The sequence below is a fragment of the Vanellus vanellus genome (genome assembly GCF_965231255.1).
Source record: "Vanellus vanellus genome assembly, chromosome: 5".
Lineage (NCBI taxonomy): Eukaryota > Metazoa > Chordata > Aves > Charadriiformes > Charadriidae > Vanellus > Vanellus vanellus.
In genome coordinates this window covers 11,571,953-12,612,409 of record NC_138910.1, presented here as the reverse complement: position 1 = coordinate 12,612,409, position 1,040,457 = coordinate 11,571,953, and the positions used below count along the sequence as shown (strand labels likewise).

At 43.6% G+C, this 1,040,457-nt stretch overlaps 9 protein-coding genes across 13 annotated transcripts; 2 read left to right on the top strand and 7 right to left on the bottom strand.

Annotated features, from left to right (window-relative positions):
• Positions 1–78,446: 78,446 nt before the first annotated feature.
• On the bottom strand, positions 78,447–95,750 carry CCDC14 (coiled-coil domain containing 14; the record flags this gene model as incomplete). Its single annotated transcript, XM_082483443.1, has 13 exons — positions 78,447–79,741; positions 81,472–81,604; positions 81,689–81,907; positions 82,342–82,421; positions 83,053–83,194; positions 83,726–84,293; positions 85,345–85,439; positions 85,530–85,769; positions 86,837–86,977; positions 87,079–87,145; positions 87,837–87,912; positions 89,118–89,340; positions 95,726–95,750. The coding sequence occupies 13 exons, from the start codon at positions 95,748–95,750 to the stop codon at positions 78,757–78,759; spliced, it is 2,994 nt and encodes a 997-aa protein (XP_082339569.1). The 3' UTR covers positions 78,447–78,756.
• A 32,398-nt stretch (positions 95,751–128,148) lies between these two features.
• Positions 128,149–658,070, top strand: KALRN (kalirin RhoGEF kinase; the record flags this gene model as incomplete). 4 transcript variants are annotated; one of them, XM_082483614.1, is made up of 61 exons in its annotated part: positions 128,149–128,221; positions 292,730–292,804; positions 305,707–305,821; positions 333,873–334,065; positions 338,388–338,900; positions 361,253–361,375; positions 374,141–374,332; positions 381,106–381,237; positions 387,636–387,866; positions 413,768–413,890; positions 437,721–437,912; positions 452,259–452,428; positions 458,404–458,578; positions 470,332–470,527; positions 476,328–476,494; positions 482,540–482,659; positions 485,371–485,589; positions 488,976–489,125; positions 490,070–490,184; positions 494,824–494,939; positions 495,532–495,654; positions 498,204–498,386; positions 499,468–499,586; positions 500,831–500,897; positions 501,798–501,907; positions 503,696–503,765; positions 505,451–505,540; positions 509,241–509,333; positions 510,025–510,136; positions 511,886–512,076; positions 512,484–512,585; positions 513,287–513,429; positions 514,742–514,844; positions 557,159–557,188; positions 558,788–559,034; positions 599,443–599,726; positions 600,581–600,685; positions 604,667–604,762; positions 606,423–606,553; positions 610,269–610,335; positions 611,611–611,714; positions 614,151–614,220; positions 614,566–614,652; positions 615,424–615,516; positions 616,598–616,648; positions 616,991–617,068; positions 617,983–618,168; positions 621,703–621,874; positions 626,204–626,442; positions 627,339–627,586; positions 630,818–630,941; positions 632,325–632,384; positions 643,219–643,246; positions 643,716–643,887; positions 646,058–646,179; positions 648,457–648,588; positions 650,278–650,442; positions 651,348–651,426; positions 652,588–652,788; positions 653,703–653,841; positions 656,161–658,070. In XM_082483614.1, 61 exons carry the CDS (start codon positions 128,149–128,151, stop codon positions 656,704–656,706), a joined length of 8,952 nt encoding a protein of 2,983 aa, XP_082339740.1. In that variant the 3' UTR covers positions 656,707–658,070. The 4 variants fall into 4 exon arrangements, with proteins under 4 accessions (XP_082339740.1, XP_082339741.1, XP_082339742.1 ...); XM_082483615.1 differs by lacking the exon at positions 557,159–557,188; XM_082483616.1 differs by lacking the exon at positions 604,667–604,762.
• A 4,495-nt stretch (positions 658,071–662,565) lies between these two features.
• Positions 662,566–668,896, top strand: UMPS (uridine monophosphate synthetase). The gene is made up of 6 exons (XM_082484367.1): positions 662,566–662,699; positions 663,496–663,649; positions 665,225–665,893; positions 666,575–666,750; positions 667,281–667,395; positions 668,206–668,896. Exons 2-6 carry the CDS (start codon positions 663,616–663,618, stop codon positions 668,385–668,387), a joined length of 1,176 nt encoding a protein of 391 aa, XP_082340493.1. The 5' UTR covers positions 662,566–662,699; positions 663,496–663,615; the 3' UTR covers positions 668,388–668,896.
• A 20,435-nt stretch (positions 668,897–689,331) lies between these two features.
• On the bottom strand, positions 689,332–767,505 carry ITGB5 (integrin subunit beta 5; the record flags this gene model as incomplete). Its single annotated transcript, XM_082483442.1, has 15 exons — positions 689,332–689,916; positions 690,505–690,671; positions 691,851–691,967; positions 695,102–695,205; positions 695,920–696,142; positions 715,144–715,573; positions 718,199–718,333; positions 722,289–722,378; positions 723,483–723,578; positions 725,040–725,201; positions 731,437–731,605; positions 735,323–735,572; positions 740,585–740,789; positions 762,194–762,413; positions 767,483–767,505. 15 exons carry the CDS (start codon positions 767,503–767,505, stop codon positions 689,821–689,823), a joined length of 2,487 nt encoding a protein of 828 aa, XP_082339568.1. The 3' UTR covers positions 689,332–689,820.
• MUC13 (mucin 13, cell surface associated) lies at positions 767,172–788,037 on the bottom strand (the record flags this gene model as incomplete). Its single annotated transcript, XM_082483441.1, has 16 exons — positions 767,172–767,576; positions 768,830–769,037; positions 770,111–770,198; positions 772,879–772,916; positions 773,999–774,110; positions 775,289–775,414; positions 776,708–776,884; positions 777,755–777,807; positions 778,254–778,312; positions 779,891–779,997; positions 780,925–781,044; positions 783,497–783,547; positions 784,352–784,402; positions 786,062–786,112; positions 786,909–786,965; positions 787,986–788,037. Coding segments are annotated over 16 exons (1,401 nt in total), but the record flags the coding sequence as incomplete, so codon positions are not given.
• An 8,431-nt stretch (positions 788,038–796,468) lies between these two features.
• HEG1 (heart development protein with EGF like domains 1) lies at positions 796,469–853,632 on the bottom strand. Its single transcript, XM_082483227.1, has 21 exons — positions 853,436–853,632; positions 833,319–833,597; positions 832,073–832,303; positions 831,421–831,714; positions 829,091–829,405; positions 827,659–827,991; positions 826,442–826,750; positions 825,396–825,722; positions 824,402–824,701; positions 823,533–823,874; positions 821,174–822,541; positions 818,817–818,936; positions 817,097–817,191; positions 815,728–815,786; positions 815,080–815,240; positions 812,633–812,767; positions 806,572–806,614; positions 806,423–806,460; positions 805,799–805,886; positions 804,143–804,317; positions 796,469–802,539 (listed from the first exon to the last, which is right to left on the bottom strand). Exons 1-21 carry the CDS (start codon positions 853,611–853,613, stop codon positions 802,390–802,392), a joined length of 5,340 nt encoding a protein of 1,779 aa, XP_082339353.1. The 5' UTR covers positions 853,614–853,632; the 3' UTR covers positions 796,469–802,389.
• Positions 853,633–863,725: 10,093 nt separating this feature from the next.
• On the bottom strand, positions 863,726–916,121 carry SLC12A8 (solute carrier family 12 member 8; the record flags this gene model as incomplete). The annotated part of the gene is given in 15 exon segments (XM_082484451.1): positions 863,726–864,044; positions 866,671–866,731; positions 868,938–869,055; positions 871,257–871,354; positions 872,235–872,910; positions 876,533–876,679; positions 878,627–878,696; positions 878,698–878,729; positions 879,885–879,972; positions 881,457–881,544; positions 889,017–889,130; positions 906,654–906,885; positions 910,894–911,085; positions 915,087–915,233; positions 916,053–916,121. Coding segments are annotated over 15 exon segments (2,298 nt in total). The 3' UTR covers positions 863,726–863,878.
• Positions 916,122–935,513: 19,392 nt separating this feature from the next.
• Positions 935,514–949,402, bottom strand: ZNF148 (zinc finger protein 148; the record flags this gene model as incomplete). Of its 2 annotated transcripts, XM_082483734.1 has the most annotated exons (6): positions 935,514–937,421; positions 937,764–937,882; positions 943,797–943,880; positions 944,550–944,673; positions 947,732–947,857; positions 949,061–949,402. In XM_082483734.1, 6 exons carry the CDS (start codon positions 949,388–949,390, stop codon positions 935,829–935,831), a joined length of 2,376 nt encoding a protein of 791 aa, XP_082339860.1. In that variant the 3' UTR covers positions 935,514–935,828. The 2 variants fall into 2 exon arrangements, with proteins under 2 accessions (XP_082339860.1, XP_082339859.1); XM_082483733.1 differs by lacking the exon at positions 947,732–947,857 and having other exon boundaries at positions 949,061–949,390.
• Positions 949,403–997,163: 47,761 nt separating this feature from the next.
• SNX4 (sorting nexin 4) lies at positions 997,164–1,031,837 on the bottom strand. Its single transcript, XM_082483656.1, is given in 15 exon segments — positions 997,164–998,496; positions 998,812–998,926; positions 1,000,319–1,000,464; positions 1,001,261–1,001,360; positions 1,002,610–1,002,699; positions 1,006,928–1,006,993; positions 1,008,582–1,008,643; positions 1,010,146–1,010,218; positions 1,014,405–1,014,460; positions 1,018,387–1,018,434; positions 1,019,546–1,019,695; positions 1,019,772–1,019,910; positions 1,030,458–1,030,573; positions 1,031,645–1,031,773; positions 1,031,775–1,031,837. Coding segments are annotated over 15 exon segments (1,386 nt in total). The 5' UTR covers positions 1,031,823–1,031,837; the 3' UTR covers positions 997,164–998,448.
• Positions 1,031,838–1,040,457: the final 8,620 nt, after the last annotated feature.

Sequence of the window (1,040,457 nt, the reverse complement as noted above, 5' to 3'; positions counted from 1 at the left end):
GGCGAGCTGTACCAGAATCATCAAGAAGTTAAAGCAGTCTTCAAATGGTGAAATATGAACCCTTACATGCATCCTTTGAGCTGGACACTTCTTTTCTACTTTACCTCTACCCTCCAGGTTTTAGCCAATTCCTAACACTGGAGGCAACCCTCTGCTCTTCTTACAGGTAGTAAGGTTCCACATCCAGTGCTGCATGCTGCACTCCAAGCCTGAACCAGCTGGAGACTTTGGAAACAAACAAAAAGCAGTAGCATTTTATTAATTCTTAAATAACTCCCCAAATGGGCCCCACTAGGTGGGGAAGTTAAGGTGGTAATTATATTCAAACACTTAACAGTGTTCTGCAAAGAAAATGAAGACAAGTTTATTCTCAGTGTACATGGGAAACAAGATGTGAAGTCATAAACTTTTAATTGTACCAGGGACAATTTAGACATTAGGGGGAAAAAAAAAAAAAAAAAAAGAAAAAGAACTGAAGCAGTCCTGGAAGAGATTGCCCAAGAAGTCTGTGGAGTCTCCAGTGCTGGAAGCCATACAAATGTCTGTCAGGAATGACATGTACAGTTGATTTAGCTTGGACATGGGAAAGACTGGATGGCCTTCTGAAGTCCCTTCCAATCCCATGACTCTGATTCATCTGACAATTGATGTTAAATTTGGACTACAATATAAGACTCATATGCTGGATATGGGCCAGCAAGAAAACTATTATTCTGTAGAGACCAGTATAAATCTGAACAGAAACAACTGTTATAAGGTGAAAAAAGAAAAAACAGCCTGTGAAAAAGACAAAAATATTAATATATAAATCATTAACAATGCAGACCTTAGTGAGAAGGAGGGACAGAAGGAATCTGGTTTAATCTTACTTAAGCACCAGTTTGCAAATCTCAGCCAAATGTCCATTTCTGATAACAAGTGAACACAGCTTTCATTTGAGACTGCAGACTGGGATGTGCAGGCAAAGAAATCAATGCCTTTAAAGACATTTTCATTTTCAAACAGAGAAACTGCCCTGTTACATTCATGCATAAAAAAGTTTTTACATACTTTTTACTGGGTTTGTAAATTAGAGGGTTGCAGTAAGTTACTTAGATCCCATCACATTTGTTCAGCTATGTTCTACAAAAGCACGCAATGCACATTCTTGAAGCTATCAGGTTAAAAGTGTATGTAAAAGAAGATTCAAATGTGAAACGGGGGTTTAGAGCCTCTTCACATTTCAGTTGGGCTGGTATGAACAGAAGAACGGTTGAACTCAGTCTGAGATCCAAGTCTGTCCTGACTGCCCTGCTTCCAGCTGGGAGACAAGCACAAAGAGGGCCCGTTTTCTTCCTTCTGCATGAAAATTCATTAGAATGGTTCTTCTCATTAAATTTGTGCCCTATCCAATCCTCAGCCCCTCTTTACACAGTATATCTGTTCAATGAACATATTAACATTTACACTATCAGCAGGGAAAAAAGTGGATGGAATAATAAAATCTTTCCATCATGTCCACAACGCAAAAGTTTTCCTACCCCCTTTTAAAAGGCCGAAATGGAGCAAGGCATAACACCTTCTTGTGAAGATGTTCTGTAGAGGCTTGATCCTGTCAGTCACATCAACTGCTCTATCCCACTGGGAGTAACTGGTCTAGCTCTCCTCACGGGCAGTGAAAGATGGGAGGTAAATACCATTTCATGTCACAGCCTGGTAGAGATGATCAAGGCCAGAACAGAGGAAAAAAAAAAAAGGAATAATTGAGATCAAAAGAAAAAAAAAAAGGAAAAAATCAACGGGAGATTAAACAGACTATTCTGAGGATGCAGAAAGGCGCTAAGGAGCAGGGAAGAGTATAGTCACACAGGCAGAGAGAATATAATGAACTTATGAAGGCTGTCAAAGGCCAACCGATACTCAGCTGTACTGGCAGTATGGTTGAAATCATGATAGCGCCATTGTTGAATTCTACAGTTTTAATTGAATGAACTTTGGGACATTTTCTTTTACACCCCACCCCCCTTATATAAGAACTTACAAATAATCCAAGAATGACTGAGGTTCTTAAAAACCTCTTTTGACTGACTTTCACCCACAAAGTTGGTTGTTGAAGAATCATTCCCCCCCCAGCTCCCCCTCCTTTTTAAGCTTTATTGTTGGCAAAGTGTTTTATATTTGTCCCCACCCAAGTGCCTGACTCAACCCGTCTGGTTGCCAGTCCAGGGCAATTCTCCTTTATATGAGATCCCAACAAGTGCTCTGGATGCCAATACTGAAAGTGAGCAGGTCAGAAAGATGCCAATTATCCAAGCGTTTACACAGATGTGAATAAAAATGTGCAACGTTGATATTAGAAACAGAGAAACGCATTCTTCATTTTAAGATAAAACATTACATAAGATTTAAAAAAACACATATGAAAAAAGATAGTTGTTCAAATGGTGCTGACACTTCACATCCCATTACCTTTTGTGTATCTATTGCGTATACAAAAATGGTTCACGTTTTCCACATTTTCTTTTCAGTTCCTTTTGCATGCAGTTCCTGCCAGAGATTTCTTCTTTAATGATAGATTAAGAGAATCATCCCTCTCTTCCCCACCACCACACTGAGATACTTAGACTTCTTAACAGACCAGCATATTGAAGCCTATATCTTGATATCTCTGTCAAATGCATTTTGACAATCAATTTCAGCCGTGGAAGACACAGGGCAGAACCCAGCCAATTTCTGTGTTTTGTTCCTGGTCACGCATTTTATTCCACGAGTAGTATATATCTGAGGTCAGCAACAGACAAAATAACGTGTCACTTCAATTCTGCTGAAGTCAGTAAAAAGACTGCCAGTGCCTTTAGTGAGACCTGAATAGGGAACCAGGTCCAAGGCAAGCTCTTCGTTTACTAGCACTTACCAGGGGACTTCGGTGTGCTCAATACAGAGCTCTGCAGGCTCTGAAAACCAGTTTAGAACTGGGTGTGCTTTTAAACTCCACAGAGAACCTCTAAGCCAGATGTGCCTTGGGATATCATTTATCAATTAAAAAAGTAACAGTATGCCTCAGTTCTAGAAGGTGTCCATGAACAAAAGGGTCTTAACTTGGAAATAAAAAAAGAAATTGAAAACCTGATCTTTGATTAGTATCAATGGGATTAAAAACTTCAAAGAAATTTGTAAAGCTTGGGGAGGGGGTTTGAAAAAAATATCAATGAAATCCATACCATTTTTCCCCTAAGCACAGTCTTTTTTCCTATATCAGGTATAACCAGAAAGTTACCTTATAAAAAATCTGCAAAAATCCCCTTTAAAAAAAAAAAAAAAAAGCTCCATGCCACAAATCTAGAAAACAGCACTGAAAGGGTAAGAGTGTAGGCTAGAAAACTGTTTTTCCCAGTGGACCCACATATACAGCATAGACACAGTTCTAGCAAAGGGCAGTCTGGCCAGTTGCATAAGAAGATTTCATTTTGTCATGGAGATTATTAAAACGGTGTTTTTCCAATAAAAGACAATTATAAGGATAACCTATATCTGGAACCAGTAAACAAGAAGTAGACATCATTGCACTGAAAACTGTGAAGGTACACAAACAGAAAGTTCATCGATCGGTCTTGCTGAGGAAATTCCTGGAATATTTGCACCTCATGTGACACATATCCAAGTCTGCTGATCATAGATTTCGTTTGTAAAAGATGCCTCAAAAAATCACATGCAAAATAATTGAAAACATTGAAAAAATGTGAGCACAAGCACTCATGCAGAGAAACCAAGCACCTAAGTATCCAACTATTTCAAGAAAAAAAAAAAAGAAAAAGAAGAGAACTAAATTACATATAAAGGCATCTGAATGAGGATTTTTTTTTTTTTTAACATCAGGTATAGTTGCTGAGGAATTTAGCTGTGAAGATGCAGGGATAAAGATAAGGTAATTAATAAAAGTAATATGCATGAACATATAGACTAGATACATGCATCACTACAGAATTCCAAATCAATATAGCAATATTTTGACAAGCATCAGCAAATCCTAAACCCTCAGTAACTACCTCTACAATCCACAGCACAGGAAGCTAAACTGGCAGTAAATGCACAAAGACCTTTTTGCATGGCAAGTTAGAGGTCTGTAGTGGAATTCCTACTATGCCACAGCATCAGAGTTCATATCACCCAGCCACAGCAGGGCATCGCCACACAGGCTCTGACAAACAGCATAAGGATGTCACACGTTATAGGTTACATGCCTCAAATACCGTTCCTACTTTTCCTGTAACCGCAGTCACTTTGCTACTATTTCCAATGGCCATGGATCCCTTCCCTGCCAACATGTCTCCACATTCCTCAGCTAAAAGTGCTGCAAAATATCTACTTCTTAATCAAATCGCACATTCCCCTGTGCTGCTGCTTAGCCATTTTTTCCCAGTATCACACTGCTGGCTACTACAGTGAAGCCAGAGCCGTGTTAGATTTTAGACTTCATTTTTTGTTTTGGATTTGGTGTTTTTTTTTTTTTTTGTTGTTGTTGTTTTGTGTTTTTTCCACATCAGCTAGATCTCTCCCATGCATCTTTGACACATCGACTTAAAACCTGATCTCTGAATGACTTTAGTGAAGACATACAGTGAGCCTATATAAGAAGCAAGACCCAGTTCTGCTGCTGTCCTTGGGCTCTGTGAAATGCTGTCTTTCCTCAGTTCTTAAACAGCAGAGCACAAAGTGATTTGAGAATCTCCAAGTTCCCATGTTTGCCATCTTCTTCTGTGCATTTCTTCATGGCAGTATTCAATCTATTGGACTCTGTTGAAAGGCTCATCTCCTGCTTCCTGAGGTTTTGCTTGCTAGTGTTTATTGTGTTATTACAAGTGTTTATTTTCAGCTTGGAAGGTATTTTTGCTCAATACATTCTTGATTCCTCATGTCACTGCTGAGAGGATCTACTGCTTCTTGCCTCCTCTGTCCTCCCACAACAATGACACAATGTTCCAATGACATTCCTATTGGATGCATTTTAGCCGTATGGGAGTACAGTCATGTATTCTATGAACATTACTACTGATGACTGAAACAATAAATGCAAGGTTTTGACGCACCAGACTACTCAAAATAAAAGGTAAAGCACAGATGCCAGACAAGCACAGGTAAAAAAACTGATTTTATGATTAGTATTATCATGTTTCTATAAAGGAGAAGAATCTCTTAAGGTAATGAGCTAAAATTTAAGCTGGTATAAATCAGTCTATTTTCATAGCTTCACTCAGTTTACACTGGCTAGGGATCTGGTAGCACATTTTTCTATAAAAGTTCTTGCAGCTCGGTGTAAACCCATTAATCATGAACTACAATACTACAGTTCTGTGAGATCTGCAATCACAATGACCCTGCATTATTTATTTTATTTCATATCTGGCAGGAAAAAACAGCCTCCAGGAATCTGCCTGGTGAGGTACAGGACAATGGAGGATTTCTGCCTCTGAGGCAACAGCTTCATATTTGGAATGACTAGGTTATCTGAAACCAGAGGTAGAATAGCTAGCTAGAGTTTTCTTCTTTAGATTAAATAGCATGGCCCTATTTTGAAACAGTGAAGATATTCCAAGGCATCTTTTTCATTGCTTTAATAGATAACCTTTAAACAGAGTGATCCAGGTAAATTCCACACAAGATCTAGTAATTTTAAGAGAGGACAGGGAGCCCAAAATTCCAGATTCTGTTTCTGATCTTGATTTCCTCTCAATCTGCGATATTTTCCTGCCTCCTTTCTCTCAATGCATCTCCTAGTTGGTACAAGAATGCTATCGACTTCAGAGATGGTTATGAGAGTAGTTTTTTTTTTTTTTTAAAGTACATTTGACAAGTCTGGATCAAAACCCTGCTGCAAGAAATCAGTAGGGTCTGAGTCTGTGGTTTTTAATTATCTTTATTATTTGCACAATAAGTGCCATTCATGTCAACTTCGTATGACCAGGAATGACAGCCAAACAATTTTTACATAAGAAGCCCTTAGCAAGCAGCTGCTTAGGCATTCAGAAATACAGACTATAAAATAGATTATAGAAATTATGCAATTTCTCATGAGGCACCTATTGCAGCTTTATGCTTTGTCATTAAAGCAAACACCACAATCCACTCTGAAGCTTTAAAGTGTGCAGCCAGACGCAGTTTTGTTTTGAGGACATTTCAGTCCAAGTGATCATAGGCAGCATTGTTGCTTACGTGTGGTTCTACAGCATACATCTGAGTGATTCACCCAAGTGACAAAGAAAACAGCTTTTCTAGGATCCTAGACAATGACATTACACAGTATGTTCAGCAAAGCAGCAGTATTTCTAACACACACAGTCATGAACACAAAGAAAAATAATTCCCTCCTAGAGGAGTCAGGAAAAAAAGAAAAAAAAAAAAAAAAAAAAGAAAAGCAAGGACTATTCTTACAGTCAGGACACGTAACAAAAAGACTTGCTACTGCCCTATTTTCTAATTTTAAGTTTCTAATAGGGAATAACAGCAAGAACAAATAACAGGATGCAGCAGAATTCCAAATAAGAATTGGTGTGTTGGTTCACCAAACAAGAGCAGCTTTTCCCAGCACTAAACCCATGAGATATCTGAAGCAATTATTAATGACCTACTACAAAGAGGTAGTTACTCCTATGCTGGAAAAGACAGACACTATCTGGATCTATTGGTGCTATGTATGAAGCGATCTTGGAGAAAATATGAAGTAAACCAATTTTCACAGGTTTTTGATATCACAATTGGAAATCATTAGAACAAAACTTGAATAAAGAAGAAAATTGCCCAATTTGAAATGGTTTCTTGTAAGTCTAAAACTCAGGCCAATTTCCCGAGGTTGGCAAACGTTTCTGCTACTACTGCCATCCTTAATCACAGCAAGTTTTTCCTTCCAGTATTGGCTTTTCTCTGAATTTGAAACCCAAGCTTAATGCAAACCCACATCAAGCAGAAACAGGATAAAACAGACACATGCTGGGCCTGTATGGGTAAAGCTGCAGAGATTCTTGCTGCTCTAGTCACAATAATAATTTTTCAGCTGAAAAAACTACTGGTCCCATTCAGCAAGTGACTGCTTTGCTCCTGTGCCACACAAAGCCACAGAAAAATGAAGGTAGCCTTCTCCTAGTTTTTTTTAACATATGTTAGCTGGGACACAGGGGCATAATATCTTAGAAGCTTGTAAAATGAATTAAGCAGACAAATGCACTGTATTTGTTTTCAATTCAACAGGAGGCTCTAATATTGAATACATATGAAGGAAGAGACATGCTAAATTGAACGAGCCTGGAGGCTTAAAGTGATATTAATTCCACTTGCATTCAACCATGTGGATCCAATGATCAAAGGGATTTAGAAGCAAGAAGGGAATAATGGAAATATCAACACTCAGCAATACTCCGTTGCCTCAGGGCAGCACAGGACAGTAACAGATGTCAGGAGAGCAGCAGGGCTATCTCTTCTCACATCGAAAGGAGAGAGGAACTACAGTTGCACTGGATTTTCATGCACCAACCCCACATCTTCAAGACATTGTTATGAAAAGGTGCCAATTGCACTTCTACCCTTCTGCTTTATAAGCTTAGAAACTTTTTGTATAAAGCCCCAGTAGTGATGCTAATTCTGCTTAGCATGACTTTGAGGAGATGAGAGAAGAGCACCATTGTAGCCCCTGAAAATTAGCAGGTAAGTCTTTGAAGAGACCAGACACAAACGTGTTGAATAAGCAAGTGTTTATGTGAGCAAAAGCACTTGCCACAGGAGAGCAAATCTTTGTTTTAAGCTGTTTAAAAAAGCCTTCCCAGATCCAGCATATGTATTTGGTATTATCCATGTCATAATGACCTAAACTAGAAATACTAGCTGATTTTTAAAAAATTAAAAACGAAATCCAACCAACTAAACAACAACAAAAACCAAGATTCAGAGCAACTTTCGCCAGAAATTTCCTCCAGTAGCACATGAGAAATCTTCAATTATTCATTATTGCATGTTATTATGCTAGCAGCTAGTTTTCTGTCAGGGGGTGGTGGTGTCATCTTTCCTTTATAGTGGAGCAAAAAAAAAAAAAAAAAAAAAAAAAAAGAGAGACATTCACTGCCCAAAGATATTTGAAAATCAAATAGGATAGAGAATATAGAAAAACACTGTTGTTTTGGTTTGGTTTTGGGGTTTTGTTTGTTTTTTCCTGGATCACAGAAAGATAACAATACAAGGGTAACTGCTGTGAAAACCCAGATCAAATAAAGTATTCTTTTTAAAAGTCAATATTATTCCTCTTTAAATATTAAGTCCTTGAAACAGTAGACTTGTAGAGTTCTCCAACACATGCTGTTTTCCTGAAACCGAAGTAACTCCATTGGTATTGATAGAGTTAATCTAGATTTGTAACACCAAATCATAAGTGACCAGGTATGTGTTCTTGTTTTCTTCCTGACCTATATTTCTTCTACACATGGGGTGTGTGGTCACAGGAAAACATCCTAGGCAAGAACATAACTTCCTTGTACTTCCTTGTGGATAGCAGGTGCTATCCACAACATTAAGTTAAGGCAAAGTAAGAGACTATCCGGTTGGAAGACTAAGGGGATTTAGGGCACCCATAATTACCCACTTCATTTATTTTTTTACAAAGCAGAAGCTGAGACTACTGGTCTTGAAGTGACACGCTGCTGAATGATTGAGGATTACCAAGTGGTTATGGCATAGATTTTATTCGTCGCTTTGCTTGCCACTGACACAATATAAGATTTCACATATGTATGAATTTTTGATAGTAGCCGGTCTTGCAGGAGATATTCTTCAGTGTTTTCTACTTGCTGCAGTGACCTGAGTGCTGATGGTTTCATGCCCAACTATATCGTACTGCTACAAGACAGACAACAGGTAACAAAGCTTAAGTGAAGACTCCAGACCTCTAATCACCTCTTCCAAAGGACTGCCCAGTTTTCTGACAGAGCAGAACCAGATGATGCCAGTTCCTTGAAGGTAAAAAGGCAAATATTCTTATGTTTGAGGAGGAAACAAATCACTCTGTAGCTATAAGGAATCAAAGTCAAAACTCATCCACAGGCCACTTTCTCTGGCAGTCCTCATCATCACCTGCTCAACTTGCTAAGGTTTGTCGGAGATTCCCGCAGAAGCTTGTGTCCATAACAGTAAACAATATCAAAGTTCTCACAGAAAGAATTTTAGCTAAGTTCAATATGATTGCACTTCTGAGTCAAACTAATCATGAAAGTAAGTTTTCATAGTATTAGTGCCTAAATTGTTCTCTACATTCTTGTAAAAAGACAGATCAGCTGAAGGCTGGTATATTAAAGTTTTTTTTAATTATATGCCAGGCCTTAATTTTGTCAAGGAACAGACCTGATACTGCCAAGGGCTGCAAGTTTAAAACAAGTAGCCAAAATTGGTCAGGTAATGCATAACTTCCTACTTTAGTATTTAACCTACTGCAACTTAAAATTCGGTTAGTACCTCACATTTAATTTCTGTTGAACTGAATGGGAATGTTCCCCTGGTTTAACAGGCTTTTGATCATGCCTTTTGGCAAACTTCATCAGTTACTCTCTTTCAGATTCTCATGTGCAAGATGTCCATCCAAAGAAGTGGAAAGTATTCTTGCAGTAACTGGAGATTTTTGGAAGAGTATTATTTCATGAAACACTCCTACCCAAGCGTGTTTGTTTTGTTTTTGAAGTAGCAATTGTTTTGGAGGACTAGGGCATTTGGATTTTGTTGTTCTTAAGCACTTAAGTTCTTTGTCTTTCTGCCCTAAGTTTTAAAAAAGCACTAGTGATAACTTTCCTGATGTCTCGCTGCATTTTTTAAAATATTTTAAATTTACTTTGGGAAGGTCCTGTGGTACCTTATAAATCTCCCAGAGAGTAGAAAAGGATTTTTGTGGGCTTTCTTTTTGCCAGATTTCCCCATGCTATGTGTATTTTAACTACTACTTTCTTTAGACTGAAGTGCTGCCTATGTTTTAACCCATCTTATGCAGAGTTGCTATATATTCTGCATGGAAGATTCAGATGACCAGAGCCCAAAATGGTCTGTTAGAGGCAAAAAAGTTACATGTCATTTAAATAACTGTTAGATGTCCTTACTGTTCCAACAAGATAAGGATTGTTAGTTTATTTTGCACACTGACAAGTTCCTCACAAAGACATGTAGCTTCAGGAAAAAAGGTGAATGATGAAAAACAGATAAATAACTACTTGCAGGTTTCTAGGCTCTTCAAGTGATCTGTGCTGTTACAAAGTTATTTCTTTCCCCATTCTTTGAAGACCACCAAGTTGATTTTAAAGTGTAAACTACTGTAGATATTTTTAAAAATAATTTTAAGTTGTGGAAAAAAAAAAACAGTGGGAGATTTGAATTGTTAAATAAATGGAACAGGTAAATGCAAACCATATAAAGCATACCAGTGTGCCCTCTAGTTTGAAAATACCAGCCATTTTTCCCCTAAGTGTTAATCCTAGTTAATGCCAGGCCCTTTCCTTAAGGATTTTGTTGCAAGCTTCATTGCTTGCTGCACAGCCTTGTGCATACATAAAGCTCTTTATGAATTTGGTGAATCTATTTAGATACGTAATATTAAATATGCACACCTAGACACATATAAAAAAGAAGCAATGACCATGGAACAAGGACACAAAAATCATAGTACAGCTTTCAATCAGGAGAAACACGGTCCTGTGAAGTCTTCAGATGCAATATTATTGGCATCTGATAGAACTGAATCCTTCGCAGTATTTTTGCATTTGAGTTAAGTAAACATTGAGGAAAGAAAATGCTTCTGTGGCAATGATTGATTCGGAACTTACAGGGCATGAAAAGCACCACTGTAATGCAGACTGGGGGCACTGCTTACAGGTTTAAGGCTCAAGAACAGATATTCAGTCAAATCTAAGCACATAAACAAGGCTAAGTGAGACATCTGCTCCAAGCTACTCAGTTCATCCACAGGTTGAAACTAGTTTGCATTATTTATTATATTTATTTGTAAACAATCAGGCAAATCTGTTGTTAGTTAAAGCATTAGGAAAAAAAAAACCCCACCTTTTACAATGCCTCTTGCAGAAATACATCTGTTAACTTGAACTCTCCAACCCAAAGAGCTTAAGGAAACCTGTGCTTGCATATTTTTTGGGTTTACCTTTCCTCTCTCTTCCTATTTCCTTTTCTGCTCTCATGAGTCACTTTATTAGTTATGTTTTACAGGGAAACATGTTTTCTAGCAACAAAGAACATCCTCACTTCAGCCATATGTTTACCATTACACCAGAGGCTCAACAATCAAAAAATATTTAACAAGAAAAAGATTCTAGTGTTTTCAAAATACTTTGGAGGCAAACTTATTCATCTGTAAAGAAAACATAGAACTTTTTTGTACTACTACATACGTAGCATTCAAGACTAATGTGCTTAAAAGACCAAGCCTTTCTTAAAAAACAAAAAAATCTGAGTAAGAAATTTAAAGTGTGAGCTAGATTTACAGCTGTAAACTCTTCCCAGGACAAGCAGTTTTCCTGTTAATACATCTTCTGCAATCATCTGCTTCTTGTAGCGTGATTTTTTCATTCTGATCTCATTGAAAAAAGACTTAGCCATGGCATAGTGGCTTCTCTTGAGCTGAGCCAAGTGCAGTGCATTCAATTCTTGAGATTTTAATTTAATTGTTATAATTTATTTCACAGAGGTTACTAGCACAAACCAATAAGGAAAAGCAGTGCATATAAATGTCTTCTACTGTTTTAAAGGAGAACAATCAAGATCAGCTTCAGAGTATTAATTTTGCATCCTAACAAATGGTTTAACTTGCAGGTTCAACCCAACTTTCTGAACTGGATTGATTTCCTAGTTATGCCTGCATATCAGCTGCTTCAGAGAATGTATATAATAAGTCTCATTCACTCAGAAAGGATATAAAAAGAAAAAATATATCCAATAACACCCCCAAAACACACAGGTGAATTTTATGCTAATAAACATACCGCATTATGATTCTGGAAACTGGTATATTTTCAGTATTGAAGACTCATGAAGTCTTTTGGTAACTGGCAGGGGTAGCGATGGCACCTTACTGTGGTTAAGCTGGAGGTGTCTGCACTGTCAGCACCCAGACTACACCTCTTAACCAGCTTTCTCTCTTAATGAGGGACCACACATACAAGAAAATTAAGTGATGAAGACTTGTGTATCCCTCTAAACCCCTACATCACAGGAAGAAAGATGAAAAAAGAGGGGGGGGAAAAAACCCAACCAAAAGACCCAGTTAAACCACTGTTGACAGCACTGCACCAAAGTACTTCCTTCCTCAAAAGCATGAAAAACTATTAACTGCTCTTGGTGCATTATACATTAGAAAAGGAGATAATGTAACTTGAACTACTGAGTTTCTTCAGAATACTAAGAGCTATCTTGACTTGCCTTCACTCAGTATAATTGGTATTTTGTTTCTTGCTGAAAAAATGTATTTATCACTGTAACAAACTGGACATGTGAAATCACAAATCAAGATTTTACAGCTGTTGGAAGATCAAAATATCTGCATTTGATCCTATGGGGATCATCAAGAGATTGGCTCTGTAGTTGAAGTACTGCAGCATCAACAAACAAAGAAAATAGTTTAAGCAATACCTGCTTATGACCACTTTTTGTCAGCTCCTGACCTCTCACTAGTGCCAAAACTTGGAAAAAAACCCAATACTAAATAAAAACCTAATGGCTTTAAATACTGGAAAAATATACTTACTTCTCTGGAATGAACCTCTAATCCAAACAAAAAAAAAACCCAACATCTTCTGCTCTTATGAATTTTGGCTGTTTCATCTACATCCATATTCTTTCTTTATGCCTGCATCAGCCAGTAATAGGGAAAATGGAAATTCATTGCAAGCTTAATTCACAGTCCGTTAAAGGTCTTAAGATCCAAACTGTACTGAATTAATGAATTTATAGGAATGGGGCTACTGCCTTCAAGAGTTTTATACAGATGTTATTTAGAGGTCCAAACACACATGAACAGTGGAAAATACAGTAATTGAAATGCAATCATCGGTATCCCTGTAACCAGAAGAAGGCTATACCAGATTAGTTTTTTTAATCTTAAAAGGAAGAAAAACGAACATTAGACCTTTCTGTAGTTTAAAAACTAAGACTATAATTCGCAAAAATATTTTAGTCTAGAATTTTCATGTTTAATGACCAAAATAGTTCATTTTTTTCTCCCTTTATTCACTACATAACATAATCTTGTTTATCCAAAATTCTTTGGGGATTTCTGAATCCACTTGAGAAGCAGACATTCAAGAGAGGAGACGAAGAATTACAATGACTTGCGTCAGTATTTTGAAGAGGTATAGTTCCTTTAATGTACCCTCTTAAAGGGAACCCATATTCTTTTTATTACACTGTAGGAACCTTTGGATGGGGGAGGGGGCAGGGAAGGAAAGTCCAATCACATAAAATATAGCGAACCTTCCTTTAATCAGGATTTAAATTAACCAGGGCTGAGCCATGTCTGACAAAAATACATGCCACTTCCTGTAAAGAAACAAGCCTGAACCACTCCTAGTACCAATGAGCTTTTCAATAACTAGAAAAATATTCCCTTCTACACTGAGTTCCCCAAAGAAATATTTTATTTCTTCCCTGAAGAACTGTGCAAGGAGAACTGTTTCCCACTTCTAACAGCAAGCCTACCCACAGGAGAACCTCTCCTCCCTCCCCATTGTCTCTGAATTCCAAGACATACGAAGTAGACCATGCATTGCCATATTCATGGATGATGTGCCATTGCTGAATCTCAGTGCTTTAGCCATTCTCTTTGCCCCTATCCCAAACCCAGGTTGGATTTGGTGCCTTGTTAATAAACTCAGACTTGGGATTAGTCTAGTGCAGTATCATGCCCCATTCAGAGCCAACAAGTACAGAAGATAGACAAGTACAATCCAGCTTCCTCTTTTCCTTTGTAATAGCCATCTTAGGTTAGATGTAAAAGTGGCTGCTACACCTAGAACTTGGCAGAAAAAATAGGGAAAATAGCACAAATACAATTGAGACAACCTGCCTGGTAAGAAAGTAAATGCTTTGGCCAGAAACAGACTATCCTCTATACATTACTGAGCAATCTGCAAATAGAGAATGTGTGTTAGACAACAGATTCATATGTTAAAACAAACCCCACAGAATAATCACTGTTCTTTTCAGTCAAGCCTGGCAGTGCTAGGTTTATAATACCCTATCACAGGGAACAAAATTCAGCCTGAGATGCACCTAGCGCAAAACATCAACTATAGCCATCCATCTCCTAAATTGGAACTCAGCAAAATTTTCAGAGTTACTGCTTGTATGCTTGAGCTTTGTGAACACAGATGAAGCAAAAAAAAACACCCCATTTAAAAACATGTACGACCCCTTCTCTCTGGATTATTTCCAAGAGACATGCAAGAAGTAGGTCTTCTGCAAGAAAAGTGAGGTGTAGAAACTAACAGCATACATAGAAAAGAATTTGCCACCTCCCGGAAGACGATCTGTTCCCTAGAACGCCCAAGAAAACAGATGCACCCTTCTTCCATGTGTTTGGTAACTGCAGTCTATAAGCCTAAATTCTTCTCCACTGTGCCAATCACCGGACTATTCAATTTCCATGGGTCAGAGGGACCAAGGCCATTTCCAACCAAACCAAATAAGATAACGTTTATAGCTTTCACCCAGGATGATTTGTGTATTTTGGAATAAACACAGCCTCATGAAATAAGGTTACTTGAAAAAAAAAAAAAAAAAAAAAGAATGTGTTTACATAAAAAACACTAGCACAGGCCAATTTTTCACCCAGTGGTGGAAATACTGTGCTGTTACTCTTGAAAATTTTGCTTAAGAAAAACAGATTGCTTTTCAACCTTTTCTCTCAAATTCAGATCAATGCATTCTTAATTAGATGTTATACAGGGTTACCTATAACAGATACATTGGCAAATTACTCCTAAAATCAGTCGCTCTCCTTGTGCAATACCATAAGTTTTCATTATCAGCAGATGACTCCTCGGGCAAGACTGAGAATAAAGAGAGCTTATTCTTTTGCGTTTCAATTTGAGTATGAGCTGAGAAGTGAGGCATTTTAAAAGATTGCCAGTTTTCCCTTAGCCCTGACAGAAAAAGACAGCAGGCCTTCCTGTGGCTGACACACCTAACAGTAATACTGCCCAGCTGCTCTTTGTGGCTCTCTTCAGTCAAATTACTATTATTGTTTTTAAAGGTCACAACTACATTGGACAAAACCCAAATCGCCCTCATTAAGCTTGCATTTTCCCCTAAGTTTCTCTGTTTCACACAAAAAACTAACACAAGCTTCCCTTGCTTCTTCTACACAAATCTCACACTTAAGCATGTTCTGGGCAGACACACACACTCGTGCTCACTCATTCATAATGTTTTTGACCGAAGCAAGTTCTCAAAAACTGCAGAAGTGGGATTAAAGCTCAAAACATTGTCCCTGTCCTGTGCTCTAAGGCTGGCTGTACACTCTAGCTTTTCCTTAGCTTACCTGTGCAACAGTACAAACAAACAGATATTCTAGGCTTCATTTGGCCTATGAGTCTTTCAATGTGATTTACAGGAAGACAGCCTGCTGTAACTCAGGGGTTAAAGCAATATGGTAACAATAGAGAAGTTAACTATCAAAGTCTCATAGGCTCTAACAAGGCTTTCCCCTGGCACCAGTTATAAAGATGCTTTATAACAGATGTCTGTCCTCCAGAAACAAGACAACACTAATTAGATTCTTAATAGGTCTTCAGATAGACTATAAACTGGACCACAGACTGGAAGTTTGAACTGAATTCAAACTGGCAACAGAGAACTTTTACTGAGTTCAAAGTTAGAAAAGATTATTCCAAATCATTTTGTCTGAGCTTGGTGGGATACAGACCAAAGAAATCATGCAAGAACTCATCCACTTATTTAAGATCCTTTAGAGAAGATATCCAGTCACCCTAAGATGTCTCTACAGCCTTTTTATTTATTTATTTTAAGATTTTTAAACATTTTGGCATCTCAGTTCTAGTGAGAATTAAACTCTCCTTCAGATTCCAACCTCTGGGTCTAATTCTACCTAATTCTATTATCAGTAACCTCCTGTCCAGGTAGGTACAATTATAATCAGTTAGAGTCACGTTTTTATCCTTTTGAAAAGTTAAATGGACTGAAGTCTCGGACTTCAAGGCATTTTTCCAGACAGTGAATCATTCTTTTATCTCTTTCCTGAATCATTTCCAATTTCAGCATTCTTTGTGAAGTGTGGCTACTAGAATTGGATATGGCAAGTGTATAATGGTCTCCATGTCTCCATTTTTGTAACACAAAAAAAGTAACATCCCCACCTCTCTCCTCCTTGATGTTTCCTTCCCTTTACATCTCAGTAAGGGTTTAATCAGCTGTCTTGCCCACAGCACCACAATGACAGTCCTTATTTCCTTGCTTATCCAGTACTAGCCCCAAAACATTTCCAAAGCTGCTTTCCCAGATGTAACATCCCATTTTCTGTGACCCACATTCTGCTCCCATATCTAACAAGTGACTGTTAACAAACTTAAGTCTGCCTTGCAGTAAGATCCAGATTAGCACATATTATACATGCTCCTTACATTATTGGTTAAAAAAATAAATATAAAACCAAACAAAGAAGGAAAAAAATGCTCTGCCCCACTGAGGGTTGCATGGTGCCAATAAACCCTTAGAATTAACCACTCACCTAGAATCAGAACATGATGTACTGCAGTCAGGGTGTTACTGATATGAGGAAATTTCTCATAAGATTTCAGTAGAAGCAAAGGTCAGGAGACAGTAATGGTTTTGTAGGTGTTGTATAGACACACTAATTTGAAACACAGTGTGGGTAAAAATAAGTATAGAATTTGATCCATTTCCACTGACTCTTGGAAACGAATGCTGGGGTTTTACTGATGTACTAAGAAATGAACAAAAGTCACCTCTTATGCAATTGATGCCAGTGATGGATTTATTTGGAGCATTTATCCTGCTAATCACATTAGTGAAGGTCCAGCTGATAGAAAAACCATCCCTAGAGATGTTGCTACTTTCCCTTCCAGAAATACTAAGAAACAGCTAGTGAATGATTTAGGGATTTTCCATACATATCATTTATACAAATCTTCCATTGCTTCATGCTAATGACAGTCAGACAGGTAACATATCACAAACTGGGAAAGAAAATTTCAGCAGAAAAAAAAAAAAGAGCAGGGAATTTGCTAAAGCTGTTTTCTACTGAAAAGCTCATAAATGGAAACTTATTTGGCATCTCTGTTGGAGCTGAATTGGCAGAGTAAGATGGAAAGCAGTTCTGTATCTCATTACTGCCTCTACTATCTCTAGCTGGAAACTTCAGAAAAACAGGCCCCTTTCTGTTTAGATACAACGATGCCGTTGCTGTACAGAATGTCTGGCTTTCTCTTTCCTTCTCCTTAGTACAGATGACATCTGCATAAAAAAGCTCTTTGTCTTTTTAAGGCTTCACCTACCACTGCTTATTTTCTACCTGAAAGCTATTTGTAATATCAGAGTAATTTCCAAAGTAACAACTACAATGGCAACAAAAGACAGATCAAATGCCACCACACAAACATGTAATTAAGTGCTCCTGACTTAATTTCAGTTTAACTTGGTGTAGCATGTATTTTCATTAGTTAGCTTTCTAAAAGACGACTGCAAATTAGTACACAGAAAGAGCAATATCAACAGCTACCCAATCTTTTCTCGAACCAAAACAAGACCTGCATTTAAAGTGAGCAGTAATTGCTGGGAAAAAAGGAAGATGTGTAAGAAAACCTCTTCTTTCATGTCAGGATTTCCCAGAAATAAAGGATGATGGGAAAAGAGATCAAAAGATACAATATATGCTTGACTGCATTAGGAAAATTATTTCTAAATAGCTGACTTCATAAAGGAGACGTAACAGCTACTTTAATGGAAGAGGAAAGGTGTTCTTACACCTCATATAAGCCTAATTAAGGCAGGACCAGGACAGTATTCTATAGGCATATCCAGGGCAGTTCCAAGGCTAAAATAGCAACATGAGCATTCTAATCCACTGGATTAATTACCACTCTTGAGACCTAAGCTCATTTTTCCAGGTGTTTCTTTGCATAAGATGTGTCAGCACAGAAAGCAAAACTGTGAACTCTCAATATTTTGCCTTGCTTTTCTAGCTTAGGAAATGCAGTTTATGAATTGAAATTCAGGGCAAAGAATCCATGTGCTTATACAGAGCCTAGCACAATGGCATCACAAGCAATCTTTTTTCAGTGCAACAAAAAAAATACTACATCTTTTGTTTCCAGGTTCTCACAGTAGGGTAGGGCTCTGTCTCACACTTAAAGATGTCTGGAAAATGGAATACTATATCCAGATTAACACAGAAGAAAACAAAAGCTTAAGTCAGCCATATCACACAAAGAATAACAGTCCCTTTGCATGTCCAGTCTTTAGCTACTTATTTCACAGCTAACACTGGAAATTAGCCCCCCACCATCCTCTTCTCTCACTAATAAATTGACAAACTTCTCTTAAAGTCACATACACTCAAAGGGCACATTTGTTACAACTGTGCTGTATGTGTTCAGACAAAACTATCTCTAGTCAGATTGGGCTCTTTAGTCACAGTGAGATCAAACAGCTCACAAAATCCTTTGATGGAAATTTAATTCTTTAAAAATATGCACGATGTAATTGAAAACACATTTTATGATATTTCAGATTATAAACAGTAGATCTCTGGCTGGGTTGAACAAATAGCATTAAGCCTTTTTCTTCCTTCTGAAAAACCGCAGTGCTTGGCAGCATGAGGCACCAATGCGTCTTCTGTACCAGCACAGGGAAACCTGTGTTTATAATGAAGAGTTTGTGTTAGGATGCATATTGCACTCCAACAGAAGAAACTATTTGTAAAGATCAGTTATTGTTCATTCAAAGTCATTTTGTGATATTAGAATGTTTTTCCAAGATCTAAGCACAAGGCTTGGGTTTATTACATCTTCCCCCCCCCCCCCCCCCCCGCCCTTCCCTTGCACACATCTTCAGGAAAAAGTAAAAATAACTATCCTGTGCTCACAATCTCCAGTCTCAATCCTATGCACCCTAGAACACAGAGATAAAAATCGTAAGATAAAGGTTCAGAGTATAAAAGCTTTGCTCACTTGATATTTAAACCTCTGCCTTTGCTAGTCCTGTGAAACATTGAACAAACAGATCTGTATACATGCTTTACAGAAACAACAGTTAGAGGGAGGCACACTGCTTTATCCATTAATTATCACTTACACACACCCACCAAGATCTGCTTGGTTCCATCACTAGTACTTTATACATGAACAAGGAAGCTCTGAGCAGCAAATGCCATGGGCAGTCCAAAACTTCAGTGCTTCATGCTGCCAGACTACTCTAACTTTGCTAACACAGAGCCTTGTGTTACATGTCTCACGAGTCAGAGATACCATGTTTAAGAACAGGATAACTGAGGTCTCTTCATGTTCCTTTGAAAAAGACAGGATGTTAATGGAACAGGGTGGTGTGAATGAAGACTTTTCCAGCAAAACCATTTAAGAAAACAGTCCTTTTGTCATAGCTGAAGCATTTCATGGAGAGATACAGGCTAGTCTGAGGGAGGTCATTTCTAGTCAATGAAAAAGGTGCAAAACCAGCCTTAATTTACCCCAAAGGAGTCAGGATCCAGGAGCCCACAAGTATTCAGAGACTGGAAGACTCTGCCTGAATCCCACACCAGCTATGAACCTTAGACTCCACATGACTTAACGCATGTGAAGTCCATGGGAAGTGTCTCTGTGCATTTAAAAGGTCTTACAATTGAAAGTATAATGAGTCTGTCTTCCATTTCTCCTGTCCTTGAGGGAAAAGGGGTGGGGGAAACCCAGAACTGTCCAGGGTTCCTTCTGTGGCAGAGCCAGAGAAAAATCTGCATGCTCAACACACCAGTAATCAACGCATGATTTGGGTGCATATTGCTCTTATCTGTTGCATTTGACAGACGCTATGAGTAACCCAGTTCCCACAGTTTCTCCTCAAACTAGAAATCAAACTACCTCAGTCCTAAAAAGGAAACCGCTATGATTTATATTTCCACAGAGTTGATGTTTCACTTCATCTTCTTCCAAGTGAATGGTCCTTGAAAAACACAGAAGTTTTACTCCCAAGTTGGAACACCACCAACCAAGAAACATCTGAAAAAACAGGCCAAGACTGATGTAGCCTTTCGCTAAGGTAAAACACCTTGTTGCTTGCTTCAGCTTCTTCACTGCTTGAGCCACAAATGAGGATGCAAAGACAAACATTCAGTGAAACAAATGGTACTCACCCACTCACTCTGTTTCCCCTTCTGCCTACTTATGTCGACATCAGTCTTTTCATTGCGTGGGGGTTAAAGAGAAGCTCTTATTTTATGGAAAGTGCTTCTCCCACCTCAGAAGAAGCAGTTGATGTTTAAACTGAGGCTTCCTGGTTTGTTAGTCTCACTAGAACACATATAGTGACTGAGAAATCTATGAATTTGAAATGATAGGGTATCATCCTTTAAACCTTGCAATGCTCTTGCTTTCCCAGGGTCACTGAAAGACCGTGCTGCCCTTTGTACAACAGGAATAAGAAGTTAATGCATGAAGTCTAAAAGGCTTCACTGTTCCATAAACTCATTTTAAGGGATTCTTCATTATAAGTAAGGTTTTGAAAAGTGGAACAATCCAAAACAACAGTGCGATCTAACAATAAATCAAGCTTTAAAGTAGGAGCACTCTGAAACTGTGGAGGCATTGCAATTCATTGTGTAGGGAAGCATCTGCACCTAGGTAAAACCTAGCAAACCATTGGTAAGGCAAAACTGAATAGGCTGCTTATTGTTCTGCACTACTCTCCCTGGGTGAAGTGAAAGTACAAGAAAATGAAGTCTTTCCCTCTCACAGCTAAAGATAGAACAATGCAAATCCCAGGGCAGCATTGACTTGTTAAACAGTTTCTGCTGGCTCTATTTTAAAGCTCTAAAGACTTTGAAGTGGAGTTGTAAACCCAATTGATTTCAAACAAAAGGCTAATGTAATCCACTTTCGGCACCAGTACCACGCTGGCAGTGAATACATCCTTCTCTGTAATAGAAATTATTTATTAGGATTTAAAGCAATTCATTTCAGTGTTTTCAAGTCACTTAAGAAGTTGGGTAGGAATGATCTTGGCTGAATTCAGCCACAGGGAAACAAAGCCAATCTCTGGACCTGTTTTACTGGGGAGACAGTAAGGCCTCCAGGAACACTGGCATTAATATCTGACACATTCATGTGCCCTTTTTGTCCCAAGCTGCTTTCCAGGTATTGTAGTTTTGTGTGTGAAATGTTACACCCAGCCCTGGAGCACAGCCATCTCTGAGGTGGGATGGACAGCTTTAGCTGTGCAAGGTCAGCAGGATAAGTTAGGGCCATAGTAGACACTGCATCAGCTTAAAGGCCTGGGCAGCTGTTAGATTCGGAGACTGGAAAATAAATGCAGAGTTTAAGAAATACTGGCCACCCCTAAAAAATTTTATAACATAAGTCATGAAAATGAACCAGTTTAGAAGTTTGTGGCAACAAGATCAGAAGTCTCCAAGAACAGCCAAATGGAAAAATATCTAGGAGGGAACTGATTAGAAGAATATGGAACAGACTGAATGGAATTACCAATTGTAGGGAGTTTAAGAAAAACAGAAACAAGTGGAACATAGAACAGGTCAAAGATTTTAAACCTTTCCAGTAAGTTTCACAGCATTTGGCCCCTTCCTTTGGAAAGTACGTGTGATGCACCAGGGAAAGTATTGACTCAAGGCCGAGTGTGAAACTAGGCAGATTTTAAGGTGGCCCTGACAGTTTTCCATATGCACTTGAAAGCTGCACTACCTGTTCCACTGTGGTTTTGAGTTTCCAAACAAAAGGTAGGACATGTGTTAAGGACATGTTTGAAGGCCAGTGCTCAGCAATAAGCACCCAGGACAATTCAAACCCAGAAGTGATCCAAACTTCCTGGGGTAACTGCAGGCCCGTTCAAGGCCCAATGAATAGAATTAAGATCATTTTGTCCAGCAAATGTATTCTGGACAAGATCTGCTATTTGACCTTCCAGGCCTCTTGGCAAAAATTTGCCGTGTCATTAATGTCCATATTTAGATAAGGACAATCTACTTTCAAGAAACTTCTGTGAAGGGAGGACACAGTCTAATAGAATTTCGCTATAACTAATTATAACTATTCAAATCAATATTGTTGACAATTTCCAATATTTATCTGCTCCTGGCTTCTGCAGAACTGACTTCCAGGTAAATCCAAAAGCTGTTCTTCCTGGATAATGTATCAACACTGAATGTCTTGGAAAGCTTTCCTACTTTCCTCTTCTACTTCCATACCACTTTACTTCATTCCAGACTGAAGCACTTTGAGGTTAGGAGTCTTTTCCCCAAACTATGATACTGAATTCCTTTAACATAACAGCAATCTGAAAATATCAATACCAATCTGTAATTAGAGCAATTAAGTCATATTTGATATAGAGAAAGAGAAAGGAGATTTTTAGATCCATCTCAGCCTCTCAGATGGTTATTTAACAGCTGGGGCTGCCTTAAAATAAAAGCTCATACAGTAAATTTCTTCTATGTTCAAATGAGCACAAAACCATTTTTAAAGGCCATGTCAATTCCTCCTGAGCCAGACTACATAGCAACAGCACTCTCCCTCTCAAACTTATGATTTTGTGCTCAATGAAAAGTAGAAATTACTCTTTACTTCTCTCAGCAACAAAATACAGCATGCACTTCCCTATCTCAAACTTCTACTTATCAGGTAGTAAGCATAATTGGTCTCTCCTCCTTCAGACTAGACAGGTAACTACCCCAAATCCAGCAAGTAGGCAAATCTCTTGCATGCCAAAGTTGTTAAAGAATTCAGTGAGCATGAGATTGCCAGCAGGCAAATACATGACTGACTCCACTTGAAACGTTATGACAAAGGTCTGTTTTTCCCTTTCTCCTTATTTAGTTCACGCTGTCCATTGTTTACTGCTGCTCATCTATAGCTAAACTTTCTTTAATTGAGCAGACTTGGACTGCACAGATGCTCAGAAGCCAAGTGTTTTGCTCACCCTGTGCTGTTAAAAGGCTGCCCAACATGATACTACTCACCTTTATTACATACCATCCCATTTTTCTAGCTGCTTTGATGCACAATGAAACAGTTAATGTTCACCTTTAAAGTTGTATCAATGCCATTTGAATTAGCCATCCATTGAATGAATGAGAGGAATTCACACCTCGAGGCTTATTGTTTCAGGCTACCTGCCAACTCAGGTGGCTATGGCTGCAGCAGTTAGTGTACTCTTTAAAAGGTTTTTTCACAACTCCAAAAGCTAGAAAGTTAGTTTGAAAATGTCTGGTCATAGAAAATAGAATATAACTGTAGTATCTGCCTAGCCTCCAAACTTTAGCTAGTTCTTTTTAAAGAAACCCGACTCATTGGTTTAAAAGTTCTGTGTTTAAGCTACAGTTCTTTCCTTTTCCTCGGGACAGCATTTTTCAACATGACATCTTTCTTAGGAAGACACAAAAAATTTCCTTATATCCCTGAAGATGGCTTACCTAGAGTTGCATACATTAGCACTGCATGCAAGCTGTATTTTAATATGTATGGCCAGGGAAGAAAAGCAGTCACCTCTGCACTCCCAGAGGAGTGTGAAAGCTGGAATATTACATAAACCACAAAAACAGGCAGTGGGCCAGATACCAGAAAGGAAAGCAATTCTCATTCCTAAGTATTTGCTGGTTTCCTATTGATTGTAGTGGGAAACTTCCAAGTTCCCACTCCCAGTCTCTGGGACAGCAGCAAAAATACCCACAGTTTCTGAGCACACCACTACAGAGGTTAACGAACCAACATGCCCCTGCAGCTTCACTGCACTGGCTCACACACCACAAACATGACACTGGCACTGACCTGGAATTCACTCATGGCAGTTACAGGATTAAACAAGCAAAATCCAGAACAACAAAATCTCACATGCATTTTGCCCATGTGAAATACAATTGTCTGCCACTTGTCAAAGGAGCTTTACAGAACTTAGTTTACAGTACCCCTCCCTTCAAATTCACAAACATGAACCAGAGCACCACACTGCCATCCCTTCCTTGACAAAAGCAGGAAATTCCCCTGACCCATTATTTCAAGGGAGGAATACTTAAAACCAAAAGTGAACAAACAGAAAGATTAGCCGCTGGAAAGAAGCATAATCCCAACTAGGAAAGCAACACCCAAATTACCTACATAACAACAGTAAATAACTTCAATTAATAGAAGTTGGAAAGGCTTCCAAGGTTATTAAAACAACAGCAAGCAAAGCTGGAGTGTATAGATGCTGCAAAAGAGACAAAACAGAACTGGGAGCACCACCTCACAAAACAATCACTCATGAAATTCATGGAGTTGCACTGAACAGGTAACTCGGAGAAGTTCCCGGATGATGCTCTGGCAGACAGGGCTACTGTATGCCTTGATGCATGAAGAGAGAAGTGCAGAATAAATATAAGAGTGTAGTTTTATCATTAAGTGGAACATTACCAAAATATCACATCTGTAAATGGAGTCAGACAGCTAGAGCTGTTGGAAAGCAAGCTGTAAAAATGCCCCAATGTCTCATTCTTATGCATATCCTATCTCCAGTGACCATCAGTAGCACTTGCCTTGGGAAAGAACACATTAAGCCAGAGTAAGCTTACAGCAATTCTTTCCCAAATACACCCTCCTAGCTTCTGGCAATCAGCAGTTTATGGACTTAAGAAGTCAGACCATCATGTTTCATAGTCCCCGAGTTTAACCTCTATGAATTTAACCTCTTCCTGAACCCATTTTGGCCTTATTGACATTTTATTGTAGTGAACTCCACAAGTAATTGCACATGCCTTGCATTAAAAAAAAATAAAGACCAGTTTTAAGCTTGTTGTCCGAGTTTTACTGAGTTCTCCCTTTATTCTATGACTGATTATTCCTTGTTTACCTTCTCCACACTATATCTAGTTTTATGGCATTCTCATCCTCCAACAAAGATTTTTTCCAAACTAAAGAGTCCTAGTTTACTCTCTGGTCCTATGGATGTCATTCCATACCTCTGATTTTTCTGCCCATCTCTGAATCCTTCTCAGTTCTATCAAGCTTTCCCGAGTTGTAGTCAGAGCTGCAGATACAAGTTTTGAAAATGCCAGAATAAATGTTTCTGGTTTATTCTGTATTACAATTCCCAACTTTGTTAATTGGCCACCCTCGGAACTGACAATTTGAAAGAACTAGCCCCAGTAATGCCAAAAGCACTTGCTCTACATAAGAATTTGAATTACATTCTCCATTAACATACTGCGTGGGGATTCTCAAATCCTCAGTTGTATTTATTACTACAATACCTTCCTGATAGTCAATCTAGAATTAATCCAGAAACCATGCTCAGCACTACAACATCTTCCCAATACTGTAAACACAGAATAACGCTCATTCCACTTCTTTGAAGTTTTTCAAGTAAAAACTTGTTTTGGGAATAAAGCATACCATGAATTAGTCTCATATATTTCCTAGCACTTACAACATTTGACATAGAGCAGAGTCAGAAAGCTGCAAAAACCATTCCCTCCATTTCTTAAAAGTCAATCTATAATGAATAGAAGCCTGAAGAAATGGTGTGTGCTTGATTCTCACTCTCAGCACTCTTGTTTTTTCCCCTTCTCCAAGAGCATGATATGGGGACATAAATCAGTAGCCTCAATTCTTCACACACACACCCATCCACCTCCCACATTAACAGAAAAGATGAAAACCAGCTGCCTTCTAATTTGCCTCTGTTCTAAGTGATTCCCACATTTATCAATATTTCATCTAGCTATTTTTTGGTATCAACATTTTCCACATCAATTGGAAGTAGAGGGGTGACTAAGGATGGGAGGGGAGAACATAAATATAATGCCCACACAAAAGAAAAAAACCCACTGTAGTCAGGTTTCACAGTGGGACATTTCCTTTGCAAGATTATTCATTGTCTTTAATGATTTTTCCTCCCCCCCTCGTGACATGACTTTAAGTCATTTTCTCATTTTGAACAACCAGAACAAGGAAAACTAATATAGATTCCTCTGGAAGTAGAAAAAAGTTCCTAAGTCACTAGTTCTTCCATATTAACCCAGACAAAGATTGACCAATATTAATCCACTCTTTAAAAAAAACAAATAATCATTCAGTATATACCTTGAAGGGTACTTGGAAAAGGTTGCCTTTCTCACACACCAAGAGCTTCCAGGTTCTGTGCATGCAACACTGGGTTCCAAAACAACTGGCTCAGGACACTTCTAAGATATCAAATCCACAGGTTGAATACTGCTTGCCTGGATAGCAAGTGAGACAAAATTATTTCCAAAGGCTCTTGGAAGGCAGAACTTTAGTTTTATAAAATCGAGTATGCATACACACTCCCTCCGTAGCACAGGGAAGTTCTCTGCCAGCTCCCTGGTAACCAACTTTCTGTTTTGTTACTAGACTGTTAGAAAACATTAGGGAAAGAAAAGCATGGCTTGGCAGTAATGCCCTGGACTCAGAAGGCATGAGTTGAGCCACTATCAGTTTTTGTGAGAAGGGATAACTACAGTGATCTTTGTCAAGGTACTTTATCTTTTCAGGACAGAGATCCTCATCTCTTTGCTTGTAAAAGAATGGACCTTTGTGTTTTTAAGTGGAAACTCCTTAGCCCAGGAGGTATGCCTGTTAGTGCTTGTACAGCAACATGAACAGGTCTCTAATCTAGAGGGATCTTTGATCCACACCTTAAACATCAGCTGGTACCAGTGACAACATTCGCCTCCTCCTTCCTGTTCCCATATTCTTACCCTTCCATTTTTACTAACTCTAGCATTCACCCAAGCACAGGGGGAGCTGGATCAGGACTGAAAATAAAATCACATTACATTCAAAAGGACCAGAATTTGGGGTTTGAATGCCCTCCTCTATTACAAGATGCAACTTTTCAAAGGTCCCTGCCTACAAGCTGTCTTAGAAATACATTCTAGGTTAATGTCATAATAGTCCGTAAGTTCTTTAAGGAGAAGACAGAGTGTGAATGTAGGTCCGTCATGCCAAAGTCATGTCTAATCTCAAGTAAAAACTGGTAGAATGCTTCACTAAATAATCCAAGCCTACCTTTGTGTACAGCTCAGCAGTCGGTTGATGCGCTAACATGAAATATGTTTTCTGCAATAATCGGGACAGATAGAACATACTACCACACAGTGAGTTAGTAATTTCACAACATGATGGTAAAATTTACATGACTGCACCTGGCCTACCAAAGTGACACTAACGCATCCAAAGAGGCAGAAACTGTCCACATACCAGCAAAGAGAGGCAAAATTACTTCCTACTGAACTGTCAGATGACCTGCCATCCTCAAAGAAATCCCAGACAAGACAGAGATAAAACTCACAAGCTACATTAAACCGAGTTTCTCTTGCATGGATATGCATTGGACAACTGCATTGTCAGAATCATTTTCTGTTCGTTAGAGGAGATTTGATCTGGCTGGTATGATTTTTCTCAGCTTTGTCACCTGTGTTTTTATAAAACTTTCTAACAGTATATCTATTTTGTTTTTTTAAAAAAAAAATGTTTGTATTCAGTATAACTCGATTCAAAGTATTAAAGATTACTTAAAGGTAAAAGGCATCCCATTCTTATAGAAGGAGTGATCAACCTTAAAACAAGCATACCACAACGAGCTTATGCTCAGCTTTCCAGTACATTTCTCCAATATCCAAAAAGATACAGGAGGCACTCCCAGTGAATTGCACTGACAGTGGAGGTGTCCATGTATGCATAAGTAAACTGTCAAAACAAGGGTCATGTGAGGGAGCCTTCCTGGCATGTAGCGCAACAAACCCCAGCTATAGAGCTTTGACAGTGTCTGCTCAGATAGACTAGGAAATTGGGTGATTCTAGCTGTCAGGAAGCTAACCTAAACCATCATATTAGTTATTTCTGGTATTACCCATTTATTAAGATACTTTCATAATAGATTACAGGTGTAATTATATGATTCAACATGTATTTTCTCCACAGACAAGTGTTTGCCCGCAAAGAGCCGAGCTGACGTTAACAAAGCACTAATGCAAGCTCCAGAGAGAGAACCCGAGATGCACTACTTTTGACTCCAGTCAAAAACATAATGGTCCTTTCATATTCAAAGAGAAACTACCCAGTTATTATAGAAGCAAATTGTTGCAGAAGCTCAAGGCAGGCAGAATGTTCAAATGCAACTATATTCCTTCTAAAAAAGGACTTCCAAGAAAAAGGTGTGCTGCGGTGAGGAACACAATACTGAATGAGATTACTGCTTTAAAAAAATATGTGATTTCAGAGTCTTTAAAATCAGGAGCACTGGTCTTTTATACTGCAAACAGCTAGGCAGATATTCTACAGCTACCATGTGGAGTTTTAAGAACATGCATCTTTAGGCTCACAGAATACAGCAGAGATCATGACATCAGAAAAAAAAAAAAACACCACACAAATGAAAATATGATCAAAGTGTACCATTGTTTGCTGAGATCCAGGAAAGTTCAGAATCAGGATGACAGTAACAGCTTCGTAAACTAAGTCAAATGAGCTGTCCAAATTTCTAAACTATGAACCAGGACCTCAGGCAGACAGAGTTCACCAGTTTGGAGAGATGCTGTAAGAGGTCTTTATCTTACCCAGGGATGAGGATGAAAGAAGGAAAGCTAATAAACTGATAACATAATGGCAGAGTCCCAGAAATGTTAGGTGGAAAGAATCTCTACACAACTCAACCCAACATCCCACCTGAAGCAGAACTGCCACCAACAGCTGATCAGACTAGGTGTAGTTTTGTCTAGTCAAGCCTTGAATACCTCCACAATGAGGTGCCACAACATTTCTGGGTAACCAATTCCATTGCTGTACTACCCTCCTAAGCTTCCTGCCCCCCAGGTAGGTGTGGAAAAGGGGAAGAATTTAATGAGTATTATCTGCTCTGTTAGCACTTAGAAGAGCTATCATTGAGATACATATTTGGGGGTGGTGGTGTAAAAACTGATTTCATTACAAAATGTAAATACTTTCTGCAGAAACATCCATTTTAAAATGAATGCTCTTTTGAGTTTATTGTAATTATCACAGTGCAAGTTAGATACTCAAATTTATGCTATTACAGGACATTTGTACGAGCCTGTTTCCTTAACCAAAACCAACACACAGTCTAACTAGAATAGTTAGCATGCTCATACCAAGACACTGCACTTTTACAGTTATTTAATTGCTCTTCTTCCCTCTGCTTCTGAGCACCTTTGGGATATGTCTTCATAAAGCAGCTACTGTATCAACACACAGAAAATTAATATTTTGTAATAGGCATTCAAGTTACTTTAAAAGTAAAATTTTTGGGCCTACTAATCAAATTTGGGGAAAAAAATTAATCCATTTACCTCACTGAAGCCAGAACTCTTCCGTAGGTAATTCTCCCTAACTCTAAAGGTCAATGAAGTCAATGAGTACATAACATTTCCAATTCACACTACTGGTGTTCTTAGATGAAAACAGGCTAATAGATCCAGATTCGGTGCAATCCCAATGACTTCATATGGTCTCAAACACTTTGAGAATAGTCCTGGTAATAAGCACCAGCTGATGAGTCCAAAATATGAAGCTGCTCACGTCTGTGTGAAAGTTGTCTAAACCTGGCCATTCTCAAAAAACAAAAAAAAAAAAAAAAAAAAAAAAAAATCAGCATTTCCATACTGCCCCACTCTTCTATGCACTGAAGTCAAGCTGCTAAAGCAGCACAAGAGTTTTTCTACCCTTTTTCTACATAAATTTCTTATTAGATTGCTTATTCAGCCTATACTAAAAAGTTCAAGTCCAAGAACTGCTGCAGTTTTATTTAAATAAAGATTTTTTTAAGAAAATGTATCATAATTTAGACAGAGACATGACTGGTATGCTTTTAATCTTAAAATATGTTCTATACAGCTATAACTTAAGGGGTTTATGCTTATTTTCAGAGTATACTTAGCTAAGAAAAATCTGCAGAATGGCAATTTTGAGAAGAAAAATGGATGGAAGAACTCCGACACCACAATATTTGTAACATGAAACAGCTTTTCTCTAACCAGAGCTTGACCCTGCTTTTCAAAGGGAAAAACATCAGTTATGAAAAGAGGGTGATGCTTGGTGAATTTCCCAATGGATATAGGATGATTAGCACAGTAGGCAACGTGAAATACTAAGTGTACTGTGCTACACTCACACTGAGCTCACTTTTAAGTAAATGGTTCAGTTGCACCTTTATCAAAGGAGAATAAACACAGACATGAAGAAACACGCATATTTGAATCCCACACTGGTATAAAGTTGTGTTTGCTTCAGTATAGGAGAGTAGGGGGTGGGGGTGTCTTTTTCTAAAAACACTTGAATGCAATTTTTCACAATTTCAACAAAGTAAAAATGAGTGGAGAGGGCATGTAAAACGCAGAAAGCAGAAGCTGGAAGGAAGCAGTAGTCTGTCAAGCCAATTATTTGCCTAAGACCATGTTTTCCCCTCACCAGCTTTTTCCCAAATCCAACTAATAGGGAAAAACATTAAACAACCAACAGCCACTACCCCCATTGGAAGACTGGTATCTTCTATAGAGTTCAGCTGCAATGGTATTCATGTTCCTTTAAAGCCTCTGTTTGAACAATGTCACTATGGAAACAGATCTGTGATGCCCTGCACCTTATCAGGCCTTCTCTATTTAAATTCTTTTCTTGCATTTTCAACAAAGCCATCCACTGAACCTCAACTAATCCAAGATTCTGTTAGGGGTGAGGTTTTCGTCTGGGTGGGGCTTTTTTTTCCCTTCACTTCCCTCTCTCTTCCAAAAGGTCCTTTCCCTCATTAATGCCATCTGACAAGTTTTGTTTGACTCTCATCTCTTCAGTTCCTAGCTCAAAAATATTATGGCTATATTTATTGCCAAACAGATTCTGTAGTTTTCACGTATGCACCCAAGTGACAGCTTTCAATGAAAATTCCACTCATTCAACAGCAACTTTTTCATTTTGGTTTTAGCTGCTAGGAATCTGCCTGCATCTACATCAGATGTGCCTGTAAGTTGTCTCTAGAGAATTCCTAGGTTAGAGGTATAAAGGGTTACATCTCTGCAATACCAACAGTTTATCAGTTCCAGATGCATTTGGAATCCCAAATCCTGTGTTTACAAATTCCAAATATTAAAATACGTTTGGGGAACAGAGAACAGGAGGGGAGCTGGGAAGTTTCAAGGTTACTTTATGCAAATGAAAGAGGGCAAATCTGGGTTTGCCCTCACTGCATCCAAATTTAACACACAGGCAAGAGCTGAGCTACAGCAGTGCTTTTGCAAACTAAGCAAATGGTACAGCCTCTGCAGTAGTAAGTGAAATGCATGCTATAATCCTCCACCTGAGTAGATACAAGCCAAACATTATTTAACCTCTGAGTTTTTGTAATACTGCCCATAACTGTAATTTAAAGCAAGGTTACAAAAGACATCTTTAAAGGAAGTTTCTGGTAGTTTCCAGTGTGGAGGGAGGTGGAGTCTTATCAGCTTGCACAAGAGTTTTGTGAAGAGGAAGAATGGAGTTAAACAATTTTATTCACTTACTACCTTTGATATTCTGGGTTGGCTGAGGATGTAGAAGCTATGGCAACGCAGTAGGCCAAGACTTGCTGTGGCTCTCAGAGCTCCCAAGGTGGACTGGTATAAACTCAAAGGCAATTGCGATTAACTATCCAAATGAGCTTCACAATGAAGGACTAATCAAAACCTCCTTAGGACTTCCATTGGGACAAAGCTAAGTTGATGATTTAAGAAAAGGTGAAACTGGAGGAAAGCACACAACTCAAACATTCTCCCTTTGCATATTTAACTGCAATATCTCTAGGCTTTTGTTGAGCAAGCTGTCTAACGGAGGCAGGAGCAGCACAATTCATAAGCATTACTCACCGGGGTTCAGTTACTGTTTCAAATGGAAATAAGGAGGACTTCTAGGAACCTCAGAGCAAACCAGTTTCTTTCATGTTGTTGCCACTGCAGATTTATATTTTCTTTACTCTTATGATAATATATCACCCAACAGCTGTTGTGAGGTGCAAAACATTGTTGTAATAGATTTGAAGTGATATTTTCTGATACTTGCACAGCTTATTTTGGTTTAATGAGGAAGAAGTATGAGATACAACCAAGAAGAGGACCTGTATACCTAAACAAAACTTATACATTCAAATTCTTCAATCCAAAAAGGTAATCAAATTCTCATTTTTTCCACACATCTAACCATGAAACAGCAGCCTTGTTTCCCATTTCCGGGAAGATCAGGAACTTGCCACTCTATTTCAACCCATGCCCAGGAGAACTGCAGCAAAGCAGGTAAGCTCCCTGCTCCCAAATGCAGCATTGCCTCCCTGGAGAGTCATGACAAATGTATGACAAAAGCAACATAATTCATGAGCAACACATTTTTCAGAGAGTTCCTCAGATACTTTATGCTAAATTCCACTGATGTTCAACAGAGAATAGATACTTCTGAAAAGTGCTACCTACACAAAGCAAAAAAGGTAGAGACCAAATAACACACATTCCAGCTTCATCCCTACTGTACTAATGGGGAAATTTTTAATCTTAATTTTTATTTATTTTTAGGAACTACTAGACTTGGCACAACATAAGGTGTTACTTTGCGTTACTCCTCACATTCTCAAACTAATCATTCTTCATAAATCATCTCTGGCAGCTACTACTCTGCATCATCGTCTCTTGCCATTGAAAGACTAAACAGACTGCTTAAAGTCGGGATACAAAATGAGGAACTAGGAAGTACCGTGCTAATTTAATTTCTTGCCACAGGTCACCTTTCACTGGGTAAGATCAGGGCATTTCCAGGGACCCTGTGCATAAGGCCATCAGTGCCTCCAACCTCCTCTTGCACAGATGGCAAGTAAGAGGTCAACTGTGCCTTTGCGGAGGCAAAACTGCAGTTCTGCAACTTAATTAGATTAGCTTCAATGTGTACATACCCTACTGGTTTGTTTTGCTTCTCACTGTAAACATCCCTCTGCTGAGTTTTAGCCCTACTCTTCATCACATACTGTTAACATATATCAAACAAACAAAATCAAACAGAGAAATACTTAAATAAAACAATTCTGAGTAACAAGGGGCTGGGATAACCAGAGACACAAAAGTCCTGGGTGCAAAATGAACAGTGAATCTATTTAGGTTAGAAATCAGAAGAATACTTCTAGTATGGCAGAAGAGCAGCTTCCCACTAACTAAAGAAAGAAGCCTAATTCCACTTAAAGACCAGACTATGAAAGAAGTTGTGTGGCGCGTGTATTGTAAATGAGGCTGGACAGGCCCCCCTGGACCACCGGATCTCATTCCCTGCAAGGACAGTACTGGAATTGATACTTCTGTGTACCATGTTATCCTTTCATTATGTTGTGCAGTTCCCCCTCTGAAATTACTGAAACTTCTGCTTACATTTCTGAGGGCAGATCTGGGCAATTTGCCTTTAGCCTCATACCACTGAATACACTTCCCTTTCTCCCTCCCTGCCCACAACTTTAAGAATTAAGCTGGGAACATAAATCTCTATTTCACATTTCCTTGGTTGAGACAGACTAAGCCAAGATGCTCCCTACCCCTCTCAAACATCTATAGCAGTGAACCCATTTTGGAGTAATTTCTACTATGGAAGACACTAGCCAATGACATTGATATGTATTTTCTCTCCATATTAATTCCATTTTGTAATCCAAACTAGAGCAAGACTTCGGTTGCTTCTGTATTCTTCAGGCTGCTGTGGGTCCTCAGAAGACAAAGTGGTGAAATGAATTTGGAACACTGGATTTTCCTTGAAAGCTTTCTCACAGAAAACTTTAGTGATCCCTCCACTAGAGATTGCTCACCAGACAGTTGCCATTAATTACTGCATGGGAATATTTGGCTAGATATACACAAGACAAATCACACGTTAGGGATTTAGTTGGTTTAGAACTGTGGCAGAAGGAGTTGGCTTTTTCCTGTTCGGTCTTGTACACACAACTTCAAATTTCTATGGCATTTTTACTGGCCTGGCTGTAAAGAGAAGCAGGTAGGACTCAGTAGTGCAGCTGATTAAGGGCAGGTCACAAACAATTTAAGTGAAGTAGATAAGTGGATCTTTGCCAAAACCATGACCCTTTCCCTGCTACACTGCACACTACCAACCTAGAGGCTGTAGCAAGTTTAAACCCACCATTAAACCTGTGTCTAAATAGAAGCTTCTATTTCATGGTCTAGAAGAAAATTAATTTGGTGATTAAGAGAAATAGAGTTACAGCTTTGTTGGCACAAGCAGTAGTAGAACCAGCTGCCAGTCCTCTTGGAATAAAGAGGCATATTGCAATAAGAACCACATTTTCTGTAAGAAATCTCAGAGAACATTACTAGCAAGTTGTCTCTAACATCTCAGATTTATAGCATGGCCTGGCTCAGAACCACTCCAATTTCAGAGCTTCCTTGCAACAAAATTCTTAAAGGTTGCAACTCTGGCCAAGGCTTTTATTTCTATAGCAGCTTACTATCTCCCTCTCTTCTAGTGCTAGAAGTCCAGTAGTACAATGGTCTCCCTAGGTTATATATCAAAACGTGCAACAACAGTTCAGAGCCACAGCATCCACCTTCCAATAAAGCACTTTCTGTGCAAGCCTATGGGTGTACGTGGGTCCTGAGGTCAACAAAATAAATCATTTTGTTCCATCTTGATCTCTTCTGACATTGAAAGAGATCAACAGATAAAAAAGGAAAAAGAAAATTGTGCCCTAGCATGTCCATAGGCAGAATCATGCATTTATGTGGATGTGGTGTGAAACAGTAATGCAATGAAGAAATAGATCCAGGAAATTTTTCATCTCATTCCTTGTAAGTTATGACGCACAAAGTGTACGTACACTACTGTTTACAGAGAACAGCTCATCTACACACAGTTGAGCTGGTTTTAAAGTGAGTTAGCAATGGTGAGACAGCACAGCTTGCAGATCCTGCCAAGAAAGTAAGCTAGTTTTCAGTTTATTAAGATAGGGGCTTCTCACTAAATCCAGCTCCTTTCCGTTCAGAGAAATGAGACATTTTGCTAGGAGCAAAAGAACTCTGATCCAAAGGAGGAACTGCATTGTGACACTCCCAGTCTCCCAGCTGATTCTTCTGTCCAACAAGTCTTCAACTTTATATATTGATATATGGAAGAAATGCCCTTGTAAGGAAAAGGAGATTAAAGGTTAATCTTTGCTTTAATAATAAAAATAAGAAGCTACTTCACAAACCATTTCAGTCTCATGGGTTAAATGGAACCAGCTGTACATGTAACCATCATGCAAACAAAACTGTGTCACTAAAAAGAAGCAATTTCTTGGCAGCACAGAAGAGCGGCTAGGACACTACACTGTTGTCACAAAGGGACATGGTGGAAGGTTAGAAGGGACAGTTCAGTCATTTATTCTGACTCACTGATTACTGACAGCAATTCCATTTAACCCTTTCACTCCTGTATTGAAACTGATCAGCGCTGCCTGGGTGAAGCACAAAATACAGGAAGACAATTCCTAAACAGTGGTGTCTCAAGAATTTCTAACAGCTGCTGCCTGCTGCATTGACTGAACTCAAGTCTCTGAGTTAAGTCCTGTGAAATCCAGTATTTGCCCCAAGAAACATGTGTGGGATTATCCCATAGATTCCACATGCACGGGATACACACAGCTTCAAAAGACAACTCCCTGCTGACTGAAGGAGGAGCAGGTATTACAGGGCTTTTAAGTCTCTGCAAGCAATATAGATATCATAGCCTTTTACTGTATTACTCTATAGACTCCAGCAAATCTACAGAATTCAGCTTACCACAAGGCTACTGTTTTTCAGAGCAACTGACCCAATGACTGGTATTTATTTGCTGAGACAAGCTCCATAAAACAAAAAATCCACATTATTCCCCCTCATCACCACAAACATGACATCTTGTTGCCAATCTGCCTGCCAGGAAACCATCTGGAAACAATATCAATACCACAATCTATAGGCATCCCTCCAATGCATTAATCAGGTCAGAGTTCAATAACTGACAGCCTCTTTAAGAACTGGAAAGGATAATGCTGTAGTAATAAAGCACAGTCAAGATCAACCCCCAGGGCCTAGTTAGTTCTTCCTCTCCTTTGTTTTTTTCCCCCTATTTTCTTTAGAAGCTTACAGCATTATCATTCCCCCCCAGTATTTGGCTTTAAATTTGCCATTTCAGAGAACTTTGAAGTGCAAGCAAGGCTTCTCAGTTTGACTGTTACACATGTAATGGAAAATGTCTACTGCCCCACTGCATAAAATGCAAGTCCTCTCACACATGAGCCAGGAAGAGTCACATACTTCTGCCTTGAGTAGAGTTATCCATATAAACCCTTAAAAGGGCATTGAAAAAGTCTGGAGAGAATTAAATGGGGCATGACGATGATTTGGAGATTGGAAAAAATATATTAAGAATATAAACATATACATATATGTTATTGTAGCCAAAACCAATGTACAAAGTTCAGGTTAGAAGGTTTCTTATCACACAGAGCAGAAGTACATTGAGGGAGACTAGCAGTACCAGATGCTAAAGTTATCTGAGAGGAAGGCATACCAAAACACAGGGGCTGGAAACTGAAGCTGCAGAAATCTAAATTTGACAGTGCCTTTCTTCTAAAGCATGAGAGAAGGTAACAAATCAGAACAAAACAAAATGTTATATGTGACTTTGGTCTCCTATCTTTCTTTCTCCAATGAAAAAACATGTGGCTTTCTAAGAAATATGTTTTAACAACACGAGTTATTGAGTATCTTATAAGACCAATGAAAAGACACATACTTCTGAAAAGCAGGGAGTAAAAGCAGAAGCACAACAAGACCCCCTAGATTAAAGAAACAAGAAATCACAACTGTTCAGCTTTATCAGTTCAGTACAATTGTCCATCAAAAAAAAAATCCCTGCACTGGAAGTAAGCAGCTGTTCATTATCTTGGACAAAACTCTTTGGGGGAAGTGACAAGGTCTTCTTCAGTGTTCACACAGCAGCTGGTACAACACAACTCAAAGTTAATTGTTGTACTATGTAACTCCATAATACAAAAGCAAGCAGTCGGTTCTTGTTCTGAATTTAGGTTAACCAGAACTGATCAAAATAAGAGCATCAAGTCCTGACTCTGCACCTAAACTCAGGTTTTGTTTTCACAAGTTGAGATTCAATTATTTGTCAAACAGTTCAAAGCTTTTTATTTTTCTAGTAAGCTCATTTTTTCAGTTTCCAGAAGTCTTTCTGTCTCCTAGAAACTTTGCAGAGCAGTTTTCCTATAAAGCATGTTCAGGTTCTTTCATTTGAAGATGGGAAAGAGTGAATAACTTTGTCATCTGGAAAAGGCAAGGTACAGGGTGTCCATGTAATAAGTTTAAAGGGTGTTTTTTAATCTTATTTATTTTTCAGGCTACAAACTTCCAAAGGCAGCTAATAATAGCTTCATGTCCAGTTTATCAGCATCTGAAAGTTGTCTTGGTCTGCAGATGGGGTGGAATAGCTATGGTTAATAAGTCAGAGTTAACCTCTGAAAACTGTTTTTACACCAAGCCTCTCATTGTGGAAGAAAATAATATTTTGGCTTGCCACTAAATTAATTACATATTGAGCGAATTAATCCAGCTGAGCCAACAGAACTAGTATTAATGGAAATACAGGGCAAAATCTTACATTAAAGAGTCACAGAGAATTGGGCTAAAAAATTCAACCCAAAATAATTCTCCAGTGAGTTCCAGAAATTCTGCATAGAAAGCATGCAGTTTAAAGGTAAGAACTTAAATATTTGAAAATACCTAAGCATTCTTGTGGATACACTTGTATTTATAAGTGACTTTTCTGTTTGTATTTTTTTTTTCCAGTACATTAAGCTAAATCTAGACTAAGCCTACATTATAGGTAATGCAAGTGTATTCATTCACAAGTTTTATTCAGTGAACTCCTAAACTGATTTTAATTAGAGTAAGACAACTTTGCATTCAGATGTGGAATCAGAAGATTCACCTTGCTTACCTTTTCCCAGGCCTTACAGAAGTCCTCTCAAACTCCTTTCCCTCTGATATTTCTTTGTAAAGTGTTTGAAACCTAATGATGAAAGTGGTAAGAACTATGTATTTAACCATACCAGTTGAAAAACATTATAGTAGAAATCCTGAAAATAATTCACATTAATTTCAACATCATATTAATTTATGTTTTTCTAACTGTAAATACATTCGTTATCAACACCTAAATACCAGACAAGTCTGGCCTGAGTAGCTACATAAACCTAGCAGTCTAACTGTAAAGTAGAAAATGATATCCAGATAACAACCAAAATCCTTCTGAAACCTGGCACTGAGAACAACTCCACAGCTAAATACCTCCACAGAAGCCAGTGATCACAAAAGACCCCGACAGCCACTGAAGTTTCATTTGATAAGAAATCACTCAAGAGAATGGATAGTCAGACACAGGACAGTAAGAAGTCTTCTGTATTGTGAAGTCCAGTTCCTCTTTATGACATGCAACGGTCTCACTTAACATTATTTCCCTTACAGATATTACAATAGAGTGATGAGGTACTGGTTTTCACCACAGATGTTATTCCAGTCAGCTTTGATGAAGAAATTGTTCTGGACAATTTCATGTTCATTCTTTTTTTTTTTCAGTAACTTTTAAAGTATACAACTCTACATTATTTAGCTCCTCATATGATGGGGAACTCCTGCATCTCATCAGCAAAGTCATCACACACAGACAGCATGTACATTTCCAACAGCTTTCTGGTACATAGATAGTAGGCTTGAATCCAAGACCTTCAACAACAAAGCACAGGCACGCAGCTAGATTTGAAGCAAGATTGGTCCAGTGCTCACAGGTTAAGCAAAGGCTCAAACTGACAAGCTCTGCACATTTAGGTGTTTCTATTTACAGAATGAAAGGTGACTGCTATGGCAGGGGACTGGATGTGGCCCAGAAAAAAAAAAAAAAACAAACACTCCAGTCCTGTGCTCCTAGCAAAAGGGATAAAGGTTTATTCAGCTATCTAAGTGTCATTGGTTAATATTAGCTTTGACTAGCTATGCAGTATTAATCAACAATAACTTGTTTGTATATGTTTTTCAATGCTGGATTGCATCTGTAAAAGCCCTTCAAAGTGTGTCTGTAGAGAATAACCTTCTGTACTGCTCCTTCAAATACATGCACGTGCTTTATGGAAGAAGGACAATCTTCCGGTAACTGCACAGAAATGAATGTAAACACACTTCAGCTCTTGTAAACATGTCCACAAAGACCTCTCATATAACCACAGAGTATTCTCCTTCAGGTTTTTTCCATGTCTGCAAAACTGGAAAAGCAAGACTATCTTCTTCCTATATGTTTTAAGTGCAGGGGGGTTGAATTTTATGAAATCCTGTGCTAGAATACGTATAAATGCAAATAAAACCAGTGTACAGATATTCAATTTTAAGAAAGGGAACTATATAAGGATGTGTCAAGAAAAAAAGAACACTAAAAAGGAGCAGTTCAAAAAGCAAGAAGCCTCAGGGAGGAAGGAGAGTATTGCAGGGCATAGGTCAACTCTTAGAAAATGGATTGCTTAAGAAAAGACAGGGAAGCCCATAAAACATGGCAAGTCAAATGTAAGCAGGAAATTAAGAGGGCTAAAAGACAATCCAAAAAATGCCTGCAAACAAAGATCACGGTGCTAGTAAACAGCTCTTTAAATACATCCACAACAGGAAGCCAGCTAGGAAAGTAGTCAAACTGCTGGATGACAAAGGTATAAAAGGGGCAGATGGGGATGATAAAGCTGTAGCAGAGAAGCTCAGTGAATTCTTTACATCAGTCTTTACTGTTGAAGTCTTTGGTGGGATTCCCACACCCATTGCACTCTTTGTTGCCAATCTGGCACAGGAGCCACATCAATCTCAAGCAAATTCAGGAAATACTAGACCAAACAAGGAAGTTAGATGTCAATAAATCACTGGGGCAGAACAATGTTCACACAAGTTCTGAAAAAACTCAAACATGAATGTTAAGAACCACTAGCCAAGGTGTGTAAGCCAGCATTATAGAGAGCCTCTGTACTGGAGGACTTGCAGATCCTGCCTGCATAACTCCCAGCTACAGGCAGGGCTGTGCAGGGCAACCTGGGAACCACACTCTGACCAATCCAACTTCATTCACAGGAAGAGTGAGCACATTAGAAAGAATAAGAGAGCAAAGGATAGAGCTTAACAGACACCTTTTAAGACAGAGAGGAATTAGTAGTGCAATCCCTTGGATCAGCGCTGGGACTGGTGTTACTCAGCATGTTCATTAATGACACAATTAACAGGTCCATAAATAGACACTTGAAGGACTAAATGGGTATGTATCCTCTAATATCCTTAATGCAGGAGTTGTGGAAACTGGACAGGTAAAGAGAGAAATGGATCTCAAAACATAGCTGTTGAAGAAGCTTCTGTTAACTTGTCAGACACAATGCTGGGCTAACTGGAATGCTGAGGCAGTTTTAGTGTTATTCATTTTTTAGGTAGACTCAGCATTCCCACACATTGCACCACGTCCTGAGGATAAGCTATGACCAAGATTCATCAGGGCTTCAGAAAAGGACCTACTGCCACTGTGACAACCAGACTAGAATTCATCGCAGGATTTAATACAGGAATATTGTTTTAGAGATCTGCTTTCTGCCAACATGCTGACCACTGTCTTAGTACCTAATGATAATTACCCATAAACAATGCAATAAAATAAAATATACACATGGCTGGTATTCTTCCTCCCATGCAGCTTCTGGATTAATTTTGTTATTTTATCTGTACTCTAATGCCAGCAAAGGAGCAAGTTGACAGAAAGCACACATATTCATTACCTCCCATGGCAGGGGTGGGATTGGGACAGGGACAGATACAAACAGCAAAGAATAGGAAATAAAACAAGTTTATACCGGTTACAGGTGCCAGGGCTTTTCTTTTAATACCCTTCACGCTGAAAGCACCTTTTACATCTGTACACACAGTACAGACATCCATAAGTAATTATTTTACCAACTCAGGTAAACCAAGATTTTAATTTAATTTTTAATTTATCATGAAGTTTCATTTTAGAAGCATTTGTGAAATGAACACTGTCTTTGAAGAGAGTAAGTTATTTCTGTCTCAAGAAAATTTAATCAGCAAAGCTGTATTTCCTGTCTTGTAAGTGAAATATAAGCTTGGACAGAAGAAAAAAAAAAAAAAACACCTCACAAGAAGTGCAATTACAGCGAGTTTGTCTTCAAGACAATAAATCCTTTGTTTTGACGTTCAATTTAGTTCATTATCTTGTAACTCTTACAGTTTTAAAATAAAGTATTTTTGTTTGGTTCTTGGGGAAAAAAAATTCTATGCTACACAGATCAAAAATTAACAAGATTTGACAAAGTTAACTCTTATGCCTGCTCTTGACAGTCTGTCTCAAAACCTTATGCTTGTAATAAAACTGGCTAGAAAGGGGCTATCATTGGAAAGCTATACAGTGAATTCCGTTCCTCAGAGAACACATAACAGGCACAAACAGACATGAAACACCATGTGTTTTTCCCCTCCTTAATTTGGTGAGAAGTAGGCTGTGTTACTGTAGTTCCCTACACCAATATCAAGAACCATATGTTGCTAATGTAATATACAGGTACCTGTCACACATATAGGATCCTGCACAGTGCTCATGCACTAATGAACAATCACAGCAGGGTCAAAGCAGTTTACCTTAGTTGTCAAGCAAAGTACAATATAATCAAAAATCCTAAACAATGTAACATCAAGTACTGAAATACATTTACACATTTATGGTACACTCTTACCATCTCAGACAAAGCAAAAAGGATAAAGTGGTAAAACGTTTGCAGTTAGAAGACATTACATTAAGCCTAAAGTGTAGCTCATGCATGTGGAGAATGGAGTAAGGTCAACACTATTTTACCTGGAAAACAATTTGAACATCTCTGACTTTCTGTCCTTGCTGTTGGGATGCCATGCAAGTCGTTAACTTTTGCAAGTTCATTTTCTGGATGTCATGGTGGTCCTGTCAGAAATTGAGCCCCTACTTCTGTTCAGGCTAATAAGGACTATGCATTTGGTCTCCATACCTCAATGACCACAGCTATAGCTTGGAAATACCTTGGAGAAGGAATATAACTTCGAGTTTCATATCAGATAAGAGCTAACTAGATTGAATGAGAACTAAATACTTTATTAGTCACCTGAGATGAAATACATAATAGCACAATTTCAGGTAAAACGAAGGAGCAATACATCTGCCGACTAAGTTTAGAAGGCTTTTTAGAAAAGCCTATATAAAGCAGCCTTTTAAGCAGCCACACTGACTTTGCATGAGGTGTGCTTAATTGATAATTAAGTAGCCTAATACCTATGTTCAGGTTGACTTAAGCATGTAACTTGTGCAAAATTCCCCATCAGTTGTGATAAAGCTTTGATCCCACAGCTCAGGACTGAGGCAAAATGGAGGGAGTGCTTTTGAGCCTGCCTGGTAGGTGTTCAGGCCAGCCATGTCTGCAGGACATGGCACAGCTCCCATCTCCTCACCTGCCCCTCAGCATGAGGGGATTCCCTCATGGATACTCACCACCATCCCACAGGCACACCTTTATTCACATCTCTCACAGAATGACACTGTAACTGGTGCTGAGTGACAGGTTGCACAGCAGGGCAACCTCTTCGTAGGCCATCAGCCACCCCGAGCCAGTCCCGGCCGGTTCCTGCCTGCTCTGGTGCTGAGAGGGTCCCCAGCAGGGAAAAACCACCACGTGCCACAGCCTGGCCATCGCCAGAGAAGTGCCTGGGTACAAGGTGCTGGGGAAAGAAAATGGCGGCTGCTGAGGGCTGGAGACACTCTGTGGGGTCGTCTGTGGTCAAGGGGGCAGGGACACCCCTGAGGGACAGCCCGCCTCGGCCCTGCTGCGATTCTGCAGCAAGCGGAGACTATGAGGGAAAGGGCCGAGTAACAATATACATAAGCGACTTCATAATTGTTTGCAGTGGTCTTGTTCCTCAGTGGCTGAATCAGTGATCATAAGTTTGTATTGATTCCCCAAAAAATAATAATAAAAATTATTTTTCCGACTCAAGCCTGGTTTGCCAGCAGCATGGAGGTAGTGTGTTGCCACAGACTCTCCTGCAAAAGTACCACATGCTGTTAAGGCACATCCCTGAGCAGGGCTGAAGGAACACAGAATGCAAACGCCACAACTCCCCCGGGAGTGCTGAGGTTGAGACCCCAAACACCAGCGGCCTCTTCCATTTGAACGCGTTCACTCACAAGCACAGACATTTTCACAGCAACATGAAAAACTGCTGTACAAGAACAGGAAAATGAGTAGGAAGAAGAAAAGAAGATGAAGGAAATTAAATAAACCTTCTTTCACCACTCCCCTGTCCATGAGAAAGGCACACCCAGACATGCACAGACACACAAGCCAGGATCTCTTCCTAAAAAAACTGCACAATACACGCTCAGATATTTTCTTGCCTCTTACCGATAGGAGTTCAGTCAGCACTAAATACCTCCAGCTGGTTTCAAATTTCAGCCAGGGGAAGTAGTACCATAAAATTCCTCGCAGCCACCCAAACCATTACTCTTCTATTTTCTTCCATGTGAGGTCATCACACCCCCTCTGGAAAGCTTAGAGGTATGATACCACTGCAGGCATCTTCAGAGAGAGCCTGACAATGGTGTATTATGAGGCTTGTTGTAACATCCTTTCAATATTCTTAAGGTCCAGTGATTTAGAGAAGAGGGTCTTTTGTGTCTCCTGTCAGTTCCAGGAAGCTCCTGTCACTGGCATGGAGACTGCATATGGAAAAGGGCTGCCAAATAGACCGGTTAAAAGAATATAGGCCCAGTTTTGCTCCCACATTACTGAAAACCATGAATGCCGCAACTCTGTTGAGGTCAGAGGAGTTGCTCTGCTCTGCTGTTGGGGGCCAGACACCCATACACCAGCTGTTACATTTCAAAGCCAGGGCTCCCTCTGCGATGGTCTCACAGGCTCTGCCCGAGATACACCCCCTGGGGCCACCACAGCCAGAATGTCAGCGCTTAGACAGCAACGGACCCCACCAATCTAACCCACAACAGCACTGGAGTAAACGTACGCTGCACAAAACTGAAAACATTTTTCACCTCCAAAACTAGGCTGGACTTGGACTAGTGATGTGGAGAGCTAGTAACGCTTTCAGACATGAAGAATTGACGTAATACCTTCCTCTTATTCCACCAAAGGAAAGGGAAGCTTATGATCACAAAAGATCTAAGGTAAATAACCTGAGTAAAGCAGTTCATTTTCGACAAATTTCTCTTTCCTGTGTATTTTAAACAGTCTGCTTATTGCTTCTGTTTTGTAACTTTCTTTTTGATGTAATAATTAGTGTAAGACCATACAGCCAGTGGTTCCCTGACCTAGACTTTGCGAGTGCTTCTTACAGAAGATGCCCTCACACTTTTTCTTCACCCAGTCAGACTGTTAATCCTTGTTCAGGAGAGATGATCAGTGACTTCTTTTTTTAAAATGACACTGATTCCAACTACACGACATAAAATAAAAGACGTGAATGAAAAAAGGCTTAGCTTAAATATTTAACAAGCTGCTTGCATCATGATAAGGAATTAATGGAATTATATGTTCTTTTAAGGGACAAGCAACTTCACAAGACTTAACACTGCATAAAATATGACTATACAACTACATACATTTTATAATGGGGTATTAAAGCAGGCATCCTTATTATTTGCAATGCACATTTACACAGTAAATGGAATTATGACTGTCACTTAGTAGATACGTAAAAATCTCACAACCCTGTCTCACCTTGTTAATCTATCAGGTATTATTTTGCACCATGACTATTCACACCATTTATAGCACTTAAGAAAACAGCATCACCTTGAAATCAAATGCAACAATGTCACGATCAGAACTACAAGCTGGTAGCTCTCGTGCCTTTGACTCATGCTACCTGCAAAACACAACTCCAATTGGCCTCAGCAGCAAACAGGAAACTTGCAATACTTCCAGGTAGATAAGAACAGCTAACTTACAAAAGAGGGATCCTTTCATTATTTGAAACATCACAGAGAGCGTATATGCCACAGCAAGTACCGCCGTGTCTCTCTCCAGCTGCTCAAATCCTGATCCTCTTTGTAAGAGTATTTGCAACTCAGTCCTTGGTCTCCCCATTACCCACTCATCCCTTAATATTTTGCTGAGGTTAACAATCAGGATAGTGATTTTTGCTGCTTAGCAGCGTTTCCCACTGAAAGCTGGATTACACTGGTTTATACTGTAGATAAAAGGTCTTGGGATGAAAGGACAGGCTTGGTGGTCAGATTATCCTTCACTATACAGTTCTGGTATCATTTGGGGCACATCTTTCTGTTCAGATATCATCCTGCCACTCCCCAAATACCCCAGATCACAAGAGAGCTGAAGAATACCAGAAGCAGCAGTAAGAAGACAACTCAGAGCAATGGTCTTAACCTGCTGTGCAACAATTAGAAATAAGCTGCAGTGGGTGTGTAACACAGCACACGCCATCACTCACTTTCCTCAGCCAGGAGGTCTACAGCTTCAGACCACCTGTGGACTCTCAGCAATTTATCACATTTCACAAAAAGTAACAGCAAGTGATGCACACGACTGGCAACTAGGGTACCTCTTCCTTCTCCCGCAGGTTATATCTTCTATTTTCACAGAAAGTATGGTCTGTTTTAATACTTTCTTGATGAGGAAAATAACCCAAAACATCCTTCAGTGACAAATCTGTATCCTATGGCACATCAGCTGCATCACAAGCCCTAAAAATGCCTTTGGCACCAAGAATCCTGTGCATACAAACCTGTACGTCAGTCTGAATAATTAATATGCCATCAGCTGGCCATGTTTTTGGCAAGTCAGTGAATTTAATCCAATTAAAGCAGAGGTGATGAGGTCAAGATGACTTACTGAAGAATCACCAGCGAGACTGTCCGCAAAACATAAGACACTGCAGCTTGCTGGACTTTAGAGAGCTGACACACTGTAGTGAAGTCTAGCAACGCTCAGACTTGTTATAACAAAGGTAAGTGCCAAGAAACTGCTTTGTGCCAGCAAGCAGAAGAGGAAAGGGATTCAGCAAGAACACACTTTGTAAAGCACACTGTAATCCTAAGTACTTAATTGCCTTTGGCAAGAGCTGCATCCCGTTGCTCTCAGAAGTCATTTTATCTGCAACTTGATGCTCACAGCTACAGCAATGAATGGAGCGGGGGAGGAGGAGAAACTGGGGGAACCAGTGAGAGAACTACAGCTACCAGTCTGTCTTTGCTGAACTACCAAAACAAAATATATGAAATATACATGTGCAAGGCCTGATCTGCACATCTGATGACTCTGGAGAGCTCCCATAGAAGCAAGTGAAGACTGACTCACATCCAGGCTCTTTAATCACCTACAGAGGCAAGGAAATGTGTTGTAGAGTTGCATACCTGTATTTATACTTTAGTATTTATGTAGGAGTGGCTTAACTTCCAGACATTCTGACTGAACCCATAGAGGTCAGTGTAAATTTGAAGGTATAGCCAGAGTTTCTGGGTCTTTTCTCTGTCTCTGCTTATAATGCAGTATTCACAAATATTTTACAATATGTTAACCCCAACTCATTGTTCCCACATAAATGGAAGATTCAAAAGTAAATAATGCACCAAGCCTCTTTAATTAAATAAGGAGCTTGGGGGAGGAGTTTCTGCAGACCCTTTTAAATCTTAAAGCCTGCCAACTGGATGAACAAAAGGTAGATTAGGCTCACATGATAAATCCCAGTAAACCTGAAAAGCCTTTGTTAATAAGTCACTAAGGGATTCCCCCCTCCCCCCCCCCCCAAATTTCTGCTCACCAGAAGTGAGAGTTAAGATTATTCAAGCGAGTTTGGTTTCCAGCAGCATTAAATGGGTATATGCCTCATGGAGCTCTAATCTCCTCATTTCTATAGAGCTCAATTCTCCTTTCATTCCTACTAAAGGAGAACCAGTTATTTCTAGCTTTTATATAGGGAACAGCTGCTGAAACTTCAGAGGCAAAAAAAGTTTATTAAATTAGTCAAGATTCCCAGGAAAATTAAACTGGAATTCTATATCAGCTTTAATAGCAACAACAGCAGAGGTACAAATGTATTTTAATTTCATTTTTGGTATTTCTTTCATGTAGCAAATGATCCTTTTAAGTTTCCATTCAGAAGTTAGCTTTCAGTAGCTTGTTCACAGAGCCAAATGACATGTTAGTCTGGCAATTAGTATACTCTTCTGTTTGTAGAGAAGCTTAATGAAGACATTATTAGAGACAGACCTTGCTGTAGCACATTCAACAGACCCTTTACAATCGCTCAGGAAAGATCCAGATTTTAGCAAAAGCCATACTGTTATCACAGTCAACACAGATGACATTTGAAGCTGTGATAAATTTAAAGAAAAAGTCCAGAGTCCATCCTACCTGGACCCATCTGGCTTCACTAATGAATCCTTTTCAGCACTATAGATTAATCATATCTTCTCTGCATGCAGTGCTGAAATCCAAATAGCATATGTAATCCTAGTGTACATCACAGAAGCATTTCCGTCAGTGAAGGGGATGAAGGCACCTGTACAAGGCATGCTAAAATCCTGTCTGGGACAGTGGATGCCACGATCATCATTCAGGCTCAAAAAAAGTTTAAAGAAGTCTGCTGCAATAGGTGTAGCAACATGTTTCTGGAGCAGTGAAAGGACATCCTACTTTCCAGAGGGAGGTTAAAAACAAATAATTTAGAGTCAAGGAGAGAAGACAGCATTAACCAGCCAAGGAAAAAAAAAAAAAAAAAAAAAACAACACACACCACAACACCACAAACCTTTGTTACCTCTTACTCACTCTTACTCATACCTGTGGAGTAAAGTTTGGAAAAGCTATTGAGTATAGCTCTAAACACAGCAAAAGGAAACAACTGCAGCATGTTTTAGTATGAACTTCACAATTTTATGGAGGAGAAGAGACAAGTCTTTCTGCAAAAACAGGATGAAGTAGTCCAGGATCCTTTCCAGCCCATGCTCAGGCCTGAACCCAAACTACCTAGAAGAGTCCAACGACCACAGACTGTGGCTCCCAGTTCTCCAGAGTCTAACCAAAAACTTCAGCAATCTCCCTACATGGCCCTCAAACAGAGCTTCTGAGCACACTTTCCGGATTTAGACATCCACAACTTTAAGGCACAGCATTTGGAGCCATTCTGAACTGTATTTGCATCTGCATTTTGTTTTAGGAGGGCTCTGAAAGTAATTTGTAGCTGTTGGTTTATAGTGTTTCTAATACAGTGTATTTGGCCTGCGTAAGGGTATCGGTATGGATTTTGATTGACTGTAAAAATAGGATCATCGCCCAGAGGAAGTCCTAATGATCTTAGAGGAGGAGTCAGGGAAAACAGAAAACAGACCAAAAACTGGTGAAGAATCATGCGTCTCTTATGTTTAGCTTAAGCCAATGACAATACGTAATCCCTACTTATTTCAGACTTAATAAATTCCCTTTCAGCATTATAAAAGCAAACCAACAAAACTTCACTGATTTATTCCTTCATCCTCCTTTGCACCATCTAGCAAGGCAACTAAAGCTATGGAGAGATGCTTGCAACAGAAAAGTGTCAGATTTCTAACTTTCTTTGCAGCAGACCTTTTAAGATTTCCCTACAAGACCAATAAAAATTGGGTCAGTGATATTAACTAGCATGAGCCTCCCACATTCATATAAAATCCTAGCTGTGATGTGTATTAAACCAGGCATTTTCTTTCCACTCATGTCTCTCTAAAAAGGTTAAATACCACTAATATATCATACACCAGCACAGGACGTGCTGCTTCTTCTAGTGGCTTGTCCTCTGGTGGCAAACATTCTACTACGACCAAGAAAGTCAGTCCAGTTACTGCTGGAGCTATAACATTTGTCCTGTAGGGTTAGAATCAAAAATGCTAAGAACGAGTGTAACATAGATCTATTAGGAAAACGTTTGCAGTGAGTGCTATGTTACAAACTACAGTGTTCATAGGGATTAGCTACAGAAGAATAGTATCGTTTGAGGAAACAGAAAATACTGTGGATACCTGCCAGATGAAAATTAACTATTCATGACATCTGACAGTTATTAGTAAATATAATTCTGGTTTAAAAACAGAAGGCTCCTAAAAATGCACTCTTAGAGCCTAGTTCCAGGAACATCTCAGCAAATGAAGTTGCACAGTAAGACACACACCAAATTTGGCAAATAATAATGCAAGTCATTAGGAAAAAAAATAAAGACATGTGCAGGAAGTAGAGGGAAGGAGATAGTCCTTCAGTTTGGGATTTAAAATGTGAGGGGAATTACTCCTTCCCTTACAGTTTCACTGACAGAAATGGTATTTCTAGTACTCCACTAAGAAGTGGCATCATTTTGGAGAGTCTTAGTGGGGAGCACACCTTCTGCATGTCATCTAACTCCTTGCTTACCCTCCATAGGGTTCAGTGCTTGGAAACCCTCAGAAGCAGGGTGTGTGGAACCAGGTATTTGCATTTATCCTCTCAGCCATTCCCTTTGTAGACAACATAATCTAGGCTTCAAACTCTTCTGATTCTGCTTCCTGACTCTGGGACAAGTATTCCTATGGATTGACTCTGCAGAAGACAGAGCTCTGGCTAAAACCTATCTTAAAATTCCAAGGGAAAGGAAGGATTCTCCATCGTTTTGTCCCTGGTCTCTAGCCCCTGCTAGGCTGCCATGCCACTCCCTTCCAGGCTGAGTGCGGGGCACAGTGCCAGGACAGGGGCCAGATGTGCACATACAGGAAAGAGGATTAAATGGCAAAGAATCCCAAAAAGCATATTGCTCCATAGTGTGAAGGCAACACGCAGAGAAGTGCGCCACCTCCTCCCCCTCCCCCCACCCCCCCAAGTTAATGATTTTAAGCATTCATCTCTTTCCCTCATCCTCATGCAATATGTTTAAGTGGTGTTACCAGGATTTATCCTTCACTGAGACACTGTGTTGTGCAACGTGGTACAAGTTATTTTGAGAACAGCAAAAATTAAAAGAAAAAAGCACATACATTTTGTCTGAAACGTGAAAGATGTAGGTGTGCAGTGAATGAATGCATGTGCCTTCACATATGCACCCTTATATTTGAAAGGCTCAGAAGTCCAAGGGAGAGCCCAAGGGACGATCGTCACAGCCTAGCCTACAAACGCTCGTTCTTAACAACCCTTTGCTACCTGCCAACGGAGAACAATAAAACTACAACAAATCACACATAAAAGATGACAAGTACTTACCACCCGGTTTGCTTGCTCTCGGATTAGTGCGCTCTGGGAGGGGAGTCGTAGGTGAGCGCTTCTCCCCGCAGGAGCCCAGCTGGCACTCCTGCAGGGGATGGGACGGGAGATGGCTGGAGACACCCGCAGGGAACCCGCGGCTCCGATGCTCCGAGCCCGGCATGTGCCCGCAGCCCTCGCCGCTGGGCTGTCCCGCTGCAGCGCGGCTACCCCGTCCCTCCGGGAGAAGCAGGTTTCCCTCCTCCTTCTCCGCCTACTCCACACCCTCACCCTCCTCCCCTCCGTCCGGAGGATGCCTCGGTACCCCTCACCCGTGCCCGCCCCCGGGCTTTCCCTCCGCGTCCCGGGGCGCAGCCGGCAGGAAGGGCCCCGCGGGTCCGGGGAGCGCTGCCGGAGCCACCCCGCCGCCGAGCTAGCCCTGTCCCGGAGCGGCGCCCCCGCCGCAGCCCACCTGCCGCTCAGCTCGGTGGGGCTGTACTGGGCTGTACCGGCAGCGGGGGAAGCGCGGAGCCCGCGGGGGAAGCAGTGCCCGGCAGCGATACTCGCTGCGGTCGGCGCGGCTGCCTTTAACTCTTTCCCTGCCCCGCCAGCGCGGGCTGGCCCCCGCCTCGGAGCCTTATTAGGCAGCGGCCGCGGGACCCGGGGAAGCCCCGAGCCCGCCACAGTCAGCGGCGGTGGTGGGGAGGGACCGCCCCGCCCCCGCCCGGCACCTGTGGAGCGCAGCTCGCACAGGTGGGGTGGGTATGCGTGGGGGGAGTGTGTAGGTGTGAGGAGCACGTAGGGGTGCGTACGGGTGCTATGTGAGTTGTGTACAGAAGAGAGCATAGGGATGGGGTGGCTGTGATAAGGTGCGTGTGTAGGGGGGTGTAGACTGTGTAGGGGGTGCACGTATGGGGAAACATAGAGGGATGTGCTTATGGTCTTGCATGGGACATGGATGAAATATGTGTGGGATGTATATATGTTTTCTGGGGTAAGCATGGCTTGCATATAGGGGAAATACATTGAGGATGTGTATGTGAAGGTCTGTGTGGGACTTGGATGAGATGCCTAAGGTGTGTGTTTACAGGGCTGTACACATGAGTACGTATGGAGAGTTTGGGGGTCTGCATGGAGCTGCAGCCCTGCTACTCGCTAACCTGACCCCAAAGATGGGGCACTCTCTCAGGGACACAGGGACTCGGAGCTGCCCTTTGCCTCCCCCCTCCAGAGAGGGCTGGTGTACTGGCACATCTGCCTAGGGACATCCAAATCTGGGGCAGGGGATTTAGTTTAATAAACCGTTTACAGTTAATTGTGTTAAGTGCTAAAGTAGTGTAGAAGGAAGAGCAAATGAGAGATGGGGACAAACTGAATCCTCTTTGATACTAAGACCTTAGAACTGGTGTTGTCTAATGTGGAACAAAAGACCCTGTAGAGGAGGGGCAGGCGAATCCAGGTACACTGCAAACTTCAGGCTTTCTTACTCCAGTACTTTTTAAAGTTTTCATTTGCACATTTAAAAAACTCAAATAACTGACTCTTTATCTGAAATGGATTTATAGCCAGTTCATAAACACACATGGGGATAGACACACTGAAAGCCTAGGTTCTATGGATAAAGCCTTTCCTTTCTGTCACCTTGCATTCTTCTGTGCTGCAATCAAATTACTGCTAGGTATCTTAAAATGTGGTTCTGAACTGCCACAGAAAAGAAAAAGCACAAGCTGCGAGAACTTGCCTCCTTACCAGGCTCTAAAATACCTCTAGGGGTGATGGAGCAAACCACAGTCCAGGCTCTAATACTTTCTTTCCCCCCACTCTGTTTCCACTCTACAGCAGTCAACTCAGAAAAACATGGCCGAGATAAGCAGGTCACAGCAAAGCTGTACTTTGCTGCAGCAATGTCAGGGGTTTTATATTTGCAGGGACCTCGATGTTTTTCATTTTGATCCTGAGGTGAATTTTTCAGTCACTGATAGAGGATGTGCCCTGCAAACCTGAGTAGGCTGTGCAAGGAAGGCGTGCAAGATGATGCCTTTTCCTGGTACATCATTTGTCTTATTGAGCACAAGTGTCTGCAAAGGACGACAGCAGTTACCAGTATAAGTCTGTGAAAAGTTGTAGCCATTCCTTTTGACTCTCTCTCTTCCAAGTGCAGTACAAAGTAAGTGATCCAGGAGAAATTGCTGCTGCCTCTTCAAAAGGAAGTTGTCTGCTGGCAGTGATATTTTTCTTACTCCTAATTCCCTTAGATTGACTCTCTGTTAGGAGCACAAGATGCTTTCACTGTTTTAAAGGCTCTGGGACTTTGAAAACAGATAAAGAGAGACTTTTTTAAAATTATTTTTAAAAAGCCCAAATCACTGAAATGAGAGTCCTAAAGAAAAGTGACTTTCTTTTCAGATGTTCTGAATACCTCAGTTCTCACTGGCTCTGTTGATCCTCCCTCTTTGGATTTTCTTTTCTGTGAAGTCACAACAGAGTTTCAAGGAAATTTTAAGAATATCTGTAAAGTAAACCTGTGAGTTGGTACAAATAAATATCAAAGACTATAAGCCAGTTTACTTCACAGGTAATCTGGTGCCAGGTAACACCATTCATAGCCTTAACATTCAACTGTACATACATGCTATGCTAATTACATGCAACCAGGCCATTACTTGTAGGCTGTTTCTTCCTCAGGGTATCATGGTGGCATATCCTGGACTGTACAGATGTGTTTCCTTGTAGTCAGAAACAAATGCACGTACATCCCTGATCTCTGCTGAAGTGCATGACTCTCTGCCTATAGTTGATTTCAAACGGCAGTGCACATGCGCAGAGTCCAACAGCTACATACCCATTGCCACCTGAGCTGTTAAAAGGTGCTTATTGTATGAATGTTTTCTTTCTTCAGACAAATATTTATTTGGCATTAGACTACAGAAAGAATATGAAACCCTAATATACCCACACAGAGCCTGGCACGAGCTTGCTTTGACCTTTTCGATGTCACAGCTGACCAAAGTCTATACTGGCAACACCTTTTGGGACAGAGTTGTCTTCTCAACATTCTTAAGCATTCACTCCAAGAAGATGCAGCTCCTTATCATGCTCATGCTTTTTTCTTTGCCGATTTCTAGCCTAGACTTCATTAAACTCCTTTCTTGTAAATGTTCTCATGGCTTACCAGTTGGGAATCGCTGCTCTAGACAATCTTGTAATAGCATCACTGTCTCTGCTTTCAATTTAAAATGATTGCTCAGGCCTTAAACACTCACAAAGAACAAGGCTCAGTGTTGCCAGTGAACCCACATCTGCCTTCAGCTGAGAGGGAAGAGACACTTGAATCGGGATGAAAGCCACTGAGATCCATAAGGAGAGCAGACGGTGCCCCTGCTGAGTTTCAAGGGATTGACTCATTCTCAGCAGAGCTCACATATTTCTCTCTTTTTTCCTGTTCTTATGATTGCACAAGTCAGATCAAGAAGGAAAAAAAAGCGAGGGATCTCCCATTCTAGTAGAAGCCAGTATGACGTAACACTTCGTGTCCAGTCACAGTTTCTCCCTAGACCCTGTGCTAGGATACCTTCTCATTGGGCCTTTGTTCTAAGAGCCCTCTAGGAAGCTGGAAGTCAATAGTGCCTCTTCTTTAGACGCTGGTCCTAAATCAGATCAAGCTCAAGATAATGAATATTCAGATATGACATTTAATGAATGCTGCTGGCTAGAATAATCCTGTGCATTCTTACCGGGCTGCTTGAGGGGATGGGGTTTTTGTGGGTTTGTTTTTTTTTTTCTTTTTAAATTGTAAACATCCTTCATGCAGCTGCTCCAGGGACATGTTTAGGAAACAGCGTCTGGCTGTGTTTAAAAGATTTCAACTCATCTTGACCTACATTTAGATTTTTGTAGCTTACAAGCCACGGACCGTAACCAGCAAAACCCTCAGAGAGCTTATATAGCTTCTGTAGGGCAAGGCACAGGAAACAAATGAAGGATGAAGTTACCCAGCTGAAGTGTTTGGAGAAGTGAGTTACTGAAGCTGAACTATAGGGTTCAGATGATTATCAGGTGATTAGGAGTACAAGGAGCAGAGCTGCATAAAGGGAGTAAAGATAACCTCCCCTTTCGCCTTGTGCTTTCTTCCTGATTCATTCTCTCACTTTCAATCTTCCTGTAAAATCTTTTAGGGCACATTCAGGATAAAGTTCAGGAGGTGCATTTTTATAAGTGCTTCTTTCTCACTTAAACTTCTGCTCCAGAAATTGCTTAAGTATGGGGCTTGTTCTTGATATGACCCCTTACTAAGCAGGGAAACCGGTAGAATCAGATGCTTAGGAAGTAACTTTGTTGGGAAGGAACACATTCATCCATTTCCCAGAGGCAATTCTTTCCTTTCTCTTTCTGGTATGTGAGTGTCTGTTTTGGCAGAATATAAGCACTCATTTTAAAAAAGCAATGCAGCTTCTAGCCTCTTGAGATCCGAAGATAATCTTCTAAAAGTGAGCCACTATAATATAATCTCAAATCTGCAGGCAAGATTACATTATCATCCCCCATCCTGCTTCTGTCTTTGCTGACCATAAACATAGAAAGCATGGAGAAGCCTGCGAGTTTCATGCTGCAAATACAGAGCTCGAGCACCCGAGGAGGGAGGAAGCCAAGAGGTTGGGCGCAATGTAGTACTAACACTGACAGATAACGTTTAGGCCACCATTAGTTCACTCAGCTCAGGAGCAAGAAAAATGAATTAGATCTGCCAGCAAAAGACCACATAGGCAGTTTATGCATATCTGGTAATATGTAGAGGTATCTGACTCTTCACACATTGAGGTTTGGTGGAAAAAGGCAACAGGGTTGTAAGCATTTGACTGTTGGGGAAATTACAGATTTGGAAACTCAGCAGCCGGTTTATCCTCTTGTATTTAGAGGTTGGAATAATGTATAAGCTAGTGGTATAAACAAGGAAAATCTAGAAATTTCACTTATTTTGATAGCCGCTAAAATGTACAACTTGTATATCAAAGTAACAAACTGTTATTTGTTACCAAATATTTGGCTGGACTGCAAAAATTCTGAACCATAATTTTTCTTAAGCCACTGGTGGTGGCAGAGAACTTCTGCTTTCATACATTAAAGCATTAAAAACATTAAATACTTCTGACTGTCATTGAATTAAAGCCACCAGCAGACTACTATTGGTTTTCATGAAAGTTAAGTGGTGGATAAAGGGAGTGGTTACTGTGTCTTATGCAAAAAGGCACTAAGAAACAGGTACTGACTGAGGCTAGACTGACCCTACAAATGAGTGGATCAATATAAAGACAATCAACAGAAAGGCAATATTGCCATCTGGCCCCATGCAGTTTGCTTTACCTTCATGAAGTGGAAACAGATGGTACCTGAACATATGTGGAAGACACAACTTTTTTTTCCCATGAAGCTCTCCCTTCAGCAGAACTAAGTTCAAATTGACAGAGAGGTTCTGAGATGAATCAAAGTCTGGAAAAAAATCAGAAAATATGCTTATTTTTCTACCAGAGATGCTTGTGTTCTGCTCAAGTAATAAACCAGAACTAGAGACCTTCTGTTACATACGCAGTTAGTACCCATTCCCATTCCGTACAGAGACCAGACAAGCTAGCTATAGAGTATAATTTGCTTTTATTACAACCTTCAGTCTCTAATCTCAATTTCTAACCTAAAGAAAGAAGCACTGGTAATGGCTACATGGCTACAGCATGATTACAGAGATGCACCGTATTCTTGCCGTTTTTTTTTCCTTTTTCTTCCCCCCCCCTCCCCCCCTTCTAAACACAAAGCTTAAGAGAGCCATGCAAATAGTCTAACCCTTGGGAATGAAAGGTATGAACAGTGTGATAGAAACAACTGCTGGTAAGTCTCACATAACACAGATTTGTTACACTGATAAATTTGTTACATGATAAGTTGACAGGGTATAGCTGAAAGTTACCTAATTCATGTCAATAAAGTTGTTATTTGACAAAGCTCAGATTAGGTAACTTTGACAGTTATAGGAGAATAACATTGTGGTATAATTAAAAGGTTTTGCCAGGAAATCCTGTTTTCAGTTGTGAACAACTCAAACAGTGGAAATGCAAAAGGGTACTAGAGCTATCTGGAAATGCAACATGGCACTGGTGAGGCCCCACCTCGAGTACCGTGTTCAGTTTTGGGCCCCTCACTACAAGAAAGACATAGAGGTGCTGGAGAGTGTCCAGAGAAGGGCAACAGAGCTGGTGAGGGGTCTGGAGCACAAGTCTTATGAGGAGCAGCTGGGGGAACTGGGGTTGTTTAGCCTGGAGAAAAGGAGGCTGAGGGGAGACCTTATTCCTCTCTACAACTACCTGAAAGGAGATTGTAGCGAGGTGGGGGGTCGACCTCTTCTTGCTTTAACAAGTTAAAGGACAAGAGGAAATGGCTTCAAGTTGTGCCAGGGGCGGTTTAGATTGGATATTAGGAAAATAATTCTTCACCGAAAGGGTTATCAAGCATTGGAACAGGCTGCCCAGAGAAGTGGTGGCGTCGCCATGCCTGGAGGTATTTAAAAGATGGGTAGATGTGGTGCTTAGGGTCATGGTTTAGTGGTGGTTTTGGCAGTGTTAGGCTGATGGTTGGACTTGAGGATCTTCAAGGTCCCTCCCAACCTAGACGATTCTATGATTCTATGCCTGACCGTGCTCGAGGGCACATTTGGGATTGCCAACCACCCCCAGCAGTAGGTCCACATAAATAGTTCACCATCTATATTTTGGAAGCCAACCCCAGTACACTGTAGGTTTCTGGCTTTGCAGCCAGACCTGTGTTGTAGAGCAGGTGCGTACTTGCAACCTGTGGAGGGGAATGCTTCACACAGGATTTCCCAGGCATTTTCAAAACAATTGTATTTGCACATTATTCATGTGCGGCACATGCATCTTGAGATACCGTACAGATGTAGCTGTTACACTTTACAGATCTAGGGAGGGAGAAAATGAATGTTTTCTTTACTTGTTCCCCTTTCTTCTTTTTCCCTGAGAGAGAAAAACATTTATTCTTACCAAACATAATGAGAGAAACCAATCCTGCTATATCAGTGCCCTAGCTGAGAGTATTGTCAGCAAATTCCATCTAGACTAAGAACTTTTAAGTCCCTGTGGTGTGTCAAATTTCTGAGACTTTGAGCTAAAAATGAGTTTGAATAGATTAACTAGCTGGGACTTGAAGATAAAGCTGGCTTCTCTGAAACAAATGTGTTTTACACAGTGTTAAGTGTGCCTAGTTCCTCTTTTATTCAAAGGAAGCAAAAGGGTTTTGTGAAAAGAGCCTTCAACAGGGTCTTTTCCTTTTAAAACTGTGGAAGAGTTCCAGCCAGTCTGTAGCATTGGCTTGAACTTTGTTTTTCTCCAAAGCGAGAACCCTTTAGTTTTCAGTGGCTTCCACATTTTTTCCTCCTCCTTTTGTAAAATGTGCCAGTGAAGTCAAGTGGGTTGTATTAAGTTAACATTTTTCCAAACATTCACACTTAGGACCAAAAAAGGGAATATTTAATAAACATAACCAGGAATATGTTGGAATGTTGATCTTCTGGTGATCATAAGAATTTTCAGTCATAAGGTCTAATTAAATATCCCAAGTTGGAAAGGGTTGCAGTGACTGTTACGTCTCCTTGTTATCTGGTCAAATATTTTTAAGTCAGCCCAAGTGGCTTCTGTGCCAAAGTGATATTTTTAATGTGAATAACACACATGCACAAGAGACTGCATTGAAATCCACCTAGACTAGTGACATTTGGTATCTCAAATTTAATCTGAAAGCATCAACCTATCTTTATGTACAAGGGGCTAAGCGGCAATGAAACAGCTCTGCAGTGGTAATCATATGTGTTTGTTTATAACAAAATTTTTTAGTCTAAGAAAAAAATTGTCTGCATGGTTTAGTATGGGAATTTGGACTACTATTGCTGACATTCTTGAATTTTGAGGGAATGGGATTAAAGAGAAATAAAGACATCATTTAAAACAGTTTTCCAAAAGTACTGTTCGATGGTCTTATCCAAGGATAAAGAATTTTTGCCAAGATTAGGTAAAGAAAACAAAAAGGAAACACAGAGATAACAAATGACTAATTAACCACTTCTGATTAGCAGCAATAGAATTCCAGTAGCACTCAGACAATCAGAGCTGCTTTGTATTAACTGATAAAACAAAAAACATTTTAAGAGACAATCAGTGCCCTAAGGAGCATCTCATCTAAGTAGACAAGTCAGACAAAGGAATATCATTGTTTTAGAATTAGGGAACTGAGGCACAGAATAACTGTCTTGTCTGCAGCCAGTCTGTGGTAGGATGGTAATTGAATGCAGATCTCCTTACCACATGCACATTTTCTATCTATATTCCAACTGGTCAGCTGAAACAGCCTTTCATTACTGCTGTCAACATACCAAGAATTACACAAGACCATGAACATTTCATATATTTGCTTCAAATCCGCTTCTCCCACCGCAGCATTTAAAAGCACGTAGCCAGTGAGCAAATACTTAGCATAGACACAATAAGTTCTCAGACCCAGAGAGCAGGTTGGAAGTCTACAGTCCATCTACAGACTTTCCCCCCATCCCCCCCGCAAAATTCCCACTGACTCTCTATTTTGGACTCCGGTTTCCTTTTGCAGGATCAAGTTTTTCTTTAAAAGATATTTTTAAATATTTCCTATAGCTGGAAGATGAAGTTTCATTTACTTAAGGCCAAGATACTCCTTCTTACTGTTTTCTTACCATACCTGTCCTCATACAGTGAATAGCATTCACCTGTCTGAACACAAAACAGTAGAAAGAGTAAGGCCATCATAGGACCTCTAAAGGCAGTATATGCAATTCTCAGCTCTGCTGGCAACCAGCAGAAGCCAGGAAGTAAGTTGTAAGTGTCAATATAGTCTTTGGAGAAATTAAGCGAGGAAATAACTACAGGAAAATTTTTGGAGACCAAAGAAAGTTACGGTCTGGTCACTTATCTGGGCTCATTGACTCCCAATAAAAGAGGCTATTCACAGTCAAACTCGACTTCTAGGCGGTAACACAAGGAGGACACAAGGTGTTCCCCAGCTCCTTCCAAAGCAAAGTCTTTTCTTTTATAGACCTATGAAAATACCTCGCCCAGTGGGGCTTCACAGGCCTCCTGCAGTAAAATTACCCAATTGGCCAAAGTCAGACCATTTGCTTTGCTAAACACAACCTTCTCCAAAGCATTTTTATGTTACACGTTTGTGTATTTTATTCATACACATTTTAACCTACAGGGAATGAAGGAGGAGAAAGCACTTAAGAACTTAAGTGTCAAGGCCTCCATTTGCTCACAGGACAAACAAGCAGCTATTTAAGAACTTTGGCACATGGGCAGTGATATAAATAGCATTTCAGATGCTTAAAATGAGGAATAGTGATAATAATAAGTAAAAGCAATAGAGAACATTTTGGTCCCTCCTTCTCTTTGCTTGAAATCTAGAACTCGCTTGATCCTACTTTGCATGACAAGAAGCTTAATCAGCACAAGGGAAATTTTCCCAGTTAGGAAACAAACCTGTGATTCCTTAGATGCCTGGGGGCACCAAATCAGTATTTGTTACCCTCACAGCTTTTGGGGTAATGGTCCAGGTAGAAGCTTTAACAAAGGGATACTATAGGATACGCAATGCATACAGCAAGCCCCCCCCCCAATGGCTTCTCTAATGAGATGACTTAAGCTACAAAATATTTCCTAACACTTTTTAAAAACTAATTGTGTTAATTTTGAAGACTCAGTGTTTGCTGGTATCCAGGGACACATGCACATTCTTTAAAGTCATGCTATTTTGTAGAATCATAGAATGGCTCGCGTTGAAAGGGACCTTAAAGATCACCTAGTACCACCCCCCTTGCCATGGGCAGGGACACCTCCCACCAGAGCAGGTTGCTCAAAGCCCCATCCAACCTGGCCTTGAACACCTCCAGAGATGGGGCATCCACAGCTTCCCCGGGCATTCTGTTCCAGTGTCTCACCACCTTCAGAGTGTGAAGAATTTCTTCCAAATATCTAGTCTAAATCTACCCTCCTCCAGTTGGAAGTTGTTACCCCTTGTCTTATCACTACACTCCCTGATAAATAGTCCCTAGTTCTTTGATCCCAACACATCCTGTGGCAGGAAGTTCCATAATCTACCCTTGTGTTGAGGAAATATATTTTAAATAAATATTGGCTACTGCCTGTTCCATACAACTTATAAGAAAAAGAAACAGCAGAGTAGTTTGTGCTGGCTTAAATTCTGTTTCTTACAAAAACACCCCACCCTCTTCTCCCATCCCCTCCCCAAGGAAGGTTAAGGGATGCCTAGGATCTGGGTGCAGGGCTGAGAGCTACACCAGACAAGTTCTTGTTCCTTTTTTTGCAGTTGCAAAACAATGAGTAAATTACAATGGTCATGTTCCTTATTAGTAAATACACAATTAATATATCCTTCTGCTGTCAGCATCTTACACCACCGGAGGAGGCAGGTCTAAAGTATAACTTTAAAAAGTGTAACTGTTTGCCATAGCTGCAGGGCATTAAGATATTACAAACTATAATACAAACTATTATACACGGAAAAACTTCTTTACGGTGAGGGTGACAGAGCACTGGCACAGGCTGCCCAGGGAGGTTGTGGAGTCCCCTTCCCTGGAGATTTTCAAGACCCGCCTGGATGCAGTCCTGAGTAATGTGCTCTGGGCAATCCTGCTTTAGCAGGGGAGTTGGACTAGATGATCTCTAGAGGTCCCTTCCAACTCTGAAAATTCTGTGATTCTGTGATTCTGTGATAATATTCTTCATGTGGAGGAGAGAGAGACCGTGTTTAACAGTGCCCTCTCGTGACTGATGGAATAAAACCCCCGGTTACAAACCAGGTGGTCTGCTAGATGTGGTGTCCTACATCGGCAGAGTGCTTTGAAGAAGAAGATGTAGGGCAGCGGGCAGGCGAGCTAGTTTTCATTATCCATAGAAAGTGAATTAACTATACTCTAGATGAAATCATTCTCTGTCTAGACAACTTCCAAAGCAGCAACTGGCTGACAGAAAGGATCAGTGAGCTCCATCTACCAGAAAATAACAACGATCAGAGCTTGCTACATGACAATTATTATTATTACACTCTTAGTAGTTGCAGAGGACACAGTTGCATTTTTAATGTGACACCTAGGAAACATCTTTTTTTGGGCTAATGAGCTACTTCACGTACCCACGATCCTGGCACACCACCACCAGCATATGCACAGCTGAATTTTCGTTCCTGGAGTTAGACCTTCTCCTCCGTCTTCAGTGGAAGGGCTCCCTTCTCTGCTAGGAGCGGAACAGGGCTCCCCAGGGAGAAGGAAAGTAGATGAAAAGCAGCTGACTCTGCCACGTGTTCACCCTTAAGCTAAGTACAGAATGACTTCAGAGTGTCCCTGAACTTTTGGGCTGAAAATGGGGAGAGACTGAGCACAAAAATGAGTAACAGCCCAGAAACACACATAGTACCAAAAAGAAATGCAACTACTTTTTTCTCAGATCCTTCTCCATTCGTCTTCCTTGTGCCATCCCACACACTCTGTGTAAAATACACCATACCTGCGCGCACTCGCTCGCAGCACTGCTCTTCTACTACAGTGTCACTGTGAATTACAGTTCCAGGGGCAGTTTGTTAATACCAGTTATGCTCTTCCTTTCACCCATGCTAGGAAAAGGGTCTTTTAAAAATAGCTTAATTGTCTTCCTTGCAGCAGAGAATCTGCCAACATCAAAGTTGGCATCTCTTTTCTCTGCAGCCCTGCAGTGAAACATTGGGTATTCAAATCACCTCTGATCAAAAGAACTACTCTTGTCACAGGCTGCTTTATGTGCTTGTAGTTCCTAGATTTTTGGCAGCCAAGTCCAAGTGAGTACGCTTACAGTAAACACTCTGTTTTCACCCAGCATTTATGCAGCTTGGTGTCTGCTCCGAGCTGCGCCAGCTCTGCAGGCTGCCAGCCCCTGCCCCTGTGGCTCATCCCCAGCCCCCGTGGCTCATCCCCAGCCCAGCATCAGGACCGTCTTACCCCTGTCCCGCTCTAGTGTTGGTTGCCCCTCTGCATCGCAGGGTGCATTGCTGGTTCTCGGCAGATAAACAGATTAATTCCCTGGGCACCCAACTAATAAAGCTCGGGCTGCTGTTTATTTGTATTTCTTGAGCAACTGCAATTTCAGGTTCTAGTTTTTTGGGTTTTGTTGGTTTTTTGTTTTGTTTTGTTTTGTTTTTTTTTTTTTCCTGCAGAAGGGAAATTTGTAAGAGGTCTTTACTGTATGGATTCTTTAATCTTAGACTACATGTGCATTCTTGCAGCAGGCTTTCGGGGCATTTATAGCTCTTTCTCTTCTATCCCAACTTCTAATTTTTACAAAACTTGTAGTAGCTTAATTATCTTGTTGTTCCCCCACTTCTGTCACATTAGCTTGAAATCAGACAATGAGTTCAAAAGTCATTAAGGGGACAGAGAGATACCAGAATCATATAAGCCTCATTTCCTTAATAAACCAAATTAACATTTCAGATGGTGTCTGGTTCTCATTGCTCACGGTCTAGACAAAACAGGCATACACAGGGCAGGCAGGGTATTAGAGCTCGAATTTATTTTTATCTTTACTCCGTTTTCACAGAAAAGAAATTGTAACTTCACAATAAAAATAATTTTATGTGGTTTTGGGGACAGCTGGAGAGAATGGTTACAGAAATAGCAGCTTTTCATTTCTATGTTTCCAGATTTATTCCAGCATAGGGCAATACTGATCAGAAGTCAGGAGTGTCTAAACACAGTTCTCATTAGATGGATACTCACTGCAGACAGCACTGATTTTGATTTTGATCCATTTTGATTTTTAGAAGTGATCTCTAAATTGTCTTTTGGGGATAACCAATCTTCCCACTGATTCCAAACAATAAGGAAGAAACCAGTACTAAGACATTAAAAAGTAAATGTTATATAAAAGTTACAAATAGATCAATAGGTGTACGTGTGGTGGCAGGACATGAGCAGTAGCCTGCAAACTAAAGCTGAGTTCAAAATGTAAAAAGAAAAGAGGGAGAAAAGGAGACAAAGGAATACCTTTGAAGTACACTCCAATATCACAGCTGAAGGACTCCATCATCAGAAATAAAAAAGGAACATAGATGGATATTGCTTTATAAGTGCTCATAAAAACTGGATGTGCAGTGAGACAGCTATAATACGCGGAGTGCTGTGAGTTAATCCATACTTTTTTCACAAGAGCACTGAAGCTAATGCATGCTGGCATTAGCTTCGGTAATTACTCTATGCAGGTGCGTGTATTTGCTATGCCTGTAGCCAGCTTTGATGCTGCTCCAACACAAGCTGCTAGCTGGGAAAGGAAGGCAGCTGTGGGTAGGTATTTTGTACCTGGCATTCATTAAGGCATCCAGTATATATTCCTGCTGGAGGAGCTGGAATTTGACTCTGGTGAAAGTGTGTACTTTGTGGATTTTGTTTCTGGAAGTGCTTCTGGTACAGAGAACTGTGACTAATGCTCTGTTATTCCATCATAAGGATTAACAAAATATTAGAGTCTTAAAAACAATGTTGTGGGTGTAGGATTTCTTTGCCTCTAGATGCATACATGTATAAATATACGTATGTATTTGTGTGGACTGTCAATATTTAGTCATTGAGCAGGGATTGAGATCTTTCCAAGACTTAATCTGGACAAGGGCTGCTAATTTGCCTCTCTGTCCTCCAAAACAGACTAAGATGTCATTGTAACGCAGATGTCAACTCTGACTATTATTTTAAAGAACAATTCTTTTGAATGAGCTTGAAGGATTTGAAGATTGATGGCTGTGACAGTTCAAAGTGCTAAATATGTTTTTGGTGAACTGCAGAAATAAGGGAGTGGAGCAGAGCAGAGCAGAAATATTGTAACCAGCAGATGCTTCCAGCGAACACTATTTTCAAGCTTTTCCCAAATTTTTAGATATGTACTAACCACAGCTTATTTACACCCCCAGACCTCTGGTGTAATTTCATCAGGATAGATGTTTCTACGAGAGTGTTGCAAAATGTCTACCATAAAGATGAAGAAATAAAACCAGGCCCAAAAATAAGATGAGAGGAAAGGTGTGAGATTCAGGTGAGTTATGGCAACATATGGCTGTTTATCAGTATGCTCGCTCGAACAAAGGAGATTCAGTATTTCTCCCACACTCAGTAACCTACTTCTACACAGAAAATGTCTCTTGAAAATTACCTTGATAATTTTATGATGCGGGGTATGGTTTTTTTTAAGACCTAGAAGTATTTCTGCTACATCTTAATTATTCTTAAATTGGATAATTGCTGAGACTGCTTAGCTCACTAGTAGTCCTGATTTAGCACCCTCATAGAATCATAGAATCGCTGAGGTTGGAAGGGACCTTTAAGATCATCAAGTCCAGCCATTAACCTACTCTGACAAAACCACTTCTAAACCATGTCCCCAGGTACCACATCTACCCTTTTTTTAAACACCTCTGTATGGGAGCACCCAGCCAAACCGGTTTCCGAGCACAATAGGTGAGATGCAGGGAGTTGCCATCCGACTCAGCTTCATCTCCGCCGTGCCTGTGCCTTGTCATATAAGAACCAAAACCAAATGGCCCTTAACAAACAAAATGCCCTGAGTCCCATCCCACCACCATTCCCGTGATGTTGAGTGCCAGACATCACAAATTGGCAACAGAGACTTCGCTATCACACTACCAGAGGTAAATATCCCAGATAGCGTAATCCACTCAGGAATAATCCTGCACCCTCACAGAGTCAGGAAATATAAACCGCAAGCTTTGGGGAAAAAAATGGGGAATCCTCCAACGATACAGCTGGCCTGTAGGAGATCCGTCCCCCGCCGTCCGGGACGCTGTACAGGGTAACTTCCCAGGGATTGAGCGACCTTACCTGAGAGAGGGTAAGTGACTAAGAAACATACGTCCGGTATATGGCATGCTATTAAGTTTGTGAATGGTGCACTCTTTTAAGGTATTAATATCTAGCGCGCTTGTGGTTTGTGTTGTTACTTGTAGGGATCATTTGTAGCTTGCAATAGTATATCCCGCTAATTTCTTTTAAACTGCAATAGTGTAACCGGCATTGTACACGTAGAACTTGCAATAGTGATGTATTGGACCTGAGTGAAGTCCAAATAAATTGTTAATTTGAACCTCTCAGTGAAGTCCTTTTTCCCGTTTCGTCACAACCTCCAGGGATGGCGAATCCACCACCTTCCTGGGCAGCCTATTCCAATGTTTAATAACCCTTTCAGTGAAAAAATGTTTCCTAATATCCAATCTAAACCTCCCCTGACATAACTTGAACCCATTTCCTCTCATCCTGTCACTTGTCACCAGGGAGGTCAGCCCCCGCCTCGCTACAATCTCCTTTCAGGTGGTTGTAGAGAGGAATAAGGTCTCCCCTCAGCCTCCTCTTCTCCAGGCTAAACAACCCCAGTTCCCTCAGTCGTTCCTCATAAGATTTGTCCTCCAGACCCCTCACCAGCTTTGTAGCCACCTTCTCAGAAATTATGAGTGTTTCAATAGAAGGAATGACCTTGCTGACCAACTACAGTTTCTAGATAGGGGTGAGAAGCACAGAAGAGGAACGGACGTTTCCATATATGAATAGAGAGTGTCGGTCCCCAGACTTGCCAATTCCCAATGCTTTTGAAGACATTAAAAAAAATGGTTACAATTTTACTCCATAATGAAAAAGAGTGAGGCTTCCTACCAACTGTCTTTCTCTGAATACATACAAGTTGTAAAACATGCCTGCTTCAGTTGAAGCCCTGCTGTCATTTCACCCTGGACCATCCAAAAGCCTGGGGTTAGAAATAACCCCAAAAGACTTCAAAATCATCCCCTAAAAGAAACTGTAGGAAGAAACCCTTCAGCCTATATGTTTTGCTGCCAGACTTTAATTTTCAACTGGAACTGTTTGACGTCTTTATATGTTGCGCATATTGCTTTTATCCTGGAGTATGAGTTCATTAATAACATAACTGTGTCTCTCACGTTAGCTGAAAATTGGAAATTAGAGGTAGCCCAGTCACATCAAAGTGAAATGTTTTCACCACATCTACGCAGCTCAAGAAACATTTTCATTTCTTTGCCACAGACTTACAATGTAAATTGATTTGGGCAACTTTCTATATCTCAGCTTCCCTGCTATTAAATGGACGTTCTAATAATAATTAATTGCACATATTCTTTGCCTATTCGTACTAGGCTTTCAGGACTACATAATTTACGCTGTCTTTTTCTCTATATGCATCCCTCATCTTCTGAAATAGACTCTAGTTTGCAGCCTTTTAGCCTCATAACAATACGAATAATTATGTTGACTTCACAGAAAAATGGCCTTAATTAATTAGCAGAATTAATTAGAACTTTAATTAACAGAATTAATTAGAATTAGAACTCAGACTCAGATCAGACTCCTGTTCATCAGCAGAGGCATTCAAGTGCTAAATGATTTGCACAAATCTTGTAATAAAAGCTTTAACAGTTTCTCCAGTGCAATGGATTTTTTTCTCTGAAGACATTTCAAAATAATTTGTTATATGTCTAAACAAGTGAGCACGTGCATGAATTAGTTTATTCATGGAACTATGGCTTTTAATAAGTTAATCTCATTAAGGTAAATGTAATGATAGGTTGAAAATAACAATCAAATAGACCAAAAACCACATGCTAAGCAAAAATAACCAAACATACTTTCATTATATATTGAAGACTGCCTAAGCACCAACAGATTGACTGTTGTTAACACACCTCCACCTGAGGCTTTCGGTTCCACAACTGCTGTTGGAAAGCCCAGTTCCTCTTTACACACAATCTTTATTTGAGGCATCAGCTTCATCCAGAACTTGTTTGGCTTCAATAAAGCTGAACAACAAATTTTAGCATTATTATGCAAGTAACATCATCTGCTTTTAATGTGGCTATGCACGTGTGCAGGCTAGAGAGAAGGTAATTAAGAAGGGACAGTAGGATTGTGAAATTGTGTGCAGTACCAAAGAAAGCATGTCAAGCTGTCCCATTATCTTGCCTGCCAGTACAGGACTATGGAATATCAACTGAAACTTCAACGTAACATATTTACAACTGAACAAAATAGCAATTATTACCACAGAATATAAATAGCTTCCAAAGCATTGTCTCATATCGTTGAAGCCAACAGGCTATGAGAATTAAAAAAAAATAATTAGCTACCTGTTTGGGTATTAAGAATTTCCCTAGTTTTGTTATAAATTGTACGAGCGCATACAGGATATAAAGTCATGGTTCAGGATTTACCACTAGTTGCGTAGGAGCACTATAGGCAGACTGAAAGTTCTCTAAAAGACAAGAAACATAGAGGCTGTGATGCAGAGCCAAACTTAACTTTAAAGAAAATATTTAGAGGGAGAGAAAACAGAAAAATATATTTGTGGTACATTGGGAATTGTTGCAAAGTGACTAGAAGCAGATCTAAAAAACAATAAATGAACAAAAATGTAGTTTTGGAAAATATAAATTAGTCAATCTAAGAGAAAATAATCATGTCAAGAGGTAAGAAGGAGCTTGGGAAGTTCCACTAGTAAAAAAAAAAAAAGCAGCTTAAAAGTTTTGCTGAACAATGTAAAGAACAGCAATGTGACATGGCAACAGAAAATAAAAACACAAAATAAAAGGAGTAGTCTGGAGAAGTACCGACCGTGCAGGCAGGGAGGTCACGGCCAAGGGAGGGCTGGTCGCGTGTATGCCTCTGGGCCGGCTGTCTCCGGAGCGCTGTGCCCAGGTCTGGGCACGTCATTCAGCGCTCCGGGGCTGACACCCTGAAAGAGTGTCAGAGGAAACTGTAGGGGCTGCAACCTGACTCACGAGCAAAGAGAGTAAGTTACTCAACAGTTTGGGCAAATTATGCCTACTGGAGCAGTCAGTCACTAACAATTAATATTTAAATAGTGCTAGATGATGACAATCTAGGGCATCCTGATGTCACTGGTTATCTCCCCGCTTTCTGTCCCTTGCTCAAGGGCATTATTAACATCTGGCTTCTCTGTGTCTTGGAAGGTGATGCCACTAGTCCCCAGAATGACCTTTACAGATTGATGAGAAATTATCCCATCTCCCCGCATCCCAAATATGCCTTGGATTGCAGGCACCCAAGGGCATTGTAGCTGCACTACCGTTTTAATTAGATTTGATGTTTCCAAAGAAACAGCATACCTCACGCTTGCTAGAGCTAACCGGAATCCTTCATAGGACCAGGCATGCTTAAGCAGAAAACAAAGGCATTCTAGCAACAATTCTTTGAAAATAAAATTACAGAGAAGCCTAAAAGCAATAGAATATAAATTGTGATGACACCTAACTGTGAAGTTGTCCCTCGGGTGTTTCAGGGCCATCCTGGAAATGGAAAGACAAGTGATCTAACCAGCCAGCTGTCTGCTGCCGTCCATTGCTCAGCATGTTTTTTCCTCCTTTATCTACAAAAGAAAATTTCTCCCTGTCTAATCTGATTCTCTCTCTCTCAACTATTTTTTGCCCCAGCTTGACTTTCACTGCCATTTGCTGTCACTGTAATAAGTTGAGCCCGAGCCCTTTCCTCGAGAAATGAGGGAAGAGATGGTATTCCTAGATAGGTATGTCTAATAAGACAGGCGGTAGTATCGTACCTTGCAATCTTTAGAGCATTTATTCATGCTTAAATGACTTTTCAAATGATCGGAAAGATTCCAGGACAGCTACAAAGTTTCAAAAGTCATATAACATAGCAAGTTTTTACTGTGTGTATGTCTTACAAAACTTACAGTCTTCAATTTGCTTTGAGCGCTTCAGGAAAATTGCATATGAAACCTAATGATGGAGGCAGGAGGTCCAGCATTAGAGCTCGGCGGTGCAGGAGAAAGGCCTTTCCCAGAGAAGCTCCAGCTCTACATGGGAACTTCTCCTGAGGGACTGGGCCCATCATAGTCACCAACTTGCACCTTCTCCAGATGCCTAGTGCATATTTTAAGAAGCCTGTCTTTCCCCAAAACATATAAATAAGTTGAAATGAAAATAAATAGGACAAAACTCAAATACCTCTGTTAGTTGTAGAACTAATGAAGCATGATTTCCTGCAAATGTGTTTGGTACGTCCAGTTCTCAGGTCAAAATTTGCTGGCAGAGTCTCACCCACTGCCAGACAAACCATGCAATCACACAAGGAAAAATGCTTATGAAAAATCCTGCTGAAAACTGGAGTTTAGCGAGTGTACCTTTCTTCCTAGTTAACTGCCTCTTTTTTTCCAGAAGCACCAGACACTAAAATCTGTATTTATCATGAAGTCTCCAGTCTTTGTTCATTTGTGTTAACTTTTTTAGTGTACGGGAAAGCGCTCTTCTGTAAGAAATGTATCAGGAGACGTCATCTTGGTACTGATCCTTTGCGGGAAGTGATGATAAAAGAATAACACAGCAATTCTTAATTAACTGATACAACACACATATAAGGTTTGCACAGACTTCAGTATAGTCGTTATCACTGATTGTGCTCTATCCATAGATAAAATATTTGCTACTTTCAACAAAGGAAGCTAAAGAGTGCAGAATTAAACCCTCCTCCTTAACTATTCTGGGATGACCCTTTAAGCCCCTTCCTGCCTGTGGAAAAAGTCAGTTTTTATTAAAATCTGGATGCTGCTCAAGTAGTAGTCCTAACATTCTCTAGATCAATGGAAGCCTTCAGTAAATACATTGGGACCGAAGCATTAGAATATTGTAATTTATTATCAGTTATGGGTGGAGTAGGAAGAACAAGAATAACTGCAAGCTTATATAAAGCATCCCTTCAGCTATTAGTGTCTCTGTTAAATAGCGTAAGCACTAAATAATCTGACAAATACAGGTACTGATCTACAACTGAGATGCAGAGTGCCTTCACAGGCTTGGAGCCTAGACACTTCCACTGATCTCAAGCACACTAACTTTTATGAGCGTTCTTTGGGGAACTTGGCTTGGAAATAGAGTGTCCCTGGAAGTTCGAGCCATGATTTATAATGAACTACCCACAGACATTCAGATGCCATTATGGTAAGAATTTGTTTCCTCCAGTGGGTAACCGAAGAAGACTGTTATCCCAGTACGGGTTGCATTGGAAGGAAGATGGGAGCAGAACCATGTACAACATGATATTTGCAAGGAGAGAAGCACGGCAGGAAGGAAAGGGAGAGGCTTTAATATATAAGCACAAAGCCACACAGATAGACCGAGAAATGCACGGCTGCTCTAGAAAAAAATGCACAGTCTTCTCAATGTTAATGGGATGATGTTGCCAATTTGATCAACTGTAAGTGCAAAAATGCACAGAAAGAATGCACTCATCGTAATGTTGATTTAACTGTCAATATTGCAGGAACAACAAGGCTATCATTAATGTCCCCTTAAATTGTCAGAAAAACTCCTTTAGAAACTAAACTCCTGCAAAACCACAGACATGAAATCTTTAATGACTAGGCGCGCTGCAAAGCCAGACTGTCTAGAGCATAGGCTGAGAATGATCAACTTCAAGTCTTGTGACCCAAAGTAATGAATCTTCTTGCAAGCCTGTAATCTTCAAAAGGGAGACGGTTTTTTGGCTAATTTTTGAAGCCCTGGCTGATTTTTCAACAAAACCCAGGCGCTGCAAAATGACTTTCATTTGCAGTCCTCTCAGGTCTCTGTGAAAGGAATACCGGTCTCTCAGTGTATTTGGCCTAGGTGTGTTCCTATTTAAAAAGCGAAGAAGCTGCCGCTCTGTTACTTCGGCAGAGGGGATCAAACTGAAGAAGCCGACCGGGGTAAAAGTTTCTAGACTTTTAGAAGTGGTCTCTGGATTTTAGAAGCAAAGTGTTTCTCATTGTGGCTTCTTCTGTGGGATGAAATGACTGATGAAACAGTGTAACTGGAAGATGTGGCCAAAGCCAAAGTAACCACTTTCTGCAGCACGGCTGGATGACAACAGCTTTTGTTGTAGCTGGGTAAAATCGTGTTTTAGAAATGCCCAGAGCTGTTTACAAAGGAAGAAAATTAAATCAGCATCAGATAACTTTTAGAAATGGTCCCTTTTGTACTGTTGTGGGCACGAAATGTAGAAGTCATGCAAGATCATACTTGAAGACCCTTAAGCAAGAAGGGTCTAGTACTGCAAGCACAGGGCTATGTCCTATCAGTTTTTGGAGCCTTTGGTGGATGTTTCTAAGAAGGCCGACAGAATAGATTTAAAAAACATCTCAGTAATTTAAAATATTAATGGTGAACATGTGTTGTAACTGCAGTTAATTAAGCATTGATAAAAGAATCTGAGCGTAAACAATTACACACTCCCTAGAATATTTCCTGAGTGGCACTAACAATAGCAGTTCTTCCGTACATGGCCTGAGACAGTCTGCATGAACGGTGTCTGAGGCTCCTCGGCGGGTTTGTGGTGATGATTCCTGCTCCTGTTTCCAGAGCCAGCTGCCGGGAGAGAGGCTCTGCTGCAGTCAATGCGCTCCGAGCCTGGCTTTCAAAGCGGCGCTTTCTCAGGCAGACGATCTTAACCCTTTTGTAAGGATTAGGGTCGGGCTATGAGATGGCAGAGACAAAAGTGGAGTAAAGAAGGTGATGGCGTGCGAGGGAGTGTTTGGCGTGCGTTCACCAAACACAGTGAATGGATGGGGCTGGGCTGCGACTCCTTGGTCCATACGCACGCTGCCGGCTGTTCCAGTCGATAATTGTGGGTGGCACTGCTGCCTACACTCAGAGAGGGAAGGCAGGTGTTTATGACTCCAAGTAGAGCATCTCAAAGGCTTCTTAAAAGCGTAGCAGTGGTTGCAGGACCCTGTTCAGGAGCATTTCTGGGAAGAATTCACCTGGGAAGCTTGAACAGGCAAATGCCTGTATTTGCACTATATATAATCCAGTGAGCAAATTGGATTGAGTGATAATGGATAGTCTTTTTTAATCAAAACAGTAAATGCTTGCAAAAGAACTCACTTCAAACTCCAATCTGAGCTTGTCATTCCTTAGTCAATGGCTGCTATGAAAGGAATCACTTAAACTCTTGCTTCACTACTGACAGGGATGCTCCACCGCTCTCTTGCATCGAGGGTCATGGTTTAAAAGCTGGACTAGGTGGCAACATCCCTGGGGGCTTGCTGTTACAGAGGGAAGGTGAAAATCAGGAGCCCTTAATTTTCAAGCCCTGGCCCAGGGGCCGGTGCGAGATGTAAAAATGCGACGGTAAAAATTCTTTGAACAGAAATGCAAACTTTGGTTGGAGACAACACTAGTGCTGGAGAGAGCTCAATATCATGGTTTACTGCGGCATCTTGGCAGATCAGGAGGGAAGGGGGATGAAGGCTGAGGGAATGTATGGGAACATCTGCACAGAGTGATAACTCTCTTGTCTGTCTGAAGTCTTGGGGGGCAGAGCAGAGATCTTGGCCCTTCTTCGCTTGTATTTCTTGGAAAGGGGGCGCTGGGGCAAGGGGGATGTTGGAATGATCTTAGTTCTGAGCCTAACTATGAACAAGAACTGGCATTCCCTAGGGTAATAAAGAGAACCTGAAACTGATGTTAAAGCTATTTATATTCTAGATTATGCCAAGAAAAATATTTTACACTTAGTTTAATATCATAATTGCAAGTCTAAAACCATCACTGCTAGCTTCTAAATACAGAATAGAATCTGGGAGGAGGCAGTAAGAAAATATATGTTTTGGCTGTATGATTGCAGCAGAGAAGTAGCCAGAATTCATCACGGGCTTGGACAAAACCAGGAATCTTAAGAGAAATAATACTTCTAAGTAGTCTTTAGACACGCAAATGCGTAAAGGGCCTATAAACCACATCATGTTAACTGTAGCACAGATGGCCACTACCCTTTAGCTAGTTTAAGCCGCTCTCTTTCCAGCAGTAACACACCATTTTTACACTGTCTTTGGAGCACAGTGTAAAAACTCCGGTAATGGATGTTCACATGCATGCAAAAAGGAGATTTCTTTTTTCAGAATGCGTCATTGCTGGTGAACTTGCACTACTACTGGTGTCACTTCATGACTGGGGCTCATTGCGTGGCTGTGCACTGTGACTGAAGTCTTGTGTGTGGCCAGGACAAGCATGTAAGAGTAAAACTGGAGAACCTATGGGATAATATTCTCTCCACTCTGTGTCCTGATAAACAGAATATGTCTGCAAAAGCATTTGGGTTTCGTTTCACCTTGGTGTTTGCTCTTCAAACAGCAAGTGAAATCATTCACTGAAGATGCATTTAGGTATGACCACGTGTTCAAGGCCAGGCTGGATGGGGCTTTGAGCAACCTGGTCTAGTGGAAGGTGTCCCTGCCCATGGCAGAGGGGTTGGAACTAGGTGATCTTCAAGGTCCCATCCAACCCAAACCATTCTATGATTCTGTGATCTGTGTAGATCTGAAGTTCACAGTCGACACATCTTGTTTGCATACGATTTCTTTCCTGAAGAAAGGATGGTTTAGAGCTAAGTCTGTGTTTGGACTGAATTGTCTGTCATAGCCGCTTCAATAACCCCAGGCTGACTTGACATTCTCAACTCTCCTTGTAGGTTTTGGTTCTGGTGCAGACCTGTCCTGGCTAGCACATTCACACTTGAATATTCCGCTGCCTTATTTGGGGAGATCATTGAAGCGACTAAACCTATGATTTTGTTTTTTCCTTAATCTGTTTCTCTGATCTAACCGATCAGATTCTAACCAGGGAAACGTTTCTTTCCCTTCTATGGAAAAAAAAAATCACCCTTGTTAAGGATGCCTGCGTAAGCCAATGACTTAGGAAAGGTACTTGAGGTACCAGTAGCAATCACTGTTCTTTTGCAAAATGCAGTGTGAGCTGTAAAACCTTCCCTCCGCACTGAGCTGAATGACGTTGCCACTCGACCACAGGTGGGTCCCAGGTAGCTTATTTACACACACAGTTGCAGCACTGGCTTCACTTCAGCAAATAAGGCAACTTTGTTCCTTCTGAAGTCTTTGATCAACTTGGACGCAGTAGTGAGGAGCAATCCTTTGTGTCTGCAGAGAGCTATCACCATTCCCCAGTTCTTTGAATGAGACACTGGATTAGAGCACTCATTGCTTAAGAAGTCAGAGCAGGGAATTATATACGGGTTAAACTTGGGTATCCTGGATTCTGGAGTATTGCCCTATCTTTTCCCTTTTCCATAAGGAATGCGGTTCATAAAAGGACAATGACTGTTAAGAGCTTGATGAAATGTGTTTTAAGTGTTCCTTTCCTTTCCACATTGCTGGAAAGTGCAGGTGTCAACTTCACAGAACACGCTTTGTAAAAGTGAAACTCCTGTGTCTTCTGTCTGTGGCTACAAGAAAAATCCAGAGGAGGCGACGTGAGCACTGAAGTTGCAGCTGCTGAGCTATTCCTTGTAAATTAATCCTTGGAACAGGGGAGATGTTTCACAGCAGCTATTACTGAACATGGAACAATGATTTCATATTGAATATACAAATTGCATTTATGCCTTATGTTTGGAGGCTGCTATAGTGATGGACAGAACCTGAACCAGCTTTGCTGGCCAAGCTGGAAAGTTCTGCTGAATACTTGTTCAGGTGTATGATCACAGCTACCGGTGATACAAACTCCTCAGCCCGACTAGTTGTGCCTTTCTCAACTTGGCATCATAAGGGTCAATTGTAAATACTGAAAATATACTATAAAATAACTTATTTATAACTACTTACAATACAGTGGAAGAAAACCTTAAGCTGTTTTTTCCACCACATGAGTGGAAGAACAGGCCTTCAGAAACGGAGAAGGTGGTTCCTTTGTGAACTGTCTGTATTATCTCATGGCTGTTTATGCTGTTGTCAGCCTTGCTCATTCAAGCATCACCTCCTGCCTACAGAAACTGAGGCACCACAGCTGGTTGTCCTTTGTCTGATCCTTCAGCTCTGAGGTCCATGCTTTTATTAGACAATATGTCTACCTACATTTAAATACTACCTTTTTTTTTTTTTTCCTCCCCTTAGAAACAGCAAAATTCCATGTGCAACACAAAAACAACTTGCACAGTTAACACTGTGGCCCAATTAGTTCCCATATTCTCTTGCTTCTTCCATGCTATCTTAATGTATCCTTAACAATCCTGGAAGAGAAAATGGGGCTTGAATTCTGTCACAAATACACTTCAACTCCTCTACCTATCATAACTGTCCCTCCTTGTAGGGATATGTCCAAAATCAGAAGTCAATTGAGATCGCATTGCTGTAATTGGAATGGTCCATAGTGATTTCTACCTTGTTAACTGGGGGAATGAGAAAAAAAAAAAAACTTTTAAGCTGGTTTAGGCACCAAAGATAAAGAGTTCTTTTTACTCAGTCGCCCGGGATCTTATTTGCAATGTACTTCTGAGAATATGCCAATTTGAGTGGTCAAAATGTGCAGACTAGAGTTTCCTTTATTTTCTGTAGGTATTATTTATAACATATGTCACATGAAAAGAATGAGTTTGTAAGAGATGTTATCATTATTTATCTTCTATTTAGCCTTACTGAACACTAAAGCTATGTTAACTTCCACAGTTTCAGTATCTTTAGCTTGAGTTGAATCCTGGAAGCCCTTCCCACCTTTTATTTGACCTTGCTGGCTTTTGCTTCTGCAACACTGCACATTCATAATGCCCATATATGGGAAATTCTGTATTTCTTTTGAAGTTGCTATAGCTCTGATTTCCATATCTGAGTACAAAACGAAGAACTATACTAAAGACGACTCCTTCTTCCTATTTCTTCTGCTTAGCTTCTCCTCCTTCTAAGAGGATACACAGTACCAAACTCCTCTTATCTATTATCCCACAGAAGGTTTTCCAGTAGCCATCTCATGCTTTGATAGAATTAATTTGTAACGATTAATAGGACACAAGTAAGATGGTGTAACATCTTCCCCTGTGAGGATAAAAGTGAATGCAAATGCTCTCAATGCAAGAAGAATGTGCTTGGGCATCTTGACACCACAGCTGCTGCATGCAGATTGGAACTAGCTTTGGCCAGGACAAATATCCTCCTTCAAATGGAGCGACAGTCCTAGCTGCAAGAAGAAAACAGAATTAGTCTGTCTACTAATCAATAGTCTTCCAACCTTTTCTCAGCATTCTAGAGTTTTAAACTCTAGAACTTAAGTGTAGCTTGTCTTTAATCCACGCCATAACCATCGTTTAAATCTCACTTTGCTTCTACACTGAAACTGATTGTAAATATTTAATTAAACTGTATTCACTTTGATACCATCAACCTTATTTTGAATCTGAGCACGAATAGTGTGGAGAGTAATAAATCCAAGCCAAGCCTTAAAAGCATTCTAAATCACTGAAGTCACTATTTAGTCTAACTTTCCTTTTTCAAAGCAGGAGTGCCAGTTGGCATCTTCTGTAGTACGTCTTGTCTTCATACCTTTTTATTGCTCAGCTACTAGTAACTAAAATAATCACAAAACTGCTCCACAGCACAACGTATGGATAGTGTCCTAACTTCAAGAAACTAACTACGGGGGGGAAAAATAATTCTTCAAAGTGGCAAAAGTTGAGACCTTCGTTCAACATGGAAACATAAGGGAAAAGGCCAACACCAGGCAGTACTGGGATGTTTCCTAGGGGAAAAAAAAAAATGCAACACTCAGAAAAAGCAGTCTTAAATTCAGGTCCTGTCCTGGTTTGAGGTAAAACAGAACCAATTTTGTTCAGTAACTTCGCTTCTTAGCTGGGCCTCTTCTAACAACTGAAATTAACTGCATATTGTGCAGAAAATGTTCACTCTCTCCGAGTGATAAGACCAATGTTTAGAGCTGATGCCCAGGCATGGTATGCAGAGAGGCTCTTGCTTATACTTCAGCTGAAACCTGTTACTGCCTCTGTTTCTCAGCATCAGACTATTCTGTGTTTATCTACTGATACTATATTCTCTTTTACTTAAGATAAAATCAAGCATCTGTAAAAACTATGACCTAAAACACAATTGTAGAAGAGCAGAACTTTGACGGTTCTCTTCTTGCTCTCATCTGGAGTCTCCACTTAACCAACTTCTTTCTTCAAGTACAACACTCAAAACTGAAAATAGTTTAGGATCACTTCATGTATTTTGTAGGACCTACCATATAGTATAAATCCCGTATGATTGCTGCATTTTTTTTTTTTTTTTTTTTGGACAGCATGATCCTGACTTATCATTTGTAACTCTCCATGTTCCTGCAGAGCTGCTCTCCAGCTAGCTCTTCCCTGGCCTCTTGCCTGTGGAACCTCTTGCCCATGTACGGTACCTGTGGCTGTTCTTTGGGGAAGAAAAGAATATTACTAAACAAGGACATTTAATTTAGCCTTCTGCACCTAAGTTCCTCTTAAAAAAAAAAAAAAAAAAACAAACAAAAGAAACAAAAAACAAACCAAACCCAAACAACTTAAAGAGATCTACCTAGTCAAGACAGAACACTTTTTAAGTTCAAGTCAGCTCCACTTTCATCAGTTAAACTCCCGCTTCTTGATTAAACTCCACTTGGGTTAAGAAGGAATGGAGCTGAATACGAAGTCCTGCCCACTTGTTTCTTTGATATTGACACTACTTTTTGCACACCTCTATGGTGAACCAGAACAAGGAGCTAATTTCTTGAAATATATGGTCATAACCAAGGAAAATAACTATGCATCTAATTTTCTAACAGTCAAATTATAATGATTTTCTAACAGTCAAATTATAATGAAACAAAAATTTCTCTTTATCACACCTGTGACTTCAAATGCGTATCTCAATGCTGTTCTTAATACTTTGAAAAACCACACAGTAAAAACATGCAAGTGTACTTTATCATTTAATAGAAAAATTGTACTACTAACAGCACCCCGATTTCTTAAAGAGTTAGCAAATGCTGTTCTAAGAATTAATTTTGCAATTAAAGAGTATAAACCTCAGTCATAATTAAAAAAAAAAGGCATTTATACCAGTTATTTCAAGTTGTACACATCAACCAGCACCATAGCTTAATGAGGAACAAATCCCAACCATAATTTAAACAGCTAGGATATTCATATCAGTACCATACTTATTACTATACTTCGTAAAAATGTAAATAATCCAAATAAGCACACCCCATTTTGTTTCCTCATACTCATTGTTTCATAATGCTATTTTGTAGAGTTCTTTGTAACCTAGTTATGTTGGCATCCAAGGCTGCTAAACTATTCTTAAAGTCCTCTTCATCTCGAGAAGTAAAAGTTGAGAAAGACGATGCACTCCACTCAGACTTCCCTGATATATCATCAAATAAAATAGAATTGAAGTCAGCTATTCCACTGCCTTTTTTCTGAGAAATCTCGTTCGGAAATAGCATCGGTACGCGAGAGTATGTCCCAGGCTGAGGCTGGTCTGGTTTGTCTCTGAAGTCTTTTGCAGCTCCACTAGGAGTGTCTTTTGGCCTCATTTGGACTTTGTCTCCTTCTGGCTTCACTTTATCCCCTGTAACTTCAAGTGTGTTTTCCATAGTCTTTTTTAAACTGTACCCAGCATTTAATTTACCCAGAATAGTTGGATCCTTAGCAATCTCACATCCGTTTTGCTGCACAGAGTCCGAGAGCTCACAGTGGTAGTTCAACATCTTACAAGCACCTCTACTTTGGGGTAGCACACCAGTTCTTTCAGAGATTGGCAACTGCTTTTTAGAGGCACTGCTAGTCAATGGAATATAAACAGTCTCATCCAACTTGCTTTGGCCATCCAGTAAAGTCACAGAATCCCTAACTGTTTCTGTGTCTTGCTTCAGTGAGGTTGGTAGTATGCTGGGAGTTGATGTCTCTTCTTCTAATAATGTACTGTTTATTTTACTTCTTTCAGCAGCCAACGTTTCATAGGCTAGATTTTGCATTTCTAATTCTCCACTTTTATTTGAAAATTGAAGTTCCGTATCGGTCAAAATATGATCCATTTCTAATTTTTTAAGGTAAGCCATTACTGAAGTACTCCCAGGACAAAGATCAGGTTGCATCTGTTTTTCATGGTCTTCCAAAAGAGACTTTGAGAGACCTTTTTCAGGCTTGGATCTAATGTTGTCTACTGTGAGGTCAGACAGAAGCTTGGCCATGCTGCCCTGCAAGGTTCTGTTAAGATAAGATCAGTTAACCAGATTAACTATTTTTTTAGCAACTAATTAAAAAAAAAAACACCACAAACAACCCTCTTACATAAACCCAAACCATTAGATTTATCAGACCACAGCAAAGTTACAATTCTCTTTCTACATGTTGTCATAAGATGTAGTATAAACGTGAAGCAATTCCTAGTTTCTTGAATTTCTTTCTTCAGCTCAATGTGCCTATAAAACAACTAAAATAGCACAATGCATTGAAGTTTGAGATTATTCTTGATTTACATGCTTTGAATACTACGAAATAGATGTTAAGGAACTGTTACAAAGCATACAGAAAGTTACCAAAATCTGTGAATTTTTTTCTGAATTATTCTTCTCATTCCATCTAAATAAAAAATATAATAAAAGAAGTAATTCTCTTATTTTCTGCTTGCTACATCAAAAGAAATGAATGCTTAAAATTATTACGTATAGAGCATATACATATGCCTATAATAAGACATCATTATACTACCATCTGGTGGTCACTATAATAGTCACAGAAGTGTCACGTGTCTAACGTTGTACTAAAGAATCTGAAGCATTAATTAAAAATACTCTGCCATTCCAATCAGTACCAACTATAAACAAGACAGACAACAGTTTAACTTCCTGTGCACATGTACATACCCTTTGCATGTGCAAAAAGCTACTGAAGTATTCCAGCTTACCACCAAGTTCCTCATAAAAGATCATGATGAAATAAATTCACAATAATAGTTCTAAAAAATTATGAGTAACACCACCTTCATTCAGTGATCCAAGAACTCCCACCTTTACACATAGTTAACATCTGGGCATAACCTATTTCAACTGTGAGTAGAATTAAAGAAAGGACTACTCATTCCCACAGGAAGAGCTTGCTATGGGTCCTGAAGACAGATCCTTCTGTGAGTTCTTCTCAAAACAGACCAATTACTGAACCAATGTAAAGAAAGAAAGAAAAAAAAAAAATCCCTCTTTAATTCAGGTTAAGAGGTAGTTTCCCAATTCTACAGCTTCAAGGGAAATACCAGTACGTCTTCAGGTCCATGGAGCTCCTGATCAGGAGGTCTGCTATTAAGAGTTAAAACTTTCACAAGTTACAGCAGACAGCATTTTACTTTACAACAGAACTCAAGTTGTGCAGCACAACTGTGTTTTAGCAAAATTATAGCACCACTGTAGCAGAATCCTAGAATCATAGACTTGCTGAGGTTGGAAGGGACCTTTAAGATCATCAAGTCCAACCATTAACCTACCCTGACAAAACCACTTCTAAACCATGTCCCCAGGTACCACATCTACCCTTTTTTTAAACACCTACAGGGATGGCGAATCCACCACCTCCCTGGGCAGCCTATTCCAGTGTTTAATAACCCTTTCAATGAAAAAAATTTCCTGATATCCAATCTAAACCTCCCCTGACATAACTTGAACCCATTTCCTCTCGTCCTATCACTTGTCACCAGAGAAAAGAGGTCAGCCTCCACCTCTCTACAACCTCCTTTCAGGTAGTTTTAGAGAGTCATAAGGTCTCCCCTCAGCCTCCTCTTCTCCAGGCTAAACAACCCCAGTTCCCTCAGTCGTTCCTCATAAGACTTGTAGCTACAAAGAGAGGTTTTAGCCTACATGACCTCCTACCACCAAGACACAAGATTCCAAAAAAAAGAGAAAAGAAAAGCAATGTGAAGAGGCAAGAAATAGCTGAGCCAATAGTACCTGGTTAATTCACGCAGTCTATTAACTTCTGCATCGCGCTGTCGTAATGTTATGCCCAAAATCTTATTTTCTTTCTCTGAAGCTTCCAGCTTAAACTGAAGGTTCTTCACATTTGCTAATGCCTCTTCTACTTCTAAAATGCCAAGAAGAATTTACCTGATTATTTCTTTCAAGTTTTAAAGCATTAAAAGAAGAATAAACAAATTAAAACACATACCAATCTTGAGCTTCGTGGAATGAATGTCATAACGCTGTTTGTTTTCAAGCAATTCTTCTTCTTTATCTTGAATATCTTTTGCAAGATGTTTGTTTTCTTCTTTCTGACTTTCTATTATTTTAAGTAGTTCTTCATTTTTAGCCTGCAGTGACTCAAGGCCTTTCACTGATTCTTTCAATTGACTCTGGAGCATCATATTCAAGGACTGCAAAGAAACTACTAGGAAAAGTAAAACATAAAAAGTTTAAGTGTTTTATGTGGTACAGTTTGAATTTCTAGATCAAACGAAGTTTTTTAATAATCTTGGTAATATGAATTCTGCATACAGATAGAAAGGGTTTTTGAGGCAGCAAGACGAAACTCAGGCTTTCTTCTTAATTATCTCATACATCATCTTCATTTTAAGACATAAATAAAGAAAAATAATCTGCTCTGCATCTTAAGAGCTGAGTCGCACTATGTGGAGTCTAAACAGGCACAACAACCCATGCCAATGCAGTTGCGTGATTAGACCCACAATACTTAGTTCAGTTGGCACTAATGGCCACAATACTGTTATTATTTATTTATATATCTTTATATGTCTGTATCTATTTAAATAAAGCTTTAACAAAAATGTCCCTTATAAGCATCATTCTCTATTAGTACTTTACATTCATAGTTGCAGCTCTGTCCAGATGTCTTCTCACTTCTTTCTCGTTCCCCGAGTTGCTGGTTTAATATTCTTAGCCTCCTAAGTGTAAATTGTGAAAAAGCACAAATTCAGAAAATACAGAGTACGTTCAAAACCACTGCATTTTAAATTTGTTTGGTAAGAAGTTGCTAAGAATTAAATGTTACAGAATGTTTCAGAAATATAAAAATGTTTTAATAATGCATTTTTCTTACATTCCTATATTTCTTCAACACAAAAGGCCCTTTGTAAGTTTTGGTAAATATCTTTCCTTCTGTTCTGAAGTAAAATGCTACCCAGTTATATATTTGACAGCTCCCCTGAAATAAGAGACATTTTTGCATTTGAGAATACACTACAAAAAGAATACAAGCAGGCTACCTATCTTGATACTGCAGTTTTCAGACAGAATGATACGTTGATTCCACCTAGACAAAGGCCCAATCATGATGTAACTGGTGCTACTAAAACATCAGTACTAACTGAAGTCTTGCTACGTGTTAAATATTGTTTTTTAAACTACATAGCCTTACCAACACACTTCTTGTCTATGCAGTATTTATATTTTCAGAATGAAAGGGCCGTAACACTTACACCATAATAATGCTAAAATAAGAAATTTAGAACAGACCAGTTAAATATACTTCAGGTGCATTTGCAGTAAATACAGAATCACTGATGAGTTACTAACCTACGCAGCTGGACATTTTCACTTCTGAGAGGCTGTAAAGCTAGTGCTATTTCAGCTTGTATATTCGTACTTCCCACTACAGCTGGGAGCAACAATATGCAGTCTTCTATTTCACTCATCAGCCTTAACATTTCCGAATCATCTGCAAGAGGTGAGGGAAAAAAAGACCCCATAAACACATAAACCTGTAAAATGACAATAATATTTTATATGCGATTAAGCAATCTACAAGAGAATAGTATCTACTTTTCCCCCCCCCCCCAAGGAAACCTCACCTTCAATTTAACTATATTTATTTAAAATTTCTAAGCTTGACTATGAAAACTATGCTTTAGGTTCTTGATAAATCACAATCCACCATCTCTCTAACCAACCTTGGTGGGATTGCTGTTGCAATGTCTACACTGCTCCCTTTCCTTCCTCAGGGGAAAGCACTGTATATGAAATTACAGCAATCTTTATTTTAGCTGTTACAATAATGTTAAAATACTCCAAAAAATAATTTAATACTTATCCACAGTGAAACATGAAGCTATTGAAGTTGTGGAAAACCACTCTAAGGTGTGTCAGATCATATGTGACAACTTCCAGAAACCAAAGCGCTCACTCATTTAACACAGCTCTTGTGCTATTTGTATGTAATCACTCTACTGCACAATGAAAATGTCCTCACCTTGATCTGTTATCAGTGCTCTGAGCTCTCCCAGAAGATATTTTACAGTCTTAACTTTATGGGCTATTTCTTCTGGACTTTCTTTTCTAGATTTTTGAACTTTCTTCACAAAACTTGTCTTACAGCTTGTATCTCTCACTGGGGCTGCATCAAGTACATTCAGTTCGTCATCTTCACTGACTGTGTCTTCACTGTGTTCTTCAGAAGTATCTTCCTCCTTGTTACTTGGAGCATTATGTTTTGCTGGACAATGATGATGGCAATTCTGTTCAGTCCTGCCATTCATTTCATGCGATTGTAACAGGGCCAGGTGAGCTTGTATGCATCTTATCAAATCTGCTTCTTTTATCTGTTGCTCATGGTTTGGTGTCATCTCTCTGCCAGAAGATGATGGGATGAATGAATGTACTATAGAGTTACTTGATGCACCTGATGCTATATAAGGGATCACACTAGGAAGAGCAGACTGTATTTGAACAGCAGTAGTAGAAGCAGCAGAAACTACTGGGCAAACCACAGGTCCTCCCATCTCTGCCACACATTCATTGCCACCATCTACAGGAACAGCCTGCATAAAGAATATTGATATTAAACAAAAAATTAACACAGATTTATTTAAAAAAAATCTTAAAAAAAAAACCAAAACCAAAAACCCCTTGTCTGACTCAATGTAGTCTTGATCATTCTTCGCAAATTGTAAAAGCAACTACAACTCACTGATTGCATAATTTTCCAGTGTATTAAGGACTAATTAAAATGTACATCTGATTTAGATTACCTTTATCTTAAGTGTTATTGGCAACATTAAAGCACAGTTCTTTTTCACCTGTTCTGTAAAAAAAAAAAAAAAACACCAAACCACAAACAACCACCAACTGGGCAGCATTTTGGTTTTGTTTTTTTGCTTTGTGAACAATCACTCCTTGAATAAGACCAGAACAGGGAAGAAAAAAAAAAAGACAACACTTACCTTTCAATATTTTACATAGATGAATTTCTTAAAAGTCAAGGACAGCACTAGCTATATATGAACTGCCGGCAGATGGAAGGTAAGTCTACAGTCTTACAGTTTCAAGGTGCAAGCCCTTTACCACACTTACCAAGGTGGCAGTTGGTACTCTCCGTTACTTCTATTCTATACCCTGAATACAGAAGTGTTTTAAAATGTGGGTCTAAGATAATACACAGTGTCTGAAGGAATAATCAACTTGATCATTGGCAAGGAAAAGCTACATGTAAGATATGATTTCTTTTATCAGGAGTTAGTTAACAATCCTAATGTGTGTTACTGAGAATGCAATTATTAACAGTAATAAATAATTTCCTGTACCTTCCATGTTTGCTGTCCACTACAGAATTCACTGTGCAGAAACAAGCAGCCAGTTGAAATCCCTCTAATTTCATTTTTTGGTGTCTATATAAAACGTATTTTAAAGAGCAGTATTTTCTTTCATTATTTATTCTGTTCATCACTATTGGTTGAAATATGCAATTTTTTTTCTTTAAGGAAAATTATTACGTAAACCCAAGAAAACCCACACACTTGAATAAATATGTAAATAAATACATAATGGTAATTTAAAACATTTATTAATATTCAGAATCAAACTTTTACTTACTGACTGAGTAGATAAAGGATTAGCTGAATGCTGCAGGGACAGAGCTGATGTGGAGGTAGGTAATCGGTAATTAAAAGCTGTAACATTTTGACAGCCTAAAAGAAAGTAACACTCATAGATCAGGGAAATTTTGGGCAAAACTCATACAGTAAAATAGCACACTCTACATTAATAGTTCCACTAACCGTGATTTGAGGTAGGAAAAGGAGTTACAGTAGGAATTTCATTACTGTTCTGTGATGGTTGGCCAGTTATCAGAGACATCTGAGTTTGCACATGCTCGCACAGTTTCTGATGCGCCACTGGAGAGAGTTGACTGCAAGGCATGTGAATTGGCTGAACCATCTGATTCTGTGCTGCACTGGAAAGTTCTGTCTCAGTAGAAGGTGTGGTGGACAAGGCAAGTTTTCTATTTGATATTGGTACTACAGAGAAAAGAACAAAAATCCCAGATGAAGTTGTCTGTCTTCTCAATCTACACAAACCTACTGTGTTGTCAGACAAACTCTGGCAGGTTCCTTTGAAAAGGAAACCCAAAAGATCCTGCAGCCTAAGCTCCCAGTCAGATTTTTACTCACCAGCAAATTAATCCATCTTCACCCCCCCCCTCCCGACCTAACCCAGCTGGACAAGCTGGACAGACTGCTGTCCTTGAAGGAAGCAGAGAGATTTAATCCTACAGAAGGCCAGTTCTAAAATGCAATTCTTAAAATCTCTGCTTAGCTGCTTTCTAAGCTTTTAGACCATTCAGAATAACCCGTACCAAAGCACTCTCCAAATCTAATTTTCTTATGTTGGGTAGAACTAAAACTCTATTATTTTTACAGTGCTGGGAAGTTATCAGCTATGTCCTCACCTACAATTCAAAAAAAAGGCATTCTGCTACATACCTAGTCTACAGCCCCCACCTGCCTACTAGATTAGAAATCACACAAAAGAAATGCGGTGGATAGAGGGACAAATACTAATAAAAGTGAAGTATTTCAACTGAGAGCAACTCAACCTAGAGTACTCCATTTACCTTTCCATTCAAGTGCTCTGGCCATGGAACCATTTATTGTGACATGTTCCCGTTTCCAGAAACTGATCTTTGAGGAAAGCCTGGCTGGACATCTAACTCCAGGACAGTTTATAGCTGCATATCCCAAACAGAGACCAAACACTGTAATGCTTCACTGTCCAAGAGAAATGGGACATGGGTATTATCATTTTCCTCCACACTTCCTACCAGCTAAACTTGATGATGTTGGTATTTATAAATGCAGTCAACTTTCTTTGTTGTACATGAAGCTCAAACATTTGTGAATTTTAGTAACTGTTTAGTAAACATTTAAGGTTTCTAAAAGTAAGGTCTACATCCTTTTGCAGATCCAGCCCCGGATCAACCTAGAACAAATGACAACAATTATCTGAAGCCCTTTTATATCCCAGGAAGTTGAGGGGTCTCTCCATGCTGTTTGAGAAAAAAGCAAGCCCAAGAAAGCCCACTTACCAATTTCTTTTTGGACATGGACAGGAGTACTGGTTTTTTTCAACCCTTTCTTCTTGGAAGTATTTCCTTTGGTTAGCAAAGGCTTGGAATGAATTTTAACAGAAGTTGTTTTCCTAGGTTGTTTATGGATAGTCTCCTCTCCTAGTATTAGTCAAAAGAAAAATTAGTCAACAAACCAAATCAAAACAGTCTTACAAAAAAATCAAAATGTAACTTAAATTTTCAATAGGTACAACCTGTACCCTCATTTTGTAAGATATTCTTCAGTAAAGCTGCACAACGATCAAGTCCATTATGAATTGTATCAACCTGCACAAAGAATACTGCAGTCAGAAAATGAGTATCACTGTTTTCTTTCAGTAAACCAAGATACTGTTTCAAAGGTGAGTGTTCCCTGAAAAAGCACAATTGATAACCTGCAAAATCGTGTCATTTTCCATGCATTAATTTGCAATTACATGAAAGTTTGCAAACACGCAAATTTTGCAAAAAACTCTAAATTGTGTTCTTGCACACATGTCCATTTGCTGGATTTTATGTTTTGGTAGTTGCATATGTGTGGTTTTTAGTCTTATTTCCATGTACAGTTAAGCTATTATCTACAGCCTATTTCTATTTTGGAGATAATTGACTCAGCACTACACAGAAAACAGCGCTGCAGCACTGACTCTGTACAACTCGATCTTTTTGGCATAAAACCTAACAAATATGGCTATACTTCTGCCAGGGCCAGCTCTTGTACATAAACATCATAGCTATGTTTGAAATATATATCCTGTGCCTTAATGAGATTTGTCAGAGCCAAACTCACTGCACACAAAGCCAACTTGCATGTATCTGCAAGATGCAGTACAGACACTCTTGCTAGCTTTGCAAGAGCTATTTCTAGTCCAGATGCAGTAGTATCTAAATTAACCTGTTTTTCTTCTATTATTCAAGGTATTCCAACTTCCCTTCTCTTTAGATAACAGACATGATTACATTAAAGTCATTTAGCTACCTGATCATCAGAGTCAGTTGAATAGAGAGAGTACCCAGACTCCGCGTCAGAATGACATCCTTTTCTTAAGCCAAACCTGAAAAAGTCAAATTCACTATTTATACTACCTCCTTAATATGGAGCAAAGCAAGAAAATCTACTTTTATTCAATAATAGCAAACTAAAGTAAGTTAATTTTATCAAGAAACAAAATCTCTTTCCGAAAACTGTGCATTGCTGCAACAAACATGTTTAGCAGACATTAACAGCTTATGTCAAAAGAGAATTCAGTCTTTATTCAACACTCTTACATATGGCTAGTAACTATACAAAGTCAATCTTTTATAAACGAAACATGCAGAGAGTCAACCCTGTATTTCTCCAGGCAAAATTACTATTCAGTTTCTGTCTGTCTATTCTTGGGCTGCTTAGAACCTGGCCATACTGCTTTTCAACTAAAAATCTTTTCTGTTACATACTAAGAATTTTTGACTATTTCCGAGGTATGAAAAATATAAGGTTCCCAAATGCTCACACGTACGCTCAATCTTAGATAGTATTCACGATTAAGGTCTTACCGTTTTCTTCCATTTGTTAATTTAGCTGCTCCTGTTAGCCTTCCAGAAGACAGTACCTGTTGATTACAGATATATACTTTGATTTTCACGGAGACTTTCACAACATAATTGAAGACTACCATTGCTCACTAATTCCAAGACCTTTTGCTGAGGCAGATCAGTTAAAGGTAATTTACAGATTTCTGACCAAGGAGGGGGCCCACTGCTGCCATTAGGGACTGAATCTTGTAATTTTCATTTCACAAAACATGCTTTTACTGCATGAAGCTTCATTAATACCAGCAGCATTCTACACATACAGTAATTCACTTAATGACACGGTCAAGGGCTGACACACAAACATATGTTCCAGCCCGAAACCAAGCTCTATACACACCTAAACTTGGCAGATTTTAAGAATAAACTCAAGTCACAACACAAACCATAGATACACCAGGGTGGAAGAACCCCTGAAGGGAAAGGTCGCTGCGGCGCCCTTCACCGACACACATGAGCCCGCTGAGCCCCGCGGAAGGGTCGCCGGGCTAAGCCCAGGAACGCAAAGGCCTTCAGAGCCGGAAGGCCCGACTCCCCCTCAGGAGTCGTTACGTCGGTCGCCCTGCGACCGCCCCCTCACCCCCCTCCGAGCACACCAGGGGTCCAGAGAGGGCTGAGACCCGACTGCAGACCGGGAAGGTGCTGGGGAGGGTTCCCGCTCCCCCCGGGACCCCCGCCCCGCACGCACCTTGCAAGGCCGCGGAGCCGCCGGCCCGACCATGGCCTCAGCCTCAGCCGCCACGGGGGTGGGGCCAGCCACCGCGCCGACCAATCTGCTTGGCTGATGGGCGGGACGGCCGCTATGGGAGGGGCGGGGCTAACGGCCGCCTGATCCGCCCTGCTTGGCGGCTCCCGGCTGCGCGCCGGCGGCAGCGGGCGCGCGAAGGGGGAAGGAGGGTTGTTGTGGAGCGCTGTCGGGGATTGGCGGAGAATGGGAGCCGAGGAGCCAATCGAAGGAGAGAAGGGGGAATGGGCGGGGCTAAGGCGGGCTGTGAAGCGGTCGGCGGTTGTGTCTGTTAGGGTGTGGGGGGCTGCGCGTTCCCGTCAGGGCTCGGCCCCCCGGCAGCCCTCGCTCCTCGCCCCCCGCGCCCCTTTGCCCCCCCAGCACCCGCCTCTCCGCTTGATAAGGTATGAATCACCTCACGTAGCTGCGTTTTCCCGTCTCAGTGCTGTCCCTCCATGGTGGGCTGTCTCTTGGCAGCAGCAGGCCCTGGGGGGCAGGGCCTCCGAGCACTCATAAAATACATGGAGATACAGGCCTTGCAGATGGGTGGCCACCCTGAAGAAAAACGAGGATATTTGCGCGGGGGACTGTTCCTAAAACTACCTCACAGCTTCAGCCTGCCTGTGCAGTCAATGTTCTGCAAGCTGTCAGGCACAAAAGATAAAAGCAGGCTGGTAGCAAGTCAAAGGGAACCTTTGGTACTTTTGTGTTCAGGCTAAAACCAGCAGTTCTTTGTTCTCCACACTGAATTTCAGCTATCCCTAAAAACAGTCATGTACATGGGTCATAAAGGATGGTGCCTCAGGTTTCACACACAGCCACTGGTATATGAGTATTCTGCATGTAGTCACTTAATAGCTGAATAAATAGACCTTCTGAAAACAGCGTTGAAAGCTATTACATTTACTCAGGCTGAAAATGTGATTACATTACTATGTTATTGAGTGCTATAACAGAAATGCGTATAAATATTCAACATCTGTGCTCTCCCAATGTGTAAATGGTGGTGTTATTAGGTATTACTGTGTTAACATTTGCACTGAAACTATGCTGAACTTGAAGTAAAACTACATTGTGAAGGTATTTATCATCTCGTCAAAAAAGCCAGAAGAATTTTCTAGTAGGAATTTGGAGACCACTTCAATTTTTCTCTTTGAAAAATTTAAAATAGGAAGATCACTGTAATAGGAGAACAGCTGAAGGAAGGAATACAAACTAGAAAAATGGAAGAAAATGAAAAGAGCTCAAAAAGATATGTGGCAACTACCAAACCAGTGCCAGAACCATTGGTATACTCTTTTCTTAGGGGATGTTCTGCAAGTTTATGGATAAATTCTCACTGAAGTGATAGATGTGAGTACAGCAATTTAAATAATAAAGGAAGAATGATCCCAAGTTGTTTAGCAACAAGTAACAGATATAAAAAAAACAATACCCCCCAAACCACAATCCCATTCTTTGATTTGACAGATTATTTGAAGACACATAGAAAAACACTTCATTTTTTCATCAAAAGGAAGATTAATACAGAATACATGCTATCAAGTTCCATTCTTGTCAGCTGAACCATTTTGAAACGATGGATGAAATAGCAAGATTGTCTAATAAATAATTTTAAAAAATGCAACTGTAAAGATGAAAAAAATGCATAAAGAATTAGAATTCTCATGAAGTCACAGACCTCCAAGTGGTCAGTCTTTAAAGAAAGCACAAGCTGCCACAAGACTTGAGATAAACCTACAAAAATTAGCAGCAGTGTATTCTAAGCATAGAGTTCGCTGTCAGAAGAGCTAGATATTTTTTCTGTCTGACATTTGCTTTCTTCATTGAAACAGTTTGAGGAATCACTGAATATCGCTGGACCTGTCTGGTTGTTACGGTAAAATTGTGATTAAAAAAAGCTCATTTTTTGTCTTACACACTGTCTTACTCTTCAATGTCATGTCCTGCATTCATACGTAATATTACATTGTTATTCATACTCACGATCAAGCTATGTTTCAGAGAGAAAATTAAATTTCATTTAAGTCCATTGCATTTCATTAAACCAATTTCATATTTTCTTTCTGTTTGACAGATGACTAACATTCCCCAAACATTTCCAGGGGCATCATTTTTGGATATGCCTGAGGCCAGGTTGCTCAGTCTTTGGGAAAGCAAACTGTGGCAACAAAAGTGTTCCAATACTATTTAGTGTAGAAATAATGCTAAAGGCAATTAAAAAAAAATAAATCTGGCAAAAGCAACATAAATAAAACTATAATGATAAGCAATGTTGTCCTAAATAGACGAAAAGGACTTCTCAAATGTCCATGATTTATCTCAAATTTGATTTTCTGCCATATCTAAAGAACTAATTTATGTAAAGAAATAAGGATTTGTTAGTTAGGATTTGAAATAATGTTGTTAGTAAGGAAGAATAAAAAATTATTTTTACAAATACTGTACAGTGATGTCCATGTAATGAAATAGAACAAAGTGTTAAATGGGCTATGATAGCTTAACACAGGTCATCATGCATTGGACTATCTATGCAGAAAAAACATGTTGCAAACTAGCTGAATATTAACTGTACTGTGACAGAATGTGGTCTCCCTACCAGAAAGTGGTTGATAAATTGGACGTTATTTAGAGAATTGTGACAGGACCAATGTAATACAGGACAAAAATACACGTGGAGGAAAAGACTCAAATTATTAACCAGGGAAAAGCTGCCTGAATTAGGAATAATTAAAACATGTGTGTGGTTGTATTTGCAATGTTAATGCTTGAGGTGCTGTTCATGTCACATGAAGCACCACTGAAAATAATAAAAAGCTTTTTCTTAGCCTAAATAATTTAGCGTTTAAGTTGAAATACCAGGGTGATACAGCAAACTGTATACAAGACTGATACCCTTAATAATGATGAAGAAATAAATATCCTTAGAACATAGCTTTTGGGGGCCAAAGATTTTTGAGGGGATGATTCTCAGATAAAGTAAAACAAAACTCTTTCATTTTAGGAAGGAGAGAAAGCAAAATGAAACTAATAAAGGTGAGGGAAGAAGTTTGCGAGAAATAAAGGCGAGAGAATCCAGTTTCATCAGAAAATGGAGTTTTTTCAGTACCTACCTAGGAAAACCAAAGTCATGTTCTCATTCACTGTAAGTTCTGGAAATCTTCTGCTACCAGTACAGACAAGGTCTAGTGATCTAATTAAGTACTAACCCAAGCATAATCAAACACTAGAACAAACTAATATTAAGCTTTCCTCTGAATGGATTACAACCAAAAAAATGTGTGGGCTTAGCAAGGGAGTATTTCACAAAATTAGGAGCTTTTTATGAGACAAGTAGGCCAAGAATATCAGTGATAACTGATTATTGTTTAAGAGTATTTTCGTAGGTGCCCAAACCCCCATAAATCTACAATTAAGGAGTAAAGCTACAACTTCACTAATGGAAAGAGAATGTTTTTTTTTGTCTATCCCTTCAGTCTACAAATAACAAAGAGAAAAGGGGAGATGAATAGCAGTGAATATATAGTTAAGAATACAACCTACAGAAAGCAGGTACTTCATTTGTCAAAGACAGGCTTAAGGGACATCTTGACCACAGTAAAAATACTATTAGAGGAAGAAGAAATGTCAGAGAGAACTTTTCAGTTTGGTAGGTAAAGATATAATGATGAGATTAAGCTGGATTTTATGGACCCTAGAATGGTGTTATAATTTTAAAATAGGTTTTAAATAATCTACAAAGTGTTCTACATTTTCAGTGTCTCGATCAAAGATATGCTTTAGTTCAATCACATATATTGAAAGCTGCAGCAGGACCCACTGCATGGAAGACCCATGATCTGTGTGGTTCAGAAGGCCTATAATCAAATTTTGATTTTGTGATGTTTTTGGAATGAGTACATGTATAAGCCATGAATTTCTTTTCCTACTGTGTAAATATAATGGGAAAAATGTAAAGAATTTAGCTTTGGCCTGTCTGCCCATATATCAGTGAGGCATCTTACGTAAAGCACGTTAAACGCTCTTCACCTTGAGAAATTCTCACAAAGGCAAGATCATAAGGGCATTGAGGTATGACTTGTAGGAAGCATCACTAAGAATCGAGCTGTTTTGACCTTTCTAAGCTGATGACAGTGTAAGTAACAACACGGAGTTTTCAGAAAGCTGGTGACATTATGCTGTACAAAGTACTTGTGCATGAGGTTTGAGTCCCACAAGATGGCGCCACGTGAACGTAAAGTAATAAGAACTGCATTTAAACCAAAAAGTGACTCGTTATTTCCTTAAGATAAATCGATGCATGTTTTTGTTTAAGTAACATTGGAAAAATTCCACTGGTATTTCATAGACTCTTTGTCCATATTTGCCTTTTTTCAGGCAATCCTACTGACAGGAATAATGTTTTATTAGTGAAAGTATATGTATGAAAATAGTAATTTTTGGCTAAACCTTTATGGCACTATTTATTTATTGTTCTACTAAATATAAAATCTAGGTACTTTCCTGAATCCATAGTGATATATATGACTGTATTTGCTGTGTTGTCAGCATTAACTGATAGGCTTTTACATTCCAGTTTCTTGAGGTTATTTGAGAAGACTGCAATCTGCTTCCCATGCAAATTGATGATCAATTGCCATTAGATCCAAACCCACCACCTGCCCTTTGGTTTTCTTAGTAACTGAAAACACATGCTATGGTACTAAGTTTCCCTCGTATTCTGTTTCTTTGACAGAGATTGTCTGAATATTAGGTAGTGGTGAAAAGACGCTGATCTGTTTCCTTTGACATAAGAAGTTTGCTCCAGTCATCTATATTAATTACAAAAAATCAGCATGAGTGAGGAATACTAAGACAGAACCAGGATACTTTTAGTCAATCATATTTTCTGAGTGATGCTGGAAACAAAGGAACTCTTGCGCTTACCCTCACAGCTACAGCATAGCGCTGCAGAAACGGCTTTACCAAATTGTTAGGTGAAGCTTGCAACCTTTGTCCCTTTCTCTCCAGCTGTCTTCCCCAGTACTTAATCTGTTGCAAATTGGAGTCTGTTGGAAAGGAAAAAGCTGGAAAAGAGCTTACTACAAATATTCTTGCTCCATTGATCCCTGAAAGAATATAGTTAAAGTAATTCTGGTATTCCTAAAAAAAGATTTCCTCCTGACTTTAAAAACAGCAGCTGGGTTAGTGGTTAGCTGGTTATAACATGTGATTACTCAGTCTCCTTTTTCAACATAAGCATTCACTCAAAATCACAATATACAGTGTATTCATCCAGGATAACATAAAAGTGTGAATAAACTTAGAACTCCAATCAGTTACGTGTCAGGACTAAAAACTTCAGCCACTCAATATCTTCAGTAAAATGTCCAGTATTCATTACACTCGCAAATAAGTCTTCTGGGAGATTCAGTGCCTCCCACATGTGAGTCAGTCCACCCAAATGCTTTATAGCTGTCCCTTCTACCTGGAGATAAGCACAAATTAAAAATGCATCCCAGGAAAATGCATGCTATTTTGCCTTCGTTCAGAGGAAGATAAAGTTTTCTGTAATCCAATGTCACACCCAAAATAGTTGAATTGGGCTTGACCTAGGCTTTTCTTTTTGAAGTGTGCTGTGATGACTAGGGGCTAGATATAAAGGGAGCATCAGTGATATCAGAGACTAACTGGATGCCTGAAGCACACATTTGGTGCGTACAGTTAAGAAAGATTATAGCAAAAAGACTACATAAGTAAAATAGGAGGAAAAAGTGGAAGCACATAATGATTACAAGTTATAAAAATACAGGCAAAATTAACAGTGTGAGTACAGGAAATAGTTACTTCTGTAACATCTGGAAGGATGTTAATTTTGCAGACGTGTGGCCTGACTATAATTTTAAATTTTTTAATGGACATTAATTCATGCATATTCTTTCTTTGGCAACAGTGGTATGACTTGGGTGAGAAAGTGATCTGAGTATGAAAACCATAAATCTTCAGGGCCAAAGGAAGCACAGCTGAAGAAATAATCTACTTTCTACTATATAGAAACAGCTAATACTTTAGTATTCATGATCCATTATGTTTATGTTAAACATACAGAATATTTATGGACATAGAGGTGAAAGCAGATTATCCAAACTGAAAATGCAGCCACTGTAACAATATTACTAGAATAATAAATATGACAAAAAGCCTATGGATGTAAATTATCAATGTCTTACATATTTGCCCCAGAAACAGGGAAGATATTTCTTGCTCTTTGATCCAGGTCCTTTAAGAGCTCTGCTGTGACATCTTTCCATTTTGTCCAAGGCAGCCCTTCCTTATATCTGGGGTAACATCACCATGGGCCATAGCAGATGTACAATAATTCAGACCTATTGCATCAAACTTAAGATGTCAAAATAAAGAGGGCAAGCCTAGAGGTCATCTGGTCTCTCCTTTTGCCCTGAGGCTGGATCAGAGATGTCTGTGCACATCCTGCCAGGAGTTTGTCTAGTCTGCTCTTGAACACCTCCAATCTTTCCACGTGGCATTCTACCTGCCACAGCCCTGAGGGCATCAGTGGCCTGAGTGGCCCTTACCAGCCTCCCCTGGACTAAGCCCCATGCCTGCCCTTGGGCCCAGAACCATTGGTTCAGCCCAGCCCAGGGCCGTCAGTCCCTGCCCCAGCAATGCCGTAGGATGCCAGGCTCTATCTCCACCGCAGCCCTGTTTTGCCTGGCCATGGGCCCTCCTGATCCCAGTCTGTTGACTGACTCTTTGGCTGGACCTTGGACCTGCCTCATCACCAGGAACTTGCCAGATGACCTTAGCTCGGGGCTGCCTCCCCTGGCCTGCCCCGATCCCTCACTGGGGGCATGGGTCCTGGCTGGCAGGTCCCTGCCCTGCCAGCTGTGGCATTGCACGTGGCTCCTGACTTCCCACCCCAGAGGGACCAGCTGGCCCCTGCTGTGTTCTGATGCTGCCACACCCCTGAGCAATCTGTTGCAGTGCTTCACTGCAAAAACGTTTGTCCTGCTCCTAGCTTAAATTGTCCCTGTTGCGTTTTAACCTACTGTTTTATTTTCCATTCTCCATGCACTTGGAGAGCATCACTTCCCTTTCTTCTTTGCAGTAGTTTTTTAAAGATTTGAAGACAATTACCATGTCATCTTTAATATTCTCTGTTCTATGGTAAAAAGCCTGAAATTGCTCAATCCTGCTTGTTTGTTGTGTTTAATAAAGTTTTAGTTACTCTCATCTGGAGTCTTCAGCTGATACATCTCTTGAAATATGATGCCCAAAACTGGACAAAACGCTCCAGCTGAGACCTTACCAATGCTAAGAATAACAGAAGGAATACATCATCTGTCTATAAATTATACCCTTGTTTATATTTCTCAGTACAATGTTTTCTCTTTTGCAACAGCACAGTGTTGTTAACCGATATTGAACTTTCACAATAGTCCTCAAAACTTTCTGCAACAGTATGAGCTATCCAGTTATTCCTTGTGTTGTCTGTATTGTTGCTGAATCCTGACTTGCTGTAGAATTTTGCACATTCCTTTATTGAATAGCTATATTTTTTCCACAAGATTTTTCTAATTTGTTAAAATACTTTAAGGGAATTTTTAATCTAGGTTTCATCCCCTAGTTTGGGATCAGAATCTGCTCCCTTTAATCAACCCACATGTAGCTGCTTCTTCGCACTTCTTATATTAAACAATTTCCCTTCCTATCAGCAAAGTAATTAATAACACAGGCATTTCAATTATCATTTTGATTCAATGTTAACACCATGAAAAAGTTTTGTCAGAAGATATTTTTAGAAAAATTCAGTGGTTTACATCTGGTATACTGCTTGGTTATTCCAGTTTAGAGATGCTGCTGCAGTGGATTGGCTTCAGAACGTGGCAGTGGGGTGATGGAGAAACAGGTTCACAACAAACCTTGTAATTGTACGTATGGTGCTTATGTAATTTTTACTTATATTATTATTGAACTTTTTTTTGTGTGAATTTGATGAATTCCCTGATATTAAAAAAAAGTGAGAATCCTCTACTTGTGAAAATTAGGAGCTTTATTAAAAGGCATTTCCTATCTTTCTGGTGAATTAGATAAAATATGGGCCTGATGCTACAGCCCATTTAAAAAGGAATTTCAGCTGGGCCAGATGTGCTATTGTTGTACAACTCCATTTACCCTAGCTAGGAAGCTGAGTTGTATTCCCAGTTTAGCCACTGAGAGCTTTCTGAATCTGATGAGGTTTAAGTATTTTTTTTTACATTTTTTAGACTTTAACCTAAGCATTTGAAATAATTAGGAAACTTACTATTTATTTAATAGTAGGCTTGGGAATATTTTCTTTAAAAACTAAAAAATAGTGCTGAAAATGTATCATTATCTGTTCCATGAAACAATATAGGAAATTACTAAAACCAAGCAAGACTTAGAAATGTCTCCTTAGGCCTGGGACTACATCAAAGGATGCAAGTAACAGCTTGAAGGTAAAATGTTGTCTTCATCTTAAATTATTCAGTAGAGGTAAAGAACATTAAATCTTCAATATGGTCACCTTTGCCTTAATTATCTTATCTGAGAAAAACAATTATTGATGAAAAGTAGACTTTAGTCAGGGAAGAGCATTTATTCTCTAAATCAGCATTCTCCTGTTTTATAGGATGGGAACTATGCTTTTTCTCATCTAGCTCCAACACAGTCTTTCCTTGGAAATGCTGCTTTTGTTCTTCCATTTCATTTTGGTACTCCTCATCTAAATTTCTCAAGCAATCTTTTTTACTTCCACTTACGGAACAGCCATGTAAGTCTTTCAGTGATATCCTCCTCCTCATATTTCCTTAAGCTTTTGGACAAACACTTACAAAACTTTTCTCAGGATCTGTGTCATATCTCTTTTAAAAAAAAATATAAATAAATCACCTAAATTCTGCCCAGCCTTGTACTGAATTTGACTGGAGATCTTTTCCTATCTCATGACTGTTGTCTTATGAGAAATGAATTTAGTGATCTCACTCTGCTTTCTAGTGAATATGTTAGCATAATTTATGACTCCCACAGCAGAGAAGGCTGAAAATATAAGGACTTGAAAACAGATTTTTCTTTTCTAATATGAGTCACCTCAGATTACTGCTGTGGGACATTGCCTGGCTTAGGCCAGGGAAGCCTGAACTCTTGCTGTCTGTGCTTCTCCACATGGAGAGACATAAAGGAGTTATATAGGTGAATTTCTCTAAGCCAATTGCTACATCCTTCTTCAACAGCTTAAACTGCCAATATTGACTTTAAATTCAGCCATGTTGTAATGCTTGTTATGTCATGGGACTAGCTGTCTTGTGAGGTCTGTGAATCCTGCCTCAGGTGGACAAGGGTCTCCTTCTCAGAGTTGAATTAGGCTAAGGTGACCTGATATCATGGTCATACAGAGGATGACCTGACATCCAGAGATTGTCCTAGCTTTTGACTAAAACCTATTTGATTATTTTTTTTTTTACCCTATTGGGCTTCTGTAAAGATACTGTATTTTCTCCCTTTCCTTCTCTTCAGTTTGATTTCCAGAGCTATAACTTATTCACAGCTTCATTTCCAGTTTCATTCTGAGAGATGGAAGTGGTGGCCCCACCCTCCCCACCTGCCTGCCTGTCCTCTGGCCCTCTCTCCCCATTTCCAAGCTCTTCCCCATTTTTCATCATTACCAGAGGCTGAGGTTTTCTCCACGGAGCTTGACCAGTCTTAAGGAGAGAACTTAGTTCTAGAAGCATCTCTGTGATCCCAGCTGTAGTCTACTGGTAGAACTGAGGCTCGTCTTTCCCTGCACCCCTGTGTGAATTACAAACACCCTGATCCCATCAGCTGCATGTTGCCCAAGGAAGGGTGAGGTTAGGAAGCTTGGACATGTCACCGGGGCTCCAGAAAAAAACTGTTTGTAAACGTGCTAGAGATCAGCAAAAAAGAAAGTGTTTGAACCCTTCACGGTGGTCACCTCGAAATATTGTGGTGACTGGGGATAGGCAAGGTACTGGTTATATGCAGTCTATACTGCAGAATGCCTAAAGGTAACATGGGGTGTGTAAATGCAGCGTGGTGACAGGGCACACTGCATGCAGTTTTTCAGTACAAGCAGAGTGGCCCTTGCTTCAGGGAGCTCTGTGTCTGGGAGACAAGGGCTCCACTGGGATCAAGGGGGTTGGGAAAAAAGCGAGAACAGTTTGCAAGTGTATTTCTCAGCAAGGATGTGAACCTGTATGTTACTGTCTGAGGGGACAGCAACGCAGTATGATTCAAATGTCCAACTGGGTTGTCAGCTTCTAGCATTGTATATTTAAATTAGGGCCTGTTTTATGTTAAAATATATATTCCCAATGTTTGTGTATCCTGCAAATCCCCTGTTTAAAATCATGATTCAAGTGGAATGATCTTAGGCAGAAAGCCTAAAAGCAATAACTCCAGGAGGTCATCTAAGCTTTGAAATGCAAAAGCTTTCCAAGGGAAGGCAGGGTCATGGTAAGGCCTGATTCCTATCCATTTACCCTGAAACGATACATAACATTAGTCCCAAACCAACAAACAAGTATGCTACAAGTAGCTCCCACAGATTGTGTATTGCCTTTGTAAATTGTTTGGATGCTTCAGTCAAAAAAAACCTTCAAATGCAAAACACCTTGAGGAATGAAGAGTTAGAGTGAAGAAGTACGGTACATGCCTTCTGAATTATGTGCTGTCAGTATATAACACAAAAGATACAAATATATTGATGTAGACATAAACTAGATATCTGGCAAAAGAGAGCTGTAAGTAATAATAACGTACTACTCTGAAAAAGGGATCATTCAGTAATTAGCACAGAACAACTACAGAAATTGTACATTTTTGTAATCATTACAGTAGAAAAACTCAATAGTATCATTCCTAGAATTTTCCTTCAAGTTTATGGGAGGCTGGTGCCTTCATTTCAGGTGACAGGAACTCTGCTGTACATAGACTGCAGTGAGGTTGGTCCAGAGGTGAATCCTAAATAACTTCCAGCGGAAGTTGGCAATACTTCTTTATGTGACTTTAGTCTACAAATGAAGTAGAAATGGTTATTTTATTTCTCTATACAAAGTTTTTCTCCCTTCCTGATGCTTTTGTCTAAAATTGCATCTTGGCATATGTTGGAAGGTCAGGAAGTGCAGGGGAGATAGCCTGCTGCTTATGGAAGTGAAACAACATGAATATACAACTCTTCTTTCAAGCAGTTCTTTTTTTCACAGCTATAAACTAAATAATGTTGCTAAATTGTCACTCACCAAAACATACTGGTTATGAGGTTTTAAGTAGTTGAAATCTGTGCTGAACTGGTTGCAGCCTTGCTGAGGATTCTTGATGGAGTCCTCATGGTCAGTTATATGGTCCTCTATGTAACTGTTTCAAGTTATGAATAGGCTTTACATGTCCCAGAGATATTTGTTGGTAACCAATTAGCACTAATAATATTACTTTCTGTTTCCTATTGATGTCAGAGTAGGCTTTTGTACTTGAATGTGGTGGGAAGAGGATGGGCATCTTAATTGCTGAGGGCTGGATCATGCTGCCGTGTAGAAAACTCTGTGGGGGGCATACAAAAGAGAGTGAGATTCCTCCATCAGAAAAGAACTACTAGAAGGCAAACTGCTCCTTCCCTGCTGCACAGAAGGCGCAGGGAACCCTGTCTCTAACTCTTGTAAATAATCAGCGAGAGCCACGGGCCTCAGCAGCAGTTGGACTTTGTTCACTTCAGGTTCGTGAAGCACTGCTTAAATAAAAGGGCATAGGAACTTGGTATAAATTAAAACCAGAAGATTGGGTTTACCTTCTGTGTAGTCTCACCATAGCACCTGGGAAATGAACAGCCATCTATGTTACCTTCTGGATTCTCAGAAAACATTGGACAGTCATCTGAAAAGAGTCACCCTGACTGCATATACATAATTATTTTTATCTAGATATATACATTTATTTTTACTGCTATCTAAGCTGGCTTTAACAGGCAGGTAATTTTAAATCATGTTCTGTGTGCTGTAATAAGGCAGAATATAATGACAAAACCATCATGTTTCATTCTGTTTTTCCTTTAAGACATTTTGTGATACAGCATTGCCCCAGGGTTAAAAAAAACCCACAACAATAATCTTAAGTATTGGAAAAACTGTCAAGGGAGCTTAATAACATTTATATCAGTGCTGAGAAGGTGAAAACGCAACAGAACATGGGTGCGGTTACTTTTTTTTCCTGTGAACTGCTAAGAACATAACCAAAGCTTATGGAGAATGAATTAAATCAGTCCGAGAAACTGCAAGTATAGACACTTATTCCTTGAGAAAATTAAATTAAACGAGTTTTATGGCAGTTTGATTAAATAATCCACATGATTTTTGTTATGATTTGTATTTATATTTTATTATTCTTTGCCATAACTTCTTACTATGCAGAGTACTTCATAAACCTCATTTAATAGGAATGTATTTAATTAATCTACAGAGAAACATGAATTCTTGATTTAGCATAGCACAGTAATGTTATGATAAAAACAAAAGCTTAATAATGATGAGTGGGACACGGTGTGCAAAGGAAGTGTCTCTCAGAAAGCTGCTGTGTGGCAACCACATTACCACTAATGAAAGTGAGTAGGCGGTAGGTTGCTATGGACGTGCACGCTGCTAGTGTTAGGAAAAGTCTGCTTAGGCTCCTTCCTTGCGGCTCTTTCCTAGTGGTTCACCCTTTTCTAATCCATGTTTTGATAAGAATGTGAGCAGAGAAGAGGGGCTAATCACTCCTTCATGGGTTGAAGCACGGGGATCATTTGACAGAAACAAAATAAAAGCAAACTGCCCAGGCAGTGGAGGCATGCTGTGTTTGCATCCTGTCTTTTGGAAAGAACAAATAGACTGTGAGAAATATGGGAGAAAGACAACGCAGAGGAGCTTGCTGGGTTTGTATCACTGTATCCTAAATAGAGAGGGGAGACTTGAATGCTTATTATTTCCCTATTTGTAGCCACAGCCAAGGGAAACAATAGCCTTGCACATACAGCCTTGCATATATTGTCTGCTCTTGGACCTTAGCAGGGTGCAATATATATGTAGGTGGAGGGTTTTGAATACTGAATACATTTTTGAAACACAGATGTTCCCATCTTCATCTGAAGAATACATCTTTCAGCAAGCCTGGGAGGTCTAAATCAATTATTTACTCTAAGTTCCCTGGTTGATCTTGTTTTTTTGCCATCTAATCTGACAATCCAATGGCAGCGAAATTCACTAGGGCATCTCCTTCGGGCTGGGAATTTTTTGTTCCCTAATTCTCTGGTGCAAGTGCGATGACACAGGGATGGCAAGTGGCCATGGCTGAAGCAGAGTGTGCTCTCACTCATCCTAAATGACCCCTGAGCCTTTCTGGTCATCTGCTGCAACAGTGGTTGCTCTGACACTTGGCAGGAAAAGAAAAAAATTACAGCTATGGCATGATTGCTGGATTTTCTTATTTCATGGCCCCTAGGCTTACCTGAGTGGCAGGAGGGAGCCTGTTTATCACAGTTCATTTGTATGCCATCAGTTGTTCCTCCCTTCCAGTTCTCCTGAAAATTCCATGCTTCAAAGAGAAACAGATAATAAAACAGCTAGAGTGAGTAGTTTTCTCTCTCCTCTCTCTGTGACCCAGCCAGCATCCAGCAGAGAACCTGCTATACACCTGCAGCAGGGAAGGGACACTGTCTCTGATGGCCTCAGGTGTAACCTGCAGGTACTTCCCAGCTAGCTGGGGAGGAGGCAGAAGAGGTATTGTGTGAGGGGTTGCCAGCTACAGGGATACCGACTGATTCTATCAAAATCTTCCATGTTTTCAACTCATCATCAAATACAAATTTTTCTTAAGTCAAATTGGCATCACAGGGACTACAAGTCAGCAGCAAGGCGAAGGCACAGCACCTCTGACATGCTGGTGTGCAAACACATTTCCTTTCTGGCTTTGGCTTTGGAAGTTGGGGAACGAAGAACGGAGATCAATGCAAGATGGAGGAAGGAGATTCAGTAGATAAGCTGTGGATAAAAGATGACTTTCTGGATATTGCCCCCAGTTCTGTGCACCCACCTTACACTCACAGGTGCTCCTGGCCTTTCAGTCTCTCCCTTCTTCTGCCCTCTCTGGAGTCCTCACTCCCCTATCTGTATCCCTCTGTGTCAGGGAAGAGACTGCAGCATCCTACTGCAGCTGCCCAGGTATTCGTGGGCACAGAAAACAGCAAAACAGCCCATTGGAACATTTTTCCATAGAAGGGTCTGTATGTGGTGATGCTACATTGCAGAGTTACAAGGTTATATGGCAACTTTGAAAAGCACGTTCCTGGGAGAGAACTTTAACATCTGTGGACCATATATCACACTGTCAAAGAATCCACAGAGACTTAGCCATGAAAGTCTCTGCTGTAATTTCTTCTTGGGCTACTTGGCACATGATTGGGAGGTGCAAGAGCCCAAACTATGAGTTCAGTGAAGCCTCCACAACCACTGACACAACTGGTAGGAGTACTGCCGTGCACTGAGCCACAGCAGGTGAAAACACATAGGCCTTAAAAAATCAGCTGAGTGCCCATGTGGTATAAGTCTGCATCTATTTGTTCTAGTTGCCCCCCTGGTCCTCTTCCCTCACCACAGCTCACATCAAGAAATTATTTACTGATGACATTACATTAGTGCCGAGGGATTGTCAGTGGTGTCAGAAGTTCAGCAAGTACAACAGAGGAGGCCTCAACATTTTAAGTAGAACTCAGACATCCATCTGTGTTTTCTCTTTTGCAGAGGTTTAAGCTAATGTGATTCCTCTCCTGTTTTCCACAGCTTAAGTGCAAACATGAAGAATTACTTTGGCGTGGTTGTTGGGCTGCAACTTATTAAATCACAGCAATTCAATCATGAACCTTAAGGTAGATGGTGATGTACATCCAGTTGCAGTTGACACTAGGTTTTAAAGCAATCAGTCAGATCCAGGGATTAGTAATTTAATAACAAAAAGAAATAGCCAGCAGAACTTCCACTCCATTAAAAAAGAAAAAGAGGCTGTTTTAAATGATGCTGAGCACATAATCTTTCTCAGACCAGTATCTTCACTTTAGACACACAGTATGAGCCAGAAAGCCTGTGAAGGTGGTGCTCAGAGACTGGCTCAGACAGTGAGGAATGCGGAGCATGCAAATTTGCTGAGGCTGTGCCTTGACACAGCTCAGCAACTAAGAACTTCTGTGAAATCTCTCCAAGGTTTCCCAGCAGGTTAGAGGTGCTGCTACAGTTTCCTTAGAGGGTTTACTGTTTGATGGAAACCTAAAAACATTCCTCACATGTATCTGAGCCTTTGTGTAAGCCTCATAAGGTCCAAGCATGCAACCAGTGCCCTGACAAAGGGTTGGACCTTGGTTTGTGATGAGGTCTGTCTGAGCACTGCCTTGTGCAGAGACGTCACTGCAAAGCGTGCCTTGAAACAGGCCCAGCAAAGTACATGCGCTGAGCCAGGAATCTCACACAGGAAGATGCCTTTGTGCAATTCCAGTGAGCTAAAGGAGGTTAAACAGGGGTAAAACCGAGGCAGGGAGGATGGGAGTACAGCTAATTTTTCTTTGCTAAAAGTTTTAGGTTTTTTCTTCTCTCCATACTGTGGTGTTGGTAAAGCTTATTTACCTGTTCTAGCCATGATGTCTTGTGTTTTAACTGGGAACTTACCGGTTGGGGAAATCTTTAAGAACAGGATAGTTTTATACGTCCTTTGTAAGTTGGAGGGAACACAAGTTTGGAGAACCTGGTCTGTTCTTCTTTTGAAGGAAAAGCTTTCAGCAGCTTTTTAATCTACCCCACTCAGAAATTTGAAAAGAAACATGAGGGTGAGGTAAATTCTTCTGCCCTTGTAGATCCCTCTGTGGGATCGCACTGAGGGGTTTGGGCAGCCCACACTGCCAAACCTGTGAGCTGAGTGCAGCATCCACCCATGTGCTGCGCGATGAATACCATTGGCAAATGCTACGTTTCTGACTCTCATTCTCCCATTGTGCAGGTTGGTCAGTCCCCTTCCCACCAACAGAAATCTGCTAGTTTGGATAACCACCTCCTGGTTTGGTCTGCTTTAATTATTTTGGGGTGGGGTTTTTTTGTATTGTTAATGTAAGAGACCACAGAGTTACAAAGAGTAATGTAATGAAAGAGTACATAAGGAAAGACAGAGATGCTGTGTGTACATCTACATCTATACAGAATTTTAGCTAATATCCAAATTAGTAAAATATCTAAAGGATCTAAATTTTGCTTTAGCTTTTAATGCCTTTCAGTCCTTTACCATATAACTGGAACTCTGATAATGACGCATCAGTATACTGTGAAGTGGGAAACTCCAACAACTCCATTTTTATAGAATCCATACTGAAAGTCAGAAAATAAGATTAAAGATGATGTTTTTCACTTCTGGGCTTTATCAGGCTCTGGCAAAATTTTACATTTTCAACTGAAGTGAAGAGAAACTGGGAAGCCAGAGCATAAAGATGAAGAAAGATGAAAGCAGTTCAGAAAGAAGAGGAGGAGGTGAATGAGGGAAAAGGGGTGGAGGAAGTATGAAAGGGTCAGGTAGCTTACTAGGAAGGCAAAAAAAGGATCAAAGGGTAGGAAGCCAAGTACTAGAAGAATTATAATTTTCAGCAGCTGGGGAGAAGACTAGAATAGAGGAGTCTTAATAGTGCACAGTTGGAAAGGGAAACTGAAAGGTACTAAATCAAAAAATGATAGTAAAACAGAACTTGTGGGGGATACAGCAGAGAAGAGCAAAGAAAAGTGGCTGCTAAGTGGAGGAGTATGCTGTCATTTATTTCAAGGGATGGTGGCATAAAAACAGTAATAGCTTTGGCTTCAGCTGTGCTGTGAAAGGTGTTGCAAATCCTTTCGCAGTGGTGCAAACAGAAATATACTTTCAATATTATGTTCAGCTGAGGCTCTTCAGCAAACTGGTGGAAGCAATTAGCACAGCTGACTGGTTTAACATTCTTTGAATACTGGTCTGCTGGACTTCTTTTTGCCTAACGTGATATTTACGAACATTTCTTTCAAACCATTGAGTTACGAATCAAGAAATTAACGAGAAACTCCTGGTAAATACGATCCTGTTCTTAAGGACTTGAGCTTGGTGGCAGGGGCTGAATGATGATCTTCAGGTGGGAATGGGTTGACCATCAGGAAGATCATCAGGTGGGAGTGGGAGAGAATCAGAATTGCCTTTCTCATTTTCTGACTATTTTCTGTATCAGCTTTTGTTGCAGTGTTTTTCTGTAGGTAGTGGAGAGTTTTGCACCCTTCATGGGATCCTGCAGCAGAATCCATAATTTCCTTAGATTCCTTGCATATTTATGCTGAAAATGATAAGCAAAAAAAAACACTTTCGATGCATAAGTTTTCTTTTGCTTACAGTTTTTTTTTTTTCCCCTACTATATTTTGCAGAGTTACTTCTGCATTCTCTACTATGGGACAATCTTTTGTGAGGGTTTTATCCCCATATTGTCACAAGAAATGATCAAGATTTTTAGCACCTGTTCTAGATTTGGTCCAAACCAAGAACACGGCAGAGCAAAATAGAGTTGTCCTCCCTCTCATTTCTATGATGAAAGTGAGAAAAAAAATCCAGAAAAAATAGGCATAGACACAGTGTTTTCTTTGGAGAAAAGAAAGAGGGTGCCAAGAGAGAAAATGTATTGTTTTAAAATAGGCTGTCTTCACAAAATTATAATTGCTGATGAGATTCCAGCCTATTTTCAATGAACTGAATAAGAATATTAATATTTGCAATTTTAGTGCCACTAATGTAAATGGCCAAAGACCTTCAGTTCGCCCTCCTTCCCCACAGTATTTTTTCCACTAGCAAGGGAAATATGTAAAGGGATAATACATCAGCAGAGAAATACTGAAATCAGTAACAAAATATTGAAAATTTGATGGAATAAATTATCTGGCATGCAGGCTGCAAGAAAGACCTCAGAGGCAGTAAAAAAAAGTCAGTTGTATTGTAAAATTTTGAACCAGATCCTTTAGCATCTCCACAGGACTTTCTTCTAAGTGTGTGACTCAGTTTTGAACATAACCCAATGTAATGAAATGTCAGCAGAATGTGCTTCATGGGAAAACCTAGTTGCTTGAGATACTTAGAAGAAAACTGATTAAGTGGAAAAAAAAAATGGTGAAGAATCATGCATCCTGAAAGGGCAATGAACATAATAGTCTGACTCCTTGTGCCTCTAAAATCCCTTGTACTATTCTGATGGTAAATACAGGCAATAAAATAGGATGACTTTATGTGCCTGTGCAGGAGGTGTTATTCCCCTCCAGTGATGACTCTAATGATTTTTACCTGGTGGGCATCTCAGCGGAGTATTTTGTAGAATACTAGTATGTGTGTGTGTGCATGTAGCACAAAGGAAGTTGAAGAGAACAATATCACAAAAAAATGAAGAACAGAATTGGTTATTCACTATCACAAAAAGAATAAGCAGACAAAATATTTAACAGATATACATTGCCAGACTGAAAAAATGGCCACTGCCTTGCAAAGAACCTATTAATTTTCTCCTTTTGACCCCTTTTTGTGGTGACCTCCAGTTGTCATGTGCCTGTCTCAAATCGTGAGGTCTGCTGTGCAAATTCATGAACGTACAAGAACTCTGAAATGGATCCTGCTTAAACAGGATTAGGAAAAAAGAAGTATATGGAAACTTGTCGTGTGTTCTAGTGAGCTATTGCATGTTGTAGCAAGTTTCTACAATATGCAGAGATGGGCATGTGGCAACTGAGACTGAGCATGAAAATGCCAAGGCTCCTGGCCACTTTCTGCCCAGAAAGGACCAGTAGCTAGAGAGTTTTAGCAAGGGCTTCCCAAATGAAATTTGCAACCAAATGGTAGTGCTCTGTAAGAGTAATCCGGGGTTCAGTCCTGCTGCTCATAGGCATCAATGGCCCCTTTGGCACTGTCATCATCTTATGATCAGGGCTTAAGCCTAGGACCTTATCCGTGGGTTTTGTATACTGTGCCTGACAGCCTGTAAGTAGGATATTGTGTTTTCAACTCACTGCTCTACAATATGTTTTTCAGAAGTTTAGGTGTCCCTACTGTTGAACGTTTTGCCCAGTATGACTCTTTCTTGCCCAGTTTCAAAACTCCTAGAGTTCTGCAGGCAAGACAAGAGTTTCTTACTCTACCCTGCTGGAGGAGAAAAGATGTTCTGGGGCAGTGGAGATGACTGGGGTTAAAGTGGCACTTAGTTTATTTTCCAAATTAGCCACAGGGCTCATTTCAGTAAGTGGCATTATAAATGGTCAAATTAGAATGACATAATTCTTACCGTGTTATTTTAATGTAATTAAGATTCAGAAAGACTCTGGAGCTTCTCCTAGATAAGCAAGAAGAAATACAACATGACTGCAAACTTAGTAATGAGAATAAAAAAATGCAAAACTTGCCTTTTCATGACCTTGAAGAGTATTTTAATAAAAGTCTTTACCAACTCAGGTACTTAGTGTAATAAATCCTTTAACTCCAGAAAGTCTGTCTCCTACCTTCGCTTAAACAAGATAAAATCAAATAAGGTTCTTTTAAAGTTTTGAATTGAACTTAAATTACAATTCCCTGGAAGAAAGATTAGGGCTTGAAATGGGACACAGGGGAAGAGGTAGACCAGGGTGGTGCCTCGGATGCAGCGGGTCGCTGTGGGGCCAGTGGGAGAGGAGTCCTGGGGTGCCCTGGTGCAGAGCCGTATGGTGGGGGAGAGAAAGACCACACCAGTGGGGAAATTCATTCACTTTGAAGATGAAGTGGTCAAAGGGGCATAAGCTGAGGTCCTGCCTCAGGTGATCCCTGCCAGCAGAGAAGCATTGACAAAAACAACTGCTTAAAAGCAAGGAGCCAGAAATTTTAGCAATTGCCTCCAATTGCTTACAAGGGAAAAGGCTAGAGTCTCTAATACTGGTACTTAAATAACAGAAAAACCTTGCTATATTGCAGTTGTTTTGCTAGTCAGGAAGGCTACTGAATCACAGCTTTAATTTAGAAAAAGAGGTGATGTTTTTGAACACACAATGAAACTAGAGAATCATGTAATCATGTTGTTACAAAGCTCAGCTCTTCTTTTGTCTGCCCTGTGCTATTTTTCACTTTTCTCTTTGGGATCATTTGAAAATGAGACCCTGATTTCTTTTCTGGCACTGGAAAGGCAATCGAACATGCCTGCACAAAGCCCCTTCATGTGAGTCCATCCTTACAGGTCTGAGATGTGGTCCTCCCATTGCCCGTTGATGCTGGCGAAAGGAGCAGTGTCTTCTACTTCTTCTGAAAAGCAGCTTTCGCTGTGCAAATGTCAGCATAATGACCACAGGAGGAAATTATTTGGCAGTGAAAATTGGAAGGGAACTACTGTTGATTGAACTAAAAAAAAATAATGCTGCTGTTGTTCGAAGTACTTAGCCTAGCTACAGCCAGAGTCTGCTTTTTTCCACCTTTTGCTTTGCAAAAAGTGGTTGGATTCCTCACAGCAAATAGAGGCATTTGTTGTAAAGACAAGCTGTCGGTAGCGTAGCTCTGCCCACACCATGCAAACACCATATATTATGTATGTGGGGTAAAGCTATGAAAACATAAGGAATCTGCATATCCACACTTTATGTACTGTGCATTCAGTCTTCATCCAGTCTTTAAAGGAGCATCTCCTCAGGGAAAAGCAAGTGAAGAAAATTGTATGGTGTCAATGAGAGATAAAGTTCTTTATTGACTGAATTAGATTAGTTAATTTAGTTGTACCCAGAGTCCATGAAAAGCTACGGAAAATGAAAGCTTTGGGTCAGGTTAAGAGAAGGGATATGAAGCCGTGAAAAGGCATAGCCTTGATAAGGCACAGCACCTATGAATAAAAACAGCAATCGTGATGACTAAATTGGAGTCCTGAGCTTTGGGCATGTACTTGACATGGAGATTTCTTTTCTTATCACCACAGACTTCTTTGTGTCTGGAAATCTTTTAAGATTATTATTTGAGAACTATTTCTGAGTGATGAAAGGATGCTGGTGCCTACCCAACCTGCTGCTAAGCTAACAACAAATGTAGAATTCAATCTTGCCGTGGCATTAGTGTTGTAGCTGTGATGATCCAATCTAAAGGTATAAGCAAGGCAAATGGTGTAGCAAAATGTGCTACGTTTTATTAGGTCTGATGGTATTATTGGGAAAACCAGACATATTTTGTGGAAAGTAAACCTCTTTTTAGGGAAAAGTATTGCAAAGGTCTGAAGGAAGACTTACACATCCAAAAGGAAATCTGGTCTTTCCCATTTATATCTGCTGAACTAATAAAAGATATTCCTTGTCTTTGCAAACCATATTTCTTTTTGCAATAGCAGTGTAGGATCCTTGCATTTTATCCTATTTAGTTCTGCTCATCCCCTCTGATTTGGAACAGCTGGAGCAGCCCATTGCTGCCCCACCTTTAATCTACCATGGGAGAAATGTCAGATGAATTAATAAATTATGGTGGGAGAGAGACATTTTAGTAGGAGCTTGCTATTTTCTACCTGTTCTGTTCCTTGTGACCCAACGTAGAGCAAGGGCTGGAATAGATGCAAGGTTTTGGTAAAAGCCTGAAGCAGGAGGAACATTAAGGTAGTGAAAAACCACCTTGGCATTACATCTCGCTTTCATTTTTTCTTGCCTTTAGATAAGGAATAAACAAAGTGGAAAGGAGGTGCATGTAAAGAAGGAAGTTTATCTTGCCTCCTTGTATTTTAATGTGTGTTTTCTCTTCACTTGAAATAAATGGCTTTTGTTATTCAGTGTTATCCAGAACTTTCAAGGCTAACTTAAGACAATAATACTTGTGTCTAAAGACAAGCACACCTGAATCCCGAATCTTTCTGGCATGTCATGAAGGCAGTTTAGAAGTAAAAGTTTTGGAAATATTTCCAAACTTTGCCATGTCTTCCTTTCACACCAAAATCCCCTTTATTCTCTGCAGACGCTTTTCACTTTAGTGTGGTCTGAAATGCACAACTTTTCCTTTTATCTTATTTTTTACTTTATTCCTCAATGGCTTATTTCCTTCCTCCTCTAAAATGAAAAATCTGTGTGGAGGAAAAAAATGTGTAATTGTATGTGCTCATTAATCCCTGTGATTCTAATTATATGCAGGGCAGGATAATTGTAGTTTGAACTCAAGGCTGGCTGTACAGGTCTCATTGAATTTTAAAATATGTTTCTGACAAATGGTTTTAATTAGATTCAAGTGATGGCGCTGCTATTTTGGGTATGTAATCTTCACAAACTATTTGTCTGCGAAGATTCAAAAGAAAAAAAAATAAAATGTTTTTGAACTTTAAAAGAAATTTTTATCCCTAGCAAAAGCTGTCCTAAGAGTGGTCAGTGACACACTAAATATGCAGTGATGGTGTTTCTTATTCTCAGTCATGATAATGTCAAATTCAGAAAGGCTTAGAAGTGATACTGAACTTGTATTCTCTTTTACTAGCTCTGAAATCTTAGGCTAATGATTCACATTCATATATTTTAAACTAATGCAGATTTATGGGACTTCAAACACAATGAGCCATATGCTTCCTTAAGCAGCAGAGCACGGAGTGAATAAGACACTTGAAACACACTCCCCAAAGTGCCTGACACATGCTTTCTTGCACAAAAGAAAAAAAAAAATATCTGTATGTTAAAATACCATCAGGATTTCAGATCCTTAAAGGCTGCAGAGCGCAAAGATCCAATCCATAGCTCAGTGAAATCAGTGAGGATTTTTTATTGATTTCAATTGGTGGTAAAACAAGAAGAGGAGCTCTACCCAAACTGAAGAGTGGAGAGTGTGTTAAAACAAATCCGCTGAGGAGCCTTATCCTGTGTAATTAAAATCAGTAGAAAATGAAAATTATCTCATTCCTTCCTGTAAAGAAATATTTTAGGGAAAGGATAAAAGGGCAATTAACTTTCAAATTGCTCTCTAAATAGCGGAGAAATTTGGAGCTGTATGTATCTTCTCTATTCTATGGATCTCGGGGATCTTTGTCAAAGATGATGCTGTCTATGCAAATGCCAGCCAGGTCCAGGGGTGATGTTCCCACACATTCCTGCCCTCCGCCCTTCCTTCACTGGACTCCCCTGACTGCTGGCTGCTTTGAGCCATAGCAGGGACTGAGAAAATGGAAGGCACTTTTAAATTGCCTCCCAGAAGGAATTTTGAACTAAAAATCTAGTGGCTACATTCTCATTCTCCATTACTATAATACTGCAGAAAAGGTGGAAGAGGCTTTTTTCTTAAATTAGAAATCTCTAGTTGCAAAGGAATAAAGCCTCTGAAGAGAGCAATTTGGTGGTGAGGCAACTTCTTTCTGTCCTCTGCTCAATAGCAATCTATTTTTAGGTGTTTTGGATAAAATTACATTCAGCCTCTTTGGTCTTTGACGGAGGATCAGAGTTTGTTTGAAGACTTTCTGTGTGGGCCCCGCATGTTTGGTTCCCGAGCTGAGAAATAAGGCGGTTCTGGTAACAGAAAGCTGTGCGTTATTCAATAATCTGCTTTCCCATGCACGTAGAGTTCAGCCCTGTAAATCTCCTCATGAATCACCTTCTTGTTTATTTGCCACTCTCCCTGATTAATTCCCTGAATTCCTCAGTGCCAATGTTCATAATGGGAGGCTGTTCAGAAGGTCAAAATACCTCTTACTGGGCACTTACTATTTCTGTTTTCCCTTTGCCATTAGGAAGCAAGAGTGTGATCAGTGGCAGAAAGGTTTGCTCGTGTGTTTATTTTTTTAAGGTAATAGATACAACTATCCATTTAATGCTTACCTATGACTACAGCTAGAATTAAAATCACTGGATACTTTGCTGTTTTTTTAATATATATAAAAAAAGGCATTATATTTCATTGGATATTCTTTCCACTGCATTGCTAGGGTACACCATAATTTGGCTATGCCATTCTGAAAACATGATCTTGTTGTTGTTGTTGTTTTTTTGGTTAGTTGAATTATTTTTGATGACTTGGATAGTATCACCTGTAATAAGAAATAATGAATATTTACAGTAGAGGGAGCAATAGCACCATTCCTGCTCTTTTTCTCGTGTGCGATCTGTCAGTTCTGTTATAGCTTTATATAGCAGATATACAGAAAAGAATTATCTAGATGAAATGATTTGGTCTTCTCTGTAGTAAAGTTTCCCTCATGATTCATATTAACTACTAAAAAAATACTTTGTTTTATAAGAAGAAAATTTTGCTTAGGGAGCTGTACAACCCAGCTGGATGACCTGAACAGCTATACTGTTTCTACCTGAAAGAGATTCCCTTTTTTAATTGCTACCTTAAAATTGTGCTCTTATCAGGAATTTTAAATTATAATCGTCATATATGGCACCTTCCTTTTGAGGCTTGCAGAATGGTTTGAAACCTTTGTGAGTGTTTGTGCTACCTGTGGTTAAAAAGACCCTTCTGGTGTTGCTATGGAAATTGTGAGGTTCCAGTATGTGCATGCTGGATCCTCTGCACGCTCAAATGGCAGTGGGAGAGGTGACGGTGGTTCAGCATCTCTTTGTTCACATGACCCTTAAGTGGGAGGCAGTCAGAAAAATTAGGAAATGATTTGGGAAAAGGCATCTTAATACAGGATGTGTCTTAAGACTTCTATTCAGTCAATGTGCCTTACAGGCTGTTTGTAATATATACATCAGGCTTCCCAGATTGGACTTTAACTGCAGATCAAATAAAAATCAATGCCATTAACGCACAACCCGTTTTCACTAATCCTTTGGGTGGTCACTTGAGAAAGATTTCTGTGTAGTAGAATATAATTCCTTACATGAAAGAGCCTTTTGAAAAGGAGGAGGAGGAGGATGCGTTTGACATTGACGTGTCAGCTGAAGTTTTTGTGGGCAGCTGCAGTGGCTGCACACCAATGTAGGGTTCAAGCCTCTCCAGAGGCACAGGTCTGGATGATCATAGAATCATAGAATGGTTTGGGTTGGAAGGGACCTTTAAAGGCCATCTAGTCCAACCCCCCTGCAATGAGGGACATGTTCAACCAGATCAGGTTGAACAGCTGATCTGCTGTATCTGATGATACAGCTGAGAACAGAAATGTGCCTAAATGCTGGTCTGAATTGCGGCTTCTGCACCATCTTCACTTCAGTGCAATTACAGGAAGGATATTTCTCCTATATGGGTTGGGATTTCTGAACAGATTGACTCCTGCAACATGTGGTGGCTTATTTAGGGCAGAGATGTGACACATCATGGGAAGTAGTTCAGGCTGGATGACTAATCTTAGGTGAAAATGGAGGGGTGAGGAATTGGGCCTGAAAAAAAGAAATAAAGAAACAAATTTGGATTTTTCCATCCTAAAATGGAAGAAAAAAAGAAAGTAGGCAAATCCAGAATTTTCCTATGGGGAAATTTTGAATTTTGAAAGACTATTTTTCTTTAAAATGTGGTACTTAGATTGAAACTTCCCAGTGAGTTCTGCTGTTCAGGCTGCAAACTCTTCCAAACCAGGGAGTGTCTGCACATACAGTCTAGATAGTGCGTGGCAAGATAAGGCTCTGATCTTAGCTCAGTCTCTAGATATTACAGTAAAAATGAGACATTAATGGCAAAAAATGTACGAATAGAGCTTTTCTCTGGTCATCACTGACAACGAATAAATATTGATCTCCAGAGTGCTGTCTTTATGAAACAACTCTTCTTATGAGAAATGCACTTTATAGTCTCTTTGGAAGGTGATTAGAGGAGGGGAAAAAAAAAAGGCTCACGGCTCAAATGATCCTTTTGCCATTCAAGGTGAACTGTCAAAACATTGTCATTTATTGTAACTGACTCATTTAAAAAGCTGAATCACAAATGCATAAATGGCTCTCGTTCATAACATGATTAAAAATTGAATGTCCCTGATTTGGTTTTATTTAATTTGGACATCATGCCATCTTTGCAGAATCCTGTTGGTGCTCATGTCCATTTTCTTGTTAAAGGTTGCTTATCAGTGATTCACAGCATCATCCTGTCATTTCACTTTGACAATCCAGCGTAGCCTCCATACATGCACACTGACATTGTTTTATTCTGGTATCATAACATCATCCTGATAGAACCATGGAAACATTGTTTTGTCTCCAGAACAGTGTTATAATTACATCATAATGTCTTGAAGCAATTAGTACTACAATAATATGTTACAAAACGTATATGTGATATGTGCATAGCAGTGGGTGCTGTAACGTTTGTTAGGATAGTATTGAAGTTTGTTTGCAGGTCTCCAAAGAGTGGTGGTTTGTAATAAATGTTTATACATTAATTAGTGTTTGAGTACATTTCAGCAAAAAAACCCACCAACTTCCTACCTTGTCATAAGTAATTGCCTTTTTTGTGTTAACTCAAAGAGAACTGACTTATTAAAGCTATTTTTAACCTAGAAGATGACCACAAGGTTGACAATTTATGAACTAATTAACTCTCCACTTTTCTTTAGCACTCCTTGAACATCTCGGAACACTATAAACTGGAATGAGGCTCCTTGCCACTTCTGTGAGGCAAATAAGTATCACTATAACCATTTTACAGGAGTATAAAAGAAAGGCATAGAACTCTGAGTTGCTTGAGGTCATTTTGCAAATCCATAGCATGATTGTTAAAAGATCCAGAGATTCTTGTGTGTGTATAAGAATGTGTGCATGCACACGCACAGTCAGTCATATATGTGCAAATCACCCAGAGGCTTTATGTATGAAAATATGGTAGTATTTAAAAATCTTGTAAATGGCAAAATACCTTTGCGGCAAAAAAAAAAAAAAAATAAAATCCAAACCTTTGTGTTCACATTCAGTGCATTCCTCCTGACCAGACCTACCCTGCTTCTCCTTTGTGGGCAGTGTAACTAGAAGGCAGAGAAGGGCACAGGACTGGGAGGGAACTTCTGGGTCATTAAGCCCTTCCACCTACTGCTGACAACTCTGTCATGCAGTTGTTGAGTTTTGCTGATCAACCCCCAATTTCATTTTTTATTTAGATACTTTGTATTTCATTAAGATAATGGAGAAGAAGATGGGAACATGAGATTTCTAAAAACATGGGTAGAAAACTGCCGATTGCAGAGAAACAGAAAGCATTGCCCTAAAGAATCAGAAACTACAAATAAGAGCTAAACCCTGCAGTTCTTGGTTTGAAATCTGGAAGAAGGCCAATGGCAATTTTGCTTTAGCTGAGGGTATTTCCAAAATGAATAAGGAAGTGACAGCCCTGGAGCTTAAACCGTCTTACTGTTGACTTCTATGAAAATTATACTGAGCTCTGAAGAAGTGTGTCTTTGGTTGGGGAGTGGACAGAAAGAAACGTCTGTTGGGTAGGCTCAGCTGGAGGTTTCTGAAACCTTTTCATGGATCAATTCCTTGGAGGCTGTGGAAAACTCTTTTCCAGAGGGAGACTTTGGAGTTGATTCCTGTTAGTTAAAAGTTCACAGCAGATTCTGAGTCAGTAGCTCCTCTGCCTGATGCTAATGTCTAAAAATGTCCACCCACACTGTTACGGACAAAACTATAGCATAGCAAGGAGGCAGCTCCAGGCCTTGGCAGATTGTGGCAGATATAGCGATTTCTTTAGGGATTTTTGAAATTATTTTCATGGTCTTTGGCACTTAACTTCTCCAGAACTGTAATGGGAGTGGAGTGCCTAGGTCTACCAGGGTCTTGGCATAATCCCAGTGTGGTGATGCTTTTCCTTCTCTCCTCTTTTCCTTCTCGCTTAACTCCCTCACCCCACCTGGGTTTGCTGGAGATAGAAAGAGCTCCTAGAAGGGAAGGAGAACATGTCAGTGAGCAGTATTGGGCTTATGGTGCTCTTCCCAGGTACAAGGAGGACTAAAACAAACAGGCACCGCTGGTGCAGCAGGGATATTCAGCTCCCTTGCACTGGAGGGATTGGAAGCATCAGGCTCTATGTAAGTGTGTGTTGTTTTGTTAGTATACCATAAACCACAGAAAGTGTTATTGGGCCTGGAACAACAAACCACTGAGCCCCTGGCAAGAATGGGAAGTCCATCTAACTTTCGATTTCTTTAGGGACATATAGTGGAGTATTTTTCTAATGCTTTTGTGGTTGTGTTTCTTGCACCACTAAATGTCTCACAGCAAAATCAAATTCAGTCTTAAGAATAATCACTTTGTAGCACAGAGAATACACCTTTCAATATACTTCATAATGATCTAGAAAATTAATTGAATAATGAGGTGGTGAAACCAAGCAAGAAAATATGGAGGACTGGGAGGATGTCCAGAAGGATTTAATAAAACTGATGACTGGCCAATATGATGACAAATGAAACTCAGTGTAAATAAACACATGGTAATGCATTGGGGGAAATAATTTAAGCTGCTCATGTGCACTGATGAATTCTGAATTAGCTGCAACTTCTCAAGTGTAAGAACTTGGTGTTATCATGGGTAGAGCAAGGTCTAATAACTGATGCAGAAGAAAGTGGTGGGGGTGATCCTGCAGCACATTACTACAGGGTGGAAGGATAATTTTCTGAACAATACCCTTTACTGAAAACATACAGAATGCAACAAATGTGGATTTTAATTCAAGTTAGAGAAATTGCTCCTGAATAAACTTCCTAAGATTAGTTCCAGTTTCACAGTCTAAATGGATGATGGGTTGTGCTGATAGTTGTATTTGAACCTGGGATTTTCAGCAATAATAATGTCTTATACTGATCAAACTGAAAAGCATTTGGGTCTTCTTGATGTTAGAGAGACTTTTGCTTTTAATTTCACTAGGCCTGGGATTTTACTCCAGTTCCACAGTTAAATTCAATAGTAGATTTATGACACTTATGTACACTACTGACTAAAACTAAATGCTGTTCTTGTGCCAATGTAGCAGATACAAGGCATAGAGAACCTCTATAGTCTAATAAGTTAGACACGATAATAGCCATTGGTAAAGAAAAAGATTTAGTAGAGAACTTCAGTCTTCATTGCCAAAATTGGTTTTTATTTGGTTACCCACACTTAAAATATATATATGTATATATATAAAAAAGAAGCACGTGTGAAAGTGTCCTTTCCATAGACTGGAGAATCAGCCCAAATATGCATGCATATACACATGTATACAAAAGGAGCAGGAAGGATGGCCTTGGCAAGAGGTTAAAATAACAGGATTAAAATTCCATTACATATTAAAAAAAAAACCAAACTGAATTCATGGATTTCAAATTATATTTGACTGCGTGAATGATAATAATGACTGCAGTGTTTACTTCTGTTGCCTAGGAAAGCTGTGTATGTTTACAATATTGACATTTGAATCTTAAATTCATTTGTCATGTTGTGCTGTTCCATTTTATAACTGATGAAGATATTTATCTTTGAGACAAAAGCTTCTCCTGGCAGAATGTGCAATTAGATGTTATTTAGCACTTCGAGAACATCGCTCTTGGAGCAGGGGTGGCTGGGTTTTGGGTGCCACTTCTGTAAGCAAACGGGGACCAATGTGGCTGTGGCCCAGAATATGCCTGCAAGTGCTGGCTGGGATGAATAAACAGATGCTGGAAGGGGAATGTGTGTCTTTTGGGTACCAAAATATCTTGCTATAGCTCTATACCACCCACCATAAATGGGAATATGGAATTCACTTCTGTGCAAAGAATCCGCCAAGGCTTCTCATAGGAGTAACATTCACCCTGAAGTAGTGTGTCATTCAGCTGTAGATCTAAGAATATTTCCCTGAACCATAATGAATTTCCCTGAAGGTAAGAATACACTATAGCCCTGTTGCAGATAGGTTAATTATTATGTAGAGGGGTAATTGTTCTCTGGAAGATCACAGTTCACAGCACAGAGAAAACTTGGATTTGAATCTAAGAATCCTTACTCCCAATATTTGTTTCTACCTAATATATATTTGTTGTTTTGGCTTTGGCACTGGACTAAAAGTATTTTTGCTTTGGCTACATACCAGATTGAATATCGCTGAGCATGTACTGCATGTATATGGGTTCAGAGTTTTTCCAGTAGCTGTAACTGCTCGAACTGCACAGGCACCCTATATTTGTTTCATTTTCAGGATACTTGGCTTGTCTTTAACCACCAACCATTTAAAACAAAAGCCTCTGAAGAAAAAAAAAAACAAAACATTTTCAGATAGACAGTCAAAATGTCAAATTTCAAAAGCAAACATTCTGAATTCTTTCTTGCTATTTCTAGCAGAATTCTTTCAGTAAGTTTTACTAAAGCTGTGTGTTACAGCAAATTTATTTGATGTTAAAAACTGATATTAGCCCAACTCTGCCTTGCACTGAAACAAGAAAGGTTGCCCAGCCTTCTCTTTCTGGGTATTTGTTTTGTATCCTGAGCTCCTTCCTGTTGCCCCAGACAGCTCTACCCAAGAAGTGAAGTCCTGATGAAACAAGTTATGCTTTCCCTAATCATTGACAAGATAGTGTATGAAGGCCTTTGTAGTTTTCTGTCTGTGTTGTATACCAGGTCTGCTGGTAAAAAACCCTGTTCTACCAGGATCAAAGAGGCTTGGTCCAAAGATGCTGGATCTTGGTAGTCAGATTCCTGGTTGCCTATAGCACGGACTTCTTGCACTTCTGGAGTGTGAGCTGTCTCGTGCTGTCTGTGAAATAAGGTGTGCTAACATAGCATAGCATGGGTTTGGTCTCCTCCAGATGTTCACCAGAGTATAGGGAAGAGCTGACATGACATAGTGAAAGAAAGGAAGACGGTTGGTACATGTGTGCAGTTTCTAGATTCGTTATACCAGTCATAATGATACAGAGAGCTTCCCTTTAGCAGATATCAGTGTTTCTAAACAAATCCAGACGACTGCTAAAGGTTTACCCTTTGAAGGAAGGGAGTACTTCAGCTCCAGCAGCTGTGAGGCATTATGTTTTCAAAGATACTCAGAATCATGTGTGGTCCTTAAGAATTTATTGCGCAGCTTCCCTGGAGGGCAATTTTGGTACCAGCCTCTATGATACTGACAGACCGGGCTGTAGAAATACGTACCTTGAAGGCAGCTCTTGTACTGCAGAAAGTATGTCTGCCTTACCTGCTGTCATATAACTATGACATATAACTTGCTCCCTCTCAGAGCAAGTGGCACAGTGGCTAGGAACAATATTGTTTTGAAGATGATAGTATTTTCAGATACTGTCTTGCCCCTTCTGTGGAACAGTATCATCTGTGACTTCCCATCTGGTTCCTAATTTTATCTCCTTCTAAGCTCTCAGCACACAAGATCTGCACTTCTGCCTGAATCTTGGTCCCCTCAGCACTGAAACTAAAAATGCAAATATCAAAGTGACAACTTGTACTGAAAACCCAAATTATACAGAGGCTTTTAGGCCTCCCTGTGGTACTGAGGTTCTTCTTTGTGCTGCCACTGAAGCATGTCTCGTAGGGTGAAAAACATTCATATCTGCCATTGTCAGAACTGGCACAAACCTCATCAGAAATCTCCAATATACCATACACACATTATCATCCTTTTCTGTCTGTCTAGCTCTCCTTGTGAACCACGAGAATCCATCCCCGACCTTGTAATGCACAGAAAGTGTAAGGTACCCCAAGCAAGATGTGGTGGCAGTAGAGACCTATTTTTAAAGTTCAGCGCTAAGCTGGGCTTTGAGCTGTGTGAGATCTGAAGTACCACTGCAAGCAGCTAAGTGCCAGGTCTGTAATCGTTGTGGAGTGGTGTGGGAGGCTGGCTCGCAGCCCAGGGGGCCTGGGAAGCACAAGGATATGGCTGGGTGGACTCATCTTCCTCCTTGCCTTGTTACTAGTCTTTGATTGCAGTTACACGTGCTTTTCTTGTACTCCCAGTATCCCAACACCTTCCCTCCTTCACACTTGCCTGTGGCAAGCAATACTGAGAGGAAGCTGGAGCTACTCTCTGTCCTTGTGAACCTCTGTTTATAGGCAGCAGAGAAAGGAGACCTGCTATTAGATGGATAAGAAAAAGCCAAAAGGACAGTAAATGAATGAGAACATCTGGAAACTCTCCAGCCATAGCTGTAAGCCAGGCTGAAAAGATATCTGGCGAAGGTGGCAGAAGTGGAGATCTGCTCAGCAAGACTCTTAAAGGTCTCTGCAGAGAGGTAGTTATTGGAAAGCAGTGACACACTGAATAACCGACCCCTGCTCCTGGTATCAGGAAGAGTTATGACTCCCTCTGAGATCTAGTGGAAAGAACAGCTGTGTGTGCTTGCAGGAGTGTGGGTGAAAACTCAAAATCACTGAACGAGTCTGGTGCATCAGATTTGGCCTCAGTAATTTACTGGATGCTGGCTTCAGTAACACTAGTTCTATTTTCAAAAAAATACAAAATCCAAACTGCCACAAAAAAACAACTGAGGGGCATCTTATGACAGTTCTTCATGTGAGGCTCTGCAGATAAGACTTATCAAAATTTGTTACATGAGCCATACTGTGATGTTCACTTACAAACAAAATAAAATGTGTTTGATTAACCTTATTCATTCGGGTAATTTGGGAAAAGACATTCCAGTTACTGGGTGGAGTCTAGTGTGAACATTACAAGATACATTTTCAGTATTATAGATACTGTAAAGCACTAAGCGGGATAAACAGCTGCCAGGTATAGGGTCTGTAAAGATTGCTGGCAGGATTTATGAGGACTGTATAGTGTAGTTTGAAGTAAACAGCTCTAGAGGATTTTGAAAGGTTGTCAAAGATGACACCACCTGATTCAATAAGAGCGCATGAATCATTTGATGTCCTACGGATATTTTTAATGTGTTAGCTGATTAATTTAAGTTTACTAGGAGGAGAATCCAAAGCCTAAAAACTTTAATGAATTTAGAGATAAAATCATTTAGTTTTATAATTTTTTATTAAAAAAAAACTAAACTCACCTTGGTTTTGTTTTTGCATACAACACCATGACTTTTCTTTTATCCCAGGAAGAAACTTCTTTCTCACACTAATTTATACTGGTGAAATGGAAAACAGGTTAGTATTTATGTCCAACCATGTGTGAAATTAGTATCCTAGAAGTGCACAGAAATGAATGCTTGCGGTAATAAAGTAGTAGTCACTGTTTAATTTTAATGCATGCTTCACCTTAAAATTGGTTTTCTGAATAGCTACTATGTACATTTACATTCTTCCCAAAACACTTTAATATTTAATACTTCCTTTTTCTGGTCTAGTTCTGTAACTCTTTCTGCACTGGGCAGAACTTGCCGGGGGGGCTGCATGGAGTTAAGGAGCTCCTGGTAAATAAATACTGCTCAGTATTGCCAAGAATCTGGCAAAATTTCAGAATCAGGATTAAATGTTTGCAGGAAAGTTAGTTAGAATAAAATGTTCCATCTTAACAGTGCTTAAGATTATGTTCTTTAATGTACATAAAAGTACAGCATAAACTTGGCCAACACAAGCTTCTCTTTTCTACCCTGCTGTAGCAGAGCCTGGCTGAGGGGATACCATCTTTGTGATTAGACTTTATTTTTTTCCCATTAGCTAATAGAATTTGTGATCCATTGACACTAGCAACTTATTTAACAAATTCATCCAAATAGTTACTGGCGAGAAAAGGATTTTCAGTCACTATTGACTCTTTCCAGATTCATATCTGTAAACTTAAAGACTTGTATCTTCCTTTTGGATGCATCAGCTGTTCTGCTCCCTGCTAATTCAGTTTGAGGTTCTGTGGCTAGCGTGGTAAATGCAGTTTTGTATCTTATGGAAGAGGCACATTTGTCTGTTTGCTGATGCTAGCATTGTCACAGTGATAAAACTACTCTATAATTGTCTTGCTAATTGTTATCACTTTCTTCTGGATGGGGTGGTGTTTCTGGAGAGGAGTGATTACTGCTCATCTTTCTGTCCAAGTTTGGGGAAACTGGAACTAATGTTGATTCTGGAAGCAGGAGACTAGATGAACACTGAGTTGACATTCCCACTTCAGCTTTGATCCAGATGGGGAGAATAGCAATAGCAGGGATGATGCCAGGACAAGGGCTTTGGCATGGTGTTAGAGCTTGCTCTATGCCTGCCCATACAGCTGTTTCACATCTGAGCAAAGGGTAGAGCTAACCTATGTGTGTAGACGTATATGTGGGTGCTGCAAAGACAACCTTGATGTGCTTGTGCTGTCTACTGAGCGCAGAAATAATCTTTGGCATATGTGGGCATTTGAGTCTAAGCATATGAAACATGTCTTCTGCATCCTCCATCCTGCCCTAGAGGCTTCTCTGCACGCTGTGTTTCCAGGGTCTTGCAGATTTTCCCTTGTAGCACTCCTGATAGTCTAGAATATGGATGGAAACTTCCACCCCCTGTGCCTCATCCAATTTAAGAGCATAGTAATTTCAACTCTAATACCTAGACATAGGTCTGAACAGGTCTCTGGGTGTGAGAAATTCTTCTCACATACCCCGGAATGTAGCTGCAAATAACTTCTTAACAAGGCAGCCTTAGGTGCTTTTAAGACTTATGTTTTCCTGCTCTGCTTTTCAGGTTTTCTCTTTGATCCTACCTATTAACACTCTGTGTTTAGATGTTGCTGTGACACTGAAAGCGAGGGACTTTCTGCACAAATAGCGGTCTCTGCAGCACCTTGCAGACTGTATCTTTTCTGCTCAGCTGGCAGGATGGTTTTTCTCCCTGTCCCTTTTTGAATGAGACCTATTGGGGTGTGTGCCGTGTTTTGCAGCACTTGACTCCTGATCCTTTGTGCAGGACACCCATGTTGCATGTGCTTTCTTGGAGTGCTGCACTGTTTACAGCAGTGCAACTGTCCTAGACCCTTCAAATACATTTCTCCTGGTTTGGATCTGCTGTCTTCGAAAGATGAATTTTACTGATTTCTTGTTCAACTTATTCTCTCTCTTCCCATCCTATAGTTTGCAAGCTCATGAGATGCAGTTAAAAAATGTCTCATCTCAGATGCCACCTATTGCCATCCCATTGGAAAACCTGACTGTAGCAGAGGCCTTAAATCAAAAGCCTGTGTGACAGTTTCTGATCTTTGAGCACCTTTAGGGGCTGTCACAAATAAAAACATTCATACCTAGTTAAACTAAGTTGTTTGGTACGGATTGAAGTATTTGTCAAGTAGAGCCATGCAAAAGATTAAAGCAGTGTCTGTCAGTGAAACTAGTGTATTTTGGCTTATGTAATTCTACACTTTTTTTTCTGTTTTGTTTTCAATAAAACCGTAGGTGCCTTCAGCATTATATCTAAAAAGTGAATTATACATTGCAGAAAGTATTTCATTCTATATTTAACAGCTCTTCTTTGAACAACAAAAACCATAAACTTGTTGCCGAGACTTGAACTGAAGTCATGGTGGTTCCTAGTTGTTAATGATATTTTACAGTGACAGCCCTGTTCTGCTTGCAATGTTAATAAAAATAGTAGCTCACTTAATGTCTGAGGTCGCACTAAAATGTACTGATATCTGAATGTGGTACTCCCTGTCCTGCATTGCCATGGTGTGTGCGTATGAGAGGTGTGTGCAAAATGTGACAGCAGGACTGTTGCTTTAATGATAATGCCATGAAAACAGTGAATATATTGTGCAGGGCTTCCCTGGCCAGTGGACCTGCAAGCACACAGAACAAACTTGCTGTGCCTTGCACAGCAGAGACGAGCAACAAAAACATGTTGCTAAGTCTTGAGATACTTTAATGAAACTGGATTAAAAAAACCCAAAACATTATTTAAAAAGTGGAAATTCTCATTTGTTTCACAGTATGAGAGAACTGGGACCATTTCTTGTTTTAATGAAGTTGTTCTGTGAAGAAAAAAAAATGGTTTGTTTTCAGAAGATATCAGTATTTTATATGGTTAAATATAAGTGCCTTAACTGGTTTAATCATTAACCGGGAATCTGTATAGGTATCAGGATGGCAGGTCAGTTAAATAACCGCTCTGCCTCCCTCAGCATTTTCTAATGCGTTTCATTGCAGGTTATACAGATAAAGACGTTTTCTGTAACCTATATGATTTGTACAACTGATGCTGTAGGCCACGCCTGCGGGGTTCACAATGAAAGGGGAATATAAATTTCTCTGTCATTGACAACATTAATTCCCTTTGGATGATGCTAAACCTTCCTTGCTTACGGGTAACTCCTGTCTAGCTTCTAAGGATGCTCCTGAAGGAGGAATGCTTTCAGTCTCAAAAACATCAGATTGTATCAAATCCTGAGTGGATTCAAAGGGCTTCATGAGGAATCCACATTCTTCCCAGATACCAAGGTTTTAGCCTACACTCACAAATCAATCTGTATGTACGAGTCTGGGGGAGAATGAGGGTTAAGCAGGGAATCTGGATTGTGGGTAGTGAATATTCAGACATGAGATCTTGATATGGGATTTGAGATGATGCACCTTGCTTAAGCCTGGAAGACAGAGGGCTTTTCTGCATCATGTTGTGACCCGGAAGAATAGTTGAAAGGTTACTGAAGAAAGTCTGATAATTGAAAGACTGATTGTAATCAGGTGCTTGTACTTTGGTAATGCCCTACTGCTGGTGTTCCTGGTATGGAGGTGGTCCTGCCATCCTTATGGTCCTAGGGAGGTGATCTCAGAGGCGGCACAGAGCTCTGCAATGAGCTTTGGCAGCCTGGACATAGCTTTTTGTGTTGACGTTTTCTGCAGATAGTTGTGAAAAGATCCTTTTTATCAATAAGCATAAAAAGGTAAATGGCTTCAGTTAAAAACAGCTGGTGTTAGACTTAGGAAACGGGCAGTAGATCAGAGATGAGAAGGGAATAAGGCAACCAGAGGGAAACTAAATGCTAGATAAAGCTCTATAGGATATTTGCACTTATTTCTGCATTCCCCAAGCATGACATATGATTTGCTTCTCAATTGTGTTTCAATTCCAGTAGTAAACAGTAAGGTTAGAGAAGATGTGACTGGGATCTCTGTGCTCAGCCTGCCTGATCAATGCCATTTTGACAGTTAAGTTTCTCCAGGGAAAGTGCAATATATCTAGTCAGTGAGCATACATCCAAATCCAGACTTCCTCTATGCTCTATCGAGAAGAGTAAATGGAGGAAAGCCATGTTTCTCTGTTGTCTAAAATATTCTGAGCTGAAACAGGAAAGGTTCTGCCAGCCTCAGCTGCTAACCTACCTGATAGATTGAGATCTGATCCAAACAGTGTCATTTACAACCAGTTGGCTCTGAGATTTCTGCTGTTTGGAGTATTTTCTTTCTTGAGATGCACTAGACTGATACTTAGCTCTTGAAATGCTCCAGTGAGTCTCTCTGTGGTCACCAGGTTCCCGGAGATGTTTTGTACTTATCTTCTACAGCTGACTTCCTCCTGTGCACCTATAGAGTCCCTTAAATATCAGAGGTTTTCAGTGGCAAAGGAGTGGTGATTGGGCATTATTCCTACAGAATAATGAGACTGAGGGCTCTGGGACATGGCTGGCTAAAAGACTCTTGGTCTTGAGAGTGGGAGATGCTATTTTGCAGCAAGGATGTGTTAGCCAAGGGTAATGCAGCCAGAGGGGTGGTTACTCCAACAGTTGCTTTTCCCTTCTCATGGTAGAGGTAACAGAGACGAACAACTATGAGGTGTGAGAGTAACACTCCTGTTTTACAACCATGTTTTGAATAGGTGGAACAGCAACATTTCTCCTTAAGCAGGCTGCTAGTTTTAGAGCTGTTACGCGATTATAGAAGAATGAGGAGCTGGTGAGACTTCAAATAGGTGAACAGGAGAAGAAAGGAAAGTGCCCAAATGGCAAACATCTGTCTTTCTGTCTATCTCTGCCTGTCTGTGCTTGAAATCTTGATAGCTGGGCTCAGGGAATAATATTTAACACAGCTGCTAACAAAGTACAAACAAGTATTCCTCACAGCACTCCTTTTGAGACAACAATTATTGTCTCAAATCACAAATATTGGAGCTATAGCAGAGAAATAAAAATCATTTAGCTAGTTGAATCAACGTCTGAGCTGGGACCAGGATCTTGGCTTTTCAAACTCCCTTTTGGCTCTGTAGTCACCTAGGACGGTAAAGAATAAAATATGAAGGCATACCTGCAACAACATGTAGCTTCACTGATCGCTTCCAAAGCAATCGTGCCCCACAGCCCATGAACAAAAATAACCCCCCCAAAACAAACACGCAAACCAAAACACAAAAAACCACCACACTACCAAGCCGCAAGACAAAGAAAAGAAATGTTTTCCCCTGTAACCACACCGGCGTTCACTTTCTCTCCCGAGTACCTGCCCAGCTGACAGCCGAGCGCTGCGCCGTGCCCCCGCGGTTATTCATCAGAGGGGAGACATGGCAGCGGTGCAGCCCAGTGATGCACATCGATACGGCTGCGGAGCGCACAGGGGTAGGAAATAAAAAAATCCACCCCAGCTTGGGCGTCCCTGCCCGCACCTGTGCCCGACCCGCCTCGCCAGCAGCCGCCGGACACTCCGCCCCGCCCGGGCCGCGCTGCTGAGCGGAGCGGCCGCGCCCGCGCAGGGGTTGCCCCGGCGGCGGGGGGCGCCGTGGCCGCCCCGGCTCTGCCTCAGGAAGTGCCGGTAGGGAAGCGACGGGGGCGGCCGCCGGGGGACGGGCCGGGCTGTCAGCGCAGCGAGGGGCAGTGGCGGCGGCAGCGGCGGGGGGGGAGCGGTGCAGGTCGGAACAATAGCGGGTGGAGGGGAGGGGACCGGCGGCGGTAGGGCTCGGCACCGGCACCCCGCCCCGGGCCGCGCCGCCCAGCGCAGCCCGGGGGCAGCGCAGCCCAGCCCCGGGGCAGCCGCCCCGCAGGCACCGCGGAAGGGATGATCCGGGCGGCGCTCGGCTGGGCTTGCTGCTAAACGCGCCTCCATCCCTCCCTCCCTCCTCTCCTCCCTCCCTCTTTCTCTCTCTCTCTCGGCTCTCCTCCTCCCTAACTCACTGGATATTACCAGCCGCCGGGCTCGCCGCCGCCTCTCCCCCAGCCATGAATCCCGCCGAAGGGGCGGCGGAGGAAGGCGCTGTCCCCGACTCCGAGGTGGATGCTTTCTTCCGAACAGGTAGGGAAGCCGCGGGGAAGGGGCCGGAGCAGCGCCGGGCCCTGCCTCCGTCGCGGGATGCGGAGCTGGGGGCGGCGGCGGCGCGGGCACCGCCGGCGGCGGAGCCGCGGGGAGGGGAGAGGAGGGGAACGGAGGGGGTCCCCGCCTGCCTTCTCGCTTTGTCCGCCGCAGCCCCTCGGCTCGTCTGCGCCCCAGTCCTCCCTCCCGTCTCCGGAGGATGCTACCGCGGAGCTGCGCTCTCGCCGCCGACCGCCTCGGGAGAGGACCGGCCGGGCCACCGCCCCGGGCAGGCACAAAAGCCCCGCGGGGATGCTCAGGGAGAGCCGCCGCGTTGTCGCCCCCCGCGGGAGGTTTCGCCGGCTGCGCCCCGCCGGGCCCTCGCCCCGGGCAGAGGCGGCCTCCCGGGCACCGGCCGGCTTTTGGAAGCGGAACCGGCAGCCTGCCCTGCCCGCCCCGCTCCGCTCTGCCCGGGCGCAGCGCCGGGCACGACCTCTGTCGCCCTCGGGTGGGCAGGGAGGGCTGGGGCTCCCCGGGCAGCGCTCGCCCGCAGCCCCGCTGCCGGCCGGGGATGCTGACCTTGCGTGGACGCGCTCGCAAAGTGTCTCAGGGCTGAGCGAGAGCCGTGTGTTTCGCTCTCCGGTTTCAGAGGATGCTGAAGTGAAGCAGAAGGGTAGCTGGGCTATAGTAGAGCGTGGTGTGGGGCCTTCGCTAATGATGCAGTGGTTAATTATATTCTCTGGGCAGTGGGTACGTGCTGAGGTCCCCACTGCTTCACCACCAGTTCATGAGGTGGTGGTTACGTGGGAGCCCTTAGCTCCAAAACATGGCTTTGCACAGGATCACCATCTCAACTGAAACAACTTGTGGTCCGCCCCTGCACCCCCACCCCCCCAAGCAAAATCTTAATAAAGTATTTTAGGCTTCTTGGTAGATTTTTAATTAAAAATTGTAAAGGATTAAATGCCTGTTTCATAATGGGATTGACCGTTTTAGGCTAGGACTGACACTTATTGCCACAGCTGTTTGTCAAGACTTTGCTTTTCAGCTGTTTTCCTCTCTACCTGCTCATTAGCTACATGCAGCGCTTTGAGCTCCAGTTACAAAAAAACAATTATGTAATCACCAAAAGTTTAAACTAGTAAAATCCTGAAGGCCTGCAGCAGCTCCCTGCTATGGTAGACTGCACCCCATTTATGTGAAAGCCCTTTGATCTAGAGGATAACTATAATAAGGTCTGGCTGTGTGTATCTTGTGATCCACAAGCCATTAAGCCATAGAATATTTGCCTGTTGCTAACCTACCTGGTTACAAGCTAATTTCCTAAGTCTCAACAATGACAGATTTATTTAAAAAAAGAAAAAAAAAACCACCAATTTTCCTTTTAAAAGGAACTTGTTAATTAAGGTTTCCCCCATCTTTTTCTCTCTCTCCCTTCCTTCACCCAAAGCTGAATACTTTCCCTGTGACACTGCCTTCTCAATCCAAGCATGAGGAAAAAGCACAGGGAGCCATGTGACTAGGCAGTTCTCCCCGACTGCTTCCTTCACCTGAAGTTTCACCTGTAGAGCCATGAATACCGTTGTCACCTGTCTTGTACATTTAACCTGGAGATTTCAGAAAGTCTCCTAACACTCTTGCTTCTTGAGGAAAGAAAATCATGGGAACTTAGGTCGGGAAGGGATTCCTAGGCCATGTGCTTGGACTGAAGTACGTATGCATAAGCCGTCCCTGATGGCTGTCTCATCTATCTTAAGCTTCATTGAAGGAGATGGCAATTTTTTTGTTTCTGCACCATTATGGAGCATCTTGTGTCCAAAAAGATGACATGAAAAAAAACCCTGCCTATTAGTAATTCATTTTGATTGTCAGCTTTCACAATGGCCAGGCAACATCACTGAGAAATAGGGAATATGCACATGAGAGCAGGCATGACTCACATGAAATTGTACTGTTGTTTTCCTGCATTGTTTATGCACCATTCACTTCTGGGGTTTGTGCGCTGCTCTTGTGCCTGTCTGAAGTTGGTTTTAATGGATGGCAGAGAGAACAGCTGATGTGGAGCTTAGGAGGACAGATGTAGACAGGACACAACTGACTCTCCCACTCCTCTTTTTGGCTGTCAGTGGCAATCTTGCCTGAGTGAGGACTGTGAGATGGAGTCTGATTTGTAATAGCTGCAGAGATCTGCATTGACTTAGCATCCTTTTACCCTTAATTTTAGCTTTTTCTTTTATTCCTTCTCTCCTGACTTGTATTCTGGGTTTGTGAAGCATAACCATTGTGGCTTACATGCCCTTGTGTGTTCATATCAAATAAAAAATGAATCGATGTGGTATAAAGATCAGCTGTTCCAGCAGCACAAGCGTACACTGAACTTCCCGAACTCTTCCCGAATTCACAGCTACTACAAGAAAAGCATGAACTCATTATTCTCAGTGAAAAAAAAATGGAGTCCAAGCAACTAATATCTCTCTCAGAGGCTTTTAGCAACCAGCTGGGCTTTGCACTGAGCCAGGAGGATCGATAGGCTGCTCCCTGGTACCAGCAGAGGAGGCTGAATCTGGGAATGGCGCCGTGAACCGAGCAGCTCCCCCAGCAGCACCCAAACACTTGGAGGTAGCAGTCCCTTGTCAGCGATGACAACTGAGATAGCAGCTCTCTGAGCTGTACCTGGAAAATGAAACTGAAGGAATTAACACGAGGTAATAAAAGAGGGTCTGTTCTGGTGCTTGCACTGATGAGAACTAGGAATGACTTTAGGAAAAGGGTGGATTTAACACCTGTGTGGTTGATGCTGGCAGTCAGTTAAACCTCCCCGGAGACAGGCAGGGTAGGGGCTGTTCTAATTTTCACCATCAGATATACGCAGAGTAATTCAGTCTTTTTTTAGAGAATTACTCTCATGTAACTGCGATAAAAATTAACAGGCGGAGGGACTTTAAGGGCAGAAATGACTATTGCAGTCTCCAGCTCTGATTTCTGGGATAACACTGGCTGCTGAATTGAGGCAGTAATTTCTGTGCGACGGCTTGAGCTTATGTTTGAGTAAGAAACCAAATCTATGCCTAGGTATGCCTTATTAAGTTTCTTAGGTCTGTTTTGGTGACAGATAATAAAATATGAGCAAGTTCTCTGGAACTCTCAGTAGTCTATATTAAATATGTACCGAGACTTTTATATTGCGTGGAACTGAATCCAAATACTTGTTGTTTCAAACATAACGTAAGTCACTTTGTAAAGCATACAAATGTCAGATATCCCTTGTATATAGACACAGAGGGAAAGCTTTACCTTTGTGCCTCAGCTGCAGGAATTTCTGCAGTATGTTTTGGAAGCAGAGGTGAAACATAAGGAAACCCTGTACCAAAATTTTAAATATTTATAGTGACAGAACGGTTTAGCAAATTACCAATTACTGGCAAGGGTAATCATCAATATTTCTTATCCACTAGCAGGTACAGTTTTATTTTCTAATTTATTTTTCTGGCACTTAAGTATAACATTGATTATGTCTGATATGAAGATGCCGACTTTGTCATCAATACTTCCTGTGAGTGAGTTGAAAATTGATATTGTTCCATCTCCTTTGACTGTGATGAATTATTCTGTTTGCTTTCTGCTTTCCACCAGCCGGTAATACTTCCAGCGTTGTTCATTTGTGCATGAGCGACTGGCAGCTCCGCTACTAAATAACTTTAAAATGATTGGCAGTGGCCAGGCTGCGTGATCAATAGATGTGCTTGAAATGATGTCTGCAGAGAAGTGCTCCTCGAGGTTGATGGAAATCAAGTGTCTCCTTGTAAAGCAGTTAAATTAATTCGACCAAGTTGTCACTGAGGGTGAGGTGTGACTCCCAGCTTCCTCACCTTGAGACTTTATAATTTATAAGGCCCGGTCTGGTAATGTGTGCTGATAAAGGAGAGTCTGTTGTAGAAAAAACTGTCAGGTTGTGCCTACCACTTGGAAAGCTCCTGTGTTCTTTAAGGTGATGCTGTTAATTAAAATCTGTACCGCTTTCTGGAGGCTTTGACCTCTGACCCTCCCAGGAATATGAGGTTTGTTCCTTTCTTTCCTTATTGTCTAATGTAGGTGTTTTTCACTTGATTGACATGGGGGAGGATGGTTATCTCACTACATGTGGGGACCCAGATCCTCCCAAGCTTCTGCCACAGGGCACCTCAGTGGACAGGGAAGAATGTGTGGCTCTGCCCTGCTGTTGTCCCACCTCCTCCTCCAGACTCTTGGAGGGAGCTCTGCTAGTCCAGGAATTGGCACATAGACATGGCAAAGGATGTGTAGGTGAATCAAGAGGTCTTGGTGGGAATGACCATCCTCTTCCCCTTCTTACCCTGCAGACACTGCTCAGAAATGGGACAGAACCTGCTGATTTGTGGGGTCTTGCGACAAAAGGGAAGGATCTTTTTGTCCGATCCTGGAAGGAAGCAATTTAAATTGGTGATTTATGTTCAGTAAAGCCTTTATTTCCCATACTACTTCCTTCCATCTCGCTCAGAAGTATATACAGGGCAACAGGTGTGGCATCTGATAGTTATTTACAATGTGTTTCTTCTGGATGAGATGGTATTGTGTTATAGGCCAGTAGGAAGATATTTATTCTATTTGATATTAATTAAATTAATGCTGAACAGAATTACTTCCAGAGGAAGAGGCCTTTCACACCCAGCTTTTGTTCAGAGCTGGTATGTACTGAAGGTCACAATCCTTGATTTCTAGGACAGGGTACGATAGGGAACATAAGCTTATAGCACAGACATTAGTAAATTGCACAGGTATTGCAGTAAGGCTCAGTATGGCACCTGCAGAAGTTAGTGGTGGGGGGAAACCTGTTGCCTAGGCTGTGTTTTGGGGTTGAAAGTCTGAAAGAAGAAAAGTGCGATCCCAAAGGCATCAAAGAAGAGTCCTGTAAAACCCTTCTAGTGCTTGTGTAGACCGTTTTGCATGTGGCCTTAGCTGGCCATGCGTGTCTTGGGATCATGAGCTGCGTGGGTACAAGTGAGCATCCAATTTGGCCAGGGAAATATAACTATCACTGTTTCCTACCACCTGCCTCTCACAGTGTATTTTATCAAGTCCCATAATAATAACCTGGTGGGGAAACATGAAGGTTTAAAAATGGGAGCAACTTTGATGGGTTTGGTGGGGTTTTTTTTGTTTTTTTTTTTTTGTTTTGTTTTGTTTTCATTTCCAAGCACACTCTCGTGTTAAGAGTCTGCTGGGGAGTCTGGAGGAGCTGGACAGGTGCTCTGGGCCTTTTGAAGGCTGGGGATGAAGTATTCTGTTGTTTCAGCTGCTGTGACCTTATGGTCCCTAGGAAGGTTGATTATGGATGTATAGCAGTTTATTGCTCTGTGGTGACGCGTACTGTACAGTACCCAGTGGTATTTTAAGTACTTCATAGTTATATCAAAGAAAATACTTATGGAGTATTAGGCCTTATAAACCCATAGCACTGTGCATTTTATGGCTGGAACTTAAAGTCAGTCATGAAAGAGCTAAGAGGTATTTGTGCTTTTGTTTGGTTTGGACTGGCGTCCTGCTTTTAATATTTCTTTGGATAAACAACTCCCGTTTTACAGCCTCGCATGGCACACGCACCCTGTGTTTAACTGAAGGGACTCTGCCACTTGGGGAATTTTGCCTAGCAAATCTGGCAAGAATAACAGCAAATATTACAATATACATGTTGCAAAAGAAAGCTGGATATGAAAAGAGAATCAAATATGATTGTCTGAATGGAGAACCCTAAAGTGTGGAGGGCTGTAAAAGAAAAGTCATAATATTTTGAACTATTTTTTTTCCCACTCAGTTCTGGGACAGATTGTGTTACTGTTGCACAGATCCAGAGGACTTCAGAGGAATTGTTTGTGAGTTTTCACGGATGCAACTGAAAACAGAACTTGGTCCAGGCACCGCAATGGCAATCATAAATCTAGGTTCAAGTCTGTCACCTGTGTGATATGTTGACTACAGTGTGTTGAAATGGGATTTAGAGCATTTTGTGCTAAGAATGGAGTAATATTCAGCAAAATATTTAACTTTTCATGTTATATTTCAGATTTGGTTAAGAATGCACCTGATATTTGAACCCAGGGCAAAGCCTTTCTTGTAAGTCATTGCAAAAGTCATTACGTATGTGATTACTGTGGAATAACATTAGTTTCAGTTGCTTTTCATTTATTTTATTTTGAACTGTTCAGTGAAGATTCAAAGTGGTATATTAAAATTATGAATGTTCAATGCTGAAGTGTGAAATACTGTGTAAAACATTTATTGAAGTTTAAATAATTCCTGTTTCCTAATTAAGGTCTTGGGAGATAATTCTGTTACTACTTTTAAATATAAATATTTGTTTTGTTTGCTTGTTTTCATTAACTAGTGCCTAGAATAAATTGTGGTTTATTGGGGTTCTTTCTCCCTTACCAACACATGTGGCTTTGTTACTAAAATCTAGGAGTGTTTTCTGTTTCTTCCAAATTACACAGTATAATGACTGAGAACATATAGGTACATAGGTCTAATTTGTCACACTCCCACTTCAAGGCAACAAATTGCCTTTAAAACTAAAAATGAAATTCCTTTTTTTGTAACCTTAATTATATGAACCAGCATTTCAGTTTCACTGATGGAACAAAACTACCATAATTAGGCAGACTGTAGTTTTTAGCGTAAGGTCACATCATGCTTTGCTGAGAATAATAAGAGGAAATGATCTTTAATTTAACATCTCGGTGACTGGCAGACCAGCTGCTCTGGTCATTTCTTTTAGTGAAGTGGCCTTGGGAAAAAGGGTGAGCGTATGTTGTTTGTGGGAGAAATTAAATTAACCTTGTCACATAATTGGTACCCATGTAGACTTAGTGGAGTTTCCAGGTTTTTAAACTACATTTCTTTTTTTTTTTTTTTTTTGTATGTGTGTGGAATAAGCTGTGAAGTGGCAGAAGACATGCCTTACCTTTAAAATAAAATAGTCATTATAAGGGAAGATTTGACTCCAAAATGTTGCTTTCTTCTGGGGGTTGTAAGCCTTTCTTTGCAAGGTGAGCACTTGGTAAAACAGGAAAGAGTGTAGGTTAGGTATGCTCCGGTGCAGCCAGAATATGAAGAGTAGTAGCTGGCCCAAGTTGGTTTGTTACCTGAAATTAGAATGTATATAGCGAAAAGAGCTTTGTAAAGGTTCTGTAGTAATATCGGCGCTGCTGGCGTGGTTCCTGACTCCTGGAGTGTACCCTGGTGCTCCCGCTGTTTTAATGGCAACTGGCAGCCTACACTGGGAGCAGCATCGTCAGCTGGAAACAATAGTGTCTGATTCTTGTTTGTCAGCTGGGACAATAGCCCTGCTGATGGGCTGCGGTGGAGGAGAGCGGGCTCCCTTTGTATGGCAGTGCAGGCATGGCAGATGGCTAATTGGACATGATAAACCACGGGGGCAATGGGGGAGAAAAAGGAGATTCACAGGGATTATGGCTTGTATCCCCCATGTTAGGGAAAAAAGATGTATTTTAAAGATGTTATCAACTTTAGCTCTTTGCCGTGAATATATTATTCAAGAATGAAGACAGGGGACACCCTAACTAAAGTCTTTCCTTAGCTGATGTGAAGTCCACTTTATTAGCTGGAAGCAAATCATATTACTGTAAGGGAAGGCAGGCAAACTCATGGCCCCCAGAGATGCTGGCGTGGCACTTAAGAAAATTAGTAGTGCATATTTTTCACCAGTCCTGTAAGTGAATGTCAAACTGTTGTGCCAAACAGCATCCAAGCTGAAAACAAAGAGCTTTGCAGTAGTGGAAAAGGAGTGGAAAGTTATGCTTTACTATAGTTTGTCTTGATATGAATGGACGTCCATCAGTGTTGGGGCACTGAAAAGCTAAGATGATTAACGAAGACAAAATTTATTTATTTAGCTGTATTTTATTAGACTTAGTATACACTATGAAGCAAAAATCCGAGGTCCTTGCGCAAACAAACTTTTGCTTATTTAAAACAGCTTAGTGAAAAATAGAATGACAGCCTCAAGGTTAGGATCACAAAAAGGATCAGAGGGATGGGAACACCTGTCCTGTGAGGAACAGCTGAGAGAGTTGGGGTTGTTTAGCCTGGAGAAGAGAAGGCTCTGGGGAAACCTTATTGCAGCCTTTCAATACTTAAAGGGGGCTTATAAAAATGATGGGGACAGGCTTTTAAGTTGGGCCTGTGGCGATAGGACAAGGGGTAATGGTTTTAAACTAAAAGAGGGTAGATTCAGACTAAAGATAAGGAAGAAATTTTTTACAATGAGGGTGGTGAAACACTGGAACAAGTTACCCAGAGAGGTGGTAGGTGCCCCATCCCTGGAAACATTCAAGATCAGGTTGGACGGGGCTCTGAGGAACCTGATCTAGTGGAAGATGTCCCTGCTTATTGCAAGGGGGTTGGACTAGATGACCTTTAAAGGTCCCTTCCAACCCGAACTATTCTGAGATTCTAAGGTACATGTTGATCCCATGTTGTTTTCAGTATGAGATGTGTAGGCTTAGCTGGTGGCTGTGGGCTGTGAGCCCAAGGCTGTGCCCACAGCCTGCTAGCAGCAGGCAGAAGTTCATCCCTTTGGATGCCTCCCCCCCCTAGTTAAACAGCAAGAAAAAGCATACCACAACTTTGGGAGTAATTCCACAATTTTTTGCTCATCTTCCTTCTCTCCATAGATATAAGAAGTAAGGCTGAAAGGGGGTAATGTGCATCAGTGACTGCTGCAATGATCTGCAGTCATTGCTGGCTTTAATTCCCTGTTTTGTAAAATGGTATCAAGTGCCTAGAATACTTTGCTATTTTAGTGTCTCTCATAATAATAATGTTATGGCATATAACAGATACGTTTAAATTGTAGTAAAAATAAATCTGCAAGAGGTTAAAAATAATAGCTAGCAAGAAATATGCAGTGCTCTGTGGAAGCAGATTTACTTTCTGTGGAAATGTCTGGACTGTGTTTCTCTTCCACTGTTTACTACTGTCTTTTCCCACGGGACAAGTTTAGTGGAAACTCCAGATGAAAAGTTTCAGCGGGTTGCCTTTGGTTTCAGGAGACCCTTCCAGTGCTGTACCTGTCAATCTGTAGCTTTTGAAGCTGTAGGTGCAGGAAACTATTTGAAGGATTGTGAGTGGACGTAGTAAAACTCCCAATAGGGTTATCCTCCTATAGGACCCAGAATATTGTCATTATGTTATGATGGTTCTCTACCAGAGTTTATTATTTGTATTTTTGTTTCAGCCACTGATTAGTTCCTTCTGAAGCAGCTGCTGCGTGAACACTGAACAAAAACATGATCCCTGCCATCAAGTGCTTACGATAAAAGCTGTCAAGTGGATTGTGAATTCATTTAACTGAATACTTGTCTTTTGCTTTGCTTTAATTTTAAACGTGTTTGAAGGACAAATCAGAGGAGTTATGGAGTCTAGCACTGGGTGTGGAGCAGGGGGAATGGCTGTGAATAAGGTACAAGCAGAAAAATAGGGAAGAAATGAGAAAACTATAGGGAGACTGAAAAAAAACACAGAAGAATGCAACAAAGTTATCTAGCAGAGTTCTTCAGAGCTGGAAGGCACTTGACTGAGAAAGGGACCGCAGCTTGCATGCCTGTATCCTCAGTGGAAGAGATGCAGATGATATCAGTGTGGGGAAGGTCAGAAGCCAAAGGGAATCACAGAAATGAGACAATAAGAGGTTTGATTGGAGTTGTAGCTTTTGAGATGGAAAGCCAAAGGTATGTTTTCTCATACATTAGAGAAAAAAATTGGTAGGCTTTGGCCGGGTACGTAGTGAAAGGAGGGAACAGGCAGAGCCTATGCGTGTACCATGCCCAGAATGGGGAAGGCAGCCATAGGAGGTACTGCAAAGCACAGGAGAAATAGCAAGGTTTTCTCTTCTAGGACATGCCCCTCACCATCGAAGACCATTATTATCACACTGCAGTCTATAGTGGTGACTGCACCAAATGCCTATCTTGCTTTGATACTGCGGAGAGAAGGCATTTCCCTATGAAGCGAAGACACAGAGCCAAAATCCTTGGGTGTTCTGCTTCACGTTTAATGCCTCTTGTTCACTGAAATATGTCATGAAAAGCCAGCCTCCTTGGATCTGACTGCCACTGGGTTCGCAGCAATTTAACTTTCCTGCTCTGCTTTTCAGCGCTGAGGCAGAGAGTTCAGGAGTGATGCTAATAGAGTCAGTCTGCAGCATTCAGATAAATTTAGTCTGAAGGAGCAAGTCAGGCCTACCGGGTAAATAGTAATGATCTTGTGAGCTTCGAGGACTTAGATCTACGGTGTGCGAATCTCCTGTTAACAGCTTGCTCCTATTCAACTCAATCCTGCTCAAAAGTTAGCTGGGGTGTTAAATAGGTCAGCTATCTATTACAGATTCCTGTTAGTCTGTAATCTGTCTACTGCTTCAGGTTATTTATCAAATTCCTAATGAGATGGTCTTGAACTATTTGAGGCAGGAGAAACTTGTTAACGGTAGCTGGGTTTAAAACACCTCTGGTGCTAAAACTGAACAGAGGGAAACCCCTGTTGGTTAGATGAGTTCAGATCAGTTAAAACTAATCTGTGTGGTAATGTGAGTTTGTAAAAATGACACTTCCCGGCATGTAAGCCCTTATAATGAGAAAAGTTTTCTGTTGTTTTTTTTTTTTTTTGGTGGTGTGTGTTTGTTTTTGTTTTCAAAAAATGCTGCTTGTCTTCATCGTTGAGTTGTGCAGTAAGGTGTAACTGGGAGCTTGGACCTGGTTGCTGTGATTGGAATTGATTTCACTGCTTGATCCAGCTGCAGTTCCATTGTGGTCTTCATGCCAGGGAGCCTTACGATGCTCATGTGCAACAGTTCAAAACCAATGGCTAGTACGTTCTTAGTTGGGTAGTCAAAGGACAGGTTTCTAGAGCATCCACCTCAGAAGTCAAGCAGTGCTCAAGATGTGCAGGATGAACGGTAATTGCTTTGCTTGGCTCAGCCATCCTCAACTCCCCTTGGTGTGCAGTAGTAATGGAGATAATAGTAATTAGAAATAATACACAGAATTAGTACAGCATTTCAGAACAGTGAAATAGTCAGTCTTTGTGTAGAATAGGGAAATCTCATCACACCCATCCATGAAAAGGGCAGAAGCTGTAGTAAGTGGTTTTCTTGAGGTTGTATAAATTTTGTGCGCATGTTCTTGAAAAACCCACGTCCTGTTGGTGGAGCAAACCCTGACAAAGCGCTGCATGGCTTTGCCTTCTGCTGGCAGGGCACGGGCCAGGAAAAGCACACCAATCCCTTTGTCAAAAGTCACAGCAGAAGCGACAGGTGAAATCAGAGAGATGTACAAACATTCGGCTCTTCTTAAACCACTTGATATGGGTGCCTATATATGGATGCGGGTGACCTACTTCAGACAGGTTGTACGTCTTGGCCTCAGTCCTGGAAATGGGATTAACACACCTTGCCTATGTCCACACCAACCACTCAAACAGTCTTAAGATTTTTATTACACTGACCCTATTTTTAAATATATGTAGGTCTGGTATAAAAAATGGCCCGATGCCAGTGACAGCAGAGGAGCTATAGTAATTTACACAGGCAGAAATTTTGGCCTGTGTTCAGCTGACAGACTTGTGTGGGGGTGGGGCCAAAGAGGACTGGTAGCAGAGCAAGGATATTTCTAATGCAATGTGTTAAGATATCCAGATGATTTTGCTCATCACTGTGGTACCTGAATGCTGACAAAACAAGGCACTTGGGCTCTGGGTCCATTCAGCTCACTGTTTGGTAGGGTCCCCTGTGCCTTTTTTGTAATGAATGTGCTGCTGTGAAAGTTACATCTATTAAATGCTAAATGTAAGAGAGATTTAATGACATGCTATTAAAAAGTTCCACCTACCTAAAAATGCTTTGCTTTCCAGCCCAGGTTTGCTAATATATTCCATATTTCACACAGATCGCTTCATGAAGAGAATGCTGTCAGGAGCCATTTACAGCTCTGATCCTGCTTTTGTTGTCTTTTATGAGTGCCAGATTCCCTTTTGCTGCAGAGCCAACCACTCTGCCATGAAGTTTATCCTGTGGATGTCTCCCGTGGGCGCGTTAGTTACTCAGGGCATGGGAAGGTACCTCGTGACCGGTTCCATACAGCAGAGTTTAATGGAGCTATAACTATAGTATATGATTTCCTTTTCTTGGTCTCATTTTTCCTCATACTTTCTCCTCTTGCAATATGTCTAGCAAATGTAAAACTGGTACATTGCTATTCCAAATGGGGCTGTTCACTTAACATGGCATTGTCCAGGGTAGAATAAATACCCATGGCCTCCTGAGGAGCGCTGAATTGATTGCACCTACCACTTGTATTTACCAGTAACATTCCCCATGTAACACATCAAGAGAACTGCGAAGAGTTGTAATTGAGTGCTACACCGAAGAGTAATTTTCATACTGACAAAAGTCATGTTGCATTTTCCTATGGGAGTATCTAGACAAAGGAAGGTTTCCTCTTTGAAAGTTATGTTTGTATTTCTTTTCTTTAGAGACAGAAGCTGTGGGAGGTATAGCACAGGCAATGGTCACCGGTCTGTGAACAGCAGAGATTGGCGAGAGCATTCTCTTCCCCTGTAAATGCCACTGCCCCTCCATTGCTTCCCAGTCCAGAGCACAGCCCTTATTTTTTACTGGATGCAGCTCCCCAGCAAAGACTTCATTTGGCTCATGTATACCTGGAAGATTTAAGATGCAGAAAACCTGCTCCCTGGCTCTGTTTTCTTGGTGTCCGCAATCCAAATGGGCCTTTGCCTTGTTGAAATGAAGGAGAGCTTATGAAGGGAGTCTGTCACTCCTTTTCCTCTTGTCCTGCTCATGGGGTATGCAGTGACCTGTGCTTGTATGCAGAGTGGCTGAATGTCAAATGGACAAGACAAACTTTGTACAGATTAAACTGAAAATCTTGAAACCAATAGGATAGCCTGGAGGGCAGACTTAGGGTGCCTAACTAGCAGGCATGCAAAGTGCACAGGTGAACAAAGCAGGACTAAGCTCCTTTAGGTTGTTTTTTTTTCTTTCTTTCTTTTTTTTTTTTTTTTTTTTTTTTTTTTGTCTAACATGCTGCTATATTAACAGCTGTAGCTAATGACTTCCGAAGGGATCTCCTCTCCTGGCTCCCTTTTTGCTCTTCCACTCTATGTATTTTCCCTGAGAGCTGTTCCAGGAACTGAATTAAAACCTCCCTAGTCATTACTTTTCCTTTTGGTGTGTGGACACCCTGCAAACAGTGGCTTGGGCAGCAGTCTGAAGCAGTTATGTTTCAGAGGAAGCCAACTGTATCAATCTATTTTTAAAAGGTTATTTTGATGAATTGGATTTTATGACCTGATTTGAACTGGTCTTGGGCAACCACGTGTTGTGCTGCTGCAGCCTGAACCCACAGGAGTGTCACTGTTTGATGTTTTGCCATTGCAACTCCATAGAATCATAGTATGGTTTCTGCATCAGACAGCAACAAATTATTCTCTCTCTCCTCAATCCTGCTTGTCCTGTGTGTTGATACTGGAGAGTTGCAGATCTTTTCCCTGGGAAAGCAAAACTATGCTTGTCATATTGCGGTTTCTTGGCTGTTCTGTTTCCCTTCAAGGGGTGGGAGTCTGGGTTGGGGATGTCATCTTTTATGAAAGACTGTTACGTCTTTTTAATTTAATATAATGTAATATAGTTAATATTACAAAAAATGATTTAAAAATCCTCCATGACCAAAGAGTTTATGCAGGAGTTCATGTAAGTTTTATCCTTAACTTTGCTATAGAGTTACGCATACAGGTACGGTGTAAGACCTTAAAACACCAGAGTTACAAACACCCACACCTCTCAGCTACAGCAAATGAAACCTGAGCAACCTTGATCCAGAAAGCCACTGGCTGTTGCAGCATCAGTCTCTGATGCCTCGTCTGGACATGTCATTGCACAGCTTCTCTTAACATCAGTGGCGCAGGAACTTTACAGTGGGACTTTGGCAGGCACCAGTCTGGGTTTGTGCCTTCTTATAGGAGGCATTCAGCATGTAGAGTGAATATAAATCTTGTATTCAGTCTCTTGCAACTGTCTCAATATTTCTATTGTGCAATTCTACACAATATTTCTGTTGTGCTGAAGTAACTTGAGTTTATTCTCAATCCAGAAACAAATGGGAAAGCTGTAATGGATTGCTTTCAATTAGGTATTGATGCTCATGAAAGCTGTCTGTTTCAGTGTCACACTTTTACACATGAATAAGTAAATGAATGTGTGTGTTTGGAAGTCTAGGACTTGTCATGGAGGTGTTTATCATACTGTAGTCCTTCTGGGGCTCTGCTGATAAATGGGATTTTTAGATAGAAAATCTCGATGGTTGAATAGGTGCTAATGGCTCTGTTGTCGGCACCCATGCATTTGAGCCCCTAAGAGGCACTTAGATATTAAAACGGCACTTTTTTTGAAGTTAAGACTCAATGTTCACAGTTTTGAAGCTGTTGGTGCAACTAAGGAACCCCCTGTGCAATTTCTGGAAAGGAAGGCTACATTCCTAATATCCTGGCCAGATTCCTCTTGGGATAGCTATATGCTTTTGCTTTTCTACAGCTCTACTCTGAGGTTATGCTTTGCAGTGCTGGTGTGCATAAGCAGTTGCTGAATTTGACTATATGAATTGCTGCATTTTGGTGTTGAGGGACAATTTGTATCTGTGACTCTTTTATAGGGCTTCAGGGTGAAGATACTGTTATTCTTAGCACCTCCACTGTCTTTGCATAACCTCTCTCGCTTTAAGCAAGGTAAAACAAACACAGCCTCTGGCAGCTCTGTGTCAGGAACAGCACATGCAGACACCACGTCCAGGCACCTCATCCTTCCCGGCTGCTACTGAAGCTGTCCGGGAAGACACGGGTTTCCCCTGCGTCACGCCCCAGCCTGTACGCCTGAAGGAAACCTCCTTGTGTCTTCATCTCTTCCTGTCCAGCTGTGCACGGGTCCAGCACGTCACAGCTCACTGTTTAAGATGGCAAAGCGTGTTGCAGTCCTGCAGCATGAGAGGGTCTGTAAAATTTGAAATGGTATTATTGTTGTTAAAGAAGTTTATAAGCTGTTAAACATCACACGTTGGTCAGACAGAGCTTTTCTACTTCCAGTGCTTGATAAGAGGCTTGTGAGTGAACATCTGCTGTATGCAAAGAAGGGGAAAGGCAGGCTCTGGTTGTCTCCGGTGTCTCAAATCAATGGGTACCTTTTCTGGTGCTGGCTGGAGCCGAGTTCCTGATATCTCAGGCCTTTTCTGCTTTTTGGTGTGTAGTGTTCACATAGGGTTAAATTACGGTGCAGCAGCTGAATTGCAAGCTTTTCTGACGGGAGCTCTTGAGCTTCTGCATCCATAACTTTCCTGAGGCTCTCTTAGGTAAAGCCTGGCATGACTTATCTGACAGGCAGCTTGATTGATATTTCTAATGGCTTACTCTGCTGGTGTTGGTGTGCCTAGGTGCAGCCAGAAACTTTCATCCTAAAGTCATAGGTATCCCCAAGTTATATTTACAAGTGGTAATGTTGCAATAGAAATGCCTCAGCAGCAAGCCTGTGATATAGGAATGAGTGTTGCATCCCTGTAAGATGAAACAGTTGTGCCTTTTTGTGTGGGAACCATAATTTGGATACAGGAATCTTATGTGGTAGAACAACATCTTTTACTGGGCTTTTAATTTTATGCATCTCATCTTTTCTTGTCTATGTCAGACCAGAAGGTTCCTCAATTATTCTTGTTCATCTTAAATATCAGTTATCCCCTTGCTGTGAAAACTGATCCATTGCAGAACAAGGGGTTTTTTTTTGCATTGGACTAATCCTAAGAGAAAAGATTGCTGCTGTGAAAAGCAAAGCCCTTGGTCTTATTGTTCTGTGTTTCTCTCGTCATCATTAAAGCTCTTCGTGTTAGACCGTGAGCAGCCCACATCATCACCAGCTTTCCCTGCTGCTGGAGCCTGCAGTGAGGCCGTAATCCTGCGTTTGCCATCACAGTGTCTTCCCATATAGTCTGATTTTTTACAAATCTAATATTGTGCTTTCTCTGCAGGAACAGCAGCAACAACAAGATAGGCTGCAAATAGCGATGTTAGCAGAAGTAAGCAAGTATCCCGTCGCCTGACAGCGCTGGACAAACAACCAGCTAATTTTCACCTTGTAGTACCAAGGTTGTAGATAAGTTTGGTGGATAATGTAAAATTCTGGAGGTGAAGGTTCTACTTCTGCTGTGGCCTACTGGATGACATTAAGCAATTACTGTTGCTCTGTGCCTCAGTTTCCCTCTGAGAATGGGGTGGTTGGCCATGAATGAAAGCCCTATAAAATAATAACACTTCAAGCAGTGCGTATAACAGTTATTAACACAGAACGCTGTCATCGTATCCACTTTATAAATGTGAGGAACTGAGGCAGAAAATGGCTTGCCGAAAGCTATTGATGTAGCTGGGGCAAGAGTCCTCATTAGACCTCTGGAGCTGGCGGCTGCTTGGCCAGCCTGCAGGCTTCGTGCTGCTCATCACCCTCCTGCCCCTGCCTTTGAGTACCGCAGCGCTGGTTAAATGCAGAGGACTTTGGTGTGTGGAACAGATTTAGGCTCATTCCTTTCACTGTTCCTGCTGAGTGAATTGGAAAAGTAATAAGCAAAATGGTTTTTATCTAGGAAAAAGATTTTAGAGCCCTCCATTTTTAACAAGCGTATGTTAGTAGTACAAAGTATATGGGACAACATTGTCCTAATTAGTTTTCTGTCGAAATTAACAGCCCTTCAGTTCAATAGGAACAGATTTAGGCCAACACAGTGTCTTTGAAAAATTCACAGGACTTTTTGTCCTGTGGTTTTGAATATGAGCTGAAACTTCAACATCATGGAACCTCCTCTGAGCAGAGCTTTACTCTTCATTTAAAACGTTCTCCCGCTTTAAAAGCTTCTTAGTGTAATTTGAATCCATCCTATTTTAGGGTATATATTTAGTATCCAACTGATTTTTTCCCTCTAAAGTTCTTGGATAGCAAGTCCATTAAGAAATCTCAGTGTTGCCAAACCAGTTTAAGACGTTTGGAACTTCAATTACCTGCTGAACTCTTAAAAAGTAATTTGGTAATGAAAGCAGTGAATGCATTCTGCAGCATTTAAGGATTGCTTACAGAGATAAAATGGGTTTGGCTGGATGTCAGATAAATACTTGTATGCTGAAGCATATGTGCAAACAGTTTTTCTCCTTTTTTTTGAATGAATCTGAAGAGTCTAATCCTTCAGAATATCCCCAAACAAATTCTGGATTACTAGATTCTGTGTTCTTAAATCAAGACGGTCATTTAGTATTTTGCACCTAAGGAACATTTTTCATCTCTGGATCTTGATGTATTTTACAAAGTTGAATATATTCAGTCTAACCAAACTTCTGTGAAACAAGAAGATATAATTTCCCATTTTACAGTGATGTTAGCCATCAGGAGGACACAATCTGGCTCTCACTTCAGGCTGGTAGCAGAGACTGCTGGGGTGGCATGCCTAGGTAAGAAACTGGGGGAAGAGGTTCTTGGAGTCTTGCTATTTTCGACACTGACTTGAATGTGATCCTGGACACGGGTCTGATGCCTCTTGCAGGTGAACAAAAGAAGGGAGCAAAACTCTGAGTTGCACATTATATTTGCATGGGTCCCTCAGTGAGCTCTGCCCATGCCTGGGAAACGAAGCAAGGGCTCTGGTGTGTGAGACAGTGGCCAGTGTAAGGAAGAGAAAGAGCTGAACTGCTTTGCTCCCGTACAGGTAGCAGATGGCATTTTGCTTATGGGAGAGAAGCTTCTCAGCTTTTCCAGTGTGCTTCCATTTTAAAATTCATCTTTCTGGAGTTGGGCGGCTGAAATAAATAGACACTTAGCTCTGGTTTGAGAGGTGTTTGAAGCTATGCCCTGTACTGAGATGCCTATCTGTGTGTGCGGCTATGTAGTATTAACAAGGCAATCACAGTTACCCTGAAATGAAGACTTTAGTTGAAAAATGAACACCATTAGTACCAGCATAATTTTTATTTTTATTGTGATAATGGAATCCAAAGCCAAGTGGTGTTTCCCAGTGAATCATACCCTAACTTTTTACACTCCATAGTTCATCTGTGACACTGAATGCAACCTCGTATGCAATTTTTTTCCTGACCAGTATCTACAGCTGTGGCCAGATGTGCTGCTTGGCTTGCGTCTGAGCTGGGTTCAAAGGCTTTGAACCTGAGCCAGGCTCAAAGTGGCTGGGCGCTGTCCCCACTGCTGCGGGGTCGGTATCTGCAGGCGTAGCTGCACGTGCAGTCCTTCTCTAACCCAAATCAGTCAAAATGATCTGGGTTAAAGAAAACCTTCCATGCTTTTAAATAGCAAGCCAACCTGGATCATTTTGACACAACCGGGTTAGGGAGTGACTGCATACAGATATAGCGACAGATTGGAGGGGGTGGTAACGCAGCTCTGCTGCAGCCGAGCCGTGAGTTGGACCACAGGCTGAGTAACACTGATTGTGGGTGAGTTCAATAAGCTGCCCTGACTTTTGTCCTATACAATAGCCTTGTTTTATAGAAAATAATGAAATAATCTAAGGGCTAGAAATGCAGCTGATGTTTCCCAGGTTTGGCCTCTGGTTATCAGTTTGCAGTCTGTTGCCCTCTATAGTAGACATACTCATATGTTCCTGCCCGAGGGCCTAGTAATGGCTGTTTTTTCCCCTACGAGCAACTCAGAAGCAACTTCAAGGTACTTCTAAACTGCTCTTGCTTTCATGGGCTGTAAGAAAGCTGCTATCCAGGCAATATTTTCTGGATAACAGCAGTGATTTTCACATGTTTATGCACGACTGACACGTGTAGTCCTGACTGTGTGTTTTCACGTACTGATAAGGGATAGATATAGCAAGGCTTTCTACAAAACCTGAATGGAAACATTAAAGATTTTATTTCACAGAGGATAGTATAAAAGTCCCAGTAATGCTATCTTGGGCAAGTTTGTAAGTGTGTGTGTTTGACACTGGACTTGACAGTGATCTCATTGATTTCTGCTGTGCTGAGACTCAATTACTCTTGTTTAACATGAGTGCGCATGAGAGCAGATTTAGGCCCACTGAAAGGATGGATACTTTTACTTTCCCCTCAGGGAACCTGTTGGTGGTTGTTTTGCAGGTCATGTCCACACACTGTGACCTGTCTGCACAACAAGCCACCACTCTGTCTTACTTGCCAGCAAGTTTCCAAGATACCTTCAGCTATAAAAAAAGCATCTTCTCACCCCTTCTCCCCTCCCCAGGAGATACAATCCCCTGCACGCACACTGTTATCTAGCTCCTCAGCAGGGCAACAAGTTCTTTCCTTTGTGGGACCTCTTTCATTTTCTGGTGGAGGCAACGGTAGGCTTGTTCAGGAGAGTTGAGCATCCATAGAATAAATGGAGGAAGCCCTGCTGCAGTGAGGTGTATGGTGCATGGTGGTGAGGAGAGACGCCCGGATCATTGCATGGGATGCCCCCCAGATGCCAGGGCCTATCTTGTTGCCTTTAATAGTCCAATCTGGTGCACGTTGCAGGTGTGTTGGTGATGGCATGTGGCAGCTTCATGTTTTCTGGCCCCGAAGCTGATGACAACCAGAGAAATGACTTTCCCTTGTTGGTGTTTATTTCCAAATGCATTCACAAGGCGACTTGATGCTTCCTCTGGCTGTCTGAGGTGAAGGCTTGACCTCTTATTCTTTCAGCTGTCTTGACATTTAGTTGTAACGAACAGACCTAGATGTTGCAGCATTTTTTTCTGGGTCATCGAATGTATTATATGCTTGTCCTTCACAGAAGAAATACAATATCTTTCATCTCAGCCCATCAGCTTGTTTTTGTTGGTTTTAATTTTGTTGTAGTCATTTAAACCCAGTCATTTTGTCAATAGGCATTATTCAAATGGGGAGAAAAACATTGATTCATACTTGAAGCCTGCTGCCTCAGTGTTACAAGTATGTGCTCTCAGTCCAGGTCCTCCTGCTTGCTGCATTATATGCAGAAACAAGCCTATATGCAGCCTACAGGCTGCCTTCAGCATTTTGGAAATCTCTGTGCATGATGGTTTATCTGCATTTCTGGAAATGAGCTTCATTGACATAAAAACACAGGGAAAGCTGCATCCCAGATGCTTTTGCTATGATTTGGTTGTGTTTTCTGGGAATACTTGGCATTTGTAGCACTGTCTGGTCTCCTTCAAATACCTGCCTGGAGGCCAGTACTCTGTGAGATTTTATCAATTGAGCTAGAATTGGCTACCTCCAACATTAAACACTACTTTTCTGCAACAACTGTCTTTTATTTGTAGAATTTCAGTCCAATTTCATGGTATTCAGGCTGTTTCACTTACCATTTCTCATGCTTTTTCCATGCTATCTCTGCATCCCAGCAGTGCAATGGTCTCCACATCATCTTGTCCTGAAAGTTTTGGTGGTAACAATAAAAATGTCCATGTTTGATGGTTTCAGGAGAAGCCTCTTCAGCTTTCATATGCAAAAAGAAAAAGGGATGATTTGACATGTCGGACAAAACACTAATAACTAAAAAATTTTGTTTGAAAACTTCCCAGAGAGTTAGAATAGAAATTCTCGGTTCATGAGAGATTTGCATTTTCCAACAAAAATATTAAGTTTTTTTTGGAGAACAAGGGGCACTTTCTTTTGATTATTTTGGTGAGTGAAAGTTGTATTTCATAGTGAGGAGAAAATTTTGCTGGAAACTCCTTGTTCATCACTGATGTTGATCCCTGATCCTGGTGTTGCGTCACCAGTAAATTACCATGCTTTAATATTTATGTTCAAAATGAGGCTGATGATATATTAAAAAACAAGCAAGCAAGCCAGCCAGCCTGTGACCTGCACGTACCAGAGTTAATGGAGCTGTTGGCTCTGTTCGTGCCATAGTGATTGATGGGTGCTCTGATGGAGTTGCCTTTTCCCTCTCTTGTCTGCATGTCAATGCCTCCACTCGTTGAATAATGATGCACTTTAGTACAGATTTGTCTTATTTTTGTCTCTGAGTGCTGGCAGGGCTGGGGTTATGTCTGTGTTTCTCTGAAGCACCTGACATGCTTCTGGTCAGTTGGAATAATTCAGCAGGAAGAATTTTACCTGGAGATGAGTATGCCCCTGCCTTATGGGAGCGCCAACCAGTGAAACCAGTTGCCATGTTGTATTTCAGTGAATCTGCAGATTTGGTACTAGGGGTAGATTGGGGTCCATATCTCAGAGCATAAGGGTTTGCATGGATGTGCGTGGGTATGCCTGTCATCTTGATGTGGTTTCAGCATGACAGAGATGTGGGTTAGAGGCTGTGAGGAGCACGCAACAGGTTGCTGGTGGGCTTCTTGCAGGACTTTCCCCAGGCAGCTTGCCGGGGAGCACCCGCACAGAGAACAGACAGGCAGATTTATGCCTGTGTTGTACTTGTGTCTGCTCCTGAGCCAACTTGTGAGGACTGGTGTGGACACAACCAGTGCAGTTCTACATGATTTCCTTGTGGATGCACTGGCTGAGTTATACCTTACATGATGGATGCACTTGGCTTTTACACTTCACGTACAGGCATCCGAAGCTCATGTAAACCTTCGGAAGCAAAGTTTCTCTCTGTGGTTGTGATTCCTTGTGGAAAGATGTTCATCATAAGGGCAAGTGTAGGGTACTGCATCTGGGGAGTAATAACCCCATGCATCAATATAGGTTGGGGGCTGACCTCCTGAAGAGCCTCTGTGCGTAGCTGTGGTCAATTTTCTAGCTATTTGGAAGTCATAAAGTGTCACGGTTCTAGAAGGACAACAGAGGCTGCAGTTTGACAAACTCTTCTCCCTCCTGCTCTCCTGCAGTATTAATTCACCAAACTGTGCAAAGTGCTGTTAGCCACCAAGGCAGTTTGGGATTTATCTCCCTTGCTTGCTTTGTTTCACTAAGGGGAATGGAGCTTTCATCCCGTCATCAAGCTACTCTGGAGAGGTTTAGTATTGCGAATATGCTAGTGCATGGCACAGCTGTCATATTCCTGCTGCTCGAGCAGAAATTTATGGCAAGGAAAGACAGATACATGTGGTGTTGGGTTATGAGACTGACAGATTTGCTGTCATGTCTCATAGCAGTTTAGGTGAGATAAAGCTGTTTTCTATTTATTTTATTTTGTCATGGAGTGCAAAACTTGAGCAAAAATAAAGGATGTTTAACAAGTAAATGGAGCCTAATTTTCCTATTGGTGTGAATTTGGAATTTCTTCACTGATTACAGGTGATTAAAAAAAATTAAAGTTCACCTAAGTGACTCAGAGGTAGGTGACAAGGTACAAAGCAGTGATAGGCACAGCTTCTAGCACGCTGGGGATGGCATCCCAACCATCACTTGGGACAACGTGAGCAGCGCTTATCTGCAATGGGCTTATAGCAACTTTATTGAAATTGTTTTCACGTGTGAATTGTTGTCTTCCTCCCAGCAGCTGTCAAAATCCAGCTGTCAAAATCCTGCCTTGGGTAATGTCTCTGAGCGGTCTGATACTGCTGCAGGAGGCCACCCAAGCCCAGTCCCCCTGAGAGTTTGTTACATGCGGCTGATCACATGGAAAGATGCACTATGCCACGTTAAAATGAAGCAATTAGGAAAAAAAAACTGGAAATTGGGCTTTAAGCCAGGATTTTGAATAGTTGCTACCAACGTCTTAAATTTTCTGAGGCCTACTGGCAGTTCCTAAAAAAGTGTTTAGAATCTGGGGCTAGCCCATGCTGCAGCATCTTTCGTGGTGGTTTTTGGTTAGTATTTGTGTTCTGAGGCCGTATATGTGACTATTTGTGTCAGAAGCTCTTGCCTTAAGCAAAGCAAGTGGTGAAATAAAGGTCAGTTTCCTTCTCCTCTTCTGTACCTTCACAGTAGGTCTGTGTGCCCATAATCTGTCCACTGAATGTGATTTAGGATGTCTAAGAGGAAAAGGATATTTTCCTGTATATATGAGTGAGTTTCTGTCTCTGAAGTAAAATGTGAAGAATTAAAAGGAAAAAAATCTATTCATTATGTAATTTCCTCTCCCACTTATTGTATTTCCTTTGAAAAATGTAATCCATACGACACTTGGATGTTACAGTGAATTTGTTTTAAAAATCTTACAGGTGATTCCAAATACTTATTACTTCCTTTGTGGAAAATCAGTTTATAGAGACTCCTTTTGCAGATGTCTTTTTTTTATTGTTGTTCTTTTTTTTTCCTATATCATGCTCACACTTTCTTGCCTAATTTATTGTCTAGCTCTGTAGAAAAATAAGCGAATCTAGTAAAGCTCAGTTTATTTGCTCTGTGCCCGATTTGGGGTATCATTCAGCCTTACTCCTATTTGGATAGTTCCAGCTTTTTAACTTGTCTTCACGTCCTCTTTGTTTCTATGGGGTGGATTATGTTATGCTCCTCAGTGCTTCTTCATGCGTTTCAGTATTCACACAGGAGGGCTGGTCTGTATGGCACAGCATAAAAGCATGGGCAAATACTGGCCTTGCCCTGGGAGGGTGAACAGAAAGAGTTAAGACAAATACTGGATGTTGTGCTCTGGAAAAGCAGCAATCTGGAGTAGGAGAACAGTAGAGTCTATATTTGCATGGCTTGCAGAAGATGTGGAATATAAATCTTATTGTAGGAGTTTTAGTTTCTCATTTAAAAAAATATCAGATTTTTTTTTTTTTTGGCTTGTAACACTGGCATGACCAGTGCCATTGAGAGAACAGTGAACTGGTGGTGGATTAAAGCATTAGAAAATGTGCTCCATCCTTCAGGCTGGGATAATTCCTTTGGGATTGCTTAGAAGAGCTGGCATAGTTATAGTCCCATCTACCCTGGACATGACTTACATGTGTGCATTGGAGTGCTTTGGCATTAATGCAGGTTCTGCATTTACCACATTGCCAGGGTGGCATGATGTATTGCTACGAGCTGTCTTTTGTAACACTTTATTGTGTAGGACTTCTGCCAGATGTATTTTTTTTTTCCCTTTGTCTTACATATCTCTCTATCCCAACAGAAAAGCTTCTCTGTGTATAGATCTTAAATAATAGTGCTTTTCTGATACAGATACTCCTCTGAAAAGAAGACCACTCTCTTTTGGTCCAGATGTCCTAAAAACCTTCATGATTGCTTTGAAAATTTTGACATTCTCTGCCATTTTTAGTGAATGGGTTTATTAGAGGCGTTTGCCCATAGAGGAACCAGAAATTGAATGTCTGCGATATTTGCTTCTTTTTTATTATTTGTATATTTTTGATCCTCAGGAAGAAATTCTGCTATTGGGGGGAAAAAAGCCTGAGATGTTTTTTCCTGCTCACCTCTGAAGTTGTCAAACTCTGTTGTTTAAAACCTGATATTAAAATGTGTTGAACATATTTTGGTGCCTTCAGTTGTCAATTGGCATCAATTCATATTGTGCATTTTTTGTTCTTAGCTTTCTGAAGGTTCTGGAGTATTCCCTCAGTTATTGCATCAGTTTATCTATCCTTTTTTCTTAGACCAACAGGAATTGTTGACATCTGAACAACTTTAAGTAAAATATCAAACCTCATTGCTTCATTCACTAGCTTGCTGAAGTGTACATACGCTGGCAAATTCACTGTATTACTGTGAGCCTTTAGTAACTAACATACTGTGTGTCACCCATTCGCTAAACAAAACCACAAACAAGTAAACAAAAACCCCAAACCAGCCCTGTTGAGTACCTAAAGTAACCCAATTGTTATACGCACCAAATACTGCAATTTGTAAACAACATGTAAGTCTCTTCTCCATCACTGTGAAAATGAGTTTTGATTCCAGAGCCTTATGGATGCTTAGGCTAAAAGATTCAGATTGCAGTTCCTATTAACAGACATATAAGTATGTTTTGGACTTGTATATGAGTTGAGACTGCATTTTGGAAAAGAGCAAGAACATGACTCTCTCTGGCTTCTGCAAATGAAGTCACTTGTTCAAGAATGTGAAATAGGTGTCCAATGTTAAGTAGCCAAGATGTTGGCTGTAACTTTCGGAGCGTATGAGACGTAGAATAACTTATAATGGTGGTTAGTTGGAGCCACCGTAGGGGCAGGACTTTTGAAGAGCAGCCTGTGGTGATGTGCCGAGTGCTCATGCAGTACAAATGATGAGATAGTTTTGTCTGTTCTGAACAAGCCGAGAGACAGAAATACTTCTGGTCTGATTCATTAATAATGGCGTGTTTGAGCTTCCACACCAAATAAGGCTGTGGTAGCAACAAAGGTCATTTTTCTGTGACTTTTGCTATCCGTGGTTGCTGTTACTGCTTAGCTTGGTGATCAGGTGCTGTGATAGAGCAGTTCACTTAATGTCTCAGATGTAGTCTAGAGACCAGCACAGAGAAAATTTAAGAAGGAAAAATATGTTTTCTCTAAACAGTGCAATTAGGAGCTTGGAATGACAAATGCAGATCTGGCAAGTATTAAACGGTGTGTCTCAGACGCTTTTCTGCCCTAGTTTGATCTTCATGGGGTGAATTCATAACCGGCTAAAATGTCAATGTTGTAAAAGGTTAACACCCTTTAAAGAAGCAGAAGCAATGGCTTTGTAGGTTATTAAAATGCTACCTAAAATCTGGATTCCTGACATCGCTAGTGTAGCTGGTTTTGGTAATCCTCTTTCCAGTGAAGTCAATGAGAGCTTTGCCACTGCCTTCAGTAAGGTGAGATCATTCTGCAGCAGAGAGGAACAGAAAAAGCAGTGATTTACTGAGCCAGCCAGATCTGCTCCAGCCACCAGAAATTCCCTTTCCTGTAGTCGCCTGATCCTTTCTTTCATTGCTGTTCTAGCAGAGATTAAAAGCAGTAGTGTAGCAGCGATATTGGAGACTTGCTCAAATTCACATCTGTCTTCTGATGTATCAAAGCTCTGTGCCCTGGTATCTGGAATTCTTCCCCAAATTATAAAGCATGCACATACAGAGAGGTTTCCCTCTGTCTCTCCCCAGTGCCATCTGGGCTTTGTTTATCTGTGTGTGAAGCGGGGTTTTATGTGGCCTCCTCGTGGGTAGCCTGGTGAAAGAAGTGTCTTTTGCATCCTGTGATGGAGGCACTAGAGATCATGATCCTGATTTTTTTGTTTTGATTTGGTTTGTTGGTGGTGTTTGGTTGTGTTTTTTTTTTTTTTTTTAAATTTGATTTTATTTCCCCCCTGAGTTTCCATTGCCTGTGACCGAGGGAGCATTACCTCCCGGAGAAGCAAGGGCCTAATTTATAGTAGTGTCAGGGTGTAGGCTGGGATGAAACGCAAGTCTCCAGGCCCGGTGTCTCTTGTTGCTGCACCGTCCTAGTGCGTGTGGACTCAACTAACTTGCACATGAAGTAAGCTAGGTGCTCTGAGTCGCAGCTCCTCAGCACAGAAGCTTTCACCAGGAAAGCGAAGGCTCAGCATGTGCTCATGGGGTTCAGCTCCATCCAGGACTAGCACCAGCCTCAGCTGGGGCTAAGCTGCCCTCCAGACTGGGATCTTCCCAGTCTTGAGGATGCAGTGTGAACGGTTTGAGGGATGTTGGGAAGGCAGCTGAAATGTTTGAGTTTTTATTTAGTGTTTTGTGCTCCAGTGAGCCTAGAACTACTCCATCTTTCCTCCAGTTCCATCCATTGCAGTTTATTCAATTGTCCCCCTACAAAATAGCCTATGGCAGTTTACACAAGATGAAGAACTGCTCTTGTCTGTAATTTTGCCGCCTTGCACAAGTTGCAAGGGAAACCACATGTGGTCACAAACCTGATCTTACTTGAGATCATTTGGGATCTCGCTTTACCCCACACCATCCTGAGCTTTCAGATTTACATTAAAGCTGATAAGAGAAATTCATTTCACTGGATTTCCTGCTTTGAAAGGAGCTGCAAGTTTTGCTGACATGGTTTGATTTTTCTGAAATTGAGATCAAAGTTGGATCTTTCCCAGGGTCCCTGGTACAGAGCCAGCCAGCTGTGCGAGCTGCTGTGGGGCTGGTGATGCCCTCTTGGGAGAGTATATGGTGCCAGGGCAGCCGGGCATGCAAACTGCCATGGGGCTGAGGATCCTGGCATCACAGGATCTGTGGCTTAGAAGCAGGCTGCCAAGCCACTAGGGCCCCGTTTTTCTTTTGGAAGAAAACTAGGTTTTTAAATACTAAAATCCTGTATTAGGCCACATCCTTTCTCTCGCCATCTCTTGTTATTCCTGACCTACAAGGAACAGGACCATCCCAAATCCCCTTCTCTGAACAATTAACTATTCCTTGGATGTTTCACATTTAAGTATTTGTTTGATGTACTCCTTAAATCCCAACAGAATGAGGTACAGCCCAGACAGAGTAGAAGTCCATTCAATCTGAAACAAACTGTATGACAACTTCCTTGGTTATTCCATGAAAAAGTTCTGCAAAATCTGCCATGACTGCTTGTTAGTTTTTAGGATCTGCTATGGTTATAAAACTGTTGCTGTCTCCCGTTTAGGAAGCTGAGTGAAATATGTAATATAAACATGCACTTTATGTGTGCAGGCTTATCCGGTGCAACTGAAGGATGAAGGCTTTGGGCTGGCATCATCTCCCATTACAGAACTGTTTAATACCCGTCCAACAGGAGACATAATCGCAATCAGCAGTAGGTAGAAATACAGCAACACTTATTAAAACAGGGTGAAAATTATATATTGATTATAAGTTTTGTCATACCCAAGGATGTGACAGATGGTTGATTTATAGGCAGGGAAAGGTTATTTGCTCTTGTTTATTTATTTATTTCAGCCATTAAACCGCACTCAGTTGCAAGACCTGGAGAATATGTGTGGTAATTAATAAGCTGACAAAGAAAAGAGGTGATGTTGTGTATGTCCTGTTAGCTCCCGTCACCAGTACCAAAAAACCACTGAGCTCTGGTGAGTTAATTCATAGAACAGCTGTGAGACGCGGGGGATTATTAGCATCTCTGTTTTACAGATGGCACCGAAGCATGGAGAGGTGGATGAAATGCTGGGATTTGTCAGTGATGGGGGAACAGAAATGCATCCAACTTTCTCTTGCTTAACTGCAGGACCTCATCTCTCCCACTGCAGCCTCTTGTAATAGAAAGTAGAGCCTAGCTCTGATACGGTACAAGTTTTGCTTGAGCATTTTGTCTGATACTCTTTGAGTTAGTAGTAAAGAAGGACAGGGAAAGGCTTTCACAGAGCTGGAGCCGGAGCCTCAGAGGGATTGCTGGCCTGTTAATGGGTTTGATTACAACCAAGAAACCAGTGAGAAGCTGTTCTATGTGGCTCCCTTAAGCTTCCTCCTCCTGTTGCCCCAAGCAAGCAGAAAGCTGCTGGCTGTGTTAGGTGAAAAAACCCCTCCGTCACCCATGTAGTAACCTCAGGCTCTGGGAGATTAATGGTCGGAAAAGCTGTCTGCATTTGATGGAAGTGAGAACTGAAGGGAATATATCTGCCTATTTTGGCAGCCTTATGTGCACGTTTCCAACAGAAAGATGATCTCTCATATGTGATATACTGGTGCAGATCATAACAGCATAAGCCTGCTTTGTTGCGTTTCAAAGAAAAGAGCAGAAACACTACAGTAATAATAGCTACCCTTATAGGGATCTGTCAGGCGGTCAAGTAAGCCAGGTTTTCAACACCAAGCCTTCACTTTGCCCCATTAATGTAAGTACACTGCCCAGACTCCTCTATGAGCTTGCTTGCCTCTTTTTCCTCTGAAAGAAAGCAAAACACCCTGATACCTTCACTGATGGTGAAGTCAGTACCCTTGTGGTTTGATGGCAAGTAGAAGTACTTGATTTGTTTATTTACAACAAATAATTTGAGGCCTCAGTCAGATTTGGCTGTATTGGTCATTCAGGTGGTACGTGACAGTCTACACTAGGAATTGTTGAGCTCATTAAATGCATGAGGTGGGGCAGATGAAGTTCAACAATTCAGATGAGTATGGAGGGAGAAGTTGGGGATACCAATGATGGATTCATGAAATGGTGTACACAGTGGTTGTCTAAATGAATGACAACTTGTAAATAATAGTAATTTTAAAAGCTTATCATCTCTGGGAATGCATAGTTTGTTCCATGAGCTTACATGACTGCCTGGCATCACTTTGATAAGCTATGTTCTGTGGTTGTGTCTTTTTTTTTTTTTTTTTTTTTTTTTTAAATAAAACCCAAACTCTTTGGGTGGTGTCTGTGTTTCCTGAGTGCTGGCATTAGCAACACACGTTTCTAACAGTCATCATATAAATCAGAGACAGTGATCTCCAGAGAGCTACAAGCTAATCTTAAGAAATAATAACTTAGCTTTTAGGGAATAACATGTTGGATGTCCCTCTGAACTTCTGTGACTGGAGCATTCAGCACGTATGAGTGAAGTTCTGAGATACCACTTAAAGCTGTTGTCTTCATCCATCCCTCAATAAGAGACCACCGGGATTTCCCTCTTTTCTGTTCTTTTCTTTGTTGTCTTGCAGTGTGTTTCTCTGTATCCTGGGCACATCTGTCCTTTCTATTACTGACAGTTTTGGAGGGCGATTTTTAACAGTTGAAGATCATCTTCATGTCTAAAGAGCTGGTGGATTGAGCTCTTCAAAATCTTCTAAAAGGGCTGAAATTCTCCAAGTTCTAGTTTCAGATTTCTCTTTTAGACAAACAGTGATAGATGAGATTTCTTGTTCACCGTTGTGCTGCTGCACAATTCTAAAAACAAGGTGTTGGAGGTACCCACTTTGCTGTTTTTCTATGTGTATGACAAAGTTAATCCCCAGTTTGTCAGCTCCCAGCTTCAATTTTATAATTTGGAGTTAGTCAAAGTACAGTTTGTTCAGCACCCTCATTAGGTATTTACATTTATAACTGCTGATTTAAACAGATTCATCTTGCAGAGGGCCTGAGAAATCTTCAAAGAGTACTTGCCAAAGGTCCAAGACAACAAAGTTCTTCTATTTGTATCCTAAATTCAGTAGGGAAATTATGATGCTGGTTTCATTCTAAAAATATTATTTGTATTCAACAAAAGAGACACTTCCAATTTGCATATCTATCGCTTCTTACAGAGCATGGTTATTTTCACAGGATATTTCTTACCTGCACACTAATAAATAAATAAACAAGCACAACTTGTAAAATGGGCTGAGAAATAGAATTTCTCTAAAAATACAGGAAATGCCAAGCCAGCTTGTGTGTGGGCTAGGTGGTGATACTGGGTAGTGTAGAGGACTAAGCGGTAGTGTATCAGATCCTCTGAAATGACATAAAACAAAGCTACGCTTCTGGTCATAATTTTGGAGAGATTGCGTTACCCAGAGTGTAAGTTTTACAGCACTTCTTTAGTGGTTGCTTTGATCTGTGACACAGGTTTTAGGAAGCTGTATCTAAAAGTAAGAGAGGTACAAAGGCTGGAAGTGAAACACTAAAGTTCTGGTCTAATTTTAGATAAGGGGACACGTTTTGGTGAATTTAGAAGATGGAGATTTATTGCCGAGTAAACCCAGCTCACTGGCACCACATTTTATTCTGTTACCGCACTGCTCATCTACAGTGAATACATTTTTATCAGTAAAGGTACTGAGTGATATATTAGAGCCAAATTTACTGCTCTGGGGATTAAAATGACATAATGGTGCAAAGCTGAAAGGAGCATTTGCCTGTTGTACTTTCAATGAGTATGTGTATCTGAGTAGGGAAAAACAGCTTTCTGTCATCCTAGAATTCATATAAAACAGCTTAGTCACGTTGAGGCATCGCTACAAGTACAAAACCAATTTTGAATACACTTCGTTTGCTCTGTTAGAAAGTACAAAGGTTAAGTTAACCAAAGCACATCATGAGATGATACAGAAAAGATACAGTAGGAGAAAATAATTGAAAACACGTACCCAATTACTTGTTCCCATCTGTTTTGTAAGTGGTGAGAGAGGGATGGAGTAATGTCATTAGTGCACAGTCACCATAGCTGCAACTGAGATCCTTCTGTACACTGTCATGTTGAAGCACGTAGGTTAAAAACCAAACCAAAACAACAAAAAGCCCCCACCAACTTTGCAGCTGGTTAAAGCAGATTCATTTGTATTAAGTGTTTGGGAATTACAGTTTTTAGCAACAGAAAGTTCTTACTGTGCCAACTTTTCCTTCTTTTGGTGCTACAAGTGAAAACAAAGATGTTATGTAGCCCACAAGAATGACATGACAGAATCCTGTGGCTGATTTGCAAATGTAGAGCTGCTTATAAGGTCTCGCATCTTCTGGGCTGAGTAGGAAGGACGTTAGCAAAGCCTCAGTGAACATCACAAAGATGTGGTGTTTGCCCAGTGATGACTTAAACCAGACAGTGGATACTATGAGGAATTATCTCAAACATGAGAATTTTTCTTCTTTTTACTGGGAAAGCTCAGCAAGCTCTTATCGAGTCACTGGTGACGTTTGAAGGCAACCAGCAGAGTGATATCTGCCCTGGGAAAAAAGTGAGGGAAGTTCCAGGGGGTGGCATGCATCTCGGGGAAAGCAGAGCAGCATCTGAAGTGCATTGCTTGACGATGTCTTTGGCATACTGCACACTCGACAGGTCCCAATAGGCATCTTCTGAAAATTGGTCCTTTCAGTAGTTATATTGTGTAAAGGTATAAACAAGGTTTGCTTGTCAGGATTTTACATGTGTTTCTCATAAACTCCATGTCCAGGTATCTAAGGAACAGTTTACAGCTTAGCAATATGTGAGAATGGAAAATATTATTTTTGTTCTAAGTATTATTGGCTGAGAGACTGAAGTTTCTCATAAAGCATCCAGTGCTTCTGAGGTGCCTGTGTCCCTGAGGAGGCTCTGTGCTCGGAAATAGATGTAACTCGTGGCTCAGGACTGACTGCAACACACACTCAACAGGAATTTGAAATTTCCATAGGAATCGAAATGCTGTATGTCATTCAAGCTAGACATTTTTTGGCCTTTTGAGAGTTGCCAGTCTATACAGGCTGGGTCTGATCCTGCTCTCATTAAGGCTAATGGGAGCTTTGCCATTGACTTAATGGGAGTAGGAAAGAATCTGTCACAAGCCGTGCCTATCCAAGTCAAGATCTTTGCTTTAGTTGCTCTTTTTCTCATTGCTAGTTTTTTCATTACTATTTGTATTCCGAGTGTACCTAGAGACCCTGACTGAGATCACAGCTTTATTATGCTTTGCACTGTACAAACAGGTACTTGGAGGGAAAACCTGCCCCGAAGAGCTTGTAATGTAAACAGGAAGATAAGGGAAAGCTGGCAGGCAAAAGAGGAGGGGTGTGCAGAAGGAACACAGCTTGCTTGGAGTGGCAGGCAAGGATGAGGAGTGCAGCCAAGTCTCTTCGGTCCAGGTTCAGTGCTCCCAAGTGCACTACTCTGTTTTGTGCTGGCCTAATTTTGGATCTTTTCTGATGGAATTGAAGGAGTTTTCAAACTGATTTCAGCTGGAGCGCTATCTGCCTTTTACTGTCTGAGGGCAGCAGGAGAAGGGACAGACTCTTGTCTAATGGGGAATTACAGTGTCTGTTATGACAGGGAATAGAAGCCACTTATACCATTTGTCTTTGGCTTATCTGGTCCTGTGAGTAATCATTTGCCCTCTCAGGAAAGTTGTCCTGATGCTGAATGGTTCAACGTACTGTGTAGTAGAGTGCCAATAAGATAAACACAAATAAATTGAAGTATTTCCTATTGGCTTTTCAGAAATGCCAAAGATCCTTGTTAAAACAGGAGGAAAGTAAGGCTCCTGGAAACAAAATGCACCATTACAATTAGTCTTAGATGTTTTCAAGGTGGCCGTCATTTGGGTTTCTTTATTCATTACCTTGTATTGTAGAGGAGGAAATAATTTGGTTCATTATTAGTGAATGTTTCTTAATTTCATCTCCTGTGAAAGTTTATTACTTTCATTCCTGTACTTGTTGCATTTATTTACTCTACAGCTCTATCACTTTACATATCCACAGCTGCTTCAGGAAAGATTTCTTTTCTGTTGTTTCAGGGGCTGGTTTATTCCCTGGACCAGTCTTCATCTGTTGGAGAAACGAATTAGCAAAGCTTAACAAGTTCAGGGTTTGCCTCAACTAATTAACCTAGTTTCTTCAGGGAAATATCCTAGGCTTTTTCTGACTATAGGGTAAATATGGTATCTGTTTAGCACAGTAGAACATGAGTTTCAACTGTGAGCAATGACTACATTGCCCACACAGGTATTTTTATTTTAAATATATTGGTACCAGACTTTATGCCGGGATGAAAATCACTTTCTGCTTCCCAAGGTGTAGAAATGGCTGAAAACTCACTTCCCAAGTTGATGTTCGGGGACGTTTTTGTGCTAAATTTTGAGTGAAATTAATACACTCTTGCAGTAAAACAGATTACAAACCAATCTGCTTCCTCCCTGTAGCAAAAGTTGCCAACATGGACATGACAAGTTGGTATTGCTGTTAGAAGCTTTCTTCAGTATGTGATACTATTTGAGAAATGGAATGCTATGGTGTATTTAAAGGCTGTGTTGTAAAATGCATATGCACGGGGGGTAAAATTAAGGTTGCCTGGGAAACCTTAATTCTGGCATTTCCTGATTTTTTGAATGCTATTTTGTGCAACCTTCTCATTGCCTCAGAGTGGTGCTTGCACTGTGTTCTATTTATATGCACACAGTATAAACTAAAATAAATGTTTTGTAACGTTAGTGTTGGCTTTCAGCTAGTTATTGGTTCTTCATTTCGTGCCGGAGTTCTTTTCTCTTTCGTGTTTGTTTTTTGAACATTTTTAACGGTTAATATTCAAAGGAAAATATTACAGATTTTGTCCTTCCCATACTGAAGACAGGTCTTTTCAACTGAACCTGGTTGTGCAGGGGTAAATCAGGAAAGAATTTGGCTCAAGTGATTTCTGTTTCCTTTGGTATTTTTCTCCCTGTTTTGCAGTAGTTCTGTCTGCAGCTTTCCAATGAGCAATATGTTTCTCCTACAGTTTTACTTTACTAGAGAGATCAGGGTGGAAAACATAACATCCAATCAAAGTGATGTAATCACCAAGGGAAAAGTTTCTTCAGCCTGCTATAAGTAGAAATTACGTTTCTTTTTAGCAGGTCTCCTGGATCAAGCTGTTTAGGGCTTCTAGAAGGGGGCGAATGCATCCAAATGGATTTTCTCCAAAGTAAAATGTTCTCTTTTTTTTTTTGGCCGTGCTTTTAATAGAAAAAGTTATTTTAGCCCTCATCAATTTCTAAAAAGTCAGAAGTGAAGTTCACTGACTCATCTGAAAATGTGGCTGATAGGTAATCTTAAAAATCGAACTGAGGAAACAAGGACCGCACTGTAACCCATGATGTATGGGGAGCTCATGGAAGCAAAGATGAATGAAATGAGTTTTATTGGAGGTAGGAGTGGGAAGGAAGCAGGTGGGTAGACCTAGCTTGAAATCAGATAGTTGTAAATATGGTCCAGGTTATTTTTAATATTATGCCACTGTCTTTTTCTAATCTTGGAGAAAGTATTTTGATTTTCTGAGGCCTGATGATTGAACAGTGAAACAAATGCTGTTCGCAGCCATGACTGATGGTGAAATCAGACTTGAAAGATAACTAAGGGAAGAACCAGGTCAGTAATTAATTCACCTTGACTACCAAGCTCAGTAGATCTCATTGTCCTTTTGAATATGAGGGTTGAGGGCAGGTAAACACCTTCTCAAAGGTGCGGAGGGGTGCAGTGCTGGGGTAGCACCTCCATCCACGAGTTCATGGCTTTCAGCAGCCCTGTGTCCAACCCACTAGACGTGACCTCTTTCTAAAAATGTTTGCTTGAACTGTGATTTAAAATTAGAATTCCACCTCGGCACATCATATGATTTTCTAGCAGGGGTAGAGTGAATAAGAGTGTTCAGGACACTCCCGATATCAGCTGTTTTAATCTAAGTACAACTAAGGAGGGGTTCGATGTCCTTCAGACCTGCTTTCTAGGCTGGAACATGCTGTTCCTTTCTCCCATCCTGAGCTTTACAACATACTTTGGGCCAAATTGTCTGCTGAAGTAAACAGCCAGAGTACCATTCAAGTTTATACAATCCCAGACAGGTCTTCCTCCCCATGGGGGCTGGGTGAAGGTGGGGAGTATTGTATTGTAATTTTCCAAAATCTAAACGCTGCAAGCACAGGGAGTTTGGAATTAAGGAGACAGTTAAAATAAATCACTATGATATTATAAGAAATGCACAATTAAGTCAATCAAATAATCTGTTTTATACTAATGCCCTGCAATAATGCTAAATATGTGATTAAGGCATTTTAGTGGTTGTGGTCCTAGAATAGATGAAACTGATTATAAGACACATTTGAGTTACTACTACTTCTCCTTGTGGTATCTTGTAAGGCAGAGACATTCCCCGCAAGACAGAGGAATTGAATCCTTGATTTAATTTGCAAAATGAAATTCAGCCTGAGTATTGATTTGCTTAGAGTACTGTCATAGTAAGATCATGCAATGACTTGCAGCATTTTGTGCCAGCTTCTGTTTCCATCAAGGTCACTGGCAACTTGTCACTGACTTCCTTGGGAGCAACTCTGGGCTGTTCACGTGTACTTGTAGCGCTAGCACTCCCACTTACCAGGGCCTGAGGACAAACTGGTCTTGAAGGTGACAGTTCATCGCATCAGAAAGCCAGTGGGGAGAGATGTGGATTTTTTGACGTGGGGTTTTTGATCACATCTCGGACCAGTGGTAGCCTCAATGCCATGTGGTTGTCACTGCTGAGCTCCTTTATCCATCACAGCTCTTCTGGCCAAAGGCCCTTGCACAGATGCACCTCTACCAGCACAGCTGCGCTCATCCCACCCTGAAAAGACTAAAATAAATCTGACAAGCAATTTTACCTTTTTTTTTTTTTTTTTTTTTAAACTTATAAATGCTGCATCCATAGCCCCATCAGCACGGTTGTCCTGGTTTAATTGCATTGACATTAAACTCTTGGACTGGCTCAACTCTGTGAGCTGGAGCAAAGACTTCAGCGCATCCCTGATGGACACAGTGTGCAGGCAAAAATACATTGGCATTTTGACACCTGCTTTTTGCTGCTTTTAGCCTTTACTTTCCTGTTTCCTTTTCTCCAGACTATGACATCCCCAGTGACTAAGACACAATTTTCTGTAAAGAAATGACATAAACTGGTCTTGCTCTGTAGATCTGCTCACTGCACACAGTGAAAGTCAGGTCCTGGAGTTAGTTACTCTGCTCTTCGGACCCACCACAATTCTGGCCAAAAAGCCTGAAAACTTTCCTAGTTTAGTAGTGTCAGAACTACTACTGTTGTCTGCATTTATCTTGCAAAACCACCCATATAAACTCATTGTCTTCAAGTTATGCTCCCAGTGACACGCGTACAACCCCAGAGAAGGAAATAGGGTTGGCCAGATGACACAGGAAACATAATTTGTGAGTAATAAATTTACACAACACTGGACCTGAAAGGATTTGGATTGTTACTGGTGATGCATAAGCCAGAAAATATTGAACTTGACTTCCAACTCAAGGTGAAGTTTGCAGTCGTGTTTTTCTACTTTTAATCTCAGCATCTTGCTGAGGTTCCTAATAGCTGTACAAGCCATGTGGATGCATTGTACAGAGTCACAGCGTGGGGCTGAATGATGCTGCACAGGACGACGGCAACCCTGAACAAAAGCAAAGCTCTTACTAAAGACGCAACAGTCCTCTGATGAGGAAAACAAAACGTTTTGGTTTTTTTTTAACCATGAAAATATGTGATGGAATCTGAAAGTCAGGAATTCTTTCCATCTCCTAATTCACAAGATTCAGATCAACATCAGGGTATGTCATTGTTTGGAAAATTAATAGCTTCAAGCTGAGTTTTGTCACAACATCCACAAGTTCTCCTTTATAGCCCAGCAAAAGCACAGACAGTACTGTAAGTTGCTCTCTTAGTCAAGTCTCCTGGTTTATTTACTTCAGCATTGTTTAGTTACTAAATGTAATTTTAGGGCCTGAATTTTCACTGTTAACACTTGGGTTTACTCTGTTATAATTCATTTGAAGCCAGTGATGCTACATTGTCATAAGAATGAAGTAAAAGAGAAATCTCTCACTTCAATCTAAAGAGTTACCGGGTGCTAACAGTTATGAGGCGAAAGGGCCAATATTTTCAATGCAGCATCCTAAAAAACTTAGATGTTTAAATCCATATATGGACATGTCGTTAACACATGCCTACTTTCAGACATACTGAATCTCTGCAGCCCTTGTTGACATAAATGGAAATCAAGATGTTTGTTGCTTATGCTCATGTAAGGCTTTGGGTCTGCTTTACACATGTGCATGCCCATGACTGGAACATCCAGGACTTCGAGCCAGATGCTGAGCTCCCAGCTCTCTGGGCTGGGTGGGTTTGCCACTCTCTCTTCCTTTTTGATTGACTTCCTGTACCAGCCCTCAAAATTTGTGAGCAAATAAAGCAGCTTGAAAGCACAGAAGACCATGACAAGGCTTTCTTTAAATCTCATCAGTGCTTTTCCTTATCACCTAGTTTCTAGCTTCCAGACCATAAGGTCGGGGGCAAAATGGGCTATTGCTGAACAACATGAGATGTACCGTTTTCTGAAATAAGCTGCTTCTGTTGCCTCTTGAGTGCTTTCAGCCTCGGGAGCAGCAGACAAGGACCATTATTCAGACGTGGCTTGGCACAGAGACGCAGTCACTAAGCTTGCAGGCTGGCTACAAGTTGGTTCAGTTGAGCAATTTTATACAAGGCCAATGCAATTATTCTTTTTTTCTTTTCTTTTTTTTTTTTCGGTTGTAAGAGAAGAAAAAAATTCAGATTCTTTGAGCTTGATTGGAAGGAAAATGATCCACTACTACTGGATTTCCCAAACTGCTATGTAATCCAAATAAGTCTGGATTTGACCGAATTCCCGTAAGAGGCTTAGTGATATCTGAGCCATTGTTTTAACTTAATGCTGTCTGATGCGTTGATTATACCTCGTGCTGCAATGCTCAGAGATTTTTTTGTTGTTGTTCGTTAAATTGTTTATAAAGAGGTTCATTTGAAGATGAGGTCCCTTTCACCTCTTTTAGAAAAGAACAAGTCCAGAAACTGTTCGTTTAACGAGTAACAGTTTGTGGTATGTCTCACTGCATGAACGTTTCAGCTTGCTTGTCAAATTTGCATTTCTGGTCAAAGATCTGTATGATTTTGGTGAAGCTGTGTGCATAAGGCATGATGATCTTTTGGATGTTCCAGTTCTTTATCGCAAGGGCCTCTCTCAATGGGAGTCAAATTCCTCACTTCCACTGCTGCACATTTATTGTAAAAACTATCCAGTATAAAACATCCTTTGCTTCCTTCTTGTAATGGATGAGATTCACTGGCATAATATTCCTTGTTTGTTCTTGGCTAGCGGTATGATTTGCTGAATGATTACCTGTAGCTGCCAGATCTGAATTATATGTCTTCTTACACCTTGTGAGGATACAAACATGACAAAGTATCAATCAAAATGTCAACTCTGAAGCTATTGTTAGTAAACGGAAACTGTCAAAGGGCATATTACTAAAGGCAGAATAACAGCTCTGTGCACATCTCATATAGTAAGGAAATTTTTCCCAAGAACTTTACCGTCCACTATCGGTGTCAGGAGAATATTATAGATTGGCATCATTATAGCTGCAGTGCCCAAATTATGCTCCCACTCATGTTAGATGTAGACGACCAGAGCAAATTCACAGCATAATTACGGAGTTATTAAACATTGAAGCAGATTGTGTCCTAGTTATTACCGTCATGAATGTATTGTGATGAAGTGAGTATTTTGGGAGGAGACGTGCACCCGTCTGGTTGCGTGGCAGGAAAGGCACATGTTTCATGCCTGTGCCGGGCTCCCAGCATCAGCCACGCATCCTGGCCCAGTGCCAGGCTTGTCCTTGACATGCTGGATGGGAAGGAGAGAGAGTTTTGCATCATGAGGGCTCTGGGAATCACAAGGCGTTTAATTATAACATCACCTGGCCAGGAGAGAGTTGATACCAGTGCAACACGTGAAACTGAAAAGCAAAGAGAGGCTGGAGAAAGAGGTGAAATTGATTCCCCCTTCTCGTGCAGGTATCTTGTCTGATATTTCAGTGACATTTGCAGTGATTAAATAGATAGAGAGGATCTGGGAGCCTGTGATTTAAGGGTTTTTTTTAAGTTTTTATTTTAAAATAAGGTCACTGGGGATTTGGAAGAAAGCCTTTATGATCTCTTCAGTTATCAGTAGGGGAAGACTAGGTACTAAACCAGCTCATGAGACACTGGCCTCATGGCGTCTCTTTTCATGAAGAAATAACTGTTAGCTATCTCAGCTGTAGTTTGAACTAACCAAAAAAGTATTGCCCACTGGGGAACTGCTCTTTTCAGCCTCACTTCTTTCTGTCATTTGTTTGAAGAATGCTGTGTCTCTGACAAAAACGTGTCATGTGTTAGTATAATATACTCCCCATGTTCTTTCTGTATTTTGAAGCATTGACTTGATCTTTCTTTCCCCCCTCCTTGATGGTTTCAGTGCTATTGCATTCCTGGTGTTTCAGATTGATCCCATATGAACTAATGACAGCAGGCAAAGTTATAGTTATGATCATTTTATTTATTTACCATTTGATGACACCAAAAGGAGGGTCTAAGTCTTTCGCAGGTTCGATACAGGTGCCTGCTGCCAGGCATCCAGATTTGAGAATGTATTTAGATGCCTAACTTTTACTTTAGGCTCCCAGATCCCCACTGAAATGTGTAAGAATTTAGGGTCCAGATTCATCAGAATATCTAGACTTTTATTTTCCACTGATTTCAGTAGCTAGAGTCTTTTTATATATAAAGACTTACTAAGTCAGGCAGTGAACATGAAGTGGGTTGTGTGGATGCATGTTACGGAGCGAGTGCTGTAGCCTCGTAAGTATTTTGATAACAGTCCATAAGTAAACTCTTAAATTAATGAGTCACATGTCAAAATACCTTTTGAAATCTGTGCTTTGCTGCATTAACTGCTGCAGCTGAGGCACACGACCCTCTCAATGTGGCCTGGCAGCCGGGCAACAGTGCATCAAGTTGTGCTAATGTTGATTAGGTACCTCCAGAAGTGATAGGTCTTTCCTTGCCAAAATTATAACCTCTCCACCTGGACACTAGTCCTGTTATGACTCCAACAGGCACATATGGAGCCAGTTTTTCGTTTGGCATCAGCAGCTTATTTTTATTTGATGGCACTTGAGTCCTAAGTGGGGAATATGCTATTATTAATGATTTACTGAAAATCTTTTGTAGTGAATTTGTCGCTAATGCAAAATGTATTTTTCTTTTTTTTGGAATAGCTTCTCTGATTGCTTGTTGCATACTGATGGATATGGGGGCAATGGCCTATGTAGAAACTTGGATTCATGGTAACAATTTCTTCTGTGCTGAATTTGAAGCGATTACATTGGAAACTTATTGGTTTCATTGGTCATTATTATTTATGTAAATCTGAGCTGTAACTTCTAGCTATTCACTAAATGTTTCTCACAGGTACTGTAACCAATAGCTAAATTTGGCAGGGAGGGGGTCCTGTCCAAAACCCACAGAGAGCAGTGAGGTAGAGATCACGTTGTCACACACAGTTGTGTTGCTGGTATTATGGTATGTATGAGCAGCCACATTCAGGGTCCTGTTACATTAGTGGCTGCTCATTCACGCCTGAGGTAAAAGGCGTAACCCTCACCTACCAGAAGGAACTTCGTGTCTTAATACACGAGGCATACAAATGGTGGGGAAGAGAGACTGTATTATAAAGCCCTAAAAACTGGCAGGTGACACCCCTGCTGTCTGTACCCGTCTGAAGCATTTTGTTTGAGACTAAGAATGACTTCAGGGCAGGATCAGGAGACTTTGGTTACCAGCTAACCTGCAAGGGGACAAAATAACCCTTGAAGGACAAAGTGCTTATTTACTCACTGTGATGTACATCTGCATGCTGCTTCTCAGCAGGTTTTTATTTGAGAGGGAAACATATGGTATCTCTCTGCCCCTGCCTGAATCTATTCTTTTAAATTTGTCTTGCCACAGTCTTGGAGTTGCTGCTTCAATTTCTGTGAGACCAGAGTCGGGGCAGTGTGGCACATTGTGCAGATGGGAACACATCCCCCATCAGCAGTGGCTGTCCTCAGCTGAGCTTCATGAAGGCCCTGTGACCCATGTTACACGGCACAGATCCTCACTGTGATTTGCAAGGCACTGGTTACCCATCTCCCTTTATTTTAGGAAGATCTCAATGCTGTTTTACCTTCCCCTGGCTCTCTTGGAAATTTTAGCCTGACTCCTTCCTGAGCTGGGTAGAGGAGCCCTGCATGCAAAACTGATGTTTCACATTGGCAAGGATGGCTGAGGTGCAAACTGATTTAAGAAACCTTAGCAAATCTCCATTGATGTTTTTCAGTCCTAATAAATACTTCTATTATAATCTCTCAGACTGCTGGAGAAAGGCACTGAGATGGAGCTAGCCTACAGTCTTACACCTTTGAAGGGAAATAACTGTGCTCAGTGAAGTAGACTGATATTCAAATGCAGTCAGTTCAGTGGTTAAGAAGTGCTGTTTAGTTACATACTGAATCTCTTCTGTGCTCTGAGCTGTAAATTCATCTGCCTTAGCTCTCAGTTAGGTTCCTGTGCCCTCAGGTGCCTCTCAAAGCCTAGTGTGAGTTTTGATGCCATCACAGCGGGGCAGTGGTACACACACCAGCGGTAAGCATCTCGGGCAGCCTCTTCAAATACAGCCTCAAAATGCACAGCCAGGAGCAAAGGGCTTGTGAGGTCCTGCATCGCTCCTCCGAGCACTAAATTTAGGGGTCCCTGTGTCATTACAGATAGGTTTGTTTGTAGGCAAAAGAGGTCATTCTGGAGACCTCCCCTTTCCACAGATGTTAGTTTTTCATTAATATCAAAGAAACCATTTGTGCTTCTCAACCTGAACATAGGGCCAAAGTGATAACTGCTCTTACTCTTACAAAATACTTCAACCAGAAAGAGGAAATGTCTGAATTTGTATAGCCCAGCTTTGAAAAAACATTGGCTTTCCCTTTATAAGAAGAAATATTTTGTGTCGAAGGAGAAATGAAAAACATTCCCAGACCTGGGTAAGACTCTTACATAAGCCGTCCTTTCTTTTCAGATGCCCAGCAGTAAATGATGCAAATGAAAAAGATACAGTGTGGGGAGTACTATTTCAGTGTAATCTTCCACCTCATGACTGATGCCTGAATGATTTTATTATAAGAACAACATGGTTTGGGGCACAGTGTCAGAAAGTCAGCTCTTGCCTAGAGCACACATTTGAACGTCAGTAACCCCTCTGTTGCCAATTGTCCAGAGAAATCCTGTTTCCCTGTCTTTCAAAACTTTCTCTCTCTCTTTCTGTGCTGAATTCTACCACTGGATTTCAAACGCAAACCCACTGAAAAGGGGAATGCCCTCATGTGGACTGGCTTTTCAGTGGCATTTCTAATCAGGCTGTAATGTATGTGGATTGCTTCTTGTTAGTGTAAATTAACATTAGAATCATAGAATTGTCTAGGTTGGAAGAGACCCTTGGGATCATCGAGTCCAACCATCTACCCTACTCTACAAAGTTCTCCCCTATACCATATCCCCCAACACCACATCTAAACGTCTCTTAAACACATCCAGGGATGGTGACTCAACCACCTCTCTGGGCAGTCTATTCCAATGCCTGACCACCCTTTCTGTGAAAAATTCTTTCCTAATGTTCAGTCTAAATCTACCCTGTTGGAGCTTGAAGCCATTCCCTCTTGTTCTAGGCATCAGTGTTTGTAGTGTGAATAGCTCTTACTGGGTTGTGACCAAAAGGCTTCACCACTGTCACCTGCTTCAGGAAAAACCCGCAGGTGCTCTTTGGGAGGGTGCTGTCTTATGGAGAAGTGTGCAAGGTGGGCTGTAACAGTGGTTTGCAGCACTGTAGGCATGGGGAAATGAAAAGGTACTGCATGAGTCACTTTGGGTTTCAGCCTTCCCCCAAGAGGGCATTTTACTTCGGAGAAGTGTGTGGTGTTGTTGGCACTGCAGGGACAATTTGCCCACATCAGAGAGAAAATACAATCCCAGAGACCGTGAGGGCTAAATAAGCCTCAGTGAAATTTACCTTATGTAAACATATACTAGGCAAACTGTCATTGCTCTCTAGTTTGTGCTGTCCTTCAGGGGCTACGCCAAACCTCTTCATTTTGGGATAAGGACTTCCCGTCTTGACCCACGTGTGCCAGCTATATTGAGAGATATAACTAATTTTTAGTGTGTGGTCAGTCCATAACATATCTTGCCTTCAGGCCAGCGTAGAAGTGCTGTGCTGAATTACAGCCTCCCACAGGGAGTGCCAAATGGGTGTAACTCATAATAACCTCTCTAGGACAACACGGGGCCTGTGCACCTGCAGCAACTTGGGCTGCCCCATACTGCTCCCGCTTGGGACACGGAAATGCTGACCCGAATTTTCTCAGTCATTGCTTGTCATCTTATTTCAGATGTCAAGCTCAATGGAGTGGATGTTACTGCATGTATGGTGGCCAGCTCAATTTTGGTTGAAAGCTTTAGCTGCCGCCGCAACACAAACAATAGTGAAAAGGCAAACAGCTGCTGCTTGGAGGAATGCAGCCTGTGCTGCTGATCCAGAGCAGCAGGGATGGGGGATCTGCTTTCCCACCCTCTGTACGGATCGCGTGGACCCTCAGAGGAGAGCAGCCTTCCTCACCCAACACCATAGCACTGGGATTTTCTGGGAAATTTTATGGGAATCGATTAAACCCCGGGGTGGCTGGGATGAGAGAAACAGCAGCGGGAGCGTGAGGAGGAGCAGGAAATGTTTGGCTGGTGTACAAGAAGGGTTTACATGGCCTTTGATAGCACGTGAGGAAGGTTGCAGTGGAGCAACCGCTGCAAAGCGGAGGGCTTTGGGTGCTGGTGAGCTGGAGGGTTAAATGATTCAGTGGCTGGTTTCTGATGTTCAGACATGCTCACCTAGCTGCTCCAGCTAATAAAAATGTAATGATTTCTCAGGTGTAATTTTTAACTAATGCATGCTTCCTCCAAAAACACGCTTCCTTTCTCTTGCCACCCTCCACCTCTGTTTAGTGCCCAGCCCCAGGCAGCAATCAATTCCCAGAGCTGTAGAAATGAAGCTCTCAGCACTTTTCAGCTTCTGCACTTTTGGACCTCGCATTAAAACCTTTAGTCTTGGCTGGCTGTGTAGGGTGCAGCACATTTTACAAGTCTGGGGGTATGTTGCATGACAGGGAAGTATTAAAGCAAGGGAAATAGTTTTTCTGCCCTGCACACAATTAAGCTGGAAAATTCATTGTCATAGGAAGTTGTAGGGATCAAAATTACAAATGAATTCAGAAAGGGATTAAATGAATTCATGAAAGAGAAGTTCAGCAAAAAAGCTTACAAAACAGGTTAATTAGAATTTGTTTCAGAGAAAACTCTAAACCACTGTTTTCTGGAAGAGCATCCTGGAGAAGGGGCACTCACCAGGTGTCTGGGTCTTATACTCCCTCTGTGAGATTCCTCTAGTTGTATCAGCCCTTTCTTGGGTCGGGCTTAGGGCTGAAGAGCTGTAGTGCTTCAGCACTGATGTTCTCCAGTATGATGCCTGTTTCTTGGTGACGTTTTTTTTTTTTTTTTGCTGTGCAAAGTATGAGGATAAAAAGAAAAGAGTTAGTAGGGTAAATAAAGGTGAGACAGGCACATGTATATTCTCTCTGGTCTCAGGACACCAGCACGGTGAGGGGTCTCCCGAAAAACAGAAGCAGCTTCTTGGGACCCATGGGTACGAGTCTCGTGGATGTGAATGTTCTGTTTCTGCTCATGGCTCTTTGTGTGTCCTGTGCAAACTGAGCTTTAAAGACAGCATAGAAACTTTTTTTTTTTTTCTGCCTTAACTCACTGTATGTGTATTGTTTAGCAAATTATTTTAAGCAGCAACACAACTGAGAAAATCTGCAAGGTTTTGTTTGAGTAATGTGTAAACAAAATTAGAGGCTTAATTTGGCAAGTGAGTTAGTAACACTGAAGCTTTTGCGGGTCTCTGATTTTAGGCCAGGTAGTATTGTTTTTGTAGTTGATATTGCTTATGTACCCATTTAAATGTCATCACGCCTTATCGAGCTCTAAATATGTCACCTGTAGTAAGTAATGTGTAAGGAGTCAGTGTGTTTTAGTTTTTTTTATCAAGCATGGGAAACACTGATGTATAAACATCTTGCAATCTTGATTTCCTTTACAACTTCTTTAAGCGCTTAACAACTGCAAAAACCCAACTTCAAACATTTCCTGCAACTACTTAGGGATTAATTTGAATTAAGATAATTCAAGTGTTGGCATATAACTATGAGTTGGGCTTTTAAAAAAAAAATCTTTACAAAATGAAAGGATTCATTTTTTTTTTCCCTAATAAAAACAAACAGCTGTGTCTCCCATATGGTATTCTCTTGTAAAATATTTACATTTGAAAGGCGCCCAGACTCCTTGCAGTAGAATACAATTTAAACAATGAGCGTAAGTGAACAAAAATCTATTGTTGTCAGCTCTGATCACAAAGGTTTTTAGCATTCACCTTCCCCTTCCGACCCCTCTGCGCTCTGCATTAAGCTATCGTTTTAGTGTTGGAGGATTTTCCTTGTCGAGTAACTCAGTGTTTCCCTTTCTGAAGAAATAGTTTTCATCAAGGCTCAACCTGGTGCAAGTCAAAGGGTGTGTGTGAGAAGAAGGATACTGTGAAGGTACTGGGGGGAAAACCAATGAAAGAAGGGAGTGAACTACTGGTACGTGAAGTTTTGTAATGGTTCACTACTCTGAACTGCAGAAAAGTTGGCTGTAGGAGAGTCTCCCTGGAAGCACCATCGCTCCTTGGTTAGTGGAAGCGTTTCCTTAGCTGCGTGGCTGCCAGAGTCTGTCTTTTTTAGCCTACTGCAAGGATAAATGTTAACTTTCCAGCTGGAATTGCTCTGTTTGCTTTCACAGTGAAAACAGAACTAAGAATTCTGGTAATGTTATTAAAAAATATTTGTCATGTCAAAAAGTCTTGCTGCCTATAATTATGTTTAAACATCCCAAACTGAATAACAACATTCAACCTCAGCTAGAGTATTTGATTAGGCTCGGTTAATAGTTACTAATGGGTATGCAGCTTTCATGTATGACTCGAGGAAGAGAATGGGGGAATTAATGGCAAGCTTATTTGGAAAGCTGTGAATGACTGAAGAGCTAGGAGATCTCGAACCTCCTCCTGCCCTGTGCATGGGAGGGAGGGGGAAAGCTAGTGCCAGGCCTGTTTCATAAAGCAAAAGGTCTGATTTTACCAGATTAAGGCAAGATCTTAATAGAAAACAAACCGGTTTTTATGTCTGATGAATGCAAGGGTGATGGGAGTTGCTTTTTTCTTGCCTTTTTTTTTTTTTTTTTTAGTTTTAAAAAAAGTTTCTGTTTTGTCTCAAGCTCACAGCAATCTCTTTGCGGGCTGTTTTTGCTGTTGACGTTATGATCTGCAGAGCAACCGGGACCTCGGTCTGTAGAGTTTCAGCAACAAACTACGATTACGGGCTCTTTCATGGTGTGGGACACATCATCTCCTGAGTTTGCCAGATACCCACAGTAGTTTATTAAAGCCTTGTCTCTTGGGGAGTTGTATCGCTAGTAGCACCACCAGTGCTACTAAAGCAATACATCACTCCCTAATGTAACCACAGTTTGGATAGTTAAAGATGCTTTTCACAGAAGAGGCTGTTCACCAGGATGAGGTCTGCCTGCATGGACAGAGGTGAGCACTGCAATCATCCAATGATGCCCACGGCAGGGCTTACGCTGAGGCAGTGTATTTATAGCTATATTGGTATAAAATCACTTCCTTGGCAAGCAGTCACGCGTAGAGGAAAACTGGTGCAGACCTGGCTTTGGTAATTAGATAAATCCATGCAGTTTTACTTTTTGTTTTATGGCACTCCTGTTTACCAAGGCCCCTTGACATAAGCCTCGCTAAGCTCCCCTGCAGTCCATGCTGATGTAGCAGTGTGTTATGAAGCAAGCTGTTCTACCCTATGCAGTGCCATCGAGACATCCCAAAGAATTAGTTTCCAGCTCAACTTTGTCCTTTCGCCTGCTCTTCTTCAACTTTGTTCTTCCCAGTCTGAGTGAGCGGTTTCCTAGTTGTAGTAAAAGAGTATTTCCCTTTTGAATTATTTATCAGCTCCATTCAGTGCGTGTCGCTCCTCAGGAATAAATATGAACTCCTGATAGGAAGATAGTTTTATGCTTTTTGGCAATAAGCCACAAGATGGTCCAAAAAAGCTGCATCTTTTTATTGTATGCAATGTTTGGACTTCAGCAATAGTTTATGTTCGTAAATAATATATTACCAGTGCCTTGAGAAAAGCCATAAGACTAAAGAATGCTTGTTTCTGTTGCTTTAAAAAGATTGTAAGGATAATGTTTATGACACATCTGATGTTCAAGATAAACTTGTTATTGGGGTGTGAAGCAGCATGCTGGTTTACTTGCTGTTTTGAATGGAGGAATTCAAAGTTCTGGGTTTACAAATGCATTTTTAATTAGCTGAAAAAGACAGTCTCAAGAAGTCAGAATACACGTGCAGATAATCTGTGTGCTAAACTGATGGTGTCTTTGAATAAGTCCGGATGATGGATTTCTGACACAAGTGCTAGAAACTAGTGACCATTTTAAAAGAAGCATGGGAAAGACACAGCTATTTTATACTGGGAAGGAAAGCACCTGGCATGGTTACATTTATTTCAGAGACCTACATCACCCGTCTGTGTTTTTGGACAGGTTTGGAGGAGATGGCAGGAAGATAATAGCAAGTTCAAGGGGTGCTGCTTACAGCAACCCCCCTCAAAAAACAGTGTTTTTAACCCCTTGCTGGCTGCTGCTTTTCTCTTTCGCCATGTGTTGCCCTGGAACAGCTGTCAGCAGCTCTGAGCGCACCAGGCTCAATGCACACAAAAGCTCGGCGACACGGAGGTTGTGACCTAATGTTAATAGTGCTGCCATTTATTGTGTAGCTGCCATGGGACTTCCCCTGCTTTGTCTAGGGTCCTGCCTAACCTAATATTCTCTTTAAAAGGCTTCCTTGCACAAGGAAGAATTATGAAATCAAACTTTCTCTTTTATTGTAGCAGCTTGTGTTTACTCTTGATGTGCTTGCTCAGAAAAGCTATTTTTGTCACCTCTGGGGAAAAGAGAGTAGGTTCCTGTGCATCCCGTTTAATCAGAGTTTCAAATGGTTGTTTTCTAGGGGACAGAAAAAAAAAAATCAGGTCAGCAGTCAAGGGATCTTTTTATGTTGATGGTGATGGTTTTTATTCAGCAGGAGTTATAATCTAGATGAGAGAGGCAAAAATACTTGGGGACAGATACTGGCTCTGTAGAGTAAAAATGTTAAGTGTTGCTGCAAGGCTGAATGTAAGGCTTTTTCACTCAAATGCTTTACTGTATTCAGTCATACAGTGGTGTAGTTTTTCACCGTAGATTTTTGCCCTCAAATTTGCCTGTTAGGATCAGTGTGTAAAGTCTATGCACATCTGTTTTAAGGCTAAATGTAGTTTTGTTGCTTCCTACCAGTGAGATGGTGGGAGGCATATTTATTACATGATTGGGGGTGTCTATTATATTCCTGCAACAATAATGTGAATAAATACAGCAGATAAGCTATGATAAATGATGATAATAATTTTAAAAAAAAAAATCAGTCCGAAGATATCTATCTGTCTTCTATCTAGATAGATAGACAGAAGATCCATCTCATCTGCAATAGAAGATAAGTCCAATTCCAAAAGGGCAGCAAGGATGAGCATTGTCCTCCAGTTCCAAAAGCACAAGCTCTTTGCTAGCAGCATCTGTTCAAATTTAACTTATTAACTGTTATTAACTTATATCTGACCTGTAGTACATATTTGGGCAGTCCTTTTTGATACGGTGAAGGGTAGTAGTGCATATACCTGCTGTCCAATTCATTATAATTAGTTTTGCAAACTGGGAAATCTAGAAAGCAAAGGTTGATTAAGCACAGGATAAGCGGAGCTGCAAAATTCAGTAAAATACTATTAGGTTTTTACCATGCCCAAGGGATACCTAGGGGAAAAGGAGATTATAGATACATCATGGTGAAGACAATGGGATAAAGTCCTGTCCAGAATTATTCCTGATGTTTTTATTCAAGTATGTAGTTAAACTTGCCCTTTGGTTAGACAGATTTAATTTCAGATTCAAATGCTAGAATGAGTAACATATAGTTCAGGTTCTTGTATCTGTTGCCTCTAGCTGGCGCCTAAAACTGAGGTGCCTGAAGTAACTATGTGCTTGTTAAAAACTTTGTTGGGTTTTCATTCAGAAAATGATAAATGGATGGGCAGGAACAGGAAACGTTTAAATCCTATGAACATAAAAGCCTCATGTGGCAGTAGAAACAGAATAGCGGCTTTTTGCCAAATGCCTGGGACAGACGCAGGGCCCTGAGCACCCCCACATACTTGTGATGCCGGCGCTCAGCCACATGGTGAAACTCTAGCTCGCCAACTTTGTTTCATTACTTGGAGGATCTGTTTCAAATTTACTTATAAAAAAACCCCCCAACCTATTAAATATGGCTCATTACCAAGTTTAAAGGATATCGGTAATGGATATTTCTCAAACTTGCAGGTAATAGAGGCTGCCCTTTGGAGAGTTACCTAAAATGACCCTTTCCGTGTTTAAACCATTTGCTACCACCACTGCAAAATGAATTATAAGGAAATTTTCAAGGAAACAGGTATTGATTAAAAGACTCCTGGGATCCTTTAGCAGTGGTTCAGATTTGTTACAACGATGATGCTGTCAGGTGTCTGGTGTTTCACAACTGGATGTTGCGTAGGGGGACACCCATGTTTTATGTCACCAGAGGTATATGAAAGCCCAGCATCTCAGGCAAGGGACACTTGTGTGGCCTATTGTTCAACATCAACATACCACCTTTTGAAAAGTTGCTTACCAAAGTTGGTGGCAGGTTGTTTGCAAAGCAAATCATAGAAAGTATGGTCCTCAAGAGGTTGTCTAGTCTATCCCCTACTTCATGGTGGGGACAGTGACTCTTGTGTTATATCTGGCAACTCTAGCAAAGAGATGGCCACAGCCCTTGCAGTGGGGTCTATTCCAGCACTTCACTATTCCCCGTTTTCAAATGTTTGTCCTAAAACCTTATCTTATTTGCAGAAATATAAACAGGAATCTGTTTGAAGCTGTCTTTTCACAAATTTGTTTGAAAACTCTTAGCGTGTTTTTTCATAGTCCTCTCTGATGAAATAACACCATTTCTTTCAGTCTTTCCCAGGAGCTCGTGGCCTCTGGATCTCTGCACATTTGCACTCTTCTTTTCTGGCCTCTCTCCAATATGCCCATATCTTTTTTCTTTTTTTTTGTGGTGAGTGGGGAAGTTATAGAGTGTTTGCAAACAGTTGGTTGGGGAAAATAGAAGGCAAAACTGAAGAATTAACATTTCATTATTCAGCTAATTCAGCTTGTTCCAGGTGGCCCGGTGCCAGTTTAATGAATTTCTTGTAATTCTGGTGCAATTGATTGGGATGCCTTCATTTCCTGAATGTTGTAATTCACTTATTGTCTCTTTATTCTCTCCTGCTCTATTTTATAGTATTTACTTGCTGCTAGTTTTCAGATGGGATTTTTGAGTAACTGAGAATGGAACGAAGAGAACCAGCACAAGAAAGTGGAAATTTACTGGCTGCTCTGTTTCATCCCATCCCCACGGTGATTTATCTCTATCTTCATCTGCAAACCAGCTGCCCTCTCTAAGTCTGATTCAGTCCTCCTTGCTATTGTTGCAGTAATCTGGGACATAAGAAAACTTCTCTTGTGTTTTCTTGATATCCTAAGACTGTTGAGGTTGTATCATAGCTTTTTCTTTGTGTCCAAGAATAAAAGTTTCAGCCACAGAAATAACCTAAACTTAATTTTTCCGTGTTTCATGAATTTAAATCTTTGATGGATGTTTGCTGACCCCGGCAATCCTTATGGCTATAAATGAGAAGAGAATATGGTCCTGCTTGTTTATTGAATAAAAGAAAACCCACATGGTTTGGGCTTTCAGTGATGTTATCTTTTGGTTGCTGATCTGTCCAACGGTTTTCAAATTATGATTTCTAAGAAGTTACTTATAAGGCATCTGCTGAAGGATTTTTGGCCAAAGCAGTTTGGCAAAGTGCGGTTTTTATGTGATCTGTATCTGGGTTCTTGACTGTTACTGCTTCTACTGGCTTATTGTTTCTATGCTGATTTGCAGCTCTGAGTTGTGGTTACCTGCAGTAATAACTGTGGCCCTTTCCACTGAACAAATGGACCAGATTCAGAAGTGGAGTTGCAGAGAGGTTGCAAATTGGGGCCACATGTATAGACTTAATATTTGCAGGATTAGGGATTGAAGGCACATTTCTGTCAGGGGAAACATGCCAAACAGGACTGAGTCTCTTGGAAGCCAAAAGTTTGTGTTCTGCTCTGGTTGCAGTGATGCTGAGCTGACTTGGAGGAATGGCTCTTACCAAAGTTGGCAACAAGACCATGAAAAAACCATCTCAAAGAGCACAGCCCTTTATGAGAGTGACCCTTGTGGTTGTGCAGGCAGCTGAATGAAACAACCTCCTGTGATGGCTGCATGTTTTCTTCAAGTATTCTTGGTTTTGTAGCAAAATATGAGAGAAATTCTCATTAATCTAATATTGTCAAATAAATTTCTGTCACATCTGTGTGCAGAAAAAAGAGAAAGAAGAAAAAGCAATGAATTTTCCCAAACCTCAGAGCAGTGTCTTGGGTTGATGAAATGGATCGTGGAGACCTGTGCATGACTGTTCTCTTTTTTTGCATGTTTAGTAGCCACAGGATACAATGTGGTGACAACAGGCATTTCCTGGCTGGGCCTGTAATTCTTAGAGTAGGATAATTTCCACGCTTAGAATACGATAAGATCCGAATGTCCTCTTTTTATAGCTGAAGAAAACCATCTATCTGACCAATCGTTTTTTTCAGTTACTAGCTGGGCTCAGCACTTTTCAATCCACAGTCGTCTAAGTGATAGAGAATAGTTAGATTGGACTTTCAGTCTTGAAAAATGCATCTTGTGGAAGGGACCACATGCTGTTTCTGCTTTTGGAACTCAAGACACTCCGAAATGGTGAGGAATCCCCAACTGGCACATGCTGCTACATGTATGGTAGCAAACTGTGTGCAAGAGGGAGTGAATCTGGACTGAGAGACAGTTGGTGTGGAGGAGCCAACGTTTGCAGGTTGTGCATTTCAGCTGTTGCGCTTTGGACTAGCCCCATGGACGCCCAGATCACCCACTTTGGGTGCCCATAAGACCCCTCAGCAGCACAAATCAAAGCACAGTAAGTGGGAGCAATTGGGAGATTTCTTCAAAAGTGCATTCCAGACCTGTGCTGTGATGCTGAAGTAGCTGCACCTACTCTCACCCTTGTGAGGTGAGGGGCCACTGCCTGCGTGGCCGATTTATCACTTCTGTTCCTCTAACCAGCGATAATTATTATTGCGGCTCTGAGGGATGAATGCACCTCCAAAACCTCTCCTTTATGTTCCCCTTCCTCAGTGTAACACATTTGCCTCTGGCATCACCTGTAAAGCTCCGGCTTGCAGTGCAGCCCCTACCATCCACCACATGGGCCGTGCTCTGCCCTCTCAGCCAGTCGACGAGCAGGCACCCAGCTTCCTCCACCTCCATCTCTCCCAGGGACATCCATGTGCACATCAGCACTGCTCCCATTCAAGTGGTTGCTATTTTGGAAAAGAGCAGAGAGGATATCAGCCCCTGTGAAGAGCGCTTACTGGAGGTGCCTCAGTGACTCACAGCAATTACTGGGGTATCTGAGGTTAAGAGAGTGATGAGTAATTGAGGCCTTTTTCACTCCAGGGATGCCAGATCCTGTCTACTTGTGCACCCTATGGAGAGAAGTAATTTGCAAGCCTTAAGTAAAGAATTTATCGTAGGTGGATTCGGTTTTTTTCCCCATCAAAACTACTAGTGTTCTAAAACATCCCTTTGCATTGACTGGAGGTGTTAGCAAGGGCAGAGAGGGTTGTACGCTGCATCCTTCATGAGAGGGGTGTAGGGCTGTGCTCTCTGCCAGACCTGCAAAAATTGTCCCAAGATCTGACCTTTTCCTATGCCTGGAAAATATGATTTTTGTATCACGTACAACACAGGGTCATGCCTAAAATTTACCTCTGGGTCAGCATCTATGGAGCAAGAGCCCAGTGAAACCAGGGAGGATCAGATTCTTGCTGATAATCTTCCAAGAGTGCCGTGTGCCTCTTCTTTATCAACTGGTGTGCCACATCCTCAGCAGACTAACGATTGATGCCTGATAGCAGACGTTCCTGGGAATACAAATCCCTGCGCTGCCATGTTATGCATTCATAAGGCAATTATCAAAATGGAGGTGATCTTGCTGAGCGTATAATTTGGATGCTGAATAATCTCACTCAAATGTAGTAGCAGTGCAGAGTGAAGGAGGTGTTTTTCATGCCTGAATATGTATATCTTAAAGCAGAGAATACAGCCCAGCAGATCTGGTAGCTAAAGCTTGTTAGTACTGTGCACCCACAGCCAGAGCCTGTTTACCGCAGTTGCCTTACCCATTTTTCCTGAAGCAGGTTATGTTGCAGAAATGCTTAGCAATTTATCTGACACTGTATATTCCTGTGGATTATTGACTCCTGTATGCAGTTCCATCAGATGTACCGGGTGGTCGCTACTCCTTTGCTTTTTAGACTTAACATGGGCTTTTCCATGTGTCTGTAAAATTCAGAGCAAGTTTGGCTGTCGTTAGTCTCTTGCCTGCCTTCCGTCACCAACTTTCCTTTCTTTTCCTTTGTCATGATGCCTGCTGTGCCATCTCCTCCTGGAGGATGCCTGCCACAAGGGACTGGAGCTACAGCCCATACACGTTTAATTCTCAAACTGAAAATACAGAGATGTCATTCCAGTCACTTCTACCCCGAGGCCAGACAGGCTTGTGGGGATTTTTATCATGTAATGAAATGCTTCCAGTGACAGAGTCTAAATGAAGACTAATATCTTATGCATCTTGTGGAAATAAATTCAAAACTGAAATGTAATTAAAGTTTCTTTTCAAGGAGGACGAATCATGCTGAATTAAAAATATGGAAAATTTCTTTTTAAACGCTCACTTTTCTGAAGAATGTTGGGTTTGGGTCTGATTCATTGAAGTAATAAGAGGCTTTCAGAGATCAATGTTTGTCTAAAAAATACTGGCTTCCAGTTACGTAGACCGCATGCAACCTGAGCGGATGAGACTTTTCACTGGAGCACGAGTCTTGGTATCACTATTTAAAAGCCAGGCAAGCAAAGAAAGTTTTGAAAGAAGCTTGAATAAAAACCTTTGTCCTAAGCTCTGGGCAGAGTAGATCTGGGACTGAGTGGCTCGGAAGGTCACAGCTTCAGCCTTTGTTCTCCTTAGGATTAAGGCAAAGTGAGCTTTGGCGGGTCCTGGTTTTTGTTGCATTATGGGGCTGCGTATAGTGTGGGTTCACAAGGCAAACCTTCTCTGGCACCACACTTCCGAAAACTTTATGAACTCAGAGAGTGTCTTCTCTCACACTTATAAAGCTTGAGGTCCAAATCCAGAAATGAGCCAATCAAAGCATTTTTTCCTTGGTACTACTGAGCCCTGGTTATGGTGGTTTTCTGATTCTATTTTTGGGGGTTTAAACCAGTAGCCCATCATGGCCCTTGGGCTTTCCCCAACCTGAGCAGGCTGCAGGGGTGCTGACCCTGGGCAGACCCAGCTTTCTGCACCAGCGCCTATTCAGGCTCAGCCTGGTAATTGTGCAGCCAATTAGTCTTTGTTGTGAGCATCTGTGACAAAATACACTTTGTTTTTATAACGATCATTATTTGACAAGCCACTAAAAATTAAAACAGATGCAGCCATTATGTAGCTGCTTACATTTGCGTGGCTCTACCTGCTTTCTTCAGTCATGAGTGAAATTGTAGCTTGTTCAGGGAATATGACAGACCCCTAAATATGGTGATCAGGCAAAATATTTTCACCCGGCTGCCTTCACATAGAGGAGCTCACACACGCCTGTGCTCCCAGTGGCTCAGGGTGAGACAGCGAGCTGACAAATTTCTGAATTCAAAATAAATTCAAGTCAGCCTCAAAGGCAGTGATGGGAGGGAAGTCTGCCTCTCTTTCTCCCCCTCTTCCCTAGTGTGAGTGTTAGGTCTTTGTAAAGCTCCAAATTAAAATATAATGTGGAGGTTATAGTTATGTGAGCATTTTTATGCTTTTGAAAAATATTCTCCCAGGACCTCAACTGAAAAGAAAAAAATCTTCCCCCCTCCTGTAATGGTGGGAATGTGTTTTCTGGTAATAACAGTACCAGCAATTATTCTTACACTGTTCAGAGACCATCCGTTATTTTCAAGTGAAGAATGTGTAAGAAAAAAGATGCATCAGCTGAACTCTCATATAACAGTATGAGAAATGTTTGAAAATGTCTGAGTCGTGGTTAAGAAGAGAGCAGTGTCTTGTCTCAAAGCCATTGATTATATTCCATTTTCTTAACATGCTTGTTATCAGATAATGCTGCAGTGGGTCATATAAGGAACGCTTATATCTGCTATGAGAAGTAATGGGGACTTGTTGAGTGTTTTCAGTGTATTGTGGTCTGGAGAATATGAGAGACCAGGGAAGGACTTATAAATGAGAGAGATGTCTCAGTGTAGTACAAGCCACACTTGCTTTTTCCACGTTGGCCCTTATTTGCCCAAAGTTCCCTTCCATTTGGTGCATAGTCCACGTCATGAACTTGTATGAACAGCAAGGTCTCTATTCTTCATTTGCTTAGGAAAAAAAAATGGTATTCTCTTATTTTCTAACCTCCATCCTTCACATCAGATCCTTCTTCAGAAATCTCTCTTCCTCAACTATTCTTATTGCCTCCCTTTTCCTCACTGTTCCCTGAAGTTGCAATTCTCAGTAATTACCACTAGTTACAGACGCACTGCATCACAGGGAGCACTGGGACATGTAGAGAAACTCATATCATGATCTTTAGTTGTTCCCCTTCATTCTCCTTTCCTTGATGTTTCCCGCTGTGCCATGTGTCCAGTAGTGTGTAGTTAAGCCAGTACCTGAGCATTTCCATTAAAATTGGGGGGATGAATAGTGTCAGGAAGAACTACCCACCCAAGGAAGATCTAAAGCATTACACTGGCATTACAAGTTAGATCTCCTTAGTTACCTGTAGGCTTTTATTTCTATTTTCTTAATTTTGTAAGGCATAATAGATGTTGGTGATATCGGAGAGATGAAGTGAGGAGATAACACTCCCAAGCAAACAGGAGTGCTGAATTTGTGGTGTCCGACAGCAGAACATGGAGGTGATCTGATGGAGTCGGTGCTGAGCCTATGCCAAGGTCTGCCTGAAAGGGCTGTCAGCTGTGAACCTGTATCTCCTGGCAGAGCTGCCCCAGTTCAGGGTCTCATCAGTCTTTTATGCAGGATCTTTGCAGTGGGAAAGAAGATTCTCCATTGTTGTTCCTCTGGATGTCAGTGCTAAAAAGATCCTTAATGACTTTTATTATTAGAAAACCAAAAAACCAATAGAGGCAAAGATGCATACACAGACCGCATAACTTTGGAAAGTTGATTAGAGCCAGTAGAAAATCTGTTATACCGGGAGACCTTAAAAGTGAATCACCCAGACTTTAAAGAAAAATAATTGATCCTAACCATAGTTTTGTAGAGGAAGTTGCTGAGCAACTCGATTTTTTGAGTGGTAATCTGGGATGCAGTCATGTTAGTGGACTCGTCCAAAATGCAGACAGCTTCAGAAGGAGATTAAGAGAGCAGAAATTCCTGGCTCTCGGCTCTGCGTTCAGACCGTTTGCCCTAACGGAGAAGAGGAAACCACAACACACCAGGCACTTGGAGTACACTCCATTAAAGAGAACATGAGACTTTTAAATTAGGCCCTATTTCAGCAAGGTGCTTTCAGCGTGCACTTAATGTTGTGTGATTTATACAACGACTTCATATGTTTTCCACAGGGTTACTCGCGCTTAATGTTATTTGTTTGCTGAATCAGGGCTTAAATCAGATCTTCTTTTAAAACTTCCTAGTTAATTAGTGATCTCATATTATCTTGTGCCCAGGGCAGTTTCCAAACTGGCATTTTAGAGCCTGTGGGTGCAGTTAGTTTAAAGTAATCAAGATAAATGTTAGATTTGGAATGCTAGTCCTATCCAAATTGCACGTTAGCTAAAAATACTGTTTAGATAAGTACTATTGAATCCAAATAATATTAAAGAACTGAGCCGTCCCATGCGTACAATTTAGGAGATGTTAAAGATCAGGAAGAAGAGGGAATAAGCAAGAAAGCTATTGATATATTAAAGAAGAAACCACTTATTTCTGTCAGATTTGTGACACAAAGTTTTGTAGTAACTAGGGACCAGCATTTTTCTCCAGCTGTTGTAACTTGGCTTAAACTTAAGGTTAATTTGTCAGTTAAAGTAGAGGCGTAAGATGATGGAGGAAGAGTGGTAGTATGTTTATACTACGTGACAGAAAGTGTGTGTTCAGTTCTTGTCCTTGCTGTAAATGTTCTGTTGGACCGGGGGCAAATCTCTTAAGCTTTGTGTGCCTCAGCTCTCTGTCTTCTACTTCATTTCATTTGTCCTTTGGTTGCATATCCAGAGTTCGAGCTTTCCAGAACAGAGCCCGGTGTGTATATACAATTTTAACACATTGGGCACTACATCTGATTAATATACGTAGGTGTTTCTGAAATACCAATAACATGCAATTTACAATAACCAGACCATAAAATGGTATAAACTACAATGTTCTATTATTTTTATTTGTTTCGGAAAAAAAGAGAATTACTCTCCTGGCTTAATTTCTTTTGTGATAGTGTCGTCCTACAAGAAGTGATGTTGTTTCCCTAAGAGATATGCAGAAGTTCTCCCAGCTCCTCCCCATTACCACTAAGATGACCCACACTATTCAGGGTTGCGATCTCTGATGCAGTGCTCTGTTGTTGTACCTCACCGTGCGCCTATTCTAAATCACAGCCCTAAACTGTGTTTTGCTTTACAATATTTGGTGTGTTAAATATGCCCTTTTGTCTTGTTCAAAATGCTTTTAATCATTAAGTGCCACTATTATTTAAGGTGAATATTACATGGTAGAAGTAATTACTATCATGTGTGGAGCTCTGAAACAGATGGTTTTTCTTTTGTTAGTGCATTAGGCAGCATCATTACATTTCTATAAGTTCTACCTTTAGGGAAGATTTGTTCTTAGGACCCATGGTTGTCCATACCCATGGTTCTTTATATCTAAAATAAGCTTGTTTAGATGGAAAATATGTGTTTAGATCTTGGGATATGGAAATACCAGAAGCAGTGTTGAAACTTTTATAGCTTCAACAAAACCTATGTCTGGAAGAAACAGTGGCAGTGAGTTTTTGTAGGACATTTGACTTACGCATCTTCTTCCCGGTCCTGTTGTTTGATCTTATCTTGAAATGGAAAGAAAAATGGCCCCTTGCCATTTGTAAGATTGTGCATCTCCATTTGCTTTCGTATTGGTTGCTTGAAGGAGACCTAGCCTATGAAACTAAATAATTCCAACTACACTTTAGAAGCACCACAGAGTAAGTTCAGATGAAATGGTTAAAGAATGAATGCCATCTTATCATAATTTTAATATTTTTGATATAATAGTAAAATTATATTTGTTTGCCCGGCATTGATGCTGACATAATACTGTTGTGCATTAACTCTGAAAACATGAGGGTGTATTTAAAGTTCATCTTTATCACGTAGGGTTTCAATTTCAATGTGATGCAACTTCCAAATCAATTAAGAATTATGGAAAAAATTACTCACTGGGTAGAATTCGTCTATTAATTTGAACTTCAATAGAAGTCTGTGTAGATGCTTTAGATCTTCCCCATGTTAACAGTAGTTCTCTATGGTGGAGTAAGATGACGTTTTATGATCTACCAAAGTTGTTTGCATTTTTGACACAGATACATGGCACTACTAAGGTTAAGTGAAAGGAACCTGAGGGAATTAAATATGAAAAATTTTTTCAAGGCAGAGTTCCTAGTATATGTAAAATGACAGTCACCCATCACTAACACTCAGAAACTGCAATAGATGGACTTTTTTTTTCTTAGAGTCGTTGCAAAGTTGTCCTGGAACTCTCCCAGACTATTCAGGAAATCTCTATATGGCAAGAAGTATCAAAATGTATTGCAAATCTCACACCACTTTTCAAGCTGTTGTATTAAGCATTGCTAAGTTATAGAGAAGGAATTTCCAAATATCCTCATTGTCAGCCTGCCTCAGCCTCTCTGATTGCTGAATTGAAGCTTTACCAATGATATCTGTAGGGATCCCTGACCAACAAAGAGCTCTGAATGCTTCCTTTTCATCTTATACAGCCAATCTATAGATGATTCCAGTGCTATTGGGTGATGAATATATATTCAGCCTTTCAGCCTCGGGAATACACACAAAAAAAGCATTGCATAATGCATAAGTAGAACTCTTGAATGCCAGTTTATTATTTTTTTACTAGTACCTGAATATACATTTACAGGGGTTGCAATATTGGGACTGTAGTTATTTGGCCAGCAGTATGCACCTGCACTAATGCAGAACCTGACGCGTGATTTACAACTAGAACTTGAAAAACTAGTCTCTGGCCTTTATACCTATATATTAATCTGAGACATGTAAACACCTCATTTGTAAGTTAATTCAAATACAGAGACAGATAAATAATCTCTCCAGAAAAAGTTGCAGGTATAAAAAGGTACTTAGCAATATTCCATGCAAATATAGGAATAAAAGAGTCACCTAGCTAATGCAGTTTGAAATTGTAGGTCTTCAAGGTTTGCCTGAAAGTCCATTGAACGTGATGTGGGGATTCTCATTGCATTACCTAGGACATGCATTTGAGTGCAAGTGAACACCAATAGTTTAGAAGCGTAAAATATGAATAATTGTCAAAGCAGCATATGAAAATACAGCAAACAGTCTAAAAAGCTGATGAACAAATTAATTAAGGGGATCCTCCACAGGTTCTGTATTTTGTGTTACAGTGCTGGGAGTTTGGAGATAATAGTAGGTGCTGTATAATTAAAGGGCTTTTCAATTTAATGCTTCAGAGTTTGAGGTCTGCATGATAGGTTACCAATCACTTAGCCCGGATTTTATTACGTGCCCTATGCAGCTCAACAGCTTCTGAGGAATACTAATTTAAGTGCTCTGGATTTTAACAATGCGATATTGATTTGATGTATATCCTATTTGATTTGAAGATGGAGAGCAACATTAGCCTCTGGTCTTTTTCCTGGATTCCTGTGGCCAACACATGGTATGTCCCATCCATGAAGCAGTCATTGAAATCAACAAAGTTTCATGGGCAGAACAGGCGCAGGGTCTGCAGTGCTGCTCCCCAAGAGTCTTCCTGGCTCCATTCTGCCATTGAGTGAACACATTTTCAGTGGGGAAATTTTGCGTGTTTTACATGAAATAGGATACAAGAAGTCTTGAGCAAAGAGTCAAGTGTTGAATAACTGAAAAGTCTGTGGGAAATGCAGCCAAACAGCTTTAAGGTGCTTTAGGGGAACGAAGGAGGTTGTTAGCAATTTAAGAAGTTGGGAGGTTTTAATCATTTCAAAATGCGGGTGAGACTGTCATCACCAGCCACCATAAAAGCCCATTCCTGCAGCCCTTAGGCAAGGCTTTCCTTGCCTGAAATATTGATATAGTCCCACCTAAACCAGCCCATCAGTGTTAATGTCTGGCAAGTCATTTCACAAAGCAGCTTTCGGTTATAACTGTGTAAGCATCTTTGAGCTCCCAATAACTAAACATTATTAGCTGGTGGTTAAGAGCTTATATCTTGTGTTGCCTGTCCACAGATGAGGTCAAATGTGTTTACATTACAGCACAGAGGCAAATTGTATTGGGATGCTTTGGTAAGCATTTATAGATAGGCTAACAGCTCCCATGCCATAAAGAACCACATAAAAAGGCTGTTTCTTGACATGGCCCACACAGTTGTGTTTGATGAACCTGAAAATGTTTTGTACAGAGGGACCTTGCAATGTTTTGTCTAGTTGTCACAAAATACTAATGATATATGCAAGTTGCTGGTGTTTTCCAAAATACAGTGGTAATAACGAACAAGGAATCAAATCTTCCCAGAATCTTGCAGAATGATGTAATATGTTTAAATATGTAAACTGTGTAAGTGGCTCCCTGAACGATTTGAAGGAAGCCTATAAAAAGAAATTCAACGTTACCCTTGCTTGCCACGCGGCAAGGGTCCTGCTCGGGATTTTGCTGTGCTGGGGATGGTCGCCAGTGCCCACGGGACATCCCTGGCAGGTGCATAGTGCTCCTCTCTCCATTTCTCAGAAGGTTACACTGAGGCAGACACCATGCCAGCTGATGGCTCTTCAGTCTCTGCCATCCACAGGCTGGCTGAGCGGGTGATTTATGTTGTTAAATGCAGTTTAGTACTGGTGAAGAGCCCTGGACGCTGAAGTCATTTATTTATGCACGGAGCCGTCCTGCACACAGCAGTGCAGCGTCTGGCCCTGCATGAATAAGGCTGCCTGTATGGGACCCAGCACTCTGAGGCGTCCTGGTGACTTTCTGACATGGACATGGGCCTGGAGGAGCTGGCCAAAAGTCGCTAAAGCTTCTCCCATCCACCCGCGCTTCCCAGTCCAAGCTGGGAGGACACTTGCTGGTATTCCCTCAGGATGGGTGACTCATGCAGCCCCAAGCCGTAGCCATGCTTCCAGCTGCCAAAGCACCTTGTAGTATGACTGCAGAAATGTTGGAGTTTTCCATGTAAGCAATGTAGATGAATGGCATGGGAGGTATCTCCCAAATGGCAGGAAAAAGTAAGGGGATTTAGGAAAGTCTGGAAAACGTGGATGTTATAGTACAACCTTAAGACAGCACAGGGATTTTGCTCCTGGGAGACCAAAGATAGACTTGAACTGGTAGCATGGGAGCAATTGCGCACCGCTCCCAATGCCCTGAATTGTCCCACTCTGCCTGAGGAATTGCTATAATATATATTCGTGTTTGTTGTAGCTGATGGTAAACAGTTTCCTAAGGGATGGTCTGGCAGAACAGTTAATTTATGGGTTGCTTTTTTTCTTTGTCCAGTCCATATTCCACTTCCCACTGGGAACAAAGATGTTTACAGTCGGGCTGGATTACCAAACTGCCACTGATGTTATCAGGAGTGATGATTTAGCATTTATTTATACCCACCCATTAGGAAGTGATGGACAGTGATGCTTCTGGCAATCCGCACCCACTATTATTTAAAGGAGCCAGCCACAATTTCATGCAATCGTGGCTTCTTGTTGTTGTCTCAGAAAGCAATTAAAAGTTTAATTAAAATCAGCACTGTCTTTATTGGCTACAACTGTAAATATCCTAAAATGATCAGACATGTGTCTGCAGCCTTTGGAATTGTGAATAGTGAACAGTTGCCAAACACTGAAATGAAGGAAAGTGTTGGCATGCATTTAAAACCCATATAAATGCTAAATTAAATCTTTTAGATTGGATAATAATCTCCATATTTTTTAAAAACTATTTTAAGTATATCTGTCTCAAAATAAAGAAAGGAGGCAAAGGGAACAACATATACTTTAGGCAGAACAACATTACTCATCAGACTTTTAACTTTAATGATCACAAGGCTTTTAAAAGACTCTCTGTGCAATACTGTAATGTAGACCATATTTTTCAGCTGAATATTTAGGACAAATAGAGTCAGTTGCTACAAGACAGAATTAACCCTCCAAGAAAAAGCTTTTCAGAGGCACTGGGACAGCACCATGGTGGGGAGAAGCTGGTCGCTTCTCATGTAGTTCTCCTGCCCATTAAACTGGAGTCCTGAATTAAAGCTCAGTAGATTACAAAGATTATGTTTACCTTTTAAAACTGTAGTAGATTTTTGTTGAATTCATTTTTCTTCTGGTTTAATTTATGTCTTTAATTTAAGAAGGTTTTGGCATATATTATAGGCAAAGAGTCTTGTTCAGGAGAAACATTGGTTTGAGGAGGAAACTCTACCAGCATGGCCTGGGTCTAAGTGAGTGCAGATGTATAGATTTAAACTAATGTGGATATATGTCTGAAAACTTCCCCTGTTTTGCTCATTAAAGGTTAAATCGCAGGCTCAGTAGCTAACCTCTCCTTGATTAAAGGAAGCTGTAGAGCCAAGGAACATCTGCATTCCTGAGGTGCCAGGCTGTCAGCAAAATGGAGGAAGGAATCAAAGACAATGTGGAAAAAAAATTATTATTGTTTGTAATGTCCCTTCTGTTTTGCATCCTTGAGTCTCATGGTCTCACCAGGCCTGTAGGAGAGGAGCGTCCTTCACGTTCAAACAGCGTCTCAGTGTTACACAACGGATCTCACCCAGGATGTCGCAAAAGCCCTGATGGTCCATGTCGTGGGATTTAAAGCTGTGGGATGCTTGAGTGTTTGCCTTGCTTGTTGTGATTTTTTGCATGCAAAAAAGAAACCTCAGCAATGTGCATAATTACTAATATTAAACAGTCAGTGTGTGGTAAAAATAACATTAGATCTTGGTGGAGTTATAGCTGCAGAGCTGTTCTTGCTGGTAACAGCCACACGCTCAGCTGCTCCACCAGATTATGTCTGCCAAAAGCCCGACTATTCTGCAGCCTGTATGTACATAGAGACTGTTGCTGTGGACAGAGCTGCTATTAAAAAGGCACAGAAATCATGCTTTCTGTTTTTTGCGTCCCACCCTGAAATTGCCCTCCCAGTGCCCATTGCAGGAGTTGGTTGGTGTGAGAAGTCAGAGGTGCAGAGAGGAAAAAGGTTGTATTTTCTTTTTTGTAAGTGGGTGCTCTGCTCAGGGCTAGCACTTGATTGCAGCACAATAATGCTGTTTTCTCTGTGTTAGAAGGTAATTTCTTTTAGTGAAATATGTGATTTGATAACATAGAGAAGTCCAGATTTCCTTCTGTCGCTGAGGCAGGCATTCTTCATGTGTAGCCCCATTCTTCTGGCCTGCTTTTGTTAATCATTATCATAAAAATTCCTAAACAGGCCAAAAACCTCATGTCTCAGAAACGGGAAGGTAGCAACAGATCTTTTGGTCAGTGATCCATAAGAGGAAACATGAACAAAATTGTTGACTTGAAATTTGGTAAATGGAGAGGTGCATGTTTTGAAACAGGTATAACGTGGCAGAGAGCAAAAGAAAAATTGACTTTTAAAGGAATTAAAAATCTAAAGCTTAGTTTCGCAGTTTGTACTCTGCATTGGTGAAGTTTATTCCTAGACAAGTGTTGCAAGTGGGCTTCAGGCAACCAGTTTGGTTAAGCATAAACTTGATAAGCATCAGTGGTGTCTTGGTACCAGGGTGAAAGCAGTAAAGGTAACAGAAGAAGGTGTTCAATAATGGAAAACTTAAAAAAATATCTTAAGTGTTCTGTGCTTATAGTTGTAAACATATCTAAATTGAACCTCTGTTTCTCATCTTCCTATCGCTAAAAAGATAACACCAGACAAGAGGCTGTTTAGGTGTACAAAGTTTCACCTTCCTTTCTGGCACATGATAGGGATCATTTAATAAACGTAGTTAGCTAGAAGCCTTAGGCAGGGTTGTGAACCTCAGGCTTTCAGAACTTGTGGGCTGGGTTCACCAATGCCTTAAAAATGAGATTTGCAAATGGTATATGTTTGCTTGCATTTGTATATGTATTATGGACTTTAAACCTCTAGGATCTGTCCTTCACATTGATAACCAAGTTTCACGGAAAGTTTCAGGAGGCTCGCAGTAAAATAAGGAGTAATACAATCTCTGTTTTGTAGTATGCGAAGACCAGTGTGAGTAGTAATACAGAACTGAAGTTTTACATCATTTGCTCTTATGTGTAATATATGTAATTCCAGATGAGACACAAATGGGACTTGTTGATATTCATCCAACACTGATCATAATTTAATCGTATGCAGTAATATTTCACAGATTTTATTGAGATAAAATTTTGGAGTTTGGAAACAAATTAGTCTGGCTTATCTGAACGCATTCAAATAGACACTCTGGGAACCTGCAGAGCTCTGTGTGTTTTCAATTTCTTGTAAGATCTCCAAGGCCAAATTAGAGCAAAACGCATCATTAAAAGGCCATGCAACTGCCACAGTTGTCTCTCACCAACCTGTAATTACAAATACTTCCCACTTATTTGCCCCACTGACCTCCAATGAAGGCAAATGAGCGTTTATTCAGCACTGTGTTGCTAATTGTCCTGCGTGTTTCTTCTTGTACGTTGAACTTTTTATTCTTTCCTTTTGGTTTCTTTGTTTTTTGGGGAATCATGAGTTGGTAATGCCTAAAAGTTACAAAAACAGGAAAAAGAAAAATTTAAAACCAAAGAGGGAATGTGTTGGCAGAAAAAAATCCATTTGAAGCCACTGGGGAATTCCTACTGTCACTTGAAATGGCTATTGTGGGGGAGGATAATACAAAGGCCTGGGTTTTTGAATGTGATTAAGATAAACAAGCAGTGTTCCTTATCCTTGAGCTGGTTACAATCTAATCCAAGCAGCTCAGTGTAAAAGTGCATTTTTGGCCTTAATTGATATTTTTACTAATGTCAGTACAGTCTGGAATGATCACATTTTGCTTTGACAGCGTAAAGTGTTGTGTAAGTTTTCATTCGTACCACTGAGCCATAAACATTGCCTTAGCCAGCCCGCCAGAGCTTGAACGTTTGAACTAGGAGCCGTCTTGCCACGAGGGTGGGAAGGAGCTATTTCTCTTGCTGAGAGCAGAGTTGTCAATGGTGGTTTGAGGGGACAACAGCAGGGGCTGGTTGCAAGAGTTTTAGATTATATGGGTCTGACCCCATAGCCTGGCTGGCCCTGAACTCTCAGAGGAGCAGAATAAGTTGTGTGTGTGTGTGTGTGTGTGAAAGACAGGTAGGACTACACCCTGAGATAGTTTAACGTTAACTGCCTGTTTGTGATGCAATTTGTATTAACTTGTGAACAGAGAAATTCTTGAAGTACCAATGGATGCAAAAGCTCCTGCATGATGCCTGTCACAATATATCCTCCCTGGTTATTTGCGTTAAGTGTGTTAAGTCCATCTTATTTCTCTTCAAGTCTGAGGCTGAAGTTTTTGTTGGAATCCCTATCCGTGAGCAGTGCCTCCACTAATACTTCTAGGTTGTTCCTTCTGGCCCTGGAGCGTGGTGACCTCCAGCCAAACAGGACTTCTGCCAGAGGGTGCTTCCCTCTTACTCAGAGCCACACTGCCCTGTGCTTAGAGGGGCAACAAAAATAGAAGCATCTCAAAATAGAAAATGAATCCTTATTTTTGTCATGCATGGTGCAAATCAAGGCTTGTTGCTGTCCCTAGGGTGTGGGGAGCAGGTGGTGGTTGGGGAAGCTGCTGTGGATGCTGGGAGCCATCCAAGCGTCTTCTCTGGGTTTAGATGCTCTTGAAAAGCTTTGGGTAGCAGAGCGTTGCCCCAGACTGCTACCCCAGTGGACCTGTCTGCTCCGGACCTGGTTAAAATTATGTTGATGCAGGTAATAATATAATAAATTAGAGAGAGATTTGTAGGCATTCTGCAGCAATGGCCATCACTTGAGTTCAACTCTTCCATTTCAGTACTTTGGCATTCCAGCTTCTGCCCTGTCCCCAAACCCAGGAGCACAAAGGGGGAAATTTACAGGAGGGAAAAACTACAGCTTTTCCAAGCAGCAGTTATGGTTTGATTTAGAGTTGAGGGGAAAAAACCTCACCAAGAAACAACAACAAAACCAAAAGAAACAAAAGCAGAATGCAACAACATGAAAAAAACCCCCAAAACAACCCCCAAACCAGGAAGGGAAGATAAAGTGATTTTCTGTTTGTTCTTGAATTTTAAAAAAAAAAAAACAAACAACCCACAAACAAAATTTTGTAATACTATAAAACCATATCAGTTTAATCTTACTCAACACATTTTGCTTATTTGTAGGAGGAAAAGGTTTTCCTTGTATTCACTTAAACTAACTTATCTTTTATTTTGATGTACTTAGTGTTTATGGAGGTACAGGATAATGTTGGTGAGAGCCAAGCACCAGAAGCAAACATTGCAGGCTGCCCACAGCAGCATCCAATGAGGGGCCAGGCTCTGAGCCATTTAGGACATTTATAACACCCACTGAAGTCATTTAAAGTTCTGCCATCCAGTACCTTCTACCTATATTGGTTTTCCTTTAAATCTATTTGCAGTGTATCTGTCTTTGTCCTTTTAAAATAAATTTCTCAATACTTGTCTTTGTTTTCAGAAGCATAAGATCATTGGTTTTGATGGTTACAAGTTTCAAAAGAAAAAAAAAAAACACACTAATTTGCTTCATCTAGTTTGTTTAAAGAAATGAGCAATGACGTTCTTTTTATTATTACTGCTTCATCCTAAATCCATATATCTTTTTTACAGTCTTTAGTGGCCTAAAACTATAAATAACATTTTAAAGTTAGTTTGCCTGTGGGAAAAGAAAACTTGGGACAAGCTGGCTGTGTAATTGTCAGGCCAAACCTACAGCATCAGATAAAGGATCTGAGAGCAAGTGCTATTGAGCAGAAGGGACACAAATGAAGGCACTGTTGGGGTGGGAAGGCACGAAATGGGTTAAGCTTCAAAGCTGCTGCTCGTGAAAGTAAATAGGAAATAAGATGTGGAAATGCCATACCTCTGTGTCTGTATGAATGAAAATGAAGCTCATCTTGACCCTAAGAGCTGACGTTGACATGACAGAGTCCATCTGCATGCGTCCAAGGCTGGTCTGCACGGGGGAGAGCACTGGGCCGTTACCAGCTTGTCCCCTTGCATCTTTTTCTGCCCTTGTGAGAGGAGAGGAGCCATGGTCATGATTGATCACATCATGAGAAAACTCAGAGCTCCAAGTGCTGAGCTAGCTGGGATTTTAAGAAAAGGAATAGCTTAGATAACGTGTGTTTGCATCCAGGGGCTCCTACTGTGCATGTCCTCCTTTTGCCTCCTTCCAGTGCTGTAAAGCACAGGGTTGCTCTGAGTTTCCTCTTGGTTCATCGCTCTCAGTGTACAAGTGCATCGATTCATTCAAAATATAAAGTCAGGAATCCCTCTGGACCAGTTCTTCCTTGCTCAGTTAGGTATATAGTAAAACAAAGAAAACTCGGTACTACCATGCAAAGTACTGTGCTCACTGTGTCTGTGCTGACTCTGCATCACCAGCCAGCTGGCTCCTCAAGAAGAATTTTAGTCCCCTCTGAAACCTGTGAAACACTTCACAAGTTCACACAGCCTCAGTAGCCAGATCTTGCCAAGGTTGGCTGGGATCCACGCCACCCTGCATGTGTGTAGTTCAGCATGCCAGACTCCTGAGCAGTGTCATTGGAGCAGGTTGATGATTGTGTATTTACCAAACAAATCTTGTCTGATTATATTAATTCACATCCTCTTTGTGTATCATTATCAAATGACAAATTAATCTCTCCTTAGTTTTCATGACACACATCTGCTCTGGAATGGGGAGCACAGACAACTGTACACAAACTCAAGGTCTGGTGTCCTTCTGAAAACTTTTCTCTTCATATGGTCTTCCTATGTCTACCTTGCTATCTTCCATGCCAGTGAAGAACTCTTTCTACTGTCCAGTAAAGTCCGTACTGACCCAGTGATCAATGGCAACATGATCATGATTTTGACTGCATTGCATTGGATCCTGGTTTATTTCTTCACAATTTCCAGATCATCAATGAGGATTGGTTCCCTGAAGGATCTCTTTAAGACATGGCTTTCTAGAGGGCAAGACAACGTGTCCAGCCATCTGAGCAGGAAGTTTATTGGCAAATATGAATCAACTCTAAGTAATACAGGCAATATTCCTGCTTTAGACCTATCTGCTAGCAAGGAAACAAAAGCTGTTATTACTTCTGTTCTAGGATGGCCAGGGCCAATTGGAGACTCGGAGCTCCTATGTGTGCACCAGCCCAGCCCAGGGATCTTCAAGAAAATCAGAAAGCTCTGACTAAAATGGATTTAACAGCCCTAACACAGTTAGGACCTTTTGGTTCTTCAGCCTTTGGTATTTGCACTCTACAGTTTCTTATAGTCATGCTCTTACTCCTGAATATAACGTCTCAGAGACGGGGCCAGGCTCTGCACCCTTCATCTCACAAAATGGATGTCAAATGGCGCTTTGGAAAACGGAGGCCACATAAATCCTCAAGACATCCTCACCGGCAGCAGAAAAGGCTCAATTAGAAACACTTACCTGGCAAGGTAAGAAAGGATTTCAGTTTGGCTCACTGACAACTTCTGTCTGTGTCCAAAGCACAGAGCCAAGGTATTTTAGGCCTGCCAGCGCTGAAGAAGGCAGGCCCCCCAACAAGATCACCAGAAGTTCTATTTTAGAAATGGTCTGGTTTTGCCTTCTGCAGAGATAAGAGTTAAAAATATTTAAGAAAGAAACATGCATCATCCATGGCCCATAACTCAATCTTGATGGGGCTTCTGAGACAAATCTTGCAACTGCTGTCCTCATTTTTTCCATTCCACTTATAGGTGAATGGGAGAGCTACAAAATTTTAACAGCAGGGATCCTTTCCAGTCTTTTATATGCATATATTGCACAAGGGCCTCACAGGTGTCTATCAAAAGTAATCTTAGAATTCCATCCAAATCAGCCGATATATCCATCAATATTGTCTCCAGAATTTGAAGAAACATGAAAAAAGCTGAGCTTACAGGGCATTTGGGTACAGCAGACTTTATACAGACATACATTTTAGATCTAGTCTTCAGCTTTTTGCACCTTCTGGAAAAAAAACCCACAAAACAAAAAAGAACCCCAAACCTGTCTGTATCAGTATAAGGTAAACTAAACCCAGCTCAGCTTGCATTTTGGAGACATCCTCTGCACCAGACAGCTTGTGGCACATGTAGAGCTGTGCATGGGCTGCTCAGAGGACCAGCGCTTCCCAGGATGCGTCTTCTACTCCAAGGCTGCTGATGACTGCAAAGCTCTTGGTCTGTCTGCAGTGGACTGTTAGAAATATCTGAGCTAATGTGGGTACCAAAGAAGCCTCACTGCAGCAGGATGGAGTTCCCAGCAGGCTTGCTTCTCAGAAGAATGTAGGTGAATTCTGAGCAGTCACAACTTTAATGGTTCTGGTACTCATACTGTATCTCATTTGCACTGTAGAAATACTCTGTGACTTCGTTAGGCTGAATATAAGTCTGTAATAGTCTGGCACAGAAGCAAATGCAATCCTGATAAGCCATAGCGAGTGTGCAGGTAAATAACCATTTAGATTTACTTTGGTAAATTATCAGTTTCATCATTTCCTGTTTGTGGAGTGTATGAGTCATGACTGAACTGATCTAAACTATTCACTACTATGTTGACGTGTCCTTCCTCTCTGATCTACAGATCATGGTATTGGAATTGCCCCACGATCAAATTTATTTCAAATTGTTAATGTCTAGTGTCCTTTTTTGCTGGCAACTGCAAAGAAAGGAAGACAAGAATTGTTAAATCTTAAAATATGCCTTCGTGATGGTTCAAATTAACACTCAGTTATGAGTTTGTGGGGGTTTGGGGTTTTTTATTTATTTTTATTTTCTTTTTTTTTTCTTTTTACTCAAGCAATTTATCAGTAGAGCGTGCTTGCTTAGTGCATTTCAGCTATAATCCATGATAAAAATGACGATTGTTTTCCTGACTCAGGATCAGAAATGGTAAAATTCAACAGTGTGTGTGTATGTGCATGAGAGTGAAAGAAAAATGAAATTTTAAGAGAAGGACTTAATGAGTGGAGAGCTAGGAACTGCGTTGGTTACAGTCCAGTAACCCTTTTAGTTCAAACAGAAGTGGCAGAGACTGGTAAAGGGTAGTTGATTGAAAAAAAGGCACTTAAGTTATTGAAAACATCCAGCAAGTGGGTAACTAACTGCTGTGTTCATGGTGATGCATTTCCCTAAATCAGTTCGCGTATAGTGAGTTGTCAGATAACAACTTGGCTCGTTGTTTGAATGAGGGGGGATATTTAATTTGTGTCATCAGAGGTTAGATAAAGCTAAATCAAGGCAACTGTGCCGGCAGATGGGAATGCTTAGTCACTACCAGGCCCTCGTGGAGGCTGTAAGTCTATGATCTATCAGTACAAGTACATTTGTTTTCTTACAAATGATAAGGGAACAAGAGACTCTCTACAGAAGCATTGATTAGGTATTATTTTCTCTCCTAATGCCTTAAAGTTCATCTGATCCTTCGTAAGAATTTGTTTCTACTTATCCTATTTAATTTAATGGAATACTTTAAGCCATTGAAGTTATCCACAGGTAGTATAGAAAGACTGATAAAAAGCTGATAATAATGTCTTCTTCGGCAGCAAAATTTTCTTATTTTACTGAGGCTTGGAGGAGAAATAAATGCTGACACTGAGAGAAAACCCCGCTGGTATGCTGGATGCATTCATGGCAATTAGTCAAGGAGCTATCAGCAGGAATAGCTGGAATCTTTTGTCTGTGGCATCTTGAGAATATCCTTTCCCTAAGTACAATAAACTTCAGGAGGGAAAGAACGCTACAAGGATATGAAATACAGTGGTTCTTCAGTGTTATGCTGAGGAGAATATTGGGGCTTGTTAGAGCACGGAGACTGCAATACTAGATCAGACCAATAATCCCTTTAGTGCAAATTTCTGAGTGTTTTTTTTTCTGTGCTTTTAATATTCTTTTGCTTTTTCAGGGTCTTTTTTATTTATTTCATCCCTGATTATTGAGAAGGAAGAGCCTATAAAACATGTTACAAAAGCACTGGTGCTATTTTATTTCAGGGTGTTACATTTGTCATATAATTATCAATCTATTCCATAGAAGAGTTTCATAGCATGCTTTGTTTGCAGCAGTTATTGAGAAATTGAGGTTTCTATCAGCTTGTATGTTTTCTTCTTTTCCTCAATGATTGCAATCTTCTGCTGTTGAAATTCATTGTAAAACTAACTTAATCTTAGTGGAAATGGGATTTCACCTAATGTGTGTGTGTATGTAGAAAGATCTAATCATCTAGCCTGATAGAATGAATACATTGACACAAGGTTAGGATTCACGAGGAAAGTCTCATAAAGGCATTGTCAGTTTGGGTCAGAATTTGAACAACTAGAATTTTGAACTGACATCTTCCCTCCCCAAAACCACAAGAAAGTTTCCAGGGCCAAATGATTGTCATGAAAAACTGCATCTGGCTCAGGGACTGCAGTCCAGGCTTCCCTCAGCCGGGATTGCTCAGGGGGCCACAACAACAAAAAGAAAATACCCTCTGTTGTTGGACACTTTCAGGGGAGCAGGAGTGGAAGGGAGTTTGACTCTGAGGAGGGTAGATTTGCTGGAGAAGAGAGGAGGGCAGCAAATGAAGGAATTACAGGAGGGAAAAAAGGCTACTCCGTGGGCTTTGTGATGCATTTAGGCGTTCACCACTGTAAAAGCTATAAAGGGCTGATGGGTACCTGCGGGTCCCTTGGCAGATACACAGGTTGTGGTGTAGCACGGTATCCAGATACTCCCGGAGCAAAGAACTTGTCCTTCATTACTGTCCTCTGAAGACTTTGCTGTCGACTGAAATGGTATTTGAGTTCATTCCTCAGCATGCTCTTTTGCAACCTCAATTAAGAAAAAGTTCAAGCAAAAGCTGTGTACGCAGCCCCATGAAAAAGCCACTGTGGCCTTGAATCTTTCCTCCCTCTTCAGATCTTTCTGGGGATGCATTCTTTCAAACGCTGATATTGTGTTGCTTCCAGACTGAGCCATTTTAGGATTGTGGTTAAATATCATATTGTTGAAATTACTGCTGTTGATATTAAATTGGCTGGAGGGTGACTCTTGCTTGGGGTTAGCAGAAGAATAAATTCCTTCTCTAACGATTGCTTTCAGGTTCAACGCCACTAACATTGTGCAGCAAATCTGTTCTGAATGTGCTTAACTAAACCTCTTGGCATTAACAGATGTGTTGCTTCCACTGGTGTACACAAAACAGATCTTGCAGAATTTCTTTGTTTTGGGAAATATGGACTCTTTAAATCAAAGGGGTGAACAGTATGTTTAGTATAGATTTATATATGTTTTAATTATTGCCCTGTGGAAATACCATACTGTCTCTTAGATTAAGATACCTTTGGATTTACGTCCAATACCATTGACAAGATGTTTCTTAAAATTTGACATCTCGGTACAGTGCCACATACTATTTCAATGTGGAATATTTTTCACTAATTTTATATTCATATAAAACCTGCTAGTGCCAGCAAAGAACCCCTAAAAAGTAGTACTTCTCTGCCAAAGTAAACTTGGAGATACATTGGGGATAAAGCATGAGAAATGCAATGCTCTGCTCTACTATTTCTCATTTGCTTGTTAGAAGCAACATTTCCATCTTGGTTCTTCTGTTTGGGTTGTCTGATGTATGTGGATGTTGCTGTGTATTTGTTAAGCACTTGTAATTTTCACAACACTGTACGAGATGCAGATATCGCAATAATCTCTTCTTTGGAGATTTCACAGCCTAGAAAATGGAAAAACAAAATAAGCACCTGAGTCAGTACACAGATAAGTTGCCCAACCTAACTCAAAGGGACAGTGCAGCCCCACAGAAAATTTACATGTATACGTGAAATATATATTCCAATCTTAGAAAAGAAATGAGCCTTTTAGAGAAGGGAACATGAACTCTCTGTACCGGTGTTTGGGTGAGGGAGAACTGTTGGATTGTTTTTGGGTCGTAGCTGCAGAGCATGAGGCAGGGAGGTGACTGAGACGGGACAGGTGGGACCTGTATATGTTGCAGTTTCTCAAGCACATGCAGTGAAAGCAGAGGTTGTAGGTGGGCAACTCATGGTAGGTGGACTGGTGGGGTACCCTCTTGTGATGCTCAAGGATGAGTCGTCCTTGAGATGGTGGGTGGTGGGGAGGTCGTGGCTCAGCTTGAGGGTAGGGTGGCCATGGTCAGCATTGTGTGTCTGCTTTAGGCACCGTCTTAGCCATTGTGTTTAGCTCAAAGGTCCTCTGGGAGGATTTGCAGCCTTGCACCTTCTAGCAAGAGGCCCTGTCTTCTGAATGGAGAAAGGCTGGATTGGAGAGGATCATAAAGCAGGAAGCGGTTTATTTTGGTGATGACTTTCTGACTATTGTTTACATTACTGATACATAAACTCTCTCCTATCTCTCTCCTCTCTTTTGTACCGTCTCCTGCAATCTGCATCATCCAAGTGACACTAGTTACGTTTATTTAAACAAACTTTTGTATTCTGCCCCTCTTATAGCTTGCTTCAAGTCTTTCTTTTCTTACTTGAGCCATTCTGACTCCAAAGGGAAAATAATCTTTAGAATTATTCCTGGTGCCTGTAAGGACAACGTGAGAGTCACTGTCTTAGTAGACCCTTCCAGAGACTAACAAAACCAAGGGGAGTGAACATGTACTCTACGCACATAGAACAATTTGGGGGTGTTCTCTTGGTAGAGGAGATTGCTTCATGACAAAGGCTCTGCTAGAGGAGATCACTATGCATTGAAGAGTGTCAGATTTTTATTTATAATGTGAAACTGAGTAATTTGCTCCTTTCATTAACCTCTAAAAGTGCAACTGCTAGAGGTCTAACAAAATCAGCAGAGCTGAGGCCTCCCTAATAATTACAATCAGTTTCCAGCTTTAACTTATGAAAAGGAAACCTGATAGAATTATGTGCAAAGCCATTATTAAATGCGTAAGTCTTTGTAATTAATTTTCTGTCTTCTCCTAACAGTCTTTTTGCCTTGGTCATTTGCATTATAAATCTTTCCTGCAATGCCATGGGTTTAAATTTTTAAAATTGAATGTAATTAATGTATACATAAGTCCTTTGTGTTGTAAACAATGCTAGGAATTCTGACTGAATAACTAAACAGATCTTTTAATTCTTCTGTTGTTACTAGACTACCAAACACTGTCAAGAATTTTAACACCGTCATCCCTAGTGATGGATCTGATATAAATTGCTACACAAAAATCTTCTTAAAGCCGAAGCTTTCAGTTGTTTATATAGTCCTAGTTAGCTATTCACAAAGCATAATCAGCTCAGATAAACCTCTGGCATGTTTAGAAATACCTGGGATCTGCAAACTGTGACATCTCTATACAGAGCAGGAGAAGATGGAGAAAAGGCTTTGCAAAATTTATTGATAAGCAACTGAACGAATCCAGTTTGTTTCTTAGCCCAGTTTCTGAAAGACCAATGCCATTGTGGTGGTTGAGAGATACTGCCAGCTCTCTGGGTAATAATTTTTGAGCCCAGTGGGAAAAGGCTGAGTATGAATTGAGTTATATCGTTATTAGACCACAGAGAAGCCCTATTGTAAAGGGTGGTTCTGAAAGCCTGAGCTGCAGAGAAGGCTTTGGATCAAAATGTGTCTTACACTCCAGGGAACCCCTCCACAAGACAGAAACCCATAAGAAATGGTCATTGTTAATGCTAGTGTTGATTGTATTTAATTAGAGCGTGAGGCTGGAAAGCAGTAAATCTTTGTTGGTTGGGGCTTTTTTTCCTGACTCTGACCTTGTCTTGCTTCAACTGCTTGGGTAATTTGTTTTACCCTCTTGGATAATCTTTAAAAGGAATGAGAAGTTTTGCTTTCTGTCCTATTCATGGCAATAACATTATGCTTTACCTAGAGAAATGGCATTTAGCCCTTAAGTCATCCAGACCCACTTTTCAATACTACAATTGTGATATTCTCATTAATGAGGATGTTCTTGGAGACCATCTTATTCAGCCGAACGAGAAAAGCAGAGTTACTGAACTTGGATACTTACAACTTATTTCACCCTACAGGAAGCTTGAACTACCATTAACATAAGGCCCTTTCAGAGGTTGGAAGGGCCAAAAAAATGCTATTTTATAACATTGTATTATATCTAGTGAAGCACAAACACTAAGCCAGTGTTAAGGTTAGGGTGAAATCTTTCCGAGTTGAATCAGTGGAAGCTTTGCCAATTGCTTTGGTAAACCCAAGCTTTTAACGTATTGATTAATTAATGAGAGAAGGTCCTCACAAGGAAGCTCAAGAAGCACACTTGCTACCTTGAAAGTTCAAATTTAGTTTACACTTTGATGAAAACAAGAGGATGTTAAAAAGCTTGGAAATAGCCACTGGAAATCAACAAACCATAAGCCTTTCTCTCCCTGACTATGCTTTTCACCCATACTTCAGGCTGTTAGCCTAATAGGAACTCATTGATAAAAGCGTTAAAAACCTATTGATAAATTGATGAGAGACATGGTGAAAAACAGACAGGCCTGGGAAGACTCTCTTCCCAGCTGCATATCAATCTGCAGATATTTTCCAGCCTTCTGAGCAACCGATCTGAAAAGCCATTTGCTTTCAGACATATCAGGATAGAGTTCTAGCAGCTGGAGCTGAGTGAATAATTACTTCAATTAAAATTCATTCAGCAAGAGGTCAGTGAATATTTGGTGCAACAACATATATAGTACTTAGCAGCTCAAACGTGTGCAGATTTTTCAGCTATGTATATATACAAAGTGTCACTTTGGGCTGGTTGTGAGAAGATCAGGATAGCAGTCAGGAGGCCTGGATTTTACAGCCTTGCTGTCTGGTGGTGGTTGTGGTGGGCTGTGGGGCTGGAGGTGCGATGGGGGACCACCAGCTGTGGGTGAGGTGCTGCCCTCCCTGGGATGAGGCTTGGAGACAACTCGATCGCATGTCTTGGGGTTGGGCTGCAGATGTAGTGACACCCGAGACATTATGTTTGAATGATACTGAGCACGCAGCTGGGTTACCCTCTGTTATTATTACGCAATAACTACACAAAAATGCTATTAAGCTACACATGAAATTAATTGAAGATAATATGGAACAGACCCATGAACTGTTTCCATGGTCTGTCTGAGATGCCGTGGTCCGGTATCCACAAATACGGTTTTATTTCTAGGTCTTATGACCCATTTTAGTTGTGACGGGTAGCTGAGGCACCTGACAGGGTGGTCAGGGAATAGTGTGTCCTAACTCCTCAGTGACCCACTTGTCCTGTTTGTGAAGTGGAGGTATTAATTCTACCTATCCAAAGACCATGAACGCTTTATCTTAGATGGAAAATATTATAAATTTGAAAACATTTTCCTTTCCTCTTTTTTTTTTAGCTTTTCACTGTGAGTATCCCTGTCTGCAAATCTTTACTCCTTTTCCTCTTTTTGTCTTTCAAATTGAATGGTTCAAAAACATTGAGCCCACACCATCTGAAGGGCAGCCGGGTGCTGCCCAGGTAAGGGGCCCAGACCTGAATTACGGCAAGTGCACCAAGTCCCCAGTAAGGCATTGAGGAGTCTGTTGTGTGACAGAGGATCACACCATTGAGCTTTGTTGCTGTGTGCTGTATCGAGTGGGAGACTGGGTCAGGATGCATCTGTTGACTTTGACTCTCATTGCAAAACTTTTTAAAGGAATATGTTTTATTCAGTCAGGGTCATTAAAGATGTGAGCCTTAGCAGTTCAATTCACTTGCCTTTTTTTTTTTTTTTTTTTCCTGGAACTAAATCCTAAAGATAGCAAAAACTGGAGAATTCACTTAGTTCTTCTTATAGTCAATCCTATGTCCAGTCATGCTCTTTCTTTAGTCTTTCCCATCTGCAGTTTTTTTCATATGTGGCAGTAGTTATACCCTGTAATGCAGTCACATGTTTTATTGCCGTTAAACTATGTAAACTAAGCTTTTTAAGTCTCATTTTCAGGTATTTTTTTGCTATACCCTGATTTATTTTTTTTATGGCAGTTTTCTGCGTCAGTTCCAAAATTTCAACCTCACCGTAAAAATAACGATTATAATCTGAAGTAGTTTTTCAGTTCTTCTTCTAGGTGTTCCACTTTTGCAGTCCTCTGCAGATCCCTTTTGCAACATCATTGCATAAAGGACTTGGGTTCAGCTCCTAACAACTCATTAACCTAAATTCCTTCAGAACTGCTGCCTTCCAGAGACAAGTCCCACTTTCCTGCACACCTTGTTTCTTGTATCATTTTTCACCTTGCTTTGTAAAAATACATGGTTTTGGAATGGATTCCCAAGAAACCCAGACTGCTCTTGTATTAGACTATCCTGCCTTCATCACTGCTTGCTGCTTTACCAGACTCTGCATCAGTCAGGCAGCATATTAGCAGCAAAGTTGCTTTTACCTCCTAAACATTGATGAGAATGTTCAGTGGCTTCAAGCATCATAATAATTCCTGAAGAAACCTCTGCAAACACCCCATCCCTCATTTGTGATTCCCCACTGGCACATATTTTTGAGATCTGTCAGTTAGCCAGGTCCGAATTTGTTTAATGCCTGCTTTAATGGTACTCTATCATGCTAATTTTTAATCCGAGTGTTGCGCCACACTGAATCAAGCATTTTATAAAAAGATGAGTGCACTATATCAATACAACCACACTTCAGCAACCAAACTTGCAACCTCATTAAAGAATGAAGTCAGGTTTACTTGACAAGATATTTCAGCGATTGAAGTACGCTCTGAGGTATTGACCGTATTTGTCTTTATCAATTGCATTTTGTATTAACTTTTACATTCATCTGCCTGAGGTTGATGTCAGACTCTATAGTTGTCCTAATGTCTGCTTGTGCCTTTTCAATGTTGGCACAGCATTAATTCTCTGCTAAAGATTTTTTCCTGGTGTAATTTGCAGGCCAAACTTCTCAACTAGGCTTTGAGACCTTTGGGTCTTGCTGCTTTATGGTTTTGTTTGTTTTTTTTTCTTTCCTATAGATGCTGTCTGACAATGTTTTCGGTTTTTCATTACCTGGAGAGAGGTTCCTCATCTGTACATGATGGGAATTCATTGTCCTACTTCTTTCAGGGCACAGTGCTTTTGTCATCGGTAACAATTCAACTTCTGTTGTCTAGCAAAAAGTGCCTACGTAATTGCTAGGATTATAATTGCTGGGATTTCTTTTTCCATAGAAGTTTATATCAAAATGTAAAGTGTACAGAAATACAGCTGAGGAAGAATAAATTACTGTAGGAAGTAGATGAGCACTCTGTTCTTACAGAATGCTCATATCTAATATGAAAGTTCAACTTGGCTTCTGGGGCAGCATGCTGGGTAGTTTTCCCTTTAAAGACTTTTCCTTCTTTTACAGTGAAATCTTTTCATGTAGGGCTTTGCTTCCTTGAGAAGATCTCATGCTGCTTAATGTCAGTAGATACACCCACGGCTAGTCAGAAGGTAGATGTCAGAAAGGCATCCTGCCGGGTTTGGATTCCCAAGGCAAGCCGGGTGCGCTGCTCAAGGAAAGGAAAGAAGCTGAATACTGCCTCATACCGCAATCAGTAATTTTCCCTGGTTAAAATGAAGCTTTGAATATAAAGCCCTGTACTCCTTCCCCCACAGGCCTAATTGAAATACTTATTTCTTTTGTTTAAAAAACATAAATCACTATCATTTAATGTACTTGTGCATGGCATAAACTGAAGCTATGTACTTGTTCATTATAAAGACTATATTATTTTGACTTGTATTATATTTGCTTTTTGCTGTTTGAACTTTTAGTCTTTGATGTAACTATGACCTGTAATAGCAGATGCCAGTAACTCGAGTTTCCTTCTGTCCATCCTACCCTACCCTACCCTACCCTACCCTACCCTACCCTACCCTACCCTACCCTACCCTACCCTACCCTACCCTACCCAACATTTGTGTACTGTGCTCATCATATCCAGAGCTGACTGTCTCCCAGTGGTGCATTAGGCAAGCTGAAGAAGAGCTGAAACGCATGACAACATTACCACAGCTTAAATAATTACTATGATTTAATGAATAACTGACTATTACAAATATGCAGTACTTCCAACCTCCATATAAGATGCTATTAACAAAATACATACAGAAGCTTGGACGTCTGTATTCAAGAAATGTTCCAAGAAAGTCTACTAGGATGATCAGAAAACTGGAAAAGATATATATGGGAATCTCACTGAAAAGATACTAAAGATGTGGCTTGTTTATTTATCTAGAAGAATGAAGACTGATGGTAGATAAGGCTTGTTTTCCTGTAAATACAAGAGGAGATAATCTATTACTCCACCACCAAAAGAGGTTGGATTCCATGTTCTTGTCTAATCCAGATTGTCCCAGAATATCAGGTCAAGTTAGACTGGGTTAGTAGCTGGTCTTTGAAATTTTCTATGAGTTTTCTAGGAAACAGGAAGCTTGAATTTGGTCATCATTTGTGAGAACATTTTGAAGTTCTTCAAAGGCCCAGATAGATCCTTTCAAATCATTGCCAGTGTCTAGTGGGCTGGATCAGACATCTTGGGGTAACTTAGTTTCCTGTGGCTTGCAAGCATCCTTTAAATACTTTTAATGGTAGACAAAAGGAGAAGATGGAAGGTCCTGTGACCTACCCAGCACTAGGTACGTGTACTGCATGGCTTGAATGGTGCACAGACATGACTCTTGTTTGAATTGGCCTGTACAGAAAGTGGGAGACTGTGGGAACCATTAGTGGTTATTACCTAAGCAAGAACCAAATCCTGGGTTTTGGCCAGTCATCATGGACTGGGCCTCCCTTTCCTATGCTGCTGGACACTTGGCCCAGGAGCTTGGTCTTCAGAGAGTGTGGCTGGTGTTGCTTGGCAAAGGCTGCAGTTATGGCTGGTCCTCCTGTGCTCCCTAAATCCCTACAGCTCCTACCACTGCTGGGAACATAGCGAAGCCAGACACAAAGGTTATGGTGAGAGAAGCTTTACAGTGCTTTTAATTGTCATCCGGTCGATCACCTGCCTTCCCCCTCAATGTTTTCTGACTGATTGGTGATTTGATAGATTCAGGATGATCCTGGATGGAAGACTTTTTTGTCTTTTGTTTTGTTTTGTTCAAAGAGAAATAATTAATTCCCCTCCTGCTGAATTCAATTCTGTTGCAACTTAGTTTTTATACCTCATCTTACAACTTGACAGGCAAATATGTTTATGTAAGAACTGGCTTATTAAAGTGGGATAGCCCAATAAACCAGAAGTAAACCCATTGAATCCCAGTAATATCCTTGCCTAACAAAAACCAAATCCCATGCAAGTGTCCTTGTTTATTGTTCCAGATTACATACAAGTTGTGCCAGCCAGCGATGGGAAATAAACTGTTATTTTTCTTCTGATATTTAGGTTGTGGTAAAAGAAAAGAGGAAATATTCAGCTCTTTGAACAGGAATGCCATCTAACCCCAAACCTGAGGTAGAAGCCAGATGTCTGGATGCTGTCTGTGTGCTTATTCTGGAGGTCTGTGGGAGGGTAATTTCAGGGCAGAGTTGATCCAAATTGTTGGGTGCCAGATAGCTGGATACTGACCACAAATATTCAGCCACATTTGGGTGACTGATGTTTGTGTTATTCTGGAGGTAGGTGTTTCTTTTTGTCCTTTCCTACTGCCAGGGCTTTGCCTTTTTATGAACATCTCTGGTGAGGGGGAGGCAGAGTTGTTGAGTGCAGCAGGTTGGCAGCAATTCCATCGTTTGGAGTAGTCTCAAGCTGTTCAGAGAGAATAACCTGCCTTTCTCCTTATTAAATGCTAATACCACATTGGCTTTTGAAAAACTTTCTTTGCTCAGGTATTTGGCTGGCATCTGCAAATCCTGGTGTTGCATGGAGGTGGGCTGAATATTTCAGTAGCTGCAGAATACTGTGTTCCCATAGCAATGGAGAAACCTTAGCACCTTGCCCAAGCACTTGCATGATTCACAGTAAGGAAAGGCAATCAAGGAAAAACAGTGGTAAATCCTACACAATCCTAGTTCTTTGGGACAGTTTGTCATGTCTGTTCCTTGCTGAGGGGGAAATGCTGACGTGGCAGTACTTGAGTTGATCAAATCAAGCTGAGAAGGAAGACGGCTGGTATGATTGCACATATGGGGGTGACAGTGCTCACCTGGATATGTGTTTAGTATCCTGGCTGTCCTCTCCACAGCTGACAACAGGTGGGTGTTTCCTTTTTGTGTCTGACCACCACACCTAGCCTGAGGAGAAGGATTGGTGGCAGCATTTTCTCTTAGTGCTGTTCTCCACTCAACCTTCCTTTTAATCAATGCAGAGTAAAGAAACTATGCATTGCGAATACTGATGCACTGAGCTATTGAGCATACAGCTGCATAATTATGCTTTTGCCAGCTTTCACAGAATCACAGAATGGTCAGGGTTGGAAGGGCCCTCTGGAGATCGTCTAGTCCAACCCCCTGCCAGAGCAGGAGCAGCCAAATTTGGGAGAGGGTCTGATGTGTTGAATCGAGAGAGAGAAGTATCTGAGTGTATTTCCTGTAAAATAATCTTCTATTATTTTTACTGTTTCTTTGCTTGATAAAACACAGAACCAGAGAAATAGGAAAAAGGGAATCTGGATTGTATAGTCAGTTTGTCTTCTTCTGAAAAACAGATCTTAACCCTAAGCAGGCTGGAGAGTCACCCGTAACCACCCTTAACAGCCTCTCTTTCTTTGGGAACAGAGGTTACAGCCATATCACCTGGGTTTGGTGGCAGAAAGGTTTGCTGGGACAAGGACATCAAGGACTGGATGCCATCCAGTACTTGAAGGCAGGTTAGGGCACTTTGTGCCCTATCGGTAATGCAATGAGGTTGTGCCAGGATGCGTTACTCTGGCTTGCCGGGCAAAAGCAACCATGGCTTTGCACGTATGAATGCGCAAGAAGCTTCAAGGGCTTCTAGACAGCATAACCTTTGAGACCACTGTTGAGTGTCCCTTAAGACCTTTGTGAAAACAAGGCTTAGAAATGACCCACAAATACTTAAAGGAAAGTATACTATATTAAACAGTTGTTTAATTAGTAGGAACAGGCGTATTGAGATCCCCTATCTGGAAGCTGAAGTCAGATAAATTGAAACAGGAAAGATAGGTAACACTTTAGCAATCAGGGTTATAGCATCTGAAGCAGCTTACCAGCGGATGTGGGAAGTTCTTAATTACCTAGAATATTTCGATAAAGATTAAGTATCTTTCTGAAGTAAATGATCTAATGTGACCACAACGTGTAGCTTCATTTCTCAAGAACTGCTAGCAAGTTTCTGCACCGTGTCTGAAGTGGTGGATCTAAATTTCTGTGCCTGTGGTAGTCTCTTCTTGCCTCACAACATCGGTATCTATGCTTTGATTATTTCTGTGAATACCTAAGTAGTAAAATTAAAGGGGTTGATAAGGCAATTGAATGACACCAGTTTCTGGACTTTGTACTTTTAGACCTAAGGAATTCTCAGGATGAGTTTCAAAGGACTTTTTGACTCGGGCATATTTATTTTATATGTCTTACTGATAAAAAGAAAAGGCATACTGAAGTAAGGTGCCTTGCTTAAGGTTACACAGGAGGGCAGTGACATGACTGAGACTGGACACCTATCTTGAGGTTTGTTTTTTTTTTTTTTAGCACTGAGGAGAGCCCATATCTCTCCTATATATGTACAGATATATCCTCTCCAGTTAAATTAGCTTGGTAATACTTATACTTCATCTGGAGAATTGGAGTCCTCTGACCATTGCTAAGAAATAATGGGGAAAAAAACAGGACAAGCCTCATTCAGTTTGCAAGTCTCATTCATTTTCCATCCCATTCCAGAGCTGAAAGAAGAGTTTAGTTTGTGAATTTAAATCACTGTTAGCAGATAGTCTTAGCTGGTTGGCTGAAAGAACCTTGACAGAAGTTGTAGTAAAAGCAGATGAGAGTTGTTGAATATTTTTCACTACATATACCTTTTGACCATCTATGAAGGTCTACTGATAGATGCTGGCAAGGGTGGGCCAACAGAATCACAATGTGCTTGCCATTTTTGTATTTAATAATATGATATTTCCTCTGCCAAATCAGCAGAGGTGAAGTTTGAAGCTCTTTCACAGGCAGCCCATTGTGTTTCTCAACACAAAAATGCACAAGCATGCCTTTCTACTACATTAATTAATAAACAGCACACATATAGTGCCGTTTGTCTCTCAACTTTACAATACTCAACAGAGGTAGATAATGTTCTAAATTCATTCAGAGGGAGAAAAATAAAGGTGAGGACAATGTAACTCAGTGAATCAAACAGTGTTAGAGCTGACAACCAAGTTCCTCAAGTTCAGCTCCACTTACAAGTGGTTGTCAGCTACCAATATCAACCCATTCAATCATGAAATGTAGCTTCTGTTTTATGATATGACTAATGGCAGTGGAATGCATAACTTGAGCTCATTTTCAGAGTCTGAGCCATACACAATTTTAAGAGCAAGTCTTCTTAAATGTCTCTCGGCATCACCTGCCATTTTTAAATAGTCAGGCCCGTTTTCATGTAAATGTTGTTGATCTCTTTGTCTTCTCAGGAAAATAACATGTACTTTTGGGCTGATTTCAATCTGTGAAAAGCCAAGCCATCATAATCATTCCCTCTAGAAGAAAGAATATGTTGTTAACTGAACTATGAGAGGGATGAAGTTTAGCTTTTTGAAGAGTGTGATCTAAATCTTGAAATGTATCAAAGAGCAGGGTGAATCAGCAGAGCTTACCTACAACCTTCTAAAAGTTCTCCTTTCATGTTCACTCTACTGAACTTCTGCTTCTGAAGGTGTTTGCGAAGTCTGAGAAGGCACATTCTCTTTTTACGGAAACCTCTCTCGATTTAGCCTGTGAGCAACAGCTGTGAAGATCAATAGCCCACTGGTCGCAAGGAATAAATTATATTGGCAGGTTTTTTAGCAAGAAAGGAAAAAAAATTTGGTTTTAGAATAAAACTAGGAGGTTGATAATGCATTTCTGGTGCATTAATAAGATTTCCTAAGAGCTTCTGCATAGATATGTACAGACAGATTGGTGTAATTCTTAACCCAAGTGGATATTAGAATAAATATTTAATCAAACCACTTATAACGTGAATCATAAAATGAAACATAAATCTCGCATACAAACTTTCTATTTCTTGTTCTGAGTTTTGGTGCAATATTTATTGAGTAACATCAAGTTAAATTATTTTGGCTAGCATGGCTGGATTTCCCAGTTATACGCACTCTGCTTGTCGTTTACCCAGCAATCCACCTATGGACATACCTTGTTTTCTGTCTTTCCTTCAGAAACGAACGAAATAATAAATCTCCCAGTATTTTTCATTTCTGCATCATGAACTTACAATAGTAAAAGTAGAGGCAGTGTCAACATGTTGCTCAGTAACAAAAGGGGAAGAAAGCAAACTCAGCTTAAGTATCTCTTCAGCAGGCTGGTTCTAGTTTTATAGGCTGGTTGTGCTACGAAGAGCATAATGATATAAACCAATGCATACCTGCATTATTATGAGACCAGAGGGACTTTCAGAATGAGCGTTTCAGAAGACTGTTCAATATATTCATCCACGACTTGGATGAGGAGATAGAGTGCACCCTCAGCAAGTTTGCTGATGATACAAAGCTGGGAGGGGTAGCTGACACACCAGAAGGCTGTGCCACCATACAGAGAGACCTGGACAGGCTGGAGAGTTGGGCGGAGAGGAATCTTATGAAATTCAATAAGGGCAAGTGTAGGGTGCTGCACCTGGGGAGGAATAACCCCATGCAGCAGTACAGGTTGGGGGATGACCTGCTGGAGAGCAGCTCTGTAGAAAGAGACCTGGGAGTCCTGGTGGACAACAGGATGACCATGAGCCAGCAATGTACCCTTGTGGCCAAGAAGGCCAATGGCATCCTGGGGTGCATCAAGAAGAGTGTGGCCAGCAGGTTGAGGGAGGTCATCCTCCCCCTCTACTCTGCCCTGGTGATGCCGCACCTGGAGTGCTGTGTCCAGTTCTGGGATCCCCAGCTCAAGAAGGACAGGGAATTGCTGGAGAGGGTGCAGCATGGGGCTACCAAAATGATTAGGGGACTGGAACACCTCTCTTATGAAGAAAGACTGAGAGAATTAGGTCTCTTTAGTCTGGAAAAAAGACGGTTGAGGGGGGACCTGATCAATGCTTATAAATACTTAAAGGGTGGGTGCCAGGAGGATGGGGCCAGGCTCTTTTTGGTGGTGCCCAGTGACAGGACAAGACGTAACGGGCACAAACTTGAGTATAGGAAGTTCCACCTAAACATGAGGAGGAACTTCTTTACCTTGAGGGTGGCAGAGCACTGGAACAGGCTGCCCAGGGAGGTGGTGGAGTCTCCCACACTGGAGACATTCAAAACCCGCCTGGACGCCGTCCTGTGCAACCTGCTCTAAGGTGGCTCTGCTCTGGCGGGGGGGTTGGACTAGATGATCTCCAGAGGTCCTTTCCAACCCTATGATTCTATGATTCTACGATTCTATGATTCTATGACTGGGCTGTCCCCGAGCCATCTGTTAGAGAAAGTAGGATAGTTTAAGCATCTGATGTCTGCTGATGTGGTACAGTCTAAACTCTTTTTGTTTTCATAAATCTACAGGCGAGCGCCTCTTGTTCCTCCCAGCTCTTGGATACCTGAAGAAGTTTCGGTGGCCTGGTGTCTTTGCTCTCTTTTTGGACATAAAAAGTTCCCATTTTTCTACTGGCCTTGTGGCAATACAGCATTTTATGTTTTTTTTTCTACTTAATATCTATAATTTGAAATGAAAGTGATTGCTTGTAGTCAGTTTCTTGCAGAGGAGATATTCTGATCTATGTCCAAAGTACTTCTGGTTTGGTTCCTAGCTCAGTAACCAGGCAGATGGCCCAAAGACTGAGAGGATTCAGAGCTGCTTTCCTGATGTGCTGCTCACAAATAAACATTTTATGGTGCTTCTAAACCAAATCCTGAGACTTCCCTGCACTTGCCATTCAGTGCTGTTACCCTACTGGTACACGGTAAAGGCTGAAACGTGATTTTTGGTGTGAGAAGCTGAACCTTGTGTAAAGACCCCTAAGTGATCTGGTGAGTGTGTTTGAGCTCTGAAGTGGAGTGTTTTTTCTGTAGGTTGCCCTGGCTCCTTTGCTACTCAGATAATTTAGTGATAAGCATAGTATAAGTGTTAGGATCAAGAAGTTAGAAAGTCAGGAAAGAAAAAGAAGCAGAAGAAGGAATTTTGAGCACTGTGGATAAAGAGAAAGTTTTTGAAGGATTATAAAAAAAATTGAAGTGTTTTTGACCATAGGGATCTCAGATACCAGATTTTGATTGGCAAAGTAAATCTGTGCTTTATGCAGCATAAACATACAGAGCAGCAGTGACTAAACAAAAATGAAATCTATCTCTTGTCATTGAATTATAGATAATATCTAGCACATGCCTGTAATTATGACCAGGACTACATATATACGGAGAGCCAAGGGAGAGCTGTAACATCTATGCTTAAAGAACCAGCAAGATCTTTCCAGTTCTGTAGGCATTATATGACAGCATGTTCACTTTGCAAATATGTTTGTGGTCCTAATACACCAATTTCTGTTCCTGTTGAGTTATTGTTGTCTGACCTCTCATCTTAGATGTTTAACCTGGACATCATTAGTTACATTGTCTGGGAGACCTGGAAAACTCAGGAGATTGACAAAGGGCTAAACTTCGCGGCCAGGTTGTCCTCAGATGCTATGTGCATAGGTACCCCACTGAACAAAATACTGACCGTGGCAAGGATTGAGCGAGTGAAAAAATGGGAGAGAAGAAAACTTGCTGAGAATGTAACCAAAACAGTAGCAAACTCATGGTCAGTTTTGTAATTAGTTTCTTCACTTTTGATCAAATTACTGTGTAGTTCACTGTTACTGAAATTACACCACCTGTACTGGTCTCACATCTCTGTTACTGACATAAGTGTCAGACGCAGTGGAGAAAATCCAGCAGCCCAACAGAGAGACAAGGAATGCCTCTCACTTGATAGCAGCTGAGCTGCTTATTGTACATATTATTACTGATACTTACCCCTTAAAAGCCACATATATCACTTGTTTAAGCAGGCAGTGAAGGCCCATTAGTTTTCCCTGCTGCCTCTTGGAATAGAAGAATTCAGTTAGTGCTTAGTTGCTGTTAGGAGAGGTGGCCAGCTTGAAACTCCTCCCATTAGAAAGGTCCATTCTGACTTCATGAGTTCAGATAGATCCTGACAGAGAATTATCTTGCTCTCCCTGATGCCCTGCACCTTTTAGCAATGTCCCTAGTATGAGACCCTGGTCAAGGAACACAACAGCAGCACAAGGAGTATGAGAGAGGATGGAGCCTCCTACTCCCATTGGTTTGGAATACTGATCAGATCCTTGCATACTTTAACTCCTGAGTACTTTCACACCAAACCCACTAATGTTCACAGTTGTGATTTTCGACAGTCAATTATTTGTTTGCATTTTTGGTCATGATCATGCAAAATAGAAAAAAATAACAATTTCTTTAGATTTCCTACCAGGATAAGGCAGGCGATTTCCCCCTTCAGCTTAGTTGTAGCTCTTTAGGGACTAATAAAAATTGTAATACTGTATCTTGTTTAAATCATTAAGTAACTTTATCCAGTTTTGTAGAGGAAAATATTGTCAGATTATCTGCTTTCTTTGATGTAGAAACTTTTCCTTGGGTAAAGCTTTTTCCATTGAAATCTTATTCATGTCGCTTTTATTATTTTATTGTTTTCACACGTGGACCCTATTATCAGCTTAGGGATAAAATGGTGCTTCTATATTCCTTTAAATAGAGACTTCAATGAAAATATTATTTATCTTTCTGGGATATTTACCTAGCATTACGAGTAGCATATCTGTGGCGTCAGTGATAATGATTTTATGTAGGAAGGAATGACATCTCTCTGTTGACCCTAAAGCATTGCGAGTTTGCCAAGTATTATTTTGCAGCACAGACATCTACTACTGATTACTCTGGTCCCATGAAAGGGTGTATTAGCTGTAACATTGATTTTTCTTGTGCTCTTACATAGATAGGAAAAAATGTGTTTGATACAATTCATTTGAAGGGGAATAAAACAAGTTTTTTGCACTCCCCTAGTCTCAGCTGACAGGAAAGTTTGGGTCCTGCCTTCCTAGGTTATACTAAGGTGGTAGCACAAGAAAGGGTAGATTTTTAAATTGTGGAATAATGAGCTCCGAGTGAAACTTGTTGTGCCTATGCTGCCTTGTTCTACTGGAAACTGGAGTGGGAAAAAGAAAAAGTTGGCCTTCCACAGGAAAAAGCAAAATTTGGGCTCCAAAATGGAGGGTGGTAGCGTTAGCTGGTGCAGCATCCTTGCCAGGACCTGACCACTGCCTATAGTGGAGGATGCTAAAGAAATACTTATGGGCATACCTGTCCTCTGTGCAGATCAATTCCGTAGCTGCAGAAGGCATGACAGGCCCCCAGTGCTGCTATTTAACTCTTGTCATACCATCAGGCCTGGATCTTGCTCCTGAGTTTATTTTTAGAAGCAATTTGACAGAGAGAGAAGTGCCAAGACTTGCCCTTTCCCTGTCAGAGGGGAGTTCTGATTATCTCTTTAGCTGCGGCATTCTTGTTTGGCTGTCTCTAATCTAATGTACCTCTGGAGGCATTTCTATCCTGCGCTCATTACTGTGGTATGTGAGCACTTTGTGCAGCGAGCTGAAGAGCAGAGTGAAAAACAAAAATTCCCTGGGCAGGATCCTGCACCATGTTCTGCTTCTGTTTCTCGGTTTTTAGTGAAGTGGTGGGTGGGGGACAGTTGAGTTTGCCATCCCCTCTGTATCTGGCCCCGGGGTGGTTATTGCTTGCTGTTTCTTGTCCCACCACCATGTGCTGTAGGACTTCCTATATGGGGGTTTCCACCAGGACCTGTAGATCCAACACTCCATAATGACATTGACTGTTACAGGACTACTCCAGCTCTGCCCAAATAGTACCCATGAGTTGCAAACGAACAATATCCCCCATAAGCAGCAGCATGTTTCCTCCTTTGAACCACTTCAGAGTGATGTGATTTTTAAAGTCTTTTTTGTTTCTTGTTCTTTGAACTACTGATTCACCCTCCTTCTCCAGCTTGGACAGCAACGTAGCTTCCCGTGACCTGTAACACCTCCCTTACAAACAGGTCTTTATCTTTTCCCCCTCATGAGCCTGTATGATCCTTTAATTGCAGTGTGGTCTGTCTGTGGCAGGGTTTAGTCATGAGGCCTGAGTATGTGTTTGCTTCATATGCTTAATACCTGGCGGAGAGTGGGCTTTGTCTTATTCCTTGGTGCACAGGTGCATTGCTGCCAGATATGTGGAGTGAAGAGCCGCGCACAGAAAAGTAGAAACATAAGCAGCTCACACACTTGGTTGCAACTTGGCATGTTAGGGTCCCATTTTCCTGAAGCTTTCCCCTTATTATATCCAGAGCATTAGGAAAAAAAGAGAGACTGAGAAGTGCTGGTTTGGCCTGGAGCCTGGGTCTCCAGAAGATAGTTTACTATGCTGCCTACCCATCACCCACTCACGGTGCTGCTGAGGTGCCTTTCTTCTTCCCAGCTACATCTTTCTGTGAAACATTGCAAAGAAACATACTCGTCTGTAATGGTTCAAATGCTCTGGTAACTGCCAAGGTGTTTCTTTTTTCCTCTTTTTGGCAAGGGATCCCCGTGAGGTGGAATACTTCTGTTTGCAGCAGTGGTGGAGAGAGTAAGAGGTACTCGTTCTCCATCTGCTGAGCTCCACGTAAATTGTTATTCCTTCATGCTTTCTCCACGCTTCAAAACATAAAACTGGCAGAAACAAATGAAGCTGTAAAATCACAGCTCTGAATTAATAAAGCGTAATTGTTCCAAGTGCTGTTAAAAAGAGCATTGCCCTCAGTATGCTCTTAACACTTCAGCTGTTACAGCTGCTGTGAAGAGAGGAAGGTTGTTCATTTTTACCTGCCTGGATGCTGTGGGGTTAATAGACCCCACGCTAGGCCTGGTGGTGTTAAAATCGTTGTCTGGAACAAATGGAAATCCTGTGGAAGCAGCTAGAAATGCAGTTGGGCAGCCCCAGCTAATAGCCTGGCTGTTAATACCTGGATCTACGGGATTGCCAGTGAAAATACTCAGAAATGGGCTGGGCAGTGCTTAGACGAAAAACCTAGTAGGAGTATGCCGGGAAAGGGGTGGGATTTTCACTTGAGTCATCAAAGACTGATGTCATGTCTCTCAGACGAGACTAACTGAGCAGTGTAATGCTGATCTATCACAAACATTTGTTTAAAGTCTTCCAGGAGACTAACCGAAACCCAGGCAGGGGTCCTGGTGCTTTAGCTGACCATCAAGCAAAACTGCTTTGTATTCGTAGGCAGGTGGCAGCGTGTCTGAAAATCTGCCAGATTTTCTGTTTAATTGTCTATGAGGGCTATTGCACCATTCTGTGTTTCCTATTTTGCATTCTCTGAGGAAACGCAAGAACAGGCTCCCTCTGTCAGTGACAGGGAAAGTCAAGGATGCCCAGGAAGAGTGGCTTTGCTGGGGCTGCAACTCTGTTAGAAACGGTCAGAAAAATTTTGGCAGCGTCCACACGCTGTGCACTGAAGCTGAAATGTTTTGTGGTAATCTACTGGTCTCAGGGATGTTTTTTAAAGGAAGGATTAGGGAACCAATGTAGATCGCGAGTGCTTCTGAAAAGGAGGAGAAAGAAGGTTTCCATCAAACCTCTCACCTTTTCTACCTTGAAATAGATATTTTGACAGTACTGGTTTTCTTGTAAAATTTGAAAAGGTGTTCTTTTTCAGCTCTAGGTTATGTTAGTGCAAGGAGATTCACAGGCTAACACACCTGTGAACCTAAAAGCCCATCTTTGGTTTTTGTCAGTAAGAGGATGCATGTCTTGTGAAGTACAGGCTGAAAAATCTCTTTAAAGACACATGCTGATTTTCACTGAGGTTAAGGTTGTTTTTTTCTTTTCTTTTTCTTTGATTATTAATTGTTGGCTTCCTCTGAGGTAAGGGAAACCGGTCGCTCAGACCAATAATCTCAAGCCTGCACCTGTCAGATAAAGATATGTGATTAATTGGCTGGAGCGAGAAAGGTGTCTCATTTAGATTATTAGTTTGGTGATACTGTCATGGGGCTGCAGGTGAGATAGCTGACCGGCTGCCTGAAGATCCCATAGCAAGACTGTGTTGCTTATAGGTAGCAGTAGGTCCAGAGCTGCACCACACTTTTACTGGCATGTCAGGTCTGTGCACGAAACATGATTTATTTGGAGCCTGATGGAAATATTAGACGATAGAATAAAATGAACAGATCTAGTTGCCAATGTTCTGAGTTATTTAAAAATTCAAATTAGAGGTCTTAGAGTGCAGTGCTCCCAAGAAGCAGTAACATCCAGGGGATTAAATCAAGAAGTGCTGAGCTCAGATTCCAGCTTCACCACTGACATAGTGGATAGTGCTGGAAAAATAATTTTCCTCAAGGTTTTTAAAAGGTTGCCTTTTGCTTCGGGTGCAGAAGCTGATGTGCCGTGTGCTTGGTTTTCAATGCCAGAGCCAGGAACTGGTGCAAATGCTCAGGGCTCACCACTGCTGAGAATTTGTCGTGGCCATCCTCATATTTGACAAGAGGACATTAAAGACCTCAGAGTCATGGATGCCTTTTGAAAACTCTAGCGATGGCCATGTGGAGAACTGAGGTGGGCAGCACATACTTCGGCATCTTTCAATCCCTCATACAAGTACTGAGGAAAATGGTAGATTAAATGAAGAAAATGGCAGCAAGGATTTTGCTACAGTAAAGCAAGTAGAAAGATGAAATTTGCAGAATTTACAGTGGTTTTGCCTTGAAAGCCTTTGGAAATGAATGGGAAATACAAGATTTAGTTACTTATTCAGGCAAACCAGGTTCCTCATGTACTCTTTCCTTCAGAAAGGGGTGTTAATGAGTGAGCCTTGGTCCAAGAAATATGTCTTAAGAATGATTTTTTTAAGTCAGAAAGGGAAAAAAAAAGCTTTATGAACATTCAGGGAAACTTAGACTGAGAGCAGGTCAACATACAAAGGAGCCACTACTCTACCCTTTCCCTGCAACTTCATACTAATAATTGGAAAAATACATTAGCAGATGCTGCACTTTTCTAAGGAGAGTGAAAGATGCCATAATTAAGAGAGGGCTGATGTATTATTTAAGAATTATTTGCAATTAGTGTTCCTAAGTGCTGTTTCTTCTCTCTGTCTTGATCAAATGCAGTTGGATAATCTGCAAATTAACAATGACTGAAAAATCACTGTGAGTACAGCTCTGGCTCTCTGCACTGAAAAGATCTGGAAGAGAAATTGGCAGTTTGCTACTCCAGGTGGCAGAGTGGCGGGTGGCAGAGAGGTGGCGGTGGGACCCTGGGGCACCATGGGCATGAGAGATTTTGAAGGAAGTTGGTGTCTGAGTCTTTTCAGCCAGTCCAAACTCATGATGGCAGGGCTGGGAGGATGATTTGTGCAAAGTTCCCGTGGAACCACATTTCTGCAAACACCTTCCCTATTAGGGATGGGATCTCTGCACAGCAGGAGAAGCAGGGCTGTGCTGTCAGACCTCCTGGATGTTTGCTGGAAAAGAAACCCATCTGTCCCCAGGTCTCTCATCCCTGCCTCTGCTGTGGGCTTCTCTCGTCTGCTCCTGAATTTATCCCTGTGAATTCACTGGAAAAAGTCATAATTATGCTTCAAATCCCCAGTGATAAATGGGCAAATGTCCATGGCTTAATTATTTTCCTTAAGGTTATTGGTGTTGAAAAAATGGATGTCTCTTCCAGTGTCCATGCTTCTCCACTTACATGCTTTGAGACCACAGAAAAATTTTCTAAAGTCTGTTGGAAGCTCTTTCTCTATGTAGACATGAGGTAGCACATCGCCACTGCCACATAATGCCAAATGAACAAGTTTCTCAAGCTCTTTGTCACCTTCTTGCATTGTCACGTTTTCCTTTCCTTTGGCAGATTTATCCTTGCAGTGGCTACGGCCGAGAATGATCAAATATAATTGATTATTTTGGTCTATTCCCCACTGTTTGTGGCTTTAATAATGTGGTAGGAATATAAAAGCGTTCAACCTGTAATGTCAGTGCAAGGAATTAAATATTTATCATATGTTAGCATTCCAGGGAGTGATTCAGAAATTATTAACATGTAGATTTGCATACAGGAGCATTCATTTCTAAAAATATAGGCAGAAACATGTTTTGTTTTCAAATGTTCAGATATGTGTGTTTAAAAGAAACCTAAAGAACTGTGATTTACACGATCCTATAATTCTCATGGCTTCCATGTCTGATTATGCTACATATCCTGTCAGGCAGCTATCTCAAAAGCTTTTGGTCTATCTATGACTGTCAATCTCAACTGTTCCTTTCTGAATCAGCAGCAGTTTTCATTTGAGCTGATGTCACTGTGAGCACCTAGTCTTTCAGCTAACGGGGTAACGGTGAATTTGTGTGGTTGGAAGCAGTCAGATAGCTGTGGCTTAACAAATTCTAGTTTATCAGGCAAAATATGCTAATCTAATGTTAGTGTGCTCTTAGCTTACTCCAATCACTAACATGGTGGGTTTAAACCTCCGTGAAACAGCTGTAGATATCCCCTGAAGCACGTTTTCAGCAAATGTATTTTATTTCAGTACTGGAGTGGGCTTAAAGTGCACATATAGTTATTGCAACTCAGTGGATGGGCAGTAAATTGCTGATCTGTAACAGCTCAATCATTTCTGGTTATGGGAACGTACCTACGCTTTCTGGTTTTATTAAGAGTTTGATTTTTTGTTATAGGCCAAATTTGACTTGGCAATGGCAAGCTGGAAGTGCTTTTGATTCTTTTTCAAAATCAAGCAGAACAACTTGCAATATTTTAAAGTGGTTTATATTTGTTGTCACTAGTTCTACCTAGCTATATAAGCAGAGCCTTCTAGGAGCTCATTTCTTCCATCTGGGTGAATGAACTTGCTACCCAAAATAGAAAACCAGGAGGATTTTAACCCCCTTTTCACTAAAAAGGTATTTCAATCTCTTCTATGTTTAGGCTGGCAGTAAGTGAGATACACAGCTGCGAGTTAAAGACCTGTTTGGTTTTTTTTCTCTAAGCCGGGTCTATTAATGCATTTGACACTGGTCTGGCTTGTAGGACTTGTGCTGAATCCTGCTGTGGACCTGGCAATTCTTTTGCAGAGATCACATCCCATCGTCCTGTTGGAGGTTATGGCCAATGGAAGATGTGTCTGTTCTGTAGCTCTCAATTATCTGTTCCTCTCCAGAAAGACAGGAAGAGGTGTCTTTGATCCCACAAAGCTCTACAGATGTTAAACTTACAGGCAGTGAAGTATCTACCGTGCCATCAAGTTTTAACAGAAAACTGTGGCTTTCAAAAAGCCTTTTGCATTTAATGAAAGCAAAGAGCTGCAACTAGAGTCCCCCCGTTATAGCTGTAATCCTAATATTAACAATTTCCAGCATGTTTGCAACAGTCAGCGTGGCTTGAGGTGTTTAAGAGTCATACTAGTCAGAATTGCCATAATCTCTTTTACCTAATATTCCCTCCATTTCAAGTTTCTTGTCTCCTGGGGGAAGAGTGGGTACCGACCGGTCATCAGAGGCCCAGAGATGCACCTCATATTACCTTATTTTCTGTCTTATGAGCAATATTGGTTCTAAGTAGTGGCTTCTTTCTTTTTAACAACAAATTTTCCCTAGAGTTATGAGGTGTGTTCATTGCAGTATGCTTTTCTTGTGATAAACTTGGCTTAAATATCCAAGATCTGTAAATGTCTGATATTTAAATGCTTCTATCTTCTTTTGTTTTTTAAGTGTTCAGAGCACCAATGTGATATTATCCTGGGAGTCTGGTTCTTAGTAATAGATATAGTGATGCTACTCTGAGGATTAAATTAGATTCAAGGTACAGCCACCAATGCTCATTCAGTTTCCGTCTTTCTTATAGAATTCAGACTACTGAGGAACAAACTTGATAGAGAATTATCATTTGTATATTCTATCTTGAGCATGATGGGGTACCACGTTGTTGAATCAGCTGTTTTTCGAGCCCAGGTACCAGTCCTGTGGTGTTTAAGAATGCCATAAAAAGGAAAAATAAAAGAAATGGAAAAGAATAAAAACATGAACTAAAAGTTGAAATATTTTATGAAACACATGCTAAATCTCCCTGCTTTAGGACCGGTGGCCTACAATGGAGCAGAGAATTGGGCCAAAAAAAGTAAATCTTACTCTAAGAGACAATTTTATGCACAGCATGAATTTAGAAAGGAGAGGATGGGAGGAGGCCATAAGACCAAGACAAAGCTTAGCAGGAACAGAAAGAGGTAGAATATGTCTGCAAGAGAATGCAATCATAAAAGGAAAGGAAAATTGACACAATATGAACAAAATCAGATTAATTCACTTTTTTTGTTCTATGGCATTTTGTCTTCCGTGTCAAAGCCTATTATACCATTACATCATTCATGTGCTCAGTACTAAACTGTGCTTTCGCTGGGTCATATGTTGTTTCCAGGAACTTTACTACCAATTCAGATCATCTCAAGGCTTGATTTTGCATTACGTCGGTGACACTGGGGTTAGTCCTGATTTATATCGTTGTAGTCATATAAAAATCGCACACTTCATTGGTAACACTTAGCATTTCTTTAGGGTTTATCATTCACTGATCACAGAGCACTCTCTGGCAGTAAATAATGATCATTTCCAGCATGTGGCAGATGATTAAAAAAAATAGGAAAACACAGAGCACTTGCATGTTTTGCCTGTGATCACATGGCACGGCAGGGAACACAACCCAGATCTCCTGATGCCTTGGCTATGAGATCATGCTGCCTCCCTAAATAAAATTAAAATGGAGTTCTGCAGTAAAAAGGAATGACTCTGCTCTGATACTCATCTTAGTGAGATCAGCTGTGGGCCTCCACTTAATTACACCACATTACTGCCAGGTTCACTGGGAACACTGTTAGGCTCCCTCAGTAACTGGAGAAGAAAGTGCCTGAGCTTTGGTTCCCATCTGTACACAAAGTGCTGTAGCACATCACAGCAGGAGCATTTCAGCAGGTGAAAAAAAAGTTGGTCACCTCACAGTTTACATAACAAACCAAGTATTTGCTATATCCAACCAATTTTTATTGTAGCCCTAAAAACCACTGGTTTTTTTCCCTAAAATGGCAGTGCCCCCATATTCATCTGTGACTTTCTGAGGCTCAGCTGTCTTCAGGGGGATGCAACTGTATCCCACTACCTCTCTCCCTCTCTTTGTACCTCATTCTGATTGGAAAATATGTTTTTAATATTGTGAAACAGAGGTTGTGTTTCCATGCTACCACCAGCACAGGAAATTCAGCTCTTACTGATAATAAAAAAAGACTTAGTGATTTCACCTGAAAGGGAGTTCAGGACAAGTACAGTGTGCACGGGAGGTGGTCTGGTGTCCCAATGTGGGGATGTGGGAGCTGGGCCGCGATGGCCATGGGCAAGGGCTTCGGCCACATGGAAAATACACAGCAACAGGGAAAAGAAGAAACAATATCAGAATATGAAGCAGTTGGGATGGCTGCTTAGGCCAGTCCTGGTCAACCTGCTCAGATTCTCAGCTGGCACAATGTTGCTGCTTTGTGGTAATGCTTCACGGAGAAATGGAGGTGCCAGAGTCATGTCCTGGAGGACGCTGAGCTCCTGATTTCCCCAGTCAAAATTATAAATTTGGGTCTTCATACTCCAAGGTAAGTGATGTATCCTGTAGACAAAACTATTTATGCTGGCATTTCCCATAGGAAAAAAAAGAGAGAGAAAAAGAGGTTACTGTTTCACTACTTGTAGGTCTACCGTTTATCTGGGTTTCCCTGGAAATATGCTCTTTTTTCCTCCTGGATTATTTTTTTTTCTCCTCAAGAAATGCCTTATATCAAAAGGTCTGGACAAATGGTCCTAGCAGATGTTTAGGCCACCTTGGTGCACATCTGTTTATTTGTGTTGGACCTGTTGGGCCCTGTGCGGTGTGTGGGCCACAGATCCTGCCCACCCTAGGCAGAAAAGTTTTGCTTACAGAGAACAGAGTGTCTGTGCTTCACAGTGCAGACAGGAATCACGGAGTTTCAGAGTTGGAAGGGACCTCTAGAGATCATCTAGTCCAACTCCCCTGCTAAAGCAGGATTGCCCAGAGCACATTACTCAGGACTGCATCCAGGCGGGTCTTGAAAATCTCCAGGGAAGGGGACTCCACAACCTCCCTGGGCAGCCTGTGCCAGTGCTCTGTCGCCCTCACCGTAAAGAAGTTTTTCCGTGTATTTGAACGGAACTTCCTGTGTTCTAACTTGTGCCCATTGCCCCTCGTCCTGTCACTTGGAACCATTGAAAAGAGCCTGGCTCCATCCTCCTTCAACCCACCCTTTAGATACTTGTACGCCATAATAAGGTCTCCCCTCAGCCTTCTCTTCTCCAGGCTAAAGAGTCCCAGCTCTCTCAGCCTTTCCTCATAAGGCAGATGCTCCAATCCTTTAATCACCTTAGTTGCCCTTCGCTGGACTCGCTCCAGCAGTTCCCTGTCCCTCTTGAACTGGGGAGCCCAAAACTGGACACAGTATTCCAGTTGTGGCCTCACCAGTGCAGAGTAGAGGGGGAGAATGACCTCCCTCGACCTACTGGCCACACTCTTCCCTATGCAGCCCAGGATTCCATTGGCCTTTTTGGCGACAAGGGCACATTGCTGGGCCATGGATAATTTACTGTCTACCACAACCCCCAGATCCTTCTCCTCAGAGCTACTTCCCAGCAGGTCCACCCCTAACCTATACTGGTGCCTAGCATTCTTCCTCCCCAGGTGCAGGACCTTGCACTTGCTTTTGTTGGACCTCATTAGGTTCTCCTCTGCCCAGCTCTCCAGCCTGTCCAGGTCACGCTGGATGGCAGCACGGCCCTCTGGGGTGTCAGCCACCCCACCCAGCTTGGTATCATCAGCAAACTTGTTGAGGATACACTCTGTCCCCTCATCCAGGTCATTAATGAATATATTAAACAAAATTGGACCAAGTATTGACCCCTGGGGGACACCACTGGTTACAGGCCTCCAACTGGATTCTGTGCTGCTGATCACAACCCTCTGAGTTCTGTCCCGCAGCCAACTCTCAATCCACCTCGCTGCCACCTCATCTAGCCCATACTTCCTCAGCTTCCTAATGAGGATGTTATGGGAGACAGTGTCAAAAGCCTTGCTAAAGTCAAGGTAGATGACCCCAGGACCCCAGTTCTGCTCCCCTTTTCCCTGTGTGTAGCTGATGGCTAGTTGTAGAGGTGTGAAGGGGCTCAAGGGTTTGTGTCAAGCAGCTTGACCCCAAGGTATCTGCTAGTGACTTCTGCAATAAAGCTTCCTGATGTCAATACAAATGGGAGGGTGCCCTGAATTAAGATGCAATTTGCTGGGAAATAATAAACTTAGGGGCAGTGGACGCTATGTACATGAACATAAAGTAGTCTGTGATAAATGGCAGGGCAAAAGGCATTGTGCCGCTTCACTGAAATGGATTCTCTGGTTTTATACCTTTAGAAAAGACAACTATGATTCATGTTTGTGGGTCAAGGTTTGTGATCCAGTAGAGGAATGTATAGGAATCTGACTGAGAAGTATCTTAATAGTGCACAATTGACCTGTAATGTTGAATTCCTGTGGTGCTGCGCAGTGACAAATTGCACTTTAACGTGCTTCTTCACAGGTGTGCATGGTCGGGGCATCTCTTGAGATACTTCTTTTGTGATAAAGTGTTCGATGTGTGGCAAACTATGTCTGTAGTTGTGCTTTGCAATGACTGACCATGAGGGCTATGTTTTCTTAAAGAGTTTTAAAAGACGTATTTAATACGTTTCCTTGATGGCAGTAAAATATTTTGATTGCTTTAAAACATCGTAATAGGAACAAAGAGCAACTTTGAAGTTGGTGTGGAGTTCCGGCCTTCCTCTGCTTCAGTACCTCAAGTTTACACAGAAAAGAAATACTGGGTTGCCATGGTAACTGCTTTTTCACAGGTGCACCCTGTGTAACATGCTATAAATCTTTCTTATGTGCTAGATGGACAAAGAGAAGATAAGGAGGTATAATCTAGGCTCAGAGATCAATCTATAGAAAGGTAAGTATAAAGCGTGGTCACGTGGAAGTAATTCAAGCAGTGCCGAGCACACAAACTGTGCCAATCTCTCTGTGCATCTCTCTCTCTCTTTTATTTAATTAACATTCCTCTCTCAGGAATACCTGCTTCATTGAGTTCCCTGCATCCATAGGCCATCCAGTAGAACTGAAATTGTAATGTTATGGCTCTGCTATGTGCTTCATGGTTTTCATAGAATCATAGAATGGTTTAGGTTGGAAAGGACCTTGAAGATCATGGAGTTCCACCCCCCTGCCATATTATTCTTAATAAACATTGCAGCCACCTACTTATTAATGGCATTTGCTCAAAGCAGACTGATAAACAGTGTCTGTGATGACCTCTGTGGGAAATCACTACTGCCTGGCAAGGCAGTTAGTGTCCCATAAATCAGTAAGATTGTAACTCTCGTGCTTTCCACAAAATGTAGCTCCTGCTTCCTTGGTTGCCCTGCTGGGCTCTCACATTTGTGATGGGGATAATGCTGGTTATGGGATAATCTCCTATGGCAGTAGCATATTTTCTGCTAAGTTTTTCAGACCTGTTCAGCATGTAATTTGTAATCAGTGTCTAAATCCTAGCAAGGAAAAGCATTAAAATACAGAGAACCATGTATCATAACTGGCAAACATCTCTTGGTCATTTTTGCTATTGGGAGTGGACCACCATTGTGGCATAAGTGGTTTCTGTCTTGAAAAAATTCCTGACCAAATGGAGGCAGCAAACAAAAGCTTTCAGGGCCAAGACAGACATACAGGCGTGAAAGAGCTTGCCAAAGAGCATACAGAGGGGCAGCAATGTAGTGGGGAGCAGAGGGGAGCTGAGCCCTGGGTCCTTCTGGCTGCAAGGTGTCCCCCAGGTTTGTCCTCAGTGCAGCATTCTGTACATGTTCATGATTTTGCATGAGACAGAAAATTGGACTTCTCAGTGTCACCTGGTGATTGTAACATTGATGTATGTTGCAGGGTTAAAGCAGGCTGAAAACTACGGAGTAAGAATCTTTTGAGTGAAAAAATATGAAATGGTTTATTAGCGTTTGTCCCAGATTTTGATGACAACCTGGGTGCTTACAGAAGAATATGAAAAAAAGCAGTCCCTGGTCCCACACTGTTGTGGTGGTGCTCTTACAGGCATTTGAGAACCTGATATTCATGAGTTTCTCTAGCTCACCTCATCTTCATTTTTTCCTTGTGGGGAATATGGTCGTGGTGAAATACAGCATGGGAGACAGTGCATTAAAGCATGAATAACTGGGAACATATGGTGCTTCTCTGCAACAGGTAGATCAAAACCAAGCCAGAACCTCCAACCAAAGCCTGGCTCTCAGCTCCTTTTCTATTTTTATTGCTGGTGTGAAAGCCTAATGAGAACCTTGATAGAAAGCAAGGGTGCATGGCTGTTTGGCTTCATCTCTTTCTTAACAGATATTGAAAGGCAGTTTTGCTAGAACTCTGAATTCTTGATCTGTGCTTCACTGGTTTGGTATAAAGTGAGATCTGACACCAGAAACACTGATTTCCCATGTTCCTCTGATGGTCTGCAGCACTACAGCACCACATTGGTTTTCACCAGTGAGATTCTTTTTGCCAGGCAATAAACTGAGTTGAGGAAATAACCCACATGTCCTAATTATGTTAGAAGTGTTGTGGTGGATTATAAACTATCCGTATAATCTTTAGTTATTCTGGACCTCGGAAGCAGCTCAGACAGAAGCCTAAGATTCAGACTCTACTTAGCGAAGGAAAAAAGTTGGAAAGCATCTGATTTTGTTTATATTGATTGCTTTATCCATTAAGCTTACGTACAGTAAAGCTTTTGTGAATGAGTATCAGGCAGTAGGTAGGCAGCACGAAAGAGCTGCTAGCAGGGTGCTTTGCTTATTACTAGACACGATATGGATGGGGGCACCAATTGACAGGAAAGTATTGAACAATGAGACAAGTGGCTGGCCTCATAATGGGCAGTTTTAGGGACTTGTTATGGACCATTTCCTCCACGAGTCAGGCGCTTTGGCACCAGTCTTATCCCCCATTGACACTAGACACAAAAGTGCCTGAGAACCAGAGCCGGCCTCAGCCACCGGGCTGTTCCTGGCACAGGGCAGGGTCATTTGTGCAGGTTGCTTGGGAGCTTCTGTGTGCAAAGAGAAGGAGCTGCAACCTTCACCAGATCCCAAAAGTTTGATCCTTAAATAAGGGTGACAGGTATTAATAATTAAAAAATAATAATGTGCATTCTCGAGGATAAGGTTGCACAATGAAAGAGCAGAGATGGTTGGATCATCAGAGACCTTTATAAGCTTCCTGGGTGCTGAGTTTTTTCAACTTTCTATGAGTCTGGAGACCCAAATGACTTAATTGGTGCCAAAGCAAGCAGGGCTGTGCTGCAGTCCTGGTCATTCAATGTGGTAGAGCATAACTTAGGTTTCCTGAGTTACCAAGGTTTTCCTCCAGTCGAAAACAGGACCTGGAGAGGAGACAGCAGGGCTTAGCACTTGCCCTGACATTAAGTTGGGACGTGGCCAGAGTATACATCCAGAGTAGGAGCTGGGAAAATTTCCCAGACACCATAGTTTAGATGTGCCCATGTAAACACTGTCTGCTCTTCCTGATTTATTTGAAGGTGTCACCTGGATAAACGTCTACAATGCTAAGCAGTACCTTTGAAACTCAATCTCCAGCAGGGAATACTTGCATCCCAATTTTAGGCATTCGATCTGAGTACTTCAATGAGCAACTTAGGTGATCTGTATAAATTCTCTGGAGTCTCCAGAGGCAATTCAGAGCCTCTAAGCATCAAAATAGAAGCCATTTCTAAAGAGTACAGGTTTTTTACGTGCCCTTTTCTACATCTGAAACAATCCAATAATGCTGCTTAACTGCATTGTAGAAGTCTTATAAGAACTCGTTCAGTGACTGTTATGAGGAACCTGGAACAAAAAGATCAAAACCATCTTCACTCTTACTGCAGCTGACTGTATTGCAGCCAGATGGAGGATAATTCCAGTTAACTGAGTCTCAGCAAGAGTATTAGGTTCCTAGGTGGTTTGACGTTAGAGGGAGCAAAGCACAAAGTGAAATTAGTATCAGAGATGATGAGGATGTTGACTTTGAACGTGTGCAACAGAGTAGAGATGGTGATATTTTTCTAGTGGTTGCATAAAGCTTTGTTCGGAGGTGGAAGTGAGACCTTCTGTCTCGTTGAGGTCACTCAGTTTCTGCATCAAGAAATGAAATCTTATGCAACTTCTGGCCAGCTTGAAAAGTTTCTTGAAGCACTGAATCTTTTCAGCCTTGGTCTCATACAGGGAATGAGACCTGACAGTGAAACCCTGATCTGGAAAGGGATATTGTGTTGTCGCTGTGCATGTAATGCATGTGCTTTTTGGCTAAATCTTCTTGGGTTTGTTTGCATTTGATTGAACTACTCCTGTAGAAGTTCCAGATGCATCTATGATTTTATTAGTAAGAGACCTAAAACCAGTTTACAAACAGAAGGCATCCCCTCCTGTTGTCATGATTTTTTAATGCATCAATAAAAGATGATAGAATTTTTTTTCTAGAGAACGTGTTTTTCATGCACTGAAGTTCACTCATACTGTCATTTCTTCAAAAGGAAAGAAAAAGTTTAGTTTGGTTTTGCTGGGTGCCATCGTCAAATCATTAACATAAAAAAGGATAAAGCAGCAGTGACATGGAAATAATTTAAATGGATCATATTTAAAAATTTATCGTGTATCTGCCTTATTACTGTTTGTCTGCCTTTTACTTTTCTAACTCCAGTCTATGGCAGGTTGCAAAAAACTGAAAGCTTTTCTTCTTTCTCCACCTTCTAGAAATCTGTATGGTAGGCAAAACATACAGGCACATGCACAAAACTGTTAATGAATTAGCAGCCTATTTGATTTTAAAGGCTCCATCAGAAGACTAACCAAAAATAGTCAATTAGGAAATTGTGTCTTTATATGTAAATTACCTACCAGATTCCCTCAAAAGAAGGTTTAATCCCAATGAAAATTATATACCCTTATCCTTGTATATCTGAAGCACATCACATAACCTTTCCTTTAAACTTTCATAGTGATTAAACGTAAGCTCATTGTATTTTTTGAAGTATCCATAATTAATTCAGATTACAGAAGTGTGACAGTAATTCCTCTTTTAGGAAAGTATGTTGCTTTGCATTAATCATACTTGGTTGCGGGGAGAAGAGTGGGTGTGACTTTTCAAATTAAGCAGCCACAGAGAAAAAAGACTTAGTGATTTTCTTCAAGTAAGATAATGTTTTGAAAATTATTTTAATTTGAAAGCAAACAATCTTGAGATCTGGGTTGGAGAAAGAGGAGAGATGTTTTATTTTTATTCTCATTTAGTGGTCCAGCCTCTTCCTTCTGATTTTTATTACGCTGAAAAAATTAATTAACTTAATTGAGTTCATTTGGAAATAGTAACAGAAGGATGACAGACGCATTTGTTGCCCCTCTCCCTAATGAGGGAGCATTGTCTCATTCAGTGGCTGCCCAGTGCCGTGTGTGTGTGGAAGGAGTACAGCGGTGGTCCTGCTCCCTTTGCCTCTTAATGAGCAGAAAACATCCCACCACTTCATCACCAGTCTGTAAATAGTAGCTGCAGAGATGATCCTGCTGGTCCCCTGCTGGGGGTGGCAAGGACCATCTCTCTGGTGCCCATCTGGGGGCTTCGTTCTCTAGGCATCCAGATCAAACAACTTTTAGTAGGACTAAACTCACTTGGAAGAATAACTGAGATGAAAAAATCAAGAGGGGCGAGGGGGTTGTTTCCATCTGGAGGCAGGAGGCGGATGCCTCGGTCCTCCTGTGCCCCCACGTCTCTGAGCAGCAGGCAGTTGGCGTCGCTGCTGTGGGCCCCCTCCAGTCGTGCCTTTCTCTAGCTGGGTGTGTTTACAGTTGCAAGCTTTTCGTCAGGCTTTTACTGTGTGTTTGCACAGTAATGTCCCTGCTGGCTTCTGATACTTGCCTGGGCCTCCAGGTGCAACTGGTCTGTGAATAATAGTTTTGTACACCTGAGTAAAAAGCATCGGCTGGAACAGGAGGTTCCCTTGGAGGAGGGATCCATCCAGTGTGAAGTTTTTACTTTATGCGGGGATCATGCAGTAGAAGCTGACTAGACAGAAGACTGAAATAATCACTCAGCCATTTAGTCTTTGTACTTACAGGGATCATCCTTTTTAAAAAAATAAGTAATTTTTCAGTTAATTTGAAAGCTGACACTGAGGACACTTGTTTTGTTTTTTTTTTTACTCTCTCTATCTAATCACAGACGTTCACGGAGGCAGCCCAGAAGTCAGGAACAGGTGTGGGAGAGTTGGGGGGTTGTGCTATGTGGCACATCACCCCGCTGAGGTTCAGGCACCCTCCTCCTCCTGACTGCAACGGAACGGCTCAGTTGCCTGCGTTGTGGCAGCGGTGCAGGCGTGGGTGAAGGTAGCTTCCCTCTCACATCAAGCCTCACACGAACTTCCAGAGGTCCAAGTTTGTCTCATCGTTTATGGTTTTAGCCTAGATGTTGAAAACATCTGCTAACCTGTCCACAGGCATGAAAAAAAAGATTTATGTATTTTAGTCAACTTGATTTAAAGAGGTAAGAGTTATTGTGAGACGAGGAGCTATCAGCTGTTCTTCTTCATATAGGGAGAACCACCACATGGCTGTAGTTGACTGTTTTTGGCAAGCACAGCCGAAGTGCAATAATGTGCATGTTTCATATGAAACACAGGGGATCAGCCATGAAAAATACCGAGCAGTTCTGCGGGGGCAAGGCACGCTCGGCTTTCCTCGCTGCCGAGCCCCATAGCCCCGGGGTGCTTCAGCTCCTGAGACCTTGGTTTACCACACCTCCCCTGTGCAGCAAAACACAGACACACATGCTTGACGTTAAACCTACTCCTAAGTCTTATATAACTCATTAAATGCAAGCATATGCGTTTAAATGCTCTCCTGAGTGACACCCTCACAACACATGCCAGCAAGCACGTATTTAATTTCATGCATTTGGTGAAATGTTGATTTTGTTTTATGTATTTTTGTGCCTGGTGAGAAGCAATAGGTTTTTTATTTAATTTTTCTGCAAATTTCTGTATAGGGAGTGTTGAAAAAAAGGACTCTACACCATCAGTTAGAAGCTTTGCTACCTACTAAATCTAATTACTTCCCCCTGTAGTTTTAAAAAATCAATGGTGATTTCTAAATGAGTGTGGTATATAATAAATTAGGTTATTTTTGTGGCAGCTTTTGTCTTTAATATCTGGCCACAAGATAAGAGGTGTTAACGATCGGGCGTGACGTGTAAAAGAAGATGCATCGTTCCCAGTGCCCGGTACACCTTTGATAATGAACAATCAGTTACATTTATGCATTAGAGAAGGAACGTGTATTCCTGCAACCATACAATCCCAGCTCAGCAGAAGACATCCTGGCTTTGCTTGAATGTTGGATGCGCATGGCTTTACTGGAGCAAGGGAGGATTTTGAGGAGATTTCTTTTACACTTTTCTTCACAGTTAACACCAGCTTCCCCCTCGCATGAGGTGTGCAGTTTCCCTATTTAGATTGGGCTGATCATTACAGACTTAGTTCAGCAAAGCTTTTAAGCATGTTCTTAACTTCGGTGTGAAGTTAGTGAGCATGCTTTGATGCTTGTGGGTTCGTCACTGTCTTACCTGCCGTGCCAGAGGACGCGGGTTTTGTAGAAGGGCTGCAGGTAGACCTAATGGTGGTGGAGGCAGGAGGAAGGCAGGTTTGGGAAAAATGTCTGCATGGATGAGCAGTGGCAGAGGAGTTTATGTGTGCCTCTGGAAGCTGGCCTTACACTGATAAAAGATCGCTGTAGATGAAAAAATCAAAATTGAAAGGGGTTGGGGCTGTGGCATGGCTCGCTCATCCTCACCAGCTGGTGAGGCAGCAGGATGGGTACCAGGGAAATGTGGTGGGAGGCTTGAGTCTCTCAGCCACCCAGACCTCCAGCAGCTGTCCCCCTGATGGCCCTGCAGCTGGGATTGCAGAGTGCGCACAGGACTGTGCCTCCGCTGGGCCGTCTGCTTGGTACTGAGAAGTACAGTCAGTGGTAGAAGGAATAAGATGGCCCCTCCAAGTAGCATTGCCTTTATTAAACCAGTGCAAATAATCAAGATTGTGGGGTTTTATTTTTATTTTGGTTTTGGTTCTGTTGCAAAGTTTCAAACTGAAGCAGAGTTAAAACTTTCCTATTTATTTTTGCCTTGCCAAAATGAGAAATTTAAGATGGCCATGACGTCTTACATTCAAAATCTATACTGATACAAATGCATGTAATTGCATATATTCATCTCTCTGGGACACATGAGGGAATTCTTCTTGCTCATCGTTAAAGGTCATTGTCCCTAGTCTGTCTAATAACAAAATATTAATTAGGATAACTAGTATAATCCTCTTTTATCCCTGAGAGTCTTCTCAAGCATGCATAACCTTGCAAGCTTACTGCCAAATTTTTCGTGAGTGCAAATACGCCTTAGATTTGTGGTCACGATCATTTCTTATGCTGTAAGTAAATGAAATGATCAAAATGCACAAGGAGCGTCTGACATTAATTGCATGAAATACGTTTCTATTGAGAGTTAAACAGAAGAGAAATTCACTGCTGGAGACTCCTCGTCTTCAAGATTGATGATATGTGGGACAACAGCCTTAAAGTTCATTACTTAAAGTTCATTGGAGGCTGCTGACAGGGGAGGCCATCTCGATGAAATGCATTCTTCATGTGGGATTTCCTAGTTTCCCAAACCGGGCTTGGGCTTTAAAGAAGAGGGTGTTAATAGAAGATAGATCTTTGGGGTTTTCCTTATGGTCTCTGTAATCCCCAGGAAATCTGTGATGCTGCCTCATGTTCTCAGATTCAGAAATGAGGTGATGCAGGTAGAGACAGGTGCTTAATGCACTCTATTTAAAAAATGACATTTCCATTCCTGTTTGGAAGCAAAAGCACCAAGCTTATTAGCAGAGCTTATTAGTGCTCAATTAACATAATATATTGCAGTTATTATTCTCAGAGTGATACCAGACATGCCCCTCGGAGGGGGTAAATTGAATCCTGATAACTGGCATTTAAACAAAACTGGAAACCAGCAGTTAATAATAGGCGGTAAAAATACAGAATATCATTGTTCCTCTTCTGAATTCAGTTAAGTCTGGTTGCGGGTAAAGAATTAACCACAGACTTCCATCTTTTGTTAGGAAGAAGTAAAAAACAAAGAAAACCTTAGGCTGAAATAATCATTATACTTCATAACATGGTTTGCTGTCAGTATAAAGCTTAGAGAGAAGAAGGAAGGTTTTGTAGTCCTTGGCTTAGCACTTGATGGACATTTATGGACTTTTATCACACATTTCTTCCCAGGCCCTGCTCTCATTTTCTTAAAAGACAAAGATGATAATTTTTCAGTCTGCTGCAATCTTCTAGACCTTTTAATGTGATCCTCTAGTGCTAATACAGGGAAAAAAAAAAAAAGTGTGTTGCAGATGAAGCCTTAGGCAGAATCCTCTGTGTCCTCTGCAACATGATGCTGAAAAAGTCCAGTGTTACGTTAATGCCTCAGAAAGAGACATGCAATTGCGTCTATGTTGTCCACAAATCAATATGATTTTCAGGCTTCTGAAGAGAGCTTGGAAATGTTTTGGTGTTGTAATGAACAGTTTATGTGAAAATACTTTTTTATAGATAGGTGTTTTTTTCCATGATCCCCGGATCACCTTCTTTTAAACAAAATTGTTATTACAGATACAGGAAGTTTTAAGACATGAAAGTGAATTGCATTTAGTCAGTTCTTCCTCGTGCCTAAAAGAGAGGTTGCCGCAGCCAGCTGCCAAAGGCGTGTACGTAGGTTGCCGTGCTCAGTAGGCTTAGCTCAACGCAGCAAAAGCGCAGGTTGGGAACAACCTGTTGCTTCCCTTAGAGAACACTTGGGTGGGAGGTTCTCCCCTCGCTTCACACAGCGGTACCTCTCTGTTACATGGGGTGCTACTCAAGTAAGAAGATTCGGCATAGAAAATTTTGGAGAACTAACCTTGATTTAAAACCTAGTCTCTTCTAGTAAATGTCAGCTGGAAAATTTGTCAGTTGGAAAACTGGAAAGTGTACAGGGAAGGAAAGCTGAGTTGCAAGACCTGTTAAAGATGTGGGGATTTATGAAACAGAAAAACCAGTGACGGGACTGAGGGTACTTAGTTATTTTCAACCCATGTAAAAAAACAACTAAAATAACTTATTAGGTTATTTTATGTCTAACCTGAAGTAATTACGGCAAATAGATTGCAGGGAGGAGCTGCCTTTATGGGCCAGTAGTGAGCACACTCTCCTCTGCCCCATACTTTTCCCAGGTCCTTGTTCACCACACATTCATCTTCAGCAAGAAGCTTGAGGCCATGCTCACGTGCATTAAAGCGCACTTGAACATATGATTAAGTATTTTATGAAACAGAAACCTTTGCTGAATTGAGGTGGCCAGTACCAAGTCAGCCTTTACTCCGATGTGCTGCCATTCACCCCACCCGCAGGGCTGTGTGCCCTCTGCGGCGCAGATCCCCTTCGCTGTGCAGCAGCTTCACAGGGTGTTGAAGGCTTGATTAGTGGTTGTGAAATGATTTGAAATCTGTGGAAGGAAGTTGTCGCAGGAAGGCAAAATATTACAAAATGTGTCTGTTCTGCTGTACTTGATAATAAGTTCTGGGATCCCTTGGAGAGGGAAAGTGTTACATAAATGTGAATTTTTAATTATTTCATGCAAAGGTACTGCAGACCTGCTTCTATCCGATTAACATCTGTGCTGTTTAATTTCAAATATGTTTAAGCATCCTTATTGGACAAATTGAAACTACAGACAAAACCTAATTTGGTTTATATTGATGGTAAAACTCCATTATTATTTTTTATGTAACTTAATAAAGATTATGTACATATATTAATTATGAATGAAACTTTACAATGGAATGAATTGCGAGTGTCCAGTATTTCAGTGATTAAAATAACAAAGCACAGTAGAAAGAAACAGAAATAAATTGAGACTCATTTTTAATTAATATCAGACTCTTTTGAAACATGCCATGCAGGTCCGAGAGCGGTGCTGCTGATGTCCAGCGCAGTGTAATAGCCTCTTTTGTGTGGTTCCAATTTGCATGAGATTTACTCGGGAATTGATTCTTCTCCAGCCCTGCTAGCTGCTATTTTGGGAAGACAAAAGGGACCAAGTATGGTGCTGTAGCTCAAGCAAGGGCAGGATTTCAAGAGCTGAACTTTGTATGCTTTGTATGGCTCTCGGCTGCTTTGTTTTCCTGAGCTGCTGCAGTCCGAACGCTGAGTTTGTGAGCTTTCTGTCTCACGGAATAGAAATAATAATAGTTCAATTATTATTTCTAAAAATAGAAATAATAGAAAGTCCAGTTTTCATTGCACCCCAGGCATTTAATAATCTTTTAATGATTTCTGCAAGTTTTGAAGATGGGGGATTGCAGCTTCTTTATACCATGTGAAGCACAAATAAGTGTCTGTATGAGCTCCTTACTCCTGCCCTGGCAGCCCTATTCCCAGTGCGAGGAGCGGGGCAGTACCTGAGCCCCACAGGGAACCCAGCTGCCTCCCCAGGGTCCTGTGGGAAGGGTGTGAAGTGAGTTGGTTAGGCGGCAAGGGCATATAATGGACATGGATTTAGTAAGGAAAGTTATGGAGAGAGTTACTCTCTCTTGTAAGGTTAGAGAAAAGGCTATAATGTTGAGAAATCATCATTGAATTATGCTCATGGCCTCTCCAGCCCCAGGGTGGTGGGGTCTGGGGTGAGCAAAGATGTCTTTGAACCACTCAAGGCTCCTCTGCCCCATCGTCTGTTTCTTTATGCTGCAGGTCTTAGCATGGTATTATGGCAGGTCACCGTGTTGAAGTGGCTTTTCGTGTACAGCACATTGCATTTTATTTCCATAGGGACTGCAATCTTCTGGGTGTTTTCCTCTGTGACACTGGCTGAAGCGGTCTTCTCAGATAGGTGTGAACATGGCTGTGTGTGCATGTAACGCTAACTTGACAAGCCTGGGAAGGGGTACAGGTATGGTACCAGTCATGTCAAGGGCACCATCCAACAGAAGATCAAAGGTGGGAAGTGTAGTTTACACCACAGCCCTTGACATCTCTGTTGAGTTTGCAGACAAGGTTGTCAGGCAGTGCTGGTGGTAAAGAGATTTTTGGGTTACAAGACCTATTTAGAAGCATCAGCACAAAAATATTACAAATTTGAAGTGGCTAAAGTGGTAAAATCTAAATAAACAGAAAGAAAAGCTCAGCTGAAAAATTCAGGGTGTTGTGACAGGATTTCTATACAGTCTTCAAAGTAGAAACATAACTCTAGCACCATCTGAGTCTCTAGGAGAGGCCAATCCTGCGCAGTCCAGATTCTTGTAGGAAGCAGAGCGTCAGTGGGAGCTGAGATGACAGAGCTCCTGGCAGGATGAGACCAGGAGCTGGCATGTTTCACAAGTGGCTCTTTTTGCTGTTAGCAACCAGCTCGTCTTTGACGAGTAGCAAAATAAAATGAGTGATGTGCTTTTTTGGTTCAAGGAAAGAGTTTTAAAATGCGATGGAGAGCTGCCAGTATGGGAGCAGCACTCCTCCCTTGCTTTGCTTTTGGTGTGCAGCAAAGATGAAGGCATTGCCTTGAAATAGTCTCCTGCACTGGGCAAACAGGAGAAGATGAAAGGGAAGTGGGAAAACAGTCCTGGTTTAGACCATGGCAAAGGCTCTGTGCAGAATAGCCTCTGTAAAATGTGTCATGATAGGAAATCAATTTTGAATTACACTATGTGACGCATACTGTATTTTCCATCCTTCATTATAATGAGCGAGCACACCCTTACATAATGATGGCTTTTTAAGAGATTGCCTTTGGCTGAATTTATTGCCAGACAGATCTATCCCATGGCATTTAAACTTCATAATGCTATGAAATGTGCAAGCTGGCTGAAGCGGTGGGAGGATGCTTGTAAAACTTCATGCCAGTGAGGGCCATCTTTCTTTTGCTCTTACATCTCTTGCAATGGGTGAAAACCAATACAAATCAATGCCACAGATCTCTTGTAGGAGCTGTGTTTCACCTCCCTTTCTTTGTACCGCAGCAGCTGCAATGCTACTGTAACAGGAAGAAGGGGTTTCTTTTCCTTAGCGTTAAGGTCCTATGTCCACATAGCACGTCCTATGTGTCTGCCCCAGCAAGGAAGGCTGAATAGCTGCTGTGGCTGAGCGTGCAAAGATGGTGACAATTGTTGAAATGACTCTTTGCACAACACTGAGTGGAGAAGCTCATGCTATCTGTGTGGAAATCCCCAAACAGTTTGGAATTGACTTGCTGAAAGTTGTTGGCATGCAGTGTCTGCAAGTTCCACATTCCTCCTCAAGATGTATGGGCATATTTTCCAGTGTTATCCCTGTTTTGAAGCACAGAGGTGGCCCTGAGCGAGCCTGTGGGGAGCAACCGCAGGGGGAGACACGCTCGTCTTCCGTGCACATTTGCTTCCTCAGCCTTGCAGCTGAGGCTGCCAGAAAAGATGCAGGTTGTGACAGTGGCTTTTAGTGCTTGTGCACCTGTCCCTTCCAGAGCCTGTGGATGGAGGGAAATCATTTCGTGGAAGCCAGATATTGCATGTGAATAATAACTTCCAAAGGCTGGATTGGAACCAGACCACTGCAGAGGCAGTGCTGTGCTAGTTGGTTCCTACTTTCCACCAGCCAAGCAAACGAGTTTTTAGATGAAATTGCACTGAATTGTCCTCACTGTTTTACGATGTATTCATAATTGACATGACAGATGAAACTTTCACATTTTCTGTATTTTTGTTACTCACTCTCTTTCTACAAATAATATGGTGAATTCCCTTCTCTCTTCCTTTCTTTCCAGAAATTGAAGTAATATTTAATGCCTATGAACTCCCTTTCAGCTTGGGTGACATTTTCAGCAGTGCCTAAAATGAAACCGAGAGATTTATTTACTTCTGCAAATTTTAGCTAGAAATCGCTAACCATCCCAAATTCACCCTGGGAAGTCAGAATGCTTTTCACTGAATTGTGTTGTGACCCTGCTCGGCTGCATGAGATGCTGATTGACTAAAAATAGAAAAACCGAGGAACCAATTCCTGGTTTTATACAGTGAATTAAGAAGGTAATTTAAATTAGAAAAGAAATGGTTTTGAGTTTTCATATTGGAATCTAAACTGGAGTTGGTTAGATTATTCACTGTTTTTGCAAATTCTTTCAAAAATGTTGGTATTTGTTCTACACTTGTCCATTGAAATGAGGAGGCATCTCCTGGGTCTGAGATGGCTGAGAGGTCCCCAGCACGGAGCCTGGTCCTGACAGGCGTACAGGAGCCCTTCAACGTAAATATACTCTGCAGCCCTGCTTCACTGGCTCTTTAAGGGTTACTTCCCTCATGTTGAGAAGGTCAAAACACCAGGAGGAAATTGAACATAACTTCTTGACATTTGAGAGCATGAATTTTCCTTTTGGATAAGAGCAGTAAATTTGCAAGTTAGTAAGAATAAAACTCTAAACTCTTTAGATGGTTCGGGAGGCGTGGGGGCTGTAATTAAATCCTCCAGGTCGAGCAGTCCTCGCTCGTCTGGTTTGATTTTGGTGAGCTGCCTGAGCTGGTGCGTACAGAAGTGTGCCACTGTTTGTTGTTTTTTTTCCCCAAAGCACAACTGTTACGAATTCCCCAGCGACAATAGCAAACTTGGATGTGCTGCTCAGCTGCGGCAGATTGATCATCTCGGCTGGCCCATGCGCTACCCTCTGAGTAACTGGCTGTTTTCATAGCACGCAGGGATAATTATACATCAGTTTATCCCTTAGAAATGTGGTGAGCTGGGGCTCCCCAGCAACAGAGACTGGGGGATGCATAAGTGTAGATCTGGTTTGTACCTGAACTTTTCCCGTTCTCATCATCTTTCCTGTCCCTCTGTGCATTCCCCTTGTCTCAGCTGGTCCAGAGGGCTACAGGGCTTGTGTTTGTAAAGCAGTGGGGGCAGGACTTTGGCTTACTCACCAGAAGGACACGCAGTGTGTGCAAGGCTGCCCTCTCCATCCTATCATGTGTGTGATCTCTTGATGGAGAAGAGGCACCACCAGAAACCAGCATAGCTCTGTGCGTGCTCACATAATGTGGCAAGAAGTCATTCCTATACTGCAGCGTAAGGCTAATTAATCACTGTATTATTGAGAAAGCCACTCAACATAGTCTTGGGAGTACATCTGGACCAAGTTGAATGTGCTTGAGACTGTTCTCTAGCAGTGAGAGAGTCTGGCATGGGACAGTCCAGGTCTGACCTGACGCCATGGTTTAGTCTCGAAAACAGGGTGGCTACATGCAAATGGCTCATGGGGAATGGTCCATGGCCTGTGCTGCCCTGCTTGGGAATTGTTTAGGAAAGTGCTACTCAGACGAAGCCAAAATCATGCCAGGCACCCAGCAGAGAGCATTGACTTCCAACCTTCATTTAGTTTACTCATCAAATGCAACCTGTGTAGTCTGAGTTGAAACAAATGGTCATGTCATAGGCAAACCATCTACTCCAGCTTCTGGAGGAGGCGAGAGGAACTGGCTGCTCCCCAGCTCTTGCAGGCTCCAGGAGGCCAAGCTCCCTGGCATGCCCTGTGAAGTGGGAAGGGAGACCAAAGTTGTCTGAAGAGAAGCAGGAGACCTGTGCTTTGCCCAGTCTGACTGGGATCGAAAACTGCTGCGCCAATGCAGAATAGTGCGGTTATTTTATTAGAATTTTCCCAGGGAAGCGTGGAGTGGATAGTGAGGGTGTCTGGAAGCAGAAATGGGCTCTGTTTGATCCGCTTGTGTAAACAAGTGGTAAATCTAAAGCCAAATTCAGATCTGGTTTGCAGCATGTAATCCCCCTTGGTTTAACTAGGGTTAACGAGGTCTAACCCGGGCTAGTAATGGTCCCCGAGAGGTTTCTTCTCATCTTTGTAATGGACCATAGGTTCGGTCTTGCTCACTGATAATTATTTTGACAACAGTGCTGGGTCCAGAGCCAGGAGATCTATTTGTTCTACATAACAGAACAACTTTCCAATTTATGTATGTGTTTTACATTGCTTTTTTTCTTAACACTGGATTTATCCAAGCAGTCTCTTCCAGTTCCATTTTCTATAGCTATTTGCAGTACATCTGTATTGCAGATATAAATATGGCAGCATTTCTCCTACCTCTACTGTCTTCTATATAGGCTTCCCCAAGATTTTGGGTGGGTTTTGTTATCCATTCCTACATAAGTATGTTCCAGCTCACAGTCACTATTTCGTCCCCTTTGCCCTTACGGGGTCTTTGAGCTGTGTCTGAGCAAAGCAGGGAGTCTTTCTGGCTCCTGGTCTAATGCGGGAGCCTAGGAATAGTAGGCACCTAAATGGGACAAATATTAAGTTATATATTTTCCAAGGACTACTTCTATTTACTTTCCTGTATGGTGTCACATCTTCCAAGATTTTAACGACTTTTTGTTTTCTTTTCAAAGACAAATATTTCCTTTCCTTTTTCGTGCTTCATGCAGCTTTTCAGAAACACACAGGGGAGTTTGAAACACCAGCTGTTTCCTTTCAAAATCTCTTTGAAGGTCCCTGGGCCATGTACTCCTTATTCAGCTCCTGGGTAGCTGCAGGGTCCATGCTCCATGCAGACTGCAAGGGAACAGTTTCCAGCCTCTCGGCCTCACCCAAGGGTACCTGGGGTTGCCTCGTCTCTGACTTGTGATGACCCACTCATCCTGGTCCCCCTGTGGTGGAAGCAAGGGACATATAATATGACTGTCATTGATAAAAATTCTTGTTTCTCATGCCCTGTGAGATGTGCCTTCATGTTAAAGAGCAGCAAGGCAAAACATTGTTGGCAGTGAGAAACTGCATTCCCATGCAATTTGCAGTCAGAATTTTGAAAAAAATTATATAGGAGAGGTGGAAATTATCACAGCTGGCCTGTCCTGAAGAATGAAAAGCTACAGCAGATAAAATGTGCTCAGCCTTCAAAAAGTCTAACGACACCTGCTGAGAGCAGCCATTGAGGAAATGTAGGAATGGTAACGCCGGACTGGCTCCTGGAAACATCCTATTGCAGTCACAGGAAGACTGTAAATGGTTGTCAGGATAATGTCCTGACTGGCCCTTGGCACATTTCTGGGACTGCCCTGCGTTTGGGGTCAGTACTGGCATGCTGGAGGCTCCCCCATGAGCACTACTCCCACTCCTCTCTCAAAGACGCATCTGGTGTCCCCACTGCATTGACGGTGCCCTTGCCAGGACACAGCCCACCATCCTGGGGTGATTGTTCCCACAGAGGTGGCCATCCTTCCCTACTGGCTCAGCACCAAAATCTTCATATATCCACGAGCCTTGAGATGTGTTTGAAGCTGAGAAGAGGCAGACTGCAATTTGCTCTCCATGAAGGGGATGGCATTGCGTGGGCAGGTGATGGGGTCCCTGGCTGTGCTGTGAATATTGGCCTCCACGGTCCCATCTAATTCCCTCCATCCCTCCTTCGGTCCCACAAAGAGGATTTAAGGTGCTCTGGCTACCTCTGTGTGGTTGCAGCTCTGCAGCTTAGCCACCAATGCCATCCTGGCATCTGAGCTCTCTCTGAACTTTACAGCCACCATAGAGGCATGGGTTGGCTGCGTCCGTGCTGGTGTACCTGTCACCACACGGCGCAGGAAGTTTTCCCCCGAAAGATGCTCCGTCATTAAGAATATTAGCACCAGGTGTAACTATTAAAGCACAATTATGAAATATTTGTTCTAATGATGAATTCATAGTATTGCTTTGTTGCTCTCAACAATGGTAATCACTTGGGTCTCTGGAAGACCCTGCAGCTAAGAGATAACCGTGGCCTTTCTGCTGCAAATATGCCTATGGGTGACTTTTTATGCATATGCAGCCTCATTAAGCCATCTGTAGAAAATTAGACTGCTTAGTGCATAATTGTTTGCAGGAGCAGGAACTGGGTTCACCGCCTTTCTAACGAAAATTGTATATCTGCCTAGAGAATGATGACTTTATTTTAATTTGTATCAGGGCCATGGTAATGAAGTAGGCTTCATGAAAATGAAAAGCAGACTATAAGAACCTGGCATCAGTAGTGCACGACTGATAACATGGTCTCATTTTCAGTTCATCCTGAGACTGGGCTGTGCTAGCGCTGGGAAAGTGTCAGCTCCTTTCTTGTATCCTGAGAACATCAGTCTTTTAAAAATCTATATAGTACTGATGCTGGGATCTCACTACTTATACTCTTATATGCAAGTACTTTTTAAAGAAAACATTTATTAGAATTTTCTTTTTTTTTCTTTTCTTTTGGAAAGGAAGGACAGTCCTTTGCTTGAACACTTGACTATGCTGGATTGAGATGGTTTCATTCCCAGCTTTTCATCTCCCCAATACTGCAGTTTGCTCATGGCATAAATAGGATTGTGCTCCTTCCCTTCTCCTGCTTTGTGTGTATTGTTTTCAGAGATTTTCTTGTCCTTGGGAAGCGTAAACTCCTCAGGTTCCCAGCTAATGCAGGCAGAGGCTGCCAAAGGATAGGCCCAGACCCTCATCCCAAGTGCAGCCTGACTTTTCTCACCTTCAGACAAACCTATAGCTGTGAGCCTACTGGTCAGGTAATGCACGGTGCACATGAGTGTCTACAATGCGTTAGACATCCAAAGTTTGATGGCTTAGGTTATCAGCAGAGAGGTTTGAAATATATGGATGGTGGTTACACCATCGGCTTTTGCCTAAACTGTCAAAAATCATCCTTCATGCCATAGGTAAAAACCTGTGCTGTTTTTCAAAGTGTTCACCCTCTAAATGAGCGTGTGTTGTGCTATTGGGCCTAAAGATGTTGGTTTGCTACTAATGGAAAAACTCTGGGCGGAAGAAACTCAAAGGCACCCAAGCAGCTCAGCTCTCTGAAGGTGCTGTGGGTGGGATTGATGGATCCTACTTCAGAAGTTTACAGCATTTACACCTGCATCTGGGCTAATCAGGAATCTCTTTGTTGTTAATTATGAGTTATAGACACTCTTAGCGAGTGATGCATCCGATTTTTTTTAGACATCTCCTTCAAATAAGACGAATTGCCCCCTGTATCACCCCATTTCTCTGTTCTCTCCTTTGATTCTGTCATAAGCCATTTGCAGCTGATGAAGGAAAACCACCGAAGGTGGCCTCTCCGGTTGTCTTCCAGCACCCCGTTGCGAAGGGAGAGCTTACACCCGCCACAGCCCTACGCAGAGTGAAGGCTCAGCAGGAACCGAGGAGTTAGGAACTCTCCAAAGTGTTCTTAACCAAAAGTGATCAAAACACACAACTGAATATATTCCCAAGCCTGCACAGTGCCATAGGGCTTTACCACTTTCTGTGCAGTGCACCTTTGCAACCTACTCTGTTTCCCTCACTTACTTTTCTCCTGCTTTTCTTGATCAAGGAGCATCTTTCACTTGGAAGGAAGCAGCGAGAGACCACACTGATCCGCCCTTTTCCACTCTATGTGCTATTTGCACCCGAAAGGGAAAAGCTACTTGAAGCGGAAACTTTCTAGCTTGCATTTTACTACAATGTGCAGCCCTATATTACAGCCAGGGAAGCAGATATTGCAAACGGGACGCTGATTTATTTCATACCATGCTCTGGTGAGGCAACCATGGATTGAAGTGGAAGAACACAAATAGGCCAGCTCCATTAGAGGGCCTTAATAAATATTAATATAAGTGCATGCTTTCCTGCTAAGAAAGAGTGACTGGTGAGCAGAGTGCATGCTGGCAGCTGTGCGCTAATTACGCTTTTCCATTTGCTGAGCTCATGCATGGCAACAGAATTACACGGGGAGAGGAGATGCCCCAAAGTGGGCAGATGCCCCCTTAACGTCATCACACCGAGGAGTCCATCTAGTCTCTATAATTAGCATAAGAAGTGTCTTCGGTTTTCATTTTTACTTTTTGATCTTCTTATGAGTGAGGCTTGGTTTGCTATTATTTCGTAAACTTTAGGACACGATGATTTGCCAAAGTGCATGATTTGCACCAAATCTGGCAGTTTTTTCCAGCAAGAGAAAAATTACAGACAAATGTAAGTAATTACATAGCCTCACATTTCTTTTTCATATTTTCAACTGTTAGGCTTTAACCACTTAGAAAATAGTGAACAACTTTATTTTTATTTACCAACTTATTTTTCATTCATGATTTATAACAAAGTTGCTAAGAATGCAAATTGGATTTCAGTTAAAATGCAGAAAGCCTGCACTGTAAAATTGTGATAGTTTTAGTTAAGTAAACCTACTTGTGCTGGATGCAAGAGACTTTATTTTTTTTACTAATCCAAGTATACTTATATTTTAAACATTTTAAAATATTATTTCTTGGTAATAAACCAGACTGATTTTTTTTGGTCAACTTCTCCTTCCAAATTATTAGATCCCAGTTTTCCCCACCCATTTCTTTTCCATGTATCAGAAGGAGAAAACAAATCTTCCTGTTCTTTTTTTTCCTTCCAATAGTCAGTCCTTTTCTTAATCTGTTTACAATGACTTAATTGAACTAAATTAACCTTAACTAAATGGGTTGCATTGAGACAGTAAATGTTTGCAAGGGTGGCAGAATCTGGCCCTTGTGATAGATAAAACAGTATCAAAAGGAAATAGGTGTATGAGATTTTAATGTTTCTAGTCATGTACTATAATGTACTACGTGACGATTATTTTCCAACCCTTGAAATGTTAAACTTTTCTGTAAAGCTGTATATAACTGAATGCATAACACAGTCATTCCTAGGTCCCTAATGATCAATTGGGTGTTATTTGTTATTGATTCCCAGTGCTATTTTTGATCTAAAATGGACAAGAATTGATTTTAGATTGGTACATAACACAAGTGAGGCGAAAGGTTTTTTATGTTCAGAAATATTCACTAAGAGATTTAGCCTAAATGAATAACCATGGTATGATTTCAGAGTTGAATATAAGTATAAACTAAAAGACTTTTTATCGCTAGCAAAGAAAACAGTTGATTTCTAATACAGAATTCTAATTATTTGTCTATAAGGTTTGTAAAGCTAAGAATTGTTTATACATTGGGAGTCAAATACATAATAAGTATTTTATGCGCAAAATTAAAACAGACATGTAAATATATCGGGTTAGATTTAGTTGAGAGAGGTTATTAAATTATTCAGTTCTTCATGTGATATTTAGATAAATAAAGTCTCATTTTCCACTATGCGGCTGATCTCATTAAAGGGGAAAAAAAAACCTTTAATGTTTAAACCATCCTCTAATTCTGAGCAAATCCCTAAGAATGTTCTAAGGAGAGAGAATTCTTAAATCGCTGGATTTTGTATCCTAATTAAATCTCTTGACAGCTCCCCACATTATGTGCAGCAGTGGCTCAGTGCAATACAGGAGGAGGAGTTCAGCTTTTCATAGTTCTCCTTTTTGCAAAATAAAGCTTATATTTCCTTTTTATTCTGTGTACTAAGAAGCCCCATTTCCGAGTGATCCAAGTTTAGTTACTCCTTGGAGGTGTATGTTTTTGGATTTTTTTCTTGGGTGGGAAAGGAGGACTGTCCAAAGGAGGGGTGGATGTTGCTAGTAGTGCAACAAATTAGGAGGAGGAGTGGATGCATTTCTGAAGTTGTCTTGAGAATGAAGTATGGGATTTGACTGATAGATTTTTAAATATAAATGGATTAATTAGAGTGTGACTGAGGTCATGTATAAAAAAAGGCGCAAGCTAATTAAGTCTGAGCAGTACTCCAAATGCCTTTTGTACTGATGACTGGAGATCAAAGGCTAGAGCAAGTTTTTTAAGATTATATTTCTTTAAAATGAATAAATGAGCCTTACTAAGGGTGGACAGGGCGTTCTTCTCAGAGGAGCACAGACAATCCAAGCATATTTTCTACCTGGCTGATACGCTTAGAAGAGTCCGGTCTTTAATTGATGCTTGGGTATTCAGATATATTATGCTCCCGTGCATTATGGCAGAATAGATTTGTACTTTTGCATTTTCATGCTTAATTTAAATGCAGAGATTTTGCTCCTATGCCTTGGGCTCAGTTGTCAGAGATTCTGGAAGTCATGATTATTATGGTTAGACTGTAGCTGCACCAATCCAGGAGTTGCATATGCCTGAGAGACTCACTTATCCTCCCGTCTTCCAAGGGATGGAGTCAGGTTTTCTCCTATACTGTCCTCCTTCTCTGCTGCATGCTCTCCTTTCCGCTGCTATGTGGGAGGTGCCTACAGATACACAACCAGATTTGGGTTTTGTGGAAAGTTTTTTGGGGCCAAGTTATAGTCATCTTGTATCTCTTTGTGATGTCATTTAGGACAAACTACACCCATGTCTTCTTGTTTTGCATCGGGCTTTTGAAGAATTATGGATTCAAGGCAATAGTAATGCACAATAAAAAGCATCTCCTGTGATGTGCTGAATACCTGCAATCAGCACTGAAGTCAAGGGAAACTAAGGGCACTCAGCTCAATACAAAGGAGGCCTGAATGTTGGTGAGGATTAGGAGCCTAAGTGCCACCTTGTTTTTTCTTTAAAGTTCTATTACTGCAGTTTAAATAGAAATGATGATTACTCTGAGCAAAACAAGCCAAACCCAGATACAATCTTGCGGAAGTCAAGAGTCAGTAGCAAGGCAAGTTCGGGGCAGAAGGACAGTTGTACACCTCACTGAAAACAGCTTCTCTCCCTCAACAGTCACAACAAACCTATTCAGTATAACTTTCATATTTGGGGTTTGGAGATGTTTTTGCAGTTATTTCTCATTTTTTGACCTGATACAGCATGGTACTTAAATGTTGACTTTGGCATTTCCACATGTGTGTGAAGTTGATGTAATTTTTTTGTGTTGAAGTTGATGGAATTTTTTTCTTCTGGACAAGAATAAGGCAAGGAGGGGTCTGCTAATTTTTGACAACTCCATTCTAAAATGAGAGCTACTTCCATTTGGGAATGGAAAGAGTAGGTTTTTGCCACTTGTGGGGGTGGCATAGACCAAATGATGTCTTGAGGTCCTGTGTTTTGATTTTGCTAAATATGTCTTAGAAGTGACCCAACCAGTCAGAGTTACACCATTAGTTTCATGAGGTTTAGCCCTTTTCCTGTCCTGTGGTTCAGCTACCAAAATTTAAAGGATCATTTAGGACAATGAGAATCACTGGCTGATGCCCAGGTGGACATGCAGAGCCTCCTGCTGAGGCTGTTGAAAAGCTGGACAGCAGATGAGGTTTATAAGATATTGCTCCTGGCAATCTCATCGGTTAGATTTAGTCTGATGTGCAAAGACTTGTGAATAGGATTGAAGAAGGATTTATTGTCCTCCTGCCCTGGATGGCCCAAGGTGGAGTGCTGTTCTCCAGATTGTTTGCAGCATCCCTGTTGCTTCCCATGCATCAAACTACTTCAGTCTGTAATGCTCTTAGAGAAATATAACCTTTTGATGACAGTAAACATCACTTGATGGATACTCCAAAGGAGGTTTTATTGACCTTTGTGTCGTTTTATATTTTCTGATTTGTTTCGTTTTCAGAAAATCGTGGCTGGGATAATCCAGTGTAGAACTATATAGTTTCAGAAATTAGACTAGCTGCTAGTTGGAAGCTTGGAAGCACCTCCTATTGCCAGATTTGACGATCAACGTAGGACGATGGGAAATAACTGGTTCCTCAGCATTTTTCTCCTGTGTGCAGAAAGAGTTGATGTTTGATATCTTACAATGCTTAGCATTGGTTGAAGCCAAGAAGGCCCTCCACATCACTCTTTGCAGATGGGTGCTCTGCGAGCACCTCTTTCTTTCTCCACCTCAAAACGGAGCACCCAACAAATGGTTGCACATGCTGACAATGGTACCTGGACACTGGTGAGCCCACAGCACAGCCTTCAGGACAGTGGTTTTTTAAACCTATTCAATAGCAGAGGGGACCTTTGAGTATCTAAATCAATAGCAGAACTTCTAGATTTGAAAAAAGTCCTAAATACATCAAAGGACAGATCTGCGTACAGAGAAGTGTAAACATTACCTCGTGTGTCTTGCCAAAGCCACTTAAACAGCTTTCCTATATCTGCAAGCAGTTTTTATTTGGAAGATAAATGACTATCAGCCAGTGCTTGAGCCATATCTGCCTTTCTCAGGGCCTAATTAAATGAGATGATGCCTCACAAGCACTTTTATTTCCAAATAAATGCTGCTAGAAAGCATATTATGGACAAAGGAATAATTCTGTGGAGAGGGAGATGGGATATCTTATGCCTGTTCATAGAAATTTAAACTGGGTTATTCAGAGGGGCACAGCATGCATACAACTGCCTGTATTATGGAACATTATTACTGTATGAAATAGAAAAAAAATCAAGTGCTATTAGATAAAAATGTTGTCTCCATTATTCTAAAACAAATGGCCATTTTGCCCAGTTCAGGTGTTGTGAAACAGCACTGGAGCCACTCTCTAAGCGTACAAAGGCATTTAGGTGGCAAAAAGCTGTTTGTTGCTCAGTTTCTTGTCACATACTGAGGAAGAAGTCTACATAAGGTCTTGTATTCAGGTACATAGCATAAGCAAATCTGTTATAAAATTGGAATCATATTTCCATTCTCTGCAGAGATGTTAAGTGAAAGTGCATTAGGGACTTTGAAGTTATCGGGAGTTGCAGTGGAAAGGACAATTAATTTCTATGTAAGAGTACACTGCTACTCAGCCCCTGGAATCAACCATGTCACTCACAACATCTTAATCAGCTGGCAGCCAAAAAGAGTCATGCCATGGATGCAACGCGACCTGCTGCTGGACATACAGCATACGCCACCTGGGGAGCCAGAGCAAATGCAGTGAGTGCATGTCCTATAGAAAGCCAGACATCTCACAGATATGGATGGCAAAGGAAAAAGCCCCTTCCATGCAAGGGCATCTCCAAAAATTGTCTCTCTCAACTCCTAGCAGTGTTGCACTTCTTTTTATAGGCTGGTAATCTGACGTGTTCGTACCATGCATACCTATATACATATGTATATGTGGATGTCTGTATACATATATAGGGGGTGTGTGTATGCATACTTATATATACACACACCCCTATATATGTATACACACATACATGTGTCTATATATAGGTATGCATAGTATATACACGTGTATATACACACATACATGCTCAGTTTTCTCTGGCTGTTTATCGCAACTCTTGACTTTTGCAAGTCGCCTGTAAACCGCATTCATAATGCAAGTTGTGTTCTTTGATTATTTTTTTTTTCTTTTTATCTGGATGAGTTTCTAAGCAGCTCTCTCACTGCCTTCTCAGAGCCATGCTGGTGACTAGCAGTTTGCTTTAACAAGATATGAGCAGAAACCTGAGTTTGATCTATGTAGCAAGTAGTCAAAGCAATTTGAGATTATTGCATGGAAGAGGTGATGGCTAATGCAGAGCACTCGGGTACGGCTTTTGAAGCCCTGAGCCTGTTTTGTGGTTTTGAACCTTGTAAATGAATTTAGGGTGCAAATCAGAGTATTCTCTAGGTCTTTGATTTGCAGCCATACAGAAGCAGAAAGAAGCACAAGTATTCAGCCTGGCTCTTCTTTCTCAAAGGCTGGCACACAAATGGGGGTGCCCTAATTACGCAGGAAGCAAAAATACAGCTGCTAAAGCAGCCCTCACTTGAAATCTAGCCCTGTATGAAATGCAAGAAGGAAAGGAAATCTGGGTTTGTCAGTGAATTGGGAAAATGTGGAACTTGGGTCAGAGCAACTGCTCTTATATGTGCGGCTGCTGTTCATCTTTCACAGGAATAAAATTTAGTATGAATATGTTTATTATTACCTCATAAAGCCAAACAGCATTTTAGAGTGCAATAAGTGAATATCTTTGATGGATTGTTTTCCCCCATTGGAATGAAATCCCAGTGAAAACAATAACATGTTTAAAGGGTCCTTTGGGAAGCAGAGGATGATGGGGCTGGAAAGCCTTCTGCTGTTTCACAGTGGTCTGTAAATAAGCTTATATCTCCCTTCTGACTCTTCATGTCTCTATCCACCTGGGAAGAGGTTTATTTTTAGGACACTGCATATATTTACATTACTGGCTGTGGAACCAAAAGCACTTGAGCACTTGTTGTACATAACGGGATTTACTTTTGAAACTGTGGACATAAATTAGAGTTGTCCTGTCCCTTTTTAGAGTTACTTGGATGTGAAAGTCCCAGTGTATTTCACACCTCCAACTGCTTGTAGAGCAGGATAGCGTGTATGATGTGTACGTGTGCCAAAGAGAGTTTTGCACCTGAAAGCTGGAAGCATGGGGAGGTGGGTCCTGCTCTCAAGGCATCTAGGCTGCAGGGGCTGTATCCGCTTCTCTACCTGTGTGCTTGGCTCACAGTGAGGTTCTCCTGGATTTTTGTTTGATTGCAAAAAACCTGGTGGTGGCACTTTTCTAGCTCTCTGCCAGTAAGACTTAGGCATGGACACAGATCACTTTGAAGTTTAAAGGGTAACTTCATAGATTTTAATGGACACTGGCTCTTCACCATCCTTGATTTCCTCAAAACACTTTGAGAGCTTCAAATGGACCACAAGGCAGGGACTACGGGAGAAAAGTCCGTCCCACTGTAAGAGAAGAACAGGTTCGTGGCCACCTGAGGAACCTGGACATACAGAAATCTATGGGACCTGATGAGGTGCATCCCAGAGTCCTGAGGCAATTGGCTGATGTAGTTGCCAAGCCACTCTCCATGATGCTTGAAAAGTCAAGGTAGTCAGGTGAAGGGGACTGGTGACTGGAAAAAGGGAAACATTGCCCCCATTTTTAAAAAGGGTAGAAATGTGCACCCTGGGAACTACCAACCTGTCAGCCTCACCTCTGTGCTTGGCAAGATCATGGAACAGATCCTCCTAGAAGCTATGCTAAGCCACATGGAGGACAGGTAGGTGATTCTTGACAGGCAGCATGGTTTCACCAAGGGCAAGTCCTGCCTGACCAACCTAGTGGCCTTCTGTGATGGAGTGACTACATCAATGGACAAGGGAAGAGCTACAGATGTTGTCTGTAAGGCCTTTGACATGGTCCCCCACAACATCCTTCTCTCTAAATTGGAGAGGTATGGATTTAATGAGTGGACTGTTTGGTGGAGGAGGAATTGATTGGAAGGCTGCGTCCAGAGGGTAGCGGTCAACGGCTCAATATCCAGATGGAGGTTGGTGACAAGTGATGTCCCTCAGGGGTCCATACTGGGACCAGTACTGTTCAATATCTTCATCAATGACATAGACATTGGGATCGGGTGTAGCTTCAGCAAGTTTGCAGACGACACCAAGCTGAGCAGTGCAGTGGACACACCCGAGGGACAGGATGCCATCAAACCCTCTGGACAGGCTCGAGAAGTGGGCTCGTGTGAACACCATAAGGTTTAATAAGGCCAAGTGCAGGGTCCTGCACCCTGGTCAGGGCAACCCCTGGTATCAATACAGGCTGGGGGATGAAGGGATTGAGAGTAGCCTGGCGGGAAGCACTTTGGGGTCCTGGTGGATGAAAAGGTGGACATGAGCCGACAATGTGCGCTCGCAGCCCAGAAAGCCAACCGTACCCTGGGTTGCATCAAAAATGCATGGCCAGCAGGTCGAGGGACGTGATTCTGCCCCTCTACTCCACTCTGGTGGGACCCCACCTGGAATGCTGCATCCAGCTCTGAAGCCCTCAGCCCAGGAAAGACATGTACCTGTTGGAGTGAGTTCACAGGATGGCCACAAAAATGATCAGAGGGATGTCCTCTCCTATGAGGACAAGCTGAGGGAGTTGGGGTTTTTCAGTTTGGAGAAGAGAAGGCTCCAGGGAGACCTTATTGTGACCTTTCAGTATTAAAGAGGGCCTACAGGAAAGGTGGGGACAAACTTTTTAGTGGGGCCTGTTATGATAGGACAAGGGGTAATGGTTTTAAGCTAAAAGAGGGTAGATTTAGACAGTGATGAAGCACTGGAACAGGTTGTCCAGAGAGGTGGTAGGTGCCCCATCCCTGGAAATGTTCAAGGTCAGATTGGACGGGGGTCTGAGCAACCTGATCTAGTGGAAGATGTTCCTGCTCATTGCAGGGGGGTTGGACTAGATGACCTTTAAAGGTCCCTTCCAACCCAAACTATTCTATGAAATAAAAAGTGCTAAAAAGGTGAACAGTATTTTCCATCCTGCACGTACTAGAATGACCTTGGGTTTCTGCTTAGTGATTTTGAGGGTTGGTTCTGTACCACTTGGTAGAACAGCATCATAACCTGTTTCTGTCTATAGAGAATTACAGATTTTTTGATTAGAAAAAAAAAACACCAAAGACAAATAACCTTCATTATTAGTCATCAAAAGTGTTAATAAATAAAGCACATAAATATTACATTGATGATTTGTCTTAAACATTACAGCTCCTGCAAGATAAGCTTCCTTATACGGATTGACCTGTCTGTCTGTTGAAATTTTTATGGAATTGTAGCAATGCCCTGAGGAAGGATTACATGGGGGAAGCTGCTTAAATTACCTGAAGATTTCAAGATTTGAAAAAAAAAAGAAGACAAAGAAAAGCCAAACCATTGTCACAACATTCGGGGGAGGGGGGGACGGGGGACACGGGACCCAGCCCTTTATAAAAGAAGAAAACTTAATTACAAGATTGGACTTGGAGGCACTGCTGAATCAGATTTATAGTCTGAAGGTCTAGGACACCCCTAGGACACCCCTGCATCTCTTCAGTCTGGATCACTTGCCTGTTTGGAAAGGAGATTTTGTGCTGTAGAAGGTTTACTTTTACTAAAGACACAGCTTTCATAGAGCAACTGAAATGAAAATGCTAAAAAAAATGCTAAAAAATGATGAAAATGCTAAAAAAAACAAAACAAAACAAAACAAAGCAATACCCCAAAACAGTTTAGGGCAGAGAGGTGTCTTGCCCCAGCCCTTGCTGAAGGTCAGCTTTGGTTGTGATGTTTTCACTTGTGTCTTGCTGCACTCTCTTTTGTTCAACCTCTCAGAGTTGTCCATCTCCCCCCAGCAGAACTCTGTAGTGGAGAAGCTAAAGATGAAAATCTAGGTGGCTCTGTCCTCCATCTGTCCCTTGCAGAGTATTGTTCTTTGGTACAGTTATAATTTGCTACTTCATTATGTTAAAACTGGGTAAGTGGACACACTGCTAGAGATGAAAGTAATATGAAAGTGCTGTCTTTCAAGGTGTTGAGCATCCTTATGTCCATTAAAGTCAGTGGGAGTTGATAGTACTTAGCACCTCATAGGAGGCATTTAACATCAGGAAGGGTTTGAGTTGTGCATTACAAGGTCCCTCAGGGAGGGACTCTGTCATGATTTATTTGTCTTTGAATCTCCAATGTCCCCTATGGTGCTATATAAATAACAACATGCTTCTGGAAATGCCATTCTCAGCCTTGCCTAGCTGACCCACTTATCTTAAACTTCTTCGTTACTGTTTGGCTCAAGGGTGCATGGTTCCTGCTCCCAGCATGCTGAGCAGGATGGCGCTGGTGGAGATCTGGGGCACCCAGCCCAGCAGCTTTCCCTTCAGCATCACGCCAGGCCCAGGGGCTTGCCCTGCCCTCAGAGCGTGCAAGTGCCTCGCTTGTCATTAAAAGTTTAGCTGGAAACTAGTTTATCGAAGAGGTGACCTGCTAATGCTGAATAACAAAGAATTTTAGGACAGTGTTATGAATGTCTCAAAGACTGAGCAGGTGGGGGAGATTCACAGCTTATTTGCTCCCTGTCCTCATTAATAGGTTCCCAGCTGTTGGTTTGGCTGGCTGGTGCAGGATACACTCCACTGCCTGTATTGTGGCATCAGGGCTAGCGTTCATCCTCCACCACTGAACATTACTGTGTTTTGCCACTGGTTTCATCTGAGTTTGATTTGAACGGTGTAGCAGACTTGCTTACCCTTGCCCTCAGCATCCTGCTTCCAGCCTGTGGCGGGGTGTCATTGTCACTAAGTGATGATGTTGGCTTTCCCCTGAGAGGTTGGGCCCCTCCAGGTGATCCACACAAGGTGCATCACTGCTCATTTCCACAAGCCCAATCAAGCGGCCGTGTCCCCAGGTGGGAGCACATGAGACCTGCTGTCTAGACTTGGAGAAGAGGGGAAAAAAAAAAAGATAAAATCTGACATCTGTTCCGTGTCAGATGCCCTCCTTATCCTGCTGCTCAGCACGTCGACTGAATTACAGATTTACTGCAGAGAATGAAGGCTTCCCCTTTTAACACAGCCCGATTGATGCAGGTTTAGAGGGCTAATTTGCTAGCTCCTTCAGAGAGAAAGGTCAAATATTCCTTTGTTCGTAGCAAGTGAGTGCTCAGCAAGCACAGAAGCCCTTGGAGCGGTTCTGCTGGTGCATTCAGCACTGGGAGCGCACAGGGTGGCGAGGCAGGACACCGGCTCCTGTAGGAACTGGTATGTGTCTCTGTGAAACTTCATGTGATGCGTTTCTGTTTTTTCAGGGTATGGAAAAAAGTTGGTATTGACTTCAGTGGGCAAGGGGGAAGATTTTAGGCTCAGCTCTCTGCAGATCGTGGTGATCATATGCTCTCAGTTATGTGTGGTAGGTCATAATGCAACCCAGGCACTATCAGCGCCATCTCATCTCTGTGACCCTCGTTTCAGCTGCTCACCCACCCTCAGCTCAGGATGGAGCTATCCTGTGGCTTACGGCACAGCAGTGAATGCAGCTGCTCAGGAAGGAGTTTTGCACTCGTTTTGGCACCTTTCGCGTTCCCCAGTTTCAGTTGTCCTGGACCTTGGTTAATTTAGACTTTTGATTTTGTACTCTGCTGTTGCTTCCTCGAGGGGTATGCAAAGGCTGAGCAGAAGCGATGTTTTCTTCTAGCCATGCCAGCCCCACCATTTCAGCAATGGCAGGAGCTCCGTAAAAGCTTTTATACATAGGTCACAAGAGGATCGCTCCATACTAAAGTACTTGTTGATCAATGGCTATCAAGGTCAGCTATTACTCTGTAGAAGCTTCAGATCTACTTGTTAAATTATGAAATATTTTAGGCATGCAATCCTGGAAATACTGCAGATCAGGTGTGTACAGTCCTCTGGCAGAAAAAGCTTCCAGTCTAACTCAGAAATACTTACATCTGTTTTTCAGTCATTTTACAGCTTTCTTTTTCCCTCTTTATTACATATTCATCACGAATTAAAGAAAGGACCATCTAAAATCCGAAGTTCACTTCTGTGGTCAAATAACTTTTTTTGTCTCATGTGGAAGAGTTTTGCTGCTAAATGCGTTATCTGCTGCGGGAGACAGAGCTGACAGGCTCTGGGCTGGGAGTTTGCCTGTTAAATCCCGCCGACAAGGTTGTTGATGACTTTGACAGATAGCATGGCTTTTATGTTGTGGCTCAGCTTCACATTCATATTTTGTTAACCTCATAATATCGTGGTCTTCTCACAAGGAGATGCTCTGACAAGCTGAAATATTATTTCAGTGATTGCTTGCCACACACACCTGCTTATCAAAAATAAATCCTTTCAGCTTTCTTTGTAACTATGCATTGAGATGGGAAGGCCCACAAACTGCACGGCAAGGGTGGGGGGCTTGCTTGGGGACATGCCTGTTGATGAATAACCCTCTTGTTGAGGTTTTTTCAGAGGCTTTTCTTTAACATTACCCTGCAAGGGAAGTCAGGACCACACAGAGGCCATGGGACGCCCCGAGGCCGGGATGCATCACAGGGTGATACCCAACCTGTAAGTGCAGAAAAGGGGCCCAGGGGTAAACTGTTGGGGGTTGCGCACCCTCCTCTCCATGCTGAAGAGCCCTGAATAGCAAGAGCTTTCCTTCCTCTTTTATGCAAAGGGATGGCTTCATCTATGGATTTTGGTGACACTTTTCCCCCAAGAGCCTGGCAGCCATCTCCTGCACAACCCTTCTTCTCCACACACAGCCATTTCAGCTCCATGGCTGGTGGCTCTCACCCTTGGCACAGGAGCTGGCCCTGAGCATCCTGCAAACGCCCTCTTCTCTGCTGCGGCACTTACACTGCCACGAACGGGGGTAGGTGGTCCCCCTGGGCGTCTGAAGGGTACGCAGCAGAAAAGCAACAGAATGAGACCAATGGGAAACTACTAACGTGCGGAAGCTGATCCATGAAAATATATATGAGAGGTGTCATGATGGTTGTCCAGGCTAATCTTTCACAAAGTATCTTGAGGTTCATCTCTGCCTGTGACGTTACTTCCCAAGTAGCTCACAGCTTCCTCTGGTCGTACTTTGTGTTGGATTTTGGAGAAAAGTAAAAAGGCTGCTTTTTCTCCGTTTTGTGTGTAGGGGATCCAAATCTGCAAAGTGCTGAATTTTATTTAGGACTCATTTGTGCCAGTGAATGAATTAGAGAGTCGCGATGGTGCAGCTGATTTATAAGCGTTGGATGCTGTAATGTACAAAAATGCATAGCATTATCCAGTGTAAAGACCGGCACTTCAAAGTACAAAAGGATCCCACACAGGGGTTTATCGCCCCACCCAAACGCGGTGCAGGACCGCAGAGCCAGGTAGCAGCTCAGTAGAGTCTTTCCTTCTTCTCCTCCCTTTAACATGTCAACCCCGCGTGCTGCAAAGCCAGATGGCAGACTCGATGGCTCCGCAGCCTTGCTCCCCAGTGAAGCTGTTTCCCTTATGATGTGATCTCTCTCATACTGTGGGCCAGATCTTCAGCTGGGACAAATCATAACAGCTCCCTGGGTTTCACTGAAGCGATGTGAAATTACAGCTGCTGACTCCAGCTGCTGAGGATCTGGCCAGTACCAAACAAAGAGCCCAATGAAAACCTTAGCTCATAGAAATGGCTGCCAAAACTTCAGATAAACAGCTGTAGATCCAAAAGCAAATCCGGGCTGTGATTTCATTGCTCACCATTGTACTATTGTACCAGCGCTTTAAAACCTGCTGTTGTGATAAATGCAGTAAAAATGCTGGCTACGCCTGCACAAATCCCCTTCCAAACTCAGGGCCTCACAAATCTGTGCCCACGCACCTGAAGTCAAAATTTGGTGCTCGGCTTTCCACCTCGTGCCTTTCCTGCCTATCATTGGCTTCCTTTGATGGGCACCAGCTGGCCTTTTGCCTTTTCTCTGGCTTGGTTTTGGTGAGCAACATTTTATCCCCATGCTGTAGGTGGACAGCCAGTTATGACATGTTTATTCTTGTTGAACTGCTGAAACACTCAATTGGGAAAAAAGCCTATCAGTCAGTTTGGTAGGAACAGGACCGTTTCTTATGCTGTGCCATTTCTGATGAAAAATCCACGAGTTCCCTCACACCCGCAGGAGACGCGCTGGGATACAGCTCCATGAAGGATTTTGGAAGATGCCCACTGAGCTGTGAATGAAGGGCTCCAGCAATCAGCTGGATTTCAGCACGGCTTTGGTCCCAAAGCATCCAGGGTTTCTGGCAGCAGGCTTCTTCCAGCATCACACTTTATATATATAGATAAATATATATGTTGGATCTCACTTAGCCATGAGTGTTTTTCTTTTACAGGAAGGAGGAGATGCACAGAAAGGAAATGTAATGGCTGCATATAGGAAAAATGTTACTTTCTTTGGCTTTAAAAGTTGAGTTCCTACTAACCTCAGGAACATTCCTCCTCCCACTGGGAGAGTCAGGTTTTGTCTGGGTATCATGTCATCTGTCCACATTTATTTTGGATCCCGAAGAAATTATTAAAAGTGATTGAAAAATCAGGCTTTGAAACAGTTGGTATAGAAGTGTGAGACCTGTCTATCACCTTCCATCGAGGAAGTCTTGGCACCTCTTTCTCCATCTGACAGTTCCCCTCACCCTGCTTCTGTAAAACAGAAATGCTGGCTGCTTTGCTGGGGGAGCACAACCTAGCTGATACCAGCAGACATACTGTGCTCACCATGTGACTTGTTGGCAAGTACCCTCATTAGAAAATTAAGCCTTTTAAAAGAGAATTAAGGAAACTGGAGGCTACCACTGTGCCCTGCAAAACATATTGGTCTCTGGGATGTGCTCCACAGAAAGCCTTTTTCTACTTTTTGTAAAGGAGATGCTGTCTGTTCTCCATCGTTGGTCTGTTTTATTACTTTTTTTGCTGTCACCAGCGATGCTTTGTTGGTCAACATCCTGCACCGTCATCAAGGTAGCTGGGTATAGTCTTTTCAGCTATTTGTTTTCCAACATTATTGTCCGTTTCTTCTGTTCTCAGAAGTGAGTGATTGACCTATTTTCTCGCTTCTTCGTGTCTCTGCATCTAGTCTTCCCCTGTGTTATTATTAGCAAGTTGAAGTGACACTCACTAATCTAGGAAAACAACCCTGTCCCAAAGAGGCATAGCCATATGCTTAAGTGCCTTCTCAAGTTTAGACCTAAATCCATGGCCTTCTCCTGCTGTCCCCTACCAAGAGAGAGCTGTTTCCAAACTAGGACTCGTGTCGCAAACCCGGGGCTGCTGCAGGATCAGTATGCAGAGTCGGTTTGGCAGCCCCAAGCTGTGATTAGGTTAGAGACTGGGATTCAGAGCTGTTAACTACTCTGCTAAACAGCTCATAGGCAGCTGAGAGGCTGCAAGATGGGAGCAGCAAATTTGGGCTTGGTGCTGACACAGTCTTTCAGTAACCAGATGTCATGGGCACAGAACACCTCTATATACAATAGTATACATACAGCTTTATATTCAATAAGGAAAATTAGCCCACATATGTTACTTTTTCCCCTACCTGATAAGTTACCACATATCTACACTGTCTTCTCCACTTGCTGTCGTTGATTATAGAGATGGTATGTGCCTGCTGAAAACCAAGTCAATGAGACTGGCTTATTCATCCTGGTCTATCTTCATTGTCATCTCCCTACAGGAAAAAAAAATAGGTCTGTCCACCTTGACATCCCTCCTGTGAATGTCTGTCACTCTTTATTCGAGTTACTGCCAGTAAATTTTCCCGGTGTTGAGGCCGGGCTGTCTTCTGCTCCTCATGAGGAGTTAAAGGGCTTCCACCATACACGTTCTTCCTCAGACTATTACTCCTGCCTTGCTGATCCTCCTGACCCCTTCAGAGCATTGTCTGATTTTAATTGTTCTTATCCCTTTTTTCTTTCATTTGACATACTCGAGTGTTGCCTAGCATTTCATTAATTTTTCATTTTCTGCCCCCGGGAAATTTCTCTCCATTTCTGGCATGTTTCCTTCATTCTCCATGCAGAACACCGAGTCAAAGGAATCATTTAGTTTCCTAGCAATATCCGCCTCATCTGTCATTGAGAGATAAAATTACTAAAACAATGAACAAAAGGTTAAAAAAAACCTGGATGTGTCCAACTGCCAGATTGTAGGTCCCTGCAGTCAAATACTGGTCGTGTGTGTGTTTTCCCTGTATGCCTTCACATTTGCCTCCTGCCCACTCCCTCCCCTGTGCTGAAACAGCTTGGTTTGATCTGATCCATCTTTCTTGTCTGGAGACTTGGGTAGGAATCTCTCCTGAAAGCATCGTTTTTGCTGATGGGGCAGCTGGAAGGTCTTTTGGGGGATGTCTCTCTGTTGACTGTCATTAAAAGGAAGTCTGGAATGGTTTGTAGCACTAGAAATTTTATTGGGATGGTTGTGAGGGGAAATGGGCCTCTTCCTTTTCAAGCATGCAGATAATGCTCAAAACATTGGGCAGATAAAGGCAAAAGTTAGAGGGAACATGAAGTGGGGCTGCTTAGTGGAAAAAGAGGAAATTGTTATTTTATTTGTTCATACTGGAAATGAAAGTGGTTTTCTTGGCCAGCAGATTATACACAGCATGGTATCAAGCGCCGAAGATAACGATTTTCAAGTGGGTATACCTACTGTCTATGGGTTCAGAAGCTCCTGTGATGTAGGCAGTGATCTACACGGGCGTGATGTATGTAGTGAATGACTGATGGCTTCCTCTGGTTTGCCTTCTGGATCTTGGGAAGGCGTTTGTTAAACGTGGTGTGCTGCAGGTTGTCCTGGTTTGAACCAATTTTCTGTTCAGTAATTTTACTTTGCAGCGAAGCCTCTTGTAACTAACTGAACTCTCTGAAACTCTGTGAAATTCACAGCATATTGTGGAGACTCTGTTCGTTCTCAGAGTGATAAGACCTGATTAGTTGTAATTTATGCCAAGGAATATTATGCAGAGAGGCTCTTGCTTATACTTATCGCTATACCAACCAAGGCCAGCTAACTTTGTTATTTACCCCGTTGGAGGGTCGGAAGCAGAAGAGCGTAGAGGGATCACATCTGCAGGGAGGAACAGACAGGCCAGGTGACCCAAAACTGACCAACAGCTTGTTCATGTCAGTGGCCAGTCTGGCCCAAACCACGACCACCTTGTGGAGCTGGGTGTGGGAGGAGGGTGCCAGGGCCAGGCTCTGCCCGCTGTTGGGTGGGTGCAGACCCAGAGGTCTAGAGGCAGTTACAGCAGATTGACACCTGTGTACCTCAGGTGTCCTTTCTTCTAACTGTGATTTGGTTGAAGACCTTTAAATCTTCAAAGATCTTCAGGTCTCTGAACATAAACTTACAGGTTTTTCACAAGCAAGTGTTATGTCATAAGTTAGTAAATTTGAACAAAAAGTTGGCTGAGTCGTCTAAAATGTGTACTGGGGAGATTTTATTCAACAGAATGAGACTATCTGATACGCTGCAAACAGCTGTCAGGCTGAAGCTTGCTTTTATCCCAGATGTGTGAATTTCCAGCAATGTTATTATCCTCAGTGTGGTATCAAATTCTTTCCTGCTATTGCCATTGAAGGAAACAAATAAATAAAGAAAATGCTGTGGGAGGCAGGGGTTGCAGGGTGTCTGCTGCTTTCCTAGAGTGATTACAGAATAAAGCTTCTGACAAAGCCAGACTCTGTGCAAGTCAGTGGATACGTTTCAAATGATAAAGGGAAAAAGGGAGAGAACCCCTCTAATTTTGTGTCAGTTTTAAGAGTTCTGCTTTGGGCTTCTGGTAATTTTCATAGTTATTTTAAAGGTGGAATCCAAAAAGTGTAGAAGTATGTGATGGCTTCATGACATGTTAGTACCAGCCAAAGCCACCAAATCGCCCCTAGCAAATGGGGAAATGGATTTTTAAAGCCTTGACAGCAAATACCTTTGTGATTTGTGTTCGAGCTGTGGGTCAGTTTGCACTCTTTGAAGATCCTCTTCTCTGTGCTTCTCTGGGTTGGGATTTTCACTTTTAAGATGTGACAAGGAACTTTTCCCAGTTGAGAAAAGGTCATGACCGTGTCCTTATAGTTCATTGCTTTCCATATCATTTAAGAACATGCTTAAACAACCCCACGGAACAGAGAAGTATTACCAAATCATGACCTTTACTTACAGGCTAAGTAAATATTGGTAAACCATCAAGTTTATATCATGAACTCAGATGAAAGACTTGTGTCCAGTCACTGATTGCCCGGAAAGCATGTGTGTGGTCTGTCCCTTACAGCTCATGGCCATATTCTGTTATGAAATTGCCAGAAGAATCAGTCTTCTTAAAAATGCATAGTTTTCCAAACTGCTATGGGAGCAATCCTAGATCACTTTCTATTCCATAACTCAGGTTAGTAAAACACTGTAAGTTTGCTTTTCTCATTTGAGCTTGATGACCTGCGATGAAAAAAAATTGAGCGAGGTATTCCAGTTTATTTCCCATGTGCATTTTAATTCTGCATCTAACGCAGGTTACTCCATCAATTGATATTTTTCTTAAACCAAGAGTTGCTGTTTAATTTTTCCAGGTATTTCAGCTGTTTCAAATTTGCTCTTTTAAATGCCCACTAAAGCATCAGGATGACAGTTGGTCAGCATTTGGAAGTCTATTTTATGATAGATTTTGACATTATTAAATTTGTTTTCTTTCAAAATTAGAATAAAACCAACCTTGTTTGAATTTCCCTTTGGAACAGAATTTGCAAAGCTGGAGGTGAAATACCACTCCTTCCACCATAACTAAAACTGGCAGAGAACTAAAAAAGGCTATAGGAATCAAACCCCATCTATTGGCAGCACAGAGGGAACTCCACTACTTTCTAAAAGATGAGAGGAACAGAGGGATTGCATAGGAGACCTGAATTTTAAATCCCTCTCCATGGTGCGTGCCCGTTATTGCTGTTGCTTTGTTGCATTTAGCTTCAGTGCCCATCAAGGCCCACTCCCCATCTCCGCAAAAGTGGCAGATGGGGACAGGGACCTGGAGAACAGCAGGACTCTGCGCAGGGCACCAATTAGGCAGGAGCTAAAAGCACCTTTCTGGAAGACCTGTCCAGACACTAGACATCCCAAGGGAACAAGGGTTTGTCTTTTTGCCTCCTGTCTCTCTCTCTTTTTCTTGTTTTTCAATGGACAACTCCAGTGAACTGTAGTGTGCTTCACCAGAAGAAAATATACGACTCCGTTTATGTTTTTATTCGAAGGAATTGGGATTCTAAGGTGACATTTCTGGTAGTCTCTAATGAGCAGGTTTATAACATGTGCAAGCATATGTATCCTCTAGTATAAAATCTCTACATCACGCAGGGGTGCCACATGACTTCACACTGCAAATGTCATTAGTGCCTCGTATGTTAACAACGCTAATTGTTTTCAGTGATCTACCGTGAATTGTTAACTGAGGACACTCGCTCTTAACAGGAGAAGTTGCAATAATTGCCCAGTTTTCACAGATTGGCTAAAACCTGTTGGCCTTTTGAAGTTTGTGTGTGTATATATACTTTGTTAATGGCATATATATCATTAACAGAGCATTGAGCTGTGTTAGCATTCTCTAACAGGGACTACAGACCTTAGTGGTTACTACTTGTGAGTTGCTGGGAACAGACAGACAGACGATAACCTGACTCTGGCTGCAGTCTTTTTACGCTCTGAGCCTCCCGTAAAAAAAAAAAAAAAAGATACTACGGGACCTCACAGTTTAGCATTTGTGTGAGCCCTTGTTTAGCTTTGAATTATTTGGGAATCTCATTTCTTGGAATCTGGGATCACATTATACAAACACACTTCAGGCATAAACTCTGCACATTTTTAGAAGTGGTTACAAAAACCAATGCTCTGAAGTGGTGAAAGCCCTTCTTTGGTTATTTAAATGATGTCTCAGCTATTTGCAGCTGGTGAAATCCAGCTATAAATGTTCTTCTCTTAATGAAAGGAAATTCTGTAGTAAATAATTCTGACATCTGTAAAGCAATGCAGATTAACAGCCATCTTCAAAGTAACGTGACTTACAAATTTCTGGTTACTTGTAGCTCTTTCCTGTTTTCTTCTCAAAGATAAAGGATGTAGAAAGCCAAAATGACTTGCTGCTGATCTGCCCCTGCAAGATGCATTTGAGCAGTTTCGGGATGAGGGCCATAACAAAAACACTATTTCGGCATGGCTCTGAGGCGTTTGCTGGCTGTGGTGGCTTCAAGTTGCTGTAATAGTTGGGTGCTCCTGTACGTGCATGTTTGTTTTCACTTAGGTCATCTGCAAGACTCAGGCAATCGCTGTTGGCTTTCAGATGTTTTTTTTGGGGTGGGATTACGTGCTTCAGGGACCCGTATGGGAAGTGTTGATCCCTCTGAAGACCACTCACTATTATCAAACAGCTTCTGAGGGCTGGTGGTAATTAAACAAGCCTCTGTGTGTTCATGTCACTTCTTTGAAGCTATTACTGCAGATTTCAGGTAGGTAGGATCCAAAACCAGGTGGAAATGTTTGTGAGGTGCACTGGTGAAGTGTGAGCATTTGTCCTTGAATCACAAGCAGAGTTTCTCTATAGGAAGATTGTAGAGATGGCCCAGGATGGTAGAGCCATTAACAGATAAAAATGTGCTGCCCAGCTCTCTCATTTCTTGAGTAGAGCTGATAGGGGATTTTCTAATCTTTGGCTTCATAGGCTGAGCTGTTACTCTGGACCTGTCAGTGTAAAGATCTTATGAGAGTAATTTAATGGCAAAAGGGGATTTGGACTAGAAAGGCAGGAAAAACATTTCTCTTGCTGAGTAGCTACTAGAGCAAATCCCTCTGCTGCCTGGTTCAGCACTTTCCCACCTTTGGTAATTTTGTCCTGCCGTATCGAACCTGACTGTAAGGTCTCCCGAGCCAGGCTTGTAATGGTGATTTCCCTGTCCATGCTGCTCTGTGGTGACAAATAACAAAGCTGACAAGAGATGCCTGGACCCATCAGTGAGTCCTCCTCGAACTGCTGTCCTGGGGTCAAGGGATGCCAGAGGCTGGGGTGGGAGCACGGAGGGAAGGAGCCCAGCAGACAGGCATGTTGTACTGGGCAGCAGTCTGCAAAGAGCAACCTCAGGGTTGCTGGCAGAAAATGAGTCAAGGTTTGGGGAACTCTTACATTTTTAAAGCAATAGGGTAGAAAAAAACGGTTATTTTTTTGGCACAAATTTGAGTTAAACTCAGTTTCCATCAGCCTGTGTTAAGAAAGCAATTGTGACTCCTTCCTACTTGTCGCTTAGATTTTTTTTCCAAAGAAACCAGAAAAGTGATAGATTCTGAAACTGTAAGACCTTGCAATCCTTATGTTTTGATTTATGGCTTCTAATGGTGAAGGAAGCAATACTGTGTGAACAAATTGTTCAGAGATCAGAAAAAGTCAGAGGGAGGAGGTGAGGGGAGGAGGGGGGAAACAGGAGGCTGCTAAGGAAATTTGTGATTCCTGTTTCCCAGTGGAGGGCTGGGATAAAGTCTGCAGCACTGAAATGCAACTGAGCAGGTCCCGGATGTATATTCAGCAATGCAGAAAGAGGAACCAGAAATGGGGAGCAGAAATGTTAAATGTGGGGGAAAGGAGGATGTTTGGGTTTTTGGGGGGAAGAGGATTTGGGGGAAGAGGATTCCTTTTTTTGGAGGAAGAGGATAACACAGATTTTTTTCTGTGTTATGCTGTGCTTTTCTTGCAGTGGTGGTAATTATGAGGATGCCTGGTACCACAGCAGGTCTACTGAGGAGTCCAGTCTGAACCAGTGCTTTAGCATTCATGATGCATAGGCTGAACTGCTGACAGTCCATTCAGTGGGGCAAGTGAAAAGGACAAAACTGCTCAGTGTTCTGCTCAGCTGCACTGCTCTGTTTCAGACTGATAGAAAAACTCCCCTCCAACACTAAAAGGAAACTCACAACGCAGTGTAAAGACTGATTCTCACTAGCAGTGGATTCAGCAGGCTTCGGTTGTGTCTGATATTCCAGCTGCTGAAGTGTGGGGCGGGATGCCAGAACTTTATGCTTTCAGAATTGCAGGTTAAAAGAGTTTATCATTCAATAATCCGATCTATACAATTCTCTTGAATCTCTTCTCCTAGCGGCGTCATTAAGTACATGGCAATGTTTGGCAGGGAAAAGATGGAGTGTGATATATTTTATTTTGGGAACTGACTTTCCTTTTTAACAACAATGAACATTTTTTCCACCCATCACTTTTGTGACTGACACAGGAGATGTAGTAAAACTCCTGTTTAGAAGAAGTGTTAGGTCAATCTGCAGCATTTCCTACATACAGCAACAGCTAACATCATTGTCTGGATAAAGCCCTCCGATTTACAGCCAAGTGCTTATTTGAACTTCCTAAGTGTGCTGAAACATTGATTTTAATGGAAACGGGACCTGCTTGCAGCAGTGACAAAACACCTATTTGCTTTAGTGGGAGCAGGAGGAGGATGCAAAGGAGATCAGATACAGAAGGCTGGGCCTGATATGACACTGGGGATGAGATTTCGCCAGTGGAAGTAGATGTTTTGAGGGTTTATATTTTCTAGTTACCCTACTGGAGCCTTTTAACAAGAGGCTAGGTTTAGAGCATGCTTATCGCTTGTCTTCTTGAACTCTCTACTCTTTAAGAGGACTTCTGCAGTTGCTAAGAAACTAGGTTCCCCAAATGGCCATCCCTTTGAAAATCCTGGTCTATTATCAGAAGCATTTGTGGTATTTCAAAACACCCACAAAATGCTCAATAGTTCTTTTTGTTATTTTTGGTTTGCTGCTATAGGCAAGAACAAAAAAGAACCATCGTTTCTCATAGAGACACCTGACAGATGAGAAATTTGGCAGAGGAAATTATGTCCATCGTCACTGGGCTTAGGAGAACGGTGCTTCTCTCATAATACAAGGAAATCGGTTCATGTACACAGGTCCAACATAACACAATCCCACCTCACTCAGGTCTCTTTTCCAAGCCTGCATGGCTAATGCTGGTGAGGGGGGACTGTGGGGGCAGAGCAAGGAGCATCTCCATCCTGAAGCCACATCCAGCTGTCGCTGCTCAGGGTCTGCTTTTTCACTGCCCTGAATATCTCCATTCCAGACCCAAACCCCTGCAGTGAACAGAGAGGCTCAAGGAATAATTTCCAGATGGTAGAGTTGTTCTTGTGGTTACACCTATGCTGCCATTGACAAAATGGACGAGAGGTTGGCTCAAACGGGGCTAATTTGAGGTCTAGTGACACAGCAGGCTGGGGCAGTCATTTCTCTTGCCTCGAAGATGGCAGTTGCTCTGCCAAGTTTTTTACCGTGATAGCTTCTGGAGTGCACTTATAGTTGCTATCTGCACACTTCACTGCTGTTTGACGTGAAGATGTCCTCGTGCAAGCTGTCCCCAAAATTCTTCTCTGCACCCACAGAAGTGGAAAGGCATCATCGCCCTTTGCACTAGCATGGTTTTGTGTTCTTCCCTGAGAAAACAGGCATAATTTGAGCCTATCACCACTCTCTATCTTGCTCCATTTTTTTGTTTAAATGCACATTATCTTCAAAAATATAAATGGAGGGCCAACTTCTTCACTGATTTGTACGCTCCACATACCACCTGGTTCTGAATCTCTAATCACTCCATGTCAAGATTTCCTTTCTCTTTCAGAGGGCGTTTCATGCATGGATTGTATGTATTGATATGGCCTTGTAATGATATGTTTGCTTGCTGTATGTTATTTAGCTGCTAGTTATCTTTGCATATTGTAGAGAAATTCAGACAAGATTTGCTATGTGGTAAACAGGAAGGCAAAAGGGTAGGAACCAAAGCCTTTTTGTTCATGTCAACTCCTTTAGTTTTTTTCTACAACAAATACCTTCTGTTTAAGGAAACAGCGTGTGACAGGAGTAAAATGGGAACAAAATGATCATGAATTTTCATCTCGGGCAAGAAAGTGCATACTGCTTTTATTCCAGATTCTGGATTTGAATATTATCTTGTCTGGAAAGGTTTGATGAGGTTTTACTGTCAGATATCAGCATGTTCTTATCAACTCCACACCCTGTCTTCTGATCGCCGTGGAAAAATGGATCAGTCAGGCCCGTTTTGTGTCCAAAAAGGCAGTTTATAACTTGAACAAGTTAGCCTGGAATAAAGAATTATGGCTTGAATGTACGTCTTCCTCATCTGCATGAATTTACGACATGCATTTGAACTGGCACTGATTTATAGTCTTTAAAATAGCACAGGGCATTTAACTGAAGAGGACGAACAATATGCAAGGAAGAAGAGGCTGTGAAAGGAATAATTGGTTATGAGGTTACATTGCTAGAGGTGTTCTTCTTCCTCGTAATTTGCCTTTGAGCCCAAGTTAAATTTCCTTTTCTGTGCATATAAGATAAGCAGTAGTTATTGGTCTTGTTTGAAACAGTTTCTTGATTTCATTAAGGGTCCAAATCTTCATTCTGGAAGGAGGGAGGCACAGGCCCAGTGCACAAGTCATACTGTGCCGGGACTGCCAGTTTGTAATGCATCAGCCTCAGATGCATGAATTCCTTCCTTGGTTTCCAGATCTCCTTGCTGTACTAGTTTCTTCTCTTTAATATTTTTTTTTTTTAATTTGTGTAGTGGCTTTTTTGTTGTTGTTTGTTTGTTTTCTGGTTTGGTTTTTTTTTTTTTTTTTTGCTAAAAACACTTTCCACTGTAGTATCATCTGAGGATATCCACTGGCTGTCGGGCATCTCTCATACAAATATGGACATAAGTCCTCTCCATGCATCTAGAGAAAGTGGGCTGTGAATTTTCTGTCTCCTGTGAGTTGGATATTGGGGCATAGCTGTAAATGATGACCCAATTAACTGAGAGGTAAGTTACTAGTCTGTTTGTAAGCAGAGAGAAAATGGAAGGAAAAGAAAGGACACTCGTGTTCAACAAATTATTCTGGAGATATTTCCCACCATCTTAATTGTTAGTTCCTCGTGATTTCCTTCCATAAGTAATTATGAAGGAGAAAAGTCATAAATTATAACTTAATTTCTCCCAATTAATCTTGAATGATCAGCGCAGTTTGCAGAATTGAGTGATTCAGCTGCACTAATGGATTGTGGGGAAAATGGTTTTCTGTCACGTTATATAATGCTCTGTTATTGTCTTTAGTTCAGCTCATGAGATGCTCGAAAATCTCTTGTTTGCGCTTGCTTGGAAGCTGGAGTCTGTCTCAGTTTGCCAAACAAATTATGTGGGTTTTCTCCTCAATGCTGTTACCAGGAATCCTGACAAAGTCCAAACCGGGAAAGGGCTGGATTTCTTATTCGAGGGTTATCTTTATGGCAAAAAAACCCTGTATGGACTCATTACAGATAAGTGTATTTGCTATATCCTTCTCTAAGATCGTGATCTTACATATTAATTTCCAGGACTACCAACTTCCCAACCGTTTGACTGAGATCTGCAAAAACCATTGATAAGAGTTTCTTTCCTGTCATGGGACTAGACTCTGTTTCCAATTACCATCCTACAGTTTTATGTGCAACAGATTATTGACTATTTAGAAGACAGGATTAAAAAATTCTGTATAAAAAATGTAATCCTTTTAACTTGTGCCACGTTCCAATTTCCTTTATTTGACTTTGAATCATGCAATTTAGCAGGATACTATTTTCATTAAAAAGCATGAGAGTCTTCATTTCTCACTTTTACTTTTTTGACTCATTGTCCTCATTTTCACTTATTAATTGTCTGTTTTCACCCCCCTGCACTTTCAGCTGGAAAGGCCTGGCAGTTCTGAGGTATCATGCAATCTTGTTCTTTTAGGAGAGTCCAATAGATTTCATTGAGTTGAGTTAAAGGAAGAATATGGGGTAGTTGGATTGCCCTGTTTTCAAGCAATAATGTTTATCTGTGGCTTGAATTAAAAGGTATGCAGCCTGAATATACGATAAGCATCGTCCCCCACATTTCACAAGTTCTCTAACGGGCACCTCCCATAAACAGATAAGGCTCCAGCCTGGAGACCTCAGAGATGAGCACATCTCTTTATGACTTACTGACTGGCTTTCAGCACAGGTCCCCTCACAATAAAATCTATGTCTTGGCCTAAAGAAGGCCTTGGAAATGCCTTGGAATTTGGCATTCTATGCCAGAAGAGCATGTGGCTGGGACCCGTTGTGGTGGAGATGCATTTGAGATCTTGGACGCTTCTCCTGTCTGGAGGAACAAATTTGACTCATAGTACAAGTCCTGTGGTTTCCCTTGCAGGAAAGTGGGATGAAGGACAAAGATCATCTAGTCATTAATATCTTCATATAATATTTCTCTGCTTCCCATTGCTATTTTTTCCCAATTTTTTTGTATTAACTTCTTTTGAATTTCTTTGGCTATGTTATTGGTTAGCTGACCCAATTTGAAATCGTAGACTCCATCAAACCTATTATTTCCAGAGTAGGAAGCTATAGTGCCACTAATGAGTCTCCTCTTTAGCAATATTGGGTTTGGTCTAGACGTGACTCTCTGGAAGTCTGGGAGTGGGGGGAACCTTTCTCTTCTTTTCTGAAGCCATCCTTCTTTTTAGCCACACATCAAACACTACTGGCTGCCAGCTTTCTCTCCATGCCCTGCTTAGCAGCTCACATGCAGCCATATAGGACAAGCACTTTAAATGTGAGAGGTAGTTTGGTACCAATTCTGCTTCGTTTGAGTCTCACCTGAGTAGAGATCAACAACTGATTACTCCAGATTTCAATGTGTAGGTTTTCCCATTGAGGACAGTATCTTCAACCTCCTTTCACTGAAAATCCCACATGGAGTTGGGGAATATGTCTTAAAATTCGAAGGTGATAGTTTTGGAGACCAGGTGTTCTCACTTCTCATGCAAAAAGCATTTTACAAAAGACTTGTGCTTGTTGACCCACACTGCAGCTCCTTTTTGTAACTCTGTTGGCAGGTTTCAGGCTTGTAGGTAGAGAAATTATATGCTCCAGTACCCAGGTGATTTAGTACATGGTTTCATGTTTTATTTTCCAATCTGCCAACTTTTGGAGCTATTATTGCTTGGAATTTTGTTGCAGTCATTATCAGATGTAAGAAAGGCTTGAGGAGGAAGAGATCTGGGCTAACACCCGCTCTGCACTTAAATGCATCTTCCACCACCCAGATCACATGTGGTACCACTCCATACCTTGCTGTGGTGGGAATTTCAGATCTAATGAAATGTTCAAAAGCTCAGAAGATCAAGAATGTGTAAACAGACTCCTGAGACGAGCCCTTTTTTGAAGTGTTTAGTAAAAATGCCTGTAAACATCTGCAACGTGGAGGATAAGCAAGTGACTGATTCGGTCCTGGTCTTTCTTGGGGGAGGCAGTGCAGGGCACAGTGCAGGGCTCTGTGCAAGGGGCGAGGGGCTTATCCTGAGCTTGTGATAACCCCATGCATGACCTCAGTGAGGGACTTGACTTTCCCATGCTGCTCTTCCTTTACCCACAGGGTAGATGCACTTTGCCTCCAAGCACACCATGGTGGCTGCTCTGGGATACGAGTGATCCTGCTCAAGGACGTGTGTTTTAAAAGCTCAGGGATGACTCAGACATGCTGGATTTCTTTCTGAATGTAATATTCCCCACTCCTATTTCTCATTTACTCCACTAAAAATTGGAACTGGATGGTGGGTTGCACCTGAAGGTCTTCACTGGGTCAAAATAGTGGGGCAGCTGAGAATAGTTCTCTGTGACCACTATGTGCTGGAAATGGCCTGTGGCTTGGACTGATAGTAAGTTAGATTTCACCCAGTGAAGTTCAAGCAGTCAGCAGACTAACTGCTCGAGACTTTACTTGGCAGCATTGCTAAATGAGTGGCACTTGAATATTTTCTCAGTTTGCTAGAGATGGACATGTTTTCTTTCAAGAACTGCTTTACATCTTTTCTTTCTGCCTTTTAATTTCCCTTTGAGCAAACCATACAGAGTAAACACCCACTTACCACTGATGGTAAGAAATTTTCTTGGCCAGGGAAAAGATAAGATGATGCTTCCAGGCTCTGTGGCTGCTCTCGGGAGCTAAAGAAACACGCTGTCCCCAGCATATGGGTGAACCAAGATGCAGGAAGAGCAAACAATTTGCATGTGATCACACATTACGTCTGTGGCCGCGATTCAAAAGCAAATCTTTCAGGCTAACCCCGGTAACCATTATCCTTCCTTATCTTGGGACCACCAAGGAAAATGTCAGAGCTTCCTGGAGACTAGAGCTGGAACAGCAAGACCCCAGGCAGAGCCACATGGAGCTGGGGGAAGGTCTCACATATTGGGCCACCTGCAGCTTTTATTATCTTTGCTGTGACATGGGTTACTTCCTTCACAGGCATTCGGAGAGGGTATGCCAAGGAAGAGAAGGCCGTTTCCTTCCAAGGAATAAAATGCAAGTGTGGGTTCAGTGTTAATTTCTGGAAAGCTCTCTTAAACAAGCCACAAAAAGGTGCTGGGACTTGCACTGATGTCTGGGTGTCTCCACCACCTCGTACTTTTGCAGGAGAGTAGGTAAATGAAAAGGTTAGAAACATCCCATGTTTATGAGACAGTAAATATTTCCTGGACTAAATTAATTTATAAGCAACTTTTGAGTAAGACATACACCCCGAGGCTCTGAGAGAAGGGATTGTCCATGATGGCTTTATTGCCAGATTAATGTGGTATACCCGCATGTTACTCTCCGCAGACAGATGGTCTCCTTTTCCTCATACTAGAATAATTTAATAAGGGAAAGATAAAAAATGAAATGGGCTTTCAAGATCGAGTTAATCTGCAGCTATCTGTAGTACTGGACACTAGCCATAGCTCTACACTTGTTTCCTGGCATCCCTGAAGGCTCTCTGCAACTTTGTTGGTATGACTTAACACTGCTTTCTATACCTTAGCCATCTTGGTTTGCTTTTACATTTAACTCAACTCCAAATTTTCTGGATTTCTCTTGGTTGTCTGGAATAATTACAACTTCCCACAAAATGCTACTTTTGCTTTTATATATCTGAATTTACTCAACCGAAACTCCAATTTAATGTTATTTTTCTTGGGAATCCAGCAGTAAGCATTCAGTTCTGAGTCAGTAACTGTGCGAAGTCCTGTGCTGCAAAAGGCAAGGCATATCCATTTCTTCTTATAAGGAATTAAAATAAGTCACAGAAAAGCTGTGAAGAAAGTCATACAGGAGTGTGGAACTGAAGGATGATTTCAGTGGGATAAATGTGCATTTCTCTGAAAACTGCGTAGAGCTGCTCTTCTCTGCATCGGCGTAACTGAGGACGGGGTTTAACCCAAAGTCTAAAGCTAGTGTTATTGGGAGAGCTTCCTTTTCCCTCCAACCCAAATAATTTCATTGCCTACCATCCTTCCCCAGGCAGCTCCACTGGCCAGTTTTTGACAACACACTTTCCCATACTGAGCCAAATCTGGAGGAAAATTAGGGTTGTTCAAGACTTATGGCATTGCTATGAGACTGGGGTTTGGAACAACACCCTTCCTGCAGTGGGGCGCAAGGCTCAGCTTTTACGGGGCAGAAGTTTATTCTTTAGGGCAACATTGCCCAAACATCAGACCAAATTGTGCCACAGGTAGGTGCTCGCAGCTTCTTCAGCCCCTCTGTCAGGATCTGCTGCCGACAGCCGTCTTTGTCCTGCGTGCTCCCTCTCTGCAAAGCACGTAAAGGGCTTACACAGACCCTTCCCCCCGACATCAAACAGCCCTTGGCTTTCCAGGACCCTGCTCAGTTTGAAGCATCGTGAGAGAAGCCGAGCTCTAAGCCTGCAAGCAGAAATGCTGTGTTACCAGTTGGGAACTATTTGCATTCTCAGATGAGGATGACTCAAGTAGCACGAGCTGTGACTACGTGCTAGGAAAATATCATCTGGAGGACGGAGTGAGCCACAAGTACACCCCTTCCTTCTCACTGTGCTCGTTTCAGCATCCCCCTGACAGTTTATGAAGGCAAGTCAGCAGTGGCTTTTTTGCAGGAGCAACAAACTTGTCTTGCGTGACTATGGGTTTCTAAAATCTCCAGGCAGATTTCATCATCACGGGCAAGACCTTGACTGGGGCTGGATCGGGAAAGGATTGGCAATTGCCTGGCACTAAGTAGTTCTGTGATTGAAGGGGCCCTGGAAGGAGCTCCTTGGGAGTGAATAGGTCCTAAGCAGCGTAATTAGCATTTGCTGCTGTAGTTTCCTTTGCTTTACACCTGAATATATAAAGAGAGCCAGAGAACAGAAATACGTCTCTCAGCACCATAACTGCTGTAATTGGCCTGATGTTACATTGATCACAGCACTCCTTAATGATGAAAGCCAGGCACAGTGCTTTCCAAATCAACAATTTTACACTTAGCTAAAAATGATAACATTTGGATTTAATTAAACACCCTTGTTTGTCCTTGTTGGAGGAGGACGGAGAAGAGAAGAGAAGAGAGCCACAGAAAAGCTCAGGAATGGTCTGGAAGGACTGCCCCTGCAAGCAGGCACCTCTGGCTTGTGAAACCAGAGTGGAAAGCCGGGTGTGTAAAACTAGATGGTATTTTGGAAAATTCTTTCGAACTCGTTAGCTCAGTACATCTGTAAACCATGTTCCCAGCCTTTATTTTCAGCCCACTTTTCCTGTAAGCTCTTTTGCATTATCTCTTTGGTTGCCATCAGACATTGCCATTAGCTCCCAATGGCGCAAGGCAGGAGGAGACAAAGCCCAGATCTTGATGAGATAGTCAGCCTTAACGTGGCTGTATGGGGGAACACTTACTGTCATGGGGGAACCCTTATTGACAACTGGTTAACGGGTTTCCTTGGTTTACCCTCAATAAATCCATGTTTGATATACAGCTGTTAGCTAAGACTCCTGCAAATATTTGCAAGGCTCAAGGCAACCATCGTACTGGGATCTGCAGAGCAGCACTGGGGTTGTGTTTAACCGGTGGCAACCAAAACCAGTTGGCACAGGAGCCCAGAAGAAAAGAGTTGGGTGTATCAGGGGGATAAAATGGGGAGAAGCAAAGACATGGCTGAAAAGTGGAGGTTTTGCTGTATGGAACTCATAGGGAACATGGAAATGAGTTGGAGGAGCTGTCTGTCAATGTGGTAGGAAGCTAATCCACAGCAAACCAGGTTTCATGAGTTCCTGGGCCCCTAGAATAGCTTGTTTCTTTCATGTGCGTGACAGTGGGGCTCAGGTAACTGATTACGACCTGTAGGAGCTGCCACGAGGGAAACCTGCTGACCTCTACAACGCTGAGGTTTTACAGACAGACAGTTGGGAAATGGTGAAGTTACATGTACGCACGTGTGTCTGCGTGAGAAAGTTGGCGGTGTCTGTAATGCAATAATTTGCAGCTGTCAAATAGTTAATACAGACTCAGCTTGCAGACTCATAAATTTTAGTTTAACATGCAATTCTGCTCTGACAAGTGTCTATATAAAAATAGCACCTTCCTACTGAAATGATCTGCTATCTATGTGTAATCACATGCAAATCTGATTAATTTGCTGACTAAATTAAGGGCAACAGTTTTGAAAAATGGGTGCCTAAAGTTAGGTACCTACTATTTAAGTACCTAAATATGCGGCAAGATTTTAAGTGGTACTTAAGTCTTGTCACTTCAAGCTGCCCTTGGAGTAGCTTTTAAAATCAGATTACCTTTCTTGAGCCCTGAAGCGCAGAATTAGATAAGTGGGTTTGAAAATATTGTCTTCATTTTTATTCCTTATTGTCTCTGTTGAAGCTGGAAATATGCAGCCGCTCCGGGAGTGGGCGAGCAGAATTCTTTTTCGTTCCTTTTGCAATAGTACAAGCCAAAAAGATGACAAATTAACTTCTAGATCCCAGCATGAATTTGTAGACCTGGTAGTTGGAAAAACAAACCAAACATCTTTTTTACTCGTAAACTGACTGCGTTTGATCTGGAAATCATTGAGATGCAATAAACATGAACTCCATGATCCTATTTTTATGGAGTCAGTTTTCTGAGTAGAACCACACTTAACAAAACAATCATTATAATTGAATAGCAGTGCCTGTGAAAAGGGCTGGATTGAAAACACTGATGACAGAAGCCTTCTGTTTATCCCTGGAACAGCAGTGACAGTGGTAGCGTAAGCCCCAACACACTATTCCTTAAACAATTGATACCCAAGGCACTGACTGGTGTTACAGCTTCAAGTGCATTATTTTGCTGGGGACCTGCTTGCTAGCACTGGTGGCTGCTCCTGAGCCAGGGGTAGTGTAGGTAGTTGTATAGCTACATTGCTGAGCAGGTAGCGGTGACTTAGGGCACTTCACGTGACAGGCACTTTTGTAGCTACACTACTGCGAAACAATTTTTGGAAGCAAAGGGGTGAGGAGGTGGCTAAGTTGCTATTGCTTATTTGGTCTCCGCACACAAGCTCACTGCTGTTTTGTCAATCGCAAAACTTGGATTTTTTATTTTTTCCCTGTCTTTTTATGCTGACATCAGTCCATTGGGCATCAAAGTGCAAGCTTTCGAAGCCACAAAGTCATATGACTTACCGAACACTTAAGTGATGATCTATACAAATGCGGGCAGGCTCGCTCCTGGAGGAGGCATTCTTCTGTCGTGAGGCGTTAAAACAGCTCTTTGTATTTGGGCAATAACAAAGATTCATTTGAAAGTATTAGCTATCATCAGGGCTTGACCTCTTTAGAAAGTATTCTTTAGCGAGGGTTTTAAAGTGGATTTGGAAAAATAATTATTCTTGTCCTCGGGTAGAATCTGGGCAATTTATGTGCTCAGCTGACTTGCCATTTTGGCTTCAATGGATATTTATTCCCATAACGTAGGATTTCTGTGCATGGTCGTGTTGCAGCGGCTGAGGATGATGGTAATGGGCAGATTAGCTACGTGCAGACAGAGATACTGCTGAGGGTGACACATCCTTAATTGTCAGTACTCTTATAGCAGGCAGTGTGCTCAGTACTGTAGCTCTTCAGTGCAGGGGAAGAAGAGACTATTTATCTCTTTGTTTTTCTCTCTATGTGTGAGTTCACAAAACATTTCCAAAGAAGCACTTCATGGCCGTGAAAAGATTATTTGTCCATATCATTTAAGCCGGTATACAACTCAGAAAATTGAATTTTGTACCTCTCCTGCATGGTAACTTTCTTTCCATAATATTTCAATATGCATTTTTTTTTTTTTTATTCACAAGCATGTCATTATTGCTTTATCCTAGAGCTTGCATTAGTAGTCACTACCATTTATCTCAACTTTCTGGAGTTAGTGTACGCCTTGCTATAAATCGATATCGCAACATTTGATAGGGCTTCTCAGGGAAGTGATAGAGAGGGTAGATATGTTTCCATCAACAGATCAGTTTAGTAGGCATTACCAAGAGGATATTTTTCTGGCCCTCTCAGTCCCATATAATGTCCCTGAACCCTGCTGGTGGGCACTGGAACGAATCTTGCGGTGTGATACACTGGATGAGGTATAAATCAGAGATCTGTGGACTCAGGAATGTTTCCATGATATGTTCCTCAGGAGCGAGAGTTCTCACTGGAAACTCCTAGGTACTTTTCCAGCACAGGCTTATAAATGTCAGGTTTAGAGAAGGTTATTATAAGAGCCCTGCCTCAAATCCCCAGCCATGACACCCGCGCTCTGCCATCAGTCAGCTGCCATGAAATATGGGAAATGCCATTACGTGTTCAGTTGTCTCCAACCATAGCTGGCTCTGACCATTTTAGGCACTTTTGGGTAGAAACTGCTCTCCATGATGTGTTTGCGCAGCCCTGTACCAGTGATGCTGACTGAACCCCATAACAAAGCTGCAGACAGGGCAGGATGCAGACCTAAGATGGATGGTGAGGGGCATCAGCACAACTACTGTTTCCCATGAATGACACACGCATGTGGCACCAGCTGGTGGTGGCAGAGGGGTGGAAACAGATCTTCTTAATGTGCACCTGCTAATATAAATTAATTATTACTGTAATGAAGCCAAAGCATGATGAATCTGTTCTCTCCAACCCGCCTTTCATTCTGCCTTTGCTTTGGAAGCAGACAGAAGAATATCACTTTCTTTCTTTTCCTTTGTGCAGTTGATTTGCCATTTTTGTTTTGTCATTGCTCCTAACATTTCACCAACTTCTGGCTGTGACTTGTCATTTATTCAAAGCCGTATTAGCATGGTAGTGCCTAAGACTTGTTGAACAACTAACATCGTGGACAGGTCATTCCAGCAGCAGAGCTGGAATTTGTAGAAAAAGGTCATGGAAACCCCAGGCTGTGTTGTAGGCTGGAAACGTGGACACGGTCTGTCCTTTTATCAGCAAAGCTAGAACTAAAGTATGAGAAGGTGCGTGTAGTTGCATGTTTGTGTCGGAGAGCAGGGATGCCTCGCGTGAGATGTGTATGCAGGATGGATTCCTGGCTGGGGAAAATTATACAAATGGGTTATTAAAACTGCTGCAGGTGGAGTGAAACCTCACCTGCAGTAAGAGATGTGGGTGAAAAAAGAAGCTGTATTTTCCCCTCATCTCTAATTTACTGAAGGTAATAAATGTCCTTTCGTTGACTTAGCTGGGTTTAGATGGGGGTCTACTCCAATGAGACTCGGCAGCTGCCTGTAGCAAGATCCTCGTAAGACACCAAAAGCTACAACAGGTCATCTGTGATCAATGTATAATTTCACCATCATTAGGAGACCTTTCTAATGAACTTAGTGGACCAGTACTGACACTTTGCATGTGACAGTTTCCTCCTGCTTGGAATTGCTGTTTTTTGCAGAGCGTGCTGTTCAGTGAAACTGAAATCGGGGAAAGCATCAACCAGTAAAATCCCTCCAGAAGAAGGGAAGATGAGTGTGGGAAAAGGGTATTATAATGCAATCTGTGAAAATAAAAAATCAGTGCCAATATATTGCACTTTTGTCACCTCTGTTGAAAGAAAAAAATAAGGAGACAAGGTCAGGTCTGTGGTTTTTGCATTTGCAACCTGGCAGTGGGCTGGAAAGAGGGGCCCCAAGCTATTTCCCTGTGTTTTAGGGATGAGTTGGATGGTCATTTGACTCCAGCTGTCGGGGATCTATAGAGCAGCAGCTTGCACCCTCTGGAGATCAGTCAGATCTCATTAACCTGTAGCCACTTATTTGTGCAGCTCGGAGCCCCCCCTTAGAGAAAAGAAGCCAATTGACCGAGTTTAGGCGATAATCTTGTTAGATATATTTTAGCCCCTTCCATAAAGAAAAGTACGTTTGGGATGAAGAACATACTTCTGGTAACTCTGGCGTCCAGTCTCGCAGTCTAATGGGATATGTGAGATGAGATTAAATGCGTATCCTCTGTCTTTGAAGGCTGCCCAGTGGCTTTGTGTAACTCTACCTTCTGGTGAGTATCATTTCAGCAAATTTAAGGACTGCTTGTCCAGGAAGAGATCCAGACAGCCAGTGAGGCTTTAATCCCAGTCATCTCTTTATATGTGTCCTTAGCTGGAACAAACTAAAGGAAAGCTGCATTTTCAACCCATTGGTGATCCTTTTCTATTCAACATTATAATAACATCGCAGGTTTTTACCACAAAAATGTCAAGCTTCTTACAGCAGTAAGTCTTAGGGCTATAAACATTTGTACTAGCATGCTAAAGAGATTTGGGCATAAGGGGCCGTACTGGCATTAGGGAAAGGCTGAAAATATGAGAAAGCTAACGTTAGATTAAACAGAGGCAGGCAGTAATTTAATTGGCATTTATACATTGAGAGAAGGGAAAAATTGTAAGTTAAAAAAAAATAATGCAGCTACGAAGCTTTTAGAAATGAGGGAGGTAATTTGCTTTCCAAAATGATTCACAGCATCTCATGTTAGCTAATTAACAAAACAGCGGGTCTGTGAATTTAACAGCAGTGGGGTTAGGACTCGGTGGGCTCGGTTGTCATCCGTGTGGTTGTTAGGGTCTGTTCAGCCCCCTCGGTGCTTTTGCTCTGCTCTTTGGTGTCTGGGGGAGCCCGGCCTCTTTCAGGGGGCAGAGTTACAAGTGGCTGCACTCTGCGATAGGAGCCAGATGAGGGTGAAAGGGGCAGGTGGAGAGGCAGGAGATTATGCATTGACTGGCATGACTCAGCCATCCATAAAATGATTTTCATTAATGTTTAATGTGTGTCAAAAATGTCAGCATCTGTAAAAGAGGCAGATAAATTATTTAGTCCTGTGAGTGTCTTGTCTTCCCCCTCCCGCTGCTGTATGTAAAATGTTTGCCCTGGTTTTGTTTAGATTTAGGATGTTGTCGGGGAAGTTAAACCAGCCGCTGTTACAGCCAGAGTGTTTCCTTGTGAGACCCTTGGAGGAGCTGCTGCCGCCACTGCTTTACAGTTCGGTGCTTTGTTAGAGATGTCTGGGCAATCTGAAGCCAGCTGCGAGCGGGTTATGCACAGTCCCTGTCGGTGGGCTGGGTTGTTTGTAGGTTGGTTTGCAGAGGAGTCGATCCTGAAAAACTGAAATAAGGACAGAAGAGTGGGGTGTGAAGGGAGGTCCTGCTTTCCAGGTGAGGGCTTCGGGGAGCTGCTGTCGGAGCAGCCCAGCATCACAGCATCGCCCGTGAGCCTTCCCTCTGCCCCTGCACAGGGGATGTGCTGCACCTGACGTTAGCCGGCGTGCTGTCTTCTGCCATTCTTGCTGCCTGGTTTTGCTGGTTTTGTCCAGAGGTGCATCACTCAGAGACCTGCGACCACCTAGTCTGGATGAACTGTGTCCCACTCAGGGGTGGGGACGGCCTCTGCGATCCCATCAGGGCTTTGGCTGCTCTCCCACCTACCCTCTCTGCAGGGACGGTTTCTACATCCCTGCCCCATTTCAAGAGCTTAGCGCATGGATCTTTCTTTATCCCTAACTGGGGAATTCATGCACAGGAGGGGAAAACTCCCCTTTGAGTTGGAGGTTTGGGTTTTCGTTTTGTTAATTTTTTAAAAAATCAGCTTCGCAGGATGACGCCCTAGCTGCAAGCTGAAATGATAAACCCTAGCAGAAAGGAAGAGGGACTGAAGGGGATGAGCAAAGGAAGAAATGTATCTGATCAGATGGGATTTGAGGCGAGGAGAGACAGAGGGAAATGTAAGCCTAATTAATAGTGAGGCGCTAGTTTGTGAATGTTGGATGAACCACAGTCAAGAATGACTAATTTAAAACCCACTCTGACACTCACGCTAGACACAACCGTCCTGCCTGAGCAGGGATCTTTATGAAGGCAATGGGAATTTTGTCAGCCTGTGCGTCCGGTCGGACGGAGTGTGTTGAACCCTGTCAGAAAAATTAAAAAGTGAACTCTGCATTAAAAGACAAAATGTACAGATTGTTTTTAAACACGGGGGCAAATGCAATTGCTTTGTTTGTTTGGGATATTTTAATTTTTTTTTGAGGGAAGTCACAGGCCTTGGGACAAGGATCTCAATTGGCCTCTAATTAAAGTTGCTTTCTTACTGTCTGGCATTAAATCCCCCTGAGAGGCAGATGTTTGCAAAGCACACTTGAGGCACTGGCATATGGTTCTTTTGTAAGGCTGGCGTTTCAGCAAAGTGCCTCCTGAATGTTGTACATAATTAGATATTTTATTTTATTTTTTTTGTCCCGAAGAAGTTACTGGTGGCTGGGGACCTCTAGGATCCGAGAGGGTGGCTTTCTGAGAGACGGATGGGAAGCCCTAAGCACGTCACTGACACGTGACAGGTGCTGGCAGATGCCCTGCTGCAGCTTTTTGGAAAAAGCCTGTCGACTAAACCAATGCCAGTTAAAGGAAATTATTCTAACCTACAGAATTTAATAGAGGATGAGACCCTGGGTACCCAACCTCTACAACTTCACAGAGGACTTGCATCCTTCCTACAGGAATCCTCTAGGCAGATCTAAACTTTTTACAAGTTTACATAATTCTGAGGAGTGTTTCCGTAAGGAATCCAATTGTAATTGAGAGGGGAGCGAAATTAAAAGAAAATATTCGTGCACACTAGGCTTGGGTAGAAACCATGGCCATGCTTAAAATGTGACGTCAGGTTACAAATGGCCCATAGCTCTTTTATGGTAACACCATAAAAGACATCTGGGTGGTCACTGATGTGCAATCTACAGCAAGACACTTAATGACTAAAAGCTCAAGGTGCTGAATACACTCATTTCCCTCTGGGGCAGCACATCCATCCCTTGCACACTTAAGAAATAAAACACAGGATTTTGTGTCAGGTGACCTAATTTTTCCAATTCTCTTAACGTCTCCCTTTCCTGCCTCCCAAACCCTCTGTGAACACCAGAGCAAGTCTTTCCTACTGTCGGTGCTTCATTTTTGCCTATCTAAAAAAGTACACTGCAACAGTTCCCTGCCTCAGAAAGGTTTTTTGAGATGAAATTAATTCATGCTTGTAAGGTGCTTTTGAGGTCTGTAGACCTGACTGTGCTCTACTAATGTGGGCAGTCATTATTTCTGTTCTGTAGAGAGGAAAACCAAGATCTAGCGCAGTTAAAACAGTTTGTTCAGGATCACAATGAAATTTAGGAGCAGAACCACAAATAGAGCCAAGTCTTTTGACTAGCAGTCAGATGTGCTATCCACAGGGCTACTTGTAATGTCTAATTATTTTTCTAAGGGTAGGAGCTGAAAGATCTCGGTCTGATTCCAAAGTCCTGATGAAAATAAAAAGGAAATGCGTAAAAGATTGACTCACAGTCATTGCGTTCTCTTAGCATCTCTATTAGTGTATGTATAAAATGAGATGAATAAAATCCCCCGTGGATGGAGATGAAGCACAGCCTTCGCTGCAGATTGTGCATTAATTCGCTATCCTTCTGAAGCTTGGAATGGTTTTGTGCCACGTATGAAAAGGCAAAGCCTGGCTCTTGGCTTAGGTGGGATGCACAGGGTGTGATGGTTTAGGCTGCAGATGCTGAACACAGCTTATTAGAGGCCACGTGTGCACAGAGGCTAATGAATTTGTATGCTTGCTGCAAGCGGCTGTATCTTTCCTGAAGCCTTGCCTTTTCTTTGGCGTGCTTTCAAGCCGGGGCTACTGTTTAAATGTGTGGACATTCAAAGGCTGCGCTGGGAAGCTCGATGCTGCCAAGTACCTCGTGGAAGGAATAACAATCTCAGCAATTAGCAAGCTCCCCCAAACCCCAGCCCTGCCTCTCTGGGTGTTACGGGCAGGGGAGGGAAGGGGGCTGTGTTGGCAGTGGCTGTCCCTTTGCAGGGATTCAAGCAGTGAGAAATCAGAGGCACCGACCTGTCGAGGCAGAGGGGGCAGAAAAGCAGCTGCACCGCTGACAAGAACTGGCGAAACTTGGAAGCAGAGGTAGTCTGTAGTATTGCCACCCAATAGCTGTGACCAGAGGGATGTTCCAGCAAGCAGTAGTGGTGTATAATTCATAAAAGGAAGGACCGAATAAGGAAACACAGAGAAAATAATATTAGTCTTGGACTGAGCCTAAGTATTACATATAAAAACAACATTCATCTTTTCATTTTAGAATAAATGCAGCAATGTAATGAGTATAACTTTTGTCTCAGCTGGGATAAAGTGCTTGGCATGTGGTGCAGTGGGATTAGTCTTATGTGCAGATCATCTCTTTGGCGTCTATGCTTCATGCAGCTTTTGAGGCTATGGTGTGGGTCTGCGTGTCAGTCTGCACACGAGATCTGGTGGCATGAAAACATTTACTCTGTACAAGACTAACAGGAGTAATAGATATCAGATTCACAGCAGATTTATGGTTGGATTCTCTATGAGGTACCTGTAACCCACTTTGCTTACCCGTACGTCTAAATTCTGTATTCACGTGCAGAAATAAGTGGACTTCAAGCACAAGCTTAAAAGCTATGTGGGTCTTCAGTAATATAGTAGGAAAGCCATCACAAGTCTACGAAGGTCCCAGGGATTATTTACATTTCCATTGCAGAGCTGAAAGCAAGCTCTAGCCCCAGCCCTGCATGGGGTGAGAAACCCAGCCAATGCCAGCTGTGCTTCCACGGAAAATATCGGCAATGTCTGACCAGCTTTTGCTGGTCTCCCCAGATGAGTGTTGCATGCTGTGGCCATGCTTACTGCTCAAGCTACGTTGGATGCAGACAGTCTGTTTACTGCACTCGTTAATTTAGGAAGGGCGAATGTGTCAGGAGCACCTGGTGAGAAGTTCTCGCTTGAGAGAGCTGATGATGGAGAGGGACAGTGGTCATCCTTGCCCTAGGACTGTGGTGCTAGTCCACCTTGCCTTTCACCTGGTCCCTGCCACACTCTGACCTGCAGTCCTAGGGCTATAAATGCTTCCTGTGAGGCCAGGTATTACTTTTTATCAGTTATTAAGGAGAATAATAAACTTTGTTAGTGAAGTATATAGCTCTGAGTTAATTTTCAATAATAGTTGGTAATGATATTTACAGATTAATTTTATATTTTTTGTGGCTGGTGCTGCCTTTAGATTCAATTCAATTCAATCCTTCCTTCCTTCCTTCCTCTGTGAAGTCAAAACCTGCTCTTCTGCTGCCTGCAGTGGGGAAGCATGGCAGGAGAGCCTCGCAGGCTCCCGGGGGGCTTCGGGCACTACAATGTTCTTTCTTTGCATCAGGGATCAGGCTGTTGTCCACAGACGAGTGATCGGCAGATGCAGAGTGTCCAGCCCTATTTATCTCTGCCAGATGGTGCTAAAATGCTAGTCCGAAGCACATGTTGCTTCTATTCAACCAAATGCTTGTGCCATGCTGTGGCCTCTCTGCTTCTGAACCAATGAGCCTCAGCCAGGAAAATCCCAGCGGCAAAGGCCCTGGCAGCCCTCGGCTAAGCCCCTCTCCGTGGCTTGCAGAAAATCAGAGCAGTCAGGCTAGGAAGGCTCACAGCCCTGCGGGGACAGACAATAGCGTGCAGGAAAGGGAGGAAGGGGTTAAAGAGGGTTTAGCACACACAAAAAGTAAATATTTGAGGCAAAAATGCAGAAAGAAAGAATAATGGAGAGAGAAGGGCAGGAGGAGGAAGCAAGAAGTGTAAAGAGAAGAAAAAGAAGGATTATTTTTCTGCCAGCAAACAAAGCGATAGTTGTACGAGAAAAGCATTGGGGAAGCATTGGGGAAAGGAGGGTTCAGCTCTGCACAAACTTTCTGTCTGACACTGGACAAGTCAATCTCTCTGTGTCTCAGCTTGCAAAAGCTACAATGGGAATAATAAAGCCGTCTTTGTTCTGCCTCTCTCTGCTCACCTCAGACGTCCCTTCTGTTTGTATGTTGTAGAAAGCCAAGATGCTACCTTCCTGCAAACAAAACTAAAATTTACTGAGCCTGTGATGGGAAAAAAAAAAAAAAAGAGGTAGGAACGCAAATAAAGAGGTAGGAATGCAAATAGGCTATGATAAACCTAGGAGATAACTGCTCCAAAAACCAGGCATGAGGGTGGGGGAAGAAATACAGGAGAGGCCTTTACTGAGGGAAGAAGTAAGAGACAATATGGACCAGATTAATCCTACTGTTGCCTCCTGGAATCCAGTAGAGTTCCTCGAGGGATGGGTTTAGCCCAAGGAGTTCAGTTTTGTTTGGTTAAAGAAACTTCATGCCAAAGTTTTTAAATAGTCAAATCTGTTCTGAGAACTATGTGAATGTGGGCTGCCTTTCCTCAAACATTGCATGGGACTTGGGATGAACAACTCCCGCTGAAGGCATCAGGAGCCAAGTGATTAAGCCCCATGCAGTGCTCTGACAGGAGGCCTTCTTCTTGCCTACGCATATTTTTTTAAGTATAGAAAGTATTTCCATATTTTCAGCAGCTGATCTTTATTTGAAGCCAAGAGCTGCATTTTTCAGATTAGAACCGAAGCTTTTCTAGGAAAAGCCACTCTGGATCACACCATTGGTCCATCGAGCCCAAGACGGTGTCTCCGACAGAGGCCCTGCACTCTGCTTAGAGAAAGAAATCTTAAAGCCTGCAGGGCTCTCTCCAGGGATAATTTATATTTCACTCCAAGAGTTAGAGTTTGGCTTTCATGCCAAAGACTGTAGGCTTATATTCTTTCCAAAACTCTTGCTTATTTTATTAATCTTTACAGTTCCCAGGAGATGTTTGTTGTTTGCAGATCTCTAACCCGTTCGAGAAGCTCCTTGAGCTGCTGACCTCCACGTCCTGCAGCAGCAAGTTCCCTGGGCCAACTGGGGCATTTGTGCGGGGAAACAGGAATTTTCTTTTCTCAATTTCAGGTTTACTGCACTTAATGTGGAATCATGCCTTAAGCTTCCCATCTCACCCAGCTGGCTTCTCATTACAGCATCTCACCTAAAACTGTGAGCTGCTTCTGCCGCGCAGGGAATCCCTGCTAGGAGATGGGCTGTGCATCTGCGATGCTGCTCTGCCCTGAAACATGACTCAGCCACGCTGAGGATCCACTTTTTAAATATGTCAGTACTTCCAAGTTTACAAGAATACATTATTCTGTCAGCTGCTCCTGCAGGCACGATTGGTTTTCTTCTCATGTCATTGGAGTAGTAAAAGTTTGCGTGGATGGTCATAGTGTCCGTGCCAAGTGGGTAGCACACTAAGCCAGGATGTGACAAAGGTGTAAAGGGCTGCAGGGTAACTGGGACGTGGCTCTCTGTGCCTCTCTTTCGGTAAAGAGGCAATTGCACTGCTCAGGCTTCTTTGCAGACCACTGTGAGACTTGCAGGTAGAAGGGTGAGAGGGGCACTGTTGTGTAGTCCCATGCTTATGATGATGGTGAACCAACAAAACAGTGCATGGACATGGGGCAGGATGGCTCAGTATTGAGCCTGCCCTTCCTTCATCCATCTGTCCTTCTTTGTCCTTCTGCCACAGAAGGGCTCGGGTCTTCAGCGGGTAGGAGAGAGGTGTAGGGTAGGATACAAAGTACAGTCTTCGTCATCTAGTAACGAACTGGCTAAATGGTTGTATACCCGGGGCTCTGCAGCAAAAATTAGATGGTGCTATGCAGACATGTCTTCGGATTCAGCACGCAAACAAACAAAACAAATGTATTAGAAAGAGCTGGGGAATAGTATAAAAATAAGCATTATTAGGGGTATGCTTATAATAACTTACGAACTGGGCCCTCCTGGAGACAGATTTGTTGCTGCTTTTGAAGCTCTTATTTACAGCCATTTGTTTTCTCATTTATGCATCCCTTTGCTGGAAAACCTGACAGCATGCTCTGACATGTAGCTGCTAATGTGAGGATTTTGACAGGAGCTGGAGTCACCTCTGAAAGCAGGGGCCATGGCCTCATCTATCAGTCATGAGCTGCCACTTGGGTGAGCACGTACATCACCCAGAGCAAGGGCATTGCTTTAGGCACTGATCTACCTTCAGGAGTTTCCTCACTCATCCCAAGGGAACTTTTGCAGCTCTTGGGAGGTTTTTTTGATTACCTGGCTATAGGACGGGCTCACAGTTTTCTAATTCATTCATTCATCATTTTGGAGAATGACTGACCTGTCCTGGGTGATGGTGAGAAAGGCAAAAACACCTGCTGGCAGCAGTGTCCCCATTCATGTCTTTTCTTGCCTCTCCTGTGTGCAGTCAGGACATCGGGGCTGTTAACAGCAAGCCCCTTCCCTTCAGCCTGCCCTGCTCTAGCTCAGGAGGTGGCCGTCTTTAAAAGTCATACGTTTTTCTCCTGGTCTCCATGTGTATTACTTCTGTGAGATAGATACCCTTGTGGGAGGGTATTTGAAATTCTTCTTCAGCCCTCAGTATAGTAGGCTCTTGCTAAGAAGTCCTTACTGTGTGTTTTACATACATGAATACCAGAACCCACTGACACTTTTTTGGTGGTACTCACTAAGACTTCAGTGTATAATGTCTACTGCACAGTTAAGTGCCTAAATATTGACTTTGCTCTTTCCCTGACAAATTTAACAAGTATTGGCCAAAACTCAACTTGCACTGACACCGCTGATCTTGCAGCTGGAGAAATTTGGCCCAGTACTACACTTTAGTGTCTTCAAGCCATTGTGATGCGGCTACCACATTAGCTGTTCTCATTTGCTTCACGGTTGGATGAGATGCTTGTGTACAAAGCTGCTTAAATTCCAGACATTGCCTGTGGCTGAACAGTTCCTACCTTTGATGTGAGAGCTAGCCACAGCCTGGGATCTGAGAGGTTATTCTTGTTAAGAGGATAACTTAATAGCAAAGCCTCGTATATTTAAGTCCTGCTTACTTGAGCACCGAGAGAGTTCAACAACCAGGACTAGTTTCCCTGGTCCCAAAACACTTTACTAACACAAAGCACTCTTTAGGGATCTCTCAGCACCGTGCTCCAACGCTTATTCAAATTGCAGTTACATTGGTGTTGGCCTTGCACTGCGTTACCGCACTCCTTTGTGTGCTGATTTTCATGAGCACAGGCTCAGCTGGTGAACTTGCTCATCCTCTGGAGCTGAGTGTCGGGGAGGTGACACCTGAGAACATGTGGGGACACAGAGAGGTAGTTGTAGCCATTGGTGACCAGTAAGGGATGTATTTGCATGTACAAGATGGTCTTGTTGCACAAGCTGACTGTGAATGAATGGCAAATGCTACCTCATTTGCCATTAACAGTAACTCAACCATAATAATATGCAGGTTCAGCTGCAGGTGAAAATGGCTGTTATGGTCTTCATCCTGTCTGTTCCATGTTTGCATGGATTGAACCACTTCAGGCTGCATGATGCAAGAAATAGATGACAATTTGGGGGGGGGGGGGGCAGGCTTTTATCCCCGTTCCCACTTTCAGACCCAGATGGTCAAGTGTCATCTGCGGGATTCAGCAAAGGTGTGATGGCTGGAGCAATGTTGCCCTGTTTCTAGCCAGTCAAGAAAGCAGCTTAGTGAGAAGACTCTTTTGCCCCAGTACCATTTCAGAAGAATGGTGGTTGCTGCCTGCCTGCGAAAGGCAGAAAGTAAAAATCCAGGATTTCAAATGTGTTGTACTCTTTGATGAGCTGGAATAGGTTTAAGGCCATATTGAAGATCACTTGTCGTGATGGGTATTCACTACCCAGTGATGGATGAGTTATTTTTCAGAGAAACTGCAAAGGTGTCCTTCAAACCCATCTTTTGTTTTGTAATAGCACTGATGGAATAGCAGTGTCCGACCTGCTGTGGGGTGATCCATTACTGCTGCTCTTTGGCAGAGCAGAAAGATGCTGCTGGTGGCTGAAACCATCAGCAATTCTTTTGCTAAGGCTTCCAGGAGAGTAAAAATCTGGGATTTCTTTGGTGAACTTTCAGGAGACATGAAAAAATTCGGCATTGTAGGGAAGGCAAATGGCAGGTATATTTAACATGTAATCAAACAGCATGAATACATGAGTATGCGCTGTGGCTTCAAACCACTCCTTACCCAGGGAAAACTTTGGCTGGCTTGTAAGGAGTGTGTCCTACCTCTGGGTGCAGTCCACACCTTGAGCCGTTCCATCTCCAGCTGTGCTGTGTAGACCAGAAAGGGGAAAAGCCTCTTTTAAGCCAGTCCCCACAAATCCGTCCCAAGGGCTGATGCTAAATGGGTGTGTATGTGCTGTAACGTGCCCTGCAATTTTGCCTGGGCTGTGTTCAAAACGGCGAAGGGAGAAGGTTCCTGGCTCGGTGTGCAAGCTGGGCATTTCCCAGGCTCAGTAGTATGGTCTGTGAAATAGGCAGTGGGGGTAAATCTGGTTACTTGGTGCGAAATTTGTTAACTTTTCAAAACTCTTTAAGGATAAAGTGATGAGCTGATTCTCTGTATTTTCTTTTTACAAACTTCTCTATTAATGCTAGTGCTGTTTGTGTATCAGCCATTAGGGTCTGTTTCTCGGTGTTCTTATGTAATTTATAGACGTTCTCCAGTCTAATTTTGAGAAACATGGAGTGTACCTGAAGCTGGGAGCAAGGACAAGCTCTCTTCTAATTTCCTGTTTTCCTCTGTTTTGCAGGTTCTTTTCGAAATGATGGTTTAAAAGCTGCTGATGTCCTCCCTATACTGAAGGAGAAAGTGGCCTTCGTGTCAGGTAAGCACATCTTTTCTGGATCCCTCCAGCCCAGCATGAGCACTGCCTACCGCGTCCTGGTCATTATGGCACTGCAGAGTCATGAGGGACCAGTTTCATGTTTGGACTTGGTAGTACTTAAATTAGCTCTTTTTGCTAAGAAAAGGGCTGTATGTGGAACAGGGTTATCCAGTAATAGAATGTTGGAAACTGGCCTATGTTGATTGTCTTCGTATTCTGAGAAACAGGTAAATGGGCAGCACAGCTGGGATGAAATGCAGCTTCTCAGCTCCAGCCCAGACCTGTGCTGTCTCAGCATTCAGGGACGGTTCAGGGATCCTGCTTTGGGTTCAAGGTCAGTGAATAGCATTAATTCCTGTTTGTAGGAAGCACTCAGGCCCATAAATCACTGGTGTTTCATTTGCAATCCCGATCAACTTGCAGTTAAAAGTACCATTGATGCTGCATTTACATAATAACTCAGATGCTCAAAGATCTCCTGCCATCCTGTACAAAGATTTACAGCCTTCATTCAGGAGACAAATCTCTCGAGGACCTGGGGGTGGATGAGGACTAGACAATATGGAAAAGGCTTTGAGAATGGCTTGGGTGATATTGTTTCTGGCATGAATTAGAACTTGTCAGGGAGAGGGGGAAGAGAAAGTCTGAAGCGATCATAATCTTGCATGAAGTCACTCAAACTGGCAGCATAAAAGAAGGGTATTTCCAGTGCCAGCGTCTCTGATGATTGCAAACTATTCAGACTGCTTTTGGTGATCTTGCCTGTCGTGATGAGAAAACCTGAATCAAAAATAGCCATCCCCCTTGTTTGTAGTCTTTGCTTTTTGCTCCCTTCATCTCCCCAGTTGTGCTGACTGCAGAGGGGACGAGAGTAGGAGCAAGGCCGTTGGGTGCCTGGACTCTTCCTCCCTGGCTCTCCCTCCAGGTGCTGGAGTGAGGCCCGTAAGGTTGGGGCTTGTCATCCTGCTGAGCCACAGAGATGCCTGGCCAGGCAGGACAAGCTTTTGCCTTGCCTAATGGTTGGTGTGAGATTTTTCCCATGTAGCAACGGTTAAACAGTCCAGGGATCATAAGTCCAGCAGTGACTTAGGCAAATGACTTGTAGCTCTATAAACCCTAAATTTTCTGAGGAACATGAAAATCCAGGACTTTGAGGAACTTTGTGAGACACCAAAAGCCTCATGTGAAAACCCAAGACTATCCCAACAGTACTCGCATGTAGGACTACTTTACCTGGCACTGGTGACTCATTCTGAATGTCCTGACGTGTTTTATGCGGTTGTTGTCTTTCACTGCTCCAAAGAGAGGAACATAGTCATAAAAACACAGCGTACCTACAGACTTGTTTGCGACACAAAGCTGAACTGGGCGCTCTGGGCAAGTGAAAGGGAGGAATTTATGCAGGGACTGTACTGGAATTTAGTTCTTGGCTCCTGCTGTTGCTTCACATGGAAATGACTGCAGGATCATTTGGTAATTCATGGAATATTTAATAACGACAACCTGTCTGGATCGTTTATACAGCCCCTTCCACTGACGATGCCTGTGTTTAGCTCTGAGCCAGAGGGTCTCACACCAAATCATCAGCTCGTTAGATGCTGTCCCAGGCCAAGCTTGCCTGGTGGGGGGGCGTTAAACAAGCAACACCGACATGATCCCCCAGGGTTTCGCACTGCGATCCGCTGCAGGCAAGGGACAGCTCGCTCCTCGTAGGCTCACCAGCCTCCAGACTTGTATCTGCTCAAAACGTGCCTATTCCTGACACAGTTAGCTAGACAGCTGTCCGAGGATTAACACCTCCTCTCCATGGTCTCCAAAAGCAATGACTATGGGCAACAATTGTCAGGGGCCTTTGCAGACAGAATGCTCTGAGCGGCTAGTGTCTTTTCGCAATGGCCCCAGCATTGCCCTCCAGCCCAGAATTTAAGTACTGCCCAGTCTTGCTCTGTGTTGTTGTAATAAAGCAGATTAAGAAAAGGATTTGAGCACTTCAGCTGATGAGTAGGTTCTTTTTAATTAAAGTGGAATAACTTCCTAAGGTATGCTCTGAGCACAGAAGAGAAAATGTTTGCCAAAATAGAAAAATCAAATAGCTGGACTTTGCAAGATTAAAAAAAAATAATAAAATTGTTCTGTAGTTGGTGCAGACTCTGGGAGCACATTGCATTTGTAATCAGGCCTCCTTGAGGAGAAGGAGAATTTTATTGAGTCTTCTTCAGAGTTTCGTACTAAAGTTAATTTTAATGATAACAGTACAGTAAAGTTGTCAAGGGGGTTCTTCTTACACCAGCAGAATTTACCAGCACACACAAAAAAAATCTCAGCTGAACATCTCGGTTGCATAGTTTACTTCCATTCTCATCTGCTCTGGCTCACCAGCTTGTTTTTTAGTCCATGATTTGACAGGAAAGCTGCAGAGAACAAACGAGCTCCTTCAGGCAGGGGCCATACCATGCTTTGTGTTTCAGTGCGGTGGATGGTCCGTGCCTGGACCATGCCGAGCAGCAGGGCAGAACAGGCAGGGAAGTGACACCGGCTCCTGCCTGCTCCAGAGCAGGCACAACAGGACCTGCCTGCACAGCCGTGGAATCTCAGAGGAGCACTCAAGCTTTCAGAAGTGCACTTAATTTCAGAGTTGAAATACAGCTGTAACTAGCTGGGCATGGATTCATCCAGCCTAAATGCCGTCTGGGGCTCTGTGCCTGGCGCTTCCCCTCAGCTGGCTCAGCCGGCAGCGAGCAGCAGGCGCAGTGCTCTGCATCCGCATCCCTGCGCCGCGGGAGAGTTGAGGGGTGGATAACGTTGGGATTTTTTCCTGGAACTGGGTCTTGATTTCTTCCAGTGATCTCATGTATGAGCTAGACTGAACTCAAGCAAAGTTCATGTGTATGTGTGTCTAAACAGCACCTGAAAATCCCATTCCGGCACTCATAAGCAGAGAGATGGCCTAAGCAGTCGGGAGCACGGTGCATCCCAGCCATCGCCGTCTGATTGCTTCCATCGCTGACCTCGTGAAGCAGATTAAGCAGGGGGTTGGCAGGGGGGAGGCTTTGGCCGCCTGCTTGTTGCCTAAACCCTAATAAAATCTTGGCTTTGCCTGGGTGGTTCACTGTTTTGCTTCCAGCAACGGAATGGCTTTGGGAGCCATTAGGGAGAGAGCTACAGGCCAGAGACTGATTTTTGTATTCTGAGGAGATGATGAGCGCAGAGGAGAGGAAATAAAACAGGTTGTAGATTATTTTATGTGGTTTTTTTTCAGTGAGAGGTGGTCAAATATTTTGGAAGCTGGGCTTGTAGTCTTTCCTAGGAAACAGGGATGCTGTTTTAGAAGAATGGTTTAACTTGGGATGTTGTTCAGCTGCTCGATTATATTTATAGGAGATTTTCTATTGATCAGTGCAATACAGAGGAAGCGTATGAGGCGCTCAGGAGAGGGAGGGCAGCGTGTTACTGTGTTCCCTTCCCGCGCATGGAGCTTTGCATACACTTCGGCTATGAAAAGCTTGTTAGTTGACTAATGCCGTGGGTCTCGCTGAAAGCATTTGCCCTTTCCCCACGTCCCACCCAAAAGAATTTCTCAGGATCCTTCCCGGCACTTCCCATTCCCTGGAGGGCTCAGAAGAGTGGCAGCGCGTGGGCTCCCGCCTGTCACCCAGGTACTGTCTGCTCATCTGCTGAGCAGGAGTACAAAGGAGGAGGCTGGGCAGGTTTCTGAGAGGGTGGTTGAGCACGGAGGAATCAACAGCAAAAGGCAGAGGGGTGTAATAAGCCAGCGAGCTGCGGCAGCTGTGACAAGCTGAGCTCCCAACACTTGTTCAGCAAAGCAGGAGGTTTTTCTGTGGACTTTGGGCAACAAAAGGCGCAGAGCAGGGAGACGTGGACGAGGCAATAGTTCGGCCATCTCCATCCTTCAAAAGCCCTCCGTCCCCAACCCCACATGTCTCAGGAGCAGCCTTGTGAGCTGGGTCACAGCAACGTCTGAGCCTGGCTGAGAGCCTGAAGGAAAAACAGACAGGGATTTCCTGAAAGGTCTTTCAGAGGAGGAATTTCAGTGTAAATAGATCAGATGAAAGGACAACTTTGCAATTAGGTTTCACTGAATTTAGGCCAACAGGAAGAATCAAAGAGGAAAGCTCAGAAGGGAAGACCCTGACCTTCCCAAAAACTTGTCTGAAGACACCACAGGTCACTTAGTGCCAGAGGTATACGGGACCCCATGTGGAGGGGCATGTTTTTTGTTTTTCTGCAATGGATGCACTTCAGTCTTCAGAGAAAGGGTTGAAATGAGACCCCAGGGCCCTGTGGGCACTGCAAGAGTTCAGATCCAGGTTTCAGGGGGTCTCAAATGCTGATTTGTGGACACTGGAATTTGTGTTGTGTTGGGAATAGCACTAACCAAAATATTTAATTTTTGAATGATGTAAACATTTTGTATTTGCACAAAAAGTTTTGACTTAAATTAAAAGTTTCCATTATCTTCTTCCTCTGGAATGGAAATTTCAAATGAAAGATCAACAGTTCTTATAAATTTTGTTACAGAAAACTGTCTTCCATTTTATAACATTCCCTGATGTAGTTTGAAACCAAGAGAAATTCCAAAAAGAGGAAATACACTATTAGAAAAACATAGTATTGCTTGACTGTTGAATTTTTCTAGTGGTTTTGGGCCATCATGCTTTCATCTAGGATTTGCTGCTGCATTGATGCAGATTTTTCTGTGAAGAAGAAAACACGGAAGTTTAGACTATAAAGTTTCCAGGTCTTTTGATGAGGTCTGAGCCTGCTGGATTTTTTTTTTTTGCAGTTGTTTGTTTTTTCCTTTTGTTTTTCAAGAGTGTTAGGTCATATTTGAGAATAGAGAAGAACCTTTACTTATAGGGGCTGTTTAGATATCCTCATGGAGACTCTAAGGTTAAAGCAGAAATCAAAATGTTTCCTAGGATTTCTGATTTCATCGATGGTTTTAAATGTAGTGCGAAGAATCAGTTGATGTATTTCTTTCCATACGTTTTAACTGTAGCCATGGGCTATATTAAACTATTTTTGTGGAGAATGTCTAGTCACTGCCAGCACTTACTGTCTGGTGCTCGGACACCAGCAGCTTGCCGAGATCCACCGGTATCTCCTTAGAGCAGGGAGATTTCTCCTTTATGTACTTCCTTAATTAGCATGTGTGAGTAGTGATGCAACCTGTGCTGTCTTGTGCAGAGGCAGAAAGGTTCAAGTGCCTTACAAAATTGGGCAAAAAGTCAACCCAATCAAAATTTCTATGCAAAAAGACTCGGGGGATCACAAGTCATTGACTGGGTATCATCCAAACACGTTGGACTCTGACCACCTCCTGGTCGATGGTTTCCTGCATCCTGTCACATAGGTATAGCTTCTCAATTAATGATAGGGACTTTGAAAATAACAATAAGAGGAAGGAACTGAGCCTGTGAGGCAAGAAGGCCCATATACATCCCATCCTGTTCCAGCTCACAGGGTTTTCTTGTCCTTAAAGACACAGTGAGCTCCATATGTATCTCAGCAAAGGTATCATCTTCATTAGCACAGGCAGTTGAGGGTTGTCCTTGCATAGAAATCAAGGCTGGGAGCTTATAAATCAATATAAAGACCCAGGGAGGTGACTGTAGCATCTGAGGTAATTAATACAGTAACAACCAATCATTTTGGTCATTTTGCAGTAAGGGGTGCTCTTCTGTCCTACTAATGAGACTCGTCACCTCTGAAAACTTCCTTATTTCTGTGAAAGTGCTTTGGTTTGCAGGCTTATTGTTTTTTCCTAAGGAATCAATTTTAACTGACAAGAAGCACTGAAATTCACAACTGGACATCCTTCCTATATTAGCAATGGTTGGGTTTTTTAATAACTTTTTGATGGGAAAATACAGGCTATTTGAAATGGAAATACTTGGCTGGAATGTGCAATTTCAGAAACATTTTCATCCAACTGTTTTCCAGCTCTAGGCTGAATTTCTTCTTAAAACCAGAAAGGAAAAAGACTTCCTGATAGCAATTATGTAAGTCCAATAGCTTGAACTCTCCCCTGAACTTTCATTAATTGGCAGGATCCTCTACTTGGCTGTAGCTGTCAGGGACTTACCTGCTGAGGATGTGGCAAACTTGAGCAGCCAGTTATATTAAATCAGTTTATCACATACTTCACTTTGCTGATGAACATTAGAAATTTTGTCATTGCTGTTTCTCTGTGCTCATCTCAAATCAGGAAAACAAACAGTCTGTGATCAGGGTGACTATGGCCTCTCTTTGTTTCTCCTTATTCTGTACAGCTTCCACCATGATGCCCAGTGGTGTGAGTTTGGAGTGCCTGTCGGTACCAATTTCAGTAGTGTGATTGACATCGCCACGTGCTGTTTTGTTCCCTTCCCCTCTCCAGGGGAAAGAGGGTGTGCAGTGGGATATTTTTTTTAGAAGATTTGGGATTTGTTTTTTTTTTTTCAGTTTCTCTATTGTTTTTTTAAATATATACAGCTATCCCATACATCTGCAATAGAGAAAGCGACATAAAAAATATTACTTTGCAGCTGGAGCAAAAGGCAGTGATGTTTGCACAGGTGTAAGGGGCAGCATTGAAGAAGATGGTTCTGGTCCTCCCTTGATACTTCACAACAAACCATCTTCTTCCAGAGGAAGAAACGGGCTCCTCTGGACTCTCTGTGGAAGTTTTGCTTTCCACACAAAGAAGCTCTTTCTTTGGTTTAATGAGTCTCGCTTGTCCTTAGTTTTGCTTTGCTGGGGCAATAACTTTCTCAGTGGGAAATGAGACAATTTTCCCAGTGGCTTGTCGGCAAGTAAACATTCAAATCAAAGAATTATCCCAAAATAGTCTCATAAATCAATGAAGGTGTATTTACAGTCCACAATAGATGGTCTCTTCATATCCGTGCAGTGGCTCTGGGTGGTTGTGGTACAAATTCAGCAGGTGGGAAATGGGATCCTCCGGCCATTGCACTGAGCATCCCACCTACAGCCACTGCTCTGATCTGCTCTGCCAAGAGATCTTCTCGTGGGAACATACAGCCTTGTTTTTGGAGTCGTTAACCCTAAATGTAATGTTGCAAATGTTGGCCATTAGGATTTGATTCAGGAACTTGACTCTGGGATATGGCATGATGCAAAGAGCAACACACTGGTGGATCAGGTGCTGGTGACTGCATTGCGGCTGTGTAAATTTGCAGGTGGGATTGTTGTGGGAGCTTAAATTTCCACCACTATTGCACTAGAATCACCTGCTTTGCAACCAACTGAATTTGAGGGTGATCATACAGATAATCCTATGTATGACCCTTACAACAAATTAGTCCCTTTTGAAGCTGGAGGAGTTTTAGTATAGAGGTATGTTCACAGGAGGTCTGGTAGCAAGCAGACTCTCACAGAGCTCAGCTATGGCAGGGAAAGGAATATTAAGACTCTGGATACTAATTCCTTGGTACTTTGCTGTCCTAGGAAGTCCGTCAATTAGATTTAGAAGTCCAGAGCATACTGTTTGTCATTTTATTGAGGTGCCTGACATCAGCTGAGCTCATCCTGTCTCCTAGTTCTCTTCATTATCATTCTTTTTTTCATCATATTTTGGACTGAAATAACTTTTGAAGAGTATTTCAGCTCCTCTGGAAACTCACTTATGATCTCAGCAGAGTCTGCAACATCAAGATTGATCAGCTTATGATCTCCAGGGGTCAGATGAAGCACTGTGTTCATTTGAACTGCAGCAGACATCTGAACGGGGGCCAGAGACACTGTGCACTGCTCCTGGCTCTGTTGCTGTTGTGTTGCAGGACCTTAGACAAGGTCCTCGGGAGCCTTTATGTGTATGGACGTTTGTCTGCATCTATGGTTAATCCTGGTGAATTCATACTTATAAAAAGAGTGCAAAAGGAAGCAGAGGGCTTGAATACTTTAAATATAGATAAATGCAAGCAGGTAAGTGTCGTGATAGAATGGCTGATAGAACTGGAGAGATGCAGCTTGAAAACAGAGCTCGATAAAATCATTATCTGTTATACACAAGAAGTCTGCATTAAAGGAAACTGATAATTTCCTGTCTTAAACAGGACTACACAAAGCTGGAATTTCAGCTTTTTGTGTATTATCAGGAATGGATGTGCCTCAGGACTTGAAATTGGGAAGGCCGTTCACAGAGTTCCCATTAACAACGCTCTGGGTTGGCCAACATCTTGACTTAACTCTCAGCAGTTGGAGCCATCATAGGCAGAAGCATTTGGGCCGACCAGTGAGAGGATTAAGATGTCAGTTCAGGCAGCTGCCAGGATGGAGATCTTGTGGCCAGAGTCCCTTTCTTCTTGGTTGCAGGCTTGACCGGAAAAGCGGTCGTCAGAAGGTAACTGACTGTGCTGTCTGCTTTCATGCAGGTTTTTTGAGGTTTCTTTAATGTTTTCTTTTAATGTGGTATGCATCATGATGCCTTGTGCCATCACTGCAATATCCCCTGTACGATTTGTGGAGGAAAAATGATGTAATCCTACTTCTGGGAACAAATGCTGAATTTAGCAATGGTTTCTGTGTAGCCTAGAAGAAAGGGAGATGGGAAGAACCGGCAACCAAGCCACTGACAGGCAAGGCCATCAACAAAGGAAGGAATGCAAGACATATATGGCTAAATATTTGTTCTCAGTGTACTTTGTGCCCTGAAGAACATGTGTTTTTCTGACTCCTTTTTCCAGAACACTAATAACTAGACCATCTGTTTGCCTCTCTAAATCAGAGCAAAGCCCATGAAAACCCACCTTGAAAAACAATTAGAAATTATCAGCTGTTTGTTTTAGCATTTAATAACTGTAATTAGCAAACCTAATGACATGTTTGATTATTGAATCCCATGTCTGTGAGCCCAGTGGGAGGCAGGAGATAGGACATATTGATTAGAGCAATTGAGACTCTTTACTTCCTTCCTTTTTTATTTTCTTTTAAAACAATATGCTGGGTAGTTCTCTGAAGAGACTGTGCATGTAAAATTGGTGTTGAGATCATGGCTGATTGGGGGCAAAATTAGGCTCCTTGGGTGGATTAATAACAAGCAGAAACAGAGTTTCTATGCCCTTAGCTGCTGACTTTTAGCCTAAGCACTATGAAGCTCTAACACTAGATCCTGACTAAACGTCAGAAAACCTCATTTCTACTCCTGGTTCTTCCAGTGACTTGCTGTGGGATCTGGGCTGAATTTCTTCCCTTCTCTGTACCTCGCTATTCCCCTCAGTAAAAAAGGAGATAATAGTAAAGAAGAAGAAAGATATAGGCCAATGCCAAAAGATTTTCTTCTCCTTTAGTAGCTGTTGCTACCTGTCTGGAGGCTCCGTTAGAGGAGATGAGCGTCCTAATATAGGCATGTTAGGTGACTAAAGTTTGACAGTGGTAATATCCCATTTAGTCAGCCTAGAAAAGCTGAGATTTGTGGTTATAAAATGCAATGGAAAAGCTACATATTATTAGTACTTAAGAGAGTAAACCACAGTTACTGAACTCTGCAAGTTTTATGGTGGATTAAACATACCGTGGTTTGTTCTGGAAGAAACCTGACGTTTCTTCACACAGGCCCTTCATAAAATTGTAAATTATGCAGACAGTCATAAAAATTAGGGATTGCTCATGAATAATTTGGAAACAAGTGAAGGATTTTAATATGTACGATGCACTTGTAATAATAATTTCACCCTATTGCTCAAAGCATAGAGCAGTAATTTTATCACAAATGAGAAACATTTGTTTCTAAACCTCACATTTCTTGAGATTTGCCCCATGTCTCCTTGTTCTTCTGTGCCATAGGACTAGAAGGAATTGGTCCAGGCACTTATTTATCCTTCCATCATCCAGAAACCTCCAACTGGGTCATCGTGTAACCAACCTCCTCCAATGAGAATTAACCCATTTTCTCCGATCTGTCCTGGTAACTTCTGACTCTGCGCTAGAGCCTTATTTATCCTGTTCCCCTGAGGACAATTTAGATGACCTGTTGAGGGACAATTGTTATCCTGAAGCAAAGACAGGACAGGAACATTCTGGACCCTGCTTCTTTTTCTGTAGCTGAAATCCTTGTGTTACTCTTAGTAAAAGGCTCAAGAATTTTCTAATTTAACTTTTTCAGCCTGGCAGGATTTATATAATTTTTTTTTTCTTTTTTTTTTTTTTTTTTTTTTTGCAGAGCTCACTTTGGTGGAACTCTAGGTGGGAAAGGGATCTCTGGCCAGAAACACAATTTTTGGTTTACCAAGCTGAGGTGAATGGGGAACATCAGAGTGATCAGGGCTGCTGGAGTGTGGGAAGCTAATGGCCCTTCCCGGGTGTTTCATATCCTGGGAGAAGTTTATAACTGTGGGCTTGGATGTCTCCCGATCTCATCTTTTAGTGCTTTTCCACTTTGTAGGAATACTTAAATAATTGGGAGTGGAGGAGGAGAGGGAGCCTTACTGAGTAGCGGGTAGCATGTTCTTCTGGGATGCAATTCAAGTTCAGGTCTCTGCTTCAGTGAATATCTGGAAGCTTTTGAAAGCCTTGGTTACATCTTGATATGACAGGAAATTTTTCAAAACCTTGAAAAGCTTCCTGTGGTGAAAAAAATATTTCCCTCCAGCTTTAGTTACTGCATTGGTTTGCCATTCTATAGGCTGGCTTTCTTTTCTGTTGGACACATCATGCATGATATAATGGTTTTGGCATTGTTACGGTGTGTGAAACAATCTCAACAAAGGGAGAATGTGTTTAAAATGATGATTTTTTTTTTTGTTATATACATATATATGTATATAGGTCTGAAAATAAAAATGAGCTTATTTCCTCGTAAATTGAATCCTTGTTACAGTACACCCCCATTCTCGTGCTATGTGGCAGAGGCATGGGTCAGCCAAGGTGAGACCGAATTCCCATGGATCTTCCTCACCTTCATGGTGTGAAGCCAAAGGCAAACATCAGGCACAGAGATTTGGGTGGAGATTAGGCAGGACAGTCTTTAGACGCCATATGTACCCCTGGCTGCATGAGGGCTCAAAATGAAGATGGCATCTCTTCTTTGCCTGTCCATTTCAACCCCTGGAGAAATCAGGCATGACCTGGCTCCAGTGGAGAGTTGCACAAAGCAGCTCTTCAGGTATATAGCATCCATTGAAAACTATAGGAATTTCAGTGCTGACGAACTGTAACACAGGGTAACACTGGCATCTCTGTCTGTATAGATGGAGTTTATGTAAGAGACTTTGACTTGTACGGTCTGCAGTGCTGTAGAAAATTCTTTAGACGGGACTTAGTGATTTAAAAAATGTATATATAGTAACAACATTGCTATTTTTAGCTGCTTCTGTGTGACTTTGGTCACGTAGAGAAACACTGTGCTAGAAGGTGAGCTTGTAGCTATCATGGAATCAACTGAATGGACAGTTTCAGAATAAAATGGACAGGGGGTATGTTGTCAGATGGGAGCTGGATCTACAAGTGACTTCTCTGACCTGTAAGCAGGGCCAGCTGGAAAACCTGTGCCTTGAGGGTACGTGCATGTGTCTCATCAGTTTGGTTTCTGGTTTGTCCACCTGCAGGAACTCCTGCCATATGAGGCACCCCCTTGGTTCCTGATCTAAATTCTGGCCAGAGCAATTCTTTGTCCTGTAGTGATCCAGGATACTGTTTTTCCAAGCGCACACGTGCTCTCATGCCGATACTACTCTTATAGCAGAGCCTCTTAGGACTCTTCCTCCTGAATTAGGGTGTTTAGCACCTCTACAGAAGTCATGACCCCACTGAGTGCCGGCTTCCCGTGTGCCGCATGAGAGAACGCAGCATGGATCGGTGCTGGAGATGTGCGTGTTGATGGGTGGCTTTTTCTCCTTGTTGGCCAGGTAATTCAGTTGGGAGAAGCACGTTATTTTCCTTTCTCAGAAGGGATATTTCTGTTGAAGGGATTATACTTTCCATTGAAAAGTGCAAGCTCATCAGCATTTTTACGGCTTATTTGCAAGATCCTTGCAGTTCTGCGCTAGCTTTTTGAACTGTAGTTTTACAATGACTTTTTTCCTTGATAACAAAGCAAACACGTACCTAACAACACACAATTCCTGGAAAAGTCCTGTGATAATATGCGAAGAAAGAAGTAAACATTGAGTGAGACACTAGATTTCAGTTTCAAGCTTATTAAACTTTACTCGCTAGATTTGTGATTGTATAATTCAGGGTAGAGTCATTCCCTTATGGCTAAGCCTTTTGACAATTGCTCTAACAGATGAAGTGCCAGACACTGGCAGTTTACAAGTAGCGGATTTTAAGACAGGAAAGGTACAGGAGAAAGAAAACAAACCAAAAATCATTCCAATTGCCAACAACGCTCTCTAAATAGAAAGCATAGGAGGCATGAACTTGTAATAAAAATTTCAATTTCTTATTAATTGCCAGATAGATCAGAAGTCTTACCGCATAAACATTACTGAGATACATCGCTTCTAACCGGCGGGACGTTGTAAACTATTTGGCTATGAATGATGCAACGCGCTGAGTGACAGTGAAAAATACTTTCACTTTCGAGGTGTTGACCAGTTTAAAACTATCCCCACAGTAGGATTTCATTAGCATTGCCTGCTTGGATTGGCAGTTATATGAGACTTGATGGGATTAGGTGGAAGTCAGAAGAAATGCTAGTAGCAATTTTCCTTGTGTGTCGGGGTTTTATTTATTTATTTATTTATTTATTTATTAATTATTTCCCCCTTGGAGGTCCAGCAAATGCAAGCACGTCTTGCTCAATTAGGCAAGCCTGAAAGTTACAAAGAATGCACGGGCTTGTGAATGTGCTGTAATTTATGTTTATCAATTCAGTGCACGTAGTTTTTTTGACGTGTGCTTCCTGCCTGATTTTCTAACAATCCTTTATTTTTCTGCAGGTGGCCGTGATAAACGAGGTGGTCCTGTCTTGACCTTCCCAGCCCGCAGCAATCACGACAGAATAAGGCAGGAAGACCTTCGGAAACTTGTGACTTATTTGGCCAGTGTGCCAAGGTAAAGCTAGAAAGAAAACACTTCAAAGCTTAGGGTGGATGGATGGGTGGGGAACTTGTTCTTGGCAGTTGCTGATTTCCAAGTATTAACATTTAGTACCTTCAGTTCTTGCGATGGAGAAACAAAAGTGTTCCCTTCCTCCTCCTGTGTATGCTCTGACGGTTTTTATCGCACACACGGCAATGCAGGAGCCCCAGAGCGGAGATGGTGCAAGCAAACCCAGGCTTCAGGCTCACAACAGCAACGAGGAGAAGCTCTTGTTCCCCATGTTTCCATGTGGCTCTTCTAGAGGAGTGGAAAGGGAGGAGAGCGCTTAGAGGTCTGCAGTTAAATATAGCCAGCTGGAGAGAGCCTGCTGTTGCTTTTTAAACCTTGTGGGAGGTTCGGGAGAGCTGAGGTAGGCGACTGTAATTGCTGGGGAGGAGAGCCTGCCCTGTGCGAGGAAGCAGATCTTCCTGCTCCAGCACTTCCCAGAGCTTTCTCCAGGCTCAGGAAGGAACATGGGCGGGCTAAAGGGGAAGCTTTCAAAGAAAGGCATTTCAAATGGTTCTGCATGTAAACCAGCACCTTTCCCCGCATTAGTCCCCATGTCCCTCCTCCAGCATGCAGGTCCCCATCCCTCTTCCAGGGATGCTGGAGGAAAGCTCTGTTGCCAGTGCATATTTATCCTTGTAAGCTTCGGGAGACAGTTTATAGGGCTCAGTGCCCAGGTAGGCATTTCTGAGCCAATGTTTAATGCCTCTGAGAGTACGAGGCTATGTACACCCTCATCCAGCTTCCTTTCTCTATTTTCAAGCTTGCCAAATATCCTTACCCTTATTAAGGTGAAGGTTATCTCAGGGCAAGTGAGGGGCTGAGAAGGGATGTTCAGGGTTGCAATAGCGCACCCTGCGCCACCCAGGAGCTCCTTCTTTTTTAAACCCAGGGTGTGACCTGTTAAACAGTGCTCACATTTTTGCAAAGAGTGAAGTTAACACCTGAAGGGCAGAGGGGTTGGCTGCATCTGGAAACCAAGAGGTAAGGGTCTCAGAAACACGCTCAGTTCCTTAAACATGCAGAGAATGAAGGTCCCATGTTTGGTATGGAAGAGAGTTGAGGGCTGTTTGGAGACTCATCACTTGGCTGCAGAGAGTGAGGGGCAAATGCAGCTGCGTGTGCCAGATCCACCAGTCCTCGTTTCCTGGGCTTCACAAGTCCTCTGGTGATGCATTTTTTGCTGTGCTGGACTTCTGCTCCTCAAGGTTTCACTAATAAGCTGAATTAGTTTGCTTTTCTCCCCACCCCCTCCCCTTTTTTCCTCTAGCCAGCTCTATTTTCAGCCATATTGTGAGAGAGATTATGGACGTGCTGCGGGGCTGGCAGAGCAGTAGGTCACTCCCTGGGAGTGCATGTCCCAGGGTTTGGCAATCCCCCTCCAGCTGCTGCAATAATGAAACTGCTCCCTTACATCTTATCATTTTTTTGCGTGGTCACAAGTACGAAGATATGACATTGCTTGGGGTTGCAAGCAATTGCACAGCAAAAAATTACCATCTGACATGTCAACCTTTTCTATTAATTGCTCTTTCCTCATGGAGGTGGCAATAATAGCAAGATACGTCCCTTCTGTTCCCCTCTCTCACGCATCTAAATCGATTAGCTCAATCTGAGATGATGCTTTTGGTTGTCTCACTCTGAATCAGTCCAGCAATGATTTTTCTCTGATGATGCAGAAGCAGGGGGACAGAGGTGTATGCTGAAGGAGCTAACACAAGACCCAGCTGCTTGTCTCTCTAGAAGCACTGAACAAGCATTCCTCCTCCTGGTCCCCACTGCAAAGCCTTGCTCTGCCCTGACGTTTGAGGCCTTTGAAGGACATCTCTCTAGCTATACCAGAGAACATTGCTTCCTCTGAGGTACGACCTCCCACCATGAAAATGTGCCCAGCGGTGAGGGACTGGCTACTCACGAAGCACTTTCACCAGTTTCCCAAGGATCCTTGCAAACTGGTTCTGCGGAGATATTAACCAGAGTTAATCTCCTGTTTGGGATATTACACACTGAGAGGTGTGGAGCAGAAAGCAGCAAGAGTGATCAGAGGTCTAGAAAAAGTGACCTGTCAAGGAAGGATTAAAAGGGCAGAGGTTGCTCAGCCTAGAGAACAGAAGAGAGTGAGAAGGGTCTTTGAAAGCGTGTTGTGCTGCTGCTAAAGGACAGGGTTTGTGGGGCTAGGGCAGGAAACAAAAGTGTTACACCGAAGCAAAGGAAGCTTAGGCTGGACGTGAGGAAAGCATTTCAAATGGATCCCCATTAGCACTAGAATGTCATCTAATTTCTTCCTAAATTCCTCTATAAGTCTATAGGCAAAAACTGTTCGGGAGAGGGGATGATGAATCAGGAGGTGACTTCTTTGGGTTCCTCCTAACCCTGTTTTGTCTGGTGCTGCAGTTCTGGACCCACTGCTGTAGGAGGGAAACGTGACCACAAACTTTGTGCGTTTAGGCACTCAGGATTGCGTAACCTGTGCAGTGTGAGAAAACACTGAAAACTCATTTCCCCTAAACATTTTCTTCACTTTAACAAAGGCAACCAGCAGACCTTTCAAACTTACTTATTTTTTAGAAAAAAATATATGGAAGGAACAGTTTGAGTTCATATCACTGGCTCCCAGTTCATATTTATTCCAAGATGAGTGCTGTAATGAATAACTGCATCAGCCACCCACCAAAATAAACAGTTTCATTAGCAGAGACTCTGAACAGGATGTCAGGAGAAACTGCTCTGATGTGCAGAGTGCTGAAAGGGGGAGAGTTTTTTGTGCTAGTTGAAAAACTAGAAATTCTTCTTTGGGAAAAAACCGAGAGTGTAATTTATCATATTGACACCAGTATAATAATTCTTTCTTTATTCCCGGTGCAATGGTTTCTGAGTGAGACAGATTGCTATCCACATTGATACTATCTGTCACTTAACCCTTGTTTTATATCTTAATGGAGGGGGCAGAGGTGGCGCATTGCTGGGAGCTTTGAGCAGGTATGAGATTGGTGATGAAATACGATGATAGATTAGGGTAAGCGAAACCAGGGTCTTGCTAGCAGTTTTCCAAGTTTCTGAATTCAGCCTTCCCCAATTCCTGCTTCAAAACCGGAATAATAATGTGGGTTTTCTGAAAGCAACAATGTGTGTTTGAGTTAGGGCAGAATAGTGAGGGCTTTCACGCAGCTGGGAGTCACGGTCAGGCAGGTGCCTGCAGCCAGTGGGGTTTCCCGTGTGCCTGAGGATTACTGCTTGGCGGTTGGGACTTCAGACCTAGGAACACAGTTTGTTTCTATTCCAGAAGGGTAACCTTGCAGTCCCTGCTGCCTGGGGTGCCTTAGGGGACCTGGAAGGTTCAGAAGCCTGATCCTGCACTCTTGGGTACGAGGAGGAGGTTGCAAGTGAGTGTCTGACACTGTAGACAAATGCAGTCCTGGTTCGGTGCTGTACACTGGATCTTTCAGGCATATCACGAGGCCCTTTTCTCCAAACGGTTCCACTATAATTAGTTACTAAGAAACGAAGACGCTATTCATTAGAAGTAAAGATAATTGCCACGGATGCCAGGTTTCTACCACTCTGCCGTTTTCTGCTTGTTTTACATTTGCACTAATGCGTTCTGGATAGGCGAAGCTGTATTTCTTCTGAATCAGGATAGCTCCTATTTACATGCAAATTTAAATGGGATGTGATGTTTAGAAATTTGGAGGGCGTGACTGAATCTAGGATAACATGGTGTTTATGATCGGGGGAGCTGAGGGGCAATTTTCTGGCCTCGCTGAGGATATTATTTTTTAACATCAGTGCAATGCCATCTATTCCGGTAGACTGAGTTTTGATTTATATGTGTGTAAATGAAACTAGCACCAGGCCAATCTCCTCTGTGAGCCCTTTGGAATTAAGAATTAAGTTATGCGTAGGCTATAGGAGGATAAAAAGGAGACAGAATATTATTAGCCTGAGTTATCTCCTCTCACGGCGAAGCAATACGATGAAGGAAATGTTCTCTGTCAGCTATAGTGAATCTTCCGGCCGAACACATCAATCTGGTTTGGAGCCAAGATAAGCAGTCTTCTGTGCTCGCTGCAGAGGGGGAAACCCGAGATGCCTCGGAGGCCTGTATTTTTAAAGACATCTACTTTTTATTTGTCCTCCGTTTAAAAACCTGTTCAAATATTTCCCTGTTCTGGGGGACGTCCAGGGCTCAGAACAGCAGCAAATTTTTTCCAAGGGACAGCCTGTGTGTTTGAAGAGCTCCTCAGAGCTGCCTGAGTTGGATGAAAGGTGCTAGGATCGGTAAAACAACTCAAGTGCCTCTAATAATTATTTCAGTGATTGGGGCTTTATACAATTAGAAGAGCAATACAGGAGATGGCAAAACGTAGCAATACTCACCCACTCTTGGTTTTATTTTAAGCTCTTCTCTGATGACCTGTGGTACTGTGTGTATTAGCTCCTCTGGCCAGGAGTAGTGTGAAACTTATTTTGTTGATTGATAGGAATTAAACCCTAGAGCTCTACTTTCTGTTACATGATCCTTGCACAAAAGAAGATTTTGAGGATCATTTTTTTTGGATGCTACTTTAGATCTACAAAAATAACCATGTATTTTAAAAATAACACCAGGGACTTCTTACTAATTTTAGTAACTAAATATCTGGTGCCATCTACAAGATAATTATTCCACCATACACTTGTATCAAAATACCACAGTAAAAAATGAAGTGAAGCTAATAAGGCTAATAGAGGTTTAGTATTTTCTGCAGATACAATTTGATTTAAAAACAAAAAAAAGTAAGTATATTTTGGAGAAAGAAGCTCATTAGTATATAACTGCCATGAAAGCTCCTGAATTTAAGAGCTTTTTGCCACTCAATAGCCGGTCCAAATCCAGCTTTCATTGTATGGAGTGTTGGTATCTGATGTTATTTTCACCATCAGGGATTGGAGCACTTCTGTGGAAATAGTTGTTGGTCTCACCTTGTCTTCTTAAAAGGCTTCTGACCACATCACTCTGTTTTGCTTCCTGTGTCCCATTACTGACCACCTCAGGACCAAGTTATATGTTCACCTCTTGTTGGGGATCAGCTGCAGCAATGACCTGTTGAGACATTTTGTTCCTAGAGAAGTGAACAGTGGCTATAATTGATATTGAAATTCTGCAGTAAGTGTCTACAGCTGCCAGCCTGGCAAGCTCCCCTGTTTACCAGAAGCTGCTAGAAAATGTGGACTTCCTAGAAGTGCAGAGGGAGCAAGAGCCATCAGAGCCCAGGGAGCAGGAGTTGTGAGAAAAGATTGAAGGTGTGGGGATGCTTAGGTTAAAGAGAAGGAAAGTAAAAATTTTGTGATTACAAGGCAGTATGCAAGACTGAGATAAAGGAAACAATTTGGTCTTAGTGTACATGGCAAACAGGACAAAAAGAAATGGATTAAAATCCTAGATTGAAGAAATGAAGCAGGTTTCTGTAGCACCTCCGTCTTGGAGACCCTGGTAGAAGGCATATCAGGAATGACCCAGGTATTGTCGCTACTGTCTTGCAGCAGAGGGATGAAGACAACAGCCTCTCCAGCTCTCATGATGCTGCTTTGTGTAAACCTGTGTTGTTTTTTTTTAATAGGTACAAGATTTTATTTTCCCGTGCGTGTTTATTTTTAATCCCCAGATATATTTTTTTTAAATTAGTCCAAAACTAAGGTAAATGAGAGCTTTCCATATCAGTTTCCAAATTACTTCCTGCTTTCATTGCCTGTTGCTGTATTCTTGGATAGTGTAAGGACTGATCTTGCACAGCTCTGGACCTAAAGCAAGCGTCCTCTATTCCTCTGCCCTCCGTGGAAGCTGAGAACACTCTCAGACTGGTTCCAGTTTGGTTTGCTGCGGAGCCCTGCTCTGCCTTCCAGCTGGAGAACAGTTGCGAGTGTTTTCAGAGTGGTTTTGTGATGAACAAGACAAATACAATGATACAGAGCTTTGTAGTTAATCTACTGTGAATTGCACAGCTTCTTCTGAAGCCTATAAAGGGCAGGGTAAGCTGGGCTCTGCATATCACTTCCACCAGCGATCATCAGTACCTTCTGTTTGGGTGAGCAGAGGTGTCTCTCATCTCTCTATTGTGAAAGAGGCAAATGAGAGTAACATAATGTTAATATTGAGAAAAACTCATGGATATCTGATCGTCTCGTTTCAGAACATGAGTTCGGGGAATCAAATAAATAAAATAAAAGTCGGTGCTATTTCAAGATTAAATTCCTTATTTGAAATAAATTCCTTAAAGGACATAGAATATACTTTGCAAATCCCTTTGTACGTTGTCTATCTTGTATCCAAAAATATTTGCACCATTTTGAAAGACCTGAAAATCTGTTACTGTTGTATCACACTTCAATATTTATATATTCTTAAGTAGTAGCTTGTTCCATTTTATTATATATTAATTGTATTCCAATAAGTAATTGAAATTACCGATTGCCACATTTAGAGAAACTAGGATTTCAACTCGCCATTGTGTTTTTAAGCATTCTATTCAACACTCAACATCTGCTTAATTTTAGACTATAAATCTGCAGTTGAAAACAGTTAATGTGAAGGAATCCCTCATTTATTGTGTCTGAATTATTTCCAAGGCAATTGTTCTTTTTCACAGGGTAGGGGAGGGGGTCCAGTTTTCTCTGACTGCCAACCATGCGGACTCATGCTGATGTTTCAAAGTCATATTGGGTTCTTTCTGGTCCATCTAATGTCTCCAACATAAATATTCTCCAGTGAGCTACTTATTTGAAGGTTTAGGATTGCAGAGGTAGCCCTACAGGCCAAGGTTAACGTACAAAGAAAATGCAAAGGTCTGGAAGAGAAGTTCCTTTTCCCAGCACAGTGCTGCTTTTCCAGCCCAGTGAGAGCTCAGTCATGCCTTCTTTGGTAGAGTCAGCGGATAAAGCTCAACAGGGGGACGAATCTGATGGGATAAAAGGTCACTGTTTTATTTTGTGCTCTTCCAAACAGCAAAGCAAATGTCTCTACCCAGTTTGGGTCCAATGCCTTTTGGTTTTACTGGTCTGGCCTTTTTTGCTCCAGCCCTACCCTCCCATTTGCAGGCTGTTTCTCCTCACCACGGGCAGTGCATTCAGGCTGCAAGTTCAGAGCCGCCAGGATGGCAACGGGCAGAATTCTTTTCTGCAGCACCCATCTTCCAGAGTCCACTGCACAAAACCCAAAAAACGGGCTGCTGCAGCTAAACTGTACCTCCACAGCATCGCCACGCCTGGCTTCTTTCTTTCTCACTGAGAGAGGAGGGACTGGAGGGCTCCTAAAACCCTCTGAGCAGAGGTAGAGATGCCTGTGGCAGCGTTTCCCACTAAAAACATGGCCAAAAGGAGCTGACCTGGAAACAGCAATCTCCTGTAAAGATGGTGACGCTATGCAGCAACATCAGCCGAGCCTCCTCAAAGCATCCTGAGAGGTTGATGGCACAGGGGTCTGAGCTTTGCCAAGGCACTGGGAAAACCCCAGCTGTCTTCTCAGGTGAGCCTCAGATGCTGCTCAGCTCCCCGACTTGGGAAGGGGCTGCTGATCTCTGGCTGTCCCGAGCAAGACGGGTGCCTGCCCTGTGCAGCCGCTCCCTGTGTCACTGAGTTCTGTTAGCAATGTTGTAGGTAGTGTCTGACTGCATTTCCAACAGGGGATTTGGGGCTGGGAAGGATTCTGCTCAGATTTCTCCAAATCCGGAGCAAACAGGAAAACAAGCCCCCTCACCATGCACACTGCCACTGCTGGGATGGCAGAGCCACCGTGACCAAGTGACACCCGGTGGCGCCAGCAGGCTCTGGGGCCTGATCCCATCCCCTGAGCTGTCTCACGTAGAGCTGCGCTTCTGCACTCTGCTTTTTGAGCTCTGTCCAAGCCCTCGGTCTGGGGATTAGATCAGCATTGTTCCTCCTTCCTAAATGGCTTTTGCATGTTGATTGTACCGCTATTTGCTGCCTGAAAGAAGGAGCTGAGGTGATGGAGAAAAAGCAAAGCTTGTAAACTAGGATCTATCCTGCACCCGTTCACTGGTGAGGGAGCCAGTGGGCACCGCAGCCTGCTATAAATTTTATGCAGAGCATCATTTTCTCTATCCTCTTCCTCGTTGGCTCTCTGACAAGTGGTTTGTGAGCCTTTGCAGCATGCTTTGCCATGCTGCCCTTTGGCCTTTTCCATGCTAGTGCTGATTTAAAGCTGCTGTGTGCTCCTCGTGGGCTTTTTAACCATCAGATTTGGTGCTCTACAGTACTCCAAGAGGTCCAGGCAGGAACGACCTGGAGAATTCCATGGAGAAGGCAGGTTTGCACTAATGCAAGAAGTAATTCAGAAGAGCTAAAATTAGCAAACAGAGACCTTTTGTGGGAGCGGCGCGCTGGCAGCAGAGCCGGCACCAGCCGCATGCGGTTCCCTCCTGAAGCTGTCAGCAACTGTCAGCAGAATTTGCAGTGGTTCAGCCAATCCTAACTTTTCTTTTCAGTCATCTCTTTCCTACGGTTTTTGCAGAGTCTGTAAAATGGTTTTTGTCTCATTCCAGCATGGGTGCTTGTGTTCCTCATCAGTAACTCCAGTACGTGCTACATCCTTTTCACCCTTAGAAATTATTATAATTTGGAAGCGTCTTATGCCACCCTCTTCATGGACATCATTAGAAGCAGGAAGACTACTGCTGTGCTTTGCAGTCTGCTTTGTAATGGGAATATTGTCAAAGGTATCTTAATGTCAATGGAAAGCTCTTCTGAACTCCCATGGAGAATGGATGAGACCTTTACCATGTGCCAATATGTAGCAAATAATGGGAGACACAGAAGTGGAATCAGTCTAGACTTCCTGGTCCTTATCCCCATCAGATGGATGGAGGTGTTGTGGATGCTGCTCCAAAGTCTGGATTCCCCAGTGCACAGCTTGGGTAGGAGGACTGAAGTTGTGTTTTCAGGAATATATTTTTAGCCTTGTCTCCAACTGATAAAAAGCTTACACAGTTGTGCTGTCTGTCAGTCAGTGTTTAAGCCAAATCTGTCAGGGAAGACTCTCAAGAATATTAAATTCCTACAAATTTAATGAGAATAGACAGATACGTCAAGGAAAGAGACCTAATTAGTGTCTGCAGAGGGGGAAAGGTGATCTGAACTCACCCTTTTTTAGAGACTGGAGGTAGAGGGGATATGTCCAGAGCATCTAAGAGGCAAATTTGTTATTAAACTTCAGAGAATAAATGTGCAAACCACTACCAAGGGTTCGGCAGTTCCCATGCTCATGAAAGTGCAGGCTAATTTATGGTATTAGAAAATTGAATCGTACTAAAATAGAACAATGACCAATTCATGGTAACATATGGTATTGAGCAGGCTGATGCTCTTATAGTATGGAAAGTATGGGCTGGGACTGGCAAAATTTGTCTCAGAGGTTGGGATGCTCAATTCCCTGCTGTTTGTAAAGGGAATTGGTATCCAAGTTTGGTAGGCAGTTGTAAATCTCATCAATGGTTTCTTCTCATTTTCCACAAGGTGCTTCTAACCAAGTCAGTCTGTGGTATTTTATGTTTTCCTTCTGGATCCTGGCGCTGCCGCAGAGTTCCCTGTGGATCCTGTAACGCTGTGTGCAGCAAAACATAATTGTAACTATGTGATGTGGGGCTGTTGGGCTACTTAGATTAAGAAAAAAAAAAAAAAGAGAGAGCGAGCGAAATAACTTGACACAAAATAAAATAATAAGTAAGAAAAATAGTTCTCGAATCTCTCCTTCCCCCCCAAGAATAGGCAGAAAAGTGTAAATCAAACATGCTTTTGGCTCGGCAGGTATTGTCTGGTCTGCAACGTGCGCCACAGGGTACTTTTCTACTATTAACAAGGGAGCATTGGTTTCCCTGCCTGTGTACAGAGGGCTTTATTTTATGTCTAATTTAAAGAGAAACCTAAGTCTGGGGAATTTTCCAGCGATGTAATATTTTAGAAAGTTCCTTTGTGGTATGTTACCGAAAAGCCAAAGCACCGAACCAGCCTTCCCTTGTCCTGCAACTGCATTTAGGGAAATATCCTGCACCTCTTCCACATACCCCCACTACAGTGCAAACAAGAGAAAGTAGGAACCTGCTGTAGGCTCAATGCAATATTTACAAGGGACATCTTTGCTGAATGGTCCCTTTGGTTAAAATCATTAAATAGAAATTTTAGTAGAGCATTGGCTTTGTAGAATAATTGCATCTCTCTTGAAAAATTGTAACAGCAGCAGCGGTTCATCTCAGCCAAATTCAGGCTACTTTCATATGCCTTTCCTGTGCACTGCTCAAGTGCGTATGTGATGTTCATGTCATGTACCTCCCCTCTATCACCCTGATTCCCATGGGAATACAAGAAGAATTGGCAATCTCTAATATCTATGCAGTGATATTAGCACTTACTCTTTACTCAAAGGGTGAGTTAAGTTTGATTGTTAATTTATTTATTTGAGCATCTGGCAAGCCAGATGCTTCTGCTATTGATGTTGTCATTGAGGATCAAATAAATATTACTTTTTGAAATTTAGTTTGAAAGAATTACTCATTAAAAACCTTTGCATGGTAAAATTCAGCCCTTCTCCCTCAGCCCTAAACCAGGGTCCAGCATCCAAGCAGTTATTGAATGTATGCATTTAAGGAATGCAAATAATAAGGATACCAACACAGCATTAATATGGAGATGGGTGGGATCCTTAGCAGGAACTTTATGGCATTTTAAAATGCTCATTGTACTGTACGTGGGGCTGTGATACTTTGGAACTCCAGGGAGAGATTTCAAATTTTCTTTGCACGTTAACGTTCTGCAAAGCATGGTAAAAGGCTTTGGTGATCCTCAGGGACGATCAGCAACATACTTCGTTTCAGGTCAAGAATGAATGCTATGTTCTGAAGTGCCGTTGCATGGTATTAAGCAGGTCCGTGGGCAAACATCACATCCCACTAAGAATAAAAGATTTTTCCCTTAGAGAACTCCAAATGAGCTTCCTGTACATGTTTCATCTACTGTGCACTTACACTTTGTATGTCACATGAAAAAGGCAGACCATCAGTAATCGTGGATGGACACTTTTGTATCCCATGTTTTCAAATATTCATTAAATTATATTAGTATAAACTATACCTCTAAAATAGTTTCCTACCATTCCTCTTTATTTGCATGTTAATTTAATGCTAGTGAAAGATTAGCTGCAAGAAAGGTAGGCTTAATGGTACTGATTACTAGTCGTTCTTGGCAAAGTACCAAGGCTAGGATGATTTAATAGGTCTCTTTTATCTCAATCTTCTGTGATGCAGCAGTTGACTACCCTAAAGGCCAAAGACCTCTGCTAATGCAGCAATGCAATTTTTTCCTTCCGTTGTTTTTCTAATGTGAGTCAGTCCTAATTGGAGACTAAAATTGTTTTTCAGTAGCCTTAGCGGCTCTGCTTAGACCGCCAACTAAGGACTATGTTTATTAGCAGCTCTGCTTGTGTCTTTTGTGATCTTTGTAGGTGGTAATCAGATGGGAGCCTCACGTTTAATTTAGGCCACCCATTTAAGTCACATTTGCCCTCAAGTAGGTGCCATACTGGAACATCGGGGAAGACACACAGTCAGAACTTCCCGAATTCTATTTCTGGACTCAACATTGAATTCTCTTCTCTCTTGGTTTAGCTGTATAACCTGAATTTACAAGTCCATACAGAGGACACTTCACAAAGGTTTGGGAAACCAAATTAGCTGATATTTTTACATCCTGAAGATAGAAAACCCTAAGTGGTTTTATTATAGTTATGCTGCATGAGGTGGAAATACAGGTCCCTTTAATAGTAGGCACTGATTAGACCTCTCATCTCTGGGAAGCAGGGTCTTTAAAGTTGCATTTCTCAATACTGTCTTGGGAGCACTGCGTAAGAAATTGGCTGTGTACTGTGTCACCTCCTGACCTTAGAAAAAGCACTTGATAAAAGCATCTCATCACAAACGTACCATTTTACCATGCAGGAAGTCCAGGGAGTAGAAGAAGAATTTACAAAAGAACTGTAATTCCGAATCAGAATCTAAATAAAAAGCAGGTACCTGACAAGCTAATGGGTGATCTTATGCATAGGAAGAATGGCTGGAAATGTTGCCTTGCTAATAAACTGTTAGTCTAAGAATTAATCGAGTAAGCAATACGTTCTTTTTCTTTAAGACCGCTTTTTCGCCCATTCACAAGACAGGATTGAACTCTTAAAATGCTGATTAATCACATCCAATTTTGTGGTTATGTCCCCTTATTTCTCCATTCTTCTGTTTCTACAACATTTATAATTTAGTTCAGAAACTGCATCTGGAGAAGCAAACATCTCTGGGTTCACAGATTAATTTAGATTTTGCTTCCCACTGGAGATTTGTGGGTAGGACCTGCGATTCCATTCCAAAATCTAATTGAAAAGCAGGTACATAGGAAAGTAGCGGACAATCTTACCCATAGGAAGAATGTCTGGAAGCTCTGCTTTGTTAATGAACTGTTAGACTAGGAATCAAATACACCAGCAACATGTGCGGGTTTTTTAGCGTTTCTTTCTTCTCCGTTCACAAGGCAGAACTCAACTATTATATCATTCCACACTTACCAGGCTTACTGGAAATCTCAGTTTCTCCTTAATTTCCAGAACAGCCACCCCAATGATTTTGCAGTGTCAGGTGCTATATGGTAGGTGACAGGAAAATAGGATCAGCTAAAAAGGTTTCCTGGGATTTTCATTTAGGAATGAATTCTGTAGGACACTTCATCTCTGTAGTTTTATGGACTGTTAAATTTCATCTGTGGTATATTAGCATCAGCAGCACTTTTCTGGTGACTTGTTGGGCACTACTAATTATATGAATAAGGCATACATTTTTATTAGATAAAATCAACTCAGTACCTTTGAGAAAGAGGCCACCTGAGGATTCACCTGCTCTAACTTTGACACTAGGTTTAGAAATATTTGCCTTAGTGAATAAGATGCTAATTGTCCTCGTGTTAAAATATATATCTCGTACATTCCTAGTGGCACTTGGAAAATTAAAGCAGACATGTTTGAATAAGGTACAGAAAGTGGAGCAATAGAAATCTCCATTTCTGGGCTTTTAAAATTGGTGACAAGTCAGTATTTCCAGAAGCTGAAGTCCATCTTGCCCATACTGTGCTCAGTTTGCCCACTTACAGGTAATTGACTTATTATTGTTTTTACAAATGAAAACACATTTTTGCCTTCTTTGTGGGAGGACACGAATGCACAGAAGAACTTTAACTGTGTTCATGCTGCCTTGAAAAGATGCCAAAAGTCAGATGTGTAATTAGGGATTCTGTTAAAAGTCTAATTCCTGCACCTGTGAACATTTTTTGGCACATAGCCTTTTAAGTCCTTGCTTTTCTTCTCATGTTTCTCATTTTCTTGGCCAAGAATTAAGTTCCTTTTCAAAGGAAATTGTCAAAGATCTTCTGGGGTATATTTTGTTCTTTGTCTAAGTCCAACAGAAAAAGGCAGTTCCCTCTGCTTTTGTTGTTGAGTGAAATACTCTAAAACGTAATATTAAATCCTGTTTTATTTAACACTTGATTACTCATGGCAACACTCTTTAAGATCCTTCAGGGTGATAGATGATACAACAGGTTATGACAGTATTCTTATAATGTAGGTTTGTTCTCCCAGTGCTGAAAGTAACGTACAGGGCATGGTTTGCATCACATAGATTCAAATATTGGTCAAGTTCTAACAAAGCTAATTTTAACTTAATTTAACTTAATTTAACTTAAATTTTTTAACTATTTTAGTTAGATGAGGCAGAGAAAAGAGCAAAGAGGACGTTATCACCAGATGATATGGCAGGATTTTTTGGGGTGGATTTTAAAGTAGTTGTAAACAAATTAAAGTATCAGGTAATTTTACAAGTGGATCTGGACTGATTTATCAAACCATTAGTTCTTCCTACCTTTGATAAGTACCTCCTATGAAAATCACAGGATTCATCAGTTGGTTCTTGCAGGCTACACATGACTTCATCAGAATATGAACATACTGGAAATATATGTATATCCGCTCTACAAACAGAATCAAGCAAGAAATGTATCTCAAAATAACAGACTAGAGAGGAACTGGCTCAGCAGCCATTCACTGAGCCTAGGACTTTTCCACAACTCTCTTACATCTTATGACACACCGAAGATATATATTCATTATGGAAATTGCTGGATTCATCAAGGTGGAAATATGCATTCGCCATATCTACTCTTAGTCACAAATGAAAGGAGGATATCAATACTTTTTTAGGCTAACACATTAGTTTACTAAAATAAAATTGCAAATTCATGCAAAAGGTCAACCAGAGCAGTAAAAGCCCTGCTTGGCCTGCAGGCTTCTACTTCCCAGGTCCTGTACTAATTTTTGGTTAAGTACTGTGATCCTCCTCCAGCAAAGCAGTCAAGGGCACGCGTAAGTCCATCCAAATCCAGCAAGTATAAACATGTGCTTCATGCAGCATCTTAATTGCTTAATCAAACTCCCTATATTGTGAGGCACAGGCATACAAACAGGAACCAGATGGAAGATATTTTTAGCAGATAGTCCATCGGGTTAAAGAAGCGTGGTCATTGAACATTGCCGTCCTTTTGAAACCCAGTATCAGGATATGACTGCATCCATGCAGCATCCCTACAATGGGACAATTCAGGCAGCAACCACAGTCATAAACTCAGACTTACTCTGCCTTATTTTCTGATATTGACAACCTGTGTGAACTTGCTTGCTGGACATAAACACATGTTGTTCATGATTTTCACTGGCCCAGGTTGCCCAGAGAGGTTGTTGAGGCCCCATCCCTGGAGGTGTTCAAGGCCAGGCTGGACATGGTCCTGGGCAACCTGGTCTAGTGGGAGGTGTCCCTGCCTATGGCAGGGGGGTTGGAACTCGATGATCTTCAAGGTCCTTTCCAGCCTAAACCATTCTATGATTCTATGATTCTATGATTTTAGGAAAGCTTATATCAAAGGGGGTTGAAACAGTTATTCAAGTTTAGAATCAGTAATTGCAGAAAATGCAGGAATAGTCAGTTCTTTTTAGAGTCATTAGTTTTGTGGGTGATTTTAGCATTGAAGTCCTATGAATTGGTATAGTGCCATTGTCATAAGAGACCAGTACATTATTATTATTATTATTATTATTATTATTATTATTATTATTATTATTATTGTTATTATTATTTTCACGTGATAGGAAAAAGTCTATTTGAGCTATGTTTTGTATGCTGTTTGTAAAGCATGTCATAGCAACAGAGATTTTAATCTGTTTTCCTTAGTTTTATATCATAAAGCACTTAAAATTATATATTAGGTTAGTGCTCCTGTGGGTTCTATATCAAATCCAAAATAATTGTGGTTTTGCAATCTTATCTTATAGGCTTCTGGTACTAGTTGTCTGGTTGTGCTGTGATCAATGCTATTACTCCACGCATTAAAAAAGGAACAAAATCCTTGATTTTAATTAGAGGCTTATATATTTGGCCAGGTATTTGCCTGGTCCTAAATAGCAGCCTGAATTGTACAGCACTGTCATCAAAATGAATAATTCAGAGCATTGACAATTTATCAGCAGGTTTGGTGGCAAAATTAACAGCAGTGAAATAGTTAAGAATCCTGGTATTTAGGCAGTCAGAATCAGCTTTTTAGTTAACACCCCAATAAGACGGAGGGTGCAAGTTCACTGTTCTCCTAGTCTCATTGTTTCTTTCCACTGGCTGCGGACTCAGCAAGACAAATGTGCATTAGTTTATATTGTCAAGGCTATCTTTGCAAGCAGATGGGCTGGAAATCTAATTAAAAAACCCAAAAGCTTTGATTCTGGCAAAAAATAGCAAAATCTGTGGGACGACCCTAAATCCTCTGAATTAAATGGATGTTCTATGTCAATGCATTTCTATTGTCCCACTTTATAAATAAAATATGAAGGGCTCTACTTTCACATAGACCCATAAAAGTGCTCACTTATGAGTTTAATAAAGCACGCATATTCAGTACAATTAGATAAGCATATGTATAGAGCAATAAATGCTCCCTATATAAAATCAGCACACGTGTAACAGAGAATATAGCCCAGCGTAGATAAATAAGCACATGCTTAGATTATTAAGTGATCTCTTAAGCTTTTGTGAATTAACCGTGAAGCGGCTGTGACTATTTGCAATTTGTAATTCTCCTGCAATTATGTATCCTACCCGTGTTTGAAAACATGGTAAACATAATACATCCATTGGAAGAATGCATTAGCCTCAATAAAGAAAAGCACTGTAACACTGATTTTACAGATAGAAAAAAAATGGAGGTAGAGTTGAGATATAACACAGAAACAAGAAAGAGGCTTGCCTGACTCAGTCTTATCCCCTGGACTGCATTGGTCCAGCCACATTTTAAAAAATGAATAAATTGGGAAGCTATAATTGAAAGGAAGGCACTTACAGTTGTTTGTGGTAGATCAGTATCAGGGATTATACATAGCAGTCTTCTCTTACACGGGGTGATGTGTCCAATGTGAGCACCGGCTAGAGGTTTGCAGGGTGACTGTGAAATGCTTTCTGTTGTTTCTCAACGGTTGTTTCCTGGGGGGGTGATGATGGTGGTTCATCTTGCTGCCGAAACCTGCCACATTAGGCCCATTTCTATGCAGGATCTTATAGTGCATTAGTTTAACTCACAGGCAGGAAACCCTTTAGTCTGGTGGAGTAGATGTGGCCTGTGACATATCTTTGATCTGTCTCTTCCAGACTAAATGAGCCACTCAATATTTGGACAAATATCCTTAGGTGTTGCGCTCCATGAATCTGCTCTGTGATTTTTATTACCACGGGCTGGCTGGCACCTACAGAAAATTCTAAGAAGTTTCGGACTCCTGTTGTTCCTATCAGGGCAGACATTAATTTGTCGATATAATTTTCAGGTCTGGCAGCAGGAAAAGCACCGCCTGGGGTCTGCAGTTCCTGATATGAATAGGATGGTGCACGTTCACACGTGGCACTTGTAGGTGGACTTGCCAGTGAAGCGTTATTGTGGTTTTGATAAAGAAGCAGTATAGCTAATAGGGGAAAGGGAGTAGGCAGTTGAAACCAGGCAATTACTTTTTGGAGCATTTATCTGAACCTGCTTTACTTGCTGAAACAGTTGTTCTGGGTTTTTCCAATTAGTGGTGATTGATGGGAAGAGGTACTGATGGAGAACTGATATTATTAGTGGTCACGATGGGAATTCAGGTTCATAAGGGAAGCAAGCTTAAAACTGTGTCGGCATGACACTAATGTGTGAGTTGCCGTCAGGGTGGGAAAGTGCCTTTGCACGATGGACTGGAAAGCTGAGGGGACCGCACACTGGAATCCAAGAAGCTCAGTCTCCTACAAAGGTGAGAGCATCTGAGACTGGAGAAAAACCTTAAGTGCTCTTGGGAAGACAGGTAGAATGTTAGCTCAGAGACTCAGTCGAGGTCTGCATGGTTATTGGCAATTTTTTGTTCCATTATTTGAGTGTGGATTCATCTTTGCTCTCCAGAAGCTTTCTGGATCCAATTTTCTCAGTCAGGGTGTCAATGGTATCTTTTGGGTCTTCTATTCCTTTTGAAATACCGAGTTACCGACATGTTTGTGCTCAGTCAGCATCAGTGATTTTGATCTATCACACATTTATGTCTCCATACAAATAATAAGGGATACCTCACATCAAGTAGCTTCATTGGTCAGGCTTAGTCCGCCTTGCCTGGCAGAGTAAGAGAGAGTGGCCGTGCTCGGAAACAGAGTCAGAAAAATCAGATGTGAACTAGACGTTTTGAAGCTGGATTGTGAACAGCACATCAGTATCCACTGGCTCTTAAGGACTCGGTAGAAAGGACTTTTTCTCCTCTCAATGCCATCACAGTAGTTATTTGAAAGAATGAGTAAAGTCTGCCGTGTAAAGGAATACACAAAAGTTGGTTTTGCAAGTGTATATGTTGATTCTGTAGCTTCAGAGCAAGCCCTTCTGGATGTAATGCCACAGGCAGTCCTTCACCCAGCCTGGCACGGCAGGAAGTATCTATCTGATAAGTGAACTATTTTGGGTAAATCGTTGTGCCTACCGAGACACGCTTTGTTTCTATTATGGGTGGAGCTCAAAAAAAAAAAAAAGTATTACCGATTTATTAGTCACGGTCAGTCCCCATCGTCCAACCTGGGGAAAATGAGGGCATCAGCTTTTAAAACATACACTCCTGAAGAGAACTCAAATTCTCATGTAGTGTCTTAGCAAAACAGACTCATTGCAGGGACTACAGAGTGTTTCTGGGGTGTAGTACTCAACCTTTCCTCCTAACAGATGCACTTGACTCCAGTGAGTGCCCTTAAATAAAACAAGTGTGTGGACTCTGACCAGAATCTTGTAAGCCTCAAAGAATGGTTATATCACTTCTGCTTAGGAGCTAAAAAGTGCAAAGCAAATCTCATGCTGAACTCTGCACTGCAAATTGGCAGAAGCTAAGTTACTTTTTTGTGGAAGAATCTGCTATTTTGAAGTGCAGATTTTTAAATGAGGAAAAATCCAGAAACATCAGAAATTTCTCAGCAAATATACCTCTAAAATATTATGTTGATCAAAATTAAAAAAATGGTATATTAAAAAAAGGTCTGATAAAATTCAAAGGTTTTTTTTTTTTTTTTATGTTGCCTGATCAAAAAAAGGAACAAACAAAAAAAGACATTTCATCTGAAAAGGCCTGAAGAGAGTATTTTGCTGTAACAGTAACACAGTAACAGTATTACTGTTTTAAATTCAGTAAAGACTTTCACAAGAACCTGCACTCATCATGAAACATTTTGAATTAATGTGTAATTTCTCACCTTCTCAGTTCCTTATTTTAATTGCAACTCTTCTGTACATGGATGTACATTGCTCTCCTGTACTGCCAGGAATGGCATATGAGAACTGATGAATGCTTACTGCAAGAAATGTCAATACTACTTAGAAGAAGTGATTTTAGCATCTTTGAAGAGTATTTTTTCCTATCTGCATCTACGAGCCCACTTGAGCCCTGGATCAAATGTGCTCGTCCCAGAGTGGTTATACCTGCTTACATCAGGACTGAATTTGGCATGGTGTCTGCATCTGGACATATATTGGGTTTCACCAAGTGCTGCTGTCTATTGTCTAAACCTACATTAATCATTCTTTGCATGAGCTGAACATGTTTGCAGGCTTATTTATGCTATAAAAGGTCTTTCTACTACGGGTAACTCTGCCTCCCATAACACATTTCAATGAAAGGTATGTATTTGCAATCTGGAGACTTTCCACTCTGGGGTGACCGTGTTTTACTATGAGGATTGGAATTCCTGGAGCTGTTCACCATGCTCCATTCACTCACTTTTTAAGTCACTGATGCCTTGAACTGATAAATCAGGATCCCGCGTCGAAGAGTCCCAAGAGGCATTGCCCAGATGAAAATCTGGCAGCGTTGACCACAGACTAAACTTTATAGCGACTGCATATGAAATGGACTTCATGGTCTCCTTGCTTGAACTACAAAAAATGCTTAAAGTGCAAGCAAAAAGACATATTTCTTTTTTAATTCTTACTAGTTTGGCTGTGCTAAGCACAACCAGGTGTATTTATTTCTCACCTGGAATCCAACGGATTTGAATCTCCAAACATATTCTCAATAGCCTCTGCTCATCCAAACCTTTTCAAGAATGGTGTGTTTATATTTCAACACAACTCTAATATTTATTTTTTCCAGCAAATGTCAATAACATATAATTTTCATTTAGTAAAGCGGTTTTGTTTTGTTTGTGCTAAATCATCTCAAATACAAGACTTTAAATGCTCAAGAGATAGTTGAATGGTACTTACTGTTCAAATAATTCGTTGTTGTAGTAACAAATCTTTAAATGTAGCCCTGCTTCAACAAAAACAAAGCCCTGATTAATTTCATATTTATCTCAGCAGCTGTTTCAAGGAAGACCTGCCAGATATTGATCCAAATATAGTAGACATGCAACAACAAAAGGAGAAGAGGGTAAATGGGTTTATATGAAGGCATCATTTACCAGCAGAAACTTAATAGGAATGTGAAAAATTATAATATTCGTCCTTCAGATTTGGCTTTAACAGCTGCAATCATGCATTCTTGGACACAGCTGTGTTTCATATCTTTGCTATTTGAATGAAGACAGGAAGCTTCTCAAATAGTGTTTATTTGCTCAATTAAACAGGAGGATGAATGCCTGCAGAGCTCTGGGTCCCAGTTCTGGTCCAAGGTGTAATGATGTAGATCAGGATTTTCACCTGGGTAGAAGACAGCCCAACGCAAGCCTGCTGAATCCTAACAAAGATACTGTCTGGGACCTGCACCTCTCACAACAACTCTCAGGACCTCACAGGATCATGGTTACATATTGGGAAAAGGTTTTGTTACACCTAGCTGGTGTCTGAGTTCTTCCTAGGTTACATCATTTTAGAGCGGAATTGCTTTGACTTCAGAGCCATTTTTCTTAGAGTTAAAATTTAATACCAAACTTAGTTGCTTGAGAATAGCAGAAGCACCCGTTCTGGCACCAGTTAGCTTCTGCCAAAAATATTTGGATTTTTTTCTGTCTTTCTGTTCCCTCCTGTTGACGTGGGGCCAGAGGCGGGGGTTGAATGTGGACATTGTGCAGCCCACGCATTTGCATTCCTGTGCCATTTGCAATCACACCTCATGTCCCCTAAGAGCAGTGGCTGGAAAGCAGAGACAGGAGATTTGTCTCTGAGCAGACCTCACTGGCTCCAAGTCTTTTTACAACACGTCACTGAAATTTCTCTAGATCACTGCTTTATGTCCAGCTCCAGCCAGCGTGAAACTGGCTTAGATTTCTTTCTTTCTCTTTTTAAAAAAGAAAAGTGAGAATGAGTGATTCCTTTTCAGCACTGAAAGAGAAGAAACAAATTTAGGTCAGAGTAAGGAAGAACGGATCAGTTGGAAATTGAGGCTGCATGATTGTTTCTCCTCTAATTACAAAAAAAGCATTGTGAAACCAAGTTAGAAAACATAAGAAGGAAAATTTAAGATAAAGTCTGTCTACCTACAGTCTTTTAGGTAGCTGAAATTCCCTGGTGGGAACTTTCTGTGAATTATTATTCCAAAGTAATGGTGCTCTTGGATGTGCATCACTAACTGCCTCCGTTGGTCACTGATACACCAGCACATGAGGGAGATTTGAGGATTAGCAGTCACATGTGTCCTGGGATCTTTGAGAAGACCAACTGCTCCATCATGCCAAACAGCTGCAGTCACTAGGGGATGTGGGTGACAACTCAGATTGACAGTGTAGTTCAGGAACATAAATGGTAATTAGGATAATGAGCAAGGTACGTTTTGCTGAGAAGTATTAAATGGAGTAAGATATTTTAATAAATAATGCTGACAATACTTACAAATTGACATGCTTGACAGAAAATAAAAATGCTTGACAAACAGGTCTATTAGGAAGGACTTTATCTGGTCCTCTAAATGTATTGGAAAGTATATAACAAATATGGACTATTTCTATTGACGAGATGATCTTCGGGCTCGACATGGTAGTGTAGAGTCAAAGTACGAAATTCAGTAAGTGATGCTGATTATAAACCTCCCCATCTAGCTTCATTTTCAAGCTGAGTAAACAAACCGCAGACAAGATGAATAAAAAAATGCAATAGATAAAAAGTATGAACATCTAAATTATTGAAGTGATCCTTGGTACATTTTGGTATGGAAACTAGGCAGGGGAGTTACTTTGTCCTCCATATGATATGAGGCCTTTGGGATAACAGTCTGTGCTTGGAGGCTTATACAAACCCATTTTTCTCCTTTTCCTCTCCCTTTTCCACCCTCAGTTTGTGAATCAATTGGCTGACTACAGCCACATTTGTTAAAGGAATGGTGAGCTCAAAAATAATTGAGTTCCTGCAGATTTTGTGCTTACAAATTGATACTTGTAGAGCTACTTGTTATGCTGAGAGTGTCTCCTGACAAGGTTACACTGACCCTTCTTAAAGGAGATCATGCTCTCACTGTTAACAAATATTTTGAATGGGATGCCATACATGTCAGATCTGTGCTTTTACTGGTCCAACAGGCATGCTGGATGTGCTTCTCTGTCATTAACTCATGACTGCAAAATGGGAATGGAGATATTATGTTATTTCAGCTAATCAAGTGCTGAAGCTTCTAAATGCCAGAAGCTTTGGCCAAACCGTAAGGATGAAAAATACACATAATCAATGATAGGTATTTGAAAGATTAATCAGAAAGCATGAAGTCCTTAAATTCATTTGTTACCCAGCAAGCCAGATCTTGCCAAAGAAAATACAATTTAGAGTGTGCCTGAATTAAAGAGGAAATTTGAGAAAATAACCTTATGAAAGTACCCTAGAAACCAAAATAGAGGCATTTATTTTGACAAAATTATCACATCTGCTTCTGAGTTTCAATTTTAGGCTTTTTTTTTTTTTTTAATCCAGATTGTAAGTATTGTTTTCAGAAATATTGCAGGGTATTTTTATTAAACTTAGAAGCTGGTCTTTGTCGTTGCTTAAAAGCGGTGTAGCAACTGAAATGACATATCAACTATCAAATATTTTGTGCTCACCGTTGCAAATCTAGTCCAGATGAGCACAGTCAAAAGGCTGATGGATTGTCCAAATACCTTGATCTGAGTGTTTTCTCCAGTTTCTGGTCAAATATCAATACCGGAAAAAATTAAGCACCACAATCAACATTAATTGCCATCCTAAAATGATTACTTGTGCATAATAGATATGTGGATTGATGCAGTGTCTTGGGAGCCAGGGGTAAGGCATGTCTTGCTCAGACAGTGTGGAGGAAGCTTGATTGCTACTGATGCTTTTCCCGATCAATTGCTAAGCTGAGAAGGGTTTGAGTTGTTGCTTTTAAACAATAAATTTAATAAGCATGGCTAGACCATTCAAAAGGAACTTAGGGTCATTTCCTCAATACACGTTGAGGTAACTGAAGAAAAACGACTGACTGTCAAAGATGACAAATGTTCACAGATTGCTCTGACTCACCAGAGTTTATGGGTGCTTCATTATGTCTACACAAGGCCAACTTTTTTAGTACCCTATCACTAGTTAAGTAGGAAGTATTTGGATGTTGCAACTTAAATGTTGGCCCTTTTTTTTTTTTTTTTAACTAAATTACCTATGGGATGTCCCCACAGTTATGTAAGCCTTTTGTACTTTCACATACGTGTTCAGTTGTGTTTTTGCAGACTGTTACTACTCATTATTTTTAATTCTTTGGATTTGCATCTATAGTTTCCTGAAGGGTAATTTTTTGGCATTCATTCTAGACAGCTGACGACTGCATTATGAGTATAGGTACTTGGAGACCTCCACCAAGGCAGGCTCCTTAGACAAACACAGCATGGCAGATGGTCCCTGTCCTGAAGAGCTTACAATCTAAATAATTTTCTTATCTCCTTCTCCTTTCTCTGAGATATTAGTATCTGATGAGTATCCAGCTGCCTGCTTGTATAGCCTAAGTGCTCTCAAAGGCAGCCCTCTCCACACCTCCACAACTGAAAGTAGAAATAACGAGCGGACAGCTTTCTGGCTTGCAACTTTTTAAACACTGTTAAATAATAGGTTTTGACAAGCAGGTTTAGAAATCAGGTGCTAATTCTGTGCAAAGAGTCAGAGAAGGGCCTGTGGAATTATCACTCTGCCGAGGAGATCAAATTCTGTAGATGAGACTACAGACTCACAGGTCTTATTACAGGTTAGTACCATTCATCTCATTAAAGAAAAAATTGCAAGCAGAGCCGCTTCTGCAAGACTGTGAGCAAGGTTCTTGAAACAGACTTAAATTCGCTCAAAATGTGAAATACCATCCATATGTACAGTATCTGCACTATATTTGAAAAGGGGCTACCCATCTTTTCACTTGTTTTATTTCATACAGGAACTTACATGTGACCAATCAAAGGGACACCTTACTGCAGCCTTTCAGTACTTAAAGGGGGCCGACAGGAAAGATGGGGACAGACTTTTTAGTGGGGCCTGTTAGGATAGGACAAGGGGTAATGGTTTTAAACTAAAAGAGGGTAGATTTAGACTAGAGATAAGGAAGAAATTTTTTACAATGGCAGTGGTGAAGCACTGGCCCAGGTTGCCCAGAGAGGTGGTAGATGCCCCATCCCTGGAAACATTCAAGGTCAGGTTGGACGGGGCTCTGAGCAACCTCATCTAGTGGAAGATGTCCCTGCTTATTGCAGGGGGAGGTTGGACTAGATGACCTCTAAAGGTGCCTTCCAACCCAAACTGTTCTATGATTCTATGATTCAACTAGGGAAATTAAGAGCATTGTATTGAGTTTTGTATTATTAGTGAAATAGTTGTTACTTGTTGTGTTTTGGACCTAAGAAATCTACGAATATTCTTCTCCTTCTTTTCTTCCTTCTCCATCCCTGCATCCTAGCAGTTTCATACTTGAAAATGTAATAAGCTTGTTGAAAATTTGGTCTAGTTACAAGGGGTTTGGATGGTGCTGGTAGGGAATGACTGCCTATTGCGTCTTCCAGGATAAGAATCAGGAACCATCCTGACCCCTAGTTGTGGCCTGAAGTCCCAGCCTGTCCCTCAGGGTCGGTGACTGTTCTCCTGTGCCCACCAGAAAGGGCTGGGTAATCGTTACCCTTTCTTCTTCCACTGAAAACATACCATGAAGTCTCAAACCCCCTGAAAGTAGGGATTTAGTGTGTTGTGGGGTGTTTTTCACACGTGTGCTTAGGCATGGTATGCTGATGGGAATGGGTGGCAGTACCGTCTGCTCCTTCCGCTGCTTCTCTGCACCTCCAAGGTCCAGGAAGGCTATAAAACTTCAGTATACAGAGGATCTATCCCAGAGTTACATCTCTTGGTTCCCTATCTGGAATATCTATCTACAGGCTGAACTTCCAGTCACGGTGGTATGTAATCATGGCTGTTAACATGGTATCACATTGCCTACGCTCTAAAGTTGGGCACAGGGTCAAATCGGGGGGCTGTTTGGGTCTAAGACTTTAGTTCAGGTTCATAAATGGAACACTTTGGTCCCTCAGGATATTCCTGTTACACTTACTGGAACAGCTTTTTCTGTTGTTCATCAGTAAGTATTAAATTAAGTTATTGTTTTAGATCAGATCTGGTAAGTTGTCAGGTTGGCAGCAGCCATGGGGAGCTTGAATGAAGTTAATATTGGTTATGCCTTGCTGTGGTTGTGGGGAAGGGTTTTTAATTATTTATTTATACAAGAAAAGATAGATTGTACTTACCTGTTCCTATGTCTGCTGTTGGGGCTCTCTGTGTGCCCAGGTGGCTCCTGGATCTCTGTCAAGTGTTTGAAGAAAAATCAATCCTTAGAAAAGTCGGTTCAGCGTAACAGGGATTGGTGACTTGGCAGAAGTTACTGAAGACTCCATAAAGCTTTGCAATAAGAAAAAAAAAAACAAACCAAAACACAAACCCCCTTCTATTCATCCCTTTCTGATTTGATTCTTTGTCTCAGCTCTCATTCCAAAGGGCAAGAGGCAGTAGCACCACCAACAAAGCTTCTTTTACAGTCTTTTTTGGCATTAGTTATGGAAGGATCAGATGTCTGACCTTTCAGCAGTAGGTAAAAGGAGAATAAAAAGATCTATATATGTGACAGTGTTTGGAAGTGCCTGGTCTCCTTAGTTTTTCTTTGCACTGACTGTTGTATGCAGTGTGCTCTGGAGGTGCCAATAATGTTAAGGCAGAGGACCAGCCTTGTTGGCTTTGACTGCTCCTTCCTGGCAATATGTTGAGACAGTACAAGTTAGTGAACTCTATTAACATGGCAAAATCCTCTTTGTCGTGGGGTGGTCCATCTGTGCACAAATCTGGTAAGGTCACCAAGGACTTTTATTTTTAAGTTACATACGTTTATCCAGTGTGCCTCCTATGAAGGATACCGCTGGCCTTATTCCAGCCCTGAAACCTAGTTGTAAGCTTTACAGAGTTGTTTTCAATGAGATATGTAGGTTGTATCTCATTACCAGAAAGAATGCTTTAAGGATTTAGAGTGATATAGTGAAAATCATCCTGCGTGTTTGTGCACTGAGTGTATACGTGTGGAGGCTAAACAGAGTCTTACAATTTCTTCATTATAACCATACTTAAAATCTGTCATCAGCATAAGATTCAAGATTCATTCCAGTGATATCAAAACTTGCTAGTTTAAACTGCCTTACATACGCCTTTCGCGAAGGTATGTAGTGATAAGACAAAGGGTAATGGCTTCAAACTGGAAGAGAGTAGATTTAGATTAGATATCAGGAAGAAAGTTTTCATGCTGAGGGTGGTGAAATACGGGAACAGGTTGTCCAGAGAAGTAGTAGATGCCCCATTCCTGAAGGTGTTCAAGGCCAGGCCGGATGGGGCTTTGAGAAATCTGGTGTAGTGGGAGGTGTCCCTGCCCATGGCAGGGGGGTTGGAACTTCCCTGGAAGGCATCTTTAAGGTCCCTTCAAACCTATATCATTCTATGATTCTATGTCTACAGTATTGATCCTTTTTATGTTGATGGCCAGTATGCAGAAAGGTCAGGGGCTATATTCATGTATTAAAGAGGATGTCTTGTTCTGTACCTCACAGTTATGTTCATTATAGAAAATACGTTCGTGTTTCTCTTGTTTCTCAACTGTTCTTTCTGTTTTCATCTTCCTTTCTTCTACACTTCCTTTCTTCCAGCAGCTTCTCATTCTGTGGAGAAGGCTGTGAACTCCATTCCACCTTAAAAAAATATATATATATATATATATATTAGATCAGCAAGTACACCATTCTGACATTTTTAGTGCAATGAATTTTACTCATTACCATACCTATAATATTACTGGGGATGGGGAATTTCACATTTTATGTAAGTGCTTGAGGCCTAAAGCAGACACCAGAGCTCTCAGGCTTCAACGCCATGCATGGCAGATATGTCAGCTCATCAGTCAGAGGAGTAGACATGTCCCAGATCACATCAAATCACAGAATCACAGAATGGTCAGGGTTGGAAGGGACCTCTGGAGATCATCTAGTCTAACCCCCCTGCCAGAGCAGGGTCACCTACAGCAGGTAAAATGTTTGGAGATCCTGCAGATGGAGGATGACGCTTTTGAGTCATACACCTTTTTCTGAGGAGCAATACCATGTCCCTGGAAAAACTATGCTGAAAGCTGCCTGGATTTGACTTGAATCAACATGTTCTTTTATTCTTTCTCTTCACTTCTGATAAACAAGGGAAGGCATGTTTGCCAGCTGATGCTGTGGTGCTCTCAGTCCCCGTGCATTGCCAACAACCAAGCCAGATATCCGTCTTGAACTTTGGAGAAGGGAGGAGCGCGGGCTGGCAGAAAAGTATGACTGCAGACTTAAAAAGATCATGCAACATTTGGAAGATCAATCAGGAGGGAAAAGGGACGAAATTTTAACAGTGCACAGGCTGAGCCACAAGGACCTTCCTTTCAGGGAATGATTGCCAGGCACTTTTCTGGAAATGACACTTTTTAAAAAGCCCTTAAAGGGGCCTCTAAAAATGAAGGCACCTGAATTGATGAGTTGCCAGCAATGTTAAGGCACAGGACCCTGCCTGTGGGCTTTGGTTGTGGGTTGAATTCAACACGTTGAAAGCAGAATCTGTTGTATGTACACGTATATAGAGTCTATGCAGATATATTTGATTCTGTTTTCAATTGTGTGAAAGTATGTATTCAGTGAAAACTTCAATGACGTGTATTTGGGAAATTAGAGATTAAACTGTAATGTATACATTTGAGTATTCATGTAAATTAGACTATGGTAAAACTCACCTAGCCTTTCATATAGACTTTCTGTTATACTATTTTTGCCTTTTATTTTGCAGTATATGATTCCTTGCTTTGCTCTGAAGCACTGAGTGATAGCAATAAAAGTTAAGTCTCAGTGTGACTGTCCAAAATATTAATTATCTTGATATACTTTTATTCCTACAGCGAAGATGTTTGTAAACGAGGATTCACTGTTATTATCGATATGCGGGGATCCAAATGGGATTTGATCAAGCCTCTCCTAAAGACCCTTCAAGAAGCCTTTCCTGCCGAAATTCATGTTGCCCTGATTATAAAACCTGATAATTTCTGGCAGAAGCAGAAAACAAACTTTGGCAGTTCCAAGTTCATCTTTGAGGTGAGAACCACTGGAGGGATGTATGGTAAAGCATTATCTCTGATAAGAAGTTTTCTTTAGGGGGAAAATAAAGTCCCAAGCCCTGTGAGAGAAAAAAAAGACATGTGAGGACTGGTAGACAGTCCAGCCCACGCTTTGCAGGAGTGGGCTTATGCTCTGGCATCAGGTTGCCTTCTGAGCACACTGGTGGAATGGGATGCATGTTTCATCTCAGAGGTTCACGTACATAGTTTACTTCGGTGAGGGTTTTTTTGTGGTATTTACTTTTGATGGTGTTGCATTCAGTCTTTCTTTTGTTTCTTTTAGAAAAAAAAAAACACCAAATCAGTCAATATACTAAAGACAAAGTTCTATAGATGCTAATATATGGGTTTGTTAGTTGACCTCTACCCAAATTCAGGTAGTGGCTTCTTTTTATAAAAGACATTTGTACTAAATTTATCTATATATTGTCACCTCTTTAATTTAATTGAGATTTACAGTTCAGGGGTAACATTAACAACTAGCGTTAATGATAAGGTGCCTCAGGCAGGTTCTTTGAGAAGTAACCAATATACAACAACTGCATAATTAAAGACAATTTTACTAACTTTGTCATTGGTGAAGACAAACCAGTTGTGTTCTCTTAGTGCACTTTGGTGCAAAGGCTCAGGTGCCTGAAGTGCTCATACATCAATCATGCCCAGCCATAAGTTAGTCATGCGTTGTTTGTTTGTTTGTTTTTTTTCACTTTGCTAAGAAACAATTCTATTGTTGGCTGTCTTACTTACCAAGCCATTAATTTCAGAGAGATACTCAGATTTTGCACGTCTGGAAATCAGAAGAGAATTTGGCTATAGTTCTTAATGTTGACTGCAATGGAAGACTATATTTAAGTATACATTTAAGATCTGTTTAAGTCAGTGTGATATAAATATGTCCTTATTTTCAACCTTCTCTTAAAAGCACCCTTGAATTGCAATAGGCAACTAGATTGCCATTAAGCATTAACAAACTTTTACATTATTATCACAATTTAAGTATTTGTACATTTTTTCCCTCTGTCTCACAAACCCCAGTGAACTCATAAATTTTGCTTTGTTTAAGTGTCACCAATGTAAAAAGCCACCTTCCTTGGCTACCTATGAGGACTCAGACATCAAAATAACTTCCACTTGCTATTCCCTATGTGCCTTTGAAAGCAAGGCTGCCTTCACTGTAGGTTTATGACACCTCCAGAGATTCCTTACACTTACTGAAATCACCACTCCTGGCAGAAGTGGCTGCCATCGCAGTGCAATGAGATTGGCAATGCTGCCTGTGGGGAATGACAGGGATCAGGCTGGTGGGGAGGAGAAAGGAGATGTGTAGGTATAGAAGAATGTGGAGCAGAAGGATACTTGTGCAGAGACTAGTAATAGAATAGCTTTGGGGGATGGGGAGCTTCTGTTTGAAATATATATGGACACTAACGGGCAATCCCATAGTAGCCCAAGAAAACACAGCTTATGCGTGTATATCCAACACTGAATTTCAATCCTCCAGTGCTTTAGTAAACAAAAGCGATGTCTTCCTAAGGCTTCAAAACTTAGAAGTAAAGTAACAGAGATCAAATTTCTATTTTGGGGATGTTTGGTTTTAAAATGAATTAATACTTCTGGAGGCTTGACTTATTTTTTTTATTGTGTGGAGTTGGTATGATGATAGTGAAGAGTAAACTGCTGTCAAGCTATTCTTCATAGTCACAGCTCTGGGTTTGTATTGTGTTAAAAGCTCTGGACTCATTTGCTGTACATGCTGGCACACATTAAGGGTATTTTCATTTTGTGTGTGTGCCTTTGAGCCTTAGTCTGTTTGCCTGGCTGTTTACATGGGTGTCTGTAATGATTCACAAATTTTTTGACCGGAGGAGGAGAATCAGTGCTTTTGCTGCCTATTGGACCACCTGCAGACACTCAGAGTCCTTCAATTCTATGATTTTAAAAAGATTTCTTAAGCTGTGGTCCACTGTACAGTAGACCTCCTGCAACATACACACCACAATCCAGGAACTTCTGTTTTAAAGGATTCTTGTGGCTGCTGCAGCTTATAAGTAGGCTCAGGCTCTGGGGCAGCTCATGCTCTCTCATAAAAAGAATGGTGAATATCAAAGAAGCATCGCAGATCAATATGACTCACATTTATTTGATTTATGTGGGGCAGCATGCAGGTACCCTCTCTGCACTGAACCATCATGGTGATTTCCCACAGCTGTGATCAAACACGAGGTCCTTGGCAGAAACAGACTGCAGTGGAAGGCAATCGAAATTTCTGTTGAATTACCCAATCTACAAACTCAGCGTTAACCAGTGTCAGTTTTAAGGCCAGATTCTGCTTTTGAGCTTAATGGAAGCATTATGCATGTGCCAGGGCAGTGTATGACCCTTAGTGGAGGCTAATGATCTGGATTTTCTGTTGTGAGACTCTGGCAGAATGGTTCTGTGTCACAGTCCAGAGAGTGAAACATGCCCACAGATGATCACACAAAGAAAAGAGAGGAAAAAAAAGGGGTTGGTTGACGTATGTGGACTCCAAAGCTTCCTGTCACTTTGAGGAATGGACCAGGCAGCTTAGTTAGCATTAATTCAGAGGTACCTTCAAGATTATTTTCTTTCTTCTGATGAAAGGGTTTAAATGTGGGCAGTGCTTTTTAAAGTGATTTCTAAAAGAAAGACGGATCATACCAGGGAGACAGTTACTTTGTCTTATCACCTACCTGCCTAACTAAGGTTGTTTTCAGGAGTGTTTCAAGAACTCCTTAAAGAAACAAATCTGAATAAAGAAATTTGCTGTAGAATTCATGAAATGAAAAGCCTTTCTGCTATATCATCATGTCAAATTCTCTTCCTGATAAGAGCAGTGCTTGCATTAGCTTGACACACTGCAGGGGAAATGCCCAGGTATTAGCCATGAAGAGAAGTCTTTTCTTGACAGGCAGTTAAACTCTAAATTGAATTATCTTCAAGGGGTCAGTGTCCAGGTCAAGAGGTTTAGAAATTTGAAATCCCTCTGAAGCTACATACTTACCTTCCCATTGCTTGTTGGCTTTTTCTTCTGTCCTCCCCCTTCCCTAAAGCAAGGAACATTGCAAGAAAGTTTTAAAATAATCTTTCTGCTGAGCCTAAGTTCAATACAATTCCAATTTTAATACATTGCAGAATGCCTGATATTTTTAGATGGATGCAGATTGGAAGAAAAGCCTATTATTAAGTTTAGACCAATGAGCAGCCTGCTATTTTTGACATAATTCAGGATAATGGACAGGACTTGAGGTATTTTTCTTTGTAGATGACTTTTACAAGATTGCTGTGATTATTGGGTACCTCCAATTCTGAAGAGCGCAAACTCTGACATTCTTTAGAGGCCTGATCTTTAAGGGATAGATGTGCAGTCACTGATGAGCATCACAAACCTTTAATGGCTGCCACCAACTTGGTTGTTAACATGATGGCCCTGAAAATCTCTAGTAACACACGAAACACTATGCTCACGTTTCAGAAGAAAAATAAATGTCTAAAAGAAATGGGAACAGCTATCAGTTGTTGCGTCCTTAAACTGTATTCCGCTTTCCAGGCACCCAGTGCATTTCTCTATCGCTGATTATTGAGTCTGAATGAATTAAAATCATCTCTCATTGATTGTGTATGATTCATGAGCAATACTTTCTATTACCAATAAATTCTAATTGTTAATACTCCAATGCCATTTCACTTTTGCATTGATTTGGCTTAATTGCATTAGAAATTACTAACATGAAAGAGATCTGCCTGTGGCAAAAGCCAACTGGAATAATCTGGAAGAAGAAACCAGCGTATTCTCTGTTTTGGCAGGTCACAATACCTGCTTCAGTTCATATGCCTAAAACTTCTGCTGCTGTAGAGCCACTAGCTTGTGTGTAACATGAGTAGCAGAATCCCTGTAATACCATATATCTGTTTAGTGAACAATAATGTCCAGATGTCCAACAGCTGCAGTGAGAAGTCTTCAGTGTCCAACTGGGTTAAAGTTACCTATGGCAGAAGCATAATTATTATTTGGTTTTGATAGTCAGACCAGCTGAAAAAGGTAGACATTATTCTAGCAAATGTCATTTCTTTTTATAAATAAAGAAATCAGTGCCATTAATAGAAAATTTTCAATCCCATTAATTCATCAAAATCAAACATAGTCCTCAGCATCTTTTACAATGTTCCTTCAATTATGTATTGATGAGGAAAATAATCCCTTCATGCTATTTATGGACTGCACTGTTATTTCTGATTAGACAGTCACTGATTCAAATGCTGTCCTTTTCCCTTCCTTAGACAAGTATGGTATCTGTTGAAGGCCTGGCAAAACTCGTAGATCCCTCTCAACTGACGGATGAGTTTGAAGGATCCTTGGATTACAACCACGAAGAATGGATAGAGTTGCGCGTCTCCCTGGAAGAGTTTTTCAACAGTGCCATCCATTTATTATCAAGGCTGGAGGATCTCCAGGAAATGTTGGCTAGGAAGGAGTTTCCAGTTGATGTTGAGGGCTCAAGGAGGCTGATTGATGAGCACACGCAGCTTAAGAAAAAAGTGATTAAAGCTCCTGTGGAAGAACTGGATCGTGAGGGTCAGAGGTTATTACAATGCATAAGATGCAGTGATGGCTTTTCTGGTAGGAACTGCATCCCTGGAAGTGCAGATTTTCAAAGTCTTGTGCCAAAGATCACCAGCCTTTTAGACAAGCTGCATTCTACCCGGCAACACTTGCATCAGATGTGGCATGTCCGCAAGCTGAAACTGGACCAGTGCTTTCAACTCCGGCTTTTTGAGCAAGATGCTGAGAAGGTAGGGAATAATCTGTTCCTTTCATATTTTAACCAAGACTTTATTGCAAGGACACTGTGCCCATTTTTTCTATAATTAGCAACGTGAGCTATTCATCACAGGTGTAAATCTCATGTTGCCAGCAGATGTACTTTATGTGACTTGTAAACTGAATTCACTGAACTAATTGTTGGATGTAGCAGACATAACGATATCCAAGAATAACTCGTCTGTGTCACTTTTGATGAAAGTTAATCTGCTTTTTTTTGTGTCACAATGGGTACATTTGGTAGACTTTAGCACGAGAACCAGGCTTTTTTTTAGTTTCTTTTACTAAGTTTATGAATATATTTATCTACATGTCACAGCACCTAAAGAAGAATGATTTTAGGGTTTGATTCACTATGATTAGTGTTTGCACTTCTTGCAAGTCTATGGGAAGTTTGTAGTTTAAATCCTCTACTTGTTATCTCAAACAACATTTTCAGTTTCCCTTTCCTAGGAAATCACAACAGGATTTGCAACTGGTAAAATCTTTAATAATGGCTTTAGTAATGGCCAAGGACATGGCCACTTAGTTCCCACAGCATGAGATCTGAGACTGTGTTTAGGTTAAATATATAAACAGACCAAGAGAAAGTATTCTGAAATGACAGCAGCATGCAAAACTCCGTGTGGCTGTTTTGCATTAAAAAGCACATAAGGATGGCATTTGAATTCATACTGGATGCTGAGTCAGTGGCCAAGATTCCTGTTCACCAGCACAAGACCTTATTTGAGAAATATTTAACAGCCAATTATTCCATAGAGATTGCATTGCAACTTCATATTTCTTAGACATCTGTAATGTAGCGTATCAAGCCTGAAAAGCACATAGGGTGTCTCGAAATGAAATACGGTGTACAAAAGTATTTAGAGCAGCAGAAGCACAGGTAAGTACCATGGCTTCAGGAAGCTGTAGTTTCACATGTGTGCAGTACCGCTGCAGAGCTACATCCTCATTCCCTGCCTCTTCAGAAGATACTCATTCAGGAACCTGTAGTAGGTAGGGAAGCCCCCAGCAAGCAAAGCATAGCAGCTTGTCATGTTTGTTTAAAAGGCTGGCTAAAAAACCAGCCAGAGCGTCCTAACCACATCTCATATATAATACCACCTAAAAAATTCAGTAATACACAATAAAGCAGGCTTCATACTACTTCTAGTCTGCTCTTTGCCTCTGGAAGCATATGCAGGTACTGATTTCAGTGAATTTATTTTAGAAAACTGTGTCGTGCTAGAGTTTTGGCAGTCTCACTTTCTTAATGCAGAAGTGCTTGACATCTTGTTAGGTGGTTTCGTGAGAAGTCTTTGGTGCACATTTAAAATTCTAGGCCACAGAAGTAGGATATTCTCAGTGGAAGGTACTGAGCTCTCAGACTCATGTTTATCTAGTCTGTATATCCATCAAAAGCACCAATCTCTGAATCTTCTCCACTTAATGTACGATCCAGTTGTTTCACTAATGTGTCTGCCTGGACCCAGGAGGAATAGCAAAAGAAATGCAGACCTGATCTGCAGGGGGATCTCACTGAGGATGATTTTTTTTAATCAGCTGCAAATTAATATTATTTTTAAAACATCAGGGAGAAGCACATTGCTGAAACAAATATAATCTTCGTTAGTACAGAGCAAGACACAAGACATTGGTTTTCAATGCATGTACTAAGTATCTCTAAGGGACGCTAGGACTGAAAAGGCTCCATCATTGTATAATCAACCCTCCTCTTGGGAAAACCTTGAATTCAGATGAGTCCCTCTAAAATGAGAGTAACTGCAGCATCACTCAAGAACGCATAAGAGCAGAGTTTTACTTCCAAATGCTACCATTTCTTCTTCTCCTGCCTTTTTGTTGTTTGTTAGCTGCTATAAGGAGACCACTCACTACAATGGTGGCTGTATTTCTGTCGGTGCTTCGGTTTGGATCTACAGTTTCTTTGGCTTTATTCAGATGACCACTGCTTACTAGCATACTTTTTCATTTTTATTTATGATTATTATTTGCTAATATTATTAGCAAATTATTGTTATTTAGCAAATTATTACTATTATTAATTTTATAAGCTGAAAGGCTCTCAGATCAAGTCAGTGTCTGAGATGTTCTTGTTGCCAAGCTCTGTTCTGTAGTGTTGAAGGAAGTCTCCAATATATTTTTGCTTTCTATCTCCTGAACAGGCATAAAAGGATGGTGCGATACAAGTCTGAGCACTGTGAGAGCTACGTTCTTTACATGTGTTATTCCGAGGTTGTTACGTGTTGAGGTTAATCAGCAGATCAATGAAACTTTTGAGGTCAAGGAAGAAGCAGTGAGAACGTGATTCCTGCCTTTTTAACACTGGCTGTCTTGAGCAATTCCTGATTGACAAAACTGGCATTTTGATCTTCTTGGTATCTCTTATTCATCCACCTCACATTAACTTAACACGCAGTCTTGCTTTGGCTTCTCTGAGTAGCTCTGCTTGCCTTTCCTTGGCTACTACATTCCCCAAAGAACAGAAACGTTTTTGTTGTTTTATACTCTCAAATCATTGTTTTTAATCTTTTCAGTTTGTAAGTCCCTAAAATTCTTCCAAGGAGGGTTGCAGACCCTTTTACTTCACATTTCACACGTGCAGTCTGACATAAAATATTGATGTGCTTATTCTCCTTAGCTGCCTTTTGCAGATCTCTTTGAAGTAGTCTGACCATCTCAGACTGGAAAGTACTTGTCTCATAAAATGTTCAGAGCTAAATCCAGTCTGAGCGCTGTCTCCGCTGTATAAATAGCCACCCCAGTGTGTCTGTGTATTGAATTTTAAAGTTTCCTGGTACCTCCATTTGCTCAGTTGAACTCTACCCTCTACAATTAGGTATGGTAGCAGAGCCAGGATGGTCTTCACCTCCTGGAGAGAGGCACAGCTCTTTCTGTATAACCTGGATATGTCATTTAGTGCTAATCAAATGACAACTCTAATTCCCTGTGAAAGCTCAAACTCCAACATAAAATTCTGAGTATAAATAAGGTTTTAGGGCCTTTTAAAATATCTCTGTATACTCATTGGGTGGTATTTTAGGAAACCTGTTCTAATAAGGAGATGGACTAAAATGGACAAGGACTTTCTGTTTTCTGGACATCTCTGAGTTTAAAAATTTCAGATGTCCTCATTGCCTGAAAAATTCTTAAAGATGGGATAAGAAAAAACCAGGGGACACAAGATGGGAAAATGCACTATTTTAAAGTAGGTTAATTTTTGAACCCCTTGGCATTAAAATAACCCAGATGTTCAAAGCAAATCAATTAATTTTTTTCCCTCCTATAGATCCCCTCTATTGGAATATTTATAAATGACAGTCACTGCCTGGACACATTAATTTTTCAATTTACAGGTATTACAACTTACAGAAGATCTGTACAGTTGTGTGCTGAGAAACTTATATTATTGGCAAAATAAAATGAGGGGATGGCAGTCACACCCTGGCCTTCTCCCACTCAAACCAGTGGGAGAGAGCAGAGCTGTCTGTGGAGAAACTTTGTCTCCAAGTCAGGCCTTTTGGGTTTTATTTTCCTGCACTGGGGCCGAGGGAGAGGAAAAGTTGGGCTATCACATAGGCACAAGCAGTGCAGTGAGACTGAATCCCCAGATGGAGACTGGAAGCTCCTTGAAGCTCAAGTCAGCAGGCAGGTCAGCCAGGCGGGGAGCTTTGGCAGAGTGGTGTGAGGAAGTTCACATGCTGTGCAGTGCTGACTGTAATGATCTGCTGATAAATAACACATTTCAGCTGCTGGTGTAGCCCTGACCCTCACCGTTCAACAAATTAATTCCTCACCAACTAATACATACATACCTATGTACGCATATACATAATTTTGAAACTAGAACTGAAGCTCGGCTGTGTTTTTACTGGGTAACAGGGAAAATATTTTTAGCCATCAGTAACATGAAAAAATGTAGTCCAGTCTAAATTAAATATTGTTTAAAATAAAAATCCCACAATCAGCAGAGATCCAACTATTAGAACTATCTGAGAAATGTTAATTGGTTGGTTGAAATCTGGACAGGGAAAAGAATTCAGGCAAGAGTCCACATGTTTTGCACTTGAATAAATACCAAAAAAGACAAAAAATTATCCTTACACTCTGCAATTTCCAGCTCTTCTGGAAATCATTTGTAACTGGCACCCAACGTGACATTTGTAGGAATTTCCCCATCATTCTGGGTTGGTTCCATATCAATTTTACTACCCTGGCATGTATGTGAATGAAAAACAGCTATCATGATGTAGTCAGCGTTGTCCACGTTGAGTATAAATAATATAGTCACCAGCTGGACTGAACCAAGGATCTCTACTGTAAACTTGTAACAGCAGAGCAAAGAGAGAGCAGGCTGCTGTAATGTCAGCTTCTAGCGGGAGGCAGAGCAGACTTTGCATGTTCTCTCTGTCCTCACCTCCCCTTTTCCTTCCTGACTTTCTTCAGAGTCCACTACACAAAGGAAAACTCCAAAAGATGGCAATGGTAGTTAGAAAATGCCATGAGTGAATTTCATTGGAAGTTTGCGGTGGGAGAAACATTTTATTTGGATAGGGCCAGCTTTGTAGAAAGTCTAGTGGCAAACCACAGGCCACATCTCATCTTCAAGGAGCAGTGAAGTAGTGGGCTTGCAGTCCAAACCATCTGCCTCAGCAGTCCAAACCATCTGCCTCATCCGTACTAAAGCTTATCTTTGAACAACACAGCTCTGCCTGTGATTTTCCCTGTGGAGCAGGCTGTGGGAAGCTGTGCAGGCTGCTGGGGCTGCCATGGTACCGCTGCTCGGCGGGTGGCTGTAGTGAGAGGGGACGGAGGGCATGGCCTGCAGCTCCTATCCCACAGCAGCTGTTCCTCCCATTTCCCAGGTGATCTGACCAGCCTGGAATGACAGAAAGATTTCAGTGACTGCAAGAGTGATCGGAATGTGATAACAATGCAAAGTTCATATAATAGAAGACAAGTTTTGGGGGGTACATGTAAACAAAATGGCTGAGGGGGGGAATAGGGTGGAATAACAGTTGCAGCAGTTCTGCATCCCACACCCTGTGCAAGTGTGGGCAGTGAGACCATGGCACCAAGGAGCACACACTGCATCCCTCCCTTCTCACATACAGCGCTGCTTCAGGCCTCTTCCTTGGTCTGGTCTCCTTAAATAAGGGAATGGATGCATTATTCCACTGGATAAGCGCTATTAGACTCAGCTTCCATTTAGTGAAATAGATAATGGGGCATTTGATTTCTGAAGGAGGAAAATCACAGATACCTCAGCTATACTAGACTCCTGTCCGGTGTCCTATTCCCATTCCTAATGTAAGTTTTGGGAAGACTCCTAGTGGTTTTTAGCAGAAGCACAATTATACCCATTAACACTTATTCTGAAGTGCCAGATGAAATTTAGGAGCTCCTGGTTTAGAATCTAACTTAATGCTGTACAGAGTTAGTCTAGAAAAATATAGGGAAGCTCTAGCTCCTGGGTATTTGAACCATGCTTGCACCATTACTGGAGTATTAACACCTGCCAAAGGTATATGTTCCTCAGAAGGAAGGAATGCTCTGCAAGCTACTCTTTGTCTAAAAAGATGCAGCATAGACTAATACAATGCAAAATGTGGAAATTTACCCTGTGGTTTAGGGGGAAATAAGATGGTTTTAAGAAAGAAACATTGATATCTTGCTGTTTGAGAGAAGGGAAACTATCAGTGCATTTGTGATTGTATAATACATATCCACTTTAACCATGTCATAAATTACTTCCCCTTATACTGCACTTAAAAATTCTGATATTGTATGTTCTGTAATAAAATGCATTACAAATCTGATGATATGATCCTTCTTGCTGATAGGACGCAGTTTATTTTATTACAGTCCATTAAGTGGAGCAATTGTAGCTGCCCCTATAGTCAAGTGATGCTGTGTGGGGAAGCATTTCCTAGAAATAGATATTAGCTGACTTTCTGGAAAAGCAGCATAAGAAAGATTAAAAAGATCAGCAACATCTTTACTTCAGTGTCAAAAGACCCTGGAAGTGATACAAGAGCAGATAGTTTTCCTACTGACAGCATGTCATATTAACTCTTTAAGGATTTGTGCAATGCCAAAAGGCATAGCACCTGGAACAGACTCCTCTGAGATAAAATCCACTTAGTGAAGGAGCATTTCCCCTCTCTTATTTCACTGCTGGAAGCACTCGCTTTCTTTGATCTGGTCTACGTGCCATATATACAATTGCCTCCAAGATTTCGTGTGAACTGTTGGGTTAGAAATTACTGTAAGGGGTATGTGTTCCAGGGCATGAGACTGGGAAACCAATGAGAAAAGCACTGAGAAGCTGACGGTGGGAGCTGTCACGTGTGAAATGAATACAAAGCGAATGAGTTCTGGGGAGGTGGTTAATTAGGACTGGGGAGGAGGCAGGACGCATATTAAGAGGGGAAAGAACCAGAATCAGGATTAATAACAAGAGCATGTCCTTAGTGTCTTGCACCAAGGAAAAGTATATATGCCCCCTGTGCTGTTTCACTGCAAAAGGATTTGTTACTGAATGAATGGTATTTAACAGTTAACAGTAATAATCATACAGGCATAATAAGCATGGATTAGACATGGATTTTTGCATAGGATTTAGATTTCATTTAAGTTACGTGAACACCGCATTGGCTTACAGAACTCAGCATGCCCCGGATTTTCCATCTAAGTACTTACACCATAGATATCACAACAGCACAGTGAGCGAGCATCACAGTAAGGAGCTTTCCTGGAGATTTTGAACACAGGGGGTGTTGTTAGACCTGAGGTAAGCTCCCTAAGACTTCCACAATAAAAGGAGTCAATAAGCTTACTGTCTTCTGTAGAGACATTTGACTGAGAGTCTAAGTGAGGCTCTTTCAAGCATGGTGCCTTCATCCTTCACCCATCCCAAATACCTGTGCAGACAAAGAAGGACATAGGCCTTGGGGTACAGATACTGGCTGGGAAAGACGCTGAACTGGGGTCTGCGTTTGTGAAATGCATGTGTTTGCAGAGAGCTTTATAAGAAGCGTGACCAAGAATTTACTACTAAGCATAAATGAAATCCCTTACCCATAGTCCAGAAAAGAGTTCTCAGAGATTACAAGGGCTGGATTAGTTATTGGTACCTACTCCTCAGGCCAAAGCAGTGGCTTCTCTCTTCGTCAGGTGAAACAACTCGGTTTCAGGCTAGTTTTAGCTGCAGCCCCTGACCTGATTGCATTTTGGTGCTCAAGGTCTCCCTGAGGTATCTTCTAAAAAGACAGGGGCCTGGTTCTGTAAAGCAGAGTGAATCTCAACTTCTGTTAAAATGAGTGTAAGACTCTCAGTCTCAGTAAGGGTTCCCACTGACAGGTATTCAGTGAGCCAGTGCTGTTAGAGCCCTACATCCAGGAGCTGTGCAGCCACCATCTCTAGCTACTGTCTCTGGCTCCAGCCTTACTGATGGCAGGGTTAGCAACTTTGACACCCACTTACAGAAATGGGACCTTATTTCCAGCTGTTTGTGCTGATGCCCCTCTCTCTGGTATTCCAGTTATGTTAGTGCACATCTGCAACATTATGGCAGCCTGATTTGCCAGGGTTTGCAATAGTCCTAATATAAGGGAAACAAGCTTTGAAAATGATCCTGACACAATTGGTTCTTATTTTTGAGCTGTAGAATATACAGATCTCTACATTATGGATCTGGAATAGACATTGCTCAAAAGCAACATTTAGTCAAAGTACTTGCATTATCATCTTTTTCTCTGTCTTTTCTCATGCATATGGACTCCTGCGAAGAGGGAGCACATATTGTCTGTTCTTTCCTGAAACCCTGTTTCCATTTCTGGCATTCTACTCTCTCATACTGCCAGTGAAAAATGTTTTCTTTTATGGTCTGAAGTTTCCCTGGGCATATGGTGCCTTTTTTGGTATAGAGATTCTCACTAGACGACTGTTCTTCCCCTTTAATAAAATCAGACTTGGGGTGCCAGCGCTGGGAAGGAAAGTCAGCTATCAGTCTAAATAAGCTGCCATGTGAACAGAAGATCGTCATCTTGTGCCATCCTTTGTGCTTAAGCCCACTCTGAAACTAAAACGACAACAGAGATGACAAGCCTCATGTTCAACATGAAGTGTTTGCTCTGACACAGAATTTCTAATACCAGGCAGAACGCAGAAAATGGATGCAGATAGGTCCCTGCACTGTTGAATCGGCAGACACCATCTTAAAATGTCAGAAAGATAATTATATAGATGATATGGAAAGGAGGCTTAAATCGAGACTGAGCTGGGTGCATAAACAATAGTTAAGTGCATGTTCGTATGGCACCTAGCACAGTAAGATACTGAATCTGGCTGGGGTATTGGCTGTTTCCAACAAAGAAATACAGATTTGCAGTTGGAAAATGCCCTTGAAGATGTAAGGGTATGGAAACATTCCTACTGAATACAGGTATGTATCCACACATGACTTGGGTTGCTTTAGTACAGTACTGGGAATATTCTGCTTCACTTGAGAGGTTTTGTGTAAGACCTTTCTAATAGCGTCAATCAAGGACAAAGGACCGACCCAGGAAATTCATATCGAAGGGTGAAACTGTATATCCATTCTTAAAAATCTGTGTATTTCTCCAAATGAACCTATGCCAGCTCTAATCACTTTTATTCAATTACTTCACACGTCTTAGAAAAAAAGAGGTTCTAATAAAACAGGTGAGAATTGAAAGCATGTAGCAATAACTCTATTGTGACAGCACTTTCTCATTAATTTTCTGTTTATTCAAATGTGTTCTCTGTCATGTTTCTTCTTTTGCATTTTCAAATAATTTAATTCTTGCTACTGAATACTGCTCCTTCTTTGTCTTGAAGCACATTGGTGCTTTCTGTCATGGATAAGCCACTTTGAGGTGTTCTGATGCAGCTGAATAAACAGTATAATGTTCTGAATGCATCTTTACTGATTTTTTTTTTTCTGAAGCTTGGTGTTAGCAAAACAGGGCTTAGGCTCATAGATTCCCAAAATTGCTGAGTTTACTTGGTTCAGATTTTTTTTTTTTACTTTTATTTTTAAACAAACAAAAGAAGGAAGTTTGCCTATAAGCAGAAAAAAAATTATAACAAGGGATGGTTGTGCACAGAGCGTGTGTTGACAGTTCCTTGTGATGCTGTGAGCATAGATGTCATGCGATAAAGAGATTTCAGAGTGGGATCAGCACATTCACTTTGGAAGGCTCTGAGAGTGGCAGCTGAACTGTGCCAAATCTACAATCCCCCTTACCTAGCCATGGACACAAAAGAATTATTGGGGAACTGTGGGCTAAATCCTCTTCAGCATCTATAAGGATAAATTACTTGCAAAAACTGTCATCTTTAACAGGAAGATGAATCCTGCGTAGCCTATACCTCTCAGTTCAGGAACGTGTATCCTGGGACTTGCAGTCCTTGCAGGCTATAGCTCTGAATTAAAGATGCAGCTAGCTGACATCTGTTCTGTTTAATATGAAGTAGGCTTCTGACAGGTTGCTAATGCCATCCACGATTTGTTGCTCCCAATGTAAAGTGAAGAGTTGCCAGAGTGGGAAGTAATCACAGGGGGCTCTGTGGGAACTCTTCATTACTTTGACCACTGTTGGTCACACTTAATAAGATCCTGTTCTTGGTATCTGTAGGAAAAAACAGATTTTTGCAAGACCAGGAGATCATTATAGAAGTTTTTAACTTCCCTCAAAGCACAAACAGAGCTCATTTCTGCTAATTGGATTGTAAAATCAAAATGTCTTCATTATTAGTAATGATCCAAAGGAGCTTGTAGCTTTTTCACAGTGTCAAGCTTGTATCCTGCTACTTTCTTATTTATCAGTCAAGGCCACGGGGTGTCTTCCCCTGTGTACGAATAGCTTTTCTGCCTTTCCATCCACCAGTAGAAAGTTTGGGGACAAATCTAATAACAAGAGGACAAATTCACAAGTACACACCAACTGCCTTGTGCTCCTCCTACAACTGAAAGCAGCTACAAACCCAGTTTTGCCATCTGGTTTGAGGAAGTGTGGGATTGCCTTGCCTGCTGAACAGAGCAGTACAGGGAACTGGATAAATATATATCAGAAATCCTCTTCCTGGTGGATGTTACTCTAGTGGTGAATGTCACCTGCCCTTGTTGCAACCACTGTTTCTTTCCCTGTGGAGGAGGGGGCAGAACTACTTTTGGAGCCTACCGTTGACGTTTCTGTTTCTGCTGCAGCGAGTCTGTTGCTGGTTTGACAGATCTGAAGGTGCTTCCTCCTGTAACAATTCCATGACCCAAGCTCAGACTCCACAAGCACAGCGTATAACAATCTTTTGCAGGCATTTGTGGTGCTGATTTATTTTTCATGTGTGGACAGCTGTCCATCAGGAAGGGTAGTCATCTGCCAGAGACTGATTGCTGTTGAGTTGGACTTGCTTTGGAGCAGTAAAATGAAAGTACAAAGGATGCAAAGTTCAAAGCTAAAAATTGGAAATTAAAAACCACAGGGGTTAACTGCTTTGCCTCCTGTCACACAGGAAACCTGTCCTGCAGTGGGAGTCCTGATCTGATGTGTAATATAGATATCTCAGTGCTTTCCATCTTTCTTTATCAATTCATCCTGCCCCTTGCTGCAAAATCTTTTTTTTTTTTTTTTTTTTTTGCAGGCAGCTAAATATTTTGCCTCCACAGCACTTGGAGTTGAACCTGATCTTTTTGATGGGAATGTAAAAACAATAACAATTCCTTGCTCCACTGCTGCAGCTAGGGATGAGGAAGACTTGCGCATTTCCTTCATGCTAAGTGCGCCCTATAGCATAGTTACAGCAGTCTGGGGCCACTTTCTGTCCGATTTGCACTGGATCATCCAACACGCTTGTGACCTTTCAGTGCAAGAGGGCAGAACATTAACCGAGTGATGGCGTAGTTCCTGCTTTATGTTTCCAGACTCTGGCAGCAGTCGCCTCGCAGTCCGTCCGCTCCTGACTGTAAGGAAACGGCTCTGAAGCCTGCCCCTGCTGAAACTGGAACATGGTGTGCTCTGCTATTTGTAGTTTCCTGCTGCCGACACTGGATACGCAGTTGCTATTCCTCTTGCTTCCTCCATGAACATTAGAATGGGTCCAAAAATAATTGAAGGCAGTATGTTCCGATGGAATATTTTTGCATTTGCACAAATTTCCTCTTTATTTCGCTTGCCAATTTTGATAGAGAGCATTTCGAGGCTGGTTCAGCTTCTCCAACTTGGCACCGCTGGGAGGCACAGGAATGCTCCCCTCATCAGTATGGCAAGAGAAAGTGTTTTGGCATCTGAATGCAGACTTAAACCTCATTTTTAAAGATAAGTATAGCATATTATAACCACAAAGTTCTGCTTTAACTAATGAAGACAAGAAGGCCCAAATGCTCTAAAGGGCAAAAAAGCCCACACATCTAGAAAAAAAGAAGAAAGAGGCCCACACATATAGAAAAAGACAAGAAAGCTGCTTTTTTAATTTATTGCTTTGATCCTCGAGAAGGTTAGGTGATAAGAGCCTAGCTGTCAGGAAATAATGTAATTAAACTGTGCATGAGGTTCACAGACTTATTGTGCTGCATCTTTCAGATGTAGCTATGTGATTATTCCTAAATTAATATCTTCCTGGCCTGGCTGAAGTGCTTTAAATGGACCACACTTGGCAGAGCTTGGGGTCTTCAAACTATATCTTAAATTAGCCTTCATATCTACTTACAGGGAACACGTGAGGGGGGGTGTGCAGTCGAGAGGTTGCCTCCTCCTCAGGAGCTGCTGATGGTTTAAGGGGTGAAGCCAGGAGCACGGTCTGTGGATCGTTTCTAGGATTATCAGTGTCATTTTAAACCAGGTCACTCTGGCTTTTCTTCTTACGTATCATACATGTTATGAAAACTAATTCTGAAATATTTTCTTGAACCTTCACATATTGCAAGGCCCCTCCTTTCGATTACTTGGCATCGAAATCCTGGATGCCTTATGTCCTACACAGCTGCTGAGAAGGTGTCGCAAGCAAAACAGTCTTGAGTTGAGGAATTTTGCTCAATGTATTGCTAATCAACACAAACTTCTGATCTCGATTTGGGTGTTGAGAGGAAAAAATAGGACACACACCCAGTAAACACCTATTCTTCTCCAGACTCAATTTCCCTGATTTTTGTCCTGGCTTATACCCAGTCCATAAAAATTCTTCTGATGGGGCAACAGGCAGCGGGGGATGTTGAGGATAGTATTTGCATGAGTTTCTTTCTGCTGCTGTTACAGCTATTCCCTGATTCTTAAAACTTTTCTGCTGCTGTTCCTCAGTGTCCCTTCCCTCGTGTGGGCCGCCCTCAGGGATGTCCCTGCCCCCTTGGCCATGGAGCGTCTCCAGCCCTCAGCAGACGCCATTTTGTTTCCCCAACACCTCGTACCCAGGCGCTTCTCTGGCTGAGGGATGTTTTGGGGCGATGGCCAGGCTCTGGTGCATGGTGGTTTTTCCCTGCTGGGGCCCCCCTCGGTGCCAGACCCAGTGGGAACCAGCCAGGACCGGCTCAGGGCAGCTCACGGCCTCCTGACAGACCGCCCCGCTGTGCAACCTGTCAGTCACAGTTGTTGCATGGAGGAGTGGGCAGGCACCTTCACAGCCAGCCACACTGCCTTTTACAGTCCTTTCAGCCCTGGGGAATTAGAAGTCACTGTGAGGGGTGAGTTGGATTTTAAGGTTTTTACAAGAAGTCTGTTGACTGAGGCAGGCCCTAAGGCAGCCCCATGAAAATCAGGGGCACTGCTGAGGGGGCGGCGAGTGGCCCAGTGCCACCTGTGGAGCACGTGTCCCCAAGTGGGGACACCATCTGCCCTCCCAGCTTGGCAGGTTTGCCAGTGTCAAGGGAAAACATTCAAACAGTTGATTCATGGGATGGGGAAATAGCCGGGGCACAGGAGTAGGGAGTGCTGGACACCCCAAAATCCAGAAGAAAGCTGACTTCCTTTCCTTTCTGTCTGTGCAGAGACTCCAGCTCTGGCCACGAAGCATCATGGCGTGTTGGGTGCTTAAACCTATGGTTACTCCACAGCTGTACCTCTGGGTCTCAGACACAGGTTATTTTCATAGAATGGTTTGGGCTGGAAGGGACCTTCAAAGGTCATCTAGTCCAACCCCCCTGCAATAAGCAGGAACATCTTCCACTAGATCAGGTTGCTCAGAGCCCCGTCCAAGCTGACCTTGAATGTTTCCAGGGATGGGGCACCTACCACCTCTCTGGGCAACCTGGGCCAGTGTTTCACTCCTCTAATTGTAAAAAAATTTTTCCTTATTTCAAGTCTGAATCTACCCTCTTTTAGATTTGGTAGGGAAAATGCCACACTTCTGATACAAAATGATAAACATCTATCTGTTTAGTTTTTAATGGCAGCTATTTGGAGTCAAGGGAATGTCGCATGTGAAGCCAGGAATAGAACCAGGGTCTACGACAAAGTCACCAGACTTGTACAGCATTTTCAACTGAATGAAATTGCATCTCACAGATTCTGAAAACTGAGAGGAAGATCCTTCATCTGGGGACCCACTCTGATCTTTTCATAATTTACAATTTTTTCCATTCACAAGGCTGTTGTCTATTTATCTCTTTTAGTATTACATTTCCTATCCAGCCAATTAATTGATCTGCACTTAAAGAGCAAGCAGGTCTCAATAGGTGATCTGTGCCCAGGAAAGGCTGTTTCCAGTTTAAGGAACAGAACATCCTTTCCAGGAATGCCTGAGTGTTTGATGTCACTAAGTGTGGTGGAAAGGTACAATATTTCAAAAAAGCAAAGCAAACACGCGCATACATAAAATACACCCAGATATCATTAGTCATATTTATGTGTTCAGTATGTGTAATTTTCTCCCACCTTCAACAATAAAATTATTGCTTCTCTGTTCAGCATTATAGGAATCACATGCCTTACTTTGTGCATGGCTGTGGCTTGATATCTGTCAGGAAAAAAACAGAGATCTCTTACTCTGGCATTTAGTAGGAACATTCAGCGTGAGTATGTTGGAAACGGTGCTCTGATATTAATACAAAGCTATTTGTCACGTCACACATCTAGCTAATTTTCTAGTGGGTTGACAGTTGGGCCCATTGTCTGGAATAATTTAATGTGCTGTAGCTTAAACTTACTGTACTCTATGAATCATATACACAGATATTTATAATGGAAAAACTGTGTTCGTGCAGCATTGAGGTTACACAAATACAGCTGTGGGTCTGAATCTTCAGCTGGTGTAAATTGGCTTCATTGGAATGACACCAATTTACCCTGGCTGTGGACCATGCCGAACACATGTGAAAGGGAAAGATCTGGCAGAAGTATAGGCTTGTCCATCACCGTCTGTAAATAAGAGACAAACATAAAAGCAAACACAATTTTGTATTTAGGCCCTGTCTTAGCAAAGCATTTAGATGTACGCTGAGTTCTATTTTAAGCCTACAAGTACTTTTATTTAATTAAAGCTGTGTTTATAGAGTGGCGATAGGAATTACAGCAGATTGGACTTTTTTCTGTTGAAGCCATTTTCATCAAATTTGTTGATTCATGAAAAGAATGAAATGTGCTATCAAAGATTTCTTTAAGTCCAAAATTTATTCTGGGGCCAGTACACTCCTGTATGAGACCAGCCATTTTCCTAGTGACCCTTCATGTAACCAGTCCAGTGTCAGGACCCTTTGGGCACTGATGGGTGTTAATGTCCCTGACCAGCCTCATCGACGGACCAGGAGTGCTGTTGCAGCTCAGCTGCGGGAGATCAGCCTCCAGCTTTGCCACAGCCCTGCCCTGCCTGGCCATGGACCCTGCAGAGCCAGGTACTGATCCATCAACTGATTTTGTGGCATGACCTGGGACCTGTCTTGTCCCTGTGGACTCGTGCTGCAATCATGGGGCTGTGTCTGAGCCTTGTCACCCACACTGGACCTGATCCTGACCTGCTGATGGACCTACTAGCTTAAGCTTGGACTTGTCACCACAACTTGCCTGATGATTTCTTGATTAAACCTGGTTGCTGTCAGCCCTCGGAGGCTGTGGGACAGGCTCTGACTAATGAGGTCCCTGTCCTGCCTGCTGGGTCTTTGTTTCTGGCTCCTCATCCCTTAGGGAGGGAGCAGCTAGCCTGGACAGCCAGCATCAGCCCTCTGTTCTGCTGAATTTAGCTCAGGGGCTTGAGCAGAGGGATTTTTCTGTATTCCAGGTAAATGTCCTGATTCTTTAGACTGCTGGCTCTTCTCACGTGCTCCTTTGTGGAGGTGTTGCACTTCTGTTGGCGTTTTCCACATGTACAGGTGACCTAGGTATAGCTGGTTCCATTTAAACTGTGGTTATGATTCTTGTCCGAAGGCACTAGGGGACTTTCTTGATTGATTGCCTTTTATAAAGGTAGCTCACATGTAAATCTTTCCAGGATCAGACCCTCGCATATTATTATAGACTGTGTATGTACCACAAATCTGTTCCATGGTATTCTTTTTGTTCAAATACTGGCTAAATTCAAGATGTAAGGAGTATGGCTTGATTTGTCTTTAATTGAATTGTTGTGAATACTTCGACTCACTTAATGAGATAGGAATAGACCTTGTAGCTGCAAACTTAGTAAACCTCAAGAGAGGGACTCTGGCAGTTACTGTTCTACATGTGTTATTATTTTCTTTATACTGTGGAAACATATGAAAAAGAACTTGCTTAGCTGTAGATGCCCTCAGAGTGGAACTTTCTGCTTTTTGCTGTGTATTAGTCAATTTAACACTGGCTGGATAGTTTTTAAAATCCAAAATGCGCATGGACTCCTATATGAACCTCTCTTGAATAAGCAATGAGTGCTTATCTCCAGTGTTATCCAACCTGTGGATCATGGATATTAAGTTCCTTAGTGGTTGGTAAAGGTATTTGATGAAACAGATTTATTGTCCATAGACTTTAATTTGCTATAGCACTTGCCTTGAAAAACTTTATGGGGTCCACAAATTGGAAAAGATTGCAAAGCACTAATCTAATAGGGATTTCATCTGGCATATAATTAATCATCTACCCTCTACTCAACTACAGGCAAGACATTCTTTTAGATTAAGATTTTTTTTTCTCTTTGGTTGCAGCGTATGGAGGCATAGTAGGAGAATACACTTATGCACGGTGCATTACGTGTGAGACTGATTGGAGTTTGTAACAAAACCCTACCTCGTATTTTTTCTAAGTGCTCTTGAACTTGCACTTCTTATCTGGAACATAACCCAAGTTGTGCTTGTCAGACCAAATCCAGTAAACACTACTGGTCTTTCTCAATCTTTATGCAGGAGGCTACCTAGAGAAAAGATAGTGAGGTAATGCAGAAGGTACTGATGTTGATTCAGTAGCTGCTGCATTCCCATTTTTTTATCTTCTTTTCTAAAGTTGATGCCAGAAGCACTGCATAGGTGATCGTAGATGATGTCAGCTGGAGTATTTTCAGAAAAAAATCAACATTCCGCAAAGTCCTATTAGGACCTTAGTTTGGATAGAAAGATAACCATGAACTAGAACAAGTGCAGAGAGAGGCTGTGTATCTTATGAAGAAATAAAAGAGCTGGGGTCTAGTGAAACAAACAGCAGGAGAGACAATGAACCCTCCCTGTCCACACTGGAGAAGGTTAAACACCTGGGAGAAGAACTTTTTTAACTTACAGGACAGTGTTGACCTAAGAGCAAATGTGTATAAACTGGCCATGAGTCTGATTTAGGTCATAGAGCATATGAAGGGTTCAATAACAGGAGCAGAAAGTGTCTGGAACTGTTTCTCATAGGAGGAGCTGAGCTATGGCACTTAACTAGTTTTCAGGTGGAGCTTCATCCCTTTATGAAAGGAAATCTTATACTGTGGTTAGCTGCCAAAAGCAGCGATTGGACTTGACCTGAATGTCCCTCTGGGGCCATTTTCTTTGTATGTATCCTATATTGTTCTTCAATATGGTGTGTTTATAATGGTTATCGTTCTGCCCTTACTTACCTGTATGAGTTTGATATTTATGGCTCCAAACATACAGAGAAGATGATTTGCTACAAGCAGGTTCATAATTAGTTCAAGCCCTAGTATAGTGTTAGATAGATTTGGGATTTGTTATTTTTAGCTTGTACAAACAATTTCGTTAATAAATATATTCAGTTCACTGGCTGCCAAAACCATGAGGGCTGTAATCCTCCCATCAATACCACTTGGCATAGGGTATGCTGCCAGCCATGTGATGGGAACATCATCCTGTGGTGCCCTGCATCACTGTTCCAGAATCCAGTGCTAACGCTCCTCAGCGAGCTCTGACAAAAGCCAGAGAGCAGAAGTTGTTATTTGAAATGATGTTATAAATCTCATTTTATCTGAGGTAGGGCTGGACTGCACACAGTCTGCATACATGCTGTTCCATATCCGTGTGTTTCTTCTCTGTTCTCCAACAGCTGTTCTCGCCATGTACTCACTAGTCTGCCAGATGTTACAAATCCAGGGAAAGTACAGAATCACATTCTCCCTCTGTAGGACTTATTCATGACCAGCTTGAGACCTGCTGTTTGGTCTAACACTTAACCTGGATTTTCTAGTAACTCATCAACTATGATGACAAAACATGAGGTTAAGAGCTCATAGTTGCCAGCATGACTGGCATTGGAGATATGATCTGATACCCTAACTCTCAAGTGAAGTGGCCTCAAGACCACATGTGTAATAATTACTGGCACGTATATGATCATAATTGACAGTTAGGGTAGATGCTTTAGCAAAGCGTTGGCTGGAGACCCTTTGGATCATTATTAGTCTTTCTGACTCTCTCATAAGAGGCTAATTTTCTTAATTAAATGTAGAAATTAACATTCTTCAGAATATCCTTTCACTTTCCTTTATGTATTGTTAGAAACAGGGGCTACAAGGGATAATAACATTGAAAGTTTATCTTCTAAGTACGCTTAACCGCTCCCCCCAGCTACTCAGTCACTGGAAAACTCTTAACTACTTGGTCTTTGGATTACCTACAGCAATGTGGAGAAGTGCCAGTCTGGGAGACATTAAGGACAGTTGGTTTACGGGTTTTAAGTGATATAATGTCCAATCTTAGTTATTCCGTGCTTCTGTTTAGTGTGAATTCAGAACTGCAGGAACAATTAGCAGACTTAAGGGAAGAATTAATTCACTGGCATTCAGTATGGCTCCAACAAAGAAGTAAGTCAAAGGAATAATTAAAGATCCGTTAATTTTATGATAATTACTAGTCTAGGTTTGTTAGGGTAGTCTTTTTCATGAATGGGATGAGGTCAATGATACAGTGCTGTATAACAATTTTATAAAGACATGGAAAATCTGTTAGCTGGGACACTGTATCTGGTTTAAGCTGATCTCACAGGGCACATTCTCCAGACTGAGCTATTTACTGCATTAAAAACTCAGTCCTTTGACAGGAAAACTAACTTGTCAAAGGATGTAGAACATTTTTCCAGGAGCCCAAGTTAGCCCCTTGAAACTCGGCTGGTCCTCACACAGTTGAGTAAAATAGCAATTGTTGGGTCATTGCCCTGCTCACATCCTTAGTCACAGAATCATAGGTGGTGTGCTTTAATTAAGCAAACTAGGCAGCACACCCACTTCAGGAACACAGGAAGCATCAGTGTTTCTTTTGTGGAAAACAAGTTTAACTTGAAAGCTTTCAGGAGATATTGCTAATAATATGGGTCAGGCCAGACAGTGTTGACAGACCTTCATATTGAAACCTCCTGGCCACACATTGCAAACTCTCACAGCATCATCACAGGTCACCCAACATCTGGTATTTTTAAAGCCTCAACTTCCAGTCATATTGTTATGAGAAAATTGTTTAAGTCCATTTGTAGAATTTGTGGTTGAGGACAAAAGTTTGAAAATGCAATCCATTAGATCTCAAAAGCAAATAAGACCCCATTTTTATGTATTCATTTATTTATTTAAATACCATTATTGTTAAGTAAATCTTGTGATCTGTGGGACCCTGTGATACTTATCATGCATCCTTGATTAGGAGGGTGAAAGTACAAAGTTTTCCACGATGCCAGACCTGTGCAATAAAGAAAACCCAGTACTATTTTCTGGGGACTTGAGAAATGTCTACAGTTAAGTAAGCATTAAGCAGAAATGCTTGAGAAGTCTCTGAAGGAACCAGCCCTGGAAACAAAAGCAATGTAGGCAAATCCAAGCAGTACTGCATCCAGCCTGTGCTGGTTTTGGGGGTCAAGATAGTGATTCCACATAGCACTGGACTGTGCTATGTGTAGGTACCAATTCATCCGGAGCTTGTTTAGGTATCTCAGACGTAGCAATGTATTGTGTAAGGTAGACACATCTGCAGTCTTGCAAAGCCCTGGTCACTGTGTAAAGCAAGAGTGCTGTAAATGCTGCTTATTATTCATTAAGACTCAAGAGCAATGAATTTTTTTTACAGAGCAAAGTGCATCATTAACCCTACCTTAGACCGTAGTGAATCTGCATCTTTTTACTCTGTGCTCATTTCCTAAGCGTCTTGCTTTATATTCTCCCTGCTCCAAACCACATGAAACTCAAAGCTCTTCATTTTCTGGGGTTTCAAGTGAGACTTGAGAGAGTTGGGGAGAGACTCCAGACCATATTGATTGGGGATAATTTGCTGCAGGCATAGGCCTGCTGAAACCAAAGTAATTTTTTATGAAGACTATAATAGAAAGATTCAAAGTCTAAACTAAAATTGAGTCTCTTCCAAAATCTGCTCTCGTCCATGAATAGAACTTTAAAAAACATACTCTTCTGGAAGGTGGTACAGATCTCATCATTGAGGTCTGTTGCTCAGTGTTGCTCAAAATTCCTGAAGGTCATCCTTTCAACTGCTATTGTGTATTTCAGTTGATTAAACAAGACAAAAAGATTAATCATCTTTTAAATTTCCTTTTCTTTCCTTGATAGTTTATTATTGTATTTTAAAAGGCTAAAGCATGGGTTAACTTAACCTAGATTCTCATCCAATAATGTGTGTATAGATTAGATGGAGGAAATGCTCCCTATCCACAGAATAATAGATGACTAGTTTAAATTACTTGTCTTAAAAAGATCCTGATTTGGCTTTGCTGAGCATATAATATTAGATTTACTGTTTATTTTTAGTGGATTGCTGCCAGTTTTCTTCTCCCTGAACGTCTTTAGATTGTTTAACACATTAAAAAATGTTCACAACAAATACATATCTACTTACAAGAAATCTGTGTTGGTTTCTCAGCAGAGATGTAAAATCTTGTTGTTGGGACATGAACTTTGCTGTTATGGAATTTTTTTTTCTTGATTGGCTTTTTTTTCTTTAAGCCCACAAGTGTGGCAAGTTATTTTGTGCTTATGTTGCTTATTAAGTCTTAATAAAGTGAGAAAAAGGAATCCAATGAGAAAGCTTTAGGTGTCTCTTCAGGTTATAGTAGGTTGTTTCATTCTGTTTAATTGGCAGTAAAGGTTGAACCCCCTGACCTTGTCCTTGCAAAAATCTTGTTATTATACGTTCTGAAAAAATGTTGATAGGCCTGATTTTGATCAGCTCCATGGCTACAAATGAGAAAGTAACTGTGTCCATGCTATTACTTTGGACTTGCATCATTGTAACTTGAAGCAAATTTAGCCTTTAAGACTATTCATCAACACAAAATACAAGCTAGTATAGGTTCTGTAGTTGCAAGTGTATTTTCATCCATAAAAGATTACCAAGTCAAGCATATGTGACAGATTTTTGAGACCAGGTCAGTTTAGTGTGTCTGGTGGCATTGGAGCAGTTGCAATGTTTTGCCTTTTGATGAAAGGGATATTCAATATTATTACCGCAAATCCCCTGCGTAAAGCAGTGCTCTCCCATGCTGAATTGAGTCCTTAGCATGAAATGCTGAGTTTATTGCAGGAATCTTAGGTGACCCATACAGGGCCTTTTCTCTACTCTTAGGAGCACTGTTTCTATAGGGAATGGTTAACTGACTCTGCGAACCTACAGCAATAATACAGTGCCTGAGCAGTGGGCTCTGAGTGTTCTTCAGCTGTCCCAGATCAAAAATTGTTATTCAGTGCTAAAGAAAAAAACAGCTCTTGACTGGAGGACACGTAAATATTATAGCAAAGATCTGGACTGATCCTGTGACTGTACGGTGGTTGTTAAGAAGTTGCATCACTTGCCTTTTCACCCTAAAACACTTTCTTTAGCACCATGGACTGTATTGACCTGACCTCCACTGCCCCTGTAATCAGTTTTTTTTTTTTCCTTATAATGAATTAATAGGTTGGGGGTTTCATTATGAAAGAGTCCTTATTAATGGACAGTTCCCGAGCTTGCGGGGATGGAGGTGAGGGAACATGGTTTGAAGGGTTTCTGTAACAAAAACATTTTGAAAAAGAAATCTGAGATTGTAATGCCTGCAGAGCTGTAGACAGGAGTAAAGAATGAAAGGTTCTCACTTTAAATACATTTAGTCTCTAACACAACACAGAACAAGCCAAAACATAAACACACTATCTCCTAGCTGACTTGTGACGGCTTATAATGAATGAACGTGCTGCAGATTGAACTGTCACATTAACGTGCTGCAAAATAAGGAATGAGTTTCATCAGCTTTATTCAATATAGTTCTATCTGTGTCTCAACTACTGAACAATCCATTTTGCTTGGAAATACATTTGGAAGTGGGAGAAGTTGAAATGCGTACTTTTTATAGATATTAATAAAATACTTTTTTTTCTTTTTCTCTTTTCATCCCAAAAATAATAAGTGGAAGATAGACTGGCTTCTGGCTTTGGAATTGGAAAGATCTAGGAAATATAAGTGTAGGAAGTCAACTAGCTGTTTGGATGTAACATTTGGAAACTTTATGCATAGACGAAAAAGAAAGGGGGGGGGCAAGAAAATCCCATCAATAATATTTATGGAATTTTTGATCCATTTCTGGATTAAAGGTACTTTATGAACTCCTAGATCTTTGGTCAGTGAAGCAACCCCTCTGCTGCCATCTTTCTATATATGAAATTTGTATTACTTATAGGAAAAGACTATGGGATCAGCTTACTGAGGAACATGCTTTATGAATTATCTTTCCTGACCTATCATTCTGTTAATAATGAAATATGGTGATAACCTAAATGCTTCCATTGCTGAACAACAGCTTATTTTGATGACGAACATAGATGAGGCTTTTTGGTTTGTGTTGCATATACATCTGTCTGAGAACTGTCGATCTTTAAATTTTGCACTGTCTCTTATTTTTTTCCTCCCTGTCTAACACTTTTTTTTCCCTCTGTCCTGTGTGAATACTTCTAGATGTTCGACTGGATCAGCCACAACAAAGAATTGTTCCTGCAGAGTCACACGGAGATCGGTGTGAGCTATCAACATGCCCTTGACCTACAGACGCAGCACAATCACTTCGCCATGAATTCTATGGTGAGTTGAGGCACGCTGTAGTGGGGCTGTGAGGGTGAGCGAGGAAAGGGCTGGCATGAGAGGCCACCTCCAGTTCAGAGAGCACTATGGACCTGTGAGAGGTGAAGTGAGGAAGATCAGGCTGAGCTGTGGCAGCAGCCCTCATTCTGGAAAGCAGAATGTTGCTCTGTCCACCCAGAAACTGATATATGATTATTTCCTTGACTTAAGAGCAGCACAGTTCTGTGGAGTTTGTTTACATTTTGAAGAGCAAATACAATATTTTTAAAGTTTTTGACATTTCTTTGACTGGGAATTAATGAGAACTGTAGGTGGCACCTTAATAATTTATGCTTCTCCTCCCACACCCTGCTAAGGTACTTTTCAAAACCTTGAAAAAGAGACGTTAATCAAGCTGTCAATTGTGGCCACAGTAGGATTTTGGCTTTTTCAGTAGTTAATCGGGCAGTCTTTTTGAATGCAACTCAATTTACCTTAGGTTTAAAAAAAAAAAAAAAAAAAAAAAAAAGCTTACACATTTATAAATGCTTTGGTCACTTTCTTATTCTTTCCAGGCATAAGGTATTTGTTCTGGAAACTGCTCTGCTTTCAGCACAGAAATGAGGACAGAATGTATTGATATTTTGATTGTTGCACTGGGTTAGAAAAATGCGTGCATAGCCCCCGCTGCAATCGTACAATGCAGAGAGGAGCCCTCCCTGAATGCTCTGTGTCGACTACACAAAAGCTTGCCCTGAGGAAACCAGCTCCTGCAGGTGTACCTCTTCGTGCTGCGCCTGGTCAGACTATAGTTGCACTGGGGCTGAGACCTCAGAGGTGGTGGTTGACATTTAAGTTGGTGGTGTAAGTCACTGGAAAGCCGCACCATCCTACACGCCAAAGGGCAAGGTACTTGAGAGCAGCTGTCTGAAATGTGAAAAAGAGGTCCTGACTACCTGAGGTCATAAAGACTGCACACTGCTTTTGCTTTCATAAGATTACAGGTGTTAACCCTGGTATTCTGGCCAAATTCCAGAGCAAGTAATTAACTTCTCTGACCTAAATTCCACCCACCATTTCCACCTACCTCGCTATTCCTCACTAAAGCACCTGTGCCTCACTAGGGCATTGTATGACAGTGGAAGATGAAAAATGTTTATAATGCCTATTCATGTATTTATTGTGATTATAATTGAAAGGAGCACCTAAAAAACAGGCTTCAGGCACCTCATTGTTATGCTTGCTATCACAATGCCATCTAGCAAAATACAGGATAGCCTCCATATAGCACTGCTGCACACAGAATCCCAACAAATAAATGTGTCCTGGAGGTTAGTGCATTAAAAGTTATTCGGCGTATGAAAGATGCAAAGTCAGTCATAATTCTTCATAAAACACCGTTAGAAGAGTCATGCTGCAGGACCTCCCTTTGTCCTTTTTATGGTACTGTCTGGTATTATTTTCTTAAAATAACTGGGAGCTAAACTTGGAAAGAGATAATTGTTGTTAATAGAAAATTAACGAGTGACGGGGAGGGTGCCACCTAATGGAGGAAAATTTTTTTTCCTCCATTCTCCCTCCATCTGTCCCCAAGTGAACTTTTGGGAATGAGGAATGCAAGGAAGTGAGACATTTGCAAAGATCCGTGAGAGGTCTTTTCTGGAGGCAGGGACTTCTCAGTGGCTGCACTGTGGCTTGCAGCGGTGACATCTCATCATCTCAGTGCTGCCAAATTCCTGTCTAATAGAGCTGCCCAGGAGAGACACCTCTTTTGCTGAGAGGAAAGAGCATGACAGATGATGTGTCTCCCATTTTGTGCTGTCTCCAGTATAACTCACACACATGTACAGTCATATGGAAGCCCATACAGTCAGCATGAATCAATTTACAAAGAAGATTGTCTCCTCCATCTCTTCAGCATAGAGGATCTATGTGGAAGGGCATGAATACTGGGCACCTTTCACTTTCAACCTATAAATATGGTGAGAGATGGCACTCAATTCTGCTCCAATTAATTGGACTGAAATAAATGACTCTACAGAGGAACCCCACAATATAACAAATATGCCAAAAAATATATATGTTCTCATATAATCCTCCTTATAGGAATATAATTCAAAGAGAGGTATGTACCTGTACATCATTGTCCGTATGCTAGTTTTCTTTTAGCTTTAGTTGAATTTCAGACTTAGAACACCCTCTGATGATGGGATGATGTCTGCCTTTTGTTTTGGACCAACACGGATTCATACAGCAAGCAAGCACTGTTCATTCAACTTTGATTTCTATTTTAAAAAATTCTTGTGATGCTCTCTCAGTATGAACTTTTTTAAAAAGTTCTTCAACAGATTTCAGTTGTTGAACAGAGGTTACATAAGGAGTTGTGGTATCGTTATTGACAGTATGACAAAATCAGGATAAAAAAGACTGTAGGAATATTTCAGGATACAGATGAAACTCAGGACTACAGTTTTCTTTTTTTTTCTTTCCTTTTTTTTCTTTCTTTTTTTTTTTTTTTTATTTAATCTAAATGAGGGCTCCGTGGTTTTTATCAGAAATATCAGAGTTTTAATCAGTGCTTGAAATTCCTCAGGATCAAATAGGTTTCTTAAGACTTTCCATATTGCTGAAAGGACTATATTTGGGTTACGTGTCCGCACAATGGCCTTTCTAGAAGGGCGTTCAATGCAAGGATTGCACAGGCTGGCAAATGAGGTGAGTTTTACAGCCTGGTGAGGTCAGCTTGTGGAATTAAACATGGCTGCTGTATTGCAGAGGGCTGGGCATCCTATTTTTGGAATAGCAGACGTGGGGGTATATCGAGCTGAAAGGACATTTGGAAAATCGCGGGAAAAGGGTAATAACCTTAAGCTGCAGGCTACTTGAACTAATCTGGAGCTGCTGTTCTTATGTCAGAATATTGCTGCTGTCACCAGTGATGCTCTTTTTTTTAGATGGAGCAGATTCTTTGCTAGTAAAATGTGGATTGACTCCTGGTGTCCCCAAAAGTCAGTATTGTGAATATGAGGGTGTTAGCGTGCAGGAGGCATCAGCTTGCTGCATAAGGGTGGTGACCTGCATACTAGTCACTCCATTTGTGGTAAAGCAAGCAGGAAGAGCAAGAGGAGACTGAAACAGAAATAACCCTTTCCTGGCTGCAGCCCAGCTCCTGTGGTAGGTGGTAGTTTTGTCTCTTAGCATGCACGAGAACTCTGTGCAAACCTGTGTGAAGAGACTGTAGTAAGGACTAAGCCCCTGCATTTGTTCAAGGCAAGAGCCAGCGACGGTTAGCAATGAACTCAGGAGAGATCGATGTACCTGAATGAAGCAAAAGCAGAGAAAGTTGGGTGATGACTCTGAACATACTGATAGGACATTACACACCCCAAGCCTACACAGCAATCTGAGCCATACTTTGGTTGTCAGAGAAGTGGGGCTAGAAATATGGATCAGGTCTGCTTCACGTGTAACAACACTTTAATGCAGGAGAGTCTTGGTGATAACAGATAACCTGGTGGGAAAGAACCACCACAGCTAACTAACTTCTTGAGGTGAGATATACAAGGTCTGTATGTTTTGCCAGGTTTTCCAATGTACAGTCTGATTATGTTGGGTTTGGGGTTTTTTTATCTAATATAGTTTTCTCTAACAAAATTACAGTCGGTGATGGGCAGCGAAGCTGGTGAGGGGTCTGGAGGACAAGTCTTATAAGGAATGACTGAGGGAACTGGGGTTGTTTAGCTTGAAGAGGAGGAGGCTGAGGAGAGACCTTATCACTCTCTAAAACTACCTGAAAGGAGATTGTAGAGAGGTAGGGGCTGACCTCTTCTCCCTGGTGACAAGTGATAGGACGAGAGGAAACGGGTTCAAGTTATGCCAGGCGAGGTTTAGATTCGATATTAGGAACATTTTTTTCACTGAAAGGGTTATTAAACATTGGAATAGGCTGCCCAGGGAGGTGGTGGATTTGCCATCCCTGGAGGTGTTTAAAAAAAAGGTAGACGTGGTACCTGAGGACATGGTTTAGAAGTGGTTTTGTCAGGTTAGGTTAATGGTTGGACTTGATGCTCATAGAATCATAGAATGGTTTAGGTTGGAAAGGACCTTGAAGATCATCGAGTTCCAACCCCCCTGCCATAGGCAGGGACACCTCCCACTAGACCAGGTTGCCCAAGACCACATCCAACCTGTGCCAGTGCCTTTCCACCCTCAAAGGGAAAAACTTCTTCCTAATGTTTAATCTAAACCTGCCCTCTTCCAATTTAAAGCCATTCTCCCTCATCCTATTGCTACATGCCCTAGTAAAAGTCCTTCCCCAGCTCTCCTGTAGGCCCCCTTTAGGTACTGGAAGGCCGCAATAAGATCTCCCCAGAGCCTTCTCTTTTCCAGGCTGAACAACCCCAACTCTTTCAGTCTCTCCTCATAGGAGAGGTGCTCCAGCCCTCAGATCATCCTTGTGGCCCTCCTCTGGACACGCTCCAGCAGGTCCATGTCCTTCTTATGTTGAGGACTCCAGAGCTGGATGCAGTACTCCAGGTGGGCTTTCACAAGAGTGGAGTAGAGGGGCAGAATGACCTCCTTTGACCTGCCGGCCACACTTCTTTTGATGCAGCCCAGGATGCAGTTGGCCTTCTGGGCCGCGAACGCACATTGCTGGCTCATGTTGAGGTTCTCATCAATCAGCACCCCCAGGTCCTTCTCCTCAGGGCTGCTCTCCAGCCATTCCCTGCCCAGCCTGTATTTGTGCTTGGGATTTCCCCGACCCAGATATAGGACCTTGTACTTGGCCTTGTTGAACTGCATGAGGTCCACCTCATGAACTGCTTGGGCCCACCTCTGCAGCCTGTCCAGGTCCCTCCGGATGGCATCCCTCCCCTCCAGCGTGTCTACCTCGCCAAACAGCTTGGTATCATTGCCAAACTTGCTGAGGGTGCACTCGACCCCACTGTCCATGTCGCTAGCAAAGATGTTGAACAGTACAGGCCCCTGTACCGGCTCCTGGGGAATGCCACTCGTCACTGCTCTCCATTTGGACATCAAGCTGTTGACCGCAACTCTTTGAGTGCAACCATCCAGCCAGTTCTTTATCCACCGAGTGGTCCATTTGTCGAATCAATGTCTCTTCAATTTAGAGACCAGGATATCATGTGGGACAGTGTCAAACGCTTTGCACAAGTCCAAGTAGATGACATCAGTTGGTCTTCCCTTGTCCACTGCCGCTGTAACCCCTTCATAGAAGGCCACCAAATTTGTCAGGCATGACTTGCCCTTGGTGAAGCCATGCTGGCTGTCACCAATCACCTCCTTGTTTTCTATGTGCCTCAGCAGAGTTTCCAGGACGATCTGCTCCATGATCTTGCCAGGCACAGAGGTGAGACTGACTGGCCAGTAGTTTCCTGGGTCTTCCTTGTTTCCTTTTTTGAAAATCAGGGTTATGTTTCCCCTTTTCCAGTCAGCAGGAACCTCGCCAGACCGCCACGACTTCTCAAATATGATGGCTAGTGGCTTAACGACTTGATCTGCCAGTTCCCTCAGGACCCACGGATGTGGGTCCCATGGACCAACCATGCATCAAGTCCCATGGACTTGTGCACTTTCAGGTCCCTCAGGTGGTCTCGCACTTGATCTTCACCTACAGTGGGCGGTTCTCCATTTTTGCAATCCTCATCTTTGCATTCTGCGTCATGGACAGTGCAGCTGCGATCCTTGCCAGTGAAGACTGAGGTAAAAAAGTCATTAAGTACCTCAGCTCTGTCTCTGTCCCGGGTAACCAGATCTTGTGTTTTCTTACAGAGAGGGCCCACAGTTTCCCTAGCCTTTCTTTTCTCACTGACATACTTAAAGAAGTATTTTTTGTTTGTCTTAATGTCCCTGGCCAGATTTAGTTCTATCTGGGCTTTAGCTTGTCTAACCTGATCCCTGGCTGCTCCAAAGATTCCTCTGTATTCCTCCCAGGCTACCCGCCCTTGTTTCCACTCCCTATAGGCCTCCTTTTTCCTTTTGGTCATGTCCAGGAGCTCCTTGTTCATCCATGCAGGTCTACTGGCTTTTCTGCCTGCCTTCCTCTTTGTAGGGATGCATCGCTCCTGAGCTTGGAGGAGGTGGTCCTTGAATATTAACCAACTTTCTTGGATCCCTCTTCCATCCAGTGCTTCATCCCATGGCACCATACCAAGCAGATTCTTCAAGAGGCCAAAGTCAGCTCTCGTAAAGTCAAGGGTGGTCAGCCTGATGATCTTAAAGGTCCTTCCAACCTCAACAATTCTACAATTCTGTGTTAGAAATACATGATCATGTGATTGCTACTGCACAACTGCCTTCATTCAACTGTCTGTCTTTTATGGCAACATCTTAGTTCAGTTGTTCATGCCACCATTTGATTTCTGTTGCAGACTGTCAGAAAATGGCTAGTGCATATTATTTGATAATATTTATATTGTAGTAAGAACAGGAGGTTTAGGTCACTGTTCTAGGTGTACACACTTTCAAAGGAAGAAGTAGTCTTTGACTTGCAGTCTGTTGCCAAGACTCTGCTCCTACAATATTTATATACACAAATTACTTTTGGACATCAAGAATCTTCTTGCATTAAATTACCCAATGATAGATATTTGTGAAGTTAAGGATTAGTATTAAGTAACATAAAGTGGAAGGTGTTAGAGAGAAAACTATAGCTCTGGTGAACTTATTGTTAGGTAGGTACTCATTTGTGTTTATAATTCAGTATTCCTCAAGCTCTTCCTGCAATACCCTTGGCTGCAAAAAGAAAATGACAGCAATCCTTTCCTGTTTCTTTACCAAAGAATGGGGAGTTTATTACCCTCAGATCTGTTTGCAAACCAGGTAGAGTATTGTGACCCACCCAAGTCTGAAAACTTAAGATTCTGGTGAGTTAAATAAATTAAAACATTCATATTGTTCATATCAGATTCATATCTGATGAGCTTTCAAGCTCTTTCATGCTAATTACAAAACTCAACTATTTAGCTACAATGCTTTGGGCTCAAGACGTGGGGATTGGTTCAAAAAGAATGACTTTTCAAACCCAATGAAATGGTGCTGCTTTTTTTTTATATATATATAAATATATAAATCTTTTGGTTTCTGAGTCTCAAGGGTGAACTAGATGGCACTATAAACTTTTTCTCTGGGAATTTACTTTATAATTGGGAGTTTTCCTAGAAATTTGCTTTATAATTTAGCTAGATCTTTTTTTATGCAATATATTAGTCCCAGCAAATGTTGGATTGAGAATAGTTCAGCTATCATGAATCTGAGTCACAAAATAATGAAAACGTGAAACACTCTCATTGTTTGTGGGACTTATGGTTGTTTATGGCTTTTGACATTTGATTTGTCTTGTCGATACATTAAAATTACTATTGAGAGAAGATACAGAGGAGGACAATGTACCTGAGGATGGCTATATGTTTTGCAGGGAAAAACTTCAGTGGAAGTTGGATTAGATCTTGGATCTCTAACGTGTTTTGTTTTGATTTTTTTTCTTTTTCTTTACATTGTGCCTAGTGTCCTTTAAGCCTGGCATAACTAATAATAGTTAAAATATTCTCTTCAGTTCCTCTAGAAAACACACTCTCCAAATGTTTATTGGATCATGCCTTTTGTTGCATGCTCTTCTTATACATCTCTACAGGCATGCTGTGACCAAAGCTCCTTCTTGGAAAAACAATTTGTTACTCTCTTTTTTACAATAATAATTCTTCCTTTGAAATTAACAATGTGGGATGTGGGGAAATCATGTATTTGAGGTAATAAACTGTAGCGTGGTATTTTTCTTTCAAATAGGGACCATAGATTTTTTGTCTGTCATTCAAGGCAGTGCTTGTTTTCACTTCAGTTTCAAAATAAATTATGTTAGTCTTTATCACAGCTGTATAATGTTTATGCTGGAGCAATAATACTTTTCATGAAGATGAATATTTAGCTCCAACGTTTTGTGAGTAATCTCAATCTAGTAAATTCACAAGAGAAAAAAAAGTGTTTCGATATGACACGAAGCATACTGGTCGTAGCTCCGCACTTGGATACACGATATATGTGCCATTTGTTCCAACTGAAGTTACTCATATTTCCTTTGCCAGGTCTTTTTTATGCCTGGATCTATTAACCTCCTTAAGAATGAGTTATCACTTTCTGTGGGACGTGCATAAAAATGGCAGTGTTCAGTGCTGGCATTGCTGCCTATCCCGCTGTCAGGGAGTTAGCTGTCTGACACGAGATGGAGATGCATGTAGTCCTACGAAAGTTGCAATATATTGCAAACACGTTACAATTACCATGTAAAGGCTGATGATGTCTGTTGAAAATTCCCGACATTTATCTGAAATGAACGATATTTTTCTATATGTGGGCTGAGCTAAAATGCCATCCAATATTATTCTGCAACAGGCTACATATAATTTGCCTTGTTATAGAAACTTAAAGGTCTTAAGATATCTCATGAGTTTGTTTTATCACTGAAACATTCTGCTTTGGATATATGTGTTAGGTTCATTTCACAGATGGTTTATAAACTCACAGTAAAACAGTGCAAGCTGTTTTTTGGGGGTTTTTAAATTTTATTTTATTTTAAAGAAGAACTCTTCAACAATCAAATTTCACCTTCAATTAATCTGCAAAACTCTTCTCTTGCAGCCCACCTTCGCTGCTTGCCATTACAATATCTCAACTAGTTCTCTAGGAAATGAGATGAATGCAGCCAAGTTCCTTGCAGATTTAGTGCTTCTCACTGCTCATTTTTCTTTTGTGAGTGTAAGGTATTCTTTTTATATGTGTGTTAGAAGAAAGGATTGTTCCAGCTAGAGTTGGAGGGTTTAATTAAGAGGGAAGGTCTCCCAGCATGTCCGCTAGATGATCAGGGCTGAATTAATGTATTTCCCTGTGGGAGATCATTCCGCAGTTGGAACTCCGCTACTGTCAGTGCTTATTGCTGAGACTGAGGGCTGTTATCCTAGCGAGGGACCTTAGCAGTGATTGCTTACACTGGAAGGAACAGCTATGTTATCGACATTGATGACCAGAGTCAAGGCCTTGTTTAGGTGACAGAAATGGATAAAAAATGGGTAGACAAAGAGGGGTGTATGCACTTGCAAGGCATTGCACAAGGATTTCCTAAACTATAAAAGAAAATCTTGCATATCGTGATGTTGATGTACATGTGGGGAAATTTTTCTTTTGTTTGCCAGTCAAGTGATCTTTAGAAGGCAAAAATCCCCTTTGTTGACTAAAGTTTCAAAGTTGAAATAAAGTCAATGAAAAATTAACTGTAGCATAGGGAGTGGCTTTGGAAAGTCCACAAATACGTGTAGAATAAAGGTTTTTTCAATGATAAATGAAATTTATTAGCCAAAGTTTGGGTGTATCCTAGTGTCACTACAACAGAATGTCAACTGAAGTGCTTTTACTCTTACTTCTTAATATATTGTTTTCTCATTGTTTGACCTATTGTAGTCCTATATAGCCATAAATCAGTGGTCCCTTGCAGTCCTTTTTGGGGACACTTCTCTGTTTTGAAAAAGAAAAAAAAAGAAAAAAAAAGAGGCCTTAGGTTATATTTACAGTGAGACTCTCTATGAGCCTGATAGTAGTGGATATTCCAGCCTAAAGGAAAAATAAAGTCACAGGCATTAGTCACTCTCTTTAATTTATTTTCTATTAGGATAAAAAGATCTATAAGATAGTGAGATAGAAATATCTCAGTTTTTCAAAACCTCGGTTTTTAGAGGTGAACAAACCAGAGGGAAAGGAAGGTTTGACTTTGTGAAATGTCAACAGTTGACTTCTGACAGCATGGATTTTTGTTCAGTTTTACTCAAAACATTACATATTGGCAGATAAAGATGGAAAAAAGTCGTTTACAATTTTTTTCTACTTCAAGGTGGAAAATAAATGTCTTGCATTTCTTGGGTTGTGGTCAATTACATGTTTTCCTCCTGAAACTAAATTCTGAAGTGCCTTGAATCCATATTGCATTTTCCCTCAACCCACAAAAGAGATCCCATCTTACCCAATTTTTCCCTGAGATCCCATCTTTCCCAATAATAGTGGCACTGGGTAATGGCCCTGAGGTTGTAAAATGTGTTATGTCTGGTGGGATGTACTATGCCGAGTTTCAGATCTTTAGCCAAGTGTTTGCTCTATCTTGTTTTTCTGTGAGACCTTGGACAAGTCTTCACAGAGTTATCAGAGTTGGAAGGGACCTCTAGAGATCATCTAGTCCAGTCTTATGTGTTCAAGCCCCACTTCACTGTCTCTGCTTCACTGAGGTGGGACAGATAAAGTGGAGGTGAAGAGTGCACATGTCCAGAAGTAGGAGGTATTCCCTTTGTAATACCTGTTGGAACCATACAGAAGAGCACATCACGTGTGATATTGCACTTGAATCCATTTATTGCTCAGACAGCAACAGGGGAAGCTCGGGAGTCTGTTTCCTGAGCCAGTTCCATTTGGTGCACTAAGAACAGAGGTGTGAGCAGGTGACTCCCAAATTGCTCCTTGTTTTGTGCTGGAAAAGGTATGGAGTTAGTGAGCTGGCTACAGAAAAGGTTGGTACTCTACCGTGAAAAAATCTCATCTAGGAAAGTGAATTTTCATCCATTAAAATCCTCATCTCTCTATAAAAATATAGCAAATAGACATAAAAATATATAAATCTCCCTAACTTATAAAACGGACTCTAAGAACATCTGCTGTATTTCAACTGATCTTACCTTTACCCTTCTGCTAGTTAATACATCTATATACTGTAGCTATAGGGAATGAAGGACTTCAAAGTTGTTTTCTTCCATGCTCATTGAATTGCAAGGGCTGAGAAAATTCTGCAGGAAAATAAATAAATAAAAGCAAGATGAAAGCAACTATTTTTTACATGAGAACAAAACTTCTTCAGCAACTTTTCTTTTGCTTCAAACACAGCAAAGTTCCATGTCTTCATTTGGTTCAACTCATCCAAACTCTAGGAACTGTAGTGATGCTACACTCCTTTCCGCCAGAAGAGCTGACCTGAAATACTGCAAAATGGTCTTGGCTGAGGCTCAGTCATGAACATTTTCTGGGAGAAAGGTTTAAATATTTAGTCTAAATTCCAATTTCTAACCTAGAGGGACACAAAGAAGTGCTTGTGGCTGGTGGTCAAAATTCCAAATCATAATACATTTTTTAGTGTACTTTAAACTCCAGAACAATTTTGATCAGTTTCTCTAATTATATGGAAAAAAAGTATTTTTATTTCTTTCAAATTAATCTGATGCTTTTGAGCCAAATCCAATTTTTAAGGAAAGGCTATGTGATAAGGGAAAAAAACAAACCAAAACAAAACAAAACAAAACTGGAGGCTGGGTATTGCTTTAGATCTGTGTTATTTATGTGACAGCTGTCACAGTCGTGGTTCTACCTGGGCGAGCAGAGAGGCTGTAAGGGCTGTGGCCCCATCCTTCTTTTCCCTTTAGCGCCTACAGGTATGATGAGTGTACTTCGTAGTTATCCCACACACTTTGCAGACATGCTTTGCCCTGCTTCACAACTTAGTTTGGACCTGTGCCTGCCTTGGCAGTGCTCTGTTGTGTTTCATGTTTGGATTGGCAGATATCTTTCCGCATTGTGCTCCCACTCACTATGATGAGATCCTGCTCCAGCAAAGACTTCCACGTCTGATTTATTATTTGCCCATGAGTAATACTGTTAAAATCATCAGGAGTGTGTCTGTCCTTGTGCATAAGGGTCTTACAGATTCTACTCTCTGAAATTCCTAAAGCCCCTTTGAAATACTTTAGTGAAACAAGAAAGCAATGAGTCAACATTAGCAAAACATCTCAAATTCTGGGATGTTCCTTTCCTCTGGTGAGGAGGAAAGAGAAAGGAGAAGTGTTTACATCAAGTGACATTCCAGAAATCTGCAAGACAGCTGTCATTTGTCTTTTGATGGCGCATATTTGTAAGACGTTGTCATGATGGCTGTTTATTTTCAGGTTTATGTTCCTATGCAGACAGGGGTATTGTAATGCAATTACATTGCTGTCCACAGTTCAGTTTGAGAAAAAGCGATCCTTCCACTGCTTCAAGGCTGAATAAAAACCATCATGGAAAATTCTTATGAAAGAACAAAAAATATTACCCTTTTAGGAGGCTTTTTGAATCCTTCTAAATTCAGAGTGTAGTTAAATGATATCTCTGCTGGAGAACAGCTTAAAATAACCTGCAGAAAAGATAACATTTTAACTGAAGACTATAATTTAATAGACATTTCTATGGAAACTCTTCTATTTCTATAGAATATCCTTATGAGCTCTTTTAAATTTTACAAGAATTTTCCATTTGTTGACACTGCATGTCTACAAAGGATTGTCAGAGAGTTCTCAAAGGACAGAAAGCAAACATTTCAGTTACAAATATGTGGATATAGCATCCAGAACTGTGAAGTAATGCAACAGAAATATCAAGAATAAAATAGAAGCAATGAGTAGACGCTAAAAGGTGAGTAAATAGCTAAAGTATGGCAAATTAGTTTTACATAAATAAATTCAAGGGGAGAGGGGGAGATAACAGTGTTAGATAATGGCATAGATGTGCAAAAAGATTCCCGAGGGATGTATTTTTAGAGTGGAAGGTAGTATGCCTGCTATTCATGCATATTTAAGCGGGTGGTTGATTGCTTTCACTGAACTGCTCGGCTTTATTCCAACTGATGGTGTTTGGAATGTGTAATGAAGGCAGAGGGTGGTCATGGTTCTTCCTTCTCTTTATTTATGTGTGCTTTTTAATTTTCAGAATGCCTATGTCAACATCAATCGGATCATGTCTGTTGCGTCAAGGCTTTCCGAGGCAGGCCATTATGCTTCCCAGCAAATTAAACAAATATCTAGCCAGCTGGATCAAGAGTGGAAGAGTTTTGCTGCAGCTCTGGATGAGCGTAGCACCATCTTAGCCATGTCTGCTGTCTTTCACCAGAAAGCTGAACAGGTGAGCTGCTTTCGTGACTGCCAAAATGAGCCACTGCTCCTTTGATAACGACGATGCTGCAATTATTACATGATGGCTTTTGGCTTGTAAGCAGTGAGGTTAAGAGCCGTGTTCCTAGTGGATCAGTGTCTCAAAAACAAATAGTAACTTTTCCCCCCCAAAAAATGGTGCATGTTCCCTGAACGGGTAAGAAAATATGTTTATGCCTTAGTGATGAGAAAGAATCTGATCGTAAGTGAAGTGCACCGGTGCAGTAACATGCTGCCTTATTTCTATTGCCTAATATTTCATCAGTGCTGTGGGTAAATTCAGGATTATTATGGTCAGGAAAACAGTATGTATCTGCACTCATACGTATATGTGGTATGTGCTGTGTGCATAGGAATATTCACATATGAGACATAGACCCACACCAGCAGACAGATTCTAGGAGCCAAAACACATTATTGTTAATGAAACTTATGGAATCCATTCCACACTGTACTCTTGCAGTGCTCTCCGTAGCCCCAAACTTTGTTAGACCTAAGTAGAGACTTCAGAGACAGCTAGGAACATCCAAGAAAATTTTCCATGTCCCTGAACTTGGGTTTGTATCTTTAACAGCTACCAAAATTTTTCCATAATTTCATAGCTACAAAAGATTTAAAATATGCCAGTGAATAAACCACCTGTTTTTTTGACACCTAACCCAGGCCCACTTAATGGTTCAACTTTGATCATATGTTGATTACATTTATTTTCCAGTGACAAACATTACTTTGGGGCTCTCTTCAGTATTGTTGTATGCTTGTTTTTACAAGTAGTTAACATCAAAGCTACTAAGTGGGTGCACTTGATGTTTATAAAATGACCCATACTTCAAGTGTCTGAAGAAGAAATTATAACTGATAAGCCAGAAACTGTACCTCGTAAGCCAGAATATACGTACGGAAAAGTTTAGCTCAAAGAGTAAAGATTTTCTTTATTGTTTCTGACCGTAGAATTACAATGAGTTTTTCTTTATTTTGTGTTTCATATTGACAACAGGCCATAGCATAGAGCAATTACTCACCCTACTGGGCACTTACTCATGTAAGCGCACTTAGTGGCTCTGATGGGACTGATCCACTAAGGAGATGCTCGGTACAAGTACTTTCATCTCTGTGCAATGCGCCTTGTAGTGTTTAGGTGTAGTCTTCATGTTAATAATTGTCAGTCATCATATGTTCATAAAGAAAAGTGAAAAAAGAATTTATATCCAGTCTTTACTCACAATGAGAACGTTTAAGGTTTATTAATGAATTAGTTCTTTCTTGTTTGTTTTGGTTTGTTTGGTGTTTGGGTTTATGGGTTTTTTCCTTTTTTTTTTTTTTTAACGAGCAATCCCCTGTTTTTCTGAAGTGTCAGCCTTGTTTGCAATTTATGAGGAGTTACTGAGGTATTGTATAGCATGAAAGCTGTATTGAACTGTCTGTCAAGCTAGAGGTGAATTATTTTTTTTTTTGTCTTCCTACCTTTTGAACACTGTCAAAGTGGGTATTTTGCCTCAGCCTTAACTTGAAAAAAAAAGCTACACTAATGTCACTTTCATCTTTGGGTCTTTTTTCTTTACAATTGTACGGGTGGGTCTGAAAAACCCAGTCCTGCCTTGGAACTTCTTCATAAGGAACTGAAGTTTGTGCTGCCTGACAGAAGCTAGTCTCTCATTACTAAGCAGACAAAAGAATTTGCTAATTGTGAATAGCAGTTGCTCTTCACTTGCAAAAAGGGACAACTCGGTGGAAGACAAGTGCTCATGTGAAGCCTGGAAACTCAGACTGCTGCAGAAAAGAAATGCGGGAGTCAGTGTGCCCATTAGCCGGACGAAAATTTCAGCCTTGCTTTAGTAACTCTGGTAGGATAAACCAATGACTTGCATGCTAATAACTTAGTCATTTCACCTCTGTATAGTATAAAAAATTAGATGTTTGGGATTCAGTCTATAAGTCAGTCTGTTGTCTATCAAACATTCATTCCAAACGTGACTATTATTTGGCATCACCTAGGTTGTTTTTTTTTTTTTTAATCAAATCAAGGCTTCATTATTTTACAATAAATAAGGCTTAAATCTCTGAAGCGAAGATGCAGATAAACCCGCTATTTCCTCTGTCCCAGATCAAATCATTTTTGCTCCCTTTGTTCTGTCAGTAAAGGTAGTCTTATTGCAGATCCAACCATTTCTCCCACAGTGTACCCCTGCTTCCCTCGTACCAATCTGATACGCAGATTGTCTTTCCTTCTCCAGTGCAATAAGCTGCTACAGTCTCTTTGTTCGTTCCTTCCTATTGATTGAAGTTCTCTGTGATGCCAACAGGAAACAAGTCTATTAGAACCATAATCTTTCAGCCTTTGGCACACCCCAGCCTGCAAGGAAGTTCTTGGCTTAGGACAGAGATTTATGAAAAGCTCCACGATCTCTATAATGTGCAAGCTGAGCAGGAAGCAACTTGTTTTTCAAGGTCTCTTCCTAAAGACCCCACACAAACGGCACAGAATACAATTTGTCTGGCTTGGAAGGATGAAAGGCTAAGTCAACCCTGCTGGGAATTGAACCTCACATCTGTCTTCACGTGCCTCAGAATCACATTGCTTTCCTGGCTCTTATAGCAGATACATGTGGCATGTTGAATGGAACTTGGCTGAATGAGTTCCTGGATCAAAGCTTTTTTTTTTTTTTTTTTTTTTTTTGCTTTGTTTCTTTTTCTTCACACGTGTGTCGTCTTTAATTTTTTTAAACACAATTTCTACATACTAAACCATCATCAAGAAAAGACCAAATAAAAGAAAAGGTAAAAAAGGAAAGAAAAGGAAGAAAGACAAATCTTGCCAACTTAGCCTCCAGACAGGTTTTCTTCAGCACGTGTGTTTGATCAAAAGCCAGTAAACTAAACTCCAAAAAACCACTATGTCCAGGTCAAGGTGCAACTCAAGATGTTCAGTGGAGGTGTTTCCCAAATGTCCCTTAATTCCACCTGCTACAAATCTCGTTTTGCTTTGTTTTGTTTTTTCCTTTTTCCTTTTTTGTTTTTTTTTTTCCCCTCCCTTTTTTGTGCCAGCATGGAGATATTCTAGTGCAAAAGAGAATCTGCTTCTGTATCTTTAGGTATGTCTGAGGCTATTCAAAGTTGCAAGAGAATGTAGGAGAACATGCCTTATCCTACTGTGATTTCAAGAGAACTGTGCTGATTTACAGCAGATGAGATTCTGGCCCACTGACTGCTGGGTGAGGGTAGCAGGCATACCAGGTATCCTCCCTTTCTTGGATGTAATCTCTGAAAGTGTCCTAAAGTATTCACAAGATGCTCACCCTACAGATCCTCTCAGAATGAACAAATTAATGTCTTCAATTAATCAAGAGACTTCAATCAATTAATTCCAGGTCAGAGTCTACCCTCAGAAGTGCACAAGCAGAATTACTATTTAAGGCAGTAGGTGTTAGGTGCACACGCTAGACATTTATGCTGATTCTCTGAAGACTGACTGCTGACCATTTGTTTCATATTACCTTACACCCAATCGGGAAGACTAGTGTTGTCATCTCTGCCTGGATGTCTCTAAGCTCATCCTGAACTCCCCTATTTGAGGAAAAGGAATGAAAAAAGGCGGGGGGGGGGGAATAAGGAGGAAGAATTCAAGGAAAGGGAAGAAAGGAAAAAACAGTTGATATCTATAAAATGCAGGCATAAGACCAAGATAACTTCTGCATTATATAGGGAAATTCCAGAAACAACAATACAAAATATACCATTAGGCTCATACAAAGAATTCAGGGCATCAAGAGATCTTATAGGTCACTCTGGAAAACAGTTTCATGACTTTCTTCCCATCTTTCCACACAGCCATTCTGGGGCATGAAAATATACAAGAGTTCAGTTCTAATTTCTCCCGGGCCTGGGGGAACCAGCCTGGTTATCCTGCGTCTTCCACGCGGAGACATAGCAAGCCATAAGCAAGGACTGTGCAAAAAGTGTTGAGAAATATAGGCTATAAAATGTCTGAGCTGTGTTTTGGAGCAACCATGTGATACAGCATGGCAGTCCCTGAGGAAAGTTAGTAAGGAGTGGTCTGAGAATACATTATTACCCGACCTGATACAGAATTTGCAACTTAGGTGAATAGGTTGTGAGTCAGGAGTAAGCGTAGGTCATTACTTTAAAGTTACTTTGGGATTGGATCAGAGGCACAAAGGTACCTTAGGGACTTTTTTTATTTTTTAGGAGAGATTTTTCTTAATCTTTCCTAAAGTCTTGAAAAACATAGATTGGAGCCTGTCATTTCAAATCATGTTTAAGCAGCTTTTATGTTCCCAATAGGAGCTGTTCTAGTCTATGGGCTAACTAGAAAGTTAAGCAATTAATTTAAATGGTATTGAGTATCCAGTGGATAGTAACAGCTCCTGTTCCAACCTAACAGTTAGCAATTTACGATTTTAAATGCATTTTTTTTCAACTTAGTCAAATGATGGTTTTTGCAATATGACTGTTTCTAGCATGAAAGGTTACATTTAATAAAGTTTTTTGTGTCTGAAAAATAATAAAAATTAACATACCTGCTTTTTTCAAAATACCCAAATCAATAGTCCTATGGTATGAACTAATACTTTGCAAAAATCCTTAAAAAAACATTTGCTGTCCTTACGTGAAGCTACACACACAGCACAGACCACCATGCACTGTTTCAGGGTATCAGAGTAAAACACTGACAGGCTGCATTTCTTAAAACTTTTTAAAACAGATAACGTCCACTGCTCCTGCTAGTGGCAGAAGTGAAATTACTGATGTAATTGTTGATGTGACATTGTCTATATACAATAGATATACAAAAGAAAGATAGATGTGAAACAACAAGGTGGAAGAGTGGTTATGTGCATAGGATCTTCTTGAGACTGCTCCCACCTGCTGTGCAAATCACAGACTGGGGATATGTTGTTATACGGGTAACAAGACTATAAGAGCTTGTACTAAAATTCGTAGAATTCAACAGTTTTGTTAAGAGCCATAACAGTGGGATTCTAGCAGCAGGAGCAGTGGTCTATAAGGTGTAAAGGTCTCTTGTTCACTGTTTTGACCAAAAGATTCATGTAACAGCCCCAAAAGGGATTGACCTCAACGCTGTGCTCTTAAAACTGTATAGAAAACAATGTGAATTCTACTGCCTTGGCACAAAATATGATGACTTCAGCTTTATGTGAGGTGTTTGGGGATTTCAGCTGAAGAGATTCAAAAGATCAGGAGACACACCAACACAAGAGAATCTGGCATCCTTGCCTCCAGTCTTCTAGAAAGCACAGTACTTTGTAGACATGAACATTTAGGAATTCATCTTTGTCACTGAATCTTTGTGCACTGAAAAGAAGTGTTTACAATGCAAACACTTTATAGCGTTGATTACACAGCAGCTTGGTGAATAGCTTTACGCTGTTAATAAAAAAGGATGCTGATGCCAGAGTTGAATTGAAATTCTTTGCTTCGAATCTCACAGCCCTTCATGCTGTGAATGAGTACCTTACTAACAAGCCACAGGTGAACACTTCAGGAGTGGATAGAACTGTGATCCTGGGGGTGGTTTTGTGGAATTGTATGTTCACCCTACAGGGCACTGCATCTGTTGTATAATTAGATGTTCTTTTTTATAAACAGCGCAAAGTATGGCAGGCTGGTTTAACAGAAAAACGGAGGAAGACAAAATATTAATGAGAAGTAATGAGGTGGCATTAGGCAGTTAGTATGGACAAAATTTGAACGTGTGAGCTATGTCATTGAAGTAAGCCCTCCTGAAAAGAAAAACGGGATGGGAACCTTAGAGACTAAATTCCTCTTTTCTTTTACAGAACAGGCAGCACCCAGGAGAGCTTCCCCAATTTGTTCTGCCAAAGTGCATCAGCACTGCTCTGGAGGCCTTTAAGAGTGGAAAAATATTTTTTTCCATCCCTCTGCTCCCCAAAGCCATTCAGTTTCTGGCTGTCTGTTAAGGCTTCCAACCAAGGTGCTAAACCATATCAATTGCAATGGTAATGATTTTTTTCTCCCTTTTTGTGGATGTCTGCCCACCAGGAACTGGACTGAGACCAGCAGCTCATTTTGCATTGGCTGCTTAGCAGCCGTCAGATGGTAATGGTATCTGATCAGCGCTGACCTGGGCCAGAATCAAATGTGTGACCCAGGGGGTTAAAGCCTTGGTATCCTATTAGCAATCCCACTGAGCTGGCCCTGGGTTGGGAACTGCTTGAATACAGACTGTCTGCTTTTCACTGAAATGAATGTCAGCATTGATTTTAATGGGAGTTTTCTGTTGCCCAAATTAGTAGTGTTAAGGCCAGGTAAGCGCCTGGGGGAAGATTGGCAGCTGAGACAATGCCAAATATAGCTGGAGCTGTAACTGTGTCCTGTTGTGCTTCACACTGATGTTTTTTTCTAAACATGTGGCAGCCTCCCTTTTTGGAATGCAACATTGTAGCCTCCCTCCGCGGTATGCAAAGACTCTTAGAATGAGTGTTTTCTGGGCCTGGTTAAAGGAGTATTTGTTTTTAATGCAGAAGAAACAGAAAACATTCCTTTGGATCTAGGTGCTCTACAAGCACTGAGGAGATGATAGGAATGTGCTGTTCCAGGGAGCCTGAAAGAACTCCTTTATAACCAGTACATTTTCCTCAGTCCATGCTGCAATCATCTGTGATGCTCTACAAACGAATTTTTCTATTTTGGTGAGATGTTGTTGTGTGTTACTGTTGCTCATTGTTCCTGGAATTGTTTCAGTTCCTTTCAGGTGTGGATGCCTGGTGCAAAATGTGCAGTGAAGGAGGCCTCCCCTCAGAAATGCAAGACCTGGAACTGGCTATCCATCATCATCAGACCCTGTATGAACAAGTAACACAGGCCTACACAGAGGTATGTGCTTCCCAGAGAAGAATGTGAGTATCTGTTAAGCAATAGCAGATATTTGACTGCATTTTGGAGCCTAGCTTTTATAAATGAGATGGGTTCTGCTTTCCCATTCTGCAACTTTATCAAAGAAGGAGTCAGATCAAACCCCAGACTGTAGGATGTGACTCCTAGCAATTTGCTTGTAAGGGCACAACAGGACAATCTGGGGCACAAACCCCATACAGAAATGAAATCTAGACCTAGTGCTGGCACCTAAAAGAAGAGCCACTTCACTGCCTTTGCTGAACAGGGAACTCCTTTAAGCCCCGAGTAGCTTTACTCCTGTTGCTTTCCTTCTTTGAATGAATCCTGGCTCTAGCACAGGTATGCAAATGGGAACAGAGGATGCCAAAGGCTTTTCCCTTCAATATACAAAGTCACAGAGATGTTAGGTCCTCATTACAATGAATGCTGAAAGGGACTGTGCTTTAGATAGAATCATAGGATCTAGAATCATTTAGGCTGGAAAAGCTCCTTGAGATCATTGAGTCCAACCATTAACCTAACAATACCAAGTCCACCACTAAACCATGTCCCTAAGTGCCACGTCAGCTGTATTTGTATATACTGTTGTCGAATATCTCAGACTTAAATAGGGTATATGTTTTTTTCCTTTAAAAGAGGGTGCCAAGGATGCTAAGACTAAAACACATTCTCTCACATTTTGTCAAAATAACCCATAAAATTCTTCACTTACTTTTTCCCCCAGCTGCCGACAGACAGCTGACATTCACTGCATCTGACTGTGCAGGCCAGGGTCTGTGTTCAGTCCACTTTATTTTACAAGAGAGCTGCAGGACCTTCCTGGCTTCTGGGAGGAGTCCTGTTAGGAATGAGACTAGTCTACATGTTCGCCCCAGGCATGGGACAACCTGCAAATTACTCTGGGGGTGGGAAGCCACGTACGTTATCCATTCTGTTCAGTTATGCATGTCTCCAGGACTCAAGCCTGTTGGAAAGTAATCCACAGATCACCTGAATGCTTGGGTTTAGTTGCATTTTTTATTTCCCTGTACTGTGCTGTGCTCTACTGTCTTTCTGGGTATCACGGCATTTTGATCCTTGCAGGGTTTTCCAAGCTGTGGTAGTGTTTGCTACACTTAACAAGTTACCCAGTGAAGACTCCAGAACAGAACATAACAACTCTCCTCCATGCTCAGCCCTTTCTCTGCTCATCATGTTCTTGGAAGAATCTATAGAATAAAATCGAAAAGGATTTGCTAATCTAGGCTTGGTGGTAGGCACTCAGGCGTACACAGTGAAGTTGTGCAGATACCTTGATGATGAATGTAAGGAATGTCAGATAGAAATCTCCTGTTTTCTGAACACCTGCAAGAATTTGGGAATTCAATTAGAATGAGGGAATCTGGGTTGCAATCACAAAGGGCAATTTCTTATTCAATACTCAGGGTTCTCAGGAACAGCAGGTCGTGTGAGCAAACACAGAACAGTCCTGTTGAACTCTAGTTGCAACTATGAATTTTATACAAGTGCCTAGTTAGGTGATACTAAAGTTTCTTTATTGCATTTAAAAATTGTTTCTAAAAAATAAGTGAAATTGGGATTACATAAAAAATAATAATGTTTGAAACTGGTGTTTTGTTAATCAGCCCCAGTCTTAGGCTTTGTGAAATGAAAATTCATTTAAAACTCATTAACAAAAGCAACCTTTAACATGCATATTGCTTTTGCCAATGCTTCCTCAGAAAGCTATAACTTGTTGTAGACATAGCTGTTTAAAACATTTCTGTATTACTTTACTAATAAGTACATTTTTAAACACTATGTAGAATTGCCAGGAAGGTTACAGTCTGTTATTTCAGAAATGTTCATCCCTTTTCCCACAGCTACATGGTGAGCTGAAAAGCCTGGGTTAGACCTAGGAGTCCTGCCTCCTATCCACATGCCTATTTCTCCAATCTAGATAATGCCCTTCACCCATAGAAAATAACGTTTCTTCCCTCAGAGCTCTCTATGGTGGAATGAAAATTGTAGCTTTTTCTTTCCTTTCTTTTCCTGCAGAGTCACTGAAAATCTCTGTTTCTATTTCTATAATTGTAAGAGATTTGGAATAGAATAAACGTTCCTTGCAATAACTATTTAATATCAATATTTAATAGGATATTAATTAACATTTAACAGGATATATGGGCCTATTCTGTTCTGTTACAGAGCATAACAAAGCAGTTCAGATTCACTGCAGGAACGAAAGATCTCAGGGAGACCCTTCTTTTCCATCTTGCCGTGGTTGTAGGCATAATTATTGGCCTTCTTTCCTTTATTACACTTGAGTGAAGCTCAGAAATAGTGGAGACAGATCATGGGCCCAATATGCAATCCACAGCTAAGCAAGCCTCTCCTATGCTAAGCCGTGCTGCTGGCAGAACAGGCCTCCTTCATTCTTCTGAGAATCAAGCGGTGCTCTTGCTTCTACTTTGGGTAGAACAGTGCTGGAGGGAGGAGATGCACGAGATGTATGCCTTTGGCAGATTCCCCTCTTGCAAAAAGAATTCCTCTAGATGTCTCTAGCCACGGTGTGTTTATGTTGCTGCACCAGTGTTTCTAGTGGATGAACAGCGGGAGACAAACTTGGGACACCCCTACTGAGGACTGTACTGGTTTGGTAAAGACAAGGAGGGAGAGAGAGGGAGGCTTTCTCCAGTCAGGCTTGAGCCTGGTTGATGGTAAGAGCATCTTGTTCCGTGCGACTTGATTAACTGCACTTTACCGTCTGTTCCCAGAGGCATGATATACTTGCTCTAAACACCAGGTTTTTTTCCTAGTGCAAATTGTAGCTGTTTCACAGATGGCACTGTTAGTCTAGTCACTTGCAAGGCTTTGGAGGTCTTTCTGACCCACTATATAGGATATCTACAGATTTTAATTTTTTCCCCACCTGTGTATACAGCAACCATGAAGATTATTCCACTAGCACAACAAAATCTATTTTTTGGTTCACTCAAGGTCACATAACTTCTGACAGAGGCATTTGCACACTGCCCGTCCTAGCCCTTCTCCTACCATGCAGCCAAAATGCAAGAATATCACCGTGTGACAGGAGTGTATATGTGTCTTGTGTCAGGTGGTGAGTTAAACCTTCCCAGAGAGTCCAGCAGCAATTCTGTACTTTTCAAAATAAGTGAGAAATGGCCAAATTTGCTTTCACAAATGTAGCACTGGCACTTACACCGTACATGGACTGCAAGCCATGCTGGGTGCAGGTCCATTTAGTTTAAGACTTTTGCAATACTTCTTAAAAATACATCATAAGGGAGACGTAAGTGAAGTGGTACAACTAACCAGGGTTGCTGATGCTTGTCTCCTTGCACAGCCCTTGAAAAATTCACAAGATTCACATGAAAAAGAGATTTGGTGGTTTAATTTTGCAGTTATAAGGAGAACATGGAAATGACTGAAGGAGCACAGTAGGTAACTTCTCTGTTTGTGAAGCTGTTCCTTTCTGAAATCTGGTTATTGGTGAACTCTGAGAGCACAAACTTTTTGTGCCCATTGGTTGGGAATGCAGTAATACTCACAACAAAAATACTTTCAGAAAAGAAACTTCTCAAGCCAAAGAACTTCAGAGCTGCAGAAGATATGAAATCCTGCAATATGTATGTAATCTTTGTGAATACAAAGTACCATTGGTTACCTGATTGTCACTGTGCTGCTTGCCATGTATTTAATCCAGCATGACCAGACAAGCATGTAAATTGGAGAGCAGGAGAACACTTCTAATAGACTCTGATTTGTGTTCATGATTATTAGCAGAACAACACAAGCACTTGAAGTCTGGAATTTATCTCTGGCTGTGTAGAGAATAACTAGAAGTCTATGCCCATCAGCGAAAAGTCATAACTTGTAATGGCTGAGTCTTTTGAGACAGACAGCAGGAAGAAATTATCATGCAATAGATAAAAGCCTAAATCCTATAGAAGAAAAAGGAGTAAAAGAGAGTGCAGAAGTGTATTTGCTCTTTACCTCACACCACAAATCCGGGAGAACGTTGTCCTGTCTCAGCTTCAGATGAAGCAGGGGCATATGAGCTGTTGCCTTTGAAACAATCTTTTTGTTCTGCATTGCCCCTGCCACTGAGACTTTTTATTGTAAAGGCCTTGTTGGCCATATTCACCCACTAGTCAGCTCTGGAAGAGCACTTTTTTGTAAAACTACTGCATTTAGTCCAGTGTTTCGATCATGATTAGCATACAGAATATTTCACCCAAGGATCTGACCCCTCAAAATGGAAGAACTACAGGATTATACCTCTAGGAAACAAAACAACCTGACATGCAGCGCCTGGAATTGGGAGGTGCTGTAGGTATGAATAGGTATATGTTGTGGCACCAAGTTTCCAGGAAAGTTGTCCTGAGCAAAGTATGCCTGTCATATTGTCTGTTCAATCACTTATCTCTTACTGGTAAACTTTTGAATCTTTATTGTTAGTCCTCATTCTGCTGATTTCTTTCAGTGTAAATCGGCAGGGACTATACTAAAAGCATTGTAACACCACCCAGGGACAGATTCAGACCATCTGTAAGCGCAAAGGCCAGTAGTAACAGGGTGAATTCACATTGAATTTAGCCAGTGCAAAGAGTGACTTTCTGGTCTAATAAGGTGCTCCCAAGTGTATGCATAGCCTCGATTTCCTGTTCCAAATGATTAAATTGTTGCTGATTATCTCCACACAGATAAAATAGGATGTAGTATGCCATATCTCCTTCCCTGTCTAGAGGCTGCTTCTTCCTGCCTAGCAGCTATTGCCACCTCCATAATGTTGCCAAGGTAACACCTGTGGCTCAGTGTTTCTTTGTAAAATCTCCCCCATATTGCCACTATCCACTGCTGCTGGCGAGTATATTTGTTCCCTCTGTGACCCCAGCAGGCTTCAGCATGTGCAGATTGTTCCAGCTGGTCTTCAGCAGCAACTGAATTTGAGTATGGAAAGCCACTCCCTGTGGACTCTCCAGTTATTTCCTGATCTAATTACAAATTGCCCTGAATATTTAAAAAATCTCTAAGGATCTGCCTAAGCCCACCTAATAGTCACATAATATGACGAGATTTGACTCCCACTTTTGCCAGTATGCATCTCAAAGGCTCACTTGATTTCTCTGAAAATGCACCAAACACACACTAAATACAACAGACTGGGACATGGCATGGCTTGCCAAAAGACACGGGTTTGGGTATTTGAGGATATTTGCTATATTTGAACAAGCAACTTATCATACAGAAATAAATGAGACTTGGAAATCCTTGAGATGTATTTTAACTTCGACTGATAATGTTCAAAATTCAAACTGGATGAAAAACATTCATTAAGCCATTCTCTAGCAAGGCTGGTGATTGTGATTGCACAGAAATAAAACCACTTTTCAGAAAATCTTGTCATTTTCACTGCCATTTGTTCCAGAGGGGAAAAGAGAAAAGTGGGCTGGGAACAGGCAAGGGATTCCAATAGTGTCCTCATTTACCATTTCTGTTGAACAAAATATTTTAACTTTGCAATCTGCAACTGTAAAATCTTTCAAAAAAAAACATTTTTAGAGAACTAGTGCATGCACACACTTGGTTTTTATGGTTCCATTTTTCATTTTGCCCCTGCAATATGAAAATGCTTCAGGAATGGTCCAGGAAAAAATCTGGCATTAAAAAATCTGGCATTCTGGGGTTTTTTAATGCCCAAATGCCTCTGCATCTGCAGATGTGTTTTAATATGCTCAAAAAAGGTTACGTGTGTGCAGAGGGCTTTGCATCTGCCTAAAAACTTTGTAGCCCATCAAAAAGGGAGACTATAGGTCCCTCTGTGCTGTTCCTGGGGAAGAAGAGAATGATTATCATATACTAATTTATTTTTCACTGCCACTGAATGAAATACAGAATCGGAATGTCACACTTCTCAACGTATATACATACTTAGTAATCTGACGAAGAAAGGACTTTCCCTTATCATACAGAATATGAATGACTCTGCCATCTGTGGTTTTCTTAAAATGCCACCTCCTCACAAAAATAGGCCTGCTATAGCAAATGCCACCTGTCATCAGCTACTATATGTCAAGGCTCTTCAGTGCCCAAGTGTCAGAACGTGATATAGTCTTGGGATCTCTGTATCTCTGTCTTTATGTCTGCAGTCCCAGCAGTGCGGTATCTGTGCTCCTGCTGAGTGACACAGCAGGCCCACTAGGAAGCAAAGGCAAGTGCTGAATGTGTAAGTACAAGCCAAAAAGAAATGTTATGACGTCTTTCTTCCTTTTTGACTAAAATAAGGGAAAAACCCGGGGGAAAGAGAATCAGCTAGACTAGCTATTGGATGTTTAAGTGTCAGTGCAGTGAAGTAGACCTGTTTCTTCACTCAGGTGAGCCAGGACGGAAAAGCCTTGCTGGATGTCCTACAGCGTCCCTTGAGCCCTGGGAATTCTGAATCCCTCACTGCTACTGCAAACTACTCCAAGGCTGTTCACCAGGTGTTGGACGTGGTACATGAAGTCTTGCATCACCAGCGGCGCCTAGAGAGCATCTGGCAACACAGAAAGGTCCGGCTACATCAACGGCTGCAGCTCTGCGTTTTCCAGCAGGATGTTCAGCAGGTAATATCATTACTAAGGGAGATAAAGAATGGTCCTTTCTTTGCAGCCACAAAGGCTGTTTGGTGATTCATCTAGAGAATATTGCCATAACCAAAATTTCACACACAGCTCTATGCTAGAAATACGCTAAAGTCCTAATGTGCCTTTCAGTACCTCTTGGTTTCATGTTGGAAAACATCAATCAGTACATTGATTATTGATCAGTCCATTCCCCACAAGAATGTGACAATATTGTCAGTGGTTAACTTTTCACAAGTGAGCAATTAGCTGTAGGTACTCTACTGTTCTTGAGAAAATGAAATTAATAGAAAAAAGAATTTTGAGTGTAAAAAGCAATTGAACTGTGATGTATTTCACGTTCCTACGTGGAAACAATACAGATACAGACCTTTTAGTGGTGGTGCTTAGATGATCTTTGCATTATTGCCATTTATATAGTCCACATACCAGTGCGATGAGTTTGCTGGCTCAAATGAACCGCACACCCCAATGTCCAGAGCCCACCTCACAGAAATACAGTTTATACAGTACAGGCTCACCTCTGAGAACTCATCCTCTAGGTGAATAACTTTTCTGTCCTGAAGGAATCCATTTGAATACCAGCGCAACAAGGTAGCTGACAGTAAGTATGAGATGCCATGGTTGTAGCTGCCAAATATGCAAGCACAATCAACAGATGTTACAGGACTCTGCTCACTCAGGATGGTGTGGTTTGTTTAAGGGTCCCATTACAGCCCGAAGCAGATGTTGGTAGCAATATGGTACTTGCTTTAAATGAAGAGGCTGAATGCTCTAATCATGTTTATGGAGCATTCTAGTGTCCCTGGGGTTCTTTATGTCATTGCCTTCCTCCAAGTGAAAAATGAGGTGGAAATGGAGCGACAAAGCTGTCACAGGCAAAATAGACATGAACCAGCAAGGGCAGGAGACAGGCGACTTTTATTCAACATGCAAATTTGTTGTCCTGTTAGTGCAACAGTTGAAGTGCACCAGCACAGACAGAACTGCAGCTGTAGACATCCTTTGCAAATATGTATGACCATTTCCTTGGCCGTTTTGAAAAGTTTGCCAGAACTTCTACCTGCTCAGTTTTTCCTATAAAACCACACAAATATTCATGCCATATGTAACAGATGTTTAATTTAAGCAATTTCATTTTCATTACGTGTCAGCAAATATACTGCATGGTAATGAAATTCATAAGCTATATATTAAATAGAGCATGTACTTGGAATTTATTTAGAATACTCTCTGCAAACTATATGAAGGTTGACATACTATCTTAATACAATTTTGGGGTTAAAATCTCAAAAATCAGGGGTTGTAAATTCTAAGGTTATTATGCTTTTTCCATTTGTGCTATATAATTTCAATAAGAATCACCCTAGGGTGATTTACACTTCAATCCTTCCAACCCGAAACTTTCTCTCTTACGTCTTCTGAAATCAGTAGAAGTGTTTATGAGGTTCATTCATGAAACCCATTCAGACTTTTACTTCCCACATATGCAAGGCAATGATGCTGTGTCACTGGTTTTCAAAAGGAACGGGTCTTTTGTACATACTGTGGCTTTTGGTGAGAGGAAAAGAAACAAGCAGTAAGTCACTGGAGTACAATCACTTTAGAGAGCATCACTCTGTGTGAGTTCTGTTGGCAGCAATCTTTCCAAATTTTTCTTTTAATGGGTAGCTATTATTTGAGAAGCAATAACTTAATGACAGACGTGTTTCTGTCCTAGCACACACTTCCTGGAGGCATCTCTTTGTCCTACTTGGAAAGTGGAGAGGAAGAGATGAATCATTCTGTTCACTAAACATCTGTACTATTCAAGATAAATGCTTTGTAACTCATAAATGAAATTATCAGCCAAACAGAAATATGAAGTGTAAATTCCAAGAGGAGAAGGAAGATATCTGAGTATGTTGATGGTGGGTTTTTTTAAGGTAATCAACTCCTATGTATCTATCGTGCAATTCCTATTATGCTTATTTTGTTAAGTGCCCATCAGTTGGCAGGTGAAGCTGTCTACTTGTATGTTGTCACTAATCATAATTAACATTCATCTATAATGATTTGTTTCCCTTGTCAAAATTTAATAACCTTTAACCAAGTTCTTCCTGGTTCAAGTCTAAAAAGAAAAGATGTGGGAGAACAAATCCTGGCAGGAGAGCCCTGAGTTTATTAAACTTCACTGTCTTCTAGATGAGTTATGATACAGAGTAGTTTCTCTAAGGAAGGTGCTCCTCTTCCCTTTCCATCCAGCTCAAACTTAAGCATGTTTTCACAGATGCAGTTTTCCCTGTCACGATGTGCCATGGGTCACCCTTTCCAGCTGTTGGCCAGTGCAGTAAAAATTCTGGTGAAAGATGATCTCCGTGTCAGAACTTGCACTCCCTCACTTGTTCATCTGTACCTTTCTGTTCATGTCAGCTGTTCTGCATTGATCTTGTCTTAAAAGCAGATGTGAATAGGGACAGGTTTTGTTATGTTGCATGTTCTTAATCCAGACTCCAGGTTTATTTTTCCATTAACGGCATGAATAGCTTTTGGTAAAGAGTCATCTCCAAGAAGAGATTCTTCTGAATCTTGGGAGATCAATTATTCCTCACCTAACTACTCTAGTTAGTCTTGCCAGAGTGATCAAGTATCTAGGCATACAATATCAAGTATTCTTAGTCAAGTCCTGCAAAACTGTTGAGCTGGATGAAGGCTTTTTGCAGGCCAAGTAAGTGCCTTTTGGACTGGATTTAAGAGTTAAGCTGTATTAAACAGGGCTTGTTCATATCATTCCTGCTCTATCCTGCACCATTTGCAAGGCCAGAGTACATGCTGTATACATTACTGGCAGGTGAGGGCAATGTTCTCAGATAGCTTCCCACTGTCAAGGAGATGCTTTTGATTCTATCTGGGTTTCATTTTGAACTGCACAAGACCTAAAGACATTGAAAATGATGGATTAAAAGATATAAAAGTAATTTTTAGTCTGAGATAGAAAGTCAGGCATCCTTACAGTCATGTCATAACCAAAATACAAGTTGTGCTTTAGAAAAAAAAAAAGGTTAAATAAACACTGTGGATCGCCAAGTTACCATATTAATGGAAGAAATGTTATGCTATGAAATATCATTACAAGTAATCACTTCCTCACACCACCAGACATTTTACAAGATTATTTGCTATTACATCTATGTATTAATACAATTACATCAGTTTGCACATGTGAACCAAATAATGGTGTGCTAAGGACAATGAGTTACAAATATATAGCATTTTAAAGAAGGAAAGAAAATACATGGCGTGAAACTGCATTTGCAGCCTTCACAGGAAACAGAGCACCATTCACACAGAAGGGATAACAGATAAGACAATTTGTGAGCTGTTACGAGGCTCCACGCAGGCAGGAACTGACAAGGAACTCTTTTAACACCAAAAGTATTTAGGATGATTATAAAAATGTTGGGTTGCTGAGTGTGTAAAATACTTCATTGCTTCAGTTGTTTTTTAGAAGCTTTCTATCATTTCAGATAGGGAAGAGCTGCGCTATTTGACCCTTTTAGAACACAGTTGTGAGGAGGTGCTGAGATTCTGTCCTGCAAGGGGGAAAAAAAATCCCTTTGACATTCATATTGATATTCTGTAATCGCTGCAGATGCCTCAGCCCCTTTTTGTAGCTTTTCCTTTTTGCCCCTCCCAGCTCTGGGTCTTCCCCTTCTGCAGACTATTTACCAGCAAATTAACACCATTTCCATTTCTGTTGAGATTTGAAATGTTCTCATGTTGTCTCCAATTTCCACTGTTTTCCACTGTTACATCCTGAACAGCAACACTGTGAAGCAGCAAGGGCAGCATAAGGATTGTACCATGAGCAAATGTTACCAAGCAGCCTTAGAAATAGCTGAAGTTTATAATGTACCATTCTTCACCCCATTGCCTCTCCCGTCCCGTTTGTTTCATGTGGGCAAGAATTTTGCCTGAATTCTGTCACTTCATAAACTCATTCAAGTGAAGCTGTAAAGCCCGAAGCATATCTGTTAAAGTAGAAGGAAAATGGAGACCCATCAGATGCATTACTGAAATGGTCTATGCAAGTCTTGAACTTGGTATTTTAAAGCACTTTCATGGCACAATAGTCACACTGCTACTCTTATTCTGCAGGCTTCGTTCCTTCTCATGGAAATTCTCTGTCTTTCAATCATTTCCATACGTACACACCAACACTTAGCCTGACACAGGCAGCCTTTTTCTCCACAGATTCGCATGATTCTCTCAGGGTCACTGCTGGTGCCGCTTCCTTCTTGCTTCACTTTGGTTGAGATGGTTGCCTGTAAAGGAAGAGCTGGAAAACAGGTGGATGTAGAAGTACTGTGTGTGCTGGTGGAGTTTCTTGGCTATGTGCAAAGCCTTGAGTTATCTGCGGCGGCTCTGCATGGCAAAATGAAACAGGCCCCTCATGTCAGATGAAGACCAGTGGTAAACAGCACGTGCTAAGAAAGCTATGACTGTTGCCATATCAGCTGTAGTGATGTCTCAAATCCTCTTTGTATTGAAAGGGTCAAGCTAGACCAGTGTCAGGTTCACCTGGATTTCTCTAAATTTGTGGATCTGCATTCTGTTGGCTTGATGCCCAGATACATTAATGGACATAGCTTTGGTTTCCTCGTGTGGTTATCTGCCTCTGGTGATGGATAAAAAGGCCATGTGGCCATACTGATACCATTACATTTACCAGCTGCCATTGTTGTGGGAGACTGCAAAGTATTGCAGAGGAAAGGCTGTCTCTCTTCATAACCAAACACTTTAACTTGCAATGTGTCAGGCTTTTACTGCCCAAAAAAAACAGATCAGGGCATGATCCTGACATCACTTGTATGGATAAATGTCCTGCCAACATCTATCTGTCTCCATACAGTATCTGAGAATACTGAACACTTCATGTGATGCATGTGATCTACATAGTCCATTTGCGGAAGAATGCTAGGATATTTGAGGCAGTTCATGATTCATTTAGCTCTCACACAAGATTTTAGAGGATTAGGTCTGTACATCCCGCCCCCATGCACGCATCCTCTCAGTTGTTTTGATCCATTCAAGGCAATGAAGAGTTCTCCAAAATTCTGTAGTTTTCCCATTTGTCATAGTTTGTTTCAAAGACAGAAGAAATCAGACTATATATCTCCTTTTATGCTTTGTTTACAATAATACCTTCACTGGGTCTTGTAAAACAAGAGATTTATTTGTAAACCATAGCTAAGAATAAAGACATTAATACAAGTCAAGATTATGTTTGCTACCATATGACTTCAGCCACAGCACCCTACAAAAATACATCATACTCTGTGCGCCTTCTGAGCAGATTTAGCCTATAAATAGCTATCACTGACAGATCAGTAGCTAAAACATTACAATCCAAGGCATCCTAGAGAATTTTCACAGCCCCTTTGGTAAATTTATCAAGTAATGAGATGCACTTAATGCCTGCCACTTTTATGTTTACATTTTTAAAGTATTACTGCTGTACTTTCTCTGAGCTTAGAAGGTATATGTGACCTTACCAGCCATAAGGTTGAAGTATTACTTGATAGCGAGTAGAGGTTCTAACTATGGTTGTATTGTCCCCGAAAATTAATGAAAAAGGAACTCAGGAGTTAATACTGGTGAAACTACTTGGCAACCTTCTCCCCGTGGGATGTAACAGCAGAGAAAACAACCTTTTGTTATCTGTGACTGAGAGATAAATACCTCTGTTTTCGCTAATCCATCCTTCCAGCAATTGTTGAGGCCAGAGTGTCCACACCTGGTTTATTATCTGATACAAATATCTCACCACTCAATTCTGATTTACCATACCACATTTTTTCTGTATTGACCATACCACTTTTTTTCTGCATTGACCATACAACTTTTCCCTACATAGTTCTAAAGGACTAACTTAATAAGATGTGCATGTGTTTCCAAACCCACGTTATGTCCCTAACAGCCTCTTCTTTAGTACTTGTCCGCTTTATTATTTGTGCAGTAAAGGATGGTACGTTTGTAGTAAAAGGATTTTTTGTTTGTTTGTTTCCATCCACTCTTTGTCACAGACCATGCCAATAAAACTTCTTGGCAACTGCTTCTTTAGAGCAATTTTCATTCCATTCCTTTTGTTCCTGCCAAAGGAACTGGCACGTTTTCAGGCAATGGGAGTTTTGTGGCCCCACTCATCTTCTGAAGAGGACTAACAACTAACCAACACTGACACTGATTTGAAAGTAAAGTGATGGTATATTTGTGCTGATTAGTGTCCTGTAGATATTATAAAATGGATTAATAATGACGTGGCCATTTAAATAACACAAGGGTTGCTGAGTGACTTAGTTGCTTATTTTGAACTGTTAAAAAAGGACTGTCATTCCTTAATGCCATGCCCACAGTGGCATGGGATTGTGCAGGAGTTTCAGATTATTTCTACTGGCTATATACGTATATCTAAGCTCTGGTGCCAGCAGAGAAATAAGAGCTGCCTGCACAGCTATACAATCCCTACTACTCAATGACCAGATTGTGTTGGATTTGCCCCACAAGGCAATCGTGCTAGGAAGGAGAATATTGCATACATATTGCTTTAGTGTCTGGTGATTTTCTGTAGTTCCTTTAGCTTGCAAAGTCACAGGGCATTTATGGACAGTGTACTTAGGGTTGTCCAAACCAAGCAGGACAGGGTTCTGGGAAAAAGAACACAGCTGAAAGAAAGAACATGCCTTGTTCCTCTTTACCAGTGACTTTGGCATAGAAATCTGCCCTTCGAAGGACCACAGCACCATAGCTTCTCGAGTGAGGAACGCAAATACATGGCACTTTGAAATCTGAGCTTGTTCAGACAATGGCTGTTGGTATAGAGCTAGGCTTTGTGTTCCTCTCTGGGCAGTCACATTTCATTCTGCAACCAGTGTTCAGTGTGTGGTATAAGAACACCTCAGAGATGTCTCAGGCTATCAGCCTAAGAAATTAATTGCTTTAAATACTTCAAACTCATGTAAGAGGGAGTAAGCTCTGTTCTAGACTTCTGACAATGTCCTTTAATTATAGATCAGTATTATCTTGTATTTTTTGTGCCAAAATTCTTCACAAAGAACTACAGATTTAAATTATTACATTTTCATTTAATGATATTTATTCTGGAAATTCCTTAAGGGTTGCTGATTAACAATACTCTATCCTCTTCATAATTTGATTTAAAGTGTAACTTGAAATTATCTGGAAACAACCTTTGTGTCTTTCGTCCTCTATATAGTTATTAAGCCAAGCAGACAATTGTTCTTTGTGCTTTTAAAGAGTCAGTGATTAAAAAATAATAATGATCACTTTTTAATTTACACACAGAGCAGCAGTGCTAGGGATATCAACTTCAGGGGCCAGCTTCAGTTACCAACTAAAGTTTACTTAGCATTGATGTATGAGCAGTGCGAGAACACTTTGATGAGCTCCACAGCTGTCTTGGGAAATAGGATCTGAAGAAATCTGAACCAGCCAGCTTGATCTCTGAACCTATTGAAGTGAGAAGAGGAACTTAAAAAAAAAAAAAAAAAACAAAACCCCATTGTGCCCCAAAAAATGTTTTTCTTATTTAGAGCACTGTCTGTCCTTCAAGACCTAGTCCTTTCAGATGCTCTGTTTTGCTATTTCCTGTACTGCAAATGTTTGGATTCTTACTGAGAGCTTAGGAACCTCTAAGAAGGCCTTCTGAAAACCCTCTGGATTCCTACTGACTCTTTCAGGTTTTGGATCTACCTCATAGTGGATGAAGAGGACATAATTCATAGTATGAAGAAATGGAGAAGGTGATATAAAGATACAGTTAGTTCTCTGTAGGTAGGTGCAACTATCCACAGTCTGGATTTACCCTGCCTATCTTTAGGAGTGTAATTGAATCATCCAAGTCAGGAGCCCAATGCATAGTCTCCTATTTTAGTCAACAGAGAGAGACGAGCATCTTCAGAGAGAGAATGACTCAGTCTGTCTAAGATCTGAATTGTACCCTGGATACTTCCCTCTCTTACTGTTGACTGTCAGGGAAATAATGATAAGGTAGTGTCTTCAGACAGGATCTTCAATTTATTACCTGATGTTGGGTGAGATGTATTAGGATGGAAGAGCCCAATCCTGTGTAGTGCGGAGCACCTCTAGCCATCATGCCAGGCCACTCAGTGCCTTTCTGACCCAGCATGTGCTTTGCAGCAAAGTGCAAGGAACTCAGTCCTAAGCAAACCGCTGAAATTTGCTGTTGTGCTTAAGCAGACTCGTCCTCCTTATATAGCATATCCTCGTTGTCTATTTCTATCCCAGGATTGTTTGTGTGTCAGCATCCCTGAAAAGATGATGTGTAGTTCATTGTTTTTGAAAGGAATCGTTGGCTCTCATTGTGGTGGCAAAGGAGGAGAAAGAATCAGGCTTGTCTGTTACTGATTAGGCCTACAAAAATAGTAGGGCTGCAGTGGTGAAGGAAGAGAAATAAAGTAGATTTTTCTCCAGAAATATGTATATTTTTGAAAGCAGTTGCTAGAATGAGTAATCGTCACCAAGGACATGGAGAAAAATAAGGTCTCTGAATAAACGTAGGCTGGAATGCCAGACTTTTTCCCCTGTAACTTTAAGAAGTAACAATAACAGTAGTACTTCTTGCTTATTGTAGTTTCTTTCATCTTAGCATTACGGGTTTTCTAAAAGGTTGATGTTGAATGACTTGCCAAAAGTCACTGAAAGCTTCATGACTAGAACTCTTCATGTCAGGATGTCTGATTCACAAATCCCTGCTCTAAACCCTCAAAGTCATTGCTGCTCTGGTTTTACCCCTTATGAAAAGGTCTCATAGGGCTTATTGGGACTATCTAAAAATGAAATAAGGGTCAGTTTTGCTAAGAAATAAATATGCTATTTTAGGCATTGGTTTAGGAATCCAAAATAGTCATTCTTTTCTACTCCGTTTGTTTCCCTTGATCTTTCCTCCCAATTATCTCCTCACATGGCCTTCCAGCTTTTTCATGATCCTGCCTGCCACTCAGAGTGATCAATCCTCTTTCATGCTGCTTTTGACTGATGGCCAACAAAAGGTATTTTCATTAAAGTGAGAAAAAACCTAGCCAGACAACAAGAAGGCTAATGATAGCTAGTTCCTAAAGTACAACTGTAACAATTTCACCGTGTTTTCCCCCATGGAGCAGCTGTTCAGCCAGCTGGTTACTTTCCCCCTCTAGTAATGAATTGCACTCATGATTTGAGATTATTATGTCTTGCTGGGTAGCAAGGCCCAATTTAGATTAAGCTGATCTGGCACCATGACCTGATTCTGCTAGCTGCTCTTCGCCAAGCTATGTATTCCCGCTAGCTCTTTTCCTTCTAGGAGCTCTACCTTACCCTACGCGACAAACTAGTTACTAACTCTGCTCCACCCAGCTCGGCTCTGCAGCAGCTCTTTGCTCTCTTAGCATCTTGTTTGCTGTGCCTTGTTTCAGTAGCTGCCCTACCTAACCAACGTGACTGAAGACTTCTGGTATTTCTGTCCTTGGGAGAGAGGTTGTGAACTATTTAGAACAAAACACAGTGTTTTAGCTCACAGGAGACTTTTAAGCAACTTCTTTTGTTTCATATTCCTCAGAGGGAACTCTCACACAAAGCTTCTTGCTTGTTTTTAAAGTTGTAATCTTTGGATTGTAGTTCTGGAAGCTATTGCTTAGGCTCTGGTGACCCTTCAGGCACATTTAGACAGAGCTGGTTGGCTCAAACTCCTGCATACTCTTACAGCTATAAACTTTCTTTTATGTTACGCTATAGTTCCCTTTTAACAAAAATGTCCTTCAAATGTAAAAATATGCAAAACAAACATATTTCAGGCCTGTCCGTTGGTCTTTTACCTTTCCCCTCCCTTTGTTTTGATAGTTCTTCACTTGTTGTTTCTTTCCTGCCTTTTGGATTTTTTTGGATGGGACGTGTGTTGAGGGATGGAGAAAATTACTTTTATTTTTGGCTTCAGCAACATTCAAAACATTCTGACCTTGAGACAGTTCCTTTCCCAAATAAGGAGGAAAAGTTGGGGTGGGGAACCACAAAATGAAACTTTTTTTTTTTAAATTTCCCTCTCCCTCCAGCATAAAGTAACTTTAAACAATCAAAATGTATTTTGGGGTATTGTTTCTGCTTTCTTACCTCCTCAGGTTTTCAAAGTGCATAAGGTGTCGGGAAACCAGAAGAGAAAGAAGTTCAGGATGAGGGGATGACATATTCTGGGAGCCACCAAGCTAGGAGAAAAACATAAGAAATAAAGCAGGTTTTCACAGAAAACTGCATTTTGGAGGAAATTGAACTTTTCACTGAAAAGGTGATCTTAGGGGAAGTCCCCAACCAATTCTGCCCCTCACTCTGCCCATGACTCTTGCTCCTGGAGTCTTTTAGGGGGCTCTTCTCTCTTGAACAGCTCAAGGTTGTTCCCTGCTGAAAGGGCTTTTCATAAGTCTGGTCCTGATTGTGCATATATCCTAGTTTATTACTGCATTGTTTCTACCAGTCTGCCAGGGGACTCGGGGCTCAGCATCCATTTGTTTGCCTCCGCACAAACAGCTTCTCATTGCCATTATCCACGGCCTCCTTTGGTGAATCTGCAAGGTCATTGGCCTTTCACCCTTCAAAATCCTCACAGGATCCATTTCTGCTGTCACATGTAGAAGAAATCAGCCATACAGTTATGGGTAGCTTACACAGTGATTGAAACGTCCTGCGCTTTTTATTTCAGCTCTGCTGTGTCTTGCATACTGAGCGCCTAGCTCAGCATGGGGTCTCTAAGTTACACGCAAAGCTTCTCACACAACACAGCAACTTAGCCCTTTCCCCACTTATCTGCGGCCTTCAGACACCATGTGTAAAGCACAGCTGGCTTGCCTAAACAGTGACTGACGGACAAGCGGTGCAAGCAGTAGAGATGCTGCAGTGGCCCTACAGCAAAAGAAATGCTGTGGTGCAGGTTTGAATCACTGGGCAGGACCCAGTGGCAGAGGAACCCTGCCAGGAGGTCAAACTCAGCCTTGCACTGCATTCTGTTCTCCCTGCGTGCAGCCTGAGACATAGAGTATCTTAAACTGTGGGCTAAAATGTTTGAGACATCAGGCTATTTATTTAAAAGACAAAGAAGAGATCCTAGAAAACTCCCTGATGGAGAACAGCCACTCCTGACGTTCAGGGCACTTCTTTCATCCTTGTTCTCCTACTTCTCCTTCCCCACGTGGTTTACACTTTCATATTTTGCCTCTAGTCTCAAATCAGGTCAGAACCCCATGAGGGAAAGGTTATGGCATGATGCTAAGGTGCTGGCATGATGCTAAGCCCCAAGGGGCTCTGACCCTGGCAGGGGTGTTTACGACTACTGCAGCATTGTCCCATCCTGGTGAGTTTTTCTGTTACTGGGATGAGACTATGTACCAAGACCCATTTGTGCCAGTTGGAATTTGTTCTCTTACTAAACCTGTCTTCGCTGTCTGCTGTGATTATAAGCCTTGTTAAACCAAGTTGATGAAATCATCTGCTCCCAACAGTAACCTAAAGCAGTGCTTTATTTAATATCCTGGTCAATCGGCAGTTTTCTCTGGTGAAGCAGACAGCTCAAGCACAGTGGGGAGTGCCTATAGGGCGCCTGGAGCATAGTGCTTGCATTAAAGACTACTCTGTTGTAAGGCTCATCCTTGCTTTATCGGTCTTTTCTAATTGTTAATTGCCTTTAAACATCTTGTTTAGACTAGAAACAGTTTAGGTGGGTTGATACTTTCAAAATGTAGACGGTACTGTCTTAATTAATGTCTAAATTAGGAGAGCAGTCTCAGGTTAGTACAGTGGTAGCAGTTCCAGACAGAGACCCAGAGGACTGAAATTAGGAGCCAGTCATCTAGGTCGCTCTTTTCCTATTGAGTAGATGAGGAGCCTATTTTCCAAGGTAGGTGCCTATCTGATTTACCATTATACTATTATTCTTCTGCCTACACTAGCACAGTTGTGCTCTGGTTACAACTGGAGCTGAAAGAACACATAGTAAATGTATTTTGGTTTTTGTTTTTCGTTTTGTTTTTTCCTGAGTGTTTAGTGGTTACCACTGAACATTTAAGGGTAGCAGTACCAATACCATTATCTTAGTCTGACATTTATCTGTCAGTGGATTTCTTCCTTCGTTTTACAGGCAGGCAAACTGAGGCACTGAAAGGGGCCATAAAGCAGAGCAGGGTTACAACTGTGAAGATCAGTCCTGTTTTTTCCTGACTCTTTATCCTCTTTCTATTAGTTTTGTTTTGTTTCCTCTCTTGAAGCCTGTAGGCACATCTGTCACTAGCAGGGTTAAAACCAATTGCTCTATTTACATACTTGAGGATAATGTACTTTTCTAAAGAGTTCATGTAGCTCCTTTTTTCCCTCCTGTGTACTTGTTGTATTTCTTGGGGATCTTTTACATTTTGGACAGTCTCACTGAGAAAAAAAAATATGAAGAAAACACATGCAAGGAAAATACTTCACATGCCAAAAAAAGCCACACTTTCAAATGCACAAATTTCTCTTTGGGATCAGAATGGTTTTCTCACAAACATGAAAATCAGCACTGTGATGCTGTGTTCACAAACATGAAAATTAGCTGTGATGATAGCTCTCATTAGTCACAACTTGGAGGTCAACACCTTAGAAGTCTAAATCAGAGCTTCCAATCAGAAATCTAAATCAGCTGGCTCCTGCAGGTGTCTCTACTATGAGGTCTGCAAATGCTGTTTTTCTGTTGGTTTGATGCCAGAGAAGCAAAATAGAGTTACTAGAGGTAGGAGGAAACACAAGATGCTAAATAATTATTTGAGGAATTAAAAAAGCCCCTAGTACCCATGGCCACAGCATAGTCTGAGTACTGTTAACTTGGCATACAAGAGATTTCTAATAATTAGGCTATTGTTTCATGTGTTGGTGCTTAAGAGCTGTAGAGAACTCCTACTTCAGGGCACATGAGGAAGAAGGTGGGCCAGACATTGAGTGTGCTTAGGTATTTCTCTTCCTGGGAGCTCCAGAGCATAAGCTAAAGTGGGAACCATAGTGGAAAGCAAAAGGGGGGTTTACCTGAGCGAAAAACCAAGAGCTTTTCAGGTCGCCTTTGCTTCAACCCCCACTCTGCCTAGGACAATGTTCTTCCCATCCTCTTGAGCTGTGAGAGACCTGGGACATTCTTTCAGAAAACTCTGATTACATCTAAGCAAAGAGCCCAGAACTGGGGGGAGCCAGACCTAAGGCTGGAGCCCTGATTTACCCTGTGAAACTCACCTGCAAGGGCAAACATGGGATGAGAAATGGAGACCTGGGGAAAGCGTATTAGCCTCAGAAGGAGCAAAATCACTGTTCTAACTACTGCTACAGACAGCAACAACGAAAATCTTCTATATGCCCAAAGTAAGAAAATATTTCTGTATTTGTGAATATTACCATTGATAAGAGACTGACAGATATGATTAGTTGTATTGCAAATTCATCACATTACAGTTAAGTGCCAGGTAGGATTCCTGAGCATTGGAAAAAAGACACAACCAATAACACCAGCAGCATAACTGCAAAAGAAATAATCTGCCTGCCAACCTTGAGAAGCCTCATGCAGAGCACAGCAGCATCTTTCTATGCTGATGCAGAGCACATTTTCTGTGTCTTGTACAGAAAGAACATGCACAAATGAGGTTATTTATAGCTTCTCCTCCCACACACAGCTTTGAAACTTGGTCTAAAAGAAGTTTAGCATTTAAAGAATACAACAGTTTTTTTAACCTGAAGATTTTTTTTTCTTTTTTTGATTTCCTTTAAAAACAATATTCTGGGAACATTAGTAACAATCCAAGCATTAAGGAAGAAACATTAGTTCTTCATTTGGCTGTCTATTGTTCTCTTACTTGGAATGTTTTTAGAGAGGCAGTTGCCAAATTTTATCAAGTAAAACATTTAATAAAGAAAATGAAAGATAAGTGGGATACATTTGATGAATGGGAACTTTACCAAAGGAAAGCAATGTTAAGTTGAAAGAAGTTTTTTCTCAGGGTAAGAGAGCATGTGTGTTCCTCCTCCCTCTTGAGGAGCTTGCGTCCCAGATGACAGCATTTAGTGAAGGAGCAGGTTGGGCCTGCATGACCTCAGCCAATGCTCAGAGGAAATGGGCAAATACTGCTCTCATGATGCCCAGCCTACACTTGCCCAACTCTGCCAGAGCCATGAATTGAACATCTTGTTCCCAAGAGAGTGACATGACTAAACCCTGCATCTCTCTAGGGCTGGGATCAGCTCTTTTCTTTACATGAAGTGAAGGTCGATGGACCAGAACATGTCATATTCTCACTCTTCTCCAAATGCATATCAGTTTTAAACCATCGTAATAGGTTTATAGATGTGAAAAACTGTACAAGTACATAATAGCCACCTGCAGAAAGGAGACGAGGTTATTTTTGCCATATAAGCTTGTGAAAAGGTAAGGAGTTAAGTTGGAGCAGCTGTGTGGGAGACCACGCGCACCTCATCATGGCATGGAGTGAGCAGCCATGTTGGGAAGCATATCTAGGAGTGGGCAAGAGTATTTGCCACTATTGTACAGGTCTCTAGGTCTACAGTAATGTGAAAACTCTTGGAGGAGGGTGAGGAATGGAAGAGCAATGCTACTGCAAGCTAAAGCCTGAATCAGCAAGTCCCCATGAACTTCTGAGACTCTGCTAGAAAACTTGAGAACAGTCTTGTTGGTGCTCAGGCCATTGCCATGGGAGATATTTTGGATGTCTTGACTTAGTCATACTGTTAATTTTGGACCCCTTTCACAACTAACTGTTTTTGCATACTTTTGCAATATAAGCTACTAAGAAAGGGGTAGCCAGAGGGAGTTGTTATTCTGTAGTGATTTCCACTGCAGAAGCTGTTGATGAACAAGGATCCTGCTGCAGGGACTGTCTTGTCTAGACAGACACCTACAGTCCTGTTTCCAATGGGCTTGTAGGGTATCTGTGGGTGCTGGAAGCACTGAGGAGTCTGAAGAGACTATATGCATGTATTTTTGCATATTGAGGACCTTTCTGACACCCTTCTAAATTGGTGGACCTACATATCTCAGTAGTTGTATGATTTAATCAGATATGTTCACTAGTATCAACTGTGCTTTTTAAGGCTTTCCCTACTGCAAAGAACGTGGATGTTCTGCTTTTGGCTGACTAGTGGGTTTTTTAACTACAGAGGTTAGATTTTTGTTGTTAAAATGAGAAATTGTGCAGAGGTGAAACTTTCACATAATGTCCAGAAAGCTCATAAAAACACCTACAATCTGATTTCACGGGGACTTCTTTTTTTGGTTGAATGTAGACAAGGGAATAAAGGAAGTTTCTTAAATATTGTAATTGGCTCTGCATTTAATTCTCCTCATTAATTTAGTTGCACTGTGCAGCAAAATACTGATAGGTCTGTAAGGCTGCTTTTCCCTCTAAGGGTAAAAGGGACTGCATGTTTTTTCTCTTTGAAAAGACCTCTTTAATTATGTGGTGGTATTTGGAATAACTACAATTAGAGGGCAAAAGCAGGGAGTGATTAAAAAATCATACTTAATAGCAGCTGCATTAGTTCTCTGGCTTTTGAAAGAGACCCAGGCACAGCTGAGTACAAACATACCACACAGAGGAGTTGTGGTGAAAAGGAAAGGCAAAATGGAGGTGAGAAGCTTTTGACTGACTTCAGGGAAGGGTGTCTATTGTAGCATTTTAAGAGAGATCTTCCTTGAGAAAGGATTGAAGAAGTATCAAAATTCATTTTTCTTGCCCAATAATCAAACTGTGTTAATGAGTGTAGCTCTGTTCACTCAATTCCACCTCTTCTTTAAAAAACCAAAGCAAAAACAAAAATAAAAAAACAAACCCCAAAACCTCAGATTGCTTGGTTGGTGAACAGTGGGATATGCCAATTAGGTCTCAAGCCAGTTTGAAAGAAGTGATGCTTATGACTGACCAATACAGGAGAACTTGGCTGGCTGGCTGTATTATTTTCTGAAGTTGAATTAGTTATCACCACACAGACAGGTCAAGCTATGGTATTTCAGGATTTACAGCTATATGCTCAGCAATTAGGCATTTATACCACAGTGAATTTGGAGCAGCTTACGCCTGATTTTAAAGCCCTACCTTTCATAGAATCATACATACAATAGTTTGGGTTGGAAGGGATCTTTAAAGGTTGTCTAGTCCAACCCCCCTGCAATAAGCAGGGACATCTTAAGGGTGGGTTGAAGAAGGATGGAGCCAGGCTCTTTTCATTGGTTCCAAGTGACAGGACGAGGGGCAATGGGCACAAGTTAGAACACAGGAAGTTCCGTTCGAATACACGGAAACACTTCTTTACGGTGAGGGTGACAGAGCACTGGAACAGGCTGCCCAGGGAGGTTGTGGAGTCCCCTTCCCTGGAGATTTTCAAGACCCGCCTGGATGCAGTCCTGAGTAATGTGCTCTGGGCAATCCTGCTTTAGCAGGAGAGTTGGACTAGATGATCTCTAGAGGTCCCTTCCAACTCTGATAATTCTGTGATTCTGTGATTCTGTGATCTTCAACTAGATCAGGTTGCTCAGAGCCCCGTCCAACCTGACCTTGAATGTTTCCAGGGACGGGGCATCTACCACCTCTCTGGGCAACCTGGGCCAGTGTTTCACCACCCTCACTGTCAAAAATTTCTTCCTTATCTCTAGTCGGAATCTACCCTCTTTTAGTTTAAAACCATCACCCCTTGTCCTATCACAACAGGCCCTGCTAAAAACTTTGTCCCCAGTGGATCGCCTGCTCACTTTTGTACAGCTGCCAGCATGTTGTTTACTATTTATGATCTTTCAGTATGTTCCTGTATTGGAAAAGGTTCCTAGAATTCCCAGCCACATTTGGAGCCCCATATTGCTAGAGGTTGCAAAAACTTAAAGTAAAAGGCAGCCTTCACTCCAAACGCTTTCTTTCTCAGCCTTGCTTGTTTTGACTGTAAGAGTGGTTAATATCATTTTGGAAATGAGAATGGAGGCAGGGAAGTTGAGTCATTTGCTGAACTGCACTGCTGTGCACTGAACCAAGTCACTCCAGTTCCAGTCTACTCTTGATATGAAATCCTTGCTGCTTTTTACATATTTCTTAAAACACTTGCATAATTTGATGTGCTTAACCGAAGAGAGTGAACAGAGTAAGACACTCTTCCCTTCTACCGCTACTGAACTGCATTAGCAGAGCTGTATGTGTACGTTAGGAGTGAACTTATCTGCATTAACCCATGGAGATTGTACCGTGCTGTAATATGAACTACATTTGTTCAGAAGTTGCTAAATGGGAAATAGCACATGGTGTTCAAGCGTGTGTCCAGAGGCTCAGGTTCTACTGGGTGCGTAACTAGCCCCTGCCTATTAACTTTACAAACATGGGGTCTTTGATCCACGTTTACTGAAGTCAGTTGAAACTTTCCTGTGGATTTTGGTGGGAATGAGATCTGAGTTTTAAAGTCAGATATAGATGTCACTGAAATGAAAAATAATGTCACGGGAGCAAAAGATGATGTTTCCAGTTTAAACACGAGGTGTGATTCCCTTCCTAAAAAAAAATGTTTTTAAAAAAAAACTTTACTGTGCTACCAACTTGAAATTATAATGAAGAAAGAAGTGAAAAAGGGAGCTCAGTTTCTATTAGGAGGTAAAAACCACAAATGAAAATGGCTTGAGAGTTGTTTTGGGTTCTATTATAAACCATTAATAATAGCAGGAAAAGTTCCTTTGTATTTTGGTGTGTTTTCTCAGCTAGACCTTTACTTGACATTACTCTGCTGTGACAGGGCCAGGGATAGGAGGGAAAAGAAATCTATTTTCAGCAATGATTTGGAATACAACAAAGAAACTACATTTTAATTTAAATCAGACTTGGTGTGCATTTTATTCATTAAAGAGGATTAGGATTTATTAAGTCTCCTTGAGTTGTTGTAGGTTTGGGGGGATTTTTTGTTTTGTTTTTCTTCTGATTCTCAGTGTTTGTTCTGTCTTCCCTGGTGCTGTTGCTGACACCAAATTCTCCTGGAGGGCCCGGTAGCAGGCCAGGGGTTGGGCTGCCCATGCCAGCCTGCACAGAACAACGTTATCCAGGAGCAGATGTAATTGCAGTGGCCAGAAGTTGACAATTCCACACTGTCTACTGCCTCCACCCTGAGATTCAGCGGTCTCTCTGGCAAATGTGCACTCTTTATCAATTAGAGGCCCTTTCCTTTTACCTCCCAAGAAGGGAGTGGTTTGTGAGTATCCTGCAAGCACACCTACTTTGAATTGTGTTGCCCATCAATGCGTATATGATGTGTAGCTTCTAGTACTATTGTAAGAAAATACATGATTTATCTTCTGCCAAGAGATTCTCTGTCTTATCTCTGCAAATTCTAGTTCAGCCAGTGTTACTAACTAGGCTTGTACAATTTTGAAGGGCTTTGACAGAAAAGATAAGATTTTGTTGCTGTTCAATATAACAAAACATCTACAGTAAACTTCGGATGTAAAGTATCTGTGAAAGCATGATCTCAAACATGAGCGTTTTAACGATGTTTCTTGGTTACAAAAAGCAAGGTTGGCAAGGCAGTTTCTGGAAGAGGGGTTTCGAGCATGCAAGACCTTTGAGTTACTGGGCATTCATAATAGCAGCTACAGAAAAGGTGAAGATAAAGTTTGATTCCTGTGAGTGCAAATGGTGATGAGACTATAAAACCAGGAGTTTTGAAGCGCCATACGAATTCCTGGTATCACACCAGAAATCTAGTTAGCCGTAGTATCTCAAGAGCAAGCAATAAAATGCACATAGTGGCAACTTGATACTGTTTGGCTTCCTTTCACTGGCATAAGCCTAGAAGATTTCGGAGGCTCTATCCATGTGTTTAAAGTTAGGCAATGCTTGTGCACCTATTTGAAATGAGGTCTCATTTAAAGCTGAATAAATTGGGTGTGCTTCACTGGAATTGCTCTGGAATTTATTACAACTCTGTTAGAGTTACCAAAGAGTTAATCTAACCTCTTTGAGTTATGCTGGGTTTGTACTGTTTTGAGATCAAGATCTGACTCTTAACTGCTTAAAGTGTAAAATGGTATAATTTATTTTCATTTTCAGAGTAACCTAGTTTTAGGAGTCACTATGGCAACAACAGTGAGTCTTAAAAGTAACAAAGATTAATTATTCCCTTGGCCAAGGCACTTCTTCAATGGGTCGTCTTGCTCAGGAGCAGTGAAACTGTTCAACACGGGTAGCACAACATGCTGCATCCCATTAATGCTGGTTTAACCACCAGCTTACACTTCTCGTTTCCTTCCTTCCTGTAGGATCAGGACAGAATTCAGTGACTGGTATATTTGAGTCTCATGTTCTTCTCCAAGTCATTCTCATTTCATCTTCATTCATTGCTGCTAAAAGAAATACAATTTAAAACATGGGAAAATGCCGAAGTTTTTCAACTAACTTCAACAACGGATGTTTCCTTAAAGTAATGGATTTACTACTCCTTTCACATTTTGTATTCATGTAAAATGGAAGCAGAGCACGGGGACTTGCTAGGAAAGAGGTGGTTCTCGAGGAGATTTTAATTTAAAGTCAGATAAAGTTATGAAGTGCTTCTTAGTTTTCACATTTACTGATTAGGAAAGATACCTACAGAAAGAGGCTTCGTTTTCAAAGAGCTACACTGAGAAATCTGCCCTTTAAAAATAGTGCCCATCACTTTTCTTTTAAATTTAGAAATGAAATTAACTTTTTAAGCTATTAAAAGAATTGACCTTAACTGCACTAATGCAATCATCTTGCCATACTCCCATCATACAAATTAGCCTAGAGGAAGAGCAATTATCATCCCAGAACTTTGCTTAATTATTGCCTGATTGCCTCTTCAACCTTTTTCCTTTAAAACCGTTCTTCCATTTCTTACCTGCCATGTTTTCCTACTTTGCCCCATACAAACTATCACCATTCCCTGCAAATGGATGCTTAAGTACTTTTTCCCCTGACCTCACCTGCGCAGTATTTATTTTGCCAGTTTAGGTTTGCCATAGGTCTTAGACTTCCCATAGGCAAGAGTTCGACCATCAGCAAAATGGAGTGTGGAGAGGCCTCTGGAAGCGTTTCTCTTCTGAGCACCTGCTTCCTGATGCTGCGCCCAGATGAAACCTGTCTGAATTGCCACTGTTAGTATTTTTGCAGTTACACAGATCGTTCAAAAGGGAGCGTTACGGCTATTCTTCCTCCAGGTGGCATTTTGAATCTTGTGGTTATCCAGGCATGTAATGACTGTAATAGCTAGCGCAGTCAGCCGGCTGCTTGTACTGGAGTTTTGTTTCGTTTTCTTGGTGACCTGGGTTTGCTGTTTATTTTGTTGGGTGTGTAATTGTGCCCCTGAGGAGATAAGGACACAGGACATGCACATCACGATAGAAAGAAAATAACGCTCCAACCACTTTTGATCTTAAACTAGGTGAAAGCAAAAAGAGATATTGACATCTTAACATGTGTGTGTCCTGCAGCATTCCACCAGTAAACATTGCTGACATCAGATGTGCTTCTTGAGCATTTGGTTTATGTTCTTCTTCTGTTAATAGGCCCCTAGCAAACATTTCATGCTTTTGAGCCTGATGCTGTATAAACTCTTCCTAGCTGGGAATTAAACACAGAATTATGAATGTCCATCCAGAAAAGAAAGGGAGCCTCCTTCTCACCTCCTAGCCTCACATGCCCACTTTCTGGAGTCCCGTGCAAGCTACCATCAGAGTAAAGAGAGCAGTTCTTTTATTTCCTCCCATGGACATCTTATGGGACTGGGCAGAGGATCAGCAGAAACAGCTACCCCAATCAATTCACCAATGGCGATTGGGTCAGTAAGGTGTGGGATGGGAATTTGCCACAGGTGAAGGTAAAATACCGACTTTATTATCCTCCAGTCCTTTCAGAAGATGTCTGTGCGTTTTACAGTTTCCCAGGCAATTCCAGGGGCAGCTTCACCCATGCTTGGAGATGTGCCTTGAGGTTTGAACTTAGCTATGTTTTTATTAATTTATTATTATCATCTAATGGAGAGCAGCCTGGATTGAAAAATGCCATTCTGTGTGGGAAGTGTGTCCACACAGCGGTTAGCCTGTGTTTAAATCGCAGTTGTGCAGGATCAGGCTTTACTGTGCTAGGAGCTGCAAAGCAGGAGGGAGGTCCTGGCCGCTGTCCCAAGCAGCTCTCAAACTAGTGGGAGTAGTAAATGCATACTGGGAAGAGAATTGGCATATACGTGAGTCACAAAATATATTTCATTTCAAGAGACACCTCAGATGATTGATCTGTCTGAAGCACAGTATTTTCATTTCAAAGAATTCATGACTTGCAGCCTTTTTCTAGCTGTTTTAAGAAAAAAATAGCTTGACAATAAAGGTCAATTAGGACAATTAGGAAATTCGAAGATGCAATTTGGAAAACACTCTTAACTGCATTTTTAACATCTTCAAGCTGTTTATGTTTTTAAGGAGTAATTAAATTATTTGAACTAAGTCACTGTAACTTCAATGCTTAATTATATCTCAGGATGTTAATTTCCGTCTGTAGAGCAAGTTACACAGTCCATGCTCTCAATTAAAATGTTAATGTTTATCTTGAATTATTACACAGTTATGCTAGTTCTAATGACATTTCCTTTCTTCAGGGTAAGGCAGAATGTCTCCAAACGTGCTGACAGGTAGATGTTTACAAGTGCTGGTGATTTCAGGTTTTATTGTGACCTTTCAGAGTCGTTTCTGCATTTGCTGTAGACTAATTGATTAACATTTCTCATTGTTTTCACCAGGGATTAAGTGCTTTGTATCCATCCAAATTTATGTTCTTGCTGTTGCTTTGCTCACTCACTCCATACCTCAGCTCCTCGTTTAGTGCAAACTTTCTGTGCCTTGTATGGTGGAAACAAAGATGTGATATTTCTCCATGTTTGAAAATTATTGTGAGCTTACTAGACAGCAAATGCTTTATATGAGGAAAAACATATTAGCTGCTCATAGAAATGCTGGGGATTCCTTTGATAGTTAGGACTATCAGATTATCAAAGCCTCATACTAACATCCTGTCTTCTGCCAGCTTCCTGGGACACCTCAGCAATTCACTTAGTCTGTTTATATATACATAATTTTTTCCCCTTGTATTCAAAATGAAAATACAGCATTTATATATTTCACAGAATGGTTGTGAAAACAAATGCACTGAAGACTGGAGTGGTCAAACATGTTATCATGGGTTTCAGAGCCACAGAAAATGCTCCTAAACAAATTATTCTTTAAAAAGTTGTGAATTGTTTCTTGTGGGAATTGTGGCAGAAGTAGACTTTATGGAAAAAATTGGAGAACTTTTTAAAGAGCAGATAGGGCCTGTGAAATCTGAGTCATACCACTCTAAGAAGAGAAATGGCATAGGAAAGAGGTGGTCAAATAGGATGTTACAGCCAGTGTCATTAGTGGATGGTTTGTAGATATTTTTTTTTTATCTTGTCTGCTCACATAGTTTTGATTTATTATGTGGATGTACAATTTTCACTTCAAGGGGTATTTTCACGGAATCACGGCGTTTTCGGAGTTGGAAGGGACCTCTAGATATCATCTAGTCCAACTCCTCTGCTAAAGCAGGATTGCCCAGAGCACATTACTCAGGACTGCATCCAGGCGGGTCTTGAAAATCTCCAGGGAAGGGGACTCCACAACCTCCCTGGGCAGCCTGTGCCAGTGCTCTGTCACCCGAACCGTAAAGAAGTGTTTCCGTGTATTTGAACAGAACTTCCTATGTTCTAACTTGTGCCCATTGCCCCTCGTCCTGTCACTGGGAACCATTGAAAAGAGCCTGGCTCCATCCTCCTTCAACCCACCCTTTAGATACTTGTACGCCATAATAAGGTCTCCCCTCAGCCTTCTCTTCTCCAGGCTAAAGAGTCCCAGCTCTCTCAGCCTTTCCTCATAAGGGAGATGCTCTAATCCCTTAATCATGTTAGTTGCCCTTCGCTGGACTCGCTCCAGCAGTTCCCTGTCCCTCTTGAACTGGGGAGCCCAAAACTGGACACAGTATTCCAGTTGTGGTCTCACCAGTGCAGAGTAGAGGGGGAGAATGACCTCCTTCAACCTACTGGCCACACTCTTCCCTATGCAGCCCAGGATGCCATTTATATCTAATCTTATAAACTAAAGGATTTGGAATCCTAATCAATACCTGCATAGATGACTTCAGAGGGAAGCTTTCATGTTACAGGAAGGATTTGGTGAATCACTAGATGGTGCCCTTCTGTGTCAGGCAGTATGGAATAACTGCCCAAATGCAACATGAGACTTTACTACAGGAGTTGCCAGCTCTTGGATGAGTCCTGGAACAGAGGTTTATTCCTGTGGATTAATGTTCTAGCACTTTCTTTGTTTGGTTGCTTTTTTTTGTTGAGAGTAAAGTATTTTGACCAGTACTCTGTCCTATATTCATTGCCTTTGTTTTCATCTTTGTTTAAAGTGGGCATCGTATGTTGTATTTCTTGTTTTGAATTGAAGCATGTAACAAAACATCCATTTATAAAATATAAATTGCAATCTTTGTCAACATTCATCTAACAGTGACTAAAGCAGCCCAATGTAACACTGGTTGGGATAAAAATTTTATTATTATGTGATTACTACTTTAATGCTATAAGCATGAAAAAGTTACTAGAATAATTTGCCATAGAATTACAGTGAGTAGCTATGAAATATTAATAAATAGAAAGCACATACTGCATACTAACTTCATATGAAACATTGTTTGAATTAAAGCCATTTGCCATTTTAAAAATAATACTTCAAAAATGAGGCCTCATTAGATGGAATTTTTTCAAAACTAAGTTTTGATCTAGTTCCATTTTTAATAGATAAGTTGAAAAATGGAAGATGGGATTATTTTTTTCATTTTCATGACAAAAGGAAAGAGGATGTTAACGGAATTATTTAGACTGTTAGTGACGCAAATGCTAGAAGGCTTCCCTCCAATAATTAATTTTATTACAAGTTATATACAGGCTCCTGGTCTAGAATATATTGCAGAAAAGCTCTTAGCAGACTAGCTGGCACATGGCTGTCAAACACTTTGAAGGAATGTATTTCGGATTCTCTACCCACAGCAAATTGGAGACAAACTGATCAGAAAAAGGGAAGCAGGAAGTGATGACTGAACTGCCAACACACCTGGTCCTGCTTCCTCATCCCCACAGTGACACTTATGCCAGATGTGTTGTCCCTGCAGGACACAGCATGCTTTGATATCCCATTTTGTGAAATCCTTTGTACTCTGTGGATGAAAAATATCTTGTAAGCACAAAATATTAATTAAAAAAATGCTTTTTCCAGCAAACAAATAGGGTGGGAAAACAAGTATATGTGTATAAAGCTTTGTTTGTACTTGAAACTTCTTTTACAAATATGCTTTGGGTCTACAGCACAGAAAAGACTCAAAGCCCCGGTGGTTTAGATTCTGTACAACCAAGTAATGAAATAGCTTTACTTGCCTGAAATGAAAAAAATAATCCCATCTTCCATTTTTCCAGTCTTAGGTTTCTAGGCTTAGTCAATAATATCTGCTCATTTATCAGCCCCACACAAGACAAGCGGCTCCTCGCACAGCAGCTCTCTCCCGCCCCGGTTCCGTGCCCTGGTACCAGAGCCCTTCTCGCGCCAAGCTGCCAGGAGAGGCGAGGCGTCCTGCAGCCCCTGCCCAGCATCACTGGGGCCCGTGCGTGCCGCCTGCACCCCAGCACTGCGCAAAGAAAGGCTGCAGCTCTGAGGCTGTTTGCAGATGCAGCACTCTGTGGTAGTATCACTGTCCTGGAGACACTTACGGTGTCTTCTCCCTTCAGTGTGACAGAAATTGTCACAGCGTGACAGACTGTTGTTTGCTAGTCCATTAGCATCAGTAGCAACGAGGATCAACAACTCGCTGCGAGTGCAGGGCTCCTTGCTGAATGAAGTCCTAGCTGCTTACACAAATACCAGGACAGATCTACTGCTATGTATTTATTCTCTTAGCCTCTGTGTATTGAGAAAGAGATGTAGAAATGGTGGGGATCACATCCTGAAGTTTCCTGAGCTCATATTGTTAATTTTTTTTTTCCAGTTTGTAGCAGAGCCTGCACAGATTTGATGTAAATTTTAGTGCCCACGTTATTGTGAGAAGGAGCTCAAAATGGCTGGTGCTCATACAGTTGATCTATTTTTCAGTGAAAATCCTCCGTAACTCTCCGAATATCAGATTTGCCACTGTACTTTTCCATAAGGATCAGTTACATTTGGAACTGAAAACCTGAAAGACTTGGAGGGTGCACACTGTCAATATTTTATGGCCTGCAGTGAAGAATTCTTAACCTTTTCATTCTAGTTACTCTGATAATGCTTTCTCCTCACATCAAAATAAATTTTAATTGGTGCCTGCGTCGTGCTTTTGGACTCACTTAAGATGCTTCCCATTGAGATCTGCTGTTTATGTGAAATCAGCTACTACTGTTTTTCAGTTTATGTGAGGAGCTCTAAAGAGGAGGGCATTGCTGTAAAAGATTCCCGATTTCTGATTCCTGTCCCTCAAATTTCATTTATCCGCCAGGCTGAAATAACTAAGCTACACTTCAAAATAATTTGAATAGTAAAAATCCAATAATCCTAATTTACCAGTAACATCTCTAAACATTTATCTTCAATCCAGTTGGAATGGACTTTGACAGATCTGCGTGTGTTTAGCCATAGCAAGCACAAAGCAATGCCTCTGCAGCTGTTTTAGCCTCACCCTGAGAATTTCTCTGTGCTGCTGAGACAGGAGAGGTAATTGGATGTTCTTCTTTTCTGGCAGGTACTGGACTGGATTGAAAATCACGGGGAAGCCTTTCTGAGTAAACACACAGGAGTGGGAAAGTCCCTACACAGAGCACGCGCGCTGCAGAAAAGACATGATGATTTTGAAGAGGTAGCACAGGTAAGAGTCTGAATCAGAGATTTCTGCTTTCTGGCTTGATTTTTGTTACTCCTCTTGTATATTGAGAAAAAACTATTGCTGTTTTGGGTCACGCTGTTCTCTTGAAACATTTGGAGCTGACCAGGATCCTGTCTCCTAGGTTTGAAAGTTAGCATGCGCTGCAGAGCATGGTAGCAGCAGGACTTATAAGCAGAAATTCACCATATTGGATAGATGGGAGCTCTCAAAACCTATGAGAAATTGCAAACGGTTTATAGGACAGTAACACAAAGTGCTGAGACATAAAGGAGGATGGTTGAGTGACAGTGATAGAAAAATCAATTGTAACTCCTACAGAGGAAACTGAGGACCTTGGCGATAAGGTGGAAAGCAGCAGCAAGCAAGCAAAGCAGCAGGGGAAATGCTAGAGTGCGTTTGCAGTAGTAGTAGTAGTAGTAGTAGTAGTAGTAGTAGTAGTAGTAATTTTCCTCATAGCACAGTGTAAGCAAGGCATGTCCAGGAATTTTTGGTATGAAGCTAAAAGCTTCCACCTAAAAGCTTATAACTTTGCCTCAAAGCATGGTCATAGTAAACATTTAAATATACATCCCATTTTATTTATGAAATTTAAAGGGAAGAGGACCGTTGGTAAATTCTTCCAGGAACTGAATAACTTTTTTTTTTTTTTTAAGTATCTTATGGCTAGAAATCATCCAGTCTCAGCTCTGTTTGTCAGGTCGTGTTACACCTTTTTGTTTTAGATTTGAAGCATCCTATATCAGAAATTGATCTTCTGCAAAGGTTCTTGGGTATTTCAGACAAAATCCTGATTAATCTATGTAAAGCAGAATGTATCAAATGCTTTGTGTTCCTGATGCACACAACGCAGGTTACTGCTCAAATATTTCACTGTGGCATAAGAAAAAAACGTATTAGACTTTAGTTTTGTTTTTCTGTAGTACCCTTCCCATGCGCTCACCTAGTTTAGTTTTTAAGATGTTTCCAGCAACAGGGACATACCTCTTTCACTGTGCCCTCAAGGAAACTATTTCACTGCCTGATGGCAGCTACTGGCTAGATTTTTTTTTTCCTCTCCCTCATATTCAATTTATATTTCTCTCAGTCTCCACCCCCATCCCACCCCCCCTTCCCACCTTGTTTATATCCCTTTAGTCTTATTTATCTCTCTTAAGGAGATAAATGTCAGGAAAGGAGATGAATTAACAACCCTGAAATATCTATAGAATGTTAGCATGTCTTCTCCTATGTGCCTCTTAACCATGTTAAAAATATTTAATTCTGCTAGGATGTTCTTATTAACCAATGCCTTAAATATCTTTTGTTATCTCTTTATTTGGATCCATTCAGTTTGCCAACATCCTTCTTTTAATTACATGTTCAGCTCTTGATGAAATATTCTATCGCTTGGCTTGCTAATGAACTTCAGTGCTACCTTTCAGCTGTGATGGGATGTCTTTGCATACCATTGACAAATCACACGGCCTGAAAGCAGCAGTTCTGGATTGGTGGGTCTCTAAAAATTTCATGGGATCCCCTGTGGATTTAAGCCTTCTGGTAATAGGTTTGACTTTCTAGAATTACCTTTTGCAAATTTAGTAAAATGGACCTTAGGGTGGAAGTTGCAAACCACGGTCCTACAAGGCCCCATCCAAAGGACGAGTTAATGGGAGGTTTCATCATAAAATCAACATTAGGTGCCTTTTCAGAAGATGTGTTTGAGTCAGCTGTTATTGGATGCAGTACTTGGGTAACAAATGAAAATGAAGATCGTGTAATATACAGGAGCTGAAACTAGGTGATTTAATGTCCTTTATGGCATTAATATTTTCTAGATTTCCCTTCTCTGTGATACATTAGCTTCATAATTCCAGTTACACCTCACGTTTCAGGATCACAGTTAGCTTTTTTTTCTCTTTTTTACCTCTTTGAGTAGTGCCTCACTAGAGGTGTAGGAAACAAATTAAAAACAGGTGAGAAAAGACAGAAAAATAACAGTCTTGACAGTAGAGATGAGAGCAAGCTGTGTTACTGCACATGGAAACAACAACTCACTTAAGGCTTGCTCCACTGGATGATATAATTTAGAGATACATCCCATCATCAGGGTTTAGGAACCTTACAGTTGTGCAGCTTGCATGGGTAAATCAAAATAGAATTACTGCCTTTAAGATTTTTCTAACCCCTCTGTGAGTCCTCCCTCAGTATTTCAGCATGTCTGTCTGTGAATAACTTTAGACGCTTCTCCATTCACTTCACGAGACCAAATTTGGAGCAAAGGGTGTATGTATCTAGTTCACGGGATGACCGCATATGTTCGAATGAAGGTGGGTGTTTGGGAGGAGGATGGAGAGGAAAGAGAAAAGTATAGCTTGCATGGGTATAGAATCTCTTAGGTTCCTCTGAATCTAATTCTTTTACATCTTATGTGATATCATCAATGAGCATCTCATCGTTGTGTCTGAACAATTGTGAACAGTCACAATTGGTTCTGCACTCTGAGTATGAAGTTTATGGCGCCTCTTCATTAGAAATAACTGACACAAGTCAAACATGGTTACTTCCTCCCTGGCTTTGATAGGAATAGTTTCCTCTGGTGCATTCACACCAGAATATAGCATTGCTAATTTATGAGGCCTGTCTGCAGTGTGACACTGGAATGTGGTGTTGGCAAATGGACATGGGGACATGTGCTCAGGGGAAGTGAAAGGAATGTCAGGCTTTATCAGAGGTCAAGGACTTGAGAATATAATACTCCACTTTGGAAAGAGTAATAGCGAGGGTAAGAGGGGAGGCCATAAATTTATCACACCTGGAGTTTGCCTGTAGAAGCTTCTAGTGAGGTCGATTTTGTGGCTGGGGAATAAATCTACTCCCCACTCTGATTCTGACCAGGTTTTTTTCTTCCTAATTCCCTCCTTGATGCTTAACTCTTTAGACTTGGTTGATAATTAAGTAATTCTAACTTAAGTTTAATTATTTGTTGTTTTCCTCAAGATATCGAATATCTTAGCCATGGCTAGGGTGGAGAACTGGCATCACTTATTCCCAGTATAGCCGTATAATAAAGCACATATGCTAAGATCCTGGAACAAATTGATGAGTTTACCCATTCCCCTCATCAAGATGTTAATTACTGGTGTTAACAAGAATAAAAGGAGTTGTGTTTGTTTTTCTTAAAAAATAAAACAGAAAGTGCCATAGTGACATACCTGGTGAGATTGACAGTATTAGCAATAGTATTTGCTCTTGGCAGTTCTCTGAAAAAGAAACAACACTTGGCCTGCCATACAGGATAAATTTATTCTCCAAAATCTACTTTCTTTTGGCTCTGATATATTTGTTCTTATCTCCTACTGTTCCAGGAAGGCATTTGCAAAGGTCAGACTAGAAGCAATTTTCATGAATTTTCTTGATATTTTCAATACTGGGCAAAACATTCATGTTTTTGAATGCTGCCTAACTGCATGTCAAGAAGAGTAGCGTATCTGGGATTGCTGTGCTGAGAAATGCTCTGATTGACTGACTTGCCAAGGCACTAGATTGAGAGGTGGAACGTACTCCCTCTATGGCTGATTAGAAACTCCACAGATTTATAAATCTGGATGTAATGATCCAATCAGGCATGGCCCAAATAGGTCACATTCCTGCATACAGCTGTGCTTGGAAAATATCAGTGATTTTAGAGCGCTGCATTGTGGGCAATAAGATATATAATTTGGGGTCCCTTTCTCTCATAACTGCTGTTTAGACAATGCTCTGGCAATTTTTCTGACTGTATTTATTCTACATGGAACACACAGATGGCAAATGTTTGAATTTGGATTAAAAGCCTAACCTCCTGGGAGGGAGGTTGTTGTCTTGTGTATACCTGCGATGGTTTCTCAGCCAGTGCTGACACTGTTCACTGGCTGCCACCCTGAAAATGCCAACTTCAGTCACAGTGCCTACCACACAGTGAAATTTAGTAGTCAGGAGTTATCAATGAGGTAGGTGTCAAGATCACCAAAGAAATACCACTCTGCGGATGTAGTTGCAATGTTCCTGCAATGACAGCCTCTGTGCTTGTCTGGAATTACTTAGTGTGAATCAGATAACCGTAGTTCAGCCCAGTTATGATTGTAAATCCAAAGATAATTTCATTTTAGATTTTCTAACTTTTCCTTATTCGGGGCTTTCATCCTGAAAACCAGCATGCCTTCCAGTTGGAAAATTCTGTTAACTGGCTTGCATTCCCCAAATCTCCCAATGCCTCAGCACTATGGAGTTGAGCTGCACGTGTTGGAAACCCTCCTCCAAAGAGAGGCGCCAGAGCTCATTCTCCTCCCTTCTGGGATTCCCGGCAACCGGAGGAGGTGAAGCTGGCCTTCTCGACCTCCTGCTCTGCTCACAAAGAGCATCACTGCATTTGTGCTGGTGCAGAATTAGGGAATTACTAGGGAAACTGCTCTGTTAATCTCTTGCATTCTGCTGCCGCAGGACTAAGTGGTTTTGTGCTTTGAGTGATCTGAAACGAGCATTTCTGTAGTCTTTCTGCATTTATGAGCGTTTCCATCAGATGTGCTGTTAAGATGTTCTATCGGGCAGATTTATCCGCATTTTCGGCATGCGAACGCTCACCAGTACGTATTTCAACCTGCAGATGGCACTCGCAATGCGTTGTAAAAGCCTTTAGCGCCGCTAATGGTAAACAGAGCTGATGTTTCTAACGCAAACTAAGCAAACATTGTCTCGAAGTGAAATGAAGCCGAAGTGGAAGCTGGCTCACATGCTGTCCCCTTGGTGTTCTCCCACCCCTGCCAACACCTGCGTTTTTCAAGGTCAAGCAGAAAAACAACCTTCCTATTTTTAATTTTAAATGCAAAGCTGGGAGGTCCATGCACTAATTGTCATCTCTGTTTATGGGATAAGCTGCTCTCGGAGCTGTGGAGCTGCTTTCAAGGCGCTTGAGCCACGTTATGCTCACAGCTACGACTGAATTTTGTATTCGGTACCTGTGTGCGTGTTGCATGCAGTACTTGGTTTGTTTTTCATTGAAATCCAATGTTTACATAGTAAAATATCACACCTCCAGCATGCAACAAAGCGGATGTTCTGAACAGCCTTGGTTCAAAAATGTGTGGTGTTGTCCCTCACCAAACACAGCAAGAAGCTTGGCTGGCGGCTGGGCTGTGGCCATCAAAGTTCCTGGGGCTTGTCCTTATATGCAGTGCGGCAGCTCTTGCTTCAGGCCTTGTGGCTAAACCAGTTTTGATTTAGGTGCATGGCTGAATTCTGTATTCCTGACTTTTGAAAGTTTTACAGGGCCCGTTTTGCCAAGGTACACATGCAATGCAGTGGACTATTCTTGAATTATTACAAAGAAGGAAAGCCAGACAAAATGAGAGCAAAAATGCTGAGCTTTGCAATATGCCATTTGGGAAGCTATTCAGTTTTCCTGTTTCCATGCTTGCTTTCCTCCAAGAGAACTTTTGGAAGAAGATGACGATTAAGCACCTGAACACTGACTTTGAACCATCAAAATTACCTTACGTTTACATATAAAGTTCCTTTAAGATACAGCTCTTCCTTTTATTCTTCTCAGGGAAGTAAATTTATTTCCTGCAAGGGAAGGCTTTCAGAGGAGACCTAGGAAGCCAAGGCCCTGTATCCTCTGCTAGAGATCAAAGATCAGGTGATATTCTTCATCTGAGAGGCAATTTGTGTGCCAGTGTTCCTGTCTAGAGTATTCCCTTCCCCCATTGTACTGTTCCTAATACCCTGTCAGTTCAGAGTTTCCAAAAAACTCTTGGAGATGAAAAGAACTTTAAGTGTAAATATGTTGAAAAATATGATTATATTGTTTGTCATGTGAAATATCCAGTGGATCCAGTAAGAAATCCTGCAGGTCGAAGTGGTATTCTGTGATCTCTCAGTCCCACATAGTTTTACTTGAACTGCTTTAAAACGAAGTGAGGTAATGGAATAGTCAGGCCAAAGCTGAATTGCAAACAGCTACTTGTTTGGCCTTCAGGATAAAAACCTAGTGCTTTCCCATACAAATTCCAGCTCTGTTGGATGTCATTGTTCTGCAGTTTGGCATGAAGTTCAGTACTGATGTAAAACAGCTAGGCAGAAATTAGGAGCCCATGTTGATAATGAGCACTTAGGGAACATTGTCCAGGGTGATTTTTATTTTTTTTTAATTACTATTACAACCTTTTAAAATTTTGTGACCTACCTGGTTGTTGAAAGGAATAGCTCACTGAGCATACTGGATTTTTCCCTTTGGGTTGGGTGACTAAAATCCTACGGAAGATGAACTATTAGGCCAAAACAGGGAGAAGGCAGACAATTAAACCTGGTTAGAACTATGCTCGAAGTTAGCAATAACAACTGTGGTTTCAATAATGCCAAATCTTTTTAAAAAGAACAAAAACATGAGACAGGCAACAAAAAATCACCCCTATTCTTGTCTTCATCATCCTTTGCATGGTCATTAGCAAGTTCTGAAGCTATAATCTGCACTTTCCTGTTCACTTCATTTATGTAAATGCATTCACTTCTACACAAAGAGGAAAAAATGCCTACTGGCAGCAGATTGCACAGGCCTTTGCACCGTGGTGCGGCAGCTCTGGGCTCCAGAACTCTCCGTTTCTTCTCCTGGCTGGCAGCGGGCTGCATCTGGCAGTCACAGGCAGCCGAGAAAAATGAAACTGCCTCTATATGGATTGTCTGTGAAGGTTATCTTGGGACTTCTGGATCTAAAAAGCTTCTAACAGCATAGCTGAAGAGCCAGATAGTTTATGATGGAAGCAATAATAGAGCTTTTTGCATGAAGTCTAGCAGTTTCTGGGTGACTCAGGCCATAACTGCATTGGAAGTGCAGCGATACTGAAGCTGTTCGGCACAGCCTGAGCCGGGAACCGGAAGGGCTGAGCAGCATAGCGGTGTTAAAAGTGATGCTACGGGGACTTGACTGCCAGACCTAAGTCAGAAGCAGGTCATGTAAGACATGTTTTCCCTGAGGAAGTGGGAGTATGCTGTGGATATCAGTACTGTGCTCCGTTGCGTGATCTAGACATGCCCATGGAGAGACTTCATTAGCGGGGGCTGCTGAAAGAGTACCTTGGCTAATCTTCTGAAAGTTTGGATAGCGATGCAATTGAATTGGTGGGTGTTGGTACTCCACAATAATGGGGAACCTTTTTGTAGAGAGGCCCTATAGTGGCACAGAAATCTTTGGGGCACTCACTTGAAGAGCTGTGCTTATTACGCCATGTCTCTGAGGTTGCGTTTCAGTGTATTTCTCCTTAAGCTAGAGGTGATTGTCTTTCCTATTTCTTCTCTTCCAAAATCATGTGACAGCTGGATCTTTTCATTAAACCACATGCAGTATGATTCATAATCTATATACTCCCTATAAAATCTCAAGGCCTGGCAACACAATATATTTTTGACAATTGCCAGGAGCTAGCTTCCTATTGCTGGTTTATTTGGGTAGGTTTATTTTTGCGTCTTTAAAATATGTTCCTTTAATTTGCCTAAAAATGCAAAATGCTGTTCCTATGGCAGACTGGGAGAACAATGAAGCTGTTTAAGAAATATGTATTTTTCATTCCAGAGGTTATGGAAAATGGAATTTCTATTGTGTGGGGAATTCTGAGTTTTTGAATTTGTTTCATTTTGAATCAGAAAAGAAAGCCAAAACTTCCTAAAGAAGAAAAATCCTGTAATTTGTTTTTTCAAGGCCATAAATTTTGTAAAGAGAACATTAGAAAATTATAACACTGATGTGCTATATAACATGCATACTAAAAATATATTCAGTATGGTACTGATGTCTCAACTGAATAAACATACAGCTGAAAAGATATTTACCATTGACAATTTCTGTAGGATATACACACTTTGATGAACCACTGCTGTTTTGACTGACCTGAGTATGTTAGTGGAAACCATTGTGATCTAAAGGTTTTTGATGCCCTCTGATCATTTTTCTTTGTGCTCTTCTTATTGGCAGGTCAGTGGGTTATCAAAATGTACCTATTGATTCAGGAAGATTAATTGCAACGATGTCCAAATCTCATTTGTAATGATGGTGGACTAGTATTCTTCAGTTCAATTTCTTGTAGCTATTTATAGTGGGGGGGATCACAGGGAGAAAGGCGACACTATGAATCTGACCAGTGTTTTTACTTTCTGCTTTTGTCATAGGGCAGTAAAGGAGCTGCCCGTGGCTGTGCTGCTTCCTCCGGGGCAGCCAGTGGTGTCTTTAGGAGAACAGCACAACATTAGCCACAGCGACTGTATTATGACATTGCTGCAAATCACAAATATGCTGCTTTGCAGACATTTGGTGAAGGAAATTTCATGAAGATTAAGCCAATATCAAAGAGATCTGTATTCAATAACAGAGCAAAGTAATTTCCACAGACAGGTTTTGGTACTAGGGCATGTAGCGATAGGACAAGGAAGAATGGCTTTAAACTGGAAGAGGGCAGGTTCAGATTGAACATTAGGAAGAAGTTTTTCACTCTGAGGGTGGTAAGGCACTGGCACAGGTTGCCCAGAGAGGTTGTTGAGGCCCCATCCCTGGAGGTGTTCAAGGCCAGGCTGGATGTGGTCTTGGGCAACCTGGTCTGGTGGGAGGTGGCCCTGTCTATGGCAGGGGGGTTGGAACTTGATGATCTTCAAGGTCCCTTCCAACCTAAACCATTCTATGATTCTATGATTCCATGATTCATTATCACTGTGCGAATGTTCTGGGAATAGACCAACTGAGTCTGATTGATCACTCTACTGCACAACATTTAGAAAAAAGTCACGCTTCCAATTTTAGAGAAATTGCTTATAATTAACTTGTTCGAAAGAGTAGCAAATCCAGTTCAATGGCTACAGGGCATGGCAGAGAAGCTGCTTGGCAATGTGGTTGTCCCTCTCTTCCTATCACAGGTCTCTAATTGTCCAGATGAAGGATGTCCTTTCATTCTTACATCAGGCATCTGATTGCCTAAAAACTACACTTGCATTGTGAGACTATTGAAAATGTTTTATACTGATTATGTACTAATAGAAAGTATTCAACCAACATTTTATTGCCTATAAACAAATATTTAAAATTTATTTCCCTGGGACAGAGTTCAGATCTCAGTTTCCCTTGTATAGAAATAGGGCAACATCAGTGAATTTATAGAGGTCTTTTAGAATTACATGTGTGTGAACAAGGACAAAAATCTTAATGTGTGCATGAATAATTCACTTGTTGATTCAGTGCGTGTAATCCAGCCATTAATATTGTTCTCCATAACTGTGGTCTGTGAGGTCTGGTTTTGCATAACCAAGCCCCAAGAAAGCACTGGTTTGTGTCACTATGGAAATGGCGTATGGTTTGAGGCATTTCAGCATCTTTGTTTAGTGTCTGGTTCAGAGCGCTGCTACATGTAAAAGCGCGGGTTCCTCTCCCTGTACTGCCTTTGCTGAGCTAGGGAGAGGAATTCTAAGGTGAGAAAAGCAAGCAGAATCAGCCTTCTTATGTCACTGCGCTTAAAATGCAGCTTGTTTGGGGAGAAAGAAATTGCAGAATTTGCAAAAACTCAGGGACTGAGACAGGAGGTGTTTCTCGACTGTCACTGAGTATGTGCACACGTGTTTGTCTAGCACGGTTGCCTATATTAGTATGCGGCTAATACAGTAGAAACCAGTATGTGCTTCAAAACAATGACACCGTGTCCTATTAACATGCAACCCTCATTATTATTAGTGTTTTGTTCAATGCATTAGGTTTGTTTTTTCTGCACAGTGTAAGTAACTCCTCGTGACATTAGAGAGATCCACATCTATGCAGCAAAGGGAGAACAGAGCCTGCTTTTGCCTCCCCCGGAGTAATATCAGGGCTCACTGCAGAAGTGCACAGCGTAAAAGGGCGTTTGTGACTCATTAATATCAGGGAATGGAAAGTGCAGCCATCACGTTAAATGTGTCAACCTGAGAGCCGAAGCGAATGCATCGAGTGTTTGGTGAAATGAAGGGTGTTTCTGCACGGAGAGAAGAGATAGCTGAGAGCACTATTTTTTGGCGACTGGTTCCTCGCTGTTTTATACGTGGCCAGGATGTATATTGACAACCAGAACTTGGATTTGTCAATGCCCACACATCAAAGTTGAGTGCGGGAAGGACTTGAAACGTGCAGTGCTGCACGGTTTTATTTTGAAATAGACGATATTAAGGGGGGAGAGACGTCTAGTACAAATTCAGTGTTACTGTCTGTTGTCTTCTGGGGTTTGTTTTAGGCTCAAAATGGACCTAGTTGAATCCTTTCTACAATCGGGGGTAGGTGGTTTCTCCCCCCAACAAAAAATGGCTCAAACAAATACGGCCCATCTAGGAATGCATTCGCACCATTCCTCCTTTGTAAAAAAGTAACCATTGGTGACTCGTTTCACAGGGTGGCAAGCTGTCCTTCTCAGTGCCAGGCCCTTTCCCAAAGGGTTCATAGTTTTATCTGTGCCAAAGCACAGTTCTTCAGTGCATGCCATGTGATGGGCTCCGGTCCCGCTCCGCTCGTCTATCATGCATTGAAAACTAAATGGGAGAGAAGCAGCCTCACAGCGAAGCCGGGGCTGCTGTGAGCGACCACGCTGAAAAACTCACCAGAGTGTGTGCTCCCCCTTGGGACTGGTAATTGGGTCACTAGGTCATTGAACCATTGTAAATTTAGTCTTCCTGTAGTCGCATGTATATGTGAGACAGGAAAAAAAGATACTTCAGAGCACAGAGCGGAATCCGATTTGTACGCTAGGATAGGGACACAAAATAAGGAGATTATTTTGAGATGAGAATGGTGAGGGGAGTGTGAATTGCTGCTTGGACCTGCTGGGCATGCCTCCAGGGGTGGGGGCAGGTGCCCAGATCCTACCTACTGCTTGGGGTTTGGCACAAAACTGGGACTCTGGGATAGCAGGCAGAGCGAGATCAAAAGGCAACTCAAAGAGAATTTCTCTGATCTTTGTTTTTGTCTCATATTATGTCCAGTCTTATCCTTTGGGGGACTAATTTGAGATTTTTGGAGGAAGTAGGATTGGATGGGGAGAGGGAAGGATTTGGCAACATTTAATAAAGAATACACTAGAAACCTCTCACGATTTTTAAGAGTAAAATATTTGGCAGATGTTGACTATAGAGGCAGTATCTCATATGCCTGCAATATTCTTGGAGATCTACCACATGCCAAAAATCAATGCATTTTATAGCATGAAGATTTCTGGTGGGAATACTGTTCTGTACCAGATCTCTCATTGTAAGTCGTTATTAAGATATATTTGTCTCAGATCGTGTGTGGCCACCTAATAAGAGCCAGAAAGAAAAAAAAAAAAATGTTATCTTTCTAAATCTTTGTTGTGATTATGGATAACCTGAATTGAATTTCACACAGTAGAACACGGTTTTTAAATGCGGCCCATATGAATGCTTTCTGACCAACGTTGAAAAATGTTAGTTCCTGTCTGGAACTTTTCTACAGTATATAAGTAAGCCTGGTGTAAAATAAATAAATAAAATGGTCTATTACTTCCAGAGTAGTGAAAACCCCTTTAATTTTTCCTCATTATAAATATGCAGTGCATCTCACTAGCTGTTACAGAAGATTTTAATCTTTTTAAGTTTTAGGGATGACTAAGCCTTTAGTCCATTTTGCTTTGGTGGCACCTCTGAAGAACTAATTTGATGGGTAAGCTATTCGGACAGTTCACATGTCAGGGAAATAACAGTGGTGAAAAATTGGTTTATAAATCTTAATAAGATACAGAGAATGGTTTCTACTCATTTGAAACAAATTCCAATGTGTAAACCATGACGGAGAGCTGAATTAATGTTGACAGTGAAGAGATTCTGAATCTAAAGGGGCCATCTTGCTGACCTGCTCCTAAGGACAGTGAGCTGGAACAAGGAGATGAAGTAAAAAGTTACTTCAACTTTAATTGAAGCTGGGGAGGTTGCTTTATTTTTGTAGATAAGAGAGGGGCATTCGCCATCAAAGTATCTGAGGTGCAGAGAGTAGGGGGATGGGATGGAGGTTGTCTGAGTGGTGGGCAGGTGGTGTGTTACCATTCCTGTTCGCAGGGTATCTTGAGAAAACTCCTTCTGCCATATATTTGGAAATATCCAAATTGCCAACAAAACAGAGGTGTTGGTGTTTTATTCTCATCACATTTTGTCTCCAGCAGGCACTGTACTGAAGTGTGAGGTTTACTCTGGGTGGAAAGACCAGTTCTTCAGTGAAACTTTGCTACAAGTTGAACTTGCCCAGGCAAATAGAAGGGATCCAGAAGAACACCAAGGGACTCCCTGCTTCCCTCTGAGTCTAGAGGGAATACAGACAGTGCTAGTTCATGGCACCAGCTCAGCTGTGCCACAAGACATGATGCCCATTTCCTGCACCACTCCCACCTGGGTCGGTGCATGGGAGCTGATGCAATGCAATGTGTCAGGGAGGTAATCTGTGTTTCAAAGGAGCAGCAGCGAAAAAATCACTAAATCTCTGTATCCTTCCTTGGGTAGCAGCAGTACACTGACCTTGCTAAAAGGCTGTGACGTATCTTCCTCCATATTGTTTTCTGTCAAACATCAGTTTGCTTGTCACAGGTGACCTTTAACTTATTGCAAAATAGAGTTCACTGCAAATCTGGAGGTCCTATGATGCATTCATGGTAGACTTACCTTTTTGCAGCATCCTGTGTTGCATATAGTAATATTTTTGTCGCACATTACCAGACAGAAAGAAAGTATGATTGTTATGTGATGTATATGCAGTACCATGTTGTGCTCCAGACTGCCTAGTGTCTATATTTGGCTATATAGAAATTCTTAAGATGAAAGCTTTGGAGAATTTGGGACAAAGTGTTGCTGAATTTTCTTCTGTTAAGCATTATCTTATTCTATAAACAGTCCCATGTAGCTCAAAATGTGCTTCAGGAAAGATGTTATAATCTATCTCTGTGTTAATGGAAATAAAGGCACAGTTGAGTCAGGGTAGTGGCTGTGGGGGGAAAAGGGAGAGGAAATGCTTTGCTGTCTTATTTAAAGCAGGTTTCATATAAACTTAGACACTGGAAAAAAAGCCAAGCGGTTTACAGAATTCACATCCTCGTAGGTTTATTTCTGCCTCTGTTTTCAAGACAGCAGTGCTGCCAATTGTATTTGGTACTGACTTTTCCCACTGCTGCTGACAGTCCAAAGGCTTTTAATACTGTCGTTGCCGTGTCTTTGAAATCTCCAAACTGTGAGCGTGATATTAAACCCAGAATGCCTGAAGTTATTTCAAATCAGGACTTGATAAAGCTGTCATGATTGTACTCATGTCTGCAGGGCTTGGAAAAGATGGGAGCTGACCCTTTGGGACAGAAAACAACACTGTGCCCTCCTGGATTGCTGCTCACCTCTGAGCTGCCACACGTTTCTTTGTTTCTCCACTCGCCTTCCCTCTTCCCCCTCTCATAGAGAAGTTGTGGGGCTTTGCTGTGAACTAGCTGGGCTTGCTGATGATGTTTATCAGTTGAGAAGCTTTCAAAATGCTGCATTTCACTCCTGACAGTTTGCCCTCTTGTGCTCCCTTGTCATCTCTGCAAAAAAAGATTATGCTTTCCTCACCTTTCTGAGATTCAAAGGCTCAGTTACCTTATGGTCACTTGAGCCGCTTTGATTAATACGCTCTGCTAATCACCCAATTATCAAGTCGTTGTGCAGTGATAATACTGTTTTACTGATACAGTCACTGTGCTGCATAACACTAACCAATATCAGAGGATATTATTGTTTGGCCTTAAAACCAGTTCAGTTTCATGTCTGATACCAGAACTACCATATAATGGCATCTCAGTCAGTTATGTTGTCTTCGTTGTTCTGCTGTCCTTGCTGTTGCTCACTTCCATGTGGCTGTTACTGTGCAAGGATGTTCTCAAAGAGAAGGGATCAAGCTCTTTTTGTGGATGTTACCAAGGGTCAAATGCTACGATAAAACTCGGCCAATAATCATTAATTTCAGATATCTTCCCTAATTCTTGTACATCCTTGTAGAGTCCATAAAATATTGAAAATATTTAACAGCAACAGGAGTATTCATCATCTCATTTTACTGTGCTGTTCAGGGATGCCTCTCCCAGAAGAGCAGTAGGGTGACAGAAAAAAAAAAAAATGTTGCAAGGAGTATTAATTGACCTTTACCTGCGTAAGCCTATCATCATATTTCCTAGTCCTTCCCCTATAAGCACAAAATAAGACTCCACATTACGTAGATACTCTTTCTCGTTAGGGTGCCTTAAGGTGCTGTCCTGGTTCCGGCAGGGATGGGGTTAATTTCCCCAAGGAGCCGGCAGGGGAGGCAGATATTCCATCCCACCTGACCCATGCCGGCTATAAGAGGCGCTAGCCGGGGAGGGGGGGGCAGTCGCCACTCGGGGGCGGGCTGCGGCGCTGCGGGTCCGGCCGGTGCGCTGCGCGGTGGTACTGTAATCGCGTTCTTGTATTCCTTTATCGGTGTTATTGTTTTTTTCTTTCTTCTTCCCTTTGTCTGTTCTCTTAAATGACACCATTTCAACCCACGAGTTTTGCCCTTTTTTGCCTATTTTCCCCACTGCTGTGGGAGTCGAGCGAGCGGCTGTGTGGTTCTTTGTCGCTGGCTGAGGCCAAACCACAACAGGTGCCGAAGTGAGGTATAATTGCTGGCTTTGAAGGGCTGTGAGACCACCTCAGTTAAAATTGTCAAGTTTTTTTCAATGCAGTCTCTGAAAACTGTTTCCTCTGACGGTTCTTTAGTTTTACAGAGTTGTTTGGGTGTTAGACACAGTGGATGAGCCTTCCTGGGGCAGCACTGCTGTCTCAGCTGGCAACATCTCTTGCCTCAGGAAAGGTGCCGAAGATGGCTTTGTGGGATTAAAACTTTATTCTTGTGCCAAAGGGGTGTTCTTCCAGCTCTTGTGTGGGGTTTTGTGGATCAAAACATCTTAAATTGCATCTTACAAAGTGTAAAGGTGCACGTATTTCTGGTAGTTTAAAACATACCTTCTTCAAGGATGTGTATCAGACTCCAGTGTAATCCTGCAATGATATGCCTTCCTTATAACATGAAGTGTGCAGATTGCTTTCCCGGAAAGAGGAGGACTATTTACTTATCTCACACAAAGCAAGTGCTTCGTGTTTTATTTAATAGAGGAGATTGCACATATATACTAATTCAAATAGGGAGCAAAGAGGAAGTTTGCCAGGCTCCAGGTGAAGCCTTTGGTGGGTATAGTCTTTCTGCCTACAAAAAGAATGAAATCCCTTGTCTTCCCCCCTGCAACCAAAATAAAAATTAATATTGCAACATTTAAAAAAAAATATAAGCTGAAGTTTGAAAAGTCTAGATCTTTGCCAGGTATGCTTTTGAGCATTGTAATTAAGAAGAAGAAAATAGCTTTGGAGGCATTCAAAGTAAAGGTCTTGCATAGATGGTACTCTTCAGTAGTGACAGAAAAACTCAGTGATGGTTAAGCTGACCACATCGAGCTAAGAAGTTAGCTTGTTCTTTGTGTGTATGTGGTATGTGCACGCATGTTCCATCTATGTGTCTTTGAATACTTATTAATATTGGATATGATATGTGATATAAGATGGCATTTAAAACATTACTTTGTTTCACTGGCTTTTCATTCAATAATAGTTGTGATCACACTGGAATTAATTAGCGTGATTGTGGTAATAACAGTATTCTCTACTTGATGTATGACTGCACTCCCAATTGAGATGAACAGTTGATGTGATGAAATAGATTAAAAATAGAAATGTTGTCTATGGTATAAAGTAAGCACTCAAGAAGAATTCTTTTAGCTAATGTATTTCCAGCTGTTAATTCTAATCTTGCTTATTTATTAGTTTGAAGGTCTAAGGTAATTTTTAAACAATTTATCTGGGTATTCAGCATTTGATGTAATGTGTAAGTGTCATTCTTTTAAATTCAAATAATAAATTCATCTCAGTTTATATGTGAACCCCGAGGGAAAATCATAAATAAAAGATAACGATACATGGAAAAATATCTGGTTCTTGGCAAAGGTTAGTGAGGATGCTGTGTGATACCCACCTCGTTGTTCCTGGGAACTGTTCATTTCTCATTCATGCTGAAAAATCCCTTATGCTTAGATAATCCACTGAAATCATGGAATTACTGGAGGTGTAAAGTAGTAATTAGTACTAGCAAGGCTTTATACCTGGCCTCTTAGCCATCCAAAAGGGGAGCAAACTTCACATTCCCCAAATCTGTGGATGTTCGTGAACTGAGCAAAACTTCAAATGTCGGTGAGGAAAGAAGTAACAATGGATCAGTAAATACAGATGCTCAATCAGAAAATGTCTGAAGAAAAATCATTTAAAACATTGCAAACGAGCCATAGCCCCACAATGGGAGATGAGAGGCGTAAGGACCTTTCAACCCCATGTACCAGATGCAAAGATAACTTTTCCAAGAGCTGGGAGAGAGGTTTTCTATGCAGTGCTGGTCTGCTGAAGCACAGGTGATGTTCCGGGCACTCTGGTTCCTAGACTGCATTCGCAAATGGATGCAGTTCTGAGAATAGTATTAATTTTGTTGAAATTGTCAAGTGGTTGATACTTGGACACACACTGACACGTGCTTGCACTCTCAAACTTACCCGAGACACATAAACTACTTAAACAGATGTGATTCACTCATTTAGAGGTAGGCATGTTCTTGCGTGTCCATCAAAAGATGACTATAACAGGCTGTAGTATTTGAAGAGCTCAAACTTCAAGGACAATGCAAGGAGAAGTGGGACAGAATTATGACAAGAAAAACTTAAGAGGAGTTGCCGTATCTAAGGGGAGAACAGTCTGCAAAAGAAGGTAATGGAAACTTGATTAACCTGGATATTTTTTAAAAAGGTCTGAAGAAGTTTCTGTTCTAGTGTACAGTAGGGAACAATCCTGTACTGATAGAGCAAGTGGCTGCATGACCTCAGAGAGATGTTCTGCCTTTAACTTCTGTAACTGTAATTCCTGGTAAGTCTGTTTTGAATTAGACCAATAGAGCACAAGTAAGAATACAGGTCTTGATTTGATTACGTGAAATTCAAACTGAATAAAATCACATCTTACATTAGATCATCATAGGCACTTAGCCTTTGCCCTTCTAAAGGGAGGAGGAATTTTGACAAAGATGGATGCTTCCTTAAACCCCAGATTTATTTATCAAAGAAATGCTTCATTGTGGTCACTCATTTTAGCTTTAGAATATCAAATTACTAAAGATAGAATTCTCCACAAAAGCCTGACTGTGAGATCACTTAACCTAAACAAAAAACTGGAGCTAATTTTAACAAAGTGGCTTGAGCAAAGAATCTGATAGCAGTAACTGAGCTTAATAATTAAGGATAACAATAGTTTATGAGGATTGAGAAGAAATGCAGAATCAGCTCCATAATTATCATTTTGTGAATGTGAATCGCGCTGTAGTTTCTGCGGGGAAGAGTGCTACCCGCTGTCTATGTGCAGAACAGGGGTACAAGGCCTCTGGAGTTCTATTTTTAGCCCTTTGCCATTTTTTGTCTGCTCCTGCGATCTTGAGTAAATGGCTAGGAGGCCGACCCAGTTCTCACTGAAGTCAGTAAGATCTTTTTTACTGTTTTCAGTGAGAGATGGATGAGGCTTTGAACTTTGTCTCTACATCCCATCTTCGCAGCAGGAGTAATGATACTGCGATTTCATCTGTGGTGTTGAAGAGTCGAGTCACGACTCTAAAGAACATAAAGGAGATATCACATCAGAGGAAGCCTAATAAGTCTCCTAAGCTTCAGCCTGCAGGCATAAGATGGGATTCACATCACTAGTCTTTAGTCAGGAAGATCAGATCTAAGCTAGTCATCTACGTTCTCTCTCTAGTCAGTACTTACTGGCCTCTAGAGATGCCATCTCTTCCGTGCCTTTTACATAGTAAAACCTAGACGACAAAGCTCTCCGAATCAGTAAGAGGAACCTTTGCCTGGAACTGCCTTTCACAGCCCAGAACTTGATAACACAGAATAAGTCAAACCGATGCTATCTCCTTCCCCTTCAGCCTATCTAAACATCTACTTAGGAAGTGCAGTCTCTAGGGTATGTCGCTTGTGTTTAACGTGACAGTGTTACCTGCCCCGTTCACCTACCTCATGTTCTTCCTGAACAACTGAACATCTTTCTCTGGCTGATCAGCATGGTTCACAAGACATTGGAGATCTTGGAAACAGTTACCGTGAAAACCTCTCAAATATAATTAACAGCTGAAAAATGCTGTTCAAGGGGAGATTGTCTGGAAAAAAATGCCCAGATTTGGGCCACAAACTCTGCCCTGGACTACCATTAGACACATATATTTTCAGTGTAGTCTGTCTAGAAACATACAGCAATAAACTGGTTACAAGTGTAGTTGCTAGGAGTAGAGGGAAAACTACATGGAATCATTTTCTTAAAAATGCACTTGGGAGGAAGCCAAAACGTTACACTAAATTGACTGATGCCTTAAAATGTGGGGAAGGGCCAGGGAAACAAAAAATATATTATTGATGTGTTTCCTTTTATTTTTTTTTTTTTATTTAAAAAGGAAGTTAAGATACTTGAATGCATCCAGAGGAGGACAACAAAGCTGTTGACAGGGCTGGGAGGAATGCCCCATGAGGAGCGGCTGAGGACTTTGGGTTTGTCTAGTTTGGAGAAAAGGAGTCTGAGGGGCAACCTCACTGCTCCCTACAGCTTCCTGAGGAGGGGACATGGAGAGGGAGGTGCTGATCTCTTCTCCCTGCTATCCAGTGGTAGAACGCATGGGTATGGTTCAAAGCTATGCCAAGGGAGGTTTAGACTGGACATAAGGAAACATTTCTTTACCGAGAGGGTGGTCGGACACTGGCACAGGCTTCCTAGAGAGGTGGTCAATGCCCCAAGCCTGTCAGTGTTTAAGAGGCATTTGGACAATGTCCTTGACAACATGCCTTAACTTTTGGTCAGCCCTGAATTGGTCAGGCAGTTGGACTAGATGATTGTTGTAAGCCCCTTCCAGCTGAAATAGTCTGTTCCATTCCATTCTAATTTGTTTCTAAGTGACTAAGATATTAGATTTCTTGAGCTTGCAATACATATCATAAATAAAAAAGGCAAAATATGTCTGTTCTGCTGCCTCTAACTTTACATTTGTCCAAGAAATAACTGATGCATTATTCAGTATTTTTTCCTGTAATTATTGATTTATTTTTAGTTAGAAAAGAATGCTAAATACTTTCAAACCAGAATTGGGGCCCTTTGGTTGGTTTGCACTGAGCATTGCAATGCTGTTTTCTCTGTAACAGATGAGGCCAAGCACAAACTGCATGGAGCTGGTGCTCTCTGATGTTGAGAATTAATGCAACTGCTACTCTGGGTTAAAAAGATTTGGAGAGAACAGTTGACAAAACACTTCTGTGACACAAAGATTATGGACAGAATAACACTTGTTTCAACTTTAAGGAAGTCTCTCAGGCAGGTAGCTGAAAGAGCTGTGTTTGGACAGTGCATTTCCAATGTAGCGATGGCTTCACATGCATTAACCTGGGTGCATGGTGGAATCTTGGCTGAGATCTGCTACCTGGATCAGAGATTGAAATGGATCCTGATATTTTGATACTCGTTGGTCTGAAATGCCAAGGAAAGTGTGATAAAAGTACCAGGCTTTTTCATAAACCATTTTTTCCACTTGCTATAGAATATCATCCTGTTAACAGTTAATGAACCAAAGCTATGGGAATCCTGTTAGTAAATATTTCCATGGGGTAAAAAAACAATCACCTCTGATTCTGCATTGTGGTAGGGTTTGTTGTATAGGTTTCGTTAGTCTGCTTCTTTTCAATACTTATGTTTCTTTTTTGTAATTTGCAAGATGAATGAATTCCAAAAGCATATATAACAGCCATTTTCACTCTGAAATGTGAAGGGTGCAGCTTCATTTCTTTGTGATCGCAGATTTCATGATTGAAATGATTGTGCAAAAATTAGTATAGAAAGATTATTGAGAGACTTGAGATGGAAGTTGCTTTTGTGCTTGAAATGGTGTGGAAGTGTGGAATGCCAGTTAGCAGATCACTGAGAATTTCAAGAGTTTGCACATGACAGTTCTCTCAGGGGTTAATGCAACGTTAGAAAAAAATGCCACACCCCCTTAAAGTTTCAGAGAGCGTATCGTTTTATAACTCATAGATCATTTTTCTGTGGAACTTGTGCTGTTATTGTTTGACAGGAACTAATTTCCACAGATGCAAAAGAGATTCTTCATGGGATCTCCCCTCTGGAGGGCTTACCCGTTTTTGGTGTCACCTTCCTCAGGATGCCACAGAAAACCTTCCATGGGCCTGCAGTTTGCAGAAAAGGGGACAGCCGTAATTGTCCTTCTAGTAGCAAAAATTTCCTTCTGTGGTTGCATTAGCTCTTACCTTCTTACAGAGTTTTGAATCTTGATGCCAGGTTGGAACGTACCTAGATCTTGTGCTCCTAGTAGATCCTTCCCAGATCTAAGAAGGGCTGGGAAACTGAGATATGCTCTTCTGGCTGGGGGTAGCAGGACAAGGAGGCATTATATGCTTTTCTTCATCATGAGATTGCACTCTCTCTTGGAGTCCCACCTTGCCTGTTCCAGGGTTAATTCACACCAAAAAAGTATGAAGTGCTTCAAACAAATGAAAAAAGGGTCTGTACTCTGAAAAGCTTGCAAATAACAGAGCGAGCTCAAGATGATATTGTACAAAGCAGGCAAGCAGTGCAGCACTAAAGTATCAACCAGGATGAAGCTCTCGGGTTCAACAGAGCTTTAGTTCAGCACTTGTAGAGAGATAGATGTACGTGGAAATATTTGATAAGGCTAGGCGTCACAAGTTCTGATATGATTTATGTGCACTTGAAGCAAATGAACAGAACAAAAGTAGAGCAGGCCCTTACCAAATAACTAACCTCTAGCTTATTTGGCCTGTGCTGTGTTTATATCTCATCTGACAGTAGTTGATATCTCATCTGACAATCCTTTCATGAATACGTCACACTCTGGAGTTCAAGGCGAGTGTGGTTAACTCCCAAATGCGGTTGCTTATCTGAAATGTATCTAAACCTCTTAAATCTGCAACGGTGAGCTAGAAATTTCTCGGCACCGGGTTTTCCTTCTAGAGTGGCAGGGATAAAGCCATTAGTGTTTTTCCTATCATAAACTGCACCTGTTTTGAAAACCCGCACACTTAGCTGGGGACTCGGTGGACAAAGACAGAAAAAGAGGTGAACAAAAATTTCACCATACTTAAAATGCACTGTGTTCAGGCTTCTCGTGCGTGACACATTTATGCAAACGTGTCCAAAATTAGGTATGCATGCCTCAGGGAAGCATCACTGTATGCTGACAGCGCCTGGCACGGCCCAGGCAAAACACTGCATGCGCCTCCTTCCACATCCAGCCAGCTTCCTCGCAGAAAATCCCCTTTGCCTTTGGAGACCTTGTGCAATACAAAGGGACTGCTGCAGGACCACTGCGTCCTTTACTGTCCGGGCAGTGTGGCCACAGCCTCTGGTGAGGCCAAACTGCACTCTTTTTTTCCCCAAAGTCTAGGGCTCAGCCTACACCCTTTTCACCACGCCGTATATTTATATCTGATCATTGTATTGGTGAACTCACCTCATCTAGATGTAATTAGGTACAGCATGTGTTGGAGTCAGTAAACTTGTAATGGTTTTCAGCAGAGATAAACATAAGCATGTTAGAGACAAAGGCAGCAAAGCTGTATGCATAGCGTATTTCAACAAAGGTGTTTCTGTCTCAAATCTGCACCATAGGCAGAGAATGAATGCATTTAAAAGTATACTAAATATTATAAATAAAAGCAGGGGACAGCCTTCTCCCCGTGGAGCTGGACTGGTGTTTGAGCTGTTGTAGTGGTAATTTGTGAAAAACCCTAGAACGGAGTAGACTTTGAAAAATAGTGCTAGCTTTGGCATTTGCTCCAAATACTATTGGAAGAGGATCATTCAGAAAGGATGCTGTTAAGTGAAACTGGACCCTAATTCAGATCATATTAAATGGAACATTTTTTACAAATTCTCAGCTAAAGAGGTTTCCAAAAAATGATTATTAAAACATAACATTTTGCTGCTGTTAACAACCTAACCATTATAGCAGTGGCCTGAAAGTCGGGGAATAAAAATTTACTATTGGTAACAAAACTGTCTAGAATATGTTCTTCACAGTCCAAAAGGAGAAATGCAAATACTGTATATTTATAGTCAGCCTTCAGAAACTGGGAAAATGAGCAGTGAATGAGCTGTTTTCTTTCTGCTTTTTGTAACTGGAAATACTTTCCTCCATTAAACACTTGGAGGCCAGTGTTCCATCTTTCTCAAGAAACAACTATTGACTGTAGCAGGATATTATCTAACTAAGAGCAACATGACTTCATTCATGGCCTTTGTGTTTGACAGTGTTCCTTTAATGCTCAGAAGTACATGTTTGTCCACAGTGTTCAAAGGTATTTTGTGCATATGCATCAAGTTAATGCATTTTTAAACTGAAGAGGATTCTCAGTAGGATTTTGAAAAGGAAAGTGCTGCAATTCTGCTTCTATTGATGGGGAGGTTAAATTTCCCAGCGGGAGCAGTCTTAGGCCAACACCAAGCATTTCTGAAGATCTCATCTGGTACTGGAAACACCTTTAAGCTGGTATCTTTGTCTCTCCTTATTTTTGTTAAGTGTTAAATGCCACGGAGCTATTGGCCTCAACTTAAGGGAAGAAGCTTTTCTGTGAAAGCAAGGGCTGGCTATGTTTAGTTAGCTAAACATAGCTCTATGGCTATGGAGAAGATGACTGCACTCCCTTTCCATTTCTGCTGTTCTTTGTGAGACTGGTGTATTAGTTCAGTGGTGTTTTCCAGAAACATGAGAGAGGGAGAGAAAAGATGGGCAGGTAGTTTGAAAGCTGAGGTAAGTTTGGAGGAATTCGCTTCTGTTCCTCCACAGTCTCGTATGTCTTGGGTACATTGCTTAGCTTCAGTGATCTTCAGTTCTCTCTCTGTGAAATAGGGTTAATACATCTCATCTGGCAAAGGCCATGGCTATGGGGTAAATCTATTCAGGATGGTGAAGTGTTCAAATTCTTATGTAATGGAGGGCAGGTATGTGCCTCAGACAAACTGGAAGTGATACCCCTCCAAAGCAGTCTGAACATTACGTATTGGCAGCTGCACGCTAATCACATAGACTTACTCCATTTAGAAATATGATGCAGAACAGTAGACGAGAGGAAAAAATGTAGAAGGAACTTGAAGACACTGTCTTCTCAAGTTATCTCAGAAAAGCCAGTGAAAGGCAAATGTTTCTTGAGGCTGAGACATCTCTGGCTACCATGATCACATGCCGTAATGTGATAGCCATTGGGAGCTCTTTGCAACAAGCTTGTAGTCAAGTGTCACGTGAGGCACCGCGGGCTGCTGAGGTGGTTAGTCCCACTTGCTTCATTACATTATCTTTGAGAAATTCCAGGGGACTTGGAAATAAACAAGTGCGCAGTCCTGTTGCTGTGCCTGGCGGGATTGGGCTGCAGTGGTGTGTTTCAAATAAAAAATTATTTCACGTGTACTCGGGGATTAGTTTGTGTTGCTTTATACGTTCTCCTTTCACAGATGGCAGTGCCAGTAGAAATTATTACTATTGTTTTAAAACTCTGGTAATCGCTTGCTTTCATGCCTTTGAAAGTATAAACAGCCTGTTTCAGGGGTTTACTTGCCACAGTTGTATTACTCATACTCTGTTTCTTGCTTTGCTTGATGGTAGAATACATACACCAATGCAGACAAGCTTTTGGAGGCTGCAGAGCAGTTGGCTCAGACTGGGGAATGTGACCCTGAAGAGATCTATAAAGCAGCCCGGCATCTGGAAGTACGGATTCAGGACTTTGTCCGGAGGGTGGAACAGAGGAAACTTCTCTTGGACATGTCAGTCTCCTTCCATACCCACACCAAAGAGGTAAGAAGCGCATGAAGGAATTTTTCTGTGTATGTATTGTGGAGCGCTGCAAGAGGCTGACTCTGAAAACTCTGATGACATAGAAAAGGCATCTTCACTGTGCAGGGCTGATAACCAGTTCATTTAATGCATATGACTAACTGTTGTAAAGAAGAAATAAAATGTGAATGAAACATATATATGATACGGTACACTAAAATACAGGGACGGCATATCTAACATTGAGCGGTGCTTAATTCACAACTGGAATGTATTATTATAAAGCAAGAATTCACTTGTAAGAACATGAGTTGATATTAACGCATTAGTTATAAACGTGATAGCTGTGTGATATGTATCCTCAGAGGGATTCCATTTGAATGGAATATTAATTAATATAACCATTATTATTAAGCGTTACTGGAAATCTTACACTGTTTAATGAGGCAGACTTCACTTTTCAAAATTACAGTTAAAGAACAAATAGCCACAGACTGATACATTGAATCATTGAGGGCCTGAATAAATGCTGTTTAGTGTAATTGAAAAATATCCAGAGATAAGGCTGTCTCGCCAGAGATACAGTGGACAGGACATCAAATGAGAGGCCACTGGGGATGTAATTAAAGCATACTTCACATTTTTCTGCAGACCAAAGGCCATTCAGTGATGAGTGACTTTTAAAGATAGGGTTTCTGCTGAGATGGAATTAGTCAGAATGGTTGTTTTCAGGCTCTGTAGCATCTGTTTGCAAAAGCACACTTATCAGAAAGATGTTCCTTAGAAGCTGAAAGCTTTGCCTGTGTTTGTTGATTTACACGTTACAAACAAGTTGTATATACCAGGCTTCTCTATGTTGGGGAGCCTCCTTATATAGGTGTATGCACATGTTCATATATATATGGAAGATGGAGTAACATTGTGTCCAGTATAGCTGTTGATACATGAAGGTTTTCCTTTTAAATCCTGCATATAGTAAAATCTAGTTACTTTAAGCTTGTGAATAGTACTATTGTTCCCAGTGCAGCTCAAACGCTTGTAGCTATGTTGGTTTGCCCCAGGGGAAACTTAATTGGTTATTTCCTCAGTCAAAAATATTTCATAACAGTTTCCTGCTGTGATTAACCTCACTTCACCTATGCAGGTGGTGACTAGTGACACAAAGATAGGCGTGACTCCAGGAAGTTATCAGTATAATATGTTTTCTATCATGTAAATCTCTTCTGATGATGACTGGTACTCTGTAGCCTAATTTGGGTTTGGGAACTGGAGCTTCTCTGTATGAAGGGCTTTGGATTGCAGTGCACTATATGCATTTCTACTCTTCTTCAACAAGAAGAGACTTTGCCTGCTCCACTCACCTGGTTGTAACGAGCCCTGTTATGGTGTATAGAGATGCAGATCTATAAAAATGCGCATTTTTTTGAAACTATTAAAAAGACAGTCTTTTGTGACAACATCAATGCCGTTTACTATGTATTGAGAGTAAATCCTAAATCTCCGCCTCAATGACATTTACCCATGGGGCAGATTGGTGTTGTGATGCCTTTTTGGAAAGCTCAGTAAGTACTTGCTGTTGGTTTTAGGGAGATCCAGAGTGGAAAGACTCCAGGTGCCTCCCTCTCTCTCCCTCCAGAGGGACAGTCAAGGGAGCTGTAGCATAAAGCTGGGACATTGGCAAAGTCAGGTTGGACACAGGAATCCAGACATTGGGCTGGATGCAAAGAGGCTGCTAAAGTTCTTGCAATCTCCAGCACTTCCCCAATGTTGGAGGATGCACAGTAGCTCTGCAAGAAAAAGGAACTTTTCACTTACCCCTGCGCTCACTCCTGTGGGGGCCAAACACTCTGATTTTCTGCAGCTTCGCTGGATTCCATTGTGTGCCACTACCTGCCTCCTTCAGTGACACCTCTCTGCACTGGTGGGAGTCACGCAGCCCAATACCTCATTTTTTGGCCAAAAAAATAAGTGAGGAAATTGCTGCAGTTACAGTATTTGTCTGCCAGCTGCGGGGTTTCCCACAGACACGGCGAAGTAAGCAAAGACTGCCGGGGGGAAACTGGTGCAAAGGGCAAAGCATTACAACAAGAGAGCCTTAGCACGTGTTCGGATCTATACTTGCCTTTTTATGCAATAAATAGATTGGCTCGAGTAGAAATGACTCGTTGCTTGTCTTGCTTGGCCCTTCACGTGTATTGTAAAATGACGAGTTAACCAATGAAATTGTCAGTCTTCAATATGAATATAAAACAGATAGCTGAATTCCTCAAAAATGAGGAAACACAAATGTCCTTCCTTTGCCACCATGCCTATGATAGTATTACGTCCTTTCTCGGTTTCATACCAACTGCTCTCACCTGGTTCCTCCCTGGGGTCCGAGAAGGAAATGCGCTCACCCCCGGTGAGACCGCCGAGCCTACAGAGCTGGGCTAGACCAAATGCAGGTTCTTGCTCTAGCCACTCGCCCCATTGTCCAGGTCAGATCTGCACCATCCATGGTCATTTTATGAAACTGCTTAAAAATAAATTAACTGTATTTGGTGGGGTTTCAGCCCCAAACAACAAATATAACCTTCGATTCCAATTTTAAATTCAGGATTTATCAAGCAAAATTCCCTTTGAGTCAGTAGCAGTTTTAGTTGAGTTAAAGAGTTCACAGTCAGATTTAAATTATAGCAGATGTCGAGGCAAAAAAACCCCTTTTGCTGCAGCAGTAAAATACAGGGAGATCTGAGATCCGTTGCTGCTGTTTTACCAGAGGCATTCCAGTTACAGTGCTGACACGTGCCTCCTCTATCAACCTTGCCCCTCCTACCTGCCATGCTGTGCCTGATGCTGGACTGTACTATGGCCATCCAAACCCATCACCTGGGAGCGTCTCGGGGCGAGGAGAAAGCAGCTTGGCTGGCATGTTAACGCGTTTAATACCTGACATATTTCGCATTATCCTGGAAGGCATTCTTAGTTACTTAATAATAGCCATCATTATTCACTTCATCCTTTTTAGTTCTTAAAACCATTTCTTAAACTATTAACAACTGTTTCTCTTATGTCCTTGGAAATGAATAAACAGTTCCCTTCATGTTTTCTTGGCAACAATGCAGGAAACTATGGGTTAGATGGATTTTTCATCTTAAGTTTCCCAAATCCTCATTATTTCTTGATATATTAATCTACTGAGATAGAACTGGTGAAAGGGAGAATTAAGTAGAAATAATTGGTCTTATCAATGTGTTTTTTATGGAAATATTCTAAATACCTTCCTGCAATGAACATGTAGCTTCTGACAGTCTTCCCAGCAGACATGAATTGCATTTCTGATGCAATAATTCCCAGGTGTGGATTGTGAACTTCTCACTGCTTCACCTGTACTCTGCCCACCTCTTCATCTCCATGTGTGACTACTGAGATTCCCAGCACCTGAGGAACTGTTAACAGCTCCCATTTTTAAAAAGTGATCTTGTCAAAGAAATGTTACTTTTTGTAATCTCCCTTGCTAGAATTTCTTCAGGACAATATATAGTGTTGAATTAGGGAGTCATTTAAATCCAGATATACCTTGAGCAAGGAAAGATAAGAATGGCTTTTTTTATTCTGCCCGAAACTTGACTCACTGCTCATTTCATGTGAAAGCATTATAAGAGGATTCCTTCTACTAAATGCTGACTTATACAGTTGAAGGAATATGAAAAAGACTGTCGATTAAGCTTATCAATAATTTTGATTTTTTTTTTTCAAATGGCCTTACTTAACAATACATGCAGAAGGCTGAAATGATGACTTTCTGGTACGGTAAAAACATTTTAGAGGCATAAATTTAGAGCAGTCCCCTAAGTGATTGTTAGTGTCATAACTCATGAGTAATGTAGTTGTCCTATTGCAATGCCTGTAAAAGAGATGTTGTGTCCCACTGTCCTATGGTATTCATAATGCTCTCTTAGTTTATCGTCAATATTTTCATGCCCTTTTAGGCCGAGACGTTCCTGATGGTGTGAGCAGAAACCTGGTACCTTGGGAATCAAATCCAATTATCTGTATGGCAGGGTAAAGTTATAAATTGTTATCAGTGGGATAAATGCATTCAACAGACTTGTACCTGAATCATTTCTCTCAGGATTAAGTGTGATTGAATTCAGGTTCTTACTTCAGATCTGAATCAATTATTGGCAGGATTGTCAGATCTTGCAGTTTTATCACAAATCTCATGATAGTTGATGTTTTTCTGTGAGCTCTCAGCTGCTAGAATCAAATGATGATACAGGATTCTTGGCTGTCATTTCATTTTCTTTAAAAGAGAATAGTTTTGAGCTTCCTGGAGAAGAGGTTGCAGATGTGATGTGATTCAGTGAACTTCACTGAATTTCGATCCATTTACAGTATACGGGTCTTACCTGAACTACAAAACAGTTCTGCAATTGCTTCATAGCTCTTTTGGGCATGAAAAGCGTGTTTCACCAGCTCTAGGTTTCTCATTTCTCAGTAGGTTTCAGATTACCACTTTTATGTTGGGTTGAGTCCAGCAAGACAGCAGCAAAAAGCAGGAGAGGCAGTAGTGTGGTTTCAGGCCGTGTGCCCTGTGCTTTGTTGGCCTTTGGTAGGTCTGAAGAGCAATGGGACGAGGTGCTCAGTGCTTGCAGTTCGGGGTGGAGCCTGGGGGGATGAGTATGCTCAGGAAAAATTTAATGCTGAGAAAAATGAACTGCCAAACTCTTAACAGGTTCTTACTGAACATGTGCAAACTGGAACTTGGCAGGCGTCTTCTGAGTGACCAAATTTGGGGAAATTTTCACAGGGATGACATAATGTATATTCTTGACATCAAGGCTAAACCCTGCAAAATTTCAAACCCTTGCTTAAAAGCATGGAGAGTCTGGAGCATCTCATGTGAGCAGAAATAAGACTCCTTTTCTAACACAGGCAAAGTAACCCCTTTTCCCCCTTCCTCTCATTCTGGACCTTTTACCTCAAAATTCATCAAGTTCAGCCTTAGGCAGATACCTGGCATGGAAAGTTTCACTCTAAACAGCCTGTCTGATAAGGCCATGAGAAACTGAGAGCGAAGTCTTGGGCCATTAAGTGTCAGGCAACTTCCTATATAGACCTAAATTATTTGTGGTCAGCAGGTCACCTTGGTCACCCCATAGCTATCAGTGGGGTTACTCAAGTGAGTAATGGGAGTGGGTTTACCCTGTCAGTTAGGAACAGTAAGTGTGTTTTATTGCAGCACTGCTAACTTAATTTTACTTGATAACCAAGACCTGTGAAATTAAATTCTCTCTGCTTCGGTTGAATATCGTGATTAGGAGATAATTTCAGTGTCGGTCACTAATTTTGACAGGGCTTGGCCCTCACGTTGTGGCAGAGTTGCTGGGAAGCAGGGAGCAGAAAGCTCACGGGGCTAAGGTTGGCTGCTGTTGACTCTTGTCAGAAGAGTTGACAGAGTGTATCAAAGTTAATCATGGAGCAAACATGACAGTGGTTCTGGGATATATTGTACAATCCTGTCATTCATTGTAAATTGACCCAGGATTCCAAGTTAACGTTACTGAACTTAATCATTTGTTGTTTGACTTTAACTGTTAATATTGACATTTCAGAGCAATCGCCATTACCTTGTAGAGACTTGTGATGAAGGCGGTAATCAGTTTAGCAATTCCACTTTCTGGCAACTTCTAGAAGTCCTGAAAAGGTCTTGTTCTCTCAACATGTCCACCACAAAGTATTTGTCTTGCACGCTTATACTCTAGTCCTGTTCTGGACAGTGGTTTTGTTCCTTTTCTCATATTATGGCCAGATTTAGAAAACGATGAAAGCATAAGATACTAAAATGACCCAAACTGTCTCTCTGTACATAAAATATCCACTGTCTGGCCATTTCACATCCCAGCATTTTGCAGGGTTAGAATGGAGCACCGCGGGCCTTGTTCAAAAGCTAGAAATTTTGTTCCTTCAGTAGGATAAACTTAACAGCTGAGATACACGCAGAGCAGCATACAGAATCAGACTTTGAAAATACCTTCCCCTCCTCTCACTGCAGGGCTGTGAAAGATCTAACCTTAAATTGATGGCTCTCAAAAGTATGAACATTGTTTTTGCTGGGAGCTGAATCAGTGTAGTTTGATGGGGGGAGTATTTTAAGCAGAGAAATCACAAGACAAGGGGGTGAAAAAAGCAAATGCTTTTATAAGGGATTAAGTAAATGCTGGGTTGGTTTTTGGTTGGTTTTTTTTTTTTTTTTTTCAAAAAAAAAAGTGCTTAGTTCTTAAACATTCTGATATTCCCATCAGAGGTGGATTTACAGGCAGAGAGCAGAGGATATAGGAGAAGTGAACTGCCAGAGCTGCACATACAGGTAATGAGTGTGCCATCCTTTGCCTGGATGGCGGATTCCTTGGAGAAGACAGATACATTGCCGGCTTATTGTTATCATTCTGATAATTGAGGCTGTAGAGAGGGTTCTGCTGGTCTAACAAGTGTTATTTTTGTGTGAGCTATGTAAAAGTTCACTCTGGGTTATGTATCAGCAGTCAATTACTTCGAAGCAGCAAAATAAGAGCAAATCCCTCTCCAACTCCGGAGCATAGATTGCGGCTTTGACCAAAACGCATTCACCAGTCATTCACATTGGTGGTTTCTTTGCAGAGTTAAATATTGTCCATAAAGCTACCAAAGATCTGGGAGTGAGGAACCAGGACAGCTGGGGTGGTGTGGGGTGCCCCTCTTTCCTGTCCATTTGTTGTCGAGAAGCAAGGTTTTTTCGTGAAGGATTAAGAAGTTTGGAATGGAGAGAGCTGTGGTATCCTGGCAGCACATCCTGCTCTTGAGCAGGGGAGTTTGAAGCACAGCCAGACCGCTAGTGAATAGAATTCTGCCATCTGTGATGGCAAAAAATTGTGAGACAGAATCAAGGTAATAAGAATTAAATGCTTGTAAATGCAGCCACATAAACCAAACGTCAGGAAGTGGAACCTGCAGCAGAGCAAGGGCAGGCACGTGGAGGAGAAGTTCTTTCCGTCATTCTGCCATGTACTAGCCTAAAGGATTCCTATAGACTTCTCTAAGTTCACACTTTGCTATCTGCATTTTTCAGGCCATTCACCAGTATTTTGACTGACTGCCTGGCTTCACTCAAATTTTGTCATTGCCTTTTGAGGGCTCTTGCATGTGTTTTGTGTGTTATGGAGATGGGTCACTGGCCCTTATGCCTTGCTCCCCAAATAAAAGTGGCTCGTGCTGCAGCTAGAAGTGTGTTTTATGAGCAACTTTAAATAGGATGTGCTGGCTCTCATAAAGTACCCTTTTATTAGTGTCGTGGTTTAGGCCAAATCAGCTACTGGGGACATGGGGGACCCCAGATGGGACTGACAGATGCTTCCCTCTACCCCTCTTCAAAGAGAGAGGCAGAGGAGGGAAGAAGACGCTTATGAGTTTAGAAGGAACTGAACTACTTTAATGAAATATTAATAATAAAAGAAAAGGAAATAATGAAATACATACAAAACCATATCAAGCTCCCAAGATGACAGTCACAACACCGGCTGACACTGGTACAGTCCCAGTGACGGACGGGAACTGGATTCCAGATCTGCATTCAGGATCGAGATCAAAGGCAGACAAACAGACAGAGTCCTTCTCAGACGTTGGCCATTGAAGAAAGAGAGCCAGAGCTGACGCTTTGATCCCTCAGCTTTTATACTGAGCATGAGGCAGACGGGGTCACCCTGTTGGTCAATTTTGGGTCACCTGTCTTGTCCTTCTCCCTGCAGGTGGGACCCCACTGCGCTTTTCCGCTTCCGACCCTCCAGCGGGTTGGCCTTGGTTGTTATAGCAATAAGTATAAGCAGGAGCCTCTCTGCATACCATGCCTGGGCATCAGCTCTAAACATTGGTCTTATCACCCAGAGAGAGCAAGCATTGTCTGCACAATATGCTGATAATTTCAGTCGTTAGAAGAAGCCCAGCTAAGAAGCAAAGTTACTGAACAAAATTGGTCCTGTTTTACCTCAAACCAGGACAATTAGTCATGTTACAGCCCATTTTCCTGATTTCCTGAAGCTGAGGAAGATTATGGTTGGACTTGATGATTTTTAATCACTCTATGATTCTGTGAGCTTCTCCCAGTTCCAGTGTGTATGCTTGCTGTGATATGTTGCTGTGCCTCTTTGCATACTGAGTAAATCCATACGTACCGAGTAAAGCCATACAGGGATACTCCTGTAATTCACTCATCATTCAAAAGGCACATTCTGTTGCGCCTTAAGTACACGTATGCAATGGAGTCTACACAACTAGTTTAAAATGGTTTGTGTCAGTGTAGTGGTTCAACTTGAAGGATCCAATTAAACTGGTTAGAGAAATGTCCCACAGTCTGTTTAATCCTTAGCAAGCTTCAGAATGATTCAGAATTGTCACAAGTGATTTATTTCTGAGATTCCTAGGGCATAGTGCACAAAGTTGCACAAAAGGCTCAAAGCAGCAGATCAGAGTAAGACTGCAAGCAATACGGCAAGTCACTGGAAGAAGCACAGAGGGAAGGGATGCTGCAATTCCCATTTGGGAAGTAACGAAATGTTTAGAATCGGTGAATAACTTAGAGGAAAATTTAATGGTACCTGCATTTATTTAAGTAAATTGCTGAATTTTAGTGTATAGTTTACAGATATGGAAAGCTCCTCCTGCACCAAATTGTACTGTATTACACTGGTGTAAATCTGAGTAAATCTTTTGATGTAGGAAGAACGTCTCCAAGCCTATTATCAGTATGATCAAGTGCAGAATTTGATTTGCTTAGTACAATTACTGCAGTTAATTACATCCAGATTCATAACCTACAAGTAACTTATATTCAAATTATACTAGAAGAGGAACGTGTTTTTGCAATTCATGATGGTAGCAGAAGAAGCACAGAACACGTACATCTGATTCTTCAGTTATAAGCCAGCTTTCCCTCCTAGAGCGACTAGGCCCTGAATTAAATTTACATGACCTTGGGCTGGGGATCTACACACTCTCTGATGTAAGCATAGCTGCCCAAATCACGCTTCCCTTGAGAGGAGATTATTTTGTACTATATCAATCTGGTCCATGCAGGACTTGGAAAAAGCATCAGATGTTTAGGCATTGCAAATCCTTTTGCCATAGGCAAGGTTACTAATTAAAAAGCATCAGCGTACAGAAGCACCAGATGCAGCCCAACCAGGGATGAATGTCAAGAAATTGGCGAGGAAAAGGGAAAAAGCAAGAAAGAGGTTAGGAAGAGATGAGATGGGTTTTTTTCACAGAATGTTCCCTTTCTTTCCACTTGCCTTTTCTTCCCATCCAGTTTGGTGGTATCCGACAACAGTACTTCTTGCAGCAGGGTGTCTCATCAGCTGTATCTTACCGTGGAAGTCGCATATTGTGGCATTTCGGGGGTAGTATCTGGTCTCATTCCATCTTGTCACATTTTATTAGGTATGGTGTCATTGTGCGACACTTCACTGGTGGCATGCGGTCACATTACAGTTCATTATTACACACATTGTTTTCTATGTTTCTGTTGACGTTTCCATGAGACCTTGAGCGTGACTTTAGAAAACGTTGTTGAAATGTGCTTCCAATTTATAACAACCATTGGTTCTTTCAACTGAAACAGCACTGGATGCATTCTGAGTGGGAATAAACACCAGCTGATCCAGGTTAATTGTGCTTAAAAGTTTTATCTCCACCACGTTGGTGCAGGGAAATCAAGGGAGAAAAGGCAATTGCGTAAAGACTGTGCAGTGAAGCCGGATTCACAACAGCACTTGAACAAATGCTTAAACATAAGCACAGGCTGAAGTCCTGCCATAAATTAAGATGAAATCAGGGTCTATGAGACTTCCTTCTGCATATTACGAAAAAGCTAGATGTTATGGCTCAGAATATGTTTGTATAAGCCTGCATAGTAGCAGAAGAAAATAGGGTTGATGAACATCTCTCTCTGGAGCAATTCTGTTTGTGTTTGTGTTCGGTTTTTTTTCTCAACCTGCCCTTGGGTCTCTGCACACTTATGCTGCAACTCATGGAGTGAAAGCGGTGCAAATCAGGTGGGAAAAGAGCGCCCCCATATTTCACTGAATTCTGTGTTCTGCTGCAGCCTTCTTTGCTTTCATGGATGTTCACTTTACTGAGTTGGCGTGAGGATCCTTTTGGGGCCTGCTCTGCAACACGTGACATTGCTCTGACAAAGTAAAGGGGTAGAACAAATACCCTGGAAAGTCGCTTGTTTCCATTAACATCCTTGTTTTTAATGACTAGCAAAAATTTTGTACAAGGGTAATGCTCATGGACTGAACTGGTTCTTTGCTTTTCACTGGTCTCTTTACTCAGTGTTTTCAAACTGGTTTTGAGGGGATTAAAACTCATCTCTGGCATTTGCAAATAACAGTGTATAAACACTGGGTGTTTAATAGTTATTCCAAACACACAGGCAAGATTTTCTTAGCAATCTCTTTAGGTTTTAGATTTTGTTTAAAGTGGTCCCTTGCTCTAAGTCAGAGCATTAATTTCTAGGTAACAGGCACAGATGTCCTTCAAACCTCCAATAAGTGGTCTCATTATGTACTTGAGTAAAATGAAGGGTATTGCATCAGATGAAATAGCTGGGAATAAAGAGCTGTATTGTCTCTTGGATGGAGGGAAACTGCCTGTTTTATATCCAAGAAAGACGAAGAAGTTGTTACAATGCATGAAAGGTGCCAGATGCTCCCCCAAAAGAAGGGGGAGAGGGTGTCGTTCTTCTTTTCCGCTGGTCTAGTAATCAGAAGAGAATTGTTTCTCTTGTTTAAAGCCGTGGTTACCTTGATAAACAAATCCTCAATTCTGGAGCCTCTATGGGCCTTCAGCATGGATGTTTTAGGGCTAGGTATTTGCCTTGGACTTCTGCGTAGCTAACAACTCTAACATTTTTAGACGTAGTTTGCACGAGTCAGATTTGTGGCTGGGTCTCCCTGATGGACTTAATTCAGGTTTTACCATTAAGGCATTAGTATTTCCATATCAAATTAATCATACCAAAGCACAGATCAATTGTTTTCCAGGATTCTGTGTCATTGGTTTCGTCTATGTTAAGTAATACAATGCAGAGATTATCTCCTTTTCTGGAAACGTGCATCACTGGCAAGCTTAGTAAAAGTCACCACAGATGGATTTGGAAATACCGTGTTAGTATTTGAAATGTCCTCATGGACCTACGTATGCCCTCTGTACAGGATCAGGTGATACATTAGCAGTAGATTGGAGTATGTATGTGAATGGGATAGGTGTTCACAAATTTTGCTTGTACTAAGAATAAAAGAAGAAAGTCAGCTTCTACAAATAAGAGGTAAAAGTTGTCTGGTGTAATCTTTTAAATTTCCGTGAAAAATTGAAATTCTTCTCTGAGCCTAAGCTAGGTAGCTGGTTAGGAGTAGGTCACAGCATGAGTTAGGAAATGCACAAGGTGTCCAATGATTTGGGGTTTTAATGGTCAGGATTTTTTTAAATCAGTTGAGCAGTTGCATTGGAATTAGACAGGTGATTTCTATTTTATGATTAACAGCTCTTCTGACTCTGGTGTTGCAGTGACACCTGGTTCATCTTTTCATTGCTCTGGCATTCACAAGCGGAGCTTGGTAGTAATTTATTTCAGGTGCTGTTAGTTAGTTAGTAGCGCATAACCTAGGAGGTTTTTGAATCAAGTTCCTATTGTAAATTGTTCCTGAAAGATCTTCCTAATCTTATTAATATTGACTGATTCTTTGTATTAGGATTTCGCAGGGATTGGTGGAGTCTAAAGGATTAAAGGCCTCCGAGTCAAGGATGACCTAGATTCTGATAGATTTTATTATGCAAATCCTTACAATCAGAGGTCATTAATGGAAAAATCTGAAGCTAATATGAGTTAATATACTTGAGTGCTCTCTGAAATTAATGAGTGTTTTGGTTCCAGGTTAGTACAGTAGTTTATGTTTAAGTATTTCAAAACTGCTTTCATTTAGAAGCATTCTCAAAAAATTACTTAGGATCTCAAACATCCAAATCCTTTTGGCTGCTGCTGAAAATTGGGTTCTGGAGACACTTTTGAAAACAGGGGTTTCCTCAGAAGTTGCAGCAGGGATTAGAAACTTTCTCCTCTGCCCTTTCTAACCTGATAATTTCAAGAAAGCAGCAGACTCCTAACAATGAGGCGAGTTCTTGATTTCACTTTCATTTTCTAAAGGAAATTCCCTGAGCTTTTTTTGTTATCTTAAGTGGAAAAATGAAATATGACAAAGAACAGCAAGAAATTAAAATACTACTGGCTTTCTCAACTCAAAACAGAAGGATGATTTACATGCACGGCCATTTTTCTCTTCTATATTTACAAAGTGCTCTATTACTTGAAGATCTGATAAGCGGAGGAAGTAATATTTCCAACCAACCTGGTCGTCGCCTGTTATAGTACAGCTGTCCCTACTGTGCGAGTGGGTGCAGGGATCAGATCAAAACCTTGAAGATTCTGAATGTAATTCATATATAAAGGCATTAATGCATTTTCCTTTATGGGGGCTTTCCAAAGTTCAGCACCTGGACCTCAGGCTCCAAATGAAAAAGCTCACTATTTGGTTCTTTAAATAGGTTTTCATTCTTTCATCTATTTCACAAGCCTGACTACTTAATTATATTTGTTTCTTTTATTAATAGTTACCTTTTTATATCACGCCTTTCTCCTGTGTATGTGAAAGTATGTAAATAACCTGCGCAAAGACGTTCCGTTTTAGGCCAGTGGTAGGGTAGGTCATTATGATTATGCTATTTATGAATAAACAGAGGCGTTTACCCAAAATATTCAAAGCTGACTCTGAAAACCTAACTGAAAAGCCTTCAAATTAAGCATATGTTTTAAAATGTGTTTCTGTAAGTCTGTCAAGCAAGAGGTCAGGAGCAGAGGTGGGGACAGAGCACACGCAGCTGCGCTCTCCCTTTTCTGATATCATGAGCAGTACTGGGACGGGTTCTGATTTTGATTATTTTGGTTTAGATCAGGGTGATAGCCTTGAAGTCAGTAGCGTGTGTATCGTGTAACAGTCGATGACTGGCCTTAGGTTTGGACCCTAATGGTGAGAAGCCATGCCAGCTGGTGCTTAAGACATGCCTCTCCTCCTCTCATTTTCCGTGGACACGTAGAATTTGCAATTTCAGAAGCAATACTGTAGGATGGGGATCCAGTGCGCCTCGTTCTGAACAGAAGCGTTTTTACCAGCTCTTTTGCCACCCCCACACAACGTCTGTCGTCTGCTTCATGCGTACCTCTAGCTCCCTTTGAGACAAACTGCTTTGCAGCTCCCTGAGACGGGAGGCAGAAGTGCAGCCCCACTGCTACCAACACCTCGTCCTTTGACGTTTCCCAGCGCAGTGGTGCAACGTGTTGTTTCCCAGTCCTGTACTCCTCTGCTACCTTGCAGAATATACCAGCAGAATGTGGGTTAACGGGGCAGGCATGGCACGGCACAGAAAATAGTCTCTCTGGTGGAGTCATTAGGATTTGCTGGCAGATTGCCAGCTCAGTTGGTGCAATTTTACACTCACTTTTCAGAGCAAGCTTAAAGGGGAAACCTCCGTTCACTTTAAGCCTTTACAGCCAACGCGAGGCTGCTGGGGCTTGCCTGCCACTGTCCAGGTCTCCGATGAACAGCTGGCTGGGAATTCTCATCCAAGCGCTTACTCAAATGATTTGTTGTTGTTTTGAAATTGGTAGTCAAGACTATTTAAAATTAATGGCTCTGCATGGGATTGATTGGTGATATTGCTGCCTCCTGTGTTTGGATTTTCCAAAAGTAAAAAAAAAAAAAAGGCAGAGTCTGCAGTGCGTTTTGGAAAACAAACAAAAAAAAAAAACCCAAACTCTCCACAAAACCTTCTGCCTGGGAAGGCATAGCTGAGCAGGTACAGTTAGGCTACAGTCAGTACTATGCATGCATACCAAAGATTTTAGATCTCAGTTCAGCAACAGGCTTCAGCTGTGTGTGAAATTAATAGCATAAAGATCCTGAAAGGGTTAGGTTATCACAGCTGTAGGGAATTGTAATTTGTTACTTGTTTAAGGAGTTAATCAGAATAATATAATTAGTTACTGACATATAATAAACTGAAATGCAAACTAAATTTGGAAAAAAATACCTGATATTATATTTTATTTTGTTGCTTAAAATGGAATTGCATCAACCAGAATCAATAACCAATGTATCTTTTTGTTTGTAGAAACTTCAGGTCAGTTTTCATGTGAAACATGCAGCCCTAGTTAATGCTTACTGATCTGGAATTAGAGAGCAAAAGGGTTAAATCTCAATCCCTCTCTGATTTATATTTCCCTCCCCTCCTTCCCAGCTGTGGACATGGATGGAAGATCTGCAGAAGGAGCTCTTAGAGGATGTCTGCGCTGATTCTGTGGATGCGGTTCAGGAGCTTATCAAGCAGTTTCAGCAGCAACAAACAGCCACCTTGGATGCTACTCTCAATGTTATTAAAGAAGGGGAAGATCTAATCCAACAGCTCAGGTAAGCATCCACCTGGAGGACAGGTGTTGAGAAATGTGATGTATGCTGTGGCTGAGGTGTGCATAAATAGGGGCTGTAAGTTAGGATTAATTGGGGTGTTTATTAATTCTTTGCTTATTTATGATTCATTAAATTCTTTGAGTATTTTATTGAAATTACAAGGAGTGATTTGTGTAGACTGATTAGAGTAGTCTGTGGATCTGCATGGGTTCCTGTTTGACAGAGAGATTATTTATAGGCACAGTGAAGCGAATTGAAACGAATGTGTTTCAGGTGAATATTTTTAGTTGGTATTTATAGAAGATTGTTAAATGGTTGTGAGCTGAGGCCTTGTGATTTATATGGTTACTCCTGGTGTAGAAGTGTAACTCCTGGTGTAGAAGTGTATTCCTCTTAATAAAATATACAGGTGTCTAACAATCTTCGCTCTTTCATTTTGCATGCAGCACCCTTCCATTTATCTTTGTCCATGTGGCGTTTATTCATACTGTCAAAGAGCCAGTTCTGCTTGCATTATGAATTAAACCAGCTCATTTTACCTGATTTAAAAAACACAAAGGGACTGACTCCAAGAAGTTGGGTTTTTTTTTTTGCTTTCTCTGTAAGTGTAGTAGAACAAATGTTTGCAGAGAGTACAGTAAGCTTGCACAAAATTTGTAGCTGTGAGATCTCTCTCATTTGTTCTTATTTGCAGTTATTTTCTGTGGGTTTAACTTTGTTGACAGCAGTGGAGTTTTCCTGCCTTCTATTGATGTTCCTGAGCTCAAAAGCAAGACCGATACAACACTTATTCTTTAGATCTTTTTATTGTTCCAGAGTGACCTTAGGCATATGTACATAGCGTGTGCATTCTGTATACATATATAATATGCAAATCTGTCAGGTCTTATGCATTTCACCAGAGACTGTCCCAGAGAGTTGTCATCCTCCCTACCCTGAGCTTTCTTAATCTGATGCCTTCAGTTCTCACACAAGAAGTGCAGGAAGTCGTGAGCCATCATAGGAAAAGCCTAAGGTGCTCTAGAGCAGAGCAGATCATGAAGCACCCTGGTGGAGCTCCGCCCTCGAGACCCCTCCTGCAGTCCCTGAGTCTTCTACTACTGCCACGTGCTGAGTTGTCCTCTATATTTTTTTCCTATCGCCCTGGATGTGGAGTTGTCTTCACTGGGTCAGGAAAAAATAAAAGAGCGATTTGGAAGGGCTTCTCTAGGTTTTGATTGTCATTCAGCCCTAGGCAGCCACACAGAAGAGCCTGTGGAAATGCCTAGTCTTGCTGTATGTGGCTTGCCTGCATCACAGGGGGAGAGTCAAGGACCCGAGCTGTGGTGTTGCTTGTTGAGACCAGAGTTGGAAAGGAAGGCTCAGGAGTAGACATAGCTGGGCTCTGTCCATCTATTCATCTTCACTGATGAGATAAGTAGGAAGGAAACATGCTCCGTTTGGTAAGTGAGCTGCCAGAAGAAGGGGATTGTAGATAAGAATATATGTATGGCTGGCCATAAGAGGTCAGCCAAAGGTCTGCATGGCAGTTTCCCTTTATGCAAGAAAACTTTGAAAATTTTAGGGCATTTCTATGAGATCACAAAAATGGCAGTGAAATTCTGGACTAAAGATTTGCTTTGTTGTTCATCCCAACTATTAGCATAACATCATCTCGGCGTGAACACCCGTGGTCCTGAAGGAACCCTGTGTAAGCCCATCAGATGGAGTGTGAGGTGGTTTGTGGGGCTGCAGAAAGTGTCTGTATTGAAGGAGTCCTGGTGCAGGCAGTGGTATTGGCCTGAAGGCTTTCTGCCTGCACCTGAGTCAGTACGAAAACTGCACGCAGGGTTGGAGAGTGGCCAAGGCAATATTTGGAGCTGAGAAGTCAGTGGAGCATCAGTATGAATAGCAGTTTTTGGAGAAAGGCTCCTGTAGTGGCCGCAAGGTCATGCGGAAGAGGTGAACTGGGAGATGGCGTGTGGGACTTCAGCTTTTTTTAATGTAAACTTAGTCAATTCTTAGTTTCAGTCTGTGAAGAGTAAGGGTGGCCTCAGGTTTGAGATTTTTTTTTTTTCATTGATGTCATGCCTAAATATTTGTGAAATGCCAAGACGGGTTTCGTGGCAGCTATATTTAACAAAGAGATGTTTTTGGGGTCTGGCTTGTGTTCTGGGCAGTGAGCAAGGTGGAACAGGGTGCACGTATTTGTGCAAAGTGATTCCCTGCTTCTGATAAAGTTAAGACCAAACACAGAGAAAACGGTTGTCTGAAGGACAGAAGCCCCGAATGCACGCAAAGATTTGCAGAGCTGAACTGTCAAGACGATCTCGGATTCAAGTGTTGTTTTTGAGCATTCTGACAAACTGCAAAGCCCGTAATGCGATCTTGAGCTCTTTCAAAAAGTGAAGCAGAACTGTGTAAGAAAAAGACGAAACCACTTCTGTGTGTGCCCACTCTAACAGCTTTTGTGGCTGCTGGCAAAAGTAAAGAACACGCAGATAAAGGAAAGGAGGGGAAAAATAGAATTGCTGCAATCTTTCTTAAACAAAGCATTGAATTTCATAGTGTGGATCACCTTGTACCTACCACGAAGAATAGCTGAACATTGCAAACACTACAACAGTGAAGAGAATGAAATACACTGCTCTTATCAAGCATGTCATTTTACAGGTTAAAACCCATAAAATTAATGGGGCTTTCAAAAATGTTATGTTTCTTGTCCTTACTTCTGAGAGAACAGGTAGGGGTTTAGAGGAGATCATTTGTGTAATAGCACTCTGTCTCCTCCAGATAGCCTAGGAAAAGCTCAGGTGCCTGAGCTAATTAAATGCAATGCCTGGGACTGCTCTTCATAGAAGGTCTTCAGGGCCTTTAGTGACAGGCCTGGCTAGCAGCACTGCATGTGTCATGGTTTGCATTGGAAACTCTTTTTTCACTCTTCCTTATTAAAGTTTTACTGAGGTGATCATCGTTCTTAGCAGTCAACACGAAGCAAATCTTTCGGACCGTGTTTCTAGGAGTGCTGCTGGGGGCAATATTTCTGCACATCTGTGAAAGGCAAAACAATAACTTGCTCCAGTGAGATATGAAAGAACAGGAATGTTAGGAGCAAGAAAAAAGACAGTGAAGAGTTATGGATCTTGCTTGCTTTCTTTCCCGTAGTTCAGCACATGAGCTTTTGATAATGGGTACATTCACTAAGCTCTCTCCCAGTTAAGGCACTGGAAGTGGTTTCAGGAGCACGGCATTCGTTCCAAACAAATTCAACAGCAATGCACTAAGCCCAATTTTATGTTCCCCAAAGTTTATCTGGTACTTTTTTCAATAATTTCCCTGCATTTTATAACTCTAATGCATAACATTTCAGAGAATACTAAGGATCTTTTATGAATTCTTTCCCAGAATTTCTCATTGCCAGACTGAGCAAGAAATCTTGTGGCAGAAGTATCCAATCTCAGAGATTTCTTCTTCTTGAAGGAGATCTTTCTCAAACCAGACTATATAGGGATTGTCAGGGCTTTATCTGAAGAGACTGTGAAAAGGTAGCAGATTATAACACTTAATTTTTTGTATTGCATCAGCCACTGAAATGCAAGTGTGGCTTGATTTGAAGAATGAATGTTTAATGAAAGAGAATTCTAAAACCAAGTGTGCCTTTAGATCCTGTTAGAGATTATTCAACACCGGTCTTGAATAATTCATGGCGTCATTTAGATAATATATGAATAGTAATAATCCTGCATTTGAATGAAGACATATTTCATGTCCTTTTATAGAAGACAGGTGCTGACTGAAGGAAACAGAACTTGATTGAATGTGGCCTCAGATTAAGCTGTAGTTTCAGAATCTCACCTTGTTATCTTTGTTCATCCTTCCTTTGTACAGCTCGAATGTGGAGGCAGAGAGAGACATTGTGGTCACCAAGAAGGTGAAAACACAATACTGACAAAGTGGGGCAGAAACCGTATCACCTGGAGAGAGTAATATTGGTTTAATATTCCCTTATAAGCAAGGGAAGTTGGTAGTACTTGCTTCAGAATAATGCTGGAGCATCTGAAGTTCAGTGTATCAAACGTAAAGTATTTGAGGAAAAAGAGGTGAAATACATCCAAAGAGCAAACTACTGTGCAGTTAATAGTATTCCATATTTTTTATTTTATTCTGAGGCTTCAGATATTCAGGCAAATGCTTTTTCTGTTCCTTCAAGACACATAATGGAAACAGAATAACGTGTGTTTTGTTGCCTTAGAACCTCAAAGGTGTGTTTTAAACTTACGTAAAATGACTCTGTGTGTCAGTGACTAGTTATACTTCTCTTTTGTTCTCAATTATGCTTACTGGCAGTGCTCAATTAACATTTAAGTGGACTGTATGTTGTTTTGATCTGACCCTATGTGATGATAATTTGCAAAGAGCAAAGCACAAGCATTTCAGTCAAGTTCTGTAGAAAACTACGAATGATTTGCTAGATGTTTATGGAGGGAAAATTCAACCCAGAAAAGGGAAATGAAAACCTAAACATTGGGAACACACTAGCACTCTTCTCCAGTGGGGAGTCTCCGCAGGCAGCTCTACTCAGCAGCCCAGGTTAGCTGACCAGAAGAGTGGCTCCCAGCCACGTTTGGCCCTTGTGGGACAATGCAGTGACCTGGCGGCATTACTGACGTTTTGCTTGTCTTCCAATATTGTCAGCCCTTTTGCTGCACACGTGTGAGTTTGTCGGTGCACCAATAGTTCAGTACGTGCTGTTGGATTTGTAATTGTCGTGTGTCGTCCCGTCCCCCCATCTTCTCCAAGGCAGAACTGGTGATTGATAGGAAATATCGATGTTAAGACCTGCTGGCTTACCCACTTCGTTCTGTTATCCTACCAGTGCACAGGTCTTTCCAACAGTGTATTTGATAGGGTTTTCGGTTGGCTTGGCTTTAGTATTCCAAACAGTGCAGCTGCTATCACATGCCTTTGAGTGGGATGGACAGAGAAAATTCTTGCATCTAAATCTTGGTTTAGCTGAAGTACCAAAGCCAAGATTAAATTATGGATTCAGAATTTCCTTTCTGGTACTTGTTAAAGTTGGGGGACCTTTTGTGGCACGTTCAAGGACAAATTTCAGCTCTTTATGTCTGCAAAAGCTCTTTATCCATGAAACTCTCACTGAAAAAAATTTACTGAAGATGTAACAGACTGTAGGTGAGCCTATTAATATATGTGAGACTGTAAACAGAAAAGAAACTGTCAGGACCATCCTATGTCCATCCTAAGACTTCTTTCAGGTACAGCAAACTTCCCCTTGGTCCTAGCCCACTAGTTAAAGGGCTAGCTCTCTTCTGCTGCCTGTATATGGAAGGTGTAGATGGAGCAGTATCTGACCTGTCACGGGCATGTGTCGTTTCACTTACCCTAGCAAAAAGACAAGGCAGAGTCTCTCAGTGTGTTTGAAAGGTGTTTTCTTTCAGTGTAGTTTTTTCCACTGTATTCTGCAACTATTGCCGTGCTACGTGATCCAGAGGAAATCAAGGCATCCCTACCCCTTGGTCTAAAATGCTGGCAATTCTGATTCAATTAGTCTGTAAGTAATAAAGCAAATGCACAAAATTAACTTGTAAAGGTCCAGGTGGCTAAATAGCATCTCTGAGCTTGGTGTGAGTGTAGGCTGGAGCAGGTCTCTCTGTAGGATTAATGGGGATTGCCAGCTAGTCTCCTCAAGACAGCCATTGAGATTGGTGTGTCATTCTCCTCCCCTCCCCCTCCCAAGTGTGTAAGGTCGCAGTGTCACGACACAAGAAAGGATGATCCCCGTGTTCAATCTTTGTGCCGAGCTCAGGAGCTGCAGGATTTCAGCGAGTAGAAGAGATGAGTGTTGCATACACCTTGCCTCAGCCCTTTGTGCTTGGGTTTGCTTCTCAGCAGCACGCAGAATCACAAATGTGTAGTTCTTGCTCTTTTGCCTGCCTTAAAGCTCAGCTTTAACCATGCTCTCTGCCTTGCTACAGGGACTCTGCCGTTTCCAACAATAAGACTCCACACAACAGTTCCATCAGCCACATTGAATCTGTCCTTCAGCAGCTCGACGAGGCCCAGGTACAGATGGAAGAGCTCTTCCATGAGAGGAAGATTAAGCTAGACATTTTCCTTCAGCTCCGGATTTTTGAACAGTACACCATTGAGGTAAGAGCTGGCTGCATGACCTGAGAAAGGTAGAGCTGTGGGAGAGGGAGTATATCTAAACATACTCTGTTAGGGTACACCTGGAGCTGTTTGATTGTGCTCAGCTGTCCAGTAAGCAAGACAGCGAGTTACAACCGGGTTTTAAATTCGGCATGTTGAAGCTAAAAATATGCTTTAGGATATGCTGCTGGAATACACTGAGATAGATTTGTGTCTGCTTAACTGACTACGCTGAGAATCTGCCTGCTTTGCAGAGAAGCTTTATAAGATGCCCCTGTTATAACTCTTTATTGACACTAGTCACTCAGGGATTTGAAAGTTCTCTATTGCTCATTAATGAGGTTTGTCTCTTCAGATACAAATATAGATGCAAGCAAACAGATACATGCTTGGCTTTAAGCCACTGAGTGAAAAAACATGTTATGCATGAAAGGAAAGGATATTTAAAAGATGGGCTTTTTAAGCATCACAGTGGATTTATTTGAAAAGGAAAGAAAAAAAAAAAAGAGGGGGTGAGATAAAATATACTTTTATGTCCTCGTGCAAAAAAGGTCTTTCAGTTTTGTTTTGTACTTCTGTTTTGAAAGCAAAAGCACTGGATGGAAAACTCATCAAAACATTAATAATTGAGGTATTCTTGTACAGAGAAACTTTGAAGAGACTCCAGCCAGCCTCATTAATTACTTGTTGTAATTCTGATAGGAAACGATGCAAAAAGAACAACGTGTAAATTAACTTGTGCACAATGTCCATGAAAGCCATGTGTCAGCGCTTATGTCCATTCTGGGGTGTGTTCCTTCTACTGTGTCCCACTGGTGCTTGTTCAGTTCACGAAGCACCTTTAAGTGTTTTATGATGATATATTCCTGAAGGTATTGTTTGTAAATCTGCAGGTAATCTCAAGGTGGGTGCTGGTAATTAATGGGAGCCTTAAAATAAACACTTATGAAGTATAACACAGCATTCTAAGGCATGATGTCATGAATTCTAGTGGAATAAAAGGCTGGAAACGGAAGGCGTTAGGTGTCTTGATCTATAATTGGATGCCAGAGATAGAAACCAGTGAGGAGTATCTGAGCTTTCCTGTTGTGACTGCGAGTTAGGTGGTGTACTGAAGTCTGTTCTACAGTGCTTGTTATTGATGTAAATTAGAATAGTTTCATTTTACTTACCAGTTATATACAACCTCCTTGATATTGGCAATATTCTTTGTGAGTATGTGTGTACAAGTATAAATGTATGTATTTCATGTCGGATAACACACTTTGCCTTATGAATGCTACACTCAAAATTCAGGAGACTGCAGTAACTGTAGTATCTCCTATATTTAAATAGAAGATATTTTGATACAATGGTGTGGCAAATGGTGAATAATTGAGACGTTTCCTCTAAAGATATAAATGGAGTGTGAATGCTTGTACTTGCACATACCTATAAATGCCACCTTTGTTTTCAAAAATGAAGCAAAAAAAAAAAAGAAAAACAGTATGTGCTTCTGGAACACGCGGATGTGTCTGTCGGCAGTATATGGTGAACCCATGTGAGTCATTCATTAAGATCTCAGCCTTTTTCACTGCAAATTCTAGGTCTGAACCTGGAATTATGCTGGTTTAAGTAAAGATCCTAAAAAAAAAAAAATCACTGTTTTCAAATTCTTTTTCTTTGTGTATAGTCTTTCAATGAAAGATCTCAAAGGCCATTACCACCATGGACTGCTTTACTCATGGGGCAACAGAGGCATGAGGAGGTGATGTGACTTATCCTAGTCCCCTCCATATGTGATGCTAGAGATGGGAATACTATGTGGATCCCTCTGTTTTGTTTCTGCATGAATCCTACTTCTGTGTATTCCCAGACAAATTTGGAGTGGCTGTGATACATTAAGATATTTAAAATTGGAAATGTGCTTCAGAGTCTTCTAAAATCAGATTAGCTAGAAAGGATTTTAAAGGAAATCACCACTTAGTTGTCAATGTACATTTGCTATTTTTTATCATAAGAACATCTGAATTCCCTCTGCAAGATTAACGTTACAAGGAAATCTGAGAACATGTTTCATAGGGAGCCTATGGGTAGGTGATATTATTTAGAAAGCTCCCTCTTTCTGAAAAATATTTTTCATTTCAGAATAGTTATGATATTAATTTATAACTGAAGACACAATGAAAAAAATATCCAGCTCAGTATCTTAAAATTTATAAGTACATTTAGTGCTTAAACAAGAAAACCAGTTTGATAGATAATAAAAAGGAAGGCAATTTGAAATAAAATATTAAATGACACATGGATGCTCTGCATTTCGAACACAGCTGAATTGGCTCAAATTGACACAGTAATGATCTTAGAAAGTAGATTGCAGCCAGTTGCCTCAGCCGTATAATAAAGATTCCAAGTCAATAGGAAACTGTTATCAAAATTAACAAAATTATCTCATGCCATTGTTGAGAAGTAAAAAGATTTTTTCATTACCATAATTAAAAGTATGTAGTATTTCTAATTGCTGTCTATTCCAAGCTTTTAAGGGAAAAACATGATGAAATTTAAAACAGGAAATTAAGTATTTTTTTCTACTAAAGACAAGTAGCTTGAGCCACGACTGGAAATGTATTTAAGTTTTAATTTTCCATAATAGCCTGGATCCGGCATAGATTAAGAATAGTGAAATAGTGTGTACCAGTATGTTTGTCAAATTAATTTCTCCTTTTCTAGTCTAGATAAGCCCCCTTCCATCTGTCCAAAGCAGTGCCGTATTGAACACATCAGGAAACCCCTCTACCTGCTGCAGCCACGTTCATCTCTCTCCTTGCTACAGTCACACAGACTGACTGGAAAAAGTGGGGCCTCCACCACCCAAACTGGAACACCTTTGCCCTCTTTGCTGCTTTTGTCTTGTCAAGAATTGAGTTTCCCATTTTTCCCCCTCAAGTCTGTGTTCTCACCCTTGGGTTTTTGGGTTCTTGTGCTCCATGGAATCCGTTATGAGGAGGACCCTCCCCTGGGAACTCTGGTGAGAGGAAAAACTTGCATCTCTGGTTGAAGCCAGGGGGATGCAGCTGTGGGAGCCCAACTGCTTCCAACAGCTTCAGGGAAGGCTGCACGGTAGACCTCAATCCCAGAGAGCAGTTACATCTTGTGTTGTCTCTTTCCATCCAGTTTTGGTACCAAACATTTTTGATTCTGGTTATTTTCCCTACTACCCTCTCTCTCTCTCTTTTCTAATTAATAATGCAAACTGAAAATATTTGGATTTTTTCAAACTCACAAATGGCAATTGAGTGATTCACCTTTAGTTTTATTTGGAAAGTGTCTGACTGTTATTTGTTCTTTGGAAACTTTCCTGCTTTTACTGTTCTCCCCAGATATTAAAATCCATGCTGTAGATCACATAACCCTTTCCTTTGGCTCTCCTTCCTAAACTTGCACTGTACCCATCTGCTTTGTAGCCCTTCTGGTTTTTGAGCTTTTCTATAATCTTCTCTTGACAGAGGTTTGGAGTCCAGACAAGCTTCAGAATTAATGATTACTGCACAAGCAACACTTACTTCCATCTATTTAGGCATCATTGGACCTTTTCTTGTACTTTGGTGAAAACTGCCAACTATTGTTGCATTTTGTCTTCAGGAAAAGTATTTTACATAAAGAGAAGCCACCTGCCTATTTCTTTGGCAGGGCAGACCAGCTGCGTTCATTTAGGGCTTCTAAGGACTTTTAAGCCTCACAGGCAGCTTTTGTGTTGTACTTGAGTCAAGGCGGGTTTGGCTGATACGAATTTGGATACGAACCCACAGGCACATAGCATGTGCTGCCTGTTCTTTCTTGCCCTAATCTCATTATATTGACTGATATTTACACTCTGGGTTCTTGGGGTAAATTATGAAATCCAAACTCTGACAACACCTGGAAACAGACATAACAGAAACGTGAGAGACCAAAGCTATCCCAATGGGAGGCTATTCTGCCTTAGGTTTTAAAACCATAAAATGACAACCCATTCTTTATTTGGGAAACCTGTCTGACTTTGGTGCCTGATATGTTTTATTCCTTTACCAAGTCATTCCGCTTTTCAAGACAAGATGGGATCATTAGGATTATATGGTTGGTCTTTCTATATGATACAGACTTCAATTGAGTTTGTGCAGCCAACCAAGTAACTCAGGAGATTTCATGCAATGTGAATGTGGTAGCTGATCCACTACGAGGAAATAGGGTGTAAGGCTCAAGGCACAATAGCTGGCAGACATTAGCAGCAGTGCTGGCACCACACTGAGCACATTATACATACGAAGCACAGTCTTATTCCACAGTTATATCCCCAGTAAAATCTGTCAAGTATATTTTGTCCCTTGCTTCAGCAATAGTCATTTAAAGGGTTATTAACCATTATTTGAATGAATGCTAATATACACTAAAATGCTGAGTAAATGCATAAGAAATAAATGGTGAAATGTACTGAGTTGCAACCCCTAACAAAATTACTGCCATCCAGAGCCTTTCTGCATATTTTTTCTTGATATCTTTTGTAGCGAGATGATTAAACTCACCTGCAGGCCTCAATAAAGCTCTGTGCCTGAGAACAGGAAAGACCTCAGCCAATACCTGTCTGGCAACAGTTGTTGGTTACCTCCAAAGAAACTTCCCTCTCCCTTTCCCAGAGCTGCCCAGCTCCTTCCCTTGGGTGCGTTGTTTTGTTTCCTGCAGTGCCCGTGGGTCTGAGCAATGCTAGGCAGAGCCTGTGCACTGCAGTCTCAGAGCAGCGTGGTTCCTGGGCCAAGGCGTAGTCCTGGAAGGGATTATGGGGGTTCCCACTGTACAATATAAATTTGATCTTGTATGCTGTTTGTTATCGTTCAAAAAGCCCTGTGATCACTAAAGTCTTCACCTGCTGGATATATAATTTTACACTATTCAATCTCTTTGGCTCCATTTCACCCGCTAATTAAATTTTTCAGTCTTGGTTTCACTTGCTGCCTCTTCTGGCTGTTCGCGTCCATCCCTGAGCATGAGTTTAGAAGGGAACAGGAGGCAGCTTTCACAGTGCTTTACTTTGCTGTTATTTACAACTCACTTGAGTTTCCCATTCCAGGTTTATAACACTAGCAGAATCTTTCAAGTGAATTAGCTGCCTGTGTGAAGGTACAAGATGTTTTATAGCCCCTCGCTGACTTATAGCTGACACTCAGATGTGAGCTTCTTTATTAGAAATAAGACTTACAGAGCTCTTGCGATACATTTGAAAGAGAGGGAATGGTAAGAAAAACTTCAGCCTCTTCTGTTCATAAGGTGGAATCGTATAATGTCTCATGCTTAGTGAGCTTTTGTTTTTTGTTTCCATACACACCTAGTTTTCAAACGGCACATGACTTCATTTAAGGAAAGGCAAGCCCTCAGCTCTCCTGAACACCCTGTCTTTTGGAGCTGAATTCCATTGTTGCTTTTGATATTTTTGGGATTCAGGAGCCAAAAGCACCAGAGCAGAATCATCACTGTGACAGGCTTTTCACACTCCAGTGGCTCAGGTTCCCCCTAAGCCAGTGTGGCATCTCTGTCTGTTGTCAAAAAAATGGTGACAGTATTGTCATACTGCACAGTGTCAGCCCAAACTGAGGCCTGAGAAGAAGGAACAGCAAACTTTCTGCTTACGTGATCTGTAGAAGTGACAGTTCCGTTCACCCTTTCCTACCTACATCTCCTCTACCATGTACCATCAGGATTAGTCTGCTCGTAGATCCACTTACACTGTCACATCTAGTCCTCTGCTCTTCCAGTCTGCTCTGAACGCTGCAGCAGTGTCAAGTGCTGTTGCCCCTGGTGTCCCTGGTGCCCAAGCTCTTCGTATGTGCCTTAGAGATCTGGTCTCCCCTGCTCCATTATAACTCCTTTCTTTCTACATTTGCAGACACTCCCTCAGCATCCAAGAGTCACAATTACCTTTTTTTGATTCCTTCCTGGATCATATCTGACCTCTCATCTCACCCATCCTCACTCTCTGTTCATCCCAGCTGTATGGCTGACACCTTTTTTCTCTTGAAATGAGGTAGATATTCCCTTCTTGATTCTGAGCTCTGTGCAGATCTGCCCTGTGCCTGTGTAACTGTTCTTCCTGTCCTGCTTCATCCCCATGATCTGCCCACTCTTCTCACCTTTGCTCTTCCTCCTACTTGCACCATCATTTCTCTTGCAATCTGCCTCCTACATTTGCTTGTTCTTCCCAAGCATCTTTACTCTTTTTCAGATCCTTCTCACAAGCCCTCTCTCTTTGTGTTGATAGCTTCTACTCCCAGGATAGAACTTTCTTTCCCTCCTCCTCATATGCCCTTCCTCAGCCCCTACTTTAAAATATCAGCTCCTATGTGATTCATTTGCCATATACCATTTATTTTCTTTTGCTTGATTCTTCATTTCCCCTCTCCACCTCCTTCAATTGGCAAACAACGTTTTCTGGTTGGCATTAAACAAGATGACTTTAGATGTCAGACACTGAATTAAGGCCAAGCAAGCCGGATTCAAGGCTCAGCAACACCATTTTGTAGAAAACCTCAGCAGCACCATCAAAAAAAGATACTTAGGATTTAGATATGAAATTGTTGCAGATGTGTACAACTGCCTGCACAGCAGCTGCTGCAGCTCGGGTAGGCTCTTTGTCCTAATCCACCAGCAGGCTGCGATGTAGGCATGAGATGGCTGGACTGCTACTGCTGTTATTCTTACTGCTGTTACTTTTCACCTGCGTACCTCTTCTCTGTACCTCTCCTCTTTCTCCAGGACTGAAGGTGAACATGTCTCTCTCCCTTTGGTCATATTATCTGCTGGTGTTACAACATGGTAAATCCAGGAAGCGGCAAATGCAGCAGTATTGCAGCAGTGGGAATTTGGGTATATTAAGTTGCTGCTTCAGGAGGATTCCTGCCTAAAGAGTATGTGGTCTAGACTGTGGTTGCTGTGTCTGCATGAGAAACAGACCGGCCTGACATAGTCTATATATCTAGTATAGCCTTGTGATAGTAGCGTGGAGCTCAGCACAAACCCAGTATTTGCTCACGTGCTGAAGTTAACTCTTGCGTTGCTTCCACTGCTCTGATAAGGATATCTCAAGTATCTTGTTTAATACTAGATTGGGTCCACTACCAATGCTTGTTCCCCTCCAATTATCGTGGCAGCCGGAGCATCTATTTCAGGTGAAGAATGAAGAAACGTGCTTTCTAGCCTCATTGTCAATCGATAACTTTGTTGTGTCTTTCTCTCTCATTAGTACCCTTGGGGTCGCTTGACCTTTCTTCAGTTATAGGGAGCTGTTTATTGGACATCAGCCTTATATGACCTGTAAGGAAGGAGCATGGCTCCTTCCAAGGAGTCAGCCAGAGTGTGGCTGACAATGAGGTATGTGTGCAGCTTTCCTTGGAACAGTGTGGGCACCTGGGGATAAGTCTGCTGCTTTTGCCAATGCAGACCTGTGCACTGCCACTGTTGTTGCTCTCGTGGCCCTTCTGCTTTGGTACAATTTCTCTCTCGTGCCACAGCAGAACAGAGAAGAGGAGCTCAGGGCTTCTCTTGTAGTGGGGCTTCTTTTCTCTTGGGGCATGTGAGGGATGCTAAGGTCAGTTTAGTATCACAAACGCTGGGAAGTAAAGTGAATAAACAAAAGAAGTGCTGTCGGTTCTTCCCACCAAAAATCTAGCAGATGAGCAGAATAAACTCTAATCGGCCATTCTTCTGGGTCAAAAGGGAATGTTACAAGTTCATGGCCAAGTGAGCCTCATTTGTGAGACGATTCCTGACACAGGCCCAGTGCAATTGGCTCTTACCACAGCTTAGGAGATAGGATGCTTTTGTCTGATGCAGTCCAAGTTTCACCATAGATGTCAATGCCTGACCCCTCTGTGAAAGCATCCAAAGTCTTTTTTTAGACTTGAAAAATATACATCTGTAGTTAACAGAGCTGCCTAATTACAGCTTCTTCCTGAAGAAAAATAAATCATTTTCCCTATACCCAAGTCAAACCAGTTAAGGACTCAAATTCAGGCTCTGGGACCATTTCCAAATGGTCTGGTTTGAAGTACAGAAGATGCTGGGATTTTGCAGTATTGGCTGTACAGACAGAAAAGGAAATGTCTTAATGAGGTGTGCAAAGCAGCATGGTCTCTGGGATAGGGCACCAGATTGGGATTTAGGAAACCTGGGTTGTTATCACAGTTCTGCTATTGCTTCTTTGCTTTCATGTGCTTTAGATTCCCTTCTAGCCATCTGTTTGTCTCGGTTACTCAGAGCAATGTACTCAACCTTCCTGTACACGCTTCGCCTGACAAATTCAGTGATGTTCCACCTCTCGCTGTGCCCGATTCCTTCCTTTCTTCCCCTAATCCAGCACATGGGATGATTGTCACTCCTCCTCCAGCCCCCACTCAGAGGCAACTTCCATCCTTCTGTCCTTCTCCCCTCTGTTGGTGGCTGTGCTTCTGGCCTTGGCAGAGCTGGCACTGGGCTAACAAGTCCCGTTAAACCTGTCTGATTGTCCAGAGCCACTCAGGTGCAGTTTTAGCCACTGTTCGCAGTCCTGGCAATGTGACATGGAGCCCGCTGGACTGGCCTTGCATTCCAAGGAGTTTATCAGCTCATGTCCTGACTGCCTGTACTGTCCTCTCCTCTTTCATTGGAACCACTGATGTGAACTGGGGAGCGTGGGCGACGGAGCATAAACCCTTCAGTGCCTTGCAATGGCTAACAGGACAGGTAAATATTTAGGTTCAGCTGCTCCTGGGTGGGGATCCTGGTGAAGGCTGTCTGCCAACATGAGCATGAGGAGCATAGGTTGACTGGGAGGCAATCCCTCTCTTGAATGATGATGCCTCTCTGCTAGAGACCTGTCTTGAACACTCATGCCTAAAGGGCAAAAAGCAGTACAGTCGGGAACGGCCCTTCCCTTGTGCTCGAGTGGAAATTATGGTAGGTTTAACGATAAAAGCAATGCTGCTCAGTGTCCCTTCCACAGCCAATGGAAAAGTTATTAAAAGAAGCAGCACCACAGCAGAGAGGTTTACCCAGGCAGTTTTGTAGAATCGTGGCATCTCAGCGCACTTGTGGAAACATTTGTAGATACCTTTGTATGTCCATCGTCAACTCCCCTGACAGTTCAACCCTCTGACATATTTGCATTTTCCTGTCCTGGGGATAATGTCCATAGACATAAAATCCCTCCATCCTGTTTGTTTTGATCAGAATCCCCCGATCATAGTATCATGGCTGTCAGAGCAAACTAATGTAACACATTCTTTGATTGTTTTAATCGTACTGTCACATATAAATGCTGTTAGACATCATGCTGAGTGCGCATGCATGGGAATGTTCACAGGAAATGGGGGAGTATTTTGTGAATCCTTGCAAAAATTCAAATAATTATGTTTTAGCAACCTGACAATCAGTACAATGAATTCAAACAGACAATATCTTTAATAGCTCATAAAAAATAAAATTCTTCTGATTCACTTACATCACATGCCTTTCTGTTAGAAAGAGCAGAAAGGGCTTTGCATTGAACTTTAAGTGTTATTGTCATGACTGTAGGAACCTGTGCTCACTCTAAATTCATTCTGTTGCTTGTAGTTTGAAACAAGGTCAAGACCACCTCAGTTCTGATTACTCTTAGCTGAGGATCTGTCTCTAAACTTAAATGTATTTAGTAAAACCCCTCTCCAGCATCTACTCTGACTATTTCTCCATGACTTAAATCTGCCAATAAGCCCGCACAGTCCAGGAACTGCAGCTACGACATGTGAATGAATCGGAGGCTGCTGGAATCAGGAATGGGGCCAAAGAGACTGTAGAGATAGCTATTATTTAAAGGTAATTGAGTGGAATGGGCAATGGGACAAGCTGAAGAAAAATAGAAGCCCCTCAGGATGTCCATGCTCTGCCTTTCATCCTGCAGCTGAGGTCCCAGGTTCTTGGTTGAGTAAATCTGCTTTTCTGCTTCTCTCAAAAAAGAGCCTAAAAACTGCTTATGTTTTCTTGTCTAATGAAAAACTGCGTGCACCCATCCACGCTAACATGGGAAGGGCTGAGAGATGGTCCATTTGGGTAGTCTGCATTGGATATAATGTATGCTTTCTGGAAAGGAAAATTGAATAGAAAATTTTGAATCTTGGCTACTTAGGAAGCTAAACATCTCACTGCACACAGGCACTGAAGAGCACTTTTAGCGACAAACAGAGAACTTTTCACTACATCATAACATGCACAAGTGGGAATTAGATACCTAGGTTTAGCTGTCCTGAATCCAGCTATGAGGAATTGACCTATGAATCAGAATTAAGGCATTTATTTAATATTTTTAAATACTTTAAAAAAATACTAGCCTATATGCATGATCTGATTCAGAGAATCGTAGAATTGTCTAGGTTGGAAGGGACCTTGAAGATCATCAAGTCCAACCATCAACCTAATGCCACCAAAACCACCACTAAACCATGTCCCTCAGCACCACGTCTATCTGTCTTTTAAATACCTCCAGGGACGGTGACTCCACCACTGCCCTGGGCAGCCTGTTCCATTTAATTCCCATTCCCCTTCTCCCCTCTTCCTCATTCGTTGTCACTAGCATGTTCCCTCTCTTTTATCTCTACTAGCACAATCTAGATTGAGGTGAGACTGCGCTGTTTGGGTGGAGGCTAGATCTTGCTTTAATGAGCAGGCAAAACCAGAGGACTTTGATACTCCTTGGGTACTTGTGGGCTAAAATACAGAAGATACAGTAAATTGACTGCTAAAGTCATCTGACTGCGTGTTATAACCAAGAAGCAAAAAAAAGCAACAGAAGATTTTGCATGTTCCCGTGACTTATTGGCAGGTTATGTAGGTCTTTGGTTAGAACCAGGTACCATTCATGATTCTCTGGTGATCCACCTAGCCCTTGAGTATGATGTTGCTGTGCTGTGCTTTCCCTATCTGTGCAAGTGAATTATTTATATTCATTCCCCAGTGTAAAAGCTTTCAGATCCTCAGGAGAAAAACATTATACAGGGCCTGTTCCCAAGACCAATGAAGACAACAGAAAGACCCTTATAAAAGACTGTGAAAGCACAACATAGGACACATTGTACAACTGCAATCAATGCTGTGGGGATTAACTCACAAATTTATAATAAAATATTTAGTCTCATGATGCATTTTCTGTGAACAATGGGTAGATACTGTTCACAATACATTATATCAATAATAATTCTGAAAATGTATTTGTTATCCCTGTTTTAGGGCTTAATGGAAGCAGCTTATAATTTCAATTCTATGAAGACTGAATAAATAATATTTCCATCTGTAATACGTAACATACAGTGTATTGCAAAATGTTTTTAGAAACATTCAGGCCATTTTGGGATTATGTGGTCTCAGGTGTTACAAATTGTTTTGCAATTCTGTAAGCATTACTTCTTCATTTAAATTTGAATTTATTCAGAAACATTATCTCTACCATCCATGTGAATATACTGGGTCTTCTCTTAACAGTGCTCTTTGGAATGTGTAAGGGAAAAAGAAGGTGTCAGATTTCTTGTTGGACCGATAATCTTTCGTGGATCCTCACCTAAGCAAAATGTTAAGCGTAACCATTAAGTGGGCAAGATCCAGAGTGTACTGAGGCTGTGGTTTGGGGGTTTCTGGATCAGAGTCAAAATGTAAAGTACCTTTGTGATCCAAACACAGTTTGAGAGTAAGATTTTTCATTGATCTTGAGTGAATATAGTGTCTGTCTTCTGCCCGTGAAGGTTACAGCAGAGTTAGATGCCTGGAATGAAGATCTGCTGAGACAAATGAATGATTTCAATACGGAAGACCTCACTCTGGCTGAGCAGCGTTTGCAGCGTCACACCGAGCGGAAGTTGGCCATGAACAACATGACCTTTGAAGTCATCCAGCAAGGTCAAGATTTACACCAATACATCATGGAGGTCCAGGCTTCAGGTGAGAAGAACAATCCGATCTCTATTTTACACGAGAAAAAGCCCCAAAAAACCCCAAAACCAAAAATACCCCAAACCCGCAAAAATGCATATGAAACAAAAATACCCCAATACGTACCAAATACATCAGCTTTTAACATAAGTAAGTATGGGCAATACCTGTCTCTCCACTCCCAGAACTGTCCCACAAGTTTTGGGAATTCTTTGATTCAGTACTATACATCAAAAATTGCTATTTCTTTGAGACTGAAACTCATTGAGGAAAAAAGCTGACTTTCAAGTTTCATTTGGCAACTGCAGGATGGAGTTTCTGATTGATTCCAAAGTGGATGGAGAGGCGAGAGCAAGACAAGTGACACTGGTAGGTCCTTGTCCTTGCACCAGCTCAGAAACAAGCACTGCAGAAAATCATGAGTTGCAGATGCTTCAGCCGGTTGGTCAGACCTCAGGTCTGGCTGAGGTCTAGTCATTCTAGACTTCTAAGCTTGTTAACCTTTCTGCAATTAGACTTTATTGAGAGGCAAACTGACCAGATGTGCTGCCTTCATTCTCTGCAGAATTGTGAACCCTTTCTTTGTGCCACACTTCGGGGTGCAGACATGCCCGAGGGAGAAAGAAGCTGGTTATCCAAGAGCCCGCTGGGAAAGAATCCAAATATGAGAGCCTTGAAACCAGTCATGAAATAGAACCCATTTCCAGGCAGCTCTAATTGGAATTATTTTTTATAGAAAGGGAATGTGATAAACCGTAGTGGAATTTTCCTTTTTGGGGTGCACTTGAAAGTTAAAGGTGGCAACTTGGATGTAAAAAAAACCTTTGGCACGTGCTCTTAAAAGACAGACTTGATTCATGTTGATAGGGAGTCTGTCTGATACTTATACTCTGCTTCTCAGCGGTAGAATCCTATTTCTAAGATATCCCATGAATCAGGATTTTTGTCTCCTAGCAGTTTGCGCTTGGAAAAGGAATATCATAATTCAGATTAATCACTGCATAAAGTCCAGAAGCAAACGTTACTTGTAAAGCGTTTTAACCTTCTTAAATGTCTGGAACGAGTGCAAAGCAAGAGCAATTCCTGTTCTTTCCCTCCCAATTTGCACTTTCAAAATAAAAAAGGATTTTTATGGTTTTATTCTTTGGCAAACATTTTACCTCTAGGCACCCACCTTTAAAAAAAAAAAAATCTGGCAGTGTTCAGCCTGATTTGGCAAGCAGAACTCAGCAGAGGCTTAAGGACTGCTACAAGAGTATGTTGTGAACGAGACAATCCGGTGCATTGCGTGAACCAGTGAACCATGTGCGTGAGCTTCTATGATATTTGCCCACACTACGCCTGGTCCTGTGCTTCAGCTCCCTTGCTTTCTGGGATAGAAAGCTTGTCCTAATACATCAGTTAAGATGCTGCTTCTTCCCCCCCCCTCCCCCCCCCCCTTTTTTTTTTCTTTTTTTTTTTTCTAATCCTGAAAGAATCTTACTATAAGTAGGAATCCATGGGAGGTAAAGAATATGATCCAGAAAATGGCACAGTCAGGACTCTCAGTGACTGATTTCTGGGGGGAAAAAAAAAGTCTGTGTTTGTCAAGAAGTTAGAAACAACTTCTTTTGGATTGCAGACAAAAGATTAGCAACTAAATGAGGTGACTTTTAAAATGTTTTTATAAGATTATCTAAGATCACTTTCTACAAAGCCTACCCAATAAAAATCCATTGCTCCCAAAGGCAAGGAAGCAGAAGCCTCATGGGGATGTAGAGTAACTGTAGTTAATCAAAGGTAATGGTCAGGTCTGCCATGCATGGAATGCTAAATGCTGGGAGAATGGCAAAATAAAGGAAAGAGATTGCTCTTGGGAGCCTACTGTTTCTTATTTCAATAAAGGACAGTTATACTCCATAAAAAATTCATTTAATTTTACTCCCCCTTCCTGAAGCCTATATCGTAGTCGTTCAGTGCATAAGTTAAGGGATGATTGTTCTTACTGCCAGAGCTGTGAACTCGCAGGGGCTCTGGGAAATCAGCTGCTATTGCTGCTTCCTATTGTACAGTGTCACCGCTGCTACAATCAAAACTCAGCCGAAGCCATAGAAGATAAAGCCAGAAAAGATGTGATTTTTCAGGCACATTCTGCCTAACCAGCCACTCTTAATTGACCAAGTTCCTTTCCTTCCCTATAATTCCCATTGAGTTTTATTCTTTTTATCATGTCACACAGGAAACTGACTCAGTTTTGATTACTCTGGCATTTGGCTTGGAGGTCTTTAAACTAGTAAGCCTGTCAGATAAAATTACATCCAGGTTTTTCCATGCATGATACCTTTTTCGCTTGGAAATCTTGTGCAGGTAGAAAAAGGTTTGTAAACCTTTGCCCATGATTTTTGCATGTCTGATGCAGATTTGGAGCAGTGATTCTTACCAGGCTGTGGAGTGTCTGGAAAGCCCTATGAACATTGTCGTGTTGGTACAATAAACACAGAGCTCCTGTGATGCACAATAAACGCAGAGCTCCTGCGATGCACGGTATCAGACTCGGTACAGATGTTCAGCGCATCCGTGCATGTGAGGCTTCTACGCAAGTCCAGTATTTCCAGAGCTCCACACAGCTCAGAGTTAGGTTCCCGTGATTCCTTCCGCTACTCCCCCACACGTGGGTGAGCCTGGTTTGGATTAGCCTGTTTTCACCATCAGAATAATAATTCTTCAATGAAATGTTTGGTTTTATTAGGGGATATGTAAGATCTGGCAGTCGGGTTGTGCTTTCTGAAATTTTGCAGTACTTTCATATTGTCTTCATGTCTCACTAAAATCTTTGTCCTTCAGGAAACATTTGCTTTTAGAGAATATTATAAATGTATTTTCAAGAAGATTGGACTTTTTAATGAGCTGGCACTTTTTATTTCAGATAATCTATCTTCTATTTTTCCAGTTTGATTGTAGCTCTACCATTATTAGCAAAGCTAAATATGTGTGCGTATAGTCTCAAAAATGGATGTTGATTTTTGGGTGTCTAACCTGATATGTTGAAAGGGCCTGGTGTTTCCAAAAGTGGCAGTTTGGACATTTCTGAGAAATCCATTTCCTATGGAAAGTTTAGGATCATAATTCAGCGGTGATTTAACACCTCAACCCGAGCTGCAGCGATGATGCGTTCATGTAATTTATTAGCATACACACACCTACGTCATTCTGCTTCTAGGTTCTCAAAGTAGTTACACTCTAATAGCTGATTAACTTATTGCACAAATTTATTTGGTTATTAAAGTCCATTTGGACGGTCAGGATCATTGTCATAATGAGCACCACAGTTAGGAGTCGCTCATGGTTTACAGAGCTAACTTTTTACGTCTTAGAAGCAATTTGTCTAGGTCAAGCCTTAAATACACTGCAAAGATGATGTTGGGGAAATTTATACAGTCCCTACCTGTTATGTGGAAAATTCAAAGTCCTTTTGTTTCCTGGCTGTCAAGCTAACATCGTTCACGTCTTTTCCCAGCGTTGCATTGCTTAAAAGGGAAGTGCAAATCTCTTTCATTTGTGATGTCATTTCTAGTTAGTTATAACTATAGTTTATATTGCAAGGAAGAGGATACAAAACTTTCCTGTCACAGGCTTTTAATAGTTCAGCCTAAAAACAGGTTCAAAGCGGTTTCAAAACAGCTCTGTACAGGTCAAAAAGCAATACCCCTTCCTTCCTCTGGATAGTATCTCACATTGCAAATAGCTCAGGTGTAACTAATGTATGTTTTGTAGGATGCCAGTTAGTGTGGCTCAGTACTCTCTTCTGTAATATTTTTCTGGAACATTTTCAATTCATTATCCTTGGCTTGATACCTGCTGCACTGGTTCAGACAGTAGAAGAAAATGGCAAACAAGTTTGGTTTATCAGAAAATCAGCTATGCTTTTCTATCAAAACACAATGTAAAGATAATTTGTATGAAATTGTTCTGAAAACAAGGCTTTCTGTTTTGCAAACCAATCTCTGAGAAGAATAAGTGCTCTCACCTCGTGCGCTGGCACTGTAGAATAAATCTGTGTGACATATGACAAGCAAGAAAGGGCAGATCATTCATCATAGGGAGTGCAGGCTGCCCTTGGATAGCATCCCAGGCAGTTCACTGTTCCTGCTGATGAGTTAGCACAATCAAAACCATACCAGCTGAGTGTGCACGAAGGAAGACTGTGCATTTAATATTGAATAGGTGTGGGGAAGTCAAGCATACAAAAAGCCATCGTGTCCTGAGGATACAGAACCATATGCAGGCTAATTGTAGCGACAATGCCTGGTGTCTGGCAATTGAAAGGTACTTCACTCCCAAGAATAGAAACATATATTAAATTTCCAGTTCTAAATGGGAAGCCAGGGGCCATTCCACTTTATTTGGTAATGAAGAAACTGTTTTGTTTTGGCTGGGAAAGGGAATAAGCCAATCACACGCATTCCGGTGTGCTTTTTCTGATAAAACCAGAAAATGGGAAAAGGGGGAGAGGGTCAATCGTAAGTTTGTATTTATCTTGTGTACTCTCCTCTGTAGATATCCGTATGAGAGCAAATGGAAGTCACAAGTCTCCGAGGAGGATAAAGGGGGAAGAAAAGGCATCTTTCTAAATGGGTTTTAAAAATAGTGTCTAATCCTTTTGTAAGGCAGCTTCAAATTAACACATTTCATTTTAAATGTCCTATTATTCCATGAAATCAAATGGCTTTGCAGAAAAGTGTAGTGTTTTCTCAGCATTACTACAATCTGATTATTTTTATATTAGGTTCCTGATCCTCCCTGTATTGAGGCCAATGGCAAAATTCCAGTAGACCTCAATAAGGAAAGAGTTGGGTCTTTATTAGTTTATAATCACAGGGATTACAGTAACATGGAATGATGTCATATTTCCTCCAGGCCAAACTTTCACCAATACACTGGTAATGTAGAATCGTAGGATCACAGAACGGTACCCAGCAATGCTATTGCACCAGTGTAATAAAGAAGGAAGATGTGAAGCTCTGCGTTGTATTTCATGTAACCACTACACACAAGGCTTGTAGGGTCATAAGAAAATTCAGGAGGTAGGAAGGGACTCGGGAGGTCTCTATTTCAACCTCCTGATAAGTCAGGGTCAGCTATGAAATCAGACCAGGTCATTCAGGAGTTTATCAATTTCACGCAGGATGCAAGGGATGGGGAATGTCGTACTAAGCCACCTTTTCTCTCTGGTATGTGAGGATTGGATGAAAGTCAGTCTGTGGAATAATTATAAATGAACTATGGGCTGGTTTAAACTAAATTGTTGTTAAAGATCCTCTGAAGTGCCCAGATGGAAAAAAAGTTTGCACTGTGGAGTTCCATGCACTTGTAGCACTACTGCAAATCTGGTCACTACAGTTTGCTTCATTTATGTCACTTTCCTATTTTCTTCCTCCTCTATTTTCTCTTCGAAGTTCTTTTCAACATGCACATCTAAGTTAATCAATTACTGTAAGAAAGGGAGGATTTTTGACTTCTTTCTTATTTGATGTTCATGCAAGTTTTTGAGCAAGGCTGTGGTTAAATCATGTCCTGCTAGCCAGATGCTGATGGGGGAGATGAGCAATGACTACCAGAAAAATGCTGCTCTGTAGAAAAATGTAGTGATGCGGAGTAGGAAACTGGGAAAGCCAAATACTACATGTGAGAGAGTTTAGTGGGAAAGAATTACTCAGAGTTGCAAATCAATGCAAAATGCATTAAGTGGCAAAAAAATTTTGAAGGCTATATTTGTGCAACAACTGAAATTTCAAATAAGTGCAATGATCTCTCTCTCTGCATGTTGCAGGCATTGAGCTGATCTGCGAAAAAGACATTGATCTTGCGACACAGGTTCAAGAACTGCTGGAATTCCTTCATGAGAAACAGCATGAGCTGGAGCTTAATGCTGACCAAACTCACAAGAGGTTAGAGCAGTGCCTACAGCTCCGGCACCTACAGGCTGAAGTCAAGCAGGTGAGAGTTTTTAACCGCACTTAAGGGTCTTAAATGGGTTTTCAGCCATTACATATATGCAAAATCAGCTTCTGCCAAGTCACGTACTTTTAAGTGGACAATCTTAATCCCCCTTTCCTTAACAGTACTTCATTTGCTGACAGATTGCAGCATGACCCTTTACAAATAACGAAGGGCATGTATTTGGCTTCGTGAATAGTTATGGGAAATCCGCGCAGAACTGACCCCATAGCTTCTCAACTGCAGAAGCTGCCTCAAAGTCCCATGTGTTCTGGGAATGTAGTGAATTGATTTGGGATGCAGACTCGTGCTGTTGTGGAGAACTGGCCCAAAGCAAAGGATAACGGAGCCGTGAGGTCAAAGTATGACATTACAGTAGCTTCACCTTTTCATTTATTGCTATACATCTGCTGACCTGCAGGAATCTTTAACATCATCTGGGTGAGATAAAAAATTCTGTCTGTGGTTTCTAGATCCTAGGACTTGTTTAGCCATTTTAGTACTGTTACATTGACTTTCTTCCAGATTTCATCCTAGTGTAGGCAGTTATGTTCTGCCTCCCTCGGTTTCCCCTGATATTTAATTTGGATGCCTCAAATTTCTTTGTTTTCCTTTGCTACACAGTATAATCCTACACATCCTGCTTCCTAATCCATAGGTGGCTTCACACGTCAGTGTATGTCTGGATTTCAATGGAATGCTCTTGGTTTCATTAGGAAAACCAGGAACCTTTTTCCAGACACCTGGAATATGCAAGAATCTATTTTACCAGTATAAATGTGGGGGGGCGGGGGTGGGGGGTTGTGGTGTGGGTTTGTGTTTGTTTTTTTTTTTTCAAATACTACAAGGTGTTCATGTAAAAGATTTGCTTATTTGTCTACTAAAAAAAAATATACTGAGTGCTCAGTACACATGATCATAGTTATTCGTTCTTCAGAAGTGAATATTTGAGTAATGCTTTATCTGAATTGTTTTACCATTGCTGTCAAAAAAAATCCTTCATTCTCAGAAGAGTCTCAAGCTGGAAGCTGGCAGCACCAACACAAGTACATACGTTTGCTTTCAAAGTCCACTTTGATGTGAATATTTTGCAACCCTAACTGAAAGTAGCACAGAACTCTTCTGAAAATGTAGTCTTTTGGCATTTGTCATAACTGAAGGCCGACTCCTCATGAAGCTCTAGAGCTCTACGGAGACTCTGTGATACTCATAATCACCACCTTAATATGGTTATGAAGTGTATCCTTTTTTCCACAGGTTGCCAAAGTGCCTCGCACACAGCTTAGCTAAGGTTGGAGTTCTGTGCAGTAGATTTATGATGAAGTAGAGCTAGTTTAACTTATGATAGAAAATAGAGAGGAGTGATATGTGTAGCAGAAATGCAGGTTATCGCTATCTGACCAAGTGTCACTAGCCCACTTGACCAGGATGAAGTGCCAGTCTGTCGGCCCTGTGGCTGCTCCTGGAGCCGTACAGTGGCAGTGCAGCACTCCCTGCAGGTACCCGATGTTACTTGCCTCATTATCAATTATCTTCTGGGCCTTAACTATTTTACAACCCCAAATCTAACCAAAGGAAATGGTTTTAGGACTGAACTACCTAATACTTACTTGTGAGAGGAGAACAGCTGCCTTGAATTAGTATTTCCTTAATGGAGCTTGGGACCATCAGAGCCTTCGTTACTGTGTGACCTTTTAGCAAACCAATAGTGAGCAATCATTTTATTTGTTCAGCTGAATACTAAGAACTCCGTTGCTTATTAACCTATAAATTACCACAGCTACAGTTTCCTTTTGAAAGAGGCAAGTTAAAATCTATCTGTGCCCTATCTATTTGGTTTCCTGTTTATGAGTCATATTCCCAACCATTTAGTGAATTGGGAAATATATTGATTTTGGCTTGTAGTTCATCTCCAGTCTGGTCCAGATTTCCTTCACTTTCATTTCAGTGCATCTGAGACGATGGATGATCTCATTACCAAAGTGCTCTCACTCTTGTGAATCGGTGGAGATGTGGTTGCTGCAAGACACCTACTGTAGCTGTGGTTAAGTTCCGCTGACATAGTAAAATTGGTCAAGGCTGTTAGATGTACACGTGTTTGCGTTTTGATATAATAGCTCGTGGAAATACAAAGACTTTTAACTGTCTCTATCTATTTAAGTTTCATTTAGCAGGGATTTCTGCTTTATATCATATACACCAAGAGTTTGAATGCCAGGACAATGAATCGAAGTTTGGGGCCATTAAAGCGGAACAATTCCAAATGAGATGTTCTGTGAAGTGCTTTAGAGTGGAAATAGTATAGATGAGTGATTCACAAACTCTTTGTTAGAAAGAAAGATCCTGCCCGAGACTGATTTCCTTTCATTTGGATCCCACTCATTTCCGACAGAAACTACAGAGCTTGGATTGCTTACATAAAAGTAATAGCAGAATAGAGTTGTGGAGATTAGTTTAAATAACAAACTCTCTAATGCTGTGCTTGCAGCTGTTTGCCTTCCCTATCAGCTTATTTTATCTTTGTATGTTTTGTTTCTTTTTTCGATAAGTGTGGAACTTGACCTAATTTACTCCCAAATACCCTGAAAGTGTCCCACTACACTTATTTTCCAGGTTGTTTTCAAGTGTATTTATTCCTTTTCACATGCTTGATATCCATCCACTTTTGCTGTTTGGCATTAGATTTGCTTCCAGATGAATATGTGCAAAGGATGAGGGGAAGTAGTGATTTGAGAGACACTGAATATATTTTTTTTTCCCCAATCTAATGTCACAGAGCTCCTGGAAACCTGATGCAGTTTTGAACATGGCTAAAATCAGCAGAAGGTGTCCTTGCTGGTAGTTGTGTCTGTGGCAGTAAGAGCCTCTCAAAGAAGCTTTTACATCCAGAGATGTAAATCACTTACAGTATTTTGCCTTTTAAACTTAAAAATCTTTTCCAACGTAACTTGATGGGTATCGTTAGCAATACTTTAAGTCTGGTTTAGAAACATCAAGGAAGGCATTCTGACTAAACTAAACCAGACAGAAATACTATGTGACACAGAGCTCTTGTTTCTTAAGGAGGGCTGCACAAGAGGTGCCTCACTTTTTATTTTTCCTGTAAGATCTGATTTTGTGCTCAGTGAAGGTGGCAGTTTCAGGGTATGAATTTTAGAAGAACTTGGTACTATTACTTAATTTCAGAGGAGTCATATGCAGACGTAGCCTGTTTTAAGCAAACTGGAGTCAAATGTGGGAGTTATTTCAGAAGTGTGGTGGTTGCCGTGTTAGACAACCCATGCCTTCCAGTGAAATTATCCTCCAGTGGCAAGTGGCTTTTATCTAAGTTGCTGTCAATGTGTTTCTGCTTTTCCATTGTAAAAAGAAAAGAAAAAAAAAAAAAAACAAAAAAAAACAACCAACTCCAAAGATTCTTTTAAAAAGCCTAACCTTTTTTTTTTTTAACTCCAGAATTATTTAATCACCGCTTCTACAAAGTTGATAAAATCTGTAATTTGTAGGAAATGTCTGTTTAAAGCCATCGTTTGCTGTTGGCCTGTCTGCACATTGCCAGATAATGGTGAATCTATTAATCCAGGAAATGATCAGAGAAGTGTCTTGGTTACTCTATTAGCAGCTTCTATACAGATTTTAATGAAAAGGTATTAAGCACCATATAAGTAGGAATCAATTTGTGAGTAGGTCTTGTAAACCAGATACAAATGTATAAATGCTCTCTTCCAAACATTTCACAGTCTACTTCCAAACCAGTGACACAATGAAAGGCTTTGCGGCTTTGCAGGTGACTGGGTTTTGCACTTAGCTTTAAGAAGCTTTGGGTATGCAACTGAAATTTTTTCTTACTGTATTTAACCGATACACACACAAAAAAGAAGAGGGGAAAAAAAATAAGAGAAAAACATTACTATGGAAAAAGCTGATGCAATCCTCAAGGAGGCCCTAACATTTAAGTGCTAGACTTTTGGAATGAGAATGGGATCATTATTTAAATTCTTTCAAGGAAAATTTGCTAGTGGTTGTGTGCTCACTGGGCCTGGAAGTGGAGCGCAAGAGCCCCACGGTGAGTGCCTGAACCCACGCTCTGGGATGGCCCAACTCAGGGGTGGCAGCAGCCTCGGTCAAGAAGAGCGCTGTAAGCATTGCTGACAAGGTGTCGCCCACCAGAGCCTGACCTGAACTGCTTTACCCCGAATACTTTTGAGTCAACAAAACAGTAGTACAGAGGAGTGCACGTGTATCATTAACACTGGAAGAAACCTGGCTGCTTGCAGTTGTATGGTCCCTCTTGCTCAACCTTGTTGCCTATTAGCTTTTCACTAATCAAGTTGCTTTGTTTTAAGACTGAGGTTTCCAATGATTTTATTACTATTTAGAGATTTGGACATTTGTATGAAATCTGCATTAAAACCTTTGTGGCAGGTTATAAAAATTCCATCTCAAATGAAAGCTGTTCCCAAGAGGACACTGTCATGCCCTGATTGTATTGTTTTAAAGAAAATAAAATAAATCTACTGCATTTTTAGCATGCACACTCAGTATTTTCTACACTCTCAATGGCCCAAGTCAGGATATATCACAGCATATAAAATGTGAAAGCAAGTCTTGCTTTATGATGTCCTCACTTCCAGTCTTTCCCAGCTACAGTGATCCTTTGGTTAACTTCAGCTTTTGGTACCATGTAGTTGGCAATAATGTAGCTTTCTTGTCTGATGGATTATAGAAAATGCCAGCCAAAAAGATTGCCACATGATAACCCGATTTCTTTTCTTTTAAATCTTTGTTGTATTTCCCACAGGAACAATAACACCTGCTGATGAAAGAGAGAAAGCTGACAAATGAAATCTTCCACACTGTTGTACTGAGCAGAATGTAATTTTCTACAAATTAGGGTCAGCTACATGTGTAGATGGTTCCCCTTTCTTTCTCCTAGGGAAAACTCATTTTCCTACCCTACAGGGAACTGAATGGCTATAACGAGGGTGATACATGAGGTAGGGGTAAAAACCAAAACAGAAGATCCCTATTTCTTTCAGACAATTTAATGGATCGCTTCATGAAAGTGATGGCACAAAAGGGAAATTACTATGTAGAATATTGCAGCAAAGTCAGTTTTGGAGCTTTGTAAATCATGAGCTAAATTTAGGGCAGTGATTGGGCAGTCGGGATTTCTTGTGCATCTGTGAATTGAATTCAGCAACTTTCTGGCTTTATTGGAATAATTTGACACCCACACAGGTAGAAAATAGGCTTTGAGACAGCACAGCAAAGAACTTGCACATGTGTTCTGGGTGCTAATTTTCCAAACACGTGTCTTAAAATAGCAGAAAGTGTTGCTGCTTAAATGAATAAATACAAGCTTGATAGATTAATTATGTATATTTAGGATTTGATTCTGCAGTCATTACAGCATGCGTGGCATGTCTACAAATAATCTGAATGTCCCTAAAGCAAAGCCTCTTGACTAAATATAAAATGCAAGACCTGGGGTTTCTTCCTAGCTCTGCATACAGGTGGAAACTCCAACTGCACCTTAACTCCATGTCAGATGAATCCAACGGTGTCTTTTCCCTCCTTACCCCTAAGCTCTGACTTTTGCATGAAAGAAACACAGGCAAGTGGACCAGGAAGGAGTTGCAGGGCCCATGATTCCAGTTGGAAATTTGAAAAAGGGAGAGATCTTTATGTTTAATTTCAAACCTTCTTCGTTACACTTTGTGGTTTTGCCCGGGAGTATTTGTGTAGGGGAGCATTCATTTGCGCGATCAGACCTTGGACATGAAAGCTCTTTGCTATCCGAACAGCCGTATAAATACTTGGGGAGTTTAATTCTTCAAGCAATAACTTCTTCAATAAGATCTTTGCCTTCTAAAAATTTATGTCATTAATCTTCATCCTAGGATTTCTTTCTGCTCACTGATTCAGCCTGAGACCGCACTGGGCAAAGTGCCTTTTTGGTAGCCAGGCCGAAGGCCTTTCTGATCAGTGACTACATAAACCTTTGTACTGAAGCAACCTTTCCATAAGCACATCCTTTCTTTGCAGGTGCTGGGCTGGATCAGGAATGGTGAATCAATGCTGAATGCAAGCCTTGTCAATGCAAGCTCCCTCTCCGAAGCTGAGCAGCTCCAGCGAGAGCACGAGCAGTTTCAGCTGGCCATAGAGGTAACGCAAATAAGTTAACTTTGTTTCTCCTTCCCAGGTGAACATCAGACAAAAGGTTATCTCTTTGGCATCAATGGCTGCTTGCTCGAAGGAAGGGAAGGAATAAAAACTTTAGAAAATCAACTTAATGATTAAACTTGTAATGGAGCCAGAGGTTAATAGTGAAATAAATTATTTATCATCCGCAGCTAATTCTTCGGCTGTCAGATATCAACATTTCCATTCATGAAAATGACACTCATGCATCTCCTGATAATTTCTTTGGTAAAAAAAATAAGATTAAAAGTCACAACTTGATTTGAAAATGGGAAAAGTTTCTAAAGTTGGTTTCTTCCTATGTCCATGACTTGCAGATCATTTCACAGCATTCATTTATTAATATCTTTGTTATTGGATAATGCTCTTGCATGAAATCTTTGTTTCATTCAACTCCCCTTTTGTTGACAGCAGAAGAGACGTTCATTCACACCCACATTCTCAAATAACTTTACTTTGAAGAAAAGACAAGAGGGGCGATTTTTAAGAATTGCCTGCAAAACTGAACTTTTGCCCCTGCTTGCCCTGGAGCAGCACATCTTTGACCTGGCCCTTGAAAACTAATTGTCAGCCAACTCATTTGTCTCACTCAAGGAGTCAGGACATGGCAGGAGGAATAGCACCTCCTCTGAGCTGCTTTTTTGGATGAGAAGGTAGTGAAGGGCTATGGACTTCCCTGAGCAGGGTACTACAGGACTCATAGTTAGGATCAGTACTTTGTATATCTTTGTCATTATGAAAAAGCCCGACGCTCACAGGGTGTGCTTGCTCTGGTTGCAAGAAAGAGAGGCCATTGCTTTCTCCTGTTCCTGCTTAACAAGGTGTATATGCTTCCCAGATTATGTTAATTGTTACCTTTTTATAGAGCAAAGAACAATTTGGAAAATACCTTTCTGTGGTTTATGTATATTTGAAAATAACCAAAACTAAACCAAACTTTAAACTAGGAAAATAATATTTCCATAATGGAGATTTGAAGAGATGCCTAATTTGGGGGTGGGGGGGTTTGGGGGGGCAGGATTGTCTTTATGTCTTCTGGTAAACTTTAAACAGGTCAACATACCATATGGTGTTGCTAGTAAGTATAGAGTTCAAATCTCAGCTAATGACCTATTTTGATTCAGCTCCACTTACACTAAGCTGCTGCAGCTCCAAAGGGAAATTCTGTCAATTCTGTACGAGCTGGCTGGTACCAAGCTGTGCTGACCACATCTTGGCAGCCGTCACCAGACAGCGGTGGGGAACAAGACACCCACTGGCTGTGTTATCGCAGCTTGCTGCCATTTGGGGAAGTGCTTGTATTTGGTGGTAAATGCAAATCACAGAGGGAGAAGAGGGTTATGCCACAGTAAGAGGAAAGTAAGTTTTCAAAAGGAGAAAACACTAGATTAAATATTTAAAGTGTTTAAAGCTCAATATGGGGAAGAAATCAGCAAAGCACACAGGGCAGACTGTTCTCTAAAGGCATTCTAGATGTGGAATTGATTTTCAGTTGAAATCCTTTAAAGTCTATTTAAAACAAGTATTACAACGCTAACATCAGTAAAGCAGCTGGATATTAAATTTAACCAGTTGTTCTTGAACATCTTCCTAAATGTTTCTGCCAAGTATTAATCCTTTTTTTGCTAATAGCTTTCTCTACATTGCGTTATTCATCAGTGTATTACCAGATGATTTCAAGCTTCTTTCCAGGTTCAAGGATTAGATCATAAAAGTATCACATGAGAATTTGTCAGTAGCAGTTACAAATGGGATGCAGAACAGAGGAGTCTTTGGGAGATTTCAGGGCTTCTGTTCAGAAGATTAAATTCAAATATTTGCCTAAACCATGCCTGAACACAGTTACTCAGGAGGCTGTGAAGGGCCGGGGGCTATTTTCCTCTCAGCTACCCACAGAGGAAGGTGTAACCACCACTTGGTTACTCTGAGAGGGGCTGGTGTAGGCTGGGGAACAGGGCAAATAATTCAGTCCTGCCTATGAAGTGCCTACTGAGTAAACTGGGGAACGGTGGAGAAAATGGCTTGACTCCCCCCAGCTCTGCCCTTAAAGGAAGCATAGTGTAGCTCCAATATGAGTGAACTGACTTTCAGAAATGTGTCTTGTAGGGGCTGATGTTTGTGATATAGTTCATGCCATTTAGTAAGGCATCTTCGTGTCTTCTGGGGTTGATGTTTTGTATCCTGTGGACAGGACAATTAGACACATGAGTAAAGCTGCTGATGCCAGCAAACTGCCTGGCAAGAGTCAAATTAGGGTGATTAGACCCATAGTTTGCCAACTCTTTGGTGTTTGCTTTTGTATCTGCAGATTGTGTGGGATGCAGTCAGCACTGAGTACGGGCTGGGTGGGAGCTCAGCACAACTGCTGCCTGCACTGGGGTTGTCAAAATGGACCCACCGGGAACCCCACCCCGGGCTGTTGCCCAAGGGGCAGCAGCAGATCGGTGGAGCTAACCCAACTTAGCCAGTGCTTGCTTGTCCCAAGCTTTAATAACATGTTGCAAATGTGTGTGAATAATTGAAACTAAAATGCTTTGCAGAAAGTAACTGTTAACTGAGGATAACTCTCTGAAAATGTTTCACTCTCTCGCATCTCCATGCTCACACCTCGCTTCACCTTTCTACCATACATCTGGCGCATCTATACAACCTCTCTTTCCTCCCCTCATACACAGTCCCTCTTTCATGCCACTTCCTTACAGAAGACACACCAGAGTGCCCTGCAAGTCCAGCAGAAAGCTGAAGTGTTGCTACAGGCTGGGCATTATGATGCCGATGCTATCAGAGAGTGTGCCGAAAAGGTGGCCCTGCACTGGCAGCAGCTGATGCTGAAGATGGAGGACAGGCTCAAACTTGTCAATGCCTCGGTGGCCTTCTATAAAACCTCTGAGCAGGTGAGCTGAACAGTATTATATGTGTGCCATAAGATATTGCTACAGTCTGAGATTTAGCTCCCAGTGTAGAGTGCGAAGGTCTTGCATCTCACCAAGATCAGTGGTGCAGTCGTGCCACTCTTCCAGAGTGTTGAACTGTTCCAAATGCCTGCTCTGCTAATACCACTAAGGAGCAGTGCTCATTCTTCTCCCTTTTCCTTAAGTAATCCCCAAAGTAGGAAGAGTGTGGCTTGCCAAGTCAGCCTTGCTTGCCCTTAAAAGTGGCCCTTTGTCTTTTTACATATCTTTGCATGTTTTCATCCACACATTAAGTGGGCACAAACCTTTCTGTCACCTAAACAGGGCCAATGTTGAGCCCTCTGGTGATTCCCAGCTGGTAAACACCAATGTGAGTGCACTCCATGATGTAGCAGTGCTGGTAGGTGTGGGTTTTCTACTCTGACCCTGAGTGCAGAGGGTCTTCTGCCAGCAAGGGACCTCACAGCACTGGCAAAATTAACTGAAAGGACATTTGCTCCGTTGGCATAGCAATGCTAAGCCGCACATGGAAACCAAAGTTTGAACTAGTCAAAATTGTTTCTTTGACAAATATTGTAACAAAAAAACAAACAAACAAAAAAGAGAACAATGAAAAAAAGAAGGCAGCAGTTTGCAATAAGTTTGATGTTAAAGTTTTCAGTAAAGCAATGTAATTCTTGAAGGTTTGGGTTTTTTTAATTGTCCCCTTTCCAATGTGAAGAATTTCCGAAATCCCACCATTTTTGTTTCCAGTTCTCATGACACCAGAGTTAATTTTGAGGAATATAAATCCACTTTTCCTTGAGAACTGCTTGCAATTAATTACCTGTTACTTTGTAAGCAGTACTAGCCAGTGTTTTCACTAGTAGTTAAACATCACTATGCTGAAAAAGATGCCAAGATATAAAGGGATTTCTCTTAAATCCATCTGCAACACAGATAATTACAGCAGTAACCATTATATGTTAACACAACTGTACTTCATTCCAGGTGTCCATGAATTGCAAAACACATTCCAGTTTGCTGCTGCTATGGTGGGACTTTCATCCCTTGCACAAACAGGTGCCATTTATACTGTAGTCAGTGAGAATTAGTGTCATAGTGTGGATACACGAATAGCCTTGCCTGATGTAATTTACTGCAGCCAGGCAGTTCGTGTTAGCATGGACATTGCAGGAACCTGTGGTTTTATACAAAAAACAGCAGCGATTGCCATTAAATTTTCTACTGTTATTATCACACAGTTAGTTCCTCAATTAGAAAACCAGACATAGGAAGTTTTCTTTTAGCACAACTAAATATATCAGTATGGAAAGAGATTCTTTTTTCCTTAACATCGAGGCTGTAGATTATCCTTGGGCTACTTTTTATGTCATTTGTTTAATGCATTTTTAAGATTGTTTAAGATGAATTCATTCCTTATAATGAATGTCTTTCACTGTGAAGAGTTTCAAACAGATTTACAGTCCCTGATGCATGCAAGATTGAAATGAATTACTGCTGGTGGAGGATTGTGAGAAATGAAAACCATTAAGGGATTCATTAGTGCTTTAGACAGTCAAATGTGCTGGCCAAAATATTCATAGCCAGTAATTTATCAATTCAGTCTCTTCCTGTTTTCAAGCCATAGACAAGCACGCTGCAGTGCCCACCAGTTCATTCATTACTTGTGTCTATTCAGCAAATGTTTAGGACAAAGATCATTCAGTCTCTGGGTGCTCATAAACTCACTGCTGCGAGTAGTCTGTCGTCTTCTCTTGGGCTGCACGACTGATCTACAGTCCTTAACAGTCTGCTCCCTGACTGGGTAACAGTGGATTGAGTAATTTACAGGATCCTGAATTCTCTAAGTATCTAGAAAAAGGAGCTAAAAGGGTGGAGAGACTGTCACAACCAGCCAAACCTTTTCATGCCTGTCTTTCCCAAGAATACTATGTTCTTAATATAATCGGGGGAGCCCTGGTTTTCACATAGCCCAGTTTCTCTCTGACTTCATTGACAGCCCACTTTATATAAATTTCTGTCATCGTCTTAACAGAGAAATGACATTTGCATGTGCAGGGACCATCCTTTCTGAAAAGCTGTGAACCTCAGACAGTCCATCTACTTTCATTTTTTAAGTCACCAAAGTCCAGTAAAGTACCAAAGCTTTCAAGAACTAAGAAGTAGAATAGAAATGCTTCTCTGTGCCTGAATAGCACACGGGGCACTTGTTCTGAGATGAACATTTGAGGGTGAATGCTGGTGTGCATTCAAGCAAGAAGATGATTTCAGATTGTCAAATGCATAAGGTCCTTGAACAGCCTGGCAGCAGGGTAAGTTGATCAGTTCACCTCAGTTGACCAGTTTTAATGGTGAATAAGTTATATGAAAAAGGCCTGCAATAGCAGGGGCAGGATTGGTGGGTGATGCTGGAGTCTCCTCCAGACTGTGCTCTTGAGCATGTAGGGTCCTCTGAATTATTACTGCGTTCATATAAAAGTTGCAGGAGTAAGCAAGAAAAGGATGAACGTGGTTAACTGGACCTCCAGCAATAACTGACTTGATCTTGAGTAATCTCAGCAGTGGAGTGTGTAGGAAGAGCTGTCTGGAAGAGAAGAGGAAAGTTCCAAATGGTCCTGAAAACTTTTCTACTTTTCTTGGTGTCTGCACGAGCCACCAAGAGTCATTCTCAGGATCTGCAACACAAAAGACTCAGCCTTGTCTGAAGCCACTGCACACAGTTTCCAGACTGTATTGGTTTATTTACCTCATTCCCGTTGTTCTGCCAAGACAGAAGATACTTGTGTAAGCCCTGTACAGTGGAACACCTGCATCCACCTATTTTGCGACACTGATTTAATGTCTATTGGTTTCTATCAGTCTTTACAAAAACTGTATAGGGAGCAACTAACAAGCAGCTGAAGAGAATTAGTTCCAGCTCCAGACCTTGTTTCAGTAAAATATTTAAGCATGTGTTTTTCTTTAAGTATGTGCTAAGTCCCTTGACTTCAGTGGGATTTAAACACATCGAAAGCACCCTTCCGGAATAGGGATTGTTTCCTGAATGGTCCACTGGGACCAACACTGACCCCTGCCTTGATTCAACCTTTTGAGCTTCCCCCCGATTATCCACTGGAAGAGAAGAAGGATTTATCACCCTTAAACCAGATGAATTGCATCCCAAACAGTGGAGATGCCTACGGGTAAGGAGAACTGCCAGATCATTCTGTCCAGGGCCTGTTTCATACCCACTCATCCTCCATGTCAGGGCCCATAGTCCAAAGCATTTAGGTTTGAAATGTCATTGGTCATAGACTTTTACTGAATATGTCCCTCCTGATTATGATTGTAGAAAACTGAATTGTTGTGCTATGGGCATGTTTCAGGTATGCAGTGTATTAGAGAGCTTGGAGCAAGAATACAGACGGGATGAAGACTGGTGTGGAGGTCGAGATAAACTTGGACCAGCAGCTGAGATAGACCACGTCATCCCTCTGATCAGCAAACATCTGGAACAGAAGGAGGCTTTTCTCAAGGTCTCATTTTAGTTCTCTAATAAATCAGGAAAACTCCCCATTAGAGTAGTCAATTTAAAGCAACGTCCGTGATTTTGAGGGGAGGCTTTGAGGTGTAATCCTAGTTCAGCTACTGGTTGGCTGTATAAGCCCTGGGCCAGTTTCACACTGTTATAGGAGGGGTAATAAGCATTATCATCAATGCATATCTCAGAGATGTCATCAGGACTAATTAGGTGGTATTTGCATTGCACTTGGAAGATGTTAGTTGTTATGCCATTTCAAAGTTCGAATTCTCAAAATTGCATATGAAGAGCATTATAAATGACAGGTATTATACAGCATTTTGGTGTTGGCTTATAGAAACCATCCAGCATTTCAAGTTCTGTCCTCCAAGCCAATAGCTGACGAACTATTAACAGCTGAAGCAATTGTGTCCCTGCAGGGCAGCACCAGGATGGAGACAGAGATTTCCTCCTGCCTTCCAGGTTCTGCTTTGTAAGAACTGTGGAGCTGACAGGCTGACAAGTCAATTGACAGCCAGCCTCCCACCTTCCACTGAAACTGAAATATGACATGAAACTGCACTTGCAGGCAAGGCTTAAGAAATTATGCCTCTAGATTGTACATTTTTTGAAACAATGAGTACTTTTCTTGAGAGATGGGTTAGCTTTGGTTAGATTGAAAATCTGTGACGTACTAGCTCTTTACAACCAGTTGTTTTATTATTGTCATTAATTTGCCTTAGTATATAACTATCAGCCACTATATTAAAAATGACTCATGTTTTAATACATTTATGAGGCTGTTTATTAGCTGAGTTTATTGACTCTTAGCTGAAGCTCCCACGTTCCCATGTGAAAGAGAACTTCTCCCTGCAAAAGAAACAGAGAACTCCCTTGGGTCCCCTTTGCTTTCTTTGCTCATCTTTACTGAGTCTTCTTGTTGGGGGCTGTTTTTTTTAGGCCTGTACACTGGCACGAAGAAACGCTGAGGTATTCCTCAAGTACATCCACCGGAACAATGTCAGCATGCCAGGAGTAGCAAGCCATACAAGGGGGCCCGAGCAGCAAGTAAAAGGTTGGTGCACTGGTGCAATGACAGCACTGAAGGTTTTGTTTGCTTCCCCCTCTACTGTGTGGTTACCCTAAAGTTTGTGAACATGCTGAGAAGGTACCTTAAGTTTTGCCATCTGCTGTCGCTAAAATGGTACGTATGCCTGACACCTTTAGCAATGGTGGTGAGGCCTCTCAGAAAGCGATCCCTCCTCTGCTAGGTGTGAATTCTTATATGAAACTCTGCTGATGCAATTTTGGGGGTGGCGGGAAGGAAATGGGTTTGAAACATGGGCTCTGTCTGGCTTCTCTTGTTAGGACAGCCCATGGGAGTGACACTGTGCCATCCCCCGTCATGTAGGGTGTCAGCCAAGGTGATCAGACACTATTTTGCCTTAATATCTAAAAATGCATAAACAAATAAGCACATATCAGATACAAGGTCTAGATGTCCTGTTGCTGCTGAGCACTAGAAAGAAAAATGAAGTCCAAACTTGTTTGTCCCTAGGATGGATCTGCTATTTTTTTCATCCCTGGAATCCTGTTTGATGTCCTACCGCATCAAACAGTCACCAGCAAAACTATCTGCCTGTACTTGCCTTCCTTTGGGCAAAAGAGCACTATTTGCAATCAGTTGATACATCTGAGATGCTTGAAATGGTTCCACTCCTCTGCTTAATTAAACAGTTGTTAATCTGTGCCTAGCAATGCTGCAAGGTACTGATAAGAATGACCAAAGTGATTCTGCAGAAACAAACCTTTTTATTATTATTATTATTGGCTTTCTTACAAGCTGCAGAAAGATACAGGTTAAAAGCAATGAAGTGATTATATATGTGGGAGGGGTGGGAACTTTGCTTATGCACAGAAGATGAAAATGGTGCTACTGAAAAGATTATTTTCCTTCCTTTCTTTCACTACCAGTTCTTCAATGTTAACATGACTTTGTTCAACTTTTCCCTGCTACTGTGTGAAATGCTTGTTGTTGCTGTGGACTTTTGTTCCCTACAGTTGAAAATCACGGGCAAATTAATTCGATCCTGACTCAGCAAGCCCTTAAGTATGCACCTGATAGAAGGTTTTGTGAGCGTTCCTCACTGAGCTTTTTTGAAATTACTTATATAAAAATCAGCTTGTACACTAGTCTTTTCCTAAGCCAAAAGTGTAATTCTTATGCTTGGTGAGTCTATCCACAGAAAATCTTTAGTTCAGAATAAAAGCACCATTTAGTAGGGGATACCTATTGTGCTTCCAAAGCAAAGTCATTAATATGGAACAAAATTTGTTTTATTTGGCATAAACTGTTTATACAGAGACCCGATTTAGAGCAACAAGTCAAGATTCAAGTTCATTTTGTCATTCAAAGTTCCCTCAGCGGGGACTGGCCGAGGTTTTGCAATTCACTTAAATATTACAAATTTTTTGACTATAATCAGTGTCACACTTGTAAACAGGGAGGGATACATCCGAGTCTGTTTGCTGCCACCGGTGTTGATACATAAGCAATGAATATCAGTACATTCAGAAAGGGCTTAGGGTGAGAGAAGTTATTAACGGGTGCTGTAAATGATCGTAAGTCACTGTAAGTGGTTGAGAAGCTAAACTCAGTGTTTTAATACAAAAAAAAGTGTGGCTGCTGCCCGGGCTGCGTGTGCCTAAGCCCCCTCTAGCGGATGCTGTGCTTTGAGGCTGCGGGCAGGAGGGCTGCCGTGCCGCCCCTGCCGCGGTACCCACCCGAGTGCCCTACGCAGCCGTGGCTGCGGTGAGCCAGGCTGCTGCCAGCTGCACGTGACTTAGCTCACTTTAATTAGAAAAGCTCAGGTTTAACTAAGGTTTATGTCACTTATATAGCGTAAATCACGTGCGCTCTCTCTGCGTTTAATCTTAGTTGCACCCACGGTATTTTTTAAAGAGTTAAATCGCACCGTTTTATCAAGTTGATACAGTCTGGCTGAGCACTCAGGTTTTGAAGGAGAACACGTATGTCCTAGATTCCGAGGACTCCAAGGACTCTAGGACGTATGTCCTAGACTCCAAGGAGTAGCAGGTCTCCTGCCGGTCTCTTCCTGAAGCTGGGTGTCTTGTCACATCCCCATCACACAGAAAACAGTTTAGAGGACCAATACCAAGCCTCAATCCAAAATCGTTGCCCAGCAATAACTGGACAGGGAGCAGTACACAGAGGGTCACCAGGCAGCGCAGCTGTATAAGAAACCTTACCAGGTATGTCAAACTGGGGGCTCAGGTCTGAATTAAATTCCATCATGTAGAGCTCGTGAACTAGTGTTGCAGCTAGAGGATATACGGCCTTTGGAAGGAAGGGCAGGCCGCTCAGGAGGACTACAAAGAGGTAGTGAAGCAATGTAGGGAAAAAATCAGAAGGGCCAAAGCTCCGCTAGAACTAAACCTGGCTTCTGTTGTCAAGGACAACAAAAAAAGTTTCTATAAATATATTAGCAATAAAAAGAGGACCAAGGATAATATCTGTCCTCTAGTAGATGGGGCCGGTAACGTAGTAACCAAGGATGAGGAAAAGGCTGAGGTACTTAATGCCGTCTTTGCCTCAGTCTTCAGCAGTAGGACCAGTTGTTCCTTGAGTTCCCCGACCCCTGAGCTAGAATACAGGGATGGGGAGCAGAATGAAGCCCCTGTAATCCAAAGGGAAATGGTGAGGGACCTGCTTCAGCACCTGGAGGTGCACAAATCTATGGGGCCGGATGGGATCCATCCAAGGGTACTGAAGGAGCTGGCGGAAGTGCTAACCAGGCCACTCTGCATCATTTATGAACAGTCCTGGATAACCGGGGAGGTCCCAGCTGACTGGAGGTTGGCAAATGTGACACCCGTCCATAAGAAGGGCCGGAAGGAGGATCCAGGGAACTACAGGCCAGTCAGTCTGACATCGGTGCCTGGGAAGGTCATGGAGCAGGTCATCCTCAGTGCCATCACACGGCACATGCAAGAGAACAGGGTGATCAGGCCCAGTCAGCATGGGTTTGTGAAAGGCAGGTCATGCCTGTCAAACCTGAACTCCTTCTATGACAAGGTGACCCACTTAGTGGACGAGGGAAAAGCTGTGGATGTTATCTACCTGGATTTTTGCAAGGCTTTTGACACCGTTTCCCATAGCATTCTCCTGGAGAAACTGGCTGCTCATGGCCTGGACAGGTGTACTCTTCGCTGGGTAAAAAACTGGCTGGATGGCCGTACCCAGAGAGTGGTGGTAAATGGAGTTAAATCCAGATGGTGTCCAGTCACAAGTGGTGTCCCCCAGGGCTCGGTGCTGGGGCCCGTTCTCTTTAATATCTTTATCAATGACCTGGATGAGGGGATCGAATGCACCCTCAGTAAGTTCGCAGACGACACTAAATTAGGGGGGCGTGATGATCTGCTTGAGGGTAGATTGGCTCTGCAGAGGGATCTGGACAGGCTGGACAGATGGGCTGAGGCCAATGGTATGAGGTTCAACAAGGCCAAGTGTCAGGTCCTGCACTTGGGTCACAACAACCCCATGCAGCGCTACAGACTGGGGGCGGAGTGGCTCAAAAGCTGCCTGGCAGAAAAGGACCTGGGGGTGTTGGTGGACAGCCGGCTGAGCATGAGCCAGCAGTGTGCCCAGGTGGCCAAGAAGGCCAACACCATCCTGGCCTGCATCAGGAATAGTGTGGTGAGCCGGACTAGGGAAGTAATCATCCCCCTGTACTCGGCACTGGTGAGGCCTCACCTCGAGTACTGTGTTCAGTTTTGGGCCCCTCACTACAAGAAGGACATTGAGGTGTTGGAGCGTGTCCAGAGAAGGGCTACAAAGCTGGTGAAGGGTCTGGAGGACAAACCTTATGAGGAACGACTGAGGGATCTGGGGTTGTTTAGCCTGGAGAAGAGGAGGCTGAGGGGAGACCTTATCACCCTCTACAACTACCTGAAAGGAGGTTTTAGAGAGATGGGAGCTGACCTCTTCTCCCTGGCGACAAGTGATAGGACAAGAGGAAACAGGTTCAAGTTATGTCAGGGCAGGTTTAGATTGGATATTAGGAAGCATTTTTTCACTGAAAGGGTTATTAAACATTGGAATAGGCTGCCCAGAGAGGTGGTGGATTCACCATCCCTGGAGGTGTTTAAGAAAAGGGTAGATGAGGTGCTTAGGGACATGGTTTAGAAGTGGTGGTGTTTTTATCAGGGTAGGTTAACGGTTGGACTTGATGATCTTAAAGGTCCCTTCCAACCTCACTGATTCTATGATTCTATGACAGTAGGCTTTGATGCCAAGTGCTGCATAGCCTGTGGCCAGAGCAACAGATGAAACAGTAAAAGGGAAACTTCTCCTATGTCAACCAGTACTAGACTCCTGAACTACACAACAGAAGAGAATGAAAGGACTATAAATCAGGTACCCCAGAGTATTTACTGGGGTAAATTCCGAACTCTGTTCTAGCATCTTCTCCTTTACCGGATAACCCTGCAACTGCACTTTTCTGTTGTGTTGTGTTTTGTTTTGTTTTAAAGCAGTCCCTTTGAATCAATGCTTGTTTTTAAGAAGTACAATTTCAGGGCCTCTGCTCTTGCGAGCGTGGTCCAGGCAGAGGGAGTAAATTCAGCTTTTTATGGCTTATTTCTGTATGCACTCAGAATCATTAATCATGCAGACATTTTCCTTTGCCCTACAGCCATTCTGAGTGAGCTGCTGCAGAGGGAGAACCGGGTCCTTCACTTCTGGACCCTGAAGAAGCGGAGATTAGATCAGTGCCAACAATACGTTGTCTTTGAGCGCAGTGCCAAGCAGGTAGTGTAAAAAACACACTTTGTCTTTCTGTCTGGCAGTGTGTCAATATTTCTTGTATTCGTGTAATGCCTCTGTGGGGTTCCTGTTGCAATCTCAAGTTGTATTTAAAAACTGTAACATTTGAAAATTTGGCAAATGTAGATTTTTAAAACAATTTAAGAAAATTCCAAATCCCAACAGCAAAACTCGGTATATTTGCCAGGTCAGCTTAATTTCTGGTTTTGTTCATTTGTTTGAAAATAAGCCTAAGAGCAAACTTGTTTGATTGAGCTATTACTGAATGACAAAACTGCTTTCCCTGCATGCAGATTTATCTGTATATTGGTAGAATTCCCTACATTCCTTTTTCTCCTAGGAAACATACAGCACCTTTTGTATTATCTCCCACCTGCTTTGATTCCTATATACTTTTTATGCATTCCTAGAAAGTGTTTTAGTACATACTGTATGAAGTCCCAATGGACTTGATATCCTTTACTTGGCAGATTTTTTTTTTCTCAGAGGATTAGTTCTTGAAATACAATGACTGTTTTGTTTTTCCTTTGTTTTTGGTTTGGTTTTTTGTTGGTTTTTTTTTTTTTTACTTTCACAGGCCTTAGACTGGATTCAAGAAACAGGCGAATATTACCTCTCTACTCACAACTCCACAGGGGAATCAGCAGAAGAAACTCAGGAACTCCTGAAGGAGTATGGGGAATTCAGAGTACCTGCCAAGGTAAACAGTGACTATAATCTAATTATGGCATCCTCCTTAGTCTATGTTTATGATCCTGTTTCAGCGCCTTAAATCTCTGTAATAATATTCTCTTGATTTTGTATTTTCCTCCTGACATTCCTAGCCCAGAAGATAAATGTCTTTTGAGAAATGCAATTGTTTGTTTTTTAGCAAGACACAGGCACAAAAAGGAGGTTTTCTCCCCCTTGGTCTGTACTGGTTATTTTTCGTTCTGATCAGAAGGAAGAGGAAGTCCATTTGCATACAGAGTTCCCAGCAACCTGATGAGACATACCCTAATTCCATCCTCAAACAATCATACAAGAATGGTATAGAGTAACTAATTAATCTGAACATATCGAAGGTCATCTTGGATTCCCTGTCTCTTTCTTCTGTCATTACAACCACAATTTGTTTCATTAATTCCAGATGGGTTGATCACAGATGATCATTTATCTCATTAGAAATAATCTGCTGATCCCAACAAAATACGTTAAATAAATGGGTTTGTAAACTCCAGGGTGAACACTTTTTAATACAAAGCTGCATTACCAAGAATCTATTAATTTATATGGAGCAATTCTAAGAAATCTGGTGGGGTTTACAGAGGAACGGTGGTTGGATCTGCTTCAGGCAAATTAATTCAAACCATAGGTAATTCACAGACAGTGAATCCACAGGGGTATTAACAGTCACTGATAAGGATCTAAATTGCAAAGTCGGACTGCAGCAAGACCACGGCTTTGGTATTACGTAGCTTCATTTCACTGTGTCCTGAAATTGATCTTCTGTAATCCTCAAATTCCTCATTAGGCTGTCCATACTTGCACGGGTTTGATTCCCAGGCTTTGTGGTGTTCTTCTCCCCTTCCTTTTTCCTTAGCTTGCATGTTTGTGAAAATGGGAGATAACCAGCAGTGGATGGAAGTTAATTTAGTCAGACAGGACCCGTACAACATTCCTTTAACAGTACTCCTGGCCTCTAACCACCCATAATCAGTCCATCTGAAATCACGTTCCAGGTTATAATTTGATTTTGATCAGAATAATCCCAATTCATCCTGAAGTTTCCAAATGATTTCTACTCTTTATTTAGCCTAGGATTGAGGTTTTGTTCCCTATTGACCATTACTGGCTGTTCCTTACACTGATGCATGTAGTCTTGATCTCTAGTAAATCACTATCCTACCGCTGACCTAGAATATTTTCACTGCCACGTGCAATCTGGTGAATGCATGTCACTCCCAGACTGATGTTATTCTCAAATTAAGCTGTAACTGAATGCCTTCCTGATCCCAATAACTTTCTGGCCAAACCAATTGTTTGGAAAGCAAAAACACCAGTAGCTTCTGGAAATGAAACACCCTTTAAATATAACAGGAAGTCAGATTTTTACTTCTCCATACCTAGCATCGCTTAAGTACTCAATTCATTTGTTAAGATGACCTCTGATTCAGCTGTTAATTTATTTTGCTGGTGAAATTCCTTGAATTTAGTTTTGTGTTTGAAATCTGCTAGGTGTTTTCTGGTCTGACATGCATTTGTCCAATTGTGGCCAGATTGCTGATAACGTTAAGTGCCTGATAGCATGTCTCGCTTCAGGCGGAGTGGAAAGTTCTCCCCATCGCTGAAAAGCAGTTTGCCAGTACCTCTGGGGTTACAACCGATTCTCCTTTTGCTTTTGAGGGTTAACATGTGCGTTACAGCTGGAGTGCAGTCTGTACAGTCGATATCTCAGGTTTTATAAACATTTTGTGCTCGAGTTGACTCAGACATAGGGTCCAAGCACCTTCAGTTCCTAGGACTGATTTGGAATCTAAGCTAAAATTTACAACTAGCTCTTTTGTGCCAGATTTGCACAAAGTTCCTCAACATGGAAAACCATAGTGACTAAGGGGCAGTCAGAGCCCAAGTGAAGTAGAAGATTTCTGGAAGGTTTGGGGTCTCAGTGTGTGTTTTGGAGTTCAGGCAGCCTTTAGTTTGTAATGTTGTAACTAGAACTAAAATACTAACGGGATTATGTAGTAGGAGATTTTATAGTAGACTGGGAATTTGGATTTAAATTCTGGTTGATTCTGAAACAGAGTAGTAGTGACTCAAAGTCACTTTCCGGACTGATAAGTATTAATGACCTGCCTACACAGGTCTCCAGAACCACCTAGGTATCGATTCAGAGTAACTTGGTGTATTTTATGAGGTGTGATTTTTAAATCCTGTCTTCTACTCCAAGTCTCACAAAAAAAAAAAAAAAAAGGTTTTGGCTATGGGAAGGAGGCATGTCTAGCTTCCAACATGTTTTCCTTATGTGTTTGTGTGTTTCAAAAACTTGACTTTTTCTATCTCCTGTAGCTTCGTAAGTGTCCTTATAAAAATGTTATTCCTTTCACGTTTTACTGGGCAACGTTTAAAGCATCTGATTCTGTATTAGATGAAGTACAGGCACTCTTTAATGATGTATAAAAAACTGTGAGCTGCTTCTGACTGCTGTGTGAGTTAAAAACAAAGGAAATAATAATAACGCAACATAACCAAGGACCATATTTTGGGCAGCAAACAAAGGAGAAAGTGAAGCTCCTCATCCAGCTGGCTGACAGCTTTGTAGAAAAAGGACATATACACGCCACTGAAATTAGGAAGTGGGTCACCACCGTTGACAAACGCTACCGTGACTTCTCTCTCAGGATGGGGAAATATCGCTACTCACTGGAAAAAGCCCTTGGAATCAATACAGAGGTACCGTGAGGCCATGTCCTGTTGGGGTTTTATACCAAAGCTGAAAGTCACAAAGGGAGGTGAAGGCTATGGGATGAATGCTGCGGGTTATCATGTGTCCATTAGGAATACTTTAAAACCTAGCCAACCTACCTAGCCAAGCTCAGAACTGTTCCTGAAGAGAAAAAGGGGTTTTTTTATGGCATATCAGTGATATGAGGAGACAGATGAAGATCAGGAATACTTTCTAAACAAATGTTTGCACATTTTCCAGGAGACCATACAGCTACTGGGAAGGCAGGGGAAACACATTATTTGAGTAAAAATCTGTGTTGCTTTTAGCATAAGCCATAAATCCGGCTCCCACACCATTAATTTGAATCAAACTCAGGCTTTGACTGTAAGTTTCCATTCTCTCATCCTTTAACTAACCAAAACAATTGATCCCCAACCTCATCTCTGAGCTCCTTTAGGTGAAGTAGAGCAACACAAGAGGAACAAAAATTAGAACCTCCTGCTATTCCCTGGCGGCAGTATTAAGGGGGACTGCCAGAAGCAGAAATACTTAAAAGCATGTCAGTCAACCACCCTTCAAAATTGAGTATCAAAGAAAGAGAAATGAATTCCCTCACGCCCTCAAGATACTTTAAATGTACTGTTCCTTGTAAGGGTCTCTAGTTTACACAAAGTTACTAAGCACAGTCTGGAAAGGTGTTTCCATGGCAAAAGGCCATTGGAAGTTGGGATGGTCTCTGCGTAGTGCCCTACTTTATCAGACTATTTATGAAGTCCCATACTAGGCAACTAATTTAGATGTGAAGGAGCAAGGTAAAATTTAGACTTTTGTTGTAAATACCTATTTCTAGATAGGAGTAACGGTGAAGACTATAATAAATCTCATAGTTGACATTTTTTTAAGATTTCTCTCTTACCTTCTCCCATCTCACTTGTAGTTCTAAATCTCTTTGAATTTCCTTCTTTCTGACATTGGTATCTTTATCTTTCTTTTGTCCCTTCTTATACGTGATCTCTTGAACATGCTGCATTTTGCACAGCAGTAGGGTTACAATGAATTTTAAATCCGTACTGTCGCTTTTTCTAGGATAACAAGGACCTAGAGCTAGATATTATTCCAGCAAGTCTTTCAGACCGGGAGGTAAAGCTGCGAGATGCAAATCATGAAGTCAATGAAGAAAAAAGAAAGTCGGCCAGAAAGAAAGAGTATGTTCCTCAAATGCTCACGGTCTGCCATGACACATTATCTGAGAGTGATTCTATATTTGCATAACCAGAACTGACTATAGTCCTGTAGGTCCTTCCAGCTGTGGAGCTATTGAGATAAGTCTACAGGCATAGGGCAGAAGTTGTGACTTGTAGGCTAGAGAATTCTGGAACATACAGGTTGAATATCTTTTGGTTTTAATCTGAAGTTACTTTTGGAAAGGGAAAGGATTGAGTCAAGCACTTTGATTAGACCCTGATGTCATGGAGGTACTCATTGCCATGATTTCCTTCTGGCTGTATGTGAAAAGTAAAATGAACAAAAAAAAGAAAAATCTTTATATGTCTCAGTATCATCTAAACTCCAGTGACATCCAGAGTTAACTGGGTTAGCAAGAGTTCAGTTGAAGTTTAGATTCAAATTTCAGTGGGTTTAGAACTGAGAGAACTGGAAATATTTCATAATAGAGGAAATATTTGGAGATTTCTTGTTGCACTTAAATTTAGAAACAGTCTAATTTCACAGTATTTTGTCTCAATTTTGGGGTGAGAAAATTCTGGAAAGCATTTGTATGTAAGATCCTTCTCAGCCCTCTGAAATTTTCACTACAGTGCATAACCTTGATAAGAAACCATTTTTATCTTGGGGAACAGTGGTTAGACTTGGTCTGTCTGTGGCACATTTTCAAAACATTGGGCATTTCAACTTTGAGATGCTCAGCCTCAGGCACTACAGATTTGGTTGCTGGGCTTCCCAGCAGTCTGGATTTTCTCCAGTTGGATATGAAGCTGTTGAAGCCTCTTCAAAGTAGTGGTGTCTCCCAAATCCATGTGTATTGCCACTGAAAGTCAAGTTTCAGGGTGACTTACACTTGACTGCTAGTGATAATGCAAGTGTTGTTGGTGAATCTCGAGTCCTTATTCCTGGGGAAAAAAAAAACCATTTCTGAGAATCAGTTAACTATTAAGGATGGGCATGTAGATATTAAATCACACTTCAGGGTTGCAGAAGTACAGCTTAATAGAATTTTATGCAGAAAAGATACTTAGAAAATAACCCTACAAGGGACTAGACTGTGAAGGGGTATTTCATTCATGAAGCTGAAAGGTGCAAAATGAGGCAGCTGAAGGCTTAGAGTGGAAGTACACTGATTCATGGAGACAACAGAAGGATGTTTTGTTTTCTGTTCATTGTACAAATGCCTATAATGTCCAAAACACCTGAAAGACTTTCTTTTTTTCAGATTCATTATGGCTGAGTTGCTTCAGACAGAAAAAGCTTATGTCAGGGACTTACATGAATGTTTAGAGGTAAGTTAAGACCTGGGAAATCTCCAGTATTTTCAGGAAGGAGGTGGTATCCTTTGCAGCGGTGATGTTCACTGTACTGCAAAGGCTGACCTCGACAAGAGTCTGTGTGGGGGTACCACCATTGGGGGGCTAGCTGCAGAGCCGTGTCCAGCTGGTGGCGGGGAGCTGGGTGGGCAGCAGAGGGAGCTTGTCTCCCACTGGCAGAACTGTGCCCTGTGCTCCCCACGGATGGCTGTAAATGCCTGCACCTCCAGGGACACCCGAGTGTGCCTTTGTTTACAAAGCTGCACTAACCCCTGCGGAGTGAGAGCAATGTCCTGGGACTCAGTAAAGAGCAATATATTTGCACGTTGGCCTGAAATTTGTTGGTTTCTGCTCTTTATTTGAATCATGAAGCCTTTTCTTAAAAATTCAAATCTATTCCTTTGGATCATCTCATACTAGAGAAAGCTGGATTTGCACCTTGCCTAGCTCTACAGCAGGGTGTTCCTGAAGTGCACTGTGATATTCAAGGCAAAAAGCAGAGTGTATTTATCTGTCAGCTTTCACATTCCTGCAGTTTGAAAGAGGTTTTTATGTATCTAATGCTACTGAAGTGGCAAATCCAGCTTATCTTTCAACTGTTTCTGCCTGCAGTTTTTGGACACCATCAGTTGGACAGCAAAGAAGGGTGGTGTTGGCATGTTTCTGCTTTTTCCTCAGACAACTTCTGAGTGTCAGCACTTTGAATTTCTCTGGAGAGCTTTCTGTGACACTGGAACATTTATTTTTTTAGCTTATTTGTTTAATCTCAGAGTACATAGTTCCCTTGTCAGCCTGTGCCTTTGGCAACAAAACAGGGAGATCTATTCTTTTTCGCTGCATTTATTCGCAAAGCTAAGAATTGCTGGTGTCTTCCAGACTTACCTTTGGGAAATGACAAGTGGAGTGGAAGAAATACCTGCTGGGATCCTTAATAAGGAACACATCATCTTTGGCAATATTCAGGAGATATATGACTTTCATAACAAGTAGGTTTTCCTAACAGTTCTGATAATGTTTACTAAGGAAGCCAAAGGCATGTGTATACCTATACAATGCACACAAGAGTGTAAAGTAATTGATCCGGATTTGCAAAATAATGTCTGATTTCTTGTTTTGTTTCTTTTACAAAACTGAGTTGCACCTTAGTTTGAACTTCACCTTCAGCTGATTAACAGTGTTAAAGTCATATTATACCAGTGCTTTGTACTCCTATACATGCTTTCTGTCTCACAGCACTATATCTAGTCTGGAAGCTTGCCTGTCAAAAGTATGATCCCTTGGAAAACACGAGGGGAGGAAAGGAATGGTTGATATGAGCTGGGTTAATCAATAGGTTTCCTGCCACTTCTTGGAGATTCTGTTTTTAATCTGTAACTAACAGTACTCCCTCTTTTCAAGATAAGACTGTGCATCAGATCAGCTTAGAGGGCATTGTTTCCCTGCTATAATGTGAATGCAATAGCAGTTATAAACTTAACATTTAGGGGTGCTGACTCCCACGAGTTCAGTCTGAATTTCGAAGTCTGTCTTTAAGTTACACATCAAAACCAAAGCAGTTTGAAAAACAAATCATAAAGCCCTTTCCTGTTGAAGTTCTGGGAAATTTCCAGTGCTTCAGCCAGATAAATGCATCATCACTTACAGATAAATATGGTCATCACATACACATAAATATGGCCCAGTAGAGGCTGCCATATGCATGTTTTTGTGCAAGCAGCTTCAAAGCATACCAGGATAGTAGGTTCAGACTACATATTACGTTAAAAAAGCCTTTAAGTAATAGGTTAATTGAGTTCCAGCCCACAAGAATTGCCCTGTCATATGGGTAAGTATTCTGCTCCCATTTAAATATATGCTAGGATCACCCAATTGCCTTACCACTTTCCCTTTCTTTGTGGTGCTATATCTTCTTTTTAGTGACCCTGACTGATGCCATCTGATTACTCTCCGTTTTGACTTTCCCTTGCTCCCAGCTAACACCCCTTCAACCCTCAGTCATGTCCCTCAGCTCTCTGCTGCTACCATTTGTCCTTTCCCTGACCCATTCTCCTCCAGCTTCCTACTTCTGCATAATCCGTTTCCTGCTGAAACTTCTAGCGACACTAAAATAAATTGTCCCACCCCTTGCCTCCGCCAGCATCCTCCACAGTCTTTTCCTTTGGCTGGTGACGTTAAGGCATCCCCTAGCCTGATTCAGGGCTGGGGGAACAGCACATTCAGTTGCTTCTCCTTCTGCAACTTCTGTTTCACATTCCTCTTTCTACCCAGGCATTGTACAGGCCTCTATCTGCAGAGATGTCACTCATAGTGCAAGGCATTGGGAGAGAGTTGATTACAAAATCTGTATTTTGGGTGTTTACTACTTGCCTGTGAAGTATCAAGCTTGTTTAAATTGTTGTCCTTTGCCCAGGGTGCTGAGTTTGGTGGTGGAAAGCTGGCAGCTTTGGGCTTCGTCTTGTGCAGTGATTCAGAGGAAGAGCAAAAGATCTTTTTGAAGATTCACAATTTGGTTCTTGAATATCACTTTGCAGTCCTGAATACGCTGACCCCCTACTAGGGATTGCTACCTTTTCCTTTCTAGTTGAGTCAAGCCTGACTGCTCAAAAACCAAAGCATACCTTGGCAAGGACACACGTTTTCCACTGGCAAGACACTTGATTAGCCTTGTAATCAAGATACAAGTATTGATCATTAGCACTGATTAACTCATTGGTCATTCTGCTTCTCCTGGGTATTTGACTACAACTAATTACATCCGTGTCTTCTTTTTTCAGCATTTTTCTGAAAGAACTAGAGAAGTACGAACAACTGCCTGAGGATGTGGGCCACTGCTTCGTCACCTGGGTAATGAGGCGTCTTCTTTTCATTATTTATTCAAATTAATTCCTCCAGCACAGACAGAAACAAGCTGGGAATTGGTGCAAGGGTTATATCCTTAGTGATAAGTGAGATTAGAAGCTAATCTGGAACTACGACTGCTTTGTCCTTCGCCTCTCCCTGGGTGAAAAGTTCCCTCCCATAACTCTTCTCCTGAGCAGTGGTGTGAAGGCTTTCCAGAGCCTCTCTCCTTGTCCTGCACTGACCAGCACAGATTTTACCTCTGCTTCGTCAAAATTTAGGGGTGATATTCATTTCTTTGCAAAGGGCCCTGGGAGGACGGACATTTAAAATCTTAATATACCCTCTTTAGAGAACTTTCGTTGTGCCATGAGACCTCTACAAAGGCATGAACAACATATTTTATCAACGGTTTCCTTCAGAAATTAGTATCAAATTGCTGAGTCACTGTGCTTTCTCATTCCATTACCCAATGGCAGGATAATTTCCAAAAGGACTTTGAAATCTTGATGCTAAGAGTTTTCATGGGCGTAGGAGGCTCCAGGAATTGGCTACAGTAATTTATCTGTATGAAAGCTGTTCTCTTTTCAAAATATTTATCACGCAAGCCAGCCATCTTCATGTTTTGTCTGATGGTTTTATTCATATTTCAAAGCTGGGAATTAGTATTTTAAAAGTCATTATGGAACATTTTCTCTCACCAAAAAAAATGAGCATGTTTGGGTGATTTCAAATGGGATTTTAATTTAAAAACATGACACAAATATTGATGAAATGGATTCAGAAATAATGTTTACAAAGAAGAGGTTCTATATTTATGAAACATGGACACATTTACATGACGCTCTGTGCAAAATCTTCATTGTACTTTTAAGATACTGCCACATCATCTCAGTAGCAGTATATGTCCAGAGCTGTGTGTGTGGTTACAGACATACATACAAAGCTGCCTGCCCAACTGCAGGGTCCTGTTATTTAGATACCTGGTATAAAAAAAATGCAACAGTAATAAAAGGAGGCCAGCCTCCTCTACTGTTTGCCTGCCTGGCCCGGAGTCCAGAGTTCAGTAATACAAAACTGCTCTAAGGCAGGAGTGCACAGATGCTTTTAATTTCCTCTTAAAAGTAAATAAATTAGGAAATGAAATGCAAAACAATCCTAGCACAACATAAAGTTTGAGCCATTAAAGTCTGAACCGAGGTAGGAAAGGCAAGTTTGGGCCAGGTGTCACAAATCTGAGCCAGACTCAAGTCAAAAATGTTGGCTCAAGCCAGTTTAAGCTAGGTGAGTCTTTTGCTCACTTTCTGCACTGGCTTTATCTGCAAGTAGGTGAAAGAACCAACATTTCTTGACTGGGGTTTGAGACCTGCAGACTTTTGGATAAAATCTGTGGAACATCATTAGAGTTCTTAGAAATTATTTTGCAGCTGGATTAGTTTTAGCCCATCCCTCTGTGACACTTGCTAGAGAAAGCCTCCCGTAGCTGGTACACGGTGCAGCTTATTCCCCTCAGAACTGCTCAGTTAAGGTATGAACTATCTATAAGTCTTCCATTCTTAATTTGCAATTCTGATGTTGCTTTGAGAAGTGGGGTTTTATCAGCTATATTTATCCTGGTGAGCCTTAATGAAAGACTGTGCAAGTAGAGAAATAGCTTTATCTTGCTTTTCCCTTGATGTTTGTTTTCACAGGCAGATAAATTCCAGATGTATGTCACCTACTGCAAAAACAAGCCTGACTCCAACCAGCTCATCCTGGAACACGCAGGGACTTTCTTTGATGTAAGCAGCCATTGCCATTTTCCTTCAGCACGCACAGTGCAGCTGAAACACCTCCTCTTTACATCTGAGCAACGGGTTCCTTTTTGTGCTGTGGCATTTGGGTTTTTCATTCCACGGCAGTTATCACATGCTGTGAAAACTGACAGTGTGTGAAAACTGTGGTGTGATGTGTGATCTTCATCAGTGTGGCAAGTCATTTTTAATGGAGACACATATTCTTATGGGAACCTTTGTGCATTTTTTAGACCCAGTCCTTTCTAAAGAACTGGTTTGGATGTACTCTTTACTTCTAGGTTTAGTGGTAAAATAAAAAGCAGATCCCATTATATTTTATGATGTGAAATCCCTAAGTCCAAAACAAGATCCTGCCCTCCTGTTCTGCAAATTTTACCCACCCTTTTGAGCCTCTATCTACAACTACCTAAAAAGAGGTTTTGGCGAGGTGGGGGTCAGACTCTTTTCCCAGGTAACAAGTGATAGGACAAGAGGAAATGGCCTCAAGGTGAGCCAGGGGAGGTTTAGATTGGATATTAGAAAAAAATTCTTTACTGGAAGGATTATCAAACATTGGAACAGGCTGCCCAGGGAAGTGGTTGACATAAAGATGTAGTGTTGAGGGACATGGGTTAGTGGCAGTGCTAAGTTGAAGGTCGGACATGATGATCTTAAAGGTCTTTTCCAATCCAAATGATTCTATGATTCTAAACATTTGCTTCATCATGCTAGTAAGGGACTCCATTGACTGCAATTGGACTATTTCCCTTACAAGCACTACACCTGGTGATAAACATTTGCAGGCTCCAAACTCAGTTTTTTAGGCTGAGAAAAATCTTTAAAGTTTTTGAGTACTTTTAAACTAAGCTTTCCCTCTGATTTTTGAAACCTCATCCATTTTGCCGTGCTTTTCTGCTTATCTTAGAGCTTTAATTACTTGCCTTTTTAAAAAAAAAGTGCTAAGATCTCTTTTGAAAAGCATTGACAATCTTTTTACAAATGTAGCTACTCAGCAGGATCCAACCTGCCAGACATGAATCGGCTCCTCTGGGTTTTGTATGTGCCAATGGTTATAGCATTTCAGATAAACCCAACACTGAAAGACCTCACGTGAGCCAGAAGAAAGGTGATGAACACCACCTTTTGCCTTGTTTTTTGCCTTGTTGCCGAATGGTCTAAAAGTAGAATTGAACTGAGAGGGATTTTCCAGGAGGTGGCGCTTGAGCCTGTTGAATGGTTTGTACTGGTTGGTGATTCGTGGAGGGTTCGAGCCACCTTGGGTGTCTATCAGTGTTGTTCACACAGGTTAAAAGCGTTTCCTCTGCTAAGCTTTTCCACTCCAGCTCTGTATATGGGCTAGAAACCTGCCTGATGTTGCTTAATAGAGAATATTCATGTGTCGGCATCTGCTGTTTTGCAAGAGGAGATGTTTTCCTTCCATTAGTGGGAATTGTGCTGGGCTACCCAGTGATGCTTGCGCAAAAAGAGAAAACTGGCTATTCCCCCCAAGAAAATCTTCTAGGATTCACTCAATCTGACTAAGGTAGTGTGAAGTACCTGTAGATCCTTTTTATCTTGATCTTGCTTTGGCAGTAGTTAAGTAGCAGGACAGAGAGAGGACAGTCTAGCCCAAGGAATACGGAGGAAATGGCTGTTCTTTTCTTCCAGGAAGAACCTGGAATTTCCCAAAACACCTTCACGACAAGAGTGAGTTATCTAGAATAAGACTCCTTAGTAAGAAGCATGCTTGAAGATCACAAGTGTACAATCCCTTAAATTGCATAAACCATCATAGAAGCCACCGTTGAGATGAAAACAAGTAGTCCCAGTAATCTGTCTGAACCCCTCAAGTCCACAGAAAATTTGCAGCTTCAGGGCTCATTGCGAGAGCTTCAGCTGGTGGAAATCAGCATATTACTGAGGGGATAGAGTTGATTTTAGTGTCTGTGATTTAAGCGAGCTTTGGTCCTCAGGACAAAGACAAAAGTTTGGTTCAGTTGTCTATATGCTTCTGCTATTTTGAATATTTTTTTCCTTTAAATCTTGGAAAAGATCAGTTGTTATATTCAAGGAGCCATAGGGCACCTTTAATTTGCATGTCCAAATTTACAGAGTGGAACGTGGTAAAGCTTACCAAGTTTGGTAGCATTGCAGAGCATTGTGTTTCTGCACGGCTGATGGTTCTTGGACAGTTTCTCCGCTGAGCTAGAGTGTCCCATAGGAAATGGGCAGAGGTGCAAGCCGGGTCTCAGCTTCTCCTTAGTAATAGTTTTTCTGAAATTGCTCACCAGAAATTTGTCATGCATTACAAAACCTAAATGTTTCATGAGGTTTTTAGTGTTGACTCAGTCTACTCAGCAGGCCATCGATCTGTACACCCAGTTCAGGATGCAGTTTGTCCTCCTACTAAAGAACTGTACACAATTAGATGGCTTATCTTTGTTTGTGACTCTCTAGACATTTGAAACAAAATCTGGGCACTTTATCACTGCTTCATTGTAAATTCAGCAATTCTTATAGTGTGAAATTGTATTCAAGTATTCCTGTCCCCCGAGGCATCCAAGGGCCTCTGAGGGCCCCGTACTGCCCTACGCAGAGGATATAATTGGTGTTTTTCTGGGATTCTATCATTGCATGTAAGACTACATGTTGATCCTGTTGTGCAGCGCATCCAGTTTGAAACACACAACTGCCAGCACACGGTGCCTGTCAGATACCTTCATTTCTTCCAGGCCCTTGGGACATTTTTCCTCCCAAGGAATAACTAAAGTTGTGTCTAATGGTGAACTATGGGGCACTATAACGTGAACCAAGCTTGCTTTAAACAAGAATCAGGGCAAAGCAGAGAGCCTAGAGCCCTGTGGCTAGCCTGTTTCTGAAACTTGCCAGCCGCTTCAAAGCTAGCTCAGGTATCCCTCTGCTTCATGTTACTTAAAGGATTGTGAGAAATGTCCGCACTACCGTGCTCTACACTGCACAGACCTCTCCAGTTTCCACCCACAGTAGGTTCAGACCCTTCCAGTTGTTACAAAGCCAACCCAAGGGCAGCTCGCCCTTAGCAGACCTCACCAGGCGCCTATCTGCAATGTCTCCAGAAGTTCACGAGCACATCAGTGATCAGCACAGACATTTTGACTGAGATTCAGGTGACAAACCACAAGTATTCAGTGCTGTAAAAGGTATCATAAGGATATCTCTTCTCACCCCCAGGTACCACCTCAGAATAGCATAGGTCTGTCAGCACTGTGTCAGCCCCGTTACTCCCCTGTGGATATTTCAGCTACCCCAGGGCTCTCAAATGGTACTAGATGCTCATGTTTAGACAGCTAAATTACACCCTACGCGTGCAATTTAATTTAATGTCACTCCATTTTAATTGAACGTTAAGACTCTGCTTTCAGCCTTCATAGCTAAGAGAAACCAGTTAAAATGAAAGATAAGTCATATTTAAATCGAAGCCTGTGTAGTTTACTCAACATAGCCTTAGCTTGACTTGCGTAGGGCCCCTGCAGTTTATATGGCCTTAGGGGGACTCCGCAGTTTATTGCCAGCCTCTCTGAAACCACAGTTATTTGCATGTGAGCTTAAAAGAGAGTTAAAAAATAAAGAAATGCAGAGATCCAGAGCTAAAATTAGTTATGGGTGGTTCTGTCTGGTAGGGGGGTAAATGGTTTCCATGACTGACTGCTGGTTTTATCTCTTCTAGGAAATTCAGCAAAGACACGGTCTGGCCAACTCTATCTCTTCTTATTTAATCAAGCCTGTCCAGAGGATCACAAAATACCAACTCCTACTGAAGGTACCTTCGTGAGCTGCCCAAGTCAGCTCATGCAGAGCGGTTCACAGGTGTAATGAGTTAACTTGTTCTTAAGGGAGCTGCTTCATCACCTGTTCATGGCCCCTAAGCAGCTCCTGCTGAGCTGCTCCTCCGACCTCCCAGGCCTGAGCATGGCAACAAAGTGGGAAATCAGGTCGGGTGTTTTAAAGGAGACTGCTCACAGAAAGAAAAAAAACAAACAGTAAAAAAACTGGTCCCCTGTTTCAACTGGGTTTTTTTGTATCCGAGTGGACTTAACCCTCAGAAGTGACAACTGGGAAAGGGAAATTGAAGGGATGACAGAACTGTTTACTCTCCTTTTTGTAAGTTTGTGTCATGTAATGATTTGATTAAAGGCTTCACTGACAGCAGCAATGAACTTTTGGCAACCCAGCTGGCACAGCTGGACTGACTGATGTCTGCTGTGTAGGCGTAAGTCCCCAGAAATCTTCTGAGTGTCCAGTCCCACTCAAGAGCACCTTGTTCTGTCTTGCTTTGTAGTCATTCCCATTTGATCCCCACTGTCTGTGACTATCCACAGTGGGTTTTGAGGCAGTTCAGCTTTCTCCTGTCGCTGTTAGCGAAGCAGTTGCGTGTACCAAGTAACACAATCGGATATAAAGCCAGCATGTTGGTGAGAGTTTGTTTATAGGTGTTCTGCATTGCTTCTTAGGAACTGCTAACCTGCTGCGAGGAGGGCAAAGGGGAACTCAAAGACGGTCTGGAAGTGATGCTCAGTGTCCCAAAAAAGGCCAACGACGCAATGCACGTCAGCATGCTGGAAGGTAGCAGATGGGCAGGAGGTCGGGGCAGGGGAGGGACCTGCTGATAAATGAAGCCTTCTTGTAACTTGGGTAGAAAGTTAGTACGGGTTGACTGTAGCAATGCTGTTGATTTATCATAATTTTCAGGTAATTCTTAACTCCTTTCTGATATTTCTCCAAAAGTCTTGGAAGAATAAAGCTGGCTAGGAAATTTTGGGGGTTTATTTATTTATATCTTATGTGTGTGTATATGTATTATATGTATATATATATGTACATGTGTGTATACATATACAATGTATATATATATTTGGTTAAAACATTCTTACTTAATGAAACAAAAAAAAAAACCCTCAGTTTAGCTGCTGGCAGCTGTAACGATTATTGAATGAAAACATTTCTAAATACTGTCTCAACATTTCAAAAGGAAAAGTTCTGGTTTTCTGAGTCAAAACAGCTTGTGTTTCAAAATGTTAATATAATTATCCCAAAGATTAAAAAAAGAAAAAAAAGTATTATTAAAAAGTATTTCAAAACTACAGAAGAAAATAGTTTGCTTGCCCCAAAGTTAAGTCTTTTGTTGGCTTTTTGATGTGTGGACTATTTGTAAAATTTAAAAATTTTCTTCTGGACAGAGATGCTTTATTGTCTCTCAAACGTTTTCTTGGCCTGCGAAAATAATTTCTAGCCTGGCTTGAGTCAGAACCGGGAAACAAGAAGAATACTAAAACAGGCAAGAAAAAGGAAATGGTGCCAGTAGCTAAGCAGCACATTAAGATCAAGTGATTAAAATTGCAGGGGTGCAAACCGACCCAGCGTAAGTAGAACCACGATAAAGATGGTTTTAACTGTGGTGTCTGGTGAAAAGCAAGGTTTCCCAAAATAACGCCTGAATAATCTGTCCCCATGAGATGACCAGCAACACGCAATAATAAAGAAGCTGGGATGACTTTGTCAGGGTAGGCAAGCACTTGGACACTTGTCTCCTAAAAAAAAAAAACATTATTCCTGACTATTTGGAGCAGGGACCGGGCTGCTTGCTGCTCTGCCAGGGCTATCTGGCATGAGCAACAGCAATCCCCAGCTCTGGAGAGAAGTGTGACCCACAAGCTGCTGAGACAGCAGTTTGGAAGCCACCTTGCACTAGAGAATCCCTTTTCCCTCAAGCCTCCCAGTTATGTGGAGGGAGTCCTGTGATCCTCAGCCATGTGAAGGTCTTTGACATGCAGCTTGGAAGATGAGAAACTGCTCCTGGAAAGCTTGTTTCAGACACCACACCAATTCACTGTCATAGATGTAGCCCCCCCATGGCACTGCTGTGGACTCACAGGCCCCTGAAGGTTGGGTTAGCGTGCTTGAAGGCATCATGGTATGATGGGGCACTTCCAACTACCACATGATATTTTTCTCTGAATGTGCGTTGACGTGCATAAGATTCCTTGCATTGCAGTTCTGTGTACAGTAGCCACTGCTGAAACCTTTATAATATTTATCTTTACGTAATTACTACTGTGCTTTAGCAGCAGTCTCATTTAGCACATATGATGTATTTCTCTCTGGTGAAATAATTGTATTGTTGCAGTAGGAAAAAAAAAAAAGAAAAATATTTTTTTCACTGGGGAAATGGATGCCCATTAATGTCCTTTCAGAATACACATAAAAAAAAAAAAAAGAGCAAGACAGTTTTATTTCAAGTCCTTAGTGGTCTGGTGTTTCTGGGCACTACTGGTCCCAAGAACAAATACAAGCCAATGTATTTTGTGGTTTTAGGGTTTGATGAGAACCTGGACGTCCAGGGAGAGCTGATTCTTCAGGATTCCTTCCAAGTGTGGGATCCCAAGTCTCTAATTCGGAAAGGCCGTGAGAGGCATTTGTTTCTCTTTGAAATCTCTTTGGTGTTTAGCAAAGAGATCAAAGATTCTTCAGGACACACAAAATATGTTTACAAGAACAAGTTACTGGTAGGTGTGGCTGCAAAGAAAGTATTCTGGGTGTTGTCTTTCTTGTAGGTAGAGGTGGAGTTTGGGGGATGGCTCGCATGTCCCCGTGCTGGGTTGGGGATGCTCATGCTACCTGGAAGGGCAAGCTCTGGGCCCTGCGGGGCTCCCCTGGAAGCCAAGCTTGCAGTGAGTCTGGAGAGGTTTAAGAAAGCGAGATGTGAAGGGTGGGTGGGAAATGCAAGGAGGATCACTCAAGCCATTCACTTCCTCGCCATACCCTGGTGATTTTCTGTGTGTAGCAAAGCAGAGACAAGAGCTCGATGCCTTATCTGTCCCTGCCTCCCCATTTCTCCCTACAAATGTAAAGTTTTCTAGACTCATGAAGCTTCGTATATATGAAATCTCTCATCATCTCTCCTCCGCACTAGACCTCAGAACTGGGAGTGACTGAACACGTTGAAGGAGATCCCTGTAAATTTGCTTTGTGGTCTGGACGAACGCCATCCTCAGACAATAAAACAGTGCTGAAAGTAAGTCTTTTCTGCTTATTGTCTTTGCCTTTAGAGCTGCTAGTTGAGGCCTTGGGAGCACTAAATGAAAGGTCAGTTTCTTCCCTCCTGGTATTCGCATGGCTTCCATGTCTGTCAGCAGGGTCATGCTGCATCAGGAGCAATTCAGCTCTAAGGCCTCAGTATGAATCAAGACAGTGCAGTTGTGCAGCCTTGCTGAAATTGCATCTCCTTTTGCAACCTGGGTTGAGCAGCTGCCCACTGACACAGGCCAGGTCTCAGGACGTTTGGCTGGGAGGTGTAATTCTCTTAGTCCTTGGCCACTGGGCTTATCGACAATCAACCTATTCCTCAAACCTCCAGAACTGTGAGCCATTTCTGTCAAGTGAGTTTCTAATGAAGAATTCACGTTATAGTTATTTTGTCTGAGGAAATCTCAGCTGTGCACTGATAACCTATTTCTCCTCCACAGACCGTGCTGTATTGCTAGCATTAAATATATTTATCCAGAGCTTAGCTGCTTTACTGTTGCTTGCCAAGTAGGTCTGGTGAAAATACTTCAGTTCTGGAGTTACCAGGTACTCCAGCCGTTAAAACAATACAGCAGAGAGGAGAAACAGTTAATCATGCATGTTCATCAACCAACCACGATTCTCCTACATAGGAGGTGACGTGCTGGGAATATGATAAAGTGTTTGTCTTTCTGCCTTGTGGAACTTTAGGCATCCAGTATTGAAACAAAACAGGAATGGATCAAAAATATCCGGGAAGTCATTCAAGAAAGGATTATCCATCTGAAAGGAGCTCTGAAAGAGCCAATTCAGCTCCCCAAGACACCAGCAAAGCAGCGGAACAACAGTAGAAGGTAACCTCAGTCATTCCATACAACATGAAATCACTCGCGTTTTCTTGACCAACAGCAGTGTAGTGTCTGTGGGCTTTTGACTGGATTCACTAACTTTTTCTTACTATAGCCAAAAGCAGTTTTCATCACCTTTGTTTTTTATACGTTGTCCTGGCAAAAGTAGCAAGAAAGCACTTCTATGACATACATACAAAGGTCTTTTATTTTAGTACTCCAAAGTACTGGAGAGAAACAGTAAAAGTTCTTCAGAGTCCAAGGTTATGTTTCTTTCCCAAAGTAGAATTTACTCCTTCACATTTGAGTATTGACAGATTTTTTTTTTTTTCCCCCATTTGGCATTTTGAATTGCTTGACAATGAAAATCACAGCTGGTCATGATAATATATTACTACACTGGAGAACCTGTGTTGCATCATCAAATACGAACTCATTTCAGCCTGTGAAGTTATCTCACATTTTTTTTGCCAACTTCTTTGAATCCTGGATTAAATAGAAATTATAGAAAACGAATTTTTCTTTTGTTGTCGTGCTTGCATTCCCAAAAGCCACCTGTAATTTAAGCATCTCCATTTCCTGATCAAGTTTTATCACCCTCTTACTTCAGGCTGTATCATAGAGGCATCTGAAGCATGAGTAAGGAAAGTCACCCAGGAGATCTGTAGCAAAGCAGAGATACAGATATTTCTTCCTGGGGACATGCACCAATACAAGAGTTTTCTAGTACGGAACAGGGGTCTTAATTTTTTTTTCTTTGTCCTTCAATATGTATTTTATATTATTTAAATTTTTATTTTGAAAGACCAGTAAAGATGTAGGAGAACTACATCTATACAGCAAGTAGAGGTAGACTTGTAGAGCTCTACACTGTCTTTATTAATGTTTGGATATAATTTTTATGGCTTAATATTTAATTCCTGAAGATGTGGTTCCTGTGAGACAAGACAAATACCCCTTCCCTCAGTGTCACATGTGGCCTGGGCTGAATGGTTTTGGTTAAGGCAGAAATCTAATTGTAGGAAAATTTCTGCCTGACAGCCTCATTACAGAGCTATTTCTGAACACCAGAGTCTTCTCTGCTGTAAGTATGCAGGCAACGGCCATCCTCTTTCCAGCAACAAACGTTGTGATTATGTACTAATCCCAACCCTATGGCTGAGGGTGCAACATGAGCTGCATCAGTGAGGTAATTTTAGCACAAAGCCAGCTCTGGCACGCTGACTCGGCACTTCTCAAATCCACCTATAAAGTTGTGCGCATTCCAAGGTGGTGTGTTAAAGTAAGCATCGTTGTTTCCCTATTATGTCTTTTGCAGAGATGGAGTAGATGATGCAGACAGCCAAGGAGATGGCAGCAGTCAACCTGACACCATTTCCATTGCATCCAGAACATCACAGAACACAGTGGACAGCGATAAGGTAGGACCGAAATGTGAAAATACACTGCAGCTAATCGCACCCAGAAAAATGTAAGTGAAGAGCACAATGGAAGGCAGAAATAAAGCAACCTGTCTTCTACTGAGTGAGTCAAAACTTGTATTCCCCCATGCTAGGCTATTAAAATCCAGTCTGTTTCTAGGTGCTTGTCAGTACTGCTGTTTTACATGGTAACATCTCTGTTGCTCCAGCTTCTTTGTGGTTAATACACAGAGGTTGAATTGGCTCTGAAGAAACACAGCCCAGAGCAACCTTTTCTTCCCTGGTAGAACTTGCCCTGTGGGAGCCAGCTTCTGAATCGACAAACAGTTGGTTATGTTCCATATTTGCCCTCTGAGCTAAAATCAGTAGTTTGTTGGAGGGAATACAGGAATACACACCAATTAATACAGCAAAATTGGGATCCTGGCTGGTATCTTGAGAGCCTGGGAGACCTACCCTTTCCAGAGACTGTGATTCTGGACCCCTCTCCTCGCGGACATATGGTGGAGCATATGGATGGCCCTGAGATGCGCTAGATTCTATTGGAATGCTGCACGCTGTCGGCACGTATGTACCCATCATTTTATTTATCAGACGATCTGAGTCCAGATTCCCAGCTCCACTAGGATGGCTGACTCGAATTTGTCACCCTGATATACCTCCTGCTGAATTAGCAGTTGGTGGTAGGAGTAAACGGGCTGTTAGGAATAATTTACCTTAGCTACGCTGTTGGGGTTTGTCACATCGACCGAGAGATGTCCATATTCTTTTCATGTGTTGTTTTGAAACCATGTGAAACTTGCAAAAGGATAAAGTCTGCAGAGCCATTATGGATTTATCTGTTTGTCAGGGCTTTATGCTACCACTTACACAAGGTAGAATTGTGTCTTCACAAAATCAGAATTCAAGTTTATGGTTGTAAAGTTCACAAGCAAGGTTCAGTGCAGGAGTTATTTTGAAAGCTGAGCTCAGAAATAGGAGTTAATTACAAATAAGTTACCTTTGTAAGACCCTCCTTTTGTATTTACCTTGAAGGTATGTTCCCATGCTTTTGCTTTTTTTGACCAATAATGTGCATTAGAAAAGTATTAATCCTCACAATCCACAGGCCACTGTAATGTATGCAAATACTTTTCCCGATGCTAAAGAATTACTTTCTTATGTCTTCAAACCACATGGACTCATCCTGCTTTTCCATGTTTTTCACATTTATCATTCCTGAGAAAGGCCCTGACTTAGTAGAATAATTGAGCTCATGCTTAATTTTAAGCGTTTGCATAAGCTTTGCTCGTTTGCCCCAAGCCCATTGACTCAGTTGCATGAATTATGGTAGACGGGCAAGGTCTAGGTCAGATGTTCCATACTGCATGCTGTAGCTGCATACAAGATCTATAGTGTCAATAGCAAAGGAGATGATCAGGATGTACCCTGAAAGACAGCCCATCATGGCAGCAGTTGGTTTAAGGGTGCAAGACTGGAAAGGGTTATAGGAATTTCTATCCAAAACCTTGTGTGAACTGAATGGCAAGATAAATTGAGCACCTAATTGTACAGGGAAAAAATTGTTACCACTGGGGAAAGGCTAAATCAGTTCTAGAGTTGTGTTGTGTTTTTTGCTTTTTTAAGGTGAGTAGCTTCACTTGCTAACTTAAGGTTATCTGTGTGTTCCTCTATCCTTATATACGTTTAACAGAAACAAATTCCAGTGTACAGCTAAAGCTTAGACTCGTGTGTGCTTTGCTGAATCTCAGCAACTGGTGTATCATCCTTAGATAGCGAGGCAATTCCTGCTGAAGAGTTTCCTTGTTGTCACTGATGTTAATGCCAGAATACTGTGGAGAATTTAGCTCCCAGAGTGCTGCAGTGCTGTGTCTTTGCTCCAAGGAAAATGAACTCCATGCATTGCTTTATAGTTCTTTCTCAGTTTTTCTACACAATGTTACCCAAATTAATGACAGATGGAGCTGAGTTGTCTTACTTCCTGTTGAAGTCGCATGGAGGCACACCTGGGTTCAGTCTCAGGTCAGACATCGGTTCTTACGCTGCTTGCACGAAGCCCTTAGCGCGTGTTAGCATCTGCTGTGAGGGGACTCTGTGTTAGCAGATCACAAAGCTGTGCAACGACCTAACAAGACACAAGACCCCCAGTGGTGACGTTTCACCACATGGGAACAATTGCCTGTTATTCCAAGTTATTTTACCCTCCAACTTTGAAATGGGATTTTTTTCCTTCAGTGTGTAGTTGTGCTTACCTTCTAGGATGGTCTGAGTGAATCTCGTTTCACTGGGAAGATTTATCTGCCCGCGTAGTCTGGTACTGAGTTATCGGCACGGGAAGACTGTACCATATCGTGCTCTCTGGCTGAGGTTTCTTGGTGCAGCTGATAGCGCTTGGTAAACGCTGTAACATATATGCTATAATTAACGCGCCTGGTACTGATAACAGCACCGCTAGGTAATGTGTTCAGCAAATAGTGGTTTCGCTGCCTATTTAACTTCAGGGTAGTCAGCAGAGTTTTTCCCAGGAGTTCATATTCAGGCTCTGAGTTTTTTCACAGCTGTAGCCTCCCTGGGTGACCTCTCTGTGTGCCCCAGTGAGCTCTCCGTCCAGAGGAGCCATGAGAAAGAGTTCCTGCCTTTAAAAGCTCTGGCTGTTCACAGCAGCCTCATTTGCAAACGCATGCAAAGAGCTTTGCAGTGCTAGCAGTGTGCCAGCGTGGCAGCAGGCTAATCCTGCACTGGGACCACCCATGTATTATCTCAGTGCCACAAACAATTCTCAAGTAACGTTCCAGAGTTGATATTACTCTCTGAAGGCAACAGAATTCAAAGATTTAGCTGACACACTTTGTCCTTTCCCTAAATCTTGCTATGATTTAGGGAAAGGACAAAGGAAATGATTTAGTCGTTGCTAAGGAACGACTGAGGGAACTGGGGTTGTTTAGCCGGGAGAAGAGGAGGCTGAGGGGAGATCTTATCACCCTCTACAAGTACCTGAAAGGAGGTGGTAGAGAGGTGGGGGCTGACCTCTTCTCCCTGGTGACAAGCGATAGGATGAGAGGAAATGGGTTCAAGTTATGTCAGGAGAGGTTTAGATTGGAAACATTTTTTCACTGAAAGGGTTATTAAACATTGGAATAGGCTGCCCAGGGAAATGGTGGAGCTGCCATCCCTGGAGGTGTTTAAAAAAAGGGTAGATGTGGTACTTGGAGACATGGTTTAGAAGTGGTTTTTGTCAGTGTAGGTTAATGGTTGGACTTGATGATCTTAAAGGTCCCTTCCAACCTCAGCAAGTCTATGATTCTATTACACCCGAGGATTACCTAACGCATTAGTTGAATGTTCAGACAAGAATGCCAACCAACATTTTAGACAAAGAAAACCACAACCTCTCAAAGGTTCCCTATTTCAAGTAGCACTTCTGCTTAATAACACTCCTACTATGCCTCAAGTCATATGTATTTCTGTCAACCTATGTGTGAGCCAACTCCTTCTGGGTTGCGAGTAGCGATTTCTGTCTCCTCTCTCATCAGGGTGCAGCCCTAGAGCAAAGCTTTACCTTTGCATTTCAAACTCGTGAAAAGGCAGAAGGTTGTTAAGCGGGAATATGATAACGTTACTGTAAATTCAGCAAGGATTTTGCTTTCTCTCAAGACAGCTGAACCTAGCCATAACATTTATCAGGGGCATCATTTGGCGCAGAGGATAGAGCACTTGACTGGGGGCCAGAAGAGCTGAGTCCTAGTTCTGCTCCGTCACCCACATGTTGGATGCCATTGCAAATTACATCTGATGGCACATTGCACTTGTTTGTTTTGGGTTTTTTTCGTGTTTGTATTAGGAATTTGCAGGGCCGGGGTGGGGGGGATGGGGAATTCTTGCAAACATTAGTTATAGGATACAGACCCAAATTCAGAGCCATGTTTTTGTAGTGAATGAAATTCACAGCAATCTCTGTGGTAGTGGACTCTCCTCTGAAAATATTCTTAATTATATGCCTGACTCCAAAAGTGTTACTAAGTCTTTAGTTATTCAGGCTTTCTTGGCTGCACGCAGTGGTCAGGTGATTATATGAGATTCTTCAGATTAAAAAAAAATAAATAAAATGTCCAAGCCTGTTTAAAAAAAAAAAGAGATTACTCCTGTCTTTTAAATCAAATACCTGTTTAAGTAGCTTCTTAAATCTGGATCTTAGTCCTTCTTTAATTTTCTTTGATTTTTCTCTCTCAAAAATTATGTAAAGCAATTATCCCTGGGCTCAAACATTTAACTTTCATTAAATACTGTACAGTAGAAACACAGACTTCAAGTAAGGTCTGTAAAATCTGCACCTTTGTAAAAGGAAAGAAAGAGAGGACATATAAACTGTTTATTTTTCCATTTCAATTTTTCTATATGCAATCTATAATCTAAAATATTTCATACACCAAAAAATAATTATTCGGATTATCATTTAGGAAAGTATCATATAGAGGGAAAAAGTGGGTTCATGAACTGGGCTCAGTGCTAAAGAATCAATAGATAATGAATACTATTACAATCAGTATAATTCCCATTGAGTCAGGTCCTAGGTAACCTACTATGCAAAATTTCTTCATCCTTTTCCGAAAGGCGCACTAGACGGCTTTTGTTCTATACAGTAAGCCCTCTTCAGCATGCTATCCAGAAACCTCTCCTTAGGGAGAAATCCTTGCCCTATTCAATTCACGGCAGTCAGGATTTCAGTCTTTGTATTTGGATTCAAAGCAGTGGGGAATTGCATAAAGAAAATGCTAGAATGCAGGGCATTCTCATTTGTTAGGCCCATTGATCTATTGGCTTGTAAAACAGCTGTTTCTGGCGATACTGGTCCATCTTCTAATGAGGTTTTTTTTTGTTGGCTTTTGCAGACTGCTGAGGAGAGCAGTTCTCATTTCCTCCTGTTATTTTTGGATGTGGAAAAAAGCTCTGAAATGTGAACCAAAAAGTTTTACTCTCTAAAAAATAAATATACATGATATACTTTTATTTTTTCCATTAGATACTGGACTCAGCTCATCTTTCAGCAGTCATGAGACTGAGATCTTGACCTCTTCCACATTGGTGGTATTATATAAAATCTGGGAATAATAATTTTTCTAATTGAAGGTAATTGGTATAAGAGGGGAGATTTTTGAATTAAGGCTTGTTGGAACAAGTCATCTAGTGGCAGATTCCCTTTTCTTGAAGGGCTTCTAATCAAGGCAAAATAGCTTTCTCCCTGTGATATTGCTACTGAAGCAGAAGTTAGGATCTGATGCAGGAAGTACAGCTTCAGATTCTTCATTAGGGAAAATTCTCATGTCCTTGGAAGTTTCCTTTCCAAGTAACATAGATATGAGAAGTGCCATAATCCCCCACTTTCTTCCTTGAGGCTACTAATCATTTTGGTTTTGAAATCCATAATGTTGTGCACCAACATGCTGCAAGTTTTTCTAAATAGGTAATATTTCTTTGAACTATTGCCTAGTGTTAATTTGTGCTGATTAAAAAACCCAAAATTCCCAATTGGAAATGCCTGCTCTTTCAACAGTAAGGGAGACTTGTTCTGTTACATACCTCACAAGGAAAACATAAGGAAAATCACTACGTTTACTAGATGCCACTATCAACACATACAATACAAAGTAGTCAATCATTGCTTCCCAGTATAAATTAATCTGGAAATTAAGTGTTGAAATTAAAGTGCCTAAAACCAAAGTTGAAAAGCCAAAGATCCCACTGTGACCAGGCAGCTTGTAAAGAAATTAAGTACACTAAGGTGAGCAGGAATTTTACAAATACTCCCTTCTCTGAAACTGTTGATTCTATCAGCTGGAGTTCAGCAACTTGCTTCCAGCAGTGGGAGTTGGAAACCTGACTCCAGCAAGTAGGGAGCTCCTGGTTGTGATGGCTGGCATAGAATCATAGAATGGTTTAGGTTGGAAGGAACCTTGAAGATCATCGAGTTCCAACCCCCCTGCCATAGGTAGGGACACCTCCCACTAGACCAGGTTGCCCAAGGCCATGTCTAGCCTTGAACACCTCCAGGGATGGGGCCTCAACAACCTCTCTGGGCAACCTGTGCCAGTGCCTCACCACCCTCAGAGTGAAAAACTTCTTCCTAATGTTTAATCTAAACCTGCCCTCTTCCAGTTTAAAGCCATTCCCCTTCGTCCTATCGCTACATGCCCTAGTAAAAAGTCCTTCCCCAGCTCTCCTGTAGGCCCCCTTTAGGGACTGGAAGGCTGCAATAAGATCTCCCCAGAGCCTTCTCTTCTCCAGGCTGAACAGCCCCAACTCTTTCAGCCTCTCCTCATAGGAGAGGTGCTCCAGCCCTCAGATCATCCTCATGGCTCTCCTCTGGACATGCTCCAGCAGGTCCATGTCCTTCTTATGTTGAGGACTCCAGAGCTGGATGCGGTACTCCAGGTGGCTCTCACGAGAGTGGTGTAGAGGGGCAGAATGACCTCCTTTGACCTGCTGGCCACACTTCTTCTGATGCAGCCCAGGATACAGTTGGCCTTCTGGGCTGCGATCACACATTGCTGGCTCATGTTGAGCTTCTCGTCAGTCAGCACCCCCAGGTCCTTCTCCTCAGGGCTACTCTCCAGCCATTCCCCGCCCAGCCTGTATTTGTGCTTGGGATTGCCCTGACCCAGATGTAGGACCTTGCACTTGGCCTTGTTGAACTGCATGAAGTTGGCTTGGGCCCACCTCTGCAGCCTGTCCAGGTCCCTCCGGATGGCATCCCTCCCCTCCAGCATGTCTACCTTGCCAAACAGCTTGGTATCATCGGCAAACTTGCTGAGGGTGCGCTTGATCCCACTGTCCATGTCACCGACAAAGATGTTGAACAGTACAGGTCCCAGTACTGACCCCTGAGGAATGCCACTCATCACTGCTCTCCACTTGGACATCAAGCCATTGACCGCAACTCTTTGAGTGCGACCAGCCAGCCAGTAATCATTGACCATCCAGCATCATTCCCTAAATGCCACTGAGACAAAAGTCTTCTCTCTCACGCTAGTGTAAAACCGACCTAACAGCCCAGCACAGTGCATGCCCTGCTCTCCCCGCCAGAGGACATGGATCCTGCAAACAGAAGGCAGGGTTCCAGGTGGTTTGCATTGACGTGAAGGCATAGGCACTTCACAGTAGGGTCTAGTTGCAAATTTGTATTTGCACTTGAGCCAAACTCTCTAGCCACTTGAAAGTGGAACTAGCCCCTTGGAGCATGCTAGCACTGGGACCATGATCCCTCATACTACCAGCATTGTACATCAGCTCTGCCTGGATCTTAAAGCTGATCCCACCATAGATTTTTCTGGGTTTGATACTGTCCTGGTTTCAGCTGGGAAAGAGTTAATTTTCTTTCTAGTGATTGCTGTGAAAGGAATGTCAATAACGCATATTGTTTTAGTTGTGTCTAGGTGATGTTTATTCTTTTCAAGGACTTTTTTCAGCTTCCCATGGAAGCTGAGAAGGAGCATAGGCAGAACAACAGAATAGCCGATGGAATATTCTGTACCATAGACGTCATGCTCAGGGTATAAATGGAGGTTAGCTGGTGGGTGGGGGCTCGCAATCACTGCTCAGGAAAGGTACCAATTCACTGGGTGGTGAGAGTGATTTGTGTCATTATTATTCTGGTATTGTTCTGTTAAACTGTCTATCTCAATGCACGAGGTATTTTCCTTTCCCTTTCCCCTCCTTTTCTTCCTCTTCTCCCTGCCCTCTGGGGGGAAGAGGGAGAACTGCATGAGCGGCTGCATGGTCCTAGCTGCTGGCTGGGGCTAAACCACGACAGGTACTAATAATGGTCTTCTCTTCTGTGCTCTCAGACTGACCTGGAATCAGCAGCAAGCCTAAGGCTCCTCTCAAAGGTTGCATGACTTGGAAAAGCTCAATTAAAGAAATGAAAGCATTTACTACAAGATAATGAAATAATAATAATCTTTCAATGAAAATCCCCTTGAAATAAGAACAGCAACATAAGGGACATTAAAAAAAAAAAGATGTCAATATGAAACATTACTTTGTCAAATACAGAAAATGCAGACCTTGGATAAAAATGAGAGAAATTCCCATTTTCAGAGAGGGAATTAAAGGCACAGAGAAATTAAAAGCAATACTATAAGGCAAATGCATACATTAATTTTGCTGACAAGAGCACTCTTGCTCAGACTGAGTTGATAATTTAATTTCTACTTAGTTTCTCAGCCAGGGAGCTGATACACCAGTCAGAACTAAAAACTATATAGCAGCTCTCTGTCTCTCTTCAATGCTATTAAAGTATTCTGTACCTTTCAGTTATATACTTTCTTTCCTGAAGCATTTTTTTCCTTTGAACCCCCGGTACTAGGGTTTTTTAAATCATCTCTCGGCTCTTACAAAGTAGTAACACAGCTGGCGATCCAAGTCCTCTATCCCTCTGACATTACTATGGCACAATGTGTGCATCCCATGATCCGAGTTTCCACCTTTTCCATCTCTGCCAGCGAGTTCTGTATTGAGTCATGTGCAAGAGACACATTCTACTGCAGGACTGGAGGAATTTCAAGGGACAAGAGCTGTTGACCCCCAGCAGTGCTTTTGTATGGTCAAAACATGTATTGCCACGGACTGGAGTCTAGGCAGTACTTGAGCAGTGGAACTGAACTAAATAGAAAACACCCGTCAGCAGAAAGTCACTCTGCCAGTGGTTAGTGGCTGCTATAGGTTGTAGCTGATGTGAAGGAATTCAAAAGGTATGATATGAACTGGCTATGGCAGAGCTAAGGGAGACCACGATCATAGGAATGTGAAGTGGGTGGTAAAGCAGGTAGTCACTTTAATACAGAATCTGGAGTATTTCTTTAGAAATCTTTCTGGTTTCTGGAGCCCTGTGAAAGGTGATGCATATTGAGTTGTTTGACAGGTGAGGCTGGACATTGACAGGAAGAGAGTTCTTCCTCCAACCTATATATATTTTACTTTGAGGAAATTAGATTGGATTTAGCAACTGTGAGTTTCCAAAGGGCAAAGGAAGGGATTGATTTGGTCTCGTTTATGTAAGTACTGTTGTGGTTATTCTGCACTGATTCCGTCCAGGCAAGTGATGTGTCAGAATTGAGTAGTGTAGTGTCCGGAGTGCTGTTTCCTTATAGTGACTGATGAATTATGGTACCACAAGTAAAATTAAATTTATGTAAAAGAAAACGATTGCTGACTGATAAGTGAAATTTTCCTGTGAAGATACTATAAAGAAAAGAGGAGTGAATTATGACCCCAGAGGATATATTTCTATTGCTTGGACGCTGCCTAGCATTAGTGCAGTTGTCACACTGAGTTCTTACTGCCCTCACCTGTGGAAAAGGGAGAACATGATAGCTGGCAAAGAAAAACCCTGACATAAAACATTTTGGCACTTTAATTAGCCTTCTCGAGTGCTCACTAGCTATAGGTTGTTAACTATTTTCAAGATACTGTCATGTAGTAGCAAAATGTTTATCTTATCAAGGAAACAAATTGTTCAGCCAGGAGCTGACATATCTCTCTCTCTAATGGTGTGTCTTCAAATTTCCTTAGGCTTTGGGAGACTGCCTCTCAATTCTTGTTCTGAGTCTTAGCTAGGTCCTCTGTAAATTCAACTCTTCCCTGGGAAAAATACACAAATATGTGTTTCTTTTTTTTTTTTTTTTTCATTGTGAATAGTACCCTGAAACTGAGGTTATTGAAGTGACACTTGGAGCTGATAAAATAAGACTGTTTTATCTCTTCTGGCCATGTCGTCTTTGACATGAACTTGCCTTTCTAATCGTTCATGCTCAGTAATATTACTGTGGCGCTTCTCTCCCCCCCACCTTCCTAAGTATAAGTAAGGACTTTCCCTGTGCTTCCTGTATTTTTTACCTGGAATGCAGCACTGCCAGCATCATGAAATGTTCCAACTTTTGAATTGCAGGACTTTGCTTACCTGTCTCCGTTCAAGATTTTTCAGTCTTTTGAGAGGGGGAACCAACAAAAACCTGAGGATCTCGCAGTGAAATATAACACACTCAAACAGAAAAGGTTTAAGTTACATCTTTAGGTTTCCAAATGAGGTCATCCCAGGTCTGAAGTGCTACACACACCTTATTTGACTCATTGTGCAAAGTTGCACAGGCACTCACGGGAGACTCTGAATCCCAGACGCGATCCGAATAGTTATATCTGTCCCTTGCTCAGAAAGCCGGGGCCAGGCCTATGCTCTGCCTTGGTATAACTTAATATCTGTTTTGGGGACTTGGATGATAGGTCTTACATTGCCTTTTTTTGTCTGTAAACTGGTCACTCTGACTGGCAGCTTTACAGGAATTCATCCACCTGTCATCTACAAGCGGAATCAGTTGACAGCCCTTTTTTTGGATGCATAATGTGTAGCACAGGATCTCCAGGTCCTCAGCACAGGTATTGATACTGACACTGCCTACGACACAAATCTCCCAGGACAATTCTGGGGCCTTTGGCCCTTTTATCCTCTGAGAATTTTGAAAAAATTGACTTTGGTCTTCCCTGGATTGGAGCCAGGTTTCGAAAGAAAGAAAAACGTAATTCTTGCCAACCTTGGTTTTCAGGCAGATTTAATCCTGGCTTGAATTACATGTTATCTGTCTTTTCCAGCACCTGTTTCTAAATGTAACAAGGAGTTGATCAAGAGGTTTACCTCTGAGAAGTGATCTGTTAAGGGTGCAAGTGCTGCTGAGAGTAGGGACATTTGTTTTCGGTTGTTTCCAGCAAGTATTTGTTGCAGCTGTGTGTGGAGGCAGCACTAAAGACAGGCTGTCTTGTTTCGAAGAGCTTTCTCAGAAAAGGTGTATATGTAAAGTAAAACATGAGCAGCTGCTTTTGAAACATCACTTCTGTTGCAAGCACTTGCAAACTTCACAGTAACTCCTCAGGAACTTTGTCTAAAGTCTTAACCGTGTAGTGGACCCTTATCTGTTGCATGCCTGGAAAATTCCCCCGGCACCTACCTGAGAGAAGATGACAGTAAATGAATTTCACCAAAGGCCTCCTTTTTTTATCCGAGAGTTGAATTTTAGGAAGAAATTTCCCAGAGATCTGAGTTTTTTAACAACCCTGGCTTCATCACTGTGGAAAATATAGCAAAGCCAAAGCAAAGGAAAAAAGGTGGCATAAGCTTTGCAAGGGGTTCTTTCTTTCTCACTTCAAACGACATTTAAGGTAAAATGAATAGTGTCAGATTTTTAAGTATATCATGTAAAAAAAAATTAATCCCAATGTAATTGTTTATAATGTGCCTAGTGCATTCTGAAAGGAAAAAAAAACCAAACCAAAACAAAACCAAAACCAAGCTGGCTGTGGAGAGTTCCCGCCTATGGAGAGTTTGCTGACTGTGGAGCAGCCTGGGGTTTCATTTCATGAACAGAAATGAATGAATATCTGGAAATGTGGAACATCTGTAGTGCCCATGGGAATAGAAATCATATTGTTCATTGGGTAATATTCACGGGAAATAAACTCATAAAAGGCGGGCATGAAATTTGCCATGCATTTTAATTATCTCTGATAGGATTTCTGAAAATGCTATTGAACTTTAGTGGGACCTCTGCTCTCAAAATGCTTGGACGCAATTCTGTCCCCAAAGGAAAGCCATTCCTCTGGTGGTCTGTGAAGGGTAACTGGTCAGTACTCACAGGTTTACTTCCAGACCAGTGTAGAAGCAGCAGATATTTTCTTAACACCTTTCCCAGATTATTATTTGCAGCTATAATAACTGCAGATATGAATCCAGATTCAGTTGGGTGATCAGATGCTGAGAAGAGATCCAACTGAAAGTCCCTGAAAGTGCACTCCTAGGGAAAGAGATTCTTCAAAGATTTCTTTTCAGCATTTTCGTCCATGCATAACTGGCAGTTACACCCAGGGCAGATAACATACGCTCTACTTCTTTTATAAAGTGCGTTCTTTTGTAAGTTTTCAGTTCTATTGCTATCCATTTCATAAAGAACTTTTGTTATTGATTTTCATAGATTATTTTTTTCATTTAGGAAATAAGAATCAGCATTCAGTCTGCTTTCAGTCTTATCCTGAGATCATTTCAATCTAATGCATCTTTGGTGGAAAATAAGTAAATCGGTAACATTTGAAAATACAAGTCCCTCTATGATAAAAGAAGTGCACGGGACTCCTTCAGGCTGAAGTTCTCCTGAGAACGTTGCAGCTCTGAATACCAAAGGTCAACACATAAGTGCAAGGGTACTTCGGTGTAATTTCTGTGGCAGCCCACTTGATATGTCCTTCCCATTCCTGCAAGCAGTGTGAAAATCAGATTCTATACTGATGTGCTGATGAACACATTCCCCTTACAGGCGCAAGGCACACAGCTAAAGGTTGTCTTAGTTGATATAACAATTATCCTAAATTCACAGCAAATGTGGTATCTCTCAATTACAAAACATTTCTGGAGAACATGTGATCCTGCTCAGACGGGATGGCTGCAATTTTAAAGTGTGCGACATTAAGGTGCAGAATGTAAAGACGGTTGAAACTCAGCTGTGGACCACACTGGTGTTAAATGACAGGAAATAAATCATGCTCCATATCAGTAAATCTATATTACCAAACAAAAAAAAAAAAAAGTTTTAATGCCTGCTGCGAAGAAAGAGGATGTTTAATTTATGGGGATGTTTAAGTGAATCAGTTTAATGCAATCAAACAGAATAAGAAGGAAGGAAATGCAGTAAAATCCCTGTCTTTCTTTCAAAGACATCACTAACCCAAGTTTAGTAAATTTTAGAATAGAAGGATTCAAATAAATTATTGATTTGCACAGAAGAATTAAAGGATATTCTGTTTTTCAGCTCTAAAGAGAGACCAGCTGTTGTTTGACTTTTATAAATGTGCTGTGATTTTCAAAGAGTCAGATGTCAAAGATTTGTTGCCATTTATGCTACATTAGAAACTGAGTGGAACTTCAAATGGCAGAGGAGCTTCTAGATCTAAATTGATCTTTGACTGAATGGGAAACAGTTAAAATTGATTCATGTTAGTCAAAAATAGTATTTTTTTCCAGCAAGATTCCACCTGTAATGGTTAGACAAAAATATTAACAGATCAAGTGGCTGAGTTCCTTTTTTCTCTAAATATATGCTAATGAGAGTGCAAGCTGAACTGTAAGGCATTAAAGGCCACTTCCTCATTATTGCTTATCAAAATTAACATTCAGTGACCTGTAAACTCTTCACTAATTCCTCCCCTTTCCCCTCATGAACAATTCCTTTTCACTTTTCACACGAACAATTCCTTTTCACAATTCCTGTTCACTTTCATGAACAATTCCTTTTTCACTTGTACAGCATAGAATGCCAGTATTGGGCTATGACACTGGTGAAGTGATTCCTGGGGCTGCCCTCAGACTTGCTTGCCTGGTCACATCTCATGAGGGAACACTGGCACTTGCTGAGACCTATGGTCTGAAAGGTCTGAGCAACACTTTGTCAACAAGCCTGCTCAAGATGTGAACTAGATGCTCCCGGTTCAGCGTCATGCTGGTTTTGCGAATTTTTCTCCTGATAAAAGGGATGAAAGTGTTAATTAAAAGTGGATAGACTATATGGTCCCCCCAAAGTGAGGACATAAATAGAATAGGAAGTGTCCATCAGTATTCTGGGGTTGCTTCTGTAGCCATTCTTGGGCCAGGCACTAGCGTCTAAAGTGCTAGACCTAGAAAGAAAGGAGCAAGCAGGATTCAGAACTTGTTCTAAAGAAGAGTATGTCTTTTGTTTGTTTCATCTTAAGCTCTACCTTCCATGTTGTCATTAAGCACGAAGCTGTTCCTCATCTAAACCTGATCATTCTCCTCCTGTTCTTCAGAGAACTTGAGTTCATATTTATTTACCCTGTGCTGTTGTTTTGAGTTGCTCCTGAGGTTTCATTCTGGTGATTACAGCGTGTTTGTTTGATTTGGCTGTACAATATTAAATATATCCCTCTGGAGGAACAATATGTTTTCTTGGCAAATTTTTTTTTCCTTTTAGAATTCATCATTTTTGTGTGGTTAATGCTTATTAGCTGTAAAGTGCCAGGTTTGTTGAAAAAACTTAGAAAACCTTGGAATGGCATGCTTTCAGCTATAAAGGGCATATAAGGATAACACAGAATAACTGTCTAGAAAGGAAGAAAAGTTCGAGTGTGCTCAGAAATTAGTGTTAAGAACAGGTCTTTGAGCTACACCGTGAGAGTTCCTTAATCAAGGACGTTAGAGGACATTGGAGATCATCCAAGTTCAAAGTTAATATTAGCAAGGAGTTTGATACTGGAAACAAAACTGTGTGAAAGAGGGGGAAAGAGTTGCAAATTTCCTTTTTCTTCATATAGGGGATTGAGTCAGAAAAACACAGATCACAGCCAATATTTGTAAGAACACCTTTGCTTCAGGAGTGGAGGGTTGCACTGGTATGCAGTAGCTCTTAGGTGTTCAGAAAGTCTTGGAGGGTCCTTTCTTTCATTAAGCGTATGTGTATATTTGCACAGAGCAGTCACTGCCTTGTTGGTTGTAGTCTGAGTTATACAACTAGTTGTTGATCTTAGTGTGTGCTGTTGGCCTCGTCCAAATTCGTCTGACCCTTGGTGCACTCAATTTATCAATTGCTGGGGAAACTTGTCTCCAGAGCTGATCAGTTCTTGGGAAAATTTCACAACCTACCATCTCAGCTCGTACTTTTCCTCTCTTCAGGTTGCTGTCTGCTAGTACCCATTTCTCCATCCAAACTTGTATGTAAAACCTATATAACACTCATTCACACACTCATGGGGAAGAGGCCTTTATGGTGTGGCCTTATAAAAGGTGCAATGCCTGATTATGGGCAAAAGGGTGCAGACACCGTGAGTTAATTGATTTTAAAACTTTGAGCAAGGCCACATCTACCTCAGTCTTTCTGTTGAGTACAGCTGTGAGCATGGAGGACCACGAAGCATCACAAGAACATACGTACTGGACTGGGAGGCAATAGAAGGCGGCAGAGGAACATGGAGGGCAAACCACAGGGAAGCACAGAGCTGGGCAGGCAGCTGAGGGAGGCGAAGGCTTTCCTGAGAAACGGAGACGTTAGATGTTGGGGGACCTGAGGAAGAGATTGCACCACACAATGTATCATTTTTTTGTTTTCTTTTTCCCCTTAGATTCCAGTGATAGTTTACCTCTTCTCACCCCTAGGTCAAGTAGGGAAGAAAGGGCTTTAGGTTATGGGTTGGGCTATTCTGGTTGCTTCTGCTAGTCCACAAGCTTACGGTCTTTTCAGTGATCTGAGGCAGGATTTATTCTGGAGCCAAGTATTTTTGCTGCAGGATGCCCCAGGAGGCACTTCCCTGCCTTGCAGTCAGCATTCTCCCCACCTTGTAAACCACATGCATGCCTTGCTACTGGCAACCTACAGCTGAGAGAGACATCCAAAGCTTTCCCCAAGCCTCTGTTTCCAGAATCACAGTGCTGCTGCTCTCCAGACCAACTTTATTTTTCTGTTTGGATCTCGCATTAATTATAAACCCACCAACAATTGAAATCAAACTCGCCCTCCTCAAATGCGTGTGGGCGAGAAATAGAGGGGTGTGAAACGTATGGCACGGCTCCACAACCCCTTTTCTCCTTGGGTTCATTTTTCCTGACGCTACAGCATCACTTCCTGACCGTGCTTGCAAATAAACAACTATTGAAAGAACATGGCTGGACCACACATGCGTATTTTCCATTCTCGTGGAGGAAAGCTGTGTGTCAGCTAGTGGTTATTTATTTTCACAAGAGGCGGTTGGGTTTGTTGTCGTGTCTTTAGGGCACCATCTCTCGAGGTGCTGAGCCTTCTCAGCTTGCAGAGGCTGCAGGAAGAATCGAGGGCGGGGACCAGCTGTGCCCCACAGGTCTCGGGCCTCCGTTGGCGTTATTACTTCTAGAAGTTTTCCAGTGTTGATATTTACTGCGTGATCGTGAGGAGTCAATAGAAAAGGACAGCAGGGGGTCTACCCGAGGGAAGGAACACTTTCCTTAACCAAACCACGTGATGTTCCTTTAAAATTGGAGTTGGAGTTGTTAAACCGTCAGTTAGAAGTGTGGCATTTATAGAGAGAAGAAAATAAATCGAAACACACACAGAGCTTTCTGGCTTGCTACAGATAACGCAGTGAGAGCTGATTTTCATATGAATTTAACTGATTCTCCTTAGAAAGGTAAAAGGCCATATTCCATATCAGTTGCTACATATAACATGGGAAAAGTGGCATTCAGCTGGCTGGTCTTTGCCTTCACATCTGGGCACCGCACATCACAGAGGATCCGCCGCTGTGCAGGCTGCCGGTGCGTGCTGGGGCAATTTGAAGGCTGGAAGCACCCAGTCTCTGCTACCCCCATACCTCCCCAGCAGCAGACCCAGCCTTCTGGGGGGGGCACCTTCCCCCAGCTTTGTACTGGCTTAAACAGCTGCTGACCGCAGGGTACAGTTTAGGAGCTGAGGGCTGCCTGGTTCATGATTCACCTTCTGGCTTTTGTTGCGATGGCTGAGCAGACTACGGCTGCATCCCCCCGCCCTCTGCGGCTGAACTACAACAAAGGTGTGAAGCAGACCTTCCGGGGTTGTTTTTGTGGGTTGTCTTTTGAAATCTCTTAGGTTTTGTATTCTTTCAGAGGTCCTGGTCTTAGTGCTACATGCAGTTCTTCTGCAGAAACTCTCTTCCAACCCTGAAGTTGTGCTGCTCCCCCAGTAACTGAACCTTTGGTACCTTTTGCCTTTATGAAACCTCCGCACTTAAAGCTTTCTAGGAGAGAAACTTGAGGACTGAGAACGGACTTTAAAAATCAACCTTTTCTCAAGCTCATCGAGTTGATCCTTTCTGACCCTCCCATTGTGTGATGCCTATGTGTTATTTATGAGCACTTGGCTGCACATTTCTACAAAAAAGATAACATTGTTGAAGCTGAAATGCAATTAGTTATGTGGTACTGCAAAGAGGGAGGAAAGGGATGATGAGAGCTGTTGCACCCGGTTAGGCAGCTGCTGGGGTCAGAGATGCAAGGCAGAAAAGATAAGTCATTTAAAGAAATGGGAAGAAAACAGGATGAAATGTAAGTCAGGTTTGTTTCATCGGGTCAAGGAAACTACCTCGCTGTGCATCAGGTGAATATCTGGCTTTGAGCATCTCACAGCTCCACGCCACATCCAGCCCTTCAGGAATCCATTGGCTGCTCGGGGTTTTGTTTCGGTGGTAGCAGGATTTGCCTCCAGCCTTTGAATGCTTTCACTTTGGGAGGAGGGAGGATAAACGAATAAAAATAGTTCAGTAAGAGCTGGGCTAAAGCGGATGTCTTCTAAACAAATATACAACTTATTTTCCATCTGCTGGTTCCCAATCCTTGGTTGCTGTGAGAGAAAAAGAGCAGCAATGCTGTGTTTCAGGAGAACCAGCATGTGCCTCCAAGGGTGCAGATCTGAAAGGTGGCCACTTGCACCCATGAACCTGGCAGTTTTGTTGATACGAGTAATATAGTAACTGCTAAAATTGATCCTAATGAATGGGGGCCTTCCTTTGCATTTCTTAACGTCATATCTGATAAATTCCCCAAAGAATTATTCTGGACACCCTATCCCTATGTAAAAAGTAAGGCTAAGTGACTTAATAGGAGAAGTGCTTTATAAAGCAGCTCTGTAATATTTTAGTAGTCTTCTTTCATTTCAGTAACAAGCATAAGGGAAGCTAATGTCCCGGTACACAGGGATTTGCAATCACCATTAATGGAGATAATTCCCCTCATGGGAAACAATATAAAATAACATTGCAAGAGCTAGAACACTTTTTTAGCTTTTCTTTTTAATCACAGCAGATTGGGTCTCTCTTGCTAAATTTCTTTGAGCTTTAGAGGAGAAAATAAATCTAGCCAAGAGAAATGATTTTAAATCCTTAAGATAAATTCTTGATGGGGGACAATAAAGAAGCGATTCTGAGTGTCCCAAGGCAGCGTCTATATGACTGAGGAAAATGAAATAAAATCATGGCAGCTATTAGCAGTTTAGCGAGTATTAAATGGGTCCTGAACGATGGCAGAATTAGAAAGAGTTTTTACCTTTTTCACATTGCCATCACTAACAGGAGAGGTCTCGCTCGCTTTTCATTCTATTTTGATGGTAAACCCTGATTTAACAAATACGCAGACAAGCTGCAAAAGAGCAACCGACTTCAATTGCATGGCATGTCTATCTTATATTCTGTATTCATAGACCTCAAAGTCTACTGCAAAGCAGTCAGAGTCATTTTATGGCTGAGAAAACCAGGTTACAGCACAGCAATATGATTTGCTAAAGCTAACACGGCTGCCCCAGCGTGGACAGAAGTTCTATTTCAGTCCCACTTCGTAGCGAATCCACTGGGCACCCTTTCTTATGGGAGAACAATGGACAGTACTTGTTCAGAGATTTTCCTGACATCGTTATGGTGGTACAATTCAAAATGTCATTTGTGTGCCTCTGGTCTTCCCCACCTTCAGTCTGGTCTGAATTAGTGGGCCAAATTTATCTGTTTTCATTTTTCTAACTCTAGTTAGGCCAAACCTTCACAGACAGGGTTTGCACTTCTGTTTTGAGAGAGAAATTTGGCCCATTTCAGGAAAGATTAGATAGCCACCCCATCTGGAAACAAATTATCTGCTCAAGGAATGTTAGTGTCCATGTATTTAGGATCCATTAAAAGCTAAAGGTGAGCCACAAAATTATTTCTGGATCCAAATGCTTATTTTCCCAATATCATAGTAATTCCAGGCTGGAATTTCAACTCAGCAGTTTTATTAAGCATCTTATTTTAGTGGCAAATAAGATGGATTTAGTTTAAAGCCTAACTTTATTAAGGAGTCATTCAGCTTTCTGTAACTGGGCCTGAGCGGCTATGGAAGCAACCGGCAGCAAGGTTATCAAACCAGAAGAAAGCATTCCTACTGAATCTTGAGCAGGAGGGATGGGAGCCTCCCTGATGAGAGGCTTGGCATCCCACACCAGCGACACAACACGCGACCCATACAGCAAAAATTAGAAATAGATTTTCTATTTTGCTTTGTTGGAGGAAGGGCAATGAACAGTGGATCAGACTGTGTTTGATATAGACAGTGATTGTCAATGAAATGCGAGGGTTTTTTTTTTTAAAAATCCACGTTGAAGTTTTTCCTCAAGACAGAATTTCGTATGAAATTTCTTGCCTAACTGCTTGAGACAGGTCTGAAGTCATGCTCTTACCTGTATTTACCTGTGTGAAGAGCAAATTACTTTAGCCGTCAGGTTTGTAGAGGCTGCCAGCCACCATCGCTCCACCATGGGGGCTGAGAGAGAAACACTTGCCATGTCCCACTTTTTCTTCCAGGTACTTTATGTTCTTAAGAAAGCCTGGGCAAGGCTTGCTTTGACACGTTGTAGATTTAACCAGATGTCTGTAAGTGTAGCAAGAACCTTGATTTGTTCCCGGAAGCATTTTTGAGTTGGGGGAAAAAAAACCCTCTCCAGGGCTGAATGCCAGGTTACAAATGAGATGCGCTATAAGAACGAGAACATGCAAAGGGAGGAGAAGCCTTTAAAAAGCCGATTTAATGTCATTTCTTCTTTCTTTTCAAAATGAGGAGGAAGCAGCTTGTGGTGCTCCAGAAGCACTTAGAATCTGTTTTTCATGTCTTTAAAATATACAGCAGTGGAGATTAATACGTTGGTTTGTTTTTTAATGAAGTGGATCTTGGAACTGGATTTGAACATTTGCTATAAATTCTTCTATTTAAACGCTTTCTTATTTATGGCGCCACGCTTGGAATGTTATACAGAGCATTATCTGACTATTAACTCTTACAACAAGACAGATTTTAGGATTAAAGAAATTGTGTGCATTCTTTTTAAATTGCTGGAGCCAAAAGGGTTGGGAGTGTTAGATTATCCAGCTGCAGCCGTTCCCCCTGCGTAGCCCAGTGGCATTTTACAGGGGCGGCGGTGGCTGAGCAGGAGGGAAGAAGCTGCTGGAAGCAGCAACTGGATGTGGAGCTTGAACTGCACATCCTCTACTCACCACATAGGGTAGGTGGCCTAACCGTTTCATAAGCAGCAGGCAGAGAGGGGGAACGGTAGCCTTGATTCAGCACAAAACAAGCTCAGTTCTTGGGCATATATTTATTGTCCTTTGAAGTCGTTGAGATTTGAACCTTACGTGCTGTGTTCGCTAAGTTATGGTGGGTATGACAAGTTACTTTTTTGCATTGCCAGGTTCGAGCCAGCCTTATGAGCTGGTGTGATGGGCTAATGCAAGTGATTATTCCAGGAGAAGTCAGAGGGGTAGCGTGTGTGACTGGTCACAGTTATTTTTGTAGTGCAGAAAAATAGATGTTTTCTCTTTTCATTAATTGCAATGTAGCAAATACAGAACTCACTTGTAAAAGTGTTGTGTAAAAGTGTACATATGAGCTGTCTTGGATTCAGCTGCCCACCACACCTGTGTGTTCCCACCTCCACTTTTGGAAACCAGTTATGAGTCCAAACCAAACCCTGTGGGGTCAGTGGGACCTGAATCTGTCTCACCTCTGAAGCAGGTTGTTGCTTTGGACTTTGAACTTTTATGCTTGAAACTGGAGAGTTTTATGAACCTGATACTGGCTTTGAGCCAACATTAATCTTTTAGTCAAGCAAGGAAGAGTCATGTTTTTAGAACCAAAGATTAAACACTTCCTTCCTGCCGTCACACCTGTTTCCATTGAAGAGTGTAATTGCATAAGGAGTTGCTACCATTTACAGTCAGCTGTTCCTCTGAACAAGTTATCCTCTGTATACTCCTCTCCAGCTTCCGCTAAAGCGTATTGTTGGGTGATTAAGTCTTATGCAAATACATTCATGACTGGGTGATCATTTCCTTACCTGATCTCCCATATTCATGTGTTATTCTCCTGTCTGCTGTATAGTGTGTAGTGGTTCACTCCATCTTTGGGGTTTTTTTTAAGAAAGAAATGAAATTTCCCGTCCTTCATTTCTTCATACATCTAGGATGTAAGATGCAATCTCTTTGTTGCCAGGATCATTGTTCACTGATGCCACTTAGTCAGTGAAGTGCTTTAGTCCTGCCATCTAGCGTTAATTTCATCCAGTGTTTTGGCTGGATGAAATAACTGGCACGGTCACTCAGGTTGGTATGGCTTGGTTTTACCTGCAGGCAGGGACTTTTTTGTCACAAAGTGTAATCAGGCAAAGATATATGGTTTATCTTATTTTATTGACTTCAAATGCATCAGAAATCAATGTCAATTTAAGTGCCATTGTTAAGTAAGGCTTCTGTGTTAATGGGAAAGGGAAAGGAACAGGAAGAGGGAGGACAGTAAGTAATGACCTGCTCAGTTCCACAGAAATGACAATAAGAGATGTGATTTTTTATGAGAACTAGCAGAAGGAGGAGAAGGTATTAGGTGTACCTGTCTCTTACCTCAGTGAATACATTGGGCAAGTTTCAACAAAATGGGCAATGGGAACAAGTGATATTATGAATTTCTGGTCTATACCATAGCCTTGAACAGTAATGTGTCTGTTTTGTCTGAGATTACCTGTAAAATGGAGAGCACCGGGTACTTGTGACAGCGCTTTGGCCTGACCGCCGTGGTTGCTATTTTGCAAAGATCAGAAACGCTGTAAAGCAGTGTGACTGGGTAGCGAGAGGTGGGAATGAGGAATCATGCCTAAAGAGCAAAAGGTGGGGAGGAAGAGAATGGGAATAGCAGTAATGCCTAGAGGCTGAGACGGGGAGAAGAGCCGGGATTGAGGGCATGTGGAACAGCCCCAGGCGGCAGGTGGGAGTCCCGTGCAGAGCAGAGGGATGAGCAAAGCCCCCCCAGGTCCACAGCCCTCTGGGAGACTGGCTGTGCCCAGGGGGCCAAATGTGTCTCGCTGGCCTGAGAGGAGCCTGGTGAGAGCAACCCGTGGCAAAGGGCCCACTGACTTGATTGTCCATCTGCAGCTGAAGATGAATTCGACACCCTTCAAAGATACCAGGGAGCCTGCTGGCTGAGATTCCTTCTCTAGAAAGGAGACGGTGTCACTTTAAGATGCATTTTGCGCTGTTGTGCTAATGTCTTTTGCGGAAGAGTAGGAGAAAGGACAGAATACTGCCTTTTGGAGTAGGCTCATTGCAAGCAAATTACAGACCATGAGTAATGAGTGTATTTGACAGGAGAGCTTTTGATTTTACAACACATTCATAACACCTTGAGCACTTAGTACCTTGTTAACCCAATTAGCATACACTAAAACTGCCAAAGCAATCTGAACAGCTATTAATCACATGCCAAACTGTCCAAGATCATGCTTTGTTATGACTGCAGAGGCAGCTGAGAGTAGATTGGGACAGAAGCATCTTTGAATGTCTAAATGCACGTGCAGTTGGTTACAGTAAAGCCAAAGAATACTGATTCAGAAATTGATACAATGAAGCAAACCATCATACCTTAGACTATCATGCATCATAGGCAGTGGGAGAGCTATAGTAGTGTTTAAGCGGAAGTCGTTTATCCTGAAGCTATAAAATGAGCCCTGAACGGTTTGTGCTGAGCAATCGCGGATAGTACTGTTTCATCCCTTAGGCTGTGCGGGTTGGTTCTAGCACGTCTCAGAAAAAGGAAGCATTGGCAAAACACGGCTGCGGTGTGCAAGCAAACAGCCGTGCGCCTATGCTTGCACTTACGTGATTATATTGAGCAACTTCAGATTATACCCCTCGTGAGTCATTTTCAGTCTCTAGGGTTCACGGCTAACATTAAAGTACGGTGCAGCTGTCAGGCTTAGGCGATCCCTGACCTCTGTTACAAGACAGCTTTTAAAGGTGTTAAGGTAATGGGCCATTTGGTCCTGTCCAGAAGGAAAGGGACAAGAGATCTGTGTCACAACCAGGCTGCATTACCATGTCCGTTAGGAAGTTGCTTTCCAATTTCTGTTCAAGTTCCCGTAGCAGTGTGTTACGCTAGAAGAATTGTCTAACTTACAGTAGTCAAAACTGATGTGGTTTCTAATGACACAGTAATGGGTATCTGTGTTCCTGCATGAGACAGAAATAATACAAAAGATCCTGAGAAACCTTTGGAAATTGCATTTGACCTAAAAATGAAAACAGTAGGAGGATTCATAAGTGTCAAATCATTCCACTTCACCTGTGACTTGATGAAGACACTGCAGTTCTCAAAATCTGCTATGTCTCATTTTTAGTTAATACAACTGAATTGCAAACCTGGTATTTTGACTCCAGGAATAACAATGAAACTACAAATAAAGAATGTGAGTTAATGATGGATTAAATCAGGTTCGTGTAATTAATGCCAGTTAGCACCTGTTTATAGAAAATAAAATTAAACTAGCTTGGTATTTTTTATGAGGTTATTATTCAGCTAATACAGGAAATAACATCTCAGTGATAGACTTTTGTGGGCATTTGATTTGGGGCGCATGATATTTTAACTAACAAAACAGAACAACAGAAAATAAACATGGCATGTATTAAATGGCTAGTTGACAGATATAGGTATGGATAGAATTATCATAGGGCAGGCAAGTTTGTAGAGAAATCCTGAAGAGATATTTCCCTACCCTTGTGATAGGACAAAGTTCTCAGCTTCATTTTCTAAGGAAACAAGGTTTTCTTTCATGTTTTCCACATCTGTTTGTGCTCTGCCCTCTAATAACTTTTGTACCCATTGGACAAATTTCAAGCAAATTAACAGAAACTTCTGATCTCTAAAATAATTTCTATGGACATCAGCATAAGGATAGGGAGAGAGACCCAGAAGCTGCTAAATTAGGAGAAATGCAGTAGTATGAACATATGCATTTATGGACAGACACACTACATGGCTGAGAGACCTCATAGACCTCATAAATGCTTGAGCCTCAGAAAAAGCTTCCACAGCAGCTGGAGACTGACCATACAGCCCTGATCTGTGGGGAGCTGGACTGCACCGATTCTGCTTCACAGGGACTACTAGTTATCTGTGAGAAGCTGAAAAAATACAAGTATGCCACGAACGCCTGCAGTTGGCTGAGCAGTCAGGAGATCCAGATAACTTGGTAAGCTTGGCTTAGGTAAACAGGACAAGCAGATCTCATTGCCACGGAGGGAAGAATATCAGCCACGCTTGTAGGTGCAGCGGTTAGCAATGGTGTTGAGGAGACTGGTGATTTTACCAAAGTTGCGGTGGCTTTTGCCTTGCTAGAAATGTGCTAATCCAAACTGAATGCTTTTTGCAAAAAAATACCCATTAGTTCAAATTCAAGTTTGTATTCAGTCTCATGAAAATGTGACCGGCGCTGTCTCTGTTTCTAAGACACAAAAGGGATATAGGAGAGTGAAGCAGTCCAGGTTAAACGGTGGACAAGAGGCAAAGTTGGAGTTAAAACCAAGGTCTTCTATGTCCCAGGCAGTGGCCTTCTGCTAGGCTATTTTAGCTTTCATATCTGTATGTTCCCATCTTTAAGCGGCAAACCGGTCCATGTGAATGTAAAAAAAGCACCTTCCTTATATGAAAGTTCCTAACAGCTTGGGGCACTCAGCACTCTTGAGACATAATTATGCTCTGCTCTGTTGCTAACTCTTCACAATTTTAATTATTTTGAAAACACATCTGTAACAGCATATACAAGAGCAACAGGGTAACAATAACAATAAAGTTGTGTTGTGTTCTTGGTATAAACTCTTTGGTTTGGGGTTTACGATTTATGTGTTCTGGAACTGGATTATTGCCTCATAAAACAATGCAGCAGCCTTTTCTCATTTAGTTAGCCATCCATTTTTATTAGGGTGCTCTATAGAATGCCTGCAATAATATTATAAAGGTGCGGAAGGTTCATTATTTCACAACAAGCGGCTAGCCAAGACCATTATTATTTTTACAACAGCCGGGCTTGCTATTGAAATATAGTTTTGATTATAACCTTTTTTCCTCCTCCCTCTTTCTCTTTTCTCTACCAAAAGCAGAGATGTGCAATTGTTCCTTTTCAGATTGCTTTTCCACTGCCCCACAAACATGTCATTTTCAGTGAAATGGATGGATTATAATGGGAACAGATCGGTGATAATGCTTTACTGGAATACAGCCATCCCCAAGAGAGCTTATAATAATATCCAGTCTTCCTAAGCTTTAAACTCTGCAGTTTGGACAGCCTATAGCTCTAATATGGAATCTAGTTCTGAATTTTCCCTGCACTTGTAATTCTTTGATGCTCAATTATTGTTTGGGTTCTCCCCTCCCCGTCATGTTGCCATGACAACTGCCTTGCATAAAATCCAGTGCTCAGACAATACAGCCACTGCTTTAGAGAGGGGCTCCAGGCTCATAAAAGTTGAAATTGTTGCTCAAAGAGATTACTGAAGATTAATGACTCTGCTCTGAACACCGCGAAGCAAATTTCTGAAAATCATGGTAATTAAATAAAGAATGTATGTGGGTGTTGTGTTCTCTGAGTCAAGACTGTTGATACCTGCTGGGAGTGGTAGAGTTACCATAAATCTGTAGTAAAAACCTCTGTGGGTATTTTTCCTGCATATAGTTTCTTTATGCTAAATAGCTACGGTGTTTAATTAGCTGTGGTGCTTTTCCTTTGCCTGTTCTGTGGTTGTAAATTGAACACAGTGAGCAGTGCTTGCCACTGGGGCTGGAGTGGGTTGGCTGGTCCTCGGCTGGTGCTGTGCGCTGTGCTGGTCCAGCCTAATGGCCCTGTTGATGAGACCAGTGCTCCGCTTTCTGCCACTGGCCTGTCGTAATTTCGTCGGCACGTTACTGGTCATAAGGAAGATGAATATAGAGCTGCAAATTGCTTGCGCTGAATCATAAAACAGGACTTGTTTCATGAGCCCATTAAGCACATGTCCATAATGTTAAGCATATGTTGTGCTCTGCTCAATAGGAATCAAGTTAGCACTGGCTTGAGGTTAAGTGTATGTTTTTAAGTCCTGCACTGGTTTGAAGGTCTTAAGAGTTGTGAACCTCACTGGGACAATGAATTAAATACGTTGATTATATTTGCAAAAGTGTTAGCTGTGTTCATATTCAGTAATAACGTCTTTAGTATTACCTGCCACATTAGTTGTAACCAGCTGTCATACAGCAGGATTTAAAATTATCTTAACGGGATTCAAAGAAAGGCCTTTTGTCTTCCCCAAAGACAATAGTACACAGTTGGTTTAGTGTTTGCCTCCCTCTGAAGGTGAGCAGTACTCCTCGGGATAGGCTCCAAATCACATCTGTTTGAGAGAAGTATATTACAACCTTATGTTACTAAAATCAGAAGAAACATGTGTACTAGGAAAAGCCTAGCTTAGGAAAAAATCTTGTGTATTCTAAGGGGATAAAAATATTAACTCAAAGCAGATGCATAAAGGCTAGGGCCATCTTTGTTCACTACAGCAGATCTTTCAAAATCTGTTTCATATCGGGGCTGTCTGCCACATAAGATCTCTGTTTGTGCCCATCGAGAAACCTGCAAGTACGAGGAATTAATGAAAAACTCAGAAAGCGTCTACACTGCCAAGCAAAAAAGAAATACATGCAGACTGAAAGGGAACAATAATTCATTCTGAGATCTAAACCTGTTTTTAAATTAGCTGTTTGTATGTTAACTTCCTCAAATCAGAAGCTTAGCCATCTGTTTCAGTTGATTAGTTAGCCTTTGGCTGAAGTTTAATCATTGTAGGAACAAGAGGGAGGGCAGTCAGTAGTCCTAGAGGGTTCACAGAGACTATGCCCATGAGACTGAATTTAGCATCCGGCCCCAGTGCTTAAATAAAGGGCGAATTCGCGTTGCTGCGCAGGGTAAAATCCCTGCCGGGGCCTGCGCGGCAGTAAGGCTGGTGGGGATGCACAGCTGTAGTGAAATGTATTTTATTGCTCCTTGAAGATTCTTTGGTTTTGTTTCTATATCCAGGACATGATCCTCTTTGAGGACTGCTAAGTTCTCCCCCGATGCAGTGAGAATAGCAATGATAATACTAAATAAATTTGGGCCTGTGAATCTGCTAACTTGGTGTTCATGGCCGAACTACTCCGGCCTTCTGTTTGGGGTGAGCTGTAGGCCTGGGGTGAACTGTAGGGAAAACCTAAGAAGCATTCAGGCAGCTGGGCCAGCCTTTTCCGTTGGGGTTATTTCATGTCAATTGCTGCAAATTAGACACATATAAAATTTATAACGTGTGGGTGCCTGTGCACAGAAATTTAGCTTCCTCAGTATTTACAGAATATAAAACAGTCCTCCTCGTTTAAGGCTAGGGTGAACGTTTCTGTCACATTAGGACGGAAACCTTATTTCATTCTGCAGCTGCTATTTAAACAGTATGAGCTCTCTTTTTAATCTTCGGCAAAGTTCAAAACGAGACGTTTCAAACATCTGCTAACTATTAGGGGCCGTGCCTGCTAGTAGAGGTAATAAATTATAGCCAAGAAGAGATTCAAATGTCTTAATAGTGTTTTTGTTCGTTGCTTCAAAGTTTGTCCTCTTTTAGTGTTATCTGTTCTCTTTTTTAGCATGGTAGTCAACGTGCCTGCGAAGAACATTGTGCTGTGGGTGAGGTGGGTGGGATCACAGTGGGATGAGGGTGACATCCTCTATTTTAAGATAGGGGAAAAACAACAAACAAATTGGCTTCTCTTTTCCAGAGCAGAGAGAAATTGAAATCAATCACAAAAACACACCCTCTGTGCTACGTGCCAAAAACAAGATGGGTAGTTCTAGCAGAATATGGGAGAGAGGGCATTTCAGTTTCCTCCAAAGGGAAGATAACAGATCGGCTTTCTTGTTTGTCATGGAAACCTTTTGTCAACCCAGTAACAATGACGTCAGGGTGGCAGTGGCACGGAGGTAGGGTTAGTTAATATAGCACACACCTGTTGAACCGCCAGAGGGGAAGGTATGTCGGCTTTTACATTTTCCATCACTAATTCTAAACAACTTCAGGTGAAGGTTGAGAAAGTGTTATTCAATTCCCAGGACAGTTTGCTTGAGCTCTAGCTGATTCATACTGTGAGCGGGTGGTGCTGGAGCTTTCACTCCTGAAGAAATCCAGCTAAGAGGCATTTGCTCAAGCAATGCCATTCTACAAACCCTCCTATTTTGGGTTTCCTTTTGGAGGGTGGTGAGAGCAGACTTGCACCTCAAAAGAAGAACACCAAATTCCTTCAGTGCGTTTGCTTTGCTTGAGAGTAAAGTTTTTGCTAGTGTTTACCAAAGGAGCTTTTTAGAAACACTTCTATAAAAAGGGAAAACTGAACCTATATTTATTATACCACATCTATAGCTGTAGATGTATAGCAATAAGCTGTAGCCCATTTTTGGAATGACTGTTTTCCTGCCAGTTTTTTACTGTAATGGTTTCGTGTTTAGTGTTGTTGACTGGCTATGTTTTCTTTTTGCAAAGTGAGATTAGATCCCTTTTTCACTCATTCAGTGTTGCTTTTGTGACTACCTTCCCATTTTTAGTAATTAAAAAACAATTCCTTTAAAAAGAAGCTTGTTTCTTTTCACAAGAAAAATGTGTTAGTGGGGAAAGCAATTCATTTTTGCCGGACTGTTCATGTTTACTTGCAAAATCATAGGTGGTGTGTTTGCAGAGGACTTTGAATCAGTTAGAGAATTGCAGTTGATGCAGTTTCTGTTACCATGGCTAAAACATGAATTTACATTAGTTGCATTTCTTGCCTATGGTAGCACACAATAATTCTAATACATTAAAGTGTGCCCTTGTTATTGCTAAACAATATGCATGAAACTGAATATTTTCTATCGTATAATTTGTAAGAGGAGAAGAAAAGCCTATGATGGGGGTGATCATTTAAATTATATCGGCTTGCAAAGTGGAATTAAGGCTGAGAAAAAGAATGGCATAAAATGACATGCGGTGCTCAGAAAAGGAAAATGGAGTTGACCAATGTAAATGACATTTACTATATAAATAGAAACCAAATGTATGTAGTGGAACCAGTGAGTTGCAGAAATCTTTGCAAGAGAGGACCATCTGGGATTGTAATTTTCCACATAGCCAATGAATTAAGATAATTGTTCAGTTGATAACCCATGGCATCCTAATAGAGACAGATGATGTCAAATGGCTGCCAAATTTCAAGGAGGTAAAAAAATAAAACTGAGTGATAAACATTTTGTTTCTTCATATGAAAGAAATAAGGTTTAGCTACATTAGTACTATTGCCGTTGTGGTGAGTATGCATAAATACTCTGGAAATATCTATGAAGAACTATAATTCTCTTTGGCTTCAGTTTGGAAAATGTTCTACACTCCTCTACATTTTTTTTAAACTCCTTACTGGTAATTCCAGCCTGACAGAAAGATATTTTCTGTTATCTAAAGTCTCTGTAGCAACATCTACTTTTATTTGGGGACTTTGGGGCTGGAAGGCAAGAAGGTGGCTTTGTAGACATTCTTGAAACAAGACTCAGAGTTCTTACTACCACTGATCGGGAAACTGAGACATGGCAAAATGTATGGTCTAGTCTTGAAGGTCCTCCTTCTGCCTTCATCATCGATATCTGAGAGATGTGACTGTGGTCTCTATAATGAAGTTGCCATGTGCTCAGTGATGCAGAGAGAATAGAGACTGGGGAATGGAACCAAGTCTTTTGTTTCTCAGTGACCCACATCCCACTCTCCAGACATAAAATAGTATCACCCCATACAGATACTGCAGAATTATATGATCAAGTGGTCTCACCACATACTAAAATGCTTCTCCATTTTTATGGACTGCTTCGTGTTTTGTCCTGATTACAAGTACTCACATAGGTCCTGCCTCACAAAAGAACACAATTTACGATTTAAGTCCTCTTGATTTTTACTGAGCTTGTGCATACATGTGGGTGCTCTCCAGAATTAGACCTACAGTGGGTGCCTCTTGCATCAAATTCTGTAAATTCAGGGTAGAGCATGAAAGAGACATTTATTAGGGTACTGAAATGTCCATTTGCCCCTCTACTTTTCCTTTAAGCTTTCTGTGCCAAACTGCCTCTTCAAATCCTTCATTTTAGGGATTTTTTTAAAAAGGAGGAAAATTTTGGCAAAAACGTTATCCTGATGTTTTTTCTCAGTCATGTCCTTTTCTTTAAAGCCCATCTAGCTGGAAAGTGGATGGAAAGGCTGTACTGCTCCAGGTGACAGAGCACTCTTCACTTTTTGAGACCAGGAGGTTTTTTAAAACTTTCAGAATTTAGCCATTTGATTGATATTTACCCTACCCAACATTAGGCATTGAAAGCAGATTACCTGCGATGCCAGGGAAAGGGCCTGTCTCAGAGGACCACCCCGTCTCCTGCTCTCCATCCCCAATAGCCACAGCCCAGCCATAAGGGTATGGGAACCGCAACTGTTCCCTGCTGTCCCTGCCCTCTGTGGGGAGCAGCCCAGGAGCTTCTCAGCAGAGGACGGGAGGAGATGGCTTGCTGCTGCAGCTGGGCAGTGGTACAGCGGTGGCACAGCGGTGGCCAAAAACCTCTGTCTGTCTGCCAAGAACAGGCCTGCCTCTGAATACTGTTTTGCCTGAGTTCCTCTGTTTTCTGCTGGGACTTCTCAGATTCTCTTTGTGTTTTTCCCATGCCTCAATGGTGCATATTACAAAGGGAAATACCTTTGATGTAGAAAAGAGGTGAATTCATTTATCTGCACCTTGGATCAATCCAGACATTAGTTATGGTACAATACGAAGCAGTGTGATAAAAAGTCCCTTTTTTGCTGGAGGGACAGAAAGGGGAATCAGAAAGAAGAGAAGGAAACGGTGCAGGCTGTGATAAGTTATGTACACCCTCTTAATGTCACTACTTGCTAAGGCCATGCGTGTGAGCCCTGAGAAGGAAAGCGAGATGTTTTACATTGTGTTTTCATCATTTTCTTGCAGAAATTCATCATTGAAAGAGCCACTAGCTCTTAATTATAGTGTTACGCGTGGTGATGCAACAGTAAAATCCCTTTTCATGCAGTACAGGCTAAGTTCATTCTCTTTTAGTTCAAGCACATTTTTCCTCCACTTAGGACTCATTCTGGCAACCAGATCATTTCAGCACTTTTTTCTTTAGATTGGGTTGGGGTTAATGAGGTTGGACAGACAGCTCTGCTACTGTACTGCCTGGGATAGAGGAAATCACTTACTTATTATTTATTGTTATCATTCTTGTCCAAAATGTGCATGCATTTTATGAAAGGAAACAGATGCTTATGCCAAAAATTTTACAGCATATATGAAGATATAATGAATCAGTGAAATGAAATTTATTAAGGGAACACAATTCTCTGACTGGAAAAGGAGATATTCAGCCAAGGAAGTGTCCTGTTAGCTATTCAGGTTAAGGAGGTACAACTGATATAATGTTAATACTGGACAAACACATGTATGGAGGATAGGCTGTTGATGTTAAGAGTAATAGTTAGTGGAGTTGAAGAAAAGGTTAAAAGGTTAGTCACTTCTTCTTTGTTCTGGGGTTCCCGAATATGCAGTTTGGGAAACTTATCTCAAAGTGAATCAAGGTTTTGTATGGGAATTGTTCGGTTTCATTACAAGCGCTGATCAGGACTGAGGGTTGTTTTATCAACCTGTTAGTTACCACTTGTGGGATTCACCATCTTCCTTTGTCCACCCCCAAGCCCTCATTTTGTTATCTGTCCTCCATCTCTGCAGCCCCAGTTCCCCAGGTCTGCCACAGCCCTGTGCCTTTCCCATGCCTCGACGCCATGCATAGGCTCTGGCTGTCCCTCTCGTCTGCAGCTAGGATGCCATGAAATCCCCTGCTATTCCAACTGAAACAAAGCAAGTCAAATAATCCACTGTCAAACTGTATGGATTCACTGTCTTTCTGCAATAGGATTTCATCCACAGTTTATCTTATTTCCCAGTTGCTAGCAAAAAACCAAATGTAGTTCCCCTGAGCACATATCTTTATATCTGCCAATTAAGGATAAGATAAAGATTTAGCCTAAGATTTTCAAAAGAAACCCAAAGGAAGTAAATGTTCAATTCACACTGAACTTCACTGACTTCAGGCTCTACCCCTTCTCTGTGCCCCTGAAATCCCCAGCAGTAGCTCTCTAATTGAGCTGTCCTGAACACATCCTCCACATGGCCTTAGAAGACTCACTGAATATGGTAATGTCAAACTTTAAGTGTACTTGGATCTCATGCTGAAAATTTTACACTCAGCTACCAAAATCTTTTGTTTATCTTGGACACTGTTGCATTTCCCATTGTCAAATACCCTGAGGGTGTTTTAAGCTCGGTTGGTATCACCTTCCTCTGCATGTGTTGTGTGCAAAAGGGAAATGTGGTTTGGGGGAACAAAAGAACACATGCATGAGTGTTGTGGGTAAACGTAGACATCTGTCTTTGAAAACTGAGGCCTCTGTATTGATCGAACTGAGTCTAGCAAGAAAAGAAATTAGCATATTCGTCCGGGAACAATTTGCATGTAACAGTGATTGCACAGGGCAAAGTATTTTATCTGAAGTGTCTTCAGTGAAAGAAATGAAGCAGGAGCTGTGAACTTGCTCATCAATAGACTTTATTATTCTGCTCATCCTTTGATAAATGAACATAGCAAGTTCCTTCAGTCTCCCCTCAATCTTCTACTTATTTGTGCTGGACTTCATTGATCCATATTTAGCCCTCCCTGATAATGTGACATGGCAGCAAATGTAAATGGCCAAGTCAACGAGCATTTCCTTTCAGTTGAAACAAAGCAAATCAGATTGACTATCAAGTTCTTTGCGTTTATATTCTTGTTTGAAATAGAATTTATTACCTTGTTAGAAACTAAAACAAAACATAAAAGTGTGCAACCATTTTTTGTTATTGTAGTTCAAGGAGAACAATTTTATGGGAGGAGTGTCCCCTGGGCCTGCTCCAGTCAACTCTATCAAACAGAGAGGCCAAGAATGATAAAATTCAAAACCTGCAGCTGGTGGTTCCTTTGGGAGTCACATTACAGTAGTAGAAGCAACAGCCTTTCATTTCAAAAAGGGAAGCATACGACTGCAGCCAAAGGCCTTTCAACACTATTTTGGGTAAGCTGATCTGCATAAAGGCCATTGTAATCTCTTGTGCTGCTCAGGTTTTAAGCGATATTTTTGTTTCATAATGCTGTTTCTGTGTCCACTGGAAACATCTGCTTAGACGTGCCAGGCTCGATTGTGTACCCTGTTACATCACTTGGCAAATGAGGTCACCTCAAGTAAATAACAGTATTATGGAGAGAAGAATGAAAACCCCAGGATTTAACTGTTAGGACTCGAGCTGCAACCCATTGTGATGGCTGAAAATGATGCAGCGATGCTGAAAAGGCTCAGTGGCTGCAGTGGATGAGGCAAGCAACAGGGAGGACTCAAACACAAGTAATCATGTCCCTCGAGATCCTCTTCCCACAGCGCCAAACACTGACCGAGGGCACGGGCATGCAACTTGTGCAAACTCTCCTGCTCAGAGTCAGCATTGCTTCCTGTGGAGTTCATCCGTGCAGCCTATTTGTAGCAGCAGTAGTGTATTTTCACATGGTGATTAATTCACATGGTGGCTCACTACGATGGAGCGTGTTGTTAGGATGAGACTTTAATATATAACAACAAGCACACTACAGGCATGAGAGAAAACCGCTTGGGAGAGAGGGAGAAGGGTCTGGAATTGTCTGGCTGCCTCCAACCCCTACCAGACTAACTGCAACCACCTCACCGAAACAATGTCCAGACCTTGCACTGCAGCCCGTCTCCTAAAGTGTGATTAAAATGTACCAAAAAGATTATTACTCTCAACTGACGAAAATTCATGGGCTGTAGTGGGTGCAGTAGAAGTAGGCACTAGACAGCCAGGCTATGCCAAGCCCAGCCGTGTGCCCAGTGTGGTGCTGGGGCATGGTGGTGCCCTCAGCCATCACACGTTCATTCAGCCTGAGGCCTGCCTGGCGCCCAGCACTGTCTCACAGTCATGTCGGTAGCATGCCCTGTTTTTTCCAGTATGTAATAAGTCCCCTTGGAAGTTCCCGCTCTGAGGTGTGACACCTGCACGGGGAAAAGGAGCAGGAAAACGTGCCAGTTGGGACCAGGTCTTCCTTCAGCAGCTTGGAGATGAACACCACTCACTGTCATCATTCCTCCTGATGCGTTTTCTGTCATCTCAAATCTGCATTTCCCTTTACGTTCTGTTAGACCAACCTACTACTGAAAATCATCAAAAGCAACTTATCCAAATCCACCTTTGAGTTAATGTTGGGCCTAAGGCCCTGATTTATAGTAACGGGACCTAGGGACCAACAATAAAAAAGAAAAACTGCAGCTATTAAATTTATAAAAAGGAAACGACATGGAAAAGGAGAGGGAGGCCAAGCTAGCCTCTCCAGCAATGGCAGAGGGGAGTTAGACTTACAGGACCATATGGCTTAGACATAGTTTGAATAATCTCCTCCAATTAAAAATAAAGCCAGTTTTATATAAAACATCTGCTTTGTGAATTCAATGATTTGGGCAAAAACATCATCAGGGGATACTTTAAGTCCTTCATTGTGTTTTTGGTTTCTCTGTTCAGATCCTTACCCATTTTGAGGAGCTAATATCCTTGAAGGACTAGTGTTGTGGTTTCCTATGATGCTACCAAGCATCAGTGCAGGCTTTTGCATTTCTGTATGCTGGGCATCCGTGCTGCCTTCAGACATCCCGCCTTCATTGCAAAGGTGGGTGTGTTTTAGGAGACCTCAGAGCAGCCGAGGCAGGTCAGCAAGGATCAGCAGAGGGTCAGTCAGCGAGGATCAGCAGGGGATCTGCAGTGAAGGGGCAGCGCTGGAGCTGGGCTGGGGTGAGACACGGGAAGACAGGTCCTCCCATCAGCCCTGTGCGCTGCTCTCATAACAGTGCTGGGCACTGGGCACAGCTGTCTACTGGGGAGGGCGTCTATCTAATGTAATCGGGCTTATATGTATCTAAAACAGGGGTATTTAGCCACTAAATCCTAATCCCTGCATGCTAGCAGGGGTAAAGAAGAGAGCAGAAGATTATCCTTTTCTGCCTTCACACACTCACTTGTTACAGCAGGACCATAACAGGAAAACATACCTTTGAAGCAATCTACAACTCCTTGTTCTGGAAATGTCTGGGTTTTATTTGACAAGAGGAGGGAAATCTGTTGCTGGTATTGTTTGAAATTCTATCGCTTTTCATAATTCCATTAAAAGTGTAACTGTGCAGACAGCAACATACCTGCCTAAAATAATTAACTAGATTATAAAGGAAATATAATCTGAGAATATGTGTATTGAGCAAATTCGATCCAGTGCACGAACTGAGATTTGCTTTGTTCTGAAGCATCCCTAGGGTCACGTTATTGTGCTTTTCCTCTGAATATCATTTGCTTCCTTCTCAAGAGGGCATCGGTCTGAGGCCTCTCTTCAGGTTGTTGTGAGCCATTGTTCCTAGCTCCTCAGGTAATTATTTTTATGTTGGCATAATTTAAAAACAGAGGTGGCTACTCAGGGTAGCTGTAGGTCCTAAGCATTCCCCGATGTTGACATCAGGGAAGCTGTAGGTTCTCTGCTGACAAGCAAATAGTGCCACTATAATACTCAGCTGGGGACACGGTCCGAGGTGGGAACAGGGATGCTGGAACATTATTTGATTCCTCCCTTCTCAAAACTCTGGCCAGGGTGGAACACCCTGGTTAGATAAAGACCGAAGCGCACAGTGCCCACCCTTTGCCCTTGCAAAGTGGGCTTGTCCCTTGACTTTCCAAAGCTTCTGTTGGACTTGAATTCTCCTTCTCCAATGGTACCAGGTATGTGATGCAGGCAACTGGGTATCTGTTTTAAACTCATCAGCTGTGTAGACCTTTTACTGTGCACACTTTGCCTGTGCTGCTTGTACCTGCCGTTGTTTCACAAAGTTCCTGGCCAGAATACATGATCAGATTTTGTGTACTTGCTAGCAGCGTCTTGGGAATTGATGTCTGATGAATCATCTGTTGACTGAAACCCTTGACCTCCCCGGTCAAGATTGTCTGCTTTGCTCAGACTGTGCTAGACATACAAAAGAAAGCAACTACTCAGTACTCCCTGATTTCAGTTTATCCTTGCGCTTTTATTAACCCTGGGTGAGTTTGAAACATCTCGTGGCTATGAAATATGGCAGGTGGAAGATTACTTTGGAGGGTTTCAGTCATCTGCCTTTCTCACCTTCTGCAACACTGGTAGCAAAAGGCTTTGGAGCTAGTTTTGCTGGCTCTGTGTCACTGAGGAGATATAGATTATATCCCCTCCATTTTGTGCTTCTCCAGGGAAGGGGAAGGGATGGAATTTTGGTACCAGTTCTCTGAGCCAAATGCCATGAGAAAACCTTCGATCTTATAGGATCAATCACAGACTGATGCTCTGGTTCAATTGGTGGGTGAAACAAAGTGGGTGTGGTCATCTATCTTCAAAAGCATTTTTTATAGTTGGATGTGCTGTTTAATTTGCGCCAACTTTAGTCTTGCTTTCTGGAAAAAAGGCTCCAGAAGTAATTCAGACAGCTCCATTCAAGCTGTTCTGCAGATGTCAGCATATGCCGGAGTCCAAAATCCAGCACAATCAGGATATGGTTGTCTAGCAGGGACTCCAGCAAAAGAGGCTGGAGGGGAAAGGTATGTGCTATTTGAGACCATAACACCAGATTTCCTTTCTGTTAGCATATTTATATGTCCCACGTGCCATCTCTGTCTCTTCTTCCCGCTGTGGAATAACTTACTGTGTCTCGATTTATAGAATGCTGCACATCCAGATGCCTCTGTTGTTATCTCCTCGCTGAGAGGAGCAAAGCTGGTACATTTGGGCTACGGGGCTGTCGTCATGATTCCAACCATGTGTTTAACTAATTGCTTAAATATAGAGGGACCTCCTCGCGAAGCTCAGGCAGTGGTCCTCTTTGTTCAGACAGACAAAACAGAAAGGGTGGGAATTACCAACTCCATCTTAACAGAAGATGGGTAGAGGGGCCTGAGGGCCAAAGAAGACTCAGAGATGAGCCAGGTATTCTCTACTGAATTTCTGATTCTGAACTCATTCCAGAGCAATTCTGCTAACCATAATAGGTTGTCTCTGGTTCAGCTCCTAGCTCCTGAAATACAGTCTGTCCCCATAGAAACACCTCTGTACCAATGCAACGAAGCATTCACCGGAGTTGCCAGAGCTCTCAGCTCAGCATCCTTTAGAGCTGTAGAGGCTTTAGAGAGAGGAACATGGGTGACTCAGTGTTCGCACTCCAAACAGAGCCTGTTACAAAGTAAGAAAACTAAAGCGATTCTCTAGTACTGAAATTCCTCAAAGGCTTCTTCTGAGTTTGATCTCTCTCCCTAACCTCCCAGTAAAAAGAAAAACTCTACGAAATTACAGGAATGTTCACAAAGAACTCCACGGGGGATAAGATTTCTCGTGCCTGTCCCCCAGCTAGAGTGACAGCTCCTGGATCTATTTCAACGCAGACAGAACCAATGTCTAAGTGGTCTTAATCACTTTTTTTAATCTCTTGATAAGAATGCAAATGCCATTCTTGCTCCCACTGCCTCTCTCACCCTCTTGAATTAGGCTGTTTATGGTAACTAAATGCTTCTATCCAAAACTGGCTGTCATCCAAAACCAGATGGGCAGAAAGCCTACGAGCAACAGAAAACTAGCAATTTATATTAGGACACAGTGCTGCACCACATAGAATGCTTTGTTTAAAGTAGCAGAGCTCTGTGTCCTATTGAATATATGTAAATAACCAGCTAGTATGGATTTCTGCAACAATGTTGGCATATTTCAAAATACTTGAACACTCTGAGCAGCATTTCTGACCCTGATAGATTCATTCTCCATTGCTGATTCTTTGACTGAAAATCAGATGTTGGCTTGAGATTTGTACTGCAGAGTAAACAACTTCTTACCTGCCTGAAATATATTGGGTTTTACCTACATCTGCAGATGCTTTGCACTGCTGATTCTGCTTCTGAATATAATCTTATGATTGAAAAATATACTGGAGGGGAAATTGAAGCATTTTAGGAGCAGAAAAAGGAAAAGGAGAAAAATATGAACAAATTATACAGCAATTTTAATAACAGAGTACACTGGATAACTTAGTCCAGTGATTTGGGCTGGACATGGTTCTTTACGTTATAATCTATTTTCAAATAGCTTAATATTGCATGAGACGATACTTGTGTGTTATGTACTGACAGAGCACGTTTGGCAGTCGCGAGCCCTTAGGCCAGACAAATGACACTCTCTAGGCTTTGGCAAAGGTACGGCAGCTTGACCTTACTGTGTTTTCAGGCACTGTGATACTCAAAAGGAGTTGATGCAAAGGTAAGAGATAGGTGTAATGCACTGACATTTATTCTCCTGTTCTCTGTTGCTACTCAGTTGTGAGAAGGGTATGACCAAACTATAGGCATATTTGGAAATGGGGAACCCCCGCTATAACTGATCTGGGTACTTCACTTGGCAATGACTGGCACCGAGACGGCCTGAGCTGTAGTCATTCCTCAGCACTGAGCCAAAGGAACCCCTCAGGTACATGCAGCATCTGCCCCAGGGCTGGCTGGGAGGAGACAGCACCATCAAAACCGTGGCTGCCATCCAGCTCATAAGGTCTCCCATAAGTGTCAAACATAGTTCCCTGACAGAACGGGTAGCCAGGTCATCTCTGTTACGTGCCCTCACATTTCACCGACTACAGTGTAGTTCACAAGCCTCTAACAAACCTAAGACCTTAATTACAAAAGGACTAAAACCTTAATTATGGCACTGTGTCACAGGAGGGCAGACCAAGCACACCAATATTTTGCAGCCTTGTAGAAACAGACAGTTGAAACGCTGCTACATTTGCTGGGGCAGCTGGTATTTATTCACTAATGCTGATACAACCATCACAGTATCACTATTACCAGTTCTCTGCCTCTCAGAGCTTGGGTTTGTCTTTTGGAACCAGCGTGAGATCCATTGTGATTTGTGGGGTAAACCATTTAGTTACCCATTTAAGAAGTGCCTGAGGGATCCTTCTCCAGACACACCTGTTCCAAATCCCTGCTCACCCTGTTAGAGAGTTATTCATTCCCACTTTTCTTTCAACTGGAGTGGATTTAGTACTGTTTGAGATCTATTTTAGAGGGAAGGAAGGAAGGACAGCCTGTGACCTGACAGGTCTTTTCCATCTGCAGTATAATGATAAATGTGCCCCTGGTGTTCATCCTTACTTCCTATGCCTGCTGCTTTGTGGCTGGAAACTCAACAGATGCAGCAGTGGCCATGCAAATGCACTGTGATTCAGGAAAGACCATCTCATGGTAATCCTGCACTAACTGGTACCTGCCGGTCCCTGGAGCCAGGCTGACTCCTGCGCTCGGAGCAGCCTGGTTGCCCCTACAGCAGGTTGTGTCCATGCCCGGGATCACTTTGGTTGCTTTCACTTCATCCTCCCGTAGCTGACAGGCACTCGGTTGGGTGTTCCCAGAAGCAAAAAGGCTCATGTAAGTCATGACAAAACTCATTCACCAGAGTCAGTGTCTGACATAAGCTGCTTGCGTCGACGCTCAGCAGTTAGTGAGCGATATCCTGCGGTAGAGAGGGGAGTTCTCAGTTGCTGTGTGGCTGTGTGCCTGCCTGCAGTGGTGACACAGGGCAAGGCGCTATTCTAGCTCAGGTTTGAACATCAAGATCTAGCTCTGGTTTAGAGCATCAGGATGAAAACACTTACACGCTGAATGCACAATGGTGCTTTCTAGCCCAGGCACAAGTGAACACAGAGGATGGGAGATGGTTTGCTGGTGGCGCTCAGTGTGGAGACAGGCTGGGGCTCCTGCTAGCTGCTTTCAGGACGTATGGCACGTTTGCTCTGGACTGGTTGGGGCCCTCTTGCTTCCTCATCGCATTTTGCTACTTGCTTCTGCCATTTCCTTTTCTTTCTGATTTTAAGGCTATTGCTTTCTGTGCAATTCATTAGATTTGTCTGTGTCAGATCTTTCAGTTATGCCTTGCGCTCTGCAAAGACATGTCGCATTGTTGTTTTTATTTTAATGTCTCTCACTGATCTTGTACCATACACAGACTAGACTGCTGCCTGCGTTTTAAATATATTCAGTCAGTGGCTTTAATGGTGGTTTTTATCACAGGAATAATAAAAGTGAACATTACATGTTAAAATACGAAGCCATTTACCTGTGAAGCTCAACCTTAAGGGTATTCTGTATTTTCTTTCTCTTTCCAAACCAAATGCAATATGTGCGGGAAACCAGCAGCCCATCTGTATTCCAATTTGCATGTTCTGAGGTAGAGAGAAGCACGATGTACTTCTCTGAGACTGGAAAATTACTCTCTAAAAACAAATTAAGTATCTAATAGCTTGAGGGATCACTTCATAGGTGAAAGGATTTCTGTCATTGGGAATCAGATGTATTTGCATTATTTCTCAGTGGCTTACAATTTGTATACGTATTTGTGTAATATAAGCTTTCTAGGGACATTACTTTGCTGTGGGTTAATTTGGTAAGTAAATGTTCTTTGTGGTGTGGTGGTATATAAGACACAGAACAGGCACGGTAGCACCTGGGAGTCCTTGGCAAAAGGAAGGAGCTCCTTTTCTATTCTTTGTCACCAGCACCTAAAAATGATCTGTGGGCCCCTGAGCTGACTCCTTGCACCTACCCCCTGCGCTTGTAAAAAGGAACCTGCTTAATTCCTCCTGCCAAAGAGGGGGTCTCTCCCTGAAAATGTATTACTTTAGCACTGGTTCCAGCCAGTGAGTTGGAGCATGGGGAAGCCCTGGTCCATGTTTCCATCCAGAGGATGTTGGAGGAGCAGGTGATATAAATTTGTACAGCTTCCAGGGAGCCGAGGGAGGTTAGCTCCCTCCCTCACACATCAAAGGTAGGCCTCTAAAGCCGGGGGGGGGGGGGGGGAATATCTCCCCTGCTGAGGAAGAGCTTGATCACACCAGGTGTCGAGCGGCTCCTAGAGGGGATGATTACTTCCAGTTCTCATTATATTAAATCGCTATTTTTAATGAATCTGAGAAAACAGGAGCGAGGGGCTAGATGGTACCTGAAGGTCATGGGGCACACCTGCCCCATGGGATAATGTTTACAGGTGTTGCCCTAATTGAAGCATCTGTTTCTATCACAGATGTTCAGTTATTTGAGGAGGGACTGACAAAGGCCTGTGATGGACTGATTGTAGGTTCGCTGCCCTTCAGCCTGCAGTGGGGGGGGGGGCAGTATCACAGGCAGGGAGCAGCTTAGGGTAGCACTTCCCAGGCTGATGCTCCCTGGGAGGGGCCTTATTAGTCCCAAACTTTCCCGTGTGCTGTCTTCACCAGGCCTTTTTCCCTGGAATATTTCAGGGCTGTTTCACCTTTCCTGCTTAAGCAATAAAAATGACTCATTTTTCAAAAATCAACCCAAACCACCTGAAGAAATTTTTTTAATATTCTGGAACATCCCCTGCCCATACCATTGGAAACGATGGGTCTTGGGATCCTGTCTGAACCCGCTCCTTCATGCCCAGACACCGCACATCGTACTTCGAGAAGCACGTTGAAGACAAGCGAGAGTTATTCCTTTGTAGCAAATTAGGTGGCTGTATGATGGCAAACACGGACACCTAGTGGTACTCGAGTGCAGGGCATGGAGATCCTTTAAATTTATTCTGGAAAAGAAGTAGGTACAGCAGAGTGTTTGTTCCTCTAAAAGGAGAGTTTTGTTTATTTTCAGAGAAAGTATCGTTGATAGCATAATGTTGGGGAAATAAAATTTACTTGGCAAGGCGTAGTGAAAGAATTAGGGGAAAATCATCACATTTGGTAAGATTTGTCAGTGCATTTACTAAGAAATAATCAGGTTTATTTTTTGTGTCTTAAATATCTCATACCATACCAGATCAGATATCGTACTGGACCAGAAAGATTTTCTGCTCCTAAATTAGTCCATAGCAAAGAAACCTCAGCAAATAATATAGCAATATCATTCTTACCATACCTGTGAATGTTTGTCCTCCAGTTATGGAGAGATTACGTCAGCGTGATGAACGGTGGGTTTGCTGGTAAACTGCATAGCTAGGTGGTAACTGCATAACTAGGTGCTAAACTGATCGCTCGTGCGCTTTCATCAACCTATTGAGCTCTTTCTGCCAGGATTAATGTGAGCACTCTGTCTGAATGGCCTCAAACAGCTGCCATGGTTTGTTTTGTTTGTTTTTTTCTATTTATTTACAAATTCTATTTATTTACATCTTTCAGAGAAATATTTCCTTCTTCTTCCCCAAATCTAGCATTTCGTCTACGGCAGAGACACAGGACAGGTGAGAACCAGTCCTTGTCCACTGACCCCTTTCTGTGATTGTAAATATCACCTCTGTGAATGGGATTTCTTTCACACCTGCATTAGAGACACAAACCACTATGGCACAGAGTGGGGAGACAGGCTGTTCCCATGGGATTGTGCATTCGGGGCTGCTTGGGCTAAGATAAGGGGTTTTGAGATTGTACCAGCTGAAGAGAGAAGTCTGTAGAGATGAGTGTGCTCTCCTTGAGGGCTCCCCCATACAAGCTGATAAGCAGATCCCAGTTCTCATGGATTTCACAGAGATACTCAGCATCTTACAAGATTTCTCCCAATTCAGTTTGATTTAAAGTTGTTCTTTTAAAAACATTTTATAATATGCTTGCATTTAGCTTCATATGCTAAGAAATAGGGAGGTTGATGGTATTACACTGTTTTGAGTCAGCTTGTTTACTATCCTCATCTTCATAACTTTTGAATCAGTGGACTAATGAATTTCTGTCAAATTTGACACTATAATAGGGACCTCAAAGATTCCTGCATGCTCCAGGGAAGTGGGCAGCACACAGAGGAGAAAGACCCAAAAGAGGGCCCCTAATGACAGGCAAACAGCAAGAAATACACACTGCAGAGAAGCATTAAGAAAGATTCCTCACACCAGAAAAACTTCGATTTTTGCTTACACCTTTGTAAACACCAAAAATCACCCTCTGAGTCCCAAATCTGTAAGAAAATGAGCTTCATTAGCTCGGCTGCTTGTGCAATCACTTCTTCTGTTTCATTCTGCTGTATACACAAGCACGTATATATCCAGTCTCTGGTTATATAGAGACTATGATTAAACAGAGACCATTATTGTTCATCAGAGTCGCAGGGTGTGAGGCTGAAGGAAAGCAGCAGGTTGCCGCTGCTCAGTACGGAAGTAAGACGATACATTTATTCTTAGATACAAATCCTGGAAGTCAGCATATAATCAGTCACTCTGCGTTTATATATTTACACCTCTGTTTTCCATCAGAGAGCATGGGAGGAGCTTTTCTGATCTGCCAGGTCAGGATTCCCTAGTCTCCCAAGAGGTCCCTAGAGTGAGTTGGGGAAGATGAGGGGATGTTTCTCGTCTTGCAAAAAATTTGTAGCTGTTTCCTAACTGCACTGGTGGCATGTGGGAATGTGTCTAGCTCATGCTGTAGAGAGGTGAGCTGGAATTTGTCCTGCCATGAAGGCACAGTGCCGAGGCATCTGGGCTATTGCCAGTCTAGAAAGTCACCCCAGAAACTCAAGGAAGAAAAAAAGCAAGGTTCCTGTTGGACACGCACAGCTAGAAAATTCACAGCTAGAAAATTCACCCACAGCTAGCATTCAAGAGGTTACTGGGTGGGTAGCTTTGATTTCTCACTCCAGCCCAGCAGAATCAATAAGAAGTAAAGGAAACCAGGGCCACAACGTGTTGAACTTTGACAAAAGAAATTATTAACTTGGCTTCTAAGGACTACAAATCCTGTCTTTGCCAGTGTAAATATGATGCAAAGATGATTGCCTTCATCCTGCCCTCTCTAACTCCTATTCCTGTTCTTTTTTTTTTTTCTTTTTTTTTTTTTCTTCTGTTGAACCTGGGCAGTTGTCTGGAGGGTGTGAACTAACCGTGGTGCTCCAGGACTTCACAGCGGGCCACAGCAGCGAGCTGAGCATTCAGGTGGGGCAGACGGTGGAGCTGCTGGAGAGGCCGAGTGAAAGGCCGGGCTGGTGTTTGGTCCGGACGACGGAGCGGAGCCCACCTCAGGAGGGTCTGGTCCCCAGCAGCGCTCTCTGCATTTCCCATTCCCGCAGCAGTGTGGAGATGGATTGCTTCTTCCCTTCAGGAAAAGGTAGGCAACAGTCCGGCAGGTTAAAGACTGTTTCGGATTTCCCCTTTTGTATCATGTAAGTGCAAAGCTGCTTGGGCTGCTCTTGCAGTCGGCGTGGGTAAAAGGCTGTTTAGTTGTTAGTGAGTTTTGTTACCGGATGTCTGTGAATCGGCACAGCGCTAGCCTAATTCCATTTCCATGAATCAATGTTTGTACGTGTGCGTCTTTTGCTGTGTGGCAGTCATTATTGTCTTGAGATTCTGGGTAAAAATAAGACCTTTAAACAACAAAGGGACTGGTCTTAGTGCCTAAAAGCCTAGAGGGAGGGAAAGTCATGTTGGATATACACCCAGGATGCTCCAAATTGTGGATATGTTATTTTATGAGACCCAGAGTGCACACTAGTGCATGGTATTTTAGTGTATCCCTGCTGCCTGTCTATTATTGCAAACAAGCCACCAGTGAGTACTGGTACACTCTGTTAGCTCATGAACTGGAGACATTGTGTGTAACGGCACAGAACAGCGGGGACGAAATCCTTTACGATTAGCGTGCAACAAAACACATACCTGGTATCATCCTGCGAGTTTGGGCTTCGCCTGCAATGAATGGTGAAATATTGTTTGTCTCTGTTGATGTTCTGTTCTGAGCAATGTGTGTCCCGCGTATAGCGTCCATGCAAACAGGCATAGGAGACGCTCCAGACTGATAGACCAGAACCGGTTCAGTTCAGCATGGCCACAGCAGGTCCCCTTTTGGCTGTGCCCCTGCTTTTGGCCACACACAATGCGAGTGAGGTCCAGGGAGGAAAGGCTCATTATCCCGCTCCCGACTTCAAGCCTGCAACCTGAACTGGCTTTTCAAATATTATTTTTTTCCTTCTGCATTAATGGAAATAGAATTTGATCCGTTCTTGTTTAAGCAAGTTAAGCTCGGTGGTTTTGTTTGTTTTGAGAAAAAGCATTGAGACCGGACTGTGGTCCGTCCTCGCTCCCTGCCTGCACTCCCACTGCGGACGCTGGGAGGGGGGGGACACCCCCAGGACACAGCAGCGTGGTAGGGCCGGGGTCTGCAATCAGAGTTTCCCTTGAAGAGCTATCTGATCCAAGCCGGGGGCAGGAGAGCTTGGGTTTTCCTCTCAGCTTGGATCCCCTCAGCAGGTCTCTTTTGGTCAGGTGATTCCCCTTGCCCTGCTTTGTAAGAGGGAGGAGGTGAAGTCAGCGCTGGCTGTCAGCTCTGTCTGCGGTGCAAACTCCAAACTCATCACGCGCTTCTTAGACCCGCTGCCACCTCTCCTCCCTGCCACACGCCCAGCGCCCTGCCCTGCTTCTGCTGTCGCAAGAGCCTGTCCTGGTCATCAGCTCTTCCCTGAGAAGCACTGCAGTTGCTTACATGCAAGTTAAATCTGTGAAAAATCAGAAAAGTAAAGCTGAAAATCAGCCTGGTCTGCGTAAGAGCAGTCAACTGCCTGCTGTGACTCACAGGAAGCCAGAGAAGTGTCTGCTGGGTGCATGGTCCTGAAGTCAGGCTTGGGTCCTCTGCTGAAGGACGCTGTGAGCCATCACTCAAATTTCATTTGAGAGCACTAGGTTGTAGAGCTTTTCCTCGTATGAAACAAAACCAAAAATTGCAGGAGTAGGCTGTGGAAATGGAGGCAGGAAATCCCAAGGAGGATGGAAACAGGGTTATGAGGGGGCTGAGGGCTGGCAGGGGACATGGGGACTCTGCTTCTGGCATGATTGCATGAGCTTCGGGGCACAATTGCACCACAGGTATGGTGTGATGGGCACAGTGCCAGGCTGTGGCTGGTGGACCAGAGCCGACTGATGCCTGGAAGCCACCAGGCTGTGTCAGCACAACAGCGAGCCTGCGTTAGCACACTTTGCCTACCTGTGGGGCAGGTTATCTCACGTAACACGCTGTGACCACTTCCAGGTTGGAGCTGGCTCTTGTCCCATCATCTCCAAGCAGGTGCAGAGTGAGCCTGGGGCCGGCCGGCTCCAGCCATGTATTCATGGCCTTTATTTCCTTATATCTCTTTCCCCCTCGGCCTCAGTTCTCTTCCTGCACATACCAAAGCGGTATCAGGGAGCCTCAGTATTAATGGGCTCTCCAGAAGTGCTGCTAGAAATAATAAAAATAACCACCCAATCCACAATTTTGGCCAGAGTACAGCAAATAGGTTCTGTGTCTAATCAGTTCTCCCTCTATTAGGAAAACAGGAAATTGTTTAAACTGAACGAACAGATGCTGGGAATAAAGAAAGAGGGGTAAGCTTAAAGTTTAAAGGGGAAAGTGCAGTAGCCACTGGAAGAGCCTGCTGCTCTCATGAGGTGATGCATTAGTATGATACGTGGCTTCTGACTATTCAGATTCGTGTTCTTTTCTACTTCCAGTAGCTTTAGGCACGGGTTGGACTCAGAATCCCTTGGTCCAGGCTTCCAAAATTTCCGGCCTTTCTCTACAACCCAGAACAAAGGCTGGCACACTGTCTGTTTCAAGTACGTAAACACACACAGTGGCAGAAGAACAGGTTAATAGCTGAATTTTGCTTGCAGTTACCAAGACATAATTCTTTCCTTTTACAAGGACTGTAATTTCAAGAACAGAAAATATCTATACTCAAAGCTTAACATTTCTAATCTGCCATCTATGACAGAAACATGAGGAGTTTTGACAAGTATTAAAAGATAGTTACATCTGCTTAGTGGGAAATGGCTAATTACTCTGTGTGGCACTATTATAAGTTATGGTGGACTATAACTGTAAGTCATGTGGCTCACAGAAGCTACCTACCATCCTTAAAATGAAAGAGTAAAGAAAGTAATATGTCAGCCAACACCTGAACAGATGAAGGCTGGAAAGATTTGGTGGGATCACCAGAACATTTTGTAAAGCATCAGTGCAAGACCTCATCAAACAAAAAAATAAGCCTTTTTAAACAGCCTCACTGAAAGCTCCTGGAAATGCAAAACCAAACTTCATAACTGAACATGTGCTCCGGCTCTTCTTCACTTTTTTCCACTATGCCTTTGAAAATAGGTAATGAATTAACATAAAATATTGCAAAAGAAAAAACGTGCTGCAAATATAAGAGAACAAACCTGAAAGAGAACGCTTCCTACCTTTTGTAATGAAATATCTTTATAGATTTCTCTTGTTGTTGACCCATAAAAGTGCAGAGACTTTAAGGACTGGTCTCCCAGCCTTCCGTCTGACTGCTGGCTCTGTTCCTTTGGAGGATACACATTTGATTTTTTCACATCTTGACTACAACTCAGAGCCCGAGTACAGTCCTGCCTGTCCTTCCTTTCTGATGATCTGACAGTGTTTGCAATTAGCCTCTGTAAAAAGGTGAACAGGTTTCTGGGATTCACTTTTTGCAAGTGATTTACAGATGATTGAGTAAACGGAACTCGTCTGCAGTCTGTTACTGCACTCAAGATTTGTGGGATGTTTTTTTTCTGACTAGCATTCCTAGGACGGAAAGACCTGTGACACTAGGAATGAAGCTCTGTTTGAACTATCCCACGTGGCTAATTACAGGAAAGCTGTGACATTTATTCCTGTCTCTTTTACCCCATAATTGAGCTCTAAGGTATTAAGCTATAAATTTCAAATTAAGAGAGAAATCCACATGGATAGAAAGCAACTTAATGACCTAGCCAATATTCATTAAGCACACTGTGACAAGCATATTCCTGGTGTCAGCCTGTTAGCTTTGACTGAGTGATTCCAAATTTGAATTTGGCCCATGAAAAACATTTAGATGAAATCTTGATCTTAAAACTCTTGTCTTACGACCCCTCACCCAGCATTTTTCTTGTAACGTCAAAGTCACGGTGTCATTCAAAGAGTAACAAAGGCTAGTTCTTGTAGTAATTTTAAGCAACCTCCACCACCAAAGGAAAAAGAAAGCATTAAAAAAAAAAAATAAGGGTTTATGGCACTTGTTTTGTATTGATGATATGCAAAGGGATCCCGTTCTGGGCCCCAAACCAGGTCCTGCCTGCAGGATATTTGTGTCTGGTACATATCTCTGGAGGAGATGAGGAATATATTTTTTTAAGATGCTATGAAAACATCTTGCTGTGCAGGCAGATGGCCACTTAATGGCAGTGCTTTGGTGGCAGTGGTGGGTCCTTGTAACAGAGCAAACTGAGAAATACTTGGGTCTCTTCCAACTGAAGAGGGAACATAGGGCTTGCAAGGTGTATGTTAGAAGGGTGAGCATCTTGCCTGCGCTTCCCAGATGGGTCACATTGGCCCTAGAGCATCAGCTGGGAGAGCACCAGACTTTGGGCAGGAGGGGCAGGAGTTTCGGTGCTGCTCAGGTGGCAGCTCATACATTCAGGGGGTCACCTACCCAATCCTACAGCCAGAGAGAGCCTGTGGCTGGTAGGTGTGATGGCAGGCTGCACCATGGAAGAAGGAAGCAGAATAAGGATCCTACGAGGCTGGTGAGAAGGAAAAGAGGTCACACTGAGACCTGTGTTTTTGTGACCACTCCTTGTGAGAAAGAGCAGATCATTTAATGGATTAGTGTGCAAAGCTGGTGAGGCTAATCCAGCTCTTGTTGGGGTTGGAGGTCTCTTTCCTCCAGTTCCTGATCTCAGAAGAGTGATCTATGTAGGGAAAAGCATAATTGTTTCTTCCCACGTCTCTGTTTTTAAGAACGTCTTGGATTTTAGGGGGGGAAAAGAGTCTAGGATGCTTTTATTGTGTCCCTGTTCCTGTTGAGTATTAAATTGCAATCTGCATTGGCTCGCACACTTTCTCTGTTGTGTTTTAAACAATCTCTGTTGTGAAACATATTAGATGGTAATGATTCCTGGATGTCCCGGGGGAAGTTTATGAGGACGATTCAGAAGCTTTAGTGCACTGCATTAAACCTTCAGTTGTCCTTGTAGAGGCTGAGAAATTGTTTTTGGTTTTGAAAGTCTTAATTGAGAGCAGTCATTAAAATGTTTGTAAGGCTCTGAACTAAAGGAAACATTTCATTAGGTAACACAGTTGATTTAACTGGCATATAAACAGGTCATGGGCTTACTATTAAGCAAACAATGTTCAGGCTCCCATTGTCAATATAAATATGTAGTATTTAAATAAAAAACCAAACCCTCGCCTCTGTTCCTAATACCATTTCAACAAGGGGGTTCGGAGTCAAAATTTCACAGCACAGACTGTCGTTCAAGAGAGGTCATGTGGACCCCTCCTGCCAGCATTTAGTGCCTCCTGGCATCCTTGTTACAAGTTCAGGACGTGACTTATGTAGAAAAGTCACATCAGGAAAGTTTTTGCTGCGTTTTCACTCCTTTTCAATTATGACAGAGCAGCTGGAAACCAGTCGGCTAACCAGCATGGTGTAACACAGCAGCTCTCTGTAGGCCGACATCAAGGCCTGCTGGGGCCCAGTTTGGGACTACTGCTCTACCTCAGCATATAAGTGTGGCTCCATGCAGTTGTGAAAGGAACAGGAATAGAAAGATGAAAGAACTCAAAACCACTTTGCTATTTCAATCTGGTCACCCTTTTCCCTTGTTTTTTTCTCTGCTGTGTCTCCCTCCTCTCTCTCATCAAACAACGGCTGTTTGTCTTTGCTTTCACAGCCCTTCACAACTTCTCCCCACCATGTTGCTCCTTTCTGCCTCAGTGGGCAATGTTTACACCAGTGCTGGAGAGCTAGTGATGCCTCGCTCCCCCACCTACTCGTATCCTTTGATCCTGGACCTCTATGCTTTCTCTTACTTCATAGTCACCCTGTGGAAGAACTCAGATACCCATAAAGTGCCCATCCTTGGTGTTGTCCATGCTTACATCTTCTCATGGACTCCATTATCCCCAAAATAATAAAAAATTAACAAATATTTAGCAACGGTTGGCAATATGGGTGATGAGATCTGACTTTCATTGTTTCTAAGAGGTAAGCCAAGTCAAGCCTGAGAGGATAAACCATACGTTTTTCGGCGTATTCATATCACTATGACTGTAGCTTTCCCAGGGATTTTACCTATTGGGTACATCAAGAAGACAAAACTATACTGACAACTCCTTGTGTAGTCAAGCCCTAGAGGCAGCATCAGTCCAAGCACCACCTGGGTAACTAGATAAGCCTGACCAAGCATGGCAGGTACTTGTCCTCCATGGTAAGTCATAGCAGCTACAAGTCGTGGATGCAGATTGTATGCAGGCTGCTGGAACCATGTTCCGATGGCTTGTGAATACCCATAGTTCTCTGACGTGGTATTTCTATTTCATTACTTTTTTTATTTTCAGTATGACATCACTAGATATTTAAAGCTAGATTCAGCCATGTAGGCTTGTTCAGGACTTATCAGGTACCAGTAAAGTCAATTATAATTATTGTTTCAGCTGCTTTGTTATCTAATCAAAGCAAAAGTTCTCCAGGGCTCTACCTGGAACTTTATTTTTGTGGAGAAGTACAATTTTGGTGAATGCTTTGATAAAACAGGAAAGGCTATTTTGGGGGAAGTTGCTTTGCTTTCGTACAGTGGACTTTTATTATTTTAAACACAGGAGTCTTTGTTTAAAAGAGAGAAGGCCTGCAAATTTTCTTGTTTACTTTGCCTTTGCTTCCCCTTCTGACAGGGGGTAAAACTTTATCCACCTAGTCCCTTGTCAGCTTAACCCCAAATTTCACTGTACGGTGTCCATGCTGGTTTTATTCACTGAAAAAGAAAAGAAAAAAAAAAAGGCAAGGAGTTAAAAATGCTGTGGCCAACTGAGCTTATCATGAATGCCAAAGGTTTCAGCACCTGATTTGGCAGGGAAACTTGGGGGAAATTCAGCAGTGTTGTAATCCACACATACCGTGATCACAAATGTTCCGCTCAGGATTAGACCATTGATACTGTAATGTAGAGTATCACAGATACATCACCAGTTGTTGAACCCGATTCCCCAATGTGGGACCATCCACCTGCTTTTCCTGCTGCTTCTTTCATCCTTGTCATAGGTCACCCTTGCTGCACATGTACCAGGAGCAACTTGGGGAGTATGGCAAATAGGGGAAGCACAAGATAAAACTGGGCAGAATTCAGTAGCTGATATTGCATGATGGTCAGGGCACCTGAGCTAAAGGTCCCTTCTGGCATTAGTCTCTGACAACTTTATTATTCTGCAACTCATGCTCAGTTTTCTAATGCATGGCTATAGCATCTTTGGGACCTTTGCTTAATTTGTCTGGGAGGCTTTCAGAGAATAGGGTTTCCTGGTAGCAGATATCATATTGATCACCTGTATCTCATCATTAACATACTGGCACCATCATCCCAGGTTTTGACTGAGTATGGGACAGAATTACTGCCTATTGAGATAATAAATCATTCTGGTTTTAGCATCAGATTAGTCAAGGCCAGCTAAAAAAAAGAGGAAAACTGGCAGAGAAACCCTAATAGTGGTTGAATGGAAAAGCATCAGCAAAACTGTAGTGCAAGATGTTTCCAAACTCTGTGGATCTGTAAGAGGACAGAAACATTCACATTTCAGAAGGGTTAAATGCTAGTCTCTAAGGAAGGAAGCAATAACCATGGTGTATCGCTGCTATGCAGGCTCCTGTCAACACTGCACAGAGATGTCTATTTCCAAAATGAAAAATCTCTCTCAAGATAAAGAGTCATTTGTTTCCTTTAGATATGGTTGTGGCTTTGTTGGAGAGGCAGTTTTTGGAAGAGGGTACAGTTACTTATTGCAGCACCTCTGTTCTGTGGAGAGATGGCGGTTTGGCAGGTCCAGGGTTGGGTGGTGGAGCTCAGCTGGCCAGGTGGACTGGTTCTCCCTTTCAAGGATTGGAGCTGTAAGGAGTGAGGGGAAGAGGGAGAGGGAACACAGCTCTAAAGAGGCTTTCTCTTATCACCTCCCTGGACCTGTTTCCTCTCTTCACTTGCTTTATTTCTGTCTGTCTGAGATGTTGAGAGCAACACTCAGGGAGATGTGGCTAAGCATTTTAAGATGAGGCAGAGGAGGAGCGTGGAGTCGCTGAGACATAGCCATGCATCCTCCTGACTCTCGATGTTTCTCCAAGACTCTCACATCCTGCTGAAGTTTGCTTGTAAAGTCATTGTTAGAAGGCATTTTCATGCTTCCCCACAAGAAAAAAAAAAAAGTAATGCAGAGTCCCTTTCTGCATTAGGCTCAGGACCACATTTCCTCCCACAGCCTCTGTGGAAGACCAGGGTTATAAATTCTCCATGCCCTCCTGGCTCTCCTGCCTGCCTTCCTGGCTCCCTTTCCTAGGGCCAGCCCATGCTTTCCAGGGGCAGGTTAAGCCAACCCTGATATTCAGGGCTTGGGATGAGGTTGTGCTCCTCAGTGCAGGTGTTGAGAAGCCCCAGAGCACTGCTTTCTCTATCCTGTTTCCGCAGAGAAGCAGGAACCTCCCTTGGCTGCAGCTCGCTCACAGACAAAGGGAAGGTCCCAGCTGATCCCTGCTGCCAGGACCTAGCTGCTTAGGTGAGGGGTGGGTGAGTGGCCACAGCCTTTTCCTGGCTCTAGCAAGCCATTTGAGAGGGGACAGTCTGGGAGGACCTCAGCTGTGCATACCTGGACAAACAAGACTGCACTGGTCCTATTTTCCCAACTTGTCTTCAAAGACACGCTGGAAAAGGAGTCTTTATTTTTTATTGCTCACATATTGATGTCCCAGATGTCGGGACATCACAAAGGCCAAAGCCAGTTTTACTAAGTAAATACTATACTTTTAGTTCATTCAGTGAGATTGTTTCCTGGAGCAATCTGGGCTGCGCAGCATCCCGTCTTGCCTGGGGAAGACCAGAGGTATCTCCCATCAAAAGGACTCTAAGCCAAGAAAGGCCTGTCCTGCCCAGTTCCCAGCTCTCCCAGTGATCCCAGCACATGTCCTTTCATAAAATGGCCGAGCCTTCCCTTGTGTTAGCAGTGTTAGAGCAGAGAGAGGGGCCTTTGAAGGGACTCCATGAAAAGTGCTGACTGAGCCTGAGCAAGGGTTGTTCTACTGAGAAAGGACTCAGGCTCCTGCTGGGACACTGAGGCTCGAGAGACCAGCTCAGGTCAGGTATCATCCAAGGCTCTCTGCACAGATCTCCAAGGGAGTCACCTACTGAAAATGGGATGAATGATACCTGTTTCTTTTTCTTAACTGCTTAGGGACCCTATAGATGCCTTCTGGTTCTTCTCCTCCTTTGAGCTGTGGTACCTCAGTGGATTGCAGACACCAGGGCAAGCTGGTGGAGTAGAGAGTTCAGTTTGTAGCATGAGGTTTTATACTCGCTCTGATCTGAAGCCAGCAGCCATAACATCTCTACGCCTCTGCCCCACTAGTGAAAAACAAGCAGCCCAGAGGATGGGTATAAAAATAGCTCCTTGAGTAAAATCTATTTCCTCTGTATCTAGTCGTGTGTCTTGAAATACATGTAGTGTGGTGGGAAGGGGGGAGTTGTTCTGTAGCGCTTGGCCCGTCGAGCTAACAGGAAGGTCATCCTGAAAGAGCAACGGGAGCATGTGGATGGCTTGCGTCTTGTGTTTCCTCTGAGGCCAGACTAAATTTAGCAGATTCACAGATGGACATCGGACTGTAATCCATCTGGGACTGCAGGGGAAAGAGTGGGATCTGGGTTGTTTGCCGAGGCTTTTTGCTGTGTAACCAGCTTCAGTGAGCCACCATTCGTTATTATGTTCCTCGTGGGTTTTTGCCTTGCTCAGTAGGCTGTAACTTACTCCCGGATCCTTACTGCCTTTTCCCTGAAATGTTTAAGGTTTAAGCATGAAGGAAAAATAAACCGCTGGTTCTAGGTTCATTCCTGACATCCCTGCTAACTTAATATCAAACTCTGGATGTACTTTTTAATAGCATCATCACAAAGGTTGAACCTATAACTGGTACTTGCAAGAACTGCAGTAACACAAATACTAATGATTGATGATTTTGGCTTCCCCAGAAAGTTGCCTCCTCACTCTTTCAGCTTCCAGACAGTTAAAGGGACTAATCCTAAATGCAGTATTTGCACCCTGCAAGGCCTGTATGCTGCTGGGCTGGTCCTTCCGTTGCTAATCTTAAACAAATATTTTATGAGTATGTTTTGAAATGAACTAGCTCTGCTAAAAATCCCATTTCCCTGACCAGTCTGAGCCCCAAACAGGCAGACTGCAATGCAAAGCACATGTGTATTAAATAATATATTTCAAGTAATTGAAATTATGTTTCTGCATATCTGCTTCAGCACACTGCACAGATTTGATATATTGATCCTGACACAAGAAGCCTGATTTTCCTGTCATTTACGCAAGCATTTTGTCAGAGCAGTTATTCCCAGGTTACACATTTTGCAAAAGAGCCTGAACCAACGTCAACTTTGCTTAGTTCAGATTAATCCCAAATTCTAGGAAGCAGACTTAATGTTATTGTCACTATGATGGTCTAAAAATCGTAGGCAGGAGGTTATTTACATAAATCCCAGCATATTTTTTTTCCATTCATGTTAACTGGTCTCACAAAAGATATTATCTCTTCTTACAAATGTTGTCTGTAATGCCAGAATTGTATTTTTCTTTTCTTTAAGGCAGAGAGCATATTTGACTATATTTTCCTTAAATCTGTTTAAATAAGTCTCTCACAGTTCAGAACAGCTAAAGAACAGTTCCCTTTTTATTATAAGAGGTTAAACCATTCCTGTCTTTGGATGTCCTGAGCATTTATTAAAAGGTGCTGTTTTACATATGTATCAGGTATTCTTCATAAATTCATTTAATAATTATTGATTTTGCAGAACTGTAATGCAGTGAAATAAGTATTTTTTTTCTTTCTAGTGTTTGCATAATACAAATTAAATTTTACACAGTGTAAAAATAGAGAGAGATAGTTGCTTGCATATTGCAGTAAACGTTGGGATGGCCCCCAGTCTCTCTAAAGGTGTGCTTTCCAACAGAAACAGTAGTACACTATCCAACACTTCACGTAATAAAGCAGCCCTGACTTCTTCTCTTAAGCAAGACAATTTGCAGCTCATGTGTTGGTAACTCGTTTGCACGAAGGGGACCTAAGGTTCAACGTTTCTTCACCAATCACATTAAACTTCCTGACGCCAAACTACAATTTATTGCCCTTTGCTTTTGGAAGCCAAAGATATTACGAGTTAAATAGTAGCACCCAGTGTTCATATTTCAAGGGCATTTTTCTATTTTCTAGACTAGGGAGGAACACTGAAATCTTTCAACTCAAGATACACTTGAAAAAAGTATTTTTAGGTCTTCATACATTTCGTTACTCCGTCCAGACTGTACCCAGCTCTTTATTTCCTCTGCAGATTTCGCGTATCTTCAGAATTTTAAGTTAATAGTTGCACTTTGCCAAGGAATATACCCACTTTCCTTGGAAATCTATGGGAATTGCATTTAGGTATCAGAGAACAGATTCTGGCATTAAGAACCAAATGGCATTCTTCAGGAAAGCACTGAAGAGTTTATTAACTCTGCAGGACTCTCACTCAGTGAAATAAGCACATTTTTCCTTCTACCGACTGCAAAAGTCAAATTAAGTTTCATGCAGTGTGAAGGAATCGGAGCGGTCTTGCTGCAAAGGAAAGCCATTCTAACCCATGGAAAAGCTTAGTAAAAAAGAGTTTTTTGCAGGGATGGCAGGGGAAGGTCGTTCAGGCTTTACACCTCAGTAGTCTTCATGGCCATTGCACATCTGTTCAGACAAAGCTGCTGCAGTTGTGCTATGCATACACAGTGCTGCTTCACAGGACCACTGCTTTGTACATACCCTTCACCTGGGAGCTATACACGTTCTGCAATGTTCGATCTGCTATAGCCTTTCCTTATTTTGAAGATGTGTCTTTTTGTATGGAAAGATGCAAAAATACACATTCTGCCCCCCATCAGCTTGCTCACTGCTGTCATAAAACTTGCCACGGGACATGCAGGCACAACGGAGACGGGCCTGATCTCGGCAGCACTGAGGGCTGGTGCTTCTCTCTGCTGAGCAAAAGATAGTCGGCCAGATGGAAATACCCATTTTGTCTCCCATAGGGTGACTGAAGCTCTTCGAGCATCAGATGTGTCCTGTGCTTCTGCAAGCAGCCAGGATCTACCGTAGTGAGTGTGATCACTGACACCAGGAGGTAGTACAACAGTACAGGCGATGCAACATTCCTATGCCTTACGGCTTTTGCAATAAAATCTGAACAATAATGACAGGAGAACCAAGGCAGATCAAGGAACTGATCTAAGCTAAAATGAAATTTTTTCCACCCTAGGTTAATTTTAACCTGGATCCGTTTGCGAATCAGATTCGCTGTGAGGCTGCACAAACATTTCTGTTGGCACAGGGGAAGCGGCAGGAAGGCACCTGGGAGAGACAGAAAAGGCAACAAAGAGTTTTGGCAGGGCTGTTGGCTCTTGACAGCTCAGAGTGCTCATGGAACTATCATGTAATGTGGAGCTGTTACGTACCAAGAGATTGGCTGAACATTGGAATTAAAACATACTCCATGACATCATGTACTTGTCCCTCTCACAGAAAGACATCAGTTTTTTTCTGTCTTGCAGTGACTGGAAATGCCAATGTGTACAAGTCCAGCTTTTGGCAATGCCTGATGGTACCAAGCAGAAGGAGGATTTCTAGAGTATTTGGTGCTGGACTACCAACCGCTCACTGGCATTCCCGGGAGCAGCATTTCTGTACAGGACATCAGCAGAAATCCTGCCTGCCAGAGAGAAATCCTAGAAATGCCATTATTGCTAGTCTGTGGACACTTAAGAATGAAAGCGGTGGGCAGAGGTGCTCCACACTGATAGAAGCAGAGGGGTTGTTTTCTAGCCAGTCATTCCACCAGCTGATAAAAATACCTTAACAACTATTTTTTTTTTTTATTCTCCACACAGCAGGCTGCGTGTTACGTGTGCTCTTGTTATTTATGCCCACCATAAGTTTCAATAACAGCTTTCCAGATTCTTTTATGCTTGTCTTAGATGTGGTGTTGTAAATCAGAAAGCTTTGCCATCCTAAACATTGCCTGGTAAGAATTCCTCTGCGTTCTCTTTTTACCCTAGAAAAAAGGGAAGTGGAAAATACAATTAATGCTATAATTTGGCCCAAATAAATAAAGGCTTTTACAATATTGACATTGAATTTTATTTTAATTCCAGTCCAATTCCTCCAGACTGGCCAAACGGAATATTTTCTCTCAACTAGCAAATGACATGTCCCAGTTTTTTTAATTTTTCTTTTAGCTTGTCTTGAACCATAATTGTGTTGGATACCGGGTGGGGAGATAGGCAATGAACAGAACTTGCAATTTTTTTCAAAACATTTCAGGAAAATAGTCTGAATACTCTTCCAATTAAAAACCAAAACCAAAACCACAGTAAACAAACAAACAAAAAAAAAAAAAAACAAAAAAAAAAACCAAAACAGGTATCAACTTACTCTAAGGAAGGAGAAATGCCATTTAAAGAAAAAAATTAGCTGTGGTTTCTACCATCCAAATAGAACAACCTCAGGCAAGTTGAGACAGGCAGGTCAGAGTACTTTTGTTGCACTATTAGTCTGCAGTTGCCAAAACAACAACTCACCTTTGTCATGCACAAGTGGGTGAGGCTCCTGTTTGTCTTGGAAAGCAGACCATGATGGGCTGAGATACGCTCCTGATTTCCCCCACTGAGGCCCAACACGGTGAGACAGGAGCCAAAACATGTCCAAAAGGCAGCGCTTTAATGCTTTGTGTCTTCCATCATTGGGTATTGCAGTAACTCCCAAAGATAAGTCTCTGCTCTAATGGAGATAAGTGCTTCAGGAAATGAACACAAAACCTGCTTTAGATTTTTATTTCGCTCTTTTTTGCTGAAGGGTTGGGTTTTTTTTTATTCTGACCAGTAGCTTGTTCAGAATGTGTCCACCACCCACCATAGCTCTCCAGAAACCAATTCATACCATACTAACATAACATGATAATGGCTCCACTTACTGAGCCTCATATGTTAAACTGGTTTCTGAGGTGAGGCTCTTTGCTGCAGCTACGTTTGAGTGTAACTCATCTGGTGGTACTGCTGGTGGGTCAGTCAAGGCCTCTCTGCTCACACAAGACCTTGCTGAAGCCGGAGAGCCAGTCCAGGGGCAGGTGAACCTGCACTGAGGTCTTGGAGGAAGGTGGTGGGGCAGAACTGTACGCCAGCTTCTGTTTTCTTACGCAACTCACCATCAGAAAGTGGTTACTCTGTTTAGGAAGTAGCTGTATATATAGCGGAATCGGTCCAGTGCCCAGGAAACCAGAGGCACTGGACAATGTAGGAATCTGTTCTGATATATCTGGAAGGCAAAGTTAAGCTGGAGGTTGAAGGGGCACATGCATTCTGCAGGTCTGTTCTGCTCCCGGGAGTGGGTGAAACTCCTAGACTATACTAAACTAATATTTTGGGGGCAACTCCAAGTTCCCTTGAAACAGACTGAATCACATGAATGTTTGTGTATGTATCTTACTCTGCAGTCTGCTCTACAGCCATCCACCTCGTGCTGTTTACTTGATGATCTTTTCAAGATACTTTTGGGATAAGTCTCCAAACAACTTTTTTTTTGGTAGGCTCTTCCTTCTTTTATAGGATGCAAAGAAAGAAAAAAGATGGGTTGTAAATTAGGAAGGAAAGCTAGGCTAGTGTCAGTAGGGGAATTCTGATGTTTGGAAAAGGTGGATTGTGCAGCACATAAAGGTGAGGTCCATCTCAGCACAGCAGACAGGTCTGGCTCCGGCCTTTAAGGCTTTACAGTAGAGTTGGTGGACCACAATGCTGTTTGGTCATGGCAACTCTTGTAAATTGCCATAAACCCACCCCATGCTGATGTTTACAGCAGAGGGATTGGGAATGATATATTCTAACATTTGCTGAACATATGCCTACGTTGCAGTTCAGCGTGGAGTTTGTGCTGGACTCTCTCTATTTCTTCTTAATTTGTTTGTGTTAGCTAGTTGAGAATGTTCTTTTTTTACCTACCACTGTGCTGAACTGAGGAGCCAAAAACCTCTCCTTGGAGTTGTGCTCCCTTGCGCCGGGAGGGAATATGACTCTATTTATTTATTTATTTTTAATTTATTTGATCTGTTTTAATACCCAATAAAGTTGTTGTTTTTTCCAACTGGCACGACAAGGCTCTGGCTATTTTTAAAGAATGCGGTTCATTTGATTTAATCTAATGAATGTTTAGTGCTGTTGAAAATAGCTGGAGCCAGAGCCAAGAATAATGTACTGAAATGTGCTGGTTGAGCAAGGACTGCTTCGCTCTGCCAATCTGCTTTCCCTCCAATTGTTCAGATCTACCTGGTTTTGCGAGAAGCATTTGCAGGCAAGACATATTGATTGAGGTGCTTTTTAATAGTAAATCTAAAGACTGATAATGTCAGAGCCATATTTTGCCACACTCATTTCAAGACACATCAAACAATAATACCTCTTCTTGCTGTTCAGTGTAGTAAGTCTAATCTCTGTTTCAGACCACTTTAAAGGGAACGTGAAACGCTAATATGCTTTTATTGCATACAGGAAAATTGAGGCATGAAATGATACCTTTTTTTTCCCCCTAAAGTCACCAGAAAGCAAGTGCGAGAATCAGTAAAGAAACTAGTCAGCTAGCATCTACTGGGCTCCTTAAGCTGCTGTGTAACTCTTCGTTTCTCCATGAGCTGAAACCAGACCATAGTCAGAAAACAAATTCTGCTAAGTCCTTGCTCCTGGTGTTTGTTTCTCACTGACTGGTTCTCAGCACGTCCGTGTTTACTGTCCTGCCTGCACCATCTGAATTGCTCTGCAGGGGCACCTGACCCTCCCTATTAACTAAGCTTAAATTTCATGCATGTCCTTGCACTATGTGACTATGTCTCTGCAAGTCATATCACATAGTTAACTGATGTCTTCAAAACTGTACGAATCCATCTTCCTTTTGCCATCTATGAGTTATTTCTGTTAGACAGCTTTTTCCCTATTCCTTCATAAGAAAGGAGTAGCTAATACTTAAGCTTCATTGGATTAAAAAAATAAATCAGCCATAATACATCTTACTCCATCAAAGTGGTGCCCGTAGGGATGGATTTTCTGCAGAGATCACTTTACACCCTAAAGCACAATGTGGGATTGACTTGCATAAGTAATGAACAGATGCTCCTGACGGCTATTACATTATTCATCTCTCTATATATGTGATGGGGGAAGGAAACAGCACCTGTTACTGTGGGAGAAATGTTGTCGCTGCTGTTCTGCATTACAGACCTCCCGGGCAATCTGGGCCAGGCTTATTTCACTGTGTTTCTGTTGACCCAAATGAAACCGGACCAGTTTACATCCTCCAGTTATTTTGTCCTGTGTTTCTCTCAGATGAGTCGCTGAGTTTATAACCTAAGAAAGTGAAATAGCTGCTGCAGGTATGAGGGTGCACTAGAGACAGCGGAAAAATGTATGCGTTCCATCTTTCACCCCCAAATTTGCGCAAGGGGACTGGCTAAAAGTATTAGAATTTATTTCCCCTCTACAGCAAAAGTCATTTCTACAGACTCTCTCAGATTTCACATGAAAGGAGCTGATATGCCTGGGGACTTTCTAAAGGTGTATTTAAGAGCAGACAGAACTAATTTTCTCGTCATCCTGACATTAGACTGAGATGCCTTCTCTTCCATCGTCTGCATTGCACAGGGCAGCACACTTGGCCTGTGCTGCAGGCACACCGCTAACAGCCTTAGCTTCACATGCAGCATGTCAGGGCCCTAAAATTTTCTCAGCTGCTCCACTGCAGATAACGGGGATTGTGTTTGGAGTGTGGTGCCAGGAGATGTTTCCTCAAAGAATTCCTGCGACTCAGGCATAGGTTAGAGCAAGGGCAGGAGTCTTTGCCAAGGGACATACAGGTTATTCAGGGACCACAGAGTCACACATTAATGCACCCTGTCCAATAATAACATGAAAAACATAATATGAACATGGGAAGTGAGGTTAAGGACCCTTTCGAGTCCCAAGCAAGTGTCTCCTCACCCCTCATCGAGGGTAAGTGGACTGTGCAGATTTTTTTTTCCCCACTGTGTGATCTCTGTAATGCTGCTACTTCCCGAAGGCCCAACTCCCTACTTGACACTAAAGGCTCAATGCAGTTGACCGCATGGTTCCCACTGATGCCGATGACCTAAGTCTTCCTCATCCAGGGCTGACACGGAGCTAGACTGGGCCCACAGCATGCATCCTCTTCTGCTTTAGAGAAGCTAATTGAGATGACGTGATTATTAAGAATGCATCTTTCAGTCTTGTTATTTTGAAATATTTATTGCATGTATAATTCATCAGTGAGTATGCATCGATACACGTATTTTTAAAGAGCAACTGTTTAGATATAACCTTTACAATATCGCTAGAACTGTAGATTGGGGGCGGGGGGTCACAATAATGACTTCTCATTTTAATTAAGCGTTTTTTCAGAGCTGAGATTTCACCTTAAGTACGTTTTAAAGTTTGGGTGCAACTGCAAGAGCTACAAATTTGCTTCGGACCCCCCCGAGAGTCTCAGGCTGCGCTGCTTTACTGAAAGATCCCCCCCGGCGCTGTTCCAGCGCTGTGCCTCTGCCGTAACACGCACCTCGTTTCCCGCATGCTCACCCTCGGCCCGGTGGCTTAAGACACTCCGCGAACGCGACCAGCCAAGCCCCCTGCGCTCCCGGCCCTCGGCCATGTCGGGGTTTGCCGCTAGATGTCCCTGGCAGCCCCGCCACCGCCCGGCCCCGCGGGACGGCGCGGGGGGAGCCCGCACACCCCCGCAGCCCGGCCCCGGCCTGCTGCCGCCCGGATGGGACCTCGTAGCGGGCAGCTCTTCCGAGAGTCGCGGGAGCTTAGGGGTGAAATTATACTTCGAGGATATTTCCTAGTTTCTTAAAGGAGGAGTCTTAAAGATTTACTTATGATGACTTTTAAAACCTACCAAGAGCAGGGCTCCGGCATATGCGGCAGTATATAGGGTTTGCTCCTGCCACAGAGCCCATATCGCCGGTCCGGGCAGACACCACGTGAACAGGGAAATGCCAGTGAAGGGCATGTTCATCTTGCCCATTTTTTTTCTGTTTGCACAAAGCAGGCTGAGTTTAGGTGGGAGGCAGCCAGCCCATGGGGCAGAAGGTGGATGTGGTATGGCAGAGTGGGTTAGAAAGGAGAGAGATGCGGTATATGAAGCACAAAGCAGAGGAGAAATGAAGAGCCGCCTTCTCAAAAAAAGCCTTGCTGTAAGTTTTCTGAATCACTCAGGGGCCCTAAGCTGGTGCCTTCACACTGCCTGGCGCTTCAGGTACCTGAAACTGCCACCTGAAGAGCTGCTGCCTGGTACACCGTGGCAGGAACAGACAGTCTATAGGGGAAGGGAGAGATGGAGAAGGGTGGGGGTGTCCTAGCTGGTTCCTAGGCCACCTCTTCCTTCTCCGGCTGCAGCTGTGGTTTCTGCTTCCAGTGAGACTTATTATCTCCCTGGTACAGGCACAAGAGCCCTCAGTGCACCCCCGAGACATTCTCTTGCATCTCCCAGATAGGCAAAGACCCAAGTCAAAGACACAGCCCACAGCCAAGTGGAAACAATAGTTAAGGTTCCCTGCATTCTTATGTATTGAAAAGCACCTTGGTGCTCAAGGGCATTGACAGGAAAATTTTGCGCGCTCCAGGCTTGTTATGAGGTTGCCAGTCATTCCAGTGAGGCTGTAGTCAAACAGTTCCTACAGCACAGCCAGAAGTGAAGCAGGAAGGTTTCATATTTGCTATTGCGGTGGAGGGAGTCTCTCGAGGAGGGTCTCTGTCACTCTACAGGCATCAGGTACTGGGGTCCTTTTGCCAGGATGGCTCTAGGATCCACAGGATTGCACCTGGCAGCCACATGAAATCACCCTGCAAGGCCTCCCCCTGGCCAACAGGACCCACTCCATAGGTGCAACCCACGGTGGGTCTGTGAACGCTGTGCTGAAGCTGCAGCCCTCAACTCACCTCCTGTCCAGAAACAGCCCTTGGCCCCACAGGAGTGTCGCTTACTCCAAAGCCATAACGCAGCGAAGCAAAAGCCTTAGTGCTGATCACCAGTCTGTGGCATCAGTACAGCCATGCCTGCTCGGGCCTGAAGTGGTGGCACACAGAGACACACAGCATAGCATGTCTCCACTCCGCTGTGCCCTCTCCATGCGAATTTATGCCTGGGAGAAGCAGCTTGTTGAGTTTGTTCAGCTTTCGATACCAGAGCACAAAACGATGATGCTGCCGCTCTGGAATCCTGCCTGACCTCTCCTACCAGCTGCCTCCAGCAAGGTTCGGGACATTTTTTGGCACCTCCAGTTTTCCACGCTTTAGGTGGGAAATCCTGACACAACAGGCTGGCACCTTCCAAAGCAAGCTGTGCTTCTGGATCTCAGGCGAGTTGGTCCATGTGTCGTTTACCCTACAGTGCTTCGGGCAGGTCTGCTACCGCAGACAGCAGGCAGGCGGAGCGGTTGGGATCACAACAGGCTGGTTAGTATTTGCTGTAAAAAGTTTTAGCTGTCAAATGTTTAAGCTAAGGAACGGTGCTGGGGGCAGGGGGGGGGGGGGGGGGGGGAAGAAAAAGTTGTGAACTTTAAAGAAATCCACAGCAATGCAAGTTTTGCCTTTTAAAGACTTTGGAGGACCCCCCCTCTCCACAACATATCAAAGCTTCAGCAAACTTCCTCCCAGGCAGTTTTTCTTTCTCGCTACCGACTTCGGATGCCGCCCGCACGGCCGCGGCCGCCGGTCTGAGCGCGGCTACGGCATTTCCCCCCCCCCGCCCCCCCCCCCGAAAACCAGTTTTCCTTCCAGACAGAGGCGTGGGCCCCGTCTGGCCGCAGGCCCCCCCCCGCTTCTCTGCCCGGCCGCGGCCGCGGGCGCTGCGCGGGCGCGCAGGGCGCTCCGCCCGCCGCCGCCCCGTTGCAGGAGGCGGCGCGGTGGCCGCGGGCCGCGCTCCGCCCCGCTCCGCCCCCGGAGGTGCGCGCCGGGCACGGCGGGGACAGCGGCTGCTGAGCGCCGCGGCCGCCAGCGGCTCGGCCGCTTGTCACGGTTATTTTTTTACTTTTTTTTTTTTTTTGCCTTTAGGGCTTTTTAAATTATTATTATTATTTTATTGTGATTTGTTGTTTTTCCCAAGCGGGCCGGTGGCTCCTTGCCATGAGCAGCACGAAGGCAGCATGAAAGCGGGCAGGCGCGGCTATCCCGCCCGCTCCGGTGTAGGATGGCTCTTGGCGAAGTGCTGCTGCTGTTGCTCCTGCAAAGGTCGGTGGGGTCCCCCGGGCTGTGGGGAACGGTCCCCTGCGGGGGGGGCCGGGGGCGGGTTCCGGAGCTCAGCCGTGCCCTCGCTGGGGTAGCATCCCCCCGCCGGCTGCCCGCTCTGCCCCGGGAGGAGCGGAGGGAAGGGGCAGGTGAAGGCGGAGAGCAGCCGGGCTCGGCGCCCGCAGCCCCCTCGGCAGGGAGCCGCGGAGCCGCCGCCCGGGGGGACGGGTGAAGCCGCTTCGGGTATGGGGAGGGAGAGGGCTAAAGTTGACAGGATACATTTTATCGTCGCTGGTAGGAAACACCCTGGGACTGTAAGGTCAATAGGGCGGGGAGAAATATTTGCTTAAATGAGATTATTTTTTTTTCTTTTTTTCTAGTCTTTCTTGGGCTTGGATAGGAGCTAAATGGTTTGGGAACATCTGTTTCTCACAGTTCACAAATCTCTGAATGGTGATGTGGGAAGGTCTGGGGAAGCTGGCTGAGTTGAAACGCTAAGAGGGATGTGGGAAAGCCACGGCAGCTAGAGCGTCTTGGAAAAATAAAATAAAAATCTGGCTTTTACAAGGAACAGTGCAGCTCAGATGCATTGACTGAAGATTTCCCAGCCCGCAGTCTTTATGCTGTGATATGGCTTTTGAACTTGTTCTGGATAATGTGAGTTTTTTTGAAGATGTGTGTGTGGTATTTCAGTGTTTCCTGTTCTCTGAATGGCCAAGCAAAAATGTCCCAAACAAAACTTGCCTTTTCTTTTGCTTTGGATCCTTTTTTTAAAGACCAAAGCTTTTTCAATTTTATTATTTTATATTTTTTTTTGTAATCGTGGAACCCATTCGCACATTCCCAGATATAGATGATTTGAGGACGGGTGGGTTTACTAATTTCATGAGGCACACGTTTGCAATGCAGGAGCCCTGTTCTCCCCGGTTATTGAACTGGGCCACGCTTATGTGGTGACAGCAGCAAACCAGAACTAGTTGGTGATGGACTTTCCCGTGATTTCATAAGACGTTGATCTTTTTCAGCCTAGGGAGAACATGCTACTTCATGCCAAAAAAGTGACTCTTGAGGTCAATGCACAAAACCCGGCTGTTTTGCAGCCTTTATGAAGGAACAAGTAACCTGGTTGTGGGGGCAGGGCTGCTAACAGAAAGGTCGTGGTACTACATTACTGTCAAAGCCAAGTCTCTCAGCCTGTGCTTCAATGTGTTGGCCAATGCAGCAGGTTGGAGCAGTATTCCAGCTCTCTGACATGGCTCTGGTCTTTAAAATGTTGATTCCAACAGATTAAAATCTCCCTGCTGCCTGTCCTGCCTGCAAACCTCTCTAGAAGGGGGAAGGGGAAACAGCTGGCTCTTCTCTCTCCTTTTGAAATGTTAACTGTGTTTGCAGTTCTAGTTTACCGGGTTAGTAACAAAAGGCGTTTTGTGATACTGATTGCTTTACTTCTTTCTTGTCCTTGGTAGTAAACTTTGGGCAAAAAGTTGTAAAAGGCTACCTGTTATGCTGTGTTTATGAAAGCAAACCAGAGCTAGTCAGATGGTGGAAATATTCCCTGAATATAAGCAGGTACCAAACCTGACATTCGATGAGGGATTTGGGTGTCCCAGACGACAGCATCAGTGTGCTGTTGTTGGCATCTCCATTAAGCTTGGAGATGCTTTAATGTGGCAACCAGACCTTTGAAGCTCTAACTTCATGTATTCTGCATTGTCAGTGATCATCTTGGCTTCTGGGGGGAACACTCTTCATGTCTCGCTGATCTCAGACTTGCAGTACAAATAGGTGACTGTAGTTTGTTTTTAAGGTGGATGTGAAGAACCTGGGAGCTATTCTCACTCCTGCCCCATAAATGACCTTCCCGTTGCCTTTGGAAATGTGGCTCTGCTTTTTCCTGGTGACAGATGCCTGATGTATCTTGATCTTTTGCAACAACTGAGTAGGTTCTGTTGTGCCAATAAGAACCGTCCGGTGAGAGAAATGAGAAGATGAGCGTGCAGTCTATGCTCAAACAGAGGTTACGTCAGTACAAGCTGTGTTGATGCTTTTTGTGCTGTGGAGCTTGGAAGTGATGGGGATGCTTCATCTCCTAAATAGCAATGATAATGCAGAGCTGAAAAATCCCAAACCCTAGGTCCCCAGTGTATCATGAAATATGTAAATTTTGTGTAACTGGGCATTTCTCTGACGGATTTTGAGGGCTAACTCAAACTACTCATTTGCATCAATCTTATCCTGTCTTTTGCAGCAGCAGAGACCTTGGTACTGCTTTTTCGCTTGTTTCTCATGGTGAGTTTCTGATCTTGTCAGCTTTGCCCATGTACAAAGCTATTGGGATCCATCCAGAGAAAGCAGCTGACACTTAAGTACCATTTGCAGTTTTGCTCTGACCCTGGTAGTTCCCTGCATGAACTAAATAAGGACTAGTTGTCTGTTCTGAAGTATGGAGAGATATGAATCCTAATATAGGAGTGCCTCAGAGCAAGAGTCTGTCCCCATAAAAAAGGGTAGTTAAGAGCAATATACTCGCACAGCCTTCAAGCCAATGGCCTTAATCAGCCAAGAGTGGGCAAACGAGGCTCTTTGCAGTATCTCCTAAATGCTCAGGTGCAAAATGACTTAGTGTAATGGGATGCTGCTGAGTGCTGCAAGACTGGCCCTGAAAGCAGACTGATAAGAGGATTCAAATTCTGATGGTCTTCTGATAACTAGAAAGTCATCGAACTCTCCTCCGAAATCAGTCCAGGATTTGCAATTGAATATAGCTTATTTTCTTTCAACATGGAGTCCATCTCCTCAGTTATCTACGTGGTTCAGATTAGAGGCTTCTTTGAAAGGGTTATGATGAGGGAAAGCAAATAAATTGGAGGGATTCCTGCTTTGTGAAATGTCTTTTCTAAAGCAAATGGTCAGCCGCGTGCCTTAAAGGTGACCAGGTCAAAACTTTGTTGCCTTTAAAGCCAGAGCAAAGTCTAGCAGGTGAGTGCCATTACTCTGCGCGATCTGCAGCGCAGAGCTCTGAAGCTCAGCAGCGGGAACATGGAGCTTGGTGGAGAGCGAACTCCAGGCTCTGATGCACAGGGGGCTGTAAAGACATGTTAGTGACTCAGATTTAACCTCAAAGTTAAATTCTGTGTGCTGTATTATACCCAGGGCCTTATTTAGAGGACATTTCTTTCCAGTAGTTCAGCTCGTTCAGTTTTAGCCCAGCCTGGAGCACCCTGGGGTCTCATCGCCCTAAAGAGCACCAGGAGGGTGGAAAGCACTAACAAGGTGTAGGAAACGCTCTTTTTCAAGCACAAGGACAGAGATGTTCTAATCTACTGAACTTGAGAAGCTAGTTGTGAGTGCATCAGGTACAGCCCAAAGAAAAGGGTCTGTGGTTAAAAGTAATCTATTGTCAGCGCAACTTTACAGTGCGACTCCTTACACCCCGTTCTAGGTGATATTATGTGGCTACAGAGTGGCTTCAGTTGAGAATATACAACAGTTTTTACTTGAGGGTAGCCAGAAACAGGGAAGATGGATTTAAATGGATGTACTGTATCGGCGTCAATAAAGAATATGTCCCTCTGCCTCCTTGAACAGTTGTGCTCTTCTGAGCAGGCTGCCGCTCATATCCAAACTTTTCATTTCAGAACAAAAGAAACTTAATCTGAATGACAAACCTTTAATCTCAGTGTGTTAAAAATGAAAGATTGAGCGGGTTTGTGTCTGTGCTACGCTCCTGGTAAAGTTCTTATTTAAATTTCCCGTCCCTCTGGCTTCTCCTCTCTCCTACGGTTTTGCTCTTCCTTCTGAATTTTTTTGTTTAACTGTCTTTTTTTTTTTTTCCTTTCTTTCTTTCCTTCCTTTTCCTCTTCTTCCTGCCCTTTCCCAAGTCTTTGATTTGTTACTGGCTCAGTCTGGTGAACCTCTTCGCTGTAAGATTAACAAAGTAAGCTTCTCTTGGCAGAGTGATGGTGACTAATGTGCAGTGAAGGGAGTTCAGCCAGTCACCTTGTACATCCGTGCTAGCTGGTCAGAAACAGAGCCTTAACTGGAAGTTGGGCAAACCGGCATCATTACAAGGGCTGTCAACAGCATGTTAATAAAAGTTATTTCTTCATTAGGTAAAAAGTGAGATCTGATGGTGCTTTTTATAGAAGGTGCTGACACTGTGTTACAGCGAGCTGCAGAGCTTTGCTAAGGAAACCGGTACCTTTGTGCTGAGTGGTAGCAAGAGAGTGATCTGCAGTAATATATTCAAGCCCATAACATTTCCTAATTTGAACATATTTTATTTAGTGTTTCAGGCTGAGCCATGGTTACACTGTGTAAAGCATAATGGAATGCATGGCCAAAGCAGTTCCGTCAAAATCGAGGCAGAGGAGAAAACAATAGTAAAATGAAGGGTGTCAACCAAAGCTCGCTTAGTTTCCTGGTCCTTCCTGAATGAGAAATATGAGAAAACTGTTACCTTCCCCAAATATACTCCTCGGTTGAAGTCCATCTGTTGCTCATTAGTTGCATCTCAGTAAAGTCAGGAGGATCGAGTGTACTGGTCTTCTGTGAACAGTCTCTCATGCCACAGTTGTGCTCGGCTCTTTCTCCTGGCAGGTTCACAAGCAAATGGCTGTGGTGAGGTTTGGGATAGTTGTTATTTTCTTCCAGTTCTATTAAGAGAAAACTGGTAAGCCCATGACATGCACATCTCTTCCAAGTCCTGTGTTTTCCCACCTCGGCAGGCTGAGTCAGAAGTCGGAGTAGGTCATGGCAGATATTTATTGGAAGGGACAAAAGAGTTGATGAAAACGCTGCTCCGTTGAGCAATCAGGATTAACAATGGCAAGGTGAATACTGTTAGCGAAAAAATCGCTCCTTTTATTAATGTGGACATGTGCTTTCCCACACCTGCTCTACACCCTCCTGACAGATAGTCCCAAGTTAAGTGTCCCCCAAAAGCGCGCCTGACAGTCACCATGCCAGTCTTCTGGGGGAAATAAAGAGTCGCTGGTCTGAACCTGTTAGTATTTGTGTGCGTGGGCATGTCCTCCCTTGAATGCGGCGGTGAAACGTAGGAGGATTTCAGCAGAAGCCCTGAGGTTGATAAGCAACCTCTGAATGGGGATAGTTGAAGGAGAAGCGTGGCCGCTGCTTTGTTTGCAGGCTGGAGGAACTGTGAGCTCTTCTTAGGATTATTTAGTTTTGAGTGGTGTTAAGTCTTACCCGTTTGCAGGAGGGTTTTTGGAGGGTAGATACAGCATGATCATGGATACAGCAGGTCATGTTTTCAGTGGGTCTGTGTTACTACAAAATATGAAGTGTACAAGAGCACAGGAGGTCTGAGGTTTTGTGAAGTGCTGGTTGCTGCACATCACTCTCAGCTCACCGCTCTCATCTTCCGCCAGCCGCTTTCTGTAAATCTGATGTTTACCCTATCAGTGCCAGTGTTCAGGATACTTTAACAACTTTGGCTCAGTTCCCAAGATCCAAGCAATACTCGTGTTATTTTTTTCTTTTTTGAAAGTTACACGCACTGCTGGACAACTCTAACTCTCTTGACACAGGCTAGCCCCTCATTCTCCGGCTTTGTGTCTCCCTTTTGTGACTGGTATTGCAGCTTGTCTTTTGAGATGTGGATGTGACAAAAGTTTTACAGAATATAAACTTTCAGATCTTAATTCGTACGTGTTAAATTGATAGCAAGGGCTTCTATAAAGATCAGCTTTCGGTTAGTAGTCTGGGGGTGAATGCGTGGTGGGGATCCTTATTATTCAGATTACTGCATTGTTTTCGACTTCCACAAATTCATCCAGCTTTCAAGAAACATGGGGTTTGCTTTTGTGCAGGCAAAGCTCCTAAACTTCCTATTCACCCCAAGAAGCATATAAGAATTCACAAGGCTTTATTCATCTTGTCAGAAGCCTAAAGAAGGGAGAGTTTATTCTAAGGGAAAGGGAACAGATAATTGTGAAAAATATAGCTTGGGCAACTCTCTGTTGACTGCAAAGAACATGGGGTAACTAAACATGCTGCTTTCCTGTAAAATAAGTGCCAGATAGATGTATTGTTAAGGAATTCAATGCATGGATGCTGTAATAAAATCTGTCCATTAGGAAGCGAAACAAAAAGGGCGGTTATTTCACATGACCCCAGAAGGATTTTGTTTTTTTTTCCAAACCGTTATGTTTCAGCATACACCTTGTGAAAACTCGTGTATGTATTAGGAAAAACTAATCTATCATTTTAAAGTTAAAAAATCCAAAACCTCAAAATGTTTCAGTCTAAAAATAGCATCAAGATACTTCTCAAACGCACTAGAACACTGTTACATTTCAGCGTAATTCCTGTCCGTTAACAGGCTTTATGAAAACATTTTCATCTTTGGCAAAAGTTGCAATGTCTTTTCAAAAGAGAAGGATTTGTTGGGCAGTTAGTGATTACAGCAGGGATCTACAGATGTGGGTTTCAATTTAGTAAGGAAATCCAGTTCTCTGCCAGTTTAGCCACTGCATGTCAGTTGCTATTGCAGAACAGTTCAATTGCTAATATTGCATCATGCAATTCAATGTCATGTAAAGATATTTTTAAAACATATACAGAAGCACATCTGGCTGTTTTCTTAAAAAGGACCTGTGGATCATAAGTAGGACTTCAGCACCTGTAAAGAATTATTAGAAAATAATGCTTAACAAGATATGCTTGAAAATGTCTCCCTTGGCTAATGTTCTTTGCTATTAGAAAACCACAACCCAAAAATGAACCTGTTTGCTTTTAGTTTATAACGTTTGATGTGGTTGATTATGCTGAAACACAAACCATTCCTTAGATTAAAGGTAGTTAGTGCATCCCATCGGGTCTCCTGTTGAGTTTGACGTGACTCTCAATCCGCCAGCCTCTGGCCTGGACCAGCCCCTCAGTCCTTTCCCCAGCAGGCTGAGGACACGGAAATCACACACGTCACCTGGGCTCCTTTCAGGGACTTAGGACAAAATAGGAAAATTTCACCAGTGAAGTCCCAATGAAATGAGAAATAGAACCTGCAAACTGAATTATAGCAGTTAATAATGTAACAGCCACGGGGGTTTCTTTTCTTTCATGGGGAGAGAGCCATTATATACGCTTCAGTTTACGCATTTGTTTGCTTTTCTCTAATGTAGCGTGTATAACATCACGTTGCAGAATGCCCGCTATAGCTGTGGCTGGTTTCTTACTCCCTCACCTCTCGGCACTTCTCAATGCTTACGAGCGCTCCTCTACTGTACGGGAACTGTGGTTAATTAATTCTTCTGGAAAATGGAAAAATAACATCTCCTGGTTTGTGTCTTGTCACATAAGGAGTTGGTAATTGCCGTTCTGTTGCCCTTAGTGCACCCCAATGCACTTGGTTGTTCTGTGTGTTGCAGCCATTGCGAGTCCTGCTACAGCTCAACAACTTGGAAATCTTGGATCTCTGCAAAATTATCTTCCAGGCTGTGCAAGGCTGTAAAATTGCGTAAAGGGGTGAAGCCTGGGAGCCAGACCTGCTGGGAACCCATTTGCAAATGTGGTCCTGGGGAACCAGTAGGTGGTTTCTGGTGGAGATTGTTATGTCTTGTATTGGAAGGTTGTAAATTAAACACGGAAATTTAATGTCCCTGTATACAGGAAAGCACAAGTACAGCCTGTATGTCAGTTTTGAGCAAAGATCCCCTTTTCACTAGCACAAGACAGCACTGAATTAAACATTTAGGAAAGAGATGGACTCTTACCTCTGATAAGAAGGGACTGGATTTAGCGACACTGTTATGTTTTCTGGGCATTTTTCCATGTTCAGATTCCACACGGAGCAAGCAGCTCTGAGCACCCAAGGAGAGCTGGGAGTGGCACATCCCCAGCTACAGCTGAATCCGCCGAGGACGCTTTTTCACGCAGTTTAGGCTTGCTGACAATTACAGCTGAGGATGTGCCCTGTTATGCTGTGTTGGGGTGGGTTTTTTGTCTTCCCTTCATAATGCGTATGCAGCTTTAGTGAACCGAGGTTTCTTACATCCCCAAGACATGCAGTACAGTCACAACCTATCTGAAAACACACTGCAGTTCGGTGAGAGCTCTGAAACTTTCTTGAGGTCAAGTAGGAAATTGGTGACAAAATGAGCATCAAATGATCAGCAGTTAGAGCTTCCAGATTTATATCTACCACTTGATTTCAGCCTTTTTATAGGCCTGCATGTCCCGCGAAACACGTCACACGTACCCGAGATCATCTTGTTCAGCGGCACCAGTTAACTGTGGCCAGAACAACCCCCGCTGTGCAGCGGGGAGCAGCGGGATTGCATTAGGGGTGAGGGCGGCATCTAGGCGGTTGTGAGGCAGAGAGCACAAACCAGCATGTGTGTTCCTCCTCATCAGCTGGGCTTCGCTGCGGTCCCGAATCGAATTTGCCCATGTTGAGCACCCCTGATGAACAAGGCCCCAGCTGTCTGCTGCCGCAGGAGCGTGCGCCAAGGCAGGCTCTGAGGAGTGTTGCACAACCCAGTATAATTTAACCGCATGCTGGATAAATACACTTTTGAGAACTCTTTTGAAGAGATGTTGCCTAATTAATCCTGCAGGGGGTATAATATGTATATTTTTGAAATCCAGTTTCAGCATCGTGCAATTAGCTTTTATGGCCTAAGGATTCTGATTTAAGACATTCTTTAGTTACTAATGGTAATCTGTTTTAATTAGAAATGCAAATGTATTTTAGATCCAAATGTATCTGAGCAGTACAATGTAAAATGATGATTCACAGCTAATACCACTGAAGTGCCTCAAGTCTGGTATTCTTTGTACCTTCTGTAGTTTGAACCCTGAGGATCAACACGATATTTAAACATTGCTCTCAGCTGAAGCACGTGGAGGCTGAATAGACTTCTTTAGGAAATGGAATAAGTATTAGTCAACAGGAATCCTTTCTAGGGCAGCAGAAGGAAAATCATAGCTTTAGGCAAGAAGGAGGCAAACACTTTGAATGTTAGAGTAGTGAGTTCAGCTCTGCAATAGCAGAGCACAGCTCCTGCCAGGGCGAAGGTGCTGAGCAGAGAGCACCACCTCGGTTGACTTTGTCTTAGTATCAGAGAAATGACTGAGGTTTGAACATCCCGGGCTGCTCGGGGAGGTCTGTAGCTCTGCAGAGGTGTGCTGCCATAAAATTTGGCCTGGCAGTGTGTCTAAGAAAATCCTCAAGCAAGGCAAGCTCCAGAAAAACATCTGAAGGCTAATGCTCGCTGAATATTCACTGCAGTCACTTGTCCTGGAGATACTAAACTATCAGGTAGGTGGATGTCTGTGATCAGACCTCAGACACTGCGGTATGAGATTACCTGTATTCGACAAAGTCTTTCCAGAATCAAAGAGACTCTGCTGCTAGACCAGTCCAGCCTTTGCTGTCGTGTTCAGATGTTTCTTTTTCTTAGCTACTTTGAAAGATATGTCCAAAAGAAAGCAACTACTCAGCAATAGTGAAGAGGGCTTTTGTAATGATAATCTCTTATTAGGCATGTTGCTTGGTAGACCATTTTTACAGCTGCTTGTGATTAGATGCAGTGATTGCATCAGGGAACTAAGTGGTGTGGTTTATGTAGTGCACCTCTCCCATCTCCGCTAAGCTGGACAGAGAATTATTTCTGTGAGGAGGCTGCTGGCATGGACCGATGGTGTAGGCACCGTGAAAGCCGTGGGAGGCTCTGTGGGGCCCTCCAGAAGTCAAAATCAATGAGTTTCTCAGAGCTAGCCTTATTGGCAAGGCTGGTGGCTGGGTCAAGGCACTTGCACAGTTTCAGAGGGCTGAGACCTCGGCAGGGTGCTGCAGAGAGCTCTCCTGTTCCCATGCAGCAGATGCTCTCTGAGACTTCAAGTTCTTGTCCCATCTTTCTTGCTGACGCAGATAGAGCATAGTAGTGATTTCATCACCTGAAATTTGATAAATTTGTTGACCAGCACAACAGGGAAGGTTCCTCACAGAACTGCTCCCTCCCCTGGAGAGCTGTCAAACAAAAAACCAAGACGTAGATCGCGTGAGCCTGTTATATGGGGCGGCAAGTGATGTTCTCATTTTCCTACTTAAGCTGAGTGAATTAAAGCTTCCCGTAAGTCTAACTGATAGTCTTGAGTGTGCAGTTAAAAGTCTCTGAGCTGCTTAGCCATCTCCCTGTGCCGTGTTCAAAGAGCAAAACATCGCAAGCACCAGCAGTTCTTATTTGTGTGTTTTATTTCCAAACCACTGTTTGCATTTACTTCATTCATTACTTCTTTTAATTCATCCCAACCAGTACCTTTGCTGTGAGCTTGTATTTTCCGCTAGTATTTCTGGAGGACAAGGGCGCGGAGGAAGCTGCTTTGGGCACCAGCCCCGGAGGCGCCGGCTGCAGTGTGTCTGTCGTCAAACACCCCAACCTTGTTGTTCTTGGTGGTTACGCGGTGTCCGCTCTCGCCCTGCACCACTTGCAACTTATTCTTATTCCGTTCTTTTCTTTTCAGGGGCTGTCAGAGCCTGAATAATTTAAGAGTGAACAAATGAGAGACGTTCATGGAGGACTCTGTTCTTACCTAGGCACAATTTGACAAGCATGTAGATTGCCTTGGGTTTCCACTGCACCTACCACAACTTTACTAAGAGAAAAGCCCCCTTTCCTAGACATCTGTGTCACTCTTGCTTAGTAAAGTTTTTCAAGATCAGCGCCTTTGGAATTGGTTGGTAAATGGACAAAGACTTTCTCTTTGCCCGGAGCTCCTGACAGCCTCCAAGTACCAAAGAGAACTCCACAGCACTAGAAAGCAAGAGACAGCTGCTGAATGTTGGAAGCTACTGCATTTGGCAAAAGAAGCTGATGCTAAGATGCACACAGTTGTGTTTGTTTGTTCTGCTTGTTTTCTGTGCTTTCTGAGCCCTGTGTGTGCCTGGAAAGTTTAATGACCAATCTCTTCTTTCTCAACATGCAGTTTTTCTTCCTATCCCAAAAAGCTTTGGGTTCTGTTCTTGCTTTTTTTTTTTTCCCAATTCCAATTTATTTCGTCACCGATACTCTTCTGTTGTTTCCACGAGGAATCGTTTGGGTACATAGCCACAATTTCCTTTGAGGTAGGGAGACATAAATACGATATTCAAATGTCGCCCTCCTCCCTCCTCTCCCCCCATTCAGCAGAGTGGTCCACCTTGTCACAGAGGTTGCTGGCTTCAAGCATAAGGCAGAGTTGACCTTAGCAATGATGTCATTTAACTGAGCAGTTACTTCAAAATTCTTACAGTAGCTCAATTTGGGAGCTGCCGAATGAAGCTGACCCTTGACACTTCGCAAAAGAATAAGGCTTGTGTTGTACTAACAGCTGCTTGGAAACCATGTGTAATAAAGTTTGGTTTTGTGCCCACCACCAGGATAAAAGATTGTATTTGCCGACTCTGGTACCCTTACGCTCCCAGCAGAGAAAAACTGCTTAGATCAAAGTTAAAAAGTCTGCTTCTATGTGGGTGTCTAAGCATTTCACAGTTCCTTATGCTAAAAGTAACAGTGTACTTGCAAAGGCCAGCAAATGCTGCTCTTCTTGTTCAGCTTCAAACGTGACATTTTCCCCCTCTTCATCCCATATAGGTTTCCATAAAGGTTCAGGGTTAAATCTTTTTTATGGAACACGCGTAAGTCTCCTATCAAAATATATCAAGGGGGATTTTTGCTTTGTGTTTGGGGCTTTGTTCTTTTTGCTGCTAGCGACACTTGTTCTGGAAGCTTCAGGGTCTGGGATTATTTTTGTCACAGAATGAGGACAGTGTAAACACAAAATGTAAAGTAGAACTTAGAGAAGTGCTTCAACGAGTTGTTTGACTAAATTGAAATAAATGTTGATTTGTTCAAAAAAAAAAAAAAAAAAAAAGCATGCCCTTTCTGGATCTTGTTAGTCTTGACTTTTTATTTCTTTTCTTTGCTAAAGCAAAATGCGTGCCTCTTGACTTCAGAAATCTGCTCTCCCAGCTGTGAGGCATTACGGGAAGGCTGCTCCGACGTGTGCTACCCGCAGATGCGTTGGACATGCTCTCGCTGTGCTCTGGGCTGGTCCGGGATGTGTGCTGGGCACAAACCCGAGGCAAGAGAATGGGTGAATGAAGTCGAGCGCATAGAAATACTGCGTCTGCCCTCAATCTCTGCTGTGGGAGCAACTGCTCTTCTGAGCTTTTGCACACCCTTTTATTCAGTAAAAACCTGTTCTAAAAAGTTGTTGCTTTGCTGGGGAGATAAGCGTGGTTCCCTTGAAGGACTAAAGGCAGGCCAATAACGTACCTATCTCATGGTAATTTGGGACAGGAGCTGGCTAGGAGTATTTCACTTACCAACGGGTTGGTGGATTCTCTCTGTGGATGTTTTTTCTCTTATTATTCCTGTCATGAACTCAGCAGCACGTGTGAGTGGTCAGATTGGACTCTGAAGCAGGATGAATTTGTCAGGCTGATAAATGGAGAGAAAAAGGCTCAAACTTCCCACCGGAGAAGTCGTAGATACCCATCACAGTTGTAAGCTGTTATATGGAATCACATTTTTGAGCGGGGACACCCAGAGAGGAGGACCGCAGATGCTTTGGCTGCTGTTCAAGTGCTTGGTGCCGTGGGGTTGAAGTTGCACACTTTCCTGAGAGTCTCTTCAGAGGCACAAGGACACGTTCTGCCTTCATGTGCAGCAGCTCCTCTGAGGACTCATCTTCCTCTTTACCCCGTGCCCTCCCTACAGTCACCTCTGACGATAGCTTTAGGTCCACACGAAGCAGCAGATAGAACAGAGATGACTTCTGTAGCTGTTTCTCTCACTAGGCGCTCTTGGACAGTAACAAAGTCATTTAAGCAGGCGCTCTCTCTGTGCCTTCCCCTTGTGCTGTTCCTCTCCCCGGGGACCCAGCTCACTCATTCAGCACGCTCTCAGGATTTCAGTAACTTTTCTTGCAAGGTCTCTTGAGACCGCGCGCCTCTGTGCTGTTTCTCCAGGCTTTTGGTTTTATCTCGCGCTTTGAAACTTTCCCAGAACTGCGTTGACTTTTCTCTGACCTCCAGGAACTGGAGCTCTCCAGCCCTGACACTCCGACTGGCACAACCAAGACCTGGAGACGACTTTGGGATGTCAGCTTTCCCAGCGCATGCTGGATGAAAGCTGCATCTGAGCAACACCAGCTAAAAATAAAAGCTATTCAACTGGAGCTAATGGCGGGTTGCCATGAGTTATTGCTCATTAAAGTGAATTGTCAGATGCTTAACTTCAGCTAATCATTTCCTGCTGCGAGATCAGCCTGGTATGAAACATACTCAAATGGGGGAAGGGGATTCACAATAACTAAATTTAGCTAAGGCTGTAATTTCCTCGGACTCCCTCTGTAGTTAATGGAAAGAGAGAGGCTCCTACAGGGTGCGATTCCCGCTCTGCGTCACCCTTGGGCAGAAGCGTGCGCAGCTCCTTGACTGCCGAGAGCGTGAGGTGAGCTGCTGCCTGCCGCAAAAATGAGCTGCTCCGAGTGACGGTGTTTGCCCACCCCAGCTAGGCAAGTGCTTGTTTTCCTCACGTTAGGCTTCTACCTGGAAGTAACGATCAGGAAGCTGAATTTTAAAACCAACGGATAGGTGACCGTTTCCCAAAGGCAAAACCCATATGCAAAATCCCCCCGGAGCACCCCCTGCTTTGCAGTGTAGCTAAAGGGAACTCCACAGATAATAAAGAAGCAGCTCTTCTTTCCCATTTCCAAGAACTATCAGTTATTCAATAAAGAAACAGTGCGTTCTGAATGTTGTGTGATTAATTTAGTATTTAGTCCTTTTTTCCCCATGTTCTTTTTGGAAGTTAGTCTTGTTTGCATGTTTGGCAGCGAAACAGAAAATCAAATTTTTAGTTTTTACATTACAGTGATTGGAAAGTTTGTCAAGTACATCTGTTTTTAGCAGTGTAGGCTACTTTCTCTATTGGACCAGAAACTTTTGCATAAAATATTTAACTCCATACCACTCTTCTTGAGTTTGGACAGAAGTCATTTCATCCAAGTAAATGGAATTGTGAGAATCCTGCCAGACTGATTTCTGCCTTTTGGTGTTACTTCCAGCTTGAAGCTTCAAATGATACTCCAAGACACAAACAGAAAATCCAGTTGCACCTTTTCAATTCTGCTGGTTTCCAGGAGATTATAAAGTTAGGGAAAACATTTGAACCTCGGAGCAAAATTTGCATTTAGATTTTAATGGTGTAGTTTGAATGTGCCTTTACCCTCCGGTGTGAAACCAGGTCCTACGTGGTCTCATCTCATTTTTCCCTTGAGCCAAAGCGCGGGGCAGGTCTGCGGTTGGACACGTGTAGAGCGGCTGAGTGGAGCTGGGAGTGGATGGGGAGCCATGGAGGACTCCAGGGCGAGTTTTGCAATTTCATTGCGAAAGTTTAACGCACTTCTAATCTAAAGGGCTTTTCAAGCCAGTTGTCCTCTGTCTGTGTCTGACATGGGCACTGAACATTTCCTCATGTTCACTTACATTCTTCACTGAAGCCTTTTTTGGAGGCAGTGCCTGAGGAGACAGTTTATTTGTTGACCTTAAAAATTGTCGGATTCATTATTTACGTTGTTATGAGCTAGTGTTTTCACTTGAGGAATAGCTGTAAAGTGACTTTGTATTATCCAAATGTTGTTACTTCCCAAATTTTTGCAAATCCATGCCAGGTTTTGCAGGCAGAATAGGCTCTAACACTAAAACTGGGATCGGCACTGTCATCTGCCTAAGCCACAAAGTTTTGTAACCCTGACTGGTGCCAATAAAAATGTTTCACTGAGCGTGTTTTGGACATTTAATACAAAAGCACAGAAGAGACCAAAGAAGCAGTATTCATACCTCCTTCTACCATCTTTCTGTCCGTCGAGTGGCACTTTAGCCCTGAAGCCCTCGAGCAGATCCGAGGTGGCTCGCACAGCAGCATTTCCCGAGGGAGAGTATAAAGTCTTCAGAGCTGTGAACTGGAGCGTACAGCCTGTATGGTGAACGAGATGCTCTTGGAAAGGGCAGAGGAGGGTGCATTTTGATGGTTTAGATGATTCTTGTTTATTTAGTGTGAAATACTCGCATAGAGGCTTTGTTTGTATATCGGACAGGTCTAGATGACTCCTGCTTTCCAAGAGTTTCTGGTACAGAGATTCCTATTCTTCAGGAAATAATAGGTAGCGTAAAGGCTGAGTTAGTCTTTCGCCCACATCTGATTCAATTCCATCTTTGTCAGAAATGTTACTTTACAGGAATCACTAAATACGGAAAATGGGCACTGTCGAGCCCAGCAGAGCTAATTTATGTGCTCATCGGTCAGGTTGTCGTTATTGGCTTTCATTCACGAGTGGAATTATTTCTGCAAAAAAGTTATTGATTTAAATGCACATGCTAATAGGATTACAGAGTTCCTATTCTGGCTCATCTTCTTCGACTTCTGTGGAAAAATCCTTTCCCCTCAGGCTGTTTTTCTGGGGTGAGAAATGGAGCCAGACATAAATCAGAAGAAGATTCGCCTCTTCTCACCTGAAGCAAGATTGTGTCCTGCCGTTGTCACCTGTCTTCATAGCTGTATTCTGTATTAACTTCTGGTTATGGAAGCATATTTCCTTCCTATTGTATATGATCTGTGGTTAGTACGGATCAAAAAGAGAAGCCTAATGTTTTCTTCTGAGTTGCTCTGAGAAGCCTTTCCCTTTCCCCGTTAGAGGTCTGAGTTCCTGCAGATAAGTCCGGTGCTGCATGAGCCTGATCAGACGACCTTCCCTCCCATGCGTGCTCTGGGGAACAGGGAGGTAAAAATAAAATGCCTTGTATTTGTGTTCCAGCAGTAATTCCTTCTGACTCAAATGGGAATGCAACTGTGCCTCTAAAACGGGCCTGTGAGATTTCCATTTTTCCTTTCACCCAACGTTGCACAGAACTTGGACCCTTCCATTTTTCAAGTGAAAGAGCTGTGCTTTTATAGATGTCTGTTCATTTGAGCAACAACAACAAAGATTTCATGCCTCCGGCTGTGCAAAAGCCCTGAATGTTAAAGCACTTTGGTCTGGCTGAGTATCTGTCACAGTCCTATTGCCAGAAGTTTCTTGGAGGTTTGCTTAGGGGTGTTTTGGAAACCGTCATTTCTTCTGTCTGAATGAATGGTTTGGCCAGGAAATCAACCTAGCCACACTAGTCTGCTGACCTCCCTGCACCCATTTCGCTTCACCAAATACCTTTTTTTAGACGCGTGTGTCCCAGGACGTTGGTGGCAGGACGACTGTTTGCTGCAGCTCTCTGCCAGGCCCCCGGCGCTCCTGCAGACCCGCTGCAGTGCGAGGGCAGCCCCTGCTTTGCTGGTCCTTGCAGCCAGCGGCGGCTGCCTGAATTACCACGCAATGTGCCGCTACACCTTTTCCAAAGTGCTCTCTGGCTTTTCTTAAGCAAACTGTATTTCCGAACAGCTCTGCCACTACGGTTTGCAAAGCACATATGTGCTAGTGCTTTGCATGAAGAGGACAGTAACATGTCCTCCTCTTCCGTTTGATCCACCTGGTGTCTGGATCTCAGGCTAGTATCAAGTGTCGTGATTAATGTGTTTGTAGCTGTACGTGCCGCGGAAGCAGTGGAGCTTGCACAAGCACGACTTCGGAGGTTGTCTCCAAAGTCTTTCCTGGCAGATTTTTTGTGTTACATGTTTTTGTCTCTCATTTCGTGAGCTCTGCTCTTCTTTGAGCTCCAGTCCTGCCTCTGCGACCGTGTCGAGGTGACCTGCTTTATGTGCAAAGGAAATCATTCTCAGCAGGGCTGGCAAACGGCAAGTGTGACTTGCTCACAAATGTGTCTATAGTTGCAGTTCCTTTAATAAAGAAAAGGAAAAAAGGTTATGATGTAGCGTGTGGGTTTTGGATAGTGCACGTTTGGCAACGGTGGGAAGTGGAACGATGAGATGGGAGGGCTTTGTACATGTGTAGGGTGCTGAGTAGAGCAAACTCACCCCGTCTCGAGGGGCTCTCGTGGTGGCTGGGGAGCAGGGAGGTTTATACCAGCCTTTCTCTTCCACCTCCCTGCCTGTCCTCCAGCCAGTGGAGACTACGCTACCATGTAAAGGCAAGATAAGGCCGTGTTTCCAGTCCTGGGGTGCATGGGCCAAGCAAAGCCCAGACTGTGCCTCAGGTGCCTTACAGTGGTCAGCCAGGGCATTTCAGTGGACAAGGAGAAAGAAGGAGACTTCGTATCTGCCAGGGCTGTGTACGGCACGGCACGACTGAGATTTAGTTACCCCTTGGTAAATAGCCTTTTTCATCACCAAAGGCATGACTTTGAGCGGGAAAATCCAGAGCCTCCTTCAGGTGGGATCATTGCACAGTGTAACACACCTCTCTCTGGAAACCTTTGGGTTGGCTTTCATCATGGCTTGTGGCTCTGGAGGCCTGACGTTCAGTCTGCAGAGGTTTCCTGGCTCTAGGCTAAACTTCGGACAAAATTCCTGCAAGTGGGCAGGGTGGGCTGTTGGTCAGCTCGCGACTCGGGCTGTTTCTCCCCACCTGCTGCCTTCCCCAGGATGACAGGGGACAATGACCGACTATCTCTTCCCCGGGATGGCTTTGAGCAAAGAGAGCTGTGATGTGAGAGGTGCTGTGTGTCTGTCTGTGCCCCAGCTGTGGCTGTGCCGCCTGAGGAACGGGAGGGAGGCAGCAAGCTGGGGCCTGGCCCTGCTCGTAAAACCAGGGGCATTTCTTGGTGGGATAAGAGGTCCCTGTCCCTTCCGTCATGGACTGTGGGGTTCCTGGGTTTGGCCCTGCCTCAGGCCAACCAGGCTGAGGTAGGACTCCATGTCACGGCAACAAATCCTTGGGGCGGATGGGGTTGTCCCAGGCTCCATTTAGCCACCTATCTGCTCCCTTCACTTACTTAAAGTTAAATTGGCATGGTGCTGTTCATTGGAGGCAGGGGTTTGGATCGTGTTACTTCCAAGCTGTAGTAAAAACCTCTCTGTACATTAATCAACCAAGTTGTGGGAAGATCGGTTTGTCCTGGGTTCTCCTCAGCCTCCCCCTGAGCCCAGTCCCCAGCAAAGGCAGCGAATCCGTGATATGGCTGCTTGCCCCAAATCATCCCTGACAGTGGCAGCCTCCACCGAGTGATCGCTTCCAGCGTTTCTCCTTCCATGGCTGCAACCCAGCTCCCTTCACACGTGTAATTCCCAAAGTTATTCCTCCTGCAGCGGCAGTGGGAGCGCGGGCACTTGAGGTCACCCCGCTCGGCGCAGGGGCTTTCGGTGCTGCTGGGGGGACGGAGGGGCCAGGCCGCTTGCAAAATCAAAATCACCGTCGCGAATCCCTGAATGTTGCTGACGCAAGGTGCGCTGATAAACTCCCAGAGCAACACGTGGAGCCTGCAAGAGGAGACTGTCTAAAGCCTATCGAGTGGAAGATAAGCTGGCCACTGACAAATATTATCTTGTGCTAGTTGATTTAACGCCACTGCGTGTGCATGAAATAACATCAGCAGGAGCTGGCTAAACCCAGGCCTTTTTGAGATAAGACTGCTACTTTGCCCTCACGGAGGAATGTCAGAAAAACCCCAGCAGCTCCACCTGGGATCTGTCCTCCTCCCAGCCCCTCTCACACTCACTCCTGTCGTCAGAAGACAGATGATTTGGATTTGCTTCCTGTCTGGGAAATGAACTTTGATTTCCTCTAACTTGTTAGAATTATTTCCGTGTGTTCTAAAAACCTAACTTTTGACCTCAGGTATGTAATAAATTATTGGTTCAACTTTTGACTCAGACTGTCTATGGTTATAAAATATTAGAAAAATATTATAACTCTCACGGTCTGCATTTTACAAGCTGGCAGACAAGGCAGAGCTGCAATCTCTGCTCGGTGCATAGCCGGCTGCGAGCAGCAGGAACTGGCTCCTAAAAGAATACAGGTAACAATTCTCTGGGAGAGTAGTTCTCCCTCAGCACGTGTACTACCCAGTATCTCTAATGATATTTATTGCTGAACTGAGAATACCTGGATGCACCAGGATATTTTCATGTATTGTAACTTATGTTTTTGTTTTCTGCTGGGGCGGGTAACAGATTCAGAGATAACCATCTAAAAAAGTTTAATAACATCAGCTGACTGCTTTCTGGTGTACAGTCTGAGATGTGTCTTACGGGAGTGTGACAATTTATGAATTTTGTAAAAAAAAAAATTGTCTTAAACTGTGTGGGATTAAACACCTCGGTCCCCGATTGCTCCTAGGGAAGGTGTTCCCTTGCCATGGTTTCAGAAAGGTGAAAGCAGGGCACTTGTTCCTAAAGGGCAATTGAGAAATCTTCTAGCAACTTGTTTGCTTTGGTTTTAAAGACTTATTGACATTGGCACATCTTTGGTCTGTTGCTTTTTGGGGGAGTAAGGGAGGTTGCACCCATTTCTAAAGTGCTGGTCTGAACATGTGTATCCATAATTGCAGTTGGATACAGTTCAGCAGAATCTCCTGCTTGGATATAATGGAAATCTTTTTTAATTTTAAGCTTGCCTTGTATCTCCTTCTTGGGAGTTTCCTTCAATTTGAACAATTTGTCATCTTTTGTCATTGTTCTTTCCAATTTCTTAGTTCTCAGGAAGGCGAGAAGTCTTCTGACAAATTGTTTTCAGGGGCAAAGGAGATAATTTTAAGGTGCTTCAAATAACCTTCAGAAGTTAACAAGTAGTCTAACTAACAGTAATATCATTGGGGTCTGGAAACGGCTGAGAAACATTTATGGAATCGGAACCTGACAAAGTGTTGGTGGCTGTCAGGTCTCCTGTAATAATCTGCTTTTTGTGCTTATTTTCTTCCTGGCAATTCACAATAAAATCTGTGGGAGGAAGCTGAGAAATTCAGCACTTAGCATGAAATTCAGGCTTTCATAAAAAACTAGATAACTTTGCTGTCTTGCAATCTTTCATAAGGACAGATCGTGTGGTAGGAAATGAGAAGTGTGTAAGATTGTGAAAAATGCCCGTTGCAGGGCATATTCCTCTCTCTGGTGTGCAATAAAGTTTACACAGCGTCCATAGGTCACAAAACCTTTCATCAAGGCAGCTTGTATTGTCATGCTTAGGACTGCCAAGCGCTTCATGTGCGCTAGGAAATAGAAGAGGTGCTGGTGTGATCTCTCACCTCGTTGTTTTTTTCCAGATGCATATTCAGTCTCTTCCAATGACAACGGGGGCAAGTCTGATTCAGTGGCCAACTTGCAATCTCAGCCATCCCTCAACTCCATCCAGAGCTCTCCTGGCCCCAAGCGCTCCACCAACACACTGAAGAAATGGTTGACTAGTCCCGTACGTCGGCTGAACAGCGGGAAGACCGAGAGCAACATCAAGAAACAAAAGAAGGTGCGAGATGGCAGGAAGAGCTTTGACCTCGGCTCACCAAAGACCGGAGATGAAACCACTCCTCAAGGAGACAGCGCAGATGAGGTGTGTGTTAGTGTTTGTTCCAGGAAAGACCATAGCTCTGATAGTCACTTCTGTGGTGTGTGAATCATGCCTGAGTAAACACTTGGGGTCTAGAGGGAGCAGCGAATCATATGTAAAATTGAATTGATTAAAGTTGTGTTGCAAACAGCATTGTCATCCAAAGAGCAATGGAATATATAGGTTACAGCATTTCAGAGCCTGTGTGTACTATTGTCCTTTGACTAGATATTTGTAATAGCCTATTAGAAAGCTGCCAAGGATAGAAATGAAGTTATTCCTGAGCAGCTGTTATCACTTTTTGCTGGGGTTCATATCACCTTTATCCTAACGTGGCAATGTAATTCCGTATTGAAAGAAAACACTCGGAGAAATAGGCATGTTTCTGTTAAATCTGCTACGTATTTGTAACCGCAGTTTCTCTGCAGGCATGTTCCTTGCCAGAATAGCTCTTTCCTGAGAAAGTGAATACGGAATTAAAAGCCAAAAATGGAGAAGATGCTAACTGAACGCAAATAGAGGAACACATTTTAAAAACTGTACATTGAGCTGTTCTCATTTAAATTATAAAATACTTTTGCATCAGCACATAGACAGATGTAACTGCCTTAGATGTTTGGTGACCTATAAACTGTATTTCTGTAACTCTTGGATTGCACCCGGATTAACAAGAAAAACCTTACATCTTTATTGCTTTTCTTCCATGGAGCTTAGTTTTACCTGCAATTCTCTCCACCCAACGCAATATTGAGCCGGTATTAGTATTAACAGACTCAAAGCCTGGTGGTAGGGCTCAGATATCTAAAAAGATAAAAGAAACCCGTCCCTTCTTCTAATTATATTTAACTTTTCTTCAGAAGAGCAAGAAGGGTTGGGGAGAAGATGAACCAGATGAAGAGTCTCACACACCTCTTCCTCCTCCTATGAAGATTTTTGACAATGATCCAACCCAAGATGAGATGGTAAGGCCTCCCCTACTGTATCAGTTTGCTGTTTAAGTGTGTTTCTCACATAGCCATCTCACAGTGGTTTCATAGTTGTCTTTTAGTATCCAGGGCCTAGACTTGTGGTTATGAGACAGCAATGTGCAAATCATAATTTAAAACCTTTCACCAACTGGATTTACAAATAATGCTGGATAAGCAGTTCAGCCCTGGCATCCCATTTCATGACAGGTCGATCATGTGCTTGTGTTGCGTGTGGTCAGAAATTCCACTCAGGCTGATAACGCGTCTCCACGTCTGTTTTAAAAGTACCGTTGGTGTCTGGCAGTAGGAGCAGAAATGATATTTGGTGGCAGCCTGGGCCCGAGGAGTAGGACAGGTGCTGGAGTCTGCTTGAATCCAGAAATACCACCTTTACCAAGAACTAGATAGCTTGGGCTCTCCACTCAGGCTTTGTGTGTGATTGGGGTCCAGGAACGTTATCAGTCTGTACCCCACCATCCACCCTCAAGTGCTTTAAAGCTTGCCGATGGAAAAGCCTACACAGTGCTGTCATTTGGCATTTTAGGCATATGTGGCTGATCATCACTGAATGGTCCATCACCTCCAGTTAGTTCAGAAGCCCACAAGGTATCTTAAGTCCCTCTCAGGAGGGTGGAAAAGGCTTTGATCGGCCCATCTTTGTGCACAGTGCTGGTGGCGTTAGTTCTCTTCTCTTAGCTAGGGTCCCTTGAATGTTAAGTTAGAATTTGCTGTAGTAGATGGTGCAGTGGCTTGCAGAGTCCTTCAGTTGCTCTCTTGGACTTGGGGTGAGAATCTGTGAATATGGCTATGACAGTGGTTTGCGTTCACAGTCAGTGCAGGTCCTGTCTGCACGTGTCCTCCCCCAGCCTTTCCTGGTGCTGTCTCCCTTGTAGAAACCAATCCTCCTGTTTAGCTGTTTCCTGCTATCCTGCTGGCATCTGTTTTTAGCGCTGCCACTTCTGTATCTCGATCCTCTGATTGTAATTACTGCATGCAAAGAAGCAAGGATAGGGGAGATTAATAAATTGTCAGAAAAAAAAACCCAACCCAGAATGTTCTTGGGGAAGGTTCAAGCAGGAGTTTGGAAATACAGAGAGAGAAGGGCGTAAATATATCTGGGACTCAAGGAGCAGAATGATGGAGGAAAGGATTCGGGGGCTTGCTGCTAATCTGTCAGGAAATGTTATGACATTGTGGTGGCAGCAAGACCAGAAGGAAGCAGCTGGAGTCGTGGACTCTTGCCCTCCGAGTGCTGCGTGTGCTGCTGGCTGTCTGGCGAGGGGCAGAGGCGAAAGGTCGGCGAAGCAGAGCTGTGGTGGATCCATGCCCAGCACGACAGCAGTTGCTTCTGGCTTGTTCTCCGTGGAGTTTAGCTAAATGTTTTGGGGTTAGTTTGGTTTTGGGGGGTTTTCTTTTTAAGAAATACAAAACTGCTTTAGCTCGAGTCACTGGTTTTGATTTTTAACTTGCCATGTGATTTCAGTGTTTCTTAAATACATTTCTGACAGCACCGATGTTGTGGAACTAAGCTGTTTTCCGCTCCAGATGTCTAAGCTTTATAGAGCGTTTTGGCATCCTGTTTCTTCACCCGCTCCTAAAAGAGAAGGTTAAATAGAGCAAGATGCATCTGAAGCCCTTTCTCTCTCTCTTTTTCTTCCCTTACTCACTTTTCATCACAAGGGAAAAAAACTTAAGCTCACAAACACGGCTCCTGGATTCCCTGGCACAGGAGCACTGCGTTAGCAATGTTTGAGCCACGCTGGAGCCAAAAGCTCTTTAACGGTGTTAATTTGGGCACAGCTCACTGCTCATGTCCTGCTACTGCTTACAGGCATGGGCTTAGGTTGGACCAGCAGCCGCGTGGGGAAGTAGCAGTGGTAGGTGGGAGATGTCTGCGGGGTGCGGGAGGTGGCACCTTTCCCTGAACCCATCTATGAAGCAGCACTAATCGTGCCTCACTGCTCCTGGAGGCTCTTATAAAGGCAAATTGCAAGATATCTTTGTATTAGAAATTCACAATTTGCTTCCAGGACATAAAAATACCATTTTTTGATTTGCCCCACACAAACCAGTCTCTTGTCATTCACAGAAGAGTATTATTTTACCCTGGAAGTCTTGTAGGCAGCAAATGTTTCCATGCTCCCTTCAAAATCCTGCGGTTATTTACTTTGCAGAGATATTGAGCAATTTCAGTTAGAAAAAGTGAGAGCAACAGCTGTTTAGTGCCTCCAAAAATTGGACTCCTCCTGCTAGAATGGTTATGTTTGATGGTTATCATCTATGTATTTGTCCGGTATCTCTTCAAAGTCCCCATTTTCAGTCTTTTTTTTTCCTAGACACGTCTGTCCGCATTGCAGGTGAAACAGGCTGCCTGAGCTTTTACATTTGTATGAGATTCCTGCATTACCAGCCTAATTCCTCAATTACCAGCGTGATTACCTGTAGTTTTTGTTGTTGTTGTAATTAGAACTGTTGATTAGATGTATTATTTGTGAAAGATGAGACGACAAGTGGCGGGCTGTTCATGCTTGTGCTCTGTCACAAGGCCTCTGGTTGGGATTGGTCTCCTTTGCCTATTTTTTTCTCCTCCTGGTGCTGTGTCGTTCAACAGGAGCAACCTCCCCAACGGGCCGCTTACAAAGGTGGCCAGCTGCCTAATTCCTGCCATCGCATTTCCATGTCTCACTCTCCAGCACTATTTAATCTCGGATGCGTGTTCGTTGGCACCTGCCCAGTGACTTCACTGAAGTAGGTGCTCTCCAGAAGGCCTTTATTAAGCAGCTGAGAGACGAATAAGCTTTTTAATAATTTTAATGCAGAATTTATAAAAATTTACCTGTGCTTTAGTCCGTGTCAGCCAGCCAAAAAAGGTTATCAAAGGGCTTATAGTTTTAGTCAGGGCTTGCATTTTGTTCAGAAGAAATGTGTATAGGGGTGAGCTAATAAACACCAATTCCCATAGCTATCACATGAGTTTGGGTTTTCAAAGTGAGGTTTCTTAGGACAAAGACCAAGGGGTGAAGAGGCCCATACAGAGCAAATACTTTAAACTAAAACTGAATGTTTCTCAGAGAGGCCAGTCTTCGCAGCGCCACGGGGGATGCTTGGGTAGCCCATTGCAGAGGTCGCAGTGTTTCTGGAGGTTTGTAACAGCCAGCAGCTATTAGCTGTGGCTACCTGAATGTGGAGACATCCAAAGACTTTACATGATGTCAGGCACCTAAAATTGAATACCTGCGACCAACAGACAGGCATAGAGAAGTGAGACTGAAAACTTTCTAACTGACATCGATAGGGAAAAGTGAGCATCTCCAAAGAGTGTTTCTGCCCTCCTGTGCCAGGTGCGTAGGATAGATGAGATATGTAGGGGTATTTTCTCCCCACTGATTGCAGAGAGGAGAGAGAAAAGATACACATTTTAAATGGCTGAAGTTGCATGAATGGGAGGTGTCATCTGACTTCATTTGAAATTGCAATTGATCTGTGGGGAAGGGAGGGGGAATGATTTATTCCCCCCTGCCTCCCTCTCCTATTGCCTGTAACTCCGTATGTACATTGTACTTAACTGCATTTATTAAAAATGTATGTATGGGGGAGGGGGTAATTTCTTACATCTGCAGTAAGAAGATCAATTTTCTGGAGTCTGTAAGACCGTAGGTGTCTTTTGAAGGAGGAACCTACAGACATTAAGAGTATTGCAGCCTGGTTGCAAATGAACTTCAGTTCTTTGACGCTGTTCCCTGGTTCCCAGCCTTGGAACTTTCTGCAGGGAGATGCGCAGTCAGAAGCGGATGGCAATTCCGTGCTTGTCTGATGCAGCGAGACTCACTCACCTGGCCATGCATGTGGTCCTCTAACCCCCCTGCTCCCCTTCCACGCTTGTTCTGTCTCAGAAGCTGCTTCACTGACCGCTGGTTTCCTACTCCCTTCTCATCCTGCTAACTTGCTTTTCCTTTGCCACCTGGTGTCTTGCAGTCCTCTTCTTTGCTAGCTGCTCGACAGAGCTCCTCCGATGTCCCAACGGCTGCGGATCTTGTCAGTGCGATAGAAAAGTTGGTCAAAAGTAAGCTGGTAAGTTTAGTGTTGTGAAAACTGTGTACACAACAGGCCTAATATGACTCTAGGGAAGGGCTTTAAAGTCTGCCTCTTGTTTCTGGTTTCCTTGCTTTCCACCTTCATCTGCTATGCTTTTCTTAACCCTATGTGCTCTACTTCTCAGTAGAGCGTCTAATATTTATGCTCCCCACGTGAGACAAATGCTACATCTCACGTTGCCATGTAGACTCTGCACCGCATAGTGGAAAGACCCTTTAGGAGAGGGCTTTGCAGAGCATGAGCTACAGTACTATACTCTTTCTGGGGTCTTGTTGGTATTCAAATATTTTACACGGTGGGATGTTTTGTTTTGAAGCTTGTTCTGAGGCACAGGAGTTTTACTACACAACATGTGAATTTGTTTGGTATTCTGGCTTTCCTGAAAAGACCCTCTAAAGAGTAGAACTGCTTGAAGTATCACAGCTGTGCTTTAACTTTACGAAGGTTCACCTGTCTCTTTTAATCTGCCTTGTCAACTTTTTCTGAGCGGGAGTGGAATAAGCAATAAAAATGCTCCGGGTTTAATTTGTTCAAAAATTTCAGTGTGGCGCACTCTCCCTGTTTGGTCCCGTGTCTGCTGGACAAGGAGTAAATCCCGTTTCGTATTTTGGCTTCTCTTAAGTTTTCCCTGAAACAGTTCAGAATTATGATATAGAAGCTAAACCTTTTTCTACATGTCCCAGGACCTCTAAAATTAGGAAAATGCTTGCTTTGACAAGTTTAATTCAATTAACAAGTTAGGAGTAAAGCAGGGTTATGATGAGCCTGCAAAGGTTCATTTCCTTACGTATACCTGAAGGATGAAGAGAGTAAAGACAAAAAAACCCAACCCACAGTGATCATTAAATTACTGTAACTCTGTGCAAGCAGCTTTATCTAGCCAATCATTTCAGAGGGTTTTGGTATTTTCTCCGTTTGAGATGTTGGTACGTGAAGATACTCTGCATTCATAGAGCGCTTGATGAGGAGTAAGTGGTGAAGGAGCATTTTGTGACATGGAAACTGAGAAGGACATTCCCAGAAAATTTACTCAAAATAGTTTTATTCCATCGAGGGACTAACAAATTGAAAAGTATTTCATTAATCCAGTTAGATGTATTTTCAGAGGATATTTTATTTTCTCTCCCCCGCATGCGGGCCGTTAGGTCAATGCAATTACTTTCTAGGGATTTGGAGGAAACTTTAATATTGTGGAATATTACCACGTATCCATCTATTTCTGTTTCATTTTGTGTTTCACAAGAATCTCTATTCAGTCTTTGGCAGAGAAACACTGGCCACGTGTAGCCTGACACTGGTTCTGAATGAGACATAAGGATATTTTCTGGTTGTTTTGAAATAATTTGAAAGAGTTTTCTCATCTATGCCTACTGGAACATCTTTTTCCACCTTCTAGCAAAAGGACATCTCTGTTTTAATGCTTTTTTTTTTTTGGGGGGGGGGGGGCGGGGGTGTCTTACATCAACTCAAGACTGGTCTGGTTGTGTTTCACTAAGTCCTGTGGGAAACTCTTGCTGAATACTCTGCTTGGTTTTAGACTGCAGTGTTGATTGCAGAACTGACTTGAAACAGAAGATAACGCTGATGCTGAAGTTCAAGGATAATGTTTATTCTATCATTCTTTGGGGTTTTTTAGACCCTTGAAGGAGGATCTTACCGAGGAAGCTTAAAAGATGCCACTGGCTGCTTAAATGAAGGAATGACGCCTTCAACTCCTCCACGAAACCTTGAAGAGGAACAAAAAGCCAAAGCAATGAGAGGCAGGATGTAAGTTGTCTTGCTGGCTCTTCTTTCTGAAATACGCACCCAAGGAGGACATATAGCCGCACTGAAAGAATACTTTGTAGTCAGTGAATAAGCATGGAACTGGGAGTAAAACGCTTCTGCTTGCTTCTGTTTTTTCTTAACTTGTAAAAAGACTTTATAAGAGCACTTGCACACCCAGGAAGTTCATCATCACTCTTTAAAATGTACAGCTTTTACCCCAGACAGCAAATAACTGTTGCTGTAAAAGCCTCTGAACAGCTTGACAGGTATTACTGTGAGGTTTGCCCTGGTAATTACTGTGTTGCCAGAGGTGAAATCAGCTCTCGAAGGGGGATATGTGGTTGACCTTGTTAGCTACCTTCAAGGAAGAGAAGAGAGAATCCCACTAGGATTTTTTGAATGAGAAAATATTTTTTGCCTTAGTTATGAGCAATGGAAGGGGCAGAATTCAGGTGCATTTGTGGTGGAAACACGCCACTGAAGAGAAGTTTCTTTTGGGAAACCCTCATGTTCATGGTAATAGGAGAGGAAAGAAATGGTGACAGCTCATGAAAATTGTTTTTTTAAATTGTCTGTACACTCCCTTAAATGTAACAAAAACAACACTTGTGCCTTCAAAGCTTCTCACGATTAATGCATTTCTTATATGCATAGTTCAGCTCAAGGACACAGAGCTCTGGAGAAATAGAATCGAGAATTATATGAAAGTGAGCTGAGATAGCTGTTTGCTTTATACTACCTCTTACTCTAACAACAGTAACTGCAATGATCTAATCAAATGGTAGACTGAGGGGAAAGGTAACAGTCTATACAGGTCTCATTTGGAGTGTGATAAGGTGAGAGGTGGAACAAGAGCAGCCCACTTGGGAAAGATGCCAAGGAGGGAAGGAAACCAAGTCAGGGGAGGACAAGGAGGTAGTTAAGAGTAGAAGAGGAAGCACAAGCAAAGTGTCACAGGTCTGTGAAAGCCATCATTTGCTCCTGCAGTTTGTTGTAGGAAGCCAGAGAAACCATACAGTGAGGGACTGGATCAACTCCCAGCAGCAGGCAGGGACACGAGACTCCTGGATGTGTGGCTGAATGGGAGAAGTTTCTACTAGACAGCCGTCAGCCTTCCCCCAGGGAACATCTCTGCCCACGCCTGTCTCCTAAAAGCTCCTTAATATTGCAAGTTCTTGGGTTTCTCTGGTAGCAATTCATTAATGAGACAACTGGCAACTAACTGCAGGTTGTAGTTTTAGTGCAGAGATCTTTGCCACTGTAAGCATAGATATAGTAACGCTTCCTAGCGTGCAACGTTTCTGGCAGGGGGACTGGCAGCGTGTTACGTGTAATTGGTGGCTGCCTCCGTCCAGATTTCCTAAACACCAGGATGTTTAGGAGCACCTGCTAGTGGCTTGCAGCACAAGACATCTGTCTCCTCTCCAGCTCCGTTGTGTCTGTGTTCAGTATCTCTGTGGGTCGCTGTGTTTAATTCCATAGCCATATGAGGCAGCTGAGCTCCCAGCTCGAGCTGTGACCCCCCCGTTCCCCACAAAATAGCAGTTGAATCCTTGCACAGGCATGGGCAGTAATTTCCTGTGTCTCTGGCAGCATGTGCATGCCAGCAGTTAGCCCTGGTGTTAGGAAACCCCTACTCCACCAGGCTCGATTGCTGCATTTCTATGAGCCATAAGGTAACAATCTCATCGAGTAGCATTGTTCAGTATAGATTTAATACAGACTTACCAAGATATCCGGATAGTCAGATGTATTCAGAAGTGAGGAGGCTCTGTCCTTGTTCTGGTTCGTGCCGTTTTAAATACAGCTGTGTAGTCAATACCTGCTGGTGACACGGGCAGGCGCTTTCCAAGCAGCTGCCTGCCCTTGCTCCGTGTTATCAGACGAGGAGATGAGTGAACTTGAATCTTTGGCAGCATGAATCTTAGAAACCTTAAATTTGGGACTACCTGTTAAGGTCCTGTGCAGGTACGCTTCAGAGAACTAATAGGCGCAGTCAAGGTTGATTTTGCTGCTTGCTAGGAAGAGGGGAGCTGGGGGGGACACTGGTGCTGAGTTGTGGTGGTGCAGACTCTGGTTCCTAATAGAGGTGTAAATTTGCAGGGTTACCTGATAGACATGGGGTCTGTGCACTGATTTTTAACTCACGCTCACCTGCCTGCATGTCCTGCAGCATAACGTACTACAAGTACCTGCTGCTTCAGTTTTAGAGCAGGATTTGGCCAGGGGGATCCTTGCAGTAACTCCAACCAGAGGAGAGGCAGCGGGCAGGAGGGAGAGGTTCTCCCAGTTCCCTCAGCAGCTCTCTGCGTTCGTGGGGAGCAATGCAGATGAGGTGGCGCGAGCTGAAAACTAACCTCCCAGCACGCCTTCCTGGGTGCAGGAGATGTGGCAAGCCTTTCGCAAGGGCACGGTAGGTCAGCCAGCGAGAGGGCACTGTACAGCATACGCTTGTTCAGGCCACACGCTGCTGCTTTGTAAAAGAGCAGCCTTTTGCCCCGCGCGTGTTTACTACCCCAGCACACAACTTGGCAGAGTGCTTCGGAGAGCACAAGCATCTGGCATCGCCGCTGCCAGCACTGCCTTCTGCCAAGGGGGCTGGATTTCACTCTCAAATGAACAAGAAGCTGTTTGACCTCCTCCTGCCACGTGTCTTAAGTGTCTCCTCTGCTCTGTCTGAGCACAGGACACGTTGGGAGCACAGCAGGAGCAGGATTTGTTTTCTCAGTAACCTCTCGTAACTGAGTCTCTCCTTGCAACACCAATCTACTTTTTTTTTTTTTTTTTCCTCCAGATATTTTCAACCAGACTTTTATCTTAGCACTGTTTGCCCTCAGCCCTATCATTTCAAGTGGGTCAGTCTGCTGATTGATGTGAATGGAATGATATTAGACATGAAAGCACTCCTCTATCTTGTTAGCCTTGTTACTGCCGTAGCAAGCTTGAGCGCAGATGGAGTTTATTTGTCATGTGCCAAATCTATGTATTGGCGTAACTGAGAGGCAAACTATCTGTAGCAAGCTCTAACTTTTTGAAATTGTCCTCGAAAGAACATTATGTGATTAGTCAGTTTGACTTACGAAGGAGGGACTTTTTTTAGCTTGCTGTTGTTTGCGTGCATCAGGCCGTGATTAGATGACTCTCCTACCCAGGATTATTAGCTCTGAAACCAGCGTAAAACATTTGACACCCACACATAGATTACCTAGTCTGAAAGATTAAGCTCTTGGTCATGACAGGAGAGGAGATTTTTTTTCCACGTATTTGAAACGTCCAAATGAAAACTTAATTGCTGAATCTTGGGCAAAACTAGAGGGACTGGGGCAAGAAATCCTCTCTTGCTTGCTGTAAAATGGGTCAGGACACGTGTCCATAGCTATCGGGGGGCTGCATGGGGGATGGAGGAGAGGAGAGCGGGCAGGGGTAGTTCAAAGTACAAGCAGATGGTTGTGCTGCTGCTCTTGTAACATCTTGGGATGTAGAGGGGCAAAAGGGATAGGAGGAAATAGGGGTTAAAAGAATTGAAAATACCCTGACCTGAAACGTGACAGTTTTGTCATTTACATTCCACTGAGCTATAAGTGAGTGAAGAGTGAGGCGTGTTACATGACCTGGATAACGGTGGGGTTTTTTGGAGAGGTAATATGTGGTAAGAGGAGCAGACAGCAACATCAAGGAATATGGTCAAATAAGTGTGTGTTCTGTTTTAATTTAGGTTTGTCTTAAATGAGCTGGTACAGACTGAAAAAGACTACGTCAAAGACTTGGGAACTGTTGTGGAGGTGAGCTGAAGCAAACCCTGCTATGCAAAATGTTTTCCCACTAAAAAGCACCATGCTGACAAGTGACAACAACAAAAAACACAGCATGAGAAACAAACTGCTTTATTTTGCACTCTGCTTCCATGGTCCCCTTCCCATGTTGACAGAAACAAGAAGAAATGCCTTTGGAAACTATTTTTGTTTCCATCTAACAAATGTTGTATTTTAGGTTTCGACTCCAGTGTGCAAAGGTTTTTCTTGGCTACCCTGCTTGTGACAAACTCTTTCTGCTGTAATACAGCCTTGAGGGCAGTGGTGGAGGATAACTTGCGCTCCTACCACTTATTTCGTGCTTTTCTTGCTGTCATATTGAGTAACGGTACACGTAGTTTACTTGAGTTTGCACCTTCGCTAAAGTCCTGTGTCTTGAGTACCTTTCCAGAAGCTGGGTTTGGATCTGTGCTGAGGTGGCCCGTGGATTATTGTTTTGCGAAAAACCACTTGAGACAAAATAGCATTTTGGGTTTCTTCTGTTAAAAAACAGTCATAGTGTTTTAAGCTTCATCTTGTAAAGACCTGGCTGATCCCTAGGGATCACCTGTCAGAGCCAGCTTACATGCAAGGGCCAGTTTTTTTCCCAGCAAGGTCTCAGAACTGGAGGCACGTGATTGAAGTGGGCTTTTGGCAGTGCTTTTGGCATTCACTAGTCCAAGAAGAATTATCAGCCCATGTAACAGTGATTTTCAACAGCTTCCAAACTTGAAGACCTTTATGTTATCTTCTGTTTACATCATGCACCACTGGCAAAGCTGACGGGGCTGCAGTGGTCCAAAAGCTTACAAAGAAACCCTCAGGAGGTGTGAGAAATCCTATTCATGTGACTCTTTAAACTTACTGCTTGGCTTTGTGCTCTCACAAATTCTCGTGGTGATGACTGGAAGAACTCTGTGGAGAGTCTGGCTTCTTCCTCTTACCGGAGAAGCCAAGAGCTTGATAAATTACTTTTGTTTAACTTTTATCTTCTAATTGCACTTGTCACTTGAACGACATCTAATAATGGTTTGTGTAAGTATGGTGCATATTCAGAATAAATCCTTTAAAGTTTTCTTTTAAGCAAACTGTGTAATTTAAAATATCTAGATAGGTTTGTGGTTTAAAATTGTACAAAAGGTATTTTAAGCCTTTTCAATGTAAAAAGTCCTGACATTAAACTTTTGCTTCTTTGGAAAAAAAAGAGTGTAATTATTCTCCTCTTTCAAATGAACCTTTTGCTAATGCTGATCATTAATCCTAAAGGGCTTCATGAAGAGGATAGAAGAAAAAGGAGTTTCGGAAGATATGAAAGGGAAAGACAAGATAGTATTTGGCAATATTCACCAGATCTATGACTGGCACAAAGAGTAAGTTTTTGGTTTAGTTCCTTTTTAAGCACCTTTCTAACTGCTCGTCCATAAAGGATTGGGGTGTATAGTGTCTGTATGTCTAAGCTGCTTTTAATTGAACATCAGCAGGTCATTCAGGGCTGAACTTCCAAAGGACGTTGCCTCACTTTAAATGGTCTCTGTTGGTTTGTAAGTGCTGCTTAGTAACTTCACAAATCATCGCTACCTTGAATCCTGAGAACATGTTCCAATTCATGTGCTTTTAGCCACAGTTTCACGATACACAAGATCCTGATACAGGGCTTTGTCTACCCAGTCAAAAATGGCACAAGTGCATGACGCAAAGCATCGGTCCTACATAAAATCCTTTTTCCCAGTAAAAAAACTTCAATGGGCTATAGCTTTGCACTGCCTGGCTTCATGGGAGCGTGTTTGTCCTGCCATCTCTCACAGATACAGCTGTACGCTGGCTCAACCACCATGCCAGGAGTGCTGGTCAGTGTGACAGAAATGTTGTTGCACACAAGAGAGTCTGCTCTGTGTCAGCGCTGCGCTGCCAACGGCTCGGCCATTCCTTGCTGGGGAGACACAACAAGAGGTTCCGTGGGAGATATGATTGTGGTCCATGCCCAGCTCCTGAGCTACTGCTCATGAGCAGTCCCAACATGGCTCCCAGAGAGGTGCTGCTTGTGGGGTACTTGCAGGAAAGCTACTGAGGCTGCCATAATTGTGTCTGTGTAGGCTCAATCCATCCCAATAATGAGCAGTAGCAATGCTGGAAAGTCATGGTTTCCTTCCTATGTCTTGTGATTCTCAGCAACACGAACATCTTCACATGCAGCTGACAGGATCAGGGAGGCTGACTGTACCAGTAGTATTTGGCTAGTAGGGTGATGAAATGCAAATACATTCAAGATACTTCTCACGTAAAAGCTGTGACAGGCTTTGGCCTGGTTGATGCTTTTGACTCTAAGTTAGGAACTCTGCTTCATGAAAGTCTCACTCTGTCCATATACAAGTAGCTTTTGAAAAGCTGCTGGAAACATGAGGCTTATTTCAAACCCCGTGCCGTTTCCACTGTAACTCTATGAGCAGCAATGTCTTCCTTATGGACGGTATGGTCATCATGTCAACTCTGCCACTGAAAAATACTCTACAGCTCTGGCTAACTAGAACTTGAGCATGCACACGCAGTCTTGAGCAATGGACACCAGACTGGATCTTCCTTGCACTCTGGAAGTTTCCCTTACCCAGGAAACATGGTGTCCTTCCCATCATGTGTCCCGCAGGTGCTTATCTCATGGCTTGGGCCTGTCCTTATGTTCTGACAGATGCCTTTGTGAGCAGAAAAAAAAAAAAAAAAAATGTCAGAAAAAGCTTCACTGTATATTACGTTGACACCAGAAACTGAGTGTTTTTACCAGTGCCCTGTGCGATGATAGGAGTTTTCTGTAACACATAGGGAGGGATTCCCTATTTTTAGTTCTGCATATCTGGGTCAAGAAGTCTATTTAAATGCAGGTGAATTTAACATTTATAGAGGATTGAGCAGCTGTATCTAATGGTAGCGATAGGGGTGTTTAGTTGGGACAGCTGTCCAATGTGCATCTTTTTGTGAGGTTCTGGGATTTCTTGGGACTAGACCACTCCAGGCATGTCTTCTCACCAAGTCTGGCTACTGTAGCAAATCCACGGAGACATTTGAGACAGAAATCCTGAAGTTAAAAAGAGGAAGATCGTGGAAAGGGAGGTTTTCAGGGTTTGCCTACCAGATAGAAAAACCTACCGGTATTTCTAAAGTTTAGTTTAGTGGCTTTTACCTCACTTTAGGGATCCCAGTATATTCTTGGTAAGGGCATTCAGACTTGAACGAATGACCTCCCAAAAGCTGCAGGTCAAGATAGAGCCAGTGTTTATGAATTACTATTACTATTGTGAATTATGGTTTATTACTAACAGTAATATACTGAAAAACAGTGAAAACCAGAACATATCAAAACTCCACCAGCAAAAACGTGTTGATTTGTTTATTCAAGTGGAAGCTTCTGCATCTCTTTCACATTGACCAGTACTCCAACTCTGCTCATGCAACTGAGAATTCCTGGTAAAGCTCCAGTTGAGTTTTCACAAGTGTTACATGGAAAAGTTCTACTTTGGGAGTTCTCAGTGAAGGAAAGCAACTCTTGCAGTTAGATAGTAATTGGCACTTTTTAAAAATTGAAACAACTGTAATAGTAAAGAAGAGCAGATAGTTTGCAAGACAAGATCTCCATATTCCGCAGCTCTCATCTAATGTTTTAGAAATGCCACCATTAAGGGCTGAAGCCAAGCTTACCTTTCCATTTTTTATTGAATACTATAGCTAAAAGTGCACCAATATATCTGAAGGATGACTAGTTCGCTGCTGGGATGACCTAAAGAAATATTCTGAAATGTTGATATCCTTTCTTTCAGCTTTTTCCTGGCTGAACTGGAGAAATGTCTTCAAGAACCTGACCGTTTAGCACAGCTCTTTATTAAGCATGTAAGTTTTATTTTGTTACCTGTCTGTAGTATAATTGTCATTTAGGGTGTGATGACTCCTTTCCAAAAACATCTACTTGTGTCAACTCGACCCTTTTACATTTCTAAACTTAATTTAAATGCGAAGTAGCCTTATAGTTATGCATCTTCAGTGAGCAGCTGGATCGAACTAAAGCATTAATCATTGCCTTCTTCAGACTTCTTATTTTGGGGGGCAAAATTGATGTGGGCAAGGACATCTGCCAAAATATAATTGTGGCAGGTACTTGCCAACTGCTACAATTGACATGCAGGACAGAACGGTAGCCAATATCTCACCAGGCTGCTGTGCATCTTGCTTTCACAGGAGCGGCGGTTACACATGTATGTGGTATATTGCCAAAACAAGCCACGGTCTGAATATATAGTCGCTGAGTATGAGGCATACTTCGAGGTAAGCGTGGCTCATTATACATTACTGCTACGTATGGCTGTGAGTCCTAGTCAAATAGTCCTGTGGGGTCTGTGACCTGTGGGGTTTGTCTAAAAGAAATTCTAGATGATTTTGATACTGCATATGCTGCTACAGGGGCAAAAATTATTTCATTTATTTCAAATTCTCATGTTGTTACTTTCTAATAAGTATTTAATCCAGTACTAACTGTCTGTGGCCCTCAGAGTGCCACAACTGCATTTATTTCTGTCCAAAATGAAATAAGACTTTTTAATCTGTAGTCCCTGCAGGGGAGGAGGTAAAAGTCATTGGAGGTGGGTGGTACCTCTCATAAATTCCCAATTACTTTGTTTCAAGAAATCTTGGGGACTAGACACATTTAGATATTCATGTGAAAGAAGCTGGCTTAACAAGGGAAAGATGTTTCATTTCACCCAAGGGCATGAGGCATGCTCTGCAGGACTTGTTTGTGAGCTAATCCCTGCTGCAGTGGAAAGAACGGTCTCCAGACCTTGCGGTCCTGCTCAGTCAGCTCAAAGGGGGAAGGGATCCTGTGCTTTCCAATGCCTTCCAGCTCGGTCATGACTTTTACCCAGTCCTTGCCTAAATAGGATATGCCAGATTTTTAAATCCTCTAAAATTCCCTCTTGCAAACAAAAGATTAAGAACAGACCGACTTTCTGTGGAAATAAGCCTCTGCTGAGACATTTTATCATGTTCCCTGTCTTACTCTGTGATTGTTTGCAATTGTTTTTAATCCTCGATTTTTAGGAGGTTCAACAGGAAATAAGCCAACGGCTAACCATCAGTGACTTTCTGATTAAACCCATTCAAAGAATAACTAAGTATCAGCTTCTTCTCAAGGTAAGTGGAAGGATGCAGTTTGGACTAAACTATGGTCTACATCTTGCATTAGATGCTGTTCTTTTAAATCAGCCTGAGTTTTAACTGAGGAATAACTTCAGCAAATTAAGAGGAAAGAGGAGTCTGCTTATACATGGGCATACAATGACAGAGTCCCATGGAAAATGTCCGGAGGGCAGAAGGGCCACATCTGTGGGAGCAGTTGGCAATTGATGATAATCAAAAGGGTTTTTTTTTTATTTCCTGTTGGAATTTTTTTTATAGAAGAGTAAACTTCAAATAGTAATTTTCTTCTTTTGAAGTTTCAGAACAAACTCTCATTTGATTTTTTAAAATTGCAATAAGGATGCACAGGAGTGTTAATAAAGCCTGTCTTCGGTGCTGAATGGTATGATTCTAATAAACACTGTACCCTCCATTTCTGAATATCTCTCCTCAAATTCACTTGAGAAACCTATTTCCAGAATATTCTGATGTCTGCAAATTTGGGGAGCCCACCACTATTTTCTTTTCCCAAGGATTCTGACCAGTCTGGTTTCTCCTGACTTTATCCACAACGCCAATTACTCAGCATTTCTGAAAATTCATCCCTAGGGTCTCATGCTAATATCTAAAATTAGGCATGTCTGAACCGTGCCCTGTAATCTCCAGCAGTACTGGGGCTCTGAGCTGGTTTCTTTTCTTTTTTTGAACTAGTCTCAAGCAGGCTGCCATCAGCCCACAGTTTGATAATTGCACGCTTGCAAAGACACAGTAGCGTGTTCCCTGAAATACCAAAAGGAAAAGAAAAATCTTCAAGTGTGTGTGGTCTTGTGGCTTAAGACAGGGACCAAGTAAGCATTCCCAAGGGCTAATCCCAGCTTTGTCTTTTTTTCTGTGATGTTTTCAGCAACCATCCGCACCCCTTTTCCCTATCTATAAAGTGGTTATAATGTTCAGCAACCTCTGAAGAGGAATTTATTCCTATTAGAAAGTTCTTCTCAGAAAATCACATGCTGGATACACTTTTTCTTTTTCAAAATGGCATCTTTTGTTTTCTTTTTCTGAAGTGCCTTAATGCAAACCTTTCTGCTTTCTCCAGGACTTCCTGAAGTACAGTGAAAAAGCTGGTCTGGAGTGCTCTGATATAGAGGTACGTTTTCATGTCTTGGAGAATAGTGCTACATTATCTAATGGCACTTTATGTGGAGGAATGAAAATCCCAGTATTCCTTTGACGATAGTTGAAGACCCCGCTGGTATTCTAAACGTAGTATTTCTCTTAGCTGAAGTCCAAAGTAAAAAACGAAGGCACAGTCCTGCATTGTAGGTGCACCATCCTCTTTTAGGCATTACCATACATCTTCAGTGCCTGAGGGCCTCACCATGAATAACTGCTAGCAGTGATCGCGCTATTGAAGTCCATTATTTGACACTTCGCTTTTAGGAACCCTTTGATTCTCTTGTAATAATACAACATCCTTTTTCCTTAACAGAAAGCTGTTGAATTAATGTGCCTTGTACCGAAACGTTGCAACGATATGATGAACCTGGGTCGCCTCCAAGGCTTTGAGGTATGCGTTTGCATTCTGCTTTTATCAACAACTAGGCAAGGAAAAGTATTTTCTCTTTCTGTGATTGTCTCTATAATCTGCCCTGCTCCGGGCTGTTTATCTGGTGCTTGTTCTTCTCCAGTGCTGAGCTGCATGCTTTGGTGAGGTTTCGAAGGTGGGGGTGATGTACCTCTCACTCTAAACTTGTGGCAATCTGTCTATTGTTTCTTCAAAATGTGAGGTCTATAACAGCTTCTACAAGCTTGAATTAGACTCGTTATATCTATTGCCAGAGCAAAACAGGTGGTGAACCAGACTGCTCTGCCTGTTAGTAAGGTCATCTGGCATTAACATGTTAACAGCTCTCTGAGTTTGGCAATATCCAGGTGGGGACTTGGGAGTTATAACCTCACAGGTTACAGCTTGTGGTTTGGAACTAAGCCAATGTAGATTTTGGCAGCCCTAGTGAGATGTCTTATCTTCAAAATGAAGTCAAGTTTGTCTTACCGTCTTGTGCATCGTAGCATTCCTGCAAACAGGTAGGTCCTGAGTTTTTTGCACCTTCAGAGGTGTGTCACTGCCTACTTAAGGCTTAAGGGGTGACGGAGAGCTCATGACTAGAGGGAGTCCAAGGCACTATAATAACAAACTACGTAATGGGAACAGTGCTTGAAATTAAGTCCAAAACAGTCTACTTGAGACCTTTTGGTTTTATATGCACAATCAGTGGCAATGAGAACAAAGAAAACCTATGTTATTTGCCTTAAACTGAGCTCTTGATTTACAAGATTGCTGCTTTGATAACTTAGAGGGGGTATGTCTCACACGAATTCTGTGCTGCTTGGAAAACTTAGACTGCGTGAAACGTAGGAAATTGTCTTGTGGGATCGTGGTGGGTCGGGGTTTGTAATGTTGGTGCCTTGTCTGCTTCTCAGGGCAAGCTGACAGCCCAAGGCAAGCTGCTGCAGCAGGACACCTTCTACGTGACAGAGCAGGATTCTGGAGTTCAGTCTCGACCGAAGGAACGTAGGGTGTTTCTCTTTGAGCAAATAGTTATCTTCAGCGAACTCCTTAGAAAAGGATCTTTAACGCCAGGCTACATGTTCAAGAAAAGCATAAAGGTAAGAAATAGAGAGGGAGAGGCATATTCGGTTTGATGGTCACAAAAGGAAATCTTACCAATTTTCTATACTGTGAGACTGGTCCATCCTGTCATAGGTGGCCAACAATTTGCAGAAAACATTAAGTGGATCAGAAGCCATTTAAGACCACCTCTAAATAAACCACTGTCTGTCTAAATTTACTGGGTAGTTTTTACAAGGAACACAGCCAGGGCAGGTCCTCTCTCATTCGTAGCTCTGAGTTAGCAAATATTGCTGCAAAGCCTGGAGTAGTCAGAAAAAGTATACAATAGTTGCTTTTAGGCGTGATCATAAAAGGTAGGGGAAGTTGTAGTATCCAAAACAGTCATCTTAGGCCAAACTGTAAGTCAATATTAAACCTCTGTGTAATGTTACTGGAAATACTCTCCCTAATTGGGGGAGGGCTCGTAGTACAAATGTGAATGTTGCAAGAAGACAGAACTATTTCAAAAACTAATGCAAAGACACACAGTTCTAAAAATGCAGCTATGAGGAATTATAAAACCGGCTAAACTATAAAGAAAATTTTTAAGAAAATAATTTTGGGTTTAAACCATCTTTACAGGTTATGGGGCTGGAACTGAAAGTAAAAACCGAAAGTAACCAGGGGAAATACTTATTTATTTGTTTGTTTAAGGGGTTTTATGCTTGTTTAACAAATGCAAAGTTAACCTCTGAAATGGCAAGTGAAGGTGAATGAATGCTACCTCTCCTGGTAGAACAGCCTTTGCTGTGCCTGCAGAAAGAGCAAAGTCATTTGAATGTCTTGATCATTCAAAGCTGAGAAACCAGTCTGGGATTGATTTCCTTTTCAAAGATACATGTTAAAAAGAGATGTGGGAGAATGCATTGCGTTTGCTCTAAATTTTAAATGGTACATTAATATGAAATAGAAGAGCACAATATCAGGTGAAATAATGCATATTAACCATAAATAACTAAACAAATCTATGATAAACAGCATATTTACTGAAACAAAGGCATCTTCTTGGCTGACAGAAACTGCAGTATTTACTGAAAAGCCCATATCCATTTGCAAGTCGGTGTATTTCATAGTTTCCAACAAAATAATAAGCTATAAGGAAAAAACTAAAGTGTACAAATAAACAATCGTCTTGATTTAGATGATCACCTTTGATTTTTTTCTTATTGCTGATTTAAATCGTTATTAAAGTTGGAGATGGAAATAACATGAATCATTTTTACTTCAGTTTATTGTATGTATAACAATGAGGCTTTTATCTGCAGGAAACAATTCCAGAATTGTATATTGTAGATAAAGATAGAAAAATAAATCTCTCCTAATGTCAATAAAATTAGCTTGCCTCAAGGGTATGAGTTGCTTTTCTGGTTAAACAGCCTATGAAAGTAATGCCGTTCCTACTGCCTGAGTTTAAAATTTGTGTGTGATAATTTTCCAGTCCCTCTTTTCTTCTATTTGGCAAACAGCTCATTCTCCTGTTAAGTGCTTGCAGCCGGTGTGGGATCCCCTGTGGCTCCGTGTGCATCTCCCCCACCGCAGCGTGGAGTCTGTGCGCCGGCAGCTCTCACACCCTGCCTCCCCGCCCCTGCTTCAGCTTCTGGCTGCTTTTGCGTTTCTCTCCTGCTTTCCCACAGAGACGAGCTGTGGCCTGCAATGGAGCAGGACCGTTCCCTATAGCAGGAGCATTCCCCGCTTCTCTGTGGCACAGGTATCCTCACCGTGCAGTGGAGCCTCAACCTGAGCTGGGTGATTCCCTGGAGAGAGGCACTTTGTCCAAAGGTGTCACACAAACAGGCTGCCTCATCGCATGTCTTTCATAACTCTGCCCTAAGAGGGGGCATCCAGAAATGGCATCTGGTCTGAGTTCACGAGCCAGAGTTTGAGGAGGTTTTACATTGTCAGCTAGGGCCAAGGTTCTTTGACCTTGGTTCAAGTGCTGACAAGATCCTGCTGGACAGGTTGAATCCATCTTCACAGCAGTTATCAGGACTGACTAGCCATCTTTGGCTAGCTTTGATACCATCTGCGGGCCCAGTTCTCTGGGACACACTCCCAGAGAGATGGAGGGAGTTTCCCTGCTGGTCACATCCTCCCACACAGCAGAAGGACCGAGCCAGCATCGGAGATCACTTTTCTTTACTCTGCGTCACAGCCACTGCTGACCACTGAGGTCTCTCTGTTAGAGTAAGAAGTGTGTATGACTTCAAATGTAGCCACTCTGGTCTGTCAGGGAGATGAGGCTCCCCAATATTGTTCCCCAAGGTCTGTCACACTCAGACTGTGATAGAAGCTTCATCATGATGTCCTACATTAGCAAAGTACCCTTCTTTATGCAGTGAGGTAGTTAGCGTTCAGAAATAGCACATCCCTTGTTGGATTCTTCTCAGTTGGATACCTTTCAGGCTCTCAGAATACCTAAGTGGGTAACCTTGGCGCACGCATCCCCCTGAGACACAAACAGCAGGTTAGGGACTCTGACCTACAAGTCTTTTTCCTGGAGTCATACCAGGATTGACTGGCTGGCTTTGGCTATCAACCAGAGGAGCAAGAGCACGGAACAAGAAGAGCAGCACTGCCCAGGCTCACTGTCTGTCCCTTTCCTTGTCCCCATGTCAGAGGAGTTCCTGCCTGTCCCTATAACTTCACAGGGACCCCCAGAAGAGAAGGAAAAGGCTCCTTCCGTCTTGCAGTTTAAGTGCTGGACAGTATTCAGATGTGGAGTAGATCTCTCCATACCTTGACAGGTATTCGGAGCAATTGGAGATAAACTTCTTCTAGAGGGATGTCATTGCTTTAGTCTTCGGAGCTGTCTACTTTTGACATGAAAGGCTGTGCCAACCTATTCTTATTTACTATCATAGATATAAGTAACTCAGGAAAAGTTAAAGTTATGGGTAGGCTTAAACAGAGGCCTCACAAGGGCAGGACAGCAGCCAAAATTGCCAACCATGAGATTTCCAGAAAGAGTATCTGTGACTACAGTCAAGTGAAGCGATTGCACACAGATGACAGTGTAATCTGCTAAAAATAAGAAGTTCTGTTGGAGCATCAGGGGAGAATTGCTCTTTATTTTTTTTGGTATATCCTTGTGCACAGTTCATTCCATTTTTAAAATGCTCTAATGACTGAGACTTTCTTTTGCATGTAGGATAAGAAATGTAAACACTTATTTAAATTGGAGGAATGATAGACTTTATTAACATCTTAATAGGAGCACTTTAACTCTATTTACGGGTTACAGTAAATTTTTAGCACATCGGTCAGGTCTATGTTACCTTAAAATAGAAGTTGTAATTCAAGACAAGGCAGGCGGATGTCTGCTACATCTGTCAGAGCTTTATTAAGCATCATATTTAAGCTGAAGATTTATCTGCCGAAATCTAGATGAAGCAAATTCTTCTGATTATGATCTGGCAGTCTGTTATTGGACTCAATTATTTTCAGGAACTTTTCACAGCAATTTTATTCTGATTCTTGAGTAATGTTAAGTCATGCTCTGCGTAACACATGCTTACCTTGGCTTGTTTCAGATGAACTACCTTATCATTGAAGAAAACGTGGACAATGATCCCTGCAAGTTTGCTCTAATGAGCCGGGAAACATCAGAAAGAGTCATTTTACAGGCAGCTAATCCAGAAATTCAACAAGCTTGGGTACAGGACATCAACCAGGTCCTGGACACACAAAGAGATTTCTTAAATGGTACGTACGTGGTCTTTGCTCTGTTTCCCAAACTGTGACACTAAATAGAATTTAGAATCTTTGCGTCTTTGTTCCCTCTACAAGAAAAACATTTAGCAACTTCTTTTCATAAGGAAAATCCCAAGGAGAAAACTAAAGCCCAGTCTGCCTGTCATTGAGCACTGGGTCAAGTGGTATCCACAAAGTCCTCATAATTTATAGCTGGTCTTTGAAAAGAGACCACCTCAGTGCCACTGTACAGAGGCCTCTGTCCTGCATGCCAGATCTGCCTGGTGGGAAGGTGAAGAATGGGAGAAGGGTCAGGCAAGTCTGATCTGAACTGCTGTGTGGCCCTGGAGCCCACCCTGAGAAGCTGCTGGAGCCCTATCTTGCATTGAAGACTGCCGGTCATTCTGGCCTGGCTCCATTAGCAGCATCTCATGGGCTGGTTTTGGCATCCTACTGGCTCCTTGCTTAAATAGGTGGTGGGTCCCTGAGCGTATGTCAGTCAGGTTCATGTTCAGGTCTCAAGTCCCTCTTCTCAATGGCATGCCTTTGGTGGTACTTTCATGCAAGATCCTTTAAAAATGCTGGGGTTTGCAGGGCTGTATCACCTGGTGCTTTCTGTTCTACCAGGAGATTTTAAATCTAATCCCTTTCCAAGACCACATTGAAGCCGGGTTGCCATTGTACCTGCACGGTATCTGCTGCTTAGCCGGTGTATCCCCAGGAGGTGAACCTCCTGTTCAACGTCACCATATGCTACAAGCTGAGGACATGAGGTGGGAGGAAGTCTGCCTCACCATCCACCCCATTACAGGTCCAAACTCTGAGGGACAGCTGTTGCTTTCAACAAAAAACGAAAGAGAGGGCAAGGAAACATGTGGGCTCGTTTCTCCTAGGAGCCGTGGGAGCTGTGCATGAACAGGGACCTGTCCAAAATGTCAGCTTTGCTTTAGGAGTGGTTTTGGGGTGGTTTGAAATAATATTTCGAACTAAAGCTGTGTTTCTAAAAGTAAGAACCAAAAGCCACACACGATCAACAAAAGCGTGGATTTTCAAAATAGAGAGGAATCAAATTCAGTTAACAATTTTAGCTTGTTCTTGCTCATGATTGGGTGACGGAAAAAGGGGGAACCAGGACTAGAGGAAAAATTTAAAAATAGTATCTTTTTGTTTCTTTGTTTGTAAGCAACAAAGTGGAAATAATTACTTTGGAAGCTTCCACAATTGTTTTGTTCTATTCATTTCAGCTTTTTTTTTTTTAATTGAGCTTGTATTAGAAAAGAGTTCTATATTTAAAAATTTAATACATGTTCAATAAGGAATCTTATTTGCTTGAATCAAAATGTTTTGGTTTGGCACAATCTGTTAGCTTTTTTGATTTCGGGTTCTGGTGTTCTGGTTTGTGGATTTTTTGTTGCAAAATCTGAAGAGGCTCTTTGAGTTCACATCAAAACAAAAGTTCCCTTTTCTTCAACGTTGAGGTTTTGCAGTCCTTTTAAAATTTTAATTTGGCTTATTTTACTTTTCAAAAGTTAACTGGGAAAGGGTTACAGGCAAAAGCTGTTTGTGACAGTTCAAAAACTATGGCTGAGTTGAGAAGGGAAATTGTGTTTCACCCATGATTCCGAAACTTGATACTGGATTTTCGTGACTTGGAATTGAAAGGGCTTCATACAACCACTGTAAAATGATTCCTTAAAGAGGTTGGTGAGATGAGTGATCTGAGTTCTCCGGTTTGACCAGTTGGTACCAAAACTTGCTGGTTTTGTGTCGGTGCAGTTGGCTTTGAATGAGGGCTTATTAGAATAAAAATAAGTTCCAGTAATGGTTAGCTACAGAAATTTTTTTAAACCTTGTGAGAACTCCACAGACACTACTGCAGGGGGTTTCTGTCCCTTCCACATCTTTCTTTCTTGTTGTTTTATTTTTGATATATTCCCTCCTATGCTCCCAGGACTTACTGCCCTGTGAGCCCCTTTTTCTACTGAAGCATCTTCACAGCCCCTGTGTAGCCTGTCTTCTCTGAGGCCAGCAAGGAATTTGGTGGGTTAGGAACATAATCGTCCGTATCTCTAAAGCTAGAAGTAAAAATAGATTTATATTAAAACACAGGCTTAAGGATTTACTTTAAACCTATAAATAAGATCCAAGAAAATGATATTGTATCCAGTAGAGCCTGTCCAGTCCAGAACAATTTAAGTGGCTTTTAGGATGTAATCTTATTGAGACTGACTAATCTTTAAATACGTTCTTTAGCTTTGCGTTTCATTAAAGCGGATGTTTTCTGTCTTTAAAGTCATATTAAATCCTCACTGAGCCAATGCTGCGTAAACTTAAAATATTCCCTGTGAGTTCTTGCCCAAGCTGTCTCTTGATTTTCTCTCTTCAACAGGGAAGCCCTAAAGAGTACGGAGATACGTACAAAGCATAGTATTTGCATCCACAGTTCATAAATGTAAAACTTGGTGCAATTACACCGTAATAGTCAAGCTTTTCATATTTTTCCTTGAAAAAGCAAAAGCTGCTAAGCTTGAGAAACTGCGCACCAAATGATTGGCTATAGTGACTGTTCTTTCGTATTGCTTTAAGAAGCAAGCTGTAAAGAACCTATGTCACTGATGGATATATTTCATAAGGAAAATGCCATTGATCGGTACCTTTTTTTAATCATGTTTCATGGGGGGTTTTTGAGAGAGAAAGAGAGAGCATGCAAATACGTGGACCCTGATTTCTGGCAGAAGCCCATAGGAATACTAACAGATGTTGAACAGGAGGCTGGACGCCAGGCATCTCTGTGACAGTTAATGGTGGAATTAGTAGTCACAAGTAGACGCTCAGCTAAATACCCTTTAAAAGCACTGAGTAGGCTAGATTGTTTCGAGATAGATTGATAAGTATTCATTCGGGTCTTACTGCTAAAGACCTTGCAGACCCATGCGGAAAAATGTCACCACCACTGTCAAAAATCACTGTCAGGTTCTCCCCAACCTTCCTTCTCCTCAATGGCTGATCGGCAGCAGGACTAAACCATTTTCAGCTGCTGTTGAGGTAAGCGAGTGAAACTGGTAGTTACTGTGGCACAAATATGAATCACTTCTGTGACACGGGTCACTGCGTAGGTTTTGGAGCCGAGTAATCTTCCAGATCGCTACAGGTCTATGTTTGTGGGGTTTTTTTGAAGAAAAAGGTGATCTGGCATTCTCCTTGATTTTTTATTAGTGTCTTGTTCTTAAGTGATTTTTTGTTGGAGTATTCCTGCCTTTCTCAGGAAGGGGAATGCTAGAGAGTATGCTGTGTGGTGCTGAGCCTTTCTGTTTTTCTTTCCTTTTCCTCTTGTTGGGAAAGACATTCCTTCTGTTGTGGTTCTCTGGTTGGGCTGATGCTGTGACATTATGTCCTCCGTCTGCCTCTTGCTAGACTAGTCTCTCTACATTCCAGTAGGTTTAGTCTGGTGCATGCACACAGTATTAACTGACTATAAATCACCCATTAAAGCCACATGACACGCAAAAACCAAACCCATAGGTCTGGGGATGGTAGTTTGAGCCCAGCAGATCTGTTCCTTTCCCATTCACTGTGAGTCCCAGCCCTGACTCCAAACAAAACAAATTCTTTATTTCTTTACCATCTGGCATTTTTAACCTTCTTTTTCCCAGTGTAGGCTCCCTCCGTGACTATGAAACGTACACTCTCACAAGCAGACTTTTTTTTAAGGCTTATGAAGCTGTTTAATGTTGCTTGTGGGTATTTTCTGGAGAGGTCTGGACTGCTGGGGTTAATGTCTTTGTGCTGTCTGTACTTCCTCACTTACTGGTCATTCCCAGTGGTTTCCTTGAACCAAAGCAGTTAATATAGAAAGCACATAGAGAGCCAAGTTGCAGTGCATCATGTCTGAAGAGTATTTAGAAGTCACACTCTCTTGGGAATACGCAAATGACCTGTGTTTTCCAATGACAGCAAAATTGACTGTAAATGAGCTGTGCATCTTTTATTCAGGCCTTCATTTATTATGACTACAGGAGGCAATTAATTTGTGCAATTTCAAAGAAAATGAATGCAGCGATGTATGGTTTGAATGGCAAATATTTTAGCCCACTGTGGTGGTTAGAGAAACTGTTCTTCACAGTAGCATGGAATGCTGTGTTTGGTTCATGCGCAGTACAGCGTGAAATGCTTGTGTCCTGTCTAGCCATGAACACACTGTGTACTTCCATGGGTGGCATCTCCTGTTCTTGTTTGGTTTGCAACTTATGCGTCTGTTCCAATTGAATCACCCTACACACTCTCTGCAGCCCTTTGCAATGTCATTGAAAGCATGTAGCTAATTCTTGTCCTCTTTTGCAGCGCTACAGTCTCCCATAGAGTACCAACGCAAAGAAAGTAGCTCAGCAGTGCTGAGGCCCCAGACCGGTAGGGTCCCTCAGCCCAACAGCAGACCCTATTCTTCTGTTCCAGTAGGGTCTGAGAAGCCTTTGAAGGCTACAAGCCGTAACCCATCTCTCCCACCCCTGAAGATATCTACCTCCAATGGCAGCACAGGGTATGAACACTCACAGCCCGGAGACAAGTATGAACAAAGCAAGGTACTGAGCTCATCTGATAAAACATGATCTCATAGCCCATTTCTTATACCGTAGATGATCTGTGAAGTTAGCTTTAATTATCAGCTAACGAGGTCAATGGGAATCAACACACTGAAGCAATGGTGTAAAATGTGATTTGGGATTAAACAGAGGCTGCGAACGCTCTGGCGTCCAGACGGGTGGCACTTCAGCTGGGAAAGGGAGACAGAGCCTGACCCTGGAGCCTGGAGCGCTGATCCCAGTGTTTTTCGGGGCACTGTGTTTGCAGACCTGGTGAACTGAATATCCAGTCGCAGTACTGGCACCAGCAATATTCAGGCTTCTCTAATATCTGTTAACCACCCATTCCTGAAGAGGTCTACTCTGATGGTAGAGAAGAGCTCAGACTTTTTCCCACGTAACAGCTCGCAGGGTGCCAGTTGAAGGTTATAATTTGGGTGCATGTGCGCTGCACGCAAACCACCAAAGAGTCAGCAACCATCAGCAGTGTTTGGACCCTGCTGCTGGCCGCGGTTGACCAAGGCCACTTTCCAACGTGACCTATATTTAAGATCATGAGATGTGTGAGTATTCATTCAACTGACCATGCTGAGCCTTCGTTGGTCTTTTCCCCCGTTTGGCTCAGCACAGATCGTTCATTGTAACACCACACAAATGAGAACACGGCTGGGGCACCATTGCTAGCAGATTAATATGAAATAGGAGGGTGGTTTGCATCAGATCACTGCCACCTTTCAGATCCTTAAAATCCTTTTCTACCCATGTGAACTTGAAGTGTTCTGTATCTTTTTCCCTGGTACAGTTAGGCTGGAAATGAGGTGGTGGGATTGCTGCTGGAAAAGGCAGGTTCCTCAGCGCCTCCTGCTCACCAGTTTCTGTTGTGTCCGTTTTCACAGACTGATTTGGGAGGGTGCAATGGGACCTCTTCCATGGTGGTGATTAAAGATTACTATGCACTGAAGGAGGATGAGATCTGTGTGAATCAAGGAGAGGTGGTTCAGATCCTTGCTATCAACCAGCAGAACATGTTCCTGGTGTACCAGCCTGCAAACGACCACTCTCCGGCCGCTGAAGGATGGATTCCTGGCAATATCTTGGCTCCCCTCACTAAATCCACAACAGATAATAACGACGGAAGCATCAAGTAAGTGCCATGTTGGCTTCGCTGGGAGCACTATGTGGATTTTTTGAGAAATAAATAAATAAATAAAATAAACAAACCCAAATGGTAGGGAATTCCTGCTGATTTTTATCTACAGTGCCATTGGAACAAGCTGAGTGCTCAATCCACAGCAGCGGGCAGCCATGGTGGATAGCTTGGGTTTTGCTTATTTTCATTTTGTGGGGTTTTGTTTATATTTCGGAGAGAAATAAAACCATAGACAGTTAAAGATATGTTTTACTTTACACCATTTTACACCAACATGGACCTGCTTGGACTGGACTTATATTGATGTTGTATTAAGTTACTAATCTATATATTGGTTATAACAGCATCTAGCAAAAAAAAAACCACCCACAAAAAAATCCAGGCCCCGTGTTGGACTGAGGTTTGCTTCTCAAGGAGGAGAGATTTTGTTGTCTATGGCAATTTCCTTGTACAGCTTGTATCTTTCCTTTATTTTGTTTTGTTTTTGGTTTTGGTTTTTTTTTTTCTGTTTGCAGTAACTTTTGTAATATATTTTTTTGGTTTGCAAGACCCCCATCCAAGTACATTCCTGTATAAAGTATTTTGCACTATTTAAAAAAAAAAAGAAAAGAAGCAAACTCATATTGATGAAGTCAGGTTGTGCAATATAATGGATAGTCGCAATGTTCATCATTGTACCTGTAATGTAACTAATTTTAAATGTACTATTTTAAATATGTAAAATAAATTTTCACCATGAGCATGTTTTAATGAGGTAAAAGAACTAGTTTGACCCTTTTTTGGTTTTGTTTTTTTTTTTGTTTATAACATTTTGTTGCTTATTTAAGAAATGTGTGGATATATATTTTTCTTTTCTGATTTTTAGAAATTTGTCAGTCTGAAATGACTAATGCAAGAAAGTGGTTTTTTGGTATTAAACACAGAAGGTACAACCCTCTTTTCAGTAATACCTGTTGATTTCTTTTAACATCTAAAATGTCTAGATGGTAATGCATGATGTATGCTACAAATTGTTTTACCTTCCACGAGTACCCCGAGGCGCAGAATTGAACACAAGGAAAGATTTTGTGACAGATTCACTAAAAATAATAATTTGATCTCTGCTGCAGTTTCAGTTAAGAGAAATGATGACTTTACCTGACAGTCAGTAATGAATGCTACTATGAATTGCATGTTAAGCCAAAGGAATCGCTTAGCATGTCTCTTGCACAGCTGCCACAGCCGTTCCCGGGTTCCTCTCTAACCACGATGTGCACCCACTTGCCCTTACCTTCATCCACGGCACCGGGCTCCTGGTGAAGACTCTGATTTCACGGCAGCTGTACAGTCAAATTCTGCATCAAATGATGTAGTCGGATGAATTGTGGCCAGGAAGGCGTACCAGATTGAAAGACACATGCATTGCACTTCTCTCTGTCACTGCAGTGAGATTTAAAGTCTTAAATCATGTTTTCAGACTCAAACAGCTAAACCAAGCCTGAAACCAAAAAGATGCTTGAATAATACAAGTTCCATGGGTAAAAAATGGCCTGAAGCTGGTGTTATCTTCAGCCCTGTCTAGTCTGGCAGATCATATTGACTAATTAGTATAAGTAATAAAACTATTTCTTCTGTTGACAAATACTGTACACAAAATACGTGCTTGATCCAGTAGTGGTGGCACCGTGTATTATTCACCGATAGGTCAGGGAGTCCATCAGCCACGTCCTTGACTCTTACCATATCTCAAAGGAAAACCTAACAGTCCTGAAATGTTGGATAACTTCCCCTGCTCTGCACGTCTAATTTGGACCACCTCCAGAAACGCCCAAATATCAGACAGCACTTACTGTCTGGCTGAGACGTGCAGGGTGCTCTGGTGCTCCTTGTGCTCCAACGTGGCTGCCCGTGCCAGGTGTTTGCCGTGGAGACACTAATTCTGCTTGCCAAAACCGTCAATATGACCCAGTTCAGCCTTGTGTCAGTGGCAGCCAGCTGTTGGGAGGCCATTAGTTTATTTTATTTTTTTTTAATTTGAGCTATTGTACAGCTCCCATCAGGTGCTGAAGTAGAATCAAAAAACGCTTAGGAATCAGACACAGTGTTCATGGGGGAGCGTCGGCTATTTGGGGCGACCTTTGAGTCCTACCTCGCTAACATACTGCGTTTTATTGGCATCGCAGGTGATCGTTGGATTACATGCAACTTGCTTTGTAAAATGTATCAAGGTACTGTAGACATGACATGTGCCAAACATTGGGCTTGAACATGCAAATCAAATTTGCATGACTTAAAGGTGGGCAAATGCTTTGAACCTGGATCCCAGCTCATCATACTGCTGTTTTGAGAGCTTTCTGCTTTGGACTACATACCCCTCCCCAGATTTCCCCCCAGCCTGTCCACTATTTAAACCAAATGAAATCCATATTAAGAACTGTTTTGGTTTTTTTCTTAATTTTTTGTGTCTGCTTTGATATGCAATTTCTGTTGTCAACATGGCATTGCTCTTACCAAGGGTGACATGGTCTATTATTGGTTTTTTCCAAGAGTAAGGTCATAGGAGCAATAATGAGGGGTGAAAAGTGTATTGGAAATCATGCCTGCTGTGATATTAGCCAAAACCCATGGACTGACTGATGTCCTCTCTAACCGGATTGGCAAAATCAAATGGGAAATTCTTGGTCTTGAGAGGCACAGCATTCTAGGAAATTACTTATCTCTTGGAAAGTTAATGATGTAGCTCCTATTTGTTGAGCTATTCATGTTTTGAGCAACATGTAGGGAGCAACACCTTGAGTTTCTTAATTTTTTTTTTAATTTGCTCTACTGAGTAATCTATTAAGACTGTTCTCCTGTATTTATATTTGTTTCGCTGCTTTTAACCAACAAGACCAAATTGACCTTTTAACTGTAGCAAAAATACAATCAATTTCTATTTGTGGCAATACAAGACAAAGTCCCTGAAACCAGATGACCAAGTTCTAGTTGCCTGCTTCCATCATTGGCAGTTTTTTCCTGCTCCATGCATTTAAACAGCAACTGTGGCACAACATCTGCTTCGCAGAACTGTTTGGTTTGGGTTTTAACTTCAACTCTCATTGCTCAGATTGAGATAGGCGTATTGCCGGTGGCTTTCACCTTCTAGGGAATTGCGGTAATCGCAAATGTGGATGCTGGTTCCCCTTTCCAAATCCTTCCTTCCTGCTATGATTTGCCGTTTGATTGCTGCGTTTTTTGGTACAACAGGAAGTCATGTTCATGGCATACCCTGCGCATGAGAAAGCGGGCGGAAAAGGAGAGCAGTGGCAAAAATGAAGCCAATGGGCCACGTAAATCCAAGGATATTCTGGGGAACAAAGTCTCTGTTAAAGTGAGTAAGGCCATCTGAAAGCTGTGTGCTGCTCTCCTGCTTCCCATCCTTTTCACCCCCTACAGCATCCTCTCCTGAGAGAGGGAGGGGGCGGCGATTTTGGGTTTGTTTTTTTGTTTTTGTTTTTGGTTTTGTTTTTGTTTTTTGTTTTTTTCCACTTTAGTTATCTTTTTTTTTTTTCTTTTTTTGTAGTATCCATTTTAGCAGGATTTTTGCATGCAAGATAAAATGCAGCCTTTGTTTTTCGTTTTCTTTTTCCTGGCATCCCACATGCAAGTAAGTAATCTTCATTTAAAAAAAAACAAAACTCTCCATACAGTTAAGAAACTGTTCTTAAAATTGGGACAATAGTGATTTACTGAGCTCTGACCTAGCCCAATCTTCAGCTCCATTGGAGCAGCTGCAGCAGTGAGAAAGCCACTGGGTAGTCCAATGGCATTACTGAAGCTGATGAGTTTTCTTTAGGCCAATATTTCACCACATCTTAAAATAAGGGGTTCTCAACCTCAAGATGCTTAAAAGTTTTGGTCTGGGGAAATAGCCTCAGTGACCTTTTTCTTTCCACTTTATCAGACAGGGCAGAGATGCTGACTCTGTCTTTCCAGGAGAGGGTCTCGTGTGTGTCTGTGTGTGTGTGTGCGTCTGTGTCTGTCTCTCTCTCTCTGAGCTTTCCCGGTACGGAAAAGGTTGAGAACAGTGGGGTTAAGCTCCATCTTCTGCTCTGGGTGCCTGACTACTGTGCTCCAGTTCGGAGGATCCACCCCTATAAACCGACCATGAGGCCTGCTCAGGACTAATCTGGGGCTTTCCCTCCCGACAGAGGCAAGCAAACACTTGTTGTGATTTTGACACAACCAAAGCCCAGCCTTGATTCAGGAAAGCACTTGAGCATGTCCTTTGGATCCACCCCTCTCCAGGAGACTCCCATGATTAAGTGTTTTCCTTTGCAGAGGCTTTCTGTCTTGTAAGCCTCGTGAAACAGCCATGGCATGTGCAAAGGGAGGAGCCCTGCCACTGCAAGCCGGGCGCCCCTCGCACCCGCCGCGCAGCCACCCCACAGCCCTGCCCTCAGCCGGGGAAGGACTGGGCCGGGGGGAAGCGGTTGCTCCAGCATGGTGGCCCCAGTTCTTCCTCCTGTTGCTTCCTCGCTGTTTTTATTACCTGAACGACTTGCAGAATCACTGCCTCTTTGGCAAAAGCATGTCTTTGCCTTTGCTTCCCCTGTTTGGTTGTTGGTTTGTTTTTTCGCTGTTTTTTTAGAGCATTTTCCGTACTGTTACCCATTTCCATGCTGCTCACAACTCCTGTGCTACTCTGCCCTGTCTAACCAATCTCTCTTCTAATCTCTTGTTCTCTTTCTTCCTCCTCATGCTGCCAAACAAGGAGACAAACAGCTCAGAGGAATCAGAGTGCGATGACCTTGACCCCAATACTAGCATGGAGGTAGAGACAATCATCCTTGTGATTATTTTTTTTTTTCCAAGAACACGTGCCCGTTTTGAAATGCCTTTGCTGAAAGGGGAGCTGGTGGGTCTGTCTCGCTCATGGACATATGTGCCAATTAAGTGTGAGTCACACAATACGCCAATTCTGGTTTTGCCAAGCAGTGAACTGGAGTTTGGTCTCTCTTTGTGATGGGAGCAGTGGAGGAAGGTGAGGAACGAGCTCCTGCTGAGCTGGAGGCTCATGTAGCCACCCTCAGTTGCTGTTTCCCACCTGGAACCTCATTCAATGAAACAATGATGCATGCATGTCAACTTTCTATATGCATGTGCCTTTCTATATGAAAAAGACCCCTCGCCCTGGCAATACGTGCTGAGCTGCCACTCAGGCTTGTGTTAGAAATCACTGGAGCAAATGTTGCACTACAACTAGTGCTTTAAATTATCTAGGAGATCAGAAAAGACAACGATTCTTTTTTCTCCTAGCAGAGTGGGAAATTGCATTTCTATAAAAGTACTGAAGGAGAATGGTAACACTGGTTGCATGAATGTACTCACAGACAAGGCTGTTGCAGATATGTAGACCCAAATTATGATACGTTACACTACTTTTTTTTCCCAGTGTGAAGCCACCAATCCCAGTGGAGTGACTGACAAATGCCTTGTTGAGAAAGCCTGAAGGAGCTTAAAATAAGAGTTATATAGTGGGTTCTCCTCAATTAATATCTTGCAGGACCTATTTTTTTCTGTGTATAGTATTGTACCAAGACTGAAAGAGCTTCCTACTGAAGCAGGCAAGGACAAGGTTCAGAGAGACATAAGTGATTTTGCAGAGATGACAAGGCAGGTCATTGGAGAGCAGGGATATCTGTGTGTCCTTTGAGATCTGCAGGATGCTGTTAGCCAGGCTACACTATAAACATAGAGTCATAGAATCATAGAATGGTTTAGGTTAGAAGGGACCTCGAAGATCATCGAGTTCCAACCCCCCTGCCATGGGCAGGGACACCTCCCACCAGACCAGATTGCTCAAAGCCCCATCCAGCCCGGCCTTGAACACCTCCAGGGATGGAGCTTCCACAACTTCTCTGGGCAACCTGTTCCAGAGCCTCACCACCCTCAAAGTGAAAAAATTCTTCCTGATATCCAATCTAAATCTCCCCTCTTCCAGTTTGAAGCCATTCCCCCTCATCCTGTCACTACATGCCCTTGTAAAAAGTCCCTCCCCAGCTCTTCTGTAGGCCCCCTTTAGGGACTGGAAGGCCGCAATAAGGTCTCCCCTGAAACTTCTCTTCTCCAGGCTAAACAACCCCAACTCTCTAAGCCTGTACTCAGGAGAGGTGCTCCAGCCCTCTCATCATCTTTGTGGCCCTCCTCTGGACCCACTCCAACAGGTCCATGCCCTTCTTATGTTGGGGGCTCCAGAGCTGGACGCAGTACTCCAGGTGGGGTCTCACCAGAGCAGAGCAGAGGGGAGAATCACTTCTCTTGACCTGCTGGCCACACTTCCTCTGATGCAGCCCAGGATACAGTTGGCTTTCTGGGCTGCAGTCGTGCATTGCCGCCTCATATTGAGTTTCTCTTCAATCAGCAGAAAGCAAAAGAAAGCAAAAGAAAGCTGATCTTCCTGCTGGAGGAAAAAAAAAGAGGGAGAGGTGTATTGAGATGCACCACCTCAGCTATTAACCTGAAGGCTCTCTTTTATTTTAATTGTGTTGGCACAAATAAACACATCTTTGAGAAGGGGATGTGTATGAAAGGAAAGCTTTTGACCCAGCCTACATCCTGGAGATTGAATGATGCTTACCACTAAAGCTGCATTATTCTCAGGAGTGTGTTTGCATTTTCAAAGAGCGTTTTGCCAATCACGTGTAACAACTTGATGTATTTGTTACAAGGCAAATTAGAAGGTTATTGCACATAAGTCTGTGCAAGCATTAGATCACTGGAAATTGCCCTGTGAAGTAAAACATTGCTGAGATACAGGTGTAATGTATGGCGCTGGGTGAGAATCACCGTTCTTTTTGCAAAGGATTTCTGTGTTTTGACTTTGCTCAATTGGAGGAAAACCAGATGTTTTAAAATTGTCAGTGGAAGGTATCTGAGTCCATACACTGTCAGCATTTCTAGTCAGCTCTGGCATGCTCCACATGGAACCTTTTGTTTGATTTGGGTTTTTTACCATGGTACAGTCTACTGTTCTTGCCTGCTTCTCAGTTCAGGAGGTAAGACCTTTTCTATTTAAACCAAAAGACGCTGATTTGAAATCTTAGCTGTGGAGTGGATCTCCTATTAGAGGAGTAACTATGTGCCTGGTATGTGACTTGATTTACACTCAGAAACCCTATCCTGCATCTCCCAAGTCATTTACTGGAGGTGACAATGTCACTGCACCGCACTGTGGTCCCCAGGAGCCACAATGTTCCTCATGGCTTGGAAAGCTTGGAAAACTCAAGTCTCCATCAGAGCAAAACTCTTTGGGGCTGAGCAAATGTTTACAGTAGCAATGGGGCAGAAAATAAGAGTGCAGTTGTTTGTGTGGTTTACTGAGGTCACACTGCCCTGCAAGGAGCAGCATGGCCATCGCTCTGCACTGGTTTTAGTACATCTGCAGCCTGGAGTGAGTGGTCAGCTCGTTGGTCCAGCTAAGAAATACTGGGGGGAGGGGTTGCTGATACCCAGTATAAACTAAACAAAATCATCCAGAGGGAGCAGAGGAAGGGCGGGCTCGTAAAATGCTCATGAAGCCCTAGAAGCGGCCAGGAGGAAGACTAGTCTGTAAAGGTCTGGGGTATTCACTACCGGAAGCCATGGTTGTTCTCTCTTTCCCTTCATTGTGAATATTTTGATGCTCCTTTTGAAATGTGTTATGAGAAATGAACTGTATCAAGGCTTTGGGAGCTAAAGTCTTTTCTCATTAAAACATAGGCAAGGCAAGCGACTTCCACCGCCAGAGCCTGGTTGAAGGCTTCATCAGGTCTTTTAGGCTTTGTGTCCTAGGCTTAAAAAATTTTTAAACACCTGTGCTGCCCCTCCACCCCAACCTGTGTGTGCACTGAAAATCAGCATTTCACCTGGTTTTCCTTTCCCTGCTCCACTTGGTACATCCCAGCAGAGCCACTGGTGAGCTCCCAGGTGAACTGGAGACAGCATGACTGGCTGCCCAAGAGGGAAGACCTTGTCCTCACACCTAGCTCAGCTCATGATGGATTTTATAGACCCTGGGAGTGCTGGTAGAAGAGCTGTGTCCTGGCTATCAATATTTAGAGCTGCATGAGGCCCCACCTGTGTCATTAAGGCAGAGTTGTCTGCAGCTATTATTACAGCCAGGTAATAGCAGGGCAAGTCACCTGGCTTCTTTTATAGGACTGTCACCCCTGACATCCTTCTTCCTCCCATCGTGCATGAGAACGTGCACCCAGTGCTGGAACAGAGACAGCAGTCTCTAAATGCAAAGCAGACATATTAATTACTTGGAAATGTCGGTGCAATTTATCTCCAGCCTACTCACTGTGCAAGAAGTCGGTAAGCTGGTCGTTGTATCCATGAAGTCCCACAGCTACTGTGGTCTTTCAGATCTAGCTTTGCTTGTTGTTTATAAAATACCACATAGCTGTTCAGTAGATTCCAGATTTCTGAAGCATTTTGCCTTTGTTTCAAGGGGGAAACATAGACAGAAAGAGATGTGGACAACATATATAGTGAGAGCAGGAAACTGAAATTCTGGGTGACTGTTTAAAAGAGCATTACAGTGTTTTTGCCCACACAGGGACATGCTGGGCCTGGAGAACTTTCCATTCATTGTAACCTCTTGGTGTACCTCTTGGTGGCTGTTTCTTTTCTCTTTGTTTATTAATATTTAATGAAAGCGCATAACAATGGAAATGAAATTTGGTATTTTTCCCCTAGTTTTCTTTGTGCTGTTGTTTCACAAAACAGAAGGTGGAAACTAACCTGTTTGTTAGGCACGTGAGTGTAGGGAGCATGTGTAGCCATGTGAGGGATAGGAGTAACCTATATTTAAGAAAGATCGGAGACTCCCTTTCCACATGTCTGTAGCTAATTGCACAGGGAAGAAGGTGTATGCCCTTGTGAATCAGTAAATATCATCCACACCCAAGTCTGGGGTCCTGGACAATGACGCAACTAATTGTCTTTCAGTCGTGTCGTAACATCTCATGGGGTTTCGATATTGCTGAAGGGGTGATAAGTCAACTGTGCACATCCCATCAGGCTACCTCTCTTGTCTAAGTGAATGTCCTTCCAGCAGTCAGAAGACCTGACTGTGCTAAACCTCACTAAATTCAGCAGCAGCTCTTCCAGGCTTTGGGGTGGACCTCACATGTAGGGATCTGACATGGCTCCAGACGTCTCGTTTTGCACAGCGCAATTCCAACTGCAGTGCATTACAAGTAATCCTGACCAACACACAACTGTCACCGAGTGTCTAGTGTCTGTTCCACTTTCTTAGCTGTGCAAAGGAGAGATGAAGTCCAGGCCCACCCTGAGTCAGTGGAAGTGCCATCATTAGATTAGTGAGCTGGGCTGTTGCCAAGGTACTTAAGTTGGGCTTCATAATCTATTCTTTTCAGTTATGACATTTTAGCATGTTAAGAACTACTCAGAGACACTTAGAGCAAGATAAGCACTGAGAAACATCCTGTAGGGAAGAATATTGTGTTTGCACCCCCACAGTCCAAGTGGTTGACTAAGTAATGGTTTGGTGGATACAGCATTGGCTCCAAGTCAACACTCAGCTCAGGCCAAGAATTCCCAAGTGCTTTAGACAAATGCCTTCACTCCCTGCCTAGAGTTGTCCTTCTCCAGAGCAGATCTAACATACTCTTTTGGTGAGATCTCGTACAATACTGGTAAAGAAAGCCTTTCCTGGCTGGTTACCGCAGTATGAATGAGTACGATCCGAAGAACCTCCCGTGATTCCCTGGGGTGGCCTCCACGAGTGACACCACTGTCCTGCTGCGCAGAGTGGGCAGGGATTGCTGAGACTGACCAGGAAGGTGGCTTATCAGGTGTGACATAGCCTGAGCTGGCAGCACAGGAGCAGTGGTTTAGCTTTTGGAAGAGGAAGAAGTGACCTACTTCATCTGCAGGAAGTGAGTAGAGCGCTACAACACAGTGCCTGGAGTACCAGAGACATCCCCAGCTACAGCCGTTGAAGCACACCAGGGCCTCACAGCAAGACCGTGACAAGGGCAAGAGGACTTCTGCTTTGCATGGATGCATGTACAACAGTCGCCAATCCTTGTGGCTTCTCCATCAGTCTCAATGGCAGCTGAGCCCATCCATGTGGGCCCCTCCATCCCCACCGAGAGGCTGATGCCGTGGGACATTTCATCAGATACCATTCTCCCATTTTAAATAATATTTTCCCTTTGGTAGCACCTATCCAGGATCCTTATTTGCTCCTTTTATCAGGAAATTTCTCCTGTTAATATGTTTCTTTTGGGGGGAAGGGGAGGCCGGTGACACTGTGAGCTTGTCCCCCCAAAAGTCTCAAAGTAAAAGTTGACCTTGTCAGAGATGGGTTGATAGATCGTTTCTTACAAATTAGAGTTGGCTTAAGTCCTCTGTTACTCATTTCATTTTTTTCTAAGAATCAATATTTTTCTTCTTTTTTTTTTTTTTTTCTGAGTGAGGGAGCAAGGAGCGTGCTGCCGACTCTGCTACCAGCATGTGCAAATGCGTCAATATTTTATTTTAACGGGGTGAACAAGAACTGCCGTGAAGTGTTTACAAAATGCTGAGCTGCTTGTCTTGGAGTAAACATGCCCTCTACTGTTTAGATAAAGCAGGGATCTTATTATAGAGGGTTTGCAGCCTAGCCTTGTGCCTTGCGGGGAAAAATATTCTTGCTCCTGTTTTTAGTGCACTCCTTTAAAATGGGACTGAAATGTGGCACTGGAAAAATCTGTGCATCCACTGGGCCCTTCTGTGCATCGCGTGTGTCTGGGCTGGACTCACGCCTCCTCCAGGGCAGTGTTAGGCATGGTGAGGGCATCTCTGCAATGGAGAAGCAGACCCTGGCCAAGGCGAGGGCAAGAAGCCCTCGCAGGCAGCCAAGCTGCACCTGCAGAGCATTTCAGGCCCGGCTGTTGGCATTGCAGAATGGTTTTGCACTCCCCAGCAGACACAGCATGCGTGCAGAAATGAAAGATAAGCTGTTGCTAAGAATTAGTGCGGTTGGAGTCACTTTGCAAGGACTTTGCTGCTACTGCTGCAGATGCCTTTCTATCTTTGTAACATGAGTTTAACAAAGCAGGGAAAACGTGGCCCAGTACCGCAAAACAATGAGTTGCTGGATGCAGCATCTGTGCTGCTTTTCTAAAGCCTGACTGTTACACTAAGTTAAGTCACTTAGATCTAAACCACTTAGATCCCTGCAGGTCCCCACAGGCACTCAAGTACGTCTCTCCTGTGCCTTTCTTGGTCTGATCCCTGAAATAACGGAGGCTGGAGAAGGGAGAAGCAAGGTCTATTTCTGGCTTTTTCATTGAATAACCCTTACCTGTCCTCTCATTTCTTTATCTCACCCTCCTCCCTCTAGCTCCCTGTCAGCGTTAGACACCACATCACTCAAGCAGAAGCCGTTTCATGATCTGCCTTTGTCACCTTGTGCTGGGTTCCCATTTTTAGCCATCATTTTATCAGCAACACAAACTCTCCCAGCCACAGAGGGAGTGTTAAAGGTTTTCACCCACCCTGGACCATGCTACAGGTTACCTCATCCAATGGAAAAAAAATATTAATTATCTCATTTCAACTAAATTTATATTCCTATAAAAAAGAGCTAACTGCATGTCTTACCTGAGGAGTGAGCTCATTGCCAACCGAGTTTCAGTTTCACCCCTTAGGGTTTGTGTGGACCAACTCTGAAGATGGTTTGAGAAGTTTCTGCGTTGGGTAGTTCCCTCCCTGTGAGTTTGTCCACCCGCAGGCCAGGCTGGCAGCCGCAGTGCTGCAGGTGGTGTCTGCGGGGACTTCTTCAGGGAGCCCTTGTCCGTGCATCGCCGTTCCCTGCTCATGGCTGCTGTGACCAAGGGCTGGGCTTTGACATCCTTGTTCAAACCGTTACGGACTGAGCAGGGTTGCAGGGCTGAGCCTCACGTTGTTTTTCAGTGAGAAGAAAAGTAAAATTCCACAAAAGCCACGTAATCAGCAGATTTTTTTTTCCACCTGGTAATCTCAAAGCAGTGTAGAGGGAGTGCATCACCCCTGCAAACACCACCACTGCCCTTCAGCTTGTGTGGAAGCTCCCTAGGGCGAGCAGGGGCTTTAAAAAGGGGGAAAACAAGCTGGAGAGGGTGGTCTTTCACCTCCCCCTCCTCAGCAGCTGCGGGGGAGCTTCACCCCTGCTGCCCGTAATCCCCATCTCAGCACACAGCACCTCACCCCGCTCGCCAGCAGCTCGCCCCGGGCCCCTCGCTGGCACGGATTTCTGCTCTTCAGGGCAACGCGGCCTGGCTTTCACCTCTGTAAAAGCCCTGAGAAAGAGGAAGAGAAGTGGGAAGAGTTACTTGCATGAATTTTGACAGCTTTTCCAGCTTTTTGCACACACCATCATTTTTAAGAGACTCTGGGAGATGCTTGGCCAGTCTGTCCATAAGGGAAACCAGCACCGACAAGCAGTATGTGAGCTCCCATCCTCCGAGGGACAGTGGGGCCACGTTCTGGGACCCTCCTCTCCACCCACGGGGATTAAAAACCTAATTGGCAAATGAAGAATTCATTTCCAAATGTCTTGCATTTAATGTAGAAGGACTCTGTGGAGTCCGTCATCTCCTGCCACCCACCCATAGCCCGAAAACCCAGCCACTCTGCAGAGAGAAGCAGCCAACCCCCGGGGCCTGGGAGCGGACGTGTGAGCCAGCAGAGCCAGCTTCTGGCCACAGATTTGGCCGTGAACCTTTGCTTTCCTATTTCTGCCCTTCTCACCCTGTCATTTGACCCCCTCCCTCCTTCAAAGTAGACCAAATCTCATTCGCTAATTAAGCGATGTATTAAAACACTTTGGTAGCACTTAAAACATCCTCTTGCAAACAGGCTTTTATTTTTGTCTAAGCTTACAGCAGGCAAAAGCTGTGATGTGGCTGAGGGGTAGTTGTTAGGTAACATTTTATTAATTAACAGATGAAGTTTTAGCAAAGGAAATGTAAATTTTACCCGTAGACTCTTCCAATATTATCTAACAGCAGTAATTTCCTTTGATATTCCCATGGTGAGGCAAGGGAAAAAAACATTGGTAAGGCAATTATTATAAATGATAGTGCCTTGGAAGTCATTAGAAACGTAGCATTATTTATTTATAGACAGATCCATTACATTCATCATTGTGGCTGTATCTTCTAATGAATCCTTTAGAGGTATAAAATTAATATAAAGTGTTGGGAGTGTTTCTTTCTCCTGATCTCTAATCCTACACGAATGGAAATCAGTGAATAATAAGGGAATTTAGTGCCTGCTGCAGGGAAGGAAAGGGAGAGCTTTGGAGGATATGCCAAAAGCTACAAAAATTAAGATGTATGTGCAAATGAGATGATGCCTGGGGTTACTCCACTGATAAGTAGATGGTCTCACTGAGGGGAAAGAGGCAAGCAATGGTTATCTACAGAACAGCTTTTTCTTCCTTTGCTGTGTTGTGTGAGCGATACAACTGAATCATGAAGATCCACCTCTCTTTTGCCACGTGCACAGGTGGGAAAGAAGATGTTCTTTTTCACCCAGTGCCCTCTTGTGCACTGATTTCTTCCTGCCCGCAAGATCCAGGAGGCCCTATGTGGGTCCTGGACCCTGCGGAGCAGCCATCACTGCCTCTGAGACCCTCACCCTCTCAGAGGCTCCCGGGTGGCTGGCCAGAGGTCCATGTCCTGGTATCAGTGCCCAGCTGCACCCTTCAGATGGGGCTTTGTGCTTCCCAAGTGAAATCAGGGCCAGGAGGTGCAGCCAGGAGGAGGAAGACCTGACATGGGACCCAAAGAGCCTGTCTGGCTCCCTCACCCACTCAGGCTCTTGCCTGCCGAGCCAAGCCATTCCATTGCAGGTCTGGCACGATCTCCTGCCCCCTCCCCACTGCAGAGGTGCCTCCCAACATGGCTTTTTTAAAAAAAGAAGCTCTCAATATAGTAATAGCCCTCAAAGTGTCCTCTCTAGTATGTAGGCAGGGGTTGGCTCCCTCCACAACGCTGGAAATGAAATATCTGAAATCTCAGCACTCTTGGGAACATCTGAGAGTCCAAAGCATCGCACTTTTGCCCACCAGGTACAGACTTTTAGGACTAACTACACGGTAGGGGCTGAAACCTGCTTTGCCCACAAGCAGCAGCCCCTACTCGTTTCTGGAGCACAGAGTGTAAAGCACTGGCATTGACCAGTTGTTTCAGTCGGTACCATGAACATTGTGTTCTATGTAGATGTGTCCTGAAGGATCAAATTCTGCCTATTGCTAGGACAAAGGATAGTCTCAGTCTCAGGTGATGAGGAATTTGTTGATCTAAGGTATGTTTCTATGGGGAAAGAAATGAATGTTTGTGAGTGGCGAGTCCATGTTATACCTGGTTCATTTGGGCTTTCTGGTGATGATAGGGGAAAGCAGACCCTGAGGTCTCAGTGCTGGTACCAGAGGTTTGCCTGGAGCTATGAAGAAGGGCTGTGAAACCAAAATGAACTTGAATATGCTCGAGTGCCTCCTTGAATGGCACCCTGAGCCATTCACCTTGGAAAACTATTTATAAAGCCAAAATATAAATATAAATCTTGAAGATGTATCTATGTTATTTTGAAGGGTTATTGCTTCTACTTCATGGCCTGGTTTCTGAGCCACTGCAAAAACTCCAGTCAGCTTTGGCAGACCACAAATTAGGTCACTGCTCCCTTGGCATGTTTCAAAATAGCTCTGAAATAGATAGTAACAAAGATATTTAAGGTGAGATAAACCACACTGGTGTTTATGGTGCTTGATATCAAATTATTAGTTTGAATTTGGATAACAAGGCCTTATGAGATTATTAAAACAGTTAATGAGGCTAAAACCTCTATACTATTACACACCACTATGTAGTTAGGGTTGATGCCACATGTGAGAAGTTATTGGCATCTTTGCTATTCCCAACTTTGCTTCCAGGGTTACATGAGGTAATTGCATAGATAGGCCATGGAGAGACAGTAGCTTTTCAAGTCTTTGCTAACTTGATCAATTAATTAGTCAGACGAAATAACTCTCAGTTATGCAAACCTAGTTTCAAGTTGGAAAATTTCCAGTAGTCCGATGAAATGAGTGAAAATTTACTCGTTGTGGTAGACCAAGATTTGTTGCAGGACTGATACTTGTCAGTAGGTGAAAAGAGTGCAGTTGTTTTTTTGTTTTAGTGCTTTCAGCTTTTTTTCCTGAAGCTGAGCAGAAGTTAAAAGACGTCGCCCCCAAAGCTGGTCAGTGGCCAGAGTGCTGGTGAGATGCCCCAGGTGCATGATGACTGCAGGCGCTGTGTGATGTGTGTCTGGAGCTGGGCACAGGGGGGCACAAACCACCTCCGGGAAGAACAGTTATTAGCTTGAGCATTATCACCCAAGCAAAGAGAAGCCACGTCCACCTTCCTTTATGAGAGTTCAAGAAACTGTAGCTTTCATTTACCTTCCCAGCTGTGCACGGGCTTGTTCAGTTGTCACTAGAGCTTGCTGCATCTACCGGTTGTTAGGTTGCTCGTAGCCACCGGTCAGTGCTTCGCGGTCCTGGTCAGGTTCACCACAGTACCTTGTGAAACCAGATATCTCTTTATCACTGTCCATAAAAATAAATGCTTTTATTTCTTTGTATCTTTCAGATAATCAACCCCAATTTCATTCAAGAAGGTGAGTTAAGGACAGCTGTGCAGTGACTGGCACGGAGGGGCAAGTCAGCAGCTGTGATTTACTCTGGTGCAACAGCATGCTCTGCACCCACCCGCATTCACAGCAAAGGCAGCTCTCCGCTGCTGTGTCCCCAGGGAAAGCGGTCTTCCTGCTGGCTGCTCAGCTCAGAGAGCCCAAGGACCGCAGGCAAGGCTGAACCCCTCCAAACCTGCCTTCACAAAGCCTCACCCTCCTGCCAGAGCACAGGCCTGGGGGACGGACAGTCCCCACTACCTCCTTTGCCAAGCTGCCAACAGCTGGCTTTTAATAAAGGGGGAGGTTTGGTAACATAATCCCAGGACCCTCAGCTGTTTGGGACCCAGATCCTATAGTTGGTCCTATAATGTATTCTCTAGATTTGTATGGCAAAAAATCCTCACCTGCAGATTAAAAGAAGGTGTCATGTGTGTGCCCCCATGTTTTCTTCCAGTGGCTCCAGAGTTTCTTGTGCCGTTAGTGGATATCACCTGCCTGCTCGGTGACACAGTGATGCTGCAGTGCAAAGTCTGTGGACGGCCCAAACCAACCATAACCTGGAAAGGACCGGATCAAAACATTCTTGACAATGACAACAGCACGGCCACTTACACAGTGTCATCCTGGTAAGGTCCTGCCTTTGGATCCCAGCATAGCTGGTCATGTTGGTCTTGTTGCCCTCAAATATGGCACTAACCAGGCTACAAGGCTGATCAGAAATGCAGTTAATCGAGCCTGGCAGGGTGTATTGGCACATCGCTGCACCACACGTCAGCTAGAAAGGGTCAAACTTTGGGGCTCAGATAGCTCTATAGTTTCTCCAGCTGACGTAGGGTATATCCATAGAGTGTGTCACTGGCAGACGAGAGTTTGCTCTGATTGACCTCCTGAGCCAGCTGCAAGCCAGAAGCAACTAATGTTTCCAACATATTCATTTGGTTAATATTGCCTCCTCATTGCTGAGGCTTCTCCACTTGAGTTTGATGTCATGCTCACCTTTGGTAGGAACAGAAGTCAAGCAGAGCAAATCCTCACCAGCCTGCAATACCCATATCTCATTGGGCATCTTCTTATTTCATGGGCAGAGGTCGTAACTCCTGCAGTTTTCCTGAGCCTTTCCTCAGCTATTCCTAAAAAAACCTACATGTGCTCCTGGGAAGGCTACATCTGGCTGTGCTTGGACAGAAGGACACTTGTCATGATGTTCCCAGCCCCACTAGCGGGGGAGAAAACCCGTCTTTACCACAAGCACTGGGAAGATCCAAAAAGATCTGGAGTTGAATTCAGGTCAGGTAACAGCCTGCTGCTGGGTGTTCAGCTGCAGCTTACATAAGTGATTTGGGCCAAATTGCAGTGGAAATCTCCAGGATGCAATCTTTCATGAGAACTTCTCAGCACTTCTGGCGCAGGCTGAGATAAATGCAGGGAGTACAAAGTCACTGAAAGTGAAAAATGAACACTAGGAGAGAAGGGATTTTGCATGTTCAATAAAAAAAAAAATTACATCTGATCAAGAGCTTCCTTCAGAGGCTGTTGGCTTGTGTGGCTGCCCCAGAGCACCCAAAAATGTCTTTTTAGCCATTACTCAGTAGATCGCTAGTGCCTTATCTTCAGGCTTCTGGCTAGGCTTGGGATGGGGGAATATTTCTATACAGGGTTCTGTTTTCCATCACAGTCTTTCGCCTGTGCATTGGCTCTCTGTGCACTATCAGCACTTGTATTGTCTTGTTACTGGTATTTGTTTTTCAGTGAAGACAGTGCCTGCCAAGGAGAGGCCCAGCAGATCAGTGGCTGTCTTACAAATCTTGCTGGCATGAGTGTCCGGATTGTGGGGGAAGGGGATATTTCTGTCCTGTTTTAAACCAGCATAGTCAGACCAGCAAAAGCCGCGGCGTTGAGGCAGTTATACCGACAACCATGTCCTTCTGCAATTTCCAATAGATTATGCATTCAAGAACTAGTCTAGTTTCGCCATCAAGGGAATTTATTGTTGGCTCTAAGCTGGGCCTCCAGTACAGCTAAAGCAGTTACACAAGCAAAATCCCTTAATTCAGGCCAACTCCCTTAAAATGCATATTGAAGACTGCAATGTGCAAACCAAAGTGACTATGTACAGACCCTCTATAAATTCACCAGACTCCACAGAGCTGTTTATTTGCTCAGATTGGCCCAAAGATTGAGTGTCTCTCATGAACTCAGCGCTGGGGTTCTTTATCTCTAGCTGTTGTGAGATGTCCAGCCTTCTGACCGGGGAGCTGGCAGACTCATTAGATCAACGGCACGTGCTCCAGAGGTCTGAAGCTTCCCAGAAATGTCAGGCACCCTGTACTGTGTGACTGCTTTGTGCATCTGCGGGAAGCCCAAGTTGTCCGGCGTGTGTTGGATGTAACTGCAGAGGCACAGCAGCTTGGCATCTCCCGAGATAGAAAAGATATGCCTGGGGAAATCTTTCCAGATATATGGGGTCTAAGCATCCAGCTCTGTACAGGTACAACAAATGTTCAGCTCTTGGGCTTTACTTGCTGCTTGAGCGATCACTCCCCATTGCCTCCGAGGCCACAGCAGAGAAGTAGATTTGCCTGGCAGGCAATTTGGACCATTCTGCTCAAAGGTTTCATTAACAGCCTAATCCTGACATATGGAGGGGTTGCACTTGGGTACCAGATTTCTGGGTGGATGTTCCTTCAAATGAGTTAACAGGATTTGTGTGCACGTGTGTTTGTAATGAGGCAGGACAAGAACAGAGATAAAACGAGTGAAGCAATCTTTTATAATGAGGGCTTCCTGCATCCACAGTGACTCTGGGGAGCTCACCTTGAAGATCTGCAACCTGATGCCTCAGGACAGCGGCATTTATACCTGTGTGGCAACCAATGAACACGGAACCGCATCAACCTCTGCAACCATCAAAGTTCAAGGTAGCACATCTGACCTTAACACCATACGGGGTCCCTTGGTGGGGGCTGGGAGCACACAAGGATAGCCGGTGCAAAGGCAGCCAGACGTGGAGCTGTGCCAGGTGAATTGAGACGTTAAAATCATACAACTGTTCCTCAGCCAAGACTCCCACTGATGGCTGAAGGCATCACAGACTCTTTGTGCTTGATTAAGTCGTCTGATCATAAGCATCACATCTGGGAAATGAAAATGCTTTGGCACTGGTTCAGCTCCTGCATCCTGCTCTCAGCGCTGCATCCGGGGGGCTCAGCAAGGTTGGCTGGGGGAAGCTGAGCTCACTGGGGCTTCCAAGCCCCAGGCGGGATAATGCCCCGGCTGCCTGCAGGGAGCTCTGAGCTTTAGAGTGTGTCTGAAGCAGGGGGACCTGGGATCCACTGACACTGATTTTCAGCCTCCCTGTCTCTGTGGGGGATGGAGGAGGTGAGAGTAAGGTTTGGCCTGGTTGAACTGTTCTGCAGGGCCTCAACTCAGAAACACATCTCTGAGCCTGAATTCTCAGCGCTGTAATTAGTGACCCATCTAATTGTAACGAATATGAAATGATGAGTTGCTGCTCATGACCTCCAGCTCCAGAAAGGGATCTGTTAGCCTGAAAGAGGAGGGGTGCCTGCTGCATTGAAGGGAATGGCACAGAGACAAATGTCTAACTGGTGACTTACAGATGCAGAAGTGTTGCAAGCATTTAGAAATCAATTTGTTTGGTCTCACAAACTGCCCTAGAGATATAATTTCCCCAATTTATCCAAGCAAGTTAGTGGCTGCACTAACTACTCCTGTGCTGAAGGGAGCCCTGAGCAAAACACCAAACAGTTACCGGTCATTTGTCAATCTGCTGCCAAACATACCAAGCGCCATACACCCAAAGGCACTCTGAATGGCTTTTTTGTGTCATTTTTGGACAATTGAAGGTGACTCCCCACTTCACGTGCTGCTTGGTGAAGTCCATGAGAATATTTGTTTTCCTCAGTTCCATGGGCTTTGCATCAAGTCTTAAGCTAGAGCAAAAATTAGCAGCAGAAGGTAGGAGGTCAGACAGATCCTTTGCACCCAAGGAGCAATTCTCCCAGCTGGTCTCACAGGAAGCTCCCTGGGGCGTCACAGTCCAGTTGACTGCCAGCTGTGAGCAAGAAGACATTCCCCATGCCCTGTAGTACTGTGAGACCATAGAATCACAGAATGGTTTAGATTAGAAGGGACCTTAAAGATCATCGAGTTCCACCCCCCCTGCCATGGGCAGGGACACCTCCCACCAGACCAGGTTGCTCAAAGTCCCATCCAGCCTGGCCTTGAACACCACCGGGGATGGGGTATCCACAACTTCCCTGGGCAACTTGGTCCAGCACCTCACCACCCTCATAGTGAAAAATTTCTTCCTGATATCTAATCCAAATCTCCCCTCTTCCAGTTTGAAGCCATTCCCCCTCATCCTGTCACTACATACCCTTGTAAAAACTCCCTCTCCAGCTTTCTTGTAGGCACCCTTCAGCTACTGAAAGGCCTCAATAAGGTCTCCCCAAAGCCTTCTCTTCTCCAGCCTGAATAACCCCAACTGTCTCAGCCTGTCTTCACAGGAGAGGTGCTCCATCCCTCTGATGATATTCATGGCTCTCCTCTGGTCCCACTCCAACAGATCCATGTCCTTCTTGTTCTGAAGGCTCCAGAGCTGGGCACAGTACTCCAGGTGCGGTCTCACGAGAGCAGAGTAGAGGGGCAGAATCACCTCCCTTGACCTGCTGGCCACACTTCTTTTGATGCAGCCCAGGATATGGTTGGCCTTCTGGGCTGCAAGTGCGCATTGCCAGCTCATGTTGAGCTTCTCATAAACCAACACCCCGAAGTCCTTCTCCTCAGGGCTCCTCTCAAGCCATTCTCTGCCCAATCTGTATTTGTGCTTGGGATTGCCACAACCCAGGTGCAGGACCTTGCACTTGGCCTTGTTGAACTTCATGAGATTTGGCATGGGCCTCAACCATGTCAAGGCAGCATGGCTTGCAAGCAGCATGGTTCTCTCCTAGCTGCTAGTATGGAGGCCTCATACCCATGGTGGAAGGTGAATGGGACCATGGCATTGCCTTTCCTCTGGTTGTGCTGGTAACCCAGTGCAAACCAGAGCACTCTGTCTGCAAGGTGCAGCTGCCCCATAGTGACCTGATGTACCTGATACACCTGATGTTCAGAATAAAGCACTAGCACTTGTTGATGTGATGCTGGACTTGTGCTTATTTTCTCTTCCCAAGGTGTCCCAGCTGCCCCAAATCGCCCCATTGCTCAGGAGAGAAGCTGCACCTCTGTGATCCTACGCTGGCTACCCCCATCCAGTACAGGCAATTGCACCATTTCAGGCTACACTGTGGAGTACAGAGAAGAAGGTAAGTGGTTTGAGCTGTGCTCACTGGCTGGGACAAACAAAGTAAGTCTCCTTTATGACACAGCAGATCCCAAAAGCATCCTTGCCACCACTGGGGTGCCACTAGCTGTTGCTCACAGATCCTGAAGTCTAAGGCCAAAAGAAGTCCTTCTATGATCCAGTCCAACTTTTCACATATTACAGACCTTTCTGTTTCCTCCAGTCACGTTATTTGCATTCTACCACCGTGGTATCCATCCTTCCTGGTGAATGTTTCCTGGAAATGCACAAACAAAGCAGCCTCATTATCTTTTTCATCTGGATAAAGTTGCAGATCCCTGCCTACTTTTCAAGCTCAGCTCTGAAATCCATTTGTTCTTCAATCCAACCATCCTTTTCCCCTGAAGAATTAAATAAATATTAAATGCACTGTTTTCCCAATATGCATAGGCATGTGCTCTGAAAAGGCATTTGAAATGCTTCACATCCCTTTTTGCATTCTTCCTGCAAAGGGGTGAGGGTCCCTAGGCAGTAAACCTTGCCTTAGGTATGCAGCCTCTGTTTTTTCACCTTCATTCTTCAAAAAATCCTACCTCATGTTAGTAAATGTACAAACTTAATCATTCCATCGTATTAATACCTTCTCTTAGGAAATACTCTGCCTTGACCCTCACTGTGCCATCAGCGTGACTGGCATTTTTGTGAAAGAATAAAAGCTCTTCTATTAACAACAGCCACCAAAACAAACAGCAAAAAAGCAGCAGTGTTTTCAGTATTCCTCCAACTCCAAAGGAATCACTGAATCTTCCCTGTAAAACCAACCTTGACCTTGTAAGACCTGGCAATCAGAATTCGCCCACAGCACACACAAAATATATGGGTCATGGTAAATAATATAAAGGTTAAAAGCCCTGAACTTACTAAAATAAAACAAAATTTTATATATTCTTGAAAGAAATCATAGGCCGTGACAGGGATCAGTGTCCTAGGGGTCCTTTTCTGTTCTGTGACCCTGTGCAGATGAATAAAATACTGCTCCTTTGGATGCCACAGGTTAGGCAATGTTTGTTTCTGTTAGGAGCAGAAACACATGACAGAGTCACACATTTCTTTGCTGCAACCCTGCTCATCTGCAAAAAGCCCATACTAAGCCTCAGAAAGCTGGTTCTCCTCCTGCAGTTCCAGGTTTCACTGTAGCCACCATGTGTTCTGAAAGACTTCATCTGTAAAAGCCCTTTGATTGCACTGCCACTCTGTCTCAACTTCACTTGGGACTCCCTTGTCCTTTTTTTTTTTTTTTTTTTTTGCAGTATTTCTGCTACCAATTCTCTCACAGCAGAGCTGTCATCAAATCAGCTCTTCATTCCTGTCTTATCACATCACTTGTAGTGCCCAGCCACGGCTAGACTGCTGGAGAGATCAACTTGTCCCTGGGCTGTGGTTTTTCCATTGTTATCAGTCAAGTCAGGGGCATTTCCTTCTTCCCTCATTTATCCAGACTGGAAGGTGGCTGCAACACAAAATAGCTTCCTGTGGTTCAGTTCTGGCTGAATAGAAATACATCCATCTGCTGTAATGTTGCCTTTTAAAAACCTTGTGGATTTTAACCTCCCAGGGTACTACACGAGTTGGGCAGAGAAAGCCTCTGCTCTGAGTTCACTTATTGAGACTGTTGCCTTCAGCTCTCCTTCTCTCCCTCCATAAAATGCAGGTTCACAAGTCTGGCAGCAGTCAGTAGCCTCAACTTTGGACACGTACCTTGTTATTGAGGATCTGGCCCCAGGCTGCCAGTATCAGTTTCGAGTGAGCGCCAGCAATCCCTGGGGGATCAGCTTGCCCAGTGACCCATCTGAATTTGTAAGGCTCCCGGAGTACGGTGAGTAGGGCACAGTGAGGAGGGGCAGATGCGCCCAGGTGTCCACCTGTGTGGTCTGTATGGTGTGCTTTCATGGGTTCTGATAAAAAAATTGATCCTGAACCTGGTAGGAATACAAGAACTAGCCTGGGAGAGGCTCAGAGCCAGTTCCTGCCACTAGAAAGACTTTTCATGTCTGCTCCTCCAGCAGGGCTCACAGCCTCTCTCTATCACAGAAGCTATTGCAGTTTCCTAGCAGGTCCCTGCCTTCTATCCCAAGACCATTTCTCATCTGCACATCTGGGCCACAGCCTCCACATCCTGCCCAGTGTGTCCCCTGCCTTTCCACAATGCCGGTAGCATCAGGGGCTTCTGCTGAGCAGCCCAGCTGAGGTCTGCAAGTCAGCTTGCAAAACGTACCCCCCCCAGCAATGCAGCCTGCATAGGAAGACTGCAATGGAGGTGAGCCCCTGCATGTGGTCCTCCAGGAATTTGGGGTACAGCTCATCCACTACAGTGCTGTGAGCAGAGCCCACATTCCCCATGTTTTAGTAGCTCCAGTCCATAACTAGGTCTGTGACTGGCTTGGATAGCCTGCGCTGGATGAAACGAGAGCTCACATGGCATAGCTCTACCTCCCAGTTCCACACAGACACGCCTTAGACTGTCCGTGTGGCCCTTTTCAGCCCTAAATTGCAAGGACAGATTTGAATCTACCTTATCCATACCTTCCCCTGCGGAGCTCTGGCTTTTAGTGGTGCAACACATTGGAGCTGTGCCTGAGCAGTATGAAACTGGACTCCTAGTGGTAATGTGTGCTGTTTTGAGAAATATCACCTCACATAATTTTAAAATATGCAGTTTATCGTCTACAGGAAACTGTCGTTAACTTTACACTTTCTTGAATGTGCTTTGTTCTCCCTAAGACTCTGCTGCCGATGGTGCCACTATTTCATGGAAGGAAAACTTTGACCTCGCTTATGCAGAGCTCCATGAGATTGGGAGGTAATATTAACCATGCTTATCACTGCAATAAAACACCAGAACAATGGCTTGAAGCTTTTTCCTCAGAAGAAAGTTTAGGTTGCTTTTGGTAGTTAATTTGAAAACTGCTGCTCCTTTCAAAGACCACTGCACATTAAGTACTGATTAAAATATAGTCTAAATCCTGTTTTTCAAGATTAGTTGTGGTTTGAAGATTGCAACCTGGCAAACTTGTGAACAATTAGGCAGCCAAATCTCTGACAGCCACTGCTAGCTCTCGCTGGTATCTCTGATATCTCTGAGTTGCTGTGAGCTTTTGAAGTCATGACAATTTGCTGTTTCTGGATGTGCTTAACCACAAAGACTGAGTTTGCCCAATCACTTAGGCATGTGACTGACTTAAATCACATGCTGAAGCGTTTTGCTGATTGGGACGGTCAGTTGAACAGGAGCCTAAATAGGAGCTGCATATGTTGTCAGGTCTCAGTGCTCTGCACGGACAATAGATAAGGGGCATGCAAACAATTCAGGTTAATGCAGTTAGTTCTTCATCTCAGAGAACAGAGGCGAGTAATTCTGGGGCTGAAAGGATAGCAGTCTCTCTGGTTCTGTAGAGAGTGATGTATTGATAAGAGACCAAGTTCAGCACATGGTTTCACTGAGTAGTTTTACTTTCAGGAATAGTACTAGGCACTAGCCTGTGTGAGTTTCCTAAATGCTTTCATGCTAGCTTTTTTGTTAATTTATTACTGTGTGCCTGAAACACTGAGACAAAATTATAAGTTAGCGATTATTTAACAAGGCTTTTCTTTGGCTCTTTATTAAAGTAACTGGAGAAGGGAGACACACAGCTAAAAAAAGAGATAGCACCTGTAAAAGTGGCAGCAAACTGAACCCAGGGGAGATTGTTATAGAGAACATCATATGGCTGCACAAAGCGAAGTGGCACCGTTTGCTCTCAGTGTTTGCTAATCCCCAAAGAATCTCTTACCCAGGGTAAGAGGCGGAGGCTCTTTGTTGGAAAAGGTTATGAACAACTAGTTAAGTCTGATTCCTTGTGAAATATTAATGTGCCGAATCAAATAACACTTTGAAAATCAGTCTGTTATTGCATCGAAAACCAAGCATGATTAATTCATGAGGACCCTTCATTATTCTGTGGTTTTGTTTTATTTTTTTCAGGGGACGATTCTCCATAGTAAAGAAATGCGTTCACAAAGCCACACGGAAAGACGTTGCTGTAAAATTCATTAGTAAAAAAATGAAAAAGAAAGAGCAGGCAGCACACGAAGCAGCTTTGTTACAGCACTTACAGCATCCTCAGTACATCACTATCCATGATACCTACGAGTCTCCTACTTCTTACATCCTAGTTTTGGAACTGTAAGTACATGGAGCTTGAATTCAAGTGTCTGGGTAGGAATCACAGCCCTATTAGAGCCAGGACAAAATTCACCCTGACTTCTGCAGGACAAAGAATTTGTCATCTGTTTTTTATTGATTATGACATCAAATGCAATAGCCGTTTTCTGCAGAGCTTCCACTGCCTTCTCTTTACAGTAAATAAGATTCAGAGGGACAAATAAAACTGCTTTCTCCGCCGGTGAAGCTTGGGTAATTGTATCAGCTGTTAGTTTGTCCCACTGAATAGCATCAGATTTATTTGGGCAGTTTTGTCTACTTTTTATAAATGTGCTTCAGCTAGATTGAAGCCTACATTGTTCTAATACTTCTTGGTGAAAAGAGCTGTGTAGCAACTATGCTTGCCCCCATAAGGAGAAATAGCAACCAAGATCCAAAATGCTTCTTTGTTGCAGTATATCCAACAAAGTGTATTTGGGCTATTTGCTTATTATTTACACAGATAAATAAAACTAGGTGGAAAACTTTTATTGGTTTAGTTTTCCCACAGAACATATTACCAGCTGAAAATGTCAGTGATTTTTTTTCTGCATTATGCAACCAGCTCTATAAATAAACAGATGAATCCAAATAATTAAGAGGATCTGTTTTCAAATGAATTGCCTCTGTCTGTTGAATCCATCCTTAAGCAAATGAGTTTACTTTGAGACCATTGCTAAATTTTTCAAGGACCGGAGATAACAAATGAGGATTAATCATTCTACCACTTCCATGGCCTGCAGTATTTTGAGATATGATTAAATACTCATCAGATCAAATTTTAGTTTCCTCCATTTTTAGGTCACGAAGTTTCCATTGCAATTTTGTTTTCAAATATTAACTGTTCCTAGAGATACCATGTGATCTTTCATGTGCATGGTTTGATTTGTTTGTAGGATGGATGACGGTCGTCTCTTAGATTATCTAATGAACCATGATGAACTTATGGAGGAAAAAGTCGCTTTCTATATAAGAGACACAATGGAAGCCTTGCAGTATCTTCACAATTGCAGAGTGGCTCACTTAGATATAAAGGTAAGAAGAAAAGAGAATGATGCTGTTATTAAGTGCCCTGGTACAGAGAGTTCCCAGCTCCACAGACAGGGAGTAGGTGCAGTCTGTACCCCAAAGAGATGATCACTAAATGGACAAGTACTATCTTTCAGACCTACTGACCAGAGAAAGGACTCACTGACCTGCAGCGCAAGGTCTTTTTTTCTTCCTTCAGACAAGAGATGCACCTATTTTCTTGATTCACTGGTTTGTTCTCAAGAGCTTTCTGGATTTAATGATGTAGAAGGAGGATGTCTGAGACAAGAGTGAGATGTCACTAGCACCAGACTGAAGGGAAATTATAAGATAAACCCAGGGGGTATGGTTTGGACTCACACCTGTACCAGCTTAGCTACCAAGCTTCCTGAGCAGAACTGGCTTGTGCCCAGGCAGCTCAGGGCAGACAAGAAGGAGTGCGTGTCTCCCTCACATCTGCAGCAGTGCTCTGGAGAACCCAAAGCAAAGGGAGGGGAGGGTGCAGGGGAGGAGGAGGTGGGGAGGGCTGGCAGGGGCAAAGGAAAGCAGCACGCTGCATTGTGCTGCAGAGCCTGAGAGGGGAACTCGGTGGGAAATACACCCAGGGAGAGGTTCAGAGGAAGAACAAGCTGCATTGTGGAGAAGAAATTCAAGCATTCCCTGACGTGATGCTCAGTTAGATTAGCACAGCTTGTACCTCCTTTTGTTAGTACACATGGCAGGAGGCACTGTACTGTCCTGGATTCAGCATTGTGCTGCTGTCCTCACCAACATCCCAGTTATCTTGGATAACAGAGAATTAGCGATTGAAGTTATGATCAAATGTTTGGAGTTTTGTGATCTGCAACATTGATTTTGGTTGTCAGGGATATTAGATAATCTATAATTTTTTTTCAGACTTAAATGCCAATTAAAAATGGAGAATAAGAGATGAATTTAACTTTCTTGTATAGTGGACAATCTGGCTCCAAGGAGGTCTCTTCTCAACTCTCAACTCTCCAACCCAGGCATGTCAGATGAAGTGATGCTTTCATTCTTCTGCTGCCTACTACCACTACAAAAAAATAATATTCCTTTTGTACAGTACCTTATGTAAGCATTAGTCCCAAAAGGCTAAATCATGCTGGTTTCTTTCGTAGGACTGTTTGTATTTTCTGCTGTATTTATAGGACCTGTCAAAAAGTAGGTATCACTTGGAGGTAAGAAACTGCACTGAAATGTCTATTTGATCATAAGATACTTCCCAGAAACAAGGTGGGAAGCCAATTTTCTGTGCCCTATTTACAGTCCTCCTGAATGAGGGATGCTAAATAAAGCACCTTCTGCTGCTAAGTGGGAAGCAGGAGATGCATTGATAGTGACAGCAGACATAGCCATGGACTGTCTTGTCCCAGGATCCTGCTCAAGAACGTGTTGATTTTGTCAATGCAGACTACACAAGAGAAGATCAAGCAGAGAGATTTCAACAGCAGGGTAGTGAACTTTGCTTTATATATACAGCCATAGGCAGCAGTAGAATATGCATGAGGATGAGGGGCAATGGGACAGAAAATTGAGTCTAGACAGGGTGCAAAAGTAAGTTCAGAAATCATCTCAAGCGCCAAGGGAAGCAAAATCCATGTGAAGTGTTAAGTCCCCAGAGTGGAGTGTATAGGCAATGCTCAGCATCTCCCACTGAGAGAAAGAGAGATCTTAAATACTGAAAGAGTTAGTAAAACAGAGGGAAAACCAACTGGATGAAATATAATTACACTTTGGCTTGTAAGGCACGACTGGTGCTGGTGTTGATAAGGGAACACTGGCAGCTCCATCCATGGCAACTGACAGCGACAGTAATAGCACTCACCAGCGTCCCTCCCAGAATACGTGGTAGTGGGAACAAAGTTGAACATTTACTTCACGAAGAACATTTCTGCTACAAGTTATGCACATTTATGTAGCCAGTTGTCATGTAATCAAATGGAATCTAAACAAACTGATCAGAGATAGACAAGACTTACCAAAATTTAAAAATCTGACAGTGCTCTTAATCTGTAGAGATTAGTTCGGGAAAATAAACTGTGAGTATTTGGGACAAAGCGCAAAATCCCAGTGTGTTGCCCTGGTGCAAAAGAGGATGCTGTCATTGCAACTTCAGCATTGATCTGAATTTACAGCAGTGTAAACAGCAGCTGAGCTGGTTCCTTGTCATTCACTCTCCTGATCTGTACCTCACACATCCAATTAAATGCGAGTTTTGATTAGCTATTAAACCTAAATGAAATCTGCACATTTTATTTGCAAAAATATAATGTAGTTAAGTTTTTGTTATTATCTTTTCAACAGCCAGAAAATCTGCTCATTGATTTAAGAATCCCGGTACCTCGTGTCAAGATCATTGATTTGGAAGATGCGGTTCAGATCACAGGTCACTACCACATCCACCACCTCCTCGGAAACCCGGAGTTCACAGCTCCTGAAGTTATCCAAGGTCTTCCTGTCTCCCTGAGCACGGATATCTGGAGCATTGGGGTCCTCACCTATGTCATGTTAAGTGGTGTCTCTCCATTCCTGGATGAAAGCAAAGAGGAGACTTGTATCAATGTGTGCAGAGTAGATTTTAGCTTCCCACCCGAGTACTTCTCTGACGTGAGTCACGCCGCCAGGGATTTCATCAATGTTATCCTTCAGGAAGACTTCAGGAGAAGGCCGACGGCAGCCACTTGTTTACAGCATCCATGGCTGCAACCGCACAACAGCAGCTATTCCAAGATCCCACTGGATACCTCCCGCTTGGCTTCCTTCATTGAGCGTCGCAGGCACCAGTACGATGTGCACCCAGTCCCCAGCGTCAAGAGTTTCCTGATGAGCAGGCTGAACCCGAGCACGTAATGCCTCTGTCCTACACTGCTGGTCCTGAGGCAAGGCGCAGGGAGTGAGCAGGCGCAAAGCAGATCTGTCTGTACATAGTCCCATATTCGGCGTTTGCATTTCATGTGGCTTCCCTAACTGCAGGGTACAAATCATTGTGGAGGTGGCGTTACCTGCCCAGTTCCTCAGGACCAAAGCAAAGTGGGTAACGGTGGCAGGTACCTGCTCTCTCCCCTTGGCGGGCTCCTCTTGGGACTTGTGCTATTGTCGCATCCACTGCGAAACAGGACCATGGGAAGCAAACACCAACTGGAAATGAGAGCCAAAATTGCAGTTGCCTTAATCTTTGTGAGGCAGCCTTATAAGAGATCCTCTTGATCTTGCTGAACTGATTTCAAAACATACGAGAGAATAGGAGTAGGATAGTTGGGGGGAGTGAGACTAGGCTGACCTTAGCATGTATTGCAGAACTGGACTAAAGTCAGTTTTTGCTGAAATCATTGCAAGCCTGCTCCAGCTTAACAGACGCATTTTGCACACCCCATATGCCCGGGTCTGTCCTGGTTTCGGTGGGGACTTTGCCTGCTTAGGACATGCAAGATCAAGCCCTAGTCACTGCTGGATCGCCATCTGTGGTGGCGTGACTTAGATACACTCTTGTTGTGTGGTAGTGCTCAGACCAAAATCCCCCGTGAATCCTTGGGCTTTCTGCTGTGTCAAGTCAACATGCAGTACCTTTCAGAGCTATGATTAAGGCAATGAATTCATTGGAGCATACAGTTTTGACTAAGCACAATGGGACTACGATGGGTTTTTTTAAAAGCATTTTATAAACACTGTACAGAAATCTTTTGCAAAACCTGTGCATTGAGAAAAGGCTGTGTCCAATTTTTGCAGTATCTGTAAACTAGATGATGATGATGAAGACAATTTTTTCTATCACAGGTTTTCAGTATACATATATTGTATCATATATATAAATATATATATATAAAAAAGGATCCTGTTCCATTTCTAGCTTCAGAATTGCTTGGCCCAAAGTCCATCTAAGCCTTTCAGAGTGCAGTAGGAGTGGTGAGTTCATCCTTGTGCTTACAGCTTGAAAATAGTTTTCAGTGTTTAAAGTATGTCATTTGTTTCATTTCCAAATTTGTAAATATCTCTTGGCTGCCATTAGCACCTCATCACCAAAGCATTTGTGAGGATATTTTTACGTCCAAAGCCTAATTTGTAATAAAATAAAAAATATTCACAATTAAAACATTTATCTCTTGCAAGCCAAGTTGCAACATCATCATATTGATGTTACAGTGACAGAGCCAGCCTTAAGTGTAACCAACACAGGGAGTCTGCAGTGACAAATCAGCAGCTCATAGGCTGGCCAAATCTTCCTCTCTAGCAGTGGGACTGGGAAGGGAAACACCTTCCCAGCTGGGGCTTCCCCATCCTGCTGTCTCACCATAAAACTCTACAGCCTTGTAGGGTGATGATCAAAGAGGTTTTTTTTTTCCCCCTGGCATGCGAGGACTTTGTCTCGGTGCTGAGTGCCATTTCTGTGCCTGTAATGGGAAATGTCAGTTGTTACCAAAGGTTCTCCTAAGGAAAAGGGCTTGATCTGACCGTGTGTGCTCAGTATAGAGCCTCTTGTAAGGGCAAGAGTCAAATCCAATTTACCATCCAAATAACTGCACTGTGAGCCTGCAATGTATCTGCAGGAGCAAAAGATGTTTCTGCCAGCAGGGGGAGGAGATACTCTGCAAGTACTGTTAAATTCTCAGGGCTCTGCTAGCCCTTTGTTTGATCCACCTCCAAGCTCAGTTTCACAGCAGGTAGGAGACCTGGCCCTTCTCTATCAGTACGCTGGAGTGGTCAGTATTTTGCTCGTGGAGAAGAAAGGTGGCACAGCAAAAAAAACCCCAACGTTCAACACCACGTGCATGCAATGCAAGAACAGACCTTGAGGTCAGGGAGCCAGTCAGAAGGGTAAGCCCGGGTGCCTGAGCAGAGTGAGAAGCAGTGTACAAGGTTGTGTGGCTGATTGAGAGAGATCTAATACAGGGGGAAGTTGTGGAAAGGCTTGAAAGAGATGGTTTTCACAGAAGGCTAAGCTTTCTGGGTCAGCTAGAACCTATCTCAGTTCCCCTCTGTAGTGCAGCTGCTAATTTTCTAAGCAATCCAGCAACTCCTCTTCGACAAAGGCCAGACTCTTATCCTGAGCAGGAGTGTGAAGTATGTGATTTCTTAGCAACCGAAACTACTTCAGAGAGCAGTCATCAAGGGGTATCTTTAATTAGCACCAGCCTCAGGTACCTTCTCACTACAGGACTGTTTATACTGCTTCCTATTTGTCAAAGCTGGCTCTTCATGCTGTGATAGTGCTGCCCTTAAAAAAATATTTATGGAAGTGTGGTTTATAAAACCCACAGCTTTTATTAGGCCTGCGGGTACAGTTTAAACCACAGTTTTTCAGCTTGGCATTAATACAAACAAATTCTCATGTATCACATGAAATCTGGAGTTGTTTATCATTTTATTTTCCTACCTCCTGCATTCACATCTCAAACTGCAACAGCAGACACTTTGGATGCATGGGGGGAAAAAGCTGGATTGTTTAAGGGGATATTTAAGCCTCTCAATGCTATCAAGTAACAGAAAAAAAAATCCCAAAAGGCTGGAAGAAGATACATGTTTAGGTACTGGTGCTCAGATTCAAAAAAGAGATTCCTTGACAAGGGAGAGCTGGAGGTGCTGAACTCAGAATTCCGATTGTAAGTGTTACGGGGTTGCTTTCCTCTGTGGTTCTGCTTTTTCTATATTCATGTTAAGAGAACTCTTCCTGGGCGCTGCTCTTCTTAGAGCATATTGAGGAAAACTTGAACCTGTTGGTACTTCCAGATACGTTTGCGATTATCAACCATTCTTGCATTTTATCTCAAAGATTTCTTTTGCCTGAATAACATCAAGTTGACATGAAATGCTGCTGTATCATAAATACAGAGGAAGTATTCTGACCTTGCTTTCTTGAGGTCTCTTTCAGCCAACCTGTGGCCTCGCTGCAGACCCAACAGGTCCTGTAACTCTGTTGTAAAGAGGTTACAGAAGCTCGGTAAGGAGACCTGGAGTGAACCCACTGTGAGAAGCGCCACAGCCAACTCCCTTTATACCACAGCCAACCCCTTTTGCAGCATTCTTCAACTACTGGATTTTTTTGTGCATGAAATATTGGCTGTAACAAACACGGGGAAACACAGTTTCTCATAAAGCTCTGTTAGGCCTTTACAGAGCTCCCCAGAGAGCCACTGACTCTGAGGGGGACTTCCACCTGCAGCTTTAGCACTCAGGGTATTCCCAAGACAGCCGAGTGAGGGGCAATGGTAGCTGCACCCTGTAATTTCTGCAGCAGCTTCAGAGCAGCTAGAATGACCAACAGTAATGCTAGCAATGAAGCATCACAAGCTCAGTACAGACTGGCACTACATACACAGCCACCAGCTTCAGACATCTTCACGGTGGTCCTACCCTGCACTGACATCAAAATACACTTGCTCACAGTGTCACCCTGGTGCTGGGCTGAGTGACAAGCCTGCAGCAAGGGCGCCATTGAAACAGAGCCTGGAGGGCACAGTGACATGCCGCACTCATTATTTAAGATGGCCACAAGTAAAGAATGCGCATGGCAATGACAAACTAACCTCTCTCCCCACTTGGAGCAGCCAGGCCAGAAAGTTTCACTCTTAGCCATCGAATAAGAGATCTGATCGCCCATGTAACATTGTCAGCTCCCATCAGGTGTCCAAAGCACTTGCTGCCCTGTTGGTGATCCCCAGCTCTCCACCAAGCCCCCTACGCATGCTACTACAGGGGTGACACACAGTGAGTTCAGGGGTTTAGATTTTAATATTTTAAAGCAATCCAGGATTTAAAATTTATAAAATTTCTCCCTTCCTACTTGTACCAACGTCTTCTTTAGTCTTACTGCCCTTTTTTTTTTAAATTACTCTATTCTTTTGTTAGTAACATTTACTTTTAAAAGCATTTTACTTTTAAACTAAGTTAATGCTGAGACAAAGTCTGTGCCCTCAACTGACCTGTGTAAGTTCTGTGGCTTCACTGGCGTTCAGTAGCATGTCTGACGACGCTATTAGGCCTTTGTTAGATACTACGAATAAAGGCTAAATGCAGAACCACACATTATGACCTGACTATATATAACCATTTTTTAATACCCTTGCGATGAGGGGACTGCATCAAGTGACCTGGGATAATATAAACTTCCGTGACAGATGTAAATGCTAGGCTGTATATACAAACGTCTAACGGATAATTAACATGCACAGGGGCTAACCACCTGGTTTTGTTTCTGTTCCTTTCACTGTAGAGGTAGATTCTCCTCTAACACAGGGCTTGGATTTAATTTCCAGCTCATTCTTTCATGTCCCATCAGAAAATGGTGCTTTCCCAAGGAAACAAAATAAAATCCCATTTTATTAGGCTGACTGCACACTGCCATCAAGTGATGAATTCTCATTCTGGGATCTGTATAGTGGTGAATGTTACCATAGCGTCAGGATGCTGAATATTCGCTGTAACTGTAGTCTTTATTATGGAGCTAGTGAAAACCCAACATCTCTACTCAAGCCATATCTCACCTTCATGTCCAACTTCTGATGCTGGTGCTTTTACCTCTCTTTCTACCAAACTGTTCAGCATTGCTCTGCCACTGAGGTCAATTTGCTGGTAACTTTTAGAAGACAAATGCAATAGAAAGTGGAAAAAAAATATTAAATCTCTGACTTAGTCTCTGAAATGAGAGCAGACAGTTGGAATATATTGATGATTTTTCAATCTTTGCAACAATCAACTGAAGGAGGAAAAAAGAAACAGTATTTCTAACAGCTCAGCATTTTCAAGGTGCAAAGTAATTCCACAGCCTTAATTATTTCAGTGTATTGCTGGTCTGCCTTAAATGTATCTTCAGTTTTATTGCAGATTTCATTTTGTATGCACACAATGTTGTTTGTAAAGGTAAGTTTGTAAATATTTCCTTTTTAAGTCTAATCACTCATGTGTACTGTTGTGAGGTGATTACTTGCTGTCCCATGTTGTTATTACTATTCTGCAGTATATATGATCATCTACAGCTGTATCTTCAAACTGTACATCTTCTGTCCTTGCATTCCTATAAATAGAGAATACTAAAGATGCGGTTTCTGGGCTTTTTTGATTAAATACAATTGTTCAGAGAAGAACGGGTCAGTCTTATTTCACACGCACGGCAATCTTCCCAAGGCCTTGAGGGTTCAAGAGCTCACTGATGGCTTTATTCGCCTCATCTTTCCCGGAGGGTTGTTCACAGGACACCAGAGCAAGGGACCATCACTCCCGCCAGCTCTTTGCCACACATAGGTCAACTCAGAAACCAAGCAGCCTTTTGGGAGCCACCCCGAGCACAGAGTCTCGGGTCACAGCAAACCCTCCCTGCAGGTTTCCGCTTCCTTGTGGAACGATACGCCGCCCGGGGCGAGGGGGTGGGCCGGGGAAGACCTTCAACACCTCCCCCGTTCGGGGTCCGCTCTCGCGTGGGGCTGGGCCCAGGATGGCGCGGGCTGGGCCTCGGGCCACGGGGCGCTGGGCTCTCTGCCGTGCGGGGCTGGGCCCCACATGGCGGAAAGAGAGCCCCGGGGCCGCGTGGGGCCGGGCCCCGCGGGGTTTGATCCCGCCGGGGGCCGGGGTGACCCCCACCACCGCGCTCCCCTCAGGGGGGTGGGCCCGCGCGCCCCCCCTCCCACCCCGCATGCGCCCAGCGCGCACCGCCCCCTCCCCGCGCTGCTCCGTCATCTCCCGGCGCCGGGGCGGCGCGTGGGGGCGTGATGGCGTCGGTGGGGCGCGTGGCGGCGGCGCTGCGCGAGGCGGGCGCCCTGCGCTTCGGCGACTTCGTGCTGAAGAGCGGCCGGGCCTCCCCCGTCTACATCGACCTGCGCGGCCTCGTCTCCCACCCGCGCCTTCTCCGCCAGGTACGGGGCCGGGGGGCACCCTCCTTCCCACCCGAGCCGGGGATGGGGCCGGGGGGAGTGAGGGGCCGGGGGGAGTGAGGGGCCGGGGGGAGTGAGGGGCCGGGGGGAGTGAGGGGCCGGGGGGAGTGAGGGGCCGGGGGGAGTGAGGGGCCGGGGGGAGTGAGGGGCCGGGGGGAGTGAGGGGCCGGGGGGAGTGAGGGGCCGGGGGGAGTGAGGGGCCGGGGGGAGTGAGGGGCCGGGGGGAGTGAGGGGCCGGGGGGAGTGAGGGGCCGGGGGGAGTGAGGGGCCGGGGGGAGTGAGGGGCCGGGGGGAGTGAGGGGCCGGGGGGAGTGAGGGGCCGGGCCGGGCCCTGCCGGTGGAGAGGGCCTGGGAAACGCTTGTCCGTGCCTCAGGGTGCCCTTCCATGCCGACACACGGGAGCTCTCGGGTCTCTCTGTGCCTCTGAGCTCCTGTTAGCTGGAGGAGGAGGAGGGGGAGGAGGCACGGGAGCGCGACTGGGGCCTCTCCAGAGAGCCCTTCCTGGGGCCGGCGTCTGCTGGCCCGGAGCCCGCCGGGTGGAGGTGTGGGGCTGTCTGCTCGCTGTAGGGACAGCGACTGTCAAATGGTGTAAAGGAGAGAGGTTTTCATGCATTTGCATTGCTTCCCTTTGTAATCATAGAATGGTTTAAGTTGGAACGGACCTTGAAGATCATCGAGTTCCAACACCCCTGCCATAGGCAGGGACACTTCCTAAGGATGTGTTCAGTGATGATCACTCTGATCTGTCTCTTAAAAAATACCTGCTTTTCTTTTTCAGGTTGCGGATCTTCTCTTTCAAACAGCCAAAGATGCTGGTCTCCAGTATGACTGCATATGTGGCGTTCCTTACACAGCGCTGCCATTGGCCACAATTATCTGCTCTGAAAATCAGATTCCAATGCTTATACGGAGGAAAGAAGCAAAAGACTATGGTAAAACCTTCGAATCAAGAATCTGTGTCTGCTTTTTGTCTTGTTTGTGAAATTACATTATATTTTGGGATTCTTTTGTAATGTGCAGCATCTCCATTCCAGTTTAAGGCTACTACTCCAATTGAAAAAGCAGCCCCCTTTTCCCTAAAACATACCTCCCACAGCATCCCAACCTGGTCAGGCTCTCCCAGCTGCTTGCTGATTAAGGTGCAGCTTGAATTGTGCTGTAGTAAGTTTGGAGACACTTGAGGGAGGGAGCTCTGTCTCTTTTTTGGCTTCAGAAGTGTCTCTCTTTCCTTGGCACTGTTCCTGCAGTTCAGGGTTATTGGCCTTTTCCAGAAACTGATCTTTATAACTTGGTTTCTCCAATATGCTGAGACCAATGCCACGTTTCACCCCCAAATGGGACTTTTTGCATATCAACTCTAAAAGGAACTTTCTAGTCTTATCTTCATTTATCTTCATTTACCTCTCACTTTTTCTTTCATAATCCTGTAGTCCTGTAATCAGTGGGCAAGGTGGGCCAGGTGAGAAGCAGTCAGTCTTCTACCCATTGAACCAATTGTTGGATTTTGGTGGAGGCAAGGGGGAGAGAAGACTGAAGTGTTAATCTACCGTAGCAGCTGGATTTCAGCATATTGTAAAAGCTACCCTCTTCGAACAGTATTCAATTAGAAAGGATGCTTGTCACAACTAAATGTCATTCCTACGTTAGTCAGTGTGCCAGGCATGAAAACATTTGCTGTTCCTTCTTGTGAAGGACAAGTCAGTTGTGATGGCAGTTAACTGCCTGGCACAAGGTTTTTGGTGTCACATGGACTGCAAAGCTGTACTGTACATACACTCCTTTTTTAGGCTGTCATGGTCTAAGCACCATACTCGAGGCATGATGTTTGCCTGCTGCTCGCTGCTTCCTGGGAAAGCTAGGCAGCTTTTGTTGTTGCCCCCCAGGAGGCCTTTCATGGGAGGCCTTTCATGGACGTGTGCCTGTTGTTGGTTAGGGCAAAGGCATTTGGGGGCTTTACTCCTTCTAATTGTTCTAACAGGCGGATTAAGCCTGTGGAAAATAGAAAATGTGCTGAGGACTACTAATAACTCGGCTGCTTTAAAGATGTTTTAAATAAGCGGAGAAAACAGTTTGTAATTCTGAGCATTCAATTCATGGCAATAAAACTTCTGTAGTCTTCTTATCTAAAGATTAAAATTTGTGTAGTTATCAATATGTTGGTTTTATTAATGGAACATAACTTCTGGAAACAAGTATTTTATTCACTTGGAGAAGTAACAGTCTTTGTGAATTGAATTACAAGTCAGGGACTGAGCTATGATAAGAACTACGATAACTGGTATCAGGTAATAACTAAACAAATTACCTCTCCATACTGACAGTGTGAAATTCCTATTCTCTTGAAGTCCAGTTCCACTGGACTTCAGGATATGCTGCGGTTTATGCATGTATGTGGAACAAATGACTTTTATATTAGCATAGCAAGTGAAAGTTTTGATACTTTTAAGGTTTCTTTGGGTCTTTTAAACTTTCTTCATTTAGTGGAGTGTTTGCCTTTTATTTTTAAGGTACTAAGCGGCTGGTGGAAGGCACCATTAATCCAGGAGAAACATGCTTGATCATTGAAGATGTGGTAACAAGTGGATCTAGTGTACTGGAAACCGCAGAAGTTCTTCAGAAAGAAGGATTAAAAGTCACAGATGCCATAGTGCTGTTGGACAGGGAGCAGGGTGGGAAGGCCAGGTTAGAGGAATGTGGAATTCGCCTGCACTCTGTGTGCACATTGTCTGGGGCGTTGGAGATTCTCCAGCAACAGGGAGAAGTTGCTGTTGAGATGGTTGAAAAGGTGAAGAAATTCATTCAGGGAAACATGTTTGAGCCAGTGGCTCAGAACGGCCCCGCTCCTGCGAAAAGGCTATGTAAAGAGCTGAGCTTCAGTGCTCGTGCTGAGCTGCCGGGGGTACATCCTGTTGCAGCCAGGCTTCTCGCACTCATGGAAAAGAAGCAAACGAACTTGTGCCTTTCTGCTGATGTCACCAGCTCCAAAGAGCTGCTGCAGTTAGCTGCCCTCCTCGGCCCCAGCATTTGTATCCTGAAGACTCATATAGACATCCTGAGTGATTTTACCCAAGAGGTAGTAAAGGAGTTGAGAACACTCGCAGATCGACATGAATTCTTGATTTTTGAAGACAGGAAGTTTGCAGACATTGGAAACACAGTGCAACATCAATATGAAGGTGATTATCGTCAACCTCTATTTACTGTAACTTTGCTGATGGTGTGTGTGCAGCTCTGGCACAGGTTGCCAGGAGAGATTATGGAATCTCCAGCCTTGGAGAAGACTCAAGGGGACAAGGCCCTGAGCAACCTGATCTAGCTTTGAAGTTAACCCTGCTGAGAGGGCATGACCTCCAGAGGTCCCTTCCAACCTAAACCTTTTCATGAATCTATGGTTGTGCTCAGTAAGTACCTCTGAGTAGTTGTTTGCCATGAGAAAATGCAGCATGGCTTCTTAAGGCAGCCTGCTACTGTATGCTTCTGTGCCTGTTACAGCTTTCATTCAATATTGCTTCTGCAACTGTAGAACAGGTTTTTTTCTGATTCATATGTCCCATGTGGTCTGCATGCTGTATTGAAAGGTAGCACCTGTGACAGTAGATTTTTAGGTTACCATAAACACTTCAATGAATTTTAAAGGTGAGATACTAAGAAGTGTTTGTGAAAAGTAAAGCTGAGAGATAATGCTTTGTGGTTAGACTGTCTGATGAGACTGAACTTGTAACTGTCAAGCTTCAGTAGTAAAACCATCTTTTAAAATGTGAATGATTTAGCCTGCAGCTTGTTTTGTTTAACTTGTGTTTCCTGTTTAATACACTTCTAATAACACTTTGTCTATGTCTTGCTATCCATGTTCTCAGGTGGTGTGTTCAAAATTGCATCCTGGTCAGACATTGTTAATGCCCATGTGGTTCCAGGGTCTGGAATTGTGAAAGGTCTGAAGGCAGTAGGTCTTCCTCTTCAGCGTGGCTGTCTTCTGATTGCTGAGATGAGTTCCCAAGGGTCACTTGCAACCGGTGAATACACAAAAGCTGCAGTAAGTAGGCATTCTTGTTTCAGGTTCAAAGCTTGTAAAGTGTTGTGACAGGGAGGTTTTGTGTGCTTCTAATATTTGCACTTCCAACAGTCTGTCTAGCTCTAACTATTACAGGGCTTTTTTTGTTTTCAAGCGGAGACTTGGGAATCTGACAGTGTGGTGTTTAAAGGTTGCAGCTGTAGGCTAGTGGTGTAAGGTGGTTGGAGTTCACACTGTGAATTCTAGTAAATGTGCCAAGTTTGCTGTTACCTTCCCCCCCCCCTTTTTTTTTTCCCTTAAGCAATACATTTCTAATTAGTTTAAGTTCATTCATTGTATTATTTATAACATAGAAAGAAACATAACATTCACATTCCTGCTGCAACAGCGAGTGGTGAGTCAGCTCTGGGTGACTTTATATTGGTAAAGCAAGACCAGGTGTTTCATACCCCTGCCCTCTACAGCTTAATGTGTCAAAGGGTGGATGAGAAACAGACTGCTAGTCTAGCTTAATTTTAGGTAACTGTTTGTAACTGTTTACTGATCTTCAGGTACAGATGGCTGAAGACAACTCAGATTTCGTTTTTGGATTCATATCTGGATCAAGAGTTAGTAATAAACCAGAATTTCTTCACTTAACTCCAGGCGTGCAGCTGCAAGCTGGAGGTAACTTTTTCTGAAATACTTATAGTCTGTTTGTAAATACAGTAAGTCATCTAGCCTTCAGTGAAAAAGTGACTTCTGAAGAGGGTTTGGTTGCTGTTTCTCTGGTGGGCGGAGTCTATATTTGCCATTATGGGCTGCCTTCAGTATTTCTGGGTGTACTGATCTTTCCTGGGAGCTCTGAAAGACAACCAGCAGGCTGCGCAGCTTTGCTCATGTGCTGAGGTCTGTGCATACCATAAAGCACAGTCCTTGATACATGTGAAATGTCTTCAGATAGGTGTTAGGCTAGATGTACAACTACTCAGTAGGAGTAGAAAAAGAGATTTTAAACAAATACAGAAGTCTTAACACTGTTGATACTGATAAGGATGCAGTATCAGTGAGTTGGAAGTTTTATATTTATATTGACTAAACAGGTTATCACTGAACCAGGCAGGGAAGATGTGTTTCTCTGCAATACTTAATTCTAATGAAACCCGAAGTGAAATTGCAAGCTTTTATGTGAATGTTTGGGGATTTGCCTGTTTAAAGAAGGCTAAGGCTTATTTCGGTAATCCTGACCGGTGCTTCTTTGTGTAACTGTTCCATCTATTGTGATTGGTAAATCATGAAAAAAGGGGGCGCCCTCTGTAAAATTTGGTCTGTGTAATACTGGGTTCATTAGTTGGAGACAGTTTCTAGTTATGTCTGTGGATTGTTAGGGTGACAGCTGGAACAGCATATCTGTTCTCTGTTCTAGCACCTCTTTGAAGGTTTTTAGTAGATAAGTAGTTTTGTACGAACTGAAAAAAAATGGTATCTCTGTTTCAGGTGATAACCTTGGACAGAAGTACCTAAGCCCCAAGGAAGTTATTAGTGAAAAAGGTTCAGATATCATTATTGTGGGACGTGGCATCTTGTCAGCCTCGGACCGTCTTCAAGAAGCAGAGAAGTACAGGAAGGCAGCTTGGGAGAGCTACGTAAGCCGACTTGGTGTTCGTGCAGAAGATTGAAAGCAGTGTGCTTTCCTTGTCAACAAGCGAAGCTGATGGAGCTGCAGTCATTGTGAGACTTCCAGTTAAATGCATAGACACTTCAGCCAGTAGAAAACTGCCCTTTTGGAGAAAAATCTGTTAGTTACTAAATTATTTTTAATTGTGCACACACAGATCAAGTTGTACATGCAGTGGCTGTTTTTTTAATATTTGAATGTGTGAAACCAAAACTTCAAACCTAAACCACAACACTACTGTTCAGCCTTAATAGCTTTTCTCTGCTGAAAAATGTTGCACAAAACACTCCAAGGGTATTTGGTAGGCTGGTTTTGCTTTTGTTCCTTTCCCCACCCTCAAATTCCTCTGGCTTTGGAAACAGTATTTTACTGTTCTCAAACTTCACCTGCAGACCTGACCTGCTGCCCTACTGTCAAAGGATTGCTCAGTTCTGCTATTTCCAAGGAGCAAGTATGGGTCTTAATCCCTCACTGTGAAATTGAATAATGTTTTTCTAATAAATACTTTTTTGCTACTGTATTCCTTTCATTGGATCTGTAAGTCTTCTTTCTGTGGCAGTGTGAAATACTGTTTTCAGAACCCCATTATTGTAAAAAGTCATTCTGGTGTGTTTGTGACTGCAGGAATTACTCACAATTCTGTTTACAGGAGCTACAATGAATTTGTCAGAGGAGCTAGTTGTGTGCTTAATTACAGCGGAGCTGTTGATGCCTCTAATGAGAAACAGTGATGTACTTTCTGTTTATTGACTTTTTGTGACAGCAGCTGGCATACTTCCAGGAGTTACTTTCCCCACTTCATGATGAAGAAGGACAGATATCTTGTATGATTGGTTTGGATTAGAAAGGATGGAATAACCTTAAATATATCTAGTGTATGTATGGTGGAAATCAGTTTGAATTTTCGTTGCTATCAAGAAGGCAAGGACAAATGGTGACGCAGTTCTAGACTATTGCTGTTTCTTTGCTGATGCAAAGCACTCACAAGGAAGCTGGGTGTCTTTGTTAATACGCTTACCTGCAGACTAGGAACAATTGCATCTAGTGAAAAGAGTTTTTTGGCATTAGTACTGGACTCGTCACTAAGCCTTTCAAAATAGTTTTGAGTTGTGCTGAAGTTCAAAAGGAGATTTTTTTTTTTATTTTATTTTTGACTGGATTAATCTATGCAGAGTGTCTAAGACCAAGACACGCAAGGCTTGGATCTGAGGCTTAGCATTACACTTCTTGTATGTGTGACATTGTGCTCTGTTGGCAGTAAGACTTCAGAAACGTACAACTGAAAGACTTTGTCACTGTCTGGGCATGTTGAGGGTGATGACCTTACCCTTTCAAGCCCCACATGCCCTGGAAGTGTGCTTCCACTCCCCTTGGGGAAGGGTCTTCTTATGGGGCTTAGAAGTTGGTTACTATGGAGAGAATACTAGAACTGCTTGGGGGTATGTGTGTGTATGTTTTCCTCGGGGCTATCATTTGGTTCATGAGTCGTCTTATGTACCGTCATTTACATCTGGAGAACTCCATCCAGGAAAGGTGAAGGCTCCCCTGGCCACCTGCCACAGCTGGAAATTGCTGAGTGCATGGTCTTGTGCAACTGCTCTGCAACAGCCTGGGAGTCATGATATTTCACATCAACTTCTAGGAAGTTCCAGTCCTAAGTAAATGGAGGATTTGGGATTTGTTTACTCTCATCTTAATTATCTCATGGCCTTGAGGCTGGTAGCAGAAACCAGCCTTTCTCACTTAAACTGTTTTGCAGAAAATTACTTTTTCCACCAGAGGGAGCTGAGACTCTGTTTTTCAGGATAGTTGACGCCCTAACTCTTCTACAGCTAACAGTTTCCAATGATAATACCAACTCTATAGATATGCTTATCATGAAAATCTCTCTGTTTTTCAAATGGTTACACCCTTGCTGGTGCCCTCATTTCGAACAGTAGAGTTTACCAGATAGCTGCCTCAGGCTGGAGTTCAGCATGTATGTTGTTGTAGGCTCACTGTTACAGGGTAAGCAGAATTTTGAGTTCAATATTTTCCACTAACTATGCTAAATCATGTTAAGCAGGTGGCTGACATTTACGGAGCTAAATCCCTGAGCAGGGTCTTCTGAGAGCTAGTTTCTCAGGTCTCTAGCTGAAAAAATAGCAACTACATTTGGAGAGATTGATGTGATCTAATACCCAGTCCATTTTAGAGGGTATTTGCAATTCATTTTCCTTATAAAACAAGTCCTGAGGAACAGATCAATTGAAAAACTTCATTTCACAGTCCTTCATTGTGCACTCAGTAAATCATCCAGAAAGAGCTGTATTCTGGTCCTTCGTTTGACACCAATGCCCAAACATTTCAATTAGTAAAACAAAAACGTGTTACCTCCTATATGCATTCTTCTGTCAGAATGATTATAGTAAACAAGCGCGTGCACTTTCTTTGAGGCACCTGGAAGTGATTAAAAATCCATTTCAAATTAAGAACAAATGTTAATTTCCTTGCTTACCCCCACTGCTCACATTCATCACATAGTTCCTGCTGTTGGTCCCAACTGTTCCTAACATGGGAACTAGGTCACAATTTACAAAACTCATTTGCATCATAATATATGAATCTGAAAGTCTTGCAGTTCGCTCTCTGATCTGATTGAGTCTGGGGCAGAGGCATAAGGCTATATTTAAATTTGTGTTATCACATGATTTATGTTATCTGCCAAGTAGGTGATTATATGAAATTGTGATTCTTAATCCACTCTGGAGTATGGTTTATAGCAGAATAAAAGGATATCACACTTTTTCATGGTGAAATAGGACTGTGATCAAGCATCAGTGCTTGCAGCAGAAAGAGGGCTGACTTGCTGCTATTTCTGAGCAAGTCATAGCAAGGACTGCATGAGAGACCAGCACAAGCTGGAACCATTAAGGAATTGTTATGTAGCTTTTGATATTTGTGTGTAAAGTTCAGTCTATCTTGCTGAGGCTGTCGCTATCTCTGTGTAGCACAAGGAGTGCTGTGTCAAGAGAACTCAGCCTGGGCACTTTAATTGGTATAACTGTGCGTAAGTACAGTGCTTTACTCGGGCTTAAAATTCTTGCAAAATCTTGGTAAACCCAGCACTGAATTAAAAGCAGCCACATTAACATTTTTGTCCTTAAAAATATGATTAGTTTGTCACAGTATCAGCATTGCTTTACTAACCAGTAATTGACAGGTCATAATATAGTTTCCAAAGCTTATTCTATGAAAATTTATTTGAGATGTAATCCGAGAAAAAGAACTGAATCACTTCCCTTTTAATTTATTTGGAAAGCCTGTTGCTGTGGATTTTTTTAGCAAGTGACACAAACATTGCGTTAGGGACCAGGACCAAAGGAATGTGAAACACCCAGAGGAAGTTTGTTTCCAGATCTGAGTTTTGGAGGTCACTGACTCAGGCAAATGTTCTGTTTTGGAAGACTTGTAACTGGACTGTGGGCTAGACAGGCTGGATGTTTTGTTTGTTTGTAATCACTCTGTTGGTTCTTGGTCGATCTGTACCACGGTGACAAGTACAGCTGCATGTTTGAATGCTACAGCAAATTAAAACTCAGCCTGGTGCCTGCTCCAGCTTCAGGTTTTCCTCAAACCCTTTTGCCAGGCGTTTGCAGGCTGGGACCGGTGACCCTGCCTGCATGTCTGGGTTGACTTTATCTGTGGTCTTGGTTCTCCATTTCTGCATGACTCCTGTCCTCCTCTGAACGTTTTCTCATAAGTTTTTGCTGTCCACAGTGAGGCTGTGAAAATGCAGGGCTGTAGGTAGAGGCTGGCCAGTATGGAGAAGAGGAGGAAGCCCAAGGAAGGCTGTAACTGCGAAGTTCTTGCTTACAGCATGGTCTGCTGAGCAGAGCTGTGACGGTATGTCATAGATTGTCTCTAGGCCAAAGAGGTGTTGCAGGAGGAGAAGCTAAGCTAGTGTCGTCACTCTTGCTCTGTTCCTGAACAACTAATAGTAGCTATACAAAAGATACTTTCACAAACAGGACTGTTTAGATGGGGAAATTTTGCAGCGTTCCTGCAGGTGATCATTTCTGCTTTGCTGAGAGGTATCGTGGGAGCAGCCATAAAGATGACCTGCTTATAAGGGAGAAAATATTGCACAGAATCTTCATGTCTGCTCAAATACTAACAGAAAACGCCGGCCAGCCTGGGAACCACAAGCATCCTTGAGGAGCACAGCTGGCATCTTTGAAGTGCAGCTGGATGCTGAGAAACCAGACACAGCCCTAGATACCATTGATAAGTGCAAAAACAAGGAACTGTAATAGCACGTTATCATCTGGAAAGCTGAAAAAAAAGTCTGGAAAAGGGGGAAAACATCCTGAGAAAGTAAGCGGTGGTAACTGCCATTGGCTGTTCTAACTGACAGACCAGAAAAACAATCTGGAAATACAAAAATTGGTCTGCAAGAATAGAAAACATCACCGGTTATTGGCTGTGCCAGGGGAAAACAGAAATTCACAGCATCTATTGGCTGCTCCAGGTGGTGGTGTCCTACACCCTTTTATGTCTCTGTGATATAAAAAGGACTCAGTTTTTACTCAAATGGACCCTCTTTCCTCCACACAAACGCCTTTTTCCGGCAAGATTTCCTGGGCAGAGCAGACCCTCGCTGGGGACACCAGGCTGACTCCAGGCTCCGTGACACAGGTCATCGTCCAAGTGAGACCTCATCCGTTCTCGAGTGGCCCTGTTTTCTGGGATGGGTTTGATTGGCCCCACTGCTGGGATCGGTTTGATGAGCGCTTGCTACCGGTAATATTTTTGAATATATATATGTATAGGCACACATATAAGTAATTACTAGTAAGTGTATTTGCTGCTTTACTAGTGATAATTCTATAGTAACTTGAAATGAAGATTGGCTACTCATATTGATTGTGCTGCTCTGGAAATACATATTTGCTTTCTGGTGGTAATTTATAGTAACTTGTAGTATAGATATATTTGTTTTGCCAATCATAACTATACCTGCTTTGATAGTAGTAAACTGCAATGAAGTAAAGAAATGTAGGTAATAAATCCTCCATGTCCGTGTGCATGACGGAGTCTTGCAAACCCATGGTTGTGATCTTTGCACACCTGCAAGCCGGGTAACCCTTTTGGGTCGTGGCATTATTTGGTGTCAGAAGTGGAGTTCTGTGATACACAGGTCATGGATGCTTGGGAGAAGGCAGTAGAAGAGCAGCGAAAATGGCAAGAGGCTAAGGGGTGGAAAACCCCTCGGTGGGACAGGGATTGGGTGTCTGAGAATTAGTTGAATTGGGAAATGCTGCGAGCAGAGTTTCAGAAGGGCAGTCACAAATGCAAAGCAGAGGACTGCAAAGGGGCCTTCATCGGGCTTCTCACGGAGGCACTGGCAGCTGCGGGTGCTTTGTTTAACGCTGCTGGGCAGGAACTGGAAGCTTTGCAGCGAGCTAAGGATGCGGAAGCACGAGAAGTTGGCTTTGAATCCCCTAGTTTTGTTACGAACCAATTGCTTCGACAATTAGAAACAAACCTGGGAGCTCTGGCTGTACGACAGCGAGAGCAAGAGCCTACGTGCCCGGTCTCAGAGACCGAGATCATTGAAAAGATGCGTGTACTGAAAATGGATAACGAGGAGGAAGGCTTTGATTCTGGCAGCGGGTCTTCCACCCCCGCCTCGTTACCTGAGCATCGTGTGGATAACGCAGCCTCCTCGTACCCTAGCATTAAAACTTCCCCAGTACAACTCCCAGCTTCTGCCGGAGAGGAAGGCACTCCCCAGCTGCCTGGGGTCACGGTGACCGCTACGAATTTCAACACAGACCAGCTAAGGCAGCTGTCCTTGCAGTATGGCAAAAAGCCCCATGAGGACTGGGTGGGATGGGTGGTGCGGTGTTACCAGCTGGGAGCTGGAACCGTGATCCTTAATCAGACTGAGGCTGGACAAATATTCCTGGGAGGAAGAGTATTTCTCCTAAACCCTGATGCGGGGGCTGGAGCAAATACCTTCTCCCTGTTATCTTCAATAATACATGCTGTTAGAAAAATGCCAGGACCGCGGGGATATCTCCCTCCCCCTCCCTGGAGTACTCCTGATGGGTTTTCTGGGTGGACGATGAGACTGGCAGCTTGGGACGTCCTTAAGGGACAAGGGGCGATACCCCAGGACATGATGGCTGTGCCAGCAACAGCATCAGGGAAACTAAAACTCTTGCAAAATGCGTCACCCGGAGGGCCAAAGAACCTGGCCTTAATGTTATGCCATGAAACCTGGGACTGGAATACCATAATGGCCCAAGGGCTGCAAAATTGGAAAGCCCTTATGGGGAGGCGACGACGACAGGGAAGCACCCCTGAAACGGTAGGCTGTAAAAGGGAAGGTCGGGTCAGGGTCATCCAGACACGAAAGGGAGGTCAGAGGAATAAGAATAAGGGACAAAATGCTCAAAATGCTGAAATTAATCAATCCGACACAAAACGACCCTGTGGCAAACAGGACCGTGATCTGGAACGGAGATGCTTATGTGATCTCCTGCGAGGAATAGGATTCACAGCAGGCCAGTTAGAGGGGATGCCCTTGTTTGTCTTGCAGAGACTGTGGGATAACCGCGATGGGGGTGGCACCAGCAGCCCCGGGGCAGGGAAGGGGTCGGGTGGCGTTAGTCCCTCTGCTTCCCCCATCCCCGACAACCTTGTTCTGTCTGCTCCCCTGACCCCACTACCCGAAAACGAATAGAGGAGCTCCCAACATTGGTGCAGGGAGACCAAACAACCCCTCCCAGGTGGCCAGAAATTTTTGGAATGAATATTAGCACCCTTGTATACCATTAATAGTGAATGGCAAATACTCCATCTCTTTTCTTTTGCGTACAGGAACCTCAATATCAATGATTAAAGCTGAGGATGACCCTGGGTAAATTCAGAAATCTCAATAAAGGTTTTCTACAGTAGTGATTACCAGGAAAAGGTGAGAGCTTCCCATGGGCGGAATAAAATTTGTTCTGTCCAGTGGAAGGACACTGAGACCTGCACTGGCAGTGGGACTTTTAAGTATTTTGAGTATGCGTATATTAAAATCCCAGAGTATTAATACTCCATCAGGCGCTCAAACCCTCAGATGCAGAACTCTGTAATTTCTATCAATAAAATACCTGCTGGGGAGGCTATTGCTTTTCTATTAGAGGCAGCACTCAAGTTACCGCTTGGTCAAAGGCCAAGGCTATTGTTAAGAAAGCTGTGGGCACCCAGACAGAGGCCCCACGTAAACACGTGGGTGTCCAGGCCTCTGGCTGCAGGGAGTGCAGGGGCCCGGCTCTTGCCATGGAGGGTAGTGGGTCAACACCTGTGTCAGATGTGAACAGGTGAACGATCTCCTCAGCCTGGTGGTTGAACTGAAGGAGGAAGTGGAGAGGTTGAGGACTATCAGGGAGCGTGAGAGGGAGATCAACTGGTGGGCCCACTCCCTAAGAGTAAGGGAACATGTTGAGGCCTCACATACACCAGAGGACCCTCTCCTCACTTCTCACCCGGCAATAGAAGGGGACCTCAAAGAAGAGGGGCATCTCAGAGAAGAGGGGGATCTCAGAGAAGAGGGGTAATGGAAACAGGTCCTGGCTAGGCGAAGCAGGCAAATCCCCTCCCTGCCCCTCCCACCTACCCAGTTACCCCTACAGAACCGGTACAGAATCTTGCAGGAGGAACTGGCTGTTGGAGAGGAGGATGGTACATCTAGGCAGGCAGTGCCAGAAAGACCAAGTCGCCTTAGACCTGGCATCACAAAGGAAAAGCAGAAGGGTCATCGTTGTGGGTGACTCTTTATTGAAGGGGGCAGAGGGACCAATATGCCGTCCTGACCCGCTTCACAGGGAAGTCTGCTGCCTCCCTGGGGCACGGGTCAGGGATGTGTTGGACAAAGTTCCTACTTTAGTCAACCCTTCTGATTATTACCCCCTTTTAGTATTTCAGGTGGGCAGTGATGATGTGGGAAGAAGGAGCCCAAAATCAATTAAAAGAGATTTTAAAGCCTTGGGAAGGGTGCTTAAGGGATCGGGAACACAAGTAGTGTTCTTCTCTATCCCATCAGTGGCTATCATGAGTGAGGAAATTAATAGGAAGAGACAGCAGGTCAACTCGTGGCTTCGGGACCGATGTTACCGACAGGGCTTTGGGTTTTTTAATCATAGGTTGCCTTATGAGACACCTGGTCTGCTGGTGGCAGGTGGGATGAGCCTGTCCCAGAGGGGGAAAAGAATTTTGGGAGAGGAATTAGCAGGGCTCGTTGACAGGGCTTTAAACTAGATATGAGGGGAGAGGGGGGATAACTGGGCCTGTTAGGACTAAACTCAAGGGAAACACGACAGGGCTTGAGGGATGGTGGACTAGCATGGACTCTTACTCTACCAATTCATTTCAGAGAAGTGATAGACATCTAGAAATTATAGAAACACCTGAGAGGGGCCTGGTAGGAAATGGGGCCCACACTCACAAAAAGATGTTGGAACCATTAGCTCATCTGAAGTACATCTATACCAATGCACACAGTGTGAACAACAAACAGGGGGAGCTTGAAGCCATGATGCACCAGGAAAACTGTGACATAGTGGCTATCACAGAAACGTGGTGGGATGCTTCACATGACTGGAGTGCCACAATTGAAGGCTAAAAACTCTTCAGGAGGGATAGACAGGAAAGGAGAGGTGGTGGAGTGGCTGTGTATGTCAGAGAATGCTATGAGAGCTCAGAAATTAAGTATAGTGATAACAGGGTCGAGAGTTTTTGGATAAGGATAAGGGTAAATAAAGGTGATATCGCTGTGGGAGTCTGCTATAGACCTCCCAACCAAAGCAGTGAGGTGGACGAAGCCTTCTATAAGCAACTGGGAGAAATATCGCAGTCATTTGCCATTGTACTTGTGGGGAACTTTAACCTTCCCGATATCTGCTGGGAATACAACACGGCAGACAGTGAACAATCCAGGAGGTTCCTGGAATGTGTGGAGGATAACTTCCTCATGCAGCTGATAAGCAAGCCAACCAGGGAAAGTGCCCTCCTAGACCTGCTCCTTGTGAACAGGGAAGAACTTGTGGGGGAAGTAAAGGTTGGAGGCTGTCTAGGACACAGTGATCATGAGATGATTGAGTTCTCGATCCTTGGAGAAACAAGGAGAAGGGTTACCAAAACTGCCACCTTAGATTTCTGTTCAGAAGACTGCTAGACAGAATCCCTTGGGAGGATGCCCTTATGGATACAAGAGTCCAGGAAGGATGGACATACTTCAAGAAAGAAGTCTTAAAGGCACAGGAGCAGGCTGTTCCCATGTGCCGAAAAACAAGTAGGTGGGGAAGGAGGCCAGCCTGACTATATAGGGATCTCTTGCTGGATCTCAAAAACAAAAGAGAGTCTACGACCTTTGGAAGAGGGGGCAAGTCTCTCATGAAGACTATAAAGATGTAGCGAAGCTATGCAGGGAGAAAATAAGGAGACCCAAAGCACAGCTAGAGCTCAACTTGGCTGCAGCTGTTAAGGATAATAAAAAATGTTTCTATAAATTCATTAATAACAAAAAGAGGATTAGGGAAAATCTCCCTCCTTTATTGGATGCAGAGGGAAACATAGTTACAAAGGATGAGGAAAAGGCTGAGGTGCTCAATGCCTACTTTGCATCAGTCTTCAGCAGTGGAACTAGCTGTTCCCTGGACACCCAGCCTCAAGAGTTAGGAGACAGGGAGGGGAAGCAGAATAAGAGCATCACGATTAAAGTGGAAGAGATCAGTGACCTGCTATGCCGCTTGGATGCACACAAGCCTATGGGACCGGATGGGCTACACCCAAGAGTGCTGAAAGAGTTGGCAGACGTGCTCGCCAAACCGCTTTCCATCTTTTACAGGAAGTCATGGCTAACTGGGGAGGTCCCAATGGACTGGAGGGTGGCAAATGTAACACCTATCTATAAGAAAGGCAAAAAGGAGGATCCAGGTAACTATAGACCTGTCAGTCTAACCTCGATACCGGGGAAGGTCATGGAGCAGGTCATCTTGAGTGCCATCAAAACCCGCATAATGGGCAACCAGGGCTAGTCAGCATGGGTTTATGGAAGGCAGGTCCTGCCAGACAAACCTGATCTCCTTCTATGACAAGATAACCAGAGTATTGGATGAGGGAAAGGCTGTTGATATTGTATACCTGGACTTTTGAAAAGCATTCAATACTGTCCCCTGTACAGTTCTCATGGGAAAACTGGCTTCGCATGAGCATATGATCCGCTGGATCAAGCACTGGCTGACTGGAAGGTCCCAAAGAGTGGTGCTCAATGGATTTAAATCCAGCTGGCAGCCGGTCAGAAGCGGTGTGCCTCAGGGCTCAGTGTTGGGACCATTTCTGTTTAACGTCTTTATTGATGATCTCGATAAGGACATAGGGTGTATCATCAGCAAGTTCGCAGATGACACCAAGTTAAGCAGGAGTGTTGATTCCCAGGAGGATAGGAAAGCTCTACAGAGAGACTTAGATAGATTGGATCATTGGGCCAACATCAATGGTATGAGTTTCAACAAGGGCAAGTGCCAGGTCCTGCACTTGGGCCACAATAACCCCATGTAGTGCTTCAGGCTTGGAGAAGTGTGGCTGGAAAGCTGCCTGGCAGAAAGAGACCTGGGGATTCTAATTGACAAGCGGCTGAATATGAGCCGGCAGTGTGCCCAGGTGGCCGAGAAAGCCAATGGCATCCTGGCCTGTATTAGAAATAGCGTGGCCAGCAGAAGTAGGGAGGTGATTGTGCCCCTGTACTCAGCACTGGTGAGGCCACACCTCGAGTATTGTGTCCAGTTTTGGGCACCTGAATACAAGAGAGATATCGAGGTGCTGGAGCAAATGCAGAGGAGGGCAACGAAGCTGGTGAAGGGCCTAGCAAACAAATCATATGAAGAGCGGTTGAAGGAGCTGGGACTGTTCAGTTTGAGGAGGAGGCTGAGGGGAGACCTCATCGCTCTCTACAACTATTTGAAAGGACACTGTAGAGAGGTTGGTGCTGGTCTCTTCTCACAGGTAATTAATGACAGAACAAGAGGGAATGGCTTCAAGCTCCAACAGGGTAGATTTAGACTGAACATTAGGAAAGAATTTTTCACAGAAAGAGTGGTCGGGCATTGGAATAGACTGCCCAGAGAGGTGGTTGAGTCACTGTCCCTGGATGTGTTTAAGAGATGTTTAGATGTGGTGTTGGGGGATATGGTGTAGGGGAGAACTTTGTAGAGTAGGGTAGATGGTTGGACTTGATGATCCCAAGGATCTCTTCCAACCTAGACAATTCTATGATTCTATGATTCTACCTAAAAGTCCCTTCACTCATCTACTGTATTAGCCCTGAAGTCTCACAAGGCATAACTGCTGTCATCCAGGATTTAGGACAACAGGGTATTATCCAGAGACTTCATTCACCATATAACTACGCTGTACAGCCTGTCCGTAATTCTAACAGCACCTGGGGTTTGACGGTAGGCTGTCGTAAATTAAATGAAAATACTGGACCCTTACATGCTCTGTCCCCTCTATTACAAATATTTTTTCTATAGAGCAAGCAGCCCAGCCATGGATGGCTGCCATGCATATAAGATGTTTTCCGCAGTCCCATTACAACCTGAGGATCGAGAGAGATTCGCTTTTACATGGGGCAGAATACAGTTTGCTTTTACCCCATTACCCCTAGGGTTTAAACATATCCCTTTATTTTCACAACAGGCTTTAGCTAAAGAATCAGAACAAGTCCCACAGGATCCAGTGGTGACAGTATACGAATACACAGATGATGGAGGTGATTCCCCCAGTAAGGTCCAAATAATGTGTGATCGCTCTGGGAACCGTAGGAGTCTGGCAAGCGCATTTTCCAGAGTTTGGTATAATTACTGGAGTCTTCCATGGTCTGTTAAAGAGCCATGATGCCTGGGCTTGGGCAGGTATTCATGAAGCAGCATTTCATTTATTAATACACAGTGTTTCAGAATATCAGGCTATGGGGCCCATGACACCAAGACCCTGCATGTAGGACATTGTCACAGATGGAGCGGTGCACTTCACCCATAAGAGAGAAGCAGCAATATATTTATTGATATCTTGGGCTTGCTCGTTTCTTCCAAAGTCTGTCCCTGTTACTGGGAGGATCAAGGAAACCACTACCTGTGCTCCTGAGATTTTTAGCGTTCTTCCTACGGCCCTGAAATCTCCTCTGATTGACCTTAGACTTTTTGTGGCAGTATCATTAGTACCCATATGAAAGAGCAGGAGTGGATAATAGTCAGAAGGTTGTGTTAAGCTCTTCAGTCATCTGGTGACATCCCTAATTCTGGCCCCAGGGAGGCAGCAAACTTCCCTGAGAAGAGGGTCTGGTCTGCTCCACACGGGAGAGAGTCACCGGTGACCACAACTCACCGTTGTTTCTTCTTGACACGGGTCTTAATGTAGGTCTTGTTGTGAGGGGTTGGTCAATCTGACCTTAGCAAGATCATTTGTTTCTGTCTCTTTCTGCACTTCATCTACCATACCCAGGGCCTTGTACCTTTCCTGTAAGTGCATCTGAGAGGGTAAGGAGGAGTTTCTCTTACAGCTCTGTGCAGTAACCTTCTTCCACACCTCCCTATCCATCATTGTGGCAGATTGACCCTGGCTGAAGGTTAGGTGCCCACCAAAACTACTCTATCACTCCTCTTCATCAGCTGGACAGGGGAGAGAAAAAATGTAATGAAAAGCTCGTGGGTCAGAATAAGGACAGGGAGAGATTGTTCACCAATTACCTCATGGGCAAAACAGGTTGACTTGGGGGGAAAAATATTAATTTAATTTATTGCCAATCAAATCAGAGTAGGATAATGAGACATAAACTCAAATCTTAAAAACACCTTTCCCCCACCCCTCCCTTCTTCCCAGGCTTACCTTCATTCCCAAATGCTCTGCCTCTTCCTGCCGCGCGGCATGGGGGGACAGGGAATGGGGGTTGTGGTCAGTTCATCACTTCTTGTTTCTGTTGCTGCTTCTCCTCCGGGGGAGGACTCATCACATTCTTCCCGTGCTCCAGCACGGGTCCCTTCCATGGGGTGCAGTCCTTCAGGAACAGACTGCTCCAGCGTGGGCTCTCTGTGGCATCACAGCCTCTTTCAGGCATCCACCTGCTCCGGCGTGGGGTCCTCCATGGGCTGTAGGTGGATATCTGCTCCGCTGTTAACCTCCATGGGCTGGCTGCAGGGGGACAGCCTGCCTCGCCATGGTCTTCATCACGAGCTGCAGGGTAATCTGCTCCAGCACCTGGAGCACCTCCTCCCCCTCCTTCTTCACTGACCGTGGTGTCTGCAGAGTTGTTGCTCTCATGTATTCTCACTCCTCTCTCCAGCTGCAATTGCCATTGCACAGGTCCCCCCCTTCCTTCTTCTTAAATATGTTATCACAGAGGTGCTACCAGCATTGCTGATGGGCTCGGCCTTGGCCAGCGGCAGGTCTGTCTTGGAGCCAGCTGGCAATGGCTCTATCGGACATGGAGGAAGCCTCTCACAGCTTCTCACAGAACCCACCCCTGTAGCTCCCCTGCTACCAAAACCTTGGCAAGCAAACCGAATAACACTGCCTTTCTCCTGGTACAAAAGGAATCCTGGGCCTGCTTCCGTAGTGGCCACGCTGAGCCGACTTCCATGCATCAGAGACGGCAGAGCACAGCTCCATCAGTCAACCTTCTTCTTGGACTCTCACGCTCCTCATTCTGCTCACCTCCTCCTGCAGCTCAGCTACCATGTAGAGCAGTTCATCTACCTGCTCACATCTCCCACAGGCTTGCTCGCTATCACCCTCCAGCTCCAGAAATATTGTTTTAGCCCGTTTAAATCACCTGCTCTATTGGGTTCCCTTCAGTCACTCAGGGAACAGCCCCTGTTCAGTTGTGGTCTCACCTTGTCCTTGTGTGGCCCTTGCCACTGCTGGCTGCCCCGCTGCTGGTGCTCCTTGCACTGCTCTGTCATCCATTGCACACTCAGTGCAATCCGGGAGATGTTGATGCACAGAGCACATCGAGGGGATTGAGGGGACACCTGGGCTTATGGGAGGAATTCACAGTAAAATATGCAAAGGCAAGGGGTGCTGCGCTTGGTGCTGCTGCAATATATATAATGATTGGAAAACTAAAAGATGGAAAATTAAAGGATGAAACTTCATCACCAGGGTGACGAGCATCTCATTTCTAAGCGATGGATATCCAAACTACCTAATATCCAAAAGGAATGAAACGGTTTTGTTTTTCTTTCAGGTCACTCTACCTGCAACATCAGCAGCCAGAAACTCAGATTATTCTCCCTGGATTTTGGTCCTACCTTATTCATCGTACTGAGTTGGCAAGGTGGCATGAAATGAGACGACGTCATTAGCACTTTTCTTTCTTATAATTGTTATATTATATACACAATGACTGGAGCATATCTAGTAATTACATTATTGCTTGTTCCTTTATCTCAAGGATGGAATAGCGATCACATTGTTCAATTTCTGAATACAATTTCTCAAGCAGGCAACGGATTGGATTGTTGGTATTGCTTACACCACCCTCGATCATTAGATGCCAAATTTTGGTGGTTAGCAGAACCTGTCCTGAAACATCTCATTATCGATCAAATTTGGCACACTTACTCCCCAATACATCCAATTATCAACAACAGCCTTTCATATGATTCATATTTATATTCATATGATAAGGTCCCATGGTGCATTATGATGCACACAAATTCAATTTGGGTGGGGAAGACAAGCAATTGTGATTACACTTTGTATTACAATCACACCCAAGCATGGTTTCAATGCCCATGTGACAGAACACAAGCTTGTATTGATCCTGAAAACCTCATGGACCTGAAATAATGCATCAGAAGTTAAAACCAAAGGGATTTTTAATGTGCTCTGGCATCTTACATGGGATGTTAATAACATGAATTGTCAAAGATAATATAATCTCACCGGTCCTAATTCTACACACTGTCATCTACAGAGTAATGGTTGGCTTAGTACTGATGATAATTGGGACATATGTGGCCCAAGCAACATATCTGGCTGTACAGATTGTAACCCCTTTTGAACACTCCAATTAATGTGCTTAATGAAATTGAATTGTTTTTCTAATTCGTTCTGTAAACATGGCAATGACTCCGGGCGAAGCTGGTGGCCTACATTTTAACACCTGGATGGTTCTGGCTTTGTGGCACTAACGCCTCTTAGAGTCTACTACTACAGTGGACAGGCATTTGTACCATAGCACGTCTCACCCCTTAGGCATTCCAATCTCAAGATTTGGCATTTAACTTTCAACACAACCATTACCTGTAGGTAACCAGGACATAGTGTGACCCTCAGTAAAGAGACGATCTACATTTCTTAAGTTTGTACGTGACCTGTTCCCAAACTTGGGTGTCACTGAATTAGAACGAGCTGTTTTTAATATTTCTGCTACACTTGAAATTACTCAAAATGCTACTATGGATGCTCTAAAGAGCCTACAGATGGAGATTAATTTGCTTTCACAGTTGGCTACTGTCACAGGTGAAATATTAAGAGAAGTCATCATTGTGGGGTTAACTAAAAGGGTTTTATTAATGATCAAATGATGATCAAAGGGTAATTAATTGATGACTGAATGAAAATCAAATGGTAATCAAATGATGATTAAGCAATATTTAAACGTTAATTAAACAGTGATTTAACAATGATCTGATGTTGATTTAAAAGATGATTTAAATGATAATTTAGATGGTGATTAGATGATGATTTAGACAGCAGTCGAACACTCTAGTACTTATACTTCTAATAATTAAGCCATAGCTGGATATAAAAAGTTGCTAGCACACAATATACCTTTAGACCTAATGTAAAATGTCACTTACCTCGTTATAGACATCAGATGCCAGGCAAGGGGCCTCTCAGCCCAGAGGAGTTACCTTGAGAGGTGTCCCTGCTCAAGGGGAGATCCCCTCTGTGCAGCCTGCTGCCATGAAGGGGAGCTCAATGGGCTCGGGGGGCTACAGATATCTATAGTCTAAAGTGATTGACTTGTTGTCACCCCCCCTTGGTGTATGTGCGGGTGTGCAGATGTAGCAGCTTTAGTTCTGTCTGGTCCCAGCCCGGTTTGGTAGTGTTAGTCCTGATCAGATGTGGCCTAGACTCCTTAGTCCACATTTGCTGGGCCTTAGGTTATCTTTCAGGGTCCCAAAGGGGTATTTGTGTATTAACGAATAGTATCCGCTGCTTCTACATGAACAAAGTTAAACATATTTAATATGAAGGGGATGTTATTCAGCCACACATCCACTAGCCCAAGAGCACCCCATGCCCAGGGCCGGCCATAGCCATCATCTTGACTGCCAGTCCCAGGAACATGGGCATGGTGCATCTCAGTGACATTAGCTCTCGTCCTAGCTGTAGGATTTGTACTTTTCTCTAGTTATATCAAAGAACTGTATCACTTTTATCCAAAGCGGTACTGTACACTTATGCCTCAACCAACAAACCCTCTCAGTAGTTGCAACAACATTGGGCCCGAGATGGCCATGAGTCTCCTCCACCTCATGCATTAGGAGGCAAGAGAGACACACCAGATGGGGTGTAGTCTCACTCCTTGTGACCCATCTGCAGTTGTAGGCCAAGGGGTGGAGCGATGGGAACAGCCATAAAGGCAGCCTGGTTGTAAGGGGGAATGTATTGCACAGAAGAAGATGTCTGCTCAAATACTAACAGAGAAAACGCCGGCCAGCCTGGGAACCACAAGCATCCTTGAGGAGCACAGCTGGCATCTTTGAAGTGCAGCTGGGTACTGAGAAACCAGAGACCTCCTAAGGTACCTTCGATGAAAAGCGCAAAAACAAGGAACTGTAACAGCACGTTATCATCTGGAAAGGTGAAAAAAAAGACTGGAAAAGGGAGAAAACATCCTGAGAAACTGCCATTGGCTGTTCCAACTGACAGACCCGAAAAACAGTCTGGAAATACAAAAATTGGTCTGAGAGAATATAAAACATCACCAGTTATTGGCTGTGCCAGGGAAAAACAGGAATTCACAGCATCTATTGGCTGCTCTGGGTGGTGGTGTCCTTCAACCTCTTACATCTCTGTGATATGAAAAGGACGTACTTTTTACCCAAAATGGAGCCTTGTTCTCTGAGAAGTGCCTGTGGATGAATGCCCTTTCCCCGTGACATTTACTTGGCAGAGTGGGCCCTTGCTGGGAACGTCTGGCTGACTCCGGGCTCTATGACAGGGATCATCATCATCCACGTCAGACTTTGCCCGACTGGCCCCACTTCTGGGATGAGTTTGATGAGCACTTGGTACCAGTAACATTAAATATACACATATATGTATATATGGGCACACATATAAGTAATTACTGATAAAGATGTTTGCTGCTTTACTAGTAATTGTCTAGTAACTTCTAATATTGAAGTATAGACTTGCTACAAATATTGATTGTGCTGCTGTTGAAACATATATTTGCTTTCTGGTAGTAATCTGTAGTATAAATATACTAATCATAAGTGTACTTGCCTTGATAGTCATGACCGGTAGTAAAATGCAATAAAGTAATTTAGGAAATTAATCCTCCACGTCCTTGTGCATGACAGAGTCCTGTGAACCCACACACGCAACCTTTGCCTACCCACGGGCTGGGTAACCTTTCTGGGTCATGAGAGCTGAATGGAGAAGTTTCTGTTGGGCTGCATCCAGTGGACACCAGCACTAACTAGCAGGCATGGAGGAAGGGACAGGATGAAAGAAAATCCTGTGTCTCTGTCGTATTGTATTGTTTTGTTTTTTGCAGGCTGGCAGTGAACAGGAGGTAGAGGAACAACAGTTAATTCCAGTTCAATGTGTGTTCAGAAATGGAGATGATGCTGGGATATAAGGGTCAGGAGATGCTGCTGGGCTGCAGATGTAGTCAGTTGTCTCACCTTGGGATTTCCTGCCAGACATCTTAGTGACCCTCTCCTCAATACACCAGCTCCTTCGCTTTCCACATGGCTGCAGAAATGCACGGTTAAACAGGTTCAAGAATGCGGGCCATTCAACTTCCAGAGCTTGGGCTTAGCCTTCAGCTGTTGAGCACCTTCTTGCTCCACCACAAAGGGCAAAGAGGATGCAAAGCAGGCATGTCTCACTCAGGCTTGTGTTACAGCAAAGGGTTACGGTGCATCTCCACCGTTAACAAAGCAAATAATGCTGCCATTGGTGTTGACTTTTCCCAAGGTATGACGCAATCCCTCTTTTCCCCAGAAACACCAGCAGCACAGGGAAAACGCTGGTGAGCCCCAGCCCCAGGGGCCATGCAGCAGCAGCCTCCAGCTGTGGCTGGGGAAACAGGAGGAGGTGATGTTGCAACGGCATCCGGATTCCAGGGTGGCCAGACAAGCGCTGACATTTTTCCATCACATGTGACCCGTCGATGCCTTCTGCTGTAGTTTTCATTCAGGAATGCTAGCTGTGGTCAGGCTGCCTGTATTTACAGACACAAATAAACTGCTGCTGACTGAAATACACCCTTCCCATGACTGCGCTTGGCACTAACTTCGCAAGGGTAAAGGCAGATTTGCTTACACAGTAAAGCAAAGCCTTCTTGCCCTTGGCATCACTTCCTTCTATTTTTTTTTTTTAGATGCAGCCTTGTGGAGAAGGTAAATCGGGGGGGGGGGGAACGGGAGGTGGGGGGGCTGCTCTGGGCTGCCTGGCCCAGCACCGCGGGCAGCAGGATGCTCTTTGCTGGCAGCAATCAACCCTATTTCCTTCGTTTTGCTACGCTGCCTTGTAAGGCTGGCCCGTGGCACCCTTTCCCGCTGGCTCCCCACATCGCTCCCTGGCTACTCAACAGACCAGTTTGCTTTATGACCGAGTCTCCCCTTGCAGGGGAAAGGAGGGCACTTGTGGTCCTGTCCCCAAGCCCTTGCTCTCATCCCTCTGCACTCTCCCTGCCCAAACCACCCCTTCGTGGAGAGTCAAACTTCAGCTCCCAACGGCTGCCTTAATTATCTGGTCCCTCAGCTCTAACCCAGCCTGCCGGGAAATGCCACGGCGTAAAGGTAACCTGCAAGGGAAAGGGCGGCAGGGGGGCACTGCCTGTGCTTTCCCTTTAGGAGTGCCAAGGAAGAAAGCAAAGGGGTTGGGTTTGTTTTTAAACTGCTTGGTCCCTTGCAAATTAACTGCAACAGAGCTGTATTCACAGTGTTTGCTGCTTTGGGTGGCAAAGCTGGTTTAAAATGTTCCTGCCCTTCCTTTCCCTCCACTTTCCTTCCTGCTCCCCCTTTCCGTGCCTGGGGCAGTACAGCTTGCATGAGACAGCCACGTGAACCAAGCCAAAATTTGCTCTGTCTGCTTGTGATGATTATTTTTTTACTGTTTCCTATTTTTTCTTTTGTGACGGTGATGAGATCTGTCTTGCCAGCCTGGCACCAGGCAGTGGGTGGTCATGAGAACTGAATTTGCCCCATGGATGCTCCATCCCAGGTGGCAGCGTTACTCCCAGGTATTCAGTACGCAGCATCTCAAGCCTGCAAACTTTAGCTTGGGCTTCAATATTGTGTAGGAAACATGGAGCTCTGAAGAGCCGCCCCTCTGCAGCACTCAGGCCTGTCCTGTCTCTCGTGGGGCTGCGGGGAGGGGGCAGCACCCCCAGCCCATGCACGGGTGGGTTACAGAACCGGCATTGAGCCAGAACCTGTCCTTGCACTTGTTTTCAGTATGCGTGCGCCCTCCTTCCCTGCTAGGGCACATTTGGTGGACTCAAGTGGGAAGACAGGGCACGGATCTCATTTATTTGGGGTTTTGGTTTTATTTCCCCTCCCTGATCAGTGCCGATGCTGCCAACGTGCCACTTGCTGCCCTCCTAAAAATTCCCATTTTGAGCTATTTTTAGTGTGGTCTGCTGCATTTCTTCAGTGCTGCTGGTAGGAGGAGGGGGGACCATAAAGTTCTTGAAGGAGAGCTGTTTATACTGAGCAAGTAAAAGCTTCTGTTTATAGAGGCAAAAACAAATAATAATAAAAAAAAAAATCCGGAAGGATGGGCCCATGGCCCTTTTCCAATGAGAAGAGCAAGTCAAAACAATGAACACCATTTGGTTTTGCTTTTCCCTGGCAAGCTTCCTTCAGCTGACTATTGCACGATCTGTTCAGGGCGAAGAGACAAGAAAAAAGGGAGGGGAAAAAAAAAAAAAAAAAAGCAGGCAGTAGCAATTGCTCCGTCTTCTCTCTCCTGCGGCAGCTGCAGCCCCGCTGCAATCTGTGCGGGTTTAAAGCTGCAGCTGTCAGCCGGGGGAACCCGAACCCCCAGAAAACAGATGGGGCTGGGGGAGCAGTTTGAGGGGGGGGGGGGGGGAAGGAAAAAAACCCCAACCAAACCCAAAGCAAAATGTATGTTGTGAAGCAACAACACCGGGTTCTATCCGGTTCCCTTTCCAGCCGAAAGCTCAGGGCTCCCCTGCTTTTCCAGCCAGGCTCTGCTGGACCCCACAGTCTTCTGGCAAAAAGTCAGAGGTCTGGGTGAGCTGCTGTGCGCTCCCAGCCACCCTCCTGCAGGCACCCAGGCCAATGCCTACTTGCACACCTCAAGGAATGGGTGTTTAATTTAGTTTCCTCAGACTGAACTCCCATTTTCCTCAGGCTCCCACCAGTTTTCCATCTGTTTAATACCGCTGGTGTGGAGCGAGAGCTCCTTGTGGCACTCCCCGCCCTGGGTCAACACCAGTGTATTAAATCAACATACCTTCTGTGGCAGTCACTGCGGCTCCAGCTCCTATTTTTATAGCTGTGCTTTGACCGATAAGGCTCTATTAATAAATCAATCAGGCAGTGCCACTTGTGCTCACAGGAGCAGGTCCCAGTTCAGTCTGTCGGTGGAGGGCTCAGCAAGGCAACAAGGAACGCTACTCACAGCATCATATATGCACAATAGTTTTATTTTGGTTTTTTTATATAAAAAAAAATTCCTAAAGACTGCAGAACTCTTGTATCCTAATTTCTTACACAAATGCTTCCAACACCCTCTTCTTTTTAAGCTAATTCCCCCCTCCCCCTTACATCTTGCAATGGCGTGGGTTCCCCTGATTTTGTCCTAGTCACCCTTTCTACCGGGATATGTCTAAAGCTGCAATATGGCACTTGGTTGACTTAGTTGGCAGGTTTAATATATCCAGAAAGCTGGGGTATGGAGTCGCGCACGGCTCGGAGTCCATCTGCACAGGCGGGGAGCCTGCCTTCGCATCCGTGCCTTCGGAATGAACCAGACTTTTCTCCTTACTGTGCAAATAACAGGCTTTGGTCATCGACCAGTCCTGTCGTAAGGGATTCTCGCCCCTGAAGAGGATCCCATCTTCAAGTGGGGAAGCAGCACATACAGTCAAGCAATTGTCCACAGCAGTCCCAGGTGCTGAGACCCCATCAGTCAACTGTACCATTGTAAGACCTGTTGAGCTTGTTGAACGTGAACTCTACGTTATGCGTGGAAATAGGCTTTCGGTAGAGAGGATTGGATGCCTTGGAGAAATGAGAGGACAAAAAGAACAAAGGTGAGGAACAAAATCCATGTCATGGCAAAAATGTGCATAATCCCCCCTTTCTGTGCCTATTAATTTGGAGATAGCTCTGCCTTTGGCTTTGACCAAAATGTGCATTCAGATCCAAAAGCAACGTTGTTTGTCCATAGTTTGTCCATCAGACCCACCTTCTGACCTGTCACAGGCACAGGTGATGCCCTCAAATGCTGGGCAACCCCACCTGAACAGGAAGCCTCCCAGAAGGGCTTCCTCATAGACCTGACCAACCTGGCTGACACCATAGTTGGAGCTTGGTCTCCGCTCCCCTACGTCCTTCAGCCCTCCAGCACTGCTGGGAAATGCAGGAGGAAACCAAAGCCTGGCCATAATTTTGCAGAATATTTGTAACTTGCCAAGGGAAAGGGCAGCGCAACATGCCGGATCCCAAAGCCCGGCTGCATGGCACCACAGGGTACAGGCACCCGCATCCCTCGTGCCTGTCATCCTTCTCCATCACTGCAGAGCTCTTTGCTGCTGGTGCACCCTGACAGATCCCCCCCCGCCCCAGTACCCCCCACCCGGGGCTCACCATTTCATATCTGGCCCGGGAGCGTTCGCTCTGGAATCGGTCGAACTCCCGTCTGTCGTGAATGGTGACGAGCAGCTTCCAGAGCCCCAGGAGGATGATGCCGATGAGGACCACGCTGCCGATCACCGCCAGCACGATCGTCACGGCGCTGGGGGCTGAGCTGCATGCTGGTAATGAGTGGGGAGAAGGCAATTAGCTCTGGTGCGAGTGTATCCCGGATCAGGATACTGGGACGTAACAACCTGGACCGCAGCCACTGAGCAAGTGACCTCAGGGCAGGCCTAGCCGCAGTGACTAAATTAAAAAAAGCAACAGTCCTCTCTGAAACGAAAGGGATTTTTTTTTTTATTATTAGATAAATTCGTGGCTAGAGGCAGGTCAAAGGCACAGCTCTCATGAATGTCACCAGAGCTGGGATGTCACATAGCGCTTCGGGGGAAGAGCAGTGCTGCAGTGCCACCGTCCAACAGCGACGCCTGTTTTTAATGCCGGGTGACCCGTGTGGGACACAGAGGGTTAAGGGCCTTCTGGCAAAAGCCAGCTCAGTTTCTGGTCCACATGGAGGCAGGTGATCAATAGGCACCTTAAGTAAGTACATTAACTATCAGCTAATCAACTGGTCTTTCAATTAAGTGCAAGCCAGAGCACAAATAAAATAAAATGTGCAGTATCTCGGTCTTTCCCATACTGGCCTGTGCCTCAGAGGACCAGAGCAGATCGGAAGAAGCTACTGCTGGGTGCTCGCCAGCTCGTCCTGCAACACCACATGGGGTTTTCTTTGAGAAACTGCATTGCACGTGATTAAAATAACGCTGGGAAGCACAGCTGTCTGCGGCAGCCCGGGGAGCAGAGCAGGGACACACAGCCCTTACGCTGCCTGGACCAGAGCCAGCTCTTCGGAAATGCAGAAATCCATAGGTGGCGTGGGGTTTTCCTAACATCCCGAGTTAACCAGCAGCAGCACCAGGTGTCCCCTTCTGATTTTTTTGCTCCCAGTGGCTTTATCTCCAAATCAGTACATGGCATGCTTTTTGCTCGGTAAATAGGCTGGCTTTCATTTCAGCATCCCAAGCTGGTAGGAGCTGCTTCAGCTGCTTGCTAGCAATGCTGGCAGCTTAGGTGCATGTTTCACTCTCAGAATCCTTTTTTACTAAGTTGGGAGCATTTGGAGCTGGGTTTCAACACTGTAAAACACTTTATTTTAAATCATCCCGGTTTATCTGCTCACGTGTGCCTTTGTGCAGCCAGTGAAACCAGCCTTTTGCAACCCACCGGGCTCTCCAGCAGCCCATCGCCTCTCCCAAGGCAGCCTGTGCTATTAAAAGGAAACCCAAGGGAGGGCCAACCTGGCTCTTTGAGGACGGTGAGGTTGGATTTCCCACTGGCAAGCTCCAAGTAGGTGAACTTCATGACGCAGTTGTTCACCGGGTAGGCACAGAGGATGGCGTTCGGGTCATCCGTTTCTGGAATGAGATGCAGAGTTACAGAGTTTTATTTTGGTTTTTATATATATAAAAAAAAAAATCCTAAAGACTGCAGAACTCTTGTATCCTAATTTCTTACACAAATGCTTCCAACACCCTCTTCTTTTTAAGCTAATTCCCCCTAACAGCTTCCAGTGGCGTGGGTTCCCCTGATTTTGACCTGGTCACCCTTTCTACCAGGATATGTCTAAAGCTGCAGTATGGCACTTGGTTGACTTAATTGGCAGGTTTAATGTTAGGAATTAGCACAATTCTCCTCTGCAAGCTGAGCAGGGCTTCCCACAGGTGCCAGGGAGCGGAGGAATGGGGATTGAGCCTGGAAAGCAGCACACTTTGATCACGATTTGTGCAAATCATAAGTGAGCAGCGTCCAGACTTGCTGCTGGAGAAAATGTGGCACTCAGCAAACGCTGCATGGCAAACAGACACAACCTCACACATACACACACTCTTCCTTCGCACCAGTCTGCTTTAGCAATAAATGCTGTTTTCTTCTTAATTTGCTAAATTTCTTGAAGAGTGGAAGCTCGAGAGAAAGCGAAGGGCACGGGCTGTGAGGACGCGGTCGGGGCCAGCAGCAGCCCATGACTGGCTCATGCTCCAGCTGTGCTGAACGGCTCCAGCTCCGGAAACGGTTGAGAAGTTTGTTTTTAAAGAGTGGGATAGAAGAGGAAAATGGGGGCGGGGGGGGAGGGGGAAGGGAGGCGCTGGTCGGAGGTGAGGATGCAGAGATGGGGGAGTGGGAAGAAATGAGACTACTTGATTCCCATGGCCATACGGATGCTCTTGTTTGCCTGTTTAACACACCACAGCACCAGGCAGAGCCTGTCACTGCTCTGGTCACTCTAAGGTGCTCCCTGAGGAAAGCTGCTTCACAAAAGCCATTACAACGTTTCAGCAAAGCCATCATCCAAGGTTTGCAGCTTTAGCTTCAGGGGTGATCTCAGCAGAGCCACTACCTTGCACAGCTCGTGGGGTGATCCCGCTCCGGGAACAGTGCCTGGAGGGAGATGGGGCAACAACTCTGGCCACACCAGGTAGCTCTGCAGAAGCAGATCTCTGTAGGGCCTGTATGGGCTGAGTTTCCAGTGAGAGGGAAGGATTTGGGCACCCAGTCAGTGCTACTGGCTGGCAAAGACATGATCTTGGCCTAGGCACCTGGAAAATGCTTCCCACAGCTCCCCTCCTCACTCGTATCCTTTGCCCATCTGTCACGCTGAAAAATGATCACATTAATGACCACAGCTATTCCAACTCCTTATCTCTCTCTTGTCTTTTTGGCTTTCCTTTCAATGCCTTTGACCTGCTTTCAGTCAAAGATTAATACCCTCCGTTTCAACAGGTCTGAGCCCAGATGCAACTGCTCCTCTGGAGAGTCCTGACGGGGTTCCTGGTATAGACAAACCTCAGCTGTTCCTACCTCAGGACAGGAGAACCTGCTTTACCTACACAGTGGTATCTAAGGCAGGGCTGGAGAAGTGCTGATTGTTACAAAGCAAAGTACTAATTAGATTAATATTGATAAAACTTCCGTGTTTCTTGAGTAATGCCCTTCTGAGTTAGACCAGCAGACCTTAGTTCCTCCAGTCCCAGCTGCTTTCAATCTCATCCTTGTACCATTATTCCTCTAAAAGAGACAGTGATTAAAGTCTCGCTAGTCGTGATCTCTGTTGGTCTTCAGCAGGTTTTGGAGATCACACATCCATAGAGAGAGGCGTGATGGCCCCATCGAGCTTTCAGGTCCACTGATGTGTGCTGTTGGCAGCTTCAGCTCACCACTGGACCTGTCATTCTCCTTGAAAGCTCCTCTCTGGAACTATCAGGAATGGAAACGTAATATTGCAGAAGTGAACACAATCCTGCAGAATCCAATGCAAGTCATATAAGCCTCCCAAAAGGCATAGTTCCGGCTCGTGAGTCCAATGATAGATGCTTCTGCTGTACGAAGCTTTGAAGCACTGGCTGCTTCGTACCCAGAGCCGAAAGGTATGTGGGACCTTCCAGGAGGTGTTCATTGCGACTCAATATTTAAGAAGGTCCCATCGTCCACTGCCGGGACAACGCAGACCTATGTCTTCTGTGACAAACATCAGCATTTGGCCTCTCAGTGGGCCAGCCAAGCATCAGGAAGGAGCTTCGTGTGGTTTGGAAGTGCCTTGTAACCTCTCGCAGTGTGCTGGTGTAGGTGCACTCCCCAGTAAACTGCAGGGAGGATGGAGAGAATGAGAGCAAGTCTCCCAAAGAGAAAGGTAGGAAACCCCGCTGGTAATAATTTAAAAGCTAGGCACGGGAGATGAGAGGAGTCAATGGGAAAAACATTGTCTTGGGAGGAAGGGCGAGAAAGGGCGAGCAAGATAGAGCACTCCTACCTCTATAAACTATGGGAAGAGGAGGAAATGTCGGATGTGGAATGCAATTTATCCCTGCTTGATGTCTGTCCCTCCCTCCAAGGGGTGTGGCTAAGGCCAGGGTCAGGACTGTAATTAAAGCTGTCACAGTTTGGATCCCCTCTACCCCCACAAGTAGCAACCAGGGACTCCCAGAATGGAGCTTGAAAAGAAGAGAGAGAAAGTCATCTGCTGAGGGATGCAGGTGTGATGTCTAGAGGAGGACACGAAGGGCAGGAGAGGAGCTTGCCGAGGAGACTTTAGCAGTCAGTTCCACCAAAGCAGAACTCATCATCTCCAAAACATCTTGGCTTTCTCTTACAAGCTCCCTTCTTCCAAGATGAATTCTCAGAAGATTACAGAATGCCTTTTTTTGGGTGATACTTTGTCCTTTGCACTCTCTCGGGGCTCATCTAATCTTGTGTCTCATCTGATCTCATCCTACTTTCTTTGCTCCTTGTACTGGCAGTAGTGGTCCTCACACATCTTGATTTTAAGACATTATTTAAAATCAAAGGGTTTTTTACTTCAATATAGATCACAGCCTGGAGAGTGGGTCACACATACCACATATACACTTATACATACTGCACACACACATCCATTTCTAAATACTGGGGTTTTCCCTGAGGCTTTCTTTATAGATATGTCTTGGTCTGGTTAAGAGGAGTTCAATGCCGCAGTCACTGGCTCCCACCGTCTGCAGTCCTGCTGCTGCCGACTTACCGAGAACATCCACAGTGGTGATGATCTCATCCTTGCAGTGCTTTTGGCAGGTTTGGTTATCAGCCAGTCTTCCTGAGTTAAACAGCTTGCATTCAATGCAGTCCCTGCAGAAAGACGCATGGAGGAGAAGATTAAGCACCCGTCAGAAACCACGTGAACACAGAGATTCACCCCTCGGAAAGGGACTCCCTGGGTGTTGGTCTGGAGGCTGCACATCTGCACCCCAAGGAAAGAGCAAGTTCAGGGCCAAGCACCTCCATCTCAAGGATAGATCTATTCTAGGGGTGGATTCAATGAAGGTGCAAAACAGCTGGTAAGTTTGGGGACTGCTTGCCCTTTGCATGTCAGGAGCTCCATGTCAGCTACAGCAAAATCCATCCTGAGATGAAGGCAGACAGCACTGCCGCTCAGCGCCAGTCTAAGGCTGATGCCCAGGGCACCTCCATCGCTGCGAGGCAGGCAGTCATCCCCATCCTCCCCTCCTCTGCATCTTGCAGCTCTCTGGGCCCCGACGTTTGCAGCTCCGGGGGCAGCAAAACCGGGGTGTCAGCCTTTCCTGCAGAGCGGGACAGCACGGGAAACGAACAGGGACATGAACCTCCATGAGGACTTGGGCAGCAACACTTGTTGCTTCTCTGTCTGGGATACTCTCAGGTTGCTTAGCGTGGGCTCTGAGCAGTGGTAAGCTTGCCTGGGGCTAATCTGCCTGGGCCTGTTTAATGAAGCAGGAGTAATTCCTTAGCTGAAAAGTATCCCAGGAACCAAAGAGCTGCTCTTCTCACTAGCAAGAAATCCCTCCTGAACCCCCTCGTGGGTACCTTTTAGTGCTACAGACACCTGGGCAGGTGGGACACTTCTCACACGTCTCTCCAAAAGCGCCTGGCTCAGTGCACTGACACTTCCCACAGGCACAGGTACCCCTGCCGCTGCACATCTGCCCGTCGCTGGAAACACAGCTGTCTGTCTCAGTGGAGCAGTTGCAGTTGTCCCCGATGTAACCAGCGTGGCACTTACACTCCCCACAGTGACACTCTCCGTGACCTGAAGGCAAGAGCAGGGAGGAGGTGTCAGCAGCATCCCTTGCGCAAGGAGGGACCAGCAGGAAAAGCTGCCAGAGACCTTACTTGGCAGAACATCAAACAGATGGTGATGGGAAACACCTAGATATCAAATTATTATCTACATTTAGCAGCAAAAAAATACCTACTCGCACAGCCCTTCTAGCTTCCCTCTATAGTCGCTCAGGACAAACAGGCACCTCTCCTTTCCTAGGTGGGACCAGGTGGCCAAGACAGGGGAACAAACTGCCCTTGGGAGGTACCAGCAGTGATGGTGACCATGGGGAGAACAGGGCAGCTCCCTTCAAGGAGAAACAGCCTGCAGCTGGGGGAAGCGACTTCCACCCAAACTGTCCCTGGGACCCCCCACTCAGCGTAGCACTGCCTTCCTTCTGGGGCTGGAGGGCAGCAAAATGAGCAGGTACGTGCAAGGAACCACCACCTACTATTGCAGAGCCCAAACACGATTAGCTGGTAGAGACTGACGCTCCAGCCAGATGTTAATCCCTTATTCTCCTCTCTCTGGATGAGGGTTCCCAAGTATCCCTCTCTTTTCAGGGTGCCCTTTTGCACCCTCCTGGTTCGCCCCCATTCAGTGCTTGGCACCACCAAGCAAACGTTGACACCTGAGAGCACATTTCAGCAGCGCGTTGTCATGAGCCTTTCTTACCCGCAGAGTGAATATTCCCCACCTTTGCCTCCTGGTGCCCAGCACTGTTTAACTGGGATTTGCATAGCACTACACCTCCCATCTCTGCAGGTGAGCAGCATCTCTGTCACTCAGTACCCAACGCTTCCTAAGCATCATTCGGATTCACTCGCATGCCCGCCTGAAGGCTCCATCTAAGCTAGGAGGGTTACGTGCAGTTTAGTACCATGATTTCCACTTCTACTGGAGTAGCAAAAATATTCAAGCTGATAAATGGTCGTTGGCAGCAGCTCAAATGTGTCCATCTCAGAGGCGTGCCACTGGGCAGAAAAATACTTCGGGGCACCAGAGGATGTGGCAGAGTCGATGTGATGTGGCTACTTGGCACAAGAGCTGGACAGGAGGCAGCACAGCCAGACTGCGGGCAGTTTTCTGCTCCATCTTTCTATGGCATCGGATTTTACTAGCAGAGCTGCTGTGCCAGAAAATGGGGGGCCCAAGCCATGCTTCCAGCCTAGCCTTCTCCAGGCCACACCACTCAGCAAGAAGTTTTCTCCTCCTCCGCGCTTTCCTGCCCACTGTGGACCCCGAGCTCTGGAGATCAGTATTACTGCTGAGCCCTCAAAATGGTGTAAAAGAAGGGGCTTCTGCAAGCACTGCCACGTCTCCTGGGCTGGGTGGTGTTTTGTGCGAGTGAATCTCTTTTTTCTCTGTCTACATCACGAGAAATGAAGACGGGAATGGAGCAGTGCCTCCTTGCTGGTTTTGAACTCGGGGTTTAGTAGCAAAAAGCCTCGCAGGTCGACCATTTCATAAGGTCTTTCCTACCCTGCTTTCCTAACACTTTTGCTTAAGAAGTACTCGCCAAAACCTTAAAACTTCTTAAAAATAAATTAAATCAGCCGGCACTGTCTCCTGTGTCCAAGCGAGACCTCTGCGTCCCAGCCAGTACCATGAAGGTTGTTGGGACCAGCTGAACCTCCCCCAGGGAGTAGCTCGGGGCAGCTCACAACAGAGATGGATGAAGAAACTGACCCAGTAAGGGCACTCCTCTACCCCATAGCTGCATCCCCTTGCAGCTATGGGATTTAGCGATGAGCTGAGAAAGTCAACAGGCTTCAAGGCTTTCCGTGATGGAAAGCGGAGTGGCTGGCTGCCGAGCATCTGGTTTCAGAAAGGCATCCATCAGCCTGCTGGAAATACTGCTCAAATTCCTCCTTGGTCAGTCCCTAGGAAAAGGGGCGCCTTTGAAGGCATAGTTTATAGAGCTGAAGGGTTTGCGTACAAGGCTCATCAGCAACCTAATTACAGTTCAGCTTTCCCACTGGTAACAGCCTCAAGTGCCTCAGACAAGATAAATTATACACATGCTCCTTTCATTGGCACAAAACCGCTGATCTCCCTGCCTCTCCCATTGCTCCAACATTACCAGAGGGGCTGTGGATTGTCAGGCTACATCTCTTGCCAACAGTCATGGGAACACCTTCTGTTTTACAAGGCATCTCATATGTCCCAGCACATCACAAGATGCCCTCCTACAGCCTCTTTTGCACTCCCACCGTTTGCTTTGGATCCAGCCCGCAAACTCAAACATTACTAGACAGAGGAGGTTATGTTTACAAGATCTCTAGAGATGACCTCCTTCCCTGCCTACATCTGATGGAGATTAAAAATCCCTCGCTCTGTTTGCCTTCACGACGACAGCCTTACCCTTTCCCCAGACACATCCATACAGGTTTGATTTGCTCCTTCCCTACAGAGCTCCGGTTTTGAGCCCGTAGGACCCAGCTATGTCCACCACTGCTTCTGCCTGGGGCATAGCCACAGAGTGGGGACCCCTGCACCCTCTGCTTCACAAGCGAACCGAATGGGGTGGCTGGCTTTTATTCACAATTAATTCAGGCGATTGGGCTCTCGCACACAGCAAGCTTGGTGCCTCCATGGCAATGCATGTGTCCAACTCAGCTATAAATCACAGTTTTCTTAAACGGGGGCTATTTCAAGGAATCCAGAGCAGCTGGCACTGGGGCTCGGTGTATATGGCATTTAGTAAATGTGCTCATGCTTGAATTTGAGCTGTGAGGGCCAAAAGAAGCAAGTCAATTGCATTCACACTACCCCATGGTCCCAACCTGGGTGGGAGCCAGCCCCCTGCTCTTGGGCAGAGGGGCAGAGCCCCTGCACTGTCAGCCTTAGCCCTTGGACACCACAGAGCACAAGATGCAAATCCACTGGAAATCCATCTCTGGAAGCTCTTGGTATGGTTCAATTTTTAAAGCCGTCAGCGCCAGGCCAGTATAGGAGGCTAGGAAGCCTGCCCGTCCCTTCCAGCCCCTGGCAGGCTGGGGATGGAGCCTGGAAGGACTGTCCCGGGGAAGGGAAACAGCCATTTCCCAATAATGCATCCTATCAAAACACTGTGATCAGAAAATTTAAGAAACAGCATCTTAAAGCAAACTGTTTTGTTTATTGAAGGGGATGAAGAAAAAGCCCTTCTATATGAGGGTGACTAAGTGTGGGGTGTGAGCTTGAAATTTAAAAACATGTTGAAATGTGTTTTCTGCCTCGGCCACACTGGCTCAACATGCAACAAGTCACTGGCTGAAGCTCGTCATGGGGAATGTGCCAAGAGTGGGAATTTCCATGTTGACCTTTTAACAGCAAAGATGTTACAACAATCTTCACTGCCTGCATCAGCCTGAAAGAGTGGCCACTCCTGCAAGCCCCACGAGCTCCACTCTGGTGCGCTCCATCCATCTCCCACACAGCCTGACGACTGGAGAAATGCGGGTGAGTGGGATACAATTATTTCTCATATGGGCGTGACAAGAGTCAGCCCACTTCTCAACGTCCACCTGGAACACCAGAGATGGGAATCCACTCATTCCTCTCGCTCAGGACACAACCTGAGAGTAGCCCCAAGGCAACATGGCATGCTGGTCACAGCAAGTCTTTCGGTGACAGTGAGGCAGAGCTGAGGTTTGTAGCATGCAGAGTGCTACCTGGTACTTGTATTTCACAGCAAAATGTGCTACATGTTTCCAGTCTCAGCTATCCTAGGGTCACAGGCAGTGGTGATGTGGTTAAGCAGTCTCTGCGGTGTGTAAGATCATGCCTGCAGGAAGCCTTCCACCACTATGCCAACGACGAACCTAGTTTCACTTCCCAGTTTCATTTCCAAGATGAAAATGTGTCCTCGAGGAGGGTTTGTTTCAAGACACCTCTGCGCCACCAGAAGTCTCATGGTGCAGGACATTACCCGGGATTTTAAACCCCCTGCACCCACTGAGTTTGCATGTTCTCCATTAAAGCTGGTTTGTGAAGCCAAAAGACATTAATTATGTTCTCCAAACATAACAAGAGACGTTTTCTTCTGTTCCCATCCTTGAAATGAGATGAGCGTAGATGTTTAAAAGATCCAGATCTAGTCGGGAAATGAAATGCTCCCTCTGAATTTGATAACATACTCTCCAGCCAGCTCTTGATTCTTGGGGGGCTAACACGAAACACATGTCAGGGAGGCTGCAGAAACACTCTGGGAGGGTGTAGCAGAGGAAAGCAATGCTTCTAGCGGGGGACAGCAGTCCCCAGACTAGGTTTGAACCAGTCTGGGCTCCGATAGGGTGGGAGCCACGAGGCACACTGCTATTTGGAGGGACCCTCGGAAGACCTCCTCCTCCCAAGGAGGCCACCAAGGTGGACGGAGACTCACAGCCCAGCTGGTCCCTCTGTCTATCTCCCCGCCCCAAAATACATCCCCATCCCAGTGCCATGCCCCGGCTGGGCTGCACGTCTCGCTGTCACTCAGGCGGCTTTTGGCAGGACGTCCAGCTGTCCTCGTTTCACCCCAGCCGCCTCTGCCTCTCCCCCTCAGCTGCCCGCCGGCATGACAGCCGCAGACCAAATCCCATCTGCCCTCACCCCGGCACCGCACAAACCCAGCTTGGCAGCCCGACACCAGCGCGGCGTGCCACGGCTCCGGTCCCCCAGCAGGGTCGTTGCTGGTGAGCAGCAATCGGGATAGCAGCTTTTGGCAGAAACTTCCAGCCTCTGACCCTGATTTCATCCCGGGCTTCCTGATAGCAGGCTGCAAAGTGGGATCACACGGTGGCCAAACACTCATCGGGACAGCCCGTCTGCCCTCCGCGCTAACTCAGTTTGCCTTTTAGGAATTGCACTGACCCCTGCAGCACTGAGGTTTGAAACTCACTGCACCAAACGCCCTGTCACTAGATCTTTCGATAGAAAGTGGTTTTCCTAAAGCCTCTTACTTTTGAGGACAAAAAAATTATGCAAAAATGTCAGCTTTCTCTAGAAAGAAATAAGAAGTGATCCCGGCTTTTATGGAAGGGGAGAAAGGGTTTGAAAACAAGTCCCTCCAATACTCCTTTTTTTCCCACCTAGAAAATTAAATCGATGTACCTACTATACAAGAAAAAAAAAAACAACCGTCATGATTTTTAAGCCAGTTTCTTGGTTTCTGAGCATTCTGGAGGGGAAAGGCCATACTGCATTTTGTTCCCGTTAAATCAAACCACTTATTTTTGTGCCTCTGTGCTTACATCCAGGCTTTGGGTCAGGACCTTCAAAATGCTGTGCTTTCGTCATTTTTGGTAACTTGAACAACTAGTTTGAAAAAAAAAACCACAAACACCCCACAAGAAGACCAATTAAGAGAAATAAGTTATGGCAAGCAATTTCCAGATTCCCTGGTCCCATCCCTTTAAGGAGCCCTGGCCGCTGTGCTCATCACCCAGAGAGCCCCAATGCAGAAGCCACAGGTTGTTTGTACTCCCTAGAGCTGGAGGCACCAAAACCACCTGCTTAGGAGAGACGAAGAAGTCAAACCCTATCGACGCGGGGCACTGCTTGAGCACCATTTTTGCACCACACTGTCCAATCTCCCAGCAAAAGTGCTCGACGTCTGCAGGAGAGTCTCCGGAAGCAGCACATTTTGAGTGGGAGGAGGAAGGGCAGCGGAAGAGGCTTTGAACGCTTGGAAAACGTAGACCTTTCCGTTTGGGAAAGAGCTACGGTAAGCCACAGTGCCTGCTTAGGCAAATAAATCATCGACTTCCCCGCTAACCTCTTTCCATGAGTCAAAGCAGCCGGTTCAAGAGGGCAGGCGAGGCGAGGCAGCCTGCCCGCCGCACAGCTCAGGGTCGCGGCGCCGTCCTGCTGCCACACGGTCGGCACCGGTAGGAACTCGGGGAGAGCTCGGGGAAATTTTAAATACCGGGAATAGGCTTAGGATCCATTCCCCGAGTGACACCAGTCTGGCAGGGAAAAAGAAGGGTGGCAGGTTGGCAGGAGCATCCCCAACTCCTGGAGCCTATGGAGCACAACCACCTCCTTGTGAAAAGGAGGTTACTATATAAACGAAGACAGGCGAATGTCAAGGGTCCAAGGTTTCTGTGTAAACTGAAACACAACCACCGACCGCCTCCATTCGCACCAGAAGAGAGCTCGCCCACGCTCATTTATCCACAACGCAATACTGAAACAACAAAACAAGCACTAAGAGACTAGTATTAAATAAATAGCGCTTTTTTGTATGTCGCTTATGCCACACACCACGGATCTGTGCATCTTCCCATTGCATTAATTTCAATGGATATTTATATCCCGAAGCATACGGGTTTGGCCAAGAATTAACAAGGCTTTAAATAAGCCTTTATTTCAATCCTAGAGCTGGTTGAGCTCACCAATCATCAGAAATAGCATCAGAGATACAGACTAATGAAACCATAGAGGAATAAATACATGTTCGAGCTGCTAATTCAGCCCTGGGTACCACAAGTCCCATCGCCAGCTCCACATTACTGCCAGCATCCCCCTCCATTGCAGCACTGCAATCACAAAAAAAAAACAACTCAGCCTCTCAATTTCTCACTCACTTGGGAACTTCTGGGTTAAATGAGAACGGGGCAGGGAAAACAGGGCTTTGGAAACTGCTGTCTCACGAAGACAGCTGAAAGCGATCCGGGGCAGGCGGATTTCCTGCGGCAGCCCTGGCCAGCCTTTCCTCATTTTCCTTCTCTCCACTACAGAAGGGGAGATGAAATGCAATCACGAGATACGGCTGATGATCCACCAGAAAGCCAAAATGTGCAGCGAGGAGTCATTTCCTGAAGGAGATCTAAAGCTGCATTTCTTAAAATAAAGCCTTCCTTTTTTTTTTTTTTTTTTTAAAGTAAGCTCAGCACTCCACAAATCTCTTGACTTTTGCTTACGTTAGCTCCTCAGCCAAGCCTGCCACACGTGGCCATTTGGACAGAGACCCAGAGCTGGGAATTGGAGCTTTTAGGTCCTGCTGCCGACTCTGCTACTGATGCAGGGAGCGCTACGGGGCAAGGGCTGCTGCCAGACCCTCCCAGAGACACAACGCTTCGTCCTGAACAGGGGCAATTGGGATGAGTGTGCCTGTTCCCTTCAAGCCATGGGTCCAAATACCATCCTACCAAACTGGGCACATGCTCTTCCTTGGCTTCGTCACCCCTTAAGCACCTGACATGGAAGGCACTGCAGAAACAGCTAATAATTCATATTATTCCCTGAGCCAGATAGGAAGGTACACGTATGTGTGAATCCTCTGATTTTTCCCCCTCCCGTGTTTCCCTCCAATCCTCTAATACAAAAAGGGCTCTATGCCACTGTCCTTTTCCATCAACCTCCATCCATTCTCATGCAGGCATTTATTTGGTCTCCCCACTAAATGTGGTGGGACACACCAATGCCTCTCCCACCACAGTGCTCCTCTCTCCCGCCAACCCTCCGGCCCCCTAACAGATGAGACCCACTCGATGCAGCTCCCCGTATTTGTTTCCTTTCTCCCCAAAAAGCCTCACAAAGAAAATTGCTTGACAAAAAGGTGTTTCAACTTGGCTCTCCCAACCCTGTCCAGATACCACCAACACTGATGGGTCCAGAACCAGGAGCTTCTCCCCCACTTCTATACTTCTTGGCCCATCTCTTAGCCCATATCTGCTTATACAACTCTACATTTAGCTTTTGTCACCATGAAGTTTCAGTAGATTTAGAAACATGAGCGGACATATGATGACCATGCATTAGATGAAATGCAGATAAAAGGCTTGAGAAAAGCTATAGTACAAACCTTCCACCAACGCACGGTGCCTTCCAGGAAGGCTGAACTTCATCTCCCCGCTCTCGAGCCCAAGCAGGCTCCTACTACCTCCTACCACCCAAAAACCTCCAGATTTGTTCTTAAAATAAAACTTGGCTCCAAAACAAAGCTGCATGATCCCAAATGCCTGAGCTCCAGGGCCAAATTCTATGGTTCAGGCCCATCCCTTGCAGGAAAAGCGGGATAATTCCCACCCTGCCAAAGCCCAAATGGGCTGTACGTCCTTTCAGCTGGACCTCGTTAAGAGGAGTGGGCTCTGGAGCAGAGAGAGATTCTTCCTCTGCAAAATCCAGTGCCGTGGGAGCCTTGCCCAGTTCTGTGTTTGGATGCAAACACATAATCTGGTGCAAGTTCACCAGAGGTCCATGGTTTTGGAACAGACTTCTCCCTTCCCAAAGAAGCTGGAAGAAGTCAGAATACCATTCAAAATAAGACTGAAAAAAAAGAGAAAGAAGGAACCCGCAGCCTGTGCTGCACTTCCCTTTTAGGTCAATTGTTAAAATTCAGTTTTTTAAACCAAACTGAGCAAAATTCATGGGTTGTTAGTGCCTGCCAACAAGAAATGCAGAGACCCAGAATTTCACTCTGGTGAAATTTCACACTGCTGGTTTGAGGCTTCCATCTGCCTCTAAACCCCAAATACAGAATTCATTTCCAAATGTTTATTTCTGTTAATTACTATAATCAGAAGGACCAAATGCCAAGCTCATCAGGATGCTGGCCGTAAAGGCAGAGCATTTAGGTGAGTTTGTTCTAAGATCATCTTCTCTCTCTGGGGAGCGAATAGGCAATGCGCTGTGTTTTCAGAGTTCATCTCGGTTTTCTTCTGGAGCTTTCTGCTTTCTGAGATAGGAGGTTCTCAGCAGTGGGAGGGGGTGGCTGCAGCAGGACAGGGGGGTTTGGGTATATGCGTGCACCATCGGATGACACCTCCGGTTGCGACCAACATGCTGTGCTGCTTTAAGAGCAGAGACCCACAGATGGAGCTCTGGCTCCCATAAAGATGTCAAAGACGTCACTTCTTTATTCTTTAATTCTGCCCTGGCATTTAATGCCTCATTAGCATGCATTAATGCTTGCAAAAAGTCCGGTCAAGGACAAGGAGAAAAACCAGTGAAAAGAGGCAGGAACAGCAGCGCTCTGTGAGGTTTGGTCCTCCACAGAGCTGCTGCCAGATTTGGGGAGAGCTGCAAGACTTTGACAGCAATGAGGGCCCACGCAGGGGGAAAGGAGGGGTAAGTAAAAGACAGCCTTGCCCTTTCGTGCCAGGAATAGAAACTCTGGCGAAGCAGTACTCCATCCACTGGGGAAAAAAAGTCCAACTCAATTGCTGTTTTAGTGTGAACAACCAACACGAACCCTTGGCATCAGCACGGCAGGGCAGGCAGGGTACACCTGCTGCCAGAAACATAAAGGAATATGAAGAATAAACAGCACTGAGCAGGAACCCGAATGGAAATACCATTTGTGTTCCCGTGAGAAATCCACAAAAATCATAAAATATCTTGAGTTGGAAGGGACCCATAGGGACCGTCGAGTCCAACTCGAAAGTAATCAATAATATTTAATAGTCAACGAAGTAACAGTAATGGCTGGTGGGGTAATACCTAATACTGCATTTATTTATTGTGAAAGAAATCCAGAGGAGCCAGTACATCAATCACAGAGCACTCCAGCTAAGAACCATCTACCTGCGCTGAAACGCAGCCACCTCTGACCTGAACCACAACAGCTCCACCGGGCTACATGGGAGGTCGTTAGCAGAGCAATCAGAGGGGGAACCAGGCATTTTTACACATTGCAACTACAAGCACTGGCCATACTTTCATAGGTCACGGCCGGCAGGCAAGGGTCACCCCATGCCATTTGCCCCAGCCCAGGGGCCATCTGAACCTCTTGGGATCTTCAGCCTTTTGAACGGGCAGGGAGCAGGACGGGGAGGCACACGGTCTCGGAGGAGAGCAGCACATGTCTCAGGATTAAATTGGAAAGAGAACAGAAAGCAGGGTAAAGGGGAAAAAATAAATTCAGAGAGGAAGCAGAAGAGAGAGATTGGGGAAGGGTGGAAATAATGACCCAGGGGGGAAGCGGCGGGGAGGTTTGAGGAGCCTCCCAGGACTGGAGAGGTGAGGAAACACATGCACTGAGTCACCCCTATGCTCCTCCAAAAGACCACCGAAGATTAGCGTGCCAGGGAAATAGAGACTTCATGAAGATGAAATTTGGGATGCAAACACCTCCCACCCAGCTCTCAGCCCCTCTCTGCACCAGGGCTACGAGCCACAGCTCCTGGAGATAAGCGCACCCAGAACCACCTGGGACACACTGCTGAATTTGGTACCTTAAGGCAGGGAGACCTGCAAAGACCAAAGGAGCTGTCAGGAGTGAGAGGCTGGCTCTACAGACACCGGCAAGATACCATTAAGGATGGGTCACTTCCGAGGCAGTAGTTTATGGGGTGTCTGTCTCTCTTGACTTAGGACTGCCAAGAGGACGGAGCTGGTGCTTGAGCCAAAGCCCATCCACACATCCCAAAAAGCCTGCATTGGTAGAGGGTGTGTTTTAAATAAAAACCCTCCCTGGCTTCTCTGTTACAGGTAACAAGCAGTCCACTAACATGCGGTGATGGGCAGCAGTGGTCAGCAGTAACACACTGACAAGGTCTGAGTGCCCCCATCTCCCTGCCTCGCCACAGCCCTCCAAAATAATAGTGGTTGATGCTCAGGAACCACTTGCTGGTAAGGGCAATCCCAAGCACAAATACAGGCTGGGTGGAGAATGGATTGAGAGCAGCCCTGAGGAGAAGGACCTGGGGGTGCTGATTGACAAGAAGCTCAATGTGAGCCGGCAACGCATGATCGCAGCCCAGAAGGCCAACCGTATCCTGGGCTGCGTCAGAAGTGTGGCCAGCAGGTCAAAGGAGGTGATTCTGCCCCTCTACTCCATTCTGGTGAGACCCCACCTGGAGTACTGCGTCCAGCTCTGGAGCCTCCAACATAGGAAAGACAAGGACCTGTTGGAGCAGGTCCAGAGGAAGGCCACGAAGATGATCAGAAGGCTGGAGCACCTCTCCTATGAGGAGAGGCTGAAAGAGTTGGGGCTGTTCAGCCTGGAGAATAAAAGACTTCAGGGAGACCTTATTGCAGCCTTCCAGTCCCTAAAGGGGGCCTACAGGAAAGCTTGGGAAGGACTTTTTACAAGGACATGTAGCAATAGGACAAGGGGGAATGGCTTCAAACTGGAAGAGGGGAGATTTAGATCAGAAATTAGGAAGAAATTTTTCACTTTGAGGGTGATGAGGCACTGGCCCAGGTTGCCCAGAGAAGCTGTGGCTGCCCCATCCCTGGAGGTGTTCAAGGCCGGGCTGGATGGGGCTTTGAGCAACCTGATCTGGTGGGAGGTGTCCCTGCCCATGGCAGGGGGGTTGGAACTCAATGATCTTCAAGGTCCCTTCCAACCCAAACCATTCTATGATTCTATGAAAATTCAAACACTGCTAAAGAGGGATGCTAATGCCAACCAGATGCTTGCACAGCTCTTAGGGAGGCCCTCTCCACCCTTTCAAATTATCTGGGAGCCTGGGGCTGGGCGTCCCTGCTTTCCAACAAAGAAGGTGCCACCCCAGCATGGGGCACGATGCAAGCATGGGGCATGGCAGGCTGCCCGCAGCAGGTAAGCACGTCCCGTCTGCGTCCCTGTGGTTTCTCACCCTCTTCACACTGTGTAAAGAGCAGAGAGTTTCTCAATGTCAAGAGACATTCCCATTAAAGGCTGAGAGGTTTCAAGTGTTGCTCTCAGAGCTCACTGCCCCCAGGCCAAGCACACCCAGACCAGACCTTTCTGGAAGGTGCTGAGGGAAGCAGCCCGGGTTGACCCCAGGACTTGGCCACAGGCTCATGTCACCAGAGCGAGACCTAAAAGCCAACATCCCACATGTGACGGCAGCAGCGGGCTCCTCCACGGTTCCTTCCCTGCCTGCGGAAACGTTTTCCAAATCACCGCTTGAGCAATCACGCTCTGCCTCCCCAAAATACAGCAATGGCACGGCAGCCCCCACACTCTGCAGGAGGTCAAGCAGGAATGCAGGAATATCAACAACTGACATGAGAAAAGATCTGGTTTATATAAATATGCTTTGGGGAAAAAAAAAAAAAAAAAGAGACGTTTTTTCTGGTTTGGGGCTCAGATGTTGTGCCGACAAATGCCATGGGACGCACACGCAAACAGCACCTGCAGGGAGCTTGTACGCAGGGCGAGAGCGGCGTCGGTCTGAGCGGGATGAAGGTGCATTCAGTTGATTGCTCTTCCAGTTAATCCCCATCACAGCCCTCAGCCCTGCCTGCCCCAGCTGACCGGGCCCTTACGTTTCTTTAGGCTGACCCACAGGACGGGAATAAACAGAGCTGACCTAAACCTTACATTTGTTTACACTAAACCACATGATGAGAGCAAGTGGAACATGCCCAGCTTTGCAGTTTAACCCCGAAAAAGGAAGAGGACAGCGGAGGTCCCCCATTTGATTCCTTTCTTATTAAATGCTTGCAGTCTATATAAATTCTTGCTGGAGCCAAAATGTTTCCCAGGTGGAGGGGGGGGTGTAAGCTGGAGAGGGGATGCCCACCCAGCAGCCACGCCAGGCACGGCTGCTCTGCCCTCGCTTCATCACTGCCACAGGACACAGCAAGTCAGAGGTTTATTTTTCCCTCTTATTCAGGAGGATTTTTTGTTGTTGTTTTATGTGTTTCTTCTCAGGCATGCAGGAGTCTCCGCGCAAGGGCTTCTGCAGGTGATAAAAGCCAAGGCCGAACGGGAATGCGGCAAGGTGAAAGGCTTTTAGGAAGCTCCAGGATAAATGCGCAGCCTGAGTGAGTCTTGACCACATCTTAAAAGGGAGATGCTACCACGGTGCCATCTCCTCGTTACTTATTCTGGCCGCAAGGTCCTCCTGGACTATGCAGCGGCGCCGTAGGCAGGAGACCTCACGGTGCCTGAAAGCAGGTTTGTTAGCTGCCAAGGAGGAGCGATGGGCACCCTGTGCCCCACACGGCGTGACGACACTTACACATCTCTCTGTTTTCTAGCCCACCCTCAGCTGGCTTTCAGCTCCCTGTCCCCTACCCGGCTCTTTGGTGGGGAAAAGAGACACCCGCGGTCCTGCAACCCACCTTAATGGAAAAGGGTTTAGGCTCAGAGGACTTTACTAGGTTCAGCTCACCCCAAACCGCCCTCCCATGTCCCGCAGCCCCGACAGCACCCGCAGCCACTGCCTGCTCCCCCTGCGATCCCCCCACCTGCTGCTAACGACTTGGACCACTAACGAAGCAGCCAGCACTGTGAGGTTGCACGGTGGTGACCCAAGCTGACGCTGCGCTCTCTGTCACCAAAATAAGCCTCAAAAATGCTGGTAGATGTGTGCCCCTTCTCCCCCCTCCAGCCCGGGGGGAGGAGCAGGAGCGACCTGCGGGGTGGCCACCCCAGACGTGGAGCCACATCTCCTCCGCAGCTGCATGGCTCACGGCTGCACAAGCACTTAGCAACAAGCAAAGGATTATTTTTAACTTCCACATCTTATATGGTCCTTTTGTCTCTGCCCCTTCAGGTCCTTTTCTACTAGACAGTGCTTAGATTCCCCCCTTTTACACAAACTAAATAAAATAAAAAAAAAAAACCAAATCAAAAACCTAAAGATAACAAGACTTGACATGACTTAAAAGAAAACATTGCAGATGTGGTTTAGGCTCTGTTCCCTATCCTCTTTCTGCCACAGGCCACCCTCTTCCTTTCTGGAAGGGGATACACGTGCCTAATGCCACACACCCCCACCCCCCCATGCCCCCACCCCCCCTTTGGCACCACTGCAGGCAGCGGGCACAGGCAAGTTCCCCTTCCTCCCCAAACCACGTTCAACCCATCACATGCACCTCAGAGGTTAATAAATCGAATACTACCCACTTCTTTCTTAACAGCAGCTTCTGGTAAAAGCTTACACACTAGGAACGAAGAGAATTAAGACAAGAAAAAAATGTTAAAGCTGTTATTTTCCCATCTGAGCCTTCAGATGCACACCAGCATCCTCCATCCAGACACAACAGGGCAGGCCAACAACAGCTACAAAAGTAATGGTGGAATAAGGTCTATTTCCATAAGACGTCTCCATGGGCATAGTGATTCGTGTGGTAACAGACCCCACCAGAAACCCCAGGGTGGAGACACCAGCGGTGCCATCAAACCTGAGCGCTGCTCCCAAAGCTCGGGGCTCTACTGCACCACCAGAAACTGCTGGGCTGGCACCGGAGCCATCGTCCCACCAGACCCCCCGCAAACACAGCGTTGGTAAATGTCGTTACGGCACCCGGGATGGGGGACACCAAAAACATATTGCAGAAGCAGGAGTGAGATTTCTAATTTGAGGTTGCACTAAAACAAACACAAAAGCCTTATCTTACTGGGCCTTAGTAGAGGCTAAAACCTCACACTGCTTCCTTATTTAATAAAACCAAGAAGGGGAAGCATTCAGAAATAAATATGAGGACTTGTACATCCTCAGCAGTTTTTGAAGTGGTTTCTGCAGGGCAGCTGGAGCTGCAGTGCACGTCAGCTTGGCTACTCTTGGCGAAATAAGCCACGGCTTTTCAATGAGCTGTCGCTTCCTAAATCCCACTTCAGAAGCGATTCTGGCACCAGTGTGTATTTGCAAATTCGACACTTGATGCTCTCTATTGCTGACCCGAGCTTTTCGTGTCACTGTACTGGCAAGCGAGGCCAGAGTCCCAGCTCCTGTGCTCCGAGGCATCGCCATCTCGTCATGCTTTAGCCAGCCACGATCTTTAGCCATCTTAACCGGTTAAGATGCTCTCAGCTGCTTAAGAGGTAGCGAGAAGTTGCAGGGCTTGATTCACAATTGCAAAGTGTTTGTAAATCTGATTTATTGTCTAATTCTAAAAAAATGGAGAAGAAAACCACAGAAGACCCGACCTCACAAAGCCGCACCAACGTCAGCGGTCTGTGTGCTGCTCAGGCAGTATGGATTTTCGGGATGAGATCCTTTGTGGTTTAGGGGGAGAAACAGCTTGCAGCATGGTGGGTGCTCTTCACTCACACTCGGTAGCGATGCTCCTGTGCACAGCCGCAGCCCTGGGCTGAGGAGCCCACAAATGACACCCACATGGGGAGCCGGGTATCAGCCAGTGGTGGTTAAGGGAAAACTTCTCTAGAAACACCAAAGTAAAGACGATGCCATACAACCCTCCATCTCCCTCCTCCAAAATACATCTGCAGCACTGACGCTAACGAAGCTTGGCCTCTGGCGAGCCAGTCTCTCTTCATTAGAGGCAAACGTGTGATGCCCTCACCAGGGGCCTCTCCTCCCTCTCCGCCACCTAGTTTTATGGGACCTTCAGGAATGCAATTAGCGCCGAGATGTCTCCTCCTTTGTCAAAGCGCCTGGCGGGCAGCCAAGGGGGGTTCAAAAGCCGCGGGGCCCTGCAGCCCCTTCCCCAGCACGGCTGCAGGCAGGAGGGCAGGCAGGCTGCAGGCAGGGCTCTCCTCCCCTCTCCCGCAGCCACTGCTGAAGGTCTTAATGCAAGAGGGCAACTCCTCCATCCGGAGAAAAACTGGGAGCAAAGCGTTCAGGGCTTTTGGAAGTGACTGCCTGCTTTGTCCGAGCACGATGCCAAGGATAAGCTGGTTGCATCTCTTTTGGAGGAACCAAGCACTTCTGCAAGCCATCCCCCGTTGCCTTTCCAGAAGCTGGATTAATGGTTTGAAACAGCCACTTCGGAGCTGTTAATTGGACTTGGGGAGCAGCAGAACAAATGCCACTTATTAGTGACTAAGCGGCATCGACTAAGAGTTGGATGCAACTTGAATCAACATTCAGAACGTGTTATAACTGACTCCTTTTCCAGCCCACCTCACAGATGCAGGAGGCACGTTGAACCTCCCACTAACAGGATTTAAATTTGTGCTTCTCCTTTAGACTATCTCTCAGCCAAAATCTGCTTCTCCATTTCACAGGGGGCTACAGCAGGATGGGAGCCATACGCAGCGCTGTCTGCAGTCATCTCTCCTCTCAAACGCTGACAAAATGAGGTGCCGATATTTATAAATGGACCCAGGAACGAAAACGCTTTTGCTGGCCAAAGGGACTGAGTAGCACGAGAGAAGAAGCTTAAAGTTCCTATCGGAGAATTTCAAACCCACTGTGGCTTTCGCTGGGAATACGGGGTGCCTGAGCGCAATCTGCCGGCCAGCCCTGTGTCGTGACTTGATGGGGACAGCTTTTCTCCGGATCGTAAAAGGAAGAAATGCCCAGGCTGGTTGGTGATGGGCTCACGGTGCCTCTGAGCCGAGGCACGCAAAAAGCACGGCCGCATACGTGCAAAGCAGTTCGCACGCGTGGATTTTTACTTTTCAGCTTGGAAAACTGTGCTTTCCTCCTCGTGCTCCCCCAAACCTTGGGTCAGGTTGGACTGGCTGCTCCCCCACCTGCTCTGGCTGGGGTGGGCACTCGGAGGGTCAGGATACCATCTCCTTAAACAGCTTGGGCAGGCGTAAATGCATTTAACGGGGAGTACCACAGCCCACGTGCTAAAACTTGGGTTCCTTTGGGGTGAAAACACCGTTCAAAATACCGTCATCAGAAATTCACTACAAGGCACAAAGCACCTTCTGTGCTACAAGCAGATTCATACAGTATAAACGACCACAGCGATGAGTTCCCCTCATGGGTCCAAGCCAAGCAACTCCCGAGCGAGGACAAAGACAACAATCTGCAGTGAGACACCAGCTCCCTCCAGGCGGTTTTCTTGGTTTCTGCATTGGCTAAAACCCGGTGGTCTCCCCTGGCGGTGGGATTCAGCCTGTGAGACCGGTGCGTACTGGGATGCAGGGACCTTTCAGGGACAGCAGCTATGCCCAGAAGAAGACAGAGGGGAGACAGGATGTTATCTCCCCCTTGCAGAAACAAAAGCAGTGACCAGACCCTGCATGACTGCCCTAGGGGACCTCCTACACCCAAGGCACGACCCAAACTCCCCTGGCTGCCAAGCCTACAGACACTGGTGGATGGAGATGTTCAGTTCTGAGCTAACCACACTGCCTTTTCCAAGAAGGCCCCATTTGTAGTGAGAAGAGAGCACGCACCTGCTGGAAGCCACCAGAGATGCTTGTGTAGCAGAGGGCTGTTCCTTAGGGGCAGCTTTGGGCACAGCTGTCTGTGCAAGCTCAGATACTTGTGGTGGGCTGGTGAAGCCCCACGCCTCTTGGGCTGACAAAACCACCTCAAAACGTTATGTCATTGGCACAGCGCTTGCTACAACTCAGATTTAGCATTGTAACTGTTGTAACTGCTGTAATTTAAAATAAAAAAAAATAAAAAAAGGCCAACAAACCGACAGCAATAGAAATACCAGGAGGCGGAGGGAGACCCACCCCACACAGCTGTGCCGGACTCCATCCCACCCCTGGAGCCACTTGGCCTCAGCCTACCCTTTGTTTTCTTTCACAGCTATAAAAAGGACTTTTAAATGACTTGAAAAAACTCTGGCAAATCCCAAACCGGCTATGCTACTCTTCCCAGCACGAGAAGCCCCTCCACAGGGACAGAAGAAAGCAAGTGCAACTGCAGACGCAGCTTGTTTTCCTGTGGAGCGGCAGAGCTCTGGCTCTCCTGATGAAATGGAAATTCAAGTAAAGGGATGTCCTCCTCTTGTAGTACCAACCACTACACCGGTAACTTCCAACCTCTCTTTAGCATTACTGCCCTGCTTGCTATTAAATATACTCCTTTTGGGAGGGATGATGCTACCAAAGCAATACGGTCATATGGAGAACCCCCAGGCAGTATTGCTCTCAATTACTTCACAGCTGAGTTTATCGTTTCCCCCATCTACCTTCAAATATATCTTTTTCCTGCTCACTCATCCCTCTTTCCGCTCCTGCATCAGCAGGGAGAGCTCCATCCCCCCGTGTCCCAGGACAGTCGCCGCGGGAGGTGGTACCTGCCTTTCTCCCTGCCCTGCAACAGGGAGCCTCAGGGCAATGCCCAAAGCCGGGGTATCGCCTGCCTCATCTGCAGCAGTGCCGAAACATCGCTAGCCAGGCTACAGGAAAAGGGGCACCGACATCCTCTACCCATCTAACAACACGATCGTTTCAAACAGCCAGAAACTTTTGCAACCAAAAGGTGCCCCAGCACCTACTGCCCAGCTCAGAAACCTGCAGGGCAAGAAAAAACCCACCGCTTTACCCGGAGAAAACATGAAAGCAATCTTAACGCTTGTTTTGGAAATTTTGTCCAAGATTTTTGGTTAAAGAAATATTTTACTTGCTTGAAAGCAGGCAAGTTTTAAAGAATAACCTTTTGCCCAGTTCCAACTGAGGGAATTATGTTCAAGGGCTAATCCAGGCAATTATGTGCAAGGTAAATTATGTGACCTCGGCCTGAGAAGGAATTAAAGCCATTTTAGCAAACACAGCTAAATAATTCCTCTACCTTTGCCTAAGTAAAGCTGACAGGCTACATCTTTCCCAGCGAATGACTTGTTTTCCCAGAGGGCAGAAAAATCTATACACAAAATACCTTTAGGAATCTCCAACACAGGTTTTTCTAACAGGTAAGAGACTGAAACACAACCTTTCCTTTCCCCTGCGCTGCACCAGTGGATTACTTCAAATGCTGCATATTTAACAAAACACTGCTTCTGCCTACGCAGGGAAGGGTGGCGCAAGCAGAAGAAATCCTACCTGAGAAGACACCAAAAAGCTCCAGAGGATTCAAGCCCCTGTGCCGGTTTACTCTTTCCTAGGGATATATATACTTCAGTGTGCCAGAGATGTGCGTGGTTACGTCAAAATAACACCAGCAAAGCCAAAACTCTGCTCATCTCCGTTAGACCCGGGCAGAGGACAAGCCTGCCAAGGAGAGAGCCTTTCGCTCTAATGCTGGAAACTCAGTTCCGATGGGGATAATCCACTTTTTGCTCATTCGTGCGGATGCACTTCAACCTCTGCCTCCCTTTTTCCATAAGGAAAAGAAAGGGAGCGCAGATGCCTCCAGAAACAGGGCAGATTTCGGCAGGCGGGGCAGGCGCACACCCTGCACGCACCAGCCCAGCAGCCTGCCCCATTTCGGGGTGGTTTCCCCGTCCCCGCGCAGCGGAGGGCACGAGGGAGGAAAGGCTCCTACCTGAGCAGAGGACGCCCTTGTACCTGGCGCAGGAGAAGTCGTCGCACTCGCAGAAGGCGCCGTAGATGTTTCCGAACTCGCTCTCGTAGCAGAGGCACTGGTTGCAGCTGCACTCCCCTCTCCCGCTGCAGAGGGGTTTGCCCTCCGCCTCCCGGCACATGGCGTGGTGCATGTCCCCGCTGGCACCCTCCTCGCACTCGCACCTGGCCCCCAGGTAGCCGGCGTCGCACTCGCACAGCCCGCAGGCGTAGGTCCCGTTGCCGCTGCACTTGCCGCTGGCCGGCGCGGCGCGGCCGGTGCAACCGCAGAGGCAGTTGTAGGTCACCGCCACCTCCAGAGTGTCCCGAAAACCGGCGGGCTTGATGGTGAAGGCATGAGAGGTGTCCTCGGCGGGGCAGCTCCGCGCCTCCACCGCCACCTCGAAGGAAACCTGGGGAGGGAGTGGGGGGGGGGGGTTGAGATGTAAGTTAACACGCATGGCCCCAGAATGGCTGTCAGGGGTGTCCTGGGAAGGACGGCAGGAGGGAAGGGCAAATGTCCCTGGAGCGGGGACACGCTCAGCGCATTGAGCTTCACTCCCAGGTGTGCAAACCCCCCCCAAAACAATTGCACATCTAGAGAGGGTATCTGCAGCTAAAAGTCCACCAATATCTGCCCGTCCCACGAGGGGTTCGGCATCCTTAACGTTTTAAAACTCTTTACTGTCAGCCGTCAGCAGTAATTTTCCCCATCAGGGACCGCTGGTTCCTGTGAAGCGGGAAGGAACCTGCCTGCTCCCATGAAGTAACCAGGGCAAAACTCCAGCAAATAGCCCTGTTTTCATGCTATTAAAAATAAGAAACTTTGTTGAAACTAAGCACTAGCAAGGATTTAACCGATGCAGCCCAAGGGCCTGAGGTGCCTACAAGATCACGGATTTAGAAGGTTTTATGGGAATGCTGATCTGCACGTAGAGATGTGTATCAGTCACACAGTCCCAAGCTTCCAGCACTCTGCTAATGGTCCATTTTTGATGGATGCTTCTGTTAAGACTGGCTTCAGGCGGCTACACATCACTCCCCTACTAATCTTCTGTTGCTACAGTCCAGTGTCAGGGATTTTCTCCTTGGGAAAACCAAGACCATCCTATGGCCGCTTGCCTGGCCCCTGATTTAATCCTGCTGTTTGGTGGGGCTCTCGGGCCGGCCGGTGCTGCCTGGAGCTGCTGGTTAGCAAAGAGGATTAACCTAATTCCAAGGAAATGAGCCCCTCTCCTAAGCGTCAGGAGGGAATGATTTTTTCTCTGGAGACATTTGGGGTCACCTCGAGCTCTCACTGCCTCCGCCATCCCACATGCCAAGGGGTGACGTGCAGACGGTGGCACAGCAGCCACCTCCAGCCGGGAGAGCTGCACCCCCAGGAAGCCCCCCTTGACTCCCTCCCATTCCCAAGGCCTGAAGCAATTAGGAAACGAGCTCAAATTACAGAGGAGAAGGAGATCAGAAAGCAAGCTAAGGGGATCAGGGTAATCCTGCTCCCTTTCACCCGCTGACACCCACACCCCCGGGACTAAACCCCCGCAGATTAGGACCCAGTGCCAACGTTATCATCGTTGCTGAAGCTTTCTTAGCAGGAGTTAATTCTTGATCCATGTGGAAGCAATGGGGCCGAGAGCAGCTGAACGGGAGGGGATGGAGGGACGGGACCCCCGTGATCATGTGGCATGTCTGCCGGTGCAGGCACCTCACTACTCCCGTGCACCAAAAACGGGAGAGCTACCATTGCAGCTCCCTGCTGCACCCCAAATCTTCTGCTGCAGGGGCAGAAGGTACCCCTAGTTCATCCGGATTGGGAGAACCAGTCATTCCCGATCACGCCATCAGCCTCTGCGGATACGGGCAAGCACGTACCCACTGCCAAACCCCTTTACGGCACGAGCTGCAGCGGCTGGAGCGATCCCCCCTGCTCGTGCCAAAGCCGGCTGCCCAGGATCAACCGCCAGATTAAGCTACCTTGGGGGCTCTGGCTTTGCCGTGGGAACAAGGAGGGCACGTGCCTAGCGTGGCAACGCTCCAGGGATTGCTTTTACCCGCCCATGGGAGATCCAGTAAAGTCAGCTTAAAAAGCTGGAGCCACCTCCTTTTTTAGCACTTTGCATGATCCTTATTTGGCGGGATAAAAACCCAGCTACTGTTGACTCTTTCAAACTATTTTTATATGCCCCAGCGCTTAGAGCTCTGGTATGTTTGCAGAGCCGCTCTTCTCAAATAAGGCAATCAGGCCGCTAACGAACCTGTGCCCGCGTCCTCGCAGACAGCAAAAGCCTGGAGAAAGGGAGGGAGGTCCCCGCTGGTCTGAGCCCTTCTGCCCCAGCCCTGCAGCCCAGCAACTCATTTATCTGTAGCGACAGTCAATTTAAACACGCAAAGCTTAACTTTTCTGCTTTTTTTTTATAAAAGAAAAGCACAGAATGGATTATTCTATGTATAATTTTAACATTACGGGGCAAACTGTATTTTCACTCTGTGCTGCCATCCAATAACTTTAGGAACACAGGAGAGGAGAGTTGCTGCCCTTCTGAGCATCCTGTTGTCTTCTGCAACCTCCAAGGTTAACTGTGACTTCTTCATTCCAGGAAAGACAGGTTTAGATACTCAAACAAAACCAAGAAAACTTTGCATATTTAACAGACCAGGAAAAGAGCAGCAGACCGCGGCAATAAATATTTCACAGGTGAGAGCATGATGTGAATATCTGGGATTATAGAATAAAAGCCCATTCCTGACTATTGCCTCCTGCTGCCTGATCAAGACCTTTTGGCTCAGCGTGCTGTAGACGAGACATTTGTATTCCTTCTTTCCTCACAGCTGACCTTGGGCTGATCTATACCACCCAGAGCCACTTCTAGCAGAGCCACTCTCCGTGGATTTCCATATTAACATGGCACGGTGCAAGGAGAGCAGAGGAAGATGAGCAAAGCTGTATTTTATTGCCTGGGACCACTCATGAAGAGAGGTAAATGGCTGCACGGGGCGTGAAACAACCTCTCCAGGGATGGACCGGAAGGCAGACTCACCGTATCTCCTATTTTGAGATCCCCGCACTTCCTGAGCCCCGGATAGGACAACCCATCCTGGCACGTGGCAGTGAAGGTCAAGCCAATGTCCTCAGGGCTGTCCCAGACTGTGAGCTCCACCTTGGACCGAATACTCTAGAAACACAACGGGAAAGCAAACCATCAGGTTCCAAAGGTGGGTAGGTTTCTTCTGCGTTAGCCTCTTCTCCTGATGTTTCCAGAGGGCAGCTAGGCCATCTCTGCACCTACATGAAAAAAAAATCACCCGTGCACACACATTGACATTTGGGTAACCAGCTCAGGAGACTTCTGATGAACACAACTAGCGTCACAAGAAGCTGCCTACAACCCCTGTGTGTGGCTTATGCCCTCTAGGACAGGTGTGATGACCGCTGTAGCCAGCATGGAAAAGACACGGATGCACAAGAAAAAGAAAGAAGAAAACATTGTCGACCACAAATGGAGCATCTCTGAGCTGAAGGTCAGAGCCTCGTGCACGTTTCTGCACCTCCTCCTCCCCATAAACCAGCCCTTTAGAGAAGCACAAAGCCTGATTCTCCATAGGCAGTCATCCTGTGGTGTCCCTCGTACCGCACAGAGAAGGTGTAAAACTGCACTAACTGTCATGCTTTCTTGTTTTCAACCAACTGGTCAGAAAAATGTATTTTCCCCTCTATGGAGAAAATGCCAAACAAAAAGTGCCCTTTCAGATGCATCAGCTGGAAACAACAGCATGGGAAAAAATAAATGAAAAATCTCTTTCTTTGCAAAACTGTTCACAGTGAAAAACGTTTTCCATCAGAGAGGTTTTGGTATGCTCCTACCCCCTTTCTTCTGCTTCTCATCTCTGCGCCCCGCTGCACGCACAGACTTTTTAAGTCAAAACAAAATGAAGTTTGTAAGTATTAATTCAGAATGAGGTTGTTTTGTTTCATTCTTCAAATGGCTGGAACCGATTTTTCTTATGAGTGGTGTCCAAAAAAGACAAAGGTTTTCAAAATGGAGCTTTTCGTACAAATACATTTATTTTCCAAAGCCAGCTTGCAGCTGCATCCCTCTTCCCCCTTGTCCCCAACCCTCACCAAAGTGGCCAGATTAAGGAAAAGTGCTAATTCAGACCTCTTGCCCATCCATGTGATAAAACCAGGTCTCACATGCCAGCAAAGAGCTAATGCTTTTGGAAATGGGCAGGAAATAATTGAGTTTTGGCTGGGCGAATCTAAACAGCCCTTCAGGGAAAAAAAGAAGTAATTTCCCACCTCACTGCTGGAACGGAGGAGCCATTCATGGGGTGGCAGCTCGGACTGTACGGAGTATCCATCACCTGAAGGCTGAATGTCGCGTGTGCTGGGAAAGCTGAACACGCTGCTCTGCCCAAAATTATCCCATAGAAATTAGCTGTCACACCAATACACTCTCCCATCTTCCTGCCCAGAGCGTCTCATCTGGGGCACAGCAGAAGACGGGACACCAGGCCGGACCTCAGTATAACCTTGCATGGGCTCTTCTTATGTTCTTATGCAGCTGCCAAGATTTCTTGTTAGCCCTAGATAGTAATGCTATTAGCCTAATTATAATGCTATTATTAGCCACTTTGCACCGTTACACAGCAATACCTTCTCACAGCACCACAGCCACGACTAAGGGCAACTGGGGGATTTTGCTGCTGTGCTGTTTGGTGGCCCCCAAGCCTGCTGCACCTTCAGGGATGAGCAGAGGACGATGGAGAGACCTAGAGGAAAAACCTGGCCCTGAGGTGGAGCAATGTCTCTGCCTGAAATAAAGCTGTCTGGTATAGCCTCGGGGAAATTCAAAGGATGGATCATTTCTTTGTAAAAGCAAGGAAATCCCCAACCAGCAGCAGCTCCAGGATGGCTGATGTGAAGGCCACCTGCTGCCTGCCATGGGAAACCCATCAGTGGAGTAACAAGAAACACATCTGAGACCTGCCTGGATTTGGTTTAGGAAAGCGTTTTTTAAACCAGCATCCCATTTGCTCCCTTCGGTCCAAACCCAGCCTGTGTGCCCGGGCAGAGAGCCTCCAGCACCGCGCCAGCCCGGGCACAGCCCCCCAGGAACCTCTCCATCTCCCAGGAGTGTGGAGATCTGTTTTTTTTTTTTTTTTTCCTTAGTGAGGACAGGATAGAAAAGCTGTTCCTGTTCTCCTTTGTTTCACACCCCTCCAGGCGAGGGAGAGGCGACAGCACACCAGGCAGAAGAAAAAGGGAGACAGAAGATGAAGAGATGGGGGAAACAGATCTCGGGGGTAACATAAGCCCTGAGCAAGTCTGATGGATGCATCGGTGGAGGGAAGCAGACGAGAGAGGACCAGAGATGGCCAAAGCACTGAAGGGGAGAGGCTGAGCCCAGGCCCAGGGCACCAGCCACTGCCACCCCGCAGGAGAAGACGGTCCCTGTTGCAGATGAAGCGCTTCTCCAGGCTCAGTTTCCTTTCCATGAGGAATAAAAAAAGGTTCACTCCCACTTGGGAAACAGAAATTTTAGCCTTCTCCCTTAATGACAATCTCCTCCTTCATTTCAGGAAAAAACAAAGCTAGCAAGAGGAGATGGGCTGGGTGGGCGCCAGGTTTCCCGCAGCCCCAGGCTGCCCGCAGCACAGGCAGGAGCCGCCAGCTCCCAGCAGCACACCCGGGGGTCCCAGCTCACACCCACCACCCCGCTGAACAGGCGAGAAACCAGCCCCAGCCTCAGCAGCAGTTCATCCTGCACTGCTCCTCCTGTGGGGCACCTTGGCCTCAGCGTCCTGCTGGTTTCCAGCCAGCTGCACTGGAAAGCTCACAAGCAAGGTGAGGGAGGGAGCAGGGGCGAGGGCATCATTTTTATCAGTTTATATCTCTCTGCAAGGCCTGGAGGGGTGGTGAAATGGAGGCATGGCTGCGTGTTACAGCTGGGAAAACAAGCCAAAGGGAGGTTTTCATGTGCTGACACTGAGACCACATTCAAAGTCAACGTTGAGTGAACGTTCATTTCTTTCTCCCCAATGAAACATCTTAGCCCCAAGACCCTCCTTCCTCAAGGGGACAAACTCCAGGGCCTCGTTAGCAGCATTAGGTGTTCGTTGCCTTTCTTCAGCGAGTGAAGCTTTGGGAAGCACTCTTGCTAAGGGCATAACCAAATGCTGCTTTAACTGCAGGGAGCTGTGGGGGAAGGAAAGATGGATGTTGCAGGTCATGCAGAGCACAGCATGTGACCTCTGGATGCATAAACTCCTCCAGAAAAGTCCTTCTTCACTCCCTTGCACTACTGGGCATAGTACCAAGGAGAAGGGCTTGCAGCCATCGAATGCTGTGTTCACAATTCCCAGCCCTACCTGAAGGCTGACCCATAACCGGGTCAGATCTCACGTGCCCATCACCGAAACAGCAATATCCTTCCAGAAGCATGAGGAGCCAACCCATAAGAATTCAGGGAGAAATCAACAGAAATGCTGATGACTAACTACCCAACAAATGTGCAATTTAGCTGCTTCTAATTGATCTGCTCCCCCGATCTCCACAGAGGTGGACAACATCAGGTCAGCGGTACAACTACAGGTCCTTTACTGTCCCCCATGGGCCCTAACGTGCCAAGGAAGGCTGCACTGGCAATGCCGTATTATAGGCAGCACTCCTTTGGGACCCAAGAGACATGCTGATGCTCACAGGTTGCTGAGGACCAACTCCCACTGAATGGAGACCAACAAAAGGATATGACCTTAGCCAGAGCCCAGTCACATCCTTGGGAGGCCTCTGAACATCAGACAGCAAAGAAATAATCTATTTTATCTACCAGTAGGGTGCTCTAAGAGACAACTGTTTCAGATTGGGGCTGTATTTAGAGGGTAATTCCGCGCACAATAGACATGGGGTGAAATCTCCGCTCCGCTGCAGGCTCCCTTGGGCATCCCCGTGCTCCTTCTCCGCCTCACACACCTCGTGTCCCTCCCCAGGGTGGATGCCCCAGCTCCAGTGGTGGGTGGTGGACTGGGGAGGAAGGCGGCCGAGCCGGGTGGAGCACACTGGGGAGGGGCGAGCTGGCCAAGCTCTTGGCGCTTCGCACGACAGCAGCTGGGGTGTTAAAATGCACTTACGTTGTAGGCCTTGACGATCAGCTCGATGATATTCTTGGAGTCTTTGTGCAAAATCTCCACTGTTGTCCCAGGAATCAAGGCTGTAAAGTTCTTGGGGGAAAAAAAAAAACAACCAGGAAATGAGAAAGAAAATGCTGAGATGCAGAGAGGAAAGCAGAGGGCGAGGAGGGACCGACCCGGTGCCAGGGACACTGGCCACACACCCTGGCCCATCGTCTGGTGGCATCCACGGGGGTACGGCTTGGCTCCCGTTATCATGGAGCTTTTGGAAGCAAAGCATTGCTAACATGACAAGTCAAATGCTAAACAAGGCTCGTGGCCAAGGGACAGGGACTAACGGACCCAGACCTGCTGCCAGAGGGGGCGAGACCCATCCGCTGGGCACTCTGGAGAGCCGGCACCAGCACAGCCAGGAGGGAGCTGTGGCCATCGCGCCGCAGGACCAGCGAGCATCCCCAGAGAGGGGGTGGAGAATGAGCTCAGCCCTCCCGCTCTCCGCGGGCGAGCAGCAGCATCTCGACCTTAGCAACGCAGCTGCTTGTTGGTTTTGCTCCAGCTACGAGAGCCGGAGCGGAGGTTTTCGAAAGCCATCCCGCCTGAAACACTTCCCCGCATCCGCAGAGGAGCGAAACCCCGCCGGGCAGCTCCAGACCCGGGCCGGCCCTTGCGGCTCGGGTCACCTTTTCCTTTCGGAGGGGAGAGCGGGGATGGCGAGAGAGTTTCGGTTGTATGTGGCAAGTCGGGGCCCTGGACTCCGTGATGGAAAAACACAGCTGGGCAGAAACACTGCGTGCGATTAGGTAATGGGATTAAGTCACTGCAGAATGGGTTGAACAGGTTTCTGCGCTCTCGCACGCTGCATGGCTGGCAGCCATCCGAACATCAGGATTAAGCCGGAGTCTATTTTAGGTCTTCGCACGCTCACTAACATATATATCTGTTTGCTCTAAGAAGCTTTAGTGCTTTTCGCTGAAAGAACGAAGCGGGGAGGGACGGCGGGCTGAGCCTCGCCTGCCTGCATCTGCCTGCCCTGCCAGCCCCGCGGGCAGCGCGCGGCCGCGCACATGCGCGCTTGCAGCGGCACACGCACACGCATACTTGCGGCTGCCTCCGCTCCACGGTGCCAGCAGGAAGGTGCTTTCAGGAGGCGTCTAAATCCCCCTCCCCCAGTGCGGGCAGTTCGGCGGCGCTTACCTTATACAGGACGTAATGATTTTTCGTAACAGCGAAGATCAGGTGGATGTTGTTTTCAGCGAGTTTCTCCCCAAGAAGCGCCAGGGAAGGATAATCCTAAGGGCACAAAAAGGGAAGAAAGACTGAGGGGTAACACAGAAACAAAACACTAATTTCATTGCTCTTCTCCTCCCAACAGTAAAATTCATTCCAGAAACGTGGCATGTTTTGCTGTGGGATGATGTCTCTGATGTACCAGTACAATCTCAGCTCAAACAGTAGCAATTCTGTCATCCCTTAAATATTTCTGCTACACCCGTCACTAGAATATATGACGGACAACACCATTGGCTATAGCAACACCTAAACCACTGGGTTTCTTTCTTTGCTCTTTCTGCTTTGCCATCAGCAGACACGTGTGTCGCAAGCTGGCTGCTGTCTCCAGGGGTGCAAGGCGGGGAGATCTAGACCTGCAGTTAGTGGAAATGTATGATTTTTCTCCCAAAGCAGAAACATCCACTGCCTGCTCTTTCTGCATACTGGAACCATAAAGCGATTATGACAAGCTCTAATTCTGCAGACTTCCCAGTTGGAGACGATGGCAGGGTGATACTGCTCCCGCTACCTGCAAGCAACAAAATAATGAACCAGGGCTCACTTTCAAGAGACCAGCTTGAGTTTAAAACCCCTGGTTGCTTCTGAAGTGCCGTCCTCAGAAAAAAACACCTCATTTACTCGCAGACTGGTGGGCTGATTGAGAGCCTCCGGGACTCAAACACGGAAATATCAAGGCAGCATCCCTACATCAGCTCCCCAGCATAACTCCACACCAGTACCGGGGCTGTACCCAGTACGCGCATGCTTGCTAGGATTGCACAGATGGGTGGAAAGAGGGTTTCTCCGAGGATCCTAGCTTCCATCCAGAAACACCTCCTGTTACGAGGTGACATCCACGCAGGAACAAAAATCGTAAGTAGTGCTGGTGATCTGCTGCATAAAGCACCCTTCTGCAGAAGGACGTGATAATGAGGCAGCAGGCAAGCGCTCCTTCACCCCAGAAGTTTCCTCTACTGAGTTTAAATTAAAAAAAAAGGGCTAGATTGTCTATTTAGTAATAAGACCTCTGTTAGAGTTGTGCTCAAAGGCTGTGAGTAAGAGGAGCGTCCTGTTGTGCTTGCTAGTGTGGCCACATCAAGGTAGACTCAGCCTCCCCAGGGAGAAGCTGACAGTCCACCGGACATTTTAGAAAAGGGATGACATCTTTGATGCTTCCTCTACACTTTTCAGGCAAATCTGATGCACTTCAGGACACCAAGTTACTTTTTCCTCCCTTGCAATGAGCCCCGAAGGAACTTGCTAAGTTCCTAACGCATTTTTTAGCATCACAGAAGCATTCGCTACAGGGGGATGCCCACGGGGAACACCAAATTTTATTTGCAAACTGCAAGACTGGGTGAAACCATGCTGGTCAGGGGCTGTGTTTGCCAAAAGCTCCTGGAGTTGGGGATGGCTGGTCTCCAGAGAGGTCCACCAACACCCCAAGGTCCCCGAGGGTTGGCTCCCCATGTTTCTCCTCACCAGCTGGCTGGACGCGCTGTACTCGTTGGCTTCGTTCAGGTGGCACTGGCCGTCGTGGGGCTGCACCAGCCCCCCCAGCTTCCCATCCAGGGCTATGTGGGGCACATCATCCGTTGTGAAGACCAGCAGATGAGATGCCTCCTTACGCCAGCCAATCTTCTCCTGGGGGAAAACAAACTCTGTGAGACAACCGGTCGGCCCCTGCCAAGCCCACACTTCACCCCTCACCCTGCACATGGTCCCAGCCACGTGCCCGGCGAGCAGCAGACCTATTAGCACTAATTAGAAGAGTACCATGCTCCTGTGCACCCATCTCCAGCAAGAAAATAAATGTCAGGGGCCCACCTAGCATTTCCCAGCATCTCCTTCCAACACATTTACTTAAAAAGGCATGAGGAGTTAAGTGGACTGTCCACCAGACCTTCTCTACCCAGATCCAAGAATAAGACTTTCAGCTGCTTTTATAGCCAAAGGAGACCTGCCAAATTCCTCCATGCACATTTAATCTGACCTTGTTTCCTCAGCTCTGCGGAGCGGCCAAGGCAACAGCAAGAGCTGCAATATCCCCGCTCAGCAGTTTCATTACTGCCCGCTCGTAAAGGCTGTTTCTGAGCTGCGGCACGCAGCGAGGTCCCTGCCCGAGGGGTTGGCTTTGGTGCACCCATGTGCTTGCTCAGGCACTCTGCGCAAGGACCAGACGTTATCACCATCTTTGCATGGAGGGAGATGCAGGGATAGATTTTTTTTTTTTTTTCAAATAAAGGGATAACATAAAGGGATAAACGTTTCCTTTCCACGGAGCTTCCGCAGGTTTCTGGCTTTGCATCAGCCTGAGCAGCAGATCTGTGCCTACAAGAGCACACTGAAGCTGTTTGTTGCAATGGAAGTGGAGGGAAACAGAGAAGCCCAAAGGAAATTTTTGGAAACCATAGCGCTGCAGCACACTCCCCTGCGCTCCCTGGCTGCTCCCACCGCCAGCTTGTGCCGAGCCGGGCAGGCTGAGGTCCTGCCTGCCAACCATGGCGGGGAGATCCTGCCACGGCAGAGACCGGAGCCAGAAAGCTCCGTCTCCCAGAGCTTCCCCTTGGGCTGGCCACCCCTACCCATCTGCTGGCAAAGATGCTCCCCACACACATCCAGCATCCTCCTCCCTCCAGCCCCCAGCTCAGAGCAACGCTGCGCTTGAGAACGTCCGGAGGGATGAGGGAAAAACTGGTAAAAGCTTACCGATGGGAACACAGTGCAGATGGATATACCCAACTCCTCCAGAGCTTACCGCTCAGCTTATTTAGCAAAATCTGACATCTGCCTTGCTTTGTGCTAGCCTACAAACTGCTGGAGTCTGGCTGCAAAGATGCTTCCTAGGGAAAGCGCTGGCGTGGGCAGGGCAAGAGGGCAGAGCAGGCAGAGGGATGTGGAACCACGGCTGCCAGCGCAATTTTTGCCTGCAAATGTGAGTCATAGCCCAAAGCTTACTGAGCTTTCCGATAACGTCGTGGTTTAGGCTGCTCTTGCTTCAGGGACACTATTCCAGGGTAGATTTCTTTTTCCTCCATATTGCAGAAGGTATTTTTTCTTTAACAGTATTTTAAAGACCCCCTCAGCACAATGGCCATAGGAAGAAATCTTTGGCAACACACATGCTTTGCCATGTACCAGCATGTTACAGTCCAGCTCAGTATGCAATGAGGACTTTTTTGCTCTGGGAAGCAGGAGTCATTCCACTGAAGTGACCCCACTGGACAAAAGGCAAATTAATCATTTCTCAAGAACTCAACCCAAAAGCGATTACAGCTCTAACAACGCAAGAAGCAGTCGCTGGTCTACTCAACCACCAGACAGAAGTCCATCCGGATCACTTTCCTTTGCCTATCCAAAGCTGATTTCTTTTCTAACAATTGAGGCCAAGAAACTCCCGAAGAGATTAAAAGGATTAATTTGAGTTTCATTTCCTTAGAAATGTGGTACGCACAAAGAAAAGCAGCTGCATTCAAGCAGCAGTTATGAAGCCGCTTCAGGGATGATGCTTCTGTTCATCTGCCTGCTAAGCCCACCTTTAAATCACGGGCCAAGCATCCCTTTACAGACAAACTCTCTGTGTCTCCAACACACACTTTCCCATATGAACAACATCAGAAATGCTTTGGTTGCTCAGTTCAGGAACTCGCTTCCCAACAGCAATGAGCACCCACAGTGTGGGTGCCAACATCCAGGCACTGAGAGCATTTGATGCCTTGGAGCATTGGACCGGGGTGTCTCAGACGGGGTGGCCGAGCTGGTGCCGATGCCACACCGAAAGAGCTGGAGACCTATGGAAAAAGCATCCGGAGAGGTCGGTGTGCCGAGGAGCCACCGCATCTCACGCTGCCTCTGCCAGCAGCTTCCAGGCGCTGGAAAATACAGCTCTTCAGCACGCAGTTTCCACCGCGAAACCCAGAGCAGCACTCTGCTCTGCTTAAAACAAATAACCAAAGAGACTTTCATTTATTTTTACTGGACTGGGATTGTTGAACAAAAAAACCCTGCACGGACGTCCGCCCCTTCATCTGGTTTTTGATCCCCATGGGACAGAATGGATTTTAAAAACAGGGGTGGGACCTGACTCAAAGCGGAGTGAAGGGGGAAGATGTGTCTCCTCAGGGCTGGGCACGCTACAGATCCTGCCCCTGCTCCTACAACCAGCTGCAGTTGCCTCCCATACCCCGAAACACCAGCTTCCCACTCCTCACAGCCAACAGCGACTGGCAAAACTGCCACAGCTGCCTCGGCACCGCACAGCCCTCCAAATCCTATTGAAAAGGCTGCAAAACCTGGCATCACTATTTCCAAGCTCGAAATAAATACCTAAATTTATGCTCTGGACCCTGAATAAAAAGGGTTTAATTGCCAAGGCACAAACTGTCAGGAGACCCCCTGGATTCATCAGTATGTCTAAAACCTCACCAGTTTCTCAGATGCAGACCTTTTTGGAAGAAAGAAACAGATACAGGTGCACGACAAGTATGCATTACAGGCTAAAAGCCCAATCCTCCTTCGTTTGGCGTAGCTCTGAAAGGCACCTCAGCGTCTCCCAGGTGTCTTGGCCACAGAATCATAGAATTGTCTAGGTTGGAAGGGACCTTTAAGGTCATCGATTCCAACCATCAGCCTATCACTGCCAAATCCACCACTAAACCGTGTCCCTCAGCACCACATCTACACGTCTTTTAAACACCTCCAGGGGTGGCGAATCCACCACTTCCCTGGGCAGCCTGTTCCAATGTTTGATAATCCTTTCGGTGAAGAAATTTTTCCTAATATCCAATCTAAACCTCCCCTGGTGTAACTTGAGGCCATTTCCTCCTGTCCTATCACTTGTTACTTGGGAGAAGAGACAACACCTCACTACAACCTCCTTTCAGGGAGCTGTAGAGAGCGATAAGGTCTCCCCTCAGCCTCCTTTTCTCCAGGCTAAACCACCCCAGTTCCTTCAGCCGCTCCTCATAAGACTTTTGCTCCAGATGCCCCCACCAGCGTCGTTGCTCTTCTCTGGACACACTCATCTCCATGTACCAGCGTCTAGCAAGCACCAGTCGAAACTATTTCAAAAGACACTTTGTTTTCTAATCCAGCATTATCTCTGTGCTGCATCTTAGTATATACGATCTGAAACGTATACGTATCACCAAGCCATCTGATGCTTGCACTTAGAGAATGGCAGAAAACCAAAATACTGCAAATGGAAAATGTAATTACAGAAGGTTGATTAATATTCCTGGCTAACTATTTTAGCATCAGGATAAAGGCTTATTGTCTCTGACTCTTTCGTTGCCTCCAGAACAACATTTACCATATCTTCATCTTTCAGAAAGCAGCCAAACCCTGGGCCTGCTCGTTAGTCTGTATTAGCTGTACAAACTTTCCCCGCTCCTTGGCTTGCAAACCAGGCCAAAAAATGACTTGAGCGTTACAGAGCTCTTAGACAGCTCATGCAGAAGAAATGCTTTATATGAATTACAGTATAAAAATACCTAGCCAACAGGGTAGGTATTGTTTCTGACACCTCAGCGCTTGAAGGAGAAGACCACACTTGGACACTGGAAACAGCAAGGCTCTGCCATGCCATCACTGGCTCTCCCCGGGACGTGATGCCACAAATTCTGCTCCTGAGCACAAAGTACTTCATGGTCAACAGGCTGCATCACCCCCAAAGGCAGGGGACTTTCTAAGGTCATAGCTGCCTTAAATCTTGGGTTTTGAATATGGTAGAGAGGGTAAAGCTGGAAAAAGCCAGAGCATGCCAGAGAGATGCAATGGGGTACCACGGGAGCGATGAGGAAACCCACCCCAGAAGGCGCCACGGTGTCTGTATTCTGCTCGCCAGGCACTGGGGGAAAACAGCTCCTGAGTTACTACAAACTACTGCCTGTGCAGGGTTTAGTCCCCATGATACTTTCATTAATCACTGCTGGATGCAAAGCACCATTCGTTGCAGCAAAGAGCATCCTCACCAGGAAGCGGCACCTCACTGCCACCCCAGATGTCCTCCACCTTCACCCGCCTCACTGGTGCTGACCCCCACCACAACCCATGGCTGCTGACCAGTATGGGCCAACACTCGGCCGCCATGAGGGACATCAATCACTAAGCTCCTGGTTTTGCTAGGGGGCTTAGGAGGTCAATCAAGCTGGCCTGGAATTTTGGCTATTCGAACTCTGGCCGGAGGGAGCCTTTGCTGCTAACGCCTGCGGTCAGCAGGCGGCCGCTCCACCCACAGCAAGGGGCGGCCAAGGCAGCACGAGTTACGGCACAGCCGGTTCTCCTGCCTCGCACACCGGTCCCATGGACTTTCTTTCCCACCCCCAAGCTCTGACAATTAATTAACCACCGCAGCTGCGGAAATTCCTCTGTCATGACCTGCCATATCACGCCAAGAGCCATGCAAGCACACACGCTCACCTCTGCTCACCCTTCCTAAAGGATGCTCAGGCCTGAATTTAGATGGCACCAGCATCTACGTTCAGCTTGTGAATTTAGAAGGAACCGGGCTGTGCACTCAAGAACCACAGTCAAAGATTTTGGTCCTTGCCAACAGTTTGAGACTGGCACAAACATGCAGGAAATACCTTGCAGGTCCCCTGCTTTCCAGCAACACCTCCAAAATGAGCCCCTGTGATACACACCGCATTATTTCTGCACTGTAGGGAAATGTTTTCCATTTTTGCAATAACATAGTGGAAGGGACTGCAAAAAACCACATGGTGGGCGGCACAACTGAGTCACCATCCTGAGACGTCCCTGCTCTAACCACGAGAGCCCCTTCTCCAAAACTGAGAAGCACTTTATTCCCAGATGAGTATTGGGAGCAGCACTGTAGTTGTGCCAACAACAATATCTGTGCCAGGCTGGGAGACGGAAGACGACTGTTGGGTGGCATCAGATCCAATAGGGCAGGTTCAGTCCTGTCATGAGCGTGAAGCGTAAATGAAGCCAACCCAGGTGAGAAAAGATCTGGTTTCCCACAAGCCTGAGTCCCATCACTCCTGCAGACGATGCCTATCTCCCAGCTCCCAGAATCCAGACCCAGAAGAAAATACACCCACCCAAAAGGACTACACAAGGCTGGAGTGAAAAAAATCCACACTGTATGTTAAGAGGGAAAAAAACAAACAACGGAGCCATCCCTGATGAGCGGAGCAGCTCAGCCACAGGGCAGAGGGGACAGACGCTTTCATCCCTGATGCACAAAGGGATACCCAGCAGTCTACCTACTTGTGCCAGAAAGGTCTTCAAGCAAACATCTCCAAAAACCCTAAGGACGTGGTTAACATGGCACCAAGCTAATGAACTCTGTCTTTAATTACTGCTCACAGCTCCAGTTTTGCTGACAAAGAGGGAGAGCAGGCTATCAGCACCTGGAGGTGGGATCAACCAGCCCCACACACCAAAGAGGGGAGGTACGAGCAGCAGGAACCAGCTCCAACCCTCAACACAGGCCAACCGCTGCAAGATGGGTTTGAGGCACACTTCAGAAATGCATTAAGCCAACGCACGGTGCTGCTGCACACCTAGTGTACACCAATATTAAGGGATTTCGTCCCAGGTGCTCAGGGATCAGTACCTCCAAGTCTAACCGTGCAAGGAAATCTCAGCCCTAAATTTGCATTTGCAAACCTCCATTTTTACCCCTTTAAACCAGAAAATGTATTAACCTTTTTTTCTTTGCCTGTTCATGTCCAAAAGCACACAAGCCAAATAGACTCTACTTTTCAAGGCATCTTTCATGGTTTCTTCAAGAAAAACTTAGTAGTTACTTCCAAGAAATGGCATACTGAAGCCTTACCCTGGTCCAAGAACAGAGCAGAAGAAAACTCCTATTTTGCTTTGCTTTAAAACCCCAGAAATCAGAGCAACTCACCTTGCACACGGCAGCCTGCAAAATTGCATCGAAACCACCCTCTGGAGCATCTCGGTTGCGGGAAACTTTCTGTTTCTGAACTTCTTCGTTGAAACGGTCGACTTTATCCGTTAGGGACAAGAGGTGGCGAAAGCCAAAGGATGGGACGCAGCTGGGGAACAGCTTGTAACTGCAGGAGGAACAGAGGAGTGGTCAGCTGGGAGGAACCTCACCAGCAGCCAAGAGCTACAGGAGCTCCCAGCTCTACCAGGCTGGTCTCCAAACCTCTGTTCAGAGAGATGAAATACTTCCACAAGGCTTCATGATTTGGACATTTCGATTTCTGCCTACTTATCTACAAAAACTCTACAGTTGAGCCCATCTTTTTGGTTTCCCCTGGGGGCTTTGAGCAGCTGAAGTTTCCAGAGATCTCAGCAGGCCAAAGCATCTCTCTCCCCATAATGTTCGAGGGGAGACACCAAGCACCGGCCCATGCAGCTCTGGAGTTTCGGCACTCATAAACTGGTTTTCACACTGGAAGTTTGCAGTGCAGGATGCGACCCGCAGTGATGCAGAGGGCACATTTTGGCAGGAGGGCCAGAGGCACCCTCCCCAGCAGCCCAGGATGATGCATTGGTGTCAAAGGGCACCACGCAGGAACGTCACTGCCCACAGCTACTTTTCCCTGATTTTTGCCTATGCATTTTCGCTCTGTCATCCACTTTTCTTGGCAATACATGCCACCCCACACCCACCGCACGTCACCGGGCACATGGTAATTGCGCACCACGAGGTGCATTAATAACTAACACCAACTCGTGCATCCTCCCACTCTCCCTGCAAGCCGGTGAGCAAACACCGTCTCCACTTTCAAGAGCACCAGTGGAGCAGAAAGGTAGGAGTGGCACCCTAAGGCAGAGGAATGCCTCGGCAGGCTGCCAGGAAATCTTTTTTCTGTATAAAATAGGAGGCAGCTTTGGTGCTCACCGCGTGGCCGGGAGAGCTCAGCAGAGCGGCTCCTGCGGCGTGGGAAATCAGTGAGTCTGTGCAGGGGAGAGGGATGAGAGGGTTAAGAAGAAAATGTGTTTAAAAAGTAGTTGGGCTGGCACTAATTCACTCTTATCTTCAAAGATAAAACCCGGAGAACAATTAAAGGCCTCTGCTGACACATGACCCGCTACGGGTAAGTTGTAAGAGGCTTTTTCCACAAAAGAGTATTTAAGATTTACCATCGCTAGGAACTCAAATCCCTCACAAGAGACCCCAGAGCAGGGATTTCCACCCACACGGCCATGCCCACACCTAACCGGGGGCCGGTCCCACTGCCCTGGGCCCGGCTGGCGATTAGAGCCATCCCTTGTGATCAGCCCCGTGTTCAGACTTGCATCTCGCTCACACCTAAGGCCAAGGTGAGGAGCGTGTGGCGTGTGAAACCTCTGCACCGCAGGGTCTCAGCATGCAGCCCTTAACCCATACGATACATCTGGGTGCTCGGTTTGCCAGAACCCTGGTTCGGGAAGAAAACACTGACACACTGTAGGGTCCCACATCCCATGAAGATGTATAGTTTAACCCTTTTTTGTTTGTTTTACACGCCAGGTTTGCTGGCAGAAGCTGCAAGCAGCAGCAGGACAGACGATGGACAGCTGAGTGACTACGATGGACAGCTGAGTGACTACGATGGATTGCTGAGTGACTACGAAGAAGTGCAGGTGGGTTATCTCAGGCTGTAACCTCCCCAGGTCCTATCACAGATAGATGGGCAATTGGGTGTTCAGTCAAACCCTCTGACTTCCTTATCTATCTTTTTAAATTTAGTGTTTGTTTCCTTTGTATTATCTCTCTCAAATGACACCATGGCTGCCTGAGGCCACATCCTGGCTCCCCAGGAGGTCCCAGCCAGGATGCTGAGCCAGGAGCAGGGGCGAGCAGCAAGATGAGGTGAGATGAAAGAGGCAGAAGGGATCCCAGCCAGACCCTGCATGAAAGCAGGGCTGCACACCACCCAGACCTGCAGGTCAGCCATCATCATGAGGAGAAGAGAGCCTGGACTGGGAGCAAAAACATCCACCCCAACTCATGCTTCCTTGCAGCTTTTTGGCCAATGGACAAAGTCTGCTTTGACACTTAGAAATAGCTGCAAACGAAACCACGCCTGACAACCCACCTCGCTGCTGCATCAGCAGCAGCAACAGCCTGCTGGCGGAGCAGGCAGGGGAAGGTGATGCCACCCCTGGTTTGGATGAAGAGGAGACAGATGGCAACTGGAAAGGAGCACCCACCAGGTGAGCTGCCTTGTGCAATCCTTCCCAAATGGTTTCCCAAGACCAGGCTGGCTTAATGTAACCCATAAACAGAAAAGCAACCACCTGGGTAAAACCAAAAGGACAAGCAGACAGCCTGATCGTGGTTGGAGGAGGAGTCGACATGGCTGCATGACCTCCGTAAAAGGGCACTAGCAGTTTCAGGCATGCCTCCCTGCAGAGTCGTCCAGCTCCACCCTCTCCTCATCTCCCACCGCTCCCCTCAGGCACATTTCACCCTATTTCACTCAGCAAAAGGCACGTCACTTCAATTAAATCACACGCCAGCCAAACAAAGTTTTTGCTGGAGCAAAACCCCAGCCCCAGCCCATGAGCAACGTGAGTGGGTGATGGAGACTGAGGATGATGGAGATGACTGAGCACATCCCTCTGAGGCCATGCCAACTTTTCAGAGGGAAGAGATAGAAAAAGCGTGGTGAACAGTGGCTATGCTTCATGGACAAAGCTCGAGTTTTCAGTGTTAAAATCTATTTGACTTTCCTCTCTGGACAGAACTGGTGAAAAGAGAATATGGATAATTTTGTCTGGTCAACGGTCAACATGCAATGAGATGCCAAACACTTGGTCAATGCCAAAATGTGCCTAGAAACTCATAGCTGCTGCAAGATCTCTTTAATCTGCTTCTCATACAGAAAACTTAAAGGATGCACTCTTGCAGAGCTTGGCATCCGTACTTACGATGTAAGTATCCACAAACGGCTCAAACAAAAGCGCTAACCTTACCGCCCTTACATGACCAGGAAGCACCTCAAGGTGAAAACAGCACCACGAAAGTAAGTGTCAATGGTGACATCCTCCCAGGAGCGCATTTGCTGCTGTATTCATCCTTTCATGCCAACATCCAAACCCACTTGAGCCTGGACACCCTCCATTACACCCAATTTCACTCTGGCAAAATCCCTGATTCAATGGACTTGATCCCGACTCCGGCAGATAAAGGCAAAGAAAAAGAAAAGGAGGAAGGCTCTGGTATCACCGCAAAGCAAACCACATCTTTTGTGTCTTTTGCAACTGACAGTTTGCTTTCCTTCCACAGCAATAAAGATGAAAAAACCTGCCTGACATCTTCAAAACGCTTTGCAAGAGCTCATTAATCAGTCCTACAGGCCCTCACAAATCTCACTTCCCCCAAACACTTCTGTTGGGAAGGACTTACATCGACTTGGTCTCCTTATCTGTAAAATGGAGACAAAGAGCTTAATTGATTTACTCAAGGCCAAACTATGACTCAGAGCCAGGATCAGAAATCAGGAATTTCTGGCTCTTGCTCCTATTTCTTAAAGCCTGTAAAAAAGCCTGCTATGTCTGCAGCCTTGTCAGGTACTTAAAAATAGCTTCAGGCTCCTGACACAACAGTTTCCCATCTCTAGATGCAGAGATCTCCCAACAGCCACTGCAAATTGGAAGTTGTCCTATTTTGAATCGCTCTGGAGCATCACAGCGACAGCTGAGGCTAATGAGCATTCCCAAAAGCTGGGGCTTAAGTCTGGTTCGTTATTTAAAGCACGAATGAGACGAGAAGACTGCAGCCAGGCTCTGTGTAAACACAGGGCTTGTCCCTTCGAGGTACACCGACCACTTACCCAATGCAGGGATTGTTTTGGTATCTTGGTGCCGTGTAGGAGAAAGGAGAAATGTTTTTGTCCACGAAAGATCCAAACCCCAGCCGGAAATTGCTGGTGAGCTTTCGCATCTCTTCAGCCAGTTTGGTCCCCAGATTGCGAATATTATCTAGGTCGTCATTCATGGACAGGGAGAGATCCATCAGGTAGTAGAGGTCCACGGGATAGTCCTCCACTTGCCGAACCTGAACTCGGAAGGAGGTCCGGTCACCTGCACACACACAAGGGTTGAGAGCGGTGAGAAGGAAACTCCTGGCGCACATAAAATCCCGACCACATGCTTCCCACTCCCCTGCAGAGTTGACATATCACTTCCAGAGAAGAGGGTGAGGGGAATAAGCTTTTCCAAATCCATCCCTTAGGAGACTAACAGGAAAGCGGGTAATGACTTTGGGTCCTTTTAAGCCATATAGTGTAGCAGCTGGCAAGGAAAAAATTACCTATAGAGTGCACATCTCTAACTTTGGAGATATGGAAAGGGTCTTTCCATCTCAACCGAGAGAACATCTAAGGGGGGACACATGAAAAATACTGCTGCCCCGGACTGTGTACAGTCCAGGGGTGTTTACCCAGAAAACTGGAAAGCAAAGCAAGCAGAGTGAACCCCAAATGGATGTTTCATGGACTACTGAAAGAGGGACCCTGTGCATGCCTACTTGGGCACGTCCTCAAAGCAAACCAGGAGCAGTCCAAGAAGTCCTGCACAAAAGAGAGAAGGAGGGCGAGCAGGAGAAGGAAGAGGGTCAGGAGAAAACAGCCAGTGTGAGATAATTGCAAGAAGTCCTCTGAGCTGTGCAGGGACGTCAAGTCGAAGCAGACACAGAAGAAACATCTTTTAAAAGGACTTCTCCCCCCAGAAAGAGCCGTGTCACCATGATTCTGGAGAAAGCAGGGCAAAAGGGAAGTGAACTGGAAAAAGAAGGTTGTTAGGGTCACCCGGGGAAGCACGGAGGCAGAGATAAAGCTTCCTGAAGTGCTGAACACAAGGGATGGAGCTGACAGGGCTGTCACAGGCTGCGCAAACACGAAGAGCAGAGGAAAGCCTTTCCCCTGACCATCCTCTTTGCGAAACCGCTTTCACCAGAGATGCCCCCCAGAAGGGGTGCCCGGGAGGGGAGGCCACCGCCGGCACTGCCCATACCTCGAAAAAGGCGAAGTGGCTTCAAAGTGAACACAACTTCACACCAGATGGACCTCAGTGGAGCCAGAGAGGAGGTGGCAAATGTTTTGCCTTACGCTTTGCTGGGAGAAGGGTGAAATGGAAACCCCAGACCCCAGCACCCCCAAACCCCAGGCTGGTTTGGAGATCCCACAACCCCAGCCACCACCTCAGCCCCTTTCCCAGCTCAGTGGGGTCTCAGACCCAGGGACTCGGATCCTCTCAAGACCAAGCTCCCCCTCCTGCCCACCTCTCCCAGCTCTTCATGGTTGAGGCTGAACTTTGGGCACTGGCAGGTTCTGCAAAACACTCGTGGCTTCCCCTCCTCTTCCCCAGAAATGAAACATGGTTTAGTATTGTGAAAACATTTCCCTGACCATTTTATTGTTCTCCTCATTGTTCAGAGCAGCACAGCTGCTCCCGCTTACTTCCAGCCCAGCAACATGCAGCAGCAGCAGCCCAAAACTGCCGTGCTGGCAAGACACGGAAGCCCCGCGTGGCACCTGGGGTCACGCTGTGATGAGCCACACGCAGGGCCAGACACCCTCCCTGCCCCCAGGAGCTGCTTCGTAGTGACTCCCGCAGCCGTCCCCGTGCGCGGGGAGCGAGCGGACGCCCTCTCCTACCCCTCTACAGCAGCTGCTTCCACCCAGCAGTGTCCAACCCCTTGGCGAAGGAGCCGTGGTCCCAGCACCCAGGGGTCAGCGCCTGCCTCTTCTGCAAACGAAGCCGTGAAGGGTTTAGGTTCTGCTCCGCGTTCTTCACTCCACCAGTTCTCTGTGCATCTCGGCCAGCTCGGTGCTGGGGTACCGGAGGAGTCAGCTACAGCTCCTAAACCCAGACCTTCCCTCCGTACAATGATTTCCCCGCACATTGAGATCAAGGGTGGCTTCCAAGCCAGGGCTTCTTTCTTACAGGTAACTGCTCCCCCCTGCAGTCAACTACAACCCCGCAGAGCGCGCGGGAGGCACCATCCGCAAACGCGTACAGGTAGGTATTGCCCAGACACCGGCTGTAGGAAGCAGGAAACTCTTGCCATAAATATTCCTTCTTATCCTGCCCGGCTTTCCTTTCCTGCAGGAGCAGGACTTTCCCGGCACAGCGCTGAGATGTGGCGTGCAGCAGGACGCAGCTCAGCACAGGGCATACAGTAAGCAAAGCGATCGAGGTGGCTCAGCCAAATTAGGTGGGCCTGACGCTGTACCGGGCATGTATTTTGCGGGGGAACAAAGAAGAATATCATTTATGTAGTGCAAAACCTGTTTGCACTGATTGCAGGGTAAGAAACCGCCATCGCAAGCTTGACTTTAATTCGGTGCTGCAAGAATATGTTTAACTCCAGGAAAATTCATTCCCATGCCTGTCTTTTTCATTCCTACATATTTTTCCCGCTGGAATAGCCAACCCTTTCAGGAAAAGAGGATGTGTCCTTCTGCATGCGATGCCCACAGTTTCCAAAACGCTCTTCTTCCTGAGCAGGTCTTAAGATTAGAATTGCTGTGCCAGAGAGCATACTTGGGATGCTCTGAGCAAACCTTCGTCTCTTAATAGTTATGAATTGGGGCTGAGAAGCACCAAAAACTGACAGGATCCTGGGCCTGGCTCTTCTGTCATTTCTAACTGCACAAATTGATTATGTCAGAGAAAATATTGCTAATGCACGTAGATGTAAGTGCAAAAGAATTTATTATTCTCTGTGCACGGTATTACTCTCACAGCCCCCCCTCTTTCCCCACCTACTGTCACCACCATCCTCTCCTTAGAGCTTTTACTGAGAAGTTGTTAACTCAACTGAATTCAGAAATGTTTCTTGGATACTGTCACACAGAGGCAGCGCAGAAACCGGAAAAACTGCTTTTGGCCAATTTACAAACACAAACTCAGCAATCACACGTATCCACAAAAAGCTGTTCTTTCTGCTTGGCGAGACTTATGGCCCGATGAGCAATACAACTTGAATCTATTCATTTTTTAAATTCCTCTTCATATTTTTCATCTAAGCAGGACACACTGTTTTCTAGCTGGACACAAGATTAGAAAGCAGTATTAAAAAAGCTAAATGCTCGATTTGAAAGCTACGCTGTGAAGGACACCAATTTAAAGCTTCTGGAAATCAGCTGTAAGCGCGGAGATTTGGGGATGAGACTTCTGCCGCGGGACGATTAGATCAAACTGCCTGGGTGGGAACGGCGAACAATTGACAATTCGCTCCCTTCTGCTTCTGCTTAGCGGTCTAAGAACAAAAGATCACCATCGCCACAGACCGCCGTGTGAATTCATCTTTGAAATAGTACACTCTTCATGCCCAAAATTAAATCAACATTGTCTCCTTTTTGTCTTGGGTTCACAGGGTGAAACCCATTCTCAAGCTCGAGGATTAGTGGATATTTTAAACGGGGGATGCTAATACAAGGGCTTAGGAAGTCATCAGCCCTAAGATGGAGCGCTGCCCAACATCAAAAAGAGAGCAAAAATGGGAGACACTATTAGAAACACATAGGTATGTCCCTCCTCCTGCAATGACTCTGATGCTCTGCAAGAGGAGCACAGGGAGGGGAGCTCCTCGGCTCAGTTTTGGGGGCCCTCGGGGCAATTCCTGTGGCTCAACCCCGACCTGGAGGGCTCCTCTGCTGTCCAAGGAGAACTGAAGGTGGCCACGAGCGTGGTCCTCTGCGCGGGCTGGCAGGAACAGCAGCCAGCCCCGGGCAGCCCGAAGCATCCGACAGCACGGCCCCCGGGAAGCCGCAGGGACCCCCCATGTCCTGCCGCACACCCGAGGGGCGCCGATCCGCACCTCCAGCTGGGCAAAACCGGGGAATTTGCTGAGCACCGGGCACTGGGCGTGAAGGAGGGTCCGTGGGAGGTGAGACGTGGAAGCCGAGCCAGCCCTTTCTGCCAGGAATTGCCTCAGGAAACAGGAGGGATAACAACTCCCTTTTTTATGGGAATAAACCTCTTCCATCAGCAACATTCAGTGGCATCTAGTCATGCAGCCAGTGGTGACTCCCCTCAGGTACCCGCTTTTAAGACTTTGAAGCAAAATTTCTTTACATTTGAGGGTTTGGCTGATGACAGCAGTCATACTGCTGAGGAAGAGTTAATTAAGAGACATGACGACTATCCAACCCATAGAATTAAAACGAAAAATCCTGCAGCAACTGGTAGGCTCTGGGAAAGCACTGGTAGCGCGAGCACCAGCTCCAACTCCTGTTTTTCTTGGGCAAAACTTCGGATTTCATTTTTCTCTACGCTCATGAGAGTTGTCACAAAACTGTAAGTCTTAGAAACCCACACCGATCGCTTATAATGAATCGAGCTTTTATATTTGCTTCTTAACTTTGCAATAAAGAGCTTTTTTTTTTTTTCCCCTTCAGAAATATCGGCTGCCAAATTTTTGCAAGAATTCTGAACCCACATTAAAGCCTCCCCCCACCATGCAAAAACTTTTGATAACAAGCATGCTCGCATGGCTCAGTCCAGCCGCTCCCCTCTAATTTTTAATTAAAAGGAAGAGATTGAAGAAAAGTGATGGCTCAGGGGAATGAAACAGGGATCTGGCCACAGTCCAAGGCCTGAGTCACAAGTTCAAATCTCCATCTTCGGCCTTGGTCCCACGGCTCTTTTGCATACCGACAGAAAACAGATATGCGTTTTTGTTTCCAATTTATAGAAAGAGCTGTCTCAGTTTAGAGTCAAGCACTGTCAGCTTGGTGGAGGATCCAAAGTTATTTTAACTCCTTCCACCCAGTGATTACATTTTTTTAAGTCGAGCAGGTTCCTTTCAAACACAAGCAAAGGTTCAGACTAGCACTGACACCAGTTTTGGGTGGGATTTGACTGACCATGCGTAACAGCGGTGTCATCTCATAGAGAACATACACCTCAACCCCAAACCCGTTCGTGATGCACCACTAAGTTCATGGGCTCTGGAAGAGGCCAGCAGCCACCTGCTTGAGCAGGCTACAAGGTCAGGGGCTGTAACACGCTCTCGGCATGTCCCGGCCACCCTTTGTCACCCTCACAAACACACCCCAGCATGTGGCTCACAGCCGTTGGGGACTCACCAGGACGAAGATTCAAGGCGACCTTCTGAGGCGTGATCTGCGTGACGTCCAGGTGGGTCTGGCCGGAGCCCTTGCTGCTCAGAGGAACGTTCTTCACCACGTTGATGCTGCTGCTGGGGTTTTCGATGGCTCCAGCACAACCGTTTGCAATCAGGTTCTGCAAGAAGTCGCACCGCGACGTGGTGGACTTTGTGCTGCCAAAATCCTGGGGGGTGAAGAACGGACAAAAGGGAAGAGGAAGGAGAAACATCAATCCCACAGGAGGGGCTTTGTTTTGACACGCTGGTGTCTGCAGCAAATAGGAGCTGACAAGGGGAAGCTGCTGTCATTTGTGGTGGCTGTACGCAAAAGCAGCCCGCACTGAGCCAAAGGGATCTACCAGAAAAGAAATCCTGCGAGGGTTTGACAACTGAATTTGCTCTCAGACCACCGCAGCAGGAAGCTAAGCCTGGGGTTCCACCCTAGCCACAGCAGCAGCGCTTGCTCCCACCAGCCCTGTGAAAGCCCAACGGAGTGTTCGGTTTGCTGCCTGGACAGCCGATTGCCATTTCTTTGAGGGGAAAAGGTGAGAAGCTGTTATTTTTCACACGTGCATCGCCTCGAAGGAGCTTTGCAAAAGAGAGAACGGAGGACAAGGAGGTGGCACCACGGGAAGCAGGACAAACCCCCCAACCCCGAGCGCCACGCCACGACGTGAAGCTGGAGACAGAGGCTGGGTGGCTCCAGGGACCTGCGCCCTCTTCCCCGGGCGAGATGCCGCACGTCCCCACGCAAGCACCGCATGTCCTCCATCCCTCCCACCTCCGCACTGCAGACGTTGGCATGACACCATCACGGGGAAAAAAAACCAAAGAGTGACCACAGCCAGCGGTGCCTGAAGCGGAGCACAGCCGGAGCGGTTCAACGTGGGCAGGCTGTCCTGGGCAGCTTCGCTGGAGAAGGAGGGAGGTGGAGGAGCCTGCATGGGAGGTGGGCAGCAGGCAGCGAGGCGCAGGCAGCCGCTCACTCCCGGAGGACGGGCTGCCACGGCAGAGAGTCTCCCAGTGCCCGTCCCTGGAGCTCCAGCCCTCGCTGCGAGCCCCGTGCGCGGCGCACAATGCAGCCTTGTGCGGGCGGCACTGGGGAACAGCCGGCCGCACAATGCGGCCTTTTGCAAAGAGCCCATTTGTTAAGATTTTTTTTTTGTTTTTTTTCCCCAGAAGGGCCAAAGGGAGCAAGTCGCACGCCCAAAACTTATTGGATTTTCAACAGTCGATTCCTACTTATTTCTGCACTATAACAATAGAGACAATGGTCTTCTGCTCCAGGGCTGATGGACTGAAACGACATGAAATAATGCAAAGAAGATGCTTGCAGCCACGCCAGCCTCTCCTGCAGCTACACAGCCAAAAACCAGTGTGCGGCCGAATAAATCCCACTTTTTGCTGATGCTCCTGCATGGCAGAGGACAGGGGAGACATGGAGGAGGGAGAGGTCGGTCATCCAACAGATCTCGCCTTCACACCCTGCAAGGTGCTCCAGGGGTCCCCCGAGGACAGCCTCGGCCACGGGGCCCGAGGACACAGACAGAGGCTCTCCGATGCATTTTCTCACTACAAGGTCCCAACGCTATTTGAGAAATGTGAGAGTTGCATTCCAGCATCCAGCGGCGGGATCCAGCCAAGGAGATGGCACGTCAGATGGATGCAAACACATATTTCTTGGAATGCGTCGTGTAAACAGATGCACTTCCAGAAAGGAGGACTGGGACTATTTAAATCATCTCCAGCATGACAAAATAAAAACCAGAATCCCTCGCAAAATCGAAAACAACGCCCAGCCTTTCAGAGCAGCACGTTTAGGGCAGCCTTGGATAAAAGTTTATCATCTCAGAAGTGGTTTGACTTAAAGTCAGAGAAAAGCCAGCGGGGTCCAGGCGCTCTCCCAGGATGGTCCACCCAGCAGCAGGGCACCCACGGGGAGATGCTCTCCTGCTCTCCCGGCATCTGGACCACGGCTCCCGGTGAGCACCTCCGCCAGCCCATTTCTGAATTAGAAAGGACACTTTGGTTGTGCAAAAAGCAACACAAACAGCACCAGGAGCGCAGCCAGGAACCTTTAGTTAGTCCCTAGGAGAGAGGTATCCAAACAGGACGACGCTTACGGCTCCTCCTGCAACTGTAGCCTTTATCAGGCGTTTTGCAATCCTCCCCGGGGTCTGCTCCAAAGCCTCTTGATGTGAACGGAAAGACTCGACTTCAAAGGGCTTTGAATGAGGGCTTAATTTTCTGGCTGGGGCTGGGGTAGCCCGGGCAGCCCGGGCAGAGGAGGATGGCGGCGTCCTCCCCCAGCTGCTACTCTTTAGCAGTCGAGCTCCTGACACCCCGAGAGGCGGCTCTGGGGACGGTACTGTTTATATCAATGCTCATCATCCCAGCAAGGGGTGTACTCAAAAGCAGCATCCATGTGCCGAGGACGAGACAGCGCCGGCACGCAGGGCAAGGAGCACACCCGTGTGGGACCCGCCGGCAGCTTTTTTTGGGGGCAGGGTGAACCTGCACGTGCAAGCCTGTCCCTTTGCACGGGGGTGCGAAAACGGTTACTGCTGCAAATGTGTTCTTCCGCAGCCTCGGCGAGAAAAGTTCTCCCAGGAGGTCAGGGGAAAGCCCCTCCTGATGGGAGCTGTGCCGGTCCCCCTCGCTTGACCCAGCTATTTTCTCTTCTCCTAAAATGGGCCCAGAGGACTTGCCACAGGACAAGCTGCAGCTCAGATCAAATCCAGGCCCCTTCTTGTTTGGTGAAATGCTGTGTTACCCAGAGTGGAGGAAAATACACCCCCCTCAGGGCTGCAAACGCCCCAGGGAAGGGGGTGCAGCTCAGCGCCCGGGGGCTGGAGGATGGGCCCCTGCTTCTGCTTCGGTTTCTAACCCAGGCAGGGTGACACCGAGCAGGGGAGTGACAGTGGCCTTGGAAAAGCCCCAGCAATGGCCACAGCACCCTGCCAAGTACCCCTTGTGTGCACCCGCAGGTCAAAAATCCACAGCCAAAACTGTGGCTACCAGGTACCACCACAAGCGCAAAGTTTTCTGCAACAAAGAAAAACCCAGGCTGCCGGAGGTTAAATAAGAGCAAAAAAGGATGGGAAATTTTGAGGAGTAAAGGGTATATTGCGCAGGTCTAAATAACTCGTGAGCATCCAAGCCGAAAGACAGCCCCACACCAGCTCAGACGTGGCACGCCGGTTCAGACCCCAATTCCCCCTGAGCAGAGGACACCCCGTAGTTGGTTAAGCAATTCGGTTCCCCCAATACCTGCCGACCATCTGCCTGCTTCAGCGAGAAACGCAGCAGGTGCCCCAGAGCAAGCAGGAGCTGCCCCAAGCATTGCTCCGTGCCACAGAGAAGCATCGGTTCGGGAAGATCCCACCTCGTCCTTGTTAGTAACGGCGGCTGCTCGCAGCCCGGTGGGCACTTTGTGGGGCGGCCTCGGCGCTAACAGGCTCACAAAAGCAAATGCACGCAAGCGGACAGAGTGAATGGAGACAACAGTGTGACAATTACATGCTCATCAGTTTGACAGCTTTACCACAAATTGCTTGGTTCACGCCATAAAAATGGAGAAGAGCACTGACTGTATCTAACTGACTATATCTAACTCCTGACTACGTACGCACGTCCCTACCATTTTTTGCTTTAATCCATCCAGTTCTGCAATAATTCAGTCTGAACTGTGCTTTCTTTCTCCGTTTAAAAACAACGACACGTTGCCTCTAGGAACACCCTTGATTTTGGTTCCTCATTCTCCAGGCCCACATTCCTGAGATGGGAGAGGATGGGGTACAAGCAATCTGCTGGGAAAGAGAGGGTGCCATTGGGGAAATTTCAGGTCAAGTAATCGAAAAGGAAATTTCAGTTTAATTAATGCAATTAATGTGCATCTCTATTTTGCATGTACACATATAAATGCATCCACACAGGTAATGCATGGTTGAACACACAGTGTACACACACCTAACAGACAAGAGGAACCTCTGCACGTTGGTACGCTGGTCCCCAAAGCAGCAAACAGAAGATAACAGCAGCGTAATGACAGAATTTCACCCCCCCCATACCAATACTTCCGAACCTTTCCCCCTCTACTCTGCACTGGTGAGACCACAACTGGAATACTGTGTCCAGTTTTGGGCTCCCCAGTTCAAGAGGGACAGGGAAGTGCTGGAGCGAGTCCAGCGAAGGGCAACTAAGGTGATTAAGGGATTGGAGCATCTGCCTTATGAGGAAAGGCTGAGAGAGCTGGGACTCTTTAGCCTGGAGAAGAGAAGGCTGAGGGGAGACCTTATTATGGCACACAAGTATCTAAAGGGTGGGCTGAAGGAGGATGGAGCCAGGCTCTTTTCAGTGGTTCCCAGTGACAGGACGAGGGGCAATGGGCACAAGTTAGAACATAGGCAGTTCCGTTCAAATACACGGAAACACTTCTTTACGGTGAGGGTGACAGAGCACTGGCACAGGCTGCCCAGGGAGGTTGTGGAGTCCCCTTCTCTGGAGATTTTCAAGACCCGCCTGGATGCAGTCCTGAGTAATGTGCTCTGGGCAATCCTGCTTTGGCAGGGGAGTTGGACTAGATGATCTCTAGAGGTCCCTTCCAACTCTGAAACTCCATGATTCTGTGATTCCTTGATTCTTTTGGAGAGCATCTCCCCTGCAATCACTCCAGGTGAGTCTATCATGAACACAAACCCCACTTGTCTATCACACCACATCTGGCAGCTCAGAGGACAGCGCTGAAGCCATTTCCAGAGCTCCCTGTTCTTCCCAGCAAGCCCAACGGGCCCCGGTGAGCCTGGGCAGCCGGACGGCACCACAGAAAATGGTGCCACCTCCTCTCCCACCCACAAAAAACAGACTGCTGCGGAGACAACAACAACCCCACGGGCCAGGGCGCAGTTTCCAGCCAGAGCCTTTCACCAGCAGCGTGTCAGCAGTTTCTACTCATTGCCAGCTTCCTCTGGAGCTTGCAGAAGCTGAGGAATCTCCTCAGATTCCAGCACAGATGGGAAGGCTGCAGCAGTCTCCCTCACCCAAGAGTCCCGTATGTCCCCCAGACAGCCCTGTTTTGAGGCACGCTCAGGTGACGGTACAGGCCACACGTTCATACCTCCTCTTTGAAGTGCCATTTAAACAGATCATCCCATTTAAGTCCTGCCTTTCAAGGTATTCTTGCACGAGCCAACAGAATTGATGTCGGCTTCCAAATTTCCAAAAGCCCAAGGACTTGTGGTTAGCTCAACAGCCCCTGGGAGGCTCCGGGGCTGCCGAATACCAGAAGCTGCTATCATCAACTCATCCATCATCACCCTCTTTGATGGGAGCAGAGATGCCGAACACGAGCAGAAGTGAAGAGAGGCTGGTTCAAGCCGGGGGGACGTGATGCACCCTGTACTAACAGGACAGGAGGTGGTTAGGGGTTATACATTTACAGCACGTTGACTACTCTGCTGTGAGTGTCTATCTATACGTGTGCTCTCGCCCTCACGATTCAAGGCAATGTAAATACACGGAACCTTATCCCACTTGGAAAGCCATCGGGATTGGGCTCCTCGTGTCCGCAGAATCGCTTTCATGCACTCCGAACCCCTGTTCGCAGTCCATGAGCGCTCAAGACTTTCTGCTCCTCTGCAGTCACGCAGAGCCTGGATCTGGGAGCGCAGAGGGTGATGGAGGAGGATGCAACACCACAGGAGGTTGCGCGAACCGTGGTCGTCTCTGGGAAAGGGCATGGGCTTTCTGGCTCGTACCGCTGCTCTGCCAAAGCCAGGGTGGCCCTCACAGCATCGGCACCACCGGGCATCCAGGGGACAACGAGCAAACAGGCACGATGGCACCGCCAAGTGATGTTATTCCCCAAAGGGAGGAATATTATATATAAGAAGGTATATATACACAGGAAGTTATAATAATATATATAAATATATTTTGTGTGTATATATATAACATATCTGTTATACACATCTCTACACTTCCTGTATATATAACACATATATACATATTATAATATATAGAATTATAGAATTATATTATATACACTTATAGACTTCTACTACATATACTTCCTGACAAAATTACTAACCGTTCCCTACAAAGATGACAACAGCTCGCCCAATTTGCTCCCAAACCTGTTAAGTAAATACAAAGGGAGTGGCAAATACACACTACTCAGCAGATCGTGTTCCTACGACAACATAACTAGCGTCTGCAGAAAGCCCTCCTATATCTTAGCCTTGATACTTAAGCAGCAGCAGAGCTGTATTTTTTGACTAGCATATACGCTCCTGGGCAACTTACTGCTGCGAATGACAGCTGATGGAAATAGAGAAGGAAAACAGAATAAAAGCAACTTAATAAGCGTACCTGACTAGGCTGTGGCAGAGGGAAGGGGAAACAAGGTGGTGAAAGGACTATGCAAAGAAAGCGGATATTAAGAGTTTATAATATTACTTTAAAGCTTCTGAAGTCACAAATCTCTAGTTATCTTTCGCAATCCCATTACCTCACCTGATGATCTCCGTTAAAGAGAACTAATTAGAGTATGTGAAAAACACAGAATTAGAATAAGAACTCGCAAAGTTTTAGCATGCAGCATGTAATGGGGAGAGCAGCCTTTAAACACGTAGCTCTTGGCACGAAACACCTTGAAATGTATTTTTAAATAGCTGCTGCAGGCTAAAGGTCAGGAAGTATTACAGCACTTCCCTGTAAACATGCGTCTTCCTTCTTGGCCCCTCCATTCCATTTAGGAATACTTTTTTTTGGTAACTCTCCTGTTTGCACGATAAAGAGTCAGGCTGCCAGTCCCACGGGCTGCCATACAATTAGTGGTCACAGCGACCACCAGATAAACATTTCCACTGGCAGCATTTTGCAAAAAAGTTGTATTTTGAGGCCAAGAATTAAAAAAACAAAACAAAAGAACCAAAACCCAAAAAAAGCAAGTTATTGGGTACCCATAACTTAATAGCCAGCCTTCCGGGATCCAATCTCACCACCGCAGATTAGCCGGCTGGAAGAGGAGCTCTTACAGCTGTTTACAAGATGTCTCAAAAGCGGGATCTATTGCTTTACCCTTTCCCTTCTGCACATCATTTGCCCCACTGGAAACAAAACAAACCATGAAAGCTATTACGCTGCCAGGTAGCACGTTGTTAGCAGCGTTAAGAGGTTTTCCTTGGGGAGCTGTGCCTATGAGTAAGTGAAAACCCAGTGAAACAGACCTGGAGAGCAAGAGGCCAGGGTACCTCCAGACACACAGATGAACTGTGGGGCTCAGGAGCCTCCCTCATCCCATCCCATCCCCATCCCCATCCCCATCCCCATCCCCATCTCCATCCCCATCCCCATCCCCATCCCCATCCCCATCCCCATCCCCATCCCCATCCCCATCCCCATCCCCATCTCCATCCCCATCCCCATCCCCATCCCCATCCCCATCCCCATCCCCATCCCCATCTCCATCTCCATCTCCATCTCTATCCCCACCTCCATCCCCACCTCCATCCCCATCCTCTGCCCCGAGGAGCTGCAGGAGGAGGGACAGGAGCAGCAGAGGAGCACGCAGGCAGCACCTGCATCCTCAGCTCGGCATCACCAGAAGGTGAAGTGTGTGCTCAACCTCATGGCTTGCCTCCCTCAAAACGGGACCAGGACAGCCAAATTAGTCGAAAAAGAGTCAAGCAGGGAACAGGAGAGCATCACTCCTGGCCATGCCTGTTAAGAGGTTCAAGATCATCCACCGCTCTGGGGTTTCCCACAGCCCAAAGCTGGTTCCTGGCACAGCAGCTGTGCCTGCAAGTAGGCAGAGCCTTTCCCTGCATCTGTAAGCGTCCTCATTGCTCTCTTCAATATTTAGGACAGGTGCAGGGACTAAGCAGACAACAGCTATCTATGCGTTGGACGTTATCACTTCTTTCACACACCTTGTTCTCTAAAAATCGTTAAGTCGATATGATAAGATGTATATTTGATAAGATGTACATCTCTCTCTAAACTCCTGAGCAGTCCTTAGGGAACAGGGAAAGATATTTGCAATTTCTCACAAACCAAGCGGGGCCTATTAAATTATGGGTGAGCAGCTTCAGCACCAACATAAGGGTCCATTTTCACCCCGAACCGCACAGTTAAGCCGTGTAACGCATCGCCACAGCACAATGCGGGTGCCAGAAACACGGGTCGACTCCCAAAACGACACAATAGATTCAGAAAGGAGAATTCTCTTTGTTACAAAGAGCCCGTGCCATGCCAGGCCACGCAGCAAGGGACACGTAGCAGGACACCAAGCTGGGGGCTTGAGGCTTTTTAGGGAGAGAGCTTTCGAGTAAGGCTCCCTGCAAACAAGCGGGGACCCAGCACCCACCGAAAACAAGAAGGTAATTGAAGGGACAGAAGGACTGAAGGAACAGTGCTGCTCTGTCAAGGATGCACAGGGGCCAGCGGGGTCGGAGACTTATTTCCTACAGTGTCAAAGAGCTGGAGAGACACATGCACCCAAAATACGCTTGGCGTGGGAGCCCCCGCTGCCCTCACCCCCCCTTCTGGCACGGGAGGGTGTCAGGAACAGGCGAGGGGGGGAATAGCTCCCTTCCTGCGTTACAAAATGCACGCAAGACGAACGAGGTCTGCCCACCTACCTCCTTGGAGCACCAGGCACACTTGGGATGGATGAGGAGACACTCTTCGCAGGACGTGGCGCTTCCGCTGGTGCACAGGTTGAGACCTTCAGCAAGAGAGAACAAGAGAGGGCAGGGTGGGCTGAACAGTCACTTCACTCCAAAACAGCGCTCGGGGCGTTTCTGAGATATTCCTTAAACATACTGTAAGTCCAAACAACGGCAAGAACAAAGAATCTCCCAAGAACTTAAAAGGTTGGAGAAGAAGTAAACCTCTCTTCACCTGTAAGGAGCTCTCATTTTCTTTTCTTATCTCAAGAAAAATGAAAAGGACAGAAACTGGTTTTGGGGACTGAAAACCACCAAAATGCAACTCTGGTGATTTTTCTTCCCCTTTATTCAGTGGTTTCTGGTTAATCATAAGAGTTCATCTATTCACCTTCCTAATGAAATACTTCCACCACTGTGAAGTGGTTTTGTCAGGGTAGGTTAATGGTTGGACTTGATGATCTTAAAGGTTCCTTCCAACCTCAGCAATCCCATGATTCTATGATTCTATGACAGAACGCCCCAGCTGTTTGACCAGCCTGAAATACAGAGGTGGCTGTCGGAATCCACCAAGATGCCGACTTTTAGGCACATCATCTGAATTTTTTCAGCTGCATATACAGAGGTCCCCTCCCCAAAATTTTCATCTTCAAGCAGCCTTGGAAGATACTCGTCTCCTCCTTCCACACTGCTGATTTTCACAGCAAACTCATGTTACAGTAAATTACTTTCAATTTGTTACGGGAGTCATTTCCACAGGATATCCAGGTTAAGCCGGGCAGCGTGTTTGCACTGGGGCGCATCCAAGGCTGGCCGGGGTGGAAGATGCCACCCCACACCGCGGCCGAGGGCTCTCCCTGCCCGTGACGCCGGCAAAGGCTCTGCGCCCAACGAGGCAGCAGCAACCAGAGCAGAGGCGATGCTCTTTGCTCCTGGGCTGCTGGGGTACCCAGCGAGCTTCGCTTGCAAAATCTACGATTTGGGCTTCGGGCTTTAAAAATAAAGTGGAACCACGCAAGTTAAGCCGAAGCAAACATCGATGCTCTGAATGCAGCAGCTCGTTTAAATGCCTGCGGCTATGAATGTGCCCTTCGATACCAGCGATGCCCCGGCTCCCCCGGGGTGCAGCTATTAACTTCCACTGTCAATAACTGACTAAACGAATCTTCAACTGAGGATTCAGCGCAGAGGCTGCACACTCCAAACGAAATGCCTCGGGGTCAAACTCCGAGCCTGCTATTTTCTCTATCCCAAATGTCAATAAAAGCATTGTCAGGCCTCAGTTTTTCAGCCAGTTGCATCTGCGGATACCGCCGCACCACGCTGCTGCTGGGTATAACCTGCAGATTGCGCAGACTTGCCGATGGCTGCTGAAGAGCCACATGGAGTTTTCTCCTGTCCCAAAAACTTTTTGCCCCGAGAGCTTTGGAAATGGGATTTTGCTGGGTGCCCTGTGAATATTTCACCAAAAAATGAAAAGCGGTGGCTGCCTGGGTTGCTCCCGTCCAGGGCTGGGCTGTGAGCGCAGGAAGCAGTGAATCAAGCTGGACAGCTGGAGGAAAACTTAGCATGCTCCAGGCTCAAAGCAAAAAGAGGATAAGTAGGTCCTGTCAGTAATTCTCAGGCGTCGCCGAGGCATGACCGTGTCAGAGCCCTGCACTGACGCGTCTCTGCTGCCCGCAAGGTGGTTAACTCTAACCCGGGAGCACGAAGCCCCGGACTTTCTCTATGGGTCTCATTCAGACAGGCTGCTTGGGCTCATTCATACCGAACAAGAGCCTTCTTAGGGTTGGTTTTTGGTTTTTTTTTGCTGGCTGTTACCACATACCCAGGCGTTTCATTCCTTCGTCACATTCAGGAGTTATATTCCAGCTCCTGGACACTGAGAGCTCAAAACATATAAGTAAAGTGTAACTTGTTTGACCGAATTACAATTTGTGGAGAGATTAATACTTGCATTTCCAAACCCTACAACACAGCTGAAAGCTTTCCCTCAAGAGCCGCTGCTCTGGTAGCGGTGCACTGGGTAACACAGCAAAAATAATGGGGTTTATAAAGCAAACACTTGCGTCCATAGCCTGGCTACCCAGCCCTGGCTCCCCCACGACTTCACTCGCCTGTCTGCATGGAAGTAGGAAAATATTTACCTCCATTCCTGACTGCTGGATTTTTGAGAGTTTACTTAGTAACAGTAAGATCTGAATGAAAACCAAGGTCTCCTCCTTCCACCGGGTGCCATGACCAAAGCAGCCCACGCTCCTGTGGCCGGCCACGGGGTGACATTCCTCCCTGTGGCAGCTTTTGAAGTTTCCAAGCATGCTTTTCTTTCCACTTTGGAGCAAAACCAAACCATTTCCAGCATTGTTGTGAAAACGGAGTTTTGTTAAGCCCTCCGATTTTGGACTGAAACCCGAGCTTTTCAAGTTGGAGTAAAAACACGCAGGATTTTCCAGATGCAAGTCTTTGCATCCAGATGCGGCACAGTCTTGCCTGAATCGGGCAAAGGAAGGACCTGAAGATGCTCATGCTAGTCCAGATCCTTCCAGATGCTGAGGCAAGTCACTGAGTAAGACTGGAAGAAACTCAGTCTGCTCCTTAATCCCGATACGTTTGATGAAACCACTCCTAAACTTCAACTAAACTTCTTCTAATGGGGAGAATTCCATGCAAGATTTAGCTGGGATTACTCTGGAGGAAAATAATCCACCCCCCCGGACCACTGAGCTCCACACTCCACGTGTGGTCCTTCACACCAACTCCTAAACCCTGCACCTTATTTCATTTTGCAGAGCAGTGTCCAGCAGACATGAAAAGCATCTCCAAAGGGCATCCTTCCCTTGGGCTGAGGCCCAGGATAGCCCAAAAAAAACAGAGGAAGACAGTGCATCCTACTAGACAGCTGAGATTTTAATACATCAAACTACTGATGCAGAGCAAGATAGGAAACTCTCATGAAAGGTACTCAACAAATTTACTCATAAAGATGCTCCAGGCAATCAGACCTCATTTTAAACCTGTTCTGCAAGAAATCCTAGTTTGGGCAGCTCCTCAAACTGAGATGGATGTACTGGCTTGCTTGGGGGGGGGGGGGGGGGAAGTGATGTACTTTATTCTTTATCTGGCTAAGGGTGAAAAAAGATCATTTTATTCATGCTTGCAATAAGCGTTCTAACAGCCTTGCCCCTGAGACAGTTTGCTGCACTACTGAATCATCAATGCTAAGGATCAGACCCACAAAATAAATAAAAAAAGCTAAGAAAACCTCTTCAGCGTTTTTGCAGTCGTGTGCCACAGCACTCTGTAAGATGATCCTCTTGTTAAGATAACTCATTGAAACATTAAGGACCGAGAGTAAGTACCGGAACGGTGGACTCAAGCATTTTGTGGGCTCCTTTTATATAAAAAGTTTCCCTGAGCGCTCAGAGAGGAGAGAAAACCCCCTTTCCAGTCCTACTGGAGCAAAGTCACGGACTGTACTGCCGTCTCTGAGCGCGTTCAGGAGCTGTGAGAGCATCCCGGCTGGGGACAAGGACCGCTCCCCGGGCACAAAGCTTAGGTGGGGGAACGATGTAAGGTGAGAGTGGGAGAACGACACAAGGTGAGAGCGGGAAGATCAGCCACTGGCCGAGCGAACACTTGTGGCTTTATGCTGCTGTTCTTCACCCCATCAATTAATACACACTGCTCAGGCAGACGTCCCAGGGAAGTGCTTTTCCCTGAATAGAAGTGGTTATAACTGGTCCCGTTAAAGTGTATATATGTATACAGAGAGATGTATATGTCGCAGTCCCACGTTTTTTAAGGCGAAGGTGTAAAATCCCGCCCCGCAAAGCCCAGGGATGCGGTCCGCGCCCGACAGCGCTGCTGGAGCGCGGGTCCCCACCGCCCCGCAACCGGGGCCACAGCGGGCGGGGGGGACCGGGGGTGCAGGACCCCGGCGGGGCGGGGGGACGCCCCGGGGCCGGAGGGGGGAAGGGCAAAGAGCCCGGGGCCGGAGGGGGGGGCTGCGGGGGCAGCGAGCCGCGTCCCGCCGGCAGCGGGGCTGGAGGGGAACCGGGCTCAGACACAAAACATAGCGCAGGAAAGATGGGAGCGGGGCTGAGGCAGCCGGAAAGTGGGGGAAGGGGGGGAGGGGGGGGGGGAAATCGTAACAAAAGTGCACCGAAGCGGGTTTGGGGGATAATCCGCCTTCCGGGCCGGCGTTTGCAGGGCCCGGGGCGGCGGGGAGCGGAGCGGCCCTTACCTCTGCCGGGCTGCAGCGGGGCGGCCAGGAGGAGGAGGAGGAGGAGGCGGAGGAGGAGGAGCGGGGGGGGCCGGCGGGCGGCGGCGGGGGCCGGCAGCCCCCCTCGGCGGGGCATGGTGCGGGCGGCCGGGGCGGCCGGGCAGCCCTTCCCGGCCGGGCCCTCCCCGCCGCCTTTTGTGCAGCCGCAGCGGCGGCGGCGGTGGCGGCGGCGGCGGCGGCGGGAGGAGGAGGAGGTGGGGGCGGCGCCGCGGAGCTGCCCCGGGGGCGGCGGGCGCTGAGCTCCGCTCCGCGCTCCGCGCTTCGCGGCGGGACGGGACGGGGCGGGACGGGACGGGACAGAGCGTGTCGGTGTGTCTGTCCGTCCGTCCCGGTGCCGAGGGTGCGCTGCCGCCTCCCCGCCCCGCCGCCCAGGGAGGCGTAACCCCGTCCCCCCGCGGGCGCGGAGCGGGCACGGGCTTGGCCCACGCACACGCGTGGATGGGGGTGCACAGGGGGACACGGGCACACCCCCGCACACACCCCCCCCGGCTGTATCGGCACAAAGCCCGCATTCGTGTACACACACACACACACACACACACGTGTACGTGCGCAGCCGTGTGCGCATGGCCACATCACATGTGGGCACGTGTGCACATTTCATAAACACACACACATTTCGTACCCACACAGGCGTACACCCACCTGCATGTGCTTATATACATGCACATAATTGCACACGGATGCACGTACACGTGCACGCACAGCTTTCACGGGCACACACACAGATGAATATAGAATCACAGAGTCATAGAACGGCTTAGGTTGGAAGGGACCTCAACGATCATCGAGTTCCAACCCCCTGCCATGGGCAGGGACACCTCCCACCAGACCAGGTTGCTCAAAGCCCCATCCAGCCCGGCCTTGAACACCTCCAGGGATGGGGCATCCACAGCTTCTCTGGGCAACCTGTTCCAGTGCCTCACCACCCTCACAATGAAAAATTTCTTCCCGATATCTAATCTAAATCTCCTCTCTTCTAGTTTAAAGCCATTACCCCTTGTCCTGTCCTATATACGCAGGCACACCCAGACATACCCATGTACACGCAGGCAGATGTGCACAGCGTGCACAGCCACATGCACACACGGACACACACACGTATGAGTACCCACAGGCACACGAACAATGCGCCCTACTCTCCTGGCTCACAGCACCGATGTCCCCACGGGTCAGTGGCCGCTCTTACGTGACATTTTGCTGCTTCAGGGATTTTTCTCTGTGCAAACAAACTGCGTCCGTCTGTTAAAGGGCTCCCTAGGCAAGGGCACCCGGGCAGCGCCATCCTGCCTGTCGGCTTTTTGGCACTGTCCACACACCCACCGCCTGTCCCAGGCACAATGGGACATCAACACTTCAGATCTAAAGGAAACGGTGGATTTATGATTGTGTTTGGGTTGCTGGAGAGCTTTCTTCTGTTTTTAAAAGGAATCATAAATCAACCGTACAGCTGATCACTGATTTTAAAAGCAATTTATAGCGACAGTTAACTACCCGTGCCCTGCAGACCTTCGTGACACTTTAGCGTAATGTCTAGTAGATCTCGCCATTAGCTGTTGCTTAAAACACACACCCTCAATCCAATCTGTTTTGCATTGCTGTTCTCAGAAAGAAGTGATTAACTGTAACGCCACCTACCAAAATTTCCCCTTATTTGCACCGATTTCCAACTCTGCTTTCATAAACCTTGCGGATTTCTTCAGCCTCTCCATACGCCTGGGAGACACCAGGTATGGGATTAAAGTGACTGTTCGTTGTGTTAGGAAATACCCGCCTATAAAAGTTGTTAGGTTTTAACTGTCCTGGTGTTGCTAAATTAGTGTAACTCCTGGTGTGGCTGTAGGAGCATCACAAGGGTATTGCTCGTAACCAGTGCAAAACCATCATTGAACACCTCACCAAAATACCTGCTGTGGTAGGAAGGTGGCGTGTGAGCCACGCTCTGACCTATGGGCTGCCTCGAGCCGTCGGCTCTGCGTGGGCAAGGAGCAGCATCAGCTCTCCTTCTTATCCTAACAGCCCAATAAATTGGATACCGCCACCCTTTATTAATAATAAAAATAATACTGGCCGTTTTATGCCTGATCTGGAAGTGCAAGACGTGGTGTGTGGGGACTTCAAAGCGGGTTGTTCCTCTGTGGCGTATTTTTTGTATTTCTGTGAAGAGAAAGAAAATGAAATGCAGATCCTCTGTTTGTGTGAGAGAAAATACCTGATGTGAGCCTTACCGCCCAGCGGAGCCTTGGGTAGACCTAGAAGTCCCTTCTCAGATCTTCTGGCCACGAGACACAACCGCATGTACAAACATACATAGATAGACTTGTGTGGGAGAGCTTTAGTCACCCTGGTCGTAGGAGCCGGGAGACCCTCATCCCTGTGTTCTCCAGTGCCACCAGGGGAGTGCTGGGGGGAAGGAGCAGATGCACAAGGGCAAGTGGTGAATGAACAAGAGGGAGAAAGTAAAAGGAGGGTGGTGGGAGGAGGAAACTACTCAGAGGGAAGAAATCAACCTTGTGAGACTCGGCTGTGGTATCTCAAGTAGCAGTGAAGAGGATTTGAGGAAGAGGGGGACGACTTTTGGAAGGAATGTGTTGCCGTGGGACCGGAGCCAGGCGAAGCGTAGGAGCTCACCAGTCACCGGTTATATTTAGCTGGGCTCAGCCGAGGTCGAGCGCCTGCCCTCGCTTTCCGTGGGCCCTGCGGCATTGCCACGAGCAGCCAGGGCCCGCTGTGCCCAGGCCAACCTCACCCCGCAGCCCCCACAAGAAACCCCTGAGAGAAAGGAAAAGGTCAGGAGCTGCTCCTACACATTTTTTGAGCCGTGGGCTGTTGTCAGTGCTCAACTTCTGCTGTCAGTCACGTACCCTTATCATCATAGTTTTCAAGCCAAACCCCTGTGAAGGTCCCGCAGATTCACAGGCCACATAGCTCTTCCCAGTAGACCACTGCTGACCCACAGACCACGGTGTGGGCCCAGGGCTCTACAGTGGGCCCTGCAGTGCTGCAGGGGAGGAAGTGCTGCGGCTTCCCTGGTGAGAACAACATTAATACCCTTCTCCGAAGCCAGCGCTGTGCTCTTGGCCCCACAGACAGCAAAAAAAGGGGGATATAACTGCAGTAAAGACCAAGTGAGCAGCTGTAACCTCAAGAGGAGAACTTTGCAGTGCTTGAACGTGGTTGATGGTGAGGAATGCACCCACCATGGAGCGGGCAGCTCAGCTCCGGAGCGAGCAGGCAGCTTCGCACCCCTGATGTCAGCTGCGAGACCAAGAAATGAAGCATCAGCAGAGACAATGTGTGGCCTGAAATGAGGTCTCCAGAGAGGGTGTTTGTATTAATCTTTCTCGTTTACCCATGATGAAGGCGCTGGACCGATGTGTGCTGGCTGCTTTTCTGGAGTCAGGGGCAGGGTGACAGTAGATGCCCTAAAAGATTGCTTCCATGTATGAAACCATCTTCCTCCTGGGATTCAGTCCCTCAATAAGGGACTGAGAAAGAAAGCTTTTCACAGAATCACAGAATTATCAGAGTTGGAAGGGACCTCTAGAGACCATCTAGCCCAACTCCCCTGCTAGAGCAGGATTGCCCAGAGCACATTACTCAGGACTGCATCCAGGCGGGTCTTGAAAATCTCCAGGGAAGGGGACTCCACAACCTCCCTGGGCAGCCTGTGCCAGTGCTCTGGCACCCTCACCGTAAAGAAGCGTTTCCGTGTATTTTAGTACCCATGTGTTAACAAGACCATTGAGGACAAAGGGATCGTAGAAACCAGCAGCAGTTTGGAGCAGCACCACGATTTTGGGATGGGAACCCAAAGGAGGACTCTATCATCTGCAGATTGTGAAAGGATGACCTGCAAGAAAGTCACTCTTAATCTCCAGGAACAGCCATCACTGCTGCCTATGTATTTTCCCTCTTGACCATCATCTCTCCTGCCTACAAAACGCAGTTCTTGAGGATCATTTAGTCCGTGGGACTGAAATCCCTCAGGTTCCTTTAAGTATTTAGATGCAACAGAGGCCCTTGGACTTGGGTTATAACTGCACAGTTCTGCTGGAACAGAGAGAGGAAAACCCCCGGGCTGGAAAGACCTGATCTTTGTGCTTGCTTTCTTATCACTCGCATTTTAAAACTATGGTCAAAGTAAGGATATAAACCCAGTGTATCTGACCTAGGCACGCATTCGCAAGTGATGCGATTGTAAGTTAGTTCTTCGGCTTTTTTATTATCAGTCAAAACAAATAAAATGCTTTGTCAGAGATACTTTGGGTGTTTTAAAGATAAGTTTTCATTGTCATATCTTCCTCGTGGCAGGAAGGGTGGATAAAAGCATCTGAGTCACATCTAGATGACCACCATGGCACTGAAGAGGTTCCAGATTTTCAATCATAACTCCTTTTCCTGCACCAGTCTGAGCAAAATGTGGTCCCAGAGCCCCAGCCCACAGCCACAGTCTGTTTCCAGGTGACACTCCACCTCTGCCTTAGCGTTTCACAAAGTGTTGCCTTGATCCTGAAGTAAAACCCCAGGACATCTCCAATTTTTTCCTGTCTCTAAGCTCTGTGGCGTAAGTTTAGGGTTGCCACTTACTAGGCAGAAGAGACATCTTCTGACTGGATATAACTCATTATTGGATATAACTCATTCAACCACCATACCTGCAGTAAGTTTGGGAGCCATAGGATCTCAGGCACAGCTCTGTAGCGTGCCAGGAAGATGAGCTAAGATTACCCATTTCCAGAAGTCCCAATGAAGCCGGTGATGGCTGGAAGGGGAATCCAGATGCAGCCTGGCCTTGGGCACCGCTGGTGCGCAGCAGGTCCTGAACATCGCTCAGTCTTTTGGTCCAAGCAGCTCTTCATATAATGAAAGATGGGCAAAATGGGAACCTAGGTGATGATCAGGCTGGGCTGATCTATGGTTTTAATAAAAAGGAGTTTTGGAGGGAGCTGGGGTCAAGCTGGGGATTAGGATCAGGGGTATGAAATAAAAGGCAAACTCCTTTGAACCTCGGGGACCTCCACCGTGGTGCAAACAGTTCTTGCCTCAGGAAAGCACTTTCTCTTCCTTTCCAGATCTTCACCGTGCTGTTTGCCGGGTCCTCCTGGCTGCACCGCAGTGGGAAGTGGGAGCGCAGAGGCACGAGCTGTGGGCACCGTGCGGCTTTGCCCTCCCCACGCTGCCTCCCCCCACGAGCCAGCCCACAGGCCCGGCTGCTGGGCTTTTCTCAACCAGGGAAAAAGTTTGTCTCCTGCTTTTTCCGTGAAAGCTACAAACAAATTCCAATTCACACAAAATCCATATCAATAAGAGGCAACAACTGCACGCCAAAAAATGGCAACCACGAATTTCATCCTTTCTTAAACAGTACGTGCTATCCCCTTGCTAAGGATGCTGCGCATGTTGCTGCTGTCTGCTATAAAAATAGTTATAAAAATATCTACTTTTACCACCTGAGGACCAAGGTCTGTTCACAGCTACTCAAGAGCAACGCCACCACTCTTGAAGGGCTGAAGGGCAGCACTGCAATGCTGCTGGGGAGAAGAGAACAGCACCTAAAGTCATCTTGCTAAGTTTTATCCCTCTCCTGCATGGAAAAAGGCAGGGTTGGGAGTAAATCTCTGGGGAAGTCCATGCCTGGAGATGCGGGGCTGGAAAGCAAGGATGGTACACAGGGGAGATTTTACTCATGCCCCTAAGGTGCATAAACACGAGTCCTTCAAACAGTGGCGATAGAGCTGGATCAAACCTGGCAAGGTTTGGCGTTCCTACAGCTCGGGGGGGGGGGGGGGGGGGCACCTGGCTGCCTGAGCAGCTCTTGTCAGGAGGGGCTCACTGATGTGGTGAACTGAAATGGGTGATGGATGTGTCCACCCATGGGCCACCCCAAAAAATACACCCTGATACCCAGAGGTAAGGAGCGTGCCATCAAAGGGGTGGACACAGGGATGCACAAGGCTGCAACACAGGAGAGCATTAAAAATTAGCGGCTCACTGGAAAACTGCCTGTGGACTCTGTTAATGGTTATTCCCAATTAAAGTGTGCTCATTAAAAGGTTTTGCCTTTCGGGTGGCTTGCCCTGCAACTGCAAAGAGCCGGCTCCCTCTTGTGGCCAGGGAGGAGGGTTTGGTAGCCTGAGGTCCGTCCCTACCGCCTAGCATGGTGCAGTAAGAAATAGTCTCTCTTCCTGCACATCTTGCCTCAAAAAAACCCGAACCCCTTTTGATTAGGACTAATGGAGAGCCACCAAAGCATGGGTGCATCTAGCAAAGGATTTCTCATAAAACCCAAGTGGAAGGGAAAGCCCAAAGAGATCCCCTTCGTATGCGTGCGTGTGGGGGAAGCATCATCTAATATGATGTCATGTGTCGGCAGGTAGAGCCAGCTAGGCTCGGCTCCGCTCAAATCTCTGGCAAAATTCCCACTGAATGGAGTAAAAGCCCAGGTCCCAAGCGCCTGGGCAAGCAGAGTGCTCTGGACAGACAAACAGCTCTCCAAGAAATTCACCCTGGGTTTGTGTGGTTTGAGCCCTCCCGATGCAGCTTTTCCAAATCTCACTTGACACTTGGATATTTAATTGCTATCTGAAATAAATCACTGGGCTCTGGTTTTTTGCTTATTTTCCTGGCAAACGGTTTCTGTCCAGCATGAGCTTGCTGCAAAATTTGTTCACACCAACCTTGGAAGGACAAACCAGTTGAGAAATGATGAAAAGCCTACAAGGAAAGACCTTGCTTTGAAAAGAATAATAATGTACTGTTACACGCGTGCAACACAAGCCCTGTTTCATTTATAGGAATGATATATAGGCCCTGGTCCACAATTCCTCCCCATTATGTATTCCCATTAATGTCAGGACAAGTTAGGCTCCAAAATACCTGCCTGGACTTGACCCCCGATTCCCACCAATTTAAACATTCCTCTACTTGAGAGGGAATTAGGTACCTTAGCACTATAATAACCTCTTGAATTTGTTGACTGTCCCAGATATGAAACGTTTTTTAACATTTTTGGCTGATTTACCCCATAAAAAGATCTCTACACATAAAGGACTTCAGAGAAAGATTTTTCCCCAAGTCTTTTCCATGCAGCAGGCTTTCCTTCCCCAGCTACACCCCGATGTGGACAACTAAAGGAGAGGCAGAGATTCCTGAATGTTTAACCAGGCTCATGTCAGCGGGCACGGGACAGGCAGCAGTGATGCCAGCGAGGGTCTAGGGGAACCATCTCAGGAGGGCTGAGAGCTTTCCTCTCCCTTCCCACCCCACCAAGACGTGACGGACGTTACTCTGGGAAGCTCTTAATGTCACTTTAGCAAGCTGACTGCCAAAGCAATGACCAAACTGGGAAATCAGCTGGGACTGATGTCCCTCAGGGTGCTACCAGAGGTACTAGTGATTCAGAACAGGCAAAAAAAAAAGGAAGAAAAGGGTTGGTTGCCATAGAGGCCCACCACAAGCAATGTTGGTCCCTCCACAGCCCTCTCTGGAGTCCTGGGCAAAAATTCTTATTCCTCTCAGTTCCCTCTTTTCCCCTTTCCACCTTATCTGGCCCTGCAAGTCTCCCAGCTGCCCTGGGGAAACCTCTGCCGTGTTTGGGCCAGCAGCTGGGCAGACTTTGCTGTCTGTTCCCCTTGATGTTGCCCACCTTGGAAGGTGCCATGGGGGACACTGCCTGGGGTTTGGGGACACAGAGAAGCAAGCAAGGCACAGCTCCTTAGCTTCCACCGGGAGAGGGAGGGTGGGAGCTGTTGGTCTTGGTTTGCTTTTTGCAGAGAGGAGTAGACTTTGCTCTCCAGAGGTTGCTCTTTGGTGCTTGCGTGTGAAAGGCAGCACCTTTGGGGCTCAAAAGCAGGAAGTATTTTGCATTTTTTTGAGTTATTGGCTTGCAAAAAATTTCCCTTGTTTCTTTTATGAGGCTGATTACATAAACAGTGAAGAGCCTGGCGTACAGCACCTTACCCTGCCTCTCCACGGTTTATGAACAACCTGGGCACAATCAGGGCATACAAGACACATTACATACAAGACACCCCAGGCATCACCTTTCAGCCCGTGCTGCCGTTGAATAAAGCAGGTCGATCAGTTCAGAAGGTGAGAAATGTCCCCCTGGTCCAGGCTCTGCTCCGGGGGCTGCAAAAGGAGGGGCTATCTTGGGTGGCCTGGATCCTTTTACATCCCTTTCCTCCAGCACCTCCACTTTCTCATCCTGTTGTTAGAGGGTACATCTCTGTCATGCATTTGTATCCCGAAATTTGCCTAATCTCTTTTTGAACCTGCAGATAGAGCATCCACAACTCCCTGTGGCAGTGAGTTCACCACCTGCACCTGTGGAATATTTTTTTTTCTGTCTGCTTTAAGCTGACCTCCTTTAGCTTTGTGTGACCCCTAATTCTGGAGGGTGTTGGGCTGCCACCCCAAGTCAATGGTTTCGGAGATGGCTCAGCACGTCCCAGTGAGTCTATGGGGTGCGACGGGCTAGCTGTGCCTGGGAACACATCTGGGCACCGCGACACCCCAGTACCACTGGGCTGCGCCGCTCCTTTGGGTCCCCCAGGTGAGTCACCTGGTCCTGGTTGCTCATTAACAATCATCTTATCTCTTTTACCTTATACCTCCTGTTACTTCACTCACTTACCTCTTTATTCCGTGTTACCTTTTTACTTGCAATTGCTCTGGCTCCTCCCACGGATCCATTGCAGAGCGCAGCGGGTGTGGGAAGCTCCCCAACAGTTTCAGCTGTAAAAACAGCCACAAAGAAATCCCTGAGCTCCTCCGCTACATCTTCATCATCCCCATCTGCCCCTTTTATACCCTTGTCATCAGCATTTCCACCGATTTCCTCGCTGCCTTTGTGGCTTTGATATATTTGAAGAGCCTTTTATCAGCAGTTAGAACATCCTCTGCAAGGCAATTTACAGATTCTTATTTTTAGCCTTATTTATTTCCTGTTTAATTGTAAGCTAACATGTTTTATGGGTTTCCCTGTTCTTAGACCACTTTGGGATTTTGGGGTTGGGTGTTTTTTTGACCAGTTGCTGCAAAAATCAGTATCTTCAGCGCACACCCCCAAAACCTGTGAGAAGTCAATTTAATCCTCCTGGAAACCCTTAATAAGCAAAGCTGCTCTATTTGCAAACACCAGACACACAGCTTTGAAACAGGGAGCATTACTGGGCTAAAAAAAAAGAAAAGGTGAAGGATGGGAAACTGGGAAAAAATAGTAACTGATGACTTGACAGTTGCCAAACTTGACAAATGATATCCTCCTCTCACAGGGATTGCGGACGAATGAAGCAGTGCTAGGCTTGCCTCGCTTGCCTGTCTGTGGTTTGTGGCCCTGGGCTCATGAACCCAAAATTTCAAGCAGGATCTTCTGTCCCTGCATTGTGCCAAGGTCCAGTCACCCTTCTGAGCCTGGGATGAAGCCGAGGTGGTCTCCCCCAAACCAGCTAGGGACAGTGATGCTCACCGGGGCATCTGCCTGAGTCCCTTCAGCCCTCGCCTGAGTTTCCCTAAAAGCTCTCTGTACCAGGGTCTTCCGGTACCAGGAGGCTGAGGGGAAACCTTATCACTCTCTACAACTACCTGAAAGGAGGTTTTAGAGAGGTGGGGGCTGACCTCTTCTCCCTGGTGTCAAGTGATAGGACAAGAGCAAATGGGTTCAAGTTATGTCAGGGGAAGTTCAGACTGGGTATTAGGAAACATTTTTTCCCTAAAAGGGTTATTAAACATTGGAACAGGCTGCCCAGGGAGGTGGTGGATTCGCCATCCCTGGAGGTGTTTAAAAAAAGAGTAGATGCGGTACCTGGGGACATGGTTTAGAAGTGGTTTTTGTCAGGGTAGGTTAATGGTTGGACTTGATGATCTTAAAGGTCCCTTCCAACCCCAGTAATTCTATGGTTCTATGATTTCTGTGATTCTACTGGGGAAGCCGCTCCTAGCGAGGAGGGGAACACTTCTTGCTAGAGGGGAGGCTGCTTTTCCCTTACCCCTGTTCCTCCTGTTGGAAGCAGTGCTATCATTCACCTTGAAAACAACAAGCCATCAAAGTCAAAGGAATTACACAAGAAGTGGAAAGTCAAGCCCTTGGGTCTGCAATGGTGTCTTACCTTCATTGCTCACTCTTACTTATTTATGCTTCCAGCCTGGCACATCACATGCAAGATCTACATTAAAACAGTCTCAAAAAGGAAACAGGGAGTAGTTTTCACCAGCAGGCAACCAGAAAAGCGCAAAATGCTTCCTGCTTTCGGACCTGAAAGGTGCTGCCTTTCACATGCTAACTTGGATACTGGGCTTTTCTTGGAAGTGTTTGGATGCAGGGTTTGATGTCTCATTTTCGAGGCTGGTTTCAGGCATAAGCAGTGCGAACAGTGCAACATCCATAATCATTGATTAAGCCCGTCCTTACCCCACTGTCCCATCACGTTACTGTGGCACAGCCTCTCTAAGGCAGCTGCCCAGACCCATGCTTTGACCCCACAGCCATCCACAGCACCATACCCTCCCCTGCCACCGTGCATGGCTTGGATATGCTCAGGCTTATCCAAATAAATTACGAAAGGCATGTGACTTCAGCAATCCCGATTATCTCCATACAAGTATGCTTTATAAGCATTCAACCCTCTGTCCCAACTCCTTTAGCCCTAATTGGTACACCCTGTGCAGATGTGCCAAACAAATACGGTTTCCAGACGTGCCGGCAGGACACCCTGTCTCTCTGGGGAGCAGGTGGATGGGAGATCCCAGGACCCGAAATGAGTTGTGGCAGTTCCCTGAAGCCTCTTGCCCTGCCTGCAGGCATGTCCCCTCTCACACCGATGGATGGGTGAGGGTGGTGCTCAGCTCCCTTTCCCTTGCTCAGTTTGATTTGGAAGGATGGGCAGGTGAAACAAAGCATGAGCCTAGCGACAGCACTCATAAAACACCACAATGAGCTATTTTCCATGATCACGTTTCCCAACAGGATCACACATTGCCAATAGCCAAAGAGAAGTGAAATATCTGAGAGTTTGCCCTTTAGGTACAGAATTCCAGTACAGAATTGCAGTCCAGATAAAATAGCTGTAGCAGACTTCGAAATGCTGAAGAGTCGTAGGCTTACAGTAGTATCTGATAGCCTCTCCCCAGCACAGGCTAAATGAGAACTGGTGGCAGTTGCAGAAATGAGCTTTCAACTAGAGCAATGAAAATTCCTCTGCAGTTAAATGACGCAAACACCTGACTATTTTTGCTTCTTTTAGTATCAATGACAGCAATTGTCTAGATATCACACCCTCAATAAAGTTTTACTGCATTAAAGTTTCGTTTCTCGTTGAGCATTCGGCTGCATTTCTGACCCCTATTGCTTTGAGAAAGAATAAGAGATAACACATAAAAGCCTTTTCACGTGCCTCTGTAGCAGGGTCCTGTTACAGGTATTTTAAGGATCCTCTGCACCAATCTGATGGGACCAGGCAATTTACCTCAGTGAAAGACCATGATGCACGGGCTGTTACTCTTGATATAGAGAAATCTTTTTATTAGAGCCCCCGTTTCAGTCTGCCATACAAAGAAGGGGAGGAGGGGGTATCCAAGCAGAAGCAGCTGGCTGAATGAAGTAGAGTCTACACTGAGCTTCCTGACATTTTGCCATTTTTTCTGCCTGTATCCCACCCGTTTTTCAGTGTCCCACCCCGTTCAAACTCTCTGGAATGTTTTGCTGGCAGCAGAACCTTTTCCTGCTGCTGAAAAATCAGGAAAAGGGAGAAAAAGAAAGGACTTAGCAGAGGGATTAGAAGCAGGTAACATCTCTTTCACCCCAGGGAATGGTGGGGCAACACGGGGCTCAAAGAAAAAGAAGGGGGCAGCAGGCATGGGGGGCCATACATTAATGAAATTGCTGGGGAAGGGAGCTAGTCCCTCTTCTAGGGCTTTTCTAGCTGGAGGAAGGACAGTTTCTCTCCGCCTCTTGTGCTAAGGGTAGCCACCATGCCTTGCTTTGCTCCTCATGGGTGAGCACTGTCACAGGAAAAGTGAAGAAAATAAGACCAAATTTCTACCATCCCTTGAATAAGGTACCGTGAATAGCTAAATCCAGCTTGCCCTGCTCACAAGGAGTAAAGGTCACCTTGTTCATGTTGAGACATACATAGCCAGGGGAAGGTAACGAAGGCCACCAGAACCTGGCCTCCTACAGACACCTGCCAAGGGCAGGCGCTGTGCAGCCAGGTGACAGCAGCAAAAGGGACAGGAGTCAACTAGAAGAAAGAAACAGTAAAAACCCAGGAAATCAACAGAGAGAAAATTGCATCTTTTCTCACCAGACTACTTCTGAACTCCTGCTCATTGCAGGCAGTTGAGAGAAAGCAGCGTCTATCTTCTGTTCCTAGAGAAGCCACATGAGAAAGATCGGGACAGTTTAGTTTCCAGTTTTCAACCACATAACTGGCAAGTGGGAGCTGGTTTTGAGCACCGAGAGCACCGAACAACCCGTCTGCATGCACATCCTGGTAACCTCTACAGCCACATACAGTCTTCTCTACTACTGGCCCCCTAACTTGTCATTTAAGCCAAAAGACACTTCTTTTTTTATCTGTGTGACATTAACAGACGCATACGCACAAAGCTGCCATCACAGAGAGCAGCTTGTCCAGCATTTTCAAAGGAGACCCGACTGCACTAACTACCCAGTTCCCGCCAAAAGCAATCACAGAAAATTAATGCCAGCCTTACAACAATAAACACTTTGCCTTCATTAGGTTTAATAATATTTCTGATCGGAACTTCTGAGTGAAAGCTGAGTGCTGATGCAACCAGGCTATGCACACTTGTGTCTAAACTCTGCACAACTTTTAACATAAAATAACTCTGGAGTTGTAGGAAAAGTGCTTACACCATTGGGCAGCAACATAAGAAAGCCTTAGTACTGAGAAACAATAATGTTTAATAGGAGAAGTTAATGTGTGTATATAAAAACCAAACCACAAAATATAACATGGAATTAAATGATGTTTTAAATGAACTTAACCTATAAATATATGAACATATTTGTGCATATATAAATTTTACATATATAAGGAAATGTTAATGCTAGTCAGTAGATAATGCACACTCAGTAAAGGACAGTAAATTGTGGATTCTTTTACAGACAGATTTATTGAGTGCATGTAAGAAATGAAAAAAAAAACCAAACCAACCAACCAACCTTAAGATCATTCAATCAAAACATAAAGAGTACAAGAGAAAAAAAAGTGTTAACACTTGCCGCAGGAGCTGAGACTGTATATTCAATGGAGTTGTGCAAGATGGAGAACAATAGTGTTTGAAGATATTGCTTCTTGTCATTGTATTGGGAAGGAAGGCTGTGTAAAAGGTCAGACGAGTACCATTGTCTCACACAACACATGTCAGCAGAGATCTGAACTGAATGCTTTCAGGCAGGAAATATTGGAGGTTGAGGAGAGGAAAAAAATTGTACCTGATAGACTAAAGAGAAACAGGTTAGGTTCTCATGAAGAACAGTTTTGATCTGCCCAAAGGCATGCAGACTGCCCGTAGCTGAAATGCAGTGAGCCCAAATACAGGCAAAGCTTTGGGTGCTGACATTTTACGGCATCACACATATCGCTTGGACGATCTTCCAGAAGAACTGAAAAACAATGGGGTTGAAATCCTGGTATCTTGTCTACATTCATTCTCTTGCCAATGTACTGACGACCTGAAAGAAGTCTAATGTTTATTGGAGCCCATTAGTTCTTTCAAAAGTCCTCTTCTCCCTACCCTCTGCTTCATTTTTCCCTTATTTCTGAGAGTTGTCCATGATCTCTTTCAAGCAGGCATCTTCCTTTAGAAAATCTTCAGAGAATATGGGGTTATGGATTTTGTTGTCTCTTCTGCTGAAGTAACTGCATTGGTGAGAGGCTGTGAAAGTGTTTGGTCTGACCTGTTGTTGCGGTGGTTGTCCATCCTTCTATGGCTTTGGTCTCTTAGTATCTGCTCTGCATCCTAAAGCCCTCAGGCTCCCGTGATACTTCATACTACAGAGAATTTGGACAAGAAAAGAAAAGAAAAGAAAAGAAATAAAGAGTAGTTCTGGGTCAGAAAGCTCCTTTCGCAGAATAGTTCAGCATGTAGCACCCTGCACATGATAGCCCTTTCTGTGGGACACACCAGCCCTCAAGGAAAACCAAACAGACAGATTTTAATCAGTGAAAAGGTGATATGTTTGGAAAGTTAGAAATGCCCAAATCCATGTGAATCTGATCAGTTAACTAAGTAAACAGATGGTTTTCTTTTCTTACTTAGCAGCTTTTTAAAAGTGGGGTGTTTATTTTAAAAAAAAAAAATCAGGTTTCTGTGTTGCTTCTATCACAGTTTAGGCCTCAATTCTGCAAAAAAACGTAAATGTATTACAGTTAAACAGATTTTCTTCACTAAACAGGTGTAGTTTCTTGCACCACAAGAACTAAAATGTCATTTAAACAAGATTTGAACGGACAATGTGCTTTCTATTTCCTCGACGCATGCAGAACCCCACAAATCAAACATATCGCAGCGCAGCACTTCTCAAGCCGCTGCTCCCTCCGCAGCTCCTTTGCAGAGTTCCAGGATAAAACGGGCAGCTTTTTCAGAGCACACCTTCCAGCGACTGACACGCCTCTGCTGAACAGGCTCCCTTGGGCTATATCAGTGCAAAAGCTGTGCTAGCTTTATCATGGCACCTTACCCCTTTACAAGGCTGCAGCCATGGCAGAGGCTCTTGCTAGGCGGTGGCAGAGCGGGTGGGAGGACACCAACCCTCTGGGCAGCTGTGCCAGCTTAAGCTGACCATGAATGTTGCACCAGGCTGCATCTGGGAAGTGCCACCGCAGCACCTAGTGACACTACAACTGGCTTAAAAGAAGCACAGGTTGTAACAGCCCGTGATGCCTGCACGCACGCCTGGGCTGAAGGATGTGTTCAGTCAATGAAGACAGATGTCCCACAACACAGCAGACCACCGGGCAGCCAAACTGTTGCTTTGATCCTAGCTTGTCACATATCCCTCCTGTGACTCAAGGATGACTACTGGGGCTTTAGAAGGACCTTCGTAAGATGAGTGCTGATCTCTGCATTAAGAGATTTGGTTTTTTTCAGCTGCAGCTACAGTTGTTTGGTTACCTTTATACCACTTTGGCCTTCTAGATCAAGGGAGGATAGACAGAGTGGAGTTTCGGTTCCAACAACGTCTGTAGCCCACAACACTACAGTTCAGGAATGCAATTCCTGTAGGCCTGTGTGAAACACTTACCATATCATCATAATCCCTGTCCGGAAAACGACTTCTGTTTGGAGAACGCATTTCATACGGGTTGTTTGGCTGATATCCTGAGTTTGCATGGCCAGAAGTGGTCTGGACTCTGGGGAACATCGTGTTCTGTCTATCATCAGAGGTATTTGGGTTGGAATATCCTGACTTTATCAGGCTCTTCTTCTCTGGATCTTGTTTGTGTTTGGCTCTTCAGAGGGAATGAAAGAACAAAGGAGGTTTTAAAAGAACTTTTAGTGCACCTTACTTATTGAGTAAGTCCAATTTTTTGAGTTGTCCACTCCCACCTTATTTTGAATGCTCAGTCCTGTTCTGAAACATGCAACAGATTTTTCTAGCATACCTATTGCAAAACCTTTGTTACCAATGACAGAGTACAAAGTTTGGCATCTCTTATCACAGATGGGGCTAAACTGCTAGGAGAGGCAGAGGGGGACTTTGGCCTCTTTCTACTAGTTCCTACAGTGAAGGAGTTTCCTTGACCACCACTAGCTCTAACTGACTATTCAGAGGAAGAAATGAGGCATTCATTACCCCCAGTTAAGTAAAGTTGCCCTCATGCCTGCAGTCAGAGCTGGACACTCAAATAATGCATTTGAATTGTCTGTGACCACAAGTCCATACATCGCACACACGCGGCACCAGCTTGTGCCCCTGCTACCGAGCTATGCCTGCTATGGGCAGTCTTGTAGGCATCTTTACCTGGGCAGCACTGAGAGCGAAGGCAGAGGAGCTGCTTGAGTGTTTTATATTTATTGTGTGGAGAGAAGTGAGGAGGTGCAACTGCAACTGGGAATTTGCCAGTACACCAGGAATAGCAAGCTTTAATGGGATGTTTGGCTGGAAACGCCACCTGTATTGAGCTGAAAGGGGCATGCTAGGCCGTGAGTTGAAGTGCTAGCAGGGAAAGCTGCAGAGGGTCTGAATTTGGGCCACACAGTTTTCTGATATCAACATCCTTCTTCAGTCTCATACAGATGCCGTATCAGTACTGGCAAGGGCAGGGTTAGGATTAATGGATCTGGTATGTATTTTCAAGACTTGGCTGAAGCTTTCATAATCAAATTCACTGTAAGAGAACAAATAGTTCTGGGAAGAGCACACCGGCAAAACCAAATTCTAATGGCTACATGACTTAAATTAACTTGTCTGCCCAAGTAGGCACCCAACCACATTCACAGCCCTGCCCCTCTCTAAATTTCTGCTTAGTTCCATACAAACATGCAGCAAGGCAGCTTCTATAATTGTAAGAAATACTCTTACCTTACTGAAACAACAGACACTGCTATCACTAAACTCAAGATGATGGCTCCAAACACTGTACCCACTATTATAAGGATAAGTTCTCTATCTGAAAAAAAAAAACAAAAACAAACGAACAAACAAGAAACATCAATTGAAAACTCATGGTTAATATTGAAAACCAAGTCCTGTCCCTGTCCTCTTACTTTTAAAGAGTGACAGAAAGAAAAAAAAGAAGGGAGGAAGGGAGAAAGGGAGAGAGAAAGAGGAGAGAGAAGTTATGCATTCCCAAGCTCCTGGTGCTGTCTCAGGACAACTGACTGCGGACACAGAAAGATGTAAATTAAGGAACTGATCTTCTGGATGTCTGTTTTGATCCCAGTTCAGGTTCCTAATCCCATGCACTTAATGGCTTCACACATAGTTATAGCTGAGGGACAGGAACAACTGAGAGGGTGTAAAGGTTGCTTAAGCTGGTATTGCCGCTGAAATATGCAGTTAGGTGTCAAATAGGCTCTTCCTATGCCCTAGGCACATAAAGCACACTGATTTGAGGTGTCTGTTATGTGGCACTATGAACACTGCATAAATATCCCATATCTGCATAAATGTTTGGCAAGGAAAGTTCATTTTCACTGATCTTGCTGCAGAACTAGCATGACTAAGGGAAGAAGACATGAATTCTGTATCTTTTCCTTCAACTATGAATGGAATTGCTACTAAAACCTAGTCTTAGCTCTGCGTAGCCATTGTAAGTTTTAAAAAAAAAAAAAAAAAAGAATTGTGTCCTGCAGGGCATAATTTCAAGATAAGGATGTGAAGAGTAAGACAGTCTCTTGAGCTACCAACCTTACTGGTGGTACCTACTTGAAGATTCCAGTCTGGGTTTATGAGTTTGCCATTTAATACACTGAATGCCTATACTGGAGGTACACAACATGAAACCACCAACTGTGCCATTACCAGCAGAAAGATGCATCACCTTTAATCATAGGAGCATACATTGAGACAACAGGGAATATGATTTCTTGAAAGAATGCTATGCCGAACACATATGTAAAGTGTCCTTGGTGATTGCTCAGCAAACTTTTTACATCAGTACCCACCAAGTGCCGTGCGGAGAAGATAAGGCTATTAATGGAGTTTATCGTTAGCAGGTCCCAAATTTGCATTTAAATTCACAATGTGTTGATTTTGTACCAATTTAGCATTTTCATTTACTTTATGAAAAAGGTCTTAAAATTTGCAAAACTTTATCAGGAAAATATGTTCCATGTGACGAAAAATATCCTTCCTGTCAAACATTTACAACTGGCAAGAATCACTGTGCTGCCCTACAACTACCATTAGCCAATCTCCAAAACTTTTAGGCAAAACCAGAAGCAAACCCTTGAAGATCTCAGAGCTGCAGACACAGCTATGTTAAACATGTATAAGTTTAAGAATGCAGCAGCGTGAGACTCCAAAGGGCTACATGAGGATATATCTTTTGCTCAAACAAAGCCAAAGGAGTTGTGAGAAGTGAAGAACCATAAATGTTTGGTTTTCAAATTGCCTTTGACTGTATTAGATGTTCTGAATTGAGGCACATGCAAACACTGGAAGGCATGAAGAATGTCTTCTCCTAATCTATATGAAGGTGGAATCACAGAATTTTCAGAGTTGGAAGGGACCTCTAGAGATCATCTAGTCCAACTCCCCTGCTATAGCAGGATTGCCCAGAGCACATTACTCAGGACTGCATCCAGGCGGGTCTTGAAAATCTCCAGAGAAGGGGACTCCATAACCTCCCTGGGCAGCCTGTGCCAGTGCTCTGTCACCCTCACCGTAAAGAAGCGTTTCCGTGTATTTGAATGGAACTTCCTGTGTTCTAACTTGTGCCCATTGCCCCTCGTCCTGTCACTGGGAACCATTGAAAAGAGCCTGGCTCCATCCTCCTTCAGCCCACCCTTTAGATACTTGTATGCCATAATAAGGTCTCCCCTCAGCCTTCTCTTCTCCAGGCTAAAGAGTCCCAGCTCTCTCAGCCTTTCCTCATAAGGGAGATGCTCCAATCCCTTAATCATCTTAGTTGCCCTTCGCTGGACTCGCTCCAGCACTTCCCTGTCCCTCTTGAACTGGGGAGCCCAAAACTGGACACAGTATTCCAGTTGTGGCCTCACGAGTGCAGAGTAGAGGAAACTGGAGAAGGTGCAGCGAACAGCTGCAAAACTGGAAAGGGAAAAAACTTTGGGAGGCCCATCTGGTTAGCTTGTCCACATGATCACAATGATGGGATAAAAGAGTCGGGGCCATCATGTATTTGCTGGTACAGAGTACTAGATGCTATGCAATGGTTGCAAGGTAAAGCACAAGCAAGAACCAGTGGTTGGATATTAAAGTAGAAACATTTTAAATGAGAGCTAATCCACTGGCGTTTTAATAGAGGGAGTCGTTCATTACAGGAGAAACTACCCATTAGTGGTGCTGAGTTCAGTACTGCATGTCTTTACATGAGGACTAAATGCTTTTCTGTCAAATAACCTGTGTTTGACTAAAAACCACTGGACTTAATGCAGAGGTCATTAGAGGAAATACTACTGTCTGTCTGAACATGAGTTTCAAGATGGATTTTCAAGAAGGCAACAGTGGAATTTCACTCATTTTTTTCCTAACATTTTCCTGGTATCAGTAGAGGATGATGGCACCCCTCAAGACTTCTACTTGTTATTTTTGTTATCTCAGGCAGATTAAACATTACCAGGTACTTTTCCATGCTACAACTAAAAATCAGGAGTTCTTGTACTTACTGTTATTGCAGTTCTCCCCAGAATAGCCCACTGGACAACTGCATGAGAGAAAAAAAAGAAAAAAGGGGAAAGAAAGAAAAGAATGATAATATCATTAAGTAGATGATCACAAAACAGTGGTATATTTCCACCTTTTATCAGCAATTTCTCCACAAGGTGTGTTCATTGCAGGTTTCCTCTTTAATGCTATCTTAATATTGAATTCTTTAGTTTTATCGTTAGAGTAAAACAATCCAAGATTTTTAGAATGATTGATGAGCTGGGCACTCAAAGTTTCAGGTTCTCAGCCTGAAAAATGTTAAAAGGGGTCTAATGTCTCCAAAGAACTAAGCCCTGCACCTCTGAACCACTTGGAATTGCTACCCACTGTCTTAATCAAAAGCCTGAATCTAAGGTCTATAAGGACTGGCAGCTCTTCATCTTCCTCCCATGTTCATTTTTTATATTTAAAATATATCAACTATATGGTAAGAAGTGTTCAGTGTGTATCAGCAATAATTACAAAAAGAGCTGAATTAATGGATATGGGGAGCAAGGTCCCTCTGCTTATCCACAGGAGCAGAGCACAACAGGTCGCTTACTCAGCTTCAGCAGCAAACACCACTGCTCTGTTCTGACCCTGAGCTGACAGAATTAGTCACAGAGAGAAAACTAAGACAAGATAACATAGGTCTGAAAGTTATCAGGAAACAGAGTGCCCACAGATTTCAGTGGAACCTTTCCAGGGATTTGTGGCAAGTCTTGCTCTAACGCTTGCTGCTTACTAAATGCTTCTGCATACTAGTTCTGATGGCTTAATTACTTTGAGGGAATAGTTTATGTCATCAACCCACAAAATAAGCATGAATTAGTTTATCTTCTTCACTGCCTCTCAGATGGTCTTGGATCTCCTTGACTTTCCTCTGAGGTATGATGAGTGCACACCAAAGGCTAATGCCGAGCAGTTAAAATGCCATAATTTGTGACACCATGGGAATTTGTCCACCTGTTAACCACCTCAAGCACCTCTCTGATTCACATAGCTGCAGGCTGCTCTAGATTGAAGGTGACCCCGTGTTAGATGTTTTTCTCCCTATCTTTGCCTAGAACACAGGAACACAAGAAAAAGCTGAGTACTCACGGTACACATGTGTCATCGTTCCTTTGATAGTCAGGCTTGCATTTGCATACCGGAAACCCTCGTTCATTTGCACAGTACTTATTTTCTTTATCAGAACAGTCTTTACTGCAATCTGTATTTTCAGAGGGAAAAAATACAAAGTAAATTGAAGATAGCTCCCCAAAAAATCAACATTGGAGAAAATTCTGCCTCCCCCCCCCCCTTGTTTTTTATTGCAATATAAACACACGCAACTTTGTTGTGCTTCAAAGCACCAGAATGGTTTCTTTGGAGCTATACCTACATAGAACAAAAACTGAAATACAAAAGTGCAAAATTGAAAGTAAATAGTCTTTGTTTAAACTATCCCGCTTCATCAGAATGAAAATTTGGCTAGGCTGCACCTTACAGAGGCAAGCAATGACCTGCAGTTTGATCTCACAGCAGATCATTTGTATTGCAACTGATCTAAAACCGGATCAGATTTAGACGGGTTAGGGGCCACAAAGGCCTACACTGGATCACATCTCACTGGCCTTTATTGTAGCCAGCTTTCATTATTTTGTCATGAGTGTTTCCAATATTTGTAGTTTTTCTTAAAATCTCATATCTAAACTTTTTTTTCTGTAGTGTGAAAATTTTAGTTTTCACAGGAAGAAAAGAAGGTACATTTCAGGGTTGTGGAGGATAGCTAAAAATATAAACAGAGGACTCATTAAAAGACTCGAAACCGACACGCAAATAAAACCCCAACAACTAACAGTTCCTAAAAATCACATAAATCATTCTTCCCACAAAAGCCTTTCTAAACACAGGTAATGCAATCCTAGAACTACTAAGAAGGGACAGAGCTTTAACAGATTGCTGTAGTGTATCATGAGGCTTCCAGTTCTGTTAGTATTCCCATAGCTGCCTCCAGGTAGCATGTAGAATTTATTCACAAAATATGTCCTAACAGAGAAGGCTGTGAATATAGGATTCAATTTGTTCCATATTTAACCTATTTAGGTTTCAGTTCTTACCAAGAGTTTAACAATGCATTTAAAGAGTTGCTTACTCGCTGCTTTCAGTGATGATTTTGCCAGGCTTTAGTAGTTTATTCTACTGGAATAGAATTATGGGTGTGTTTAAAGTGAAATGTGAGAATGTGTTTCTATGGCTTTCTTAATAAGACACACATTCCCTGATTTTTAGAGGTTTCTGATTCCCCGATTTTTGGCATTTTTGTGGAGCGCCCTTATCCAAAAGGGACTGAGACAGGGAATAACCAGGTCAGCTTTTCGGTGATAGATAAAGTAGCAAGGTTCTTACCTGAACAAGACAAAACATCCCATTGTGTACTTGAAAAATTACTTCTGCATTTGCATTCTGGAAACATTTTCTCTATGCACTCTGTCGTGTGGTTATCACAATTAAAAGCTTCACAATAGGTTGCACCTTTAAAAGAGAAACAGTCAGGAAGCAAACTGAGAACTAATAATATCTTTTTATAGAAAGCAGTGCACCTGCTCCGTAAATCATAAACCAATTATGTAGCAATTCTGAAAAAAACTTTTAAGTATTTTTTTTTTGGGGGGGGGGGGAGGGGACATTGATACTGCAGGCATTTCTACCAGGCTTTTCTTTTCCCTTGCTGTTTACCAGTTAAGGTTCTGTTTCCATCCCATCTTCTGACCTTCTGTTTCTCAGCTTCCTACAACAGCCTCCAAACCTACCTGCCCCAAAGTCCATGAAGAGAGAAATTCTACCTATTAATTCACATTCAGAACACTGACTTTCTGACTGACCTTAAAAAAACTATAGCAAAACCCCAGCACTGTTCCCTTAGTTTTTTTCTACAACTGCACTGTGAGGCCCAAATCCCATACAGTTCTACATAGATATAAATGTTTATAAGCATGCAGCTCATTTCATGAGCTATATTAGTATGCTGTTTGCCCAACGTGTTGCTCTTTAAATCCATGTCCCAGTGGCAGCAATGGGTTACAAAGCTCAGTGGGTGGCGTGCAGTGGAGGGATGTGATTGTACTGGTGTTTTGTGAACGCTCAGGTTTTTTCTATTTCCCCCTCACCTTTAGGACTAGCACACAGGAAATGTCATGGCTGAGGTGGATACAGTCACCTTCAGAGACCAAACTCAGGCCATAAGCCATGAAGCCATGAAATGGACTCATTTAATTATTAGCTACACCTTTTGCAAAAGTTGATTTCAAAACAGGAGCATATTAAAAAAAATACATATTTTATTCACAAAATTATTCTCCAAGTATTACACTTTTAGTAACACAAGGCTTTACTCATTTAGACCAATGAATCACTTAGCTCAGTAGCTAATCAGTGAGACCTCATTTCAATTACCATGGGTAATTATGGAAGAAGTCTAAAGAGAGTTTCATCCTATTTTGCCAGTAAAATACTGTCTTATTCTCAGAAGCACAATATATGTTTGTATATATTTTGTCCTGATTTTTCCAGCCACTTAACACTCAGCAGCAGGTTAAAATCAACAATCCTTTACACAGGAAGTAGAAAGCCTTAATAAGACAAAAAAGCCCAGCACCGAATGGTTCAGTCTTCAAAATTACCCAAGATTGAACATTCGGGTCCTTAAAATCAACAAGGCTTATGCTCTGGTGGCCTTGGCTGCACACAGAAATGTTCTAAGCAGCTTTGAAGATAGGAACATCTGTTTCTGCTGATTATTTGCTTCCACGGTAAGGAATTACATACCTCTGTAGTCAGAGACATAGGGTGATTCTTTTGCTGCATTAGTTATTGCCATACTAACTGTCTTATTGTTTACATTTGCGTTCTCCAGAAACAGGTTTATCACTGTTACATTCGTTGAAAAAGCAGCTCTGACTTTGTTTTGATATCTGAAAAGTACAGATAGTATTATTTTAAAGTCTCATATAATCCCCATGGATAGCAAGCTAGATGCAAAGACAAAAGATTTCTGCCAAACCTCCCCCTCTCCCCTAGCTTCTCTCATCCCACAATGTAGGCAGCTGCTAAGACACCTGAAAATAAGTTCAAGTCTTGCTTAGGAATCCATCTTTTCAGTAGATCCAGATGTAAATAGGTATCTGGTAAGAAAAGGCTGTTGGATTTAATGCTTACACCACTCCTTTGTGCGCTGTTGGCATGCAACTGATTCTTTTATTACTGGGCTAGCCTCAAGCCGGCTGCAGAGCGGAGGACCTCATCTGTTAGACACTAACCTTTACGTGCTCACATCAGCCTGTGGTGTCGTCCAGGCATGACATGCAAAACCCAACCTGAAGCGGGGTGAGGATAATTCAGGGTATGACGGCAATGAATTCAGAAGGGTCTGTTTGCAATGTAGAGGTATCTATGCTAATTGCTTGCTAGCTGGGTTGGGTCCAGCTGGACAACAATCTCCCTGGGGTGTGAGGTGGAGAACCTTGTTCTTCAGCTGAACTTTGTGCTGCTGGGGTACGCACAGAAATACCTTTAAGAAGTAGATTGCTGTAGTGACTTAAGATGGTACTGTGCCCCATGTGTTTGTCACAACCACTCTACTGAAAGTTACTGCCCTCATAACCCTGCTGGAACAACAGGTTGCGTAACTGCTTAATCCATGGGGTTCGCTGAAAGGGTTTACGTTGCTGTGTGCGCTAGCACGACAAGTTTGGCCTGATGTGGGTTAGGGAGCACTCACAGAGGAGCTGGCAGAGCTCTGGGGCAGTAACCTGTAACAGATGGGGATGGGAAGAGAGGGAGACCTTACACTGTCCATCTAGATCAGCAAAGGACCTATGCCCGCAGCTACAGTCACCACAGTCCATTCAATAATATCTTTGCTCAGCCTGCCATCAGGAGACACCAGCAAATGCAAAAGGAGATGCAGTGAGCTTCTGCAATGAGGGTGCCTCTTAAATTAAACTGGGACTCCACATTGGACCTGTTCACAGGAACCTCAGAGTTAACTTACAGTTTCAGAGGCATGTCAGATATCAGAGGGACTGCTAGTTATAGCATGGTGCTATATCCTATATGATGCTAGAAGTGGGAGGTCCACCGTGGAGCTGTCTCAGCCAGCCCACTTCACAGACATATTGGAAATCCATGGGGTAAATATGGGGCCAGCATCCCAGAAACATTAAAAATACAAGAAGAACGGCTGCATTTAACAGGATGTACTGAACTGAACTCATCCCATATCCTCTCTTGAACTGAGTACTCCATGGGAAACAGATTAAAATGGGGTGTGTGGGAAGCATGCACTGTGCAAAATCCAAACTGGCAAACTTACTCAATGTTCACGATGACAGTCTGTTCAAAGCCTGGTAAACTAGTGAAGGCATCCTTAAACTGTAAAAGAGAAATGAATTGGAGTTAAAGGCAAGTAGAAAAATAGACCAAAATCACAGGAAGCACTGAGGCTTCCGCTGTAGCTTTAATCCAGAACATACTACTATAGGCACAAATAAAGCAAGTTGATCAGTCACATCCACCCTTCAAGGTATTGCAGAAGAGGAACGGTGGGGTGGTGCTGTAGAACAGGGAATATAGGAGAGCAGCGGAGGGATGGAGAGACATGAGTTCAATGAATGTCAGGCAGTGCATTAGGGTTGCCTCCCTGGATAGCTACAGATACTCCCTTGCAGACTCATTGCTTAGAAAGGCGTCTCTGCGGTACCAACTGATGTACAAGTAGAGGGAAGAGGGAGAAGCAGACTTCCTCAGAGATGCCACATGTCCTTGAGATACGGTGAAGTGGGATCATCAGGGGTTGATCATGTGGGGAGAAGCACAGCACTGATGAAAGCGCTGGAGGTTGGATGGGGTCAGTAGAAAAGTCACTGCTCGCCCTCACCCCGTGTGAAGCAGGGAACAACTGGTGGGGATAGCTGCCTCCAACTGCCACACAAGTAGAAGGCATCGTGAAAAAGGGTAAGATGTCTAAGTCAACTGAAATGAAAGGTAAACTATTCTCCTTTGTAAAAAAATTTTTAAAAATTTCTATGCTCTTTTCACTTTTGCAACTATTACATATCTATTCTAGTGCTGCATATCATGCACTTCTGTAGCCATGTCATGAAAAAATGCTGGACAAAAAATTGAGGAAAATATTTTTTAACATTTTGGAGGGACAATTTTTGATTACTTTCCAATAAAACATTCATAGGAAGCAATATAATAACATGAAGAATTTGATAACCATTTTTGATGAATTCTGATTAATATTTGGTAAATTTTTTGATCAGCTGTCTGGTAGAATCGCATACTTCTTCCTTACTTCCAGAAAGCAAGATGAGCACATCCACTTGTTTCAACATGGCAGTGTAAATTAAACTGTTCATCTTATTTCTCCAGGAAATCCATTACCTTATTTTATCTATAATTATAGAATACTCAAAATGGGAAATATCTATTTCACTAATAGCATTAAAATACTAATATTGGTATGCTTATGGAAGAGGCTTATTGTTTTGGTATTTAGACAAAGATGGACAGCCATTCTGAAAAGTTTGTGCTCTGTAGAAACTTAAAAAAAAAAAAAAAAAGTTCATTTTTACATTTCATCAGAAACTAAATGGGTTGCAAAATGTTGCTCAGCCTCCTGGTTTCTGGAAAGGGAATGATGAAAGATAAAGAGCAATTTATGTGACAACTTTCCAGAATAGAAGTGGCACCAAAACCACAGATGTTACTTATTTCAAGTCCATCCCTTCACTTCAGCAAGAGCCACGCATGTACTCACCTGAGAGCAAAATTCAAGTCTTTTATGAATAGCTCTAAACTAGAGTGAAGCATTCTTTGAAAGAAGTAGATTTCTCAAGTGAAACTATTCTAGGCTTCACATTAAAGGCAGCGTACATCCCCTCTGTCTGCATACCATTCAAGATAGCATTAAATATACAGAAAAAAGACAACATCGTCACTCACAAACGTTGTTATATGTTTGAACACCTCTTCATACTGCATGGAATTTACAGTTCCAACACTATCATTGTAAGATGCAGTCAGCATAACGACTCCTGGGAATATTAGCCCTAGAACAAGAACAGAGAATAGTAATTCATTTGAAAGCATTCGAGTAAGTTGGGTTTCACCTTAGAGTTCTCCAGCCTTCACAGTTGGAGAAATGCAATGCAGAAATCAATCAGTGCTATTTTTCATATGCTGGAGGAATCAGTAGGGGACAAATATTTGCTTAGTCAATTCAGCCACAACAGGGAATGTACTCTGGCTACCTGGGAAGCAGGCGGGATCCTGGGCTCAACCAAACTAGCCAGGCTATGAAATAACAGCGTTAAACTGTAAGCATGGCCTGAAGCTAACAAAAGACTGTATCTAAGGTGTTACAGCATTTAGTGAGAAAATACCTGTATTAAGGACTCCAAATTTGCAGCCACTAAGCAGCTAACAGGGTTCACCATACCTGAGAAAGTGATTAAGTGCCTACCTGCTTCTTTAGGCTCACAGGTAAATTTGAGAACCATGCTTGCTGGCACTTAAATACTTAGCCCCATTTGCTCACATGCCTGGCCGTCAGCAGCATCTCAGAGATGCATTTCAACAGGACTGTGATGAGTGTTTAGCAATAGGGAAAATCAAGCCAGTTGTTCGGAGGTCTTCATGGGTTTGGGCCTTTTTAAATCCTGGCCGTTAATATTGATGTCAGGTTTACACTTGCATTTTTTCCTGCTTTTCACTCATTTTAATTTCCAGCACTCCTGACAGCGAGCTCACCTTCTCTCCTGGCACATTAACCTCTTTGGCTGTTACTGTTTTGTCAGATAACAATCTAGGTCATTGTAGCAGTGGCTGTCTGCAAAGCAAGGCATTATTCAGCAGTCACTTTCCCAGACTGATTGCTTTCAGTTATAACACGAGAGCAAGGGATATGGGAAGAAAAATTCACTTGAGCAGTTATCTGTGAAGTAACTGAAAATATAGATTGCCCTTCTGCAACTCACCTTGGTGACAATTCTTCTCCTTATAGTAGAATCCATATTGGCACTGGCAGGTAAAATTGCTATATAAAGCAATACATTTAGCCAATTGTGTTCCACAAGGGTCTGATCTGCATGGGTCCCCTGACAGAGAAAGGAAAGATACTGACATCAGGATTTCTATGAAATTGCAATAGCTAGTCCATATAAAAAGTACTTCATATATTAAATAGTTCATATATACTTCTACTAAAAGAAACTACCAGGTATGTTTTATAGAGTATAGATGCAATTAAAGAGCACATGGCTACGTCTTGTTTGCTTAATGTTTGTGTAGTAACTGTTTTCCCTACACAATCCAGCAGGATATCACAGTGGGGACACAGAGTAAGGCTGAAATTCATTGTCTGTCATACTGAGCATTCACAGTCTAACTCTACTTAATACGACTAAAACCAAAACAAACAAAAAAAGTATATCAAGGGTTGCCAAAATCAGTGACTAAGTCAGAAAAAGGCAGACTACAATAGCCTGTGCATCTTTAATACTGCACTGGTATGTGCTTGCCTTATTATAACATAGTGTTAGGTAGGGTCCTTTACTGCAGACACATTAATAAAATGAAGGCTGCCAAGTTAATCATCATAGTATACATACTTCAACAGATATCAGAGTATGCTGCTAAGGAATTAGTTGCAGGTCTTACAGCTGCCACTGTAATGTGACTAACTATATTAACTGGCCACTATACCGTACTTCTACAGCAGTAGAAGTAAACTTTGCAGATTTGTGCTGACTGCTGCCTTCTACTTAATTGCTGTAGTTGTTGCTGAAGATGATGTTGTGTTCATTCCCAGAAAAGGGAAAATAACTTAATATGGCAGCCCTGTTAGTGCCCTGGTTACGCTGAGGCCATCGAGGGCAGCATGGTGTGACGCCTCAAAACCTTTCCCAAACCTGCTTCTACTCTGCCCTGTACTCTAGCTAGTGCCTTGCCCTTATTTCCTGAAATCTGTTCCTCAGTGTGACTTACCCTGCATGCCTGCCTGTGATATCTCTTCTCTGGTAAACTCCCTTTCCAATTGATTTGCCCTCTCCCTGCAGATTTTCTCTGTTCAAGAGTTCTGCAGGCTCCACACATCTCTCCCTCTCCCTGAATGCCAAGCCTGTCACTGCTACCCCAAGAAAAGGGCAAGATTCTTGTTTTCACCCTCACAGCATCTTCAGTGTATCCAGACCATCCTGGGGCTTACGCCTCTGTCCTGAGCCAACCCAGGTCCTCTTCAACTCCAACATGTTTTAACACTTAGAAGATTAATAGCACTGCGGGAAAACTTCTAACTAATCCTTCCTTGAAAATCATCCTGTGAGAAGCTAGCCTGGAAACATGCACAACAATAAGGAGAAAACTCTTAGAAAGATGTGACAGCAGATCCACCAGTAGAAAGAAATTTAGGGAGCAGTAGGACATTAGAATAATCTCAACTATATTTTTAATTTAATTTTTACAGGCTACGCTCTTTGCCTAAAATGGTCACAGTTATACTTTCCCTAAGCAATTATATATTCTCTAAGGATTTTAATGTATTTCAAATCTATACATAATTTATTCATTTATAAGTAATTAAAAGATATATTTCAATATATGTTATATGTAGGATGACAATTACAGTTCTCTTCCAAGTCACCAAATTCTGCTTTTCACCCTGCTTGGTTTCTTTCACTGAACTCCACAGGTACGTTGTCATATATGAGGTAGAGATTTTCTGTGCAACGGGGGAAAATAAAGTAGATGTCTTTCATCCCCCCAAAAATGGAAAAGAAAACACTTAATGACATTTCGTTGGATAGAGGGCTTATCTCCCGATATTGTGTTTCCAGAGCACCTACTGAAGCCAAATTCTTTTTCCTGGAGGCAGAGACCCCAAGCAGAAAGCAACAACAGTTGTGAAATCACCCCCAACACTTTCCCCTTGCAGCAATGGCCAGCAGGGAAGAATGGAGGGGAGACACAGCATTGATAAGGAGCACTTTATCTCCCCTGGAACATCCCACTGGGATGGAGGCTTGGTGGGGCACAGAGGATTCCTGGGAGGGACTGCTCTGTGGCCCCAAGCCACGGCCCCATGGCACACAGCCTCATGCTGGTGTGTGCTCTGGCTCCCTCCCTGCCAATTCTCCAAGCAGGCACAGGAACAATTCCTGCATGGCCCAGTAATGGGCTTACCCTGGGCACCTCATCTGCAGGGATTCTTCTGCACCCAGGAATGCTGCAGAAGACAAAGCCACCAAGCAGGAAAAGAGCCACCTCTTCAACCACTGCCCCCCCTCCCCTCAAACATTCCTCTTGCAGCAAAGGACAGCAGGGAAAGAGAGAAGAGTGGAGAAGACTGACAGAGAAAACTGTGAAGCAGCAACTGTTCCTGCATGGCAAGGATGTGAGAAACAGTTGTGGGGTTTGGGGTCTGTTCAAGAAGCTGGGAGAAACCCAGGAAGGGGAACATATCCCCGCCTGTGGGGGCTGCAGAGCTCCCTGGGAATGAGTTACTCCAACCTGTCCTTATAATGAGCTACCTGAGGGCTTTTTGCTCCTTACCTGGAACTGTTGTTGGCTCATTTGTGGCAGCAGTTGATTCACTGACGCCATCTGATGAAGGGAAAAGAAGAGAGATGGCAGCACTGGTTAGCATTATGTGGAGGAAAAGTCTTGTGGAACTCTGTGTGTGCAGGACAACCTCTGAGCAGGTAAGTAGGCGACATGTGCGGGGCTGAGCAGCCACAGCCGTGGGCAGCCTTGCCCTGCCTCGAGGCTCTCCCAGGCTGTGAAGCCTGTGGGGCCTGAAATGTTCATGGCCCATTCTCCCCCAAATCCCAGGGCTTCAGAACGTGCCCCACATGGGCACTGTATTGCTCCAGGCTCAGCTGCACTCACTGGCCACAGCTGTCCCAGCCACCAGCAAGTGCATGTCTCCTAGCCAGGAAGGCTCCCTCCGCCTGCCCAAGGCAGAACCACACAGCCAGCATCAGCTTCCAGAGCACGCAGAGGGCACCCGTCACCTCATGAATGTGCTGCCTGTGATGGCCTGCTGGACAACACTGTTTTGGGAAAACCGTGAAACAGCAACTGTTCCTGGGTGGCAAGGATGTGACAAACAGATGTGGGTCTCGGGGTCCATTTAAAGAGGCAAAGGCATCAAGCAGGACGGGACCGGGTTGCTGAAATCGTCATCAACACATTTCCCTCACAGTAGACATGAGGAGGGTCAGAGAAGGAAGGCAGGAGAGGAGAAGCAGACTTCATCTGGGGCTCTGCAACTCCACCAGGAATGAAACTTGGGGAAACCCAGGAAGGGGAACACATCCCCGCCTGTGGGGGCTGCAGAGCTCCCTGGGAATGAGTTACTCCAACCTGTCCTTATAATGAGCTACCTGAGGGCTTTTTGCTCCTTACCTGGAGCTGTTGTTGGCTCATTTGTGGCAGCAGTTGATTCACTGACGCCATCTGATGAAGGGAAAAGAAGAGAGATGGCAGCACTGGTTAGCATTATGTGGAGGAAACGTCTTGTGGAACTCTGTGTGTGCAGGACAACCTCTGAGTAGGTAAGTGAGTGACATGTGCAGGGCTGAGCAGCCACAGCCATGGGCAGCCTTGCCCTGCCTGGAGGCTCTCCCAGGCTGTGAAGCCTGTGGGGCCTGAAATGATCATGGCCCATTCTCCCCAAAATCCCAGGGCTTCAGCATGTGCTCCACATGGGCACTGTATTGCTCCAGGCTCAGCTGCACTCACTGGCCACAGCTGTCCCAGCCACCAGCAAGTGCATGTCTCCTAGCCAGGAAGGCTCCCTCCGCCTGCCCAAGGCAGAACCACACAGCCAGCATCAGCTTCCAGAGCACGCAGAGGGCACCCGTCACCTCATGAATGTGCTACCCATGATGGCCTGCTGGGCAACACTGTTTTGGGAAAACCGTGAAACAGCAACTGTTCCTGGGTGGCAAGGATGTGAGAAACAGATGAGTGTCTTGGGGTCCATTCAAGGAGGCAAAGGCACCAAGCAGGAGGGGACTGGGTTGCTGAAATCATCATCAACACGTTTCCCTCACAGTAAACATGTGGAGGGTCAGAGAAGGAAGGCAGGAGAGGAGAAGCAGACTTCATCTGGGGCTCTGCAACTCCACCAGGAATGAAACTTGGGGAAACCTAGGAAGGGGAACACATCCCCGCCTGTGGGGGCTGCAGAGCTCCCTGGGAATGAGTTACTCCAACCTGTCCTTATAATGAGCTACCTGAGGGCTTTTTGCTCCTTACCTGGAGCTGTTGTTGGCTCAGGTGTGGCAGCAGTTGATTCACTGACGCCATCTGATGAAGGGAAAAGAAGAGAGATGGCAGCACTGGTTAGCATTATGTGGAGGAAACGTCTTGTGGAACTCTGTGTGTGCAGGACAACCTCTGAGTAGGTAAGTAGGTGACATGTGCAGGGCTGAGCAGCCACAGCCATGGGCAGTCTTGCCCTGCCTCGAGGCTCTCCCAGGCTGTGAAGCCTGTGGGGCCTGAAATGATCATGGCCCATTCTCCCCCAAATCCCAGGGCTTCAGCATGTGCTCCACATGGGCACTGTATTGCTCCAGGCTCAGCTGCACTCACTGGCCACAACTGTCCCAGCCACCAGCAAGTGCATGTCTCCTAGCCAGGAAGGCTCCCTCCACCTGCCCAAGGCAGAACCACACAGCCAGCATCAGCTTCCAGAGCACGCAGAGGGCACCCGTCACCTCATGAATGTGCTGCCTGTGATGGCCTGCTGGACAACACTGTTTTGGGAAAACCGTGAAACAGCAACTGTTCCTGGGTGGCAAGGATGTGAGAAACAGATGAGTGTCTTGGGGTCCGTTCAAGGAGGCAAAGGCACCAAGCAGGAGGGGACCGCGTTGCTGAAATCGTCATCAACACATTTCCCTCACAGTAGACATGAGGAAGGTCAGAGAAGGAAGACAGGAGAGGAGATGCAGACTTCATCTGGGGCTCTGCAACTCCACCAGGAATGAAACTTGGGGAAACCCAGGAAGGGGAACACATCCCCGCCTGTGGGGGCTGCAGAGCTCCCTGGGAATGAGTTACTCCAACCTGTCCTTATAATGAGCTACCTGAGGGCTTTTTGCTCCTTACCTGGAACTGTTGTTGGCTCATTTGTGGCAGCAGTTGATTCAGTGATGCTTTCTGATGAAGGGAAAAGAAGAGAGATGGCAGCACTGGTTAGCATTATGTGGAGGAAAAGTCTTGTGGAACTCTGTGTGTGCAGGACAACCTCTGAGCAGGTAAGTGAGTGACATGTGCGGGGCTGAGCAGCCACAGCCGTGGGCAGCCTTGCCCTGCCTCGAGGCTCTCCCAGGCTGTGAAGCCTGTGGGGCCTGAAATGTTCATGGCCCATTCTCCCCCAAATCCCAGGGCTTCAGCATGTGCTCCACATGGGCACTGTATTGCTCCAGGCTCAGCTGCACTCACTGGCCACAGCTGTCCCAGCCACCAGCAAGTGCATGTCTCCTAGCCAGGAAGGCTCCCTCCGCCTGCCCAAGGCAGAACCACACAGCCAGCATCAGCTTCCAGAGCACGCAGAGGGCACCCGTCACCTCATGAATGTGCTGCCTGTGATGGCCTGCTGGGCAACACTGTTTTGGGAAAACCGTGAAACAGCAACTGTTCCTGGGTGGCAAGGATGTGACAAACAGATGAGTGTCTTGGGGTCCATTCAAGGAGGCAAAGGCACCAAGCAGGAGGTTGCTGAAATCATCATCAACACATTTCCCTCACAGTAAACATGAGGAGGGTCAGAGAAGGAAGGCAGGAGAGGAGAAGCAGACTTCATCTGGGGCTCTGCAACTCCACCAGGAATGAAACTTGGGGAAACCCAGGAAGGGGAACACATCCCCGCCTGTGGGGGGTGCAGAGCTCCCTGGGAATGAGTTACTCCAACCTGTCCTTATAATGGACCACCTGAGGGCTTTTTGCTCCTTACCTGAAGTGGCTTCAGGTATTGGCTCAGGTGCGGCAGCATCTGATCCAGGGTTACTTCCTGATGAAGGGAAGAGAAATAGCAGCACTGCTTAGTGTTGTGTGTGGAAAAAGTCTTATGGAATTCTGTGTACGCAGGACAATTTCTGAGCAAGTAAGTGGGGGACTTGCATGGGGCTAAGCAGCCCCGGCCATGAGCAGCCTTGTCCTGCCTTAGGCTCTCCCCAGGCCCAGTGCCACATTGGTGTCGTGCTTTCCCTCATTATCCTTTTCCCACACTCTGGAATTTGGCTGCTTCCCACCACTAGCAGTTTTGTACCCTTCCTGCTTTTTTCGTCAAAGCTATTACGACATGCTGATTTGCCGGCACACACATGTGTCCCTGCAGGAAAGCTCCCTCCACCCTTCCAAGGCAGCATCGCACACCAATGCTGTCTGCTAGAGCAGGGTCAAGGGCATCCCATCCACTAGCGCATGTGCTCCCTGAGAGCTAGTGGAGCTCTGGTCTTACCTAGTGTCACTGTTGCTGCCTTCTCTTGCTATGCCAATTTGCCTTTCTCATCCCTTAAACAAGTAGCGATTTTAGCATCACGCATCTTCAGTAGTTGCAGTTTTTAATTATATTTACATGACACTGCACTCCACAGTTAACAAGTTCACAATGACTCTTCAGATTCTGCTCTAGACCTCAGCTTAATCCACAAAAAATACATTAACCTCAAGATATACATATATAGTTAATTTGTAACTGTGGAAAATGGTCCCAGGACAGGCATTATTAAAAACTGTATATAGACTCTTTCAGAGCAGCCGTGGAAGAATGACTACCTTTGCTAATATCTTCTCCTATGCTGTAACAAATTCAAGGAAACATTGAAAGCAGAGAATATATTCTGCTAAATTATCATCAGTGGTATCAAGACCCTCTTTCCAGGACAACACTTCCATGTAGTTATGACAGTATAAATTATTTTTTGTCATTCTTTTCCTTTGTTGTAATTCTTTCTGAATGAAGAGAAACCTGGCTGATACCAGACAATGGATAAAGAAAATTTTCCTCTCATTTTAGTTTCAGCATTACCTGTTACTGTGTTTACTCTTCTGAAGCATTTTATCCATTTAATTTTAGGATGTTTATTTTATATTTAGACTGTGTAATTCTTAATTCTTGATATATGGAATATTTAGGGTTTTTTTTGTCTAGAAGTAAGGAGAAAAAATTATAAAACAGCTTTGCTAATAAATGTGTGATACTGACAAATAGTCATTTTGGATCATATGATCTAACTTTAATCTGAATTAGTTAATATATGAGTTAGGAAGAAATTTATTTACTCTGAGTTAATGCCGCTGCAATCATAATTTAATCTAAGTCATTAACAGCAAGCAGCTAGAAGACTAATGTATTTCTGGCTCGAATCCTCGGCACTAACACACTCTTATGGTTGATATACAAAAAAAAATATTGCAAATCTCAACAGACATTTGAAAAATAGACCTCACTTTTCAAGAGCTTTGTAGGGCTTTGAAAATCCACAGTGAGGCAAACTTAACAAACTTTTCTTCTGATCAATAATGCTGACATAGAAAAGGCACACCAAAAAGACAACAGCTGAAGTAATACATTAGTCTCCTCTAGGTGAAGGGGAAACATAAGCAATTGTGCTGGTTCTCTGCCAATCTTCTGGCTCCACTGGTCACAGGGTCCTATAGGCAGCATTAATTGTTCACCAGTCAATGTAAAGAAATGTACATTTTTTCTATAAACATGATAATATGAATCTATGCTGACCACGGGCCATGGTTTTGGAGCATTGTTTAGTTTGTCTTCTCAAAATAGATGTTGGTGCAGTAACGTCTTACAGCGCTAGTCCTTAGTCTACAACAGCTGTTATCCTTGTAGAGGCTCTGGCTAACAGTTGTCCAGGACTACTACCCTTTGGATCCAGGAAGAATCACATCCATGGCAACAACAGTGCACATGAGCTGCAATTGAACCTTGCTGATGGGCTTGTCAAAGGTAACCTGAGCAAAGGTGGTTATTTTATGGCTCTGTCTGCTTAGACCCAACCTTCTGTGTAAGGAAACGGGATGTGTTAATAGACTGAGGTGTTTACTGGAATAACAGAGACATCTGGCTGCTGTGCAGGGTAGGGCCTTTGCCAGTATTATTCAAATGGACAAATCCTGCACAGCTTTTACAATGTTTGCTTAGAATGAAAAAGGTTCCTGGGCAGGCCCATCCCGACGCAAAGTCTGTTCAAGTAAGCAAAAGTAATCTCTCGGGTCAAGATTTTTCACATCTTGCTGATACCCACAAGCCTCCGAACAGAAAACCAAACAACTGACAATCTTGAAGACTTCTATGCTTATAATTTAGAGCTAAAAATTGGTCTGTAGCATGTTGTAGATGTTGCTGGAAATACATATGTTCACTCATGCTAGTCAACAGAGACCCACAACCATCTGTTACCAGTTGCAAGCTTAACAGCATCAGCGAAGATCTTAATTTGGGTCATATCTCTGCAACTTTATCTCCATAACTTTATCTCTGTATTAGCTGGGAGTTCCTCTCCTCACAGCTTCAAGTCGCGACAAAACTCTTCGTATATTTACCTTAACTCTACTTCTGCTAATGCCTTCTCTTACTGCTAGCTGTCACTGAATATATAGGACAGACAAGTTTGGGTGGAGGCTCTGGGCCACAACCAACAAGTTTGTCACAATGTCTGAAAACATAGTAAATGACTTAAGGAATGACACCTGCCCTTCAGTTTGAACAGACCACGCTGCAACCCTCTGCCACCCAAGTTGGTGGTGAAGTGCCCATTAATTTCAACAGGAGGGTTGCAAGCCAGCTCAGGAGGCGCTGCTTTCCAGATTGACTGTTTAAGGAGCCTCTGGCCGGAAGGTCAGCAGCAGCACTCCTTTCCCTGGGTACTGAGGTGGAACAGTCACACCTTTTGTTTTGACTGTAATAGAGCTTGAATTACCTGGGTTTAGCATGCAGGTCCTGAAAACTGCTCTTGGAATAGGCTAAATTAGGTTAATCACAAGCACCAGTGATTTTGCATTGTTCGGTGAACAAGGAAAACTGTTGGCTTTCAGTGACATTTTTCGTTATTAATTAATCAAAATCCAGACATGCCGAACTGTGTATTGCCACTGACCTCCAGGCTCTCAGCAGCTGCCAAAAGTACTAAGCAATCTATTCACTGCCACAGAATAGCTGCCCTGATAAATCCCAAACCAGAAGATAGTGTTTCTTACCTTTGGAAAGGCTCAGTGCCAGGCTGAGCAACATAACGAGCAATACCTGGCGTCTCATTGCCGCTTCCGTGGCTGCTGCCACTTGCTGCTAAACCTAAGAGAAAGTGCTTTTCTCTTCTGTCATCAGCTCATTTAAAGTCCCAGCCACAGGTAGAGAGTTCAGCCCCGAGCTGACGTCATGGTGGCAAGTAGCAAATGATAAACCCAAGCTGTGTTTTTCTTCCTCCTCAGGCTGGGAGGAGATTTCTGGACCTCTACTGTTCTTCCTTTAAGTCATAAATGCTTGAGACCTGTTGACACAAGGAAGTTACTGCTAAATAAGCTGATGTGGGAACTGACAGCACAGCAGCTATCCCCTGCCAGCTCTCCATCCCGACACCTTCAGTGCAAATTAAATGGAAGGTGCTGTATAATCTGCTCTTAAAGTGGAAGAAGCTATCCCATCCCAAGGCATGTTAATTATGCACTGGGAGCAGAGTACCTGGGATCCACGTGATCACTTCCTTTGCAATAAATTACTAGTACAGACAAGCTCTGTGCCTCAGACCCCCGTTGTTCTTTCCTTACAAGCAAAATTTTATGCCAAAGCACTTCTTACTGCTCAACAGGGTAAAAAGCAGCAGAAAACACTTGCATCTTTGACATCAAAGGAACAGTACTGACCTTGGCCCTTCTGGCAGTGATTATGGCTGTTTTGTTTGCTGCCATCTTATGTGTGTTACGGGCTCGCTAAAGTGGTGTGGCAAGAGAAGGGGGAGCAGGCAGGACAGCCGGCAGGTGTTTGACAGGGGGTGGCAGCCCTCCTTTCTTGAGAGGAAGCGTGTTTGTGCCAGGGAGACATCTAGAAGAAGGATGGTCAGGCTGGAGCAGGGAGCTTGCAGTGGATCTAGAAATGAGAAATAGCCCAGAAGGCCAACACGGCTATGACACAGGTTGATGTGGCATCCCAGGAAGCCTCTGAAAATTGCTAGATAGAGATCAAGATGGGAAAAAAGGTCTCTGTGGGCAGGATCTGTTTTTTCCAAACCCTTTTATTTTTAACTGCCTCACCTGCCGGGGTTCTCTAGCTGAGCAGTGTGTATGTTCTGCTTTGTGCTCCAGTAAAATGCACTGCTTGAAACCATTAGAAATCAGATGGCCCCCAGTGGTTTCCACTTCCTCTTTTTCAGGCAAAGGTGTCCTTTCTCTCACTTCAAAGGTCCGAGTGACCCTGAATCCTGCCACAACTGCCAGTAAAGTCTTTCAGTGAAATAAACACAAGTTATCCTGTCAGTATCAGACATGGACAAGAAGGATGAGCAACCCATTGGTGTATGTCCTGCAAAGCCACCTCTAAAGCCTGTGGAGCTGGTCTCTTCTGGCAAACTCCACTGCCAGAAACACTGGCAGGTTACGAATACGTTTCTGAATGAGAAGTAACAGCTCTGTGTGTTAAATGCCTCTCCCCTTCCTTCACCTGCTTTAAGAGCAAGATATGCAGTCTTGTGTACTAATCTCATATATTGAGAGAATCGCTGTCCGTGTATGTAGGAGGGTAGGAGAAACCAGAAGTATTACTCAAGTCATTCCTGAGATCAGAGTTGTCCTAAACTGGAGCGGGTCCAGAGGAGGGCCACAAAAATTATCAGAGGGATGGAGCACCTCTCCTGTGAGGACAGGCTGAGACACTTTGTGTTATTCAGCCTGGAGAAGCAAACACTCCAGGGAGACCTTGTTGCGGCGTTTCAGTACTTAAAGGGGGCTTGCAAGAAAGATGGGGACAAACTTTTTAGCGGAGCCTGTTGTGATAAGACAAAGGGTAATGGTTTCAAGCTAAAAGACAGTAGATTTGGACTAGATATAAGGAAGAAATTTTTGACAGTGAGGATGGTGAAACACTGGCCCAGGTTGCCCAGAGAGGTGGTAGATGCCCCATCCCTGGTAACATTCAAGGTCAGGTTGGACGGGGCTCTGAGCAACCTGATCTAGTTGAAGCTGTCCTTGCACATTGTAGGGGAGGTTGGACTAGATGGCCTTTAAAGGTTCCCTCCAGCACAAACTATTCTATGATTCTAAATTTTTAACTTGCACTGAACCAGGAAGCATCAGTGGCTTACGGACAGCAAAAATGGCTGGGTGCCTCCCTGCCAGCACAGGGAACGAGCGGCCTTATCCCTCTGCACCCTGCCACATGGACCTGCTCAGGGTGCCGAGGGGTGTTTTGTCTACATCTTCATTAGCCCCTCCAGCCCCAAAGCCCCTTCAGTGCTGCCTGGTCCCCGCATTTACCCCCAGTCACCACAGTCACCCCATGGCAGCCTGGGACTGGCCTGCAGCTCCTGAGGGAGCCCCATGGTGGACACTCTGCATGGTCACCAGGGTGGTTATGTGTGGTGGAGGAAATCCCAGTCTCTGAGGGGAGAGGCCAGTATCGGGGTCTCAATGTGGGCCCCCCGTCTGTCAGGGGGGTTCAGTGCCAGGCCCAGGGCCTGGTCATGGGGGCCGCCCCCAGCCTTCCCTGGGGCAGTGGGCCTGTCCTGCGGACAGGCAGGGGCAGTGGGCCTGTCCTGTGGAAAGGAGCCAGTGCTATGGGGGAGCCTGGGCTTGATGCATGCTTGCTGTCAGGCATCTGCGGCTCTGTGGGTGATGGGGGACCAGGGGTAGCCGCCCCTCTGGGCCGTGCTGGATCCAGCTCCTGCCCTGCTGCTGTTCGCTCCCATGCCAGTCACCTATCCTGGCCCATTCAGTTCCTCTGGGCACCTCCTTAAAGATGTCCTTTGCCGGAGAGCTGACAGAAAAAGGGATGGAAATGCCTAGGAAGTGTTGACACCAGAGTGCTGTGCCTCCCTGCTTGAGCAGAGTCCCACCTCCACCCCAGGCCGCCACCACCACCCTCCCAGCTTCGCCTCAGGGGGCACCTGAAAACTAACCCCGAAATCTCATTAGAATAAATCATTTCGTTCCTGAGGACCCAGTGCTGTGAGCCCCCTGGGAGACCCAACAACCCCAGACACCAGCCATCTGGGCAGTGTCATGGTTTAACCCCAGCCAGCAACTAGGACCACCCAGCTGTTCACTCGTTCCTCCTGCCCAGTAGGATAGGGAGAAGAGGGAGGAAAAACCTCATGGACTGAGTTAGAGACAGTTCAATAGAACAGTAATGGAAGAGGAAAACAATAATAATAATAACAACAACAATAACAATAATAGCAACAATAATAATGGTAAAAGAATATACAAAAATAAAGTGACACAATACAATTTCTCTCATCATCTGATGACTGATTGCCCAGCCTGTCCTGAGCAGCAATCATGGATTTCTGCCCCCCAGCCAACCCCCTTTTATATACAGAGCATGACATCTATGGTATGGAATATTCCTTTGGCCAGTTTGTCCTGTCTATGCTCCCTCTTAGCTTCTATGGGAAGCTGAAAAAGTCCTTGACTTAATATAAACATTACTTAGCGACAACTAAACCAATATGTGTTATCAACATTATTCTCATACTAAATCCAAAACACAGCCATTACTAGGAGGAAAATTAACTCTATCCCAACTGAAGCCAAGACAGGGAGCCACAGCACGTGCTTCAGCTGGAAATCGGTGTGCAGAGGGGGACAAACCTGGCTGCGGAGGGTGCTTGGCAGATGTATGTGCCACTGGCCCTCTGGCAATGTCCATCCCCCCATATCTAGACTTTTCAGTCATCACAATACATCCCAATTTTCCAATTCTTCCTCAAGGTGCAACTAGACTAATCCAGGTCTTAAAATCTTCCTGTTTGCTGTGAAGCAAGCATAAAGGACGAAGAGAACTTCCCAGAGCACTATTGAAAATGAGGACCAGGTCTTCAGCAGGTGTAAATGGAATTGCTTTCCTGGCTACACTGGTATCTACTGGTTGAGTCTGTAGTCCTGAACATTAAAATTGTTCTCATTGTGAATGCGCATCAGGAGCTGGCATATTACCTATATTTTTAGAGTTCAATTCCATTCTTACCTGGTTGTTCCTGTTTATTACGATCACAGTTTGGGAAGTGTGAATCATTTGCAATGCATTAGTTCTGCCAGGAAATAATGTGTTGAACAGACATACATCTTCACATACCAGATCTTTTTGTCTCTGCTTGCCCTCCCCTGGCCATTTTGTGACACATTAGTGGTCACAACAGGCTCTCCCCGGAGAAAGGAGGGTGACAGGCTGTATATGCCCCATTGCTTGCCAATTCGTGGGGAATCATAATAGAGATTTGTCAGTTTAGGAGAACAGATACAGAGAATTACCAAAACAGGAGAACTGATGTCAGTGAAACATCAGCAGCTCCAATGAATTTATTAAGCACACATTTAAACAATAGATAGTTGACTGTTAGTCCAGACAGACTCAGACAGCCACAGCAGTTGTGATGTCATTTAAGGAATTACAGAGAAAAGTCTTTGCAGAAACTACTAAATAACTTTCCAGAAGTAAAACTGTTGTGCGTCAAAGCTCAGATACAACAATCAAAAACACTGACATATTATTATTATGGAATAAAAAGTGTGCTGCATTTAGAAACAAACGCAGTAGTTGTTCTTTTGTCTTGATCTTTGTTTATGGCAGGAAAAATAAGTATGAAAGGTAGAAGGCCTTGTTTATCTATTAGGAGGTGCAGCCTAATTTAACTGTAAGTTGCATGTAATCAAGGGGCAGTCATGCTGCGAGAAGGCATATGTTAAAGTAGGAACAAGTGTCTTTTATAGCTCTTCATATGCGTCAGCTGGATACTTTCTTGCTGTGTATTTTTTCAATCCTCTTCTTTACTAGATTCCTATACATTTTGCTATCTCCTGTAAATTCGGTTCATCCATTGTATATTACATATACAAGTAGAAATACATGTTGTAATCAGTTGAAAGTTCAAAAAAACCCCCAGAAAGTCTATATCAAAGTGCTATATACATACAGAACCACCCATAATCAGGGGAAGCACGTGCGCTTTGACGTCATTTCAGGCAGTTCCACACAGGCAGGCACACACTGTGGATGCATTTGATGGTCTCAGACGCGCTGGTATGCAAACCTGAAGTGGGGAGGACTGTTAAATCATGTGCTTGTCCATAACTGCAAAGGTCTTTTACCTAGTCTCATAGCAATGTTGTGACCAGTCCTTTTGCACTGCCAATTTCCTTAAAAGGTACCAATGTCACACAGAAAATACAACAACTTGCAATAGTATTGGTAACAAAACTGAGGCACTATAACAGACTGTCTCTTGCAAATTAACAGAACCTCAGGACTTAATTGAGTTACTCTTTTCTTTATTTCCCCCCCAGGGTCTTGCTAGCCAAGGAACAGGCATATAACAATTCTGTACTATATCACCGTAGAAAGTAGACTGAAGTTTCCAGATGTAACAGGAAGTATGTTCTAGACTCACATTCCTCTGCAAGTGGCACTCACTTCATCTAGGGCAGCTGTCTAGTGTTGGGTCTTGTGACCCTACTGTCAAAGGTGAGGGATATCTTACCACTGGGTGAGTTACCCTCTGTGGACACTTGTCTCTTTTCATGGCTACTGGAGGCACCAGATGGTGGGTTCAAACAGGACACCTAACTGCCGGTAGAACAGATGAATTCCACCTTAGTTCCACACGATTGCTATTGCAGTAGTGTTGTACTCCTCTGGAGCAATATAGGAAAAGATTGTCCCAGGTGAACATACCTGCCGTTACTCCAGATGCTCGTCCACATCACACCTCTTCCCAGCAGCCTGGGCTGGATATTGTGTTCATCTGGATTCAAGGTACCTTTCTCCTTCCTCTGAGAGACATTCAGCTGTATATTCTTCACAGTCGCCAGTGACATTTAGTGAGGCAGGACTGATTCCACTGTGGTCAGGTCCAGGCCCTTGCCCTTGCAAACAGCCCTGCCACATCAGCCTCTCCTGAGGTTTTCCTTCCCTCCAATGTACAGTCACACACGCAAACACACAACTTCACCATTTCTCTTCCAATTCCAGCAGGATGAGAAATTAAATGGAGGAAAAAAATAAAATTAAACTGAGTTGCTTAATGTTACTGAAATAAACATATCAGAACAGAACTTGTATTTTAGCTGAGCAGAAGTTCATTTAGCACAACTAACAGAACGTACCCATTTCCTCTTTGCTTTTCACTTTAGTTATTCAGTCACCAAGCACTACCAGAAGAACAAAAGAACTATAACATTTCTTATTTTATAGATTAGATTTCTAATTATAATTGAAACAATCTAAAATAGCATATGTATCTCTCTACAGGGAAAGCTAAAGACAATAAAAAAGCTGAGACATAGTAATATTCATAGTTTTATTGTATCCTTTTATAATACTGACTAGAACGCCAGATTTAATAATATTGGATGCAAGTATAAAAATAATCCAATCCTTAAAAATTATATTTTGCTACTACAGTACTGTATAATTAGTGGAGGTTGAAAATATGATACAACTTTAAATAATACTGGTTTGGAAAATGTCCTCAGAACCCCAGCGACTTGGAAGCAAACATTCAGAGATAAAGGGAAGAGAGCAATGTCAAGAACATAAAGCAGGTTTACATTCAGGTTGATAAAGAAGCAAAACAAATGCTGAAAATTTACCTTTTGAAACAGCTTACAAAAGGTGAGCTTTATTACTGCAATTCTGAAAGCTGCTCAAATAAACCATTATGATGTTACATGCCAAGTTTGACTTTCTGTTAGGAGAAAGTCGTAGAATTTAACAGGACTTAAACCAAATGACTGAGTTTAACAGAATTTCCTTTAAAAAAGGAAACTATTAAAAATTGCTTAGGGTTTTTTTCTTTAAAGTAAGCCTATCCTAGCAGATTTAATTGGAGACCTTTTACGTCAGGTGAATTCTACGGCATTGTTCAAAAGAAGTGATCAGTTTTTACTGTGTTCCACAGTACTCTTCCATTTAGGATTTTGCAGATCTGGGGGACGCCTGCTGTAGTCATTCACCCAAGCAAGACTCCCATCCCTTCTAACATTTTACCAGAATAACGACCAGAGAACTTAGCATTTACATACTACTTTTGAGGATCATCAGGCATCCTCTCTAGGTTTTCCCTCAACAAGGATATTACGCACATGCAACACAAACTAGACACAGAAGAGGTGTCATCCCACATATGACCTTACAGTACAGAAGCCACATTTGCTTTAGACATTTACTTCTCCAAAATGTGTAAGCATATTCCTTTCTTTTTTTTTTTTTTTTTGGTATTTCTTGCCCCTTCATGGATTTCTGTTCTGCTTTTTAATTTCAGCACTCCAAGGGAACAAAGAATTAAATACACATTGCAAAGCTCCTGAAAACTTAAAAGCACACAGCACATGCCCCCTTTGAAACTGGGAGATCTTCCTTCATTTCTGAAAGGACAAGTAAGAGTGAACTGAAAAGTTCTTATCTGTGACTGCAGGAAGCACTTCTATGTCCCAAGGAGATCTTACATGATAGGAAACGAGTTGGCTGATCAGTAAAACAAATACACTAAATTCACATTCATTCTCTTCTCGGGAAGGTGTTTCAGATCTTGAACCTGTTTTGCTCAATCTCACATAATACAGGTTCTGCGGCAGTAATAAGTATACTTTAAAAAAATAAATACAACATAGAAAGGCAGAAACAGTATCACAGAGATAGGCAGAATACACAGCCACATCAAAGCATGTACTACACACAGGTGGCCCTGGTGGTGGAATACTTCATGCCTAAAAAAAACTTCATTATGGTCCATGGGAGAGTTACCCTGACCACTATAATGCATGCTGGATTAGGTCCTTTGTGTGTAAAGAGGAAAAAACATTAGTCAGCATAGGAAGAGCATTTGAGTAAAAAGCATCCGTTCTTGTTAATTTAAGGAAGAAAACTAAAGATTAAACATCACTATGAGGGAATGAGAAGGCCAGCTGGATTTGGAACGGATATGGCCATTGACCAGCATTAGTGACAAGCCCTGGGGAAGCACTTGGCGCGTCTGCAGCAATGTCCAAACCCGCTCTGCTGCTCACTCAGGTCCCGGCAAACAACGTTTACAAGTATTGGCATAAGCAATTTCACAATATGACAAACACCTCTTCCTAACTGCAATTGCTTGTTATTTTTAAAGCCTTTTACTACCGCTCAGTGTGGAGGAAAATACCTTTCAGAAGGCTGGTCACAAGGGGTGACTCAGGACATGACCGTGACAGTGCGACTTACAAGACATGCCACAACAGCAATGACATTCATTGCTGCTGTACTACCTAACACTTTAGATGTGAAGGGCAAAGGGCATCAAAATGTCCCTGTCCTGTTTTTTTCTCATATAGCCCGATTCAGTGCTGTGACATTTCAACAGCATGCCAAAGATCCCAGATTTTGCCAGTGCAGCTGGGAGGGCTGGCCAGGGCGAGCAGTGGTGCACGGCAGGGAGAGAGGGAGGCTGCACGTTCGAGTCTCCCTTTTGAATGATCCTCAAATCTGCGTTTTGTTGCTCTGTTCACTGGGGCTGCCTCTCCTAGGCTGACTGCCGGGAGTATTTCTGTGGGTTTTTTTCAGCACAATTGCCACAGCACCACAGCAACAAACGCATGTCTCCCACATCTTTTCCTGTCAAGCAACACAATTAGTATTTTTTCCAAAGTTAATAAAAAATACACCCACACAACTGCCCATGGGCCCCTGCTGACTCTCCCCTAGCTTTCCACAGCAGCCAGTAGCAAGAGCAGATTTCCACGCCGTGTTGGCGTAGTTTTTCTTCCTTTCCCTACATCTGGCTGAACCACTTGCACCCTCCTTACAAGAAACATGCCACTTCTATCTTATCCTCTTGGACAGCGGAGAGCAATTCCCCTTGGCAAAAACATCCAGTGTGCTCAAAATTCGCAATTTGCAGTAGCTACAAGTAATCTAAATAGTCTGAGAAATAAGCTGCATTTACTTAGATGTCCTACAGGGAGTTAGATACTGAACAGAGAAGCATCCACATTTGGAATTGGGCTCGAGGGCGTGTGAAGACCCTTCTTACATCTGACGGGAGCGACAAACCCCAGTCCACTGCCAGAGGGTGCTTAGTTTGCGGCAGAGATGGAAGCAGCCAGAGAGGATCCCGGTGGCAGCTTTAACAGAGGCAAGCTGCACAGAGACAGGTCACATCCCTGCTGCGGCCAGGAGAGCCCGTTGCTGTTGGGATGTGGTAGTAAACAGTTGTGGTAAAATAACTGTGCACTGCACCCACCCCTTCTGCCCTAGTGGAGCTGGGAACCGGTGGGGCTTGGGTGGAGATGGCAGTATCACAGCCCAGGGAGTGGCTGGGCTGGTGGAGACCTGGGGACTGAATCATCCCGGGCTGCATCTCCCAGCTCTGCAAAGACTTCCTGGAGCACCGTGCGGGAAAACACCAGCGCTCACCCAGTGCTGACACCTGCCTAAATCCTCTCCTGCCCACTGAGCGGGGCCTCCTAGGACACCCAGAGAAGGTGCTGCGGGTCAGGAGAGACCCTTTTCCTCCTCCTGTGGACTATGCAGTGGCTCCGTGACTCCTTTCTTACCAAAGCTAAAAGGAAGATCAGGCTGCGGTGGATACGTTCTCAGAGGAATTTTCCCAGTGTTTACCTGCTCTGGCAGAGGGAAAATTTCAGTGCAATAAAGTTCTCTCTGTTGGAAAAGGCCGAGTTTCGCAGTCCTCAGAAAATCCTGCGGGGTTTACTGAACCCCTTTCACTCCAGATACAGCATTAAGAAGATTTTGGAGATCATTAAGAAATTAAAATTAATTATTTGCAAACTTTAGCGTGATTTCAAATAGGAACAGTCTTAACTCATTTCCACTCAAATTTTGTTCATATAATCCATGTTACTCTTTGTATAGAAGGATTGATCTGCAATTGTGAGTGGATATTTCCTACTTTGTCCTTTGTACTTGGCACACACAGGAACACTTCCCAGTCTTTGAACTAACCCAGCAATTAAATGTATTTGCTGCTACCACCTGCAAGGTTGGTTATGGATCAGACAGCCATGAAGTTGCACGCATCATCACCATAAGACCACGTAAGTGCAAAGCACACTGCCCTAGGCATCCATAAAGTTCTGGTTTTCTGCAAGCCCACACTGCTGTTTCTACTTAGTAGATAAGAGGCATAAAAAGACACTGTGGTTGTGTTCTACAGCTGGTGCACCAAACTATGTGTTCTCAAGCACATTTGTGGTGCCTTTCCTGCCTTGCAGCTTTGAGAAAACAGAAGGAAATGTGAACAGGGACCAGAACCCTTTTAGCCCACGCAGCTGATGACAGCCTAATGCTAGCTGCCCTTCCTCCGAACAGCTGTTGCTCACTTTTGATAGGGAATACAACAACCTTCAAAGCGATGGGAAAGGATCTGGGGACTCACAGCACCTATAGGACACAAGTACTGCTACCTGCTCCCTGACAGATGGCTCCTCGTCACCCGAGGTTTGCCTCCAGTGAGCAACTACACAACACATCAGCATCTGAATTGCCGTACTCACTTGGGGTTAGGCACTTTGGGGGACAAATCCCATGGTCCTTCGTGCTTCAGTGAGTTGAGCCACCTTATGAACTTACTTGTAGGCACTGTGTCTTTTCGAGCACTGTGGGCGAGAAGGGAATATCAGCAGGTACGTGCCCTTCAGTGAAACTAGCTTAGGTACACACTACAGAGACGGTGGGTTAATGGCTAAGGAATTGTGCTATTTGTTATCCTCATACAAGCAGCCACCTTGAATTAAAAGCACAGCCACGTTCAGGGGAAGGATCTGCATCTGGATCCTCTATCTGGACAGGGTTTGGATGACTCAGGTTAACACTGCAGTAAAGATAAGAGGTAAATATATTTCATTAACAAGATATCTTTCAGAACCCATCTCAGGTCAGAATACCTGACCAGGTCAGAGTTTTCAATCTGATCTTTGGTGAGAAACATAATAACTTACATTCTTCAGTTTTTGCCAAGGTGATTAACATGAATTAACACACCTAGGTGAGGAAACCTGCCTGGGCTGAATCACTCGAAACTAGGATGGAAGAAAGCAAAACACTTCATCTTTGTTCCGCTAGAATTGAAAGCATCATGTTTTTCTCTGCCTTAAATGCAACTAACTGTAGTGAGCCTTATGTTCCAACGTACTGAAAGCCTCCACAGCTCCTACTGAAGTCAAGGTGGCCTGTGGAGGCCTGAAGATCATCTCATCTGCAGTGCCCAGAATTCACATTCCACCTGCCCAATCAGGGCTACAGCTTTACTGTGCCTTCCCAGATTCCTTGTAAGGAGCATGCTGAATTCACAGCTCATGTTTTTCGTCCCTGTGAGCAACTATTTAACATTATATTGCTGTTTCTACAGACATTTAAATCCCTGCAGGGAAACAGACCCCCATAAGATCCTATACGGAAGCACTATGATGATGTGTAGTGGCATCACTTCTGAACAACGCTGGCTGACAAAACAACAACACGCTCAGACTATTCCCTATACAGAAGAAGTTTTCAAAGTGGTGCACAGGATCAACTGTGTCTTCTTTTTTTTTCAGTTAGAATTGCAGTGGTATGACTAACTTTCCCATACTCCTTGGAGACAATCAACCCATGAATTCAGCCAACGTTTCCAGGCACCAGGCTTCAGCAGGGACCCAGCCATCTGGAGAACTTCTACCAGTAAGAATGTGAGGGCCAGAGGATCAGCTAGCTTCTCTGTCGTGTACGAAGCAGAAAGCAATGCAGCAATGGAAAAGGGAGTAGACAAACTTGCCCTACCAAAAGGAGTTGCGCAGTGAATCTTTGCATGAAGGTTGGCTAAGAAGACAAGCACAGTCAACGGTGAACAAGATCTGTAAACAAAACACTCCCTCGTGGTATTCAATGCAGAGTGGTGGGCATAGTTCATCTGCCTGTACTGATGCATGCTTGCCATCTAGCGTAAAGAGTGAAGAAGCAGCACAGAACAAATTCAGAGTATACGCATTAACTTCCACCTGGGTCTTTTAGTGATGTGCACCTTGAGCCATTCCCTCTTCCTCCTCCTTCTCTCTGCTGCTCAGCAAGTGTAACCATTCCTCAGGGTAGCAATGCTCGGCATGGAGTTCAAAGTCCTTCCTGTTAAATGGGAAGAGTAAGATTGATGTGGGCTGAACGGCCCAGGAGACAGATTGTACCCGGGGATCAAAGGCCACAAAACTGTGTCAATCTTCCACTCCCTCTCCACTCCCTGCTAAAAATAGTCTCTTCTTCTGGTTTCGTCACTAATGAAGGATGGATTGTATTGTCCGGGGTAGATGCATGAATGTCGAGATCCAGGCAAACCAGTGTAGGGAGGATAAAGTCCGTTTCTTTCCAGTTCAGGATTTCTCAGTCCAGTTGGCTGCATTAGCAAAAAAAATTAAATAAAAAGGGTCTTATTCGCACACTCAAATCCTCCTTCAGGCACAGCCTTACCACCTTTCCCAGAAGTTATTTCAGTAGCTAGAAGGAACAACGTGATCACTAATGATCTTTATAACCTAGAATGATTTTTATTGTGGGAGTTATGCATTGCCTGAAGGGATTATTCTGATGCAATCTAGTTTCAACATCTTGCCAATTAGCAGACTTGAAGTTTACCTGACTCCACCAAGTGCGGTCTAAGTGCACAGTTAATTTTTAATCCAAGAGAATTGTGCTGATGAGCTCAGGCACCGAAACTCTCATGAAAAGGATATTGTCCCAGAGCCATCCGTAAAGGAAACACTTCTAGAAAATCAAAGTTAGTCTCCTGCTTCGAGTATTACCTGGGAGCTCTTCTCTCCACATTAACCATAGGTGCCTACTCTCCCAACACAGGCACTTGAATTATATGTCAAATACAAAGTGATCTGACCTCACTTTCTCTTCCCTTCTCTTACTTAAAGAGATCTCCTGGGGACACTTGGTTGAGGAACTTCTAAGACCAAGACTGTACAATCCTTTCACCCAGTAAATAACATCAAGCCATCTGGTTTGATTTGTTACAGAGCAGATCCATGCAAAGCCCTCATTACCTACTGCTTGCTAAAAAGCTCCCCTTTCTAGTCACCAGCATAATAAAAGTCTTGAAAAATGTTTAGGAAATGCATTTTCATTTCCGAATCTCTCATACTTACTGGAAGCAGGAAGGAGGATTATTTCCCTTCATGCTGTGCAACCTAATAAACTTGCTTATGGGAAAACTTAAAATACAAGCCAGAAAAAAGGTACTGCTCTCTGCTCTGGAAAGTGAGAGTCCAGAATGTGTGATTTGGGTGAAATCCTGCAACCTTCACTCACATGAGTAACCTCCACACACCTTAAATACATCCACTATGTTGCTGTAGATTAGCGACAGATGATACAACAGCATCACAGCTCTGGATACAGACATTATCAGATGGTACCAACCATGACAGCAGGTGTTGTGTTTGTGTCTTTCTCTGCCCTGCACAACCCGTTACTTCTCCACCACTTCTTCCCTATCACTTGTTCCCCCAGAGCTGCAGGGATGCTCCTTATGCACCCTTCCTGCTGCAGGAAGGGGCTTGTACCCTGGAGAGCAGGAGGAGTTGAATTAAAAAAGGGATCCTCAGTGACCAGCATCTTCCCATCTTCAGGTGAAGATCCCTAGGCAGAGGTCTCAACCTTCCAGCATCATCAGTGAGTGCAGAAGGGAGAAAACTACCCACAGGAATTCCTAGCAGCCTGTCCAAAACCTTTAACTCTCCTTCTCTACTCTAGGATTGGGCTTTTTTAGGCATCTGCCAAAATGTTCCTAGACATCTCCCTAGCACTCTTCCTAATGCCATCTCTTTGTGATATTCACCATGTGTAATAGCTGGAGTCCACAGGATTACCAATGCCTTGCTGTCTATGGAAACCATTTATTTGATCTTTTGTTTTGCGGGAAAGGGATCTGTCCTTCTAAAACCAAAGGAATGTGTCTTTGCTGTATTAGGAACAAAGGGTTAGATAGATACCGAATAATACACATCTGTCATCTGCAATAGGTTCTTGGTGCTTCCATTCTCTTGCATCTCGATGGTTTCTCTGCCCCACTCCTGTGCCCGGGGGTTCTTCGGATATTCAGCGTACGGTGACATCTGGAAATCTCCACTCTTGAAAATGAGTTTACTTATATCATTTTTATTCTTCCTGTTTATAAAAGAATGAAGGAAAGTGAAAACATACAACTTATCCTGCTGTCTTGTATGCATTTCTGATGTAAATCTCAGGAGATTTACTTCATGTTATGAACCTTGACTGGGAACAAAGATCACCTCAGAAGGGCTATAGTCCAATCTTCTGCTCTGACGCAAAATCAGATATGAGGTCAGATCATACTACTCAAGGCATTATCTGGTGGGATTTGAAATCTCCGAGGATGGAGATTGCATAACTTCTCTGAGCAACCTGTTCCACTGCCTTACTGTCCTCTTGGTGAAAGAGTTTTTTCCTACATTCAGTTTGAACCTCTCCTGTTCCATTTTATGCCTGTTATGTTATTTATGCCTCAAAAATATGTGTGTTCACCTGAGTCAATGAAAAGTCACGGAAATCCAGGAAGAAATAAAAACGTATGGGAGCCCTCATGCTATTCAAGTCTCCAAGTGCTTAACTTCTAGGCACTATGTTAATTCCTAAGAAGAAAGGTCTGCAAGCTGCCAGTCTGTATGACACCAAATGCCCCTACATGAGTACCATGTTGGATGAGTGAACTTTGGCAACACTTCCGGTTCAAAGCAGAGTACCTTCCAGGAAGTCACATAACCTGCCAAAGGCGAAGACTCATGAGAAGATCAGCCCATCCTTCCAGAGATCTGCACTCTGGGGCCTGGAGGTGTACTGACCATCACACCTCTTGGCTGGGGCTTGCTGGCATCCCCCTAGCTCAAAACACGTTGGAACAAGCGCACACCACTGTGCCAACCAAACCACTGCCATGTCTACGTTACTGATAAACCCAGCTGCCAACTTTAATCAGAGAGCTTTGAAATCCTAGATTTGGGAGCTGGAATGGAGAGGAAAGGATGTTACTGCAAGGCAGCTCTTTTCATGACATATAAATCATGAAGCAGACCATCCTCGGCAGCACATCTTGCCTCTAGTCTGAAGCTACCTGCTGGTATGGGAACTATGTGTGTACATGCGTGTGTGCATCAGAGAGGGAGACACACAAAGTGAGCGCATGTGCAGGACTTGTCCATAAAAAGAAATGAAAACAGCCTTAAATACACTCAAACACCACTTAAGCAATGGCCAGCAACCCTTCTTGTTGCCTGAACTTCAGCTTTCTAACTTAGTTTGCTTTTTGGAGACTGCTCCCTGATTGCCTCACAGCTGTAAGTGGCAAGGACTCCTTTGCCTCCCCATCCTTAGAGGACATGATTGCCAGGTACATCCTTAAGAGACACTGAGTTGACTTTTTTAGCCTGATTGCTTGAAAAAAAATAAAAAAGATATGCCCCAAATGAAAGCACAATGTAATACTTCAGTATCTCTGATTAATCGACTTGCTTAGCTGTCCTAAGTTTTCACCTATGTTGGTCCTTCAGGGTTCACATGTGAAGCACTAAGTGTGGTGTAACCCACTGAGAGGATGCCACAGATGAACCGGGGCTGGCAGTGGTACCTACCGGCAGCAGGTGACAATCAGTGCTATGCCCATGATAAGCAGAAGTCCCCCTCCTGCAGCCGCGATCACTACAGTGATGAGCTGATACGCTACAGACAGGAAAGACAGAGACTCACTTAGAAACAGTGATGTAGTTGCAAATACAATGTAAGCATATCCACAGTCCTCATGCAAAGGGATTAACTGTTTATTTCCCATCTTCCCTCCCTCTGTAAGCAATAGTGCCTTAAATTTTCAAGTGAAATGGAAGGAGTCGGGGATCTCCTGCTGAAGGAAGAACAAGTTCTTGTTTCCCTAGGGGACGGATTCCCTTCACTGATAGATCAGAATCATTCAAATGATGATCACGGATTCACCTCTGAATATCTGCTTCTAGAGTGCCCACTATATGTGCTATCATGACAGAGTATCCAGAGAAAGGAGATCTCCTTTCCTTAGGAGATAACATTAAGTCAAGTTTGTCAAAGAAGGTCAACAAAATAATTTTTAATAGAAAATGAAGTAACAAAAAAACAAGAGTGGCATGAACCTATTGCATTTTAGACATAGTCATCTGCAATTACTTGTTTCAAATTTCCCATTTCTGACACTGCGGAAATTAAAAGAAGCAAAACTCGGTACTTACGGTTTCCACAGTTGAATCCACCTAAGCCAAATGGGCAGCTGGTAACAGAAAACAACAGGCAGCTTCAGTGGCTTAGTTATGCCAACGGGTCACCAAAGCAACATTAAGGAGGATGGTGGGGTAGGAGGGGGGCAGAACAGTCACCATACCTCACACAGGTCTCGTTTTCCAGCTTAAATCCATCTTCACAGGCTAAAAACAGAGAGGAGAGAAGGGCCATGAGCACCACGTAGTGGTGCAGGGGAGGCATTTCCCATCGCCGTTTCCCACGGCAGCCTCACCCCAAACCACTTTGGGGACCGACCAGCCGGTCTGCGCTGCTGGCACAGCGGGAACGCGATGCGCTCTGATGTGATGCAATATCTCCTCTGGTTTAGGCAGAACACCGTGCACTTAAATTCACCTCCCGCTGGCTTTGACGGGACCATTTCAGGGCTTCCCAGCAGAGCTAGCCCAGGGCCTGGCACAGGCTGGGCAGCTGGTAATGTAATTCCCAGCAGAACCTCTTCTTGCCCAAATGGAAACTCACTGCACATTTGTGCTGCTTCCCACAAAACAGCTGTGTAAAAAAATCTGCAAGTGCCTCCAGTTTTTGTTTTGAAACCTCATTTGAACAGCGCTACTTCAGCATTGGTGCATGTTATTCATTACTTTTAAATGTTAGTACTACAACAGAACGTTATGGAAACACAGTCGGGGTAACCCAAAGTGGTATGTTATGTTTTGCCTCGTGTCACCTTTTTTTCTTCTCTTTCAAATTTGGAGCTAAATCAAATTTTGAAATATCATATTTTGCTATAGAATAGAAATTAAATTTACTAGGTCTAAATAACCCAGAAAACTGCTATGTACAAAATGCTGGTGAAATACTGAAACCATCGCTTCAAAATAAAATAATTTCTGTGCTTATGGACAACTATGTCGTCACCTGAATTATCCGAGAAAATTATACTACCCTTCGGATGAACAGCAAAGGTGATGCTACTTTGGACGTACAATTCTAAGCTTCAGATTACTGATAAGATCACCACTTTTCTCAGCAGCAGTCCCACCAGAGCTCCTGAAGACCTGCTGCCTTTTGCGGAGACAGCTCAGAGAGAGACCTGGGGAGGAGTGACACGGATGGAGTCACTTTGGGCAGAGGGACAAACCAGGGCCAGCACATGCAGCAGCCCTTGGGAGTCTGCAAGACATCACGCAGAGGCCTGGGGAATCCCTGCAACACACTCCACAGGGAATAAAGCTAGGTTGTCAAGAGAAATAAAACATGCCCATGGATTTTTTCCCCTCAAACATCGTATGCTTAAAAATGGTGAGGCAACAGCTTTCAAGCCCTCTTCCCTCCGCCTTGCTCTCTAACCATAGGGATAACCTGCAGCTGAAAGCTCGGGTGCTTTCTAACTCCAGCAAGCATGCGGAAATCTGCGGCGAGAGGAGAGGGCTTCCAGCAGAGGTCCCAGCCAAGGTGCAGCAAAGCCCTCGTCTCCTGTCCTCCTCCTCTGCTGCTCCCAGCACACCAGATGACTTTTCCCTTCTGGCACACCCAGTAACTGTATTTTCAGATGCACTTAGCACAGGAGGGGAAGAAGGCAGAAAAGAAGGACAAACGTGTAACTTTGTCCATTAGGATGAGCTGGCAATATCAGAGTAAACCAAAAGAGAGCAGTAGTTTTCTGGCTGGATTCAGAAGTTTATGGCTCTTCCAGCACCATCAAGTGATACTGATGCCAGCAGGGAGCAATGTGACTGTGACCTCCCCTCATAATACAGGTCACAGAACTTGCCTAAATTTAATTTCAGTTTCAAATCAAATTGTTGAACTGGAGCTACATTTTAGAGAATCATCCAAGATTGATTTTAATATTTTCAGTGACGGGCAGTCAACCACAACCCTGGGTCAGATGCTCATAAAGTTAATTTCCCCAGCCATTAAAAACATTCACCTTCTTTCTGGTCTGAATTATCCTGGTGTCAAATTCCGGCCTTTGGATGTTTTCTTGCTAGACTGGGAAAGGTTACATGATCACATTTCTCCTCTTCACCATCAAATCACTCCTTTGCCTTTAACAAAGCCAAGTGCACTGAGATCTTTGAGTCTCCCTGGTTATTGCAGCTCTGCTCTGAATGCTCTCTTTGACCCTTTTGATTTCTAGTTCCCAGAAATAGATGTCGCAAGCCCAGGGATAACAAAACTCAGGTCCAGAGGAGGGCAATGAAGATGATCAGAGGCTTGGAGCACCTCTCCTATGAAGACAGGCTGAGAGAGTCGGTGTTGTTCAGCCTGGAGAAGAGAAGGCTGCGGGGAGACCTTATAGCAGCTTTCCAGTGTCTGAAGGGGGCCTACAAGAAAGCTGGGGAGGGACTTTTTACAAGGGCATGTAGTGACAAGACGAAGGGTAATGGCTTCAAACTGGAAGATAGTAGATTTAGATGAGGTACTACGAGGAAATTTTTCATTATGAGGGTGGTGAGTCACTGGAACAAATTGCCCAGGGAAGCTGTGGAGGCCCCATCCCTGGAGGTGTTCAAGGCCAGGCTGGATGGGGCTTTGAGCAACCTGGTCTAGTGGTAGGTGTCCCTGCCCATGGCAGGGGGGTTGGAACTAGATGATCTTTAAGGTCCCTTCCAACCTAAACCATTCTATGATTCTATGAAAACTTCCCCTCTTCTGCCTTCCTGTACCCCCTTAATGCATGCAGGAACCTTACAAGCCAGAGCTGGGGACCTCTTCTTTATCTGCCGAGCCTCCTTCACAGCTCTGCCCGAGTCCCTGCTTTACAGGAGATGTGACCCGCAGTGTGCTTGGCACTCTGCTTTTGGCTGCCTGGCCTTGCTTGTGGTCATATCGAAACGCAGTTTGCCTATATCCCATTTACAAAGCATCTCATGTCACTAAGCATATCATTTTCCCTGCGGGGTGTATGGACGCATATGAGTAATGCACTCACGTCATGAATATTGCAGCTCTAGGCACAGACTTGCTGTAGCAACAGGCACCAATGATGATGGGGAAGCTGATGTCCATTACAGCTGGTCATGCATCCCTTTCTCTGCCCTTTATAGCCTCACTGCTCCTCCATCACCTCTTTCACGTTTTATTCCCCCAGAGCTGGGGATGGGGAGGGTGAGGCTCTTTACATAGCCTCCCTGCTGCATCTCATCATCACGCTTTTTGCACTGAATTTATTTTTTCTCTCTCTAAGATGGTTTCTTTGAAGTCAAGGAAGAGACCAGAGGTACCTGGACAAGAGTTAAGAGCCTCAGTCATATAACACCCAGGGAAAGAGTACTAAATCCCAAAGGATCCCTGCCTGGCTCATTCATAACACCAAGGAATTTGCAAAATGGGATGGGATGGGACGGGATGGGATAGGATGGGATGGGATGGGATGGGATGGGATGGGATGGGATGGGATGGGATGGGATGGGATGGGTTGCTCCTTTCACTCGCTAACAAAAGCAGACTGAAAACATTACGGAGTAAATGTTCTGCCAAAGTGAGCCACAAGATCAGGCAATAATGAGATCTGCAGTAAAGTGGAGGGAGGCATCAACTCAACAGCTCATTGGAGTTGCCGTCTCTAATAAGCGCAGCAGCCCCGTGTACGCTAGTGTCAGCCCCAGCCCCAGCCTGCTGCGTGCGTGTTGGGAAGGCCTGGAGCAGCCTGCAGGCAGATGCTGGACCTCAGCCTAATCTCAGCCCCTCAGCCCCAGCCAAATAATGTGTGTAGGGCACGTACACCTTGAGTGGACTCAAAGCCGGAGCCATGCCTTGGGCAGGAGCAGCGCTGGGACCCCACCGGCACACAGCTCTCAGGCCAGGAGGCTATAGGGGCAGTAAAGAGGAAAAGCAAGATCCTGAACACACGTGTCTGTCTTATTTAAATGGTCAGGGCTTACGTGTTTTCCTCTCCTCGCCCAGGCTTTTCCTGCCACTTTGCTTTCTCCTCTGGCATCTTTCCTGCTCTTTCGAACATGCTCTCGGGAGAGCTTGCGCTGTCACACTCACTCGGCAAGCTTTCAAACGTGAGCAGGGAACAGAGAAAAGTGTCAGGGGCCAAGTAAAGCTATCGAGTTGTGCTTTTCTACTCGGGATTCCTTTGCTTTTGCCTTCCTGAAAGAGACTCGGGGGTCTCTTTGGAGACCTGCTTTGCTGCTCCTTGCTTAGCTCTGGAAACACTCTGTACTATTAAAAATAGCATGCCCTGGAAAAGTTGGCACATCGGGTTTGTTGCCCTGTCTCTAAAACAGCCTTGAACATACTGGGAAGATGGAAGACCAGCAACAACCCAGACAGGATTGAACTGCACGCCGAATGGTACCATGGCCAATGCATCAAAACTCCTGTGGCTCAGAGACCCAACCCTCCCTTGGTCCAGGGGATGCTTTTTTGAGCATGCTCCAGGGGACAGACACTGCAAGGCAAGGGCAAAACAATCCCCGGGGGTCAGGGCAGCTGATCCCCCGTGCCCTGGCGGCTCTTCCAGCTGTACCCGCCTTCCCACGGGGTAGACCGGACAGGGCAGCACAATAGCCGTTTCCCTCTTTGCAAATATTATAATTGGACTTACTGCGCCACATTTTCGCAACCCACAATGAGGGTCAGATGCTCAGAAGACCTCGGTTCCTGTTTAGTCATTAAGAGGGCAGAGATTTTCAAAGAGGCTGGCATATTGTATGCTATATTTATCAGAAAACAGCCCTAAATATCAAATGAGGGCCAAAAGTTGGCTTTTGAAAAAGCCTTTAAAAATCCCAACCACCTGGCTTACCCAGATGGGGAACAAAGCGATGCTGAAAATCTGGTATCTTGCTGGACCGTGGCACCATGCAGTCGGTGCTGTCCTCATGGCACCGCACTGCAGCCTAAATCCTGCATCAATCCTGTCCCTCAGACACTCTCAAGCTGGTCAATAAGATGTTCCCGACTGACAGCAGAGAGCTGAAGATGGAACTGAGTCCCCACTGTGTGCAGGTAGGGTTATTTTATATTTTGCACAGCAAACAAGTAACCCGTAAGTAGGGAGTAACCACATGTACAAGATGTTAGATCTCCTAGCCCTCTGCAATCATCACAGCCAAGTGCCTCAGAGCCTTTCAGGTATTTATCTTCACAACACTGCTTGGCAAGGGACATAGACAAGAAAAAAGGAGTAACTCATCCTGGGTCCCCACCGTCAGTGGTGGAGCAGGAGTTGGGCAAAAGCATCCCAGGTTTCAGCTCAGCTCCCTGCTCACTGCATGAGCCCTTCTCTGCCTCCCAAGGGTAGGTGGAGACAGTCAGTATTTCCTAATAAAAATCCTCCCCCCAACATACAAGATGAAGGGAAGGAAGGAAAACACGAAGGAGAAAAGTTTTGCCTGGAGCCACTGAGCAGAAGAGAGTCAGGACCCAGAGATGCCCATCTCTGAAATGTCCATCCCAGAGCCTGCAGCACATGAGTTATTTCCAGACACGTTTTTCTCACTTTCTGATCAGATTTGTAATTGACAAAGCATCTCCTCCTATTTCAACCCAGCAGACACTGCTAGAAACAATATATAACTACTACTGCAATTCTTACTATATGTCATCAGAAAACTCCGTTTCTTAAGAAGCCATACAACGACCGCTGGAACCAGGGAACCCTGATTCTACAAAAGTCATTTTGACCACTGGCACATAGAAAAAGACCTTCTGTAAAATGTAGCAAAACCAGATTTCATTATCTGAGGAGTAGCTAAAAAATAATATAATCCTTAAGCTTAAAATTTCTATTAGGAACACAGCTGAAAAATAAATTCATAATAATTTTCAGATACTTATTTTTAAAATATTGATGATGTATTAATATAAGCTTGTAATTTTAAAGCTCTTCTCCTAAGTTCGCTGAGAGTTCAGACAAAATCAAAACAGGCAGAGCCACACGTCATCTCTGCTCTGTGCCACTGAACTGGAGCCCAAAGCAGCCGGGCCCCTTTCTCCCTCTTCTCGATCACTGTGACTCACAGCATGCTCCAGAAAGAGATAATATTATTCCTAGAGAGAGACTGTATCTTCAGTGTCTGCTGAAAAGTCCCCTAACTAAACAAAAGAAACTTGAGCTGCTAATATTTATTCATAATATTGAGCTTCTTGCATGCACAGTGATACACAGACACGCTCATTTCCACTGGAACAAAAAGTTTAAGCCAAATTCAGGCAAAATACGCCACACAAAAAAGGAATACCTCTGCAGGAGTGGTCCATCTTGTTGTATTTGAAGTACCCACTTTTGCATTGGCAGAGCGCGACCCCGTCAAAGTCGGTGCATTCAGAAGTTTCCTTGTCGCATTCGGGGTCTTTCTGCTTGCACAAGCTGCTAACTGTTGGAAGAGGCAGCCAACATCAGCACGGTTCTCTCTGAACCCACCATCATCCACGTTTGCTTTCCCCAGGCATCACATTCAGCTCACGTGCTGCTTTAATCTCCTTCCTTTTTTTTTTTTTTTTTTTTTAATAACGTTTTTTCCATTAGGAGACAGTCAACATTACACTATGTCACCATCTCTTGCCTATCTACCGTCGTCTGTACAGGCAAATAGAGGGGGCGAAAGATAAATATTTCAGCTCAGAGGCAGAAGGGGAAATGAAAAAGAAAAATTTGGTTTGGCTCAAGCTGAAACACATTCACCCCCTGAGACAGTTCAACAAATCAATTTTTAAGTTTATATCAAGCAAAACATTTTTCTCAGCCCAAAATAATTTTTTTCCATTTCAATATTAAGCACTGGATTTTTTCATTTTTCAAAGAAATAATTTGTCCTTTCATTTACATTACTTTGAAGCAGTGTTTTACTTTAGAAAGTCAGATTTGTTACGATGAACATTCAGGAAAACTGTGGGTAAATGATGGAAACTGTGTCACCGAATTTACATTTTTTACTGGAAAGTCAGACTAAGTGGAATGAACAAATGAAAAAATACTTGTAAGAAACAGGATTTTATGGAAAACATGTCACTCATTTGGCACTCACCTTTTATAAACCTGTCCCTCCTAGATCCATCTTCCTTTTTTTTTTTGATCTGACAACTTTTCTTTTAAGTGCTTACACAAGAACATCATTTGTTTCTCATTCTGCTTATTTTAAGTTAGAAATAGGCTTCACCACAAGCATTGAATCAGAGGTAATGGCTAGATATAATCTGAGAGGGTCTACCAAAGTAATTTAATTCAATCCACGGTGGAGTGCAACTTTAAAATACGGCACGTTAAAATAAAAGCACACGCTAAATTTTTCATCTTCGTGTTTACTTTGCCAAAACAATCCAAGGGGTTTCCCACTAGACCCAGGCTAAGCGCTGCCACCCTTCATCCTCAAAGCCAAACCTCGAAGCCTCTAACTCCGAAGTGGCAGAGCTCCTTGCAGGAGCCCGTCTTTCAAGGGTACTCACTCCCCGCATCCTGCCGGTACCTCTCACGGCTAAATCTCCTCTATCACACCCTCATAAAGGGAGGACCAGGAGGTGCAAGGCACAGGGTCACCACCACCACATGGGGTCCACCTGGAGAAGGTCCTGCACAACACTGATGTTCTTCTCCACGTGTCTCTGCGCTGTATCCATGTTCCCCTTTGGCAGGTAGAGGTTTTGGGACAGAAATCAAAAGCTCTTAATTGTGAACCATTTTTACACCCTGCAACACTGAAATTGGGCAGTCAGGAAAGCGCAGCTCTCTGCTGTCGTGGTTTCAGCTGGGATGAAGTTGACTTTCTTACCAGCAGCTGATATAGTGCTATGTTGTGGATTTGGGATGGGAAATGGTGTTGATAGCACACTGGTGGTGCGCTCAAGGTCTTTTCTGCTCCTCACACTGCCCCACCAGTGAGCAGGCTGGGAGCACATGAAAAGCTGGGAGGGAACACAGCTGGGACAACTGACCCCAACTGACCAAAGGGATATTCCATAGCTGGGGGAAGAAGAAGGAAGGGCTGGGGCGGTCGTTCGGAGTTATGGTGTTTGTTCTTCCCAAGTAACTGTTACGTGTAATGGAGTCCTGCTTTCCTGGAGATGGCTGAACGCCTGCTGCCCATGGGAAGGGGTGAATTAATTCCCTGTTTTGCTTTGCTTGCATGCACAGCTTTTGCTTTGCCTATTCAACTGTCTTTATCTCAACCCACGACTTTCCTCACTTTTACTCTTTGGATTCTCTTCCACATCCCAGCCCGGGGAAGCGCGCGAGTGGCTGCGTGGTCTTGGTTCTGGCTGGGGCTAAACCATGACACCCACGTAGCCTTCACGGGCTCTAATCAAGTTTACTGGGGGGACTTGTCTTGGCTTTCACGCTGTTTCCCCAGCTCCTGGCTGCACGGGTGGAATTAAGACTTATGAGGTTTTGATCTGGCTGGGGCCCAGTGTCACATCCTGGAGATGAAAGGCTGCCCTACAATGCCTCTAATCCTGTGCTGCACGATGTTTTCACAGAGGAGCAGATTTCTCACACATGTGGCGAAGATAAGGCTCGATATCTGCATCCCTTTTGTACTGCACAGCTCTTAAGATGACTCCCATTTATACAAGACAAAAAAGATTCAGAGGGATTTTACCAAACACCAAAATCTTTCTCCCTCTGTTATAAAAGGAGCCAAATAAAACATCCCTTTCCCTTCCCATCGCAGTTCCTCCAGATGCTATTTACCTCTGTGGAGTGGTTTCAGGTTGGAGATGAACTGGCAGGCTTTGGTGGCGGATTGGCAGGCTTGAACGTAGCTTTTCACGGTGCTGACAACGTCGTAGAAAGTCACGTTGGATGCTAAAGAGAACGTGGATTGCACTGAAACATGCACAAAATTTGCCTCCCTGACAGAAAACAAAACAAAACAGCCCTGAGTACCACAGGTCAGTCTGATGTCATTGTTACCACATAGGATTCTTATTAATGCGCACTATACATAGGACTCTTATTAACAGAAACAATGCTTATCACAAACACAATATTGCATACATACTGAAACAGCCATGCATTGTAACAGACCCTAAAAACAGGACACAAAAAACTTATGCACAGAAAGATAAATTCGGGGCTGGAAGGGATGCTGGTAGCTCACTTTGAAACCAGCCATAAATCCCTCCTGGGCAGTGCACAAACCCATCCCCAAGCTGCTCAGGCCAGGAGGAGGGTACCGGGAGAGCCGGGTAAGGTGGTCAGGCATTCCCCATGCGCTGCACTACTGCTGGGATGATCGCATCAAGCCCAGCTTGGACTCAAAATGGAGAACATGGATCTCAAGTTGAACATCCCGAACGCTCGAGTTTCTCACTCTTCCCGTCGTAGCCTTAGCCTTACCCGGTTGCCTTAACTGAAGAGTGGTGGTACCCCGGCAAGCCCGACAGCGATGCATCAAGCTGCAAGGAAGGAGAGAGCAGCTGTTAGTGCCCCGTGATGGAGATGGATGGAGGGAAGCAGCCTGGTGGGATGCAGCATGGGACGTCCCTCCTGCGTCACTGACACCATCTCCCGCATTCACCAGAGCCGCCTGCTGAGGCCAAGGGGGCTCTGAGCATCCCAGCAGATCATCTGCTCGATAAGAAAGATGCACCGTCCTGTTGCCAGCGAGGGACAGCTGAAGTCACCATTTTACAGCCTTGGACAAGAATAAAGACCTGAGGGTTTTGACATGAGGACCTGCCTGAGGCCCCACTGTGCAATAACCACCAAGGCTGAGGATGAGCCAGAAGCTAGTGGGGAAAGAGCCCCAGGTGAGGCCAAGCTCAAAGTGGCACCTTTGGAGACTGCTCATCTTCCAAGGAACCTCCCTCTCCCTGGATCCATGCGATCGTTTGTTCTCGTTCCCCAGCACAAGCCGTGCAGGCAGCATCAAGGCGACTTGCCCCAGCTTCCCCCTCCTTTGGCAGCATCGCCAAATCACCTACTCCGAAAAGAGTTGGGATGAACTACAGCCAGCCCAGGAACTGCTAACAGGACGAACACATGCATGCCATGATCTGGCTAAATAACGCACAGAGATGTACCTATCACCGGCCCAGGGGTCTTTTTGGAGCAACTGATCGCACAGTGTTTTGGGAAGCCATCAGCACACCCAGGGCTTCCTCTGAACAGATCAGGGAACATGTGGTTGCAACAGTACATCTGGGAAACTCCAGCAAGGGGAAGGTATGTTTGAGTGATGCTGCTGCTGTGCTTCATCCCATGGGGTTTGGCTAACAGCAAGGTGGCACCAGCTGCTGTCCAACCCGCCCCAGGACCTGAGAGATTTACTGATGAACGATGAAGCCCAGAGTTACTGTTTTAATGCTTGACCTTGGAGGAGCATTAATGCTCTTTTGAGGTCTGGAAAAGGCAATGCAGGCAGAAGACACTAGGCAAGGATGGAGGCTACGGAAGCATGAACCCAACCACACCACTTCACAAAAAGGGCTTCAGGATTTTTTGAGCTGATATGCTGTCTTAAGACCCACAGGAGCTGTATCTCTTCACTGCTGTCTTGAAATCCTGGGCAGGACAGGGGAGAGAAGCGTGCTGGGATTTAAAAGCATACATCTCACCAGTCCTACTTACACCAGACCAGGCTGGTTCAATGATTAAAAAGGCTAAATCCATGCTACAGAGTCTTGTGGCTTCCCATGACAACCATAAGAGGAGCAAAGGAGACCTGTCCCATCAGCATTGCCAAGGTCCTGGCAACACCACTCACCATCGCCAGGATTTCATCCTCGACATGGAGGAGCTCTGCATGCTTCTCATATGTAGTATTAAGCTTCAGAGGGACCTGGACAACAAATATTCTTACTAAAAAGGAAAATAAGACAAGTTAGTCGGAACACATGTCTCCATGCCATGTGTAGCTGCAGTTTCATCCGCCTTACATGAGAGACTGTCTGCATGGAAAACCCCTTCACGCAGCAGATAGAAAACTCAAATCTGACAGTCACTGCCTCAATAAAGCAAAGTCCTACCCTTGGGATTTTTCCCAAGGGTTGTTGTGACGTTCCCACAGCCCCAGTCAAATTCCAGAGCTCAATGCTGCTGAACAGCCAGCATTTCACTGCAGAGTTCATACATTTCCTATAGAAACACAGACTAATTTACAAAGACCCCTGAACACAGAAAGAGCTGGGTAAGTTTATTAAAAAGATGGTTTCAGGTACCAAAGCTCTTTATAATAATTTGGGGTAAACGTGTCAAATCTCTTACCCCTCCCTCTCATGGAAGGAAAGCAAATCAGCAAGTCAAAACAAAGCACTTTAGAAAGGACATTTTCATTTTTCAAATTGTTGGACAGAATGAGCAATGACATATGAAAAGAGGTCCAAAAGATGCATTTTTCTGAGCTTAGATTCATATTTGATTCATGGCAGCAGAACACAATAATCAGAGTTGTCCAGACTCAGAGAGATAATATCCCTAAATCTTGTATTAAGTGTCATGAGATACTCAGTGGAAATGAGAACTCAGAGCTCCAGTTTCATGTTCCTCCAGAAAAACAAATATGGTTGCAGATAACATTATAAAGCCTCGAATTCTTTCCCATTTTTTTCCCATCCACAGAGCCTGTCTTCACCACAAATTTTATATCAGACAGCTCTAAAGTAACAACTCCAGGTAAAAATAATCACCTTCTCGGTATTTATATAATCTGCCCATATCCCAGTTCAAGGCATAATCAAAACACTCTAAATTAGAAGCTGACACACTCCAACTCGAAGAAATGTTTCAAAACACCCTTCAGGGACACCTCATCCATGTTTCCTTAGCAAAATTTCCATGCCTCTAATCCTCGCTGATTAAGGGTCAGAAGAAACTCTAGCAAAACAAATTCCCCTTTACAATGGGACATTGTAAATCCTTGAGATTAAGAGTCTTCTAATAGAAAGGAGGGGGTCGAAACCTGAGTTCCAACTAGTAACTGTGCTGCATGAAAAATGCTTAAGGTATGAAACAAGACCTTGATCTTACAAAGACTTTCACGGCTGCTTAATTTTCCGCATGAGGCTGATCCCACTGAAGCCAGGTTACACAATAGCCCCACTCACTTCTCCCAAGCCAAGCGTCACCGCCCGGGTCTGCAGGACTGGGAGCTACGATACGCTACTGAACGCTTTTAGGGGGGGTTGTAAAACACATGAGGAACAGAAGGGGCACATCTGTCCTCACTAACAAGCCTGAGCCCACCGCTCTGTTGCTGTGTTTTTAAGAAGCCCTCAGCTATCACTGCGCCCGCTTCCCAGGGCACCCCAACACGCCAGGCGTTAGACACTGCACTTGTATAAACACTAAAAGGCTCTTGTCAAAAGTGATGGTTGAGAGGAACATTAAGTTCCTGAACTAGTCTGCACCTAGGTTAATTCGTTTTAGAAGATTACAGATAATTATTTCCATCTTTTTTCTCCCCTGGTTTTTCACTTTTTTCTTACCTAAATTGCACTTTCCTTTTTCCAGCTCGTATCCAAGAGGACACTGACAGATATAGGAGCCATGGGTGTTGTTGCAGGTGGCCAGCGCAGGGCAAGGGTTGGAAAGACATTTATCCTCATCTACAAAAGCAGAAAAATAACAGACTATAGTTACAGAATCACAAAAATCATCAACTGTTGGGCTAAAACAGATCATTTTGGCTCCTCTTCGGTGACCCCCTGAGCATTATCACACGCTTCATTGCATCATTTGCACTTACTATTTATCCGTTTCTTAATTATTCTGTTGGAGCTGAAAGAATAAATAAAAAACACTTTCTCCTGAATATTTATTCAAAATCTCTTGGGATCCAGTGTTGATCCCTGTTAATATTAACACCACCCACCTTGTCTACAGCATTGCTCATCTGCAGATCTCTAGGTGCTTTCCAAAGACAAACAACCCTACATCTCTTGGATGGAGAGACCAAAGAAGGGACCTTTGCAGCCAGAGCTAGACAAAGGAGCACGGGCTCCTTCACCAAAGTCCTGTCCTTTTCATCCAAGCCCTGGTTCCGTGAACCAAAGTTTGTGCTTGAACACTGATGCAGTCTGTAGATTACCTAGCAGTGGTGGAGGCAGCCTGGGCTGCCATCACCTCCATTACCAGGGCTGCAGCCTCCTCCGTGCCAGGTTGGGACAGAGTGACAGCAGCAACATCTGCCTTGTAATGCACTTCCCACTGCGTGAGCAAGGGCTTAGGGAGAAGACGCCAACTGTGAAATATGGTGTTTTGGGGGATTAATGACAGTAGTCTCAGGTGCTTCACAGATTAGACAACTAATGCAAGTTCTGGAGGAGATATCCAATACCTCCCTCTGAAAAAAACCACCTCCTGGTCAAAAAAAGCTCTTCTTGCTGCGCGTATGACTCACATGAGCACAAATGCACGTCACACACACATGCAAAGGCAGACCGTAGGCAGGACTGTGGACTTGTTGGTGACAAGACGCTACAAGACAGCTTACACACCACTTGCACCTATTTTGCAACTGCTGCTGAGCGCTGCAGCAGATGCAGGAAGGATGGGCTTTGTGGTTAAAGAACAAAGCACGAGAGCCAAACCCGTGTGTGTACGTCTGACAGCGCCGCGATGCCCTGTGGCATCACACAGGCCCTGCAGACCAGACAGTCCCAAGTTGACCTGGGACACACCATTTGATGCGATCTCCATGTCTCAACTAGCCTGGCACGACCACCTCAGCATGACCAAGAAGGAGATTTGGTGTCTAAGCAGCCAGAAATGAGTGGGTGTATTTTAAAACATTGGCTTTCACTTTGCCGTCCCTCAGTTTGAGCTTTGTACAGTGGGGACCACGGCAGCTTCTTCTCTCATGGCAGTGAGTGCCAACGGACAAAGCACCACATCTCAGTCAGCAGAAGGATCTTTTTCATCCTGTTATATGGCAAAACTCAGTATTAAAGCAAAGAGTAACTTGTCAAAAGTGTGAATCGGTCGGTAAAAAGGATATATTACATTTGTTTTGGATTAAAAAAATCCATTTCCTTACAGTGATTTGTTTTGCATGAAGCCATAGCTATAGTTAAAACCAATCAGCCTGAGAAATAATCTCTAAATACCTAATTATTGGATGGAATATATACTATTGCCAGTATTTCACTGTGATTAATGCAATTAGCACACACAATATCCTACAGTGGCACGAGGGCCAGGCTCCTGAACTTTACACACAGAATCGATTACCATTCGTATAAAGCTTCGCTCAACGTATTTACTTGAGAAGATAAGGAGCCTGGCAGCAATAACAAATGATTGTAACAATGCACTGAGTCAGACTACGGTATATAGCCTTACTCATACGTATGGTACAGGAGAAGCAGCCCTTGAGCAGGAGATTATTTAGTGAGGTGGGGAGAAAACGACCATAGGTTGTAATAAGAGAGAAGTTCCAACACAAATACCAAGTGCTGGCCAACCACCTTTTCTCATGAATTAGATAGATACTGATCAATATCAATCAATATTGTTGACTGATTGACAAATATAAAGTGCATCCTACACTTATCTGGAAGGCCAGTCAGCTTTATTTTCTTGAAATTCTCAATTTTAAGCTTAACATTTCTATCAGAAATGTTCAGCAAAACGCTCACCCTTTTCCAGCAGTTCAGCTTCATTGCTAAACCCTTAGCTTAAAATTACCAACATAGAGACAGAGTTCTTATTGTCAAACCCTGTTGACAACAGACTTGACATACATACATACACAACCCTTCGAAGACCCTTAAAGGGGGACCCAGGCATTGCTGGCCCCTGTGGCCCTAGCCTCACCACTGATGGACACCATTAGACATATTACCTGTTGCCGGAGACAACGTCCTCAGCCCGGTTGTGCTACTTGACAGAGGAACAGTGGTTGGTTTGGTAGCAGCCAAAGTAGTTGCAATGCTCACAGTGGTCTTGCTGGTTGGAGGGGCTTCAGAAGGACTCGTAACAGGGATGTTTTCTTCAGTGACTTTACCAGGTCTTGCAGTGGTGGGATCCACAGCTTCTGTGCTTTCACCAGTGGTATACACATGCTTAGTGGCAGCAGGTGTTTGAGCTCTGTGGGCTTTCGTGGTGCTAGCATCACCTGGGGTTGGCTGGTGAGTGGCTGGTGTTGTCAGCACAGGAGGTTTCACTGTCGTCAGTGCCACCGCAGGGATGATAACACTGTGATTTGTTGCACTTGGTGAGGGACTAAGGGGTGCATCTGTCGGCCTAGCCTGTGGGGCATCATCAGCTGTGGTGGGCAGCAGTGTTGCCTTCCCAAAGCTGCCTCCTTGGGCAGTGGTGGCTCTCTGCGAGGTGGTCTCCATTACCGTCATGGAAGCAGACACAGACATGATGCGTCCACCAAGCTGTTCCATGGGTGCTGTGGGGAGAGGAGGAGACCCCATGGAGGTGAAGGTGGTGCTGTTTTGGGGCTGGTGCGTGACAGTGTGCTTGTTGGTCCCTCTGGGTGAGCTCCCAGCCACAGCGGCTGTGGAGGGTACCCGCCTAACCACAGTTGTAGCTACAGAAGTGCTTGCTTGACCACTATCATTGGACTGCGAGATAGTTGATGGTGATGAAAACAGAGGCAATAAAGATGCTAATGAATAAGATGGGGAAAGCAATGAGGAAGTGGGCAAGGAGGACGACAAAGCCTGCAGAGGGGGTGAAGATGCCATCACAGAGGACGAGAGTGGCTCAGATGACTCTGATGATGTAAACAAATAAGTTGGTGGTGGTGTTGATGACAGCGAGTGATGCAGAGATGAGACCGAGGAAGAGCCTGGAAATGCTGATGAAGATAGTGGTGATCTGCCAGTGGTCAGCAACTCAGAGTCAGTGCTGAAGACAGTTGTATTTTGTACGCTGCCTGCAGAAGCAGAAGTCAGCTGTTTGGACGAGCGTACCAGCAATGGCTCTGTAGATGGTTCAACAAAACTGCCATCACTGGATACATTGTTCCTTCTGTCCTGTGCCACAGAAGACTTTGATAAATCAGAAGGGTTGGAAATCTCAGAAAAAAAGGTGGAACTTTCTGAGGAGTCTGCAGAGGTGCTGCTGTTCGAGATAGACAGGAGGGTCCTTTCTCCTCCTCTGGTATACGTGGTTGAAATGTATGTGCCATCCGTATGAGAAACTGAGGTCCGTTTCTCAGCATCAACGCTACTGACTGGCTGATGGCTACCTGAAAAGCCTGGAGTAAAAGGACAAAATATATTAGAAAGACAGAGTAATATTAAAGTATTTGATGACATATTAAAATCATTTGCTATATACATAAAACATTCTTGTCTGTGAACTCGCCCATGCTATTCTAAAAATTTAGAGCGTCATCCAAGTGTGGGTATCAAATTAGGAGACTTCTGTGTCTGTGCTCCTTAATTCATTCTAAAATGGTGAACTCAGACAGACACAAGGTTCCTGTGAAAGGTGCAGGTTTCTAAAACACTCTTCTTACAGTATTGCTTTTCTAATGTGATTGAGCACTTACTGTTCCACAATATTTTGTGGCAAGCTAAGCAGGAAAACCTCTGTTCTTTTTATCACTCATAATTCATAAAACTCATATCCTTTCCCTCTTATCCTCCATTCCCAATCTTCTTCAGTCGTTTTGGTTTTAGACACAGTGAACTTCATGCCCCTCCAGGATGAAATGATTACAATATGCTAATGTGCAGTTTATGAACTCATTGACTGAAAACTTTGCAGTCAGGAAATCCTAAATGAGTAGCACATCAGTCTGCAAAAAATTCAGGTTATTTAGCATAAAAGGTCCAGTCAATCTTATAATATGAATTTCAGGATGTACGGATAAATTCAGCAATCTCTAGAAATAAATTTTAAAAAAAGGGTACTGAACATCTGATTTAATTCTACAAATGACTTGGGTCAGCATGAAACACTTCTGAAAACATCACCCACAAGAAACCCGTTAGGATGTAAAAAAATAATGCAGCCATCAAAACAGGAGAGTTTCCCCGCTCAGGCTCATGGTTTCACTTCTGAAATGATTCCCCAGCCAGGTGGGGTCTTGCTTTGAGTCCTTGGACGAAAACGCCCCCCCAAGCGTACCCACACGTTGCATTGCATGTACCAATGAACAAGAACTCTGTATACAACACAGGTAAAGGCACGACGATGTGAACTTTCCCCCCGAAAATGTATGATGGGAGACACTAACTTACTTGTAAGGTCATTTTGGAAAGAAGAATAAGTGGGCATCTTGGAAGAACGTGTGAAGAGCGTCTCTGTTGCAAAGTCTGTGAAGCCCACACTGCCAGCTGAGGCGTTGGCCGTCCCACTCTGCTCCACCGACGTCGGCTGAGCCGGCCCTGGAGAGCTGACGGTTTTGGCATAGGAAGCAGAGCTTTCAGAGCCACCAGCCAGCGCCCCGTCTGTCACCGAGTGCGGCGTCCTTTCTCTACCGTCAGCAGACACAGATGAACTGTACGCAGGATCAGTGATGGGGCTGGACAGCCTTTCCTCGGCACTCGAGCTGCTTAGTGAGCTATGGCTGCTGCCCACGGCTGGAACAGGATCGAAAAAGCAGGCATCTCATTTTATCATCTCAGAGCAGACAGTACTTGCGGTTTCTACAATAATTCTATTTTGAAATGCAGTTTAATAAAATTGCACAGATAAACAGATTAAACACAGATTAAGTAGATCTCACATATCTATCACCCTAAATGTGAATTTAACAAAGTGTACTCCAAAGAAACAGGACTGTCCAAATACAAAGGGACAACTGGTACCGTTAGTCATAACAGCATATTTATGTTATTTATAATTATTGCCCCAACCCAGGCAGGTAGTAGATGTGTCCTACAGCAAGAAGCTACACATCTCATTCCTGAGACTTTTTTGTTAAGCACCAACAGCTGCAGATACACATCAAGGAGCAGAATCACCACTGCTTATAAATTCTGCCCACACCACCTGCAACAGCTCTGACACGTGTTTGTGGTCATATCAACCCCATGGAAGAGCGGGACGGAGAGGCAGTGAGGTTTTTCCTAATTCAAATACCATCCCGGAGTTCAGAAAAACTCACTGGAAGGTTCACCGGTGGCTGAGAAGTAGGTGGAGACCCTGGATGAAAGGGTGACCTTGGGCTCTGAGTACCCTGCTTGGACAGATGAGACGTGTCCCGCTCCAGGCCATGCTGTGGAGGATGGGAGGGGGCCAGTGAGGGGCTCCCCGGCCATGTCCGGGTGAGACGTAGGGCTTGACGCCGCTGTGCTCCATGTGCCACTGTTAGCTGCAGCCTGAGATGTCCCCTCCCCGCTGCTGGAGAATGCGGTCGAGATGTATGTGGTCTCAGTGGGAACACCAGAAACTCTTGTTCCTCTCTCTGGAATTGCAAAGCAGAGATATACATATATATATATTGCATATTAATAATACCTTTGAGGCCTCTACAGGGACTAAAATCTGAATATTTCAACTCCCACAGTGGAGGTGGTGCTCAGTTACCAACATCACTTATTTGCTAAGTGGTGCTCCCAGGTGATCTGTACTTTTCCCCTTTACAGCAGAAAAATAAACCAGATTGGGGTGCATGGCGTTTCTGAAGGAGAACGGTGATAGGGAGGTAGGACCTGGTCTTGGACGTTCTGCAGAAATTTCCCTTGAGAAGACCAGTGGGTTTCAAAACAGTTCTGGTGGGACCCTAGCAGTAGAGCTGAGGCTGAAACACATGATAACTGGGATATAAAGAAGGCTGAAAGGTCTACCAATTCCTCACCACATCTTGTGCCAGACTCCCTCGGTTTGAGGGCTGAGGTCAAAGCTCCATGGCAGCCTTCAGATGTGGCCCAGAAGAGCTGCCTGGCCATCTAGTTCCTGACATGAGAAGCACCGCCCCAAGGCAAGAGGGTGCCGTGAGGCAGATAACTCACCAGCCGTGCTCAGACACCCTTCGCTATAAACCTGGAGTGCTAAAAAGGCAAATCTGATTTAAAGCTAGAAAAGGGAGGGTGGGAGCTCAGGAGGAGGCGAGGAGAAGGGATGCCCTCCAAGGCAAACCAGGAAACCACAAGACCCACCTGAAGCACTTGGTGAAGGTGAAGGCACTGAAACACTGGGAGGAAATGCAGGCAGTGTCTTTGTTGGAAGCTCACTGAGTCCAGCACCGCTCTGCGAAACATCGCTCTGCTTCCCAGGCTCTGTTGCCAATGAGGATGGCAGAAGGACCACGTCCAAGGAGCTGGTGCGGGGCGAAGCGGGAGCAGAGCTCCCTGCCACACTGGATGTTGCGTGGGTGTCTGACACGGGCTCTGTGCTCCTTTCCCCACCACTGGTGGCTGTCACTGAGCTGGGTGTACTGGTGACAGAAGCACTGGGCAGGTGTCCTCCTGTAGCTGAGGTCCCTTCTGCTGAGAAAGAGCAAAGCAATATCAGCAATATCAGCTATAAGCAGTTGGACGCACTCTCTTCCATCACCACCCTTAGGCTGACGGCACAGATATAACATGGCAGAAGATCTAAACCTGGAGAAAACTGCAAAGGCACAACCCTTTCCTGTGCAAGGAAGTGCTGCTCGCAGGAGAACACCCTGAAGAGGGCACTAGGAACAAGCCATGGGAGCACTGTTGGGTTTGCTTCCCTTCAGCGCTGCTCCTGGCGCAGCAGTCCAGCCAGGGGCATCATGCCCTCACGCCCCCACCACAGCGCCCGTGGTAAGCATGGTGGGGTTACAGCAGCACCTAACTCCCTGATACTCCAAACAAGGCACGGCAGGCTTGTATGGGATCAATAAATACTGCATTTGCACCCCAGGGTGGGAGTCAGGAATGAGCGGTGTTGCCTCCTGCTTGTATAAACACGGCCAACGGGGAGGTCTTGAAATTGTGCTGCCTCAGAAAACACACCAAATCTTGGGGCCAGACTGCTCTTGCACTAAGGCTGTTGGTTTTTTTTCTGGTGATTAAATGCAAAAAACAGCTAAGGCATTTTGCTCTGGAAGTAGAAATTTTCCTCCATAACGCCCAATGCCATTGTCCAGCACCTTCTAGCATGCCCTCACTCCTCTATACAGAGCAGATGTTTGAGGTCTATGGGAAGAAGCCCCATGGGGACGGTCAGAGCTCACCTGGGAAAGCACTTTCTGAAGCAGATGGCGATCCTGTAAGCAATGGGTCCGTGGATGACACAGTGGCACCTCTGCCACCAGCACCCTGGGCTCCCAAAGAGGACCGGGTATGGTCTGGAGACCTGATGGTTTCGGTACCAGTGGTGGACATCTCTGTTGTTTGGGCCATTCTGGTGCTGGCTGGCAGAGACCTTAACGTCCTCCCTCCACCCTTGGTGCCTGTTGTGGAAACGGAGGAAGTGGTGGTAGGGAAGCTGGTTCTTCTCTCTGTTGACAGGAGGCTGAATGACACATGGCTTCTTCCAGTAGCTAAGATGTGAGAAAGAAACAATTTACATTTTTACACACGTGAAACTACAAATAAACAGGCGAGCTTTCTTCCAGTAACACCCAGCGGCAACAAATACACGCACAAGTAGAAAATATGAGAAGATGTCAATCCAGAGAAAATAGGAAATTTCCAAAGACATGAAACCTCCTTACAGAGTTTTTTCTTCTATAAAATGTGGTTTGATGCTGAGGAAAGTGCTATTATATAAAAACTGTTGAACTGCTACGCCGTGCACTTGATTTCACCATTATGTGCCTGAGCGCACTCCATGCTGCTAGAACAAACAAATACCATAACAGCCCAGAAAAGCCTGGAAATCAGTTCAGACACGGCACAACACTGAGCAGTGTGAAGGTCTTAGAGAAGAAGTCTGAAGAAATGGGATAAGGGGTATCAGACCCCTTCACCACCACAGCGGGGTCTAGGACCAAACAGCGGCATGAAGGACCTCAGAAACCACATTCAAAGTTGCCTTAAATTTGTTGAACTGGTTCAATTCCTGGGAAGCAGCATGGTCCAAGGGGTAGGACGGAGGGCAGAAACTGAAGTCCAGTCCCTGGGACTGCAGGGATCACGACCTAATCCTCGCTTAGTTCTCTTGCCTATAAAATGGAGATAGCAACTGGAGATAGTAAAAAAAAGAATCAGGATTTGAAACTTAATTATTTTTCTTGGCATAATGAAACTTTCCACATATGTGCCCTTTCTGTCAAAAACCCAAACCACATTTTTTGGTCAAGCAAGAGCTGAAATATTTCAGACACCAAATCACACTACCTCCTTCCAAACAATATATTCTACATAGCAGAAAAGAGTCAGGCAAGTGTAAGCTACAGTAACTTTTACTTGCAAGAAAAACGGTATTTCACTTCCAACTTGAGCTCACCTGGGGAAGGACCTTCCGAAGCAGAGCGAGAGCCTGTTAGCAAAGGGTCTGCCACCTGCTCGGTGAAATCCGTGATATCTGTGGACCCACCAACTCCGTAGGTCTCTCTCACAGAAGATGCGGACGAGAATCGGATCGTGCCCAAGGTCCTGTACATGCCACTACTGGATGTGGAGACTTCTGCTGCCCGTCGGCTGCTGCTCGTGGCAGACCTCGGGGGCCTCCCACCGCTGCCGGTGGCCGTGGCTGAAATGAAAGCGCTGGTGGGAGAGGAAGCAAGGGTTTTTTTCTCTGTCGTTGAGCTGTTAACTGGTCGGTGGCTGCTTCTGACACCTAAGATACAATAAAACCAGGTTTGATTTGTTTGATACAGCTATACATTTGAGGGACTGTTTGTACAGTCTACGCTTGTACACTGTTGAGATATTGAATAGACCAAGTTCTCAACCTGAAAAAGGCGCTGTTCTGGGAAGAGGTGAATCCCTTACATTCAAGCACATGTGACTTACAAAAAGCCATGAAAATCTCAACTTAAACCCATGTTTTTTTAACCGCAGGCTGTGCCCAATACCCAATTTATGCATTGAAGCTGCCTTTGAGCCTGTTTAAATCAGGAGTATATACCTTTAACTTCAAAGCAAATCTAGAGGATGAGCTAAAAAAGACCTGGTTTAGGTCTTCTAGTAACAGCGCAGAGAGCCACGCTGCTGTCTCAGTGCCGGGGTAACGGCACAGCCATGGGGCCGAGCACCGGTTACCCAGGGCCACACAGGGCTGGACACAGCCTCACCCATAAGATGCTCAGCAACACCCCAGCACCCCAGCCTGGCGTTCCACCCAGCCTGATTCACCCCACATTTAGCAGCTGTGCTGCCCCAGGGCTCTCCCAAACCGCAGCGCTGGGGATGCCAATACCTCGCCAGCTCAGCAGGAGCAGGAGCTGCACTACGACTCCCACGGCGATGGGCTTAATTGTGAATTCATGGTGAATGGTGGGGCAGAGCTCACTTGGGACCACTCCAAGGGCATGGGGTGAGTCAGCGCTGTCATGGCCGTGGGGACTCCCAAAACGCCGCCTCTCTTACAGACCAGCCCACACGGCAGACGCAGTGCCGGGCAATGGCTGCAAATCACCACTAAAAGCATCTCCAGCAGGGAAAAAGTGCATGCACGTATTTCTAACTGATGGCTGCCTTCCCCAGCACAGGAGTTTCATTAGCAGTGAGGATATTGACGTGTTTCATTTTTTCGCCCAAAAGCCAAGATCCACTCCCACCCTCTTCACCATCCCTGCTTCCAGCCCGATGCAGCCAGTAATAAAAATATCCATGTATCCGATAGCGACTGATGGCCGTATCTAAATAAAAACAGCTTGGGGATGCGAAACCTCGCTCAGCCCCAAAGCAGCCAACAGTCAGACTAACAGATTTACCTCTGAAAGTACTTTCGGAGGCAGAGAGGGAGCTTGTGAGGAAAGGTTCCCCCGGAGGCGCTGGGAGATCTGTGGCTTCCCGTGAGCTGTTAGGATGGTGTGTCCCGACCCCCGAGGAGGAGAAGGTGCCTCCCAAAGAGCTGGCGGGGTCGGTGCTGGTGGCAGAGCCCCTTGTCACCCCAGGTGCGCGGCCGTTTGCGGGGGACCCCGGTGCCCCCGCTGCCACCTTGGGCATGTCAGCACCACGGGCGTCCGAGTGCAGCGTGGCCTCTTCTGCAGCTGGGATGCTCTTGGGTTCGTAATTGCTGCTAAAGACTAAAAAAAGGAGAAAGGAAATATAAAACGGCATACACGTAAGTGAAAACAGCTGGGTAGGTTTCATCCCGCTATCAGTAGATGTAGACAACGTACGTGTGAATATTCAATACGGAAATATTCAATATTGGAAAATCGTTAAGACAAGTAAAAAAAATGGTCTCTATATAGGAACTCCTGAAGTTATTGCTTGCAAAATTCAACTGAAAGTTTTCAAGGAAAATCTATCCTCCTCTTCCAACAAGAATAATATTTATCCATACTTTCATTTCTGTGAAATGTTTTTAAACGTACAGAATGTGCCAAATACAATATTATTCCTCCTTTCTTTAAAATAAAAAGGATGTCTTTGGTTTATAGAGTCTTTAAATAATGTTCTGAGGTACACAGCTAGCTATCAAAACTCACTCGTGGAAGCGCTTTCCGAAGCAGGCGGCGAGCCTGTGAGCAACGGGTCAGTGGCACCTCTGCCACCACCACCCTGGGCTCCCAAAGACATCCCAGGGGACTGGGTCCGGTCTGAGGAGCTGGCGATTTTGGTACCAGTGGTGGAAATCTCTGCTGTGTCGGCCAGCCTGGTGCTGGCTGGCAGAGACCTTAACGTCCTCCCTCCACCCTTGGTGCCTGTTGTGGAATCGGAGGTGCTGGTGGTAGGGAAATCAGAAACTCTCCTCTCCATGGTCGAGATGTTGGATGGCTGGAAGCTCCTTCCAACGGCTACGGCACAATAAAAAAAACCCTGCATTTAGATGTACGAAATTATAAACAGATGATCCATTTTCTTCCCAGATGCTTACAGCGCACATACGGATATTAAGCATAGGAAGTTTTCAATCTGGATAAAGTGCTCTTTTGGAAAGGCATGAATCCCCTCGCTGCAGGAAGACCTTGCACAAAAACTGGGGCTCGCTGCCAGGACAGCACAGCTACACGAGAGCCGGGGCTGCTCGGCCAGTGGGAAACCCCCCGGGACAAGGACTGCGGAGACTCGCCTTTTAAATCCCACCTTTGCTCTAAGACTGGTGGAAACCAGCCCAGGCTCTCTTGGTATTTTTTTGTAGCTTGAACACGGTATCAAACAGCAAAAGGGGGAAACCTGAGCACACTCTCGTTCCCATATGAGCCCACAACTCACTACGCATCCCAGAGCTTAACGGAACACAGGGAAAAAATGCTAAAGGAAGCACAAAATAGGGTAAAACAACAAATTGTTGACTAACTGAGCTCACCCATGGCAGTGCTTTCCGAAGCCGGGCGAGAAAGGGCGAGCCGACGCTCTGTGGAGGGCTCAGGGAAACCTCCCAGCCCCGGGACCACTGACGAGGAAAACCGGGACCTCGGGTTTTCTGCAGCCCTGATGCCGCTCCCAGCAGCTGTGACAGAGGGAAGGGAAGGGTCAATGTGAGAACCCTAGAGATGTTTTTGCTCCTGGCAAGCCCTGGGCACAGGGTTCAGCAACACTGAGCTTTTCAGTAAGTTCATGTGGAGTAGGGCAAAGTCTCCGTGATTGACAGCTCCAGAAATCAGCTGCTTGCAAAGCAAGCGAGGGGAAGCTGCAGAGCCCCGGGATTTTGGGTTTGTTGTGCTGTACAGGTTGTTGGAGCACAGGCATCTCACCCTGTCTAGCCGACAGCAAACCAACCCGGCGTGGCTGTGAGCGTGGGTTACCAACCTCACGCCCCACTACAGCACCACTCGGGTGGGACCCACAGCTCACCTCTGCTCTGCAGCTGGCACTGAACCAGCCGAGATATGATGCCCGTCCTGCAGAAAACACAGCAATAAGGTCCAAAGACTTTTTTTTTTTTTGTAAAGTAGAAAATACTGGGGGGTTTTGGACAAAGTGATTTTTTCCATTGCTTTTTCCCGCTTTCAGCGGGGAATTTCAGCCAACCACCCAAATAACAGCAAACACAGCACATGCAAAACACAGCATCTTCTCTTTTTCAAGTAAGCAAAAGCTGTATAAAGGCTTTTTAAAGCTATAAAAAAATCTGAGGGCCAGTAAAGCTCACCTCCAAAAGTGCTGTCCATAGCAGGCGATGCTGTGAGTGAAGGGCTTATGGAGTCTCCCGTGACATCCCTGGGACGTAGCATGATGTGGTTTGCACCAGTCTGGGTACTGGAAGCTAGAGGGGAGGACTGGGGCTGTCCCGAAGAGCCGGGGAAGGTGGTGCTAGGGAGAGGCGGCAGCGTTCCCCCGCCTGTCCGTGAGGGGCTGGGTGAAGTGGCTGCGGTGCCCGTGGGAGGGCTGCCAGGCGGCTCTGTGCCCACCCAGCCGCTCGCCGGTTGAGAGGGGCCGCCAGTGCCTGTAAGGCAACGGGGGAAAGCAAATGAGAGGACAGAGACGGGCTGAGCTGCCCACCCAGCATCCTCCGCTGTCACCTTCCACCTCCCCCCGCTGCCTGCGGTCCCCTTGCCTGTACTCTGCCTACAGCAACTTCGTGTTTGGGAGCTGCACCGAGTAGTTCATAATTTTCAAGGCCAGAAGCCATACAGATCCTTCTCTCCACCCTCGTGCATGAAGCAAGCCAGAAAACTGCCCTGAGCGCATGGTAGGGATGGAGGGTGGGATCCAGCGCACAAAGCCCTAGCAATGCAACTGGTGCCCAGATTCTCTGGGCAAGAGCATCCACCTTGCTCCCAGGCTGATCTGGGATGTCTCACCTGGGCGATGAGTCTCTGCAGATGAAGGCAGCAGCACCATCTTTGTCGTGTTGTCAAACCCCACCATGTCCCAGGCCTCGTGGTGCCCACCCAGCGTCCTCTCAGCCGAATCGGTGCTGACAGCTGCCAAAACTGGCGGTGTCCTCTCGGCAGCTGCAGAGGTGCTGGGAGAAGCCAGAACCCTCTTGCCTCTCTCCTGGCTGCCTGCAGCATGGTGATGGCTTCCGGCGGCTGGAAAGCAACACAGAGAGGGTCATGTTCTCCGTGGACAAGTTAACGTGACGCGGCTGGGGCGGCAGCAGCATCCCCCGCAGCGGTACCCAGTCCTACCACACTCAATAGACAGAGTCACAGCTGCATCCCCTGGGTTTCCTCTGTTTAACATAGAGCACGCTGCAAGAGGGACTGATGGCAACAGAGGGTTTCTGTCACCAAAACATAATGGTATTTCAAAATTTGTCTTCATTTGTGCATGGCAAGAAAAAACACTTTTTTTTTTTTTTTTTTTTAAATATTAAAAATGCACAAGGCCATAAATAGCTTGTGCCAGGACAGCGAGCAGCTGGCAGCCTGGGCATGCCAGCTCCATACTTTAGACCCTAAGCAGGAAAAGAATTGAAGAATTAAAAAATTAAAGAAAAACTCTATATATCTCAGCAAGACACTGATTTCATCTGGAGATATTAAGAAAACAACCGAAGCGGGGACAGGGCAATCGGCACAGCCTTGTCCTGCTGGTGTAGGAAACAGGCTTTGGTTTAGCGCATGCTTAAAAAAGTACATTGGTTCACTCATGACCACAGTCCCACCAAACACGGTGAAGATTATGAAGGGGTCATTTGCACAATCTCCATGTGAGGACCTCAGCTACAAATCATGATGCAGCTGGTCAGACATTTTTCACTTGGGCACTTATAATCTAGGTTGGGTTCGCGATGGGGTTCAGCTCCTCCCGGGAGGAGGCGTGGAGATGCCAGGGATCTCCGCTCTGCGCGCAGCCTGCGAGCTCCGTGGATGGGCAGGACTCTCTGGGGTGCAGCTGGGTGGTGAATAACAACAGCAGAAGCCCTTGAGAATCACCTTCATTGTAACATTAAAAAAAAACCAAACAGCTTTCTTGGCATTGGATTTCTTCCAAAAGTCTCAATTTCTAGCAGCAGGGCGGGAGTACTTCCTAACCCACCGGCTACGCTTGGTCCATGGGGCGGGTAAGGCAAATGGGGAGTCTCACATCGATGAAACTCACCGGGAGGATGGCTGTGGGTGGGCAGGTGAGTCGCTGTCCCAGCAGATAGGGTGCCTGGAGGTCCTGCTCCTGGCGAGGTGACATCCCCACCGCCAGTGGGGGGACCAACGTGCCCCGTGACCCCACTCGCTGCTGGCAGCGCACTGTGCCTGGCAGGCAGCGATGCCTGCTCCCCGCTCCTGGTCAACACCGTCACCAGTTCCACACCATCCACGAGAGCACCAGAAGTCCTTATGTCCGTGTCTAAACTTCTTCTCGTCTGATGGCTGCTTTCAATGACTGAAAGGAAAAACAAGAAAAAAATTAAAATTCCATGAGCGCTGGCCGTGCAGGTTCGGCTCATTGCAGTAACACCGAGGCCAAACTCTGATCTCATTTACACTAGAGAAAATTTTGTATAATCAAAACACAGACATGAAATTTATTTTTGGATTCACACCAGTGGAAATTAGATTGGCCTGTGGGGCCAAATGCCGAAACCCACCTTTGTGCGCAAGTTTCATGCAATTCACCACCCTCATGCTTTTTTTTGTGTGTGTTAGGGGAAATAAATCATTAAAGGAGCAAAAAGAAAGCCTTAAATAACTGATGGAGATATGCGCAGTGTGGAGTCCATGGGAGGAGTGTGTAGGTCTCCAGAGCTGATGGCCAGCACAGTCCATGTGCCCCATCCCGGGGGTGTGATGGGAGCAGGGAAAGCCTCGCACCTCTTCCCCTCTCTCTGCCCAGCCGGTGCTTGCTGGACACCTGACCTCAAATCCCACCACCCTCAGAGAGCTGGCATGAAGCTGGCTGAGAACTGCAGGGCAAACAAGAGGGTTGGTGTAACCCATCCACCCACCACGAGACACTGGGACAGAAGACATCGACATACAGTGTGGATTACACTGACCATCCAGGAGCTGAAGCATCCCAAGGTGATGGACATTTCGATATATCTGACGTTAATGTCTACCAGAATATGAGAAACAAGATGGAGAAGTAGTTTGTGCATTTGCAGGTCCATTTTCTGTGAGCAAACGTGGCTGGAGCCCCTGCTCCATCCTAAAAGTGTTTGGATCTGCTCTCTTGCTCCTGCTGGAAGGCTGCTCCAAACTCCCACCTCTCGCATCATCCAGAATAATTTTATTTCATTAGAAAATGAGTAAACACATTTATGAAATAAATGTTGGTTCCCAAGCCAGCATTAGCTTAGCTAGCTCTTCCCTCCCTCCACTTGCTCCCTACCGTGCTGATGTGTAACAGCAGCAATCTCAGCCCCTCTTTGCACAAGTTTCCTCTGCATTTCTACCATCTGCTGTGTCTCACGGACTCAAACATGACTTCTCCCAGGGACATCAACAGGCATTAGATGTTTTACATGATCTCCAAAAGCCCACAGATGGCTGTGTGCATCTCCAGAATATAAACATGTTCCCAATCTGGACCCAAAGCAAGGACTTAAGTTGTTACTCAGTAGCCAACTTCTCATCTCAATCACTAACCCTGACTGCCAGCAGCAGCAGCAGCAGCAGCAGGACTTGATGAAGTAGCTGTAGCTTCGGCCTCAGGTCTGCCATCCAGCCTGACACTGCCTGGAGCAGAGCATCTACTGACAGCTGCCATGAGCCGTTCCAGTGAGATCTGCTGTGGGAATTGGTGTTTCCAGCCTGTGGTACCAGCCAGGGCTGTGTGAGGATTCCCCTGCACATTGATCACATGAAAACCAGCAGCAACCATCTGTGCCCTACGTTACACCCCGAGGCTTGGCTGGCACTGCAGCCTCAGATGCTCTTCAAAGCCCATAAAAAGTCAAAGTGAGTCCAAATCACAGCTGTGTCACCTGAAATGGTAAGATCCCAGTTTTGTCCATCTTCCTCATAACCAAAACGCAATCTCTGGGCTGGAATAGCCCAATGCGTGCTGCACTTGCTGAGTGGGCAGAATGGGAGCCTGGCTAGGGAAATTGCGATGTAGGGTGACAGAGTCCGAAGCCTCTCAAGAAAATGAGAAAAGCCGTATATTTGGGGAGGAGGACTTTTCCCACTTTGCAGCTCGGAGATCCAGCAGGCTGTGGGACGTGTCCTGCCTGTCACGCACATGGCATCTCAAAACAGGGCTCTGGATGATACAGAGGCAGCAAGCTAAAGGCACCACTCAGCCTCTGCCCCAAAGCTCTGATGTTGAAGGTTAAGCCTTGCACATCTGTCCTTGGCTTCCCAGCACTTTCTGTAAGAAAGCTGTCTCGGAGAAACCCCCATGGGACGTATACTCCTCCTTGCCTTGTGTGTCTCCTTTGGGGTTGCTGGGGTTGCTCTGGGGTTGCTCTGCTACACCAGAGGGGGCAATTTTGGGAGCGGCATCTTCTATCCATCCGCAATAGTTTCAGTGGGAACTCACCAAGAAAAAAGAGATACGTAGGTAGGACAGTCTGCATTTCATCCTGGGAGTCTGAGCATCTCAAGGCGCATGGAGACAAGAGCTGCAGTGGAGCAGAGCCCCTCGAGTGCCTTTGCTGTCAGCCCGAGCCATGGCTGCGATGCCCACCTCACCGAGCACACCACACAGCCGTGGCCGTCTGGATGCCCGCTGTGAGCCACCTCCTGTCCCACGAAACAAGCTGCTTCTTGTCACCATTTGGACGAGGGGATGCGAAGCCGCAGGGGATGCTTGCTGCGCTCATTTCCAAGCCAATACCCAACCTGTAATTGGAGCCCGCAAGTCCATTTATAGCAGCCTCGATGCTGAAAAATTTGGGTGTGCTGGAGGGCGGCGCACTGAATGTCGCTCCGTTTCCCTCTCGCTAAAAGCTTTCAGCTGTGCAACCCATGCTTACCATGCCCCAGCAGCCGGCTGTGCCGCACAGAAGAAAGGCAAAGCAGCAGATGCTTAAAGAAACCCTTAGGGGACGAGTATAGACACAGGGAAATTGGCTTTCTCAGGTTGCCAAGTCATTTGTCAACAAGGACTCCGGCCAGGCACGCTAAAATATATAGCAGGGCACTGCAGCAGGCATTTAATTGCCACTTCTTAAAAATATCCCTGGAAAAGCCAGCAAGCAGTACCTTCAGCTACAGCCCTTGATTGAACGCAACCGGTTCAAAAGTAAAATGCTGCTGGTTGCTCGTCTGGTGATTGTTTGCCCTGAAAATCTACCTCAGAGTTTTCTCTGTCCTATTTTGGCTCTGCAGAGCTGCTGGGAATAAAGCGAAGCAAAACCCTTCACCTTATCATGGGCACCAGTGAACTTGGCTTTGAGTGCAGCCAGGGAGTGGATGGGCTGAATAAGAAGGTATTATTTACACAGGCTTTTTAGAGTCCTCTGGCATTTTTAACTCTGCCCTGCAAAGTATGCCAGGCCCTGGTGCAGGGAGGAAAACCTCCTGCCAGCACAGGCTCAGCCCCCCAGTTCGGTGGGCACAAAGCATGAGCCGTGCTGGAAAATCTGACCCGTGGCATGTAGTAAGGAAATCCCCCAAAATCGGGCTGTTCAACAAAATAGACATGAATTCTCAGCTCATCACTGAGCCATCAAGCCTGCCAGAAGAGGAAGACAACCGCAATCTCCTCTTTGACTTGCCTGCAGAAATTAGCCTTCAAAGATGATCCTCTGCTGAAGCGGGTGGACCAGATGCAAACTTCTTCCAAAAAAAAAAAATACACGTGGGACCATCTGGCCTCCCCTGATGCACTAAAGGCTTAAAGCAGAGCTGCCCTTTAGCTCAGGTACCAATGTGTCACTAACAATTTCGTCACATCCTAAGCTGCCAACTGCTTTCCACGGTTTAACTCCACATGACCTTAAATGTCAAGAGAAATATTTGACTTCCAGCACAAAACCCTCCTGCCACCCACCGCACCGGTGTTTTCCTTCCCAGTTAAAAGTAGCAGTGATGCTCACCAGACAGGTCGAAGCTCAGAGTTACTTTTTCTTCACAAGCATAACAAGTCCGTGGCTTGCTGGGAGCTGAGTTATAACGCGGCCAGGACAAACAGATCAAGTTCCAGCTGATTTCTCGAGGCTTTGGGTTTGCCCCTGGCCGCCTGGCTGGATGTCTACCTTGTGAGACTCCTGAAAAAGCCCTTTTGGACCAGCGATTTTCTGTCTCCATTTCCAGGTGCAGCACAGGCATCGCCCTGGCCAAGACGCGGCTGCTGCTGCAGCAACATCATGGTGATGCTCAAGGCTCAACCATGGGACAGCACAACACCAAAAAGCACAATACTGCAAATTTTCAGCAGTGGTTGCGATCTTTCACAGACATTTTAGGGCAGGGAGTGAGGAGGGATGTATCCTGCTAACATCAGGGGAGCGGGATCCCCGCAGACAGCATTTGGCAGGAGCATCACAGCCAGCCGAGGCGCACCACCAGCTATCCCGGCCCTGCTGCTTTTCTGCAGTAGGGATTTTGCTCCTCAAAGGGCAGCAAAATACTCCCTTGACCAGGGAATGCAATTTCATCTGTGCTTGCACACAAGGAAAGCCAAGAGCGGATGCTTGGCTGCCCAGAGCAGCCCTTCGCCCCAAAGCAGTCCCTCCTTGGGAGGGTGGCGATTCCCCAGGGACCGTTCCTGGTACGGCCGCCCATGCAGCGGCTGTTTTGCCAGGGCTACGGCCACCCCGGGAGCATCCCATGCTGAGCTGAGCACGCGTGAAGCCAAAGCAGGCTCCTCCCGAGGACAGGCAGCTATAATTATAAAGCCCACATCTGTTAACATTGCATAATCCTAACATCATCCAAGGCTCACGGAGGGAAAAAAAAACTCATCTCAACTTAGAAAACTCCTCACCGGCTGTAGGGAAAGGTTAGGAAGAAAGGCAGGCTGCGAGGGAGGAGAAGCAGGGAGCAAAGCCGGGGCTGCCGGCCCCGCAGCGGGTGGCACGGGTGGCTGCCGGTCCCCGTCGGGGCCGGGCTCTGGGCTGTGTTTTGAACGGCTGCTGCGGATGTCAGGATCATGGGTGGAGGCCGGTTAGGAGCCAAGCGAGTTTGTGCGAACAAAAGCTACAGCCCTAAATCTGGACCGTCCAGGGCTCTCTGGGATTTTCAATTTCCTTCCTTGTTCTTGCCCTGAAAGAAGCAGTTTGAGGCGGGGGGGGGGGGGGAGGCTGAAATGGAGCTTAAAAAAAATTTTCGTGCTCGAGACGAGTCAGTGGAGCGTAAACACGCTGATAATATTGCTTGGGGAAGGTCCCTCGTGTGCACTAAACACGGGAAGAATGTGAGAGGTTTTTAACCACATGCGGTCAACCCTTTTTTGTTAATTCTTTCGATATTAATGAAAGGAATTATTCAGGCTGGATAAAGAAAGGTGGCAAGAGAGGGTGGATGGGGAAGTGAAGAGGTGCAGGAGCCCTACCAGCACCTCGCACCCTGCTGCGGGGCTCAGTTTGGATGGGGCACCCTACAGACGCATCCCCAGGCAGTGTCTTGCTCTGGTCCTCGTGCTCCTCATCCTCTCCCTACCGGGTCCCAGGCAGAGCAGGATGGCAATTCGCAGAACTTTAAATCATTTTTAACTAGAATCATAGAATGGTTTAGGTTGGAAAGGACCTTGAAGATCATCGAGTTCCAACCCCCTGGCCATAGGCAGGGACACCTCCCACCAGACCAGGTTGCCCAAGGCCACGTCCAGCCTGGCCTTGAACACCTCCAAGGATGGGGCCTCAACAACCTCTCTGGGCAACCTGTGCCAGTGCCTCACCACCCTCAGAGTGAAAAACTTCTTCCTAATGTTCAATCTGAACCTGCCCTCTTCCAGTTTAAAGCCATTCCCCCTCATCCTATCGCTACATGCCCTAGTAAAAAGTCCTTCCCCAGCTCTCCTGTAGGCCCCCTTTAGGGACTGGAAGGGCGCAATAAGATCTCCCCGGAACCTTCTATTCTCCAGGCTGAACAGCCCCAACTCTCTCAGCCTCTCCTCATAGGAGAGGTGCTCCAGCCCTCGCATCATCCTCGTGGCCCTCCTCTGGACACGCTCCAGCAGGTCCATGTCCTTCTTATGTTGGGGACTCCAGAGCTGGATGCAGTACTCAGGTGGGGTGAGGATTAAAAATACAAAGGATTTATCCAGCCACCAAAGGTGACTGGAGCTTTAACAGGTCAGCTTGAGAAAGGTGATGCCAGCAGCAGCCCCTGCAAGCTCTGAGTGCCAAGGTCCAGGTGGTTAACGCCTACCAGGCTGCTACGTGTGATGGGTGCCCAGGCCATGGCACTTTGCTTGCAGTGTTGCTTTATGAGACAAAAACACACTGCACTTCCACACCACCTCCCCCTCCCAGGACCTACAAAACCACGGAGGATGCTAAAGGCCATTTTTACTTCCTACCCTTTTTTTAATGATCCCAGAGCCTGATGCTTGGGGATGCCATAAGAAAAAAAAGGATCCAATTATTGCTCTTAAGAGCAGTACCCTAAAGCAGAGAAACAGGTACTCCACAACAAAGAGTACACAGAAACCTGTAGCCGTTTCCAAAAGCGTGAGACGCATGCATACAGCCCGCCTGCAACCGGGGATAAAGTCTGCACAATGCAGGGACAGGATATTGTCCTGCTTATCCAGTGGTTTCCACCCTCTTAATTTTGGTGTCCTAAACATTTCCCTGGGGAGGTGCAGGCTCCTGGATCACCTGAAACCCTGAGCTTCTTACTCATCTTTCTTGGACAGTTTGGGTTCAACCCACAGATCCCTGGGACCACATGGACCCATGCTGCCTGAAAACCACCGGCCCAGGGCTCAGAGCAGCGCCTTAAACCTCTTTTCATGAGTTTTTGTTTTTAAATAGCTTTTGGCAACTGAATTAAAAAAAAAAAAAAAGTCCAATTTTCTTGTCAAGTCTTTGGAAAACACTTTCAAATACAAGTCCACTTCCAACAGAGATGAGAGGTCTCATGACTACCCATACTCCCCAAAAAACCCATAACCATGCCAAGGCTCCAGTAAAATCCCAATCCAGCCAGCCAGTGAAGAGGGGGCTAAGCCTCCAGCCCCAGAGGTGCCCGGGGACCCGTGTCCCTGCTGCCTTTCCTGAGCAGAAAGCCCAAAATAGCTGTGTTCACTTACTCGCGGGCTCATTTATTTTCTACCTCTGAAGCGTCCCATCCAGCATTGCCTCCCGGTGCTAACGCAGGAGAAGCCCCTGCAGCCCCAGGGGGTGCGAAGGCACCTCTGCCCTGGTGCCAGCAGAGAGGTCCAGGAGCACTTACCAAAGGGATTTATTTCTCACCGGTTTCAGTAAACGTTAATAAAAGTAAGCCAAAAGAAATGTCCCAAATGGCACGGCTCGCTGAGCACTCGCACCTCCTCTCCGTCCCCTCTCCCACCGCCCTGCAGTGCCAAAATGTCTCCGGCCACCCTGCCTGCACCACGGATCCCAAATGCTAAATCCCAGCACCACCTAATTCACTTCCAAAACCCTCTGAGTTTTTCTTTTAACGTCCTGCAGGAACGTTACAGAAAATATCACCCACGCAGCCCTTCTCCTTCCTCTTTCCAGGGTTTTTAACATCCCCTGGATGCTTGGCACGGCGGGAAGGCAGTGGTACCCTCACCGGCACTCGCGAGAGCAGAGCAAAAGCCGTGCCGGGACGCAGCCCGGTGTCATTTTAACTTGTGCTCCCATCCGAGGGCAGTGCTGCTGGAGACTGTCAGACGGCTCGGGGAGGAAGTCTCCTGGCAGGGCTCCACCAAAAAGTGGAGTTGCTAGGTCACTGGAACAATAAAAAGGCAAGAAAAAACATCCTGGCTGCAAAAAAGAAAAGGGGGGGGGGTTGGGGAGGGGGGAAAAAAAAGGCATGGCAGTGTGTACAGTGCTGGTTAAGTGGAAAGAAACAGGGTTGGAGAGAGCAGGACGATGCCGCTGCTGGCTTTTGTACGCACACAACTTAATTTCTAACATGGACTTTTCTCCAGAGCTCCAAATGAATAATTCCAGAAACCTGGAATTTGTCTGCAACATTTGCAACGGGTAATACACAGGGCAATATGTCCAGGGAAGCTAGCCCGCTGCTGCTATGGAGAGGTTAATTACCCTTTGCATGTTAACCGAGGCATCGCAATCAATCATATGACTTTCTCACACCATCACACACCCCCAGCAGCTGCCTGTGTTCATTTAAACCAGGTAATATAAGAAAGCTGCCTCCAAGCAGGGATCTATTTCGGCAATAAGGGGGTGAGCAGCCACACGAGGTGCAGAGCGCTGCGCAGCGCCGCGGCGCAGGCTCCCCCGTAAGGAAAGGTGCTCGCAGCTTAGAAGCTGCAGGATGAAATTTCACTTTCTGAAAAGTTTAATTTCAAGGTCAGAAGGGAGCATTAGCTCATTCTGTCTGACCTCATGTATAACCAAAGTCATTCCGTGCAGCTTATTTACTCCCGATATAAGCTCAGTGACTTGTAGGCGACTTAAACGGATCTTGCAGGGAAAAAAACCCAAACTCTTGGTATTTGTGATTATTTGGGATTGTGTTTAAAACCACGAGAACAGACTTTTCTGCACAAAATCTCAACTCACATCAAAAAGCAATGCCCGGCCGTGTGAAGAGTACATGGGGCAGGAGCCATCTGCCCCAGGAGCCGAGGTCCTGCAGAGCCAGGGGAAAACAAGGTGGTACTTTCATTTCAGGCTCTGGAAACAAAACCACAGGTTCCTGCTCTGAAGTGGTCTGAGCCCAAGAGCTGCTTCCCACAACCAGGAGGGGACAATAAATACCAGCAAGATGGAGGAGGGAGTAGGAAAAGGGGTGCTGCCACGCCAAAAGGCCATGTCAGGAGCAGCTAGGGGCTGCCATGGGCTTCCAGGAACTGAGTGATGCTGCCCACCGCTGCAGGGTGGGCTTTGGTCCAGGTGTCCTGACCAGAGCCTCACTCCAGCAATGCACTTAAGAAGAGCTCCCCAGGGAAATATTCTTTGTGCTTAACGCTAAGCATGAGCCAAAGAGCTTTGCTGGCCAGTGGCCACACCAGGGATGATGACCAACCTGAGAACTGATCAACTTCTCAAGGACGTGGTGGGGACAAGAAGGATGAAGGGCCCTCTTGGATGCAGGAGGATCACAAAGCCACCAAGGGGTGGATGCATTTTGGCGATACACAGATAGAAGGCTCACTGGATTCTTCCCTCCATGTAGATGAGCAAAATCAAACCCCATCCCAGGGGAAAACTGATGGCAGCCCAAGCCTTATGCCCAGCTCTCGCCTCCCAGCTGAAGGTGAGTTGCAGGGAGGGGTCTTGTGGCAGTGGAAACCGCAGATGCTCTCCTGGCTCCTGCTCTTCCAGCAAGGGACGGTGAGACTTGGAAGGGGATGGAGAAAAAAGCAAACAGGCAAAAAAATAAAGCAGCTTAAAGAGAAATTAATCCCCATAAGAGATAAGGGCCCCCACTTCCCTTCCCCCATCTGCTGCGAAAGGATGATGATCTAAATCGCATTTCCTAGATGACACCGCACCGATCTGCCACCGGAAGCGGCGGTGGCAGGGCTCAGGATGGCGCCGGACCTCCTTCTTCCAGGGGATGAGCCAGGTCCTTCCCCGCTGGCACCCGTCGGCCGGTCACCACTGCCACCGTGGAGGAGCAGCGTGCCCCGGGGTGGCTGGAGCGTGTGTCTCTCCCACTGTCCCCCACCTCTCTGCCTCTGCAGTCACACGTTTCCTTTCTGCGAACCGGAGGGGAAGGGATTTACCATTTCCAGTGCCTTTCCGCACATGTTTTGGGGAGGTTAAAAACAAGACGCCTTCGTTTGGCTGCATGCGGGTCTCTGCTCTGCAGCGGGCAGCCCCGCGGCCCAGCCCTGCCGCCAGCAGTGCAAACGGGTGATGGAGAAGGGCAGGATGGGTCTGTCACCCTCTGAGCTGTCACTGAGGACTCACAGGAGTCAGGGTCGGGTCACAGCCTACCTTGGTGCACACAGGCACCGTGTGCTGAGCAGCGGCAGCGCAGAGGATCAAGAGGCCCGAACCCCATCTGCCCACACGCTGACCCATATTACCCAGCAGAGAGCCACCGCACCCCCACTGCCTGGGCACACTCTTGCCATCAAGTGACCGTCAACTTCGGTCTTAACTCAGCATGTGACGCGGCTTACCCAGCACGGTACGATCTCCAGGCGTACCAGCAACCTGCAGGACAGGCTTAGGAGGATCTCTGTCTGCACAGCATGGACCATCCTCAGGGGCCACGAAATTGCTGGTACTCCCATTCCCCAGGTTAGGAGCCTCCTGGGTCCTCATTTGGCTTTCTTCCTGCACCATATTTGCTCCACGTCCCTCAGAAAAGACCATCTTCACGATTATTCTGCACTCTCTGATCAAGTTTCTCTCCTAATAAACATCCTTTCAAAGGGCTTTTATCTGCAAGGTTGGCCGCCAGTCTAATACTGCAGCCCCATTCTGTATTTTCTGAAAGAGCTGATAATGCCTTAAAAAGAATTAACATTTAGATGTTAGTCCGGTAACTGAATCTGAATCAAACAATGACGACTGTTCAAATGCCTAAAGCTACTCAGGGGTGTTTTCATTTGAGCTCTTCCAAGCTTGTACCAGGGGTAAGGAGCTTTCTAAAGATGCCTTTGTGAGCACCAGCTACCGAAACCCTTCTCCTTGTCCCTCCAGACACAGATACAATTATGCCCAGCCCCAGCACAAAGACAAAGCCTGAGTTACAAGGGCAGTATTATGCTCCACAATCAGCGTCCTTGATTCCAATTGACAAGGAAAGCAAATCAGGCGCAGTTGGCTTGCTGATGTTTCCACTCCTGGAAATTCATTCCCATCACAGGGGTAGAAATCAGTTCAATGCACTGGGTTACCTCTTGAGTTACCTCCCCAGATTGCTAAATTACCTTAACTTGTCAGTTCATGAGATCTTAGAAGTTACGCAGTCACCACTTGTATAGGATATCTATCTTTCTTTGCAGAAGGTTTAACTACCAGCTGCTACAGTTTCTCTGATAAGAAAGTGTTTTCTTACCTATAACGGCACGGATGTAGCAGGACAGGTATTCAGAGAAGCTGTGAAACCTTTCTCTGGAGTAAATTTTTAAAAATGCGTTAGATAAACATCTTCTGGGGTCATCCTGCAAGGGGAGATGTCTTGAGATCCCTTGGGAGCTAGCTCAAGATCCCCTCCAGGCCTGCCTTTTGCTTTTATAGAGTGGTCAAAAACCAAAAACCAAACCAAAACCCCCTCAAATATCCAAACTCCAACCTCCACCCCTCAACTTACCCATACTCCTTCCCCCCAAGACAGGTCCTGCCACCCTGGGTGGGCTGCAGTACCCTGCTGCTAGGCTATCACAGAAGGTATCTTTCCAATGATATATTGAAGCCAAATCTTCAATTTAGCGTGATTCATCCCCGCTTCAGTGAAGTTCAACAGAGCATGACATTTCACGCTGGTCCTCGGGGCTTAAGAGATTTTCCACCAGAGGAAGGGTGTTAACGCCAGCATCCTAACAAGCGGTGACGTGGATAACTGTGCTCTATAGATCCAAATTCCTCTTGTCACTCCAGATGCAGAAGTGCCTTTTAGCATGCTCTTCGGGAAAAAAAAAAAAGAGCCCTCCTTCGCTACTGGCAACCCGAAGGAGCCTGTCCGTCAGTCCAAAACTCCTGCACAGAGTTTCTTCCGTGGTCGGGAGATCCCTGAGGGAATCTGAGGGTGGTTCTGGTAGCAGAAATGACAACGATGTCTGCCTTGTTAAAGAGGCAAGAGGTCAGACTGATTCCTGTAACGGCCTTTAAAACCTCTTTAAACACCATGCTGAAAAATGCGGAGAAAAACGCCCTGAATGCGTGTGTGCAACACAATGTCCTCTGGGAGATGCAGCCTGGGCTGCACCCCTGGGAAAACCATTAACCCTGCCCAGTTAACCCTTCATCTATCAGACCATTTAAGATCCCTCTTCAGTCCTTTCCCAGCCAATTTCATCCCAAAGCTAAATTAGCTCAGGGTTAAAAAGAAAAGGATATTTTCTCCCAAACTTCAGCTGCAAGATCCTCGCTGCCATCTAACCACTGTGCAAAAGGTCCCTCAGACATCTCCATCTTCGCCTCAGTGAAAGAACTGCAAAGGTCACAGCGTTTCCAGAGAACTTTTTTGCAAGCGCTGACTCGGGAGCCCACGACGGGCTGCTCACGCAGAAGGGCCACGGGAAGGACCTGCAGCATCTGGTTGCATCGCGAGTGACAAAGTCAACCTCAAACAGCCTAAACTGGCCAGACCAGAATCGGGACGCTGAGAAGGCAGTTTTAAAAGTCCTCCTAGCTTCACGTCCTTGCGAAGCGTGAAAAGGCAGATGGAGCTTGCCTCTCCCAGCGGAGGGTCAATCCGTCAAGGTCAAGACGCTTGCACGAGGTATGCAGACAGCTGGGCTGGAAACAACTGGGTTTGCACCCAATTTTCCTGCTGCGTTGCCCACCACTTCTTTGTGCGCCCTCTCTTTTCCTAGCAGAGCAAGACGCTTAAGAGGGTTGCGCTTCTCCTGCAGACACACGGGCAGAGCGCTACCAAGCAGGAGTGTCTGAAACGGCCACTCCGTCTGGACTCAAAAGCCTCTGGAGATCAGCTTTGAACTAGTAGTGTTTTTAAATACAGCCAACCTGGACTTCTTGTGTGTCTCCCAGATTTGCAGCTCACGTTTTCAGGGTTTGGTTTTTTTTATCTACCACCTCAACAGCCAGAAGCTCTTTTTCTCCCTCGTTGAGCGATTCTCCTGTAACGACAACTCCAGGAGTTGGGGTTTTAAGGAAAGCCAGCCAAATCTTAGGAGGCTCTCAACACAGATCCTGACTTTTGGCAGCAGCACTCCCTCACCCACAGCTGAGATGCTGACTGCAGCTCAGGAGATGCTTAAATAACCAACTGCAAAACTATTTATCAAATGATTCAAAGTCAAGGGGACATCAGATGCAGAAGCAGATATAACCCTCCTCAACAGCCCTGCCTGTGCAGAGGACAGGCAATGGGGAATACCTTCATCCAAAGCCACGGGGGCGACTGGGGCAGCAGCACGGGAGCAGCAATGGCTTGTAGGATATTTCCTGTAAGCGCCCTGCTTATAGGAAATAGATTGGGTTTTGCATTTCAGGCACTTTTGAAAAGATATTTTTTAATCTCATATATTTTATACTGGTTTCTAAAGCTCCTGAGACTGCTTAGTCTTGTCCTCCTACCCATCTCCCACAGTACACTGAAACAAACTAGCCTGGAAGGCAGAGACCTTCAGGACAGCAAGTTCCTACAGGTTTCACGAAGATGCAGACTTTGCTCGAGAAGACTCCAGCGAGTCTCTGGCTTGGGGAGCTGCTGCACCCACACCAAGGAGGGTTGCTGTGGTTCAGTTCATGCCCTGGCCGTGGGACCCATACACACTCGGCACCCACAGAACCCAAAATAAACCACAGCACAGGCTAATGTCACCCATCCGGCAGTGAGCAGAAGAGAGCAAACCACAGGTACGGTTCACAGAGTATTTTTATCACATGTTTCTTTCTCCCTTGCCTGGGCACCGAGAGCTCTAAAAACGAGCTGCTTTCTCCCCCAGTTTTACACAACCAGACTTTTGACCCCTGCACGCCAGTTAGTGGAAACCTTGTAGTTGTTTTACCTTCCTCCAGCTGATCCCTCTGCTCACCCTGGCTCTGCCTGCCCTTTCTCCAAGCTCTTCAGGACCGGGGGCGACTGTCACCGTGTCCAGCACCCAGCTGAGTTCAAAAACAAATTAAGAGCAAAGAAGGGATGTGACCCAAGATCCTAAAATCTGCGTTATAAACCTCACAGTATTCAGATCCTACAAGAGGTCCTCATTTTAAGCAGGAACTGGACCTTACTCCCTTTTTCCCCAGTGCTCTCCGGAGCACTTCAGTAGACTGGGTCTGACAGCAGCGTTACTATAACACAGGCAACAGCTAGGCTAACAGCTTGGAGAAGCTGAAGTTTACAGAGCTTCCTTTACTCGAGGGAACTGCATTTTTCTAAGATTATATTATTACTTGGGCTGGTCGCTCAGTAATGCAACATCATTTCCCTTTTGGGTGGGAAAGTTCTCTCCTTGTCCTCGGCCGCGAATGATTTCAGCCTGAAAGGATGAATACGGACTCTCCGCATAATCAAAGAGCCGTTAAGTGAACCGTGGCCCTTGCTGCAGCAGCGGCACGTTATGCTACAACACCTGGGCATTAAAAATATAGAGCAATGGGTGTACACACATCAGCTGTGTGTATGCAGAAAAGGGTGAGAGGGAAGGGCGGCCAGATGTGACAAAACCATTTTCTCCTGATAGGCATCCACAGACCTCATTCTTTCACGGAGCCTGTGCTTGTAGCCCTCTTGCATCTGCTCTGGTTGAATATCCCAGCAAATGAAGCTCTAATATTTATGGAAACAGCAAATTACAATGCAAATGTCACAAAACTGCTCAGAGAAATAAAATTTGAATTTGTAATCGAGTCTACTGCCACTGAAAATTGGATTCTGCCTTTTATGCTCAGCCGATTAGGAAAGAGAAAATCCATATCATATGACCTACATCTTCAATCGAATGTAAATAACAGGGCCTGTGGTTGGGTTATTAAGGCCTCATGATGAGCTTGCTCACGAGGCACAGACCATGGATTTTGTACTGGACATATCAGGTGAACATTACGAACAGACAACCTTTAATTCGCCTGGAGCACCTTCTGACCCTCTGGCTGGTCCAACTGCCCCAAAAGCTTCTTTGCACCGTTGCAACAGCAAAAAGACACCACAACAAGTGCCAGGAACTGGCCATGCCTCTTTCCAGAGGAGCTCTGTGCGCGTCCGAGTGGATCAGCCCAAGCCCAAGCGATGCCATTCCTCTGCGCAGAGACACCCGGGCTCACCCAGAACCTCCTCACCCCCCATGCCCCAGAAACTCTTTTGAAACGACGTGGGGAAGCACAGCCAGAATCCAGAGGGCCTACACTGGCTCTCTATGATCCATCCAGCTCCGGATCATTTCCTTGGGGTATTTAGGAGGTTGCAGCCCTGCCCTGAGCACCCCACACATGGCAGGGGCAGCCGGACCACGCACAGCACGCCGTGCCCTCCTTCTGCAGCAGCACGGGCACAGGCAGAAAGGCATTTTCCTGCCTCAAAAAGGCAGCAGCCTCAGCCATAGCTGAGCCCTACTGCTCCCTACCTATCCTTAGTTTGGAAATGGTAGGTAGCTACCATCGATGAGGAAGCCACCGCGCCAGCCAATGGGTCCTTCCAGCAGCCGGAGACTTCGGTAGTGCCTTAGTCTTTACACCACAGCACTGAAACACTTGCTACCCTGATAGGTTTTACTGGCTTGATTAACTTGTTAATTGAAATAGTTCTTTATTCTGATTATTATTATTATTATTATTATTATTATTATTATTATCTTGGATGAATGCTTCATAAATAAAACCATCATGACCAGACAGATGCTACTAAAGCCTCAGTCCACTTCCGTACAGCCGTAAGAGCAGCACAGGACCAGCCGCAGGACCAGCAGCAGCTCCCGCAGCAGTCACACGTGGCCCCGGTGCCCGGGCTCGCCGGCAGCAGCGCACCTACCCCCGGCTGGGCTTCGGTCTCCGCTTTCACCCCAGGAACGGCTCCGTGCCTGGTTTGGTAGTTCAGGGGACAGAGCAATCCCTTGCTCCTATTGCCCCGACACCTCCTGGAATCCCTTTTGCGGCATGGCCTGAAACGCTGAGGGTTCGAAGACGCAGCTCTCCATTTCGGATGCACAGGCACAATCCCAACCGTGGCAGCATCCATTCGAGTTTTCCACTACAACCACACCAAGACCAACTGCCTTTCTAGCCCAGTACCCCTTCACTAAATGAGCATAATCCTCTGCCACCTCCTAGACATGTGATGGTGATGGAGCCATTAGCCTCCGCGTGGCACTCAGCTGCTGTGACATGCCCCCTGTACATGATCGGGACGGGGAGGATGGAGGCAGCACGCAGAACAGCTTGGGAGCTCAATCCCGGAGGGTTTCTGACTGCCAGCCCCAAAATTAGCATCTCTAAGAGCAGGTGAAGGGAGCAAGTTGTGCCAGAAACCCCACATTCTTCTAAACTCATCAGCATCTGCAACGTTTGATACTGAAAATGATTACTCCCTGAGGAAGGCACCCCTACACCGGCAAGGCTGGCATCAGCCCCCGCAGACACGGCAGCAACCGCCCGTCTCCCTCGTCTTCCCAGCCACGAGCGAAAATTACAGCTAATTATATTATCCCTCTGAAGTGGCGATGGCTGCTGGAGCAGAGCACGCTGCGAAGGCCCGCTGAACAGGCGCGGGCTGGCTCTGGTGGTTTGCTACTGGGAAATGAAACTTTTTGGAGAGCCCAACAACAGGCTTCAGCTACAGCAGCTGTCCCCTTCCCTGCTGTGCCCTGGTCACAGCTTAGCACTCGCGCTCGCTGCGTATGGAGGTGTAAATCTGTATGCACCACTGCGTACTCCCTGCCAGTTGGGTTACACAATTCTCTCTCGGACTGTATTCATTTACCACTTAAATATCACGCAAAGCGCTTTCACAGACGGGTGTGAGCCCAGCCGGTCCGTGCACAACCCTTGTTACCTTCAGGGGCTCGGGATGGGGAATGAGTGGGGAAGCTGATCGCTTTATCTCCCTCCTTTTCTGCAACACTTTTTTCTTTTCTTCTCTTTGCTCTTTTGCTTTTAATTACGTACCCCAAAGGAGCAGAGCTAAATCCATGCAACTCCAGGGACTTCACGTTCGCAGCACACCAACCGAATCCACTCACAGCTCACAGAGAGGAGCAGCAAAGATGCCCAAGAAAAGAAAACCCCGCAGCCCGCGGCGCTTCTGGTAGCAATGCGGAGGTGCGGGAGACGATCCTTCCCTGTCCTCGCGCCGCAGGGGAAGGAAGCATCCTTCCTGCACCACCCGCGGTCACCTGAAATCCAATCAAAGCTGAACAGCAGCATCTTGCACCTCTCTGCACGGAGAGCCGGGCTTCTGCCCCCAGGAGCCACCAAATACGTACTGTGAAATTTGAGGCAGGTTTGGGTAACACCGTACTTTTGTGCAAATGGGCAGCCTCCTCCTCTTCTTCCCACACTCCTAAATTTGCTTCTTCCACACAACGGAAAGTTTCAGAGATAGAAAGCTGAAAAAATACATAAGTAAATGCAGACTGCCCCTCTCAGAGGGCTGGGAAGTTTCTCCTCGCAGCCAGCCGAAATCTCTGCTACAGGCTAAGCTGATTCCTTCTCGGGTGATTTCACACCTTATTTCCAGGGCCCCCACTGGGGAAGCGGCAAAGAAAGGTGGCAGCTGGCACGGGAGAGAGGGAGAAAGGACGGAAGACCGGACACAGATGGCAGAAAAGCAGATCGACTTCTCAGGGCGAGCCCATTGCTGGCAGCCCCGCGCTGTACCGGGCGGCACAGCAGGGCACCGGGGAGGGTCAGAAGGGAAAAGGGATATTGCAGCAACAGGGGGAGACCCCAGCCACGGTGACTTTGTCGGGGGCTCGATGCCACCTCTGCTGTCCCCATGGTGTCACCGGAATTATTCCCATTTTACAGATGGGAAACCTGAAATAAGGAGACCTGCAGGAGGACAGGGCTTGGAACGGAACCCCCAGCAGACGGTTGCCCTTTGGCTCGCCCGGTGCCCACGTACAACAGCTGCCAGCAGAAATCTCTCAGAGGGGGTTGATGTTGCTTTAACTCTACCCTCACCAGCTTTCTCGCTTCCTACTTCACCTACTTTTTTTCCTGTGTTCCTCTCCCACAGGATTCAGCCTGTACTTTAAACAACACGCGAAAGCCATCTGCCCTGACGTCTCCACCAGACAAGCCCCCGGTGGGGTTGGCAGGGAGGGGTGGCAGATGCGGTCCGAGGCGCGGGCAGGCCAGGAGAAGGCAGCGAGGCTCCGCGGGGCAGCCCGGCTCCCAGCCCACTCCCTCGCCCCACGCTTTGTGAGGCACTCAAAAGCCCCGTGTCGACTCCCACTGCCTCACCATCTGCTCGCTAAGCTCTGCCTGAGAAAGGGCTTTTGCCGCCTAACCTCAGACTCGCTTTAAACAGAGGTGTAACCTTCATTTCCATGTAGCGCCGGGGCGATGGGTTCACAAGAAATGCTTTCCCCCCTGCTTCAAGCAAGAGTTTGCAAATGTGAAAAACATCTCAGAGGGGCAGGAGCGGTGGCGAGACAGACAAGAGGGATTTCTCAAGCGCTGACAGCTCAACCTGAGAGTGATTTAGGAGCTCCCATCAGCCCGCTCCCATAACACCAAACAATTCCCCTGACTGACAAGCATAGAGCTGTAGCTAACAGCGAGTGAATCGCGGCTGTCAGGACCCAGCGTAATTCATGATGCCGTTTGCTAGGGAGCGAGCTACTGCCGGGTTATTTATCACTCCTTCGCGATGCATCCCCCGTTCCTTCTGGATGGGGTTGACATGATTCACGAGCACCTGTAGCTGCCGAGCACGGGCAGCACGGAGCAAAGCCTCCGCCGCTGAGCTGGGCGGCCAGATGCTGGTAGCCAGACAAATGGCTTTTCCAGCAAGCGGACAGATAGTTTGAGCTTTTCAGACTCTTAACAAAGGAAACGCATTCCTCTGCTGACTCTCAGGAGTCATCAAGGTCACAGGAAAAGATGCCAGATCGAAAGCTGAGATGAAATTAAATAGGGTTTTTTCTGTCCACCGAGGAATTTGCGCAGCTCTCATCAAATAATAGGCGAGCACTTTGCTGGCAAGTTGCAGATTTTATCTGCACGAGGTTGATAGCAGGTAAGACAGCGTTATTCTCTCCCAGTTTGGAGGGCAAACTGACACTTGGAGTGGCACAAAGAAGTGGCTGAGCTGGGAACAGACCCAAATCTCCTTCATTTCAGTGCAGTATCCTAGTCACCAAGCTGCTCTCACACAAAAACTGGTAGTTAGGAGCTTTCTAATCCACTGCAGGGTACATTCCAGTCGATATCCCCAACTATACATTTGGTCTAGTGTGGATACACTTACAAAGGCACGCCTTGGGTTTGTGAAGAAAACTAAAACGTTAAAATGTGGTTTTGTCACATTTCCTGAAATTGTATAGCTCCATGAAAGTAAACTTAACCCCAAGTACCAATGCATGACATTCTCTCCACATCAGAAATTAAAAGATGAAATTTGACAGTCCAGCTCGAGCAGGCGATCAATCCTAAAAACTACTTAACATCTACACAGGACTAATTTGACATACAGGATTTCCTTATACCACCAGCAGACACCCAGCACTTTCCAAACTCATTGCGAATTAGTCATCCCTAGAGTTATGTGTCTTCTTCACCAAGTAAGTGAACCAGTTTACTAGGTGACACTTGAAATGAGCTCTGCTTGTTCTGGGAAAAATATGGTTTATCCTGTGCTGAAACCAAATTCGGTGTCATTTGTAAAGACCAAACTAGTCATCGCTCCTGATAACGACACTATAGATGTCGCACGCAAGGAAAAATGTGACTTTATACATGACTAATCTGACAGTCAGTAGGGGATGGAGAAAGACAGGGTATTTATAGAGAACTGATAGCATCTGTCCCCACACCTGGATGTGGGTCAGCACCTGAGGTGAGGTGAGGGTATGTCTGGAGATGAGCAGTAGGTGACTCAGACCCTGAAGACCACCTATGGGAGCCACCAATGTCCCGCCTGGGAACATTTTGGTGTGTGGACGCCTGTCGGCCGTGTCCCTGATACCCACCAGCGCCTTCCCTCAATTCCTTTTGTGAAGTTTCCACCGCTCACCTTCAAGTCAGTCCACGCAGCTACGATGACGTGTTTACAGTCTCCCACCCACGATTCCCACCCCAAACCCTCACCCACGGCAGCGCTTCGCCTGTACCCTGGACGGGCCGGGGCAAGGTTAAAAAGGGAGAGAGATTTGGGGTACTTCGCAACCGATGCAGCTCTGGGTGATGCCGGGATGCTCAGCGACCGGTCGCGGTGTGGCGGAGAGTGCGCGGGGGTCCCCGCGCGGCATGGAACCCCTGCGCACTCTCTGCCACACCGTGGCCAAAGCCCATCCTCACCCCCATCCTCATCCTCATCCCTATCCCCATCCCCATCCTCATCCTCATCCCTATCCCCATCCCCATCGCGGAGCGGGGCACTCACCCGGACTGCCGGTGTGTCCCGCGGCGGGAGACGACCAAGGGCGGCCGAGACGACTTCGGGACGGAGGAGGAGGAGGAGGAGGAGGAGGAAGATGCCGTGGGGAAACGAGGGGCAACGACCCGGCCGGCGGGACCAGCCCCAGCCCCAGCAGCAGCAGCAGGGTGCAGGCTGCCGGCATGGCGCTGGGGGTGGATGGAAAGGGGGGGCCGGGGGAGGGGGGGAGGGGGGAGGTTGTTAGGGGGGGTGGTTGTTCACATACCCGGAGCGGGGCAATGAATAACCACGTAAATAGCGATTTTTAATTAATTCACCGTGCCCTCCCCCCCCCCCCCTCCCCCCCGGGGCGGCGCAGAGGGCGGCCGCCCCGGCCTTAAAAGTGCGGGGTGCCCATAGCAAAAGGGGGGAGTGAGTCGGGAGGAGGGGGGGAGGAGGAGGAGAAGGAGGAAGAAGAAGGGAGGGCGGGGGGGGGGGGGGGGGGGGGCGGCCCGGCCAGCAGCGGCAGCAGCCTGCAGCCAAGTGCCGGCGCCCGAAAGTAAAAGGGCAGGCGGCGGAGGCTCCTCCTAGAGCCTGACATCACCCAGCCGCGGCTCGGCTCGGCACGGCACGGCCAGGCTCGGCACGGCCCCCCCAAACCTCCGCCCCCCCCCCCCCCCCCCCCCCTTCCCCGGCCCGGCCCCGAGCGGCCGCCCCCTCCCGCCCCGCGCAGCCGTCGAGCCGCCCGCTCCCTCACCCGGCTGTGTGCAGCATCACCACCACCACCATCACCATCATCACCAATTATTATTATTATTGTAATTTTAAAAAATTATTGTGATTTCTACTTTATTTTTTCCCGAGGCATCTCCCAGCCGCGGCGGGCGAGCGGGAAACCCCTTCTCCCCCACCCCCGCAGCCGCCCAGGAGGTGACCCTGGTGCCGCAGCGTTACCGCTACCGCGCTTAAATGCGGACAGCGCGCAAGTTCCGCGCCCAGCGCAGCGGCCGCCGGCGGAGTGCGGCGGCCCCGCTCCCGGCACAGCCACCCCCCCAGCGCCGGGCACCTCCACCATCCCGCTCCCGGCACCGCCACCACCACCATCACCATCACAACCCCCCCCCCGCTCAGTTCCCGGCACCGCCACCATCCCGCTCCTGACTCCCCCACCACCCCCAGGTCCTAGCATGGCCACCATCCCGCTCCGGGCACTGCCACCCCCCGCATGAAGGCGTTTGGCTCTCAAGGGCAGCCCTACCCTGCTCCATTTACCAGGCCCTACGCGAGACGGAGGTCAGGGGGAGCGGGCCGAAACAACTCAGCTGACGGGGTCCCCCGCAGGGTTACAGGGACGTCGGCTCCGTTACGCTCCCACGCTCATGTTTGAGCTACGGGGAAATAAAGCCATCGATCGAATCCAGTATCATGTCCCTGGCTGCCACCCCTACAGCTTTCTGAAGCAGATGACAAGCTGGCACGGTTGTGCCGTGCTCTGCAGAACAGAAAAGTTTCTTTCCGGGTGAGTGTGGTGAGCATTAGATAGCCCCAAACTGAATTCCCATCGAAATCGAGTCCTTGCCAAATAACTTCAAATCTTTTATTGGTTATAAAGCTAACCCGCTCTCTTTCACATGCCAGCAGCAGCGTTTGAGGCTGCAGCTTCTTGCGGTGGTGGATTTCCCAGGCTGGGCTGTACGAGAAGCAAAGGATTTCCCTTCATTGTTCTGAAATTCCCTTTCATAACTTCATGCTCCTGGTTCTGCGAGAGAGCATGCCACGGAGCAGCAGGTCAGGCTTTGCCGAGGCTGCTGGCATCCCGACGCGCCGGGTTTAGCATCACCGCCGAACTCTCCCTCCCCAAGGAACATAAACCCATCCTGGGCAGCCTCTCCCCTTGGAGATGCTCCTGGGAGATGCCCCTTCTCTTTTCCCTTGAGCTATTTCAGAATCAGGCTTAATTTCCACAAACCGAGCAGAATGCGACCTTCCAGAGGCAAGTGACAAGTGACAATACACCACATCCAGACAGCTGCAGCCTCGGACAAAACTTGGATCTGGTCCACAGACCCCCACTCCTCATTTCTCCCCTCACCAAGTGCAGAATGACTGACTGACACAAACTCTCCGAAAAGCCTCTTTCCAGCCAAAAGGTGGCACTGATGAGCCCACACCAGCATGTCAACGACCTTGGCTTTACCCAGACACAAGACTGGGTCTCCTCTGCTCCTACGCTTTTCCCTCAACGTGCGGATGCTTTCTGCACCTTTCCACACAGCTTTGCAACGAAGCACATTTGGAAATCTTCCCTCTGATGCTTGCATAAGCATAGATGAAAGCCCTGGAAGAGGCAGCTCTTCGAGGCACCCCTCTATCGACCCATTCTCTATTCTACTCCCTACAACTTTTGGCATCATCTTGCTTCAAATTGGCTTAAACTCAAGGAACCAGCCAACCTAGCGTCACTTTGAGAAGGATTACATGTTAGGAAATGAAGCACAAACAAATCACGACAACATTTCTAATTATACAAGTAAACATCCAAGTCATGATGACTGAGTACCCCAGAAGCCACAGGTGCGTACCACCACGGTGCACGATCCACACAGGACACCTTTAGGCTCCTTCAGCTTATGTCAATGTACTTGTCCGTTCTTTGCGGAATAGTTGTGTAAAAAAAGCCTCCTCATCGATACGATGTAGAGACCAGTACACAACTAAGTAACATGCCATCATGGGGTTGAGTTAAAGCTCAGGTGAAGAGCTGTGAAGTCTTCTGATACTTTGGGAGATGGCACAGGGAGCATAGAGCAGCAGCTCAAATACTTGGGGATATCTTCATACATCAAATGCAGGACTCTACATTACTGATTCCTAAGAGAATATTAGTAATAATTATAATTCTTCAGAAAGCTTTGTTACTCCCTGGAACGAAAGTCTTGCCACCAAGCAAATCTGACACTTTCCTACATCCTTTAACTATGCCACACAGGTGAGGCAGCAGGGGCGGAGGAACCTCTCTGAGGTCAGCGATATGCCATCAGAGCTGCGCGGGGCAAATCAAAGCTAAAACCAGCCCCGACAGGAAATGGATGCTCTTGCATCCGCTCATTCTCAAGCTTGAGGGTGATAACACCGAGCCTGGAGCTCTCATCCCTATCCGCCCACCTTTCCCAAGGGACTTCCCCAGTGTCTAAGCCACATAGCAGCTCCCTGCTCTTACTGCATCCTCCCAAGCAGCAGGAAGCACGGTATCGAATGCTGTTCCAAAACAAGTCTCAATGAATTCTCCCTTCTGTTTTACTCAACAGGCGCATCAAGAGCCATAGCAGAAGCAGACAAATGCAAAACAAACGGTCCTGGAAGAACAACGGGTGTCTGCATCAAGCGGGTCCATCTCCCCGTGCCCCTGCCCCATTCCCTGTGCCATCCACAGCACGACCCACCCAGCTATGAGCAGTGAAGACCTAGATTAACCCCCTCCGGGGGGCGGGCAGCTAGCGCCCTCTCCCAAATTGCCGGTCAACCCACCCAAGCTGCTGTAACGCTGCATTTCTGAACCAAACGGGGCATTTGCCACTGTCAGGGAGGCGACCACGAGGACCGTACAGCTGTACGCACCATTGGCAGCAAGAAACGCCAGCCCTGCTCTGCCCTTGAGCCAGCTGCATCCCCACACAGCTTAATACGGGTGGGAATTCCTCCCGGCTGGCCGGCGGGGCCCCGGGATGGCCCGTTGCAGCCTCCATCACACGTGGCATCCGCGAGGCTGCTGCCTTCGCCGGCCCCAGCTGGGGCGAAAGCCCCGCAGTGTCGAACCCGTGTGTTCAAACCCGTATTCGCCACGAGAAAATCATCTTTCTCTTCTCTCCAGTCAGGAGCAACACATTATTCACAAGCACCTGGAAAGGAAACGCCGATATTCAGGCTGTTTCAGACTTCCCAAAATGCTATACCCCCCCCCCCTTCCCCCCAAGGTGCATAATTTGCCACGGTTTAGTGGCTGTAAATGTAAAGCTACTGTGTTTTCCTGCCATGTTATTTTATTCCTACCTTCACTGCTTCATAAGGAATATCCCTGCACCAGAGAAGTCAATTTATGACCAATATTTTTGAGCTCCAGCTCCAACAGTCACATGAAAACATGGAAAAAAAAAAAAACATTTTTAAAGTTGTTTTTTTATCCATTGGGGCTGCAGAGGGTATTGTGTTGGGGATATCACCCCTGCCACCCACGTGCCCCTCCTGGGAAGCTGGGGAAGAAGCACTGGTGGGAGGAGGAGGATGCGCTGCAGCAGGATGAAGGTGGCTGCGCTGAGCGCGAGAGCTCAGCAAAGGCCGGCGGCACTTGGCTTTTTCCCACGTGGTCCTGGAGTTGTTTATCCCCGTGGCATGACTGCACGCTCTGCTGCTGCATCCTGCTAATAATCGTTAGAGGGCAGATCCGGGCTGAGGGCTGCTCCCCTCCTTCCTTCAGAGCACAAAACTAATAGGGGATTTAAATGCATGAAATTGTGCCCGAGGAGTCGGATGGACCAGGCAAACCCTGACGTAAAATAATGCCACCACATCCTCCTGAAAGAGGCTGTGACCTCAAACGTCTTCCCAAATGCATTTAACGCTTCCATCTGAAAGCAAGCAGCACGTTGAATACACAAAGGCGCTAAAAACAAACAAACAAACAAACAAAAAAGCAGCAACACAGGAAGCCTTAAAACATAACTGTATAAAACATGATTGATACCATACATTGGTTAATTGAATCCCACCCACCACTGTGTTTGGGGGCAGGAAAAAAACATAGTTTGTTTTTATCTCACCTTGATTTCCACTTTCCGGCTTCAGGGGCTGGAGGCACTTGACCGAATTTGCCCGGTTCTGCATTTTTTCAGTCTGAAATCACCGACAGCCTCTCCGGGGTGTCTACAGAAGAGGCATCTCTGTAGCACTTCGTCAGGATTACACTGACCGGTCCCTTCTCTCCACTTCTATAGGAGCCTTTCGCAGCCCCGGCCAATGTCATGAAACTCCTGCAGCTTCCTTGAAACTCAGCCCAGATCTGTCCAAAAACTTGGATCAGGCTCATAAACCTCAGACAAGTTTTAAGCTGGTGATAAATTAAGGTACAAAGTGAGTATTTTTTACTCCTGGAATTTGTTATTAAAAGTCCTGAGTTTCCGAAGTGGATAGATAGTTCCTAACCGAGTAATTAATTACCCTCCCCGTCTCCTCTCAATGCTGTAAGCAATCCATTAATGGATCCCAATCATCCAAAAGGCACTTAGTACCTGACCATTTTTCTTGAAATTTTGGGGGTGGTGGTATTTTATTGATTTATTTTTACAAGAACTGCTTGCCCTGTACCTCCCTTGGAAGCTGCTTGTTCCAGATACTTGACATTTGGAGGTCAGGATGGATGCGGGTCTTGTGATCTTTTCTCATCCCTCACAGAAAAATGCGCAACAAATTAAAATGACGTTGCATTTTGAATCCTGTCATGGAAATAAATCCCATATTTTCTGGGGAAAAACAAACAACAAAAAAAAAACCCAGCCATTTAAATCTTGCTGGGAAGAAGCAATTCTAAATTTCTGATTTATTTCTTTTAGGACTCTTTTCAGGCAGCTCTGGTTTGGAGCGTATCAAGAAAAAAAAACGGCCATTTTGGAGCTGAGCAAAACACTGCACAGCAGCCCCCCTTAAATCCAAAACCAAACTCCTGCCAAAGTTTACGAGCAACATTTGGATCTGATAAAATTACAGGTGCACTCCTTGCCCGCTGCGTTTCTAGGCGCGTGCCCGTGCTTCCATTCGCTCTCACATGAGGGGGGACAAATCCCAGGTATTGGGGGGTATGTGCATGAAAATCACATGGAAAAAAGCCACAAGGAGCAGAAGGCAGAGCGGGAAGGAACCTCTCTTGTGCCGTAGGGGCTTTAGAGCTATTTATTTCTAGACTGCAGTTTCCTGCTAGAGCCTCTGGTCCACAGCTTTTAAGGCAGTTACCGCTGAGGTCTCACCTCATCTCAGGTTCAAGTGATGCTATGCCAAATCTGGGTCTCAGCAACACACCACTGTGAAGTCAGAAATATAAGCAAGTCCTCATTTATATGGAGTTACCGAATTTATAGGTGGTCTACAAAACTTTCTCTCTTTTATCCCAGTAATTGCCTTTTCTAAAATTCACTGGGCAAGGACAATAATTCAAGTCACCTCAGTTTCCCACTGACCTAAATGTTAATCCTCGGCTGGCTCCTGTGATTCAGCAAATCTCGTCCAACCTCGCAGGTGTAAGCATGATGCTTCTTAGGAACCTCTGCTTCTCCAAACCAGAGGTGCGTGGGTGAGAGCATACCCGCTCACGGGGCACAGAGAGCCCCTCGTGCCTAAATTCAGCCACACGCAGAAGTATCATTTCATACTTTGTCATCAGTCTTTGCCACTTCAAAACTGTGGTCATGACTATCCGCTATGAACAAGTGACCATGGCAGGTGTGTGATTGTTTTTGGCCACCGTACACAACAAAGACCATCCAAGGAAACTCAAAGCTGATCAAGAGAGAGCCAAGAGGGCAGGGGAAAGAAAAAAGAAAAAAAAAGATTTGAGCTAAGCTATGGATTTAAGGAGCTTGGTTCTCCCTGTGCAGAATCCTAATGGGACACACAAGCAGGTCCAGAGGGATTATGACAATTTATGCCAACTGAGGAGCGGACTCTTAATGCCAATATCACAATAAAACTTCACTTTTCTCTCGCCCATTCTTAGTCTTGCCTATTTGTGCTGCAAGTTTTTTGAGGCAGAAGACTCTGATTTCCGGACCCATTTAGTGCTGTGGGATCACAAACGCAGCATGAGCTTCCAGGCAGTACTGCAAGGCAAGCAACCAAATATTTATCCTCCAGTATCTTCTGTGCTTGTGTGCTCTGCAAAGGAAGCTGTCAAAACTAGAGCCACCAATTTACAGTTGGAGTCTTCAAAAAGAAACAAAACCAGAGCTTTTACATCCACACCTCTCTCGAAAGCAAATGCTTTCACGCCCTGACCCATTGCAAGACATTCTCATTTCTTACATAATAATAATTAAAAAAATCAAATTTCCAACTGAAAGGAAAATAATTATAGCTGCTAACAAAGCTTCCATGGCTTAGAAGATATGAAGGCCTTTTGATAATGACATCAACCAAGCTGCTACCTATATGGGACATATGATGCTCAGAGCTAGGTCCCAAACCCATCTTCAGGGAACCTAAAACTTTATGAAAGCCGCAGCATCTTGGAGTTCCAGCCTGGCTTCGGGGGGGGGGGGGGGCTGAAAGCAGCGGATTCACACCCACAGCGGCAATCCCCACCCACATTTCTTCCCATTAACCAATAAACGTGAAGCTGATAAATTCCCACCCCTAATTTCACCCGTTTAAAAGAGTGCTACAGAAGCTACAGACATTTTTGACATGACACCCTGATCTTTGGCAATGCAGCTGCTCACTTTTTCTCACTGGAAAAGCCTCCCTGTTGTGCAAAGCCCTGTGTACCCGCATGGCCCAACCTCATCGAGGTCACCAACGTCACCCAGTCTGTGGCTTATCGGTGCTAAGACACGGCTTCCCTCCACTCTTACTGTTAACTACACCAAAGTTAACACTCCGGAAAGGATCAGCACATCCCTTTTCAAGCATTAAACAGGAAAGTTGCTCTATTCTTAACCTGTAATGGCAGCAAGGAAACCAGCCCAATGCGACGCGTTCCTCCCTCGCAGGCACGAGGGGAGGAAAGGACCAAGCGCCCATACTTACAGGGTGGCGGAGGGAGCTGGCTCCTGCTGTGCTGGTGGTGCCGGTGGTGGAGGTGGAAAAGTTTCTCCAGCAGCAGCAGGTGAAGCCCAAAGACCAGAAAGCCCCAGCGCGACGTGTTCTGCAGAGCATCTCCTCCACTGCCAGGTCCTGATTGCAGCTATTGCCATCCGGCGCTGACGCCAGCCCTGCTGCTGCCTTTTTCCAGAAATACCGAGCACCCCCGCACCCCAGAGCCCTCCAGACGAGCTCTCACCAGGCCCCAGCACAGCGCGGTGCTTTCCTCGGGCAGCCAGCCGAAGCTTCGCCAGTGGGCAAACACCACCAAAATTGTTCCAAAGGATGTTTGGATGCAAAGGGCTGCTGGAGCCAAAGGGGCGGGATGGCAGTGGCAGGGGAAGGGGACAGCTGCTCCAGGTTCAGTCGTCTGAAAGCAAACCGTGGGCCACCTTCCCAATAGCGCTAGCCTGGGGGAGAAGCTGGTTGTATTTCTGGCCCATCACATCCCAGTTTTGGAGATGAGAAGGGACTGCGGTGTCGGAGAGGCAAATACTCCCCACTACCAAGTCATCTGGCTTCACTCAGCGCAGCTGCCCAGTGAGACACATGGCCAAGGGACCTTCCCCATCCTCCCTCTTTGAATCTCCTGATGGCCGCCTTATTTTAAGAAGGGAACTAAATTGTTTAGGAGCTAACAAATAACTTTTAACCCAGGAATTTCTGTCCATTAATCACTTCATGCCATGCTCTGGGGTTTTCTTTGTTCAAACTACAGAGAAACACGGGGCTGGGCAATGCCCACCTCGGGAGGGAAGGCACCCCACAATATTTTGATGCAACAGGACTTTATGAAATACAAGATTTTACAGTAATGGCATTATGGTTGGGTATCAAAATGTAACGGGATAACACAGCACCATGCAGCTTGCCAGTGGTGGATCAGCACCAAGGAATGTTTGAAGTTTGCACAACAGCAGTAGCTGCCAAGATCAGACGCTACGAGCACAGTAAGGGCTCTCTGGAGCTGCTGGTCCCAGGGAACCCAAGGGAAGCCTCAGCATGGAGCCACATCCCCACAACAGATCCAGACTCTTTGGAAACCAAAGGCAAAAGGCAATGGAAGGAAGGAACCCTGGAAGGAGCACTTCCAACACAGAACAACTGACTTGAGGTGACTCAGAGCTGGCCACACAAGCATAACTTCCCTTTTGCCTCAACTGAGATAATTTAGGTTAAAAACACTTAGCGAAAGACCTGTGACCTCAGAAAATTAATACGCTTTCTGCAGTTTGCCAGGATTCTTCTCTTCTTCATCTCAGTAGAAAGCCTCCTTTGCTTCCCCCTGTAAGAAAACTGGAAGAGCCAAAGCTGCAGCTGGTCAGACCATGCGATAGGACGGGGAGTCCCCCCACAGTTGGTAACGCCAGGGCACTGGGCACCGGCAAGTGGAACGGTGCTCAAAGGCATCGAGCACGCCCACACAAGCACAGAGAGGAGTTCCTGGTGTCTCAAGATTTTATTGCATAGAAGGAGAAATAAATAATCTACAGGCTAAAATGCTCAGAGATGAAAGGAAGTGAAAGGCAGTGATTTCCCCCTCCTTTCAGCATCAGAACAGCTTGTGCTGCTGGGGCTTGCTTCAAACCAGAGCCCTCCCTCGCACCTCCCCGGGTCTCTGCCAGGACCACTGCCCGCAGGCAGGACAGCGCTCAGCGGAGGGGTTCTTCCCTGAGGAGCAGAAGTGATGGTGACCCATCCCGCAGCCACTGCCCAACAACCCTGAGGTCTGCGTGGGAAATCCTGCAGCATCCCTCACTGAACTTCCCACATCCCAAATCATGGCAGCAGGAGAAATCATGGCAGGTCCCAATCACTATGGGACAGGCTTCAAGCAAAATTAGCAAAGATGAGGCTACACGTATTTTGTCAAGGCACTTCTGAATCGTCTGTCCCTTCAGCCAGGAGATGCTCTATTTGGACCCAGCTATGTTGTCAGGTCCCAGGAGTCATGTCAGAAAGGACGCGGGAAATCACTATGAACAGCTTCTAAGACATCATTTCACAGTTTTACAGCAGAGGTCATTCCAGTTGTGAATATATTTCATAATCTTCTTGCACTTGCCACTGATTCTGGCCTATTGTCTAATGCCTTAAAGTAGTTTCTAAGACCTTGGAAATTGAAATGCTGAGGTAGAAAATTACTATATTAGAAGCAGGCAAATTCATGCCAAGAGGAGAAGTGAATTGACCTGGAAGGTCGCATCCATCTGTGGCACAGCTGGGAGCGGGGCGCTGGCTCCTGCTGCCGAGGTCACTGCTCGAGGCAGAAAGCGTCCCTAGTCGCCCAGAGGACGTTTGAAATGGGGTGTTGTAAGCTTTTATAGCGGGGATGGTCTTTAGATCTCAATAGCACTTATAATTGAATTCTTTAAAAGGATTATACTGTCCTCAGTGACTCATCACTTCCCTGGACTGGCCCTTTCATTTGCATTTTTTCCCCCATTTTGGGTAAGATTTGAAACCCAGCAATGTCGTAGTTTACATAAACAAACAAGCCTCGAATATATAAATAACTATTCACATCCTTTTCATATATATTCAAGTATTTCACAAGGCACCATGGCAGCCATTAGCATTTCTAAGTGCTTTTTGAAGTGACGGCTTGATTTTTTTGGGTGTCCTTTACTGGAATTGATTCCCAAACTCCTCTCGGCTGATAAGCGAGGACTGGTGATAGCGGTCCCGTGAGGCGAAGTCTGCGTTCTCCTCAGTGAGCTGTGTGGTCTCCATGCCAACTGTTGCAAAGGACGGTGTCACCACGATCCGCTCCTTGGGAGACGGCCTTCTCCTGCAAACAGAGAAGCAGAGGCACCTGCATCACCCCTTCTTTGCCATCCATTAGAAATCAGCTGAACTGCTGCTGTGAGGAGCTAAATCCTTCTCGTCACCCTCGGGAGGCACAGAGCTAATCTGAAAATATTTTCCAGCAACCACTGGAAAATACGCATTTTCTTAACAAATAAGTTTCTCCTTTGGATGTTGGCTATGGCAAACACTTTCCACACTGTGCAGAAAAAGAAGGAGCTTGAACCGTTTCTAGCAAAAAAAAATATCTTTCTTATGGTTTCCTAAGCTTTAGTGTACATTTCAATTACTTTGGTAACTCTTTTAAATGAAAGAGAAGTTCTTGCAATCTCCTCATTGCAGAGGCTGATTTTAAGAAAACCTTATTGCACGTCTGCAAATCAAAACAGGAAGAGCTTATAGCACCAACTCAGACCTCATTTGGCACCAAAGAGCCTTAGAGGTGTCAAGGATCCTCGGTTGCCTCCAGCTCTCTTGCACTCTAATGGGACAACTTCTTTCCCTCCAATTCGTTAAAATGTCCGGCCTGGATCTCAAGAAAACAAAGTTTAGGAAAAAACCATCAAATTACTTCAGTGCAATTTCCCACAGTGTGGCAAAGGTGGCCTTCAAAATGACCCCCCCCGACCCCCTAGCAGAGCTGAAATTGTCTTTGTGCCAGCAGGAGCAGAAGCCCCGGTACTAGCATAAGGCCACCAGGTTGGCTGGCTGACCCAGAGATTGCACTCTTTGAGAAGAGAGAAATAGGATGAGCCTCTGCCTTGGGCAGTCCTCAGCTCCCCACTCAGCCCTCCTCGGCATGGTCTTTGCTCATCGATTGCACTGATTGAAGCACCGAGGATGGGGCCGGTCTGGTAACCCGCAGGACAAAATGCCCCCGTGACAACAGCACCTCTACCCACAAGAAGTGGAGCTGCCTCTCCGGGAGGTACAGCTTCTCCTTTCCACACATGGTGACTCTCCGTGAAGCCTCGCATCTCAACCAGCCTCCCAGGGGGAACCTCTGACAACGGGTGGGAGACAGGGCTGAGACACACCGAGGGACAGCCAGGAGGAAAATCCCGCTCTGTCATCATAGCTGCACCGAGCTCAAATGACCTGCCACAGATCCGCCCGGACACTGAGGTGGAACCAGACAGACAAGTGCCCCGGATACGAAGCAGTGGGGTCTGATTCACTGTGCCATGAGTAATTCGGGGAGTGCTTCAGCATGGCCTGTGCACCTTGTTCCCATCCTCACCCCCTCGCCCCGGGCTTGCGCTCATGTCACCAGTCCAGCCGATGTTGTCAAAAGGGTGGGGGACAACCCCTTAACTCCAAACGAGATAAGCAGAAAACATCGTGCACATCTTCTACTACCCCTCAACTCCTCCTCTTCTGGGTGGTCTGTCTAACCTGGGCTCTCATCTCCTAACGCTTCGGCAAGTGTGCAGCTTTACACAACTGCAGTGAGAGGGAGCAGTAGGTGCGTGAACAAAGCTATTCATGGCAAGAGGTTTGCAGGACAGGTTGGTCTTCAGGGACCCAGTCCCATACCTGGAGACACTTGCTGGTCTGGTGGAGACAGGGATGGATATGATGCAGTAGAACTGACTTGTCTGTTCTCGGCCACGCCACAGACCCGCCGTGGGGACCTAAGAGAGGACCCATCACCCCCAGCTTCTCTCCCAAGCCATCTGTGTTACCAAAGACACGTGGACACGTTATAGGGACTGCAGGCAGAGGCAGGAGCTGGCAAGACAGGCACAGGTGTGTGCCAATGCGCTTAAATGCCTGGACTTTCATTTCTTTTAAAGGAGCCACCAAATTTGCCCACATAATGCACGGCAGCTCGCGTTGTGTCCTTACTACAGCGTTCACCCACCACAACAAAAAGCAATCCAACAGATTGAGAACCTCAAAATCCCACTGTACTCTACAGCAGCAGAGATGGTCACTACCCTCTGTGGGAAACCCAAAAGCGATGGAATTAATAATTAATAGGATCAAAATGGATTAACAAAACTAGTTAATAACCAAACAAACAAAACCCTTAAGGTCTTCTGGGAAAGAAAACCCCAAGACATTGCTACTACAGTCCCACAAAAATTCAATACTGAATTGTTCCTTCACTGAAGACCTTGTTTATTGTGTTTGCCCTGGAGCTATTGTGGTTTCCCCTCAAATTTCCTCTCTGAAACTCAAGCACAGCTCCCAAGTGTGCCTGATCCACTGCGACCGTAGTAATTCCCATTCAATGGATGGTGGGTGAAAGAGACGAAGTCTCCAGTTCCTCGTTTCCTACCAGATATTTCAGTTCAACCTGAGCCACCAAGGTTGAGCACAGACCTTTGGGGTAAGATAAAGCTTCAGGCACTGAGATACGGTTATCAGCTGATGTGTCCATGCATAAGGCAGAGGATACTCCAGCTCTCCCACCTACACGGCCAGCCATACGCCAGGCTAACGGGAGCAAGCGGTTATTTTTACCGTTAAGAATAACTGAGTATGCAAGAAGGGACTGCTTAAGGTAATAAGCAAGTCAACTCTGCCACCCCTCGCTGCGCACATTAGTGGGTCACAGGAACAACGAGCATCGCCTCGGTCACTGCCAAGTGACTGGTACCAACCTGCACGAGGTGATCAAAACCGACTTAATCCAGCCGAAGAAACTGAAATTCGCTGCTGCTCCTGCAGAGAAAAGGCACGAGAAGTCAGTGTGCTGCTAATTCTCTCATAATAGCATTACACCGTTGAACTTTTGCATAAAACCTCAAACCAGCATGCTTGTTATTAGCCTTCAGCACACAAAGATTTGACGACGGTAAGAACGCTCCTGCAGTCTTTCCACACACTGCAGCTTTTAAACAATCGTCAAGAAACTCAACCCGAATTTCCCACGGAGAATAGCTATCCTTTCCCAGAGTGACAGCTTGTGAAAACCCCAGCAAAGCCGTGAGCAAAGCACAGGCACCCACAGCCGTACCTCTTCCTCCCTGGACCGCAAAGCTCATTCCCGCGGCAGGGATCAGGAGACGGGAGGAGACATTCAACCGACCTCAACCAGGGTGGCTGTGGTCTCACCATTCATTCCCTCCTGTCTCGCCCCATGGAGAGCTGACTTCGCATATTACACCAACGCTAATTTTTTGCTGATGTCTCTGTAGAGTTAGTTTCCTGCATTGGGTAACTGCCGGGGCTGGGAAGTGCCGGAGCCAGCAGCAAAAGCGGCATGAGAAGTTTGTGGTGAGGGACAGGGAGGAGAACAGAGACCCAGCAGCCCCTGCTGGGTTTGGCACAGCCTGTTGGGGAGGGAGAGAGAAGAGCAGGGACATGCTGAAATCCCAGAGCGTTTCTGCTCCCAAGGTCTTCATCTAGTCCTTAATCCAGAGCACCTCTCAAGCCAGTCTCTCCCAACCTCTCGAGACAGAAGGGTCATTTAGTCTTCTAGAGAACAAACTCACGGCTCACTGGACACCATGTGACCACAAAATAACGTTTCCTCACAGCCAAATAAAAATCGGGCTGAACTTTCATTGTTCATTTCTAACTTTTTCTTTGCCGTGCATTGCTTTACTGTACGCATGGGAATGCATATGCAAAAGAAACCTTTAAAAAAAAAAAAGTCTAACCACGCTGCGATTTCTCAGAAAACCTTCCAAAATCCTCTACACACTGACTGAGAAATTCTTTTTAAAGTCATTTTTGGTAAATATTTTCAAAGCAGATAACACAGATATAATATAGTGAATATACAAAGGCAAAGAAAACTCCAAAGCCTGAAAACATTGTGTTTTCTTTAATATATGAGGGCTGTTTGTTAAAACTTAGATATATTTCAGAAGATACAAATTAGCAAGTACTGTCCACAACCTCAGCTCTTTTCTACTCTCCCATGCAGATAAATAGAGAAGAAGTCAGTTAGCGTAGAAAGAGGAGCACTGGTGAGCCATGTTGTGATGGTTATCGAGTGCCAACTGTTATTTTGGTTTCTCATCGTCTGGGTTTCTGAAACCTAGTACCTACTTACCTACTGTCTAATCACCTTTCATCTAAATAAACACAGGTCACTACTTCTACGTTGCTTAGAAGACTTATGAACTGAGGTTCTTTTGATTGTTCTCATCTTGGGCAAAGTATTGCACATCCACGTGTGCCGGTACTTATGTACATATGCACTTCCATATGTAGGAATGCACAAGTACATGAGTACGTGCACACTGCGTGTGGACCACCTCCTCCCTTCAGAGACACAGACCCCTCCTGCAGCCGTGCCAGGGAGCTGTAGGCTCCCATGAGCTGCCTTCTGAATGTGCTTCACTGTTTAATTTTGAACTTGTTTAAGCCGATCACATGCGCAGACCTTTCTAATGCCCTCTGCCTAAGAGTATTTTCCCAGATTACGTTCCCAACATATTCAACCTGTTTAGTTCTGGAATCAAAAGGCTCTCTTGTTTTGCAGTTATGAATGCTGAGATTTAATGAGATACTCACCATAATTCCCGTTTTCATTAAAGCTTTCTGAGGTGAGTTTAGACTGATTAATTAAGTTTATTAAAATGTATTTACGGCAGAATTTTCTCATTGCTGTGATACATTTACAATCTGCCATCCCTGTTAAGTCTTAGTATCTGGTTTTGCCTTTTAAAGTACAATATATTAAAGCAATAAACACAATGTTCCAACTATCGGACTCATGCTACTTGCAGTTAGAATCCAATATAAAATTTAAGAGCGAGAGAGAAAATGTATTAAAACTAGCAATGAAACAAAACCTCATCATTCACTGTGTCACCTGCATATTAAATACAAGAGTCTTGATTCCTAATTAAGTTAAATTAAAGCTTAATGAATTTTTAAGCAGATTAAATAATACAGAAAAAAAAAAAATACTCACCAAGGGGGAGTCCTGGGCTCACTTGGCCGATGTAGAAATAGAGAATAACCGCTGCACCCAGGCTGACAAGGGTGTAGATCCACTGAATGACAAACATTATGATGAGGGACACGATCGCCTGTTGGAAAGACACAGTTTGGGGTTACCTCAGAGTGTGTAAGATAACACATTGATGACAATCTGACAGACCTTTTCCTGCAAAGCCCAGTGGTTCCACTGGGCTCCTGCAGTGGCCCTGCGGGAGAGCTGACAGCGCAGTGCCCGGCAAGGACCGCTCACCTTCAGACACAGCCTGACACCCGCTCGGCCGTTTGTTCCTCAGCCTTGCAAGATGAGGACGCATTGCAACTCTAAAGGAATTTTTTTTTTTTTTTTTTTTTTTTTTGCCAGAAATGCTGCATCTTGGTTTAAAACCAGTGCTTTGATGGCATCTCCGCACCTCCGTCTTCCTCAGGGTCTTCTTCAGAGCGTTGTGTAAGAGATGCGCACAGCCAGGACCGGGGATGCAGCCACTCGGCTTTACCCTGATGAGTGTTCGCTTTTAGGCGTTTCCCTCCTAACGATGTCCCAGGTTGGGGATGCAACAGAGGCTCTCCTGGCCCAAGACCTGCTGCACAGTCGGGGTCCTGCCTTGTGGGAGGAGTGATGCCAGCTGCAACCACATGGGTGGATGGATGTTCCTGGCTGAAGCTGGTGCTGCAGCAGGACCTCTGGGGAGCCACATCATCTCCCGCCTGCAAAACGCTCCATGATGCATGGCTTTTGGCCACACATAGAGCACTTCCATACAGCATTATCTGAAAAGATCTGGATATGGCATGGCTGAGGTTTCTCAGTAATGAGGTTCCCATGTTATAGAGAGCCTCGTTTGGTCTCACTGTTAAAAGGAGGGACAGCACAGATTTACGGTGTCATCTTCAGCAGCATGGAGGTGGCTTTCAGTGAGCTACCTTGAGTGCTAGAGGCAGCGTGGGCCTCAGGTCTCTGCTTGGGCTACTCCAAGAGGAGTATCCAGAGGCTCGGGAGGTAGATTTGGCTCAAGGGGCACATGAATGGCGTCAAGGGTAGCATCTTCGTGGATCAGGTTAGGAACAGCAAGGGGCAACATGCAAAGAAAGAGATAAATGAGTGCAGACTGACACTATCAGTGAAGCTGGGAGAGGGCAGAGGGGAATGGAATCAGGATGAATAAATGCATCTGATTTTTGCCTCTGTGATTCTAATTTGCATTGTTGATCCCTTCCCAGCTCTGCTGTAACCTCCTCCCAAGTCTGACTATTGACAGGAACCAAATCTGCTTTAACGAACACATCAGTCACCTCTGTAAGCAAATTCCCCCGCGAAGGCAGAGAGCTGACTGCTCCGGGATGACATGTGCTTGGGAGCCACATTAGTTACTAAGCCCGGAGACAGCATCAAGGCGCAACCTCCTAAAGATGTCATCGCTAGAGAGGAGCCTCCAGCATCCATCCCACCCCTGGCACCGCAATCCGGCGGGACCCCTCGCCCGGACCTGGCTGCTGGCAGCAGCAGCAGGGAATCTGAAAGGTGGGTGTCAAACTCCATCTGCAGATGAAACTAAAAGGGTTCGGTGTGTTGTTTGAGTGGGTTTGTTACATTTTACACAGTTATGAAATCCCCGTCCATGCAGCAAAGCCATATGGTTCATTCATTATGCATATCTGACCCTTTCCCTGTCATCTGCCCGTTAATCCATCTTCCCAAGATGAATTTAAATGTCTTAAACTCCTCAGCGGCTTGAGACAGAAGCTATTTAAAAGTTATTTATTCTTTAAAGTAACGTGCTGGAGGAATGGTCTGCTTTCCTCTCTCAAAAAGGTTGAATTTCACAACCGGTCTGCTGGTATCAGGAGGTCAGAACTAACAAAACCCCATCCCAGGCTTGCAGAAACCATCTCATAAATAAAAGCAAGACAGCTTTGAAGCTGGTGTCACACTCCATCTCACGGCAAGAAAAAGCAGGCTGGCACACAGTGAAGAGAGGGACACTGTTGTTTTCCCAGCCAGTCGTGCATCTTGAAAGTTCTAAGATGCCAGACTTTGAATTGGTAACTTTTTGGGTTGGATTGGGGTTTTTTTGCTGCTTTTGTTGCCTGAAATAATGTGTCATCTGGCTTTCCCTGAATTTGAACTACTGGATGCGTGGTACCTTGAGTACTTAAATTCAGGTGATCTGAAACAGTAGAAACAAAAGCCATTTTAAAGTACTGGAGTGTATTTACACTGCGCTAAGTGATGAATTTCCATCCTTTTTCTACAATCACAAATCAATGCTCAAAATAAAAGAAAATTACTTACACCAACAAAAGAAATCCAGTGGTTGCAGAATTTGGAGTAGAAAGATTCTGGTATTTGCTGAATTCCCAGCTCTGGATTTTGTTGCTTTATAGGCGATTCTAAAGAAAAAAAAAAAAAAGAGGAAAAAAAAAGAAAAAAAGAGGGAAAAAAACCCACAGACGAGACATCAAAAAGGGGGTAAAGTGTTTTGTTTTTTTTTTTCTCCTACTTCATATTACCAGATTGCAGAAAAACAAAGCAGAAAATCTAGCTGACAGCTGGGTATGGCAGAGCTTAACCAAAACTTCTAAAATGAAAGCAAAAAAGAAGTGCAAGGTAAAAAAAAGATGCCAACTCCGGTGCCGAATCCATTTGAAGACCACATCTACCTATCTCCGCTTCAGTTTCCCTATTTGTAAAAGAAGAGAAATAAGGGTTTTCTCTATTGGAAAGGTTTACAAAGCTTAACTGAATAATGCTGATAAAACACTACAGCACTGAGATGACACACTCCAAGGAAACACATGGTATCAAATACCCACATTGCCACCAAAACAAATTCAGACTTTTGGCAGTGGATGTTGAATTACAGGCTCCATGCGTACAGGTCCACCTGGGGACCACTGCATTTTGATAGCCTGAGTTTTAGGCTCGCACAGCTCCATCCTTCCTACCCTGCACCAGGATGAAGGAAACCCCAAGATGCACTCAAAACCTTTTTTAATGTAAAGCGTTAAGTGTGCACGTGTAGAATAATGAGTGTAGAGTAAACAACCCTACACTACATGTAGTCTTGCCGGCTTTCCTGTCATTAATCTTCCATAGGAAATTGCATTGGAACTTCTCCTGTGAAGCACTGCAACGAACCCTACCCTCACCTGGAATAAATGACATTATTGCTATGAATCATTGAATGACAGCCCCATATAATGCTAGTTCCACACCTTCCTCCAGGAAAGCACCGTGAGCATGGAGGTGTCCGTCTCCTACAGCCCTTACCTTCTCCTCTCTGGCCGGGGAGCGCGGGTGTCTCAGCGCAGAGCTGCTCCCCCGGCTCCAGCAGCCCGGGTGTCCGCTGGGCATCCGCAGTGGGTGATGAGCACGGACCCGTGTCACGCTGACAGCCCTGCTCAGCCAGGTCCTGACAGCTCTCGTGGCGGGGCTCCACGGTCTCATCCCAGCCGTACTGAGCCAGGGAAGCATCATGAGGGAGATCCAGAAGAAAGCTGTCTTGTAATGTCTGCTTGGCTGGCTTCTTTGCCTTCTTTTGTTTGACTTTTGGGGTTAAATTCTCAGCTCCTCCTTTTTTGCAAGTACCTGGTTCACTACGGAATGGTTTAAAAAGCTGGTCCATGTCTTTTGTGAATTCCAGCAAGGTGCCATTTGATCTGCTTTGAATTACTCCATCTGCTACACGGCTGGAGGGCTTGTTGAAAATTAAAGGCTGGGAAGAGTGAGCAGGCCTAGTGTTTTCCATCTGGGTCTCATCAAGTTTCTGCTGAACGTTGTAGCTTAAGGAGACTGAGAAATAGGAATAATCTACAGCAATATATGTTAACATGAAGTTGATGGTGACTATGGGAGCAAGAACGTTCACTTGCCCAATGAAGACGAAAGCCATGGTGATGAGACTTGTTAAGCAAATCGCAGCCACTGGAGTCTTGTTGGGTCCTTTCTAGTTCATAAATAAAACAAACTTACATTTAAATTAATAACCATGAGCCTCACCGTGAGGATTCATCACTTGCTCAGCTGCCGTGGGTGGTTACCTGGGCGGTCTGCAGTATCCCCTTAGTCATGAAACACACACACATGCGCACAAGCAGAGGCTCACCAGCCTAATAAATTAAAGAACAGGCTGGAAGCCAAAAGCCGCTGAGCTCCCACCTTATCCCTGAGCCTTACTCAAGCTTTCTCTTCGGAAAACTCATCCACTCTCCATATCTCCACGGTAAAACAATGTCATTAAAGCAGCAATAGACCTTCAGAGAGATTTGTGGGGCTTATGGGAAGTCTGGCAATAAAATGCGTTAATTAGAGTTAAATGTTCATCTCCAATTTCTCTACAGGACTCCGCATCGCTGCCTACCCAAAAGGCTCCCCCACGCTGCCGTTGGAAAGCCTCCGGCTGCCAGATACAGTTGGTGAGGCTCTGCCTGCACAGAGCAGTGCCGTCTTCGCAGCAGCAGCTTCTGGCCCTGTCCTGACACGAGGCTGAGCTAAATCCGTGGTCTGCTGAGCCTCTGCACTCAGGGTTTCCCCTCCTTACTTCCACCCGAGCCGCACCGTCCCAGCGGCAGGAGGAAAGCAGCAGAGAGGTTGGGCAGCTGAGGATGCTGGAGGGCGGGAGGGAGCCCCAGCGATGCCGGGCGTGCGTCGGGAAGGCGGGCAGCCAGGAGAAACACCGCCTGCGCTTCTCCTTTGGGGTGGGGTGAGGGCAAGGAGAGGAGGAGAAGGGGAAAGACAAAGTAAAGAGCATCAGGGGGTGGAAAGACTTGAGCCATCAGCTCGTGAACTTTAATCCCAGGTCTAACGCGCCCTTCCTTGGACCAGGCACTGTCTCGCCGTTTCGGTACCTGAGAAGCCCGTGCAGGCTGCGTAAAGATCTCAGTGGGAAATATCTTACAAGATACTTTATAAAATATCTTAGGTTTTCACTTACTGCATGAGCTTCTTTAATAAACACACAGCTCAAATGGAAACTATCGCTATTTCCTCCGTTCTTATTTGTTAATAGAAAAGGGACCTTACGCCTTTTCACAATGAAACAGAAATACATCTCGGGGATAAAGGAACACGGGTCTCAGAAAGCATCTTCGGTATCAGAAGAACGTACTGAGATGGTGAACAGATGGGATGATCTCAGGATGCCTCTAGCTTGGGTTTAACGCTACAGACAATAGTCGAGTCCTTCCCATCAGCTGGGGTTATGGTGACTACCACACTTCTTTCGGCCATGGAAAAGAACTGATGTGGAACAGCTCAGTAATGGCAAACTAAACTTATTAACTCTCCGTAAACCAAATCTAGACAATTTTCAAGGTGGCAGAGAGAAGGATGGGGGGAAAGTGATCTGCCTTTGATTTCTCACCTCTTTTTGAGCCCTTCCCATTGTGGCACTCTGCCCAGACAGAATTCAGAGCAGAAAATTTGACAGAAAGACAGAACACTATCAGAGAAGAGAGGGAATCAGTTTTGCAGTCAAATTTGTTAAATCACTGAGAATTTGCAAAGGATTGTGAAGTGGAGAACAGTGTGTTCTGGGGTTGCCTGATGACTGCCTTCAGGAGCTGGAAGTTTTTGCTGTTGTTATTGTTCCTCATTCACTTATAATTATTACTATTTATTATTATTATTATTGCTATTATTATGACTTTAGTTTTAGAAAATTACTTTGAGAACCATAAAACAAAGTATAGAAAATTATTACACCTATAAAACATTTCAACATTTTAAAACGTTCCTAGATACCAGTATTGTAAAATATCTTCCCGTATTTACAAGCTGCTCTGAAGGAGCAAAACATCATCAGATTTTTCCAGCTGCTCGGTACAGACAATTTGGTGCTGCGGGTTATAGAGAGTGAGGGAATTATTTCCTCCCTGTTTAGAAGAGAAAGCCATAAAAAATAGCTTGCTGTGAATGTATAGCCCAAGCCTACAGAGTCCTTAGTGACGGGTACTTTGACTGATCTCAGCAGAACGACTCATGTGAATGAGGATTATTTGTGAGGACAAGGAAAAAGCCTCTTGTCATATTCAAAGCAAGGCTTTGTTTCAAAGCATAGCCAAAGCTTAGCAGCTCCCTAACTTAACCTTTCACATCTATTCTTTGTTTTTATTTTAGAGTGTCCAAAAGGCACCTCATCTTACAAAGAAGTGCGCTCTCCTCCAGTGTGCGCAGACCCAATCCACTGCACTGCGACTAGTCATGAACTCAGCCATGAGGTTACCAGAGAGGATAGGAAGAGCTCAAAGAAAAAGTGCAGGAAATAAGAAAAAATAATAATAATGATAAAATAATAACGAGGCAGTTACCACCCATTTCACCAAAGTGCCTGGACAAAAGCTTCAGCCTTTTGCCCTGGCTGGAAGGGCAGAGACGAGTGAGCTACCTCCCTCCATCATGGTTAGGATCAGCACCCGTGTAGATAAGGCGTTTGCAAAAAAAAAAAACCCGCAGGTAAAGTTGTATCGTAAGTAGCTGTTTTAATAGGGGCATCTCGAAAGAGGTGGGTCCGAGGGAGGGAGGGGACGGATGGACGGCAGCCCGGGAAGGGCTGTCTGTGCGTGGGGACAGGACAGCCAGCCCCGGGGCCGGGGCGCAGAGGGGGATGAGCGAGATGCAGGGCTGCTCCTGCGCGGTGCTGAGCCCGTGGGAGGGCTTGGGGCAGAGGTAGTGCCGCATGGGGGACAAGCAGGGAAAGGACCGTGGGCAGCTGTGGTGTAGTAAAACTGACATAAACTAGGAAAATGAAATGTAAAATGTGATTGAGGCAACCAAGGAAACCTGCTGCTCAAGTCCTCTGTACTGCCCCAACCCTGTTTAATTATTTACCTAATATTAAAATAGAGAAATAGTAACTAGACATGATTTATCTACGATTCTATTAAAGAACTAACCACCAGACAACGTACTATTGTTGATAAGCAGGGTATTCCTGTCAAGAGAGTGATGAACTGTAGGCCTGGTCAGCAAACCGAGAAAACCACCTGGAACTGCCGAGATCAGAGGAGAAATAGGTAAAAGGTAATTTTGGCAGGAGGAGATCGTAACCACTGACTCGTTGACCACCTACCCAAATGACACCACTTACTCAAAAGACAACAATGGAAGAAGAAGACTGAGTCTGCGCACTAATTTACATGGGAAGCGAAGAAATCTCGACCAATCATTAAAGAGAATAACAATGAATATGTATTAATTGTTTGAATATGTAACAATCAGTGTATAAAAGTGGAGATTTTTGAAACTAAGGCGTGCTCCTGTTTTGGGACGAGCATCCCATTTCTGCACATTAATGGAATAAACTTAGAAATACCTCTGCTCTGTGTGTTATTGGCTTGCACACCGGGTAAAGAACCCAGATTTGGGACAACAGCTTGAGTTTTTGATAAAACCACCCACTTCCCGTCTTTTCTGCCTCCTGTAGGGTACCAGACCCCAAGCCTTCCCCTCCTTGATTTTCATAGATTCCCCATCTCACCCTACAGGCACAGAGAAATCCTGGCTTCTTAAACCACTAGTTTTCCTTCAGGTGAAGGTTTGAGAGCAATCTCGGAGGAAGGATGACTCACCCCACGTCCAAGGAAGGCGAGCATGGGGATCACATTCTCCTGGGCGATGCACTGCAGGATCCTGGGTGCTCCGTACAGCCCTCCCATGCAGGAGGCCAGGGACGAGATGTACAGCCCTAGCAAAAACAAGAAACCCACCAAGGACACCTGGGGGAAGTGGAGAGAATGCAAAGTTCATTATGTTGTTCTTTAAAGACCCCCTCACAGTCTTACATACGTGTATTTTAAGAGATCACGTATATTTTGTAGCGTCGCTAAATGAACGGAGAGAGCCCTGGGAAAGCAGCAATTTAACCGGTCTGTGGTATAAAGTGCAAGCAATTAATACAGGAAAATTATCCCATAAAAGTAATTTAATACTGAACATCCTGTACCGACAGAGCCATTTGACAAGCTCATATCCAAGAAATTCTGTGTCACTTGGAGCAATTGCAGCAAAGCAGCAGCTATTAGTTTCCCCTTAAGTAACTGGAAGTGAGTTTATTTCAGGAGAGATCCCTTATATACAGAGCACATCATACAGGAAAAGCTGCCCAGGCTTCCAACCATCCAAAACAGGAAGACAAACCCCTGTGTCCCCGAGGGGAAAACCAATCCTGAAAGAAAATCCACAGTAAAACCAAATCAAAATTGCCACTTAAACAAATGGCATCTCAAAAAACACGCTCCGAAGGATATAATACAATGACCTTATTTTCCTGTCTTCAATGAGAAAAGAATTTCCTTTGGCCAACGTGAAACTTAAAAAAAAAAAAAAAAATCTTTAAAGCCACAGTGCTAACAAGGATGGGTTTCTTACCGGTTTCTAGTGAGCGCCCTTTCAAACAGGGAGCATCTCCTGTGGGATTGCAGGGAAAGGAGGGCAGATCATGGTCTAACACAAAAGTGATGATGGGTCCCCCTGCGCTGGTCCCCACTGTCAAGAGCTGCCAGCACAGGCAGCATCTCAACTCACCCAAAAAAAAACCTCACCCAAATACACAAAACCCCACAATATGAACGCTATGCAAGAAAACTTTGAAATGAGAGTGCTCCTGTGGGAGCCCCTGGTGTGAGGACATGGGCAGACACAGCCATGGAGACTAAGGTCTAGGGTCACCTGAGCCATCCCCAAGTCCTGCAGGACCACACAAGCCTGGATGGACACCAGCCAGCCACAGAGAAAGGCATAACAGAGGATAACACCAGCACAAAGGCCAGGCAGGGAGAAAACCCCCAAATTTTGTTCCAGATCCATCCTCCCCATACTCTGCCGAAACGAGCTGCTGGAGGTGCCCACAGACATCTGTGGCAGGGGATGGCACTGATTGCAAGTCCCTCACGTCCCACGTGTCCTTCGCTCCCACCCCTCCTCTTGTGGAAAATGAGGTCTAAATGAACATGGGTCCTCCCAGCTCCTGCCCCTGTTCAAATCAGGTGGCGCATGCTTTATTAGCAGGAATTACAAAAATTTACATGTTTAAAGAGGATTCAAGCTACATGTGCCTTTTCCTCATCTACGAAAACCACACGTAGCAAAGAAGAGATAGGGTAAAAAGCCATAAAATGCTTGCTGTTTGGGGAAGGCATGCAAAATTGATGTTGTGGTCCAGAACTGTGCAAACTTCCTACCACAGCGTTTCTTTTCCCCATGAAAATCCTCTTGGCCTTGTGAATTTTATCTTGTGGGCCAGAAGAAACTTGAGAGAAAGATGAGCAGATACCAGCTTCCATTAGACCAATGGACAGACACTCGATAGGGAATCTTCCAGACACTCGATGGGGAATCTTCCCTCTCCTCTAATCCTGCCCTGCTCTGAGAAATATTTGGAAGAAACAATCACTTGTGCCAGACATCACGCATTTTTTTAGCTGCCCCAAGTGCTTGCATTTAAATGTACTACTTGACATTCAAATCAGGGTTAGAGGGGAAGAGTCCTTTTCACCGAGGCTGATGAAAGGGTTTGCTGGGGGTTTTGAGCACGGAGAGCGCGTATACTTTGTAAGAAATCGGCACTTCGAGCTCGTTAGAAGTGAAATTACTGAATCTCATTTTTAGGCTTAAAAAGCCAAACAAGTATTGTAAGGGAGAAAAGCAGCCAAGCCCTCGCTCACCTGTGAGTGACAGAAAGGGAGAGTTTGCGCGTTGGATGTGTAACGATCTGTCCTCCTCTGCCCCTCAAACAAAGTCATTAACATCTAAAGCAGCTTGTAATAACTCAAAGAAGCAACATGAATATTGGAATTGCACCATTGTTTTGTTCCATGCTAAGGAAAAAAAAAAATTGAATTTGGTTTTTTGTTTGTTTGGCTGTTTTTTTTTTAATATTTATCATTATTAAATATCTTCATAATCTTTACTGGGAGATTTTTCATCTCCCCCGCAGGGGGTTTTGAAGTTAAAACACAGCTTTAACAACGTCTTTCTCTTCAGCTGCTTCATTTAATTCTTTTAGTTACTGAGTTTTTCACCCGCTAAGTCTGTCACGCTGGCATACAAAGATGTTGCCTTAAAGAAGATAGGAACGTTCTTTTTCCCCTGAAACAGAGATGATTTTTTACCTTAGCAGGAAGTGGCAGGAGCCCCACCAATAACCTGGAGTGTATTTTGGGGACTGGAGGAAGTCTAGAGCTACAATTACTTAGAGAGAAAACGAAGCCAGAGTTTCAAACTGGTATTTTAGAGAAGAACCACGTTACGAATCAAATAAATGGCAAACATGTCAATTTTAAATTAATCACAAAGAATAGCGTCAAATATGATGAACCCAGGATTTTGGATAATGCCGAATAATAGAAAATTATATCCCATTTAAAGTAAGACCGTGACACACGCCAAAACCTTTTGCTCTCTTTTTAAAGGCCCGCAATGATAAGGTTCATTGCCTGGAACGCTACAAACCTCCCTCATGTACATACACCCGTGTGGAATGTCTCGAGTTTAATAATCCTATCGCCCGCCCTGCAATTACAGCCCGCTAGATATGGAAATGTAAGCTGCGCTTGACTTAGTAAAGATAAGCAGTCGGGTTCTTTAGAGATTTCAGTTTGGTCTAAGCTTTCACCAACGAGAAAGGATACGTTGAATAAAATACAGCATTTATCATTAGACCACATTAGCATATTTTAGCTCTTAAAGCTATTGCCGGGTGATTATGCCAAGATTCGGCGTTACGGGATATGCCGCTGAATACAAAGCTATTCGAATCAATTGTACGCTGCGATTGGCAATGGGAAAATCCCCCTGAATTTCAATGAGGGATGGGCACCCAAATTCCTTAGGCTTTTGGAAAAGTTCGAGCTTTCAGTAAGGCAGACGGCAACCCAAAAGCACCGTTATCTAAAACCACGCTGGGTTATTCGAACAAGTTACCTTCTCTGCTATCATGAAGTCATAGCGGAGTGACTGACGCGTACAAATGGCTCCCAGCAAAAAAACAAAGACCATGTACAGAAACCACCTGCAAACAATAAAAGTAAACTGTTTTTTTCCAGCAAGAGAAGACCGTTGAGAATTCTGCCCATTAGCAGAGCCAGGAGAAGGTCAAGTACCTGCAGGTTGGGTCTTCAATCACTCTGCATGGGCTGTTTCTGCATGATTTAGCCTCAGGGCTAAATCTAACACTGGTCCACGTTACTTACCTGCTACAGTACACCAGGGACAGCCGCTGAGTGACCATACGGTACCCCTGAGGGGCAGCTACCTGTACTCTTGATCTGTGCATGGGGGAAATAACCCGGTCCTGGGGACAGACTTTTTAGCAGGGCCTGTTGCGACAGGACAAGGGGTAATGGCTTTAAACTAAAACAGGGCAGATTCAGACTAGACAGAAGGAAGAAAGTTTTTACTGTGAGCACGGTGAAACACTGGCCCAGGTTGCCCAGAGAGGTGGTAGGTGCCCCATCCCTGGAAACACTCAAGGTCAGGTTGGACGGGGCTCTGAGCAACCTGATCTAGTGGAAGCTGTCCCTGCTCATTGCAGGGGGGTTGGACTAGATGGCCTTTAAAGGTCCCTTCCAACCCAAACTATTCTACGGTTCTATGACTCTGCAGGTACACAGGTCCCCTTGTCTGGCAGTAATGTTAAACACTGCCGCCAGTTTGCTCTACAACCTCAGTCACGATCCTCCTTTGGTATCTCTGGCATTTCCACTATGCAGGTGGAGGGATAAGCTAGTCTGTCTGCAAAGTCCAGACAGCAGAGACGTGAACGACCACAGTCCAACCATCTGTGATACTTCTGTGTCCCATGGAATCCCTCACTTAAAACAAGCACCATTTTCAGCAGGAATCCCTCTAAATTCAGAAGAGCCTTCCTGTCTGGACCTTGGTACGCAATTAAACATAATTATTTCAAAAACAATTTAGGTGGCAATGAAAACAAGCAGGAAAACCTACTGAGGTGTTTTTTGTTTGTTTTGTTTTTTTTTTAATACATAACAATATTTTACTCCTGGAAAGCAGCATTTCCCAGGGGACAGCACCGCTCGGGAAAGTGGGGCTCCTGGGTTCCTCTGGCCTTGCAGGTGGGTAGGTCATCTCACCTGTCTTGGCCCATTTTTTATATTTTATGGTTTTTACATTTTCTATTTATATAGAAAAAGAAAGGACTTTGAAATCGACAGCAAAAAGTGACAAAATCACGCACCCCAAGCCTTCAAGAACTTTGCATCCTGCTCCGGGCCAGCCAGGCTGCAGCAACACAACCTCTCTCGCACCAACACACATCCCACCCGGCAGAGGAAGGACTGATTATATCCGCGTTAATGAACCTCTTCTCTAACCCACCCGGAGTAGGTGGTGGTAATGGATGATAATTTGAATGAGAGCCAGACTTTAATTTTCCAGATGGCTGAGTAATAAAAGGTTGATGGGAATCTGAAATGGATTGGTCACATCCAGGGCAGTGTCCAAAGAGTAAATTTTCCCCAGTCTATGACTTACGAGGTGCCGATAGCAGCCAAAGACCCCAGGGGGATGTTGGTGGCAGGCTTCTGGAGATCTCCGCTCATATTGAACCCAGCCATCACACCTGTATTTTGTAGACATAAATGTAATTTAGAGTTAATCTAAGTTAGAGCGTATATAATACATATTATATATAATACGTAATATCATTTAATCAATCAGTTAATCGATTGCTTCAGAACAGTAACTATATCATTTAATTGCACTTAACACACACACATGAATATTGGCTCCCGTGATTGCTTGGTAAGAAACTGTTCACGTCTTTAACGGAAGCAAGCCAACGCTAACACGCCTACAAAGAACCATTTGTCCAGTTTGAACAATGCTGGAGGGGACAAAAAAAAAAAAAAAAAGGCAGAAATGTGAACAAAACCCATCTTATCTTAATGTAAACCTCACAGAAGACAGTGCTGTGTAATTGTTGACAAGAAAAATGCTACCGTTCATCAGGGCAGCGCATTCAGCAGGGGGTACTACCCCCCCAGACCAGATCCATTACAGGTCTCTGCATTCATAGGGGACAACTGCCGTTACAAACCAGCCTGTCCTGTCCGTGTTTAATGACGATCACACGCGCATTTAGCAGAGGGAATAACAGTGCTCAGCACGTAGGTGGCACCTCCCAGCCAAGGGATCTGCTTTGGAAGTAGGCATTATCGCCGCTTTGCAGATAGGAAAATAGAAAGCACTGAGAGGGTAAGTGATTGTCCCAGCGTCACGTAGAAAACACGTGGTAGGACTAAGAATAAAGTACTGAACTGTTATTTTAGGCCAGCGTACAGGGTATTGTACAATCAGAGACAGTCCTTAGCCTAAAGATTTACCATCCAAAGATACAAGAAAGGGAAACAGGATGGAGCAAAGGATTACAGTCTCCACGTTCGGGCTAGGAACCCAAGACTGAAACGGGTTAAGAGACTTTGCCCATAGTTGAAGAAGGAGTTATACCAGACTTGGCAAGAAAACACAACTTTTCTGGTCAAATTATCCCAAAACTTTTCCTAGAGGACTTTAGATATCCGCTATAAATAATAATAATTAAAAAAAATAAAATCTGTAATTTAGAATCCTGATGAGGATTTGGACAATTTGAACGCAGGACAGAAGAGCCCCTTTAAGACACTAATTTTTGCCCATCACCATCCCACCCCTCGGATGTCAGACTAACATCTTCATAAGGACACGTGGGCCAGGTGCCAGCCAGCAGTGCTCGTGGTATGGTCCCTGGGAGCCGGGGTGAGATCACCACAGAACAACAATGAGGAGGAGGACGCCAACGCTTGCAGCATCTGCCAGCCCCGGCAGCAGGGGACCGACCGTGCGTCGGTCTGCCACTCAGCTGCCAAGTCCAGCAGTCATTCCTCATTTTCACAGGGCACAAGAATGACAGTCCGTCTCCGAGGCTGCAAATCTGAGTGACTGCAGCTCTAAATCAGCAACAACCCATAGCACATTAAAGCTCAAACACTGATTGCTGCTTGGGAGGGTTTTCTCCCAAGATGAAGGGTAGACAGGAGCTGTGGGACAAATCCCAGCTCAGCCAGATGGGTGCATTCCCTGCAGACCTTGTATGGCCACCAATAGACTGCCGACAGGGAGCAATGGTTGGGATGCTAATCGGGGAACAGGGGCTGACCTCCCTGCTCCATCCCAGGCTTTGCTGTGTATCTTCATAGCTCCACCTCCCCGTCTGCTAGATGGGAATTGTAACACTTCCCCTCCTCGCCGTGGTGCCGTGAGAATAGCACATTAACGAGCACAAGGCACTCACATGTTGCCAAACACATCAGCTAAGCATCCAGGGCTTCACTTATTTATTAATAATATTTTTTCCTTGATCGTCTTTATTTTTGCCCTTGATCATCCCACCCAGCAGCCATCTTTGTCTTTCACCCTCTCCGCCACAGAGCCAGAGTCCCAACAGGCCTCCTCTGTCCCCACGGGCTCCTGGCATTCCTCAGCTCCCGGAAGAGCTGTCTTCCAGATTCGGACCAGATTTGAATCCTTGACACCATACTGAGAACATTACAAATCAAAATGAGTTCTTAATTTTCTGCTGGAAGAATATTCCGTGCACATATTTCTGAACAGCACTGCTGAAAGCCCAACAACTGGTATGCTTTTCCCTGGATATAGCTTCCAAGCACTGTTCAAGCACTGCTGCTTTTAAATAGCTACACAATAAGCTTAGCTGGAGGTGAGAAAAGTCAGGAAGGCAGAAGGCCATGGAAACAGTCACAAACATCATGCTAAAAGAAGCCTCTATGAAGCACTCTTTGGTGACATGCTACTTTGTCCTTCAGGGGCAAAGCAGAAAGCTGAGAATACTCTGAATTTTTCTTCCAAAGGGAGCAAATCATTGTCAGGACAGCTGTTAATCTCATGTGCCTCTTGGCCAAGTTTCCCAAACATCTGGCATCACCTCTAAATCTTCCAGCTTGAGCTTGACTCACCTCTTCCTCATCCAAACTCCTGCCTCAGCAAAGCACTGGGGAAACACCAAAATGGCGTTTTCTGGACTGAATACGAAAAAAGTTGAAGACACGTGAGTCATCGGCGCAGCGATGACTGCACAGCCCAGGCTGCCTCATTGCCTCCCTCGCACAGACCCACGCATGTTCGGGAGCAGCCAGGAGATGACCTGCCAGAGCCCACATAAATGGGATCTTGAGACTGATGATTGACCTCCTGCCCAGCAGTGACTAAGGATCAGATCCAGGCCAGTGCACAGCATTAGCTTTTGTCAGGACCCCCAGGAGGTCATCAGAGTCTCATAGCTTCCACTGCCAAAGGCCAAGGCCACCACAGAGGGAACCAACACAGATACGCTCAGCCACTCAGGCCAAAGCCATCTCCTCTGTGCTGCAACTGTGCCTCTGAGCTGAGTAGCAAAAAGTAGGAACAATCTGGTAGTACAGACTTATAGACAATGCCAAAAGACTTAAAGACAATGCCAAAGCCACCTCTCCACCACCACCCAAAAAGTAATTTTCCAGACAGGATGACAGCTGCCAAAAAGCAGTACTGAGAACGTCTTTTGCGAGCAGCAGACTAACCATCGCTCTTCTGAATGAAAGGACAACCTGATTTATTTTCAAAAAAAACCTAAACAATCTCCACCATCCATAACCTCAGTCACCCCCTGACAGAAAACTGGTCTGACTTGCAAGTAGCCACAAACAGCCTTTCCAGAGACTCTAGTTACTCAACAGAAGAAAAACCCTACACTTGCATATAAAATTCAACAACGTAGAGAAGTTGGGACGTTCCTCCCTCCGGACACAGACCTGTCCCCTAGGGAAATGGCCAATCCCTTCTGAACTCAAGAAATCATATCTGCAGATTGTCCAGGGAGAAAATTATCCACCTCTCTGTTTCAGCGAGATAGCAGGCTGGATTTTCCACACTGGCTATTATCTCAGAGAGCAGCAGATAATGACAAAGCTTCTGGACAAGGAAGCACAAAAACACAGTCAACTCAGCCAGGAAATTATGGCTGAGACAGTCTGTACATTGCTGCTTTTCCCAGCATAATCCTGTCCTGGGCATCATCCAGGCGGTGGATACGTGCACGAGGGGACCACCTACATTGTACATTAGACACAACCATCAGCTCCACCAGCTCTGGCTTCTAACTCCATCAGCTACGGTTTATAGCTGTAGATATGAATGCTTGCAAACACCCATTGCATTTCCCAGTGAATTTACTACAAAATATAAAAGGTTTTTTTTTTTTTTCCTTTGCCCAAGAGTTGAAGAATGGAAAATCTTAGATAAGAACTGTAGCTAATTTTTTAAAAGGGCCAAATTCTCCACTGATGTAAGCTGGCATCTCTCCATAGACTTCAATGGAGTTCTGCCAGTTTACATCATCTGATAACTTAGCCCAAAACTTCTAAATCTATTTGCTGTCGTTTAGCAAGTGCCAAATATGGTTTATTTCAGAACTGGTTTCAGTACGATGATATTTTCCACGAATGCCGCTTCAAACGTCGTCTTACTTTCTTGTATCACACGACAACACACTTCTTTCATTAGACATAAAACCTCGGGGATTTAGTAGAAAAAGAAAAACATTCCCTGCACAACAGAACCGATGTTTAACTTCATTTTTAAAATGCATTGACGGTTATGCGGCTGCTGCTCGGAGCTGAACGTGGGCAGGCAGCTCCCGAGACTCCTTCCCCGTGCAAAGCCCTGGTTAGATGGGTTGCCGGGTGTTTGCATATCACAGCACGGCAGCAACACACGTGCATTAAGAAGGTATTCACAAACATGCAGAAAAACATCTGGTTAACACACAGAATCTCTATAGGGGTATGTTGACATCTTCCATAGCGAGTATGTGCATCTTTTTGATTGAAGCCAGCAAATCTGAGTCTTCCATGCCCACGCGCTCCCATTTAGGCCAGCTCTAGATGTATGTTTTGGATTGCTTCGCTACTTCTCTATTATTAAATGACAAACTTGGGGGAATAAAGCCAGCTGCACTGCACATCCAGCTGAAATGGTTTAAACGGCTATTACCCAGGAAGCAAACGGACCAGCTTCTGCTTGCCACCGCTCAACCGTAAAACCGGGATAACTTCATTCACATTGCTGGAATCGCACCAAAAAAAAATACAGAGAAAAAGAGAAAACAACCCAACCTGGAGCAAAACGATCCAAGGAGGATGCTCGTAGGAGGCTGCATGTCGCTACCGGTCTACGGAAGGCTGGGATGACCATCCCATCCCTTCCAGCCAAAGCACCAACCCAGCTGCTCCTCCTGCCCGTTCGGTCCCAGCAAGGGTCTCCCCGCAGGTCCTGCTCCCCCTTCCTGAAGCGGCTGCCCCCTCTTTGCTTTTACAGCTACCAGCCTGTATTTCTGAAGTTTCCATTTCACTGCTATTTCTGGTGGAAATAGGCAACTTAAAACCGCTTTTCAGTACATCCCAGAGACCAAACTTAAGCCAGTTGAATTCAGATAATCATTTCAGAGGGAGAGGAAAGAGCTTATCCTGAAGAGATCAAAATAGTTTCACTTCAAAGAGGAACATTTCATCTCAGAAAGGCCCAAGCACCTTGTTTCACAATTTCCTAAATGTTTTTTTTAAAAAAAAAACTTTGTTATCAAAACAGCATCTTAGATTGCGAACTAGCATATGCTAAAAATTAAAAAGAGTAAACATAACATTTAATAAATTAAAGATAAACAGAACATTGCTTTGGGTCACAGAAATGTTTCAAACTGGCTCGAAGTAACCCCTCAAAACTAAACAACATATTGTTTCGCTGAAACTCTCCGCAACTTTCTGTTGCGTCTCAACGCAAAGGATTTTGCTTCCAGTGCTTTGGCCGGGTCACTGCGGGGGTTCCAGCAGAGGTGGGCACCCCTTGGGGATGGTGCTGGGCAGGAGCAGGAGCACGGGCCGGAGGTGACAGCCCGGGAGCGATGTTCGCGTGTCCCTGCCTTTCCTTTTCATGCAGAGGCACTGGGGACTGACGCTGCCACTCGCTCGCCACCTGCATGACGCTGCCTGCCCTGCGTCAGGGGCGCTGGCACTCCTATCGCATCTCCCCAGCCTGCTGGTAACGCCGCTGCCAAACCCATCCCTGAAATGTCACCTCCAGTCTCGTGGACCGCCTGTCCTGATGGCGGGCGGGCTCGGGCTGCGGCCAGGCAGCCCCACCGCCAATGCGGTGGGGAAGCAGCTCTGCATCCCAAGAAACGCGGGGTGTCCTCTGCAGCCCGAGCATGGCACCCCCATGGTGGGGGAGGCGATGAGCTAAGCCAGCGTGGGTCAGGCGGGACCGGGGGGAACCAGCCTTCACTCATCGCTCCAGCCCGAGGAGATGTGAGCTTTGCTCCCAGCACTTCTGAAGTTGCACTGAGCTCCCCATTCGTGATCTGCAGCCGAGACGTCTTGACTCCCACCCTAAAAATTTCCTAATCAGATCACAAGTTCTTCCAAGAGCACCGAACGCAACCCTACGTTTTATGAGGCTCCTGAACTCCGCAGTGCTACAAACGGCAATAACAGCAGCAATAGCGATGTTATACGGTACCACTGGCACCGCTACTCCGAAGGAATAATTTAAATCCTGTAAATAACCAAGCAATTAAACAGAACGCATGAAAAAGCTGTGCAGCAACCAAAGTAATTATACATCAGCCCAAACTGTATTTTCAGAGAATGTTTAACATTGCTACTGGTATTACTACTGCTAACTAATAAAGCAACAGGCTGCCAGAGCTTTAAATAAATTATATCTATTAGCTTTGGCATTCTTCCTAGCAGCCAAGCATTAACAGTGATGAAGAACCATTTAATATGGCTAATTGCGGTAATTTTCTGCACAGTTTTGTCATAACTATTCCTTCTTCTATAACCAGGGAGCTGGAAAAAAAACCTGCTTTCCTGCATCAGAGGCAGGGCTCATGGGGAAAGTCTCTTTCTTTGGCCGGGGGACTCGCTTGGGCCAGGCAGAAATGACAAAAAAGAGGGCAGAAGCCGACTTCCCCATGGTGCCGACAATTCAGGCAGTTGAGTTTTCCAGGAGGAAGTCTACACAGAGGCAATAGCCAGCCTGATAAACTGGGAGAGAGGATTTGAAAGGAAAATCTGAAGTCCTGCACTAGGTGCGCTTGACAAAGTGCCACCTTCTGCTACCAGACCACTCCTCCAGTCCCATCTGTTTCACAAAACCATTTCGTTTGTCTCCCTGTACCGCAGCAATTCTGCGAACAACTTCCAGCAAGTTGCTTAGAGCTAATCCTCTGAAAATTCACTCTGTAATCCAAGGATTCATTGCTATGGAAACTGCTTATAATCGGTACTTTTTATAGCTTAAAAAAAAAAAACAGCATCAACAAAAGGTACTGTAACTCCAATTGATAGTCATTTCATTCCCACTGGAGATTGCCAGCTTTGGAAAGGGGACATGGATCTTCCTGGTAATTTAAGGGAATGAATAATATGAATGCATCCAGTTAAGCTCATAAGCGTGAGCTCTGCTGACACGCAAAGATGCCTCCGTGATGCCGTGCAGAGTGGTGGGTCAGCATCATGAGCCGTGGCATCAGCCCAGCTCGGCCACCCGCCCGCGCTAAGGCTGGAGGGAAAGCCCTCCCGTGCTCTTCCCACCCTCCCAGTGCAATCAAGTCATAAGACTTATCTAATAAGATAAATCACGATCAGCCCTTTTAAAAAGGTTTGATACCTTGTGGCCTGGCAGCACTGGCCAAGATTGGTGCCTGAGCCTTGTCCTTGGCAGGGAGGGATTTACACCACCACGTCAACCCATAGAGGTGACCAGCAGTTTTGGACCACAGAGAGACAGAAGAAGACATTCAAGTGAACAGGACAGGAGTGTGCAAAATTGGAGATGCTGGAGGAAAGCCTGAACATTTGGAATAGACTACCTGAGTCTGCTATGGTGAACTGTGGTCCCGCTTGCCTCGCTCACAGCCCAGAGGAACTGCCCTTGATTTTGCGCATCTCCGAGATGTGACTGTGGAGGTAAAGAGGGGGAAGATAAAACTTACAGTACCTGTGGCAGCTGGGAAAAACACTCCAAAAACAGTGAAGAAGGACTCCCCCTGGCTGTAGTCCGGCAGTGTGTTGTTGAACATCAGCTCTTCAGAGTAGCCGACAAAGCCATGCTCTGTGAAGACATGGAGGGGGAGAGGAGAACCTCAGAAACCACAGGGGGACTGCAGGAGACCCTCCAGCCTGCTCTCGGTGACCACCCATCCTCTAAACACGTGCAACAGCAGCGGCTGTTTCCAGGGGTAGTTTAAAAGGATGAATGTGAACTTTTTTCATGGGGGGAGAAGGTAGAGGAGAGGTCAGTGTGGTTATAAGGGTGCAAATGCTGGGGAAAGGTGCAGTGGTGCAGGCCAGCACGTTGAGAGGCACCACCAGGCTGGGTGGCTCTCGCCAAGCCAGAACACGGATTGTATCAAGTCCCGTCTGGGAGAAAGCGTCCCGCTTCCATCTTCCTGTAAAACCTGTCCGCAGAGGAAAACCAGTTGCAGGAATCAGCTAATATTTATGCTTATTTATCCACACCACTTTAATCCCCTTTCCAAACAGCAAAATTATGCTGCCATAAGACAACTGCATCCCTGAGCAAGCCCTCACACCATACCCCAATTCTATGTTTCTGCCATTCAAGCTCCTGCACAGACAAGACCCGAGATATGCCCATGCTGTGAAGCTGCTAACAACACACCCAGTTTATACACTCATTGCCAACGAGGCCAGAGCCAATAAAGCCAATTTGTTGCAGGGTGGGTTCTGCTCTACAAGATGGGTTTCCCATTGGAGAAGGAATAAGGTGGTCTAAAACTGCCCAGTGCTCTGATGCTGTGTTGTGCACTTACCCTCCTGATGCCATCGCTCTCCTGTTGCTGTGTTATCATCTCCAAACCAAGGCTAAACATGGGGATGTGACCAGCCCCCTGCTTCCCAAATCTTCTGCAGATGTTTATCACGGTGCAGCAAGGAGCACATGCCGAGACCTTGGTCTGTGCCCCACTCCCCACACCAACTTCTGCCAAATTTTTCCAAGGTCATCCACACACAAGTTTTACTTTCCAAATAAAAAGTTTTACAGAAGATGGGAGGGATAAGCAATGGGTAGGATATCAATGTCATGCAACTGGTTTACTGGGTGTGTAATGGAGGCTCCTGCTCCCTCGCGTCACACCAGAAGGACTGGTCAAATGCTTCCACAAACCTGGATTTGTTAGGAATAATTAAGCCCAACAGCTGATGTGCCAGCGGGGCATTTCTCAGGAAAGGTTTTAGATGCTTATAGGTAGAAAAGATAACTCATGAAAAGCAGGTTAAGGAATTAAAGATATGTCTATGAAATGAATAATTTCATTTTCAACAGGCAAGACTGCTCTTTAATGGAGTATCTTAATCTGTGGAAACTTGTCCTCCCTGTCAGTAATCCAAATGCTCATGCCAGCTGGGGTGGGAGGTGAGCAAAGTCGGCTCCTTTTTTCCTCCTGCCGCTACAATCTATCTCCGAAAGACATGTGACTGCAATAACTTGAATTTTCTCATTAGCAGGCAGGATGTTGTTTATGGCTGCAGAGGGTGATGGCCAGAAATTAAAAAAAGACTCCATCAAAGCTGCTCCACGCCTCAAAGACAACATTAATGACGTTTGGACAATAGATTAAACCGGAAAACTAAATCAGAGCTCTGAACACAAGACATATCCATTTAAAGTCTCAGAATATAACTAACCACAGAGCTTTGAAGTTGCCACAGAGAAGTCCTATAGATAATCAGAAGTTTCCTACTACATCTGCATTCATGCTGTTGCCCAAACATGGATGGAAACACACTGATAGCAAAGGTCTCCTGCTGCTACGCTTTTTAGAACCACCAGCTACTTTCACTAGGAACAAGTCCCAGACGAGATTTAAAGGGAATAAGCTCAGCACAGCACACTGACCTCTGGAACCCACGGATGCCTGCAGAAAGCACTGCTTCTGGAGAAATAAAGGGGGGATTTGTGTAGGCTCTATGTTCCCACAAGACCAGACCTGAGCTCCTTCACCTGGAATTCGTGCCCACGACGATGGCAGGGCACGTGGGCAGGCTGCAAAGCTCCCACCAAACTGCTCGAGGAAAATTTCAGTCCCTGGCCAAGGGATTTTTCACAAAGTATGTGCTCCTCTTGGAAATGTTAATGTTTCATTAGTAAAAAAATAAAAAAGGTGGGCAAAATATTCACCTTGCCCCATGGACATCTGCAGACCTTCTGCAACCTGTGCTTCATAGCAGCAGCAGCAAATATATCTATGTCACTCTTGACAAAAGTTTGTGCCACTGATTCTTAAACATGTCCTGTGAAGCAGACTCTAGCCTCTCTTGATGGTTTACTCTCATCTTTTCCCATCTTTATCATTTAGGTTTCCCCTACTGTGTAACTAAAATCACCCTGTTTGAGGTTCATGCTGCTATTTCTTGCCTGATCTTTAAGTTATTTGTATTTTTAATGCCATCCTTTCACCTACTGCAAACCGTCCCCATCCTGCACTGGCACAGCCAACGGTTTCTGCCAGGCTGTAAAACTTTGTGTTTGTCTTCATACAAACCACAAATTGTCCTTTTCACGTCGCTTCCCCAGCTTGTGCGAGGTCATCTGGAAGTCTGAGCCTCTCAGCCGTGCTGCTGCGAGCCCTTCCCAGCTGGGGCTCATCTGCAAACTGAATCTGCATGTTCTCTTTTCCATCATCGAAGCAGTTAAGGAAAACACCAAATAACACCACACCAAAGCCAGACCCTCACAGAACCTCACCAGACACAGCCTCCTGCTTTGTGAGTGAACCATCTCCAACCAAGGCCTTCCCAAGAGGGTTTCAGGGCTATATGATTCAATGACAGGCTGATCCAGGCACTTTGGGTGCCTTATGTCTCCTTTCTCGTACAAAAGGCCAAGTATACAACCAGACTACGTTTGCTGTGATAGCATTGTGGCCATACCATGGCCAAAGAGTGACCATGAGACCCATGAGTCCAACGTCTGACCTGCATCTGTGTGCATCTGACTCCTATTAATCTTAAGAAGCCAAATGATCCCTTATGCACCATCCATTCATCTGCTGTCCCCTTTCCTACTTTGTTTCCCTAAGTGTAAGCCCTGGGTGGAAGAGACAAAGCCCAAAACCATGGCAGATGTCACTGGATCCACAGAAAATGACAGCCATGGATTTGTTGAAAGAGCCACAGGATGAGCCTACAACTCCATCCCACTTGTGCTTCCTTTCCTGGCAGCTCCGGCTGGCGAGAGGAAGCCCAGCCATCCCACATTTCCCCTTTATACAGAACCAGGAGCTTTCTCGTCTAATTAAAGAAAAGTTCATCCAAATGTTACTTGTTACTGCAACCTCATTTCTCAGTCAATCACCCTCCCGTGAAGCAAATCGCACGTCCCTTTTGATGGATTTTACGCAATTGCCATCAATTTAAGCAAGCTACCGCCACGCGACCATGGAGCTGAGAACAACTCACTGTGAGTGTCTCCTGGCTGCCCTCATGCCGGCGACCAGAGCGAGTCATCTGTGACCTTTCAGCTGTCATATTAATGGGACTAATTGTAGCTGACAGGGCAATTGGGCTGAAAATCATCCAAAACAAAACAGGAATCAGCAACTGAGACCAATCGGTTAAACCAACAGAGCACTCGGTCGGTTGTTCACAGAGTCAATTATCCACATCCCATTGAAAGTGCACTTCAAAAGGAAGAGCTTCGGAAGGAGGAGGGAAGGAAATGCGATAGGGTCTATATTTGGCGCTCTGATCTCCAAACAAGGCAAGATCATTTTATTAATTTTTTTTTTTTTTTTTTGGTAAGAGGATCTTTTCCTCCAGCTAACTGCTGGGTACACGAGATCCAAGCCAGATTCCTCCCTCCTCACTCATTACAAAATGTTTGTCTGACAAATTTTGCTCTCAATTAATTTATGCAACCCCACAGCCTCTAAATCCTGCCTTTAATGATCCTGCTCTCGGTTGGCTTGCAGAGCCAGAGGGCTGGAGCTGAAGTGCTATAAACAATCTTCCCAGTATGATGTTAGAAGGAAAAGAATCTGGTTCCTTCTCTGTGCCGTGTCAGCCTTATGGGAAATGCACAATAAAGAGCGGTAACAATTTATTTTCATCATTAGATGCTCAATAAGAAGCAGGCAAATAATGGATTTCTCAAGTGGCTGAGCTGAAATAAATACACAAGGGGGGGGGGGCGGGGGAATTGACACAGAGCAACATCTGAATTGTTCCTGTGATTTCTGACAAATTAAGTCCTTCCAGTTGCCCTTATTAAAATGACAATAAAAGTAAAACTTACAATAAACAATAAAAACCACCTAGCAAGTTTCAAATGGAAGAGCTTCCAGAATGAGCATCCTCCATTCACAAGCGCAGAGGGACCACAGAGGGCTGCGCATCAGCCTGATGCAGGCGGAGGAGGAGGAGGAAGGTGGCCAGGATTCTCATGTTCCCCTGGCCACCACAGACACCTGGGACAGGGTACCAGCCTTCGCCTGGTTGCCATCGCTGCATCCACCCCTCTGCCCCAGCTGGATTCCACGTTTAAGCTTTTCTTGCCACTTTCTCCCACCTCTTGCCCCGTGGAAGAGGATGAAAGCAGCCGAGGGAGTTTTTGGCACTTGGGACCCACCTTAGCAGGGCGGCCCCTCCATGAAGGCCGGGGTTTCGGAGCGGGACTTGAAGATGTTGGAGAAGGGGCGCGAGGCGAAGCTGTGGTTATGCGGGGTCAGGCCATTATGCAACGGCACAGAGGACGACGGCGCTGCCAAGTTCCAGGCAACCTGGAGCTCATTACAGATTAGTCAAGTCTTGGCCAAATTCAATAAGCCTGTTCACAAGCTTAAGGTTAAGTAAACCCTGGCACCGAGGCAGGGGCTAAATAACGCAAAAATGGAAAACCACCTTAAAAAACAGCTCCCAGAAGACGGTCACGTATTGCACTCTGCTTGTGATTAGAGATTTTAATTACAAAGGTGGATGCTGAAGGCTTAAAGTGGTGAGATTTTTTTCTTTTCCTAAATAAGTAAGCCCACACGTTCCCGCCTGGAAGGTACTTGCTGAGATTTGCTTTCAGAGGAACAGCTGGAAGTGTTTGTCTTGCAGCACATTTCCCAGGTCTGACCCCAGCGTTTTCAGGATCCTGTGTGATGTAAGAGGTGGAGAGCCAAAGAGTAATTATATATCCTTGGCATAATTATCTCCCCTCTCTCTTTCTCTCTTCTTCCATCTCTAAACCCTTCTGGCGTAAGCTCCGAAATCCAGTCATTCCCCTTGGACACCACTCCAAGCAGACGCCCGGAGTGAGGTCCCAGAGCAGGTGCTGGCAGTACCCGGCACAGCAGCATGAAGAGAGCAGGAATGGTCCTCACAGCCCGGCCCCACAGCTGCCATCCTCACCTGAACACACACCTTCATGGTGAGATGAAGCTTCACTCCTTCTCGCCAGCCACATGTTTGCATTTTCATCCTCCAAACTCTTAGCCAAGGGCAAGGTACAAGCCCGGTACTTCTGAGCTGGTAACTCTCTGGTGGGTGAGTCAAGTCCTGCCAGCTTGGAAACTCTCAGAAGTTGTGGTCTATCAGATGACTGTTGGGTGGCCTAAACCAAATTAATTTCTTCATAGGTCAAAGTGCTCTACAGCAAGGGAGGACTGAAATTCTCCCTCCAAAAGTCCTTGCAATACTAGTTTTGCCCCTGCCTGCCCATCCATTGATGGTCTGGTGGCCACCAAACTCACCACAGGTACTCACTAGCCATAGCCTATCACACAAGAAGAGCATCTTCACTTGCCAAGGGAAAGTCAGGTGTGCCTGCCTTTAATGAAGCGATATTTTCATGCCAAAACACCACCAGCAATAGTTTTTTTCAGCACCTCAGAGTACACTTGCAGATACACAGGATTAGCCTCCCTCATAGAAACCGTGGATGTGCAGATGGATGCAAAGCCATGAATGTCATCCGAACCCAACGGCCTTTTTATCTCTGCCTTCTCCCAACGCTATGCAAATGCTGAAATTTAATTTGAGGCAACAAGCAGCACGGGACCCTCTGTCACAACGGCTCTGAATGACACAGCGGTGCTCTCGACAGCTCAGCTTCCCAGCGAAGGGGCTACTCACACATGCCGGAGAATGACACGGATTCGGCTGACCGCAACCAGCCCACCAACGCCATGCAGGGCACCCAAGGAAGGTCACTGAAAACAGCGCACCTCCCCAGCAAACTGGCATCATCAAAGAGGCATGAAGAAGGCACCTGGGTCATAAATAACACTTTAATCACTTTTCCCAATGGAATAAAAAATGAATAAATCAAAGCGGTGCAGTGGCAAGCCCCATCCCCCCACATCCCTCCCTGCACACGCTTGGCTTCCTGTGCTTGGACTTGTTTAACACCGACATTAACAATCACGTTTCCAACGCTCTCCCAAGGCCGGGCCACTCCTGCAGCCGTGCCTTTGCAACCGCCCAGCTCCAGCTCCTGAGGTCCTCCCACCTCCCGCTCATGGGGGCAGCACACAAAACGCCAAGTCAGCAGAAACCACACCATCCTTTTTTCCCAGGCAAGTCCTACACTACCGCCTCTACTCCCAGGCGTTGCCCTGCTGCTGCCAAACTGGTACGGGGCAGATGGAGGCAGAGATGTATGAGAAACCTGTAGAAAGGTTGGGAAGGAAAAGGGTGAGAGGGAAGCAGCGCTGGAGGTGGACAGAGAATAGTATGGCGGTTTTTCCGTGCCACCAGTCCACTGCTCAACTGGCTGTGGGCTGACACTCGGCCTGTTGGATGCATGAATAGATTTTCACCAGAACATCCCCAGTCCTCTAAAAGACAGAGAACTGGTGAGTCATGAAAGCAAAGCGCGTTAAGAGGCAGAGCTGTGCTGGCAGGTACAGAGAATAAACATAACCTTCGCTGAGCTTGTACGGAGGTACAAAAACGTATTAACATCTTCCAGGACATCTCCTGCTTCACCTTTGGATATACAAGTTCTGGCTGGAAGAAACAGAAGGAAAAGAGAAGAGCTGCAGGGGAGCTGAGCTGGAGGAGGATGGGATGGACTGAGAAGAGCGATGCCCCTGTCTCCTGACAGCTACCGCTGGACTCACCTACCCAGGGGACCACAGCCACCAAAGCCGGGTTGTCCTTTTCTGGAGCCCCAATGCCACCTGCGTGCCACCTGAGTCAGCATGGATCAGTGCACGTTTCTGACAAGCCAGGAGCATGTCTTCTCCATGCAGGGCTTGTGGGCAGCAGCACAGCTCCATAGCTGGAGATGCTGCACGTGCAGCGCAGCCCATTTGGAGAAGAGCAAACAACAAGACTTCCGATACCTGTCCCCGCAGATTCACCCTCCATGTGTCACAAATGACGTCATGCCTTGGGTTCTTCTCAGCCTTCAGGGCCACATCCCACCTGCTGACAGCTCCCACAGCCTCAGCATTTCTGCTTTGGGAGTCTTAAACTAGGTGGGGGCAAAAATAGCGAGGGATTTTTGTTTGGAATACAGGCAGGTCAATGACTGTGCAGTGATAAAAACGCCGCTATTATGCAATTAACGCAACGGCACGTGGCCACGCTGACAGATCGGCGCAGAAAGACTGCGGAGCATCTGCTGAAGGTGCCAGGGCACTGAGAGACGGGGGATGCGGGAGCTGCTGGCAGCCCTAAGCGCAAAGTACTGGGAAGAAGAGGAGGTAAGAACGGGAAGGGACTGAATTCCCTCTGTAATTCCATCCCTAAATCCCAGTTAAACACATTTACTACCAAAAGAGCTCGGAGCGATTGCAGACCCCGAGCCACAGGCAGCAGGAATGACTGCCGTCTCCCCATGCAGCAGGAGGGTGCCAGCTGAAAATCAAGCGCTGGGTGCCATAGCCAGCATCTCCCTGCGCCCCGCTGGCCAGGACAAGCAGTGTCCTCAAAAATGCCAAACTGAGTTGAGCAGCAGGAGGGGCGGGGAGAGGAGCCCATCGCTATTTTTCCACTGGCGGCGCACAAATAAGCTCCTATTTTATCGTTAGCACTAGGGAGATGGTTTCATAAATCAGGACAAACAGCACACTTACGTTTCAAATTCGTCAGAGCCGCAAGTAGCAAAAGCCAGACAGGTTTTAGTGAAAAAAAAAAAAAAAAACAACAAAAAACACTTGGCAAGACAGCAGCAGTGGGGAGAAGGATCAGAGCAATTTTAAAGAAAGAAGGAAAGGAGTTCCCTTGCCCAAGACTTTCTCTGCACCCATAATAAGCCCGGCAAACCCAAAATTAGAGATTATGTAAAGTCTGTAATTGAAGGAGTGAAAGCCACAGTTAAAACAATCTAAAAAGGCCAAGCCCTGAGAAAGGCAACTCGAATCCCTTATCTTTTGATGGAAAAGAATGTGCTCCCTGAGATTAATGACGTGTTTACCCGAAAGGAAATCGCCGCCCTTCTGAAGCAGCGAGTGTTTGTTCCTCCCGAGCCCCTGTTTTCTGCTCCAGAGCTGATCTCCCAAACCTCCTGTTTAAAGTCAACACACAATACGGCTTCCTGCTGCCATGGGCTCTGAGGGATCCCACCGTTAACCCTCTCCCAAAAACCACCCTCCGCTGCACCTGCCCGGCCCGGCCACCGCCGGCAGTGACAAAAACGGGGTAATTTTGGTCACGCTTCAAGCGCTGGCACGGAGACAGGCATCACGCTGACGGCTGCCAGCAACCTTGCTGCAGGGCGATGAATCACCCCCGTGCATAAATATTTCTCAGTTGAGCAGACAAATTAGCAAGCGTGGAGACCGACAGCGCTGTCGAGGGGAAGCGCTCACTGTCTATTTTCCCCTCTTGCTCTTCTCCGAAGTCTCCGCACGCAGCAGGCGACCTCTTCTCGAGTTGCTCGGGGTTTCGGCAGCGCGCCCTGCAGCAGGATGCTCTTGGAAAGAGGTTTAATGCCGGCCGGTGTGACGTTCTCCCGTGTTACGGGAGTCGTGGAGGAGCATGGGATTTGTGCACTTAAAACCCTCCAACGAGCAAGAAAGCCTGGAGCAGAAGCGCTGGAGGGTGATCTGTTTGAGGAAACCTGCAAAAAACCCGCTCGGGGACCATCAGTCCTTTGCATACGTGACAAACCCAAGCATTCACATTCTCCCCCTCTACCCAGCTCATCAGGCTTGGAGACCCCGACAAGGGGACTCAAGCCCCAGGGGTGGATTACCCCCAGTAAATGCACTCACACCCCACCCCAATCTCTTCGTGGTCCGGGGACCTCGGAGCATCCCGACCATGAGAGCCATCAGGTCACGAGCATCCTCCTCTCCCTAAGACCAATGGACCTGCAATAGGGGGTCCCGGCCAACAGCTAAAAATAGTACAAAAGGCAGAATACACAAAGGGAGCTGCTTAAATTGGTCTCCAACGTTCCTATTTAGCTAACGGGGCAATCTTCATCTACAGGATGCTGCCACCTCTCTCAAATCACGAAGCAGCCTACACTCCCCCCGAGCTCTCCCCAGCCACATCGTGGCTCCAGCGGGACTGGGCTGGGTCAGAGGAAACACTAATTTCTGCCCATCTCCCATGCGCCTGCTTTATCTCCGCTTTGGCTTTTCAAGAGGATGGAGAAGTGAAAAATCACTGGGGTACACAAGAGGACAAACAGAGCCCAAAAGCGCCCACATGGGCAGCTCCTCATCATGAAAGCCCAGTGCCTCTGCACTGCTTAAATAAAGGAAAACTCAGGAATGTGCCCGTGGCAGTAGCTACTACAGCCCTTTGGCACTTATTCTGTCTGTACAGGTTGGTGGGTTTTAATTATTTTTTGAAAAAAAGCCAAAAAGTGGATATTTTCTGCAGGTGGAAAATCTGAAATTTTGGTTTGGAGAAAAAAGGAAGAGATTTTAACATGGGTATTTCAACTTTATAAAGTCCACTTATGTTTTATATTATTTAATGCTAAGCACCAGACTTGCCGTAATATATAAAATCCTTCCATTACTATTTTATTTTTTGATGTGGTATCTGCTACCTGGCTTGTTCAGCGGTATTCAAACCAGCCAGCAGAAATGGTTTTATTCATTACAAAGAGGACAAGAAGTAAAACATTCCTTGCTTCACCCTTTTTCTAGGAAAATAGTTTGCATCGATGGGATATTATTATTAATTAGAAAGCGGTATTTCTTGGAAGTCATACCCAGAGTCCCTGGCTGTGGGAGGCTCTGCAGAACTTCTCCGATGAAAAAGCCCATCCTTGAGAAATCAGAATTTAGGCTGAGTCAAGGTACAACAATTGGAGGAAAATGAACGGCATTTGAGCGGCAGCGGCGATGACACACATCCTTTGGGCTCATTGGAGTGACCTTCTTTCTAACTCAGAGCTGCTCTGTGTATTGCTTGGGACAAAGCCCAATCCCTGTCGATCAAATCCACATCTTTCAGAAGAAAGCAGTTAACCAAAAGGTAACATAATCCACCGGACCCTGCCATGGTCTACAGAGTCTTCTGCCATGGTCTACAGAGTCTTCTGCCATACTCCTGACTAGATCATCCCGCACTTCCAAGTTATGGATATATTATCCAGATGACAATGGTATTTCAAAAGAGAACTACCTTGTTTGTTGATTTTTTGATTTTCTGTCCAAAATGATAGTTTGATTTTATTTTAGGGAGGTTTTCATTATCCTCTATACAACACACACAGCTACAACTTCAAGACTAGTTTCAGACTGCAAATCAAACTGGAAATCAAAGTGTTTAATTTTGGAAAGGTTGAGCAAGATGTTGTCACTTAAAAGGATTTGTTTGTTTGTTTGTTTGAAACCATTAATTGAATTCAGTTGAAATCAGAGAATACATTTTCCCTACCAAAATCACATTTTTCAATGACTGCATTTCCCCTTTGAGTAGAAAAGAAAACCAGTGAGAACCACCGGGCTATCATCCAGACCACCGAAGGCACAACCGGGCTAAAATCTCCTACCTACACCCAAAAAAGGCCAAAAATTGTTAACACAAGCTAGCAGAGAAGATGATGAGCAGTAGATAAGGACCAATGTCCCACACAAAGTTTTCTCGTTAGCCTCAGGGAGGAAAGTGAACTAGAAGTGAAGCGGCGGGAGAAAGAATCTAATATCTAGAAATTATCTTCATAAATTAAATACTTAAATAAGGAAAGCTGATTCAGGGCACAGCTGAACTGTGACTGGAATTAAACACTAGGGGAATGAAAAAAGAGGAGGTAAAATATCTCCATCATTCGAAAACAATTATGTAGAGGCACCAAAAGAAGGAAAAAAAAAAAATAAAATCAATGCAATTAAATAAAGCTGTCCAGTTTAAACAAAGCAACAGGGAGAGATGGAGAGATTATGGGATAACATATATCTTCCTCGAGCCAGTCAGTTTTATTAGGTCTCTAGCATTAAACAAGTTGCTGCTAAACAGAGAGCCCGCACGGGAGGTTTTATGGGGGGAGCGGGTGGGGAAAGCCCACGTGAAGGCAGCGTCTAGCAGGGGACAAAGCCAGCCGAGGTATTTCAGGATTTTTTTTACAAGTTCTAGGAAGACAAGCTTAGCAGCGCCTCACATGGAAACAGCAAAGAAATTAAAGGTTAAACCAACCACGTACAAAATCTCCTGTATAAATCAGGGGCGGTATTACCTACTAAGCAAGTTTAAACCTGTAACAACCTCAGCAAACCCCCTCCTGCTCCAGGGATGGACCCGGGCCAGCCCTGCCCTGACGGCACTGTGCAGCAGCATGTTTTAAGGTGCTGAATGAGGCCAGGACCCTCCTCCTCCTCAGCACAGGCAGCAGAGGGCTGTTCACTCCCAGGTCCCACGTGGCCGCTCAGACAGCGCAGCTTGGAGAAGAGAAGACCAAAGGGGAGTACAAGAGGTCTTCTGGTTTAACGCAGAAAGGAAGGACATCAGCCGGTCCCCGAGTCCTCGAGAAACCCAAAGCGGGGGGTTTCGGCTGCAGGAAGCCGGGGTTAGCTCAGGATACCTGCAACTGGAGCGGGGTCCTCAGGGATGCAGCAGAGGATCCACCGCTGGAAATACTTAAGAGCAGGTTAGACGCACACGGCATCCCCAGCGCGGCCTGGCGGGAGCCAGAGGGCAGGGACCTACAGGCCCTGAGCTCTCCTCCCCTCCTCCTCACCCACCTCCTGGGAGATGCTGCAGGGTGGTGGGCTCAGAAAGCCCACCTGGCCTCGGCAGAGCAGGGGCACAGGGATGGCAGCCCCGGTGCCCGGCGTGCAGCAGCTGTACCGATCTCGCCGAGCATCCGCCAGCAGGTGAGACCATTGCTCCTCAACAAAGTCCTGCTGCCGGGTGTCCTCCAGCAAGAAAACACCATGAAAACCTACCTACAAACAGGGTGGCAGAGTGGAACCATGCCGCAAAGTTACAGCTCAAACTGATTTTTTTTTTTAGGTGTTTTTTTTTGTTTGTTTGTTTTTTGTTTGTTTTGGTTTTGGGGTTTTTTTTTTGTTTTTTGTTTTTTTTTTTAAATAAACTGCTTTAAATACCTACTTCAGAGAGCCTGGACAGAGTGGTGTAGCTTTCCTCTCACTATCTAAATAAGGCCCCTAACAATGTTATCACTTTTCAAAACACATCTGTCCCGCAGCTCCTAGCCCAGACAATTGGCAGGTAACCAGTTAATAAATGTCTTCGCCAGACTGTTGAATAGGCTGGCCCCGGCTCAAGAGTGATGTCAGGGCCATTCAATGCGCTATAATTGGAAAAACCTGGGGATAGCAATCCCATGTTTTTTAATAAATAAAGAGCGTATTAGCAGCCTCCTGCTTTTATTCACCACGGTGTCTACCTTGTTCGGTAGCAAAGTGGGAATTTTTTTTTCTGCTGCCGCTCACTCGGTGATTTCTACTTGGAACTTGATGCCAGTTTCCAGATGTGTCTCAGGCCAGGAAGTCAGCAATCAGCCTGGATAAAACCTCTGGGATTAGCTGCAGATCATCTTCTGACACACACATCCTTCCTGCACCCTCTCTTATGAAAATGGGGCACACCCCTCATGCCCAAAAATACAATAAAACAACCCAGAGCCAAGCAAAAGCCCCTGACCGGGACACTTTGATCACTTTCACATTAAATATGTGAGAATATATTTAATTAATTCAATCCATCAAAGACCCTGAGGCATCGTTTGAGAGATCTTTACAACACCTGAGTGTTTATATACATAAATCACTTTAACAATTGCAGGTTCCCCTTCTGCTGGAGCAGCCCCAGGCGAAGCTCCTCTCCTGCAGCTCCTCACCAGTGGTACCCACAGGAGAGCATCAGCTTCCCTGGCTCAGCCACGGGATGCCTGAGGAGGACAAATGATCCAAAGGGCTCATCCTCAGGGGAAGAAGTGAGAATAATAAAAGGGTTTTCTGGGCTCTGTGTGAGCAGCTTCAGGAAGCTAAAACCCAAGCGGGTGAGACGAAGGATGTGGTTTGCATGGAAAATAATCCCAAGCAGAAGCACCCTGATGGCAACGCGCTTTTTCAAGCCTCCCCGCGTCCCTGGGAAGTGAACTACCCGGGTTTCCCAGCTGGGAGGAGAGGGGCTCAGCCCCACGCAGGCTCCACGCTCGCCCCAGCCACACGGTACCGGCTGCTGCAGGACCCTGGGGAGGGGGGGCAACCCAAGGGGACCCAATTATTGAATTCCCAACAAAATAATTTATTTTCTTTTTCCCCAGGCATTTAAGAGGCTGTTGTTAGGCTCGTGTTGCGATTCCTTTCATCTCCCCAACAAAGCGCAAACAAATTAACACCAGCTCTCCCCCCAATAACCGCCCCCCCCCTCCATGCGCTCCCACAGCCGCTCTGCTTCAACAGGGCACCTGAGAGCCACTGCCAAAACAGGAAAGCAGGCGCCGAATCAAAAGGGAGTATTTGGGAGTCACCCTACACAAAAATTAGCAGAGATATGCTAGGAAAATAAAAGTGTGGGCATTAACGGCGGGCTTATCTTCTTTTTCCATGACTCCAACGTTTGGGAGGCCAAAAAGAACACATGCTGTTCTGAGGAGCTGGTCACGGAAAGGAGCATCCTCTCCTTTACATTCACCGCCTCCCCCCCCCCAAAATAACTCAGGCTGATTTCGAGGTGTGGACCTCCAGAATTAAAACGCAAACGTACGCCAGCCAAGAAAACCCCACAGTGCTGCCACGCCGCTGGGCAGCAAGCGCTGGTTCTGGGTGACGGGTTGAAAGGTGGAGCGCTGCCTGATTTCAATTCACCTGCGTTGGGGGTTTGGTTAAAACAGTAAACTGTGCCCAGGGAGAAAGAGAATACAGATGTTTTCCATCCCAAGGAAGGAGCACGGGGGTCTCCATTTCTGGAGGTGGGACTGAATTTTAAGGTGAGTGGCCAGAGACAGCTCAACGGGGCTGGTTTTCAGGCAGCATGGGGAGCCCCTCTCCTCGCAACCCACCCCTGGCCAAGATCCAGACCGTGACCCGTCCCCGGGGGAAACGCCAGCCGGAGCCAAGGGGAGGATTTAGGATTAACTCCAAAAAATCAGCCAGTCCCCCCCCTGCGCCCTGCAGGCAGCTTTCGGAGAAGAGCAAAAGCCCTCGGGGCCAGGCAGAGGGACACCGCAGGCTGGCAGGGAGCAGGCAGGCGGGCAGGCAGCCCTGCCTGCAGTCTCAGCGGGGTCGGCAGCATCTGGACAAGTGACCCAGAGCGTTCCCTGTCTCCGCTGGAGCCGCTCAGGCTCCTCCAGCCCCAGTTCCGGGCTGCAGGAGCCCGGCCGGCTCTCGGAGCGGGAAGGAGCCACGGCAATAGAGAGCAAAGGAGAAAAAGCAGCGGGAAGCCCCGCTGAGAAGCCCCCTTTTGTGTAAACACGCTCCGTCCTCAAACTAAAAATAAAGGCAAACCACAGGAAGGGAGTGAGTGCTTGGACAATATCCGATTTGGTGTGTGCCTGGGTGTGAGCTGAGGGAATGGGGAGAAGAGCCGGGGACTCCACCCAGCGCAACCACACAAAGGCAGCCGTTTAAGACCTTCAAGATGGACAGGCATTCCTGGAGATTATTTAAATCCAAATAACTGCTGCTTGGCAGATGCTCAGTCCTTTGGTATGTACGCAGCAATTGGAAAAGTGAAGCGAGGGAAAAGGCTGCCACGGTAGGAGCAGGAAAGGCAGGATGATCACACGAGGCCCATTTTACAGGTTAGGAGACCGAGACCTGAGGCTGTGAACCAAAACCCCATAAATCTGTCATAAAACAGAGAAGCAACCCAGGCAAGATATCAACCGAAATCTTCCCAGCTCACGGGTCTGTCTTCAAAAATCACTTCTGCCCTTTGCATGCCATTTGCTGAACCAAACCCAAAGCGACGGCACGCTCACGAAGGCGGCGGGGAGCTGATCACCCGGGCTCGGGGGCGGGAAAGGCTGCAGCTAAACACCGGGCAAGAACGGAAGAACTTCTGGACGGTGCAATATTTTGTCCAAGGCCGAGGATAATTGATTTCCCAGTCAATTGCCCATCTCAAAGCGGTCTCAAATGCTTCCCCAGGTGCTGGGTTCCAACCCACAGCACCCCACCACTGCCATCGGCTGACTCTCAAGGATGGAGCTTCACCAACATCTGTACGTCCCACCTGCCCGCTCCTGCGCTGCCCTGCAGGAGGGATGCTTCGCTGCTGGGTGCAATCCCACCCAAGAGACAAGCCTCCATCCATGCCGTGCAGAAAGCACGCAAGGCAGAGCAAGGAGGCTTCTCGAAGCCCGGCGCTCACCGTTGGTGCTGACACACCACTCAGAGGCCTTCTGGGGAAATGCAGGACTTGGGAAGAACCAACCGTTCAGCCTGGGCAGGAAACGGTTCTCTCACACATAAGCAGCCTGTAAAAGCAGAGAAACCCACAGGTGTCCCCCAACCAGCCATATGGCTGCAGGTCCCACCATACAGGCAGCGCTGCTCTGGGATACTGGCATTCAGGGCTTGGATCTGGCCACCATCAGCTCGATCAGTGCCCTGGAAACCCTCCTCTCTTTAGCCAGCCTCAGCTAAACTGCAGCATCTGCAATGCTCAACCGCCTTGCTTCCCTTCCTTTCTCCGTTTTCTGTCAGAAGAAAATGAGATAGTGCTCGGCAGTGGAAGAAATCAAAGACGACTACGTTGACCTCAACTTGGGCATATTTTCTGCTGACATTTGTATTCCTTCTGGTCCCATGTTCACTTTCCTACCACCAGCCCTCCACCCCAAGCATTAATTTTCTCTCTACTATTAGAAAGGTCTCTAGGTCCATATTAAAGGTCTCCTTCGAGCACAACCGAAACGCAAACACCCCCTCCCCGTTTCCTTTAGAAAACAACATCCTATGAAACGCAGCTGTTTGGAGCAGGTCAGTTCCTTTCTCCGCAAAACACACCACACCGAGCACAACCGTCCTCGCGTCGTTCTCATTTGTGAGTCTCTGCTGAAGACTTTTGCCGGCGTTCATTTGGGGCATTTCTTACACACTAAATAGAAAATGCAAACGCCTTTCCACAACACTCTCTCGGAGAGGGGAGAAGCTGCCAGGGCAGCAGCTTCTGCCCCCACCCCCCCACCCTTGTACACCATATCAGCAGCACAAAATACAACAGCAGTGTGGAAACACAGCCATGCCATCGGCGCTATGAACACCTACATGACTTACCTCCTGCCACCCGACTTGGCAGCTGAATCCTAACTAAATCAAAACTGTGGACCTTTCCTTCAAAACGCCTTCAGCAGGTCCCTTGCAACCCCCTAAGGTGCTGCTGGACGCAGGGGAAGCCAAGAAAAAGGTGACACCTTCTGTTTACTCAGCTAATTACAATTTGTTATTGCTGGAGCGGCCGCTGCAGCACTCCTGGACCCCTTCCACCACAACTCCCCGCGGCTTGAGATGTGTTTCCCTGCAAGAACCTCTCGGGATGAGGACAGAGGGAGGGGAAGGGGGCTCAGGGTGCAAGGTGGGCTGCCGGTGGGACACTCCACCTTGCCCAAGCTGGAGCTGCCGCTGCAGGCTGAAGTCAAGGCTGGGGAAGGTTAATGGGGAAGACTTGCACCCACAGCTCCTTGAAACCCCAGCAGACACCTGCCCCAGCCCACCCAGTCCCCTCCTCAGCTCCCCAGCACGGCCCTGGGCAGCAAATCCAGCAGCGTGCAGCCCAGGGCCAGCGCTGGTGACGCTTCTCACCACAGACAGGGTCTAAGTCACCTCTGGGGTCTCTGGGGAGAAGATCTCCTTAACGCCAAGTCACAATCCTCCGTTTTCGTGGGCACAACGCTTAACGCAGAGTTAGACAGCAGAAAGTTACAAATAGCGACCACAAAAGCAGCTGCCCTCTTGTTAGAAATCCTCTGAGCACAACACAAGTATAACAAGCGCGCACTTTGAGAGCTTGATTCCTGAGGTTAAACCCCCAAATTAGCGAGGCATCTTCAGTCACGCCCTGGAAATACTTACTCCTTCCAAAATTGCAGGTTGCCTCTAAAAGGCAAAGGCAAAGGACAGGGGACACGCCTGGAAGCACGGAACTCTACTTCTGCCCAGATGTGTAACTTCGCAAAGACACCTAAGGAGAAAACCCCGAGGGACTAACACCTCCTGACCCCAACACGATGGACCCCCAGTTTTACCTGGATCAAGGTGTGTAAAGGACCCGATGACGAAGTCCAGCGTCGAGACAGCCAGCAGGAAGAGCAGCAGGAGCTGGAGTCTGATGATCCACTTCACCCCGGCCAGGTTGATCCCCAGCAGGCCCAGCAGGACAGCCAGGGAGATCCCGCGCACCGCCCAGATGTTGCTGAGGCTCAGGACATCTGCGATGGACTCTGCAAAGCCAGTGATGTACATGGCACCTGCAACACACTGAAGGACCGAGCTCTGTGAGTGTCCCACAGGAGAACAAGGGATACCCATCCACAGCTCCCATGCCGGGCTGGGGGGGACTCTGTTCAGGCAGACAGACATTTGCTGTCACCATACAATCTTTAATGTCACTCTGGCCTCCAGGGACTGAACCTTATTGCTGCCAGGGCAGCATCCCTACTGCCCGGGTAAGCAGAGAAGGCTGGGCACAAGGGCCAGCAGCTCAGCAACTTTCCACTGGATTTAAAATTTACCCTCCATTACTGCTCCAGGAGAAACCACACTGGCTTCTCCGAGTGCGAAAAGGATGAGTCAACCTCTAGATTTCTTCCCTTCTGTTTCTCTGAAGGAAAGGGTCCCAGTTCAACGCCTGCCTGAAGAACGGCAGTTTGCTTCCCCCTTCATTGCCTCCCAGGGGTTATTTTTAACTCAGTGTTTAGTTTGGATGTAATATCTGATGTTACACCGGCTCCCCATCTCGTCGCTGGAATGGAGCCTGCACTTTTGAGGAGAGCGCAACGTGCAAGCCGTGCCCCCTGCGCTCCCAGGAAAGCTGCTTGTTCATCGTGCCGCCGTGCGGGACAGGCGCTCTGCCCTGGGTGGCTGAGAGTCTGCAGGACGGGACATCTGCAGCGCAGGTTCAGGCCTCAAACCCCACTGGCAGGAAGAATCACAGAATCCCAGAATGATCAGGGTTGGAAGGGACCTCTGGAGATCATCTAGTCCAACCCCCCCGCCAGAGCAGGGTCACCTACAGCAGTTGCACAGGACGGCGTCCAGGCGGGTTTGGAATGGCTCCAGTGTGAGAGACTCCACCACCTCTCTGGGCAGCCTGTGCCAGTGCTCTGCCACCCTCAAAGGAAAGAAGTTCCTCCTCATGTCAAGATGGAACTTCCTATGTTCAAGTTTGTGCCCGTTACCTCTTGTTCTATCACTGGGCACCACTGAGAAAAGACTGTTCCCATCCCCCTGGCACCCTCCCTGTAAGTATTTATAAGTGTTGATAAGATCCCCCTTCGGTCTTCTTTTCTCTAGACTAAAAAGACCCAAGTGCCTCAGCATTTCCTCATAAGAAAGATGCTCCAATCCCCTAATCATCTTTGTAGCCCTACTTTGAAGCTTAAATACCAGGACATTTCCCTCCAGAGGTTCCCACTAGCCGACATTTCAGCGACAACCCTTTCCAGCGCATGGCATCCCCAGCAAACCAGGTCGGGGCACACAGCGGCACGCTGGCACAGGTGGTACAACCTTGGGTCCCGTGACCCCACTATCCCCATCCACAGACAAGGGACGTGCAGAACAGCTCCCACACAACTGGAAGGGAGAAAACCCCCCACCCAAGCAAGCAAGAATCAGAGCAGACCCCTCCTTCGCCGTAGATCCCCCTTGGACCGACCCAGCAGCGCTCCACTGAGGGTGTTCAGGACAACCTGACCCATACCGGGAGCTGTGGGTTCACGTGTGGTTTTTGGCAAGCAAGGTGTGTGGGATTCACCTGTTCAGACTCAGACACCTACAATTTGGAGATCCTAGTGGGAGATTCACTTCTACCATAGGCAGACGCCTAGCAGAAATCGGGTGAACTACACCCTGAAAGTCTCTCTCTCCTTGCTGGTAGCCCCACTGTGAATGTCCCCACCACAGACACCTTGGACTCTGCAAGGCAGTCCCCAAATAAGTGGATGTATTCTTGTTCACTTGTGCTTAGCATGGCCTACGCCACCCCTGAGTGGACCACGCATGTCCTACATGGGTGCTCTCTCCTGAAAACAGGTCCCTCCTGAGCTAGCAGAGGACAACGCCTCACACCAGCACGGCTCCACTTGGGGCACCCACAAAAACTGCATTTGAGACCTGAAGCCAAAAAAAAAAAAAAAATCTCAAACAGAATCTAACTCAAATAAACTCATTAAAACCAGGTGCACCTCTTGCCTCTCACAGGAGGAAAAGCCCTGCAGCCAGAAAGCAGTATCACCCCAACACCCTGTACCTGACCAACGTCAGCTTTTGAAGAAATTAAGCTTTCTTAACTAAATAAGTTTTTCTTTCCTTTCATGCCAAGGATGGCAACGTGCAAGGGCACTCTGAAGGGAGGGGAGCAGAGCAAGCCTCCGACAGTCTCAGCACCGCAAGCCTCCTTGAAGCCTTTCCTCTGATGACCCATGAGTATCACCAGCAGAATGGAGGAACTGGGTGCCCACAAACACCCCGCTGCTCCGCACACGGCAACGGCCACGGCCCCAGCGGCACTGTGACGTGGGCTGGTTTCTCACGAACTACCTGTCTTCAAATCAGAACCGAGTTCCAGGCTGAAATTTGCAGAAGTCAGTCCCTTACGAGCCTTTGCAAACCACACACTTTCCTGGGCGAGGAACATAATTGATTCTCGACACCCAGACAAGTGCTGCCATGATCTTTGGGTTTGGGATTTTAGGGCTGGACCCTGGAAAACCTCTGCTTGCACAGACAGGTCTTATTGCAAACCACTCCAGGAAAGGAGACCGCAGAGAAAAGCGCTGAACCCCGGCCCCATGGTTAGAGCTGCGGTGACCAAACACACGTCGGTCTCTGTAGGCCCTAGTAGACGCGTGCTGCGTCCTTTAGGGCAATCCTCCTCTGGAGCATCCCAGGAGGACAGCAAAGCCCAACCGGGTCTCAGCTCACCTTGGCTGATGCAGCAGGAGCCCATCTCTGCAGCAGTCCCACGGCACTGACCCACCTCTTGTCTCCCAAGGCACCGCCAGCACGTGGCCAGCCATTCCCCACTTGCCCCACTCAGGCCAGGGAACGAGGAATACCCCCCTTTCTGGCCAGACTCGCCTCGTGACGGAGGTTACACGAGCATCTTGTAGCGGGGGAGCAGTCTGCAGCTGGTGCAAAGCACGTTGGGCAGAAAGCACAGCCAAAGAGAAGGGAAAGGCATCGGCTTTCGGGAGTGGGCAAAGCGCTCCGAAGCGAGCCGCCAGCTCCCACCCCGCAGCCCCCCATGCGCCCGGGATGCGGAGGCCTGGGCCGGGGCGGCCGCAGCTCAGCTTTTACAACCCTCAGGACAAGCTGCAACCTGATTGCTTTCCCAGCCGGGGTCCGCTCGGAGAGCCAGAGTGGAAAATATGACAGGAAGGATTCTCTTGTGTGGCCCATTTCCATATCTTGGCTTGTAACTGCGTTCAGTTTGTATTTTATGGACACTTGCTTTTAATCTGGAGTGAAAGGAGAGGAGGGGATTATTTTTGGTTTGGGGGTTTTTAAGGGTTTTCGGAGATTGCTGCAAGCCAGTCAGTTAAAAACAAACCTCAACAAAAATGCTTCTCTGCTCACCACATTTTATACTGTTCATAACATCTTTATGGGGGGAGGGGGTTAAGTTACTGCAGGTTTAAGTGATTACTTTCCAGTCTTTATGCTTACTACTTGTGTTTTTCGGTGCTTCACCACCACGACAGCTCCTTGGGGCCTTTCAGAAAACTCAGAGCTGTGACTTTGGGATCTCAAGAAGTCAATTAACTCTGGCCCTTACCGCTGCCCAGCTCCCCTCCCGCACCAGCTCCACTTCTACCGGCTCCCCGGAGAAGCAGCCAAGACTTGCCCGGTCCCTAAGGGCACGGGGAGCACGCCACAACCAACCTGCCAGCCCACAGCCGCTCGCTCGGCTTTAGGTGGCCACCCTGGCTTCTCCCGCTTTCGTCTCAGTCAAGTCTCTCACCAGCAAGGGCATGTCCTGGCAACGGGGGTAATTTGGGATGGAAGGGCATGTCCTGCATGCTTCGCTTGTTCAGACACCCAGTTCCTCCACCCTTGTGACCCATGCCAGGCAGCGTACGGCCATGCACGGGCTTGCTCTTGGGGAGCAGAGCGGGGCTGAATGCTCCCCATGCTGTCCAGCAGACTGGAGCATTACTCAGATTTTACTTGGAGCGTTAATTCCTGCAGCAGGAAAGCACAAGATTAATATCTGCATTGCAAAGTTTCTAAATGTTCTGTAAGTAACTTTTTTTTTTTAATTACCTGGCCAAAAATGTAAAGGAGGCCAATGGTCCCCCCTACTTGACCTCCAAGGACAGTAGAAATCATGGAGTAGACTCCTCCACTTCCAATGCTGCACTTCTCACACACCCCAATTCCAGATAAGACTGTCACCAGGGCAACCAGGATGACAAAGGACACCAGAAACATGCCCATTACAATGCCAGTGTTTCCCTGGAATGAAAAACAAACAAATAAATAAATAAAGATCAAGTCACACCAACTCTGTTGAGACAGAAAAAGGACCTATCGGCTTCTGGTCAGTAGTGATCAATGAATCTGGAGTTATTAGATTAAAAGAAAAACACACACACACCCCTACTTACTTAATTAATGTAATTGATTGCCAAATTTACCGTTCCTGTTAGCACCCCTTTGAAGACCTGACTCGTCCTGAGGCTGGACAGACCTTTGCATGAGCAGGTTCTGCTCCATCACTGGGCTCCTGTATGAATCACTGATTTTCACAGAATCACAGAATTATCAGAGTTGGAAGGGACCTCTAGAGATCATCTAGTCCAACTCTCCTGCTAAAGCAGGATTGCCTAGAGCACATTACTCAGGACTGCATCCAGGCGGGTCTTGAAAATCTCCAGGGAAGGGGACTCCACAACCTCCCTGGGCAGCCTGTTCCAGTGCTCTGTCACCCTCACCGTAAAGAACTGTTTCCGTGTATTTGAACGGAACTTCCTGTGTTCTAACTTGTGCCCATTGCCCCTCGTCCTGTCACTTGGAACCAATGAAAAGAGCCTGGCTCCATCCTCCTTCAACCCACCCTTTAGATACTTGTATGCCATAATAAGGTCTCCCCTCAGCCTTCTCTTCTCCAGGCTAAAGAGTCCCAGCTCTCTCAGCCTTTCCTCATAAGGGAGGTGCTCCAAGCCCTTAATCATCTTAGTTGCCCTTCGCTGGACTCGCTCCAGCAGTTCCCCGTCCCTCTTGAACTGGGGAGCCCAAAACTGGACACAGTACTCCAGTTGTGGCCTCACCAGTGCCGAGTAGAGGGGGAGAATGACCTCCCTCGACCTACTGGCCACACTCTTCCCTATGCAGCCCAGGATTCCATTGGCCGTTTTGGCGACAAGGGAACATTGCTGGGCCATGGATAATTTACTGTCTACCACCACCCCCAGATCCTTCTCCTCCAAGCTATCTCCCAGCAGGTCAGCCCCTAACCTGTACTGGTGCCTAGCATTCTTCCTCCCCAGGTGCAGGACCTTGCACTTGGTTTTGTTGAACCTCATTAGGTTCTTCTCTGCCCAGCTCTCCAGCCTGTCCAGGTCACGCTGGATGGCAGCACAGCCCTCTGGGGTGTCAGCCACCCCACCCAGTTTGGTATCATCAGCAAACTTGCTGAGGATACACTCTGTCCCCTCATCCAGGTCATTAATGAATATATTAAACAAAATAGGACCAAGTATTGAGCCCTGGGGGACCCCACTGGTTACAGGCCTCCAACTAGACTCTGTGCCGCTGATCACAACCCTCTGAGTCCTGTCCCGCAGCCAACTCTCAATCCACCTCACTGTCACCTCATCTAGCCCATGTCCTCTGGTTTAAAAAGAATGATGTCAAACAACGATTCATCCACCACAGGCAGGGGATCACTGCCTATTTGCATGTTTTAGAATGACATGCTTAAAAAAAAAAAATAAAATAAACCAAAAACGCCCACTTTCATAACAAAAAAGTAGTTTCAAAATTGGACCTCTGGGATTTGCAACAGCCGATTTATTAACAGCACCAGGCTCATATTTTAATTTTTCAGAACATTTACCTTTAAAAGCTCTGATCCTCCCAGACAACGAAATACCAAAGAACAAAACCCCAAAGGCAACGCGGCGTGGAAGATAAATAACACTCTTACAAACCGGCGGGCGCTGGGCCTTATCCGCAGGACGCACACCGAGTGGCAGGCGGCTCTCGCCCTCCCTGTGCTCGGGGCAGTTTTGTGCTGAGGATTCAACCCCACTGAAAAAAAACAACTCATAAAACCCCTCATTCCTATTCAGAGTGGAGGGAGGGCCCTGGAAGGAGCTGCTGCACCAGCCATGGTCCCGCTGGGGGTGAGGAGCAAAAGCCTCCAAACAAACCCACCTGCAGGACCCCGTTGGCAGCTTTAATGGCCATCATCACCCCTAGTTTTGAGGGTTCCATTTGCCATTTAGGTCGGATTTTCAGAAAGCGAGGGCGCTCAGTACCTCCAAAAGCATTCAAGCAGCTCTTCTGAGCTCGGGACTTTCCAACCCTCTCGCACATGGCTGTAATTTATTTTCCAGGGTCAAAAGTTTCCCCCCCGCCCATGCTCCAGCCCACCTTCCCCTGCTGACAAATCGCTCAGCCCGGTGCGCAGTGATTCCAACTGCGCCATCAGAAATCTCCTCCAGTGCCCAGCGCTTCGTTAACATCTGGCTTCCCTTCCCCTGCCTTTAATCACATTACAGGCCGTGTCCGCATCCCTCCTCTCCAACCTTGCTCCCGCAATGCTCATCTCTGAGGTCACGCGAGCCTCGATGGACTTCGTTTATGACCAGCGCTAAAAGGCTGCTTCTCAGCTTTGGGGTTGGTTGAAATCCCAGATTTCTTTTTTTTTTTCTCTCTTTTTTTATTTTTGTGAAACAACAGAAACATATTCAGGATGTTGCTATCATCATAAAACCCTATTTTGGTTCAGCATCCCGCTGCCTTTGACAGGGGCTTTATCTGGTCAGTAGGGAACGGAGCCAGGGTTTGCTATAAACACAGCTGCCGGCTGGGTCGGCACCACAGCCCATACTCCTTTTTTAAAAGGACAATTGTTTTTTCTTCAACAGCTTACCCTCAGGTTAAAAGGGTTAATAAATACAACACGCTTCAGTTAAAAAAAAAAAAAAAACAACAAAAAAAGGCACGCACATGAACATACACGTAAGCCTTGGGCTTTTCCAGAATCTGCTGGTGGCACCAGGCTATGGCAGCAGCTAGTTAATGGGCAACCCACTGGTTCCCACTGAAGAAAGGGTTAACGTGAAGACCAGGGAGGAAGGCTGGGCTCACAGCAACAACAGCAAGCAGAGAAAGTGGGAAGAAAAAGCCTCCATTAGACATCGATGCCTATCTGTGCATTCCTGCTGGATGGGCTTAGTGCAGCTCTGCAATAGCTGGGAACTTCTGGGCAAGATTAGGGTCTCCTGGAACTGCAAAGCTCTAACAGCCCCGGCTCTGGAAATTTATAGTGAAAGCCTGACTCCGTGAACGGCTCGACAAATGACTGTCCTCTGCCAGGGGAGCTCTCTGCCAACCCCGACTTCTCCCTCCCCTTTTATACTAGCTTCCAGCTGGTTCCGTTTTTCTTTTGTTTACTGGCTTTATTTTTATTTGCGTTCGCTCCAGCAGTAACTTGCTTTCAAAGGAGGTACGGAGGAAATAAGATCAGGAGGAAAAGGGAGTGAGGAAAATCATCCCGACTTCTCCACCACGGTGGCTGCAGCTCCCCTCAAAGCCTCCAGCAAAGCCATTTTCAACACAGAGTGCAAGTGGCTTCCTGCGTCTTTTGGAAGATGTCCACCATGCCTGTGACATGAACTCTGCCCAAAGCTCAAATTCCACACGTCCCTGGAGGAGTCTTCCCTCTTCTAAGGGGAAATTTTAAGGAAAAACACAACATTTTGCAGCAGGAGGGAAGTAGAGACACTATTCCAGGCTCTGACCCTGGGTTAGATACTATTCTGGATCCACAAGTGGAAGTCCCTTTGACGGTGATGACAATTTCACCTGACCAAGGATCGCCATTCAAGACTTCGGGGACTCCAATACGGACGTGTTTGGAAGAGACCTGCTTCAGTGGCGTTGGGAAGATGGCTGAGTAGCTGTATCTGCAGCAATACACTTCACCTGGAAAATGGTTATTTCACCTCTACAATACAACACAAGGGTGTGCCTGGTCAGTGTCAAGGTTGGTTGTTGTGTTTTCCTTTTGCTTTCCTAAAGCTAAAATAGGAAACCACTTACAAAGACCACTTCAGCTTTCCATTTTAGTGAAACTTTTTGAAATGCTACAAAATACCAGGGGACAAAATACCAGCTCACTGCCTACAATGAGCAGTGCAGAATCCAAAACACCCGGGAGACACGAGGTAAGGAGGTGAGGAGGAAAATGCCTCTTCACATGTTCAACCAAGTCAGCGCTCACTCACCACGAGCCATCCCGTCCTCAGGAAAAGAACCACTCCGAAAATGTTGATCATGCAGGAGGTGAAGACGCCATCCCATGTTCCAAAAAGCACCGGCTCCCACACAAACAGCTGGATCTTCCACCAGGGCTTGCTCTGCGTTTGAGATACCTAGAGGAAAGCAAAGCCTTTGGGTTTACCTCTCATACTTTACAGGCAGGCTGCAGAAGTGGTGCAAAAGCCAACCACCAACAGTGGGATGGCCACCAACAGCTGCCAAGACACCACTTTGCTGCAAGTTGTCTCTAAGCTGAAAGGGCAGCAGAGCTGTTGGGATCCCTGGGCCCCTGAAGAGAGGATTCCTTGTAATACCCTATTTATATTCTTGTAGGATAAGCAGCAACAGAATCCTATGTAGCCGCAGTGAATTAACAAACCCGTTGATGACGTTACATGAATCAAAAACACCATTCAAGGGGTCCTTTCCAGAGCCTGCAGCTATACATTTTATGTCCTTCTGTCCCTGCCAAGCAACTTGCCAAGACAAGCAGGGTCCTCAGTGCACTGGAGAAGTCTCTTAGATGAGATAACAAACCAGGCTGGACCAGCTGGGACTGACAGAGTAGGTTAAGATGACCTGCCCATCACATACAGCCACCTCCAGCAGATCTGGGGACCGGGACACTACATTTCTAGAGGAGACACAGCACTCTGGTACTGTGGGCACCAGTGAATTTCACAGCTGCTGGAACCAAGAGCTGAAACTCCAGGGAAAGTGCAATCTTCCTATTGCAACTGTTCCCTCCTGCCCTCTGAAAACCAAGCCCCCTCTCCCTTTTTAAATAATACACCTCAGGTTTACGTAGCAAAAAGAAAGGCAGTTTTGCTCCTCCAGTCCTCTTTACCTGCCACAGAGGTGACCAGCAGGACGTACGGAGACCACCGGAGATGGAAACTTGGGCTATGAAGGGAAACGGCTCTCCAACATACCTGCTGTGCTTCCTCATGGAACAGCTCTTGGACATATCCCTCACTTCTGGCACCATTCAGGCTGAACATGGTATCCTTCGCTTTGCCTCCACCTGCCCAACGCGCGGCTCTAACACTACAACAGGCGAGGCTGAGCCGAGCAGGTGGTCAGCTATTCTCCTCCATCAAACTCCTGCGGTGCTGGACCCTCCGTTGCAGAAGATTCATGATTTTATTGCACTTACTGTGAAAGCAGGGAAGACAGAAGACACTGCTGTTGCTTTCTTAGTCAGGACAAGGCTATTACCTAGATGGAGCCGAGAGCAGCTCGTAGCAGATGCTGAACCGCAGAGTGACACCAGAACAAGCAGAGAGCAATACTCCCCCCGCACCCTCCCCAAGCCTGCCTGCAGCATAGGCTCTATCATCAGCCTGCGGTGGGGTGACCCCGGCTGGACACCAGGTGCCCACCAAAGCTGCTTCATCACTCCCCTCCTCAGCCGAATGGGGGAGAAAAAAAATATAATGAAAGGCTCTTGGCTCGAGATAAGGACGGAGATCCCTCAGCAGTTACCGTCATGGGCAAAACAGACTCAATGTAGGGAAAAATCATCTAATTTATTTCCAATCCAATCAGAGTAGGGTAATGAGAAAAAAAGCCCTAAATCTTAAAAACACCTTCCCGCCACCGCTCACTTCTTCCCAGGCTCAACTTCACGCCCAAATTCTCTACCTCCTCCCCCCGCAGCAGCGCAGGGGGACAGAGAACGGGGGTTGTGGTCAGTTCATCTCACATTGTCTCTTCTGCTCCTTTCTCCTCAAGGGAAGGACGCCTCACACTCTTCCCCTGCTTCAGCGTGGCGTCCCACCCACAGGACAGTTCTCCGTGAACTTCTCCAAAGTGAGTCCTTCGCATGGGATGCAGTCCTTCAGGAATAGACTGCTTCGGCATGGGCCCCCCATGGGGTCACAAGCCCTGCCAGCAAACCTGCTCCAGCTTGGGCTTCCCATAGGGTCCCAGCCTCCCTCAGTCATCCACCTGCTCCTCCGTGGGGTCCTCCATGGGCTGCAGGGGGACAGCCTGCCTCACCAGGGTCTTCACCACAAGCTGCAGGGGAATCTCTGCTCCAGCACCTGGAGCACCTCCTCCCCCTCCTTCACTGACCTTGGTGTCTGCAGAGTTGTTGCTCTCACACATTCTCACTCCCCTCTTCTGGCTGCCGCCGTACAGGGTTTTTTTCCCCCCTTCTTAAATATGTTATCCCAGAGGCACTACCACCATCGCTGATGGGCTCAGCCTTGGCCCGTGATGGGTCTGTCTTGGAGCCAGCTGGCATTGGCTCTATCAGACACGGGGGAAGCTTCTAGCAGCTTCTCACAGAAGCCACTCCTGTAGCCCCCTGCTACCAAAACCTTGCTATGCAGAGCCAATACACAGCCCTACATTTAACGGCCCTTCAAAGCCTTTTCTGAATCCATCCACACCCCTGGTGTCCCCAGCATCCTGCAGCACTAGCTCCACAGCTTCACTGTGTGCTGTCTGGGCAAAGTATTTTCTTTCGCTGGTCTTAAATTTGGCGCCTGGTAATTTAATTCCACACCCCTGTGCTCTGGTGTCAGACCAGACCATACAGACCAGTCACTTCCCAGCACCACGGATCACTTTACAGCCTTGACCGTACCCCCTTCAGCTATACCTCTTGCAGACTGGAGTCCTGCCAATGTAAGCTCTCCCCTGACAAGCAACCTCGTTACCCCACTCTGTCCCTCTTCCAGTACAACGCAGAGATGGTGTCCACCACCACAGACCCACACTCTGCATTCCTGATGCTCTCAGCCACATCCCCCGCACCGATGTCCAGGAGCCCTTCTTCATGGTCATACCCACCCTTGGAGGTACAGTCATCTTGTCTGCAGTGGCTCCACTTCAGATTTGTACCTGCCACGTGCCGATTCTGGCAGGGGGTCAGGCTTAATTCAACACCACGTACGTACCAAGAAAGCAGCATCAGCCTTTATTTCAAGGATAACTTAACCCATCTTTATAGAAGGGGAAAGCTCGCACAAGCATTCCCCTGCCTCAAAATTGTTGGGTCCTCTCCTCATCAAGGTGGGTTTTATATGAAGTTCACCCTCTAATTGTGGAGTACTGCTTTTATACACCTCCCTCCAGCAAGTCTTAACTTTCCCCAAATGGTTTTGTGATGGCCATCAACCAGTAGTCCACAGTCTCCCACACCAATTGCCAACAGAGCCTTTCTGACCATTCCTCAGCCACACCATGCCGAGGTAAGACAAAGGGGGCTGCAGCCAAAGGGGAGCAGGATGTGCTCCACAGCTGCGGAGAGGGCAGTTTGTCTGGATCGTTGGCTCTCCTGGGGCCGATAGTTTCCTGGCCAGTTAAGCTCACATGCTTAGAAGAACCAACCACGGTCACCCATGGCTTATACCGGTGGCTGGACACCTTAGCTGAGGCCGGAGACCAAATTTACCATGGGCACAGCATAGGAATCACCGACTCCTCAAGCTTGAAAGCTACAGAGAGAAGACAACCAACAGCAACGTGCTTTTCTTATTTCACAGGGAGAGAGACATAGAGAAACTACGTTGTAGACTTTGGGTCACCCAGAATTTCTCCGTCGAGGTCAGAAGCCCAGCTCCCAGATCAGCACTCTCACCATCCTGCCTTTCTTATTCTACTTTTAAATACCCAATCATAAATAACCGACGCTGTCGTGACTCCACCACGGCGTTTCAGCTGCAGAAGGTCTCCTGCAGCTGGGGTACAATGACTGGCACACAGGAGGTTTTTCTTCGCCCTGTCCACGCGGCCGCTTAAGCAGCACCAAAGCCGTAAGAGTTCATTGATCCCCTGCTGCTCCCTCCCCTCTTTTTGAAGCAAATAACCCTTCACGATATCACAAATGGCTGCTGCTACGGGGAGATTGGGGCTTCAAGCAGGGCGAAAGCAGCAGGAGCAGATGAACTCTAAAGAAACAAAGCTCATGATTTTATGCAAATAGCCCTAGTAATAAAAAAAAGAAGAAAATACACGGCATGAAACAAGATTACAATTGAATAGCCATATTCTCCTAAGATTCCTTCCTCGCCAGTGATTTCGCTCAGTAGAGGATTCACTGCGGCCATCCAAACCCCCGTCCTTCACAGCAGTTCCAGCTGGATGTAGGAAGAGGCTACAGCCCTGCGAGCCCCCGGCTCTCCCACACCACTCCACCAAGGGACCCCAGAAGGAGGTGGCCCCCACCCCTTGCAGCAGCTCAGGGTGGCTGAAGCCGCTCGTTCAGCGCGCCCGCCGTGTGACCGCGGGTAGGTTTGATGCACCCGTACCATCAATCGTCATCTCACAAAATACAGAGAGAAGGGCTCCCTGCATGGATTTCACACCCGGAGCCCACCTTGCAGGAAACATCACCCTGCTAGACATTTAAACCCCCTAATCTCCCATTTTTCTTCCTTTTTCTCAGCATTAAAACCCCTCTCCTGCCCTGACCTCTTCCCGCTCTGCCCCACTCCTGCTCGCCTCGCTGTAAGAGCTTTCTCCTCCGCAATCGCAGGAAATTACCTCTCCACTATTGCTCCTCTGCGGCGCTTCCAACCGCCTAATATCTCATTACTTAATCCTGCAACTGTTTACATCCCCCTTCAACGTATGGATCCATTCAGCCCTACCAGGTAACCGGAGCAAAGATGGGAGGGGGGTGTAAAGCGCGGACGCGAGAGCTGAACAAACACGCCGGGAGGGCCGCTGCCTGCGCAGCCGCGTCCCCATCCACGCGAGGTTGCGCCTATTTTAGCGATTTAGGGTCTGAAAGTGGGAAGTCCTTGGGGCAGGACCCTTCCTCTCATCACACGCAGCGCGTTACCAGCGCAGAGTGGTTTCCACAGAGATGTTTTGCAGCAATGATGTCTATCCAGGTCACCAACCCAGCAAAAACTTTTTCTGCTATAAGTGCCAGTCTGCCAAAAAAAGCAAACAATTTTCCTCGAATACAAGCGAGCCTCTAACTCAAAAGTTAATTGATATTACTTCTCCTAAAGTTTCTGCCAAAGACACTAACCAGCCTATAAATTAAAGAACGGTTGTTTTAATCTTTCCATCCCATTTAGCGCTCGAGAGAGCAGAAGAGCGTTAGCGAACCCCCTCACAGAAACATTACAAAGGTTCGTCTCCTTTTCCTGCGACGCTTCTATATTTAATTACAAAACCAGCTTCCTACAGACCGAGTTTCCGTGCCCCCCGCATCCTTTCGAAGCAATAACATTTTATTAATCGCCACATTAAAGCCATTTCTGAGCGAAGCGTCGCTGCTCCCAGCTACTCAACAGCTGGCTGATTTTAAAGAGGAGAGGTGAACGCCTCCCCAAGCGCAACTGCGTGTGGTCCCGCGACCTCCGCAGCCTCCGTCCCTGCCAGAGGAGGCACTTCCAAGCCTCCCTCCCTCAAGGGACCCAGCAAGCCAACAGCACTTTAGTTTTAATAAATCCCCTCAACTCGTCTCCAGGTCAAGTTCTTAAAAACACCTAATTTAGGGGACCCTGTGGAAGGCGGGAATTAAAGGGAAATAAAGCAGCCGTCAGCGCAGGGAAGGTAACGCCACGCACAGGAGCGCTGGGTTATTCCCTGTTACTCAGTTACTGCCGTAGTCAGGAGAATTACCCAACTCTTTTTTTTGTTGTTTTTCCGTATCTCCGCAGCGAAACCACCGCCGCGGAACAGGAGAGGCGGGAAACAAGCCCGGGCTCACCCCCGCGGCTCTAACGGCCCCGCTGCGCTCAGGCGGCTCCGCCGCCGCACCGCCTTCTGCCTCCGCCCGCGGCGGCGGGGCCGGGGCCGGGGCCGGCCGGTGGCCACTGGCCCGGCTGGGGGCTCCCGGCACGGCACGGCCCATCGCCGCACCGGGGCTGCGCCCACCCATCCCGGATCCCGCCTCCTTTTTCCTTTTTTTGTTGGTTTGGTTGTTTTTTTTTTTTTTTTGCTTTACTTCTGTCCGGTTTATTTGCTTTCCTTTCTTTTTTCTTTTTGCTTTACCTTTTTTTTGCTTTCCTTTTTTTTTTTTTTTATGCTTTCCCTTTTTTTACTTCCTTTTTTGCCTTTTTTCTTTTTTTTCTGCTTTTTCTTGATTTCCCTTTTTTTTGGCTTTCCTTTTTTTTTTCTCTTTTTTTTTTTATTTTTGCTTTACTTCTGTCCTTTTGTTCTTGTCTGCTTTTTTGCTTTCTTCTTTTTGCCTTTTTTTTCCCCCTTTTCTTTTCTTTAGGCTTTGGGGGGGGGGGGGGCTTTTTTCTGCTTTTTTTGTTCTCTTTTTTTTCTTTTTTTTTTTTTTTGCGCCATTTTTTGCTTTTCTTTTTTTTCCTGCTTTATTTCCTCCTTTGCTTTTTTTTGTCTTTCCGTTTTTGCCTTCTCCCCCCCCCCTTTTTATTTGCCTTTCTTTTTTCTTTTGCCCTTTTTTCCTTTTTTTTTTTTTTTTTTCTCCCTCCATTTTAAATTTGAGCTTTTCTTTCCTTCATTCCCCCCCTCTACCTCCTCCCCTCCCCCTTCCTCCCCCCCCTTCCTCCTTCCGAGCGAGTTACTGCACCGCCCCAGCCGGAGGGAGCAGCGGGCAAAGCAAAGCGAAGCAAAGTGCCACCCGCGCGGTCCCCGGGCTGTCCCCGCCGCTTGGGCTTGTGGATGTCCCCCCATCCCCGTCCCCGCTGGCGGGGGTGGGGGGGACACACACACCGGCTGCCCCCGCCGCCCCGACCCGACTCACCTGCGGCGCCCGGTCCCTCCCTCCGTCCCCGCCGCCGCCCCCGACCCGCTCTCCCGCGGCGCCGCCTCCCGCGGCGGGACGGCCCCGGGCGCTGCCACGTCTGCCCGGGCACCGCGGCCACCCCCCCCTCGCCACCGGGCCGGGCTGCGGGCGGGACCCCTGCCCTCCTGCTGGCTTGTACCCACTCGGGTTTTCACACTTCCCACGCTCCCGCTGTTTTCTCCTCCCGGAGGGGCTGAGGGGCGGCAGTGCCAAAGGGACCCGCGGCACGCGCATCGCTGAATGGAGGAAACCCAATTAATTAAGGGTTCGGAGCAGATTTCCACAAAATCTGAAAGTCTCGGGAGGCTGACCAAAAAAAAAAAAAAAAAATATTTATAGCTGCTGGGTTTCAGCTGGGGGAACGCTGCCAACCACAGGGAAACAGGACGCCGATTCCGCGTAGGAGCGGTTGCCACCTGGTTTCAGTAGGAACTCACTTTAGCGTAACTTCCCTGTTCAGGGCTGCCAAGAAACCCTCTGACCCTGCCCAGACACAGCTCCGGCTGAATTAAAGGCACGAAATTTTGGATAGTCTCAATGTAAACAGGATTAAATCTAAAGCTAAACACCCTTCCTGAGAGCTTGAATAGCATTCACTGACTTCTTTTACTCCCAAAACGAAGTAAGGCAAAACAAGTTAGGGCCATTTTAATTTTCAGTAAAGTATCCATACAAGACGTCCATGTAATCTGGCGAACCCGCTTTGATTTTCCAGTGTCCCGCAGAGGCAAAGCGTAAACAAGCCTTTACTCTCAGACAGAAGCAGCAAGGACGAGCGTGTGGCAGAAAAGAAAAAGAAGAGTTCAGAGAAGACAGGCAACTTCTCAAAGGAGGACGCAGCCTGATATCTCATTCCTGGAATATTTCAGCAGCTCTCCTCCGGCTCCCTTCAAAGAGGACGGTCTTTACAACTACCAGGGAACAGGTTCAGCCGGATTCTCTCATCCTGAGGGCCACTGCAAAATCTGAAGTAAGTATCTCCGATTTGTTGCAGAACTGGTGAAGAGTCACCAGTTCCCTAAGGACCGAGCCCTGTGCCTTGCCTGCAGGCACGGCTGTCCCTACACACGCATGGGCACGCTAAGCACACGCTGAAGAATTTTTTGGGGGCAGTTGCCACTGCCACCCCCACCACTGACCACTCCTCTAGGAAAACCTGCCTCCCCGCTGGAAATAACGACTGAAGACATCCAGCAAAAGGTATTGTCAAGGACCGTGTTGGCACGTTACAATCACCAAACGCCGCTGTCAAAAAGCACTTTCAGGAGCGCTCGGCGTTTGGTCTCCGTCTGCTCCTATTTAAATCATGGCCAATTTTCAATGTTTTCCTTCTTGGCAAGAGAATGCGGTCGGCAGCACTCCTCCAGCGGGGCCGCGTGCGTTCCCGAGGAGCACGCTGCTTTTCCATACTCGGCACGTGAGCCAAACCGTAGACTGACACCCACTGTCACTTCTCCAAGGGCAATCGACAAGCGGCCGTCACGTGCAAAGCGGTTCGCTTTCTTTAAAGAACAGGTTTTGAAAATAAAGAGGTAACCCGAATGCAAGAGAAGCGGCTCGAACTCAGATTACTCACACCAAATATGTGATGATGTGGAATGGTATAAATTCCCCCAGCGCACGCTCGGGATGGCTGCGTGACTCACAGCTGGCTCAGCCACCAGTGTGTGATCACGCGAGCCTTCCTCCGCGCCGCTCCGAGGTCTACACCACCTTCCAGCAAAACCATCGCAAACCGTTTGAGAAAGTTTTTTTAAAGGCCTAATTAAAAATTCTCTCTCCTTACGCTGAGGACCTGAGCTCTACTGGGAGGAAAAGGGGGGCGGGGAGGGGGCGGGAACGCAACTAAAAGTTAAAATTGTTTTATCAAAGTCCCGTTCTTGGGTGCTTTTAGGGCCAGCACGGAATGCTGCGAGTTCCAGAGAGCAGCAGAAATCCTTCCCCTCAAGCTACGTAGGTTCTGGGGAGTGTCAGATGGAGCACCCAAAGCCTGGCAAACCTGAGTATCGGCCATCCTGAGCTGTGATTTGAGAAGACTTTTGATAGTCCACACGGTGTTCGCTTGGTGGAAAGTGCTGCGGGGGATGGAATCTGGAGATGGATTCAAGAGAGCGAAGGAGGTGACAAAAGGTTATGTGGGATAAAACAGGTAAAGGGGTGTCGAATGATAGACATGTGCCCCCCAGAAAGAGGGAAATTAGCAGCGCAGAGGTCGGTCAGCAAGAGAAGATGTGAATTTAGAACATCCCCAGGTCTGAGCTATCCCGCGAAACGTGGGAAGGATTGATTCTCAGTAGAACGGATGTTAATTATCGCATACCTCATCATGGTCATCTCCAGTTGCCAGACGTACCTGTTCTTCCTAACACAGCAACACGCAAGCCAATTTCCGTGTACACACACAGCACGAACTGTGAATAAACTACACGATTTAGCTAATCACATTGCTTAATGACCTACAGACAAACCTTAGATCAACACTAAAACGGGCTGTTACACATAAAGAGTATGTTCCCAGGCGAAACGAAGAGCCAGCCGCCTCCCATTCCGCTTCACTCGCAGGTGTAAACTGCAAAATACTTTCCTTCTGAAATGCATTTTACCTGATTTTGTTCAGTGTGTGATAACAGCGGTTATCCGTATAGTACCTGAGCATCACCACAAACAACATTCTTGTTTCAGTTCCTTAAAATGGAGTTTCAGGCAACAAGAGGGATTCTGTGAGAGCCGAAGTGTGTTTCTGCACCTGACGCGGGGACTCACGCTGTCCTGACGGCTCTTCTTCAAGTAGCTGCAGCATCCCCCACTCTGGCTATGCGTTTCACCAGGGGACTGATCATCCTGTTTACGTCGATTTGACGCTTTCCTTTAAGCTAACAAATACCGTCTTCAAGAAAATCCTCCTTTCTGACTCCTGTTTTGGAGGGAAAAGATCACTTTGGCGCACTGGTACGTTCGCACGTGCTTATTCGTCTTTCCGAGCTGTGACTTTCTTAGGCTGTTCTGTCTCTAATTAGCTCTATAACAAAGATGATTTCAGGAACTGGCAAGACAAGTGGAAGAAAACACAGGACTTGAGAGCAAACAAACAAATCATCCTTCGAGCTTCCGATGACATCCTCTACTTTGTCCTCACGCATTACTGCGTGGTGGTGATTACCCTGCAATTACCCTGAACGCATTCCCAGCACTCGCACTCGTTGCTTTATCATCTCCCGTGACTCAGTTTATCTTGTGACAAGACAGAAGTCTGCTCCTGAAGAGCTTGCAGAGAGCAGTCGTTATTCATATTACATCGCAGAAATGTTTTTTGGGTTTTTTTTTTGTAAGTTACACTGCTAAAACAATGGAATCCTCTTGGTTTCCCTTCGGCCAGACTACTGCTTCTGATCTAACAGCAGTTACAAAAGCTCTGTTATTTCAGCCTCTCCGAAACGGCACTAATGTTCACATCTGACCAGGGGAAAAAAAGGTATATGCAAATAAAAGCGAAACCGACGGTGTGTTCAGTGGCACAGCTCGCGCTCCCACAGCTGGGCCACCTTACCTCCCTCAGGCTGTGCAGCCGAGAAGGCGTCACCTCCTCTAAAGGACGGCAGCTACACACAAGCTACGGCCAATGCCCTGACCTACCTCAAAAGATACCAGCACAGAGCTTGGTTTGGGAGTAGGCGCCCACGTTTCTAGCCGAGAGGCTTGAAAGGCGCAGCCGCTGCCGCTTTCCGAACGAAAGCCAAGCCGCTTTGCTACCAGCAGGCAGGAGCCGCACCATCGTCGCGCAGCAGCATGCCTCGGCTCTCCTGCGCAGGACGGGAGACGGACTCCAAGTGGAAAAAGTGCCCAGGGAGGTGGACTGCCGAGCGGAAAAACCAGCAGTTACTTGTACACCCAGCAAAGATCCAGAAGCAAGTACAAATAGCGGAGAGAGGAACTGGCTCCCACGCTTTTCGCATGCTGTGCATGGCTGCCGACCGTGGCAAAAGCGATGTAGTTGGCTGAACTGCAACAGGTAGGCACACATTTTAAGATGGAACCTCACCAAATCATGGTATTTAATTTCTGGCAGTGACTCGTCCGTGTATGTATTTGACAGCCTTTGAAATTCAAAAGCGAGAGCAGGTGCTGCAGCAGGGCTGTTACGCACCTGAAGAGGAGCCCCGATGTGAAAAGGGAAGGACGCGAAGGAGGAGGAGGAGGAGGAGGAAGAGGAGGCAACTTACCTGAGCGACTGGGGCAGGGCTGCTGGCTTCTGAACGGACGGCACCCGCGGGCTCCCGTCTAACCCCCTGTTCCAGTGGAAAGGTCTCTTCTTTAAACTCCGTATCTTGGCAACTAAAGCAGACAAAAAAGCAAACGATATTCTATAGGAAACTATCTTCTGTTGATTTGGCAAGTGCAATGCAGAAGATAGCCAACGAACTGGACACTCCTCCAGACTACCTGCCTAAACCAACCCAACTCCAAATTTTCCTAGTTTCATAAACTGCTGCCTATTCTGGAGCTATAAAATAGTTTCTCCTGTGCAGTGCAAGAAAAATATTAACTTCGGAGAGAGAGATTTTTTCCAACCCTCTAAATAAACAAATAACTAATTTATTTATTTTCCTTCTCTTAGCAAAATAAAATAATTTTAAAAAGCAGCTAATTTAATGGACTATTTTTCTCACTCAACACAAAGTGTAGGTTCTGGCAATTGTTTTAACATCAAAATATTGAAAAATGTCTTGTTTTCAGTATCACTTCCATGATTAAAAATATCAAATAGTAAAGTTAAGAAATCAAAGCTGACAGTTTCTGCTTATTATTTCCACCGCATAATTAAAACAAATAAAAATCAGTGTAACTAATGTAAGCCAACATAACAAAACTAAAGACGAGCAGAGTGGCCGAGTACGCAGACACTGCTTACTCAGCCATACTGCAAAGCGCACCCACACTTTAAAACTATTAAAACATGAAACCGTTAAAAGTAGTTACTATACTGGCTGGATGTTAACATACCACGTTAAGCTCTTGACAGGCTATTTTAAAAAACAATACCAAAACACGCACGCTAGAGTAACAGCGAAACAAAGTCACATCAAGTCACGTTGCTGTATTCACTCCGCACTTCAGCAGTACCTAAAGGCACTACGGGACAGCGGCGACGGTGGCCTCCCACCGCTAAGAGGGACCGAGTCCGGGCAGCCTTCCCAAGGCCAGTTTCAGATAGTCCCTGCAGAGAGGTCTGTGCCCATTTCATGTGTCACTGCCTCGCGGCTGCCCGTAGCCGTCCCTGCCAGGGCTGCCGTCCCCCGGGGAAGACGCCAGAGCAGATCTCACGAGTGCCCTTTCTCTGCTACCGTGCAAATTAAGCCAAGTGGGTTAAACACCCTCGGAAGGGGTTTAGGCTAAGGCCAGACGAGAAGCTCCTCTCCCGCAGCCACCGCTGCCCAGAGGGGGTTCCCCGAGGTGGCTGGCGGAGAACGCTCTGCGGGCTGCAGGGCCGGGGCTGTCCCCGCCAGGCAGGAGCCACTGCCATCCCAGACCCACGGAGCTCTTCCCGCAGTGCCCGTCTGGTCACGGCTCAAGTTTTAGCACAGAATTTCCAGAGGTATTTTTTTTTTTTCCCCCTCTTAAAAAGGTACCGTGTGACTTTTAACATTTTCTGATACAAAACTTGTTCTTACACGAAGTAAAATCAAGAGAGCCACGCGTTTCACAAAAATCAAGCCTTTATCAGGAGCGATGCTACCAAAAGATTCGGGGAAAACAATGCATTTAACACATGAATAAATAAAGGCGAGAAAACTAAATTATCAGTAATTAATGCTAGAGGGCACATTTCTGGTTTTGCAAGTGCATAAATGCTATGATCTTCAATAGTTTTTACATATTTGCTTCAATGATAGAAAAATCTATGTTACATATTAAATACACTGTATACTACCCACGCTACAAAATGATGTAGCGCATACACGGCACATCGTTATCCAACAGCCTAAAAACTTGAGTAGTGAAGTCCACTATTCTTGCAAGTGAGATAAAAACAAAGTCCTTATTCTCAATTGCATGAAGAGCCGCTGGCACTGAATAAACTCCCTCCAGTGTAAACAAGATCACAAAAGGAAAGCTGGTCTACTACTAGGTGTTTCTATTAAAGTGATTCCAGTGCAATCTTCTAAGAAGTCCAGGACTAAAATTAAAGTCAGGGATTCTGTTCTCTATAATCAAAGGAGGCAAGAAGGAAATCCAAAGGAAAGAAAACCCAAATAAGTTTTCTATGTCTCAAATCAAATACTTAAATATTTCATTTAATTGTTGAAGGTATCCACTTCAGTTCTTGCACACCGGTACATATCTTTACATGCCTTCGTCTGTCTCATTAAAAAAGATTTTGTTTGAAATTATCTAACATGAAAAATACTGCTAAGTCTATTCATAAAACAGTATTCTATATTTTTATTTTTCAAACAGCAAGTGACCACATTTAAAATGCATCATTTGCAAATATAAATTATCAAACTATTAGTTTAATTAAAAATAAAGCAAAAACATAACTTCCCTTAGTATCACAATACATAGAAGGGTATTATAAACCCAAAAAGACTAAGTTAACCATTAAGAAAACAATAATGTCAAAAGTGATGAAACTCATTAAGTCACTTAATGAATAAATCAATCCTAAGAATACAATACCATTCAGCATGATTATGTAAAAAAAAAAAAAAAAAAAGCAATCTTTCATTGTATTATACAGATAAAACAATCCAATCCTTCATGCCACATTTTGTAAACCATGATATAAATTACACTCACAGTCAAATGAACAGGAAGAGTAACTCCCAAAATATTTTAAGTTGCTTTTAGGGCAGGAATAAAGGCAGAAATAGAATCATTTAAAATATATCAAGTTTAACCAAAGAAATTCATTTGGTCAAGCCTGCTATCCAAATAGTTTTGTTTCCTGCAAAACTATTTTTGTCTTTTTTTGAATTATGAAATTTAAAAGTTTCTTTTACATATTAAATGTAAGTGATGTGAACTACATTAAATCCTTTTATACTTGTATCATTTTTCCCATGAGACCTAAATGTCTTTCATGTATCTACACACACACGCGCGCGCACACGCACACACTCTTGATATCAGGAAATTCCTCATTTCACAGGAATAAAGAAAGACTCACGTACTGGATTTCTGTCAGAAACATAAGGAATATACAAATTCATACTTTTAGGTTCCTACAAAACCATCTCTCACCTATATACATACTTTCACTAATGGAATTCAGGTTATGGTCTTTTGTCTGATAATAAAGGGACGGAATAGATGTTGTAGGATAAAGAAATACTGTATAATCATTGAAATAAACCTATTATCCTAAATTTATCTATAAGGATTAATTTAATTTTTTTTTATTATTATTTGAAATACAAAGAAGGCATATGGACTTCAGGAAAATAACACTATATCAGAAAATGCACTGTAACAGTGTTCCACTATATATATCATCAGGTTTTTCATAACACAATTTCTTCTGTACACTAGATTTTGTACTAATTGCTCTGTCTTCGAATTCATCATATTTCCAGATCCAATTCAGCACTACATAGTATGCCTTCAAAATAAAAGGAGGTCACTTGCTTTATTGAATACCAAGTTCCCTTCCAGACAGCATTAAAGGAAAGACAAGACCAGACAGACAAAGTCCAGTACAATTCATTTCTGACAATGAAAATTTTAACCCCTTATACTGTTGCAAAATTCCTCCTACTGAAATGCTTTACTACAATAGTAATAATAATAATAATAATAATAATAAAAAGCATACATTACATATAAAAGATACCAGTGTACTAAAAGTGACAGAAGTGGACTAGCAAATCCTTCAAAGCACGTATTATATAAATGACTAGCATTTAAAAACATTTTTCCTATAAAATGTAGGTCATATACAGTTATAAATCGGGGGTAGGGGGTTCTAAAGCAGTGATGACTGTTCAAATAGTTATGCTGCTCTGTACAGTCTAATACCTATTCAATTCAAACTATAAGTTTGACGTTTAGTTTATCGGAATAAACCCATCTCATCGCTCATAATTTGAGAAATACGCAACTCGAATGAAGACGTGACTTGTAAGTTCACTGTTTATCTGCATATGAAACAAGAAGAGAACTACTCCCTTCTACTGGAGGCCCAAGTCTCATCAGTTCAATACGAGGACTTAAAGAGCCCAAATTTAAGTAGAGGAATTGTCAGGAATCGGCACAGAAGCGGAACAGTATCTCTCATCCTTTAGAGACACAGCTACTCAACCTTTGCAGTCTTCCTCATCTCGCAGCAGTGCAGCCAAGCCATTCCTTTCTTACTCAAAGTGTGTACGGATGAAGCCATAGATCTAAAGACTGTCCCCTCTGCGACTGAAATTGTGCTGTGTAAACAATGTTATATACTCCAGCAGGAGGACATTTGAATTTATTTATAAAAAACTATTAAGAATAGTCATTAAGTCAAACAAGGCTGTTAACTCCCAAAGGTATTTTTGGAACTTATCCTTATGCTACTTGTAAAGTTAGCACTGTCACGTATTATTGCTTACAAACAGTACATCATCGTATGTCTGCTAACAGAGCGGTACTGTGATCAGTTTGTATGTATTTACAGGCTTTTTTGTTTGTTTTTTAAACAAGCTATAAAAACATTACATACTTTACAGACAATACAAATACTCGAGTCAAACAAATGGAATGCATAACAATAAGAAACGTCATAAAGGAAGACTGACATAAGTCCTTGATTGTCAAGACACATTTATATTTATATATAAACTCTAGCTGTGCAGAATCAAAGATTCAATCATAGGTACATCCTTATTTGATAAATCATATTTACAGCATGATATTGCATAAAAAAATAAAATAATGTTGTTTACACAATATTACCTTTCCATCCATTGGATTAAGGAAAGCAAGAAACAACTCTTAGAAATGTTTGCTTGCCTCAGTTTGTGTTTCCTACCAAAAGATGTCATTTTAAAAAGGAAACATAAGGTTTTCTACGCCGAGTAGAGCAAAAGCGACTATAAATTTATTTCCCTGACACAAAGCAAATTAAAATTGACCGAAAGTTTAAATTTTAACTTAAAGACATGTCTTTCCATTAGCAGTAATACTTTCTTAGTACTTGTCCTTTGCAAAGTGAGTTTTAGCTAAATGCATTACATGCCTAACATAAACATGCATTACCCTAAGTTGAATGAACTTTCAAAGTTACAAGGCTTCATTTCAGTAAAACATTTAACACGAAGAAACTCTAACATTATTCATTTGCTTCAGTACCAACCATGTAATTTGAAAGCTCACACGTGTACTGGTACCGACTGCAGAAGCGTATTTCTGCCCGTTAAAATTTCCAAACGGATTCCCAGGAGTATTAGGATTTTCCCTGTGATTTGTCATGGTATTAAAACAAGCAAGCAAAGAAGAATAAAAATCAAAGCTCTCAAAGCCAAGAAAATTTAGTTAGCAAATATACATACATAAAGTAATCCAATGCTGCAAAATTCAGAGTGGATTCATCCAAATATTCTGGTTCATTTCAAATAGTTACTACATATGATACAAATACTATAAAAATATTCTGAACAAGCATGGAATATAATGTATCTGTCCAGGTGGAAAGTTTTCATAGGAGAACATGAATACTTTAGAATAAACTCCAAAAGTTACAGTAGAACCCCAATAATTCGCAGCAATGCCTTAGAAACCCTTGACAAATGGCAATTTTGAAAATAGTGAAGCAGGCAATAAAAGCAAGGATGTCACATCACAAAATGTACTTTGTTCATTTATTTTGACAACTGTAATTTAGTTTTCAATACTTCTTCTACCTCCCAGTATACTAATATAGATTCTGTAGTATACTTGGGTGAAGTAGTACAGTATTACTAATATGAGACCTCGCTACAGTACTTTTTAGACCATTGCAGAGAGGTGGGGAAGAGACCGCCGGGGATGTATAAACCTATCGGATGCTCTGATGAGCAGTCAGCGAATTAGCAAGATTTTACTGTACTTCTCAATTAACAATTAAAAGCTCCCGTCGTCCAAAAAATTGACAAGTACAATATAAAAATAATACAACTGTTGTTCCACATGAATACTTTCTCGTCCTATTTTCTTCTTGAAACACAATTTTCCTAAAGACAACACTAGGAGACACAAGATCATAAACATAGTTCTTTTATCATCCAATTTAAATTGTTTATGTTGTTATTCGTAAACCAACATACAGTGATACACATGGTTAATCCTTCTCCCCAAACCTCGTAATTTATGATTAATTCATTCTCAAATCAAATGAAGAAAATGTAAATGCCTATTAGTATACCATTACAAGCCGATTCCTTCATTGTCTGTTATATTAATGGTAAAACATATCAAAGGATTCATGCTAAAAGGGACACTGTCAAGTAATTTAGGACCAAAATATGGCCTACTAATATGTGCGTATATACATATATACACGTATCGTGTATATATATATAGTTTGGTAATAAAACGTCATCAATTTCCTCTTTTTTAAAAACATCACTGCTCTATCACTAGGAAATATCCCCAAAAAATTCCACCTTACACACACACACACACACACACACACACTCACTCTCTCAGTGCTTGAATGACCTTTAAGTAAGACCGTCTGTTGTTAGCTCTGCGGAATACAAATGTTCACCCCAGCCTTACGCTGACTGACTGAACAATATCAGTACAAGAACAGAGCAGAAAACCAAAGTCGCTTTTTGCCAGACATACACGCAAAACTAACAAAAATGAACACTGAGCAGATCACAATGAAGAGCGTGCATCTGTAGCAGATTAAAAGCAGCAAAACATGAGCAGTGGAAAATGTTGTTAAATAATGTAATTGTTAAACAAGCAAGAGCTTTTTATATAGTTAAACCTCCCGTAACTACATACACGCTTATTCCAGAATGAAAGGGCATGTACTCGGGAAATCATAGCAGTATATTTGGATAACTCTTCCAGTACAGAAAGCTTTAAGCATCAGCAGATCAACTACTCGCACCACCGTTCCCACTGTACATGTGGAAGAGCCCTACGGGACAGTCCCTGTGGGCTAGACAGGGACTTCACAACCTGTCCTAAGGCACAGAGTATGGCGGTAATGGCTCAGCAGGAGGCTAGGGAATGAGCTGCGATATAAGGAATAACAATTCCTTATCTGATTCCCACTTTGCTCCGGGGAAGAGCAAGTTCCTTCAGTCTGTACAATAGCTTGCTCGCTCGCACAGCCAAGCAGCGATTCCTAAGCCTGAAGATGGCATGGACCGAGAGTTACTCCCATCTACTCCTCAATCACTTTCTCACAGCACAATATCAATGCAATAACTCTTTAAAATAAAGATGAGTCAATTTCCTTCGGGAGAAGCAGGCTTTATTCCTCTTACCTCCCTATGGGGACAGAGAAGTGCAGTAATAATCTAGCCCTTTTATTTTATTTTGGCTTTTGCTGCTTGTGTTTAACAAATTGTATTATTAATGGCCATCTGCTTGCAAGAACAGGACATTAGAACAAAGATGCCAACACAGTATTATTCAGGCAGCACAACCTTGCACGTCATGGAAATGAAACACTGAAAACAAAACGTGTTACAAGAGGTGGCTTCCTGGGCTCTAGGGGCCATAAGTACTATGCCTGCGCAAACTAGAATGGAACGTCAAAAAACCAAACTGACCATAAAGGAAGAAAATCAGAGACGTGAACCAATTTAAAAACATTCTTTCAAAAAATTTGTTTACATGTATCATTAATAATCCATAAGGAATTTACTATTCTCCGTTGATGCTCATTCTTCTTAACTCAAGGCCAAATATTCAGACAAAATTACTGGTAAGTCATAGCACACTGAAACACCTTTCTATATTATACACAGGGTCAATGAATCAAAACAGAACCTGTTTCCTTATACACAAGTAATAAGAAAGGTTACGTAGATTGTATTTCTTGTCAATATAAGAAGCAAGCTATGGATAACAAATGCACTTTCTCCCTCAACTGTACCAAGTGAAGTTAGTGCTGTAATAGTGACACCGTGAGGGACAACAGACTGAGTGGCATCAGTTTCCTAGTAATGAAAAATCAAGAAAAAATATTGCTCCTGCTTTGGGAAGAGGCGGGAACTGTTGTATGTCCTGCTCAAGTCCCGTCTTAAAAGATAGGATATACTTTAGCCCCTTGAGACGCAGTCTTTTCTCCTAGCTGATGGCTTCATCTAAGAGATACTAGCTAGCAATAGCGCTGTAAAAGGATGTATGTAATCCTATTAAAAAAAAAACAACCCACAAAACATATACATACATACGTACTTTTATATATACATATACGTGTGTGTGTGTATGTATGTGTGTTTTTCCCTGCTTAATCAGCCTAAATTAGGCTTAAGCTGCCTTAAACTACCAGACAGTGTCCCTTTAGGGGAAGGTGCAATAGAATGAACATACAGTTCAAAAATCTGTAACTTGTTAACTTAAACTACACAATAGTTATGCTACTCAAATCTTACCACCTTAAAAATGCACACAGAACTACTTATCGTACCATACTGCATACTTCAAGACAAAGTACTATTCAAAAAAACATACTTGTGGTACAGGGATAAACTTTGTAGTTTATTTATACTGTGAAATGCAACGAAAACTTCTGATCACTCGCCTATGCCGCAAAAAGAAATCCTGTTCACTAACATTATTCAGCGGTTTTGGTTGGTAAAATTGTAATGACGTTCACTAAGCAAACGCTAAAAAGATAGGGAATTTGAATGCCCACTTCTTCAGCTTTCGGGGACACCTCAATAAATTTAATGATCTGAATTGTCAAAATTCTAGACAGAGAATTAAAACAGTTTTCACAGGAGCTAAGAATACCCAATCTCAATGTATATTGAAAAGAATAATTGGAGCTGTGCGAGATGAAAATGATGCAACGGTATCAAACCTAAAAATCTAAAAATGGTTTTATTTTTTGAGAAATCAAAAACTATCAAGTTGACTAAGTGCTCTATGTTAATCATTATGAGTATGTAGGGTAAGGTACAATTAAGCTTTTAAATCTTGGAATACACACTTTGTGTAAGCATTATGCAATTGGGAATGTCATCTACAGAGTATTTTAACTAAAACTTCAAAATCTTGATATCTGTATGAAAAATTCTTTAAAAAGTTACATCTAGATTCAGCTGTACAAATACACATTACTTCAGGAATGAAGTAAAGGCTTTAGCAGTTAGGCATTTTGCTTAAAAAAGTGTTTTAAAGTATTTTAAATTAATTAGACTTTTAAATAGTAGAGTTAGTCTATCAGAATTCATTTTTTCCTCCAAACACAACTCAAGGTAATGCAAAGCAGAAATAAAGGGCACATGATCTAAAATTATTTTAGAGAGAGGTGGAAGAAAGATTATTTTTCTCGAAAATGCCATATTTTAAAGCCATATTTGCTTGACTTTGAAAGTTATTGTTTATTCTATGTGTTCAGTACATGTTGATTCCCTGCTGAAGAGCAATGACTATGCTGACAAGCTTAGAAATGACAATATGAATAGTATGAGACAATAAACTGTCCTCCCAAAGCATACAAGGAAACCAGTCAGGAAACAATCATGGGGGAAAGTCTTACCTGGGGATTTTGTTTATTTTAAATTTCAGAGAAGGTAAAATATTTTCTGGATTCAAACAAGTGAATTATAACCTGCCTTTGATAGGGGCACCAACATCAGGCAGTTCAATGACTGGCGACTAACCCAAACAAAACAAAACAAAACAAAACAAAAGAAAAAAGAAGCAGTTATTGGTCTTGCTAATATCAGCTTACTCTTGTTTTAACATAGGGCTCTTAAAAGCTGTACAGAACTCCACCTTATACAGAGCAAACCCCCTTTTGACAAATGTGTTCTAAAGTGCCAGTATTATTTACAAACATTTCTTAGCCAAAAGTCTGGCCCGTTGTGGCATCAGGTGAAGAAGTCATCCCAGCTCTGCTATCATTTACATTCACCAAGGGAAATTCTGGGAAATCAGCACTTGTCCCTGGTCCCCGAAGGTTCACCTGTCCATTGGCAGTGCTAAACTGAGATGATATTCCAGCTCTCGCCCCATGGTACTGAGCTCTAAAGGGCTGCTCAAAAGAGCTAATTTGATATGCTTGATGAACAGGCTGTGCCTCTGCTTTCTTCTGAGAAGTTACTTGATCCAAGAAGTCCTGTGTAGAGGAGGAAGAAGAATGATTTGCCTCATCACCTGAAAAGGGAAAAGGGTGCTGCGAATCAGTAACCATTAGTCCAAAATGAGACTTGTCTGGAGTTGTTCTTAATGGAGAGTTCATTCCCGATCGAAAGCTATTGACGGGTATAGACGCGTAGACCTTCTCCATGGAAGGAAATGCTGGCTGAGTTGTAAGAGTCTGGTTATCAGTCACAAAATTAAGGCTCGGGTTGTTCAAATAGGCATCATTTTGGCTAGTTCTGTCCAAAGCTTGTTGTAAAAACTTTGAATATTCTTGTAACATACTAGCTTTATCTGATGAGGAAGCTTGAGAGCTTGTTCCAACTGTCTCAGATTGGGTTACCTCAGACACTTCAGAAGAATTGATTGATATACTGGAGGTCACCTCAGTGTCAGCCACGCTGAAAGATATCTCATGTTGTCCATTAGCCTTGTGTGAATAATGATCTAACAGAGTTTGCAGTACCTCATCTGGAATGACATTTTTGTCATGGTTACCTTTAATTTCAACATTCAGTGCCTGTGTGTCCAATATTGAGGCTGTAGCAGTTTCATCAATGACACTGGCCACAGCTGCCTGTGTTACTGAAGGTTGAGATGCTATGGTACTTACATTCAAGGCATATTCTCTACTGTTATTACTAGCTGCTTGTAGATACCTCTTTTTCTTTAAAAACTGCATTGCATCATCATAATTAGTGCTGCTGTGTACAGGTTTACTGGGCCCTTCCTGTAATGTGTCAACTTGATCAATGTCAGCATTACCTTCAGAGTCCAGTAAACTTTGCTTGTCCACAAGATCAAAGGCATACTTTGAAACCTTGCTGTCTTCATATGTGGATAAAGGTGAAATGGTTTGACTTTGCTCAAGTGGCTGTTTCAGACTCCTCTTGCTGTTAACTTTTTTGAGAACGAGCTTAGGTGGGTGTATTTCTCCAGAATTTGCTTCTTCTAAGTGCGTCCCACTGACCGAAGAATGTGGCATCTCAACAGCGTATTCCGCTACCATATATTCATCTTTTACTTTAGTACTAGAAGAGTACAAAGGCAAATAGTCATTTTTGTCCTTCTTCTGTTCTGATTTATCTGTACTTTCCTTATCACCAGACTTTGTTTTCTCTGTTTTCTGCCTTTTCTTCTTTGGCAAGGAGCTGTCTTTCATAGGCGTAGAGAAACCAGAATCTTCCTCCGATGGCAAAAAGCCAACTTTGGTGGCACTTCTGTTCGGTTTCTTGTCACGGTTCTCATGGCACATACGTTTATGTTTCAGCACACGATCAGTCCTGGAGAAATACTGCAAAAGATTTTCATTGTTATTATAATGGAAATACATATATATATTAGCAGAAAGAAAAGAAACCTCTCATTCTAACAAATTTACTTGACAATTCATCCACTTTACCAACTTCTAATGAGTGTCAAACAACAGCATATAATCAATAAAATCAAGCACAGAGAGCTGTTACTCTGCTCCACCTGTGCACCAAGACCGCCCACCTTAACAGAGGAAACATTCTTTATATATTTATTTTTATGTACATGACTACAACACTTGGAGAATATCCTATTTGTACGACTTGGGAATTGACTGGTGTTTTGCTTTTTAATTGTGAAAGATTTCACTAAGTCATCTTACCTGCAAACAATATTCACACTGGTAAGGCTTCTCTCCACTGTGAGTTCTTTTGTGCCTTTCCATGTGATATTTCTGAATAAACCTCATACCACATTCATCACAACGAAATGGCTTCTCACCTGATGAAAAACATGTAGCAATATTAATAGAAAAAAATAAATCAGTGTTCTTTCATACAATTACCAGGTGAAATAGCACATTCTCTATTATAAGTAATAAAGAAGAGGACTTGGTCTGTTGCTATTGAAAAATAACATAGGGCTTGCTCACATCACTGTTTTCCCAGGACTCGCTAGCTGATGCTTCAAAATTATTGTAGGGTTTTACACTAAAAACCCTACGATAATTACACTAATAACCCTACATTAAAACTAGATTCTCTCCCCCTTTTTCTAATGTTGTTGCAGACATCTGTCTTAAAGCTAGCAAATGAAAAACTACAAAGGTAGCCTTTCTAAACTGCTGCTACATAATGTTTTTAAGGGCAGACGATTGTATAAAAATCCCTCAGTTCTCTCACTAACTCATTTAACTCAAACCCATCCCTTCTAGAAGAGAATTATGCATTTCCAAGCTTTTAATTTAAAATTTTTGTAGGGTACTCTGTATTTTCCATATGTTTTCCCTTATCTGTATTTACAATTGAAATAGCTGCTCTGAGAAAAAGAATAAAATTTTGGTTGGAACCCACATTTATTTATTTTATTTTCATTTAAAAAAATAATTAATCAATTAAAAAATATTTTATTTTAAAAATTAAGCTGAAAACAAGAAACCTCTGTAGCTGAACTGATGCTGGCAAACTCACACGTTTTCCTGTTTGGCTCTTTTGTTTGCTTGTTTTGGTTTTTACTTTCATGAAATATTTGTTCAGACAATATTCATTGCCCCGAATTCATCTTCAGTTCTACCCTTATTTTTCCTCACAAAGAAGCCCTGCAATGATCCTTCCAGAACACGTAGTCACTCTATCTCTGCATTTCTTTCAGCCTTATATCTTCCCTCTGATTTTTTTTTCTAGGTTTCTCTGACAAAACATAAAATACCAAGTGCATTGAAAAGTTAGATTTGTGTTTACAGAAGTTCACTATTATTTAATAGAACTCACCCTGAACAACAGTAACTGTTGCCCGTAGTATTTACTATGAAATCCTTTGAACTGACATGGAGATCAGGGATTGTCTTGGCAGCATCTGTCAACATCCTCTTTGTTCTGGATACTGTACTGCACTGATTTTGGGGATATGAACCATCTACCTTTTGTTTCCAGAAATATGCAGACTAATTCTATTTTTCTGAGGTAGTTTTATGCTTTAAAATTATTTTATTAACTAATTTTATTAAATTATTGCTAGTAATTAATTATTAATATGTTAATACAGTTTATTTTATTATTGAAAATGTCATTAGAGTACATATTTTCCATTTAGAACAGAGATATTTAGCCACATCCTTCTACAAATGGAAATACGATACCTTAAAATAAGAAGCCAGTATTTATAGAAACTAGAATGGAAAACAAGTATATCGTCTACAAATTTGCTCCTATTCAGATCGTTAATGCCCAGAGTTTCAACCTTCACAATTCCAAGCAATGTCCAAATCTCTCACTTTGTAATCCTATGCCCTATTTCCAATTATTAATTCTTACCTCTCTATGTGGCTTCTCAGCCAATCCCTTTCGTGGATGAAATTATTCCAATTTATTATCTCCTAAACGAAATTAAGATCTCTCAGCTTCCATCATTTCTTCATCTACAGGTTCACAACATCAGCATCCTAACTCTTCATTCACTTTTAGTCAGAGACTATCTTTTAACATATCTTGCTTATTAATAATCACTGAAACATCTTCCTTTTTTCAGCACCCTTTATAAATTATAATGCCTATCATATAATCCTCTCTAGTACTGTGTATAAGCAAATCCTCCTCTCTGGCTTATTTCTTAACTTTCAAACTCCAGTTTCATTCGTCATGTTCTCTTTGTTCATCAGGTACCCTTACTAGTATGGTGTTTTACTTGCACCAAGCCTGTTGAGACTTTCTGAATCAAATTCCAATCTCTGTCTTCACTTCTAAAGAAGATGAGGCAAGAGGTTCAGGTCTCGTTATTCTAATTTAATACATGGGAACCCTTCCATTCCCAAAGGCAACTACTTAATCCTTGTTACTTACTGTTTTCTTTCCCTTTGCTCCACTATTCTATTTTGTGTTTCTTTTAAGTCGTCCCTTTGAACAACTCTCCTTACGCTGTCTGGAAGTTTGCTTTCACATTTGAAACTTTTTTTAGAGAAAGGAGCAGCTGTTTGGGATGAAAACTATCCTGAGCCTTACAGAAGCCAAACCAAGCAAGCCAAACTGAGCAAGACCGCTCAATCCTGTTCTAGCTTTGATGAGCCCTCTAAGAAGCTACCCCGCTATCCCAGGAAGGCTCGAATGCAGGACACTTCAATACACTTACCTTCAGCCTTACACCCATTCCTGCAAGTGAACAGTCACACAGTTCCTTACCATTTGTCTACTTGAGCTGGCTAATTACTGGCAGCAGACTCTTCCAACTATCTATTCCCTTTTCTGAGCTTAAATAGGGCCAAACAGGGCTTCTGAGAGTACACACGAAGGCACTGCTGGCCATGCCTCAACAGGAAGAAAAGTTTGGGGACACTGCCCTGGAATTACTCAGTACAACACCAAAAATAATATTTTTCAGTAGAATTCCAGAACACTCTGGAAGTAAGATTAAGAAACGCTTTGTGAAACTGCTACTATACTTAATTCTTGCTTTAATCTTCATAAGAAAGATAATATTAGAAAAAGATTAAAAATTAATATGAAGATATGCTTCCTACAATAATTTATTCCTAGCAGAAGCCTGAAACTTCAGATGCCTTCTGAAATCTTGTACTTTTCAAACAGGATCTATTGCAAATGGAGGAGATCATTAATAGTAACCTTTTGCTAATGTACGGAGAAACCAGGATATATTTTTCTGAAATGTCTTGGTGAGTGGGAAAGAATCAGAATGTAGAAAAAAAGGTCAAAATTTAAAAATACAATACAATAATTATATGCATTATTTATGAAAACAGCCTATGTTTTGTCTTGGAAATCTATTAAAACTAAATAATCAAATTATTTATAAAGTGTAGTACAAATACTATGTGTATGAAGGCTGTAACAATTATAAACCCCCAGGCATTTTAAAAATCTAAACAGACAAAATACAAATTATAAAATATCAAAGAAGGCAATAAAAAAGCAGCATGACTGAATAATAAGGCGCTTGAATTGTTAGCCCCAATGTTGCTTTATTTTTTTTTTTAAATGTAATCTCATTTGTTGTGTTTAAAATGGAAAGTAGGGTGGGTTACGGAATTAGGACACATGAATGCATGAGTGGGTAAGGTGTATAGACACATCTCTAAGCAAAAAGAAAGCAGACAATTTGAAAAAAAACAAACATTCAGCATCTTCATGAGCCTTGTAAAGTTAACATATGAAAATATTTGTGTACCAATGACTTGCTTCTCTTACAACCGAAATGGTGATTTTCTGTACCATTAGTGACAAGTTTAGCAGCAGGGTTCTGGCACCGCTGCCCTCCTCTACATACAATTATTCCTAGTAAGTGAATTTTCTATTAAAGCAATGTCTGCTTTTAGATGCAACTATTTAATTATTTACACAGAATAAGGCTGTTCATTGATTGCTTCCTAATTCCCTCATAAGATTTCATTTGAAGGAGCGGTTCAGAGAACCGAATTCAAATCACACTGGAACTAGCTGGAGCACCTGTAAATTCAGGGCTTGTAACAGGCACAAAATAGGGCTTTTAAGTGTTACCACTGTCTTCAGTTGGCATAAAATAAACTGTAAAATTTGATAAAAATCTTTAAAAGATTAAGAAACATCCCATTCTGCATCAGTGTTTTGAAGACTGTACAAAAGCTGGTGCTAAAAGCAGTCATTCAGAGAGATAAAAAAGCAAAATAAAAAGAAAAAAAAACAGTATTGAATTTATAAGGAACATTTCTTAAAAGAATATGAATAATACAAAGCGAGCTTTCCTCTACTTCCATCAAAGTGAAACATATTCCCACTGCTCACCTTCTGGTGAGAGAAGCAAGCTGAAAATTCAGCTTTTCTGGATGGGTTCAATTATGCAGTCTTGAACAACATAGTAACGCTACACAAACAGCTAAGGCCCAGTAGTGACTATTGTCATCTAGAAGTGAAAGCACAGACAGGTACGTAGAATGCCAATTAGCTATACCATAACTGGGCCAAGTCAAAAATTAAGCAGTAGTCAAATACTTGCTAACTAAATGGACTTCAAGAAAGCTTTTTCCACTCCCAGAAGCTGGGTCTTACATGTTTTCTCCTAACCAGCTAATAGCTGTCACCTAGGAAAACACCTATAATTCAACAATTTGAACACAATCAGCATCTTCAATTTTCTGAGAAACAACTAAACCTCAGGATGCTGAGGAAAGGAGGAAAACATAATTATCTTAAAAAGTCAGATAACAATATGGTTAATTTGTTAAATAGCAGTTTATTCTCTGCTAAACACAGTCTAGTATATGTAAGAGCTGACAAAAAAAACCCTGCAACCCCACCACCCCCACCCCCTCCCTCCAAAGCTTACGGTCAACACAGAATTCTCATCAGAGCTACAAGTTCAATTTAAAAAGATAATTACATCCATTTATAAAATATTTGCAGTCAAGTGTTAATTAACTATAATGCCCAGACTCTCATTTTCAAAGCCACGTACAGGGAATAATCCTCATTAAAAAAAAAAAAAAAAAAAAAAAAAAACAAAACAGCTGACAAATGTGAAGACTGCACTTAAATTTTTGCATTTTGGGGGGGGAGTGGGCAGATAGATGGAAGAGAGTGAATGAGCATTCTTTTCAAGAATAATATCTACACAAAGTGAAGGCAGCATGGTTCACCAATTCAGAGCCAGAGGAAAGACTAGGAGCAGAACAAAGACACTGGACAGAAGAATGGAGGACTCTTCTGTGGCTGACTGGCTGAAGGAAACCTACTTAGTCTGGACTCATGGCAACCTAGGATACAAAAATCCCATAAACAAGAGGGCATTTGTGCATGTAACTCCCTGTACACTGCTCTGAAAATTCATTTTGCCGAGTTTTTTCTCCCTCTCAACTCTTACACATGCACACACTGCACTGCGTGTTAGTAGCTTTCATATCCATTTAAATGCTACAGCCAAGAAACACTGTGCACATTCACCAGCTCTGCTTTTCTGAAAAAGAGGCTGAGAAATTGGCATCTAGTCCAAAGGGACCATATTACAAAATATTTAAAGAGGGATTGAAAGGCCATGCACCAAAATGCCAAAAACCCAATGAAGCCAAACCTGTTAAAGAACGTGGTTTTGTGCAGTGCAAGAAGATAAAAAATAAACATGTATAAACTTTAACTCTCTTTGGCTTAAAACTTCGGGCCTTATTTGACCTATATTGCATATTTTAAAACTAAGGCTCTTATTTTTAGAACAGTTCTGCATTAAACCTTTCACAAAAAAGAAAAGCGAAAAGTAAAGCTGATGCTAATACCTTTGGGGTTAGGCATTTTGGCCATTTTAGTCCTGGCACTTTTCCAGCAAATTCCAAAATAAATAAATAACTAAATAAGTCTACTGAAATGTAATTTGGAAGTCCCTGTTGTCTGAATTAACTTGATACAACAAAAGACAGAACTGCTGAACAAACCTTGACTTTTCTGAATGCACAAACTTCAGGATTTGCTACTCTGGGGTTATTTATAGAATACTACTTTCAGATTTGCTTACTAGCGTTTATACTCACTTTACAACCAGAGAAAAGTGGAGCAAGTTGAAAGCACAAAACTAATTTATTTTTAAAAGTTTTATGACATGTGTTAAGTTAAAACAAACTACAACAGGGTTTTAGGCTGCATACTTATTACCAGAAACCTTGCCTGAATGGGGAAACAGTTTTTAAGCACGCCAGTAAAGATACTCAAGGCACTATACTCACCAGTATGAATCTTCTCATGCCTCTGTAGCAGGTACTTCTGTATGAAACGCATGTCGCACTGACTGCACTGAAATGGTTTTTCACCTTGAACAATATAATTCCACATCCATAAGTTAATAACTACACACTGTTGGTTTTGATAACTACTTTTGAGGAATATTAAAATGTCTATTAAAAAACCAGCATCTGAGCGAATTCCAAAAATACTCTAATACCAAAAAACATTAGCCTTACTAAATATATGAACTGCAGAATTCTTTCCATGATCCTAAGAGTCACATTAAGACTAGCACGGAAGAGTGATCTGAAATGGCTGTAATTTCCTCACGAACAAGATCAATCATGATGCTGGCAGAAAACTGCATTCAGGATACTGGCAAGCTATGATAACAATAAGTACCTTTTTCACTTCTCCGAACCAGAGAGATACCTCATCAGGCAAATAAGCAGCCGGAGCACATTTTACAAAGGGGTCAATTTTTGGCACTTAGGCTACAAGTCAACCCATTACTTTCTGATAAAGAAAGAAAAGAAACCTTGTAAACAGTTAGGTCTTCGAGTTTATTAAACATATGTTGATTGGGGTTTTTTTTCTGGTATTCTTTTGACACTTTGGTGCATGGAATCTCTAAGCTTAGATGCCAAGTTAGCTACACTCTTAAAACTGAAATTCGCATAGAGCTGAAAACATATTTAACATAAGTAAACAACTATTTATATAGTAGAAAAGACAAATTTGAAGTCAAGCAGTACCTGTATGAATGAAGACATGTCTCTGTAAATGGTAGTTGGTTCTAAAGGCAGCATTGCAATGCTCACAAACATGAGATTTGTGGGTTTTCAGACCAAGTGATCCATCCTCATTTATTGTAAGGATCTATTTTAAAAAGAGTAAAATTTGTTCTCACACTACCCTCTAAAGATGTCTTATTAACTACAAAAAAAAAAAAACATTAATTTTTTCGATGCAGAAAATTTAAATATTTCAGGTAAAACAACGCTAATTTCTACAAAGCTATGTGTTAGGCTTTTAGTATACATTTCCAATTGCAGTCCAATCCAACTTGTGTCTCCTTGCATATTAAGAGATATTTCAACAGGACGGAGACAAAAGCAGCTCATGGAAAATCAGCTTAAAGCTCCCCTATTCACAGCTGAGTCACTTTATATGCTACTGTTTACTTTGTCCATCTGTTGGAAAGGATGCAAAGTAACCAAACCACCTCCAGGCACTGAATCATGGATAATCATATTTTAAAGCAAAAGTGAAAAGTAATATTCTTTTTTCAAATCACAACTGTAAATGTTTGCTAAAAGGCATTAAAACTTATCCAGGATAGCCATACAAATTATCTATTTCTACATAATACCAATAGTCTCAGAGGCAAAATTATATTTTAAAAACGAAAACCCTAAAGCCAAACAACCGAGAAAATAGTGTCATTATTCTCCCCTTTCAAGTTTTTCACTCAATAAAATATCGCTCACTCAATATACATATGAGAGCGTCTCCTTGACAAATCCAACTTGCCACACTCAATTGCTTTGATGTCAAAGTCACTATTTTCATATAAAGTTGAAAAACTTAAATGAAAAAAATAGCACCATATCTACCTTATTCAATAAACCTCATCACAGGTTTTCTCTATTTTGTCAAAAAGAAAAAAACAAACCCCAAACTCTCTGCTACCTCTGGCAAGAGAATAAGAAAACCAGTAAGCAAATTACATTTCCAAAAGTCTTACTTAACTGGAAACAGAACTATAAAGAGGAGCTTAAGTAACCTTAAGTAAAACAGTTTAGTCCCTTGTTATTAACAAAAAATAAAAGTCTGCTGGGTAAACACATCTGCAATTTGATTAGCTACGTTGATTTAGGTTTTATGATAATGACAGTGGTGAGATAGAGAGAGTCAATAACTGAAACAGTATCTCTGCAATAGTAGCAAGTACTGTGGGATCTACTTAAGCAATTTTTAATTCTGCTCCATCAAAACTCAGCAAGAGTGAAACACTCAAGCTAACAAATTCTTGTGCATTCACTCTGAAGGACAAGCACATTCATACGTTTGTAAGATTGGCATGTTACAGCTCCAGTAAGTCACAGATACAGACACTTATAAAAACTCTGTTCTGTAACAACATACAGCTAATGAAACACTGACTGGTTATTTAAAATGAATTTAAAGACATGTTATGAAATGTTTTTCACATAGTATATAGAAATTTTAATAAATTGTGCAGAAAATACACTTAATTTCACGATTGTCCTAAACCTGGGCTCTTCTACTGCATCCATTCATTGTACCACTTCTTAAATGAAGAAAGTTAACTTTGTTAGTGCAGTTTTCCTAATAAAAGCAAAAAAAAAAAAAAAAAGCTTGCATGTATGCGTGCGCGCGTGTGTGTGTGTGTGTACGTGTGCACATGTTTTTATGCATGGAAGAGGGAAAAGTAGACAGGATTCATAAAAGCTATTGACTTTTTAGTTATATGATGGCTATAGTAATATAAAATAAAATTTAAAATGTTTCAGTATGTTAATTGACTTCCATTTATAAAAGTCCCAGATACTGTTTGGATGGAAAATCAATCCCATTACTCTGGGAACACTAACTCAAACTGCAGTAGGGTCTCACCTATGTCAGTCCTTCAGCTTCTTTCTGCCTTTCTACTCTGGCAAGCTTGAAAAAAGGGGGAAGAGAGACTGAAAAAGAACCTGTTTAACAATTCTCCTGATCATTTTTCAATCTTTTGTCATCTCAAAAGACTAACACTGACAGACAGGGAGATAAAAAGGAAGCATGCAAGTACATGTCTGTAGAAAGAGGGACACATGCCTCTCCTACCTTGCCATGTTTCCATGGAAGTGATCTGTGGAGGTACTCAACCTAGATCTGCTTTTTCTATCAAAGGGAGAAGTATCTTGATGCACAGGATTTGGAACTTGCTTCCACACCCAATCTGAAACAACTTCTCAACTTTCCAGGAATACTACAGGTGCAACCTAATTTGACAGTGCTTTGAGGAGGACTGAGGGGGTCCCACTCAAAAGGCCAACAAAAAGGAGGTTTCGGAGTTTTTCTTGGTGTTAGGATGAGTTTTCCTTCGATGTATACATAGTCTGGGTTGATTTCAAAGTCGGCTTATTTTAATGCTGCTGTGTGATCGTCTGTAACTGATTTTTTCCTATCAGAGCAGCCTGTATATGTTCTATTTTAAGTCTGAAGATTAATACTGATTTGGGGAATTACTAGAAGATATAACACTGGTGCCTCATGAGATGAAATGATTCTGGTTTTATCTGAAGTGCATCTCAATAGAAGAAAATTGTTTTCAGACATACAGGGATACATACTCTTCATGAATGGAACTACAAAACAAATTTTGAAGTAACAAACCAGCAGCTATGGTAAGAATCATTTGATATAAATAAATACATATATGAAGATGATTATGACCACAGGAATATTCCCTACTGGTAAATTATTTTGTATATATTAGTAAACTTTTTAGAATTTTCAAAACTACCATTTTAGATTTCTTTTTAGAAACTTTTCACTACTATGCATGAAGCATATAAAATTATCAGGCTCACAGAAAAGCACAACTATTATTAGATAGATACAGAGTAATGATTTATAAATTGTCTACAAAGGTACTGACTCATAATTTAAAAAAAAATATTTGGAGAAAGAACTGCCTGGAGAGACAGATGTTAAAATATGTCAAGGGTTCATGTTGCTAAAAAGAGTTCAAAGAAAAACACTGTTATATCAGGTTTTGGTTTGGGTCTCTGGTGAACTTCAGAACTGCATCTTTACTGAGCAAACAAACAATTTCCAACCTAACTACTTCAAATGCTAATGAAATTAGTCATAGTCAACCAAATCTTCAGGTTCTTTTAATCTTGGTTTTGCCAAATCAATGTCTTACTTTTGCTGGTGAACGCTGTTTTCTTTTCTTCTTTTTCTGCAAATCTACTGGCTCTCGTATTTGTTTTTTGTCTCGTTTCTGTTGTTCAGATGCATCAGTAAAGGTAATTTCTTGCTTTACACTGATCTGTTAAGATACCAAGTGCCAGTTTCAGGTAAGGTTCTCACTACAGAAAAGCAATTTTTCAATTTTAGAAGATGACAAACTGCTGAAACAGAAAACCTTTTTCTAAGGGAATTATCTTGTGGCTTCATTCTTTCAGAAATTTGAGTGAAAGGAATAAGTATCTCAAATAAAAAGGGCATAGTTAATTTCTACAGTGACATTTTGATGTATCCTTTCATTCATCTCCCAAAGTCTTTTTCCTTCTGACCTGTGGTGATTTTGAGATCAGTTCTTATATTAAAATCACTTCCATCTGTAAAACCATTCAGTTTCTCATACCTATTTTACGTTATTCCATGTGTTGCCAATGCAAGATTTAAACGGAATAGTTTATTATATATTTAAGACAGAAGTATTTTTTTAAGAAAACAAGAATTGTGCTAATGAAGTTTTTTCCAAAAGATAATCTAATGTAAACTTTAATAAGAGCATGATACTCTTACATTTTTCTGACTCCTGAAACACCTGATCTACAACTAACAAAGTGGTATTTTAACAATGCTACCTTTCTAAAGATTATTCTTTGTATATAAGGCTATCTACTTTTAAAGTCCTGGTAATTATCCTTTATGTTTGAAGGGTAACAGTGATGATGTGCTGCATTACAGATAGATGCTCTGTTTTCAAAAAGGAAGTCATCCATATCCTCTCTGGGAAAGCTGAGGTAGGTCTTCTATGAGATATTGAGGAGGGGCATATTTATGGTCATGTATGAAGTGTCACAGTCCAACCTGCAGTGTGAATGCAATTGCTAAGCGTCCACATACTTCGAAAACATACAAGATGCTTCCTATAGCAAAAGAAACTAAATAGCACTATGAACAGCATAAACAGTATGCACCTTTTAATAATGCTATTTATTCTGGTTTGTAGTTACTCTTGAACATTAAATATATTTTTAAAAGCACAGTTTAACACATAAAGTCTATGGTAACAGCCTGCTTATAAAATATTTATAAAACATATACTTAAAGATTATACTTAATTGGCAAAATTTATCCACAGCCAGAGGCAAATGACATTTTCATAAATAGCATCCACTCATAAATATTTTGATAATCAAAATCCAAACAAGCAATTAATAGATTCTTGCCAGAGTAGGATTAGACTACCAGATCAAGCTTCCTAGTAATTTCTCCAATATTTCACAAAGAAATTGCTTACAGGGACATTAACAGCATACTGCAGCCCTTGAGGAAGTCTATCTTGCGTATCCATGTCATCATCATTTTTTACCGTCTCCTCATGGACCATGAGTTCATCATGTGAAATCATCTCTTGCTGTCGAAGTTCACTTTCCTGTAACACTTCGTCTGTTGCAAGAATTTCTTGGTGCGCCATAGTCCGATCTTGAAGCACTGCCTCTTGCCGTTCTCCCGATACTCCAGACTGGTCAGATACTGCACCCATCCCTACCATAGCCCTGGATGACTGCATTTGGTCTATGCCACCACATTTAAGAAATAATCCTCCCAGCTTGTCTTCAATGTTCATTCTTAAGTGCAATAACCTACAAAGAAAGTTTTAATAGTAAACATCTACAATTATCTACAGTCTCTTGCTTAAAATTCTTTACTTAAAAACATTTTATAAAAACTCAGTCAGTACTCAACACACACGCACATGCACTCCTAAAACCGATATCCGACTAAAAGTGAAAAGTTGGATAACTTGGTTCAACATGAAAAGATACTCCTTTCACACACATGCACGTGTATACAATTGAACACTTTCAAATAAAAAGTTTCAAATCAAAGCACCTTCTGACTACTGGCAAAATTCTGGTAGTTAAATGATAGCTAATTCTTCCCACTCATTCCTTAAAAAACTGGTGGGTTTTTTTCTGTGTGCCCTTTTTACTCTGTTCCCCTTTTCTGTTTTGACTGTCTTTTACAAATGCCTCTTTCATATTGGTCCTGTTCTCCCTACTTCCTTGTCCTTTAAGTGCCCTTTCACTGCTGCTACCCCAGGGCATACTGTAGCTGCTGCAACATCTTAATATCCACAAGCGAGAGAAAACTGGGCTGCAGCAAAAGAAGCGTGGCCAGCAGGTCGAGAGAGGTGATTTTGCCCCTCTACTCCGCTCTCGTGGGACCCCACCTGGAGTGCTGCATCCAGCTCTGGGGCCCCCAGCACAGGAAAGACATGAACCTGCTGAAGTGGGTCCAGAGGAGGGCCACAAAAATTATCAGAAGGCTGGAGCACCTCTCCTGTGAAAAGAGGCTGAGAGAGTTGGGGTTATTCAGCCTGGAGAAGAGAAGGCTCCGGGGAGACCTTCCTGCAGCCTTTCAGTCCTTTAAAGGGACTTGTATGAAGATGGCAACAAACTTTTTTAGAAGGGCCCGTTTTAAACTAAAGGACAGAAGATTCAGACTAGATAGAAGGAAGAAATTTTTTACAATGAGGGTGGTGAAACACTGGCACATGTTGCCCAGAGAGGTGGTAGACAGCTCATCCCTGGAAACATTCAAGGTCAGGCTGGACGGGGCTCTGAGCAACCTGATCTAGTTGAAGCTGTCCCTGCTCATTGCAGGGGGGTTGGACTAGATGGCCTTTAAAGGTCCCTTCCAAACCAAACTATTCTATGATTCTACAAAACTGCAACCTTCTGGCTAAAGGTATATGTCAAATAAAGACTACAGAGAGGTCACATCTGTTTATAAAAAAGGCATTTTCTTTCACACCCACTAAGCAGGAGCATTAGTCAGGAAATAGGAATTCTGGTCATAAATAGCAATACCATTACACTGACTTATGGGACACAGCTAGATATAAAAGCATAATATTCCAACAAGTGTCATGACATTATTAATTGTTTTTTAACACAGGGCGGCAGGCTTTTGTGAAGCTGCAAGTGGCAGCATCTTCTTACGCTACTTATTATTATATATGCAAGACAGTCCTAAGACTCTTATCCTTGGCATACTGGACCTCCAGTCACATCAGCAGTCTCTTTCACCCCGTTCCCCAAGCCCATAACTCCTACCCATTCCACAGTGCTCTAGTCTACTCCTTCAGAAAGACAAACAAAGATCCTTTTTCCATCCCTCTGTCTTCCCACAGCTGGAGGGCAAAGGCTATACAAAGGCTACAGCAGACACAGGGATGGGAACAGAGGCAAGATGGAGTTGGACAACACACGGCAGACCAAGCCAAAGCACAAGACGGGTACCTTGGGAAGTATTACAATAGCATCAGCACCTTTGATTCTGATGCATTCGAATTACTATATAAATATGATGCTGGTATATTGCTAGTCATCAGGTTCAAATTCTGTCCCACTAAGAGTGCAGCATGGTGAAAGGCTCCATCTCCATTCAAGTTTTACATCAGAGGCTACTCTTCTTTCCCTGCAGCTCTCAGTGAAACCAAGTCTCCCTGCCTAGAACAGGCAGGGCCATCACCCTGCAGAACTGCACCACTATAACCCCCAGTCAGTTTAACAGCCTGCCAACATGCAAAAGGACCGGATCAAACAAATGTACATGAAATGTTTACATTTCAATTTTTAGTTTGATCCATTTGATCACTTTCCAAATAATTTTCTTCACCAGGAAGATCTTTTGAAAATTCTGAATGTATCTTAAAAGTTTGTGAAGATTTGTTTACACCAAACTACACTGAGTTTACAAAACAAATAGTGGTCTGTCTTCAGGTGAGATCCTAGAGTACTTGGTAGGAATGCAAGGCACCAGCAGAAACAACTGAAAAAGATCTCAGAGTTTCACAACATTATACTTTGTTTCAAATACTATTAGTCCTTAACCTTCTGAAAGTAACATTCAGTCAGTTTCTCAGAAAAACAAACAAACAAAGAAACAAACCAACACACCACACACCCCAACAAATAAAAAAGCCCATTAAAACCTTCTGGTAGCAACTCATGTTGTGTAATTTGAAAGTGAAAGAGCCTTTGTCCCCAATCTCTACTGTAAACGGTTCTAAATTTCTAAATATATCATAGAAAGGCTGACAGACAGGATGGTCTGACTTCTCTGAGTTTCAAATACTTAAGAGGCACACCAAAGAAAGAAGCTTTTCAGTCAATTAGATATTTTTTTAGTAAGCCTCTGCTGGAAGTCAGGAGGACAGAGCCACCAAGCTAAATCTGTTTATATACGACAATGTCATAAAAATTTTTAATATTCTTTCTTCCTACATGAAAAGCACATTCCAGGGACCAAAACAAACTGTGACAGGAGGAGAACATGGGGAAAATTTCCGTTCAGAACATTTATGCTTGCAATTTGTCGTCTTTTGTTCTTCTGCAATTCTAACGTAACGAATTTTGAAATCTTACTCTTGATTTTCACAGCATCTGTCTTCAAATATGGACAACAATTCCTTAATGCCTTAAGTGAGCTCAGACAGTGCTAGGTGACAAGTTTACTCCCAAGTTAATCTGCTTTATAGTTAAGGAATCAGATTTCACATGTCCCTTTCCTTCAAGGGAAAATGCCCGTCCGGTTTGCCACACAGCCACCTGCAGACATTATATAATCCATGAAGTATTTTTTGGAGGTAACTGGGAAACCATACTGATAGTTTCTCAGCAATAACAAAAACAAACAAAAAGCAAGCCTGGCACAGCGCTAAGGCTGTATTTTTTCCACCAGTGCAGATCTCCCAGAGAGATCTTGCAACAACAGACCTCAGTGCTCCTAAAAAATTCATCCTCGTTTTCTTCTATCATCTTATCAGCATGGATTATCCTCTGCCAAGTAAGAAATGTGAGAAGGAATTGATGTTCTTAAGAATCTGTCTCCCATGGAGCCATTATTTGATAAGAGATGGCGCAAAAGATCTAAGGTTGAGACTGGTTTCTTAGGCAGGGCATTTTAAATATGTAGCATGAAAGACGGGCTCTAAGGAAAACAAGCAGCTACATTTATTCATTTCAGCCTTTATCCCAAGTTAATCCACACTCAGGGTACATCTTACACAGATCGTCATTCTCTATGCTTTTGTTCCACACTAACAAATGTGACAGCGTAAGGTCACTGCAGATTCTTTAGAGGAATGACGTGGACAGGTACTAGAATACAAGAACTCAAGATGGTGAAACACATTCAAGGGAGAACAAACAGCATCAAGTGTGAGAACATGGTGGCCCTAATCTGTCTGCTCGAGCCACTGACGAAAACTGCACAGAAGGTTGTTCCACATGGAGGATACTGCCATACCACTCTGAAATTAGGTAAGAATTGCGGAAATCCTGGATTTAAAGCTATTTCCTGGCAGGAAGGTAGGCAGGCAAATGCAAATAGCGAGACTGAGTTTTTAAGAGTGCAGAAGAGCCTGCCACTCTCACCAACAGAGGCAGGAAGATTTGCAACACGCAGAATCTTAGGGCAGCTGGCAAGATACAGCAGCCGCCCAGAAGGGAAGCTAGCAGTGTACTACTATTTATTGGTCTTGCTAGTTCTCTCAATTGTCGAGGATATGGAAACTTTTTCTTTCTCACCCTGACTAGTAGGCTTAGCAGAGTCATGCAACCAAAAGCGCTCAAGTTGTTTTCCAGTCATCATCTTGAGTCATATCAGAAGCTGGTACGGTGAGTGTACTGCTTATTAAATCAGGCTTTCAAACATCTGGCTTTTCATAGAAAAATAACGAGAACTCATAGTGTTACGTTAGGCTGCATATTCTAAGTGATAAACCGCAATGTAAGTTACATGACACGCAGGTACATGTTTTAAAACGAAGAACTACAAACAAAAATAAGCTATTAATTCAAACAACAAGTATCCCAATTGCAATCAATTTAGTAAAACAAGTGTAATTTGTCAACTGACACCTTTTGGCTCACCTAAAAGGAAACCTATAATTTAAATCGAAGATGAGGAAAAGTTTTCTTGCAAGAATGACAGTGTGATAAGAAAACGTAAGTTAAAAGCATTCAAACAAGCTCACTTTACCAAGTCTGCAAACATTAAATAAATATTTTAAGTGCAAGATGCACCTGTGAAATAAAGATAAACTTGTTTCGAGATTATCTTGAGGGTAGCTACAATAATACAAACCGCATGCTAACACACACAAGCACATTTCTTGGCAGAGAACACTGTAATCCTTATTGCAGAGATGTTTTCCATGCAATTTCAGAACTTTTATTAAGCTTCACCAAATAATCACATGATTATTTTTTTTTGTAATACATGGTTTCTCTATACACCAAGAGGGGAAAAACAGCTGTAAACAAAATATTTAAGGTATCCGTTTTGCTTGGTAGAGGTTCTCCAAACCTTTACCCTAGGCAAAAGTGTTTCACAAGACACATCTACAGGCAGAGCTTCCTGGGTGTGCACATATTTTGGAGGAGGAGAAAGGGGAAGGGGGAAGGACTGCCCAGAAAAGGTCTCCCACATCATCCCAGCACCTTCTCTTTTCACAGACTGTTCCACAGCTGCTTGCAGAACACCCACAGCCAGTGAACCATGTTGCTTCATTTCAAAAACTGCTGATACACCAAACCCTACGGCAGTACTTCAGAACTATTCATTTCAGTAACCCTAACATCACTTTTTCCAAAGATTACTAGTACAGTAAATTGGAGAGCTAAGTGGTAAAGACAATATTCCTAATTAAAGAAACAGCCATTTAAACAAAAAACATACTAAATGAAAAGTGTGACAGCCATTCCAATTCAGAATCAAAAAATAATATACGATCAAAAGAAAACACTAATGGATTTTTAAAAGTCCCCTGGGATGGTGGCTGCTATAAAGTAAAGGTGAACAGAGACCCTTATGGAAGGTGACAAAACTTGTTAGCTACCACAGTACAACACGTGGTCCAGCTCTTTTCCTCCACTTAGACTAACGGTGGGTGAGGGTTTTTCTGTCTTCTCCCTTCTTTTCTTAAGTAGTAAAGCGTTATTTAATTTAATGAGCAAGTACCCAGAGATACTAATTGGGTTCACTTTAAAAATAGAATTCATATATGCAGTACAGCGTTGGGTTTCTATAGTTAGGATTTAAAAGATTATTTACAAGAGATGAAAAAATAAAATATGCTTAAGGATTAATAACAGACAAAAACATGAAATTAATCTGCTTTTTAATATCTATTTGTAGAACAGAACTAATTTAATGGTTTTGCTCTGTTTTTTAAAGATGGACTTTTTCTATTTGTAAACAATTCCCTGCAAGTCTTTGTTGTTTTAAGACTTCTACTTTTTTTTTTTTAAGCATTAAAAAGCAGGATTTGCCACTTCTATACCCATATCCCACTCCACTTCTTTCCCATATTAACTTCTCCCGTTTTTTCCAAGGCAAAATAGAATGAAGGAAGGTTGAAGGGGACAGGAAAATAAATTTTGTTAAAATTTAATTATTTTTCTGACTTAAACCTTAGGTCCTTCTGAAGGATTCTAACAGAGACTTGAGATAGAAATATTACTTCCATATATAGACATATCTTCTTTGACTATATTTTCTAAGATTCAACAACCCAAACACAACAGCCAGGATGCACAAGAGGAATTCTAACATGCTTTTAGTAACTCTACACCATTCTGACAAAAACATCTACCTCCGAGATTCCCCTCACAAAAGTTGAGACTGAGCTCAATTCAAGGTATTAAATGGTTTCAGGGTAACCTTACACTGGAGGCAGCCCAATGACACTATTTTAGTTCCACATTTTTGGAAGCGTGTTTTTGTTTAAGGTAAGACAAGGGAAACTTCCTAAGGAACAAATACCTGAAGCTACAGAATAGGTACCTGAGCACATTCCTACCACATCCTTCCTTCCACAACAGCCTTTGGAAGAATGAGTGCAGGTGGGGCTCAAAGAACAAACTGTATAAAGGCCACTAATGCAAAATGTACATACAATAAACCTTAAAAACAGCAATCTATGAAAAAACTTAAGCATATTTTGCTTCTTTGGGCTCATCTGTATCTATGGTTATACTACAATGATTTTTGCTCAACTGTAAACTTGAATGAATACAGCATATATAAATATACAAAACTCCCTAAGTGAACGTTCTTACTCTAGCACAGAATTGATTTTTTTTTCCTTCCTTATTTACTGTAATTCACTTTGGAAAGGTTTAAGCTAAATAAAAAAAAAGCCAATCATTATGTAATCAGAGCAGTTTTACTGGCACTGCTAATAAAAACTTTCTAAGTAGACAAACTCCTATAAAAAGCAACTACAACTGAAACCCCACTAAATTGCTATCGTGTCAAGAGAGGTTCATATTCTTCTATCAGAAAGTGAAGATTAAAATAAATCCATTATGAAATTCAGACAGGGAAACAAACAACTGATAAAACAGTCCAATGAGAGATTTGGTGTGCTTTCTTATTTAGAAAAAGTCAACCCAACTCTCAATGATACAGCTGCAGGAAACAATCAAGAAACCTGGACTACCTGCCCACAGGGTACCTGCAGCACTCCCCCAGTTAGACTTTCTCGTTGCCTTCACTGGGTTGAGCAAAGCATAGTGCAACTAGGGAGCTGGGACAAAAACGTACCCACCAGAAAAGCCATTAGCTTTCCTTTGGATCAGTGGGAACACGCAGGCAGCATGTAGAGCAGATGGACAAGTGAAGAAGCAGGGAGGAGGGAAGAGGACCACTTCCTTCAGCAGCAGTCAGCGGTTAGATTAGATTAAAGCGTATTGTGAAACTGCTCCACAAATGCAATGTACACACGCAAATGAACAAGTTACAGCTGCCACGCAGACATACCTAACAGCTATGCCAAATATAGATCAGATGAATAACGTGTATCTACATTCTCAAAGCTTTCTTCCCAAATTGCAGTATAAAAGTCACAAACAATTCTGCAATTCCTAATGCTAATGAAGAAAGAGATAGCAACACGGCCTAATAGCGTATTTAAAACTACTTATTTTCAAGCATTACCATGCATAAAACTGCCATCAACACAACCCGCTCCAAAAGAAAGAAAAAATTAGAACTTGACAGGTTCCTAAAGTCCATCTAAAAACCCTATCAGACTACGAAACATGTTGATTATTTTCACATCAGAAAAGACATTTATTTGCACTATTAAAATATGGATATAGTCCAATATAAAAGGAAACACAGCTAGCTTTCACAATATCAAAAGTTCAATTTTTAAGATACGTCAGAATCCCAGAAAGTAAAAAATAATACCCTACTTCATGGTTCTAAATAAAGAACAATAAATAAAATTATCTCTTCTCCCTACTCAAAAAATAAGTCATAGCTAAAATAAAGATTTTCAAATTAACACACAAATGATTGTAGGAATGAATTAAAGTGTGCTGACTTGCAAAAAGAAAGTAATCAAACATAAATCACTGTGAAAAGGTTCACAGATCATAAAAATAACACATTCTAAAATGTAACATACGATACAAACACTCTTAAGACTTGTTGCACAGTTATTTCTAAATGCTCCATGTTGCTGAACACGTGCCAGTACAGGGCCTGATCCCACAAAGATTTACACTCATACTGAGCTGTGAATAGTCCTATTACAATCAACAGGATTACTCACAGAAAATCTACTTATTGTGCATAAAATTATCCGTGCGTGAAAATCTTTGCCACCTTGCTTATCCTAAAATCAGTACTAGATCATCACCAAATAAACATAATCCAATATCAAATGTGCATATTGAAAAGCTTTCGATACTACATTAACAAAGCTACAGTTATATGTCAAAATCCACAAAGATGTCACCAGTGTAGCAAATATACCTTAAGTATTCCAAAAATCACAGGCAATGTTACTTTTTATCTAGGCAAAAAAAGCCCGCTGATTTTGTGGCACTAAATGATCAACTACTAGAAAATACTTAATTTTGAGAATTTATATAGAAATTCCTATCACTGTACAGTTAACCCCAGAAGAACAATGCAATATTTCTGCCCTTACACTATGCAACTCAGAAACTCAAAAGTGCTCACTCCAGAGATTTCCCATGAAATTTAAATGCAGGAAAGAAAACACTACACATTACTTAAGACTGGCCAACATCTTCTAAGTACTTTGTGTAGCTTACAATTTCAGTCCAACTACTTAAAATTTTGTGAAATTCCATGTATCACATGCGTGCCTCAAGCTAAATAATTGAAAAAATATTTCAGATCATGTATCAAATGTATTTTTCATTTGATTTTGATAACAAGGCAGTTATATGATATAGCTGAGCCAATCTAACAGCAAACTGTCATTGAAAGGGGCAATCCTGCTCCCTCCTCCTAACTGTGAGAGTCCATCCTATCTTTTGTGCCTGCTCTGATGCTCACATAAAGACATACTGGTTTATGCAGTCCACCAGCCTGGCAAAAAAAAAAAAAAAAAAAAATTTCAGTTACTAATTTTCTGCCAGGTTAAGTCAGTGACTCAATTCAGCATAAAGAGAGCGTGTCGGAAGCAGCTCAAAACAGGGTGCAGGAGTGGGCTCTTCCCTGTTCAGCATTCACAGCCTGCCTCAGCTCATCTCATATAATTTCACCTTGAAAATAAACAGAAAAGAAAAATATGCCGCTTTTTAAAAACTGTGATTTTTTTTTTTTTTTAACAAGCCCTTAAATTCCTTGGAGAAATTCCTGGGTCTTGCCACTCCTCAACTATCTGCAAGTATCTGTGAAGCATCTCATCTCATCTCATCACTAGCACTACGCTCCTGTTGTTTTACAGAAGATGATAGCCCGCTGTTGTTATCAGTTACCCTACCCTAAATCGCAAAGGTTTGTATATATACATGTATAACAGAATTTCTGGTGTTTCTTTCCAGATTGCTTTTTTAAAATCCTTGAAACATTATACACTAAAAGCCCTGGGAGAATACAAGGAGTTGCATGCAAACATACAGAAGTTTCAGAGACTATCATGACTAAGGTACCTTGGTTCATCATAATTCACCTCTCTAGCCTACTGGCACTGCGATTTTTTTTTTTTTACATTAAAATACCATATCTACATAAGCGTGTGTATACATATATCTTTTTCTACAAAGCATCGTTTCCTTCAGCATGCTGGATGAAACTGTTCCATAGAAATAGGTGAAACTAGTGAGACAATTTATAGCAATATCCTTGTTCCATTTGTTGCAAGAGCTGAAACGTGTGTAAATGACACAGACAGCAGGAAAAGAAAGCCATGACCATTTAGGCAGTTGAATGTTATCTTGCAAAATAGGATCCTATCCTTGATCCTGCCAGAGATCTTACATAAGTCCACACAAGCCATTTCTACCAAACTTATTTTTAAAAATAGATGATCAATAATTATACTTTCCTTATTTTCTGGGTGCTTACGCTGACGCATTTGGGTCAGATTTACCCTAAATGCTGAGTACTCAAGGCTGCAATTAAATCACCAACAGCAGTACTTTGTGTCGTGGTTTGGCCTCAGCCAGCATCGAAGAACCACACAGCCGCTCGCTCGACTCCCACAGCCGTGGGAAAAATCGGCAGAAAAAGGCAAAACTCATGGGTTGAAATATTGCAATTTAAAAGAACAACCAAAGGGAAGAAGAAAGAAAAACAGTAACACCGATAAAGGAGTATAAGGACGCGATTACAGCACTGCCGCGCAGCGACCGGACCCGCAGCGCCGCAGCCCGCCCCCGAGTGGCGACTGCCCCCCCCTCCCCGGCTAGCGCCTCTTATAGCCCGGGCATGGGTCAGGTGGGATGGAATATCTGCCTCCCCTGCCGGCTCCCTGGGGAAATTAACCCCATCCCTGCCGGAACCAGGACACCAGGAAAATACAGACAGATGCAATGCTATATAGTCTTTAAAAAAAAAAAAAAAAAAAAAAAAAACAAACACAACACCACAAACTCTTTAAGAGTCCAGTGGACATCCACAACGAACATAAATTTTCACGTTACTCCCAGGCATCAATTTTCCAACCACAAAATAAGAAGGGTCCATTTCCCTTCCTTGATGCATAGTGAAATACTTGTAAGAATAAGCAACGTTCACTATAGGCCACAAGGGTAACCTAATCACTTTCCAGTGCTCTCGCTCCTGCAGCCAGCACAGCTCCCGAGGGCAGGACGTGACACACGTAAGATGGAAAGGTAAACCCACATCAGTTACTTAAGCAACTACTTTGAGAAGGTGGGCGAGAAGGGTCTGGCCTCTCCTGGGACGGAATCACTGATCAGAAAGCACAACCAGCAGGTTTCCAACTAACACAGAGTATTTGGTGGAGAATCGCTAGAGGAATGGGGGCACACAGATGTAGGACTGTCATCAAGAAAAGGTAAGCACGATAGTAAGACTGAAGACAGAAACACTGGTTACCATCATGATGTTGTAACAGAACTGTGAAAGATTTGGCTTCTTTTCTCAGCTCTGCCACTGCTGCTAGGCAAATTGTCATCTTGGCAAATCATTCCTCACCCCATACATATTTCCACCTCCTGGTCTTCAAAACAGCGGCAATGATCCACCTAGGATTTAGGTGTGAAGAGAGCAGTAGGAACTATTTATGAGGGCCTCACAAACCTACTGATAACTATTACAGAAATTTCACAAAGAAATATACTCATTCCGCCTTCAGAGCAGGATTAAGCAGAGCACAGTAAGAGAACACACGTTATGCAACAAGAAGAAAGCAAATTACAGAGCAGCTGCTTATTCAATGAGCAGTACGTATCCTGTACATTCAAAAAGGTGGGGGCTTCTGGAGGGGGGCGGGGAATATTGTGTTCATGTATCATGAAAGACTACAATATAATATTAAGGTACAATGTAATATTAAGGTACAATATAATATTAAGGTACAATATAATATTAAGGTACAATATAATATTAAGGTACAATATATTAGTAACATAGTGATGTACATACATTTAGGATGGTAAAATTAAGGTGGCACACGTAAAACTCAGTGATGCAATTTTAACGTTTGTGTGCTTGACTTATACCTAAAACTGTTCTTTTAAAAGCATGCTTTTCTTGCCTGTAATATCTTTACTTCAGCTTCATTGTTTTCTAAAAGGTCGTGTACATGCATTAAAGAAAAAGAGGAATTACAGAAAAATTCAAGCCAATTACTTAATATGTCCACGTAGACTACGTAACATTGGACAATAAGCTAATGGAAGTATAATCAACGGGGTTTTGATCCAAAAGATTTGAAGTTAGCTGCAAAAGTGGTCTCAGAGATTCTGGAACACATCTCTCATTTACATACATGACAGCATAAGGAAAACTTTCAGGAAAATACCAACAGCAATCTAAACCATAGGTGAGATGGACACAGACACTGGATGCAAAACAGATCTTACAGAGCACAGGCAATATTTCTAGATCTTACTTCAATACTTTAAAGCATTATTTCAACACAGGCTCTCAGGCCGTGAGGGCAATGCAAGTGTTTTAGAATACAGGAACCATTCTCCTAAATTGCAATTTCAATTTTAGGACATCGGCATGGACTAGGTACACATTTTTCCCCTAATTTCATTATGGTAAACTTATTCAGGGTAAGATTACATTCTGTGTAACATCTAGAAACAAGTTCTGAGAAATATCCTTCACTCGCTGTAGACTAAGTTTTCACATGGTGGTACTAGCAAGGAACATTTTCCCATTTAAACCTGCTGAGGAGGCAGTGTCATATCCCAGCACAACATTATTTTTAATGTATATTTATTCCATTTCAGCTGTGCTTCAAACATACCCTTCACCTACACATGGAACACTAACCTCAAAAAATCCCATTAGCCTGAAACATGACTGAATAACTCTTTAGTAGAAGATTCACTGCAGGCAGACCAAGCAAATCCTATGCTTTCTAAGTTGTTTTTCAAACACCACAGTGTCACCTTCAGTTGCCATCTTTCAAAGCCACCAGTGGTCTGGGCTAGAAGATCTGAAAGGGTCCTTCCTGAAGCTCAAAGATACACATCTCGGTTGACTGCTTCACTCCACCCCTCAAACACCATAGCTCTACCCTACCTACAATAAAAATAAGGGCTTTCAGGGACCTATTCCACCAGACTAATACACCTAGCAATTAATAATTACAAAATTAAACATGAAACAGAAAATAAACTACTTCAAGCACATAAATATCTACTTCACCTTGCTAACATAAACACAAGGCCACACACACATAACGCAGTCAATGGAAAAAATAAGCCCGTATAATAATCCCCTGAGGAAAGAAGAATCACAGGTGACAGTTACTAATCATAATGCACAAGACATTCCCATAAGGTGTTTGGACCCTTCAGAGATGGCAGCTGTATAAGAATATAAAAACAGTGAAGTGACAATGATTTAGGTAACATTAGAAGCAGCACAGCATCTTGGACAGTATGTTCTGGTGGTAGCCCTTTCCTCCTTTTAATGCATGATGAAAAACAAAGAGCAGAAGACCTTGCAACGCTCCATTAGGGAGACCGCTGACCAACAGGGAACAAAAAAATAAAAAATATAAAAATCTATTACGGTTCTTCAAAGTATTCAATAAGTTATGAACTGGGCACCAAGGAGCAATTTTCATCAGTGGAATCAGGGATTGTTGTGGCCTAACCAGCACTCTGTTACAACAACATCAGAACAGTATCAAGCATCTTCATCAAGGATAAGCAGAAGAGTCAGCATGTAAACAGACACATGTTAGTATTTAAAGACAGTATGAAATCAGCCAGAGGGAGAGTAGAAATGAACTTTAAATTCATGGAAATGAGCAACTAGGTCACTTTCTCAAAACCCCCTCTTGGAACACAAGCATGTTACAGACCATGTAAATTTGCCAAGACAACAGAGAAGTTTTTTAAGAGCACACTTCTGCACAGTTAGGATTTTTTTTTTCCCCCACATTGTTGCAATAAATCCACCACCTCCCTACTGATAACCAACATTCGTGGTCAGATTAAATCAACTAAGAACTATTCCTACCCCGTTTAAATAAAATTCCAGAATTGTAAATCAGCCTCTTTTAATCTGGCTAAGCCTCACTCCAAAGGGAAAAAAAGTCAAACCAAGTAACTACTAAATCCAGTGTGCTTCTGCAGTGTATCGTCTTCAAAAGACTTTCCACAAACCCGTCAAGAACTTCCAGGTAACTCCTCACCGTGATACTCCTAGAACGGTATGAACAAGGAATCCCGCTGACTTCTATCACACACCCCAAGGTGATTACTCCTCATTACCATTTTACATTTCTCAAACAATTTTAAAGCACTTAAGCCCATTTTCAGATCAAGGCAAGCCAAAACATGAGATGTCTAGAAGCCATTTTATAAGAGCAATAATAACATAGATATCCTGGCCCATTAACTAACATTGAAAATAATCCAAAAAATAAAACTCAGGCTTCTCAGGATTGTGCCCTCTTGAATAAAAAGATTGGATTCTACCTCAATGACTTTGATACCCTGCAGCTAATTCTCGCTAATTAAGTGCTAGAATACACTAAAACAGAAATTCAGATTGATCAAAAGATATGATTCATGTTTATAATAACTCCTATAATTATTAGGAACAAAAAATCTTGAAGGCTCTTGATGCCGTTAACTCACAGACCAACAATTAAGAACTAGCATCCCAAACAGGTCTGAAATTTCTGAGAACCCAGAGCCAAATAGCTTCATGTTGAAGCCAAGTCTTAGTGAAATACATTCAATAGAATCCATACTACTAAGCAAGCAGGAAACCAATCTGTAAAGTAAGAAAATATTCTCACAGGATCCTGGTAAAAGAAAAACCCAGCATGTCCTGTGTTTATGGACCTCTTTCCAAATACTATTTTCTCGTCCAACCATGTTAAGAGTCTCAAGTCCTCAAGCCCTCAACCCGCTGATGCATCTGCACTCGCCCAGGTTCCTTCAACGCACAGATGTGTCCCACAGGTAACTGGGCAACAATTTCAGGTGCCCAAAATGCAAGTACCAAGACGCAGCACTTTGCTGAACTTATGCCCAACCAAAGATGGGAAAAGGAGAGTTGCCCTATGTTACAGCAAATTTTGGGCATGTAACACATAATTACAACAAATCCCGTGCCTTCTGGACATGCAGCCATACTCTCATCACGACCATAACTATGGAAAGACTCACGCCTGTCCTGTGACCCATATGAATGTAAGACGGGGATGACGCAAAGTCTCACTAGACAGTAAACTGCAAGGTCATGCAAAGAATTGAGAGAGGTTTTCTGTCAGTTTGTCTTTTACATTGCTGTTCCTTGAAAAGTGAAAGTAAACTCACACTTAAAGCTGCCTTATATTTGATCCAATATGGTGTATATAACATGGAGTATAGGCTCCTAACAGGCACCAGAAAAGCCTGAACACGCCTGGTTTGTATGATCTACTTTCAACTGTCAGATTAAGATGACAAGCCCCCTGGTTTTGTCGACAAATTGCCACCTATTCTACATATTCAAGTAATATACTATGACAACTGGATAATCATCCTCTGCATGCTCCTTTCCTATAAACTCTCTTTTATTCCCCCTCCCAATCCCTTAATTTCATGTTGGTATAAATAATTTGTGATCATAAAAAATACATTTTAAATACATAAATATTCTTTTCTACAAGTCATTTAAAAAGAAAACTTCATAATCTCTACAAGGAAAAAGTAACATTAAAGCTGCGTAGCTTTCCCTTACTTCCTTACACCCCCTAACAGTACAAGCTTTCCCGATCACCAGAAGATAATCACATAACTTTCACAACTTTTTTCTGACACAGACAAAAATTCATCACAGAGTATAACTGTCAGGTTCACCAGTGACAGAGGAAGCTCCTGAGAACAGCAGCCTAATAAAGCTTTCCTCCTTGAGGGATGACAGCAGTCTTTCTCCCATTTAAATGATTCATTTGTGTTTGATATTGTTAAAGCAATATTCACGCAGGGCACCTCCACACTAGATCTTACCAAAAAAAATGGTTTTAAGGTCAAAACATAAGTTGAAAACCAATATTACATGGACACTTCTAGAAAACCTGCAAGCGACTGTGGTCTAAAATAACTATATCACATCTTGGTACCCTGAGGATTGACCACCTCCCTCAACACTTGACCTACTGTCGTCATTACAAAAATTTTCTTCAAGGTAAGAAGTGTAAGGTTACTTTAGCAAAAAGGGGGTTGGTTGAGTTCACCAATCTTTCATGAAGTCCTTTGTTAAAAGAAACTTTAAGGGCACAAAATTAGAAGATTCCTTAATTTTATTTATATAGTTACTGTTGCATCTAGAAATGCTCAGTGCTACAAATAACATATACTTTGTCTGACGGAGACTCACATTTAACAGTGATCTATGTTAGGAATCACTGTCTATGTGGTCAAAAACAGGGGACAATGATACTTCAGGAGGTCAGGAGCAGAGATGATCATTGGCTTTAGAGTACTCTTACTTGCAAAACTCTGAAGTCATCCACTGCATCTGGAAATACTGACTGTTATAATGCTCACAGACTAAAAAATCATCCATGGATCCCATGAAATGTACTTGTTTCCTGGATTTAATATTCATTTTGCTCTCTCTCCCCTCCTTTTACAAAACTGAAGAATGTTTGCAATGCAATACTACAGATTCTCTTGTTGAAAGCAAAACTAAATAGCATTCACTACTAAACAAGCCTGCAGAAAAACGGTGAATTTAGAAGTTGCTTACTTGCTTTACCCCTTCCCAGTAAACTACAAAACACAGCTACATCCCAGGCAGCTAACTCACATAACATGCTGCTTACTGTTTGGCAAAACAAACTTCACTTTATGCTGAAAAGTTCTCATACTCGATGACTACAGCTTTACGCCAGACATCATCACAAATATCTGCTACAAGTGTTTTACACATACATACATACATACCTATACACACATACCTTTCAGGACCACATTAACGCTTTCTTGTTTCAAATGTAATCCCAACAAAAGCAAAAATGAAAGCCGACAAATTTTCAAGGCAATCATGTAGAGGTTAAAATGCAGAGAGTGTAAAAATACGTTTGTTTCCCCTTTCTTAAACACTGGTAGTGAACACATGACTATGTCAAATCTGCCCAGCATCAGTATTTCTCACATCACCTCTTGCACTAAGGTAACATGACCTGGTCATGACGTTACTGGCATTGTAAACCTTTTTAATGATGTCTTTTATATTCATTTTGGGGTACATAAGTAGTAAAAGTTAATATAGACTTTATGGGAAATTATTACAAAAACATTAAGATACTCGTCGAAAATTTTATGAATGGACATCTTTTTACCTTATGAATGCAGCCGCCATTTGAAACAATTTTAGAGCAGAAGACTTACCAGCCTCATAGCTGAGTTCACTTATATCACAACAGCTTTACACATTAGTAATATCTCGTTATATCAAGAAATTATTTTGTTTTACAGATGTTTTACAGGCACCTTGATTTTTTGATATTTTTTTTTTCCTGAGTGCATGAGATCTAGACAGTTTACATTTGATAGGCTCTTCATAAATTATACCCTACTGCTGTTTGCAGGTTGGAACTTCTTCCCACACAGATTTCATTTTATCATCAGACTGTTTAATTCTGCGCTTATAAAAATGTCATCCTAGTCATAAGGGAAAAATTAGGCAGTACTGTCTTAAAGTTTTCTGCACTAACTGTGACAAGATGCAGATATTACAATACTGATATGCCAGTAGAGTATACCAATTGCAGGATCAGGCCAATATACAGACACCCTGTTAAAGAGCTACACCATGCTGTTTTCAAAGTGCAATGAAATCATCAAGTAATATAAATTAGTAATACATTAACTATATTACAGAATTCGCACTGTACCCCTTGATATCATAGCCTTGAATGCATTAACACACTGATAATATCATGAGAGTACACTAAATATTATTTCTGAGCAAAAGCAGTATCAGTCTCTATATTATCTCCCAAAATAAAATTCTGACAGTATGGAAGACGTTATCAGGAGAGTCTAAACCTTCTGCATGTTGTGCTTTCCGCAGTCTTTCTAAAAAGACACTAAATTTCCCCTTAGGACACACTTATAATCAAGTTCTGTGAGAACATGTTAGGGATTTTTCCAGATATTTTATTCAACATGCTGAATAGCTGAACAATATATGAAAAAAATATCTCCATATGCAGTCAAGGGAAGACAATTTAATCACTTATAATACTGAAATACTCACATATGTTATTGTATTTTAATTTGTATGATAATTTGTAATTCAAATAGGTTAAACCTATGTCACTTGTGTAGTTCATGGCATTATTGCTGACATATAAAATATTCTACATAGATGATGAAAAAAATGTCTATTTAAAATGTATATAGAGTACTAATGAGTTAAACAGATGGAGTTGTGTTTTTAACTTCACTGGGAAGTACTGAAATAAAGTACCTAACAGCATTTGTGTAAATGAAAGTAAACCTCACGAAAATCTGAACGGATTTTCTTTTGTTAGACTGAAGTCTGTGCTTGGCATATAGCTACATATAGCCAAAGGCTGTGTTTTGCTGACATGTCCTGTCTATAGCTATGTCTCAGCTCTTAAAAACCGGTAAGTTAAATGTATAAACACCATACTAGTTCAAGGGTTTCTGCATAAAGTCCAGTACACAGAAATGGAAAAAAAAAAAAAAAAAGAAAAAAAAGAAAAAAACCCACTTCATGAATGTCAGTACTCCAGGAAATACTATTTTTCCGAAAGTATTTCTTGTTAAAAAAGCCCAAACAAATTAAAGCGCGAGTTAATCACAGCACTGATTCGCCACATAAGCCCTGCAACCTGATAGAAGCAGACACCCATGTCTACTTACATCCATAGAGACTTTGTGGGACTTCGTCTTAAACATTCAGTTATGCAGAGCAGACTGCAAGCTGAAGGCTTGAATCCATTTCATCACAAATGATGCTGGTTTGAAAGGCAGCTATCATTAAAATGCCAGGCAAAGGCATAAAAAAATACTTATTTTAAATAAAACATATCTATTTATCCGCTAGATCCACTTCAGAGTCTTAAAAAAAAATTTTCCAGTGGTGTTTACTTTTCATTCTTTGTCCCACTCATTTAATATAGAAAACATCGTTAAGTTTGGAAAAGAAAGCTGAACACCTCGATTTTATGTTTAAGGTTTCCAGAGCAATAGCAGTATGTTTATTTATCAAAGACATTATACCAACATTACTATTTCTTGTTTAACTTTTGTTACTACACACAGAAAAACGTATTTTATATCCAAGCCAAAATTAAACCACACTTAATCCCAAATTATGCTAAATAATTAAAGTGGTTTTCATAGATCCACTCCATCAAACTGCTCCATACAGACAGCTCTCCATTTGTAGTATTTACAACAGGACAACAACCCACACAGTGCTCCTAACTAGAGGAAGACTCTACAAAGACCCTAGTCACAAAAAAATCAGAAATTTCTAGTAGCAGATACAGAAGACAATCCCACTCTGCTTTTCCCCAAAATACCAGAATACAACAAACCCTTCCTCCCCATTAGTAAATTTTAAAATGTTTTACCTAAATCCATACGCTAACAACTGATACTCTGAACTTCACTATTTGCAAATTTACGTTATCGGACCTGTGGTGCGAAGAACCCATCTAGAAGTGAGCTAAACTCCTTTAGATATACCGTCACCGTATTTCACTACGGTAATATATTCTTAGTATTCTCGTAGTTCAACTCTAACATTAATGGTACATGGAAAGTAAGAACTTCCAACCTCAGTGGTTTTACACCACCAATTCTCTCTAGAATACACGCACGCTTCACAGGGCTTTAAATCCTAATACAAACAAACTTGTATACACTAAACTGAAAGGGAAAATCATCTTTTGAGAAGCTTCATAATAATAGTACAGAAGGATGTGTTCCTTCAGGTGAACAATTTAGCCTGCAATATAACTTTTCACATTCTGAGTAATTTTTCTCCCAAATTTTTTTAACCATTGTGGTTCTTCAAGTAGCTACTTACCTACTTATGATTTGATTTCACAATCCATTATATTAGGGATTTTCCATAAATAGAATATGTTTGCAATACAGTAGAAATTAAACACATATGGACAAGAAGGACAATACCAGAAACACAAATTACATACACATATGTTCTCTTAGGCCTTAGCCTGAGGAGCGAAGACAGAAAAAGTATACGTGCACATGGCAGCTAAATACAAGAGGTCAGCTTCATCTCCCCTAGCTTTATTCAGTTATATGAGCTCACTGACAAACTACATGGATATTTGGGGAAGAGGAGCACGCAGACATCCAGAAACAACTATGAAGAAAATACTTTTGGAAACTGAATACACATGTACATTCAGCTGAATATTCATCAAGAAAAGCCGTGACAACTGTTTTCAGGAAATCACACAACTGAAAAATTAGATTTTGCAGAGTTTTCCTTAATCACCGCAACAAGAGTAGGGTCTGCCTGCCTCTGCTATGAATCCGACTGTACCCTGTACCAGGAGTCTGCAGATCCCACGAGATCCACAGGAAAGCAGGCCTTGTGAGCTCTGGAGCTTCCCAGCACAGCCAAAACTTCTGCAGATGACAGCTGTCACTGGATGCATGCACAAATCCCAAACACTGGAAGTGGAACACTGAAAAACTAACGCTCCCCGAAGGCAGGCAAACTTTTCACATAGCGGGATAGATTTTAAGTCTAGATCGGATCACTGGTTTATCTAGTCTGATTTTGAGTACAGCGTAAGAACGCCTTCAAAAATGGACACAGGTTAGCACTATTTTTCTACCTCTTTCCTCCACAAGGCACATATCACCAAACTCATGGAGAACAACTGTAAAAGTTGCATCACTTACAAGGACAAAATCTGATATAGGGACTCCAAAATGCTTAAGCATGACAGGCCCAGGTACATATTCCTAGCAAGCTTGTAAAGTATTAACGAAATCTGTGAATAAGTACAGCAAATAAACAAAGCAACCGAGATCCTATTCAAGCGAAAAGCCATAATCCTCTGTCATATGTCTTGTACCAACGGCAAAGATGCTGCTCATCAGAAACAAGACTCCTCTCCCATCTACAACTTCTTGGACCAGACTGTCACATGCATGCAGAGACAGGTCATGCTCCAGGTAGACTTGCAAAGCAAGACTAAAGCTGTGATCACTGGATTCTACATATCTACTTTTTTTATCATTGTGCAAAAGCCCTCACAGCTCTGAACAGTTTACAAAACCAAAGCGATGAGAGGGATGGATGATTTTCGTTTGCAACATAAACGTCTTCCCTTTTTATAAGGCAGCTTAATACAGAAACTGCTGCACTCATCCCAGCTGAGGTTTGGCAGGAATTAGTGGAGGAAAGATGATGAAGAGTGAAAGTGTTCAAAGCCGAACTAATTTCTCCTCAACTCCTACTGGTCCCCCCTGCCCTCCCAACCACTTCCAGCCTGGCACTTGTTAGCAGCTCCCGACGCTGGAGAGAGGTCCCTTGCAAAAGCTTCCTGCGAGCGGCTGAGAGGAGACTCGGCGAAGGTGATTCAAAAAATAAAATTAAATGCCGTAAATTTTCACAGGTCGGCACGCTTCACCTTTCTTACACCAGGAACAATGGAGAAGGGGGCAGCGGGAGTATACGGCCGCCCGGCAGGACGGGGCCGGCGGGACGCGCTGCCTGCCCGCCTGTCCGTCAGTCCCTCCGTCCGCAGCTCCCCCGGCCCTTTGTCTGTCCGTCTGTCAGACGGCCCCGCTGGCAGCGCCGGCCCCATCCCACCTCCCCGGCGAGGCCTGCTTGGCCCCGCCGCGGCCCCGCGGTTGCCGGCCCGCCGCGCTGGGGACCGGCTCCGCCGGGGAAGCCCCGCCGCCGGCCGGGGGGGGAGCGAAAGGAAGCTCCCGGCGCCCCCCGGCTCGGCGGGGGAGCGGGGGAGGAGGGCGCCCGCCGCCTCTCTCCTCATCCCCCGCTCCCCGGCCTCTCCGCCGGCGGGGCCAAGCGCGGCCCATGCGGGCGGGCCGCGCCGCGCCGGGCCGCGGCCCCCCCCCCTTCCTTCCCTTCCCTTCCCTCTCCACCTCCCTCCGTGCACCTCCCGCCGCGGCGGCGGGCGGGCGGGCCCGGCCAGACCCGGCCAGCTCCCGCTCCCGCCCGCCGGCACTTACCGGCCGCAGAGCTGTGAAGAGAAGGCGGGCCGGGCCGGGGCGCGGCGGCGGCGGCGGCTCAGAGTGCCCGTGCCGCGGCCCCGGGCATGGCGGGGCGGCGGCGGGGCGCGGGGGAGGGGAGGCGGCGGCGGCGGGGGAGGGGAGGGGAGGCCGAGGGGAAGTTGGCGGCGGCGGCGGCTTCTTCCTGCTCCGGCGGGGCGAGCGGCGCCTTCCCTCAGCCTCCTCCTGGCGGTGACAGCGACAGCCCGGCCAGAGCGCCGCCGCGCCGCGGTGCAGCATGGGAAACACGCCCGGAGGACCGGCGGGCGCCCGGGCGCGGCGGGCCGGCGGCGCGGCGCGGCGCAGAGGGGAGAGGGAAACCGGGGCCGGGCCTCCCGCTGGGGCCGGGGCCGGGGCCGGGGCCGGGGCCGGGGCGGGCGGGGCCGGGGCTATGCGCGGGTCAGGAGGCCGGCGCCGCCGTGGGAAGCTCGGCGGAGCGCTGCGCCGTGCCGGCCCTGAGGAGAAGTGGGGCCGTGCGGGGCTGCCAGGCTTCGGACGAGGGGGATGGCGCTGCCGGAGGGGCTGGGGGTGTCCCCCCCCATCGGTGTCGTTCCGGCGGCTTCATCTCCGGGAGACGCTCTCGGTAGCCGGGAGGAGGCCGAAGGAAACCCCGAACCCCCCTCCCCTCCCCGCGCTGGTGGCGGTTCCCCTCTCCCGGCGCGGCCCGCTTCTCTGAGGTGAGGCCGGGGCCGCCGGGGGCAGAGGGGTGCGGGAGGCCCCAGGCCAGCGGTGTGCCTGCGGAGGTGGGGGCTGTGGGAGCCCTGGGGCCTCCAAATCCATCAAGGAGTCCCGAGATGAGTTTTCTGCGCTCTGATCGCCACGATCGTGATGTCCTCCGTGACCCCGCACGGCAGACCACTTGGAGAATTGCTGGAGGCCAAATCTTCTTAAAGCCCGCGCTACTCCTTGGAACAGCTCTCTACCCAAACTGCGCCTTTACAGCTTTGGCTGTGCCTTGGTCCCTCTTGCATCTCTCGGCGCCCGTCTGTTTTAGGGGTTATCAACATTTCCACGTTTCTCTAAATAAAGTCTTTCACCCAGCAGCGCACTTAAACACGTGCTTAACCAAATTGCTTTATGTCACTTGCTTATAATTAAGCATGTGCTTAAGTGCTCTGCTGGATTGAAGCCAAAATCTGCATAAGCTCTATTGAGTAAAATTTACCAGCTTCATCGGGCTTAGCTTTGTGAGTCATTCAATCAGCAGCAGCCCAAAGCTTTTTGCTACAAGCTTAGTTATTCCCAGGTTGTCCTACAGGATCACCCTGTCTCCGCAACAAGGCTTATGCCCTTCATTCAGGTCCTGTTAGAAGTAAGATGCATCTGCCTGGTGAGTCAGCTGCTTTATGTAGGGTTTCTAGTTCCTTTTAATGAGATGCATTAATAAGGCTCTGCATCCTTATGCAGGTCATAGATTGTGCCATCCAGTTACAGTGTAATAAATTGCATTAAGAAGCAAATATTAATGACATTAAGACCCAGTGTCAAGGTCTGCCCTGACTTTATGCAATGTGTATATTTCAAAATAATTGCATTGAGTCTTCAATCTCTATGAACAGAGGAAGGAGTTAATAAAATGTGGCTACATTTCATGCAGTCATCTACAGTTTTACATAAATACAAGAAGTGTCATTAACCTGCTTGCTGAAGAAAATGGGAAACTTTTATTTTCCAAAAATAGAGTTTTAGAAACTGAAGGAAGATGTGCATTTATGCAGCTTTGATTTTTTTTTTTCCTTCAAAGACAATTAATTTGGTGACTCTATTCATTTTTACCTGTCAAAAAAAAAAAAAAAGTCTTTTGAATTTCATTAAGTCTGAGTCAGGAAGCTCAACACTAAAACCTTATTTTAAAATACACTGAGGAATTAAAGCTTTCTGCAGGGTGAGCACAAGTCATTCTCCAAGGACACATCAATTGGAACCTGCTTTTCAAAAAATTTTGTTTGGCAATTAACAGTGTAATACGAAGAAGAAAGACTGTCTTGTATTTAAAGCAATGAAGTAAGACTCAGCATATTTGGCTTCTGTGCATTACTCTCCTACCATTCTTCTATGACCTTAATCAAGACATGCTCCAGTTTTCAAATGTCAGTTTGGGTTAGGGTGGAGTTTTCTGTTGTTGTTTTAAGAGGAACTGAGCACCTACAGATTGTCAAGTTGAGAATTGTACAGTGCTTTGTTCATCTGGAAAGTCCCCCCCGCCAAGGCAGGAGTAGTAAAGGAACACGTCAGACCTTGGACCTTTACCTCTTTGCCGCCTCTATTTTCAAATGATGGTAATTCCTCACCAAGTCACAGAGCTACGGAACTGTCATTCGTATTAGTGTTTTGACACACGTTTAATACTGCAGTGTTTATTTATTAATATTAGTGTTTTGACATAGCAAAATATAAAAGGAATATATAAAGCCAGTAGCTTGAGAAGCTTAAAAGAGCACTTGCATTTTGACCTATTTTTTTTTTCTTATGCTGCTCTGTAAATAGCAGACAAACTCTGCTTTTCGCTAGGGAAAAATGTAGTAGTCTTTAATATAGTCTTCCCTCTCCCTTCTGAATTCCAGAAGTTGCCCACCCATGAGAAACCCTCTAAAAGGCAATGTGTGCACAGCGTGGAGCTGCTTATGTTTCGGTTTCCTTTTTTTAAGAGGGCTAAATAATGAAAAGTAAAAGGCACCTTTTTTTTCTCCTCCCTTTTCTGTATAAATCCAGAAACCAAGAAACATAGGAAGAGCAAGTAGGCTGTATATTAAAAAAGTGGCTTTGGGGAATCATTGGAGAATATATGTGTGTTTTAAAAATTCTTAAACAGGAAGTGGCTTCAGAAATAACTGTGCAGCACAAGCAGAACCATCTCATTTGATGTCCTGCATGACAAACTGAAGGATTTCGTTCAGGAATTTCTGCATCAGGCCAGTAATCTCTAGTGAAGCAGCAGCTCGATCTGGAAAGATCCAGTCTTGATATTTGAGAGAGAAGTCAGTTAGGTAGGTTTTCGAGATGGCCACTTAGCCTGACTCTTAAAGTTATGCCTTTGTATTTGTCTGAATTCATCTAGGCTCAGCTTAGTAGTCTTTAGTCCTTCAAACATACACAATTGGCTTTTCTAGAGTTAAACAAATCTGTTGAACTGTTCATGTCTGTATGTGGTTACAGGATCAGGCCAAAGGAAATGTGAAAAGCAAGCTACACATCAAGTATCAATATTTTTACATAGTATTTTATAACCATGCTACATATGGAAAGAAATAGACTTGAAGAATATCAGTGAAGAATTTGTGTCAGTAATTTATAGATAGAGAACACTGTCTGAAAAAAAATCTTTGTGTTCTCCCAAAAAGGTATTTGCAAGCAGAAAGTTCAAACCAAGGTAAATCCAAGAGAAAGCACGGGGCATTAAGGTGTGGAAATACACAATTCATCTCTGCAAACAATGCTAAACCAGCTTTTTCTGTGCTTGTCGAATCATCAAACAATATAAGTTCATAACTTTGGTACAGGATGAGATTAACTTGACTTTCAGAGATAACAGACATGTTCTCCCCCAGCCACTTGAGTTATTCTTTTAATGTGAAAGTTAGTTTAAGCTTCAGTATCTATGCATTTCACCAGCAATCACTGGGCATCACCTGCGATTTTGCCTGGAAACCCTTTGACAAAAATGAGTACCAAATCATGACTGCATAAAGGAACAATTGTCATCATCGGGACTAAACCCAGGATGGAGAGCAAGGAGTAAATATAAACTGGTTTATTGTAAATGGCTTGTCACCACAGAAGTGGAGAGAAACACTACTTAGTCCTCATTGCAGATTTGTCTCATTCCCTGTTCAGCAACAGAGCCAAACGCATTTGTAGCTTCAAAAGTGCAAATATCCCATTGAATTAAATGGAGCTATCAGGTACTGAATCAGAAAAAAACTAAATGCCTTCTTCAGTTTCTCTCCTCCCCTCCTTCCTTGGACCACTAAGATCACCGTAGCCCTGATTAGTGCTAGTATGTGCCAGTGATACAACAAATGATGCTTCAGAAATGCCTAGATGAATGCCTGATGTTTCAACAGTGGATGGAATCAGGGGATGATTGCTATTGAAAGCTAGACAATCTCCTTCCATCTATTTTCTTTCCCAATTCAAATATTTCACCAGGGTATTAACTAGCACAAATATTCAATGCAAAAAATTAAATTAGTCCATTGTGTGAGCATCCACTCACATCGTTTGTAAATCACTCCTCTTCATTTCATCATCCCCAATTGAATTTGTGTTTTAATTATTATTTTTTTTTTATAGCAGGCTTTCAATTCATGATCCCACGTAAGCCCTGCTCAATTGTGTCTGCATTGCCCTAAAGTGCCACCAGATCAGGAATCAATCATAATGCTATCAGTCACATAGTTGTACAGTCCACTTGTCCTGACAGTAACTAATGGAGAGAAATGTGGTGACATGGTACGTCTCAAAATACCTGTGCTTCTGATGCTTGTAAACAAAAATAATTAATTATGGAAAATATTGGTCAGAAGGAGAGGGTGCATGTAAGTCGCCTGGCTCTATTCCAAAATCTTTTCTGCTCCCAATTCTGTTTAGATGAGAATACTGTTCAGCTTCCACCCGAGCCCTGAAAAAGTCTTCATATCAGATTAGTTTCTAATGCCACAAACACCCCTGACTTGACTCATTCATTTGCTTTACAGTAATACAGGAGCTTGAAGCGATTTAAAACTTGAGCTGAAGACATCATAAAAATCCCAGTGAGAATGAAAAGTATTGGCTTGATGAGAGATATACCTGTCTGAAAAAAAAAGGAAAGATAGCAAGTCAGCATCAGTCAAGGTGGTTTTGTGTAGACACAAGATGTTCAGATGTCTGTAATATGTTTGACTGAGTCCCCCACAGCTTTCTTATAAAATTAGCATTATAAATCTCCAGATTAAAAGAAAAGAGGATGTTTAATGTCCCATGCTGAGATGCCTAATAGGCAGAAAAAGCAACAAAAATGATGATAATGTAGTACTCTGCCCAACATAAGTTGTCAAATGACACAATGAGACAGAATTTAGAGAACCAATTCTCTGCCTTAAAGCACAAGTATAAGCAGAGCAGAAAACCATCTATTCTTAACTTAGATTGGCTGTCTACCTAAGACATTTAAGTTGAATTAACTGTAGATGGCAAAGTAGGAGGGCCTTAAACCCCAGCGTGAACCTTTTAGCATTAAGCCTTTCAGAATTAAAAGTAAAGGAAACTAGGGATATTTTCTCTGTAAAAGAGAGCATCCACACAGGGATTTGGTGGGCTTTAAGTAATGCAATTTAATGTCACACCTTTGCTTAATTCATCTTAATCTTTCCCAAGCGTCCCACTGCAGCTGAGTTCTTTAGTTTGAAGTATTACAGGGGATCTAATTCGAAAGATAACATTAGCTGAACCATTAGCTAGAGGCTTGTCCGCGTGGGGAGGTTACTCAGTGCAGAGTAACCAGCTGCTTCGTATCTACTTTGTGTCAATACTCTTAGTTTCCATCCAAGTGCTGCAGGCTGCATCACACCACCTAACACGCACTGAGACTTTGTGCAAAGCAACTACTGTATTGTAAATTCAGATTCACACCTCTTCGTGAGTCTAACGTTTACTGGATTAGAAGCAAGACAAACTTTTGAAGAGCAGGTAGGATACCAAACTGTGATGCAGTGATAATGATGGGAGATTGATGCTTATTAACCAAAAGTTCAAAGTTAAAACAGGCAAACTAAATAATAATAACAATAACAACAACAACAACAACAATAATAATAATGCCTTTTAGAGAGAACATGGATATGCTGAAAACAACGAAGCCCAAGAGGATTTACATTCCCAGGGTGACAAGGATCAAGCCATTATGCTCAGTGGGACATTTCCATACTTTACTTGAGCCAATAGGAAAGCCAACAGAGCACAGAAGACTGAATCTATGAAAGCCAGTAAAAAGGAAGATCTCAAATTTCAGGTGGCAGAGAAGAAAGGGAAAATAAGAAGGGCACAAATGGACCTTGAAGACCAAATGGGGACTGATTCTTGAAGTGAAGAAGTAAAAAAGCCTTAAAAGGCTTGAATTAGAACTCTGTAAGTTAATTGCTGAACCCAGCAAAAAACGAAGTGTTTAGGGGTTTGCAGCCTCATAATAAAAAACATCATAGAGTTGCCCTCCCTTTACTAGTCTCCTCTGGTAGTACTCTCAAAAATTGCATCAGAATAATGAGGAAATTTTGGAAGAAGACAGGCTATTAACCCTTCTCCAAATGACACAGAGGGCACCCGTGACTGTCAGAATCTGAAACAACCGGGCTGCCAGCAAAACTCTGCAGCCACACATCTCTACCTGCAAATCAGTCAGAACGGTCTTTCAAAACATTTGAAAGATCGTGTTATGGCAAGTAAGGTTTTGTAAATGAAAATCAGATCTCACTGATCTCTTAGCATTATTAATTGTATCAGTAAGGGAAGGAATAAGGAAAAACATAAGTTTACTTTGTTTTACAAAATATATTGACAATTGCTGATGTCAGAATTTGTCCAGGAGACAGGAAGCAGAGAGGAGGGTTAGGTGGTCACTTTTCATCAGGGCATCAGGTTAACAGCAAACCTGTTAAATCCATGCTAAATCCACTTCATGTTGTTTGTTACAGTACAGATTAGGAAGAGATGAATGCTCAATGTATGCTATGTGGTAGATATAAATAGAAAACATAAGTATGAATCAATTAAGCAAAGCAGGCCCCACAGTGGACTAAAGGAAACTTCAGAGACCTTCAAAAAGCTAGATGAATGGACAGCATAATGGCCAAGGACATTCACTGTATCTGCGTGAAGTTATGCATTTAGGAGAAAAGGCAAACTGCTAAAATACCTTACAAATGAAAAGTGGCTAAGGTACAATTTCAGGGGGGGAGGTTCTTGGCAGGAAAAGGCAAGAAGATAAAGCTGTTGATAAGTAATTTTCTCACATGCCTCAGTTTTCTTATAAAATGAGAAGTGGACTAGATGAAATTTGTCTAAGGCCAATGCAAAGCTAATTAGTAAACCTTTTCTGAAAGCAGTTATAACTGATTTTCTTTCAAAGTACAAGGATGCATTGAATGGCATTGTTCAGGACTTGCACCAGACTATTCAGTGCTTCAGCTGGAGGATGAAGACTGCTAAAATTTTCAAATTACACCAAGCTGGATGTGGCTGCAAGAATGGCTGGGGTCTGGGTTCAGGTCCAACCTCCCCTTGATAATCTAGGAGTAAGCTGGAGAAGATGGAGCTTGGCTCAGTAAGGACAGAGGAAAGGACCTGCACTGAATCTACGGCTGAGCTACAGAATAGCGATGTTTCAGAAGATGGTTTAGTAGGGCACTAAGTTTTTCACAAGTTGGACACGAACTGATATCATGCAGTTACAAAAAAAAAAAGAACGTACATCATGCTGCTATGCATGAACTGGCTCGTACCTTGTAAGACACAAAGGAATAATTTCTGTTCAGTCTACACAGAGTTGTTAATATTTCAGCTAGAAGTAATACTGTCTGGTTTGGGAAAGGCACGGCCCAGTCAGAGAGGACAGGGAGAATGATAAGAGATCTAGAAAACATGACCAAAAGGCCTAAATGAACTGCGCTTGTTCCTGGGGTGAATGCTAAAGGGGAAACATGATGAGAGTCTTCAAATATGTAAGAGGCCATTGCACAGGCAAGTGGAAAAAGCTGTTTTCCCTGCCCATGGGAGGTATACGAGATGTAATTTGCAGCAAGGAAGCTTAAAGTCAGGTATTCTTCTGCCCTTCTAATAGCAAAGGTCACAAAACACTGGGATGGCCTATAGGGCTGTGGAGTCAGCAGAGGTCTTTAGGAACAGATGGAACATATATACAGGGAACGCTTCAGGAAGTAACCTATATCATTGCCTTTGCCCCAAAGTGCCACCCAGCCTTGTTTTCTGTTGTGCAACAGAAAGCTCAACAACTCCATCCTTCCAGCATGCAGATAAAATAAGCAAGCAAATAAAACAGGATGAAGAATAATAAAAAGATAGAATATCTTGACACAGATCTGTGGTACAGCAGACTCAAGCAGACTGCTCTGGTCCAGCCATCTCTGGCCATCTCAAAGAGACTGAGAACTTCAGAGGATTCAAAGAAGAGCAACAAGTAGGATCAAGGGCATGGCAATTCACGAAAGATTGAAAAGATTGGGATTATTATCTTCAGAGAAAAGGGAGGCAGAATAAAGGTACATGAAGTAATGTCTGGTACAGACTGATCAGGAACTTCTGTTCTTCCTGTCTCATTCTGTAAAATAAAGGGACCTTCTCTGAACTATCAAATTAAAGGTGGGATATTCAAAACTAAAAAAAAAAAAAAAAACACAACAAAAAACCCCAAAACTCTAAAAAAGAAACAAGGGAAGTACACAACAAGAGATTAAAATGGGGAACTTCTCTGCTACAGTATATCCAAAGCATTTGATGAGCCAAAACGATTCAGAAAGAAAATAGCTTACCAACATAGATATATCAGACACTTTAAAGTCTGTGAAAAAAGGTCTACTTCATTTTGCCTGACATCAGCCCTTTGCACCACTCTCTGCTGTCCCCCATGAGTCCTTTACGGCTCTGCTCCATCCCTCCAGAGCTATTTCCTTAGTGAAAGAAGACAAGTCACTGAAGGAAGGATGCACAGACTTCTTCCACCAGCCACGGTGCTCCCACCAGCCCAAGGACTGAGGCAAGAGCCACCAAACCCATCCCAGCTGGCAGCCTCTTAAACCACAGGGAAGCCACACCACGAACCCAGCTAAGCTTCTGGCAGCCACAGAACAGGTGTGCAATGGGGGAAAGCAGCTGAAAAGCCTAAGTTTCGGATATTGCTCTTTTAAAAGACAGCAAAAGGGCCAAAAGAAGGACTGCTTGTTTTTAAGAGGACACTGTTCATCCCAGTAGGCTGGTTGTACTTGTGCATTGCTGAAAGAATGGAGGACAGGTCTGATCCAAGGACTTTCTGTCTGAGATGTGTCTACATAACGTGTCCTGAACCAAAAAGACTACTTTACCTCAAAAGCAGTAACTTAAACTTCGCAAAGTTGTGACGTTGTTAACATCCTAAGAAAACTGAGCGTGTGTATCAAGGAGGTGTATCCAGCTGTTTCTGCATGTCTAGTTTATCCAGCAACGAACAAACAGTGACAAATGATCTCCAACACGGATGACAGCATCAACAGTACCTTATAAACAGAAGGGCAAAGGTCCTCTTTGCAAAGTCTTACCCAAAGTTGACTTAACAAACCTATTTATTACTGAATAACTCAAACCGTTAAATTTTCAATTATTTATACATTTCAGCTAGTGCCTATGAAGAACTGAACTTGAAGAGGGATCAATTTAAGGACACATCCCAGAGACATACCAAAAATTTTGCCAAAAATTTGTTTAAAACACAACAAACATCAAGAGACCAATGTCTGGGAAGGGATGTGGTGCTGCGTGTGGGCATTCAGAAAAATGTGACCTTTCTAACGCTGATACATCATAGTATTATACACAGGGAGAGGGTCCCTCCTCAGCTTCTCTCTTAGAGTCCACTTTGGTAAAGAAGGGTTGCTGCACGTGAAATGGTCTCTCTGTTGGTGATCTCATTAGTGGCAGCAGTTGTTTTTTAACATTAGAGCTAGGGATGTAGCAACACCAGACTATTTTCAGCTAACAGCACTGACGCAGTTTTCAAACTATACAAGACTTTCGATGAGCTTGATGGAAGAGCACCATCTCTCCTGGTCTCCTAGAGCTTACAGGCTCCAGAGCATCACACCTGGCATGGCATTTGTGAAGCGCCTTTCACACTGGTATAAGCCTCTAGAAGGTTTTTTTGAGGAATAAGGAGGACCAGCTGCATCCTGCAGATGAGACCCTGGAGAAGGACAGCACGCCCTCATGTTTCACACCCAGGCAGATTCAGAAAGCCCCTGAAGTCGGTCAGGAAGCTGGCCCATATAACACCAGCTCAGAAAGCTGCCAGGATACCAGCTACTGCCTGCTTGGGAAGTCCAGGGAACCTGCCTGAGCCTTAGGGACAAAGTAAAATGAAAGTGGTCAGAAGAACATCCAAACGGTTTGACTGTGAGCTGAGGATATCCCAGACAATAAAGGCTGTTTGGTAAGTGCTGCTTCCCATCTGCAAAGCAGATGAGGGTTCAATGCTGAGAATAATTTAAAAGTGAAATAAGTGATTTAGAATGGCTTGTAATAAATAAGACCGTGTTTCTTTGTGAAGTGAACTGGCCTTGTTTGCTGGCTGGATGCGTGCACACCAAACCAGACAAGCAGATGAAGAAAAACCAGTCCCTGGGTGGAAGGAGACACTCTTGCCCAGCCTGAGAGGAGCTGCAGTAAATGGTGGAAGAAAATATCCCACCAGCACTTCAAAGGACAGGTGGAAAAGGAACTGGTGAGGGGGTGAAAGCACAGAACAGGAGAGGACAAATGGTGGCAGTAGACTGTGAGGTAATGCATTGGATATTTTTTCTGCATCAAAGCCGTAGGGAAAAGCCTCCGTCCCAGGAGAAGAGGCAGCTTCCCTTTCCCACAGCCCCTCCGGTGGGCTGACAAGCGTTGCAGAGCTGCTGGGAATTGTGGTGTTGGTCCAAATTGCCAGACAAAGTTAAGTCTCCATTTAAAGAATCCAGGGGCATGGAGAAAATAGACCCTGACAAAATATCTAGCTGCTAACCTTGCCAAAATGGCAAAAACCAAATAAATAAATAGGAGCAGAAGATTCTGGGTCAGTCATTGAATTCAAAAGGGCAAACCCAACAAGGTGACCCAAAATCCATACATCTCTGAGGGGAAAAAATAGCTTTATTTAAAAAAAAAAAAAAAAAAAAAAAAAAACAAACCAAAAGAAAACAAAAAACCATATTTTCAAAGACTCCTTATCAACACCAGTAGATGCAAGCTGACAGGCTGAAATCAATGCCAGCTATTGGAATATGAAAGCATGATAAAAAAGCTACATCTTCCTTTGAAAAATGTATATTTAGATGTAGATCAAGGATACTTTCATTTCGTCAGCTTGGCCATTTTTGATCCACTCACTTAACATATTTAATTAAATATACGGTAGGCAATCTCATTCCTAATTGCATGCAAAGTGGCAATATTTTGCAGATCGGTTTCTGCTTGGGAAATGTGTGTTTGTAGTACAGCCCACTTATGTACTAAAATGGCTGCTTTTTCCCCCACAGTTTACAGAGGAGTTTACAAAGCTGGAACTGTCAAAAAATAAAACATCCTGTGCTATAGCTGTGCATACTAACGAGTAGTCTTAATGCTGGTGAATTTTTCATGTAGAAATCAGTAAGTCAATGTCCCTAAAAAGGAAGAAACCCACGTCTTATTTAGTGCCAAAGCAGAGAAATAAAATCATTTGGGGGGAGGATGGTGAAAAAAAACCACAAGGCAAGTTCAAAACATCATTTTTCTTTTAAGTAGAATGTGTTATGGAAGTAAATTACGCTCGGTAATACAAAAGTTATCTGGATCACGAATGAAAGAACTAGAAGAGTAGGGTGTAGCATAGGGTGAGACGATGTTAAAATACTGAATGCAAAAATAGCAAACGGGCTGGGTTAAACCAGAAAGAGGATGTCTCTGTGTCTTCACCACAGAAACACTGATCATAGGCATATAAAATGGTTAATATTGCAGCTTCAAAGTTTAGTCTAGTGAAAGATGGTTTTCATAATGCATTGGACCTATAAGAAGGTGTCCTTTGAAGCTAAAATAGAAAAAAGCAAAGGTATTATAATTTCGTTTGCCCTCGCAGGAGCGGTATCCTGAAGCTGGTGACGAACACCAGCTGCTCTACACCAGACCCGGATTCCTACAGGTAACGGCTCGGGGTGGTACAGCCCTTTGAAACAACACAGAGCAAAGAAACCACGGCTGCTGCTTACTGCTGGGAATGCTTGACACTCTCAACTTATCAAATCTTTTAATACATCAAATCATTCCTAACTAATTGGTATTGTGGTAGCACCTGAGAGGTCCTGCTGGAACTGAAGACCCGCTTGTGCTGGACGCAACTGTCAAAAGAAAGCGATGTCTGTCCATCCTCGAGTCTGCTCTAACATGTAAAGACACAACCACCAACAGGAATACAACGTTCTCGGTCTCTTGTTGCTGAATCTGCACATCCTCTTACCCTTCCCTGTAAGATGTCTGGGTTTTATAGCTACAACTAAATTAATGAATGAAGGAACATTAACCTTATATCAACTACTGCAACTAGGGAATCCGAGGAGGAGAGAGGGAGAGTGGAGAGCTGCTGTGACGTGCCTGACCGCGATCAGCAGCTGCTGGTAAAAGCACTCCCTTGCACAGTCAGGCTGTCCCTTTGTGTTTGCTTAGTTTCTAGTGTGGGTCACGGCTTCAATGCCCAGGAAAAAAAGGTCTTTGCACGGTGGACGCTTTTTCAGATCCATAGTAAACCTGTAGCAGCAAAACAGCAGTAACACAGAGCACACACCTAAATGAATTAGCAAGATTTTGTGATTCGTCTTAGATTAATCATTCCCTTTTCCTCTTAGTAGATCTTAAGCTTAAAGAAATTTGCGTCAGAGTGTGAAGAAAAAAATATCAATTACCCTCTAGAAAATGAGATACTGGTCATTAAACATTGCACTTCATTTAATTGTCATCACGTTGTGAGTAAGAGCAGTCACGCTGGCACAAATTGCAGTTTAATTGTTCGCAAAATACTCAAACTACACAAGATGCCCCCATTTGATCCCAGAGCCACCGACACAGCAGCCAAGCCTTGAAACGTGCTCACGAGCCCAGTTTGAGGAGCCATACCCCTGGAAGCCAGCTTGGGAACCCCACGGTGGCTTTCATCCCCTGTACGCTGCTGGCTGCGCTGTGCCCAGGTGCTGCATTCCCGCCCCCCCTGTGTCATGTCATCTCCACGGCCCATAGGTCACCAGTTCACCAGCAGTCCCAGCAGATAGGAACTGTTCTCCTACAGTTCTGCACTTCCTTATAGCCTGCACACCGATGGGCACTCGCTTGTGCAGAGGGCCACGGGTCCTGCCTGTCCCCAGGCTCCCCCGGCACCTTAAAGACCTTAAATCACTCTTTAAATTGCTCCCTCTCACAGAGGCATTTCAGGTCACATCACAGCCCACCAGAAGCCACCAGCAACCCAGATTTATTCCCTAGGGACTTCTTTCAACCTGGGAAAGGTGGAATAAGACGCTGCCTGCGGTCATACCACTCAGCATACTGACTTGCAGCTGGGTTTTATTCCAGACCCCTTATAAGACTCCCTGGCTTCACAATTAGCAAAGAATACAACCAGCCAGGGTACGGCAAACAGCACCAGGGACACAGGGCCACACCGGCTGCAGCAACCTCTTCGTGGTGAGAAGTAAAGGATCTCTGAAGCTGAGCGTGAAGAGGAGGTGGCTGCAGCTGGGAGCTATACCCGGAGAAGCAAAGCACGCGTGGTTTTGCAGGGAACAAGAAAAAGCAGCAAGAAAAGCAGAGGAACCGAGGGAGAGCAAACCCGGGGCCAGTTAGCAAGCACCTTTCTGGAGATGCCTTGCCTCCATCAAGCAGCTACTGCCCTCCAGCCCCAGCCGGGCACAGCGTTCTCCCAGCCGGGGATGGTGACAGTCCCTAGCAGCTCGGGAGAGCCATGGCAAGCAGCAGGACAGCAACAGATGGGTGGGCAAAGGAGAAGCCCTCAGGGCCATGGCTGCGCTGGACCAGGCTCACAGGAAAGGAGGCTTCCATGGCAGCTGGCACGTTTTCCAATCGCTCACACACTTACCCTGGGAATTACCATAGCTGCTACTGGAGAGCACTGGTTAACCTGCTGGAGGGCTCAGGGAAGACGAGGTTATGGGTAGTTGTCATCTGCAACAGAGCAGCAGTTGCAGAGCAGGGCAATCCGCACGGAGAGCAAAATACAGGCAGCCTCAGCCCAAAAGAGCCTTATCCACCATCTCATTAATTACAAGGTAGTCGCACGCTTCGTTGCACAACCTAAAGTAACATCCTACAGCAGGTTTTTCCCTCCAGATTCACAGCACCGGGCACAAGGCACCAAACTGATATGAAATGCAAGTTTAGGCGACCATGGTACAAAGAGGGAACTTACCTTCAGTTTATTTCCTACGGTGGGGAAGCTGCAACGGCCACAGTGCCAGGCAGTTCATCTTTCCATTTCTTCTTCCTCATCCCATAACATCTGCAGCCACCCGGCAGGGACAGCCAGGTTTGCACCTCCTGGCCCCAAGGGATGCTCCAGCGCATCCCCCACTGAAAGATGCCCAAGGAGCAGCCACCCCAACCTTATACAGTCCTTGCCCTGTGGAGAAACACTGTCCCCAAGGGGTGGAAAGTTTGCATAAGTCCACTTTGTTGGCAGTGTGGAGGGACACAAATCTGAGCCCCTCTTAAAACAGAGTTCAAGGATACCACAAGTTCCAGTGTGGCTCATACTGGCACAAACTTGCAACTATAAAATACCCGGACACAATCAAAAGACTATGGAGGCTGCCAGTGTCCTGTCCAGGGGATGGGCAGAGCAGATGCAGACCTGGGTGCACGCAGCAGCAACGTGTCTCTGCAGCTCCATGGGCAGCACAGCCACGATCGGTACCGCTCGTGCCCGTCTGCCTCTCCCCTGAGCACAGACACCCCCAGAAGCCAGGGACAGCCTTTGCGGCAGCCCCGCCAGCGTTTCATTAAGTGAACTGCCAGCAACTGAATCCATCTCTCTCCTTTTCCCACTTTGTGCTGTAGACGCCCAAAGTGGAGGACGGAGATGGCAAACTAGCACGTCTTTGTCTTTCTGCAAGGATTTCTGACTCATCTGCCCCTAATCTGCATCTTGGCAGCCCAATGTAGTGATACATCACAAATTATTTGCATCAAGTAGCCCCATGAGTATGTGGCTGTGAGACGAGCTCCTTCTGAATCTCAGGATTTATGGCCACATCCGTACCACCAGTGCCATGGTCAGGATGGCAAAGACTCACCTGCAGCTCGGCTCCTTTAGTGGCTCTGAAAAATGGCAAAAATAGTGAGGACGAGGCAAAGAGCATGTCACAAGGAGCAAGGAGATAAATTATCAGAGGGAAAAAAATTTACAAAACTAAAGAAAATGAGAGCCTGATTGTTGGTGACTTCAAGCAAGAAGGGGAGAGGAAGAAGCCCCTCCAATCAGGCTGAAAGAAGTCAGCATAGAAGAGGGCTGCAGGAGAGAGGAGCACCTTGACTACACGCTCTCTGCCCTGGGGTGTTTTGTTTGTTTTTTCTAAACAGAAGGTACAAGTCCAGGCTCTGCTCCTGAAGTTCCTGTTGGAGATGGTCCCTGGCCAAGCAGGAGATCCAAAACACCTCTCAGGGCAGCTGGAACAAAGCTTTGCATCCGGAGCCATGTATGACAGAAAAGCTCAAATCTGTCTGCTCCAAACATTGAGGAAATTTGGATGGGGGTAGAAGTATGATGGCCAAGATCTGCCTCTCCTCTGACAGGTTAGCCGTAAGCAAAGAAGTTATTTCTCATTTTAACTCTCTGGGCCCAGAAATGGAAATGGTTTCTCTCAAAGACACTGTCCAGCAGGAAAAACTTGAGCTGAAGGAGTTTGTTTTCAGGAGTACAGCAAAGACAATATATCAGTTTGCAAGGCAAGGCCAAGAGTGAGCGTGTATTAGATGGCTTTTGTTGAGTTTAGATGACGACTTACTTTTTTAGATGACTTTTGGGGTTTTGGTGTTTTTTTTTTTTTTTTGTTATTTTACTTTTTTGTTTTTCATAAACCAGTCTGTCTAGCAAGTGTCACTTCCCTGCGAGTGCTGGCGAGTGGCAGAGGTGGCTTCTCCTCCCCTGCCCTTCCTGCCACACCGATTGCAGTGGAACAGCTGCCATTCGCAAATGCTTATCCCACAGTGGTGACTGCTGCACAGAGGGCAAAGGTCTCCAGCTTTATTTCAATTCCCAAAATTCATCACGAGTAGTCTGCTTTTCGGAGAAAAACTAAGAAAGCCAAAGAAGAAGAAACTCAGAAACAATGGTTCACCTTGTGAAAAGCACACCTTAACTCTTTCTCTCCCCCCCCCCCTTTTTTTTTTTTTTTTTCTTTTTCTGGCTTTGTTTAGTCTAGTTTTGGATTTCTCTGTTGAAGCCTGCTGGACCAAAAGGCACTTGTTCGAACAAGGTGTGCGGTGCGGGTTTGCTTCGCTCGCTCCCTCGCTGTGCCATGTGCATCATCACCGAAGCCGTGCTGGGGGTTCGCCCACCGCAGGAGCGGCACGGCAGTGTGACGGTGGCATCAATAAGCATCTGCGCTAAAATGCTGAGATTTGAGTGAATCCACAAATGTGCCTGCAAACACCCAGGAGGTGAACAAATGACAACGCGGCTGCGAACTGCGTGTTTGCAAGGAGAGCGGGAGAGCAGCGATTGGCAAACAGCGCCGCGGACGCGATGGGGCAGGTAAGCAAGCGCCGACGAATGCGTGAGTGAAGAGACATCACGTTGCAAAACCGCCTATGGGCTGTCGCTTTATCCTGGTGCCTTCACACGCACCCACTGACACCCCCCCAGCTGCACTCCGCTTGCACAAGATCCTCCAACCCAAGCAGCGACATTGACTTGGGGCCAGGTGAGAAACGGGGTCGGCGCGGGAGCCCACGAGCCGGCCCCGGGGCCAGGCTGACAGGCAGCGCTTCAATTTGGCTCCGGCAGGAGCAAACGAGCACAGGTACGGACACGATTTATTTTTCCTGTTGGAACACATTCGTCTGCGGATTAGCGGCTGCTCTGCGCACACCGGTCCAGATACCGCCAGTTAACTCTTCTCTGCCAGCCTGCAGCCGTGCCGCTAGGCAAAACACCCATACACCAACAGCACCCGACTCTCCAGCCAGCCTCTGGTTCCCCGGGGAATAGCGCCCTATGGACCAAGCACATAAACCCAGCTGCCAGAGGCACACTGACCTGTCATTTTTATTTTTTTTTTTTTTTAATTTTTGAGGGGAAATAGAGAGAAAGAAACATCTCTAAGACAGCGGTTCCCTTTCCTAGACAACAGCAAAGCCAGTGTTTCCGGACCAAGTCCAAGAAGGATCTGTAGAATTCCTGGGTTCCAATTTTTACAGAAAAAAAAAAAAGAGGCCAAAATCTTCAAAAGCAAACCCACAGCAATCCGCGGCAGCTTCTGTTCCTTATTTAGGGTAGACTACATCTGAAATCTAATTATCTCTCTGCAACTCCCTGTGCAGTCAAGGCAGACAGAGAGGGATCCCCAGGGAGCAATTCCTTCTACCTACCTGAGCCACCTACCTTGGGACGTGACTGGCTGCCTCTCACACCCAGCACCCTGGGATACTACACCGAAATAACTCCAGATCCCATGTTCTGCGACGCACAGGTCGGACTGCCCCTTTACACATTGCAGAGCAACTTGTCCTTCCAGGTATTAGCCACTTCAAACACTTGGAGACAAAGAAATATCTTTGGCATATGTTGACCCAAGAGATGAGCAGCGATGGTGAGATCAGTCAGTGAGAGGAGGTGACTTCATGGTGTGTGCTTTATTTTCCTCCTTCTTCCCCCAGTTTATGACAATCTCATAACTGCATTTAGCGTTCCCGTACAACCACAAAACAGCTTGGTTTTCCATTCATCAGATCCAGAAGTGTCCCTTGTTCAGGGACAGCTGCTGAGACATGAAGAGAATACAAGACACTCTTAACAGCCAGTTGGGGAAGTGCACCTCTTGCCTGCTGCAGCGTGCCACATCTCCGACCTCCAGCAGAGGATGTTTCCTCTGTGAGAAGTGAACGCTGGTCACCATTGTACGAGAAAATCAGTGGTTCGGAAAGAGAATGTTGACTCAGCAGTTGCAGAATTCTTGGACAACCGAGCTGGAGAGGACTTGCCACCCATTCTGTAAGAAAGGTGGGGAAAAAGTGTCTGCAAGGGACATGGTTCATGTCAAAGCTAAGCAGGAGTCTGTGTGGTTTTTAAACATGAGACGAAAGGACAAAGCACCATTGACTGGGGACAGAAGAGGAAAGGGCAGAAAGACAAATGGTGAGAGGAAAAGCACGACTGAACGTGGCTACTCAACCCAACCTGAAAGGCAATCCATGCTGCCTACAGACAGCTCTTCAATCACTGCAAAAAACCTACCTTTTTCTGGATAACAGAAGAACATCCTTCAAGGGACACAGTTGCTGCTTCTTTAGAGCCAATACATAAAATGTAATTAAACTTAAACTTCCAGGGACAGCTGGTTGTGGAGCCACCTGTAAGGAAGCAGTGCCATCCATGGCAACGTACATCCCAGGAGACTGGGCATATTGGTGAGGACTTCAGAGGACTCTGCACAACATGAAAAAACATATATTTCAGCCACGTTTCTCGAGATCCTTTCCATCCTTAATCAATGAAGCTGCATTGTGAAGTGAGAGATGAAGGTTTGGTGGCACGCTGTTCCAGCGGGAGGGGAGGCTGTGTACCGTGGATGGCCACCATATCAGTAGAAGCCACCCCAAATTTTGAGCAGCGGGCTCAGGCAGGCTAAACAACTTGAAAGGCATCGAACTAGCGTGAAGGGAGGATGAAACGGAGCAGCCATTGAGCCAGGAGGTTCAGAACAAAAGCGATGAAGGAAACAGGCTGGTTGCCTGCACAGCAGTGCCACAGCGCAGGTAACGCACAAAATCAACTGTTATGACACATTTGCAGGCCAAAACCTGGCACAGTGGTGTTACCAACACCTGGTGGAAAGATTCACATGCCGAAGGCAGAAAGGTAGGTGGCAAGAGAGGAAGGGAAGGGGCACCCTCTGGCAAAGACAGTAGGAACCACTTTTGAACCAACAACTGTGCTTACCCAGGCAGCTCAGTCTGCCCAGGGCACCAAAACGTGCCTTCTCACCCCACACAGACCACTCTAACCTCAGGTGCCAGCTCCCAGCTCTGTCACTCAGGGCCAGGGCTCTTGCAGCCCACATGTTGCTCCTCGGATGGAAAAGGTAACCCCAACTCAGCCCCCGAGCAGGGCCTTCTCCTAACCATGGCAGGTTCACGTGCAAGGCAGTCCTGGAAGCCAAATTTATAAACAAACTCTTCCACCAGCTGAGCCTGTGTTTGCCAAACCCGACTTTACCCAAACCTCTAGCTGGGCTTCCAGAGCTCTGTGGTTTCTTTTCCCGCGCTTATCTCCAACCCTGCTCCTATTAACAGCTAATTTCCCCTCTATATCCTTATCTGCCTACTCAAAGTGGGATCTTGAAACGCAGAGTTTATCAGCTCCCAAAGATGAGCTTCTACGGCAGCTCTCCACCCTCCGCTCACATGAGACTGGACAAATCCTGCCAACACCCCTAAACCAGGAACCTGCTGCCCCCTGACCCTCCAGGAGCATCTCTATTAGACCCGGTTCCCTGATTCCTGTGTGTTTGCCAGGGATATCTGGTACCGCAGTGCAAAAGCCACCCCACTCTGGTAATGGGGTGTAGGGAGGAAGGAGAAACTTCACCTGAATCGAGTCGAAAATTCTGCAGGACCATCTGCTGAGGACCACCATCCAGGTGTCTGTCCTGCTGCTCACAGGTTTGCGGGCAATACAGCCCCACTCCCTGGCTTACCATCTCTGTCATGTAACTCCAGCGTGGGAAGCTCCATAGTGGACACCAACATGGGAGAAAAAAAGGAAACATTTTCAAATTTAAAAGCAACATGAAACCGAGCAACCGCTAAATTGCCTTGTAATCGCAATCATTACGTTTGTTGGAAGGAAACAGAAAAAGACCCAGCTAAGCACTACGTATTTAGCATTTTAAAGCTAAAAATAGCAGTGACTACATCAGCAGAGGGAAGGAGTTTGAATAGAAAGTGAATGACCACCAGCAATTATTTGTAAATATTTTAAGTAAGCGCCCTGGGATTGGAAAAGGCAACACATGTTAAAATCCCTATTGTGGCTTAGAGGAGAAATAGAAATAGGTAAAGTATTGGGGGGGAGGGGGGGGGAGGAAGGGTAAAGCCAACCATAAAGAGAAGTTAGAGGTTAGGAAATATCAATTATCTGCAAGGAAACAAGATGTACTTAGGGAAGATTTAACACTGAGAAGGAATTTAGGTTTTGAAGGGAGGATTCCTCATCTCCTCTAATAGTTCAGCTTCCCAGATGTCGTGGTTTGGGTGTCTCCTGGTCCACAAATAAACCCATTCCCCCAGTGATTATTCCTGACACTTTACATGGTTCAAAGGTTAATTAAGCACTTCAATTCTGAGGTGTCAGAGAACATGGTCAGACTTCAGCAACAGCACAGAGCTGTGAAGGAATAACATGTAAACTACGTACGGATATTCTTTCCACTTCATTTAGGAGGATACTAAAACTGAAGCATACTCTGTGTGCACTCTTCATCAACCATAGCTGTGCGTTAGCTCCATCACGAGGAGATAATTTCTCCTGAGTCACGCCACAGCGCTAGACATTAGCTTCATAAATTAATGCCTGTATCTGCAGATCCACATGGCTTCTTCTCAAGCTTCTGGAAAACCCAACGTAAGAGATCTCTGAACCACAGACGCTGATTTTCAACAAGTCTTGAATTTCAGAAGAAATTCCACAAGGGTGGAAGAAGGCTAATATTTTGCCTATTTATAAATATTTATAATTAGAGAGAGTGGATGATTATAGGCCTGTCAGTCTGAAAGTAACCCCTGGGAAAATAATAGTGGATACAGAGGTAAAAGAAATTAAGGACAATCAGCATGTTCGTGGCAAACAGATCTTGTCAAATTGATTCTCATTTTAATAGATTACAGTTTCCTTGACAGAGCAATAGTATTAATGCAGCAATCCACTGTACCGCAGCTTTCCTCACGCAGGTTGGGCCAGTCCTGCTCTGAATAAGAAAGCAGAGAGCCAGCCGAGCACGCCTTAAAATTAATTTAAATCTGGCCAAAAGTTTCAGAACGTCACTGGAACTGGGAGCTCTTTGGGGTAGCGGGGTCCCGCTGGCGTCTTGCATTGGCTCTGTGCTGGATAGCATCCTTACTAACAGCCTGGGCAGCAGGAGCGTTACTGAGACCATGGGTGATGGAGACGAAAAGATTAAGGAGGCACTAGAGGAAGAGGAGGCTGCACTGCTGAGAGCAATGACAACAGTCACCCGATGGAAGCAAACGAGCAGCGGCTCGGTGCCAGACCCGGCACGGCTCCGTGCAGCCCCAGTGCAGTCAGGCTGGAGGGAGAACCACTCTGAAAGACAGCAGGAGCTCCAAACGTGGCTTGACACAAGACAGCCTCAGGGGCAGACGTGATCCACGGAGCAGGGAATGTCACACAGGAGTGGGCACACGGCTGTGGCTATTGCAATGCCCACTGTGGTTTGGGAAATGAAGGATGAGGGGGACATGTGGCTATGCCACGTGGCCCAGGAGGGGTCAAGCTGCTGCGGCTCTTCGCCGCTGCCCCCTGAGCATCCAGTGTCCGCAGGGCCATCGGAGGTGAGCAGGCAGGAGCCTACCAGCACCGTGCTTGGAAGATAAAGCAGGCAAACGAGACTGGAGATGAAGTCTATGCTTTTAGCCCTTGGAACAACCATCATGGCATTTGGCGTCTCTGGCACCGGAGAGGTTCAAAGCCAGGATCAGAGAGCACACGCTTCCGAAAAAGCCGATTCAAAGCAGCACTGGGCAAAGGCGACTTTCCCATCTCTTAAATGGAAGCGCAGCTTACACAGTCACGGATCGCTCCTTCTGACCACGCAACCAACACTGCTTCCGAGCAGTTATTAAAAATAAATAACTAAACAAACAAATAAAACCACTGCTAGCTCAGAAACCTGCATTTTGAGTTCAACTCACAGCAGCGTTTTTTCTGGTGTGAATAGTGCCTGAGGAACTTCCACACAAGCTGCAAATCAGAGTGTAATAGCCGGCGTTATTAATAGCAGCCTACAGCAAGCCGTGAATTCACCACCAAATCCTGCGTGGACATCTGTTCTAGTATAACCCCCTCTTTGTGTTCGGGCATCCATTAGGCTACGGCTAACGCGATGGCCCTCGCACCTCCGAGCGGCAGGAGGGGAGCGGGTGGCATTTGCCTCCCTGCTGCCGCAGAGTTGTATTCCCGCCCCTGCGAGCCCGAGCTGGGGACCCACAAGAGGGCGGTCGGGGCTGTGTTTTCCCTTCCACTACATCGTTTTCCACCTTCGCGTCCCGGGGAGGCTCGCCACAAAGTCGCTTTCCACCTTCTGTGGCCGCTTGCAGCTACTTTCTGAAGAGAACATAATTGGTGTTATCATAATGCCACGATAGATACAGGTAACAGAAAACATTCACTGCAGATGAAGCGGCTATTTATTAACCGCAGTCCCTGGGATGTCTGCGGTATGCGGGGCAGCCTGGTTTAGAGCTGCACCAGCCAGCAGGCCCCCAGATCACATGGCTGGTCACGCTGGCGTTTTGTAGGATCAGAGCGTCCGCAACACTTGTGCTGGGCTTTTCAAGACTGAAGCTTCTTCTCCTACTGTATTTATTCAGAAAATGCAAAGTGATCATATTAAAAATAGATATGAAATAGTAGATAAAAAAAAATAGCATATCTCTCCTTCTGAGCCCGTGTTACACCATTATCAGTGTTGAACTCTGCTTTAAGACCACAGTCACCACCACAAGTTTTATTCAGACCTAGATACTATTGTTATACTATCATTAGTATTATACTCTCATGTCTTTGACAGCTCTTGAAATTTCACTATCTCCTGTTTCCACCTCCCTCACTTCTTCTCCCCTCTCTAAAACAAGGGCCACGCAGTGCTGCTTTCCCGTTCAGCACAGCCCAGCCCACAGGTACAGAAGCTTTCCATCTGTTCTCCTCTCCAGTTCCTCCACCCATCCCATTTCTGCCTTCCCTCCCGCCTGTTCACTTTCTCTCGTCTCCTCCTCACCCTCTTGTGCGTCTCTCCTCAAAACCCTATCTTCCCCTATGTGCACACAGCTTAACCCTCCCTTGCCTCTCCCAGCATGGTGGAATCTCCCCTTACCTCCAAATACTCTGCACTTTCACTGTCTGGAGATGTTTTCTTCCAAATCTACCCAAGATCCTTTCCAATTTGGCTTTGTTCTGTGGTTTAGATACCTTCTACAACCAGTCAAAGCAACACGATTTGGTTTTTTGTTTTTTTGGGGTTTTTTTTTGTTTTGTTTTGTGTTTTTTTGTTTGTGTTTTTTTGTTTGGGTTTTGCTTTTGTTTTTTGTGGTTTTTTTGTTTTTTGTTTTTTTTTTTTTTTTAAATGAAAATACACATTGGGAAGGCAACTCTATATTCAAAAGCCACTAAAAGGCAGGGGGGGGAAAAACCAAGTTTCTCCTCCACATTTGACTCTACAGAAGTCACAATTGCAAAATCCTTTTGATAAGATGGTATCATACTAAGAAGCATCAGAAAACGGCAGCCAAAAAGTCACAGCCCTTTGCTTACGCAGGAACTCGAGGCTCTCCAGACTGCCCAAGGCAGGAGGACATACTCACCACAGCCGCACCACAGAGGGGGTACATGCAAAACCTCCCTGTTTCAGCTGGAGGGACACTGAAGCCTCCGCCATTTAAAAAGTAACATTTCTCTGGCTACCCACCACCGCAGTGAGCATCTGGCCCTCCCCCGTGGCCACCCACTAGAGGGAAGCCGCTCACGCAAGTTACTCTCCTGCAGTGCCAAGGTCGCTACAGGAGCTGGACCAAGAGTGCACAGCCTGTGCGAGACGGCCCCCTGCCCCGAGAAAGCCCAGCTCTGCTGGGGCAGCGGGGGGGAACACGCCAGGCAGGAGCCCTCAAACTGCAGGGCTTCCAGCGGGTCTTCACTCTGCAGCAGCAGAAAAACAACCCCTTAGAAAGGTGACTGCTTTTGCTGGTGATGCACGAGTGTGCGGTGCCTGGATTTGGCACTGAAGCCCGCGCTCCCATTTTACGAGCTCTCCTTCCGCCTGCTTCCTTCGTTTGTGTTATTTCTAAGGGGATTTTCATTCCACAGATCACGACGCCCCACAGAGCTCTAACAGCAAACACAAGACACTGGCAACGCTGATTGCACCGAACAGGCAGACACAAGGAAACGTGAATTAGAGCCCTGCCTTGCCATTGCATGGCAAGCGTGGGGAATTATGACAACATCCTGCCCTAGAATCCTTTAGAGGACATTGGTTGAAGCAACGAAAAAACACTTTCTAAAGTGCACAAGAGAATTTGGGTGTAAGGAGCATCCCATAGGAACATAAGGTCTCTCCTAGGATGCAGCGCCCACTGCCCAGCCAGCCGCTCCGGACCTCAGCCTCGCTGCGCTGGCTTGCCCCATGTTTGGCCACCGCCACCGCTTTCCTCTGGCTCACCTGCATGAGCAGAGCTCCTCGGTGAGGACCTGAGCTCCAAGATCTGCTCTGCGCTTGCCAAAGTAGTCCCTGCACACAGCTGCTAGGTTAACTCCACTTTGGCTGACATGCCAGATACTGAAATCATAAAACGTTTTAGAAAAAAAAAAATAGGAGTTTATAAAAATACCTTATCTTTCCATTTCAGCTGGCTCCCTTACCCTAGCTACATTTCAGGAGCAGACAACAGTAGCGACTAAAACGTGCTGACAAGTCAAGGTCCTGCTGGTAGTGGGGAAGGTCATGGATAGCACCAACAGCCATAATCTACCCTGCAAAGTTGCCTGCAACAGAAGTGACAGCTCCACCAGCAAATCAGATGATCCACTCTTTCATATACAAGCATTTTGTTGAGATTTGAGTTAAAATGGTCTACTGACCTGCTGTTATTCTCAAGGTCTTCCACCAATTTTTGATGTATACTGGATAACTGAAGGAAGCTCGTCGAGGCAAAGTGGATTGAGTTACAGAAGTTAAACCTGCACTGTAACTGGAAAAATGCACGCTTCACAAGTATGCATTTGTCATGTGGCCCTATTAACTACATGGGAACAGCCACTAACTAGATGATTTCCCCTTAAAAAGTTAAAAGGCTAAAAGACAGGGAGAAACCTTCACTGTTTGCCAAGATCCACAAGTACACAGACCTCATGCAATGCTTTGCTGCAAACAGAAGTAAAAGTTATTGCAGATTATCCTCAACCCACCTTTCACCCAAACGTCTGTCAAACAATGCAAACCCATTTCAAACGCATCTACCTCTTACCTAGATGCAGAGGTGTGTGAAATTCAGACAGGTAGTTCCGTTTGGGCAATACCAAAGCAGGGATCAAAGCTGTCATATAACAAGCATCTAAGTCTGGCCTTAACACTCTGTGCTTCACCTAAAAGGCAAATAAGCTACTTGTGGACAATTTACTTCTTAAATTTTAAACCCAAGTTTGGGGGCTATTTGAGAGCCAAGATGGACAAGAATCGATTTCAAGAAATTGAACAGCGGTTGTCAGAACTGGGAAGGCAGCATTTTTACAAAAAACAACATAACAAAAATATCAAAGAGCAATTTTATTTAGCTTATTTGGCACAAAACTTACAAGAACCGTTTTGTTCCCTTCTTAAATTTAGTACAACTAGCAAGGAAAAAAAGGCATACTAATACATTTAATAAGCTGTACAGCAAGTGAAATGTGGAAAGAGGCACCAGAAAGATCTACCAAAAATCAAAGTGCATGAAAAATACCTACTCTGAGCGCCTCACGGTATTGTATTAAGGCACCACTCCTTTAAAAGGTTTACTGAATACATCAGGTGTGCAACTTCTTGGTTTGGAATGTAAGAGTCCTTCAGCCTGTATCGGAACTGGATACCGCAACCTCTGAACGGAACAACGCTTCTCCTTGTAAATGTTATATGGAGAGACCTCTTTCTGCCCAACATCATCTCTCAGCCAGGAGTGTCACTGTTGCTTTGAAAAAGCCAACATAGGTTATCAGAGTGACCAGCATTTTACTTCAGAGTTTTAAGCTGTAGTGTACACCAGGCTTACAAATTCCTTACAATGGTTTTATAGAAAAGAAATGCTGCAGAGACAAAAGTAACACGGGACATACCAGTAACTACATTATCGATAATTTAACAAAAGAACTTCTAAGGACTTCCTGGAGTATCTCTTAAAAAAAAAAAAAAAAATCTGAGTAGTGTTATAATCCAGAATAATTAAATACACTTTTCAACAGAATATTACAAAGTCTCCTTTAGGACTAGCAATCAAGTCTGACAAATTCCACAAGACTTCAGGAACTTTAAGTATGTATGTAGAAAAATCCCAATATTAGACAGCGGTAAGTGTTTTTCATAATTGGAAACATTTAATCAAGTACCTGTAACTGCAAATCATGTTGTTCTGGTGTATATATATATACACACATATATATACACACACACACACTGAAACAGACACATACACACACTGAAACCTCATTACAAGAGCCAAACAGACACCTTGGTTCGTTGTGGATTCTGCACATCACTGCTCTTAAGTACTAAAGAAGTTGCACCAGGTTTTTTGTTTCAGCATCTTCATTAAGAACTATTCTTTTAAGAAGCAAATTGCTTCAGTTACAAGAAGAGGTACCACAGGCCAGATTCACATCTAGTGTAAACAGGTTCCAAACAACCAAACAGAAGTTGCATCTGCTTCTTACCAGCTTTGACTTTGGTTTTGCTGCTCAGCTGGATCACCAGTCTCCTTTACTTGCAGGAAGAAGTTTGATAAGAAATCAATGCCCATATCAAAACTTAAGTGGGAACCAGTAAATGCAGAATATTGGATCAAACCATCATACAACACCTCTACTGTAGAGAGTTTCAGACATCTCGGGAGCTTAAGAGTGCTTAACCTGAACTCTGGAAAAGCACGTTTCTCTATAGACATGCAAAGGCATTTAAATATGAACCATAGGCGTTACAGTATTTCATTTTTTGTCCTCTTATGGTGTAGACCTCAAGAACACAACTGCGTGTCCCATTATAAAACCAAAGCACCCTTGAGCATTACAAATTCTAAACAGCAAGAGCTGAAAAGAAGGGCATCTGGAAGTGATCTACACATTACAGAGCATGGTGTTTCACAAGTCTCGGAGCAGTTCAGTTCATACTTTCTGGGATAACTTTCCCTATACCTTTGCCCCAATACAGAGCTGTAGTTTTCAGTAACTCTCTTACCCCTGAATTATTTGCTACCACATATAAAACACACCACAGAAGTGGCAGTCAGGGCTAAACATTTAGTAACGTGTCCTTTTTGTCCTTTATTAACAATTACAATCAGCAGAAAGAAAAACTATTCACTCAACTCATTTATTTCATGATTTATACGTAAGTCATGTAGCAACTTAACATTGGTGTTATACATTTGTGCTTCCACTCTCTGGCACTTGGAGTAGGAATTAATTTCCAGATAATCACATCTTGCTGAAGCATTCCTTTGCGTTTGTCCAAACTTGAATTCCCTTTAAAAAAAACAAGTTAAAAGTCAATAGGTGGAAGTATACTTTGCAAACCTCATCAACAGATTTTCTTCCACAGAAGACTCTGCAGAAAAGTCCCACGGAACTTCACAAAAGAATGAGGCAGAGACCACACTGGAATTGGACCACACTGCCTATTATATATCAACATGTGACAGAGCGGGACAGAATACATGGGAGGTTTTACGCTAGTGACTCCCAACCTTCTGTGACTGCAATGTTCCTAGTTACTGAAAGTTTGCATCCGATCCCCTGCTGATACAATATACACACTGGCCTGGCCTTTCACAGACGTACCTTTTTGCACATGCTAATCTGCATAACAGCATAGCTTATAAGCGCCTCCTTCAAATCATGATTCTTTTGTTCTTTAAACCGTTCAATGTCAGCCCAGGCACTTTTCACAAAGTCTCTGGAATTAAAAGCAATATTTTTGTTAGTAAGTGTTTTACGTGATCCATCCTCAGCTGATCTTCCTTCCTCTGAACTCTCAGCAGAGAAACTATGCATGACAAAGCGCTCCATCTTTCAGTCAGTAAACCAAGTTTTGTAGTTATTATGCATCCCACAGTGTCCTCATTTTATAATTGGCACTACTACCTAATTCTCCACCTTCTTCTTAAGGTTTTTAATCTAGAGAATCAGTTTCGCAGGATGTGTTGTGTTGTTTGGTTTGGGGTATTTTTTCCCAGTAAGCATCACTGCCATAGAACCAGCATAATTCTGAATATACTTTTCTCCTCAGATTCTGTTGGGGGTGACTAAGTATCTTCATGCTAACATTCTGCACACAACATTGCACATTTCTTTGTCAACTGTCAAGTCAGAATCTTGGTCTTTCCAACATGAAAACTCACTTTTCATCAGGATCTGAGACACAAGTACAACAAAAACATTTACAATGCAAATTTGACTTAGACAATTCATGTCAGGAATTAATTTTGTTCGTTTGGTGATGTGTCTTCAGGTCTCCTTAACTAAAATGGACATAGACTTCTGAAATTCATAGCTTTCATTTGTGCTGGATTATACATAGAAGGCAAGTATTCACTTGAAAATTCCTTCCAGAGCTACAAAAGCAGATCTCCAGTACTTCTGTCAAAATGATTAAGAAATTGCATTTGCTGAGCGTCTTGTTGTTTTGAACTATTCATGAACTAGTCTTATCTTTCCAGCTCTAATCCTAACATAACAGAGATACCACATTTACCCCTTGTGTTACATGACGAACGTGTTCTGACACAACCACATTCTATTAGGAATGTTAGTTCCTATTTTTCGTGTTTGCATTCCTGAAGAAAATTTCATTAGGGCACCAAGAAGCAGTTACTCAAACACAACTCACCAGAACTTCTAATCTATTTCAAACAGGAGTCAGTTGTCCCCCATATGAAAAGCAGCACAATATCAGCTCAGGACCCATACACATAAACCAAACTAAATACTATACTTGAAGCAAACCATCTTTTGAGTCTTAGGCTATTCAGCTGCAGACCTACAAGCCCACCTGCTAAACATATTACTAGCTGAACATAAAAGCATGCAAGTCAGCCATTAGAGTGGGCTCAGTAACTGGGAAAGTCATCAGGTTTTACATAAGCCATACACTCAGACCAGAAGCTAACTGCATGTACTGTACTTTATTTCACAACTTGCAGCTGACAGGAGCTTTTATAGACAGCTCATAAACACCAAGAATATATTAAAAACACTTATAAAATGCAAACACCTTCAAGAGCATCCAGTCAAGGACTTTTGCTAAGACAAGTCCTGTCTTTTCTTTGAAAAAGTCAAGCCTATTTACCTGCCTTCCAGATTTTTAGCCTTAAGTTGTTCTTCTCCTTCCTGTATCTGCTCTTCTAGAACCTTTATCTTGGCTTCCCTCTGCTCAGGGGTTTCCTGCCCGAAGAGCTTGCTGGTCATCCCTTTCAGGGAGAATGTTCTCACAGTCTACAAAAAAAACAAAAGACACTCTAGGTTTGGGATTCTTGCGCACAGCCACAAGTCATTATGTGATTTTTACCAGCATTTGGGCTTATTCTTACTATCCAGCTGATTTTTTGCTTTAACTTCTGTTTTATGAGTGTTCCATTGGTATAGAAGCTATAGAAGGTATGGTGGCTCACATCAGACTGAGCAAAGTGTGGATGATTTAATTTCATGTTCAAACTCAAAAGGTTGGTCTGTGGATTGGACCAAAAGTTAGTCATTCCACTGACATGGGCAACCTGTTCTTACTGAAGTAGGAAAGAACCCAAGTCTTGTGTTCTGTATGAGAAAGAAAAGCCATAAAGTAATTGCATATAGAGCACCAACAGATCCAACAGGAATATTAAGAATTCTAAACACTTTTTTGAAGTTACCACTTTAAGATAACATTTTAAGGAAGATTATCTTCCATATAAAAGGGACTAGCCACATATCAGTAATATCCACCTTTAAAAAGGCAGCAGAAGCCTTTCAGAATGTTGATGTTTAGGATAGAGTTGTTTGAGTTATTCTGCTCGGCTCATATTTCCTGCAACCCTTTACTTGCTCAGTATTCAATAAAAGAAGTTTGGTACAAACAGCTTATATCACCAAGAACCAAGTTACTTTAAACCTCAGATGCCTACAGCTCATACGATACCGCTTCTCATAAGCGGGAGCCAGCATGTTAGTGCCATATAAATGTCATTCTAAGTAACTTGGCTCAAAAAATAATAATAAAAAAAAGCATCTTGGAGAAGGAAGTGGAAAGACTCACTCCTGTTGCCAGCTCCTCACACTGCTGTTTCTTAGACGTTAGGTCCTGTGCAGCCATTTCCAAGTCATATTGCATTAGTTCGTGTTTCCTACAAACAGCCCTGAAAAGTAAATAATGAAAGATCCATCACATAATACTTTGTTTTGCTACGTTTCCCTCCATTTAAACTTTACAAACAGCATCATGCTTTTTTTTTTTTTTGACAGGCAGCACGTTCAGTTATTTATCTAGCTTGAATTCAACAGCCTTATCACAGAATGCATAACTCTGCAAATGTAGTTAAGCAAGCTTGATCTAAGTATAAAGAAAGGTCTTTCTACAAGCAGCATTCCTGCTCTTCTGCTCCTCTTTTTAGACTCATTCTGAGACACTCAGCAATACGAGCCCTACCACCTACTTAAGGACACCACTGTAAAATAGTTTTATTTAAAGTCACAACTACAACAAAAGGTACCTGGAGATGGTACCTGTCACAGCAGCAATGTATCAGTCAGTCATAAAATTCTTCACATTTTATTTTTCAAACAATGAAACAAGAAATGTGCTCCTACATTCATTTAGCACCTTTCATCTGGAAAAGAGGAGAGTTTCCTCTGACCACCTGCAGTAAGTCCCAGTCCTGTGTGGGCTGATGATGCTACATCCGTACTCCACTGCCAGATGCACATTCGTCTCCCAGGAGAGGCTACTCGTGCTCTGGGTTCCCACACAGCCGCCGTCACGCTTGCCAACCCAATTCTCTACAGCACCACCGAAGCTCTCCAAGAGGTTCAGAGCTAGCCCATGGGGACCACAATAGCTTCAGGCACAGTCTTATACCAAAAAGCAATTTGTTTTTGTATCCACACTTGTAAGGAAGGCTAACGTTAAGAAAAAAAAAAAAAACAAACCACCACACCAATAAAACCCACCAGTATTTAGATGCACAACACTGTACAGCAGATGAAAGTTATACAGGGCACTTTGAAACTTGATGGAATTTGTAATTTCTGTAGCAGCTCTGTTTGACCCATCTCATTTGAAAGCTGAAGCTTTCAGCACATTGGGGCACTACTATATCAGACGCCAAGGAAACAGTGTAACCAGAGGAATAAACAACATTGCCTTTCACAGTATACCGAGTTTAACATTTCAGTCATTTCACTATTGGTCAGTTCAGTTCTAATTTTTATTGCCACCCACATGGCAATCAAATATGAATACACAAATTAAGAGATGAGAACATGGAGATTCCACAACATTGAAATTTCCACTTCTCACAGAACAGAAGACAATACCAAACTAAATTCAACATCAACACAACGTTAGAGGAAAGAACTACGGCTTGAGCTATACACTTCTGTACATACCGTAGTGCTTCTGCATAGAAGAGATATTCTTTCAGCTGATCTGCATAATGTTCCTCCTCTTCCAGTATGTCATCAATAGAAGCTGCGTATCTGGTGAAAAACAGCCACAGTTAAATATAAAGTTCCTTAATTTAACCTTTATGGACTACACATACAGTAACAAGGGAGGACCCTTGTTTGATAGAAACACTAGTCACAAAGTGAAACAGTGAAAGGCACTTCCAAGTGGGGTTTTTCTTTTGTTTTTAATTAAACTCTGAATCAGCTAATATAAACACTCCTGCAGTCCTGGATCTTTGGTTGTTACTACAATTAATCTTTTGACAAGTACAAAATCTATCATAAGTTTCCTGCTGAAGATGAGACAGTTTTTATTACAGGAAAGGAAAAAAAAAAAAAAAAAAAAAAAAGATATTCCGTTTCTTCAGTGGACTCTCAATAGGCAGCACCAAGACAAAAAGACATGGCGCAGAAGAAATCCTGCAAGGCTTAAAGCATTAAGGCATAGGACCATGAACATTATACCTTCTGAAAAGCAAAGAGGTAGTATTTAAAAGCCTGCTTTCATTTTTCATTATTCAGCCTGAGTATGACAGAACTCGCAGTGGTGCGCTGAACACCGTGACATTAAGTCCTTCCACTCCTTGAAAGCATGTTGCTTTGCCCACTCTCTAAGTCAGGCGTATCAATTCAGAGCAACAAGAAGTTTAAACCTGCCTTTTAGGGAGAAATCTGAAGTACAAGGGCTTGGACCAACTCCACAACTCTTGCATTCAGTAAGAGTTTTGTCATTTAGGATATCTCCTAAAAATGGAATAAAAAGCACTTTATTCTTCTAGTTTATATTGCTTATTAGGCAGTATTTAATAGGTTCTCAGTAACCAAGATGCTGTGCTTGGACACACTTGCAAGGACAGGGCTAGAGCAAAGAGGTAACTGCACATCTTACTTGGCACAGTGACAGAAACAGGATGCCACTTTAGCCAGCCTGTGCCACTGCAGATACACAGAATGAATGAGATCCCATCACAAATGCTCACAAATCTATTCTGCTGACTCAGTCTGGATTCTCAAGTACGTGGCAATCCCTTGCACAGCTGCAGGTTCTCTAAAGTGAGCATATAAACCTGCCTGGATGCAGTCCTGTGCAACCTGCTATAGGTGAACCTGCTCTGGCAGAGGGGTTGGACTAGATGATCTCCAGATGTCCCTTCCAACCCTGACCATTCTGGGATTCTGTGATATGTCCATGCTTGTCTAGTGACCAGCACAATGGAACCCAAATGTTAATTACAGCACCTCTTGGCTTTAAAGTTTTTGCAGAGTCTGAGTTTTTCCCTTTCTTCCTGTGCCTCTCCAGTAACTGGCTCTATGGAAGAAGAGGCAGAGTATCAAGCTGAAAAGGAACTGGTAACGTGACTTGGGAAAGAACAAGAAATCCCTCCTGCAAGCTTGAAAGAATCAACAGTATCACTTAGACCCCTGGGAATCTAAGGGAGACACTCCTTCTGAAAGTTATCGTCATCCTCAGGGCTGCTCAGTAGGGCACGCAAACTAAGGCTCTTCAAAGAGGGAGCAGCTACTTGCAGAATAACTGGAAGAATGTGGAGCCTGAAGAAGAGTTGTAGACATGCCCATCTGTTCAAGTACGAATTCTGTAAGTTTGCAAGCAAGATGAGTTGTTTTGATGCTCTGTGAAATCAAAGACATGGCACACCCAGGAAAAGCCCTACCAAAGTTATTGGTGATAAATAAGCATAACATATGAAGTGACCAGCAACAGCAGATCAGTTTAAGTAGAAGGGATAAAAGAACAGGCAGAACAAGAATTCACATTATGAATCAAAGTAAGGAAGAAGTCCAAACTGTTGAAAACTATACTTGTTCTGAAAAAATCCTGCAGCCACACAGGTCATAAGTGGCTTACCCTCTCTATTTTTAAGTGCTGAAGTGCGTTAATTTTAGTATAGTGGTTAGATTTCTCAGGGCAGCAGATGGACCACATTTCGGTTTCAACTAAGTTCTAAGTTTAGAGCAGTGCTAGGGCTCATCTGCAGCAGAACAACTCTCCAAAAAAACAAACCAAAAAAACCCACCAAACAAAAACCCAGCTTACATAGACAGGGTTTTGATAATGACACTTAAGTTTGATTTGAAAAAAAAAAAAAAATAGTAAGACAAGCTATATTTCTGATTGCCTACGCTGAAGTTTAAATACTGGTTTGTCCTAAGCACGTAGTCAGACCAGAGAAAAATCTTAAGGAGAAACACTGCAGTAAAAGGAACCTAATGTGTTCCCACTTTCCATGAGAATCATCAACTGAACCCCTGTTTTAGTTTAGACACTTTCCACCTGTAATGACAGTCTAGTTGATACAGAGATAAAGGATCACTCATTAATAGCATGAAAGACAGAAGTCAAAGGTCAGGCATTTTTTTCTTTCATCTTTTAAATGACAGAATTACAGCCATTCACTCAAGCTTTATCAGCATACTTGTTTTCTATCACTTTAGCAAGCTTCATCCTGTTATACAACACACCCCCAGAGGTGCTTTGGGAAGTCTTCTCCAAATATTAAGCAGTTTTAGATCATACTAAACAATAACAACTCAAAAGTTCAAATAAACATTTAGTAAAGACTACAGCATATGGGGTAGATAGAGAATAATTAAATTACCCTTGAAGTTTAACATCTATATTAGGCAGCTTTCTGTTGCAATAAACTCCTGTCTAATGTTATGGGAATGGCAACTGGACTGGTAAGTTATACTTTCAAGAGACCATAGATATGATCCTTACTGATAGGAGACCACATGGGTCACTGAATGAGTTTCTGAATCTCACAGCTGCTGCTTCTTGCTTGATTGTCACTAAGAGATTATTGTTGTACCCGAGTGTCAGAGCAGAACCGACAGATAATGAAAGCTACCTCAGACTTCATGCAGTGACTAAAGTTACCCAGAAACTCACTGCCATTACTCTGGATCTTTAACCCTAGCTGCGTCACAAACACAAACATTAAACATCTCAGATATGTTGAGAGGGTTCAAGCTTGCTGACTGGGAAGCGAGACCCACTTTTAGTTGTTTACACATTTCTAGGTGTTTGACATCTTAATGCAGTGTATCTGAACCACTGAAGACCTACTTGCGCCTCCTTAACTCCTCTATATTAAACAATGTTTTCATAATCTCTTCCAATTTCTGCATACCGTAGTAGGTGCTTAACATTGTATTCCACCTCTACTTTAATTTTCTTCTGAAAGCAGAATGCATTCTCCATTCCTTTATTCTTAGAGGAGCCCTCTGCCTGAAAAATATTATAGCTGGTTTTGGGTGCAAGCCACCATGTTAGCCAAAACACAGAAGTGTCAATAGATTATTCAGAGAGGTTAAAATTCTTAAAGATCTGATAATACCAGAATTATTCTGAAAAAGGTGAGGGCAGGCTGTGGCATAATTCTTCAAACCCTTCCACTTAACAAGGCATAACACCAATTACAATCAGGCGGTAGTACATAAGCAAATCTGCACTGTAAACTAATAACTTCCACGCAGTAAAAATATTGCATAAAGAAGTATTGAACAGCTTCCACCTCTTGCCAGAGTTGTTACTTATCTGTACTGTGCAATTACAGAAAAAAAATCAGAGCAAAGAGAAATGATACTGTTTCACTTACTATATATGATCACCCAAAAAGCAGAAATGAGCCTAGAACACCACTTTTGTGAGCACTCTGAAGTGCTAGACTCTTATTTTGAAGGCTGTGTTTTGTATACTTTGCCAACTGACTCAAAAGATGCAAAGAGGGAGGATTCTCTACTTTATTACATCCAGTCAGTATTTGTTTCAAGAATCCATTACAGTTTCGGTGCTGATTAATTAAATTTCCTAACTTTCTGTAATTAAGTCCAAATCTGTGTACCATCTACTGCATGGTACAAAATGCTGCTATCAAAACCAAATGGATCTCATCAGGTCTGCAGTACATTAAAGTTGTATTCCACCAGTTTCTGGCATAGTAGCTTAAAAGAAAAACTGGAAGAATTCCAAACACTTCTACAATTTCAAAATAATAATAAAAAAAGAAACCCCTCTGGTTCTCCTGAGGCCTTTTGAGCTACTTAATACGGTACATGGATGCTAAAATTGTGCCTGCATCCAAGTCACAGAAACACTGTATACCTAAAAACAACGCAACCCCCAACCTTCTCAATACTCTACTCGCATGTACTTTGGGGTTGAGGGAAAAGAGGAAAGAGGGAGAGTTCTACATCTGGCTTACATCAAACTATCAGATATTCAGTCAGTACTTACACATCCATGTGGTGGCCAGCACTCTGCAACCCATCCCCCATCTCCTTTTCTATTGCACTCCACTCACTGTAGGAAAAACAAACGAGAAACAACATCACACATGAAGGGTAAGGGAAGTTAATAAGCTGCATCCTGTATATAGTTTCTTTCCAGGTGACACCTGAATAAAAACTGCCTCAAAGTTAGAGTTGGCCAAACTGTTTTCTTCCTCTAAGCAGCAACACTGACAATGTGTCAAGGCTATTTATGGCACTCTGTTAAACAATTGTCCCTGCCACCTAAACTCATCCTCACAAATACAACTTTGTTTGGGATTGGTTTTGAACAGAGAGAGTCTTGTTTAAGTAGCTACAACTCAATAAAAAAAAAATAAATAAAAAAGAAGATACCAGAACTTAAAAGACCAGGGAAAAGGGGGAGGGAGGGACAGAGGGAGACAAGGGAAGGGGAATTTTCTAAAACGGAGTTTGGTCTAACACGCTCATCAAGAAGAAAGTAAGCTTCCCAGACTCGCAACACATCAGATAGAAGCCTCTCATTCCAAAAACCAGAAGGTGGGATTTGACATTTGCAAGCATTTTACTGCTCCTGAAACTGTTTGCTGTATGTTGTTCTCTGTTTTTATAATACACTGCTGTTTAGTTTTATTCATTAAAAAAAAAAAAAAAAAAAAAAAAAAAAAAAATCAACTTACACCCACCTCATTACTGCAACTACCTATTCACATTAGGGAGATCATTTAGATAAAAAAGGAAACAGAGCTACAATAAAGATAGCAAGAGACTTGTTCTGGACATCCAAGTACGTACACTGCAATTTTAATTGTATTCTCAGCTTTGTGAAACCTTATGCAGTTTCTCAGCTACAAGAACTACATCCACAACTCTTTACAAGAAAAAAAGGAGGGGGTCCCCTTATATTTCACATCATTTATGTCTAATGCATCTATTCTGTCCTTCACTTTTTCATAAACATTCCACTCTGCTGATGTTGACATTTGTTTGTCTTTGTGTTATTACAGAACTACACCTAATTTCACTTTAAAACCCCCAATGAGAAAGACATCTGCAATCCATTAACCCAGAGAATTAAATTTAGCACTTGAACAGCGTGTAGAAGCAGGAGGTTTCCCTTAACCAGAAGTTTAGATTCTTTAATTCTCCAGTGAGATGGAAAACTTGAGCATGCAATTCACTCATATAAATCAAAAAAAGATTGGCAAATTCATTTAAAGGTACTAAAACTGGAGAGATATGGTTGTTGATTTTTAACCCTTAAAAGTACGTAGAAGCTTTTCAGAGACAAATGCGTGAAAATAGGCAGGAAGTTACTTTCTGAAGAAACAGAATGCCAATGCAACAACAAATGCCCCAAAGGTGTGGAACAGAAAACAAAAAGCTAGAGTCTTCCACTTGAGACTAAGGTCACCAGATCCAGAGATCACTATATCCAACGCAGAAATCTCATTAGAACTGCAATATGAAGTTTTTCAAGGCAGACATTTAGATGTTTTGGATACACTTTTCAAAAGCGTAAGAACATAACCAATAAATTCCCTTCTCTCTCTCTTTATATATATATACACACACATATATACACACATACATACACTTCTCTTTCTATGTACATATTCAATAAAAATGGATGACCTTACCTGAATACTCTTCCATAGTTGCCATGGACTTTATAGACACCATACAGCCGGTCTGCCACCCTCTAAAACATTATTTAGAGTCAATTTTTGGTAATCAACATGAAGTGCAATTGCTTTGTGCAAACATGTATACAAACGTCAAGATAAAGTGTTAATGTTTTTATACAGGTAAACAGGATGAGGTCTAAATCTGATCTAAGCTGCTGCCAAACAGAAAGATCAACAGTATTAAGTCTTTGAAGACTGAAGCAAAGCTATACTGAAAAGTAACACTTCAAGCGTTTCTTTGGAAGAGTCCACAAATAATCACGTTATCTTTAGTTTTTGATAACCAGGTGTAAGGCGTAGCCTCCTTTACCCAAATAATGCCAAGTTTATATACACACTTGCTTATTTAACATAAAGATGTCAGGAGAAAAGTCCATCCTGCCACCCAGACTGTAGGGAAAGCTTCAGTAAAAAAAAAAAAAAAAAGCTTTGAACAGTTCAGTGAAACAAAGGGAAGGAAATGAGCTATCCATTGCAGAACTTCTTGCTCAAGCTAGTTAAATCATCTCAGCTGTTTGAAGAGTCAGTACCTGCTGCAGCCAGCACTACAATGCTGGTGACAACCTCAGAAGAAAAAGACCACATGTACACTCAGAAGCGTGACTTGTAATCCAGATAATGCCCTTGTAATTGTGCCATACCAATGACTGAGATTGAAGTCTGGTAAGAGTTACTGTTATTGATCTGTCAAAGCAGTAAAAAGGAAACGCAAGCAAATTGCCCAACAGATCTCATGCACATACAGCCCTGAGAAAAAAGGCATTGTCAGTAGAACACCAGTGATTAATCCTCTCAAGAGCCTCAGCTCAATAGGGCAATCAATTACCATCCACTCTGCCGCACAGTTTCCATCAAAAATTAAATCCCTGCTGAACATACTAAAAAGCACTATCATGCTCCTCATTATTGAAATTGTAACTTCCTATTTCCTTTTGGTGACTTTTTTTTAAAAAAAAATCTTCCATTCTCAACTCAAGAGTATCTTGATGCATGACATAATTGCTCTCATCGTTAGAAAGAACATTATTCATTACAGGTCGAAGAACAAGCCAAAAAAAGAAAGAGTGTGCTGGGAAGCATACACTATTCATACTATAAGCTCTGGAAAACAAGGTATTAGATGTCTGACCAGAAAATGGTGTTCTGGGGCCATTCCTAGCCCAGCCAACCAGCAAAAGCAACTTGTCTGCTGAGTAGAGAGAAGCAGACATCCCAATCCTCTTTAAATCACCCCCCTCTGATATGTGACCATCAGGGGAGAGGGCAGATTAGCAGCATGCATGTGTTTGCTCCTCCAGTGAGTGTCAAACTCAACCACCACATTTGGAACTCCTCCCCCTGCAAATCTGTACTGTCAGTGCCTCCCCCTCCTTGCCACCTCCTGCCCCACACTCCAGAGCTCAGGCAAAACTGCCCTTATTCTAGAGCACATATACCAGTTCTCTTGACTAAAGAAGAAATACTGCCTTATAAATAAATTATACTATTTGTCACGACACACATGGGAAATACTTACAGCTCTGACTCGCAGAAGGTGTGATATGACAGACTGCAGTTCATCGCTATAGTGTTTTAGCTCAGTAAACCTCCTGGGAGCAGGAAACAGATAGTACATCATTAGCCATCATGAAAGCAAGCTTTCACAGAATGCAAGATAGAGCCACAAAGCCACAGCCAGCGAGACGGAGCCTGGATTATGTTGAGGTGGAATTAGCTGAAGACTCCTAAAGAAGCGACTGCAAAGTTTAATTTCTCTAAAGCGAACAACCCAACACTTGCACAAATGTTTTTTTGTTTTTTTTTTAACTGTAAGTGATGAAGGTTCGGAACAACGTAGAGATAATTTTTTATGAAATATAAGTAGTTAACTGGAATTACTACATCATTGTGTCGGGGTTTTTTTAAAAATGGGATTTATAAAAGCAAGCATGAGTGAATAGGAAAGCTTCAAATAAGTACAAAGCCAAGGCCTGCTGAAGCATACATACTTCTTAATAAAAATGTGTTCACATTTCTGACCTGACAAAGATACTTCACTTTCAAGCTGCCATCTAGCCAGTTTTAAGTATAGCCTTTCAGAAGCTTGAGGAATCATTCACAATTACCACAATTCCTCTAAACTAAGCCATACAGTATCTGTAACTAGTAACAAATGAAACCCTAGTGAGACCTGTACCTGCACAGGAGTCATGCAAGGCTAAAAGCAATCAAGTCACTAGAGCTTATCAAGGTACCAGTCAGGTAACCCACTGCAAGTGACCACGTGCACACCACGTGTTGGCCTGCCCCTAATGAAGGAGAGGCATTTTATTCACCACCCTAGTGAAGCTTTGGTGGTAGTCCAAGTTGATACATTTAGATCATGCTAATGATGAAGTTGAATCAGTTGCCACAGCTTTGCTAGTGACAGGTTAACCAATTAAGCCACAGCAACAGCCACTTCTGTATACATAAACCCTCCCTACCACACACAAGTCCAACTCGTGACCTACTTCAGTACACAAGAATGTATTTCATCCAGATGGGAAGCCAGAAACAGCTTTAACCAAATTACTAAACAATGATCTGAAAATAAACAAACACTTAGAAGAACACAACTAGAATTAAGGAACGGGAGACTAAGATTAGCCTTCCAGGTTGATATTCAAGCATTAAAACCTTTACCCCTCCTCCCACCACAAGCACATAGTCAGGCTTTGTATTTCAGAAGAGTTTATACCCAAGAGGTCTTACTGAAATGAGTCAGGTCACTTGTTTTGGGTGACCAAGTATGAAATTTCAGGGTTTTTCATTTAACACCTCTTCTTTCCCTGCCAGGAAGTCTTCCCCCTAAAATATTCTCCTCCTTACATTCAGGAAGTAGGAGCTTTATTACCATTTCTAATATTTTTGATCTCCGAGGAGCATCTTTTATAAGATTATGACACACACAGGGTTAAAGTACATAAAAAGATTTAAAAGCCAGCAGAGAAACTGTATGGGAAAAATAAATATAGTCATTGATCTGCACAGTGGGGTTTAGAGAGCAATCTTTTCAGTTTACACTTTATAAAATATGCACCAGGGTTGCATGTCAGACAGCTGCAGACACGTACAGTAAAGATATTTGAAATAATTGAACTAAAAACAAAAGATTAAAAAGCATGCCTTCAGCTCAGGAAGACTCCCCTTTCCACTCTAGAAATTTATAATGGAAAGTTTTATTTATCCAGTTTTGTGGCAAGTAAGCTTTTAGGAATGCCATACTCCCTGATGGCAAAAGTCAGGAACCTAAGAGGACTTCTCGTATCCTGGACTTCAGCAGTAATACATCTCCCACGCTAATTCCTCCTCCATTAAAAAAAATAAAATAATAAAAATATTACTACTTCATAACCAAGTTGTCTTCTTTTTGTTGTCTCAGAAAAGCATAAACCAAAGTGATACTATTTTTTGCCCAATCTTCTGTGAAGGTTGAAAATTTTACAAATACAATTTTTCAGGAAAAAAAACCAACTATTTTTACAAGACTGGTGGTGTTGCAGATCAAAAGTTATTTACTTTGTGCATTTTACTTGGCAGTACTCCTCCCTACAACAGGGAGGGCAGCGCCATTTTCCTGTTTTGTGAAGGAAGATATTACAAGAACAGAACTGTTCACTAAGAAAACAAGCCACTTGTCCAACTAACCAGACAAGAAAAGAAGAGTTACTTGTTTAAAAAACAACAACAAAAACACCTGCCTCAGGAAAGGATTTAGTGTTTTCCAAAGAAAACTTTCACCAAGAAGCAAGCTATCGTTTTCATTAAAGCACAGAAAAAGAACAAGAGGATGAGTGCCATGGGGCCAAAATTAGAGGTCTGCAGTAGATACAAATTTACCTCTGAGTACCAGAATACCACGTTTTTATCACCCTAAAATTCCATCATTAAAGATATGAATTGCTTCCCACAGGAGGAGGTTTAGTTTCTAGTCTACATTTGTAACTCCCCAAGCAGTACTGTTTCAGCTGTTAAGAGCTCCTCACATTGCTCTAAGGTGCAGCTCCACAGCACCACGAGGCAATCTGGACTGGGAGATGCAGCTATTCTCCACCCGAACCCTTCCTGGTCCAGGAACCTGAAAGCCTACACTCCAATTAGTTAGCAGTTAGATCTTTTATTTCAGCAAGGTGAGCTTGCTGAACCCACTTTACCACCCAGTCACACAAGCAGCAGAGGTAAGGGTAGAAGGGTAAGGTGTCAGATTCCAGGCAGTTCAAGTTTAAGCCTGCTGGGCTGAGCAAGGCACTATTCCTCCTGTTAGAGCCACAACGTGCTATAATAAAACGCTCTGCCTGAATTAAAAAAAAAAAAAAGTTACACTCATCAGTTATTTATGAAACAACTTGTATCCAAAAACTGAATTTGGAAGCTATGTATTCTGCCAGCTACAAAAGAAAGCATGTGCCATATCTCAAGTGCTGTGAAGTCTCTATTGAGTTAAATACTCAGGGACTGTTTTTGTTACAGGCCCTTCCTCACATTCCCCTTTTATTAACTCTTTACCTTTTTACCAAGCCACTTCTCACAACAGCTTTGCTTTCTGAAACATTAAGTTACCTCAAAAGCTAACAGTATATTCCTCATCTCAGCCTTAACCAGTCTTGCCCACCTATACCTATAGGCAAACTCCTGGCAAAGCTTCCCGGCTGTGAAAGCAGGAAAAGCTAGCTCCCGATAGCCACAGATGAAGATGATGGAGGATGAAGTATTCAAATAAGGGGCCAATTTCACCTGTAGCTACTGAGAGAATTGCTGTCTTTTGATCTCATGCGTGAATGTCATCTCTTATATTAAACCCTAGCTAAATGCTTCCTTGCTGCTACCGAAGGCTGCAAAAGCAAACACAATAAAAAAGGAGGGACTGCACTAATTCACAGGTAAACCTACAAAGAGGTTCAGAAAGGTATGTACCCTCTAACATCCTTAATACAAATACCCATAGATGCTAGGGACGTACCAAGGGAACAGACAACAGAAAGCACTCAAGCACATGGGATGTCTCTAAATAGTATCTCCTGTTGCCACTACTGGACAGCAGATGAACCCAGAAGGGCACATTGTACAGGTCTCTATTGCTTATTGATGGCAAACACCAACATCTCTTGACCCTACTGCTGCACACTAATCCTTCTAACTAGTGCAGAAGTAGAAACTCTCATTTTACCCTTCTCACATCACCTAGAGTGTGATGAACCTCCCACTCCATACCCTGACAATTCTGACCAGTTTTTGATCCAGCAGATTGCTCTAGAGCTTGTCCCAGAGCTTCTTAAACCGCAGAGCTGAACTGACCTCCTGACTTCCAAAAGGATCTGTGAAAATTGGCAGCTTGAAGAGAACTATGAACTGCAACACCAGGGTGCATGCATCCAGGATTGCACACTAGCAGATTTTTGGAAAGACCTACTATCAATCTGTATTCTGTTCACACTCGGAAAGATTTCTTAGCAAGCAAATATTAAGAGGTTCTTTTTCCAAGTCTTTTTTGTCCCTTCCTTTCAGTCTAGCTAAAATGAAAGACTCATTTTGCATAAAGTGATGGCATTTTTCTGAGTGTTTCCTGCTCCTAGAAACAGTATTTATCAAACCTTTTCACACTATCTCCTTACTGGGCTTCTGTTAAGATTTGAAGTGCAGAAATATAATTTTTCTTTTCTAAATTTACTCTAAGGAGACAGAATACTCTGTCATCTGAAGTTACAGTTGTAACTGAAAAAGAGAAAGGGAGGGAGGAAGGATGTGGAATCTTACTTGTCTGGGTTTTTCACTCTGAATGTTGCATTAAGAGCTTTTAATCTGGAATCTGCCTGAAAAAAGGGGAAAAAAAGCTTTGTTAATTTAATGCAATTAAATTCCAGTGACAAAAAAAATCTGAGCCTTCTGGCAGCACCATTACAAAAAAAGCCTGCCTTCTTGGCATACTTAAATCTTCAAACATTGAATAAGTTGACACTAACTGCCCTGCATGACATATTTTTTATTAAAAAGTAAAAAACTAAGCTATTTTTGTGAAATAGGATGTAAACAGTATCCACTAAAATTAAGGTGGTATAATCCAAATCCCACAAAAATAGTTCCTTCTTAAAACGTTACACAAATCATGGAGTTAAGATACACAACCCTACATTCTTTTTAGATGAAGCAATTAGGTAACATAAGACCATATGGACAAACTATTTTATATTTTTCAAACCAAATAAAACCGGTGGTAGAGTGACCTCTCTATGCTCTTTATTACTAGGAACAGTTCCCCAGTGAAATCAAAATCTTATATATGGTGTTCTCTTATTTTAAAACTAGCTTCACAGAAAATATGTAATCTGCATATCAGAATAGAGCCATTTTTAATGCAATGTTCTTTTCTAAAATAGAGCATATAGAAGTCTCTACAGAAGAAAGTTCAATACCTAATTATAAAGGTAATTGACTACTTTATTTTTTTTGAGGTTTTGGTTTACCAGTGACTGCAACAGCAGTATGGAATCTCTCTAAGGAGGGTTTCTGGGTTTCTTTCAGTTTAACTGAACATTAAACTGTGCAATGGGTATTTACTCTTAATAAGACCCCAATACAGATGAGCTATCCCAGCCTCATCCGAAGAGGTCCCACATCACCACAACGTTTCATTTCTATATGCCATTTTACATCCAGCTCACTCAGGGCTCATCTATGCTGTATGAAAACTCCAACTCAGGTAAAATGGCTGGAGTTTACTTTTGATCAAAACATCCCTCCTTTCAGTGAAAGAAGAACAAAAAACACATCTTGTGAGGTGCACAGATTTCCTACTGTGTACTTTTTTTTAGCTAGTGGATTGTACCACAACTGCTAGCAGTAAGTTACTTCAGCAGTTCTACTTAGTGCTGGTAAATGACACAGGGATATTTTGTGCACTGTTACAGTCAACTTGGATCTTGAAGAACTGTTTTGAATTTGACAGTAAAAGGAACACAGTGTTTTCCCAAACCGAGAACGGAGTCCTTCCTTTAGGACCCTTTGAACAACTTCTACAAATGAGACAGGCACAGCTTGAGACTGTTCCACCTCCTACTGCATTGGGGCTGAGCAGAAGATATCGGTATTTGAGTATCGCTGCAAGTTCATTTCACCTGGAACCACTTCGATATCTGGAGGACACTTAGGACAGCATCCAGGTTGAAAGAAATCAATTTCTTTCTTCAAACTAGGATGAGAGGCATTGATGCAAATCTTGCTAACTTTAGCTGTACTTCTTCCAACCACCGAACAACCAATACAAAACACAGTCCACAAACCTAAAGGTAAGTGAATGAAACCTGCAAGACTAAGACTGACTGATATTGGAAGAAAACGGGTTCATTGCCACTGCTACACACAGTACTCCGCTAAGAATATCTTGCAAAGGGAAGAGAAAGGCAGCATGGGGAAGCATGTCTAAGATAGCACAAGAAACACAAAACACTGCAGTAACTCCAACTCCCAGCCCAGGCTTTATGTTTATTCAGAATGCTCCATGTGCTTGTACAGCCTTGGACCTCCACTGCTCTGTCCCTACAAGTCACTACACAAGCCAGTGAGATTTCAGGTCATTTGGATGCATCTACATGTACTTCTCACACACAGATTCTCTCACAGTACAAACACTACCTAGGTACACTGATGTTAAATCAGAGTCCTTCCCTCTAAGTAGCTATTTCACAAAATACTGCATTTATGTTCAGCCGGGACCAAAGCCATTCAAGTTTGTTGGGACAGCGTATACATTCAACAGGTTTACACTTTAAAAGGATCATTTCCTACATTACAGTTAAAGGGCAAGTTTTTGCCTTTTGTTAGACGCTTGTAGTGTTCGGAAGGAGGAGTTCAGTAAGTACACAAGCACTGTCAGGCAGGAACCAAGACCCTGCCAATGCTCAACCATCTAAGTAGGGTTATTTCCTTCTCGCCATTAATAGCACAGTAACTCCCACACACTGCTTCTGAGCATTTGCACCACAGAGTTATGCTGTTAGAGAAAGGTCTGTCCAGTCTTAAACTTAAGATTAATATGCACAAGCATTTTAGAGATGAACTCCCCATCAAATGAGGTACAGTCGAGGAGTTTTCAGACAGTAAATTCCTACTATGATCCTATAATCATTTAAGCAAACTAAAGAGAGAGGGGAATTTCCTCTTTCCTAAAGGAAGGGTTAAAATCCCAACTGACAAATCTCAAAGAACAAAATTAAGTGCTGGGGGTAGGAGGGAGGAAAAGCGTGATTTAATGATATAGTTGGCAGAGTAAACAAAGTCTCCAACATCAACATTCAACTATAACATGCTACACTGCATTAACGCCTAATGTAAAATTTAGTTAGCCTGGTTCAAACCCTTTGGGACAAGAGACACATCCTGCTTTAATGCATCATCAGCAGAGACAGCAGCAGCATGTAAACCAGTGCTCTGACTCTAGCCAAGGACATGTAATTAATAGAGGTTTGTCCTCCAGTGTAGTGCTAAATAATCTCCAATCTTGAAGGGTTTATACTTTAGATATTGAATAAAAGAAAAGATGCTTGCCCCAGGCTTTTGCAAAGAGTTATTTTTATTTCCTAGGGAAAGAAGAACTGTAAAAGGGAAACATACACACAATCAAATTCATAAGGGAAACAGGACTTGCTCATCTCTCGTTTAATCTACAATACAGTTTCAGGCAGGAAAATATTCTCAGCATTCTGCCTTGAGTTTTCTTTCATATACACATCACTCTGTGCACTCCTGAACATACCCTTCCAGTACAAACTGCCTGAACTCCTATAAGTATAAGCTGAAGTAAAGATGTGTTGACTAGGAGAACACAGCTTGAAAGATTTACATTTTTTGCATTATGAATACTAGCAAAACACAAGCCCTACCATGATGGAAGATATTATTGTCAACTTAAGTTATCAACTTAAACATCAGTATCAAAGCCCCTTGGATGTTGAGGATAAGAGCACCAGTGGTCTTCTTCAGCTCTCACTATTCAGAATAATTCTTCATAACCCACCTAGTTTTCAGCTGTGATGTCATAGGAGTTGATCATATTACAATGAAACAGAAGTTCAGTATTTGTACCTGTATAACAACTTTTCCAGGCACAGCACAGCAATCTATCAGCTTCTCACAGATTCTCCTGTCCAGACATGCAACCCTTTATCACTTATTCCTGCAAGTCTTCCACCAGTTTACCAGCCACCAACTCAGTGATGCCAATAGGGATAGTACTACTTCAAGACACACTCTGTTAAACAGTTAAGGGGCACCAAATCCATCTGTCTTAGTCCCTTTCCGCAATTTATCTTTGTAGAAGTCCTACAGTTCAGACCCCTTTGCTTGCTTTTTCTTTTTCCTGACATTTCACACCTCTTACCAGGCTAAATCTGACACCCATCTTTAAAACAATACTAAACTAAATTGACAACATAAAAAAGCACTATGAACTCAAGTTCATTAATTTTAAAGCATGTAAGGATCATAATTTTATACCACTATTAGAATTACAAGGCTGAGCAAACATCGGCATATACTAACAAGCCGGCTAGAGAACTTAACAGCTTAAGTCTTACCTATTACATATTAAGAACACCACTGTATTTTGTAGTTACAAGTATACATAAAGCAATGCCTTTAGCTCATTCTAACAGCAATCAGCCTTTCATACATAGCCTAAAACACGTTTGTTGGAGTATTTCTGTGTCATAGCAGCCACGAGACAAACAATTACAGAAGTTACCTTTAACTGATATCCAGTCTCATTCACCATTTCTTTCCATCCACCTTCCTAAAAATACAGGAGAAGAAGGTTCTGTTAGAGAGACTTCAGAGTGCCACAGCTTTTGCAAGCCCCTATATCTGAATCATATAAGAGCTGAAAGGAGAAGAGCTTCTCCAGTAGACCTGGGTTCTGCCTCAGCTACCCTCCCTATTTCATTTCAAGAATTTGGATTAAGAATAACATGTCATTATGTTGTGCTTACATACTAACCTCCCCAAGAAACTCTCTCCTCTTCTCTATGTGTCAGTGTGCTCAATTACCTCAATCTATCAACTGGAGGCAGGAGCCACACAGCTTTGTTTGAGGAAGTAGCTCAGCTCCCAGAAAAAAGAGTAGTTATCTATTGCCTATTAGATTATCAGCAGCTCCACAGACCTGTGCAGCTTGAGGCAGCATGCATACAGGGAACAACTGATGTGATCAGTTTACAGTGCACACACAGTCACCTCGCTCACGTGTAGTGGTTGTAGCGTCCGCTGCTTTCAGTTCCCATGCACTGGTTCATCTACACGCTATACTGTGCTGCTGTAAACAAGTCAGCTCAGTCCACTACTTGGCAATCTCTGATCAAAGCACAGAACAAAGAAATGCCTAACATCTCCTGAAGTTGAAAACTACAGAATGCAACGCTTTAGCTGACAATCAGCTAAATCACAAACTTCTGTTATAACGTATGAATGGATCATGATTCAAGCTACAACGCTAAAGAAACCATGGCTATCCAAAAAGTAAATTGGAAGCTAGCACTGTCTCTGCAGCCAGCAGTATAGCATGCTAGCTATTTCAGCTCTAGTCCTAGGGAAGCTTTCCCAACCAGCACACATTAAGCTCCCAATATGCTGCTCCAAAGAGGCAGAAATTCTCTCTTAGGAGCCTTAAAACCAGACTGGAAAAAAAGCCATAAGGTACATTAGACGGCCAGCTGTACAACTGCAGTGGGCTGTTAAGAAGCTTTTACACAGACACCCTTTTTCCACCTTAAGTTTATTCACGTTGTCCATCTTTCTCCTAGACAGAGCAAGCTATGGGTCAATGGGAGGGAAGAATAGCAAAGGACATCACCTTAAAAGAATAATTACTAAAGAATGTATTTAGAAAGCACATCACTGTACTATACCTGTGTTAAAAACGAAAAAAAGATTTTGTCTTGGCAAAGAACAGGATGTGAAGCCACACGTAACAAGAAGTTTTCCAAACCAATTCTTCTTCTTTCCACAAAATCTGGATCCATATTATCTGCTGACAGCTTATGCCAAACAAAGTCAGCCTATTCAAACAGAAGAGTGTTAATAGTAAATAAGTAACAAACAATACAAAGCAAGCTGCAGCCTCGGCTTCCTTACCCTTTTTTCTGGCAAAGGCGGAACAACAATATGTGGATAGGTAACTGACAAATAATTCCTCAACAACTCAAATTCACTGTAACGTCTCCACAGGGAGTCCACTGGCGCACACTGTCCCTCACTCTGGGACTCAACAGCTCTGAAAGATAAAATAGCAAATTTGAGCATTAATAAGCTATTGCCTTCTCCCTCATACAATCAGGGCAACTACAGCAAAGGCCCTAAAAATAGTTACCCAGTAATTATTACTGCATAACTTGCCCATAATCAAAAATAACCTTAATTAATTTCATGTCTACAGACTTCATTTAAAAATATTTAAAATTTCTGCCTGATATCACTCAAATTTTCTCTCATGCCAGGAACACAGGAGAAGTCAATGCATTTTCATCACACCACAAACAGGTAGAACACAGTCAAGTAAATAGTCACACAAGTGACTTAGTTCATATTTCTCTTGGAACAGTGTTAGGCTCCAAGCCAGCATGATTTCATGAGCAGCTGAAGGATACAGGGTATTACAAGAAGGAATTTACTATTCAATGGGAAAGTCTTCACTTCAGAGGATAAAAATTGTCTTGCCTGCAACAACTAGAATAGTTAATATTTTAAAAGTTATATTTTAAAGAATTTTTAAAGGATATTTTTAGAAAAATGTAGCAAATTTCAAAGCACTTCTTTTTTTGTTCAAAGTAACATCTTTTTATATTTAAGGAGTAAGGATACATAGTCTAACAAACTAGCTAAAGATAGTATAAACAGATACAAAATTGATGCGCCTAAAAAATTTGTTGAAAACTTAAAGCCAACATCACCTAGCAAGGGCTTAAAGGATTTTATGTTACTATAAAGGGAGAAATCATGGAATATTATAGGATTGAAAAGTGACATAAAAACTTGAAAAAAAAATAATCCTTCATACAAGACATTTAGAGAAACAGAAATACTTTACAATATCATAAAATAAGCATCAGATCAGTAACACTTCTTGGCAGCCAGCACGTGCCAGAATAAACACATAGAGAGAGGCTTCAGACACGGCACTTAACAGAAACCAGTGATGTCTATGTCTACCTTGGTTCTTAACTATAGTGACTAATTAGCATACAAAGCACTGGCATAAACCTACATGAAAAAAAATTATGAGATTATCAAAGAATAGTTGAGGTTGGAAGGGACTCTGCAGGTCTGTAGTCCAACTCCCTTGCTCAAAGCAGGTTGCTCAGAGCCACATCCAGTTGGGTTTTGAATACCTCCAAGGACAGAGACTACCACCACACAGGGCAACCCATTCCCACATTCGACCACCCTCACAGTAAAGAAGTTTTCTTACATTTAAGCGGAATTTCCTATGTTTGAATTTGTGGCTGCTGACACTTGTTCTCTCTCCGTGCATCACAGAAAAATGTCTAACTCCATCTTCTTCACCTCCCCCACCACATATTGATATATGTTGCCAAGATCCCCCAAGCTGCCTCTTTCAGAGGCTGAACAACCCCATCTCCCCTCAGTCTCTCCCTGCAGGTCAGATGCTCCAAGCCCACAATCATCTTGATGTCCCTTCACTGGGCCATGAAGGGCTTCAGTATGTCCACATCCTTCTTGTGCTGGGGAGCCCAGAACTGGGCACAGCAAGTTATGAACTACAAGTACTTACTCATATGGTACTCAATAGAATAGGGTATTACGTTATTTCTTCCAGCAGAATTCAGGCTATACAGTTCTTGAATTCATAACAACTTTCTGGAGCAAAGTTTTAAAGACAGCTAAATAGCACACAAATTATTTACTTTAAGCTATTCTTAAGCCACAAGTTGGATTTCTAATGACACTACTGAAAAACCATCAAACAATCCCACTCCAGAGCAGCCCCAATTATTTGATACACTTAAAATACAAGAAGCCTTTGTCATCCATTTCTGACCTCTCATTAGAGAGGAACAGCCCTGCTATATCCTCTCCTCCAGCATGGTTACATCTTGAGGTTGAAGTAATGTAATTCAGAATTATGCAAAAGGATTTTTTTAAGTGAGTAAGGAAGAACATTTTCTTTATATCTAGCCTTGCCTTGTAGAAAGGACATTTATTCCAGGTGACCGAATTTTTAGAAAAAAAAAAAAAAAAAAATCACAAGGACAAAGAAAAAAGGATGTATTCATAATCATTCAGTGCAAACTCCTGCAGATTAAAACTGTTTGAGGCCAACTAAAGAAAAAAAGGTAAGCACACTGCTGACAGCCACTAAATCGTACTGCCACCATCCCACAGAATTCTTCCTTATTAGAGTATTCAGATTCAACGAAGTTGCAACTGCAACCGCAGAGTTTTGAAGAGGGTAAACTCAGCATAGCGCAGGGCTGCCAGGCTGCGCAGCATTCCTCCCTACACAAACACTGCACAACTTAAACATTTCAAGAACACTTCAGCTAAAAGCAAGTATCTAGTGATTGCTGAGTTGGAGGTAAATTTAAATAGATGAAGAATTAAGCTACTATGGCCTGGAAAATTCGTTGTTTAGTTGAAAGCTGAAGGCACAAACCTCACTTCCCTAAAGGAGAATCTCCCAGCAGGGTTTGGTAAACAATCTGGCCATTCAAGACACTCACACAGAAGTGCTTGAGAACTAGGGATCCTTTTAATCTCCAGCTTCAGCAGCTATCAGCCAGTTGCACTGACTTACACCACAGGTTTCAAGAGCTCTACTTCTGTATGGGTTACTATGAACTCTTAAGCAAGGCTGCCACCATCAATACACCATAGGATTACGAGGATCCTGTCTGAGAACACACTGCACAAACAAACATGTATAAGGAGACAAGAAAAAACACAGGCCGGCACTGCCCCAAGAACCAAGCCACATCCCAGGAGGACTCATCTGTGCTGCAGATACAGCCACTGCTGCGCCAGCAGTAAAGCACCAGAGACTCACCTAGAGCTAGGCAGACACATTGCACAGAGCAAAGCAGACTGCAACCATCCTTACTCTAAAGGCAGGAAGATTACAGATCCAGATCTGGAACAAGAAATTCTCCGTAATATAAGAAGAAAAACCCTGCAGGATGCATTTGGTCCATTGCTATTAAGCGTCTCTGTCACTCCTATGCATAACTATTTCCTGACCACACCAAATGCAACCCTGGGGTTGGCACAGGAGGCGCGTTTAACCAGCTCTTCTTTCCAGTTTTGATTTTTCTGTAATAGGAGAGTTTCATTATTCATTTTTTTTTTAATTTAACTGAAGTTTAAGACTGACTGCATCACCTCGTAACTAGAGGCAAGCTAGGTGTGCACACACTACTGACAGTTTATGGCAGCCTAACAAGTTTCAGACATACACTAGAGTTACAGAGGTTTAAGAAGTTACCACCAAAGGCAAACTGTAAGAAGAACAGTTCACTTTATTTTTTAAATATCATACTTATTTTTCTTGTCAATATGAGGCCCTAAGGAAAAGTACTGCTAGCCACAATTATTTTTTTTTTTATCTCCACTTAACTTAATCTATGGGCTTATACTGCCACCGGCAACTGCAAATAAAGTTTTCCACCTCCTGAATACAAAGTACTTGGAAAAGTTCATCTGGCTGTTTCATTTCCATACAGCATGTACTTAAGTGCTATCTTCTTCCTCTAACCAAATCAATTCCCAATGCAGTGCAAGTCTGATCTTGTATTTATCACTTTCTGAATAGCCTATGGCATCAATGAGGTCAGTACAGAGAACAATGAAAAGGAGTTTATCTTTCAAGGAAGTTTCTGGTCCAGACATTCCTACTCCATTTTCAAGTGCACTTCTGTAGAAATCCAACTTCACAAGATGTAAGAAAAGAACCATCCCGAATTTTGGTAGTATGCATTTATAAGTGGCCTCAATATAGCACTCTCCTATCAAATACAAGCACAGTAATGTACATTACTAGTATAAAGTTAGGTAGCTTGTCTTCCATAGTTGATCCGCCTTAACTCATCCTGCTCTGGCTTGCCATTCCTCTACACACCCACTTTTGCCAAGTCAGCTTTATTTCGTAGAAGCTGATCTGCATTTTTCTTAGAACTCCTAATTCCTGCAGTCAAGAGAGTCACATTATCATTTAATAAGTTTCAATAGTTTTAACACCACTAGTGTGAGAAAGTTTGCTCTTCTACAAACTAACAAGAGAAAAAGAAATTAAATCAAGAGTGACTTCATAGCTTCAAGTCTGTTTGGGGAACTACATATATTCTACTGCAGTATGGACTACAGGTTAGAAGAGAATGCACTTACATTTCACATTCCTATCCTACAAATATTGAAGGAAGGCAAAATACACCAATAAGATCATCACGTATTCTAATAGTGAATTATTTGTAAGGGTTCAGGTCAACACACTATCGGTAAGATGCCATTGTAAGAGATCACAGCCTTCTGACAAGACAACGTTCCAGTGTAAATTACACTCTTAATGCTTCATGACTGTTTTGCAGAGTTGATTATAAACTAATAGCAGCAAAGACCACATGAAGACTTAACTGTGCAAAAAAATTCTCAACTTGCTTGCTATATCAGCTTTGCATTTTTCAGAATTATTATATTTAAATATATATTATTATAGTCTAAAAAAAAAAAACACAATCAGAGTAGTAATATTTCACTACACACACACACACAAATATCTAGCAGAAAATTAAACAGGAACCAGAATTTTTAAGAAGTCGTCTAGGAGTGGAGCACTTCAACAGAGAAGGACCACAGCTTTATAGAGAAGCCTAGTCCTAGGTCAGAACAAATCACCGCTACCCCAGGACAGAGATGCAGGCATCCTGTTACTTAAAGTTTTCTGTCCACAAGGGGCCTCAAGAACTCAAGAAGGAAGGAAGCAGACTGCCAGACCAGATCATGCCACTCACCACATCTTCCCTGTCCACACTGCAGAAATTAAGGAAATTTACTAGATCTAAAGCCTACTGCCAATTTATTCCAACAAAGCAGATCTATAGACAACAGACTACATTTCCCTAAGTCAAAGTTAATCAAGCTTTGCAACCCTTATGAGAGACATGCAAGCCTCACGTTATACCCTGAAGAAAAATGTTAAATTACTACTAGAGAACCTTGAAGGTCAAACCTGCCTGCACAGTTTGTTCTTTTTTAAATAGGCAGCATCTAATACAGCCTCCTCAATGTCATCTGTGTTAAGCAAGCCTGATGTTATTTCTCTTATCAGATCATACTTACTTCCTTTATTCTAACACGCATTTACTCTCACTGTCTTGGAAGTGTGAATGCTGCCTTTCTTGGTTTTGTTGCGTTTATATAACACAGTTCTTGGTTTGGGTGAAAAGCAGTTAAAAGACAATAGGTAAAGCAAGCAAGTGTTGCAGCAAAACAGGTAGACAGACACTTGTCCAGAGAAGTATCTGGATGGTTTCTTTTGCCCAACATCCAACTGCAAAAAGCTGCACCCTACCAGTTGGGCCTCAGCAAGAGTCTGCCACCACATTGCCTCTTCTCTGCAGGATGGACATCCCTGCTGCCTCTGCCACTAGCCACACCTGCTCTAGTCGGTTTGTTTTGATTGTTTGGGTTTTCTTTGTTTGTTTGGAGTTTTGGTGGGTTTTTTTGCTTCTTTGGGGTTTTGGTGGGTTTGGTTTGGTTTTTGTTGTGGGTTTTTTTCCCCCCCAAACAGGCTGTGAAACATCAGTTTTGCGACTTTTAGTGACTGGAAGGGCAAGACAACATTTCAAGAGGGCAGCTGAGTAGCACCCAACAAAGCAGCAATGCTTTTCAAGTTAACCTATTTGAATAAATTTAAGACACATTTTGATATTATTAATACTAGTTTAAGATTCTCCCTTCCACCCAGGCTTTGATAAAGTAAAAGCCGACAGATTCTGCTCCCTAGAAAGAGCAAAGCTGTGGTGGGAAAGTACTGTACAGCCCTCAATGATAAGCCTGCATCCACACCACTGTCCTTTAAACGAGGTAGTAAGTATTTGAAACTGCATGGATGGGACAGGCAAATAAGATGAGAGAATTTTTTTTTTTTTAATCACACCAAAAATGTCTCCACCTGGTTACATATGAGACCATAAAATATCACCAATTACAAGAGCATTTCTCCCCAGGAACCCCGTTCCTGAAAGGAAGTAGAAATCCACAAAGGTACTCATTACACTTAATACCTTCATTACCATCTAATTTTTTAGACCACATTATGAACTCCACCATTAAATGCAAGGATTGCAGAGCAGTTTCAATTAAGATTATAATCACTTGTTGACATTCAGTCAAACTTCTCAATTTGTTTTGGTTTTCAAAACACAATATAATACTTGTACAGTCTTCAGGCAGGAAAACCATATGTTTCCCCTCTAAGTACAGTTTTAACAATGCATGTTATTCATTGAATGAACCAACCTGCCTGAAAAAAAATTAAAAGACAAAATCGAAACCTTCAGCTTTTACGTTCATAACTGATGTTATCATAAGCTATTAGAAGATTACATTACTCCAAAAGTCACGTTCATTTGCCTTAATTCAAAGTGCCAATGTGAAAACTTTAGTCCATCTAATTAACCTCTTCCCGTTTCCCATTTAAAACTAATTACCTTAAACGAGCCATTAAACAATTCTGAATGCAATAAAAAGAGGAATGGCTGCAAAATATTAAACTCATGTATTTCCTTCTCGCCTGATTTATTTCCTTGTAAAAGCAATCACCTCTTCAATCGCAGAAACAGTAACTTCGCTTTCAGCCTTTGACCTTTCAGTGTAGAAGTGACACTTCCACTCCCCTACAGCAGACAAGGTTCACTCTCTGTGTAGAGGAATATCATTTCAGGCGGCTGGGCAACTTTTTCCAGTAGCTATTAAGAAACGGTCTCTGTATTTAGGCCTCTCAACAGACAGAAGAGCAATCATTACAGATCAACTACGTACTTTGTAAACCACCAGAAGTTACCTGGCAAGCTGTATAACAAAGAGGCAGTTCTCTTGTCAGAGGATTTTCACAGCCAGGTGATTTTTATTTATTTTTTTTTTTTTTTTTTAACACTGTCACCTAAACAGTTTGCCATATTTAACTAAAACATACAACCACCTAGCAGGTTTATGACTCATAGTATCAAGTAAGTACAAATCAGCAGTAAAGTAAGTTTTCAACTCCTCCATCTTTCACCTCCTGGTTCTCCCCTGTTTAAAGCTCGTGCTGGATTCAGACTTTCCTCCTTTCCCCCCCCACCCCAATACCTCCTTTGGAGAGAACAGATGAGTCTTCCTGACTCTCAATCACCAAAATCCGCATTTTGTTGTTTTATCAGAAGACAGCATACCCCTGCAGGCATTTGTTCTGTGCCTTTCCCTAGGAAATGCATGCCTGGGCTCTTCGCCTAGCCCAAGGTGGAATGGAAGACTTTGGGAAAGGAACTCAAACACAACATAACAAAGGAAAAACAAAAAAAAAAAGTCCCATGGTGCAGCATTGTTACCACTGAACTGTGACCTGGCTGGCTACTGATTTCCAAGTTCATTTCTCTCACAGAAACTTTCTTTAGAAGTCCTTACACTTTGGATGGGTCTGAGGTCTTAAGGGAGAAGCAGGTATCACTCATATCCCAATTTAACCAATGGAAAACTTTCCAAATACTGAAAGCAGAAATAAGATTAATAACTTCCCCAGCCATACTGGGGGAGTAACAGCCAAATATAGAGAGCCACCTTGTCAAATTACTTGAAAAGGAAGTAGACTAGTAGGGCTGGAAACCAGGGATCCAGCTAATAAGTAGTCAGCTACCAGGCTGTGCAAAGTTGTGTTACTTTTTCTTAAGCCACATCTAAAAAAAAAAAAAAAAAAAAAAAAAACCACAAAAAAAAAAAAAACCAACAGGCTCTAGTCATCATACTGTGTGACCAGGAGGACCAAGATAGAGATCTGAGAGTCAGCAGGGACAGAAGCAAAAGTTTACTAAATGGAACTGTCCTCCTACTACAGAAGGAATGGTTTACTTTGAAGGAGAACAGGGAAAAAAGGCACCACTGTATGTACTATAATTAAAAGTCCATCAACACAGAGCACTTAGAGGTGCTCTGCATTCCAATTAACTTTCAGCTCTGACATGGAAAACAGAGGGTACAAGACCAAGTCAAATTCTGGATTTTATACTATCTCAGTTCTTGTAGTTTCATGCAGATTCTGGTACAAGACACAGCTGTCGAAATTTCTAAAAAGCAAGCAAGTCTGAATTTAAGTGAGGTCATGTATATTTGCAATTTCCCTTATAGAAAGCAAGTGACATGCTGAGCACCTACACCTCAAGAAGGAATATTTAGATACACATCTTAATTATAAGAATTTGTATTTGCCTTAATACCGTTACCCAGAAAGAGGTGGAAGTGTTCATCTGTTCTCACAGGGAGAATATAAAAACTAAGTTATTTTTAAACAACTGTATAGTTTAATGGGAGCTGTGAAACAAACTGACTCCAAGACTAATTGAATGGAAATAGCTCACCACAAAAATCTACTTAGCTAATGCAGAAAGGGGTAAACCAAGAACAAAGGAGATGCTTTCAGGAGGTACGACCCTTGAAATTTGCTGAGGCTCTGCAGTCTACAGCAGCAGAGTTTGTTTTGTCTCAAAGAAAGAGATCTATGTGGAGGTGTAATATCACTTAAAAAAAAAAAAGGCAAACAGAAGTCACATGAAGTATGAGAACAGTAATAAAACTTTTCATTTTGATAAGAAAAAGGAAGCAACACCATCACTTGCATTTTGAAAACAGTTTCATCAGCACTAGTGAAACTAAGGTGTTAAAAGTTTAGGTACTCAGCTCCTGTTCAGTAACAAATATACAGTGGTTGTAATTGCATCCATCTTGTGTCTCTTATTCACCCAGATGCATGCAATTCCTCAATTCAAATTGAAATTAAATCCTAGATAGCAGTAACAGTGGAACCTCAGTTCACATAAATGTAATGCAACTATTAAGTGGTCTTCCTTTTATATTATTATAAACTGAGTTTTATTCTTCAGCTACAAAATATCCTATTACCCACAGACAAATTGCTGTGAAGCCCACCTACAGCTACAGGCTCAGCTGGAAACACATTTAATAGCCAGCAATTATATTTATGCAAGAAATTTTGCCTTCTCAGCAAAAGGAATAGAGAACCTATTTTATTAGACATGTGACAAACCCACATTTTCAATAGTTCTGTGACAAACATGTAATTGGTCTTCGTATTTGCTGACCACAGAATAAAATAAATCTCAATGAAAGAAAGCAATCTGGGCAGCAAAACACAGTTTTGCCAGTATGGAAGAACCACTGGGAAAGACCAGCAGGAGTGAGTCTAAAGTAATGTAGGGATGACTGGGTAAGGAGATGCAGTCATTACATTCTGGGGCTGCATAAAGATGCCCCCAGAGTACACTTCACATAACAGTTAGACATTAATGATTCCAATTTTCTTCTCTTTTCCTTAAAAAATATCATTACAAGAAAAATAACATTACTTATGTGAGAAGATGTGATCGTTAATATCAATACACTGTAAACGTATTTTTTCAAACATCTGACCAACTGCCAGAGAGCTACAATATTTGAAAAGTATAACATACGTCTATTTTGGATTTTATTCGTAAAGTTTAGCAAAATATAGTAAATGTATCCCCATAGGTCTGCAATTAGTATGACTGGTGTGTCCTTTCACCAATGAAACAAGTTAAGAAGCTTTTTAACTAGTAACTGGAAGACTTATGTGATAGTATTACAATTTGAACTCTCCAGTGCCTTTGCAAAATGCAACTGCTTTGTTTCAGAAGGTTTTATCTGTACAGCAGATCATTCCCAAGGCAAGGCCCAAAGGTTAAAACTGTTAATATAAAGAAGAGAGAGACAAAACTCCTAATAAATCTAATTTTGAAATTCTTGCTTCAGCTGAGTAACATGATCCTGCATAATAAGAGTCATCTGTGACTGTTTGGGAAGTAACTATAAGTTACAAGGTATTTTAAAGCCTTGTTCGCTACTCAATACTTAAAATGGCAAGTTGTCTTTGTGGTACCAAGTATGTTTACCATACCGGTATTATTAATCTTGCCAACACAAGAAGACTGAAAGCAGTAAGTTATCCAGTGAAAGTCCAAGCTACTATAAAGGAAGGAAACAGTTAATTAACCCTAACCCTTAGAGCATCTACAATGAGTATGCGGTGATCAGATCAAGCAAAACAGTTTCAAATACTAGTGGAGCAGTAAATTTTGGCTACGTGACATAAGTCATGAGACTTCTTTATTTTCTTGTGATCCCAAACAAGCCTAACCATTACTTTAGACCACAATGCACAACCTCTCTCACATACCAGCTGCACGTACAACCTTACATATATGTATACAAACTTATCCAACCTGTGTCTAAGAAATAACCAAGCAGTTGTTGGCATATTAAAGCAACATCTTCCACTAGCTCCAAATGAAGAGTTACAGTACACAGTTACACAACACCAGCATAAATACTGACTTGGAGATCAGATGCCAAGTTTTCCTGGGAAAAGATCCTCCAGAATAGGCTGATAATCACATAACAAATCATAAACAAACTAAATCCTCTCACCAACTGTACCTTAATATTTTTGGGGGAAAGGAGAGAGAACCTGTTTAGAATGGCACATCCACATACTCTTGAGAGTAAGCTCTCATCACCCACCTTGTCTCAATGAGGTAAGCAGTGTATGTTTCTTGCATGTTCATGGCATTCCTCCCAGTCCGTTTTTCAGCTTCCGAAACAGTGATTTCCATTTTTTTTGCCAAACAGTCTTCCATCTTTTTAGAGGAGGAAAATAAAGATTCATGTAACATTAGCCACACAAGGCAAAGGCTACTAACCCTGCCTCCCCTTCTCTCACACCACATTTGTTCAAATAAGACAGGTCTCTGTAGGATAAAGGTTTTGGCAGGGCTTCATTTTATACCCATGTTCTGCATAACATTTACAAATGAAAACTGAAAAACTGCTTTGGGGAAAAAAAAAAAAGTCCACAAATAGACAACTTTGGATACCAAAACGAACCAGGAAGACACAGAAAGAAGAAATATTTTTCCTTACAGGTAACAAAGTAACTTTGTTACCTGTAAGGAAAAATATTTTTTGTTTTTGTTTTATTTTTAAAAATAAAGAAAAAAATCCCTGCACTTTCTACCCAAACACTTCCCAAATAGCAGTGAATTCCTCCTCAGGACACCTGGGACACACGTAACCACCTCTCCCCTTTCACAGGAAACAGAATACATCCGGACCAAGATGTTTTTCTTTTAATCTCTCAGAGGAGGATCGTTATCTTTTACACATTGTCGGGCATAAGTCAGTCAGGAGCACAGGCCCACCCTGGAAAGGCAGAGCTCTAGGACCCTCCAGCTGAATTCAGCAGGGAGGGGGGTTTACTTGTGAAACTTAGGGGAGGGAGGGACACACCAAATTCAGAAATTAATAATAATATGTCACAAGGAACAAGGGCTGACAGCACGCAAAGCCCTCCAACAGCGGCCAGAGAGAGACTGGAAGGAGGATAACCCCACTGCTTGGAGGGACGGGCTGCGCTGCACAGCTCAACCCCGGGCTCCCCCGTGCAGGGGCTTGGCCCCGGGCAGGCAGAAGGAAGGTTCGTCCCATCTGTAGCCCTTTCCCACCACCGCCCGGCCCCGGCCTCCCCGCCCCGGCCTCCCCGCGCCGGCCGAGCTCCCCGCCCCTCCCCGCGGCCGGGCCGGCGGCGCGGCGGCCGGGCAGCGCGCTCAGGAAAGCCCGGTGCTCGGCCCCGGCGGAGTAGGCCGTACCGAGGCCGGCGGCCCGCGGGAGGCGCGCCGCCCCGCCGCCGCCGCCACCCCCCGCACCCTCACCGTGGCCGCCGCGGCTTCGGGCTGCTCCGGAGGCGGGAAGCCGCTGCGGGGCGCGGCGCCGCCGTCCTCCTCCGGGCGGCTATCGCTCGGCTCGGCCTCCGCGCTCTCCATGGGTATAAGGGGTTCGGTCGCCTCCCTCCGCGCAGGCGCTGAGGCCGGCTCCGGCGGGCAAACTCATCGCAGGTCCTAGAGCCAGCGGCCGGGGCGGGCTGAGGCGGGCTGAAGCGAGGCGGACCTTGCTGGCCCTCGGTCTTCCTGCCTTCCGTTCCCGGCCCTCCGCTGCCACCAGCCTCGGCCGGTGCTCGTGGATTTGAATTGATCTAAGCCCTTTTGTCGGCTGCTGGCGCCCTGCCCGCCTTTTCATCAAAAAAAAAAAAACAAACCAAAACCAAAACCTTGCCTCGGCGGTAGGCACCCCTCGGCGAACAGGGCGGGTTAAAGACACCCCTCCTTGTCACAAAGCTGCCCTCGCCCGAGGCCGGGCAGCCTGAGACCCCCGTCCGGGAGAGGAGACAGACCTTCCACCGTCCCCAGGGCGCTCGCACCGTTGTAAATGTTTTATTTCTAAGATTTATTTTTGTCGTTGTGCCTCTCTCAGTTCTGGGGTCACTGAGGAGTGTCTGATGCACCCACGCTGTGTCTTGTCTTCCCTCCGTGGCAGGACAACTTGTCATTTTGCTTTATGGACTCTCTTTCAGCAGCTATTAACTTTCCCACAGGATGTTTGTTAACATGAGGCAGCTCGGGTTATTTTTTCTTTTAAGCCCACCAGACCGCCATTTCTCTGCTCTCGCTCCTTTATAGGCAGCGAAGGACTCGATAGTGCCATGTTGTCTTTCACTTACCCTCCCGTCTGCCCTGCCTTCTCCATCGGCTCCCTCCCGCGACGTCCAGAACGGCGTTCTCCTACCCACCATCTCTGCTGGCTAACACCGCGCTGTGTCCCGGCCCACCACGCTTCCCCAGGAGGTACCCGAGTAGTTAAAATCCCCCGAGTTCAGCTCTGGAGAAGCTCCTGTCCTTTATTTAATAAAAGCCCCAGCTGTCTCTTTTCTTCTCCTTGAGCAGGAAGAAACCCTTACTGTGCTTTCCTGTGATTCCTGTTCCGTCTTTTTGGAGAGACATTCAGCAAGTCTGCCCCGCAGCTCCTACTGAACACCAGTCAGTTAATACATTACACACTATATCTATATCTGGATATATACACCTTCATTTTTGCAGCCTTTGGGTTTATTCCCTCATGATCCCGTGGTGCCCACGCAGTCCTCGTAGGGCTGGCCAACTGGACGGAGAGGTTCTTCCTATTTATTCCTCCTACTCCAAACATCATTTCAGACACTGGGGAACAGCCCCATTGTTCTCTGGTTTACATATCACATCACTCCCTCAAGATTTCCCATTTTTGCACCAGATTCATGTCCTTTCATTCGGGTGCTACGTTTTTTATTATTCTCATGTAGCTTTCTTTGTGTTTTCCTGCCTTCAAACCCAGGTTAAAGGCCACCACAGCGGATTAAAGAGTTGATATTAAGGGTTTCTTTGCTTTGCTTTTTTGTGCTTTGAGTAGGAAACTTTTTTTTTTTACTGTTGACCACAGCTGAATTTGCATACATTTTTCATCCAAAAATTAATCTTTTTCTTTCAACAACAATTAAAATAAATCTCAAAATCCCCTTTGAAGACCCCATGAATTAATATTTGGGGTCTGGTTTCTATTCTGTTGTCTTCAATGTTTATTCAACTTTTTCCTCAGATTGTTTGAACTGATACCTCAATCCCTCCTTTCCCACCCCTCCACCACTGTAGCTGGATGGAGTTTCCCAAGCTTTTCCACAAAAGGCTTTCCTAGAACAAAAGTTTTTTACAAGTATGTGAACTGTGATTTGTCCTCTGAATAGGACTGATTTAAGATTTGTTTTCTAAACCCAAAGTCCAGTTTAGATGTAAAAGCATGATTGCACATTGTAAGACAAAGTCTGTTTTCCATTAGGGTATGGTTTTCTTATGTTTACTCAAGATGTACATTAAGATACATACCTTGTATCAATTACACTTGCATTTGCAGGATATGCATACTGAAATTTTTCTGATCTGTATCAGCGATATAATGGAAATATTTATGTGAAGCTCATGCAGTATATCATACTTTGTATTAAATATTTTTATTATGGAAACAGGATTATCAATAAAGTACAGTAATATTTTGCAGGTCTAACATTCAGTCATTTCAAAAACTATTTTCAGCTTTGAATTGTCTCAATACAATACTAAGAAATGTGGAGAAGAGTTAAAACACTACATACATGGGAGGAGGATAACGATAGAAGGGCCCAAATCAAGATGACCAACAGTCGGGGTAGCCCTGATGGACACTATAGCCCGGGGAGCTTTAGAGGAGAGTGTGAGATGTCCTGACAAACTAGTGTGCAAGAGGTCTTCAACAGGCACCAAAGTCTCCAACAAAGTGCTTTTCCTGAGCCACGTTTCCCCACTTCAGCAGGCAAAGTGGGCTAATGGTATTTGCTCACAGAAAAATGTTCCCAGCACGGTACTGCTTTCTGGCATACTTCCAAGACTTGCGCTACTTTGGTCAAAACAGAACCATAGAATGGTTTGGGTTGGAAGGGACCTTGAAGATCAACTAGTTCCAACCCCCCTACCATGGGCAGGGACACCTCCCACTAGACCAGGTTGCTCAAAGCCCCATCCAGCCTGGCCTTGAACACCTCCAAGGATGGGGTCTCCACAACTTCCTTGAGCAATTTGTTCCACCCTCACCACCCTCAAAGTGAAAAAAAAATTCCTAATATCTATTCTAAATCTCCCCTCTTCCAGTTTGAAGCCATTCCCTCTCATCCTATCACCATGCCCTTGCAAGAAGTCCCTCCGGATGGCATCCCTCCCCTCCAGCGTGTCAACCACTCCACATAGCTTGGTGTCATCGGCAAACTTGCTGATGGTGCACTCCATCTCAACATCCATGTCACCAACAAAGATGTTAAACAGCACTGGTGTTTCATGTTTAGTGTTTCCTGCCTAGCTAGGCACAACCACTAGTGCAGTCAGGCTGTCTTAGAACTCCCTCTTGTCAGGATGCACGTCTGATTTCCTGCGGATTACTCTAACTGTGACACTCCTGCTTTTCAGCATCTTCAGAACAAGGGCAGCGTGTCCCTCGTTCTTCAACCATAAGAAGGCAAGCTCAACTCAACTTCCTACCTACAAGTCCCTTCAGTTTCCAAAGCTGTCATCGGAGAGGTAGATTTTTGAGAAAACAAGCTTTTCACATCACGCTATGGAATTCCGTTCCAGAGAGTTACACATCTTACAGGAGAGAAAGCAATACCCCGAGTTCACCAAACACGGACGCTCCTTTTTGCAAGTTTTAGTATGCTTTCTCTAAGCCATGACACCATACGCAGAAGCAGCAGACTGCCCCATTGCCCTCCTCCCAGCTGTTCCTGACTCCCGCACAGTCTCTGGCAAACAGGGAACCCATCTTTTTCTGGTCTGTAAGTCCATTCTTTTTAATCCTACTGTTACTCTGGATAAACTGCTTTTTGACTGAAGAAAGCTGAGCAAGGCATATTATCTTATAACTAGCTCCCGGATGCTTTTTGAAAAGTTATGCGTGTTACCTTTCCTGCTTGGATCTTTGGACAGCCCGTTTTGTTCTAGCAAATCACACACCTTAAACAAAAACTATATGCCATATCAATAGGAAATATTTTGGGTAATTTCCCCTTTGTCACAACACTAATTTTCAGTAACTTCATTTAGAGTTCCTCATCCCTTCAGCTTCTTAGAAGTAGCTAGAATTAGAATCATAGAATCATAGAATTGCCTAGGTTGGAAGAGACCCTTGGGATCATCAAGTCCAACCATCTACCCTACTCTACAAAGTTCTCCCCTACACCATATCCCCCAACACCACATCTAAACGTCTCTTAAACACATCCAGGGATGGTGAGTCAACCACCTCTCTGGGCAGTCTATTCCAATGCCCGACCACTCTTTCTGTGAAAAATTCTTTCCTAATGTTCAGTCTAAATCTACCCTGTTGGAGCTTGACGCCATTCCCTCTTGTTCTGTCATTAATTACCTGTGAGAAGAGATCAGCACCAACCTCTCTACAGTGTCCTTTCAAATAGTTGTAGAGAGTGATGAGGTCTCCCCTCAGCCTCCTCCTCCTCAAACTAAACAGTCCCAGCTGTTAAATGATAATACAATCACCACCAACAACCATCACTGATACTGAGAACCTAAATGAAAATGCCTAAAGCAGTGGCTATGCTTTGCATCTGTCCCGCAACACCCGTGAGAGTTACCGGCCAATATTCCTGCTGACGAGAGGCGTGTACCTACGTGCCTGTGCAGTGCCTGGCTGCGCCGGTGCTCGCAAGCAGAGAGGTACAGTATGAGTAGATTCATAGAGCAACACAGCTGGAGCTGAGGACCCACCATCCACACCACACATATTTTAGGGGATCTTTTCTAGGGTGCCTTTAGCCTGCTCTCAGGGAATGGCCACCCTTCACACCTTCCAGTTTAGCTGCGACTGAAAAAAATTCAGCGTGTGCGTGTCCTGAGAGTGCCTCGTAGCACAAGCCAAAGTGGGATGGCCAGGAGTTTCCCTTCAAAAGCACATTCCTGATCCATGGTTCAGGCTCCTGGATCCTATCATAATTTCACTACCAGTAATAATAATACAGAGATCATGAGTCAGGCTGTCAAACTGCTCGTACCTCCCTCTACAGGCTAATTCCTTCAGACCCGAAGGTGTTTGCTAACCTGAGGCATCCAGCAGCCAAAGCGATGCCAGCTTGTGCTTTTGGTCTTCAAAAGCTGATCCTCAGAGAAGACCCCGGTGTCTGCCTGCATCTGATGTCATTGGTATGATGGATGGAGCAGAAAACAGTGCTTGCTGAGGTTCCCTAAGAAAACACAGTGGAGGAACGAATGTCAAGGAACAGTCGGTAAAATGCATGAGTAGCTGCTTCAGCATGGAAGAGTGCAGGAGGAAAAGTAGGCTCAAAAAAAAAAAAAATAGGAAATCAACTCCTTGCGTGAGTCCAGGTTCCTCATAGACATATTTCTATCATCTAAACGGCTGTGTGAAATGGCCGCTAAGCAGTAGAAAAATCAACATTTTGTTAATTATTCAGAGAAAGAAAAATTCATAGAAAGATAAGTGGAGAGCAGAAAAGAGATATGGATGTCTTTTGGGGTGGGGGAAATCACCCGATCTCACTCAGTCTGAAATTGGTAGCAGTGGTTTCCATCCATTTTGGCAACAGCAAACCTGAATCCATGAATACAAACAAGAAAGCCAAAACTAATCCACATTTTTAAAAGAATCTGTACAAGCACATCAATAGTTTGAATGAAAATTTACGGAAAGTGGCTTCAAAAGCAGCACAAAGCAAGCCATGAGAAAAACTCAAAACTTCATAGGAAGAAAGAAAGAAGATTTCAGACGGTATTGAACAGAAAAAAATCCCAACTCTATAATATTGTAAATGGTAGAGATGGGCAAATTAGGTCTTTACTTAATCTTGGTACAGCTTTGGTCAAGGAGCCTGTTGCATGCAGTCTAAGAGAAGTTGGAAGTCAGGCCAGTGTTTATGGGCTACAGAAATACTCCAATAAAAGTCAGGCATCGCTTTAAAATGCATTTATCCTCATGGCTACCAAAACGAGCATTAGCTGAGAGGCGGGAGCATGGGGAAGTTGGCAGGGCGAAGGAGAAGTGGTTGTGGCAATGCAGACAAGGCCACCTGTGCCCGAAGGAGGTATAGCTGTGTCCCTCAGGATGCATTGCTGGCTTCGATTGCGCTCCTCATGCTATCTGATCATCAAAGGTTACCACACCATTGCTGGGACGAGCTGCAGCCAGAGAATGGAAAATGCCAAAGGTCAAGTTGTGGTATTTTCCCCTAGGCAACAGCAGGGAGCACAAACCATAGTACCACGTGCATGAGCTCAAACACCAAAACGCTTTGAAACTGCAACAGCAGGAAGGTAATGAGAACTTTTCCCAGACGGCGATGGGCACCCTCAGAGCCCACCAGGCAAGGGCGTTTGAATTTATTCGACTCTCCCAGGACCGGGGCCAGTGTCCTCGTGAGTGCAGGATGGAGATGGCGGCTGGATCAGATCTGCAGTGCAGGGCGCACATCCTTCTTGGGCAGCTGTTGCTGATGGCATGGGGGAACCAAGGCCATGCTTATAAGATGCAAAGTGATGACACTGAAATTCGTGGCTTTTAATTAACCGTCAGGACAACTTTTAATTAACTGCCAGGACAACTTGGGAGTAGCTCAATACAACCACACAGTGTATGCACATAAATTAAGAGTATGGATTTGTGCTCACTAATAGAAGCTCAGTCCTAATTCTATCAGACAGTCTTTTTCCTTAGAACTGCCTTTTAAAACTTCGAAGTATAAAACCAATCCTCTTCACAAAAGAAACACTCATGGACCTTATCTGAAGCCCAACATCGCTACTGATATCAACAGATTAAAAAAGAACAAAGCAGATGTGGCAGATACTAGTCCAGACTTGTAACATGCAAGCAATCAAAGAGAGCCAAGGGAACATCATCTGATTGCAGAAGTAAACCCAACACCGTTTGTTGTAGTCAGTCATTTTAAACGCAGTGTCCCTGCTATGACCTCTGGGGTCTAGCTGGCATGGAGGAGGTCCAGGGAAGCTCAGGAGTGTTGACCCTTGCATTAGCACTGTCCAGGGCACGGCTACGTGGTTCCCCTCTTCCCCTGCTCTCCCTTCATGTCCCCTGTCACGTGAAGGTGATTGTTGGCCCTGGGAAGAATAAGAGGTTTGACTCACCTGGGTCTGGCACACATCCATCGTGATGTTACCCCGCACAAGGGTGTTTAGTGCCTATGTTGGGACCTTCAAATCTATTGATTGCTTGCAGAGCCTTGCCTCCCACAGTGGAAACCCAGGCTGTTTGAAACCTTCATTTAAATATACGCTATATTGTTTCAGGTGTCCAAAGTTTTATTTTACTTCTCTAGTAAATATCTTCCAGCTCCTAAACGAGAACTTTGGGAAAACTGCTCCCACAATGCAACTTAAAAATCACCCTGCAGAGACCTTACGTTCCTCCACCTAAATCCAGCCTTCAGTGTGTCTTGAGTTATGAGGTTGTCCAGACCACTAATAGAGGAGCAGGGGAATTTACACCAAAAGGAATAAACAAGCCAACAATAAAAATAACCATTTATCTCTTCTTCCTCCCCAGTGCCTTACTCCAAAGGTCACTGTGTTCTCTCGTGGAGGCAAAGCTCTATAATGTGAGTTTAGACACTTCAGGCTAAATCCCAGAGTTCTTACTCACTTTTCCCCGAGTAACTTTGGTGGATTTTTAGTTCGCATTTTTAACTTGGATAAGGTCCGAGAAATACGCAGGAGCTCCAGAACAGAGCTGTTGGTCAGAGGAGAGCCCAGGTCAGTGGGGCACGTGCTGCGTGGCACCCCGCTCAACCCGGGGTGACTCACACTGTAGTGTTAGGAAAGAAACAAGCTCCCAGCCTCACGTTCTTCCTATTTTGCAGACGAGGTTTGCTTACAATAGTGCTCAGCGGACCGAAAATGCAAGTTACGGGAGGGTACATCTAGCTCTGTGCAATCTTACACGCAGCAAGGGCTGAAGGGACAGGTTCCCTCTGTGCAGAAAGCAACCTGCAGAGCCCAGCGGCCAGTTGACGAAAGCAAACCCTCGCCCGTGTCACCACGACACCATGTTTTACCAAGCAGCAGGTCTAACACCGTCTAGAAATAAGTACAGCTGGTTTAGGAAGAGCAGGACAAACATCGCTCCCCAAAAGTTTCCCCTTGCAGAGCTTCCTGTAGAAACCCAACTGCCTTGTAAAGATGCCGTCGCATCGGAAAGCTACTGCCTTTCCTCTCATTTCAGTGAGCTCTGGCCCCAAGTCTCTCCCTAAGATCATTCTGCAGCCAGGACGAAGCATTTTACAGGGTTCGGTTTGGCCCAGAAGTTGTTTGGGATTGCCGGGTTTTTGGAAAACATAGCTCCTGTGGCTGGGGGTCCCTGGCTGCGGGGGTGTTGTGCAGGCTCCCTGCTGCCTTCCCAGGTTCTGTCGCTGAAAAAAATAATATCCCTCACTTCCCTTGCACTTCCAAATCATACAGCGTGTTTTATCAATGTCCACCGTTGTTTAAAGCCCCTCCGGGCTCCTGCTGGGGACATTGTTTCTCTCCGAGTTTCATAGGCAGCGGGGGATTCTTCCTGATTTTTAAAGAGGGCTCCCATGGATCGTGAATAATCTGCGACGTCCCTAACACAAGACTTATCCGGCTGCCTTGTAACACACAGAAGGGCTCACATCTGAAAATCCAACCGGCAGTCTCAGCGATCTGCGCGCATTTTGAAGTGCTGTGCATGAGGAAGAGGAGAGCTAGCCGGTCACCCAAAGAAACCAGGGTGCACACAACAGCTTCAATACGCCGATCGGAAAATAATGTCTTTCTGAAAGTTTGCTAAACATTTCTTTGTCCTTAGTCCTAAAAGGCTATACCTCAGCTGTTGTAACTCAGGCCAACCCATCTCTTCTTGATTAATCCTACATAGCACATAGAAAGATGCCCAGTTTGATGTAGGGACAGCCGAGTGAGGGAGACTGATGTTGCACCTTGCCTAGGATTCGAGCCGATGTCCTCCAGGGCTGTGGGCAGAAGCAGCTCCCCTAGTCAGGCAGACCTTTCTAGACCCGTTCTTCCAGAGCAGCTCCCCTGGTCAGACAGACCTTTCTAGACCCGTTCTT

Excerpts from the sequence above, each read along its gene's own strand:
- HEG1 (XM_082483227.1), bottom strand. The coding sequence starts at position 853,613 with ATGCCGGCAGCCTGCACCCTGCTGCTGCTGCTGGGGCTGGGGCTGGTC. Across the intron at positions 827,992-829,090 it reads CTCCGAAAGTACTTTCAGAG|GTGTCAGAAGCAGCCACCGA; the intron begins GTAAATCTGTTA and ends ATTGTATCTTAG. Across the intron at positions 823,875-824,401 it reads AGCCACCGGTGAACCTTCCA|CCGTGGGCAGCAGCCATAGC; the intron begins GTGAGTTTTTCT and ends ATCCTGTTCCAG.
- UMPS (XM_082484367.1), top strand. The coding sequence starts at position 663,616 with ATGCTTATACGGAGGAAAGAAGCAAAAGACTATG. Across the intron at positions 665,894-666,574 it reads AGTGCAACATCAATATGAAG|GTGGTGTGTTCAAAATTGCA; the intron begins GTGATTATCGTC and ends CCATGTTCTCAG. Across the intron at positions 667,396-668,205 it reads CGTGCAGCTGCAAGCTGGAG|GTGATAACCTTGGACAGAAG; the intron begins GTAACTTTTTCT and ends TCTCTGTTTCAG.